Source organism: Hemiscyllium ocellatum, chromosome 10 (assembly GCF_020745735.1).
Source record: "Hemiscyllium ocellatum isolate sHemOce1 chromosome 10, sHemOce1.pat.X.cur, whole genome shotgun sequence".
Taxonomy (NCBI): Eukaryota; Metazoa; Chordata; class Chondrichthyes; order Orectolobiformes; family Hemiscylliidae; genus Hemiscyllium; species Hemiscyllium ocellatum.
Genome location: NC_083410.1, coordinates 98,080,519 through 99,233,951, shown reverse-complemented (window position 1 = coordinate 99,233,951; position 1,153,433 = coordinate 98,080,519). Strand labels below are relative to the sequence as shown.

General features: G+C 40.5%; 5 protein-coding genes and 1 long non-coding RNA gene across 9 annotated transcripts; 2 read left to right on the top strand and 4 right to left on the bottom strand.

The window, feature by feature from the left end:
• Positions 1 to 184,082: 184,082 nt before the first annotated feature.
• LOC132819511 (uncharacterized) lies at positions 184,083 to 266,940 on the bottom strand. Its single transcript, XR_009645094.1, has 3 exons — positions 266,857 to 266,940; positions 264,314 to 264,380; positions 184,083 to 184,142 (listed from the first exon to the last, which is right to left on the bottom strand). It is a non-coding gene; the product is annotated as an uncharacterized LOC132819511 (long non-coding RNA).
• Positions 266,941 to 268,496: 1,556 nt separating this feature from the next.
• On the top strand, positions 268,497 to 832,532 carry ralgapa2 (Ral GTPase activating protein catalytic subunit alpha 2). Of its 4 annotated transcripts, none has more exons than XM_060831795.1 (41): positions 268,497 to 268,815; positions 320,008 to 320,118; positions 323,160 to 323,209; positions 377,583 to 377,640; positions 388,668 to 388,711; positions 390,787 to 390,964; positions 392,033 to 392,148; positions 405,178 to 405,316; positions 409,954 to 410,153; positions 411,314 to 411,544; positions 428,187 to 428,366; positions 430,385 to 430,519; positions 431,292 to 431,440; positions 432,171 to 432,282; positions 441,108 to 441,345; positions 441,823 to 441,990; positions 450,644 to 450,787; positions 451,268 to 451,368; positions 453,795 to 453,888; positions 455,161 to 455,292; positions 462,826 to 462,984; positions 472,173 to 472,366; positions 477,358 to 477,456; positions 478,294 to 478,449; positions 507,148 to 507,276; positions 508,780 to 508,908; positions 516,087 to 516,145; positions 518,938 to 519,046; positions 520,422 to 520,532; positions 520,674 to 520,742; positions 520,839 to 520,976; positions 530,087 to 530,270; positions 534,566 to 535,361; positions 573,270 to 573,341; positions 584,659 to 584,782; positions 589,532 to 589,687; positions 621,719 to 621,877; positions 655,492 to 655,619; positions 728,791 to 728,912; positions 781,852 to 781,891; positions 829,597 to 832,532. In XM_060831795.1, the coding sequence occupies exons 1-40, from the start codon at positions 268,710 to 268,712 to the stop codon at positions 781,863 to 781,865; spliced, it is 5,793 nt and encodes a 1,930-aa protein (XP_060687778.1). In that variant the 5' UTR covers positions 268,497 to 268,709; the 3' UTR covers positions 781,866 to 781,891; positions 829,597 to 832,532. The 4 variants fall into 4 exon arrangements, with proteins under 4 accessions (XP_060687778.1, XP_060687779.1, XP_060687781.1 ...); XM_060831796.1 differs by lacking the exon at positions 829,597 to 832,532 and adding an exon at positions 786,811 to 787,562; XM_060831798.1 differs by lacking the exon at positions 781,852 to 781,891.
• A 14,282-nt stretch (positions 832,533 to 846,814) lies between these two features.
• LOC132819510 (insulinoma-associated protein 1a-like) lies at positions 846,815 to 848,727 on the bottom strand. The gene has a single exon (XM_060831066.1). It carries the CDS (start codon positions 848,506 to 848,508, stop codon positions 847,207 to 847,209), a length of 1,302 nt encoding a protein of 433 aa, XP_060687049.1. The 5' UTR covers positions 848,509 to 848,727; the 3' UTR covers positions 846,815 to 847,206.
• A 7,914-nt stretch (positions 848,728 to 856,641) lies between these two features.
• On the bottom strand, positions 856,642 to 1,092,671 carry cfap61 (cilia and flagella associated protein 61). The gene is made up of 26 exons (XM_060831159.1): positions 1,092,529 to 1,092,671; positions 1,089,132 to 1,089,282; positions 1,087,710 to 1,087,786; positions 1,071,553 to 1,071,682; positions 1,071,374 to 1,071,453; positions 1,041,687 to 1,041,819; positions 1,038,772 to 1,038,913; positions 1,035,572 to 1,035,621; positions 1,028,712 to 1,028,801; positions 1,028,087 to 1,028,241; positions 1,012,057 to 1,012,096; positions 993,582 to 993,721; positions 988,439 to 988,565; positions 981,921 to 981,998; positions 977,371 to 977,577; positions 976,652 to 976,786; positions 962,816 to 962,943; positions 958,926 to 959,021; positions 956,393 to 956,561; positions 954,866 to 955,040; positions 938,600 to 938,892; positions 933,243 to 933,570; positions 922,356 to 922,447; positions 896,623 to 896,828; positions 860,369 to 860,459; positions 856,642 to 856,830 (listed from the first exon to the last, which is right to left on the bottom strand). Exons 1-26 carry the CDS (start codon positions 1,092,669 to 1,092,671, stop codon positions 856,642 to 856,644), a joined length of 3,645 nt encoding a protein of 1,214 aa, XP_060687142.1.
• A 2,011-nt stretch (positions 1,092,672 to 1,094,682) lies between these two features.
• On the top strand, positions 1,094,683 to 1,130,750 carry crnkl1 (crooked neck pre-mRNA splicing factor 1). The gene is made up of 14 exons (XM_060831065.1): positions 1,094,683 to 1,094,874; positions 1,100,378 to 1,100,530; positions 1,100,657 to 1,100,748; positions 1,100,857 to 1,101,015; positions 1,102,237 to 1,102,403; positions 1,106,744 to 1,106,922; positions 1,112,739 to 1,112,909; positions 1,115,279 to 1,115,470; positions 1,116,367 to 1,116,426; positions 1,117,465 to 1,117,545; positions 1,118,772 to 1,119,011; positions 1,126,171 to 1,126,272; positions 1,129,819 to 1,130,067; positions 1,130,456 to 1,130,750. The coding sequence occupies exons 1-14, from the start codon at positions 1,094,827 to 1,094,829 to the stop codon at positions 1,130,627 to 1,130,629; spliced, it is 2,067 nt and encodes a 688-aa protein (XP_060687048.1). The 5' UTR covers positions 1,094,683 to 1,094,826; the 3' UTR covers positions 1,130,630 to 1,130,750.
• An 8,642-nt stretch (positions 1,130,751 to 1,139,392) lies between these two features.
• On the bottom strand, positions 1,139,393 to 1,152,331 carry naa20 (N-alpha-acetyltransferase 20, NatB catalytic subunit). Its single transcript, XM_060831063.1, has 6 exons — positions 1,152,206 to 1,152,331; positions 1,146,218 to 1,146,242; positions 1,144,928 to 1,145,018; positions 1,141,042 to 1,141,177; positions 1,140,802 to 1,140,947; positions 1,139,393 to 1,140,394 (listed from the first exon to the last, which is right to left on the bottom strand). The coding sequence occupies exons 1-6, from the start codon at positions 1,152,256 to 1,152,258 to the stop codon at positions 1,140,309 to 1,140,311; spliced, it is 537 nt and encodes a 178-aa protein (XP_060687046.1). The 5' UTR covers positions 1,152,259 to 1,152,331; the 3' UTR covers positions 1,139,393 to 1,140,308.
• Positions 1,152,332 to 1,153,433: the final 1,102 nt, after the last annotated feature.

Genomic DNA, 1,153,433 nt, shown 5'->3' with positions numbered 1-1,153,433 from the left:
AAAGATCTTCAATAATATTTACTGAATATTATGTTGCACAAGATGTAATGTAAAGTCAGGACCAGTGTGATCTATCATTTCTTTTGAATTAGATTTCACCTACCTTTTCGATTCTCTTTTGACACTGCTTTGTTTTACTTTGAACTAATTGAGTTAAGTATATGAGGAACTACAGGTAATGCATATAGGAAGTGTACAGTATGCATGAGAGTTTTGATTATTATGTAATTGTATTCACATGGATGGTTGGATCCAATGGATATCCTGTTTAAAGGCAATATTTGTTCTATTATCAAATCCTTCCTCTCACATTTCATATCAATTTACTGACAGGAACAATTGTATAAGTGGATGAATTTGTCTGTTGCAATGGTATCTGAACCAGACAGAACTATTGTTCTCATGAACTATGTTGTCTCCTGTTGTGTTCACTGTACATTTTCAATTTATTTGCATCCAGAGGATCATCAAAGATGTTTAATAAGTGATATATAGTCAAATTCATCTTAACTATTAAACAAAGGTATTCTATCTCAAAAAAGACAGATACTTCTCTCCTTGATATATTTTTTTCTACTCAGTCCCTCCATTCCTCATATACTTACATTAGCAGTTTCTTGCTTAAAATAGCTTTTCACATTGTCAAGCAAAGATTTACAGCACTATACAATGCTGTAGTCTAAGTGTACAGTGTAATCTTTCCGTTTTAAATGACTGAAGGGAATTGTTTTGCTGTGGACCAGTGACATTTTCATCTGCTTATTTTGCAGCTCAGAAGTCTTAATTTTCAGGGTGAAAAGTACAATTTCAACATTTACCTAGAATCTTGACTCATAGTTTGATCGTCTTATTTATGAAAAGAGCAAAATATAATTTATGGGTTTCATATCTGAAATTCTAGATGTAAAGAAGTTAATTCATTCTCATTTAAGAGTTAGAGTTTATGGATTTGTTTTACATTTAAATTCATCTTCTTGTCTGAACATTAGCAGAACTGAAGAAGGAGGATGCCTTTCCATCTATTCATTCTTCACATTAAACCACTTAATGATTGAAAGTATTTCTCACTGTGCCTCCTCTATGCTAATACAGCCTGAAAATTATGCAGTATATTTATGTTTCCCTTCAGCAAGAACAGTCTGATGACACATTGACCATTTGCATTTCATACTGATGAGGGCCTGTTAATTCTGCAGAATGTAATTAGTTATTATGTAATATTCATGCTCTCGCAACTGTGATTAATGTCCAGTATTGAAGAGAGATGGTTCTTACTGAATTAGAGAATGATTAGCGGATGGCAAACCTACTTAATCCTAAATATGCTAATTACGACTGCATGCACTCTGACTGGGTTTTAAAAAGCACTAGTAGCCTCACAACGCTAGCTGAATTCTCAATCTATCAGAGTGCAAATTACCTGCAATGGGCAATTCTCTGAAAAGGTAAGTCTAATTAGTTGGTATAACATATTTGAAAATAGAAATATTGAACAGTCTAATGGGAGTTTGATTTATTGTAATAATGTGTGGATCAAGTAAGAAACACTTAACTACAGAGCAAGAGCATGCTCTCTGGATATGATATCCACTCCTATTAAGGCTGTTTGCTTATATTCTCATCCCACATCATTTCTGTATATTGATGGGCCTGATCACTTCATTAGAATACTTTTCCAATTGTCAATGGCTGTCAAAGACAGTTCAGCCAAAGTGTAGATGAGCCAACTCAGATCCATTCACTCCATTACAAGTATGGATGAGACTTCTGTTGTATATCATCTTCAGAGGAGATTAATATATGAACCCACAGCCAGTAGCCTTCATTAAAGTGACTTTATAGATACATTTCCACAGGGCCACAGAGAGAGCAATGTAACAAAATGCTCAGATTTTACAACATAATACATTCATTGCCCACTTGAAAAAATAATTTATACATTAAAATGTAGAACAGTACATGTACATAATTTCACATTGTCACTACACCAATATCAACTATACCTTGGATTTAACACATTGAGTTGCATGCTGGGTTTTCACAGGACTCAAAACACAACCAAAATGTATACAAGACCAAAATTACCAGAGCAATCTATATGTCAAGAAAAAGTTTTTCCTTAAAACCAATAAATATTTATTATAACAACTTTGTTTGACAAGAAGTAATGAGAAGAATACTTTTTGTCTGTTCCTTTGTACTTTTAGTTAACCTATCTGATTTCTTGCTTTTCTATCAAAGTTTAGATTGACTCTACTCTTTCAACATCTCTCACTGTGCAACACCTGATATTGTTGAGATTGTGCCTTTAATTGGTTTGTCTTAATCAAAGATCTAGAATTTGCTGTGCTCCACTGATGGATTCTGTTACTCTGGCAAATATCCAGTTTCTTTCCTTGACTTCTACTTTATTTCTAAGCTTCACTTTAGACTGTAGGAGGAATTTGGTTATAAGAGGTCTCTCTTGCTCTCCCTCGGTCAGATTTTCCATTTAAGTAAAACGGTCTACATGACATCAAGGTAAAACAGAGAATTGTGACTGCTGAAGCTCTGAAACAAAATATAGAAATTGCTGGAGAAACGCAGGTCTGGCAGCATCTGTGGACAGAAAGAGAGTTAATGTTTCATAGTAGAAGACTCTTCTTCAGGACACTTTAGAGATGTCCACAAAACATCCTTGAAGGGGTCAAACACCCCTTATTGACTCATGGGACAACCTGGTTCATGACTGACCAAACAGATAAAGTTCATTCAGGAGGGAACTGAGCACATCAACAAACCGTTGAGATCATGCAGTTGAAGGTCAAAGCAACACAGTGTACAAACCTCCAACACCTTGTCTGCCCAACCATTGAAGCACTACCTGCCATGCATTAACAGTCTGCAGATTATGCATGGGACATGCCCAACTATCTTTGAGTCCTTTTACTGGGAAGCAAGTCTTTCTCTTTTCAGAGGAACTGTCTAGGAAGATGTTGAGGTTGTGCTCAAATCCTAGGTTCACTGTTACAGCCCATTTGTGAGTAGTCCTAATGATTTTGACTCAACTACCAATAGGATATTCTAACTATCTCACACTCTTTTAATAAATAAATTATTCCAAATATCTTATTTTCTAAGGGAACAGAATCATAGAGATAGTAATGAGTTCTGAAGAAGGGTCATTGAACTTGAAATGTTTACTCTGCTTTCCTTCACCAGATGATGCCAGACCTGCTGGGCTTCTCCATCAAAATCTGTTTTTGTTTCCAAATCACATAAATCATTGTTTATTCTGCAGGCACAAAATATCTAATTGTGTCCTGCTTTGTAAGAGGAACAAGAATACTTACTTCGCTTGGGAGGAAGTCAGGATTATCTCACTGTGAATTAGTGGATTAAGGGTGACCCAATGAAAGTTGAGGTTTGGTTGATAACAGAGATTGATGGGCAATGACATTCCTGGAATGCAAGTAATGAGCTAATGCTATTTAATGTGGAGAGGACATTATCGCTCAGTGTGGAAGTTAGATCTGAAATTATATTTAATGGAGAGGAGTGGGATAACTTTTCTGTTGTCGGGTTGGAGAATGGAAGTTGCTAAATTGATAGAGAAATGACATTTGGCAATACATTGAACAACAAGTAGTACTCCATTGAGGTTGGAGTTACTGAAAAAGAGACCATTTGAAACTCACCTGTGTGCAGGGCTGTAACAAGTGGCCACATTCCCTGCCATGGTATTTGCTTTGGCAATGGGAGTTTTAGGGGGTGGGTGGGGTTGGTGGGGGTTCGGCGTGGGACCTGATGGTGACATGGAGACTATTCAAAGAGGGAGTAGGACACTATGAGGGAGTAAGAAATTTGAAATAAACTACAAATCTTATTCTTCACTCAGTATCATGGTTGTCGGAGTTTCAGACAACTTTCAAAATATAATACTGTTCCATAGCAGCACTTACAAGCCAAAGCCTTGCAAGTGTATACAAGCTCAAATCATTTTTGTTGTTGTTCTCTTGTGTCAAGGTAGAAAGGAAGCCTTGGCATTAGCGCCAAATTTTCCACTGCTAATCCAGAAGGAGAACCTGTCCACCACTTTCAACATTTACTCCCTCCACTACTGACTACACTGGCTGCAATCTGTACCAACTACAAGAAATGCTGTCGAAAATCACTTAGGCTTTTTTGACAAACTCAAGACCTCTGCCACCTGGAAGGACAGGGACAGCAAATGTTTGGGAACTGATGCATGTGAGAACCACTCTCCCTTTGTAAATGTCACTGGGACACTTTTAGCTTTGGTTGCATGCAAGAGAAAGTACTTTGTAGATAAAAGCCAAGAGAAAGGCTGTCAAGAGACAGTGTTGGAAAGTAAAAGAGGAGGCAGTAATAAGATAAAGGTACATTTTCATTGGTGTGTGCAGAAGCAGGAATAATGTGAACACTTCTGAACATGGATGTACTTGCATCATCATGGTTCAGACACCATTTTGTGGTTCCAGCCTCCATGTTGTGTCCAGTTGATGAGCCAGTGGCCTACACAGACAAAGGTGAGAGTTCAGGCAGTCAATGGTCAGACAAAATGGTAGCTTTATTTTGCATGATGTATTCAACATCAGGTAAGAGATGAGTTTAGAAGAATGTAAGTTTACAGATACAGATAATGGTGCAACTCAGTTGCAAGATCTGTAAGTTTAAATCAGTAGCTTTACTACCCTGTAAATGTTGACAGTCAGATCTTGCAACTTGTAAAAGGTCCACACCCCTGCATGTCCAAAACACCTGTCTACTTCAGAAACCACCTGAATGCTCAATCCTAAATCATTAATCGACATTCTAACAGAAATTGTTGGAAAAGCTCAGCAGGTCTGGTAGCATCTGTGGAGAGAAATCAGAGTTAACATTTCAGGTCGAGTGACCCCTCCTCAGATCTCTCTCCACAAATGCTGCCAGACCTATTGAGCTTTTCCAGCAATTTCTGTTAGAGTGTCAATTAATGATTTAGGATTGAGCATTGTACGCTATGAACATTTTAATCAGTTCCACATGCAATCGGAAGAAGAGGCTGTGATAAGAGTCAATTCAGAATCATCTTTCAGGGCAAGGGTTTCTAATCCAGGTTTACACCTTTAACCTCACACCTCTGCATGTCCCCCTAAACCAGCACGTACTCACTGTTTTAGGCAGTGCCCAGCTGGCTGACACTAGTTTGGGAAAAGATCGACAAGCTGTCTCAGTGCACTGGCATCCAGCAGATCATAGTCTGTAATAAATGAGGTCCATATCTAAAATCCAACAGAACCTCTACAACAGCAACTTGCATTTATGGTAGTAACATATTCCAAGGCATTTAACAGGGGCATTATCAAAACAAATTTTCAGCAATGTTATAGACTTTAGGACAAGTGACTAAAAGACTACTCAATTAAAAAGGTCTTTAAAAGCATTTCAAAGGAGGTAAAGGGCTTAGGAAGGTTTAAGGAGGGGCTTTCAAAATCTAGGATTGATGCACCTGATAACACGGGCCATTGACAAACAAAGAAAATTAGGAATGATTAGAGGCTAACGTTGGAGTACATTGGTTTAGCTGACCGATCTTCCCATCAAAAAACAAGTAAGGCAAAACCAACCCCTTTTCTACAAGAATAAGTACGTCAACAGGAGCAAAAATGTACACATTTCAAGGAAGTCGCAGACTAAAGCCTACAGCTTTTTATGTGCAAGTTGCTCACTATTACCTGACCTACTCATGTAGTTTTAAGCTTTATAAGAGATGCTGCAATAGGAGATTAAGTGCACTATTTCTGGCCTAATGCCATGTGCCATAACCCACCAGTCAAGTTAATCCCATGGGAAACATGAATATAATGCAAGTCAATGAGAGACATGGCAAATATTAATGATGTTCAGAAGGATCACTGTTCTGGTTATGAAGGCAATCATTTGTGCCTTGCTTTGTTTTCCAAACCAGGTACACTTATTAGTGTAATTAAACAAATATATTTGATTTGATTTGTAATTATGCCTCTGTCGAACATTTCTGAGAAGGCTTTGAAAATCAAGCCCTTTGCAATTAAATGAGATCAACTCAATGATTATCGCAAAAGCTCTAAAGCCTCTTTTCAGTCAACAGGCAGAATGAAAGCTTGTTTACTAGAATGATATTCGAGTTCTCATTCAGTACTTCTGAAAATAGCCCTACTTTGCTAAGCGTTGATAAAACTTTATTGCTCTTGTAAAGTACATTTGTACATTTTAGAGCTTCTGCGATTTGATGAGCTTTTGTACTCTCATATTTAAATCAAAAAGGTGACTTAAACTGAAGCTTGCAAAGGATAATGAATTCTAAGAAATACATGAAAATACATGTAAATGTGATAATAATTGTTCAGTTTATCCCTTTTAAATACAGCACCTTATATATAAGTCCTGTTAAAAATCTGCAATGCACCATAATTACAATCAATCCAAGTGCTTTTAATTACCTTAGTATGTATAACTAATTTAGAAAACAAAGTGATTAACTTTCTATGCAAAACAGTGGGGTAAATATCTGTGAGACTGGATGAATAAGCAGCACATTGTTTGAACAGATTGTGATAGATGTTAAGAATTAAATTTGATTCAATCACATTCTGTACAAAGCAACTATACATGTCTGAGATGTTAAGTGTAGGATGGTCTGAGAAAGGAATGGTGATTGTTGGACAGATGCCCAGATGTATGATAGAGGTGTTTGCGTTGTGAATGGAGAAAGGCCTCACTGTAATAGATACTCAGAAAGACAATGAAGGATGGATTCCGAGGTCAGCTCTAGCTCATGATGCATATGTACAGACAGTAATAAATAGATAATGTTGCTGATGTGTGAGAAAGAGTGAATTTGACCATAACATTGAAGGATTGGGGAATAAACAGAACAGCAACAAGGAAAGAAATGCAAATTAAATTAAGTTCAATGTCAAATCAAATACAAAAAGAGAAGCAAAGAATTGCTTTCTCAAAAAGGCCAAATGAAGATGGAAAGGAAAAGTTTATTTGTTCATTATTAAACAAAAATTGACACATTTAAAATCTACAACAATTAACATCTGAAGGAATGACACCTAACACTTTTAATAAATAATTTTCAGCATCAGAGAGGTTGACTAGTAGCAATAAACATTATCATGTTGTTAAAAGGAAACTTACAATTTTAACAACCAAATTTAATTTTCAGCCAAGTTTAGTTTATATCTATCACACAAATGCAGTACCTCCGCACCATTCAATACATTTTAATGGTGAGACAGAAGCAAAATGTTATTTTCATGAAGTTAATAGGGGCTCAAATCAGACAGCAATTTTGAAATTTGATATTTAATCACACATCTGCCCCTCACTTAACGTCATCGTACCATTCACACATCAGTAAGAAACAATATTATTAGCATCATCATTATTTGGACAGCAAATTCTGGACAAATGATTAGTCTAACATTTGACCTAAGTAAATCATGTACGCAAATCATGTAGAGAAACTACTAAAATAGATTAGTTAAATAGATGAGGGTGGCACGGTGGCTCAGTAGTTAGCACCACTGTCTCACAGCGCCAAAAATCCGGGTTTGATTTGAGCTTTGGATGACTGTCTGCGTGGAGTTTGCACATTCTCCTTGTGTCTGTGTGGGTTTCCTCTGGGTGCTCCAGTTTCCTGCCACAGTCCAAAAATGCACAGGTTAGGTGAATTGGCCATTCTAAATTGCCCATAGTGTTTAGGGATGTGTAGGCTAGGTCTATTTGTCAGGGGAAATGTAGACTAATAGCGTAGAGGAATGGATCTGGATGGGTTATTCTTTGGAGGATTGGTGTAGGCTTGTTGGGCCAAATGGCCTGTTTACACACAGTAGAAATTCTATGAAAATGATGTTATTTAAGAAAAATATAATATAATTTGCGGGTATTGTCTGATGGAGAAGAAATTAATATTTTAAAACCTCAGGTTTCATATTCATTAAATAGTTTTCAAGCAGAAACCTTTAAAAATATGAATTTATAATTTGAGGTTCTGCACAATAATGTTTTTGGTTTAATTCTTTATTACTTCATTGATCAGATAAGAAATCAGTATCTAACCCAAGATGCTGAGTTTGGAATTATCCATTTGCATCTTAAAAGGAGCTTCATGGGGTATAAGATTAATATTAAAGCAATAAAGCACTCCTGACATCTAAGTAGTTTTATTACTGTGACATTAAGATTTCTCTTAGCTCCATGACATATGAGCAGCAATCTTCAAAAAAGGTGCTGGTGAGCTGACACAGAATCTTTTCAAAATTGCTGACAATTCAAGGTTTAACAAGCATTAATTATAACACTTGTATATCTCCAAGAGTTCTCATGCAAACGGCATTTACAATTGTTAATCACTTCCCTGCACCACTTCCTCTCTTTCTCTCCACAAATTAAAAACACAAATGCAGTCTAGAAGTAGCAAGCACATGAAAGCTCAAACAATGTAAACAGGTAAACTATTTGACAATGGGACCACCACATAATCACAGATAAATCGTCTCTGCTCTGACCTGCCCTCTCTCTCTAGCCCAGAGAACCTCCTGTCATTACTCTGTTCGAGATCAGCTAGCTTGGCTCAAATTGGAGACTGGATGTACATAATTCGTCACTATTTGTGTGGTCTGCATCAGCTCTCTTTTCCTCATAAATAAAAAGAAACCCCCTTTCAATTTTCTGTTGTGAGAACTGATGGAAACTGAGCGCCATTTGCAAATATGAAAGCAATATTGCTACACTTGTATGTTCCTCCTTCACAGCCCTATGAAAATGTTGACTTTTTTCTGGAGGTCAACTGTTGGGTGCTCTCTCACTCCAGATTTCCCAAAAGGTCAAAGTCAATCATGAGTCAGTCACATTAACTGTACAAAGGGGTTTCGTAGAGTCCAATCAAACTGACCACATTGTGGTCAGCATTGTAGGTTTAACAGCAGTAAAGGAGAACCTCCTGTCTTTAGTAGCTTTCAGGTGTATGATTTGGGTGTGGCTTGACTGATACTGCAGTATTTACAGTGACAAGCACTATCAGTACTTTTGTTACGATCTTAATGATCAACACAACTGCCATCCACCTCACCCATTATTTCTGAGCAGTTAATTTTATTAATTATGAAAACTTTCACTCGGAATACTTACACAGCAAAGCATTGCTACTTTGAAAAAAGTGGAAGAAATTAAATAAATTCCCAGCACACTTGAAAACCTCTTGAAGACACCAAATTTCCCTACCCCTTTCATTGGCTCAGTTTTAATATCTATTTTCATTTAAAAACTGAAAGAACTGCAGGTGCTGTATATCAGAGAAAAAAATAGAAGTCCCTAGTCCAGTTCTGAGGAAGGGTTGCCGGCCTGGAATGTTAACTTTGATTTCTCTTCACAGGTGCTGCCAGATCTGCTGAGCTTTTCCAGCAACTTCTGTTTGTATAACAGCTTTCATTTGTCTGACATTCTACCATATTCATGATTTCTAGCAAGTTTTTTTGTTGCAATGAATTGCTGTCACATCTGTCAGATTGACAATATTCCTTACAATGTTATCAAATTTAAGTGTTCGGGATGCAATTAGAAGAAAATCCACCTCTGGCTAAAAATCTCTTCTTAAAAAGGGGAAGTCTTAATTATTGTATATAAATCACTTGAGCAAGCTGAACAAATTGCTAAGGTTGTAGAAGTGTGCCCTCAGCTGGACATTGTTGTGAATAGTTGCTGAATTTGTACAGCTACTGTAGTGCCAATTAACAACAGAAAATTGCTTTTTACAATATTGGCCTGAATCTGACATAATCAGCTACATTATTTGGATCTCTTATTGCTTTTATCCCAAATGGCATTAACTACTTGTTGAGGCATCATGTTGTAAACGGTGATTTGACTCTGTACTTCACCCACTGTTCAGGTGTGAATCCCAACAGGGTCAGAATCTTGTTAGTTTGCCATCTTCCACAGCCATAAATCTTCAGTTGGAGAGGGCGACTGGCTGCTGAAAATTGAAAACATTGGCTGTTCTTCTCTTGCTTAAGTCAGGAGTGCCCTGAACACCATGCAGGCTGAGGTTATCAAATCTAGCAAAGGCAGGAAACTGACTTGACTGGATTGAATTTAACCCTCCGTTAATTTCAAAGGAAAGTGAAATGAGACAAGGTGTAACTGGGAGTAGCTTTAATTGGGCTTACTGTCAGTTGAAGTCAGCTCAAGCAGCTCTAGATGTGTTGGGATGCTTTTGAAAGTCATGCACCTGGTCAAGTGGAGCACCATCTTGGCTGCACAAACTGGCAACCTGCTCTGTAGAAGTGGCCAATTGCTTTGGGAAACCTAAGTCCTAAATCAGGGCCATTCCCAGAACTCACTGGCATTTTACAATGGGTGGACCTTCTTCCTGGCAGTTACCTGGAGTTGGCCTGCTCAGTGATGGGCAAGGGGCTGTCAGAGCCTCTGCTCAATGTCCTAAGCCTAGAGATGTTTGAATATAAAGGCCACCTCCACACATGGCCAGAAGCAGTCCTGTGGAAGATATCCCTCTCCACAATAATAGCCATAACAGTTGGGGACATCCTTTATGTTTAAATCTTCAGCACGCCTTAGCATATTCATCTGTTTTGAGTTAGCCTCATGTTCCCCAACCTACCTCAGTAGTGCTCACCCCTCCGAGTTGTGTTGCTGAATGTCCAGGGCTAGGGACCCTTGGTTCAATCTCTCACCTCAGGAACCCACTCACAATCCTTTACTGAATAGTGAAGGTAGAATGACCTATCTCATAGATATGAAAAATGTGGTACTGAGAAAGCTCAGCAGACTAGGCAGCATCCGAGGAGCAGGAGAGACAGGTTTCATGGAATAAGCCCTCCATCTGGAACATTGGGTGGGGGGGAGGAGCTGAGAAATAAATATAAGGGTGAGGGTGGGGCTGGGGGCAAGGGAGCTGAGAAGGCGATAGGTGGTGGCAAGTGGGGGGGAATAGTGATAGGTCAGTGGGGAGAGTGGTGTGGACAGGTGGAAAGGGCGATGGATAGGTAGGACAGGTCAAGTGGGTGCTGCTGAGTTGGAGGGTTGAATCTGGGATGAAGTGGGGGAAGGGGAGATTTGGAAACTAGTGAAGTTGACATTGATGTCAATTTCGCCCACCTCATAGATATTCCAACTGTCAACTTGCTTCTGACACGTAGTCCTAACTCCTGAAAGATTTCAAAAAGGAGACATCAGGTAACGGTCATCGTGGTAGTTTCCTGGTAGTGGGTTAGATTACTATGATCATCTCAATCTTCAATCCGGCAGATTTGCTGTTCCTCTTTTGGTTAAAAACCATTTGCAGCAAATGCAGTGAGTCACAGCAAGCATCTGTATTTTGTGAACCTATAGGTAGGTAAGCGGAAACAAAAACTAAATGATCAGCATCACTGTGTGGGTAGTAATTTGGTGATATCAACCAGCTAGCCATTAGTGAATCCACCCAAATTCCATTTCATTGAATTGAATGGAATGCAAATTGGGGGCCCTCTATTAGTGTAATAGTGGTGTCTTTACCATTGGACCAGGAGGCTCAGGTTCAAGTCCCACTTGCTCCAGAGGTATGCAATAACATCTCTGAGCAAGTTGATTAGAAAAATAGGTTAACAAAAATCAGTAAATCCTTTCTGGGCCCTCCTGTGGTGCAGAGATAGAGTTCCACCCCTGAACCAGGAGGACTGGGTTCAAGTCCCACCTGCTCTGGAGGTGTTAAAAAGAAAGCACATTCAGGCCCTATAGTAGTGCAGTGGGAGTGTCCCTACCTCAAGACTAGGAGGCCTGGGTTCAAGCCCTTACCTGCTCCAGAGGTATTTTTACAACATCTCTGAACAGGTTAATTAGGGGAAAAAATGGATAGGTACTAAAATGTGCACATTATCCATGCTACCTGATTATCAACCATGCAATGAGAGCAAAATCTTGATGACAATTAGAAATCAATTGGTTGAAATGCGAGAGTTATATTTCACTCAGAATGCTCTCTGATACTGTGTTTCAATATTGCAGGTTAGTTTTTAATTATCTGAATATAGTAAATTAATAACTAAAACAACTAAACAACAGTTAAAATGGTATTATGGATGATTGCATTACTTACTTGGAAACTGCAATTCAAATTTAAAAATGGAGCCCATAATGAGCTGAAACGATTTGAATTCTATTAAGTCAGGAAATCATTTTCCCAGACAATATGTTATTGACTATTTTTAAATGATGCTGTATTGATATCTATAGCAGTTAAGTTTCTGCAACCGAAAAACAAATCTCTCTTCTGCCTCACAATGTTGCCTTCCTGAGAGCTGAATTATAACTCATTAAAATACAAGTTGTGCTTAGCCAAGGACAGGACTGCATATTTGTTTTGTAATGAACATCAATGAACAAGTAAATGAGGGAATCAGCAGCGCAATAGAAGATCCTAATTGCTTAGCAACAGTGTTCCATGGCCCAATTGGAGTTGAAGAATTGCTAAATCTATGATTCATTTTGAAGAAATAGACCTCTGTGTCATTAGATAACAACGATGGGATTTTATTTCTTTTTGAAAATGGCAAAACCTCACCATTGATTGATATTTTTTACAGATTATTTCATTTTATCGCCTCAGTTAATTGAATTCTGTCTATCATATCCACATGTTTAACTTAATACTGCAGGTTAGAATGTTAAGATGGTGTCAAACTCATGGTAAATCATAATATTCTTGGTCTTGGTATGCTGCTAAAAAAAATTTACAGAGTCTCCAGAGGCTTGTGCTCCAGGACTTGCCACTCCCCCAGCCAAGCTGTTCCCCTAGCAAAGCTACAACACTGACATCTCCTTGACAATGAGGAGATTTGCCCAGATATATCCTAAACACGAAAAGGGGGAGAAATCCAACCCGGACAGTTACTACCCCATCAGTCTACTCTAGATCGTCGGTAAAGTGATGGAAGGTGTCTTCAAAAGTGCTATCAAGCAGCATCTGCTCAGCAATAACCTACTTAGTGTTGGCCAGTTTGGGTTACACCAAGGCCACTCAGCTCCTGACCTCATTACAAACATAGGGTGAGATGTGGATGTACCTACTAGAGAAGGTACAAAAGTTGAAGTTCTAAATTGGAGAAAGGCCAATTTTGACGGTATTAGGCAAGAACTTTTGAGAGCTGATTGGGGGCAGATGTTCGCAGGTAAAGGGACGGCTGGAAAATGGGAAGTCTTTAGAAATGAGATACCGAAAATCCAGAGAAAGTATATTCCTGTCAGAGTGAAAGGAAAGGCTGGTAGGTACAGGGAATGCTGGATGAATAAAAAAAATTGAGGGTTTGGTTAAGAAAAATAAGGAAGCACATGTCAGGTATAGACAGGATAGATCAAGTGAATCCTTAGAAGAGTATAAAGGAAGTAGGAGTATATTTAAGAGGGAAATCAGGAGGGCAAAAAGGGGACATGAGATAGCATTGGGAAATAGAAGTAAGGAGAATGCAAAGGGTTTTTACAAATACATTAAGGACAAAAGGGTAACTAGGGAGAGAATAGGGCCCCTCAAAGATCAGCAAGGCGGCCTTTGTGTGGAGCCGCAGAAAATGGGGAGATACTAAATGAGTATTTTGCATCAGTATTGACTGTGGAAAAAGATATGGAAGATATAGACTGTAGGGAAATAGATGGTGACATCTTGCAAAATGTCCAGATTACAGAGGAGGAAGTGCTGGCTGGGTAATGGTAAATGGGTAAAGGTGGATAAATCCCCAGGACCTGATCAGGTGTACCCAAGAACTCTGTGGGAAGCTAGAGAAGTGAACCTCTTGCTGAGATATTTGTACCATCGATAGTCACAGGTGAGATGCCGGAAGACTGGAGGTTGGCAAACATGGTGCCACTGTTTAAAAAGGGTGCTAAGGACAAGCCAGGGAACTGTAGACCAGTGAGCCTGACCTCAATGGCGGGCAAGTTGTTGGAGGGAATCCTGAGGGACAGGATATACACATATTTGTACTCCGCCCTTGAGCCCCGCTCCTCCAACTGCCCTCTGCCCTTGAGCCCCACTCCTCCAACCCCCCTCCGCCCTTGAGCCCCGCCCCTCCAATCGCCACCAAGACAGAACCCCACTGGTTCTCACCTACCACCCCACCAACCTCCGTATACAACGTATCATCCGCCGTCATTTCCGCCACCTCCAAACGGACCCCACCACCAGGGATATATTTCCCTCCCCTCCCCTATCAGTGTTCCGCAAAGACCACTCCCTTCGTGACTCCCTCGTCAGGTCCACACCCAACCTCCACTCCCGGCACCTTCCCCTGCAACCGCAGGAAATGTAAAACTTGCGCCCACACCTCCTCCCTCACTTCCCTCCAAGGCCCCAAGGGATCATTCCATATCCGCCACAAGTTCACCTGTACCTCCACACACATCATCTATTGCATCCGCTGCACCCGATGTGGCCTCCTCTATATTGGGGAGACGGGCCGCTTACTTGCGGAACGCTTCAGAGAACACCTCTGGGACGCCCGGACCAACCAACTCAACCACCCCGTGGCTCAACACTTTAACTCTCCCTCCCACTCCACCGAGGACATGCAGGTTCTTGGACTCCTCCACCGGCAGAACGTAACAACACGACGGCTGGAGGAGGAGCGCCTCATCTTCCGCCTGGGAACCCTCCAACCACAAGGAATGAACTCAGATTTCTCCAGTTTCCTCATTTCCCCTCCCCCCACCTTGTCTCAGTCGGTTCCCTCAACTCAGCACAGCCCTCCTAACCTGCAATCTTCTTCCTGACCTCTCTGCCCCCACACCACTCCGGCCTATCACCCTCACCTTGACCTCCTTCCACCTATCACATCTCCATCGCCCCTCCCCCTAGTCCCTCCTCCCTACCTTTTATCTTAGCCTGCTTGGCACACTCTCCTCATTCCTGATGAAGGGCTTATGCCCGAAACGTCGAATTTCCTATTCCTTGGATGCTGCCTAACCTGCTGTGCTTTAACCAGCAACACATTTGCAGCTGTGATCTCCAGCATCTGCAGACCTCATTTTTTACACATATTTGGAAAGGCAAGGACTGATTAGGGATAGTCAACATGGCTTTGTGCGTGGGAAATCATGTCTCACAAACTTGATTGAGTTTTTTGAAGAAGTAACAAAGAGGACTGATGAGGGCAGAGCAGTAGATGTGATCTGTATGGACTTCAGTAAGATGTTCGACAAGGTTCCCCATAGGAGACTGATTAGCAAAGTTAGATCTCATGGAATACAGGGAAAATTAGCCATTTGGATACAGAACTGGATCAAGGGTAGAAGATAGAGTGTGGTGGTGGACGATTGTTTTTTAGACTGGAGGCTTGTTACCAGTGGTGTGCCACAAGGATCGGTGCTGGGTCCTTTACTTTTTGTCATTTACATAAATGATTTGGATGCAAGCATAAGAGGTACAGTTAGTAAGTTTGCGGATGATACCAAAATTGGAGGTATAGTGGACAGCGAAGAGATTTACCTCAGATTACAACAGGATCTGGACCAGATGGGCCAATGGGCTGAGAAGTGGCAGATGGAGTTTAATTCAGATAAATGCGAGGTGCTGCATTTTGGGAAAGCAATTCTTAGCAGGACTTCTACACTTAATGGTAAGGTCCTACGGAGTGTTGCTGAACAAAGAGACCTTGGAGTGCAGGTTCATAGCTCCTTGAAAGTGGAGTTGCAGGTAGATAGGATATTGAAGAAGGCATTTGATATGCTTTCTTTTATTGGTCAGAGTATTGAGTACAGGAGTTGGGAGGTCATGTTGTGGCTGTACAGGACATTGGTAAGGCCACTTTTGGAATATTGCATGTATTTCTGGTCTCCTTCCTATCGGAAAGATGTTGTGAAGCTTGAAAGTGTTCAGAAAAGATTTACAAGGATATTGCCAGCGTTGGAAGATTTGAACTATCAGGAGTGGCTGAACAGGGTGTGGCTGTTTTCCCTGGAGTGTCGGAAGCTGAGGGGTGACCTTATAAAGGTTTACAAAATTATGAGGGGCATGGATAGGGTAAATTGGCAAAGTCTTTTCCCTGGGGTCGGGGAGTCCAGAACTAGAGAGCATAGGTTTAGGTGAGAGGGGAAAGATATAAAAGAGACCTAAGGGGCAACTTTTTCACGCAGAGGGTGGTATGGGTATGGAATGAGCTACCAGAGGAAGAGGTGAAGGCTGGTACAATTGCAACATTTAAGAGGCATTTGGATGGGTATATGAATAGGAAGGGTTTGGAGGATATGGGCTGGGTGCTGGCTAGTGGGACTAGATTGGGTTGGGATATCTGGCCGGCATGGACGCGTTGGACTGAAGGGTTTGTTTCCATGCTGTACATCCCTATGACTCTATGAGGCACAGCCCTTGACATCAAAGCTATATTTGACCAAATGTGGGATCAAGGAGCCCTGACACAACTGGAATCAATGGGTATCGGGGGCAAACTCTGCATTGATTGGTCTTACTTGGCACATAGGAAGATGGTCGTGATTGTTGGTGGTCAATCATCTCAGCTCCAGGACACCTCTTCAGGAGTTCCTCAGGCTAGTATGGGGCGGCACGGTGGCACAGTGGTTAGCACTGCTGCCTCACAGCACCAGAGACCCGGGTTCAATTCCCGACTCAGGCGACAGACTGTGTGGAGTTTGCACGTTCTCCCCGTGTCTACGTGGGTTTCCTCCGAGTGCTCCGGTTTCCTCCCACAGTCCAAAGATGTGCGGGTCAGGTGAATTGGCCATGCTAAATTGCCCGTAGTGTTAGGTAAGGGGTAAATGTAGGGGTATGGGTGGGTTGCGCTTCGGCGGGTCGGTGTGGACTTGTTGGGCCGAAGGGCCTGTTTCCACACTGTAAGTAATCTAATCTAGTGTCTCAGGCCCAACCATCTTCAGCTGTTCCATCAATGAGCTTCCTTCCATCATAATGTTAGAAGTGGGGATGTTCACTGATGACTGCACAATGCTCAGCACCATTCGCAACTCTTCAGATTCTGAAGCTTACTGAAGTTACTGAACTTACTGAACACCAAACCCACGTGTGACCACTACAAGCGCTGAGACACAATTGGTGCCTGCCAGTGCTGGGCCACAGTGTCACGTGGTATCTGAGAGACATGGGGTCGAGTGGGTGTGGAGTTGGGTCACCTGTTCTCAATGTCGAACAATTTGTTTTACAAAAAAAACTTCACAAAAAAGCCTTTAGATTTCGGAACTTTTGGATTTTGGAATTTCCGATAACAGATTGTGCACCTGTATAGCAAGATCTGAACAGTATTCGGCTGAGAAGTGGCAAGTAATGTTCCCACCACACAAATGACAGGCAATGACTACCTCCGATAAGAAATAATCTAATCACCTCTTGACAGTCTATGGTGTTACCATCACTGAATACTCTACTATCAACATCTTTGGAGTTACCATTGACCAGAAATCAGTTGAACTCATAAACATAGTGGATATAAGAGCAGGTCAGAATGTAGGAATATTGCATTCAGTAACTTCACCTCCTGACTCCCCAAAGCTTGTCCACAATGTACAGAGTACAAGTCAGGAGAGTGATGGAATACTCCCCACTAGTCTAGATGCTGCTGCTCCAACAGCACTCAAGAAGCTTGACACCATCCAGGATAGAGCAACCCACTTGATTGGCACCACATCCACAAGCATTCACTCTCTCCACCACCAATGCTGAGTAACAGCAGTGTGTACTATCTACAAGATGCACTGTAGAAATTCACCAAAGATCCTGAGATAGCACCTTCCAGAAACACTGTCAGTTCCATCTAGAAGGACAAGGGCAGCAGATACATGGGGGGAGCACCACCATCTGAAAGTTCCATTCCAAGCAACTTACCATCCTGACTTGGAAATATATCACTATTTCTTCACTGTCTCTGGGTCAAAAGCTGGAATTCCTTCCCTAAGGGCTTTGTGGGTCAATGACATCAAGTGGGCTGCAGCCAATCAAGAAGGCAGCTCACTACCACCTTCTCAAGGGCAACTAGGGACAGACAAAAAAAAATGCTCGCCCAGTCAGTCATGTCCACGTCCCACAAGTGAGTAAAAAAATGTTGACTATGGCTTCATCTTGTATTGAGACTGCGAGAGTAAAATCATGTGAACTTGCAGTGCTATCTGAAATGATTTGCCACATTAATATATGATACAGCCAGACATAATATCTCACACTCCATTTCCCTCCAAATCTCTGATTCGATGCATTGGAATTTTCCCCCAAAGAATCGATCGTGTCAATTTCAGAGAGTTCTCTGGAGGGTTTCTCTCCATGTGCTCCAGCGAGTTGTCTCACACAAAATTCTGCTGTTCATATTAGTACGTGTGCGTCATGGTATGCTGTTTCAAGCACTCAACAGCGTTGGCACCATATTTGAAGCCTAGTTATGCACCAAGTCAATCACTGCCAGCCACAAATAGCCCTTCACACACACATAATGGAAAGAAAGTGAAAAAGAACAACTTCTGCAGGTACATAGGTGACATGGGTGACTCTTATTGGAAATATGGATATTGACAAAGCATTTACTGTAATCTGTTGCTTGACTTGGATATAATCTATTTTGCATAAAATCTCACTATCCTTAGTCTCAATAGTTATAGGGACAGAATCATGCAGCATGAAATCAGACTCTTTGGTTCAACCAGTCTCTACTGATCATGTTCCCAAAATAATTTAGTCCCATCTGCCTGTATTTTGCCCATATTCCTCCAAACCATTCTTATTCACTTACTTATCCAAATATTTATTACAAGTTATAACTGTACTTGTATCCACCATTTCCTCTGGCAGTTCATTCCACACATGAACCACTCTCTATGTAATAAAGTTGCCCTTCATGACATGTTTAAATCTATCTCCTCTCAGCTTAAAAATATGCTCCCTAATTTTTAACTCCCCCACCTTAGGGAAAAGACCCTTATCGCTTACCTTATTTATACTCCCCGTGATTTTATAAACCTCTACAAGGTCACCTCTCAACGCCCTACACTACAGTGAAAAAACTTCCAACCATCCAGCCTATTTTTATAATGCAAACCCTCCATTCTCGGCAAAATCCAAGCAAATTTTCTGAACCCTCTTCATTTTAAGACAGTCAGTTCTGATATGACATGATAGTTCCGTTCTTGTGAGATCTCGCACTATAAAAAAAATCGCATAATAGCCCCGCCATTTAAACAAATAGGGGCGGAATCGCATTATAGCCAACACAGGTAAGGGAAGTTCGTGTTCCACAAATAACAGTCTAGATCCTTCAATCGCGTTAAAGTCAATCCGTGTTGAAGAAGTGAGCAAAACCGATTATAATATCCTTCCCATATGCAATCTCAGCATGATGTCCAAACTCCTACACTCAAAGGTCTGAGCAATGATGGAAAGCATGCTAAATGCCTTCTTAACCACCCTGTGACGCAAAAACAGTAATTGAGTCATAGGGGTGCACAGTACGGTAACAGACAGTTCAGTCCAACTCTTCCATGCTGACCAGATATCCTAATCTAATCTAGTCCCATTTGCCAGCACTTGACCCATATCCCTCCAAACCCTTCCTATTCATAGACCCATCCAGATGTCTTTCAAATGCTGTAATTGTACCAGCTTCCACCACTTTCTCTGGCAGCTCATTCTATATATGCACCACCTTCTGTGTGAAAAAAATTGCCCCTTAGGTCCTTTTTATATCTTTCCCCTCTCACCATAAACCTATACCCTCCAGTTCTGGACTCCCCCACCTCAGAGAAAAGACCTTGTCTATTTATCCTATCCCTGCCCCTCATGATTTTATAAACCTCTATAAGGTCAATCCTCAGCCTCTGCCACTCCAGGGAAAACAGCCCCAGCCTATTCAGCCTCACCTTATAGCTCAAATCCTCCAACACTGGCAACATCCTTGTAAGTCTTTTCTGAACCCTTTCAAGTTTTATAGCATCCTTCCGATAGGAAGGAGACCAGATTTGCATGCAATATTCCAAAAGTGGCCTAATCAACGTCTTGTACAGCTGCAATATGACCTCCCAACTCCTATACTCAATATTTGACCAATGAAGGAAATCATACCAAATGCCTTCTTCACTATCCTATTTATACGTGATTCTATTTTCAAGGAACTATGAACCTGCTCTCCAAGGTCTCTGTGTTCAGCAACATTCTCTTTGACATTACCATTCAGTGTAGAAGTTCTGCTCTGATTTGCTTTTCCAAAATGCAGCATCTCGCATTTATCTAAATTAAACTGCATCTGCCACTCCTCAGCCCATTAGCCCATCTGATCAAGATCCCATTGTATTCTGAGGTAACCTTGTTCGCTGTCCACTACACCTCCAATTTTGGTGTCATCTGCAAACTTACTAATTATACCTCTTATGTTTACTTTCAAATCAATTATATAAATGGCATTGATCCTTGTGGCACACCACTGGTCACAGGTCTGTAGGCTGAAAATCAACCGTCCACCACCACCCTCTGTCTTTAACCTTCGAGCCAGTTATGTATCCAAAGGGCTAGTTCTCCCTGTATTCCATGAGATCAAATCTTATTAACCAATCACCAATGAGGAACCTTGTCAAACACCTTATTGAAGTCCATATAGATCACATCTACCACTCTGCCCTCATCAATCCTCTTTGATAGTTCTTCAAAAATCTGTCAAGTTTGTGAGACATGATTTCCCCCACACAAAGCCATGCTGACTGTCCCTAATCAGTCCTTGTCTTTCCAAATACATGTAAATCCTGTCCCTCATGATTCCCTCCAACAACTTGCCCACCACCGATGTAAGGCTCATCGGTCTACAGTTCCCTGGCTTGTCCTTACCACCTTTCTTAAATAGTGGCACCACATTAGCCAAACTCCAGTCTTCCCGCACCTCACCCGTGACTGTCCATGGTACACATATCTCAGCAAGTGGCCTAGCAATCACTTCCCTAACTTCCCACAGAGCTCTAGGGTACACCTGATAGGCACAAGAGAGTTATCCACTTTTATGCGTTTCAAGACATCCAGTACCTCCTCCTCGGTAATATGGACTTTTTTTTAAGATGTCACCATCTATTTCCCCACATTTCATATCTTCCATGTCCTTCTCCACAGTAAACATTGATGCAAATACTCATTTAGCATCTCCCCCATCTCCTGCGGCTCCACGCCTAATGTCAAAGAATTATGTACCTGAACTGCTAGGTCTTGTATAAGTCCTGCCCTTATGTGTTTACAAAAATGCAATATCTTGCACTTACCCAAATAAAAATCAATCTGCCACTCCTTAGCCCAATGACCCAATTTATCAAGATCTATTTGAAATCTTAGGTAACCTTTTTCACTGTCCACTATGCCACCAATTTTGGTGTAATCTGCAAACTTACAAACCATGCCTCCTTTATTCTCATTCACATCATTTATATACATGACAAACAAAGGTGAACCCAGTACTGTTTTCTGGGGAACACTGTTGGGTCACAGGCCTCCACCACCACTACCATGCAGAACCTGATCAAAGGCTTTGCCAAAGTCCTAGTAAACAACATCTACCACTCTGCCCTCAACAATCTTTTTGGTTCCTTCCTTAAAAAAACTCAGTCAAGTTTGTGAGACAATTTATTTCACACAAAACCATGCTGACTACCCTTAATCATTCTTTGCCTCTCCAAATGCATGTATAACTCCTATCTTTCAGAATCACCTCCAACAACTTAATAATACAGATGTCTGACTCATGGGTCTACAATTCCCAGGTTCTCTTTATAGCCTTTCTTAAGTAAAGGCACAACATTAGCTACCCTCCAGTCCTCTGGTACCTCACCCGTGGTTATAGATGATACAAATATTTCTGCAAGGGACTTCGCAATTTTCTTACTAACTTCTCACAATGTCTTCAAATACACTTGATTGGGTCCCAGTGATTTTTTTCACCATTATGTTTACTAAAGCCTCCAGCTCTTCCTCTTCTGTAATGTGTATTGTTTTCAAAACATCAATGACTGAGTTCTATACCCTCCATTTCTTTCTCCACAGTAAAAACCAACAGGAAATATTCATTTATTATCTCTCCCATCCCCTTGAGGTTCAACACCAAGATGATCTCATTGAAGGCGCCCTACTTTCTCTTTCTAGTTGCTCTTTTGCTTTGAGTGTTCTTGTAGAATCTCTTTGGATTGTCCTTAACCTTTTGTACTTGTCGAAGCATTTTCACTAATTCCTCAGAACTCATGTGTGTCACTAAAGCTTTATCCTCTATCTCTGTCTTGAATTGAAGACCAAGAACATAATCTGCAAACTTTTTACAAGGAGAAAGTGAGGACTGCAGATGCTGGAGATCAGAGCTGAAAATGTGTTGCTGGAAAATTGCAGCAGGTCAGGCAGCATCCAAGGAACAGGAAATTCGACGTTTCGGGCATAAGCCCTTCACCAGGAATCCTGATGAAGGGCTTATGCCCGAAACGTCGAATTTCCTGTTCCTTGGATGCTGCCTGACCTGCTAAACTTTTTACAAGCTCATGCATCATCTAATTCTTCTTTCTCTATCACTGCAGATTTGTGTTGAGTCTCTGGCAGTGAATGGGATGTGTAGCAAACCTATCTCCATTTTCCATCTTTCAGTAACTGAAAGCATACAGATCCCAATCCTGTAGAAAATATATCTGCAATAATGAAAATGAGTACCTCTGGATCATGGTGAGCTCATATATCAACTCATACCCACCTCTCTCTGATATTCTCAAAAGATCTCTTTTATGGGTTATATAATGGCTTATTGATAGCAGCTAGGTTGGCCAGCACACTTACAAATTGGTTTACTATACACAAGATATCTAAAGCTCAGTTCCATACCATGGAGCTGTAAATCTCTTCATTGTTCTTGACTTCTATGGATCAACTCTGAAGCCGGATGCATCTGTAAAACCCCCAAGCATTCAGATAGTCATGTGTGAGAATTAATATTTCTAGTTGAGTAAAGTCATGCTTCCACTAGGCATTGCAGCCCAGCTTGCACTCTGGTGTCATATTGATTGTGAGTGGATGCTTGCATCAAGACTTCATCCTCATGAAAAATGACTTCATCCAGTCCCTTGATGTTGTCCCTGGAAATTTGCTGGGACTGATGTGATGCATTACGGCAGTCAAACAAAAGGTTACAAAAGGAGGTTGTGAATAAATGAAGTTCTTTATCAATGGATAGTTATTAAAAAACCACTGTTTGCATCTAGCTTCTTGAAGGTTGGATTTTTTTTCGGATTTTGTGAAGTTCTCATCTACACATTAACCTGGGCTGCTGGATTACTAGCCAAATGATATTCCTACTGCACCGCCAAATCCCTTACAAGGAATAGTAAAGGAAAAAGTTGGGAGAACAATCCAAGCACTTAAGACACTAAGTCCCAAATAATTGGCACTCACTCATGAGGTGAGCAGTTCTATGTATGGCAGAGTCCACTTTCATTTTGAATTGAATTGAATTGAATTTTGCCTGGTAAGACAAACATTTTTTCTATAGAAAGGCCATATCAAAACACAGTAATGGAAATGTTTGAAGGTGTAACTCCTATTATCTTTCCCATACTACTAAGGTGATAAACAAACTAGATGAATTGAACCAAGTATGTTGCAAGCACCATGAATAAGTTTGCAAGATAACCCAAACAGAATTGCTCATTTAGCATCTGTGGAGAGAAAGCAGGGATAATGTTTGAGGTCCAGTGACCCATCCCTAGACTCTTCCTCTTCCCCAAGTTACTGGACCTAAAACTTTAATTCTGCTTTCTCTCCACAGATGCCACCAGACCAGCTGAGATTTCCCAGCAATTTCTGATTGTTTTTGTTTCTGATTTCCAGCATCCACAGTTCTTTGTTTCTTTAAAATTGTTCTTTTCTTGCTAACATTTGAGGAGGAGATATTGGGTATTATTGCCTATTATGTTAAAGAATGAGCAAGAATATCCCCAATTTCTTTGGAAGCATAGATATTTATCCAATTGTATCTGTTCTGGACACTTGGTACAGTAATCCAAAACTAATCTGCTGTTCTCTCTCCATTGATTCATTCTCCCCTTTCTGATAAGCTGCAATTGTCTCTGATTAAATCACTTTCTGTGTTGATTAACACACATAATATTCCTCCTCACTTTATAATGTTACTGGAGCCTGGAAACACAGAAAGTAGTCTTACCTTACTCACATCTTATCTAAATATTACATGATGTTAAAAACAAAATGCCAATAAATCTTCTCGTAGCTTTTTCTGCAAGAGTGTAAATAGCTCCAAGCAGATAAATGGATATGAATACATCACTTTAAAAAACTAATTCTCCTCTTGTTTTGATCTGTAAGAGAGAGATATTGTTAATACAGTGAAACGTCTCACACAATGCTTTGTCCTATGAAAGTTTTGCTGTATAACTGGAATTTAATAAATTAGAATGCAACTGCTTCAGTTGTCTAAACATGAAGCTAACTGTAAATTTATACACTGCACACACATTCACTATCCATTATATTTTATGCCCAACTTTTCAACAGGTGTTAATTGCAGACGATAGGAAAATCATATCGCCTTAGAAAATATTTTTCATTTGGGAGACATTGCGATTCTTAATCATGGATGCTTTGTGAGTCTTACCAGTCTGTGTGAGATCCCAGGGGCTGCCAATTAAGGCATTTCAAGGCAGCATCTTCCACTGGCAGCGTGAGGGGCATGGAAAGGGTGAAGATCCAAGGGGTGAGGGAATCCAAAACTAGAGGGCATGAGTTTAAGGTGAAAGGGGAAAGATTTAAAAGGTACTGAGGGTGCTGTGTCTATGGAATGAGTCACCAGAAGAAGTGGTGGAGGCTGGTACAATTACAGCATTTCAAAGGCATCTGGATGAGTACATGGATAGGAAGGGTTTAGAGTGATATGGGCTAAATGCTGGCAAATAAGACTAGATTAATTTAGGATACCTGGTCAGCATTACGAAGTTGGACTGAAGGGTCTGTTTCCATGCTGTGCAACTCTAAGACTCTATGAGAGCCGGTGACAATTGGAAACAAGGGCAGGGGCCTGGATCTCAGTGCCTGATGTTTGTGCCGTCCATCAGGTATTGAGTGCCTTTACCAAGGGGCCCACACCCATGCTGCTGACAAGCAGCCCTCACTCTTTTTGCTTCCGGGAAAGCTGAACAGTGACAGGCCCATATGCAGCTGCATTAATCCCAGTGTGGCAGGGTGAGGGCCTTAGGGATGGAGTCCTTGTCAGACTGTGTACATGGCCTCAATGGTTGTTGAATGGGAGTTAACCAAGAACCATCCAGCATGAACTTAATTCTGGTGAAGGCAGTAAAGAAGTGAAGATTGGTAGGTCACCACCCTGCCTAATTAAATGACCCACTTGGCTCTTACCTAGTCACTTCCAGGAGCACAAAATTCTATTCCCACTTTGGGATGGCAAATGGGCACAGAGCACATGGGAATGCCATCAATTGTGACCATTGCTAATGTAGGAGCAAAACAGTATGGGCACCGCAACATGGAAATGCCCTCTAAAAACGTTAAAAAGTTCAAAATTAAGTCTGACCACAGCTGCAAGGCTCTCGTTATGGAGAGAATGATGCAGACATGGCTCCAGGGGTCTGAAGGGGGGTGGTCTGGAGGGAGGTGGGTCAGGGGTGTGGAGGGGGAGTCGCAGGCAGGGAGGGGAATGGAGGTAGGGCCTGTGGGGAAGAAACGGAAGGTTCAATTACACCATGGTTCTCACTAGGAGGCCACCTCCTGTCATCTATTAGGCTTCAGCCTCAGTGTGAGGGCTAGAGTATTATCCCAGAGACATGTCCAACTAGTCCACAAGAGGCCACTGAGTTGATAACTTGATGTTGCTAGGCAGTCGCCATTGCTACCTTGGCCCTGCTTTTTGACAAAATCATCAGAGGTTGGAACAAATCAGTCAAGTTGATATTGGTGTGGCCAAGTTTGCCTCCAATCTGGCTTTCAAAATTTGCATGATGTGACCTAGAAGATTCCACCCTTTACTCTGGCTGTTAACAATCATCTGATGAAGAAAATAAGACAGTTGTCAGCATAAACATATTTTGAAATGAGGCTTTGTTTGAAAAAAATAGAGATCTTTGAAGCTAATTCAAAACCTAATATTAAATCTTTTGTGGGGTCAGCTACTTAGTGTGCTAGCGATCTCATGATGAGCCATATACTGTACCCAAGACTCCTCCTTGTATTCCAAAGTCTCAGCAATGTAATCGTAATTTGTCTTTTGTTCATGCAAACTGTATACAACACAGGCACATGGACTATTTGATTTACAGCACACACAAGCACAAAGGCTTTAATCAATTATAGATTATGATCACACTAACTGCACTATCGTTCCATTACATTTTTACAAAAGCTTTCATAAGTTTAAATCACAAATTATTTATTTCAACAACATGTTCTGATAATGCACAACTGAGTGATATATAAAATATATATCACTCAGTGATACATATATATAAAATATATATATATATATATACACAAAATATAGTAAAATTTGGCATTAGTCTTTTTCTTAAAACAGCCATTACTTTGTGTTTAATTTTTCTCTCACTCAGTAAGATAGCATAAAACTTTCATGTAGCAAAGTTATTGGAATGCTAAGGTGCCATGGACTCAATAGTAAGCCACAGAAATAATTTCTCATCTCACCTGTTCAAAGGGAGACTCCAGAGGCTAACTGTATTCCCACAATGTGGAAGATAAAAATCAAAGGGCATGTAACTTTACGGCGGCACGGTGGCACAGTGGTTAGCACTGCTGCCTCACAGCGCCAGGGACCTGGGTTCAATTCCCGCCTCAGGTGACTGACTGTGTGGAGTTTGCACGTTCTCCCCGTGTCTGCGTGGGTTTCCTCCGGGTGCTCCGGTTTCCTCCCACAGTCCAAAGATGTGCGGGTCAGGTGAATTGGCCATGCTAAATTGTCCGTAGTGTTAGGTAAGGGGTATATGTAGGGGTATGGGTGGGTTGCGCTTCGGCGGGTCGGTGTGGACTCGTTGGGCCGAAGGGCCTGTTTCCACACTGTAAGTTTAATCTAATCTAATCTAACTTCCTGTTTCTCTCTCCAGCTGATTCAGGATTGGTAATGACTCTCATATCAGTCCAGGGAATAATATAATACGAAAGAGGAGATCTGAAATTATCATTTAAACGCGGCATAAAATAAAATGTAAAATAAGCTCCGAACATCCATATAACATTCTGTAGTGTATATTGTGAATAAATGAACATAGATGGAAATTGGTAAGTGAGAGTGAAAAAGTCAGAATATGTATAAATTCGGGAATGCTGTTTTGTGCTCACATTGACTTTCCTTCCCCTGGAGCTGGAGTTCGGCTGCGTGGTTTGTGATGCCATCCGAACTCCTTAACTCGCACACAATTTTTAATTTGCTGTCTGGCTTCCATAAATCAATACTGGGCTTGAAAAGAAAACAGAAATATGCTGCTGTTCTATTGTTATTCTATAACAGCCTTGACTTGTCGTTTTTGGTAAGCCAGTAAGTGCCCAAAGCAAAACGAATCTTGCTTGCCCTGTGATGATATTCACATTTGCAATGTGACAATCAATAATCGTTTCTTCATTCAAGGCAGTTTAATTCTTTATAGGTAGGTCTTTCACCATTTGCTGCTGTACAGAATCAAGCAATGTAGCATATTTGCTGTTTGACCCAACTGTAGTCAAAGCTTAAATGACTTAGTGTCAGTCCATCAGTGAAGATGAGTGTAAGAAGCTGACAGATTGGTCCACCTTATCTCTTTTATCAACTCAGACTTAAAGCTGATTTGAAGGTCAATATCTTCTAATTCTCCTGTGCTAAGGAGGTGTCTAAATAGTGCTGTACCTTGAGATTTTCTGCTATGTCAGCTGTTGAATTCTCCTTTGTTGACCCACATAGACCAATTTTGAACCTATCAAAACTGTAATACACAAAACTGCCCTTTAACAAGACCCAGTCTCCTCAGAGTGTTCCAAGCATTTTCTTGATATTGTCGAAAAAGAAATTGGCATATACACATTAGAGTATTTGTGTGCTACCTTTTCATTTCTCAAACCAATTTTTTCAGACCACTGAACCAATTCAGTATGATTGCACACTTATGAATTGGTAAGAAAGTGAGAGCAGAGATTGAATATTTTCTAATGGTGTGAAATTGAATGTTTTTGCAGCATACCCAGATATCATAAAGTTGTACTTTTATTTTTCTCTGAGAGTAATATCATACAAATGGTTCCAGTTTCTATATGTTATCATAAGTGTTTGCTTTAGTATTGATGTATCACCTCAGATGACATCATATACAGTAATAAGAATGCCAGAAAAGTTGTAAAGTATTTAAATCATAAGGACTAATACATTATAATCTTAATATTGTAAAATCATCAATTTCCTTACTACCAAGTATCCAACAAAGCCTGAATTATACAAATATAACATGCACACGTTATATAGTTATCGAGTATGGTTTGCTGACTTAAATTCCTGACACCTGAGAGACATAGCAAAATTTGTGAACAATATAGGCATAATCTAGTCATTACATATTGTCAGGAAAGAGATTGAGTTCTGTCTTGTTTGTAAAGAGCAGGACAAACATAAGTTTGTTTGACATTCTATAAGATGACTATGATTTAAACTGTCTCCTTTAATTCAATATAAAGTTCAAAACAAAAACAAATGGTGCTACAATGCCATGCAGAATAAAAGGGTTTCTTTTGTGTTGACAAGCTGGTGGAAAGGTAATGAGGATGGAACTTATTTTTGATAAAAACAAAAAGATTGTGTAGAGTTAATGATCACAGAATCATGTCATTTATATAAATGATTTGGATGTGAACATGGGAGGTATGGTTAGTAAGTTTGCAGGTGACACCAAAATTGGAGGTACAGTGTACAGCAAAGAAGGTTACCTCAGTGTACAATAGGATCTTGAACAGATGGGCCAATGAGCCCAGGATTGGCAGATGGAGTTTGATTTAGATAAATGTGAGGTGCTGCATTTTGGAAAGGCAAATCAGGGCAGGACTTATATGCTTAATGTGTAAGGTCCTGGGAGACTTTTGTTGTACAAAGAAAGCTTGGAGCGCAGATTCGTAGTTCCTTACAAGTAGAGTTGTAAGTAGACAGGAGAGTGAAGAAGGCATTTGGTATGCTTGCATTGAGAATAGGAATTGGGAGGTCAGGTTGCAGCAACACAGAACATTGGTTAAGCCACGTTTGGATTCAATTCTGGTTTCCTTGCTAATGGAAGGGTGTTGTGAAACTTAAAAGGGTTCAGTAAAGATTTACAAGGAGGTTGTCAGGATTGGAGGGTTTGAGAAATCGGGAGAGGTCGAATAGACTGGGGCTATTTTCACTGGAGCGCTGGATGACCTTGTGAAGGTTTATAAAATCATGAGGGACATCGATAGGGTGAATAGACAAGGTCTTTTCCCTGGGTTGAGGGAGTTCAAAACTAGAGTACATAGCTTTAAGGTGAGAGGGGAAAGATTCAAAAGGGATCTAAGGGGCAACTTTTTCACACAGAGGTTGGTCATGTATTGAATGAGCTGCCAGAGGCAGTGGTGGAGGCTGGTATAATTACAACATTTAAAAAACATCTGGATGGGTAAATGAGTAGGAAATGTTTAGAGAGATATGGATCAAATGCTGGCAAATGGGACTACATTTACTTAGGATGTCTGGTCAGTATGGGACAAGTTAGACCAAAGGGTCTGTTTCCGTGCTGTATATCTCTATAACTCTATGACTAAAGGGTAACTTGCAACAAGAAGTCTGTGCACTTATGCTCAACGGGTTGAGTGAGCAAACTTTACTTAAAATGGTAATGGAAGGTTCACCCTTGTAAAACTGTGAAAATTTCAGCAGAGATTTAAACTCAGGATTATATATGTGTGGTGAGTATGGGTTTTCAGTTCTTCAAAGATGTTTCCAAGAAATACCCTTTTCTGTTGTGTTCTAGTTTCCTGCTAAATATTATGTTGTTCATGTTGACTTTAATCTGAATGTTACAGTAAAAGTCATAAAATATAAAATCTTGTTTTGTAATTCTTCATAGGTCAGTCACCAAGAAATTCATATCTCTTTTCATAAATCATCAACCTTTATGTTGGATTGTTACAACTAATATTCCTCACCCAAATCTAACACTGTACTGATTTAAGGTACCATTCCAAACAAACCCAGCATCCTCATCACTGGTACCTACATCTCCATCACCATCAATATACTTATTCACTTATTTCATCATTCACTAATTAACTTTAACACACATACATACACATTTAATAATATTCAAAATGTACCATTATCAAACCATTCCTTACACAGACAATTGCAATCAGACAGCCACCAATCATTGTTCCATTCCAGTCTGTTGAACACCAACATTCCCATAAGTGTTAAACTGCCATTTCAGAACTACCACCATCAGCATGGATGTCAGACTTCAAGATATAACACTGAGAGGGATTAGTACAGATAGAAGGAGCAATGTAATTTTACCAAAACCATCATGCCTGCAACAATCACGACACAGAAATTATTTTAAAGGTTTCAGAACACTAAAAAAGAAGACAGCCTTGCATTTATCTTACGCCTTTTATGATGATTGGATGTCTCAGATGTATTTTACTGCCAATAAATTATTTTTGAAGTATAGTCGCTGTTATAATGTGTAGAATTCACTCAAAAATTTTCAAGAACCTGCCCACTTTAGCAAAGCAGTATTAAAGTACTGCAAATGCATGCAGGTTTTATTCTGTTCAAATGTAATGGCACAGAATGTGAATGTAACCAATGGGTAGGAGATATGCACTGAAAACTTTTTTAACCCCTTCCCACCACTTGGAGTAACACCTACATATGAAACATTCGACTCAATGCTTCTTGATACTGAGAGGTCTTACAGGATTTAGAGCTGATGCAAGATGGGAAAATCAATGAGGTGTGCAATGTTTATCTTCCTTGGGTGTATACTTTCATGCACATTTATATATCAATTCTAAGAGGAAAGATACAAAGTACAAATATACAAACAAAGACTTGTTTTTTTCTTTGCATTCTTTAAAGAATGTTAAAATAAAAACCCCTGATCACTCTGTAAGCGAAGACAATGTGACATTGGTCCATTAAAAGCTCTTAGATTTTATATTTTCTGGTTCTGCTTCTTTAACTGATCATTAGAGAGGGCAGTAGTGATATTGAAATTGGCCTCTCACCAGTTGTTTTTGATTGCTTTCCAGATACGAAAGTGGAAAATGCAATGTCTGGATGTTGAATGAGGATAAGTTTGAATTTGTCTCTTGTTGGTCTCCTCCCTCAACTCTAAGAGTTCTGCCAACATTGACTGCCAAGGCTCCCAACAGGAAGAATAACCACTTGGGCGAGGTACAAGAGGGCAACCACAGAAGCACACTGGAACTGAAAGGAAATGCACATAAATGAGCAAGCTCAAGACAACATTCCAAATAGAACCATAGAGCCAACTTCAAATCAACAAAAAGTACACAGTTAGACCACACTGACAAGAAGAATCGTTACACTTCAAGCTGTCAACTGAACATAACTGCTCAAGGAAACCAATTGAATAGTTTGCATTTGTAAAAGTTAGGGGAGCAGCTGACAAACAAAACCGAAAAACAAAACTAGCAAATCATTATAAATTTAAATAATCACTGATGGAAAGTAGCTCCTTGAGACAGCAATGAGAAAAGTCGATTTTAAATGCCACCCATAATAAGATCTCATAACCTCAAGTTTAGCTGTTGTGGCTTTAATGAAGTGATGTATCAAAAAAATAATGCCACACCATGAACAAAACACAAGCAGTTTACAAAGAGCATCTGGAATTTAAGAGGTGCTGTTAACTTATAACAATCTCTAAAGTATTTAAATTGTCAACTGGTGGTAAATAACTTGATACTTGGTAGAAAAAAATACATTTTATTAAAGTTTTTCATTTTACATTCATAATTGACAGTAATACCAAAGTAAAGGCAAACAACATTTTTATACCATATGGGCAGGCCATTCTGATTGTTTGGAAACTGAACTTGGATTTGTAGAGACATCACCATGGAGAATACAACAGTTGTATTGTGATTGATGGTTAACGGCCAAGCTTTGTTTAAACTTAAACCAGGTAGGTTGACACTGATTAGTCACAAAACTGCCCTGAAGAATGAAGATGAGAAAGGTAGTTGTCTATTTTGTTAAGTTAAAACAGGTGCAATTACCTTTCTTTCATTCCTCAAGGCAATGCCTCATAGTACAAATATGGCTGGTTCAAAATTCTGAAAGTAGAAAATTCTTTATGCTTGACCAGTACAATTATAAGTAGGTTGTCCTGATATCTGTTCTTCCTGTCATATTACAAATGTTTTCTGAACAAATTATGATGAACAGCTTTTGTCAGGTCTCCTTATCAGTTTATATGTATTAAGCAAACAAATCCCTTTTGCTTTTCTTGCATATTCGCTTAAACCACTTTCTAACCTTTTATGGCCGCATTCTGTTGTCTATTTGAATTGCAACAGGCCATTCACACTCTCCAGATAAGGCAAGTTAAAGTTTAATAAAAAACAGATGCAGTGACTCTGTAATAGCAGATGTCTTATAAGCAATATAGTCTATGAAGAGCTGTTTTCACAACATATAGGAGCTCTTTGGGAGGTATGCTTAGGTGTTTGATGAAAATATCAAGTAAAACATGCCCCTGCCCTACAACAGTCCTTCATTCCCAGCAGGTTGCTAAAGTAAAGTCTGAAATCAGCTGACTGAGCACAGAACAGGGATCATAACAGGGTCCCTTCTTGATAAGTGAGAGTTTGCACTACATCCTGTTCTCAATGCAGCACTTAAAAATTTAATTGCTCATTAGCACTGACGCTGAAGGTGAACAAATAGGCTGTCACATGTAGTATACCTGTAGAAGCATTTTGAAAAAGATAATGAGTGCTCTGTGACATGTGCCACTTAAAACAACCCATAAATACTAGAAAAAGCAACAAGCAACATTTAGTGATTACAAGCAACATCTGTTCACACTTAGCTCCACATAAGGCAGCAGGGTCATTGCTATCTGTGTCAGCAGCGAAAAGTGCTTTGGGAACACAGGTGCCAGAGTGATAAGAGATTAGAAATCTCTAATAACCTACAGACAAATTGTGCATTTTATCCATGAGACATTACTCTAGCAAAGAGAACTCCAAAAGATTTCAGGTTGATTGGAGATGGTAAAGTGAGCCAGAAATGCACTCGATAGAGCAACTGGTTGGACTCAATTGTATAAATGAAGCAGCTGTAAGTGGACACTTCATACATGTGTAATCATTGCTCTGCCCATCAGTTCTTGAGATTAAATGCAAATGCCTAAACTACTTTTAAGTTGCAACCAGATATCAGAAGAGTGAGCTGCACAGAGTCACTTTGCCAAATTTAATTTTGTTTCATGCAATTAGTCTTCCTGTCAATTTGTTGCACTATGGGATCCAAGACTATGTGCATGTGCAGGCTGGTTGAAACATTTTGGTCAGTGCACCTGCATGAATAAATGAACTTAATCCTCACCACTCGGTGGTAAAATCAGAATCATCATTTGGTCACTTGCAGTGCAACTGAAAGTTAGTTTGTTGTGGCTCTGGCATGGTTCAATACGGGGTCCTTTGTGTTCATGGTATATAACAATAACTTTGCCTTGAATTTAGTGGGCAGACAAATGTTTGTGATACATGATGTGAAAACTAACCACAATATGTGATAATGAGAGTGAGGTATCTACATTAAGGAAGATATCAATAGATTGTTCAGATAAGAAGGAAAGTGGCAAATGAAATTCCATACTGAAAAGTAAGAGGTAATAGACTTGGAGATCAAAAATAAGGCAAAATAATACACAATAAATGCATAGAGGAAGAGAGGGACCTTATAGTGACTTTGTAAATTAATAATCATATTCACACAATAGAGAAATTTGACTCAGGAAACCTGGATGTAGAAGTGGGTTAGGTCAAGATGGGAAATGGTAAAGGTACAGACAGTCTAAAAATAACCTCATGGCAGAATGGCACATACAGGAAGAAATAATGTGAGCTTATGAAATGGAGGAGCCACCATCTGCAGTTAACTAAAACAAAGTTAAAGTTAGTATTAAATTAAAAGGAAAACAAATAATTGCAGAAAGATACATGTCTGAAGATTGGATAAAGTATATTCAAAATATAACGAATTAAATTCAGATTAACAGGAAGGGAAATATTAGAATGCAAGAGAAAGCTGGCTGGAAACATAAAAACAAATTGTAAGAATTTGTCAAGTTGTTTAAAGAAGAAAAGTGAACAACATAAGCATTCGAAAGTGACCTTGGGGTATTAATAATGGAAAGAAAGAGATGGCAGATGAATTGAACAGTTATTTTGCATCTTCACCCCAGAAGCAGAAAGTACAAATTGGCAAGATTTTCATTTATCATGGAAATGATGATGTCCCACATACTATTTGCTCTAAATCAAATGTGGGAGATGAGCTCAGCGCTGTGAAAAAGTGACACCATGGGAACCTAGACTTCCTAGAGCAGCATTTGGGCCGAAAGGTGCTTACTGATACTGCTATAACTTTAAAAAACCAAAACAAAGAAGACACTGTTATCAAAACACCAGGAGATTGTGTGATGAGGTACAGCATGCAGAGCACAAAAAGCCTAATTGCGGTATAGTGAACATTCTCATTGACAATATAATACTTGTGGTAAAAGTGAATGCTTCATGGCTTTTCATGCAAGACATTCGTTTTTACTTGGTGAAGTACACAGCAATTACTGAGAGCTGGTGCAGCAAAAATTATATCTTTGAATTTGTGGGGTACATTAACTTCAGCAGAAACAGTTCTTGGATGCATTGTCCAAATCATATTTACATAATAGATGAAAGTACAAACATTTCAGTACAGAAAAATGTTACTTTCGAACATTATGTTTTGACCAGGGACTTAAGTTATTTGCAAGACTGTCTTTGCAGGAGTTTTTAACCTTGACTGCATTGCGAGCATGTCTCCAGTATGACAGCAATCAAGCAATTTTACGTTAACAGTGACCTTGGCTCACAGAAGATGGTGATGTATACATTGGACAGACCTTATTGTTATGCTCAGAAAGAAAAGTAGAACAGCAAGAGTGATGCAATGTGAAATCAAACATTTGTCAGAACAGCACTGCATTGTTCACAGAGAATATCTGGGAAAAGATGATGCTTGGAAGCAATTTTGCAAGTTAGTGAAATGCTTCTAAAAACAATATGTACCATGATTAATAGGTGGACAGTAAGAAAGGACAATTTGAAGAGTATGGTGCATTCAATCTCTGAATGAAGTGAGGTGACTGTCAAGACCCTTTGCAGTGAGTGCACTCACGTGAAACTACGGTGTCCTGATCCACTGTTGAACAGAACAAGTGCATAAGTGTAACAATGCAGTAAACATGGATGGCTGTGGGAGTGGCCATGATGGGGGCGGAAGTGACATCATCAATCAGTGTGGGGGTGGTAGCTGCATCAGCCGCATGGCTAATGGCGTCTGAGTTGTTTCTGAGGCCAGGGGAATCTTCTGGAATGTTTGAGGAGCGCTGGTTATGGAGGTGGGTGGATAAAAGTTTGTTGTCTACTACCCCCATGCTGATTGATGATGTCACTTCTGCCCACATCATGGCCACTCCCACAGCCACTTCCACCCCTCACAATTCCTCATGCATCACACGTGACATCATGTCGCCCCTCACATCATCGCTGATGCCACATGCTCAATGACTTCCGCTACCCCTACTGCCGTGGTCACCACCACGTCCACCCCCACCAGCACCACTCACCTGAATTCTGCTGACACGCCCCCCATAGACCCCACTGTCACGATCCCCACCCCACAGAACCCTGAGGGGAACATTACCCATGCTCATGACTCTGCCCCCATTCCCCCCACCACCACACCCACTCCAGTTACTGGCTCCGACCCCACTCCCAGCTCCACACCCACACCAGATCCCAGCTCCCAGCCCTGCCGAGTTTTCACCATCCCTCCAGACCTCCCCCTCACTGAGGACGAACGATCAGTCCTCAGCGAAGGACTCACCTTCATCCCCCTCCGTCCATGCATCAATGAATTTAATACACACCGTGACGGCGAACAATTCTTCCGTCGCCTCCGCCTCCGAGCTTACTTTCACAATCAGGATTCCCACCCAACCTTCCGAGGACCCCTTCGCCCACCTCCAACACACTGCATCCGCCTGGACACCCCACACTGGCCTATTACCTGCCCTCGACCTCTTCATTTCCAACTGCCGCCGGGATATTAACCGCCTCAACCTGTCTACCCCCTTCCCCCACTCCAACCTCTCACCCTCACAATGCGCAGCCCTCCAATCCCTCTGTTCCAATCCCAACCTCACCATCAAGCCAGCGGATAAAGGGGGCGCAGTGGTAGTCTGGCGCACTGACCTCTACACCGCTGAAGCCAAACGCCAACTCGAGGACACCTCTTCCTACTGCCCATTCGACCATGACCCCACCCCCTATCACCAAACCATCATCTCCCAGACCATGCAGAACCTCATCACCTCAGGAGATCTCCCACAGCTTCCAACCTCATAGTCCGGGAACCCTGCACTGCCTGGTTCTACCTCCTTCTCAAGATCCACAAGCCTGACCACCCTGGCCGACCCATTGTCTCAGCATGCTCCTGCTCCACTGAACTCATCTCTACGTACCTCGACACTGTCCTATCCCCCCTAGTCCAGCAACTCCCCACATATGTTCAAGACACCACCCACGCCCTCCACCTCCTCCAAGACTTCCGTTTCCCCGGCCCCCAAAGCCTCATCTTCACCATGGATATCCAATCCCTCTACACCTCCATCCGCCATGACCAGGGCCTCCAAGCCCTCCGTTTTTTCCTCTCCAGATGTCCCCAACAGTACCCTTCCACCGACACTCTCATTCGTTTGGCCGAACTGGTCCTCACCCTTAACAATTTCTCCTTTGAATCCTCCCACTTCCTCCAGACCAAAGGGGTAGCCATGGGCACAAATATGGGCCCCAGCTTTGCCTATGCCTTTGTTGGCTACGTAGAACAGTTGATCATCCGTAATTACACCGGCACCACTCCCCACCTCTTCCTCCGCTACATTGATGACTGCATTGGTGCCAGCTCGTGCTCCCGCGAGGAGGTTGAGCAATTCATCAACTTCACCAACACATTCCACCCTGACCTTAAATTTACTTGGACCATCTCTGACACCTCCCTCCCCTTCCTGGACTTCTCCATCTCCATTAATGACGACCGACTTGACACTGACATTTTTGCAAACCCACCAACTCCCACAGCTACCTGGATTACACCTCTTCCCACCCTACCTCTTGCAAAAATGCCATCCCGTATTCCCAATTCCTCCGCCTCCGCCGTATCTGCTCCCAGGAGGACCAGTTCCACCATAGAGCACACCAGATGGCCTCCTTCTTTAAGACCACAATTTCCCTTCCCACGTGGTTAAAGATGCCCTCCAACGCATTTCGTCCACATCCCACACCTCCGCCCTTCAGGCCCCACCTCTCCAACCATAACAAGGACAGAACGCGCCTGGTGCTCACCTTCCACCCTACAAACCTTCGCATAAACCAAATCATCCGCCGACATTTCTGCCACCTCCAAAAAGATCCCACCACCAGGGATATATTTCCCTCCACACCCCTTTCCGCCTTCCGCAAAGACCATTCCGTCCGTGACTACCTGGTCAGGTCCACGCCCCACTACAACCCACCCTCCTATCTGCAGGAACTGTAAAACCTGTGCCCACACCTCCTCCCTCACCTCTATCCAAGGCCCTAAAGGAGCCTTCCACATCCATCAAAGTTTTACCTGCACATCCACTAATATCATTTATTGTATCCGTTACTCCTGATGTGGTCTCCTCTACATTGGGGAGACTGGGCGCCTCCTAGCAGAGCGCTTTAGGGAACATCTCCGGGACACCCGCACCAATCAACCACACTGCCCCGTGACCCAACACTTCAACTCCCCCTCCCGCTCTGCCGAGGACATGGAGGTCCTGGGCCTCGTTCACCGCCGCTCCCTCACCACCAGATGCCTGGAGGAAGAACACCTCATCTTCCGCCTCGGAACACTTCAACCCCAGGGCATCGATGTGGACTTCAACAGTTTCCTCATTTCCCCTTCCCCCACCTCACCCTAGTTCCAAACTTCCAGCTCAGCACTGTCCCCATGACTTGTCCGGACTTGTCCGACCTGCCTAGCTCCTTTTCCACCTATCCACTCCACCCTCTCCTTCCTGACCTATCACCTTCATCCCCTCTCCCACTCACCCATTGTATTCTATGCTACTTTCTCCCCACCCCCACCCTCCTCTAGCTTATCTCTCCACGCTTCAGGCCCACTGCCTTTATTCCTGATGAAGGGCTTTTGCCCGAAACGTCGATTTCGCTGCACTTTGGATGCTGTCTGAACTGCTGTGCTCTTCCAGCACCACTGATCCAGAATCTGGTTTCCAGCATTTGCAGTCATTGTTTTTACCAGGTTCTGGGGATTGGCTATGCTAAATTTCCCATAATTTTCAGGGATGTGTATGCTAAGTGTGTTAGCCATGGGAGATGTACGGGGATGGGTCTGGCTAGAATGCTCTTTAGAGGATCAGTGTGGGCCAGCTTAGCTGATTGGCCTGTTTCCACACTGCAGGGATTCTATGAACCATGGTTTGTCTAAGCACATCATTAATCCGTCTTCCTGACTGGGATACATCTTTGCTGTGAGTCAATAAGTATTTATTTAAACATATGTTATTGTGCGTCAAATATCTTTTCTGCTGAGCTTCTTTCCCAGTTTGCTCCAGACAACTCTGCCTTCATCCCTATGTAATTATTTATGACTAGCACAGTGGTTTCTAACTCAAGTTTCTCCTTCTCAAACTGAATGCTAAATTCTACCATGTTATGGTTGCTATTCCATCAGGGATCTTTTACTTTGAGATTTTTCATTAAACTCTCTCATTATATATTGCCAGATTGAAGTTGTTTGATCACTGCTTGGATTCAAAACATATTGCTCCAGGAAACTGTTCCAAATGCACTGTATGATTTTTTTTTCTTATGGTTACCTCTGCCAATTTGATTTTCTTAACCTACATGAAGTTTAAAGTCATCCATGATTAATGTACTGCCTTTTTTTGCACATGTTCTCTTTGTCTCCTAATTTATTTTGTGTCCTACAGAACAGTTACTGTTAGAAAATTTCCAGGCTGCTCACCGTGATGTCTTTTTTCCCTAGTTACCTTTTATCTCCACCCATATGGATTCTGCATCATCTGATGCAAGATTATTTTTATTGTATTCATTCCAAACTAACAAACCTACCCCATGACCCTTCCCTTTCCATCTAGCCTTTAAAAAAGTAACATTTCATTGAATACTTAGTTCCCAGTTTTGATTTCCATGCCTCTGTCATAGCTATAAGAACTTACCTATTAATCTCTACTTGTGTAGTTCATTTATTTTGTTCCTTTTTAAGTAAAGTTAATTTTGTCTTCTTTTCCCCCCTTTCACCCTGTTCTCTGCTTTTTTTTATGTTGCATTGACCCTTCCTCTTCCACTCTGTGCATCATTACCAAAATAGTTGCCCTGTATTCCCACTACATCCTTTTGCTTCCTAAATCTTTACCCTTTCTAATTAGTTAAAGCCTTCTCTACTGGAATAGTTATTGATTTTTCCAGTATTTTTGACCCAGAACCTTTCAAGTGAAGTACTTCTCATTGGAACACCCCCCTTCTGCCCCAATGCTGGTGCCAGTGCCCCATTAACCAAAACCCATTCCACCCACTACAATCTTTGAACTATGCATGTAAATCCTCAACTTTATATATCATACACCAGTTTTTCTGTGGCACAGGTAGTAATCCTATGATTTTTACATTGAAAGTTCTGCTTTTTATGTGTATCTCTTAACTATTCAACATCTTTGTTTTAGCAGAACCTCCTTTTTGGCGCTCTCAATGTCATCAGTACCAACTTGGATGTTGGCAACTGGATCTCTCCCCTCCTACTCCATGTTCCTCTCCTGCCCTGTCCTTAGGCAGGCACCAGCACTGAAAATGTGTTGCTGGTTAAAGCACAGCAGGTTAGGCAGCATCCAAGGAACAGGAAATTCGACGTTTTGGGCCAGAGCCCTTCATCAGGATCAGTGCCTGATGAAGGGCTCTGGCCCGAAACGTTGAATTTCCTGTTCCTTGGATACTGCCTAACCTGCTGTGCTTTAACCAGCAACACATTTTCAGCTCTGATCTCCAGCATCTGCAGACCTCACTTTTTACTCTTAGGCAGGCACCAGGCAGGCAACTCAACCTTTGGAACTTGCACTCATGGCTGCAGAGTACAGAATCCATCCCCATAAGTATCCTATCCTTTACCATAACTACATTCCTATTTCCTCTTGGTTCTAGAATGGTTCCCTGTACCACAGTCAGCTTGCTCTCCTTCTGGTAGACCTCACTGTCACTCTGTTTCTGAACTGTTTCTCCCTCATTGACGTTCCCATTAAATCCTGATGATTGCTTGTTTGTTCAAGTGCCTACAGCTGCTGACTGTCTTTGTGAATAGTTTTTAATGCAGGAAAGTTCTGAAAATGGTAAACTGACTCAGTCTTATGAAGATTTCTTCTCCTGAGCCCAATGGGTTTTTCCACTATTGTACATTTGTCATGTTGAGCAACAGTGACCACGGCTGATCCCCATGTGTATTTGTGGGTAGAAGAATGCTCCCACCTTTTCTGTTTTCTTAATTGGGTATAAGATTCTATTTGCCCTACAATGCCAGAGGAACAACCATTAGTGAGTGTTAACATGAAGATAATTTTCCATCACAAAGCATAGTTTATTGTATGAAAGTAGTCAGGTATAAGTCACATTAGCTAGTTAGGCATTGTTGCAAAGAATATTGGGGGACACAGATGCCACATCTTTCCCCTTTTCAAGGTCCAGAGCTATTTTCCCACTTTTCCCATCTAAATCTGTATGGCATCATCAGATTGAATGGAGCTTAGTGTCTCCAACACTAACCCTTTCCGAGTCATTACCTGACACAACAGACTGCAATTTGAGTTACCATCTTGAGCAAAGGAAAGGAAGATAGGAATGGGAATAAGGTGGGGTGGGAGGATTCCAATTTTCCCCAAGCATTATATTTTCAAACAATAATTTGACTATAACAGTGATAATGCTAAATCCATGTGAAAGAGCTGTGGGTTAGTCTAAAGTCACAACAGGCTACATGTAAATTAAAGCTATTTCAAAATTGCAATTCCAATTTACTGCTCCTATTTGGGATCTTCCTTTGCTGTGGATGCACATTGGGAGTTTTGATGCAGTTTCTATTTGAGTCAGAATATAATGTGCAATATTCTGGAAGTTCCAACATGTATACTCTGGGAGCAAGTGTTCCCTTTGGTAAGCAGAAAACCCTGAGATGACCTTATTCTAGACCCCTAGTTTGAGTATACACCTCTCCAAAGGAATAAACTTAGTCTATCAATTTAAAACTTTCCCAACCATCTTGAAAGTTTTCACAGTCGCTTTGAAGTTGGTTGTCGCTTGATGTGATTGTTGAATGCTGACAATTACATTCTGTAGCTAATTTCTGTAAACACCATACTTAATAGTATCTGTGTCATCCTATTGTTCCATCTCTCCATCCTCAGGCAAAATCAGTCTCCTCATTAGGAATTCTAGCTGCTTTGTTTCCAGTGCCCCCTTGGTTGTGAGACTGCCTTCCCATCCTCTAAAAGTAATCACTTGTCACCTCACTCAGTCATTTGGAAGGAGATTCATGTCAGTCACTTTAACACATTTAATGAATGCACTTAAACCAACCTCTTTCCATATCTAAGGGCAAGAGATATCAAGAAAGCTTATAAGAAACATCACAGTGTCTTTCACCTGCCATGCTGCTTATTCTTAGATGATGAGAATCAGCGGTTGTTAATTACAACATGGGTTCATTGCAAGAGGCAATTTAAAACAAAATGTACAATGTGTTACTGCATTCAAGTAAAATATGTTGTTATTAGAGCATTGAAAATGAGGGTACTTAGTGTTTCCTGATGCACAGTACTTCTTCATAATGTCAGAAAGTAGACAAATCATTGTTACTGTAATGATATGAATTGGTGACTTGCATTGTAGCAGATGCAACCAAATTCTATCCCAATCAGTGAAAAGAATTGGATTCCCTTAAATTACCATAAAAGGATTGATGTTGGATACACAAGTGACATAAATAGAAAAGGACTGAGGCAATCTCACCCACTAATGATGATTTGAATATCCTGTGAACCCTTTGGAACAGAAGAGACTTAGTAATACAATCAGACTGACTGATTCATAACAGTGAACTCTGACATTTAAATGTAGATTAGATGTAGTGCTTTCTAAATGGTCACAGGTTGGTATGCTCTTTTGTGGAGAGAAATAAAATCTGTGGCCAGCAGGTGAAAGATCAAGAAGCTAACTACACAACATCTCCATCCCACTAGCCCATTCTCAACGATGACTCATGTCATGACAAACTGAGAAGCAATGACATTGCATCCATGTGACTATTAACAGCAGAAAATATTATTTGCCAAAGTGGAAAAGCAAGTTAGCCAGTAGCTTCAGCAATTGCTCCAGCAGCTCCGTTAGCAAGTGTGTATTATCTTGTTTGGATTTCAGCTGCATAAATCCAGGTTTTATCCTGCCATGCTCAAACGTCAATTTTCCTGCACCTCGGATGCTGCCTGACCGGCTGTGCTTTCCCAGCAACACACACCTGACACAGCTGGGATCTACAAGTGGTCTCGTCGCCCTTATCTTAAAGCAAGGTACATGCTTGTGGTTTAGATCCAGTAACCCCTGTGTAGAATGGTATATGTACATCAGCCACTGGATAAGAGTATGATAAGTGTATAAGGAAATAGCTACCAAGATTCACCGCCTACACCTACACGTGATTATTGTTCACTTGAATAGGTATTCCAGGGTGCCTAGCACACTTTGAGCCATATCATGACAACTGTCTTTAATCAATGAAAGGCAAAAACAAGAAAGGAACAGGGAAACTGCTCAGGAAGTTATTACATTCCAACAAGTCATCCATCAGAAACAATTAAAGATGAATTATCTGAGTTATGAGTGATAGATTTATTAAAATCAGATTTAAGAACATATTGTGGCAAGTTTTCTTTTCCCTTAAAAAATACTTTTCTCCTATTTTTTAGGTTACCCTGCCGACATTATCCTTTGTTTGAGAGGGGCAGATAACTTGGTTAGAGCTCCTGCCAATTGCTGCTCTGAAACAGCAGAAGTGTGCGATTAGAATCTGACCATTCAGCTCCACCTCTTCATACATCGGTTGCAACATTTCCTCAATATACTTTTGGGGGGGAAGGACAAGTGCACAAATATTTTATTTACTTCCATGGACTCTCAGATTTTTTTGTTCTACCAAATACACACAGTGTTGTAAAGGGGCTGGGTTTTTCATGGCTGTGCAGTTTACAAACAGTGTTCATTAGGATGGAAACTGCAATCAATACTTCCCCCTGTGCCCGCTCTATGTAGTTAATTGCAATCATCATGTAACTTTATGACTCTCTGCCTGATTTCTATTTCAGGATGGGTTCCAATACTCTGAGGTTTGGGGTCTGGACCCACAACTCAGACATGCTTTGCACGCAATATTAATTCATGGACAAGTGAGACATTCTGCTCTCTCTCTCTCAGCACTGATTCCATATATTCTATTCACTTCCTACCAACCTTTCCCCTCCATCGTTAACACACTTACCCTCCTTTCCCAGGCATTTTCAGCTCTGACAAAGGGTTGTTGGACTCAAAACATTAACTCTGCTTTTCTCTCAACAGATTCTGCCACACCTAGTGATTTTCCCCAACACTTTTTGTTTTTGTTTCAGATTTCCACCATCCCCACTCCTTTGTAATGTGCTTCATAGCTTAGTATTAATGGAGTGATTGTTTCCCTCGTGCAGGATTTGGCATCCATGAGCTCTGGAGCGGATACAAAAATTGAGTCATCTCCAATGATTAAGCAAATCAAGATTATGGAGTTGAAATGTACTTTCTTCTATTATTTAAATTTAGCAAATCCAGCAGGTTTTCAAATGAGATGTGTTCAATTAAGTGCATCCCAAATTTCAGACAGCAGTGCACCATGAGGGAGACCCAATGCTTGTTCACTGGTTAGAGACTGCATACACTTAACTGGCCATGGTTAGGCTATCCATGTGCTTGTGGACCCCTATGGTAGACTCCTACCCACTGAGAGCATCCAGTCTATCAGAGGGTGGCTGCTATTCATTGCGAAAACACTAATGAATGAGATGGCAAAACATCCATCTGAGATCCAGGACCACAGTGGAACCATAGGCCAAAGGTTTATGGAAGAGAGGAGATTGTGAGATCCAGAGGTAAGGACAGTGGAATGACTTTCAGTCTTCAGCTTTGTAATCAAGAGCATCTACCAGGGAGAAGATTTTTGGAATCTATAAGATGATTAGGGGTTTAGATAGGGTAGATACTAAGAACCTTTTACCGCTAATGGAGTCAGGTGTTACTAGGGGACATAGCTTTAAATTAAGGGGTGGTAGGTATAGGACAGATGTTAGGGGTAGATTCTTCACACAGCGGGTTGTGAGTTCATGGAATGCCCTGCCCGTATCAGTGGTGAACTCTCCTTCTTTATGGTCATTTAAGCGGGCATTGGATAGGCATTTGGAAGTTATTGGGCTAGTATAGGTTAGGTAGGATTCGGTCGGCGCAACATCGAGGGCCGAAGGGCCTGTACTGCGCTGTATCCTTCTATGTTCTATGAGCTTGTATATTGTCACTGTGGTGAGATTCTGTCAGTGCACAGAACTAGTGATATGTTGTATAATGTGAGGTAGTGTCTTGTAAACTGTCTCCCATGGAACACCTTATAACATTGACATGGGATGTGAGATTAACAAATTGGAAAGCTTGGTCATTTTCTGCAACTTGCCTCTGACTTGGTTCATTCTGAACTACATTGAGGTGCTTGTCTGATCTTTAGTATTCCGCAAGATCCTACCATTTATCACATATTCCCTTAGTCTTGTTTGTTCTGCCTGTGTGCATCACTTCACTCTTGTCTGTATTGAGTTCCATTTACCACTGATCAGCCCATCTATATCCTTTAATAGTCTCAGGCTGTCCTCATCAGTATTTATCATCCTAACAATTTTTATATAACCTGATCAACTTTTTTACAATCAACACTGAATACTTTTTATATAGAACAAACAGCAAGGCTGTTTTATATATATATATATATATATATATTATATATATAGAACAAACTGGTCCAAGTTCTGGGAAATGGGATTGAAATAGTTAGATGCTTGTCTTTGACTGACATAGACTTGATGATGTTGTGACATTGAAGGAGTGCACAGACAGAGTGAATGCTGCTCTGAACTGAGAGGTCACAAGTACCTGTGATATGACTAGATAGCAGTGCCAGAGTGTACTGGAAAATTTAAAAGATGTAATATTTGGCAGTGAAAGAGATACCTGAGTTTTGATTGCTGTTTTGACAACACTTCGAATTTAACCAGTCAATTTAAATTATGCCCCCGAATACTAAAACCCAGTCAAGTTTGAATTTATTGTTATGCCAACATCGAACCAATGAGTTGATCTGATGTTGGGGATATAAAAATGCAGATATTTTGAAAATTGGATAGAGCAATTGCCATTGAGACAAAAAGCCTGCAGATCTAACATCTTGCTCTCCAAGAAATTAGGAAACACTGGCTATCAAAAGTATCTTTTCATATGAAACATACCCACAATAAAAAGAAAGAAGATGATCCAGGAAGATCCTCAGCTGGAAGAAGAAAGACATAGAAAATGACAATGGCTGTGTGGTTCTAAAATTAAGATGGTGTAATTTTACTAAGTGTTTTATTGGAACAGCATATTGTTATGGAGTTGGAGGCAGATAATAAGCAGTTAAGAGAAAGGGGGCTTAGAGTTGTGAATAGTTGTTCTTTAATGTTCACTTTTAGGTTTAAAAATAAATTGATGTTATTTTCTTTAAATAGTGGAATTTGGGAGTTCTCTGTCACTCATATTTTAACAGATGATGAGGTGAGGTGAGCTTTTCTGGGTGTTTGGGTTTAAATTACAGAGGAGTTCACCTCCGTGTTGTAACAATGGGCCGAAGGGACTTTTCTGTGCTGTAAGTCTCTATAACTCTACAATTTGACATTTTATTTGGTGATGTAATAGGGAGGGTGCATCAGAGTAATTGACATGGTTTATAGACTTGTAAAAGGTAAGTGCTTCAAAATAAGTTTGTTAGTTGAAGTCCATGAAATTAAAGGGAGAGGGCAGTATGTTTATAGTGTTGGCTGAGTGACATGCTTATTTTTCAGATTGGAAAAAGATAAACAGTGAAATTTTCCAGGATTTAGTATTATGACCACTATTTCTCCCAAAACAAATTGATAACCTAGACTTGGGTGAATGGGAAATAGTTTCAACACTTGTATAACACTCCAAAGTGTGAATTGTGATAGACCTCAAGAGAACATAAACTGGCTGGTGAGATGAGCAGATACCTAGCAGATGAAATTGAATGTAGAGATGTGTGAAATGTTTTGGGAAGAGGAATGAGAACAAGTGATATAAAATAAAGAGTGCATTCCTAAAATGGAGCTAGGAGCAAATGGGTCTTGGGGTATATATACTCACATTGCTAAAGATGACAGGGCAGATAGTTTAAAATGTTTGCAGGATCTGAGCTTCGTAAATAGAAGCATAGAATACAAAAGATCAGGGAAACATTGATGAACTTTTATAAGAAGCCTATGATGCACCTGTTCCTCAGTATATTCTCCATGCAATACCTTATCCCATCAGAATTCAACCAATCAATCAGTACACTTTTTCGCATGCAATATAAGTTGGTGTTCCCTTTACAATTTGGTATTCTTGCATTTGTCCTGATAAGTGCAAGAAAAATATCTTTAACAGCAAATCTCTTTTTCTCATCAATGATTTTTTTATAAAACTCTGTGTTAGCTTCAATTGGATATTGGATCCAGTGCTGGACACAATATTTTAGGACGAATGTGAAGGCTTTGATCAGGATTCAGAAAAGATTGACAAGAATTTAGATTTCTTACAATGTGGAAACAGGCCCTTCAGCCCAACAAGTCCACACTGACCCTCTGAAGAGCAACCCACCCAGACCCATTCCCCTACATTTACCTTTTCACCTAACACTACGGGCAGTTTAGCATGGCCAATTCACCTAACCTGCACATTTGTTTTTTTGGACTGTGGGAGGAAACCGAAGCACCCGGAGGAAACCCATGCAGACACTGGGAGAATGTGCAAACTCCACACAGACAGTTGTCTGAGGCGGGAATTGAACCCGGGTCTCTGGCGGTGTGAGGCAGCAGTCCTAACTGCTGTGCCACCATGCCAACCATGGTTCTGGAAGGGAGAGCTTTCAGTTATGTGGATGAGGAAATTGGATTGTAGAAGTTGGAGTTGTTTCCTTAGTGAAGAGAAATTGGAGAGGAGATTTGATAGATGTTTTCAAAATCAGGAGGGGTCCTGGACAATGTGGATTGAAATTGTTTCCAATGATTGAAGGGTCAAGAACCAGAGGTACAGATTTAAGATGATTGGTAAAAGAACAAAAGTCGACACAAAGGAAAATTTATCAGGAAGCCAGTGGTTGTAATCTGTATTGCAAGCTTGAGAGTGCGTTGGAGGCAGATTCAATGATGGCTTTTAAAGAGAATTGAATAGGAATCTGAAAAGTGAATAATTCCAGAACTATAGGGAAAGCGCAGTGAACAGGACGAATTTAATTGTTCTTTCATGGAAATGACACGGATTCAGAAGGCTGAATGGTTTCTGTTTGTGCTGTAACTATTCTGTGATTCCATAACTGTGAGGTTTCAGAAGCAGTAAATTAATGACCTGTTTTCAAATGACCCTGCTTTTGCTGTGGTTTGATGTTATCCTTTGTAATGCATTTAATTTTGTCGAGATTTGCTTAAGTAGTAATCATTATTTTCCATTGAGCTTTTGTTAATCTGTTCATGTTTTAACACCACAGCAGTGTTAATGGAGTATGATGAAGACTGAAGAATTCTCTAATCAACACCGATGAAAAAGTCAACAACAATGACGGTAAATAAAAGACGCATCAGACTCAAGGTCATCCAAATATTAAAATACCCCCTGAGTCCATGCTTCGCAGTATATTTTGGTGAATAAATGTCCACCTCAGGCCATGAAAATATTTCGGTAAACAATCCATATGTGACACATTTACGTGCTATGACTTTTTTTGTAGCTTGAATATATAGATCATAAAAGTCTAAGGAGAATTTTGCTTAATTATGTGTGTATGTGTTTAACTGAGCTACAGGTCATTTATTTCTTTGTCTGATTTAAAATTCACATGGCAGCCACACACTTTTAAACTTGTGAATTTTTACTCTCATTAAGACGAAACAAGCTTGGCTCTAAGAAAGTGAATATTTTTCCACTTTGGACATTCGTACCTAGATTAGAATTTCATCAGATTTTGGAGAAGTGTTATAACAGAAATTTTAGGACTGTTTTCTACGGACAAGAGAAAGCTGATGGGAGATTTGATAGAGGTATTCAAAATCAAGAAAGACACAGATAGAGTAGAGAGGGCAAAACTGTTTCCATTCATGAAGTGATGGAGAATGAGAGAGCATGGTTTTAATGTAGTTGACAGAAGCGGAAAAGGTAATATGAGAAGAAAAACATTTTCATACAGCGAATTCATGGGCTCAACATTCACCAGCGCAGAGCGTGATGCCAGCAAAATCAATTGTGGCATTCAAATAGGGATTAGACTGTCATTTGGAAAGGAACGATATGCAAGGTTAGGGGCAAATGTAGAAGTATGTCACTGAGTGAACCACTCATTTGGAGAACAGACAAGATGGGCCAAAGTGGCCTCTTTCTGCACTTTAACGATTTAGTGATCCTGTCTTCACCCTCGCTGTTGCCAGAAATTTGGTAGTAACCCTGTTTATGTACATGAAAGACCTTTCCATTGAATCTACATCAAATTTACATGGTGGGTTCAGGAAGAGTATGAGGAAATTCTCAGCAGCAGTGTTGGCATCAACAACAATAATCTGTATTGTGCTTCTAATACAATGAAATGTCCAGAAGCACAACAGGGAAGCTGGTCGATTGGTCTGTTGACTTTGGAAAGATTGAAGAAAGTTACCAAAGGTATAGAAGAAGGTTTGAGGGGAGATAAAGCAAGACAGAGAAGTTAGAAAGTCAATAAGAGCCCAATAGCACAAAGAATAGTAGCCAGAGTACATCATTTAGATGATTGGGCCTGCTCCTCTCCTGAACTCGATCATGGTTGATCCTGAGCCACCTTCCTGCTCAGTCCCCATTTCTCTTGATTCACTGCAAGACCAAAACTCTGTCTATTGCAGCCTTGAATGTATTCAATGATGGAGCATCCACATCCTTCTGGGGTACAGAATTCCATCGATTCATAACACTTTGAGTGAAATAATGTCTTCTCAAACCAGCCATAAATGAAAATGATCAGCTCTTTATCCTAAGACGTTTCCCCTGTGTTTTAGTGGAAACAATCTTTCTGCATCTGCCATTTCGAACCTTTCAGACCCCATTGCAATTAGATCACCTCTCGTTCGTCTAAACTCCAACTTACTCAGTGTCTCATCATTCATCAGCACCTTCTTCCCAGGGACTGATTTAGTGAACATTAACTGTCCTGCCTGCAATGCAAGTATACTGTAACTGTGGAGACCAAACTGCACAGCACACACTGCATTCTGGATGTGGTCTCTCACCAAAGCCATGCACAATTTTAGCAATACTTCTTTATTCCTGTACTCCAATCCCCTTGCAGTAAAGGCTATCAGATCATTTACCGTCCTAATCATTTGCTGTAGCTGATTGCCAGCTTTCTGCATTCCTTGTATGAGCTATTCTTTTACTGGCAACACTTACAAGTTTCACTTAATAAAAAAAATTATGCATTTCTAATCTTATGACAAAAGTGAATAACTTCACATTTCCCTATACTATACTCCACCTACTATCTTAATGCCAACTCATATAATCTGTTTTTATCTCTTTGCATCATCTCTGTGTACTTCTTACAGCTTATTTTCCACTTAGATTTGTGTCTTCAGCAATCTCAGATACATTACTTTCTGTCTCTTTAGCCAAGTCATGAATATAAATCAGGCCCCAGCATTGATTCCTGTGGCATTCCATTAGAAGCTGCCTGTCAATTTAAATGTCTCATTATCCCAACTCTCTGCTTCCTGTCCAGAAATCCAGAACACAGTGATGTAATAGATGAAGATTCCATCATCAATGATGGACTGCAAAGAGTAAGGAGAGGATACTGAAAAAGTTAGGTTTGGGAAGGAGAGCTCTGAGGACCTTTACAGTTAGCAGAGACAGGTGTCTTTCAGCAAGAGCTCAATTAATCCAGCGCAGTGCCATTTGTTTTTCACTTTTGGGATTCATTATAAAACATGGCCTATTCTTATCAAGTTTTAAATACAGCAGCCAGAAGATGCTAGAAAGCTACCCTGTCACGGCTTTGCAAATTTTGCAGAATCAATTAAAAACAGTCGGATCCCAATCATCAGCCAAAAAGCACTAAGCAATTAATAAACCAAGGAAGAGAGAAAAAAAATCAACAGCTTCAATCATTAATATTCTTGATCAACAGTTGGAGACAGAACATGAAACAATCCTGAGAGACTAGTTAATACATTACCTACCTGTCACTTTCTGTCGAATGGAAACATTTATATCGAGGAGGAGTGCAATAAACAAAGTCAACATGCAGTATTCGTATGGCCAAAATGGATTTTGCTCAAAATTTCCGATTTGTGGGAAACTGGAATTTTGATTGTGATCCTGGAAATCCATCAATAAAAATAGGATTTGGCTAATTCAATCATTGTAAACACCAAATATGCACCAAGTGCTCTCTTATATTGGATGAGAAGATTCTAGATTAACCCTGTTACTTCCCGACCAAACTTCCTCACTGACATGGGCCTATCACCCTCACCTTGACCTCCTTCCACCTATCACATCTCCATCGCCCCTCCCCCAAGTCCCTCCTCCCTACCTTTTATCTTAGCCTGCCTGGCACCCTCTCCTCATTCCTGATGAAGGGCTTATGCCCGAAACGTCGAATTTCCTATTCCTTGGATGATTAGATTAGATTACTTACAGATTAGATTACTTACAGTGTGGAAACAGGCCCTTCGGCCCAACAAGTCCACACCGACCCGCCGAAGCGCAACCCACCCATACCCCTACATTATCCCTTACCACTATGGGCAATTTAGAATGGCCAATTCACCTGACCTGCACATCTTTGGACTGTGGGAGGAAACCGGAGCACCCGGAGGAAACCCACGCAGACACGGGGAGAACGTGCAAACTCCACACAGTCAGTCGCCTGAGTCGGGAACTGAACCCGGGTCTCCAGGCGCTGTGAGGCAGCAGTGCTAACCACTGTGCCACCGTGCCGCCCACCGTGCTGCCTGACCTGCTGTGCTTTAACCAGCAACACATTTTCAACATTAGAACTAGTGTCCATGTATCATGCTATGGGGCTGTTGGCAAAAAGAGCACTTCTCAACTCCATGTCAATGACTGTATTCTAATCAACACAAATTTCTGATTTGGAGTCTGGCTTGACCACAACAGTTATAACATGAATTAGATATAACATGGCTAAATATTTCAGCATCTTTTTGGGTTAAAAGTCAGAAGGTTGCTTCTCCTGCTTCCGATAATTTCCAATCATTCCTGCTGTAAAAAAAGCTATATGTGTGTTGGACAAACAGAAAGGGTGATAGAATCTATGCAGACAATATCCAGCTGAGTTCCCAGCCCTATCACGTTTTTCAGTCAACCTTTGTATATTCACTTAATTGATGAAGAAGTGCACCTTGAGGAAGATGCATCAGTGTCAGTCCACCTCAGCATCTATAAAGACCAGCAAGAGTGAAAGGATAAACATTTTTTGTATGGTGTCAAATTCTGTGCACTTCCACTTTCTTTGCAGTGTTAGAAGCCTCACACTCCATGGCTAAGTGATGCACTGAGAGCTCAACATTTTTTTTGTATGCCGCACATTACGACAGGTCACACTGCAAGATCAGTAAGGTTTAGCCTGTGGGGGTAATTCTGCCAGCAGTTTGCAATGCCTAGTTTGTACTGTGACTCTGCTATACCTCACACAAGGTTTGAGCACTGCTTAAGTTTAAAAGTGCCCCATTTAGCTTACATTCTCTCAGCCAGATAGGACTGATGAGAGCCCACTGCCTTTATACATCAATTTTAATTGCTAAATGTGTTGATGTAAACAAGATAATGTTGGAATGATACACTGTAGCTGTTAGACATCAGCGTGGCTAAACAAATTAGGCCAATTGGAACCCCTTCGGGAAACAGTGTAGAGACCCCAATTTAGGAATCAGGGTGTGAAGGTTCTCTCAGGGGACCTTGTTTTGTGTTTGTGGATCAAGAAAGCATTTGCAGCTACAATGTGTATGAAACATTTTGGTTTATATACTCATGATAGGACAGAGGGAAGGTCAGAGAAATGCAAACAACAAAAACAAATAAACCTACTTTATCTATTGGATGAAATACTGATGTTTGCTTTCATGTTTGTATATGTCTGTTCCTACTGCCAAGCATAGAGCTAAAACAGACCACAAAGTAAATTCAACCGCCCGGAGGACAGTGTAGTTCTGCTTCCTTCTCGATTCGTTATAGTTTCTTTGCGTGTGTGTGTGTGTGTGTGTGAAACAAGAGGGGAAATTTTCTTGTCCCTGCGCCAGTGAATAACAAACGCAATCTGGACACATTGGGAAGGAGAAACAGGCATACCGGAAGGCTGCTTTGTAAAAAAACCCACATGATTAAACACCCACTTCAATCGCTACAAGAAAGTCAGGCAGGCTCTTTGCTGGACATGTGTTCCAACTGGTTGAGATTTCCTTTTCTTTCCTGTGCTCAGATGTTTCAATATTGGCTGGTGGATGAGCAGGAAAATCTTCTCCATGAAATGGTAGCTTTTCTCCCGAATAATTTCTTTATGTCTTTCTCAGAGTGAGGAAGTATTTCACAAGCTGTTTATTTTCTTGTTCAAGGGGGTGATTTCTTCGTATCTAAGTCTATAAAGTGAGCCTTGGAGGCTTTTTAAAACCATGAACTCATGCAAATCCTCACCTCAATATTACTTGAATGCATCTTCAACCAGAGGGCATTAGTTAGTGACCAACAGGAGAATGCCAGGGATATTAGGATAGGAAAGCATGCTGGAAGCTAGAATCAGGAAGTCTGAGACTAGCCCTGAATTAGGCCATCTGTCTCATCTAGCAGCTGACAACCTATCATGCCTGTGGAGTTGGGAGATGTCTAAATTTAACTCTATTTTCCTGTGGCAGCCATTTTTTAGGTTACATTCATACTACACAAACCTGGGTAAAGTAGGCATGGTAGCTGCTGTTCTCCTTGGGGTTACACTTTCTCAACAGTGTGGTGTACTTCCATACACAAGTAAACCACCCACCAACTGTTTTAACAAGGAGAAAAAAACCACCATGTTCCTTGGCCAATATCTGTATCTAGGGCTTGTTGCGATCTTCCAGTGAAGCTCAACACAAGCTGGAAGGACAGTGTCCCTTTCTCTCTTTGCGGACCCTGCAGCCTTCAGGTCTCAATAGCGAGTTCATTCATTACAAGACCTGTGCACCTTCTTCCACATCCTTCTCCCAATCCCCACACAGCTGGCCTTTTAGTCACATGGGCTGCTACTACAACCTGGGAGTAAGTGAGGACTGCAGATGCTGGAGAGTCAGAGTCAAGAAGTGTGGTGCTGGAAAAGCACAGCAGGTCAGGAAGCATCCAAGGAGCAAGAGAGTTGATGTTTTGGGTGTAAGCCCTTCATCAGGAATGTGGAGGGGCAGTGGCTCAGAGATAAATCGAGGGCTGGGTGTGGGATTGGGAGAAGGTGGGTGGGAAAGTCAAAGATGGATGCAGGTGGGGGTGGTAAGAGTGATTGGTTGCTGGGGAAGGTGGAGCAGATAGGTGGGAAGGAAGATTGACAGATAGGACAGGTTAACAGAGTGGTGCTGAGTTGGAGGGTTGGATCTGGGATGAGATAAGGGGAGGGGAGATTTGAAAACTAATGAGGTCACTGTTGAAGCTGTGTGGTTGAAAGGTCCCAAGACGGAAGATGAGACATTTTTCCTCCAGACATCGGGTGGCTTCGATTAGCCGGTGGAAGAGGCCCAGGATGTGCATGTCTTTCAGGAAGGGGGAGTTGAAGTGGTCAGCCAAGGACAGTGGGGTTGTTTGGTGCGTGTGTCTCAGAGACGTTCCCTGAAACATCCGTGAATTGGTGTCCTGTCTACCCAATGTAAAGGAGACCACATTGAGAGCAACAGACACAGTAGATGAGGTGTTTGGATGTGCATGAAAATCTTTGCCAGGTCTGGATGGATCCTTTGGGGCCTTTGATGGAGTTGAGGGGGGAGGTGCGGACACAGGTTTACACCTCTTGCAGCAACAAGCGAAGGTGCCGGGTGTAGAGGGTGTGGTGGCCGGGAGTATGTACCTAACGAAGGCAATTCTATCCCAGTCGTCACCTTCCACCTACTAATCTCTGGATACAGTACATTATCTGCCATCTACAATCAGACCCCACTACCAAAGGTATATTTCCCTCCCCACACCTATCTGCGTTCCACAGAGACCATTCCCTCCATGACTCCATCAATGGGTCCACGGCCAAACCACCTCCCCCCCCATCCCACCAAGTCACCCTCTACACCCAGCACCTTCCCTTACACCGCAAGAGGTGTAAAACTTGTGCTCTCACACCCCCTTCACCTCCATCCAAGGCTCCAAAGGGTCTTTTCACATCAGGCGGAGATTTTCCTGTGCATCCACTCACCTCATCTACTGTGTCCTTTGCTCTTGATGTGGCCTCCTCTGCATTGGAGAGACGGGACGTTGTGGAACTTGTGGAACGTTTCAGGGAATGTCTCTGGGGCACATGCACCAAAGAACCCCACTGCCCTGTGCCTGAACAGTTCAACTCCCCCTCCCACTCCCTGAGGGACATGCAAGTCCTGGGCCTCCTCCACCACCAAATCCTAGCCACCCGACAACTGGAGGAAGAACGCCTCATCTTCTACCTTGGGACTCATTCAACCACACGGCATCAACATTGACTTCACCAGTTTCCAAATTTCTCCTTCCTCCACCTCATCCCAGATCCAACCCTCCAACTCAGCACTGCTCTCCTGACCTGTCCTACCAGTCCATCTTCCTTCCCACCTATCTGCTCTGCCCTCCCCACTGACCTATCGCTATTACCCCCCCCCCCACCTGCATCCACCTATCATCTTCCCAGCTACCTTCCCCTAGCCCCACCCACACACCCCCTATTTATCTCTGAGCTTCCTTTGCCTTCCACATTCCTGATGAAGGACTTATGCCTGAGACATTGACTTTCCTGCTCCTCAAATGCTGCTTGACCTGCTCTGATTTCCCAGCACCACACTTTTCGTCTACAACTGCTACTGCAACCTACACATTGTTAGATACCAATGTTCCCAATTAGCAGCTATTGATTCTCCCAGACTGACCATGACCTAATGTTTTGTCTGTCCAACTGGCTATTCTCTCTCTGGGCTCCATCTCCACCTACTGTTTACTCCTGACACTCCAACTTCAGCATTTTTCCCAACCTTTTCCTAACCTCAATCAGTACTGAAGAAGGGTCACTGGACCTGAAATGTTAACTCGCTTACTCTCCACAGATGCTTCTAGACACACTGAGTTTCTTCAGAAAAGTATGTTTTTGTAATAATTGGTTTAGTTGGTTGCTGAGGGAACCCAAAACATTAACTAAACCAATTTCTGGTTAAGCAAAGTTTTAAGAATCCTTGAAGGGCAGGCTGAAGGTCAGCTGAAATCCATCCCCTGCCCCTATTTTATCCCCCAAAAAACTGCACATTCTTGACCTACATATTCCTCTTTGTTGTCCAGGCATGCTGAATAAATTTAGTGTTTCTATCATTATTGTTGTTGGGATCCATTAACATGGGATAAAAAATGAGGTCTGCAGATGCTGGAGATCACAGCTGAAAATGTGTTGCTGGTTAAAGCACAGCAGGTTAGGCAGCATCCAAGGAACAGGAAATTCGACGTTTCGGGCATAAGCCTGATGAAGGGCTTATGCCCGAAACGTCGAATTTCCTATTCCTTGGATGCTGCCTAACCTGCTGTGCTTTAACCAGCAACACATTTTCATCCATTAACATGGCACAAGACCAAAGGCCAGGCAAAATTATTCTGCCGCCAAATCATATTGTGCTCCGACTCCAGAAAGAAATGTGACAAAATAAAGGAAGAATTTGAAAACCCAAGGATCTGCAGAGCAAAAGAATCCAAATAAAACATTCAGGTGTGGTGTTACAATGGCAGTAGCCTTGATTTTCTGGTCGTTTTCTTTGAAGTCTAGACTAGAATGGGGGCCACAATAGGCAGTCTGCCTATCTGGAGGCAGCACTTTTGCTATTTCAATACTCCAACATTGATGATAAAAATTTGGAGAACATGTGACATTTTCTGAAACAAAATAAAGAGTATTCTACTTAATGCTGGTTGACTTTTCTGTCCTAAGCCTTTCTCCCCATTAATAGTGAAATTGTAAAAGTTGTAGTTCAGTGGGTTTCTTTTAAAAGGTAAAAGGTTCTCTTAATGTAATACTGTGTTCATCTCAAAGGAAATGAATGCAAAATTGTGCTCTGTTCTAAATCACCACATCTCAACAGTCTATCCAGTAAGTCAGCAGGTTAATTTTCTCTCAAAGACTTCTGACAATATACTAATGGGTTCTCAGGAAAGCCTACATGTTAGCTTCAAATTTTCACTGCTAGGGGATCATTGAAGAAGAGAGAAAGAAGTGGTAGAATGACAAGAGTGAGGAGGGAAGGTGACAGGATTTCATCAGATAACCAGGTTGTGTTTGAGGTTGGAGGGTCAGGTATCGAGAGGGAATTAGCACAGGCGAATGGGGGTTAGTGTAAGTTATGGGAATGAGAGTCAACCTCATAGTTTACCATGATATACAGAAGTTTTAATCCTCTGACTTTTCCTCACTAACTATTAGGTGTAAGAACCCTTTGAGGTTTCCGATGCTAACTTGGATGTGCAGATTTTTTTCAAAGGCTTCCGAATAAATGGAAATTGCCCACTGGAAGTTAAAATTGCTGGGGCAATTACTGCGTACTCAATGAGTTGGGACTTCCAAAAGGTCCTGCCAAATGTCTTTGAGGCTATATCTTTTTCTTCAACTGTCTGGAGACCTGGATCATTGTAATGGTGCTTTGTGGCTGTGATTTATCAACTTTAAACGTGGTTATAGAATCATATTCATAGAGACGTGCAGCTTGGAAACAGACCCTTTGGTCCAACTCATCCACATCGATCGGATATCCTAAATCAAGCTAGTCCCATTTGCCAGCATTTGGCCCATATCCCTTAAACCCTTTTCATTCATAATCAGAATGTCTTTTAAATGTTGTAAATTGTATCAGACTCCACCACTTTCACTGGTAGCTCATTCTACACATGCATCACCCTCTGCTGTGAAAAAAATTGCCCCTTAGGTCCCTTTTAAATCTTTCCCCTCTCACCTCAAACCTATGCCCTCTGACACTCCAGGGAAAACAGCCCCATCCTATTCAGCCTCTCCCTATAGCTCAAACCTTCCAAGCATGGCAACCTTCTTGTAAATCTTTTCTGAACCCTTTCAAAATTTAACAATATCTTTTCTGTAATAAAGAGACTGGAATCAAATGCAGTATTCCAAAGGCAACTAATAATTTAATCATACTATTATCAATTAAAATTTAATAAGGTTTTCAAGCAAAAAGGTATCACATCATAAAATGCAATATGCCCACTTGAAAGGAAAAATGTTCAAGATTCTTTGTGAAAAAATGTAACTTTAGAAAGCGAATTTTCTCTCCAGTCCACAAGATGAGATTCTAGACACCTTACAGAGGAATTTACTGGTGAGTAATACTTTAAGAAACTTCTAAAGAAAAATCCTCATTAATATTTGAATTAGAACTTTGCTTCAGTTTAATTTATGTGCAGGCTAGGTCATTGAGTATATTTAAGACTGAGATAAATAGATTCATGATTGTATAGGGGACCAAGGGTTACGGGGAGAAAGCTGGAGAACGGGGTTTAGAAATTTATCAGCCGTGATTGAGTGGGGGAGCAGACTCGATGGGCTGAATGGCCTAATTTCTGCTCCTATGTTTTATGTCTTGTGGTCTTGTTGAGTCTTACATAGAGACTATCCAATTATTTTCAGAGTTGGCAGAATTTTATTACATTTTAGCAGAATTTGTTGCTCATAAAGAAAGTATTAAGTACTTTGAATGGGAACATTTTCAGTTTATGCCAAATGGAGGTTAATACTGCACCAGAATGAAATGGAAGGATATTGCATCAATTATGTCGTTAAAAAAAAACCACTAAAGGTATTTTGTGTTTCCTCCAACATTCTTATTTTGATTTGTTTTTAAGTGACCAGTGTCTTTCAGGACCTTACAGCTTTCCAGTATGTTTTACAACTAAAAAGAGCTTTTGAAGTCTCTGTTACAGTATCAGAAACACCACAGCCCAATTTGTGTACAATATCCCACAGGCACCATCAAAAAATAATAACAACCTACATTTGTGTTGACTGAGGGATAAATATTGGCCAAACCACCAGACAGAACTCTCCTTCTCCTCTTCAAAACAGTGCCATGGGAATCTGTCTGAGCATAAACAAGGCCTTGGTTTAAAAATGCATCCAAAATGCATAATCTCCAACAGTGCTGCAGTGGGCTAGACCCACAATCTCTGACACCAAGGCAAGATACCAAAGAGCCAAGGCTGACATGACTAATACCCCCAGGTGCATTGCAGCCAGCAGAGAGTGGAAGGACGAAAGTCTGCTGGATGCCAATTCCAATAACTAATTACCAGAAGTTGCACATTGAGAATGTTGGATAGCTCTTTCTAATTTTCACCTCTACCTCGTGGTGAAATCTTCACAGAATTCCCCTCCCTATGAAAGATTGGGATTGTGGATTCACCTGAATGAGAGCCCTAACTATGATCTACTACCTGTACAAAACTACAAAGTGTGTACACAGCTCAGTCCATCACGCAAGCCACCCTTCCATGCACTGACTCCATCGACACCTCTTGCTGCCTCGGAAAAGCAGTTGGCATCATCAAACATCCCTTCCGCCTCAGTTATACTCTCTTCCAACCTCTTCCACCAAGTAGTAGATACAAACGCTTAAACACACATACCAACAGGTTCATGAACACCTTCGTCCCCACCATTATTAGACTTCTGATTGGACCTTTCAAATTTCAAATCTAATGTTGATCTTGCTTTTCATACACCTTCTTTGCAGCCGTAACTTTGTTTTTCTCGCTCTGTTCTATCACCCGATGATTTTTGTCTGGTATAATCTGTCTGTACTGCACGCAAAACAGATTTTTGCACTGTAGCTAGGTACGCATGACAATAATAAATCAAATCAAATCAAATGATCTCCCACACGACCACTCCACAGCGCAGGACCAAACTAAACAATGAATCCTATACAGGGTACAGCTTCCAACCACCCCACTCCTTTCTATATAATATATTAATTGTGTGAAATTTGCTCATTACGTATTATGTTGCATAATATTAGGGGGAAAAGCAGGGAGACAGGACACTACCTAAACTGGCACAGGAACTGAAGATAACTTTATTCTACACCATATCCTAAATATTCAGCCTCCTGAGCTAACTGATCCCCTTTCCAATTATATACAGTATCGTGTTTAAAGCCCAATATAATAGATTTGAACATTCCTCGCAATGAATCAGGAACATATACTTTTTCCCTGTACTTGAGTAAGCTTTTGGCATCGCTATTCACCATATTGATTTGCCTCAAGTGTTGCCAAAAGAGTAAATTCTTGCCCTTGAATGCACCTTATCCGTGAGCACACTTTGTTGGATTCTATGTAATCTGGCTAAGTTGGTTACTGTTCAGCATTCAGCATTTCTACAGCAGAGGTTCAGATTAAAATTAGTGTGTAATGACCACACTCTCTACAAAAAGATCCATTATGAGACGCACAGACTGTATTTTCTATTCATTTGAAAAGTAAATGGATGCGAGTGAAAGGTGAGAGTTCACTGGCAATTTAAGTATTTTACTCTAACAGGCTTTAGTACTTCTGCTTTAATTCAAGCGTACACAGAAGTGCGAATAATCAAACTGGATGATGCTCATCAAAAACCACAGTACCGTGATGCATTGTACCCGGTTTAAATGGTCATTGAAGCTTAATGACAAAAGACAATTTACATTACTCCTTTTCATTTGTATTCCACAGCTTCCTTCCCAGTACTCTCGCGCTGATCTCCCCTGCCTGTGGTATTATTTCAATGCAAATGTTGTTACACTGTGTTTGTTTTCCTCCTATATCCTGTCCTTTACTGCTGAATAAAAGAAAGACACCTAAATTATCTCTTATCCCTCTGAAGCTAATTGCTACAAATCATAGGTCCAAATGAAAACTACTGATTATAATTAATTAAACAGTTTTGTTTGAAAAAATATAATTCCAGCACCGAGAACCCTGGATTAATAATATTTTAATTGCCTGCAGGAAAACAGCATTTGGAAGGAGGAAGAGACTGCTGTTACACAATTTCAGAACTGATGCATTCAATAAGCCTCAGTCTTTAACCAAATTATGTGTACAAGTGAATTACAGAATTTGCAATTCAGTAAAATTCCTTTCAGTAGAATATAATCACCAGGGGATGAATGGTTTATTGAGATACATGGGAGTGCAAATCTAAGGCTACTAATATAAGTCCTCCAGGGTGTTCATTGCACTTAATATATGCACGAGCTAATTTATTATACTGTGACTAATTTCCATTTCTTGTGCTCACAGTTGCCTTGCTAATTATTGAGATGTTTTCCTAACTTTAGTAATTATGTTCTGTGTTTGATACGAGCAGTGGAGCAAATGAGAGAGGGAGCACAGCGCAGCACTCGGAGACAGATGCACCCAGGCGAGATGAAATGCTTGTCAGGCCTATCAAACCCAGCATCCCTAATCACAGTGCACAGTGGCTATGATCAACTGCACCAGGTTGCACTGCAAGCAGTTGGAGAAATATTTGACAAAACTGTGCATAATTAGATCGACTACCTTAATTAGGAAGACTTTCGTATTAAATAGAAACAATCATGTGCGCAGCAGCCTGTGAGGGTACATTCCTCAACCCAGGGACTCTGCATCAACAAAGTCCCGCACCACCACTCCCCTACTGTGTTGAGGCATTCTGTCACACTTTCACATGTCCAATCAGACCCCCAGAGAATCCAACAATAAGGAACCACACGACAAATCCCCAAAGTACTGATATACCTTGGTCAAAGTAACAAAATTGCTTTCTTCCTTTCATTCCAACACAATAAGGCTGGATAATAAAAAGGGTCTGCACAGAAAATGTCAGCATGATATTTCTGATCAAAAAATGTCACAAGACCTTACTTACATTGTTAGCCACATTCACATCTAAAAGCTCCTTTCCAAAGGATAGTCTTTTGTTCTTAATAACTGATGTTGTTATTTTCCAGAATTTTGATGCAATTTAACAAAGTCATACAGCATGGAAGCAGACTCTTCAGTCCAACCAGTCCATGCCAAATATAATCCCAAACTAAACTAGTCCCACCTGCCTGCTCCTGGCCAATAAATTCATGAATTTATTAGATTAGATTAGATTCCCTACAGTGTGGAAACAGGCCCTTCGGCTCAACAAGTCCACACCGACCCTCCGAAGAGCAACCCACTCCCCTACATTTACCCCTGACTAATGCACCTATCACTATGGGCAATTTAGCATGGCCAATTCACCTAAACTGCACATCTTTGGATTGTGGGAGGAAACCCAAGCAGACACGGTGAGAATGTGCAAACACCACACAGGCCCAAGGTTGGAATTGAACCCCGGACGCTGGTGCTGTGAGGCAGTAGTGCTAACCACTGAGCCACCATGTCGCTTCTCTAAGTGCCTTTTAAAGTTGTAACTGTGCCCACGTCCGTCACTTCCTCTCGAAGTTCATTCCACTCGCAAACAATCCTCTGTGTAAAACATTTGTCCCTCATGTATTTTTTAAATCTCGCATCTCACTTTAAAACTATGCCCTCTCATCTTGAAAAGTTAACTATATTCTAATTTATTAAAAGGTGTTCATATTTTATGAGGTGTTAACATGCGACATTTATAAACAAAATACATCTAATATACCAAATAAGTCTATTCTCATAATGAAAAAAATAGTTAACTTTAATGATCATGTAGGTCTTTTAAACACAAATGTAGCTTCTCCAGGCTGTAAGCCACTACTGAACAGTGTGGAGTTGAACCAGGTAGGTTCCCACAGCTGACTTTGATTCTCATTAAATCAGCCTGCCTTTTCAACCTCAACAACTATCCATTGGTTACTCAACAGATAGATACAGATGAGTATGATGCTGTTGTTGTTAATCAGCTCACTTGGATAATCTCACATAGGGCACTGGTTCCTCACTTTACAACCAGAACCACCTCTTCATTATCACTATACTTTCGGGAGATGAGGACAGAAACAGTAAACATGTATTGTCTAAAACTTCCTGGAATTTACTCTGCATGGAGGACATCTGTGTTTATCACCAATTGTGCCTGACCAGCACCAATACTGACAAACTAGTCAAGACTGAAGGGACATAGTCCTTCACTGGGTCAATGCAAGTGGTGAAGGAACCAACAAGAGGGAAAAACACAGTTGCCTCGTCCTCACCTGTTCAGATGCATCTGTCCATGAATGTATAAGTAACAGTGACCACCATACAGTGAAGTCCTTGTGAAGGCAAAGTCCCATCTTCACATTGAGGAGATTGTGTTGTGTGGCACTATCACTGTACTAAATAGGATAGACTGCAAATAGAGATAGCAGTTTAAGACTGGACATCCATGAGGTGCTTCGATCCAACACAATCCACGAACTCACTTCCTGACTTATCCCCTACTCTTCCATTTCCGTCAAGCTAAGTGACCAACCTGGTAGAGTGCTGGAAGGCACACCAGTGGTTACATCAGACATACCTAAAAATGAAGTGTCCAACCTGGTGGAGCTATGCACCCGAGTTACTTATTTGCCAAACAACACAAGCAAAAGGTGATAGACTGGGCTAAATGATTCTGCAGAGCTGAACATGTGTTGCTGGAAAAGCGCAGCAGGCCAGGCAGCATCCAAGGAGCAGGAGAATTGACAATTCGGGCATGAGCCCTTCTTCAGGAATGAGGAAAGTGTGTCCAGCAGGCTAAGATAAAAGGTAGGGAGGAGGGACTTGGGGGAGGGGCATTGGAAATGCGAGAGGTGGAAGGAGGTCAAGGTGAGGGTGATAGGCCGGAGTGGGGGTGGGGGCGGAGAGGTCAGGAAGAAGATTGCAGGTTAGGAAGCTGGTGTTGAATTCGAGGGTTGGGACTGAGACAAGGTGGGGGGAGGGGAAATGAGGAAACTGGAGAAATCTAAGTTCATCCCTTGTGGTTGGAGGATTCTTAGGTGGAAGATGAGGCGCTCTTCCTCCAGCCGTCGTGTTGCTATGGTCTGGCGATGGAGGAGTCCAGGGACCTGCATGTCCTTGGTGAAGTAGGAGGGGGAGTTGAAGTGTTGAGCCACGGGGTGGTTGTGTTGGTTGGTCTGGGTGTCCCACAGGTGTTCTCTGAAATGTTCCGCAAGTAGGCGGCCTGTCTCCCCAATATAGAGGAGGCCACATCGGGTGCAGCGGATGCAATAAATGATGTGTGTGGAGGTGCATCTGCAGTCCTCACTTTCTCCTAAATGATTCTGCAACCAATGGATCAGATCTAAACTCTGTAGCCCTGCCACATACAGTTGTGAATGGTGGTGAACAATTAAACAACTCACTGGAGGAGGATCATCAACTACCCCATCCTCAATGATTGGGGAGCCCAGCAATCAGTGCAAAAGATAAGGCTGAAGCATTTGAAACAATCTTCAGCCAAAAGTACCAAGTGAATGATTCATATTGGCCTTCTCTAGAAGTTAGGAGAAAGTGAGGACTGCTGTTGCTGGAGATCAGAGTTGAAAGTGTGATGCTGGAAAAGCACAGCAGATCAGGACAGCAGGGCAGCACTGTGGCTCAGTGGTTAGCACTGCTGCCTCACAGCACCAGGGACCCGGGTTCGATTCGAATATGGAGTTTGCACATTCTCCCCGTGTCTGCGTGGGTTTCCTTCAGGTGCTCTGGTTTCCTCCCACAGTCCTAAGATGTGCAGGTTTAGTGAATTGGCTGTTCTACATTGCCCATAGTGTTAGGTGCGTTAGTTAGGCGGGAATGGGTCTGGGTGGGTTGCTCTTTGGAGGGTCAGTGTGGACTGGTTGGGCTGAAGGGCCTGTTTCCACACTGTAGGGAATCTAATCATGCAGCATCGGAGGAACAGGAGAATCAATGTTTTAGGCATAAGCCCTTTCTCATCTTCTCCAGAGGTTCCCAGCATCATAGATGCTGGTCTTCACTTTATGTGATATCGGAATGCTATGGCTAGATACTGTGGGTCCAAACAACACTCTGGAAATAGTACTGAAGCTTGTGCTCCAGAACTTGCCACTCTCCTAGCCAAACTGTTTCAGTACAGTTACAACCCTGGCAACTACTCGACAATGTGGAAAGTGCCCAGGTATCCTTTTTAACAAAAAAGAACAAATCCAGACCAGACAATAACTGTCTCATCAATTGATTCGCTTGCATAAGCAAAATAATGGAAGGGTTCATCAGTAGTGCCATGAATCAGCAGTCGAAAAGTGTGGTGCTGCAAAAGCACAGCCATTCAGGCAACATCCGAGGAGCAGGACAGTCAACGTTTTGAGCATATGCTCTTCATAAATCAGCACTTGCTTAACAGTAACTTGCTCACTAATGCTCAGTTTAGATTCTAGGAGAAAGTGATGACTGCAGATGCTGGAGATCAGAGCTGAAAATGTGTTGCTGGAAAAGCGCAGCAGGTCAGGCAGCATCCAAGGAGCAGGAGAATCGACATTTCGGGCATGAGCATGAAGGGCTCATGCCCGAAATGTCGATTCTCCTGCTCCTTGGATGCTGCCTGACCTGCTGCGCTTTTCCAGCAACACATTTTCAGCTCAGTTTAGATTCTGCCAGGGTTACGCAGCTCCTGACTTTATTACAGCCTTGATTTAAACATGGACAAAGAGTTGAATTCCAGAAATTGGTGAGAATGATTACTCTTGCAATTGAGGCGACAATTGATTGAGTGTAGAATCAAGGAGCCCTGGCAAAACTGAAGTCAATGGGAATCACGGAAAATTCTCCACTGGTTGAGATCATATGTGACTTAAAGGAAGATGGTTGTGGTTGTTGGAGGTCAGTTGTCTTAGCTCCGGGACACCTCTGCAGGAATGCCTCAGGTAGTGTCAGAGGCCCAACCTTCTTCTGTTTCATCAATGACCCTCCCTCCATCATAAGGTCAGAAGTGGGGATGTACGCCAATGATTATATAATGTTCAACACCATTCACAACTTCTCAGATACTAAAACAGTCCAAGTTTGAACACAAAAAGAACTGGACAATATCCAGGTTTGACAAATGACAAGCAATATTCATGCCACACAAATGCCAGGCAATGGTTATCTCCAAGAAGAGAGAATCTAATCATCACCCCTTGACATTCAATGGCATTGCCATTGCTTAATCCCCCATATCAACATCCGGTAGTTACCATTCATCAGAAACTGAATTGAACAAGTCATATAGTGGCTACAAAAGAAGATTAGAGGCTAGGTATCCTGCATTATGTAACTTACCTCCGCACTCCCCAAAACCTGTCCAATGTCAACAAGGCACAAATCGGAATGCAACGGAATACTCTCCATTTGCCTGGGAAAAATGCAGTTCAAACAATGCTCAAGAACATTGGACAAATTAGCCCATCCAGGACAAAGTAGCCCACTTGATTGGAACTCCATCTCACACCTCCAATATCCAGTCTCCTCTTCACCAAATTGAAGTGTGTACCATTTACAAGATGCAGGAATTCATCAAAACTCCTTAGACAGCACCTCCAAACACACAAATACCACCATCTAGGAGGACAGGGGCAGCAAATACGTGGGAAAATGACCACTTAAAATGATGTGGAGACAGTCAGCTGAACCAAATCAGTTTTTGTACCTCTCTATTTGCAACACAGTAAAATTAAAGCTCTCAAAGATCATCAAAATTGACTCCAATAGTTCCTCACCAGAATTTTGACTAATCAATGCCAAGCACCAGTTAGTCTCTTAAATAAATAACTTAGCAATTTATTATCAGTATAGCAAGTTTAGCAGCATAAAATTAAACAACAATTAGTCTATGCTATAAACCCAAAGCCTTTGATTTCAGCTCTATTCACACAAAGGACAGACCAGCAAACATAATACATAATTAAAAGAAAATCCCAAAACTGATTGGATTACTTAAATGGTTTACGTGATGAATTGTACCACAGACAATGATGGTTCTTTGGTTGATTTTCTGAGGATTTCAATCAGGGTTACTTTTACAGTTCACACAGACAAAAGCACTAATGCTTATAGCTTAGTTTTCTATCCTCTACGCTTCTAACAGCTGCTCACAGGGAGTTAAGCTAGGAACTTTAACATTTTCATGATGTAGCATTAACAGCTAGTTTCACAGAAAATACAATCCAAAATTCAATTCAAACTCTTACCACTCCCTGACAGATTGACCATCTCCTCCAAGAGGTCCCAGTTACCATTCAACATGAGCCATCTGCTTGAGCACAAAGATTTCTCCAGACTTGCTGGAGCCAATTCCCAAGCAGCATCCTCATTACTAGCCAACCTCTGCCGTCTGTTTAAACATAATGCTATTCCCCAGAGATGAAACATCTATAGAATCTTGATCAGGAACCAATCTGCAATTAATTTCCAGGCCCGGCCTCACAAATAAACAAAAGCTTGTTTGATCTATTTTCCTTTTAACACAAACTGTTACCCACAGTCCAAAAGTCAATCTTAAGCTCAGAGTTCCCAGTTTACAGCTCCAAATCAAAACAGCTAAAAGAGTATAGTAAAGATAATGAAGTATCAGTGGCCTTTCTAACATGCCTCCACCCTCATAACATAAAAAAAACACACTTCATGACAAGGTTACTAATACTTAAATGAAGAACAAAACACAAAACTCACAGCCATTCATTGTTCTTCTTACCAGATTTTTAATTATGAGCTGCAAATGTGTTGCTGGTCAAAGCACAGCAGGTTAGGCAGCATCTCAGGAATAGAGAATTCGACGTTTCGAGCATAAGCCCTTCATCAGGAATAATGGGGAGGAAGAGAGCTTCTTCAAGGAAGGCATCCTTGTAAGAGGATTCGCAGTAGGTTAAAATCTTCGAGTAAAAAATGAGGTCTGCAGATGCTGGAGATCACAGCTGCAAATGTGTTGCTGGTCAAAGCACAGCAGGTTAGGCAGCATCTCAGGAATAGAGAATTCGACGTTTCGAGCATAAGCCCTTCAATTATGATTCAACTTGCTTGGTCACATTCTTAAATTCACAGCAGTTTATATTTAGGATAAAATATAAACAATTGCATTCTCTTTTCTTGGAAATATACCATTTTTACGTTAAATGGTTGAAAATCTAGGTTCTATCTGAACAGCTTTGAAGTCATAGTTTCTAAATTTTCAACAAAAAACACAACTTCAAAATTTTCATGTCGAACATGAACTTCAAAGTGTTGAAGAGCTGTTAACACTGCCAATACTTCCTGGTTCATGGTGGAATAGGTTCAATTTCTTCAATAAATAAGCCATGGGTCTTCTCCATTCCAGTCTGGGTGTCCTGGAAGAAATCTGCTCCAATAACCAAATTGCTAGCATCTACTGTTAATTTAAATAGCTTGTTGGAGTTAGATACAATTATTACAGGTTCAGTTGTTAAAATTGTTTTTAGCTTTTCAAAGGCTGTCTGACATTCTGGAGACCATTTCATCTTTGTTTGTTTCTGTAGCAAATTAGTTAAGGGTATGGCTTCAGTACTAAAATTAAATAAAAATTTTCAAAAAAATCTACACATTCCCAAGAACCTTATTTTCTTTCATTTTGTTTTAGATGTGGAGAAATCAATTACAGCTTTTAATTTTATTATTTGGTGACACCTGATCTTGTAGCACAAGAGGTCCCAAGTACATCACCTGGTCTTTTGCAGTTTTACTTTTTGTTAGATTTAACACCAACCCAGTTGACAATAATTGTGTAAACATGTTTTCTAACACTTCCAAATGCTCCTTCATATAATACTGTATACTATGATGTCATCCATGTATAACACACAATTAGGCACTTCAGTTGTGACTCTATTCATTAATGATTGAAATATGGTTGGGGTGTTCATAATCCCAAATGGCATAATCCAACAATTGATTTAATTAATCAAATAAAATTAATATATAATTGATACAATCCATTCAATGTAACAAAAATGGAAATTTCCTTACCATTAACCTTTATTGTCTGGGAAATATATTACCGTTCATTTAATGTTGCTTGATTGGTTGTCTGGTCTCTTCTGCCAATTACGTAGTATTTGTTCACACATGATAAAGAGATTTCAAATTATTTTCATATTCGTGGATGTGATGTGAGTCTTGCTGACTAGGCCTGGACCTCTCCATCTCCATTAATGACGACTGACTTGATACTGACATTTTTTACAAATCCATCGACTCCCACAGCTACCTGGATTACACCTCTTCCCACCCTACCTCTTGCAAAAATGCCATCCCGTATTCCCAATTCCTCCGCCTCCGCCGTATCTGCTCCCAGGAGGATCAGTTCCACCATAGAACACACTAGATGGCCTCCTTCTTTAGAGACCGCAATTTCCCTTCCCACGTGGTTAAAGATGCCCTCCAACGCATCTCATCTACATCCCGCACCTCCACCCTCAGACCACACCCCTCCAACTGTAACAAGGACAGAACGCCCTGGTGCTCACCTTCCACCCTACCAACCTTCGCATAAACCAAATCATCCGCCAACATTTCCGCCACCTCCAAAAAGACCCCACCACCAGGGATATATTTCCCTCCCCACCCCTTTCCGCCTTCCACAAAGACCGTTCCCTCCGTGATTACTTGGTCAGGTCCACGCCCCCCTACGACCCACCCTCTCATCCTGGCACTTTCCCCTGCCACTGCAGGAACTGTAAAACCTGTGCCCACACTTCCTTCCTCACCTCTATCCAAGGCCCTAAAGGAGCCTTCCACATCCATCAAAGTTTTACCTGCACATCCACTAATATCATTTATTGTATCCGTTGCTCCCGATGCAGTCTCCTCTACATTGGGGAGACTGGGCGCCTCCTAGCAGAGCACTTTAGGGAACCACACCGAGACACTCGCACCAATCAACCACACCGCCCCGTGGCCCAACATTTCAACTCCTCCTCCCACTCTGCCGAGGACATGGAAGTCCTGGGCCTCCTTCACCGCCACTCCCTCACCATCAGACGCCTGGAGGAAGAATGCCTCATCTTATGCCTCGGAACACTTCAACCCCAGGGCATCAATGTGGACTTTAACAGCTTCCTCATTTCCCCTTCCCCCAACTCATCCTAGTTTCAAACTTCCAGTTCAGCACTGTCCCCATGACTTGTCCAGACTTGTCCGACCTGCCTAGCTCCTTTTCCACCTATCCACTCCACCCTCTCCTCCCTGACCTATCACCTTCATCTCCTCCCCCACTCACCCATTGTACTCTATGCTGCTCTCTCCCCACCCCCACCTTCCTCTAGCTTATCTCTCCACGCTTCAGGCTCTCTGCCTTTATTCCTGATGAAGGGCTTTTGCCCGAAACGTCGATTTCGCTGCTCGTTGGATGCTGCCTGAACTGCTGTGCTCTTCCAGCACCACTGATCCAGAATCTGGTTTCCAGCATCTGCAGTCATTGTTTTTACCTGGTATTTATTGCCCATTCCTAAGTGGCCTGGAGGTGGTGATGGTGAGCTACTCTCCTAAATTGCTGCAGTCCTTTATTTGTGAGTTCACCCACCGTACTTTTAGAGTTTTGACCCAGTGGCAATGGAGAAACAACAGTATAATTCCAAGTAAAGATGGTATGTGGCTTGGAGGGAAAGTTGCATGTGATGGTGTTCCCAACTTACCTTTGTCCCACTAAATGTTGGGGATCATTTAGCTAAATTGGCTAGATGACTAGAGTGTGATGGAGAATATGGGCTCAGTTCCGCTACCGACCATGATAGTTCATGGAGGCCAACCTCCCCAAATTACCCTACACTTGTGGAGTGATTATCCTCAAGCTACAAATAACCAGTTGTTTCTCTAATGGAGAGAGATGCCAATGGTCACACGTGGAGCAAGAGATGGAAGGTTGGATTTAACTAGAGAGCTCCTATTTGGCCAGCACAGATGCAATGGCCTCTTTCTATACTTCGATGTTTTCTAAGTTTCTATGATTTAGTGAACCCACAAACTGAATAGGATTCAAGCAGCTCCTAAGAGGATGAGAGAATCAGGTTTCCTATTTATTGTGGATTGATTGGATTAGATTACTTACAGTGTGGAAACAGGCCCTTCGGCCCAACAAGTCCACACCGACCCGCCGAAGCGCAACCAACCCATTCCCCTACATTTACCCCTTTACCTAACACTACGGACAATTTAGCATGGCCAATCCACCTGACCTGCACATCTTTGGACTGTGGGAGGAAACCGGAGCACCCGGAGGAAACCCACGCAGACACGGAGAGAATATGCAAACTCCACACAGTCAGTCGCCTGAGTCGGGAATTGACTGGGTCAATTCGGGAATTGATATGGATTTGTTCCCAGTTTGACCCCTAACATACGGCTGCACTGTGGCAATGACGATGTCTGCATTGCTGTAGGAACTAGGGATATCATTTAATTGCAGTGTTTACTAAACAGCTATGTTCCAGTATTTGCCTGTTCTTTTATTGCATTGCAGCTGTCATTTTAATGAAGAACAAGTACTCTCCGAATATATTTAAACAGCCCAACAGATTTTGGCCTTTATGCCCTTTTTCCCACAGCACCAGGTACTCATTTTTCTTCTCAGTTGGTAATCCATGTGGTGGTGTTTTATGATGGATCCAAAAAAGCTTCTGTTTTGTTTGGAGATTGGTTCAAGCTGTTGATGCACTAGAGATATTGGCCTGAGTTGACTGTTTGTAAAGTTGGTTGTGAACTTTGGCAGCCGGAGTGTGCTAACAAAGCCTGAATTCATTGTTCACAATGGAAATTATGTTGAATGTGAAGAGAGAATGAGCAAATATGATATTTACATCCATAAGACTGAAAAGAGTCTGTGTAATCCATATAATGGACACTGTGGGCATTACTTGTTCTTGGTTTCATATCAGATTGTGTTTTGACACTCAAAGTGAATTTACAATGAGATAACATATCGAGAGATGCTTTCACTCCTTTTAGCTCTCTTTGTCAATTCAGAGCCTGGCTGACAAATTATCCTGCAGTTTTGCATTAACTGCCCTTCCAAAATTCAAAGTCATCTACAACTGTGCTTCCCACGTCCTAACACATTTCCAATCTTGTTTACCCATTATCCCTTTGCTTGCTGTCATACGCTGAGACATGGTCATATGATGTGTTGATTCTAAAATTAATATCTTTGTTTTTCAGGCACTTGTGATTTCCTCCAGTTCTATAATATTCCTAGACAATGCAGTCTTCTAATTCTGCCTTCTCAAATACCTCAATTGTCATCATTCCACATGTACTATGGTGCAAAATCTTGACATTTTGTTATGTCACCCTCTCTGTTGGGGAGGTGTAAACAAAATTATTTCATCCTTTCTCTAACCTATTTTTCGAAGTGACCTTTTTAGAGATGTCAGTTCACATCTCCAGAGAAGGTGAGACTTAAGCACAGAACTCCCATTCTAGGGGTTGGGAATCTATAACTGCGCCATAAGAGGACCCCTAAACAAAGTTAGTTCAATAGCAGCAAGTGGATTTGAATCACATTTGTTCAACAATGACTGTCTGTAGTTGAGCATAAATCTCAGTACAATATATAGCAGGAAGATATCCCATACTTGTTGGGCAACCATTACTGAACTAACTGCAAACATCTCCCCACATGGTAATGTCTGTCTCTTGGCTAGACGATAGAGGTTCAAGTTCTACTTGCACCAGAGGTATATACTAACGTTTAAAAGATATTTAGTTAAGTACATAAAGAGGAAAGAGTTTGAGAAATATGTGCCAAATGCAGGAGGTGGGACAGTCTAGTTTGGGATTATGGTCGGCATAGACTGGTTGGACCGAAGGGTCTGTTTCCCAGTTGTTTGACTATGACTGTATAATATCACAGCCTATAATGAGAAACTAATTAAATCAAGCTGTATTTGATGCATGGGCAGACTCTGTCTGTTTTAGAGTCAGGAGGGTAGGACTTTTTCAATAGTTGTACGTTGTATCACCAATGATCTTGCCAGAAGCAATATTAACAAACTCATGAAGCAAAACAGCAGCCAGGAGAAAGCAGCCCACTTGTTTGATACCCTTTCACCATGTTTGGCCCATGGCAGTAATAGGATCAGGAGTTAAGTGGCTCTGGCAGAATATAAACATGAAGCAGTGTGAGTTAGTTCGCTTATTTTAGCATATATTACAGAATTCTGTATAACATGAGAATAACTATCATGGATGAAAACATCTTTGGTGTTGCGCTTAAGGGAGTTGATTAGCACAGTTGGCTGGTTTATGATGCACACTGATGCTAATAGCATGGGTTCAATTCCTGCGGTGGCTGAAGTTACCATGAAGGTCTCATCTTCTCAATTCACCCCTTGCCTAAGGCATGGTGACTCCCTGGTTAAACTCACCACCAGTCATCTCTCTCTCTCTAATGAGAGAAAGGAGCTGTGAAACAGTTCTGATGAAAAGTCAGTGAACTCAAAATGTTAACTCTGCTTTTTCTCCAAAGATACTGCCAGACCTGCTCAGTTTCTCCAGTAAATTAGGTGTTAGTTGGAATTTTTTGCACATCGTTTGTGTTAAGAAATGAAAGGTTCAGGGCAATTTTTCCATCAGGTTACTTAGTTCCAGATTCAAACATGGTCATTATCGAATCATAAAGGCTTTGTTTGCACACCTTATCACTGGGATGTTCCACATGAATTATGGGCAAAATATGTTTACACCAACTTTGAGTAGTTACAATCATCCTGCCTTTAAGAATAAGGCTTTTGATTTTTCTGCAATTCCAATGATTTATAATTTCCAAGAAGTACTTCTTGTTGCCATGACCATCCAGTTTGAATACCCCAAATTCCGGGGTATGTCTGTCTTCATCCATCCCTTGCCTGATCTGCTGATGTTTCTGTTTAGATGAGTGTCACACTGTCACATTTTTATGCTAGCTCTGGGAACTGAGACAAGATGTTAGTTGCATGCATTAATTTTCCAAGAGTAGCTTTCTTCTTGACTTCCACCATTAAGACTTGTTTTTCCAGGAAAAGCTGTAAACTTATGCCAGATCAGTCAGTTTCAGCTGGGAGATCAAGCAAATTAACATTACGACATAGGGTTAGGGTGAGAAGGGGAAGAATGAAGAAGGACCTAAGGGGCAAGTTTTTTCACACAAAGGGTGGTGTGTGTATGGAATGAGCTGCCAGAGGATGTGGTGAAGGTCGGTACAATTACAACATTTAAAAGGCATCTGGATGAATAGGAAGGGTTTGAAGGCATATCAGCCAAGTGCTGGCTGATTAGACTAGATTGAGTTAGGATATCTGGTTGGCATGGATGAGTTGGATCGAAGGGTTTGTTTCCATGCTGTACACCTCTATGACTCTAAATATAATTTTCCTTAGAACCAGGAAAACGATAAGAGCTGTAAACATGCTGAATGTTTTCTCTATACTCTATCGGATTTTCTATTGTCCTCTGTATCTGTAACTAGTCATAAAACTGGTTTATGCTGCCCTTCTCCTTCTTCAGTCTAAACTGGGTAAATTGAAATTACTGTGTTATTTTTGCATTTCTTAGACAGCAACTTTCACAAATTCTAACCTCCTTCTCCTGAGATGAGGGTCTCTAGTAAAGGCCCAGCAATATATAAAATTATTTTCTGTTCTTTAATAGTAAACAAATAAATTCAGTCATTAAACCTCCCAGAATATAATTCCTCAGTAATAACAGCTAATATTACTTGAATCTGTTTTTTGACATTTGTTGATCTGAAGTTTGCTTTTCATGTTTTTGCTTTCACACATGGCTGTTCTTTCTGATGCCTGTTACACTCACTCAGAGCAAGTGCATCAATTCTTTACTGCAACCATTGCCAATCCATTTACTTTTTGTTCCAAGAAAGTTTGATCATTTAAACTCTCCTACCCTCTTCCCTATCTCCAACCTACCATTTCATTCATTCTCCTCCCCCTTTCAACCGCACGTAACCCATCACAATTCTTCCTTCTTGAATTCTGAATAAGTCATATTCAATTCTAATAATGGACTGTCTTTCTCACTCCTCAAATGCTGCTAGATTTCCAAGTATTCTAATTTCAAAAGAAGAGTCTGCTTGTTCCACTTGGAGATTGCAAGGAGATACTGAACAGTATTTGATTTGAGAGGACAATTAACAGATTCTATCAACATGATTCTAACATTGTTCAAGTTGTCAATGACTGTTTTATCTTCATTGACCTGCCAACATCTGAGTAGCTACACAGCCTTCATTACCAAGACTGCTTACACCAGCCACTGAATCACCATCATGCCCTTTATGACTCTCCTTCCCCCTGTACTGAAAAGGCAGGTTCTTTTTGGCCAGATTTCCATAAAGAATGCCTCATGTGAAGAGTTTGTAAACTTGGGAGCTTCATGCTAATTGAAGTGCCCATCAGCCATGATTAAATGGCGGAGTGGACTCGATGGACTGAATGGCCTTGCTTCCACTCCTATGTCTTCTGCTCTAAATGGGGACAGGGTGTAGTGTAGGGTGGTCTAGATTTGGGAGCAGGTCAGAGACCTCATGTTGGTTGGGGAGGGGGACAGTGGGGATTAGGAAGGTATTGGAAGGATGGGGTGAGGGATACACTAATCTAATCAGGTGGCACACAAGTACACAGATTGCAACAGGTAAGTGGAAGACCACTAGATCCTGGATTCAGCGGTCCTTGTCTGGAAAACCTGACCATCTAAGTTGAACTCAAAGTGATAACTGAAAAGGAATATTTGATCACCCATAACTGAACCCTACTCCAGTAGTCCAGCCTCTGTTAAAACTGGAGCTGAGTGGGTTGGACTGGGATTTGAATCTAATTTTGACTTATCATCTGACCCTAAATATTCCATGTCTTTGAGTTAAAATACTCATGTTTCATCCACTTTAGAAACTAGATAGTTTTCCCTAGACATGGAAAGTATTATTTACAAGGTATCCTGTACAGTTAATTTTGTAAAGCTCCAAAACACTGGGTGGCTTAGTGGCTAGCACTGCTACCTCACAGCGCCAGGGACCCAAGTTCAATTCCAGCCTCGGGTCACTGTCTGTGTGGAGTTTGTACATTTGCCCCATGCCTTTGTGGGCTTCCTCCAGGTGCTCTGGTTTCCTCCCACTATCTAAAGATGTGTGGGTGAGATGAATTGCCCATAGTGTTTGGGGATGTGTCGGTTAGGTGCAGTAATTAGGGGAATGGGTTTGGTGGGTTACTCTTAAGAGGGTCAATATGGGCTTATTGGGCCAAAGGACCTCTTTCCACGCTGCAGGGATTCTATGATTCACTTTGCCCAGTCAGTATCCTAATGTACTGACCCTTTTTTAAGTTTTGTTCTTCCAACTTGTCATTTGCACACAGGGGATTTAAATGGAACTAATTTGAAAACACAGCCAGCACAATGATCCATTGTTGTGGAGATGTATGTGCAGCATTCTGTGAACTGCAATGGCACTTTGGGTCTGACAGCCCTATAGTCATCAATCTTGGTGTAGAATCACTGGTACAAACTGTCTACTTTACTGCACATAATGCCTGAGAATCAACCTCTGTCAGCAGTGGTCAATGTTATTACCGTTTCTGAATTTCTCTTAATCCAACATGTTGCCTGCAATGAATTTGAACAGAAGTAACCCAAAATCAACTGAGTTGGCTGAATAAGTTGGACAGATTTAATACCTGCTTGAACATCAGTATTTTTGAGGAACCTCTTTGTTCTTGTCTGATTCTGGACCTAGGAAACAGGCACAGAGGCTCAGTGGTGTTACATTCATCAGGGAAAAAAACAAAGTGCAACAACATATCAGTCAACTCATCAGAATTTCATGACGTTTATGGGGCTATAAATAGGGAATTGAGAAGAAAGTTTATTTTTAATCCAAGGAAAATGTGGAACTTGCTACTGCAATGAGTAGTTGAGGTTGATAATATCAAGGCAATTATTGAGAAGGTAAGTTATTGCAAGTGTGGAAGGAGATCTGCCATAGAGGCATTGAGTCATACAGTGTGGAAACAGACCCTTTGGTCCAACCAGTCTATGCTGACCATTATCCCAAACTAAACTAGTCCCTGCGCTTGACCTATATCCCTCCAACCATTCCTTATTCATGTGCTTCTCTAAATATCTTTTACAGTGTTGTAACTGTACCTGCATCCACCACTTCCTTGAGAAGTGGATTTCACACACTGAGTAAAAAAAAGGCCCCTCATGTCTTTTTTAAATTCTTCTAAATCTCTTGAAAACATTTCTCCTCCCACCTGTCAGAGGTAGATTAAATAGAAAGGTAGGAAGGATAATTGACAGCAGAGATCAGTTGGGCCAAATGGCCTATTTCTGTGTTTTCTGTGAACCATAACGCAGGTCACACTCAGGCCCTCAAATTTGTTGAAGCAAAATTTCGTTCCTCTTTTCCTGAAGGTACTGATTATGGCTCCACAGGTTATAGTTGCCAAGTTACTTGCCCAGTCAAGTGGCTATCTTTTACATGGAAGCTAAAGCCAGTGGTTTAGGGCAAACTATTTGGCTTGGTGGACATCACACTCAGTCCAATCCTCTCTTCTGCCAATTTACATAGATACAGAATTGCAAGGCTGGATTTGCACTATCAATTTTCTCCATTTTCTCTCCTTATTTACATAATTTCCTGAAATACTTGGAGACACCGCAAGCATAAATCCCATGAGAAGGCTTGGTGACATCTCTGCATTTTATGGGGTGATCGGGCAGTAATACACATATGCTGTTTGTTATCCTGAGCCCACATTTCTGTCTATTAACCTTCAGCATTTCACTTGAACAAAAATGTCGAGAAATTCACATTCTTGCAAAGAGAAAACAGCAGAAAATAATTATTTGAAGCATTTAAGTACAATTGCAAAATACTTTTGAATTTGAATTTACAAGTGAGCAAATTGGAACACACTTAATGATATTTCCTAATCCAGCTGTTCAGGAATGTTATTGTATATTTCCAAAACAGGTGGGACTCGAACCTAAGCCTTCTGGTCTGGAGGTAGGGGCATTATCACTGCATTACTACAACTCCCAATGTTTTTAATGTATCACCTTTGGATTGAAAATATAGAGATGCTTTGGAAGGTCAGTAGTTGTGCGTCAGTTTTTACATGCAAAAGGATCTCCAAGGTATCAGCAGCTTGCAAAGCTTCTCACTTCAGTTCCCATCGACATCGCGGTAATGCAATTTCCACTCAGAAAAATAAGGAAGGTTTTAGCCTTCTTGCTCAGTATTCCCTTCCACCCAAATATTAAATGATGTTAGTACCAACTGCAGCAAACTCTGACCCTGGCTTCTGACAAGAAAAGTAAAATGGGTCGATAAGGGACAAAATATTAGTCAGAAAAATTGCATTTAAAAACATATATTGCATCTGTGACTGCAGAGCACGAGGGAACTTATTGTATATTTAAATTATTTTAAAAATAGCAAAATACTTATATTTGCACCACTTCAATTTATTGAAAAACAACATACCTTCTACCAGAAAAGATTTCCAAATATTAAAAATCCTAAAATAGATACACACAGGACTTTTGCAAATTAAGATTTTATGTCAAAGTAAAGCAAACTTTATAATATGATCAATTGTACTCAAGCTATAGATACACCTTTTTTCTTTTTGAATTCTTACATTACAATTAATAAATATCTCTTGCAGCAACTTTTGAAAAAATAATCTGTAACAAAAGTATGCCTTTTATCACCATTTGAAAACCATTTAGTTCAACGCATTTGGTGCTTCATTCCGTACCATCCAAGTCAATTTATTTCTGTTCTGTACTCTCTTGTACAGTCAAACAATAGTTTTTTCAGAAGCTGAAGAGCAGGCTGCATTCAATCCGTAGTATCAATCAAGAGGTGGCCTTGAATGCTTTCTCAAATAATATGTTGTCATTGGAAATGAGTTTCCTGTCGACAATGCTCCCTTTATCAGTGAGCAAGTCAGCACTTAGGAAAATTAATGTAAAATTAATAACAGGTAGGAGTTCTTCAATACATTGTATCAGACAATGAATCAGTGTATCATACACCGAGGCTGCAAAATATATATATATAAAAAAGTTAAGGGTCTAAGGGTCAACAACCAAGGTTTCATCCATAGTCTTCACTTCTGCTTGAATCTAAACGTACATTTCGCAACATTAACTGCAACATCTTGATAAAGCTGTTATCTGCAGTAATACTGTCACTGTGGGTCAACAAAGATAGTTTCCATTTTGTTATTGCTTACACTTATAGTGACTAATAAAAATGAAGCACTGCCCGAATTTCCACAAAGCTTATTAATTTATTTTTATTGCCACAAACATAAACTGGATGCAATAAGATGTATGCAAGTTTAGACCTGTTAAATCAGTAGCTGCTTTTGCTACAGAATGCCTATTACTAAATGTAACTCATATTCACATATTAATCAGACACCTTGAGCAACAACCCTCCCAAATCTCCCAGCCTCCTCAACCACGCCAACCCCACTACAAAAAAGCAATGCTGGGTAAATCCAAGGATTAACCGTACCGGCCCACCCTACCCAGCCTCATCAATATTCATATCAAAATACCACGAAGAATGCAAAGTCAAAATGTGTGGCAGCCCTATGTTAAAACAAAGGTCGCTAAATAAGTCTCCATGTTGCCTAACACTGCGCCTGAAATCAGGTAAGCAAAGATATAAGTGCTAACATCTCACAGCTCATAGATTATGTACCTCCCCGACCCCAGTAACCCCCATAGCACGCTGTGTTGTTAATATCCATTGCCATTTCCCCTGTCCCTTTCTTCCTGTTGTGACCAGAGTGGGTTGTTCATGTTTGGTGTCACTCTGTGGAAAATGCTTGTCTGTCAGACAAGAATGTCATTGTTCTTTGGGACACTTCCGCAGCAAAGACAGGGGAACAAAATGAACCATATTCATGTTGTTAGAAAGCAACCTTTGTGCATTCTGTTCCATTAAAAGCAGCAAGAAAGACATTAAACTGATGGGAAATACCACCAAATTCTGACCAGAATGTTAAAAGTACATTCTTCACCTATTTTTCTCTGATAAGGAAAGAATGATTAAATAGAAATTTTCAAACATTTCAGAAGTAAATGCAAAACTGTTTCTTTTACAGGAGATGAATGGCAAAAAAAATGTAATTCAACACTGAAATGGTTGAAATAAGATAGTGCTTTTCTGGTCCTACTACAGAATTCAGCTATTGGTTGAAAAGATTATTAAATAGTAAGTTGTTTTTCTTGCAGCTTTGATATTCCATTAACATGCTATTTTCCAATCAAATATTTCCTTGTACGGAGCTACCTCTAATTGCTTCCTCACTGTAAAAGAGAGACCCTTCATTAGCATGAGAGGTAATATTTCTGCACACTGTAGAGAATGGTGCACAGCATCCCTTGAGAAGGTTGGGAAAGAAAGGTTGGGTTTACAATTTAGTGGGGCAATTAGCAGACAATTAGGCTAACCTTTCTCACGCTTCCTGGGAACACCAGGGTATTAAAGGATACAGTCCAAGGAGGAAGCAAAAGGCCTAACACTAAATCAAATTACTAATACAACTGAATCCTGCTAAACCGTAACCAGTGCACCATGAAATTTGGTTCTAGGACCAGGATTATGCTTGGATTAAGCATTCTGTACACACTAGACAAAGAGATGCATATCTGTAGTTCTGTGTATTGCCAGCCAAAGTTGGTTGTGCTATTCAATCTAAATAAACTGAAGCAGAACAGTTAAATGTATGATTTAGCCAAACAGGGTCAGGCTTTAAAAATGTGCCAGTGCCGCAGAAAAACTCAACATTTAAGTCTGGCAGCCTTCCCGGATTCTCTGGGAGTCTCACAAAACTGAGAGGCGATCTCCCTGGCCCAGCTGTGAGCATCCCGAGAGAGAAAATAAAACTATAAACTCAGCAAAGCTCTTGAACTGATCACTGCTGCTGTCACTGGAACTGTCCAGTAGTCAGACACAGTGTTGGACCAGGTGCTGGTTTTCCTGTCCAGATCCAAATTGTGAAACAGCTATTCAAGTATTCTGGCCTCACAGCGCCAGGGACCCAGATTCGATTCCACCCTCAGGCAACTATCTGTGTGGAGTTTGCACATTCTCCACGTGCCTGCGTGGGTTTCCTCCCACAGTCCAAAGATGTGCAGGTTAGATGGATTAGCCATACTGAATTGCTAATAGTGTCCAGGGATATATGTCGGTTCGGTGGAGTACCATGAGGAATGCAGGGTTACAGTATGGGGGTGGGTCTGAGTGGGATGCTTTTCGGATGTTTGGTGTGGACTCCATGGGCCTAATGACATGCTTCCAAACTGTATAGATTCAATGATTTCATTGCATTTAATTAACAAAGAAGTCGAGGATTGAAAGCCTGCCCCAGCAAGGGTATGTGTGAAGCTATCATTGATTGTCACAAAAGCCTCCCAAGTTCATTAATGTCCTTTTGCAAAAGAAATTTGCTGGGCTTACCTGTGACTCCTGGCTTCATGTGACACTACTGAAGAAGACTCATACCAGACTCGGAATGTAACTTTATTTGTCTCTCCACAGCTGCTGCCAGACCTGCTGAGTTTCTCTGGCATACTCGAAGTTTATTCCCCTGAAATGGCCCCAGTAAGTCATTCCGTTCAAGGGCAACAAAACACATCCCATGAAATTTTAGATTCCAAAAGAAAGAAAGCAAATGGTCCCCATTTCACGCCCCTCAACTCGGAGAGGTGCACAAATCCCAAATAAAACAGAAAGATTTGAAATTGAAATAATAGTGTATATAATTCTATCTTAGATAAGAGTGGGTGTGTTACCATTAGATTGAAATCTGACCAGATAATTTTCTATTCAATTTGTAGAACTACAATCTGACCAAATACATGCAAACAAATGATTCTGGGGAAATAAAAGGAAAGACTTGCATTTATATAGCACCATTCACAACCATTCTATGTCCCAAAGCACTTTACATCCAGGAAAGTCCTTTGGACATACTGTCTCATGCTATTGAAAGAAAAATTATCAGATCATGTGCATGTAGGAAAGTCTCCCAACAGCAGGTGACAACGACTGATAATATTGCCTAGATTTTCTGATGGCCCGACAGTCATTTCTGCCGTGTGGATGTGACTTGTGTTGAGGGATCTTGTAACATTCCCATCATAGCAGACTCTGAAGACTCTGGAAAATTGAAGGTACCATTAGACAATTCCGCTATGCCTGGAATCCTCCGAAAGTGCTCACTTTAACCAGAAAATTTGAAGAGTTCCACTTCAGTTAAGTCAATAATTACTTCAGAAAAATTAGATTATTAAAAATTTGTTCTAGCTCCTGACAAATTTCTTAACTGAACCCTTCCTTCAATCTGAACCAAAACTTCCCCATCCTACCCTGGACCCATACCAACTTGAAGCCACCCCTCCCTCGAAAACCCTAACTCCAACCCCTGGACACCCTATCCACTTGTTTGCACCAACCCAACTTGGCATCAAACCCAAACTCAGCTGGCAATTTATCTATCTGGCACTTCACTCTTTTGACATCATAACTTATGTACTTTCAATGACACTGTCAAAGCGATTGGCTAGGATTTTATTTTATTAATGTTTATTATAACCTTCCTGCTCACTGCATCTATACTTGTATGGTATGTACCTATTTCAAAAGCCCAGAATCCTGTCCTTTTTTAAAGCATGTTCTCAACTGCTTATCACCTTCAGTAGTTTGTATACATATATTCCCAGCTGCATCTGCTCCTGCACCCACTTTCAGACTGTATCCTTTGTTTCATGTTGCCTCTCCCCATTTTTTCTAGCAAAATGAGTCATTTAAGATTTCTCCGCATTACATTTTGCCTGCCATTGAAGTTTAACATTTCCCTTCTTACAGATGGCAATGTTTTTATTGTATAACATTATATTAGATTCCCGCATGCAATTCTGGTCTCCTTCCTATCGGAAAGATGTTGTGAAACTTGAAAAGGTTCAGAAAAGATTTACAAGGATGTTGCCAGGGTTGGAGGATTTGAGCTATAGAGAGAGGCTGGACAGGCTGGGGCTGTTTTCCCTGGAGGATCGGAGGCTGAGGGGTGACTTTATAGAGGTTTACAAAATTATGAGGGGCATGGATAGGATATGGGGAGTCCAGAACTAGAGGGCATAGGTTTAGGGTGAGAGGGGAAAGATATAAAAGAGACCTAAGGGGCAACTTTTCACTCAGAGGGTAGTACGTGTATGGAATGAGCTGCCAGAGGATGTGGTGGAGGCTGATACAATTGCACCATTTAAGAGGCATTTGGATGGGTATACGAATAGGAAGGGTTTGGAGGGATATGGGCTGGGTGCTGGCAGGTGGGACTAGATTGAGTTAGGATATCTGGTTGGCATAGACCGAAGGGTCTGTTTCCATGCTGTACAACCCCACTGGTTCTCACCTACCACCCCACCAACCTCCGCATACAACGTATCATCCGCCGCCATTTCCGCCACCTCCAAACGGACCCCACCACCAAGGATATATTTCCCTCCCCTCCCCTATCAGCGTTCCGCAAGGACCACTCCCTTCGTGACTCCCTCGTCAGATCCACACCCCCCACCAACCCAACCTCCACCCCCGGCACCTTCCCCTGCAACCGCAGGAAATGTAAAACTTGCGCCCACACCTCCACACTCACTTCCCTCCAAGGCCCCAAGGGATCCTTCCATATCCGCCACAAGTTCACCTGTACCTCCACACACATCATCTATTGCATCCGCTGCACCCGATGTGGCCTCCTCTATATTGGGGAGACAGGCCGCTTACTTGCGGAACGCTTCAGAGAACACCTCCGGGCCGCCCGAACCAACCAACCCAATCACCCCGTGGCTCAACACTTTAACTCTCCCTCCCACTCCACCGAGGACATGCAGGTCCTTGGACTCCTCCACCGGCAGAACACAACAACACGACGGCTGGAGGAGGAGCGCCTCATCTTCCGCCTGGGAACCCTCCAACCACAAGGTATGAATTCAGATTTCTCCAGTTTCCTCATTTCCCCTCCCCCCACCTTGTCTCAGTCGGTTCCCTCAACTCAGCACCGCCCTCCTAACCTGCAATCCTCTTCCTGACCTCTCCGCCCCCACCCCACTCCGGCCTATCACCCTCACCTTGACCTCCTTCCACCTATCCCACCTCCATCGCCCCTCCCCCTAGTCCCTCCTCCCTACCCTTTATCTTAGCCTGCTTGGCTCTCTCTCTCTCTTATTCCTGATGAAGGGCTTATGCTCAAAACGTCGAATTCTCTATTCCTGAGATGCTGCCTGGCCTGCTGTGCTTTGACCAGCAACACATTTGCAGCTGTGATCTCCAGCATCTGCAGACCTCATTTTTTACTCTATGTGGAAACAGGCCACTTGGCCCAACCACTCTACACTGACCCTCCGAAGAGTAACCCATCCAGACCCATTCCCCTACATTTACCCAACTAATGGACCTAACACTATGGCCAATTCACCTGATGTGCACATCTTTGGACCGTGGGAGGAAACGAGAGCACCCGGAGGAAACCCACACAGACATGGGGAGAATGTGCAAACTCCACACAGACAGTGGCCCGAGGCTAGAATCGACCCAGGGTCCCTGGTGCTGTGAGGCAGCAGTGCTAACCAGTGAGCCACGATGCCGCCCCGCCAATACTTCCAAGTTTTATGAATTCTTGAAATTGTGCCTTGTACATCCTGTGGGATATCTTTCAAGTTAAATGTACTTAATGGCATTTCATCACTTGATCGAACCTAGATTATCAAAGCATCCAGGAATGGAGGATGCATCTCCTAAGTGCTGCTGGTTTGCGCCTGGCTGCTTTCTTTGCCTGCTTAAGTGTGGTCTTGCAGCTCTTCAAATGACAGCTGATGGCACAAAAGCATAAAGCATGACAATCAACAACAGGGAAACCATTACTAAATATTGCAAAGTAGATCAAGTATTACAAACCAAAACTACAATGATGAAACATCACATGATCAACCTTTGAAGAATAGCTTTGATAAGAATTACAGATTTAGTGAGTTGATTATATTTAACAGGTTGAGCATCAAACATTTTGAGGACTCGAGAATAAAATGTGAATTGTGAAATTAATAGAAAGTGCCTTAGAATATTGGAATTCCTTACTTAGAGTTATATGCAGTTAGTTTAAAAAATGCACAAATTGAAAAGAAAGTGAATTTTCTTGACATGTAATGGCTTCAAGATGTTTTAGTCAGTTGAAAGGATGTCCACAGCCAAGTACACAAACTTCAATTTGCTCCATTATCTGACTTCTTGTTCAAACCTGCACACATTGGAAATTCCTGCAAGAATTCATTTGTATCAATTTGAAAAAAGAGCTTTTATGATACTTGTACTCCTTTCTGCACCACTCAGAGGAAGTGTATGTATACAACAATTCTCTACTTACACAGCAGCTAGCTAAAGCATTTGTTGAAGGAGCCCTTCTACATCTCATGTAAAAACAACTGTTTAAAAGTGGGCTCTGCAATGATATTTCAGATCCTAAACAACCTCTGCTCACTCCATATATCCTGTTCTGATGAAAGGTCATCAACTTGAAACATGAACTCTTTCTCTTGCCAATGATATTGCCTGGTTTGTCCTCGTAATTTCTGCTTAAATTTCACACATCTGCTGTTGTCACTTTTTAAAAAAAATTATCCCTACGGATTCAGGCAAGTTGTTTCAGACTAACTGTGAATAAACATGCTCATAGCATTCAGCATGAGTCAACCTAATCTTTCAGGTACAATGATAATAATGCTTTCACTTCCATTAGGAAATATGAATGAATATAATCAGGATAAGTGTGAAATGATACAAAAAATGATAACGTGCCCTCAAGCTAATTGTATTTCAACTACTGTGCAAAATATGCAAACTGCAACTTGTCCAGCCATAACTACTGAAGTTGGAGTTCAACTAAAATAACAGGCGTCCACCCTGCCAGACAGTTTGCTGGTCTGTGCTAGCTGAAATAGCACCAAATTGTTTCAAATCATTGCTTTCACTCACTGAAGTATGACTACACCCTTGGAGCAACTACAGAGGTCCACATTGTGATATCTCATGCCCTGTAATTTCATTGTCATATTGGAAAGGGTTACCTTGTTAATGAGCAGCTTCACTCCTGCTATACACTGATTTATTTGCTAGCAAGCAGGCAACAATAGAATAAACTTTAATATTGAAAATTAGAATAAAAATGTTGTTAACCTAGTACACCACTGGATCATTTTCAAAATTATAAATATCACATAAAAAGAGCAAAAGAATGTTTATCTTCTTTTGTTTTCTCTGAGAGGGAGACAGAAGTACAAATGACACTGCTCACCAAACCTGTGGCTGACTTGGATACCAAGATAGAACCTGCAAAACAAGAAAAAAAATACACATCATTCAAAAAATGAATCTGGTCCATTGTCATTACGCGCTGAGAGATTGAATTCACCTCATCAAAGCAGAGTATGACAGGTGACTCAATAGGCTGGTGCCGAGTGAGGAGGCAAGAAGATTAGCAGGGCGCTGATATCATTATTTCCGCCTATCAGGGATTCAGCAGGGAGGCGATTGTAATTTCTGGGTTTATTAGTCCACACTCTGAGGGAGAAAAATGAATGATAAACCGCATCCTGACAGCTAGGCATTTGTGCAGCAAGTGCTGTCATAGTGACAGAATGGCAGGGTGGATACGTCCTCATACTACTGCAATGATATTTACATCTTCAGCCTTATATATGAACATTTGTAGAGGGTTTTGGTCAGACCCCATCTGGAGTACTGCATTCAGCTTTGGGGCACCAAACCTCAGAAATAAAATATGCTCGGATCTTGCTCATGCCTTACAGTTGTATATTCCCATGCACCCGTGTTTATCAATATATGTGGTGCAGGTTAAAAAATACATGATCATTTTATTAATGTATTTGTTTCAAAGAATGATAGCATGTTCAATATTATATTTCTGTTATTCTTGGTAACATCACAGTACTTAGTACATAGTGTGTTATTTAAAGGGAGGCAATGGCCCAGTAGTATTATCACTAACTTATTCGTCTAAAGAGCAAAGTAATGTCTGGAGCCCTGGGTTTGAGTCCCAACATGGCAGGTGGTGGAGTTTCGATTTAATTTTAAATAAATCTGAAATTAAGAATTTAATGATAACTGAAAATAACCCTTCTGGTTCACTAATGCCCTTTAGGGAAGACAATTACCTTCCTTACCTGGTCTGGCTGACAAATTCACAGCAATGTGGTTGGCAATAAATGCTGGACCAGCCAGAAACACCCACATCCTGTGAATGGATTAAAAGAAAGTCCCTCTTTTTAAGATAAATTTGTGAAAGTATTTCCTTTAGATATTCCTAGTTGTTAGTTTGGAAATCAAGTGTCCTACTTAGAACATCAGGTGTACTAAGTTTTCATGAGATACATTCCACAAGTAATTGGATTTACGATGTTCCTTGCTTGTATAAGATGATGACATTGACTTATTTTGCTCTTTCGCTTACAAGTTCGAAGTGATTTAGGTCATGACTTTTCTCCTCCCTGGAAGAAGGGGAAATAATGGGGTAAGTTGACCCTGGAGTGAAATTCCTTCACTTCCCACCACCTCAACAACGATGCTATAGATGAGAAGGTCCTCTGGGGGCTCTCTCAATTCACCAGCAATTAAGGCATTTAAGTGGTCTGTTGATGGGGTTCAACTCACCGTCAGCCTTCCCCACAGGTGAGAAAAATGGCCAGTTTATTATTGGGAAACCATGATCAGCTGGATTTGGGGAGATCATCCCACTGTAGCATCTGAGGGCAATCATGGGCATGTACATGGGACAAGAGCGAGGTCTCAGAAATGCACACCTTTGTCCTTCACTCTAGCTCTCTCCTCTCTCCATGACCCTTTACCCCATGGCAAAAAGATAAAAATGATGTACTTTCTTACTGTAGGATTCCCCATGGAGTTAGCCTCAATGAGTGGACTTGAGTCCACTCAATGAGTCCAGAAACGGTCTCTGATTAGTTGGCAGTTTCTGGAAATGCAGAATGCCAGTGTCCAGCAATGTGTTGGGTGAGATATTCGCACTCATTACTTATCAGCTTTTAATAAGTTGACTAACGAGTAACCATATGGGTTATCACAACAGTGATATTTAGCACTGAACAAGCTCACTTCAGAATAGATGGAAAATCATTTATTTACATTTATTCGTATACTATTCACAGTCTTGGAACATCCCAAATCTTTTAATGTAAGAAACACTGTACTCAGTTTGCACACAGCAACTTATTGGGGAGGGAATGGCCTAGTGGTATTATCACTAAACTCAGTTGGGGACCTGGGTTCAAATCCTGTCACAGGAGGTGGTGGGATTTGAATTTGACAATGAATTCAGAAACTGTTGTCGGGAAAAAAAATCTGGTTCACTAATGCCCTTTAGGGAAGGAAATCTGCCATCCTTACCTGGTCAACATGTAATGGGGATATCACAAAAACATATATGTCTGCCATTAATACCAGCAGTGGCAAAATTTGGTAACTAAAAGAACCAAGTTATTTTAAAACCATAATCTGACAAGAAGGCATAATTTTACTGAAAATAGTACATAAAATGTTGTCACCATATTCACTAATCTGGTTATAAATCTCTATGATATGCATTACCCCAGTTGTGGTCTTAACATTGTCATAAATGTGACAGCAAGGTATATTCAAATCTCATGCTATAGTGTATTGTGTGTTTTACAGTTGCAAACTTATTAATAGTTGTTCCAGTAAAAATTGGCAAACTGTATATTTTAGTTAAGAAACATTCTGTTTAATTAAAGCTCTGTTCTTAATTAAATGATTCTTTAAGTGTCTCCTAAGACTGCCAGTTTGCAAGTTTTTTTTATATGTAGCTAACTCCCGCACCACACAATAAATTTAAAAGTTCATGCAAATGAAAGATCTTGCAAATGAAATGTTTCGTTGTACAAAGTGAAGTCATTCCTGATGAAGGATTTATGCTCGAAACGTCGATTCTCCTGCTCCTCGAATTCTGCCTGACCGGCTGTGCTTTCCCATCACCACATCCTTCATCTCTGATCTCAAGCAGCTGCGGTCCTCATTTTCTTCAAAGTGAAGAACAGATAAGAAAACCAACAGCATGAGTTGCTGGGAGTTTGAAGGTTTAAGTTACAGTGGATCTGAGGTGACAGTTATGCATTAGTAACACTCTCAAATCTTACATTGATCTGCTTCTTTTGTAGGTAAGGCCATAAGATGTAAGAGCAATAGTAGGCCATTCAGCCCATCGAGTCTGCTTTCCCACTCAGCGTGATAATTGGTATTCTGCTAATCCTCAACTCCACTTGCCTTTTCTCCATAGTCCTCGATTCTTTTACTGATTAAAATCTGTATACTTCAATCTTGAAAATCCTAATGGCCCACCCTCAGCAGCCTTCTGCAGTAAAGAATTCTATAAATTTACTACCCTTTGAGAGAACAAATTCCTCCTCATCTCAAATGGGTAATCCCCAAGGTGAGATTCCCTCAAAGGGGAAACAACCTCTCCACATCGATTCCCGTCAAGCTCCTAGGAACCTTATATGTTTCAATAAGGTCTCCTCTTACTCTTCTAAATTCCAATTGGACTGAAGAAAGAAAGAAATTTACATAATATTTCTCATGAGCTTCAAGTACCACAAAACAGTTTTCAGCCAATCAGATCCCAACAGTGTGGAAGTAGGCCATTCAGCCCTTCCCAATACTCCAAAGAGCATCCCACCCAATCCTTGTAACCCTGCATTTTCCATGGCTCATCCACCTAGCTGGACACCACAGGCAATTTAGCATGGCCAATCCACCATCTTTGGACTGTAGGAGGAAACCCAGGTAGACAAAGAGAGTATGTGAAAGCTCCACACAGACTGTTACCTAAGGGTGGAATTGAACCCAGGTCCTTTACTGTGAGGCAGTACTGTTAACCACCAAGCCACCTTGCCACCCAAATTAATGCATTTGAAATAAAGTCACTGCTGTTATGTAGGAAAATTAAATTATCAATTTTAACAGAACACGATCTTACTAACTGCTATAAAGTAGTGCCCAGATAATTCCCATTTAGCGATGTTGACTGAAGGATTCTGGGGTCATATGCTCTTTCAAATGCACCTGAGAAGGTAGATAGAATCTCACTTTAAGGTCTCATCCAAAAATGGCACGTACAACAATGCAGTACTCCCTTGGTACTCCACTGGAGAGTTAGCCTGGATTACGTGCTGAAGTCTTTAGAGTACACCTTGAACCCATGACCTTCTGTCTCAGAGGAAAGTGTGGTACCACTGAAACCAGGCTGAAAGAAAATTATAATTTTGACAATAGAATTGAGTTATTTAGCAAGGGCATGCCAATCAGTGTCTCTCCCTCTGTGCTTGCCAGCATGAGTTCTTTCTGTTCATTAAACTGGATAGGAAGAAAATTGCAGGCTGGTGAGGGCAGGAGGAGAAATTCCTGTTAACATTTTCTGAAATGGCAGTCTATTTCAGAAAATTTCCAAAGACTACTTGCCTTGGTGAAAAAAGTGGAGAGGAGTACCATTGATAGAATCATAAGAATGAATTGTCCTGATCCTTACCACACCAGAAGCAAATTTTATACTTGCTATTGGATGACGGAAGGTGAGTTGGGAAAAAAACCCAACAAAATTGAAGAATCACCAATGAAGTTCAAGTGGTGCACAAAACACTGTACTACAATAAAGTCAATGATTAGATTTAACCACCATTTCTACAAATCACACAACATTTTCAGAATATGACAAGCTGTTTGAATGATGAAGTGAAAGAAAACTTTAGTGGCGAACAAATTGAATAAGCAGCGATGCAGACAAATGACCCGGCCCTCTCTCTTTCTCACTGGGTAAGTTAGGTTAAAATCAGGGTTAATTTAGTATCTGCTTGGCCAGCATACAAATCTTCCTAATAAAAAATTGTAATCTGATCACATTAATAGTAACAAAAATATCATATTTCTTTCTAGTTTACTGTTATGCCAAACAGCTTTAACTTTATTCAATGCTTAGCACCCAATTCAAACACTAACTTGATTTTAAAAGAAAACTAATCCTGTTTTTTTAAAAATAATCATTACAGCCCATTCAAATCCTTAGAACCTGTTCAATAGTATCATTTTATTTGCAGAAACTGAATGATGGAAATTATTTATTGAATGATTGGGAGTTCAAATAAACTTATTTGCACATTCTCCTCGGTGTACATGTAGGGGACAGTAGAGTGAAATATGCAGATCTCTTTGGCAGATAATTGAGACAAATGAAATTCCAGATGAGAATTTAGTTAATGGAATCTCAGATTGGGAAAAATGGAATTCTATCTTTTTGTGTTTTAATTAGTATGCTAGTTTCATTGTTCATGCACACCATAATTGGCCTTGATTGATATATAGTAAAATATACAAAAAGCTTTTTATGTAAACACTCATGGAAGAAGGGTGAAATGTTAAATTGTCTTTCCTCTCAGATTGAAGCAGGAATCCCATGGCCACCATTCAAAGAACAGCAGGGGAGCTCAGCCTTAGAGTTATGACTAATGTTTATATGTCAACAACTATAACTTGCATTTATATAGCACCTTCTTATAGTACTATGTTACAGGAGTATGAACCAACAAAATTTGACACTAAGTCACAGAAAGAGATATTAGAACTGGGCCCAACTATCTTCAGCACCCTCATCAATTATCTTTTCTCCAATCTAAAGTCAGAGGTGGGTATTTTCACTAAAGATTGCATTAAATTCAAAACCATTTGCAAATCAGAACAATGAAGCAACACCCAGACAACATTCAAACTTTGGCTGATATGTGGCAAATAACACTCACGTCACACAAGTGTCAGGCAATAACCATTTCCAAACATCGGCCCTTGACAAACAGTGACATGCCATTGCTGAATACTCCCCAATCAACATCCAAGGAGTTAACATTAACCAGTAACTGAACTGGACCAACCATATCAATGCTGTAGATACTAGAGACTGGGAATTCTGCAACAAGTAAGTCATCGTCTGACTCATTAAAGTGTTTCCTCTATCTGCAAGCACAAGTCAGGAATTTGATGGGGTGCTCTCCACTTGCCTGGATGAATATAATTGCAACAACACTCGAGAAGCTTGGCATAGTTTATATCAACGCACCCCAATTGACTGGTCCCCCATCTGCCACCTTCAATATTCACTCCTTCACCACCGATACACAGTGGCAGCAGTGTGCATACCATCTACAAGATGCACTGCATCCACTCACCACAGCTCCTTAGACAACACTTTTCAAACCTGCAATCTCTACCATCTACAACAGCAAGGGCAGCAAATATGTGGGAACACCACCACTTGCAAGATCCCCACTCCCCCAAGTGACACACTATCCAGACTTGGAACTATATCAGTGTTCCTTCACCATCTCTTTACTTTCACTAAGTCAACATCCTGTAAATCAGTCTGCTACAGCACTGTGGGTGTAATTACACTAAATGACTGCAGCAGTACAAGAAGGCAGCTCACCCTCAAGTTCCCAAGGGCAAGTAGGGATGGAAAATAAATGCTTCCTTGCCAGCGATGCCCATATTCTGTGAATGAATGATAAATAGAAACAGAAACTTATTCAGGTAGATTTTACAAGTGTTTTAATGGAGAGAGTTAGCAGAGTGAAAAGATTTAGGGAAGAAATTCCAGAAAGTTGCACTTTCACAGTTTAAGGCACTGCTATACAGGGTGGACCAGTTAAAATTGGTTAAGCCAGAATTGCAGGGATGCAGATATCTGCTTAAGAAGGAGTTGTCGAGGTGGAAGAGGGAGCAGAGATAGGGAAGATTGAATCCACAGATTGATTTGAAAATAAGAATGAAAGTTTCAAAATGGAGATGTTCCCATCTCCATCAGCACTCATAACAGATTATTTGGTCATTAGCATATTAAATGTAAATTGTGAAATAAAATTATTAACTTTAAGCATCATTCTCCCCTCCCTCTGTGTCCTGGTTTCTAAAACAATTTTTGTATCAACAGTGACTGCTGATGACATAATGAGGGTGGCTGAGCTTGAGAGTACAAAATAGCTGAAATAATTTACAGCACTAAAATGACACAATCACTAAAACACCCCAGGTTAATGATAGTACTGATGTTAATTTAGCTTCTTTCACATTGTTGAGTTCCATAATTTCTGCCAACTGGTTCTTTCATCGATGCTATGAACATCCATGGTTTAAACAACAATATTCTTTGCTTTTAATAATAAACAGAATCACAATATTAAAATGGTATGAAAATTAATTATTTGTAGTGTTTGATTTTTATGAAGGGGTTTGGTTGCAAGGTTGTCAAATTTATTGTCACTGATCAGGCAGGATTTGCATTAAAGCTGTAGTGTCCCACAGTGATCAAAAGAAATGTTTTCTTCTCTGTAATCTGTCAGAACCTGATCATGTAGGTAAGAATTTAAAAAAAAATTCTCTTTTCATTCCATTAAAAAACTATAGTTTATGATGGTTTTGTGCTGGAGGTGTATTCTGAGAACCATTTGCACAGATGTAACTGGCTTTCCATTGGCTCTTGTCAATCACAGGGGGAGCCCAGGGGACAAGAGCAGAGGTCGGCAGGGTGAATTTGCATCCTATGCCTTCCTGAAATTTATCCCATCATAATGATAGAGTGGCATTTTAAACAGGTACTTTTAAAAAAAAATCTTACATTGTAAATGGGCTGTAGGTCCCAGTTGTGTTGTTGATATTATTCTCACTCATTTAAAATAAGCATGCAACACAAGGCACAGGCAAGTATTCAGTGAATGAAGAGTTAACTTTAAGAGGCAAGAACTGGTTCATTCTCAACAAAGTACAGAAACCAAGGCACAGTTCTATCCATGAATTTATTTTCAAAAATCATACATAATTTCAATGTATAATACTTGCTATTGCTATTTCAATAATGGTCCTGACTATACATTCAAACTCTTTTTACTAAGTCTCATCTGGTTAATAACCTTGCAGCAGTTTATAGAATTATAGAAATCAAAGTCTTGACACATGCTAGATGGATTAATTTCATCTGTAATCAAATTATTACCCAGTAAGTTATCATTTTACATACACATGAGAAACAACTTATTAAACCTGTAATTTGCTCTGTAAATGAAAACAAAAAAAATCAATTAGTTTCAATCCAGTGAGTACATTTGAATTTATTAAAAAGGTCACAGACTGCGTATAAAACAAACACACAATGCTGGCCAGCAACAGCAGTAACAGTGCATTGGGTGTAATTGACATAATAAAAGTATTCTTTCTCTGTCCAGCTGTACAGACATATGGTCAAGAAATTCTTTGACGCAGAGAATACTATTACCTTCATGTCTGGTTCTATAAGAAATTTTGCTTCATTTCCTGTCCTAGGGAAGGGAGTGGAAACTGACATTGTCCATTGATCCTTTAAGGCAGCAAGATGCCCATTTCCTGCTTGGGATGCTATTTTTTGACTACAAGTGCTCCCATTCTAAATTGTCCAAATGTTAATTCTTTTGCTCGAATCAAGTGCTCTGCACTGATCCTGCAAATAGAACAGCAGGATCCCAAGAGTTGGGAGATAAATCGTCTATGTAAAGTTTGTTCAATCAACAAGTCCTACTTCCAGATAATGGAGTCTAAACAACAAATAAATATTGACCTATTAGTGCAACCTTTCAGATTTATGTGGTTTATTGTCTTGGTAGATGGCTGAAAATGTGCAAACATGCAAACAAACATAGACACTCACATTTGATAACATTGATTTGATCCAAAGAAACAAAGTACCAATTCCTGCCGAATTACAGTGGGAATGGCCATTGTTTGGAGCTGTTAATAGGATTAAGTTGGTTACTAGCTCTATAACTGGGAGCCCTAAACCATCCCTAAATTTTCACCTCTCATGGGGACTTGTCATTGTTACTTTTTACAGCTGACAGCAGCCTCAAGAAAGAAGCAAGGAAAAAGCTCAGGATTACAGCAGTGCTGGTTACAATGTACACAAAGACTGATGGATCAGCAAGGCCAACACAAATCTAACATTTTACTCAAATAGGATGATAGTGGAGAATTTCATTCCTGCCTAATGCTTGTAAAACTCATCTTTCCGTGACTGCTGATTCTAATGTAGAATCAAGTGGCAAAAAGGTGTACTAAAATGGTGTATTAAAATAATATGTATGGAAATACATTTTAGTATATAGAAATACACACATACATGTATAAAAGATATAGACTTGCTATGTGTCTTTTCTCAATAATTATAATTTATCCATGGATTTTAAAAGCCAAAATTGATTTTCCATTTAATGTGAAAATATCTACAGAAACACCTATTAGCATTTACATGACAAAATTCATTAGAAATTAGACTGTAATAGTGTAATGTTTTGCTCAGTCCTCCCACAGATCTGTCGCTGCCCTAGTTGGTCCAATTGCATTTTCATCACTTTAAATATTGTCACTCTAAGCTGCACTTGGATTAAAACCCATGAGCTGTGAGGTACAGGGTTTTGCCTACAGTCTGATAATTTCTCGAGCTATTGGCAACTTGGGAATTTCTTTTCCTTATCACTGGGGTTCAGCTAACTTCACAAGCACTAATCAGAGCTCAAATCATTCATTCAAGGATTGCATGATCATGTTTTTCTTTAGCACTGACAGCTGTCTGGTCCACATTAGCAATGCAGATGAGACTGTCTAATAGGTTAATGCAGAACACGCGTAAATTAGGTTTAATCCCCAGTGAAATAATCTAACAATTTCAAATTTCTTGATGTTGGGATAGAGACATCGCCAGTGACTCAATTAGATGTAATGCAGATCAAAGCAAATTTACCTTCTGCCTGAACCTTCCCCACAGTTTAGGCTCACGACTTCAGAGCAATGCCGGATTGTTTTTATCTTGCAGGCAGGTACATTTGGGGACACATACCCGCTTCAGAGGTAGAGTGGCAGAATGCCTTAGTAAATCTTCACTGTCACTGTTTAATAATTAGGAGACCGCATCTCAGATGCCTTGCCTTTTCATTCTGAAAGAAAGAGCAAAGGAGACATTGTATAACCCTCTTGCCAAATTAATTCTTTTCTTGACATCTTAATTCCAAACCCTTGTGTGTGGTCAAATCATCCCGCTAAGAGAAATGCAATCAAGCAATTATTCTAAATTATATTTATCCAAATCATACTGATTGGTGATTCATTTTATTTATTGGGTAAGCTCATTAATTTTGACGAGCCTATTACACCTCAAACATTATTTTATTTCCTCAGCATAGCTGCTTGAATCAGTCTACTAATGGGCCAGCGTGTCATGCACACAAAACAAGATCCTATGATCTGCACTATTGCCTATTTATCAATTACTCCTGATCAACTTTGATGCAAAACGTAACAAGACTAATTATCAAGGGTGACTGATAATATTCTTATTTTGTCAATTTTGGCATTAATAAGTAAGAGAAAAACTAATGAAGATGTGTCTGACAACAACCTGGTGGTAAAAATCAAATGACCATCTCATTATTGTGCATTTGCTCTTAAGGAAATGATATTAAGGCTTTCTTTCTTTTTGGTGTTCCATATTTGAAAACTCTCACTCCACTGATTATACATTCCATGAATGTCTATTAAAACAGCTGTTAAAGGCATTCACAATGTAATATTTAAACAGTGATTTGATAATAGTTTAAAAATAAAACCTAATACATTTACTTATTGAAAACATTAAACAATCATTTTTAAGGAGACAAAATCTTGCAGATGGAGGTTCAATCTGGTTGACAACAGCAACACATTTATATAAATAAAATGCTACCTGCCAGTCACTTTCACACTCCAGTTTAGATTTTCTGCCTCTACAGTATTGTTAATTACTTGCCAAAATATCTGCTTGAAAAATGTTAATGTGATTATTGCTTCAAAAAAAATCACAGGATGTTTAAATGAAAGCACTTGAATAAAGCAATTTAGGCAGTAATGAATTTGATCCTTGCTTTGAATCTGACTATATCTGCATCTTTGTAGCAGCAGTTAGTATTATTCCATTTAAAATAGTTGCAGTGCACCTTTTTGATTTAGAGAGTAATGTAAATATTTTTTCACATCTAAAAACATACTCAAGACAAATGAGAAGACTCAAGTTGTTTTTTGTCTGAGATGCTGAAGAGCTCTACAAACTTAAAAGCTCAACCTCAATTAAGCTCGCTTCATCTGAAAAATGAGCAACAGAAAGCTGAATACATTAGATAATGCGTTCTTGCAGAAGAGCATTCTCTTCACACGGACAAAAAAAATATACATTCTTGATAATCAGAATAGGTCCAGACTGAGAGTTCCTAAATGCTAATTTACTTCAAACTGTTTAGTAAAACCAGTGTTAGATATCTGTATTCAACAAAGGCTGAATTAATGGCGACCTTTCCATAACATCTCATATATCCGGAAAGTAACCGGAAAAAATATAGTAACTAATTTAAGGACAAAGGGTTGACCTCTAGCATTTCATTAAAGGAACTGGATGAAGAAAGGGAGATTGACAGTATTCATCCTCATTCAATTCAACCAGCCAATTTCCACATGCAAATCATAATCTGCAGATGTTGGAGCACGATATGTTTAAAATACCATCTCTCTCAATTTCAGACCATCAGAAATTTGAATTTAAACAACATCAGGCCATGCTTCGGTGTATTTAATAGTCATATTAGAACTGGGATGTTATTTTCTGTACAACACAATTTGTTTTCTTCAGTTTAACTGAACCTCAAGTGTTCAGGGTGCTGTAAAGACATTATCATCTATTTTAGTGCAAAACAACCAAGTTGGCCTGCAAGCTAACAGAAGCTACCACACTAACATATATCAGCCTCCACTTAATAGTACTTAAACATGGTGCAAAATTTCGAGTCTTTATGAGCAGGATGGATGTCATAGTCCATATTTCTGTGCTGAAACATCACAGACTACTCAGTTGCTGTCATTTTCACTTCAAAGAAGTAGGAACCCCTAGGTTCCTTGAGGTATATTCTGGTGATTTATGCCAAAGCCCATTTTGTTGCCCCAGATGTAAATGTTGCAATCCCCACTCAATTAAAATAAAACTGTACATACCAATGCAGCTATTTTGTGTGGTAGAGGACACGCTATGTACTCTATTTGCAGGACATGTAATTCATCAGAGCTTTCCTGCAGGACAACTCAAAACTCAATACAAAGCCTGCCGTATGTTTTATTTCTCGCGTCCAGTCAGATCTTCAAAACCGACAGTCATATTTCACAACTTGTCACGGAAGAGAAATCTCAGAATGTCAGGTTAATGTGTGAATTGTATTGCCATGCTGATGAATCGCGTTAATTATGTTCCATTTATTTCTATTTCACTTATGTTTACACATGCCGTTATTAATAGAAAAAAGCTATACTTATTAAAATCAACGTAAACACATCAATATTTTATCACGTTTCTGTATTTTTGACAGCTATTGTAGTGCGTTCAAATTTGTTTTAAAAACTCTGTTGCCTTCGAATTAATCAGAATTGTGCAACTGTAGGCTTTTTCTTTTCATAATGTTGTAGATTATTCAGAGCACAAGTTCTTCCAAAATAGATGCTTGGGTACAGGAATGCTCCTGAAAGGAGGAGGGGGTTAAACTGTCTTTGCGATTTCTGCAATTGTGTGTGGGTCTGACTCTCAGTCCTAGAACTAAGTTGAAGCCGCATAACCGCAAACCCACCATGCTGCCGTCCCATGCTCATTTGATGGGGCGACTTCAAATTTCACTCCAGCACCGATTCAAATAAGCTTCTTGTTCCAGCTTATTTTAGCAACTTGGAGCGCAAACAAAGCAGAGCCCCAGTTAGAACAAGCAAGGCTGGGTGCCTCATCAGTCATTCCAAGTACGCTGCAAATGTTAGAGACATACAAACTCTGCAGCTGTCTGCAGACAAAATAAATGACTTCCGGGGAAAAAGAGAAAAATTCAATGTATTCATGGGTGCGCTGAAAGAGGCTTTGTCCCCGTTGTTGCACAAAATGTTAAGGTACTGCTCCACAATGATTTTATTTTATATTGAATAATTCTGCGGTACCATCTATTGTCACCACCGACCATCCGCACTTTCGACAAGAATCCTCATACGTGCAAAGTCGAAAATCATCTGAAGTACAGGGAACAATTTTTTTTTCCCCAACCTTTTCCCTTATTGATATCCTTTCCTGCTTTTCCCAGCCCCACCGGCACAATAACCGTGAAGGTAGGGATGCCTCGTCTGTGGACTTTGTTAATCGTTCTGAATGCAGCTATTGACGATCTCAATTGCTTTTCACATTCCTGGCTTCCAATCCATGACTGCAAGGTGATCTACCCGCCAGACTGCACAGCAGAATCAATAAGCCGCGAGACAACAACAAAAAAAACACGTTTAAGAAAGCAAAATTGGCGTGAGATTTTAGGCTGAGATTCGGACTACCAAGTTCTCCTTGACAGCTAGTGCTCTACCAGAGAAGCTACTAAGGCACGTGAAAGTTTGTACCCTTATTGATGGAGTCGGAGAGGTGTACAGCATGGAATCAGACCCTTAGACTCAGCCATGCTGACCCGATATCCAAAATTAACCTACTCCCACTTGCCAGCACTTGGCCCATATCCCTCTAAACCCTTCCTATTCATCTCTCCATCCAGATGCCTTTTAAATATTGTAATTGTACCAGCCTCCAGCACTTCCTGAAGAAGGGTTATACCAAAAAAGTTGACTTCTCCACCTCCTGATGCTGCCTGGCTTGCGATGTACTTCCAGCCTCCTGCATGTGTACCTTGGATTCCAGCATCTTTTTGTCTCCACCATTCCTCTGGCAGCTTATTCCACACACACACACACACACACACCCCACCCTCTGTATGAAACAGTTGCCCCTCACGTCCCTTTTAAACCATTCCCCTTTCACCTTAAACCTATGCCCTCCAGTTTTGGACTCCCCTACCCTGGGGAACAGATCTTGACTATTCACCCTATCCATGCCTGTCAAGATTTTATAAACTTCTATAAGGTCAGCCCTCAGCTTGAGATTTTGTACCACTTTGACTGGGACATGACACCCACCCTGGGACAGGCTAAACAAAAACACGTGCAGGAATTCCTAGAGGCCTGGCATTCAAACCGGAACTCCATTAACAAACATATAGATTTGGAATCCATTTACCAACCCCTCAGCAACAGACCTGGAAATGATATCACCCACCACAGTCGGATAAATATCAAGTGGGACAGGACACCAATGCTTCATCAGAGGTTCACTTATGATGTTACCTAGCATGATGATGAAACATCTGCAAACAAATCCACCAGCTCAGCAAGCAAACTCACAACCCGTCACCCCTCAGCCTCCCAAGCTCCAGGGAAAACAGCCCCAGCCTGTTCAGACTCTCCCTATAGGTCAAACCCTCCAACCCTGGCAACATGTTTGTAAATCTTTTCTGAACCCTTTCAAGTTTCACAACATTCTTCCTGCAACAGGGAGAGCAGAACTGGATGCAATATTCCAAAAGTGGCCTAACCAATGTCCTGTACAGCCACAATATGACCTCCCAACTCCTATACTCAATGCACTGACCAATAAAGGCAAGCATAACAAATGCCACCTTCCCTACCCTGTCTACCTGAGACTCAACTTTCAACGAATTGAAACTGCACTGCAAGATCTCTTTGTTCAGCAACACACCCCAGTACCTTCCCGTTAAGTATATAATAATGTGGATTTCACCAGTTTCCATATTTCTCCTCCCCTGACCTAATCCCAATCCCAAGCCTCCAACACAGTACTGCCCTCTTGACCTTTCCAAAATCCTGTTCTGATTTACCTTTCCAAAATACAGCACCTCACATGTATCCAAATTAAACACCATCTTCTTGAAAGGAGAATCAGCATATCAATGATTTCCATTTTCAGGGCAGATTTATTTCTCTCCCAGGCAGAAGAGATTTACTTCCCCTCTCTACATGTTCCTTTCTTATTAGCCCCAATTTTGCGACTCTGTGGCATGGATCCAAGGAGGAAAGCTTTCCCTCTGCTCTCCTCTAACCCTTTCGAAGGAAAACAAATATGGTGGTCAGTTTACTCTGCTAATTCACATCCTCCCAGGGAAGAAATGCCTTACTCTCCATCCCTCATATTTTCCCCAGTGCTGCTGTTACCCCTTGCTAAGGCTTAATTAATTGCAAAATCTGACATAACCCTGAACAACTAGTAAATGGAAGTTGAGATGCATCTCCTTCGTTTCATGTTTTTTTATTTTCAGAATGCAATTCATAAAACAACATTGAATTTAACTTAAGTTCACCCAGCACTGATTGATGCAACCTTACAATTAGGAATCCACAGAATCAGAATGCATTCACTGTGCATTGCATAAGGATAGGTAAAAACAATGACTGCAGATGCTAGATTCTAGATTAGTGGTGCTGGAAGAGCACAGCAGTTCAGGCAGCATCTGAGGAGCAGTAAGATCGACATTTCGGGCAAAAGCCCTTCATCAGGAATAAAGGCAGAGAGCCTGAAGGGAGTGGGAGTGGGGAGAAAGTAGCAGAGAGTACAATAGTGAGTGGGGGAGGGGAGGAAGGTGATAGGTCAGAGAGAATGGTGAAGTGGATAGGTGGATGCAGTGTGTTGGAGGTGCAATTCTCTCAGAATTGCAAAGGACCCACTCTGTACTACATCCTCAGGAGAATTCATATTCTCAACAAACAGTATTTCAACTCCATCTCAAACATCAAAAACTGGAATTACAACAAACTTTTATCTACCCACTCCTCAAACATTCCAGAAGATTCCCTCGGTCTCTGGAACAGTTCGGACGCCATTAGCCATGCGGCTGGTGCAGCTGCCACCCCCACGCTGATTGATGATGTCACTTCCGCCCCATCATAGCCACTCCCACAGCTACTTCCGCCCCTCACAATTCCTCATGCATCACACATGACATCACTTCTGCCCCTCACAGCATCGCTGATGTCACACGCTCAGTGACTTCCGCCACCCCTACTGCCGTGTCTGCCGCCACTTCCGCACCCACTAATGCCACTCTCCTGCATTCTACTGACACGCCCCCCACAGATCCCACTGTCACCATTCCCGGCACCAAGAACCCTGAGGGGAACACCACACCTGCTCATGACTCCACCCCCATTCCCCCTATCATCACACCCACTCCAGTTACCAGCCCCACCCTCACTCCCAGTCCACACCCACACCAGATCCTAGCTCCCAGCCCTGCCGAGTTTTCACCATCCCTCCAGACCTCCCCCTCACTGAGGATGAACGATCAGTCCCCAGCAAAGGACTCACCTTCATCCCCCTCTGTCCACGCATCAATTAATTTAGTACACGCCGTGACATCAAACACTTCTTCCACCGCCTCCAAGCTTACTTTCACAATCAGGGCTCCGGCCCACCTTCTGAGGACCCCTTCGCCCACCTCTAACACACTGCATCCACCTGGACACCCCGCACTGGCCTATTACCTGCCCTCGACCTCTTCATTTCCAACTGCCGCCGGGACATTAACCGCCTCAACCTGTCTTCCCACTCCCCCACTCCAACCTCTCACCCTCACAACGCGCAGCCTCCAATCCCTCTGCTCCAATCCCAACATCACCATCAAGCCAGCAGATAAAGGGGGTGCAGTGATAGTCTGGCACACTGACCTCTACACCACTGAAGCCAAACACCAACTTGAGGACACCTCTTCCTACCGCCCCCTCGACCATGACCCCACCCTCCATCACCAAACCATCTTCTCCCGGACCATACAGAACCTCATCACCTCAGGAGATCTCCCACCCACAGCTTCCAACCTCATAGTCCGGGAACCCCGCACTGCCCGGTTCTACCTCCTTCCCAAGATCCACAAGCCTGACCACCCTGGCCGACCCATTGTCTCAGCATGCTCCTGCCCCACTGAACTCATTTCTACCTATCTCAACACTGTCCTATCCCCCCTAGTCCAGGAACTCCCCACATATGTTCGAGACACCATCCACGCCCTCCACCTCCTCCAAGACTTCCATTTCCCAGAGTCCCCAACGCCTCATCTTCCCCATGGATATCCAATCCCTCTACATCTCCATCCGCCATGACCAGGGCCTCCAAGCCCTCCGTTTTTTCCTCTCCAGACGTCTCCAACAGTACCCTTCCACCGACACTCTCATTCATTTGGCCGAATTGGTCCTCACCCTTAACAATTTCTCCTTCGAATCCTCCCACTTCCTCCAGACCAAAGGGGTAGCCATGGGCACACATATGGGCCCCAGCTATGCCTGTCTCTTTGTTGGCTACGTAGAACAGTTGATCTTCTGTAATTACACCGGCACCACTCCCCACCTCCTCCTCCGCTCCATTGATGACTGCATTGGCGCCACTTCGTGCTCTCGCGAGAAGGTTGATCAATTCGTCAACTTCACCAACACATTCCACCCTGACCTTAAATTTACCTGGACCATCTCTTACACCTCCCTCCCCTTCCTGGACCTCTCCATCTCCATTAATGATGACCAACTTGACACTGACATTTTTTACAAACCCACCGACAGCTACCTGGATTACACCTCTTCCCACCCTACCTCTTGCAAAAATGCCATCCCGCATTCCCAATTCTTCCTGCTCTGCCGTATCTGCTCCCAGGAGAACCAGTTCTACCACAGAACACACCAGATGGCCTCCTTCTTTAGAGACCACAATTTCCCTTCCCAAGTGATTAAGGATGCCCTCCAACGCATCTTGTCCACATCCCGCACCTCCGCCCTCCAACCCTACCCCTCCAACCGTAACAAGGACAGAAGGCCCCTGGTGCTCACCTTCCACCCTACCAACCTTTGCATAAACCAAATCATCCGCCGACTATTCCGCCACGAACGATCAGTCCCCAGCAAAGGACTCACCTTCATCCCCCTCCGTCCACGCATCAATTAATTTAGTACACACCGTGACATCAAACACTTCTTCCACCGCCTCCGCCTCCGAGCTTACTTTCACAATCAGGGCTCCGGGATATATAAAAGACCCCACCACCAGGGATATATTTCCCTCCCCACCCCTTTCCGCCTTCCGCAAAGTCCATTCCCTCCGTGACTACCCGGTCAGGTCCATGCCTCCTACAACCCACCCTCCCATCCTGGCACCTTCCCCTGCCACTGCAGGAATTCCAAAACCTGCGCCCACACCTCCACCCTCACCTCCATCCAAGGCCATAATGGAGCCCTCCACATCCATCAAAGTTTTACCTGCACATCCACCAATATCATTTATTGTATCCGTTGCTCCCGATGCGGTCTCCTTTACATTGGGGAGACTGGACCCCTCCTAGCAGACCGCTTCAGGGAACATCTCAAGGACACCCGCACCAATCAACCACACCGCCCAACATTTCAACTCCCCCTCCCACGCTGCCGAGGACATGGAAGTCCTGGGCCTCCTTCACCGCCATACCCTCACCACCAGACGCCTGGAGGAAGAACGCCTCATCTTCCGCCTCGGAACACTTCAACCCCAGGGCATCAAAGTGGACTTCAACAGTTTTCTCTTCCCCTTCCCCCACCTCACCCTAGTTCCAAACTTCCAGCTCAGCACTGTCCCCATGACTCGTCCTACCTGCCTATCTTCTTTTCCACCTATCCACTTCACCATCCTCCCTAACCTATCACTTTCATCCCCTCCCCCATTCACCTATTGTACTCTATGCTACATTCTCTCCACCCCCACCCTCCTCTAGCTTATCTCTCCACGCTTCAGGCTCTCTACCTTTATTCCTGATGAAGGGCTTTTGCCCGAAACGTCGATTTTACTGCTCCTCGGATGCTGCCTGAACTGCTATGCTCTTCCAGCACCACTAATCCAGAAATTGCATAAGGATAGTAAAGTTGCAGGATGTCACACAATGTTGCAAGAACATGCATGCAACATCTATTAGTTCCTCATCTCAGGCAATTTCAGGAGGGAGTTTTGAGTGAAGCTGAGGTGTTTCTTAAGGCTGAGAGATAACTACAAATAAATATAACCTAAGTGTTCTCTTACATGGTAACACTGAGGTAAGTTTGGGTGTAGGGTGCTGTGCTCTTTCCTGTGGATTGATGTATGTCATGTGTCTCTATGTAAATGCAGCACTTAACATCGTAAAATGCACTGAGGGGCTTCACATATAAGCAAATGAGAGCAGAAATAAAAGAAAAGTATCATTGAAAATGATTTTAAAAAGAGCTTACATGATCAATGCTCATCATGAAATTATCTCTTCAAGCACACTTTACCTTCCCTTTCCTTAAACATTTCAGTTTATGGAAATGGCCTACAGACTGTCACAAGCCTGCTGCCTGAACGAATAATAGAGCAACTGTTGTTTAATTTGGGGTTAGTAAAAGTTTAATCATTTCCTTTCTGTTCCTCACCACTATTTTATGATAAATCCTTAACAAAACCTATTCAAAGAGGTAAATTGTATTTTGTGAGCTCAGCTGCAGATGTGAAAGCTTTCATGCTGAGGCTCATGTATGAAGCTGACAGCATGGAGCACCTCACACTTCGTTTGCATGAGAAATCGAAAAGGCCTCAGAAAGATTTAGGACTTCTCATTCTAAAGCCAAAAATCTGAGAAATTCATGACCCATATCAGATTTGCGATTCTGATACTACCGGGCTGAACATTACCAAAAATCAGCAGAGTGTCACTTTCAGAGTTTCATGGAGGGAAACTAACCATGAGCTCCACTGAATTATTTCACACAATTCCCTGCTGCTCACCTTACTGTGTCTGTGCCTACAGTGCTGCAATCACTCTATTGTGTGCCCATGAGTGGCAGAAGTACTCACCGCTGCTAGGATCTCTGGGATTTGCAGCACCGCTGGGTTTCATATTTAAAATTTAGCCTTGCACCAGATCAAATGTTGCCATCCAGGAATAGCCCTTCACACGTAGGCAAAGAGAAACAGAAAATAAAAAGCTTCTGACGGCGTACAGGTGGCATGGATGCCACTGCATTGGAAATGGAACCTCACATTCTTAAACGTTTAGCTATTTCACACCAGCGTCAGCCTGATCAACTGTCATAGTAATTGCACCTACAAGAATTAAACTACAGACGCTACTCATCCTAAGTACCATACCATGCTAAATGTCTAGGCGGAGGTGGGACTGCAGATGCTGGAGATCAGAGTCAAGGTTAGAGCCGTGCTGGAAAAGCACAGCAGGTCATGCAGCATCTGAGGAGCAGGAAAAATTGAAGTTTCGGGCAAAAGCCCTTCATCATGTTAAAAGTCTATCTAGGGGATTATAACTCTTTCCCTGATACCCAGAGTAGAATAACATCTTCCCATTGTTTATTGTGGGACCATCACACATCAAAACCTTCACAGTTGGTAACATTAACTTTTACTGAGCAACGGGATAAGCAAAGAGAAAAATATGCTTCTGGGAATAAGCAGAAGTTGCTTGAATTTTGAACAAGAAATTATGTCAATGAATGATGACTTCACCTAACTCACATCTATTGGATGCGAGTGCTAATTAAGTCCTGTCTGGCTTCCCAAACACAGCACCACACTATCATGGTGAATGTGATGTTCTTCCTCCTCAACATCATTACCTTTCTCCTTAGAAGACTTCAACATCTATCACATCCCATCTTGTATGCTCCAGTCGTACAGAGCTGTGCCTGCATTGATTAAACAGCACACTCTGTCTGGAATGTACCACAAGGATCCCTAGACTGATCCAAGCATCAAAACCTCACCTTCAGCAGGTCTATTGTCTGTTGCACTGTGATCCTGGGTAAAGAATAGGCTGCATTTTATCTACACTTGAGATTGCATAATGGTGTCATTAGAAGTTGCTGTTGGTTCTGGACTTGCTGATGCATTTGTTTCTCCTCAATGTCTTTGCACTGTGGATGCACTGTGGCCATAACATTAATAACTCTTGCTGTGGCTGGATCTATCAACCTATCTAAGGAACATTGGAAATAGAATAAGCCCTTTGTAATGTGGGCAGTTACCATTCCCATCACACACAAATAATAATTTTACAGAGTCATCGATACAGTGGGACATGCAGGAGTTGATAAGGTGAGACAGGGCATGGAATGTCTGTACATTGCCGTTTGATATGGTGAATCCTTTTGCATTATATAGAGGTCAAGTCATGTTGTGTACACACAGTAGGAGACTATAAATGCAGTAGAATTACTCACACTTTAGACACTTTCCACCCCCAACACTTACATCATTCAAGAAATGCAGCATTGCACTTAGAGCATGTTGTCAAATACCTACAGATCAAGGTGAGGGGACATCAGTTCCATGCCCTGGTGCAGCATACGAGACGCTGGAATAACTTTCTGAACTGTCGCTGGCAAGTGGCATTTTAAAAGATCATCTATGACTACGTTTGCTTCACAGAGATAACTCTGATCAATTTGTAATGACGTGATCAAGATTGCTAGTGGTCAGCATTTATATTCCACACAGTTGGTCACTGAGAATGGTTCGTGTGCAGAATGATATGATTACAGATAACTTTAATCAGCACAGTGTAAATAACTGGTCAATGCAGTTACAGTTGCCCCTTGAAGGGCCTCACTTACCTCACAGTTACCACATGCATCCAGGGACAGAAAGAAACCATGCCGAGTGTGATGGCAGATTTTTTTCAATTCTGTTGTGCACTTGCAATTTGGATGTGGTTAGTCATGCTTCACAGAGTGAGTCACTGACTCAGCCTGTCAATCTAGGTGACCTCCAAACCTTCGTGTTCCTTGCACCCCCTGGCAATCCCCACATTCCCACTCAGCTCTGATTTTTGCCTTCATCTCCCCATGTTGTCCCTCACCTCAAGGCATACAGCTTAGTTACGCTAACCATCATGCTGCACTGTCCCCTGTTGAAGCCAGGGTGGTGGTGACCATTGATGATCCCTTTTCCTGAAGTAACCTGTGTCTTCCAATGCCTTATCATCTCCTACACTTACATATTGAATTGTCTCCTGTCTCAATGATTGTTTTGATGAACAGACCCCAAGACTGATCAATTTAGAACAGCCCCAACTGATGAGTGACCAGACCCCTCAATGGTATCTGTGCAGTTCCCCAGTTGTGATATTTACCTCCAATACTATCACTGCCCATCGAAATATTGTGTTGGAAGGACAGAACACAAGCACACAAGCAATTAGTTAGGCCTCAGAACTTGGTGGCCTAGTGATAAATGTAATCCATGGGCATGGGCTGAAGATGTAGGGACTTGGGTTTGAATTCCACCCTGGCAGCTGGTGGAATTTCAATTCAATTCGTAAGTCTAGAATGGAAAGAGTATCAATGGTCAAAGCCCATCTGGCTCACTAATGCTCTTCAGGGAAAGAAATGGGCCATCCTTGTCTGATGTGGCCTGCATGTGACTCCATAAACACAACACTCTGTCCTCTGAAATAGCATTGAAAGCTGTTCAGTTCAAGGGCAATCAGGGATGTGCAACAAATGCTGGCCTTGCCAGCGACACCCACATCCTATGAAAGAATTGTTTTAGAAATTTATCATTAAGATATTTTCTGACAGGATCCAATCCGAGGCCAATATTTCAATTTGGATTAAACCAAGCAGGTCATAATAAACCTTTCCTTCGTTATACTGCTGACACACCAAAACTCTACTGTGGAATGAAAGCTACATGTGGCATTGTTGTTACTGATTTCTTTCTGGCCTGAGACTTGTCTCCCTCAGTTTCCAATCCTTGCCTTGGTCATTTTCCAGCGTCAAGCTTTAGTCTCAGTCTTGTTGCCTCTGAGCAACAACCTCAATTTCAATCTACCACACAGCTACGGCATCAGTCTCAATCTACCTTCTAGTCTTCTGATCTTCCAAAGCCCCCGAGTCTCCAGGCTTCCTCCAGACCACAGTTTTCAGTCCCATAAAACCACTTGGTCTCTGATCTCTGTTACGACCTGAGGAGCAGGGAGGAAATTACTTCATTAACTCTGCCAATCTTCATTTGCCCATTACACGTTTGCTTCTTTTGGATTTTGAAATTTGAAGGTCATGCCTTGCCAAATTCCATATGTTTTCCATTATTTATGTCTTAACATTATGCACAGTTTAGATTAGATTACTTACAGTGTGGAAATAGGCCCTTCAACCCAACAAGTCCACACTGACCCACCAAAGCACAACCCACCCAGACCCATTCCCCTACATTTACCCCTTCACCTAACACTATCGGCAATTTAGCATGGCCAATTCGCCTAACCTGCACATTTTTGGATAGTGGGAGGAAACCAGAGCAGCCGGAGGAAATCCACACAGACACGGGGAGAATGTTTAAACTCCACACAGAGAGTCGTCCGAGGCGGGAATTGAACCCGGGTCTCTGGCACTGTGAAGCAGCAGTGCTAACCACAGTGCCACCGTGTCGCCGAGTTTACTCAGATAAGTTTCCTGAGATTAAACAAAAGGACAAGATGAGTTTATTCAAACTTTGTTTTTTCCCTAAGTTAAGAAAGGCTAGATAATAGAACACCATTTGCACAGTCACACACATCCATCTGAGCCGCCCACCCACCTATACACACACACTAGTTTGCAGGTACAGCATATAATCAAGAAGGTTAAAGGGATTCTATCCTTTAATAAAAGAGAATTTGAATATCAAAGTAAGATGTTATGCTTCAGTTATGGGGGCTATGGTGAAATCACACATCAAATACCACATACAGTTTGGATCTCCTTGTCGAAATGGAGAAAGGTGACCGGTGGTCAGTGTTGGGGCCACTGTTGTTTGTAATATACATAAATGATCTGAAAGAGGGCACTGTTGGTATGATCAGCAAGTTTGCAGATGACACGAAGATTGGTGGAGTAGCAGAAAGCATAAGGGACTGTCAGAGAATATAGGAGGATATAGATAGACTGGAGAGTTGGGTGGAAAAGTGGCAGATGGTTTTCAATCCAGACAAATGTGAGGTGATGCATTTAGGCAAAACTAATTCAAGAGCGAATTATACAATGAATGGAAGAGCCTTGGGAAAAGTTGATGGGCAGAGAGATCTGGGAGTGCAGGTCCATTGTACCCTGAAGGTTGCTGCACAGGTGGATAGAGTGGTCAAGAAGGCATATAGTATGCTTGCCTTCATTGGACGGGGTTTTGGGTATAAGAGCTGGCAAGTCATGTTAACATTGTACAAGATATTGGTTCGGCCACATTTAGAATATTGTGTACAGTCCTGGTCGCCACATTACCAAAAGGATGTGGACGCTTTGGAGAGGTGCAGAGAAGGTTTACGAGGATGTTGCCTGGTATGAAAGGTGCTACTATGAAGAAAAGTTGAGTAGGTTAGATTTATTTTCATTAGAAAAAAGGAGATTGAGGGGGAGACCTGATTGAGGTTTATGAAATCATGAAGGGTATAGAAAGGGTGGATAGAGACAAGCTTTTTCCCAGGGTGAAGGATTCAATAACGAGAGGTCACGCTTTCAAGGTGAGAGGTGGAAAGTTTAAGGGGGATACACGCGGCAAGTACTTCACACAGAGGGTGGTGGCCGTTTGGAACGCATTGCCAGCAGTGGTGGTAGAGTCAGGCACGGTAGATGCATTTAAGATGCGTCTGGACAAATGTATGAGTAGGTGGGGAGTAGAGGGATACAGATGCTTAGGAATTGGGCGACAGGTTTAGACAGTACATTTGGATCGGCTCAGCCTTGGAGGGCCGAAGGGTCTGTTCCTGTGCTGTAAATTTTCTTTGTTTAATTAAGGATGTAAGTCTACTGAAGGCCATTCAAAGTAGGGTTACTGGATTGATATCTGTTGTCCTAGGAGGAGAGGTTGGACAGACTGAACTTTTTTCCATTGATGTTTAGAACAATGAGGGTTACTTGATTGAAGTGTATAAGACCCTGAATAATCTTGACAAGACAGACATGGGAAGGATATTTCTTCTCGTGAACCAGTCCAGAACTGGGGGGTGGTGGTAACCTAGTTTAAAATTAGAGATTGCTCTTTCAGAAAAGAGATAAAGAGAATATTTTTTCTCTCAGAGAGTTCGATGATTTAGGAACTGTCTGCCTCAGAAGGCAGTGAAAGTCGGATCATTGAATATTTTTAAGATAGAGATGAATAGATTAAGTAGTGATTGTAATGGGATCAGCCAAATGGACCACATAGAGTATGAGTTCCTGATTGGGGCTGTTAATCTGATACAGTTAGGAAGCCCTGGCTGACAGATATGAACAGGAGTGTTCACACTGAGAGCTGGCTCTGAGCTATCTGGATCAGTGTCAAGGACTCTCCTTGTGTAAATAAAGGGATACTTGGTGACAGGATATCGGCCTCTATGGAGTAATTTAATTATCTTTACTTCAATGTACGCCGTGTGATAAGACAAGATCTGAAAGACAAAACCTCCAACAGTGCAGAACTCTGTACTGCAGTTTAACGCCAGTCTTGATTATGCACCGAAGCCCAATGTTTTGGACCCATAAACTAGTGACACACAGGTGACAGTACTACGAACAGCTGATGTAAAGAAGATTTTTTTTTCCTTTCAGCTTGCACCAAAGGAAAGTGGCAAGAGCTCACTATCAAATAAAATATTTTAAAATAAGTACTTCAGTTCTCCCTTAAAAGCTTGTGCTCTATCTGTGAATGCGGTAAGCTCTATAAACACAGGAGATGCTAAATTTGAACGTGTACTGTGATAAATTAGTTGATCTCTGCAAAAGTGACACTAGAAACATTCTAATTGGTATTATTGTCTCCAAATGATGAAAGGATAAATCAGACAGTATTCCCATCCTTCTGAAAAGATCCATAATGTGCAATTACACAGGGGAGAGATAAGGAAGACAGCTTTAAGAAATGAATACCTAATGCCCTTTGATGACCAGAGAAAAAAAGTTGAGTAAAAACATCGATTTTTTAAAAAAAACGATTGCACGAACTTCCACTTATCAATCCAGAGCATGTGGATCACTGTTAATTTATAGGTAAGATTGTAACGATTGTCATTTGATAAACATTAAGGAGATCAAATAGCCATGGTTAGTAGCAGCAATCAGTACTGGACAGTGCAAAAATACTATATCCACAGGACTGGAGACACAATTGCTAACACAAAATGTCACCTCAGTTCAGCTGGTGTCACTCTATCTCTTGAGTCAAAAATTATGGTTTTGTCAACCCCAAATCCAGAATTTGGGCACAGAAATGAGGCTTACACATCACTGCACTATTCCTAATTTTTCTTCCTTTAGCGGTGTTTCTTTTTGCTCATGCCTCTGTTAGCAACCACGAGATGTTCCATTTTTTTCTACTACTTTTTAAGGTAACTTACTGTTGATAAAGCTTTCACTGACCAAGTAAATGAATAAACAGATCCAACGCAACAACTAACTAGGAAGCTGCTCGATTTTGAATTCAGTCTGGGCTAAAATAGCTAATTTTGCCTGTTAGTTTTTGAGGAGGGGAATGGTGAAGGTAAGGGAGGAGAAAGAAAGGGGAAGAAAGGAGGGAAGGTAAGCATTCCAAGTGAGTGAGGATTTTCTAGATGATCTTTCAATGGGACCCGGTTCTACTCAACTCTGCAAATCACACTCCCAAGCCTGTTTTATGTTCCCTGATTGCAAATTTAGAGGCTTTTTCCACCTCATTCCAAATCCACCCTGTAAACCCCATTCCCTGCTTGACAGGCCTCACTGTTCTATTATGTGCAGACGTCACTCAACTCCTGCCCCTGACTACACCTTCAGAAATAAAAACAGAGAGTACTGAAGAAACTCACCAGGTCCAGCAGCATCTGTGAAGAAGGGAACAGAGTTCATGTTTTGAGTAGGATATGATTCTTTTGAACTCAGTTTCAGTAGGCTTCAACCTGTTTAATACCATCCGCTGCCCACCCCCCTAACCACCCCCCCCCCCCACCCCACACACACACACACACAACTCCCCCAAATAACTGAAAATGAGCAAGGGAGCTGATAATCAAGTCCAACCTGAAAGAAGTTCCCTCTTAGTAGCCCTTAAAGTCTCTAGGTTACATGTTGGGTCCTCGTCCTAAATAAACACCCATTGACCTCTCATGTTAAGGGGATAAACAGAATGGACAACCCCTATAATGAGATAACCTACTCACATTCTTTGGGCATACTCACACAAATAATGAGGACTGGGTTCAAATCACAGACATTAGGCTTTGCCCTTTGACTTTTACACAATGCGTTCAATAAGGGGAAATTTCAAGGGTGAGGGGAATAAAGTGACCACACAATTATTGATACACAGCTACATGGAACCGTGAAAAGCATGTTTTCTTTACTTATATACGTTGATATTTTTATGAATAAAAATGAAAGTAGCTGAAAAAATATGTGACTTCAGTAGCTTTTTTTAAATGGAAATGGCCTGCGTCTGCACTGTACAAAATCTGTAGCTAGAAGTTTGAATTGAGATTTTGCTTTATTTCCAAGAGATCCGAATGTAAATGCTACTGCCCCGATGTGTCACTCCCATGCTTCTGAGGTGATGAATGACACGAAGGGAATCTATAAATTTAAATGTACCTCCTTTACGCGTGTTAATGACATTTCATCAAAATGTGATTAACAATCCCCACTCCTCCAAACCCTTTCGCATTTGGCATGAAGAAACCATCCATTTTTCTTGGTTACAAATCATCCTCTGGGAATTTCATGATTGTGTGCTAGGAACACAAGTCACAGATGCCTTCGATGATTTTATTAAAAGAAACTGTACAACAATCAATGCTTCTTTCTAATCTCTCTGGTATCTCACTGGCCATTTGTATAATCTCGGCAGTATTCTAGAATGATCCGGTTTGTTTCCACTCCTGAGAGACAGGACACAATCCACCATAGACAGCAATCCTTTAAAAATGGCAGTGTTTGAGAAGCTTCAGTTTGTACGGAATTGGTTCCCAGGTTTTTTTTATTTCTTTCTCTAAATTATTTGAAGTAACCTGTTTAAAAGGAAAGTTCTTGCTGAATCTGTGAAACCAGTGCAAAATGGAGCAAATAGATGTGGAAGGTATCGCACTGTTCAAACGCCCATGATCATAAGAAACTAGAGTGGTGAACACAGTCCAGGCTATCATACAAGCCAACCTTTATTCCATTGACTTCATCCACACTTCTCACTGACTGTGGAACTCCACTAGTTGCTACCCTGACAAAGACTCCTTTGCTCTCTTCCTTCTGCCAGCCAGCCAATCCTCTAACCATGCTAGTACCTTGCTCCCAGCAGCATGGGCTTTCATCTCATTGAGCAGCCTCGTGTGCTGCAGCTTGTCAGAGGCCTTTTGGAAATCTGAATAGATAACGGCCACTCCTTTGTTGAACTAGCTTGTTACCTTCTCAAAGAATTCTAACAGATTTGTCAGGCATGACCTCTCCTTGACAAAGCCAAGTTGACTCAGCTCATTTTGCCATGCTTCGAAGTACTTCACAATCCCACCCTTAACAATGGACTTTAAAGTCTTACAAATGACCGAAGTCAGACTAACCAGCATCTAGTTTCCTGTTTTCTGCCTCCCTCTTACTTAAATATGGTGTTATCTTTGCCATTTTCCAATCCTCTGGGACCCTCACTGATTCAAGTGATTTCTGAAAGATGAGCCCCAATGCATGTACAATGTCCTCAGCTATCTCATTCAGAATTCTGGGTGATTTATCAACCATTCAGCTTCCCCAGCACCTTCTCCTTCGCAATGCCAATGCACTCATCCCCTGACTCTTTTGAAGTTCTGTAATGCTGCTGCTGTCTTCCACTGTGACAACTGATATAAATTGCCTATTCAGTTCCTCTGCCCTTTCTTTGTTCCCCATTACTAGATCTCCAGTTTCTCATATTTCATCTTTTCCCCACTTTATTCCTGTTTTAATTATCTTCTGCAGATTTTTGAAGGTTTCCCAATCCTTTGGCTTCTCACTAAAAGGTAGATATTGAAGAAGGTATTTGGTATACTTTCCTTTATTGGTCAGAGCATTGAGCATAAGAGTTGGGGGATCACGTTGCAGCTTTGTTTTGGCCACTTTTCGAATATTGTGTGCAATTCTGGTCTCTATTCTAGAGGAAGGATGTGGTGAAACTTGAAACGGTTCTGAAAAGAACCTGGGTTGGGGGTTTGAATTACAGGGAGAGGTTGAGTAGGCTGGGGCTATTTTCCCGGGAGTGTCAGAGGCTGAGGAGTGACCAAATAAAAGTTTATAAGATCATGAGGAGCATGGATAGGATAAATAAACAATATATTTTCCCTGGGATGGGGGAGTCCAGAACTAGAGGACATAGGTTTAGGATGAGAAGGGAAAGATTTAAAAGGGACCAAAGGGGGAACTTTTTCACACAGAGGGTGGTGCATGTATGGGATGAGCTGCCAGAGGACATGGTGGAAGCTGGTACAATTACAACATTTAAAAGGCATCTGGATGGGAATATGATTAGAAGGCTTCAGATGGCTTTGGGTCAAGTGCTGGCAAATGGGACTAAGTTAATTTAGGATAACTGGTCGGCTTGCACGAGTTGGAGCCATGTTTCTGTGCTGTATATCTCTATGACTCTGTGATTCGGAAAACCAGTCAACATCACAAAGAGCCGCCCCCAATCCCATTATAATCTCTTCCAATCTCTTCCATAAGGCAGAAGATACAAAAGCTTGAATACGCACCAACAGGTTCAAGAACAGTCTCTTCCAAGTTGTTGTTAGATTTTTGAATGTACCTCTGAAATTTCAAATCCTCTGTGGATCTTACTTTTTGTGCACCTTTATTGCAGCTTGGTAATTTTGTATTACTCTCTCTTTTCTGTCACTCTATGTTTTTTGCATGTTATGATCTGCATATACAAATCGTAAAACAAAACATTTCACTGTACTTTGGTACATGTCACAATAATAAATCAAATCAAATCTCACAGACTTCCCAATCTTGTCTGTTACCCCAGAAACCCCTGCTAGAAAATGAATTTGTGGTTGTCAGAAGTGAGCATGAGCAGATTCAATTGCAACATCTTCCATAGTTGGCAGAATAATGGTTACTCTCAACACTTGCAGCTTTGGAAAAGGGTAAGGGAAGTGGTCACACATGGAATTGTGCCCCAGCATTCACTATTTTCACAGGAATGGGGGCGTGGAAACTTTGGCAGGGAGTGGAATAAAGAAACAGATCAACGGGTGAGAAAAGGAAAAGATTAATATATTCACACCACCCAAGCTGATAGCAGTTTAGGATTTTTACATAGCTTTCTCTGAACACAAACTGCTACTCAGGGTGCCCAAAGGACTGAGATGATAGGAAAGAAATGCAAGTGATTCTTTGCCAATAAAACAGGAGTGAAAACACTTTATAAGTAATTAATTGATCATATTGTGTTTTAGGACTTTCTTTGGACATTAAAGTCACCATATAATTGCAAGTCCCTTTATCATTTTAATTTAAAGACCTACCAACTACAATTGGCACTGATTTCTTTGTTGGTCTGTCTCATCTCTTTTAAAAGGATCCTACCTCCATTTTCTTGTGATTCTCATCTGCCCCCTTGATGGTTGTGTTGACTTACATAGACAGGAACTCTCCTGAGACTCTGCAAAAAGGCACAAGGTGATGGGTGGCCAAATGCCACTTCAGTGGCTGCTGCCAACTCAAACATGTTTACAAGCAAGAATACAGACCAGAAAATAGGTTTCTGACATATATTTATGCTGGCTTGTTTGGTTGGAGCTTTGCAAGATTTGGTACTGTTGAGCAGGATACATTTGGTGTTCATTAATTATTCATTGTAACAACTTATAAAATACTTCCTCAAGAATAATGAACAGATTGGCTTGAAACCATGATGTGGTAGAATGAGGAAGGAGTGCACTTATTGGATCAAGTGCTTTCTTCACATTCAGTAATCTAGTTAATCTTAGTTACTCATATGGGGCAATTCGGCAGCTTCAAATAGTTCTGCTGTTCATCTGCTAAAATAGAGCTGTGTTTAGAGTGGTCTTTACCTTTTTTAGGTACTCTCTGTGAAGAAGTGGTTTTAAATAACACATCTTGAACTCATGTCAAGCCTAGTTGCTCAAGGTGCCTTCTGTAGAGTAGCACCTACTTGAAAATACTGGACAGGCACCACCAGCAAGAAGCAAAATTTTCCAGGTTAGAAATATTTTTAACAGTTTTGCACATAGCTCCAAGAGTGTGATGGACTTGACGTTTGTTGCAGGACAACATATGTATATTATATATATCACCATGCTGTTGGAAGTAGACTATATAATATCACCCAAGTTTCTGGCTGTGCTATCTTTCACATGATAACAGCTAATCAAACAAATGCTCACTTCCCATTTCACAAACTTCACAGATCGCCATGGTGATTTTTAGCCTGCAGTTGAACTGATGCTACCGCGATTAAAGCTTTTGTTAAATAACAGCTTTGATCTAAAACTATTGAAGAAAGAGTTGCAACACTACCAAGTAAATTCTTACAGTAAAGCCTTAAAATATTTGGTCTGAAATACTTTTTAGGGCCCCACATTTTCTGTCAGCTGTTGAGCACTGGCCAATCCAGTACAATTTCAGACAACTGTAAGTCAGTTTGCAGGTTTCTCAGTTAATTTGCTTTTCTCTGACTTTCTAGTTTGCCTGCTTGTTAATAGGTTTCCTTATCAAAGTGGCCAATTTGAGCAGGATGTGGGCTCGGCTTCCAGCCAGGTTGCAGTGGGAGAGGAGGGGTTTGGACAAGGCAGCACAGCCAGTTCCAACTGCTTCTTAAAACCCATGTCACGCTTGTGTGACAACTGCTCCTCTGTGCCTGTTTGAACTGTCCCTCCCAATTAGCGGTAATAAGTAAGTCTGTAAGGATGAGCAAACACAGTGTATACGTCCCTCCAACCCACCAAATTCCCAAGAGCACAACCCCGCTAATAGATGGAGGAAGCCAACTGCATCTTGCACTCTGCCAACAAGTGCAAGCAAAGAGGCAAATTAATGACAAGTCATTTGAAGAGTTTGGTGGAAATTATGCTACGCTGTCTATCCACTGCAGAATTGATTAGTTTGTGTGTGATCAAAGTGGCTGAATCAATAAGCTGAAGCAAAGTGCAGCCAAAGCATGCTCCAGACCAATTTATTCCCAGCAATGTTTTTTTTTCAAAAAATGGCATATAAATTACAAAGTACAAATTGCTGTCCTAGTGCTAGTCCTACTTACTACTACTATTAATGACAAGCTCAGGGAAACTTGTATGCTCATCCATCTCTCTGGTGAATTCAAACCCGCCAATGACTATTTTAGCTGTGGTGGAAACTTCCCGTAGCATGTCTGCCAATGGCTCTGCCATACTTGTTGGCCAGTTATTTGGAAGTGGGCTACTTCATTCAGTTATACCATTTTCATTCAAATGTATGCTCTGGCAAAAAATGAAGCATCACAAACAAGTTAAAAGTAAATTGATGATGAAACTGCAAGCTCACACATCAATACTAATTTAATGTTCCTACATTACAGCAGGGATTATACTTCAAAAAGTATTTCATCTGCTGTAAAGCACTTTGGGACATCCATATAAATGCAAGTTCTTATTCAAAGTAAAGACTAACAACAAAGTTCAAAAATGTTTTTAAAAATTCAACCAACACCCCATCTCCTACCAGGATTAATGTTCCTCTTCCTTCCCAGAGTTCCAGTCTTTCCCAAGACCAAAATCTAGGCAAGAGAGGAGGTGACAGCTTACTGGTATTATTGCTGGACTGTCAATGTAGAGATCCAGGTCATGTTCTGGGGACCCAGGTTCAAATCCTGCAAAGACAAATGATGGAATTTGAAGTCAATAAAATTCTGGAATTAAGAGTCTAATGATGACCATTAAAACTTTGTCAGTTGTAAGGGACAAAGTAATCTGATTCACTAATGTCCTTGTGGGAAGAAACCTGCCTTCTTTACCTGGTCTGGCCTACATAAGATCCAGGTCCACAGCAATGCGGGTCCCTCATCCTGTGAAAGAATTTTAAAATCAGAATAACAGCAACTAGTATCTTTTTTTGAATGAGGTTGTGTTGATGCTGAACACTCATGGAAAAAGCCTAAACTTGGATTTGATGGAATGCACCTTTGGATATTGAATGAAATAGATACAGAGGCAGTGGATGCATTGGCCGTAATCTTATATTCATTCTTAGATTCTGGAAAGGATTGGAAAACTGCCAAAGTAACACCTTTATTTGAAAATAAAGAGTCAAGAAACAGATAACAATAGGTCAATTATCTTAACATCTATTACTGGGAAAATGTTAGTTTAATATAAAGAATGAAATAATAGGACATTGAGGAATGCATAATATGATTAAGCAAAGTTATCATGGCTTTATGACGGGTTAATCATACCTGACAGACTTATTGGAATTTTCTGTGGAGGTAGCAAGCAGGAGAGATAAAAAGGGAAGCGGTGGATGTAATATATTTGAACTTCCAAAAGGCCCTCGTAATATATAGCATGGAAGGCTATTTAATAAGGTAAACCTCACAGGTGTTATGTCAGCATGGACAGAGAATTGGCTAACTAATAAAAGACAAGAGTATTGGGATAATAGACAATTGACAATAGACAATAGGTGCAGGAGTAGGCCATTCTGCCCTTCGAGCCAGCACCACCATTCATTATGATCATGGCTGATCATCCTCAATCAGTATCCTATTCCTGCCTTATCCCCATAACCCTTGATTCCATTATCCTTAAGAGCTCTATTCAACACTTTCTTGAAAGTATCCAGAGACTTGGCCTCCACAGCCTTCTGGGGCAGAGCATTCCATACACCCACCACTCACTGGGTGAAGAAGTTTCTCCTCAACTCTGTTCTAAGTGACCTACCCCTTATTTTAAACTGTGTCCTTTGGTTCAGGACTCACCCATCAATGGAAGCATGCTTCCTGCCTCCAGAGTATCCAATCCTTTAATAATCTTATATGTCTCAATCAGATCCCCTCTCAGCCTTCTAAACTCAAGCATATACAAGCCCAGTCGCTCCAATCTTTCAGCGTAAGATAGTCCTGCCATTCCGGGAATTGACCTTGTGAACCTACGCTGCACTCCCTCAATAGCCAGAATGTCTTTCCTCAAATTTGGAGACCAAAACTGCGCACAATATTCTAGGTACGGTCTCACCAGGGCCCTGTACAGCTGCAGAAGGACCTCTTTGCTTCTATACTCAATTCCTCTTGTTATGAAGGCCAGCATTTTTAGTATGACAACTAATGACTCATAAAATGCCAGGGAGATCAGTGCTGGGAACACAATTATTGACAAAACATATTATTGACTTAGATTAGGAAAATGAATGCACTCTCACCAAGTTTGCAGATAACAAAAATGCAGGTGGGAAGGAAAGTTGTGATGATGACACAGAAAGTCTAAAGAGTGATATAGATAGTTTAAGCAAGTGTAAAAATCTTGTCAGATGGAATATAATGTGCGCATCTGCACTTTGTCATGAAAAGTAGAGCTAGATAGCTACAGAAAAGATGGATTTGGGAGTCGTCCTACATAAATGAAATAAAGCTAGCATACAAGTTCAGCAGTTAATAGGGAGGGCCAATGCAATGTTGGCCTTTATTATAAGGGAAATGAAATATAATAGGGCGGCCTTGCTACATCTATGCAAGGCACTAGTCAGGCCTCAACTGGAATACTGTGAACATCTCTAGTCTTTTTATCTAAGAACGAATGTACTGGCTTTGGTGGTAGTCTAGAGAACACACATTGTGTTGATTCCCTGTAGTGGAGGGACTGTTTTATGAGGAGACATTGAGTAGGTTGGGTCTGTACTCATCGGAGTTTAGATAAACAAGAGGTGACCACATTGAAACATATGAGATTTTTAGGAGCTTTGACAGAGTAGATGCTGAAAAGTTGTTTCCCTTTTTGGGAGAGTCTAGGACCAGAAGGCATAATGTCAGAGTAAGCAAATGCCCACTTAAGACAGAGATGAGAATTTCTTGTCTTAGAGGGTAGTGAATCTGTGGAATTCTTTACTACAGAGGGCATTTAAAACTGGGTTGTTAAGTCCATTCAAGTTTGACAATTTTAATAAGCAAGAGATTTGCGCAGATGTTTCAGAACGGAATGCAATACTGTAGTAATGTACCTTCTGGCTTGCTGTCATCATGTGACCTCTACCATATAGCACTCTGGGTAGGCATGCTTATAGCCAGTTTAATAAAAACAGATATAACCTCGTCTCTCTGTACAGACTTTGATAAATATCTTTATGCATTAAGCACATAATATTTATCATTAGTTCTCATCAGAATACAAACCTGCAGTAAACTGCAATCAGCATTTATGGTTCAGCTTGTGTTTTAGTCCTTAATGACAATCTTAGCTTTAAAATCCTCATCCTTCTTTTCAACTTCCTCCAAAGCCTTTCCCTCCATATCTCCATCATTTCCCATAACTCCAAAATAACCGTACTCTTCTAATTCTGAACTTTTCAGGATCCCTGGCTTTAATTCTTCCCCCATTGGTGGTCGTGCTTTCAGCTGCCCAGACCCTAAGCCGTAGAGTTCCCTATCTGAAGCTCTCTTCCTCTCTATTTCATTTTTCAGTAAAGTTCTTAAGAGCTGGAGTGGGCTACTTAGCCCCACGGGGCTGCTTCACCATTCAATAAAATCATGGCAGATCTGACAGTGAACTTAACTTCGTATTCTAGCTTGCCTCCTTCCCCAAGTATCCCTTGCATTCTTTGTTGATTAAAAGTTGTTAAAATCTACTATGCTGACCAAGCTTTTTGGTCATCTCCCTTAATATTCCCTAAAGTGACTCAGTGTTTTATAATTCTCCTGTGAAACATCTTAAGATATGTTACTGTCGTAAAGTGCGATATAAATAAATAAGTTATTATTATTGAGAGATGGTATGAAGAGGTTATGTGTTTTGCAATGAGCTGAGAGGCAGTGGAGAGAAGGGAAAGATGATTTTGTGATTGCTGTCTGTCTTGTTCCCATCAAAACTGGCTTGCCCTGGTAAAGGTGCGGGAACCAGTCCACACACAGAGTCAGCACGTGCCTACGTACAGCACAATCGCTAACAGCTAAGTAGACTTCCTTTTATTTCCACAGAGAAAAATGGAATCGACATGGCAGAAAATGGAATCCAAATACCCAAAAACAGTTGAGATCATAATATGTCCTATTTATATGAATAAATAGTGAGTTCAAGACTAATCCAATCTTAGGCTTCACAACATGGTTGAAATAACTTAAGATTCACATGCATCATTTCTGACATAATCTGAAACCCTCAATTAGATTGCAGACTTCATAAGTCCCTGTCACATATCCAGTATCAGTATGTACAGTGGTGAACGTAGTCATAACCGTAGAGTCAAATCATGAAAGTACCCCAGATTTTGATTCAGTTGTATTAAGATCCCACTTGAACCCTATTAATCATAGCTCAACTCCACTTGATTGATAGACATCAATATTGATATAATTATGTCTTTTTCATTGCCTTTGTTTTTAAGGATATTTTTCTAATGCTCTCCATTTTGATGTCAGGTAGCCATTCAGATGCACAACCAGACAGGTGAATGTTTGCAGGTGGTTTCACCAAGGTAACCAGTGTATATGAACCTGTTCCAGTCTCAACCTGCTCACTCTCCAGCAGAGGTCACTGGACGGCTGGATCCATGGCTGATTGTCCCATCCCAAAGATCTTAATGCCAAATGTGATGTGCCAGTACTACCCATATGTGGATCAGCAAATTTAACATGGGCTTCAGGTCAAATCGAGTGCCTGTTTTTGTCTCCACAGCCTGGTAGTACATTCACCCAACTTAGCCACTTATTTTTCTTACTAAAGGCAAAAATGTTAACTTTGCAACCTCTATTTCTCTTCATTTGACAGGCAACAACTTTGTGAGATGTGAAGGGAAAGCATATTTTGTTGAAAAGCACTAAAGCTCCAATTCACATATATATCAACTGTTTTCAAACACAAAACTGCAGATCCAAACAAATTCCTGCATTCCTAGAAAATTCAGGCTTTTATTAAACTCAGATCAACCTCTTTGGGAAGAAATCATATATAAAAGTCAGCTCATGAACATTTCATGATGTTTAAATGAATGCTGCTTTCTTTGTCAAAAACATTCTAAGATTACCTTTTCTATATTGCTATTTTAAAAATTCAATATTGCTATTTAAAAAAAACAAAAATAGGATTTTTTAATTGACTTTGCCAGAACAATTTGTCCCACGTCTTATTTTTTAAATTTGATATATATACGTTAGGACATTTAAATTTAAAGTTATGTTTGAGATTGCTTGACCATAATGCAACCAAAGAGCACTTTGGACAAAAGATCTTTACAATCGTTATTACAGAAGTTCTTTCTATGATTGTACTTGACTGAATAGAAAAGTTCATGGAATGCAAAGGTCAAAATAAAAGAAGACCATCCAGCAGAATTTAATTAGATTTTCTCATCAAATTTACAGCTGTGAGAAGCTGTTGTGCTTCAGCCTACATTTGCATTTTACTTTATAGCCATCACTCTGCTACTCTTACTGAACTTTTTGTCAATGTGTAACACAGCTGAACAGCATAAATTTGTTTACTAAATGATGTTGCTGTGTTGGAGATTACAGTGCCTGTTGTACATTGCTGGGAGGATTAAAATGGAACACGTTTTGTTCTTTAAAAGGTGTTGCTTTAAGATTAGACACAGCAAAGAGAAAAAAAATCTAAAACATTCAGTTTATCTCCAGCCAGCTTTTCACACCCCAAGCACAACAATCACTGCCAATACCACCAACAGTCTTGCCAGTACTTCATTAGTATTCGAAGCAATGGCATTTGCCAGTCTGAGCGTTGCCTTGGTAACGCTGCCCACACAAGTGATGATAAATGGAGCTTTCAGCTTCTTATCCCTCACAAACATTATCAAAGAGGTTAAGATTTCTTCACCAGCTCAAACGCAGTGCATAAGCTGTAAAGGAGCTGGGTCCAGCCGATGAGTAAAACAAACGGTGCATGAGCTCGAAGGATTCAGTATAAACGTCATATTTTCATTTCAACAAAATACAGCAGCAGCCATTTGTCCTAATGCTCCGATATGTCATTCTAGTTAATGTAAACATACATTTGTTTATAACACTTTCGCTAATTGAGAATTGGTGTAAAAACACTTTTTTTTCACAAACGTGTTGCTTAAACATGCTATTCCATAGTTGCTACAAGGGCCCATTGAGAGGATTATTCTAATTCAAACAGATTAAGGCAGCAGTTATATTTCAGATACCAGCCTTGTGCTAGACTCTGTGGATTGTAGTATGCATCTGGCAGGCCAGGGTCATATAGTTAGCTGAGCATCCTTCCAGGTTGCAGTAAATCCATCTGTGCTTGTAAGCACATACAGTGCCTTACCTCAGTTGGCTACCTTTTAATGTTAGAATGTTAGACGTTGAGCATCAATTTCTCAACATTAAAAACTTCCCATACAAAGTTTTGTAATCTGCCAGCTTGCTCAATGAAATGACTGACAGTCCAAAATTCTCCCGATGTTGAGGTTCTGATTGTATTCACTATGCCAAGAGAATAAGCAAAGTTCAGGCATATCCCCTTGACAAAATCCTTTTTTCTTGAGTCAAACTGTTCTTACACACCAGTGCTAACTGGCAAGTGGCAGGACTATGCTGTGTGTTTTGTTTTGACAGCTGCATTGTCTTCACATTGGTGCAGCACCATGTTATCCACCTTGCTGCGTGTCTTTCAATAGAGAAAACATTCCTGTGAATGCTTCATGTTCCATCAACCCACTTTGAAACTTTAAATGCTAGCAAAGCATTAACCCTCTTTCTTCTTTATTGATATGTGTTTAAGAAGATCGTAGAATCCCTACAGTGTGGAAGCAGCCCATTTGGCCAATCAAATCCACACTGACCCGCCAAAGAGCATCCCACCCAGACCCAACCGCCTCCCTTATCCTCATAACCCTACATTTCCGTGGCTAATCCATCAAGACTGCACACCCCTGGATACTTTGGGCAATTTAGTGTGGCCAATCCACCTAACCTGCACATCTTTGGACTGTGGGAGGAAACCAAGGCATCTGGAGAAAACCCATGCAGGCACGGGGTGAATATACAAACTCCACACAGACAGAAGCCCGAGGCTGGAGAAAACCCAGGTCCCTGGCGCTGTGAGGCAGCAGTGCTAACCACTGAGACATAGTGCCGTCCCTTGGCAGGGGTTGGCAAGGATGAAAACTGAAAGGTTTGAGCCACCGTGTCAATCTCAGATTCAATATGTTTGAAAGGTTGAGTTTACATAGTTGTAGTGACAAACTCCCATGCAGTTGTTACACACTCAGCTATTAAACTGTTGCATCATTTTAAAACGTTACCTGGACATACATGTGAATAAACCAATCTAAATCAAAAACTCAGGAATATCTCACTATTGCTCACCCACCCCTACAAACCCCTTACCTGATGTTGAGCTCTGTAGGTGCCAGTTGCCCTCTGATAATTTGACCAAAACTATCAGCTGTAAACCTAGATCATTAGTGCTTCTAGATTTGACCAGGATCTTAAACTGTTTACAAAACTATCTACAAAATTCTTTGCAGGAATTTTGAACTCAACTGCCTGTGACAGTGTCTCCATTGTGACAGCAATCAAGCGATTTTATGTTAACGGTGACCTTGACTTACAGAAGATGGTGTTGTTTACATTGGTTAGAACGTACGTTATGCTCAGAAAGAAAAATAGGAAAGTAGTAGTGTTGCAATGTGGAATCAAATATTTGTCAGAATAGCACTGCATCGCTCAAGACAGGATCTGGGAATAGATTATGCTTGGAGACAGGTCTCAGTTATGCAAAATATTAAAACGCTTCTAAGAACAATGTATACTGTGTTCAGCAAGTTAACTGTGAGGAAAGGCAAATTTAAAGAATTTGCCAAATTCACAGAGTGTGATGTAGTGGCATTTCAACCTCTGGATTAAGTGAGGTGCCTGTCCAGACACTTTGCAGAGTGCACTAATGTGAACTGCAATGTCCTGATCGACTGTTGCACAAAGCAAATTAATAAGTGCAATGATCCAACAATAAATATTGCCTGAACTTATTCAGAAAGCCATGTTGCATTCACAACTCTGAATGATGTTCGAACTGATGAACTGATGGCTCTGTTTAAATTCTTGTAAATAAGCTGTTTGTTGAAAATTGATGCTATGAAGTTTTCAAAGGCCAAGGTTAATAAACTGAAGATTCAGTAACTATCTAAATACTTCTGTTGGAATTATGAAGTTAAGAATGTTCTGACTGCTTGAGGTAGTCACGTTGACATTGTACAATCCTTCACTTTATTCAACAGCTCTGTGACCACCTGGATATTAGATTTGCAGAAGAAGAGTTGTTGGAATGGTATGATTTTGATCAGGCTATAATCACTAAGACAACCAATTATGAATTTGGAAAAGACTGTGTGGTGCAATTGGTATCAAGATAGTCCACTCTTATACCAAACTATGAACAAAGTCTGGCCACAAAGATATGTGAACAATACTCTGAATTCAAAATTGTGTCTGTGAAAAAAGTCAAGACTGGCTCAATTCAGACATTCAATGATTTGGAGGTCTATGGCCCACGAGATGAGCAGTTTCAAGAAATTCTTCATTTGTGCAACATTTCAGGCATCAAGTGCTGACTGTGAGTGTGGATTTAGCCTCATGAACTCGATTAACTGTAAATCCAGAAATAGATTAGAAATAAATCACTTGGACAACTTGGTGTGAATGAAGTCGTACGTTTCAGTTTGACAAAATGTCAACCTAGATGCGGTATAGAATCATTGGAAAGAAAATAAAGACAAGTGCAAAAAGCTGCCAACAAAGGAGAGAAAAGAAATTCTACTGTCATCTTTTGGCCACGTATTATAGCTGGTGTACATAGTCCCATCATTAAATGGGTCCCAGAATTTAGAACTGAACAATTGAGTTCAAACTTCCCACCACGAAGCTTGAAGCTGCCTATTGCTAAATACTTGTCATACAGTTACTTTAAAATGTTTACATTTATACATTCTTTTTATTTCAGAATACCTGTAATTGTAAAAGAATGTAAATGTACATGTTTAATAGTTAGCAAACATATGATGAAAAAGTTGCAATATGACTTCTGCTAAATGGATATTCTGGCTCAAATGTACCACTCAGGCTATTCAGAAGTATGCACAGGCACCTCAAGAGGTGGAGTGAACATTGTCCACATCTTCATAAATTCTAACATTTAGTCAATTCAATTCTCTGCAGGTCATGGCTGATTGCAATTGCCAGAGGAAAGGCTATGACCACTGACGATATCCCTGGTGCAAGGCTGAAGACTGCACAACAGTGCTTACCTGTACATCAAATCAAACTCCTTTTCATCAGTAAAAACCGAAAAAACTACAGATGCTATAGGTCAGAAACGAAAACAGAAATTGCTGAAAAAGCTCAGCAGGTCTGGCAGCATCTGTGGAGAGAAATCAGAGTTAATGTTTCAGGTCGAGTTCTGAGGGAGGGTTTCCTCTCAGTCAGCACATCTCAGAGAAGAGATTTGGTACCGCCATCTTCAGTAGTTTTGTCAAGAAGTTTCTCTTCATCATCATCATAACAACCTGCATTTCTATAGTGCCTTTAACATCATAAAACATTCTATGACATTTCCATAAATGATTTGGATGCAAGCATAAGAGGTACAGTTAGTAAGTTTGCAGATGACACCAAAATTGGACAGCGAAGAGGGTTACCTCAGATTACAACAGGATCTTTGACCAGGTGGGCCAATGGGCTGAGAAGTGGCAGATGGAGTTTAATTCAGATAAATGCGAGGTGCTGCATTTTGGGAAGGCAAATCTTAGCAGGACTTCTACACTTAATGGTAAGGTCCTAGGGAGTGTTGCTGAACAAAGAGAGTGCAGGTTCATAGCTCCTTGAAAGCTCCTTGAAAGTAGATAGGATAGTGAAGAAGGCGTTTGGTATGCTTTCTTTTATTGGTCAGAGTATTGAGTACAGGAGTTGAGAGGTCATGATGCAGCTCCACAGGACATTGGTTAAGCCACTGTTGGAATATTGCATGCAATTCTAGTCTCCTTCCTATCAGAAAGATGTTGTGAAACTTGAAAGGGTTCAGAAAAGATTTACAAGGATGTTGCCAGTGTTGGAGGATTTGAGCTATAGGGAGAGGCTGAACAGGCTGGGGCTGTTCTCCCTGGAGTGTCGGAGGCTGAGTGGTGACCTTATAGAGATTTACAAAATTATGAGGGGCATGGATAGGGTAAATAGGCAGTCTTTTCCCTGGGGTCAGGGAGTCCAGAACTAGAGGGCATAGGTTTAAGGTGAGAGGGGAAAGATATTAAAGAGACCTAAGGGGCAACCTTTTCACATATAGGGTGGTACGGGTATGGAATGAGCTGCCATAGGAAGTGGTGGAGGCTGGTACAATTGCAACATTTAAGAGGCATTCGGATGGGTATAAGAATAGGAAGGGTTTGGAGGGAAATGGACCGGGTGCTGGCAGGTGGAACTAGATTGGGTTGGGATATCTGGTCGGCGTGGATGGGTTGGATCGAAAGGTCTGTTTCCATGCTGTACATCTCTATGACTCTAAGTTGCTTCAATCTGTCATGGAGCCACAGAAGGAAACATTAGGACATGTAACCTAAAACTTCTCCAAAGACATAGGTAGAAGGAACAGTTTAAAGAAGGGGAGAGATGGAATCTTTTGTAACAAAATCTTAAGTTTAAGAGTTCACATAAAACACAATAAAGCAAGGGAGGAACTCTGTCAAATACTGGCACCCAGTCTCAGAGAGTCATAACGCTTTGTGGAGGCAACAGTTTATTGGTGAGAAGAGTATCCATGTGACAGAATAAACACAAGGAACTGCAGATTCAATAATCTTGGCACCATGCCATGTAAAATAATAGAATTTATCATTGGAGGTAAACTTAGGGAGTAACTGTAGAACAATAACAGCCATCATCAAGTCAACATAGATTCAAGTAGGAGATAATCCTGTGTGATCAACATTTTGTTTGAGGATGGAACAAACCAGGTGGTCTTTAGAAAACCTTAGAATATGGTGAATATTTGGTTTATACAAGGCTTTAGTCAAAGTGAGGGGATTCAGAGTTTTTAAAAAAATCTGACTGAAGAGTAGGAAATGGGGGACCAGTGAGTCAGATACACTGAGTCCTGAGAATTATAGGCTCCACAAATCTGACCATCAAACTGGCTGCCCATCAATCAGAGTTTCAATCTGGGGGAGCAGGCTATCTTGGAAGTGGGAGGATGGGTCCCTAGTCTGAGAATGGAGGATATTAGCTGTGGAGGTGGGTTGGATAGATGTCTTGCTTCTGTACCCTGGTACTACATTGAACTAATAAAAACAACATAAATCAGCCCTCATCCCTCACAACAACCTTCCTCACAACTCCCAATCCTCATCCATGCCAACCCATTCATGTCAAGCTCTTCACCCATCTTCCATTTTAGTCCCTGTGTGAACCTATCACTTTGTATTCAAACCCCATGCCTCTCATACTTTCCAAGGTAACCTGTGGCCATAAAGCATTTTTAGTAGTGACTCATACAAACCGATTATCCCGACACACACAACCCTTTGCTCTTATACCTACGATTGCAACTCACTTTGTATCCAACATTGGCAGACCTCAGGATCAGTACAGAAATGAGAAAATAAAGTTTTATTCCAGAACATTCCAAGTGTCTATATACTGAGAAATTCACTTATTTATAAAAACTAATTTATTACATTTATATTCCTTTAACTACAAATGGCAAACATTACACTCCATTACCCCATACCCATCAACAATAAGCAATTCAATTGTGACCCCACTTCAAGGAGTCCATTAACCATTTGGAGCTGTTTAATAAATTGTGAAAGGGCAGGCACCCTGCTGTGATAAGAAATGACTGTGCAGTCAGTAAATCTTCAGCAATGTAGACTGGGAAATCCAGTCTATTATGTCAATAGAATGAAATAGCAAGAAATCTTTTTTTTTCTTAAGACCCAAACATATTTTCAATTTTCTAAAGGGTGAAGAATTTAAATGTCTTGGCAGCTAGACAACTCCTTTGACAGTCACTTCAGCCAGATGCCCTTGACACTTTTGGCATGTCCCCTCAATGCATTTGATCCGTCCATCTGACGGTTGTTATTAATTCTTTTGACAGTTAATTTTGGCAAATCTGGCAGTCAGTCCAATATAAGACCCTTCGATCCAACTTGTTCATGCCAACCGAATATCCTAAACAATCTAGTCCCATTTGCCAGTATTTGGCCATTATCCCTTTAACCCCTTCCTATTCATGTGCCCATCCAGATATTGCTTAAATGTTGTAATTGTACCAGCCTCCACCAATTCCTCCGGCAGCTCTTTGCACGCATGCACCACTCTCTGCATGAAAAGTTGCCCTTCAGGTCCCTTTTAAATCTTTCCCCTCTCATCTAACCCTGGGAAAGAAGACCTTGGCATTCACCCCATCCATCCCTCATGAGTTTATAAACCCCTATAAGATGACCCCTCAGACTCCAGGGTGAAGCAAGTGGAAAGTTCGTTATCCTGGTAAAGATCCAGGCCTAGGAAGTTTGGGTGCTGAAGTACTGAAGATTGTCAGAGACTGCACTGGAGCAGTTACTGTTTCCAATTTAAATAAATCACCAGGAAACGATACAACATGATCAAATGTACAAATGATACAAAACTAAGAAAAGCAATGAAAGACGTAGATCGAAAGTTATGGAACAACTCAGACAGAGAGTGATGAGTGCACAGAGTATTGACAAATTAAATTTAATGCAGACAAGAGTAAGCTACTGTGCAAAGGAAGAAAAGATAAATGTCACGAATATTCCATGAATATCTAAGGATTAAGCTGAAAGAGACGCAGCTTTCTTTGTGGACTCAACATTCAACATGCCCAAACAACGTGCAGCAGCAATTAGCAAAACTAATAGGATGTTGAACCAAATACTCAAACAACATAAGTCTGAGGATATGGTGTTAAAACTGAGCAATGCCCTCATTAAACTATATGTTGAATATTGTGTCCAGTTTTCATCTTCAAGTACTGAGACGGTTGATCTCCAGTTTTAGGGCTTCTGTTATGAGCAAGTGGAAAGACTTTGGGGTGATTTTTCCTGGATCAAAAGGTGATCAAAAGTCCTTGAGGTGAGCAAGGCAACTCATCTTTAACATAAGACACATCTTTGTAAAGATGTTGAAACACACACTAGGAATGGCTGGCCCAAGGGTTGTTAAGGCTCTAATTGACAATTAATGCTTGCCAGAGGTCATTAAAGAGTACACCATTGATCTAGCTGACACCACAATTAACAACATCTTCTACCATTGACCAGTTAGATAGGAGAAAGCAATTTGTTAGTGAGGATTTGCATTATGCTACTTGTAGCTATACCTACCTTTCATAGTTCACTTGCTATTGAAGGTTTGATGACCAGACAACACTTTGAGATTTGACAGGTGGCTTTCTGGCATACTGCCTCAAAATGTCCCCACTTCCCCAGAGAAACTCTGAGGACCTCAGTTAAAGAGAATATTATGCATTGTGTCTTATAGGATTAACCAGAATTATGGGATTGCTTGGGTATGGTCATCTTGCTGGGGGTTCCATTGGCATGGAGGTGGAGAAAGGGCAGACAGAGCAGCAGCAGTAGCTGTTCATGGATGTCCTCCAAGGGTGTGTTCAGACCATATCCAAAAGAGTACTTTACCTCTCCAAAAAGCTACGCTGCGCAGTTTTTATTTCAAGAACCTATGCCACCAGAATTACACAAGAATGCAGACGATTGTTAATTTCTACTTGTAGCTCCCCTCGTGAAACATGCATGAAATGTGACTTCTGCTCCTTTACCACCCCAAGAAGAGAGATTCTCTATTGAGACAAGAAAAATCCAGGCCTATGGCCTCACCAACAATTCCAGCCACTCTTTCAGGCTGAACGGACAAATAAAGAACCTTCATTTCCCTTTTTACCTTTCGCAGCTTCAAGACATGACAAACCACTTCACAAACAGCCAAGTACTTTATGTAGTCACCCTCATAATATAGGAAACAGACATGAACACCACATGTACCTGCAAGAAGGTATGTGACAATGACCAGGTCTTTTGTTATCGTGATACTGATTGAGACATAAATATTGGCCAGGCCCTGATGGATAATTGCAAGGCTTTGTTTCGAATAGGATTTTTTACATCCTCAATAAAGAACTGATAATGCTTTGGTTTAATATCTCATTAGAAGGTAGCACCTCCAAAAACATTGCATTCCCCCAGCATGCTTGTTGCTGAAAATCAATTTTTTCTTTCAACTTCTGATTTCAGCATTCTTCCAGTCAAACTCCAATCCTGCACTATTGAAATAGTTAATCTTTCCAAAACTCCACCACTCGTATCCTTTCGAGCTCCATCTTTCTTATCCATTGTCTCCATCCTCATATTGATCTACACTGCTTCCCAATGCCCCCATTTTAAAATTTTCAATCCCTGCATTTAATTTGTCAGCCCTTTCTGTCTTCATAGCCTCCTCCAGCCCCATGAGACCCACTCAGTACTATCCATTCCTGCTTATCCTGGACCTCTGCCCTACCACAAACGTGCAACTCTCTGGATCTCACTGCCTGGATTGTCCCAATGAATCTTTCCCACTTCTCCATTTCGCTTCCTCTAAAATTCTCCTTTAAACTGATCTGTTTGATTGAGTGTTCAATCAACCTTCCAAATCTTACATCTTTAGTTTGGCTCCATCATCCTTGTCTTTCTGCGAAACGCCTTGGAAAATTCCTCTGTATTAAAGCTACTGCACAAAATAAAATGGTTCACAAAACACTGCATGAATTACTTTGGGAGATGAATTGGGAAATAAAAAGACAAAACAACTTAAGATAATCTCCTATTGCAGACTACCATTAATCATTTTAATCATTATTTGCTGTTTAGGATTTTGTGGCATGATCGTGCAATATGCCGCAACCAACAAGCTTTATTTTTATGGTTCTTTTAAGAATATCTTACATTTCAATGCTTTTTCAAAATGTTTCAATTGCAGGTAATACTAATTAATTTTGCTGCTGTTATGATATTCCTGTGTCATTCCATGCTAAGACAATTGGCTGCAGTTCAGTGAAATCTTGAGTAATTGTGATACTCTGTCAGACGTTTATAATTTCCTGATACCAGTAGTGGAATAATATTTTGTTGTATCAAAACTGGATCTTCTGTGCAAAATAATAATAACAAAGATAGTAAAAGATTGAAATTACAAAGAGGAATGTTGGCAGAGTCCTTCCAAACAATAGGTTTGAACTTAGCTTTTTTTTAACTTACTAGCTACCATCTTCTATGTTGCAGACTATATCGTTGAAGAAGCAGACCCCTTTGATGAAACAAATCAGTTTTAACCTGTTATTAGTGCTGTCAGTCACAGTGCATACAATTTAGTCACAGTCCAGTTCTTCACAAACACTGTGAAGTGATTGTCAAATAACATCAGTTTTCAGCTGGGAATCTGAAATTCAACAACAGATAAAGCCTGGATCTTGTCCCATTATAATTCCAGTGCCTTTATTATGTGCCAACTCAAATGGGACAGGTTGTCAAGTATTAAACACAAGCAATGTAAGCCATGTAAGCATGGTAATAAGCATTCAATTCAGCAGTCATCTGTAATGAGTAAATAAATTAGAGGGGGGTCTTTAAAGTGCTCTCTTCAGCTGTCATCTTCCCCACCCCTGAGGAACATACAAAGTCTCCTTAAATCAGCCCTGCTCTCACATTACAATAATGGTCCCTAATCACAGTGTGGATATCTTTTCCTCTAGCTGTTAGTTAAACAGAGGGGAGATTCACAACACCCTGTGTGTTAAAATAGTTAAAGGAGATTCAATTAAAAGGTAGCCAACTATTCTAACTCCATAACAACAGCCTGATAATGCGACTGTATTGTCACTGCTTGCTGGAAAGGAAAACGGAGTCTACAGGTGCTCAGTTGCAGTCTGACCTTTCCAACTGCAGTTTTCTACACTATAAATTTTCTTTTACCCACTGCATGCTACTGCTTTCTTCCTGTATAATTTAACTCCATTTGCTGTTGACCTATTAGCTTTGCCTCTCAATTCTGTACAATTTAAAGACAAGAAAATAGGTAGGTATTTGTTCAAAACATAGAACATGGCTAAACAGCCTGAAGATTATCCAGTATTATTTGAAGGCAGCAACATGGTTTAGACAATTTGATCACAAGGCCTACCATAAGGTCCATAAGAGGCTTTTATAATTATGATATGTAAATAAATAGCTAAATAATAAATGATACATAACCATAAACAGGGGGCTGGTTAGCACAGTTGGCTGCTTTACAATGCAGTGACACCAACAGTGTGGGTTCATAATTATGATATATAAATAGCTAATTAATAAATGATATATAAGCATAAATAGAAGGTTGGTTAGCCCAGTTGACTGGATGGCTGCTTTACAATGCAGAATAACACCAACAGCATGAGTTCAATTTTAATGTTGGCTGAGATTACCATGAAGGGCTTGCCTTCTCAACCTCTCCCCTTGCCTTCCCATCACTTCTCTTGTTAGTCCTATGGTGACTTCACCTTTCCTTTTAAATAAATAAATGAAAAATATCTGAAAAAAAATCAGATTAAAGCTATTTTAAAGTGTGAAAGATAGCTAAAATTTGAATAACAAATTATTCTGTGTAACTTATTCCACAATTCAGGCAAGTGTTCAAGTAACAAGCATCTTTCTGCATCAAAGTCAAATTAACACCTGTTAAAATTTTTTAAAAAAATCAAAACCCCATCTTTTCACTTTGAGTGACATCTACACAATGCCTTCATTAATATCATTACCTCTTTAATACAAGATGCAATCTAAGCACAGCACTCCAGACAGTTCCTCATCCACGATCATTAAGTTTGCTGCAGTTATATTCATACAAAACAGGAAGGTGTCGTGTTTAATTTTTAACTAACGGATATCAGTGGGTGACAATAGAGATGCTGTAATTGACCTTGATTGGGGGATTGTTTTATGGTGATCCTTGGTGAAACATGGGTGTGTGTGAGTGCACATTGAGTAAGGACAGGAATTTATTTTTCATTCTTCCAAGGATTGAGGACATTGTTGGGAAGGTTGCACTTTGCACCCATGCCTAATCACCTTTGAACTGAATGGTTTGCTAGACCAATTCAGAGGGAACGTAAGAGTCAACCATATTAATGTAGATTTGAAATTGTATGTAGACCTGACCAGGTAAGGATGACAGATTTCTTTCTGTGATAACATTTGTGAACCTGGTGGGTTTTTCCAATAATCACCGATCATTCGATATCACATTGCTGAGACAAGCTTTCATTCTAGATTTTATTAACTGGATTCAAATTCCACCAGTTTCCATGGTGGGATTTGAACCTGTGCCCTCCTGTGTATCCACCTAGGTTTTTGATTACTAGTTCGTTAGTACAAGATCACAATCCTTTTTTGATTTGTGCTGTGGTCCCTTCCTAATCAAATAACCCACTGCAACTCTGTCTTGGACTACAAGTTAAGGAAAATCTCTCAGGCTTTGCTGGCAGACAGCACGTATGGAAAGACTGGCACAGTAAAAATATAAGGTTCTGTGAAAATTGAGGTGAAGGGACAAATTTGAAGAACAATAAAACAACGTGAACGAACTAAGACAACCATCCTTTCCTTCCAAGGGTGACTACTGTGCAGTTTAAGGCTTTACTAAATGGTTCCTAGCATGATGGTTTAGTAAAGGTTACCTTTATTTTGTAATTTATACCAGTCATGAATTGAACACAACTTTTTGTTGGCAAACTTGTCAAAATTCATCAATTAACTCTATCAAGTGTAAAGTATCAGCTTCCAAAACAGATGGCAGGAGTACAGCTTGAACTGCACATTATTCAAACCCATCTGCTACCAACGGGTGAGAATGAATTTTGATTGCTCCCTGACAGCTAACTAGATTGCAGGAATAGAAGACCATCTCTGCTGCAGTGTGTTGATGGTACAAATCGCCATCAACAAATATGGAAACAGGTCTGCAAGGGACAGGGAGAGAAATGCCTTTTTTTATTCATTTGGGCACCTTTAACAATTAGTCCCTGGATTAAATGAGAATACACCTAATTCATGGTAAAGTCATCCCTGGAGTTTATCTGTTCTTATCAGGAACCCTTGTATTTGAAGGTCATGAGCTCCTCTTTTGGCTGAAATTAAATCACAAGCTCCCATTGCAGTATTACTTAAAGAGTTGACTTGATAACAATTATTAGAATTACTCACACTTATTCAATACAGCAGTTCAAATGTGCATTTGTCCTGTTCTGTTGATCAAGCCTGTGTGCAGCTGAGGGGTGCAAGGCGGGGCAGTGGGATTCACCATGCTTTGAGTTCAAAAACCAGGGCTAACACTGAGGAATACTGAGGAAGTGCTACAATGGATGAGTTGCTGTTTTTTAGACGAGACCTTAAGCCAAAGCCCATCTGCCCTCACTGCTGGACTTCAAAGATCCCATAGCATTATTTTGAACTTGAGAAGGAAGCAAAAAGTCACTGGACAGAGTTGAACATCAAGATTTCTGACCTCTTGTCAACTTCTCTACCTTTCTCTCCTCATCTCCTGATTGGTGAAGACTCCCCTGATGCCAGGTGCTGCCTCATACCTCATTAGTACTCCGAATGAGTGTGGACAGTTTGGATATTATTCATGGAGGGACAAGGCATCAATTCTGAACCTAGACTTGTTCCTATCTAATTTAAGTAGCATTGCTGAGGAGCAGAAATCTTTTTGAGGCCAGGTTAGAAGATAGCTATTCAGAGTCATAAAGTTTAGGCTCACAACCATTCTGGGACCTGAGTGCACAACCCTTGATGAAGATTGACCTCTTGGGGCAGTGCAGAGGGAGTGCAACCTTGACACTATTGTTGTAAAAATGACATGGAAAATTGCAAACTATCCTGATCAACATCCCTCCCTTAACCAATAGTCTATAAAATCTATAAATAGTACTAAAAAGGATTAGAAATTAGAAATGGGACTATGTTGCATTGGCTTTAAGATAGTGGTTCAGTTCATTACTGTGGTCAGGACCTAAAGCAAGCATTAGGTCCTATATGTGTGAAAATGAAGGGGCTGACACCTGGATTAGGCTCCCTTTGGAAAACTGATTAAATATGGGAATATCCATGAAGTCAAAACTCAACAGGATTCTTCCACAACTCCCAGCAAAAGTATGTTTTCTTTCTAAGAACACTTTCAAAACAAGTATCACTCTTATTCCTCCTCCTATGATTCACCTCAAGATTACTACCAGCAAGGAAAGCAGAACATTATTCAGTTGCTGAAAACGGAACCACAACAAATACACTGATAATATCAACAAGGCACAATTTCAAGTCTGGCTGGGGCCACTGGATCGAGGCACACACTCTGTGTGCAGCATCCAAATCAGATCAGGAAATGGACATAAATCTAAACTCGCACTCCACCTTACAGCTGTTGGTGGGACAGCATTGTGTGTAAAATAGTCACCATGGTTTCTCACAAAAGCTGAAGAGACGCTTTTGCAGAGAGTCACTCGTTGGCTGTAAAATGTTTTGGAATGTTCTGAGGGCTTGTATAGTGTTATATAAAAGAAGACTTTCTTCATTATAGTGCCTGCACTACCTTACAGCTGAGATTGCTAATTCAATACAGGAGAAATTTAACTGGAAGCAATTGTGGATTGTATAGTTGCCCAAACTCAACCACTTGGACAACACTGCACCATAATTCTAACGCGCATTTATTAGCTACTGAGACTATATAACATTAGTTATTAGAAAGCTTAATTTTATCCTCAATCATTTTCTACAATAGTGGAACAAACATTGAAACTTGCCACAGAACACGAATGTATCCTAACCCTGCGATGATATTTTGATGACTTTTTCGCTTTGAAAATACTTTAATTTCCACAGGGAGGACAAGTTATATCCGGTTGTGGTGCCTATGATTTATTAGCCTCCATGAATGAGACAGACGAAAGAAGCGATAGTTCATAATAATAGGAGTACTACACTGGGTTTAAGACATGCATGGCTGGAAAAGGAAACAAAAATCATTTCCGTGGTTGCTACTGTTGACTGCTCCCTTGCTGAAGTACTTAGCATATGGACTGCAACATTAGTCAGTGTGGAATAATCTGCTAACAAGACTTGTGTGGGGCCCATTTGCACAGTTTGGCAATCTGGCATGCATAGGACAATAGCACACATACAGGCCATACAGCCACGCAGTTCACGTTAGTGTTTATGCTCTGCCAAAACCTTCTCCTAACTAAATCTCCCTTCATAACTATGTCATCCCTTATCTAGATTCCCCTTAAATTCTACTCTTCACTTTGACCAGAGGTTCCTCATTCTCACCACTCTTTGGTCAAGAAGGTCTTGGTGACTATTTTAATACACATTGCCTCCAGTATGCTCTTCTCCACAGAAGGAAACATTGTCTCTTTGTCCACACAATCAAAACTTTTCATAATTTTAAGGCCATCTATATCGTAAACAGTCTTTCTTCATTTTTCAAGAGAAAAGAGTTAAGCCTGTTAAGCTGTATCATATGTTCCTATACTTTTCAGGTGCCAACTTAGTAAATTTCTCTGCATTCTTTCCAATGCCTCTATGTTGCTTTTGTAATATAGTGACCAAAACCGCACAGAGCACCCTGGTTGCAGTCCCACCGGATTTAATACAGAAACTCCTCTACATTTCAATTCTGGTCACTCTGGGCAAACTAGTCCCAAGCATGCATCTACCAGCTAAGAGGCGAAAATTGCAGGAACTGCTGGCAAAGGGAGATTCAGACCCTCTTATCCTCTTGGGCAGCACGGTGGCACAGTGGTTAGCACTGCTGCCTCACAGCGCCTGAGACCCGGGTTCAATTCCCGACTCAGGCGACTGACTGTGTGGAGTTTGCACGTTCTCCCTGTGACTGCGTGGGTTTCCTCCGGGTGCTCCGGTTTCCTCCCACAGTCCAAAGATGTGCGGGTCAGGTGAATTGGCCATGCTAAATTGCCCATAGTGTTAGGTTAGGGGTATGGGTGGGTTGCGCTTCGGTGGGTCGGTGTGGACTTGTTGGGCCGAAGGGCCTGTTTCCACACTGTAAGTCTAATCTAATCTAATCTAATCCTGCTAGCTATGCAAATTAGGGGCAAAGATTCCACCACATACAAAACCCCACTGAATGTCTGCAGTAAATGTGGATATACTGAAACACAGGGGACGCTAATATCGTCGGCAACCACCCCCCCACCCCCCCGCCAGCACACTCCTGCCGCAAATATATAAGAGGCGAGAATTAACATTGCCCTTAATTTAGCACAGTTCTTTGTAAAACATTAATCCAGCCAAATTTTCAGGAATTGACTTACCTGCTGTATACTTGCAGTATCTTCAGTGTTTTAACTGTTATGTTTTGCTTCGATCATTCTGATGTAAAAATATATTCAGCAGTAAGCAGTTTAAATATTCCTTCTGAAGCACTATTAGAAATTTAGGGACTACTATGCCAGCTCATACTTCAGAAGGGATATGCCTTTCTTTTCTGAACCCTTTTGTCACCATATACATATTATTGGCATATTATATATACATCAAATGCATTATTAGGCTGCTTTGTGTTTCACAAGCGGCTAGAAGAGGTATAATTTTAAGGTGAAGATCAGCCAGTTTAGAGAGGATTTCAGAAAACCTTTTTGTGGGCGGCACGGTGGCACAGTGGTTAGCACTGCTGCCTCACAGCGCCAGAGACCTGGGTTCAATTCCCGACTCAGGCGACTGACTGTGTGGAGTTTGCACGTTCTCCCCGTGTCTGCGTGGGTTTCCTCCGGGTGCTCCGGTTTCCTCCCACAGTCCAAAGATGTGCAGATTAGTGAATTGGCCATGCTAAATTGCCCATAGTGATAGGTAAAGGTGTAAATGTAGGGGTATGGGTGGGTTGCGCTTCGGCGGGTCGGTGTGGATTTGTTGGGCCGAAGGGCCTGTTTCCACACTGTAAATAATCTAACACATGCACAGAGTGGTTTGAATCTGGAATGGACAGCCAGGGAGGGTAGTTAAGACTGGAGTCTCACAATTTTTAAAAAGAACTTGGATGAATCCTTGAAGTGCTGTAACATGCAAAACAATGGGCCAAGAGCTGGAAAATGGTACAAGTGCAGATTTAGTGCAGCTTTCGTAGGTGCAGAATCAATGGACAGAAGGGCCTCTTCTGCACTGTGTCATTCTATAATTCTGTTTCTGAAATAAGTTCACATTAATTCATATCATTGCCACCTGAATTGCTGACTCTGATAAAAATGATTATTTCCTATGGGTAAATATTTTTCTCTGTTGGACTTGGTTGAAAGATAAAACTGGGCATGTTATAAGATTTTCTATTTTGCTCTTCTGATTATAGTTTAGAGATACCTGCAATAGCTGGCTAATTTGCAAGTGCCATCCTAGGTGCTAATAAACACCGTGACCATTATTACCATGCAACAATTAAAATTCCTGTGAATTTTGAGGCAAGAGTATGGAAATTGAAGCTTGCATGTCAAGGGTTACTTGTTCTTCCTAAATGATGTGTTTCACATTTGAAGCTTATCTCTTTCCCTCTCCTGTTCCCCCCTCTTTATTTTCTCGGCCATTTAATCTCTTCTTTTCCCCTTCTCAATGGCTTCCTCTCAGTTGTTGTGGCTGTGTAAGCACAGCCCTTTCTCTCTTCTTTTAAACCCACCACAAACATTGAAAGGCCTAACTTGAGTCGGCCACCTGGAAGTAGCAATGCAGCTTTCTCCCAGGCCTGGCTCCCTGCCAGTTGCCAGCTGTGCCATTGTATGCAACCATCTTCCTTAATCTTATGCGCTGTGATTGTGTTAGCACTGTTTACAACAACCTCCTGCCCCTCCTGTGTCTCATTCCCAATTGTCCTCACCTCCTCTTGTTTAATTCTGTTTTGCAAGTTATTAAGCCCTGGAAGTCCATTAATCACAGTTCATGTCTTGTGTAGGCCCACACAGGGAAGTGTGGGGGGAGGGTGGAGGGGTGGGAGGGAAGGCACGCTCATTCTGTTGAATGAGCTTGGACGGTGGTCCATTCAGATCCCTAACGAGATCATTACTGCTAACTAAATACAAACCTGACCCCTTGACCCACTGGGAAATTATGTCAGCCCAGTGCAAGACATTAATATGCTTCCCCACCCCCAACTCTGATAAACAGAGAACTAAATGTGTGATCAAAAGAGGCTTAATCACTGCTGTGATTGTGGCCAGCCAAGCCTGACAGGCATTTCCCCGAAGCTCGCTATAGCTGCATCATTGCCACCACCACCAGCACATCCCCTGGCCCCCAAGCCCCACATGGAAGTGTTTTCTGCCAGTCTCTACCACAACCAGCAAGCAGCCCCACAGCCTTTCACTCTGTCTAGCACTGAGACCACCTGGTAGGCTGATTTCAATACAACACTGTCTGACTACTGTTACTTTGTCTCTAATACCACCAACAACCACACTGCCCATTCTCCCTTCCCTTCTCCCAAAAACCCTCCCAACCTTCGCTGTTAATATGAATTCCCCTTAATCCACTGAACCAGCTGAACATTCCAGTTTTTATACCACTCTGAAGAGGCCAGTTTTTACAAGGGATTACACACTTTTGCTCCTTTCCAACGAGGCACGAAATGACCTCCCCCCTCCCCGGAGAAGAAAATTTCCTTGCTGCTGCTGTCCCTATACCCCTTGCTAGCATTCAACTCAATTCACACAGGTTGATTTAAACCATACCTTGCGCACTGCCTGAAAGTTTTTTGAACTTGTAAGAAAGTTGTCATGACATAAACAGTATCTTTCACCCATTCACCAGGGTGAATGGCTGACACAGTCATGAAGATGCTACTGCTATTAATCCTAACGCAAGTCAGTTCACTCGCAATAGTTTATTTTTAAACAGCAACATGAAAAATAAAAGCTACAGAACTAAAGTAGCAACGCTCCTGTTTATTTTGTACATGCTGATGTTTCACCCCTTCATTAGCAAGCTGCAATGTGATACGATTGGATTAAAGGTCAAATTTAAGCCTTGATTAAAATTTGACGCAGACTGCTCTAACCTCTCTTTTTTACAGGTGAGTATAGTCTCCCCACCCCACTCCCCCACCCAACCACCATCCCACTTCATTTAGCAATTAAATGAAGCAGAAATGATGGGAGTCTTTGTTTGACTTGACTTTCCTCAGCCCAGCAGTGAATGTAAAGCTGTGAATATGAAGTGTTAATTTGATGTTCCCACTGAGGATGTCATTGTCAACAAAGGCTTCAAGACATAAGGAAGGAAAAAGTTAGCTCATGCAGAAAAGGGCCCTTATGGGTTTGATTGTCCCTGGGCATTGGCTGGCAGTGAGCAAAAGCCAATGCTACTTAATACATCCTCTGGCTATTAATGAAGCCTGCGTACCTCAGTGCATAGAAAGAATCACCTGAAATGCTCCATTATTTACCTTCACAGTAATGCACAAAACACGGCAGGAAGCTGCTCTCTTTTCCAATCTGATGATTAATTTGACAAGGGTAAGAAAGTCAAACCTTTTAGTCTCCAAAACTTAAACAAAAGCCTTCTTTCTTTCAAAAGGATTAAAATATGGCATTACCAAAGGAATGGGGTGTGAAATTGCTTTCCCCACATGAAACTTCCTAATTTTACCTCTGTTCATGGCACACAAAAAAATGTATTTGTCAGTCACACTGCACTTAAAGCCTTACATATTTCTTTTCAATATACCTAGGTCAACAAGACTCAAGAAAGCAGCAAACAAAATGAAAGGATGTGGATCTTTGACTTTATTCTACACATCTGCACAGTACACAAGCAACTAACATAACCAACTTAATTTAAGTATATTAAATTCACTGTCTCACATAATGATTCAACTATTGAGGACATAAATAATAAAACCTAAATGAATTACTTTGTTCTTGTGCTTTTACTTAATCATAATTTAAAAATAGCTATAATAAAAAGACAGAATGTGCTGGAGAAACCCAGCAGGTCTGACAGCATCTCTCCACAGATGCTGCCTGATTTGATGATTTTCTCCAGCATTTTCTGTTTTACTTCAAGTCTCTAGCAACTGCTGGAAAGCATTGTGATTTATTTTAAAAATTAGCAACAAATGCTTCAGATTTTAGGACAATTAAAATTTCGTGAAGTGTCTAGCAATAGTCCAGAGCACTGGACTAATGATCAATTCAAATCTCTCTGTGGCAGCTGAGATGTCTAAACTGTAACTAAATCTGAAATAAAAAATAGTCAGTACAACTGAGATGTAACTATCAGGTTATCATAAAACCTCATCTGAATCCAAAATACCATAACATATAGGACCAGAATTAGGCCATTTGGCCCATCAAGTTTGCTCCACTATTCAATCATGGCTGATAGGTTTCTCAACGCATTCTCCTGTCTTCTCCCCATAACCCTTGATCTCTTTACCAATCAAGAACTATCCAGGACTGGCCTCAACAGCCCTCTGTAGCAGCAAGTGCCACAGATTAAGCACTCTAGCTGAAGAAATTTCTCCTCATCTCAGTTCTAAAGGATCATCTCTTCACTCTGAGACTCTGTGGGTCCTAGTCTCACCTACTAATGGAAACATCTTTTCCATATCAACTCTATCCAGGCCTCTCAGTGTTCTGTAAGTTTCAGTCAGATCCCCCTCATCCTTCTAAACTTCGAGTACAAACCAGAGTCCTCAACTGCTCCTCATATAACAAGCTCTTCATCTCTGGAGTCATTCCTGTAAATCTCTGAACTCCTTTCAAGATCAGCACATCTTCCTTAGATATGGGTCCCAAAACTGCTCACAATATTCCAAATGCAGTCTGAGCACAGCCTTAGTAGTACATCTCCGCCCTTGTATTCTAGACCTCTCAAAATGAATGCTAACACTGCATTTGCCTTCCTAACTGCCAACTGAACCTGGCTATTTACTTTAACCAATCCTGAACTAAGACTCCCAAGTCCCTTTGTGCTTTAGATTTCTGGAACCTTTCCCCATTTCGAAAATAATCAATGTCTCTACACTTCCTGCCAAAGTGCATAACCTCACACTTTCCCACATTGTATTCCATCTGCCACTTCTTTATCCACTGTCCCAGTCTGTCCAAGTCCTTCTCTGGACTCCCCACTTCCTGAGCACTACCTGTCCCTCCATCTGCCTTTGTGTCATCTGCAATCTTAATAATAATGTCCACAGTTTCTTTGTCCAGGTCATTAATATATAACATGAATAACTGTGGTCCCAAAACTGACCCTTGTAGAACTCCACTAGCTACCATCCTGAAAAAGACCCTTTTATCCCCACTCTCTGCCTTCTGTCAGTCAGCCAATCCTCTATTCATGTCAGTATCCTGCCCCTAACCCTTACCTTATTTAAAAACCTCCCGTGTGGCACCTTGTCAAAGGCTTTCTGGAAATCCAAATAGATCACATCCACTGGCTCTCTTTTGTCTAACTTGTTTGTTACGTCCTCAAAGACTTCCAACAGATTTGTCATGCAAGACCTCCCTTTGATGAAGCTGTGCTGACCCATGCTTATTTTACCAGGCACTTCCAAATGCCTAGCAATCTCATCATTAATAATAGATTCTAAAATCTTACCAATGACCGAGGTCAGGCTAACCGATCTACAGTTTCCTGTCTTCTGCCTCTTAAAAGGGGTGTCACATTAGCCATTTTTCAGTCTTCTGTTACCCTCTCTGACCTCAGTGATTCTTGAAAGATCACCATCATTGCCTCTACACTCTCTTCAGCTATCTCCCTCAGAGTCCTGGTATGTAATCCATCTCATCTGATTTATCCAACTTCAGACCTTTCAGCTTCCCCTGTACCTCCTCCTTAGTGATGGTCAAGAAATATGCAACTTCCTCCTGACTACTTTGAAGTTCTCGTACACTGCTGGTGTCTCCAACAGTGAAGACAGATGCAAAGTACCAATTCAGCTGCTCGACCATTTCTTTGTTTCCCATTGTTCCTTCTCCAGCCTCATTTTCCAGTGGTCCCATGGCCACTCTCGCCTCTCCCTTACCTTTTTAGAATCTAAAAAAAAACCTTTGCATTCTTTTTTATATTACGAGCTTGTTTACTCTCATATTTCGTTTATTGCTTTTAATGTTGTCCTCTGTTGATATTCCCAATCCTTTGGCTTCCCAATAATCTTCACCACATTATATGCTTTTTATGCTGTCTCTGACCTCCCTCGTCAGCCATGGATGCCTCATCCTCCCCTGGGTATGTTTCTTCTTCCTTGGGGTGAATTCCTGCCGTACCTCCCAAAACTCCTGTCATTGCTGTTCCACCTTCTTCCCTGCTCGGCTCCCCTTCCAATCAACTCTGGTCAGCTCCTCCCTCACATCTCTGTAGTCACCTTGACTCAATTCTAATATCACTGCACCTGATGCAAGCTTCTCCCTCTGAGATTCAGAGTGAATTCTATCATTTTATGGTCATTGCCACCTTGGGGTTCCTTCACCAGCAGTTCCCTAATCAAGTTTGCCTCATTGTACCTCACCAAATCCAGAACTGCCTTTTCCCCAGTGGGATCTACCACAAGCTGCTCCAAAAAGCTATCTGGAGGACATTCCATGAATTCCTTTTCCTGAAACTCGCTTCCAACATGATTTTCCCAATCCGTCTGCATAATGAAGCCCCTGGTGGTGCAGCAGTTAGCGGTGTTACCTCCCAGTGCCAGTGACCTGGGTTTGATTCCACCCTCGGCAACTGTCTATGTTGAGTTTCCATGTTCTCTCCGTGTCTGTGTAGGTTTCCTCTGGATGTTCCATTTTCCTCACAGTCCAAAGGTGTGTGGGTTAGATGGATTGCTCATAGAGGAATAGAGAGACAGGAGGGCAGATCTGTGTGGGAAGGTTTTTAGTAGGTCCATGCAGACTCGATGGGCTGAATGGCCTGCTTCCACACTATGATTCTGTATTACCTCCCCGCCCCCCCAACCTAGGCTATTTTTCTACAGGCACTATCAAAGATGGCAGGGCTACCAAATGGCAACAGGGTAATTCATCGGTGAGTCAGGGTTGGGATCATAGTAGCAGGAAGTGAGCAGAGTCTGATTGTGTGCCCACTTGTCTCCAATCCTAACCTCGTTCCATTTTTTAAAAAACCCTTAATTGTGCTATTTTGTGCAAGACATTTGCCTTCATATCTTTTGTGAGATGTCAGCACTGTTGGCAACACAACCATTTGTTGTCCATCTCTAGCGTCCTTGAACTGAGAGGCTTGCTAGGCCATTTCAGAGGGCATTTAAGAGAAAACCACAGTGCTGTGGGTCAGGAAACAGGTACAGACAGTTTATTTCTTTCCTTAACTATCAACAATAGATGTCATGCTCACCATTACTGTTCATAGCTTTGTATTCCAGAAATATTAAATTATTTGAAATTCCACTGGTAAAGCAATAGTTGAGCTTCAACACATGAATCCAAAACAATAGCCGAGATTCTGAAATTTCATGACCTCCTCCTTTGTACTCAGGGATAGCAGTTGTTTTCCTTTTCCCTTTGTCCAGCCTTGTGTCAGTAATTCGCTAGGCTGACACAAGGGAACGGTAGTACACTGCACAGTGCCACTGATTGTGATCTTGCCAATCTGTTGGTTGAATGTTTCCTGGAGTTAGTTTGATTTTCCAGCTGACTCCAGTGTTGGCCCAGTTTTTCTCCCAGTATTTTCCTCCACTCGACTTCACTCCTTTGAAAATGATGTTGTGGGAGCGTCAACAGAGTAAGGTGGGAGCCTATGGATAGGAGAGGCAGCAGGGGCTAAATGCGATAGCACCTGAAAGCAGGCGAAGTACAATACAAGCATTACAATAACTTGATGTCATCTGCTCAAGCCCACGAACTCAATGTTCAGGCTATGGCTGGACTCACCTGCAGTGGGTCAGTGCCATTGCCAGCTGGAAGCAACTAAAGCAAGGCCTGGGCACTTTAAAGGAGGTGCATTGGGGGTTGATCAATCACTGGCAGTGATAATAAAACTAAGTGATATATCAAATAATATAGCATATTAAATATTAAACATTCAATACTAATATTAAGATATATTAATACATTAAATAATAATCTATACAGTCAGAACCTTCCTTCAATCTGAAGTTGGGCTCCTGAAGCTTATGGTAAAACCTTATCCTGTCTGTGTTCCTTGTCAGAGTGCAATAGGACGATGGCTCCCTGAATATCTGGGATGGCAAAAAACTCTTCTTCCCCCTCACCCCCTCTTCCAGGAGTTGTGCCTGCTCTGCAAGGGCTCTATTCATTCTCTGAGATTGTATTGCAAGAGAAACTGCTACCAGTGCAGCCTTGAGTGTTAAACAGTTAAGACAGAAGGCTTGAAATGACCAGGATGTTGATATTTTCAATGAGAAGCATCTAGAGGAAGCAGCAAGCACTTGTAGAATCAAAACAACAGACAGAAGAAATCAGCCAACAATCAGCCTTAAATAGTTACTGAACTCCGTCTGCTGCCAAATGGGTATTCAGCTAAGTGAATTTAAAGAGGGCATAGTTGATTGAATGGCAAGAAACAGAAAGTAGAGATAATGGGCACTCAATTGGCAGCATGCGGTCTCCCACAAGAATCTCTGTTAGGGCTCAGTTATTCACATTATTTATGAATGACTTGTGAAAAGGCATGAAAGTCATATATCCAAATTTACTGATGACACAAAGGTAGGTGTCATTGTGCAGTGTAAATGATAGCATAAAGTTAGAAAAGGATGTTGATTGACCAAGTGAATGGGCAAAACTGGCAGATGGTGTTCAATGTAAGCAAGTGTGAGGTTATCCATTTTGGACCGGAAAAGGATAAATCAGAGTACGTACTAAGTAGCATGACGTTAAATACAGTGGATATCCAGTGAGACTTGGGGATTCAGGTGCATAGATCTTTAAAGTGAAAAAGAAAGTTAATGAAATGCTGGGTTTTGTATGTAGAGAAGTTGAAGGCTGCAGAAGTTTTGTTGCCATTATACAAAGCCCTGGTTCAACCCCACTTGGAGTACTGTGAGGAACCCTGGACACTGCACCTTAGGAAGAATATGTTGGTCTTAAAAGGAGGACAATAGTTCACAAGAATGACAACTGAACTACAGGGGTTAAGTTATGAGGATATATTATATAAAACATGGTGGCTCAGTGGTTAGCACTGCTACCTCACAGCACCAGGGACCTGGGTTCAATGCCAGCATCAGCTGACTGTCTGAGTGGAGTTTGCATATTCTCCCTGTGTCTGTGTGACTTTCCTCCCACAATCCAACGATGTGCAGGTTAGGTGCATTGGCCATGCTAAATTGCCCATAGTGTTCAGGGATGTGCAGGTTAGGTGCATTAGTCAGGGGTAAATGTAGAGTAATAGGGGAATGGGTGGGATACTCTTTGGAGGGTTGGTGTGGACTTGCTGGGCCGAAGGGGCTGTTTCCACACTGTAGGGATTCTATGATATTGTTATGAGAAATTCGTTGATCTGATCAAAGTCTTCAAGATAATAACAGGAAAAGACAGGTTAAACAAGGGTAAACTATTTTCACTGGTTAGGGATTCTAGAAGCAGTGGGCATAGGGTCAGAATGTTCAGGAGAGATATTAGGAAGCACTTCCACACACAAAGGATGGTAGATGTTTGGAACTCTCTTCTATAAATGGCAGGGAATACTAGATCAGTTATTCATTATTCCATAGCACATCATATACACTAATATCCTCACCTTCATTCACCTTAATAGTGCACATGTACACTGCAGACCCCATCTTTGACCATTCAGGGCACATAAAGCCCAAAGCACAGGCACAGATGATCACAATTTCTCACACAACTATTCCACTATGAATGGGGGAAAGGAGATTTCAGCAGGAGACAGAAGCGGTGTGTCCTCTGACCTAATTTTTTTCTTGCTTTGTTCTCGTGGTTATCCAACTGTTCTCTGATTGACAACTGGTTTTACGCTTCTCCAGTAACACTGTTCCATCACAATGCTGATTCACTGTCCACTTCTGCTTTGGCTTCCTGCATCCATCTGTTCTATAGCTGTTGGCTGCATCAGGCCACTAGTTTCTAGCTTCACTTTCTGCTGACTCACAGCCAGTTATTTGGACTTTTGATGCTCTACTCTCTAATAGTTTCTGCCTGCCATGCTCTGGTTTCTGAACCGGTGCTCAGGTCCCTCTCTGAAGAAGTGATCATTATAGTCACTAGCTACAAAGTGCACCAGCCCTTGTCTTCAAACTGGACTGCCTTTCCAGTGTTATCTCCTGTTCAAAAAAAAACCTACCTTGGGATCCCTGTGGCTCTTCCATCAAAGTTACAGCAGACAAGTGAGAGACCCTGTGATCACTCTCAACTCCTGGTGATGGGGGTAGATGGAAGGGTGTGGGGTAGAGGTCAGGATGCATTATACACATTATTTTCGAAGAAAACTCACTACTTTTACAGAAGCCCAACCTGCTTCCATTGTGGGAACTCTATTGACCCCAATTCCAGCTTGGTGGAATAGCTAACATTGCCGAGCTGGTTGTTATTTGAAATTGAAATTGCAATTAAATGACATCAAAGGTTGCAATTCATTTAAAGTGGATAAATAGCACAATATAATGGGGAAAAGAGCGTTTCTTGTCATAAGATGCCCATTTTCCAGGTTTGGTACACACTGTACAGGATTTACAAAGTACAATAGAGACAGCTTGTGGCAGAGCAATAGCAATGCACTTTGACTCCTAAACGTTGCAGAGGGATTTTTGGATTTGGTAGCGAGTGGGATTATGGCCTTTGCAGAGTATTAAATAACAATTAATTCCTTAATAGCGTAAAGAATCAGGAGCAAAAAGTGAACAACCCCCTATGATGCAATAAAACCCATATTAAGCCAAACATGATTGCAAAGATATTTGGTTCCAAGCAAGTGTAATCATTAAAAAACATAGTGTGACAATAGTTACGACTTCTTAAAAACAAGCAAAATCTCACATCCATTTCAAATCACCCAAGTTTGAGATTAAATCAATGTGTCTGACAGAATATTTATTTTCTGCCAGAGTCAGACAAGTGTAATAAATATTTTAAAAAGCGGTACTTCCAAATCGAGGTACATGCTCACTTGAATAGATTCGATCAATCTATTTTGTAATTGTTACATAGTTCTTTTAAAGTCAACTCCTCTCATGATTAAAAATCACTCAACACCAGGTTACAGTCCAACAGGTTTATTTGGAAGTGATAGCTTTCGGAGGGCTGCTCCTTCGTTCGGGTGAACTTCAAACAAACATGGAATGTGGTAATCAATTGGCGCTACTCAAAAGAAATAACAATGTTCCCTGATAACTCAAACAAAACCAAACCAGTATGGAATAAATCTCCGGGGGTGATTTTTAAGGAAAGGCAGGACCAGAGTGGCCAAGGGTTGAGGAACCTGGCTAATTCTGCACGGTTTGGGGCTCAGGAAACTTTAGATTACTGCATTGATCTAACTGATTGTTGTCCATCTCTGGTCTGAAGTATAAGAGCATTTGGAGGTGAGACCAGGATTTTGGATTCCAGAGGGTTGCGAGCTGGGCCTCAGTCCCCAGCTCTAACGTTCGTATCCAGATATTCAGAGTTGAGAGAAATGATAGGCCTGGACAAGGGAAGTTTAAGGTTTACTTTGGGGCCTGGAGTAGCAGGGAGATAAGGAGATAAACAATAATTTAAAATGGCTCATTGAGGTTTTCCAAGACATGGTTCAATTTTTCAATAGGTTCAGTTTCATTAAGAAGGGAATAGCTTTACCCCACTCAAGTTTAAAGTTAGATCCTGATGATTCAATTGAGACCCCCTCTGTATTTTTGAATAAGCATCCTCTGGTTATAAATTGTTTTGGATTGAAATGCAATAATATACAAATGTCTGTTCTGGTCTACTATTGTCATGTGACCTGTACTACTGGACATACACCTATAGGCAGACATCTTTACCTTCACTTCAATAATGTCCTTGCATTGAACACACTGCTGTATTGTACTTTTGAAACAAAGGAGATGCCACTGACAACTTCAATTTTAAATGGGCAAGTTTTCTCAACAATCAAATAGTCTGGTAACATGCTTTTGTGTTCTTTTAGTAATCAATGGCAGCTTTAATTTCATATCATTTATTCAATTTCCTTGTTTGAAGCAAAACAATTCTTTCTTTGAATGGTAAAGATAATATGTAAATATCTGACATGAAAAGCCAGTGGACATTCCAGTTGTTAGTCCATGCCCAATAAAAGCAGCTGTAATCATTAAATACTCAAAGCTGTTTGCAACTTGATCTGTTTTAAAAACTACCTGCAGCATTGGAGCAAAAGCTTTCTAGACATGGAGAGATTTAGGAGAATAATTGCCATTAATTTCTTTAGCTGGGTGCGAGATGATGCCACCAATGGGCAGCACACATGTAGAGTCAAAGAGTCATAGAATCATACAGCATGGAAACAGACCCTTTGGTCCAAATAATCTGTACGGACATATTTTCCCAAACTACACTAGTCCCATTTGCTTGCATTTGGCCCATATCGTCCTAAACTTTTCCTATTCCACACCTGCCCAAATGTCTTTTAAATGTTAACTGTACCTGCTTCTACCATTTTCTCTGGCAGTTCATTCCATATACAAACCACCCTCTGTGTGAATAAGTTGCCTCTCAATCTTTCTAAATCTTTTCCTTCTCACCTTAAAATAATGCCCTTTAGTTTTGAAATCCTCTACCCTAAGGAAAAGACCTCTGATATTCACCTTACTCATGACCCTGATGATTTTATCAACCTCTATAACCCCTCAACCTCCTACACTTGAGAGAAAAATGTCCCACCCTATCCAGCCTCTCCTTCTAACCTAAAGCCTCCAGTCCCAGTAACGTCTTTGTAAATCTTGTTCTGCGCTGTTTCCAACTTAATAATATCTTTCCTGTAGCAGGGCAATCATTGGAAGATACAGAAGGAGGCAAAGGGCAGATGCTTTGGATATTCCCAAAGGTAAAAGTGCAGGGCAGAAGGGAAGTGTGTCTAGGGGAATATTTACAAATGAATAAGCCGGTGAAGGTAGAACCAGGCAAGGGGCAGCCCAGCTCAACAATAGAGAAGAGAAATTAGGTGAGGATTGTACGTCCATTGAGTCGATGGAAAGAGATTAAGCAAGACAGTACACCATTGGTGATATGGATAAGTGCTGTTTCAGTCCTTTGAACAGGGCTCAGGTGGAGTGGTTTAATTCTTGAAAATGGACACAGATTCCTGAGATGCAACATGTTTAAGGATCTGAGGGGAGAGAGAAATAAGGGACAGAGTCCATGGTGACAGAGGGCTCGAGTGTTTTTGTTGTGGAGGAGTGGGTTGCTGCTGACTTAGAAAGTCACTACATGTCTTTAAGACAGAGATAGATAGGTTCTTGATTAGTGATGTGATCAAAGGTTATGGGGAGAAGGCAGGAGATTGGGGTTGAGAAACATATTACTATGATTGAATGGCAGAGCAAAGTCAGCGGCTGAATGATCTAATTCTGCTCCTGTACCTTACGGTCTAAAGACATGAACAGTACCTGAAAAGTGAACATGATGGGATGAGAAGAAAGGTTGGGTGGTCAGCAGATTGGTGAAGATAGGGGCAAGGTAGCTCTGACTTGCATGATGAGAGAAGTTAAAGGTATGTGGTTTCTTAATATACGGTACTTTCTCATAAGGATGATCTTTGCCCAATGGCAAGGTTGGTCTACACATCCAACTATGAGACGAGCACGGCATTGATAACTGGACAGTAACAAGACCACCTCCCCCCCCCCCAATCACCATTGGACAACAGAGCAATGAGGATATTGACCACTTTACCAATGTAAGAAGAAACACCTCCAGGGAGGGCAATGTAACAATCAATATCAATACAAGAACCAAAGCAGCATCAGTTTTTCACATAAACTGGGCACCCAATGCCACAATCTACATGCTCATTGTAGGACCAATTGCTATCTATGCAGGCAAGGCATGGGACAGAACAGCAAAGGTATCCTGTAGTCTTTCATCTGCACTGACTACAAAAAGTCCTGGGAAGCTTTGGGAGAGGCAACATCACCACCAGTGCTATACAGGACTGCTCAGAGGTGTCTTCTTGACATTGTGGCAGACAACTGAGACTGGACAGGACATATATCTCACCTCCCAGTTGTACACCTACCAGAGTACCATTTGAATAAACACTGCCAAATGGGAGAAGAAACTAAGGCCGGCCAAAGGAGACCTGGCAAAGCACATTTAAAGAGGACTTTCAAGTGTTTGATATTCACTTGACAGAAGATATTGTGAAGGGCCGTGATGGATCCTTGCTACCCTTCATCCTGTGTGGGACTGGAGGAACTAAGTCTTTGTCTAAGACTATGTCTAAAAGCTCTATGGAATCATTTTGAAAACCCCAGTCCCAGTGGCATGTAGACTAATGATGAGCACACATCAAAGACTTGGGATAACTGGGAAACTATTCCCATCCCTAAAAGATTGTAGAGTAGGGAACCAGTATAGATATTTCATAATCAATCTTTTCAGAGATGTTATATCACATCTCTGGAGCAGGTGGAATTGAACCCAGGCCTCTGCGATCAGAGAAAGGACACTACTGTGACACCATGAGATGAGGCTACATGATTTCTTATTGGAATAGATGCATCTAATCTTTTCTTATTTAGTTGAATTAGATATGTTCCTGATCGAATCCCACAAAATGACCAGCTATATCAATGGTGGGTTTGATCAAATTTTACGTCTTTGAGGTTTGAGGAAATGGCGGGACCAATCTATTGGTGTAAGAAAGGGCAAAGTTGCCATTGTCTCACCAGACCATAGGGCTGCTCTCTCATTACAGAGAGACAACTGGTGGTGGTTTAACCACCTTAGACAAGGGAGAAGCTGAGAAAGAAAGACCTTCAGACAGTGCAAAACATTAACTCGTGCTGTTAGTGTACTCTGCATCGTAAACCAGATATCCACCCAACTGAGCTAATCAACCCCCACAGGAATATATAGATGAATAGATAGTTCATGCTCTTAGTAATTTATTATCAAGAATGAATGTGGCTTACAAGTGAGTAACAAATGGAAGAAGGGCTTAGACACTGTCTTCCAAAGATAATCTTTCTATCACAGTTTCAAGATTATGCTCCAGCAAAATCATTGCTGAAGCAGAAGTTGCAGAATTCAGTCAAAAATGTGTACTCCAAATTCAGGAATGAAATAGCTAAATTCTAAAGGTCTTTCACACCAGGGAAGGAAAGGCACAAACAATGTGAACATTGGATGATTCACTGAGGGAATTGACCTTGATTGTCTATGCTGCCATAATGACATGACAACATCTGAAAGATCTCTGAAAATTGTCAGACATACAGACACACTGCTGTGTAGGTTCTGTGCTCAGGACACCTCAAGTGGTCATGACCAGATTATTACCACTTGCAAAAGCCAGGGCAAAATGTTAAAGTCATGCCAGACTTTGATACAACCCCAGTAAACCACACATCAGATATACCCAGCTTTAAGAACTCAACTGATTTTTAGGGATAGCTCTCTTCCTAAGTCAGAAAATTGGCAGAGAAATGGGTTGAAACAGCTGAAACATTGCTCTTAAAAGTGCAGTGAAAGTATCAAAGTTGTGGATAGAAAAGGTTTATTGTACACCTATGATTTTCTCCCAACTCTGCACAGTGCTGTTTAAAAATATATGATGACAGTTGGCCTTTTTCCCACTGACAATGGTTGTTACTCAGCAGGAATGACTTGATTTTGAAGTAATTTATCAATTTACAATTCAATTTTGCATTTCCACATGTAGATTTTATATATCAAACAGTGAGGATAAACAGTGTTGTTAGCTGATTACCTCTTAGCTATCACAGTTATTACTGAATGTTATACCATTTTCAATGCCTGTGGCATAATAATGAAATCAAATGGCTTACTTAATAAATATTCTACATAAATTCTCCACAAAATTTTTCAGCCACCAGTAATGGCTTCTCCAAATGTATTAACACACTTAGGTGATTAAATGTGGGTGACTTAAAATGTCAAACTATTACTAGCTTGATGTTTGCTACAAGCTTTTAAGGCAAGGTCATCTTCCTCATGGGGAATAATTTGCCTAATCAGGTGCTTTGTCTCTGTACAATGTTTGATGGGTCATCTAAAGGGTGAGAACACTCTTAATCTGCTGAAAGAAAATTGTTACCTCCAAAAACAAACACTCATTCATATTGTTGGTTGTGACAAACATCTTCTGCATTGGAATTCTGTCATCATCATGCTCAATGGGTTAGCTCCAAAAATATTACAATGCCCAGTAAATGGATTTATTTGTTAGCTTCTATAAATTAAGATATCAATGTCCACCCAGCTTCCTCTCTACCCACCTGCAACCTCATTTTCTCCTCTGATCTAGGCTGATTTAGGCTACTCTAATTTGTCATGCATGGGTGAAAGAAGTCGTTTCTATGTCAATTTAGACAGAGGCAGTGAGTACTTGAAGACTGTTTGGATAAGTACGTGTATATGAAATGTTTGGAGGGATACGGGCCAGGAGCAGGGAAGTGGTGCTAAGTTAGTTTGGGATTGTGTTTGGCATGGGCTGGTTGGATCGAAGGGTCTGTTTCCTTGCTGTATGACTCTATGACTATGACTCTATGATCCCTTGAATAAAATTGAAATACTGCGAATGCTGGAAATCTGAAACAAACACGGAGAATTCTAGCGAAACTCAGCAGATCTAGCAGCATCTGTGGGGAGAGAAAGAAGAGTTAACATTTCGAGTCTTGTATGACTCTTCTTCATAAGTTATTCTATCTTTGGTTCCAATGAAAAGTCAAAACGTTAATTTTGTTTCTCTTTTCACAGATGCTGCCAGAATTGGTTTCTCCAGCGTTCTCTGTGTTAGATTCAAGCACCAAATGCCCAAATGACATGCAAATCTCAGGTGAATAAATTAGACAGAGGTCAGGCATGAGGTAGTCTCCTCTGAGCCTGTTAAGACCACAGGTGGCTAACCCAGCCTTGGATTGATCTTGGAATCCGCCTGGTTTGTATGGGTCAATTTGATTTTAAAAATTGCATTTATACAGCACCTTTCACAGCCATGATATGTGTGAAGGTGCTTCACTGTTAATTAATCAATGTAATGTAAAGGGCCAAGCAATGCCACATCCAAATGGATCAGTTCTGCCACATCCAGGCATGAATGGTATAAACTGGCTACTGCAAAGATAATGGACACTCAACATTTCAGCATGAAGTACTGGGTTCCAGAACTAGCCACTGGTGTAGCCAAGCTGTTCCAGTACTATTACAACACTGGCATCTACCTAACTGTGGAAAACTGCCCAGGTATCTCCTGTACAGAAGAAAACAGGACTTATCTAACCTGACCAATTAGCAACTTATCAGTCTTTTCTTCATCAACAGCATAGTGATGGATGGGATCATTGACAATATTATCAAGCCATTCAGAATCAAATCTAGCACAAAAGAAGATAGTCGTGTTGGTTGGAGGTGGATCACCTCAGCTCCATGACATCTCTGCGTAGATTCCTTAGGGGAGTGTCCTTGGCTTAACCAACTTCAACTGATTCATAAATGACCTTCCATGAGGTCAGAAATGGGAATGAAGATTGCACATGTTCAACACTATTCACAGCTCCTCAGATGGTAAAGCAGTTTATGCTCATATACAGTGAGACCTGGACATCATCCAGACTTGAGTTGATAAGTGGCGATTAATATTTGCACTATACAAGTGCCAAGCAATGATTATCTCCAACAAGGGAGAATCTAACCATTCTTTTGATAGTCAATATCATTACTGTCGCTGAATACCACACTATCAACATCCTGGGATTATTACTGACCATACACTGAAGTGGACCAGCCATATGGATACAATGGCTACAAGAGCTCGTCAGAAGCTAGGAAGTCATTTCCTGTCTCCCATTGTCCATCCAATATCTAAAAGGCACAAATCAGGAATGTGGTGGAATACTCCTTACTTGCCTGCATTGGGGCAGCTCCAACAACACACAAGAAGCTTGACACCATCCAAGACGAAGCAACTCACTTGATTGGTGCCCCAACTACTATCTTCAATAATCATTCCCTGCACCACCATTGTACAGAAGCAGAAATGTGTACTATCAACAAGATGCACTGCATTAACTCACTAAGGCTCCTTCAACAGCACTTTCCAAATCCATCACTTCTACCATCTTGAAGGACAGGGGCAGCAGATACATAGGCACAGCACCACTAGGGTAGGGGATTCCAAAGCTAGAGGGCACAGGTTTAAGGTGAGAGGGAAAAGAATTAAAAGGGACCTGAGGGGCAACTCTTTCATGCAGAGGATGGTGCATGTAAGGAACAAGCTGCCAGAGGAGGTGGGTACAATTACAACATTTTAAAGATTCGTTAACAGATGTGGGTGTCACTTGTTGGGCCTGCATTCATAGACCATCCCTGTTACCCAGAGGGCAGTTGACAGTCAACCACATTGCAGTCGGTCTGGAGTCACGTACGGGCCAGACTAGGTAAAGGTGGCAGTTTCTTTCCTTAAAGGACATTAGTGTACCAGATAGGTTTTTCCGACAATCAATAATGCATTCATAGTCATCACTAGACACGCAATTCCAGATTTTTATTGAATTCAAATTCCATCATCTGTCATGCGGGGATTCGGGCCTGGGTCCACAGAACAATTTAAAAGGCATCTAGATGGGTACATGAATAGAGGGATATGGGCCAAATTTGGCAAATGGGACTAGATCAGTTTTGGATATCTGGTTGGCATGGAGGAGTAGGGCCAAAGGGTCTGTTTCCATGCTGTATAGTTCTATGACTCTGTGACCTGTAAGTACTCAACAAAGTCAGACACCATCCTGACTTGGAACTAAATCACTGTTCCTTCAATGTCACTGGGTTAAAAGCTTGTAACTCCCTTCCTAACAGCATTGTGCATGTTCCTACATCCCCAGAACAATACCAGTTCAAGCAAACAGCTTAACACCATCTTCTCGAGGGCAATTAGGATGGATAATTAAATTTGGCCTAATCAGCGAGTTCACTTCCCATGAACAAATATTAGAAGAAAGTACATTTTTAATGTGGTTGCTGTTGTAATGCTGGAAACACAGCAGCTAATATCTATACAGCAAATTCCCACAGAAGGCATTATGATTAGGACCAGATAAATCCTTTTGTGATGTTGACTGTGGGAAACATTTTAACCAAGATATCAGGAAAACTCCCCCTGTTCTTCTCCAAAATAGTGGCATGGGATCTTTTATGTCCAATCAAGAAAGGAGATGGGGATTATCTGCCCCCCCGCCACTCCAACCTCTCACCCTCACAACGCGCAGCCTCCAATCCCTCTGCTCCAATCCCAACCTCACCATCAAGCCAGCAGATAAAGGGGGTGCAGTGGTAGTCTGGCGCACTGACCTCTACACCGCTGAAGCCAAACGCCAACTCGAGGACACCTCTTACTACAGCCCCCCTCGACCATGACTCCAAACCCATCACCAAACCGTCATCTCCCAGACCATACAGAACCTCATCACCTCAGGAGATCTCCCACCCACAGCTTCCAACCTCATAGTCCGGGAACTCCACACTGCCCAGTTCCACCTCCTCCAAGACTTCCATTTCCCCGGCCCCCAATGCCTCATCTTCACCATGGATATCCAATCCCTCTCCACCTCCAACCGCCATGACCAGGGCCTTCAAGCCCTCTGTTTTTTCCTCTCCTGATGTCCCCAACAGTACCCTTCCACCGACACTCTCATTCGTTTGGCCGAACTGGTCCTCACCCTTAACAATTTCTCCTTCGAATCCTCCCACTTCCTCCAGACCAAAGGGGAAGCCATGGGCACCTGTATGGGCCCCAGCTATGCCTGTGTCTTTGTTGGCTATGTAGAACAGTCGATGTTCCGTAATTACACCGGCACCACTCCTCACCTCTTCCTCCGCTACATTGATGACTGCATTGGTGCCACCTTGTGCTCCCACGAGGAGGTTGAGCAATTCATCAACTTCACCAACACATTCCACCCTGACCTTAAATTTACCTGGATCATCTCTGACACCTCCCTCCCCTTCCTGGACTTCTCCATCTCCATTAATGACGACCGACTTGACACTGACATTTTTGCAAACCCACCAACTCCCACAGCTACCTGGATTACACCTCTTCCCACCCTACCTCTTGCAAAAATGCCATCCCGTATTCCCAATTCCTCCGCCTCCGCCGTATCTGCTCCCTGGAGGACCAGTTCCACCACAGTACACACCGGATGGCCTCCTTCTTTAGAGACTGCAATTTCCCTTCCCACGTGATTAAAAATGCCCTCCAACGCATTTCGTCCACATCTCACACCTCTGCCCTCAGACCCCACCCCTCCAACTGTAACAAGGACAGAACGGTCCTGGTGCTCACCTTCCACCCTACAAACCTTTGCATAAACCAAATCGTCCGTCGACATTTCCGCCACCTCCAAAAAGACCCCACCACCAGGGATATATTTCCCTCTCCACCCCTTTCCACCTTCCGCAAAGACTGTTCTCTCCGTGACTGCCTGGTCAGGTTGATGCCCCCCTACAACGTACCCTCCCATCCTGGCACCTTTCCCTGCCACCGCAGGAACTGTAAAACCTGTGTCCACACCTCCTTCCTCACCTCTATCCAAGGCCCTAAAGGGGCCTTCCACGTCTATCAAAGTTTTACCTGCACATCCACTAATATCATTTATTGTATCTGTTGCTCCCGATGTGGTCTCCTCTACATTGGGGAGACTGGGCGAATCCTAGCAGAGTGCTTTAGGGAACATCTCCGGGACACCCACGCCAATCAACCACACCGCCCCGTGGCCCAACATTTCAACCCCCCCCCCCCCCCACTCTGCGGAGGACATGGTGGTACTGGGCCTCCTTCACCGCCGCTCCCTCACCACCAGATGCCTGGAGGAAGAACGCCTCATCTTCCGCCTCGGAACACTTCAACCCCAGGGCACCAATGTGGACTTCAACAGTTTCCTCATTGCCCTTTCCCCACCTCACCCTAGTTCCAAACTTCCAGCTCAGCACTGTCCCCATGACTTGTCCGGACTTGTTCTACCTGCCTATCTTATTTTCCGCCTATCCACTCCACCCTCCTCCCTGACCTATCACCTTCATCCCCTCCCCCACTCACCTATTTTACTCTGTGCTACTTTGTCCCCACCCCCACCCTCCTCTAGCTTATCTCTTCACCCTTAAGGTTCTCTGCCTTTATTCCCGATGAAGGGCATTTGCCTGTAATGTTGATTTCGCTGCTCCTTGGATGCTGCCTGTACTGCTGTGTTCTTCCAGCACCACTGATCCAGAATCTGGTTTCCAGCATCTGCAGTCATTGTTTTTACCTATTCTATTTAACGTCATATCTGAAAAAAAAGAGACTCCCTTCGTACGGCACTGGAGCCTTGTCCCTTGTGCTCAAGCCCTGGAGTGGGATTCGAACCCAGAATGTTGCAATACCAGGAGAAGAGTGCTAACAACTGCTGATACTTAATAGCTGCAAATGTGTTGCTGGTCAAAGCACAGCAGGTTAGGCAGCATCTCAGGAATAGAGAATTCGACGTTTCGAGCATAAGCCCTTCATCAGGAATAAGAGAGAGAGAGCCAAGCCGGCTGAGATAAAAGGTAGGGAGGAGGGACTAGGGGGAGGGGCGATGGAGGTGGGATAGGTGGAAGGAGGTCAAGGTGAGGGTGATAGGCCGGAGTGGGGTGGGGGCGGAGAGGTCAGGAAGAGGATTGCAAGTTAGGAGGGCGGTGCTGAGTTGAGGGAACCGACTGAGACAAGGTGGGGGGAGGGGAAATGAGGAAGCTGGAGAAATCTGAATTCATACCTTGTGGTTGGAGGGTTCCCAGGCGGAAGATGAGGCGCTCCTCCTCCAGCCGTCGTGTAGTTGTGTTCTGCCGGTGGAGGAGTCCAAGGACCTGCATGTCCTCGGTGGAGTGGGAGGGGGAGTTAAAGTGTTGAGCCACGGGGTGATTGGGTTGGTTGGTTCGGGCGGCCCAGAGGTGTTCTCTGAAGCGTTCCGCAAGTAAGCGGCCTGTCTCACCAATATAGAGGAGGCCACATCGGGTGCAGCGGATGCAATAGATGATGTGTGTGGAGGTACAGGTGAACTTGTGGCGGATATGGAAGGATCCCTTGGGGCCTTGGAGGGAAGTGAGTGTGGAGGTGTGGGCGCAAGTTTTACATTTCCTGCGGTTGCAGGGGAAGGTGCCGGGGGTGGAGGTTGGGTTGGTGGGGGGTGTGGATCTGACAAGGGAGTCACGAAGGGAGTGGTCCTTGCGGAACGCTGATAGGGGAGGGGAGGGAAATATATCCTTGGTGGTGGGGTCCGTTTGGAGGTGGCGGAAATGGCGGCGGATAATACGTTGTATGCGCAGGTTGGTGGGGTGGTAGGTGAGAACCAGTGGGGTTCTGTCTTGGTGGCGGTTGGAGGAGCGGGGCTCAAGGGCGGAGGAGCGGGAAGTGGAGGAGATGCGGTGGAGGGCATCGTCGATCACGTCTGGGGGGAATCTGCGGTCCTTGAAGAAGGAGGCCATCTGGGTTGTGCGGTGTTGGAATTGGTCCTCCTGGGAGCAGATGCGGCGGAGACGAAGGAATTGGGAATATGGGATGGCGTTTTTACAGGGGGCAGGGTGGGAGGAGGTGTAGTCCAGGTAGCTGTGGGAGTCAGTCGGTTTATAATAGATGTCTGTGTTGAGTCGGTCGCCCGAGATAGAAATGGAAAGGTCTAGGAAGGGGAGGGAGGAGTCTGAGACAGTCCAGGTGAATTTCAGGTCGGGATGGAAGGTGTTAGTAAAGTTGATGAACTGTTCAACCTCCTCGTGGGAGCACGAGGCAGCGCCGATACAGTCATCGATGTAGCGGAGGAAAAGGTGGGGGGTGGTGCCAGTGTAGTTGCGGAAGATGGACTGTTCCACATATCCTACGAAGAGGCAGGCATAGCTGGGGCCCATGCGGGTGCCCATGGCAACTCCTTTAGTTTGGAGGAAGTGGGAGGATTGAAAAGAGAAGTTATTCAGGGTGAGGACCAGTTCAGTCAGTCGAAGGAGGGTGTCAGTGGAAGGGTACTGGTTAGTGCGGCGGGAAAGGAAGAAGCGGAGGGCTTTGAGTTGCGGCGGGAAAGGAAGAAGCGGAGGGTGCGGCGGGAAAGGAAGAAGCGGAGGGTGCGGCGGGAAAGGAAGAAGCGGAGGGTGCGGCGGGAAAGGAAGAAGCGGAGGGTGCGGCGGGAAAGGAAGAAGCGGAGGGAGTTATTAACTGAACAGGTTTGTTGCTGAGTTTAGTTCCCCCACTTATTCCCCCTTGACCATGACCCCACCTCCAACCACCAAACCATCATCTCCCAGACCATCCATAACTTCATCACCACAGGGGATCTCCCATCTACTGCCTCCAACCTCATCATCCCACAAACCCGCACCGCCCGTTTCTACCTCCTGCCCAAAATCCACAAACCTGACTGCCCCGGCTGACCCATTGTCTCAGCCTGCTCCTGCCCCACCGAACTCATCTCTGCATACCTCGACACAGCCCTGTCCCCCTTAGTCCAAGAACTCCCCACCAACGTTCAGGACACCACCCACGCCCTCCACCTCCTCCATGATTTTTGCTTCCCCAGCCCCCAACGCCTTATCTTCACCATGGACATCCAGTCCCTATGCACCTCCATCCCCCATCACAAAGGCCTCAAAGCCTTCCGCTTCTTCCTTTCCCGCCAACCCAACCAGTACCCTTCTACTGACACCCTCCTTCGACTGACTGGACTGGTCCTCACTCTGAACAACTTCTCTTTCCAATCCTCCCGCTTCCTCCAAACCAAAGGAGTAGCCATGGGCACCCGCATGGGCCCCAGCTATGCCTGCCTCTTCATTGGATATGTGGAACAGTCCATCTTCTGCAGCTACACTGGCACCACCCCCCACCTCTTCATCCGCTACATCGATGACTGTATCGTCGCTACCTTGTGCTCCCACGAGGAGGTTGAACAGTTTATCCACTTTCCTAACACCTTCCACCCTGACCTCAAATTTACCTGGACCGTCTCAGACTCCTCCCTCCCCTTCCTAGACCCCTCCATTTCTATCTCGGACGACCGACTCAACACGGACATTCACTACAAACCGACCGACTCCCACAGCTACCTAGATTACACCTCCTCCCACCCTGCCCCCTGTAAAAACACCATCCCATATTCCCAATTCCTTCGTCTCCGCCGCATCTGCTCCCACGAGGACCAGTTCCAATACCAAACAACCCAGATGGTCTCCTTCTTCAAAGACCACAATTTCCCCTCAGATGTGGTTGACGATGCTCTCCACCGCATCTCCTCCACTTCCCGCTCCTCCGCCCTTGAACCCTACCCCTCCAAGCGCCACCAAGACAGAACCCCACTGGTCCTCACCTACCACCCCACCAACCTCCAGATACATCGTATCATATTTCGTCATTTCCGCCACCTCCAAACACACCCCACCACCAAGGATATATTTCCCTCCCCTTCCCTATCAGCGTTCCAGAAAGACCACTCCCTCCGCGACTCCCTCGTCAGGTCCACACCCCCCACCAACCCAACCTCCACTCCCAGCACCTTACCCTGCAACCGCAAGAAATGCAAAACTTGCACCCACACCTCCCCCCTCACTTCCCTCCAAGGCCCCAAGGGATCCTTCCATATCTGTCACAAATTCACCGGCACCTCTACACACATCATTTACTGCACCCAACGTGGCCTCCTCTACATTGGGGAGACAGGCAGCCTACTTGCAGAACGTTTCAGAGAACACCTCTGGAACATCCGGACCAACCAACCCAACTGCCCCATGGCTGAACACTTTAACTCCCCCTCCGCCAAGGTCATGCAGGTCCTTGGCCTCCTCCATCGCCAGACCATGGCAACACGACTCTTGGAGGAAGAGAGCCTCATTTTCCATCTAGGAACTCTCCAACCACAAGGGACGAATGCAGATTTCTCCAGCTTTCTCATTTCCCCTCCCCTCACCTTATCTCAGTCCCAACCCTCGGACTCAGCAGCGCCTTCTTGACCTGCAATCTTCTTCCCAACCTCTTCACCTCCACCCCCTCTCCGGCCTATCACCCTCACCTTAACCTCCTCCCACATATCGCATTCCCAACACCCCTCCCCCAAGTCCGTCCTCCCTACCTTTTATCTTAGCCTGCGTAGCACACCCTCCTCATTCCTGAAGAAGGGTTTATGCCCGAAACGTCGATTCTCCTGTTCCTTGGATGCTGCCTGACCTGATGCTCTTTTCCAGCAACACATTTTTCAGCCTAGTTCCCCCACTTGCCAATTTCCCTGCTCTTGTTCTGAAGATATCTTTGTGGGGTGCAGTTCCATGGGTACTAACTATGGCTCAAGTAGATTTTATTCACATGTGAATCTTGAAAGGTTATTGTGAGTAGATTGTCTGATCATGGGGTATTGCAGTGGTCCATGATTCTTTTGCCGTTTTGGTATCTCCATATTCAGATGGTCAATAGACAATGGCCATAAGTGCTCAGTGTTAATTAGCATTCTACTCCTTAACCTCTGGAGAACAGTTGTCATCATCCTCCATTGTCGTGGCTGAGATCATGATCAACAGGTCAGCCTGGAGAACAATCCTGCAAACCTCCTTAACTAGAAAAACACAGATACACCAGGAGAACTCCCAACTTTAGTTCTTTATTTTCAATTGTTCAGTGCACTAGGCAGTTTGGTCACTTCCATTGAAAGCTGAAAATTCTTAAACTCTACTGAGGCACGGGTACAACAATGACAGCCACTTTGGCCAAACAGATTGCAAGACACTCACCGACACACTTCCTCCTCTCCTGCAGAAGAAAGTGGTGTAGACTCCAATGCAGCAGGAATTAACCAGAAGAGGTCAAACCCAACAGCATATCTTAGCTCCCATGGAGAAGGTGGTGATTGAAGTTGTCTTTGCTGAGATCATGGTAAATCATTGAGCAGAAAATGATGGTATTGCCTTCCCTCATCACCTTTCTTACAGCTTGCTAACTTATCATCTAAAATCTTGCCTGATTTAGGAGCTGCAGATGATGTAAGCATGTGTGCTTATCCAAAGTCCCAGCATTCACTGTACACTGGGACATGAATTCCACACAGCTTGGAGCTCGAGTTGTCATTTACCAAGACTTTTGGCATTGCAATTTGGAACCTTATAACTCAGTCTAACTCAGAGGTGGAAATCTTAACACCAGCCTCAAGACAAACTCCAGCATCAAGCTGATATTGAATAGATTACTTGCTCACACCACAGATTCATAGAAAAGGAACCAGGAGCTCCCACAACTTATAAAGGATGCATTTTGATTTTCTCCCAACACTTGCAACTCTTCCAAAACAGATTTGTTGACGACTGACTGTAGAAAATGAACACTTTCTAACAGTCAGGACCATGTAGTGAGAAAGCGCTAAAGCTTGGGACCAGTGCTGTGAAGGGTCAATGGGTAAAGGGCACTGTGTAAGACCCTCACACTTGCATACACTGAGGGACTGGAAACCGTTTAAAACCCCTTAGGATATACACAACAGAGAATACTTGACATCAAATATAAATGCATTTTGTGAATATAATTGTAACAGCAAGAGTAACAAAACACTTTATGTACTTAATTGCAAGAATCTAATCTGAATTGCAATCTATGTGAAGTCAAAGCTGAGCTGTAATGTGTGGCATTTTCACAAATACGTTTGGAGAAAGAGATGACGGGGGAAAAAAAACCGAAAGCTGTAGGTTTGAGATCTTTTCCTACAGTGCTTCATAATTCTTAGAACTTAAAACTTAGTAAATCCTGCTGTCCTTAATCGTATTGAAACAAATGTTAAAAGGGGGAATGATGATTGCATACATTCAACACTATTCACAACTCCTCAAATGGTGAAGCAGTTTCTGCTCATATAAAGTTAAAAAACACACAAGACCAGGTTATAGTCCAACAGATTTAATTGGATGCACACTAGCTTTCGGAGCGATGCTCCTTCATCAGGTGATAGTCACCTGAAAGCTAGTGTGCTTCCAATTAAACCTGTTGGGCTATAACCTGGTGTTGTGAGATTTTTAACTTTGTACACCCCAGAACAACACTGGTATCTCCAAATTATTCTCATATACAGTGAGACCCAGACAACATCCAGGCTTGTGCTGATAAGTGGCGAGCAATATTTGCGCTATACATGTACAAATATATCAATCTTATAACCGAAATCTACAAGTGAACATACAAACACATGAATTAGAAGAGAGGCTTGGCCTTTTTGAGCCTGATTTGCTCGTGTCCTCAGCTGCACACTCCTGCCTACCCTCTGTCACCTTTGACTCATTTCTTTCCAGCTCTGTAGCTTGATCAAGTGTGTGTTTTTTTGGCTGCCCTGTGGCCTCCTCCTGATGTCCTCCTGTGGGAGGTCAGGGCCCCTTCCTGCTGCACCTTGGGTGGTGGTGTTGGAGGAGGTGCGAGTTCCGCACACCACTGAATGTCTCCAGTTTGGAGGTGGCAGAAGCGATAGCGCCAATTGCAGCAGGACAGCAGCACATTGGCAGGACCTCCAGGGCTGATATTGGATGCTGTTGATTGGAGGAGCAGAGAGATTGAAGACCACGGAAAGGAAAAGGTGAATCTTGGAAGCTGTTTCAGCTTCAGTAACATCAATTTAATATTAATTTATTAAATATTTTACAATTTATACAATTTATTCAGTAATTTGTTCTATTACCCAAGATGGCAACATTATACACTTTTCATTGTACCCTGGGTACAAGTGACGGTATTAAATAAATCTAAAATCTAATAAACCTAAGCTAAGTGCCTTTAAAATGTTCAATTACCCAGATTATATTAGTCTCTTGTAAAGAAACTTTTACAGTTTTCTCTTAAGGAAAAAAAATTTCCTCATCTCCATGGTAAGAGGGAGACATGTTTTAAAATTGTGCGACTTAGTTCTAAGCTCTCCCACAGGGAGTAACATCGTTTTAGTATCTACCTTGTCAAGTCCTTTCACAATCTTACTTTTTCAACAAGATCATCTCTCAGTCTTCTAAACTCCAAAGCACATCGTTCAAACTGGCCCAAACATACCTTGTAAGAAAACCCCTTCATCCCAGAAATCAAACGAGTGCACATCTCGGAGCTCTTTCTATTGCATTCTGTTTCTTTCTAAATTGAACAGACCAAAATTAAATGTAAATGTGGTCTCACTATACATCTGCAGCAAAATTTCATTTCTTTTTAATGTAATTCTCTTTGTAATAAGCAACAACATTCCATTTGCCTTCAGAATCATTGAATGTTCCTGCATGCTTGGGTTGGTTCACTAAGTTGGTTTCAACACTCTCTCAGCTTCAAATGACAATTAACCCCTCTCTCAGCAAACCCACACATCAATTGAAACCCGATCATCTTTCTAAACTCTACTCACCTCCATGTAGCCTGTTCTGAGCCAGAATTTTAGATTAAGTATTCCATATTTACAGATTTGTCTTTGATCTGATGGAGTGAATGGGGTGTACGCCCTCTCAGAGTTGACCGAAATCTTTTGACTAACTTACTTTTAACTCATAAAACAAAGGACTTCCCTAGACTGTGTAAGTGAAAGCTGTGATGACACCATGCCTCCTACTCAGCAAGACCAGCAACTGTTTCAGATCCTTCCTTTGCAGCCATTGGTCTCCTAAAACATTACCCCAGCCTTCTAATTGTGATACCCCTCCATGTGCTGCAGTTGCATTTATTGCATTTTCATAAGTTCAAATTCAATTTGCAAAACTAAAGTTTATAGAAAGTACATAAACCATGAATTATATATTTACAACCCTACCCCTCCCTTGCCATGCTACTCCATCTCAATAAACTCCTTCATTCACTGTAGAATTTATTCCCAAAGTTGAAACAAACATTAAATATATAATTAAGTAAGCAAGGTTCACCTGATATTCAGAGCCATTTGGTAGAAAACTTCTGTACAGTACAAGAATCACTATTTACTACAAGTAAGAAGACTCTACTGACAGGTGAATAGGTATAAACTGTTAGCAAAATATTAGTAATTAAAATGCAAATCCTCTTTTCAAATCCCTCTTACTAGCACACAGGCAGGGTAAATTAGATTGTGGACAGGGGGGAAACATTGGAAATCTAGTTGTCTTTGCTTCTATATTATGTTACTGAGATGAACTTTGTGACTGTTCTGCTGGCCACTGCCTGGCTTCAGTCATCTTTCTCCAGATGCTTTCACTGGTCAATAAGAGACACAAAATGGCCGGGTTTACACATAAAAAAAAGTCTCTGACATATCAGTTTGAAGGCACAGCTCACAACTGTTGCAGCAAGCTAAAACCGGTTTTCTGCAGGTAGATGAGTTTGACTGCAGAGAACAGAGAGACTGTCTCTGTCCCTCTCTCTCCCCCTCCTTCCTCACTAGACTGTTTTTGACGTTGAATAGTGAATCAATATTCTCATCAAATAGGTCGAACACCAAGAATTTGGAGGAATGCAATTCAGTTGTTATCAAACAACCTCGCAAGACGCATTCTCAATGTATATAGAATGTTGGATTAATTATAAACAAGCAGGATCCTGAATTTGTACGTGCTTCAAACAGCTCAGTTCAGTTAATACAGCAAAACTTTGTTTTTAACAGTGCTAGCCCTTTGATGAATTAATAATTATATACTGGAAATACTGGAAGCTTACTGTATTATTGTAATCTCCATGATGCCTACTTAGTCAGTTAATGGTGCGAGTAAGAAGGCTCTCTGCCAGAAAGTTTCATTTATGGCAAAATCGTGTTATTATTTTAGTTATTTATGCTGTAATGAAGTATAATAGTGATACTCTATGCATTATATTTCTATTTCTTAGTGTGTGTTCTTACATTGAATATATGGACCTCTTGATCACAAGCACACTCCTGTTCCCATGGGTGCCAGTAAATGAAAAGTTTGCTGTATGTGGCCTGTTGTGAGAACCTGATGCATGTCTAAGATTCATCGTATTCAAATTGTCAGCAGAGCTAATATCTTGGTTAAAAACTAAAAAAAGTCAGATGTGTTTGGCAGGTCAGAAAGCATGTGTAGATAGTGAAGCAGGTTAATGACTGTAGAGATTGGAACCATGGCCAGGTGGATCTCATTGACTATGAGATCCCATATTGGGGCTGTTAAACTGAGCCGATCAGGGAGCCCTGGCTGACTAATATAAACAGGAGATTCAAATAAAGATTTGTGCACCTTGTGTCTTTCACTGCGTCCCACACCTGCACACACACAACATGGGTGCTGGGGAAAAAATAAGCACTACCTCAGTTAGGCGGTAGTGTGGAGGTTAAATAAAAAAAAAACAAGAATGTCAGAGGTTTTGTTCACTCTGAGAGCTGGCTCTGAGGAAGCTGGACCAGTGTGTGTGAGAAGGACTCTCCTCTTGATTGCTTCAGGAGAAGGGGGAGCTGATTCTGGGACTAGCTGGCCCACAGCCAGTGAGAGAGAAGAAGGGAAAAGGATAAACAGGAGATTCATAAGGTATCATCAGTCTATGGACTGACTTTGAGCTAGCTGGACAGAGTCCGTGTACTGTGCACAAGTAGATCTAGGGGAGCCTGGTGACAGGACATTGGCCTGTGTGCAGTTATTTCAATGACTTTCCACCAAAACTGGAAAAAGTTAAAAGTTTTGAAGAAATATCATTGACCTGAAATATTAATTAAGTGGCTTGAATTTTACACTCTTTTTGGTGAGATGGCAGCAGGTAGGAGTGAGATAATGGTTGAGTTGGCAGGTGGTTGAGTTGCCTGACGGTTTTGCCAGTATGGGGGGTGGGGGGGTTGGTGCGTGTGGAGAGCTGGTAATCTTCCTACAACTTAACGGCAATTCAGGGGCCACCCCAGCCCTGTGGGTGAACTCTGCCAGGTTTCCAGCAGACCTATGGATATAGGGGACACCCATCATGGACACTCCATGGACCACAAGTGAATAGTGGCACTGCTGAGCACTGGACCGTTTAATTGGACCAGTGGCTCAAGGTGTCTGGGTCATTATCATTAATTGTGACTCCCAGCAACAACCACTTATTCGACCACTGCTTAGAACATGTCTCAGGTCCCACCATTGGTCAAAGTGGGCTCACCTCCTAGTTTTGAACCCAGCACATGAACTTCAGTAGAGGAACTTGAAAGAGTTGATAACATACTTTGTTCACAATGCAGAACAATACAGACCAACACTGACATGGAGACAGCAAGCAGTTGGAACATGTTTCTTAAGCAAAGATGTATCTATACAAAAGGAATCATAGAATCATATCATTGAATCCCAACTGTGCAGAAGCAGGCCACTCGGCCAATTAAGTCTGCACTGTTTCTCTAAAGTGCATCTCACCCAGACCTAACCCTGGCCCATTCCCTTCCCCACCCCAAAATATTATTCCCTACAACCCTGCATTTCCCTGAATGATCCACCGAGCCTATCCCTGGACACTATGAGTAATTTAGCATGGCCAATCCACTTAACCTGCACATCTTTGGATTGTGGGAGGAAACTGGAGCACCCGGAGGAAACCTACACAGACAGGGGGAGGATGTGCAAATTCTACACAAACAATCACCCAAGGCTGGAATTGAACCCTGATCCCTGGCGCTGCGAGGCAGCAATGTCAACCATGTCACTCTGTAACTGGGAATCAGAAGCAACACAAGAATGAGCCTTCTGTCAAGAACTGCAAATCAGTGCAAAGGGTATTTTTAAAAAAATGCATGAAGGGCATGCAGTCGTTTTGCAACCTCTGTTTTTCTTGGAGTAGGACCTTTGGAGCAGTAGTCAATAAACCGAGTGATATTGTATGTAGCATCTTGGTTAGAAATCTTGATCAGACACATTTAGCCCTACACCTGCTTTATCACCTTGCATTAAAGATTACATAAACCCAGTTTCAGTAATCTGTAAATCTCAAAAGTTACATGCAAGCATTCATTATCTGGCGTAAACATGAGATGAAGCTTTATCAACATGTGATGCCCGAATGAAATGATAGGACAGTTAATACATTTTCTATTTAAAAGAAGAGTAATTTGTCTTTCTAACTGCTCACTTCTTAGTGACAGTGAGTTCTTGTTAACTATCAAGCAGTCCCTCAGTCTCCCCTCCCAAGTCTCGTCATCCATCAACAGAAAGACATTGAACAATGGAGCACATAGAAGATAAGAGATAAGTAAATGTAATCAGTAGCACGCACTACATATTCATTCAGTCATTGTCAGAACCTCAACTGATCAGGGCTTCCAAAAAGAAACCAAGCTGCAGTGTTAGTCTCGTATCTGAAAATATTGATCCTTGAAATTTCAAGGGAACAGTCCACAATACAGGCTCTGTCAGAGTAAGCTCACTCACTGCTGAACTTTCAGGGGCAAATGTTAAAAATGCTGAAATAAAAGCAAAGAACTGCGCGCTGCAAATGTGAAACAAGAACCGAAACTGGAAGTGTAAAATTGTTTACGTCCAATGTGCCTCCAATAAGCACAGGGAAACAAAAATAAAGACTTTCCCTCCAATTTTCTCCTCCAACCTGGCTTCTCCCATGTTAAGTGTACGAAGAAATGTAAATTCATTCAACCTTTTCCAGAAAGCCCAACTCACATCGGTATGGTTTTGAGAATCTCATACAGTACAGACTGAATGCTGCAATGGCAAAGGTACCATTTTTCTGAAGAAATATTGAATCAAGTTCTTGTATGTTTAGGAGGATGTGGTGTTTGAACCACAGATCAGTTCTCCTGGTGCATTCTGTGACATTTTCAAAAGTTACAACAACGCGACAAAGACTTAGAAAGGGGTCAGTTAGCTCAGTGGGTTTGGATGGCTGGTTTGTTGTGCAGAGTGATGCCAAGAGCATTGGTTCAATCCCCATATAGCTAAGGTTACCACAAAGGCTCTATATTCTCAAACTTGCTCCTTACCTGAGGTGTGGTGACCCTCAGGTTAAACTCACCACCAGTTGTCTCTCTTTAATGTCTCTCTTTCTTAGCTGTGAAAGGCTTCAAGATGCATTGAGGATGTGAAAGAAGCTATGAGGCTGTCAGTTCTATCTAACATTGCTTTATTCTGAGCCAGGCTACACATCTGGAGGTCTGTTGATTCAGTTCAAAATCCCCCTTTCAAATTGCAGTAACTTCCTCACCCGAAAGGGCTCCAGGCCCCATGCCAACTGTTCACAATGCCACAGACCTTGAGGCCAAGTCTCAGAGATTTTCCGGATTGGATTTAATACGCAGCATAAAATCCTGTCTGGCAAATGTGGGGTGGGGACGCAGATGAACTTGAAATGGAGAGATGACTGATGAATGCTGAATTAAACATGAGAAAAAAAAATGAATAATTGGGACATCTAATGGGGACTGATCACTTGTTTCTTCCCTTGTATAAAGTCCAAACTCGTTATTCTTTGAGGAACAAGACATATAAAATAAATAATTCACTGTTATCTTGTGAGACCCCAACCCTCGGACACATCTGAACGGACCATCAGAAAGTATGCGACATTAGTAGAAAATGACAACGCTTATGATTTTATCCTTGCTTCTACTGAGGGTGGGGGATGGGGAAAGACGCCTCTTCACATAGTAACTATCCAACATGACCCCGCAGAGGTCACACACTCCAAAGGGCAAAGAAATAATGAGCGAGAATGTACACCTGCCACACTGATGCACTACTAACTGTTTGCAACAGAACAAAAAACACAAATTCTGGTTTCAAGACCAGTTGATGAAGTGGATTGAATGCAGGAGGCTTTAAAAAATATACAGCAGGTTTGCAAATATGCCATTTCGAGACTTCTGCATTTCTCCCACTGTTGAGATTGTAAATGATATCAGTGATTTCAATTTATTAAATCTGAACGGTGGCTATTAACATGAAGCACTTGAAATTTAAGCAATAATGTTTACAAAGTTGAAGAATCTGTAATGAAACTGGAGGTGACCTCAGACATTCAAAACTACTCACCTCCAAGAGGTGAGAGAGATTTAAGCTCAGGATTTCTATTCAAACCTTTTCCATACCCCTGCCTTCAATAACATTGACTTGGTATTGATTTTTGCAACCTCACTCCAAGGCCAGGAGAAAATGGTGAAGACTGTTGTTTTCAAATTGAAGTTCTCTATGGCCAGGTTGCAATAATACTCAGAATTTCAAAAGTCATCAGACATTATTCCTCACAGTGAAATCACATTATAGACTCAAAGCATCCCCCCCCCCCCAAAAGTTCCTTCTCAGACATAACAATTGACAAGAATTTTACAAATTGTGCACAATCAACAATAGAAATCACTCAGAATAGATTTTATTTCATTGCTGATGCTTTCCACATGTCTACAAAGACTCTTCCAGCACAGGGTGACAATACCATGTAAGAAACAAGCCTAATAAGTGTTTTATACCACTGAAAATTTTGAAAATATATTATTAAGCAAAAGAAAATGTTATAAAATATTAAATTTACTGACCAAAGTATTGAAAGAGAAATATCAAAGTTAAAACATCTAAATGACATCTATTTAATACAGAATTCTACACAAAAACATGTCCTTATTCTGTCCATTTCACAAGTGAAAAATAGGGGAACAAAAAGGAACAAGTTTGGTTGTAATATTTCAATCCAGATCTGTTGCTGCCAACCCTTTTGTGCATAACATTTGTCACAAGCAGACACCCAGACCAATCGCACACCAGTTGTGCACCAGGGAGAGCCTCATTGTTGAAATGTAGAGGACATACACCTTCCTCCTCAGTTACAGCGTTAGGAGACCAGTTGAGAGCATGGCCTCCTGCACTGTGCCCACCTCCTCCTCCTTCCCCTGTCTTCTTCACTGTTGCCCCCTTCATCCTCCAGCCCGAGAGGCCAATCCATTCCAGACCATTCATCTCTGTGAAACAGCAGCTTGGAAACAGACTAAGCAGCCTGAGTCAGCACAAAGCAGGTTCAGAAACCAGGATTCAGTTACTGATTGCAGAAAATGGCCAAGCGTAGGTCCATAGGCAACAAAAAGCACAAATTGCTGGAAAGGCTCAGCAGGTCTGGCAGCATCAGTGATGAGAAATGAGAGTTAACATTTCAGGTCAAGTGACCCTTCCTCAGAACTAGGCTTGATACAATAATTCCTCTATTCCTGAGATGCTGCCTAACCTGCTGTGCTTTGACCAGCAACACATTTGCAGCTGTGATCTCCAGCATCTGCAGGCCTCATTTTTTACTTGATACAATAATCCAACAGTTGAAAAATGTGGTGCTGGAAAAACACAGCAGGCCAGGCAGCATCCGAGGAGCAGGAGAATCGATGTTTCAGGCATAAGCCCTTTCCTGAAGAAGGGCTTATGCCCGAAATGTCAATTCTCCTGCTCCTCGGATGCTGCCTGGCCTGCTGTGTTTTTCCAGCACCACATTTTTCAACTCTGGTACTCCAGCATCTGGACTTTTTCCACAATAATCCAACAACTGACTTCATGGACGTGGTAAACATTTTAGCTTTTTAGGTAAACACAGTAGCTTTTTTGATGTGGGGATTGAGATGGAGGACTTTCTTTTGAGTGGCCTACATCGCTGGGAGGGTTGATTACGTGGTGAGTCAGTTGTTGGGGCAGCTCAATTTCACACAAGGGTCCAAACAACTAATGTTGATATTTAAATATCTGATCATTAGCCTCTTCCAACACATATCACAGAAACATTTTTACATTTCATAACTTCATGCAAATCTGCTACTTATGGGGAAAGGAAGAGCTTGCTGCTCTTGTAGAGAGTCAGTTTACACATGAAGGGCCGAATGGCCATTCCATAATTCTATCAATTCAATTTCTTCTATCTTCAGCACTGCTGAATTGACTCTCTGTTTGAATATCAACTGAGCAAACAATCGATTCATTCTCATTGCCCACATGCAGGTAAACAGCGTTTACTTCATTAGATGTTCAGAAAATGGGAGAGTGACACCTGGTGGCCATTGTTAGGGTCTGCTGGCACTTACACTGTGACATAACTATTTATTCCTAAGGAACGTGTCTGAACTTGATGCTAAACAGATTAAGACTTTAAATTGCTCTTAAACTCAAATTTCATTAGCAGATTTAAAGCCATGTACGGAAAGTTAAACACTTTAAAAATGTGGCTTAACAGAAATTATTTGTTAATGATTTATAAACAACTGTGTGCTGACATGTTATTCCCTGAGGAATACAATTCTCTGAGGTGTGCTGGCTGACCCTTAGGTCAAATCACCACGAGTCACCTCTCTCTAACAAAAGAATAGCCCATGGTCTGGGGAGACGATGGCAACTTTACCTTACCTATTCCTGACTACATTACATTTAAAGAGAAACTTGCTCCTGCTGAATATTTACATTTACTCCCTTCACATTCTAAGAACTTAACTGTAAGTGCATGTAATCAAAACTGAATGTCTGAGGAACAGTCATATTGGAAATGAATTGTTAACTCTTTCTCCCAGCACAGTGGCTCAGTGGTTAGCACTGCTGCCTCATAGCACCAGGGTCCCAAGTTTGATTCCAGCCTTGGGCAACTGACTGTGTGGAGTTTGCACATTCTCCCTGTGTCTGCATGCTCCGGTTTCCTCCCACAGTCCAAACATGTGCAGGTCAGATGAACTGGCCATGGTAAATTATCCATAGTGTTAGGTGCATTAGTCACAGGAAAATGGTGGGTTACTCTTCAGAGGGTTAGTGTGGACTAGTTGGGCCAAAGGGCCTGTTTCCATACTGTAGGGAATCTAATGCTAGCAGACCAGTTGAATTACTTCAGCACTTTCTACTTTTATTTCAGATCTCCAACTTCTGCAGTACTTTATTTCTTTCAGAAACCTACACACATTACATTGCAATAACAGGTGGCTTGAGGGTTGCAACATGAGATGGCTTGGAAGCACCAATTCAGAACTTCATCCTCTCAACAGTGACCGGGAGATTTGCAGGTGACTATTGTGCACAGGAGGTCTGAGCACTCACCTCTACCACTTCCTGCAAAAAAGCAGTTCTGTGCAGCTGGAAGATGCTCAGACTTCACTTCCTCCAGTACCCTCAGAAGCGTCTCACACCTGTCTGGGACGCAACAACTCCAAAGGCACAAGGATTGCTTTGTTGTAAACAGTCAGCTGCAGCAGGTAGTGAAAAGGGCTAATGGTATGTTGACCTTCACAGTGAGAGGATTTGAGTACAAGAGTAAGGATGCCTTGCTGCAAATGTACAGGGCCTTGGTGAGACCGCACCGGAGTATTGCATGCTGTTTTGGTCTCCTTATCTGTAGAAGGATGTTCTGGCTTTGGACTGATTCCTGGGGTGGTAGGACTGACATATGAAGCGACTTCAGATTGCTTGGCTCTACACAGTATTCACAGGAGTTTGGAAGAATGTGGGGAATGGTATTCTCATAGAAGCCTATAAAATTCTAACAGGTCCAGATAGGGTAAATGCAGGAAGGGCGTTCCCAATGACTGGGGAGTCCAAAACCAGTGATCAAAGCCCAATGACACGAGGTAAACCATTTGAGACTGAGATGAGGAGAAATTTCTTCACCCAGACAGAGGTGAGCCTGTGGGATCCTCTGCCACAGACTGCAGTTGAGGCCAAAACATTGACTGTTTTTCAGGCGAAGTTAGATATAGTTCTTAGGGCTAAAGGGATCAAAGTGTATGGGAAGGACGTGGGAACAGAGGACTGAGTTCAGGGTCTCTATTGGGTGGCAGGCAACACAATGAAATCTAGTCCCATATTTAAAAAGTACTCGTCAGGTTGTGAAGCATCTTGAGTTTGTAGAAGTGCTTACAGAAATTGGTGACATTACAACAGTGACTTAACTTTAATAAAGTTCCATTTGCTGGAGAGCTGTGGAAGGCGATTGTAAATGGCAGAAAGCACCTCTTCAAGATGCGATTTGCCGCACCCTGCATGAACACCAACCAATAGCAGGCCTCACTCAAGAAACCTGTTCGCCATATTTTTTCACATACAATGTTTCCATAGACCACCAGGGGTCTCTGAACCCCTGCCTCAGGACCACTGTGTTAGGCAATTCCCTACTGAGTAGACTTGGAGAAAGTAATAGATGTGAAAGCGTTAATCTGAGTTAAAATGAAGCTCTGCTCATTCTGATGTGCAATCATGGTGGTGGCTAGAGCACTGGGGCTTTCGGTAATTGCTATCAGGCAGCTACATTTGGAATAGGGTGGCTGACTTAATCTGGGATGGCCTCTTGATGGAGGCATGTGTGTTTTTCTCTACCTCTAATTAGTAAAAATCAATATGCCCAAGAGTTAATGTAACCTGCATGTAGGGTGACAACTCACTGAGGTCGAGCACTGGAAACCTCTATTCCTGGCATCATCGCAACTGAGAAAGTTTGAGTAAAGCACCAATTTGTCCATTGTTATCTAATAGCTTAATTCAGGTTAAAGTAATACGCACATCCAGCTTTTCTTTAACAAGAAAATATATTGTAATACAGCAGTTTGAACAATAGAACGAAGGAAATGTGAATTGTTTATAACTTAAACTCTATCCCTTCCTAAAGTTCACATAGGCATACAAATGCACGCGCAAAGAGAAAAAACACACACTTTACGGGTAGAGAAAGGAAAAAAAGGTTGGAGGTGCACAGTTCTGGCAGCTGTTTGGATCACAAATGTTGATGAGTTGTTTTCTCTCAGCTCCTTTTAAACCCTTAGCGAGGTCACGATGTTCATCTGCCATTCACTGGCTGAGGATTCACCCTTTCGTTGTCACTGAAGGTGATTTTTTTTTTCCCTGCCTTCTTGCCTTTCAATTAGGGATTTACAGAGAGCAGTTCATAGGGAAATTGTGAGTTAAAAAAGGAGATTTTCTGTTGCCTCTCTATGCAGGCGGGAGAGAGAGAGAGAGATTCAGATGCTTTCTCCTTTGCAGACTGGATGTTCCTCTTCTAATGACAACACATAAACTGTAGACACTTGCCCAGATTCCCTCCACAGCTTGAATAAGGCAACATTGTAGATTCAACTCATCTTGAGTTCCAGTTACTCATTCTGAAGACTGTAACATCTTCTTTCATAGTTTCCTTGGATTAAAGCAGTTTTCTCATTCATTAATCCACAGTCCAGAAAAAATGAAGGTGAACTTTGCAATAGTCACTGAGATGTAACAAATTACATCTTGTTACCCACAACAAGTGGCCGTTCTGCAGAGATTTACTTGTGATCCACCCTCCATCTGAGCATCCCTTGGAGCAACATGTGAAGGAGAATTAGTGGCAACACCTTACGCCAACCACAAGTCATCAGGAATCATGATAAATTATTATGAGAAGCAGCAGAAGCTGAAAGGAAAGTGATGATGGATAGCTTTTTCCATCCCCTACAGCTGATGGTGGGAGATCTGGAAACCATCTTAAGACAATGATCAGAAGAAGATTCATAGAAAGAGTGCAAGTTACAAGGCTAGCAATCACAATGAGAAACAACAGCAAATCGCCATTATAAGGTCAAAGGTAGGTACAGGAGAAAGGAGCTTTGTCTGACATCTTGTCCACACCAGTTTACCAATTGGGTGGTCCAACTCTTTCTCATTCTGCCTGGACATGAAGTATTTGCAGCCTGGGCAGGATAAGGCCATGAAGTGGGTGTTAACTGGCTGCCTACGGGCCTCAATTGGCAGTGAAGCAGAAAGGTCAAACTTGGGCCCTTTTCCGTGCAGAACTGAATTCCTGTGGTGGGAAGGTGCAGGGTTAATCCTCAACGTTAACCCACTGAATGATCTTCCTTTTCTTTTGTGCTGCTTCACAGGAGAGCAAGATTGGGCCCACTGTCTGACCGTCAGCCCACCCTCAGCTCATCTGCTTCCCAAGACCTTCATTCATTCCCTAAACCTGACTACTCCAATGCACCCTTGGTCAGTCTCCCCATTTTACCCTCCATAAATTGGAAGCCATCCAAAACTCTGTTGACAAGCCCTAACTCACACCCTTTCACCTATCACTTGATGATCTTGCCTGGCTCCCAAACAAGAAGAATCTTAATTTTACAATCTTTGTTTATATCCCCACCCAACCCTGCATCTACTGTGCGTACTCTATCTAACCTGCAGACTATGGGCAACTTAACAGCTAATCCAGCACTTCTTTGTTCTAGGGGGGAATCCGAAGCAAATCCATACAGGCACAGGGAGAACACACAAACCCCACACAGACAGTCACCCAAGGCTGGGATAGAACCCGAGTCACTGGCACTGTGAGGCAGCAGTGCTAACCACTGAGCCACCGTGCCATCCAGATTGTAAATTGATTGTATCAACCCAGGACCAAGCAGGAGAAATGCAAAATTAGCTGGAGTTTAATTCCAGGCAATTTACAGCACGCTGTAGACTCTGGCTAAGGACAGGATCACGCTCAGTTGTGTTCCTCATTTATGATGAAAGAACTGATGAGTGCTGGCTAAGTGAATACAAGGAATTGGGATTGGGGCTAATGCGAGACTGGCACAAGGGAGCCACATCCCAGCATGAATCAACGCCTTCATAAGAGGAAGGAAACAACTGGTAGGCAAGGGAGAATTCTAAAAAAAGACATTTTCTCATTGTTGGACAGGAAGGGCTTGGAATGGCAGCAATTATTTTATAATGTTATACAGAATAATTAAATATCCAGTTGTTGAGAGACTATAAAGGGCTTAATTGTACCATACTTAGAAAAAGTGAAGTATTCAGCACTGCATTCATCTGAAACTGTTGATGAATATTTCTGCCTGGCAAGTTCACTTCACAATTTAATTGAATGTGTTGACAGAAAATAAAAGGCACCGTAAAATGATTACCAGATGATAATTTCATGAACTGACTGAGCCCTGTCAGATCCATCAACTGACCCCAAGACATGAAACGATCTTGAACTCTTATATTGGAATAATGATGCGATTTACATTTGTATCGTGCTCTGTCGCGGGGAAATGTCTGAGATTGCAGAGGAATTGCAGATTGCAGTGCTGTTGCTATGCACCTGATGGAGAAGGGAAGAGAGCAGCGCAGGTGAATTTCATTGTTAACCTCGTGAAATACAGCTGAGGAATATAGGAGAAATAGGAAGATAAATGGAAAATGCCTCTTCCTTTCAACTACTGAAAAAGAAGAAATATAGCTTAAAAATGTTCTGTCCTTGGAGATGGAGGGTACAAAAACATAGAACCAGAGAGTTACAGCACAGAAACAAACCCTTCGGTCCAGTCATCCCAGCCGACCAGATATCTGAAATTAATCTAGCCCCATTTGCCAGCATTTGGTCCATACACCTCTAAACCCTTCTGTTATTTACTGCCAAGATGGCAGCAGAGTAGGAAGGTCCAACCACAGCCCCTCTGCTCTGCCTGTTCTTTTCCCCTCTTTCAGCAGTCAGCGGGAATCCCGAGTACAGGAGTGGGGAAAGGGGAAATCCCGAGTACAGGAGCAGGGTGAGGGGGAATATCGAGTACAGGAGCAGGGTGAGGGGGAATCCCAGGTACAGGAGCAGGTGAGGGGGAATATCGAGTACAGGAGCAGGGTGAGGGGGAATCCTGGGTACAGGAGCAGGATGAGAGGGTATCCCGGGTACAGAAGCAGGGAAAGGGGGAATCCCGGGTACGGGAGCGGGGAAAGGGGAAATCCTGGGTACAGGAGCAGGGTGAGGGGGAATCCCGAGTACAGGAGCAGGGTGAGGGGGAATCCCGGGTATAGGAGCGGGGTGAAGGGGAATCACGGGTACAGGAGTGGGGAGAGTGGGAATCCTGAGTACAGGAGCAGTGTGAGGGGGAATCCCGGATGCAGGAGCGGGGTGAGGGGGAATACCAGGTACAGGAGTGGGGAAAGGGGGAATCCCGGGTACGAGAGCAGGGAAAGAGGAAATCCCAGGTACAGGAGCAGGGTGAGGGGGAATCCCGGGTACAGGAGCAGGGTGAGGGGGAATCCCGAGTACAGGAGCAGGGTGAGGGGGAATCCCGGGTATAGGAGCGGGGTGAAGGGGAATCCCGGGTACAGGAGCAGGGTGAGGGGGAATCCCGGGTACAGGAGCAGGGTGAGGGGGAATCCCGGGTATAGGAGCGGGGTGAGGGGGAATCCCGGGTGCAGGAGCGGGGTGAGGGGGAATACTGGGTACAGGAGCAGTGTGAGGGGGAATACCGGGTATAGGAGCGGGGTGAAGGGGAATCCCGGGTACAGGAGCAGGGTGAGGGGGAATCCCGGGTACAGGAGCAGGGTGAGGGGGAATCCCGGGTATAGGAGCGGGGTGAGGGGGAATACCGGGTGCAGGAGCGGGGTGAGGGGGAATACTGGGTACAGGAGCAGTGTGAGGGGGAATCCCGGGTACATGAGCAGGGTGAGGGGGAATCCCGGGTGCAGGAGCGGGGTGAGGGGGAATACCGGGTACAGGAGCGGGGAAAGGGGGAATATTGAGTACAGGAGCAGGGTGAGGGGGAATCCCGGGTACAGAAGCAGGGAAAGGGGGAATCCCGGGTACGGGAGCGGGGAAAGGGGAAATCCTGGGTACAGGAGTGGAGTGAGGGGGAATCCCGAGTACAGGAGCAGGGTGAGGGGGAATCCCGGGTATAGGAGCAGGGCGAGGGGGAATCCCGGGCGCAGGAGGGGGGAAAGGGGGAATCCCGGGTACATGAGCTGGGTGAGGGGAATATTGAGTACAGGAGCGGGTGAGGGGGGAATCCCAGGTCCAGGAGCAGGGAGAGGGGGAATCCCGGGTTCAGGAGCAGGGTGAGAGGGTATCCCGAGTACAGGAGCAGGGTGAGGGGGAATCCTGAGTACAGGAACAGGGAGAGGGGGAATCCCGGGTACAGGAGCAGGGTGAGGGGGAATCCCGGGTACAGGAGTGGGGAGTGGGGGAATCCCGGGTACGAGAGCAGGGAAAGAGGAAATCCCAGGTACAGGAGTGAAGTGAGGGGGAATCCCGGGTACAGGAGCAGGGTGAGGGGGAATCCCGAGTACAGGAGCAGGGTGAGGGGGAATCCCGGGTATAGGAGCGGGGTGAAGGGGAATCCCGGGTACAGGAGCAGGGTGAGGGGGAATCCCGGGTATAGGAGCGGGGTGAGGGGGAATCCCGGGTGCAGGAGCGGGGTGAGGGGGAATACCGGGTGCAGGAGCGGGGTGAGGGGGAATACTGGGTACAGGAGCAGTGTGAGGGGGAATCCCGGGTACATGAGCAGGGTGAGGGGGAATCCCGGGTGCAGGAGCGGGGTGAGGGGGAATACCGGGTACAGGAGCGGGGAAAGGGGGAATATTGAGTACAGGAGCAGGGTGAGGGGGAATCCCGGGTATAGGAGCAGGGCGAGGGGGAATCCCGGGCGCAGGAGGGGGGAAAGGGGGAATCCCGGGTACATGAGCAGGGTGAGGGGAATCCCGGGTGCAGGAGCGGGGAGAGGGGGAATCCCGAGTACAGGAGCGGGGCAAGGGGGAATCCCGAGTTCAGGAGCAGGGTGAGGGGGAATCCCGGGTGCAGGAGTAGGGAGAGGGGGAATCCCGGGTACAGGCGTAGGTTGAGGGGGAATCCCGAATACAGGCGCAGGGAGGGGGGGAATCCCGAGTACAGGAGCGGGGAGAGGGGAAATCCCAAGTACAGGAACAGGGAGAGGGGAAATCCCGGGTACAGGAGTAGGGTGAGAGGGGAATCCCGGGTACAGGAGCAGGGTGAGGGGGGAATCCCGGGTACAGGAGCGGGGTGAGGGGGGGGGGAATCCCGGGTACAGGAGCGGGGTGAGGGGGGGAATCCCGGGTACAGGAGCGGGGTGAGGGGGGGAATCCCGGGTACAGGAGCAGGGTGAGGGGGAAATCCCGTGCACAGGAGCGGGGTGAGGGGGGGTTCCTGGACACAGGAGTGGGGAGAGGGTGGAATCCCAGGTACAGGAGTGGGGTGAGGGGGAATCCCAGAAACAGGAGCAGGATGAGGAGAGGCTCAAGTCCTGGTGCAACGTGAAGGAGGTGAGTCCCAGTCCAGCGGGGTGTATCTTACTGCAGTTGAGTCCCAGTGTGGAGCCGGTTGGAGGATGGAGGGGACCGGGAAAGTGATTGGACTCTGGCTTCGGTCTGGCGTTCAGCTGTTGCTATTTGAAACTCTTTACCGGACTGTCACGTAAATCCTTTAACTCTTAAGATAAGGTAGTTACATCTACCTTATCTTAAACCTATTTTTACTCATTGTAAGTAATGCTCCTACTTTTCCTTTTAATTCTCTCTACGGTTTCCTCCCACAGTCCAAAGATGTGCGGGTCAGGTGAATTGGCCATGCTAAATTGCCCGTAGTGTTAGGTAATGGGGTAAATGTAGGGGTATAGGTGGGTTTCGCTTCGGCAGGTCGGTGTGGACTTGTTGGGCCGAAGGGCCTGTTTCCACACTGTAAGTAATCTAAAAAATTTGTATCTGGATACTTGTACCTAAGATGGTGCTGTTAAAAGCATGATTTGGAGATGCCAGTGTTGGACTGGGGTGGACAAAGTTACAAATCAGACAATACCAGGTTATAGTCCAATAGGTTTAATTGGAAGCACTAGCTTTCAGAGCGCCGCTCCTTCATCAGCTGTTGGACTATAACCTGATGTTGTGTGATTTGTAACTCTGTTAAAAGCAGTTATTGTAAAAGTTTTTACAGTACTTCTGTACTGGAGTACAAGTGACAATAAAGGATATTCTAATCTATTCCATTCACATACCCATCCAGATGCCTTTTGAATATTGTAATTGTACCAGGCTCCACCACTTCCTCTGGCAGCTCATTCCATACACGCACCGTCATCTGCGTGAAAAAAGTTGCCCCTTAGGTCTCTTTTAAGGATAAATGGTAAAGGTCAATCTTGTATTAACACAGTGAGTGTTTAGAATCTGGAATATAAAAGTGTAAATAGAGTACTAGAAGTGGAAACAAATCATATGCGTCCAATTGACCTTCACTCAACCCACCCAATACCCTCACCTTTATTCCACCTAAGATTGCTCTGCTATTCAATGCATTTGTGCTGATATTTTCCCTCAAATTCACCATCCTGCCTGCTCCCCACATCCATTGATTCTTTGCGAAATGAAAACACTTCACCTTATGCACACTCAGCAATGAAGCACCACAACTTTCTGAGGGCAGATTTAATTGTGGCACTCAAATGGGAATTGGGTAATTATTTGGGAGGGAAAAGACAGGGGAGTGGGGCCACCAGAGAATGATGGTGGAGAATGATGTAAAAACATAGGAATTCTGTTCTTAGAAAGAACTTGCAATCTTAAAATATCTTAAAATCTTAAAAAATCAGTACCCTAAATAAAAGTTACTGAAGCTTCTTAACTAATGTTCTAGACTTGGGGTCAGGGTTTTAAAATACAGATAGGCTGCTGACACTGACAATTCAGTGATAAATGCCGACTGTGCATGTTCCCCTCTGACTTATTCTTCCAAACTGTGCATGCGCACAGGGAGAAAGTGAGGACTGCAGATGCTGGAGATCAGAGTCAAGAGTGTGGTGCTGGAAAAGCACAGCAGGTCAGGCAGCATCCAAGGAGCAGGAGAACCGATGTTACGGGCATAAGCCCTTCATCCAATTTTCAAAAGTTGAAAATATTTCTACTTTAATTATGTATTTTCTCTTCTCTGATACACTGCCTTTTTTGACATTTGTAATGTTTTTATCACCCTTTATTTCAATTTAATTCAGAGATTTCACTGCCACTGTATGTGCTACTGTGTCAGCAAACACTGTCTGTTATGTAAGGGGTTGCACATCTACAGTAGAGACACAAGAACAATTTTTGCTTCTCACAAAGGGTCCCGAGTCTTTGGAATTCTCTTCTTCAAAGTCAGGGGTGAATCGGGGCAGCAAGGTGGCTCAGTGGTTAGCACTGCTGCCTCCCAGTGCCAAGGACTGAGGTTCGACTCCAGCCTTGGGTGACTGTCTGTGTGAGTTGGCACATTCTCCCTGTGTCTGTGTGAGTTTCTTCCCACAGTCCAAAGATGTTCAGGTTAGGTAGAATTGCCCTGTAGTGTACAGGGATGTGCAGGCTAGGTGGGTTAGCCATGGGAAATGCAGGGTTACATGATAAATGCTTACTGTGCATGTGCCCCACTGATAGGGTAGGGTACAGGAGTGAGTCCGGGTGGAATGCTCTTTGGAGGGTCAGTGCAAACCCAATGGGTTGAATGGCCTTTTGCCACACTGTAGGGATTCTACAATTCTAAGAAGTTGATTAAATAATATCGTTATTGTAACTACTGTTCCAGACTAAAATCAGCTGCTTTTATTACCCGCAGGAAGTAATTTTAAGGCATCTTTAAGCCTTGATCCAAGACGAACATGCAGCTCTAAATGAGCTGCCATTTATTTTTCAGGATCCTTTCTTTGACAATGGAACTTTGAAGATGCAGGTCCTATGATATAGATGCCTTCCTCGCGTGCCCAGCGACAATTATCCCCAAAACTACCCTGTTAAAAATTGAGTTCTCCCACTTGCCAGGAAAGCCAACTCAGAAAAATAAATGATCAACACCATGTCACATCCAATACCTTTCAATGCTTTGGAATCCCATATTCCTCTTCCCATTCCTTTCCGCAGCTTCTGATGCCAGTTGGGTCAACCCCTCTTGTAGCATTTCCTTTAAATACAGTTCAGGAAGACCCCTTACATGTGAAAAGCCGAGGGAGGATTCTGGTAATCCATTCTTTCATGAGTCAGATTTACTAAAATAATACCTGCACTCCACGGGTTAAACTACAAGGAGAGATTACAGAAACTAAGATTGTGTTCCCAGGAATTTAGAAGATTAAAAGCTGATTTGATTGAAGTTTATTCAGATGAACTAATAGGTAGATAGAGAGAAACTAACTCCACTCATCAAAGCGAGCTTCTTGAGAAATAAAATTCTGAAACACTTTGACACACTAAAGGTGATTGAAACTTGGAATTCTTTTCCACAAAAAGCAATTAATGCTAGATTAGCATCTAATTTTAAGTTTGATATTGATAGATTTTTGTAATGCAAAGTCATTAAGGGGCGAGGGGTAAAGATGAGAATACAGAGATAGGTCACATCTCAGCTATGATGTTATTGAATGACAGAATGGGTTGAAGATACTTGATAGCCTCCTCTTTCCATTTCATCTCCAGAAGTATCGATTTCAGTTAAAAAAAAGACTGTCATTTAAATAAAGCAAACTTGTCCAATTAGAAGAGTGGAGAGATATTTTCGAAGCATTTTCCAAACACTAACTGTCCTTCAAAATTGTTAATGGGCTGGGAGGCAACTTCTTAAAGGGCATCAACTTTGTGGAAAACGATCTTTCACTCCTTAACAAACTCTGGATGCAGCAACATGAGATCCTTTGTGTTGTGCTTACCTGTCACTTCTGTGCAACATCACAGCGAGTGCCCTCAAGTAAATGATAGAATTTGATTTTGCTCCTTCTTTTCATGGGATGTGGGTATCACTGGCAACATTAGCATTTGTGACACATTTCTGGCTGCCCTCGATTGTCTCAACAGCCCAGCAAGAGCGATTCTTGTCCTGTCCTGCAAGGCTCAGTATTTCCTCTTTCTGGGGAAGGGAGTGGACCGAGACATGAGCAGCTGATTGTCAGGCACCTCGCACACTCCCCCCCACCCCGACCCTCACAGTGTCCCCCCTCCCCTTCCCCTGCTCCCCACCTCCACCCCATTCCCCCACCACCCGTATGGTATTTTACTGCCCTGCTATGAAACGAGAGAAAGGGAGGGATTGGGTAAGGTGAAAGCAGGTGGTACGCTGGTGGAGGTGTTAGTAAGGGAGTATGGTAGCAGCACAGACAGAAGGCTGACTTAGTGCTTTGTGAGGTTGGGGTGGCTGAGACCCCATCTCCTGCACTCAAACCTGTGGTGGCATTATTCCTTTCTGCCATTTTTCCCAACTGTCATACTCTCCAAAGCTTTGTCATCTTATCTTGTATGTTTACAAAGGCATATGTGTTGGGGTTAAGGGGGTTATAGTTTAAGTGGGTGTAAATTCTTATATTAATGACATTTGTTTGAAGGAGTTTATTCTTAATAAGCAAGTTTTTTGAGATTATTAGCAAAATGGTGGTACTATCTTAACAATACTGCAGAGAAACAAAATGACTAGTTTGCTCATAAAGTAGAATGTTTATATTTTCAGTACACGTAGTGGATAGTGAGGTCTGATTTCCCATTAACGTCATAACACTATTGTTAACTTTAAGATATTTGGGGTCATAATTTGCAACACCCCGTGTAAACTATTCCTTCATCCACTCTGTTCTGATGTTTCCTCATAACCAACACTCCAATGTCAGATCACCTAGCAGTGAATCTCCTCTATGCCCTTTCTGTGGTCTTCACATTCTTCCTGAAGAAATTGCCACATGACCTAGATACAATGGGCTAGAATGTCCTTGTGGGGGTTTTGGAAGCTCTCTCTCTCTCTCTCTCTCTCTCTCTCCTCAAACTCTGGCAGAGGACCCCAGAGAAATAATCAGTCATGCAAAACATTAGGGATTTTGTTGAAGTTATTCTGGGAAGATTGCAAACTCCTGGCATTGTTTGTTTTACTCTATTACGCACTTGTGAAGTGCCGTGCATCACTTTCTTAATATTAATGGTGCTGTTTAAATGCAAATTGTTATTGTTTAATATTAAATCAATATGCTATATGAAGCAAGGACAAAATGTATTATATTACAATAGGGGCTGGATTACATCAGTGTATCTAATTGACACCAACCATCCAACCTTACTTCACCTGATTACAATTAGCATTAATTCTTTGTGTATATCATTACAAGAGATTGGCTGGAGTAATTACAATTATGCTGAGAAATGTTTATCATAATACAAAGATTGTTCTTACAAATCTAACATACTGTCAGTTCAGTGACATCATTTCCTACACTGTCCTTTATGTTCTGAGCATCTCCTATATCTAATTTCCAATGTATAGTAGCATTTTTTGCTTTTCAATACCCATATTTGTACATATTTCCACTAAATGCCAAGGTTTCATTATATACCAGCTTTTGCCAACACCTTAATGCTTTGGCTCTATTATAGCTGGTAGAATATTTATAATGTGATCTCAACATATTACTTTTGTCATCCTCAGGAATCCACCAATGATTATATTTTAATATCATTCACTCTGATTTCTAGTAAAACAGCCGTACAAGTGTAATGGGTTGACAATTCAAAATGGACTTTTACCGATATTACCTGATCTATTGAGTGGTTGCAGCATCTCCAAAATTGGTTTCAGATTCTGAGCATTTGGAGTTTGTTGCCTTTTGTGCTTACAGTCAAAACTAATAGCATATTTCTATAGCACCTTTAATATCCTGTAATAATGTCATAAAACAAAGTTAACACTGAATCATTCTAGGAGATGTTAGATTTGATGATCAAAAGCTTTATCAAAGAGAAAGCTTTTATGAACTGTTTTAAAGAGACAAGTGAGGTAGAGAGACAGAGAGGTGTAAGGAGAGAATTCTTGGGGCCAAGACAACTGAAGGCGAGGCTGTTAATGATGGACCAATAAGAGTTAAAGTTGTGTATATGTGTTTTAGCAGTGCTGGAATAATGTATGTAATCTTTACCTCTATGATAATGCAAATTTTGAAATTAAGTACACATATGTTCAATGGAAGAATAGAATGTTACAATAGAGCACCTGTAGTTCTGACATTCAACTCTTTGGAATGTTCAGCTGAATCTGAGATTGGAAGAGGGCTGTCAAACATGTGACTGCCAATAAAGTTTGCCCTCATTTGCTGGTAAACACTGCCACCTGCTGGCAAAAGTGTTGCTTTTTAACACGGGGTAGTGTGCTCTGTACACACACATTTTGTAAATATATATGGAAAATTTAATTTCCAGACAGAATTCTAAAAGAAATCTACTCCAACGACTAATTCAAGAACTATATTGAAAGTTAAAACTAACTTTGATCTAGAAACTTACTACACTCATAAAAGAGGCATGTAAGGTATAGGCACTTGTCCTTTCAAATGGTTTCTGAATCATATTAATTTGTTACTGATAATTCATTCAAATGATTTGGGGTGTGGCCCATCCTATCCATGTTATTCATTGACTTCATACTCACTTGAAGGATCAGAAAATTGGCTTTCTCTATTGCCTCTTAAAATGGAGGTATACACCAATTATAAAATCAAGAAAACTTCCCAATTAGAAAAATTTGACTGAAGGTGTCCAGGTATGGCGTGCAGGCACTCAAATGAGGAAGATCTGTTCTAGGTGCTGGATAGAAGAAGGGAATTCACATTGGGCAATCCCTGGACTTGCCCAACATTGGGCCATGGAAAGGGCACATGGAACCTTGGAATCACTCTTCTAACACAAGTGGAAAAAAGGTCACTCAGCCCCCCAAGTATTATCTGTAATTTTGAAACAAGTTGAATGATTTTACCAGAGCTGTCAAGGTAAACAGTGCACTTTTGTGTTCAGGCAGCATCTCAGGAATAGAGAATTCGACGTTTAACACATTTGCAGCTCTGATCTCCAGCATCTGCAGACCTCATTTTTTACTCAAAGATTTTAACCTACTGCGAATCCTCTTACAAGGATGCCTTCCTTGAAGAAGCTCTCTTCCTCCCTCTACAAGGATTTCAGTGAGTCCCTCTCTCACTGCACCCCCCAGGTCCTCTCCGCCCCCACCCCACTCCGGCCTATCACCCTCACCTTGACCTCCTTCCACCTATCCCACCTCCATCGCCCCTCCCCCAAGTCCTTCCTCCCTACCTTTTATCTTAGCCTGCTTGGCTACTCTCTCTCATTCCTGATGAAGGGCTTATGCTCGAAACGTCGAATTCTCTATTCCTGAGATGCTGCCTGGCCTGCTGTGCTTTGACCAGCAACACATTTGCAGCTCTGATCTCCAGCATCTGCAGACCTCATTTTTTACTCGACACTTTTGTGTTCACTTCACTACACCTCAAATTTTACAAACTGCATCTAAACGGTTTGACCAGTGCAGTTACCACTTTTAAACAAAGCACAAGACTGCCACAAACGCAATTCCTTTTTTCTTGGAGGATAATATCACACACAATTTGAAGAGGAGGTCAACTCTAGTCAAGGACATATCTGCTCTCCTCAAGTTGAAGATGATGAGCTGAGTCAATGCCAAAACGAGAGGCAACAGAGACACACGCAGGTTCCTTCAACTCAGATTGTCTTCTTTCTTTCCTACTTTATCCTAACCAGCACATTCTGCATAGGAACACAGAGAATAGGTGCAGGAATTGGCCATTCGGCCATTCTGCCCCACCATTCAATTTGATCGTGGCTGATCATGCAATGTCAGTATCCCATTCCCACTTTCTCCCCATACCCCTTGACCCCTTTAGCCACAAGGGCCACATCCAGCTCTCTCCCGAATATATCTAACAAACTGGCCCCAACAGCTTTCTGTGGGAGAGAATTCCACAGGTTCACAACTCTCTGAGTGAAGAAATTCTTCCTTATCTCAGTCCTGAATAGCTTCCTCCTTATTCTTAGATAGTTACCCCCAAGTTCTGGGTTTGCCCAACATCGGGAACATTCTTCCTGCATCTAGCCTGTCCAGTTCCATCAGGATTTTACATGTTTCAATGAGATCACCCTCATTCTTCTCAATTCCAGTGAGCACAAGCCCAGTTGATCCAGTCTTATGTCATATGTCAGTCCTGCCATCCTGGGAATCAGGTTGATGGACCTTCGCTGGTCTCCCTCAATAATGACCTTCCTCAGACTAGGAGATCAAAACTATACATAATACTCAAGGTGTGCCCTCACTAAGGCCCTGCTAACTGCAGCAAGCCGCCCCCACTCTGATACTCAAATCCTCTCACTATGAAGGCCAACATGTCATTAACTTTCCTCACTGCCTGCTGCATCCACAGCTAACCTTTTCCACCATGACACCCTGGTACCTCACCTTTTCCCAAACTGCCACTATTCACATAATAATCTGCCTTCCTGTTTTGTGACCATGATAGATGACGTCTTATTTATCCACATAATATTGTATTTGCCAAGTATTTGCCCTCAACCAGTCTATCCAACTCACCCTGTGGCCTCTTACCATCCTCCTCACAGCACATACTGCCACCCAGCTTAATGTCATCTGCAAATTTGGAGAAATGGCAATTTTGTCATCCAAATTGTTAATGTATATTGTGAACAGCTGAGGTTCTAGCACAGAACCCTGTGGTACTCCACTCATCATTTCCTGCTACTCTGAAAAGGACCCATTTATTCCAACTCTGTTTCCTATCTGCCAACCAGTTCTCTAACCATGTCAATACATTACCTCAATACCATGAGCTTTAATTTTACTTAATAATCTCTTGTGTGGATCATTGTCAAACGCCTTTTGGAAGTCCAAATACACACATCTACTTATTCAACCTTGTCCACTCTGCTGGTCACATCCTCAAGAAAATTCAAGAAGATTTGTCAAGCATGATTTCAGGTGAATTCATGCTGAATTGGACCAATTCTGTCGCCACTTTCCAAATGCTCAGTTATTGCATCCTTAATAATTGATTCCAACATTCTCCCCATCACTGATGTCAGGCCTATATTTCCCCGTATTTTTCTTACCCTCCTTTTTTAAAATGTGGGGTTACATTAGCCAACCTCCAATCTATTGGAACTCCTCCAGAATCTCTAGAATGCTGGAAAATGATCATCAATGCATCTGCTATTTCTATGGCCACTTCCTTACATACTCTGGGATTCAGAGCATCAGGCCCTGGTGACTCATCAAGTTTTAATCCCAACAATTTCCCCAAAACCATTTCATGACTAATAAGGATTTCCTTCAGTTCCTCCTTTATGCTTGACCCTATGTCCCCTTACATTTCCAGAAGGTTTTTTGTGGTTCTCTTTAGTGAAGACCAATACAAAGTTATTTGTTCAACTGGTCTGCCAACACTTTGTTGTCCTTTATAAATTCACCTGATTCTAACTATAATGGACCTACATGTCTCTTCACCAATCTTTTTCTCTTCACATATCTGAGAAGCTTTTGCAGTCAGTTTTTATATTTTCTGCAAGCTTACTTTAATATTCTATTTTCCCCTTCCATATTAAACCCATTATCTTCCTCTGTTGAATTTTACATTTCTCCCAATCCTCAGGTTTGCTGCTTTTTCTGGCCAATTTATATGCCTCCTCTTTCGCTTTAACACTATCCCTGATTTCGCTTGTTAACCATGGTTGAGCCATTTTATTCCTATACCAGACAGGGATGTATGATTATTAAAGTTCATCCATGCGCTCCCTAAATGTTTGCCTTTGCCTATCCACTGTCAACCCCTTAAATATCCTTGGTCAGCTTATCCGAACCAATACATGCCTCATGTCATTAAAGTTAGCTTTCTTTAAGTTCAGGATCCTAGTCTCAGATTTAACTGTGTTACTCTCCATCTTAATGAAGAATTCCATCATAATATGGTTGTTCTTCCCCAAAAGATCTTGCACCATAAGGTTGCTAATTAATCCTCTCTCATTACACAATTCCCAGTCTAGGGTGGCTTGTTTTCTAGTTAGTTCCTTGACATTAGTTGAGGAAATCATCCCTCATACATCCAGGAAATCCACCGCCATTGCATTGCTGCCAATTTGGTTAGTCCAATCAATATGTAGATTGAAGTCATCCATTAGAACTACTGTTCCCTTACTGCATGCATCTCTAATTTCCTTTTTGATGCCATTCCCGATCTCACAACTATTATACAGTGGCCTGTACACACTAACATCTTTCACTAAGATAGCAACCTGCAGAAGCTTCCATCGATATTAAGAGCATTAGTTGGTTAATGACTGATGCAGTGTGTCTAGAATTGAACAAGAGGACTGCCCTAACAGTTGGCTATTTGGTTAATGACGCTATTTGGTTAATTACACTTGGTAAGACGTGGTATTATTCCACTCACGGGAAACGGAACAAAAATGACACAGTCAAAAATGTAAGATTATGCTTATATTTCTAACTCCATGAGTCTTTAGCTTACATCTTATGTGTGGGTCCTTATCAAACATCTTTTGGAAAATTAAATATATTATAACTACTGGTTCTCTGTGTCTGCCTTATTAGTTACATATTCAAAAACACAAATAAATTTGTCAAACAGAATTACCCTCTCTTGAAACCATGACAAATTTGTCTAATTGTTTAATTATTTTATCTATTATTATTTTTAAAGTGCGTTATTAAGAATTCCTAATTAGTAGGTTCCAGTATTTTCCTGACGATTGTCCTCAGATTAACTTGCCTTTTGTTCCCTTTTCCCTCATTTTTAAAAAAGTTAAATTACATTTATTGACTTCTAATTTCCACGGACTGTTTTAGAATCTGGGAAAGTTTGGAAAACTGCAACCAGTTCATCCATGCTCTTGAGAGCTGCCTTTTTAAGACCTTTACACATGGTTCATCAAGTTCTGGGAACCTGTCAGCTTATCGTCCTTTAAGTTTCTCTCTGTCACAGTACTCGATTTCTCTTGTTGGCAGTGGGCGCACTGACAGTCAGCTGTCATTTCAGTGAAGCTTCCCTGGAAGAGGGACAGATTGCTTTTAAGAGCTGGATCCTAGTTGGATCAGGTGCAAGCTCGACATGTTCTTTGTAGGCAACTCTGGACTGTCAGCTAAATGAGGAGGGAATGCAAAAGTTGGCCTCCTGTCTAATTTACTGACCACAGGTGCAGACAGGTTGCAGATTGGAACTCCTGCTCCAGCAAATGGATGCCAACCAATGTTGAGATAACAATCATACACCAAACTCACACAGGACCCAGTTACCATGCAGAAGGTACTCCATTCTTTTTGACCCATTAAACATCAATAGTTTCAGTGCAAATCCCCTCATCAGGTCTGATGGCAAATATTAGTGTATTGAGGGACTGATGTTATCTTACAGTGCTGACCACATAGTCTAAGTCAACTATTTTGTTGTTTTAACTCATACGTTTATCGTTAACACTCAAAACAGCTTCAGGCCCATTCCAGATCCTAATTTCATTCAATCCTCTGGCCTACATTTTCTGTTTCCACCCGCAACCCCATCTCTAAATTGGGGGATAGCTATGTGACTGAGGCATCTTCTGACCCCACCTTTGTTCTGGCCCACTGTAGAGGTCCCAGTCTAGCTGCCCTGGGTGGGTGGGAACGATCCCATGCTATTGTTAAGAAAAGCAAGCGAGTGATTCCCCACGCTAGTGTTCAGCCTCTGCTCTCAAATAAACCATAAGGTTCAGCTGTTATGTTGTGTCTCTATCTTACTTGCTATTCTGTTGTTTTAAATTTTAGGTTACATTTATGGCCAGTGACACCACTAAGTGGAGCCACACACATACACTCACACACACACAAACTCTCTCTCTCTCTCACACACACACACACTAACTCTCACACACACACACACTCACACACTAACTCACACACACACACACACACATACACACACAGACAGACACACACACACACACGTGTGAAACTGGAATGTAAAGAAACAGCTTGTTTGTTCTGTATTGACTGCGATGGCTAATTAATAATAACAAGGTCTTACACCCAGTATTAGAAACAAGTGCCACCCAAAATGTGGCCCGAGCTAAATTTCAGAATGGAAGGCAATATGTGCTTCATCCTGCATTAGTCTCTTTACAGAATGCATGGTAAAATATCGTGACAGTTCACATCCAAAATATTTGTCAAACTCTCTCCCCGTTCATTTCGGTCGTTGTAGCAGCAACATTGCAAATTCAGAGTTGGATAATGGCAGCTATTTTTATGTTGTGGTGCCTTTCTCCAGCATTGAGAACCCACTTCCCTCAGTTTTAAGGTAGGTTTGCTCAGCTGCCTCTATTCTGCTATAGGAAAGGTTTTGTGAAACTTGACAGGGTTCAGAAAAGGTTTACATGGATTTTGCCAGGGTTGGAGGATTTGAGCTATAGGGACAGGCTGACTAGGCTGGGGCTGTTTTCCCTGAAGCATTGGGGGCTAAGGGGTGACATTATAGAGGTTTATAACATCATGAATGGCACGTATAGGTAAATAGTCAAGGTCTTTTCCCCAGGATAGGAGAGTCCAAAACTAGGGGCATAAGTTTAAAGTGAGAGGGGAAAGATTCAAAAGGGACCTAAGGGGTAACATTTTCACACAGAGGGTGGTGCGTGTATGGAATGAGCTGCCAGATGAAGTGGTGGAGACTGGTACAATTACAACATTTAAAAGGCATCTGGATGGGTATATGAATAGTAAGGGTACAGAGGGATGTAGGCCAAATGTTGGCAATTGGGACTAAATCAGTTTAGAATATTTGGTCAGCATGGATGGGTTGGACTGAAGGGTCTGTTTCTGTGCTATACATCACTATGACTCTATTAATCTATCACTTCTATGCCCCTCTATAGTCTAGGACACTGCTGCTGTTTCCGGCTGAGCCTGTAATGAGATCTGTTGGTTATTTGGTTACAAATGGTTCTAGTTCCTCAACAGAATTTAATTCTGCATACAGCAATATTATCGGCCTAATGGTCTCCTACTCTTCTTTTGTTACTGTAACTCAGCATGTTTCTGGATTTTATGAGTCATCCAACCTTGTTACCATTTGCTGCCTGCAACCAAAGTGCACCCCTTCCCCACCCACCCACACCCCGATCCACTCCCAACCAGCCAATTGGTTTCAACAAACTCCAACATCTGTGTTCCCAGACAAATATCTCATCAGTTCACCCATCCCCACCAATACCTCATGGTTCAAATATCTGCTGAACTTCATGTATATGCCACACTTGACTCCAAACTTGGACAGCAGCTCATCAATGTTTCATGTCTGAACAACCCAACCTACATCAACAGAAGGTCTGCCCTTAACTCCACATTCCATCCTAATTTTTACTTTACAGTCATAACTGAACTGTTATCCCCTCTGCATCCCCAGCATTCTCCTTCTGATGCCTACAATTATGTTTCCCACCTTACCTACAACAGTCGTGACCCATGAGAAGGTTCCCCTGGGCTTTTAGTGGATGGATTCCCGGGATTAACCATAGTGTACCCTTTGACCGACTTGGATGGACAGTCCTGATCCATGGCTGGGCAGACCCCTGACTGATGTCTACACTGCTCCCCAACTGATTTACCACAAATGCCCGGATGGTTGCACTGAACCCACAGAGCTGACTGTGGCCCACTCTGAGGACTGCAGAGGTCCAGGTAGCCTGAACTTATACTGGAGTCTACCCACAACTTAATGTGCCAGGACTCCCTGGCTGAAATCGGTGTCCTTTGAATTGACTGAGGACAACTCTCTTCAGTGGTTTGGTTAAAGTGCGTTTTGTGTGTTGCTGCATACACAGCAGGCACTTGGTGCAGGTGTGTGACTGATGTAGTGCAATGCTGCACAGAAACATATCTGTCCCCTTGACTGTTCACTGCTGACAACCATGGAAGGTTGCCTGATCTCTTGCCTATTCTAAACAGCACACCAACACAGGGTCGAAAATGTCCCCTAACGATGCATTAAGGATGGCACGTGTCTGATGCCAATGTACAGAAATGGGATGGCCACTCTCCATGGAGAGTACTCTGAGGGATTAGTGACTCGTATCCAGTCTAAAGATCTGGAATTGCCTAGGTACCCACCCTGCTTTTTATGTCGGGAATTGTCACCATCTAGTTTGTATTCTGTAGGTGAAAACAGTGGGAAACTGCATGTAAATCAGGCAAGATTAACAAATCAATTAATTTTGCATTAATTTCCTAATTAGCTCGACTTTCTTGCCAATGCTACATCGTTCAGTGCCTGGGTGAAGCAACCAGTGTGAGACAAGTGACATAATCCTGCTGCAATCTGCAGTGAAAAGGAAATAGAGCCTAACAATCTCCTTTGGCTTCCTATTGAAGTTACCGTCAGACCTCATGCCTACCCAGACAGTCGTGTTCTTTGCCTCAGAGATGTATAGAGATGCCATAATGTATGCAGGAGGGTCGTTTAATGCTTTAAAATGTTTGCTCTCATGTTTGAAACTGCTTGTCTAAGTTCAGTTTCTCTTCCTCAGTCATTACATCACAGCTTAACCAACTGTACACATTATAGAGAAGAGTTAATAGATACACATAATTAAACATGTCACAGCCCTGGTGGAAATACATTGATAACAAAGCTCTACAAATCCATAATTCATCTGAAACAACCAATTTTATCTCTAGGGTGGCTAAAGTCCGTCTGTGATCACTATCCAAGATAAAAGAAACTCAGATCAGATTTCAACAATTAACAAGGAAACAAAAACGTATTTACTATAACAATCTTTTCCTCTAACATATGGCTAAAACAACGAATCAAATCCTAAAATGCAAATTAAGCCATATCCTCTTTGTTATTAGACTGCTGAATGGACATCTCTACCTTCAAGTAACGTTGATCTGGCTAATGTCGACCTTGATTTGTGCACACCCTGGGCAATTGCCACCTTGTGTGCTTTGCTCTGTCTAAACACCCTATGATCTGTACATCTTTATTGCTATGATCTGCCTGTACTGCTGGCAAAACAAAACTTTTTACTGTACTTCGGTAGGTGTGTGGAAGCTGTTTTTGCTGGTTTGCTTGTTTGCAGCCAGTTTAGTCAGTCATAATATTGCTCTCGCCTGGCTTGGCCCCTTGCCCTGGGTGGCCCCTAGCCTGCTGGAAAATTCTGTAACAACCACACAACTTCTGCTTTTCTCACAAAACTCCTGAATTGTTTAACTGCAGACACCTGTTAAGCAAAACCGCACCCAGCCAGATGTTAGCAACGGGTGAATGGAGTATCTGGAGTATATATTGACTCAAGGTCTGAAAACAATAGCTTGTTATTTACAGTCCTGAGAAACCCTCAGCTTGGCATCTATTGTAATATATAAATCTGTGGTGATCGGGAGCACTTTGGAGTAGCAGCAGACCATGATTGGGAAAGGTGTGTTCCCCATGATATCATGCAATGAAATTTGTCAATGCTCAAGGTCTGAGTCTGGAAAATTTCTTCGACAATGTGACTCCAATAAATCAAATCAAATTAAATCTTTAAATCCAAACACACACACTTTCATCTACACGTAGTACAGGACAGTTGAGATGAACAGTTTTTGCAGTAATATCATGAGTGGAAAATATAATCAAAAAAGGCACAAAATCTGTGGGTCAGAGTCCAAGTCATGAGGTGACTTCATGACAGATTTTTTTTGGGTTCTAGTGATATATGGCTATCAATGGCATGATCCTCAATTCAGTAACTGTCAGTTAGACTTGGTTCTAGTTTTGAGTCAAGACTTCTTTCTCTTTTGCAAAGTCTTTGAGTGTTATTTCTCTTCCGCTCACAGAAAGCGAATGAGAGATTAATCTTCCTTGCTGGAAGGCTTTTGGAAATCTGAATTCCAACCGCTCTTTCTCTTGATCTTCCCAGTTCTGTGACAAACTGCCACTTATAACCAATCCACAAGCTGTTGCTGGTGTTAGCAGGTCCTTCAAAAATATTCAAATTTGATGTCAGCTGAAGAAGACTACACAGTTCCATTTTACTTCAAGTTGCAAAGCTTAACAATTAATAATCTGAATTGTTTTTTTTCCAATTCATATTTCCAAATAAGATATATGTAGCCCTTACAAACACCAAACATTGAACACTGCTTGGAGAAAGTGAGGACTGGAGGAAGAACCCTTCATGGACACCTGGAGGAAGAACGCCTCATCTTAACCACCCAACGCCTGAACAAAGAATACCTCATCTTCCGCCTTGGGACCCTCCAACCACGTGGAATCAGTGTGGATTTCATCAGTTTCCCCATTTCCCCTCTCCCCACCTTATCCCAGTCCCAACCTTCCAACTTGGCACCGCCCTCTTGAACGGTCCTACATGTCCATCTTCCTTCCCAGCTATCAGCTTGACCCTCCTCTCCAACCTATCAGTTTCACCCCCACCTTCACCTAACTATTGCATTCTCAGCTCCCTTCCCCCCATCCCTACCAACCTCCCATTTATCTCTCCACCCCTTGGCCAACAAGCCTCATTCATGATGAAGGGTTTATGCCTGAAATGTTGATTCTCCTGCTCCTCGGATGCTGCCTGACTGACTCTAATTTTCCAGCACCACACTCTTCAATATTGAACACTGCTTATATGATGTGAGTGAAAATCGCAGAGCAACTAATATAATTATATGCATTTTAGAGCAGGGAATATCTTAGACTGTGTTACATCAATAGTATCTCCAGCTGGATTGACAAACAAGAATATTACTTCATAACAGTGCTTTAAACAAACTAGGCTAAGGTACATAAATAAAATTTATATCATAAAATACATACTTAGCACACCAATACGATAAGTCATTGAGCTCCTTGTTGTTGGTATGAGTTTTAATGACCAAATGGCTATTGGGTTTACCTACACATGCAGGAGTGGCATGGTGGCTCAGTGGTTGGTATTATTGCCTCACAGCAATGGGGATCCTGGTTCTGCAGCAGTTTCAGGGCAATCCCCAGTTTTAAAAGGAAAGACTGAAAGAAAATGGACTTTTGTGAAAAACTGGTCAACCTGGCATCTGTGCGGGCAGGATTTCCCAGCAGGCCTGTCAGAATAAGGACACACTGCCTTCTGGGGACAGAGATCCTCAGAGGTATGAGACAACTCGACCAACGAAATAGCACCCACCAGACATCATATCAAGGAACAGGCATAGAAATAGTAATAAGCCCCGAAACTGTGAACAAGGGAGCCTATCTAGTTAACGGGATAATGATTACTCTAATCTGAAAACAGTTTGGGAGGCTTCATTAAGTCATCAAAGTTTTAGTTAAGTAAATTTGGGATGCATTGACCCTTTTGTTTCCACAAATGATGGGATTAAACTAGCCCCAGCAATCACCGGAGATGTTTTGTGAAATGGATTGACCTGAGGGGTGGAGCTGGCCGGCCCTTTGGAATCGCAAAGATAAAGGCCAGCTATTGGGGCTCTTTTCCTTTTTTAGTCTCCTTGATATGAGCTTGCTGCTCCTCTGGACACCAACCTTTTTGGGGGTGAAGACATTGACCCTGTCTATGGCCTCGGACTTTGGAGGTCCACAACAACACCCAAAGCAGTGAGGGAGTCCCATTGGACAAGCAACAAGTCTCTCTGAGACCGTAAGAACCCTTTTCAGGCCTGGACACTCATACTCTGGAGTAGTTGGTTAGGCTTAGGGGGGAGGGTGGTTTTGTAAATCTTAAAGTACAAGTACCCTGTAAATTGTGTAAGGTTAAAGATTTATGTTGTGTCCACTCCAGTTTTCTTGTATTTTATATCATAGTATAGAGTAAGAGTTTCATCAAAGTATTGTACAGATTTGGCAAATTGAATTTTTTCCGTAATAAAGTTCACTGGTAACTCATATTTGAGTCCATCTGTGCTCTTTCTGGGTAAACCAGTTCTGGCTGAGTTCACAGCAGATCCCAGACTATAATTCCAGTGTCAAGGACCGAAGGGTGATGCGGGCAATTCAAACCATCCACTCAAAGGGGATTGCTGGCCAGGGTAAGCAGTTTGATCTCTCTTTTTCTCTCTCTTGGGAGTACTGCCCAAGTGGGTAGGTACCAGATAGAAACCGTTGTCCCACCAACAAGCAAGGGAATCGCCCAGACATTGGTGGCGGTTGAGATTACTGTGTGGAGATAAGTTCCGACTCGCTGGTCAGGCTATAAACAGTGAGTTCGGTTCAGCACCCTCTCTCCAGCAGAGTTGCCCTAATGTGGCATTCTGGGGCTTTGAAGTTTCAGAGCCTGCTATAAAGAGACCACCACAGTAATCGGCGAACCCCAGACACCAGCCTGAGTGCAGAGTAAAGAAAAGAGGCCTTTCCACAGTTGGATCCCACCCTTGGGTGACAGTGTGGAGTTTGCATGTTCTCCCCATGTATGTTTGGGTTTCCTCCCACAGTCCAAAGATGTGCAGGTTAGGTGGATAGGCCATGGGGAATTCAGGGTTACAGGGATAGGGTATGGGAGTGTGTCTTCAGAAGGTTGGTGTGGACTCAATGGGTTGAATGGCCTGCTCCACACTGTAGGGATTCTATTCTATGATTTTACATGACATGCAGAGCACATTAAATATCCTTAAACTAGTTAGGAGCATAAAAGGTACTATTTAAATTTGCTTTTCTACATAAATGGAATGAAGCAGAAATACTAAAATTCCTGTTTGTCAAACCTTCTCCCATAAATATTTGGTACACTAAGATACTCCTTTGCCTTTATCATTTTTTATTTTTGTGCAATCAATCTACTCTCTAAAGCCATAATTTATATGCCCCAAATATGACTATCTTATCAATCTAAAAACCTTTTGAAATACTCCAAAGCTATTTTAGACATAAATTGTAGGTGTGTCTTGGGTGTTACAGTGACATTTACAGCGTTCTGATAGCAACATTTTTGTGGACCTAGCGTCATACAAAGGCATTAAAATAGGTGGAAGTTTAATTGAAATTGTCCCATTTGAGGTCTGTGGATTTTGGGCTGAGCTCTCCTGACTAAAGATACAGCTTGCTAGAAATTAATTACTGAGCTGAAGTTATCATTGCTAAATTGTTATCCTATTCTGCAATATTATTTCCTCTTCCAGTTGCAAGCACGTTTGGATTTGTTTGTTGGGGCAATATATTCTATTGACTATCACATTCTCAAATCTATTCTTGCTTTTACATTAGACAGATGTTGCTTTAGTTTGATATTTTTCAGAGTTGCATGTTGTTACTTGTGCTAACTCCCAAGCATACGTACTAACTGTGCAATGATTGGGAAAACTACAATCTGAGAGATAGAAGGAGACAGAAATCAGTAAAGAGAAAAGAGCAGGCGTTAGCAAGGAGGGTTCTATTATATCTGCAGTAATGTCAGTGCAATCTGTTAATTACTGGCACCACCTACATCTTTGCCAAAGTATTGCCTATATGGTATGGCGTTCATGTTGTGGCTCCCACAGCTTCATGCTTTAGCTGTGACTAGTGTCCATTTGAAACACATATCAGTATTGCAATGCTGTAACTAACCCACAACTTACATCTAAATAGCTCAGAACCATTTTCAGCAGTCTGCTGGGTTGTTCTAATAGCTTTACGTGGGAGGTACAAAAGTTTAGCAACAGACTAATTACATAAAAATTAACAATCTTAAGATGGAAGAGAACTCAGCTGAGTAAAATACTTATCGGGGGGGGAGTGGTTGATAAACAGGCATTTAAACATGTCTATTTTATTGATTTTACTTAGAAAGGCATGTAGGTAAATAGTTCCTCATCTTATCTTCCAAAATGGTTCAAGTACAGGTTAAAGAGACCTAACTATTGACATACAGTTAATCGCAGCAGCCACTGAAACACTCATGATCTGATTAACAGCAACGATCTGAATGCCCAGTGGTGTTAGTTGGCTGGGCATAAGACCTGATTCTTTTTGTAATAGGAGTACATTATAATTCTGCAACATAGTCTGCTTTATTTAAAGTGTTAGAAATGAAGTCCACAATATAGAGTGAGGCAACACAGGTTACAACCCAATCCAGAAATTATAAAATCATAAGAAATAGAAGGAACTTTAGGCCATTCAGCCCATACAGCCACTATTCAGAAAGGTAATGGTTTATTTAATTGTGGCCCTAACTCCACCTTCCTGCCTCTCCCACTGTAATCTTTGACTTCCCGCTCACTCAAAAATCTATCTTGTACCTGAACATATTCAACAATCCAAACCCTCAGGTCAAACTAAGAGAAATTCTTTAAAATCTGAGCCTTCCCAGTAGAAAGGTCAACACTATGCCCCAGACTTACACGGGTCATGCCAACTCCAGAGCCATTTGTAAACCTGATTCTGGAACTTGTGTCCTTATTTTCACTGGCACAAGATAAAGATACAGAAAGCAAGAACAAACCTGCATATCTCTCCTGGTTGGTTCCATTACCTGGATAGACATTTTATAGCCCCTGCACCTCCCCCCTTCTCCAATTCCACCTCAAATACTCGGGAGTTGGTCCAGCCTGTCTACGACTCATGTTACACAAACCCTCTGATGAGTCATGAACCATAGTTCAGATTTGGGAATCAGTAACTTACCCATAGTGTCCACACTACCTTACTACAGAAACCTCCTGTTACTGATATTATAACAGCCCTGCTGGATTTACATGTTTATAGGAACAGTGGGGTTTTTTTGTCAATGAACATTTTTGAATGGGTATTTTGTTTCTTCTTTAATGTATCAATACTTGCCTTGTTGTTTGACTCACATCTTCTTCACATGTTTCATTGGTTGAAAGCGCATTTAGGTCATACTGGGACATGGAAGGGGGCAATGATGTATGGGGGCTGTGAAAAGACCATGCAGGGGTGCAGACATGACAAGGGAAATGAACAGATTTAGATTTTGATTACTTACAGTGTGGAAACAGGCCCTTTGGGCCAACAAGTCCACACCGACCCATCAAAGCGCAACCCTCCCAGACCTATTCTCCTACAGTTACCCCTTCACTTAACACTGCAGGCAATTTAGCATGGCTAATCCACCTAACCTGCACATTTTTGGACTGTGGGAGGAAACCGGAGCACCAGGAGGAAACCCACATAGGTATGGGGAGAATGTGCAAACTCCATATAGTCAGTCGCCTGAGGCGGGAATTGAACCCGGGTCTCTGGCGCTGTGAGGCAGCAGCGCTAACCACTGTGCCACCGTGCCGCCCAATAGGGTGAATTAATGTGAGGGATCCAGGCTGTAGGGCCTACCTGTTTTAGTACAGCTGAGCAATGTCCCAGAAAACAGTGATGAGCTTTCTAAGCAGCCCACCTTAACACTCTCCTCCTTCTGTAGCTACTAATGATCTGCTTCTGGGGATGGCAAATCTGATTTTTTTCTCCTGCTGTCACCTCCCCACAATGAATATTGCACATAACAGGGCTTTTGCCTTACTTGAACTATATGCCTTGGTAATGAAAATTCAACTGTACTGACTTTATGGGTGTGTACCACAGAACACAGGAATGTCACTGTGATCATCTGGAATGAGTCCAAAGTTCAACCTAAACACCAACCACTCAGTAAGGCCCACTCACTACAACATACAAATTTAATAAACCATCAGCACTCCAGCTCAAATGCAATATATGGCATTTTTAGAAAGATAAATAATTCTTTCCTGAGATAAATTGCTTTTTGTCGCCATCTGGTGCATTTTTCATGTACATAGAAAATGTGTAAAAATATATCAGGCATCCTAATAGTAACCTCATAGTTTTACTTGTAAATAAAGCATAAATCAATAAATAAGAAATATAAAACAAAAACAGTAACAATAACTTGTTAGTAAATGTCCCAAAGCACATCACAGGAGTGATTATCAAAGGCATATAAAGCGATATTAGGAAATATGACTGAGAGCTTGGTCAAACAGCAGCTTCCAAACAGCAGCTTAAAGGAGGGAAGAGAGGTTGTGAGACCATGAGGCTTTGCAAGGGAATTCCAGAGGTTAGGGCCTGCACAACTAAATTTCCTACTCCTGCTCCTATTTTCTTTCTATATGTTACTCTTTTAAACATTGAGAACTCAATTGATACAAAATTACCAAACATGCATAAAAAACTTCATTATTGGAATGTCTGATATATTTTTACACATTTTCTATCAATATGAAAATGCACCAGTTGGCAACAAGTAGCAGTTTATCTGAGGATGGAATCATTTATCTTTCTAAAAAATGCATTAGAAAATTCCTTTTTTGTTTGTTGTGAGCTTATGCAACAGATCAGTTGTCATTTTGAAAGCAATGTATTCTTTTTCCTCCATGTGGGATGAGGACATCACTGGCTCAGCCCATCCCTAATTGTTTAAAAGGCAGGTAAGTGTCAACTACATTACTGTGGGTCCAAAGTCACATGTAGATCAGGCCATGTGGGGAATATAGATTTCCTCTCTGAAAGAACATTAGTGATCAAGTGGGTTTTTAACAATAAAAGACCCTGGGTTCCCAACAGACCAGATTTTTATTGAACTCAGACTTCACTATTAGCCAGGGTGGGATTTGTGCCTGTGTCCCCAAAACATTAACCTAATGTTCAGGATTATTAGTCCAGTGACATTACCGCTACACCACCTACCTTTAAGTAAACCACAGGTTTTGGGAATGTAACTTAAACGAAGAGTGAGTGGAAAAAGATATGTGAACAAAATGAAGGATAAAAAGAGCTCTCAGGATGTTCCAAAGCACTTTACAATGAAAAGGACATTCAAAATAGTCCTATTGGATATTTTGCAATACCTAAGAGGTTGGTTTGACAGAGGATTGGTTTGGTACCTTACTTAAAATGCAACACTTTCAGTATTGCAGCATTCCTGTTGTGCTGCACTGGTGTGTCAGCCTGGACGTTTGTGTTCAACTGTCTAGAGGGGAACTTGAACCCATAATTTCCCTATCTCACAGAGGCCATATCCTACTCACTAAACCATGGCTGCAGCTTAACATTTGGAATACTACGTGCAGTTCTGATCACTCTACTATAGAAAGAATATCATTAAACTAGAAAGAGTACAGAACAGATTTACTAGGATGCTACCTGTACTGGAAGGTTTGAGCTATAAGGTGAGGTTAGATAAACTGGGAGTCTTTTCCCTGGAGTCTTGGAGACTAAGGGGTCAGCTGACAGAAGTCTATAAAATCATGAGAGACATAATGTTGAGGTGCTGGTGTTGGACTGGGGTGGACAAAGTTAAAAAAAATCACACAACAGTAGGTTATAGTCCAACAGGTTTATGCGCTCCGAAAACTAGTACTTAAAAATAAACCTGTTGGACAATAACCTGGTGTTGTGTGTTTTTTAACAATGAGAGACATTGGTAAGGTAGATAGCCAACAACTTTTGCCCAGGGTAGGGGAGTCTAAAACTAGAGGGCATAGGTGAGAGGGGAGAGACACAAAAGGATCTAGAAGGACAATTTTTTCACACAGAGGATGGTGAGTGTCTGGAATGGTCTGCCAGAGGTCGTGGTGGAAGTGAGTACAAATTTCACCATTTAAGAAATATTTAGACCAGTACATGGATGGGATAGATATTGAGGGATATGGACCAAATACAGGCAAATGGGACTGGTTTAATTGTGAAAGCTGAGCGGTATGGGCAAGTTGGGCCGAAGGGCCTTTTTCCACAGTGTAGACCTCTGACTCTGTAAAACAGAACAACCTAATTCACAGTGAATAGCTTTATATTTGATACTTAAATAATTCAACTGATCTTACATCACTGTGCTGCATATTTGTAAACAAACAAGTTTAATTTAAAGTAAGCTTTTACAAAGCAGTGCTATTTTGAATGCTGAATGACATTGCAGTAAGACGCAAAATTTTGCTTTGCTCTCTTAGTCTCAAATATACTATCTAATATCAGAGGATGAGTTCTCAGACATTAAGGCGCATTTCTCCAGATTTATGCCCAAGCAGAATCTAATTATTTAAACCTGCTTATGTTGATTAACTCTAAGGGCAGCAGCCACTTCTGCAAGGTTTCAGAATGTGATTATCAAGGAAATTGAATGCCCTTATGCTTCTGACATTGAGCAGCATACAAAGGTTGAAGAAGTAAGATCCAAAGATTGGATATAGTAGTTCTATATCCAGTCCAACTCCTGTGAAGTCTTGGAGTGCAGAACCGCTTGTGTTGTGTTTGTAATGAGGTCAGCCAGGTGGAACTTATAGAATATGAGTTCCCTGATTGGGGCTGTTAATCTGGTCCAACCAGGGAGCTCCGGCTGGCATATATAAACAGAAGCGTCAGAGGTTCTGTTCACTCTAAGAGCTGGCTCTGAGAAAGTTGCACCAGTGTCAAGTTACTTTGCATGAGTAAATAACAGGTGACTTGGTGATGGGATACCAGCCTCTGGAGTTATTTTAGTGGCAACAAAAGAAATAAATACTCTTCTGAAATAATTCACTTGTAACAATTGCCTTTGAGTTGGGGTAAATATTTCTGGCATCATGCCATTATTTGAGAAGCTTGACACTTTCAATCCTGCTGTGAGAAACTGTGCCCAATACGTGGAAAGAATGTGTTATTATTTCAGGGCAAATGACATTGGGGCAGATGAAAAGCAACAAATAATTCTCCCAACAGCCTGTGGATCTGCAGGTGTTTTGGTTATTAACATTCCTGAGGCACCAGATACTAAAACCTTTCAAGAGTCAATAGATTTGGTTAAGGAATATGACCTCAAGCCTCCTCTGATTTTGAGATGCTATCAGTTTTACCTGGCAATTCAAGAACCAGGGAAATCTGTGTCAGGATTTTTGATGAAGTTAAAATGACTGGCAGAGGCATATGACTTTGGTTTAATCCTTAATGAAATGCTGAGAGACCATGTGGTACGTGGAACTAATGATGTAACTGTGTGAAACAGCCAACCAGCTGAAGCCCAACTGGACTTCAAGCTGGCACTACAACTGGCTTTATCATTGGAAAGTGCAGCAAGTGGAACGTACGAATTACAGGGTAGGCTGATGAAAATGGACGCACTTGCAAAGCCGACTGAGCTTGGGGAACATCACTTGTGTGAAGGCAATTGCACAGCCTCACATAGGACATTCATAGATATCATAGTATCCCTACAGTGTGGAAAGAGGCCCTTCAGCCCTACCAGTCCACACTAACCTTCAAAGAGTATCCCAACCAAACCCTTTCCCAATTACTCTACATTTACCCATAAACATTATGGGCAATTCAGCATGGCCAATTCACCTAACCTGCACATCTTTGGATTGTGGGAGGAAACCAGAGCACCCGGAGGAAACCCATACGGTCACGGGGAGAATGTGCAAACTCCACACAGATAGTCAGCCGATGCTGAAATTGAATCTGGGTCCCTGGTGCTGTGAGCACACAGTGCTAACCACTGAGCCATCATGCTGACATGTCCTGAACAGAGGGACTCCAGGTTAGCCCACAGGAAAACCCCGAAACAAAGCCAAGCCTCGACCAAATGGCTAACATTTTGTTCAGGGTCCGGGCCAACAAGCCATTGCAGTTGCTGCCGGTATTCATACTCAAGATAGCAACGGGGTCTGACGAGGCCTGAATTGAGTAATAAAACTCACAGGCCATTATCTAGGAGAATGTACACACCGGAAAGCCCGCTTACATCTGGCTTGGAACAGTTAAAATGTTTAGCAACATCCAAATCAAAATAAACATCTGGTTAAATGGTCACCCAGTTCTGATGGAGGTTGATACTTGTGTCGCTGCATCAGTGATCACAGTCTTTCACAAAATTCACATTGGACTCCAACCTTTAGCTTTCTGTAAGCTCTCCACTAGAGAACCTAAGCAAGGGAAACCTTTACAAATTCAAGGTAAAACTTTAGTTCTTGTCTCGTACGAGCACCAGCTGGTTCAGTTCCCATTGACTGTGGTAAAAGGCTCAGGCCCAAGCCTGATGGAGCAAACTTAATTGAGAAAGATTCACCTTGTTTGACTCAACATTTTTTGATTAGACAATGGCTACCTGTATGAAGTCCTAATTAAATACCTGGAAGCTTTTCAGGAAGGTCAGGGGACTATCAAAGGAGCCAAAGCCACCTTGCATAGAGTTTTAGAGAGTGTTGATGAGGAAGCAAGGCCCGCCCAGTGCCACATGCTTTACATGCAAAAGTATAGGCAGAAATCAAGAGGTTGGAAAGCAAAGGAATCATCAAATCAGTACAGTTTTATACAAATGTGAACATAGGAGGTATGGTTGATAAGTTTGCAGATGACACTAAAATTGGAGGTGTAGTGGACAGCGAACAAGATTACTTCAGAGTACAACAGAATCTTACTAGCTGAGTCAATGGGCCGAGGAATGGCAGAGGGAGTTTAATTTAGATAAATGTGAGATCTGCGTTTTGGAAAACCAAATCAGGGCAAGACTTACACACTTACAGGACTTACAGCACCATCTTCCTAACCTGCAATCTTCTTCCTCTGCCCCTACCCTCACTCCGGCCTATCACCCTCATCTTGACCTCTTTCCACCTATCACATTTCCAAAGCCCCTCCCCCAAGTCCCTCCTCCCTACCTTTTATCTTAGCCTGCTGGACACACTTTCCTCATTCCTGAAGAAGGGCTCATGCCCGAAACGTCGATTCTCCTGCTCTTTGGATGCTGCCTGACAAGCTGTGCTTTTCTAGCAACACATTTTCAGCTCTGATCTCCAGCATCTGCAGTCCTCACTTTCTCCTTACACACTTAATGTCCTGGAGAGTGTTGCTGAACAAAGAGCCCTTGGAGTGCAGGTTCATCGTTCCTCAAAAATGGAGTCACAGGTAAATAAGGTGGCAAAGAAGTCGTTTGATCTGCTTTCCTTTCTTGGACAGTGCATTGAGTATAGGAGTTGGGGGGTCATGATGCAGCTGTACAGAACATTGTTAGACCACTTTTGGTGTATTTTGTGCAATTCTGGTCTCCATCTTTTAGGAAGGATGTTGTGAAACTTGAAAGGTTCAGAAATGATTTACAAGGCTGTTGCCAGGATTGGAGGGTTTGAGCTATAGGGAGAGGCTGAATAGGCTGAGTCTATTTTCCATGAACTTTCAGAGGCTGGGGGGTGACCTTATAGAGATTTATAAAATTGTGAGGGGCATGGATTGGGAAAAAAGGGCAAGGTTTTTTCTCAGGTGTGGTGGAATCTAAAACTAGAGGCATAGATTTAAGGTGAGAAGGGCAAGATTTAAAAGGAACCTTACAGGCAACTTTTTCATATAGGAGTAAGTGTATGGAATGAGCTGCCAGAGGAAGTGGCGGAGGCTGGTACAATTACAACATTTAAAAGGCACCTAGATGGATATATGAATAGGAAGGGTTCAGAGGGATTTGGGCCAATTGCTGGCAAATGGGACTAGATTTATCTATGATATCTGGTCGACATGGATGAGTTGGACCAATGAGTCTGTTTCCGTGCTGTACATCTCTATGACTCTGTGAGTTTACAGAATGGACACCACCAGTCGTACTGATTGTGAAACCCAAAGAGTCAGTTGGCCTTTGTGTGGATTTTAAACAAACAATAACCATTTCTCACAGCTAGATAAATAACCAAACACTTGCACAGAGGATTTAAATGGAAAGCTGGCGTGTGGCCTGTCCTTCATGAAACTGAATATGAGCAATATGTACCTGCAATTGCATTAGATAAGGACTCCCAGAAGTATGCTACAATTAATATTCAAAAGAGTTTAAATGAATATATGGGGTATTTTACCACTTTTCAGCAGATGAAGGAGAACATTTTACAAGGTCTACCTCACATCACCATTTATCTGGATGACGTGCTAATAACAGGGAACTCCAATAAAAGCACTTAGAGAACTCAGACATAGTCTTTAAATGTTTCTCCAAGGTGGACGTATACCTTCGAAGGGAAAACTGGTGCTCCTGGCACCCTAAGTGACCTACTTGGATTACACAGTTGACAAGACCAGATTACACCGGTTGGAAGATAAAGTGGTTTACAGGCAGCATGGTGGCTCTGTGGTTAGCACTGCTGCCTTACAGTTCAATTCCAGCCACGTGCGACTGTCTGTGTGGAGTTTGCACATTCTCCCTGTGTCTGCATGGGTTTCCTCTGGGTACTCTGATTTCCTCCCATAATTGCAAAGATGTGCAAGTTAGGTGAATTGGCCATGCTACATTGCCCATAGTGATCAGGGATGTGTAGGCAAGGTGCATCAGTCAGGGGTAAACAGAGGGTGGGGAAATGGGTCTGGGTGGGTTACTCTTCGGAGGTTCGGTGTGGACTTCTTGGGCCGAAGGACCTGTTTCCTACTGTACGGATTCTAATTAATAAAGTGAGGGCAATCAAAGGTGCCTCAGCTCCCACGTCTGTACTGGAGCTTAGATCTTTCCTTGGATTGGTGAATTATTACGGAAAGTTCATAGGTAACCTGGCCTCCATCCTACTATTGAAAAAGGGTCAGCCTTGGAAATGGTCTCATAGCCATTATGTAGGCTTTAAGAGTGTCCCTGTTCTCACAGAATCTCTACGGTGTGAAAGAAGGCCATTTAGCCCATCGAGTCCATACTGACCCTTCGAAGAGCATCCCACTCAGATTCAACCCTGTATCCTATCCTTGCATTTCCCATGGCTGATCCACCAAAACCTGCACATCCCTGGACACCAGAGGTAATTTAGCATAGCCAATCCACCTAGTCTGCACATCTGTGGACACCATGGGCAATTTAGCACGGCCAATCCACCTAGTCAGCTGGAGGAAACCTGCACAGACATGCAGAGATTGTGCAAACTCCACACAGACAGTTGCCTGAAGGTGGAATTGAATCTAGGTCCCTGGTGCTGTGAGGCAGCAATCCTAACCACTGAGCAACTGTGCTGCCCTGTAAAAAGCATCCCACCCTAACCTGCACATCTTTGGACTGTGGGAGGAAACTGGAACAGCCGGTGGATACACACCACTGGCATGGGGAGAACATGCAAACTCCATACAGTCACTTGATGCTGGTGCTGTGAAGCAACTATCATTGTCTCAGGTTTGGCACACTATGATCCCAAGTGAGCTCTGGCGCGGACATGCAATGCGTCTCCGTACGCTATCAGGGTAATGTTGGCTCACAGATGACCCAATGGAGAAGAATGCCCAATAATGTATGCTGATGCAGAGCTGAAATATACTCAGATGGAGAAGGAAGGTTTGGCGGTCATCTTTGGTGTGAATATCTTTATAGATAAAGTCATAATAACAGACCACAAACTAGGGCTACTTAAAGAGGTTAAGGCCATGCAAGCCATAGCTTCAGGTCAAATTCAGCAGTGGGATCACATTCTAAGTGCAGAAAATTAGTAGTTGGAACGTTGTCCTGGAGGTGAAGTGGCAAATGTGGTTACCTTGAACTGTCTCCTGCTGGTTGACACACCACCGATGGTGCCACCACTAGAAGACTCTATTCCCGATTGAAATTTTCTGGACACCCTCCTGTCATCCTGATGAAGGGCTCTGGCCCGAAACGTCGAATTTCCTGTTCCTTGGATGCTGCCTAACCTGCTGTGCTTTAACCAGCAACACATTTTCAGCTGTGATCTCCAGCATCTGCAGACCTCACTTTTTACTCCGGTCATCCATGGCAACATCAGACAGTGGACACAAAAAGATCTTGTCCTGGTAAAACTAAAACCACTGCTGGTGATGGGGGAAACAAAAGGCCATCACAACTAGAATTGAAATCTTATTGGACCCAGTGAGACCAGATCATCATAGAGAATGGCATTTTATTATGGAGAACAAGAGTGATTGCCCTGAGCAAAGGTCGCTGCTGGATACTGGCTGAATGCCACCAGGCCATCCAGGGGTATCCAAAATGAAGATGTTGGTGAGAAGTTATGTCTGGTGGTCAGGAGTAGATGCAGACATAGCCACATTGATAGGGCAGTACCCAAAGTGCCAAAAGGACAAAACCTACCACTAGCAGCTCCCACACATTAGTCCAAATCCTGGACTTGGTTGCATGTTGACTATGTTGGGCCTTTCATGAGCTCAACATTCTTAGTCATTGTGGACGCCCACCCAAAATGGTTGGACGTGCATAGAGTTAATTCATCAAACATGGGAACGGCAATAGAAAAACTGTGCGCATCCTTTGCAATACACAGACTCCCAGAAGTGTTGGTCACAGGCAATAGACCATCAGGGAACCAGCAGGGAATTCAAATATTTCCTAAAGTCAAATGGTATTTGGCATATATGAACAGCTCCTTACGATCCTTCATTCAATGGCCTGGCAGAAAGAGCAGTCTAAACTTTGAAATCAGACTTAAAGAAACCGCCTACAGCTTCACTCAAAACTCATCCCGGTTCCTGTTCAATTATTTGATCACTCCTCATGCAACTACAGGGAGTGTTCCAGTAGAGTTGCTAATAGGGAGAAGTCTCTGCATCAGGTTAAATCTGACCTTCCAGGACCCAAGGGTGAGGGAGAGAGTGAAACGACATCAGGAAACCAATACCAGTCACAAGACTCCTCTAAGTGAGAGAGTCAATTTACTTCTGGTGACAAAGTTTGATGCCAAAACCACGGCAATGACCTTACATGGGTAAGAGGCATGGTCAACCCAACGTCAGGTTCAGTGGTATACAAAGTTCAGGTAGGTGAGGCAGTCCTGAACTAGCATGTGGACCACAAGAAAGCTGCAAACTTGCAAACAGGGCAGGAGCAAAAGATACATGGTCCCTCAGAACAACCAGAAAGGCTGTCGGAACCTGTGAGCTGTCTTCCTCTGTCTCGTGTTGGAGAAACTTCAGAATCTGAGATGGAAAAGGCAGGGTGTTACAGACTCAATGTCTTTACTGCCTGAAGAAGAAGAGTATTTTCTTTTGGGATGCTCGGGGCACAAGAGGCAGGACACAGTCTTTATCCAAAGCTAAGTCGAAGGAAGTGGACCCAGTGTGAAAACACCGCAGAAGAGGTTACAAGAGGAAGAACAGGCCTACGTCCCCAGACATGGAGAGGGATGAATGCAGTGATTGCAACAAGGTCAGCAATAGAATATGAGTTCCCTGATTGGAGCTGTTAACCTAGTCCAGTCAGGGAGTGTCAAAGGTTCTGCTCATTCTGAGAGCTTGCTCTGACCAGTGTAAACTGGCTCTGACCTATGCACATGTAAATAAAGGATGACTTGGTGACAGGATACCAGCCTCTGTAGAGTTATTTCAGTTTGTTAGCTATTTATGATTTTTCAGGTAACATCCAGAAAGAACCATGCCAATGTTTCATAGTCAGAGGAAAGGCAATAGGAACACAAATTAAGACAGGTCACTCAAAAAGAGTTTGTCTCTCAATTATAAGCTATCTGAAACATGAGACTGACAGGAACTAATAAAACTACAACAACATTAATTATTCTGATTGGTTTTGCCTCTTTATGTACATTAACTGTTTGGAATTGTATACTTTGACTTCTGTGTGAAGTATGTTTTCTGATGTGGCAGCTGTCATTCAGCTGGAGTCAGGAGGATTTGTATTTTGGTCAAACGTCAGAAACTTAAATACAAAATCTAGGCTGATACTTCAGTGCAGTACTGGGGAGCTCTGCATTGTCAGACTGATGTTTTGTGAATATGACATTGAAACAAGATCCAATGTGAAAACTCAGGTGGGTGTCAGAGATCCCATGAAATATTTAACGCAGAGCAGAGAATATTCCTTCGTCTCCTGAACAAGATTTTGCCCTTTCCCCACTAAGGTAAAGAGAAATTGTCTGGTCATCATCTCATTGGAAGCTTGCTTTGGGAAAACTGGCTGCCACATTTGCTGCATTAAACAGTGACTGCACATCAAAAATACTTCAATAGCTCTAAAGATCTTTCGGACATCCTGAAGTCATCAAAGGAATTATGTAAATGCATTTTCTGTTCTTTGTTTTGGATCAGAAATGTGAAAACTGATGATGAAGAGATATTCAAAACTCTCTCAGTAGCTCAGTTTAAGGAGTCAGTGATCCAGCTGAAACTTCTCTGCTGGTAACACTCCACATTCATTCCATTGTGCTGGAGGAGAGTTTAAAATGCTATAAATTACCTGAGTATCCATTGGTTGGAAGTGAATTTCAGCCATGTTTCCCACTCTTGCAGTGTCCACCATATGAAACACATGTGACTCTGCTCAGGGAAGCATGATCTGGGTTGACCCTAATGCTCCCATTGTTGACTTCAAGGGAAGAAAGTCTTTTATCTGAAAAGTGCCATTCGTAACATCAGGATCCTCAAAATTCAGTGAATGGTGTACACCTATAGGGTAGTCACTGAAGTAAGATGGCACATAGGACTCAATTTGCTCACAGCAAGATCCCACGGAAAGCTTTCTATTAAGATCGGGCCATTTCTTCTCAATGATGTTGGAGAAGGGATAAATATCAGTTACGAATTTACCAGTTTTTCTTCAAAGAGGGCCACAGAGTATTTTAGACCCATCTGAGAGACCAGATTGAGTCTTAGTTTAAAGTCTACTCTGAAAGATGGCATCTCTGACAGTGTAACGTTCCCTCATGCAAGTGCCAGCCTGAAGTGTGTGCTCAGGTTTCCGGAGAGGAATTTAACTTCTCAGACGTCTGACTTAGAGAAGTAAGAGTCACCTACTGAGTGATGGCTGGCTCCAGAAATGACACATATAAAGAGAGAGAAAAGGGACTTTTGTCGCATGGATGAGCTGATGTCTTTCACTTCAAAAGCAAACTCCTGGACAGAAGGCAGCAGAATTACCCAGTAGCTACAACAACTGACTGCACTCAGACCTGGTTTTTCAATCAATACAGAACTAAAGTAACACCTGACAACCCATTGTCCTGAAGGGGATTGCGTGGAGAAGTATCATAGATAAACAGCATTGTGATGGTCTGTTACATATTGGAGAGACCAAACACAAAAAAATCAAATGTTCTAAGAACAAATTCCAGAAACAGACACAAATTAATTACATTTGATAGTCTGCACAAAGTACTTTTGAACTTTTAGGACAAAAGAGGAGAAAAAGAGTCAGAAAAAGATTTTCCTGTAATTCATTCATGTGATATGAGTTTTAAGGAGGTGCTACTGCAGTCTATCTGATAAAGGTGCACCTATAGTGCTCGAAAGAAGAGGGTTCCAGGTTTTTCATCCAGTGAATTAACAATTATGTCATTCCAATGCAAGCTGATGCATGACTCAAAGGGAAAATTGCAGATAATGGTGTTCCCATGTGTCTGCTGCTCTTGTCTTTCCAAATGGGAGAGGCCAAAATGTTTGAAAGGTGCTGTCCTTGGTGAGTTGCTGCAATACATATTGTGGATGGTGCACACTGCTGCTATGATCTACTTGGTGGAGGCACTGTCTAATGTGATGAATGTGGTGCCAATCAAATGGACTTTTTGGTTCTGGATGACGTTTAACTTCTTGATTGTTGTTCAGCTGCACCAATGCAAGCAGGTGAAGTGCATTCTATCACATTCCTGACTTGTAGGACTCGGGGAATTCACGAGATGTGTCACATGCAGTAGAATTCCTAGCATCTGATGTGTTCTTCTTCTAGACACAGTGTTGATGTGGTTTAAGTGTTTAGATTCCAGTTATTGGTAACTCCGAGAACAGTGGGAGATTCAACAACAGCTCATTGAACACTAAGGCCCACTACAATACAGTTGACTCTTAACTACCCTCTGTAATAGCCCAACAAGCCGCACAGTTTTATTAAAGCACTATAGAAAAAAAGTGAACTATGTAAGTACCCTTTTAGTGCAATTTTCTGCCTCCTCTTAATTGGACAGTATAGTGACTGACATCCTGAATTCAGGTCACTTTGTTTATGTTAATTATGGATATGATTAGTAACTATACATAATTTTACATGGCTTGATAAGCACTCTGATTTTAGCAAGTGTGATTTTACTTGTTACATTCATTACAGTAGGTTGCAAGGTTAGTTTCAGCTCTGAAATCATTGTGGGAGCAAGCCAAGTGGAAAATTATTCCCGAAGGGATATTAAAAAGGGGGCATATATCCCCAAAGGTATAATGTGGTGACCTGTAATTTCAGAAATAATTTCATCATTCAAAGCAGCTTGTCTCCTGAGAGTTTTTCCAGCAGAATTTCAGCTGCCTTTTATTGCCAGGAGCTAATGACAGTAAAATAGTCTTTCCTGTGGACTAACGCTGTTAGAAAATTAATTTCATTTGATTATAACATAATTGCACTCTTGCTTCTCACTGTCTAATTAGGCATGTTTTGTCAGCATGTAATTTCTTCGGGGTGGGGGATTTAAAACATTGTTTGAATGATGTTTGTTCATTGCAAAGATTGTTTCACAAATAAATGAAAAATTCTTGCAGGGCAAACAGAACTTGTGTAGAGTATTACTTAAACATAGCCTTGCTGTCTACTTGGTTTTCCTAATTTGTTCTAGCATTATTCTAATACTGCCTGCAGATTTTTAGCATATTTTAACTTGATAGATAATATGAATATCTTAAGAAAAGAAAATGTGATTCTTGACTTAAATCAGTGTAAGTAACTCCTGTTCATATTGTGGTTTATATTTTCTCAAAACCCTTTATTGTCAGTCGCTGATATGTGGCTGTTGTTGACACCTATTCCATGTCCTTATTCTAATATTCCTCCTTCTCGATTACCTGCCGAGGCATCGATTACAATGACAATAACTTCTTTTTTATGGAACCCTTTAGCACAGGGAAATGTCACAGCAATTGTTCACTGGAATTTAATCAGATAAAATTGGACAGCAAGCTAAAGGCTTTCTGAAGGGAGTGCAAATGATTGGAGTTAATTCAACATTAGATCAGAATTCTGGAAAGATGTCTTTGTTGTATTGGGGTCAAGACAAATCAGCAAACATAATGGTAGCTGTTTTTGAGAAGATTTGTAGCTCAGATTGAGGTTCTGGATGTAGGTTTGCTCGCTGAGCTGGAGGGTTCGTTTTCAGACATTTCGACATCATATTAGGTAACATCATCAGTGAGCCTCCAGATGAAGCCAATGGTGAAACATAATGATGGTTGAATGAGAGTGGGCAATTTAGGATCTAGGCTGCAGGGTTTTAGAATAAGCTCAAGTTTATGAAAGATAGACAGTGGGATGCCTGAAATATTTGAGTTTGTAGGTATCAGAAGCTTGTTTCCTCGTTAGCAATATTGAAGTTCATAGAATTAAAAGAGGTTGGCAGCATGGAAACAAAATTAGTGAAGAGGGAAAGCAGATGTCGAACTGAACAATTGTTTATCAAGATGAGGGATTTAACAAAGTTTAGCCTCAGGAGTCAGTATTGAGACCACAACACTTTCTGCTACACATTAATGAGGGGATCTTGGATATAAAGTGATCACAACTCCTTATGTTTTATGATAGCTATGAATAAGGATAAGTCAGTACCTTGTAGGAAGATACTAAATTGAGGGAGTGCAAAATATGTCAGTATTAGGCAGAAGCTGGAGAGAGTTAATTGGGAGCAGCTGCTATTGGGCAAGTCTACATTTGACATGTGGGAGTTGCTTAAAGGCATACTGATCAGAGTTCAGGACCAGCATGCTCAGTAAGGAGTAGGCTGAAAATGTGTTGCTGGTTAAAGCACAACAGGTTAGGCAGCATCCAAGGAATAGGAAATTCGACATTTCGGGCATAAGCCCTTCATCAGGGCTTATGCCCGAAACGTCGAATTTCCTATTCCTTGGATGCTGCCTAACCTGCTGTGCTTTAACCAGCAACACATTTTCAGCTGTGATCTCCAGCATCTGCAGATCTTATTTTTTACCCTTACAATAAGGAGTAGGGACAAGGATGGTAATGTATGGGATTCTTTGATGAAAAGGGAGATTGTGAATTTAGTCAAAAAGTAAAAGGAAGCATATGTATGGTTTAAAAAGCTAAAATCAGACAGGCCCATGAGCAATATAAAGAAAGTAGGAAAGAAGTCAACCAGAAAATTAGGAGAGCAAGGAGGGGCCATGAAAAGTCATTGCTAAGTAGGGTTAAAGAGAATCCCAAGGTGTTTTACACATACATTAAAAGCAAAAGGATAACCAGGGGAGAGGTTAGGGCCATTGATGGATAAGGGAAGAAACTTGTGCTTGGAGGCAGAGGATATGGATGAGATCCTAAATGAGGAGGTCATGGAGGATATCAAGATTAGTGTGGGGCATGCTAATATACTAAGGCATTTTGAGGTTAAGAAAGAAGCAGTGTTATGTCTCTTGAAGTGCATTAAGGTGGATAAGTCCCCAGGGCCACTGCAATCTATCCCAGGTTGTAGAGAGAGGCGTGAAAGGAGATAGCTGGGGCTTTGAGCAAGATCCTTGCTCACCACTGGAGGTCCCTGAGGACTGGCAAGAAAATAGTGTTGTTTCTCTGTTCAAGAAGAGAAAAAGTTAATCCAGGAAACTATAGACCAGTGACTTATGTACATTTGAAAAAGCATGGCCTAATTAGGGACAATCAGCATGGCTTGCTGTAGGACAAGTCATGTCTTACGAATGTGATTGATTTTTTTTGAGGAGGTGATGAGGGTGATTGATGATGGTAGAGCAGTAGATGTTGTTTCCATGGATTTTAGTACAGTGTTCAACAAGGTCCCTCATCGTAGGCTCATCAGGAAGATTAAGGTGACTTGGCCATTTGGATTCAGAATAGGCTTGCCCATACGAGACAGATGTTTGTGGTTGAAGGGTGTTTTTCTGGCTGGAGGTCTGTGTCAAGTGGTGATCCACAGAGATCTGCACTGAGACTTCTGCTGTTTGTGATGAGGGTTGGAGCTACAGGGATATACTGAATAGGCTGGGGCTGTTTTCCCTAGAGCGTCGGAGGCTGAGGAGTGACTTTGTAGATGTTTATAAAATCATGAGGGGCATGGATGGGGTAAATAGAAAAGGTCTCTTCCCTGGGGTGGGGGAGTCCAGAAACTAGAGGTCATAGGTTTAGGGTGAGAGGGAAAAATTTAAAAGGAACCTAAGGGGCAACCATTTCAGGCAGAGGGTGGTGCATGTATGGAATGAGCTGCCAGATGAAGTGGCACAATTATAACATTTAAAAGGCATCTGGATGGGTATATGAATAGGAAGGGTTTAGAGGGATATGATCCAAGTGCTGGCAAATGGGACTAGATTGGTGATAAAATAGGGTGAAATTGAAAAATAAAATCTGATTTTTAATATCGGGAAAATGTTCCTTATTTTGCCCTCAAGCCTTAAATGGTGAATTCAGAATCTTGCCTTTGAGCAGTGACTACCTTATTTCCATATATTTACAGTGCATCCAAGTCCTAGCTTGCCCTGTATATATCCCACTTACAATTCTATTTCCTTGCATCAGAAACCAGATGGCTCAAATTCCCGACAAGTAAAACAGAACAGTGAAAGGCTTTTGCCCAAAACATTGATTTTCTTGCTCCTCGGATGCTGCCTGACCCGCTGTGCTTTTCCAGTATTACACTGCTGACTCTAATCTTCAACATCTACAGTTCTCACTTTCGCATAGCAGCTAAATGCCTATCCTAGTCAACATGTGACTGCTTCTTCTGTACAATATCACTACATGGTCTAAGGCCTTGAATCACTACCCACCTAATTCTGCGGAGGCAAACCAAACAGCATTGTGTCTACTCTCAGAATAACTCAGGACTCACTTCAACCCTTCAATACTTTAATATGGAGTTGATGGACACAAAGGTCACTTTGCAAATGCGGCTTTGTAAGTTCCTTACACTCAGTGAATGTGCTTTTAATAATTTACAGCTTGAGAGCAAATCCTCAGAACTGGTGAATTTTTTTCAAAGTTGTTTAGCGACTTACACATCTGTCGTATTGCACAGGGACATGAGAAGAGAGATCACCGTTTGTTGAATGTAGGTTTGCTGGCTAAAGGTGAACTTGAATGGGACACAATGGTACAGTCGTAATGCCATTGGATTCATAATGCAGACACCTGGGCTCACATTCTGGGATGTAGCTTCCAATCCCATCATGGTAGCTTGTGGAATTTAAATTCAATCAATAAAGTCTAAAATATTTGGCGAGCTTTGGTTATTGTGATCGTGAGATTATCATTGATTTTTCATAAAAACACACTCCGTTTTCAAATTTTCTTCAGAGAAGGAAATCAGCCATTTTTTGCCCGGTCTGGTCTACATGTATATCAGAGGAAGTAGTGGAGGCTGGTTCAATTACAACATTTAAAAGACATCTGGATGGGTATATGAATAGGAAGGGTTTAGGGGGATATGTGCCAAATGCAGGCAAATGGGATTAGATTAATTTAGGATATCTGGTCAGCATGGATGTGTTGGACCAAAGGGTCTGTTTCCATGCTGCATATCTCTATTTCTATGACTCTCTATGCAAGCAAGCATGGCCCTGCAATTCATGCAACTGTGCAGGATACTTTTGCTTTGGCATGAACATATACATGCTATGGCTCTTAATTTGATTTCTTAGTGTGAGCCTCTGTCTGCTTCACATTGCTTTCTAAGCACACACTGACTTTAGCAGTGAGCTATAGGCTGCCAGTCCATGTGATTTACATTACTGTTTAGCGAAGAGGCAGACAACATGTGACAATGGGCATCATTGAACAGTCAATCCATGACTCAAACAGGGATGGACACGTCACAGTATGGCACTGTGCTACATCAATGTCAGAGCTGCAGTATGTACCAGTACCTTACAACAAACACATTGCAAATGCTTCATCACGAACAATCTGTGAAATACAAAGGGGAAGAGCCTTTTGTGAGATAAAAGGGCTTTACAGTCTGTTGAAGGCACTATCCATGAGTCAAGGAGCTCATCTAATTAGGCTACAAGGAATTTTCCATGAGCAGTCCGCATGTAGCCTAGGGGTTACAGCTAAGTCAACAGGGGTGCTGTGGGGCTATTAGCCCTGGCAGTGAGCCGGTTTTAACTCCAATTAGACAATGGGAGAGACTGGGTATGATGGAAGAGCAGTCAGTCATCATACAAAAGTAGGAGAGGTGCTTTGGTACCCTCAGTGAGAGTGTTGGACGTGTGGAGTACAGGAAAAGAATAGTTTGGGAGGATGAGGTGGTGAAGAGCCCTTGAGTGGACATGATGCATACAATAGTGAGAGTTGTAGTCCATCAGCCTTGGTGAGAGGTGCATGTAGTGGCAGAGTTAGAGCGACTGCTGCCCCTTTGAGTATGAGGTACCACATGGAAGATGGTGACAAATGCCTTTGCAGAGGATACGATATCAGTGCCATTTTTTGGGACTACTGGATATCTCTTTTCCCTTGTGGCACATCACTGACCCATGCTGCAATTTCTGTCCAGGTTGGCTGGGTTTGTTGGCATAGTCTTCATTGGCATTCAGCAGGGAAAAGAGACATCCTTCTCTTCACCCCCCTGTCCACTAGCACCCCCAGATCTGAGTCCTGGAGCTCGTTTGTCCGCTGGAATATTTCCAGGGTTGATCGCTGCAGTTTGAGTCAGAGTTCCTCACCTGCAGCATCTGAAATGGGGTTTAAAAACGGCACCAGAGGCATGGAAGCCAGAAACATCTCCTTCTCACTTACCACATGATTCACCGAGAAACACATCCAACTGCTCAGTTGCATAATTAATGAGGTGAAAAGGTGAAGATCCCTTGATAAAATTCATACATGCTATGGCACATGATCACTCACCACCACATCCAACTGTGAATCACTTTGGGAAAACTAAGACAACTGAAGTCAATTGTAAAAAGCAAAGTACAGCAATGAAGGGACAGTAAAATATGAAGGCACACAATCAGTGTTAAACTTCCTGTGAGAACAGTAACTGCAGATGAAAAATGACACAGTAATTAAAATGCTAATTGATAACATCTGAAGCTGAGAGATTACCAGACTGGCTGCCTGTATTTTGAAAACTTTTTTTATTACTGATAATCCATTAAAAACAACACATCTATATATCGTTGTGTTTCAGAAGAAAGTATAAGTATTTACACTGAAATAAAATCCAACAGTGGGTAATGAAATGAAAAAAAAATTGTCAAGGTTGAACTTTCACTGCATTAGTCCACAGATGGATTATTGCAGACCTTGGCATTCAGTGGTACTGCAAAAGTAGTCTTAATAACACAGTACTTCCTGCATTTTACAAGGACTTGTGAAAGGTCATTACTACTCCTCAGCGTTCAGTGGACTAAAGCACATACAGGCTCAATAATACTCTAGATAGTTTTAGGGTTCTTTCTCCTTTTCAGTTCTCTGCCCAAAAGCAAATCCAACCCACAGTACCACAACCACCAATTGGTGGGGCAGGCGGCAGGGTCTGACTGTACCTCAGCTAGAACAAGCACTGAACACTGTACTGTTGGCACCAATCTGATCCACACTGTCTGTCCACCGAACCAACCCTTCCAAGGAGTCCTAGTTGGAGCTGTGGAGGATGCTATTGGAAGTTTCAACATTTTTTTCCATTAAATGGATAGCCAAGAATTTCTCCTGCCCATTGTCACATGTTGGCATGTGTTAAAAGATTTACAGGTTGCAAGTCAACCTATTTGGCCATGTTATGAATGCAACTTCCTTCCTAAGTGATAAAATATGGACTATTGGTTTTTGAATTCCTTCATCTAATTTTAATGCCCAGCACCATTATGAATTGAAATGGTTTTTAAAAAGAGAGGTTGAACAGGCTGGGGCTATATTCCTTGGAGCATTGGAGGCTGAAGGGTGACCTTATAGAGGTTTATAAAATCATGAGGGGCATGGATAGGATAAATAGACAAAGTCTCTTCCCTGGGTTGGGGGAGTCCAGAACTAGAGAGCATAGGTTTAGGGTGAGAGGGGAAAGATAGAAAAGAAACCTAAGGGACAACCTTTTCACGCAGAGGGTGGTGCGTGTACAGAATGAGCTGCAGAGGAAGGGTTGGAGGCTAGTACAATTGCAACATTTAAAAGGCATCTGGATGGGCTTATGAATAGGAAGGGTTTGGAAGGATATAGGCCGGGTGCTGGCAGGTGGGACTAGATTGAGTTCGGATATCTGGTCGGCATGGACGAGTTGGACCGAAGGGTCTGTTTCCGTGCTGTACATCTCTATGACTCTAAAAGCTCTGACTTGAAATGACCACAGCAATCAGCTGATTACATAGGTTAGCCAAGCTTCCAAAAGCCATATGATATAAACAAAATCATTTGAACTTAAATTAACATGTTATCAAAAGACATTGAAACTGATGTATTCAATCAGGCTTGAAAGGACTCTCATCTCATATATTGATTTACACCTGTATGATAGGTTTTACATATTGAAGATGAAATACATTGCCTGCAACTATCAAGCTGGAAATCGACATTGAAATCCACAAACCAGCGAGTATTTCAGGGAACTACTTTTGATGGAGCAGAGAAGATGGGTTTGTGAGTGAAACAAGTGATCTCTTTGCCTCTATTCACAACTGCTGATGATACAAAACATTACTTAAACAAATGTAGTCTCAGAATAAATCCTGATGCCTCAAGGACACACTTAGGGCTTTAAACTGTATATTCCTTTAATCTTCCTTTTATGCTGGACATTATCCTGTTTGAGTTTGTAGCTGTGTAAGTGTGTGCTTCACATTTTTCTCAGGTTTAGCATTATTCTTTCTTTCACTAGAAAATGATTTTAAACATTTTCTGTGGCCAACTGAGTGAGTTGGAAAGAAAAGAACCAATTTTTCACCTTTCCCTCCATCCACAACATGGTCATAATAGTGCAGTATGAATTCCTGACTCAGAAGCAGAGATATTACCCAATACATCAGAAGACTTGAAGACTTCTAACTCTTCACATTAAGAAGTGCCTATTCCCAACACTATTCAATGTAATCACTCGCGGAATTACATGTGTGTAGATGTCAGGTGAGAAGAGGTATTGAGGTTGGCTACAATAGCACCCCCATTTGAAAATTTCTACCCGGACTGATTAACTAAGACATAGTCTTAGTTACCTTATTTAATTGAATAGGTTAACAATACCAAGGCTGATTTTGTAAGCCTGTGGTCATGACTTGAAAGCATGAACATTTCCTCCTTTGCATTATGCCCAAACACAAGCCAAGCACACATTTCATAGCCATACAAAGCGAACTACTCCATTATTAATAAAAAAATTGGCTTGCCAGCCCAACGATGTAGGTTCCTTGGTGGATCTGAGAGCTGTTCAAAGTATATGCTTTTCTGTAATTTTACATTATGCATAGCCTTGCAATTCAGAGGTCATTGAGAACCACGCCTATGCCTCACCATGTAAAAAGACAGCCTAAAACAGGATTTAAAAGGGTAGCAAATAGTATAGAAGGTTAATGATAATCCCATTGCAGGTGAATTCAGTAGAGAGAAAATCACGCCTCAAAGTTCTCTTCATTAATCATATTTAATCCATAATGTCTTGAAAATCATATTAATCCATCCATTATATATTAAGACACACACATACACAAACTGTTTACTATAACATATCACCTGTTCACTTTGTGCTGATACTTCTTTCCAATTATCATATTATGAAGAAAATGATTTGTTTACTTAAACCAGTTCAATGAATTTCACAAATATGTGAACTACAGAAGACAGTCAGAAGTTTAGATGTGTCCCTATTATGTAGCTTTGCATGTTATATCACTATACTTCCCACTGGGTCTCGGTGAATTTCTTGTTAACCCTTTCTGACTGAGCCATCATCTCTGCACCACTGGAGTAACAGGTCGTGTCTGGGTTTGGATGTGCAGTTTGGGACTTGGGAACAATGAATCTATTAGTCTGTTAGTGCACCTGGCCAAAGAAGTCCTTGAGCAAACTTCAAGTTCACATAGATATACCTGGTCCATGTTTAAACTCCTGATTTACCTCTGATGGTTTGTAGAATTCATGCACAAGTTAAGTAGCTCCAAATATGAATTGTTGAACTTCCTTGTACATGTTTTGACTTTCCTTCCTGCATACTGGATGAACAGTTTCACTGAGGAAAAGTGCTTAACTTGACTGTGATCATGGGACAGTTAGAAATCTTACCCTATGGTAAGTCAGTGGAGAAAATTTATTTAGTATTTTTAAGAAGTGCATCTGTTTCAGTGTGCATTGGGTAAATAATTCAGATAAAAAGTCCACACTCAGAATTTTCTTGACTTAAGCGCCATTCAAAACATTTCTTCAAATCATTGTGAATGTGACAATTGAACAAAAACCCTTCTAATGTGATAAATGTTAAGTTTCAAAGCAGTCTAAGAAACAAAAGCTTGCAGGGTGATTTAAAAGGACAAATGCAATGTAATAATAAGTTATCTGCACTTTCTGAGTTCTCGTGCCCCGCTCTCCTCCCATCACCACCTCTCCCCATTTCTCGGCCTCCTGTCTGTGTGCTCTCTCACCCCTTTCCATATTTGAGTTATCCTCTCCTCCCACTTGTTTAATCTCATAGCTCTTTCTTTGCATCTTTTTTTCTCTCTTCCTCCCCATGCCCTCTTACCTGACCTCTAATCTACCTCTATTGTCTGCTGATCTCTAACTTAATCCATTTTCTGTTTTAAACCACAGTCTGATAGCAAAACCTGTCCCACCATGAAATGAAAAATTAGAAATAGTTTGTGACCAATAATTGATTTATTTCAAATTCAAATAAATTGGTTAAAGCCTGTTTTAAAATAATACTCTGGGGAATAGCATATTGATGTCATAAAGGCAGCACATTTTAGGTGTGAAAGACTAGCAGGAAACCCAGACAGTGAATAAGGATAACTATTGTGTTAATAATAAATTACATAAGTAACTGACTCATCATTTTATCTTTTGCTATATTGTAGCTTCTAGCAGATAAGATTAGATTACTTACAATGTGGAAACAGGCCCTTCGGCCCAACAAGTCCACACCGACCCGACGAAGCGCAACCCACCCATACCCCTTACCTAACACTACGGGCAATTTAGCATGGCCAATTCACCTGACCTGCACATCTTTGGATTGTGGGAGGAAAGCGGAGCAAACCCACGCAGACACGGGGAGAACGTGCAAACTCCACACAGACAGTCGCCTGAGGCGGGAATTGAACTCAGGTCCCTGGTGCTGTGAGGCAGCAGTGCTAACCACTGTGCCACCGTGTCGATCTTTAAATGCACAAAAACCTTCCATAAACAGGAGCTGATACATATGCTGTGTATAAAGCGTGAACCGTGATGGAGATCCAAGATGGCGACGACTCAGCAAGTCTGAGTCTATAGTGCTCCTTCCAAGACCCAGGCAAAGTGGGCCACCCTCCTCCACCACACTCACCAAATCAATTAAGAATAGTTTTTACTTAATGTAATTGGTGGTTTAGTACTAAATTTATACAGTTCAGTCTCCTGTAAAAATGACTAGGGGAAAAGGAGCCCGCAGTTCTCAGCAGACAGGAGCCCCTCCCCCACCCTCCCCAACTGCAGCAGAGGCGTCCGCAGCCGCCCCAGGGGACTTACCTACGGTGGCGAGCCTCGCGGAAATAATCTCCAAACTCGATGCGAGGATCGATGCTTTCATAGAAGAGTCCTGAAGTCGGTGGAATTCATTCTCAGCCACGCTACAAAAGCATGGCCAAGACATTGAAGAACTTGAATGCCGAGTCGGAGGGGCGGAGCTAAAGGCCGCGACCTCCAAGGCCATTGCAGGATCGGGTCTGGACTCTCGAGCAGCAAGTCCGGACCTTAGAGAATCACATTGACGACCTCGAGAAGAAGAAGGCCAGCTTACAAGGTTCCTTGAACAGTGGCTTCCGCAGTTATTGAATCTGGAGGCTGGATCAGGCCAGGTAAGGGTAGAATGGGCCTACCGGGTTGCAATATGCGGGCCCGGCTTGAACCAGCGTCCCCGCCCAGTCCTGTTCCGGCTGCAGAGCTATAAGGACTTTTCCCCAGCTTCAGTCCGCAAGAGGAAGGCGTTTGATGAAGCAAAGAAGCATTTCAGGGATTTAAACATTTAATACTCCTTGCGCTACCCAGCTATACTATGCTTTAGCCATGAAGGGTCTGTGTATAACTTCGGATTACCAGAGAAGGCCAAGGAACTTTTGGACTCTCTTAGACAAATTATAAGAGTTAATTGAGGTTGTTTTGCCCTACCCCCACCCCGGTTTACTCTCCCTTTTTCTTCCTTTCATTATCTTACTGTTTAATATTATCTCCGGGGGGTGGTAAGAAGGTTCAAAGTTTGTGAGAAGATTTGTAGCTTGGGTGCTCATTGTTGTGGTTCTGTTCACCGAGCTGGGAATTTGTGTTGCAGACGTTTTGTCCCCTGTCTAGGTGACATCCTCAGTGCTTGCGAGCCTCCTGTGAAGCATTTCTGTGATGTTTCCTCCGGCATTTATAGTGGCTTGTCTCTGCCGCTTCCGGTTGTCAGTTCCAGCTGTCTGTTGCAGTAGTCGGTATATTGGGTCCAGGTCGATGTGCTTATTGATTGAATCTGTGGATGAGTGCCATGCCTCTAGGAATTCCCTGGCTGTTCTCTGTTTGGCTTGTCCTATAATAGCAGTGTTGTCCCAGTCGAACTCATGTTGCTTGTCATCTGCGTGTGTGGCTACTAAGGACAGCTGGTCGTGTCGTTTCGTGGCTAGTTGGTGTTCTTGGAATCGGACTGTTAGCTGTTTTCCTGTTTGTCCTATGTAGTGTTTTGTGCAGTCCTTGCATGGGATTTTGTACACTACATTGGTTTTGCTCATGTTTGCAACATAGGTTTGCTACATTGGTTTTGCTACATAGGACAAACAGGAAGACAGTTAACGATCCACGTCCATGAACACCAACTAGCCACGAAACAACATGACCATCCATCTTTAGTAGCCACACTCGCAGATGACAAGCAACATGAGTTCGACTGGGACAACACTACTATTATTGGACAAGCCAAACAGAGAACAGCTAGGGAATTCCTAGAGGCATGGCACTCATCCACAGATTCAATCAATAAGCACATCGACCTGGACCCAATATACCAACCACTGCAACGGACAGCTGGAACTGACAACCGGAAGCGGCAGAGACAAACCACTATAAATGCCGGAGGAAACATCACAGAAGTGTTTCACAGGAGGCTCCCAAGCACTGAGGAAGTCACCTAGACAGGAGACGACACATCTGCAACACAAATTCCCAGCTTGGCAAACAAAACCATAACAGTGGAAAGAAAGGTTTATTTATTCATCCTTTACTTAGCGATTTCCTTTTCCCCCCTATATATATATAGAGGCCAGGGGGTCTAGTTAATGTAGATGGGGGGGAAGGTGGCTACTTTATCTTATTTTATCTTTGTCCTTGGGAGCGGGGTTGTTTTCCCCTGTTATTTTGTATTAATATATTTAATTATTGTTTGCTGAGACTGTAACTTTATAGTCATATATGTCCACATATGGTATTAACATTACCAAATATATCCAGGTACCTGGGTCCAGGTTGGGAGAGGTTATGATGGGTTTTTGGAAAGGAAGTGATGCCCCCTGGGAATAAGGGGGAAGATCTTCATTTAAATACATTTTATATTTTTTTTATTTAGAAACAGTTTTTTTTATTATATTGATCTGAATGCACTAAAGAGCTTTTATTTTTGCGAATTTTATATGCTCTATGCTCGGGATGTTTTGGATAAATACTGGCTTTGTTGTGATCTGATGTTAACACATTCCGAGCATGTATATCACTGCTCAATTTATGCGTTATCTGTTGGATTTTTTTTCTCTCTTGAATAATGTAAGAATTTTAATGACACACTCTGGTTAGTTGTAAGTTAGATGAATAGTTAGTTGAGTTTAGTCTTTTTTTTCTCTTGGTATTTCTGTTTTCTTGTTTGATAGATTTTGGTTATCATTTATTTAAGATTTAACTGTATATCAATGTTTATACTTGGGTCTTTTTTTGTTTTCTTTTGTAAACTTGTTAAAACATGTTAAAATTTTCAAAAAAAATCTAAAAAAAACACGTGAACCACAAATGTGGATGTAGTCCATTGCCGTTTTGAAATGTGTAAAAATACTGTTAATTCACATTAAGGGTTGTTAGCCCAGGTGGCTAAATGGCTAGAGTATGATGCAGATTAAAGCTAACAGTGAGGTTCCAAACCCCTTGTCAGCTCTGGTAGATCATGAGGGTCTACTTCCTGACCCTCCGTTACTTTTATGGAGTGGTTACCCTGAAACTATATGTAAGCAGTTGTCACCATCTAATGGAAAGAGATGCCTATGGCCCTTTGTATTTCCTTACTAGTTCACATTAAATCAATGTAACACCTTTTCTTCCATGAATTAGTTATATCTTTAACCATAATCAAAATATTTTAAAAACAACCAAATGTACTGTTTTTGTCAGTAGTTCATCAAATTAATGCAAAGTTCATCAAATTAATTCTGCGTTGCTTTGATTAAGGCATTACCATAAGGATCAAATTTGGTGCTTTCTGTTTCAAGTTTCAGGAGCATTCTTCACAACAAATAATTTTCCTCTCCATCCATTGTCATAGAGTCATAGAGACAGCATGGAAACAAACCCTTCGGTCTAACCCGTCCATGCCGACCAGATATCCCAACCCACTCTAGTCCCACCTGCCAGCACCCGGCCCATATCCCTCCAAACCCTTCCTATTCATACACCCATCCAAATGCCTCTTAAATGTTGCAATTGTACCAGTCCACCACTTCCTCTGGCAGCTCATTCCATACCTGTACCACCCTCCGTGTGAAAATGTTGCCCGTAGGCCTCTTTTATATCTTTCCCCTCTCACCCTAAACCTATGCCCTCTAATTCTAGACTCCCCGACCCCAGGGAAAAGACTTTGACTATTTACCCTATCATAATTTTGTAAACCACTATAAGGTCACCCCCCCCCCAGCCTCCAACACTCCAGGGAAAACAGTCCCAGCTTGTTCAGCCTCTCCCTATAGCTCAAATCCTCCAACCCTGGCAACATCCTTGTAAGTCTTTTCTGAGCCCTTTCAAGCTTCACAACATCTTTCTGATAGGAAGGAGACCAGAATAGCACGCCATATTCCAACAGTGGCCTAACCAATGTCCTGTACAGCACAACATGACTTCCCAACTTCTGTACTCAATACTCTGACCAATAAGGGAAAGCATACAAAATGCCTTCTTCACTATCCTATCTACTTGCGACTCCACTTTCAAGGAGCTATGAGCCTGCACCCCAAGGTCTCAGCAACACTCCCTCGGACCTTACCATTAAGTGTATGAGTCCTGCTAAGATTTGCTTTTCCAAAATGCAGCACCTCGCATTTATATTACACATTTTTGGAGCAATATGATGACAGTTCATTCTCTAATAGAATCCCAAGATTTGGTGACAAAACAACACAATACCAAGCAGAGCTGGATGCATATTCTCACTCTGTATAAAAGTTTCTTTTTTCATCAACATTCCACTTTGGTAGGAAAGTAATAATTGAATTGCTTAGAATCTAAAAATATAACATAGTAATTATGAGCAGGAGTGAACCATTCAACCGTAACTTTTAGTACATGTTCAATTAGGTACATGTCTCTGTCTCTCATTTCTAAGAGTGAAGCTTTGATGAAATTTAACTCAGAACAAAAGAGAATCTGCCCGACGTTAGACTACAAGCATGTGAACAAGAACGAAAAATTGTCAGTCAGTAATGTTGATATACCCAATGCTGATTCTTTTCTCAAAAGACAAATTTCAATGAAATCCTTTATTCCTATGATTGATGCCATAAAAACCAACTTGAAGAAATTAACAATTGTATCCAAAAAAATTTGGATTTTGTTTTTGTTTTTAGTTAAATTAAATGCCTTGGAGAAACAGCTGAGGGAAGGTGGAAAGTTTCTGAAGGAATATTATCCTGATGATGAGGATATTAATCTCTTTGAATAAATAAAGCATTTCCAGGCTTATATCAAGGAAAGTTATTCATTTAAAGGACATTTATGCCACTAAGACCTGTACCAAGTCATAATCCAAGATTAGATTTGGCTGCTTTTCCCAAATACAGAAGCGATATTGTGACCTTTTTTTTGAATCTGATGGAAACTGTTCAGGAGAAAGGTCATTTTCAGAGTTGAAAAACATCAAGGGTGAACTTCAATCAACAATGCTGCAAGTAAAGCTGACTGCACTCAGCATAATGGCCATTAAAAGTGATAAACATTGCAGCTTATTATTATCATTAATGTCTTTGCTGTCATAAAATTACAAAAGAAATTATTTTACAATTTAAATAGGGTGATTCGCTGCTTGCATTTAGTAATTGTGGAATTTGTGCTTGTGCTGCTGCAAATTGAAAAGTTTTCATACATGCAAATTAAGAAAGCATGAAGTATTTTCATTTGGAAGTATTTCAGAATAGAAGTAGACATATTGCAAGTTTTAGATTATTCATCTTTTGTTGTGTCTTCGCCTATTTATATGTACAAATATAAATCTTTGATATTTATATTTTCAATGCCTTTTCTGTGAGAATAATATACTTTTTGATACAGGTGAGTGTTAAAACAATGTTTGGAGTCCTTGGCTGGGAAAATCAAGAACTGGGAGACACACTTTAAAAATAATGGATTTCACATTAAGACAGAGATGAAGAATTTTTTTTCTCAGTGTATTGTTAAACTGTCCAAATCCCCTCCCTTGAGAGCAGTGAAAGCAGGGTCATTGAATATATTTAAGGCTGAAGGAGATAGATTCTTGATGAACAAAGAAGTTGAACGCCATAAGGGATCGGCAGAAAAAGCAGAGACCACATTCAGATCAACTTGACCTTATCAAACAGTGGACCAGGCTCAAGGGGCTGAATGATAAGCTGCTATGTTTATCACTTTCAGTGTCCATTATGCTGAGTGCAGTCAGCTTTACTTGCAGCATTGTTGACTTGAAGTTCACTCTTGATGTTTATCAACTGTGAAAATGACTTTGCTCATGAAGTTTCCATCAGAGTGAAAAAAAGTCATAATATTGCTTTAGCATTGGGGACGCCTATTGAATCTTATCTTGAATTATGATTTGATACAAGGTGTAGTGGTATAAATGTCCTTTAAATGAATAACTTTCCTTGATATAAGCTTGGAAATGCTTTATTTTTCCAAAGAGGTTAACATCATCATTGTCAGGATAATGTTCATTAAGAAGTTTTCCACCTTCACACAATAGTTTTTCCAAGGCCTCTAAATCAACTAAAAACAAAACAAAACACATTTTTGCATATGATTGCTTTCTCTTCAAATTAATTTTAATGACATCCAGGATTTCACTTAAAATTTGTTATTTGAAAAAGATTTCATCAGGATTGGGTGCATCACCATTATTGACAGACACTTTTGTATTCTTTTCCTCTTGTTCACATGCCTGTCATCTACATCATGCAGACTCTCTTTTACTCTGTTAAATTTCAACAAAGCTTTCTTGGGTTCCTTTTAAGAAGTGAGTGACAGAGACATGTAAATATTTGAATATGTACTAAGGGTTGTCTATGCTTCCTCTCAGGCCTTGATACTTTTGTGGAACTGGTCTGACAAATGGTTCCAAAATTCTAACAGGAACATAAACTCTAATTTATCAATTTTCTCCTGCAGAATGCCATCTTGTATCACCTTTTTTAACTGTCATCAGTATGAAGATGAATAAGAGCATCAATAAATAAACTGTAACTAGTTATGAAGCAATTCTATATCTGAAGAATTACATTTTTAAAGATAACAAACTTTCTGGTTTATTTGGCCCATCTCTGAAATTGAGCTTACTTGGCAATATTGTTTCTGGTGTCATGTCCTTTGAATGTGATCATTTGTTTTGCTTGTTTTAAAGGTTTTTAATATTGCAGGATAGCAATGCTGTTTCTGTGTATTGCTGCACAGGAGGGATTTCCCACATTTCTGTGATTAAAATGAAGGATTCCAACTTTTTCCTGCTTCTTCTGTAGCCTTAAAGAATGATTCCCATCTCCTTAACGTTTTTCTCCAATTGATCCCTTTTGCTACTGGTTTATGTATTGTTCCCTCTCTGATCATTATGTCAATAAATGACTCCCACTATTCTCAGATAAGCTGAGAGGTGACCTTACAGAGGTTTACAAAGTCACGAAGGACATGGATGGGCAAAATAAACAAGGTCTGTTCCCTGGGATGGGGAGTCAAAACTACAGGGCATAGGTTAAAGGCCAGAGGGGAAAGTTTTAAAAAGGACCTGAATGCAACTTTTTCATGGAGAGGATGGTGTGTGTACGGAATGAGCTGCTAGAGCAAGTTGTGGAGGCGGGTACAATTACAACATTTGAATGGCATCTGGGTGGGTACATGAATAGGAAGGATTGAGGGATATGGGTCAAATGCTGGTGTATGGGACTAGATTAATTTAGGATATCTGGTTAACATGGAAAAGTTGGACCAAAGGGACTGTTTCTGTCTGGTATAGCTCTATGACTCCATAAATCCGATGTTTTACCTGTTTCTCCTAAATGATTCCCACCATCTCTGGCTTGAAAATTTACTTTCAGTCTTGACCTCAGTTATGTTAGTGGATTTCCCGCCTTTTCTGCAGCTTCAGTACTCTGGTTACTTTGTTTTTCCATTAAATTTTGTTTGCTAAATACCCCATTGTTTTAATTCTCACATTGCAGTGGTCCCGAGTCTGTGACCTTCTTGAAAGCTGTTTCTGTGGTCCTTGATTTTCATTACTGTAGATGTGCCTTGTGGTGCCCACATGCTATGGAAGCAACACTCAATCTGAGCTGTAAGTATTTTGTTTACTTCTAGCTTTCCCACCCTGTAAACTATGCTGTTTTTACAAATCTTCCCTTTACCCCCAGGGATTTGAATGTTACTCATGAAGTCTCTGATATCTGTTTGCTCTCTGGCTGTACCTCGCTTAGAATCTATTCCAACAGATTATTGTCGCCTGATGCAATCTGTAACTGTCTTAGTGTGATAAATATTCTACACCATGGAGTCCCTTGATTACTCTTGCTGCCGCCTTTCTCTTGCCAGGTCTGAAATGCTTTTTCCCATCAACTATATATTCTGTCTTGTTGAATCTTGCCACAAGGTTCTCTTCAGTAGGGTTCTTGAATGTTCAGTTCTTCTTGTTCCTGACTATCTGCTTGAGCAGCAGTCTGGAAGCTTATAATCCAAGTATAGGTCTAAACATTATTATTTGGTATGGACAATTACGTTTTTTTATTCACTCATGGGAAGTGGGGATTGCTGGTTGGGCCAGCATTTATTGCCTGTCCCTAGATGCCCTTGAGAAGGTGGTGGTGAGCTGCCTTCTTGAACCATTGCAGCCTATGTACTGTAGGCTCACCCACAATGCCCTGAGGGAGGGAATTCCAGGACTTTAACTTAGTGACAGTGAAGGAACAGTGATATACTTCCAAGTCACAATGGTGAGTGACTTGGATGGTAATGTGCAGGTGATAGGAATCTCCATGTACTTACTGCCCTTGTCCTTCTAGATAGAAGTTGTTGTGGGTTTGTAAGAGAATATCTAATAATCTTTGGTGAATATCTGAAGTGCATCTTGTAAACAGTGCACACTGCTGCTGAGCATCAGTGGTAGAGGGAATGGCTGCTTATGGATGTGGTGCCAATCATTTAGAGGGCATTGTCATTGATGGTGTCAAGTTTCAGAAGTGCTGGACCTGACCCATTCACACAGCTGTGGAGTATTCCAGCATGCTCCTGACTTGTGCTTTGTAGGTGTTGGACAGGCTCTGGGGAGTCAGGAGGTGAGTTATTCACCGCAGTATTCCTAACCGCTGACCTGCTCTTGTAGCCATTTATATGCTGAGTCAACTTGTGCCCAACTTTGTACAGTAGATTACTAAAGTTTATTCTCTTTTGTGAATAAACTTATGTAAAATGCAGGAAAATAAGGTGATAAAAATCAAATTTTTATGGAGAACAAGTCCTTCCTCACATACAAATACCTGCATGGCCTGTCTCCTCCCTATACCTATGCAAATGTCTTCAGTCCATTGCTTGCTCCATCTGCTCTATCTACATGGCTCATTTTCACTGTTAAATCATTTGTGGCTCAATCTCAGCCAATTTACCCTGTATTCTGAAATTACCTCTCTAAAGGTTTCCATCTTGCTGCATCTGAATGACCTTAACCTCCCAGTTGCTTGCTATTTCAATAAAGCGTCTTGCTCCCATGATGATGTTTCCCTCTTAGGCCTGCTGCATTATTCCAATGAATCACGGTACAATCTCCAGGAACAATGCCTCATTTTCCGTTTAGGAATGCTAGGGCTTGAGGTCTCAACATTGAATTCAGTAACTTTAGAAAGTGCCATTATTCTGTCTGTCCTCTATTTTCTGATGTTCTATCCAACCTCACAACCATGTTGGGTTTGTGTCTTGTTTACTTAGCACTTGGTAGGTAGGACCAATTCTCTCCCTTTCACACTTTAATTTCCAACCTCTATGTAATTTTTTTTCTCCATTAATAACAGCCCCTTTGTATTTTCTACACTAATAACAGCCCCTTTCACACCTTGATTTCCACCCTCTATACATTTTTTTCTCCACTATTAACAGCCCCTTTGTATTTTGCATGGGGCCGCTATACCATCTGCTGTCTTTCTCCTCCTCTGCCTCTGTCCAATGTATAAAAATAACATTTCAGTTCTTTAGAAAAATCTGACTGATTTTGAATGTTAACTCTGTTTTTCTCTCTCCACAGAAGCTGCCAGACCTGCTGGGTTTCTCCAGCATTCACTGTGTTTGCTCATTAAGACTTATCCCTTTGGCAGCATTAAAAGCCAGCATTGTGTATTTCCTTCCTATTTCTGCTTGGGTGTGACCCACAACTGTTAAAATGCTACCTAAGTGTAAGCTGTTGTTGTTGACACTGGGCATGTCTATTATGTTCTTGTGGTACTAAAGCTGTACCTTTCAATCTTCTACTTTTGGTTTCTTTCAGTGGTTGTTCAAAAGAAGTTTTCAATGTGTTCAACATTTTCACAAATCTGAGTTTGGTCAAGCAGACGTTTAAAATCGAAGCAAAGCTAACATTTTAACTTACTGGAACAGATCTCCTTCCTATTTGGTGCGGCTCCACTGATTACAGCTACTGCTGGAATTTAAATTTGGCAGTAACACTGCATCAATGTCAAATGTCACGTTTCCCAGGACAATCACCATAACAATGTTTGAAACTCCTCATGTTGGTGGCCCTTAGCATTATTGAAAGCTTTTAAACTTCCACTGAAATCAATAGGAAAACATTAGGCAGGATGTAAGACAGGCAGCAAATTTGACACATCCTGTTTTGCATCCCCTAGAACAGACTTAAGGCAGGTTGTGATACTCCCTTTGGACAGACATCCTGCCAAAATTGTTATCTGGAATTTCCTTCAGTGTTTCTCCCAAGCACCCACCAAACTTGGTAGAAACTCTGTAGAGAAAATGCAAATGGCAATCTGCAACATTTCTGCAGCATTTTTGCTGATATTCCACTGAGTGCAAACATGTTTATAGTAAAGTCACTATAACCCACTGGACAGTAGGGCTGCTGTCTTGTTCGAGAGATGACTGGTGGTAACTTAACCTGAGGTTCACTTAACTACAGGCAAGGGGTTTAGGCTGAGAAGTTGGAAATCAATAATAGGTTCAGCTAATACAGGAGTTGAAACTACACTTCCAGTGTCATTTTACATCTGCAAATCAGTTATTCAGGCATCTGAGCTAACTGACCCCCAAGGACCCCCTTCCACTGAGTAGATGGCTCCTGGAGAACACCTGTGAAAATTCTACTCTTAATTATCCCTGTTAACCTCTGAATAATAGCCATATGAGTGAGCAAGAGGAAGTACTTTGTCTTATAGGGACAAGCAATCCAGCAAGAGTTAGTGGTGTCAACATGGAAACAAAACTGAGGAGAAAGTGAGGACTGCAGATGTTGAAGTGCCAGAGTCGAAACGTATGGCGCTGGAAAATCATAGTAGGTCAGGCAACATCCGAGAAGCAGGAGAGTCAACATTTCATAAGCCCTTCATCAGAAATGTGGAGGGGGAAGGGAGCTGAGAGATTAACAGGAGGTGGGGGTAGAGCTGGGGTAAGGCAGCCGGGAAGGTGATAGGTGGATGCAGATGGGAAGTAATTGTGATAGATCGGTGGGGAGGGTGGAACGGTCAGATGGGAAGGAAGATGGACAAATAGGACAGGTCAAGAGGGCAGTGCCGAATTGAAGGGTTGGACCTGGGATGAGGTGGGAGAGGGGAGATTTGGAAGCTAGTGAAGTTGACGTTGATGCTATGTGTTTGAAGGGTCCCAAAGCAGAAGATGAGATGTTCTCCCTCCAGTTGGTAGGTGGGTTTGATTTGGCGGTGGAGGAGGCCCAGGACTTGCATGTCCTTGGGGGAGTGGGAGAGGCGGTTGAAGTGGTCGGCCACAAGAAGTTCAGGTCATTTGGTACATGTATTCCAGAGACGTTCCCTGAAATGCTCCGCAAGTTGGCGTCCTGTCTCCCCTATGTACAGGAGATCACATCAAGAGCAACGGACACAGTAGATGAAGTGGGTGGATATGCAGGAAAACTGAGCAGAACTCTAAGATTTCAGTGGATAAATCTTCAGGACCTGATCAGGTGTATCCCAGAATGTTGTAGGAAGTTAGGGAAGAGATTGCTGAGATATTTGTATCATCAATAGCCACAGGTGAGGTGCCAGAACACTGGAGGTTGGCTAATGTAGTGCCATTATTTAAGAAAGGTATTGGGGAAAAGCCAGGGAACTATCGACCGGTGAGCCTTATGTCCGTGGTGAGCAAATTGTTGGAGGGGATTCTGAAGGACAAGATTTCCATGCATTTCGAAAGACAAGTACTGATGAGGGATGGTCAACATGGCTTTGTGGGGGGGAAATCGTGTCTCATTAACTTGATTAAATGTTTTTGAAAAAGTGGCAAAGATGATTGATGAGGGCAGAGTAGTTGACGATGTCTATATGGACTTGAGCAAGTTGTTCAACAAGCTTATGCATGCTAGACTGTATAGCAATGGTAGAACACATGGAATCCAGGGGGATCTGCCAGCTGGAAACAAAGTTGGTTTGAAGGAAGGAGACAGAGTATGAAGCTGAAGGGTTGGTTTTTGGACTGAAGGTTTGTGACTGCAGTGTGCTGCAAGGATTGGTGCTGAGTCCAGTACATTTTGTCATTTTTATAAATTATTTGGATGTGAATACAGGAGATATGGTTAGTAATCTTGCAAATGACACCAATAGTAGCGGTGTAGTGAAGAAGGCTTTCTCAGAGTACAATTGAAACTTGATCAGATGGGTTAATGGGCCAAGGAGGAGCAGATGGAGCTTAATTTTGATAAATTGGAAATGTTGCATTTTGGTAGGGGCCAACTTAAAAGTAGGGGCTGAGGGAGTGGTGCCGAACAAAGGAACCTAGATGCGCAAGTGCACAGTTCCTGAAAAGTGGAATCGCAGGTAGATAGGCTGGTGAAGAAGGCGCTTAGCATGCTTGCCTTTATTGATCATTGCATTGAGTATAGGAGTTGGGATGTCGCGTTGCAGCTGTTAGACCCAATGAGCCACACAGGAACAGTGTGCATGCCCAGGTAGGGAGTGTACACTGGATTAGGAACATGATAAGATTACAAAGTCCAACCGCTACATTGGAAGGTGGATCTGATCTCTGATTCCAGTGGGGATAGTGGCCAGACATTGATCCTGGGTGATGGGGTCTTTGAAAGGGGATATCCCACCTAAGAAAAAACGTTAAGCTCGGAGGACCAGTGCAAAACCTTCCTGATGTGCCTGGCCCACACACCTTGTTGTAAAGACTATTAGCTTCTAGAACATAGAACATAGAACATTACAGTACAGAGCAGTACAGGCCCTTCAACACTCGATATTGCGCCGACCTGTTGAATCCAATCTGAAGCCTATCTATCGTACACTATTCCCATTTTCATCTGTATGTTTATCCAATGGCCATTTGAATGCTCTTAAAGTTGACGAGTCTACTACTGTTGCAGGCAGTGCGTTTCACATTCTTACTACTCTCTGAGAAAATACCTCTGACATCTGTCATACATCGACCACCCCTCAACTTAATGCTATGTCCCCTCGCCATTACCATCCGAGGAAAACGGCTCTCACTGTTCATCCTATCTAACCCTCTGGTTACTTTATATGTCTCAATTAAGTTAGTTCTCAACCTCCTTCTCTCTAACAAAAATGGCCTTGAGTCCCTCAGCCTTTCCTCATAAGACCTTCCCTCCATACCAGGCAATATCCTAGTGTATCTCCTCCAAAACCTTTCCAAAGCTTCCTGTAATGCAGTGACCAGAACTGTATGCAATTATCCAAGTGCGGCCGCATCAGAGTTTGTACAGCAGCAGCATGATCTCATGGCTCCGAAACTCAGTCCCTCTATGAATAAAAGCTAACACACTGTATGCCTTCTTAACAACCCTATCAACCTGGGTGGCAACTTTCCGGAATCTATGTACATGGACACTGAGATCTTTCTGCTCATCTACACTACCAAGAACCTTCCCATTAGCCCAGTACTCTTTATTCCTGTTGTTCCTTCCAAAGTGGATCACTTCACACTTTTCTGCATTAAACTCCATTTGCCACTTCTCAGCTCAGCTCTGCCATTATCTATGTCCTCCTGTAACCTGCAACACCTTTCAGCATTATCCAGAACTCTACCGAACTTAGTGCCATTCACAAATTTACTAACCCTTTTCATCCTCCCCAATATCGAACGGAACCTCCTTAGTGTAGATGGTTTGGATGAAGCTGTTTTTGTCAGGTGTGTTCAGGAGGATTTCCTTACTCAGTATGTAGACAGGCTGACGAGGGGAGAAGCCATTTTGGATTTGGTGCTCGGCAATGAGCCAGGACAGGTGTCGGATCTCACGGTGGGAGAACACTTTCGTGACAGTGACCACAACTGCCTCACATTGACCATAGCCTTGGAGAGGGAAAGGAGCAGTTACCAAGGGAAGTTATTTAACTAGAGAAAAGGAATTTATGATGCTATCAGACAGGAGTTGGGAAATACAGACTGCGAGCAATTGTTCCACAGAAAGGGCACAGCAGACATGTGGAGACTGTTTAAGGAGTAATTGTTGTGAGTGATGCACAAATTTGTTCCTCTGAGGCAAGTAAGAAGGGGTAAGATTAAGGAACCTTGGATGATGAGAACAGAAGAGCTTCTCGTCAACAGGAAGAAGGCAGCTTACGTAAGGTGGAAGGAAGCAAGGATCTAGCACAGCTTTAGAGGATTACAGGCTTGCTAGAAAGGAGCTCAGAAATGGACTGAGGAGAGCCAGAAGGGGGCACGATTAAAGCTTGGCAGGAAGGATTAGGGAGTAACCAAACAAAGCCATTTTACTCAAATGTGAGGAATAAGAGAGTGATCAAGGGGTCTATCAGGGATAGCATAGGGGGGCGGCACGGTGGCACAGTGGTTAGCACTGCTGCCTCACAGCGCCAGGGACCTGGGTTCAATTCCCGCCTCAGGCGACTGACTGTGTGGAGTTTGCATGTTCTCCCCGTGTCTGCGTGGGTTTCCTCCGGGTGCTCCGGTTTCCTCCCACAGTCCAAAGATGTGCGGGTCAGGTGAATTGGCCATGCTAAATTGCCCGTAGTGTTAGGTAAGGGGTATATGTAGGGGTATGGGTGGGTTGTCGCTTCGGCGGGTCGGTGTGGACTTGTTGGGCCGAAGGGCCTGTTTCCACACTGTAAGTAATCTAATCTAATCTAACTTGTGCATGGAGTCTTGGCAGATAGGGGAAGCCCTAAATGAGTTTTTTGCTTTGGTTTTCATTAAGGAAAAGGATCTTGTTGTGAATGAGAACTTTGAGGTGCTGGGATACAGGCTTGAACAGATCAAGATTGGTGAAATTAATGTGCTGGAGATTTTGGCAAACATTTAAGATTGATAAGTCCCCAGGGATGGACCAGGGATGGCTGCTCTGGGAAGTGAGAAAGGAGGTTGCTATTCTGCTGGTGAAGATCTTTGCTTCCTCGCTCTCCACGGGAGTCGTACTGGAGGATTGGAAGGAGGCGAATATTGTTCCCGTTTCAAAAAGGGAACAGGAAATCCTTGGCAATTATAGACCAGTCAGTCTTACATCTGTGGTCAGCAAGGTTTTAGAAAGAATTCTGTGGGATAGGATTTATGACTATTTGGAAAAGTATAGCATGATTAAAGGCAGTCAGCATGGCTTTGTGAGGGGCAGGTCATGCTTCACAAATCTTATTGAGTTCTTTGAGGAGGTGACAAGACAGGTCGACAAAGGTCGAGCAGTGGATAGGTGTATGTGGAATTAAGCAAGGCATTTGATAAGGTTCCTCATGGTACGCTCATTCATAAAGTCAGGAGATTTGGCTACTGGATTCAGAATTGGTTGGCTGACAGAAGGCAGAGAGTGGTTGTAGATGGAAAGTAATCTGCCTGGAGGTCAGTGTTGAGTGGCGTCCCACAGGGCTCTGTTCTCGGATGAGGAGGTTGAGGGGTGGGTTAGTAAATTTGCAGATGACACAAAGATTGGAGGTGTCATTGATAGTATCGAGGGCTATTGCAGGCTGCAGCGTGACATGGACAGGATGCAGAGCTGGGCTTAGAAATGGCAGATGGAATTCAACTTGGATAAATGCAAAGTGATGCATTTTGGAAGGTCGGATTCAAATGCTGAATATAGGGTTAAAGACAGGATTCTTGGCAGTGTGGAGGAACAGAGGGATCTTGGTGTTTAAGTACATAGATCCCTCAAAATTGCCGCTCGGTGAATTGGGTTGTTAAGAAAGCATATGGTGTTTTGGCTTTCATCAACAGGGGGATCGACTTTAAGAGCCGTAAGGTTTTGTTACAGCTCTACAAGTCCCTGGTGAGATCACAATTGGAATACAGTGTCCAATTCTGGTCGCCCTACTATAGGAAAGATACAGAGGCTTTGGAGAGGGTGCAAAGAAGGTTTACCAGGATTTTGTCTGGACTAGAGAACTTGCCTTATGAAGAGAAGTTGACTAAGCTTGGATGTTACTCTCTGAAGAGAAGGAGGAAGAGAGGTGGCCTGATCGAGGTATACAAGGTAATGAGAGGCATGGATAGAGTCAATAGCCAGAGACGTTTCCCCAGGGCAGGATTGACTGGCACGAGGGGTCATAGTTTTAAGATACTAGGAGAAAAGTATAGAGGAGATACCAGAGAAAGACATTTTACGCAAAGAGTTGTGAATGCATGGAATGTGTTGTCAGCGGTGGTGGCGGAAGCAGAGTCATTAAGGACATTTAAGCGACTTCTGAACATGCACATGGATAGCAGTGGATTGAGGGGTGCGTAGGTTAAGTTATTTTATTTTACATTAGGATTAATCCTCAGCACAATATCATGGGCCAAAGAGCCTGTTCTGTGCTGTACTTTTCTATGTTCTATATTCCGATTCATCTTTCTATGCCCTCATCCAGATCATTTATAAAAATGAAAAACAGCAGTGGCCCCAAAACAGGTTCTTGCGGTACACCACTTGCAACTGATCTCCAGGATGAATATTTCCCATCAACCACCACCCTCTGTCTTCTTTCAGCTAGCCAATTTCTGATCCAAACCACTAAGTCACCCTCAATTCCGTGTCCCCATATTTTTGCAATAGCGTACTATGGGGAACCTTATCGAACACCTTACTGAAATCCATATACACCACATCAACCACTTTACCCTCATCCACCTGTTTGGTCATCATTTCAAAGAACTCAATAAGGTTTGTAAGGCATGACCTATCCTTCACAAAACCGTTTTCACTACCCCTGATCAACTTATTCCTCTCTAGATGATCATAAATGCTATCTCTTACAATCATTTCAACACTTTGCCCATAACTGAAGTAAGGCTTACTGGTCTAAAGTTACCAGGGTTGTTTCTATTCCTCTTCTTGAATAAAGGGACAACATTCGCTATGCTGAAAATGTGTTGCTGGTTAAAGCACAGCAGGTTAGGCAGCATCCAAGGAACAGGAAATTCGATGTTTCGGGCCAGAGCCCTTCATCATTTTCAGCTCTGATCTCCAGCATCTGCAGACCTCACTTTTTACTCGAACATTTGCTATGCTCCAGTTTTCTGCCAATATTCCTGTAATGATGACATAAAGATCAAAGCCAAGGCTCTGCAATCTCCTCCCTGGCTTCCCAGAAAACCCTTGGATAAATCCCATCTGATCCAGGGACCTATCTATTTTCACACATTCCAGAATTGCTAACACCTCCTCCTTGTGAACCTTAATCCCATCTAGTCTCGTATTCTCCTTGGCAATATTGTCTTTTTCCAGTATGAATACTGACAAAAAATATTCATTCTCCTCAACTTCCCATACTATCTTTGATTGACCCTAATCTTTTCCTAGTCATTTTTTTATTCTTGATACACATATAGAAAGCTTTAGGGTTTTCCTTGATCCTATCTGCTAATGACTTCTCATGTCCCCTCCTGGCTCTTATTAGCTCCCTCTTTAAGACTTTCCTGGCTAACCTATAACTCTCAAGCACCCCAACTGAGCATTCATGCCTCATCCTAACAAAAGTCTTCTTCCTCTTGACAAGAGATTCAACATTTTTAGTAAACCACGGCTCCCTTGCTTGATCACTTCCTCCCTGCCTGACAGGGACATACTTATCAAGGAAATGCAGTAGCTGTTCTTTGAATAAATTCCACATTTCAATTGTGTCCATCCCCTGCAGTTTCCTTCCCCATTCTACGCATCCTAAATCTTGTCTAATTGCATCATAATTGCCTTTCCCCCAGCAATAACTCTTGCCCTGCGGTATATTCCTATCCCTTTCCAGCACTAAAGTAAATATAACTGAATTGTGGTAATTGTGGTCACTATCACCAAAGTGCTCACCTACCTCCAAATATAACACCTGGCCAAGTTCATAACCAAGTTCCAAATCCAATGTGGCCTCCCCCTTGTTGGCCTGTCTATATGTTGTGTCAGGAAACCATCCTGCACATGTTGGACAAAAACTGACCCATCTAAAGTACTCAAACTACACTATTTGCAGTCAATATTTGGAAAATTAAAGTTCCCTATAACAACTACCCTGTCACTCCCACACCTATCCAGAATTATATTTGCTATCCTTTCCTCAACATTCCTTGAACTGTTCGGAGACCTATAGAAAACTCCCAACAGGGTGACCTCTTCTTTCCTGTTTCTAACCCCAGCCCATACTAGCTCAGTAGATGGGGCCTCAAATGTCCTTTCTGCCACTGTAATACTGTCCTTGACCTAATATTGCCACACTTCTCCCTCTTTTACCATCTTCCCTGTTCTTATTGAAACATCTAAATCCTGGAACCTGCAACAACCATTCCTGTCCCTGCTCTATCCATGTCTCCAAAATGGCCACAACATTGAAGTCCGAGGTACAACACATGCTGCAAGTTCTACACCTTATTCTGGCTTTGAAGTAGACACACTTCAAACCACCTTCCTGCTTGCCGGTGAACTCTTGCAACCTTGAAACCTCATTTTTGACCTCACTGCTTTCATCCTCCTGGACACTGAAACTACAATTTACGTTCCCATTCCCCTGATGAATTAGTTTCAACCCTCCTGAACAGCATTAGCAAATATCTCCCCCCCGCCCCCCCGCCCCCCCCCCCCCAGGATACTGGTACTCCTCCGGTTCAGGTGTAGACCACCCTGTTTGTACAGGTGTCATCTACCCCAAAAAGAGCCCCAATTATCCAGGTATCTGAACCCTCTCTCCTGCACCATCCCTGTAGCCATGTGTTCGACTCCTCTCTCTCCATATTTCTCACCTCACTAGCACGTGGTACAGGCAACAGAGATAACAAGTCTGTTTGTTCTAGCGCTAAGCTTCCACCCTAGCTCCTTGAATTTCTGCCTTAAATTCCCATCTCTTTTCCTACCTATGTTGTTAGGATCTATGTGCACCACTTGGAGCTGGTCCCTTTCCCCCTCCACAATCCCAAAAACACGATCCGAGACATCACAAGCCCTGGTACCTGGGAGGCAACACACCAATTGAAGTCTCTCTCATTCCCACAGAACCTCGTATCTGTTCCCCTAACTATGGAGTCCCCAATGACTAATGCGCTGCTCTTCTTCCCACTTCTCTTCTGAGCAACAGGTTCAGACTCTGTGCCAGAGACGTGTATCCCATGGTTTACTCCTGGTAAGTCAATCCCTCAACAGTATTCAAAATGGTCTTCTTGTTATTGAGGAGAACAATGATAAGGGATCCCTGCACTGCCTGCCAGTTCCTTTTCAATCCCTGATTGTAACCAATCTTCCTTTTTCTTGTACCTGAGGTGTGACTACCTCCCTATAACTCCTCTTAATAACCTCCTCTGCCTCCTGAATGATCCGAAGTTCATCCAGCTCCAGCTCCAGTTCCTTAACGCGGTTTCGAAGGAGCTGGAGTTGGGTGCAGATGAAGTCAGCAGGGACACTAGTGGTGACCCTTAACTCCTGCATTCTCAATGAAGCTATTTTCAAGTCCTTCCAGCTGTTAAGTTTTCTGAGTCTTGGGAAATGGAGCTGGCCTTTGTTGACAGCATTATTTAAGACCATAAGACACAGGAGCAGACGTTAGGCCATTCAGCCGATCGAGTCTGCTCCACTATTCAATCAGGGCTGATAAGTTTCTCAACCCCATTCTTCTGCTTTCTCCCTGCTAACCCTTGATCCCCTTAATAATCAAGAACCTTTCTATCTCAGTCTTAACACACTCAATGACCTGGACTCCACAACCTTCTGTGATAATGAATTCCATAGATTCACCATTCTCTGGCTTAGGAAGTTTCTTCCCATCTCTGTTCTAAAAGATCTTCCCTTTATTTTTAGGCTGTTCCCTCATGTCCTAGTCTCTCCTACCAATGGGAACATTTTCCCAACATCCACTCAGTAATTTAACAAGGTCAAAAGTCACTGACACCAGGTCATAGTTTAACAGGTTCATTTGAAATCACAAGCTTTCAGAGCACTGCTCTTTCATCAGGTGAAGTGAAACAAACAGGCACGGAATTTATAGGCAGAAAGATCAAAAGGTCATATAAATGGTGTGCATGGAGTGTCGACAGGCTGAATAACAAGTCTCTGTTGGTGACCAGAAGTGTCAGATAGTGTGAATAAACTGTGAAACACCATCTGACAATTTTGACAACCTGCAGAGACTTGTTTATCAGACTATCAACAGTCCACACACACCATTTAAATGATCTTTTGATCTTATAAATAAATACATTCTGTGTCTGTGTGCTTCTCTTCACATTACTTGATGGAGGAGCAGTGTTCCGAAAGCTTGTGATTTCAAATAAACCTGTTGGACAATAACTTGGTGGTGTGTAACTTCTGACCTTGTCCAACCCAGACCAACACTGGCACCTCCATATCACAATTTAACAAAGTATATGTTTAACTGGGCATTCAGTACCTATCAGTATAAAATATAACGCTGAAGTAATTGATTTTGCTTTATTTAAGGAACATTTTTCTTTCAGAAACACTGGTTTTATCATAAGTGAATTTTTAAAGAAAATGTTTATCAACCAAGATGTAAGGTTAGTTCCCTTGCTGTTGCGAATTAGTAAGAGCAAACTCAATAACTTTTAGCATGTCTTAAGGTGCGTCCATTTTACCTTCACGTCCCTTATATTGTAAATGGTTTGGGAATTAAGACACCTCCTAGGTGTCATGTCAGAGCATTTGGAATCCATTGAAGATGCAGATGCCTCAACACTATTTACATTTCTAATGCACTTCCTTGCAAGCAATCAAACTGGGTTAGAGATGGTTTTGTTGTATCCATGTAGTCAGCAGTGATTCAGTGAGGAGGCAGTTGCTAGATGTCAGGAAGGCACTATGCAGAAACAGGTATCATTGTGACTTAATCATGACAAGCAGTCAGCATTTGCAAAGTGAAATTTCCCAGCCCCCTTCCATTCCAAGTATCAAAGAGCATCAGTCTTTGAGAAAACCATCAAGTTGTTGTCCTTATCAGATACATTTACTCAAAGTAATCATATAAACCCAAAATGGAGCAAAATTCATCAGAAGGAAGAAAGAAGAAGACCAGTTTGAATTGTGAGCCTCTGCTCAATCTCCAGTTGTAGTCATTTTGAAATGCAATGCTTGATTCATTCAGGCCTTGAACTGGAAGAGATTAAATTGCATAGCAGCACTAAGTCACAACTGAGTATGTTTTTAGTCAAGTATAATCGATTTTTAGCAAACCACATCTCATCAAAAACTAGCACGCTCAGGAAACATCATTGTTACATTTGTTTGGTTTCCGCAGCTTTCCTTCAGCATCTACTGTCTCTTCTTATATCAGAACCATCTGTACGAAAATTTATCGCCCTGAAGAAATGTGGCTTTGATATCAGTTGTTCCACACTGTGGTGAAGAGAACTAAAAACAGCTTTACAGTTCCAATTATGGGAGGGTCCAATGCTCTTTAAAACTTCTGGAAACTAACTTCTCTGTATCTTTTTAAATTTGTAAGATCTAGCTTATATGATAGACTTGGTTTACCATTACTATATCTGGTACATCAGAATTGTTTTCCAAGTGTCTACAACTTGCTTTTCCTATTCAATCCTGAAGCTTATCAGCAGTCACTAAATCTTTCCAAACATGAGGATTTCTATTTCTAGTTTTAATTTAAGACTGCTCACTAGCACATATTGCATTGTTTAATCTATTTAAACTGAAGCCTGTACTTCAACTTTTACGTTTGTCACACTATTGCTGTAATGTCACTTTCATGAACTATCTTGGTAATGTAATACTTGTACTACATTTTCTTCCAACCCTTTTACCTCATTCTGCTAGTCCTTAGACGTCACTCAGCCAACATTTAAACTTGTTATGCTCTTCGCCCTCATGTCCCACAATTGTCATGTCTCTCCATTTCCTCGACTCCTCTGAAATTTTTGTTATGTGGGTAGCACTGAGGGCAATTAGCCTTTGAGATGCTGGCTCTGCCGTGTTTCATATAATCCCTTACATTATCATTTAGAACTTGATCAATCACATTCTGTTCTGCTGGGTCTTCATCACAAGAAGTATGACCAATTGAGCTACAAGGTCTCTTGCTTATTTCTATTTACTGCTCAGAGTTCAATTAATCATGAGGAATTACAATTGACAGTTTGATTGTCATTGGTAAGTACTGGCTCATTATCCTGATCGATTACCTTTCGAGGACCATTTTCACCATTTACAATGGAAGAGCTGGCCATATTAAATTATCAGGACTCAAACACAAGTAAATGATATACCAAGAGGAATCTGACAATACCAGCAAATCAATAGAACAAAATGAGGAAAGGGAGGAAAATTTCCAGTTTGTGTCAATGCCACCACTAGTCAATTCAAATACATAAATAAAATGTTGAAGGAAAAGCCAACAAAAACAGAAATTGCTGGAAAATCTTCCCAGGTCTGATTATCTCTGTGGAGAGAAATCAACATTAACATTTTGGGTCCAGTGACCCTTCTTCTTGTTTCCAGCATCTGCAATTCTTTCGGTTTTTTTGTCTAGAAGAAAAACTCAAGTCTGTTTTCCTGTTTTATTTATTCGGCACACTTCCTTGCTGGTTCTCTCCTTTCCTGAAGGTGTTAAAGCAGTCTTGTAAAACTTTAAGCACTTGTCATAACAGAATGTCACAGCAATTTGTAATCCAGGCTATCTAATGATTGCTGATCACATGGACATAACTTAGGGGAGAGTTGCAAAAACAAGAATGTTTTGAGAGCTGCATAGTTAAAAATCTTGATGTAGACCAATATTACAACCACTTACATCATTCAACTTTATGGTATGTCCCTGTTTTAAGTTGTTCCACTTTATCATTGGTCAGCAATGGACCCTGTATTCATGTTCAGTATTTAAAAATCATTTAGCATCACATCTGTTCTAAAGGCACGTGACTTCAACCTGCGCCACTTTGGAATGGTCTTTGCCATTCTGTCGGAACTCGACATACTTGTGCAAATACGTTGTTCCTTAATAATGCATATTATCAGAAGACATTTCTTTACAGGCATGGAGCAGCTTAATTGATCTTCATAAATGATGTTTTTTATAACTGTGCTTCAACAGAAGATACATTTAATATATTAATGAGTTGTGAGATGATTTGTAGCTCATTTGTAGTATTAATGTTTTAATAATTCTGATTTGATTAAGCAAGTGAGGAATTTACTTATATTTTGTTTAATTGTGGTCAGTTGTAAAGCAATTTCTCCAGAATCGAAAGCCAGGTCAAATTAAAATCATAGGTTTAGAAATTTATGGTTGCTTTAATGTTTCAAGCTAATACAAACTGTGAACATATTTTGAGGTACAAGGCTTTTATACAAGGTCAAAACTATGTTTTAAAATGGCTCAGTTATTTAGCTTCAAGTATGTAACAGGCCTATGTGTATTCATTTTATATGTAGAATTAATGAATATTGGACCAGTGCATGTTCTTCAGTGAGCAGACAACTCTGCATTCTTACTTTAACTTTGAAGAACTTTATAAAGTGGAATAGGGGACATTAGACACTAACAAGACATTAGAAATGCAGCTTATATTTACAAAGATCAGCATTTATTTTCCCTTTCTGATGGGGTGATTACATTTCTTTCCCACTATCTCCTTATCTTATGTATGATTGTATTGTAATTTAGAGCCTTAGCCACCTTCTAGCTGACTTTGCATGTGAAGGTCTTGATTTCCTTCCTTCTCTGGCAGGAATCTAGAACATCATCTTTTACTCCATTTCCTGCTGCAACTACACAGCTCCTTCATTATCAAAGCAATACATAGCCAGTGGACATGTTTGACATTGTGGTGGCTTCCAGTCGAATTAAGTAAATGACTATTTATTCCTCCCTGGCATCGCATTATTCTGTTGCCAAATATATGCTCAGTCACCCTAGAAGCAGGCCATTAGAAGGTTGGCTCTGACCTCTGTGGACCATTGCTCTCTTTTTATCCATTTGACACTTATCCTAGCCCACAAAGGGGAGGTGATGGCTTACCTGCATAATTGCTAGACTTAATCCATAAGACCATAAGACATAGGAGTGGAAGTAAGGCCATTCGGCCCATCGAGTCCACTCTGCCATTCAATCATGGCTGATGGGCGTTCTCCCCGTAGCCCTTAATTCCTCGAGACAACAAGAATCTATCAATCTCGGCCTTGAAGACATTTAGCGTCCCGGCCTCCACTGCACTCCGTGGCAATGAATTCCACAGGCCCACCACTCTCTGGCTGAAGAAATGTCTCCGCGTTTCTATTCTGAATTGACCCCCTCTAATTCTAAGGCTGTGTCCACGGGTCCTAGTCTCCTCGCCTAACAGAAACAATTTCCTAGCGTCCACCTTTTCCAAGCCATGTATTATCTTGTATGTCTCTATTAAGTCTCCCCTCAATCTTCTAAACTCCAACGAATACAATCCCAGTATCCTCAGCCGTTCCTCATATGTTAGACCTGCCATTCCAGGGATCATCCGTGTGAATCTCCGCTGGACACATTCCAGTGCCAGTATGTCCTTCCTGAGGTGTGGGGACCAAAACTGGACACAGTACTCCAAATGGGGCCTAACCAGAGCTTTATAAAGTCTTAGTAGCACATCTCTGCTTTTATATTCCAAACTTCTTGAGATAAGAGACAACATTGCATTCGCTTTCTTAATCACGGACTCAACCTGCATGTTTACCTTTAGAGAATCCTCGGCTAGCACTCCCAGATCCCTTTGTGCTTTGGCTTTACTAATTTTCACCATTTAGAAAGTAGTCTATGCTTTTATTCTTTTTGCCAAAGTGCAAGACCTCGCACTTGCTCATGTTAAATTCCATCAGCCATTTCCTGGACCACTCTCCCAACCTATCTAGATCCTCTGTAGCCTCCCCACTTCCTCAGTACTACCTGCCTGTCCACCTAACTTTGTATCATCGGCAAACTTCACTAGAATGCCCCCAGTCCCCTCATCCAAATCATTAATATATAATGCGAATAGCTGTGGCCCCAACACCGAACCCTGCGGGACACCGCTCGTCACCGGCTGCCATTCTGAAAAAGAACCTTTTATCCCAACTCTCTGCCTTCTGTTAGACAGCCAATCCTCAATCCATCCCAGCAGCTCACCTCAAACACCATGGGCCCTCACCTTGCTCAGCAGCCTCCCGTGTGGCACCTTATCAAAGGCCTTTTGAAAGTCTAGATAGACCACATCCACTGGGTTTCCCTGGTCTAACCTACTTGTTACCTCTTCAAAAAATTCCAACAGGTTTGTCAGGCATGACCTCCCCTTACTAAATCCATGTTGACTTGTTCTAATCCAGAGACCCAGGTAATGTTCTGGGGACCTGGATTCAAATCCCACCACAGCAGATGGTGGATTCTAAATTCAATAAAAATCTACAATTAAGAGGGTAATAATGATTGATTGTGAGAAAAGCCCAGCTTTTTTCACAACGGAAACTGCCATCCTTACTTGTTCAGGCCTTTGTGTGACTCCAGACCCACAGCAATGTGGTTGACTCTTAATTGCCCTCTGGAAAATTAGGGATGAGCAATTAAATGTCAGCCTAACCAGCAATGCCCTCATCCTGTTTATGAATTTTTAAAATACCTCAGGATTCCCACTCTTATCTTCCTCCCGAGGGGTTTCTCTTTTGCCTTTGGTGATGGAGATTGTGGATCATACTGATAAGGTTTGGGATGCCGTGTCTGGGTATACCACAAGTGATCACCTGAATTAGACATCTGAACCTAATTTTCAGGAGGCCTGTGGGCTGTTCTACAATGACCCTGGCCGAAGTGTGGGCAGTGTTCTTGCTGAAAGTTGAGGATATTTTCGACAAATCATCAGCCAGTGTAGAGGAGGATACCGTGTGGTCCAGCAATACTCATTGTAGACCAATTATTTTGAAAGATCCCGGCACCTGAGAGTGATCCAGGCTATAAGAATCAACGCAGTGCTTTGGTTATCTACCACAACCATGCTACATATGGCTGTTGTGCTCACAAATAATTTGAACAATAATGAATTAGAATCCATTTTGTTCACCAAGGATGCCGGTGGACAAAGGGGTGCTATATTAATATGCACCTGCAGGGAACTCAATGTCCAAAAATCAGAATGCCCTCTCCTCTTAGGAAAAGTGACCAGATGCTGATGTGCCTTCATATCCAGGTGACAATTTGTTGCCTACAGACCCTGAAACAATACCTTCATGATGAGGACCTTGCTAAATGGTGGGCTGGTGACATACTCCTTTTGCAGATGCACAGCTTCAATAATCACATGCAAAAAATCTATATTTCAGGAGCAGTGCTCTCAGGAAATGGAAAAGAGCTACCGTCTAACACAGTTCATGACCTGCAACACAGTATCAATGAGGATGAGCACCTCGCCAATACCTTCTCCACACCTCCACTGCTTGCCTTTAAACAACCACCAAACCTCAAAAAGATCATTGCTCGTAGGAGGCTGCCCAGCTTTCAGGACAGCTCCATATAACCCTGTCATGGTAGGCGCTGCAAGACATGTCAGAGGGTGGATGTGGATACCACCATTACACGTGGGGACACCTCCCACCACGTACGTGGCAGGTAATCATGTAACTCAGCCAACGTTGTCTATCTTATACGTTGCAGGCAAGGATGCCCTGAGGCATGGTACATTGGGGAAACCAAGCAAAGGATACGGCAACGGATGAAAGGGCACCACACAACAATCAACAAACAGGAGTGTTCCCTCCCAGTTGGGGAACACTTCAGCAGTCCAGGACATTCGACCTCGGACCTTCGGGTGACCTTCCTTCAAGGCGGACTTCGGGACAGGCAGCAGTGAAAAGTGGCCAAGCAGAGGCTGATAGCTAACTTCCATACCCATAGGGAGGCCTCAACCGGGACCTTGAGTTCATGCCATACTACAGGTGACCACCATTGCACTATATATACACGCAGGCACTCCTGTACACACACACGGACACACATATACCCAGACACGCACACAGACACACACACACACCCTCACAGACACACACACTCCCAACCTCAGAATGCATCCTCTCGGAGACTTAGACCACTCTACACTCATACACACACATATACATATACACTCTCATACACACTCACAACCCCCCACCCCAGACGCACACACACACACTCCCTCACAGACTTAAGACATTCTACACTCACATACACACACATATACACTCTCTCACACTCCCAACCCAGACAGACAGACACACATACACGCACACACACAAAGATCCACATGTACACATATACATATATGTTTGTGGGGTGGATTTATACTTGCAGAGTTACATTGTACTTTGCTCAAAAACTGCATGAATTCATGTAAAACTCTGTTATCTCACTTTTTAGATTAGAATCAATCTTAACACCATGGTACAGACAGAGAACATGGGGGTTAAAACCTTCAACATATTGTCTATCTAACACCAATTGTTACAGTTAACCTGAGAATGCTATTTAAAAAAAACGTTTTGTGATTTACACATGAAAGAAGTGAAACTATCATGGTATTTGAACAAATGAAAGACTCAACAGACAATCAAGGTATTTTTAAATGTATAATTTCAGTTACATCACACTGTAAACTTTTGCTATAAATTCTGTGCCTTACAATTGTGTCCCCCACAATCACCTGATGAAGGAGCAGCGCTCCGAAAGCTAGTGCCTCCAATTCAACCTGTTGGACTATAACCTGGTGTTGTGTGATTTTTAACTTTAATTTTCACAGTTTTTGCTCAAGTTCAGTGTATTGCAATAAAGTTATTGTGTTTCTGAAGAAATTTTGTGTGAATTGCTGCTGTCCTTAGTAGAAGTCATGCTGCAGCTCTGCAGGATATTGGTTAGGAGAAAGTGAGGATTGCAGATGCTGGAGATCAGAGTCAAGAATGTGGTGCTGGAAAAGCGCAGCAGGTCAGGCAGCATCCAAGGAGCAGGAGAATCAATATTTTGGGCATAAGCTCTTCATCAAGAATGAGACATTAGTTAGGCCACTTTTGCAATACTCTGTGCCATTCTGGTCTCCCTTCGAAAGGAAGGATGTTGAAAGGGTTCAGAAAAGCTTTACAAGGATGTCAGTATTGGAAAGTTTGATCTATAGGGAGAGTCTGAATAGGCTGAGATTGTTTTCGCTGGAGCATCAGAGGCTGAAGGGTGATCTCATGGAGGTTTGTAAAATGATGAGGGACATGGATGGGGTAAATAGACAAGGTTTTTTTTTACTGAGGTGGGGGAGTCCAGAACTAGAGGGCATAGGTTTAGGGTGAGAGAGGTAAAATTTAAAAGGGACCTAAGGGGCAACTTTTTCACAAAAGGGTGATGCGTGTATGAAATAAGCCACCAGAGGAAGTGGTAGAGGCTGGTACAATTATAACATTTAATAGGCAACTGGATGAGTATATGAATAGGAAGGGTTCAGAGGGATATGGGCCAAGTACTGGCAAATGGGACTAGATTAATTTAGGATATCTGGTTGGCATGGAGGAGTTGGACCCGAAGGGTCTGTTTCTGTGTTGTATATCCCTATGACTCCATAGTTAGGCAAATTAGGTTTTGGAGATCTCATTTGAATTTTATACATGCATACAGTTTGTGACAACTTATGAACAGTTGGGAATAGTTATAAGCACACTTACTCCAGTTGAGTTGTGATATATCAACAAGGAAATATTTCACAGGCCACAAAAGAAGTCATTATTAAGCATGTTAATGAAGCTGAGACAAGGAACATTTTGTGTGGATCAGCACTATAATATTAACACGTTCAAATAATAGTGCGGTCATTCAGTGCTCCATAATAGGGAACTGTTGTGAGGAGGGAAAAAAATACAAAGGTATTATTTTGAAAACAAATGACCATTGGAAACAAATGTTTTATGACCTGGTGAAAGAAACTCTTTTAAATTCTACCTGTGATAATGTTATCAGATCTTGGCCTATTGGCAAGAAGTACATTGCCAACAGCTCAACTATATTGGCAATTCATTATAAAAATGTGCTTTAGCTTTAGTATCTATATCAAACATCGTGATGATAGGAGATATATTTGATAATACAGAGTAGAAGATTGAAAATGTTTGAGTGAGAAACTGGATTTGGCTGGTTTTCACAATGTGTGCTCAGTTCAGGTGAAGCAAGAAGCATGGAAACTTGACACTGCCTGCTCATTTCAATGATGCAAATTGCACTCCGATACATAGCACACTGCTGAGTGGGTCCACACTCAAAAGAAGACCCGGCACTGTGCATGGCACACATGTTCCAACCAGTCCGCAAAGCTGTCTTAAATTGAAATAACAATCACAAAATAGAAGCTTCTCCTGACTGTCTGTGAAGGAATTGGCTACAAGGAGAAGCCCTCCTAATGGACTAGCAGGAAACAAAGAGGTTCCCCCACCTTTTCTGATGCAGTACTATAGTCATTGTTATAAAACAAAATCATCATAGTCTCAGAGAACCATAGGTCTGCTCTCTCATTAGTGAGAGATGACAGGTGGTGGCTTAACCTGGGAGTCACCACATCTTGGGCGATGGACAATGTTGAGAAGGAGAGACCTTCTTGGTAACTTCAGCTGGTATTGGGATGGAGGCACTGTTGCAGAAAATGGTCAGGAGGAGAAGCAATGTGTGTGATGGGGTGGTGGTTCTTAAGGCAAAACCTGAGAAGGTAATGAGCAGGTGACCATGAAGATTGATTTCTGTAGACCAGCCTCAATAATATTGTAGTAGTGTCAGAAGAAGTTTAATGACCTCACAATGACAGACAAGTTCAGTGAATGCATCCTCAAAGAACATCTCCACAGCCATGAAACCAACAATCTTTATTCATTATGCTCAATGCATCACAACCTCATTACTCACCAGATAGAAATCAGACTGGCCTAACATTAAGTTCTTCGTCTCACTCACACAATTGCCATCTTCACATTCAACTTTTGCAGCTTCTACATTTTTCCAGATATTTAGGCACAGCAGACTTATCATCCAACCATATTGCAGCATAAACTCTTTCTTCTTTCTTGCAAGCCAAGATGGCCACCAACAGGAGAAACAGAGTCAAACCAGAGATGATGGGCATGCATACACCCTCCCTTCTGAGGGAGACAGTGTTCTGCATTAAATGGGCAATTGTGACCAAGTCTAATGCATCTGGGGTTGCTATAAACATTTGGGTTGATTATGTGTTATTTCCTTATGCACTTTCTCAAATCTCATTTCCTTCTCAGGCTGCTACTTGCTACGAATTACAAGCTTCAGATGGTATGACCTTGGATCTCTTACATTCCACCCAAATCCACTTACCTCACCCGAGCTCTTCTCATTTAGGAATTGATCCCTTGAATTGTGAATGTCACACTATTATTTTAAAAATACATGAGAGACAGGCCAGAAAGTTTTGGATTTCTTAGTTTATTGTCTACTATGGGGAATTAATTAATATCTTTAGGAGAAAGAATTATCTCAGGAATGAAGGGCTTCTCATATCGGGGGGGGGGGTTGAAGATGCTGGGTCTTATTGAAATTTGCAGAAAACTGACTGGCATGGACAGAGTGGACTTGGAAAACACACTTCCACTAGTAGGAGAGACTAGGACCCAGGGGCACAGCCTCAGAGTGAATGGACAACTTTTCAGAACTAAGATGAGGAGGAATTTCTTCAGCCAGAGGGTGGAGAATATACAGTCACAGAGAGAGAAGTCAAATTGGACACAGGCCCCTTAGAAAATGGACCTGGGTGGGGGGAGGTGGAACTGTTTTAGGGAACATGAAAATAACAGATGAGGTTAGCAGACATTTTGCACCAGACTTTATGGTAGAAAATTCTCAAACATTCCATTAATACAAAAGAATATGGGAAAGAATCAAATACCATCACCATGACTAAAGAAGTACAATTGGTTCTGATATAATGCAATAATTTGGTTCTCGTGCAATCTTGCATTATAATAAAATTGCACAATGGACACATCATTTAAACTAATGGAACTGGAATCGTGTTATATCCAATACAGGTAAGGAAAGTTTGTGTTCTGCAAATAAAGGTATAAATTCTTCAATTGTGTTAAAACCAATTCACATTGAAGAAACATGCCTTACAGCAGAACCATCTGTAATTCTAGACAAACTAATGGGGCTGAAGGCAGATAAGTCCTCTGGCCCTGATGGCTCGCATCCTAGGATCCTAAAAGAGGGAGCTACAGAGATAATGGAAGAATTAGTTATTATTTTCCAAAAACCATTGGATTCTGGGGAGGTACCACAGGATTGGAAAACTGTTACTGTGACATCCCTATTCAAAATGGGAAGGAGGCAAAAAGTGGGTAACTATGGGCTAATTAACCTAATGTCTATTGTTGGAAAAGTATTCAAATCAATTCCTAAGGAAGTAAGAACAGAACATGTGGAAAGTCAAAATCTAATCAAGCAGAGTCAGCATGGCTTTCTGAATGGGAAATCATGTCTGACTAATTTATTAACGTTTTTCAGGGAAGTCTCAATCGGCATAAGTAGAGGGGAACCAGTAGATATATTGTATTTGGACTTTCAGAAGGCATTCAACAAAGTACCTCACAAAAGGTTTAATATAAAAAGATGTCACTTTGGAGATAATATATTAGCATGAACAGAGAATTGGCTCATGGACAGGAAACATCGAGTGGGAATAAGATGTTCTTTTTCAGACTGGTGACCTGCGACCAGTGGTTTCCATAGGAATCAGAGCCAGGATTGCCACTGTTTACAATATATATTAATGACTTGGAGGAAGGAGATGAGTGTACTGTAGTCAAATTTGCAAATGTCTTAAAAAGAGGTGGAAAGGCAGGTTGTGAGAGGGATATAGTCAGTTGACAGAAAGATATTTACATGTTAAGTAAATCGGAAAAAAGTTGACAAACGGTGTACAATGTGGGAAAATTCGAAGCTGTTCATTTTGGAAAGACGAACAAAGAGACATAATATTATTTAAATGGAGAGAAATTGCAGCAACTGCAACACAAAAGGACTTGGGGGAGACTTGTGCATGAAACACAGAAAGCTAGCACACAGGTGCAGCAGATAATCAGGCTAATAGAATATTGATCCTTATTTCAAAGGGGTTGCACTATTAAAGTAGGGAAGTCTTACTGCAACTGTACAAGGTGCTAGTGAGATCATATCTGGAGTACTGTGAGCAATTTTGGTTCCCTTGTTTAAGGAAAGATATCATATCACTGCAGCCAGTTCTGAGAAGGTTCACTGAGATGACTCTGGTAGGAAGGGATTGCCTTATGTGTAAACGTTAAACATGTTAGAAGTCTATTGACTGGAGTTTAGAAGAATGAGAGGTGATCTCATTGAAACATACAGGATTCTTAAGGGGTTTGATAAGGTAAATGCTGAGAGGATGCTACTCTTCATTGGAGAGTCTAGAATCAGAGGCCATTTTTTTTAGAATACAGGGATGTCAATTCAAGACTGAGATGAGGACAGATTTCTTTTCTCACAAGTTGAGAGTCTTTGGAACTCCTTGTCACAGAGACCCTTAAGGGCAGTGTAAATTAAGGCTGAGATAAATATCTTCTTGCTCAATGGTGGAATCAATGGTTATGGAGAAAGGGTAGGAAAGCGTATTTGAGAACATCGGATCAGCCATGATTCTATTGAATGACAGAGAAGAGTTGAGGGGCCTAACAGTCTAATCTTGTTCCTATTTCTTCTAGTCTTACATCAGCATGATTGATGCAGACGCTATGGCTGAATGGCTTAATTCTGCTCCTATATCATATGGTTTTATGGAACAAGAACACTTCGTTAAATACGGACTGATGAGAGCGCGAGATAGCGGGAGCTAGTTAATTAACATGTCGACATTTTTGGAAATGTACTTAAACTGGTTTCTAAGGGAATAAATAAATAAAAGTTATTTATATAGACTTTGTGAATGCATATGACAGGGATTTGCATCACAAACAAAAAGAAAGTGCATGAAATTGGAGGGAACCTATTTACGTGGGACAGAGTGAGCACTTGATGCCAGATGATTGCTACTTTTGGAACACAGCCAGAAGGCCCTAGTACCAGCTGTCATTGTCACTGCTGTGGCAAAGGCTGATTATCCTCTGTTGCTTTGAGGCATAAGCTTCTGCTATGCATGAGCCAGTGTGCAGGAATGTCTGGTTTCTGAGAACAACATGGACTTACAAATTTAAATGAGTTTGGGTCATTACTAATTGCATCTTAGGTGAACTCCAAATAGTTGAGGCCAGGTGAAAGAAGGAACAGGAATATTATTTTGCTTTCGTTGCTTGTAGTCAAATCAATTTTGGAGCCTGAAGCTGGTGCTCTGTTTTAAACTAATTCCAGTTACCTGACTGTACTCATTCCCTTATTTTCAGAAATGCTACAGTGGTTCGAGAAGGCAGCTTCTCATCACCTTCAAAGGAAACTAGGGATAGACTTTGAATTATACTGAACAGAATATTTAGAAACAGGAATAAAAAAAATGGATCATAAAATCACTGAACTGTGGTGCAGAAATTGTCCCTGAATGGGCTTTCTAATGAACTACATGACTTAATGTCATTCATCACCATTTCTTCTTAACTCTGCAGGTTATTTCTAGCTAAATGATCAGCTAGTGCCCTCCTGATTACTTTGATTAGAATTTGTCCACCACTATTCCAGGCAGTGCATTTAAAACTCAAACCATTCGCTGTGCAAAAATGTTTTCTCTCACATTACATTTACTTGTTTTGTAAATCACTTTAAATCTATGCCCTCTCATTCTTGACAGTTTTACGTGACGGGACAGTTTCTCTCTGTCTACATTGTCTGGGCGTAAGGATTTTGAAATCTTATATCAAATCTCCTCTTTACCTTCTCCACTCCCAGGAGAAATGCCCTGACTTCTCCAATTTATCTTCATAACTGAGATTTGTGATACCTAATATCTCTTAAACATCTTCTGCGCTTACCATCCTGATTTAGAAGCAGATCACCACTTTGTTGTTAATACTGAATCAAAATCCTAGAATTCCCTCCCTAATAGCTTAGTGGGTCAACCCACAGCAGGTGGAATGCAGCAGTTCAAGAAGGCAGCTCACTACCACATTCTCAAGGGTAACTAGGAATAGCCAGCCAGTGATGCCCACATCTCACTAATGAAATTAAAAATCTTTATCCCATGTGTTCACATCCTTCCTAAAGTGCAGGCCCAAAACAAAACAATACCCCAGCTGAATTCTAATTGATGTCTTGTATAACAACAATTATATTTTAAAGGCTATATTTAAAACAAAAAGCCTGAACTCAAGATAGCTCTGAGCTGTTTCCAATGGAAAGGGTAATCATGAGCAGTACTAGGAAGTACTATAGACTGAAAGGAGTAAAGGCCTGGGAACAGCTTAGAAGTCATGTTTTAGGGGAAGTTCATCTACCCCTAACCTAACCTTGCTTAATCCATAGTAGGGGAGAGAAAATCATTTCCAGACTTTTTTTCTTTTATTTTGGTTGCTCTGTATTATTTTACTTTGCAATCTTACATATTACATAAAACACAAAAATTACATAAGAGTTTACTCCAACTCTTATAGATGTTGATCATTGGTAACTGTCATGGACATGTTCATGTGTTCTTTGTTTACTCTCTTTTGGGCACCAGCATTTCTAGGGCATGTGTGAATTTTCTTACCCTTGGAGCGATTGCATCAATTTTGAATAACCCAGTAGTAAGCTTTGTGTATTTAAAATGAAGATTACTTTTTCTCACATATTTCCCCTAGGTGTTAACAAAAAACGTGATGTCTCAGTGATATAACTCACCTATAGTATACACACAAACATTTAGGTACAAATCAATGTAAGACAGTACTTATAAAAACTAATTATAACACAGGCAATACTTTCATGCAGGCCTGACATTTCTTTGGTTGAGTAGTTACTTGGTTTAAAGATGATCTTGGTAAAAAATGGAAAAAATTTAGGTAAACATTTCCCAGCAGATGCATTAGTTCTTGTAGTTGATCTGCTCATAGGTAGATTTTTCAGGTTAGCTTGAAGATTATTATGGTCCCAGCTGTTACTTATGAATGAGTTAGATTCCAGCATGAAATCTGGCAGGATAGGTCATTTTTAAAAAATCTAGTTAACTGAAACAAGGTCATGAGGATTTTGAGTTTTTTGCCAACAAAAGACAGCGCATGGCGTTGGAGGGTTGCTTTTCAGACTGGAGGCCTGTGACCAGCGGTGTGCCACAAGGATCAGTGCTGGGTAAACTGCTTTTTGTCATTTATATAAATGATTTGGATGTGAACATAAGAGGTATGGTTAGTAAATTTGCGGTGACACCAAAATTGGTTGCGAAGTGGACAATGAAGTACGTTACCTCAGAATACAACAGAACCTTGACCAGATGGGCCGAGGAATGGCAAATGGAATTTAATTTAGATAAATATGAGGTGCTGCATTTTGGAAAGGCAAATCAGAGTAGAACTTATACATTTAATGATAAGGTTTCACAGAGTGTTGTTGAACAAAGAGACCTTAGAGAACAGGTTCATTGTTCCTTGAAAGTGGAGCCGCAGGTAGACAGGATAGTGAAGAAGGTGTTTGGTACACTTGCCTTTATTGGTGAGGGATGTTGCCAGGGTTGGAGGGTTTCAGCAAGAGGGAGAGGCTGAATAGGCTGGGGCTATTTTCCCTGGAGTGTTGGAAGCTGAGGGGTAACCTTATGGAAGTTTATAAAATCATGGAGGGGCATAGATAGGGTGAATAGTTCAGGTCTTTTCCCTGGATAGGGGAGGCCAAAACTAAAGGGCATAGGTTTAAGGTGAGAGGGGAAAGATTTAAAAGGGACCTAAGGGGCAACTTTTTCACGCAAAGGGTGGTGCACGTATGAGTTGTCAGAGGGAGTGGTGGAGGCTGGTACAATTACACCATTTAAAAGACATCTGGATGGGTATAGGAATAGGAAGGATTTAGAGGGAAATGAGCAAAATGCTGGCAAATGGGACTAGATTTATTTAGGATATCTGGTTGGCAAGGCCAAGTTGAATTGAAGGGTCTGTTTCCATGCTGGATTAAATCAAAGACGATCAAGCTATTTAGATGTATAACACTGTTTTGAAAAGTCGTAAAATATCCAAAGTTTCACCCTTTTCCCATCACCATCAATTTGCAGCAATTCAAATTCAGAGAAATTACACTACAATAATTTAAAAATTTGTTTTAATCAATTTTCTCCAGTTTGTCCTGTGGACTCTTCTCACACGGATACTTAAAACTGACAACCTAGATTTTCTAGTTTTGAACAGCCTGTGGATTTCTAACCACATACTCCTGGTCTGGATATGGCATAACTATAATGTTTCTGCTGAGTTGTTATTCTCTTAATTGCTCTAAGAAAGCTGCTTTCTAGGAGACTAAACTTGCTTCAGATCAAAGTCTCCTTCAAAATGCCCAAAAAACTTTCAATCACTGTTGTTTTTCTAATCTAAAAATTAATCCCTGAACCAAAAATGAGCCTTCAAAGATTGCCCTACTTCTCAAACTCCTACAGTAATACAACTTTCCATTAACACTCCAGGAGGTTCTCAGCTCTCTGACACATACTGGATTTGGTGGCTTACAAAAAACAAATCTTTCAGATCAGTAATTAAAATCCATATGCCACTATTTTAAAATCAATTAAAAAATCATATTAACATGTACATAGTTTTCATCACAAGATTGTAAAAAAGCATGTCTTTCATTCTCTTTCAATGTACTGGCTGAAGAGTTGATTGCTGTCTTGTGTGCTAGACTCCTCTTGATCTAATGGAATTCTCCCTGCTCTGCTCAAAAGCAGTCTGAATTTCTGCTACAAATTTTAGTTTGGGGAAAAAAAAACCTTACCCACATACCCTTGTGGCAAATGTTGAGTCATAGTCCAAATAAAGAATTGTGATAACATAATCAGCTGTCCACATCTTCTCCAACCCTGTGATTTTAAGTGGCAGCCTACTTTTGTTTTTGACAAAAAAATTGCAAGTTTTATGATGATGGTGCTGAGGAATTGTGATTATCCCCTGTGTGAAACCACAGTGTGGCACAATCAAATCAAAAATCAACTTTGCACTGTCAACTGACAAGAGAATTCAATCCACAATTTCATCTGACAATCCTATCTTGTGAATCTGGAACTATTTTTTCTTGTCAGTTTTTAAAAATACATTATCTTGTACCACACTGAAACCGGATGTTCCATGACACTGACATCATCAGTGTGCACCTGGAACCAGAAGTTGTCAATGACTGACCCCCATATGCACAAGCACTGTGCCACTGAGCCCAAGAAACCCTCACCAAACTCACTTGGTACCCAGTCCCATTTGGTACCTACCTGGCTGCATGCACACCTGATTATTCTGAGACACTGATGCCTCACTCACCGTCTTGTTTCATCACTCCTAGGACAATGAATAGAAAGGCAGTGAGAGCAAAGAAATGAGGGGTCTGTCAGTTGCAGATTCGAGGTGCACATTGATGGTGTCAGTGAGGGGTCAGGACCTGGGCAATCAAATGTCACCGCTTTGCTCCATCACTCCTAGGACATTAAATAGAGTAGCAGTGAAAGCAAAGAAGTGAGGGATCAGTCAGTTCCAGATTCCAGGTGCACATTGATGATGTCAGTGAGGGGTCAGGACTTGGGCAGTCAAATTTCGGGAGTCAGGCAGTGTGCAAATCACAACCTCAGGTTTGATTTATCTTAAAATATTTGAAAACACTAATTTTATTGCTTGTATTCTGCTGTGCAAGCACATTGTTGCAGGATTGCTGGCAGTGACGTCATAGCTACCGTGACTGTATAGGCTGTGAGTGCACCCCAGCGGTTGCAGAGGCAACATAAGCAGAATGAAGCCTTTAAGGTACAATATTAATCATTTATAAACATGGGAGACTGATTAGCAAGGTTAGATCTCATGGAATACAGGGAGAACTAGTCATTTGGATACAGAACTGGGTCAAAGATAGAAGACAGAGGGTGGTGGTGGAGGGTTGTTTTTCAGATGGGAGACCTGTGACCAGTGGAGTGCCACAAGGAGCAGTGCTGGGTCCACTACTTTTTGTCATTTACATAAACGATTTGGATGCCAGCATAAGAGGTATAGTTAGTAAGTTTGTAGATGACACCAAAATTGGAGGTGTAGTGGACAGCGAAGAGGGTTACCTCAGATTACAACAGGATCTGGATCAGATGGGCCAATGGACTGAGAAGTGGCAGATGGAGTTTAATTCAGATAAATGTGAGGTGCTGCATTTTGGTAAAGCAAATCTTTTCAGGACTTATACACTAAATGGTAAAGTCCTAGGGAGTGTTGCTGACAGAGAGACCTTGGAGTGCAGGTTCATAGCTGCTTGAAAGTGGAGTCACAGGTAGATAGGATAGTGTAGAAGGCGTTTGGTATGCTTTCCGTTATTGGTCAGAATATTGAGTACAGGTGTTAGGAGGTCATGTTGAGGCTGTACAGGACATTGGTTAGACCACTGTTGGAATATTGCGTGCAATTCTGGTGTCCTTCCTATCAGAAAGATATTGTGAAACTTGAAAGGGTTTAGAAAAGATTTACAAGGATGTTGCCAGGGTTGGAGGATTTGAGCTACAGGGAAAGGCTGAACAGGTTGGGGCTGTTTTCCCTGGAGCGCGGAGGCTGAGGGGTGACCTTATAGAGGTTTACAAAATTATGAGAGGCATGGATAGGATAAATAGACAAATTTTCCCTGGGGTCGGGGAGTCCAGAACTAGAGGGCATAGGTTTAGGGTGAGAGGGGAAAGATATAAAAGAGACCTAAGGGGCAACATTTTCACACAGAGGGTGGTACGCGTATGGAATGAGCTGCCAGAGGAAGTAGTGGAGGCTGGTACAATTGCAACATTAAGAGGCATTTGGATAGGTATATGAATAGGAAGGGTTTGGAGGGATATGGGACAGGTGCTGGCAGGTGGGACTAGATTGGGTTGGGATATCAGGTCGGCATGGATGAGTTGGGCTGAAGGGTCTGTTTCCATGTTGTACATCTCTATGACTCTAATCATGCATGCACTGATGTGTCAACACTCTGATAAATACGGCATTGCACCTGGATAGTCACGACAAGGTTACATTTTTCCAGTCAAACCACATCAAAGGGCGGAGAATAACTGAACAAACATAAGGGCCCAGGGAAATGGGAAGGACAAAGAAAGTCAAGAGAAGATGATGGGACAAGTAGAGGAGAAAAGGAGAAGACAGAGAGTGAATAGGAAGGTGGGGGGAGGAGTACTGAGGAGCTGCAAGGCAGAACAGCAGACACAAAAGGCTTGAGGCATTGTTGAATCAGTCTTCGGAAGGAGAAATCGGAATTTGGTCGGAATTATAGTCAGGTTGGCTCTTGAAAAAGACAATGAAGTAGGATAAGGAGAACCACAGATGGACTGTTGCAATATGTGGGTGATGGGTGGAACCAAGACATTTGCAAACAGTGGGTGGGTTGAAACAGGAAATTCACTCATCAGAAAAATAGATTACATAGGTAGCAGAAACACAGAAAATAATAGCAGGTGTAAGTCACTCAGCCCTTCCAGCCTGTTCACCATCCAATATGTTCATGACTGATCATCCACCTGAGTTCCTGTTTTCTCCCCATACCATTTGATCCCTTTAGCCCTAAGAATTATAATCAATTCCTTGAAAACATCCAATATTTTGGTCTCAACTGCTTTCTGTGGAAGAGAATTCCACAGGCTAACAGGTTAATTAGGGCTCTTGTGTTGCAGTGGTAGGGCTCAGTTCAAGTTTTCCACCCGGATGTGTATCACCACATGTGTGAGTAATTGGACGAAAAATGTTTCCAGCCAAATACCATTCATTATTGTTGGGTATGGAGATGTTGCAAAATACTCACCATGTGCTGGATAGTGGGTGGGGTCAGGGGGGTGTGGGAATGCAAAGCTCGGCCTCCATGCTGTCTTGGTTCACCTCTGCACAGGCACAATCCTGAGGAGGACACCCTGGATGAGTGATTTAGAGGAGCTGGAGTTAGATTGGGGTGGACAAAGTTAAAATCACACAACACCTGGTTATAGTCCAACATTTTTATTTGGAAGCACCAGCTTTCAAAGCACTGCTTCTTCATCAGGTGGTTGTAGAGCAGGAGCATAAAACACAGAATTTATAACAAATGTTACAGTGTCATATAGGTGAAATATATTAAACACACTTAGATTATGTCTTTCATCTATTAGAATGGTTTTGCTAGCTTCTGTTTGTTAATATGTAAATTCCAGAGTTCCTTTTAAGTTACATTTTCAAGGTAACTTCAGTTCTTCTTACAAAATGTGTCATTTCAGCTCAAACAAGGCATTCAAGGTGTGAGGTTAAGATCTGTCTGTATCCCAATCTGGAGTCAGACTGATTCTATTTCTAATGTGGGATTTACAGAATCTTACATGGATTGACTGTAGGTTATGCATTTTTTGAGCAAAATAAAATGTAATTCTGCAAGTACATATTCACCCCATAAAATAATATGTATGTGTGTGGAGAGACAGAGTGAGTGTGTGTGAGTGCATGTGAGAGTGTGTATACACTAGGTCAAGTATGTGTGTGAATGTGATGGGGTATAAGCCTGGGAGAGGATGCCTGCATGGGGGGGGTGTATGTCTGTGCCTGTGAGAGAGGGTCTGTGTTAGTGTGTATGTGGGAGTATATAGTGCCGTGGGGTCACCTGCAGTGTGACATGAACCCAACGAGCTGAGGCCTCAACCGGCACCTTGGGTTCATGTCACACTACATGTGACCCCACTACACTATACACTCCCTCACACACACACACACACACATTCTCACGTGCACTCACACGCAGTAACATCCCACACTCACTCTGTCTCTCCTGCATGCATACACATACACATTTATGGGCTAATCTGTATTTGCAGAATTATATTTTAGTTTACTCAAAAAACACATAACCTACAGTCAATCCATGTAAGATTCTGTAAATCACATTTCAGAAATAGAACCAGTCTGACTCAAGATTAGGACACAGACAGACTTTAACCTCACACCTTTAATGCATTGTCTGAGCTGAAATGACACATTTCTTTAGAAAACATAGTCATCTTGAGACTGTAACTTAAAAGGAGTTCTGGGTTTTACATATATATCAATAAACCAAAACTAACAAAGCCAATCTAAAACATGAAAGACCTAATCTAAGTTTACTTAATATATTTCAGCCAGATAATACTGTAAATGTTTGCAAAAATTATGGTCCTGCTCCACAGCCACATGATGAAGAAGCAGCGCTTCGAAAACTTGTGCTTCTAAATAAACCTGGTGTGTAATTTTTAACCGTGGATGAGGATGCCTTGAAGCCCTACCTCCAAGCAGAGCGCTGTGAAGGACTTCGATGTGGGCGGAGCCAGGCAACTTCACGAAGCCCCGCCTCCACGCAGTGCGTGAGACGTCAGAGGAGGCGTTCCTCACGCGGGGGGGTGGGTGGCGCGCGAGGCGGACCCAATGACCGTTGCGCGTATGGCGGCGAGTTCCGTGTTTACACCAGAAGGACGGGAGGTGAGCCGAACGCCGTGTTAGTGAGGCGAGCAAGCCGGAGGAAGGAAAGGGCAACAAAAATAATAGAAGGATCTGAAAGACCGGCGGAGATGCATCGGGGAGCTTGAGGCCGGCTGTTGAAAAAGGGGAGAGCGCGGTTGGAGTGCGAACAAGACGGAGGTTTCGGGCCGCTCGCGGAACGGAATGTTTTCCAGAAAAGCTCATGGAGACGTCAAGAAATCTACACAGAAAGTTCTGGACCCAAAGAAGGATGTGCTGACCCGCCTCAAGCACCTGAGGACTCTGCTAGGTTGGTGACCAGGCGGGCAAACGCGGGAAGGGGATGGGAACGTGCGCCGACACAACTTGGCTGGGGGTGTGAGGGGGAGAGTGAGGAATGGGCCGTGTGGTCAGCCTCTCCTCACCGCTCCGCTCCGCCTCAGCTCACCTCGCGCCTCCGCCAGTGAAGGGCATCTCTACAACTGGTCCAATCGAGCGGGAAGCGCGCAGGCGCCGTCGAGGTTGTGTCGGCAGGAAATCCATGGGGGCTCAATAAACGTGACGGTCGGTGCGAATCCCAATAAATAATAACCCACACCCCCACCCCGCCAACAAAAAAGTAAAGTTAGTTTCTCACATTCACTCATCTCCTGCCCCCCCACCCCACAATACACGCGCCTCATCTCTGATCCACGCACCTTTCCCTTGACACCCCGACGCCGTGACCCCATTGCGCCCCCTCTGCCCTGGCGCCGTCTCCCCCTTGTGCCCCCTACCACCCTGGCACTGAGCCCCTTGCATTGCTCCCCACCCCACCTTGGTGCTAGGGCCTCCTTGTGCTGCTCCCCACCCCACCTTGGCGCTGTGTCCCCCTTGCGCTTCCCCCTCCCTCATCCTGGTGCCGTGTGCCCCTTGTGCCACCCTTATACCTGGCGTGTGACCCCTTGCAACTCCCTGGCGTGTGACCCCTTGCACCCCCTGGCGCTGTGTTCCCCTTGCAACCATTCCCCCCCACACTGATGCCACTTTCCCTCTCTCCCTGCCATCCCCCCATTGCACCACATATCTGTTGCCCCTTTAACCCTGCACACCACATGTCTTTTGCCTCCCCGCCCCCTCGTCACATTGCTCTCTCTCTTGGGCTTTCCACCTGCCAGGTCCCCTGTGTCTCTCAAACTCTCCACATCTGCATCTTGCTTCTCCATCCCCCCCCTTCTGTCCATCCCTGTTTCATTTCCACTCAAAACTCTGCATTCCCCAGTCTCCCCTCTTCTGTCACTCTCACCATCCCCCAAGCAACTCCATCTTCCTGGCCCCTCCAATTCACCAGGCCCCACATAACTTGGATTAGTGATGCTGGAAGAGCACAGCAGTTCAGGCAGCATCCGAGGAGCAGTAAAATTGACGTTTCGGGCAAAAGCCCTTCATCAGGAATTTCTCATCTTCCTGTGTCGCTTTCCTTTCTGTTTCTGTCAGTGCACTGCTTTCTCATATACTTCCCCCAGAGAGTAGGTAACCTGGACTCATTGTATATGCAGTCAGATTTCATGAGCTGTCACATTTTCAGAAGGCAAAGATAATCTCTTTTCTATTTGCTTTTTGTCATGGCTTCTTTCTACAAGCCAGTTATTTCTATTTTGGCGCAAAATAAAATAGCTTTTGATATTAACTTTGCTGGACAGTTGTGAAGTTGAGAATTTTAAGCAATATTTAAATGAACATCATTGTTCAGTTTGAGATTGGTTATGCATTGTTATTGAGAAACAATGCACTGTATTGTACTAAAACTTGGAACAGGGTGTTAGACTTTTCAATTTTAAATATCTAGTTAATCAAGATTCTAAATCTATGTACACCTCCTGTTCAGAAAGTTTAGAAACAACTGGAAAATATAAATAGTTATATTATGCTTTAATTATAATTGTATGGCATTTTGGATATTTCTGGACTTCTAAGTATTGAATTGTTGTAACAATGTTTGCATATGTGTGATTTTGCAGAAAGCAGTATAGAAACCTTTTTCATAAGTTTAGACAGCTTTCTTTCTCATGGGTTGAAAAAGTGTAAATGTCTTTGAACACTTGGAATTTTTGTTCCTTTTACAGAGTTTCTTTGCAGCTGTACCTCAATTGAGGTTTATGTAATATTAAATAAAGCAGATTCTGCATTAGGTGTGACCTTGATAGACATCCTTAATTTTTAGGTGTATATTAATTACTGAGTGCAATTAATTGAGAATCAGTATGAATTGCTTTGCTTTCTGCTATATGGCAAATCCTAATTTTCTGCATCTTTGTTTGAAGAATGATTTAGAGGTGCCGATGATAGACTGGGGTGTACCAAGTTAAAAAATACAGGACACCAGGTTATAATCCAACAGGTTTATTTGGAAGCACTAGGTTTTGGAGCACTGCTCCTTCACCAGGTGATTGTGGAGCACCTGATGAAGGAGCAGTGCTCCGAAACCTCATGCCTCCAAATAAACCTGTTGGATTATAACCTGCTGTCGTGTGATTTTTAACTTTGTTTGAAGAATTATGGACTCAGAATTTGCAGAGGAGTTTTTTTTAATGCTTGTTTGGTTGGCTGGAAACAGTGTCTGCAAAGCTTGTTGTGGTCAGCTTGTGATGGTGGCACTGCAGAGGGATTTGAAGCTAAATTAACTCGAAAGCATTCAGTAAGCCTTAAATGTCATGGTAAAGTTCATTGTGCAGGCTATGTTATCATGGAGATGAGTGGAGCACCGGGTTCTCTAGTTGCAGTTTATCTGTTGCCGTTTGCAGAATCCAGGCAGTGAGGACAAGAGAGGTCCCTGGAAGCAATCGATGGTGTGAATTAAAGAAGCGTAAAAACAGTATTCACTTGGTTTGGTTGAGAAAGATGGGAACTTGGAGAACCCTGATGTATGCTGTATGATACAAGACTTATTGAACTCTTTACTAACTGATTATCTGAACTTAACTCTTTTGGGATGAATTTTGTGCTTAGTAAAGGAAACAATGCTGCGGTGGTGAATGAAACATTCCATTTTGTCTACTTTTTTCGCAACAAGCAGTCTGGGTCAGGTTGCCACGGTTCAAGGCAAATTGGTATTCTCTGTATTCTGACCAAACAATTTGATTCTTTCTAATTCAAGGGCAAACATGTTTCTGCTTTATTTTTCAGCAGATCTCTTGGCTTTTGAGTGAAATTGATATTTGTGCTGAATTGGGAGCAGTTTTATGCTGCATGCCAAATGCATTGGCAACTGTATTGTTTTGTCCCAAATGCAGTTTTGCATGGGATTTGTACAGCTGCTTAAGGAGTTCATCAATTAAGATTATATATGACCTCTACGTCCTAGGCTAGAAAGTCATGTATTGTAGCTTGCAAATTCATCTAAATTCTTCCCTTCCCATCATTCAAAATATACACACTTGTAGATTTGATATGGAAAAATGGCATGTTTAACTTTAGATTTTTGGAGAGCAGTTGTTTGCAGAGCAAATAAAAATGTTCTTTGATTTTTCAATTGAATTCCACCTCCTTAGATTACAAGAGGATCACCCATGGCATCACCTATAGAAAATCAGAATTAAATGAACTTTTAAGTTCAAGTGATTCTATGGGTTTTTATTGGGAATTTGGAGCTTTTGGAATTTGAGATCTTGTTGACCAGTAGAAGAGCTTGAGTGATGGAGGGCATAATAATAGAGAATATATTAAGAGGCCATCTAATTTTTAAAATTGTTATCATCCTAATTGATCAGTTGTCTTCCCCTTTTCGTGGTGGTATTTTGTTTGGACTAAATGTGACTGCTTAGTTGTTGACTTTTATTCACTTCAGCTGTTTTATTACTTGCAGGTTGCAACTGTCATTTGCTAATTCAAGGATTGGATCATGACATTTTAGTTGCACTTCCTCTATCACAGGGCTTGAATCCATCTCTAGACGCCTAAGTATTCAAGGCTATTGACACTTTTTCAGGAAATGACTAGGTAACTTAATTGTCTTCTGGGTACACTCTGACAGTCATATGTAATGCCGTCTATTGTCTTGATAGGTGAAGATTTTAATATCTGATCTGAGTATGACACAATAATATTGCCCAAATAGGAGTGTACCATGTCCAAGGAAATTTATATACGTGATAGCTTCAGTCTTTCTACTCCATTGAGCCATTTTAATATTTCAAACAGTTAAGTGGTCAGTCTTCCAAACTGAAAGGTGCATAATTCAAATTTATGCAGTCTTTCTTGTAACTTAACTCTTTAAACCTTTGTACAAATCTGTACATGTATCTCCTCAACAAATGTTATATATTTTCAGGTGAGGTTCCAAACCTTCATAGACTCATACAGCCCAGAATCAGACCATTTGGTCCATAAAATATTCTAAATAGGATGTCACTGAGGCTTTATATAACTGCCCTTAAACAGTTTAATAAATATTTGCTTGCTTTTTTGGCCTGTTAATTAGTTTTTACTGATTTGTATATGTGGTTAACCAATTGTCATTCACCAGTGTTTCACAATTCATTAAAATATGATTTGTCTTTATAAACTCCAAACTGGATCACTAAATGCTGAAGCGATACAAGTGATCAGTAGGAGAGGGAATCTATACTAAATGGTACAATTTTAAAGAGGGTTCACAAATGAGTTGATCTGTTTGAGGGGGTTAGTTCATCAACTTGACTTGGCTGACCCAATGCATAATGTGGCTTTGAGAAACAGGTCGGCAGCTGAGAATTTTGTGGCCTGTAACTTGCCTCCAACTCTCCATAACTTCTCAATGATTTGCATAGCACTTCTGCAGAGTTTGCTGGAGCACTGTTCACTTGATTACTTAAATTCAATTGCCGCAACACTCAAAATACTTGACACATGCAAACCACCTTATGTTCCAAACCTATGACCTTGTACTTGTGTTTAAGGAGAATGTGAGACAACCTTATTTAAACATACAAAAATCTTAGGAAACTTGGCAAGGTAGATGCAGAAATGTTATTGTCTGGGAGTGTCTGTGATCAAAGAAAATAACCTCAGTTCAATTAAACATGAGAAGAAATTTCTTCTAAGGGTAGTGAATTTATGGAATTCTTTAGCATGGAGAACTGGAGAGCGTCATTAAGTGTATTCAAGGCTGAAATAGATTTTTCATCAGTAGGATTATGGGAAAAGACAGAAAAGGGGAATTGTGGCTTATCAGATTAGCCACAATGTTATTGAATGGCAGAACGGACTTGAAGGCCAAAAATGGCCTGCTTTTTCCCCTGCCATTTTTGATATTTCTTAAAAAAGACATCAGACCCATAGGAATACCATAACCACTTGCAAGTTCCCCTCCGAGGGACATCTTTACCATTTCTCTACTGTTGCTTAATCGTGTTCTTGCAACTCAAGTCGAACTGTCGGTGTACCTGGATTCCATGGGCAGTATTGGTACATGAGGGGAAGCTTACTACTTGTCAAGGGCAATTGGGGTGGATAATAAGTGCTGATGTAGCCAATGGTATCCTGTGAGTAATACAAAAGAGTTTCTGAAATTGTCATTAAAAAGCCAATGGTAACTAACTTTACAAAGAAAGGTGGGGTTCATGAAGAAAGTCACACATTTTATAAATTTCTGGTTAGATGTTTTGCTGTACTGTTTTGCCAGTTCTGAACATTGCTGTGTAGGATATCAAGGGCATAGGAGAAAATCTAATGGAGGCTTGCCAAAATAGTAGTAGCATAAGGGAATTCAGTTCTGTGTTGAAAATAGAGAAGCTGGAATTGTTCTACTTAACCTCCACTTCATGCTTTTGGCTTTATTAGAAGCGTTGAAACTTTTATGTGGTTTTGATGGCATAGATGAGGAAATACTGATTTCACTGTAAGAATCTAAAGGGAAAATAATTGAGAAACTAAAAAAAGAAAAAGGACACTACCTAACGTGTGCATTGTCCAAACCTGAGGAAGCTGGATAAGCAGCGGTGCCTCCTCTTTCTGTTTTTTGTTCTCTTTCTTTCTCACTCTCTTATGCTGTCTCTTGCTTTTTACCTCACTCTTTCTAGGCACTTCAGTTTTGATGGAGACCATTTAGCTACTGGAACTCAGTTATTAACTGAAAGAACCATACCACAAGATTTAAAATTTTATACAAAAACCTTCTTGTATTGATTTTAAAAAAGAAAATGCTACCCTTGAACGCAAAATTCTCCAAAGCACAATCCTTATCCTACTTTTAATTCTGCACAAGTTACTCCATGTTATGCAGAATCTTGTGGGTTTCTTCACTTCTGAAACTAAACAAAGATGTGCTGGGTTCTCAATAATAAATTTAATTTTACTTGGTGTTCCTGCTGCTCTCCAAGGTATGAGATTGTTTGGAGTCCTTCCAATAGCATTTGGTTAGGCATTCCTTCAACTCTTCTTAAGCATCTTGTGATTTTGTACACAGACTTAATGCTTTCTTGTTAATTAGATTAGATTACTTACAGTGTGGAAACAGGCCCTTCGGCCCAACAAGTCCACACCGACTCGCCGAAGCGCAATTCACCCATACCCCTACATATACCCCTTACCTAACACTACGGGCAATTTAGCATGGCCAATTCACCTGACCCGCACATCTTTGGACTGTGGGAGGAAACCGGAGCACCCGGAGGAAACCCACGCAGACACGGGGAGAACGTGCAAACTCCACACAGTCAGTCGCCTGAGGCGGGAATTGAACCCAGGTCCCTGGCGCTGTGAGGCAGCAGTGCTAACCACTGTGCCACCGTGCCGCCCAAAACCAGAAAGCCCCTGCTTTTTACCTGATAGTAGTCTTGCTACTGATCTAAGCTCTTGGATAATTCTCTCTGTGCTTCTCAAAACCACTTCTGTCACCAACTAAATTGCCTCTGTGAAAATTGCATAACTAAAACCAAAACAAATATGTATCTCCATTCAGTAGATCCCTGTGTCAAAATGATAAATTCTACATGTCCAAGGTAGAGGCATCTCCACATTAACGCTACTATAAGATATACTCCTAAAACATATGAGTAATGAAATTAAATATTTTTGCAGAAATATGTACGCAATATATAATATTTATTTCACAAGCAAGATACAGATATAGCTGCACTTGAATTTATACAAAATCTTTGATAAGATATGATGATGCTGCTCCTTTGACAAGGTTATATTGTCCTTATTTTTTCTACCCCATATAACCTTTTACCCCTTGCTTCACCAGAATCTATCTATCCATGCTGAAACTATATTCAAACGCTTAGTTTCCACCATTTTTTCAGAAAGATGGTTTCAAAGAGCCTTGATCCTGAGAGAAAATATTTCGCTGAATGTCTTTTTTTTTGGTGATCCTCAATTTTCATGATCCGTGATCCTGAGTTCTAGATCCTCACTTAGAGGAAGCATCCACTCTTACCCTTTATAGCCCTGTCAGGATGCGATCTTTCAATCAAGTCATCACTTACTTTTCTAAATGTCAGCAATTACAAACCTAACCAGTCTTTCCTCATATGATAATCCAGTCCTTTCAGTATTGGTTTGATAAAGTTTCTCAATTGCCTTCAATGGATTTATATCCTTCCTTAAATGACCAGTACTATGCACAAACTGCAGATGTTCCCCTAATGTGCACTAGGAGCCCTGTAAACTTTCAGTGTTAAGTTATAATGTTCCTATTTTATTTTTCCTGCCAAAATGGACAATGTTACATTTTCTCATGCTTAATTTATCCTAAATTTGCCACTTAACTAATTTATCAATATATTTTTGTAGCCTTTTTGTGTCTGCTTTACAATTTATGTTCCTACCTGTCTTTGTGTTGTCAGCCAATTTGACAACTGTATCTTCCACCGCTTCATTTAAGTCATGTATATAAATTGTAAACAGTTGAGGATCCAGCATTGATCCCTGTGGCACACCACTCGTTAAATCTTGTGAAGAGAAAAAGACCCATTGATATTGGCTTCCTGTTAGCCAGCTAGTCTTTTGTTCATGCTAATACGTTGCCTCCGATACAATGATCTTTATTTTCCACATTAAGCTTTGAAACCTTGTAGAACCTTCTCAGTTGTTTTCTCGAAATCCAAGTACAATGCATCCACCAGTTCTCTTCTATCCAAAATACGTATTACTTCCTAAAATAACTTCGTAAATTGGTTAAATGTTAAACATTAAGCTAAAACCAAGACCAGAGACATTTAAAACAAAAACAAATTGTTGGAGACATTCTGTGGATCTGTCAGCATCTAGTTCAGTTCTGTTTCTGGTCAATGGTAAACTCCAGGATATTGACATTAGGGTATTCACTGGTGATACAATTGAATGTCAAGAATGTTGGAGGCAGGATGATGGCGGTTAGGTTTTCTGTTGTTGGAGATGGTCATTGTCTGGCACTGGTGTGCTGTGAATGCTACTTGCCATTTGTCAGCCCAATCCCTGGATATTGTTCAGATCTTGCTACATTTGAACATAGACTGCTTCAATATCTGCGAAGTCATGAATTATAAAGAACATAGAAAATAGGAGCAGGAATAGGGTATTCACACCATCGAATCTACTCCACCATTCGATATGATCACAGGAACTTAGTTCCTGTTCCTGCTTTCTTCCATACCCTTTGATCCCTTTAACCCTAAGAATGACCTCTGTCTTCTTTACATTGTTCAGTTAGGAGTAATGTGATGGAGGGAATGTAACTAATGAAGAAAATGCTTGGGTCAAGGACACTACCATGAGGGATTCCTGCGGAAATGTCCTGGCACTGAAATAAAGGAGTTGCATTTATCTTCTAATGGGATCATCTCTGAACCATGTGAGTTTTGGAAAATTACAACCAATGCATCAACTATCTCGTAACCACTTTCTGGACCCTCTGATGAAGTCCTTCAAGTCTTGAAGCTGTGGGCTGATAAATTGTATTTTAGTCAATGCCAGTTCTCTGGTTATTGTAATTCTCCCAAGTTTTTCCCTTTTGTTTCCTGATTTACTTCAGGGATTTTACTTGTATCCTCTATAGTGAAGATTTATTAAAGTACCAGTCCAATTTGTTTGCCATCTCCTTGTTTTCCATGATTACTTCTTTAGATTCACTCTTTAGAGGACCAACACTTAGTCATTTTTAAAATGTGAAATACCTTACTATGCCTTTATATTTATTGCTTTATCCTTACAAGGTACAATGTCTCCCATTTTCGATGTTTTCTGATCAACTTGTTCAGTTTTGTTATTGTACACTTCTAGAGGTGGTGGGACTTGAACTCAGGCCTCCTAGTTCAAAGGTAGGGAGAATTACTGCACTGCACCACAGAAGTCCGTGATGCAATTTTTAAATAAAATCAAAGTCGCTTTCAGAAATTAGCATGAAATTGATTAAAAAGAAAAGTTACCGCACTGAGAGGATGTGTCTGTTATTTTGTCTTCTTTGAGTGCATTTCATTGAATTTAGTTCTGCTTGCTTAAGCTTGTACCTATCCTAGGATGATATGTTCACGTAGCCTAGATGTGAACTTTTCAGATTAAAGTAATTTTTCAATCTATGAACTTATGAAATAACAGGATTTTAATATTGAGTATAAAATGTAAAGTAGATTGCTGGAACTTGATATTTAGTCAACTTCGATCCTTTATAGTAAGCAGTTAATAAATGTCCACAGTTTCAAACACATGAACAAAAGGCTTGAAGAGAGATTACTTTGATTTGTAATTTTAAATGTGGTGTAACCCTTGCATTCCTCAAACTCTAATATGTTCAATTTCTCAACCTGCAGCGTGTCAAGGATTTCTTTTTGTATGCTACCTGAGAAAAAGTAACACAAAATTTTCTGCAACAGTGTGTTAATGTCCTTACGTTGAAGCTAGAAGACCTGGGTTCAAGTCTTATCTGGTCCAGAGATGTTTTAAAATCCCTGGACAGTTCTTTAAAAATGACTACTCACAGTGTTTTGAGTTGTCAGTTGATTTGTGGAGGGAGTTAATGTTTTGAGCTTTAGAATTGAGTTGGTGTTGAGAATGTGTATACTGTATAAGCAGGCAGGGAAAGAGATAAGTTCTGCATTTTGTGAAACAAGAGGTTCACCTGAGCATGACTAAGATCAGCTAAGAACTTAGATTTAACAATGGGGTGCTGGAGACAAAGGTAATGGGTTAACAAGGTGGCAAAGCAGCCGTTGTGAAGAGCCACTTAACGATATTGAAAGCATTCAGTATGCAAGGTCAGCTAATAAGGGGAAAAGTATACATTGTATGAATCCAATTAACAAGGTTCAGAACATTCATTGTATAACTGTAAAAGGCTTGGTCTCTGCTATTGATACTTGTTGGTTGTAATGGTCACCCAATTAATATGTATGTTGTCTTATCTGGATGCTCTTCCCTGTAAAATGGCTATATAGTTCATTGAAAAACTGCTGTTCCAGAGAAGGCCGTGAACTCATGTCCCTGTGGTTATGAGTGATCATTCTCTCTCACTGCAGGACCTGGAATAAAGATGAAGAAGGTAAAACTATATTGTGTCTCTGAGTGTATTGCTTCTACTGAGGTTGGGGGAGAACAGGACGACATGTACATCTCTATGACAGTGTGTTTTGCAAAATGCTTTAAAATGCAAGTTGCACTGCTGATCTTCCGTAGAAATGGATACAGAACTGGCTCGAATGTGAAGAGACAGTGGTGGTGGAGGGTTGCTTTTCACACAGGAGATCAGTGGTAAGCCCCAAGGATCAGTGGTGAGTCCACTGCTTTTTGCCATTTATATAAATGATTTGATTGTGACCATAGCAGGTACAGTTAGTAAGTTTGCAGATGACACCAAAATTTAAAAGGCATCGGATGGGTATATGAATAAGAAGGGTTTATAGGGATATGGGCCAAATGCTGGCAAATAGGACTAGATTTATTTATGATATCTGGTCATCATGAATGAGTTGGCCTGAAGGGTCTGTTTCCGTGCTGTATATCTGTGACTCTTAGAGGATGTTCATTATGAGATTATTGTTTATTTTGATACCATAAATGCTAAACAGAGTAATTACACAACCTGGAAACTTTAGAAGTGCTTTCAGTTTAATTATTTTCAGCAAATGTTTTGACCTATGGTGCACCCCAGGGGTAGATGGGAGTTGAACCACGACATTCTGACCCAATGATGAGGTAAAGTTGCAGTAGTATAAGAGGACTATTGGGCTGCTCACCAATTAGAGAGACATGACTGGCATTGTTTTAACCTGAGAGTCATCACACCGTAGGCAAGGGGCAGGGTTGAGAAGATGGGACTTTCATGTTGATCTCAGCCAGTGTGGGACTTGAACCATGTTGTTATCATCACTGTTATCCGAAACTAGCCATCCAGTCAACTGAGCTAAATGACTCCGACTAGAGATAGGGACATTAATGCTGAACCACAAGACTTCAGTTTGTTCAAGAATAATTGTTTGGGTGAAATTGGTTAAGATGTTGGGTATCTGGAGTACACATGTGAAATGGATATGTGTCTGGATAACAAGGTAGGTACTAGATAAGAATCAGACATGTATACTGCTGCAATCTGTAAATAAATTATCAAGAATAGGGTTTCTACTTGGTTTCATACTTCAACAGTTAACTGAAATGAGAATGTTTGAAGGATGTTCATTCATCTGTACCCTAAGGGCGATAGTTCATCAGCATTAAAACTGAAATAGTTTTTGATACGATTCTCGAAGTGGAACTTTAAGATGTTTGGATGTTTGGAGCTAATTGTAGTTTTGTTTGCAAATTTGTGACTATTTGCAAGTCAGTTAGCTTGCTGGTGTACCAGTCATTTGAAGCTTAGATACCTATGGTATGTGACTTAGTTTATTTATTACAAAACAAGAAACTATGGAGGTATTGTACTGGTTTACAATGGAACTTGCATTTGGAAATGAAATGCCTGAATTTTTCATAATTTGCCCTTTGGCCCCATCCTCTTCCTCATCCAAATTCTGTTCCTTTCTAGAATCTGCAAATTGAGGTTGAATTCCCAGGCACATGATAACACTCTTTATGCTTTTAGACTGTGTGAATAGTGCCTGATATTCAGGCCTGAGGAGCCATAATCTTTCCCAGTTAAACATTAGTAATTGCCACAGCTTCCAACTTCCCAATGCCAATGATACCATTTCATCGTTGCTATTGTCCATGGTTGAGCCAGACTGTTGGCAACATTGATCTTCTGTTCACAGTGGATTTACATCTCTGTGTACACAAAAGAAGCAGAAGGAAAGATAGCAAACACATCTTCAGGTTTAAGCTGGAGTTCTTATTGTCAAAAGGACAAAGGAACAGATCTTCAAAATTATTAACCAATTAGCTTAATGTGAGCAGTGTGAAAGATATTGAATATTTGAATAAAGGTGGAACTGAAAAATATCTAGATTTTGAAAAATAGTATACAGCATGGATTTCAAAAGGGAAGGATACGCTTGGACAACTTTCAATCTTGAACAATCCTTTGAAGGAGTAACAGTAGATAAAGAACACCTTGGGAGTATTTTTACACTTGTTTTCAAAAGACCTCTGCATTCTACAGTATTTTGGACTCAACATGTACAGTCAGGGCAATTAGAATGATTGGATAGCTAACTAGCCCTAAAACCATGAATGAGGTCTTGTGGGTCAGTGGTAACCTCTAAGCTAATGATCCAGGTTCAAGTATCACTTGCACCAGAAGCATGTCATAGTATGTCTCAACAGATTGACTAAAATAACTGAAACCAACAATAGTGAGTGTTAAAGGTACTTGCTCAGGCTTGGGGGAAAGTTGAAGATGGTGTTCCAGAGGAATCCATGCTGGTACTGGTGTTATTCATCATTTATAGAAATGATTTGGACTTGGTGAAATGAAGCACAATATTTAAATAATGGGGGTATCGTTTAAAAATAAAAGAAAACAGAAACAAACTTTGGATGTGTTCTGCAGACCTCCAACTTTTGAACTCTGTTAAATTTGTGCAGTTTTCGGTCTTTTTTCACATTTGTGGCTGTGTATTCTGTTTTCTGTTACCTAATTTTGGAAATCTACTTGTGTCCTATTACTATTCTGTTTTGTTTTAAGAACAGCCTTAATATCCTTATGATTTAACAAGCATATATTCATGATCTAAAGGCATCCTCGTTCCACTTTGATTTGTTTTCCTCATTATGCTTCTGTCAGGAAATTTGATATGACTTATATTGTTAAAATTGTCATGTAGTAGCACCATTTACCAATTGCAGTGGAGAAATTCACCAAGGCTCCTTGGAGTGCGTCTTCTAAGCCCACCACTATCCTTTACAATGACAAATGCAGTAATACATGGGATCACCAGCAAATTCCTCTCCATCCGACTTAGAAATATGTTACTGTTCCTTCTTTGTCTCTGGGTCTAAAGTTTAGAACTTGTCTCCTTATGACATTGTGGATGCATCTATATCAAATGGAATGCAGGGATCTGAGAGGCAGCTCACTGCCACCTCCAGGGCAATTTGGGATGCCCAACCAGCCCTGCTAAGGTTCCCTGAATGAATTTTTTTAAAAGTTAGGATTTTACATTGCAATTTATTGGAAATCCCATTTCGAAGTGCTAACCTATTTTACACTAATGAGATGATTGTTAAGTGATACTGTTGGCTCCAGTTAAAATAGAAGTATGTGTGAGAGAATGAGTGCGTTGAGCAGACTGCCTTTTTCCTAACCTAACAGATGCCTCTTATAGCATTAACATTTACTTTGGATTGGTTTTAATTATTATGGTACGAAACCCAATGCCAGGAGTTTTTCAATGTGATCATTGCCATTCACTTGAAACTGCAAGTCATGCAAGTTCACTTACAGATATTATATTGCATACTTCACATTTTTATGAAGCCAAATCAATTTGTGATAATAGAGAATGCACCTTAGGCTTATCTTGTTAAATGCGGTGTATGTAAATTAGTACCAAATACACACACTGGTTAAAATACAGAACAACTTGAAACAAAACTAGGAAGAAGTGTTATCTGTGACAACTTAGTGTATGAGGTTCCTGTATATTTAGCAAGATAAGGGTGAGGTTGACAGGGAAGTACTTTCAAATATAAGCTGCTGTTTAAAATACAAACACAAAGATTTTACTGTAGTGTTCCCTTATCCTTTTAAGGAGAGGAAATGCTTGAACAGTTTCCATTAGATTAATGATGGATGAAATACAGCTAATGGACTTGCTGAAAAATGTTACTTTCTTTTAAACCACTGGGACAGGAAAATGTGAAGTGATAAGATAAGAACTGTTTGCCAAATTTTGCTAAAGTGGCAGTTTTTCAAGTCTGCAGTCATCAATAAATGGATTTTGTCATGTTAAAATGTTCAACATCTGTTCTGTTTGAGTTCTTACCATAATATGGTTGATATGCCTGTAAAGAGAGTTAGCGTGCTTTCTGCTTCTATGTGCTAGTTTGGTTCTCATTTTCAAATGACACTGCTGTTTAGCAGCAACAAGAAAAAAAGCCTTTCTGACTAGTATACCACCTTTCTGGCAAGTCCTCAGCTGCACCTCCTTGTGACACATGGGAACTAGATCCCTCACAACCCCCTTGCTTTAGAGGAAGCTGAGGAGTTTTGGGCACTTAGATATGTGTGTAGGCTCACCAACATGTGGACAAGCTCGAATACTCAAATCAAACTCTCAGCAAATAACTTGTGTGCCTTGTGAATACTAAAAGGAATAATCACTGACAAAAATGTGGAGTGGAGTACCAAGGCAGACTTATGCCCAAATATATCATCTTTACAACAATTTCTGCAATCAGCTGATGTCCAACACAGTGCCTTATATTCCTTTGGACTTTACAAAGGTCAAGAGGGTGACTTAGGCATTTGAGGGCCTTCACAAATTATCCCCAGACTTGTGTCCCAGAGAAGAGACTCCAGTTTTACTGCAGACCATTACACAACACAAAACAGCAATTATGAATACATGTCCAACTTGATTTGCCTCGCAAATGGGTTCTATGAGCTGTCTCAGATTAGTAGGACGTTGTCTTACAGCCACCAACTCTCCAATCATGCAGACCCCAAAGTCCATTTGGTTCAGGGGATACTTTGAGATCAAGAGTCTTTGCTCAAAAAGTGAATGGATTCTATTATACCAGACAACATAAAATGATGTCTACTCTTTTTGGCAAGGGAATGTTGGGATCAAGTGCCTGAAATTGACAAATGAATTGCAATTCAGTTCCATGTGCAAGACCGCTGTGACTGGCATAGAACTTGATAGGCTGAACATTGACACAGCGAAATACTTACAGTAAAAGACTAGGTTAATAATACCTCATCTGGCAGTTGAATTTTTCAGCTGAAATGTGCATGCAAGTTGTAGGTTTCTTTGTAAGGGACACACCAATCTTGACACACTAATATTCAATAACCTGTCTACCTGAGACTCTACTTGAGGAACTGTGAACCTGCACTCCAAAGTCTTTGTTCAGCAACGTGCCCAGAACCTTACCATTAAAGTGTTTAAGTCCTGCCCTGATTTGTCTTACCAAAATGCAGCACCTCCCATTTATCAGAACTCCACCTGCCTGTCGACCCACTGACTCACCTGATCAAGATCCTGTTATATTCTGAGGTAGCTTTCTTTGCTGTCCAATACACCACCTATTTTGGTGTCATCTGCAAACTTACTAGCCATACCTCTTATGACTTCAAAGGTGAATAGACAAGGTCTTTGCCCAGGGGTCAGGTGCCCAAAACCAGAGGGCATAGATTTAAGGTGAGAGGGGAAAGATTTAAAAGGGACCTAAGGGGCACCTTTCTCATGCAGAGAGTGATTGTGTGTGTGTGTGTGTGTGTGTGTGTGTGTGTGTGTGTGTGTGTGTGTGTGTGTGTGGAATGAGTTGCCAGTGGAAGTGGTGGAAGCTGGTACAATTACATTTAAAAGGCATCTGGGTGGGTATATGAGTCAGAAGGGTACAGTGGGATATAGGCCAAGTGCTAACAAAATTTAGACTAGATTTATTTAGGGTATCTGGTCATCATTGATGAGTTGGACCAAAGGGCCTGTGTTTGTGCTGTATATTTTTGATTGTATGATGTAATGAGGTAATATTTTTGCAGTGAATGTTTAACAGGTTTCTTTGGTATTGCAATACTGTGTTGCATTTGCCTAGACAGCAATGGCCCTATTCCAGCATGCATTTCCTTCAATAACTCGGCTGGTCATTTTTCTTTTGTTAAGTCACTACCCGGCAATGGCCAACTCCAATAAGAGAGAATCTAACCACTGTCCATTGGTATTCAATAGTGTTACCATCACTGAATCCCCTACTTTGAACATCCTTGGGGTTACCATTGACCGGAAACTCAACTGGATTTGCAATTTAAATACAATGGTTACAAGAGCAGCTTGGAGGTTAGAAATATTGTGGCAAGTAACTCACTTCCTGACTGCCCAAAGCCAGTGCATGATCTACTCTGTAGAAGTCAGGAGTGTGATGGAATATTCCCCACTTTACTGGATGAGTGCAAGTCCAAAAACACATAAGAAGCTTGACAACATCCAGGATAAGACAAACCTGCATGATTAGCATCACATCCACAAGTATTCACTTCCTCCACCTCTTACGCTCCACAGCAGTGTCTACTGTCTATAAAATGCACTTAGGATCTTTGGTGAAAATCTGTAACTATAATCTTTCAAACTCACAGCAACTTCTATTTGAAAGATAAGTGCAGCAGATGCAAGGAGACATCCATCACCTGCAAATTCCCACCCAAGCTACTTACCATCGTGACTTGGGTATATACTGCCATTCCTTCATTGTGATTGGGTCCAATTTCTGGAATTCCCGCATTGTGGGTCAATCTACACAATGTGGACTGCAGCATTCAAGAAGGCAGCTCAGTGTCTCACCACCTCAAAGGCAACTAAGGATGGACAATGAAACCAAAAGAAAAAATGCTGGAAAATCTCAGCAGGTCTGGCAACATCTGTAAGGAGAGAAAAGAGCTGACGTTTCGTGTCTAACTGACCTTTTGTCAAAAGTTTTTGACAAAGGGTCAGTTAGACTCGAAACGTCAGCTCTTTTCTCTCCTTGCAGATGCTGCTAGGCCTGCTGAGATTTTCCAGCATTTTCTCTTTTGGTTTCAGATTCCAGCATCCGCAGTAATTTGCTTTTATATAAGGATTGACAATAAATGCTGGCCAGACAGCAATAACCACATCCCATGAGTAGATTAAAATGTTTAAAAATCAAACAGTAGCTTTTCCATTAGCAAAAGGATCGTCTCAATAAATTTCTGGACAGAGATCTCTGAACTGCGTTCCCAGCCTTACCCCTCCATTCATACCATGCATTTTTTTTGTGTGTAGAGGCACCGTTTCAGAAGTGCATTGGAATTTTAACTAGTACTTCTACACCAACGGTTCATAATTGTCAATCTGTAGTTAGAATATACTTAGTTGTAATAGTCATTCTTGTTAAGTACAAAAATATAGTCTGTGCTTTCTTTCCTTCTGGATCTAAACGACGAGGGAATTCTGTATATGTTTTATAATATTGATCTTTTATGATTAATCTGGGAGTTGTAGGACTTGTTTTCCAGCAAACTAGCCAGTGAAGCTTAACGGCAGATGGCTTCAGTTTTCCCAATATATAAATTGGACAGATACGCACAATCTCAGCTACGAACAATATATTAATTTTAATTTATCAACACTTTTTCCTTTTAAAATTAAGTAGAGTAACTTTGTGCATGCCATCAGAATTGCTGAAGTTCATGGGGTATAATAAAAACGGGGAACATCAAAACATGAGGGAAAAGAAAGGTAATAGGTTAAATTGGGCCCAATGTGATTTTCTCCAAAGGAGAAATTGGATAGCTTCTACAGTGTATCATTTGATGTCAAGTGGCATTGTAGCTAACTGCATGACTTAAACATTGAAGTGGGCTTTGATTGACTTGATAAAATTCATGTGCTTTTTTTTTAGAAATTGCACAGTTGAAAAGGACTGTATTTTAAAAATACTGTCAAATCAAAACAGAATGTCATGTTACTAATAGGGTCACAGTTAGAATAGTTGTAATGAGAAATACTTGGAGATCAGATTTTTTTTATATGGGTTAAACTGTGACTTCTAGTTAGGTAATCTAACTAATTAAAACGTATACAAGGAAAGATAGACTGCAGAATGGTTTTTTGGTCACAACATCTTTCTAACTTAATGGTTGCTCGCAACATGTCAGTGCAGAAATCTTGTTTCGTGAGTGTGCTTAAATTTATGTCTTGAAAAAGGCAAGCCTTTTCTAAATAGTACAGATGCTGGCTTGAAATTGTAACAGGAATTGACAAAAGGAAAATTATAATTTTAACAATATTACCAGATTTTGCAAAGCATTCACTATTCAAAAATTTTGCAGAATTAATGATAAAAGGAAGATTGAGTAAAGGCATCAGTTTGACCTAATGAAGGCCATGCTTACACTTCGAATTTAAGTTTCTATTATGAATTCTTTTTATTTAGTTAATTGTACGTTAGAGATCTAATAAAGGTAAGCTAAATCAGAAGAACTGAAATATCAAATTTGCTTGAATTTCTTTCTTGTCCTTCTTTCTTGGGGACTATGTGACATATTTGCCCTTCAGAGATGAAGATTGTGACACAAGCAAGAATTCATCTTATTGCTCATCTTGTCTGAGATCTCTCCAGTGTTGGATGGTAGGCAAGAGAGCAGGTCTTACCAACCAATTGTCCACAATCAGGTTAAAAGAAGGAAGTGTAACTCCTTTTGCCTGGAGTAAATTGTCTGTGTCTCAGGATCACAAGGAGGTGATAGTGCAGTGATGAGTAATCCAGAACCCCTAGTTTTCTGAAATCTAGTAGTGTCCCTCCCTCTGGGCTGGAGCGACCTGGTTCAAGTCCCACCTGCTTCAGAGGTGTATCGTTGCATGCCTGTCCAGGTTGATTAATAATATCTACCCTAAATTGGAAAGGACCACTGCTCTGTCTGCTCTCATGTATTGAAAGACGAATTCCTCTTTAGTCCCAAACAATATTTTGTAACTTGCCAAAGACACTCTTTAGGGAAAGACTTCAATAAGGGTACTTACTGGGTCCATTGTTGGTAACCCTTTACAGGATTGTTCTCTTATCATGTGTTTGATCAGCGCCATATGGCTGTAACGTGATTGGTGAATTGGGGAATGATTTTTTTTACAATGCAAACTCCCAATGGCTACTATGTGATTCCATCCCGTTACCTTAAGTCCATTCTAGATGTTAGCCTCAACATGTGAACACAGAAAAGTACAGCACAGAAAAGACCCTTCAACCCACGATGTTGTGCTGAGGATTATTCCTAATCTAAAATAAAATAACCTAACCTAAGCACCGCTCAATTCATTGCTGTCCATGTGTATGTCCAGCAGTCGCTTAAATGTCCCTAATGACTCTGCTTTCACCTCCACTGTTGGCAATGCACTCCATGCATTCACAGCTGCCTGTGTAAAGAACCTACCTCTGATGTCTCCTCTATACTTTCCTCCTAATATCTTAAAACGATGAGTTTTCGTGCCAGTCAATCCTACCCTGGGGAAATGTCTCTGGCAATTGACTCTACCTATGCCTCTTATTACCTTGTATACCTTGATCATGTCACCTCTCTTCAGAGAGAAAAGTCCTAGCTCAGTCAACCTCTCTTCATAAGACAAGCCCTGAAGTCCAGGCAGCATCCTGATAAACCTTCTCTGCACTCTCCCTAAAGCTTCTGTATCTTTCATATTATAGGGCGACCAGAACTGGACACAGTATTCCAAATGTGGTCTCACCAAGGTCTTGTAGAGCTGTAGCAAAACCTCGTGACTCTTAAACCTGATGCTTTTTTTTAGTAAATATATTTATTAGCAATTTTTAAAAACTTTACAAACATATCAATATATTGAAAAAACAATCAATCACAAATATCAATATAATAAAAAGAAAAAAACACAAATTAAAATACAACTACTAACCTACTCTATAATACAAAGCAAACCCTAACACTGTGCAAAGCAACACCAAAAAAAAACAAAAAAACTGACAAAACACAGAACAGCTATGCTCGCCGCAAGGCTCCCAAACAAAGGAATGGGAACATTGTATACATACCCGTATTAACTCGGGAGGCCCCGTCCAGGGCCCAGGGCTTGACGAATTGAACCATCCTGGTTAAACAACCACCTAGTTAAGTTAGCTGAGAAATAACTCCAGTAGGGCTGCCATGTCTTATAAAAATTGTGTGGTGCATCATGCTTGTAAAACAGTCCAAGGAAATGTGCTCCATAATTAATTTCTGCCATCCCAGCAAGCCTGGCGGGTTCTCAGACACCCAATTCATCAGAATATTCTTCCATGCAAGAATATTTAAAAAGTTTATTCCTGTGCCCGTCTAAAGATGGTAAATTCGGTAGACCTAAGAGGAGAGATATCGGGTCTACTTTGACTTCAGTCTTCAAGACCTTCCCTATCTCTCCCGCCACGCACTCTAATAAACACAGAGCCTATGGCATGTCCAAAAGCAATGGGTAAGTGTACCTACACTTATTTTACATTTGGGGCACACTGAAGATTCCCCTGTTTTTAAACTTTACCAGATGGTCTGGTGCCAGATGAATCCTGTGCAGAACTTTTAACTGCATGGAGCATGTCCTGTTACAGATTGAGATCTTTCGAATATTCTCCCATGTTTCAGAAGTGATCTCCACTCCCAACTCTTGCTCCAAGACCTCACATAAATAGTTAATATCCTGCCAGGCCTTGCCACCCAGCAGGCGATAGAGAGCACTAACTGAAAGGGTGCTTGTGGAGCGTAGCAACAACCTCTCTCTATCGGGCTTATAGGGCTTAGTGAGAAGCGTAGTCGTCTTCTGGATGAAATCCCTAACCTGAAAAAAACGGAAAAGGTCTCTGCTGGGCAACCCGTATTTGCGGCTGAATTGCTCAAAAGACATCATAACCTCCGCCTCAAACAATTCTCCCAAACTAGAAACTCTTCTCGCTGCCCATAGTTTGAACCCTGAGTTAATCATCCCTGGTCGCAACCCTGGCATGCCAACTATAGGTGTAAGTGGCGAAGTCTTGGATAAACAACCCTCACTCTGAACCATCACCCTCCATGCCTTGACTGTACTAATGATAATGGGGTTCCGGCAGTGGTCCATAGCTGGCCTCATCTTATCCATGAACAATAGGTTAATAAGAAGGCAATTTGCTTGGGAGGCCTCAATATCCAGCCATATTGAGTTTGGATTGTTACCTACCCAATCACAGACAAAGGACAGCAGGGAACTCAATTGATACCTCCTGATGTCTGGGAAATGAACTCCTCCCTCTCCATGAGGCAACTGCAATTTAGTAAGTTTGATGATGGGCCGCCCACGATGCCAGACAAAGGAACCAAACCACCTTTCAGCTTCTGCAGTGTTGACCTGGGAAACATTATAGGGAGCATAGGCATGGGATAAAGCAAACGAGGAAGAACATTCATCTTAATGAGAGATATTTGGCCCAGCCATGAAATTGGAAGAACCTCCCATCTCTGGAGATCTCGCCTAATATTGTCGAGCAAGTGAGCAAAGTTGGTCCGAAATAACAGATCAAACCTGGGGGTAATAAAAATGCCTAGGTACCGAAACTCTGCCCGCCTCCACTTTAAAGGGAACTTAGAGCCACCTTCAACTTCTAGCACATCCTTAAGGTTCCCCAAAGGCACAGCTTCCGATTTTGCAAAGTTGATCTTATATCCTGAAATGCCCCAAATGAATTGATACATTGTATCAAATGGGGTACGGAGGTGATCGAGTTCAATAAAAACAGAAGGACATCATCTGCGTACAGTGTAATCTTGTGTGCCCTCGAAACCACTCCAGAAGTGGGAATGTGGACATTGTGATGAAAGAGCCGCTGGCAGAGGTCAATCACCAACGTAAACAACAACGGTGAGAGGGGACAGCCTTGCCGACTACCCCTACCAATCATAAAATTCACAGACTTCACCCCGTTGGTGATGACCGCTGCCAGAGGGTGGTGATATAAAACCTCCACCCACCGAGCAAAGACTCCACCCAACCTGAACTGTTCCAAGACATAAAAAGATTTGTTAGAGAGATGGGCCTGCATGAGGCACAATCCTCAGGAACCTTCCCTTTCTTAAGAATTAAGGAAATATTAGCTTCCCTCAAAGATAGTGGTAGGCGTTCATGCATATAGGAGTGATTGTACAACTCCAACATTGGCCCTGACAGAATCCCTATAAACACCTTATAAAACTCACCAGGAAGAACATCGGGGCCAGGCGCTTTCCCACTCTGAAGTTGTCTAGCTGCCTCCTGTATTTCCTGAACTGTCAAGGGGGCATTAAGGAGAGAGGCCTATTCTAAGGTTACCCCTGGGCGGTCCAGGTTCTTAAAAAAAGGTCTCAATTTTAGCACTCCTGTCTTCGCAACCTTCAGACTGATACAGTTCGGAGTAAAAGCTCCAAAAAGCCTCATTAATCTTTTTTAGTAATGTATGTAAGGACCCTGGTGCTGTCTCTGATTGCAGTAATGGATTGGGGAGCACGCATTTTCCTAGTCAGGTACGCTAAATACTTCCCTGGCCTATCCCCATATTCGAACAGCCTCTGTCTAGCAAAAGCAAATTCTTTCTTTGCGTTTTGTGTCAGTATTGAATTCAAGGCAGCCCGAAGGCCGCGCAAAATGTGTTACCTCTGCGGCTTTCAACCGCGTCTCAAATAGACGCTGATGTTCCTCCTTGTGTCATTTCAAGCTAGCCGAAAAGGAAATAGCTAATCCCCTAGCAAAGGCCTTAGCAGTCTCCCATAACACGGACAGACGACTAGCTGTGCCTGAGTTGTTAGTCAAGAATTCCTGAAACTCGTTCAAAAAGTATTCCACAAATTTGGAATCCTTAAGGAGAAAAAGGTCCAAATGCCAGTGCCGCAAACCTAGCCCTTCACTCTTGGCCTTAACATCCAAGTATACTGCCGCGTGATCAGAGATAGCTATATTCCCAATTTTACAACTCCTAATCGAATCCAGAAGGGCCGAGGGAGCCAGAAAGAGGTCATGTGACATTTATGTGGGCTTGAAAAAGAAGGTGAAGTCCCTATTGGTAGGGTGAAGACCTCTCCAAATATCCACCAACCCCCAACTCCTCGCGTAAGTCAACCATCTGCTTGGCCTGTGAAGCAATAGTTGGGGGCCCTGAAGGCATCCTGTCCGCTGTCTGATCCAAAAGACAATTAAAATCCCCCCCATAATAATGTGCCGTGTTCCAAAAGCACTCAACTTACAGAAAGCACGAAACAAAAATTTGAGGGATTGCGTCAGAGGACAGTAGACGTTTAAAATACCATATTCCTCCCCATGTATCAGGGCTTTAAGTATCACAAACCATCCCTGCTCATCTTTCACCTGCTCTAATAATGTGAACGGAAGGTTTTTCTGGATAAATACCACCACTCCCCTACTCTGAGTAGTAAAGGATGAAAAGAATACCCAGTCGTAATCCCCCTGTTGTAATTTCAGGTGTTCCCCATCATCAAGATGGGTTTCCTGCAACAAAGCGATATCAACCCTTTCCCTGTTAAGGCGAGAAAGCACTTTTTTTTCCTTTTAATAGGTGAATTACTTCTCTTAATGTTCCAGGTGGACCATTTAATAATACACTTAGTCATATCCCCTTTCAGACACCCTTGAACCCCTCGGAGGGAGAACCCTGTTTACAAAGCGCCGAGCATAAGCAAGTAAAGACTCAGAATTGAAAAGCTATATATACAAAAACTACTCTACCATAACTAGAAACAACTATTACTACCAAAAAACTACAAAGAAAATCAACTATAGAACCTTGAATGGAAGACTCTTTCCCTGCCCATAGGAGGCACTCGCCCTTCCCATCCCATCCTTCACAGCTCCTTCAAACATGGACTGTGCCCCAGCCTTAGGCCAGGAAAAAACAAGATGATCCTTAAATCAACAGAAAAAAAAGACAAAGTCAGGATGAGCCTTCCACCCATCCCTGGCTTCATGACAATCCAACTTGTGACTAAAAGAGAAGCAGAACAAACAAAAAAAAGGGAGAGAGGCAACAAAGAACACCCACAAAATTTCCCATCAGATAATCCGGTTATTTAAAAAAAAGGAACAACTTATTCCAAAGTTTTTCCCCCCCTTTCCAAAAAGGAAATTATTCCGGAGAAAGGAAGGGAAAACATGGGGAAAAATGGAAAAGAGAACAACGTTAACCATATTCTTCAGGCCAATCCGTCTATTTTAAAGTGTCCACAAAGTTTTTAGCCTTATCCGCCGAGTTAAATGTATAAACTGAGTCCTTGTGGCTGAAACGAAGTACTGCAGGGTATCTCATGGAGTACTGGATGCCCATGTTCCTCAGCCTCTTTTCAACTTCATCGAAGGACTTCCTCTTTTGGATTACCTCTGCTGAAAAATCCTGGAAAAACATGATTTTTGACCCCTTGTACAGCAGCGACTGCGGATCTTTTCCCAGGGATCTGGAACCTTCTATGACTTTTTGCTTGTCCTTATTTGAGTGGAAGTGCACTAGGACCAGGCAGGCATCTGCACCGGCCCTTACCTGTGCATTGTACCCGATATGCCCTTTCAATCTATAACCTGCTGGACTTGATGTAAAGGCCCAAAAACTTCGGCAGCCAGTTTTCAAAGAAGCTGACTGGCTACTCACCTTTCTGTCCTTCAGGGAACCTGACAATTCGGAGATTTATCCTCCAGGTTGTCAATATGGTTTCACAAGGCCCGCACCCCTCATTCCAGCACCTGGATCTGACTGGATGAGGACTCCATCGCAGCTTCCGAGGCCTTAGTTCGATCCTCCACCCCCTCCCAGAGGCCCTGGATCTCCTGCTCATGCTTCTGCAGCATGAATGCAATAGGTTGGACCTGGGCACGGATCTTCCCACGGATTTCCTTAATCGCAGCCGCATCTTTCAAGGTAAGTTTCTCCGTTGCCGCAGCCAATTCCTGCGAGTCTATCAGGTCCCTGGGGGGTTCAGGAAAGGCTGCTATTGCTGCAGTCTCTGGTGTTGTAGGTGCTGCAGGGGAGTGTCCTCCCTACTGCTATTTGCCTGCTCTTTTTCCCTTTGGCATCCTTCCCACTCCCAAATATTAACAAATATGTGTTCTGTAAGGTTTTAAACTAATATTTCCACCAAATAAGTTGGCCAGGGATGGCAAAAAACACCAGTATGCTTTGGCTGTTAGGCATAGCTGTCCACAGCAGTTCTACAGAATTGCCTCCATCTTGCCGAGTCCTGATCCCCCGTTAATGCAAGCCAAAACACCATATGCTTCCTTAACAACCCTATCTATTTATGGGATCTATGCACTTGAACACCAAGATCCCTCTGTTCCTCCACATTGCCAAGAATCCTGTCTTTAATCCGATATTCAGCACTCAAGTTTGACCTTCCAGAATGCATCACTTCACACTTATCCAGATTGAACTCCATCTGCCATTTCTCAGCCCAGCTCTGTATCCTGTGAAAGAAAAGGTAATTCAAAATTGAAAGGCTTCCGTTTCGAGAGAGACACAATGCAAGGACTGATTAACAGCTCCCAGTAGCCCAAATATTTGAGAAAATCTAGTGTCCTTTGAGACTTGGCCTGTTTCTATTTAAGAATACATTCTTAACAATAAGCCTCCAAACATGCTTTATTCACATGCTTGTTTCACGATTTTCAGTCATTTGAAAAATCCAAAGTTTAAAGATTTGAATGGCAAATGACCGAACACATTTGGTGCACATTTAGAATGCTACAGCAAGCTGTGAGCATTAGCCACAAGTGTCACTGTGTTTGTTGTAAATTTGCTAATTAATCGAAAAGTAGCACAGCCAACTGCACGCAATATGCGAAGGCCTTCTTTACTGAAGGAGAGATGTGTGGCAGACAAAACTGAGCAACAACTGGGCAGAGTTTGAGTTAACACAATCCTTATACCAGACTCGAAATATTAACGCTGTCTCTCCTTAGGTTTCTTCAGCACCATCTGAATTTATTAGGATCATTCTGTTATCAGTTATAATATGGCTTGTAAAAGACCTCTAGGTATTTGTGGTTTGGTTGTAACCAGCATTTGCTGATATTTTCGGTGGCTCGTCCCAACCATGTTTTTTTTCCTCATGGGCCCCATTATTTCTGTTGAGCAATTTTCTATAACATTAGGTCGCACAAGAACGCAACTACACGTTATAGCAGAACAGACTGGTATTTAAACTGTTTGGACTTGGGAATCAGATACAACAATTTCAAAACTGGGTAATGCAAAAGAAGACTGCAACAAAATATACAAATGCATTCATAAACTTGTAGAACATTTGTGTAACTGCATTTTCTTTTGAGAAAGGGATACATTTTGATGATAGAATTAGGAGGGTCGTATAATGCTGGGGAAATAAGTACCTAAAAGAAATAATGGAGGAAGGTACTCAAATAACATTAGTGATGCAGGTTAATAAGATTATGTAAATGGAAAAACAAAGCAAGGGATTTTATCTCTGGGAGGGATAGATTTGAAAGCTGAAGCTATGTTAGTCTTGTATCAAAACTTGGTTAGGCTACACTCGAGAGTACAGTGGACTTTGTACGAAGGCACAGGTGAAGGTGTTAAATAAAACTTGAACAGATGATGATAAAACTGAGATCATAATGAATCAGGAAAGATTGAAAAAAGCTGCCCCCCCCCCGAGAAGCAGTGACTAAGGTGTACCATGGCAGATTATGAAAGGATTTGAGAGTGCATATTTAGAGAAGCTTTGTTTGTTGACAGACAGAACTAGAGACCATAAATATGAGATTAATACAAATGAATCGATTTCAAAAAATCCTCCTTTATCCAGAAGACAACTTGCTGTCATGGGGAGTGGTTGAGGTGATTGGTGCTGCTGGTATATATAAGAGCACATTAGGAAGTAAATGAGAAAGAAATGAATAAAAGGAAATGCTGATAAAGGACAAGAGGAGACTAACGTGGAGCATAAACATTAGCATACATCTGTATTGTGACATGGCCTGTTTCTCTGTAAATACTCCAGATCCTTTGTATTTGACTTGGTTAAACTAATTCCTACGTATTTTTTAAGATGTTATGAAGGTGTAGGAGAGAGGAAGCTGGCAAGGACGAACTTGAAAACAGTGTCCTGAACAATTTAAAAATGTAACATTTGGTTGAAATAAACCGCTGGCCTTGCGTTGCCATGGAACAAAAACAAATTCAAATGCAGCCAATCAGTTTAAATTACGCCCTAGATACAAAAATCCTATCTAATTTGAATTTTACTGTTTGGGATAACATCAAACCAATGAAATTATTTGATATTTTGGGATATAAAGCTGGTCATTTTGAACAGTCAATGAGAGAACAGCAAAGAGCACCGTCAAGTACAGACTGCTAGCTGAATGGCTCTTTGAAAAGTACCTGTCCATAAGAAAAGTTGGTTAGCAGAAGACTGAGGAAAAGGACAACCCAGAAACATACAGAGGAATTTCCACAGAAGAAAATCTATTTAGGAAAATCTGCAAATTTGGCTGGTTTTAAAACATGATTACTTTTCTGTAAATCTTAATTGGGGTTTTTATTTAATAGGACCAGTATTGTAAAATAGGAGGTAAAAGATAGCTTTAGATTAGATTACTTACAGTGTGGAAACAGGCCCTTCGGCCCAACAAGTCCACACCGACCCGCCCGTACCCCTACATTTACCCCATACCTAACACTATGGGCAATTTAGCATGGCCAATTCACCTGACCCGCACATCTTTGGACTGTGGGAGGAAACCGGAGCACCCGGAGGAAACCCACGCAGACACGGGGTGAACGTGCAAACTCCACACAGTCAGTCGCCTGAGTCGGGAATTGAACCCAGGTCTCAGGTGCTGTGAGGCAGCAGTGTTAACCACTGTGCCACCCACGCCCTTTAAGGGAAAGCAATTGTAAATAGTTGTTGTTTTAACGTTCTCTGTAGGACTTAAAGAATAAAATTGTTAATTTTTACCTTGAATAGTAAAATATAGGATAGATCTTTGCCTTTCGAAATTTTACAGGTTATGACATGAGATGAGCTTTTCTGTGTGGTCGGTTTAAATTAGCAGAGGGGTTTATCCTGTGTCATAACATTTAAAATTTATTAATTAATTGTAGTCCTATACTAGTAGTCTCCAGAATAACTGTCAACAGAAGGTTAGGTTAGGGTATGTATTATTTGCAATTAGAATGCTACAATAACCGGTGTGTTACCTGCCTAGGTAGGGATTGTAAAAGACTGGATTTTTCTATTGCCTCAGTATGAGTGAGTGCAAGTTTGAAAATTATAACCACTGATTTAGCTACAGAAAGTTGTAACAGCATGAAACCCTTCTTTCAAAACAGGTTCCAAACCACTGACTGACCATGAGCTGACACCAGGTCTATCCTTGCTAGACAAGTGCAGTCTAATTTTCTAACCACAAATCAAACCCTGACCTCTTTAAGCAGAGCTAGATCTCTTGCTTTTTGGCAGGCAGACCTTGAAATCTGGCCACCATTTGCAAGCTGCTACTTAAAATTCAAGCTGAGGTTTTATATTTTTCTCTGCAATTTTTATTTGTAAATGTAACCTCTGTGGCAGTTTGCATGTTAATATTGGCTCTAGATCTAAACCCTTGTTCTTCAATAGTTACTAAGAGTAATTTCTGCCTCCGGTTAATGTATTTTCATTCTTCAGTCTCAATTGCAGCCCCCAATTTATCATTTCTAAAAAAATTATGGTGCGCAGTGACATTTGGCTTTTCTTTTCCACTACCAGACTCAACTTCTCTAAGTTAGTGTGGCTTTGCTACTTACCAGTGTAAAATTATAGATGAGTCAGCACACTTCTCCCCATAAAAGTGTTTCCTGACATTTGTACCTTGACCCTTGGTTATAGCTGCCTTCTAATATTTTGCGGCTGAATAGACAATAGGTACAGGAGTAGGCCATTCTGTCGTAGAGTCATAGAGATGTACAGCATGGAAACAGACCCTTCGGTCCAACCCGTCCATGCCGACCAAATATCCCAACTCAATCTAGTCCCACCTGCCAGCACCTGGCCCATATCCCTCCAAACCCTTCCTCTTCATATACCCATCCAAATGCCTCTTAAATGTTTCAATTGTACCAGCCTCCACCACATCCTCTGGCAGCTTATTCCATCCACGTGCCACCCTCTATGTGAAAAAGTTGCCCCTTAGGTCCCTTTTATATCTTTCCCCTCTCACCCTAAACGTATGCCCTCTAGTTCAACCCCAGGGAAAAGACTTCGCATATTTATCCTATCCATGCCCCTCATAATTTTGTAAACCTGTATAAAGTCACCTCTCAGCCTCCGACGCTCCAGGGAAAACAACCCCAGACTGTTTAGCCTCTCCCTGCAGCTCAGATCGTCCAACCCTGGCAATATCCTTGTAAATCTTTTCTGAACCCTTTCAAGTTTCACAACATCTTTCTGATAGGAAGGAGACCAGAATTGCATGCAATATTCCAACAGTGGCCTAACCAATGTCCTGTACAGCCACAACATGACCTCCCAACTCCTGTACCCAATACTCTGACCAATAAAAGAAAGCATACCAAACGCCGCCTTCACTATCCTATCTACCTGCGACTCCACTTTCAAGGAGCTATGAACTTGCACTACAAGATCTCTCTGTTCAGCAACACTCCCTAGGACCTTACCATTAAGTGTATGAGTCCTGCTAAGATTTGCTTTCCCAAAATGCAGCACCTCGCATTTATCTGAATTAAACTCCGTCTGCCACTTCTCAGCCCATTGGCCCATCTGGTCAAGGTCCTGTTGTAATCTGAAGTAACCCTGTTCACTGTCCACTACACCTCCAATTTTGATGTCATCTGCAAACTTACTAACTGTACCTCTAATGCTCGCATCCAAATCATTTATGTAAATGACAAAATGTAGAGGACCCAGCACCGATCCTTGTGGCACTCCACTGGTCACAGGCCTCCAGTCTGAAAAACAACCCTCCACCATCACCCTCTGTCTTCCATCTTTGAGCCAGTTCTGTATCCAAATGGCTAGTTGTCCCTGTATTCCATGAGATCTAACCTTGCTAATCAGTCTCCCATGGGGAACCTTGTCGAACACCTTACTGAGGTCCATATCAATCACATCTACTGCTCTGCTCTCATCAATCTTCTTTGTTACTTCATCAAAAAACTCAATCAAGTTTGTGAGACATGATTTCGCACGCACAAAGCCATGTTGACTATCTCGAATCAGTCCTTGCCTTTCCAAATACATGTACATCCTGTTCCTCAGGATTCCCTCTAATAACTTGCCCACCATTGAGGTCATGCTCACCGGTCTATAGTTCCCTGGCTTGTCTTTACCACCTTTCTTAAACAGTGACACCACTATAGCAAACCTCCAGTCTTTCAACAACTCACCTCATCTGTGACTATCGATGATACAAATATCTCAGCAAGAGGCCCAGCAATCACTTCTCTAGCTTCCCACAGAGTTCTTGGGTACACCTGATCAGGTCCTGAGGATTTATCCACCTTTAACCGTTTCAAGACATCCAGCACTTCCTCCTCTGTAATCTGGACATTTTGCAAGATGTCACCATCTATTTCCCTACAGTCTATATCTTCCATATCCTTTTCCACAGTAAATACTGATGCAAAATATTTATTTAGTTTCTCCCCCATTTTTTGTGGCTCCACACGAAGGCTGCCTTGCTGATCTTGGAGGGACCCTATTCTCTCCCTAGTTATCTTTTGTCCTTGATATATTTGTAAAAACCCTTTTGGATTCTCCTTAATTCTATTTGTCAAAGCTATCTCATGTCCCCGTTTTGCCCTCCTGATTTCCCTCTTAAGTATACTCTTACTTTCTTTATACTCTTCTAAGGATTCACTCAATCTATCCTGTTTGTACCTTACATATGCTTCCTTTTGTTTCTTAACCAAACCCTCAATTTCTTGGCATTCCCTATACCTACCAGCCTTCCCTTTCACCCTGACAGGAATATACTTTCTCTGGATTCTTGCTATCTCATTTCTGAAGGCTTCCCATTTTCCAGCCGTCCCTTTACCTGCGAACACCAGCCTCCAATCAGCTATTGAAAGTTCTTGCCTAATCCCGTCAAAATTGGCCTTTCTCCAATTTAGAACTTCAACTTTTAGATCTGGTCTGTCCTTTTCCATCACTATTTTAAAACAAATAGAATTATGGTCGCTGGCCCCAAAGCGCTCCCCCACTGACACCTCAGTCACCTGCCCAGCCTTATTTGCACCTTCTCTCGTAGGTACATCCACATACTGAATCAGAAAATTGTCTTGTACACACTTAAGAAATTCCTCTCCATCTAAACCTTTAACACTATGGCAGTCCCAGTCGATGTTTGGAAAGTTAAAATCCCCTACCATAACCACTATATTATTCTTACAGATAGCTGGGATCTCCTTACAAGTTTGTTTCTCAATTTCCCTCTGACTATTGGGGGATCTGTAATACAATCCCAATAAGGTGATCATCCCATTGTTATTTCTCAGTTCCACCCAAATAACTTCCCTGAATGTATTTCCGGGAATATCCTCCCTTAGCACAGCTGTAATGCTATCCCTTATCAAAAATGCCACTCTCCCTCTTCTTTTGCCTCCCTTTCTATCCTTCCTGTAGCATTTGTATCCTGGAACATTCAGCTGCCAATCCTGCCCATCCCTGAGCCATGTTTCCGTAATTGCTATGATATCCCAGTCCCATGTTCCTAACCATGCCCTGAGTTCATCTGCCTTCCCTGTTCGGCCCCTTGCATTGAAATTAATGCAGTTTAATTTACTAGTCCTACCTTGTCCCTGCCTGCCTTGATTATTTGACTCACATCTGTTCTCAGCTGCACCCATTCTCTGATCGATCTCTTTCCTCACTATCTCCCTGGGTCCCAGCTCCCCCCCACCTTCCCCCCCCCCCCCCCCCCCCCCCCCCCCCCCCCACCTTACTAGTTTAAATCATCCTGAGCAGTTCTAGCAAATTTCCCTTCCAGTATATTAGACCCCTTCCAATTTAGGTGCAATCCGTCCTCCTTGTACAGATCACTTCTTCTCCAAAAGAGATTCCAATGATCCAAAAATGTGAATCCTTCTCCCATACACCAGCTCCTCAGCCATGCATTCATCTGTTCTATCCTCCTATTCCTTCCCTCACTAGCTTGTCGCACTGGGAGTAATCCACATATTATTACCTTTGAGGTCCTCCCTTTTTAAATTTCTACCTAACTCTCTGTAATCTCCCTTCAGAGTCTCAACCTTTTCCCTTCCAATATCGTTGGTTCCAATGTATACAATGACCTCCTGCTGGCCCCTCTCCCACTTGAGAACATTCTGCACCCCCTCTGAGACATCCTTGACCCTGGCACCAGGGAAACAACACACCATTCTGCTTTTTCTCTGCTGGCTACAGAAACATTTGTCTATACCTCTGACTACAGAATCCCTAACACAATTGATCTCTTGGAAGCCGACATACCCCTTGTTGCATTAGAGCCAGTCTCAATACCAGAAACTTGGCTGTTTGTGCTACGTTCCCCTGAGAATCCATCACCCCCTACATTTTCCAAAACAGCATACCTGTTTGAAATGGATATATCCACAAAAGACTCCTGCTCGAGTTGCCTACCTCTCTTACCCTTCTTAGAATTTACCCATCTATGTAACTGTATTTGAGATCTTCTCTCTCTCTCTCTTCTCTCCCCCCCCCCGCTTTCTATAACTGCCATCCATTAAATACTGTTGCTGTTGAAAATTCCTCATCGCTTCTATTTGTCTCTCCAACTGATCCACTCAATCTGATCAGATTCGCATCCAACAGCATTTATGGCAGATATAATCCGTAGTAACCCTTAAACTCTCTTTCAACTCCGACATCTGACAGAAGTACATATCACTGCAAAGGCCACTTTTCCTCCTCCACAATCTACAGACCCAGAAAATAACACCATCTTATTCCTCTACAAACACTGCCACAGGTTAAATTAATAGCTATGGCTTACATTTTAAATTTAATCAAGAGACTTTTCTCCAAAAACATAAAATCAAGAAAGAATCCACTTTCTTGCAGCCTTTCTCTTGGACAGACGTAAAAAAGCAATTAACTTATCTGATTCTGTGCTGTGAACTTCGCCCAACAGTTCCTCCAAGATTAGTTGTGTATTTCACTGTTTGTTAATTTTCCTAGATGCACTCCGATGTTCAGCGATACACGAATTCAAACAGCAAAGGCAGTAACTGTGCAGGTTCTCTCTCTCTCTCTCCTGCACTGTCCTCATCATGTGCTTCCTTTGTCTGCTCTTCTCCCTTTTAAACTGCTGATGTTTTGACTTTTTTTCCCCAAAGTTCCAAAACAATGCGACAGCATATAAAACAGTAATTGCTGCTCCTGGGATTCGAGGAAATCGCCTCCAACACCTAAACTACTTCAAAGAAAGGAGCAGCTCTTAGAGCCAGAAATTTTTCCTGTCCTCCATCTTGGCTACATGTGGAGGTCAAGCACCACCATTCAATATGATCATGGCTGATCATCCTTAATCAGTATCCTGTTCCTGCCTTATCTCCATAACCCTTGATTCCACTATCCTTGAGAGCTCTATCCAGATCTTTCTTAAATAAATCCAGAGGCTGGGCCTCCACTGCCCTCTGGGGCAGAGCATTCCACACAGCCACCACTCTCTGGGTGAAGAAGTTTCTCCTCATCTCTGTCCTAAATGGTCTACCCCGTATTTTTAAGCTGGTCCTCTGGAACAAAATGATAGATACACAGATTTAGTGCTCACTTGATCTTGAAATGAACTGCACGTCTCATGTGCAATTCAAGGTCAGGTTTGCTTATTTTCACCCGTTAAGTGCTGCTTACCTCACAGGTGATTTTTTTTTTAAACACCAGTCCCTGAAGGCTTCTCATCTGTTTCTACTAACCATCTAAAGCAAACTAAAGGTCATTCACAGTGCCATCTTCATCATTTCCAAAGTTCATACTTTGGTATCTATGCTTAATTATCCTTGAATTGAATGGCCTTTATAGACTGTTTGAGTTTAGATAAGAGTCAACTGCATTACTATGGGTCTGGAATTGCACATCAGGCATATGAGATAAGAACAGCAAATTTTCTCTCAAGGATATTATTGAACCAGATGGATTTTTTGCAGTAATTGATGATATTTGTCATGGTCATCATTACTGAGACTAGCTTTATGTTCCAGATTTTATTAACTGATATAAGTTTCACCAGCTCTCATGCTGAGATTTGTACATATGCCCCCAAATGTTAATTTGGGCCTGTGGTTACAAATCCAGTGATACTGCAGACAATATTGTGGAACAACCTGTCCCTAAACCTGCATATTCCCTTTTGAATGTTGTATCTAATTCTAGTATTTTCCACCTAATTTCAAAAACTTAGCAAATCATTCTGCTTCCAACTTCTAACACGTCCCCTGGTTTCTTCGCCCACATACCCCCCCCACCCCAAAAGAAAGAACTATTTGAAAACTGTGCGAACTGTTTCACAGCTTACATTCAATCTTCTTAACTTGTCACTGTGCTCACTGACCTGCATTGGTTCTTGATCAGACAAAGTCTGTTTTAGAGCTATCTTTATTTTCAACCTCCTCTGGCTGTACCCTCTTTATCTATGTAACCTCTTCCAGGCCATAAACTCTGAGATTTGTAGATTCTTCCAATTCTAAATTTCTGGAAAATTTCAGTTATCACAAGATTGGGGTAATGTTGAAAGCCACTTGCACAAACCTGCGTAATTTTCTACCAGAATAAATTTGCATCTCAATCACATCCTTATATTGTTTAAACCCTTTCTCTGACCACGTTTTGGTCACCTGCCCTAATATGGCTTGGTGTCAACATTTGATGACAAAGCACACTTTGGGGCATTTTACTATGCCGTAAATGCTATGAAAGAGTTGTTACTGCGAATGCATCACTTAATCAGAAGGGCATCTGAGGTGGGAATGTAGCAAAATGGACATTCATTTGTCTGGCATGCACTAAAAAATAACTAATGTCGTAATGAAACTTTTGAGCAAATATTTTGGTCAGTTGTAAGATCAGTGTTTAGCCTTTGTCTCTGCTTGAAAGTAAAAACTTATTTTTAAATGAAAGTTATGTAGGTTTGTGAAATATACAGGTTAACAAGTTGTGGTTTATAATAAACTGAAATATTTTATTATCTAGGTATGAAGTTTATTGATATAAATTAGAATCAAAAAGATGTACGTTTGACTGTATATCTGTGCATTCAATGGAAGTGCATTTCAGAAAAGCATTTTTTTTTCATAATTTATGCACATAATGTCTGTTAGTTTTTTCATCCTCTTCCCCTCTGCTCAATAATGGACCAGTAAAGTTTGGATAATTGCACTTTAAACATTTAGGTAATAAAAATTGGAACTATCAATGGGACATGTTGCAGGAAAAGTTTTTGTGAGATGTTGCACAGCAGTCTACAGGTAATATATGGAGTATACTGTAGTTTGCCAGTATTTATGTTAATGGGAGAAAGATTTTTGGGGATTGAAGGTGAGAAACCTGCTACAGAATACCCAGTCTCTGATTTGTTGCCATAGCTATTTATTTGGTTTGCCCAATTGAGTTTTTGATCAAGAGTGACCCACAAAGAAAACTCTTCACACAGATGTTTGAAGCTCTTCCAAGAGTCATAGAGATGCATAGCATGGAAACAGACTGTTCGGTCCAACCCGTCCATGCCGATCAGACCTCCCAACCCAATCTAGTGCCATCTGCCAGCAACCGGCCTGTATTCCTCCAAACCCTTCCTATTCATATCCCCATCCAAATGCCTCTTAAATGATGCAATTGTACCAACCTCCACCACTTCCTCTGGCAGCTCATTCCATACATGTACCACCCTCTGCGTGAAACAGTTGCACCATAGGTCTCTTTTATATCTTTCCCCTCTCATTCTAAACCTATGCCCTCTAGTTCTGGACTCCCCAACCCTAGGGAGATGACTTTGCCTATTTACCCTATCCATGCCCCTCAATTTTGTAAACCTCTATAAGGTCACCCTTCAGTCTCCAACGCTCCAGGGAAGACAGCCCCAGTTTGTTCAGCCTCTGCCTTTAGCTCAAATCCTCCAACGCTGGCAACATCCTTATAAATCTTTTCTGAACCCTTTCAAGTTTCACAACATCTTTCTGATAGGAAGGAGACCAGAATTGCACGCAATATTCCAACAGTGGTCTAACCAATGTCCTGTACAGCCACAACATGACCTCCCAACTCCTGGTACTCAATACTCTGACCAATAAAGGAAAGCATACCAAATGCCTTCTTCACTATCCTATCTACCTGTGACTCCATTTTCAAGGAGCTATGAACCTGCACTCCAAGGTGTCTGTTCAGCAACACTCCCTAGGACCTTACCATTAAGTGTATGAGTCCTGCTAAGATTTGCTTTCCCAAAATGCAGCACTTCTCATTTATCTGAATTAAACTCCATCTGCACTTCTCAGCCCTTTGGTCCATCTGATCAAGATCCTGTTGTAATCTGAGGTAAACCTCTTCGCTGTCTACTACACCTCCAATTTTGGTGTCATCTGCAAACTTACTAATTGTACCTCTTATGCTTGCATCCAAATCATTTACGTAAATGACAAAAAGTAGAGGACCCAGCACTGATCCTTGTGGCACTCCACTGGTCACAGGCCTTCAGTCTGATAAACAACCCTCCACCACCACCCTGTCTTCTACCTTTTTGAGCCAGTTCTGTAACCAAATGTCTAGTTCTCCCTGTTTTCTGTGAGATCTAATCTTGCTGATCAGTCTCCCATGGGAATCTTGTTTACTGCTTTGTCCTCATCAATCCTCTTTGTTACTTCATCAAAAAACTCAGTCAAGTTTGTGAGACATGATTTCCCACGCACAAAGCCATGTTGACTATCCCTAATCAGTCCTTTCCTTTCCAAATACATGTCCATCCTGGCCCTCAGGATTCCCTCCAACAACTTGCCCACCACTGAGGTCAGGCTCACTGGTCTATAGTTCCCTGGCTTGTCCTTACCACCCTTCTTAAACAGTGGCACCATGTTAGCCAACCTGCAGTCTTCTGGCACCTCCTCTGTGACTATCGATGATACAATTATCTCAGCAAGAGGCCCAGCAATCACTTCTCTAGCTTCCCACAGAGTTCTTGGGTACACCTGATCAGATCCTGGGGATTTATTCACCTTTAAGCGTTTCAAGACATCCAGCACTTCCTCCTCTGTAATTTGAACATTTTGCAAGATTTCACCATCTATTTCCCTACAGTCTATATTTTCCATATCCATTTCCACAGTAAATACGGATGCAAAATACACATTTAGTATCTCCCCCATTTTCTGTGGCTCCACACAAAGGCTGCCTTGCTGATCTTTGAGGGGCCCTATTCTCTCCCTAGTTACCCTAGCTATCTCATGTCCCCTTTTTGCCCTCCTGATTGTCCTCTTCAATATACTCCTACTTTCTTTATACTCTTCTAAGGATTCACTCAATCTATCCTGTCTATACCTTACATATGCTTCTTTCTTTTTCTTAACCAAACCCTCAATTTCTTTCATCATCCAGCATTCCCTATACCTACCAGCCCTTCCTTTCGCCCTAACAGGAATATACTTTCTCATTATCTCATTTCTGAAGGCAACCCATTTTCCGGCCGTCCCTTTACCTGCGAACATCTGCTCCCAGTCAGCTTTCACAAGTTTTTGCATAATACCGTCAAAATTGGCCTTTCTCCAATTTAGAACTTCAACTTTTAGATCTGGTCTATCCTTTTCCATCATTATTTTAAATCCAATAGAATTATGGTCCCTGGGCCCAAAGTGCTCCCCCACTGACACCTCAGTCACCTGCCCTGTCTTATTTCCCAAGAGTAAGTCAAGTTTTACACCTTCTCTCGTAGGTACATCAACATACTGAATCAGAAAATTGTCTTGTACACACTTAAGAAATTCCTCTTTGTCTAAACCCTTAACACTATGGCAGTCCCAGTCTATGTTTGGAAAGTTAAAATCCCCTACCCTAGCAACCCTATTTGTTTTACAGATAGCTGAGATCTCCTTACAAGTTTGTTTCTCAGTTTCCTTCTAACTATTAGGGGGTGTATAATACAATCCCAATAAGGTGATCATCCCCTTCTTATTTCTCAGTTCCACCCAAATAACTTGCCTGGATGTATTTCTGGGAATATCCTCCCTCAGCAAGGCTGTAATGCTATCCCTTATCAAAAGTGCCACTCCCCCTCCTCTCTTGCCTCCCTTTCTATCCTCCTTGTAGCATTTGTATCCTGGAACATTAAGCTGTCAGTCCTGCCCATCTCTAAGCCATGTTTCCGTAATTGCTATGATATCCCAGTCCCATTTTCCTAACCATGCCCTGAGTTCATTTGCCTTCCCTGTTCGGCCCCTTGCATTGAAATAAATGCAGTTTAATTTATTGGTCCTACCTTGTCCCTGCCTGCCCTGACTGTTTGACTCACATCTGTTCTCAGCTGTACTCGTCTCCGATTGATCTCTTTCCTCACTATCTCCCTGGGTCCCACACCTCACACCCCACCTCATCTTACTAGTTTAAATCATCCTGAGCAGCTCTAGCAAATCTCCCTGCCAATATGTTTGTCCCCTTCCAATTTAGGTGCAATCCATCCTTCTCATTCAGGTCACTTCTTCCCCAAAAGAGATTCCAATGATCGAAAAATGTGAAACCTTCCCCCATACACCAGCTCCTTAGCCATGCATTCATCTGCTCTGTTCTCTTATTCCTGCCCTCACCATCTTGTAGCATTGGGAGTAATCCAGATATTACTACTCTCAAGGACCTTTTTAAATTTCTACCTAAATCTCTGCAATCTCCCTTCAGGATCTCAATATTTTCCTTTCCTGTGTCGTTGGTTCCAATGTGGACAATGACCTCTTGCTGGCCCCTCTCCCCCGTGAGAACATTCTGCACCCTCTCTGAGACATCCTTGATCCTGGCACCAGGGAAGCAACACACCATTCTGCTTTTTCGCTGCTGGCCACAGAAATGAATTGACTGTACCTCCAACTCGAGAATCCTCTAACACAATTGATCTCTTGGAACCCAACGTATCCCTCGTTGCATTAGAGCCAGTCTCTGTATCAGAAACATGGTTGTTCATGCTACGTTCCCCTGAGAATCCATCACCCCTTACATTTTCCAAAACAGCATACCTGTTGAAATGGGTATATCCACAAAAGACTCCTGCACCAGCTGCCTACCTCTGTTACCTTTTCCTGGAGTTAACCCATCCATGTGACTGTGTATCTGGAACTTTTCCCCCTTCCGATACCTGCCATCCATCACATACTGTTGCTGTTGCAAATTTCTCATTGCTTTTAACTGTCTCTCCAACCAATCCATTCGATCTGATAACATTCGCAGCCAGTAGCATTTATGGCAGATATAATCACAGTAACCCTTAAACACTCAAACTCCCACATCTGACAAGAAGTACATATCACTCTATTAAAGGCCATTTTTGCTCCTTCACAATCTACAGACCCAGAAAATAACATCATCATATTCCTCTACAAACACTGCCCCAGGTTAAATGAATATTTATCCTTGTAGGGGATATGAATAAATGAATATTTATGGCTTACATTTTAAGTTTAATCAAGAGACATATCTCCAAAAACCTATAATCAAGAAAGAACCTACTCTGTTCACTACTGCAGATTCTCTGTAGGCCGCACTTAAAACAGTGATTAACTTCTCTGATTCTGTGCTGTGAACTTCGCCCAACAGTTCCTCCAAGATCAGTTGTGAATTTCACTGTTTGATAATTTTCCCAGATGTCCAGCGATACACAAATTCAAACATCAAAGGTGGTAACTGTGCACTTTCTCTGTCTCTGTCTCTCTCTCTCTCTCTCTCTCTCTTCCTCTCCTGCAGTGACTTTACCATGTGCTTCCTTTGTCAGTTCTCCCTTTTAAAACTGCTGTTGTTTTGACTCTTTTTTTCCCCAAAGGTCTAAAACAATGCAACAGCATACGAAACAGTAATTGCTGCACCTTCAATTCGAGGAAATCATCTCCAGCACCTTAAATTCCTCACAAAAGGAGCAACTGTTACAGCTAGAAATTTTTCCCGTCCTTTATCTTTGCATTGAACGTCTGACTCTGAGGAACTCGTTACAAGTTGTTCAGAATGGTGAAAATTTGTCTATCAAGCTCAAACTTACTTTGAGTGACAGGTCTCAATAATGGCACACAATGGCAGAGAAGGAAAGAAAAGAAATCCAATCCTGTACTCCAGGTCAAACTACTTCTCAGGTTATCTTATCCTGTGTGGCCAAAGAAATGCTGATGGAGAATTGGCCTGATTATTCACATGAAGGTCCATGACTAAAACTTCTCATCCTTGGTAAATGTCATTCTGGATCAAGGGTAATGATAGATTTTCTTTCCTTGTGGGCAACATCAAATTAGATACCTACCAATTTGTTCAAAAAATGATGACTATTAATTGGGTCAGAATAATCAAGGCTATTAAATGCAGGTGTCTCTAATGGTTTATCAATGTAGCCTGGTACAACTTATTTCACTTTTATTGGCACTTAAAGCTAGTGGAATGACTTGGCACATAGTCTGTATCTAGTTACTTTTTGTGTGGGATGTTCAGACATTATAATAATAATTATTGGAATAATTCCAATGTGACCGTGAGATTCAGACATAAGCTTTGTAAAATCATTTTTGTCCACATTTCTCTCCCCGCACCTCCCCAAATGCTCTCAGATTCTAACAAGGCAGTTGATCTAATTGTGCCTTTTAAAAATATTTATTTGCCTTGCCTTGCCTACTCTCTGGGAAAGAGAATTCCACAGATTAACAGCCCTCTAAGAGAAGAAGAACTCTCCTCATTTTCCTTAAATGGGTGAATCCCTATTTTAAACTATGTGCCTTAATTATATTCCTTCCTGCAAAGGAAAACATCTTTTGTACAACCATTCAGTCAAGTCCCCTCAGGATCCTGTATGCTTTAATAAGATCACCTTTTCTTTCCCCAAACTTCAATGGATACAAGGTCAATCTGTCCAACATTTCTTATAAGCTCACCCTTTCTTCCCAGGAATTAGTTGTGAACCTTTTAACCACTTCTGATGTAATTGTATCCTCCCTCAAGTAAGGAAGCCAAAACTTCACATATTACTTTAAATGTGATCTTATCAATGTTCTACACATCAAAATCTCCCCACTTTTATATTCCATACCCTTGCAATAAGCACAAATATTCCATTTCCTTCCTAATTGCTTGTTGAACCTATACACTAATTTTGTGATTTGTGTATCAATTTATTCAGAGCCCCCAAGTAGTAGTGTTCTGCCATCTCACTCTATTCAAATGATGTATTTTTAATTCTTCCTGCTAAGTTGACTTATTCACGTGTTATTGCCATCTGTCAGATTTTTGCCTCTCACTTCACTTACTTGTATCCATTTGCAGACTCCTTATGTGTCCTTCTCGCCTATGCATCTTTGTGTGATCAGCAGATTTGGCAAATACATTCATTTCTACCATCTAAGAAATTTATTCGTTTTGATTGGAGATTTGAGGTCCAAGCATTGATTCCTAAGATATTCCATTTGTTACATTTTGCCAATTTGTAATGCCCGGCTTGTGCATTCTCTGCTTCCTTTAGTTAGCTTATTGTCTAACTGTGCAAATATGTTTCACCTTGCACTTTTTGTGTAGTAACCTTTTGATATAACACCTTGTTGAATGCCTTCTGGGAATCCAAGACAGCAGAACCACAGGTTCCCCTTTATCTGCGTTACTTCCTCAAATAAACTAATAAGTTAGTCAGACATGATTTCCCTTTCACAAAATGAAGGACATGTGAGGTGGCAAAGCTGAGTGTGTAAATGTAGGTGGCAAAGATTGTGAATGGTGAAATTAGAACAATAGAGTAGAGAACAGATGGGGTGAGTGGATGTGGTGAGTAGAGATTAGGTACATGTGAAGTCACCAGGATGAAGAATATTTCAATGAAAGGCTAAAGGAGGATCTCTTAGTACTAAATGTAATTATACGAATTGGAGAGTGCTATCTGGTAAGAGAAGCAGGAAAGGTAGAAGAAGATAAAATGCCAACAGAGTAGTATAAGAAGTTAAGGCAAAAAGTGGTGGTATCCAGAGTCATAGGGATGTACAGCATGGATCTATAGACATACGACAGGAAATCAGATGCTTTGGTCCAACTCGTCCATGCCAACCAGATTCCTAAATAAATCTAGTCCTATTTATCAGCATTTGGCCTATGTCCTTCTAAACCCTTCCTATTCTTATATCCATCCAAATGCCTTTGAAAAGGTCATAACTGTGCCAGCCTCCGTCACTACCTCTGGCAACTCATTCCATGCATGCACCACCCTCTGTATGAAAAAGTTGCCCCTTAGGTCCCTTTTACATTTTTCCTCTTTCACCTAAACCTATGTTCTCTAGTTCTGGACTCCCCACTCTGGGGAAAAGACCTTGTCTATTTACACTATCCATGCCCTTCATCATTTTATAAACATCTACAGCATCACCCCTCAGCTTCCTGGGAAAATAGCCCCTTTCAGGTTCCACAGCATCCTTCCTATAGCAGGGAGACCACACTTGCACGCACTATTCCAAAAGTGGTTTAATCCGCTCTAATCTTGTCTCCATGTGGATCATCTCCCCTGCTCTGCCCTCATCAATCCTCTTTGTTACTTCAAAAAAACATAATCAAGTTTGTGAGACACAATTTATAGTACACAAAACCATGCTGACTATCCTTCAGGGCTTGCTCCAACAACCTGCTCACCGCCGATATCGGGCTTACAGATCTATAGTTCCCTGGCTTTTTCTTACCATGTTTCTTAAACAGAGGCACCACGTCAGCCGATCTCTAGTCCTCTGGCACCTCATCTGTGGCTATCGATGATAGAAATATCTCGGCAAGGGGCTCAGCTATCACTTCACTAGCTTCCCACAGAGTTCAAGGGTACACCTGATCGGGCCCCAGGGATTTATCCACCTTTAATGCATTTTAAGATGTCCAGCACCAGCACCACCACCTGTGTCATGTGGACAATGTTGCTATTTATTTTATCATGTTCTGTAACTTCCATGTACTTCTCCACAGTAAACGCTGATGCAAAATATTCATTTAGTATCTCTGCCATCTCCTGCGGTTCTACACATAAGCAGCCTGGCTGATCTTTAAGGGGCTCTTTTCTTTCCCTAATCAACCTTTTGAACTAAGTGAAGGGTTGACGATTCCCCCACCTGTCTCTGCTCTCCTATCTTGAGAATTGTTCCTATCAAGCCACAAATTTTTTTAAAGTGCGTGAACGAAATACTTGTAAATGTGATGGCATTGTTCATGTGAAAGTGGAGATCATGTGTATAATGAAAACGGTCTACTGGAGAAATTCAGATTTTACAGCATTCGGAGAGGAGAACAGAATTAACATTTCAACTTCCAATGAGTCTTTTGTGAAACTGTTAAATTTGTTTTCAACCTTGCAGATGCTGCCAGGTCTCCTGAGTTTTTCCAGCACTTTGTTTCTCTTTCAGATCTCCAGCACTGCCACCTTTTACGTTTTTTTATCATGTATTGTAATACACAAGCATTAATAATGCCAGAACATATGTAGTTACACTATTCCTAACAAATCATTTTTCAAATATTGTAAAGACAGTATCTTTTTATTTGTCTGTATTTTTGATTCCTGAACTGAAATGGAGAAATGAAGAAAAGCCAACGATCATTGAAGGATTGCTACGCTTTATAAAAGCACATAACCTGACATTCATTCTAAGTCCTCTTTACTCAGTTACTTGTTCAAGTAATATTAGAATCCTGGTTAACAGATGAGCTGAAGCCAAGGAATGTGTATGAATGGAGCTTTGGTTTGCAGAAAGTAGCTGATTGGTTTGTGGACCAGTTATTGATGACAAATACATTCTCTCTGTCAACAACTGTGATTGGCTACAAGATAGCCGAATAGCTTGGGGCCGTGAATGTTTTCTCAGAACCAATCCGATATTTGCAGGAGAAGGAGCTGTTTTAGCTCTGCAGTAAAAAGTATTTCAAACCTCAAAATTGCCAATTTTTATTTCCCTCCATAGTTGCTGTAACTGTGGCTCTTAACTAGTAACTCGGAGATCTTGCATGGGTGAGCTAGCCATACTAACTTCTACAAGCAAACAAACATATCTGGAAAGAGCAGTATGTTTTGACAAGCCAAAAGGAACATTTCAGTAACCCTGGGTGACAGGGACCATTTAACCACCTGACAAGTTTTTCCTACTGCTTATAAAACCCTTTTTTTCCTTTGTGTCGAGGGGGAGTTGTTAAGGTGGTAGCGATTTTAACTGTAGCACTATATGTCAGCAGTTATAATTGTTTATCTGGAGCTGCAATCTATTTATTTGAAATAAATAGAAATTTTTGTTGAGTACTGGTATCTGGTCTGTACTTTCTCTAGTCCAGAGTCTTAAAAGACTGGTAATTGAAGAATTTTGCTCGATTTTATGAAATCTTTCAACTTCTGTGATGACTCCAGGGATAGTTGGGTTTGATTTCCAATGTGCTGCCTCCAGTGTAGGGGAACAATGTCTATTGCAATTGGTGTGATAGAGACATACAGTACGGAAACAGACCCTTTGGTCCAACTCGTCCATGACGACCAGATATCCCAACCCAATCTAGTCCCACCTGCCAGCATCTGGCCCATATCCCTCCAAACCTTTCTTATTCATATACCTGTCAAGATGACTATTAAATGTTGCAATTATTCTAGCCTCCACCACTTCCTCTGGCAGCGCATTCCACCCACGCACCATCTTCTGCATGAAAAAGCTGCCCCATCGATCTCTTTTATATCTTTCCCCTCTCACCCTAAAGCTACGCCTTCCATTTCTGGACTCCCTCATCCTAGGGAAAAGACCTTGTCTATTTACCCTGTCCATGCCCCTCATAATTTTATAAACCTTTATAAGGTCACCCCTCAGCCTCTGATGCTCCAAGGAAAACAGCCCTAGCCTATTCAACCTGTCCCTATATCTCAAATCCTCCAATCTTTGCAACATCCTTGTGAATCTTTTCTGAACCTTTCAAGTTTCACAACATCTTCTAATAGGAAGGAGACCAGAATTGCAAGCAATATTCGAAAAGTGGCTTAACCAATGTCCTGTACAGCAGTAATGTGACCTCCCAATTCCTATACACAATACTCTGACCAATAAAGGAAAGCATTCCAAATGCTTTCTTCACTATCCCATCTACCTGTGACTCTACTTTCAACTGTTTACTGTTAGGGGACTCTCCAGTCTGAGGCACAGACAAATGTTTCTGTGGCCAGCTGAACAAAGAGATTTGTACAAACAGGAAATTTTGGCAAGAAGAGCTGGAGTTTTTTTTTTACAGGTCTTTGCATATGCTAGTGTAAGATACCCAAAGCTGATAAAATCTAACAACTGCTTCATGTCATTTAACAATACTGTATTATTGCTGGCTGTTCAAAACATTTTGTCTCTTTAAATTTATAACTAAACTTGAAAAGTATACTCTCATGATGATATGGAGATGCGGAGTTGGACTGGGCTTGACTACTGTTTAGAGTCAGTCTCCTTCTTGGGGACACAGGCATCTCCAGCAAAGACAAACACCTCAGCACCACAGACTTCTTCAAGCCTAGTGATAACTTAAAGATGTTGCATTTCTCGAGCTTTCATCTTAAACATATTAAAACAGCCATCCCCTATGGACAAGCCTTATATAGCTGCTCGGATGAGAGGTACAACAGAAATCTATAGTAGAAAACTGTAATGACTTCCTCAGAAAACAGACATAAGATACAACTGATAGGGTACCCTTAGTTGTCCAGTACTTCCCTGAAGTGGAGAAATAATGCCATGTTCTTTACAACCTTCAACACATCAGTGATTCTGAATACCTTGCCACGATCTTCCTTCCGCCTCTACTTCTTGCTTCAAACAATCGCTGAATCTTAAACAAACCATTGCTCGCAGCAAACTATGCAGCCTTCAGGCCCACATCGACCACAATACCACACGACCCTGCCATGGGCAATCTCTGCAGAGCATGTCAAATCATTGACATGAATACTGCCGTCATACGTGGGAACACAACCCACCATATACATGACAGGTACTCTTATGACTCGGTCACGGTCATCTATCTTAGATGATGGAGATGCCCTGACGCATGGTACATTGGCGAGACCATGCAGATGCAATGACATTAATGAATGGACACCAAGCAACAGTCAACATTTGGTGGTCCCTTTCCAGTAGGGGAACACTTCAGTGGTCCAGGACATTCAGCCTCCGATCTTTGGGTGAGCCTCCTCCAATGCTGACTTCAAGATGTGCAGTAACACAAAATTACAGAGCAGAAGCTGATAGTGAAGATCTGTACTCATGTGGACAGTCTCAGCCATGAATTTGGGTTCATGTCATGCATACATAGACCCTCTTCCACACACCAGCACTCATGCATGCACAATCACATAAACACAAGCACGCACACTCTTAGTGTCTCAAATACGCTCTCTTGCATGCGTGCACACACATCCACACCCCCACACACACACGCACCCTCCCTCTCTCTCTGTGCACATACACACCCTGTCTATCTCATATGTGCGCACCCCCCCCTTTCTCACTTGCACGCTAACCCCCTCTTGCATGCTTACCATCTCTCTTACTCTCACACTCACATCCTCTCTCTCTCATGCGCACACACACACACACACCCACTCTCTCTTTCTCTCTCTTTCCCAAGCGCACACCCTCTGTCTCTCGCATGCATGCACCAATGCATCCTCCCTCTCGCTCGCTCACTCGCATGCATGCACTCTCGGTTTCTTTGTCGCATGCACACGGGGGCCCTCTCGCTGTCACTTGCTTGCACGCGCCCTTTTGCCCCGTGAGGTATGGAGGATTCTGGGTGGAATGCCCTTCGGACTATTGGTGTGGACTCAGTGGGCCGAATGCTTCCACACTGTAGGGAATCCATGATTCTAATTGATGGTCAGTTTCATTGCTGATCTCCTTGTAGGTTTTCAGTGATCCTGAAATTGAAATTGCATCATTAAATTTGAGGGTCTGAACTGTGCTCAAGGCAGCTATCTATAGAATTACAGAAATTGCCACAGCATTCTGCCTTTGCTTGCTCCCAAGAGAAAACAATTTATCTGCACATAGCTGTATCTTGTATACCTTGAAAATAATTCTCCATTAATTCATTTTCAATTGCTGTTGCAATGTTGTCATTACTGTTTTGATAAAACTTTGCATGCTGTAATAGTAAGAAAGCATGTCCTGGAGCTTTGTTTTCCTGTAACTTGATTATTCTCAGTGTCCACTTGTTATGGATTCAGGACTCCTGAAAAACCATCTTTCAAAATTTTGAAAGTCACTTTTTTTTTTCTTTTAACCTATCTATTGTAACGATCTCTTCATTTCTTCAGCCTGACTTCCAACCTATTCTTTCAAACTTTATTTGTCCTACCTTTTCTCTGGACTAAAGTGCTTCCTGGAGTGTGTTTCTGCTTTTGTAAATCTGGTTTTTGGATCTCAGATGATTGGTCTTGGTTTTTGTATCTAAGTTGGTTGTGTTTTTTAAATACAGGTTTTGTTTGTACCTACACAGATACTAAAGAATGGCAACTTGAATGCTTTTCACTGTAGTTCTCTAGTTCTGTACTTGAGTACATGTGACAATAAAACCTAATTCTATTTCTAATTCTAGCATAACTGCACGCAGTGTCCCAAGTATGATTCAGCAAATCTCCTGTGGAAATTGTGTTTTGGATATGAAACCTAGAATGCCATTTGCTTTTATGGCCATAGATATCTTAATTCTCATTTTAACGATCTATGCGTTTGCACCATGAAGTACCCCTCTTTCCTTAATCTAAACATTCTTCTGCTTGGGGTAAATATATTTCACCTGTTCATTACCTATATGTGCAACCTTACATACCACGCCAACTGCTACCTATGTCTACTGGTTAATCTGTCATGGCTCTTTTGCACGTTTTCTCACAGCGTGCCATACCTCCTATTTGGTGCAAGCCTGAAATTTTGATGCAGTTTCCTCCTCAGTCCATTTTCAAATTGGAAGAGGTTTTATCCTAATTTCTGGGGTACATATTGATTTGGGGCATATGTCAATTTCCACTCTTCTCGATTTAATTATGTTGCTCCACATCCAAGTACTGTAGATGTATATATCACAGCTTTTGCATTAAGCTTCTTATTGATCTGTTATACATTTGAAAATCCATATCAAAACATATGGCATTCCCTTTCTCATTCACTGAATGTTTTGATTATTTCAAGTTCGTCAAACATGCTGTCCCTGTTGGGAGTTGGCATTTTAAAATACCTGCTAATTTTACTTAATTATATGAACCTTATAAGTGTAGCTACAAATTTAAGATGAACCTTTCCATTATTCTTGACTTATTCTCATCCAGTTTCTTGAATAGAGTTTAATATTTTCCAACCTTCCATCCTTTTGATAATTCATATGCATATGTGAAATGATAGTGAACGAGAGAGCAGAGCATTTTTAGCTTTTACCATATGGTTTTGTGTGCAAACAGAGCTCCCCTGGCAGCCAATTGCTTTATTTTTTTTGCAAGAGCCAAAAAAAGGAAGTAGGCCAATTTAGGAAAAGAAACTTTGGGAAATTCCTTTCTTCTAGTTTTTGACAAATTCCAGGACACCATTGTGTCTGGGAGATACTCCTTATCCACCCTGTGTCTGTATACAATTATGTTGGCAGCTTTCACGAACTTGGCAAAAGTGAGGACTGCGGATCTGGAAACCACAGTTTAGATCAGAGTGGTGCTGGAAAAGCACAGCAGATCAGGCAGCATCCGAGGAGCAGGAAAATTGATGTTTTGAACAAAACCACTTCATCAGGAATGGAGGGAGGAAGCTTCCAGGTTGGAAAGATAAATGGGGAGAGGGGGATGCGGAGAAGGTAGCAAAGAGTACAATAGGTGAATAGGGTTGGGGATGGAGGTGATAGGTCAGAGGGGAGGGTGGAGCGGATAGGTGGGAAGGGAGATTGGCAGGTAGGACAGGTCACGAAGACAGCGCTGAGTGGGAAGGTTGGAACTGAGGTAAGGTGGGGTGAGGGGAAAATGAGGAAACTGGCGAAGTTGATATTGATGCCCTGGGGTGAAGTGTTCCGAGGCGGAAGATGAGGCATTCTTCCTCTAGGCGTCGGGTGGTGAGGGAGCGGCAGTGGAGGAGGCCCAGGACCTGCACGTCCTGGAAGGACATTTGGAGCACCCCACCACCAGAAATATATTTTCTTCCCCACACCTTTCCGCAAAGACCATTCCCTCTGTGACTACCTGGTCAGGTCCACACCACCCAACAAACCACCCTCCTGTCCTTGCACCCTCCCCTGCCACTGCAGGACTTGCAAAAACTGCACCCACACTTCCTCCCTCACCACCATCCAAGGCCCCAAAGGAACCTTCCTCATCCATCAAAGTTTCACCTGCACATCCACCAATGTCATTTATTGTATCCGTTGCTCCTGATGCGGTCTCCTCTATATTGGGGAGACTGGATGCCACCTAGCAGAGTGCTTCAGAGAACATCTCCAGAACACCCGCACCAATTAACCCCGCCATCCCGTGGCCGACCATTTCAACTCCCACTCCCACTCAGCTGAGGACATGCAGTCCTGAGCCGCCTCCACTGCCGCTCCCTCACCACCAGACGCCTGGAAGAAGAATGCCTCATCTTCCTCCTTGGAACACTTCAACCCCAGGGCATCAGTGTTGACTTCACCAGTTTCCTCATTTCCCCTCACCCCACCTTACCTCAGTTCCAACCTTCCAGCTCAGCACTGTCTTCATGACCTGTCCTACCTGCCAATCTCCCTTCCCACCTATCCGCTCCATCCTTCCCTCTGACTTATCACCTCCATCCCCACCCCCATTCATCTATTGTACTCTTTTTGCTACCTTCTCCCCAGCCTACCCTCCCACCATTTATCTCTCACACCCTGGAGGCTTCCTGCCTCTATTCCTGATGAAGGGCTTTTGCCTGAAACGTTGATTTTCCTGCTCCGTCGGATGCTGCCTGACCTGCTGTGCTTTTCCAGCTTTCATGAACTTGCCCAGCTCTCTCTTGAATAGTGTTGCTGTAGCTCATCTAGCATCTTCATCTGCTTAAATCACTTTTGCTGCTCTCTCCATTGACTTTTCTAAACTTGCAACTGAAATAGCTGAATCATTTAGGATTAAATCTTGGCACAACATCATGGACCAAAGGGCCTGTTCTGTGCTGTACTTTTCTATGTTTTATGTGACCCTTTCATTATTTTAAAAAAGAAATGAAATCTCTCTAAAATGTATATCTATGTGAATATAATGGCTATTGCAAAATTAGGTGCCAATCAGTGGTCCATATTAGAACCTTTTAAAGGTCCAAATCTGATCACTATGTTCTAAATGAGTCTTCACGAAAGCTTTATATGACGGTCCCACTTTTTAAAGTTTTGTATTTATTCATCCTTGCAGTGTACCCTTAACAGTTGTGGGCGGCACAGTGGCACAGTGGTTAGCACTGCTGCCTCACAGTGCTAGAGACCCGGGTTCAATTCCCGCCTCAGGCGACTGACTGTGTGGAGTTTGCATGTTCTCCCAGTGTCTGCGTGGGTTTCCTCCGGGTGCTCCGGTTTCCTCCCACAGTCCAAAGATGTGCAGGTCAGGTGAATTGGCCATGCTAAATTGCCCGTAGTAAGAGGTAATGTAGGGGTATGGGTGGGTTGCGCTTCGGCGGGTCGGTGTGGACTTGTTGGGCCGAAGGGCCTGTTTCCACACTGTAAGTAATCTAATCTAATCTAATCTAATCACTCTGAATGTTTTTTCATAAACCTTGCGGAACTGGTCTTGGATTCTCCAATGTTCATGCACTGTTTCTTATGTAGGAGACTTAAGCATACAGCCTGGCATTATGTGCATGTGCTTGACATTTCAGTTTATGTACAGGTCATTCTGCTATAATGCGTGTTCTGTCAACACGAATTGGTGATAACGTGCTTGATGAATAGGGGATGCATCTATCGCGCAAACTTTTAAAACGTGTATTGGCTATAATATAATTGCGTCACCATAGCTTGAACTGTTATTTTTATGTGTAATTTTTATATAGCGTGGGGTCACACAAGAACACGACCATTGTGTTATAGAAGAATTACTTGTACCTAGTAATAAACCTTCTATATTAAATTTTATTTGTCAGACGTAAGCCCATTGTTCCCCTGCCATCACACACTGATCTGCCTGTAACCTATTTTTCTCACATAAACTTTTAATAACATCTTCTTTTGCATCCATTGACAGTATGTATTGTATTATTACAGATACTTTGGAAAGATGTGAATTGAAGCAGTTCTTTGAAACCAACTACTCTCAGATTTATTTTATATTCTTTGAAAATCTATTCACACTGGAAAATAGTTTAAAACAAAAAGGTAAGAATGATTACTGAAAATTTAGTCTCCTGTTTTGTGTTTGCTTAAAATTACTTGCATTCTGGCATGCAGTTTTCCCATAGATGTTGAATCATTTATATTTAAAATATAAATAAACCTAGTGTTTATTGTGTAAATATGTGTAAACTATATTTATACACTCGTGACTTGCAGCAATTTGAATATTTCTGGTTCACGTTCTAAAGTTTTCTGTTTTGGCAGGCATGCCTTGTGATTTCAATGTTGTACACACTCTTTAAGGCCATGTATGGTCTGGCAATAAATACTAGATTGGAACTTGCTGGGAAAAGAACAGAATGTTAATGTTGCATGTTATTACTAATGTGCCAATTGGCCAGTAAGTTTGAGATATGTTGTGAATCTTGAAAATATGCTGGTTGATTTACATCATTCCATCTTTTGCTTTATACAGATGGCATCTTGTCCTTGGCTTCCTTGTTATTTTTTAAGGAACATATTGGATTTGCACAATAATTACCCGTTTAACTCACCACAAAATACTATGACAGGAATTAAGAGTATGGTTAGATTTTTCATGAGTGACAATTGTTAATAAAGTGCAAATCAACTTATTGACCCAGAAATGGAGTAACTTTAAATTGTGATTTTTGTACATGTAGCAATTTTTTTCTGGATTTGTGAGAAACAAATCATTTTATATTTTTAAATTTTCCTTTGCGCATCTATTCCCAGTCTCAAAATCTTATTGGTCAAAGAGCTAGACTGTTTGTTCCAATGTTCATTAAAATTCTAGATAGCATTTTGCCCTCATCATTGTTATGGATCAGACTATATTCCCTTAAAACATATCAAGGTGTAGTCTAGACTCTAACTTTTACCCAAACGTAAAGTACAACATTCCAAATGGATTGGTTTGGTCAAACTACTAGACTTTCAGCAAAACATACTTCATTCTTAGGCCACGGTTAAAATACAAACTTTAAACAAACTAGCAGAACTTTGACTTTATTGAAATGCTTAAAGCAATATATTATTTAACTGCTATTCGTTTACTGTTCCAATTTAGCAGCATCTAATAAACATGGAAAGGTACATTCAACAAAACAGACTTCCCTCACTTCTCTAGTTCAGGAGAAGAAACACCAATGGAATGAATCTACTAAAAGGGAGAGAACTCATAGTTTTTGTAGCAGCAGAGAGAGAGCTATATCTTGCAGATACAACTATAAAACCCCAACTTCAACAACTGAAAGCAAAGTTGAAACCTTGGGTCAGTGTGATCGCATGTTTGTTTTGACTGCTTTTTAAAAAACATTCCTAAACTATTCGTTCTGCTTTCCATGGAGCAGACACATCAGCAATAGGTTTACGACACCCCTCTTCAAGAGGACCAGAACACCACAAGTTCTTCTGAAAGACACAGATCTTCATAACATACTGTTATCAGCTTCCACGTTGAGCAATTAGAGTAAAAATTTTCTGTTAAAAGGTGCAGGAAAATTCTCACCTATAATGAACAATTTAAGATGTTTCATTTCAACAAAATCTTGACAAATGTTTCATGGCCAATATTTGTTTTATTATCGTTGCTCCATTAAAACTAATCTGCAGTGATGCACACATTATACCACGAAGCACCTAATTTTAGAAAGCTTGGATGTGGTAGCATCAATGAAGAGATGATGCTATTCCTTCTAATGCAAATTTTTTTTTCCCAGTGAAATGTTCAGAGGATAAAGGTGCAATATCCTGGAATTTTCTTTTGGGTTGCCTTGGATGTTTCTAAACCACATCTGTTACTGAGTGATTAAATTGCAACATACTTTATTGGTTTTACTTTTGCTGAGCTTTGTTTCGCTACCACATTAAATTGTGAATGGTGGTGCATAATCAAATAGTTAACCACATGGGTAGAAAGGACTGAGAGTGCTGGACAAAGTTCAGTCTATGGGCCTTGCCAACATTCCATGTTTAGCACTGATGATTTCTGCTCTCGAAGTAGCTGCATTTCTGGCCAAGTTGTTCCTGTACAGCAACAACACCAGCAAATTACACACCAGCCTGCAACACACGCACCAGCCAGTTTTCGAAACAGTTTCTACCCTACTGTTGTTAGAATACTGAATGGAATCTCAAATGGCTGTACATGTGGTTCTGTTTTTGTTGCTGTTTACCTATTATTTACTTATTCCTGCTACTTAACCCTGTGATCTGCCTGTATTGCTCGCAAGACAAAGTTTGTCACGTGTACCAAGGCACAGTGAAAATTCAATTCAATTCAATTCATCGATCTATCTGATAGGATTGCTCAGTATAGTTCACAATAGCAGGACTTCAAGTTGCCAAATATCACTTCGTCAATATATTACAGCTTCAGTCATTAGCAAAATGATCTATGATGTTGAAAGTAATGCTATCACATGACACTTAGTCACCAAAAGGCTGTTTACTGACATTGAGGGATTTCATTAGAGTCCTTCAGTTTTGAACTTCACCACCATTGTCCTTATTTGATGGTTAATTTGGCATCAAGATATCACTTGAGTTTTAGCAAAGCCCATCAACGAAAATGGAAGTGGGGGGAGGGGAATCTCTTCACTGACAGGGGTCATAATTAGTGCAAACCAAATGACTACTGGAAAATCTAGATTTTGCAGAGACTGGAGTCCCTGTGCTATTGTATACAAGGAATCTATTAATTCCAAGTTTTGAAAAACTAGTTAATCATTCACTCCATTACCGACTGATGTATGGCATAATTAGAGCTTTATCCTTTTGTGAACTTTCCATTAATCTCCATTATGTTTATTTTATTAAATCGCTTCATCTGATCTTACTATTTTGCATTTCTAATGAAAAATTATTAATACCTGGTCATTACAAAGTGTTTGTACAACATACATACTTGGCTTTCATTTTTAAGAGCTATCTGAACTATATCGTGGTCTTTTCTTGTCATATATGATATGTTGTTTTTCCAAAGTTCATATTACTCTTGTGCAAATTGTGTTTGAAAATACAGAAATTGCTCATTCATCTTTCTTTTGGTGTCGATTTAGGGAATAAGTCACAGAGGGAGGAGCTGGACTCCATTCTCTTTGTATTCGAGGTAAGTCATAATTGGCAATATACTACAGATTCAGGAATGTTCTTTGTTTGAAGTGTCTATTAATATCATTGATCTAGCTGTGTCTTATCTGGCTACAAATGTTCCCCTCTCTATTCTTGTCTAAGGATGGAAGTAGCAAGTGCATACATATGATCAATTGTAATGTGATGTAGGAATTGCATTGTAGGAAGGATACAGGGAATGACTATGAGATGGCTGTTTGGAGCTGCTTGTGGTGGAGCCCACTAGGAAACAGGCAGTTTTGGATGTAGTGGTGTGTAATGAAGCTGACTTGATACGGGAGCTTAAGGTGAAGGAAGCCTTAGGAGGCAGTGACTATAACATGATAGAATTGACTCTGCAGTTTGAGAGGAAAAAGCTGGAACCAGGTGTAACGTTGAATAAGGGTAACTACAGAGACATGAGGGAGGCTATGGGTGGAATTGACTGGGAGAGGACCCCAGCAGGAAAGACTGTGGAACAGCAATGGCATGAGTTTCTGAGAGCAATTTGAGAGATGCTGCAAAAATTTATCCCGAGGAAATGGAAGCAGAGTAAAGGCAGGATGAGGCAACCATGCCTGATAAGGGAAGTCAGGGATAGCACAGAGCAAAAGAGAAAGCATATGATATGGAGAAGGGGATTGTGAAGCCTTCAAAGACCAACAGAGGATAACTAAAACGAAATAAGGATAGAGAAGTGTAACGATGATGCTCCTTTAACAAGGTTAAGTTGTCCTTGGCTTTTCTTTGAGTGATTGTAAAAATCAAAGTCTCTGAAAAGTCTACATTGAAGGGTTTTAGGGCCAGTTTGATTATAGCTAACAGATACTGCCTCAGGCAAAAGGCTTAAGTTTTTAAGAAAAACATCTGTCCAATGAAAGGAGAGTGGCCAGTTCTACCAGCTCAGCTTTACTCTGGTTTGATTTGGTTTTGGCAGTCTGGCTATTCACTGAAAGAAGTCAGGCAAGTTTTGAAGCTGCGAGACCCAAAGAAGCAGGTTCATGCTGGTACTGTCTCTTTAACATCTCTCCTGTAAGATTCTATGTTTGATTTTTACCTTGTGTGCCCAGAGGTGTTTATGGGAATTGTGACAAGTATTTGGAATAGCATTATTAAGTTGGGACGATCTACTAGATTTTTAGATAGGTTAAGTTATTCTGTATTCTGTTCTCTTTTGTGTATGTTTCATTTGGTAGTCTTGTAAATAAAGTCTGTACTGTTGAAAACCAAGTGGTTTGTCCAGCAGCATCTCTCCTGGAATATCCACTTTCCACCTACTTAAAATAACTAGCAAACTTAGGGTCTGGGCTGCTTTCTTGAAATGTTTTGAGGGTGTCTGGCCTTGGCCCATGACAGACTGGGGGCTTGTCCAGGATTTCTCCTGTAATTCATATTTGGGATTAGGGTTGTTGGTCTCTAAGACTGTGAGTGGTAGGTGTCAGTGTCTTTTAGTCTGGGTGTTCAATTTGGTTGGTTTAAATGGTGCTTGGGATAGCATTGGTTCTTTCAGTCACCAAGTGTTTTCTAGGGGTGGAAGGAGTAATCTGGAGGGTTTTGCAAAAGGTGATTAAAGCCAAGCTGCCAAAATTAGCAGACAAGCTGGAGTTGGAACTGCCTCCTTCCATGAGAAATGGAGAGCTAATTACTGCAATATGTCAGCATTTAAATTTGTTGGAAATGCCATCAGAATCTTTACAGATGGCTAAAATTCAATTGCAAATGAAGCAATTTGCGTTCGGCAAAAGACAAGGAATGGGCAACAGGAATGAAACAGTTTGAATTGCGATTAAAAGCAGAGGAAAGAGAAAAAAGTGCTTTAACAGAAGAAAAAGAAATAGAGAGGGAAAGACAGAGAGAAGAAAGGAAAAAGAGAGGAAGTTTGAGTTTCAGGTATTGGCACTTAAATAGGAGTTCAAAAATTCACTTTCTGAAATAGGGAGAGCTCATGTGGAAGAGCAGAGATTAAAATGGCATGATTAGCAGCTGAAATGGCTGATGATTGAGTTGGTCCATAAGTCAAAGTTTGGCTTCCAAAATCAATTTCAATCCTTGGATAGAAATTGGAGAAAATTTGGGCGGCACGGTGGCACTGTGGTTAGCACTGCTGCCTCACAGCGCCAGAGACCTGGGTTCAATTCCTGCCTCAGGCAACTGTCTGCGTGGAGTTTTCACGTTCTCCCTGTGTCTGCGTGAGTTTCCTCCGGGTGCTCCGGTTTCCTCCCACAGTCCAGAAATGTGCATGTTAGGTGAATTGGCCATGCTAAATTGTCCGTAGTGTTAGGTGAAAGGGTAAATGTAGGGCAATGGGACTGGGTGGGTTGCTCTTCGGAGGGTCAATGTGGACTTGTTAGGCCGAAGGACCTGTTTCCACACTGTAAGTAATCTAATCTAATCTTAAAAAAAAAAGAAATCCTTGCGTGGAAAGGGAAAGGTAGATCTTGATGAAGATTATGAGGATTACTTAGCACAGGGTTAAAAGGAAACCCTTGAAGGGGAAAGAGAAATTAAAAAGCTCAGGTGTTTTCATTGCAATAAAGTAGGCCACATGAAATCACAGTGTCAATGGATTAGGAAAAGCACTTGAAGCCAGAAGTAGAGAAACAGGATAACCCAGTGAATTTTGTTGAAGTGGTAATGGAAAGTACAGTGGAGGCTAGAAAGCTATACCAGAATGTACAAGCTAGTTGGTGGTTGATTAAGGAGGAAATGCCGGATCATCATAAACCATACACCTGCGAAGGTAAAGTTTATTTGCATCGGCCAGGAGCAGCAGATGAAGAGGTTACAATATTAAGAGGTACAGGGTCCTCTCAATCTGTGATGCTGAAAGAAGAGGAAATATGTTCCCTCTGAAGGAATATTACCAGGAAAGGTGCTAGTAACGGGAATTCACGATGAGACAGGAAGTGCTATGTAGAGTGAGGTTAGAGTGTCCAGTGAAGAGTGAAAATGTCATGGTAGATGTACTGGACAAACTCTCTGCTCCAGGAATACAATTTGTCCTTGCTTATGATATAGCTGGTTCACAGATAGGAGTGCTGCCTACTGTGGTTGAAAAGCCAGTGGAAACTCAGGCAACTGAACTATTGCAGCACACGTCCTGGGATTTTTTGGGGCTATGTGGTCATGAGGTCACAAAATCGCCAGTTGAAACAGGAGAGATCAAAGAGTACAGATAAGAAATTTGAAGTGGAATTAGTAGAGAATATGTTTAATCAGATGGTGGAGACAAACCAGGAACAGATGGATGATAAAGCATACATCTTTAGCTCAGATAAATTAACTGACTTACAGCAGAAAGATGAACATTTGAAACGATTGTATCAAAAAGCATACACAGAAAAAGAATCCAAATGTATTCCTGAATGCTACTGTCTTAAAAGTGGTGGTTTAATGGTGAGATGGAAACCATCACACATTCAGGCAGATGAGAAATGGGCAGAAGTTCATCAAGCTGTATTGCCAATGCATTATAGAATGGAAGTGTTGCGAGTGGCGCATGAGGTATCACTAGGGCATCATTTAGGAGTGAGAAAAACTCAAGCTAAAATACAAAAACATTTTTTACTGGCCTAGACCACACAAGGATGTAGTTGAATTTTGACAGACATGTCATACATGTTAGGTAATTGGAAAAGCACAGTCAGTAATAAAACCTGCACCTTTAATACCTATTCTTGCATTTAAGGAACCTTTTGCAAGAGTCTTAATTGATTGCATAGGAACCTTCCCTAAAACCTAAAAGTTGGAATCAGTATTTTTTAACAATAATGAATGTGTCCACTAGATTACTAGAGGCCATTCCATTATGCAATATTACAGTATTGTAGAGGAATTACTCAAATGTGCACTCGATATGGATTACCCACAGAAATACAATCGGATCAAGGGTCAAACTTTACATCAAAATTATCCAGGAAGTTATGGATAGCTTAGGAATAAAACAATTCAAATCTACTGTGTACCATCCAGAATAGCAGTGAGCATGAGAAAAGTGGCATCAGACATTAAAGACCATGTTGAGGGTTTATAGCCAAGATCAACCAGATGATTGGGGTAACAAAATTCCATTGATGCTTTTTGTGATCAGAGATCAACCAAATTCAGTCCACCTGAATTAGTTTTTGAGCATGAAGTGAGAAGACTGCTCAAATTGATTAAGGAGAAGTGGGTAAGTAGTCAGAATACAGAGACCACGTATTGGGACTATGTGTCAATTTTTAGGGAACAATGTTCTTCAAATTAAATTGGACAAGAAGGAAGTTGTCAAAAATTGAGATAAATTTTTGAGTTACTTTCCAGAGGAAAATGGAAATGCCCTGAAAGAGTTATTACTATCGCATGGAAAGCTATGTGGAAGTAAGCTGGGAAGTACTAATCTAATTATGCAAGATGTAGATATAGAAGATGCTGTTCTGATTAAGCAACATCCTTATAGGCATAATGCTCTAAAGTTGGCACAAGTTCAAAAGGAGACTGAACGCCTGTTCCAAGACAACATAATCGAAGTGAGTTACCATGACTGGAGCTCACCAATAGTAATGGTGTCAAAACCAGATGATACCCGGTGGTTCTGTGTGGAGTATCGCAAAGTCAATGCAGTTACAAAGACTGATGCATATCTGATTCCATGTTTGGAAGACTGTTGATAAGGTGAGACAAGCAACTTATACTGGCAGGTACCTTTGTCAGAAAGAGGAAAGGCAATTTCAGCTTTTGTAACACCGAATGGACTGTATCAGTTTAAAGTCATGCCATTTGGTATGAAAAATGCAGCCACATTTTAGAGATTAACCAATATGGTCATTGCCAGATTACCTAACTGTGTTGTATATATCGATGACCTGGTGATTTTTAGTCACGCATTGAAGGAACATTTGCAACATTTAACAAACTTGTTTGATCGACTTTGAAAGGCAGGCTTGGTGATTAAACTGGCTAAAAGTGAATTTGCCAAAGCCCAAGTCACGTTCCTGGGCCATGTTGTTGGACATAGATAAATGACCCCAGGGAATGCAAAACCAAAGGTAATTAGGGAATTTCCTATACCAACAACAAAAAAGAGCATTGAGTGGACTTTATTGAAAATTCGTACCAAATTTTGGCAGTGTGGCTGCTCCATTCACTGAATTGCCAAAGAAAGGCAAGAAGTTTCAGTGGACATGTTGTTGGACATAGATAAATGACCCCAGGGAATGCAAAACCAAAGGTAATTAGGGAATTTCCTATACCAACAACAAAAAAGAGCATTGAGTGGACTTTATTGAAAATTCGTACCAAATTTTGGCAGTGTGGCTGCTCCATTCACTGAATTGCCAAAGAAAGGCAAGAAGTTTCAGTGGACAGCGGACTGTCAGAAGGCATTTGACAGCCTGAAAGCTGTGCTAGCACTGCCCTAGTATTAGCCATATCTAATTATGCAAAGTCGTTCAAGGTGGATATCGATGTGGGTGTTGGTGCTGTGCTCTTGCAAGAAGATGACGAGAAGGTAGAAAGACCTGCCGAGTATTTCTCCATGAAATTGAACATTCATCAGAAATACAACAGTTAAGAAGGAGACTTTGAACTTTGTGTTGGTGTTACAACATTTCAAATTTTATGTTGCCAGTAACATTTCTGAGATAATCATATACACTGGTTAAAACCCATAGAAGTTTGTGGAGAAATTTAAGGACAAAAATGCCAGACTGTTCAGATAGAGTTTGTTGTTACAGCATTCAGTTTGAAAGTTGTGTGTGGTAGGATGAGAAAATGTGATTGCTGGCGCATTATTGCAACTTGGTTGAAAAACTGAGGTATTTGGTAAGATTGAAACAGAATGTAGTCGTGCATGTTTCCATATTTATAGTGAATGTAATGTATCTGTGTGTTGTAGAGTACTAACAATTTAAGATTAGGGGTTTTTAAAAATGAAGCCATATTTGGATATTGATGGTTCTTCTTTTTAGGCGCATGGTGCGATAATGCTGCTCCTTTAACGAGGTTATGTTGTCCTTGGCTTTTTTCTCAGAAAGACAAAGCCTGTGAAAAGTCTAAGTTGAAGGGTTTTAGAGTCAGTTTGATTATGGCTAACAGATACTGCCTCAGGCAAAAGGCTTTTAAGTTTGACAAAAACACTTGTACAACGAAAGGGGAGTAGCCAGTTCTCCCAGCTCAGATTTCCTCTACTTCAATTGGTTTCGGCAGTCTGGCTATTCACTGAAAGAAGTCAGGCATTGTTGAAACTAATGGACCCAAAGAAGCAGGTTCATGCTGGTACACTCTCTCTGACATCTCTTCTTTAAGATTCTATCAGAAGATTAACTATGAGGGTAAGCTAGCCAGTAACATTAAAGAAACTCTTGCAATCTTCCTTTGATACATTGAGGGTTAGAGAGAGGAAAAACTGGACATTGGGCCACTGGAAAATGACACTGGATAAGTAGTAATGGGGAACAAGGAAATGGTGGAGGAACTGAACGAGTACTTGGCGTCAGTCTTCATAATCTGGATTAGTGGTGCTGGAAGAGCACGGCAGTTCAGGTAGCATCCAAGATGCAGCAAGTCTTCCAACACCACTAATCCAGAATCTGGTTTCCAGCACGAGCAACTTTCCAAAACTTCAGGAGAATAAGACCATAAGACATAGGAGTGGAAGTAAGGCCATTCGGCCCATCGAGTCCACTCCGCCATTCAATCATGGCTGATTGGCATTTCAACTCCACTTACCAGCGTTCTCCCCGTAGCCCTTAATTCCTCAAGACAACAAGAATCTATCAATCTCTGCCTTGAAGACATTTGGCGTCCCGGCCTCCACTGCACTCCGTGGCAATGAATTCCACAGGCCCACCACTCTCTGGCTGAAGAAATGTCTCCGCATTTCTGTTCTGAATTGACCCCCTCTAATTCTAAGGCTGTGTCCACGGGTCCTAGTCTCCTCGCCTAACGGAAACAATTTCCTAGCGTCCACCTTTTCCAAGCCATGTATTATTTTGTATGTCTCTAACCCCTTCCAACCTCAACGCCAAAGTCTTAGACAAAATTTTAAAATCAGAATTTAAGAGTGAGATAGGTCGATGAGAAGCACAATCCTTTGGGACCTTCCCTTTCTTGAGGATAAGAGTCCTCCTCAAGGATGGTGAATGACAGTCATGACGATATGAATAGTTATACATGTCTAGCATCAGCCCTGACAGTATATTTACAATTTCTTTATAAAACTCACTGGGAAGACCATCGGGCCGGGCGCCTTTCCACTTTGAAGTTGCCCCACCGCCTCCCGTATCTCTTGTGCTGTTAATGGAGCGCTAAGGAGAGATGCCTGCTCAGCAGACACCCAGGAAGGTCCAACTTCCATTTCCAAGGTCCATTTTATCCCGTCTATACTCAACATTCAGGCTGATACAGTTCGGAATAGAACATCCAAAACACTGCTTGATCTTTTTAGCATTACAAGTAAGAGTCCCATTCCCTTCCCTAATAGAGGCAATAGATTGGGAGGCATTCTTCTTCCGAACCAGTTAGGCCAGCTAAATATTTGGCGCATCACCATGCTCAAACAACGTTTCCTGTGCAAAGGAAGGTTCCTTCCTGGCTGTCTGCGTAAGCATGGAGTTCAAGGTGGATTGAAGGGATGTGATCCACTCCAGTTTAGTCATTGACTGTCCACTGTAATATGTCATCTCAGCTGCCTTCATTCGTGCCTTGAGCAGACACTGCTGCTCTCCCTTCCATCACTTCTGACTTACCAGTATGAGATAATTATCCCTCTAGCATAGGCTCCCAAAGAATGGACGAATTACCATCTGTACCCAAGTTGGTGGCCAAGAATGCTTCAAATTCCCGAGAAAAGTACTCAACGAATTTGGAGCCCTTCAGGATGAACGGGTCCATTCGCCAGTCCTGTGAGCTCATTGCATTACCCTTAATCTCGACAACTGAATATATTGCTGCGTGATCAGGGATGGCAATATTCCCAATTGAACAAGATACCACCGAATCTAGAAGAGCTGAGGGAGTTATGAAAAAATCACTCCTCACATGGCACTTACGAAGATTGGAAAAGAATGTAAAGTCCCTGTCCGGAGGGTGGAGAGGTCTCCAAAGTTCTTCCAACCCCAGCTTCACAGACCGATCACCCAGTTGTTTAGATTGTGGAGAAATCTTTGGGGGGCAATCTATCCAGCACAGGATCCATAAGGCAGTGAAAGACCAGCCCCCCCCCACCCAATGTAATAATATGCCGTGATGCTAAAGCCATCAGCTTAGATTGTGCAACGGTCACAAATTTAAGGGGTTGGGCCAAAGGACACTAGACATTCAAAATACCCTATTCCTTGCTATGTATTAGGCCTTAAGGATAACAAACCGACCATATTCATCTTTAATACAATCTATTAAATTAATAGAAATTTCTTCTGGATGAGTATGGTCACCCACCTGCTCTTAGTGTTAAAGGATGAGAAAAACATTTGATCAAACCTGTCTTGCAGTAACTTGAGGTGTTCCTTGTCATTAAGGTGAGTCTCCTGCAACAGGGCAACATCTACCCTCTCCTTTTTGAGGCTCGACAACGCCTTTTAATTGGCGAATGGATCCCTCTAATATTCCAGGTGCACCATTTCAGAACACTGCTAGTCATAATCCTTTACAACCACCTTTGACCCACCGAGAAGAAGAATTCGACTTACAATACACTTAGCAGATACAAAAGAAGACTCGTAGAGTCTATTTACGAAAAAACAAAAAACTAAATTAACTACAAAGCACAAAAGGCACTTAATGGGGGCCTCTATCCCCTGCCCATAGAGCCCCTTAGACCTCCCACACACATCTCCATTCCCCATCCAGCTCAAGCCGCATCCCAGACCCAAGCAAAAGAAGGAAACAGACAAAATAGTGAGCACTCCACTCACCCCCAACTACATATCAACACCAATCCTAATTGGAGAAGAAAAAATACCAACAGCAGCTTCTTTAAGAAAACAGTAACATTACAAGAAACATAGCAAGAGAGAAAAAAAATTATTTTCCAGGATATAAATCCATCCAAATTACTTAGTGTCCAAGAAATATTTCACTTGTTCCGTGGAGTCAAATGACTGCACTGTCTGACGAAACACTGCTGGGTATTTTATTCAGTATTCGATACCAAGGTCACTTAAGTTTTTCTTGACCTCATGAAACTATTTTCTTTTATGGATCACCACCACAGAAGAAAATCCTGGAAAAACATTGTTAGTGCCCTGACAGGGCAGGGCCTGTGGATCTTTCCCCATCCATCTCCAAGATTCCAGGACTCTGCTTGTCCCTGGAATTTTGAAACCATAACAGGACCGGGTGGGGTGCTGATCCAGACCAGATCTGCACACAGCAACCGGTGAGCTCTTGTCAGCTTTCACCAGTCCGCCTCAGCATCCCAGCCAAGAAACTGTGGCAGGCATTCTTCAAAAAAGCTTGTTAGTTGCCCACCTTCCAATCCCTCCTGCCGTCTAATGATCCGGATATTTTTCTTCCTACCTCAATTTTCCAAATCCCTGACCTGTTCAATCAATGCCCGGATCTGTTTCTTTGAGGGCCTGGAACCACTCCACCAAGGACTCCACCTCTGTTTCTGGCTCCAATGGAGCCGTTCCAACTCGTTCTCATGCTTTTGTAGCATGACCAAAATCAGCTCCAGCCGAGTACAATTGTCTTCCATCGACTTCTTGATCACCCTTCAGTTCCCACGAGTTCTTCGGCAATGTTCTGTTGCGCAGGTACCTCTTTCTCGGCTGCTAAGAGAGTTGCAGCTGCAGTCACAGTTGCAGGCCCACCTGATGCATTTGGTGAGTGTCCAGTGTGTTGGAGCTTGGCTTTATGCTTTCCTTTGGTCATTCTCGCTCACTCAAAAAGAATTTACAGTAGAATCTCATCTATCTGATCATCAACCATCCGAATCGCAGACCATCCGAACAAGATCTCAAAGTTCTACAAAAAAAACAGTACCGGCATTCAGTTATCAGTTAAATGGCATTATTGCATGCATTGCCGGATAATCGAGGGATGTTTGATAATAAGCAGTGCTTGGCTAACCAGCATTATGGCGTACATTGCTGGAGAATAGAGAAATGCTTGAACAACTTTACTGCTTTTTTTCAGCCACCCGAATGATCAATCATCCAAACCAAATGCTCTCCGCCCGTCTCATTCAGACACTCTGCTCCACCACAAATGGATTTAAATGGTTTCACAACAGTTTAACATCAATTTTCTCCAAAGAAAGGAAGTTGGGGGGTTGGGGGTAAAAATATCACTACTGTTGGACTGGGGTGCAGAGGTCAGCAAGGCAGGTCTGCTAAGTTCGATGCCATATTGGATCCCCTTAAGAATTCTTTGAGGTGATTACAAGATAGTTAGACAAAGGAGATCCAATGGACTTCAGGACCTTTGACAAGGTGCCACAATGGAGGCTGCTGAGTAAGAGAAGAGCCCATCATGTTCGAGGCAAGGTAAGAGCATGGAGAGAAGATTGGCTGACTGAAGGCAGAGAGTGGGGATAAAAGGATCCTTCTCAGGTTGGCAGCCAATGACTTGTGGAGTTCCGCAAGGGCCAGTATTGGGGTTACAACTTTTTGCTTCATACATTAATGATCTAGATGAAGGAACTGAGAGCATTCAGGATAATTTTACAAATGGTACAAATATGGAGGGACAGATAGAATTGAAGATGTAAGACACTGCAGAAGAATTTGGACAAGTTCGGACATACTCCTCAGGACCCCCAAAACCCTCCCCGTGCCTTGCTACATATTCACTATCCCCACTGACCTTGAACTATGAGGCTCAACTGCCTTTTTCTGAGGGAGTGGTAAATTGGGTCTATCAAACACATTGACGTGGACCCGATTTACCACTGCCTGAGAAAAAGAACAGGAAGTGACATCTCCACAGGAAATAACATCACCAACCCAAACATATAAATAGAAAGCAGGTATCATCAGCGATGCTTTGTCCGGAGGTTCGCTGAAGATGTTACCTAGTATGGTGATGAAACGTCTGAACATGAACCTTCCAGCTCAGTGAGCAAACCTACATCCAGAATAGGTGCAATGGAGATGGAGAGACTGGAATGGAATCCTTACAGGAACTAGTGTGTGAAAATGTATAATCAACTTTACGATGGGAGTTGGTGGATTCGTATTAAATATCAATAGCTAGCCTATCCCCAAAACTGGAAGATGAACTTTTGGGTATAACGATCACATCATGATGTCATTTTGCTAAATTTCATGAACTGCTTGCATCTGGTTTTCATTGATGGCTTCTCATTCAGTGTAAATATATAGTAAGTCGTGCCCTGCTTAGTTAAGAGACCAGCTTTTAGAACTGCTCACTGGACAATCATAGATTTGTTTAAATTTCCTTCAGGAACATTATAGAATTGCCAGAAAAGAAATTAATGTGACATATTTACAAAATTATACAAGATGAAAGTTAGAATTATAATTATAGATTAAATGAGTAGAATAACCATGATATCACTATTGCTACATTTCTTGTGCATTATTCACAGGGACCAGAGATTCATTGAGTGGGAGATTTGGGTATGAATATTGATTGCATTGAACGAATCTAGATTATGTAAAACCATTCCAAACAATGTTGATCAAATATGTTCTCTGATGCATGATTGTAAAGTGGAACACGTTCTTGCTTTTAGCAAAACCAAGAAAAAAAAAGAAAAGTGTAGCAGGTCAGCTAGCACTAGTGAAAGGAACAATTAATGTCTTGGTTTGGGATTACAGAAAATGGCAACTGCATCCTTCAGTTTGTTAGGTAGGAAGAGAGGTGAAAAAATGTCATATGAACATGGACTGCAAACTAATGGAATGATTGAATAATGAAACAGACATTTGAGTTGAGTCACTAAAAGTTGAACGAAAGATATTTTTGACTTAGAGCAGATTTGCTGAAGATGTCAGCTGGAAAGTGCAGGGCCTGTAGAGCAAAATGCTGGAAATACTCAGCAGGCTTTTCTGTTGGAGAGACTGAATATTTCTGTTGTTGATGCTGAATAAGAGTCTTTGTCAAATTTGTGGTGAAGCGTCCACACCTGAAGTTATTACTTATCTGTTTTCTGCAAAGTAGTTGATTGGTTTGTCATGTAATTCCTACTGTATTTTTATGCTTAGTAGCAATTTTAGTATTTTTACTCTCTGTTTACACACAATCCCTGTTTTGAGATACAATCATAAAATGTTTTTAACAACCTGCTCTACAAAGGAAAAGAACAGGCCACTGTTAATGGCAGAGTATGTTGCAATCGGTTCTTCCTATCTGTGCTGTTGAGGTTCCTCATTTTTACGCACCACAAATCCACCCCATCATCTTCCTCAGCTGCCGCCTCCAGGGAGGATGAGATTGCAAGAGCAGTTGCAAATGATTCACAAGATTTTGCCGGGAGTAGAAACTTTATCTGTGAGGAAGATTGACTAGATTGGGGTTGTTTTCTGTGGAAGTGGAGTTTGAAAGAAGATCTTAACTAAAGTGTGTGAATTTGAGAGGCCTAAATAACAAAGATAGGAAACATCTGTTTTCCTTTGGCAGCAATGTCAAAAACCAGGGAGTATAAATTTAAAGTGATTGATGCAGTATTAGTAGGGAGTCAAGGAGACATTTTCACCATGAGGGTGGGGGATTCTGGAACTAACTACTTGAAAGGACAGAAGAAGTAGAAACCCTGAGCACTTGAAGTGCTACACAGGGCTACAGACAGGATGGCCTGTTTCAGCTGTCACTGAGATGATTTGCTGAATAATCTCTTTTGTATAAAATTTTCAGTTTTCACCTTTAGTGCTGCATAATTTAGTGGTCAGATTTAAGATGTGTTTGAAATCATGCATAGTTTTGGTAGAGTAAATATGGAGACACCGGCATACTTGAAAGATCAGTAACCAATGAAAATTAAAATAATTAACAAAAGGATCAGAGGAGAAATGGAAGACTTTTGTTACGCAGCAGGTTTTTGGGATCTGGATTACAATACCTGAAAGGAGATGGAATTATGTATTAACAGTTTTCAAAACAAAATTGGATAAACACATAAAATTGAAACATTTGAAATGACATGGCGAGAGACAAAGGAAGTGAGACTAATTAGTTCTTTCAAAGAGCCAGTACAGTCGAGATGAACTGAATGGTCTCCTTTCATACTCCTCATTCCATAGTTTAAAGATTATTCTGAATTTAGAAGTTTAGTATTGCATATGAAAAGAGAAAGTTGATGTCCATGGACAGTGTGTCCCTGTTCTGGTGACAGCCAAGGCTGGTAGTTGTAGGGAATGCTGGATGGCCAGAAAAATTGAGCTTCTGCTATAGACAACATGGATCAAGTGAATCCCTAGACTAGTATAAAGGCAGCAGGAGTAAACTTAAGAGGGAAATCAGGAGGACCAGAAGGGGACATGAGATAGCTTTGGCAAATAGGGTTAAGGAGAATCCAAAGAGTTTCTACAAATACGTTAAGGACAAAAGAGAATAGGGCCCCTTAAAGATCAGCAACGCTGCCTATGTATGGAACCACAGGAGATTGGCGGAGATACTAAATGAGTATTTTGCAGTAATGTTTACCATGAAGAAGGAAATAGAAGCTAGAGAACTTGGGGAAATAAATAGAGCCATCTTGGAAAAATGTCCATATTACAGAGGATGTCTTAAAGTGCACAAAGATGGATAAATCCCCAGGACCTGATTAGGTGTACCCTATAATTTTGTGGGAAGGTAGGAAGTGATTACCCTGCCCCTTGCTGAGATACTTGTATCATCAATAACCACAGGTGTGGTTCTGGAAAACTGGAGGTTGGTAAACGTGGTGCCATTATTTTAGAAAGGTGGTATGAGAAAAACCGGGAACTTGAGACTGGTGAGCATGTCAGTGGTGAGTAAATTGTTGGAGGGGGTTGAGGGACAAGATTTATGTGTATTTGGAAAGGGAAGGATTGATTGGAGATGGTCAACATGGCTTTGTGTGTGGGAAATTGTGCCTCACTAAATTGATTAAGTTTTTTGAGGATGTGACAAAGAGGATTGATGAAGGCAGCATGGTAGATGTGGAGTATGTGGGCTTCAATAAGGCATTCAACAAGATTTTGCATGGTAGACTGATTAACAAGGTTAGATTACACAGAATATTGGGAGAAGTAGCCATTTGGATACAACATTGGCTCAAAGGCAGGAGATAGAGGGTGGCGGTGGAGGGTTGCTTAGCTGACTGGAGATCTGTGACTAATGGTGTGCCACAGGGATCAGTGCTGGGAACACTGCTTTTCGTCATTTATATAAATGATTTGGATGTGAACATAGGAGGTATGGTAGTACGTTTGCTGATGACACCAAAATTGGAAGTATATTGGACAGTGAAGAAGGTTACCTCGGAGTACAACAGGATCTTGATCTGATGGGCCAAGGAGTGGCAGATGGAGTTTAATCCAGATAAATGTGAGGTGGTCCATTTTAGAAAGGCAAATTAGAGCAAGACTTGTACATTTAATGGTTGGGTCCTGGGGAGTGTTGCCAATTAAAGAATTGTTGGAGTGAAAGCTCATAGTTCCTTCAAAATTGTGTTGCACATAGGCAGCGTAGTGAAGAAGACATTTGGTAAATGCCTTTATTGGACAGTGCATTGGGTATAGGAAATGGAAGGTGATATGAAAAGAGGTAAACCCTCCTGCTTAATTTAAAACCAGCAACACAGAAAAGATTTATCCCATGCAGTAATCGATTAACCAAGAACTATTTAAAGTAAACTTAACAACTTTATTACTGAAAATATAACAGAGAATAATTAACTAACAACTCTTCACAAGTCCTTACTCTACCCTATCTTTATCTTCCCTTCTATAATACCAGTCTGATAAAATTCCCAATTAAGATTTACAAAACAAAACCTCTTATCTAAAAACCAGGCAGTTTTTGGTTCTTCTATTTGGATCTTCCTGTGCCTTCTTTCCTTCTTGGCGATTTCTGCTCCACAGGTTACTGATCAATAAAGGTACTTTTAAGAGCGCGATTTTTCAGGCCGTCTTTTACATGCTGGTAACTGGGCAGTTCTCCTCCAACTGTTAAATTTTTCCCCGGTCTTATACCTCGAGCATTGGATTGTGTCATTGGCTTTAGATATTGTCAATATACTCAATTCAAACTTGATTGGAATTTGGTATTTTTTGGGACATAATTTAAACCGATTGCTGATTTGAATCTGTTTTGTTGCTTCCAGGCAACCAGCTACTTCAGTAGCTGGAGCAGATGTTACATTGAGTCTTATTGGAACACTTGGCGCTGTCACTGCTAGCTTGTCATCCTCTTAAAAGGTGTAGTTCACCTACATCTTCATAGCAGAGGTCATGTTGAGTGTATACAAGACATTGGTTAAGAGTGCGGTGCTGGAAATGCACAGTGGGTCAGGCAACATCCGAGGAGCAGGAAATTCGACGTTTCATCATTCCTGATGGGCTTATGCCTGAAACATCGATTCTCCTGTTCCTTGGATGCTGCATGACTGGCTGTGCTTTACCAGCACCACACTCTTTACTCTGATCTCCAGCATCTGCAGTCCTCACTTTCTCCCAGGACATTGGTTAGGCCACTTTTGAAATACTGAATTCAGTTCTGGTCTCTTTACTACAGGAAAGATGTTGTGACATTTGAAAAGTTTCAGAAAAGATTTACAGGGATGTTGGCAGGGTTGGAAATCTTGAGCTACAGAAAGAAGCTAAATAGGCTAAGGCTGTTTTTCCTGTGTATCAGAAGCTGAGGGGTGACCCTACAGTGGTTTATAAAATCATGAGGAGCATGGAAAGGGTGAATAATCAAGGCCATTTCCTCAGAATAGGGAAGTCCAAAACTAGAAGTTTAAGATGAGACAGAAAAAATTTAAAAGAGGCCAAAGGGGCAACATTTTCACACAGAGAGTGGTGTATGTATGGAATGAACTGCCAGAGGAAGTGGTGGAGGCTGGTACAATTAGAACATGCAAAAGGCGTCTGGATGGGTACATGAATAAGATGGGTTTAGAGGGAGATGGGCCAAATATTGGCAAATGGGACAAAATTGATTTAGGATATCTGGTCAGCATGGAAACATTGGACCAAAGTGTCTGTTTCCATGCTGTACATATCTATGATTCTTCTATGTCTGAAATAAAATGCTTGAAGCATGGAACAGGTAAGTTTAAGAAAAAAGACAAGTTGTAGCTTTTTGGACAGTAAAGTGAAGTAATGTATCTTGCATTTTCTTTGAACAGAGGCTGGAAGTTCTTTTACACAACAACATTTTCAGTTCTTTTCTTTTGCAATGTTATATTCAGCCTTGAGTATTCTGTGTCAAAGGGATAGTTCTGTGCAATATTGAAGACACCACATAACCAAATATGAATCTAAAATATATCAAACTTCAAGACGTGAAGGGATTGACTGAGTTTAATTTGACAAAAGAAAATTAAAATGTGATGCAGGCCATTTCTTTAAAATAAGCTGAATAACATTGATAGAAGAAAGCTATCAATAAGTTGTGCTTGACAAACGTGTCAGAGTTCTTTGAGGATATAACCAGCAAGATCTGGCGGATTTGGTATATCTAGACTTTCAAAAGGCATTTGACAAGGTGCCTCATGAAAGACTGGTCCAAATGTAATGCAATAATGAGTTTACAGGTGGATAATGATAGGTGAGGAGAATGGGCCAGAATCTGGCATATGGAGTTTAATGTAGATATGTGTGAGGTTGTCCAATTTGGCTAGAAAAATACGAGGGCAAATTATTATTTAAATGGGAAGCAGATTCAAAGTGTGGCGCTATAGAGGGTTCTAGGTTTCATTGTGCATGAATCACAGAAGGTGGGTATGCAGATGCAGCATATAATTATAGAGTCATAGAGATGTACAGCATGGAAACAGACCCTTCGGTCAACCTGTTCACGCCGACCAGATATCCCAAACCAATCTAGCCCCACTTGCCAGCACCCGGCCCATATCCGTCCAAATCCTTCCTATTCATATACCCATCCAAATGCCTCTTAAATGTTGCAATTGTACCATCCTCCACCACATCCTTTGGCAGCTCATTCCATACCTGTACATCCTCTTTGTGAAAAAGTTGCCTGTTAGTTCTCTTTTATATCTTTCCCCTCTCACCCTAAACCTCTAGTTCTGGACTCCCCGATCCCAGGGAAAACACTTGTCTATTCATCCTATTCATGCGCCTCATAATTTTGTAAACCTGTATAAGGTCACCCCTCAACCTCTGATGCTCCAGGGAAAACAGCCCCAGCCTGTTCAGCCTCTCCCTATAGCTCCAATCCTCCAACCCTGGCAACATCTTGTAAATCTCCTTTGAACCCTTTCAAGTTTCACAAGATCTTTCCAATAGGAAAGAGACCAGAATTGCACGCAATATTCCATCAGTGGCCTAACCAATGTACTATATTGCCGCAGCACGTTTCCCAACTCTTGTACTCAGTACTCTGACCAATAACGGAAAGCATACCAAACGTCGCCTTGACTATCCTATCTACCTGCGACTCCACTTCCAAGGTCTCTTTGTTCAGCAACACTCCCGAGGACCTTACCATTAAATGTATGAGTCCTGCTAAGATTTGCTTTCCCAAAATGCAGCACCTCACATTTATCTGCATTAATCTCCATCTGCCACTTCTCAGCCCATTGGCCTATCTCGTCCAGATCCTTTTGTAATCTGAGGTAAACCTCTTCGCTGTCCACTACACCTCCAAATTTGGTGTCATCTGCAAACTTGCGGCACTCCACTGATCACAGGCCTCCAGTCTGAAAAACAACCCTCCACCACCACCCTCTGTCTTCTACCTTTGAGCCAGTTCTGTATCCAAATGGCTAGTTCCCCCTTTATTTCATGAGCTCTAACCTTGCTAATCAGTCTCTCATGGGCAACCTTGTCGAACATCTTACTGAAGTCCATATAGGTCACATCTACTGCTCTGCCCTCATCAGTCCTCTTTGTTACTTCTTCAAAAAACTCAATCAAGTTTGTGAGATATGATTTCCCACGCACAAAGCCATGTTGACTATTCCAAATCAGTCCTTACCTTTCCAAATACGTGTACATCCTGTCCCTCAGGATTCCCTCCAACAACTTGCCCACCACTGAGGTCAGGCTCACCGGTCTATAGTTCCCTGGCTTGTCCTTACCACCCTTCTTAAACAGTGGCACCACGTTTGCCAACCTCCAGTCTTCTGACACCTCCCCTGTGACTATCGATGAAACAAATATCCCAGCAAGAGGCCCAGCAATCACTTCTCTAGCTTCCCACAGAGTTCTCATGTACACCTAATCAGGTCCTGGGGATTTATCTACCTTTAACCTTTTCAAGACATCCAGCACTTCCTCCTCTGTAATCTGAACATTTTGCAAGATGTCACCATCTATTTCCCGACAGTCTATATCTTCCATATCCTTTTCCACAGTAAATACTGATGCAAAATATTCATTTAGTTTCTCCCGCATTTTCTGTGGACAAAGGCCGCCTTGCTGATCTTTGAGGGGCCCTATTCTCTCCCTAGTTACCCTTTGTTCTTAATATCTTTGTAAAAACCCTTTGGATTCTCCTTAATTCTATTTGCCAATGCTATCTCATGTCCCATTTTTGCCCTCCTGATTTCCCTCTTAAGTATACTCCTACTTACTTTATACTCTTCTAAGGATTCACTCGATCTATCCTGTCTATACCTGACATGCTTCCTTTTTCTTAACCAAACCCTCAATTTCTTTAGCCACCCAGCATTCCCTTTCACCCTGACAGGAATATACTTTCTCTGGATTCTTGTTATCCCATTTCTGAAGGCTTCCCATTTTCCAGCCTTCCCTTTACCTGCGAACATCTGCCTCCAATCATCCTTTCTAAAGTTCTTGCCTAATACCGTCAAAATTGGCCTTTCTCTAATTTAGAACTTTAACTTTTAGATCTGGTCTATTCTTTTCCATCATTATTTTAAAACGAATAGAATTAGAAAGGCGAATTAAATCCTGGCATGTAATGCAAAAGGACTGGATTATAAAAGTAAAGAGGTGTTGTTAGTGAGACCACACCTGGAGTATTGTGCCATTTTGGTCTCCTTACTTGAGGAAGGATGTGTTGGCACTCGAGGCAGTTCAGAGGAGGTTCACCAGGTTGATTCCAGGGTTGTTACACTGAGTGGTTGAATAACTTGGGCTTGTACTCACTGGAGTTCAGAAAAATTAGGGGATATCTGATTAAGGTACAGGTAGTTCTGTGATAACACGTGTTTTGGTAGCGCATTTTAACTATAATGTCGCTGAAGAATTAGGGACTGGCATTTTGGAGAAAGCTTGCCTCCATTGGCAATAGCGCAATTCCAGTGGGGATTAGTTTGTGTGCTTCACTCTGCGCATGCGCCATTTTGTGCACCGAAATCTCTGCACATGCGCAGGGTTCTAGCTCTTCTGTGCACGCACTGATGTCTGCGTATGCGCGACATTGGTGCCAGTCTTCGTGCTGTTCTGCACATGCAACAATGTTACCGCTGGTCTTTATGCCATCCTGCACATGCACAATATCAGCATCAGTTTTTGTGCCATTCTTCAAATGCAGCAATGTCAGCTGCTGACAGAGCAGTTTTCTGTGAGAGGTACAGTAGAGAGCAGCTTTCTTACCTTTTTACAAATGTACTTTTTTATATTCACTTTTACTTCATTAATAAATATGATTTCGACCTTCATTTAGGCTGTGCAATACTTTGCATTAGATTTTTGAGTGATTGTTAGTGATTTTTTTTGCTGGTCTGACCCTAACCCCACTTTTCCCATCGACCCCATTATTTCTATTAAGTGATTTTCTATTAAGCAAGGTTTCGCTGGAATGCAACAACGGCATGATAGGACAACTCCTTGTATATAACATCCTAAAGGGGATTGATAAGGTGGACATTGAACAGGTGTTCTCTCCTTTTGGGATAGTCTTGAACAAAAGGGCATAGATATAGTGAGAACACTTAGGTTCAGAACTATGAAGTGGAGAAAACAATTCTTTCAGTGTTTGTGAATCTGTGGAACTCAACGCTACAGAATCCAGTGGAGGTAGAATCAGTCAACAGTGTCAAGAAATATGCATGTTTCTGGTGACAAATGGAATAAAAAGCTATGAGTAGGAGGCAATAATTTGGAGTTGAGACCAGGAAAAGATCAGCCATGATCATATTAAATGGCAGAGCAGGCTCAAAAGGTTGAATTGCCTACTCCAGCTCCTAATTCCTGTGTTCTTTGGATAAGTAATGCTTGTGTCAGGTTATGAAAGTGGGTTAAATTTATAAAGGTGACCGGTAATAAATAAGGTTGACTGAAGAATTTTATATAATAGAGGTAATTTCTGCACAAGTGATGAAGCATTATCTGAAAGTATTCCCTAAAGTCAAAAGGGGGCACAAACAGAATCAAAGTTGCTAATTGATCATCTTCAAAGACAATTATCAACAGGTATAACATGAATAATTCTCAGAAAATATGCATGCGTCAAACTCAGCTGAAACCTGTAAAATCTGTCATTGGATTGGCAAAAATGAAAAATAAATGAAGGTGAACAAACACGTGATCAGGATGGCATGTTCCTTTTTAACTATGTCATAGTCATAGAGGTGTACAGCACGGAAACAGACCCTTCTGTCCATATCGTCCATGCTGACCAGATACCCAACCTCATCTAGTCCCATTTGCCAGCACTTGGCATATATCTCTCTCAATCCTTCCTATTCAGATATCCATCCAGATGCCTCTTAAGTGTACCAGCCTCCACCACTTCTTCTGGCAGCTCATTCCATACATGCACCACCTTCTGCATGAAAAAGTTGCCCCTTAGGTCCATTTTGTATCTTTCCTCACTCACCCTGAACCTATGCCCTCTAGTTCCAGACTCCCCCACCCAGGGAAAAGACCTATCCATGTCCCCTCGTGATTTTATAAACCTCTATAATATCACCCCTCGGCCTTCGACCCTCCAGGGAAATCAAAATTCACACGGCATGAAATTTGAATCCATAAATTTCATCATGAACAAATCTTCATGGATTCTGGTACAAAACTACATCTACAGTTTGGGTAATACAGTTTAATTTCTTTATTGTCTGTTAAATTTAATTGGGTGAGATTCAAATGTTATGACAGCAACAAAATGAAATTTGCACCTAGTTTAGCTTTATACATTTTGATAAATAGCTACAAGTATATTTCTAATTTAAAATTCAACTTGCAGTAGAAAAGTCATTGGAAAGCCATAGCCACAGCTACATCATTTTAATTTCCTTCCTAACTTGAGGGTGTTGCAGAGGGCTAACAGTTTAAACTTGTCTAACCTACAGATTTCCAAAATCTTCTCATACTATTGACAGATAATGGACTACATAATACTGCCTGTAATTTCTCCTCACATTCTAAGAAGTTGTTGATTAGAACTATTGGAAAGCAAACTAAATGCCAGGCTTTTCCCTCTAAGAGTGTGAGAGAAATGTGGGGATTGTTTCCAGGTCTTGAACCAGCCTTTTGGGGTAATTGCCACTCCTTACAATTTTAGATTAGATTAGATTACTTACTGTGTGGAAACAGGCCCTTTGGCCCAACAAGTCCACACCGACCAGCCGAAGCGCAACCCACCCATACACCTACATTTACCCCTTACCTAACACTACAGGCAATTTAGCATGGCCAATTCACCTGACCCGCACATCTTTGGACTGTGGGAGGAAACCGGAGCACCCGGAGGAAACCCACGCAGACACGGGGAGAACGTGCAAACTCCACACAGTCAGTCGCCTGAGTCGGGAATTGAACCCAGGTCTCAGGTGCTGTGAGGCAGCAGTGCTAACCACTGTGCCACTGTGCCACCGTGCCACCCACACCCTTTAAGGGAAAGCAATTGTAAATAGTTGTTGTTTTAACGTTCTCTGTAGGATTTAAAGAATAAAATTGTTAATTTTTACCTTAAATAGTAAAATATAGGATAGCTCTTTGCCTTTCGAAATTTTACAGGTTATGGCATGAGATGAGCTTTTCTGTGTGGTCGGTTTAAATTAGCAGAGGGGTTTATCCTATGTCATAACATTAAAATTTATTAATTAATTGTAGTCCTATACTAGTAGTCTCCAGAATAACTGTCAACAGAAGGTTAGGTTAGGGTATGTATTATTTGCAATTAGAATGATACAATAACCGGTGTGTTATCTGCCTAGGTAGGGATTGTAAAAGACTGGATTTTTCTATTGCCTCAGTATGAGTGAGTGCAAGTTTGAAAATTATAACCACTGATTTAGCTACAGAAAGTTGTAACAGCATGAAACCCTTCTTTCAAAACAGGTTCCAAACCACTGACTGACCATGAGCTGACACCAGGTCTATCCTTGCTAGACAAGTGCAGTCTAATTTTCTAACCACACAGTCTGTCGCCTGAGTCGGGAACTGAACTCGGTTCTCAGGCGCTGTGAGGCAGCAGTGCTAACCACTGTGCCACCGTGCACAGAAGTGACATCTTAACTGGCTTTTCAGCAGCCATGGAATCATAAAGTTAGATGGCCAAAGTTTGCAGTAATAGGTTAGTGAAAGGACACATTGAAATGGAGGTAAACTCTCTCTCCTTCTTGAAATCTTAACTTACCAAACAGACCTTGTAGCCAGATAACAACCGGTGTCAGGTGGGAGCCCTGTTGTAGTGCCTGTGGCAGCTCCTGCATTTAACTGGGCAGGAGGTCAGATAGGGTTGATGCATACCACTCCTTGACATGCTGCAGGAAGGCTGCCTGCAAGTATCAAAACATGTCTTCACCTCCTCTGGGAACCTGAATGCAGAAAGTAAAGTTCCAGTCAGCCTCCAAAGACTCATAATAAGCTGTATCAGGTGCATCACCATGCTGCTTCCCAATGGCTGCCAGTACCCAAAATGGTGTAGCAAATGGAGAACCAGCAGTCTGGTCAACAGGATTCTTTTTAGTTTCCACCTGTTGTTGTGGTCTTGACAACAGGTTAAAATCCCACTCTCATTTAGCTAGACAGGTGGTTTGTGAGGCAAAGTGACAACAAAACTGTAGGTTCAATTCTGATGTTGGCTGAGATCACCATGAAAGCCCAGCCATTGCAACATTGCCCCTCATCTGAGGCATTAAACTTACCACTAGTAAGGTAATGCAATTCCCTCGGATCAGGTGGCTCATAGTTGATCTAAAACTCCAGCTCTAACAATCAATAAAGCTTCTCAAAAACACTGCTCACTGTGCCTATCACTGATTTCAGGAACAGGTAAGGATTCCAAACAGAGTGGGTCTTCATGGAGGCAAAGTATTACACATTACATCAAACAAGGGTCAATTAATATAGCTTCTCAGTATACAATGAGGGTTTTCTTTGTACAAAATGTACTCGACCTGAACTTTCCTTACAGCTTAGCAGTATCAAATTGGCCAATGAGATTGGGTTGCTGTAATGTTCTTCCATGTTGTTTCTGTTTTGACATCAGGTTTCAATATTTAAAAGCTCAAGTACAAGCTTTGCCATAGTATTTTCGTTACCATGCTGCAAGCAGATTTTTGCTAGGTATAGATAATTTCCCTCTTGGTCCAATTTACATGGCATAATTATATCACTGTTCACTGTTGCTAGACTAAGATCTTAAACTCGCCATTTTGTGTGTGCAGTGACTGCCATAGTTCACGCAGGTGGTTGATCACTGTCTTCCTAAGTACTTAAGGATTGGTAATAAGTGTTAGAATTTCCAATGTTATTCACGCCCCATGAATGAGTTTTTTTTATTATCAATGTTGGATTACCAGATGCCTGAGCAATGAATTCTGTACTGTGCTGAGATTGTCGTCTTCTGGTTCTCAGTTGGTCCTCTGAACGATGCTGAACTAATAGTTTGAAACATCAGAGCTAAAGCTGTTTAAGATGTAATACATTTGGTTCTGATATAATGCGATGGTTCTGTTCGCATGCGATCTTGTGTTATAAGAAAATTATTCAAGAACCGTGCCATTTAAACTAGTGGGACTGGAATGGCATTATATTGAATACAGGTAAGGAAAGTTCACGTTCTACAAATAATGATCTAAATTCTTCAATCACGTTAGAGCCGATTTGTGTTGAAGAAACACGTGTTATAGCAGAACCAATTGAATTATCTCTATGTTAATCATTTAGTCAGCTTCGCATCATCATTCTAATTTTCCCTCAAGATATTTCACAATGGAATGAAATGTAAACACACTAAATACTGGAAATATGCAGCAGGTCAGCAAGCATTTTTAAAGAAGAGAAGAAACAGCAAGATAACTTTCAGGAATGTATCTTCGATCTGAGCTTATGTATACATTATTTTTTAAACCTCAGACTTCTCACATTTTCAGATTTTCCTGTTTATTTTTTGTTAACTTTGTGAAACCTGAAAACTGATTTCCATCCAAATAAAATTAAGATTTTAGTTTTATTCCTAGCTGTTAATACATTGTTTCTCTGTCCATATGGTGGAGATGTTATTGTTTTCTGGTGTTCTAAATATATTATGCAAAAAGTTCGAGGAAGTAGGTGAAAGTGAGGACTGCAGATGCTGGGGAGTCCAGAGTCGAAAAGTGTGGCACTGGAAAAGCACAACAGGTCAGGCAGCATCAGAGGAGCAAGAGGGTCAATGGTTCGGGCAGAAGCCCTTCATCAGGAATGCTCCTCAGATGCTGCCTGACCTGCTGTACTTTTCTAGCACCACATTTTTCAAGTTCCAGGAAGTGCCCAAGTAGGAACTTTGTTTATTTGCTTTATGCTTCGGTCTCATTTCTGGTAAGCATGATGAGATTTTGATCATTAAAAATCTTTGTAAAGGAATATGTAAGAATTGATAAGATAACGTTTAATCTGTATGTACCTTAGCAGGGAAAGATGAGAGAAGTTTTATAGGATCAAGGACAAAAATATTTCATGTTGCTGTTGGTTCTGGCGAGGGACCATTCTAGTTCAACATGCTATTCCACACTGTAACGATGCAATTGAGCTTCAGAGATGTTAGCTGGAAATAAAAATGTCTGTCTTCATATGGCGCCTAAACACGATTAGATCCTTTAATGATCCATCTTGCTGCACTACTCCATTTTCCCTAAGTTATCATTTCTTTCCTGCATATGGAATAGAACAAAATCCCTACAGCCTGGGAACAGGCCATCCAGCCCATCGAGTCCACGCTGACCCTCCGAAGAGCATCCCACCCAAACCTTATAACCCTGTGTTTCTCATGGCTAATCCACCCAGCCTGCACATTCCTGGACATTATGGGCAATTTAGCATGGCCACTTCACCTAACGTGCACATCTTTGGACTGTGGCAGGAAACCAGAGCTTAGAGGAAACCCACGCAGACATGGGGAGAATGTCAAAATTCCACATAGACAGTCACCCAAGGCTGAACTTGAACACAGTTCCCAGATGCTGTGAGGTAACAATGCTAACCACTGAGCCACCATGCCCCTTCAGAGCTGGTCCAGTTCTGTAAAATGGTCACTGAACAGGAAGCATTAACTCTGATTTCTCTCCACAGATGCTGCCAAACCTGCTGAGTTTTTCAAGCAATTTGTTTTAGCTTCTGACTTTCGCCATCTGCAATTCTTTCAGCTTTTTGTGTAATGAAATTGTTGTGCCTGGATTTTAGATTTTTGTTTTACTTAACATGTTTACCTGGAACAGATATTGTTTTTGAACAATATGTTCAATGTCCAGGTAAAATTGTACTGCATGGCTTTGCTGGTATTTAACACCAGTGTTATAGTAAATATTAAAAAAAAAAGGTTTGTGTGTTGTTTAGTTGTCTTACTGAGGTGAATATAAAATCTCCATTAAATTAGAGTTTGGCCCACTCAAGGATATTGTCATGAAGTGAAAAATTGTTTCCCTTCCCTTAATAAGTTTGAAGCTAGATTGTTTGGAGAAAGTCAAAACTGAGATTGATGGATTTTTGTTGGGAAAGGATAAGAAAGCATACGGAACCAAGCTTGGTTGGTGCATTTGAGGGAGAGATCAAGCACAATCTAATTGAATGATAGAATGAACAGCCTACTTCTGTTTTGTATAACACCAGTGTTTGATTATGTGTTCTAGGCAAGATCGTGCACAGGAAAAATAAATAGGCAAAGATAATGGAATATTAGAAATTTTTATTACAAATTTAAGTCCTTTTCTGTCTGGTTTGTGCTACTTCAAAACCTAAACTGTATCTTACTCAGAGCTGAATATCTACGTCTTATGACTTAAATGCTCCAAAACCACCTTTTTTTTGTATGATAACTTTGCACATTTTTCCCATGTTTGGCATACTGTGGGAGATGTGGCTAGTTATTTGATATCTTCAACTACATTAATGCTTCTTCAGTGGTTAGCAAGTACTGGGTTGGATCTTTAACACAACTTCTTGCACTGTGGCACAAATGCTACATATTGGGCACAAGACTACGTGGAAAGGCCTTGGGTTCACAGAACATATCCATAAGAAATCTACACATTGTGCTTCTGCATTGCTCAAGCCTGCCTACTGCAGCAACAATCATTTTGGCAACACTGAACCAACATGTCAGAAAATTGTTGACAGTGGCAGGGAGAACATACTGACTTAAAAAACTTCTGCAATGACTGGCAAACTTACAACTGCTGAGTTTTATATAAATCAAATGGATTGTCATACCTCTCTAGATAGTTACACAAGACAGCTATAAAGTCCAGAAGCCATGGACTTTCTACAGATACTTAGTCCCTCTCCTGAGGTTTCTCAGATGTATGGCCAGTAATATTTTGCACTGTAGTTTGTTTTGCTTCCTGTAATTTCAAGACATAGCTGAGGGAGCTGGATGCATTAAGATCCATATCTTTTGCAAATATTCTAGCAATTGGAGAGTTGTGCACCACAACTACCTATGTCCCTAGCCAAACTATTCCACTGTGTTCTCAAAACTGACATTGACTAGCAATGTGGAAAATTGTCCTTTACAAACAAAACATCACCAATTCAATTTGGCCAGTTACAACCCTATTAACTTACTCTTAATCATCAGTAAGATGATGGAAGAGCCATCAATCGTGCTAGCAAGCTGTTATTGTGTAACTGCCTTCTCATTGTACCATTTTAGTTCAGACGGGCCACTGAGCTCTAGACCTCATTCTGGCTTTGATGTAAATATGACAAAAGAACTGAATTCCAGAGATGACGTGATAATGACTGACCTTGATATCAAGAAACTTGAGCAAAGCTGGAGTCAGTGGTACTGGGGGATAAGTGCTCTCTGGATTTCCATACCTAGCACAGAGAAGGGTGGATGTGGTTGTTAGAGGTCAGTTATCTCAGCTCCAGGACATGACTGCAGGAGATCCTCAGGATATGATCCTAGACTCAACCACCTTCAGCTGCGAAATTGGGGATGTTTGCAATTTGCATAATGTTTAGCACTGAGCTCAATTCTTCAGATGCTAAAGCAGTCCAAGTCCAAATAAACCAAGATCTGGACAATGTTGAAGAATGGGTTGAAAAGTGACAAGTAACGTCGGTGCCACAAAAGTGCTAGACAATGGCCAATTCCAATGAAAGAATCGAACCATTACCCCATGACATTCAGTAGCATTATCATGGCTGAATTCCCCCATATTAAAATCCTTGGCTTGCCACTGACTGGACACTCATTAGACTATCCACATCATTAACGTGGCTACCCAAGTATGTCCGAGGATAAGAATCTGTAATAATGTAATTTTCCTCCTTCGTAAAGACTGTTCACTATCTACAAGGTACAAGTCAGGAATGTGGTGGGGTGCTGCTATAACTCGCAAGAAGCTTGTCACCATCCAGCGCAAAGTAGCTTACTAATTGGAATCCTATCCGCAAGCATTCACTCCCTCTACCACCAATTCACAAAAGCAGCAATATGTACAGTCTACAAGAGGCATTGCAAAAGTTCACAAAGGCTGTTAAGAACCCATGACCATTACAATCTGGAAGGACAATGGTAGCATATACATGAGAACACTATCACCTGCAAGACCTTTTCCAAGGCACCCACCTTGACGTGGAAATGTATTGCCACTGTGTCAAAATCCTGGGACTCCCTCTTTAACTATGTGTAGTTCTTGGATCTGTTGCAGCATGCTAACACAGTGGTTCGCACCAGAGACCTGGGTTCAATTTCAGTCTTCAGCAGCTGTCTGTTTGGAGTTTGCATGTTCTCCCCATATTTGCATGTGTTTATACAGATGTTCTGGTTTCCTCCCACAGTCCAAAGATGTGCAAGTTAGGTGATTAATGGTTAATGGGGAGTTTTGGGGATTGAGGAGGGCACTGTATCTGGGATGCACTTTGGAGGATTGATGCAGACTTAATGGGTCAAAAGGTCTCTATCTGCATTGTAGGGATTCCATGGTTCTCTACCTATACCAAATGAATTACAGCGTTCAAGAAGGCAGCACATTGTCACCTACGCAAGGACAGTTAAGGATTGGCCATAAATGCTGCTCAGCCAACATCCCATGAATGAATTTTAAAACAATACAAACAAAATTATATACTTTGGAAATTTGAAATTTGGGGAGAGAGGGGGGGGAAGCTGAAAATGGAAATATTCCAAAAAATGAGTTAACATTTCAATTCAATGACTACTTTTAATCATCAATTTGGAATGTTGGTTCTGTTTCTCTCTCCACGGATGCGACCGGATCTGCTTAGTATTTGCTTAGTTTTGGTTTTATTCCTGTTTAGTACCATAAGATATAAGAGTGGAAGTAAGGCCATTCGGCCCATCGAGTCCACTCCACCATTCAATCATGGCTGATGGGCATTTCAACTCCACTTACCCGCATTCTCCCCGTAGTCCGTAATTCCTTGTGACATCAAGAATTTATCAATCTCTGCCTTGAAGACATTTAGCATCCTGGCCTCCACTGCGCTCTGCGGCAATGAATTCCACAGGCCCATCACTCTCTGGCTGAAGAAATGTCTCCACATTTCTGATCTGAATTTACCCCCTCTAATTCTAAGGCTGTGTCCATGGGTCCTAGTCTCCTCGCCTAACGGAAACAATTTCCTAGTGTTCACCCTTTCCAAGCCATGTATTATCTTGTTAGTTTCTATTAGATCTCCCCTGAATCTTCTGAACTCCAATGAATACAATCCCAGGACCCTCAGCCGTTCCTCGTATGTTAGATGTACCATTCCAGGGATCATACCCTGGTCTGTCACTGAGAAGTGGAGGTGTGGCAAACCCATCACTACTTTCACTTATGTGCCCTGATCAAAGCAATTTTCAGAGTTGGAGCAGTTTGGGCTGATGATGGATAAATCATCAACAGTTAATGAACAAATGTTTAACTTACTTGCAAGTTAAGTGAAACCCTTTCATAGTACACTAATTATTCTTTGGGCTGTTATCCTTCAGGCATTCTCCTGCATAATATGCAAAATCCATAATAAGAATCCCTCATTGTACTGCCTGAAAATCTACTTGAAACTAAACATTCATTGAATTTTTATCAACCAGTGTTGAAGAGATGGTATGTTACTTCATTGTGCACCTTCCCTGGGTAGTTTCTTCTTAATGATTGCTCTTGCCTACCTCTTCCCACGTTCACTACCTCATTATAATTCTTCTCTATTTTAATCATCCTGTTAAGGCATGTTGTGTTCACTTCCCAAAGAGTCAACCAGTTTGATTTCAGTCCAAACTGAAGATTTTCCAACAGTCTACAGCTTTCAGTAATTTGATTTGGTTGACAGGAAATCCAGTGTACTTTGAGAAATTGTGGACATGGACTCCTAGGGTTCAAGAAGGCAGCTGTAAACCACCATCTCAAGGACAATTAAAGATGGGCAATAAATGCTGCCCAGCCATCCAGGTTCACATCCTATGAATGAATTTTTGATTATCTTCACATTCTATCCTGTGTTTTCAGACCCTTGCCAATTTTTTTCTGAAGCTCTGGCTTTTTTATGTAATATGGCTATGTTATGTTTGGAATTAAAGGAATGTGTTTCTAATTCCAGACTATAGTTTTAATGCTAACCATTGTCCCTCATTTTAAAAGTAAATTTTGTTTTAATAAATGGATGATTTTGAGTTCATAGAAGAATCTTTGTGAAAGCCCCTCTTATTCTGGGTAGTCTTTCAAAAATGACTCAACAAGTCCTTTTGGTAATTGAATCAATAAACTCATGCTAATAGTGTGATTGGAGGAGTGGTATTGATTACCAGTGCCATCTTTCTGTTACATTTGTAACACTCAATGACTTGGATTAAAGGGCCAAGTATATGGCAACAAAATTTACTGCTTACACATGGATAGCTACAAAGGCAAATTATAAGTACAACTTAAAAAGTCAAAAGTGTACAGGTTGAGTGGGCAGGAAGATCAGAAACAGCATATTTTTTAAATGGAGAGAAACTTGGTGGTGATGACACATGACACACAAGAGGTTAATATGCAGGTGCACCAAGTGATGTAGTTAAATAGAATTCTGTTTATTGCAAAAGGAGTGAAAATAAAAGTAGGCATATTTTGTTACAGTTATACAAGTCATTGTTGAGATCACATTTCAAGCATTGTGTACTGTTTGGTCTCCTTTTTTTAAGAGAGGATACAAATGCGCTGGAAGCAGTTCGAAGAAACTCCTCCTGGGTTGATCTTAGGAGGAAAGGTTTGACAGGTTGTGTCAATTGGAGATTGAAGAATGAGTGGTTGTTTTATTGCAACATGTAAAATCTTGCTATGACCCCAACAGATGATATTGGGCAAATCACATCCTAAAGTGAGACCTGGATTGATAGACCATAAGTTTTATTTTTTTTCCATTTGTTTACCATGGAGGTCAGTCACTGAACATATTCACAAGAGGCTGCCAGTATACTTTTAACAGAAACAAAGAAGTTAATTATGCAAAAGAAATGCACAAATGGCATTAGACTGCACATAGACTATTTCAAGCAAATTAATTACAAAGATCAGAAAGGATGGTTCAACCTTTTACCACAGCAACAACAATACAGGTACTCATACTTGAGAACTCCAGGAAGCATTTAAATTGTGCAAAAACAGGTGCCAGTTCAGAACATTGCTCAAAAAAATCAAAGAATGACAATAAAATAATTTTTAAAAATGAGAAACAGCCAGAGTAGACAAACATAAAAAAAAATTATGGTTTGTTTTTAAAGTTAGTAAAGTGAGCATTGGTCTGATTGAGAACAAGTCAGGTGAATTAGTGAGTAAGGAGATGATGGATCAATTGAACTTGTATTTTGCATTCATCCTCATTATAGAGGATAAAAATAATATCGCAGAAGGCTGTGAAAGGGAGTGAGGCATGATTACCAGAACAGAGGTACTGAGTAAATTACTGGACCTGAGGGCTAACATGTGCCTAGTCTCTTTAAAGAGACGGCTGATGAGATAGACAATCTATTGGTTTCAATTTTTTTGAAACTTCCTTGGTTCAGCATGGGGGAGGGTTATCAATACACTAGAAAGTAGCAAATATAACTCTTGCATTCAAAAAAAGGAGGGAAACAGAAAATAAACTACACGCCAGTCAGTTTAACATTTGTGATTTGGAAAATGTCAAACTATTATTAATGAGATTGTGCCAGAGCATTTGGGTATGGGCAAGGTTATCACGCAAAGCTAACATGGTTTAATGAAAGCATTTGATAAGTTTCCACTTCAAAGGTTATTATGGAAAATAAAGGTTTGCCGTGCAGAGGATAGCATATTGACATGGACAGAAGAATAACTGGCTAACAGGAAGTAGGGCGTATATTTAGATGGATCTTTACAGGTTGTGCTATGGGGATTGATACTGAGACTTCAACTGTTTACTACTGGTATTAATCACTTGGATGAAAGCACTGAAGTTCCGGTTGTTAAATTTGTAGATGACACAGACAGGTAGGAAATTAAGTTGTAAAGAGACGTAAGGAGGCTATATAAGGATGTAGAAATATGATTGAATCATAGAATCCTTAGTGTGTCAGCAGGCTATTCAGCCCATTGAATCCACACTGGCCTTCTGAAGAGCATCCTACCCAGACTTGCCCTGTCAAAATAACCCTACATTTCCCATGGCTAATCCACATAGCCCATGCATCCTTGTACACTGTGGGCAACTCGGCATGGCCAATCCACCTAACCTGCACATCTTTGGATTGTGGGAGGAAACAGGAGCATTTGGAGAAAACTCATGCAGACATGGGGTGAATGTGCAAACTCCACACAGACATTTGCCTGAGGATGGAATTGAACCCGAGTCCCTGGTGCTATGAGGCAGCAGTAATGATCACTGGTTCACCATGCTGCCCTGTGATTGTTTACAGATGTGGTAAATTGAGTAAATATGGGAAAATGTGAAATTTTCCATTTTGATAGGAAGGGTTTTTAAAAAACCTAAATAATGAGAAAATGCAGAGGGATTAGATTAGATTACTTACAGTGTGGAAACAGGCCCTTCGGCCCAACAAGTCCACACCGACCCGCCGAAGCGCAACCCACCCATACATTTACACCCTACCTAACACTACGGGCAATTTAGCATGGCCAATTCACCTGACCCGCACATCTTTGGACTGTGGGAGGAAACCGGAGCACCCGGAGGAAACCCACGCAGACACGGGGAGAACGTGCAAACTCCACACAGTCAGTCGCCTGAGTCGGGAATTGAACCCAGGTCTCAGGTGCTGTGAGGCAGCAGTGCTAACCACTGTGCCACCGTGCCGCCCACGATCTGGGTGAATGAATCACAAGTTTGGAATGCAGTAACACAAGCAATTGGGAGGAATGATGAAATATTATTGATGATTATGAGGGCAATTGATTACAAAAGTAGGGAGGTTATGCTTCAATTATACGTAGAACATAGGTATGTAAGGAATAAAAGGATGACCAGGGTATGTTTCGGGCCAGTCAAAGACAGAAGTGGAAAGTTCTGTGTGGACCCTGTAGAGATGGGAGAGGTACTAAACAAATGTTTTTGGCCTGTTTTCACTCAGGAAAAGGAGAATTATTGTGGTGGAGAAGAATGAGATACAGGATGTTAGGCTAGAAAGCATTGTGGTTAGTAAGGAGGCGGTGTTATCTATTCTAGGAGGAGTGAAAGTAGACAAGACCCCTGGCCGGATGGGATTTATCAGCGGATTCTCTGGGAAGCTAGGGAGGAGATGTTGGAGCCTTTGATCTTGATCTTTGAGTCGTCATTGTCTACAGGTTTAGTACCAGAGGATTGGAGGATTGCAGATGTTATGTCCTTGTTCAAGAAGGGCAGTAGAAATGACCCAGGTAATTATAGATCAGTGAGCCTTATATCTGTTGTAGGAAAAGTTTTAGAAAGGATTATAAGAGAGGATTTATAATCATCTAGCAACCAACAATTTGATTGCAGATAGCCAAAGTGGTTTCATCAAGGGCAGGCCATGTCTCAAAAACCTCATTGAGTTTTTTGAGAACATGACCAAGCATGTGGATGAAGGTAGAGTAGTTGATGTGTGTACATGGACTTCCCCTAAAGCCTTTGATAAGGTTCCACATGGTAGGCTGTTTGAGAAGATGCATAGGCATGGGATTGAGGGTGATTTAGCAGTTTGGATTAGAAACTGGCTTTCTGGAAGAAGGCAGTGAGTGATGGTTGATGGAAGATATTCAGCCTGGAGTCTGGTTACTAGGATGTGCCAGAAGGATCTGTTTTGGGACCACTGTTGTTTGTCATTTTTATAAACGACTTGGACGCAGGCATAGGTGGATGGGTTAGTAAGTTTGCAGATGACACTAAAGTCGGTGGAGTGGTGGACAGTGTGGAAGAATGTTGCAGGTTGTTGCAGGGCGATTTGGATAAATTGCAGAATTGGGCTGAGAGGTGGCAAATGGAGTTCAATGCAGCTAAATGTGAGGTGATTCACTTTGGGAAGAATAACAGGAAGGCAGAAAACTGGGTCATTGGAAAGATCTTAGTATTGTGGATGTGCAGAGGGACCTTGGAGTCCGTGTACATAGATCCCTGAAAGTTGCCACCCAGGTTAATATTGCTGTTAAGAATGCATATGGTGTGTTAGGTTTTATTGGTACAGGGATTGAGTTCTGGAGCCGTAATGTCCTGCTGCAACTAAACAAAATGCGAGTGTGGCTGCACTTTGAATATTCTGTACAGTTCTGGTCGTCCCATTACAGGAAGGATGTGGAAACATTGGAAAAAGTGCAGAGGAGACTTAACAGGATGTTGCCTGGTCTGGAGGGGGAATGTCTTATGAGGAAAGGCTAAGAGACTTGGGTCTGTTCTCATTGGAAAGAAGACGACTGAGGGGATTTAATAGAGACATGTGAGATGCTCAGAGGATTAGATAGGGTAGACAGTGAAGGTTTTTTTCCCTAGCATGATGACATCAGCTTGTACGAAGGGCATAGTTGTAAATTGAGGGGTGATAGATTTAAGACAGGTGTCAGAGGCAGGTTCTTTACTCAGAGTGGTAAGGGCGTGAAATGCCCTGCCTGCCAATGTCGTTATCTCAGCCACATTAGGGGCATTTAAACAATCCTTGGATAAACACGTGGATGATGATGGGTGAGTGTTAGGGGGATGGGCTTAGATTAATTCACATGTCAGTGCAACATCAAGGGCCGAAGGGCCCGTTCTGCACCGAATTGTTCTATGTTCTAAAAGAGCAAGAGGTGATTTGATTGAAACCTATGAGATCCTGACAGATCTTGGCATGTTGAATGTTAAGAGGATATTTCCTGATAAGAGGAATAACTAAGGTCGTGTTTACAAATGATGGGGTCGCTAATTTGGGATTGAAATGAGGTGAGACTTTTTTCTCTCTTTATGGTTTACAGTCTTTGGAACACTTTAAGAAAAGCCAGTGGAAGCTGAAACCCTGAATATGTTTAGGCAGAGGTAGGCAGGTTCTTATTAAGCAAGGAGGTGAAAGGTTTTCAGGAGCAGGTGCAAATGTTGATTTGAGGTTACAATTAGGCCGGCTTTGATCTTATTGCATGGAGGAGCAGGCATGAGTTTCCAACTGGCTGACTCCTGATCTATGCTCATACCTCCGTACATGCTCTATATTCAGCTGGCATGGCTGCAATCTGTTTACTCTTCAGCAAGTTTCCGTGCATTAACTCAATGTTATTTTCTGCAATTAATTTCTCTGTTGTGGTTCTGTTCGCCGAGCTGGAAGTTTTTGCTGCAAACGTTTCGTTCCCTGGCTAGGGAACATCATCAGTGCTATTGGAGCCTCCTGTGAAGCGCTGCTTTGATGTTTCTTCCGGTATTTATAGTGGTTTGTTCTTGCCGCTTCCGGGTGTCAGTTTCAGCTGTAGTAGTTTGTATGTGGGGTCCAGGTTGATGTGTCTGTTGATGGATCTTCTTGCCGTTTCCGGGTGTCAGTTTCAGCTGTAGTGGTTTGTATATGGGGTCCAGGTCTATGTGTCTGTTAATGGAGTTTGTGGATGAATGCCATGCCTCTAGGAATTCCCTGGCTGTTCTCTGTCTGGCTTGTCCTATGATGGTAGTGTTTTCCCAGTCAAATTCATGTTCCTGGTTGTCTGAGTGTATGGCTACTAGGGATAGCTGGTCGTGTCGTTTTGTGGCTAGCTGATGTTCGTGGATGCGGATTGTTAGCTGTCTTCCTGTTTGTCCTATATAGTGTTTTGTGCAGTCCTTGCATGGTATTTTGTAAACTGCGTTAGTTTGGCTCGTGCTGGCTATTGGGTCCTTTGTTCTAGTGAGTTGTTGTCTGAGTGTGGAAGTTGGCTTGTGTGCTGTTATGAGTCCTAAGGGTCGCAGTAGTCTGGCTGTCAGTTCTGAGACGCTCCTGACGTATGGTAGTGCGGCTAGTCCTTTTGGTTATGGCATGTCCTTGTTCCGTGGTCTATCTCTTAGACATCTGGTGATAAAGTTGCGTGGGTATCCGTTTTTGGCGAATACCTTGTATAGGTGTTCCTCTTCCTCTTTTCGCAGTTCTGGTGTACTGCAGTGTGTTGTGGCTCTTTTGAATAGTGTCCTGATGCAGCTTTGTTTGTGTGTGTTGGGGTGGTTACTTTCATAGTTTAGGACTTGGTCTGTGTGTGTTGGTTTCCTGTGTACCCTTGTGGTGAATTCTCTGTTGGGTGTTCTCTCTACTAACACGTCTAGGAATGGGAGTTGGCTATCCTTTTCCTCTTCTCTCGTGAATCGTATTCCTGTGAGTGTGGCGTTGATGATTCGGTGTGTTTTTTTCTATGTCTGTGTTTTTGATGATTACAAAGGTGTCATCGACGTATCTGATCCAGAGTTTGGGTTGGATTTGTGGTAGGGCTGTATGTTCTAACCTTTGCATAACTGCCTCTGCTATGAGTCCCAAGATTGGTGATCCCATGGGTGTTCCGTTGATTTGTTCGTATATCTGATTGTTGCATGTAAAGTGTGTGGTGAGGCACAGGTCTAGTAGTTTAAGTATGCCGTCCTTGTTGATAGGTTCGGCCTCCTGTGTTCTGTTATGTATGTCCAGTAGGTTGGCTATTGTTTCTCTGGCTAGGGTTTTGTCAATTGATGTGAACAGTGCCGTCACGTCGAATGATACCATGGTTTCTTCTTTGTCTATGTGTGTATTCCTGATGATGTCCAAGAATTCCTGTGTTGATTGTATGGAGTGTTTGGATCCGCTGACTAGGTGTTTCAGTTTTTGTTGTAGTTCTTTGGCTAGTTTGTATGCTGGTGTCCCTGGTAGTGATACTATGGGTCTGAGTGGGATGTCTGGTTTGTGTACTTTGGGTAGTCCGTAGAATCTGGGGGTGTTGTTGCTTTCAGGTTTCATTCTTTGATGAATGAAATGAAATGAATGAAAGAATGAAACCTGAAAGCAACAACACCCCCAGATTCTACGGACTACCCAAAGTACACAAACCAGACATCCCACTCAGACCCATAGTATCACTACCAGGGACACCAGCATACAAACTAGCTAAAGAACTACAACAAAAACTGAAACACCTAGTCAGCGGATCCAAACACTCCATACAATCAACACAGGAATTCTTGGACATCATCAGGAATACACACATAGACAAAGAAGAAACCATGGTATCATTCGACGTGACGGCACTGTTCACATCAATTGACAAAACCCTAGCCAGAGAAACAATAGCCAACCTACTGGACATACATAACAGAACACAGGAGGCCGAACCTATCAACAAGGACGGCATACTTAAACTACTAGACCTGTGCCTCACCACACACTTTACATTCAACAATCAGATATATGAACAAATCAACGGAACACCCATGGGATCACCAATCTCGGGACTCATAGCAGAGGCAGTTATGCAAAGGTTAGAACATACAGCCCTACCACAAATCCAACCCAAACTCTGGATCAGATACGTCGATGACACCTTTGTAATCATCAAAAACACAGACATAGAAAAAAACACACCGAATCATCAACGCCACACTCACAGGAATACGATTCACGAGAGAAGAGGAAAAGGATAGCCAACTCCCATTCCTAGACGTGTTAGTAGAGAGAACACCCAACGGAGAATTCACCACAAGGGTACACAGGAAACCAACACACACAGACCAAGTCCTAAACTATGAAAGTAACCACCCCAACACACACAAACGAAGCTGCATCAGGACACTATTCAAAAGAGCCACAACACACTGCAGTACACCAGAACTGCGAAAAGAGGAAGAGGAACACCTATACAAGGTATTCGCCAAAAACGGATACCCACGCAACTTTATCACCAGATGCCTAAGAGATAGACCACGGAACGAGGACATGCCACAACCAAAAGGACTAGCCGCACTACCATACGTCAGGAGCGTCTCAGAACTGACAGCCAGACTACTGCGACCCTTAGGACTCATAACAGCACACAAGCCAACTTCCACACTCAGACAACAACTCACTAGAACAAAGGACCCAATAGCCAGCACGAGCCAAACTAACGCAGTTTACAAAATACCATGCAAGGACTGCACAAAACACTATATAGGACAAACAGGAAGACAGCTAACAATCCGCATCCACGAACATCAGCTAGCCACAAAACGACACGACCAGCTATCCCTAGTAGCCATACACTCAGACAACCAGGAACATGAATTTGACTGGGAAAACACTACCATCATAGGACAAGCCAGACAGAGAACAGCCAGGGAATTCCTAGAGGCATGACATTCATCCACAAACTCCATTAACAGACACATAGACCTGGACCCCATATACAAACCACTACGGCTGAAACTGACACCCGGAAACGGCAAGAAGATCCATCAACAGACACATCAATCTGGACCCCACATACAAACTACTACAGCTGAAACTGACACCCGGAAGCGGCAAGAACAAACCACTATAAATACCGGAAGAAACATCAAAGCAGCGCTTCACAGGAGGCTCCAATAGCACTGATGATGTTCCCTAGCCAGAGAACGAAACGTTTGCAGCAAAAACTTCCAGCTCGGTGAACAGAACCACAACAACGGACACCCGAGCTACAAATCTTCAACCAGACTTTAATTAATTTCTCTGCCCGAGACCTCCTTCAAGCTGCGAGCTCAGCTCGCTACTCCTGCTGAGCATGTGTTCCTTAAACTCATTTCTTCAACAGATTTGTATGATGTCTCCTTTGACATCTCCACAACCTCTACTTCTGGGATTTTCTTCGAAGCAACTGCGAATCCAAATCAATTTTTCATCCACTTTAGAACCGAAGTTTCCAAGCAAGTTATAATGAGACTTTGCAATCCTGAGTGAACTTGACAGGGTAGATGCTATATTAATGGCTCCCGTAATGGGGGAGATGAGAACTCGAGAGCACCGTTTAAAAATAGGGTTCTTTTTCTTCTCTCCATCGTAAGTAAAGATGTTCTTTTAAGTGTTGAGTCTTTGGACACTCTTACCTCGAGTGTGGTAGAGGCAGCTTCATAGATTATTTTTAAGACAAAGGGAGGTAGATTCTTGACTGCAAAGAACAATTTGAGGGTTATCTTAAGTGGCAAAGCAGGATTGAGTGTTGGCATAGTCAACTGGTTATATACTATCATCTTTTGTCAGTAGCTTGGAGTCACAATTTCAAGATTATTCGCAAGAGAGCTAGGAGTGGGATGAGAAGAAACTTTAGTCAGGGTTGTTTGGATTTGGAATGTGCTTCCATGGACAGTGGTGGAGGCAGATTCCAATGGAGGTTTCAAAAGAGAGTTGGATATATATTTGAAAGTGATTGATTAAATTAGAGGGCTACAGAGAGAAGGCTGGAGACTGGGACTGGCAAGGAGCTGGTACAGACATTGAGTTGAATGGCTTCCTTCTGCACTGTAAAATCTGATGATTCCATCATTTTAAAATTCTATATATGACTTTATAAGGCCTCTTTTGTAGACAGTATGTATTTTAAAACTTTCTAAATCCTCCATTAGTCTACCTAACATAGTTCCAAATTGTTAATTAAACAAAAGTGAAGTTCCTTGAACAAGTTTAAACTGTAATCATTTAATGTGATAAAACCAGGACATTGGAAAGTCACATTTAACTGGTATTTTATCATGTTACTGTTCAAGATTGGCAGATGAAAGCTTTGTTATTTGTTTTTCCTATGAGATTGCTGACCTCTTTCAACAACTTGACTTTCAAGCATGTTATTTAGTATTGACTGCTTATTTTATCATTAAGCGATATTAAGGTTTCTTTGGTAATGGAGCATGGGTTTTGAAAGATCATTTCAATTTACTAGCTCTTTAATCTGAAGAAATATATAGTCCTCTGTTGTGACCAGTTTCATTTGCTGTCATTCACTCTCTTTGCCAAATTTCCTTAACCATCTAACTCACAACATGGTCCATTGCTTTTGTTACCTCGTTTGTTCCCTTGTCAATAATGTCAATTCTTTCCCTTTATCTTGCCTATTTCAGTGTTCTATCTCCTTAATAGATTCACTTACACAACATTCATAAAGGATGTTTGTCCCCTTTTATTCTCACCTATTTAGCCTTCTCATCTCAGCTCTGTGTCTCTGCCTTTCGTGCCTGTGCTGTCTCTCCATCTTTTTTTCTGTGTTTAATATCCACTTTAAGTTGTTTCTGTGCCCTCATCCATTTGCCTAAGTTGTAGAATTATTAAGTATTACTGAAATCAATTAAAATGAGGATTCCCAATTGGACTCTGTCCATAAGTAAATCAGAGCAGTTATATATGTTGTTATTTCTGTATATTTTTCTGATAGTCTGACCCTCCTCAATCCACCACCTTCATTGGATGTGGGGTTGCTGGCAAAGCCAAAATTTCTTGCCCATCCCTGAATTTCCCCTATGATAGTGAACTGCAGCCCATGTGGCGTTTAGGCATATGCATGGTGCTGTTAGGGAAGAATTTCCAGGATTTTGATGCAGTGACAGTGAAAGAACAGCGATGTAGTTCTTGCTCTGGTTAATGTAAGACTTCAAGTGGAACTTGCAACTGGTGTTTCAATGTATCCACTGTACTTTCTTCTTGGTGATTTGGAAGTGTGGGTTTGTAGGTTACTGTTGGAAGAGCACTAGAGTATTGTGGCAGTGCATTCTGTATGGCTGCCATTCTGAATTGGTGAATGGAGTGGATGGTTATCTTTTGTCAGATGGTGTTGAGCTTCACGTGTTACTGAAGCCACAGCCACCCGCGCAGTATGCTATCACGCTGTTCACTTGTGCCTTGTAAATGGAAAACAGACATTTGGGAAGTGGCACTTGAGTTACTTGCCTTAGAATTCTCAATCATATTTGTGTAACCACAGTACTTAAATGGCTAGTTCAGTTTCTGGTTGATGGTAAACCCCAGGATGTTGATGGTGGGGACTCAATGGTATTCCCATTTATCATCAACAAATGGTAGTGAGACTTACTGGCTGTGTTCATTGTTTGGCAATTGTGTACCAGAAATGTCACTTGGCTTTTATTAGCTCAAGTCTGAATGCTGTCCAGGTCTTAATGAATGTGGACACGGACTGTTTCAGTATCTGAAGAGTTGTGAATGGTGCTCACACTGCAAGTTTATAAGTGAACAGCTGGCTTTGATGGATCAAAGGTCATTGATGAAAAGCTGGAAAGGGTTGTGAATGGTCTCTTCTTGAATAAGGCTATCATGAGGTCAGGAGCCAAGTGATCCTGGTGGTTTTGATGGTGTATGCTGTTGAAAAAGGCGAATGGTGAGTGGGCTTTGGTACTAATTTGAGTAATTGGAAGGGCAATGGAGAGATGAATAGTTGGATCATCCCAGAGGAAAGCCAGCTTGGGTTTGAAATAGTAGAGTAGAATTGTTTACGGAGTGAACAATACAGAAGGTCTGATGTGGACATGCTAGTGTTGGACTGGGATGGACAAGGTCAGAAGTCACACGACATCAGGTTATAATCCAACGTTATTTGAAATCACCAGCTTTCGGAGCACTGCCCCTTTGTCAGGTGAAGTATAGAAGGTGACTACTGCCAATTGAATCTACACTAGTTGTAGACCAGCAATCCAGTTACTCCCATGTTGCTAGTCTTTCTTCATATCTTTATTAGATATTTTTATTAGAAATTTAACATTTTTGCAAGTTTATAAAAATAAACAAAACTCTCAAATACAAACATTGATGTACAATTAAATCAAATATACAATAGTCAGAATTTAACAAAGGAAAGAGAAAAAAAAACCAAAATAAAATAAAAAAAACCAAAACTCAACATTCTACTAATCTAACCTATAACTAACCAGAATGTATACTTAAGTCTCTTACATGCTCGGAATGTATTAACATCAAATGTAATAAAACCCATATTCGTGCGGGATTCCTCTCCCAAGGGGCCCCGGAGCAGCCAGATTTGTAGTCCTCACTAAATAAAGGCCCTTGTTAGGATGGCCGAAATATCTGCATTTATGTAATTCAAAAAGGGCTGCCATATTTTATAAAATAATTCAGTCTTTCGGTGCACCATATTTGTAAGGAAGTCAAGGGGAATATATTCCATAATTAATCTGTGCCAATTTGAAAGTCCAGGGGGGCCCTCAGCCACCCAGTTCATCAAAATATTTTTCCTTGCACAGAAAGAGAGAATAGAAAATAGTCTCTTCCTGTGTGTATCCAGGGAGGAAAAGTTCGAAAAGCCCAAAAGGAGAGATACAGGGTCCACTCTAATTTCCGTTCCTAAAATATCTGTCAGGGTACTTGCTACTTTAGTCCAATATCTACGGATCTTATGACAAGTCCATAGGCAATGTACCAGAGTGCCCACCTCTATTTTGCATTTGGGGCACATTGGAGATGCTCCTGCCTTAAATTTTGCCAATCGAGCCGGTGCTATATGGGCCTTATGAAGTATCTTCAGCTGGATAGCCTGGGTTCTGTTACAGATAGTAATTCTTCTAGCATTTTCCCAAATATCATTCCACGTTTCTATAGAGATTTCTAGTCCCAAATCCTGATCCCATGTTTTAAGCAGATTGTCCATATCTCCCGACACTTCATGTAGTAAATGGTAAATAGTACTAACGGAGGATACCCCTACTGGTCGTAGGACATTACATTCTCTATCTGATGTATAAAGACGTAGTCTTCTTCTGTATATTATCTCGAATTTGGAAGTATCGAAAGAGGTCTCCATTGGGTAACCCGAATTTCTGACGCAGCTGTTCAAAGGACATCAGGACCCCATCTTTAAATAGGTCCCCTAAACATGAGATACCCCTGGATCTCCAGAGTTTAAAAGTGGCATCTTTAAACCCCGGTTGGAATCCCCATGCCCCTACTATCGGTGCATGGGGGGATGTTTTATGTAAATTACCCTCATTTTGCCGCATTATATTCCAGGCCTTAATTGTGTTTAGTATTATGGGATTTTTACAGTGATCTGTAATGATTTTCCTCTTGTCTGAAAATAAGAGGTTAGTAAGTGGGTATTTTACTTGGGAGGCCTCGATGTCCAGCCAGATTGGGTCTTGTCTGATCCACAATCAATCAGCTATGTAACTTAATAGGGAACTTAACTGATATTTTTTAAAGTCTGGGAAATCCAGTCCTCCCCTTGCCTGTGGAAGCTGTAGCTTCTTCAGCTTAATAAGGGGCCGTCTATGATTCCAAATAAAGGAACCCAGCCAGCCATATAATTTACGTAGGGCTATCCTTGGCAGCATCACCGGGAGCATTCTAATAGGATATAAGAGACGGGGCAGAACATTCATTTTAATTAGTGCTATTCTACCCAACCAGGAAATTGGAAGGTCTCCCCATCGCTGGAGGTCCTGCCTTATCCTTTCCAGTAATTGCACAAAATTAGCCCTATACAACTGACCAAATACTGGAGTAATAAAAATACCTAAATATAAGAAGCCCTCCAGGGACCAACGAAAGGGAAAGAGGGATCCGTCCACTAAGTGGGGTGTCATAACCAGGCCACCCATTGGCATAGCCTCCGATTTTGAAAAATTAATTTTATAGCCTGAGAATGCACTAAATGTATTAATAACTTGAATTAGACGAGGTACTGACATCAGAGGATTATTGAGGAATAAAAGAACATCATCTGCATAAAGGGTAATTTTGTGTTTACCTGTACCAATCCTCGGGGCCGTTATATTAGGATCAGTCCGTATAGCTTCTGCTAGTGGTTCAATTATTAGCGTAAATAACAATGGCGAGAGAGGACATCCTTGACGGCAGCCCCTACCCACACTGAAGCTATCCGATCTTAATCCATTGGTAATAACAACTGCTTTGGGATCACTATACAATGTTGAGACCCATTTGGTAAACACCTGTCCAACGCCAAACCTTTCCAATGTGTAAAACAAATATGACCATTCAACCCTATTGAATGCCTTTTCCGCGTCTAATGAAATTACTACTCCTGGTATCTTTCCCTGATGGCAGGCTTGGATCATATTCAAGACCCTTCTAATATTATTGGATGATCTACGGCCTTTAATAAATCCCGTCTGATCCTCCTTTATAATATATGGCAGTATCCTTTCTAGTCTCAGTGCTAACATTTTAGAGAGGATTTTAAAATCTACATTTAGCAAGGATATTGGTCTATAAGATGTACAGTCTTCTGGATCTTTTCCTTTTTTGAGGATAAGAGAGATATTTGCCTCTTTCAGCGAAGGCGGGAGACAGACCTGACTATATGCAAAGTTATACATGTCCATAAGTGGATCAGCCAATATTTCTGTAAATTCTTTATAGAATTCCGCTTGAAAACCATCTGGACCCGGTGCCTTTCTGCTCTGGAGTTGCCTAATTGCAACAAGTATTTCTTGGACTGTTAGAGGATCATTTAAGGCCGATACCTGTTCCGGAGTCGAGCCCGGAAAGGTCAAATTTTTAAAAAATGACTGCATCCTCCTAGTCCTATCTTCACAATCCTGCGATTTATATAACTCAGAATAAAATTCTCTAAAGATCGCATTAATCTTTTTATGATCATGAGTCAAGGTACCTGTACTTTCCTTGATAGTCATAATAGTCTGAGGGGCCTTCTTTTTCTTTGCAAGAAATGCTATGTATCTACCTGGTTTGTCGCCATATTCATATAACCTTTGTTTTGCAAATAATATTTCCCTCTTAACCGTTTGAGTAAGCGTAGTGTTTAGAGCTGTCCTAAGAGCCGTAATCCTTTGCAATTTTATAATAGAAGGTCTATCAGCGTATGCTGTTTCAGCTGCTTTTAAGCGAGCTTCGAGCAGACGCTGTTGCTCTCCCTTCAGTTTCTTCTGGGTTGCTGAGTAGGAGATGATCAAACCTCGTGCATAAGCTTTGATGGTCTCCCACATCATTGATGGGTTGCTAGCCGTACCTGAATTAATTTCTAAAAAAGTTTTAAATTCTTGGGAGAAGTACTTTACAAATTTACTATCTTTTATCAGGAAGGGGTCCATACGCCAATGCCAAGCGGATGTCCCATTGTTCCTTGCCTTAGTTTCCAAATATACAGCGGCGTGGTCGGAAATCGCTATAGTACCTATTTTACAGGATAATATAGAATTTTAAAAAATCGATGGGGCACAAAACATATCAATTCTTGTATGACATTTATGTGGATTAGAGTAGAAAGAAAAATCTCTACCCTGTGGATGAAGACATCTCCATACATCTACCAATCCTAATTCTTTATTCAGATCCGCCAATTGTCTAGATCTGGGAGATACTCCGGCAGCACTCTTGGGAATCCTATCTATTTCCGGATCCATAATACAATTAAAGTCTCCCCCTATAATTGTATGACGGGCACCAAAGGCCATCAATTTTGAAAAAGCTTCCGTGATAAATTTAGAGGGGTGTGCCGGGGGGGCAGTACAAATTTAGAATCCCATATTCCTCTTCATTTACGAGGGCTTTAATCAAAATATATCATCCAAATTCATCTTTTATCTGATTTAGAATTTTGAAAGGGAAATTCTTCCGAACAAGAATAACAACTCCCCTACTTTTTAAGCTAAAAGAAGAGAAAAAGGCCTGATCAAATCCGTCCTGCCGTAATTTTAAATGTTCTTTATCCGACAGGTGTGTCTCTTGTAGGAGAGCTATATCAACTCTTTCTTTCTTAAGATTTGATAATATTTTCTTCCTTTTGACTGGCGAATTACTCCCCTTGACATTCCAGGTGCACCACTTAACCGACTGATCAACCATAATCATCTGGGCAGATCCGAGACCCCTTGGGAGGGGAAACCCTATCTGGAACATCCCGAGCATGGAGCATATAAAATTTACAAAAATAAAGGCTCTCTATTACACTCACAACAATATAATAAAAAACTATTTCTAAATAAAAAAAATATAAAAAGTACCTAAATGGAGATTTTCCCCCTTGTTCCCAGGGAGCGTTACTTCCTCTCCAAAAGTCCATCTTATCCTCTCTCAACCAATGCCCCACCCTTGACCCAGGTGCTCCTCAATAAAATGAGGAGAATTCAAATATAATACAAAGCTAGAGTTTACAGTGAGCACCCTACCCCTGCCCACACCAACACCTGGATATATTTGAGAATGTTAATACTGTATATAAATATATAACTATAAAATTACAATCTCAACAAGTAATAATTAGATATAATAATACAAAATAATAGGGGAAAAACAACCCCGCTCCTAAAGACAGAGGTAAAATAAAATAATGTAACCACCTCCCCCCACCAACATTAACCAATCGCCCCAACATATATATATATATATATACATACATCCATACCCACATACATACATAAAGTAATAAAAGAAAACAAACCAAGCGGGTGGGGGGGAGAAAATCAAATCCCTCTCCCCGCCCCCCATGATAATATTAAACACTGAGGTTAAAAAAAAGGAGAGAAGAAAAAAAGGGGGGGAATATAGACCAAAGTGGGGGGAAAGGCAAACCAACATCCACAATCTCTTACAGTTTATTTAAGAGAGTCCAAGAATTCCTTAACCTTCTCTGGTGAACTGAAGTTATATATGGATCCTTCGTGGTTAAAACGTAGCGTCGCTGGATAGCGTAAGGAGTACTGAGTATTTAAGTCCCTTAAACGCTTCTTCACCTCATCGAATGCCTTCCTCTTTCGGACCAGAGCTGGGGAAAAATCCTGAAATAGCATGATCTTGGATCCTTTATAGATCATGGCTTGGGGGTCTTTTCCGAGATTTCTTGAGGCTTCTAGGAGCATCTGCCTCTCCCTATAGCTCTGCAGCTGGAACAACACCGGGCGTGGGCGCTGGTTCGAGCCGGGCCCACGTATTGCGACCCGGTAGGCCCATTCCACCCATACCTGGCCTGATCCAGCATGCAGATTTTAAAGCTGTGGCAGCCACTGCTCCAGGAATGCTGTAAGCTGGCCTTCCTCTCCCCATTCGGGACTGCCCAGCAACCGAATATTTTTTCGACGACCTCGATTATCGAGGTCGTCAATATGATTTTCTAAGGTCCGGACTCGCTGCTCGAGAGTCCGGACCTGATCGGCGGCCGATTGAGCTGCAGTCTCCGAGGTCGCGGCCTTTAACTCCGCCCCTCCGACTCAGCGCTCCAGTTCCTGGATGTCTCGGTCGTGCTTCTGCAGCTCGGCCGAGAGTGATTCCCAGCGATGTTGGGACTCCTTGATGAAGGCATCGATCTTCGTGTCCAGCTTGGTAATCATCTCTACAAGGCTTGTTACCGTCGGTAAGTCCCCCGGGGCGGCTGTGGACGCCTCTGCTGCAGCTGAAGAGGGAGAGGATCCTGCTTGTTGAGAGCTGCCGGCTCCCTTCCCTTTGGTCATTTTTCACTAAATATTAGACTATTTAAATATAATACTAAGCAACTATTTAAATTTAACAGCTATTATGAATGATTTGGTGAGTGTGGTGGGGGTGGGTGACCCACTTTACCCAAGTCTTGGGAAGAGCACTATAGACTCAGACTTGCTGGGTCGCCGCCATCTTGGATCCCCCTCTTCATATCTTTATAACCTGTTCTCCTTCATGAAATTATCCCATTCTGTTTCGAAAGGCATAGATGAATCTGCATCCACCACCTGTTAGGCTGTGCATACCAAATACAGATGTGTGTGTGTGCATAGGATATTTTTATTTCCCTTGTTTACCTGATTACTTTTAAACCTTAATCCTTTCTTTTTAACTTTTGACCTTTCAGAAACTATTTATCTGTTTACTGTGGCCTTTGAGCAGAGAAGGCGACCTTTCATCCTTGGAACCAGTGTAGAAAATTCTTCTGTCACTTTCAAGCCTTCATATTCTTTTTAGATGTTGTGCTTCGAATTGGGCGCAAAACTTTTGCTGGGTTTGAACCTTTGAACTTGTGCTTAATATAAATTTGACATAATTTCCCAGTTTTTGTAGTCTGTGGTCCTATTTATAAAGCCCAATATTCAATAAGCTGTTTTTTGTTTTCTTAACCTGTCCCACCACTTCAAAGATTCGTGCACAAGCATCTTTAGGATTCTCTCTCTTAGATTGCAACCCACCCCTTTAAAATTGCACAAGTTATTATGTATTGATTCTTCTGACAAAAATTACCTCCATTTTTTGCAATATGGCGACCCATTTCACCAGCTGATGATTTGAAATCACTGTGTTAAGTATTTCTGAAAAAGACATATTGTTGAAGCTTGTCATTTTTCACTGATCAGGACAATTTTCAAGAAGAACCAAAGTTAATGGAAAACAAAGTTTATAATTTGGAAACAATCATGACGTTTAAATTGTGCTTTTTTTAAAAAAATTGTGGACTGAAAGGAGAGAACTTATTGAAACCAGTAACTTATGAGGATTGCTGTATGTTTTGGAAAAATGAATCAATTGGTAGTTATGGCAAGTATTGTTTATGTTGCTGTTTGATTATGCAGAGTATTTGAAGTGAGGTTGCAGACAAACTGGAGCTGAGGGTGTGTACAAATGATGCTGTGATAGGAATCAGTTGTGAATTAGTCCATGGACTAGTGACCAGTTATCAATGACAAAGGCGTTTTGCTCGCCACCTTTATGATTGTTCTAAAGTGATAATAGAATCCTGTTACTTGGAGATTAAAATAAAAGTTTCACCAGTGCAGTTTATTTCTGCACAATAAATTTAAATAATTATCAATTCTTGTGTTTTGAAATTACTAATGTGTGAATTTCCATATGGACAAGTTTGGGAATGAAAGTTTAATTCCAGTGATTCTTGTTTAACTCAGTTAAATTCTAGTTTGTGAAGTTGATGCCAGCAGTAGAATTCTGTGTCTGGAAGCCCTAGCTGTGTAGTTTTGAGCTGGTCCCTGAAAATGTTACAAACACAGTAGCTCAGGTGACTTAGTAAAAAGAATAAAGACTGTAATGTTTCATTACTCTGTATTTTTGGTTGTGGAGTGAAATGAGGTGAGAACTAGATTTAAAGCCAAGATTTATTGAAGGATTGCTGCGCTTTTTCTAAAGCAAATTATAGATTCATTGAGCTGTACACATGGAAACAGATCCTTTGGTTCAACTTATCCATGTTGACCGGATATTCTAAATAAATCTAGTCCCATTTGTCAGCATTTGGCCCATAACCCTCTTAAACCCTTCCTATTCAGATATCCACCCAACCTCCTCCTCTTCCTCTGGCAGCTTATTCCATATGTGCACCACTCTCTGTGTGAAAAAGTTGCTCCTTAGATCCATTTTAAATCTTTCTCCTCTCACCTTCAACCTATGCCCTGGAGAAAAGACTTTGTTTATTTACCAAATCCATGCCCCTCGTGGTTTTATAAACCTTGATGCTCCAGGGAAAATAGCCCCAGCATGTTCAGTGTCTCCCCATCGCTCAAACCCTCTAACCCTGGCAACATTCTTAATAAACTTTTTCTCAACCCTTTCAAGTTTCACAACATCCTTCCCATAGCAGGGAGATGAAAATTGAATGCAGAAATGGCCTAACCAATGTCCTGTACAGCCACAACTTCTATCTCCAAACCCAATGCATTGTACAATAAAGGCAAGCATGCCAAACGCTGACTTCACTATTCTATCTACCTGGGACTTCACTTCCAGGGAACTATGAACCTGCACTCTGTAAGTGTTGTTTACATAGCTAAAGGTTCAAGCAGTGGAGCAACCCCAGTTAGAGATGAGGTGGAGCCAGGAGACTCTGTAAGAATGAAGATTTGGTTGGCAGCAGGCATCCGATTTCTCACAATCAGTTTCTGGAGGCTGTGGCTTTTAATTATGTCATACATCTTTGTAAGTGAGAACTAGTCACCCTGTGCTTCCTCCAAAAAATGAATGGACCTGAAAAAGGAAAATCAAGAAGCAGTATTCTGATCAGCAAAAGGATCATCTCACTAAATCCTTTGGCTAGGGGTCACTGAACTGCCTTACCAGTCTTTCTCTCCATACATAACGTCCATTTGTTGTAATGTATGTATGTGTAAAAAGGATTTTGAGTGGATTAGCACGGTGGCACAGTGGTTAGCACTGTTGCCTCACAGCGCCAGAAACCCGGGTTCAATCCCCGCCTTGGGCGACTGACTGTGTGGAGTTTGCACGTTCTCCCCATGTCTGTGTGGGTTTCCTCCGGGTGCTCCGGTTTCCTCCCACGGTCCAAAGATGTGCGGGTTAGGTGAATTGGCCATGCTCAATTGCCCGTAGTAAGAGGTAATGTAGGGGTATGGGTGGGTTGCGCTTCAGCGGGTCGGTGTGGACTTGTTGGGCCAAAGGGTCTGTTTCTACACTGTAAGTAATTTAATCTAATCTAATAATTAGTTCTCTCCAGTAGTTACCTCTGAAATCTGTTTTACTTGGAATAAATAGTAATTCTCATTAAGTAAATGAACCTCATCCATGCTTTCTGTTGACCTGGGTGTAAAAGTTGGGGAGTTCTACATTTTTTATTAATATTGAACATTTTTAAGTACTGGGGATAGAAGGGCTTGGTTTCCAGTGTGCTAGCCCATAAAGCTGTAACAGAAGGTTTTATAATTTTGGATTTTCTCTGCAGTTTATTTTTGTAGCCCAACTTGTATTTGACAAGAATGCTATCTTTTTCTCTTTTGCTCCATCCCTCCCTCTCTTCCCCCACACCCCCTCTCTTGTTCTCAGTCCTTTTCCTCTTCTTCTGTTTCTCTCACCTCGGGATGTCCACGGTATGTGTATCTATCTCTGCTTCCCCTCTCTCGCTCCCTCCTTCTCTCCTCCCCATCTCCCGTTCTCCCCTTGCACCCCCTTTACCGCACCTCCCTCATTGTTTTCTGCACCCCTCCCCCCTCCTAATGTACAGTTGATTTTGTAATGTTTCTGCTGCTGATTTTAATATTGTGGTGTTGTCTGTAGGCCTCTAACATGAAGTTGTGGACATTATTTTAAAACTTTGTGCTCATTTGAATAGCGGAATTCAGATAGAAATGTTATATCTCAAAACCAAGGTCATTGTATAAGAGGGCATTTAAAGCTGTTCAACACCGGGTTTGTGCAAATGTTTCAACTATTAACACCCCTAATTCAGAAGCGTATTGGTGTAGTTTTGAAGTTGTTTTGTATTAAGTGTTGATTTTTTTAGTTTAATGATATACTAAATATTTCTGGGCGAGATTTGTTTCATTGCAAGAGGAATTTTTATCCACTTGATGTTTATGAATGCACTACTTACGACTAAAAGCTCAGTTGCAACTTCAAAAAAATGCCCTCTACGCTGTTCTTTCACAGCTTTTCACCTTGCAAGTTATGTTCTAGCTTGTTTCTGTAACTAAGTTAGATCTTTTATAGAGATTCAGGCTTGGCCAAACTCTCCATTTTTCAGTTGAAGAATTAGCAAAGCGACAAATAGCTCCCATTAGGTGTTAGTGGCTTGCTAGAAAAATGTCAAGTCGGTTTTTGGGAATGAGAGCTGAAATTTTTAGCCAGCTGGTGGTGGGTTAACAGCAAGAATGGAAGCGTGGATGTGTTTTTTTTCAGGTTGGGCACCTGTGCCCATTGGAGCTCTCCCCTCTTACGTATTTAACCCTGCAGATTGGACTAACCTGTAAGTCCAGCTCCAACATTGCTCATTATTGGGATTGCTTCAGTTTTAGCAATGAACACTTCTGCCAGTTGTGCTGCTGGGATGACACCTGCTGACCATTTGATTGGCTAGGGACTCCTCTCCAGTAGAAGCAGAATTCTGCCTCAAGCCAATTAAAATCCAGACAGCTTTTAATTGGTTGCTGGATGAACCTACCTAGTTTAGCTGGGATCACCATTACTGAGGGATTACCTAGGTAAATTTGATTTCTTTCTTCCTGCTTCAACTGTCTGGAAATGAACTTGAATCAATAACCAACTGAGTTGGAGCTCAGAGTCACAGTTGTTACAGAAAGCCATTGGCCCATCATGTCTGCACTGGCTCTTAAGCATTTTAACTTAATGCACATGTCCTGCCCATTTGCCCTGTAACCCTGCACATTGGATGATATTCTAAAATTAGCAACAATGCCCTCTTGAATGCCTTAATTGAACCTGTCTCCACTATTTTTATTTAGGAAGTGTATTCCAGGCTCACTGTGAAAAAGTTCATTCTGCCCTCTTACTTTGTTCTATTTACAAAAGGGAATTTTCTGCCTGTTTACTTCATCCAGGCTCAAGATCTTGAAAACTTTTATTAAATCTCCTCTTAGCCTTCTTGCCGAGAAAAATAATCCCAATTCTGTATTGTATCTGAAGGGTCTCGTTGCTGGAACTATTCACGGAAACCTCTTCTGCACTTTCTCCAGTACATTCACATCCTATTATGTGGAATCCAGACCTGCACATATTACTTCAGTAATGGTCTAACCAATAAACTATTTAAGTTTGTCATTCAGCTCCCTGCTCTTGCACTCTGTACTTAATCCTTTCTTAACAGCGATCACTATCTGCCCTGCTGCCATTTAAAGACCTGTGTACATATACACCAGAATTTCTCTGCTCGTGCACACCCTTTAGAATCATACCCTTAATTTTATACTATCTCTTCATGTTTTTTATATCAAAGTGCATCTCTCACTTTTCTACATTAAACTTTATCTGCCACTTGTCTGCCCACTCCACCCATGTAGATGTCCTTTTTGAAATTTTACACGATAGCCAGTTCTGCTTAAGATTCTCACTTTTTTTTGTCATCTGTTAACTTTAAAATTGTCAAACATTGCAGGGCATGGGCAATAAGTTAAAATGCTCAGAGAGCCAGTGCAGGCATGATAGGTCAATGGCTCCTCCTGCACCCTAACAACTGTGTCTCCATGTGTCTTCTATCAGTGGTAAGAGTCCTGTCTCTAAGTCAGTTGCTTATTGATTTAAGTCCCAATCCAGACTGTGTAAGCAGGAAGAAAGAAATTAAATTTATTTATGGGCTCCCTTGGCATAACTGTTTTTGGTGATCCCAGCTAAGCCTATGTCTCTGCACATCAACAGCACAGTCATTTATACTATCAGGAAAAATGAAGTTTCCAATACTGAACTCTGGGAACTCCATAACAAACTTTTCGGCCCAAACAATGCCCAATAACTTATGTCTGTTTCCTGTCAGTCAACCAGTTTAGTATCCACAATGCTACTGTCCCTTGTATTTCGTGACTTAAACTTTTCTCTCAAGTCTGTTGTGTGGCACTGTATTGCGTGCCTTTTGGAATTTTATGCACGTCCACAGCCTTGGCCTCATCAACCCTCTGTTACTTCATCAAAAAGTCTCCAGGACATTAAGTGGATATGAGTTTGTCTTATCAAATCCATGCTGAATTCTAATGAATCAACCCACATACTTTCTGTGACTTTATTTCTATCCTCAATAATTGTTTCCAGAAATGATCCCTACCACCTAAGTTAAGCTGACAGGCTAACCATTGACATTTATGCCAGGGATCCCATGGATAAATTTAATGTCTTTCTTCCTGCTTAGATTGTCCAGATTAAAACTTAAATCAATAAGCAACTGACTCAGAGACAAGGACCATTAGCACTGAATGAAGACACTTAGAGCTACAGTTGTTATGGTGCCGAAGGAGACCGTTGCCCCTTAATGCCTGCACTGGCTCTCTGAACATTTTAACTCATTGCCTAAGTCCTGCAATTGCCGACCAATCTCTGTGACCTCTTTTGAACAAGGACATAATGTTTGCAATTCTTCGTCTCTCAAGCACCAGCCAAGACACAAAGTTTCCTTTTAATATTGCTCTTTAACTGACATAATGAAAAAAAAAGTTTGGTTCACTGTCAGACAATGGGATTTCTATAACTTACAAGGGCAACCTGTCAGTAATGACATATTTCTGAAAAGAGTGCAGCAATTACTAGTTGAAACTAAAAGTCAAAATCTTGACGTGTATTTAAGTGGGATTGTACATACAATTTTGAAAAGAACCAAGTTTCAAAATCAAAGTGTGATACTTGATGAATGATAACTAAGAATGTTTGGTTTGTTCTGGAGTGTTCGTATCAAATATGCACCAGACAGAATAGTACTTCCGAATGTGTCAAGTGAGACTTCTGAAATTTTCAAACCTGTAATGTGTCACTTTAATTATCACTATTTTCACTATTTTTGTGCAGAAGTTCAGTCTTAATAGAGAAACATTGTTGATACTAGGTAAGAGATGCAAGGGGATTGTGAGAAGGAACTTTTTAACAGTGTGTGGTAAAGATTTGGAACTCGTGCCAACTTGAGTGGTGTAAGCAAGCATTTCAAAAGAAAATTGGATGGATATTTGAAGGCAATAAACCTGCAGGTCTGTGTGAACAGAACAGGAGAAGAAGATTAACTGTGCGGCTCCACAGGGCAAATGTAGACAACTGGTCCAAACAGCCTCCTGCAGACAACTTCGTGACTGTATCTGAAGCTTTGAATTTCATGTTATACTGAAACATGATTTTAATTTGTACTTAAAATTTATCTTGAACAGAAAATACTTCAACTTCTTCCTGAGAAAATCAACAACAGATGGCAATTTCACAGCATAGGTAAGAAAAAGTGGTATATTTCTTTCATATTTGCAAATCGTGGAGCAATTTGTAAACTCTGCATGATAATGATAAGGTGTGATCTTTACTCAAATTCATTTTTCTCCCTGTAATTTATAGTGTTTTATCTTTTAAGGTTGTAAGTTACATTTTCTTAAATGAAAATGGCATTGACTATTTGCAACATAAATGTCTATAGTTGATTTTTGTTAATGTAGAATACTAACATTCATTTGGGCAAGTTTGCATAAAGCATTGGTGCAGTTCATTTATTTTAGTCCCTCAATGTTGGTTCTAACCTTTTAGCTTTTCATAATCCTATTATTTTTGGTTTCCTTCTTGGTTACATCCTTCCTTTACTTTCATAATCTCTATAATGCAGACCCAAGTTGTTTTGTTTCCTATTTCCTTTTTGTAATTCATATCACATACCTTTATGACATTAAAAACATTACAATCTCTTGTAAAATGCAATTTTAGGATTTTGAAGAGGAATTTAAAATATTAACTTATTTTCATGTGGCAAATTTGAATGTGTGACCACCTTGATGCTTATTTTCACTTGGATTTGATATTGTCTTTATTGGCTTGAGTCTTTTTCTGTTTTTCCAGCTTTTTCACTAATTGTTGAGTTACTCCAGTGAATGGATTAACAATAGATGTGACAAAATAAATTCTATTTGGAATTAAGGGATAGGGCAAAGGGCCAGAGGTTATATTTTACATCAGGAAGACAGCTGTAGAGTGAACCTTTACAGCAACTTTACAGAGGAGTTAATAGAAATTTTAAATGTATTTGAAATTTAAGATGTAGCATGTCGCATGGTGTTTCAGAGAAGTTTAATTGGACAAAAATTGGCTTTCTCTTACTTGCCAGATCGCTCCCACTAACCGCCACCTACTCCCTTGTTTGCTTCAGCCTTCTTAGTCCTTTCTAGGGGTTCTGCTGAAGGAAGGTGTTTGAGAGAGGGAGTTTCAAGCAGAGGAGGGGCTGTGGAAGACCAGTGGGCAGAAGCAAGTGTAAAGACTTGTGGATTTTTGGGCCATTTAGGTTCAAGACCACTAAAAGGTATTTAAGTGTAAAAATTGCAGTTCAGGAATGTAATCCACCTATAGGTAGTAGACTGGAAGTAAGTAGTGACAGCAAACAAGTGGAATTTTGGGCCATTTGGATTTGAGACAACCAGTTGATCTCCAATGTAAAAAAAATTGCAGTGAGCAGTGTAACCTCTCTATTATATGGTATCTTATGGGAAATGTTTAAAATATTAGCACTTTTATTTAGCTTGTATTTTTTTATGAGCACAAGCAATAAACAAGGGATAGCAAGGTAATTGAGAGTGACTGTAAATAACTAAGAAATGTTTAATGAAGATTATCACTGATAGTTATTTTAATTAAATTGTTACAGTCAAAATCAGTTAAAAAGCGCAATTGCAATTTGAGGAAAAATAGAGAAAGTAAATTCAATGTGTGTTCAAACTGGATTAGATCATACTTGGCATATTATGTACAACTAAAGATTGTGGCTCTATATAAAAAAAAAATCCAATATCCTAACTGACAGTTACTATTTTTTAGTGCACACACTTGACTAAAGGCTTAGTCAAGCAGGTGGCTATTGATACTAATAGTGATGGAAAAGGGTAGACCAGATCTAACTGTTGAAGTTCTAAATTGGACAAAGCTAATTTTGACTCCCTTAGCGAGAAATTTCAAATGCTGATTGGGGCAGTTGTTCGCAGGTGAAGGCACGGTTGGAAAATGAGATTACAAAAGTCCAGGAATAACAGTATATTCCTGTTAGGGGAAAGAAAAAGCTGGTGGGAATAGAGAATGCTGGATAACTAGAGAAATTTGAAGTTTTGGTTAAGAAAAAGAAGGAAGCATATGTCAGGTATAGACAGGAGAGATTGAGAGAATCCTTGGAAGAATATAAGTGCAGTAGGTACATAAGAGGGAAATCAGGAGGACAAAAAGGGGACATGAGGTAGCTTTGGCAAATGCAGTTGAGGAGAATCCAGAGATTTTATAAATATTTAAAGGACAACAGGGTAACTAGGGAGAGAATAGGGCCCCTCAAAAATCATCAATGCATCCTATGTGTTGAGCTACAGGAGATACTAAACAAGTATTTTGCATCAGTGTTTACTGTGGAAAAGGGAGTGGAAGAAAAGAATGTGGAGAAGTAGATGGTGATATCTTGAAAAATGTCCATATGACAGAGATGGTGGTGCTGGATGTCTTGAAACACGTAAAAGTGGATAAATCCCCAGGGCCTGATCAAGTGTACCCCAGAACTGTTTGGGAAGCTAGGGAAATGATGCTCTGTCTCTTACTGAGATACTTGTATCATCGATACTCTCAGGTGAGGTGCCGGAAGACTGGAGTTTGGCTAACATAGTGCCACTATTTAAGAAAGGAGGTAAGGAAAGGCCAGGGAACTGTAGACCAGTGAGCCTGACATTGGTGGTGGGCAAGTTGTTGGAGGGAATCCTGAGTGACAGGATGTACACGTATTTGGAAAGGCAAGGACTGATTAGGGATAGTCACCATGGCTTTGTGTGTGGGAAATCATGTCTCATGAACTTGATTGCGTTTTTTGAAGAAATAACAAAGAGGACTGATGAGTGCAGAGCAGTAGATGTGATCTATATGGACTTCAGTAAGGCGTTTGACAAGGTTCCCCATGGGAAACTGATTAACAAGGTTAGATTTCATGGAATACAGGGAGAACTAGCCATTTGAATACAGAACTGTCTCGACGATAGAAGACAGAGGGTGGTGGAGGAGGGTTGTTTTCCAGACTGGAGGCCTGTGATCAGTGGAGTGCCACAAGGATCGGTGCTGGATCCACTGGTTTTTGTCATTTGTATAAATGATTTGGATGTTAACTAGGATGTATAGTTGGTAAGTTTGCAGATGACACCAAAATTGGAGGTGTAGTGGAAGTGAAGAAAGTTACCTCAGATTACAACAGAATCTTGATCCAATGGGCCGAGAAGTGGCAGATGGAATATAACTTAGATAAATGTGAGGTGCTACATTTTGGAAAGGCAAATGAGGGCAGAACTTATACACTTAATGGTAAGCTTCTCAGGAGTATCTCTGAACAAAGAAACCTTGGAGTGCTGGTTCATAGTTCCAAGAAAGTTGTCGCAGGTAGATTGAATAGTGAAGAAGGCATTTGGTATGCATTCCTTTATTGATCAGAGCACTGAGTATATGATTGGAAGGTCATGTTGCGTTTGTATAGGACATTTGGAATATTGCATGCAAATTTGGTCACCGTCCCATCGGAAGGCTGTTGTGAAACTTGAAAGGGTTCAGAAAAGCTTCACAAGGATGTTGCCAGGATTGGAGGATTTGAGCTACAGGCAGAGGCTGAACAGGCTGGGGCTACTTTTCCTGGAGCATCAGAGGGGTGACCTTTGAGGTTTACAAAATTATGAGGGGCATGAATAGGGTAAATAGACAAAGTCTTTTCCTAAGAGTGGGGGAGTCCAGTACTAGAGGACATAGGTTTAGGGTGAGAGGGGAAAGTTATAAAAGGGACCTAAGGGGCAACTTTTTCATGCAGAGGGCGGTGCATGCATGGAATGAGCTGCAAGAGGAATTGGTGGAGGCTGGTACAGTTGCCGCATTTAAAAAGCTTCTGGATGGATATACGATTGGGAAGGGTTTGGAGGGATATGGGCCACGTACTGGCAAACGGGACTTGATTAGGTTAGGATATCTGGTCGGCATGAATGAGTTGGACTGAAGGGTCTGTTTCCGTGCGGTACATCTCTATGACTCTGACTCTAGAGAAGATTGTGAAAGGGTGAGAGGAGGGTACTTTCAGGAACAAACTTTGGAGATTTGGTAAGATATAGCTGAGGACTGAGCTGCCTATGGTGGAATGCAAAGAATAGAGGTATACGAGAGGTCAGAAGTGCAAGAAAGAAACTACTTGAAATTTTTCTTTGTATTGTGATAATTTGAATTAAATAATATCATGTGTTGGTGTCACAATATGATGAAGCAATTTATGTACGCTTACAATATGAGATTAACTGAAGACCTGAAAGTATAGGGGATTAGGATTTAAAATCTCTCTCCAAGGAACTGTTACGTTTCAGCACCAGAAAAGAAGACTACTATTGTAAAATAACTGAAATTGGCAGAACAGAATTCTTTAGGGCAATCGGAGGAGAAACCTGATGTAAAACCTTGTTGTTAAAATATTTTTGCAGACCTGTAAATGCGCAAAAATGTTTCCTTCTAATGTGTGATGGTATGGTTTGGGGAAAAGGTTGGTGAATTGGTTCCGCAATGTTTGAGGTTGAGCTCAAGCACTCAGGTTCCACTAGGGACACGCACACAATTTAGGCTGACTTTCCTCTGTAGACCTGAAGAAGTGTTAAGTTGTTGCAAGTGCTACTTTGGCTAAGGCATTAAACTGTTCACTTGAATATTCAAGATCTTGTGGCACTAGTTAGAGGAAAATGGATGTTCTTGGCTAAGTTTTCCTTATAATGAAAATCAGAAAAACATGGACTTTTAATTCTTTAATTAAGTACTTGTGATTCATTATTACAGACAGATTGGCTCTTGTTCTTGTTGACTTAACAAACATGACTGCATTTTATAAGTCAGTAGATGTGAAGTCTCGATGTTTTCTGATCACCTGTTTTTTAAAAAGTCTATTTTTCTAATCAATCTGTTCAGAGATGTTATTGTACACCTCTGGAGCAGGTAGGAATTGAACCTGAGCTTCCTGGTCATGGGTAGGGACACTATTGTGCCACAAGAGGGCCCTGCCATCCTGTTTTTAGATGCTGTTACAACCTCTGGAGCAGGAGGAACTCAACTGGTACTCCTATCTCAGAGATAGGCACAGATACCAATCAGCCACGAGTCTTTGTGCAGCCCTTATGCTTGAGGTCAAGACAGATGTCGACATAGAACTACGTAACTGTTGATTGAAATCAGGGCAATATAATGTGGATACTGGAAATCTGAAACCAACAAAAAATGCTGAAGAAACTTGGCAGTTCTCCAGCATCTGTGGAGAGTGGAACAAAGTTGATCGAAAATTGACTAAAAACTGAAAGCTGGGTAGCCACTGAAAGAATTTCTTCAGACTAGCACAAATGAGAAATATGTACTCCAGGGACCTTTTGAGTTCAGTTTTTCTGTGCATAAATGATTTGAACATGAATATTGGAGGTAGGGTGGAAAAAATGCGGATGATGATAGATGGGACAATATATCTAACATGAGAGAACTTAAGATATAGAAAGGTACAAATAAGCTTAGAGTTGGAAGATAAATGGCAAACAAAATTTGATATGGTGAATTGTGAGACTGTCATTTTGATAGAATTTTTTTTAAAAAAAGTTCCTTTGGGTACTTAGCAAAGGCATGTGAGAATACTGATGCATTAAATGCCAAAAGTATCAATACCTGCTGATAAGGCCTTAAAAGGTTATGGAGTTCAATTCCAGTTGAACAAAATACACCACAGGCAGGTAATGTTTAATTCAAGTAGACCTTTGGCAACTGCACCCTGGGTTTATGCCAACTGGATTAAGTCACCTGTTCATGCGCTCTAGATACTGTATAACTTAGTAACATTGAGATACTTGATCACGTGACTCTAAATACAAACTACTTGTTTCTTGTTATAGATAAATGAACTAAGGATTACTTGTTTCAAGCGCTTTATTCCTTTAGTATTTAAACAAGGTTTCAGCCAAGCTTAGCACTAGGTGTTTAGTATTTTTCTGCCTTGTTACTTCTGTTGCTCGTTAAACCAAAAAGTTGATCTTAGAGTGGCTGGTCAGTCATGCTGATCATTTTCTGTCAATTCTATCAGGAGAATAGAATACATTGTCAAAATGCCACTGGTTTTTAATATAAACAAGTTATCAACCATTCAGAACATCAACAGTTTCTGACAACTATTTACATCACTTAAGTGGATATAAGAACATTCAAATGAAGACAGTCAGTGATGTTTGATCTATGCTCGATTCAGCCTGGAGCATTTAGCATGTCAACACTCAGCACATCTGCTAGGCAATACCTCAGCTGGTGTCAATGCAAATGAGTGAAATGGTCTCATGGTTGAGCTTTTCCTTGGTTTTATTGTGCTTATTCATCAAATAGGCACTGGATACTTAATTTGGCCAACAGTAAATAAGTTCAATGATTAATGTATTTTTGTTATACTGATTGAAAAATTGACATTGTCTGGGATGCATAGAAGTTCCTGCTGTTCTTTGAAGGTGCTGCGTTCACCTGATTCGGCAGATAATATTTCCGTTTGATGTCTCGTTGCAAATTATTGCACCTTCGACAAGATAGCAATACGTCAGTGGATCAAGTGCCAGTATACACCATGTGCTCAGATTCTGGAATAACTTCTTGAATTTACAATTTTCTGACTTTGCTAGATTTATCATAATTGAAACAGGTACAATGGCTCAGTGGTTAGCATGGCTGCCTCAGCTCCAGGGATCTGGGTTCGATTCGACCTGTGGGCTGTGCGGAGTTTGCATGTTTTCCCTGTGCCTGTGTGGGTTTCCTCTGGGTGTTGTAATGTCCAAAGGTGTGCAGGCTAGCTGGATTGGTCATCCTAAATTCACCATAGTGTCCAGGGATGTGCTAGGTAGGCCAGTGGGGATAAGGAAGGGGGTTTGTCTGGGTGGGATGTTCTTTGAAAGGTGAGTGTAGACCAAGCATCTGCAGTCCTCACTTTCTCCTCGATGGGTTGAATGGCCTACTTCCATACTACAGGATTTCCATGAGTGTTTAATAGTTGCCCGTTTTCATCCTGGCTCCTCTACCTTCTAATAATTTTTTTTTAATATTTGGTGTCAAATTTTGATTAGTTAATAAATTCGGAAGGACAGTGTGGACTTGTTGGGTTGAAGGGCCTGGTTCCATACTGTAGGGAATCAAATCTAATCTTAAAATAAAATCTTTTGAAGGATATTTTTACGTTTTTAATTATGTCTGGGGAGCAGTTTGCCATTAACGATTTTCTATTCCTACTTTTAAAAAATTCATTAATAGGATGTTGGTGGTGTTAGCTGTGCTCAAACTAGTACACACTGAGGAAGGGTGTATTGGCTTTGGAGAGAGTACACTTCGGTTACCAGAGTGATACCTGAATTTAGATTAAGTTATGAGGTGAGCTTATGCAAAGTAAGCCTGTATTCTCTAGAATCTAGAAAGTTAAGGGATGATCTAATTTAAATCTTCAAGATATTAACAGGAAACTGCGGGGTGGATGATAATTTTGTTTTGCTGATTGAGAGTTTCTGGAATTAAGGGGCATAGTCTAAAAATTAGGGCCAAACCATTCAGGAGAGATACACATGTAGGGTGGTCGAGGCTTAGACCTCTCTTCCACGAATGACAGTTGATGTTTGATCAGTTGTTAGTTTTAAAGCTGAGACAAATCATTATGAAATGAAGGTCCCCAGGGATGTGATCCAAAGGCAGGTATGTGAACTGAGGCCGTAGATCAACCATGATCTCATCGAATAGTGGAACAGGCTGGAGGCATTGAATGGCCTACTACTGTTCCTGTGTTTCTATTTGTTGCTCGTTTCTAATGACACTTGAGAGAAGGTGGTGGTGAGTGCCTTTTTAAACATCTGCAATCTACAGGTACACCCATAGTGCTGCTGAGGAGAGAGTTCCAGGGTTTTGATCTCGCAGCTGTGAAGGAACAGCAATTTAGTTCATGAGCACCATTAGTAAGAAGGACTTTGCAGGTTTGGTTGGGTTTATTCTTATCATTTCCTGTGTTTGGTTGTTGCCAGGGGACTATTTTTATTTTGTCATGAGATGTGGACATCATAACTAGGACATATTTATTGCCCATCTTCAGTCAACCACATTGCTGAGGGTCTGAAGTCGCATTTATGCCAGACTGTTAAAAACAGTAGATTTCCTTCTCAAAGGACATTAGTGAACCAGATGGGATTTTCTTGACAAATGGCTTCATAGTCATCATTAGACTCTTAGTTCCGGATTATTATTGAATTCAAATTCCACCATTTTCCACGATGGGATTCAAACCCAGATCCACAAAACACTACCTGGGTCGCTGACTTAATAGTCTATAAATATTACCATTAGACCATCATCTACCTAGAGTCATAGTAATACAGCACTTAAACAGACTCTTTGGTCCAACCAGCTCATGCCGAACATAATCCCAAACTAAACTAATCCGACCTGCCTGCCATACCCTCCAAATCTTTCCTAATCATGTAATTATCAAATATCTTTTAAACATTGTAATTGTACTCAGAATTGAAATCACTTCCTCAAGAAGTTGATTTCACATGTGAACGTCCTAATGTGTAAAACAAAAAATCGCCCCTCATATCTTGTCTTAATTTTCTCTCCTGTCGCCTTAATGTGCTTCCTAGTCTTGAAATCCCCCATCCTCGGGAAAAGACAACTGCCATTAACTCTACCTATACCTCTCATTATTTTATAAATTTACATCAGGTCACCTCTCAACTTCCTATGCTCCAGTGGAAAAATGTCCCATCCTATCTAGCTTTTCTGTATACCTCAAACCTTCCATTCTCATCAACATATTGGTAAATCTCTTCTGAACTCTTTTGAGTGTTAACTATCATTCCTATAACAGGGAGACCAGAACTGAGCACAGTCTTCCAGAAGAGGCCTCACCAACATCCTGTACAACCTTAACATGACTTCCCAAGTCAAAGCATTGAGCAAGCATGCCAAATGCCTTTTTAACCACCCCTGTCTATATGTGACACAAACTTCAAAGAATTATATATCTGAACTCCTAGGTCCCTCTGTTCTACATCACTACTCAAGACCCTGCTATTACTTGTATTATATTGGTTAGTTTCAACTGGATGATTTGATAGGTTATTTCAGATGGTACCTAAGATTCAACCACATTGCTGCAATTGCATGTATGCCAGAACAGAGACACCGATTTTCCTTACTTAACTGGATGGGATTTTATGCCAATCAACAGTGGTTTCATGTCACCCCATTAGACCAGATTTGTATTCCAAATTTTATTAATTGAAATCAAATTTCACCATCTTCCACAGATTATTAGTGTACTGACAATGTCACTACATCACTGCCTCCTCTACTTCATGGCGTCATTACTTCTGACTGCTGAACTGTTCCATAGGTTGCATTTGCTGTTATCATTGCGTGAACCTTGACTGAGTTTTGACAAGCTTTCTGATTGTGAGTGGCACCACAGTGGAACTTGACCTGACCACTTGGCTGAGATTTTGAATAGCAATTTGTTGTATCAAAGCTGAAATTGCTTCTACTCCCTAACCCGCTGATACTTTGGAAAACTGGATTGAACAGAAGTTGAACGGAGGTCAGCGAATTCAGCTATACAGAGATTGAACCTGCAATGCTGTTGGATCTTTTATGGGTCACTTATCTGGATAAACTTGGTCCATATGCTGTGGAAGGTTTGAAAGAGTTTGTTTTAACCATTTTAACTGAGCAGACTTTACTGGTACAGGTATAGCTAAATTAACTTTTCTGACATATCCTCGTGTGCTTTTACTAAGTTGTATTGCAATTAACTGGCTCTCTGCAGTTCATTTTTTAAAGGCAAGGACTGATTAGGGATAGTTAATATGGCTTTATGTGTGGGCAATCATGTCTCACGAACTTGACTGAGTTTTTTTGAAGAAGTAACGAAGAGGATTGATAAGGGCAGAGTGGTGGGCATGATCTGTATGGACTTCAGTCAGGCGTATGACAAGGTTCCCTATAGGAGACTGGTTAGCAAGGCTAGATCTCACGGAATACAGGAAGAACTAGCCATGTGGATGCAGAATTGGCTTGAAGGTAGGAAACAGTGGTGGAGGGTTCCTTTTTAGACTGAAGGCCTGTAACCAGAGGTGTGCCACAAGGATCAATGCTGGATCCACTGCTTTTTGTCATTTATATAAATGTTTTGGATGTGAACATAGGAAGTTAAGTTCGTAGGTTTGCAATGACACAAATTGGAGGTGCAGTGGACAGTGAAGAAAGTTACCTCCGAGTACAACAGGATCTCAGTTAGGTGGGCCTGTGGACTGAGGAGTGGCAGGTGGAGTTTAATTTAGCTAAATAATAGGTGCTGCATTGTGGAAAAGCAAATCAGAGCAGCTCTTATACATTTAATGGTATGGTCCTAGGGAGGATTGCTGAACAAAGAGACCATGGAGTGCAGGTTCATGGGTCCTTGAAAGTGGAGTTGCAGGTAGATGGGATAGTGAAGAAGGTGTTTCTGATGCTTTCCTTTATTGGATAGAGCACTGAGTGTAGGAGTTAGGAGGTCATGTTGCGACTGTACAGGACATTGGTTAAGCCACTTTTGGAATATTGTGTGCAAATCTGCTCTCCCTCCTATCGGAAGGATGTTGTGAAACTTGAAAGGGTTCAGAAAAGATTTGCAAGGCTGTTGCCAATGTTTGAGGATTTGAGCTACAGGGAGAGGCTGAATCAGCTGGGGCAGTTTTCCCTGGAGCATCAAAGGCTGAGGGGTGACCTTATAGGGTTTATAAAGGAGTTTGGATTGAATAAACAGACAATTGTCTTCCCTGGAGTGGGGAAGTCTAGAATGAGAGGGCATCAGTTCAGGGTGAGAGGGGAAAAATGTAAACGGGACCTAAGGGGCAAGTTCTTCACGCAGAGGGTGGTGCATGTATGGAATGAGCTGCCAGAGGAAGTGATCAAGGCTACTACAATTACGACATTTAAAAGGCATCTGGATGAGTATATGAATAGGAAGGGTTTAGAGGAATATGGGCCAGGTGCTGGCAAATGGGACTAGATTGGGTTGGGATATCTGGTCGGCATGGACAAGTTGGACCAAAGGGTCTATTTCTGTGCTGTATGCCCCTGAGACTCTTTAGAATCAATTTTGTGCCTCACTGACCTATGTCTGATGTTGTTTGTATTATTTATATACATATGTTTAAATCTGCAATCTTTAATTTACAACCACATTAATACTTTAGGCTCAATTTTGAAGAAACTTCTGCACACTGGAAACTCTGTTAAGGTAAGAGCTTTAATATATTTTGCTTGTTGTGCTTGTGTTTTTCTATAATTAATGAGAATGTGGAAACATAGCTTACCAATTCCCTGGCCAGTTTCACAGCCAACATCTTGGAGCTATATATGAGCTATTAAAGATGCTTACCATAGTTTATATTTCTACTTCATGAAGATACTCTGGATGTTTGCTGGATGTGTTCCGGTATTGTAGCAACTGAAATATTTGTCTCAGCTATGAAAGAGACATCATTAGAAGTGAGTGCACACTAGACTGCTTAATTTGTTTTATTTTATGCCAAGCCTCTTAAGTGACATGTTTTAAACAAATGTTTATAATAAATTAATGTATTGTTGGTAACCTGTTAAGCAATTGGTGTTTGTGAATAACTGCAAAATGTTTACAAATAGCACTCAAATTAACCATTCATTACATGTAATTGGAGTGAAAGATTGTTGTCCAAATTTGAGTGTTGATCTTTTGGTGACTTGGTTGATAGACCAAGGTGAGTAGCACAATTCTATGTGTAATTTAGGTTTGAAATAGTTTTCAACATTTTTTTGAAAATAAATTTTCTTTGTTTTAGTTAGGGTTCTACATAATTGCTAAACATGTTATGAAAAACAAAAGCCAAACAGAACAACATTTGGCAGATATGTTGATTTTTGATAACTTTGAATTAGTTACATTTTAATAGTCAAAAACTTAGAATTAGCATTGCATAGGTGGAGAGTATAAAGAATGACCTTTTGCAATTATTGTATGAGAACTTGCTCAGCAATGCTACTAACGCAGTTTGTGAAAATTGCTTGCCTCCTTGTAAAGTTCATAAGAAAGTGTTCACATTGGTCTACCAGTAGAGTTTGACAGCTGTTTTCTGCAATGACTGCTTGGTCATTACAAAAAATTGTGTTTGGGCTGACTACCTTCTGTGCTGTATCCTGTTCGATCTGAGGCATTTTTCTGTAGCAAGGCTGGAGTTATTGAGAACCAAGGGAAAAACTCAAAATTGGTTGGAGTCATACCTGGCACAAAGGAAGATGACTGTAATTGTTAGAGCTCACTTATCTTAGTTCCAGGGCATGACAAGAGTTTCGCAGGGTAGTGACCTAGACATGATCACGTTCAACTGTTCCGTCAGTGACCTTCCCTCTCCCCTTAACATACAATGGCCTTATCATTAATGCTATAAATATCTTGGTGTTTACCACTAATTAGAAACTGAACTGGGGACCAGTATGCAAATGCTGTTGTTAAAGTAGCAGGTTACAGCTGGGAATTTTATGGTGACTAATGCACCTGCTGACACCCAAAAGCCCATCCACAAACTGAAAGGCAAAAGACAGTAATCCCCACCTCCAACATCACTCGAGGCTGAGTCACTCAATAGTTCTGAGTCAGTATGGTATGTGACTCGGCAGGTGACTTGCAGGTAATATGTTCTCATGTATTCTAGTACCCTGGTCTTTTTAGGTGATAAACGTCAATGGTTTGGAAGATGCTTTGGAAAAAGGTTTGATGAGTCACTGCGGTGCAATTTGTAGATGGTGCACACTATATATTTGTGGTGGATGGGGTGCCCTTCAAGAGGGCTTTGTCCTCGATGGTATGTTTTTGTTTAATGTTTTTCAGAATTGCCCTCGTCAGTTTCAAAGTTCCTAAAATGTCCCAAAAAATAGCCCACTTAATGTAGGTTTTGTGTTTTATACATATGGTATTGGCAAATGATTGTTGCCATTTTCTCACGGTGGTTGTCTGGAATAAAAAAGCAGCTGGTGTGACTGATAGGAACTGTACACATTAATGTAATTGGTACTTGAGAGCAATTAGCCAGTGCAATATGGAAAAGGAAGTAGCATTTTTGTTAAAGTTAACTGCTCTACTAAATCATTAATGCAAATGCTAGTCTGGGTAGATACATACTGTGTAAATGATATTGGTCGCTAACTGAATGCATATCCAATATTATAGCTGAAATTTGTTTAACTACTAGTATACATCGTGCTCTAACTTGTACTTGATTATAATCACTAGAATCATTGATGAAATTTCACCAAAATTGTGTACATTTTTTTCCTTAGATAAGATGTGAAGGAATTCGACTCTATCTACTTTGGCTTCAAGCACTGCAAGAGAATTCTTCTGATGAGCAACTAACCTTATTTGCTTGTCTAGTTCCTGGTTTTCCAGCTGTTTCATCTCAAATTGGACCATGTACTTTAGATACGCTCATAAATCCCTCCTATAATGTATCTGATGGTTAGTAATCAAGCCTATTACAAATGAGATGGAATGAGTATTTATAGTGGCATTTATCATTACATCAAGGTAACGAGTAAGTCCAAGTTTAATCTTCCCCTTGGAACTTGTGCTGTCCAATGTAGACCATGTCAAATAAAAATATTTGGAGACTAATGTCTCGAAAATCCATTTTTGTCAGAGCATATTTTTCCCAAAATTAGTGTAACCAGTGTAAAAGAAAATTAGGTTGCCTGAGTTTTTGTGCTAGTTTTCATTTTAGAAAAAAATGAGCAAAGCTGACTGACCCACGTCATGTGTCCAAACTAACCAGGCACCATTGGGTTTCTAAATTTAATTTGTTTATGGAGCTTTGAGGAGAATCAAAAAACTAAACTGATTATTTTAAGTGCAAGCCCACTAGTAGGAATGTTTTAAAAGCTTTAGAGTATACTTTTATACTTACTAAGGAATGAGGAGCTCATTCTATCTGTTCTCTGAAGGTCACTTTTTTGTAAGGTGGGGCATCCACACTGATTTAAAAATAGTAATTTTTTTGTTGAATTGTTGATTAGCTGTGTTTGTCAAATTGCACAGAGTTATTACTGGAATATATTTTGACACATATTTTGCACTGGCTCATGACATATTTTTGTGTTTGGCAATATTTGGAATGCACAGAACAGATACTAAAAGTAATGATGCAGGTTAATAAAGCCACTTTTAAACACCAAAACCAGACCAAGCAGTCATGTTTGTTTCCAGAAGGTTAGAATTGAAAAGCAGAGAAATTGTGCTAAGTTTGTGTTGAGCATTGATTAGATCAAGCTTTTAAAGTACTGTGCACAGTTATAATTGAAATATTATAAAAGAGAATGTAGATGCTTCTGAAATAGATGAAATGCCAGGTTATGCCCATCAGGATCAGATGAATACCTTTGGGTTACTTTGCTCATTGTGTTTCTAATTCATGTATAATATGGAAAAAAGTGGGAGTCAGTTTTATTTTTTAAACTGTAGAGTTTTAATTTTATTAATTTAATTAACAAACTCAAAGTGTGATTAATGTTTGATTCATTTTCTGTTCAGTAAAAATTGCTGCAGAAGATATTACTCCTCTGCTACCATCAGTATTGGGAGAAAAGATATCAGATGACCAGACTTTGTACTTCCTTCAAATACTTCTAAAGTACATGGTAATTCAGGTAAATTAACAATCTTCATAATGTGTAAAAGGTCTAATTGAGAGTACATGATATATCATATGGGATATAAATTAATTGAAAACCTAGGAGTTGTTGAATGCTAATGGAGAACTTATAATTCATTATAAAGTTTCTGTGATTATTGGATTTGCAACCATGACTCAGTTAATGGCATTCTCTCTTGAGTCAAAAAGTTGACCTTATATCCCTGAGAGGTGAACAAAACGCCAGGCGAAAACTCAAGTACACTGCTGAACGTGCTGTGTTTTGGATGAGACATTACACCAACAACTCATTTTGTCAGGTGAATGTGAAAGATGCCATGACGCTATTTCAAAGAAGAGCAGGGGAATTGACCTCAAAGCTTTGTCTCAGTCAGCGTCACTTAACAGCTTATATTGTCATTGTTATATTGCTGTTTGTGGGATCTAGCTGTGTGCAAATTCACTACCATGTTTCCTACCTTTGTAGCAGTGGCCACGGGCCATATTTTAAGTTGAGAATAGGTTCTTTGCAACTGTGTGGATGTTGAGAACAGGCATATCTGCACTTTGACTTGCCTGGATTTGATTTTCCAGACTATGGCACTTTAATTTATGTGAGACAGGTCTTCCAGTGCTCTCCATGATGAATCTTAGCTCATGGAGCAGCTTGCCAGTCAGAGGTCAACAGTTTGCATCAAACCAGGATTGGTGGCCACTTCATATGGAGAGACTGTTATGAGGAGAGGTTGAGTAGATTGAAACTGTACTTGTTGGACTATAGACAAAGGTGGGTTGACTTTTTTGAAGCACAAAAGACTCTTCAGGGGCTTGACAGGCAGATGGGAGAAGGTTGTTTTCCTTTGTGGGAAAGTCTAGGACCAGAGGGCATAATGTCAGAATAAGGGATTACGCGTTCCAGACAAATGAGTTTCTTCTCTCAGATGGTTGTGCATCTGTGGAATTCTTTACCACCGATGGCTGTTGAGACTGAGTTCTTAAATGCACTCAAGGTTATGGTAGACAATTTTTTTTAAACAGTAAGGGAATCAAAGAAGTGGAGAAAAGGGAGGAAATTAGACTTGAGGATTATCAGATCAGCCATAATCTTATTGAATGGTGGAACAGATTCATGGACTGAATGGCTCCTATGCTCTTCTGTCTTCTGGTCTTACTGTATCTGCCTCTGTGCCTCCTATCATTGCCCTGAAATTGAGATAAATCCAGGAGCCTACATCAGTGGGATGTTGGGTTCACAGCTCCTGGGGTGGAGGTGTATGCATGTTGGGCGGGATGGTGGAAGCATTGATGCAGGAGGCAAAATTGATGCAGGGGGTCTGTGATTAGCACCAGAGACACAAAATCCTCCTCCAACACCACCCTTTCACTGGCAGCTTGCAGTGTTAAACCTGATGGGCATTGTGCATCCTAATAGGCCTTTATTGGATGACAGTAATCCATTAAATTTTCTCCTTTATTTAAAAAGTACTGGATGGGTTATGAAGTGCTTTTGAGCGTCTTGAGATTGTAGAAGTGCTACATAAATATAAAACATTTCTGTTTTAAAAATTCTTTTGTTCTTTTTCATGATATCCAGATGTCCCTGGCAAGATTAGATTAGATTAGATCCCCCCCAGTGTGGAAATGGGCCCTTCAGCCCAACAAGTCCACACTGACCCTCTGAAGAATAACCCACCCAAACCCATTTCCCTCTGACTAATGCACCAATCATTATGGACAATTTAGCATGGCCAACCCACGGCAAGTCAAGGCATTAATCTACTCCAGCCTCCCCATTACTCTTGACCCACTCCAATTTGCCTGTCGGACCAACAGATCACGTCAGATGCCGTATCACTCACCCTGCACTCGTCCCTAGAACATCTTGACACCAAGGACAGCTACATAAGAATCCTACTCATTGACTGCAGTTCAGCCTTCAACACTATCATCCCCTCGAGCCTGATTACTAAACTTAGTGATCTCAGACTAAGCCCACTCTCTGCAACTGGGTCCTCTGTTTCCTGACCCACAGGCCACAGTCAATGAAGATTGGGGACAATATTTCATCCTCACTAAGGCCCAACGCTGGAGCCCCCCAGGGGCACGTACTCAGCCTCCTACTGTACTCACTGTATACCCATGACTGCGTCGCCAAATATAGACTAATGCCATTTACAAATTTGCCGATGACCCTACCATAGTTGGTTGAATCTCAGATGGTAACGAAACACACTACAGACGGGAGGTAGAAGACCTAGAAAAATGGTGCACTGGGAACAATCTAGCTCTCAGTGCTGGCAAAACTAAGGAATTCATTATTGACTTTCAGTGGGACCGTTTAGGATGGGAGACAGTTACAGAGAGTGGTGAACTCGGCCCGGACAATCACAAAGGCCAACCTCCCATCTGTAGAATCCATCTATCAGCCTGCTGTCAAGGAAAGGCCGCCAACATTCTCAAAGATCCATCCCACCCTGATCATGGCAAAGGGTCAGTTAGACTCAAAACGTCAGCTCTTTTCTCTCCTAACAGATGTTGCCAGACCTGCTGAGATTTTCCAGCATTTTCTCTTTTGGTTTCAGATTCCAGCATCCGCAGTAATTTGCTTTCACCCAGGCAATGCTTTTCTACAACCTCTATCATTGGGGAGAAGGTGCAGAAGCCTGAACACGTGCACCAGCCGGTTTCATAACAGTTTCTACCCTACTGTTGTTAGAATACTGAATTGACTCTCAAACTCTTAACATTTGCCTGTACCTGTGTTTTTGGTTTTGCTGCTGTTTACCTATTATTTACTTATCTATGCTATTTAACTCTGTGATCTGCCTGTATTGCTCATAAGGCAAAACTTTTCACTGTGCCTCGGTACACGTGACAATAAATTCAGTTCAATTCACCTAACCTGCACATTTTTAGACTGTGGGAGGAAACCAGAGATCCCGGAGAAAACCCCCGGGAGTGTGTGCAAACTCCACACAGACAGTTGCCCGAGGCTGGAACCGAACCTGGGTCCTTGGCACTGTGAGGCAGCAGTGCTAACCACTGAGGCACTGTGCCGTCCAACGTACCAATTAAGAATCAACAGTTTGGGTAATGTATAAACCAGACATGGAGACCAGTTCTTAACCTAATTCACACAAGTTCTTTAGGGAATTTCAAAGGCAGTTGGTCACTGTTACTAAGTCAAGCTTCATGTTCTTGATTTTATACTTGATGTTAAATACCATGTGCTGCAATGGTGAGATTGAACCTATGTTCCTGTAACATGAGCCTGGGCTTCCTGCAAAAAACTGATAATAGAATGTTTGACTCTTTCCCTTCGCTCATCTCAATGTCCATGCACAAGCACTTTCCAGCAAAAGTTACTGATTAGCAATTATAAGCTGTAACTCAGTTTTTTTTATGTTTGCTTTATTATCCTGAGGATAAAAAACACATTTTATTAAGTGTACTGCAGGTCCTCAGGTGTTCAAAAAGTGTTCTGCAATCATTTTTGATTTGTAATGATTGTCATTAATAGGCAAATACAGCACCACTTTGCAGAGAGCAAGGTTCTATAAATAGCAAATGAGCCATATGACTAGTTACCCTGCTTTGTTTTGAAGTGGTTGCAGAACATAATATTGTCTGACACATTTGATCGATATTGATGTATTATGTAATGTAAATGTGGATGTCTTTTTGTTGTGCCTCACCTTTTCTGTCCTTTACAAAATATGTTCAGTTAGTAAATCCGTGAAATAGAGCATCCATTATTCATTTATCAATATCTTGATATATACTACCTTTCATTTCTAACTGAATGATACGAATGTGGGAACTGCCCAGGGGCTGTGAACAAGATAAGGCGAAGCTTTCAGATCTCCAGCTCAGTAGCTGTGTGTGTTCACCACAGTAAAAGCCTGAAGAAAATCAGTTTAATTTCCCTCCTGCAGTTGTTGTCAGCTTTAAATTGTAGTTAACATTTCCGGGACTTTTCTGTAAACATGAACTGGTCCACTGTCCCACCTCTAAACCAGTAAAAACATCCAGAGAAGAAAGAATAAGAAGCAGCATTCTGATCAGCACAAGAACCATCACAACAGATTGTGTCAACGGAGACGAATGAACAATTTTCCTTCCATCCACAGCACCCACGTTTTGTGTGTGTGTGTATCTATCTGTCTGTCTGTGTATCATTCGTAACGTTTGTGTGGCTAGAGTCTATTTACTTACAATAAAGAGTAATTCTTGTTGGTAACAAAAACCTGGTCCATGCTTTCTGTTGACCTGTGTCTAAAATACAAGGGTAATTGAGGAATTTTGCATAGCTTTTAAATTCTTTAACTTTTGTGATGTTTCTTAGAAGAGCTGGACTTGATTTCCAGTAGTAAAAGTGAATGTGTTCCATTCTTCTTGCATTTAAGTATCCGAGACAAAAGAACCATTGTGGAATCATCACTCAAGTGCAAATTCAACAGTTGATAAATATGGATTCTTCTCTCTTTAAGAAGTGCTACAGGGAATCCATATTGGCAGTGATCTAGGAGGATTGTGTTGCAGAGCTCCGCACCGCACCACAAGCAGGATGAACTTTTAACCTGTCCATTCTGGACCATCGCGATATCCTGGAACTCTAGAAAGGTCATGGAATCCCAGAGAGTTCTGAAACGTTAACTTACCTGTGTTTCTTGCTGTCCAGAGATGCTGAAGAATGGAGGAGTGGTGTCTGGGGCCAGGCCCGTAGCCCAGCCTGCAGGATCGTCTGACTTGATTACCTAGCAGGCCCTGGTGAATGAACTTGCGAAATCTCACGAGATGCTGGGTAAGCAGATAGAGGAGAAGCTGGCCCCGATCTCTCTCATGCTGCAGAAGCATGAACAGCAGCTGGGAGACCTGGAACAGAGGACAGATGAGGTTGAGCACAAGAGTCACAATGGTGGAAGCTGATGCTGGTTCTTCCTAGGATAGGATCCAAACCCTGGAGACTCAGGTCCATAGTTTGCGCACCCCAGTGGATGATCTGAGGACAGGGGCAGGAGATAAAATATTCAGATCATCGGTCTACCTGAGGGTATGGAAAGTGAGCGGCCTGCGGAATTTATTGAGGAATGGCTGCCGAAATTCCTTAACTTGGAGGCTGATATGAGAGGCTTGAAGATCAAGAGGACACACCAGGTCACGGCACGGAGATCAGGTTTGGGTAAATATCATTGTCTTTTCCTGGTGTGGTTTCATCACTATAGAGATGAGGAGTGAATCGTGGAAGCTTCCATAATCTAGGGGAAAGATCCAAAGGCCCTAATTTATGAGGACTCTAAGATCATGTATTTCCAGGATTTCTCCGTGGCGGTGATCCAGTAAAGAAAATCTTATGACGGTGTGGAGAGAAGACCGAGAGAGCTTAGGATTCAGTACTCTGAGGTATATGGTGGTGCTACGAATAACCTTAGATGGATCCGTACATCTCTTGACACGTCGGAGAAGGCAAGACACTTTGTGGACAAATTAACCTAATCTGAACAATTTATTGCGTACAAATAGTAGCGTTGTTTGGCTATGTCTTTATTTTTTTTTAAAAATGCAGAGGAAGTCCAGTTGGAGCTTTCCGTTCCTATTTTTTTTCCTACTGGTAATAATTTGGCTTAAATTATATTTGGGGGCAGTTGATAGGTGTACTTTCAATTTCTAGGTTAAGTTATACCAGAGGATGGGTGGGGTATTTACTTTTTCTCTCTTTAAAAAATGTTTTTTCTTTATTCATATTGCTATTCTATGATGTATTTACTTTCTTTTCTGCTTGTGTTTGTGGTGCAGCTCTAGCTAGGAAGAAGGAAAATGGTTGGGATAGCTAGATGCCTACTTATGGGCAATTTGGGATAGGTATGTGCCCTTTTGAGCACGGGGTGATTTCCCCTTTTCAGAGCTGTTGGCTCTTTATATGTTGGTTTGTTTTTTGGTTTTTGTTGTTTTTAATCCTCGATAGTTTTGTACGTTTGTTACATGTAGTGGTTTTAGTTTATATAGTTTTTATGTTTGATAGATCGTGTGACACTAAGGCTCAGCGATTTGTGGTTCGAATTCCTCCTCTGGAATTTAAATGTTGCTGCAGAAGGTTATGGCTAATGACTTGGTTATATGGTGTATCTGGAACATCAAGGGAAGTCACTCATCAGTTAAGAGGAAGAAGGTACTTTTGAGAAAGGAACAGATGAATATTGCTTTGTTACAGTAGTCACACTTGGATGATAGGGAGCATTTGAAACTACAGCAGAATGGCTTTGATTGGGTTTACTTTTCATTATTGAATACCAGAAGTAGTGCGGTGGCTATATTGGTTAGGATGAATCTCCCATTTGAGTTACTAGAATATGTTAAAGACACATGGGAGGTTTGTAATTCTTAAAGTCTTGATAAATGGGGAAGAATATGGTGTTTTAAATGTTTATTGCCCTCAAATTTTTGCCCTCAAAAATGTATTTTCTAAACTGATCAGTCTCGAGTCTTGGCATATCATTATAGGGGGGAGATTTCAATTGTCTCAGTAGACAGGTTGCCCAGAGACCCCTCTATACCCTCTGTCCAAACTAAACAATTAGTGGATCTGTGTGTGGAATGAGGGTTGGTGGATGTCTGGAGGCATCTCCACCCTACAGGCAGGGATTTCACTTGCTTTTCCAGTCTGCTCAGATGTCACACCAGGATTGATTGATTTTTTTTCTGACCCCTGTGGCAACCCTAGACCTGGTGGTATCTTGTGCGATTGGTAATATTACCATCTCTGATCATGCTGCAGTGTACCTGTTTGTCAAGATTAAGGATGTTACAGTGGGTTCGAGGCACTAGCGAATGGATCCCTTTATTCTCGAGGATAAGAAGTTTGTGGAGTATTTCTCTAGGGAAATTTGCGTATTCCTAGACATTAACTCAGGCTCGGTTAATAGGCCATCCGTCCTTTGGAAAACTGTCAAAGCCTATGCCAGAGGATGAGTTATTTTCTATTCTGCTAGTAAGAAGCGGCAGAAGGGTGAGCAGCAACATCTTCTCGAAGCATGGTTGAAGGAGTAGGCTTACTTTGATAAGCCCTCGTTAGTCAAGCTACAAAGGATTATGGCACTGTGGTCTACACTGAATTCTGCGCAGACGGCAAAGATGGAGCTTACCTTTGCAATGCAAAGATTATGTGAGTATGGTAACAGACCAGGCAAATATTTTGCATTTCTCACCAGGAAAAGGAGTGCCCCACAAGCTATTACGGTGATTAGGGAATGGTCTGGAAACCTAACATGTGACTCCAAAAAGATTAATGTGGCATTCCAGAGATTTTACTTAGTTACGCCAATCTGAGGGCTGAGGAGGGCGGGCCAAAATGGGATTTGTTTTAAAAGGATCTGGAGCTCCCGGGCATGACCCCCGAACAAGAGCCCTTTCTCGATGCCCTCTTATCAGAGCAAGAGGTCCAGGATGCTGTGAGGCAGCTTCAGAGTGGAAAGGCGCCCGGTCCTGACAGACTCCCAGCAAATTCTATAAGGAATTTATGTGTACTGTCAGGCCCGATGCTCAATATGTTTAATGACTCATACAACCATAATTATCTCCCGCCCTCTCTGAGAGAGACCAATATTTCACTTATTCTTAAAAATGTGAACGTCTCGGAGGACTGTGATTTGTATAGACCCATTTCACTCTTAAATGTGGACTTTAAAATCCTCTCTAAGACTTTCGCGTTAAGGCTGGAGACTGTGTTACCTACTATTGTTAAAGAGGATCACACGGGCTTCATAACGGGCCATAGATCCTCCAATAATGTTAAGAGGTTGCTTAATGTAATTCAAGCATGTCAGTAGCAGTCAATACAGGGATTGGTGATTTCACAAGATGCAGAGAAGGCATTTGACAGAGTTAATGGCCGTAACTTGTCTATACTCTAGAGCGGTTTTGTTTGGGTGAAGTCTTTAGAAGATGGGTAAAGGTTCTCTACAGTGGCGCTCTCACTGCGGTCATCACCAATGGGGTGCGATCAAGCAATTTTAACTTTTTTAGGATCAGCCAGCAGGGCTGTTCCCTTTCACCATTGCTTTTTATGCTGGTAATAGAACCATTGGTGGAGGCCATTCGTGGGGATCCTAATATATCAGCTCCAGAAGTAGGGTCAAAATTATATAAGATTTTGTTGTACGTGGACGATGTCTTAATTTGTTTTTGTCAAATTTCAGTGCTTTGCCTGATGCAATGCATTTGCGCATTTGGCGCTTTTTCGGGGTACAAGATTAATTTAGCAAAATCAGAGGCTATGCCTATGGGTGGCCTTATGAAGGTGCTACGTTTTGAAGGCAAATATCGATTCCCATTTAAGTGGTCACGGGGGTTTTGTGTATTTGGGCACATTTATTACTCCAGTTCTGGATCGGCTGTTCAAAACCAATTTTGTTCAGTCATTTGACAAAATCAAATAAGACCTTCAAAGATGGAAGGTGCTTCCGGTTGGTGGTTGGGTCAGATAGCGCTTATTAAGATAAATATTCTGCCCTGTTCGCTTATACCCTATACGGATGCTCCCGCTGATTTTCAATATGCAAATACAGGGGAACCTCGATTATCGAACTTGATGGGCAGGCACTATTTCTTTTGGATAATCAATTATTCGGTTAACTGATCAAATGCCTTTCCCCTGGGCCTCAGAGCTTTTAAGTCAGCTCCCCGTTCAGGAGACTAGCAGTAGCATATATTGCGCGAGCCCTGCTCCCGTGCATCACGTCCCCGTCCTCAACACCGCCCCCGCCCCCAACAACCCCACGCCCCCAACCCTGTTCAACACCGCTTCCAGCCCCCAACACCCCCTGCCCCCAACACACCCCGCTCCCAACCTCGTTCAACACCGCCCCAACATCCCTTGCTCCCAACCCCATCCAACACTGCCCCCTGCCCCAATACCGACACTGCACCCCCGCTCGCGTGCAGCACCACCCCCTGCCCCAACCCTGTCAACACCGCCCCAACATCCCTCGCCCCCAACCCCATCCAACACTGCCCCCTGCCCCCATCCCTGTCCAACACCATCCCCTTCCCCCAACACCCCCAAGCCCCGTCCAACACCGTCCCCCGCCCACAACACCCCCACCCCCAGCCTTCTCAAACAATGTCCCCGCCCCCAACACAACCCTGCACCCCCACTCCCGTCCAACATTGATCCCGCCTACCGCCCCCAACCCAACCCTGTACAACACTGTCCTCTCCCCCAATACCGTGCAATACACCCCCTCCCCCCCCCCCCCCCCCTCAACCCCAGAGACACTCGCCCCCTTGTCTGGGGCAGCTGGACTGGGCACCAACAATAAGACTGTTGCAGTTGCCTTTGTGGGATAAGGCTCCAAATAGCCCGCGCACAACTTCTTACTGCAACTTTTTGGCAGGTTCCTCCTCTGCCCTGTGCAAGACTATTTGGTGAAATTATCTGGGGAAGGGGTAGGGTTGTTTAGAGTACACCACTCTGTAAAACTCCAGGGAAAGTGTGGGGAGAGAGAGAGAGAGAGCGGGCAGACAGTAATTTGGAGATGTTGCTTGTTTAATCACTGTAAACAAAAGACTCGATCACTGTAAACAAAAGACGGGATCACTGTTGAAAACACGTCTTTGATGTAATGTTTCTATCGGGACTTTGAGATCTTGATAATCCGATTTTCGGAGAATTGGTATTCGGATAATCGAGTTTCCTCTGTATTCAGGAGACTGAACGGCTGGTTCAGCTCCTTTATTTGGCATCGTAAGCAGCCTCTCATTAAATTAGCTAAACTGCAACTGCCTCACAGACTAGGGGGAGTGGGTCTTCCAGGCATTAAAAGCTACCAACTAGCTTGTTTTTTATCTTGCGTGAGTGACTGGGCTTGTGGGAACCCTCTTTCAATTTAGATAGCGAAGCCTTCCAAGCAAGGTGTCCCCTTATTAGTTTGCTGTTTTTGGGAAAAATGAGGACAGTTAGGGAATATTGCCATCACCCAGTAGTTAGCAATACTGTTCAAGCATGGAGGGCAGTTTGGCAGAGGGAAGGCAATATTGGCAAAACTCTTCTTTTACACCTTTAGTGGGTATGCTGGGTTTTCAAAAGGGGACAATAGATTCAGGAGTCAAATGTTGGGCAATTAGGGATGTGTCTTGCATGGGCGATTTATTTGAGGGAGACACGGTGGCACAGTGGTTAGCACTGCTGTCTCACAGCCCGACTCAGGCGACTGACTGTGTGGAGTTTGCACGTTCTCCCCGTGTCTGCGTGGGTTTCCTCTGGGTGCTCCGGTTTCCTCCCACAGTCCAAAGATGTGCGGGTCAGGTGAATTGACTATGTTCAATTGCCCGTAGTGTTAGGTAAGGGGTAAATGTAGGGTATGGGTGGGTTGCGCTTCGGCGGGTTGGTGTGGACTTGTTGGGCCGAAGGGCCTGTTTCCACACTGTAAGTAATCTAATCTAATCTAAAGACACAATGATGTCCCTCGGTCAGTTAGCATGGAAATACGAGTTATCTAATGGGGACCGCTTCCATTTTTTTTTACAAGTTATTCAAAATACGACTACAGTTTTGACTGATTCCTACAAATCTGACATAGAGGAGGGTGGTCAGTGCTAAGTATACTTCCTGTAGGCTCTTTATATCATCAATTGGGGGTGACCCCTCAGATGAGTTTGATCAACACTGCAGGGTGTGGGAGAGAGAGCTAGATGTTAAAGTCTCCCCAGAGGCATGGAAAGGTATTTGGGAAAACGCAAGAAAGATATGCATTTTTAATAGGACTCGCGCTTTACAATTGAAGATTCTCCACAGGGTCCACTTGCCTCCGGACCGTTTGTCAAAACTTAAACCATTGGTATCTTCAACTTGTCCCAAGTGCAAGGTCTGTACGGTCACTCTTACCCATTGTCTCTGGTCTTATGGTAGGCTTCAAACATTCTGGAATGCTGTGGCGGGTGCAATGGGGAGGATTTTGAATGTAAGGATGGAGAAGGACCCGATTTCTCCTCTTCTGGGCCTCCCCAGTGTGTTCCCTGCAGGGGCACATAAGAAAAACCTTTTCAATATCCTCACTTTTTGCACAGGAAAGAATATCTTGCTTGGTGGGGTATCCAATACCCCCCCACCCCCCGGCCTTTTAGGCTGGCAGAAGATTGTAATGGAGCATATTCCCTTGGATTTGTTTCACAAGTATAGTACGCCCAAAACTGAGAATTTTTTACAGACTTGGCAGCCCTTCTTGGAATACATGGAGACGGATTTATTTACCACACTAACCAGGGCGTTTATACAGCTGTAATGATTGCGTTTTACGAGTCCAATATCCAGGCAGGAACAACTGTGAACATATGAGTGTCTTGTTTGGCGGAGTTGAGTTATTACTATTTATTAATTTGCTGATTAATATTTATTTATTTTAATAGTTTTTAAATTCTATATTTTTTCCATAAATATATTTGTACATGAGGGTAGGTTGGGTTCTTTTTACTTGTTTTTTGTACTATTTTGAATTGTATTGTTTTGTATTTGTAATAGTAAAAAATCTGTGCGACAATTTATGATTGAGGAAATATTTGTTTATTAAATAAATTTATAAACTAGAGTGCGACGTTGAATGAAAAATAGTGTATTCTGCAAAAATCAAGGAGATTATATGGTCCATAGGAAACAAGCAAAGATAATATGACATGCTCCAATCGCAATTGTAGATTTGGAAGATTAGGGTGGCACAGTGGTTAGCACTGCTGCCTCACAGCGCCAGAGATCCGGGTTCAATTCCCGCCTCAGGCGACTATGTGGAGTTTGCACATTCTCCCCCTCTCTGCGTGGGTTTCCTCCGGGTGCTCCGGTTTCCTCCCACAGTCCAAAAATGTGTGCAGGTTAGGTGAATTGGCCATCCTAAATTGCCTGTTGTGTTAGGTGAAGGGGTAAATATAGGGGAATGGGTCTGGGTGGGTTGCGCTTTGATGGACCGATGTGGACTTGTTGGGCCAAAGGGCCTGTTTCCACCCTGCAAGTAATGTAAGTAATTAGAATGGCTAGAAGCTAAGCTATTACTTAGATATGCTGTGCCTCAATCATACAGTATTTGTTCTGGGCAAGTGCTTGTGCATTCATGTCTGCTCTACTCTACTGGACCGTTTTCACATCCCAGAATCTCAGACAGATGTGGTGCATCGTCATTAATGGTATAGTTGTTTAGCCTCAGTGTGCTTTGTTGACCACTTGTGGTACGCGGGACTTTTGAAAAGTTGAAAGCAATTGTATTGTTTAAATGCTTCCTTTTGAAAGGAGGCTTGAAGGAGTAGCTAGTAGTTCTATCCTGAATAAGAGTGAATGTTCGTACCCGTGGTGAATTTTCAAGGTTCATTTATATAACATTCTCTAGATGATGACCCAGTAGTGCATGTTATTTGCAAGCACGTGAGTTAATTTTCTCCCAAATCACTGGAGTGATGGACAGTGATTCCTGGAAGGCACGTGCCAGCTGTGAATTTTGAGGTCACCCGCTGTTGATTTTCAAACCCAGTATCTCCACAGTTTTGCATTTTATTTCATGTTCATTTTAGATTGTGACACATATTGCTGAAAACAATAAAAATTGTAACAGAAGAAGAAGTGTTGCATAATGATATCAGTATATTTGAAAATCTTATTTTGACATTTTACATGCATGGTAAAGTTGTTGCAAAGCAGATTGGTACACGTTTGTTATTCAAGGTATGTGAGCTTTGCTGGCAGGACCAGCATTTATTTCCCATTATTAGTCGCACTTCAGAAGGTAGTGGTAAACTGAATTAGATGCACTGAATGGAAGTTAAGTTTCTTCTCAGAAGATGAATATGACATGATGATCATGGAATCTTTTTGATGTTTGTGACAGTTTGACATCTTACATGGTTAGCAACTTACTGTGTTAAGGATCTAAAAAGGGAGAAAAGACAAATTAGAAGAATGAATAAGTCTCTTGTGTTTAAATATACATTTCACAGACATTACTTGGAATATTTCATTTTTATTAATTATCTAGTTTTATTGAATTAATGTTTTGCTTTAAATTTTAAGGCTGCAAGTTTAGAATGGAAGAATAAAGAAAAACAAGAAAGTGGCTTCAAGTTTCTTTTTGCCTTATTTAAGAAGTACTACCTTTCCCATTTATTTCCATCCTTCACAAAATTTACCAACCTTTACAATCCTGTACTTGGTGAGTAAAACATTCTGCTAAAAACTTAACCATTTAATTATGCATAAAGAAATACTGGATTTAATCTAATACTAACCTGATCAAGCAGAACATGCCACCAACTTTTGTCTCAGTGTTTGACTAAACATGAGTAGTAGTAGACTTTATTTATCTACTGATTTGAGTCCAAATACCTTTTGACACCGAATCTTGTACTCAGTATTGCAAATGCTGTAATAGCTTCTGTTGCTTAGGGCAAACATCATTGTGTAGCCTGAAATAATTGGAGCTTAAAAATGTGTTGCTGGAAAAGCGCAGCAGGTCAGGCCGGAGAGGGGGTGGGGGCAGAGAGGTCGGGGCGAAGATTGCAGCTCAAGAATACGGTGCTGAGTCTAAGGGTTGGGATGAGAAAAAGTGGGAGAAGGGGAAATGAGAAAGCTGGAGAAATCTGCATTCATCCTGTGTGGTTGGAGGGTTCCTAGGTGGAAGATGAGGTGCTCTTCCTCCAGGCGTTGTGTTGCCATGGTCTGGCGATGGAGGAGGCGAAGAACCTGCATGTTGTTGGCGGAGTGGGAGGGGGAGTTAAAGTGTTCAGCCACGGGGCGTTTGGGTTGGTTGGTGTGGGTGTCCCAGAGGTGTTCTCTGAAATGTTGCGCAAGTAGGCGGCCTGACTCCCCAATGTATAGGAGGCCACATCGGGTGCAGTGGATGCAGGAAATGATGTGTGTGGAGGTGCAGGTGAATTTCTGACGAATATGGAAGGATCCCTTGGGGCCTTGGAGGGAAGAGAGGGGGGAGGTGTGGGCGCAAGTTTTGCATTTCTTGCGGTTGCAGGGTAAGGTGCCGGGAGTGGAGGTTGGGTTGGTGGTGGGGGGGGTGTGTGGATTTGACGAGGGAGTCGCGGAGGGAGTGGTCTTTCCGGAACGCTGATAGGGGTGAGGAGGGAAACATATCCTTGGTGGTGAGGTCTGTTTGGAGGTGGCGGAAATGATGAAGGATGATGCGATGTATCTGGAAGTTGGTTGGGTGGTAGGTGAGGACCAGTGGGGTTCTGTCCTGGTGGCAATTGGAGGGATGAAGTTCAAGGGCAGAGGAGCGGGAAGTGGAGGACATGTGGTGGAGAGCATCGTCAACCACGTCTGAGGGGAAATTGCGGTCTTTGAAGAAGGAGGCCATCTGGGTTGTTCGGTATTGGAATTGGCAAAGGTGAAGGAATTGGCAATATGGGACGGTGTTTTTATAGGGGGCAGGGTGGGAGGAGGTGTAATCTAGGTAGCTGTGGGAGTCAGTCGGTTTATAGTAAACGTCTGTGTTGAGTCGGTCGTCCGAGAGAAATGGAGAGGTCTAGGAAGGGGAGGGAGGAGTCTGAGATGGTCCAGGTCTATAAACTGACTGACTCCCACAGCTACCTAGATTACACCTCCTCCCACCCTGCCCCCCGTAAAAACGCTATCCCATATTCCCAATTCCTTCGCCTTCGCCGCATCTGCTCCCAGGAGGACCAATTACAACACCGAACAACCCAGATGGCCTGCTTCTTCAAAGACCGCAATTTCCCCTCAGACGTGGTTGACGATGCTCTGCATCGCATCTCCTCCACTTCCCGCTCCTCCGCCCCTCCAATTGCCACCAGGACAGAACCCCACTGGTCCTCACCCACTAACCTCCAGATACATCGTATCATCCTTCGTCATTTCCGCCACCTCCAAACAGACCCTACCACCAAGGATATATTTCCCTCCCCACCCGTATCAGCGTTCCGGAAAGACCACTCCCTCCGCGACTCCCTCATCAGATCCACACCCCTCACCAACCCAACCTCCACTCTCGGCCCCTTTCCAACCGCAAGAAATGCAAAACTTGCATCCACCCTCTCCCCTCACTTCCCTCCAAGGCCTCAAGGGATCCTTCCATATCCATCAGAACTTCACCTGCACCTCCACACACGTCATTTACTGCATCTGCTGCACCCGATGTGGCCTCCTATACATTGGGGAGATAGGCCGCCTACTTTCGGAACGTTCAGAGAACACTTCTGGGACACCCGCACCAACCAACCCAACCGCCCTGTGGCTGAACACTTTAACTCCGCATCCCACTCCGCCAAGGACATGCAGGTCCTTGGCCTCCTCCAATGCCAGACCATGGCAACACGACGCCTGGAGGAAGAGCGCCTCATCTTCCGCCTAGGAACCCTCCAACCACACAGGATGAATGCAGATTTCTCCAGCTTTCTCATTTCCCCTTCTCCCACTTTTTATCAGTCCCAACCCTCAGAATCAGCACCGCCTTCTTGACCTGCAATCTTCTTCCCGACCTCTCCGCCTCCACCCCCTCTCCGGCTTATCACCCTCACCTTAACCTCCTTCCACCTATTGTATTCCCCATGCCCCTCCCCTAAATCCCTCCTCCCTACCTTTTATCTTAGCCTGCTTGGCACACCCTCCTCATTCCAAAGTAGGGCTTATGCCCGAAATATCGATTCTCCTGTGCCTTTGATGCTGCCTGACCTGCTGCGCTTTTCCAGTCACACATTTTTAAGCTCTGATCTCCAGCATCTGCAGTCCTCACTTTCTCCTAGGTGAGATAATTGGAGTGCCTGCAGAGAGCACTGTCACTGAGTGAGCACATTCTCCAATTAAATGTTTGATAGATTAATTCCATCATTTTTGGTGCCCACTGCAAACTCAGTTTCTACCACATCATCCATTCCTTTTGCTAGCAACGTCTTGATATAAAACAGCTGGTTATCAAAAGTGGTGTCATATGTGAGGCTGAGTTGTGCTTCACACTGCATCTGCTTATTTCCACTGTGCAACTTCACTTGATTTGCATCCTAACTATCCTTTCAAATGGGTAAAAACAATGACTGCAGATGCTCGAAACCAGATTCTGGAGTAGTGATGCTGGAAAAGCACAGCAGTTCAGATAGCATCTGAGGAGCAGGAAAATCGATGTTTCGGACTCTATCCTTTATAAACGTAATATTATCTCTGCAGCTCCTGTGCTAATTCATTCCTATCCTGTTCACCCATCACCACTTTGCTCTCTGACTAGCATTGACTACTGATTAATCAACAGGTCATTTTCAAAATGCTATTCTTTTTTGTTTTTAAAAACTTCCATGGCCTCACTATGTCCTATCATTAAAATTTCCTTAAATTCTTCAACCCTCTGAGATACCTGCACTCCTCTCTTTCTGGGCAAAAGTGAGGACTGCAGATGCTGGAAACCAGCTTTTGCCCGAAATGTTGATTTTTCTGCTCCTCGGATGCTGCCCGCCCTGCTGTGCTTTTCCAGCACCACTCTGATCTAAACTCTGGTTTCCCGATCTGCAGTCCTCACTTTTGCCAAGTTCATGAAAGCTGCCAACATAGTTGTATACAGACATAGGATGAAAGTTGTTTCGTTTTCCCAATGTGAGCTTTTCATCCATGATGTCAGGGAATAGTGTGTCCTCGAATTCCATGTAGATTACACTAATGTATCAGCACGAAAGTGATAAAAATTTTATTGCTGCAAAAAAGTTTAGCCAGTTAGGTGTATCCATGAAAATTCCAAGGAAGATTTATCAGAAGTGAGCATGCACGTGTTAAGCTTACTCCACTCTGTTCTATTGCCACTAACAATGTCAAGTAACTTTTAAAAACAAAATCACATCAGGATCCATTATAGCAAATAGCAAAATGGTGAACTTACATAGATGTAATATTATAAGGTTTTTATTCTAGTTTGATCATGATTGATTGAAAGAATTATATGGTGACTGATCTTGGCTCTTCATATTTGCTGCAGGTTAAATCTTTGTTATAAATAGTGTCAGTAATTGTTCACTGGTTGTAAAACTGAAAAACTTTGTGGAACTGTTATGGACGAGACAAAACCCCTTCAAAATGTACTACAGAGATAGTCTAGATCCTAATTTTTTCTTAGTTTACAGCTAATTGTAAGGCGTTGTGCTTCAGATGCAATTCAATTGGTCAAATTACCAGGTTTGAAATAAAACACACTTCAAACCTGTACTAGAATTAATATAGAGACAAAATAAAAATAAAAGAATTAGCTCTTAATTGTAACTATTGAAATGCTTGACAAAGTTTTTATGTAAACTGTTACTAATCAACTGCCCCAATATAGTCACATCTCACAAACACACTCTCAGCAAAGACAATTTCAGTAAAATAGATTGTCTGACATGCAATTCTAGCAGCAGGAAGAGAACTCCAGTTTTTAGCTGTAATAGAGAGGAATAAGAGCTTCCTCACCCAGCTTCAAGACCCCAGCAACTGCCAATGAAGACTAAAGCTAAAACAAAGAAGTCCTGGTTCTGTGGGAGCTTGACTCCACCCAAACAGGCTGCTTTTATTCTAACTTTAAAAAACCCACGGCCTTTCAAGCAGTTTACTTTATTGGCTTTGGAGCAGGCTGCTTGACACCTGTCTCAACCTTTCTCAATTTAAAAAAAGGGACAAAAACACCTCCTTAAAGCCATAGTATCATCACAAAACAAACATGTTTCAAATAGTGAGTTGTCTCAACAATTTGTAGAACAATATGTTATATTAAAACTTAGAAATACCTTGTTTTGATTTTATTGTTTTAAACTTGATAAAAATGGAAGGTTCAGAAGTATGATGCTTTTTATGTATCTTAACCAGAAATTCCTCAGATGAGACCAAAGCCACTATATATCAATGTAACACGAAATAATGAAAGCATTTACAGTACAAGGGACCAGTACTTGGCAGCTCGGGTGGCATTTATTAAGTGGCTTGTGACCTTCTTTCTGGAAAAGAAGTACACTGCCACAAATCAAAACACTAAGAATGGTGGAGAGATGCTACCTAAAATTATCCAGGTACGTTTGGATGGTTTGATAACTTAAGAAATATAGCAATGTTTAAATACTTTAATTCTAGTTGTAACCATGAAACTGCTAATGCCTGGTTACCTTGAGCACTGCACATATTGAACAAAGTGCAGTGATGTTGCTTCCACTATCCTGTAAAGACTCAGTTGGCAGACATTTAAAATTGCTCAGCCAATATCACGACCCAATCCTACAGTTTTCTGTTTTAATCTGATCTTTGGATAAGGTAATATAACTGTCTGACTGAACTTGATAGGTTTCTTCCTTAATTATCAAAGAACCAGTAATATGTTTAATTTTACTTTGCTTGTTTAACCAGAAATGAAAGAATTTCTAACCCATGTTCTCCCTTGACTCGTGACCTCCGCATGACCAAATTTGAGACTTTTCAGCTACTTGAAGTGAGCAACTAAGTGAATGAACGTTTTGGCATACAAATTTTGCTTCAAAACTTGATTTTGAAATAGTGTTTAAAATTTGACGTAAATGCAATATTTTCTTGTTTCGTAAATATATCTTTTTTTAAAAACAATGAGTTATTTTGGGAAGCGATTCTTGAATTCGGATCTGCTAGATTTACAATCATCGGTGCAGGAAATTAATCTGCCAAATTTTTAAGATGGCAAAAGTTCACTATTATCAGTTAGAGCACAGCTACAGAAAGAAATGCATTTTCTTTTTGTAGGAGCACCCATCTATACAAATTATATTTGTTCCCTGCCAAGCATCTCTGACAGCAAATAGTTTTGCGCTGGATTGAGAAGTTTGGCTTTGTTGGTTCATTAAATGAAGAACAATACATATAGGTGGCATTTTGTAAAATGCAATTGACGTTGGCTGTTTCACCCATGATTAACTGTATTTAGCAGGAGATCATGTTCATAATCTAATGTGAAATTTCATTTATGCTTGAAATTTCCTTGGAGAATGAGCTTAATTATCTGTCTACTGCCTGAGACAGAATTCAAAAATGCTGGACTACATCTCTCTATTACATTCAAAAATACTTGATATAAATTTAAATTGCATTGACATTGACAGTGCCTGGGTGTGATATCAATAATTAGCAGGACAAAAGTTTTCATGTGAGGCAAATAGATGCATTTCTTAAATTTCTGTATTTTAAACATTTCTTCTTGGCTGAGCAGTCAGTGACTGCAAACCCATCAACTCAGGAGAAAGCCACTGAATCGGAAGCAAGTGGGGCCTCTGAGCAGGATCGATCTCACTCCAATAGCAGCACTCTATCTGAAAGAAGACTCAGCACCTCCAGCCTCTGCAGCATTGAAGAAGAATATCAGCCAGTCTATGAGATGGTTCAGAGAGTTCTCTTTTCCTCTCAAGCTAATGTGAATTTTATCAATGAAGTGTTTCACCAGGTTAGTGCATGATTAAAAAAAAAATTCTGATCTATTGTACGCAATGCCTTCAACGCAAAATACAATCTACTGAACAAAAATTATAAACTTTCACTATGATTAAAACTCTTCTCAAAGTTGTTTGTAAAGCATCAGATGTTGTGAAGGGTGATGTAGCCATGATAACCAGAGTGCCTTAACTTTCTCAACTATGGCGTTTTTGATATATTTCAGCAGAGACATTTGATTTGATACCTTTTCTGTTACATTTTTCAATAAAGGCTAGCCATAGAGTCATTCAGCATGGATACTGACCCTTCAGTCCAATCAGTCCATGCCAATCATAATTGGCAGTGGAAGTGCAGGTTCGGATTAGAACAAGTCAGCATGGATTTAGTAAGGGGAGGTCATGCCTGACAAACCTTTTGGAATTCTTTGTTACTTCTGTTTGAAGAGGTAACAAGTAGGTTAGACCAGGGAAATCCAGTGGATGTTATCTATCTAGATTTCGAAAAGGCCTTTGATAAGGTCCCTCACAGGAGACTGCTGAGTAAGGTGAGATCCCATGGTGTTTGAAGTGAGGTACTGGCATGGAGTGGGGATTGGCTGTCTGACTGAAGGCAGAGAGTTAGGATAAAAGGTTCTTTTTCAGAATGTAGGCTGGTGACAAGTAGTGTCCCACAGGGTTCAATGTTGGAGCCGCAGCTGTTCACTTTATATATTAATGATCTGGATGAAGGGACTGGGGGCTTTCTGGCAAAGTTCGCCAGTGATACAAAGTTAGGTGGATAGGCAGGTAATACTGAGGAGGTGGGGAGGCTACAGAAAGATTTAGACAGTTTAGGAGAGTCGTCCAGGAAATGGGTGATGAAATTCAACGTGAGCAAGTGCGAGGTCTTGCACTTTGGAGCGAAGAATACAGGCATGGGCTATTTTCTAAACAGTGAAAAAATTAATAAAGCCAAAGTACAAAGGGATCTGGGAGTGCTAGTCCAGGATTCTCTAAAGATTGACTTACAGGTTGAGTCTGTGATTAAGAAAGCAAATGTAATGTTGTCATTTATCTCAAGAGGATTGGAATATAAAAACAGCGACGTGCTTCTGAGACTTTATAAAGCTCTAGTTAGGCCCCATTTAGAATACTGTGTCAAATTTTCGGTCCCACACCTCAGGAAGAACATACTGGCACTGGAGCGTGTCCAGTGGAGATTCACGCAGATGATCCCTGGAATGGTAGGCTTAACATATGGTGAATGGCTAAGGATCCTGGGATTGTATTCATTAGAGTTTAGAAGATTGAGAGAACATCTAATAGAAACTTACAAGATAATATATGGCTTAGAAAGGGTGGAGCTGGGAATTTGTTTCCGTAAGATGGAGAGACTTGGACACGTGGGCACATCCTTAGAATTAGAGCGGGTCAATTTAGAATGGAAATAAGGAGACATTTCTTCAGCCAAAGAGTGATGGGCCTGTGGAATTCATTACCACGGAGCGCATTGGAGGCTGGGACATCAAATGTCTTCAAGGCAGAGACTGATAATTCCTTGTGAGATCAAGAATTTAAGGGCTATGGGAGAGTGCGGGTAAGTGGAATTGAAATGCCCATCAGCCATGATGAAATGGTGGAGTGTACTCGATGGGTCAAATGGCCTAACTTCCACTCCTATGTCTTATGGTTTTATAATCCCAAACTACACTAGTCCCACCAGCCTGCACTTGACCCATATCCCTCCTAACATTTCTTATTTGTGTACTTATCCAAATGTATTTTAAACATTGTAACTGTGCCTGCATCCACTACTTACGCCAGCTGCTCATTCCACACTCTGACCACACTGTTTTTTATTAAAAAAAGTTGCATCTCATGGCATTTTAAAATCTTTCTCCTCTCACCTTACAAAATATGCCCCTATCTTGAAATTTCCCAACCTGGAGAAAAAGACACCTGCCATTCACCTTATCTGTACTCATGATTTTATAAACCTCCAGAAGGTCACCCCTCAACCTCCTATACTTCATTGGAGAAAAAAAGTCCCAGTCTGTCCTTATCACTCAAACCCTCCATTTCTGGCCACATATGGGTAAATCTTTTCTGAACCCTCTCCAGCTTAATAATATCCTTCCTATAACAGGACGACCAGGACTGGATAAAGTACTCCAAGAGCGGACTCACCAACATGCGGTACAACCTCAGCATGACTTTCCAACTCCTTTACTCAAAGGGCTGAGCAATGAAGGCAAATGTGCTAAGCGTCGTCTTAACCACCGTGTCTTTTTGTGACTCAAACTTCAAAGAATTACGAGTCACAATAATTTTTTTGATTTACTGAACCCCTAGGTGTCTCTGTCCACAACACCATCCAGGGCCCTACCATTATTTTTAAAAGTCCTGCCCTTGTTCTCACATTTATCCGAATTAAATTCCATCTGCCACTCCTCAGCCCAGTGATCAAGATCGCTTTGTAATCTTAGATAACCTCAGCTGACTGTCCACCTTACCACCAATTTTGGTGTCATCTGCAAACTTACTAACAATGCCTTCTATATTCTCATGTAAATCATTTATATAAATAACAGAGGTGGATAAAGCACTGGGGTTAAAATAGATTGTGACAACTGATTGTACTTAATTCTTGACTAACCGAAATTAGTTAACTTGATGCATTGATTATATAGAAAATATTTTTAACGTCATAATATACTGCCGTGCACCTTTACTTTCTTTTCTTGAAGAGCTATACAGTTTTTTTTTTGACATTGAAATGAACTCTTTTATACAGCCATGAAAGCTAACAACAAAATGAACCTGTAAGGGATTGATATCCAATTTTTGCCAGTTCCTTTATATATAATGTCATATCATTGATAATTTAACTCCATAAAATGAATAAACCACTTTCACTTAAAAGTTGTTTCATATAAAAAAAAATGCTTATTAAGTATTCATTTAATGTATCCTTATGTGTGAATAATGAAAACTTAGGTTGTGAATCATACTTTACATTTTTTTTTCTAAGGGTGTGACAAAGTTCTTCCCAGCCGATGATGGACTTAATGAAGTGTAATTATTTTTGCAATGTAGGAAGCACATAGCACCCAATTTAGAGTAAGGGTTGATAAGCTGCAAAAATGCCATTTTGTAATTATGGAGACCCAGTATTCCGGGGATCACGTATTCGAGGGGCCTACACAACTGGAAACATCAATTCAAATGTCTAAAGATATCTTAGAATTTTGAGGTTGGAGGAGGTTACAGAAGTAGGCATGGTGAGGGCATGGAGAAAATGGATTGGAATTTTCAAATCAAGAGGATAGTTGGCTGGGAGCCAATGGAGCAAGCACTGGAATGGTAGAGGGATGGGACTTGCTGCAAGCTGAGATGTGGGCTATTGCGATTTGGATGACTTCAGTTTGCAAAAGATAGAATATGAGAGACCAGGTAGTAGTGTGTGGAATAGGATAATCTGAACGTAATGAAATCCCAAATGCAACTTTTCAGCAGTAGATGAGTTGAGGCAGGGAAGAAGTTGGAGTGTTAAGGACGTGAAAATAAATGGTCTAGTGATAACACTAGTGAGAGCTTGGAACCTTATGTCTGGATTAAATATGACACCAAGGTTGCTTGCAAACTGGTTCAATTTCAGACTGCTGCTTGGGAAAAGGTTGGAATCTGTTGCAAGGAAATGCAGTTTGAAGAAGAATGCTTTTAGCCTTTCAGAGATTTAAACAGGAGTATTACATTCAGATTTAAATGCTTTCAATTGTATTGAATTGTTTCATAAATACTGTGTGTTATAACAGATTATAGGCAGATCTGGAAGTTTATAAACTGAGCTCTATTGCTATTGTCGAGCAGTTTGAAAAAACAAATTGAATTGATTAGTAATAAAGATTTCATTAGGTACAGAACAACCTCGATTATCTGACTGAGATGGGTGGGAGGATTTTGTTCGGATAACTGATAACATTTTTACGGGACCTTGAGATCTTGTTCGGATAATCCGAAATTCGGATAATTAACGTTCGGATAACAGAGGTTGTTCTGTATTTGCCAAGATGTTTATTTGGAGTTTGTTATGGAAAGAAGAGCATGAATTGGATTTAAATTGTAAAGGAGAGCATGAAGGCTTGTGGAAATTATTCAGGTGTAACCAAAATAGTGTCAACCTCACGTGAACATAAGTCAAAATGACGATTAGTATGATAAGGTTGCATATGTATGGAAGCTTAATTGCTTGTGGATAAAAGCTTGGTTTGTATTTTGTGTTTGAGAGATTTAGATGCTGTGAAATAGAAAATGAGGCATTCTCTGTCAGTGTCTATATCAAACAATTTTGGATTATCAATCGGAGTAAATGCAAGTTGAAACATTATCTCAATTCTTAGAAAGTAACCCTTTACAAAAGCCTAATCTCTCCATTTCTGGCCACATTCTTGCAAGGTAATATTTATTTCTCATCCATCTTTGCCCAGTGGTCATATAAAGATGGGATGTTGCGTGGTACTGGAATCAAATTAGACCATAATATTTTTTGGAGGTTTTGTAGTGACATGTTCCCATTGCAAGTAGCTTGATAAACCGGTGGATTTTTAGAACAGTTGTATATGTTTCATGGTCATTTTTCTTTGTACTGGTATTCGTTCACAAATTGATTTTTTTTTTGTGTTCAATATGTTTTATGATTTGAAAACGTGACCTTGCTAGTCCAGTATCTTAACCACTAGCCATACTTGCTGTAAGCAAATTATTTTACAAATATATCTTGCTCAAAGTGCATTGTAAATAAAATATGCATTATGTTTTGAAGATTCAGTTCCGAATACTGATTGAATTCAATCAGCGTAATAAATTATGCAGACTTCTGCATAAACTTGATAAATAATGAAAGAGTTTTTTCATGTGTCTTTAATTCAATGCAGTTAGAGCTGAAATAAGTTCATTTATTTATTTCAATGTTATTTTTATCAAATTGTTTGCTTTAATCTGTGAATATAGAATGTTATTCTTTATGACCATAGAACTACTAGTTTGTGAATAACGTTATGCTTACAGGCCAAAATTGAACAGAGTAAATAAAATTATTCAAGATTCATTTGCTTTATCATAGGATACTGATTTTATTTTGATTTGACATTCTTTTCTAAGAGAAGAATAACTTGGCACAGAGAGGATGTTCAATTTGTAATTCGTAAGGTAAAAATAATATTTGAGAAGCTTCAAAAATCTCATTTGCTTGGTAGCAACTACTCTGTTTATATGGATCGTTGTTGTGTTATGGTTTTCAGTAAATGCTTTTGCAGGTTGAAGCCCATGAGAAATTAAAATACTCCAAGTTTGAGTTTCAAGACTGTCTTACACTTAGAGACTGACTTGTCCTTTGTTCAGTTAGTTTATTAATTTCCAGTCTGAGATAGTGCATTGCAGTTAAATAAATAATTATCTCTTTGGGTGAGATAATTGACATAATCACATTTGTGTAATCTTCTATAAATATTTAAGTTAGGTGATATAATAACTGAATTGGGAAAGATTAGAAGAATTGAACTGTTGTAAAATGGACATATCAGATTCCCTACAACAAAAACAGAAGTTGCTGGAAAAGCTCAGCAGGTCTGGCAGCATCTGTAAAGAATAATCAAAGTTAACATTTCGGGTCTGGTGACCCTTCCTCTGAACTGGAGGAAATTCAAAGGAAGGGTCACCGGACCTGAAACGTTAACTTTGATTTCTGTTCTCTGCCAGATCTGCTGAGCTTTTTTGGTTCACAGCATCCGCAGTTCTTTTGGTTTTTATTCAGATTCCCTGTACCCTGATATTTATGAAGTAACACTATTGGGTAGATGTATTCAAAAGAACACAGGATGCGGGTCTTTTCTCAGAGCAAACTCTATTGGCATGATAAGTAATATGTAATGTTTTGTCAAGTACTATGTTGACATGCCTGAAATGGAGTCGATAATTCTTGTGAAGCTCTGTATTCAGCATGGCTTTGAATTGTGCTGACTGCAGAAGCAAGACTGGGTTTTTCTGCAACACACTTAATAGGATGATAATATTTTATGCCACTCGAGGGCATTTCCATATTCCTACAACTTTGTAAAGCAACTTTGCTTGTTAGGACTGCATCAAACCTTTTAGCACTGGAAACATTATATTGACTTATTCAGTTCTGTCTGAACGTCATAATTGTGGAGTTGTTACCAATGCAAGGAAAGTAACCATATTGAGAGTGGTTTCTTCAATTTCAAAAAAGGATACCTTTTTAGGTATCCAGTAAGTCAGCATTCTCTTTAGCACAGCCTTAAAGCACATTCAATCATGGAATTTTCAAAGAACTGTCAGGCAGCGATATCAGTGATAAAAACCGTTGAGTGAAATGATGGAGAAGAGAAGCTTAATTGTGTTCAGCATACTTAATTAAGAACTTATTTTACTGTGATGACGTGCACCTGTTTGTAATGATCTGATGTTTGTATTTCCGGGGAAGTCATACATACGATAGAGGTCTTATGGTGCAGAAGGTAGTCTCTCTTTGCAAGAAGTTCTAGCTTTGAATCCGATTATGGGATTTGATGGCCATGGAAGGTGCATTCATTACATGATCAAACAGGTTACCCACTGCAAATCGTTCAATTGTGCCTATGGGAAATTCTCTTGGTCATGCAATGCTGATGGAAAGTGCAACCTTTCAAGCCTTTGTTGACAGACTAGTGATTTGTTCCAGGAAAATCTATATTGAAATAAAGAGAACCAAATGATTGATTTGCTTCATGCTCCAGTAGGTGTGAGAATCAATTTCTAAGTTATGTACTTAGTGCTACTTCCTAGGTAAGGTGCAAGTAGCTAAAATAATATGCATCAAGAATTTTGAAATGTTAAGGACCAATGCTGAAACATTGCAGTGAGTATAGTGGTTTTTTTCAGACTTAGACCAAGATTGAGAGTGCTGCAAGTTAGGTAAATTCTTCCAAATCCATTTTTACTGACCAGATAGGGAGCTGGTCTGATGAAATATTATAACACTATCCCTTTCATTAGATTTCCTGAGACATGACATGAATCATTCACCTAGAACATCTCTTGGCAGAATTATTAAAATAGATCACTTGTGATGAACAAAATAAGAATTTTCCAGAGTTAAACTCTCTGATTTGTTAATCAGTCATTAGTAAGTTTGCAAGTGATACCAAAATTAGTGGTGTCATAGATGGTGAAGAAGGTTATATCAGAGTACAATGGGATCTTGGTCAGATGTCCCAAGGGGTAACAAATGGAATTTAATTTAGGTAAATATGAGGTGTTGCATTTTGGTAAGGCAAATTAGAGCAGGACTTAACTTTAATGGTAGGGTGCTGGGGAATGTTGCTGAACAAAGAGACCTTGGGGTTCACAGCTCCTTGAAGGTAGAGTCAAAGGTAGGCAGGGTAGTGAAAACGGCCTTTGATACACTTGCCTTTATTGGCCAGTGCATTGAGTAGACGAGTTGGAATGTCACGTTGTGGATGTACAAGACATTGGTTTGACCATTATTGGAATACTGCAACCCCCTCTGTCAGAAGAATGTTGTTAAACTTGAAAGGGTGCAGAAAAGATTTCCATGGATGTGGTCGTGGTTGGAAGATTACAGGGAGAGGATGAATAGGCTGGGGCTATTTTCCTTGGAGTGTTGGAGGTTAAGAAGTGACCTTATAGAGGTCATGATTTGGAGATGTTTTTTCGGAATCTTTCCTGCTTGCCTGCATTCCTGTAGAAACTTGATGTCTGTGTCGATATGTGCAATCTTCTTGGAGATCCTCTCCACTATCACTGTATTCTCACAGATGAAAGGCTTAACAGACAATCAATTTTTCAATGTATAACTTCAGTTACATCACAATGTAAATTTTTGCTATAAATTCTGTGTTACGATCGAGCCCTCCACAATCACCTGATGAAGGAGCATCGCTCTGAAAGCTAGTGTGCTTCCAATTAAACCTGTTGGACTATAACCTGGTGCTGTGTGATTTTTTAACCTTCTAGAGGGGCATGGATAGGGTGAATTTCTCCAAGGTAGGGGAGTCCAAATCCAGAGGGTGTAGGTTTAAGGTGAGAGGGGAAAGATTCAAAAGGGACCTAAGGAGCAACGTTTTCATGCAGAGGGTGGTGCATTTATGCCAGCAGAAGTGGTGGTGGCTGTTACAGTTAGAACATTTAAAATGTATCTGGATGGGCACATGATTAGGAAAGGTTTAGAGGGATATGAGCCAAATGCTGCCAAATGGGACCAGGTTAATTTAGTCTATCTGATTGGCATGGACAAGTTGGACTGAAAGGTCTGTTTCCGTGCTGCATAACTCTATGACTGTAAGTACCAGCCACAAAGTTTTTTTGTAATTACGAAACCCGTCCTATTTTTTCCAGAGTATTTAGATATTGCATACTTTGTGAGGTGCAGGTTTATATTTTAATAATCTACTCAAGCTACTAGAATTTTACAATTACGCTAGGTCACTGTACCCGTGCGTTTAGATTAGATTAGATTCCCTACAGTGTGGAAACGGGCCCTTCAGCCCAACAAGTCCACACAGACCCTCTGAAGATCAACCCACCCAGCCACGTTCCACTACATTCACCCCTGACTAATACACCTAACACTGCAGGCAATTTAGCATGGCCAGTTCACCTAACCTGCACAACTTTGGACTCTGGGAGGAAACCCATGCAGACACGGGGGAGAACATGCAAACTGCACGCAGACAGTTGCCCGAGACGGGAATTGAACCCGAGTCTCTGGCGCTGTGAGGCAGCAGTGCTAACCACTGACCCACCGTGCCACCCATAAATAAGTAAAAAAAACCATGAAACTCTATTATAGGGCATCTACTTTTTGATCATTCTGTTCAAGGTATTTTGTCCAGGTGAACATGAAATGTAAAAGTAAAGCACTGCAGATGCAGGAAATCTGATATGAAACAAAAGTGCTGGAGACATTTTGGTTTGGCAGAATAAGTAGAAGGAGAAACCAGGTTCATGTTTTAAGTCGAAAATGACCAGTTCAGAAGTGAAGTTAGAAATGTGACAAGGTAATTGCAGCTGTAAAGAGGAAGAGGAGGGAAGAAACAAAAGGGCAAGTCTCCTGAGAGGACGGAAGGGACTAAATTACAAAGATATGATGGAAAAAAAATGTGGTAATAGTTGCAGTACAGGGTTACAGATCTGTTCAGTGTGTTCATGGCAGGCTAATGCACAGCTTATTTGAAAGCAAAATTATGAATAAAACGTTTAAAAGCAGCGCTTAGCTAAAAAAACACAAAATAGGGTATAGGAAATGACTTCAGTGCCTAATTGAAAGGTGACTTGGATGTTCGTGAGCTTGCATTGAACTTGGAATACTGCAGCAAGTCAAGGACAGAAATGTCAGTGAGGAAGCAAGGCAATTAACTTGAAACGTGGAGTTATGCTTCTAAACTGAGTGGAGGTGTTCTGTAAATATTCCTTTAATCTGTAACAAAGCAATTGCAGAGAAGCAGTTAATGTTTTAAGACCAGTGACCCTAGAATGGTAATCTCTGTTTTCACTCCACAGATGGTGCCAGACCTGCTGATTTTCTCCAGCAATTTCTGTTTTTCTTTGTTGCAGATCTCCAGCATCTGCAATTCTTTGTTTTATCATTAATTTAATCCATGTTTGGTCTCCCCATTGTAGATGAGACTGCATAGTGAGAAACAAGTGCGGTGTACTGACTTGAAATAAGTACAAGTAAGCTGCTGATTCACTAAAGGGTACATTTGGGGCCTTGGACAGTTGGGAGAAGTGAAAAAGCAGCTGTTACGTCTTCTATGATTACATGGGACGACGATGAGGTGTTGACCAAGATTGTAGGACAGTGTCTCGTGCTGAGGACGGTCTCTTCAGAATGCTGATTATGGTTGGTTTGGTTGTGGCATCTCCCTGGAGGATATAGAAACGGCACGGGTTGATATTTGGCTGGTGGGATGAAAAGGAATGACAAGTGGAACTCTATTCCAGTTCTGGGAGTGGGGAAAGGGGTGAAAGTGAAAATGTGGGAAATGGCTGAAATATGAAAATTTGCTACAATCATTAATATTCAGGAAGAAATGAAAACATTCTAGAGATTTCCAGGATTCAACATGAAGTTGTGCAACTTGTAGAATCATGAGGACTTGTTTTAAATGAAGGTACGACACCCTCTAGTGGACTAATCATGCTAGTACTGTGCTTGGATACAGTATTTAGAAAATGCTTAAACGTATTATTTCATTTGGCCCATTTTGTCAGCATCGACTCTCCAAATGAGCTTTGTAACTTAGTGCCATTCTCCTGCCTTTCTTTTTCCATGTTCTTGCATCTTATTTATTTGTATAATAATTTTCTAATACCCTATTAAATGCCTCAATTGAAAAATATAACTTGATTAGATTAGATTAGATTACTTAGTGTGGAAACAGGCCCTTCGGCCCAACAAGTCCACACCGACCCGCCGAAGCGCAACCCACCCACTCCCTTACATTTACCCCTTTCCCTAACACTACGGGCAATTTAGCATGGTCAATTCACCTAACCTGCACATCTTTGGACTGTGGGAGGAAACCGGAGCACCCGGAGGAAACCCACGCAGACACGGGGAGAATGTGCAAACTCCACACAGTCAGTCGCCTGAGTCGGGAATTGAACCCAGGTCTCTGGCGCTGTGAGGCAGCAGTGCTAACCACTGTGCCACCATGCCACCCAACACTGTGCCACCATGCCACCCCCACTGTGCCACCATGCCACCCTGAACTATCAGGGTGAACAATCTCGATGAACTTGCAAAAACAGTATCTCCTCATGCAACTATATCCCTTTGACCTTCTTGAATTCAGCAAATGTGAGTTTTCTCTAGTGACTTTTACATGAAACCCTACTCTTGATATGAACATACAAACTAGGAGTACGAGTAATCCATTTGGTCCTTTGAACCTACTTTGCCATTCATTAAGATCATGGCTTATCTGTCTGTGTTTTGAATGCTGCATTTCCATCTATCCCTGATAGCCACTGCCTGACAGGAATCCACCTCTGTCTTAAAAATACCTCATGGTCTGCCTCTACCACCTTTTGAGGCAGAGCGTTCCAAATGTGTTCAACTAGCTGAGAAAAAAAATTTCCTCATCCCTGATCTGAAACAGGGACCCCAAATTTTAAAACAATATTCCTATTTCCAGATAAATCCACAAAATGAGGATCTTTGGCCTTTTCATGCTCAATATATCAAACTTATTCAGGATCTTAAACACACATCTAGTCACCCCTCACTGTTGAAATTGCCTTGCCTATACACCCTAAGTCAACCTAGGTGTTAGTGATATCAATTTAGTCAACCTCCTCCATTGCATTTATATCCTTACTTAAATATCCCTCGTATAATAAAGAATAACGTGCCATTAGGCCTCCTCGATAACATGCTGTATCTGCACATTAACTTGCTGTGACTCATGAACTAGAACGAGAACACCTCCACTTCTCTGCATCACTGAATTGTGTTACAGCATGGGATAAACCTTCCTGCTTAATTTAAAACCAGCAACATAGAAAAGATTTATCCTGCGCAGTAATTATAAAAATTCGAGTGGCCAAGAATTATTTAAAGTAAAAATTAACAACTTTATTTCTTAAAATATAACAGAGAATAATTAACTAACAACTATTTACAATTCCTTTCTGTAACCTATCTTTACCTCCCCTTCCATAATACCAGTCCGATAAACCCCCAATTAAGAATTACAGAAAAATTCAAATTTTAAAACCAACCAGTGGTCAAATCGTCTCTTTATCTTCGTCGGTAGATTGGCTCTCCAGGTCCGTGTTGACGTTTTTCTCTCTGCAAACTCTGGACAGGTATCTCTCAGAGAGTTCTGACTAGCAGTCTACAGCTCTAGGTCTGGTGGCAGTTCTCCTCCTAATTGTTCAATTTTCCTTGGTCTTATACCCCAAAACATCAGATTGTCATTGGCTTTTAAGATTGTCAATATAGTCAATTCAAACTTGATTGGAATTTGTTTTTTTTTGGGGTATAATTTAAACTGATTGGCCTAATTTGAATCTGTTTTGTCATTTTCAGGCAATCAGCTACCCCAGTAACTGGAGCACATTACAGTGTGTCTTATTAAAAACACTTGGTGCTGTCACTGCTAGTTTTTACTTTCTTAAAGGTATATTACAACCACATCTTCATAGCAATTGAGTTGTTCACCATTTAACTAATACTTTTTTTTATTCTTTCTGGTAAAATGAAAAGCTTCACATTTTTCACACGTATACTCCATCCACCTATATTTGCTGACTCAACCCACCTATACTTGCCCGCAACTTCCTTATGTCGTCTTCACAGTGTACCTTCTTGCTTGTTTTAATGTCATCTAGAAATTTTGCTGCCATGCCTTGACTTCACTCACCTAAGTCATTGATGTAAATTGGAAAAAAAAATGAGACCCCAGTACAGAGCCCTCAGGACTTATTACATTCTGCCAAACCAAAACTCATTTTTGCATATTCTGATTTCTGTCAGTTAGCCAGTCTTCTACCCATGGTAACCTGTTGCATTCCCTAAACACAATGAACTTTTACTTTCCAAAATAACATTTGTGGCTTCTAGATGCCTTGTAGAAATGCCTTCAAATGCCTTCTAGAAATCCAAGTATAATATGTTCACAGGCTGTTCTTTATCCTGCATGTTACTCCTTCAAGAACTCGAATAATTTGATTAAGCATGACTTCCCTTTGATAAAATCATGCAGAATCTTCCTAATTACATTGAGTTTTTTTGAAGTGTGATTGATTCCATCACATCTCCCATGGGAGACATCAAGCTAACAGACCTTTTGTTCATTGTTTTCTGCCTCCCTCACTACTTCAATCAATTAAAATATTTGCTCATTTGCAATACATTGGAACCTTTCTTGGATATAGGAGTTTTTGGATAATTAACTTCACTAACAATCTCTTTTGTTCCCTAGAATGAAGTTCGTCTGGACCTGGAGACTTGTCAGTTTACAGCTCCATCAATTTGCTTTGGACTACTTCCTTCCTGATAATAGTTTCACTGAGTTCCCCTCTCTCTTCTAATTTATAGATATTACTGGAATTTTTTTGTACCTTCGGTAGTGAAGACAGCAACAAAATTAGTTTCTCTCACCATTTCCTTCTTTACTAATACATCACTGTTCTCACTTTCTAGAGGACCAGTGCTTGCTTTACTTCTCTTTTACTTAATTACCTGCAGAAACTCTTAGTATCTGTTTTGACATTCCTAGTTTGCTTTGCCCTATAATCTAATTTCTTCCTCCTGATTAACCTTTTGGTCATTCTATCATTCTTCACATTCTGACCAGTCATCTGAACTGCCACTCATCTTTGTGCAGTTATATGCTTTTCCCCTAAGTTTAATTCTCTACCAAACTTCCTAAACTAGTCATAGAAGGTGGATCCTCTGTTTAGAATTTTTCTTCAGAGCAGGAATATGTTTATTCTGAGTACTCTGAAATATTCCGTGAAATGTCTGTCACTGTGTCGCTATTGATCTATCCCCTGAACAAGTGTGCCAGTTCACTACTTCTGACTCTGCTTTCAAGCTTATGTAGTTGGTCAATGGAATCTACTTAGATTCTGCTTATTCCTGAGCGGGGTTTTAAGTTTGGCTCCAGTCGGTTTGAATTAGAGCTTTCCAGGTCCTGGCTCAGAAGTAAATTCATCCCCCCTTTAAAGTGCGAATGTTTACTGGCTTTTTAGGAAGCGCTGTTCCTTTCTCAAAGTCCTCGACAGTCAGTGACCAGACAGTTAAAATTAATGACAGCATTTAAACCAGATATTTTCCTGAACTTTGAAAGCTTACTGTTCAATCTGTCAAATTTTTTGGCAATTAACATACTGGTGTATTAGCGAGTTTTAACATCATCAGTGAGCCTTCGGTGAAGCACTGGTGTTAGTGACCCACTTTCTATTTATGTGTTTAGGTTTCCTTATGTTGATGGTGCAATTTCCCAGGGTAATGTCATTTCCTGTTTTTTTTAGAATGACATTACCACAGGAACTGACATCACCACAGGAAATGACACCACGCACCCAAGGAAATGTAAACACACAAATAGAAAAGGGGTCACAAACATCAGTGCTTCACCATAGGCTCACTGATGTTACCTAGTATGGTGTCAAACTGTCTGAAAATGAACTTTCGAACTCAGCGAGCAAACTTACATCTATATTTGTATGTATTTAGGTTTTTATTATTTTGATATACAAAGCTCTAAGTATTTTTAAATTCAGTTTTTATTCCCTGTTTCAATTAATGTGTCCGATATATACTAGAAGTTACACCTAATGAAGAGTTTAGGATTAGTAATTGAAGGGAGATTTGAAGATCAATTGTTAGACATTTTACATTTAAATTTTAAGTCCCTTTATTGATGGACAGTAACATCTAGATTTTACCTAAGCATAGTTTTTAGTATTTGGAATCTTTACAGAGGTTCCATTCTATCATGTATATTGTTGAAGAACGCATCTTGATTTAACTAGCATTTACTGGATCGTTAGAACTAGTTGTAGTTTTTGGGAAAGAAGCAATAGCAAAACCGTAAAAGAACAGTGTGGATTAGATTAGATTCCCTATAGTATGAGAAGAGACCCTTCAGCCCAATAAATCCACACCGAACCTCTGGAGAGTAACCCACCTGGGCCCATTCCCCTAACTCATATTTACCCCTGACTAATGCACCTAACACTATGGGCAATTTATCATGGCCAATTCACCTGACCTGCACATCTTTGGATTTGGTAGGAAACCGGAGCACAAGGAGAATATACAAACTCCACACAGGCAGTTGCCTGAAGCAGCTATCGAACCTGAGACCCTAGTGCTGTGAGGCAGCAGTGCTAATCACTGCGTCACTATGCTGCCCATAAAATTAAATTGATTTATGGTAGTGTGCAATTATCAGTGTAACGTTTCCATGTTTCTGTGTCCTAACTGGTTGATTTTAAAAATAATACATTTTGGTAATGATTGGTTTCAAATAACTCCCTTTTACATTGTTCATTACCACTCACACTATATGAAAGTAATGACCTGGAACTTGCTGGCTATGAGAATGAACCTGATTAATGATTTCAAAAGGCAATTAGTTAGGTAGTTGAGAGAACCTGCAGGATTACAGAGGTCAAGATAGCTGCTCTTATGGCATGGTGGTAGTGTCCCTACCTCTGAACTAGGAGGCCTGGGTTCAAGTTCTACTCGTTCCAGTGGGCCGTCATAACATATCTGAGCAGTTTGATTAGCAAGTATGTTGGGCCTCAACTAATCACTGTATTCATTAATTGCTTAGATGACCTGATAGAAAGCCACATATCCAAGTGTAGCAGTGATGCAAAGATCAATGATGTTGACAGTAGTGCATATGGAATTCTAAAGTTATATAGAGAGCAAGGCAATGGAACTGGCAATATTGTGGAGAGAACTGGCATAAATATGATGGGCTGAATGGTCACCTATGCTGTAGGCTTTATGACTCTGACTCTATGACATATGAATTTCTCTACTGCCATATCCTCAACAGCAGTGCAAGTTAGACTGGAGTTGAATTGTGCTTTGATTAGTTTGCAGATCTATTAATCTGGCACTAAAAATGCAATGTATTAATAATACAGAAATGTATGATATATTGGAGGCCAGTTCACATTTACTGACTAGGTTATAGCATTTCAGATGTGTATCCCTTAACGGAGGCAGGAGACAAAGCACAGCTTCCCTCTCAGTTGCAGAATGTTGGACATAGCACATACCTATAAGGGTCATTGTATCAAATTCAGGACTTTATCATTATGCTGTCTTTTGTGACCTGATTCTGTTTGTTAAGATTTTACTCTTGCTTATATCAGGCTATACAATATGGAGCGTAACATTTTTAAGTGTTTCACTGAAGGTTTGCCTGGATTGAGGTTTGTTTCAATTTTCCAATTTATATTACAAGCATAGGTAGACTTTGTTCCATCAGGCATTTCAATATTCTAGTGCTCAGAGAGAAGGATTGTCGAACTGAAGCCTCTTTAATCAGGTAGGCCTATTCATTTTGAGTTGCCTTCAGTAGGTGTCCTTCCAAACTGAGATGTCTGAAAACCAGTTCAGAATGTGCTCAAGTGTCTGATTACTATAACAATCTCAATACCATAAATTGGTAATGGCTTAGGCAGGCAGATTTGTTTCTATAAAACAGTCAGTATTAAAAAAAAAGCTGTATGTGTAATTCTTTGCCAAATTTCACTTTCGCTACTTCCATCAGAATTGAGGCAAATCTGATGAGTTGAATAGTTACCAATAACGACTGTCATAGCAAATTGCTACTATATTAAAAAGTACTGCTAAAATGAGTGACCCATCATCACCACATGTCACTTAGCTTGCATTACTCCTCCTATTTCTTCTTACATTTTGAATTAGTTTGAAGAACTAGATGTTTAGAACAATTGTTTGACAAAATGTTATTTTAATTTGTCAATTAATAAATGATTGGAGGGATTTTAGTAAGCCAGTCAATTGGAGGTGCTTCCTATCATTTATTTGATGATTTATTTTGTTTGATGTGACTATTAAGAGAACTTGTGCATCTAATTGGTGTATCTTTTTAGGGTTTTCTTCTACCATCTTGCGAAGCATCAGCAATAAGAAAAGTGGTAAAGGTTTATCGCAAATGGATCTTGCACGAAAACAAACCTCCATTTATGGCTGAACCAGAAAAGTCAGAAACAGATGATGATGTTGTTGACCATACAGAGCATCTTTCTGTATTGCTGACTGATAGTAAAGAGGTAAATAAGAATTTTCAAATGTATCTTGGAGCAATTGACCATTTTGCTATTTTTCATACCATTTATGATTTTTTGGTTGATGTAAAGCAAAAATGCAAAGCTGTTGATTTCTTGGCCCATCTATATTAGTTAAGCCTCTTTTCTCTAGGATTTGCATTTTAATCCAAACATGAGGTGATGGAGTGAAAGCTAATGCAGAACAGCCAGGAGATTTACTGTTGAGTCAGAACGATTGATTCAATAAATGCATCATGGATGTGCTACTTGAGAGTAGACTGAAGGCATTCTTGTGTCAGGAACATATTCTGCAGTTTGTTTGTACTTCATAGTACCTGATGCTAAAGTGGCTTTTTGTAGCGAAAAAGTGCTTCTATGTCTTTGAAATACTCTAATACCTTCCTCCCCTCAAAAAAGAAATCAAGGAAACAGTCCCAAACTTGGCAGTTCAAAGTGGAGATTTTTATAAGAATGAGATGGAACAATACCAAATGTAAAGAATCTGTTGTATTTGCAGAGAATCCATGCATGCATTACTGAACGAATCCTGCACTATTTGAAATGATGCCCTTTGAGGCCCTGTCTAAGCTTTTAGAAAGGTGCAAATGATTCTATGGCTACCACTTAGAAGAAGAGCAAAGAGGTTATCCTGATGGTCTGGCCAATAAATATCCCAGTCAACATCACAAAAACATTATTTGCTCATTTGTGCATTTCTGTTTGTGGAAACTTGTTTCAAATCTGCTGCTGCATTTCATACATTAAAACAGTGACTGCACTTCAAAACTAATTATTCGATTGCAAATGTTTTGAAATAAAGTGCCTGTCACAGGCACTATATACAAATTCATGTTGATTCTCCCTCTTATTCTTTATATTCCTGAGAACTATGGTGAATTGTGCATTCAGAATACCATTTGATTCAATAGTATAGAAATTTATTTCACTTGATTATGTTTGTATGCCATCATTTAACATATCTGGATAATATTTTCTAAGATAACACAATTTCATTTGTAAGGCCATCTTGTATGTACTCCAATTTAATGGTACCTATGTTCTTGTTAAGAAATAATGAAACTTGCAGTGCAGCTGTCATGTGAAATCACCTATGGTTTTAAAACAGGTATATGGCTATTAATGTAGAAGTCACCCAGGTGGCAAAACTGGATTCATAAAACTGACATCAATTTTTCAAATTTGTTAGTCTGAATATATATTCATCATGATAAATTGTTCAGGGCACTAATGGAAGGAGGTAAGTTTTTCATTCATTTGTGGATGTATATCCCAGATGTGACTTACTGCTGTGAGAACGCAGATTCAAGTCTGATGGCAGCTCGTGGAATTTACACTAAATTTATACAAATTTGAAATTTAAAAATCTAGTCTCAGTAAGTGGCCATGATACCATCATTGCTGTAAACACCCACAGTAATGTGGTTAACTCTCAAGTACGTTCTGAAATGGTCGAACAAATCTTTTTGATAGGAATATGAATGGACAATAATGATGCCCAGATCCTGCGGCTTGAGAGGATAAAGTTTATATTCTTCAGCTAACCTTTATGTTAATATATCTTGAGGGATTCTGTCTGTGAACATTATTTTTGAGTTTTGCCCTCTTTCTGTATTTTTTTTGTCAGGTGTGCCCTATATGTCTAGTGCTTGCATCTTGTAAGAGCTATAAACTGTAGATACTCAGTAAATGCATTTGAACAAGAATGGCCTAAGACCTTATTATTCAACACTGAAATCTGACCATGATATGGTGTTCTAGGCAAATTTCCAGACTTCATGCATTATGGGAACTGTATAGATTTATTCAATAGTAATTTATCTAAATAAATTTGCTGTTCATTGAATGGTACAGTGATAAGTGGTGATTTATAGAATGATTGACATTTTGACTGTTTGAGTGTTGGTAGATTAATTACAAAATTGAAAATGAAGTTTGCTATCTTCAGAGGTTTGCACGTCTTAACATAAATATAGCATAAAATCTCTTTTTCTGATTTTAAGACCACTCAGCAGTCAAGGCATCGGCGTACGTCTAGCTGGGGAAGAACATACTCTTTTACAAATGCCATCAATCGGGGCTGTGTATTTGAGGAGGAAAATGCAAATATTCAGGCTGGTATTCAATCAACGTTGCAGGTGAGTGTCAGTCAAGCTCTTGTATGAGCAGATTCTTTTCAGGGTGACACTTAATAGTTTTGTTCCCCTTTCATTATATGTGGTCTGCCTCTCGATCTCTGCTAATGTTTTATTTTCGCACCTGATTGCTGACAGCAATAATATGAAAAGGATTCTTTTTCAATAATGTCACCTACCAAAAATGAAATGTATGGCTTTTGTTTATTTTCAACGATATATCCACAATTGTAATATTGCTGTGATTTATTTCATTATAAATATCAATAAGCTCTTATCAAGGAGCTTTACAATGCTTAGTGAGTTGCTTTCATATGATGTGCAGAATGCTGTTGCCGAAAGCCGCAATCACTTGGGCAACTCTTGTACTGCAGGAAATATGCTCATTCTTGCACTATGGCTTTGTTGAAACTGTTCATCACTTTAATCTTCCAGTCCTGATAAGATCTTATCAACCTTAAGGAGTTACTTAAAAAGAATAATACTGTTTGGCTTCCTGAATATTTCAATTATTTTATATTTTTATTTCACATTTATAGTACTTTTGTGTTGTGAAGTATTCAAGGAGCAAGATATATAAAAGTTGTATAAAGTTATTAAAGATTTTCTGAGGCAGTGCAATTGATATTTTTCTTTAATGCACTTTGAAGTGAATCAATGCATAGTGCATTAACAACTTTTCAGAACAATTGTTTACAAAAATCAATTGTTCCTATCGAGAGGAGTCATACTTGAGGTACATTTTGATGGGAATATTTACATTTATTTTTAAAAGGTATTTTTGACCAATTCTGCAAATGTGTTCTTGTTGGAACCTTGCAATGATGTTTCAAAGATCCTCGAAGAACAGATTGATGTCTGCAAGGCAGTATTAAGTATCTACAGGCACATGATCATGGAATTAAACATGAGCAAGAAAACATGGTGAGTTTGGCTGTCAGGCACTGTGTCTATATTTTTCAGATGTATATGTTTTTTTTTGAAAGAGTAAATCTGTGGACATTTGCTTCAGATGTATAATAGGACATTTTGGTGTAATTTTACTTTGCTAGTGTTGATTTCTATTTCAGGCCAAAATAAATATTTTAACCTTAAACTGATTCTATTTGATGTGAAATTTGGAGATTTTCTTTAGCTTAGGAATGATTCTTTTTTTTCTGACTCCCCGGATCCAGCATTAGTTTAATGGTGTAGTTAACTGGTCGTCCAAATCGTGTTTAAGTACAATTGCCCTGCCACGTTTAAGATGTAACAAATATCAATCTAATGTAAATTTTCTGGCATAACTTATGCATTACAATGTTGGGATATTTCCAAGAATAGAAGTCCTGTGTTCTACTGCTAAGGTTTCCAAACTGTTTCATCTCATTCCCTGAAATTTATTGCTGTTCTAGCAGCTAGTTTTGTAAACTGATTACTTAGCACAGGACTTTAATGAGACCAATTTATGACTATTAACACCTAATGGGAAACCTTGCCCACTGATTTGGAAATTCATTTCCTCACACATTCATTAATGTTCAGAAAACTATGCATCTTCAAATAGATTATATGCTCCCAGAAGGAGAAGAAATTGGGAAAATTTCAAAGTTGTTGATTTGGATGTATTCTTAGTATATTTTTGAATGACTGGATTTTTTTGACTTTCACATAGGGAACAACTTTTGCGTGTATTACTTAAGATCACAGAAACAGTTATGCCAAAGCAACAGGATTTGCACAACCGGGATATTTTTGCAGAACACATGGCAGGACTGCTTTTCCGGGTAAAATGTGTAAAATTGCAATAGCTTCTTGTGAATTATGCAGTGTGTCTGTGTCAGTACAATATATCTGTATAAGTTAACAATTTGTATTTTAAAAAGGCAGATTAGTCATCATTGGATATCTTTATATGAGCCCAGGAGAGAAAAGCTGACAGACTAATTCTGCAGTAAGAGTTTCAATTGCTGATTATGCCATGCCAATTCATGCATGTTGTATTGTTAGATATCCATGTTGGCTCTCATGGATTTATTTGTGGCCCTTGTTGTTTGAAAATGTGTAGCTTACCTTCTCTGTGGTGTTTAAAAAGATCAATATTTTAGGTTGTATCCTGTCTTGTTTTAGTGCTTTAATGATGTTATAGGATTGGTGTGAATTGAAAAATCTCCCACAAAGTATGTCTGGTACCAACTTAGATTAGCTCTTTCCTAATCAATCAATGCCTCTAATTATAAATTGCCGCTCTTGAGTTTTCTGCATGAGCAGGTATTGGATTTAAAAAGATAATGGAAGTTGATTTCTTTCAAAGCAAATGACATGATTGCAGGAATAAATGGTTGATAATATCTTCAATTTTTAAAATTCATTTGTAGGTGTTTCTGGCTGGCCAGTATTTGTTGCCTGTCCCTAGTTGCCTTGAGAAGGTGGTGGTAAACTACCCCCTTCAACCACTGCAGTCCACCTGCTGTGGGTAATCAGCAATGCCATTAGGAAGGGAATTGCAGAATTTTAATCCAGCAATAGTGAAGGAACTGACATATTTCTAAGTCAGGATGGTGAATGGCTTGGAAGGGAATTTGAAGGTGGTAGTATTCCCATATATCTGCTGCCTTTGTCCTTCAAGATGGAAGTGATAGTTTGGGAAAGTGCTGTCTGAGGATCTTTTGAATTTCTTCAGTGCATCATGTAGATAATACACACTGCTGTTACTGAGCATCAGTGGTGGATGGAGTGGGTGTTTGTGGATGCAGTGCCAACCAATGGACTGCTCTGTCCTGGATAGTTTCAAGCTTCTTGAATGTTGCTGCAGCTGCACCCATTCAGTGTTCCAATCACACTCCTTGCTTGTGCCTTGTAGATGATGGACTGCTTTAAGCAGTCATGAAGTGAATTGCTCACCACAGTATTCCAAGCCTCTGACCTGCTCTTGTAGGCACTAGTGAATCCAGTGGAATTTCTGGTCCATGTTGATAGAGGGGAATTCAGTGATGGCAACGCAATTGAATGTCAAGATGCAATAGTTAGATTGTCTCTTATTTGTGTGACATGAAAGTGTAGCTTGTCAGCCCTTGCCTGGATGTTGTTCAGATCTTGTTGAATAAGAGCATTTGCTTTAGTATCAGAGGTGGTAAAAACAATGACTGCAGATGCTGGAAACCAAAGTCTAGATTAGAGTGGTGCTGAAAAAGCACAGCAGTTCAGGCAGTATCCGAGGAGCAGTAAAATCAACGTTTCGGGCAAAAGCCCTTCATCAGGAATATCGTATTCCTGATGAAGGGCTTTTGCCCAAAACGTCGATTTTACTGCTCGGATGCTGCCTGAACTGCTGTGCTTTTCTAGCACCACTGTAATCTAGACTCTGATTTCCAGGATCTGCAGTCATTGTTTTTACCTAGTTGATTTTAACCCCACTGCGAATCCTCTTGCAAAGATGCCTGCCTTGAAGAAGTTTTCCTCCTTCACTCGACAAGAATCTCAGGGAGTCCCTCTCCACTGCAACTCCCAGGTCATTTCCTCTGCCTTGAAGCTCTTTAACCATGTCCTCAAACACACTCACTACTACAGCCACATTTGCTTCCTCAGTGTCTACCTCCGTAACCAACTCATCCCACACGGACTCCGGACCACCTATAAACCAGCAGAGTTCGGATCCGAACAGGACAAACGGTACAGACTACAGATTCAAAACCACCAGCAATAATTTTCCTTCAGGACCCATCAGTATCAGAGGAGTCAAGAATAGTGCTGAACATTGAGCCATCGTCGGCGAACATCCCCACTTCTGACTTTTCTTGGAGGGAAGGTCACTGATGAAAATGGTTGGACCTAGAACACTATGCTGCAGAACCTTTGTAGAGATGCCCTGGAGTTGAGATGACTGACCTCTAACAATCGTGACCATCTTCCTATGTGCCAACTGTGACTCCAACCAGTAAAAACATTTCTCCCGATCCACATTAATTCCAGTTTTGCTAGGGCTTCTTGACGCTCGGTTGAATGCAGCCTTGATTTCAAGGGCTGTCACTGTCACCACACCTCACTTTACCTCTGGACGTCAGCTGTTTAGTCCATGTTTGAACCAAGGTTGTAATGAAGCTGAGTGGCCCAGGTGGAACCCAATCTGGGTGACACTGAACAGTTATTGCTGAGCAGGTGTTGCATGATAGCACTGTTGACCCCTTCAATTGCTGTACTGATTGAGAGTAGATTGGTGGGGAGGCAATTGGGTGGATTGGATTTGTCCTGCTTTTTGTGTAAAGGACATATATGGGCAAAATTCCACATTATTGGATAGATGCCAGTGTTGTACCCGTACTGGAAGAACTTGGCTAGGGGAGCTGCAAGTTCTGGAGCACAAGTCAAGATATTGTCAGAGCCCATAGGCTTTCGCGTTACCCACTGTCTTCAGCCTTATATTGATATCACAAGAAGTGAGTCAAATTGGCTCAAAACTGATATATGTAATGCTGGGACCACTGGAGAAGGCTATGATGGATCATTCACTTAATACTTCTGGCTGAAGATTGTTGCAAATGAGTCAGCTTTATATTTTGTATTGATGTGCTGGGCTCTTCCATCATTGAGAATTGGGATATATGTGGAGCCACGTCCTCCAGTGAGTCGTTTAACTGTCCACCACCATTCATGGCTGAATGTAGCAGGAATGCATTTATTTTTCTTGTTGATTCTATTAAATTTACATTTTATTAAGGATTCAAATTAGAAATTCCCTAAAATTGCTTGAAATTGAAATTACAGTTTTGTTCCCCTAATTTCCAAAATATTTGAACTCATGCTTACTACACATTTTATCTTGCAATTTATTTAATAACATGAGTAAGCAAACTGTTGTGATGGGTACCATGGTGGTTGGGTGCACTTCAATTTTGACTTGTCTCCCATCTTGGTTGTTTCCTTTTGTATAAACCCAGTTTTGTTCCAAGCTCATGGAGGAAAGCCATCAAAGGACCTGGCACAAAATTGGCTTTACTATAAATGCCGGAGGAAACATCACAGAAGCGCTTCACAGGAGGCTCCCAATCACTGAGGATGTACCTAGATAGGGGACGAAATGTCTGCAACACAAATTCCCAGCTCGGTGAACAGAACCACAACAACTGGCTTTACTATCAATCATCAAATATGGTTGACCTGGACGAAATCCCATTTCTCTAAAGCCCAGCAATTTTAGATCATCTTAGAGAATGAAGATAATTTCAAGATAGCCATCGTTGATGGCCAATAACAAAGAACATTCTTGAAGCAACTTTTAATGTCAAAAAACACACCGGGCAACTCAGAGGCAGATATTATTCCAGTTTAGGTGGAAGTTGCAAATGGGTAACCTGCAAAATCATCTTTGCGACAAACTCCAAAGAATTGTCCAGGAAATTGCTGGCCCCCCCTAACCTCTCACTTCTCTTGTGTACTTAGCATTTTAAACCAACTGTAAAGGTGATTCTGGATCTTTAAACTTCAGAACATGGTAGCTGACTGTTATGAAAGGAGGGCGTGATTTGCCTTCCTGTGACAACTCTGCATGAGAGGGAACCGTCAGAACGGAATTCTGACTCTGCACTTCTGAGGTCTTGATCAAAATCACCTGTCAGAGATGTGAGGCCACTTCTTGCAGATTGTCACTTGGAAAATCAAGCCCATAATTTAAAAACATTAATGCTTTATCAGCATTTTGGGATGGTGCAATTCCTTAAATGTCTCTCCACTGTCCCATATCCTTAACTCTAATAAGTATGAACAGTTTATGGTCTAGTTTGGTACTGAGCTAGAGACCATTCAATCAGAGCATCTGTTGCTGCTTCCAAGTCCTACTTTGACAAAGTCAAACCTTTCTCACACTCCTCCTGAATTAGCCTTGAACATCCATTTGTTTGAAGTTTATCTTCATGTATCACCTTCACTTGTTGATCTTTTCTTGTTTGAAAGATATGGGATCACTTCCTTAATCTCATTCCCACCAAATTTCCCACTATTCAATTTTTGTTCTTGACCTAATACTAGCTGATATTTTGTCCAAGGAGGGATAGGTTAAATGATTTCTTTTGGAGGGAATCTCTATTTCAGAGTTTATTTTTTTTTTGAGATTATCCTCAAAACAAGCTGATCTGTAAGTGAAATTGACATAGAAATAGAAATGGTAAACCCACAAGTAAAATTGAACTTAACATTTTTAAGAAAATTAAAACCAAACTGACGTTGTGTAATGGAAACTGAAACCTTGGTGCAAGTTATAAGACAACACTGCAGTGTCTATGCAGTGGCAGTTAAGTATTCATCTGTAATCTTCAGAATTGATTGCTGCTAATTAATAATTCCCCAGAGCTGTCTGCAAGAAAATAAGGTCTAAGAAGCTTTTACCAGAACAAGAATTCTTGTTGCTTGGAGGTCAATGCCATCTGACTGTGGCATAAAACTACACAAAAAGTTGAAACAGGATAAAGGTATGCACAAAAGCCAAGATGCATTGAGTTACAGCCTCTGGTTTAAACTGCAAACTTGCCTATAAACCATATCCTATCCAAGATAATTGATTCCAAGTTTCTGTTTCCTACAACTGAAACTAGTAGATATTTTTAAAAGCTGGGGATATGGTGGTATCGTGGTAATGTCACTGCACTAGTAATTCAGAGGCCTGGGGTCATGTCCTGAGCACGTGACTTAAATCCTACCGCAACAGTTGGTGGGGTTTAAATTGAGAGAAGAAAATCTGGAATATAAAGCTAATCTTGGTAATGATGACCGTGAAGCTACCATCAATGGTTGTAAAACAAAATCGAAATCTCTTTCTCAACTGTATTTTGGGGATGGAAATCTGTCCTCCTGACCTAGTCTGGCTGGCATATGCCTCCAGACCGACAGAAAAGGGTTTGACTGTTAACTACCCCTTGAAAATGGCTAGCAATTCATTCAGTTCAGGGGGAAATTCATTAAAAATTTTTTAAAATTGGTGGATTTTGAATAAACAGGTCAGATTATTTTTAAAGTAATTATTTTAATGTAGTGGTTGCTTGTCAGATTTTGTAATATACAAATAATTTCATCATAACTGAGTATTACCTTATTTTATGTGTTAAGTACACTTTGTTATAAGTACACATTCATTATAAGTAGACTCCACTGCATTGTTTTGTGTAGTATAAGGATTCAGTAATGCAACAATGTACATATAGTATCTATGGTAGTACAAAAGCAAGGCTTTTGTTGATCTGTTGTTCCTTTTGCTAGATGTTGCACTTGATAAAACCACTCTGACAAATTTAATAGAAACCTTCAAATTGAATAAAAGGGTTGATTATTAAATGACCTTGAATTTTGCATTAAAATTGATAAACAAGTTGATTTTCGTCATTGTTAACATTGACATAATATGCTACAGTTTTGTTCCTACCAAGTATTAGCAAGTTTTGAGAAGATTTGTAACTCAGATTGGGTTCTGGATTTAAATTTGCTCATTGAGCTAGAAAGGTTTGTTTTCAGACGTTTTGTCACCATACTAGGTAACATTATCAGTGAGCCTCTGGTGAAGCACTGGTGGCATGGCCTGCTTTTGATTTGTGTTTAGGTTTTCTTGGGTTGGTGCTGTCATTTCCTGTTCTTTTTCTCAGTGGGTGGTAAATGGAATCCAAGTATATGTGTTTGATGATGGAGTTCCAGTTGGAATACCTTGTAAGAACTGTAACAAACGCTACATTGGACAAACAGGCAGAAATCTAGCCACCAGGATACATGAACATCAACTAGCCTCAAAAAGACATGACCCACTCTCACTAGTATCTTTACATACAGTTGAGGAAGGGCACCACTTTGACTGGGACAACACATCTATCATAGAGCAAGCCAAAGAGAGAGACGTGCGAGAATTCCTAGAAGCATGGCATTCCAACCGGAACACTTATCAACAAATACACCAACTTGGATCCCATTTACCACCCCCTGAGAAAAAGAACAGGAAATAACATCATCACAGGAAATGCTGTCACCAACTCAAGGAAACCTAACACATAAATAAAAAGCAGGCCATACCATCAATGCTTCACCAGAGGCTCAATGATGATGTTACCGAGTATGGTGATAAAATGTCTGAAAACAAACCTTCTAGCTCAACGAGCAAACTTACATCCACTACCAAATATGTTGTGATAAAAGTTTATAATATCATTTAGAAGTTTGGATTTTATAGTTGAGATAAGTAGGTTTTTTGGTTTTAATTCTGTGAAGGTAACTTGTTTCTTTTAAGAGATCAGAAAGTCATTTTGAATATTTTCAACCATAATTTCTAAAAAAAAGAGCATCGCTTATATAATAAATGACTAGGTATGTTACCTGGGGAGTTAATTGATGAATTCTTTACCAAGTTGACATTTTGAAGCATACAGAAAGATATCGGAGTGTTGGGGTGTGAGGGGTTTGTGACAGTCTGAGCTTTCATAGCTGGGTGGAAGAAAGTTCTTAGCTGTTTTAACTGTTACACAGGGCTTTTCTTCAAGTTCTGTTAGAACAGTAAGTGAGGTAGCCAGTGACTTTGTTTCTCATGGAGACGATCATATCTGGTGAATGTATAGACAGTACCTGAAGGGGAATATTTGCAACCTTGTCAGTTAAGACAGAAATTAAACAATTAAAATAGAATTGTTACTTCACTGGGATGAAGTGTTTGTAAAATAAATTGCTGCAGAAGGAATTCAGGTTTTCTTTTTGCTGTTTTTGTTAATTTTTTTCTGAACTCTTTTTTAACATAGCTCTGTTTTATCATTTTTTAAAACTTGCTTTTTTTGTTAAACAAACTTTGCCCATATTTTGCACAAAGATACCAATGACTGATCGCCACCAGTAACGAAACGATAAAAATAAAACTTTTAATCCATCATGCCAGGTTTCATTTTTAGACCTGACTAGTCCAATATTACCATCAGCTGGGATCATAACATTGTAGTTAACATGCCTTTGAAGGTATTTGATCTTCAAGAACAAAACTAACTTCTGGCAAAAGCCATTTTTGTTAGCATTTGATAACGACTACTGCTTTTCTGCCATTTCTCTCTTCATTCTGGGCATTTTCTGCTTCTTTTCAACACACAAGGCAGTGAGTCAAAAGTGTGGATCTTCTCTCCAGTATGTGGTTTCACAGTTCTCCTGCTGTGTATAAGCAGTGATGTAATGACAGTCTGTCTGAATTTGACCATAGAGCAGCAAACATCAAGTGATGGGGAGAGCAAAATGCACAGGGCGTAAGATTTTCTCTAAAGATTTCTCGTGTTCTAAACTGCAAATTTTAATCTTTTGCTGTTTGCCGTTTTTGCCATTTTGTTAAGTTCATTTTATTATTGTAGTTTTTAAAATTGTTTTTGTTTAAATTGATTCGAAGCATTCCAGGGTTGCCTAGAAATCTCAACAGTGATCATGAATGCTAACATTTGTTGGAATTTTCTTCATAGCTTTGCATGCGTTTGTACTATATTCCATATTTGCAATTCCACAAAATCTTTGCACTATCTTGCTAATTTTTAAAAAAATCTTCTGCTTTAGGTTAGTCAACTGACTTATCTTTATCCAAAGGCAAGTTATGCTTTAAAACAAAACAAATAAATAAAAATAAGTAACAGGGTCACAGAGCGAGAGAGATGCAACTGGGATGGGTGAAATTCAATTCAATTGCCATCACTTTGAATTTCACAGTTCAGTTTTTTTTGCAAAGTAAATGTAAGGTGAATTGGATGTTGGGGTTGAGGAAGTGGGAATTGTGTGGAATAATGAGATTATTGGTGAAATGAAGTAAGTAGGTTATTCAGCTTGTCTTTATTGGGTTCAACTGGAACAATATTTTCTAATATTGTTTGTTTTTTTGGAAAGCTTACAGAAAAAAGCTAGGTGGGGATAATGGAGCAGTGGTCCATTTATGTTAGCCTTCTTAAAAAGGAATCATGAGCTTTGCTGAGACAAACATATTAAAGTAATAATGATCCAAGCAGTCGTGAATGTCAAGGAAGAAAATACTGTGCTGAGTTAGAGGTGTCACACATCTTCATTGCATAAAACAGTGTCATTAGGAACCAATTTATATGATTAGTTTATACTACTGATGTAAGCATACCCAAGAATTTACGACAAACGCAAGTATAATGATAACACCTGAAAGTGTTGACCCAGTTTAAATTTGAAGTGATTTCATTGCTTGTAACATGGGAATGAGAACATGAAATTTAGAACTTAATTGTCTCAATTTTTGTTCAATCAAAGTGTAAATATTTGACATGACATTTAACACTGTCATACACAAGTTGCATGAGAAAATCTGTCAAAACAAGCATCACACTTCAAAACATTATTTAAAGAAGTAAATTAAGAGTGAATAGCTATAGTTTGTTATTTGTGCTGCTAAGACGTCAAGGTTTTTATCATAGAAGTTGCAATTTGTGCTGCAACAGTCTATCGTGATTGGGTTATTATGCTTTATTTTACCAATGTGCAATCACGGTTAAAATAAAGGCTTTCGATATTGTATATTTTTTGCTTTATTTGTGTGGATTTGTACTCAAACTTAAAAGATTTAATTACTACAACATAAATTTTTATTTTTTTCTTTCTGCAGACTCTCATTGTCGCCTGGATTCGGGCTAATTTAAGTGTGTACATCTCACGGGAACTATGGGATGAGCTCCTGTCTGTGCTTTCTTCACTCACTACCTGGAATGAACTGATTACTGAATGGGCAAAAATTATGAATTCTCTCACTGTGGTGCTGGCAAGATGTGTGTACAGCCTGGATATGAATGATTTACCGCTGGACAAGCTCAGTGAGCAAAAGGAAAAGAAACAAAGAGGAAGAGGTAATAAAATTTCGACAACTAAAATTGTTTGGAGGGCTGTGATTTTAAGAATTAGAGGAAGTATGGCCCAGATGTCAACATCAGTCTGCTCAGGTATACTAATCCTGTTATCAGTGTGTTGTCAGAATGGAAGTTTATTCTGATGTTTCTGAATAATGATGGAGGGGACAAAGTGTCTGACAGCATATCATAGAAGATTGACATTTGCTGTATTTGCTTCTGCACATCCAGCCAATCCAAAACATTGTAGAAAATGGAGGTGAAAAAGTGTACTTGTATGTCGAATGCAATTGATTATAAATTATCTTATTAATTTTAAGAATATCCAAAATTCACACTTCAATGTATTATCAGCTGTTTGTGAACTCTGTAATCTAAGTTCTTGTGTAGGAATGCTGTATGTATTATTTAACAATAAGATGTTGACAAATTAATATGTGGAACTAAACACCTATTTATGCTTCATTAACTTTTAAGGTGTACATCAAGATCTTAGTAAAGTAAATGCAGTAGGTAGGTCCTTTTCTCTGAGTTGGAGGAGTCAAGCTGATGGCACACAAGAGCATATGCGATTTAGAAGTGCAACTACCTCTGGTGCCCCTGGAGTTGAAAAGGCCAGAAATATTGTTCGTCAGAAAGCAACAGGTAAGCTCACTGAAGGCCGAATTTGTTCATGAACTACATAATTTTTTGATTGAAGCCAAGTTTGATGTATTGTTCAGCCTGTTTTATAGGGTATTTTACATTTTTTGAGAATTATCAAGTATCTGGGTGTTAAATGTTTGGTTTGTTTTCAGAATTTTTTCAAGTCCTTTAACTGGCCCTTTCCTTACCACTTTCCTGCTCTCTGTGATAGCTTCGACTGCTTCTATCATGGTGCAATTTGCTCTTTCTCCATTAAACCACCACTTCATCCCTTTATTGCTTTCTAACCTAGTTCATTATTCCTGAACTCCCCAGAATTGACCAACCCTTAATCATATTGTCAACCTGTCAGTAGGATGCTTTGCTTCCAGTACCCTCAAAATCATTCTCATCATCTTTTTCTTGCAAGAGCTTTTACTTAACATCCCTGACTTCATAAATTACCTTTAGATCAGTTGTCTTCCCTCTTGGTCCAATGTTATTTTAATGCATTATTACTATACAGATACATGAAAAGCTTCCCATCACTTTCGTCCATCTTCTCAAAGATTGTAAAACTTTGTGACAGTAATGTTGCTCACTGTCCTGAATTTGTATTTCTTAATTTTCCTGCTACCTTTCTCTCTTCTACTACATCATTTTGATTAGTCTATATTAATGAAACAGAATTTTTTCTGGCTTCATTCCAATTACACCCAACACGGCATATCCTGTGATTTTCTCAGGCAGATTTTCTCATGCAACTTGTGTATGACAGTGTTAAATATCACACAACACCAGGTTGTAGTCCAACACGTTTAATTGAAAGCACACTAGCTTTTGGAGTGCCACTCCTTCATCAGGTGATTGTGGAGGACACAATTGTAAGGCACAGAATTTATAGCAAAAACTTAGTGTGATGTAACTGAAATTATACATTGAAAAATACCTTGATGGTCTTTTGAGTCTTCGAATACCATGATAGTTTCACTTCTTTCATGTGTAAATCACAAAACCTTTTTTTAAAAGTTGCATTCTCAGGTTAGCTGTAAGAATGGGTGTTAGCTAGACAATATCTTGAAGGTGTCTAGCTAGACATATTGTCCAGCTAACACCCGTTTTTCCAGATAACCTGAGAATGCAACCTTGAAAAAAGGTTTTGTGATTAACACATGAAAGTAGTGAAATTGTCATGGTATTCGAACAGATGAAAGACTCAACAGGCAATCAAGGTGTTTTTCAATGTATAATTTTAGTTACATCACACTATAAATTTTTGCTATAAATTCTGTGCCTTAGAATTGTGTTTTCCACAATCATCTGATAAAGGAGCGACGCATGCTTCCAATTAAACCTGTTGGACTATAACCTGGTGTTGTGTGACTTTTAACTTTGTACACCCCAGTCCAACACCGGCTTCCCCAATCATGTGTATGACAGGGCTGCATCATAGTTCTGTTCATTCTAAATGTGACCTCATGCATACACACCATGTTACAGAACTTATTTATACTTAATACTTTTCTGTAAATTGCTTTCAGATCTTTACATTGCATTCTTCAGTCAATGTTAATAATAATTCCTTTTAATTATGTTTGCATCTTGTATTACTGCATGAGTTCATTTTCTTGTAGTTAGTGGTGACTCGTTTACAATTTTGATCAGAAATGTAGATGAATATATGATCAAAACTGCATTTTTAAATTGCAGAACTGTATATGGTAAGCCCTTCTACAGCAAGATGTTCTTGCTTTATGTTCACTTTGTAGCTTACTATTGAAAGTGTTTAACATAAACTATAATTAGAGTTTTATTTTTAGTTATACTGGATGGGAATTAATTTGCAGAATGAATTCCAATTATATAGATAAATAACCTGATCCAAATAGAGCATAAATTGATATTTTTGAAGCACTTTAAATAAAATATATACATTCAAGGGAGAACATTGAAGTTTAGTTTGTGTTGGTACATCTACTTAAGTGTTGTTTGGCTTATACTCTATTTCTGTCGAGAAGCCCAGCTTTTAGTGTCCATTTGGATGTTATTGCTAAATTGCAGACCTGAAAGGAATCTTAGTGAAAAGACTATGTGGAAGCACCCAGTGTACCTGGACTTGGATAGCGTGGGTTTTGAAATGATGTTAGTTGCAGGAGAGGGACCGACCATAAGGTTCTTTTCAATCTACTGTGTTGTGTCATTATTTCTTACACAGAATTATCCATAGAAGTCCTCCTTTTGTTTGCTGTTCAATGTACAGAGAAATGTGTACTCTATTAGCCATAGAGATCTTTTTATTATTAATTGTAGAACTTGAAACAGTAGACTTTTTAAAATTTCCTTTTAAAGAGTGAAGTCTAAACATAAAAGGCAAGCAGATGGTACATATTCACTTTCTCAGGTGCAATCCTGGCTTACACAGGACTACAAAGCTATTGGCAAACAAATCCATTCCCATTGATAGTTAACAAATTGGTGTAATTAACATGTTTGTTTTTCATAAACCCTTCAATTTTCACACGAGATAATTTTTGCATTTCTTTAGCTTTTTCTCCAATTAAGACCAAATTTGTAAAACCATTTGAGTTCTTTTCTTTTAATAAATAATGGCCGACTACAAACTTCTTTTTAACAAGGTTCTTCGTGTTGATATTTTTATTACTGTCATTTGATGTAATTAGTTGTCAAAAGGCACGCAGTTTTGCCAGATGGACATCTTTAATAATGACTGCCTTTTCAAATGCACTGCATATGTGTCTTAAGAGAGATAAAGTGGACTTTTGCTATATCCACTGTCCTTTATGATGAATAGTTTGTCTAATTGGTTTTCCCAGGAGGTGAGAATCAGTAATATGTTTGCTGTGTGAGAGATTTCTGGCACAGTTCAAATGGCAACTATAATTTTTCTTTATCCACATCATTGAGAAAATGGCGAAGAAAGTGCAAAAAGTACAATTTCTGGTTAAAAGATCTAACATTTCATTACAAAAGCTATATGAGTCATTTGTTACATTCCTCTGAATTTAGCTAGTTATGGATAATTAACTAAAAATGATCGTGCCAAGTTTTGAGATTTTTTATCTCTTCACTCCTTCAGTACAGTATTATGCTTTTGTTAGGAGTATGGCCCACTTTTAAAATTTTACCACAAAGTATAGTTGTTATATCTTATAAAGTGCAAATAACTTTGCTAGCTAGATATTTTGAGGTGTAATCAGTGTGTAGATTGTGTTTAGGTTATTGTGGCAATCAGTGTAACAAATTTATTTGAATAGATGGCATCAATATTATACATCATAGTGGAGTGTTGAGTTTTTCATTTCCCCTTAAATGATTTTTTTTCCATTTGCATATTATTATAGCCACTGATTTAAAATATTTCAGGATTATTTATTAACTTTCCACAATTTGCTTAACCAAGGCAAACAATGTGGTTGATTCTTAAATGACCTCTGAAATGGCCACTTTGGTTACATATCCTCATTTGCCCTTAAACAATGCTGGCCTTAACATTGATGCCTGAATCCCATGAAAGACTAAAGAGAGAAAGAAATCTAACATTTCAATTTAATATAGTGTATAAATATTCTGATCATTTCTGATCTCCTGATAGTGACAACTTTTATATAGTTATGTTGGTAATAAACAGTGAAATGTCAACATAATGGTTAGTTTAGGCAAAAAATGAAGAATGTGTGATGAAAAATGAATTGGATGTGTGATGTTGAGCTGATTCCCTTGGTTGTATTATGACCAGTTCCCAGGTGAGATTCCCCAAATTATTATGGTTCCAGATAGGATACCAAAAATTGTCAATGTCCAGCTAAAGTGAGAAAAAACACTTCCTTTATTCACCTGGAATCCTCCACTACCTTGGTTGATTGTAACAATATTAATTAAAAATGATCCTCTTACCTTGGCCCCTTTCTCACAGGCCAGACGAATCTGTTTAAAAGCAGCCAATTTATCAAAGTTCTCATAAGTTAACACATTTTCTCTTTGGTTAATAAATGTGATGAAATAATAACACACGGTCTCGGCAAGAGATAAGTTTGTGTTTTCCCTTTCAAGAATATCTAGGGATTAAGTGTTTGAATTCTATCGATGAGCTTTTGCGGGCTGAGGTAGTTAAATGCTCAAGTGTGTGCTAGTGAGTTGAGGTGATAATTTGTTCGCAGAAGAGAATTTTTTTTAAATTAAAAGTTGAAAGGTATGCAGATAACTCTGTTATATGTGAGAGCAGAACTTTGAGAATTGAGCACTTGCTTTCAATATTTTTGGATTTCTGAGTTCCAAGAAATTCTTGTGTCCTATTTCCTTCTGAACTGACTTCTTGCAGAGAGTCTGATCTTCCTATATTACAGGGGTGATTTGCTGATGGGTTTTTCTTGACTGAGACTCGCAGCACTCTTGCACCTAAACCCAGGCAAGCGGGCACAAGCACCTCAATGCACAAGTATGCTTGCATTCATCTCAGTGTTCTAGCATGCATATAGGCCTTGGCCTGTTACCGTGCTCATTAGCACCTACTAGGATGCACAGGCCAGGGTTCAAACTCTTGTTTAATCTTAGTCCTTGTGAATGCTTGAAAGGGGAAAATGCAAAAATGTCTGTTGACCAAACTGTTGTCTTTTCTTCCATTGTGTTTATAGTCTGAGATACTCAAAGGAACAAGGTTTGTGTTTCTCTCTATGGAACCTCCCTGTAGGTTAATTAAGTGACCAAACATTTGGTAGATGGTACATAATGTGGGAAAATCTGAGCTAATGCACTTCCTCAGAAACAGTAGAGGAACTGAATATTACTTAAATGGAGAAAGACTAGGTAGCCGCACCACAGATAGACTAAGGGGAACCTTGTGCATAAATCCCGAAAGCTAATTCAGCAAGTAATAAAGAAGATGTTGCCCTTTTTTTCCCCAAAGGAAATGGAGTAAAATAAGGCACACTTAGAATGCAATTTTGGTCCCTTTATCAAAGAAAAAATAAGCTGGCATTGAAGGTAGTCCAGCAAATGCTCACGACGTGGATTCTAGGTGTCAAAATATTTCATGAGGCGACATTGAGCTTCTTCTTATTAGAGTTTACAAGAATGTGAATTACTGTTTTGAAATATACAAGATCCTTTTGAAGTCTTGACAGCGTATACACTAAGATGTGGTTTCCTGTTGTCGGAGAAGCTATGACCAGATGTCATAATCTCAAAGTAAGGTTTACCCATTTAAGACAGAGATAAAAGAACTACAGGTTAAAAATCTGTGGAATTATTTACCAATAGAGGGCTGTTTGGGGTAGGTTGTAAACTGTAATCCAGGATTACATAGAGAGATGTTTAATCAGTGAAGGAATCGAGGATTATGGGGAAAGTCAGGTGTTAAGGATTATCAGATTAGCCATGATTTCACTGAATTGTTGAGTCAGTGTCTCGTGGAGTCTTACAACATGGAAACAGACCCTTTGGAACGTAATCCCAAACTAAACGAGCCCCACCTGTCTGCTCCTGTTTCATACCCCTCCAGACCTTTCCTATTCATGTGCTTATCCAAATGCCTATTAAATATTGTAATTGTACCCACGTCCACCACTTTCTCAGGAAGTTCATTCTACATGTGAACCATTCTCTGTGTAAATAATTTGTTCCTCGGGCCTTTTTAAAATCTCTCTCCTCTCGTCTTAAAAATGTGCCCTCTAGTCTTGAAATTCCCCACCTTAAGGAAGAAACAACTTCTAACTCTATCTATACCCCTCATTATTTTATGAACTTCAATAAGGCCATAAGCTTCTCAACCTCCTACACTCCAGTGACAAAACTCCTAGGCTACCCAGCCTTTCTGATCTGGGGTTATGATCCATGGCCATGACTGTTAGAAATTTATGGTTTCATTTACAACATTAGGTTAGTTTTCTTTGGACAGCCAGCAGTAAACTTCAGTTTGATGGCTGACCTATGTGATAACACAATGTCTTAAGCAATGAACCTTGATTTTAACACCACTTTACATGGGCTTCCTACAACGTATCTCCTCCATCACTAAGCATGTAATTCTGTCTCTGTTGCATCATTTATCTCTGCCATTTCCTTAGCTTATATGCTGCTGAAAACTGTAGACTGACTTTTGTTACCTCTGGACTTGATTATTTGAAGGCATTCCTGGACACTTTCCTGATTTTTTTACCTTTTCTAAACTTGAAGCCATTCAAATCTCTGGTGGGTACATCTTAAAATGCATCAAGTTCAGCTTACCTATCTCCTGCTGACAGTACCTTCAGCTGCCATGGTATTAAGTACTGGAATTCCCTCGCTAAACATATGCTTTTCCATCTCTCCTCCTTTGTTTGCTGCTTAAAACCTTTATTTAGCCATTTGCACTAATTTTTTCTTGTGACTTGTATCAGATTTTTATTTGATAACAGTTATAAAACAAGTTGAGATGTTCATTTAATGTCATTATATAAACTGTTTGATCCTGTCTACTTACATGCCTCAAAGTGTGTTAAAACTGTACAAACCTACAAGTGCATTCTTTGATGAGTACCGTCCTGGGACTGAACCAGACAAGGAGATTTTCTGCATTATAAGAAATACTGTATTTGATCTTGTACCACCTGCACCTGTTATAGATTTTCAATTCATAAGCTTTTTTAAAATGACAGATATACACTCAGTAGGGAGATGAAGCTGTACAGTAAAAGGACAGAGTGATATCTATAGCTTTTATAAGAATATATTTATAACATATGCATATATTTATCAATTGTAATTTTCTTTGCTTGCTTTATTTCTTTGGAAGCTAAGCGAAGCCAATCTATCAGCAACTGTGTACATCTTTATGAGGCTTTGCCAAGCACTAAAAGTGTGCCTCTGCTGCTTCACACTGTGACCTCTCTCTTACCTGGTATCACTCATGCCTCCTCTTCTCAGAAACTGTCAGGTATTGTACTCAAAGCTGTATTTCTTCATACTATCCCTTAAGTTCTTCACTCTATTCTTAGTTTCTTTCCACCTAGCATTTATAGTATTGCGTACTGATGAATGTTCACTGAAATGTATGTAATGTACATTTAGCCAATACCCAATTTATAATTTTTGAATGTCGCTATACTGCTCTTGGGTCAATGTTAATAATTAATATCCTCAGTGACATTTTAATCTTTATAATAAACAGATGAAAGTATATTGGGATGCAAATGCACAGGACAAACATACGTTTCTTATACTTCCTGAGGGAAAAACCGTTATCAATAAATCTGTTTTTGTGTTGTCAAGGCTAAAATTTGCTCTTCTATTGTTTTTGACTCAATCCTTTTAGTTATACACTTTTTCAGAGTCTTGAAAACTAATAGGAGAGATGAATTTAGCAGTAGCAATGAAATTGGTTCCTGTTTGATACTTAAATTGTATTAATTGAGGCCCAAGCACCATCCACAGATGAGAATGAATTTAGCTCAAAGAATTAAGAAATCTTGCTTCTTCTGTGAATTGTTGTTGCACATCAGTAATTGTTATGGCCCATTTATTTTTGTCAAATGGTGATTGGAAATCTTTTGCTGTCAATTGATTTAGAAGCTTTTCGATGTTAATAGCTGTTAAGCTCACAGCTGTATTTTTGTAATTTTATTCAATCTTATTAATATTCAATTTTTATTTTTAAAAAATCTTAAATATTTATTTTTTAATCAGAGGTTGTGTTGCATTTGTCATTGCTTAAAGTCTAAACGTAGCTAATCTTATTAGAAAACTGTTGGTTACAAATACCAGATGGTTCAAGAATGCCCAGTCCACATGTCTCTTTAGTATATTTTTAATAATTACTATAGGGTAAAACTTTTGCACATAAAATGCACTATTTTAAAAGGAATGTGGTCCATGCATCAGGTACGTGTTATATGCAAAAACTTTTACAAAAATAGTTCAGTAGTTTGCATTTAGTGGACATTGCCTTAGGAAATGGACTGAATCTTCAAATGTGCATTATACAAAAATGAAAAGAAACCTGAAATCATTGTTCCCACAGGGCAATGTTAACATGTTTTATAAACCTAATTGCAGTGTGATGATATAGTTTCTTTCATAAAGTTACCCACTAATATGAAGCTTATTTTAGACTGGTGTTTTGGATTGCAATTTTTCTGTATGTGTTTAGTTTGATTTCATTAATCTGGTAAGACAGCACTCCATTTAAAAAAAACAATACAGCTTCGAGTTCCTGCTGTTTTTAAACAAAACATTATCATGTTGGTTGAGTATTGTTACAATGGGGTTAAAATTGTGCATGGTGCTTAATTTTTCAAAGCAAGGATGTTTGGCTTGAAGTTTTGTTTTGGATTGGAAATAGAATTAGGATTCACTTTCACTTCTTTAGAAAACCTGCAATCACAGGATAGAATCCAATTTGTATATTTTGTTGCATTGCATTACAAATTCCTTGTCATGCAAGAAATTGAGACATTATATTTGGTGCATTGGTATGTACCAATTGGCTTAAACAAGGTTAGTCAGTGAATTTGAATAGACATGCCCTCAAAAATGTCTGAAATTTAAAAAGGAAATGAGAAGTTGTTTTGCTTTGTAGGAGCTAAGATTTTATATCAATTCAAAATGTTTTTGTGAAGAGCATTTTTGAGAAAAAAAAAGCACTGCTTTCACTTATCCACATTTTATTATGTGCGTATAGAAGATGAAGAGTTCCAACAATCTGAAACTACACCAGACGCAGAAGAATTGATGTCTAGTTCAACATTAAATCAAGAACAAAAGCTCACCCATAGCAGCAGTACCTCTGACATTGCTGAACAACTGCATTCAGACCTGATGCAAGGTATTGTGAAGAAATACAAAAACATTCTGTACCAGCATTTAAGATTTTCTTTTGTGTGGGAAAGTAATTTTTCATTGTTGGATTTTTTGAATGTCACTTATAATTAACATGATGCTAAAAGTGAAAATGATGTGATTGCATTAATGGATCACAACAGCATAAAATATTGAAAGTGCGTGCATTGGAAGAATAAAATTCCTAGCTAAAGACTGTAAAACATTAGTCATTCCTATGTTGGATTTACCAAGAGGCTGGGGTAATGTGCTGAGGGGTGACCTTATTGAGGTTTATAAAATCATGAAGGCCTGGATAGGGTGAGTAGCCAAAGTCGTCTTGCTAGGGTGGGTTTGGCCAAAACTAAAGAACATAGGTTCAAGGTGAGAAGGGAAAAATTTATAAAGGAACTGAGGGATATGTTTTTTACACAGAGGCACAAGTAACAATTGTCTAAACATCACATGCATTGTGTGTTTATTACAGGACAAAAGAGGGAACATTCAGCTAGCTTCAGTAATTCTGATTCAAAGAGTGCCACTGTTGAAAACAGAAAATGTGAAGGAAAAGAAACCGAAGCTCCAGTTGTAAGATGATGCACAAAAACAGTGAACGTTTGAAACACTTGTCTCTTTATTCAATATTTAAGATTGATCTGCCCTTAACTTTATTTTGGTGTGTTGGCAAAGCTTTTTGTTAAACAAATCCGGGCAAATGTTAGAAATCCAAACTTGAAATAGTCACAACAATTGAGAAAGTGGTGTGAATTTGGCAAGTGTGTCATTGGCTGCAGCATTGCCGTGGAGAAAGTAAAGGGGAACTTGCACGCTTTGTCTATTGTGAACAGCTCAAGTGTGTTGTTTGAAGTGACATGAATTTATACATTGCTTTGTTTGCAGAGAATAGGCTATGTGTTCAAGCCATGTGCCTTTTGTGAATTACCAAGGAGCCTGGGGTTGGGGGAGGGGGGTGGGTATGGGGGCGCGCGCTGGTTGCCTGTTGCTTTTTTCTCTATGGCAACATCTTAGCCAACTTGAGTCAATAATGACATTAGTAGGGTGATATCAGAATGGTGTTTCAACAAAGTCCTTTCTGAGTCTGCAAACAAGTTTAGTGGGTGCCATCGAGGCACTACTTGAGGGTTGAGTACAAGGTGCCCTGCTGCTGTGGAGGCACTTTCATGTGAATGAGGATGCAGGAAATGTGCAGTTAGTTGCAGAATCATAAGATGACTGAGTTATTGGGTTCCTCAAATTCCAGAAGCAGCTGCGGTTTGATGTTTGGCCCAGGCATGTAATTTTCTAGTCAGGTACAGACCGAAGCAGAAACATCAGTATAACCATTGCCCAATCACATGTTCAGCAAGGATTTGAGATCTCTCGGTCACAGCACTGCGAAGCAAAGAGCAGTAAGCTGACCAGTTACGTTAAATATTAGAAAAGAACAACAGGCTAGAGATTCAAAATGGGATCTTGCTGTACAGCCAAAGTAGTCCAGAGGAGGACAATCTTCTTGATAGTACAAGTCCAGAACTGGAAACCAAGTTTCGGAGAAGATCATTTTCTAGATATTTTTCAGAACTTGTCCATAATTTCCAAAGCAATGAAGAGGAGCAAATTATCTCAGGAAGCAGAGTCCATAAGAGCATCAAATCCTCCATTTCTGAGGAAAGAGTCACCCTCAGAGGATTCCATCTGCTTCATCAGCTCAGAAAATGACCCCTCAGTGAGTGGTTTAAGCTTGATTAAAGACAACAGCTCATTCCAGTGAGTACATCACTGGCATGTCTGCAGTTTTTTAAGGAAGATAATCTGATAGCTGCCAGGGACCAAGCACCTCCTCAGCTCTATGTAAGAGAGGACCCATGAACTTGGCCATTAATAATATCATCATTAGTGAGTGGCACAGTGGTTAGCACTGCTGCCTCACAGCGCCTGAGACCCGGGTTCAATTCCCGACTCGGGCGACTGACTGTGGAGTTTGCACGTTCTCCCCGTGTCTGCGTGGGTTTCCTCCGGGTGCTCCGGTTTCCTCCCACAGTCCAAAGATGTGCGGGTCAGGTGAATTGGCCATGCTAAATTGTCCGTAGTGTTAGGTAAAGGGGTAAATGTAGGAGTATGGGTGGGTAGTGCTTCAGCGGGTCGGTGTGGACTTGTTGGGCCCTTTACTTAGTGTTTCCACGCAGTAAGTAATCTAATCTAAAATCTAATAATGTGCAAATGAACATTGATCCAGCTTCCCTAAGTGTCTCTGAAAAACCTGCCTGCTGCTTCTCTGGTTGGAGGAACCCACTGATGTCATCTGTCTAATCATTGTGTATGTATCTGTCTCCACGGATAGGTTGGTAGCTGCTATGGAGAGATAGATCCAATATACTTGATCTGTCTACCACTGCTTCAGCCATTGGTGCTCTGCGCCATGGCATGGTGATAGGAATAAATGATCTTGACCTCACTCCACATGTCCGTTCCTCACGAGGAGACAGGATGGTGCCCAGTTCGAGAAGCAGCCCATACAGACTCCAGAATTCCTGTTGGCACTCCAAAAGTGCCCGCCCTCCATTTCCACTCTGCAACTCTCAATCCTGCTGAAGCTGAGGTGGATAAGCTTCCATTTGCCCAGAACACTGCTACCATGTCTGAACTCTCTATCAATTACTGACTCTGAGCTTGTCTGCCCACATCTCCAAGACAAATAAGCTCACTATAGGACAGGCTTATAATAATAAATGCATCAACCAATATTTCATTGTTATGATCAGGCAAGACAATTTATCTTTTCCGAAATAATTTGTATAAAAGTGTTGCAACCTTCTTGAAGAAGTACCATTAATATTTTAAACTTTAATTTTTTTGTGTTGATACTTAAACACATACCTTTGTGCAGAAATTTAATTTTGTGAATTTTGTTAATCATAACAGGCAATGTGCAAGAAGCAAAATTAGTTGGTGGAAATGCCCTTCTCACGGTAATCTAGATCAACTTAAATATTTCACTTGCATTTTTGTTGCAGATTTTGATACGTAGGAGCAGTAGCCCTGGTGACCTAGAAAGTAAGGCAGAAACACATAAGTCATATCAAGGAAGAAGCAGCTTGAGAAATAAAAGTGAGTCCTGAGCTCTTTGATATTTTAATTTGGAATTATTCTATTATGGTTTGATTGAGGTAGATTTTCAGCTTCAATCCTAGTATCCTCCCTGCAGGGGACAATCAATTCCATTAAAATATGCTGTGTGCACTATTAATGTTTTCCACATACAGACCTATCCAAGAACTTCAAATTACATTCTTCTGCTATATCTGGGGTGAAGGTCCTTGTGGATCAACTGACCTTTGAAGTTCAACTGCTGCTTTTTCACTATGTGGCTTTGAGTTTTAAATGGAGGAATTCCTATTCTATCAACCTTTAAGAGAATTTGTTTGGCCAGCAGCTTAAAAACAAAATCTTGGATAGTTTGAGGAAAAGAAAGGCATCATTGTTCTTGAGATATGTTTTTCAATTAGTGGCAAAATCTCATCACTAGAATTGTAATCTTTTGTTGCCTATTGTTGGAAAGGCAGGCAAGTGGACCATAATACAAAGTTGTTTTAATCTATTTTTTTCTAACTTTGGTAGTCTTATAAGCTGATTCATCTCTCGGACTTTCAGATCTGTGCCCTGCAAAATATATATGGGGCTTCTGTATGGTTTTTGCTATTTGTTGCTCTCGAGCAATTCACAATGCCGAATTATCTATTTGTCTTCCCTCACTTTTACTTGCTGTTTTTATAGCCGGCATTATGGACCACTTTGAGAGTTAGCGCACTCCTATTTCTCCTTAAAGTGCAAAATAAAAACCTGATTAACTTGTAAGAGAATCGTGTAACTTTGTCAACTCGTAGTATTACTGAATGCTTTTGCTGTAAAAGCAAATAGATTCTGCAATAATTACCTGTCATATAGGAAGGAGGAATTTGAGAAAGATTACTCAAATACGCACATAAAATGGTCCCTAGTACCTAATGTATTACTGGTTGACAGTAGATGGCAAATGCTGAGGTGTTGGGCATTCATGTAACCACTGGATGGCAATGGATTTTTTTTCTGTTGCATTGCTATGTGCTTGGAGTGACCTGGTTGTCTTGTGATTTTTTTTTTCTATTTTGCGATAGTTAATATTTTATTAACAGAACAGTATGGACATTACTAAGATTAATTAAATTCTCGTAAATCCAATTTCAGGTTGAAGTGTTTTGATAAGAAAATAATCTTACATTTTCATTTCAACTTCAAATTATAGCTAAAATGATTTTGATTTTAAAAGGTTAATCGGATTTTATTTGACTAGGTAGGTCATCAACTTTATACATGGTGAAACTCTTTCTTCTGCTGACACAGGTGAGAGTATCAGCAGTGAAACATCCAATGATTTCAATGGTTTCAACGAAACAGAGCTCTTGTTAACTCAGTGGAAGATATTTGATGAAGATTCAGAAGTTGGTGCAGTAACTACTGATGCTATTGATGAAGGTATAGTATATACCTAGCATAAATTAACTTCTTCTAAAGCTGCCACTCTTACAGGTAAGGGATGTAATTGTCCAGGCTTAATGATTTAGCTTTCATTTGATTATAAATAATTCAAGTACAATTTTGTCAACTATGCTTTTCCCTCTTGTTCTCTTGCCATCTGCTGCAGACCCAGTCTAATGGCTATCTCCTTTAGGGTCCAGCCAGTTTAATCAGTTGTGTTTGCTCAGCCGCTTAGTGGTGGACGTTGAAATCCCCCATCTAAAGTACATTTTGTGCCCTTGCCATTCTCTGTACTTCCTTCAAGTGTTGCTCAACATGGAGTACTGAATCATCAGCCAAGGGAAGGTTTACGTGCTCGTGTTTAACCTGAAGCTATGAGACTTTGTGCCATTGGAGTCACTGTTAAGGACGTTGAGCATAATTCCCTCCTGACTGTATACCACTGTGCCGTTACCTCTGCTTAGTCTGTCCTGTTTGTGGGATAGTCCTGCTGACGGTGGTATCTGTGACATTGTCTGTATGATTCTGAGAGTATGACTATGTCAAGCTGTTGCTTGACTAGTCTGTAAGACATCTCTCCCAATTTTGGCACTCGCCTCCAGATGTTGATCAGAGGACTTCACAGGATCAACAGGGCTGTTTCTGCTGTTGCCTATTCTGGTGCCTAGGTTGATGATAGGTGCTCCAACCAGTTTCATTTCTTCCTTGTAGCAATTGATACAACTGACCGGCTTGCTAGGCCATTTTAGAGGGCAGTTAAGAATCAACTATATTGCTGGGGGCCCGGAGTCACACGCAGGCTAGACAAGGTGAGGGTGACAAATTTCCTTCCCTGAAGGACATTAATGAACCAGTTGGGTTTTTCTGACAATTAATAATGGTCAGTAGATTCTTAATTACAGATTTTTTAATTCTTGAATTTAAATTTGATGGGATTCCGACTCAAGTGCCCAGAACATTAGCTGAATTTCTGGATTCATATTCTAATGATAATGCCATGAGAGCAGCATGATCACTATGCTCCTGTTCCCAAGGTTGCATTTACTAACATCAGTGCACTTTCTGATTGAAGAACTTAACTTATGCAAACTATAGTTTTCTGAGAGTTCTGTGTGAATTTATCCATCAGTTAAGGTATAAGAGGATGACCTTAGACTTGGTTCCAGATTTAGCTAAGTTTCTTGATTTCAGTTGAAATAGTGCCAAGTGTGACACAGTTGGCTTCAGTGTTCCTTTACTAAGCAGAATAATCTTGTGGGATTTTTGGTTCTTATCACTGTTCATCATTTCCAAGTGTATCTTTGTGCACATATGTACTTGCTTGCTTATGAGGACTTTACCATTTTCTTGCCTATCTTTGTTACAGAGAACAGCCTAAATCTGAGACCCAGTTCCTTTCAATGCCTCTCTTTGACATTTTTATTTTCCCATTTTAATTCTCTTGTCTTATGTTGATCTGTTTATTCCATGTTTGAATATTTCCATTTTTAATGTCTCAGTCCCCTTTTTCTTTCTCTTCTGATTTTCTTCTCTCTCTTTTCATTCCATACCCTTTCTCTGGTCTCTTGATTATTTCACATTTTTCTGCTTCCACATTAGCTAACTCATGATTTTTTTTTGTCTGAGGCAGTTGTAGGGTGATACAGTGAGTTTTTTAAAAAAACTTATTAGGTTATAATGAATATTTTTTTGGAAATTTGAAATGTTTAGATACTTTTGTTCCTGGCCATATAAAATCAAATTACCTGTCACTTATCCACAGTGGATAAAACAAATTATTCGGGAATCAGCTGTTTGAGCTTCGGATTCAAAGTCCTTTGCTGATTCTAATTAGACTTCTAGATATCTTGAGCAAATTTTCAAAATATTCTGTTAAATATTTATATAAGCATACTGTCAAAGGAATTAGGTCAAAATCGTACTATTGTTAAATACATTTTAACTTTTTCTGTTTGAAGTGAGCATTGTTCTTTAATGGCTTCCATGGCATAAATTAGTCAAAGGCTTTTGAAATGAAATTTTCAATGAAAAAAAAACATTTGGAGCCTTTACTACTCGAGAGAACTGTTTTAAATACTTATTTTGTAAAAATAGAACAATCATAACTCATCAAACTATTCTGCTTGTAGTGAATATTGTGATCACTAGCCCAATCCCATTCTTATTTTGGACCAGATGACGTGGGATGCCTTGAAAGCATTGGAAAGCCTTAAGCAGCTATGGATCACAGCATGCAATGAAAAGCAAATTTTTAAAAAGCTTCATTGTTTACTCATTAATGCACAAAGTCTTCCAAACCCTAGTTTGCATGCACTTTCTGTAAATTTGATTTCACTACTTAGTTTCTTTTGGGCAAGCTCTCAGTTACCATTGGATTACCAATAATTATATTCACATTCATTACAATGATAACTCACCCAATTTATTTTGAGATAGGCGTACAAAACACTGTCATTTTTTCCACATGTTTCGTAGGAGTTTCCTCTTGCCAACACTGTGCAGGATCACAGAGTTGAAGTGAAGGAAAGTGTTTGTCAAGTGACATATAAATTAAACCGTGTTTGCATTCTAATAATTTTGTATGATATTTCTATCTTTTTAATACTCCCTGTCTTAATAAGAAGGGACTTCTTGGAGCAATATAACTATCCCTTCTTATTGAACACTTAGAAAGTTAATTTGTGCTGCTATTCAGCTACACATGTCTAAATTTTCTTTATTATTATACGTGGCATGTGTATTTCTAATAAGGCCGGCATTTGTTGCCTGTCTGTCCTTGCCTGTGAGCTGATTGGCTATTAAGGCCATTTCAGAAGGAATTTCGGAGTCAATCACACTGATGAGCATCTAGAGTTACTTGTAGGCCAAATTAGGTACGGGCAGCAGATTTCCTTACTTCAAAGTACATCAGTGAATCAGATGGGTTGTAATGACAATCAATAGTGGTTACATGGTTGCCATTATACGAGTTTTTAATTCCAGATTTTACTGAATTCAAGTTTCACCATCTCCAATTGTGAGATTCAAACGTATTTCCCAGAACATTAGACTGAGGCTCTGAATTACTAGTCCACTGGCAATATCACAACCTCACTGTCTATAACAATGATTAAGTTGAACAATAATACCAAAACTAGAATTCTTAAAACTAGTCAAAAACTGATAAAGAAGGGTGTGGGTTCTGGTAACACAGAATATGTACCTGCAAGGGAAGTCGCAGTAAAATTGTGGGTTTGATGTGAATTGCAACAGAGATGAAGTAGCCAAAGGATTTGAGTGGATTTTGTTTTTGCCCCAGTTGCTGTTACTAGGAAAAGCCGCAGTAAAAGAAGACTGTTGTCCTTGTTAAGTGAAGTCAAGGACCATGTCCTTAGTTGTCCTTGTTAAGTGAAGTTGAGCACCAATTTCCTTAATTGGATTGAGGTGACCTTGTAGGGCAATCCTGTCAGCTCCAAAGGTGTACCTGTTAAATTTCCAACCAAGGTTTTCAAGTGCCTTGGAAGTTTTAAAGATGCTTGCCACTTCTTGTGCCATCTTCCCATTGCTTGGATTCTTCACCTTTTCATTGACTGGTATCCTCTTGTGGCCTCCTATACAATCCAATGGAAAAATTGGATCAAATGTGGCTCCTGTTATGACTGATCTTGTTGCTGTGAATTAGAAATGTACTCAATGTGAAGTAAAATATCAACAGTATGTCATATGGAGCCACAATTCATCTTTCAGACTGGAATGGTGGAACTGTTCTCCAATCCTTCAGCACATCTATAAGTTAAATGGAACCTTGAAATATAATTTTTATATATTCTCCTTCATCTTTCTGTGTGTGTTGGGATATATTAACATTTAACATTGTGAAAAGAAAAAAAAAATAAGATAAAGTATTTGTACGAAAAAATGTGATATCCCCAAGATCCCAGAGTTTTCAATGAAACCAGTCAGGAAATTGCCTTAACTATGACCTTTCAAAGCTCTTTATTCAGAACTTTCTCATGTTAGATTGGAATTTTATTGATATAGCTCCATTATTTAATAAATTGACATCTGTCAGGGGAAAACATACTGAACTATATGTAGATGTTAGTCTTTATTTATATTGTTGATTGCAATTAAATTTTAAATAGCTGTCACCCTTATTTACACCATCAAATATTCTCTGTATGACCTTTTCCTGTCAATAGTTCATTCAGAAATTAACTACCAAAGCATAAAAGCGATGGAGCGTGAACAGCATTTGTTGCTGTATAAAAATAAGTGGAAAATAGATGTCAGAAGTTAGTAATAATGGTATAGATTGGGGACTGAAATGTTAAAAACCTGTGTTTAAAAATTGGGCAATGATTAATTTTCTTATCCTAGTTCTCCTATTTGTTGTAATCATCATGTCTAGTCTCACTGATGACACAAAAAGCTGGAGACTGAAAGTGGTTATCTCCTCATTGTTTTCTCAATGGTGAAATTATTTATCCTAAACAAAATCCAAAGTTTTTAAGAGAATAATGATTTAAAATTGAATGTGCTCTGTTGGGTCACGAAAAAAGCTTATATGGTGGCAATTAAACTTTGAAAGATACATTTATAATATGAAAGATTATTTGTTAGATTGAGGATTTATGTATATTACATTTTGCATTGAAGTTTTTAAATTAATTGTGGAATTGAAATGATGCTTTTTAGAGCAGTGTAATTTTTTTTTATTCTCTTGTGAGACATTGACAGTGCTGGCTGGCCAACATTTATTGCCCATCCCTCAATGTCCTGAGAAGTGGTGAGCTGCTATTGAACCAGTGCAGTCCATGGACTGTAAGTCTCCCCACAATGCTGTTCAGACAGGGAATTTGAGGATTTCGATTCATCAGCAATGACAGAATGGCAATATATCTTCAAGACAGGGTGCTGAGTATCTTGCAGGGGAACTTGCAGGTGGTGGTGTTCCCATGTATCTGCTGCCCTTGTGCTTCGCAATAGACTTGGTCATGGATTTGGGGAGACGCTGTCTCAGGATTTTTGGCAAATTTCTACAGTGCATCTTGTAGATGGTGCATTCCGTTGCTACTGGATAAATTGCACTTTGCTCCTCCTCCAAGTGAATATAGATAGTAAATAATTGAGGCCCGAGGACTGGTCCACATGATGCTCCACTAGCTATATCTTTCCAACTTGAAATAGAACTATTAATCCCACTCTATCTTCTGTGTGTTAACCAATCTTCATGCATGCTAATATATTACTCGCAATATATGAGCTCCTATCTTGTGCAGTGATGATTAGAAATCTACATATACTCGATCTAACAGTTGATCTTTCTCAACTCTCCATGAAAGAACTTTAGCACACTTTTTCTTCACTAATAATGGACACTGGTATTTTCTCAACAGCAGGTGTTAGATTAACTGGCCTGTAGTTTCCTGATATTTGTCTGCCTCCTTCCTAAACAGAGGCATCCGATTAGCAACTTTGCTGGAACCCTCTTAAAATCCATGGGAGTTCTGGAATATTTCAAACAATGCCTCCACCATTCCTGCATCGACTTTCTTGAAAACCCTTGAAAGCAGACGATCAGGTTTAGTGACCTATATGCCTTTAGTCATATTAGTTTGACAAATATTTGTCCCTTGTGAGAGTGACTGTTAGAAGACCTCTCCTCCCTTCAGCGCCTTGCTCATCTGTTACATGAGGGAAATTTACAGTGCTCCACCATGAAGACTGATACAAAGTATTGTTTTAAGTTATCTGTCACTTTCCTACTATTAGTTTCCTAGTTTCATTCTTCAAGAACCCCACATGCAGTTTAGTTATTCTTTTTACAACCTGGAGAGGTTTTTGCCAATTTACTTTCTTAATCAATTTTTATTAGTTTTTTTAGTTATCTGCTGGTTTTTAAAACAAAAAGTAAAATTTCCCAGTCTTCTAGCCTGCCATTAGTTTTATGTCACTTTGTATGACTTTTTTTTCATTGAATACTCCTTGAACACCTTTGTTAACCAGATGTGATTTATCCTTCTCATTGAATTGTTCTTTTTGACTTGGAATAGATTTTTTTACTGAATGTTATGAAATATTTGCTTAAAGAATGCCAATGCACATTTACTGATTGACAGTATAAAATATTATCTTTATTAAATAAGATCTGCATATTTTGGGAATTTTCTGGTGCTTACGATTTATGATCCTGAATAACATCAAAATGTGTTATTATATTGGTCTTGAATTTTCCAGAACTTTTTAATGTTTTGGGGATTGAATTCTGGAATTCCTTTCATTTGTTGAAGTCCCTTATGGTTCCTCTTGAGATGTGTTAGTAACACAAACAGCATGAAGCCAACAGAGTGTCTTTGCAATTCACAAACATTATGCTCACGATTGCTGATTTTTCAGAAGTAAAATTACACACATTACAAATTTTGCAATCCAGATTGTTCAGATTGCATTTGAAAATTATGAAGAGAGAAGTAACATATAAAACTATGATTACAGTCATTTCACAGGTGTAACATTGAACTCAATTCTCGTCACCACGATATGAAAGCAAACCCACAAAGATGGAACAGTAAGCAACAATGAGGCTGGTTCCCAAATCTGGAAAACAAGTTTAAAGCAAGACTATGTATGCAACTCTTCATAGTTTTCAAATGCAATCTGAACAATCTGGATTGCCAAATTTATAATACGTGTAATTTTACTTCTGAGAAATCAGCAATTATGAGCATCATTTAATGCAAATTGTAAACTATTTACTGCAAAGACAACTAGGTTGACTTTGTGTTGTTTGTGTCACTAACATATCTCAACAGGAATCACAAGTGACATTAAATCATGCCTAATTATTCAGAATTGTTCAGTGTAGCATTGAGGCCTGACTAGATTAGATTACATTACAGTGTGGAAACAGGCCCTTCGGCCCAACAAGTCCACACCAACCCGCCGAAGCGCAACCCACCCATACATTTACCCCTTACCTAACACCATGGGCAATTTAGCATGGCCAGTTCACCTGACCTGCACACCTTTGGACTGTGGGAGGAAACCGGAGCACCTGGAGGAAACCCATGCAGACACGGGGCGAATGTGCAAACTCCACACAGTCAGTCGCCTGAGGCGGGAATTGAACCCGGGTCTCTGGCGCTGTGAGGCAGCAGTGCTAACCACTGTGCCACCGTGCCACCCACTATGTTGAATTTTCTTGAGATTTTAAAAATGTAGTTCATAAGTTCTTGAAATTTATAGGAATTGCAATTGATGATTATTTTGTTGGAGAATGTCAAAGAACTTTGAAAGTTTTGATTGATCTAAAAGGGAAAGAAGTTCAAGCTTCATTCTGAGTTATTAGAAGGTTTCTGTTGAGAGCCCACAAATTTTATTTGCCCTGGAAAAGGAAGCTGTCGACCAGTCACACAGAATATTGCAGGAACTTCCATCCCCAGTAAAAGTACTACTTACTTGGACATATGAAGTATTTTGTACATGTGTCAACTTACTCCAGACATTTAAATAAACACAAGATTCACATTTTACCATTTCCTCTTACAGGTTCTGATACTGCCTTTCCAACCCTGATAACAGCCAGTGCACAATCTCATCCCTCCACCCTTTCATCAACTTCCTCCATGCAACCTGAAACCAAGGACTCCAACCCGCTTCTGGATGAGAAACTACATCAGTCTGTCTTACAAATTCCTGAGGATCTGGGTACTACTTTAGTTTGATTTATATGTTTAATTGTCTCTGTGTTGGGTAATTTAGTTGGTACGGTGAGTTTTCTACTTTTTGTGAATATATGATGCAAGCATTTTGTATGAATTATCTTTTTCTGTTTTTGCTCACTGTGTAATTTACATTTGAAAATCTCATCAGATATGAATAACCTTTATTATTGCATGATGAATATCATTGTAAGCGAACAAAAAGACAGTTGGCCGTTGAGGTTATTTTTAAAGTATTAATCCTTTGTGGCCCCAGGAACATCTTTATCTGTGTTTGAATATGTCCTCAATTTGTGATTCATAACATCAGCAACTGGAACAGTCTTGGTATGGGTATGCTAAAATTTTAGCAAATTTGATTTGAAATTATTTGAAGTGGTGGCTAACCACTTCTCACTGAAAAGTTGAATTCACTGCAGTATTTTTTTTTAGCAAACCAGAATTAAGTCTCCAAAAACCAATTTCAGTAATTAATTTGGTTTGCTATTAAATTAATCTTCCTTGTGGAAGAAATTAATTATGGAGTAGAATAAGCAACCTCATCAGATTAGAGTTGGGGAAGGGGGGTGGTTTGCCGATGGGGGAACAACTGAAAGGTGCCTCACTGGAGGGCTGTGATTAATAAGGAGTTTGCTAAATTTGTATCTGTGCTAAATTGAATCTTGTTAATTTATTGATTACAACTTCCAGTTAGATTGAGAAAATAAGCAGACATATAAAAATAGTTAAAAATTTAAAAAAAATTCAAAACTAATTAAATAAAATAAGAATGGAGGGTCAGATGATGTGTTGTTTCTGCAAGATGTAGGAGCTGGTGGACCCCGTTGTGGTTCCCAGGGATTATGTTTGTCGTAAATATTGGTTGATGGAAGAACTCAAGCTCAGAGTCAATGAGCTGCAGTCTGAACCTCAAACATAGCGACACATGAGGGAGGGAGAGAGTTCCCTGGATACTGTGTTTCAGGAGACAGTCACACCCTTAGACTAACTAACTCAAATTCGGCCAGTGCTGAGGGACAGGAGGGTGGGGCTGTGAGTGAGGCAGGTAGAGGGATCCAGGAGGTAGAGTTGCAGGAGCCTCCACCCTTGTCCTTGTCCAACAGGTTCAAGAGTTTTGTTTCCTGTGCAGATGGAAATGGGGAATGTAAGGAGGATGACTAACTGACAGCAGCACCATGGTACAGGGAGCCTTTCAAGTCGGGGGGGGGATGGGGAGAGAAAAGAAATGTTGTTGTTATTGGTGATCGTATAGTTAGAGACATAGACACTGTTCTCTGTAACCAGGGTTGAGAGTCCTGAAGGTTGTGTTTGGGATATCTCATGTAGGCTACAGAGGGACTTGGAGTAGGAGGGTAAAGGTCTAGTGGTCATGGTCCATGTGGGTATCAATGGCATAGATCAAACTAGGGCAGAGGTTCTGCTAAGGGAGTGTGAACAGCCAGGAGCTAAATTTAAAGGCAGAACTAAATGGTGGTAATCTCTGGATTACTACCTGAGCCATGAGCTAATTGGCACAGGGTCAGTACGATTAAGCAGGTATTTGCGTGGCTCAAAGCTTGGTGTGGGATGAAATACGTTTTAATTCATGGGACATTGACGCTAATACTGGGGAAGAAGGGACCTGCTCCGATGGGATGGTCTTCATCTGAATCGTACTGGGACCAGAGACCTGGCGAATTGCATAAGTAGGGCTATGGACAGGAGTTTAAGCGAAATGGGAGGGGGGGTGGTGGGGAGCTGGTACAGTTATCGGATAAATTAGAAAACCTGAATTAAAGGAGCAGGTAAAAGTGCAGAACTCAGGAGAGGTTATTAAAATCTCCAGCACAGATACAAGTAGGACGGGGTGTTTGGAAAGGGATATCAACAAAGCTTCAAGTACACTGGACAATCGAATGACAATGAGAAGAGGGACGGTTAATACAGGACTGCAGGCATTATATCTGAATGCATGCAGTATAAGGAATAAGGTAAATGAGCTTGTGGCGCAGATTGAAATTGGCAGGTATGATGTGGGCATCACTGAGATGTGGCTGCAAGGGGATCAGGAATAGGAGTTGAATATTCAATGATATACATCACATCGAAAAGATAGGCAGGTGGGCAGAGGGGGTAAGATTGCTTTACTGGTAAGAAATGAAATTAAATCAATAGTAAGAAACTATGTAGGGTCAGATGGTGAAGATTCTATTTGGGTAGAATTGAGGAACCACAAAAGTAAAAGACCGTAGTTGGAGTTATGTACAGGCCTCCAAATAGTAAGTCAGGTGTTGGTGCGCAAGATACACCAGGAGACAGAAAAGATGTGTAGGAAAGGCAAAGCTATAGTGATCATGGAGGATTTCAACATTCAGGTGGACTAGAAAAATCAGGTTGGTAGTGGATTGCAAGAAAAGGAATTTGTGGAATGTCTATGAGATGGCTTTTTGGAGTTGCTTGTGATGGAGTCCATTATGGAACAGGTAATACTGGATTTAGTGTTGTGCAGTGAAGCTTAGTGTGAAGGAGCCATGAGGAGGCAGATATTGTAACATGATTGAATTTACTCTGCAATTTGGGAGAGAGAAGATAGAATCAGAGGTAATGGTGGTGCAGCTAAATAAAGGCAACTACAGAGCCATGAGGGAGGAGTTTGGTAGAATTGACTGGGAGAGGAATCTAGCAGGAAAGACAGTTGAATGGGAATCTAATAGGATATTGAAGGGTATAAATAAGTTGGATAAGATGCTTTTTTATTAGTATAGGGGTCAGTAAGCACAGGGCGTAGATTTAAGGCAAGAGAGGTAGAAGACTGGGAGAAGAACAGGAGAGGATTTTTTTCATTCAGTACTGGGAGTCTGGAATTCACTGCCTGAAAAAGTGGTTAAGTAATAAACATTCATATTATTTAAGCTGTATTTAAGTATTTGCTTGTATTACCATAGCCACCAGGGCTGCACTTTTTGAAAGGTCGGTGGAGGAAAGTACTCTTGCAAAATTTAAGAAGCCTCTAGTTGAGCACTTAAAATGCCAGGGCATAGTAGGATCAAATGCAGTGTAGTTTGGTGTTATTGGTCAGCATGGATACGGTGGTCTGAAAAGCTGTTTTTGTGCTGTATGATTCTGACTCTCAATGACATAATGGGCTGACCAGCTGCGTGCTGTGTCTGATTCTGCTGCTTCTACACATCTGGCACAAGATTTTGAAAACAAGTTTTTTGAGTTACGTCATAGCAGATGGTTACAAGGTGAGCAAATAATATGCTTCAAGGATGCCCCTTAAAACCTCCCTGAAAAATGTAATACATCTATCAACTTGTGGCTCTTGCTCACAGTCACTGAAACTGGAGGAGAAGCATCCTTGAAGGTGCCAAGCATCTTGTACAAACAGAGAAAAGTGTGTAAAACCCCAGCATCTGCACACCTGGCTCTGAAAGTACCATTCCCCTCACCTGTGGCAAGGTATGCAGATACAGCATTGGACTGCTTTGTCAGTCATGACCCACACCTCCAACATCCTTGATGCTGAGGAACTGCAGGCCATTTACATGCCCAGGAATAGGAGAGTGCAAATGATCACCTGATTTTGAAATTCAGTTTAGAATGAAACTCCTTCTGAAAGATTTGACATTCAGAGAAGATGTGGAGGAATCTTGCCCCAGTTATGATTAGGCCATCTCTTTACTCTGGACAAAAGTCTTTTGACAGATGAGCAAGGGACTTGGCAAACCTCTGTTTTTATCAGAGATCCTGAATAGGCACTTATCTAGTTTATGAATTAGTGGTGCTGGAAGAGCACATCAGTTCAGGCAGCATCCAAAGTGCAGCGAAATCGATGTTTCGGGCAAAATCCCTTCATCAGGAATAAAGGCAGTGAGCCTGAAGCGTGGAGAGATAAGCTGGGTGGGGGTGGGGAGAAAGTAGCATAGAGTACAATGGGTGAGTTGGGGGGGGGTGGGATGAGGGTGATAGGTCAGGGAGGAGAGGGTGTAGTGGATAGGTGGAAAAGGAGCTAGGCAGGTCGGACAAGTCCGGACAAGTCATGGGGACAGTGCTGAGCTGGAAGTTTGGAACTAGGGTGAGGTGGGGGAAAGGGAAATGAGGAAACTGTTGAAGTCCACATCGATGCCCTGAGGTTGAAGTGATCCGAGGTGGAAGATGAGGCATTCCTCCTCCAGGCGTCTGGTGGTGAGGGAGCGGCGGTGAAGGAGGCCCAGGACCTCCATGTCCTCGGCAGAGTGGGAGAGGGAGTTGAAATGTTGGGCCACAGGGCGGTGTGGTTGATTGGTGTGGGTGTCCCGGAGATATTCCCTAAAGCGCTGTGCTAGGAGGTGCCCAGTCTCCCCAATGTAGAGGAGACCGCATCGGGAGCAACGGATACAATAAATAATTTTAGTGGATGTGCAGGTAAAACTTTGATGGATGTGGAAGGTTCCTTTAGGGCCTTGGATGGAGGTGAGGGAAAAGGTGTGGGCACAGGTTTTACAGTTCCTGCGGTGGCAGGGGAAAGTGCCAGAATGGGAGGGTGGGTTGTAGGGTAGCCATGGAGGGAATGATCTTTACAGAAGGTGGAAAGGGGTGGGGAGAGAAATATATCCCTGGTGGTGGGGTTTTTTTTTTTGGAGGTGGCGGAAATGTCGACAGCCGATTCGGTTTGTGCGAAGGTTTGTAGGGTGGAAGGTGAGCACCAGGGGCGTTCTGTCCTTGTTACGGTTGGAGGGGTGAGGTCTGAGGGCGGACGTGCGGAATGTGTACAAGATGCGTTGAGAGCATCTTTAACCACGTGGGAAGGGAAATTGCGGTCTCTAAAGAAAGAGGCCATCTGATGTGTTCTGTGGTGGAACTGGTCCTCCTGGAAGCAGATATGGCAGAGGTGGAGGAATTGGGAATACGAGATGGCATTTTTGCAAGAGGTAGGGTGGGAAGAGGTGTAATCCATGTAGCTGTGGGAGTCGGTGGGTTTGTAAAAAATCTGTGTCAAGTCGGTCGTCATTAATGGAGATGGAGAGGTCCAGGAAGGGGAGGGAGGTGTCAGAGATGGTCCAGGTAAATTTAAGGTCAGGGTGGAATGTGTTGGTGAAGTTGATGAATTGCTCAACTTCCTCACGGGAGCACGAGGTGGTGCCAATGCAGTCATCAATGTAGCGGAGGAAGAGGTGGGGTGTGGAGCCAGTGTAATTACGAAAGATCAACTGTTCTACGTAGCCAACAAAGAGACAGGCATAGCTGGGGCCCATACGTATGCCCATGGCTACCCCTTTGGTCTGGAGGAAGTGGGAGAATTCAAAGGAGAAATTGTTAATAGATCCCGTATTCCCTTACAGGTTACCTTACCTGAAAATAGTTCTAGGCTATGATGCTGGATGCAAGTAATACTTTCTTGCTTTACTTCCCTGGATTAATTTGGGAATACATTGGTGCAATCTGCAGTACTGTCTGCTAGTTGAGCTGCATTTACTTTGGAGGGGAGGAGTGTTTAAGAGTATACTTGAAGTAAATCAGATCAAATGTAATTGAACAGTGTTCTATTAAAAAGTAGTTTTATTTACCATTGAAATTTGAATATTTATGCATTTAAAAAGTGCATTAATACGTAGAAGTTCAAATTGGGATTTGGTGTGGAAACTGATTTATGTTTTTTTGATGTACAGGCAGTCAGAGTTTGTGAACAAGTTTCCTTTCTCAGTCTGTTTGCAAGTGATTTGTACGCACATTGGAGCACAATACACAGTAATATAACAGAATTGTTCATAAGTACAAGGGAAAGTTGAATCTTTTAAAACTAATATTAATACACCTTGTAAGGGATTGTGTTCGGAAGCAAAAGCATTTGTAAGTCAAACCCTCATAAATTGAGAACCGCCTGTGTACCTGAAAATATGTCTCCTGGAATGGTGGTGCTGATGCAGCAGAAATCATCCAGTAGGGGATGCTAGAACCAAATCTAAATGCTTATTTGAGACTCATTTTCTGAACCTGCTAACACCTGGTGTTTTGAAAATCAATTTTAACTTTCAAGTTTGTAATAATTTCAAAATATTCCTCTGTCGCTTTTTGGCACAATCAATATTTATTTTTTCAAAGGCTAGTTAGCATTTGACAAAAGTCTTTTTTTCTACGCAGTGAGTGATTTTCATTTTCATCAGGGTGATGATCTGGCAGACAAAGGACAAGCATTGCTAGAATCCAGCCAAATTTTATTCCACTGAAATCAGTGAAGTGAAAACTGAGGGTTCTGAATATGGCAGCTGATCAGTTCCACCAAATTACTGCCTAGCCCCACCAGATAATTTTTTAGGTTTTTATCCTCCACAATACATACGTTATACAACGTATTTTAAAATCAAAAACAGATCATCACTGAAAACTTGTTCATGATGTTATTTTCTGGCTTGACATGGGAAAATTGTTGTTGTGCATCCTGTCTGTAAATCTAGTTTTAAGTTTCTGTGCTGCGTAAGTTTCACCTAAAAAGTAATTTGGCCTCTTAGATGGTTAAAAAAAAACAGTAATATTGATATTTTAGATTTCATATATCGACCGCGACCTCAAGGTTCAGCAATTTGCACAACTTTTCAATGGAAGTTAGAAAGGCATTGATTTAGTCAATGACACAGTTGCTTTTATTGAGATGAATGCCCATAATGTATTGTTCACATGTATAAGTAGAGATGTCATAGAGACATTTTATGAATTTTTGCTATAATTAAAAATTATATACATTAGCCTTGACATGGTTGGCCAGTGACTGCTCATGGTGGTTATTGATTGTAATGCTAAGCTTATTATAGGCAAGGATTCTAAATGTCTCAGATACTTTTTGGAAATCATGAATTAATTGGTAGTTGCTACAATGTGTGTGGAATTTTACTCCTTCAACCTGAGACACAAAATAAAACAGCGAAAAATTAACAAAGATAAAAAGTAATTCAGGCTACAGGTAGTTAGGTGGCCAAATCCACATTTTTCATTTGTTAAAACAATTGTATAAAGTTAAGCTAATCAATCCATAATAAAATGAAAGTTGTATAAAAGCAAAGGTAGTTACTGTATTCAGATTATTTTTCTGTCTGTATACTCCTGGATCAACAGTCAAGGCTATATGGGTTAAGCTTTGGCGGTAGTGTTTGAAGCCCAAATTGTAAATGATCTCACTATATAGGACCCAAAAGTGAAAATGTTGGAAAATCTCAGCAAGTCTGGCAGTATCTGTAAGGAGAGAAAAGAGCTGTCGTTTCGACTCTAACTGATCCTTTGTCAAAGCTTTTCTCTTTTGGTTTCAGATTCCAGCATTCGCAGTAATTTGCTTTTAACACTTGTATTCGAAGTGTTTCTGGCTTGATTATCAGAACTTGTCAACAGCCACATTTGTGGCATCAGGGTTGGTTATGCTGCACAAACAGGAGATGAAAGACTGGGAGAGCTTTAATGATAGGGGACTTGATTGTATGGGGAACTGATGGGCGATCTGTGACAGCAAGCAAGACTCTGGAATGGTATGTTGCTTTGCTCGTATCAGAGTCAAAGATTTCTGAGTGACTGTTGGGCATTCTGAAGAAGGAGGATGAATAGCTAGCAATCTTTCGACATGTTGGTGCCAACAACATTGGGTTTAAAAAATAGAGATACCGTCCGATAACAAGAATTTAGAGTTAGGTAGATTAAAGAGTAAGACCACTAGAGTTTTTATCTCCGGATTACTACTTGTGCCATGTACTGTTGAGTATGGGAATAGAAAGATAGGTCATTGATGAGCTCAAGGAATAGTGTAAGAGAATGGGCATTAGATTTTTGGATGATTGGGGCAGCTTGTGGACTAAATGGAACCTATAAAAGATAAATGGATGCACCTGAATTGGAATGGGGCCAATATCATTGCTGGGAGGTTTGCTGGTTTTGTTGGGGAAATTTTAAACTAATTTGGCAGGGGGGTGGGACTCAGTGTAGCTGTAAAGCTCTGAGTAAAGAGTAATCAATGGAATGCTAGGACAGTCCAATAGGAAGAAAAGACATTGGTACATAAGCCATGTGGGAAGGTTGAAAGTGAAGTTTTTTTTTAGTGCAAGGAGCTTGACTGATAAGGAGGATGATCTTTCAAGTGTTGGTAAGCAATGTAAGATTGCTGCAATCACTGTGAGACATGGTTAATTGAAGTGCAGGACAGGTAATTCAATTTGCCATGGTATGGACTTTGCAGGCATGATGGGGGGAAAATATAACAGAGATGGGGGAATTGCATTATTGATAAAAGTAAGCAGTACTGCAGTAATAAGAGAAGATGTCCAAGAAAGATCTTCAAATGAGGCCATCTGAGATTTGAGCTCAAAAATTTAAAAAAGGATGTTTTTTGAATATCTGTGTGTCTCGTAAGAGATGGAATCCCCAGGCCTAAAGTAGTCAATTTCGCATTGATTTCAATCAAACAGGATTCCAGCCTGAATATTCTTTCACTGAGAATTTAAATTGAATAGTTGAGACTCGAGGTATAGGATGACTCCAAATTGAAACGAGTAGAAAATGGTTCTTGTGCTTTTAAAGAAATGCTAGTAGAATTAAGACAATTTAGGAGCTTGGGAGGCTTGCTGCACAAATTTAGATATCAGGTACATTATGTCTTTTTTTTAAAAAAACATTTTGTTATGCAACTTACCATTAATGTTTTAACTTCTTTTGGTGTTTACAGGTTGGGTAACTCCAAAGGTAATGTCAGTATTATCAAAGGTCTGTAAATTGTACAGTTGTGTTTCAGTCCATCCTTTATCCAAAACAAACAGCAAAGCCATGGTATTTCACAAACAATTTTGTTCGTATATTTATTATTAGGAGGGGAGAAATCAAAATTATGTACATAACATAATGTGATTTCACATTTATGCCCCCTTCAGTGTCTCATAAGTAAGATCTTTTCTCTGTTTTATATTTCTGGAGGTTTGGACTGAGAACATGTCAGAGAGGGTGGGGTATTTGACTCTGAGACCCAATGTTTAACAGCAAATTGACATAGAACAAATAGGTTGCTTCTACTTGTTGATCCATAATTCCTCTGCATCATGTTCTTTGAAAAAAGCCAGCATTCTTAAAACGCTACTAGTAATTTAATCAGTGTGATTATTGCGCAGGAACTGCTGAATACGTCATGGCCAAACATTTGAAAAAGTCTAATCTATGGTCTGACCTATTTATTTTAATTTACAGATAGTAGCGAATGCCTTACAGATGAGTGTAGTATCATTGCTGGAGGAACCCTTACTGGCTGGCATGCTGATGCAGCTGCTGTGTTATGGAGAAGAATTTTGGGAATTCTGGGAGATGTCAACTGCATACGCTGTCCTAAAATCCATGCCCTTGTTTTTGAATATCTATATGAACTCTGGCACAAACTAGCTAAGGTATGCTGGCTGTAAAATAACATGTTTTCTAAGTTTCTCTGATGATATAAAATAAACATATGCATGTTATGTTATTTGTAGGTCTCTCCAGAACTGGTACACAGAGGTGGGGTGGGGTGATGGTCTGGTTTACAGGGTATAATAAAAATGATCTCTTTGCCATAAATCAAACACAGTCTCAATATTCACAAATCTGTTTCACAAGCCAATGTTTGAATACAGGCTTTAATCAGACACTTGGCCATCAAACATGTTGAAACACTGAACATTGAAAATTGTTTCATAACTGCTGTCTCATTAGTTTGTTATATGTATTAATTGCGTTAAGATTGTTTGGAGTAAATTTTGCTTTTAAAGAGCATGTTGGATAGACCCTTGAGCATTTGAGGTTTTCAGATTTTTTGTGATAAGTTGCCAAACGTATGAGCTTAAAATGTTGCAATGAACAAAATGGTATTTGCAACCTTAGTGCACAGGAAGAACAATCCGATTGATTGAATCAATCAGATTGTTGGATTGAAAGGAGAAAGGCAAAGGATGGACTACGGACGTAAATCAGAGCAGGTCAATTTGATGCTGAATCAAGTGCAGAAAGATAGATAAAACGGAAGATTAGATTACAAGGATGAATTTTTTAAAATTCACCAAAAATCTGGTGTATTCATAGAGGGTAAGCTATAGTAAATTATCTCTTATAATTCTTTGGTCCTTGTCACACTGGGTGTGCACCATGCCCCTCTGCTGCTGCTCTCTCACTATCTTGCAGTCACTACAGTACAAATACTCACTACTGCCAGGACCATGCGGGATTTTCAAAACAGGTGCCACCACGGGGCATTAAATCGAAACTCAACTGGATTTGCCACATAAACACAGTGGCTATAAGAGCGGTTCAGAGGCAGGGGTGTGATTCAGAACTCTGCACTTACCTGGATAGGTGCAGCTGCAACAACGTTCAATCTTGACAACATCCAGGGCAAAGCAGCCTACTTGATTGGAACCACATCCACAAACTTCCACTCCCTCAACCACCAGTGCTCAATGGCAGTGTGTGCTGTCTTCAAGCTGCACTGCAGATGTTCACCAAAGACCCTTGGACAGCATCTTCCAAACTTACAACCACTTCCATTTCGAAGGACAAGGGCAGCAGATATATGGAAACACTACCACCTTCCAAGTTCATCCAAGCCACTTACCAACTTGACTTGGAAATATATTGTTGAGAGTGTAGTGCTGAAAAAGCACAGCAGGACAGGCAGCATCCAAGAAACGGGAGAATTGACGTTTTGGGCATAACTGAGCTGAAAATGTGTTGCTGGAAAAGCGCAGCAGGTCAGGCAGCATCCAAGGAACAGGAAATTCGACATTTTGGGCATAAGCCCTTCATCCTGAATGTGCTTTCCCAGCACCACACTCTCAATTCTGATTTCCAGCATCTGGCGTCCTCACATTCTCCTTGGAAATATATTGCTATTCCTTCACTATCGCTGGATAAAAATCGTGGAATTCCCTCCATAACAGCATTGTGGGTCAACCTACATCATGTAAACTGCAGCAGTTCAAGAAGGTAGCTCACCCCCACCTTCTCAAGGGCAACTAGGGTTGGACAATAAATGCTGACCAGCCAGCAATGCCCGTGTCCCAGAAGCGAATAAAAAAAAATCTAAAGCCCAACTGCATGCTAGGTTAATTGCTTTCTGACATGCATAGAACAGTTTGCCTAATGGGAGGGAAATGGAAAGGAAAAGATTGAAGGCGTATGGATGACGCTTCACTGGAAGTAAATCTCTCCTTTGTAAATGTATTGCTACCTTATATCATCATATGTCTGATCAGTTGTCATTGTAAGTGCAGTTGCAAGAATGCAGATGCACAGGCCACCAAAAAAACAAAAACTGTGGATACTGGAAATCTGAACTAAAAACAGAAATTGCTGGGAAAACGGAGCAGGTCTGACACCAAGGATTCTGAAGAAGGGTCACTGGACCCTAAGCGTTTATTCTGTCTTCCCTCCACAGATGCTCCAAGATGCACAGGCTACCTGTCCTTTGCACCATATTATGTTAGAGCCCTGTCCAAGTGAGTGATACTCTTTCCCTAATGCCTAGTCTAGCATCACATCTTGTCATTATTCAACATGAAGCATCACATTGGACAGCCTTCAAATAGATGAAAACGATAAGCTGTTTTGAATGACATGAAGGAGAAGGAAAAATACAAAAAAAAACTGCATTTGCCTCTGAGACTAAGTAGGGTGCTACTTGCCTTTTGAGCAACAACAAAATTTATAGTCAGTGAATAATAACTTCACCCAACTCAGATTTATTGGGAGTGAGTGTAAATCATGTCAGCCTGGCTTATTGCACCTGATACTGCGTTGTCCTGAGCTACTGAAAGTGATGTTTGTCCTGTTCAATGTCCTTGCCTCCTTCCTTGGAAGACTGCTACCATTCTCCCAGCTGTTCAGAATCCGTAACAATGCCCCCTTTGCCTGCGCCAGTTGTACGTAGCACAGCTTGCAAGGATTCTGTGGCTCATTCTGTATAGATTGTTGTGCAAGGTTCCTCCATACCAATTCACATATTGGAACCTCATCTTCAGGAGGCTGATCACCTTATTCCACAGTAACTTTGACGGGTTACATTATACATTCATGTGACCTTGGTCACCGTTGGATTGTGAAAAGGTATTCTTGGTCTTCCAGTAGCCCTCTTTGTAAGGCATCTGACCCTTAAAATGAAACAGGAACTTGAGCGTCTCCAGGATAAAGGCATCATAGCAGCTTTGAGGGTAGCTAGTGGAGATCTCTATTGTGTGTACCTGATAATCACAAGTTGACTTATACTTTGGTGGAATTGATCCTTTTCAATCAAAGAAGTTCGCTGCACTATGATACGGCAATCTCAATGTTATATGTCGATAGTGGAGATAGTTAGGACTGCAGGTGTTGGAAAGTCAATGTCGATAAAGTCTGGAAAACGCACAACAGGTCAAGCAGCATCAGAGGAGCAGGGGAGTCGACATTTCGGGTCAGAACCTTTCATCAGGTCTGATGAAAGATTCTGACCTAAAACAAGGACTCCCCACTCGGTTGATACTGCTTGACCTGCTGTGCTTTTTCCAGATCCATACTTTATCGATCCTGTGTCTATAGTGCCTTGCAATGGGGAATGCCAGCTATATTGGCAAAGCTTATTGTCTTAGTTATAGTACTGACCTTGTCACAAGGAAACAAGAAGCGGTGTAATCTGTCAAAAACTGTATCATTCGCAGCCTCAATATGTTTGGGGTTCAAGATTAAGAGATCCCACTTAGTTCCCTGATGGATTCCTGGAAGCAGCCAGTTGCATAAAAATGTAATGGAGCTGTCATCTTGATAGCTGCTGAGTTAGAATGGCCAGCCATCTCATCAAGCCCTACCACCTGCTCCAGCAGATAACACAGTTCTGTGATGGTATCTCAGGCGTTCATCTGCAGCAGCAATGTGCCACAATCATCTGGAAGAAATGGCATTGAGGGGCATGGGCTCTGGACCTCTGCTTGCTGAGAGGATCTTTAGATGTGGCCTCCTCAAGTGAAACAAATTTTGCAAATCCCTTCTCAGTTTCCATCAAAAACTTGAAATCCTTGACACCTAACTGTTGATCTCTGTTAACAGAATTCGGTCCTTTCTACCCATTCAATCAAGGCCCCTTATCATTTTATATGTAAAAAGCATGTCAGATTCGGGTGAGCATGGTAATATTGAGGTATCTTAAAATTTGTTCTCTGAGCTGTGCTTCTTCACCATTGACTTTGTGCAACAGTAGCATTCTATTTCTCAACTGAAATATGAAATTGTTGCATTTATGCAGTAGGTAAGAATTAAATTCTTAATAAAAACTTAAGTTAGTCAAACTATTTCAAGTCTACAAACTCTTAGTTCTCTTAGATATAGCCAGCCAGTGAAATTTAATCTTTAGATTAGAGTGGGGTCTGAAGCTCATGATCCAAAAAAGGTGACATAGGTAAAAAGAATATTTGCATTTAAAATATTTTAGACGTTTACTTAGTGATATAACCTAGGTACAGTCTAAGACCTAGAAGATTAGATTTGACTAGATAGCCCCTTTTCAGCCAGGACAGATATGATGTGTTAAAATATCTCCTGCACCATAACTGATACATGTTATATATCAATGGAAGGTTATGTTTTGTCTGATAAGGGCCTCGACATTTCAGTCACATGTGAAACCCTATTTCTCATCCAGATTGGAGAAATATGTACACATTTACTTATCGTTTGAAGGAGTTTTCCTTGCAAGCAGCTGGGTCATGAATCATCTTTAACATAATCTAGGCATTCACACAACCAAGTGGATTAACATTGAACCATAGTCCATTTTCATGATCATTTCTGTCGTGTTCCAAAATTTGATGACTCTGAAGCCACTTTGACAAGCTACTGGAAGAAATAAGTTTGTAAAATGAAGGAGTTGACAATGTCAGGTGGGTATTGTCAACCAGTTGATAGGTTGTGGGCACAGGTGAGTTGAAACCGTTTCCTGTGATGGTGGCGTTTCAGGTCTGGCCACACACACCCATCCTTTCAAAATCTCAACTGGTCTGTGTGAAAATGATGCTTCACTCCTGTGCCATGTTGTTTTTATATTGTGTAGCAACTGAAATATTCCACCATTAGAACTAGTGCTCGAATTTCTCTTTAATTTACTGTTTTGCAGCCAAATATCCAAAAAGGCACAGTTAGAGTAAGTCACGAAGGAATATAGCTTCAATTATCAAGTTTTTCTCGGAATCTTCATAGGACGCATAATTGAAGATTATTTGAATGGTAGTGCAAACTTGATGGGCTGAATAGCCTATTTCTCCCACATCTTATGGTTTCTGTTAACAGAAGTAGCTAACTTAACAGCTAAGTTATTATATTATGTTGTGAGCCACTTGCTCTTTTTGACAGGCGTAAGATTGTTATTTGTGTTTATCTTTTCTAGATTAGAGACAATCTGGGTGTCAGTCTGGATAATCAAAATTCGCCACAATCTCCTATTCTCATTCCACCTCTTCGTATGTTTGTGTCCTGGTTATTTAAGGTAACCTAATATAATTTCTCTAATTTTAAAAGTTACACGTTGCAACTTAGAAACAAAAAAATTGTAAGAAGCAGACTTAGCACTTGTGAGGAGAAGAATCAAATCATGGTTTCAGTTGTAATCTGCCATCAGAATTGTGAACTAAAAGCTGAGTGGATATTGCGGCTATGTTGTTGGGAGAAGAGCAAATATCAATACATAGTAATTAGTAGTAATTTGAATACAGTGAAAGTATAATCATATTTTGATTTATTCAGAAATTAGGTGAATGAAGAGCTATTCCATTGTTATGTTTTCTTATTCCATTAAATTAGAAGAAAATATCTTTATCTGACTATGATCTGTTATCAAATTGGAAAATTCCTTTCATTTTACTTTTAATTCCAATATTCCATTTGGCTATAAGATACTGTCTTAAATTTGTTTTGTACAAAAGTCAGTAAATTCCAATTAAATATACAAATGAAAGTATATGTGGCATATGTTGGAAACCATGAAATTTAAAATAAAGTCAACAGAAACATTTTGGGATAGTGTTGGGGGACGAGCTGAGAATAGTTCACAGGTCGGTGCAACATCGAGGGCTGAAGGGCCTGTTCTGCGCTGTATTATTCTATGTTCTATGAAAATACTGCAAATAATCAGCAGGTAGACAGCATCTGTAGAAAGAAACAGAATTAATGCTACAGATTGATGTTTTATCAGTTTTGATACAGTTTACATAAAATGGGCATAAATGTAACATAGATAAAGACTTTTTTTTAAATGTAATTAGAGATAGAGTCTAAGTTTTCAGAAACTGTGACACTTTAATTGTATTGTTGAAACATTTTTAAGGCAACGACTCTCCCCAATGAATACAAGGAGGGAAAACTGCAAGCATACAAGCTAATCTGTGACATTATGACCAAGCGCCAAGATGTCTTGCCAAACTCTGATTTCTTAGTGCACTTTTATCATGTGATACACAGAGGCATTGTGAGTGAAGATCAGGTAATAAAATCACTTGTTTCGTAGAAAGCTTTGTTCAAGTTTCAATTTAAAGTCAAACTGAAGTGTATTGTAATAAACTAAAGTAAATTATTGGTAACTGTATTCCAAAATAAGTGTAAAGAATAATTCTTGGGAAAACTGTTGATTTAGTAAAATAATTTATCAAATGTTAAATGTTTTTTGCGTTGCATGCCAAATTTGTCATTGTGATAATGTGCTCATTTATTTGATAAACTCTTTTACTTTTGACCTATTTAAGTCTTTTTTTTAAACCTTGAATGCCAAAATGTAAACATCAAGCATAAGGAAGATTGATACAAACTTCGAAGGCAGAAAGAAGATATCAAGTATAATTCTATAGTATACTTTCAGAATTTGGAGTAACATGGTTTGCCAAAAGAACTGCAGACTGGTAATTAGAGACCCATGTAATGTTCTGGTGACCAAGGATTGAATCCTATCAAGGCAGAGGTGTAACTTGGGACCCTGTACAAATTAGGGTAGAGGCAGTAAGATTTTGAATGAATCAAATTTCTAGAGGAGTTAAGGTGGAACATCAGCTGGGGAGAACTTTAAAATAGCTGCAAATGTGTTGCTGGTCAAAGCACAGCAGGCCAGGCAGCATCTCAGGAATAGAGAATTCGACGTTTCGAGCATAAGCCCTTCATCAGGAATAAGAGAGAGAGAGAGAGCCAAGCAGGCTAAGATAAAGGGTAGGGAGGAGGGACTAGGGGGAGGGGCGATGGAGGTGGGATAGGTGGAAGGAGGTCAAGGTGAGGGTGATAGGCCGGAGTGGGGTGGGGGCGGAGAGGTCAGGAAGAGGATTGCAGGTTAGGAGGGCGGTGCTGAGTTGAGGGAACCGACTGAGACAAAGTGGGGGGAGGGAAAATGAGGAAACTGGAGAAATCTGAATTCATACCTTGTGGTTGGAGGGTTCCCAGGCGGAAGATGAGGCGCTCCTCCTCCAGCCGTCGTGTTGTTGTGCTCTGCCGGTGGAGGAGTCCAAGGACCTGCATGTCCTCGGTGGAGTGGGAGGGAGAGTTAAAGTGTTGAGCCACGGGGTGATTGGGTTGGTTGGTTCGGGCGGCCCGGAGGTGTTCTCTGAAGCGTTCCGCAAGTAAGCGGCCTGTTTCACCAATATAGAGGAGGCCACATCGGGTGCAGCGGATGCAATAGATGATGTGTGTGGAGGTACAGGTGAACTTGTGGCGGATATGGAAGGATCCCTTGGGGCCTTGGAGGGAAGTGAGTGTGGAGGTGTGGGCGCAAGTTTTACATTTCCTGCGGTTGCAGGGGAAGGTGCCGGGGGTGGAGGTTGGGTTGGTGGGGGGTGTGGATCTGACGAGGGAGTCACGAAGGGAGTGGTCCTTGCGGAACGCTGATAGGGGAGGGGAGGGAAATATATCCTTGGTGGTGGGGTCCGTTTGGAGGTGGCGGAAATGGCGGCAGATGATACGTTGTATGCGGAGGTTGGTGGGGTGGTAGGTGAGAACCAGTGGGGTTCTGTCTTGGTGGCGGTTGGAGGAGCGGGGCTCAAGGGCGGAGGAGCGGGAAGTGGAGGAGATGCGGTGGAGGGCATCGTCGATCACGTCTGGGGGGAATCTGCGGTCCTTGAAGAAGGAGGCCATCTGGGCTGTGCGGTGTTGGAATTGGTCCTCCTGGGAGCAGATGCGGCGGAGACGAAGGAATTGGGAATATGGGATGGCGTTTTTACAGGGGGCAGGGTGGGAGGAGGTGTAGTCCAGGTAGCTGTGGGAGTCAGTCGGTTTATAATAGATGTCTGTGTTGAGTCGGTCGCCCGAGATAGAAATGGAAAGGTCTAGGAAGGGGAGGGAGGAGTCTGAGATGGTCCAGGTGAATTTCAGGTCGGGATGGAAGGTGTTAGTAAAGTTGATGAACTGTTCAACCTCCTCGTGGGAGCACGAGGCAGCGCCGATACAGTCATCGGCGGAGGAAAAGGTGGGGGGTGGTGCCAGTGTAGTTGCGGAAGATGGACTGTTCCACATATCCTACGAAGAGGCGGGCATAGCTGGGGCCCATGCGGGTGCCCATGGCAACTCCTTTAGTTTGGAGGAAGTGGGAGGATTGAAAAGAGAAGTTATTAAGGGTGAGGACCAGTTCAGTCAGTCGAAGGAGGGTGTCAGTGGAAGGGTACTGGTTGGTGCGGCGGGAAAGGAAGAAGCGGAGGGCTTTGAGTCCTTCGTGATGGGGGATGGAGGTGTACAGGGACTGGATGTCCATAGTGAAAATAAGGCGTTGGGGACCGGGGAAGCGAAAATCCTGGAGGAGGTGGAGGGCGTGGGTGGTGTCCCGAACGTAGGTGGGGAGTTCTTGGACTAAAGGGGACAGGACCGTGTCGAGGTATTGGGAGATGAGTTCGGTGGGGCAGGGGCAGGCTGAGACAATGGGTCGGCCGGGGCAGGCAGGTTTGTGGATTTTGGGCAGGAGGTAGAAACGGGCGGTGCGGGGTTGTGGGACTATGAGGTTGGAGGCGGTGGATGGGAGATCCCCTGAGGTGATGAGGTCCTGGATGGTCTGGGAGATGATGGTTTGGTGGTGGGAGGTGGGATCGTGGTCAAGGGGGCGATAAGAGGAGGCGTCCGCGAGCTGGCGTTTGGCTTCAGCGGTTTACAGGTCAGTGCGCCAAACTACCACCGCGCCTCCCTTGTCTGCGGGTTTGATGGTGAGGTTGGGATTGGAGCGGAGGGAGTGGAGGGCTGCACGTTCTGAGGGTGAGAGGTTGGAGTGGGTAAGAGGGGTGGACAGGTTGAGTCGGTTAATGTCACGGCGGCAGTTGGCTATAAAGAGGTCGAGGGCGGGTAAGAGGCCAGCACGGGGTGTCCAGGTGGATGGGGTGTGTTGGAGGCGGGAGAAGGGGTCGTCAGAGGGTGGGCGAGAGTCTTGGTTGTGAAAGTAGGCACGGAGGCGAAGGCGGCGGAAGAATTGCTCAATATCTCGGCGCGTGTTGAACTCATTAATCCGAGGGCGTAGGGGAATGAAGGTGAGGCCCCTGCTGAGGACTGATCTTTCATCCGCAGAGAGGGGGAGATCTGGAGGGATGGTGAAAATCCGGCAAGGCTGGGAGCTAGGACCTGGTGCAGGACTGGAGCTGGGGCTGGGGGCGGGGTTAGGGGCGGGGACAGAGATCGAAGTAGGGGCGGAGTTAGACGTGGTGACGTTGCTCGATGTGGGGGCGGGGTCATGCGTCGTGACGGCAATAAGCGTGGGGGCGGGGTTACGTGAAGTGACGAAAGACGGTGTGGGGACCATCCAGTCCCACCACCAAACCATCATCTCCCAGACCATCCAGGATCCCACCTCCCACCACCAAACCATCATCTCCCAGACCATCCAGTGATCCCACCTCCCACCACCAAACCATCATCTCCCAGACCATCCAGGATCCCACCTCCCACCACCAAACCATCATCTCCCAGACCATCCAGGATCCGACCTCCCACCACCAAACCATCATCTCCCAGACCATCCAGGACCTCATCACCTCAGGGGATCTCCCATCCACCGCCTCCAACCTCATAGTCCCACAACCCCGCACCGCCCGTTTCTACCTCCTGCCCAAAATCCACAAACCTGCCTGCCCCGGCCGACCCATTGTCTCAGCCTACTCCTGCCCCACCGAACTCATCTCCCAATACCTCGACACGGTCCTGTCCCCTTTAGTCCAAGAACTCCCCACCTACGTTCGGGACACCACCCACGCCCTCCACCTCCTCCAGGATTTTCGCTTCCCCGGTCCCCAACGCCTTATTTTCACTATGGACATCCAGTCCCTGTACACCTCCATCCCCCATCACGAAGGACTCAAAGCCCTCCGCTTCTTCCTTTCCCGCCGCACCAACCAGTACCCTTCCACTGACACCCTCCTTCGACTGACTGAACTGGTCGTCACCCTTAATAACTTCTCTTTTCAATCCTCCCACTTCCTCCAAACTAAAGGAGTTGCCATGGGCACCCGCATGGGCCCCAGCTATGCCCGCCTCTTCGTAGGATATGTGGAACAGTCCATCTTCCGCAACTACACTGGCACCACCCCCCACCTTTTCCTCCGCTACATCGATGACTGTATCGGCGCTGCCTCGTGCTCCCACGAGGAGGTTGAACAGTTCATCAACTTTACTAACACCTTCCATCCCGACCTGAAATTCACCTGGACCATCTCAGACTCCTCCCTCCCCTTCCTAGACCTTTCCATTTCTATCTCGGGCGACCGACTCAACACAGACATCTATTATAAACCGACTGACTCCCACAGCTACCTGGACTACACCTCCTCCCACCCTGCCCCCTGTAAAAACGCCATCCCATATTCCCAATTCCTTCGTCTCCGCCGCATCTGCTCCCAGGAGGACCAATTCCAACACCGCACAGCCCAGATGGCCTCCTTCTTCAAGGACCGCAGATTCCCCCCAGACGTGATCGACGATGCCCTCCACCGCATCTCCTCCACTTCCCGCTCCTCCGCCCTTGAGCCCCGCTCCTCCAACCGCCACCAAGACAGAACCCCACTGGTTCTCACCTACCACCCCACCAACCTCCGCATACAACGTATCATCCGCCGCCATTTCCGCCACCTCCAAACGGACCCCACCACCAAGGATATATTTCCCTCCCCTCCCCTATCAGCGTTCCGCAAGGACCACTCCCTTCGTGACTCCCTCGTCAGATCCACACCCCCCACCAACCCAACCTCCACCCCCGGCACCTTCCCCTGCAACCGCAGGAAATGTAAAACTTGCGCCCACACCTCCACACTCACTTCCCTCCAAGGCCCCAAGGGATCCTTCCATATCCGCCACAAGTTCACCTGTACCTCTACACACATCATCTATTGCATCCGCTGCACCCGATGTGGCCTCCTCTATATTGGTGAAACAGGCCGCTTACTTGCGGAACGCTTCAGAGAACACCTCCGGGCCGCCCGAACCAACCAACCCAATCACCCCGTGGCTCAACACTTTAACTCTCCCTCCCACTCCACCGAGGACATGCAGGTCCTTGGACTCCTCCACCGGCAGAGCACAACAACACGACGGCTGGAGGAGGAGCGCCTCATCTTCCGCCTGGGAACCCTCCAACCACAAGGTATGAATTCAGATTTCTCCAGTTTCCTCATTTTCCCTCCCCCCACTTTGTCTCAGTCGGTTCCCTCAACTCAGCACCGCCCTCCTAACCTGCAATCCTCTTCCTGACCTCTCCGCCCCCACCCCACTCCGGCCTATCACCCTCACCTTGACCTCCTTCCACCTATCCCACCTCCATCACCCCTCCCCCTAGTCCCTCCTCCCTACCCTTTATCTTAGCCTGCTTGGCTCTCTCTCTCTCTCTTATTCCTGATGAAGGGCTTATGCTCGAAACGTCGAATTCTCTATTCCTGAGATGCTGCCTGGCCTGCTGTGCTTTGACCAGCAACACATTTGCAGCTGTGATCTCCAGCATCTGCAGACCTCATTTTTTACTCGAAGAACTTTAAAATAGTCTAGTCTGATATTTTTAAAAGTGCATGGGTGATCAGATGAGAAAGGAAGAGCTAGAGATTGGCCATGATAGAGAGAGAGAGACCAGTTGACAGTCTTTGTTTTGGCAATAGGTAGAGCATGAGGTGCAAGGTTAGATTGAGCTTAATTGGGACACTAGATAGTTTTTAAAGAAAAAAATATGGTTCAGTTTTAGATAGTGGCCAAAGGGAAAGGTGAAAATCACTGGCTAGCAAATGGAGTTTGTGGCAAGGGCTGAAGACAGTTCAAATTGAAATAAAGGACCTATCTGCTCACCAAATATTGGATACCTGATAAGAAACATGAAACATTGAAAAGGTAGGAGGGGGTCAAAAGAAGTGATGATATGGTAAAGCTGAGGAGAGTCATTTTAATGTTTTCCTGTGTTAGATGGTGTGTAGAGATTTGTGCAGAAATTGTTTCAACTGTTTCTTTAATGTAATTTTGGGCTTCACGTTTCAACAATGTTGGCTAACAACCTCCAATTTGAAAGCTTCTTTGAACCCCCTCTGGGTTTAGGTGCTATTAAGCTACTGTTACTAGAGATGCACAAAATAAATTTATCTGGACGAGACAGGTGTCGACAATAGTGGGCTCAGTTTGAATGGTAATAGTGAATGAGTGTATTAAATTTCATCCGATTTAGTGATATTGATTATTCATGCTTTCCTTTGCAATAAATTTATGATCATCTGTACTACAATTGGCAAAGGTGGAAAATTTGCTTCATTTGGTATTCATATGGCAGGAATGTGATCATTTTGCATAGCATCTCTTATTATGTTTCTTCTGCATTTTTAATATATGGAGATTAAGGTTAATATTTCCATTTCTATGCAGTAAGAAGCTCACTAACATACGTGTCCAGTTCCCATTTCCAAACTGAGATGAGAATGAAAATCTAGAGAAGGAATATTGGAATATTTCCACTGAGAATCAGATACATATTAACATTTTAACTTATGTATGGGTAGAAGATTCTAGACAATACCTTTGTGTATCTCCTGTACCTGTGACACATCAGATTATTGTGGGTTCACCTTATAGTTTTCCTTTCTTTTAATAACCAGGTTTTCCAGGTTACCAATGTGACATAATTATTGCTTCATTTATTTGACTCTTTGTCACATATTGTTCAAGTGCTATGCGCTACTGGTGAAGGGCTTATGCCCGGAACATCAGCTGTCCTGCTCCTCAGATGGTGCCTGACCTGCTGTGCTTTTCCAGTATACACTTTTTGACTTTGCTACAGAAACAGCACCAACCCCACAGTGCCACATGCTAGTTACAGTAGAAATGAAAGAATACGCAGGATGAATGACTGGCTTGACAGATGCTGCAGGAGAGAGGGGTTCAGATTTTTGGGACATTGGGACTGGTTCTGGGTGAAATGGGACTATTATAAATCAGCTGGTCTACATCTGGATAGGACTAGAACCAATGTCCTCCGGAGTGCTTTTGCTAACACTGTTGGGGAGCGTTTAAACTAATCTAGCAAGGGAATGGGAACTAAATGAGGAGGTTAGTGGACAGTAAGGAGGTAGTAACCGAAGCCTGTAAGGAACTAGATAATGAAGTCAGCGTACCTAAGGGGAAGAGTAGGCGGGGAGCAGATGATGACCGCAAAGAGACAGATGGTCTGAGGCGCATTTGTTTCAATGCATGAAGTGTAGTGGGTAAGGAAGATGAACTTAGGGATTGGATTTGTTCCTGGGAGTATGCTGTTATTGCTACGACTGAGACTTGGTTGAGGGAAAGTAAGATTGCCAACGAAATGCCCATGATATAGATACTTCAGATGGGGTAGAGAAGGAAGTAAAAGCAGTGGAGGAGTTGCAGTGCTCACCAGAGAGAATATCACAGCTGTCCTGAAGGAGGATGATGTGGAGGACTCGAGCAGTGAGGCAATATGGGCAGAGGTCAGAAATAGGAAGGGTGCAGTAACAATGTTGGAGCTATATTACAGACCTCCCAACAGTGAGCGTGAGATAGTAGGTACAAATATGTCCAGAGGAACCTTGATTATCTGGTGTTTGATTAACCGAATTTCAGATTATCCAAACAAGATCGCATGGTCCCGATGTTTTGCTTGGCTAACTGTTATTTTGAAGGTGTGTTTGTACTTTAGTTTTTAACTCTCTTAAAGGTAGCAGACTACCTGACAGCACTAAATGTTCTGAATAAGATATAGTGTAACATATGGTCCAGCTACTGGGGTAGCCAGGGTAGCTGGTTGCCTGGAGACAAAAACAGATTTGAATTAGGCCAGTCAGTTTAAATTATACCCCGAAAAACACCAAATTCCAGTCAAGTTTGAATTTAGTATATTGACAATCTTAAAAACCAATGACACAATCTGATGCTTTGGGGTCATAAGACCGGGGAAAATTGAACAGTTGGGAGGAGAACTGCAACACCACCAGCGTGTAGCAATTGCCCAAAAAAATAGCTCTCTTAAAGCTACCTTTATCAATCCGTGACCTGTGGAGCATAATACCTAGGAAGAGGAAAAGAAGACACAAGGAAATCCAAATAGAAGATTTGACAGCTGGCTGGTTTTGAAAACTTGAATTTTTGGGAAAACTTAATCGGGAAAGTTTTATCGGACTAGTATATAGAAGGGGAAGCTAAAGGATAGTTTAGAGGAAAGAGTTGTAAATAGTTGTTAGTTAATTATTCTCTGTTATACTTTTAAGAAATAAATTTGTTAATTTTTACTTTAAATAGTTCTTGGCCTCTCGAATTTTCACAGATTACTGTACAGGATAAATCTTTTCTGTGTTGTTGGTTTAAATTAAGTAACAATGTTATCTGGCATTCAATTAACTAAATGAAAAACTCTGCACCTGTGTCCTTCAGAAAGTCACGGTTCCTCTGTAGGCAGATTTTTGAAAGATGTTGGATCAACAGGGTGATGGTGATGGGAGATTTTAATTTTCACAACATTGACTGGGATTCACATTATGTTAGAGGTTTAGATGGAGCAGAATTTGTAAGAAGCATCCACAAGAGTTTTATGGAGCAACATGTAATTTGTCCAACTTGGGAAGGGGGCATACTGGATATGGTGTTGGGGAATGAGCCCGGCCAGGTAGTTGAAGTTTCATTGAGGGTTACTTTGGGAATAATGATCATAATTCCATAAGTTTTAGAATATTCATGGACAAAGACTAGAGTCGTCCTGAAGGAAGAGTGCTAAATTGGGGGAAGGCCAACTATAGCAGAATTTAGCAGGAGCTGGGGAATGTGGATTGGGAGCAGCTATTTGAGGGTAAAATCCACATTCAGATATGTGGGAGGCTTTTAAAGAGAGGTTAATTAGAGTACAGCATAGACATGTCCCTGTGAAATGAGGGATAGAAGTGGCAAGATTAGTGAACCATGGATGACAGGTGAAGGTTCATTTTCAGACTTTTTGTCGCCATACTAGATAACATCATCAGTGAGCCTCTGGATGAAACCCTGGGGATATGGCCCACTTCCTATTTATGTATTTAGGTTTTCTTGGGTTGGTGATGTCATTTTCTGTGGAGATGCCATTTCCTGTTCTTTTTCTCAGAGGGGTGCTAAATAGGATACAAATGGCCCCCTCAGGCCCAGGTCTTGGTACCTGGAACGCCAACTTTCAGACTGGCCAAGGAGCTACACCAAACACTAAAACTCTTAGCAGAAGACTCATGCCACTCCACCCAAGAATTCCTGAAGACCATCAAAGACACCAAGATAGAAGAGGATGAAATAATGGTCTCCTTTGACATAACACCCCTGTTCACATCCATCAACATCAATCTGGCTAAGGAAACACTGACTACACTATTAGAAGAATCAAAAAAACACATATACCACACACCACCTAGGACAATATCATCAAGCTGGCGGACCTATGCCGTACCACCCACTTCACCTTCAACAACAAAACCTACAGACAATCAACGGAACACCTATGGGTTCTCTGATATCAGGGTTCTTAGCAGAGGCAGTAATGCAGATACTTGAACGAACAGCTCTGCAAACTATCCAACCCAAACTTTGGGTCCGCTACATGGATGACACCTTCGTCATCACTAACCGAAACAAATTAGAGGAAACCTTCAAGACCATCAGTAATGCCCTTACTGACCTAAAGTTCACGAAAGAGGAGGAAATGAACAACAAACTGCCATTCAGAGATATCGCAGTAGAGTGAACAGCCAATGGAGAACTTCAAACCAGCGTCTACAGGAAAACAACACATACGGACCAAATACTGAATTACAGAAACAATCATTTCAATATCCACAAATGAAACTGCATTAGAAAATTATTTCAACAAGCCACCACACAGCAACGCAGAGGAAAATCACCTTTACAGTGTATTCAAAAAGAACGGATACCCAATGAACACAGTCCACCAATTTCTCAGCAACAAACCCAAATAAGCAGACAAAACATGTCCAGAAATCCTAGCCGCTCTCCCCTACATCAAAGACATCTCGGAAATGAGTGTCAGACTACTCAGACCTCTTGGCATCATGGTAGCCCGCAAACCCACCAACACACTAAAACAACAGCTAATGAACTTGAAAGACCCTATACAGACAACAAACAAAACTAATGTCATTTACAAAATATCTTGCAAGAACTGTAACAAACACTACATTGGACAAACAGGCAGAAAACTAGTCACCAGGATACATGAACATTAACTAGCCACAAAAAGACATAATCCACTCACTAATATCTTTACATACAGATGAGGAAGGACACCACTTCATCTGGGACAACACATCCATCGTAGGACAAGCTGAACCGAGACACCCGCGAGAATTCCGAGAAGCATGGCATTCCAACTGGAACTTCTTCAACAAACACATTGACTTGGATTCCATTTACCACCCCCTGAGAAAAAAACAGGAAATGACATCACCAACCCAGGAAACCCAAACACATAAATAGAAAGTGGGCATACCACCCGATCCAGAGGCTCACTGATGTTGTTACCTAGTATGGAGATGAAACGTTTGAAAACAAACCTTCCAGCTCAGCAAGCCAATTTACATATAGAACCTCAACCTGAGCTACAAATCTTATCAAAATTCTATGACAGGTGAAATTGTGAGACTAACTAAGAAGAAAAAGAAAGCATGCATAAGGTCTAGGCGACTGAAAACAGATGGAGCTTTGGAAGAATATTGGGAAAGTAGAACCAATCTGAAACAAGGACTTAAGAGGCCTAAATGGGATCGTGAAATATCTTAAGCAAACAGGATTAAGGAAAATCCCAAAGTCTTTTATTCATATTAAGGTGCAAGAGGATAACTAGAGAAAGGGTTGGTCCACTGTAGGATAAAGGAGGGAAGTTATGCATGGTGTCAGAGAAAATGGATGACATTCTTAATGGATCCTTTACATCGGTATTCACAGAGGAGAGGAGCATGACGGTTGTTGAGATTAGCAATAGATGTTTGATGACTCTAGGTCAAGTCGGCATAAGGAGGGAGCAAATGTTGGGTATTCTAAAAGGCTTTAAGCTGGACACATCTCCAGATCCAGATGGGATCCATCCCAGGCTACTGTGGGATGCAAGAGAGGAAATAGCTGGGCCTTAACAGATGTCTTTACAGCATCCTTGAACATGGGTGAAGTCCCAGACTACTGGTGAATTGCTAATGTTGTCCCCTTGTTTCAGAAGGGTAGCAAGGGTAATTCCGGGAATAATAGACCAGTGAGCCTGATGTCAGTGGTAGTGAAACTGCTGCGGAAGATACTAAGGCATAGGATCTGTTTACATTTGGAAGAAAATGGGCTTATCAGTGATAGGCAGCATGGTTTTCGTGCAGGGAAGGTCATGTCTTACCAACTTAATACAATTCTTGAAGTAAGAAAGTTGATTGATGAGGGAAGGGTTGTAGATGTCATATATGTGGACTTAAGTAATGCATTTGATAAGGTTCCCCATGGTCGTCTGATGGAGAAAGTGAATTTGCATGGGGTCCAGGGTGAACTAGCTAGGTCGATAGAGAACTGGCTGGGCAGCAGGAGATAGACATTAGTATTGAAAGGGAGTTTCTCAAAATGGAGAACTCTGACCAGTGCTGTTCCACAGGGATCCGTGTTGGGACCACTGTTGTTTGTGATATGCATAAATGATTTGGAGGAAGGTATAAGTGCTCTGATTAGCAAGATTTCAGATGACACGAAGATTGGTGGAGTAGCAGGTAGTGAGTGGATTGCCGGAGAATGCAGCAGAATATATGTAGATTGGCGAGTTGGGTGGAGAAATGGCAGATGGAGTTCAATCCGGGCAAATGCAAGATGATGCCTTTTGCAAAATCCAATTCTGGAGTGAACTATATGGTAAATGGAAAAGCCTGAGGAAAACTCATGTACATCGAGATCCAGGTGTTCTGGTCCATTGTACCCTGAAGGTGGCAACACAGGTCGAGAGAGTGGTCAAGAAGGCATGCTTTCCTTCATTGAATGGGGTATTGAGTACAAGAGTTGGCAGGTCATGTTACAGTTGTATAGGATTTTGGTTCGGCGACATTTGAAATACTGCATATGTTTCTGGTCGGCACATTACCAGAAGGATGTGGATGCTTTGGAAAGGATGCAGAGCAGATTCACCAGGATGTTGACTGATATGGAGGCCACTAGTTATGAAGAGAGGTTGAGTGGATTAGGATTATTTTCATTTGGAAAGACAGAGGTTGGGGGCGGGGGGAACCTAATTGAAGTCTACAAAATCATGAGTGGTATAAACAGGGTGGATAGCAAGAAGGGTTTTCCTAGAGTGGGGGACTCGATTATTAGGGGTCTCAAGTTCAAAGTAAGAGGGGAGACGTTTAAGGGAAATATGGGTGGAAAGCTCTTTATGCAGAGGTACATGGAGCACATTGCCAGTGATGGTGGTAGCGGCGGGCACATTAGCGTCATTTAAATGTATCTAGATAGATAGATACATGAATGGGCAGGGGGCAGAGGGAAACAGATCCTTGGAAATTAGTTGTCAGGTTTAGATAGAGTATCTGGATCAGTGCAGGCTTGGACGGCTGAAGGGCCTCTTCTTTTACTGTAATTGTCTTTGTTCTTTTGTTTTAACTCATGTCTAAGTCAAGAAGACTTCACAGCTTTCTTGTAGCTCAAGGCACATAGCTTGCCAATGACATTTGGATTCTCCTTCTCTGACAAGTCAGATGAGATGGATGGCAAGCTCCTCTTTTAGCAGTTCAGTCTTTATAAGCTGTAACAAAAACAGGAATTGCTGGAGAAAGATCTGGCAGCATCTGTGGAGAGAAAGAAAAATCACCATTTTGGATCCGTGACTCCTCTTCAGAACAGCTTTATAAACTGTGTTCTGTCTGCAGTTATGAGTGTCATTTTTTTAAGGAGAAGTCGGAATCATTTGGAAAAGAAGCTTTATTTCAAGAGAATGTTCCAGATTCACCTGGCTTGTCATTGGAATTGAATACTAGCTAATTTTGTCGGTAGTATTCTAGAGATTGAAGTGCTGAATATGTCAAAGTAAATGTTGAATATCATACATGCACAAGCCTATTTTACTGTCCGGGATGCTGTCCTATCAATTTGTCTTAAGTTTCCAAGCTTGTGGAAGAGGCTGATGGTGTCTTTTATTTGAAGTCAACACGGAGTTGAAGAGCGTGTATTTTTAAACTACTTGTTCATAAGCCATTACGCATATGCCCTAACGCAGGCAGTTTTGGGAAACTCCCAAGATCAATCTAGTAGCAATTTGTATCCAATTAAGTGGTGGTTTACTCCAGTGTAGATTGACCAACGTGATATCTTCTTTTTTGAATCAAGATTGTTGCATCCATCATTCACAGCTGTTTTTGAGAATTGTATTTCATGACTTCATAGAATGTAGTACCAAGTTGTTTGATATAGGGAGGGGTTGTTTACTTCCCAAGCCTCCATCATTCAAAATAAAACCATTGTTTTCAGGCAGTCAGGATGTGTAAATAAAGTTTGGAAGTTGTTGCATGTTAGGTATTGGAAATGTTTCACCAGACAAGGAACCTCAGTGTTTCAGTCCCATTACTGCGGTCTGCAAGGAAGCTTGGGGCAGAAATTTCCCATTTTCACTAAGTGTTTTGGTGCAATGAGATGTATGGCATCTGGTCTGCCATGACTCATAGCAGTTTTTCTCTCTCACTCTTCTGATTTTCACCTCATTAATTATTTAACCCAGCTCTTTGGCACCCTTCTCATGGAATTGCAGGGCAGAAGCACTTGCTATTGCTCAGACTGTGTGGCATTCATACTACAGGCATCATATTTAAAACCTAGCTGTCCACAACCTTGGGTTGCAAGCCAGAAACTGCCTATTAAACTATGACACCCAACTATTTACACTGAGGAGATGGGTCAGACCGGAAAGCTTGTATCCCACTTCCCAGTCGGGGGCTGAGAAGTGCGGGTGGATATCTGGGTCCAATCTGGTGACATGGCCTCCTACAGTGGTCAACAAGAAAAGAACTGGCCTGCTTCCCAACAATCTATCCACCAGCCACATCTGACTTGCATGTTGGGAACTTGTACAGTCACGTTTTTTGGGGAAAGTTGGAGAATTTGTAATGGTGTATACATAAGGTGAATTAGATTCATGATGACATGCTGATATATGGAAATATGACAGTCACCATTCGATAACAAGAGTCTGAAGTCACTATTTAAAGGCTAAGGAAAAAATCAAAATTATTCCTCCACATTGCAATTCTGATGTTTTTGTTTGCTGTTGCTGCATTTTGACATCTTTCTTGAAGTTGCCCATACCATATCAGTGAGGGGGGAATTCTCCCTCAGTTTCTAACTGATTTGACCTGAACTTATTTCTTATCAATGGTGACTAAAGTTTGAAGGAAGAAAAAGCTAAATAGAGTCCTAGAGATGTACAGCATGGAAACAGACCGGTTCAACTTGTCCATGCTGACCAGTTATCCCAGATAAATCTAATCCTATCTGCCAGTATTTGGCCCCTTTCCCTCTAAACCCATCCTATTCACATACCCATCCGGATGCTTTTTGAATGTTATAATCGTATCAGTCTCCTCCAATTCCTCTGACAGGTCATTCCATGCATGCACCACCCTTTATCTGAAAAGGTTGCCCCTTAGATCCGTTTTAAATCTTTCCCCTCTCACCTTAAAACTAGTTTTAGGCTACCCCACCCAGGGAAAGTACCTTGTCTATTTCCCATGTCCATGCCCCTCATGGTTTTACAAACATCTTTCAGGTCCTCAGCCTCCGAAGCTCCAGAGAAAATAGTCCCAGCCTATTCAGTTTCTCCCAATAGCTCAAACCCCCTAACACTGGCAACATCCTTGTTTAACTTTACCTTGTGATTGCCCTCCAAAAGGGAAGAAGTCTAGTAATTCATACTGTTGTATTTGTGATCAGTGTAGAAATCCCACCTGTGCCCAATGTAAGCTTGCTTGAAGAAAGTTTATTATAGAGATAAGTGAATACAGATTCATCACCTAATATAATATTCAGATTCCCATTATATAATTGTCGCTTATTGTCATGGAGCCAGCTGTTTTGGTGATGGTGTTATTTGTATGACTGCATTATTTGAAATTCCTTTTTTGTTGATCTTCTGTCCTGAGAAAGTGTTATGCACTGAAAAATCCTGGTGGTCCTTCAGTAGTGAGATACGGCTGTCCTTCCACCAACAACATCACTTCAAGCATTATAGACATTGTCTTTGCAGTATAGATAAGTTAGCTGCAGGGCAATGAAAATAGAAAATACTGAAGAAAGTCTGCAGGTCTGACGGCATCTGGAGAGAGAAACACTTGAAAATGTTTTGAGACCACTGACTCTTCCTTGGAGTTTCTCTCCCCACAAATGCTGTCAGACCTGCTAGATTTCTCCAGCACTTATAATACTTTGCTTCTATTCCAGCTGAAGGGAGTCTGGGTAGGAGGTAGTGAACATCTGAATTATGTACTGGACATTTAAGCAGATCCCATTCGTGTGGCCATTTAAAACTGCTTTTATAGGTTGAGATATTTGTTTGACCGCCTAGACAGGAGAAAAAGCTGTGAATTAATATTTTGTGGAACAAATCTATATCTTTAATAGGTAAGTAATTTGTTCCATGTAAATTATAACCAGATAGTCATTGAGATAGCTTGAGTTTCAATTATTTTGTGTTTGATATTTTGCATTCACCTATTTCTCACAGTGCGACGTTAGTTAATTTCCTCTCACAGTCACTGGAAGGGTGAGTAATGCTGTATACAGATTACAGGATATTGGTGTAACGTAAACTCTTATTGTTGAATGTGGAACATCATGCGGTCAAAATGTTCTGTGATTAAAGATAATATCACTTATTAGACTAACACCTTACATTTGTCCCACACATTGTAATACCTGTGAAGTTTAAAATAAACGCATGAGTTGATAAAAATAATATCAAAAACTCAACTCTTAACTCTCAAACACTTCCTATCTCATCATGGATTATGACCCCAATACTGAAATCAGGGTATTTTTTTTCCTTGGACTGTCACTGTCCTCATCTCCTCTGGAGGTCTGCCTTTAATGGTTTACAACCTCATCATCCACCAACCACACTTCTTACCAAAATTCACAAGCAAGATTGCCCTGACAGACTCCTTGTTTCAACCTATTCTTGCTCCATTGAGTTTATTTCTTCCTAACTCCTCTATTTTTCCCTTTTGTTCATAATCTCCCTATTTATATTCAGGATCTTCTGATGCTTTATGTTGGTTCTACATTTTCTAGTTTTCTAACCATAGCCACCAGCTCTTCACCATGAATTTGTATTCCTTTGGTCTGTACACCCTCACATCAGAATGATCTGAAGGCTCTGTGCTCCTTTCTTGAAAGGCCTGCACAATCTGCATCCACCATCACCTTCTTTGCCAAACTGAATTCCTTCTCACTTTGAATACCTTCTCCTTTAACTCTCAGAAAATTAGATGAGTTAAGTCAAAGGTGACATTATGGGTCCCTGTTTGGATCTCATCTTTGAAGCATCTGTTCTGATGATGCCACCTTCCACTAGGCTGTATCTGACATGACCTCTTGTTTCCTCAACTGAGAATTCTCAACCGTGTTTGGTGATAAAGCCTGTGTCCAACCCAGCTCTCTCATTTTAGCCCTCACCCCACCCATTCCTTCCCAGAACAACAATAGGGATTCCCTTGTACTCACAGTGCCAGGGACCCATGTTCAATTCCAGCCTCGGGTGACTGTGTGGAGTTTGCACATTCTTCCCATGTCTGTGTGGGTTTCCTCCACGTACTCTGGTTTCCTCCCACAGTCTGAAGATGTGCAGGTCAGGTGAATTGGCCATGCTAAATTGCCCATAGGGTTAGGTGCTTTAGTCAGAGGGAAATGGGTCTGGGTGAGTTACTCTTTGGAGGGTCAGTGTGGACTTGTTGGACAGAAGGGTCTGTAGGGAATCTAATCTAAAAGTTATATTTGCAAGAAGTCTTATAGTTGCTTTCATGATTTATTTTGCTTCAGTAGAATGTCCTTTATTGAATAAAGTATCCTTCATTGTCACATGTACTCAAGCACAGGAGTACAGTGAAAAGCTTTACAATGTCTTCTCTTATAGCGCCATCCTACATACAAATCTTACCTAGGTGCAAACCTTAGATATGAAAAGAAGAATAAAAAAGTGGTCGCATTACTTTGCAGTGATTCACAGAATAAGTTAGAAATAAGACTTAATTAAAAGGGTAGTCTTTACAGGCAGATAAACAATTGACAAATAAACATTTCAGTAGCTTAGCTCAGGGACTTCTCCATGTGGTCTGACAGCCTGCGCCAGTCTATGGTCCAACAACCATCCCTGCTCCAGCCAAGCCTGTAGTCCTCTTTGCACTGGCTGTCAGCTGTTGCAAGCTGAACATGTGTTGCTGGAAAAGCACTGCAGGTCGGCAGCATCCAAGGAGCAGGAGAATCGACGTTTCGGGCAAGAGCTGTTCTTCAGGAATGAGGAAAGTGTGCTAAGCAGGCTAAGATAAAAGGTAGGGAGGAGGGACTTGGGGGAGGGGCGTTGGAAACGCGATAGGTAGAAGGGGTTAAGGTGAGCGTGATAGGCCGGGGTGGAGGCGGAGAGGTCAGGAAAAAGATTGCAGGTTAGGAAGGCAGTGCTGAGTTCGAGGGTTGGGACTGAGACAAGGTTGGGGGAGGGAAAATGAGGAAACTGGAGAAATCTGAGTTCATCCCTTGTGGTTGGAGGGTTCCTAGGCAGAAGATGAGGTGCTCTTCCTCCAGCCGTCGTGTTGCTATGGTTTGGTGATGGAAGAGTCCAAGGACCTGCATGTCCTTGGTGGAGTGGGAGGGCGGGTTGAAGTGTTGAGCCACGGTGTGGTTGGTTTGGTCCAGGTGCCCCACAGGTGTTCTCTGAAACGTTCCGCAAGTAGGCGGCCTGTCTCCCCAATATAGAGGAGGCCACATCAGGTGCAGCGGATGCAGTAAATGATGTGTGTGGGGGTGCAGGTGAATTTGTGGCGGATATGGAAGGGTTGAGCACTGACAATTGAAGCTTTAATTGATGTGCACCCATTCTTGATGTCACCACGAGGAACCATGATTTAAAAAATGGGTCATAACCATGTGCAGCTACAGGAGGTGTGCTCATTATCTTGGGGTTTGTGCTGTTGACTTTTTCTTGAGGTTATCAGACCTAATGGCCTTGGAGGGAAGTAAGAGGGGAGGTGTGGGCGCAAGTTTTGCATTTCTTGCGGTTGCAGGGGAAGGTGCTGGGAGTGGAAGTTGGGTTGGTGGGGGGTGTGGACCTGACGAGGGAGTCATGGAGGGAGTGGTCTTTTCGGAACGCTGATAGGGGAGGGAAATATATCCCTGGTGGTGGGGTCCGTTTGGAGGTGGCGGAAATGACAACGGATGTACGATGTATATGGAGGTTGGTGGGGTGGTAGGTGAGGACCAGTGGGGTTCTGTCCTGGTGGTGATTGGAGGGGCGGGTTCAATGGCGGAGGAACGGGAAGTGGAGGAGATGCGGTGGAGAGCATCGTCGATCATGTCTGGGGGGAAATTGCGGTCTTTGAAGAAAGAAGCCATCTGGGTTGTTCGGTATTGGAACTGGTCCTCCTGGGAGCAGATGCGGCAGAGAATAAGGAATCGGCAAGTTTTCTCTGAGAATGTTTCCCTGTGCCGTTCTCTGCTCTGGGATTTGCCTCCAGTGCTTGCCAGCTCAACAAATTCCCCTCCTGGTAAGCCAAAGTCATTAGTTGGAAAAAAAAATGCAAGGAGGAGGAAAATAAAAGGAAAAAAAAGGAAAAGAAAGGGCAGAGCAGAAGAGCTCCGACTGGATTGTTTTACTCTGCTGCCATCTTGCATAAATGTCCCATTGATTCCATTTTCGCATGATATATGAAAAACTGATAGGTCAATGAAAAGACAACATTATCAGATGCAAATCAGCTATTTTGGAGATGTTGGGTTGACCAAGGTTTGAGTCAGCAGGACTGTGCATTGTGTATAGTTGATTTCAGTTTGATTGAATAGCAAGAGGTCAGGGCAGAGATGGTGCTGAAATACAGAAAATTGGGCAGAAACTGAGCAAGGTAGTCTTTCCCTTCCTGATGATTATTTTGAAGAAGTTGTGCTTTGTCCACAGTTTGATGTTAATATGGAAAATGTGGAGTTGAGCACTGACAATTGAAGCTTTAATTGATGTGCACCTATTGATGATGTCACCACGAGGAACCATGATTTAAAAAATGGGTCACAACCATGTGCAGCTACAGGAGGTGCACTCATTAACTTGGGGTTTGTGCTGTTGACTTTTTCTTGAGGTAATCAGACTTAATGATGTAGAACTTTCATGTTTGTATAGACCATTCTCATTTGTCCTTTCCATGGATATACCATTCTTATATAAATACCAAAATTAGTTAATTTGTGTTCTTTGGAAGGGGCAATTGAGGCTTCTAGGTGTGTTTTGTTATTCTTCAATGTTGTGCTCATTGTGTGGTACGTTTTTTGAAATTATACCTTTAACGTATTTCGCTTCATATCCACGAAATACATATCTCAAAGTATATCAGCACAGTACCTTACATTGTTCAATGGCAACACTCTTATCTTTGAGTCCTATTCTACAAACTTGAGCACCAGTTCTAAGCTGTCACACAGTTCAGTCGGAAGGGAATGTTGCAAATCTCCATCAAATCTCTCACGTGGATGGAGAGATTCCATGGCACTGTTTGAAGAAGAGCATGGCAATGTTCTCCAGTAGCCTGGCCAACATTTATTCTTCTAGCAGAACTTCAAAATAACCTAATAAACCAGTTATAATTGCCTTAATATTTGTGAGACTGTGCTGTGTGCAAGTTGACTGTTGCACTTGCAACGTTACAACGGTGACTAGATTTCTGAGGTTGCATTAAAGGGGCAATGTAGGTGTTTTTTTTCCTGAACTGCTAAGGATAACACTGTTTGAAACACTCATATGATGCTATCTTCATAGAAAAGTAATACATGCCTAAGTTATTGAGGATTGTCCTTGATTTGGTTTATTATTCTTACATGTACTGCGCTCCAGTGAAAAATGTTGTCTAACGTACTTTACAGGCAGATCACACTACATAAGTACTATAAGGTAACAGAATAGAGTGCAGAATATAATGTTACAACTGCTGCGCATTTGCAGATTTTTAAAATGTATTTTTGCTGCTCATGGCTATAAGTTTTCTTTCCTTAAAGTAAGGGTTCTGAAATGAACCACAACCAATTGCAAATGCATCTTCTCAATAATGCTTTACTAATTTCTACCCCCAGATGGTGCCAATAACCATGTCAACACTGCCTTTTATTTCTAGTGCAGTATACAAAATTGTTTTCTTTTATTTTTAGTGTATGACATAGTAAACACATAAGCTTTACTAGAATAATTTTGTGGTAGGAATATACATTAGCTGTGTTCTAATAACGACACGTTGAATTTTACTTGTTAAATGTTGAAGTATTTTAATTTGAAAACCTCTAGACTGCATGTATTTAGACATATGTTAATCAGTAGTTAAGGGTATTTGTTGAAATATTGAAGTAAGATCGTCCGTAAGCTGATAAAAACAAAATGTTGGAAATACTTAAGGCTGGCAGCGCTTGTGGAGATAGAAATAGCAACATTTGAAGCCTGATCTTTCATTGCTGTTTTTGTTGAAGTCAGTGAGCGTGCTTAATAATAATCGTAAGAGCATGAGAAATGGACATCCGGTCCACAGGAACTCATTGCTTCTACTATCCAGTTCTTTCACAATTGCATTCTTTCAGCTGTACTGACAGTCTTGCTTTTTAATATGCTGCTTACCAGATTGCACCAAATATTTATCACTTTTTGAGTTAAGTAGTATTTCGTAGTATCTGTTTTAAATTAATGTCCTCTGATCCTCTTTTCCTGCATTAATTTGAAGCAATATTCACTGCTATTCATCATACTTGCTGTAAATTCCCATATGCTGTGGAGAAGTCTTAAAGCTTATTTTGAGCACTGTTGCAATTGTTAGATTGTAATACCATTTCAGAGGGTGCCAGATGGCTGGGGTATCAACAGCCAGTAATTAATTGTAAATGAGTAACTGCCAATAATAAACTTAGGGGTGTGAATTAAAACAGCAGTGTTCTATAAGCATTGCTGGATTCTCTCAAATTGCACAGCAGCTATTCAGTAAGTTAGGTTGTTCGTTATGGGCTTTAAACTTGTCTGATTTCTCAAGTAGAGTGAAGCTCCATTCATGCTACAAAGATAATCCAGTATAATATTGTTCATGTTCTGCAGTGTAGTAATAAGTTGTTAATACATTATTTCATGTATTCATGGACAAAAATTTGATTAAAACAAAATGATGTCTGTTGATTTCTATAACCCATATTATTTGAAAGAATAACTTGTTACAATGTTATCGTCTTTAAGAAAAACAATGCTGCATATTTTGGTTAATCTCTTGATTTTTCTTTGTTTGCTGTTAATCTACGTGCATAGCTATAAACTTCATTATGTTTTGGGTTTAAAAAAAAATTGGGTTTTGAATACTGGTATGTGTTTTACAAGATTCATCAAGGACTGAGGAAGAGGCTGAGATTTGGAGGTCCAAGTTTGCGAGAGGTGCCAATCAGATTGCACAGGAAAGGATGTTAAAACGGATGTTGCAAAGCTCAACATCATTGATAGGTCCCAACAATGTGACAATGTTAAAGCAAAACAGTGTTAAACAGGACAGTGTTGAAGAAGAACTTAGAGTACAAGTAGGATAAAGTCCTTTCTAGATGGAGGAGGAAAGCAGCTTTTGGTTAACTCTCCCTGTCCTATTTCTGAAGCTGACAGTTTGTAGTTGGAATCAAATGCTTATGCAGTAACATCCCTCTTGCGTATAGGCAAATACATTCTGATTTAGGCACATAAACCTGTGTAGTAGTTAAGCATATTAATAGCTGAGGTGCTTTTATATGTCTCTCTCTCTCTCTTATAACCTACCAAAAGTGGTGTCACCTTTGTTTTCTAAAAGCTAGGCAAGCTGTCTTAGCACTTAATGCAGCTGCCGCCTTGCATGCTACAAAGCAAATTCAGTTTTGTACTGTTGACCTTTTTCTTACCCTGAGGCAGCAGTAGATAGCATCAGAATTATTCAATCCTGTGACACATGAAGGTTTACAATCCATCTGTTTGTAAGGATATGAGTCTTCAGTTGGTTATATATATTATCCATTGCCATTCGAATCCAAGCAGTTGAAAGTGATTTTGAAAAGAAAGCTATTTCTTCAGCTGCAGAAGAATCATGGGATGGAAGTACTCATTGTACCTGGCAGCTGCTGTCAGTGTTAGTATGAAACCAGGAGAATGAATCTTTTCCAACTTAAAATTAAAAAAAAGACAATTTTTTTCGTTACCTTTTTGATGGGCACTGTTTGCAAGGCCACAATCTTCTGTTTCAATGTGCTTTATTAAACTTAGGGAGACTCAGTTTCGAAGAGGAATTATAAAACAGCTGCAAGGCATAACAACACATAACAGGAAACTATAGCTTATTTGAAATGGCCACACTGCCTGAAAAGCAGGCTGGCCCAATATTGGGTGGAGTTCTCTTTCAGGCATCCCTAGGACGCAGATGTCAGTCCTTGAAATTGGCCTCTTACATCCATTTTACAGCAAACACAGAAGAATATAAAGTCAGTTTTTACACTTAAGTTTTTAAAGTTTAAATATACTATTTTCTTCAAGTCTATTTTATTATAAAATAATCTGGGTTGGGCAGCAACGTGAATTTAAGGTAGCAAAGTTTAATGCCAGAATGATCTATTTTCGCTTTTCTTTGTACATTAACACACTTTTAAATTTGACTTCATGGAGATATTAAGAATGTTAGCTGACACAGTTGCACATAACACAGCTGAAGCTTTAGAACCACCCATGGAAAAAATAATGTCCAAGAGGTTTACAGAGCTGGAGGTGATTGCAAAACTGACCGGGAAGAAGGCTGGGAATAATAAATTAAAGGCATTAAGAGATAGAAAATCATTGAAGTGTTACAAAGTTATTGTGATGGCAACAGCAGTAACTTTTACAATGCCATTAGCAGTTTTACATCTGAGCTTCTCAGAGTGCTGAAGCTGGCTTGGAGGCAATGGTACAATAGAGTCTGGAGGATAGCACTAGAGAAAATTTTCAGCCACTGGACTGAAATGAAAAGGGGGCAGGATGGAGGAACGTACAAATGATGTTTTGGATTGGAAGTATGTTATTAGTGATGGAGAGGATAAAGAGTTGGAAATTCAAGTCATGGTTGAACACCACACTAAGGTTGCACACCATCTGCTTTAACCTGAGACATTGGACAATGAGGGGAATGTCAGCAGCCAAAGATATTAACTCCTGTTTCACTAATATTTAACATGCATAACTAATTGCTGTTTCAAACTGGATGTCATGGATCAGTAGAGAACATTAAGAAACAGGGTTAAGAAGTAGAACTGGTTGTCATATCTGTGGATGATTTCACTGAAGAATAGCATGCAAGTGAGGGAAGGACTAAGGATTTTTGGGAACTGATAAGACAATAGTGCATGAATGGGTGGAAAAGCTGTTGCTAGAGTTAATCAAGCTATATAATGTGTCAGAGTGGAACCAAGTGAGGATATCCCCAGTAAACCAGATCATAGAGGAAAACTGTGGTATTTCGTAGCTATTTCAAAATCAGAGAGAGTAAGGAGAACAAATTCATTCCCCATGGTCAGTGCTTTTTACTTTGTGTTTTTGGTTAAGGTGGTTTCTGTACTTCAAGTGTGCAGAAACAAATTAGACGGAGTCAGAACTGGAATGCCAGATAATTGAGAAGTTGGGGTTGAGCTGATTCTGAGCAAGATCAAAGATTTTGAGGGGAAGTTATTTTCAGGAATTAATGAGGGTTTAGAAAATAGTTACTGTGCCAAATTGAAAAGGAATGTTCACCATGTCTGCTTTCATAAGTGCTCGGAAAATGCTGTTGAGGGAGTAGGATGGTAGTTTCATGGATGTAGTGACCATGCTGATGAATTACTTCAGCATTTTGAAGTTTGCTTGTTTTGCCTGATTGTGCAGAATAGGTGAAGTGCTATAATTGAATGCTGTATGACTCTTGAATGGTCAACAGTAGCATTTGAGCAACGAGATGACAGTTCAAATCAATCAATTAACTCACTTTTACTGGATACTGAAATACATATATCTGTAAATGTTTGACATTGCTTTACTCTTAGAACTCTAGTAATATTTCTTTGAATGTCCTGATAGTTTTAGCATTGAGCTTCATCAGTTAATTTGTACTTGATAAATAGAAGGTATTGGATAATACTTTGTAGGAAAAATGAATCATTACCAGAACAACTTTTTATATAGAATAGCTTTACTCAAAATGCCTTTTAATAAAAAACAACTCTACTATTTTAGATATGATTGCTAATTCAAATGGTTGATAATTTTGTAATACACAGCTAAAGAGTCCATTATATGTTTTGTTGTCAATACTATTGTGTAGACTGTCAGACAGCAATGGATAAGAGCTTTTTAATTTCTGCAGGTTGTAGACACAGTTGTACATGGAAAAGAGTGTTTAATAATATGTTGGTGATGAATGAGAGCTCCAACATATCCTCACCTTTGCTGAGAACATGTTTTGCCTTAATTACTTGCAACCCCCCCCCCCCCCCCAAACATGTTTTGCATTTCCCTTTTGCTCCTGAGGTGGGAGGAGCTTCAACTCCATTTATCGACACACCCACTGGTATGGCCCTCCCATTTTTCACACCATGTTAAAGCTTTGAACTGTCAGTTATTTTCCAGAAATATATACCCATGATGTCATGGTGTTAATTATACATACGGTGAGGTTTTTCTACTTCATTAGCTCTCTTTGACCTAAATGAAACAAACAGTGCACTCATAAAATGCTGCATTTCAAATAAGTGAGCAAAATCATTTTTCAAATGGAATGAAAGGATTGGCGGAGTAACCAAGTGCACTCACCAACTGCTTTTTGCTACCACCATATGTTTTCACTACTGCTTGCATTTCTGCAAGCACTGTGTACAAAGCATTCAATTAAAGTGATTCATTTACCAGGTAGGCAAGCAGCCTGCACAGTTCATATTTACTGAACTGTGCTTTAAAAAGGAAGAAAAACATGCCTGTATTTGAATTAGTTGATTTTTATGGTCCTGCTGATAAAGGGCAGATGTTCTCATCTTGCAGTTTTCCCAGATTGTGGCTCTCAGATAGGTCTGAAGTTAGGTTAGACTACCTAAGGTAACTGGAATATCTGTTGCTAAAACTGCACTATCTACCCCTTTTCATGAACGCTCTTCTTGCTTGATGTATTTGCATATTAAGTATTAGTTGCAATTTTCATTTTTAAAAAAAATTTCATCACAACACTAAGATGTCACAGTTCTGATGATGAAAAAGTAGCAATAGAAGGTTTTAGTGTTTCATTTTTCCCCCTGCGCTGAGCTTTGGTTAATTGATTTTCTGTAACTTGTTAACAGAATTTTGCACTAGCTCCTAGGCTAGCCCAAAGTTTTGGAATTTGGCAATTAGATTACCCCCAAATGGGTATTCTCTATTATTCTGTGTTAAAATTAGTAGGCATGCAATATTTATGAAGTCAGTGAAATTTGTTTCATTTCAAAGTGATAAATATCTGAAAGCATTAATACCTGTGACTCACTTATAATATTAAAGTGCTGCATTTTAAAAAAATAACTTCTTGTGTGAAAACATGGTAGAAAATAATTGTGTGTACAGTTCATTTTTTTGTTCTTAACTTGCATCGTGACTCAAATTGAATTAATATTAATCCAGGGTAAATATTTTGAAGTCGGTCAATCTTGTTAGATTCAGTGGTGTCTGGAAACTGATTTGTGAGATTATCAATGCTGATCTGACAATTATATCTGCATTGTATTATTCAGTAACAGCTGTGATCTAGCACCTTTTAATGTAACAAAATATTCTAGGAAGCTTCAAGGGTGTAATCAGACAAAAGTTGACAATAAGCTACAGAAGGGGGTGTTAGCTTAACCAAAGAGGTATATTTTTAAGTGGTCTCTTAAAAGAGGATAGTGCTCTGGAAAGGCAAAGAGGTTGAGGAAGAAATTCCAGAATCTAGGTTTTGATGACAGAAAGTCTGGCTGCCATTGTTGTGGGGAGAAGAATTTGGAGGCTGCATGAGTTGAACAAATATAGAAATCTGTTGAATATTGCAGAGATTGGCAGAATAAGTTCATGAGTGTTGGAACATAATGTTAAGGACTTAAAAATGAAAGGTTTGATAGATTGGAAATCACTGCAGAATGTTGAGAGTGATAATTGAACAAAACTCAGCATGAATCAGGATGCAGGCAGCAAATTTTTATACTGATGGAGAGTGGAAAATGCTTGTTGACTCAGCATTGCAGAAGTTAATGTCTGAAGGTATTAAAAGTGTAGACAAACAGTCCAAGGTAGAGGTTGGATGAGTAATGAGATGAATGTGGAAGCAAGTGGGCTTTGTGATAAAGAAAATATAGGTTTGAAAACTTAATCCCAGGTCAAATAAGATGAGACAATTCTGGTGTAGAGTGAAATATTTTTTTAAAAATTGTCCCTTTTTTTTCCAGTGCAACAGCTAATATCCCTTCTATTCATAGAGTCATATAGCATGGAAGCACACTCTTTGGCCCAATTAGTCCACACTGGCCGTGTTCCCAAACTAAACTAATCCCATCTCCCTACATTTGGCCCATATCCCTCCAAACCCTTCATATTCATGTACCTATCTAAATGTCTTTTAAATGTTGTAACTGTACCTGCATCCACCACGTCCTCTGCGTAATAAAAACAAATTGCCCTTGATGTTGTTTTTACATCTTTGTCCTCTCAACTAGATGGCATATTTTTAAGATTTGAACTGTCCCATCCTAGGGAAAATACCATTTCTCTTCACCTTATCTATACCCTACATGATTTTATAAACCTCTTAAGGACACCCCTCAACTTCCTATACTTCAAAGAATAAAGTCCCAGTCTATCAAGCCCATCGTTATAACTCAAGCCCTCCAGTTCCAGCAACATGCTGGTAAATCTTTTCTGAACCCTCTCCGGTTTAATAGTATTCTTCCTATAACAGGGTGACCAGAACTGCACACAGTACTCCAGATGAGTCCTGTACAACCTCAGTATGATATCTCAACTCCTATACTCCAAGGTCTGAGCAATGAAGGCAATTATGGTAAATGCCTTCTTCATCACCCTGTTTACCTGTGATGCAAATTTCAAAGAATTATGTACCTGAACCCCTAGGTTTCTGTTGTACAGCATGACCCAGGGGCCTACCATTAAGTGTATGAGTCTTGCCCTTCTTTGCTTTACTATGATGCAATATATAGCATTTAGCCAAATTAAACACCATCTGCCACCTTTCAGACTTGATAAGCTGAAGGGGATCCCTAAATCCCCTCTGTACTATGATTGGTATGATTCTATGATGGTGGGTAAAGACTGCCCTTTTTGAATATATAAAATTAATCCAGTGCAGCCAAAAGCACTTGTTTAAACAAGTTCTTATGGTAACTTGCTGTTGTCAAACGTGAGCAGGACAAGACCACACTTTCAAATTGTCTCACACTGAACTCTTAGTTTCTGCAAAATTAACTATAATGTATTCCAGGACATCAGTTTATTTTCATTCTTTGTATACTGTTTAAAGGTATATTATAAAAGTCTTATTTTTAAAACCAGTAATTTGTGTGCAGATATTGTGTGTCTAATCTCAATGGTGATCTGTGAGAATCTTGAACATTCTAAATTAATGTTTAAAATATTTTTTCTAAGACTAATGTGAATGTACTGTTCAGTGGGAAAATGACTTATGATCACCTTTTTACAGCTTGGGTTTCTGGTATCATTTTTAAAAAGCAGCATATGTCAACAGAGATGAATTCCCATCTGTTCTTCTGTTGCTTAATACCAGAAATCTAACAACAATAGTCCAGGACAATGCATGGCTGTGTTTGTAATTACAGGTGTGATGTAAAAAAATGACACATTAATCAGCCTCTTTATCATAAAGGTAGATCTTTTGTTCTGTCCTATAGTCAGCATTTGTTTTGTACTTGTTTTATTAGTAGGATCCATCTGCTGCCTGAGAGAATGTTTAATTTTGAAATCCAATAACTCAAATGATTCAACCTAGTTTAAAAATTAACCATCAAAAACATGTTCAAATGCCAACTGTCAAAAGGAATGTGTTAAAAAAATCCTGTTTATCTTTTTGGATATACCCCATAATGAAGAATAGAGGCTTTTAAAATTAAATTTGACTTTGTTAAATATACTGAAGTATATCAATTTTCAAGCAAATTTGTGAAGCTAATCCTTGTGTTTCAATGTTTTCTGTTAACATATCAGATCTTACAAGAGTCAAAAACCGGCAAAAGCCACATTTCTTTGTTAGTTGCAAACATTTACTTGCTGTTGAGCAGAAAAATATTTTCTATATAGTTACTTCAATCCAGCCAATTAAATTATGATGAAATATATTTCTGTGCTTCACAGTCCATTTTAAATGTTCAATTTCTGGATTATTCTAAGTATTTGTGATGATAATTGCTCATCAGTCTAGTTTTCTAAAACTTTATTTTCTTCTTCAACTAAAACTAGGATGTGCTGAACGTACTCACCAAACATTGTTCACCCCGCTTTTTTTTAATTGGTTTACCTGGTTTCACTATGATGGTTGGAGATTTCATCACTGTTGCAACCCAAGTCCTCAATTCAGACATGGTGGATGTGAGTATGACTGTTTTGTTATGGGGACTCCAGTGGTTAATAGCTTTGGATTTCTGCACTCAAACAGGTGTTTGTTCATTAGTGTAACATGAGCCAGATTGCTCAGTGCCGATACTGTGCCATCAAATGTGTGAACTGCACTAGCATAAAGGTGTTTCATCAGAAAGCTAGAATGAGACAGTGTATATTCAGTAGTACTGCTACATGTCTTTCACAAAATAATTTATATATTTCTAAATATGATTGTGCTAAAGCCTGAATATTTATTGTTTAGAAGTAGAGAGTAGTTGCAGCACAAATTAAGATGCTTCAAGGACTTAGGTCCAAGCCAGTTATCCTGAGCATCTTCGTATAGTGATGTCTCCTCACCTTTATCCCATAGCCCTGCAATTTTTTTCTTTTGATTTTCTAATGTTGGTTTGAAAATCTTCCTTCAACATCCTCTGCAGTAGTCTGTACTGGCTCCTAAACGTTTGGGAAAATGGTCTCTTTGACTTTTTAAACTTTCGTCTTTAAATTGGTGTCGTCAGATTCTTGATCCTTCCATCAATGGGAAAGGTTTATTCCTGTCTAACTCTGTCTAGACATGCCATGAATTTGCATGTCTCTTTATTTCCTCTTTATCTTTCCTAAAGAAACTGTTCCAGCTTTTCCAATCTATCCTAATGACTGCAGGCAAAGTTAGATGCTTTCAGTATCTCATTTAGTACCTTGGCCATAGTCCTTAACTCCATGTGTAAATTTCATTTTGGTCTGTAATAAACCCCACTCCTCTTTTAGCCACTTCTTCATGATTTACATTAGATTCAGTTCCCTACAGTCTGGAAACAGGCCCTTCAAGTTCACACCAACCCTCTGAAGAGTTGCAGCTAACACTATGGGCAATTTAGCATGGCTAATTCGTCTGACCTGCACATCTTTAGACTGTGGAAGGAAACTGGAGCGCCCGGAGGAAACCCGCGCAGACACAGGAGAACGTGTAAGCTCCACACAGACAGTTGCCCAAGTCTGGAATCGAACCTGGGTCCCTGGTACTGTGAGGCAGCAGTGCTAACTACTGTGCCATCGTGCCGCCCCAAATTTATATGTCAATAGAATATTCAGCCAGTTCTCAATTTGACAACCTGAGTTTTGTTAATTGTGTCCGAGGGACTTTGCCCTTTTCTTCTTCATGCATTTTGATTGTACCTAAATCATGCTTTCTTTTAAGGCAGTCCATTGTTCAATTAAAATTCAATTTGCCTGCCAATCTTAATTCCAGTTTACCTGGGTCAGATCTGTTCTTTCTCCATTAGAATTGGTGGTCTCCTGATTAATTCTTATTTACTCCGGATTGCCCTTTTCCATAATCATTGACTCGTAAATGATTGTTGATATTGATGCACTTCAGAACAAGATCGTGCTTGTGGCATGAGATGCAGTAAGGATATACCTGTGTTATCTGTGTATTGCTCGACCAAATTGTTCTGCTGTTCGTTTTAAAATATCTGATATATTCCCTAGGCGCCACGATATGAAGCACAGATTCTTCTTGGGTCTCTGGTCTGTTTTCCTAATTTGTACCAACAGATGTCGCTGTTACAGCCTGTGTCTGGTGCTGCTGACATCATCACAGGGAATGAAGATATCAAGGTAATGCAGGTTAACTGACTGGAACGGAGAAAAAGTTAATGTGCCAAAAATTTTGACTGCAGTCTTAATTAGTGTTAGAGACAAATTTGTTTATGTTGCTGTGACTAATGAGACATATACTCTTAAACTTCTATTTAAGTCAGATATGATCCTTGCAATTCTTAAAATTATGTCTTGGTAAATTTCTTTGCAGCTGTAGAAATCATTCACTTTGGAGAAGCAGATCCCCATTTTAACTGGCAGACTGCAAACTATTTATGTGTCAAATCTTACGGCTATATCTACTGGCTTTGGCCAGGTGGACCACTATCCTCCTGTAAATGCCACTTCTCCATTAAACATTTGGGTGTTGATTGCTTTTACCTGGTTCGATTTGTAACTATCTAGTTATAGCCAGATGATTTTCGTTATGGCTTATGTACCCATCTCTTTCTCTCATCTGCATGCTGCCCTTCTAAAAACATTTAAATCCAACATATTTGTTGATACCTAACTCTACTGCACCACATCCACTACCTCTAAGTTGTTCCACTTGTTAACTAGCATCCAGTAGTATTAGTCAGTTAAGTACTATAGGAAGACCAAAACTATATTTTTGGGTGCAAACTCCACTCCCTAGCTGATGATTCCATGATTTATTTCAGATGAAACTAGGTTATTCACAATCTTGCTGATAGATTGGACCCTGAGCTGAGCTTTTGCCCCATATCCATTTTACATATGGACAATTCAACAAATATTCTGTTGCCTAAACTAATGTACTACTGAAACTTTCATCCATTTTACTTTTAGACTTCAATATTCCATAATTTGCCTTACTACCCTGCTTTCTTCTTCCCTGCGTAGTTGAACTGACCTAAAACAATGTGCAGGTCAGGTGAATTGGTCATGCTAAATTGCCCATAGTGTTAGGTGAAGGGGTAAATGTAGGGGAATGGTCTGGGTGGGTTGCGCTTCGGTGTGGACTTGTTGGGCTGAAGGGCCTGTTTCCACACTGCAAGTAATCTAAAAAAAACCTAGCTGCCTGTATCTTAATTTGCACCAAGCCCTGTTCAATGATGCCTTCAATTTAAATTCTCAGGTGTGATTGAATCTTTGCATCGTTGTTCAGTGGCTTTGCATCTCGTTAGCCCTCAAATTCTCTCCAATCCTGCCCTTTTCCACAACTTTAAGTTTCATCAGTGCTCCCTTGGCAGCCAAGTCTTCGTTGCCAAGGATCTAAAATCTGAAATTCCCTCCCAAGATGGGGACACAAATCATTACAAAAATTATCTGGCTATAACTAGATAGCTACAAAGTTTTGCCTGTAAGCTCCATAAAACATCTCCCCTAATGAATCTTTTCTCCATCTGATCTAGGATTCCCTTCTGGGGTTTAGTGTTATTGTGATTGGCATTTGGAACATTGAATGCAGTTTTGGTCTCCTTCAAGGAAGGATATTCTGGTTATTGAGGGAGTGCAGTGAAGGTTTACTGGACTAATTCCTAGGATATCAGGACTGACAAATGAAGATTGGTATGATTGGTAAGGATTTGTTGGGGCGGGTTGCTGTCATAGAAACCTATAAAATTCTAACAGGGCTGAGCATGGTAGGTGCAGGGAAGATGTTCTCATTGACCAAAACCAGTGTTCACAATCAAAAGATGGGGAGTAGACCTTCTATGACAGATGAGAAGTTTCTTCATCCAGAGAGTGGTAAATGTATGGACTTCTCTGCCAAAAACATGGTTGAGGCAAAAACATTTAAATTTTTAAAGAAGGGGATAAATATATATTTTTAGTGCTAAGAGAATCAAAGGATTGAGGAGAAAGCAGGAACAGGGTACTGATTCCAATGATTAGCCCTGATCATGTTGAGTGTTAGAGCAGGGTTGAATGCCCTTCTCTTGCTTCAATGTTCTGTGTAATGATCCCATGAAGTGCCTCACTACATTAAAAACACTGAATAACCATGTATTTTGAAGTAGGAATTGAGCTATCTTAAGTAAACCAATATTGTGCAGCAGATCAGAAGATTGATGTTAGAATTTGAGGGACTACTACAGTATGGATGTTGCAAAGGTTTAAAAAGGCAAAGCATGTGCCATACCTACTAAATTTGTAAGATTGCAAGACCAGAAGAGCAGCTGTACAAAAAGCAAAATCTCCAGATGTGGAAAGGTTAAAGTTTATTTCCATAATATAATGACAAAACTGTGAACTTTACAGCAAATACTGTAAAGTTCAGTGACCTCCTTCTATTATTCCTCAAATACTCTTGTGCTGTACATGACACACCTTTGTACGTTGCAGTTTCTTTAATATGGTTGCACATGCATGCATGTTAGAAAGGTTGCTCCTTGCATATAATATGCTTTGGTATTGCAATTTGCTGATTTATTATGTGGTTAACAATGCAGCTTGGATGAAACATTGCCGGATTGATCCTACCTCTTCAAATGAAATTCTTTGTTCTGGGTGACAGGATGGAACTCTTTTGCATAGACAGCATGTTAAGAAGTTTAGAGATTGCCTAGACTTTCCCGCTGGTACATTCGCTCCCATAAGTGGTCTAACCACCTTGTGTTCAATAGTGTACCAGCTTTCCAAGTATTTAACTACACAGTAGGGAGTCTTGAACACAATGATAATGCAAGAGCAAAACCGAATATTACGTGTATTGCTGTGCCTGTGTTTGCACTTGTTCAGTCTCTCTGCAAGTGGGTATTGAAACACTTGATGTAAATTGTTAAGTTGTTTTATTTCACAGTAAGCCAACAAACATATAATGTAATAGTGAAAGCAAATTGCACTTAACTTCATCACAATTTTCTCCTTGAAAGTTAAATAAAAATAGTCATCCACATGCTCCATCTCTCTTGTGGGCTTACCTCTTTCAAATAACTTTCTTTTCGACTAATAGTTTAAAAAGATCAATTTTTCAGTTCCTATTTTCTGCCAGGGTGCATTGTCTAAAGACTTGACTTCAGATTTTCATTGTCCTTTGTGTTTCAATCCAATGGGAAGTCAGAGTTTCTAATTTCTTCTCTTTACCAAGAAGGATTGTTAGTAAAACCTACTACCTTCCCCCAGTCTTTAAGACATGCATTTTAAAGAAGACATCTGATTAGGGTGATCATCATAGTGAATGGTTTTTTGGGGATGATCACAGTAGGCAGAGTGCAGTGACTGTGCAAGTTAAGATCAGGTGGGAGAGCAAAGAGGTCACTGATGGAGAATTGACAGCAGAAAGTGGGGCTGTGGGGACAGAGTGGATAGTAAGGCTGGTGAAGTGGACTAATCACAGGAAAGCTTAGACTTGCAAGCAGCGTTCTAACCCCAGCCCAAAAACAGCACTCTAAAGCCACTGAACTCATAGATCCAACTCTTTTTTGTCTATTTTCATTTGTATTTTCTGATGCTCAGGAAATCAGACCTGCTATCGTTTTAGACAAAAAAAATCTGTTAAAGTTGTTGTACACTGCTTCATTTGAATGTTTCTGACCAGTTTCTCAAGAGGAGATTGATCATCTATCTTTCACTATTCTTCAGGTGGATATGTTCAAGTTTGATTTTGTTTCTGTTTCAAACTTGTAAGTTTTTTACTTTCCATCTGAACCACAAAGTGATCCCTCTGACTTCAGTTCATATTCAACACCTGAATTATGATGTACTTTTAATATTAGGAGAAATAACATTGAAAGTATGACCCATAAAATAAAGATACAACAGAGATCTACAGGAGAAGCAGAAAACAAATAACAAGTGAAGAGTGAAATGAATGCAGGCCGAAAAACATGTTTCAGTTCTGAAGGAATGAGACTCCACACTTGTAAAATTAAATTTTCTGAGCCAGAGTGGTAATTATGACTAATAATGGTGTTAAACCCTCTTATACCTGAATGCAGCAGTTCTAACATGTTCTGCTGTGCTTTGTGTGTAACTGGTGAGTGCCATCAGCCTCACCATTGTCAAAAGATAATTTATTGAGTTTATAAGTCTTGAAACAGTATTTATTTTCAAGATGAAACCAAATCGCTGGAGAAACTTAGCAGATCTAGCAGCATCGATGGAGATGTAAACATATATACCATTTTGGGCCCTTCTGAAAAAGGGTAGCCAACTCCGAAACATTAACTCTGTTTTCTTTCCACAGATGCTGCCAGACCTGAGTTTCTCGAGCAATTTCTGTTTTTGCTTCAGACTTCCACCATTCACAATTCTTTGCCTTTTTTAAAAAAGATATTGCCTCTCCCATTTTGGTTTCTCCTTACCCCTCATGAATCTTGAGATTTAACTTACTTTTTTGTATTTGTCTCAATTATTTTCCATAATATATTGAGAAAATTATAGTTATAGTTTAGTTTAGTAAGATTTTGGTTCCTCATTTACTCATGCTGTCCATGCAGAATAAATGAAATAGTTACACATTATCTCTGACTTCAACTAAATTTATACAATGCCTACCTTCTTTGCTGCAGCAGTCAACCTATTGAGCCTATGTTGGCTGTCTTCAATTTGTACCATTCCCCTGTTATTTGCTGATAGCCTTTGAGGTTCATTGTTTCAGATATCTAATTCACTTTGAAAGGTATTATGGACTCTTCCTCTGGAGTCAAATCCAAAATGTCTGGAAATCAAGTCTTGAGTTTAAAAATGTTGAGTTTGAGGGCAACTGGTTGGAGAACTTTTCCATTTAAAGTAAAAGGTAATCTCACGGGAGTAACATTCAGAAATCCTCTGTCTCGTAAATAAAATCCTATATCTCACATGGGCTAGCCAATCACCTTTCTTTAAAAGTTTAATTAAAGACCATGACAGATTAAATGCTTTCAGATCACCTGCAATTGAGACTGAATTTCGACTGAAATTCAGTTACATGCACATGATTCCTCTCTCAACATAATGTAAGAGGTTCAGAGACCTGGCAGTAAATTTTGAGCAAGAAGATATTTAATCCAATGGTATTCAGATAGTCCCTATTAAACAAACAAGTGTTATTTAATAAAAGAAGACAGTTTATCCTTGTTAGTTTTGCTTTCCTCCAACTTCTAGTGACTGCTCTTCTCGCTCCTAGTCTGCTTAAAATTTGGGTGCAGAACCTCTCCAAATTTATTCATTTTATCCCCTACTCTCATGAAAGGATATCCTCTTGTTATATTCAGATCTTATGTTCGGTTCTTGTTATCAGTTTGGCAATACTTGCATTAATTACCAATTGTGACCGTGATCCATGGTCTCTTCCCAAAATCGTTCCAACCCAACCAGCATATTCTGAGTACATTAAGAATCCATACCAGGAGTTTATACAAATAAAACATGAAGAAATATTCATAGCAAACAAATGTATCAAAAGCATGAAAGATACAAGAAGGATAAAAAGGCTCCAATTTCCAGCATTTTCCAAGTCTAAAATATGCTCAGGACTCAGTGTCAGATACTTGATGAAACTAAAAGATGTGGGAACTTCAATTTGACTCCCAGTTCATCACCATTCGTAGTTCCCATTTCAGGCTAGCTATCCATATTAGAAATCCCATTCTTCCACTTCTTCCAAGCAATACCTTTCCCTATCACTTCCCTCCTCTCACTGTGATCTGATCTCATCTAATGGTTTGTTTCTATTTTAGATACGTTTAGTGCCTTGTTTGTTGTTTTAGACTGGTAGTGAAGAAAGTTGATTCAATTTGGCAATCAGTACAAATTGAAGAGTATTAGTAATAAGGAAGGACCAGTGTAATTATCTGTCAGTCATAATGAGTTTTTTTTTCCCCCTGCTGTTGGTTATGATTGCTCTTAAAGTTTTCCATTTCTCCATTGGCAGGGTTGGAATGAGATTGTATTAAGATTTTTCCATTGCATTGCAATATGCCAAATTTATCTCCAAATTGGCAAAATGTATTTTTTAATTTCATTAATAGGTTTATTTTATATCTTAAATATTTTTGAATTTTAGTAAGGAATCTCGCATAGTAGATTTTATATGGTACACAGTACAGCAGTACTTTAGTTTTAATCAAACATTTCACCTTTGCAGGAAAAATAAGTGATGTCAGGAACTGATAATACCTGGTAACTATCAGAAATGAATATTTGTTTATTTCTGTCTTTTAAGAATTGTTAGCAGAATGTTTTTATCCAATCAAAGGCTGTGGTCGTTTTGGCAAGGCCAACATTTTTACCTTTGAAAAGTTGGTGGTGAGCAGTCTTCTAACTTGCTTTTGTCAAAATGATGAAGGTATCCCACAGTACCATAGAAGTTACTGGATTTTGTCACAGTGAAAAAATGACAACATATTTCAGATGTTGTGAGAGTTGGAAGGAAAGTTGGAGATTATGTTGTTCCATACAGCTGCTGCCCTGTATTTTTGGGTGGTAGAGGTTGCAAGTTCAGGAGGTTTTTTTTAGAAATCTCGTCAAGCTGCTCCAGTGTGGCATTATCCCAAGTTATGAGTTTTAAGAAAAAAATGGAGCTTTCTATAATGGTTCAATCCACTAATACTACTGTGTTTTTATTTTGTATAATGTTTTTATGAGTGTTTTATATTGATGTGCTCAGGTGATAAGGTGGACAATGTTTTATTACTGACATTTTAATTTGAAAAACTATTAAACTATGAATGTTAGTGTGTCCTCAGGATTTCCATTAACTTCACACTGCAACTGTTTATGAAAGAAATTACATTGAAATAACTTTGAAATGAAATTTTTACTTTAAAAAGTATGATTTTCATCATAGGATTTTAATCAAGTTAGTGGTCATTAATGCACTTTACATTTTAAGTGATTTGATCTGTCAAATAATTGCCTTCAGTTATGTGCTTTTAAGCAGGCATCTGTTCTTTGCACATTTGCCTGCTTAATGTCAATCGCTTCCTTCAAAGCACTTTCCGTAAAATGACTTTTTTTTAAAATCTCATTCACTGTGTATTTACCTTTTGGCAAGAATGCTAACCGCTGATGCCTGCAAATGGACCAGACTCTCAATATGCTATATTTGTTTCTAATTTTAAAAATATGTTTTTTATTTTACTCTCCCATTTTTTTGCTGATGTATTTTTTTAACAAAGGGCTATTGTGTTCTTCAAATATACTGACTAACCTTCACATGGAGTTTTAAGTACAATATTGCTGTATCTGCATGTCAAATAATCCAAGAGTGTTGTACTAAAATATTGTTGTAATCTGATCAATTTTAGGATTACTTGATAAATATTCTGATAAAAAATGCAAGGAATGAAACCTGTGAGACTGCACGGTAAGTATTTTTTTAAAAACTTAGATACCTTTAAAGAAAGTGGAAGTAAGAAATATCAAGGAGTATTTGTTTCACTGAAGCCTTTGTTGAGTTTAATATTAGTTCTTGGTGAAATGTATTTTCTTAGTGACATTTTGCAACTTCTGAGAGTAATACACACATTTTACAATAGCTAATAGACTTCTAATTTAGGTTTGTCATGAAAATTCTAACTTTTTTCCAATTGTCATCATGAAGTGTCCAAGGAAGCTTGTTGTGGATGACAGTAAATGAAGTTATTTAAATGGACAAGAAATGTGTTTGCATGGTTTTATCCAGGAAAAATTTCTGTGATGCCATAGGTATGGTTATGATATTGCTTTAACCCCATGCGGATATTTTTATAGAAGAAATCTTATTACGTTCATATAATACAAAACCATAGCACAGGAGGAGGCCATATGAACTGCTCGTGCCCACACTAATTCTCTGTAAAACTAATTCACCAACTGCACTTCACTGCATTCTTCCTGTGAACCTGCATATTCTTTCTTGTCAGATAATAATCCATTTCTGTTTTGAATGGCTGAATTGAACATGTTGCCAACAGTCTCGGGTGTTTTAGATCCTAAACACTGAAGGCAATAATATTGTTCCCCCTCGTGAGTTAGAAAATGACCATCAAATCTGCTCTCAGTATTCCCTTCTTCAAGGTATGCCGGGCCAACATCTCTGATCTGTTGATGTAACCTAAGGAACCTCATTCCCTAGAACCATTTGAATGAATCTTCTTGGCTTTCTAATGCCCTCAGATCCTCCCTAACTTGAGGCACATACAGATAATTCATTTCATTTCTACATATTTCCTTAATGAATACCTGCTAACGTTTTTAAGTATCAAAGTGAAAGCACTCCTCATGAAATTAAAAAGCAGCACTTACTTTGCTTTTGTCATACTAATTTATGAACAAAAATATAAATAAGATTAAAGTGCCTGTATATATGATGCAAAAATGAGTGTTGAGATCACATTGAATTGAATTTATTGTCACGTGTACCGAAGCACAGTGAAAAGCTTTTGTCTTGCAAGCAATACAGGTCGATCACAGAGCTCAGTAGTATAGATAAGTAAATAATAGGTAAATAACAGCAAAAACAAAAACACAGATACAGACGAATGTTAAGAGTTTGAGAGTCCAATCAGTATCCTAACAACAGTAGGATAGGAACTGTTACGAAACTGGCTGGTGCGAGTGTTCAGGTTTCTGTACCTTCTCGCAGATGGTAGAGGTTGTAGAAAAGCATTGCCAGGGAAGGATGGATCTTTGATAATGCTGGTTGCCTTTCGTTGAAGGGGGACGTGGTAGATGGATTCTGTAGGTGGGAAGTTTGCCTTTGTGATTGTCCAGGCCGAATTCACCACTATCTGCAACTGTCTCCGATCCGAATGGTACAGTTGCCATACCAGGTAGTGATACATCTAGACAGAATGCTCTCAATGGTGCATCTATAAAAGTTGGCAAGTGTATTCGCTGTCATGCCAAATTTTCTCAGCTGCCTAAGGAAGAAGAGACATTGCTGGGCCTTTGTAACCAGTGGATCCACATGAAGAGTCCAAGGGAGCTTGTTGTGGATGACCACTTCCAGGACCTTGACAAGCTCCACTCGTTCCACCTCTATGTTGTTAATATATAGGGGGGCATGAGGAACTCATTATGATTTCCTTGGTTTTGCCAGCATTGAGAGCTAGGTTGTTCTCAGTGCACCATTTTTCCAGGTCTTCCACCTCCCATCTGTAGTCTGTTTCGTCGCCATCTGATTTTTGACCGACTATGATGGTGTCATCAGCGAAAATGGCATTATTCTGATATTTGGCGACGCAGTCATGGGTATACAGTGAGTACAGTAGGGAACTGAGTACGCAGCCTCGGGGGGTGCGGGGGGCACTGCAGTGTTGAGTGTTAGTGAGGATGAAATATTGTCCCCAATCTTCATTGATTGTGGCCTGTGGGTCAGGAAATTGAGGATCCAGTTGCAGAGAGTGGGGTAAGAACATTGCATTTCCTAATGGTAAACAAAATATTAGCCAAACATGGACTCTCAATGAGGTTCATCCTCAAAAAATTGAGAACATTGCATTAGCACTACATTCATTTTCAGCAATGTTGAAAGATGGATTAGAAGCATAAATTTCTACTGTGTGGAAGCATGCCATTCAGCCCATCAAGTCCACACAAACCTCTGAAGAGCATCCCACTTCCCTATCTCATCCCTATATCCCTACCTTTCCCAAAATCCAACTAGCCTGCACATCTCTGGGTACTGTGTGTTTTAGCACAGTTAATCCACCTAACCTATACATCCTGGATTGTGGGAGGAAACCGGAGCACCCAGAGGAAATGCACACAGACACTGAGAATGTGCAAACTGCACACTTAGTTTCCTAAGGGTGGAATCGAACTCTGGTCCCTGGTGCTTTAAAGCAGAGTTAACCACTGAGTCAATGTGCCCGTGGATTATTATTGAATTGATGTGGAGTGTGTTTAATTGCCTCATTCCTCTGAGTTTGTAATTTCCACAGTGATAATGTGAAGAAGTATCTGAGTAAAACTTTCTTACTTTGCCATGTAAGAGCAAAAATTGTGGTTCAATGCATCTTCTAACTGTTGAGATTACGCATTCATTATTTTGGTCACGTGAGGTGAGTGGTTTAAGAAGACTTGAAGTATTGAAAAGGAAAAGTGAATGTTCAAAATGTTCAAAAGACAGCTTTCAATCAAATCTGATAAAATGTTTCTACTTTTTTGATTTAGCTGTATAGCAATGTGTAGTCTTGGAATCTGGATTAGTGAAGAGCTGGTGCAGTGCACAAACCATGCACAGCTCCAAGATGCACTGAATGTGTTAGGTGTGACACTGAAGGTAATAGCATTCTTTCTGGTGTAATATGCTTATTTAAAAGTTAACTTAAGAATAAACAAATCAAACCAAATCAAACTGTATCTCTCTGTTCTTTTGATTGTGTATGGTGTTTCAGTGGCGAGATTAAAATTCAGTTTACCATTGGAAAACAAAGATGTGGGAAAATTAACTTTTTAACTAATATTGAGAGTCAGCATTTGTGAGAACTATTCCAATATTTATGTTCTTGTGAAACAATGTCATTTATGTTTCATAGCATTGGAAGCATGTTTGATGATCAGTCATTTCAAATATGTTCAGAAATTGCTTCTCAAATGAAAAGATGAATATTTTAGAGATCCAACTGAATCTATCTTAGGCATTTCACTTGAACTCTATCTAAGGTATTGAGCAATAGGAATCCTCACTGAATGTGTGTGCAATTTTTAAATTCTCTTCCATTTTAAATAAAAGCCTAATTAAGCAACTGTCGGGCTTGATATATACTTTGTCAAGTTTTCAACAAAAACATAATGAATGATCAAATTATTACAGTTGAAAATTGGACTCAATTCCCACATTAGATAAATTACTGATATACAGATGAAGAATTATCTTTGATTTGAGGGTAGAATGTTGTGTGAAGCTGATCATATATTGGAAATTAATACTTGATGATAGACACAGAAGTGTAGATGTCTTGAGTATGACCCAAAAATCATGGCCATCACCTGGGCATCAGTAATAACAAATATTTAACAAAGATTATTGTCAAGCTATTTTCTTTGAGGTTATTCATCTGGCTGATGTGTTTTTTTAATCATCTTAACACAGGTTATATGAAATGATAGGTGTGATATACTTTCTAGTGTTCTTTGAGTTAACATTCACACAAAGTATTCTTTTTACATCTTCTTAAATATTTCATTGTATAATAAGCCTTGTACTTTTAGTTTTTAATTGACAGTCTTCTGAAGCAAAACTTACTTAACTTGAATATAATATTTTTCTACATGTCTCAAAACCACCTATCTACAAACTAACACCATCTGAAAACTAGATTTAATTGTAATGTGCTATACATTAATTTTCAATCAAGTAAAACTTTTTTAAAACAAAACTTAACAATGCTGTAATGATTCAGTTTGACATCAGACCAGTCATCCACTTAACTACTCATGTTCCCTCTGTTCCTGTGCTGTGAGCAACCCTTGACCGCACCTGACCCAACTTGCCTCAAACTGACCAAGGACTTGTATCACCCAGTCCAAAGTCTGGGCACAGCATCAGCCATGACGTGCTTGGTTTTGAGATAAGTTTACATTGTAGTGATCAGATATTTCTCGTATAAAATAATTTTGATATATTTCTTCACTGTCTTCTGGTTTGTCTCAAGTTTTCAAACAAACTGGTTGCTGAAGTGGCATGTGACATGCTAAAGCTATTGGTTATTCACATGGAACGTCTTGAGAAGTATGAATCACAGCTTCCCAAAAAAATTGCTGAGGTAAATTGCTTTCTTTCAAGATTGAGGGTTTGAGGGTATGACAACTATGCCATCTTTCTGTACTAATTAAAACAATAAATATGAACAAAATATGTATATATTGTGTGCCTTCTTATAAATGTAAATTACTTTTTAATGCAGATCCTTGTGGCTACTATTGCATTTCTGCTGCCGAGTGCAGAACACTCATCTGTTGATGCGGATAAACGGGTGAGCTTGAGGATTTGTTACTCCTATTTAATTGCATGGCACACCTTATGATTATAACTAATGCACAACACTGCATTATATTTTCTTCCTTTTTAGTTAATAGTATCTCTGTTGCTCTGCCTCTTGGATTGGTGCATGGCAATGTCAGTGGAGGCACTACTGGAACCTATTAGTGCAACTTTGATGGAAGACCAAATGGCACGCAAAGCACCTTTACTTGACTATGTCTACAGGGTATGTATATCTTTACTACCTGACTTGAAATAAGTTTAGAACTTCTGCTTGAAAGCATTTAGTTCACTGTCAAAAGTAAGAGATTATTGAAAAATGGCAGTCATATTAAATGATTTCATTAACATCATGTATAATAATAAATTAAAAATTACAATCATGACTTGATTACCTGTCTTATTTTCAAAGGTTTATTTAAGGTATAAATATTCTAATACTTTGCAACAAAATCAGAATTTGTTGGAAAACTTCAGCAGGTCTAGAAGCATTTCTGGAGAGAAAGTAGAGCTCATGTTTTGGTAACCTGTGTATTTCCAGCAATGTTTGATTTTGTTTCTGATTTCCAGTGTCCACAGTTCTTTGGTTTTTCTATTTGGCCTAATACTTAGCAAAATTGTTATGCATCACTCGGGTAGCAAACTGGAAATCAATCATTTTTATTCCCAGAGATGTCACAAAAATTAAGTGTTTCGAAAAGTTTGCAAAATTCTTCAACCAATGGAGCATAGAACAGGATTCTCTACTTAACAAGAATTACACTCCATTACAAATGAATAATATCTATCTACCCATAAGTGATAATGAACCATCAACATGTATCAAGATGGTGGCGGTGGAGTAGGCAGCATCCAGGCTCCTGTACCCGAGCTTGCCCTCTTTGTCCGCTTTTTCTTCTTCTTTGTCTTTTTTTTTCCCTTTTTATCTCTCTGTCTTATTACTTTTTATTCAAACTTACCTGATAAAGAGAGTTCTTCAGCAGGAGGTCAGCTTTGACAGGCTCTGGAACGGCATTGATGTCTTCAGAGGCAGCATGGCTACAGCATCAGCCGGCCTGTGAAGTCTAGAGCAGGGCTCATGCTTCCACATGGAGTGGGCCCCTGGCAGCAGCATGCCATGGGCTGGAGTAGTCCATTCTGGGCACTTTGGCAGTGGCATGGCATGGTTTGGGAAGCCCAAAGTGGCAACTCTGGTGGCATGGTGTGGGCTAGTGTAGCCATGTACAGCTGGAGAAGGAAAAGTTGGATTTTCTTAGTTATCTTGCTTTATTTTTTATTTTATCTTAAGTCAATGTGAATGGCACCATGCATGGTGATGGTGCACACTTTTCACTGTTTTGAGTAGAATACATGTGACAGTAAACGATTCAATTCAAAGCTTGTAACCCCCTTACAGTCTTTCTCTGTCAGTTTCTCTGCGCCTCTCTGTCTCTCTTCTCCTCCCTCTCCTCCAACTAACCCAACCTCCAGTTGTGGCCACATTAGTATCTTATATTATTTCATTCTCTTGTGTTCTGTATCTCTGCCGTTGAAGGAGAGCATTCCATAGGCCTTCTTTACAATCTTATCTGCCTGTACTGCTATCCTTAGGGACCTGTGCACTTGCATGTCAATGTATCCGTCATCTACTGGTCTCAATGTATTCCTGTTTATTGCGTAGTCCTATTTACTGTTTGACCTCCTTAAGTGCATTATCTCTCACTTATCAGAGTTGAATTTCATATGCCACTTTTGTGCCCAAGCCACCAACCTGTCCTCCAGGAAATTACTTACATTATTCAGGCACAGTAGAATTAGTTCTACATGGAGAACCTGGATGACAAAGGATTATGCAACTCTTCTAAGCCTTATCCCTTGTCTTTCTGCTGTTTTTCTGTGTATTTCTTCTCTTCAGTTGCTCATTGTGCAACTGCTGCAAAGGCTGCTATCTCATGATTACGCAGCTGCGTAGCACGCAGCAGGCCAACTTCAATCTTGACACCACTCTGCTGAGTACTGGAAGACTACTGCAGAGCAGTCCAGGCAATGGAACTAATCTCTTTAGTATTGCATAATCGATGATATACTCTTTGACTTTACATATAACAGCATGACTTCTATTACATACATAGGTTTTTTTTCTACTGGGTGCATGTTGTCTTGCAAAAATGCCATCCCGTATTCCCAATTCCTCCGCCTCCACCGTATCTGCCCCCAGGAGGACCAGTTCCACCACAGAACACACCAGATGGCGTCCTTCTTTAGAGACCGCAATTACCCTTCCCACGTGGTGAAAGATGCCCTCCAACGCATCTCGTCCACGTCCCGCACCTCCACCCTCAGACTCCACCCCTCCAACCGTAACAAGGACAGAACGTCCCGGTGCTCACCTTCCACCCTACAAACCTTCGCATAAACCAATTCATCCACCGACATTTCCGCCACCTCCAAAAAGACCCCACCACCAGGGATATATTTCCCTCCACACCCCTTTCCGCCTTCTGCAAAGACCGTTCCCTTCGTGACTACCTGGTCAGGTCCACGCCCCCCTACAACCCACCCTCCCATCCTGGCACCTTCCCCTGCCACCGCAGGAATTGCAAAACCTGTGCCTACACCACCTCCCTCACCTCCATCCAAGGCCCTAAAGGAACCTTCCACATCCATCAAAGTTTTACCTGCACATCCACCAATATCATTTATTGTATCCGTTGCTCCCGATTCAGTCCCCTCCACATTAGGGAGACTGGACGTCTCCGAGAACGCTTTAGGGAACATCTCCAAGACACCCGCACCAATCAACCACATCGCCCTGTGGCCCAACATTTCAACTCCCCCTCCCAATCTGCCGAGGACATGGAGATCCTGGGCCTCCTTCACCACTGCTCCCTCACCACCAGACGCCTGGAGGAAGAACACCTCATCTTCTGCCTCGGAACACTTCAACCCCAGGGCACCAATGTGGACTTCAACAGTTTCCTCATTTCCCCTTCCCCCACCTCACCCTATTTCCAAACTTCCAACTCAGCACTGTCCCCATGACTTGTCCTACCTGCTTATCTTCTTTTCCACCAATCCACTCCACCCTCCCTCCGCCCTTAACCTATCACCTTTATCCCCTCCCCCACTCACCTATTGTACTCTATGCTACTTTCTCCCCACCCCCACCCTCCTCTAGCTTACCTCTCCAGGCTCTCTGCCTTTATTCCTGATGAAGGGCTTTTGCCCGAAACATCGATTTTACTGTTCCTCGGATGCTATCTGAACTGCTGTACTCTTCCAGCACCACTAATCCAGAAGATAGACAATGCTGTCAAGTAGCCACCCTTCTGTTTGAGTTGATGGCTTAGTGAAAGCTGACACAGCAAAGTACTACTACCAGGATGTGTGTGATCATGCATCAGCTGGGCAGTGAGTAAGCCAAATCTTTTCCATTTCTGGTGGAGGGCAGAGTTAGAACATATTGTCTGTAAAGTAATTTGCATATAATCATTGGCACAGTGTACCATGGGGAAGCATGAAATTCCTGCTGACTCTAATGCTTCTTTTCCTTCTTGTCTATCTGGCAAGACAATTAAATGGTGATGGTTCTTTGTTGTTTCTGCAACAGTGGAGGCAAGAATGTGCAAATATATCCAGCTCCAAGTTGAATGGAGCGAAGCGTCTATAAGTTCTTGCACGCAGTTACTTTTATGACACTGGCAAAATAGCTTCTGTCTTGTTACGACTTTACAATTGTGATTGCAGCATGTGGAAATCTTGGTGAAATTACTATTGCCAAAGTACAGACAGCTCACATATTTGTTCCTACCCGAACTTGAGAATTACACCATGAATGCTTTGAGTGATGATGTCCGCCCGTGTGAGAATCTTTTTCCTTTTATCTCCTTTTTCATGCTCAGCCATTCAGTATTGACTTTTGCATGGTCTCTTCATTCAAGTTATGCTTTCGTATAAGGAGAGTTTCTGCTAGTGCGTCCATGTCTGGGCAGAATTGATTTGTGCAGAACCTTTGAATTCACCAAAATCTCCTTCAACACCTGTCGTACCACACTCTCGAGGCTTTTGCAACTGAAAATAACATTAGGAATCACCAGACACTTGTAATCTCAAAGTATGAATAAAGCAACTAACCTAAAGATATTGAATGTGTGTTGAGCTATCCAAGATGAAGAGAGTGTTAGCTGGAAAATTGAGCTTCAGAATGGCACAGCCAGTGCCAAATTAGCATTCCATACTGCTGTTGTGATGTCTGGTTTTTCTAGATAAATGTATATTCTGTGCGCTCATTAGATTCAGTATGCCATCTTGTGCCAGTTGCCTCTTGGTCACAAACACTTCATATGTTCAAGTGATGTGGGTGTTGCTGGACCTGTGTTTAAGTGGCTTGCCCATTTCCATTGAAGTGGGTCTCGAGTTGATGTAGGCAGGTTTCTTCCTTATTAATGAATCAGATATCCATTTGCAGCAATTGAAGGTGGTTACATGGTCAGCTTTAGATTAGTATTTAGCTCCAGATTTTAATTGACTTCAGATTTCTTAATCTGCTATGTTCAGATCCAGACCCATCTTCCCAGAACAATACTTTGGCACTGTGGATCACTAGCCCAGTGACATTACCATTGCACCACTGCCTCCCCTCTGCGTTGGGTTTCCTTTCCTTCAGTTTGTAACTTCTTTCTTCCCACCCATCTTTGAAAAGGCTGACAGATAATTGAACAATAGCTTGAACGCTAGTGAAGTTTTGCATCTTGTTCTTGCAACTTAACATTGAGATTATCTCAAAGGTCTAAAGAGCTAATATGTGCAGGGAGCACAATCAATTAATTTAAATTAATGAATCCTGGATAATGGATCAGCTCACTGATTTTGTGTACACAGTTTATGTGATGTCTTCTCACTAATACAGCAATAATGAACAGCCCTGCACTACAGATTTTCAACAGTTCTTGTGTAAAGGCTCTTAATGCCAACCAATAGTTGGTTTGAATTGAGCGTAGACAGCAACGACAATCATAATTAATATGGAATACTGTCAAACAAGTAGATTACAAGAATAGGAAAACCCAGGGAGCTCAGCTTTTCTGATGGGAAGATGGTTGTTGCTTCCACCTAGGCACAGGTCCCAATGCATTGGACTCCCAGGAATGACCTGTCTTTTGGAGCTTCAACTGGGCAATTATCAGGCTTCTGGAAGACACTGAAACAATTCCTAATTCTGGGTTAGAATCACAGGCTTTGAAGGGTTCTGGCTGACTTAGCTCAATATCTATACATCAACTGTTAGTAGAATTAAAATCTACAGTGTATCCTGGGAGAATGTTAAACTGACAACCCCCCACCAAACCCAATGTCTTTCCCTGGTACTCGGAATGTACAGCCAACTCATTTTGCTCCAATCAGGTTCCCTCAAACCCAACACTGTCACTGCTATGATTTAAACCCCTTCAACCCCAAACCTCAGGACCAACATCCCACCTCGTGCCCATTCTGTTTAAGATGATGTGGGCCATTGTATTTCAAGGGACATTTTTAATTGTTGTTGGTAGGCGTTGACACCAAAACTAAAGACTACTTTATAACTAAAAAGGTATTTTTTAACAATCTAAGCGGCATAATATCTTTATTAGCAATGCTGCTATACGCATATTACTATTACTCTTGTATACCGTGTTTCATGCAATCCAACAGTGATTATATTTCAAATGGACTTCTCTAGATGTAAAAAATTTTGACTCATGCGTTGCTCAGTAAAATTAAGTGCTATGTAAAAATACAAAACGTTAGTTTTGAACTCCTGTTTATAAATTGATGTCAATGAATTGCAGGTATATCTCATGATTGTGGCAGTGTGTCTGTGTTGCATATTACATCGAAGTGAGCCTTTGTTGTAAATTAAACAGATATCCATCTCTTTTGGTCAAGTTTTTAAGAAACTATCCCTTGTATTTTCTTCTGTGCAATATGTATTATAGCTTTTATTTAGGCCTGGCAACTCTCTTTAGCAAAGGAGACAAACAGCAGTCCAAACATATTTTTAAATTCATTTGAATAAGTGTGTTATAATCCACCTCCATGATAGGTGGTATTTGACCTGGATCTTCTGGCCCAGAGATAGTGACATTGCCAATGTGCCACAAGAGTCCCTTAACCAGAAGTTCATGCTTGCTTTTGAAATGTGAACCTCAAGTGTGTAATCACTGAACTAATTATTAGCGGCAAGTTGGTGGAAATTAAGTTTGAAGAATAACTTAATAAAAAGATTAGTGGTTATTGTATTTGTTTACTAAAGAGATGGCATGAAGTGATACTATAACCAATAAAAAAATCCATGGTAAAGGCAAATGTTGTTCAGTAAAGTAATTTTTAAATCTGATTCCTGTGACTAACCTCTTTGACACGCACACAAATACTTTTTCTGCATCTTCTTTCTCCTTGACTCCAGCTATTTTGCTCCTCATTTTTCTTACATTTTGTTTGGTTCTCCTACTTCTCTGATTCTCCTTCTCACATTGTAGCAGGGAGCGTCACATTATGGTGGTACAAATCAGAAATTCTAGATTTGCAGCACCTGTAGTTTCCTTTGTATTTTGATTGGAAAGTGATGAGTAGCCACAACTGAATTGTTGATTTGCAATATGTTGTAAGCAAGGCTCCCTACTGGCTTTTACAACTATCCCATGTCAGCTTGTCTATTCCTCCCAGATTGATCAATGAATGTCACATTCCCAAATGCATGTCAATTTTGTACATTTATTATTTTATTCTTCTTTGAACACACTCAGACCGAGAACTAAACTTGAAGTTTCAACCTTCGCAGACTTTAATAAATTACATTTGATCTCCCTTGGCCCCTTTTCATGTCATGATCTCTCATTCTGTCCTCCAGTTCATATCTATACTGTTTCACCTGCTCCTTTAGAACTGGGTATACATGATAAATCAGGTTAAAGTGAGGAGGACTCAACAATTAGGAATCTGAGGCTGGACAAAGAGACTATGAACACTGGGGATTTATAAATTGAGGGTTGGCTCAACAAGTAGGGTATTAGAGATGATTACAAAGTATAGATCTATGTTTCTGCACCCAATAAATTCAAGCCTAACCATAGAATAGAATCAGAATGATTATGACACCGAAAAAGCAGATTAGGCCCATGCTAGCTCTTCAGAATGGTAACTCAGCTAAGTCTGACACCCTTGCCATCCTGTCTGTCACTTTTTTTCCCCTGTCTTCAGTACTCTTCTGTGTGGCAAGATTGAATGTGACTCCAGAAAACTTTCCCAAAGTGCTATTGCAATCTTAACTGCATATTGCATAAAAGTAGTTTTGTCTTTCAACTTAAATTTATTCTTGTACTTGTGTTATTGCAAAAGTCACATTGGTAATTTTTGAAAAAATTAAGTTTTATTTTATGAAATGTTTTTTATTACCAAAAGCATATACTTAAAAATCAAGTAATGGGGATGTACACACTTTGTAAACCATCATGAAACTATCTGTTTTACATGCTAGAGATATAAGTCTTGAAATGGAAGGAATTCATAAGAGGCTGACAGTGGAGAATAGCAGTGTCTGTAATTACAGGAGACCCTTAAATTTAGCAGATGCTGGAACAGACTTGGTAGAAGTTTATTCAGTAGTGTGCAAACAAATCTGATAGTGGGAGGGTTGCCATATCGCTGATCGTAAGATCATAAGACATAGGAGCAGAAATTAGACCATTCAGCCCTTTGAGTCTGCTCCACTACTCGATCATGGCTGATAAGCTTCTCCTTCATTTTCTAAACTCCATCGAGTATAGACCCAGAGTCCTCAAATGTTGTTCGTATGTTAAGCTTTACATTCCTGGGACCATTCTTGTGTACCTTCTCTGAATACTCTCCAGGGCCAGTCCATCCTTCCTGAGATATGGGGCCCAAAACTCTGCACAGTACTCCAAATATGGTCTGACCAGAGACTTTGAGACTCAGAAGTACACCACTGCTTTTATATTCAAGTTCTCTCAAATTACAGACTCAATCTGCAAGTTTTCCTTGTGAGAATCCTAGACGAGAACTCCCAAGTCTCTTTGCATTTCAGACTTCTGAATTTTCTCCCCATTTAGAAAATAGTCCATGCCTCTAGTCTTCCTACCAAACTGCATACTTTCATACTTTCCCATGTTGTACTCCATCTGCCACTGCTTTGCCTGCTCTCCTAACCTGTCCAAATCCTTCTGCAACCTCCGCACCTCCTCAAATGCTACCTGTGTCTGTACCTATCTTTGTATGACTGCACACTTAGCCAGAATGCCCTCCGTTCCTTCATCTAGATCATTAATGTATAAAGTGAAAGGTTGTGGCCCCAACACTTAGCCTTGCAGAACACTGCTTGTCAACTGCTGCCATCATGAGAAGGACTCTTTTATCCCACACTCTGCTTTTTTCCCATCAGCCAAGCTTCTATCCATGCTAGCACCTTGCCTCTATGACACCATGGACCCTTGTCTTACTGATCATCACCAAGTGTGTCATTTATTTCATTTTCTACTGTATTTATCTTTTGGTTGTGCCTTTCTAAATTTAGTGCTAACCTGAAGAGGAAGAGTTTTGCATTCTCTTGGCATTTTGTTCCCTGCACCTTCAAGAGAAGTCTTATGTTCTATTTACTTAGTTGAACTTATACCCAAGACTCAGCAATGAAAGGGTTGTAGCATGAGAATCCCAATAAGTATAAATGTCTCTTAAAAAAAACTAATTGCTGGAATGTAATTATTTTTAATAACACTTTATTCAAGATACATTTTGTTTCAAAATCTTTCAATTTTTTTCTAACTTCGTTAAGATGGTTCTAATATTTAAATTCCACAGCAAAATCCAGCACAATATTAAAATATTTTGTAATCTAATTTAATCCAGAGCCTTAAAAGACTTGTATGCTTTGACTTTTCAAAATAATGGGTAGTAAATTGACACTATTCATGAGGGCAAAAGGCAGCTTGTATTTTTTTTTGTAGTATTCCACCAGCTGCCACAGTAAGAACCCAACTCGTTTTTATTTAATTAAAGATGAACTTTGCATTGTTCACATGCTTGTAAAAGCTATGGCAAAACCTCATAATTACTAGATGCAGACTTAGCTATGATTAGTCACTATGCATTAGCTTTGGTTTTAATTAGCTCCTGAAGGAACAGAACAACATGAGATTGACAGAAAAGAGAAACGGTGATTTTTTTTTTTCAGTGTGCTATTTGCAAAGTGAATTAATGTTGAGCCACAGTGTCATAGAGCTTGTGAAGTTTCTTGATGAAGCAAATCATGTGGTATCTATTTGTAGGATTTGTTCAACCCATCTGTTGTCTTATGTTTTTCAGGTATTGCATTCCTGTGTTTATGGTTCTCACCTCTTCACCCAACAAAGCCAATACCTGCTGACTCTTGCTGATGTCTCGTCAACAGAATATGATCCATTTTTGACATTGGGAAATGTCAAGAATTCTGAACCTGTTCATTCATATGTCCCTAAGGATTTTGGCAGCCTTCTTACTGTCACTGAAAGTAAGTATTTCACATTTACAATGTTTTTTTCCCCCTGAATTGCACTTGTTAGTGCAATTTCTGACGAGAAGCTCTTGAGTGTTAAAAGAGCCCTTTTACAAATCCTCTTCCTGTAGATACTAATATATGAAAGCATTCAGTAGTTTGGCACCAATGCAGTCACAGACCTTGTTTATTTTTAAGTCAGTAAGTGCTCATGACTATATGGCCTCGATTTTTCATTTAGCCTTCTTTCAATGCCAGCGTTAACCTTGTTAAATAAATGGGTTAATACCAGTCTTGCAGCAGTCATCAGAAAATTTCAGTTTGTATTTTTTATGATTGCCAAGCTCATAAGGCAGCTACATTATAAAGCCAATCTTGGTAATAAACTATTCATTGTTTTGTTAAATATATTTACAAATGAGTAAACTTAAACACGTGTCTTATAATCTTCAAATTTATGTATGGAGTTTGAGGGTATGTTTTGCATAGCATAAACGCATTATGTTGCACAGTCAATTTATACAATCAAAATAAGTATTTTATTATTGCCATCATAGTGTTGTTGAAAAAACAGTAGGGAGGATGTGAATACATACAAGTGCTGGGCATTTTTGTTTGGAATTTGGACCACACAAGTTTACATCAAAAACCCAACTCTGTATTGAGCTGAAGAGTGAGTTTTAAGAGTACTTTCCATTTGTATTTACTATGGAGAAGGAGGATGTAGGTATAGAACTCAGGGAGGAGGACTGTAATAAACCTGAACAAGTTACAATTGAGAGTGAGAAAGTATAAGTGACTTTTGCAGGTTTAGAATTGGATTCAACCCCAGTCCCAAATAAGATATATCCCAGGGTTGTGGGAGAACAGGGATGATATCACAAGGTCCCTGATGCTAATTTTCAAATCCTTTTTGACAACAGGAGAGGTACGAGAGAACAGTTAATGTGGTACCCTTCAGGACTGGTGGTAGGGATAAATCAGTAAATTGTAGGCTTATGAGTTGAACATTTGTGGTGGGGAAACTATTGCAACAAGTTCTTCGTTTTGAGAAACAAGGATTACTCCTCAATAGTCAGTCTGGTTTTGGCAGACAAAGACATTAGATTGAGTTATTTTGAGGTGGCTAAATGTGTAGATGAGGTTCGTGCAGTTGATGTAGTTGATGGGACTTTAGTAAGACTTTTGATAAAGCGTAGCATAGGAAATTTGTTAAAAAGCTAAGAGCCTATGGGATCCAAGGCATTTTGGCAAGTCCGATACAAAATTGATTTTGTGACAGGAGGGGAGAGGGTGATTGTTGAACCTTTTTAGTGTTCAGTGTCATCGTATACGTCACTGACCTAGACACAAATGTAGGAGGTTTTAGTAAGTTTGCGGGGGACATTAAAATTGGTGGTGTGGATAGTAATAAAGAGGAAAGCCTTAGCTAATAAGACAGTGTACAAGGCTGGTCAAATGGGCAGAACAGTGGCAATTTGAATTTAATATGGAAAAGTGTAAGGTGATGCATTTTGGGAGCACTAAGAAAACAATTGAATACATGTTGCATGATAACACCCAAGGAAATACAGATGATTAGAGGGCCATCTTTATTAGTTGAGACATTGAATACAAGAGCAGTAAGTCATAGAGTTATACAACACAGAAACAGACCCCTCGGTCCAATCAATCCATGCTGACCATTATTCCAAACTAGTCCCACTTGTCTGCTCCTGGCCCATATCCCTCCAAACATTTCTTATTCATGTACTTTTTCGAAATGTCTTTTAAACATTGTACCTGGTCCTGCATCCTCTACTTCCTCTAGAAGTTCACTCCACACACAAACACAGTGTAAAAAATCAAATTGACCATCATGTTTTTTTAAACCATTCTCCTCTCACTTTAAAAATATGCCACCTAGTCTTGAAACACCCACCTGAGGGAAAAGACACCTGCCATTCACCTTATCTGTTCCCCTCATGATTTTCCAAACCTCTAGAAGGTCGCCTCTCCAACTCCTATGTTCCAGTGAAAAACTGTCTCAGCCTCTCCTTATAACTTAAACCTTCCATTCTCAGTAACATCCTGGTAAATCTCTTTTGAACTCTCTCCAGTTTAACGATATCCTTTCTATAACAGGGAGACCAGAACTGAGGTTACGATGGAGTGTATAAGATGTTGGCTGAAAATATGTTGCTGGAAAAGCGCAGCAGGTCAGGCAGCATCCAAAGAGCAGGAGAATCGACGTTTCGGGCATGAGCCCTTCAGGAAGAAGGAGCCCTTCTTCAGCCCTTCTTCTATCATCCCTGAAGAAGGGCTCATGCCCGAAACATTGGTTCTCCTGCTCTTTGGATGCTGCCTGACCTGCGCTTTTCCAGCAACACATTTTCAGCTCTGAGCTCTAGCATCTGCAGTCTTCATTTTCTCCCTGTATAAGATGTTAGTTCGGCCACACCTGGAGTAGTGACTGCAATTGTCACCACAGTACAGAAAGGATGTAATCTCTCCAGAGAAGGTGCAGAAGAGATTCATCAAGGTGCTTGCCTGGCTGGAATGTTTCAGCTATGAAGAGAAACTACATTGGTTGGGGTTGTTTTCCTTAGAGCAAAGAAAGTAGAAAGAATTTCCTTGTGCTGAGGGTCATGCGTCTCTAGAACCTACTACCTGAAAGGTGTGGCAGAGGTGGGAACCTTTGCAACATTTAAGCAGTATTTTGATGAGCATTTATAATGCCACAGCATACAAGGCTACCGGTCAAGTTTAGATGGGTACTTGATGACACAATGAACTGAAGGGTCAGTTTCCATGCTGTAAAACTCTAACTGTACATGACCATAGATCCTGGGTACCAATTTGAGATTTTTTTCTAGACAGATCAAGTATGTCAATTAATTGTTAACCATTGACTTTTTCACAGATGCAATCTCCTAATGAGATTACAGAGCTAAATTCTTTTGTTTAAGCTGACTTTCGGCTGCTAGCAGCTACAGGACAGCAAGGATTATTGCATACAGCAAATAATGAGAAGAAACAGGTGTTGTGACTCATAACTGTTATACTTACAAAAAAAAGTAAATGTTTTGTCTTCCCTAACTGCAAATGACTAAATTAGATACAGTGGTTAGCACTGCTGCCTCACAGCGCCTGTAACCCGGGTTCGATTCCCGACTCAGGCGACTGACTGTGTGGAGTTTGCACGTTCTCCCCGTGTCTGCGTGGGTTTCCTCCGGGTGCTCCGGTTTCCTCCCACAGTCACAAAGATGTGCGGGTCAGGTGAATTGGCCAAGCTAAATTGCCCATAGTGTTAGGTAAGGGGTAAATGTATGGGTGGGTTGCGCTTCGGCGGGTCGGTGTGGACTTGTTGGGCCGAAGGGCCTGTTTCCACACTGTGTCTAATCTAATCTAAAAAAAAAAATCATATTTTTCATGCACAGCACCCTATTGGCTTTGGTATATTCAGTTTCTGTATGCCTGCTCTGAGAAATGAACTGAAAACAGGAAATTATCATATTGAATTGTATTACAAGATGGTGAGGAAACAGTCATTTATCATCCAAATGTACCATCTAATTACTACTTCTGTAGTTGGCTTTTCACCACTGAAAGGACATTCCCTACAGCTGGTTTCATGGTCCTGCAATACTAAATTTAAAATGTTGACATCTTCTTCCTGAACTCCTGTTAGATCAGAATTTTAGGTGTGGGGGTAGATTTGAGATCAAGAAAATGGTGGGGACCCACAGTAAGACAAAGGAGATCTGCAAATATGTGCACTTTCTTTCACTTTCCGAATCCTCTAGTCTTCTGAGTTTGGTTGTCATCTAATTGTTGCTTTATTATAATAGACAGATGGATTTATTTAGAGCTGCTGGTCTCTGAGGTGTGGACAATATCTGCATTCTCACCCAGAAGTCAGATCTACACTTGGTGTACTTGGACTAATCAATGAAGTGCAGAGGTCATGCCAGGATAGAAACTATGCATTTCATAATGTGTACCTGCAGTGATGAGGGAAAGGAGAGGGAAAGAATATAAGCTTAGCATCTTTTCTGAGACAAAAACAGAAGTTGCTGGAAAAGCTCAGCAGGCCTGGCAGCATCTGTGGGAGAAATCAGAGTAAACGTTTTGGGTTAGGTGACCCTACCTCCAAACAGTCTGATTTCTCTCCACAGATGTTGCCAGATCTGCTGAACTTTTCCAGCAACTTCTGTTTTTGATTCTGATTTTTAGTATCCACAATTCTTCCAGTTTTTATTTCATGTCTTTTCAAATGGCAATGAATGATAGATGCAGTTTACGTATTTCTTTATTAACATTTGTCACAGGTAAGAAGAAAAGAAATTTGGATTGGATCCCTCTTACAGCACGCATGGTAATGGCTCACCTAATAAATCATTTAGGTCATTATCCGCTCAGTGGAGGTCCTGCTGTACTTCATAGTCTCGTCACTGAGAACCAGGACAACCCCTATGTTGAATCATCAGACCTATCTGCTGAGGTTTTCAAAAGCCCAAATTTGCAACTTTTTGTACTCAATGACAGCACCCTAATTTCCTACCTTCAGATTCCTACCGAAACAGTTTTCTGTGAAAAAATCTCGAACAGTGAACCAAAGATTCCTGCCTCAGGTGTGAGGATAATTGTGCGTGACATCTCTGGAAAATATTCTTGGGATGCTCAGATTCTATATGGCCCCCTCAGCAATCAGATGACTGCTGTGAAAAACTGTAATACATTTTATTCAAATACTGCTTTTGTTGCTGATGGTCAGTCTGACCCGGTAATCGCAAACTGCATTTCTCATGAAATGGAGCACGATGATCTTGATCAGTTGCTTGAAAACTTAAGTAACAGTAGTCCAGAATGCCTACCACATCCACAGCTGGGACTAAGTGAGCCAGCACCATTACCAATTGGAATGAATCTTGATCAAGAAAGAAATATCATAGATGCCATAACCAGACAGAACAATCGTGAAGAGGAATACATCCGTAAGTGGAGCAGGGATCATTGCATGAGTGTGACCAATCAAAAAGAATCTGTTCATCATGAACCTCAGGCACAATTTTACTACTGCAGACTATTTCTTAATGACATGGGGATGAATTCTTGGGAAAGAAGGTAAGCCATAAATCTATTTAAAAGTAAAAAAGAATTAGTACATTGAGGACAATGAGAATCTTTGGAGGCACTCAGTGAAATATACTCGACAATTTTCCAATATCGGAGTCTATTTCTATCCTAGGAAACATCCTGGTGAATTTCCCCTGCACCTTCTCCAATGCAATTGTGTCCTCCTAGAGTGTGGTTCCCAGAACTGCACACAGTACTCCAGTTGTGGCCTAACCTAAGTCCTGTACAGCTTCTGTATAACAAGTCCCATATTCTTTCTTAACCATCCTCTTAACCTGCCCTGCTACCTTCATATATTTGTGGACCAGCATCTCCAGATCCCTCCATTGCCCTGAACTTCCGAGCATCCTGCCATTCATTGAGTACTTCCTTTTTATTGTTACTTCTTCCAAGGTACATCACCTCTCAGTTATCCAGGTTAAATTCTATCTGCCATTGATCCTCCCATCTGACCATTCTGTGTATATCCTTCTGTAATCTAAGACCTTCTTTCTTGCGGTCATCCACCTGGTCAATGTTTATGTCATCTTTTTATTAACACACCCACATTTTCTTCTGTATCATTTGGATATATCATAAACAGTAAAGGATCCAGCATTGACCCCTGTGTTACGCCACTGGACATCAGCCTCCAGTCGCACAAACATCTTTCTAGCACCATTCTTTGTCACCTACTAATAAACTAATTCTGGGTCCAATTTACCCTCAATCTATGTGCATTTTCCTTCTTTATCAATCTCTCCTGTGGGATTTTGTCAAAGACTTTATTGAAATCTATATAAACTATATCAACTGCCCTTATCTACATGTCTGATCACTTCTTCGAAAAATTTAACCACATTTGCTTGGCGTTATCTCCCTTGACCAAAGCCATACTAAATAATCAACCATTGCCTCTCCAAGTCAAGATTAATTCTCTCCTTGAGATTTTTTTTCCACAGTTTCCATGCCACTGTTGGGAGAGTTAAATCACACAACATCAGGTTATAGTCCAATAGGTTTATTTGGAAGTACTAGCTTTCAGAGCACTGCTCCTTCATCAGATAACAATTGGGGCAGAACTTTCTCGAGATAACTTAAGGTTTTATTAAAAAAAAGTGACATCTCAGCTCAGGCAATGTATTAAAAGTGAGGTTAGAGTGTATCCCAATCTTGAGTCAGAGTGGTTCCATTTCCAAAGTAGAAATTTATAAAATGTTTTGTGCATTGATTGCCTGCAGGTTGTGTGCTTTTTGAGCAAAAGTAGAAAGTATCTGCAAATGCAAATTCAAAAAAATGCAAAGTCTTACATGTGTGTGTGCACGCATGTGAGTGAGGGTGTATATGTGCTTGGTAGAGTATGTGCATGAGTGTAGTGGAGTATAAGCCTGTGAGAGGGTAAATGAGTGTGGAGGGTGCGTGTATGTGAAGAGGTCTACATGAGTGTGTGAGCATGTAAGTGTGTGTGTGAGAGAGAGAGAGTCTGTAGTTTAGTGTGGTCACTTATAGTGTGATGTGAATTCTTCAGTTGAGGGACCAGGGGATTCGCGTCACACTGCAAGTGACACTACAGACCCTGTCTAATATACACGGTCTCTCAGACAGACAGACAGACACACATGCACACGCACATCCTCTCACAGGCTTATATTCTGTCACACGCACACATGCCCTTGCATGCGTGCGAGCGCGCACACACATGCACAATCACATGCGCACATTCACAATCACATGCTGTCTCATTCTCTCGCTCTCACCCTCACATTCGCGCACACACAGACACATAAGTATGGGGTGAATTCGCATTTGCAGAATTGTATTTGCAGATACATTCTATTTTTGCTCAAAAAAGCATGCTACTTGCAGGCAGTCAATCCACATAACATTTTGTAAATTTCTACTTTTGGAAATAGATACAGTCTGACTCCAGATTGGGATGCAGACTCGAACCTCTCACCTTTTAATACATTGTCTGAGCTGAGGTGTCACTTTTTTTCCATGAAATTTAAATTATTTTGAGAATGTCACTTAATAGAGTTTCTGGGGTTTACATAGTAATGAACCAAAATCTGCAAACCAGTCGAAAAGATGAAAGACTTAACAGCAATCTAGATTTGTTCAATATATTGTTTTAGTTGCACAACACTGTGATCTTTTGTTATACATTCTGCGTTTTATGATTCTGCCCCACTAGTTATGCGATGAAGGAGCAGTGCTTTGAAAGCTAGTACAGGGACACAATTCTTTATCTGAAACTCGCAGGACCAACTGGTTTTTGGAATTTTGACTTGTTCAAATTTCGGAATAAGTGACAGTTCAACAGTGAAATTTTAAAATTCTTACCGAACAGCAGACTCATTGTGAGTACTATGGGCCCTGAGGCAGAATTGAAGCCTGCCAGTGATGGGCCATGCCCACCCACGTTGCATCTGAGTAGTATGCATTGAGTGGGTGTGGAGTTGGGTTAACTGTTTGCACGATGATAAACCTTGTTAATGAGATAAAAACTTCACAAGAAAACCTTTGGATTTTGGAACTTTTCAGATTTCGGATAAAGGGTTGTCAGTCTGTACTTCCAAATAAGCCTGTTAGACTATAACCTGATGTTATGTGATTTTTAACTTTGTCCACCTCAGTCCAACACTGGTACCTCCACATCTCTGTTGAGACTCATTGGTCTGTAATTCCCTGGTTTATTTCTATCACCTTTCTTGAAAAGTGGAACATTAGCTGTCCTCCAGTCCTTTTGCATCCTCTGTGGTCAGACAGGAATTTAAAAAATTGGGTCAGAGCCCCTGTAATTTCCTCATTCATTTCCCAGGGTGCAACTCATTTTGTCACGGAGATTTATCCATTTTTAAGCCTGTTATACCTCCAATAGCCTTCATTTCCTATGTCAAACTGCTGAAGAACCAAACAGACCACCTTCCTGAATTCATTATTTCGGTTTTCCTCCTCCAAAGTGAAGACAGATGTGTGAAGTATTTAACACCCTGCTAGTGTCCTCCAACACCAGGCACAGATTATTTCCTTGGTCCCTAATGGGCCTTACTCTTTCTGTGGCTATCCTCTTTAGCTTTATCATATATACTCATGTAAAAGTCGATCCCCTATTTTTGGCCAAAAAAATCTGAAATTTTCCATATACCTTGTAAACGTCGACCCTAATTCTTCACAGATAACAGAACAACATTTGAGTCCAGTGTGCTGGTTGTCCTTCTCCGCTTTGGGTCTTCCAGTCTGCTGGCTATTGCACTATCTTCTGGGTTTTCAGAATTACTGGGATTTGATTTTTTTTTCTTTTTGTTTAGAGATCAGTTGGCCTTCTGCTATTGATATGGTATGAATTTTGACTGGCATTAATTTCAGCCCTCAAAAATAGTATCCATTTAGTAGTAGATCCATATAGTAGTAGACCCCATAAATTTAAAAAGTAGTCAAAAGATTTTGACTATTACTCAAGTATTTACGGTAATATATTTATAGAATTTCTTGGAATTCTCCCTAATCTTACCTACAATCTTTCTTTGTATGTAATCCATCTTTGTTTTCCTAATTGCTTTCTTAAATCCTCCATACAGTTTCTTTACGCCAATAGTACCGACGTTGTCTTACCCTTTTGTACCCATTTTCCATAACAAACTTAAAAAGTACAGTCTTGTGGTCACTATTGCTAAAGTGCTTTCCCAATGCCACCTTGAACACCTCTCTATCATTATTCACCAGAATTAGGTCCAGCTCTGCAGCGTGTCTTGTTTGACCTTCTGCTGATACAAAAAGCACTCCTGAAAACATTTCAAGAAATCTGCCCCCTCTAAACCCTTTGAACTATGACCATTCCAGTTGGTGTTGGTGAATTTGAATTTGCTAATAGAATTCCCCCATACTGTTTTCATAAATGTCAGTGAATTGTCTGCATTCACTCCTCTCCACACACACACACCCACCCCCCCCCCCCCCCCCCCCCCCCCCCCAATGACTGTTTAGGGGTCTGTAATACAGGTCCAGCCGTATGAATATCCACTTTTATTCCTAAGGTCTACCCATAAATCTGCATTTGAAGACCCTTCCAAAATATTGTCCCTCCTTAACGCAGTAACTAACTCCTAATTAATAATGCAAAATCACCTCCTATCTTACACACTCCCCTGTACTGCCCGAAGATCCTGTACCCCGGAATGTTGAGCTGCCAGTCCTGCTTCTCCCTCAACCATGTCTCTGTATGGCAGCAGCAGCAGCATAATTCCACATGTCAATTCGTCCCCTTAACCCGCCTGTCATGCCTATAATACTTCTAGCATTAGAGATCGTTCCAGCCTCACCTTATTGTTCTGAAACTCAACATTGCTGAACTGCCTCTGCCTTGATTCCTTGAAAAGTATGCTGTGTCCCTATTGTACTAATACTTTGTTCTTTCTCTCTGCTGACTGTTTTAAACTCTTCTCAACAGCACTAGCAAATTACCCACAAGGATGTTGGTCCCATTCTACCTCAAGTGCAGACCATCCATTTGTACAGGTCCCATCTCCCCCTGAAATGGTCCAAGTGATATAGGAATCTAAAACTCTCCCTCCTGCATCCATTCTTGAGCCCTGCATTCATCTGTCTGACTTTTCTCCTCACTAGCACATTCCATTCGGAGTAATCCACAGATTACAGCATTTGAGGTCCTGCTGTTTAATCTACTGCCTAGCTCCTTAAATTCTTGATGCAAGGCCTCATTCCTCATTCTATCAATGCAATTGATACCAATGTGTACCACGACTTCTGTCTTATCAAGCTCCCCTTCAGGATGCCCTGCAGCTGCTCAATGACATCCTTAATCTGGGTCCAGGGAGGCAGTACAGCATCCTGGAATCATGTCTGTGGCCACAAAAACACCCCTTTGTTCCTCTAACTAATGAATCCCCTACCATTCCTGCATTCTTCTTCCTCTGCTCCTGTACAGTCAGCACTGGTATCAATAAGAATGAATACAGAGAAGCTATTTCATCCAAAACTAGGGGCTGTAATCTTAAAACAAGTGAGGAAGGCACTCAGGGTATGTACCTCCAAACTGCTGAGTCAACTCAGTATTAAAGTTGATTGCAACATTTACATGCTTTTTGCTAAAATTTGGTGTATGTTTTGTTGAAATATGTTAATTGGTATTCAAAATATATTGTTTACAGTCAAACGTATAAACATAATCGCCAACACTAACAGGAAAACAATTGAATGGACTTAATGCTGTTTCATTATTATAATTACGCATCTGTTCGATGAAACACTACCATGCCTGGATGGTACTCTGTAACTATGAAATTGGAAAAATAAATCACCAAGGGAGCATCAGGCCAATATACGTACAAAAGCCTCATTTAAAAGCGCTACTTTTTGACAGATATGCAAATTTACAACAGAGGCAACCCATGACTTTCTTTTACAAAGTACTCCATTATCTCCCAACATTAACAGTTCCTTTCAAAAACATTCCAAAATCCAGGTCCTTGTCTTTGCTAAAAACTGATCAGTTCTTCCTTGGGTTGTACTCCATCTGTGTACTAGATTTGGTTGAAATTCTTCCATTAACTTTTGAGATATACTCGCACGATAACAAACATGGCCAATTAGAAGTTGGCCGTTGAGGGTGGAATCAGGAAGGAAAGAAAAGTTGGTGAGAATCTTAAATTCTCTCCCCCAAAAGTACGAAGGGGCTTGGGCCGATTAGTATTTTCACGATTAAAATTGATGTATGTTTAGCAGGCGATGGTGTTGAGATGTATAGATCAAAGGCCTGAATGTAGCGTTGAAGCACAGATCAACTTGGGTCTAACTGAATAATTCAAAAAAATCATGAAGGGCTGAATAACCTACACCTGTTGCAGTGTGCTTGTACTTTTACATTGAAGAGTGTTTACATTACAGATTCCTAAATTTGCATTCATAACAAGCAAAATTGTCAGGAAGTATATGCAAGTGAATGATTTTAAATATGTTGCTGTTAGTTTCTATGACCAGACACAATTAATTTCGGGATTATTGATTATCTGTTACTTATTTCCATATGTGGCTTTCCCAGTGTCTTTCTACTTCTATTTTTTTGTCTATCTCTTAATTCCTTAGTTCTTACTGTTTCTGATTAATTTGATTTCTTTCTTTGTGATTGTTGGTGGTTTGGCATGTTCGTTTGGAGCATTATAGTAGATTAATGGAAATTGTGAGCCTTCCAAGACTTGCTGTTCCAGAACGTCTGTCTCATTATATAATCTGACTTCCATTCTGTCTCCTTTCCCTCCATTTTTTTCAAAGACCCTTTTCTCCTCCTTATTTCAATAACCATTCCCTTTTGAGCCTTCTGCGTAACCATCACTATCTCCTCCTTTTTATTGTAGCCATTCCCACGTAAACTTATTCAGCAGGGGGATGCGAACTGAAATTGTAGTTCAAGTACAGAGGAGGTTGAGACTAGGGAGGTCCAAAATAAGGTTTCAGAGTCGCAAGAGCGCACCAGCAAGCAAGAAGTTGGTTTGAAGTGTGTCTATTTCAACGCCAGGAGCATCTGGAATAAGGTGGGTGAACTTGCAGCATAGGTTGGTACCTGGGATTTCGATGTTGTGGCCATTTTAGAGACATGGGTAGAGCAGGGACATAGAATAGTTGTTATAGGTTCTGGGATTTCGATGTTTCAGAAAGAACAGAGACGATGATAAGAGGTGGATGTGTGACATTGTTAGTTAAGGACAGTATTACGGCTGCAGAAAGGATGTTTGAGGACTTGTCAACTGAGGTAGCATGGGCTGAGATTAGAAACATGAGAGAAGAGGTCACCCTGTTGGGAGTTTTCTATAGGCCTCCAAATAGTTTTAGAAGAAAGCATAGCAAAGATGATTCGCAGTAGAACGGAGAGTAACAGGGTAGTTGTTAGGGGAGACTGCAGCGTCCCCAATATTGATTGGGAATGTTATAGTTCAAATACGTTAGATGTGTCAGTTTTTGTCCATTGTGTGCAGGAGGGTTTTCTGACAGTATGCAGACAGACCAACAAGGGGTGAGGCCACATTGGATTTGGTACTGGGTAATGAACCTAGCCAGATGTTAGATTTGGAAGTAGGTGAGCACTTTGGTGATAGTGACCACAATTCAATTATGTTTACTTTAGTGATGGAAAGGGAGAGGTATACAACAGAGGGCAAGAGCTACAGCCAGGGGAAAGGCAATTACAATGCGATTAGACAGGATTTAGGATGCATACGATATAAGGAAACTCAGGGGATGGGCACGATAGAATTGTGGAGCTTATTCAAAGAACAGCTACAGTGTGTCCTTGATGAGTATGTACCAGTTAGACAGGGAGGAAGTTGTTGAGAGCAGGAGCTGTGGTTTACTAAGGAAGTTGAATCTCTTGTCAAGAGGAAGAAGAAGGCCTATGTTAGGATGAGATGTGAAGGTTCAGGGAGATTGAGAGTTACAAGATAGCCAGGATAGACCTGAAAAGAGACCTAAGGCGAGTGAGGAGGTGACATGAGAAGTTGTTGGCAGATAGGATTCGGGAAAACCCTAAAGCTTTCAGTAGGTATATAAGAGATAAAAGAATGACTAGAATAAGATTAGAGCCAATCAAGAACAGTTGTGGGAAGTTGTGCGTGGAGTCAGAGGAGATAGGGGAAGCACTAAATGAATATTTTCTGTCAGTACTCACACTGCAAAAAGACAATGTTGTCAAGGAGAATACGGAGAAACAAGATTAGATTGAAGTTCACAAGGAGGAGGTGTTAGCAATTCTGGAATGTGTTAAAATGGATAGGTCCCCTGGGCCAGATGGCATTTATCTGAGGATTCTCTGAGAAGCCAGGGAGGAGATTGCAGAGCTTTGGCTTTGATTTTTATGTTGTCATTGTCTACAAGAATAGTGGCACAAAACTGGAAGACAGCAAATGTTGTCCCCTTGTTCAAGAAGGGGAGTAGAAACAACCCTGGTAATTATAGATCAGTGAGCCTTACTTCGGATGTGGGTAGTGTTGAAAAGATTATAAGAGTCAGGATTTATGATTTATAATCATCTGGAGAGGAATAAGTTGATCAGGGGTAGTCGAAATGCTTTTGTGAAGGATAGGTCATGCATCATAAACCTTATTGAGTTCTTTGAGATGGTGACCAAACAGGGTGATGAGGGTAAACCAGTTGATGTGGTGTATATGGATTTCAGTAAGGTGTTTTGATAAGGTTCCCCATGGTAGGCTATTGCACAAAATATGGAGGCATGGGATTGAGGGCAGTTTAATGGTTTGGATCAAAAATTGACTAGCTGAAAGAAGACGGAGTGTGGTGGTTGATGGGAAATGTTCATCCTGGTGTTCAGTTACTCGTGGTGTACTGCAATAATCTGCTTTAGGTCCATTGCTGTTTGTCATTTTTATAACCAACCTGGATGAGGGCAGAGAAGGATGGGGTAGTAAATTTGCAGACAACACTAAGGTCAGTACACTTGTGGTTAGTATTGAAGGATGTTGTAGGTTCTGGAGAGACATAGATAAGCTGCAGAGCTGGGCTGAGAGGTGACAAATGGAGTTTAATGCAGGAAAGTGATAGGTGATTCACTTTGGAAGGAGTAACAGTAATGCCAAGTTGGCCAAATGGTAAGATTCTTGGTAGTGTAAATGAGCAGAGGGATCTCAGTGTCTGTGTACATAGATCCCTCAAAGTTGCCACCAACGTTAAGAAGGCATATGGTGTGTTAGCCTTTATTAGTAAAGGGATCGAGTTTCAGAACCATGAGGTCATGCTGCAGCTGCACAAAACTCTGGTGCGGCCGCACCTGGAGTATTGCATGCAGTTCTGGTCACTGCATAATAGGAAGTATGTGGAGGCTTTGGAATGGGTTCAGAGGAGATTTACTAGGATGTTGTCTCATGGAGGGAAGGTCTTACGAGGAAAGCTTGAGGGACTTGAGGCTGTTTTTGTTAGAGAGAAGAACAATGAGAGGTAACTTAATTGAGACATGTAAGATTAACAGAAGGTTAGATAGGGTGGATGGTGAGAGCCTTTTCCCCGGATGGTGATGGCTAGCATGAGGGGGCATGGCTTCAAATTGAGAGGTGATAGATATAGGACAGATGTCAGAGGTAGTTTCTTTACTCAGTAGTAGGGGCATGGAACGCACTGCCTGCGACAGTAGTAGAGTTGCTGACTTGATGGGCATTTAAATGGTCATTGGGCAGGCATATGGACGAGAATTGAATAATGTAGGTTAGACAGGCTTCAGATTGATTTCACAGGACAGCACAACATTGAGGGTTGAAGGGCTTCTACTGTGCTGTTATGTTCTAAGCCCTTTAGGTACTTTGCCTTCTTTGTTCTTCTCATTTGCATACTCTGTTCCTATTCTTTCCCTGAGAGACTATGTTTTCAGAATTACATTTCTGAAATCAAATTACAATAGGGAAAGAAAAATGTGGCCTCTTATAGAATCCTTTTGCCTCCTATGTCAGTGATTAATATCTGCCCCTGATGATTTGTATTTTTATTCCTTGATGTTTCTTCCCAGACTATTATGTTCAATCTCTGTCTCACCTTGCCTAATTTTAAAACCTTTGTTTGCGACTTCTTTTCCTTACTCAATTTCACAGCAAGATTGAATTTAATATTGTCACTCTTAGCTAGATGGCCCTTACCAATTCCAGAAAACCATCCTACATTTGTTGCCTTCGCGCTATTTTGCACCTTTGAGTCTATGTGAAAATTGAAGTCTCCAAATTTTACCACTGTTATTGTAATAAGCTTTTTTGACATCCGTACATTTCACTACTCTATCATCATAACAATCTCTAGATTTCTCACCTAGCAGGTGGTGCATGGTCCATTCCATTCCGGAATGCAGATCTTTTACTTAACAACTACTGCAATCTTCAACTTGCCATGAGTCATATCTTGGTTGATGTATCAAATATTTTTAGCATCAGTACATGGTTTTTCATACTGGATTAAAGCTTGGAGAAATTGCACTTTCAATATAATGTATCAAGACATTAATTTTATTCAATATGATTTTGCAGCATTTGTGTTGGGGAGAGATATTAATGCTTGAATTGTACTGTAGTTTGAAGATGACATTGCACATTTGTAACACTTTGATGTAATGAGCCCATTCAAAATCAAAAAATACTGACCTGCCAGAAGTATTACGAAATGGGATGTGCATCAGTTTATGTCAGGAAAGATACATCAAGGCATCCTAAAAAAAAAAGCCCGCCTGAAATTATTCATCAACTTTTGAGGACCAAGATAGTTGTGTAGCATGTAACTAGGACTCCTATTGGGATAAAGCACTACAAACTGTGATGTCGGATACACGGAACAGTAACAAATGTCTCTTACTCTTCACACCTGTAACTCTTCTCATTCTCTGCCAACTTGATAATTTCAGGCTAAATTTGTTTTCACTTTGTATCGTAGAATTTTGCAACACAGAAAGAAGTCAGCCTGCTCATTGTGTCTGTTTCTCTGAATAAGCTTTTCACTTAGTTGTTTCCCATTACATTTCTGAAATCCTTTTAATTTTTTTCCTTTTAAATATTCATCCAAACAGCTTAATCAAACTGTAGCTTATATACAATTATTAGTTTAGTGTTAACATGGCCTCTTTACTTTTGCAATCTGTCTAAATATCCGCTAATAAGACCTGGAATCTCATAGTTTTTGGTTGCCATGGTTAAACACATCACAGAGCACATTAAATAATGAATGCAGTCATGTCTGATTCCACAGATGTTTCAGCAGCCATCCAGACACTAGTGACACTGTGGGTCATCAAATCTCACTAAAACTTCATATGGAATTCCGATTCTTCAGTTTATCAGACCTAGTTCTGAACTTCTTCAAAAGTTGCTCTGTCATGGACTGTCCTAACAACTGATAATATTCAGATTGTTTGCCCTCCTTTCCTGGACCAAGTGTGGGTGCAATTCTAGCTTTATCATTGATAGTTTTGCAAAGATAGTATTACCCCAGGCTTTCCCTGAGCTTCAATCACTCATTTTTACAAGCAAATATTATTTCCTTTTCCCTCCACTGTCCATTGCACTGAACTGTTAGCTAAGAACAGACTTCAGTCCCACAGCTAAGCGTAAAACGTTTCCCTAGAATGAGACCTTACTGCTTGGACCGTGCTCCAGCAACACTATTCAGTTTCAGGATGGACCTTCTCTCTACTCCTAGGTACCTCACTATCTCAGCAAAGAAACATACATTTGCTTCCATTATGTCCAACTAACTTCCAACAGAACAATTTGCTAATCCTCAAACTATTCAGGGTAATCTATTGAAAACATCACAACAAGCCCCACCCTTAATCCTAAGCATGGTGTGACAATTGTGATATTATGTTACCTAAACATTGCAGTTCTCTAGCTAACCTCCTCTCCACTTATATTGGTTGGGACCAGGTGGACCTCGACGATGAGTTTTTTGATTGGCTGAGGTTAACAATCTCAATCAGGAAAGTCTTGTCTGACCAATAAAAACCAGGAGGTAGAATCTGCTCAGTTGAGGACTGCCTCCAAGCTGGCTAGCCACAGCCAATGTACTGTACACAAGTAAATAAAGGGTGACTAGCTGATGGGAACTGGGCTGTATGCAGTTATTTCAGAAAATCACAATAAATGCCTGAAGAACATTTGCTTGCTACAATCATCTTGGAGTTGGGGGTAATAATTTCTGGCATCATACCTCTATTTTGGAAGCTTGACTCATTTGACCCTGCTGTTGAAGACTGGGCTCTGTATGTGGAAAGAATCTTTTTTTTTCTAGGCAAGGGACATTGGAGCAGATGAAAAGCAAGGAGTAATTTTTCTGACTGTGTGTGTGTGCACACCGTCTTTCAGTTATAATAGGCGTCTTTCAGTTATAATAGGCTTAACTTTCCCAGAAGCCCTTCCAAGAGTTGAGAGCTGGTTAAGAAATATTACAACCCCCAACCTCTTCTAATCCTGAGACGTTCTCGGCTTTATTTGGCTGTTGGAAAACATGGGTAATCTGTATCACAAGTTTTGATGAGATTAAGATGATTGGCCGAGGCATGTGATTTTGGACTAACTCTGAATGAGATGCTGAGAGAACGTTTGATATGTGGGGTTAGTGACATAACCATACAAAGTGCGAATAGCTGAAGACCAACTGGACTTCAAACAGGCACTGCAGCTGGCTTTGAGATTAGAAAATGCTGCAAGTAGAGCATGGGAACTACAGGGCATCCCAATAGAAGTGGACAACCTCACCTGTCAAACTGAGCTTGGGGAACACCATTTGAGTGTAGGCAATTGCAGAGCCTCATGTAGGACATGTCCAGAGCAGAGGGACCTTAGGCCAACCAACAATAGAAGCCCACAACAAAGCCAAGCCTCGGCCAAGTTGCAAAACAGTTCTTCGGGATCTGGGCTGGTAAGCCACGTAGTTGCTGCCATTATGAAGACTCTAGATAACAAAAGAATCCGACAAGGCCTGATTTGAGTAAGAAAACTCATAGGCCAGTACCCAGGAAAGTAGATACCCTTGAAGGTCCACTACATTTGGGTTGGAACAATGAAATTGCTTTGTCACACCTAAATCGGAACCAATTCAACTTAACGTGTGGCTAAATGGTCACCAGTTCCCACGCAGGCTGGTACCAGCACAGCTGTATCTGTGGTTGCAGAATCTATCTTTACCAAGATTTGCTCAGGACTCTGACCTTTTAAGTTGCACAAAACCTCAGCCACACTGAGAATGTACACTGGGGAACTATTACAAATTAAAGGTGAAATTTCAGCTCTGATCTCCTACGCAAAGCAGTTGATGCAGTTTCCATTGATGGTAGTAAAAGGCTTTGGACCAAGTCTATTGGGGTGGAATTGGTTGAGAAAGATTCACGTAGATTGACTCAACATTTTTCAGTTGGAAAATGGCTGACTCAGTGAAGTCCTGGTGAAATAACAGATGTTTTTCAAGAAGGGCTTGTGACTATCGAAGGGGCCAAACCAACTTTATTTGTTGATCAGGACACAAGATGTTGTAAGGCCTGCCCAGTGCCATTTTGCTTGTGGCTGGAGAACGAAGGAATCATTGAACCAGTGCAGTTTGCAGAATGGGAAGCACCAGTCGTACCAATTATGAAGCCTGATGGCTCAGTTTCCCTTTGTGGGGATTTTAAGGTAACAGTAAACTGCTTCTTGCAACTGGATAAATACCCGATCCCTCCCATTGAAGACTTATGCACAAAGTTGGCGGGAGGGGGTTGGGCTTTCCTTTACAAAGCTGGACATGAGCCGCACATACCTGCAATTGCAACTGCATGAGCTGTCCCAGACGTATGCTACAATTAACACCTATAAAGGTTTATATCCATATACAAGGCTGCTATATTTACTATGCAGGAGTAAAACATACCTGGTCCCTCAGAACAACCGGAGAACCTGTCAGAAGCCGCAAGTGCTCCCCTTCTCGCTCCTGTTGAGAACACCCCAGAGTCCAAACTGGATTCAGCTTAAATAGCTTTGTTGCTGGAAGAGCAGAAGGAAACTCTCCCAAGAGAATGCAAGAGAACTGGCTGTGGTCCGGTGCATGCCACGCATGTCTGAGTCTGAATCAGAGGAACCTGACTGGGGCGAAAGAGAAGCTATAAGCGAACGACCAGGCCAACAGTCCTGGACTTAGAGGGTGAAGGATGTAGTGATTGGAACCAGGTGAACTTCGACTATGAGGTTCTTGATTAGGATAACCTGGGTCAATCAGGAAAGCCTTTGCTGATCAACATGACCAGGAGATAGAATCTCCTCAGTTGAGGACTGACTCTGAGCTGGCTGGCCACAGCCAGTGATACTAATATGGTTTTGCTTTTGGTTTTATTTGTTTGTGGGGAACTGGCTCATGAGTCGGCTGGCCACATCCAGTGGACAGGGGTGCCTGGATCTTGAGCTGGTTGACTACAATCAGTGGTATTGCAGTTTTTGAGAACTGATTTCTGAGTTGGCCTGCCACAATCGGTGTTTTACGTTTTTTTTGGTAACTGATTCCTGAACTGACTGGTCACAGCCAGTTTGTTACTGAGAATTGATTTCTGAGCTGGCTGGGTACGTAGTCAGTGTACACTGTTTCATTTTAGTTCTCATTAGGGAACTGTTGTTTTTTAACTTCACTGGCTGGTTGCAGCCTGTATTACGTTTTTTGTTTTTTGGGCAAGGACTATGATGATTTTGTGGCAGGGATTGGTACTTGCACTACGGTTTTTAGTATTTGCACTTGCTTTTTGCAAGTGTTTTCATCTTTTGTTTGGACTGAGCCTATGAGAGTCAATTGTGTCTCCTTGTGTGTGCCTGGGCCTCTCTGGGTACAAAAAACCTCTGCAGATATTGAACATCTGTGTGTTTGCAGGTGGTGTGCATTCATTGCCTTTGGACGTGAACTTTGCCTTCGGGTGTGGGCTCAGCTTTTTTTGATGATCAGGTTTATCATTAGGACTGTATTGTGTCTCCTTGAGTCTGGCATGCCTTACTCTCGGTTGGAAGGTTCGTAGGTTGTCCTGAAAACTGTTACCCCAAGAGTCGGAGTGCGGATCGGTTGTCCCGTGAACCAGATGGTGAGTAGGCTGTCCCAAGAGCTGGAAGATGGGGAGGCCAACCCAATGCCAGTCGCCTCGAGAGCCACAGGATGGGTAGGCCATTCTGAGCGCCAATGTCCTGGGAGGTATAGGGTTGAGCTATCCGAGAGTTGGCTAGGTGGTGTGTTAGGGTGGTCCACAGGCCGAATAGTACGTTCCGGCAGGCATGACCCGGACAGTGCATAGGGGCAAACCAAGAACCAGAGGGCGGGGTAGGCTGTAATTTGCACTGTCATCCTGGCAATGTAGTGGGATGGGCCATCCTAGAGGTGGCCAGAAGCTGGGAAGGGGTGGTCTGGAAAGCCAGAAAGTGGGTAGGCTGTCCTGGTTGTCATTGTCCTGGGGTGTTAACAGGGTGGGCTGTCCTAGAGGTGGCTGGAAGGTGTGTCAGAGTGGACCAAGAGCCGGAAGGTGCTTTGGGGAAGACCGAGAACCGGAAAGAGCATAATGGCAGGCTACCAATATGTGGCCAGAAGTTGGGAGAGGCGCACCGTTTGCTTGTTTACCAGGGGTGTTTGTGTTGTATGCACTGTTCTCTTATTCGATTGATCAGACTATTTTGTATGTGTTTGTGTCTACTGTTTTCTCTTTGGTAAGTCAGGGTGGGATTTGGAGTCCCCATTTCACTATGAATTGGTTGTATGGTAAGGTTTGGAGTTTGGCCTTGCTGCCCCTTTCCCCTTTAAGTTGCTGTTTACTGTAAACTACTGTTAATAAACTATATTTTATGCTTTAAATGAGAAAATGCAACAAAAGTAGTCCCTACTAATTGATTCAACATCTACTCAGCATAGCCACTCAGCAAATCTGTCATCAGGCTTGGTCACAAAGTTAGTCAAAATTGACCACCGTCTGAAGGACTTCATTTCTTCTGGGATGTAACCTGATCTCCAGCTGACAACACTGCACAAGTAACCTGAGTTCCATTGATATGTTCTTCAAGTCTGCCACATACCAACAGAACTTTGTCATCTTGGTTAAGATGGTGTAGCTCCACCAATGTTATCTTCAAGTGACAGCAATAGCTGCAGCAACTGTGCATTGGTTCATTCAGAAATTTGGAATTTAAGTCTCTATCTTTTTCAGTTTACCTGCACTCTTCTGATAGACTCATCATCTTCTGAACTCTGCTGTCTGCTTTCAACCAGAAGTTTTGGTTTCCAATTTTCACCTTCAGACTTGGTTTGCTTAGCAACTAAATGGGTCAGATTAAATTTCAGATTCCAGTTTCAATTAGGGAGTGTCTCAAAAATGTAAGCTGTTCACTCTGATTCCAACAAATTTGATAGATTGAGTCCAAAATTCTACATTAACTATTGATTTTTGTTTTCTTCTCTATAACTTTGCCATATTCTCTTTTATATCACATTCCTTCATTTTATCAACAAGCTTGTGCATAGAGTTATGATAGAACAACATAAATCATTCCTTTAACCCATGGGAATGCCACAATCTGCATGTTCCCCTGCAAGCCACTTAGCCCCCTGAGTTGGAAATATATTGCTATTTCTTCACTGTTGCTGGGTCAGAATCCTGGATTTCCGTCCCCGACAGCATTGTGGGTCTACATACAGCAAATGGGCTGCAGCAGTTCAAGAAGGCAACTCATCGTCTCAAGGGAGAATGCTAGCCCAGCCAATGTTCCCCTTGTCCCATGTGTAAAATTTCTAAAATGTGATGCCCTCTGCTTGTCATCTTAAACTTCTATTCCTTGATTCTTTTCAAGGGGGACATGCATCACGGGCATGGCCCGTGTTTTTCGCATGTCTGATGGCACTTGAATTGAGTGGCTTGCTGGACCAATTGAGAAAACAGTTGAAGTTGACCATGTTTCTGTGGCCCTGGAATTACATGTAGGCCAGATTAGGTGAAGATAGCTTGCATCCCGAAAGGTTTTGCAATGGGTGTTGGAGAAGTTCACTGTCCCTTTCTGGTCCCACCACACCACTGGCTATAAAATGAACTGAATCCCAAGCAATCTCATAAAGCTGCACTACTGCAGATGCTGGGAACTAGAGTCTAGATTAGAGTGGTGCTGGAAAAGCACAGCAGTTCAGGCAGCATCAGAGGAGCATGAAAATCGACATTTCGGGCAAAAGCCCTTCATCAGGAATAGAGGCATAGTGCCTGCAGAGTGGAGAGACAAATGAGGGGAGTGGGGTGGGGAGAAAGTAGCAAAGAGTACAATGGGTGAATGGGGGTGGGGATGAAGGTGATAGGTCAGAGAGGAGGATGGAGTGGATAGGTGGAAAAGAAGATAGACAGGTTGGACATCCTGAAGACAGTGCTGAGCTGGAAGATTGGAGCTGGGGTGAGTTGGGGGAAGGGGAAATGAGGAAACTGGTGAAATTCACATTGATACCATGGGGTTGAAGTGTTCTGAGGTGGAAGATGAGACGTTCTTCCTCCAGGCGCTGGGTGGTGAGGGAACGGCGGTGGAGGAGACCCAGGACCTGCATGTCCTTGGCAGAGTGGGAGGGGGAGTTAAAATGTTGGGCCACAGGGTGGTGGGGTTGATTGGTATGGATGTCCCAGAGATGTTCCCTGAAGCGCTCTGCTAGGAGGTGTTCAGTCTCCCCAATGTAGAGGAGACCGCATCGGGAGCAACGGATGCAATAAAAGATATTGATGGATGTGCAGATAAAACTTTGATGGATGTGAAAGGCTACGTTGGCACCTTGGATGGAGGTGAGGGAGGTGGTGTGGGCGCAGGTTTGCAATTCCTGTGGTGGCAGGGGAGGGTGCCAGGAAGGGAGGGTGGGTTGTTTGGGGGGTGTGAACCTAACCAGGTAGTCACGGAGGGAACGGTCTTTGCGGAAAACGGAAATGGGTGGGTAGGGAAATATATCACTGGTGGTGGGGTCCGTTTGGAGGTGGCAGAAATGCAGTCGGATTATGTGGTTTATATGAAGGTTGATAGGGTGGAAAGTGAGCACCAGGGGGGTTCTGTCCTTGTTACGGTTGGAGGGGTGGGGTTTGAGGGCGGAGGGGGCGGGATGCGTTGGAGGGCATCTTTAACATGTGGGAAGGGAAATTGCGGTCTCTAAAGAAGGAGGCTATCTGGTGTGTTCTGTGGTGGAACTGGTCCTTCTAGGAGCAGATATGGCGGAGGAGGAGGAATTGAGAATACGGAGTGGCATTTTTGCAGGAGCTGCAGTGGGAAGAGGTGTAATCCAGGTAGCTGTGGGAGTCGGAGGTTTGTAAAAAAAATGTCACTGTCAAGTCGGTCGTCATTAATGGAGATGGAGAAGTCCAGGAAGGGGAGGGAGGTGTCAGCGATGGTCCAGGTGAATTTAAGGTTGGCTGGAATGTTTTGGTGAAGTTGATGAATTGCTCAACCTCCTCATGGAAGCATAAAGTGGCATCAATGCAGTCATCATTGTAGCGGAGGAAGAGGTGGGGAGTGGTCCTGGTGTAACCACAGAAGGTGGACTGTTCTATGTAGCCAACAGGGAGACAGGCATAGCTGGGGCCCATACGGGTGCCCATGGCTACCCCTTTGGTCTGGAGGAAGTGGGAGGATTTGAAGGAGAAATTGTTATGGGTGAAGACCAGTTCCGCCAAACGAATAAGAACGTAGGTGGAAGGGTACTGTTGGGGATGTCCGGAGAGGAAGAAACTGAGGGCTTGGAAGCTCTGGTCATGGCGAATGGAGGTGTTGAGGGATTGGATAGCCATGGTGAAGATGAGGCATTGGGGGCCAGAGAAACGGAAGTCTTGGAGGAGGTGGAGGGCATGGGTGGTGTCTCAAATGTGTGTGGGGAGTTCCTGGACTGGGGGGGATAGGACAGTGTCAAGATAGGTGGAAATGAGTTCGGTGGGGCAGGAGCATGCTGAGGCAATGGGTCGGCCAGGGTGCTCAGCTTGTGGAAATTGGGAAGGAGGTAGAATCGGGTGGTGCGGGGTTCCCAGACTGAGGTTGGAAGCTGTGGATGGGAGATCTCCTGAGGTGATGAGGTTCTGTATGGTCTGGGAGATGACGGTTTGGTGATGGGGGGTGGGGTCAGGGTCAAGGGGTGGTAGGAGGAGGTGTCTTCGAGTTGGTGTCTGGCTTCAGCGGTGTAGAGGTCAGTGTGCCAAAGTACCACTGCACTCCCTTTATCTGCTGGCTTGATGGTGAGATTGGGATTGGAGCAGAGGGAGTGGAGGGCTGTGCATTATGAGGGTGAGAGGTTGGAGTGGGGGAGGTGGGTAGACAGGTTGAGGCGGTTCATGTCTCGGCAGCAGTTGGAAATGAGATCGAGGGCATGTAATAGACCAGCACTGGGTGTCCAGGTGGATGGAGTGTGTTGGAGGCGGGCAAAGGGGTCCTCGGAAGGTAGGTGGGAGTCCTGATTGTAAAAGTAAACTCGGAGGCGGAGGCGGCGGAAGAGGTGTTCGACGTCACGGCATGTATTAAATTAATTGTGAGGACAGAGGGGGATAAAAGTGAGCTCTTTGCTGAGGACTGATCGTTCATCCTCAATGAGGGGGAATGGTGAAAACTCGGAAGGGCTGGGAGCTAGGACCTGGTGGAGGTGTGGAGCTGGGAGTGGGGGTGGAGCCTGTAACTGGATTGGGCGTGGTGTGAGTCAACTGAGTTTTTACAGTCATTGGTAAAGAGTTGGATGGTCACCATTAGAGACTAGCTTTTCATTCCACGTGTATTAACTCAGTTTAAATCCCATCGTTTGCACTGACAAGATTTGAACTCATATCCCCAGAGCATTAGCTTGGGCCTCTGGATCACTAATCCAGTGACTGTAGATTGCTGCTGACTTGCAGCTGAAATTGTAACATATAACATTCTAAGTAGTCAATGCTATGCAATCTTCTCAAGGATGCACGAGAATTGCTCTTGATCAGAATTTACTGTGTTACCTCTATTATGCTGCTATAATTTGAGTTTTTTGACCTAGCTAATTGGTTTTTTGAAAATGGCTGCTCTTATCTGATTTTTTTTGTAAAAAGATTCGCCTCCATATATAACTGAGCATGTCTTAAGTTTAATCATTAAGCCCGACTCACTGGAGAGAATGTTGAATCATGAAATCCAGGATAATGTATGTTTTCACTTTTGTCTAGGTTTGACTATGTAGAGCCACACAGACACTGAAAGACACCAGATATTACAAAACTGTACCTTTTGCCTCTGCTTTTCCATTATGTTTATTTTATTCGAAGTATGGCGTGTTGGTAGTACCTCTACCCCTGCACCAGGAGACCTGGGTGCAAGATGCACATGCTCCGGAGCTGTGTCATAACATCACTGAAGAGGTTGATAGTGGTTAATTTTTTTTTTAAAAAAAGAGGCAAATAGATTTTAGTGACCTCCTATTGAAATTGTTTCAAAAATGTAACAATTTTTATTGACCTTGCAATTTTGTAATGGATGAATGTACTCGGACAAGAGCAATTTTGTTCTAAACATATCCGTTCCATATAATGGGAAGAAAACTACTCGACTGTTTTGATGGAAGCTTTTTTGTGAAGATGAATAAACTATGTCTGCTGTTTTATTTTACTTTAATCTTTATTCAAGAAGTAAATCTTTAATTCTGATATATGTATTTGCGACCTGAGAAAAAGAACAAAATCCTAACTCCTAAAATTAGGTGTACCTACTTACATTTCGAAGTTCTGTATCTGAAAAGTTTAATAACACCTCAGCAGGATCCTTGTGCCTATTGTCTGGCTATGAACCACAGGGACCATTACAGCATGTCTGTTTACTGAGAGCTTACTACATGGAGCAGTTGCTAAGCTGAGGTGCACGGCACTTCTCTTGTCATTATGGTACACTGAGATCATTTCAGTAGATAACATGCAAACATTGCTGATGCTCCTTGGTTGTGACAATTATACCAAGTAATGTTTCTAAATCGTTCATACAGAACGAAGGCTGTGTAATTATTAAATTCTTGACATAGAATCAAAGCTATTTCTGAGAAGGTGGGTTATGCAATAACCATAACTAAATTTTTCAATCATGTTCTTAATGTATGCCAAAACTGTGTCGGAACATTAAAAGTATAATATAAATAGTATTTGTTTTTTTGTTTCATTTTCAGCATACTGCCAAAGCATTTGTGTCAGAGTTTGCCATTATCCTCTCATGTCTAATCCTAGGACAAATTCCATTCCATCTTGTTCTTTCCCTGTTGGACTACCCAGTTCCAGTGAGGCTTCTCACTGCGGTAAACAAATTACACATTTAAGCACATACATTCCTCAGAGTCATCCGTAAACATGTTCTGTAGCTTGTGTATATTTTGATTGTCTATGCAGATATCCCATGCAATTGCAAATTAGATACAGTTTTTAAAAGTAATATTTCAAATTATATGAGAGTAATTATTAGAAATGAGTTGCATTGTCACGTCATTTAATACCTTTACTAAGAGTTTGTGTTTAAGATAGACTCATCAAGAAGCAAAATCTTGAACTGGCTTCGGCTTCTTTAGTACTCTGCTTATTGCATATCAATTTTGTATATGCAACAACATATGTTCAACCAGTAATGAACTACAATGAGGCAAGCATAGCCTTTCGTACATGAAAAAATCCAGCTAAATGAACACACAGTCTATCATGAAACTTGATATTAATGAGAGGCTTTCCTCCATTTGTTAGTGTCTGATACATGTATTACATTTGATGACAATGTCCTCTGTTTGGAGATCCCTGGCCACGAAATAGTCCCATGAGTTCTTGCTCAATACTTGGTTTGCCTCAATGTCCTTGGTAAATCCTCTGAAAAGTATAATTCCATAATATGCAGGAAATTACCAGTCAGCCATAAAAAAATTAAGCCCTTGATGATGGAGAAGTGCTTCCTATAATGGAAGGAATTCTTCATAATAGGGTCTGTGACTGAGCTCTATAGTATCTTTGTATTTAATACTGTCACACAATGATGCACGTGTAGTTTCTGACCTGACTTATTGTACTTCAAGTACAGTGAAAAGCTTTGTTTTGTGAGCAGTGCAGACAGATGATAACAAGCAAGGACATAAATATCATAGGGTGCTTAGAGCAAGGCATACAAGGTTACATCTGCACAGGAGGTGTGCAAAGCAAGATCAACATGATTTGAAGTTAGAGAGGTCCATTCAATAGACTAATAATAGCAAGGAAGAACCTGTTCTTGAACTTCTTGGTGTGTGTGTGTGTGTGTTCAACCTTCTATGTCTTCTGCCTAATGGAAGAGATTAGAAGAGAGCATCATCAGAGTGGGATGGGTCTTTGATAGAAGCCTTTCTGTGGCAATAAGAAGTGTAAATGGACTCCCTGGACGGAAGGTTGGCTTTCATGATGGTCTGGGCTGTGCACACACCTTTCTGTAGTTTCTTATAGTTCTGGGCAGAGCAGTTGACGTACCAGTTGATTTCTGTGCATCTGTAAAAGTTGGTGAGGGTCCTTATGAGCATGCCAGATTTGCTAAGCTGTCTGAGGAAGAGAGGCATAGTTGTGCCATCTTGACTGTCACATCAAGGTGGGAGTTTGAGGACAGATTGTTGGTTATCATCACTCCTAGTAACTAAATGCTCTCAAACCACATCATCTCAGCTCTATTGATGTTGCTTTTGTTCATCCTTGATGAAGTGAATATTGTTTGATGAGGTTGGCTAAGAAATGCTTTTTGTCAGTCCCAAATCATGTTCATCACGAATGAATATATCAGCTGTGAGTTGAGAAAGAGCATCTGATGTCTGATGCTTATTTTCAATATGCTGAGTCTCTTATTGGAGCATAAGAATGGATGTGGCCATTCAGCCCCTGGCATTCAATGAGATCATGGCTAATCTGTGGCCTAACTTCATATACCCACCTTTGGCTCAGATCCTTTAATCGCTTTATATTAGAGTTCCAAACCTCTACCGTTTGTATATAAAAATGCTCCCAAACACCCCTTCTGAACTGCCTGTAGCTAATTTCTAGACTATGACCCCTAGTTCTAGAATACCCAACCAGTGGAAATAGTTTACATTTATTTACTGTCTTTTCCTGTTATTGCATTAAAGACTGAAATCCTAGAGAAAACAGATCTATTTTGTATAACCTCTACACAAATGTAATTCCTGATGTCCAGGTATAATTCTAGCAATCTCAAACATCTAAGAAAACCATTACTTAGGAGGAGGGCATTTTTGCTAAATTTATTTCATTCAGAAAGGAGACCATAGGTTTATGATCAGCCTCATTGGAAGGCAGTTTCACGAGGAAGCTCCGAGGAACAGCAGAATCTGTGGGCGTTTGTCCAAAGATGCCAGAGGATGGCATGGCAGGGCAGTTTAATTGAGTGCTTAACAAGGCATACAGGACACTTGGCTTTATCAGTTGTGGCGTAGATTACAAGAATAGAGTAGTTTTGTTGGAGCAGTACAAAACTTTGGTTAGATCACAGCTGGAGTACTCTGTATAGTTTTGATCACTACACTGTAGGAAGAATGTAATTACACTGGAGGGAGTGCCGAAGAGATACATGAGGATATTACCTGGGTTGTAGCGTTTTACCTATAAAGAGAAGCTGGATAGGCACGGATTGTATGCTTTACAACAGAAAAGGCTGGGGGATCCCGTGATTGAGCTGCATAAGACTGAGGGGCATGTACAGGGAAGCAAATGTTTTCTAAGTTGAACAATCAGCAATGACGAACAGTTGCTTTGGAGAGGATTTGAGGAAGAAAAGGGTGATGTAATGTAATGCCTGGGAGGGCATTAGAGGCAGGAAATCTTACAACCTTTAAAACATGAGAAATGATTATGCTATATAATATATACACTTCTCAATACCAAATATATGAACTCATACAGTCATAGAGATGTACAGCATGGAAACAGACCATTCGATCCAACCCGTCCATGCCGACCAGATATCCCAACCCAATCTAGTCCCACCTGCCAGCACCCAGCCCATATCCCTCCAAACCCTTCCTATTTATATACCCATCCAAATGCCTTTTAAATGTTGCAATTGTACCAGCCTCCATCACTTCCTCTGGCAACTCATTCCATACACATACCACCCTCTGTGTGAAAAGGTTGCCCCTTAGGTCTCTTTTATATCTTTCCCCTCTCACCCTAAACCTATGCCCTCTAGTTCTGGACTCTTTCTCCTCCCCCCACCCTAGGGAAAAGACTTTGTCTTTTTTACCCCATCCATGCCACTCATGATTTTGTAAACCTCAATAAAGCCACCCCTCAACGTTCAAGGGGAAGACAGCCCCAGCCTGTTCAGCCACTTTCTATAACTCAAATCCTCCTACTCTGGCAACATCCTTGTAAATCTTTTCTGTACCCTTGCAAGTTTCACAACATCTTTCCAATAGGAAGGAGAGCAGAATTGCACACAATATTCCAACAGTGGCCTAACCAATGTTCTGTACAGCCACAACATGTCCTCCCAACTCCTGTACTCAATACTCTGACCAATAAAAGAAAGCATACCAAACACTGCCTTCACTATTCTAATCTACCTGCTGCTCTACTTTCAAGGAGCTATGAAGCTGCACTCCAAGGTCTCTTTGTTCAGCAACACTCCCTAAGACCTTACCATTAATTATATAAGTCCTACTAAGATTTGCTTTACCAAAATGCAGCACCTTGCATTTATCTGAATTAAACTCCAGCCCATTGGCCCATCCGGTCAAGATCATGTAATCTGAGGTAACCCTCTTCACTGTCCACTACACCTCCAATTTTGGTGTCATCTGCAAACTTACTAACTGTACCTCTAATTCTCACATCCAAATCATTTATGTGAATGACAGAACATAGTGGACCCAGCACCGATCCTTGTGGCACTCCACTGGTCACAGGCCTCCAGTCTGAAAAACAATCCTCCACCACCACCACCCTCTGTGTTCTACCTTGGAGCCAGTTCTATATCCAAATGGCGAGTTCTCCCTATATTCCGTGAGATCTAACCTTGCTAACGAGTCTCCCATGGGGAACCCTGTCAAAATCCTTACTGAAGTCCACATAGATCACATCTACTGCTCTGCCCTCATCAATCCTCTTTGTTACTTCTTCAAAAAACTCAATCAAGTTTGTGAGACATGATTTCCCATGTACAATGCCATGTTGACTATCTCTAATCAGTCCTTGCCTTTCCGGATACATGTACATCCTGTTCCCTAGGATTCCCTCCAACAACTTGCCCACCACCGACGTCAGGCTCACAGGTCTATCGTTCCCTGGCTTGTCCTTACCACCCTTCTTAAGTGGTGAGAAGGATTCTGGGTAATCTAAGATGGAGGACAGGAAAAATTTCTGGCTGTAACACTGCTACTTTCTTGAGGTATTTTAAGTGCTGGAGGTGATTTCCTAGAATTGCTGCTCCTGAAAATACTGTTTCATATGCTGTTGCATTGTTTTGAGGAACTCCTTAAGAGTTCTTGATGGTGACAGAGCTGTGATAAGATCTTAGCTCGTTCTGATGGAGGGCCACCAGACTCGAACACTTTCTGCCAAATCTGCTGAGTTTTGCTGGCAGTTTATGTTTTCATTTTTAATTTCTCATCCTTGCCAACTATCACTCCGCCATCAGGAGATGAGTGGTCTGACTGATGAGTTGGGAGGCTGGGGTTTTTGGGGGTTGGGGGGAGAGGCAGGGCACATCCCACCTCATTAATTGTGGACTCTGACTGCTCTTTTCAAAATGGTTGAAGATTTCCATACTCTAATCTGTGAACTGATTGGGAAGATATTATGATGAATGGCCATTTGCTGGCACTGATTGTCTGATTGCATTGCAGTGGAATACTTTCCTTGGGGTTAACATTGCCAGGGGAGAAGGACAGAGAGAGACATGGTGGGTCTTTGGCCTGTGCAGGGTGTGAAGAGCGACCTCTACCTGGATGCTGTATCCTGTCTGGGTTTCTGCTGTGTTCCTGTTGATGCTATTTGGTATTCTGTCTTTGCATTCTTCCTGTTTGCATTAAGCTGAGTCACCTTTATAATTGGATGAGAGAGGAGGTTTTCACTATGCTTTTTACATTGAGGTGTTGAAATGAACAAGAAGGGGGGTGTTTGAAATGCTGCTTAAGTGGTTGGGAGGATTTTAGTTTCAAAAAAAAAATTCCCTCGTGTCATACCTGAATTGTAGATGCACTGCTGATTTGGATATTGTCAGAACAGTGATGTTAATCTGGAGCTATGCTCTATGTTTTCTTAAATCTAGAAATCCAATTCAATGCTGATGCATACCTGCAATCAGGCAATTCCTAATCTACTGTATGCATTGTAAAAAAAAATTGTCAAATGTAGGTAATTTTTAAAAAATTGATTCATTGAATGGAAGTATTTTAGCTTGGAAGAATACTAGTTGATTCTATAGTATTCATCATTGCAAATGTATTGCTATTGCTTTAACTTGCATTTTTACAGAATAAGTCGAAATGTTTGCAGCTTGGTTTGTAATCTTTCAGACCAGAATCTGTTCTATCACTAAGTCCTATCTCCTTTCAGCATTGTAATTTTAATGACTCCTGTCTCAGCTCAGCTGTACAAATCTTTCGCCCATTTGTTCTCACTGGGCTTTATGATTTCACTTGGTTTGCTTTCCATTTTTGCCCTGATAGCACCTTAATTGATTCTGGCCTCTATGCCTGTGTCCTACTTTGCACCAAATCTCACTTGATCCATCACTGCACTCCTTGATTTATATTGACTCTTGGCAGCAATGCTTTAATTTTTTAAAAAATCATTTTTATTCTCAGTCTCTTCTTGTCCTTGTTGCTCCTTTTCTCCAGAATCTGCTACAACTCTGAAACCATTGCACCTCTGTCATCCCAACCTTCAGCCTTTTTGCTTTTGATTGTACCACCTTTGACAGCAGCATCTTCAATTGCTACAGCATATGCTCAGGAATTACCACTCTACCTCCCTCTCCTTTCAAAACAAACCATAAAACATCCCGTTTGAACAAGCTGTTGCTCAACTTATTTCCTTATATGACTTGATGCTTTCTTAATAATACACATCTCAGCTGCCTTGGGCTGTTTTATTATATTCAAGGTATTAGATATGTACAAGGTATTTGCTATGTTGTTGGAGGAGGCTTTAATTTGTGTTGGACAGGTTTAGATCCTTCTAATTGTATTCACATCTACAGTCTGGGTGTTGAAAACATTAATACTCCAGTAGTTTGTGAATGTGTTCCCAAATTATTAATGCCCATTGGATGCTATCCAGAATATGTTTCTTGGAGATAGGGATTGTCTAATGCTGTCGTTTTGAGAGAATAGTATTGTTAGATTGTTCTATAAACTACAATTATGGAAATATTCATGATTAAAACCATATGACACTTTTTAAAACCTGTTTCTGTATGTGACTTTAGGGTAAAAGCTCAAACCCTATTGAGAAACGTTTTAAGTGATCTGGAGCAAAGGTACTCGATTTGTATTAAAATAATCAATTGATTGATGACTAGAAAAATACAGGATCTTTCAAGTATTACAAGGTAATCAATTCTTGTTTCTGACAGTCAGATGACAAATGCACATTACTTGCTAGTTATTAGACTGAGTCTCAGGTGAAAATTGTGTATGACAATGGTGTTGTTTGAACATAGTACGTCACAGTGTAGTACAGGCCCTTTGGCCATTGATGTTGCCCAGAGCTGTGAAATCAATCTGATGCCCATCTAATCGATACCATTCCATTATTATCCATATGTATGTCCAATGCCCATTTAAATGCCTTTAACATCAGTAAGTCTACTAATGTCGCAGGCAGGCTATTCCATGCCGCTACTACTCTCTGAGTAAAGAAACTACCCCTAATATCTGTCCTAAATCTATCACCCCTCAATTTAAAGCTGTGTCCCTTTGTGTTAGCCTTCACTATCCAAGGGAAAAGGCTCTCCTGTCCACCCTATCTAACCCTCTGATTATCTTATATGTCTCGATTAAGTCACCTCTCAACCTCCTTCTCTCCAACGAAAACAGCCTCAGTTCCCTCCGCCTTTCCTTGCAAGACCTTCCCTCCATAGCAGGCAACATCCTAGTAAATCTCCTCTGAACCCTTTCGTAAGCGACCACATCCTTTCTGTAATGCAGTGACAAGAACTGCATGCAATAATTCAGGTGTGGACTTACCAGTGTCTTGTACAGCTGAAGCATGATTGCATGACTCTGAAACTCAATCCCCCCTACCAATAAAAGCCAATGTACCAAATGCCTTCTTAACAACCCTATCAATCTGGGTGGCAATATTCAGGGATTTGTACACCTAGACATTGAGATCTCTGTATTCATCTATGCTGCCAAGGATTTTTCCATTAGCCCAGTACTCTGCATTTCTGTTACTACTTCCGAAGTGAATTACCTCACACTTTTCCACATTAAACTCCATTTACCACTTCTCAGCCCAGCTTTGCATCATACCTATGTTCCCCTAACCCACAACGTCCTTCGGCAATATCCACAACTCTGCCTATCTTAGTGTCATCTGAAAATTTACTTACCCATCCTTCTACATCCACCTCCAGATCATTTATAAAAATGACCAGCAGCAGTGACCCCAAAACAGATCCTTGCAGGACACCGGTGGTAACTGAGCTCCAGGATGAACATTTCTCATCAACCACCGCCCTCTGTCTTCTTTCAGCTAGCCAATTTCTGATCCAAACCGCTAAATCACCTTCAATCCCGAAACTCGGGATTGAATGCAATAGCCTACCATGTGGAACCTTATCAAGTGCCTTATTGAAGTCCATGTACACTGCATCAACCACTTTACCTTCATCCACATGTTTTGTCACCTTCTCGATGAACTCAATAAGGTTAGTTTCGCACATCCGACCTTTCATAAAACCGTGTTGACTATCCCTAATCAAATTATTCCTCTCCGGATGATTATAAATCCTATCTCTTATAACCTTTCCAACACCTTACCCACAACCAAAGTAAGGTTCACTGGCCTATAATTACCAGGGTTGTCTTGACTCCCCCTCTTCAACAAGGGAACAACATTCAGTCTTCTAGCACTACTCCTGTCAACAATGATGAGATAAAGATGGAAACCAAAGGCTTGGTGAGCTCTTCCCTGAGAATCCAAGGAAAAGTCCCATCCGGCCCAAGGGTCTTACTTAATTTCAGATCTTTCAAAATTGCTAAAATCTCCTCTTTGTCAACCTTAATCCCATCTAATCTTGTAGCCTGTATCTCCATATTCTCACTAACATTGCCCTTTTCCAATGTGAATACTGACAAAAAGTATTCATTAAGCACTTCCCCTATGTCCTCAGATTCCACACACAACTTTGCACTAGTATCTTTGATTGGCCCTAATCTTACTCCAGTCATTCTTTTATTTCTGATATACCTATATAAGCTTTAGAGTTTTCCTTGATCCTATGCACCAACAACTTCTCATGTACCCTCCTGGCTCTTCTTTGCCCTCTCTTTAGATCTTTTCTAGCTAACTTATAACTCTCAAGCCCCCTAACTGAGCCTTCACGCCTCATCCTCACATAAGCCTTTCTCTTCCTCTTGACAAGAGCTTCAACTTCTTTAGTAAACCATGGTTCCCTCTCTTGACAACTACCTCCCTGCATAATAGGTATATACTTATCAATAGCTGTTCCTTGAATATGCTCCACATTTCAAAACTGCAGGGGATGCACAGTTTCCTTCCCCATCACATCATAATTGCCTTTCCCCCAGTTATATCTCTTTCCTTGTGGTATATACCTATCCCTGCCCATTGGTATTATAAACATCATCAAATTATGGTCACTATCACCAAAGTGCTCACCTACCTCCAAATCTAACACCTGGCCGGGTTCATTCCCCAGTACCAAATCTAATTATGGCATCGCCCCTTGTTGGCCTGTCGATATAATGTGTCAGAAAACTCTCCTGCACACACTGAACAAAAACTGACCCATCTAAACTACTTGAACTTTAGTATTCCCAGTCAATATTAGGGAAGTTAAATGTCCCCCATAATAACTACCCTGCTACTCTCGCTGTTATCGAAAATCACCTTTGCTATTCTTTCCTCTACATACCTGGAGCAATCCGCAACAGGGCGACCTCTTTTCCTGTTTCGAACCTCAGCCCAAACTATCTCAGTGGATGAATCCTTAAATGTTATCTCTGCTGCTGTAATTCTACCCTTGATTAACAGTGCCACACTTCCTGCCTCTTTTACCATCTTCTCTGTTCTTGCTGAAACACCTATATTCTGGAATCTGCAATAACCATTCATTTCTCTCCTTTAGCCATGTCTCTGATATGGCCACAACGTGGAAATCCCAGGTTACTAACCCATGCTGCAAGTTCACTCACCTTATTCCAGATGCTCCTGGCATTGAAATACACACATTGCAAACCAATATCTTGATTGCCAGTGCCCCCTCTCAACCATGTAAACCTACCCCAGACCTCACTACCCTCAACCTCCTGTACATTTGAACTACAATTCAGGTTCCCATGCCTCTGCTGCATTAGTTTAAACCCGCTTACCCCCCCCCCCCCCCCCCCGAAGAGCATCAGCAAATTCCCCTTCTAAGATATTGGTACCCCTCTGGTTCATGTGAAGACCATCATGTTTGTAGGGGTCTCACCTTCCCCAGAGAGAGCTCCAGTTATCCTTTAATGTTGTAATCTACAGTTAATTTTTCAGTTAGAAAGTACCTTCTCTGGTCAGTGCGTTAAATAATCAACATGCCCATTGAATGTTCTGCATTAAATACAACTTCTGCCAATTGATGTTTCTTGAGCGATTTTCTAGTCTCTATCCACTGCTATTTGGATTGATTCTCGAGTTAGATCCTATTTGAAGAATTTCATTGACAAATTTATCTGAGAGACCAACAAATAAGTTTTGAGGATAATGTCTGTTAAGGTTTTGATCACCTTATGTTAGACTCATTTTGTTGACTTGTTGGTATTTTCTAATCAACCTGTTCAGAGATATTATAACACATCTCTGAAGCAGGTAGACTTGAACTGAGGACCCCTGGCTCACAGGGGCACTACCACTTCACCATTCGAGCCTAAGATTGTAATTAAATCTTTGTTGTTGTAATTCTGAAACTGTCCACTGGCCTGAATGTTGCTTTCAATTAAAAATTTGTTTCTCCTTTATTCTAATGTCATCTCACAGATGAATGAGAATATTCCTATTGTAGGATGGCAAAGATCAGTGGCTGGAAACTTTCTCAAGGTAGCTTAGACCAGCAATATTCAGTGACTTAATTTTGATTATCAAAGGTGGCTGCTTGCTATCATTTGCACCATTTTTGTTTTGCATCTAAGGTATTCTTTTAAATGTTTGCAATAATCCAATCTACTGGTACAGTTTGTACAGAAATGTATCATGGTGTTAACTGCGCATTGTGTACCTTTTTGTTTATTCTCCTCTACAAAATGGCATGTTTTTAAGCACGCCTCATCATTTTCCTTTCAAATTTCTCTCATAATTCCTGTCCAAAGTGAATTGTGGATTAATATCCGTCCTCAGGTCTTAAGTTTAAATGTAATAGTGCCATAGCTGCTGGGGTAAATACAAGCTAAAATCCTTTCATGGAATCTATTCATACCTGTAATTCAATACTTGACCATCTGTTGGTTTGTGTATGGGTTCAATTTTCCACTTCCTTTGGTTGATGCAAAGTGGCCAGCGCTACATCCCTGTAAGGTGCCTATGCAGGAGAGAGTGTGACTGATAATAAATAATGGTCGACTTGTCAATTATTTCTCCAATTAACTCGTACCATAATAGTTGAAGGGTAGATCTTCTTTTATAGCCTGCGGAAACTTATTTAGCTTGCTTTGAGCTAAAGTCCTCCCAAGTGTTTGTGCTTCTATATTTTTTTCTTTTCTAAGTGTTTGTCGCTGTGTTTCTAATATTACTGCATCGAGAGAGTTCATTGGAATTGATCATTTTTTTCTTTAATATTTGAGATTGCTCTTAGAGCAACAACAAATATGGTATTATTGATGATGGAACAAGAAAATAACTTGTCCCTGGTAGAAGCTATTGTGTACTCGCATATTAGTTTCTGGTGGTAGAATTTAGTTGGGATTTAGTTATGTCTCTTTAAATGTACACAAATTGTAATGATGTTGATGATGAGGTGGTTCTTGGTTATAATGTATAACAGTGTAGGTAAATACTTCTAGAATAAATGAAAAACGCTTCTAAAAGTAGTGCAAAACTGTAAATGCTGGGAATCTGAAATACCTGGGGCTCAGGCACATATGAGAGATTCCAGATTAATGTTTTTGAGTTAATCTTATTTTAAAGTTATTTGAATGTTAATTTGGTGTCTCTCCCTGATGTGTCTGACCTTCTGAGTATTTCCAGCATTTTCTGGTTTCAGTTTGGGGTAAAGGTAAGAGTCTGATTCTATCTTTCACACTCGCTCAGTCTGAATTCAAATGACAAGCCAATTCAGAATTTTTAAATTGAAGATTAGAAATCGATCAATTTAAACCACTTAATTTGAGAACTAGGTAATAGGAAGGTAATACTTGATAATATATTTATGTTTGCAGTCAAAGTAGGATGGTCAGCCATGATCAAACAGGTTTGAAAGGCTGAATGACCTGCTCCTGCTCCAATTTTCTCTTTCTATTTCATGAATATATTACTTGCAGCAAATTATACCAAGATTCAAGAAGAGTGAAATATTTTGGATTACTGTGAAACTGTTCCAGATATTTTTACAATTGGTATAATCTAAGAGTGAGAAATGTTTGCAAATTTTGTATATTATTTGGTTAACTTAGTAGTTAACTAACATATAGGTCAACTTCAGACATCAAGGTAAAGATGTTTTAATTGGCTCCCATGCTCCTAACTTGGTAGAACCATCTGCTAGGGTTCCCGCTTCTGATACTTTCTATGACCAGGGTAGAAGTGTTTGGAAAAAATAAGCATTAACCGGTTGGCCTTGGATGTGATGTCCACCGTGTAAAAAGCCTGCCATCATTCATGCTTTTAATAAATGAAGTTGGCAAAGCCTTAACAATAAACAGGAAAATATAAAGTTTTCTGAACTACATTAATGTACAACTACCTCCGTATGCTACCTTACCCTAAAGGAACACCTCCAGTTATGAATGCCTTCATAATTCTTGATGCTTTCAAAATCATAGAGAAGGAAAGTCTGCCTTCCTTAGCTGGTTTGGCCTATGTATGACTCCAGATTGTCAGCAATTTGGTTGAATATTAAATGGCCTATCAAGCTACTCAATGGTATACAGCGGGCCAAAAAGGAAACTACTGGGGGATGGACCAGAAATAGTGACCTAGCCAGCAACACCCAGATGCCATGAAAACATAAAAGAGCAGTTAGTAAAATATAGACATAGAAGCAGAAACTCTGGTCTCAGTTTTCACTACTAATAGTCCTTTCAGAAATGATGTAAGCACAAATAAGAAAAACAAAACAATAGCAGCCATTTTATCTCATCAGTTTGTATTGACTGTATGAAAATTTTAATATGTGTCCAATATTGTTGAAACCATTGGTGGAAAACTGACTGTATTGTCATCAAAGTTGAAACTTAAAAAAAAAAATTGGAGTCTGAGCAATTGAATGGACAAGGAATACATTTTGTCCATTGTTTCTGTTCTGGCTTTCTGAAGGAGCAATTCATCTGATGCCACTGTCCACTTTCTCCCCATTTCCCTCACCACCTTCCCTTTCAGATAATAGTCCAGTTATTCTATATTGAATGCATCCATTGACCCTGTCCCCACCACACTTGCCAGGTCCTCGTCAGTTGCTGCATGGAAAAAATTCCATCATACCCTCTTTGCATTATTTCTAATAATCTTAAATATGTTCCTATTAGTTTTCAATCCTTTCAGCACTAGGAACAGATTCTTAACTCCTCTATCTAGGCTTCATGATTTTGAATGCCTCAAGCAAGTCACCTTTCAACCTTCCTTTTTCAAAGAGAACATGCTAACTTGTCCTCCTGTCAATCTCCTTAGCTAGTTTCAGAGAAGATGAACTTAATTCTCTTGAATATTTTCTGCACCCTCTTTAATTCCTTCACACAATACTCTAGTTAATTCTGAACTAGCAATTTATGTGAGTTTAACGTAATTTTCTTGTTTTCGTACTTTATCTTTCCTTGAAAAAGCCTGAGACGTGTTATCAACTGCTCTCAATCTGCCATGATTAATTCACATCTGCATCCAGCTCCCCCTTCTCTTGCACCCCATTTAAAATTGTAGCCTCTATTTTATATTATCTTTCCACATTATTCCTGTTGAAATAAATTTCTTCATACTTTTCTGCATTAAATTTCATCTGTCACTTATTCACCAATGTCATCAACTTGCTTATTGTTATACCTCACTGGAATGGTGCACTGAAAATCAGGCCTGGCCATTCTTGGAGTTGTCAAAAAAAGTTAAAAATTTCGTAAAACTATGCAAAATTCCCTAATTTACCTGTCTTTTAGACCCAGGTTGACAGAAAGTCTGACTTGGATTTCTGTACTTAAGGATTACTATTTATTGCGGTTGAATAGCTACCGATAAATAAATAAAAACTGTGCCTTATGAAATACTCCCTGATGCTGATAGATACAAAGATTGAGATATTACTATATCAGGGATTTGGATGAGAATGTACAAGACATGATTAGTAAGTTTGCAGATGACGCTAAAGTAAGAGGTATTGTGGACATTGAGGAAGATGTCAGAAATTGCAGCAGGACCTTGATCAGCTGGAGAAGTGGGTCAATAAATAGCAAATGGAGTTTAATATAAAAAAGTGTGACATCTTGCATTTTGAAAGGAGTTTAATGGTGAATGGTAGGGCCTTAAGGAGTGCAATGGAACAGAGAGACCTTGGAGTTGAGATGCATGGTTCTCTGAAAGTAGAGTCACAGGTAGACAGGGCGGTGAAGAAGGCTTTTGGCACTCTGGCCTTCATCAGTCAGGGCATTGAGTATAGAAGTTGGGAGTTTATGTTACAGTTGTACAGGATGTTGGTGAGCCCACACTTTGATATGAATGGTGTAGAAGGATATGAGCCAAGTGCAGGGAAATGGGGTTAGTGTACATGGACATTTTTGTCAGCATGGACCAGTTTGGGCCAAAGGACCTTTTCTGTGTGTCGGACTCCATGACTCTAGAGGGAAAGTCTGGGAAGGCAGCTCAATGGTTTCTGTCCACGGGGTTCACTGGGATCCTTTTGGGCTTGTCACAATTTGCTGTTCATCGCGCTCTCTTATCTCTTGCTCTCTCCCCAAGTGTTTCTCACTTTCTCCAGGAGGCACAAAGCACTGTTTCATCAATTGCTCAAAGTCCAAATGAAATATGACATGTTTGAAAAATTGAGGTTTCTGACATTGATTAAAAGCACCAGCTGACGTGAACTTGTAAAGTAAAATAATCCAGTTTTAGGTGTTATTTTATGGCAGAGAAAACTATCTTTCCCATAGATTTGGATAGCCTTCTGTCTACCTCACTCACAGCCTCAAACTGTTCAGTTACCTAGGAGCCAATCATGTTGGTGTTGGCAGACAGAAGACCTTTGTCATCAACAACTGAGCACTAGTTCACAGACCAATGAACTGCTACTTGTCCACCAACTTTCCCTTCATATACATCCAGCTTGTCTGCAGTAACTTACCCACTGCTTAAAAAAAAGCTGTCTGTTTTACACCTCATCAATTTTAAATCTTTCAAATGTGTAAATCATCTCTCTGTATGACATCACAGTATTATCTTCATGAGTGTAATAACATTCTTTAGCTTCTGTCAAGCCAGCTACGTTCATGCATAAATCCTTTTTTTTTGGTCTTTGATCTATCCCATTCGTTTTGCTGCTCTAATAGTCTTTTAGATTATCTTTTATGTTGACTGGCAATGTTTCTCACATTCTTGCTTTTATTTGCTTTTCTAATTTTCCTCTGAACGTTTTGATATTTAAATTTGTTTTATTATTATAACTTTTTGCATTTAACCTAGTATTTAATGATATTATTAACCTGCTGTTGTTGCATGTACGTTTTTCTTAATCTCAACTTTTTTTTGTCACCCAGCGAGCTCTGAATTTGTTTTTCTTATCTTCTCCCTTGGAGAAATATAACAGTGACTGTGGCCAAAATGTTTCTTAAAAAATAGCTTGTGTTACGCAGTGATATGTTTGCCAGTGAATCTTTGATTATAATTAACTTCGGTCAGATCCATTCTAATCCCATTGAAGTCATGATTTGGAGATGCCGGTGTTGGACTGGTGTGTACAAAGTTAAAAATCACACAACACCAGGTTATAGCCCAACAGATTTAATTGGAAGCACACTAGCTTTCGGAGCAACACTCCTTCATCATCACAATCACCTGATGAAGGAGCGTCGCTCCAAAAGCTAGTGTGCTTCCAATTAAACCTGTTGGACTATAGCCTGGTGTTGTGTGATTTTTAACTTTGTAATCCCATTGAAGGTGGCTTTCTACGAATTAATTATTTTTACTTTGCAACATTCCTTGTCCTTTTTCCTGACCAACCTAAATTGCCCTACTCTCTCTCTCTTTGCCTAATTTCCACAGATCAAGACGAGCGATAGCTCATTTCACATTGCACTTTAAACACACTTTTGTAGGAAGTTTAAACACATTCCTGAATTCTTTATCCCATATGTATGTAGATAATGAAGTTCCTGTTGCAGCGATCTATAATTCTTGCACCTGCCTGCAGTTTTTTTTGTAAATTTGTTCCTCTTTGTTGGCTTTACCAGTTGGCAGTCTGTAAACTGCATTGAACAATGTAATTGCACCTTTTCTCCTCCTTCACACCCCCCTCCAAAAAACAATCCACTGAGCCAAATACATTTTGGAACCTTTGGAACACACTCTTCAGCATTACAGTTGTCTCCTTCATCAATATTACCACCCTTCTTCCGTTCCTATTTTTCCTGAATACAGATGTAGAATAGCAGACATAGGAGATATTAAAATAAAAATGAGTGTTTGAAACATGAAGATCCAATTGTTTGGAGATGACTGGTTCCTTTTCATTAGTCATTCAACTAGAAAATGGGAATTTCTTAGCTTTCACAGAATTCAGAATGCAATGAATTCTGTTAATAATTACACATACACTTGTTGGGAGAGTTAATCACACTTGAATGGTTCAAGACCTCTGGATTCACTGAATTGAAAGTTTCAAGGTTAGCCACATCTTTGTAGAATTCTGAAGTATCTATTCTCAAATCCTTTCTATACATTTCTTTGGCTTTAGCTATTTAATCTCATTGCAAAATTTTCTCACCAGTTATCTGCACACTGAGAGTACGGAGTCTTCACCTTGATTGAACTTTCAATTAAGTCAGGCAACTAGAGTCAACCTGTCACTCTAACTGCTGAATTAGATAACTGTAGATGAGTTATCACTTGCTTTTTCTTGAGTCTTCTTGAAAAAAAAATCTCAAAAGAGAGCTGAGGTGTCTGGAAAACTTGAACAAATGTTGAATGCTTATCAGCTAAGCTTCGTCAGAGAATATATAATTTTGTTATTTTTGTGTTGTAACAGAAGTTCAGTTAAATCCAAATTAACTTAACTTCTGTTTCTTTACATCCTGAGGAATTTTTAAGCATTAGCTGAGGGTCAATGCTCTCATTGGAAAATTCAAGAAATTTAAAGATGCAGGTGTGAGATATTTTATCAAATGTTAATGAAATCTCTGCCTTAAAAGTTGAACTTGCATCTGCCCAGCTGGTTTGAAATTAAATAATGACAGTAAGGAAATAAGTCAAATTTGGAAGAGCGAACTTGTTTGTCTTGCACTATCTGTATGAGAACTAGACTGTAGTGTTTCCGACTTGATTACAAGCCATTTATCAAACTTTTTTTTTATTAACCATCCTCCTTCCCGTGGATATTATTCCACTTCTCTTCAAAACTGGTCTCATACTTACCTGTTCAAAAAAACCCACTTTTTATGCCTTTGTCCTTGCAAACTACTGAACTACCAATTCATTACGAAAACACCTTTCCCCTCCACTCCTAAAATGTGTTCTTGCCTTTTCATTACTAAAAGCACATATTTCTAACTCAAACACCATCTCTCTCACTCCATTTTCTGCCAGAATTCTCAAATTCTCATATGCACCTTGGTTTGGAGATGCCAGTTTTGGACTGGGGTGTGCAAAGTTAAAAATCACACAACACCAGGTTATAGTCCAACAGGTTTAATTGGAAGCACACTAGCTTTTGGAGCGCCGAACAAGGTACCTCTGAATGTAAATCCCTAAATGATGCATTCGTACTTGTGAAAATAAAGCTGTTACTTGTTGCGTGTTTCATTTAGGTTCTAAGGTATTCCTCCTTCTTTTGTTCTAAGGAATAGTTTTCATCTTCTGAAGAAAAACTCAAAACTATTAAGGGAACTTAAAAATTTGGATTCGAGGCAGTGGTGAGTATTTTTGATTATACTCAATATGAACTGCAAAATATTGACAATTGGACAAATTATAGTGAATGTGATATTCGGCCACAATGCTTACTACTGCAATAAATGGATAATGCTGATTACTAATTCAGAAATCTTCTACTTGGATTTGAATTCACCTTGATAACAATCTTCCTATCATAATAATCATGTTCAATCTGTAAAGTATTTCAAGCCTATTGTTTTGAAATGTTTTAGAACATAGAACATGGAAAAGTACAGCACACAACAGGCCCTTCGATCCATGATGATGTGCTGAGGATTAATTATAATCTGAAATAAAATAATCTAACCTACGCACCCCTCAATTCACTGCTGTCCATGTGCATGCCCAGCAGTCGCTTAAATGTCCATAATGACTCTGCTTCCACCATCACCGCTGGCAACTCTCTGCATAAAGAACCTACCTCTGACATCTCCTCTATACCTTCCTTTTAATACCTTAAAACTATGACGCCTCGTGGCAGGGGAAAAGTCTCTGGCTATCAACTCTATCCGTGCCCCTCATTACCTTGTACACCTTGATCAGGTCACCTCTCTCCTTCCTCTCCAGAGAGGAAAGTCCGAGGTTAGTCAACCTCTCTTCAGAAGACAAGCCCTCCAGTCCAGGCAGCATTCTGGTAAACCTTCTTTGCACCCTCTTCAAAGCCTCTGTATCTTTTCTATAGTAGGGCAACCAGAACTGGACATCATACTTCCGGTTTTGTAGAGCTGTAGCAAAACCTCGCGGCTTTAAACTTGATCTCCCTGTTAATGAGTGCCAAAACACCATATGCTTTCGTAACAGTCCTATCCACTTGGGTGACAACTTTGAGGGATCTATGCATTTGAACACCAAGAATCCTATCTTTAATCCTATATTCAGCAATCAAGTTTGTCCTTCCAAAATGCATCTCTTGACATTTATCCAGGTTGAACTCCATCTGCCATTTCTCAGCTCAGCTCTGCATCCTGTCTATGCCATCCTGCAGCCTGCAACAGCCCTTGATACAATCAATGGAACCTCTAACCTTTGTGTCATCTGTAAATTTACTAACCCACTCCTCAACCTCCTCCTCCAAGTCATTTATTAAAAACTACGAAGAGCAGAGGTCCAAGAACAGAGGCCTGCGGGACAGCACTCACCACTGATCTCCAGGCAGAATACTTTCCATCTACAGTCACTTTCTGCCTTCGGTCAGCTAACCAATTCTGAATCCAATTAGCCAAATCTCCCTGTATCCTATACCTCCTGACTTTATGAGCCTATCATGGGGAACTTTATCAAATGCCTTGCTGAAGCCCATATACACCGCATCCACTGCCTGACTTTCATCAACCTGTCTCGTCACCTCCTCAAAGGACACAATAAGATTTGTGAGGCATATCCTGCCTCTCGCAAAGCCATGCTGACTGCTTTTAATCATGCTACGCTTTTCCAAATAGTCACAAATCCCGTCCCTCAGAATTCTTTCCAAAACTTTGCTGACCACAAGTGTTTGGTCTGTATTTGCCAGGGATTTCCCTATTCCCCTTCTTGAAAAGAGGAATACCATTCGCCTCCCTCCAATCCTCTGATACGTGCAGAGTGAGGAAGCAAAGATCTTCCCCAACAGCTTAGCAACCTCCTTGCTCGTTTCCCAGAGCAACCTAGGATAAATCTGGGGACTTATCAATCTTAATGTTTGCCAAAATTTCCAGCACATCAGTCTCCTCAATCTCGATCTGTTCAAGCCTGTTTTCTGGCTCCTAAAAGTTCTCATTCACAACAAGGACCCTTTCCGTAGTGAAAACCAAAGCAAAAAACTCATTTAGGGCTTCCCCTATCTGCTCAGACTCCACACATATTGTTTTTGTGCTTTATTGCATACAGCTACCTAATATCTTTGTGTTTTGGAATGTTTACTTCATGGAATTTTGTAATGTCGTATTTATTGTCAATGTAGGAATTTAACTAGATATCTCTATTACATTCACAATTGAATTATATTTGTATTGCTGTCACACAATTCCGCAAATAATGATGAATTGCTGAAAGTAAAATACTGCCATTTTATTTTTATGCCCTGTTATGGCTGGGAGCCCATTCTCATGAGGGTGCAGCCATTTTGTACTGCTAAAGCAGGTAGGGTTTGTGGTTGCATTCAAATTTGTTTTCACATTAACACTGTGATACTGTTATCCATTTTAAATATCAGTCTGAAGGTAAACAACCTATTTGGCCGAACTGCAGTCTTTGAATATCTTTGAATGTCTGATAAAAGAAATAGTGAATTAATGTGATATATAATGCATAGATGTTGGTCTCTACATAATTCACAGTATTACACTGCAGTAGCCCCTGAAACTGTGGCAGAAATGCATCAAACAGTGAAACAGTGACGCTTAGGAAGGATTGAGACAGTCAATTCATTTCACCATCAGTGTCAGAAGCTCATCTACACTTTGACACTTGATTACAACTTTACCTCATTCCTTATTGAAGACTTCACTTGGAAGCAGAAAATCAAGAAAACCCTCTTTATTGATTCAGAGAGAAAGAAAATGACTGCACGTTTCCAGAATTCAAAACTCAACCAAAGGTGAACATTGTGCCTGATGTTTGGGCAGATGATGAATTTCTGCTCCACTGCATCTCACAACTGTCTAGTTTTAAAGTATTAAGACGACTTTTTTTTTAAGCGTGTGATAGATTTATTTGCTTGTGGCATGGTTTCTAGGCAGTGTTGCCTAGCACTTAAACCTGACTGATGTCAAAAAGCCATCAGATGAAAAATAAAAGGATCCATATCAACATCTATATGGCCATTTCTGAGGATAACCTGTTGTTAAAAGCTGGTTTTCGTCATTAAGGAATGAAGAGATTCTCATGGAAGAACACAAAGGACCTACATTGGCTGCAGCATACGAGTCCATAGTTTGGCTATAGCACTATAGTTCAGACACCATTGTGATCTGCAAATCTGCTGATGCAAAGACTCCATACTGCAATTTTCTCCTCCCAGACAGTTTGGTCCTCACCTAATGAGATCAGACCAGGTAACTGTCTTCACACAAATGATCAGAGTCATGCGTTATGTAAAAAAGTTGTTTGACAAATTAAATGTTTTCTCCATAAGTGTACTTTTCAAGATCACCAGCCTGTGTTGAAAGCTGCTATCACAACTGATAATGTGGCCGTTGCAGACTTTGTTTAGAGGAAGAGGATGAAGAAGCTACTGATATCTTATTGTAATCATTGCTTCATTGAAACCAGTGATGTGTCCACTTGTCCAACTAAACAGAGCACTAGTTAGTGACTCTAACTAACATGTTTATGAATCTCAGTTCCATCCTTTCTCTTGCCCTTGAAGAATTGAGACAAACCCAGGTGCTTTACATTTCCTCGACCTGAACAGCAATCTAGTTGGGGATTTCATGGAGATGGCTTGACCAGGTGATGCAATGACATTTGCTGTTGATCCATCCTTTCTTCCTTCAAAGTATAATGAGCCACACACATTTTTGAATAATGCTACTGACAAGGGTCTTCTCATAAATCTCTGCTGTGATCTGTAATGTCCGGTCTCATCTATGAGCATTTTGTACAGATACAACCTGTCTTCACTCCCAGCAATCATGGTTTTGGCCTTGATGGGATGAGTTTGTTCCCTGAGCTTTGGCTCTGCAAGGAATAACTTAATATTGTTTAAATGCTTTTTGTGCAGAATTTTTACACAAGACAAAGAAGGTGATGGTCAATCCATCGGAGTTTAATTTAAATTCAACCGGAATCATAGCTTCAGTACAGAAGCAGTCATTTGGCAGATTAAACCTCAGCAAGTGGGATTCTCCATATCTGTTGCATAATCTGGTGCCAACCTTCTGTTTGTTTCTCATGAATTTTTAATACTAAATTTTTTAAAGCTACGATCAGACATCCCTTTTAAAAGAGTGTATGATTATCAGGTAAAGACTCTGATTCATAGTCTGTCTGACGCAATGAATATCTTGTTGATTGCAATATCTTGAACAGTTCATTTACCACAACAGTGCCTTCCATCCTGACCTCAAATTCCCCTGGTCCATCTCTGACACCTCCCTTCCCTCCCCTTCCTGAACTTCTCCGGTGACCAATTCAACACTGATATCTACTTCAAACCCACTGATTCCCACAGCTACTTTGACTACACCTGCTCCCACCCCCTTTAAAAATGTGATCTCCTAATCGCAATTCCTCCACCTCCACTGTTTGTGCTCTCAGGATGAGCGATTCCACTCTAGAACATCCCAGGTGTCCTCCTACTTCAAGAACCACAATTTTCCCTCCCCTGTGATTAACAGTACCCCCAATCATGTCTCCTCCATTTCCTGGCCCATTGCCCTTGTACCATCACTCCTGCCACCACCACCCCCCCAACCCCTATTTATTTTTCAGCCCCCTTCCCCTCCCCAGTCTAAAAGAAGGGTTATGCTTGAAACATCGACTGTCGTCTTTCTCAGGTACTGCCTGACCTGCTGTGCCTTTTCCAGCGCCACACTTTAGATTAGATTCCCTACGGTATGGAAACAGGCCCTACAGCTCAACAAGTCCACACCGACCCTCCAAAGAGTATCCCACCCAGACCCATTTCCCTTTGCCGAATGCACCCAACACAATGGGCAATTTATCATGACGAATCCACCTAAGCTGCGCATCTTTGGACTGTGGGAGGAAACCGGAGCTCCTGGAAGAAACCACACAGGCAGTCGCCCGAGGCTGCAATCGAACCAGGGTCCCTGGCGCTGTGAGGTAGCAGTGCTAACCACTGAGCCGCTTTACCAACTCTGACTCTCCAGCATCTGCTGTTCTCAGTTTCTCCATAATATGTACTGTCCAACCCACCCACAATCATATAGCCTCCTGAGAGAGAGACAAAACTAGATTACAAACCCAAATTTGATTTGTTGTCACATGTACCGAAGTAAATGAAAAGCTTTGTTTACAAGCATTACAGACATATCATAGTAAGCAAGGATGTACAGATCAAAACAACTTAGACAGAGGCGTACTGGTTACATTGCACAGAGGCAAGATCAATGTTAGCAAGATCAGCATTATTTGATGCTAGAGTATCCATTCGTCAGTCTAATAATGGTCGGGAAGAAGCTGTTCCTGGACCTGCTAGTGAGTATGTTGAGGCTTCTGTATGTCCTGCCTGATGGAAGAGGTTATAGGAGATCATTACCAGAATGTGATGGGCCTTTGATGATGTTAGGAGCCTTTCCATAGTAACAAGTCATGTAAATAGAGTAGATGGATGGTCTGGGCGGTGCACACCACCTTCTGTAGTTTCTCATGGTCCTGAGCAAAGCAGTTGCCATACTAGGCCATTATATACCCAGACAGTATGCATCTGTCGAAGTTCATGAGGGTCCTTATGGTCATGTCAAATTTCCTAAGGCACTTGAAAAAGAGGCATTGTTGTGCTTTCTTGACTATCACATCTACGTGGAAAATCCTGAGCAGGTTGTTGGTTATCGTCATTCCAAGGTCAGGGAACTTGATGCTATGCACCCCATCAATCTCAGTTCCATTGATGTAGATGGGGATGTAGTCTCCTTTTCTTTATGTAGTCAATGATCAGTTCTTTTGTTCTGCCAATGTTGAGATGCACCATATTACCAAGTCCTCTCTCTCTCTTCTTTATTTTGACTCACCATTGTTAGATATCCGTCCTACTACAGTGGTGTCGTCAGCAAACTTTAGATGGCATTTATTCAGAATTTGGCAACAGAGTCATGGCTGTACAGGGGGTACAGTGGAGGACTGAGGATGCATTCTTGGGGCACTAGTGTAGAGTGTTATTGTGGAGGAAATGCAGTTACCTATCTTCACTGATTGCGGTCTGTGGGTCAGAAAGTTGAGGATCTGGTTGCAGAGGGCAGAGCCGAGACCAACTTGAAATTAATTTGAAAGTTGGTTCCTCTGCAACCCCATTGGTGATCAGGACATCAGTCATAGAGATGTACAGCACAGAAACAGACCCTTCGATCAACTTATCCATGCCGACTAGATATCCCAACCCAATCTAGTCCCACTTGCTAGCACCCAGCCATTATCCCTCCAAACCCTTCCTATTCTCTCTCAGGCATTGTCAACCATATGGGAAGGGAAATTGTGATCTTGGAAGAAGGAGGCCATCTGAGACTTTGAGGTGGAATTGGTCATCCTGGGAACAGATGTGGCAGAGGTGGAGGAATTGGGAATAAGCGATGGCATTTTTACAGGAGGTAGGGTGAGAGGACGTGTAGTCTCGGTAGCTGTGGGAATCGATGGGCTTGCAGTAGATGTCTATGGTTAGTAGGTCACCAGAGATGGTGATGGAGAGGTCCAGGAAGGGGAGGGAGGTGTCCGAGATGCTTCTAATTGCCTACTACATCAACACATCACCTTGTTTCCTGGCTAATATCTCTGTCTTAGGCTTATTGCCGTGCTTCCTTGAAGCTTGGTGCAATCTGGAATAACAACACTTCATTTTCTGCTTAGGAACCCTGTAGTCTTCTGGACTCAATATCAAGTTCAACAATTTTAGGGCTTATGCACCTTCTCCCAAGTCCTTATTCCAATGTCCACACACCAGGTCTGGTCACCACATGGGTTATTACTGCGCACACAGCCCATTGTCAACTAATGCAGGTAGTTCTTTTATAACATGATGGTTGCGTTCTTGTGGAACCTCATTACTGAAAAATCACGCTTTAGAGGCAGCATTTAAAGTAATCACATTACGCCTACACATCTTCACGTTTTAGCAAGTGTTCTCAATTTGTCAACCATGCTATAACAAATTCACATTAACAAAAAGCAGAATGACCGACATTTGTCCCCATTGACAGCTACTCATTCTCCCAGATTGACCTTTATCCATTTCTTTATCTGTCCAACTGTTTTTCTGTCTCTGGGCTGTATCTCCACCTATTGTTAACTTCTCCCCCTCCCACCCCATCTTCTGCATAAATACCAACTTATCCTCCCTACCATCAGTTCTGAAGATGGGTCATTGGGCCTGAACCGTTATTTCTGCTATCTCTCCACAGATGCTGCCAGACCTGTTGAGTTTTTCCAGCAATTTCTGTTTTTGCCTCTACTGTTCCTGTTCTGATTCATTTAAGATCTATGCCCTTTAACTCTTTGTATGTATAATTTACTACTACGTTTTTCTAGGTAGAAGGTCCCTAGTTTACGAGCACACATTACTAATGTGATCCTGTATAGAGATATAATTTTAAAGATCTGGCATACAACATTTCCTGTACTTGCAAATGCCTATTTTGCGTTATCCTGCATTATGTTTCAACTTGCACACAAATAGACTTAGGAATAGAACCCATTTGCAACCTGGGCCTGCAATAAGTTACAATTTGTTCTTTCTGCTAGTCTGTGGCCTCTTGCAATTTTTAATATTTTGATGCAATTTGCTGTTTGCTTGAAATTTGTGTCATCCAGAAATCCATTATTGTTCTTTTCCTTTGTAAGTCCAGGTGAATTATGCAAGTAGTAAATAGGAGTACTGTAAAGCGAATAACTGGGAAGCACTACTCTCAAAAACTTTTCCATCTGCAAAATATTTCTTTGTTTTCTGTGTTCTAAACACCCCTTCAGGTTTGGCATGCTTCTGTTAACTTTATATCCTATTTCCTTTTTCATGGTGGTATCTCATCAAACCAAATTATGATTTCTCTTTGTGCAAAATCAGGTCAAGCAGAGCATCATTCCTTACTGGATGAGAAACACAGTAACTGCAAACCCACTTAAAAAAAAGTCATTATTTTCTCACCATGCGCTTTTTATCTTCCATGGTCTACTTTTAAACTTCAGAAATCCTCTCAAATCACATGTTTATTGTTAGCATGTGACTTTAAGTTTTTTTTTACAAATTTCATCTAGCCTTGAGCTGAGGGTGAAAAGGGAATTCTGTAACCCAGTGCATCGTTTGTACAATATGTAATACATTTCCTTTCTTCTTCATTGCTTCATGTTTAATAGACAAATGGCGTCTAGGCACTAACCTGGCTAATTTTGTTAAAGATGTTGTTCACAATGATATACCAGCTGCATAGCATGTGCCAGATGCCCCAGTTGGCTGAATTTGGAAACTATCACCATTGATAAAAACGTGTATGGCATATTGTTTGAAGTATGCACTCTATAGCTGTGTACACTTCAGAAAGTACTAAATAATTAAATTTAAAATATCTGTAGCAATGAAACAAATAAACAAGTTCTAGGAGAGCCCAGAACTAGATGGCATAAGTTTAGGGTGAGAGGGGAAAGATTTAAAAGGGACCTAAGGGACAGCTTTTTCACGCAAAGGGTAATGTGTGTATGGCATGAGGAAGTGCTAGAGACTGGTACCATTACAACATTTAAAAGGCATCTGAATGGGTATATGAATAGGAAGGTTTAGAGGGATGTGGGCCAAGTGCTGGCAAATGGGACTAGATTCATTTAGGATATCTGGTTGATATGGGCGAGTTGGACTGAAGGGTCTTTTTCTATGGTGCTATAATTGCTTCAAAAAAGCATGAGTAGAATCTGTGTTTAGAAAATGCCCATAGTTACATTTTGGACACAAATAGATCACTTAAATATACAAGTACTTTTTACTGATAACACCAAGAAAAATGGTACTGCCTCTTCCACTCGGGGTTTTAATTGTTACGTTTAGTCTTAAAATGTTTGCACTGAGGAGAAGGGTTTGAGATTAAATGTGCTTTCTGCTCCTGATTCTCATGAACCACAGCTGTAAGAGTTGGAAATCGTTCAGTGTTAATGGGCTTCCTTGTAACGATCCCAGTGGTTTTGAAAGGTTTACTGCCATTCAGTGGAGTCTGAAAGGGTCCTCTTGTGGCACAGAGACAGAGTCCTAGGAAGCCTGGTTTTAAGTCCTGCCTGCTCTAGAGATGTGGAATAACATCGCTGAATAGGTTAATTAGAAAAATAGATGGAAGTTTCAGTGAGGGATGAAAGTAACTAGCTTTGGAGAGGAGAAGAGAACAAATAAAATGCACCTTTTTTTTTAAATTGAAGGTATGGAGGTTCCAGTCACTCTGTAGTTATTCTTTGAGATCCTATGCTCCTCTGTGATCTAGGTACATGTAACCAAATGTTGCAGGGCTGCTGGGTGGGGGAGTTATAGTCATGTTGACAATGACAAAAAGATGTTTACCTCATGCAAATCAGCATGGAAGTTCCAGAGCTGTGGTTTGTCACTCTGCTCTGAGATCAGTGCGAACAACCTTCCTGCATCTTCTGGTTCATACCCGTAATGTCCAATATCCAATGTTAGTACTTCCCTAGGACACGTTTGTCCTGAACTACTTCACTTAGCTGGAAGCTTTCTTTATCATGGCATATCCTGATGAAGGGCTCTGGCCCGAAACGTCGAATTTCCTGTTCCTTGGATGCTGCCTGATCTGCTGTACTTTAACCAGCAACACATTTTCAGCTCTTTATCATGGCATACACTGGGCATAGTCGGCGTATACTCATTTTGAGCTTGAGGTTCTCCTGCGTAAAGTTCCACTTCTGCGTAGGTGAAAGCAAAAGTGATACAGTTCATGCGGCTACAGACCTCTTGGCAACCCCGCGTCCCACTGTTCTTGAGTTCACCAATGTCCCCCATCGCCTCATTAGGGCAAAAGCCCCCTTATAGTTGGCCACGATCAACAATTATTGACAATATCATCTCTGTTGCCCACATTACCATTTGAAAAACCTTTTAAAAAGTCACACTGGATTAAATCAGGTCACTTTATAATGGAGGAATGCTTCTCGTTAACTTTTATTAAACAACCTGAACATATTACCTTTATCTGTGCCCTGCATGTGTTTAGATCTTCAGCCTAGTCTATGGAAAAATAATTAGTGATTTCACTTTATTGCTGTTTGCCTTGTGTTGGAGGGCTCTATGATTGGTTGCTTGAAGAGCCTGACGTAATCGCTCTTGCTCACACTATGAATGTCCATTGAAGAAAGCTGCAATCTGTTGCAGTACCACTACATGGGACTTGAGGTGAAACTCACACCAAAGAGAGCACTTGATCTCTTAGTAGTACCTAGTGATGAGCATTGTTGCATCGCTACTAATTGCAAAATTAAGCTTACTTTCAGGATTGATTTATTTAGAATTTTTTGGTTGGGTTGCCTTGAATATTTCAGCAAGTCAAACACCAGTTCAATTCAGAAAGCAAGTAGTCTACCAATTGATCAAAAGTAGCCGCCAGAAATTTAGTCGAGTTATGAAAATATTCTCAACTAATCATGAATTTGTACCTGTCACAAAAATACCTAGTTATTTCAAAATAATCTTATCAACTATTATTAATTTCGGAAACAAAAATGGATGTTCGTGGAAAAGCTCTGCAAGTCTGGTGGCATCTGTGCAGAGAAATCAGAATTAATATTTTGGTTCCGGTGACCCTTCCTCAGAACCATTCTGAGGAAGGGTCACCACATCCAAAACATTAATTCCGATTTCTCTTCACAGACGCTGTGCACCTGCTGCGCTTTTCCAGCAACTTGCTTTTATTTCTGATATTCAGAATCCACAGTTATTTCAGTTTTTGTGTTACTAACTTGTTTAAATTAAAGCACAATTTTTCTGGATCATAACATGCAGTGAGGGATTTTAGTTAAATATGCAAATACTCGATTGTGCTAAATATTCTGGAACAGTAGAAACATTCTAGAGAATTTGTGTAACCATCTTGCATTTTCAACGTAATTAAATAATTATATTTTTCTGTTGAGTTTTAAAAGTAGCGTGCTAATAAGCATTGAATCTTTCCGTTTCTAAATTCTAATGACCACTCTTTTGGAATTGTGTCGCTATTTTTCGGAGTGATCAAGTCAGCTGAATGCTGCAGATCTGTCAAAGATGTATTGCTATACAAACCTAATACTTGACCAGTACTTTTAAATGGAATAAAATCAGAAATTTCTAGAGAAACTCAGCATCACCTGTGGAGAGAAAGCAGAGTCAATGTTTCAAGTCTAGTGACTGTTCTTCTTATAGTTCTGAATGAGGATCACTGGAGTCCATGTTAACTCTGTTTTCTCTCCACAGATGCTGCCAAAACCCCTGGAGTTTCTCCAGCAATTTATTTTACTTTCTGATTTTCAGCATCTAGAGTTTTGTTTTATTTAACTATAATTAAATGTTTTATTTCCAATTAGATACAATAATAGTATGTTTATGAATGGCTTTTTTTGTCTTCCCGTTCTGTAATATTTAGAACCATAATACTAATATGTGGATCTGCATTTCTTATTTTCAAGTCGGGAAACTCATAAGATTGCTGTGTTTTACATTATGGAAGGACAGGAAGACAAGTATTCAATTCTAACCAACACTGGAGGAAGTCAAGCATATGAAAACTTTGTCTCTGGACTTGGCTGGGAGGTATGAAATGTTTCTTCCCTCTGCATACATTCTATGAGATTATTTTAAAAAGTTATTATTACACATTAACTTTCTTATGTTTAAAATACTTTTTAATGTCAAACTGTGTGAATAAATTGCATTGATAAAACAATGGTTTGTATTGTTAAATAGGTTAACTATTCAAAATGACATTTAGCAAAGGTTTTCAGCAATTCTTTTGATTCATTGAAATTTATTAAAACAGATACTTTAGTTTATATCGTTATTACTTCACTTTCTGAAAAATGTGTTTCTTAGACTCATCAGAACTAAAGCTGAAAAAAATCTGTAGTTGACACCTGTTTATCCAAAATGTTGCAAGAATGATACTTGTACACTGTCTCAATTCTCCCTTGTACTCAAAAGCTGCAGGCTACATGCAGTCAGAATGTATGCAAGAATTGTGATGAGCTCCTATTAGAGTTATGATTGTGAAATGGAAGTTCAGCAGCAGGATCAACTCAGATAAAGTACAAGTGGGAGGAGTTACTGACAGTGTTATCAAGCAGCATTTGCTTCCCATCAACTTGTCATTGTCCTGCTTGGGGTATGCCAGGTTCACTTAGATTTAGATCTAGTTACAGCCTTTTTTGAAGCATGAACCAAAGAGCTGAATTCCAGAGGTGAGAGTAATAATTGATAATGAGGCAGAATTTGATTGGATGCAATGTTGAGGGACCTTGGTGAAACGTAGTCAGTGGAAATTGGAAATTAAGCTTTCCATTGACTTGAAACATGCTTGGTACAAAGGAAGAAAGTTTTAGATTGTTGGAAGCTAATAATCTCAGCCCCAGACAATTACTGCAGGAATTCCTCAAAGCAGTGTCCAAATGCAATTATCTTCACCTCTTTTAGCTCTTGTCTTCTCTCTGTGATAACATCAGAATTGGTTGTTGGAATATTGTGGAGGTGACAGGAGTCTGGGCAACCAGTGGAGAGTTCTACATTCCTTGTTATGAATGTATGCATGTCTTGTACTAACCAGGCCAAAATGAAGGGTTCTGGGGTCAGAAGTCTCACCTACTGAGAGCTGCTGGCCAACCAGAGATGAGCAGCTGTTGTGTACTCAGCAGCATCTTTGGGGAAGAAGGGGCTGTTGCCAGTACCACATCAGACTGAGGCCTCTCGTTGAGGACAGACCAGGCACGTACTTCATGTATTGTTTGGGGGGGGCCTTTTTGTGTTGGAAATGGGGAATCAATAGCATAGCAGTGTGGTGGCTTTCACTCAGGTGTTCCTCCAATCCCGAGGATGATCCCCATCATTAGTACTAAGTATCTTTAATCAAGGATGTTCCTCCTACCCAGGAGCCTAAAGCAAATGCCATGGTTTGGTTGAAATACTTAATATCTACCACTGGATTGACATCAACAGGATGATGCCCTATATGGGTCTCAGTCCATGAATAGTGGGAAGGCTGCATGTTCACCAGCTTAAGCATTCACTCTTTCCTCCACCCACAGTGTCTGTATTTGCACCGTCTACAATACGCACTGCAGCAACTTAGCAAGGCTTATTCACCAATCCCTTTCAAGCCTACAATCTCTGCGATGTAGCAGATTAAGGGCAGAATGTGAGGAGAAATACCACCACTCAAGTTCCCTGCAGTGGAGCACCGCTCTAATTTAGAAATAAATCACTGTTCCTTCGTTGTGGTTGGGCCAATTCTTTGGAAGTCACTCTGCAAAAGTATTGTGTGTGATAGTTAAAGAAGGTGTTAGACCTCACTGGGGTAGTACACTCTATTTTAGGCCCTGCTTTTTTCTGGGGTCATCTCCAAAGTTGTTAATTTTACCAAAGTATGCAAAGCCCCCAATTTACCGATCTGATAGACTCTGGTTAACAGAAAACACTAAGGTTGTATGCTTAACAAGAACCGCTCCTTACAATTAAATAGACTCTAACCATGGATAAACAACAATGAACTGTCAACAAAGAACTGTACTAATTTAAACTCCTATCTCTTCTAAAATGCCATTGTGTGCACACGGACATAGACTGGCAAAAATATTGATGTTATGGATGGAAGGGCAAAAAGTACTGGGGAAACAGTTTAATGGTATCAGCCTTCCAGATTCTAAGTAATTTAATTCTGAGCTTTTCTTTCCCATTCTTTCAATTTTCATAGGAGGCACAGAACAGCTGGTTCATAAATTATAAAGTCTCCAACTTATGAGATAAATCAACAGTACAGAACAGTACTGATGGGAAGAGTCATCTGTTTTGTTTTAGTGTCAGATATTTTACTGGTGTGTGAGACACACACCACCTTTTCTTGGAGTCGAAGGAATTCTGACTGTATGGTTCATACCCATAAGCTGTTGAGCTCTCCAGGAAACAATCAGATAGTTGTCATCAAGTTGAAGATGATCATCATCCACAAGTGGTCACAATTCTTCAAACCAGTCAGCAGTCTGTTACCAGCTGAATTTTGCTTTGTGCTGTGACATTCAGTTTCACCTTATCCCACTGGTTGCAAAGCAACAGTAAACATAACACAACGAATTTCAGAAACTTACTTTTTAAACATAGGACAATTTGTATCTCAGTCCTTTGTTACCAAACAGCCCTTTGCCCAAGTCAGTCCATTTCAACAAATAAGTACATTTACAAAGATGCATTCATTATAATTTACAAAGATGCTTCTGAAGAACAATTTGAGATGGACATTAAATGTTGGCCTAGTTAGCATTGTTTATGTCCTATGAATGAATTTCATGTTTTATACTAATTACTGAACTGATCATTTTGGAAGCTGGTAGTAACTGAGACATATTGGTACAGATATCTCTTTGTAACATTTGTAATTGCATTATAATTCATTACAACCTATTTTGATTAAATTGTTTTGGAAATGGAAGATGTCCAGTGAAAAGGTCTATTAGATTATTCAAAATTAAGAGAATGTAGACACTTAAAGACTATTTTGGAAGATAAAATGCTAGAATGTTAAACAGTTTCGCAAATGAGCATTCATCCAACGACCAAATTGATTGAACTTTCTTCAGTGGCTGCCAAGAACAGGTCACATTTCAGTTTTGAAGGGAGTCTCTTCCCTTATTAACAGATCAGGCTCTTAAATTAGTTCAGTTTTATTTTCAAGTTTTGCTCTGCCAGACTGAGTCCTTGAAGAAACCCCTTCAGGCTCACCAAAAAAAAGTCCTCGAAAAGAAAATTTGTTTTATGTTCCTTGTGCCTCCACTGAGCCAGTGAGGGTCATCGTCAGACGACTCATGCTTCTCGTGTCTTTTTGTTAACCTCCTTTCTCATTTAAATTAGTGCTTCAATTTCTTGTACCATGTCATTTCTGACCTTGGACATGACATCAAGTTATCATCCATCTGTTGGATTATAACCTGGCATGGTGTGATTTTTGACCTTGTCCAATCCAGTCCAACACTGTCACCTCCACATGATGGCTGATTTATCGTGTTAAGATCTGAGCAAGAGCTTAGCTGGATCCTGGAACCTGTTTGTTTGTGTTACACGAATGCTATATGCTTCCAGAATCTCAGTTGCTTGGGTGCAACAAATTCTGGAAGCAATGTCTGATTTTCTGTCTGGAAAATTGGAAATGCCTTTTTTTATGAAATCATTTAAAACTTTGTTATATATTTTTAAGTAACCACCTGTACTAATCTGGATGTGTGCAGTCTTTTGTGTGCTCTCTATTCAAATGTTTAGATGGAGGTCTCAGCTATTTGTAAGTTAGCTTGCTGCACAGATTGGAAGTGAAGCCTAATGTTGTTAAGCAGAAGCCCCCTAACATCACCACCATTACCCTACGCACCCCTCAAAAATCTCGGAGATAGCCTAGATTCTAACTTTTATTTTATTGAAAGGCAAGTATAAGGCACTGTGTTCCAGATATGATTTCATTAGTCAGATTGCTAGGCTTTAAGCAAAACACACTTTATTCTTACACTGCAGCTAAAATACAAACAAAGAATTGACATAACTTTAGCTGTATTGAAATACTTAACAAAATAATATATTATTTAACTACTAATTATCAACTCTTCCAATATAGCAGTATCCCATAAACATGCCCTTGGCAAAGGCAAATTCAGCAAAACAGCTTCTCGTGCTCAATTCAGTCCAGGAGAAAGAAAACCAAAATAAGCAATCTAGCAGCAAAAAAAGCACTCAATCTTTTAGCTGCAGCAGAGAGAGTTTTATCTAACATCCTCGACAGCCAACTCCCAAAACTTCAACTGAAAGCAAAACTAAAATGGTGAGTCTGTGTGAGCCTGACTCCATCCACTCATGCTTCTTTTGTCAAATTTAAAACAAAAACAGGGAACTCAAAGCTTGTTTATACACTGCTTCTGAAGCAGACATTCTGGATCCATGGTGATAACATCACTCTGCAAACGAACAGCACAGAACAAGCCCTCTGTAAGGCACAATACCGTCGCTCTTGTCAAATGGAAATATGTTTATCATTGAACATACAAATTTCACTTCTACTAACTAAAATATTGTTTTCTCATTTAGGTGGTTGGGAAACCTCTAGTTAATGGGTTGAAAATAAAACATTTCCATTGAAACTCAAGGACTTCTCTCTTGAAGCTATTAGAAATGCTGAATAGTAGTGCTGTCAGTAAACATTTGGAATGATAGTGACAAATCACCAGTTTTATTTTTAAACCTTGCCTTTTTGTGAGCAAAGTATGAAACAGAATTGTTGACTTCATTTCTGAAATGATTTCATTTGTCATTCCCTAGATTGACCTTGCTACACATTGTGGTTTTATGGGTGGCTTGCAACGTAATGGCAGTACAGGACAAACTGCACCTTACTATGCTACCTCCACTGTGGAAGTCATTTTCCACGTTTCTACACGAATGCCATCAGATTCTGATGACTCATTGACTAAAAAGGTAAATAGCTTTAACCAGAATAAGCTATTCTTGACTGTTATCACTTTCCTTCCTGAGAAAGAAGGGCTGTTGATACTCTGATAAGTATGTTTGTTTATTTTTAATATAAATGTATAGAAGTTCAGAAGGAATGGGTGTGAATGGGTCTTTATGTTAAAGATACACTGATATCTGCATTGGTAGATGGAAGTCGGCAATCACATATAGTGAGTCAGTCAACCATTGGTCTGAAGCAGTGGCAGACAACTGGAAGGCTGCATTAGTGAATAAACCCATTATTAAGGAAATTAATTGTTTTGTTTTCTACTTCACTTTGGATGCATTTAACTAGAGTTATTAGTGCTGGAGAATGTCAGTTTTGCTCGACTTGTTCTTGACAGTATTGAATTGCTGCAATTTGGAGATGAGCCATAAACATAAGTTGGACAGATTATTTTGTAAAGCTCGGACAACATTCTTCTTTTAGTTGTTAGTATGATGTGATTTGGAGAATCTGTGAAATGACTTTTTTATAATGTGTCATCAAAAGAATAACAAATTTGATCTTTAGTTTTACATAGGAACATAATTAAATGCAGGTAGTTCATCCCCTTGACCCTGCTCTGCCATTCATGATAATTATGGCTGATCTCATCTCAGCCTTAACACCACTCCCCATAACCTTTTGGCTAGTTAATGATACTACCCATCTCTTCCATAAGTTTGCTCAATGTCCTGGCATCCACAACATACTGGGATAATGAATTACACAAATTAACGACCTTTTGAGAAATAATTTCTCCTCATCTCTGTTTGAAATCTGCTATCAATTATCCAAAAGCTATGACCTCTCATTCTAGACTGTCGCACAACAGAAACATGGTCTCAATCTAATTTGTCAGTTGTACACCTGAATTAGATCTCTTCTCATTCTTCTGAGCTCCTAAAGGATAAAAACATAAACTGTGCAATCTCTCTTGTGAAACAAGCTCCTCATCTTGAGTCAATCTGGTGAATCTCCTCTGAACTGCCTCTCCTGCAACTACATCTCACCTCCAGAAAGTAACCGAAACTATACACAGTACTCCAGGTGCAGTAGTTTTAATGCCTTTTACAGTTGCATCAATACTTCCCTACTTTTTATACCCTGTTCCTTGAGCAAATTCCATTTGCTTTCCTTATTACCTACTGTACTTGATTACAGGTTTTTTGTGATTCATGCACAAGAATACTCAGATCCCTCTGCACCTACACACTCTGAAGTGTCTCTCCATTTAGATAATAATTTGCCTTTCTATTCTTCCAATCAAAATATATAACCTTATACTTTATCCAGTTAAACTCCATCTACTATTTTGGCCCATTCACCTAACCTATCCATATGTACTTGTATATTTTTTATTTCTTTATTGGAATTTAATACCTTATCTGTTTTAGTGTCATCTGCAAATTTGGTTGTAGTACCTTTGATCCCTGCATCCAGGTCATTAACGTAGAATATAAATAGTTGTGACCTGAGGACCAAACCCTGTGGCACCCCTCAAATTGCATCTTGCTAATCAGAAGTAGGCCTATTTGTCCTGACTCTGTTTTCTCTTGGTTAGTCATCATCGATCCAAACTAATAACTGACCCCCTAACCCCATCTGGTCTTACCTTGTGTGTTAGTCTGTTGTGTGGGACTTTATCAAGTTCTTCTGGAAATCCCGATGCTTCGAAAGAATCCCATTATCCACTTTGCTTGAGAACTCTAACAAATTACTCGAGAGCAATTTACTTATGAAACCATGCTGACTCTCAAGTAATTGTGGATATCCTATCAGTATTTAAACTAACAACACATCTTTTGAGATGCATATCATGATATCTTGATTGATGACCAAGTTCAATTGTTAACCTAGAGGGAAACTTAATGATGCCTCTTTACACCCACTTAACCTTATTGTTCAAGATGACAGAGGTCACCAGTTTGAGTGTTTCAAACTTATGACAGTTAACATTGTAATTTTTATTACTTCATTTTTATTCAACATGCTCATTTACAACAGGAATTATTTTTTAATACAGCAAAGAATTTTTATTTTAAAATAATTATATCAACATATCAGTCATTCTTTCACTTTACAGTGTGAATGTAAACAAGGCTTTTATATGATGACAGTCGTACTTAGTTGCAATTCGACCACTTTTTAGAACATATGCACTGCCTGGTTGAAGCAAGTTGCTTTAAATAATAATTTATGTGATGGATGTGTTCTTACCTTAAAAGAACAGAGAACATTTAACGTGTAAACAGTCCTAAGATGTTTCACAAGTGGACTATATGTAAAGCAAATGTTCAATCAAGAATGGAGAGACAAGGAAGAGTGACTGAAAGCTGCATTGCGAATGGGAAAATCTTCAGGATGCACTTAATAGACTGGAGGTGGTGAAGGAATTCCACAGTGGGGATCATAGGTCATTGAAGATTTTGCTGCAACAAAGAGGAAAATGCACAAAATGCAAAAATCATGGAAGCAAAGTGGGGGCAAAACTATTGCAGATTTAAAGGCCATGCCAGCAGGAAAGAAGCTACAACAGATGCCATGTGGCTAGACCCAAAGGAAATCACACAAAAGATTAGTTAAACATATTTAGATGGACATCATTTTCAAAGATCAGAGAAGCAGCATTCTGCCAGATATCTATGATATCTCTCACAAAACAGTTGCAGGTGATGAAATGATCATAAGGAATTCCACAAGATATTTGGAGAAATAGAAGATTGAAGCTAGCAGCGATACTAGTTTTCAGGAACAGACATAATGATGTGAAACATTTGGAGTCTCTTTCTTATGGGGTATAGTTATTGATGTTTTGACAATAATATCTGCTGCTTCATGTACTGTTGCATTAATGTTGGGAAATTTATGCTGATGCATTTTGGTCGGATGAGAAAATTAGAATACATTTTAAACGTGTAAATTTTAATTGTTGTTCAGAGAGATTTGTGTGTCCTCACTCAAGAAATACAAGGTTAGTATGTGAATGTAGTAAGCAATTAAGAAGTCAAATGGCCATTTTTGCATTAGGGTTGGAGTATGAGCTACAGGTCTAAGTGCTTTGGTGAAACTGCGCCAAGAGTACTGTGGCTGAAGAATGTAGATCTGGGGGCTATATTCTCAGAATAAATGGGTCAATCATTTAAGACCGAGAATAAATGCACTTATCTACTCAATGGGTTATGATTCATTGAAATTTATCCAAGAAGGTGGTTAGCTTTTTGAATTCTTTAGAGTGATATATGGATTGGATTTCAAATGGAATTGAGATCTGGGATTGACTACAATATTGAATTGCAGGGTGAACTTAAAGCACTGGCTAGCCTACTTCTGTCCATCTTATGTTTCTATGCCCTCAGCAACTGGAATTGCTATTTAAAATAAATAGTTGTTGACTTTATTTCATTGATATTCTGCTGTTTCATGAACCCTTGATTCTGTTATTGTAGCTCCATGAAGAAATGAATTGTGTAACTCCAAAAAGAGGAAAAAACAAAATACGTAGACATTTTAAATAGATATTTTTGGCTCCAGTCATCATTTTTCAGCTTCTCCCATTTTATTTGGGGTCTCCACAATGTTGGTTACACCCCAATCACCACCTCATCCTGTCAGTGACACATTCCTCATGAAATCCACAGTGCTTAAGTGTGTCTGATCTTAGACGTTACGCTTTTTCCTGGCAGTCCCAACTCCATTGTTTGCCTCACCACCATCTTCCCTCTCTTTCCTAAAACCATTTCAATTTCTTCTCAGCTATTTTTCTTCAATGATGTCACAACCTTCACTGACTCCCTGATGAACCAGTTCTGAATTTGTCATAGATCTCGGTATTCGCATTTTATCAGCTGTTGAAGCATTGGTAATAATCTTGCAGAAATCGCTGAAGTCAAGGAGGGTCCTGGAAGGCTGGAAAATGACTAATGTGACAATCATGTTTTAAGAACGGAGGGAGACAGAATATGGGAAATTATAGGCTGGTTAGTCTGACTTCAGTAACTGGTAAGATTATAGACTCCATTATTAAGGATGAAATTGCAGAGTACTTGGAACTGTATGATAAAATAGCTTCACCATGGAGATTCATACCTGACAAAACTATTCAAATTCTTTGAGGAGGTGACAAGCAATGTAGACAAAGGAGAGCCAGTAGACATGACCTATTTAGATTTCCAGAAAGTCTTTGGCAAGTGCCGCACAGGAGGCTGCTATACTGTTAGCATTCATTTCAACAGAGCTACGATATAAGATATGAAAATGTGTTGCTGGTTAAAGCGCAGCAGGTCAGGCAGCATCCAAGGAACAGGAAATTCGACGTTTCGGGCAAAAGCCCTTCATCAGGAATGAGGAAAATGTGTCCAGCAGGCTAAGATAAAAGGTAGGGAGGAGGGACTTGGGGGAGGGGCGATGGAGATGTGATAGGTGGAAGGAGGTCAAGGTGAGGGTGATAGGCCGGAGTAGGGTGGGGACGGAGAGGTCAGGAAGAAAATTGCAGGTTAGGAGGGCGGTGCTGAGTTCGAAGGAATCGACTGAGACAAGGTGGGGGGAGGGGAAATGAGGAAACTGGAGAAATCTGAGTTCATCCCTTGTGGTTGGAGGGTTCCCAGGCGGAAGATGAGGCACTCTTCCTCCAACCGTCGTGTTGTTATGTTCTGGCGATGGAGGAGTCCAAGGACCTGCATGTCCTTGGTAGAGTGGGAGGGAAAGTTGAAGTGTTGAGCCACGGGGTGGTTGGGTTGATTGGTCCGGGCGTCCCAGAGGTGTTCCCTGAAGCGTTCCGCAAGTAGGCGGCCCGTCTCCCCAATATAGAGGAGGCCACATCGGGTGCAGCTGATGCAATAGATGATGTGTGTGGAGGTGCAGGTGAATTTGTGGCGGATATGGAAGGATCCCTTGGGGCCTTGGAGAGAGGTAAGGGAGGAGGTGTGGGCGCAAGTTTTGCATTTCCTGCAGTTGCAGGGGAAGGTGCCGGGAGTGGAGGTTGGGTTGGTGGAGGGTGTGGACCTGACGAGGGAGTCACGAAGGGAGTGGTCTTTGCGAAACGCTGATAGGGGAGGGGAGGGAAATATATCCCTGGTGGTGTGGTCCGTTTGGCGGAAATGACGGCGGATGATACGCTGTATACGGAGGTTGGTGGGGTGGTAGGTGAGAACCAGTGGGGTTCTGTCCTGGTGGCGGTTGGGGGGGTGCGGGGCTCAAGGGCGGAGGAGCGGGAAGTGGAGGAGGTGCGGTGGAGGGCATCGTCGATCACGTCTGGGGGGAATCTGCGGTCTTTGAAGAAGGAGGCCATCTGGGTTGTTCGGTATTGGAACTGGTCCTCCTGGGACGGAGACGAAGGAATTGGGAATATGGGATGGCGTTTTTACAGGGGGGCAGGGTGGGAGGAGGTGTAGTCCAGGTAGCTGTGGGAGTCATTCGGTTTATAGTAGATGTCTGTGTTGATTCGGTCGCCCGAGATAGAAATGGAAAGGTCTAGGAAGGGGAGGGAGGAGTCTGAGACAGTCCAGGTGAATTTGAGGTCGAGATGGAAGGTGTTGGTAAAGTTCCTCAAGGGAGCACGAGGCAGCGACGATACAGTCATTGATGTAGCGGAGGAAAAGGTGGGGGGTGGTGCCAGTGTAGTTGCGGAAGATGGACTGTTCCACATATCCCACGAAGAGACAGTCATAGCTGGGTCCCTCCTCCCTACCTTTTATCTTAGCCTGCTGGACACATTTTCCTCATTCCTGATGAAGGGCTGTTGCCCGAAACGTCGAATTTCCTGTTCCTTGGATGCTGCCTGACCTGCTGTGCTTTAACCAGCAACACATTTTCAGCTCTGATCTCCAGCATCTGCAGACCTCACTTTTTACTACAATATAAGATACACTGCTTAGGCTGTATAAAGCTCTGGTCAGACTGCATTTGAAATATTGTGAACAGTTTTGATCTCCAAATCTAAGGAAGGATGTTTTGGCCTTGCAGTAGGTCCAAAAGAGATTTATAAGAATAAAACCAGGGAATGCAAAACTTGTCATCTGAGGAACAAATGAGGACTCTGGTTCTGTATTCTATAAGAGTTTAGAAGGATAACTCAGGGTGTCTCATTGGAACTTAGAGAATTCTGAGAGGCTTGGATTGAGTGGACATGGAGAAAATGTTTCCACTAGTAGGTAAAACAAGGGCATGTGGGCACAGCCTCAGAGTGAAGGGACAATCCTTTAGAACTGAGATAAGAAAGAATTTCTTCAGACAGTGAGTGGTGAATCTACAGTAGTCATTGCCACAGAGGTCGATGGAGACCAAGTCATTGAGTGTCTCTAAGAAGAGATAGATAGGTTCTGGATTTGTAAGGGCAGCAAGAGTTATCAGAAGAATAGGCTTGGAAAACAAATCAGCCATGATCAAACGGCAGAATAGACTCAATGGGCCAAATGGCCTACTATGCTCCTAATATCTTATCGTCTTAGTACCTAGTTATTGATCCTCTCTTCTTTTTGGGCTTCAGTATGGAGCATTTAACTTGCATATTTCTAAAATGCTCAAACCGATAATGTATTAATATAGTGTTGAGTATTGGAAGGAATTCAGTAATTTGTGTTAAATAATAAAATCAGTAGCATCTTAAAGCAAAAATGTTCTTTCTGTAACATCAAAAACCAACATGTTCTCTATAAAGTGTAATCAGGCACATGAATCTATAAAGACTTCATATCTTTTATTCCTGGAGAGCGGCACGGTGGCACAGTGGTTAGCACTGCTGCCTCACAGCGCCTGAAGACCCGGGTTCAATTCCCGACTCAGGCGACTGACTGTGTGGAGTTTGCACGTTCTCCCCGTGTCTGCGTGGGTTTCCTCCGGGTGCTCCGGTTTCCTCCCACAGTCCAAAGATGTGCGGGTCAGGTGAATTGGCCATGCTAAATTGCCCGTAGTGTTAGGTAAGGGGTAATGTAGGGGTATGGGTGGGTTTCGCTTCGGCGGGTCGGTGTGGACTTGTTGGGCCGAAGGGCCTGTTTCCACACTGTAAGTCTAATCTAAAAAAGCTCACAGCACAGTAACAGATAAGTGCATAGATTTTAAGTGTAACCTCACTGTAAGTGTATAGTAATGAGTAGAGTGGGTTATTTTTTGATTATATATTTTATTGAGCTCTTTCTCTTGATTAAACTTTTAAAATATAAACCATAAGTGTTGAGTTAGCCTGGAGCACTGTTTTTAGAGCAAAAATGGTGCTATTTTCTGGGTCTGTAGATTGTGAACGAGCAAAGATGGCCTTTAGTAGAGTGATATGCTCTTCCTGTCAGATATGGGAGGTTTGGGAGAGTTTCCATGTTACTGATGATTATGTCTGCAGGAATTGTCTTTGGTTGAAAATCCTGTTATGTCACATAGATCAGTTGGAATGGCAGTTAGAGGCAGTAAGGAATTTACAAGTGCTGGGGGTATGATGAATGTCAGTTATAGGAAGTGAGAAAAGCTGCACATACAGTCGAGGTAGATGGGTTAACTCCAGCAAAGGTAGGAAGGATAGGCCGGTAGTGCAGTAAACATCTGTGCCTCTGTCCATTTCAAACAAGTACGTTGTTTTGGAAAACGTAGGAAGGTGATTGACTCTCAGGGGAATGTGGCATGAACAACCAAGTTTCTGGTATCAACACTGGCTTTAATGTAATGAGGAGTACATTGGGTTCCAAGCGATCAGTTGTGATAGGGGACTCTCTAGTCAGAGGCACAGACAGATGTTTCTATGACCAACAGCAAAAAATCAGAATTGTGTGTTGCCTCCCTGTTGTGAGGCTCAAGGATATCTCAGATAGAGTGTAGAATATTCTTAAAGGGGAGAGGGATCAGCAGGAGGTTGTTGTACGCATTGGAACTAACAACATAGAAAGGGAAAAGAATGAGATTCTGAAGGGAGAATACAGAAAGTTAGGCAGGAATTTAAAAAGGAGGTCCACAAGGGTAGTAATATGTGGATTACTCCTGGTGATACGAGCTAGTGAAGGTGGGAATAGGAGGATAGAGCAGATAAATGCGTGGCTGAGTGACTGGTGCAAGGGAGAAGGGTTCACATGTTTGGATAATTGGAATCTCTTCTGGAGTAGAAGTGACCTGTACACGAGGATGATTGCACCTGAACTGGAAGGGGGCTAATATACTGACTGGGAGATTTGTTAGAGCTGCTTGGGAGGATTTTAACTATTAAGGTGGGGAAGTGGGACCCAGGGAGATGGTGAGGAAAGAGATCAATCTGAGACTGGTAGATTTGGGAAAAGGAGCAAGTCAAACAGTCAGGGCAGGCAAGAACAAAGCAGAGAACAAGGTAGGACTAATAAATTAAACTGCATTTACTTAAATGTAAGAGGTCTACCAGGGAAGGCAGATGCACTCAGGGCATGGTTAGGAGCATGGGACTGGGATATCATAGCAAATACTGAAATGTAGCTCAGGGATGGACAGGACTGGCGGCTTAATATTCCAGGATACAAATGCTATAGGAAGGATAGAAAGAGTGGCAAGAGAGGAGAAGGAGGAATGGTGTTTTTGGCCATACTTAGGGAGGATATTCCTGAGAATACATCCAGGGAAGTTATTTGGGTGAACTGAGAAATAAGAAAGGGTTGATCACCTTATTGGGATTGTATTATAGACTCCATAATAGTCAGCAGGAGATTGAGAAACAGATTTGTAAGGAGATTTCAGTTATCTATAGGAATAATAGAGTGGTTATGGTGGGAGATTTTAACTTTCAAAATATAGACTGGGACTGCCATAGTGTTAAGGGTTTAGATGGAGAAGAATTTAAGTTTGTACAAGAAAATTTTCTAATTCAGTATGTGGATGTGCCTACTAGAGGAGGTGCAAAACTTGACCTACTCTTGGGACCTAAAGTGTGTCAGTGGGGGAGCACTTCGGGGCCAGTGACCATAATTCTATTAGTTTTAAAATAGTGATGGAAAAGAATGGTTCAAATCTAAAAGTTAAATTCTAAATTAGAGGAAGGCCAATTTTGATGGTTTTAGGCAAGAATTTTCAAAAGCTGATTGGGGGCAGATGTTTGCAGATAAAGGGTCGGCTGGCAAATGGGAAGCCTTCAAAAATGAGATAATGAGAGTCCAGAGGCAGTATATTCCTCGTAGGGTGAATAGCAAAGCTGGTAGTTGTCAGGAATGCTGGATGACTTGAGAAATTCAGGTTTTGGACAAGAAATTGAGGGAAGCATATGTCAGTATTGACAGCAGAGATTGAGTGAATCCTTTGAGTATAAAGGCAGTAGGAATTTACTGAAAAGGGAAATCGGGAGGGCAAAAAGGGGACATGAGATAGCTTTGACGAGTAGGATTGAGGAGGATCCGAAGAGTTTTATAAATACATTAAGGACAAAAGGGTAAAGAGGGAGAGAATAGAGCCCCTCAAGATGAGCAAGATAGCCCGTGTGTGGAGTCACATCGGGGAGATATAAACGAGTAGTTTGCATCGGTGTTTGCTGTGGAGAGGGACATAGAAAAAATAGAATGTGGGGAAATAGATAGTGACATCTTGAAAAATGTCTATGTTACAGAGGAGGAGGTGCTGGATGTCTTGAAACAATCAAGACCTGATCAGGTGTACCTTAGAAATTGTGGGAAGACAGGGAAATGATTGCTGGTCCTCTTGCTGAGATATTTGTATCGTCGATTGTCACAGGTGAGATGCCAGAAGATTGGAGGTTGGTGCCACCATTGAAGAAAGGTAGTAAGGAGAAGCCAGGGAACTATAGACCAGTGAGCCTGACATCGGTGGTGGGCAAATTGTTGGAGGTATTTGAGGGACAGGATTTACAGGTATTTGGAAAGGCATAGACTGATTAGGGATAGTCAACATGCTTTGTGTGCAGGAAATCATGTCTCATGAACTTGTTTGAGTTTTTTGAAGAAGTAACAAAGAGGAATGATGAGAGCACAGCGGGGACGTGATCGATATTGACTTCAGTAAGGCATTCGACAAGGTTCCTCATGAGAGACTGGTTAGCAAGGTTTACTGTTATGGAATACAGGGAGAACTAGCCATTTGGATACAGACCTGGCTTGAAGGTAGAAGACAAGAGGGTGGTGGTGGAGGGTTGCTTTTCAGACTGTAGGCCACAAGGATCGGGTGCTGGGTCCACAACTTTTCATCATTTGTATAAATGATTTGGATGTGAACATAGGAGATATAGTTAGTAAGTTTGCAGATGACACCAAAATTGGAATTGTAGTAGATAGCAAAGAAGGTTATCTCTGAGTATAACAAGATCTTGATCAGATAGGCCAATGGCCAGAGGAATGAGAGATGGAGTTTAATTTAAATAAATATGAGGTGATGCATTTTGGCAAAGCAAATCTTAGCAGGACTTATACACTTAATGGTAAGGTCCTCAGGAGTGTTACTAAACAAAAAGACCTTGAAGTGCAGGTGAAATGAATTGAATTGAATTTGTTGTCATGTGTACCGAGGCACGGTGAAAAGGTTCATTGTTCCTTGAAAGTGGAGTCGCAGGTAGATAGGATAGTGGTATGCTTTCCTTTTGGTCAGAGCATTGACTATAGGAGTTGGGAGGTCATGTTGCAGCGGTACAGGACATTGGTTCGGCCACTTTTGGAATATTGCGTGCAGATCTGTTCCTCTGATCGGAAGGATGTTATGAAACTTGAAAGGTTCAGAAAAGATTTACAAAGCTGCTGCCAGGGTTGGAGGATTTGAGCTCTAGGGAGAGATTGTATAGGCTGGGGCTCTTTCCCTGGGCAACGGAAGCTGAGGGATGACCTTATAGAGGATTATAAAATCAAAAGGGGCATGGATAGGATATATAGACAAGGTCTTTTCTCTTGGGGGTTGTGGGTATCCAGAACTAAGGGGACAGAGGTTTATGGTGAAAAGGGAAAGATATAAATGGCACTGAAGAGTTAACTTTTTCACACAGAGGCTGATGCAAGTGTGGAATGAGCTGCCAAAGGATGTGGTGGAGGCTGATACATTTACAGCATTTAGAAGGCATCTGGATGGGTATATGAATAGAAAGGGTTTGGAGGGATATTGGCCAAGTGCTGGTAATGGGACTAGATTAGGTTAGGATATCTGGTCAGCATGGACGAGTTGGACCGAAGGTGTGTTTCCGTGCTGCACCCCTCTATCACTCCTATACTGGCATCCATTTGTGAATGAAATTGTTGATTCTTAAATGTGACATTAAGGCAGAACACACCTGTACTTTGTTTATTGAAGAATTGAGCAAAAGACAATATCTGAGCATTGAGAATAGAGAGAAATTTTGTTGGAATATTTGCAACACAAATTTCAGGCTGTCATCTTCAATTGTGTTATTTCCAATAAATATCATCGTATCTCATCAACGGGAGTGTCAAGCAACATGCCTTAACAAATTATTGGATCAACCAGAAGTCTAACTTGGGACTTGCTCAGACTGAAAGCTTTAAAATGTATAACAAGCTTTAGTAAAGTCTCAGAAGAAGAGTCATGGAAACCTTGTGGCTCTCTGTCCCTTCTGGGATTATTATTTGGGATTTTATTGTGGTTAATTATAACCAGGCCAGGACAGGAAGACATATTGTGTACATATTTAAGAATAAATCATCAGATTAGAGTAGACATTACATCCTCATAAAAGGACAACACTGAAGATTCTAGTTGAATGCATATAGTATTTAAAACAAACAAATAAGTGGTGGTACAAAAGAAATAAATATAGACAATCTGATGGCCATTACGGAGATGTGCTGCTTAGATAGATCCAAGTGTCAAAGGGTGCAGACCATGTGGAATAACAGGAACTAGAAAAAGGTGGAGGTTAATTAATTATGGTAATGGCCCAACAGAAGGGGATGACCTAAGCTAAAAAAAAAAGCAGGATGTAAAAGTGATGTGGGTCGAGATGAAGGCAATAAAGGCAAGAAGTCACTTGTGGAAGTAGTGAACAGCAACCCTAACTATAACCACGTGGTAGAATATGATAAAACAAAGAAATGATGACAGCTTATCAGAAAGGTATGGCAAAAATCAAACAGGATGTTCATCAATATCAAGACTAGAAAAATCAGTTGGATAAAGGTATCCTATATGGGAAGTTCATATATGTTTTTAGGATAGCTTCTTAAAACAACACATTTTGGAGTGACCAGATGTCAGGTTGCCCGAGACTTGTTATTCTGTAATGTTTCAGGATAATAGTGAATGCCCCCCAAGGTAACAGTGACTATAATATGATTGAATTTTGCATTCAATTTAATGGAAAGAAGAGTGGGTTCAATACCCAGATTGTAAGCTTTTAAGTAAGGACAATTGTAAGGGCAAGAAATCAGAGCTGGCTAAAGTAAATGGCAAATTAGGCTAAGAAATAAATCAATAGAGGTGGATTGCAGATAGTTTGAGGGAAATTTCAGACCACAGTAAATATATATATATATATATATATATATATATTCCAAAGAAAGAGAAATTCCAAGGGGAAGATCCACCCTGGTTAACGAAAAAAGTTACAAACATAACAAAAGAGCAAAACCGAAGACTCTGCGTAGAATGCATGAAGCAATTAAATTGGTAACTGATGATGCAAAAGAAATGAACATACACCATTTTTAGCCGTTAGAGACCTTGCTGTAGAATGACATGAATTGGACCCATATGTCAAAAGGTATATGATGTTTCAGACTTTGATAATGCGAAATTGAGTGGCAAAATTGAAGATTGAATAAAATATTTTCAAAAATTAAAGAATGATTAAAAAGGTATAAGGAGGGAAAAAAAACAAAATCCAGTGAAGCTAGTGAGAAAAACAAAATAGAGTGTCTAAAAATATTCAAAAGGTAAGAGAGTTAACAAAATGAGTGGTATGAGAAGTGAGTCTGGGAATTAATAATGGAAAACAATGAGAAACATAAATTCAACAGGTATCTTGTGTAGGGAGACAAGGAAAACCTAAAGACGACAGCATATTGGGTGACTTTAATCTTCTCACTGATTGGGAACATCAGATTGGCAGAGGTAGCCACAAGCAAGAATTCATGGAATGGATTCAGGACAGTTTTTGGAACAATACGTATTTTAGATTGGTAATGTGTAATGATGCAGGTTTAATAAATGATCTCAGGGTAAAAAAAAGTCCCTGAAGAAACATTGAGCATAACATGGTAGAATTTAGCATTCAGTTTGAGGAAGAAACTCCGGTCAGAAACAATTATGGTCAACTTAAATAAGGATAATAACAACAAGGTGTAGGGGCAAAATTGATTGTAACAGATGCAGAATGGAGTTCAGAAAAGACAAAGATAGGCATTTAAGTAAATAGTTGGTATGGATAGAAAATTGGCTGACTGGCAGAAAGCAGCGTACACGTATAAAGGTGTATTTTTCAAGATGGCTGCTGGCGACTAACGGATTTCTGCAAGGATTAGTGTTGGAGCACAACTATTTACATTAAATGTTAATGATCTGGATCAAGGACCTGAGGGCATCTATGCTAATATTGCAAATACAGCCTGGGAAAGGTAGTATTGAGGAGTTGAGGAGGCTGCTGAAGGACTTGAACAGGCTATGAGAAAGGGCAAAGAAATGACAGATGGAATACAATGTGGGAAAGTGCGAGGTTATGCACTTTGGTAGGAGGCATAGAGACATAGACTATTTCCCAACTGGGGAAAGGCTTCAGAAATCTGACACACAAAGGGATTTAGGAGACCTAGTTCAGGATTCTCTTAAGACGAACATGCAGGTTCAATTGGCAGTTCACATGGCAAATGTAATGTTAGCATTCATTTTGCGAAAGCTGGAATGCAAGAGCAGGAATGTATTGTTGAGGCTGTTTAAGGCTCTGGTCAGACCATATTTAGAATATCACGAGCAGTTTTGGGTCCTGTATTCAAGGAAAGATGTGCTACTCTTGGCCAGGGTCCAGAGGACATTTACAAGAATGATCCCAGGGATAAAGGATGGTAATATGAGGAGTGGTCAAAGACTCTGGTTTGGTACGCAACGCAGTTAGAAGGCTGAGGAGGGGATCTCATTGAAAATTGCAGAATACTGAGAGGCCTGAATAGAGGGGAAGATGATGTTCCATCTGGCTGGAGAGACCTAGGACCTGACCCTTTAGAACTGAGATCAGAGGAATTTCTTCAGCCAGAAGGTGGTGAATCTATGGAACTCAGTACGATTGAACGCTGTGCATGCCAACTCATTGAGTGTATTTAAGACAAAGGTAAATTCTTGATTATTAAGGTAATCAAAGGTTTTTTTTTAGATTAGATTAGACTTACAGTGTGGAAACAGGCCCTTCGGCCCAACAAGTCCACACCGACCCGCCGAAGCGCAACCCACCCATACCCCTACATTTACCCCTTACCTAACACTATGGGCAATTTAGCATGGCCAATTCACCTGACCCGCACATCTTTGTGACTGTGGGAGGAAACCGGAGCACCCGGAGGAAACCCACGCAGACACGGGGAGAACGTGCAAACTCCACACAGTCATGAGTCGGGAATTGAACCCGGGTTACAGGCGCTGTGAGGCAGCAGTGCTAACCATGCCACCGTGCCGCCCACAGGTTATTGGGAGAAAGCAAGAGAATGGTAGATTTTGGAAAAATGCAGATGTAGCAGGGTTGTTGTTGTAGTTGACTTCAACTTTTCTGATATTGACTGGAACCTCCTTCATGCAAATGGTTTGAATGGAACCGTTTTTGTCAGGTGTATTCAGGAGGGTTTCCTTACTCAGTATGTAGACAGGCTGACGAGGAGAGAGGTCATTTTGGATTTGGTGCTCGGCATTGAGCCAGGACAGGTGTCAGATCTCGCAGTGGAAGAACACTTTGGTGACAGTGACCACAACTGCCTCACATTTGCCATAGCACTAGAAAGGGAAAGGAGCAGTTACCAAGGGAAGATATTTAAATGGGGAAAAGTAAATTACGACACTATCAGACAGGAGTTGGGAAGTACAGATTGGGAGCAGTTGTTCCACAGAAAGGGCACAACAGACACGTGGAGACTGTTTAAGGAGCGGTTGTTGCAAGTGATGCACAACTTTGTTCCTCGAAGACAGGCAAGAAGGGGTAAGATTAAGGAGCCTTGGATGATGAGAACAGAGGAGCTTCTCATCAAAAGGAAGAAGGCAGCTTACATAAAGTGGAGGAAGCAAGGATCTAGCACAGCTTTAGAGGATCACAGGCTTACGAGAAAGGAGCTCAGGAATGGACTGAGGGGAGCCAGGAGGAGACATGTAAAAGGCTTGGCAGGAAGGACTAGGGAGAACCCTCACCTGTTCTCATACGTGAGGAATATGAGAATGATCAGGGAGAAGGGAAGGCCGATCATGGGTAGCGTAGGGAGCTTGTGTATGGGGTCTGAGCAGATAGGGAAAGCCCTAATTGAGTTTTTTACTTCAGTTTTCACAACGGAAAGGGACTTTGTTGTGAATGAGAGCTTTTTGAGGAGCTGGGATACAGTCTTGACCAGATCAAGATTGATGAAATTGATGTACTGGAGATTTTGGCAAACATTAAGATTGGTAAGTCACCAGGGCCAGACCAGATTTATCCGAGGTTGCTCCGGGAAGTGAGAAAAGAGGTTGCCAAGCCTCTGGCGAAGATCTTTACCTCCTCACTCTCCATGGGAGTCGTACCAGAGGATTGGAGGGGGCGAATGGGTTCCTATTTTCAAGAATGGGAATAGGGAAATCCCTGGCAATTACACACCAGTCAGTCTTACGTCTGTGGTCAGCAAGATTTTGAAAAGAATTCTGCGGGATAGGATTTATGACTATTTGGGAAAGCATAGCATAATTAAAGGCAGTCAGCATGACTTTGTGAGGGGCAGTCATGTCGCACAAATCTTATTGAGTTCTTATTGACAACGGTCAAGCAGTGGATGTGGTGTATATGGGCTTCAGCAAGGCAATTGTTAAGGTTCCCCATGGTAGGCTCATTCATAATGTCAAGAGGTATGGGATACAGGGAGATTTAGCTATAGGGATTCAGAATTAGTTGGCTGACCAAAGGCAGAGAAAGGTTGTAGTGGAAAGTATTCTGCCTGAAGGTCAGTCTTGAGTGGTGTCCCGCAGGAAACTGTTCTTGGGCCTGTCCTCTTTGTAGTTTTTATAAATGACTTGGATGAGGAGGTTGAGGGGTGGGCTAGTAAATTTGCCGATGACACAAATGTTGAAGATGCCGTTGATAGTGTGGAAAGCTATTGAAGGCTGCAGCACGACATAGGATGCAGAGCTTGGCTGAGAAATGGCAGATGGAGTTCAACCTAGATAAATGTGAAGTGATGCATTTTGGTAGGTCGAACTTAAATGCTGAATATAGGATTAAAGACAGGATTCTTGGCAGTGTGGAGGAACAGGGGGATCTTGGTGTTCAAGTGCACAGAACCCTCAAAGTTGTCACCCAAATTGATTGGGTTGTTAAGAAAGCATATGGTGTTTTGGCTTTTGTTAACAGGGGGCTCAGGTTTAAGAGCCGTGAGGTTTTGCTGCAACTCTGCAAGACCCTGGTGAGACCACACTTGGAATATTGTGTCCAGTTCTGGTTGCCCTATTATAGGAGGCTTTGGAGAGGGTGCAAAGAAGGTTTACCAGGATGTTGCCTGGACTGGAGGGTTGTCTTACAAAGAGAGGTTGACTAAGCTCGGACTTTCCTCTCTGGAGAGGAGGAAGAGAGGTGACCTGATCGAGGTATACAAGGTAATGAGCGGCATGGATAGAGTCAACAGCCAAAGACTTTTCCCCAGTTCAGGATTGATCGTCGTGAGGTGTCATAGTTTTAAGGTGTTAAGAAGAAGGTATAGAGGAGACGTCAGAGGTAAGTTCTTTTTGCAGAGAGTTGTGAATACGTGGAATGCATTGCCAGCAGTGGTGGTGGAAGCAGAGTCATTAGGGACATTTGAACGACTGCTGGACATGCACATGGACAGCAGTGAATTGAGGGGTGCGTAGGTTAGGTTGTTTTAATTTAGATTAGGAATAATACTCGGCACAACATCTTATGGTTGTGGCTCCACAAGAGTTCAACAAAATCTCAGAAATAACTGTAAATCAGCAAATGGAAGGGAAGGTGGAACTTAAGAAAATCTCAATGACCAAGTAAGTTGTACTCAAAATATACTTTTATTTAGTTGTACTCAAAATATACTAGTTGTTAGCGCTGCAGGTTACAAATCCACAAGATGTGATGGCCTTCATTCACAAGGATGTAAAATAAGGGAAACTGCAGATGCAGGAAATCTGAAATAAAATCAAATTCCTGGAGAAACTCACAGGTCTGGTAGCATCTGTTGAGAGAGAAACAGTTTGCATTTAATTTGATTTATTATTGTCACGTATCAAAGTAGAGTGAAAAGTTTTGCTTTGCATGCAGTACAGACAAATCATATCTCACATCGGGCAAGGGAACAGAGCAAAGAATATAATTTTATGGCTGCAGACAAGGTGTTCAAACAGCAAGATCAACATTAAATTTAAATTTTGGGAGGCCCATTCAGAAGTCTAATAACAGGAGGAAAAAACTGTTCTTAAATCTGTTTGTGCAATTTAGAAACGAGAATGGAAGAGAGTATAACTGGAGTGGGAGGGAGTTTTGATTATGTTGGTTGCTTTCCCAAGACAGTGGGAAGAATCGATGGAGTCAATGGATGGAAGGCTGGTTTGTGTGATGGACTGGACTATGTTCAATTTTGAGTCCAGTGATCTATCTTCAAAACAGTTCTGAAAAAGGATCATTGTTCTCGATGTAAATTCTGTTTTCCCCCTCCACAAGTGATACTCGATCAGTCAAATAGTGTGGTACTGGGAAAGCACAGCCGCTCAGGCTGCATTTGAGGAGCAGAGAGTTGACATTTCAAGCATAAGCTCTCCTTCATTCACTGGAACACCGCCGATGACCACAGCCACCAGTGAAGACATAGCGAACATCACGGGGAACGTTACTTCTGTCCCCGCTCTCCTGCTCCTCAGATACTGCCCGATAGGCTGTGCTTTTCCAGCACCACACTTTTTGGCTCTGATCTCCTAACATCTGCAGTCCTCACTTTCCCATAGATAATGCTAGATGCTGAGATAGTTGATGTGTTGTTCTAAATTTACAAACTCTCTACATTTGGCAAAACGGGAAAGTGTAATTCTCATTCAAAAAGAGAGAAAAATGGAAAACAGGGAACAACAGGCTAATTAGCTTAACAACTGTCATATGAAACATATTAAAGTTTGAGGTAATCACGCTGAGTTAACACGTTTTGTTGAAAAGTATATTTTGCTTAACCAATTTATTAATCTTTTTGAGGAAGCAAAATTGGTAAATATTTCTAGTTTTTAAAATAGCATGATCTTTTGTTCCTAATTGTTTCTAGTGTTTTGTTTCTCTTTTCCTTAAAAATACTTTGTTAGATACAAGCACAGTACGAATGTAAACAACATAACAGGGTAAAGATTCGGAATGTTAGTGAGTGGATGGCCATTTGGGTGAGGTGTTGCTGTTGTAGCATGTGGAAGTTGTCAGATGCCAAGGTGCTCCCAAGTGAACGTAACCGTAGCAAGTATTTGCAACTCAAGCAACTTTGGGGCTGAGTTGAAGAGCTGGAGTTAGATATTGTGCCATATCAAAATGGGGGTAGTTAACTGGACGTGATGCTATAAGAGGTTCTCTGACCCCTCAGGTTAGGTAATTCAAACTTGGTTTATGTTAAGGGACAGGAGGATGTGACTACAGTTAAAGCAGTTATAAGGACCCACGTTGAGCATGTTTTTTTTCTTTCGATTATTCACTATTCTTAACTTCCTTTGTCAACATCGTTGACAAATTTTACTTCCTCACTGGGATATATTTTTAGAATAAATTTTGAAGTATAGTATATATTTAATTGTATACTGTCGTCTCCTCTGCTAACCTCCATTCACTGTCTGTTCCAGTCAATTCTACCCATATTCCTTTGTTATTATCCTTATCTAAGTTTAACAGAATTGTTTACAGCCAGAGTTTTTTTAGATTAGATTAGATTAGACTTACAGTGTGGAAACAGGCCCTTCGGCCCAACAAGTCCACACCGACCCGCCGAAGCGCAACCCACCTATACCCCTACATTTCCCCCTTACCTAACACTACGGGCAATTTAGCATGGCCAATTCACCTGACCCGCACATCTTTGGACTGTGGGAGGAAACCGGAGCACCCGGAGGAAACCCACGCAGACTCGGGGAGAACGTGCAAACTCCACACAGTCAGTCGCCTGAGTCGGGAATTGAACCCGGGTCTCAGGCGCTGTGAGGCGGCAGTGCTAACCACTGTGCCACCGTGCCGCCGTTCCTTCCCCTCAACTGAATGTGAAGTTGTGCCATGTTGTGTTCACTGCTTCTTCGGGAATATTTTACTCTGAGATCATTTATTAAACCTGGGTCATTACATATCACCAGATCCCTATTTGGATCCAAAACACTGTCCTGAATACATTCAATGAATTCTTCCTCATGGCCACCTCCGCTAATTTGGTGTTCCCAGTCAATGCACAGATTAAAGTTACCAAGATTAATATACTGTTAATTTTACATGTCGTCATCATCTCCTGATTTATTCTTTGTCATACCCTCTATGTACTGTTGGGGGGTCTATAGACCACTCCCAACAGTGCATTTTTTCTAAATGCTGCACATATTTTAAATAAAAAGCTGTTAATTTGCCATTTACAAATTTTTTGCTACCTTTGTTGCTGTTTTTCTGTTGGTATACCCTGTCCCTAACATTCCCATTCTTGATATCATTACCTAAATAGCTGCCCTGCAAAGATGCCATGTCCTTTTATTTTTTTAGAACATAGAACAATACAGCGCAGAACAGACCCTTCGCCCCTCAATGTTGCACCGACCTGTGAACTAATCTAAGCCTATCCCCTTACACTTGTCCATCATCATCCATGTGCTTATCCAAGGATTGTTTAAATCTCCTAATGTGGATGAGTTAATGACATTGGCAGGCAGGACATTCCATGCCCTTAGCACTGAGTAAAGAACCTGCCTCTATCATCTGTCTTAAATCTATCACCCCATAATTTGTAGATATGCCTCCTGGTACAAGCTGATGTCATTAGTCTAGGAAAAAGACTTTCACTGTCTACCCTATCTAATCTTCTGATCATCTTGTATGTCGCTATCAAATCCCCTCTTGGACGCCTTCTTTCCAAGGAGAACAGATCCAAGTCTCTCAGCCTTTCCTCATAAGACCTTCTCTCCAGACCAGGCAACATCCTGGTAAATTGCCTCTGCACCTTTTCCAATGCTTCCAGAACTGTACATAATGTTCGAAGTGTGGCCACACTTTTGTTTTGTTTAGTTGCAGCATGACATTATGGCTCTGGAACTCGATCCCTCTACTGATAAAACCTAACACACTGTATGCCTTCTTAACAGCAATATTAACAGCAACTTTCAGGGATCTATGTACATAGAATCTGCACATCCACACTACCAAGAATCTTTCCATTGACCCAGTTTTCTGCCTCCTTGTTATTCTTCCCAAAGTGAATACCTCATATTTAGCTGCATTGAACTCCATTTGCCACCCCTCAGCCCAATTCTGCGGTATATCCAAATCCCCTGCAACTTGCAACATTTTTCCACACTGTCCACGACTTTAGTGTCATCTGCAAACTTCGTAACCCATCCACCTATGCCTGCATCCAAGTCATTTATAAAAATGACAAACAGCAGTGATCTTTGTGGCACACCCTAGTAACCAGACTCTAGGTTGAATATTTTCCATCAACCACCACTTGCTGCCTTATTACAGAAAGCCAGTTTCTAATCCAGACTGCTAAATCACCCTCAATTCCATGCCTTTGCATTTTCTCCAACAGCCTACCATGTGGAACCTTATCAAAGGCTTTACTGAAGTCCATGTATACACGTCAACTGCCCTACCCTCATCCACATACTTGGTCACCTTCTCGAAAAAAGGTTTGTGAGACATGACCTGCCTTTGACGAAACCATGTTGACTATCTACAATCAAATTGTTGCTTGCTAGATGATTTTGAATCTTATCTCTTATAATCCTTTCCAAAACTTTTCTTACAATGGGCGTAAGGCTCACTGATCTATAATTACCTGGGTCATCTTTAGATTAGATTAGATTAGATTACTTAGTGTGGAAACAAGCCCTTCGGCCCAACAAGTCCACACCGACCCGCCAAAGCGCAACCCACCCATACCCCTACATTTACCCCTTACCTAACACTACGGGCAATTTAGCATGGCTAATTCACCTGTCCCGTACATCTTTGGACTGTGGGAGGAAACCGGAGCACCTGGAGGAAACCCACGCAGACTCGGGGAGAATGTGCAAACTCCACACAGTCAGTCGCCTGACTGTCCTTCTTGAACAAGGGCACAACATTTACAATCCTCCAGTCCTCTGGCACTAAACCTGTAGACAATGATGACTCAAAGATCAGGGCTAAAGGCTCCAACACCATCTCCCTAGCTTCCCAAAGAATCCTTGGATGAAGTCCATCTGGCCCAGTGGACTTGTCTACTTTCACTCCTTCCAGAATTGATAACACCTCTTTCTTACTTACCTCGATCCTTTCTTGTCTAATACCTCATATCTCGTTCTTCTCCTCGACAATATTCTTCTCTTCCTGAGTAAAAACCATGGAGAGATATTAGTTTAGCACCACTCCGATCTCCACAGGGTCCACACAGAACTTCCCACTTTTGTCTTTGACTGGCCCTATTCCTACCCTTGTCATCCTTTTATTCCTCACATACCTATAGAAGGCTTTAGGGTTCTCCTTTATTCTACATGCTAAAGATTGCTCATGTCCTCTCTTTGCTCTTCTTAACTCTCTCTCCTTAAACACTTCTTAGCTAATCTGTAACTCTCCATCGCCTCATCTGAACCATCTCGTCTCATTGTCGCATAAGCCTCTTCCTTCCACTTAACAAGAGATGCAATTTTTGTAATAAGCCACAGTTCCCTTATCTTATCACTTCCTGCCTGCCTGACAGGGATATACCTATCAGGCAGGCAGGAAGTGATGAGATAAGGGAACCGTGGCTTATTACAAAATTGCATCTCTTGTTAAGGGACAAGATATACCTATTTATGCGTGACAGGGATATACCTATCAAGGACATGCAATATCTGTTCCTTAAACCAACTCCACATTTCAATTGTCCCCATCCTCTTCAATTTGCAACCCCATTCTATGCATTTTTAAGCCTCTTCATCAACTCTTCAGAAACAGCCCCATTCTCTAATTAGTTTACAGCTGTCTTTATATCCTTAGTTACTAGATTAGCAAGGACATCATCCCAGCACAGTTCAAGTGAAGCCCTTCAAACTGGAACAAGTACATTTTACCCCAGTACTGGTGCCAGTGCCCCATGAACTGAAACTCATCCCTGTCGCATTAATCTCTGGGCCATGCATTTAACTCTTTGATTTTATTTACCCTATACCATAGGCAGTGGTTGTGGTCCACGAGTACCAACAACATGTAGAAAGGGAAATGTTAATCCTGCAGAGAGAATTTAGGAGGCTAAGTAGAAAACAGGACTTCACATTTAGTCATCTATGGAATACTGTTGGTACCATGGGTGGGTGGCTATAGAAGTAAGAAGATAGACTCAGTTACAGAATTCAGGTTTCGTGAAGAAGGGCTTATGCCCGAAACGTCGATTCTCCTCCTTGGATGCTGCCTGATTTGCTGCGCTTTTCCAGCAACACATTTTTCAGCTCTGATCTCCAGCATCTGCAGTCCTCACTTTCTCTCAGTTCCAGAATTGTTCAAGCAAAGGAGGAGATGATTTGTTTCATCATGTCTGCAGTTTACCTGGTGTCACACTCCCATCTTCTACCCCTAGTTCTTTTTCAGATTACAATTAGGATGAATGTCTAGCTGAAGAGCTATGGCAAAAGGAAAGAAGGGAGGGCTTTTGATTTCTGGGACACTGAAATCAGTATTGTAATGACATGATGGTGAACCCTTCTGTTAATTAAACCAAACACCCAGAAAAGCTCACGACACTTCATAATCTGTTAAAATATGAGTGACAAGAACACCCAGATTCCACTATTTAAAAAAAAATCAATGTATTATTTAACTCTAAAAGTGAACATCAAACAACAACTATTCACAAGTCTTAAGCCCCCCCCCCCCATGCTTATTATCTGCCTACAACTCTATAACAATATACTTTTCCAATAGAACACTTACTAAAGTTCCATCAGCTTAGTTTCAAAACCATACAGTGGCTGTCGTCGTCGGTATCTTTCTCCTTCTGGCCAAAGATCTCCCTGGGTCATCTTCATTTTCCCTGAGGAACTCCTCTGGTGATGTCTTGGAGCTGAGATCATTGACCTCCACCAACCACAACCATCTTCTCTTATCTTAGGTTTGACTCCAATTTTCTTAGAACTCCTTGATGCCATACTTGGTTAGTTGCCACCTTGATGCTAAGGGCAGTCAGTTTACTGCACTTCTGGAGTTCAGTTCTTTTTACCATGTTTGGATCAAAGTTGTAATGAGATCAGGAGCTAAGTGGCACTGGTAACCCAAACTGAGTGTCAGTGAGCAGATTATTCCATTGCAAATGTTGCTTCATTGTGCTGTCAATGACTCATTCCATCACTTTGCTGATTGAGAGTAAACTGGTAGGCTGGCAAATGGTCAGGTTGGATTTGTCCTGCTTTCTGTGCACATATTTATGGACATTCCTTCACATTGTTATGTAAATGCCAGTGTTGTAACTGTTCCAGCCCGATCATCTTCAGTTGCTTCATCAATGGCATTCCCTTCGTTAACTGCATTAACATGTCAGCAGTTGGAGTGTTTTGTGTGAACCTGTAAATTTTGTGCAGAGGTAAACCATTGGCCTTTCAAACCTGCTACACTACTCAATAAGATCATGGCTTATCTAGTTTTTCACTAAATCAACATTTCCTTCCCTCAATAGCCTTTGATTTCCTTGCCCAATGCAAGAGTACCTTTACCTATGAATCACGTCCACCTCTCTGCCTTCTTCAATTCCCTTAGTCACTTCTTTAAAAAATTCAGTCAAGTTAGTGAGACATGATTTCCCATACACAAAGCCATGTTGACTTTCCCTAATCAGTCCTTGCCTTTCCAAATTCATGTTAACCCTGTCCCTCAGAATCCCCTCCAACAACTTGCATTCAACTGATGTCAGAATCATAAAATCCCTTCACTGTGGGAACAAGCCATTTGGCCTAACAAGCCCACACCAACCCTCCAAAGAATAACCCACCCCAGACCCATTCCCCTACCCTATTATTCTACACTTCCCCTGACTAATGCACCCAATCTACACATCCATGAACATTATGGGCAGTTTAGCACGATCAATTCACCTGACCTGCACATCTTTGAATTGTCGGAGGAAACTGAAGCACCTGGAGGAAACCCACACAGACAGGGGGAGAATGTGCAAACTCCACACAGACAGTCGCCTGAGGTGGGAATAGAATCCGGGTCCCTGGTGCAGTGAGCCACCGTGCTGCCCACCATGTCGGGCTCACGAGTCAATGGTTCCCTGACTTCTCCCGATTACCTTTCTTAAATAATGACACGATGTTAGCCAACCTTGTCTGTTGGTACCTCACCCCGACTATCAATGACACAGATATCTCAGCAAGGGGCCCAACGCTTTCCTAGTTGCTTCATAAGCTCCCCTTTATCCATAGCGCAAGTTCATTGTTTTTGGAGCTAAAGAGATCAAAAACTATGGAGATAAAGCCAGAAAAGAATAGAGTTGCACGATCAAGTTGAATAGAGGAGACTCCAAGATATATGATTGGTCTACTCCTATTATTAATGTTTCTAAAGAATTGCAATAAATTGGTGAAAAGCAATTTCCCTTTCAAAAAAACCATGCTAATTGTTCCCTGTTACCATGTTTATCCAAGTGCCCAACTATATCCTCTTCAATGAATATTTTTAACTCTTTCCCCAAATCAGATGTCATGCTGAAAGCAACAAATGCTGGAGATCACAGCAGGTTATAAGTAACCATGGAAAGAGAGCAAGCTAACGTTTTGAGTGTAGATGACTCTTCGTCAGATCTGAAGTGAAGTATGGAGGGGGCAGCATTTATGCTATAGTTTGGGTGGGCCAATAGTGGAGATAATGAGTGTAGGATGCTGGTGCTGAAAGGATGTTGATAGGTTAAGCAATTGGAATGGGTGAATGCCAGAACAATGGTGTGTCTCTTGCCAGACTTGAAAGGACAGGTAGTGGGATGAGAGGAGACAGGACATGAAACAAACTAAAAGAAAGGGAAGAAATGGTTCACAGTTTAAAGGTGTTGAACTCAAGTCCAGAAGGCTGTGGAGTACCTAGTCTGAAGATGAGATGTTGTTCCTCCAGTTTGCGCTGTGATTCACTGGAACACTGCAGCATCCTAAGGACAGACATATAGGCAGGTGAGCAGGACACTGTATTAAAATAACTGGCTATGGGAAGGTTGGGGGGGGTCATGCTTGCGTACAGACTGGACATATTCCGCAAAGCAGTCACCCAGTCTGTGTCTGGTTTCTCCAGTGGAGAATAGGCCAGATTAGGTGCAGCGAGTACAATACACAGGATTGGAGGATGTGCAGGTGAAATGCTGCTTCACCTGGAAAAACTGTGTCGGCCCTGGATGATGAGCAGGGAGGAGGAGAAGGGGCAGGTGTTGCACCTTTTACAGTTACATGAGGAGGTGCCAATGGAAAAATGGTTGGTGTTGGTGGTTGTGGAATGAGAGTGTCCCAGAGGGAATGATCCCTGCAAAATGCAGACCAGGGCAGTGAGGGAAGGATGTGATTGGTGGTGACATTCTACTGGAGTTGTTTCAAATGGCGGAGAATGATCTGCTGAATGCAGAGATTAGTGGGATGAAAAGTGAGGACAAGGGAAACCTGATCTCTCTGTTGTGAGTGATGGGAAGGGGCAAGGGCGGAAGCATGAGTGATAGGTCGGATATGGTTGAGCACCCTGTCAACCACAGTGCGTGAGAAACCATAGTCGTGGAAGAAGCAAGCCATATCAGCAGCATTGTTTTGGAAGTTTGGTATCATCTGAACAGATGCAACGTAGGCGAAGGAACTGGGAGAATGGACTGGAGTTCTTACAGAATGTGGGGTGTGACGAACCGTAGTGAAGGTAGCCATGGGAATCCTTGGCTTTATAGTGGATGGCAGTGGACAGTTTATTTCCCGAAAAGGAGACCGAGAGGTCAAGGAAAGGAAGTGTCAGAAATAAGGGGTGGAAATTGGAAGTCAAATGTATGAAGTTTTCAAGGTTGTGGCAAGAGCATGAAGTGGCTCTGAAGCAGATGTCAATGTACCAAAACAGAAGTTGTGGGAGCAGACCAGCATAAGACTGGAACAAGGATTGTTCTACATACCCCATAAAGAGGCAGACATAACTGGTACTTGTGCAGGGGCCTGTAGCCACAGGTTTGGCTTGGCAAAAGTGAGATGAATTAAAAAGAAATCGTTCAGTGAGAGAACAAGTTCAGCCAGGAGGAGAGTGGTGGTGGATGAGGATTGTTCAGACGTCTGGTCAACCAAGGTGCCAGGAGTTCTTATTCCATCCTGGTGGGGAATTGAAGTATAGGGGGATTGGATATTCATGGTGACAGAAGGTAGTTAGGGCCAGGAAACTGGAAATTGGCAATATGGTAGAGGGCATCAGAGGAGTCGTGGATGTAGGGTCTGGACAAGTGGAGAGAGGATGGAGTTGAGGCAGGAAGAAGTGAGCTCAGTGGGGCAGGAAATCTGCCTATACAGACCGGTCCCAGGTTGCAAATTGGTTCTATCTTGAATCTATTCTCAAGTCAACGCAATGCAGGACAATATAAAATTAGAAAGAAGAAATACTCATTTGTTAGATGTTTAACACCATTATATGGGGTAGTATTTCTAAGTGCAAGCATTCATAAGTCAGATATTTGTAAATTGTGGACTCTCTTGACTCTTCTATTTTCTGTCTTCCTCCTCTGAATAGAGGGGTTATATTTGCTACATTCCCATCTAATAGAACCTTGGCCAAACCCAACAAATTTTGGAAAATGGACTCCAATGCACTTATTACTTCACTAGTATTCTCTTTTAGTAGCCTTGCATAAAGCTCATCAGGACCATGAGACTTAGCAACCTGCAACTCCATCAACTTGCTAAGTGCTACTTTCTTGTGATTATAATTTCATCAAATTCCTCTCTTCCTTTACCCCCAATTTGCAAGTATTACTGGATTTTTTTTGTATCCTCTGTCGTGTAGATAGAAGCAGAATGTTTACTTATTGCATTTGCCAATTCTTGGGAATGCTGTGCACAAGTGTGTGATTGAGGCAAATTCAATTGAAACTTTGAAAAAAGAATTGGAGCATTATTTGATTGGGAGTAGAAGATTTCAAGGAACAGGGAAAGGGCAGGGGCATTGCACTTGATGAATTGCTCCTTCAGAGATCCAGCACAGACAATGGGCTCAATGGCCTCCACCTGTGCTTTATAATCTGATGACAATACAATGGAAAAGTCTGTTTTTAGTAAGAAATGATAATTGTACAGAAGTTGCTTCACTTTCTCACATCCTAAACAAATTCTCATTAGCAGAAATTTTAATATTTAAGTCTCTTATGAGCATCCCGCTAACGCTTGCTACGTATCCTATTATTGAAAAGTGCTCAGACCCACTTGCTGCTCTCTCACAAGAGAGGCACATATTGGTTTTGTTTCTTGTTTAATTGAGATAGTGATTGTTCAAGTTTAGGGACAATTTTATTCCTCTAACCTTCGTAGTTATAGGAGTTCCTAATATCTTCATGGTTTTCTTGTAAAGAAGTGTAAAGACTTTTCAATAGCACAATTCAAAAGAAATTTTAGAAATTTGATGGAAATCATATTGTTATTTGTGGTTTAACTAAGTGGGTTTGAAATTTAGAAGTGTTGATGTGTTGAGAAAAGATCTCCCAGGTAAATGAATAGTGACCACATTAGTAAAATTTCACCTCAGAAATGTGATGTCATAATTTAAGTGACAAAATGTGATTAGATTTTCAAAAAGGCCAGTAATAATGAAGTAAAAGTAGTTTTATGTAGCAAGGTTTGGTTAAATTCATTTTTGCGTATACATTGCTTGAATGAATGTAATTGCAACCAAAATTTCTTATGAGTAGTCAGTCATAATTGCCTAATTGACTGAAGAAGGATGTTGTTTCACGTCTTTCATGGAACTGCAACATCTGGTATCATTATGGCAAACTTTTGATCAGAACATATACTAAAGTGAAAATCAATTTGTGCATCAGCATGCTACAGTCCTCTGACTCTATCTCTCCAAATCGTAGCAAATGGTTTAAAAAAAAATGAGCTACAAAGACTGCTGAGATGATTTAGCTTATCAAAAAATGTTTAGTCGTGGTAAGCTCTCATTTTTCTTGTGTGTCTCCAACCTCATGCTGAACTCTGTACTCTTACGGTGGAAATTTGTTAGCTTTGTTAGATTGGATTTTTAGCAGCAACAGGGGTTGCAAGCTGTGACAGAGCTGTGCTATTGGATTTGTACAATTCATTTGGCTCCACGAACTGTAATTGCACTTATGTCTTACAAGGCTGTTTTAGCCTGAGGCAGGACTGGAGCAGGAAAACAAATTGGCAGGGTTACAGTAAGAGTGGAGTTGAATGAAAGGCGCACATTATCAGTCTACAGGCAATGCTATTCTTCCAGGAAGTTTCTTAGTTAATTTATAAATAAACCTCAGTTTTTGAGGAAGAGCATACTATAGCACAAACAAAGGGGGTGGTCAAGCTTCAGAGTCTGTGAGTAAAAGGGCCACCATGCCTATTTGACAGCAGGAATTTTTCAATCAAATTGACGAATCCATTCTTGAGCCAGCTGGCTCCATAATGCAATTAACATGAGGGAGGTCAGGCTGTTGGGCGCAGTGCCTTGACCAGTGTCATCAGTGGTGTGCTCGCCACCCGGCTCACAGCCTGCAAAACAGCTACAGCCACAATTCAGATGAGTAAGTGGGTTGTATGGCATACATCTAATTAAACAAGGACTTGATTTTTTTTTTAGGACAACAGAATCAAGTGTTTCTTGGTCTTGGCTGATAGTATCATACATTATTATTCACATAGAAAATCAGAATTTTTTTTGAGACTGGTCAGCACAGGGTGAATGAATGATGAGGTTAAAAGGTAATTGAAGCCCTATGTCTATCTGCTTTATTAAGAGAAAGAAATTGGGTGACTGACAAGCTGATCTCAATAAAGCAGCAATTCCGATGCTGCATGAGTATAAAAATCAGACTAGAAGGAGGAAAAAAAATTAGCAAAGTTCTTATGCTCAACAATTATTTGTACTTATTTGCTAGAAATGTCTGAAGTGTGACCAGGCTAATATGGTGATATAATAGTTATAATCACCCTCTACTTGAACAGCACATGGATAACCATGCATTGTGGAAAGCCAGTAGATGCTCTGAATCTGCTTCTTGTGGATTTATACCCTAGCATCTATCACTGTAATCTGTCATAGCGCAATTAAATAATGGAAGGGAAAGAAACAAAATGGTTGAATAATACATTGAGTATCATGATTAAGTCGGCATCCACACTTCATGGTGTTATCGAGCATAGAATCAGACCCTTCAATCCAAGTTGTCCATGCTGACCAGATATTCTAAACTGGTCCAGTCTCATTTGCCAGCATTTGGCCCATATTCCTCTAAACACTTCCTATTTATGTACCCATTCAGATGCGTTTTAAGTGTTGAAATTGTACCACCACCACCTCTGGCAGCTCGTTCAAGACATGCACCATCCACTGCGGGAAAAGTTGCCCCTCAGGTCCTGTTTAAATCTTTCCTCTGTCACCTTAAACCTATGCCCTCTTGTTTTAGACTTCCCTACCCTGGGAAAAAGATCTTAGCTATTCACCCTGTTCATGCCCCTCATGATTTTATAAACCTCTGTAAGATCACCCCTCAGCCTCTGATGCTCCAGGGGAAAAAAAGCACCAGTCTATTCAGCCACTCCCTGTAGCTCCAACCTTCCAATTTCAGCAAAATCCTAGGCAATCTTTTTTGAATTTGTGTAATATAGTTATTATTATGTTGCTACTGGAAATAAGCTTGCAGCTAGCACCAGAATTTGACTGTTTACCTAAAAGGTCAATGTGGGCCTTTTTGAGAGTTTGCATACAAGATAAAATGTTCCTGTCAGACAAAAAGGAATCCAGGCATCGCTGGGTTGTTGTGTGAAATTGCTAATTAAATAAAGTCCAAATATTTTTGAGTTTATGCGAAAAATAATCTTGGGATTGTTGACCATATCACTTACAGTAAATCTAATTTTCTTTTCCAACTGACAGCCAAATGACACTTTCAGGCTGCAATCACAAATGGGGTTCATTCAGAAATTAATCTAGCGGCAGCAAAATGCAAATGAAAGTACATGAATAAATTTCATTGTAATGTTTAGAATCTATTACAAAGCAGTAAACAGAATTAATGTTATGTTTTTGCTGTGGACTTGTGTGTGATGCAAATTTTTTTTCATCAGGCCAAACTGAGCTTTCCAACAATCTCCACCCTTGTGGCAAGACTAATAGCTGTTGAATTTTGTACAGGCTCCACTCTATTACTACTTTCACCAATGAGCTGACTCAATACCAGCATCAGATACCTCAGCTGAAATCACTGTTGCCACCTCTTAGGTTCAGCAGTTTGAACCAATTAGCTCCACTGCTCACGGTCCAATAATCAGGTTTACAAACAAGTCGATTTCTCTGAATAGAAATGTCTGTAGCTACTTGCTCATCTACTGTCTCTTAACTAAATAATAGCCAGATAAAACAGTTTGGTTTCCTTGCAAACCATTTGTCACTGCGTTTTCTTTTGACTTGGAGGTGACAGTGTTGGAACTGGGGTATACAAAATTAAAAATCACACAACACCAGGTTATAGTCCAATAGGTTTATTTGGAAGCACGAGCTTTTGGAGCGCCACTCATTCTTAAAGTGGTTGTGGAGAATAAGATCATGCTCACAGAATTTATTGCAAAAGGACTGCAGTGTCATGGAGATGTGATACCGTAAACAACCTTAGATGAAAACAACATATCCCATTATAAAAGATGAAAGTTTTCATCTAAGATTGTTTACTGTATCACATCTGCACGACATTGCACTACTTTGGCTATAAATTCTGTGAGCATGATCATCTTCATCAGGGTGGTTGTGGAGAATGAGTAGAGCCTCGAAAGCTAGTGCTTCCAAATAAACCTGCTGGACTATAACCTAGTGTTGTGTGATTTTTAGCATTTTCTTTTGTAAGGCATAAAGCATGAGAGCTTGCATTTTCAATAGCTTATCCATAACCATGCATATTTTTCCATATAATAAAGCTTCAGTGAAAAATAGTAATTCAAACATGATCTATTTTGAACTACAAACCAATCCAGATAATATGTGTATTCCATCTTGTCTTGGTGCTCCTAGCCATAGCATAACCAAATTAAAGCCATTACAATTGTCATCAAACACAAACTCCTAAAAAGGGATATTAAAAACATGTTTTTTTTATTTTCACTGGGATTAAATTCTAAACAGTTCTGAAATAGTACATTTAAGCTCAACTTAACTTTTGTCATTTCTAATTGATCTTTCTTCCAATATTTAATACATCGTCCAGGCTGAATATTATCAAAATACTATTTGAGCTATTGTATCCTCTGAATATAACCATCTCCAAGTTATATTAGGTAATTAAGAACATAAATATTCATGTGCAAAAGCATTCTAAGAAATATTATCGAATTTGTCCTAATTAAAAAATGTATCAAACTAAATGTTTGAGGCAAACTAATTGGAAAAAGTTTTCACTTTTTAATGCTATGGAAATTATAACCATTGAGGCAAATTAATTAAATTTGTGGATGTTGACCTCATAATAAAGCACTGATCATTACACCACAATTAATCAAGAACCAATTTATCATTGCAGCTCCGTCACCTGGGAAATGATGAAGTTCACATCATCTGGTCTGAGCACACTAGGGACTACCGCAGGGGCATCATTCCTACAGATTTCGGTGATGTCTTAATCATCATCTATCCTATGAAAAACTGCATGTTCTACATTCAGATTTTTAAAAAGCCAGAAGTAAGTATAAGTTCATTGTACAGTATACTCCAACCGTCAATAAATCACAACGTGGTTCTTTTAGCCTCCATTAAATCAGTCAGTGTTGTTCTGGCAGGAGGCTTTCTGATTAATTCATAAGTAAATGTTTGATTGTGCTTTGCAGCTCAAAACAAGGGTTGGCATGGAATCAACAGCTACTGTTCTTGAAAGGTGATAATATTTCATGCAGAAAGAAACCATTCAGCCCATTGCACTGTACCAGCTCTGACCCAGCTTATTCACTTGATCCCTTTTCTCCTTTTTTTCTTGTACCATATTAAATGTTTCTTGTTGAAGTGACTGACTGCTTAACTTTCACAATTATAAAGAATTCTACTTAGAATAATTTTACAGAAGCTATGTCCCAACAGACCTGAAATTTTTGTAAACATTCCTAGCGCTTTTCTTTGTTCTTCTGGCAGTTGTGACAATGCTGCACCTTTAACAAGGTTATGCTGTCCTTGGCTTTTCTTCTCACAAAGGTCGTGAAAGACACTTCTCTCCAAAAAGTCTGCGTTTGAATGGTTTTAGGGCCAATTTAATTATGGCTAACAGATACAAGCTTTTAAGTTTTAAAAAAAAACTTGTACAGTGAAAGGGAAATGGCCAGTTCTCCCAGCTCAACTTTTCTGTGGTTTGGTTTTTAGCAGTAGTGTTTGGAAGCTGCTGGATCCAACGAAGCAGGTCTGTGCTGATCCTCCCTCTCTCTGACCTGTAAGACCCTATATTTGATTTTACCTTTTGTACCAAAGGGTGTTTATGGGGGTTGTTGCAAGTATTTGGAACAGCATCATTAAGTTGGTATAATTTGTTGGGTTTTCAGATAGGTATAAGTTATTCAGTATTCTTTCTCTTTTGTTTGTATTTTATTCAGTAATCTTGTAAATAAATCCTGTTTTCTTTACAACTACTTGGTTTGACCAACTGCATCCCTCCTGGAGTATCCGCAATACACCCGCTTAAAACAACTAGCAAAGTTAGCATCTGGGCCACTTTTTTGAAATGGTTTGAGGGGGTCTGACCTGGTCCACAACAGTAAAAACGAATTTATGCCTTCTATTTACTGAAAGACTACCCAATGGAAAAACTTTGACAAAGTAATTCACATCTGCTGTCAATTATTGTTCCGATTAGAGTAGTTTTGTTTCCTCCCAACTCCATACATAACTAGAGTCTCTCATGTCTTGTATTGTATTAACTGTCCATCTAGCAGGGAGTCACTACCATAATGATTTAATGTTATCATTTCAGAAATGATGTGTCTTCATTTATCTTACAAAAACTTCATTTCCCAGGAGTGTACTTCATGATTTGGAAATTGTGACTGTTAGTCTGTCTGTTAAAGTTGCACATGGATAAGGATCTAAAGTAGGCCATGCAGCCCTTTGAGCTTGCTCAGCCATTCGATAAGATCAGAACTGATCTAATTTTAATCTCAAATTCACTTTCCTGTGTACTCAGTTTATCTTTTGTTGTCTTGATGATCAAGAATCTATTTGCTTCTGTCTTAAAAATGTTTAAAGGTCCTGTATCTACTGTCCTTTTGAGGAATGGAATTCTAAAGACTCTCAACTCTTAGAGAAAAAGCAATCCTCATCTTTAAATGGGCAATCCCTTATTTGTAATCTATGACCTTAGTTCTAGTTTTGCCCATAAGAGGAAGTATCCTTTCCACATTCACCTGGGTCAAACTCCCTCAAGATCCTATGTTGCAATTAAGTAATCTCTTGAGTTTTCTGTCTTCCAAAGGATGCAGGCCTTGCCTGTTTAGCATTTTCTTCTAAGGTAATATATTCATTCCAGGTGTTAGTCTAGTAAACCTTCTCTGAACTGCTTCCAATGCATTAACAGGCTCCCATAAAAACAGTGACTAGAACTGCACTGAGTACTCCAGATATGGTCTCACCAATGCTCTGTGTGATTGAAACAAACTCCCTACTCTTGCATTCTATTACCGTCTCAATAAAACATAACATTATATTACCCTTCCTAATTAATTACTGTACCTACAGACCAACCTTTTGGAATTAATGTACTGGAATATCCAGATGTGTCTGCATCCCAGTATTATTGTTGTGGTTCTGTTCGCCGAGCTGAAAATTTGTTTTGCAGACGTTTCGTCCTCTGTCTAGGTGACATTCTCAGTGCTTGGGAGCCTCCTGTGAAGCGCTTCTGTGACGTTTCCTCCGGCATTTAAATGCCAGAGGAAACATCACAGAAGCGCTTCACAGGAGGCTCCCAAGCACTGAGAATGTCACCTAGACAGGGGACAAAACGTCTGCAACACAAATTCCCAGCTCGGCGAACAGAACCACAATAACGAGCACCCGAGCTACAAATCTTCTCACAAACTTTGATCGCACTATTATCTCTGAGATTCTTTTTCTTTTTTAATTCTTTCTGCCAAAATGAACAATTTCACATTTCCCCATATTACACTCCATTCACCTCATCTTTGCTCACTCACTTAAACTAGCAATAACCCTTTGTAAGCTCCTTATGATGTCCTTTGCAACTCTCTTTCTTACCCTCTTTGTGTCATCAGCAAATTTAGTTTCTGCAACTTTGACCCCTTCATCCAAATCATTCATATAAATTATGAAGGGTTGAGACTCCAGCACCAACCCCTTTGACACACCACTTGTAACAACTGCCAGTCTGAAAAGAACCATTTATTTATACCGTCTCCTATTAGCTGATCGAACTTCAATTCATGCTAATATGTCACCTCCAACAACGTAAACTTTCAATTTTGATGTGATACCTTGTCAAATACTTTCTGGAAATCTAAATACAATATATCCACTGTTTCACCTTTATCCACAGCACAAGTTACTTCAGAAATCCAATAAATTAGTTAAACATGATTTCCCCTTGACAAAACCATGTTGGCTCTGCCTGGTTACCTTGAACTTGCCCAGGTGCCCTGTTACAATATCTTTAATGATGGTTTTAACATTTTCCCAATGACAGATGTTAAGTTAATGACCTGTAGTTTCTTGCTTTCTGCCTCCCTCCATTGTTGAATAAAGGAGTCACATTAGTTATTTTCAAAGAGATTCATACAGATGTACAGCATGGAAACAGGCCCTTTAGTTCAACTTGTCCAGGATGATCTGGCATCCTAAATTAATCTAATCCCATTTTCCAGCATTTGACACATAACTCTCTAATCCTTCCTGTTCATATACCCATCCAGATGCCTTTTAAATGCTGTAATTGTACAAGCCTCCAGTGCTTCCTCTGGCAGCACATTAAGACTTTAGCTGTTCCCCTGCTGTGAGCAGTTCTGAGGATTCTCCAAGTTTAGTTGTGAAATTCACTGTTTCTTTATTTTTCTTAGACCAAACTCTGATATCCAGAGATACTTGTAACTAAACAGCTTAAGCAGTCAGCTATGCAAGTTCACTGCCTGGTCAGTCAGCTGTGCAGGTTCCCTGCTCCTTTTTTTATCTCTCATGTGGTATCTGCTCTTAATTTTCTCTTCCTCCCATTTTAAACGTTTTTTTGATATCTTCTCTTTCCAAAGTTACAAAACAATGCAGCACTTTATGAAACAGTAATTACTACTCCAAGCATTGGAGAAATCAGCTCCAGTACTGTACAAACCTCCAAAAAGGAGCATCTCTTACAGCAACAATTTCATCCATCCTCCATCCTGAATCTAATGAGTTTTGGAAAATGAAAACTAAGGCATCAACTATCATGCCAAATAATTCTCTGGCCATCAGAACCCAGGGATTTGTCAGCTCATAGGTCTGACAATTTCCTGTTTCTCTGGTAATTGTAATTTTCTTCAGTATCTCCCTTTCAATTCCTGATTTACAGTTATTTCTTGGATGTTACTTGTATGCTGTCCATTGGCATCTCTTTATCCTCCATTACTGATTTTTATAGGACCAAGACTTGTTACTGTTTTCTTATTTAAAAATGTGAAGACATTTTTTCTATCCATCTGTTTTTATGTTTTGACTAGCTTTCTCTCCTATTTGAATGTTTCCTCCTTATTAATATTATGGTAATTCTTTGCTTGTTTTAGTATTCAGTCCAATCTTCTGACTTGGCACATATCTTTGCAAAATTATATATCTGTTCTTTGAGTTCAATCCTAAATTTGACTTAGAACATAGAACATAGAAAAATACAGCACAGAACAGGCCCTTTGGCCCACGGTGTTGTGCAGAGGTTTAATCCTAATGTGAAATATAGTAACTCGACCTTTCTTCATAAGGTAAGTCATCCAGTCCAGGCAGCATCCTGTAAACCTTCTTTGCACCCTCTCCAAAGCCTCTGTATCTTTCCTATAATAGGGCAATAAGAACTGGACACAGTATTCCAAGTGTGGTCTCACCAGGGACTTGTAGAGCTGTAGCGAAATCCCGTGGCTCTTAACCTTGATCCCCCTGTTAATGAATGCCAAAACACCATATGATTTCTTAACAACCTATCCACTTGGGTGGTAACTTTGAGGGATCTATGTACTTGCACATCCAGATCCCTCTGTTCCTCCACATTGACAAGAATCCTGTCTTTAATCCTATATTCAGCATTCGCGTTCGACCTTCCAAAATGCATCACTTCGCATTTATCCAGGTTGAACTCCATCTGCCATTTCTCAGCCCAGCTCTGTATCCTGTCTATGTCGCACTGTAGCGTGCAGAAGCCCTCTATATTATCGACGACACCTCCAACTTTAGTGTCATCTGCAAATTTACTAACCCACCCCTAACCTCCTCATCCAAGGCATTTTTAAGAACTACAAAGAGCAGAGACCTGAGAACAGAGCCCTGCAGGACACCACTCAAGATTGACCTCCAGGCAGAATGCTTTCCATCTACAACCATTCTCTGCCTTCTGTCAGCCAACCAATTCTGAATCCAGATAGCTAAATCTCCCTATTTACTAACACCTTCCATCCCGACCTCAAATTCACCTGGACTGTCTCAGACTCCTCCCTCCCCTTCCTAAACCTTTCCATTTCTATCTCAGGCGACCAACTCAACACAGACATCTACTATAAACCGACTGACTCCCACAGCTATCTGGACTACACCTCCTCCCACCCTGCCCCCTGTAAAAACTCCATCCCATATTCCCAATTCCTTCGTCTCCGCCGCATCTGCTCCCAGGAGGACCAGTTCCAACACCGCACAGCCCAGATGGCCTCTTTCTTCAAGGACCGCAGATTCCCCCCAGACGTGATCGACGATGCCCTCCACCGCATCTCCTCCACTTCCCGCTCCTCTGCCCTTGAGCCCCGCTCCTCCAACCGCCACCAAGACAGAACCCCACTGGTTCTCACCTACCACCCCACCAACCTCCGTATACAACGTATCATCCGCCGTCATTTCCGCCACCTCCAAACGGACCACACCACCAGGGATATATTTCCCTCCCCTCCCCTATCAGCATTCCACAAAGACCACTCCCTTCGTGACTCCCTCGTCAGGTCCACACCCCCCACCAACCCAACCTCGACTCCCGGCACCTTCCCCTGCAACCGCAGGAAATGTAAAACTTGCGCCCACACCTCCTCTCTCACTTCCCTCCAAGGCCCCAAGGGATCCTTCCATATCCGCTACAAGTTCACCTGTACCTCCACACACATCATCTATTGCATCCGCTGCACCCGATGTGGCCGCCTCTACATTGGAGAGACGGGCCGCCTACTTGCGGAACGCTTCAGAGAACACCTCAGGGATGCCCGGACCAACCAACCCAACCACCCCGTGGCTCAACACTTTAACTCTCCCTCCCACTCCACCGAGGACACGCAGGTCCTTGGACTCCTCCACCGGCAAAACATAACAACACGATTGGAGGAAGAATGCCTCATCTTCTGCCTGGGAACCCTCCAACCACAAGGGATGAACTCAGATTTCTCCAGTTTCCTCATTTCCCCTCCCCCCACTTTGTCTCAGTCGGTTCCCTCAACTCAGCACCGCCCTCCTAACCTGCAATCTTCTTCCTAACCTCTCCACCCCCACCCCACTCCGGCCTATCACCCTCACCTTGACCTCCTTCCACCTATCACATCTCCATCGCCCCTCCCCCAAGTCCCTCCTCCCTACCTTTTATCTTAGCCTGCCTGGCACCCTCTCCTCATTCCTGATGCAGGGCTTATGCCCGAAACGTCGAATTTCCTATTCCTTGGATGCTGCCTGACCTGCTGTGCTTTAACCAGCAACACATGTTCAACTGAAATCTCCCTATATCCCATACTTCCTGACTTTATGAATGAGTCTACCTTGGGGAACCTTATCAAATGCCTTGCTGAAGTCCATATATACCACATCCACCTTTGTCGACCTGTATCGTCATCTCCTCAAAGAACTCAATAAGATTTGTGAAGCATGACCTGCCCCTCGCAAAGCTATGCTGATTGCCTTTAATCACACTATGCTTTGTCAAATAGTTATAAATCCTATCCCTCAGAATTCTTTCCAAAACTTTGCTGACCACAGACGTAACACTGACTGGTCTGTAATTGTCAGGGATTTCCCTATTCCCCTTCTTGAAAAGAGGAACAACATTCACTTCCTTCCAATCCTCCGGTACAACACCCATGGCTTCGCAACCTCCTTTCTCATTTCCCAGAGCAGCCTAGGATAAATCTGGTCTTGTCCTGGGGACTTATCAATCTTAATAATTTCCAAAGTTTCCAGCACATATTTCGTTCAGCCTGGATAGCAAGTCCGGCCCTTTGAATTTTTCGTATTTGTTGGAATGTATGTATCCTGCACTTTGTGTAATATTCTCAATCACACAAAGCCTTGAAATCATCTAGTCTTCAGTAACGTGTCTGTGAAACTACAGGTAAATGTAAGTTGGTGTTACATCTATCCTGGGCCAGAAAACCAGAATTATAGTCAGATAAATTAATATTTTATGTACATTTAGGAATTAAATAGAAATAGCTGTACAGAATATTCAGCACTATGTCAGAATGTACAAATATAAAATGCAAAACCTCTCAGGCTAGTGCCTCTTCCCTGTTCGGCAGTGCCACCAGGGAGGCAGGCTACTGTTTGTGCTACGTCACCCTGAGACTCAGGATTGAAGACAACACCAGGTACAGATGAGTGAAACAGGTTTGGGATGAGGGGAGCATCAGTATAGTGAATGCAGGGGGCTAGCTCTCAGTGACCCCACTCCATCAACACTTTTGGTTTGATGGTGGGCAACCTTTGATCAGGCACCACCTGCCTTTGAACAAGGAATCTCACCTGAACACACCTACGGTTGCTGTTGTGCAACTCATGTGGCAAACCATGCTTGCAGCTGAGTTAATACTCTTCAGTAGGCATTAATTAGACACTGGTAAGCCTTCCCACAGGGACTTAATTGGAGTAGTGTCCACCATGCTCCCCTTAATGTGCCATAAGGAGGGCACAAAATTTTGCCCCAAGTATTTAACTTTGTTGAATGGGAGTAAAAGTTCTTTAATTTTCAAGTATTTTACATCATACTGGATATTTTCCATTTCTTATTGCTGAAGATTTCGCCAATCAGAAAGCAGGGATTTAAGATGATAGACAAAAGAACTTGAGACAATATGATATTGTTTTGTGACATATGGTTAGGATTGCAATGTACTGTTATGAATGCAGATTCAAAGTATTCTTCAAAAGGAAGTTAGAAAAGACTTGAAAGGAAAAGAAGTTCAATGATATGAATAAAGAATAGGGGATTGGAACGAATTGGATTACTTTGTAAAAGATCTACAAAACTCCAAGTCAGTTCACCACCACCTGTATGATACTACTCTGTGATTCTATGCTTCCTCAAGCAAAATTTGGTATTGAGCCTCTTAAGGAAATATTAGGTCCAATAGCTAAAAGCTTAGACAACGAGGTAGGTTTAAGGACTGTCTAAAAGAAATGGGTAGGCAGACAGGAATTGAATAAGTTCATTAGCTTAAGACTTGTGCATTTGAAAGGAAACCTGCTAATGGTGAATTGTGTAAAATCGGAAATGGAGAAGAAGCCAGAATTGGATAAGTGCAGAAATCACAAAGGTTATAGAGCTGGAGGAAGTTAGAATAGCAAGGATAGGTTTGTCGAGGGGTTTGAAAATTGGGGTGACATTTTTTAAAATTCAACTCTTTCTCTTTTACTTCAAGCACAGCACTCTTTCTATTCCTTCAATATCGATTACTTGTATACCTTTCTGGGCTATGAACTATTCTACATATTAAAATGCTTCCCTTGTTCAAGCGTAAGCTTTCTCCTTTCTTCCTTAATTAATGAAATTGGGCCCTTCGCAAAAAAAGCTTGTGCTTGAGCTAACAGTTCTCTTCAATTACTTACCCCTTAATGTACTGTTTCTCTGTCAAGTCCTTGAATGTATCAGTATCCTTGCGCTTCTTGCCTTTGTCTCCCAGATTCCCAGTATGAATCCTATCAGAAACAAGGGCAGAAAGTGCGAGAGAAACTCAGCCGGTCTGGCTACACCTGTGGGCAGAGTTAACATTTGAAGTACAGGATGTAATCTTCAAATCCTGCTTTCTACCCTGCTCACAATTCACGTCAGTGTTGGGGGTGTTCATTTTGATGTAGAACAGTGTAGATAAAAGCAGCAGTTCTATAACTGTATGACAAAAATAAATTCAACTTGTAAAGCATCTGGACTTTCAAAATTGCTTGAATGAACCAACCTATTCATTAGAATAAAATGAATACAATGGAAAATATGCTCATTACAGCCCAGTTGAGTCCACTACTTTAGATGTTGTCTTTTATATCACCCAATGTCTCTCTACAGCAGTGAGAATTTTTTTTTACTTTAATTGTAAATTTATAGCTACACAGCTAAGCATGCAAATTATGTAATGGTCTAATTCTCAGATGTTATGTCGGTTTGTGGAGGTTGTACATTATTCATGTCTCTTCTTAACATCTCTGCAGAGTTGAACAAAGATGACCACTATAACCATTGCCTCTTATCCGTGATTGTTATCAATAAGACTGCCTTTCTCTAGTTTTATTCAACCTGTACTCATCCAGCAACCGTATCTTTGCAATGCAAAACCCTTTGCTTCACATCATGCTATTCTTAAAATATATGTTGACATTTTGTGGAATGTATCACAGGATCATCCTTGAATTGTGAGCTGAAGAAACACTATTCTCCTCCTCTGTTACTGCACTCAATACTTTTCTGCTGTCAAACTGTTTATCTTGACAGTTAGTTGTGCATGAGATATGATTTGACTTCACTGCATCCAAGAAACCGAAGTCATCAGTTTTGGCCTTCATCAAAATGTCAATACTGTAACCTTTTCAGTTGCTCATCCAGGCTGAAGTAAGATACAATCAACAGTACCCTATTTGAACAAGATTTGATCTTCACATTGCACTTTCAGTTCATCACCAAGATGAATGCTAGCCTTAATCCTAGCTATACCTCTTCACCCTTAATACTATCTTTGTCAACTGTAGGCCAACTTTTGTCAGTTTCTTTTTCTTCTGGCTTTCATCTTCAGTAATCCCAAAGCAATTAAAATTTCTCAGTGTGTGCCCTCTTCTGTCTTCAACGCAGTCCTTGCTTATCATTTTCAATGCATAGAATTTAAAATGCTAAATCTAGAACTCTGATCTATAAATTGCATCCCATAATTTATCAAACTACCTCTGCAATAATATATTCCAAAAACAGCCTTTAACTCTTGTTGATGGCGGAGTATTTTGATGATGTTCCTCCATTCTAAGCTACTAACTTAATTCCCTCCAGCTCTATGTTTAAATGAAGTTTTCTCAAAATCCTTGCTCTGGTAAAGACTTCTGTTGTTTCTAATTCTGGATATTTTTGATCCTACATGAGTATTTTTTAACATTAAGTCCATATTAATCTCCTTTAGAGAAGGAGTATCTGTCCCCCTCACCTGCTTTGTGAGATTCCAGATCACAGCAATATGGTTGACTCTTAAAATACCGATGAAGGGCTTTTGCCCGAAACGTCGAATTTCCTGTTCCTTGGATGCTGCCTGACCTGCTGCGCTTTAACCAGCAACACATTTTCAGCTCTGATCTCCAGCATCTGCAGACCTCACTTTTTACTCTTAAAATACCCCGCAAGCTTTCAGTTTTGTCAAATGATAGCTTTGTCTAATAAAAGGAATGAAACTGGACAAAGCACCAGAAATGACGATGGCACACATGGCTCTGTCGACCTTCCAAAGTTCTTCTCTCCAACATCCAGCACCACAGGCCTAAATTGAAAAAGCTGTCCCACAGATGTCCAGCACCCCCAACATTCTCTGTAAGGTCTGATTCTGTGAAAAGGACTATGCAGACACCCTCATCATCATCTCTGAGTATATCCTGCCCAATCTGAAGGGCAGATTCACTGGAGTTGTGGCACACATATACAGCTGAGAGGGATTGCCTCATTACCCTACAGCTTACCCTGTAGAAACAGGACATTGTAGTTGTCACCACCACTGCCCTAATCCTAGAAGCAGCAGATGAGACAATCTACGCCAGCCTCAACTAACTCTTGTCTTGCATCCCCAAACGGGACAAGTAGATTCCCTTTGGTGACTTCAGTGTCAGAATTGTGAGGGACGCAAACCTTTGGTATGGTGTGGTAGGCAACAAAGACACAGGGAAACCAAACTCCAGTGGAGTCCTTTTCCTGACTAGTGCCTAGAACATGACCTCTTCATAATAAACACCTTGTTCCATCAGAGGAACAAGCACAAGATCTCATGACAAACCCCGCCCCAAGCACTGGCACCAAATAGACTACATCACAGTATTAGTGAGGGGCCACAAAGATAGCTGCATCACCTGTGCCTTAACTGGAGCTGACAACTGCTGGACCAACCATCAACTAGTCTGCTCTACTATCTCCATCAACTTGGTCCCAAACTAGCAGAGGCAGAAACTGCTCTATCAGGAGACTCATTGTTGCTGGACTCAAAAGAACCTGAGTAGAAAGACCTACTCAGGTGATACCTCTTAACCAATGTGCTAGAACCACAGAGTGCCCTACCTACGTGGCCCTTAGTCATGCAGATGCTTGGCCTTTCAACCAGCAAACACCAAGACTCAATTGAGAACGATCAGGCGATCCAGGATCTCCTACATTGCAAATACAAGGTGTTCCTTAACTGGCAACTTCACCAAACTCGAGCAAAAGGTAACAAGTCTATAGGCAACTGAAGGCTAAGGTGCAACAAAGACTTAAAGGGTAGAAAAATTGCAGTAAACTCGATAACTTGCTGACAACCACAATATGCACGGTTTCTTCAACTCGAAGAAAGCCATCTATGATTCGAGTAGCCAGGGAATTGAGAATCAAAAATGGAAAGTCGCTCCACCGAGACCAAGAGGCACTCAGTCCCCATTGGAGAGAAAACCGAGGATTTCTTCAACCTCGACACAATCTTTAACACAAGTGCTCTTTTCTGGAAAAAGAGAGCACGTGGGGGGATCTCAGACACCCTAATTATGACCTCTTTAATTGTCATTCTGTGGAAATTACATGGGGATTTCCTTACTGTCCACCTTCGGAAAAGTTATCGTGAGAATCCTCCTCAACTGCTGACTCCCAGTAGCTGAAGAGCTCCTTACTGCATCACGTGAAGACAGGCTATTTTCTGCCCAACAGATCCAAAACATGTGCAGAGAGCAGCACCAACCTGTATACTGGCCTTTGATTTCACAAAAGGCCTTTGACTCTGTAACTGTGAGGATTTTGGAATGTCTGACTCAAATTCAACTGCCCACAGAAATTGATCACCAATCTCCTTGATGATATGCAAGCCGTGATCCTCACGAATGTGTCCACCATAGAGGCAATATAAGTGCAAACTGAGGTCATGTCATTGTACCAGCATACTTCTCCATATTCCTTCCAGCAGTACTCTACTACATCTGCATGAAGCTAGCAGCTGGAGTGGAGCTCACTACAGCTCAAGGGAAACTGTTCAGCCTTCACCTCCAGACCAAAACCAAAGCCACTTCAACTTCTGTCATCAAACTGCGGTCTGCAGATGACACCTATATGTATGCACACGGAGGCTAAGTTAAGAGCCATCATTGACACATTCACTGAGGTGTATGAGGTAATGGGCTTGATACTAGATATCCATAAGACATAGGAGCGGAGATTCAGACCATAAAGTCAATTCGCCATTCGGTTGTGGCTGATAGGTTTTTCAACACCATTTTCCCACTTTTTCCCTATAACCTTTGATCTCCTTGGAAATCAAGAACTTATCTATCTCTGTTTCAAATATACTAAATGACCTGGCTACCACAGCCTTCTGTGGTAATGAATTCCACAGATTCATCACTCTCTAGCGAAAGAAGTTTCTACTTATCTCCATTCTAAAAGGTCTTCCCTTTACTCTGAGCCTGTGCCCTTGGACCCTTGTCTCTCCTGCCAATAGCAATATCTTCCCAATGTCAACTCTATCCGGGTCGTTCAGTATTCTGAAAGTTTCAATCAGATTCCCCCCTCCTCTTCTAAACTCTGAGTATAGTCCCAGAGTCCTCCATTTCTCATATGTTAAGCCTTTCATTCCTGGGATCATTCTCATGAACCTCCTCTGAACCTACTCCAAGGCCAATACGTCTTTCCTGGGGAATGGGGCCCGAAATTGCTCATAATACTCTAAATGTAGTCTGACTTGATCCTTCTCGAGCCTCAGAAGTACATCCCTGCTTTCATATTTGAGTCCTCTCGAGATGAATGGCAACATTGTATTTGCCTTCCTAACTACTGACTCAAACAGCAAGTTTACCTTAAGAGAAACCTGGACTAGGACTCGAGTCCTTTTGCACTTCAGATTTCTGAATTTTCTCCCCAATTAGAAAATAGTCCATGCCTGTATTCTTCCTACCAAAGTGCATGACCTCATACTTTCCCGCATTGTATTCCATTTACTCCTACTAAACTCACTCTCCTAACCTGTCTAAATCTTTCTGCAGCTTCCCCGCCTCCTCGATACTACCTGCCCCTCCACTTATCTTTGTATTATCTGCAGACTTATCTGCAGCCCTCAATTCCTTTATCCAGATCATTCATGTATAAAGTGAAAAGTTGTGGTCCCAACACTGACCCTGGAACACCACTAGTCACCGGTTTCCATCCTGAGAAGGACCCTTTTTATCACCACTCTCTACCTTCTGCCAGACAGCCAATCTTCTATCCATTCTAATACCTGGCCTGGTACACCATGGGCCCTTATCTTACTCAGCAGCATCCTGTACAGCACCTTAATCAAACCCTTCAGGAAATCCAGATAGAAAACATCCATTGGCTCTCTTTATCTCCTGGTCATTATCTCCTCAAAGAATTCTAACAGATTTTTCAGACGTGACCTCCCCTTGATAAGACCATGCTGACTTTGCCCTATTTTACCATGCCCTTCCAAATATTCAAAAATCTCATCCTTCACAATGGACTCCAAAATGTTACCAATAGCTGAGCTCAGGCTAATTGGCCTACAATTTCCTGTCTTTTGCCTTGCTGCCTTCTTATACCGGGGGTGTTACAATAGTGATTTTCCAGTCCTCTGAGACCTTCCCTGACTCGTGATATCTGAAAGATCATTACTAAAGCTTCCATTATCTCCGTCAGAACTCTAGGATAGAGCCCATCTGGTCTAGGCGATTTATCCACTTTCAGACTTTTCGGTTTTTCTAGCACCTTGTCCTTGTTGATGCCCCCATCAATTTCTTGAAGTTTTGGGATATTACTCAAGTCTTCCACCGTGAAGACTGACACCGAATTTATTCAGTTCATCAGCCATTTCTTTGTTCCCCATTACTACTACTCCAGCATCATTTTCCAGCAGCCCACTGTCCATGTTTGTCTCTCTTTTGTCTTTTATATATCTGAAGAAACTCTTGCAATCTTTCCTAATATTACTGGCTAACTTACCCTCATACTTAATCTTCTCCCTCCTTATTTCTTTCTTTGTTCTCCTCTGTTGGTCTTTGTAGGCTTTCCAATCCTCTGGCTTCACACTGTCCTTCAGTAGAAGGCAAAGAAATCCAGTGTGCCCTTTGACAGCATGAATCATCTTCCAGTGGGAGCCTCCTCTTGGTGCAAGCAGACAGTGCCGATTAAGTCTAATATTAACTTCAACGCACCACGACAGCCTTTGGTCACCTCAAATACAGCACCAAGTTCATGGTTTACAAGGCCATGATCCCCACCTTTCTGTACACATCTGAAACATGGACCATGTACAGCAGACCTCTCAAGTCCCTGGAGAGTTATCACCAGTGCACCCTTCACAAAATCCCAGGCAAATATCCTTAATATGGAGGCAATGTCATGCACGACTAGCAGTGATGAGTGGGCTCACATTGTCTACGTACCTGACATAAGGCTCCCTAAGTAAATGATAAAGACTAGGAAGGCAGAGGAAGTGCAACCACTGACACCTTGAAAGCCTCCCTCAACACATGCAACAGAATGTAGTCGGGGGGATTTCAATATCCTTCACCAAGACTGGTGCATGTATAGGCAGTTTTTCATAATGTCATGTTTCCAAGCAAATCCTGAGTTGTAGATTCACCTGGGAGAATCTCATTTTTTAAGTTATACCTGTATTCATGCTGGCATGCCCATCCCACTCTTCTTTGAAGGTGATCCCTGCTTGCCAAACAACATAAACATCATGTCCTGCTCAGAGCTAAGTGACCTCATCATCAAGTTGTGAATGGACAACTACATTAGACGATTTGACAGTGGATATTTAAATAACTCATTGGAGGAGGAGGCTGCACAAATATTCCTTTCCTGAATGATAGCAGAGCTCAGCACATCAGTGCAGAAGACAAGATTGAAGCATTTGCATTTTCAGCCAGAAGTACAAATGGAAGATCCAACCCTGTCCCCCTAAGAGGTCCCCATCAGTATAGATGCCAGGCCTCAGCCACTTCAGTTAATGCCATGTGATATAAAGAAATTGCTGAAGGTGCTGGATGTTGCAAAGGCCCTGACAATATTCCTACAGACCTTGCTGTACTCCAGACCTTGCTGCAACCCTAACTAAGCTCTTCCAATACAGCCAGAACAAAGGCATCTACTTGACAAGTGCCCACATATCCTGTACACGCACAGCATGATAAATTCAACCAAACCAATTTCTACCCGACCAAGCCAATTTCTGCCCACTTAGCTCCTAACCTCGTTACAGCCTTGGTCCAAACATGGACAGTGAGGGTCACTGCCCTTGATATTGAGACAGCATTTGAGCATGAAATCAAAGTGCCCTAACAAAGCTGAAGTAACTGTGTCACTAATTGGAATCAAACCTAACACAAATAAAAGTAGTGCCGTTGTTCAAGCCAATCATGTCTGTCTCAGTTACTCAGTTTAGATATTTTAATCAACATGTTCAGATGTGTTATGATTCACTATGGAACAAGTGGGATTTAAACTCAAATCTGTGGCTCAGAGGCAGGAAAAGAACTACTGCTATTACAAGAGCCCCAGTTCCTCCATTTAGTGTCCTGGGCTTGTAAACCTTCAGCTGCTTCATCAATGGCCTTCTATCGATCATAAGACCAGAATTGGGGGTATTCACTGATGATTGCTGTATTCAGCAACTGTTCAGATACTGAAGCAGTTCCTGTTCAACTGGAGGAGGATCCACGAAACATTCACGCTTGGCAAGTAATAGTCATGCCACACAAGTACTGGGCAGTGAACACCTCCAACAAGAGATGATTCAATCATCACTCCTTGACATTCAATGGCATCACCACTGCTGAAAACCCCACTAGTTTGATTCAGGGGTTACCATTGACAAGAAATTGAACTGGCCCAGCCATAAAAATACAATGGATTCAACACCTGGTCTGAGGCTCAAAATTCAATGGTGAGTCATTCCCCTCCTCGCTACTTAAAACCTGTCCTTGATCTTCAAGGACAAGTCAGGAGTGTGATGGGATATTCTCCACCTACCTGGATCGGTTTAACTCTAACAACATTGAAGAAGCTTGACACCAATGAGGACAAAGCATTCCATCTTACGCCTGCAGCAGTCAGTCTTTCCAGTCCCAATGTACAATGGCAACAGTGTGCACCACTTGCAGGGTGCACTGCAGCAACTCACCAAGGCTACTTACAGCACCTTGTATACCTGCAATGTCACACACCTGAAAGGACAATGGCAGCACATGAATGGAACATCACCACCTGTAAGTGCCCTTCAGGCCCCACACAGTTCTGATTGTATTGCTGTACCTTCAGTATCGCTGGGTCAAAATCCTTGAAGTCCCTTCCTATTGGCATTGGGGATGTACCAACACTTGGACTGCTGTGGTTGAAGAGAGTAGTTCACCTCTATTTTTGCAAGGGCATTTAGGAGTATACAATTAATGCAGGCCTGGGCTGCGCTGTTTATTTTCTATGAATTAATTATTTAAAAATTTTAAGAGTAAATGTAAGGTTCTTTCAGACAATCGGGAAGCAATATTAAAAATCATTTGGAATTTCATGAAGATTCACACAGCTCTGTAGATATCCATCTGTCTCTGAAGAGTTCACTGAAGTCTTAAATTGTATAAGAACTCTTGAACAACAGGATTTTTCACAACACAACTTCCTGTTATAGCCAAATGACCACTAGTAATTTAATGCTGCAACCCAACGATGTCTGAATTTTTATACAACTGACATGAGAAGCTTGGCATCTTGTAACTAGATGATTCCACATGGTATCTTCTTTTTTCTAGAGCTGACTATTTGTTGTTATAGATTCTGTCACTGTCAAAGGCACTAAAAAGTACTTGTGGAAATATTCCACCCCTACCCTTGGGTAATATTCGAAAAATAACAATAGAACAGCGATGTTAAACCTTCAATTTATTTTGTTTGCTTTGTGTTTGAACAGTCATCTTATATTTTATATATTTATTTGTTCATTAACTGTGTAGACTTGCTTTTGCATTCCATGGATCTTTTAAAGTACTTCCAAAACCTCAGACGAAAGCAAAATAATTTTGTGTCTTTTATTCTGTGGAAAAGATGTATTGCAACTCTGATGCTTAAGAATAAGTGAAGCCCCAGTGCCATTTCTCTACATTAAAAATAAATTGCTATTTCCCAGCCTTTTTCAGAGCAATTTACTACTATTTTTGGTCTGTCTTGTTCCCATTTTAACACAAGGAACAATTCTTGATCTGTGACCCAAGTTACCAGAGCAAACAATTGAACAGTTGTGGCAGCATCGCAGCCAAATGTTTTTATTTGTTTCACTAAGCTCAGCAATAAGGCCAGTTGTAAGGTCCTTTCAGTTGTCCCACCAGTGTTCAACTAATTGAACATACAAGAATAAGCACAACCAGGACACTCCTTACTTGTATACTTACTGCTTTCACCAGCTCAACAATTGGAAGAGGTGTTTAGAACTGTCAGATGATCAATTTGATCTGTTGGCCACATTTGTACCACTATGTTGTTACTAATTCTAAATAATGTAATAACTTCCTCATTACTAAAACAATTTGCTTAGCTGGACAAGCAGGACATCTCAATGTAACTGTACATGGTGCATTGATTTTTAAAGTCACAATGCCACCTACCAGTACACTAACAGGAATTTAAGAATGTTCTTGTGGAATCCCATGTTGTTTGTCTCACTGACTGAGCAAGCTAACTGCTAATATGCAAAATTGTATTATACGAAGAAATAATACTGAGTCATTCCTGAAAGCTCTTATTTCAGTTCTGAAAGAATATATGTCCTTGTCCTCAATGTGCAAGGCCTATTCTTATATGAATGCAATATTCACAGAATATTAAGAGCAATTACAGATGCTGGATGGCGTCAGTTATGTTATCAAGTCATACCCAATGGATATCACCATGTGTCTGCTTGAGTGTAGTTGCAATAGCAGACAGTAGACATTCAATAATATTTTGATATTAGATTGAGTTTAATGAATCCTTGAAAAAGAGATTGAGGTTAAATTCATTCTTGGATATGTTGAAGACTCTGAATCTAGACATAATTATATTGGGTAAATTGAAGATAATGCCTTAACCTAGAGTGACCTAAAGTGCTAAGTTTTGTTCCTTTTCTTGGAAATCATATAAAATATTCTTGAGTATGAGTATAGATATTGACTAATCAGAGTTTGTTCTTGGTATTATCAAGCAAGGTCCCAGAGGACTGGAAAATGGCTAGTGAAACACCCCTGTTTAAGAAGGGAAGAAGGCAGAAGACAGGAAACTATAGGCCGGTTAGCCTGATCTCTGTTGTTCATAAGATTTTAGAGTCCATTGTTATGGATGAGATTGCAGAGTACTTGGGAACTACATGGCAATGTCAGGCTTCATCAAGGGGAGGTCATGCCTGATAAATCTGTTAGAATTCTTTGAGGAGGTAACAATCAAGCTAGACAAAGGAAAGTCAGTAGACATGATCTATTTGGATTTCCTTTGACAAGGTGCCACACAGGAAGCTTTTAAATAAGATGAGGACTCACCGAGTTAGGGATGCGACTGTGGCATGGATTAGAGGATTGGCTGACTGGTAGAGAGTAGGGATAAACAGGATTTTTTTCAGGATGGCAGCCAGTGACTTGTGGTCTGCAAGGGTCCATGTTGGGACTGCATATATTCACCTTATATGTTAACAGTCAGATCAAAGGAGCTGAGGGCATTGTTGCTAAGTTTACAGGTGATACAAAGATAGATGGAGGGACAATGTGTGTTGAGGAAATGATGCTGCAGAGTGACTTGGATAGACTAGGAGTGAGAGCACAGAAGTGGCAGATGGAATACCATGTGGGAAAGTGAAAGATTATGCATTGTAGGAGGAAAAATAGAAAGTGTAGACTATTTTCTAAATAGGAAGGGCTTCAGAAATCTGAAGCACAAAAGGGATGTTGGAATCCTAGTTCAGGATTCTCTTGAGGTCGACATGCAAGTTCAGTTGGCAGTTATGAAGATAAATGCAATGTTAGCATTCATTTTAAGAGGTCTAGAATGCAAGACCTGAAATGTACTACTGAGACTGTCCAAGGTTCTCATCAGACTGCATTTGGGATATTGTGAACAGTTTCAGGCCTTGTATTTAAGGAAGCATTTGCTGGCCTTAGAAGGGTTATCTAGAGGAGTTTTTTATGAATGATCCCAGGGATGAAGAGCTTGTCATATGAGTGGTTGAGGACTCTAGGTTTGAATTTGATGGCATTTAGAAAGATGATGGGCTTTGTCATTGAAACTTACAGAATACTGAGAAGCCTCGATAGAGTACGCATACAGAAGATCTTTCAACTAGTAGGAGAGATTCGGACCCAGTGGTACAGCCTCATGGTGAACAGATGATCCTTTAGAACTGAGATGAGAAGGAACTTCTTCAGCCCTGTGGAGATCATTGCCATAGAAGGCTGTGGGCCCAGTGTATTTAAGACGCAAATGGCTTCCTAAGTAGTAAGGGGATCAAAGGTTATGGGGAGAAGACAGAAGAATGGGGTTTGGAGCACAACAGCCATGTTAGAATATTGGAGCAGACCAACTGGCCTAAATCGCTCCTATATGTTATGGCCTTATTAAGCAAACGTGATGTTAGTTTGCAGGGCATAACAAAGTTATGAGATTTTTTTTAAGGAAGCATGGTGGATCAGTGGTTAGCACGGTTGCCTCACAGCATCAGGAACCGGCTTCAATTCCAGCCTTGGGTGACTCTGAGTGGAGTTTGCACATCCTCCCCATGTCTACGTAGGTTTCCTCTCTCAGTCCAAAGATATGTACATTCGGTAGATTGACTATGTTAAATCGTCTGCAGGAAGGCTCCTGCCCAAAACATCAATTCTTCTGCTCCTCTGATGCTGCCTGAGCTGCTGTGCTTTTCCAGCACCCACACTCAGCTCTGATCTCCAGCATCTGCAGTCCTCACTTTCTCTTTGTGACCAGAGATGTGTAGACTAGATGGGTTGGTCGTGGTACAATGCGGGGTTACAGGGATAGGATATAGGTATAGGATGTTCTTCAGAGGTGAATGCAGACTCGATAGACCAACTTGTCTCTTTCTGCACTGAGATTCTTGGAATATTTTACCTTATTAATCAAAGTGACAAGAATTGCTACTGCAGGGAAGAGGACATTAGGGCAAGTTTGGTTAAAGGGATGTAAGGAGTGTATTACAGGAGAAGGAAAGAATAGAGTTGGTAAGGGATGATATAATCATGCTTATGACCTAGGCAGCCAAAGGCATATTTGCCAACGGTGAGCTGAAGATGCTGGGGATGGACAAGAGACCGTGGTTGGGAGAACCTAGCATTCTTGGTGGGTTGACGGGCTGCAGAAGGTTACAGAGATGAGGAGAACAACTAATTTTGATCCAGTTTTCAGGGATTGGAACAAGTGCAAGTTGGAATACAGTGGTATGGCTTGTTGCAAGTAATGAATTTTGAATGTGTTTAAGCTTTTAGATGGTGGGAGATCTTTCAGGCAAACATTAAAATAATCAAGAGGTAGCAAAAGCATAGGTGAGAATGCCAGGAGAAAATGGATAGCTGCATGGTCAGAGAGGTGTTTTGTTACGAAGGTGAAAGCAGATCGTTTTTGTAATAGAATGGGTATAATTGTACTTGTCAAAAGTTGAGGGTCAGTAATTGAATATTCCCAAAGCTTTTGATGATAAAGATTTAAATGAATTTAGATAACTAATGATTGTGAGGGAAAACTTTGAATTGTATTGAGGACAGTCTGTTCCATCAAGATCTTGACTTATTTTTTCACAGAGGTGGTGCTACAAATACAAGAATTTGTCTTTTATCTTAATTTATTAAAGAAAAACATGACCCACAGTTGAACACTAAATGTGGATAAGATATTTGATGAAGTGGCATGCAAATATTTATTGGCTGCTTGTAAGAGTTGAATTTGAATTTTGAAAATGACACCTTGCTGCAGTGATTCTAGCAGCAATGTCATACTGTTCAATAGGGGATCTGCAGCAAAACTGTCTTATGGGGCACTCTACGTCCAGAGATGGACACGTTGGAATAACGGATAATAAATTAACAGGTGTGGGATTATTTAACTGAACAAAATTCATTCACTATATAATTTTATCCTTTAGCATAATGGGGACCCATAACTCTTGAGTTATACACGATTTGTTCGATAATGTAAAAGGAATTATAATGTGAGACCAGTTTTGAGAATGGCTGTGCAGGAAAAATGTGGAGTATCACATGGATTCCAGTAAAAGTCATGCTAAGTATTTTGCTTCCAGACATTGAAGCCCTTTAATTCATTGTAAGCTCTGTGGGAAATGCAGCTTTCATTTTTGTTTTAATTGCATTCATTAAATAATTGGAAATATCTCTACCTTGAATAGATTTTCATCCTAATAAAGTATCTGTATAAGGTGCAACTTCATTTTTTTTCTCCTCATTATCTATATTAGATTTCAAAAGTGGGAAAAGTCATTTCTCTAGTCATACCACCATAACAATTGATTGTGGTCTTGAAAATTATTTTCAATGTTGTACTTACAAATCATGTTTTCTGTGCTTTCCCAATGTGTATCCATTTCTGGCTCTAAAGTCTGCATCAATTCGTGTGACAGATGGCCACAGCTAAGGCCTCTGCTGCATTTTACTGTATTTTGTGCTGTGCATGTTCTGCCAAATTCTTTGGGAGATCCAAGAAATTGATGTTCCAGCAGCTTGAGCAATCCAGAAAGCCTGAAGCAACAATAAATTGTATGGTCAAGGCCAAATAGCATGCAGGGTTGGCTTTCAACTGTTGTTCTCAACACATCCACTAGAAAACTGGGACCATCAGGAAAAATCAGATTTACTCAAGGTTTCTTCCTCCGGATTGAAGTTAACAATAGCAGAAGCATTTGTTTTCCTCAAAATTGTGCAAAGCAGGAATCCAGTTTCTGAGAATTGATTAATTCTTAATGTCAATCAAGTTTTCTGCACAAGAAATACAATTCTAGGCCTGTCATTGGGTCCAGAGATTTCATAATTAAACTATGTTTGCGTATTTAGCCCTTTGCTCTAGGCATCAGAAGTAGACATCATATGCCAGTTCCAATTTCTTCTTATTGAATCTCCTTTAGTATGAGCCACATCATTAAAATTCTTTGTTTGAGAAAAATTGGTATTGAGTAACTCGAGACTATTTAGTATGCAAGACTAAAGTACTATATTTGACCTTAGTAGCACAATGACATTTCAAAGCTTTCCCCTTCTGTCAGTTGGTGCTGTATAAGAGCAAAACAGCTTCCTGCTGGAAAAGTATTTAAACAAATGCTGAAAACTATTTAGAAAGGTTTATGATCTTCAAAGATCTGATTTTACCAAAAACACAGATAGAAGGAAAGTCGCAATTGTCCTACCAGATCGTAGGGCTGGTCTCATTAGACAGATATGACCTGGGGCGATTTAACCTGAGGATCCCAAGCTTCAGGCAGAGGGAGAGGTTGAGAATGGGAGTCCTTCATAGTAACCTCAGCTGGTGTGGGAACTGTGAGCCCCCACTGTCAGGATCACTCTGCTTCTCAAACTGGCTGTTCACCTACCTGAGCTAACCAACTCCCTAAAGACCTAATTATGGAAATAAGATAAAACTCGAAAAGTAGCGCTAAGAAATTTGAGAGCTCACCATTTTAGTGCTGTACTACTTTTTGGATCCATCTAATATACTTTCCGAGGAGCAATATACCAGCTATTTTCCGAACTACCGACATACAACAGAATTCTTACTTGCACAAAGTAGACCTAGATCAGAATTTTATATGAAGAATGAGGAAAACCATTTCTAAATTACGCAACTAACAGTCTATCTTCAACAATGTTCCTTTAAATTAGCTTAAATCAATAAGCAAGCTTCAAGTGTCTAATATGGCCAGATTCAAGATCTTGTCATATTTTGCACTAACCAGAAGAGGTTTTCTTTCTTCCCTGAGTTACCCAAAGTAAGATGTTAACTCAGATGTGGAAGATGCTGTAAGATACTGGAGACAAAATGTGCCCTTTGTATTCCACAAAGAAATTGAAAAAAGAACTTCACTGTTATAATTTTTCACAAATATTTCTGTGGTCCACGTGTTGAGATTTAACCTAGACTGACAGCAAGTTGAAAAGAAGGAACTGGTTAGGAATGATGCATATTGTAGTTCTTGTGGACTCTGCCATTTAAATTACATTTCTTAATCAAATTACTACTTTTATCAGGTTACAGAATCCATGGAGACAAGCATACTTGTGGACATGGTTTCAAATATGCTGCTTATTTGTTAACTCATGTTAGTTGACACATGAGACATGTGGACAAATGTTAAATTGAAATATCTTTTATAAATTGAGGTTATTAGCATAGGAGAGTTTTCTAATTGAATAGCTTTCACTTTGTTTGAAGTATGTGCTATTTTTGTTCTCTTGAGGTGCGCTGTTTGAATTTTTTTGTCTTCATTAATTAAGTGATACAATTATCATGAACCGCAACATAACCTTTCCTCGAATAATGCCTTACTTGGGAAAAATAGAAAGACTTTCAATGCATAAGTTTCCACACATCACAGATGTCTGGAAGCTACTGAAAATAATGATAGCAAGACCTGCCTGCAGAATGGGACACAGCATTTTATAGGTTCAATTATCTAAAAATAATAGGGACATAGCACAGGTACCCCAGGACATAGGTCCATTCAGCTTGTATCTCATTGAATAAAACTAATTCTCATGATTTTGGTGTCAAATGTTATGCTTTCACAGTCTTGTTTTGCAAATATTTCCAGATATAGAGGTAAAATAATATCAAATCTTTAAAAATAAATTTCCATGTAATTTATCATCAATGGATATGTCCCTTTCAGTTATTTAATTCAGGTTATATTTTATTACCCATGTTACAATATTATCCATTCTTAAATTCATCAATGATTTCATTCCTGTTTCAAAATTCCACTTTTTCAGAGTCATTTTCTAAATTATTGAAGTAATAAATCCAAAAAAAACTGCCATTGACTGGAAACAATATTGCTGTCTAAAATTGGCAGGGAGAACTGCCATTAGTTGATGCAAAAGATCTGGGCTCAAATCTATTCTCAGCAAAAACAGCATGCAATTTTGTGTTTAATGGAAGGAAAATAGGTGCGTGTGTAGGAGTTAGCTTTGTTCTATTCAAAAAGTGACCTTAGGTTTTGTCATCTGAACTAAAGTACGTTGTCCAATTCCACTAGTTCTGTTGATGCCATGCAGTAATCATAGTAATGTATTCTTCAAGAAGTTTGAGAATAAACTGAAACCTTAAAACCTACTTACTATGAATGTTATGCACTTATGTCTAAAGACGACTGTAAAAATGCAAAATAGAGTCTTGCAAGAAAAGTTTGTTTCATTTGAGGCATGTATTTTAATTTGAACTAAATTTGCTTGTTTCCATCAAGATATTCAGGTCACAATCTGCCAGAATTTTATTGACAAGAGCTGCTTGGAAAGACAGCTGTCAGATGCAGATGTTGGACAAAACTGAATTCTTGTTGAAATGTGTTGCCAACTCTAATTAGATAAATTCCCTGGGTAAAAGATTTTTTTAAATTCCTTTTGTCTGCTTATTTAATGACTGTCGCAGTCATCCAGTAGTAATTGCAAGACAGAAGAATAACTAGGTGGAATTCATTTGTTTCCTCTACATCGAGCTGGAAAATTTTGTTGCTTTCAAATACTGATGTTTGTGGATAGCCTCTCCTTGCATTACGTTCATTTTATTGCGCTGGATGGTTAATTATGCCAAATAAAACAACTGTTGCACCATTTGCTGCTTCTTTGAAAAGTATTTCTGTCACTTTGCTTCTCTTTGTCCTAACTCTGTTCCCATCAGTTACGCACATAGCAAAATCAGCTCTTGCACCCTTGTGTTACAAAATGCATATGAAATATTTTTCCAATGCCACCTTGACACTTTGTCAACTATCTTAGTTTTGTTTTCATCTTGTACTCCAGGAAATTTTCAGTTAAAACAGCACAGTTCACTCATTTTGGAATACAGCTATGATTGAAGGAAATCAGGGAAGATTTGCAATATTATGGAATGAACACACAACAATTTGATTCAAAATCACTGAGACTGAGAATGCATTTATATTGCAGCTATTGTTCTGAAACTCCAGTATCAAACAATATCTCATTCATATTGCCTTGCTCAGATTAAGAAATAGGAGTGGAAGTAGGGCCATTCGGCCCATCGAGTCCACTCCGCCATTCAATCATGGCTGATTGGCATTTCAACTCCACTTACCAGCATTCTCCCCGTAGCCCTTAATTCCTTGTGACATCAAGAATTTATCAATCTCTGCCTTGAAGGCATTTAGCGTCCCGGCCTCCACTGCACTCTGCAGCAATGAATTCCACAGGCCCACCACTCTATGGCTGAAGAAATGTCTCCGCGTTTCTATTCTGAATTGACCCCCTCTAATTCTAAGGCTGTGTCCACGGGTCCTAGTCTCCTCGCCTAACGGAAACAATTTCCTAGTGTCCACCCTTTCCAAGCCATGTATTATCTTGTAAGTTTCTATTAAATCTCCCCTTAATCTTCTCAGCTCCAATGAATACAATCCCAGGATCCTCAGCCGTTCCTCATATGTTAGACCAACCATTCCAGGGATCATCGATGTGAATCTCCGCTGGACAAGCTCCAGTGCCAGTATGTCCTTCCTGAGGTGTGGGGACCAAAACTGAACACACTACTCCAAATGGGGCATAACCAGAGCTTTACAAAGTCTCAGTAGCACCACGGTGCTTTTATATTCCAACCCTCTTGAGATAATTGACAACATTGCACTCGCTTTCTTAATCACGGACTCAACCTGCATGTTTACCTTTACAGAATCCTCGACTAGCACTCCCAGAACCCTTTGTACTTTGGCTTTATGAATTTTCTCACCGTTTAGAAAGTAGTCAATGCTTTTATTTTTTTTCCAAAGTGCAAGACCTCACATTTGCTCGCGTTGAATTCCATCAGCCATTTCCTGGACCACTCTCCCAAACTTTCTAGATCCTTCTGCAGTCTCCACACTTCCTACTACCTGCCTGTCCACCTAACTTTGTATCATCGGCAAACTTCGCTAGAATGCCCCCAGTCCCTTCATCCAGAACATTAATATATAATGCGAACAGTTGCGGCCTCAACACTGAACCCTGCGGGACACTGCTTTTCACCAGCTGCCATTCCGAAAAAGAACCTTTTATCCCAACTCTCTGCCTTCTGTCAGACAGCCAATCCTCAATCCATACCAGTCGCTCACCTCGAACACCATGGGCCCTCACCTTGCTCAGCAGCCTCCCATGTGGCACCTTATCAAGGGCCTTTTGAAAGTCTAGATAGACCACATCCACCGGGTTTCCCTGGTCTAACGTACTTGTCACCTCTTCAAAGAATTCCAACAGGTTTGTCAGACACTACCTCCCCTTACTAAATCCATGTTGACTTGTTCTAATCAGACTCTGCTCTTCCAAGAATTTAGAAACCTCATCCTTAATAATGGATTCTAGAATTTTACCAACAACCGAGGTTAGGCTAATTGGCCTATAATTTTCCATCTTTTGTCTTGATCCTTTCTTAAACAAGGGGGTTACAACAGCGATCTTCCAATCATCCGGGACTTTCCCTGGCTCCAGTGACATTTGAAAGATCTCAACCAATGCCTCCGCTATTTCCTCAGCCGCCTCTCTCTGAATTCTAGGGTGTATCCCATCGAGGCCAGAAGATTTATCAATTTTAAGACCTTTTAACTTTTTTAGCACTTTTTCTTTTGTAATGGCAACCACACTCAACTCAACCCCCGATTCCCTTTAATTGTTGGGATATTACTCATGTCTTCCACTGTGAAGACTGACGCAAAGTACTTGTTAAGTTCTCCAGCTATTTCCTTATCACCCATCACTCGGCTTCCAGCATTAGTTTGAAGTGGCCCAATGTCTATTTTTGCCTGTCATTTGTTTCTTATGTATTAAAAGAAACTTTTACTATCATTTCTAATATTACTGGCTAGCCTACCTTCATATTTGATCCTCGCCTTCCTTATTTCTCTCTTTGTTATCCTCTGTTTGTTTTTGTAGCCTTCCCAATCTTCTGATTTCCCACTGCTCTTGACCACTTTATAGGATCTCTCTTTTTCTTTGATACATTTCCTGACTTCCTTTGTCAGCCATGGCTGTCTAATCCCTCCCCGGATAATCTTTCTTTTCTTGGGGATGAACCTCTGTACAGTGTCCTCAATTATACCCACAAACTCCTGCCATTTTTGCTCTACTGTCTTCCCCGCTAGGGTCTGCTTCCAGTCTATTTTTGTCAGTTCCTCTCTCATGCCCTCATAATTACCTTTATTTAACTGTAACACCATTACATCCAATTTTGCCTTCTCTCTTTCAAACTGCAGACTAAACTCTACCATATTATGATCGCTGTTTCCTAAGGGTTCCCTTACTTTAAGATCTTTTATAAAGTCTGGTTCATTACAAAGCACTAGGTCCAGAATATCCTGCTCCCTTGTGGGCTCCATGACATGCTGTTCCAAAAAGCCATCCTGTAAGCATTCCATGAATTCCCTTTCTTTGGATCCACTGGCAACATTATTTACCCAGTCCACCTGCATACTGAAGTCTCCCATGATCACCGTGACTTCTTCCACCCAGGCAAAAGTTTACAGACATGCAGAGTTCCTTTCCCAGTAATAAAACTTTTAAACCTATCGAAAGCACAAACATGAGTACTCGTGAAGCTAGTTTAACATTGCAGCGAAGTTATGCTCCTCGCAGTGTGACGCAACCTCCTTTAAAGGATTTCTCAGGTTTTTTTCGGACTAAGAAAGTTGCATACAGCTTTTAAAAACCTCAACTAAGTACGTTCTTCAAGTTCTGATCAGGTATTCAAGGAGCAATCTCCAGCTATACATTCATTCTAGAGCAGAGGCTGCCAGAGTACCACAATACAGTCAAAAAAGATTAAATGTTTTCATTAGTGGATGATAATTTAAGATGAAAAGTAAAAGCTTTTTCAATTGCACTGGTGAAAGAAAATTAGCGTGAGCTGGTAAAGGAAATACATGAAAAAAATATGAATAGCAAAGATCACACTGGAGTTTTTTACGGGTACATTTAGAGAAAGAGGATGGCTAAGAGGTAAGTGGGCCCCTTAGAGACAAAAGCCTATGACACTATTGTTAAAAGTAAGGAGAGTAGGATAAAGTGGCAGAGAAATGTAAAAGTACACTTTAAGGAGAGGCTTAAACTTTAAAACAAAAGGTATTAGAGAAATAAAAAGGACTATCCAATAACTCAACATTTTTAGCATTATAAATCTCAAGGCATTTCACAGAACCAGTATAAAACAAAATGTGACACCAAGCCACAGAAATTAACATCTCAGATGGCCAAAAGCTAAATTGGAGGGATAACTTTTAAGGAGTGTCTTAAAGGAAGGAAGTAGACAGGCAGAAAAGTTTGGAGATGAAATCTGAGTGGGCAATTTAAATTGGCAATGCTGAAGATACCAAAAAGAAATGAACTTCGATATCCCAATGTTGGAACTGGAGGAGATTACAGACATGTGGATAGGCAAGACCATGAGGAATTTAAAAACAAAAATAAGCATGTTAAAATCAAGGCTTACTTGCCTCTGAGACAGTTTAGGTTAGTGAACATGAGTCCAATGCAGTCTGAGTTAGAGCACAGGCAAAAATGTTTTGATTTCCTTCAAATTTGCAAAGGGAGACCAAGCAAGCATACATTGGAGTAGCCAAGACTGCAGAGAATAAAATGAACAAAATTCTCTTCATTGTCTAATGGATGCCATCCTAGGATATTAAAAGAAGTAGAAAGGAAATTTGAATGCTCCAGTCATGCCTTTGAAAACTCCAATTCAAGAATTACCCTCTTTTGATTGGGAAAATGCATATAATTAGGCTACAAGTGAGGTAAAAGAAATAGAAGAAGTTATATGACTGTTCATCTTGCATCAGTTACAGGCAAGTTATTAGAATTTAAGGTGGGAAGTTTGAATACTTGGGTTAATGTGAATGAGACATAAAGAGCCAGATTGGATTTAAAATATATAAGCCGTGTCAAACAGACCTAGCTGAATTTTTTTGAAAAGGTATCAAATGATGAATAAAGGAGTGTCTATGAGCATTATCTAGAAAATATTCAGCTAGGTCCCACATAAGAGATAAAACAAAATTGAGACCAGGAGGGAGATAGAAAATGGATTAGGAGATTTCAAATCGAGGATAAGGATAATTGGTATGTACTCCCAACTGATAGGATGTGCTTATTGGTGTTCCCTGAGGATCAGTACTGGGATCTCAGTTTTTCAAGTATTTATAAATGACTTGGATAAAGGAACAGGGAGCTGTATATCCAGATTTGCTGATGACACAAATTTAGTAGGTGCCAAAAGAGCATAGTTGGAATTTGAAAGGTGCAAAAGGGCACAGTTGATTACATTAATAGAGAAAACAGTGGCAAATTACTTCGGAATTTTGGCATGTCTTTCGTATTATACTAAAGGAAGGTAGACCCGATTATTTACCAAATGGCGTGAAGCTAGGACAGAGATTTAGAATTACAAGGGCAGAAATCATTACTGGGTAGGTGCAAAAATAATTTTAAAAAACTACTGTAACATTGGCCTTTATATCAAAGTGGCTGAATACAAAAGGGTAGAAGTTGTGTTTGTGCTAAAGGAAGCTCTTGTTATGCAGAGCACTGCACTCCATTTTGTGCACTGCATGTAAGGAAGGATAGATGAGCCTTGAATGTAGCATTCATTGACCAGAATGATACTTGGCAGAAGGGATTAAATTATGAGGACAGATTGCAGTGACTGGGATTGCATTCACTTAAGTATAGAAAGTTAAAGGACTAGTTAACTGAGATGTTTAAGATGATTAAAGGAATTGATACGATTGATCGAAATTATTTTAGAGCCATAGAATCATACAGCTTCAGTCCAACCCATCCATGCCAACCAGATATCCCAACCCAATCTAGTCCCACCTGCCAGCACCCGGCCCATATCCCTCCAAACCATTCCTATTCATATACCTATCCAAATGCCTCTTAAATGTTGCAATTGTACCAGCCTCCACCACATCCTCTGGCAGCTCATTCCATACATGTACCACCCTCTGTGTGAAAAAGTTGCCCCTTAGGTCTCTTTTATATCTTTCCCCTCTCACCCTAAACCTATGCCGTCTAGTTCTGGACTCCCGTCCCCCAGGGAAAAGACTTTGCGTATTTAACCTATCCATTCCCCTCGTAATTTTGTAAACCTTTATAAAGTCACCCCTCAGCCTCCAATGTTCCAGGGAAAACAGCCCCCGCCTGTTCAGCCTCTCCCTGTAGCTCAGATCCTCCAACCCTGGCAACATCCTTGTGAATCTTTTCTGAACCCTTTCAAGTTTCACAACATCTTTCCGATAGGAAGGAGACCAGAATTGCACGCAATATTCTAACAGTGGCCTAACCAATGTCCTGTACAGCCACAACATGACCTCCCAACTCCAATACTCTAACCAATAAAGGAAAGCATACCAAACGCCTTCTTCACTATCCTATCTACCTGCGACTCCACTTTCAAGGAGCTATGAACTGGCACTCCAAGGTCTCTCTGTTCAGCAACACTCCCTAGGACCTTACCATTAAGTGTATAAGTCCTGCTAAGATTTGCTTTCCCAAAATGCAGCACCTCACATTTATCTGAATTAAACTCCATCTGCCACTCCTCAGCCCATTGGCCCATCTGGTCAAGATACTGTTGTAATCTGAGATAACCCTCTTCGCTGTCTACTCCACCTCCAATTTTGGTGTCATCTGCAAACTTACTAACTGTACCTCTAATGCTTGCATCCAAATCATTTATGTAAATGACAAAAAGTAGAGGGCCCAGCACCGATCCTTGTGGCACTCCACTGGTCACAGGCCTCCAGTCTGAAAAACAACCCTCCACCACCACCCTCTGTCTTCTACCTTTGAGCCAGTTCTGTATCCAAATGGCTAGTTGTCCCTGTATTCCATGAGATCTAACCTTGCTAATCATCTCCCATGGGGAACCTTATCGAACGCCATACTGAAGTCCACATAGAACACATCTACTGCTCAGCCCTCATCAATCTTCTTTGTTACTTCAAAACTCAATCAAGTTTGTGAGGCATGATTTCCCATGCACAAAAACATGTTGACTATCTGAAATCAGTCCTTGCCTTTCCAAATACATGTACATCCTGTCCCTCTGGATTCCCTCCAACAACTTGCCCACCACCAAGGTCAGGCTCACCAGTCTGTAGTTCCCTGGCTTGTCCTTACCACCTTTCTTAAACATTGGCACCACGTTTGCCAACCTCCAGTCTTCTGGCACTTCACCTGTGACTATCGATGATACAAATATCTCAGCAAGAGGCCCAGCAATCACTTCTCTAGCTTTCCACCGAGTTCTCGGGTACAATTGATCAGGTCCTGGGGATTTATCCACCTTTAACCGTGACAAGACAGCCAGCACTTCCTCCTCTGTAATCTGGACATTTTGCAAGATGTCACCATCTATTTCCCTACAGTCTATATCTTCCATATCCTTTTCCACAGTAAATACTGATGCAAAATATTCATTTGGTATCTCCCCCATTTTCTGTGGCTCCACACAAAGGCTGCCTTGCTAATCTTTGATGGGCCCTATTCTCTCCCTAGTTACCCTTTTGTCCTTAATATATTTGTAAAAACCCTTTGGATTCTCCTTAATTCTATTTGCCAAAGCTATCTCATGTCCCCATTTTGCCCTCCTGATTACCCTCTTCAGTATACTCCTACTTTCTTTATACTCTTCTAAGGATTCACTCAATCTATCCTGTCTGTACCTGACATATGCTTCCTTCTTTTTCTTAACCAAACCCTCAACTTCTTTAGTCATCCAGCATTCCCTATACCTACCAGCCTTCCCTTTCACCCTGACAGAAATATACTTTCTCTGGATTCTTGCTATCTCATTTCTGAAGGCTTTCCATTTTCTAGCCGTCCCTTTACCTGCGAACATCTGCCTCCAATCAGTTATTGAAAGTTCTTGCCTCAGACCGTCAAAATTGGCCTTTCTCTAATTTAGAACTTCAACTTTTAGATCTGGTCTATCCTTTTCCATCACTATTCTAAAACAAATAGAATTATGGTCGCTGGCCCCAAAGTGCTCTCCCACTGACACCTCAGTCACCTGCCCAGCCTTATTTGCACCTTCTCTAGTAGGTACATCCACATACCGAATCAGAAAATTGACTTGTACACACTTAACAAATTCCTCTCCATCTAAACCTTTAACTCTATGGCAGTCCCAGTCTATGTTTGGAAAGTTACTATTTTAAATCCTCCCAAGCAGTTCTAGCAAATTTCCATGCCAGTATATTAGTCCCCTTCCAATTTAGGTGCAATCTGTCCTCCTTGTACAGGTCACTTCCACGCCAAAAGATATTCCAATGATCCAAAAATGTGAATCCTTTTCCCATACACCAGCTCCTCAGCCATGCATTCATCTGCTCTATCCTCCTTTTCCTGCCCTCACTAGCTCGTAGCACTGGGAGTAATCCAGATATTACTACCCTTGAGGACCTCCTTTTTAAGTTTCCACCTAACTCTCTGTAATCTCCCTTCAGAGTCTCAACCTTTTCCCTTCCAATGTCTTTGGTTCCAATGTGGACAACGACCTCCTACCTGTTTCGAGTATTTGGTCCCTTGTAATAATGCCTCATGAGTTGGTGTGAACCTTTGCTAATGGTCATACTGTCTACTCTTTCTGCCATAAAAGTTTCAGACATGTCACAGGCAGGCACTCAGGCAGCCAGAAGGCCTCTGACTGAATCTTAGATGCCTGCACCTCATCTTCAAACCTGGAAGTGAGCAATTCAAATGTGCATAATCTTTGGGCGTACATCAATTACTTTTCATTCATTAATTCCATGCTTTGGATGGTGGCTACAAGGGAATTACTGATTGGACAGCAATGACTGTGCTTGGGTTTCAGGCGTCACAATGGTGCATTGTCATTTTGAGTTTGAACCTATTGAGAGTGGAAGACAACTCAACTGCTGGAAGAGGGTCAAGGTGGGAGGTAAAGTAAATGGCAGATGGATGTGTGTATGTATGTATGTTTGGCTGAAGATATCAGTGCTGCCTCCTAATTTTCAAACAATTTTGGTAATGTTTTTTGACATAAACCTGACTGTTCTTACCACCCTTGCACTGCTGGGAGCCTGATTTAAATATGTTAACAACAATACAAATTCGGCTTTTATGAATTGCGCTGGGGTTTAGCCATATCACATTTGTTTGATGGTTTAAAACCCTTGCTGTCATGTATATGATGGATTTCATTTTCAACGGTCATTATTAATGTACTAGCATGACGCATAGGTAGATTATATATAGAATGAATGAACTTAATGAGACAATTGGTCCTTTCCTGGCTTGTACTTGCTTTTGTGCATTCTCACAGGACACAAATCTGATGGATGTTAGAAATTGTTCATGTTGCAGTTAGCAATTAACTTTTAATTCTCTTGATGTGAGTATTGAACTACATATTGTGACATAACTCTAAAGGTGCTTAATGTTTTTCAGGTCCCATTTTTTGGTCCTCTTTTTGATGGAGCCATTGTGAATGAAAAACTTCTGCCAAGTCTTGTTCGTGCCACAGGCATCAATGCCAGTCGAGCTGTGAAGTCACTTCTACCCCTCTATCAGAGCTTGTATCCTTTTCTTCCAATGCAGTACAGTCTTGATGAAAATTTTGGTTTATTTCCCTAAACTTATTTTGTTCACTTTTCTGGTAAGTAATAGCATGCTCTTTTTGGAGTGAAGCCATTGATGTGGTGCTTACTCATTCTTTATTGCACATTGAGTGGCCAAATTGGACTTAAACCATTTCATTATTTGGACATCACAATTTTCATTGATTTTAACATCATCTTATTGAATATTTAAATTTCAAATGTCGAGACACCATTACTGAAATCTGTTGTGTTGTTCAGTCTTTTGTGGATAGTTCTTTTCTCTGTTGACAACGAGAAAAGATTTTCTCCATGTTGTACTTTGTTGTTGTCTGTCTGAAGTGTTTTGATTTGGTAGGCAATGCCTGGATACATCATTTTTTCATTGCTCGTGAGGTGTGAATATCGCTGGCTGGACAAGTATTTATTACCCATATATTGTCAGCTTCCAAATGTTACAAGAAGATTTTAAAATGTGTTATAATCACTCCAGCCAAGAAGCTTGTGATCTGGAAGGTCCAGTTATACAGAATTTTGTGAGCAGTCTCTCAATAACATCAGCGTCATTTTAGGACAGAACTTCGGGAGCAGAAACATGGAGGATACACTATTGTGATAAGTAAAACAATTTTTGTTTCTGCTTTTTAAGGTTTTGATCACTTTGTTTTATGCTTCAAGTAATATTTCTGCAGTGTGCTTGTTTGCAAACTTGTGGTTCGGCATTAGTATTGTGATCCCAGTGGATGGAATGACGAGACAATTCAGATCCAAGAGAAACCTGGCTTGATACATGCTTTTCAAAAAATTGGTTAATGTAGTAGTCAGTCACTGAAACATAGTCACACAATACAGGGGTGTTTCTTTAACATCAGAACAGAAGTTTCTGAATAGAAAACAAAAAAGCTATCCAGATAAAGAGCATAGTTTAGAAAATCTTCAAACAGCCAGCAAAATTAAGCTTCAACCTCTTTAACAACTTCACCTGTTTATTGCAATTGAAATCCAGAGAAATTATCCCCCTATATAAAATCTTTAAGTTCTACTTAACAAGTTCACCCCAGTTTCTGTTCTGGGAACTGTGGAGTATTTTTATATTTGTAGAATTTGAGGTGTTACAGCATAAAAAGAGGCCATTCAACCCATCATTTCAGCACTGGCTATAAACCAAGCATTGTGATTTATGCCTTTCTCCTTCCCTTGCACAATCTTTCTATTCAAATAATTGTTTTATCTCCTCTTGAATGCCTCAATTGAACTTTCCTCCACCACATATCCAAACAGTGCATTCCAGACACCCAAACCACTCGAATTGTATTTCCTACCTGATACCTGTCAAAAGCATACTTTGTCTTTTTTTATTTTAATTTTGATTTCTTATATCATCTAAGGAGCTCTGGATTTGCATTCCTTTTTCCTTTTGAAGGAATATACCCTGACTGTTCCCAAAGCTATGAAGGTAGCCTTTTATTCAGCCACAGTTTTTCTCTCCAACATTTTGTTCCAGTTTATCTAGCCTCGCATTTTTTTGAGCTCCATTGAAGTAAGCTCTCCTCATGTTAATTATTCCCACTCTCTGTTGTCTATTGTCCTCTTCTATCATCATCTTGCAATGTAATGATCACTGTCTCCTAAATGTTTCCCCACTGACACTTGGAAGCAAGGTGGGCCAAGCAGATCAAGTACCAGGTCCAACAATTCATCCTTTCATGTTGGGCCAGTCATATACTGCTCCAGGAAATTTTCCTGGACATAATTTAGGAACTCTTAACAATTTCAAAATACTCACCAAACTGAAAGCTTAAACCTTCTCAGCTTTAATAACGTGCAATTTCTAACCAAGCACTCCTGGTATGGAAGTTGCGCTAACTAAAACTTGCCACTGATGTAGCTATGTCTTCCCTGATCTATTCTAAAACACCTCCTTTCTAGGTGAGAATCTAGGCTATTTCCTGCCCCCAATCAAGCTTCCTCCAAACTGCTCTAAAAGCTTTTAGTCTCTGGACTTTCTGGGCTAAAATCAGTCCTTGATTATTCTGAACTGAGGATTAGCTAAACGCCTGTCATAAATCCGTCATAAACCACCAGGGTTCAAAATTTTACATCAGTGTTCTAGGAACTCCCAATCACCTGTTCTCTGACACATAATGAGTGAGGTCACTGTTCTTAAGAAAAGTCAGACCTATTTTCTTTTATTTTAGAAAACTTCATAGAAGTAACCAACACCTGTATTCAGTATTTTTAGATCCATATTTTAGGAATGATATATGTATATATACATAATCTCTCAAATTAATCATCACAGATGTCATTCAATATTGTTGAAAATTTCCAAAAGATTTTGTTACCTCCAGTTCAGAATGTTTGGGACAATGTATCTGATCAACCAATATGGCATCAGGACTAATTTGCCACAGGGTTCTACAAGAAGAGACTGTCAGGACAGGATGGGAAGGACTAAGAATAGAATGGGATAGGTACATAGATTGTATGAAGAAATGGAATGGAGATGGTGTTGGCATATGAATGGACAGTGCAAAAGTAATGAAAGATGGATTGGTATGGAAAGGTTAGAATGGCAATAGGTATTTAAGGAAATGCAGCAATAATTGAGGTACTAATTTCACTGCAGATGTTTTGTTGGATTGAAGATGAGGGGAGCCTGATAATAAAGGTATCCTGATTAGAGGGAATGTTGGGGTTAAGATAGAGATCATATGGTATGGGTTCAGTATGAGGAGAGAGAGAGAATGGTATAGGTAGGGTAGTGGAAGCAGCATTAAAGATATTGAGTTAGACAGTATGGGTGAAAAGGTTTAACATGGAAGATATACAATGGAGATGAGAGGGCTGGGGATTGGCATGGGACAAAGGGATGGAATGGGAATGATGCAAGAGGGATGAAAGGAACAGGATGATTATGGCATAGGAAAGTCAGATTGATATCAGATGATTATTTGAAGAAATAGTTACATTTGAGTTGCCAGTTTCACTGCAAATGTTCTACAAGTTGCTGCTAATATAATTTTTAAACGTCTTCTGGTGTTGCAGGGCTTGCATTTGATTGCAAGCAATGTTTCCTAAATTGACTAATGTTTATAATGGTGTTCATGTGGAATGATTGAAACTGAAACTATTGTTGAAATTGTCTATTGAGGATAGTTTATAATGTATATTAATCAAGCAGAATGCTGGTGGAACTCAGAAACCTTTATTTTACAGCTGAAGAAGAGCCATACCAGATTTGAAACATTAATTCTGTTGTTCTCTGTACAAATGAATTAGAATTGGGCTTTCTTGCCACATGTGCTCACAGGCATAGTAAAAAGTGTACAAAATGGCCATTCCTAGCACTATGTTAGGTACAAATGTAACTCGTCATAAAATATTAGGTACAACGTAGAAAAATGAAGAAATGATAAAAGTTCAAAATTACAGTTCTTAATAAAAAGTAGAAAAATAAAGAAAAGCAAGTTAGAAGTTCAGCATGACATCATGGCCCATTTAGCCATGGGCCTGCAGTCCTCCACCTGCAGTCACTTCACACTGGCTTTCCCCACAAAAGTTCATTCTCTTCCCTCGTGCTGGGCTCAATGTCTTCCGTACTGCTGTGTCACCACCACTAGACTCCCAACCCTTGCTGCCGACTTCCATCCAGACTCACCAGCCACCTTGCCATCAACCACTCAACGATGCCACAATGCTACCTAGTGCTACTGGTCCACCTGGCTAAACAGATGCCTTATGGCTGAGCACCAAATTCCCATTCCATACTTCAACCACTGCCATGCTGCAGACCCTGATCTCTCTGCAGAAGGTAAATCAAATAAAAATGTTAAAAAACTGAAAAAGGGGAAAAACAGAAGGACTGAATGGACAAGCCCAGGCTCTGGATACTGCCTACTTCACTGCTGCCATGTTGAAATAAAATGCTGTCAGATCTGCTGAGTTTCTTCAACATTCTTTGTGAGAGTTTAAGATTTCCAGCATCTGCATATTTTGTTTTTATATTATTGTGGTGTATATTCCTGGGTTTGACTGAAATTCAGTTCCGTAGTAATGAATAAGATTTATCAAATTGACGTTGTTAACAGAAAGAATAAATACAATTTTAGTTGTAAAATGTTTGAACCATTTCATACACCAGAGATATTCTTGAACATCTGCTTTTTTTTTACTGTGATGCAATGCATTATATGAAGAAGCAACATGCTTCACAGAGCTTGCATATCAAAAACTCCTAAGGAAGAACTTGAGCACAGAGAATTAAATAATCTCTGTACAGTAAACTCGTAGGACATTTTTTGACATGTTGCATTACCTGTCGATGCAGTGAAGTTGAATTTTGAAAATCTGTATGGCAAATCTTGCCCTTTTCATAATATGTCTGTGAACAAAACACTGCCTCATTCTGACAGCTTTTATTGCTCGACTGTAAACTCCGATTACATCTGCACTTGACAGTCAGATTAAGGAGAATTTAATCAGCAGAGAAGATTAATTTGCATCTCAATTGGAGAGAGGTAGGAGGAAAAAGATTGCACTCTGCAGCCAGCAGGTTGCAAAAGAAATCTGATAAGGCACAATGCCTACTAGCAGTGAATACTCCAGCTGAGTGGAGGACAATATCAGAGGATATGTTGCCACAGCAACCTAAAGGTTCGTTGCTCTTTGTTTAGCCTTGGGTGTGCATTGCAGTCATTTGGTCAAAAAGACAGTGTCTAGCATTGTTAAAATTATGGAGAATTAGATCTGTTTTTGTTTTTAATCAAGCATAATTCCAAAAGGTTGTGTTTGTCAAGCACATTGTGGATGTTTCAGATTTAAGTTTACAGTAGCCAAAACAATTTGATAAATCTATATTAAATATTATTTTCTTGTAAAAGTAATTCCGGTGTTGTGCGTGTTTAGTAGCTCACAGTGTAGATAAGTCTGTATAAATTATTTCCTACATGTTCAATTTCATTCTTTTAACTCCTGTGTAATCATAATGGAAGTAATATGAAGTTCTATGGGTGCTTTAGAAAGGATTTTGTTTGTTCAGTTGCAATGAGCGTATTAAGGAAATACATCCCAACTAATCCATTATAATAATAAACACCACAATGCTTTTGGGTCAAGTAGAAGACACGTCTTTCTGCCTGAAGCTTGTTGCAGTAAAGTTTAAATACCCTTTTATATTGAATTACACAAAAGATAAAGCTTCATATTGGATGTATTTGAATGCACATATTCCAGTGTTCTTTTTAACTTCAGTTGTGAAGAACTGAGGTGATTTTTCTCCTTTTGCAGTTCTTTAAATTTGGAAAGTTTTAGTTAGCCAGCTTGTGTATGTGTTCATGTGAGCCTTTCAAAGATGGGCATTTTTAATTAGGTGTTCACTGATATTTATACTGAAAGTGGATCATGTAGCTACTTATGCAAGATGGTGTTTTCCACCGTAAATTGCAGGTACAGTCCAAATCCCACTGAGGTGCAGTCAACCATTTTAGACTGAACCATTTGTATTTGTGATAATCTAAAAACACATAAAACCTTAGAAAAATCTTACATAGTTTGTTTATAATGTTAGCAGTTAAAATACTAGTAGATATATTCTCCTACAGATGAGTTGCATTTACAAGAAAAATTAAAACTCTCTTCCTGGAGACAACAGCAATTATAATGTTTGTATTTTTAAAATGGTACTTTTTGCATTGGGGAGAATATTTCAGTTTATTGGTAACTCAAAACACTTGTTCGAGTAGTGACTTTACTCTTACTTGGAGTTATATTCTGTTGAATTCAGTATTTTGTGAATTAAAATGAATGGAATTATATTGAATCTACTTGATGTGGAGGACTTGTTTAGAAAAGGAAATATGTTGCTTACAGTAAATTTGACATAAATAGGTCATTAAAGCTGTAAAGTATTTCAGAAGTTTAAAGCATTCAGTGAAGTTTCCTGCAAAACATTCTGTCCTCGCCAATATTTAAATGAATGTATAATTCTTGTCTGAAATGCGACAGCTAGCATTGTTCTTCCACTCATTTTATTTTGTGGTATAACATGATTTGGTAATTAACAAAGGCCTTATTAAAAGATAAACAAGTGTTGAGTCATTTCAAATGTTGGTAGTTGATAAACTGATGAATTAAAAAGCTTAACAGTAACAATATGTTTACTTACTTTGGCATAGCATATTTTGCATATAAATTATTAAAATTAAAACATCTGCTATCATTCTATACTTGTATTTCACTTCTTAAAATTTTGTGCGTTCCTTCTCCTAACCCACAATATAAAGATCAAAATTAGAATGAAGCTGGTGTAAGGGTGATAGCATTTGGAAATTCCTGCTACAGGTCCCATAGCAGACACAAGTGCAACCACATGCTGTCACAGTCTGCTGCACGGCATTTATTGTACCCTGCCATCCAAGAGCAAGGTCCATCGGGGAATGCACCTCCTTTTGTTCCTGAACCAAAGGCTTGAGGTTTGATCCCCAGTGGCAAACTCAAGCATCTGAGCTATTATCATAGAAAAGCAGGTGTGACATTTGGCATTAGCCATCAGAAAGCACTGCATTCTGCAGTCAGTTCTGCAGAAAAACTAGAATACAAATACAGTTTCCATATGTATAATCATTTCCTATTAACTAAATCATCTACTTGCCATAAATTTGCATATACTATTTGCTGTGTGCATTTAATGTTAAATGTCCTACATTGGAAACATATTTTTGTTACCAGCAACTTGCAGTATTGCATTACACCACAGGAAAGAAAATCGCAGTGCGTGTACAGGAATGGTTACAAAGACACATATTTATATGAACTATGACAGGGAAATATACAAGAAGAAAGAACTCATTAAATCTGTTATGTTGGTGTGAAAAGTACTGAATGAGGTGCCGCAGTACTGTGATGGACCAAATGTTGTCTAGGCATGGAAAAAGACAGATTGATTCACACATTTTAGTGAGGTAAGCTGTTGGGCTAAATGTCAGAACCCTTTCCACATATAAGGTGAGGAGGCATCAGATTAATCACCATTAATTGGTCGCTGTTATCCCACTGCAAGCCAGTAAGCAAAACTAAAGCACTGATGAAGGGTGGACAATAGATTATCTGCCCCCTCTGTAGCAGGACGTCTCTAAAAGCAAAGTAATGGACTAGATTTTCTGTTTGTATTCACTGATCTAGCTGAACTTGGAATTATATTTTTACAATTTTAATGAAATTGTCTCTGTTATAATCATACTATTTTTAAAAACATTTTTTGTGTGGTAATATATTTGTTTATTTTGATATTTACTGAAAGTTATGGAATGTGAATCATTAAGAAAATGTTCTCCAAGTATTTTCTCTTCCTGTTAAAGAATGATCTTGTACATTTTCTGTGCAAATTGCATATATAAGAACACAGAAAATAGGAACATAAACAAGCCAGTCAGCTCTTCAATCTCTTTGATGATGTTGAAATCTTCTACTTCACATCATTTTCCTGTACTAACCTCAATTTTTTAAAACAAATAAAACAATTTTGCTCTCATCTGCATCCCGGTGAATAACAATAATAAGTGAATGTATTTCCTATTAATTGTCATGTTTGGTAAAAGAGTTAAAGAGATATCCAAAGAAAGAACCAATCTGAGAAATGAGATTGTCAAGTAATGGATATGATTAAGATTGAACAATATTTAGGGATAGTAAGTTTCTGGTTTTGGCCTATTGATTTTTGACTATTTTAGTAAGTATGCAATGAAGAGTGGAATTTGAAAAATGAGGCCAAAGCAAGCAAAGTGGTGTCTTTCTACTCATTTTTTATCATCTGTAGTCACTATTTTTCCTCATTACATAATGGAAATAGCCATTCAGTGAATGCAACAAACGATGTGATCTATATTTAAACTCATACTACGTGTTACTGTTGTAAACACAAAAAATGACTTAATTTGTGTGTTTGATGTTTGAAATGCTAGTGAAGAAAATCTACCCTCTGGTCAAATCTGATCACTTCCATGAATTCAGAGAAATCTATGGACCTATAGTTAAATCGTAAGCAGCATATTTATCTTACAGTAATTAAACAATTCACAGAGTGAACTGGGCAAACCACCTACCGTGAAACATTTTCTCCTACTTAGCCTTATGTGGTAAGGTTTAAATACAGAGGCTGGTATGTTGAAGCAGAATCCCTGGCATGCTGATTTTAACTTTCTTACTATCGTCAAACCCATATATTCTTGAAAGTTAAAATTCAAATTATTGTGTCCAGAACACAGTACTAATGACCATGTCAGTGTGTCATTGAATACACAATAATGTGCACCTTTTATTGTGGATGTGTTGTTTTCGCAGGTTCTTCTGATTAACCTTGCTTAATTAGTCTGTCAAGCCAATTGAAATGTGAACATTTTTAAATTTCTTTAAATGTTGGATTGGATAAGTATGTTAAAATCTGATTGATGCTTATCCAGTAGCCAAGTTTTTCTTGGAAGATTTCAATGCAATTGTGATGTTAGAGTGGATTTGCACCTTTATTACTCCAGATTTACTCAGAGATGTTACCCACACTCTCAAATTCCAGCCCATGATTATGTGTAAATATATGCAATTGTTTATGGTGTTTATATTAATGATATGAAGAGGGACTTAATAAAAACAGGTAGCTATCGAATGTTCTTAATTTCATCAAGCCCTGAAAGTTCACACTGATTTCCACTTGTGTACTGGTTGCTACATTTGGATATATGATAATTATTTTGTAAGGAAATTTTGGCATAAATTGCTCTTGGCAGGATCAGAATGGAATCCCACATAAATTTCATTAAGTCAGATCAAAGAAATTTCATTTCTTAAGGCATCCCAATTCTGCGATGAGCTGTTTCCCTGCTAATTTGAATTATTTTCAAATTTACAAGTCTGAAGGAGAGTTTTAAGAAGTACTAAGTTCTGTACAGATAATGCTCTTTGTTCCTGTATAAATGCAGAAATGCTATTGTATTAGTGAGAAGATTATATTAGCTGAAACAATTACACTCTAGGCACATTTACACAAAAAGGTGTGAATCAGATTAAATAGATGCATGTAACCTTATGCAGTTTAGGTGGCATTGCAACCCACTGGTGAAAGCAGAATAATCAGTTTTGACTAATCGTGTTGTCCTTGGTCACTTCTGTTGCTTGCCCAGTGAGAAGTCAAAGATTTAACTTGCTATATCAGGCATTATAAAGCAATAATTGCATGATGGCTTGTGGATTTTTTTAGCCTGGAGTTGGGGCAAGTCACACTTATCAGAGTACACCCCACTGAGCACTCCAGCAGTTAGCATTTCTTGGATAAAAGTGTGCTGACCTTCATTTTTGTAGTGCTGGTTTCCTGTCAGAGAGGATCAATAGTTTAGCAACCTGCTTGTGCTGCTTACCTCTGTTCTCATACTGAGTCCTATCTCCAGGCTGGAATCAATATCTTTAATCTGTTCTTCACTATAATAAGTCGCGCAAGGCAGAGTTTCTAGCTGGAATTCTATGGGTTGATGGATGCAGTTACTTCAGCTTTTGTAGATTTTTATCCCATAACATCTTTTTACTTAGGGAATTAATTATAATATAAATATGTCTTCAGTCCATGTTTAAATTTATATTACAAGCATTTGCTAGTGATCTCTGGTTGCCCTTTAAACATGATACATTTCCATTTAACACTTGCAAATAAATGACAACAAGGGTGATTCCACCAAAGCCTTAATATTAATCCTGATCTGTAATGATGATTCATACCATATTGGCACTTTTAGCAAAGTGAGAACTGGAATCCATTGAGCTGCACAGTACATTATCATGCAGCTCATCAAAAAATTCATGTTGATTTTTATTGTCATGAAATATGCTTGTACTTGAACTGGCCGAAATGTGTTTATTTCAACAGGAAAATGTTTGAAACTTACAGAATAGACAACTGTTCATCATACAGTTTGTGAAATTACAATGCAGAGCTGAAATCTGGGCTTGAGCTCCTTTATGTTTTCTATTTCAATTTCTATAATGTTTTGTATCAGCCCAAATTTGACCTTTTTTTTAATGTTCTGTCAACTGTCACTTCGGTTCTTCAATCCATTTGTCAGTAATTCTCTTGTAGTTTCATGTTGGATTTCCTCCTGGGTATGGTAAGAGAACTGGGCATCTTCCAAGCTAATCACACAGCAATCTGAATAGCCTTGCTTTAGGTAATTTAGTTCTAACTTGATCCATCAGAAATATTGGCCTTCATGAATTGCCTAGATGAGACTTGAAATGCTAGATCTGACAGAAGCTTTTCATGTGATGCCTTTCGCTAACAAACAAAAAAAAATTCCATCTGTTGGTAAAATATTGCACAATAGCTGTAGACCCAATCATCTGCAGTGGTTTCATCAATTACCTTCCTTCCATCGTAAGTTCAGAATGAGGAATATTTGCTATTGAGTTCGCAATGTTCAGTGGCATTCACAATTCCTCAGACACTGAAGCACTATATTCCAATATGCAGCAAGACCTGGACAACATAAAGATTTGAACTGTTAATTGAAGTCTCAAGTAGTATTTTCATTATACACGTGCCCTTAAATGACCCTTTCCAAATAGGGAAGATTTAACCATCTCAGCCCTGTTACCAATATCCATTGATAAGAAACTGAACTGGATTAATTATCTAAATGCTGTGGCGACAAGAACAGGTTAGAAGCTGGTAAATGTGAGGCAGCTAACTCAACATTGCTTACCAAAGTATTTCCACCATCTACAAGGTACAAGTCAGGAGTAGGGTGCAGTGCTCTTCATTTGCCTGGATGTGTGCAACCCCAACAACACTCAAGAAACTTGACATCATCCAAGACTAAGCAAGTTGCTTGATCAGTGGCTCATTCACCAACTTAAACATTCATTTATTTCACTGCTAATGCACATTGCTATGGTTTGCAGCATCTACAATGTGCTCTGTAGTACATCTCATTAAGGCTCCTTTGACAACACCATCCAACTCTCAAATGCATGAAAGGATGACAGTGGTAAATTTAGGGAATGCCACAAGTTTCCCTCCAAGGTATGCACCACCCTGACTTGGGAACTATGTTGCCACTCTTTCACTATCGCAGGATCAACATCCTGGAGTTCCCTTCTCAGATGCACTATATATGTTCCCACAGCAAATGGACTGGTGTGGTTCAAGAAGCCTGCTCATTAGCACTATCTCAAGGACAGTTAAAGATGGACAAAACTGTTGGCCTTGCTAGTGATGGCTATGGCCCATGAAAGAATAAAATATTAAAAAGCATGAAAGCAAAAACATAAACAAAAACGTGCTGGAGAAACTCAGCAAGCTTGGCCGCATCGGAGGTGAAGGAACCAGAGTTAGTGTCATTGATCACTAGAAACCTGTGGATTTCTATCTTGAACATGCTCAATGCTTGAGCTTCCACAGCTCTCTGGGACAAAGTTTACTCTTGATTTCATTGCTTTTGACTGGCATAAGTACTAAAACATCTAATACTATTGCTTTCCAATCAGTTAGCTGGCACGCTGAGGCTCTGAAGCAGTTTGGAAACAAAAAATGAAATATTGCTTTATATAACCAAATAACTATTAAATAAAATACAATTATTTTAGGAATCTCCTTTCAAAATGGTGAAACATAAATGAATTCAATAATGCAACCTGAAAAATAAAGCTAACCACTTTTTAAGAATATGATTTGGATAAATAAATAAATGAAAAAGGTGGATAATGAGAGGAATCACAGGAGTTCAAGAGAATGAAAGTAAACAAGTATTGAAAATTCCTGAGAGATAAAGCAGAGAAATGAACTGAACTGATTCTGATGATAAAAGCTAAATGTTTAACCATAAGTAACTTAAATTAATTGTCATCTGGAAATATGAAATGATTTACTGGAAAAATTGATCCAAAAATGAATGAATAAGCAGGAATGCAACAATGTAAAAGATAATTTTTGTTTCTCATCACTAAAAGTTCAATCTTTTGGAGATTGACAGTATATGAAAACATGAAGTCTGATCATTGACATTTTTCAAAAAGGTAAAGATTAAAATAACTGCTAATATTTCAAACTTTAGGCATTCCTCATTTTTACCTTTGAATTCAAATATTTTTGACTTCTGGTTTAGCTGCCAGTGAACTTCTGCCTGCTTTCTTAGCATCTTGTCTGACTGTTAAAGCTGTTCATACATCTTTTCATCTGTCTCCGTGTGTTGTCTGAAAGCAGACCTTTTTTTCATTTTCTGCCTGCTTTGTTAAGCATTGCCTTTCAGGTCATTCTTAACCAATTATAGATTCTCCAGGTTGCATCTTCTGAGCAGCATTAGACACTTGTATTTGACTAACTCAGGAAAGGCCAGAAGAATCCCAGACATTAAGTTTTTTTTTGATAAAATATTGCAACTACTGTCCAATTAGTGTAGTTTAAGCTTTTTTTTTCAAATTGCCTTAGTGCAATGCGACAGATCCTTCTATTCCTTTCGAGAAGATGTGTTTTGACTTAAGTAATGTTACTTCATTAGTATGCTACTTATTCTCTCTACTCCTCCCACCTCCCCCCCCACCCCCACCAAAAACAGATACACACACAAACATATTCTCTCTCTATGGGCAACCCCAACTAGAACCAAAATTTTGATCAATTATCAGAAAGCCAATGATCATACAACAGAATATTTCCATATATTTTGACCAGCATTTAAATGATCATAATAATTATGTTCTATTGATATATTAAAGTTTGATCTTGCATATACACTATATTTTTGTTTTGAGATCTATCTTCATTAACAGAAATCATCTGTGTTTAACAATAAAGTCTCACCTAGCATTATATATTTCAAATGTACATATAATCCGTACAATGCAGAAGGAGGCCATTCAGCTCATCAAGTCCACACTGACCCTCCGAAGAGCGTCACACCAAGACCCAGCCTCCTACCACATCCCATAATCCCACATTTACTGTGGCTAATCCACCTAGCCAACACAGCCCTGAACACTCTGGGCATTTTTTTTAGTATGACCAATCCACTGAACCTGCGCATTTTTGAACTGTGGGAGAAGCAAAGAACCAGGTGGAAACCCACACAGACACAGGAAGAACATGCAAACTCCACACAAGCTTCACCCAAAGCTGGAATCAAACCTGAGTCCCTGGTGCTGTGAGGCAGTATTGCTAACAACTGAGCCATCGTGCCCGCCCAAGTATTTGTCTTACGTTTGCTTAATTTACTCTTTCTTCCTGTTATTTGTTTCGAATCCCCTAATAGTAAAATACATGGTTAAAATTTATGACAATTTGAACTCTTGGACTTTGCATCTCTTACACTGTGACAAACAGATTTTCAGTGATGCACCGTAAAAATAAAGCATTTAAATATATTTTATTGTACAAGTACTCTGTGGTCAGTTCTTCCAAGTGATACCATTAATTGCAAATTAACTTTCTGTTGCCTGTAATAGTGGTTGTTGACATGCTTTTGAGTAATTCCCTAATTACAACAAATATTACATATTTAATTCTTATATACATAGAATTTAAACTACAGATCATGGTACAAAAATGGCCCATTTGGCCTCAGATCCCAGTTTTGAACTGCTGGATCCATTCTAAATCTATAAACAAATGAATTCGTAGTAAGAGTAGCAGTGGGTCATTAGACATTTTGAATCTGCGCTGAAGTTCATTAGGATGTGACCTGATTGTGAGCTCAACTTTGCATCGCTGCCATACTCTTGATGACCTTTGATTTCCTTGTTAGACAAAAATCTATCTACTTCTGCCTTAAAATTCTATGTACATTAGAAGTATATAATGCTAGGTGAGACTTTATTGAATGACTCTGCTTTCCCACTCCCTGAGGAAGGTGTACAACCCTCTGAATGGGAGAATTTCTCCTCCTCTCTATCTTGTGTGGAAAACCCCTTGCTTTTAGACTGTATCGCCCTAGCTATAGTATCTCCCACAAGGGAAAATATCTTTTCAGCACCCACCCTGTCAAGTCCACTCAGAATCCTGTATGTCTTAACAAAGTCATTTATTATGCTTCTGATCTCCATTTGATAAATATCAAGCTGCTCCTACCTTTCCTCAAAAGATAAACCTCTCCCCAACCAAGAAATCACTTCATGAACCTTCTCTAAAATGTTCCTATTTCATGCATGTCCTTTCTTTTTTAAAAAAAAAGGCCAAAATACTGCACAATACTCCAGAGGTAGTCTCACTAATGCCTTGTACAACTGTAGCAAAATATCCTTCTATTTAACTTTCACGCACCTTCCTAATCACTTCCTACAACTGCATGCTAATTTTTTGAGATCTGTGTACTAAGACACCTAGGTCTCTCTGTACGTAAGGGAATCTGTAATCCAAATTAAAAGGTGATTTTTCTGTTGTTCTCGTCAAATGAGCAACTTCACATTTTCATGTGTCATTCTCCATCTGCCAAAATTTGTCCATTTAAATTATCCATATGGTTTTGTAAACTCTATACTCAAGTTACTCTCCTATCTATATTTGTGAGATCTCTGCTACTAAATGCAGTAGTGATGCGACATAACAGGATGGAGGGTATCCTCCATCTAAAGGTTAGATTGTGTAAAAGCAAAGCTTGAGAGATGATCTGTCCTGTCAGCATAAAGAGATGCAATATTCAAATTATCCTATATTGCTGATACAGCTCCAAGTGGTACAGAGTTTGAGTAGTACAGGGATATGACAGAAAAATGAACCTTTGAGGGATAGAGTAACCTTGGTTTTGTACCATTTTGGTTTTGATGATTAACTATAAAAATACATAGCATGATACTGTGAGGTATTAACCTTTTAACTTGAGCAAATGATCTTTAATTGATTCTGGACATTTTTTTTAGAATTTGAATATTTAGCTTCCTTTTGTGCTGTAATCATTCTATGATTTGAGAAAGGCAAAACTACAAACATATGAAGTTGTGGCTATTTTAAACCTGCAGAGAGCATTCAATGCAAATATAATTCTGACTTTTTTGTAAAACAGATAGACATTTAATCAATGAACTAAATTAATTTACACAAAAGTTCAAAACCTGATCTATATTTCCTGATATTTATGTACTAAAAATAAAGTATTTCTTGAATACAATTCGACACTGAAGAACATTAACATATTCATTTATGAACGTTGCATGGAAACAATAATTTTAACTGAACCACTGTATTCCTTTCAAACACCAAATTTCAATGCTGTTTTCCAATAATGGGAACTTTATATTTATTTAAATTTACCATTTGCATCTCAAGCATTTTTTATTTCTGGTAACCGCATTCAAGAAATATTTTAAGTTAAGTATTTAAATTTAAATAAATACAATTTCCAAATTGGAAAACAGCATTGAAATTTGGTGTTCGAAGGGAATACAGTGGTTTAGTTAAAATAATTGGTTCCATGCAATGATCATATATGAATATGTTGACTTTCTTCAGTGTCTAATTGTATTCAAGAAATACTTTATTTTAGGAACTATCCATTCCTTGACGTGATGGTACAGAGAACACCAAATGGCGAATTCACCACAAAGGTATGCAGGAAAGCCACACACACAGACCAAGTCCTAAACTACGAAAACAACCACCCCCACCCCAACACACGCAAAGGAAGTTGCATCAAGACACTGTTCAAAAGGGCCACAACACACCGCAGTACACCAAACTGCAAAAAGAGGAAGAAGAACACCTATACAATGTATTCGCCAAAAACGGATACCTGGGCAATTTCATCAACAGATGCCTAAGGGAAAGACAACACAATGAGGATATGCCACAACACAAAGGACTAGCCACACTACCACACATCTAAAACATTTCTGAACTGACAGCCGGACTACTGCGACCACTAGGACTCATAACAGCACACAAACCAACAGCCATTCTCAGACAACAACTCACCAGGACGAAGGACCCGATACCCAGCATGAGCAAAACCAATGTAGTGTACAAAATCCCGTGCAAGGACTGCACAAAACACTACATAGGACAAACAGGAAGACAGCTAACGGTCCGCATCCATGAACATTAACTAGCCACGAAACGACATGACCAGCTATCCTTAGTAGCCACACATTCAGATGACAAGCAACATGAGTTCGACTGGGACAATACTACTATTATAAGACAAGCCAAACAGAACAGCCAGGGAATTCCTAGAGGCATGGCACTCAACCACAGATTCAATCAATAAGCACATTGACCTGGACCCAATATACCAGCCACTGCAGCAGACAGCTGGAACTGACAACCGGAAGCGGCAGATACAAATCACCATAAATCTGGAGGAAAGATCACCGAAGCGCTTCACAGGAAGCTCCCAAGCACTGAGAATGTCACCTAGACAGGGGATGAAATGTCTGCAACACAAATTCCCAGCTCGGTGAACAGAACCACAACAACACCCTGCTGATTTAAAATAGTCACAACTTTATATGTTTGTAGTTTTTGCCTTTCTCAAATCATTACAGCACAAAAGGAAGCTAAATATTCAAATTCTAAAACAAATGTCCAGAATCAATTAAAGACCATTTGCTCAAATTAACAGGTTAATGCCTCACAGTAGTATGCTCTGTATTTTTATAGTTAATCTTCAAAACCAAAATGGTACAAGACCAAAAAGGTTACTCTATCCCTCAAAGGTTCATTTTCTGTCACATCTCTGTACTACTTACAGCTCCAAGTGGTATAAGAGTTTATCAGCAAGACAGAATTGTCAGTACCGGGACCATTGTTTCATTTCTTGTACAGAAATAATTAATAATTGGTTAAAAAAAAGCACAGCTGTATAAAACTAGGGGAGGAAATGATGGGAGCAAGTGAACCAAATATAGACATTTGGATAGATTCAAGCAGTTGGGTCTTTGGAGTGTGTGCATGTGTGTTTATATTGATAAATAGAAAATGGCGACCAGTGAAGGACAGTAACCTGTGATATGAAGTGAATGGTATTAGCATACCAGACATCACATGTGACATCAAGATATTAGGTAGTGTAGTACACCAGCAGGAAAGGTGCCAAGCAAAATATTAAGATGTCATGATATAGGGGCTATCAGTTAAATTCCCAGGTTAATTTTGGAATGGGTTAGGTGGTGATTTATACAAACTGTCTCTGAATCTCAAGAGGAAAAGAAATAAAATTATCCATTGTTTTCTTATCAGCACTTAGCAAGAGATGCACAAGCATTATCATTGTGGTTTATATTTCATACTGATGTAATAGTTGCAATGCTCACAAATTTCTAGGCCTGCTTATTGGCTTTGCAATTTGGATTCTTTTTAAAAGAGATCAAGATCATCATTTGACACTACTTGGTGAACTACATTTCCTGCATAAACAACGTGTACTAGCACGAGTACCTTGTCCGTTTCTTTAAGAAAGTTCATTAATCAGAAGTTGACTGAAGTAACTGAGCAAATAGTTTACTTAAATAAATCCCACAATAATTCCTGCAGTATAACTTCCAGTATTATTTGCACTGATTTTTAGTGGTAGGGAAGTGTCTGAAGCTAAAACAAAAAGGTGTTGTATATGCTGCAATTCTAGAATGGTCTCTCTTTATAAATGTAGGGCGAGGAGGATGCTTCTAGTTTCACTGAGGTCAGCAGATGCATGTACTAGGAGGAAACTGCCCATCCAAGGGATACTGTTTGTTACTGGACAGAATCCCTGAAAAACTGGTGTGGAGATCCCAATTTAAAAAGGCCATATTTGCTGTCATCGCAACTGCAGGGGGCACACACACCACACGTGCAGTTGCAATGCCTGTTGTCACTGCTAGTGCACTGCAGGTGGTTACCTACATGAAAGAATAAAACCATTCAAAATATTGAGCAACAAATAAGCACAAATAAGTATGTTTTTCTTTCAAACATATCACTGACAGCTTAATACCATTGTCAAGGATTGCACTTTTCACAGAATATCGAACCCTACCATGACAATTAAAAACCTTGGTATTCGATTTGCTCTGCACTCCTGTTGCTGCCTAATTCGCCATCCCACTCTTAATGCCTTACTGTCTCTCTCCCTTCAATGCCCTGCAAAGTGATGAGGCAGTGCATGAGCAAAACAGCAAGAAGGTGTGGTGAGTTAGCATTCAACAGGCATACAACGATGATGTCACTATGTGGTTCCCCTCCTGGTGTTGGATGCAAGTCTCCTGTACCAGCCACACAACAATCATGTTAGTGGTGCTATGAATGTACCTTGGGTGGAATTGGGTGTCACATTCTGTTCCAGGCACACACTGATAAGATAATCATGCCAATTTCCTGTTCATTGTGGTAGCAGGCAATACAGTGATCTTAAGAATGTGTTCTACACTCTTCTGGATTTCTCTTGGTCCAGAACTCTCTTGATGGGCTGGGTGCCTGGTGGTAAACAGTTTATTTTACTTGTATGCCAGCCACAGTACTATAGGTGTTCGTGAGGCTGAAGAACTCGGACTTCTGATGCATCGAGTATCCATTCCCAACTCCACCCTATTTGATGACCTAAAATTGCTTCTGTCCTTTGTCTTAACACCATTGTCCTTATTTTAAGGATAATGCTACCAATGTATTTTCTATGGCAGTTGAGTCCGATAAGAAAGGTATCTAAACAAAAGATAAATGGATTTACATTTGTAATTTGTACGTGAGAATAAATATAATCTCATAAAGTTACAGAACACTGAAGGTGACTTGTCTAATGAATTAAGTCCACCCCAAATGTAGCTGGGACTTCTTAGATTTGAATAATATATCAGGGTAAGTTTAGAAGGAGTTGCCAGCCCCTCTCAACTGAACAAATCAGTTATTCATGGTTGAAGGCTAATTCTGGCTCCTCACTCAGTGTAGCTCTTCATGAACATAATGCAAGGGCTACCAATTGGTTGCTTTGAAGTTTAAATATGGGAACCCATAGTCAAACCAAAACCAGACAAAATTGTATCTGATCATCTCATGTTCACCATGACTTTGTGTACCTCTGCCAATTAATAAGTAAATTATTTAGTTATGTTTTCTGAACATTGATCACATTTCCTCTTCACTTTGCTTTATGGTTTCTATAGTTGGACAAGTGGGGGTGGCACGGTGGCTCCGTGGTAAGCACTGCAGCCTCACAGCACCAGGGTCCCAGGTTCAATTCCAGCGTCGGGTGACTGTGTGGAGTTTGCACATTCTCCCTGTGTCTGCGTGGGTTTCCTCCGGGTACTCCGGTTTCCTCCCACATTCCAGAGATGTGCAGGTCAGGTGAATTGGCCATGCTAAATTGCCCGTAGTGTTAGGGGCATTAGTCAGAGGGAAATGGGTCTGGGTGGGTTACTCTTCGGAGTGTCGGTCTGTATTTGTTGGGCCGAAGGGCCTGTTTCCACATTTTAGGGAATCTAAAAAAAAGCCTGCAGGTTTGTCATTTACTAGCATGATAATATATAACAACCTAAATGTTAGATAACTGCATTTAAACTATCTTTCATAAGAATATTGGAGACAGGAGCAGAAGATCACCATATGGCCTGTGAAAATAAACTTTGCCATTCAGCATAAAAATACTGGACCTGTCTCACCTCTTTCTTTTCTCACGTGAGAGCCATCTTGTTGCATATTGTCAACTTCAGTTTTCAAGTACACAGTGTTTTTTTAGTAAATATTAATCCCAACTGGAGTCTTTCAAGGATCTGATATTTCTCAGCAGCAAGTTTTAATAACCTGGAGATGGCCCATAAAATAAGTGGTCATGATAAGCTAGGGCTTGGGCAAACCTGCCTGCCATTGCCCAATTGAGACTCTGAAAAGAGCATTTGATGACCATTTAATGGCCAATCCCCATCCAGCCTACATGTTAAGGCACACTGGGGAGTTTAGGAATAGGGGAAGGAGGTCAAAGCTTGGAAGGACCCAGCTCGAGATGGGAAGAGGATGTATCTCCTTCAGTGTCTACTTTTCAAGATTAGTGATGCTCCCTTCCTAAAATTCTGCCCTCTGCAAGTGCTCATTCCTGATGAAGGGTTTTTGCCCAAAAGGTTGATTATCCTGCTCCTCTGATGCTGCCTGACCTGCTGTGGTTTTCCAGTACCACTCTAATCTTGACTCTAATCTCGACTCTAATCTCCAGCATCTACAGTACCTACTTTCACCTCTGCAAGTGCTGTCTTTTCATACTTCTGCTGTTCAGTATACTCAGAATCTATGTATGCTACTCTCTTCAACATCAAAGAACGTTAAAATATTGGATGAACTCTGTTAACCTATTCTATTTTATTGACACTATTTAATCAAATTTTTCATTAAAGCACAAATTTTTAAGAGATATGCTGATAGAATTAGATAAAGTAAACTGGCGGAGCACATACGCTAAATGATCTGTTTCATGCGGCAAATTCTATAGTCAAAATTATCAATCAGTTACAAATGAAAGGCACTTATGCCTGATCTTGAAGACCCATGGTCCATAATGTCCATGTCATAAACGTTCCCTTTCTTGTTTGTAATTTGTTTCATGTATCAGATGTAAAGGATCTTTGGCACCCAGCAGCAGTAATGTCATCAAGCAGATGGAACATCTAAGCAAATTGAAGAGTTTTCAAGAGTAGCAAACAGAGACACACTGCTTCTTGTTGATTTGTTTTTCAGTTATCATGCAGGCGTGTGGCAATCTTCAGCCAGAAGAACCAAGTGGATGATCTATCTCTGGCTCCTCCAGTGGTCTCCAGCATCACAGATATCAGTCTTCAGCCAATTCAATTTAATTCACATGATATCAAGAAACAACTGGAGGTATTGGATAGTGCAAAGGCTATGGGCTCTGACAGCATATTGTCAATAGTACTGCAGACTTATGCTTCAGAATTTACTGCTCCCATAGCCAAGCTCTTCCAGTACAATTACAATATTACAGTGACCCAACTATGTGGAAAATTGCCCAGGTATGTCCTATACATAAAAACAGGACAAATCCAACCCAGCCAATTACACCCCCATCAATATAATCTCAAGTATCAGTAAAGTGATGGAAGGTATAATTAATGGTGCTGTAAAGTGGCAGCTAGTTTGCGTTCTGACCTTATTACAGCCTTGATTGCAACGTGGACAAAAGAGCTGAATTCCAGAGATGAGGTGAGAGTGTCACCCCTTGACATCAAAGCTGCATACGACCAAGTGTGATATCGAGGCCCCTTTCAACTGAGTATGGCATCAAGGAGCCCTAACAAAACTAGAGTCAATGGGTATTGGGGCAAGCTCTCTGCTGGTTGGCATCATACACAGCACTTAAGATGATGATTGTGGTTACTTAGAGATCATTCTAAATTTATTTGGCTTCATGAAAACCCAGTAATCTTTCATCTAACAAGCTTTTGTACTAGAGCCAATTACATAAAAGTTGAAGTTCACATTTTGTCACACAGTTCTAAATATTTCAGTCAGCTTGGAAGTTCAACAATGAAGGAATTCTTGCCAGCAGTTTGTGTTTTTATCTTTAAAGCACATGAACAAATGCCAATATTTGGTGTACTTTCACAGCTATCGTGACGACAACTGTTTAATAGTTTTGTCATCGTTACAACTGAAAATTCAGCTAGTAGTCTGTAATTTTATGAAAGCACCAGAGTCTCCATAAACAATGGTTAATGAATTATTTTGCCATTGGTAAGATTCATAATTTTGCAGGAGAATGCAAAAATTCAGAGTTAAAAATGTTAGGTAATTTCAACAAATCGTCAAATATATTACTGTAGAGTTGATCAGCCTGTACTTTTAAGACTGAAATCTTTCAATCAACCAATATAATCTATGTGAAATATGAAAGATATGCATGTGCCTAAATCAAATATGTACTTCTGTGTTTTCCAATCTGCTGTGATCTGTCAGAAGATCACAACAAATGCATAACAATCTCTCCCAATTCTTTCAAGACTGAAAAATAAAAGAGATCAGGTTAAAGGGACTTGTCAGCCTTTTGCACTCTTAGTTTTTCAAATATTTTTCTCCCGTAATTTTGTTAACTTCCCTTTCTTTGCCATTTGATGTTCTTCTACTCGTCGAGTACTTATTGTGTCTAGTACTGTGAAGGGACAGACAAAATTATATTCAAATTCTCTAACATTTCTTTGTTCCCCATAATTAATTATCTAGTGTTATTCATCAATGGTCTGATGCTCACTTTAGTTACTCTTTTCCTTTTTATCTACTTTAGAAGCTTTTGGTTGTTTTTGTTACTTTCTCATGCACTCTAATTCTTAACACTAATTTTTAGACATCTAAAAAATTCCCAATTCTTTGGCCTATTATTAATTTCAATACTTCTGTGAAGCTTTTTGTTTGATTTGATACCATTCTTAAAGTTCCTAGTTATCCACAGACTGCACCTTTTTTGTAGTCTTCTGTTTTTAGTTAAATATATCTTTGAGAGTTGTGCAATATTTTCATAACTGTTTGCAACTATTTCTCAGCTATTGTACCTTTTAAGCTATTTACCCAGTCTACTTTAGCCATCTCTAACTTTATACCCTTGTATTTGAGTTTATTCAAGATTTAGACACTATCTTTCAAACCACATTTCACATCATCAAACTGAATGTGCAATTCTAGCATGTTCTGATCACTCTTCTGTAGAGTACACTCTACCGTTAGATCTTTGATTAATCCTGTCTACTAAAACCATGTCTGATATAACATGCTCCCTGATTAGTTCCAGAGCATACTGATCCAAGTAACTGCCCCAATTACATGCTTTGAATTCATCTGCCTGGCTATATTTGCCAATTTGGTTCAGCCAATCTATTTGAAGATTAAAATTACCTTTTCTTACAGGATCTTTCCTAATCACGCCCATTATTTCTTGATTTTTACTCACTTTCACAATAATAGAGAGACTGTTTCTTCTTTATTATTACTTACTTCCATCCAAACTCATTCTACATCTTCATCTTTCAAGCAAAGCTTATTTCTTACTGCGTATTAATCTCATCATTTTATCAATAGAGTTCCCCTATCATTTTTTCCTTGCTTCCTGACCTCCCAAAATACTGTAGTCTTGAATGTTCAAGAGCCAGCCTTGATCCCTTGTAACCATGGCTTTATAACGGTTTTCATGTTGTTATGTTTGATTTTCATTTGTGCAATTTCATCCACCTTGTTTCAAGTGCTGCAAATATATATAGGTAAAGAGTATTTTATTCTGCCTTTTGTCCTTTTTTTTGTATTCTGATCTTATTTGCTCATGCAAGCATATTTGCTCAGTTCCTTCTTAGAATTCTATGATTGCCATTATCTGTATTGCTAATGGCATGGTTGTGTTTCAGCTTGCAAACTTACTTTGTGAGTCACCACAGTCCCCTCTGCCCGGCACACCCAAACCTTACAGTAACAAAATGCCTGTGTACTTTCCCATCATTGCAATGTCCAAACCTTGGAGTGGAGCTTAGTGAACTGAATTTGCTCAAACTACAGACACTTACTACAGATGTCATTACTGTGGGTCACAAGGGTGCTCGCCAACTCATATGTACTATACTATGAGCAACATCTGTCCTGCCATTTTTATTTTGCTTGATTTAAATAATTATGTCTATGGTTTAGAAGTACAGGAAGTACCCACTAACCAGAGAATTTGCCAGATTAGAGGAGGTCAGTGCAAGAGTTTTTAAATCATTCCTCTTTCTACTCCTGTCCTTCCTTGACCATCCTAAAAGTGCTGATTCGTTGGAAGCATTCTCCTTGTGAAAACTGTAGGATTCTTTGCTTGCTATACTTCAAGCTGCCTTTATCATAGTTAAGTGGCAGCAACCCTGCTTGCATTTTAAGATGTCTTTACAGTAGTTAAATGCCTGGAAATCTCCCTTGGTGCATCTTCAGAAAAACATGAAACACAAATATTCTTCGGAAAACTGAGAGTACTGCATTTAGCAGATCTCAGAGATTGCCGCACCAGAGAGTGCTGGATGAGTGAGGAACAATTTGTATCACTTAATACTATTTGGAGATGAATAAGTTAAACTATAAATATAATGCTGTATTTATAATCTGCCCTGTACCTGATAAACCTCAGTCCCAGTAAATTAATGCTTCTAATCCTGCTTTGTACTTAGTCTCTTACTCATACTTGCTTGATTCCTCCCTGTTATAGTCACTCAACTGGAATTTTTAATTTCTCAGTTTAGACAGATAAGGTGAAAAGTAGTCACCAACTTATTACTAACCTATTTCTGTCTGACATGTCCCAAACATTATTTTTTCAAACCCCTACCTGCTAACTCTTTTATTCTCTTTCTGTTCTGGCTGTCTCTGCGGCTGATCTTATAAGCTGTGTGCAAGTTTCTCACAGTTCTGTTCTGTTTGCATGTGTGTGTATATGGAACATTTAATACAGTCAGTTCATCTATAACATGATGCTTATGCAACTCCACATTATAGAAAGATTGTGCTTTAGAAACAGTGCTTAAAGTGTTGATGTTGTAATTGTGTTACAGCCAACATACGTTTTAAAAGTTTGTGCTGTAAAAAGTGTCCCCAATTCATCAGTCATGTCGCAGCGAATTTGCATTGACGAAACGCAAATTATAACAAAGACATTTGTGCCCCTGTAAATATGGATGCTCATTAAGAACCAGCACCATAGATGTTGCAATTCTAGACAACCTGCACGTGATTTGTGATCTTAGTTATATTGCTATATTCATACTCCATTTTCAAAACAAAATATGGCTGTTATTTAATGGTCAGTCTTATTAGAAATTCTTTAGGTTAGATGGGTGCCTTTTTTTTGATAGGCACTAAATCCTGTTTGAATTAAGTGCATAAATTTTAATTGAATCCACTATCACCCAAACTAGATTCTGTAGGGCACCAACAATTGTAGGTCTTTCGCAATGCACACATAGGGGTCTTATTTGGAAACCGGATTATGTTATTTAAATAGATGATCTGATGTTAGAATTTTAAAGGCCTGATGTTTTGCTGAAATGCATTTTACCCTCTTGGATTCATAATGCTCTGGAGTATCTTGCTTTTGTTGAACCTAATGTAACCTTGAAGTTGGGAAAGTTGATTTTGTATAGTGTCCATTTCACATTCAGTGCTTATATTGGTCCAAACAGTCGTCATAATTTTATATGTATTTCCATGATGTTCCCTACTAGCTGACCAGCTGTTCCTGCAGATTGTTACAATATCTAATGCACACAGATCCCCAAGATCTTGCTCCTCACCTCAAAGAGGAGACAGCATTTCCATTGGGATTACCAATATGTCTGGTTCATAGTGATAGCACAGAATAAAGTAATGGAGTCTCCATATGGCATATGGTGTCTAGCTTCATACAAAATGCAAAAGTATTCTTCAATCACTGACATGAAATTTGACTCATTTGATTACTAATAAGAACTGCTTGCGGCCCTTAAAGTTTGTGTCCTGTTTATGCAGTCTTGCAATATAATGTCCCAATGGACCTTTGACAGTGTGCAGTTGTTTATATACTGGGTGAAGGCTCACAATTCAAATATTTCAAACCAGAGATCCTTTCTGTATTAAGGTTATTTTTCTGAATTTATAATTACTTTCTGGCAACCTAATAAAAGTGATCTTTTTAAATAAATATTTTATTATCCTGTTACATTTCTATTTAAATAAACAATATCTATGATTTATAGGTTCAAGTTTGTCTTCAGTACAAAGTCAATTGTTTTGTAACCTCTAAGTGATTTGAGGCATTGCTTTGCTTTCTGCAATTTGCAAATATTTACTCTCGAATTTCGAATTTTTTGTTTTCATTTTAATTCTGATTGCTTGAGCTCAAATTAACTGCTATAAGATTGCTGATGTGGTTTAAACTCTTGATTAGTCTTTTCTTATTAAAAAATTAATAAGAATTGAAAGCCATGATATTTAACTACAATATACTGCAGAATTAATTACTAGGATTTCTTTTACAGTGTAGATTTGTGTGCATAAGCATCTTTATTATGCTTTGCTATGCCTGTTGGTCTCTTATCCGATTTCCTGACCTGTTGCAGGATGACTCAACTCGTCTTGCAGGGTTCTTTTAATTGTGATTGATATGCAATTAGCTGTTTTATTGAACCTCATTAAGAACTGCAAGCCTCTGCTCCTGCTACGAGTAATTAGAGTCCAGCTAGCCAGTTCCATCTGTTTCAGAAGAACGGTTTAATTAATGAACTTTTACACATCTATTGCATTGCCTCTCGCAGGCTGTTTTTCAGAGTACGACAGAGGTTTTCCTCACCAGCTTTGCTCTATATAATGATTTGTTCTTTTTTGGGTGGTCATGCATCTGTTTTAATTACCAAAATCCCACGTTCTATCAGTTCCTAGATGTTTTTAATGTGGAACCTACTGAAAAGAATGTGTTTAAAACCATTGTGTGCTGAGATACAGCAGCAGTTAATTATTTATCATTTTCGCTTTGATACAGTTTTAAACAGTTCAAAGGCCTTGATAATGTCTTTGGTCTATATCACGTTCCCTGCCTGCTGCAATAGAAAGGCTCTCCTCTGAAAAGGTATTAGCATTCATTGTGAAAAATAAATTTCAGTTGAATCTGTGCATAGGTTTTCAGAAAGATTAAAGTGTACATCATGCATTTTTTTTATATTCTTACATAATAATGGGCTTTGATGTGTTAATACTCACATTTTCATTTTTTATAGACAAACAGTTGTTTTGAGTTGTTGAAGAGCGCAAGCTCTATATGGGTGCATTTTTATTGGACTTTGTAGTCGCATCTTGCAAAAGTGGGGTACAGTGACATTCTGGTTGACCTCCATTTGAAACAAAAATGAATGGACAACCAGATACAAAGAAAAATTATTTATAACTAAAAACAAGCATTGCACTAAAAACATCTGTAATGACATTGTGTAGGCCATAAAAAAAAACTATCATGTGTGATAGAATTTAGAATTCTATAGCCTTCGGTAACACTATTTCAGCATGTGTTGAAAAATACCAGCAACAAATACGATGTTATATTCACACAAACTTTTCAACCTGATAATCCAAAGCAGCTCTGGAGTTTAAGATATTGATCATACTTTTTCATCAAAATTGAAAATTAGTCTGCAATTTTCTTCATTTTTTTAGTGAGATATGATGGGATGTTTTATGATCTGTAAAGATTCATTTAATATTATAAACATTCGGATTTAGAGACAGTTCTAATTTCATTGAAAGTTTATTCCACAGACGTTAAATGACATTTTGTACTCGATTTTATTAGAATCTGAACACATTTCAAGTACAATTGCATGGAGACATTGGAATTTACACTTTAAGACCAGCAAACCATTTTAAGGATTTTGTTTAATTAGAAATGATGAATGGCTTTCAAAGCAGCAGGGGAAAAAAATTGTCTTTATCTACCCCAGACTGGCAAGTCAGTGTTGAGAGGCACAACTACTTGCATGGAGTTGTTTGCACTCAGCTGCCACAGAAGGCTCAGGATTGAGAGTACCAGGTGTTCTGCTCAGGCCGCCTAATTGTTGCCTTGTAATAGACAGGCTGACTGCACAGTATGGCTTGGGGCTAAGATTAGAAGGCTGTTGCAAATATGCAAGTTGCCTCTCTTTCATTTGGACTTACTTTGTTCATAAAGACACTGCTCAGTTCAGGTGAATCTTGTAATACTTGTGCATCTTTCATAAAGTATACATGTTTCTGATTTCATCATAAGGCAACAAAATCCTGGCATTTTACCCAAAATATGTTTGGTGAGTAGTTTTTGTGAAATAGATTGTAGATCCCATCTGCTAATTATTGCACCCCTCTGACAGTTAGATAGCTGTTACTTGTATACAATGAAGGAAGTGGGTCTTTTTCATTGAATAATCTGAAAACTCTAATTGGATGATAATACACTCGAGTTTTTGCTTCTTGCCTGTGTTAGGCACTATATCCAAATATTATAATGATAAAACAAAGTTCTGACTTTGAAAAGGTTCTTCTAATTAATTTGAAAATTAACATTGTACAGATTTTAATCTCTGAATATTTAGCATGGAGTCATTTTGCCGTCTCTTAATTTTAGTTAAAATTCCATTCTATTTCCAAATTGTTGTCTCAAGTCAGCTACTTTTAATGAAACCACGGTACTTTTTAAAATTAGAGCTCAAAATTCATTTTCAACTAAGTTTTTTTAAATAAAAATTGCAACCTATGTTTTTACCTCCAAGTTTTGATATTAAACTCTTATGGATGCCATACTCATGATTAAAATAAAATCTATGCTGCCTACTTATTCTTCTACTTTTGGCCAGATGGAATTAATGACAATTCTTTTCTCCAAAGTTGAAAATACATTTAGAGAATCTCAATATTTTTTCACTGAAAATTCTCCCTACTTTATGATGAGTAAATACCTCATTTTTTTCATTATGTGGAAATGAGATAGCCATCCTGTTCTCAGGGGGGAAAAAAGACAACATTTTGTATTAAATGGATGGTTATCAGTCTCTGTTCTTAAGGTTTTGCATATTAATATGATCTTGTTATCCCATGGAAGAAATCACTGAGGACGGTGATAATTGTGTCTTGAACTGTTGTGATTTTCTGCTATTCATGAAAAATATTGTCATCTCAAAAAATCCCACTGTCCTCCACTGCAGAAAAAAGTTAGTATTATTTTTCTATTTTAGAAATACTTCTAAATTCTAAAATTCAGAGTTATGCAGACAAAATTATTTTGAAGTTCTTCGAAATGTAATTACCAGTTTCAATGTAGGCATTAGAGCTACAACCTACAGTAGTCAAGCTAGAATTAAAATTTGGTTTATTGTCACATGTACTCAACTACAAAAGCACATAAGTACAGAGAAGTGTTTACAATGTTGCTGCACACTGTGCCATCTTGGGTAAAAACTACCTAAGTGCAGATCTTAGATACAAAATAGAGAAATAAAGATTTAAAAAATTACATTCCCATACATTATAATGTAGAAAAATAAGAAATACAGTTTTAAAACAAAACCTTTTGACCTTTCTGTAAAGGGCCTGCAGAAGATCAATGCAGGGGGCTTCCACACTTGGTCTGACTGGACTCTTAAGACACTGACCACCCTCACTAGTCCCCAGTCCAACAACCAATCCCACCTTGCACTGAGCATGCTGGCCATCCCACTCTGATCAGGCCTCTAGCTCATTGGCTGTCTTCTGCTAACTAGGAATTACATGACTTTTAAATATGTTTTGCTCTTGACTTAGTGTATTCTAAGTCAAAAGAAAAGTGTGTTACTTTAAAAATTGAAAGACCTCGAAACACTGATACAGCAAAACATATATATACACTATAAAGGTTAAGAGGATGTTGTTGTTACATAGAACATAGAAAAATACAGCGCAGTACGGGCCCTTCGGCCCTCGATGTTGCGCCGATCCAAGCCCACCTAACCTACAGTAGCCCACTTTCCTCCATATGCCTATCGAATGCCCGTTTAAATGCCCATAAAGAGGGAGAGTCCACCACTGTTACTGGCAGGGCATTCCATGAACTCACGACTCGCTGAGTAAAGAATCTACCCCTAACATCAGTCCTAAACCTACCACCCCTTAATTTAAAGCTATGCCCCCTCGTAATAGCTGACTCCATATGTGGAAAAAGGTTCTCATGGCCAACCCTATCTAAACCCCTAATCATCTTGTACACCTCTATCAAGTCACCCCTAAACCTTCTTTTCTCCAATGAAAACAGCCCCAAGTGCCTCAGCCTTTCCTCATACGATCTTCCTACCATACCAGGCAACATCCTGGTAAGCCTCCTCTCCACCCGTTCCAGTGCCTCCACATCCTATAGGATGGCGACCAAAACTGCATACAATACTCCAGATGCGGCCGCACCAGAGTCTTATACAACTGCAACATTACCTCAGGACTCCGGAACTCAATTCCTCTACCAATAAAAGCCAGTACGCCATATGCCTTCTTCACAGCACTATTTACCTGGGTGGCATCTTTCAGAGATCTGTGTACATAGACACCAAGATCCCTCTGCTCATCCACACTATCAAGTATCCAACCACTAGCCCAGTACTCCATCTTCTTGTTACTCTTACCAAAGTGAATCACTTCACACTTAGCTACATTGAACTCCATTTGCCACCTTTCTGCCCAGCTCTGCAGCTTATCTATATTCCGCTGTAACCTGCCACATCCTTCCTCACTGTCAACAACTCCACTGACTTTCGTCTCATCCGCAAACTTGCTCACCCAACCTTCTAGCCCCTCCTCCAGGTCATTTATAAAAATGACAAACAGCAATGGTCCCAAAACAGATCCTTGCGGAACACCGCTGGTAACTGCACTCCAAGATGAACCTTTACCATCAACTACTACCCTCTGTCTTCTTCCAGCCAGCCAATTCCTAATCCAAACCTCCAACTCACCCTCAATGCCATACCTCCGTATTTTTTGCAGTGCCCTACCATGGGGAACCTTATCAAACGCCATACTAAAATCCATATACACCACATCTACCGCTTTACCCTCGTCCATCTCCTTAGTCACCTTCTCAAAGAATTCAGTAAGGTTTGTGAGGCACGACCTGCCCTTCAGAAAACCATGCTGACTATCCTTGATCACATTATTCCTATTCAGAAATCCTATCCCTTACAATTCTCTCCAAGACTTTGCCCACAATAAAGGTAAGACTCACCGGCCTATAGTTACTAGGGTTATCCCTACTCCCCTTCTTGAACAAGGGAACCACATTTGCTATCTTCCAGTCTTCTGGCACTATTCCTGAAGACAACGAGGGCATAAAAATCAAGGCCAATGGCTCTGCAATCTCCTCCCTTGCTTCCCAGAGAATCCTAGGATAAATGCCATCAGGCCCAGGGGACTTATCTATTTTCACCCTTTCCAGAATTTCCAACATCTCTTCCCTACATATCGCAAAGCCATCCATTCCAATTAATTGTGACTCAATATTCACATCGGCAACAATGTCCTGTTCCTGAGTGAATACTGACGAAAAGTATTCATTCAGTGTCTCCCCAATTTCTTCAGCCTCCACACGCAACTTCCCACTACTATCCTTGACTGGACCTATTCCTACCCTAGTCATCCTTTTATTCCTGACATACCTATAGAAAGCCTTTGGGTTTTCCCTAATCCTATCAACCAAGGACTTTTCATGTCCCCTCCTTGCTGCTCTTAGCTCTCTCTTTAGATCCTTCCTGGCTACCTTATAACTCTCAATTGCCCCAATTGAACCTTCACGCCTCATCTTTACATAGGCCACTCCTTCCCTTTAACAAGGGATTCCAATTCCTTATTAAACCACGGCTCCCTCACACGACCCTTTCCTCCCTGCCTGACAGGTACATACTTATCAAGGACACTCAATAGTTGCTCCTTGAATAAGCTCCACATATCAATTGCACCCTCCCCTTGAAGCCTACTTTTCCAAGCCACGCATCCTAAGTCATGCCTCACCGCATCATAATTTCCCTGCTCCCAGCTATAACTCTTGCCCTGTAGTGCACACTTATCCCTCTCCATCACTAAAGTAAAAGTCACTGAATTGTGGTCACTGTCCCCAAAGTGCTCACCTACCTCCAATTCTAACACCTGGCCTGGTTCGTTACCCAGAACCAAATCCAATATGGCCTCACCTCTTGTTGGCCTGTCTACATATGTATAGCTTCCCCAGTCAATATCTGGAAAGTTTAAGTTGCTAAAGGTTGACTGATTTTTAATTCAGGTAAAAACAAGTTGAAATGGAAGTGAGATGGAAGCTTTCAAAATTATGGAGCAGATTGTAAGAGTCAACATGGAAAACTGAAATAATGTGTCATAAATATAAAATATCCACTAAGATGAAAAAAAACATTTAGGAGAAGATCCTCAACAGGATGAGAATACGAAATTCACTGCTGCTGGAGTGGTTGATACATGTAGCATTGACACATTTAAGGGAAAACCTGATGTAAACACAAGAAAGGAGTAATAGAAATAAATAGATAGGATGAAGCTTGTATAAACTGGATACATCAGCATGCATCTTTGATACAAATATCCTGTTTCTATGCTGTGCAGTTGTGCAACTCAATAGACTTGTGAAACTTTATTACCCATGGAATAAAAGAAACAATAGCAACATCGATGCAAAATTGGCTGGGTAGTAGGTAATAGGGTGTAGTGGTCAATGGGCATTTTTCGGCTGGAGAAAGGTTTTTAGTAGAGTTCCTCAAGGGTAGGTATTGAGAGCCTTTCTATTTCTGATATATGTGATTGATATAGATATTGCTGTGTGTGGGGGATAATTTCAAAGTTTTAAGATGATACAAAATTTGGAAGCATTGTAAAATGTGGGGAGTTCAGTGCAGAACTCCAAAAGGACGCAGAACCTAGTGAAGTGGTCAGATGAGTAGCAAGTGAAGTTCAATGCAGAGAAGTGAGAACTGATACATTTTGACAAGTAGATTGTGGACAGACAACACACAATAAGGGATATAACACCTATGGACATGCAAGAGTGCAGGGACTTGGATGTGCATGGGCATAGATCACTGAGGGTGTCAGGACAGGTGGAGATTGGCTAATAAAGCATATAGTATCCTGAGCTTTATTATGTCAACTATAGAATATAAGAGCAGACCGTTTATACTGAACTTGTACTGAACACGTTGTAGACTCAACTGGTGTATTGAGTGTAGTTCTGGGTGCCACACTGTATAAAGAATGTGAACACATTGGAGAGTGAAGAAGTAGTTTATAAAAATGGTTTCAGGGATGAGAGACTTCAATTACAAGGATAATTTGGGGAGTCTGGATGCATTCATCTCGGAAAGGAAAAGGCTATGAGAATATATAGATGTTTTCAAAATTGCAATAGGTCAAGGTAGAGTAAATAGGGAGATACGGTTACCGCTTGTAAAAAGATAAAGAAATTTAAATTGATTTGTAAATGTAGCAAATGTGATGAGAGAGAACTTCTTGATAGGAGTAGTTTGAGATGGAATCGATTTTGTGGAAGTTTGCTATTCAATTGAGCTATTCAACAGGGCATTGAATGATTATTTGAATTGTGCAAGAGTATGGAAGAAAAACAGAAGAAAGATATTAAGTCTTAATCCTCATTGGATAGCTGGTACAGGTATGCAGAGCTAAATGCCCACCTCTTCCAGAGTAACGTTTACTATTCTTTCTCCTTTGCGAAATACAATTCAAGTTGCAAAGAGCATTAGAAATATACGAAAAAGTGTGCTTGAAGTCTGTTATCAAGCCATATTTTCGCAGATCTTGTACAACCAGAAAGTGAAAAGATTGAAAATTTCACACAATGCTTCTCTCAAATTTACTCCCTGTTATTGTTCATTGCTGGAGTATTGTTCCAAGTTACTAAATGCATTAATATGGTCTGATAATGTAAGCACATTGTTCCACAATGGGCTACAAAGACTAAGTTGGTCCAAAGTTTATTCACCATATGTAGGTGAAATGTTACAAATATTTATTTCAGAAAAAGACTTAAATTTTTCTGTGAAGACTGAAACTGTTAGATGTTGAACTGCTTTTGGCTGCTGAGCAAACACTCGATTTCCAGGAAAGCCATTATTTTCGACATTTTAAATAATAAAGGGAAACATTTTGTTCAGTGCTTTGACATTCACCACTTGACCCACTGAAGTACAATCAACAGTATCACCGTAAAACCCACTTGGATTGGGAGCTGTCTATTGAGACACAAGTTTAGAAAAACTCTCACCATGCTAGGTTTAAGGAAAACAATTTGAAAATATGACCTTTTATTCTTAAGGGATTTCCTATGTGTGAATTGAATCAAATTCTGAATAAACTTCTGTCAGAATGTTATGAATTTGTACTTTATCTTCTAAGACAGTAACCTTGTAATCTACATATATACATAAAAAAGGATTAGTGAATACATTTTTAAGTTAACACAGCAAAATAATGTAAGCAGAAATGTTAAGTTCTCACTCTAACATTGTAATAGTCCTCAATACCACTATTTCTCTCTCCACATTTGCTACCAGATATGTGTATTTCCAGCATCTTCTCTCCTTACTTTAGATCTATAGTTCCCTCTTATTTTGATGTGAATATTGATTGACCTATTTTACATTCCAGTCTACCACTTCATGCTTGAGTTTTTGAGTTTAATTTGTCTTATGCTGCATTGTATGCATATATATGCACACGCAGGAGATGAGTATATCAATAAAATTTGGGATTTTTATAAATTTTTAACAGTAATTCATCGAATATAAGACCAGAAATTATTACCTATTATTAATTTTCCTCAAGCTACTTCTTTGTCTGGTTGCAATCTGAGGTGAAGGTTCTTTGATAGTGCTGTTAGCCCGGGAATTCCATTGACAAGAAAGCCCAAACTGAGCAACAGTTATGCTGAGTAAGTGCTGTTTGATGGCAATATTGACACCTTCCATTACTTGACTGTTGATTGAGGATAAGCTAACAGGTGTTAATTGACAAATGAGATTAGATTTGTCTTGCTTTTTGTTGGTTAGGTATACCTGTACAATTTTCCATTCTGGCAAATTGGTGCCAATGTGACAACTGCACTGGAATAGCTTGACTGGAGCCACAGTTGATTCTGAAGTACATGCCTTCAGTGTGAGAGGGGAAATTTTCAAGGTTCAAAGCTTTGCTGTCTTCAGTTCATTCTGTTGTTTCTTGACATTATGCAAAGTGAAAGAGACTGCTTGAAGACCAGCATCAGATCTCTGCATTTCTGTACCTTTTACTCTTTGAGGAAATTTCTTAAAACTTATCTTTCAGATCATGTTTTGTCCTTCAATCTCCCTGTGCATCTTAGTCTTAGATTTTTTTTTGATAATGCTCCTCATAAATTTGTTGCATTAGATCTAATGTAGCTCAAAGATATTTTGTTTAATTTTGTGCTTTAAATTTTAGTTAGTTGTAGATATAAATCCCCTGCACCATATGAACCTCGATAACTTTCATCTCTTTGTCAATGTTGAAATTAAATTTGCCTGCCAGAGCTTTTTGTCCAGTTAAATTGCAGAAGTGAAAATCTCTGGAGCTTAATTCTTTAGAAGGGATAAAGCGAGGGAGTCATGTTAAATGAAAAGGAATAATTTGACTGGGATGGTAAAACAAAATTCCCAGTAATGATTTGACTAGTTTGCAACATGTATAATTGGAGCTCCATCCTTTTATAAATGAATCATACCATGAGTTTTGAACCTTATGTTTAACACTTTGACATATAGGTATTAGTGTAGCGGTTTTAGATTTGAATTTCCATTATCAATGTTGAAATGCATTAAATTTTCTTGAAAGCTACATTTTTTTGGGAAGGAAATATTTTTTGTGTTCCTTATTTTCAAAATAGCATGATGATCAATAAAGTTAACTACCGTAAACACAGTTGTAATTGGAAGAAAGTAAATAATCTGTCTCGTTTAAAAGTTCACTGACCAAGATCAGCATTCTTCATTGTGTCTAGATGTGGCGTGCATGTAGTAATGTTCTCAAGATTGGTAGCTTTCTTTTTGTATAATTATATAAAAAAATTGTCAACATTATAAATTGTTTGATGAAGAATTTTATCTATAAATTTTAAAGAATAAAATTGGCTATTTACTGTTCAAAAGATTGTGCCTTAGATTTCAGCAATCAAGAGTGAATCTGTGTCTTTGTTTCACTATTCTTACATTTCCCTTATGGCAGCTTTTACATCGTTAGCAGTCCCAAGTTCCTCGTCTCCACAGCAACAACTACCTCCAGCTGCTATTACCTAAGTTGATTTCTAGTGGCAGCGCTCTGTTATGAGGCATTTATCAAAGTAGCTGTTCATGGTGCTGATTTTAGATCTGCTGTGTTATCAACTCTCTGCAGATGCTGCATAATTGCAATGCTAATTACAGAAAAAAACTTTATGTAGTTATGCTCTTTTCCAATATACCTTACTTAGAAAACTAAAATCTATTGTAAGATCTTTCTTTCAAGTTCAGACGTGAGTACTTTGTCATTGAGATTTTTGTTTGATAATACTACTTATAAAATCTTCATAATCTATTCAAGCTAACAGCATTTTCGCAGCATCATTGTGTCCACCCTGGATATGCAGTGTAAAAATAATCATTTAAATCAGACAATAGTTCACTGTTGATAAGATTGGAAAAAGGTTGACTTTTATTTAAAATGAATGAGATTTAGCATCCACAAATTTCTTGTTTGGACATTGAAATTCAATTACAACTTCCTTAAAACAGCAACAAATAGAATTTGTGCTCTGCGCTGGAATGTTGCTACAATAACAGAGCCATTCTCTTGTAAAACAACTTGGACCTATTTTTAAATTAATAATATAGAACAGATGGCTGCCAGTAATTCAGTTGAGCTGTTCTGATCACATTAATAAACAGAAGAGCAAAGCTCAACTAAGTTGTGACTGTCAGAATAAGCGTTACCTTTTAATATTGTAACATCTATAGTTTCTATTAGATGCATGTAATTTGTTTTCTTATTTTTACTAGTACATAACTGAGGTGGTGTCACATTGGCTGGAACACAATAGAGGAAATATCCCTGCACTTCCTACATTACAAAATATTAATATTTTGTAATATTATACAGAAACTTTATGCCATATTTAAAACCAGTAACATTTTTATTTTGAGTTGTTAAATTTTAAAAGTTTCATCTTCTTTTACTTACATTTTTAATGGTTTGAATTTATGAAGTCTCTTTTCATGGATGTTTTATAAGAAAGAAAAACAAGTGCTGTGATAAATTTCACAAACTTATTAGTTTAAAAGATTTTGCATCCTGAATTTGAAGGTAGTAGTAAATGGAAGTGGAGGTATAGTTTTGTCACTCAGTTTATGAGTATCATGAAATTGTAGTGAGATTTCTTTCTTTTAAAATACAACTAAAGCCATTATTGTGGACTTCAGGATCTTTCTTTGCGATACATCAGGTTTTTATCATGAAAGAACAGAAGCTTCTGAAATTGCTAGAGAAACTTAGCAAGTGTGGCAAAACTAAAGAAAGGTCACTGGACTTCATAGTAACTCTTCACTTCACAGATGCTGCCAGATCTGCTCAGTTTCTGAACAATTTCTGTTTCATTTGTTTCAGATCTAGCAATTCTTCATTTTATTTTAAGTTTTGATTTATGCTTTTTGAAGATAATGTGGGTGACAAAATTACATTGCTCAATTAGTAAGAACATGATAGAAGGGAGGAGAAAACTGTGGAATACTATCCAAATACTTAGATATATTTTTGAGAACTGAATCACTTGTAACATATTGTCTGAATGTTTGAAAAATGTGATCATTACATCAATGTAGATTAGTATATTCCTACTTTGCGAGATTGGCCAGATATTGCTGTGACCGTATCCTTTCCCTAACTTTGAGGGTATCATCTGATCATGATTCCTAACTTAAGCCTATTTCACTGCTGCTTATGAACAACATCAGCATTAATGGGGAATAATGTGATCTTTACATCAGATGATATGTATTGCAGATGTTTTTATGTCGAAGCTGCAGTAGTTTTGAATTTAAAAAGTCAAATTAGTAAATCTTTTTACAAGTTTGGCTGAGTAACAGTCTCAAATTGCTTTGAAAGCAACATCTAATCGTACAGAAATATGTTTGGTCATGAGCAAGACAATTGTCTTATTTTCAAAACGCTCATTTCACGTTTTAGCAGATCAGTAAAAACATTTTGGTATAGAGCATTAACAAAATATTTATGTAGAATTTAAAGGTGTCCTTAACATCTTGTGAAACTGGCAAGTCTAATCAGTTTGGTGCTTTCTGAAACAGTAACTTTTTATTAACACATGCAATGTGAACATACCTGCCTGTAGGAACGCTACAGACAGATCTTAAGATGGACTAGACACATTTTTCTGGATTTGTGGTTGCATAAGGTAATAGAGAGGGATTGATCCATTAACGCTTAACTGCAGGCATTGTAGTGCCACTGACTGATAATGTTAGGATGTTGTTATAAGTAAGGACAAATGCCCTGTCCAAAACAAATTGGATTAGCCTTCCTATGTTTAGAGCATACATGGTCTATTTTGTTGTTTCACTCAACTAATTTGATATCTTTGATTTTGTAATATTACTATGGTATTAATTGAATTTGACACAGACGGCCGACTCATCATTTTCTGTCACAGTGGTATAAAGAAGCTTTTACTCCTCATTAAGTAAATTCCCTTACTCTGGCATATGAGCAAGGTAATTGAAGTTTTTTGCTGACAAAACTGAGAAGAATCCTTTTCAAACTGGTGAATAGAAAATATGTTATATACAATAAGATGACAGAAATCTGATATTTGCTTCAATATAAGGTGATTACATTCATATTACTTGTAAAGAAAACACAATAGTTAGGTCATCTACAGATTATTAGACTCTAGGTTTTGTTATCTGAGGGAGTCTGTACTAGATTATGTGTCACAAAAAATCCCAGAGGTTCAATTAAGCTACAGTCACCCTGTTGCCAAAGGCTTGGGAGAGAAAGCTCATTAAATATTGGGACTAGGTATATCTCGTCAGCAATTTAACTGAGATTAAAAACTGTAATAATGCGCGTGGGGAGTTTTGTTGCACAGTTACATGTGGTCTTTTTCCTAGTTTCTTTCCCCTGATGCATGCCTTGTTCACAGAACATGCCAGATAATTAGACAAATGACCATTGGCACCTCTGCATACACTGATAAAATGGGACACTTACATTGTTCCACTGATCTCAGCGGAAAGCCGACCTAGGGATTTGTCTCTTGTAATAGCTGGAATGAAGCAAGTGCTTTCAACCCTGATCTTTCCAGTGGAATGAGCTTTACACGAAGGCTGTGCGTGACAACAAGTCCTTTTCTCACATGCTTGACAATTGCCAATCAGCACCTGCTCTCCTTGTGAGGATAGCTTGCAGGTGTAGTACCTGAGGTTTAAGGCAGCGTACACTTCACCAGTCATGAATCGAAATGACTTTTTTAATGAATTATTTTTGAAGCAGATCATAAGATCAGTGTTTAAAGTCTGTGGAAACCTACCAAAGTTTATCTGTAGTTTCTAAGAAATCTGATCATGTAATTTTTAAAAAAACCATGCTAATGTATTATTAATCTGGATTCTAAACTTTATGTTAGTAATTCTTTCAAGCAATCTAAGCAAAATTTAATATCAGTCTATTAATTGAAAATATTAGGTTACTGTTATTTACTACTTTTTATTTCTTAAAACTACTCCTACTACTTAACAGCCAATTCAGGGGCTATCTACTGGAAAACTTTTTCTGTAGAAGGATTTTTTTAAAAAACCAATGCAGGTTATTTTGGGCAAGGGAATTCCCAACATCTGCCCACAATACTTTCTGGAACCTTATTTCCATCTATTTTTTCAGCCTAACAGGTGCAGCAATTCAGTGTGACAGCACTGTCAGAAAAAAAATTCCACTCTTGTGAGATTTTTTTTCACCTTAAAAGTTGTGTTATTTTCTCAAAGCTTTATGGCAGATATTTTGTCAAGTGTGGCTCAGCTGTGTAGTCAAGTCTTATATTGCCAAGTTTTGACAACTGTATAAGCTCAATGCCATTAACTTCAGTCATTGATACAAATCTTGAGACAAAAATATATAATTCCAAACTTCCTGATTTGCTCTACTTTTTTTCAATACTTCTGTAATAAATTGATTGCAAAAGTATTGCATATCCACATTTTGGTGATCATGTATAAAGTATTGTGAATTGACTCATTCCTGATTCCTGTTCCCCAATGCAGTATGTATGAGATTAGGTATCAGCCATTGTTAAGTGGTAATGTTCTCACACCTGAATCAGAAGATTGGGTGTTCGGATTCCAGTATGCCAGTCATAGCTTGAAATTTTGATGCAGTACTGAAGGAGTGTAGCAAACTGGGAGATGCAATCTGTCTTTGATTGGTTTTATCGTAATCACATGTACCTAAGTACAATGAACAGTTTTATTTTGAAAATAGTACAGGTAGATCATAGCAAACAAGGATATACAGATCATAGGGTGCTTAGAGCAATGGGTACAAGATTACGGCTGCACAGGAGGTACACGAAGCAAGATCAACATTATTTTAAGTCAGGGCGGTCCATTCAGCATTCTAATAACGGCAGGGAAGAAGCTGTTTTTGAACCTGTTCATGTGTGTGTTTAGGTTTCTGTATCTTGTGCCTGACAGAAGAGGTTAGAAGAGAATTCACATGGAATATTTAATCAAAGTCCGACCTGCCCTCCCACTTGGTGCAAATAAAAGGTCCAGTAGTATTCAGAAAGTGTGTCCGTTTTTTCAGGAATCTTAGTCAACACCACTGATCCTTCAACTGAGAGCATTAATAATGTATCATCTCATTTAGCTTATTGCCATTTGTAAAACCCTAGGTGAGCATAACTTGGTCATTGTATTTCCTACATTGCAGTAGTTCCATTCACACATACTGAATTGCCTTCGAAGCACATTTGGACAGTCTCAGATTGTGAAAGCTGCTACATATGTGCAAGTCCTTTGCTTAGAGGAAAACCATTGCAAGAGATGTACTGGCTTAATTAAGAAAGGCAGAATTTATATAATGGAATTGGAGTGCTATTCAACTGGATATTGAAAGAGAAACTGTGGAGTAGATGGACTGGTCAGTACATCAGAGATAAGAAATAAATTCTGAAGAATTATAATTCTTCCTTGTATACACTGAATTCTGCAGAAGTGGGTTTGAACTCTGAATAGACACACAAAGTGAATAAGAAAAATATCTTCATAGAATGAAACATGCATTAGGAGGCCAATGGTAGTACCTTCCAATTAATAATCTTGTGTAAAAAAGAATTCTCATATTGCCTCTTATTCTTCTGCCATCGCCTACATTCTATATCCTTTGATTCTTGATGTTTCCGGCTTTTCTTTTTTTACGCTATCATAACACATCATCATTTTAATTGCCTCGATCAAATCTGCTTTTCTGCTTGAAATGGAATGATCTCTTTAAGCCAGCACCTTGAAGAAATCTTTGGAAATCATTGAAGCAATCACAAAGCAGGAACAGCAGTCAGGAGAAACCAAAAGAATGTTAACATTTCCATCAATCATATTTGTTTAATCTGATTACAAAAATTGATATTGATATGGTCATAATCACATTTTAATAATCAAAGGTATTGCAGTTCTGCAAGAGCAAACTATTTGCAATATTTCCAGACTAGAAGTTTTCATGCCAATCTGACAATTTGATAGATAATTTCAAAATTCACACAAGAAATCATGATAAATCTTGACCAGGAAACATATTCATTAATGAAGTAAAGGTGTTCTGAGTGCTGAGGTGTTCAAATAAATACATCCTCACTAACATCCAGTTCCTCCACCGTACTCATTTTTTTAAAAAAGGACTTTTGCTGAGTATCTAACATTTTACTCAAGGACTGTGAACTTTTCCCCAGTTCTCATTCCAGATAAGAAGAGCTTCAACTCTAGTGCTGATTCTCTATTTTCAGATGTCAGTAGTCTGAGACAGTATTGGTGACTTAGCTTGAGAAAAGATAGAATATCTTTACAGAAGGTAAAACAACCTTACAGAAGGTAAAACAACCAATTTCTGAATGCTGAAGTGAACTAAATATTTGCATGTTAAAGTAATTGAAAGGAGCCAGTGAATAGTTTTTTTTAACCTTTTTCTAATAAGACAGCAAAGGAATTTGGTATGTGATGAGCAGGATGGAAAGATCTCATCAAATCTCTATGTAAAACCTACAGAAAAGAATTTAACTGAAGTATTTGGGTTGCTTTAGTATCCTCATTTATCTGCTCGATAAAACAAAATCGTAGACGCTAGTGTGCACAGATCTACCATCATTTATTGCCAGGTATTTATGTGATCTGATTTAACTTATCAGAGACATTAGAATAGGAGTAGGCCATTCAGCCCTTCAAGCCTGCTCCACTATTCAGCAAGATCGTGGTTCTTTTGTGGCCTAATTACGTATGCCTGTTTTTCTAACATCCTTCCTGAAAGCCTTAGCAATAATTCTGAGATTATACCCCTCGTTCTAGAATTTTCAATCAGTGGAAATAATTTATCATTATCTAATATCTTTCCCTGTTACTATCCTTAAGAACTGTATTAGGTCATCCCGTAATCTTCTTAATTCTAGAGAAAAAAGACTTAATTTGTATAATCTCTTCTCGTAACTTAACCTCTATAGTCCAGATGTCATCCTTATAAAACTACATTGAATTCTGTCCAGGGCAAAACATCCTTTCTAAATGTGGTACCTCGATCTACTCTCAGTATTCCAGGCGAAGTCTAAGTAGGATTTTGTATGACTGCAGTATAAAATCTATATCACTGTACTCCAGCCCTTAGATATGAAGGCCAGCATTCCATTCACCATCTTGACTATTTTCTGCACTTGTTCATGCAGTTTAACAAGCTATACAACTGAACACCCACATCTCATTGGACATCCAATATATTTTTTCACACCTTCTTAAAAAAAATCCCTGATCTATCCTTTGTTTGTCCAAAATAGATAATCTCAAACTTGCTGATATTAAAATCCATCTGCCACAGCTTTGCGCATTCACTTAGAGTCATGAAGATGTACAGTACAAAAACTGATCTGTTGGTCCAACCATGTCCACCAGTAATCCTAAATTAATCTTGTCCTATTTGTCAGCACCATATGCCCCTAAACCCTTCCTATTCATATACCCATCCAGATGCCTTTTAAACGTCATTGTACCAGCCTCCACCACTTCCTTTGGCACCCTCTGAATGAAAAGGTTTCCATTAGGTCCCTTTTAAATCTTTTCCATCTCATCCCAGACCTATGCCCTCTAGGGACTGCCCCACTTGATCTATCCTGTTGTACTTTTAAGCTGTCCTCAACACTGGCTGCCTAATTTTGTGTTTTCAGCAAATTTGGATAATTTGCTGTTTCTGCCATTATCCAAATCATTAATGAATATTGTGAATAATTCGGGCCCAGATCCCTGTGAAACAGCACTAGTCATGTCCTAACAATCAGCAATGTGCTGCTACCTTCTTTAACTCGCATGGATGGAAACCATCAGGTCCTGGGGACTGGTCACTCTTCACTTACATTAATTTATCCAATATTGACGATTTACTTAAGCTAATTTTATTTAGACCTGGTCATTTAAGTTTTTTTGGGACATCTGGCAAACTATCCTCCTTTTCTGCTGTGAATACTGAAGTAAGATGATCGTCCAGCATGTCGGCCATTTTTCCATGATCTTGGGAACGGTCCCACTCTCAGCCTTTCGTGGGCCAATAATCCTCTTAAATGGATGCGTCTCCTTCATATAACCATAAAAGATCCTTTTATCGTCTTTATGGACAATGTATTTTGCTTTCATAATCCTTTGTAGCGGCTTTGTGGCCTTTCGATCATTGCATTTTCTTGGTGTCAAAAATATCAGATTTATATTTTATCACTTGTAGAAATGTTGAGCTTTATGACTAGGCTGTGTTCGAGAGCTTCAGATGTCAGTTTCTCCATTGAAGTGCAAGTCTTGTACTTCACACATTTGTTTTAAATATCATTATTTAGGATATGATTTTCCAAAGACCAATTCAGAGTTCCCTGTAAATTAATGTTTGTAATTTTTAAATATCTTTTATCCCTGGAGCTAAACCACAGAATTAAGGTCTGCACTAAATTGCTGGCTGTCTGTCCTAGCTGTTCTCTTGGTCCCAATGTTAACTGATATTGTTAACAATCCCCCCTCTATAATATTTTGTGCAATCTCAAGTTCAGTAATTTTAGAGCCTAAGTACTTTCTCCCATGTGCTTATCCGAACTTCCGTGCACCAGCCTTGTCATCATTTGAGCTGCTATCACAACAATCACATTGTCAGCTACAAATTGTTCCAATTAGCAGCTATTGATTTCCCCTAAGGATTCTCTTTTGCTCTCATTCGCTCCCCCTCTTCCTACCCCCCCTGCCCCCATTCACCCTCCTAGTCAGATCATTATCCGCTCTTTTGTCTGTCCAATTATTCTTCTCTCTCTTTAGGCTCTATCTCCTCCTATGTTTGCTCTGTACCTCCTCCCCCAACCTACCTTCTCTATCAAAAAACAGCATTTTCCTGGCTACCATCAATTCTCAGGAAAGGTCACCAGACCTGAAACATTAACTCTGATTTCTCTTCACAGATGCTGCCAGAAATGCTGAGCTTTTCCAGCAGTTTCTGTTTGTGTTTCTGATTTACAGCATCCACAATTCTTTCGGCTCTTGTTATGACATTGTTGTGGATATTGTGGGAAACCATTTGTGTAAAAGCTGCTCCTTCACATGCCGCTGTCTCACTTTGTCTTTGTATCTGCTTTCACTATAGGGATTCTACCAGAAACTTGACTCAGTCATATGCTTAATTGAAATTGATGCACTTAAATCACTGTTTCAAATGGCTTTGACCTGTTCTTTTGAAAAAAACACTTCCATAGAAATGACTGGAATCCATGTTGAATTTAAAATCCAAATCACACAATTGCACGCACCTTTCACCATATTATCCTGACTCACTTCCAATCTTCCACATTGCAAAGTTTAGCGATTTCATACTGCAACTGCTGATTTGTGCCAAGTTCCATTCAGCCATCAGTCCTGTGCTTGCTGACTTAATTGACTCCAACTCAGCAGCACTCTGTAAACTGATTGGCTGGTAGGAAATCTGCACTAAGTTTGAAAAAGAGCATAGAGAAGTATTAAGAAATTAATTAACTGATAAGTTTATATAAATTAATAAAGTAACTAAATAGAGATGGATGGGTAGGTGATGCGCTGTAGCTGTATGCTGTGGGAGCTGGCAGATCTCATTGTGAGCTGCAGTGGCTACATCTGCAGCAAGTGTTCATTGATGATCTGGCATCTGAGCTTTCAACACCGCGGCACATCGAGGAGGGGGAGATATACTTGGACGCTTTGTTTCAGGAGGCACTTACACCTGGTAGACTCATATTCAATCTGTGATCAGGGACAGCAGAATGTGACTGCAAGTGAGGCAGATAGGGTGATCCTAAGTTCAGGAACAGAGGAGCCTCAGCTATTGACCTTGTCCAATAAGTATGAAGAACTTGCTCCCTCTGTGGATGAGGAAAAGGCTGCAGGGAGGATGAGCCAGCTGACTGCAACACCGTGATGCAGGAGGCCATTCAAGACGGGGGAGCAAAAGATCAAGTGGTAGTTGTAAGGATTCTATTATTACTTTGTGAGCAGGATTGTGAGTCCTGCATGTTACGTTGTCTGTCCGGTGCCAGGGTGCAGGACATCTGTGACTGGATTGGAAGGGGGAGGATCCAGTTGTTGTGGTCCATGTTGGGACAAACTGCATAGGCAAGGCTACGAATGAAGACCTGTTTGGGGATTATCGCGCACCATGAACAAAATGAAGGAACAGGTCCTCAAAGGTTATAATCTCTGGATTACTACCTGCGCCACATGCAAATTGGTTTAGGGATAAAAAAATGAGTGAAGGCAAAGGGAGTGGTGTGGGAAAGAAGGGTTCTGTTTCATGGGACCTTGGCATCAGTTTTGTAACAAGAGGAATGTGTACTGATCTGGAGTCAGTGTTCTAGCGAAAAGGATAAATAGGGTGGTCACTTGCACTTTAACCAAGTGAATCGGGGGAAGGGAAGGAAAAAACAACAGGAAGTATGGTGGAAAATAAAAAGGAATGCAGCAGGTTAACATATGTGCAGGAGGGTTTAACTTGGCAGACTATAAAAGAAGTAAAAAGGAAGGAGATATTATTATTGGAGATGTTGGAATTCATAAAGAGGGTACAAAAACTAGCACTAGGGCACTTTACCTGAATGCTTATAGCATTCGTAATAAGGTAGATGGGTTTATGGCACAAATCATCGCAAATGAATATGATTTAGTTGCCATTGCATAGACAAGGTTGTGGGATGGTCACAACTTGGGAGTTAAATATCCAGGGGTATCATACCATTTGGAAGGACAGACAAGGAGGTAAGGGTGGTGGTGAGAGAGGATATAGATTCTTTGAAGAATGAAGTTGAATCCATTTGGCTGGAAATTAGAAATTCTAAGAAGGAAGAAGCACTGATAGGTATAGCCTATAGGCCACCAAATAATATCACATTGGGGTAGGCAATAAACAAAGAAATAACTAGTCCTGTAAAAATGATCCAGCAATTATCATGGGGAATTTAATCTACATGTCAATTGGTCGAACCAGGTCGGTCAGGGCCTCCTTGAGGAGGAGTTCATTGAATGTATCCCCATAGTTTTCTTGAATAGTTTTCTGCAATTGACGAGGAAGCAAGCTATCCTAGATCTGGTCCTGTGTAATAATACATGAATAATTAATGATGTCATAGTTGGGAATCCTCTTGGAGCAATCACAATATGGTTGAATTTAGAATACGGATGGAAAGTGTGAAGCTGAAATCCAGTACCTGGGTCCTGTGCTTAAACAAGAGATCCTACAATAGGATGAGGGAGGAGTTGGCTAAAGTAGACTGGAAGCAAAGACTTTATGGTAGGGCAATTGATGAACAGTGGAGGACTTCCAAAGCAATTTTTCAAAGTGCTCAGCAAAAGTATATACCAATGAATAGGAAGGACTGTAGGAAAAGGAGTAATCTGCCATGAATATCTAAGAAAATAATGGAGGCTATCAAATTGAAAGAGAAGGCATACAAAGTGGCTAAGATTAGCAGGAAACTAGAAGATTGGGAAAGCTTTAAAGCTCAACAGAAAGAGCCATAAAGGAAAATAAGATAAATTATGAGAAAACCTAGCTCAGAATATAAAGACAGATAGCAAAAGTTTCTATCAATATATAAAATGAAGGGTGGCTAAAGTAAACATTGGTTGTTCAGAGGATGAGAAGGGAGATTTAGTGATGGGATATGAGAAAATAGCCGAGGTATCGAATTGGTATTTTGTGTAGATCTTCACAGTGGAGGACACAAATAACATGCCAGTAATTGACGAAGAGGTGACGTTAGGTGAGGACCTGGAAACAATCATTATCAGGAAACAGATTGTGTTAGGAAAGCTGATGGAGCTAAGGGTAGACAGAACTCCTGGTCCTGGTGGAATGCATCTCAGGATGCTAAAAGACATGATAGGAGAAATAGCAAATGCACTTGTGGTAGTTTTCCAAAATTCACTGGACTCTGGGGCAGTTCGTGCAGATCGGAAAACAGCAAATGTGATGCTACTGTTTAAAAATGAAGGTAGACAAAAGATGGGGAATTATAGACCAGTTAGCTTAATGTCTGTAGTAGAGAAAATGCTTGAGTCTGTTATCAAGAAAGAAATAGCAAGGCATCTAGATAGAAATTGTCCCATTGGACAGACACAGCATGGGTTCATGAAGGGCAGGTCATGTTTAACTAAACTTTTGGAATTCTATGATTTCATTACGAACACTGTGACAACGGGGACACAGTAGGTGCGGTATGTCTAGATTTCCAAAAGGCATTCGACAAGGTGCTGCACAAAGGCTGCTGCATAAGACAAAGATGCAAGGCACTATGAGCATGGATAGATGATTGGTTAACCAACAGGAGGCAAAGTGTGGGAATCTGGTTGGCAATCGGTGACTAGTGGTGTGCCTCAGAGATCAGTGTTGGGACTGCAATTATTCACAATTTACATAGATTATTTGGAGTTGGGGACCACGTGTAGTGTTTCAAAGCGTGCAGAGGACTTTGAAATTTTGCGAAGGTGTAGCAGATGGAGTGCATTGTTAATAAATGTGAAGTCATTCATTTTGATAGCAATAGCAGTAAAAAGGACTATTACTTGAATCATAAGAAATTGCAGCATCCTACTGTACAGAGGGACCTGGGTGGTTTTGTGCATAAATCACGGAAGATTGGCGTGAAGGTGCAACAGTAATTAAGAAAGCAAATACAATTTTGTCCTTCATTGCTAAATTGATTGAGTTTAAAAGCAAGGAGGTGATGTTGCAGCTGTATAGGATGCTGATGAGGTCTCTTGTGAAAGGATGTACTGGCACAAGAAATGGTGCAGAGGAGGTTCACTAGGTTGATCCTGGAGTTGAGGGGGTTGGTTTATGCAGAGACACTGAGTAGGTTGGGATTATATTCATTGGAATTTAGAAGGGGGGTGATTTTATAGAAATGTATAAAATTATGAAAGGAATAGATAAGATAGAAGTAGAGAGGATGTTTCCACTGGCCGGCATAGCCTCAAAATTAGGGGGAGCAGATTTTGGACTGAATTGAGAAGGAATTTCTTCATCCAGAGGGTTGTGAATCTCTGGAATTCCCTGCCCAGTGAGGTATTTGAGGCTTCCTCAGTACATGTTTTTAAAGCTTTGATAGATAAATTTTTGAACAGAGAAGGAATTAAGGGATACGGTGAGAGGGCAGTTAAGTAGAGCTGAGGCCAAGAAAAGATCAGCCATGATCTTATTGAATGTCAGAGCAGGCTCAAAGGGCCAGATAGCCTACCATGCTCTATTTCTTATGTCCTTCTCCTATTTTGTTTACTTCCTCCAGCCCTAAAATCTTTATTGTCTGTTGACTTCTAATCTCATTATGTTTTTGATTGCATTCTTTCATCTATTGCCAGCCATGCCTCTGCTGTCTAAGTCCAAAGCTTTGGAATTCCTTACTTAAACCTCTCCACATATTGGCATCACTAAGTCCTCTTTACTATTTAACCAACTTTTGGTCACCTGTTTTAATATCTTCTGATGTTTCTGAGTTAAAAGGTCCTGTAAATTTTACAGTTGCACAGAAGCCTAGTCCCAGAGCACATTGGCCCTTTAGATTTATTATTGTACATTTGTAACATAATTCACCTACCAAATTGCACAACTTGCTGAGTATCAAAATAACATTGTTTGGTTTATTTGCCCAAAACCATTTGCTATCAGCTTTTTCAGGTGAAAAAATACTTTAGCATCCAATGTGGATTTCAAGGATTTAAAATACACAAATGCTTTATTATTTATTGTCCCCCTTGAAAATTTTCTTCCTGTCCCAAGTTATTTAGATAATTACAAATGTTCAAATTGTATTGCCTTACTTTCAAACATGAATTTGTAGTTCTTGCTGAAACTGTCAGTGAACTAGCATTTCTCAAGTTTTCTCCCCATCACACCTCCACTTACCAGCATCTGCACATTGTGTTGCCCAGGCTTGCTGCTGTTTGACTGAGCCTCCAATTGCTAAATCAAATGCTGAAGTGTGCTGTAGATAGTCCACTGAAACAGAAAAAAAAAATTCTCTTTCACAGCACAAAATGTCCTCATGCCAAAGGATATGCTCCACATTGAATTCTTATTGAACTATTAAACTCCTATGAACTGAAAGCAGCTGTGTAGATGTATTTGAATCCTGCAGTTACATGTTTTGGGGGTTAATTTTGATGATTTGGTTTCAGAATTTGTAAATTTTTAATTAATTTTAAATTACTTTTTCAGTTACTCATATTAACCCTCCTGAAGGTGGATTTTAGCAGCATCAACAATACACAGGGGCAAGTAAGGTGAATGGGCAGCTTTGTGGTGTTGGTTTATATCTAACAAGTTTGAAAAAAGCAATTGAGGGGTTTGATTGTGATTTTTTTTTAAACATGCTGTTCATCCCTCATGAATACTTTTTCATTAGCCTAGATATTCGCTCACAGCAGTTCGACATTATTTGAGCTGAAGGTTATTTTAGCTTGATATCTGATATTTCGAGACTTATTTTCAGATATTATTGATGACAAAATGTTAGATCAATTTCAAAACAAATCAAGTGATTGTTTTATAAAGGTGGTACTTTTTTTTAAGAAAAGCATATCAATTAGGTAGTCAAGTTTTGGATACAAATCCTGAGAAATTGAATATTTTTCGGTACCAACTCTCTCAAGTCAAGCATTCCCAATTGAGGAAATTTACATTGGGATGTTGAATAAAGGTTCTGCATTTTTACATCATTATCTTATGTGTGACTGCTATTGTACCAAGATCATATTTCCTATTTACAATATTTACAGTATTGGCTTGGAGCAGGGTTGTTTTGTGGAATGGGCTCAATTCCACTTCGGAACTGAATTAGCATTATTTAATATCAGCAGGCAAAAAGTAAAATTATCATATCAGTCTGCCTGAATTTAGGCCTGGGACTCATCTGTGAACAGCCAGTGCTAATCCACTACACCATTGGTCTAGTAGTTTAGAAGATTGTTTTTGCTTTACTGAAGGTATATACAGCCTTATGTTATTTCTGAAATTTGCTAAGTTGTCATTAGAAAATGGAATCTGTAGTGGAATTTGGTTGCATCAAGAGTAAGTTCAAATATTTGTTGAAACCTGAATCTTTTGGAAAGTAAATAAACAGGTTATTCTGACTTCATTTATGTCTCTGTGATTAAATTATCACTATTTCTTTAAAGAGATCATAATACATCTTAAGCCATTTGATTTTGCCTCATTTATAAACAGAACAACAACTTTCTTCTTGTGAATAGTTTTCCTGACTCCCATGTCTTTTTGTAATCCCATTTGATTAGTCTAGTTGTCACTGAAGCATATACCTCAGTATCCATATCAAGCTTGTGGTTTTGGAATAAAGAACCAGTAGCAATTTTAAGCATCAAAAGATCATGAGTTCAGAGTGTGCACAATAAATCATACTACATCATACATGTACTTTTTGGAGCGCTTTGTGAAGGAATTGAACATCCACAAGTAATCTTTCATTTTTAGCTGAACTATTATTTAGTCTCTGTTTCTTTGGAGCTTTTTTTACTTGATGCAACAGAATATTTTTCGCTAATACTCAGCTACTTAGCCTCCCAAATTCCTAATTTGAATGCTTTCCCTCAAAATATTAAGATCCTCAAAGCATATTAATCTCTTTCAAGAGTGTTCAATTACTTTTTTCATTAAATTGGTACATAATTCTCTAACAGTGCCTTAACCTATTCTCCATTCTACAAATGTTAGAATCTCTTGTTCATATAATTTATGCTGGAAACATTGGCTGACAGTATTTCGGAAACACACTTTCTTCGTGTCTCTCTCTCTCTCTCTCTCTCTCTCACTCACTCAATCACTCACTCTCACACACACACTCTTGCTCTCGTGCTCGTGCTCTCTCTCTCTCTCTCATATTGTGACTTGGAGCATATGTATCCTTTTGATGTCTAAAGGCACAATCCACAAGATGCACAAAACTCTGGTTTTGCCTTTTGCCTTGGACAAGTGCTGAGGTTAAGGGATGGTCTGAAAGGAGTGACTGCAATGCTTCTATCATGCCACTTTATGTCCTTAGCAACCAGAACATAGATAATTGCTCCGATATTTTTGAAATTATAATAACAGTGAAGCCACCAGCATTTATCAATGCTGTTTTGTAAAACAGACATAAATTTCTAGCAATAAAGTAAAATGTAGATATTGCTGTTAATGATTCTAACTCCTCCAAAGTGTGCATTGTAGAGGACTTCGTTTCGTGAAATTACTCTAGTTTTTGAAGCACAATTTCACTGATTAATGAGGTGTAACTGGATTGTTCACAACACACATTCATAATGTCTTTCAAAGTGAATTTGTGAAATGTCAAAATTCTTCATTCTTTTTAAAATTCCACATTAATTTTAAATGATTTCGTTTCTATCTAAAATGCCAATTGTAAACCTGTCTTTATTTCTATATTTGTAAAATCATAAAAAATGTAAGGTTAACTTGTTTGTTGTTTTCCTGGTTTGCTGTCTGTGAGAATTCTTCAGTGTTATTGACTGCTTGGTCTGGTTGATGGTAACATTGTTTCTGCACAGCAGGGATCCCTGCCTATCTGATGCCAGAGTGAAATTAATTTTAGCCAAAATGAATTTCACACCACAGAGCTTGCCAGATCTTTATGGGCAGCTGTAATCCATGTCAGTGCTGAACATCATCACTTGGCTGCCAATTATGATTATGACAGCCCAATCATCTGAAATTTGCAGCTTATTTTGTTCCTGTATGTAAATCAGATAATAAAAAATAGACATAATCTTTCAAACATGTGAATGTTGTTAGTTCTTATCAGCCATGTTTTTTAACCATGCCCTCATCCACTTTATTGTGATGAATGAGTAACAATCTTAAAAGTCACATTCCAACTCCACTAAAACTATTGAGGGCTAATCCCATGTATCCTGATGACCAGTACTTTGGACAGCAAAGTAACTTTAGTTCATGGTAATTAACTGTTCACTTTCGATGCTGGCAAGTTTTGTCAGAGAAAAATGTTGCATCCGCTCCTTGAACGCCTAACATACTGTAAAAAGGCTAAAGATGCCAACTCATCAAAAAGTATTACTTTTGTACAATTGTACAATCATGTTAATTATTAATAATACAAAGTGTGAGATGAAAATTTAAGTTATGAGCACACACGAAGATCCTGAAAATGGAAAAGACCAGTTAAGTGAGCATGGATATGGCTGATAGAATATCATATGGAGATGTGTGAAATCTATTTTGTGGGAAAAAATAAAAAACTGGATTCATTTTCCAAATAAAGAATCTAGAACTAGGGCTTATAATCTCAGGATAAGGGATGACCATTTATGGAAAGTTTCTTCACATAGAGGTATGACTTTCAAATTCTCTACCCCAAATGGCTACAGTTAATTAGTTAGTGACTATTTTTACGGTTGACTTTGATAGATTTTGGGGCATTTCACAAATGGAGCAAAATGTGGATTGGATGAGAAAGTGAAATTGGTGTAAGAGTTCAGTTATGATTTTATTGAATGGCAGAACAAGCTCAAAGGGCTATGTGGCTACTCCAGCTCCCATTTCATATGTTCATGAGCACTGAAATTGAGAACCAGTAGTTACTACTTGTTATTTATTGAGGAAGCCAAGGGATGGAAATTTGTGGCTGACGGAATGCATAAAAATGACACCTCTGGAAAAGTAAATTTAGTTTTGCATTGTGGTGCCTCCAAGTACATAATCAGAAAATCTCATGAGCATGCTTCAGTAAGTTTCTTGAATGCCTTTTTAACAGTTGGCCATGATATTGCAAGTGGAATTTCATGATGCTATCACCCACTGGGGTAGTATGCTGTAAATCAAGCCCCACTATTCCTGGAGTGGTACCAGACTTTAAAGATTTTTGAGGGGCACACAATTCCCCAATTTACCTGACTTTCAGACTGAGATTGACAGAAGCATAGTTCAGGTTTCTATACTAAATAAGAATTTTTAATTATTGTAAGTAATTATATTATACCTTCAAGTAAACAGATGTAAACTGTTGGCATCTGACACAATTAACTACAACTCTAATCCCATTATAAATTCTCCCTTAGAAAAGGAAAACAGAGGTAGAGGAAAACTGGAAAGTCAGTTTCATAGTTTTTGTTTCCCGATTCCAATGTTGAAATGATCCTCCTTCAGCTAACCAAGCCCTTTGTGTTCTGTGATCTTCCACTGGTTCGTAAATAGTACGTTTCCCAAAAAATGTCTCTGATCTATAAATTCAAAAGTCTTGATAACTGCTACAGGAAAGGTAACTGGTTTACTTCAAAAGTAAACTGAGCTTCTTTTACTGCAGTGAACAGGCAACTTCTGCTGGCAGAACAACAGAATGCTTCTCTGTGTCTATTCCTTTTTGAGTTTGTATTTTTGTCACTTGTTTCCAGTTCCAACCTACTCAGTTAGCTGAGAACCAATAAGCTTCACTTGTAAACAACTCCTCAGCTCCTGATCATCTGCAACTTTGCAGGAAATGATAGCCACAAAACAGAGTTCATGATAAATATAAAATTCCTTGCCGTGAAATTTATCATCCATCCTGTTTCCTTAGAGTTCATAATTTTTAAAGTCTTACAAATAATAAATCTGAATTCTTACAAGAGCTTTTGATGCAATTACCCTTCTGACATCAACCACACTTTGAAGAGTTTGCAGAAGTTCACATTCACATGGAAAGTCCTAAAGTTGTGATCTGTTATTGCACTAAAGGCACTAACGCAGAGCCAGCAAGCATTGAAATCTGTTGAGAATTTTTATTTTTCCTCTCCTGCGTTCTGTTGAAAATCCCATAAAACATTGCACCTTGTTCAATCAGGTGCAACTGATTTTTTTTAGATTAGATTAGATTCCCTACAGTGTGGAAACAGGCCCTTCAGCCCAACCACTCCACACCGATCCTCCAAAGAGTAACCCACCCAGACCCATTTCCCTCTGACAACACACCTAACACTATGGGCAATTTAGCATGGCCAATTCACCTGACCTTCACATCTTTGGACTGTGGGAGGAAACTGGAGCACCCGGAGGAAACCCAAGCAGACCCAGGGAGAACATGCAAACTCCACACAGGCAGTCACCCGAGGCTGGAATCAAACCTGGGATCCTGGTGCTGTGAGGCAGCAGTGCTAACCACTGAGCCACCGTGCCGCCAATTAATTTGATTAATAACTATTTCTAAACATAGGATTGGATCCTAAACACACACTTTTGTTGTGGAATGGTGGTAAATATAACCAATAACATGAATGACTAGATTTTTAACAAGTATGTTACTTAAAGCTTTTTTTCCATATTTCAGCATGATCTTTATGCCTTGCGTATGCACCATTTCTTGCTTTACAGAATTTTTTAAGAAGTAATTTTATTTTAGCCCTATTTATTTCCTGATGTCTGTAAAAATTCTTTAATGTTTGCAATTAGTTGCAAGGTAGAAGTGAATACCTTTGCTTTGCCATCTATTAAGTCCAGGCCAAAGCTTCCTGCAGCTTTTTTTTGTGATTTATGTATATGATATTTCATACATTACTATTTGTCACTTGATCAATGCTTTATTCATTTTTTTTCTAAAGTCATGCTCCATTCTTTCACTGGAACACAACATAAAGGAATGCATTTATTATAAAACAAACTGTGTGTGTCCCAAATCATCATTTCCCAAAATCTTAAAGTCACGGATCTCCTTGTCTTGATGTCTTGCTTGCCAGGCTTTTAAAATTCAAGTTTATCGTCACTTAAAACACTATTCCTGATCTAACTGACATTTTCTCCTGCTACATATAACCTTTATAAAAAGGCCAAACTTTTGTACTAAAACATTTTTAAAATGTACTTTTCTTGAGGTGATTCCCTGTGGAAGGCTAGGCATGTTCAGAGCCATTGAATGACATTGAAGAATATTCTCATAACTAATGTTGCTTTGTAAATGCATGTTTCCCAGTAAACAGTGAATTTAAATGTCAGGAAAATATATAAGTAGTACTTTTTCTTTTCAAAAAATAAATTATCTTAAGGAAATGTACTTTTTTTTATAATTTCGTGTAATATATCTAGATGATTTTTGAATCTTGTACGAGGAATGTGATGTGGAATTAAGTGAGAAAAGAATAAAGCGTTCATATAGATAGTCAGTCCGAACTGGTCCTCACCCTTAACAATTTCTCCTTTGAATCCTCCCACCGTGCAGACCAAAGGGGTAGCCATGGGCACACATATGGGCCCCAGTGATGCCTGTCGCTTTGTTGGCTACGTAGAACAGTTGATCTTCCGTAATTACACCGGCACCACTCCCCACCTCTTCCTCCGCTACATTGATGACTGCATTGGTGTCACCTCGTGCTCCCGCGAGGAGGTTGAGCAACACGTTCCACCCTGACCTTAAATTTACCTGGACCATCTTTGACACCTCCCTCCCCTTCCTGGACCCCTCCATCTCCATTAATGACGACTGACTTGACACTGACATTTTTACAAACCCACCGACTCCCACAGCTACCTGGATTACACCTCTTCCCATCCTACCTCTTGCAAAAATGCCATCCAGTGTTCCCAATTCCTCTGCCTCCGCCGTATCTGCTCCCAGGAGGACCAGTTCCACCATAGAACACACCAGATGGCCTCCTCCTTTAGAGACCGCAATTTCCCTTCCCACGTGGTTAAAAATGCCCTCCAACGCATCTCGTCCACATCTCGCACCTCCGCCCTCAGACCCCACCCCTCCAACCATAACAAGGACAGAACGCCCCTGGTGCTCACCTTCCACCCTATCAACCTTCGCATAAACCAAATCATCCACCGACATTTCTGCCACCTCCAAAAAGACCCCACCACCAGGGATATATTTCCCTCCCCACCCCTTTGCGCCTTCCGCAAAGACTGTTCCTCCGTGACTACCTGGTCGGTCCACTCCACCCCCCCTACAACACACCCTCCCATCCTGGCACCTTGCCCTGCCACCGCAGGAACTGCAAAACCTGTGCCCTCACCTCCTCCCTCACCTCCATCCATGGTCCTAAAGGAGCCTTCCATATCCATCAAAGTTTTACCTGCACATTCACTAATATCATTTATTGTATCCGTTGCTCCCGATGCGGTCTCCTCTACATTGGGGAGCGCTTTTGAATCTTTAGGGAACGCCCTTGTGGGCGGCACGGTGGCACAGTGGTTAGCATTGCTGCCTCACAGCGCCTGAGACCCGGGTTCAGTTCCCGACTCAGGCGACTGACTGTGTGGAGTTTGCATGTTCTCCCCGTGTCTGCGTGGGTTTCCTTCGGGTGCTCCGGTTTCCTCCCACAGTCCAAAGATGTGCGGTTCAGGTGAATTGGCCATGCTAAATTGCCCGTAGTGTTAGGTAAGGGGTAAATGTATGGGTGGATTGCGCTTCGGCGGGTCGGTGTGGACTTGTTGGGCCGAAGGGCCTGTTTCCACACTGTCAGTCTAATCTAATCTAATCTCCGGGACACCCGCACCAATCAACCACACCGCCCTATGGCCCAACATTTCAACTCCCCCTCCCACTCTGCCGAGGACATGGAGGTCCTGGGCCTCCTTCACCACCATTCCCTCATCACCAGATGCCTGGAGGAAGAATGCCTCATCTTCCGCCTCGGAACACTTCAACCCCAGGGCACCAATGTGGACTTCAACAGTTTCCTCTTTACCCCTTCCCCCCACCTCACCCTAGTTCCAAACTTCCAGCTCAGCACTGTCCCCATGACTTGTCCTATCTGCCTATCTTCTTTTCCACCTATCCACTCTACCCTCCCTCCGCCCCTGACCTATCACCTTCATCCCCTCCCCCACTCACCTATTGTACTCTATGCTAGTTTCTCCCCACCCCCGCCCTCCCCTAGCTTATCTCTCCACAATTCAGGCTCTCTGCCTTTATTCCTGATGAAGGGCTTTTGCCTGAAATGTTGATTTTACTGCTCCTTGGATGCTGCCTGAACTGCTGTGCTCTTCCAGCACCACTAATCCAGAATATTATTGAATACCTGTTGAACAGAGGTTTAGAAAGGGAATTGGATTATCTTACTATACATGAACACAATGCCATATGCTCTTGAACATACTCTCCCACTGCAATGGCTGTTAACACTTCATTAGGGCTTGTGAGCTGATGAAATTAATTAGATGTTTACAGCATTCTAATGACTTGGAGGGCGACATTCCTTGCAGGATATGGGCATCTGTGGTATGCCTATTAATGCTTTCACAGGGGCATGATTTATTCTATACATCAACTCTTTGTTTTTGGTTAGCAGCCACCTCATTGAGGGCATACGATGCATTGTTGCAGGAAATAATGGCATTGTAATGTAAAATAAACAGGCAGTAAAATTGGCAGTAGGTAATTGAAAATTATGTCGTATAGGATTGGACGAGTTTGTATAAGCAAAAAACTCCTTCCTTGTTAGTTGCGCATTCTCCACTATTTTCATATCTGAATAGTTTGGATAAAATAAGTTTAATTTGAGCAAAAGGTAAAATTTTTATTATAATATACTGATTGCATTTTAGTCAGCTGAACAGAGAATTATGGCATGGCTGATATTCCATGTACGAAGTGTGTGCAGTGTATAAAATGATGCAACATAGAATAAACTGATTGTGTCTCTCACATAATTAACTAATATCTCTCATTAGTATTAGAATCAAATATGTCGTGTAATTTTACATCACTCCTAATGTGTGTAAAAAATATTTCGTTCTATCTCCCTACCTTTCAACAGCGAAGTGTGGATTCTTGCATTAATTGTTGGTCAGTTCCATTTTACAAAGTGGAATTTTTTTAAGAAAGAGTACTACACCATCAGTTAACATTTTATCAATAGTTAGTGACCTCAATTATCCGGCATCTGATTATCCGAATTTCGGATTATTCGGACAAATCGCAAGGGCCCGATGCTTGGCTAAACTGTGTTATTTAGCATTTGATTATTCAGATGTTTGATTATCTGATACGAATACACCCTGCCCGAGGCTTTCGGATAATCAAGGTCCCTCTTGCACTATGCGCCTTTTACCCATGTCGATGAATCTGTGCAGAATAGCATTCTGTGCCTACCAAACATTTAATTTGTTTGTCACAAAATTATAAGGTTATTTTTGGTAAGAATTTTTATTTTGGCTTGCATAGTTTTGCATTATGTTAATTTTAATCAAATCATTTCTCCTGTTGTTTGTTTTTCAGTAGCTGATTTAGGTAATAGTAATTGTATAGTGTGTTATTTGTAAAGTAGTCCAGTTTAAGTTGCAGCTTTTGATGTAACCCAGGCAAAGGCAGTTGGTCGCTAAAGTTGTGCCAACCATTTATCAAAAATGAATATTATGGCCAAGTATACATAATGACTTAACATTCTCAATTCATGTTCACAAGCCAAATGTTTGAAAAATATGAATGTTTAATACCTGAATACTTACTTCAAGATACTGTTAGGCTTATTGTGACATTGGTGGGATTACAAATTTTAAAACCACGTAGCTTGTGTCTTTGTGTATTAGTTTTTTTTAGCTCTACATGATCTTGTTCAAAAGGTGCAGTTGAGTAACATTATACATGTCTTGCATGATAAAAGGAGCTAAGACTCTGGAGAAAGCGCATTCCAATGGCCAGTTGATAAGAATTACTGCTGGGCATTGCCTGAAGAATATGGAGGATTGCAATATTGTATTGTATCATGTATTCAGCTATATATCGTATTATATGAGTGAGAAATGAGTTTTTTTGCACATTTTCACCGCATAATTAAATGTACTAAAACATGCAATTCACAGATCTGGCTCAGTGGAATTTCTTTAAATATAATTAGGAAAAGTAGGAGGAGAGAAATCATACTTTGGTGAGAAACTTGATCTGGTGTCAAAGTACACAGAATAGTTGTGAATAAATTCATTGCTCATTATTATAGCCCACAGAGGTATTACTGTCACCTCAGTATAAACTGTTTCTTGTGGCAATAATGTGTATATTAAAACACAGTTTTCTAGACAGTGTTTCATCTGAGGATTATATATATCAACGAAATCCAGATTTGTTCCATTATTATTGAGATTCGAGTATATCTGGGAACCATGTTGATGGTCATAAGAAGTAGTTGCCATGTTACTTCCTGAGTAGTTAGTGGTATAAAACACCTCTGCATTCTTAAATCCTTTGACAAGCACAAAAGATAACAGGAAAACTGCATCATGCATTTTTTTTGTCATGTTCTACATCAAATCAAGTTAATTTTGTGTAGTCTAATTAAATATCTATGTTTAATAATTCCATAAGGCTTTCCTTGAATGATACTTAAGTCGTTGCAACATTGCAGCACATCCATTGGCCAATGAGACACCAAACTGAATGGTTGTATACAGATATTATTACTATTTATGAAGTTTGCACCACAACTACAGTATACTGAAGTTGCCAGTTTTTAATCACTGTGTATAATTGGGTGAAGAAATTCAGTATTTTTTGACTAAGTGTGAAGTATATTCATAGGTCAAAGTAAGCAAGCTATAACAACATGACAAACTAAATTATCATAAGGAGGAATGGGTAAAAACCGAGCAATTGTCATTGACACATTAATTTCAGTATCCACACAGTGGCTGGGATTTTATTGGGCCAGTGTGGTCTCACCAGTTTGATCAAGGAACCAGCAGGGAGTATCCATTAGTTCTGTAGGGAAGTCTGACCAAGCAGTCAGTTGTTCGCAATCAGTCCTTTCCTGGGTCTGAGGTCTTTGGTAGCAAAGGTCCTGTCACAGAAGAGCAGCTTACCAGTGCCACCCTGTCAGCAAAAGTGGTGGCTGCTGGCAGCACGGTGTCCAGAATTGCAAATGAATCCCAAGCCACTGGCAAGTGAATATGAGATGGGGGTCACAGAAGAGTGGGTTGAGGGACATGTCTAAGGTGAGGGCAGGAGTTTGGTTTTCAGTAACAACTCCACTGTTAACGCTAGACCCCACAACCGGGCACATGGTGCCCACTCCAATCCCTCACTCCCAAGAGGCTGTTGCAGGCCATCAGGTTTTGTCTAGCAGGCTTACCAAGGGCACTGGAAATGTGCACGACCTGAGTCGCTCCTAAATTGTCAGGGACTTGGGGACAATGGATGTCAGCTGGTCCATTAATGAGACACATTTGACAACCTGTCACTGGGCAGCAGTCTTGCTTCAGTACCTTCAGGGCTCCAATGCAATTGGGGGAGTCTGTCTGTCTCCTGACTCAGGAGAAACTGAGACAGGAGACAGGACCTGTACTACAAGTAAGTCATCTAGTTGTCATGTTGCTTGCTGCAATGGACTGCTAAAATCCAGCCTGGCATAACCAAGCAATTTTTTAATTCATAAAATGCTCTTTAAAAATGGACTTTTAGAATACGAATCAATAGAAGTACCAATAGTGGTGTTACAATGCTTGCTTACACTTTAAAAAGTGCTGCTAATTTTTGTTGCTATCCAAATTTTTCAGAAGGTTAGGGAGAGGAGTAGATAGTAGTAAGTTAGCGCAAGCAAAATAAGTGCCTGTGATATAAATGGGATAAACATCGAATTAATTGAAAAAATTCTTCTTTTAAAGGACACATGCCTTATAATAGTACTACTATAAAAGATTTGAGTTGTTAACAGAATTTTATCCATCTAATATACAATTCTATTTAATTATTAATGTTAAAAATATTTCAACATTGTTAAGCTTCATCCACTTAGCCTTAACTTGAATAAATAATTTGCATTTTTACTGATATTTTGCCACTGTGTGTAGTTCACGTCTGTCTATCAGCAAAATGTGTAGATTGGCCATCTCGTGTTTCAGAGGAACAGAAAGGACTGCAGTTCAAGTCTAGAGTGGTAAAGGCACAAGATCAAATTTTATGGCCAACAAATTAGATTTTTGAAATTACATTTAAAGCTTGTTATGGTTGAGGCAAAAATCCTTATGTTGGAAAATCCCCGAAAAAATTATCTTTGAATTCAGTTTTTAAGAGGTACTTTCATCTTTGTTTATTTCCAACTAATCAGTTTTGGTACTTTGGTTGATATTGGAAATATTGACCTCTTCCCTTACCAAACAAATCCTGACTTCTTTCTTATCCCATACAAAATCCTAACAGACCAAAAGGGAAAAAGACAATGAGGGACATTCTAACCATTTGTACACAAACTGCTGACTTCTCAAAGTTCGCCAGAAATCCCCGAGAATTCAGGCTTAGAAATGAGATCACACATGATACATGTCAACCTCAGATATTTGATGACAATGGGATAGTTAATTTCATTTTGAGGGCAAAAAAGTTGAGGTAGTAATTAAAAGAAGCATTTTTATACCTTATTTATGAAGAATAAATTATGGTTAAATAAGTGGTTAACTAAAGAAAGAAATAATTTAGGTACCAAGACCTTTTGTCATTCTGGCTGAAGCCAACTGATTCCATGCAGACTAGAGATCAAAGCTGTAATTGTTCGCATCTTCAAGGCTTAGTATAAATCTTGTTGTAGTATAACATGGAAGCCTTGCTGAGTCCCAAATAAAATTTAAATCAATATTATCATTCATTTGCACATATCACAAGCAGCAGGTGGCAAACGGTCTCAGACTTTTTAAAATACTTATCCACATGTGAAGCAGTAATAATAAGAACAGTCCTTTCTGAACAAGGTCTGCAGACTTAAGGCAATTTAATAAGAACTAATAAGCAAGATACAAATAGAAAGGATTGAATTTCTTCAGTTTCAGGAATTGGAATGACCACATCATGCCATTGGGCTATTTATGCACCTATGCTGATTCATCGGGAACATTGTACACGAGCGTTTTAACTATTTTTGGTGGTATTGTTATAATTCATTTGTTCTAGCTGATAGCAGTGCTGAGAATGGGAGTGACTATCCAGCTTGCAGTTGTGATTAGTTTGCATCCAATTAGTAAATAGGTTGCAGGGCAAGTGAAGCCAGTTTTCAGTAGTGAATTAGTATAAAGGTGGCAGTTATAAACAACCTTTTTTTAAATCTAGCTGAATAACTAATATTGTGATACAGTAGCATTAAGCCTTTATCACAGCCATGAAAATCATGCATTCATTTCAGGATAATACCTAGCATGACAATTATGCAATGATGTACAGTGCTGGTGAAGTGATTTTGAAACTGTTTTCAGAGATTTTATTATTTAAGTTATGTCTGTCCCAATCTTCTTTTTTCAGTAACCTTTTGTTGACCTAATTCACTTCTGTTTAGCCATTATTTACGTTTGTGGGCTCTTATTATTTATGCTGAAATAATTGCAAAATGTAGACCTGTACAAAGATTCGATTAAAATAAATTTTATACTGTATTCTGTATTTTGGCAACAACTTAGAAATGAAAATGCACTTTAGGTGTGGCCTGATGCAACTTCAAATGATACGAATGTGCACGCATAACTGAAGGAGTTCACATTAGTTTCAAATTTAGTACATATTAAATTGCTAAAGTATACGTTCTGATAAATCGTAAGCAAACAAAAAATAATTTCTCTCTGTCACATATCTCCTCTTCCAGTCTCTATTGTGATGCAATAAGCCATGGCTCTTTACAATGTTCTCTGTTGCCTCCTCCAATATTCTCCTCCTCCTCCTTCTCCTCTTCCTGATTCAATCTTGCTGTCTTTCCTCGATTCTTTCCCTTCCCCTCATTTAGATCTGGTTGTCCCAGCTGCTAATCTACTTGACTTGAGCATTTTGACTCCCCTTGTGCAATGCAATGGTACATCAACTAGTAAATTGAAAATGGTAATGGTTATAGTATTCTAATGGTGTTGCACCTGTAGGTTAAACTGTTACAGTAACATTATGTGACTCATTAAGTCAAATGGCACCCTACCTTGTGTGACCATCAATCAAGTAATCCTAATGATTCCTAATTATGTTCACTGGCTGTCTCTGCAGCAAAGCATGCCTTGGACATATTGATATAAATGAGTGAAAATAAGTTCACTTTCTTTCCCATGAAAGATCAACAAAAATGTAAAAACAGAGTAAACCAGGCATCCAAACTCTCTCGCAGCCTGCAAAGCAAGATTGCCGTGTATGCAAGAAAAATTTCTGATTCAGTATGTGGATGTACCTTCTAGAGAAGATGCAAAACCTGACCTACTCTTGGGAAATAAGGCCAAGTAAGTGACCGAGGTGTCAGCGGGGGAGCACTTTGGGGCGAGCAACCATAATTCTAGTTTTAAAATAGTGATGAAAAAGGATAGACCAGATCTAAAAGTTTAAGTTCTAAATTGGACGAAGGCTAATTTTAATGCTATTAGGCAAAAACCTTCACAAGCTGATTGGGGGACAGATGTTTGCAAGTAAAGGAATAGGTAGAAAATGGGAAGCCTTCATAAATGAGATAACCATAGCCCAGAGACAGTATATTCCTGTTTGGGTGAAAGGAAAGGTTGGTAGGGAATGCTGGATGACTAAAGAAATTGAGGGTTTGGTTAAGAAAAAGAAAGAAGCATATGTTAGGTATAGACAAGATAGATCAAATCAATCCTTAGAGTATAAAGGCAGTAGGAGTATACTTAAGAGGGAAATCAGGAGGACAAAAAGGGGACATGAGATAGCTTTGGCAAATAAAGTTAAGGAGAATCCAAAGGGTTTTTACAAATACATTAAGGACAAAAGGGTAACTAGGGAGAGAAAAGGGCCCCTCAAAGATCAGCAAGGCAGCCTTTGTGTGGAATCGCAGGAGATGAGGGAGATACTAATCAAGTATTTTGCATCAGTGTTTACTGTGGAAAAAGACATGGAAGAAATAGAATGTAGGGAAATAGATGTGACATCTTGAAAAATGTCCATGTTATAGAGGAGGAAGTGTTGGATGGCTTGAAACACAAAAGTGGATAATCCACAGGACCTGATCTGGTGTACTGTAGGACTCTGGGAAGCTCGGGAAGTGATTGCTGGGCCCCTTACTGAGATATTTATATTATTGATAGTCACAGGTGAGGTGCCCGAAGACTGGAGGTTGGCTAAAGTGGTGCCACTATTTAAGGGTGGTAAGGACAAGCCAGGGAACTATAGACCAGTGAGCCTGAAGACGATGGTGGACAAGTCGTTGGAGGGAATCCTGAGGGACAGGATGTACATGTATTTGGAAAGGCAAGGACTGATTAGGGATAGTCAACATGGCTTTGTGCGTGGGAAATCATGTCTCACAAACTTGATTGAGTTTTTAGAAGAAGTAACAAAGAGGATTAGTGAGGGCAAAGTTGTGGTTGTGATCTATATGGACTTCAGTAAGGTGTTCGATAAGGTTTCCCATGGGAGACTGATTAGCAAGGTTAGATCTCACAAAATACAGGGAGAACTAACCATTTGGATACGGAACTGGCTCAAAGGTAGAAGACAGAGGGTGGTGGTGGAGGGTTGTTTTTCAGACTGGAGGCCTGTGACCAGTGGAGGGCCCAAGGATCGTTGCTGGGTCCACAATTTTTTTCAATTACATTAATGATTTGAATGTGAGAATAAGGAGTATAGTTAGTAAGTTTGCAGGCAGTGAAGAAGTGCTGCCTGACCTGCTGTGCTTTAACCAGCAACACATTTTCAGCTCTGATCTCCAGCATCTGCAGACCTCACTTTTTACTACTACTTAGTGAAGAAGGTTACCTCAGATTACAACGGGATTTTGATCAGATGGGCCAATGGGCTGAGAAGTGACAGATGAAGTTTAATTTAGATAAATACAAGGTGCTGCATTTTGAGAAAGCAATTCTTGGCAGGACTTATGCACTTAATGGTCAGGTCCTAGGGAGTGTTGCTGAACAAAGAGTTCTTGGAGTGCAGGTTCATAGCTCCTTGAAAGTGGAATTGTAGGTAGATAGGATAGTGAAGAAGGTGTTTGGTATGCTTTCTTTTATTGGTCAGAGCATTTAGTATAGGAGTTGGGAGGTCATGTTGCGGCTGTACAGGACATTGGTTAGGCCACTGTTGGAATATTGTGTGCAATTCTGGTCTCCTTCCTATCGAAGGGATGGTGTGAAACTCGAAAAGGTTCAGAAAAGATTTACAAGGATGTTGCCAGGGTTGGAACTATAGGGAGCTTTGGGAGTGGTTGAATAGGCTAGAATTGTTTTTCCTGGAGCATCGGAGGCTAAGGGATGACCTTATGAAGGCTTATAAAATCATGTGGCACATGGATCGGACGAACAGATAAAGTCTCTTCCCTGGGGTTGGGGAGTCCAGAATGAGAGAGCATAGGTTTAGGGTGAGAGGGGAAAGAGACCTCAGGGGCAACTATTTCACGCAAAGGGTGATATGTGTATGGAATGAGCTGACAGAAGTGGAGGCTAGTACGACTGCAACATTTAAAAGGCATCTGGATGGGTATATGAATAGGAAGAGTTTGGAGGTATATAGGCCAGGTGCTGGCAGGTGTGACTGGATTGGGTTGGGATATGTGATCAGCATGGACGATTTGGACGAAAGCGTCCTTTTCTGTGCTGTACATCTGTATGACTCTGTGACTCTATTTGAAATGTATGTAATGTTTTGAATTTTGCAATCAACTATACAATCCGAATAGAAAGCACAAAAGGGAATAAAAGCATCTAAAACTATTGTACGTTTGTGGAAATGTTTTGAAAAAGGTAAAAGACATGCATTTAAGAAATACCTTTAATATCGTCAGATCATCTTGAGTGGACACCTTTGAAATATAGTCCATGTTGTAGAAAATACAGCAATGTGACAAGTTGATCAAAAGTCCCATTACCAGACCAGTTGTTCATATACTCCATACACAAGCTCTAACTCTCTCTCTCTCGTTTTATATTTTATTTATTACTGTTTTATATATATCCATCCCACCCCCACTTCCATCACATAAACATTGAGGTGACGTCACTCCACAGAGCTTTCCACTGCATTACTCTGTCATCAAACAGTGTGCATGTAATCCTCACAATAAACACAAACCATTTGGGCAAAAATCCAATGAGATCCACATCACCCAACTTTGGGCATGTCACTATTAAGTCAAATTAGGATGATGATTGTCATTATGTTTGGCCTAAGAGAAAGTAAGGACTGCAGATGCTGGAGATCAGAGTTGAGACTGTGGTGTTGGAAAAGCACAACAGGTCAGGCAGCATCTGAGCAGCAGGAGAATCGATGTTTCGGGCATAAGACTTTCATTATTCCTGACCCATTGTGATTTACAGCATTTTTTGTTTTCAGTAGAGACTCTAGCAGCTGCAATAATTTGGTCCTAGATCTCACCTGAAAATGTCTTCCCAATTGGATGTCACTTAGCAGTTGAGCTTAGCTCTCATGTTATCCTCATTCTTTTGCGTCCTTTCTGTCCTTTTCAAGTCCACCTTCCCTACCATTTTACCCATGAAACATTACTGTTTATTATATCATTTTTTCATGTTCTTAAAATAACAGCCTAAACAGATGAGAGCATGCTAATCTGCATGCATGCCACAACAATTTCAGTCATGGGATCAGAAAATATAAAGAGCTGTAATAACAGCTGCTAATCTTTAAAAAGTTAGTCATGAGCACAGATCCTTTTACTTGACACCATGGATTCTTTTTAAAGCGTACATGCTTAGTGTGGAACTAAGGGCTTAAATTTTCTGTTGCTGAATCCATCACATCATCTGCCATAAGGCTGTGCTCTTGTTTCCAGGTTTTTGGAGTCAAGATCATTACATTTTCTTGCCCAACTTTCTGGCTTCCACTGGAGTTTCTACCAAGTGGTGGTGCTGACTAATATTTCTGATACCCAACCAAATCTTGCTTTAACAAGGTTTTATAAAGTTCTGTTGCCCATGCAATTAATTTCACAATGATGAGCAAGTCTTTCTCAACCTTTGAAATGCAAATTACCTGTCAACTATCCAAAATGCAACCTCCCAAAACAATATTGGATTTCAGGGGTTTCTGGGCATCTTTATTCCCTGCATCATATTGTACAAATGCCAAGAGATATGTTGAATGATATATTTTTCATATTTATGTACTGTTATGGTATATTTACATAGGCTAGCCGATTTTGTGTCTCCATTGGGAAATCCCGAAAGTAGGAAGGGAGAGCAGAGATCTCGTACTGTGGCTTTCAAGTAACTTCCTATCTAAGTCAATTCAAGTTAGGCCTGGGAGCCAACTCTAATTGAGCAGAAACCAAATATTGTCAAGTTTCTGTTTTTCCTTAGCGGTCTGAATCTCTGATAATTTTAGGTTTTGAGTCTGCAGTCTTTAGCCGAGCTATAACTGTGACAAGTGTAGACCACTCCTCAAACTTAACAAGCTACAACTTACAATAAATACCACTTGTTACATTTCTTTTATTTTTGACAGAAAGGCTAGCCTTTCACAGAACCTCCTGTTCTGCCTCCATTGCTGTATTAATAACATTACATCTGCCTTAAAAACAAACAAGAAAAAAACATTGAGTTAGGGCAATGTGAGTAACTATCTGTGGTGTTCAAGATAACCAGGTAAAGTGTGTGCTGTAAATTTTACTGAAGAAGTTTTCTTTCTTTTCCTTAGTAAACCCTTCACCCTCTGAAATGTACAGACATTAATGCAATGAGGGAAAGCATGAGAGCAAAATATTTTTCCATAATCTAGCTACAAGGAAAATACTTCATAGTTCAAAAATAATCATAAGAAATTGACCGTGCTTTCTCCAAGAATAAGCCTCTACAAGCTTCCTTCTGAATAGTTTTAGGAGAGGGAAGGGCCTTATCCGCTTTGGGGATGCAGGTTTGTTTTACATTTTTTTAGTGAAAAGATGAATGAAAAATTGCCGCAGATTCAGTATTGGTTCGTCAATTGTCATCCAAGTAAATTGAAACAGTCTGTGTAGAATGGCATTGGTGCCCACTGTAGTTAGATGGGCAATTCAGCATTCAAAAGTTATGCTGACCTACAAGTTGATTCATTTGTCCAAGCCTGGTAAAAGTAGCTAATGCACAAAATGAGAATTGCATTTAAGAGGTTCTGTTCTACTTTTTGTTCTCTGTTTGGAATTCTTTGATCTTGGAAATTGACATTTATCTTGTCACACTGTGACCACCTATTCAAATATACATATTGGCAACACAGGTTAATTTGTTCCCAACGGAAGCACATCTCTAAAATATATGCCGATCGTTAATTGGAACCCAGGGCTTAACTGGTCACACAGGATTTCTTTGGAGATCATAATTAATCAGATGCATAAACTCTGGTTGTTCCCAATTAAATCCTGTGAATATAAAATACACATGGATGTTTCTAGTCACGCCAAATTTGTTTGAATTACATTCTGCAACTCTGTTGAAAATTGAAAAAAAAATGTGCCAATCAGCCATATATTGCAACAGGATTTCTTCATTGTTATCATCTCAGTATTTCTACTGTTTGTTTATAGGTTAAAACCTCTTGGTGAATTTCAAATCACTGAGTCTTCTACTCTTTTGGAATGCTATGGTTATTTAATGTTTTGAGAAGTATATTATCTTTCTCTTAGTTGGACATTTTGGGATTTTTTTTAAACTGTTACCTTCTCTCCCTCCAATTCTCTGCTGAAAGCTTCAATTTCTGCTAAGCAGGTTTGCAGGTGCTAGTTAACCTCATCCTGAAAAGGTTTTACGTTACTTCTGTTGAGCTGTTTTCTTTCTTGGTGATTTAACTGTGAGCCTCATAAACAGACTTTGCTCCTTACAATCCAGAATTTGTATTTTACCAAAGCAAAAGTGTAGTCCCTAAGGATTAACTTATTTACGGTAATTGGTTGCCAAATTGAATGGATCTTTGCAGTATGTTGCCAAACATTCTTTGCAGTGACACATTAAACACAGACCAGAGTTGTAAAGAAACTACTGTGTTTACTTGTAATCATCTAATATTCATCTGAGCATTCATAAATGAAAAATGTCTACCATAGGTTTTTTTTCATATGAGCTCTTTAGAAGTAGGATTGTTTGTTTATTCATTAAAGGAAGAATTGGTCTTTGATCAGAAAAACTTGATATTTTCTAGCTTTAATCATTTTCAGTGTCACTGTATTGTATTACATTGCAATATAACATCTCAAGCAGAGTTAAATGCAGGAATCCTTTGTTGGGTTATAGCAGTCTCAAGTCCTGAATAATTCTTTTCTCCTTCCAGCCCAATTATAGCAAGCCTATTGTCACCTCAACAGTGACAATTTAGTACAAATGTGGGACTGAACCTGGATCCTTCTGGTCCATAATGAAAAATAATAATTTATTAGTCATATGCATTATTCAGAATTATCTGAAACAGAATAAATAATGTTACTGTGTTGGATTTAATTTAGTTACCTTGCAGGATAATTTCTTTTGGAGAGGCAAACATCAACAATTTCCATTGTTACAAAGGTTTAGCTGTCATTTGACACATGACTAAGCTAATCCATCTTTAATGGAAGACTCCATTTCAGGAAACATTGTTTCAGATAAATTTATTGCACTGTTTTATCTAGTTAGTTACATTGCAGACAATTTTTCTACGTAGTTGTATCCTATCTACGGAAATCGTGTCTGTTTTAGCTTCAGTCAATATTTAGTCAAGTAATCTCAATCACAGTCATGTAGAATTTATGATAATAGAGGACCATATGGCTTTATTTACCTTTTGGGCTTTGTTGATTTGTTTTATTGTGTTGCACCAATTTTTAAAGAGTTCAATTTTTAATGAGACTGGAGTGAAACTGTTCCAAGTGCCTTCCTTAATTTTACTGTTTTGTTTTGTCTTGCAGAGGTAACGTTTATAATGCGTTTCTCATTAAGTGGCCGTTTTTGCAAGGCTGCATGTTTACAGTCTTTTCTAATGTACTTACTTTCAAAGTGACTCATTCTTGGTGACATCAGTTGCTGTGGCAATGAACATGTGATGTGCATTTTTCGTTCCATGTTGGCCTGTGAACTGCAACATAAGGATTTAATTGAATTGTAAAGGAATTTTCCATCTGATATTTGGTCATTAATTTTGTAAAATTCACTTGGGTATCTTAAAGAGATAGTTAATTTATATCAAATCTTTAACATTCTTCATATGTAGAATTTCTGTTTCTAGAGCATCTTAAATGATGGTCATTTTACATAAATGTGAGCATTAACTGGTTTGTTACTCCTTTTTATGCTTATAGTAATCTGTCTATCTCTTTTCAGAAAGATAATTGCCTTTAATGCTAACGACCAATACTGGAGAATTTGTAAACTGAACCCCTATCTATAGAACATTAAAAAACTACCCTTTTTTTGCAATTTTATGTAAAATTTAAAGATATCACAAGGTTTAATAATATTAAGCAAGAACATTAATTTGAAATGATTTTGATCATCTTCTGTCAGCTTCACTTAACATGAACATATATTTATTACAAATCAAAATGCTCAACTTAGGTGATAATTTGCCATAACTTTGAATTGAAGTGTTAAAAAAGTTAATAAGCAGGAACCTTTGCACATTACAAATAGTGTAGTGACTACTTAGGGTTAAAACATACAGTCAGTAAAATCCTAATACATGCAGTGAGCTGTCATTATTCCTGCTGCCTCCTTCCAAACTTGATGCATGTTGTCACGGTCTGTATTACTGGCTGCCTGCTTGCCTTCATAAGTGAACTGGCTATTGTACTGGATCATTTGGGTCTACGTTAATTTGGAGGCCCTAGTCTTACTGTCTTTGCATACATTATTTAGTGAATGTCTCTGTTTTGTTAGCAGTTGTGTGCTGCGTTGTATGCTTACGTGTTAGTTATGCAGGCCCTTTCATTAAACAGCAGGGTGTTATTAGCTATCGCCTGAAAGGGCTTTATATTGTTTTTGCCCTGTTTAAACTGAGCCCAGAAGCTGACTACAGACTATTGGCCAAGCAATGAATTGGCGACTGATGACAGGCCCATAGAGGGCCTGAGGCTCAGGTGGCTCCCGGCCTCAACTTTAGCTCAGCTCTTTCAACAATTTGTCACGCCCAAGCCTGCTCCTGCTGCGCCAGCACGTGCCAGCTTAGTGTCAAAGCGCCTGTTCGCCAGACGGACACACCAGCCCAACAGCCTGCTGTTGACGAGGCCAGTGGCTTGCTGTGGCAATATGGAATAGGGAGGCCTAGCAACAGCCTGTATGTATTTCAGGAAAAGACGACTTCTAATGACTTGTGAATGGCATCAGTTGGTCCCTGAAGAATTGACAGAGAATGTGTGCCTTTGCTCTTAGCAAATTAAGCGGGCTATTCATTAACTAGGGTCATCAGAATTTAAGTCAGCATAGAGAAAGGCCAGCAGTAAATAAACTCTGGTTCGTATTTCAATTCTAGCATTAAATAGTGGGCACACAAAAGAATTTAAATTTAGAGAATGATATAAATCGTACTATATGCTGACCAACCTTGAACAGCAATTTAAATAATTTGGAGAGATAACTTCCTTTTTGTTTGTTCATATTTAAATATTTTTCATAACTTTCCATTTTATGTCTGTAAAATTCTGGAAAGCGCATATCCTAAATTTTATAAGTATCCTCCTTTCTCACCACTAACCCAACCTTCTTCTCACCATCTCCAAGCCAAACCAAGTGTACATGCAGAGATGTTGTTTTTGTATATTATTTCACACTAAAGCTGCAGTAAATAGTTTTAAAATATCAGTTAACCCAATTTCTCCATATGTAGACTTTTTTTAATATGTTCTTTTATGTGTTCCTATTTTGACTTGAGTGCTTCCAAATTGCTACATCAGCTTGACTTTCCGAGGGAGAATTAAAGACAACATCCAGCTTTACAAGGGACCAGGATTCTGTGTGTGATTTATAACTGTAATTTTTACTGCTTCAGTAGAGGAGGAAACTTTACACAAAGAAGAAAATAAAAGCTCTCCACAATGTATCATGAAAAGCAACTACAAGCAGGGGTCCTATTAGGGCAGCTGGCAGGTTGTTGAACCCTGTCACACTTATAAGTTATTGGTGACTGTTTTTTGATTACTGTGCCAGTTCTATGTTTTATCCCGGTCATAGGAAAGCAATTTAGTGGTGTTTTATTGCAGATAATGTAATCAGATTTTTGACAGAGTATATTTCTTGTACGGTGTTTTATTTTGCTGCTGGAGCTCCTGTTCTTAAATAATAATTTGTGGCAGGCCTGGCATGTGCTGATTATTAACTGTGACACGGCTGAAATTGAATACTGTGGTGCAGTACAGTGACATCTTCCAAAGTGTTTATGTTGAAGCATTCTTAAATGGTTTTGATTGATCCAAAGTTTTACAACAAGTTGCAGGAAGAGCTATGTTCAAAATGTAATGGCTGGTCCATTCAGAAGATTTCTACGCCTGGGACTGCTCTGATTGCACGTTGACCACATGTAATAGGAGAAAAATAATAGCGAAGCTTTGACTTATGTTTTCTATTTCCCTGGGTTTTTTTTAAAACTGTTAAATTCTGTTGAAGTATGCTACAGCAAGTAGATTGCAATCTAAAAATGTTAAATTTTATTGGAGCCATCTGTCATATTATGCTGGAATCTGTTCCTTCAACAGGATTGAATTATTTATTTCCATTTAAATATATGAAAACACATTCTCATGGAGAAACTGCCAATAACTATAACTGCTAATGACTGTATACATTATATACACAGAGTTCACCAGCAGTTTTCATTTAGAATGCAAGTTGTTAGAATTCTTGATTTCATAGGACATTTGGAATTTACGGAAAATTCTGAAACTATCAAATTTTGTGGAATAAACATAGCGCACTTTTTGACAGTTAGAAATACAGGTGGTGATTAGGCCTTTTCAAGTATTGCAAGGGACCTTTAATATGTTTATCAAACTATGTCTGTGGCAATTTCTTTAACCAGTCATACAGTTATGAAGAAAGAGCTCAGTACGTTGAAGCAATAGTTCAGCAACACAAAGAGATCCTGACATTTGAAGATTTTGCAGCTCAAGTCTTCTCTCCATCCCCAAGCTACTCGCTTAGTAACATGGGTAAGTCGATATTATTCTTTTATGGAGCACTTCAGTGACAGATGTACACCCATTTTCTGCAGATAAATGCTTACAAATTCAAGACCATCTTTCTTCCTTATAATAAACTAATGAATATCAAAAGGAATAAAGGTGCTCATTTAAATTTTTTGTATCAAAGCTGTTCCTTTATCCAGTTTCAAGCCTTTTCTCTCAGTTAGCTAGTTAACCTTCCAATCCAGCTAGGTTAATGAACTTGCTCAGAATAATGTCTTCACACTGAGTGAAGGATGCAGATTGCTTACTGTGCATTGAATATGCTATGCAGGATCTTACCCAAATTAGTGCTCAATTGAGGGAAAAGGATCCTGCAGCACAGAAGTTGTTGATGTTCCATGTTGATGCTGCAGCTGTTTGTAAGGTTGAGTTGTAATGCCTCAGAATCTGAAAAAATTGCATAAGTCCATTCTAAAGAATTAAGATCACTGAAAGTAGTCACAAATGGTTATTAGGCTGCATTGACTGTCTGTTTTAATGCTGAAATTTTCAGGCGAAATTGTAAATATATCCTCTGAGAAATCTGCATCATAAAGTTGAATTCTATTCCCGATTATGGTATATTAGGTTGCAAACAATCCAGTGCATTCTTTTCACAAAATATCATAGTGAAGCTTCAGCTGAATGTGGTAAGAGGTTTGCCAGTGAAAAAAAAATAATATAACAAATATGTCAAAGGTTTTGTTAAGTGATGTTCAGTTTGTTTATAGTGTATTGTCGAATCAGTTAGATCAGTGAAAGTGTTTGCCAATTGGTTTACATGTTACCATTCATTAAGATGATTTTATAAAGCTTACTATACTTGTCACATGACAAATTTTTAAGTCATCTATGTTGTAAACTTGGATATGCTAAGCACAATTTCAAAATTTACAGTTGGCACATAATTGAAATTATTGTGAACTGTGAAGATAGTGATAGAATTCAAGAAGACGTGAACAGGCTGGTGGGGAAAGATGACAGGTAATAGTGATATAGTTCGGTCAGAGATAAGAAGAAAGACTATACAAAATGAAGGAAAGAATTTTGAAAAAGATACAGAAGCAATTTGTTGAAGCTGGTAGGACAAATTGAAAAAGTGATTTTAAAAAAGCATGTGGGTTCTTGGCTTTATAAATAGAAGAAAAGACAAGACAGCTGTTATGAGTATTTATAAAACACTGGTTCAACCTCAACTCATCATGTCCAGTCTGGGTATGACATTTTAGAATGAATGGGAAGGTACAGTAAAATAATCAAGAGAATGGATTTAGTGGACTTGAGTTATGAAGGTAGATTAGATAATCTGGGATTGCTCTCTTTAGAGAACATTGTCAGGAGGTTTGCAAGATGTCGTCTAGCAAAATCATGGATGTTGTGGACAAATTAAGTTGGGAAAACCGAAAGAGAAAAATATCCTCCATCATGGGTTATTTTATTGTCTTAATTGCGTTCTTAATTTTGGTAGAAGTAGGAGTATTCTCAGGACATGAATGGACAATCTGACCCAGCAAGATCAATCCTTTCAGTTGATTTTACCAAACTAACACTATGTCCCTCAATCCCTTCCTTGCCCAGAAACACGGAACTAAACTGTTGAAGCATAGAAGGAGGCCATTTGACCCGTGATGTCTGTGTTAGCTCCTTGTGAGTGCAGTTCAGCTATCCAAATTGTCTGCTTTTCCTGCACTCCTGCAGATATTTTCTATTTGGAGAATTATCCAATTTAATTTTGTAAACCACAACTGAATTGCTACCACGCGGTTCTCCCAATTTACTAAGTCCAGGACCAAGATGATATTAAACACTCCTAACAAACCAGTCCCATCTTCTCGAAAGAGAGCATTCCCAGATTCTCCAATCTACCTACATAACACAAGGCCACCAAGTCCAATGTTTTTCTCCTAATTTTTTCCAATGTTTTCTCTTAATGCCTTCCCATCCTTCCTAAAATGTCATACCCAGATTGAACATGATGAGTTGAGGCTGAATTAGTGTTAAACATTCATGATAGCTGCTTTGCTTTTGTACTCTATCCTTCTATTTATAAAGCCAAGAAACCATATGCCTTAATTATCACTTTTTCAATCTGTCCTACTAGCTTCAAGAAATAGCTACTGAATCTTGTTCAAAAGTCTTTCCTTTATTTTGTGTCTGTCTTGTTACTTCTGACCAAAATATATCACTATATTTTGTATTAATTTTAACCTGTTACCTTTTCCACTAGCCTGTCCATGTCTTCTTGTTCACAATAATTTCATGTTATGAACCATCTTAAATTTTGGAACTATGCCCAGCATATTGAATTCCATTTTATTATTTGATCAAGAAAAGCAGTGGTACTTATTACCAATTCCTTGGAAACCTCCTCATATAACTCCTTCAGTCCAAAAAACAATAGTTCATTATTACTCTGTATTTCATGTCACGTAGCCAACTTCATATTCATGGTTACACGTTTGCTTTTCTTCTATAACTACTAAAATCTTCTAAAAAGCCTCTTACATGGCATGTTATAAAATGTGTTTTGCAAGCCCATGTATAACACATCAATCACATTGCCATCAACAACTGCATCTCTAATATCTGAGGGGTTACTGAAAAATCCATGGGATCTGTCTTGTGTGCATTTGCTAATTTGATGTGCTTTGTGAAGTGTTCAACCACAGTGAATGTATCACACATACATAACTCGAGGTCATTCTAATTGAGTGTTGGAACAGAAATTGTCTACACATATTTTCAATTATATTCTTGTTCTAACCATGTGTAGTAAACTCCATTGTGATTTGTTAAAATCTTCAAATTTTAAAACTTCATCTCTTAGTGAATACCAGAATCTCTCACTTGGTCTACCTAACTTTCTGGTCCCTAGCAGAATGTAACATGTGCTATGGAGCAGACCAAACCTCCTCATATATCTCAAGGAGGTAACCCAGACCCTAACTTTCATTTTATTTAAAGGCAAGTGTAAGGCACTGTGGCCAGATTTTTGACTGGTCCACTACTAGCTTTAAACAAAACACATTTTATTGTTACAACACCGCTAAAATACAAACAGAAAACTTTGGCATAACTTTAGCTCCATTGAAATACTTAAATAATATATTATTTAATGACTAATCATTAACTGTTCAATGTAACAGCATCCCATAAGTACACCCTTCGAAAAGGCAAATGTAGTAAACCAGATTTTCCTGAAGGGCTATCTCCTCTCCACACCAGGAGACAGGAACAATCGAACAACAAAGGGAGAACTCAAGCTTTTTGCTGCCGCTGTATCTATCAGTTTCAACAGCAAACTGCAATTGAAAGCATAGCTAAAGCCCTGGGTTGTGTGTGCCTGACTCCACCCAGTCATGTTTCTTTTGTCTTACTGAAAAAGAACTGAAGGAATTCACAGCCGTTTACCAATTGCTTCTGAAGTATACATGGCAGCACCATGGTGACAACATCCCTCTTCAAGAGAAACAGGCCAGAACATCAGTTAAAGGCAGAATATTGTCACACACAAATTTGATATTTGGTCTGGCATTACAGCCTCAGTCATGCCCTCTCCACCTATGTGTCACTCTTCTTTTTGGTCTCTAATAGACCCCATTTAACCTTTTCCTCTTTACTTCTCTTCTTGTGCAGAATGCAGTACAAGGCAGACAAAGGATATGCTTAATACCTGTTTCAGTAGCGAGTTTTTCCTGGATTAGGTCACTAGTCTCATGAGAGGCTGTAACATGAAGGGCATTACTTCATATTGGGTACCTGGCCAGGAAACGCTCCTGTTCTTCCTGCCAGCCATTGGCATTTTGGAAACATTTACAACTTGATAATCAACCTGCTAAGTTTTTATGAACCTGACATATAAGGCCATCAAGTCCTAGATCAGGAGAAAAACCTATTGCTTCTGGTTAAGAGGCAAGAATGCTATCTCCTGCATCACAGGATCTACCTCCTCTTTTACCATCCTGTTTAGTTATATCCCAATGGAAGTCATTTAAATTCTCTTTGATAGCTATAGTCTCTTCATATTGTCTCAGCTTCTTTAGCTTTTTTTTCTCTTCCCACCTGAGCTTTATATATTAAGCTCAATTCTCACTGTATTATAAACCTTACATATGTCAAATAAATACACTATCTACTTTGTTTTTATCTCCATCGGTTTCCTCCTTCAGACAGTCTTGGCAGTGGCTATCCTACCTTTCATCCTCATGGAAATGTACCTAATGTGCCAGGAGCAAAACCTAAACATAATAAAGCAGGGAAAGTGATATTAGGGGAACACTTTGGGTCTAGTGATCATAATTCTGTTACCTTTGAGATAGTTATGGAAAAGGATAAGCTTTCCATAAAAAGTAAAGTTTTTCATTAGAGTAAGGCAAATTTTAATGGTATGAGGCACGAATTTTCAAAAGTTTATTGGAGTAGATTGTTTGCAGGTAAAGAGACATATGATAAGTGTGAGGCTTTCAAAAGTGTGATCATGAGTTCAGAATCATTATGTTCCTGTTAAAGTGAAAGGTAAGGCTGGATGAATAAGGATGTTGAGGCTCTTGTCAAGAATAAAAAAGAATCATATATTTGACATAGACAACTGGAGTCAAATAAATCTCTGAAACAGTATAAACACTGTAGAAGCATTCTTAAGAGGGAGGTCAAAAAGGCAGCGAGGGAATATGAAATAGCCATGACATGAAAAGCTAAGGATAATCCAAAGAGATTCTACAAATACATTAACAGCAAGCGAACAGCTTGCGAGAGAGAGTGAGAGTTGGGCCCCTTAAAGATCAAAGAGGTCATCTTTGTGTTGAACTTCGGGAAATGGGAGAGGTATTAAATTAATATTTAGGGTTGCCTTTTACTGTGGAGAAAGATGTAGAGGCTAGAGAAATCAGGGAAATAAATATTGATGTTTTGAAAACAGTTCACATTGGAGAAGAGCAAGTGATGAATGTGTAGAAAATATAGAAGTGGAAAAATCTCCAGGACCTGATCTCATTAAACCCAGGAAGTTGTGGGACGTTAGGGAGGGAATTGTGAGGTCCCTAGCAGAAATATTTGTCATCTTTGATAAGGATGAGGTGCTAGATGACTTGAGAGTGGCTACTGGTTGAGCTTTTGTTTGAGAAGGATGTAAGGAGAAGTTTGCGAACTAAACGCCTGTGAGTCTGACTTCAGTGGTGGGTAAACTGTTGAAGGTAATTCTGAAAGAGGGGATTTTATGCATTTGGAGAGACAAGGAATGATTGGGGAGAGCCAGCATAGTTTGTGCAAGGGAAATCATGTCTCACAAACTTGGGTGAGTTCTTCGAGGAAGTAACCAAGAAAATTGAGAGCAGAGCTGTGGGCTTTGTTTCCTTGGACTATAATAAAGCCTTTCACAAAGTTCCACATGGTAGAGTAATTAGCAAGGTTAGAGCTCATGGAATTCAAGGTGAGCTTGCCAATTGGATATAAAATTGGCTTAACGACAGGAGATAGAGCGCAATGGGGAATTGTTTTTTGGATTGGAAGCCTGTGACCAGCAGTGTTCCGCAGGGATTGGTGCTGGGTCCATTTTAGTTTGTCATTTATATAAATGACTTAATTGAGAATATAAAAGACATAGTTAGTAAGGTTGCAGATGATATCAAAATTGATGGTATATTGGACAGTGAAGAAGGATACTTAAGACTACAAAGAGATCTTGATGAGTCGGGTCAGCAAGATGAAGAGTGGCAGATGGAGTTTAATTTGGATGATAGTGAGATATTGCATTTTGGTAAAACAAACAAAGCAGAACTTATTCAATTAAAAGTAGGGCCTTTGCTAGTGCTATAGAATAGAAAGACCTAGAGCTTCATGTCTGTAATTCTTGGAAATTTGTGTCACATGTAAACAAGGAGATCTTTAGTATGTTTGCCTTCATTACTCAGACCTTTGAATGTAGGAGTTAGGACATTGTGTTGATGTTGTACAGGATGATGGTGAGGCCTGTTCTGGAGTACTCTGTCCAGTTCTCCTGGTTATATGGAGACTATTAAGATAGACAGGGTTCAGAAAAGATTCATCTGGGTGTTGCTGGGAATGAAGGACTTCATTTAGATGGAAAAACTGGATAGGCTGGAATGTTTTCCACTGGAACATAGAAGCTTGAGGATGACCTTACGGAGGTTTATAAAATCACGAGGCTGGGGATTTCAAGACTAGGGGACATATTTTTAAAGTGAGAGGAGAAAGATTTTAAAAAGACAATAAAGGCCACTTTTTGCACAGAGTGTGGTTTGTATGTGGTATGAGCTTCCAGAGGAAATGGTGGATGTGGGTACAGTTAGAATGTTTCAAAAAACATTTGGATAAGTAATGTTTGGAGGAATATGGGCCAAGCGCAGGCAGATGCGTCTAGTTTAATTCGGGAACATCGTTGGCATGCACTGAATGGACCAAACTGTCTGTTTCCATGCTATATGGAAACAGCTGTATCTTCAGCTGCAGCTGTAGCTGAAGATACTTTTCCTACCGTTTTAATCATTTTGGCTAATCTAGTTTTTTCTCTTATTTAATCTTTTAAAAATTTTATGCTGTATTTTCTATTTTGTCCTTCTGATCTACCACCTATCTTTGCACAATTATATGCCTTTTTAATTTTAATATTATATTTGGTATTTTGGATGGCAGGTCTATCCCTTAAAATTTTTCTTATTTGTTGGACAATATCTATTCTGCACTTTCAGGAATATCTGGAATGTTTGCCACTGCACCTTGCCCTTGTTTAAGTTCAAAGTAGTAATCTTGGACTTGGACTTCTTTCCCTTAAGTGTATGTAAGGTTCATTCATGCGATGGTTGATGCTACCCTGTGGTGCTTTGACTATGAGGTCAGTAATTAATCTTATGTTGTTGGTCAAAACCAGGTCTAGTATGGCCTGCTCTCTGTTTGGTGCCAGAACAAACAGTCTTGAAAACATTCAGTGAATTCCTAATCTAGACTACTTTCTCCCATTTGATTTTTCCAGTCTATATTTAAGTTATTATCTCTCAGGATAATTGCTGTAGCCTTTGGACAAGCAATTATTTCTTCCTTGATAACATGACCTACCACATAGTTCCTGTTAGGGGGCCTGTACGTAACTCCCATGGGTGACCTCTTACCTTTATCATGGATCAGTGGTGCTGGAAGAGCACAGCAGTTCAGGCAGCATCCAACGAGCAGCGAAATCGATGTTTCGGGCAAAAGCCCTTCATCAGGAAACGTCGATTTCGCTGCTTGTTGGATGCTGACTGAACTGCTGTGCTCTTTCAGCACCACTGATCCAGAATCTGGTTTCCAGCATCTGCAGTCATTGTTTTTAACCTCTTACCTTTATCATGCCTTGTCTCTATTCGGACTGCTTCTATATTTTTGGTTTCCTGAATTTTGTTCATCCTTCTATGTTGAGTTAATGACTTCTTTAATTAACAGAGTCACGCCACTTTTCCTAGCCTCATAGAAATATAGAAAATAGGAATAGGACATTCAGCTGTTCAAAATCCATGGGAATAGACAATATTCTCCGCTGGTTGAAATCATACTTAACACAAAGGAAGAAGGTTCAAGTGCTTGTAGTTTGGTGAGTTATGGGCTGGAGAAGACCCTGGAGAGACTCAGAGTCATAGAGATGTACAGCATGGAAACAGACCCTTTGGTCCAACTCGCCCATGCCAACCAGATATCCCAACCCAATCTAGTCCCACCTACCAGTACCAGGTCCATATCCCTCCAAACCCTTCCTATTCATATACCCATCCAAATGCCTCTTAAATGTTGCAATTGTACCAGCCTCCACCATTTCCTCTGTCAGCTCATTCCATACATGCACCACCTTCTGTGTGAAAAAGTTGCCCCTTAGGTGTCTCTTATATCTTTCCCCTCCCACCCTTAACCTATGCCCTCTAGTTCTGGACTACCCGACCCCAGGAAAAAGACTTTGACCATTTACCCTATCCATGCCCCTCATAATTTTGTAAACCTCTATAAGGTCACCCCTCAGCTTCCAACGCTCCAGGGAAAACAGCTCCAGCCTGTTCAGCCTTTCTTATAGTTCAAATCCTCCAACCCTGGCAACATCCTTGTAAATTTTTTCTGAACCCTTTCAAGTTTCACAACATCTTTCCGATAGGAAGGAGACCAGAATTGCACGTAATATTCCAACAGTGGCCTAACCAATGTCCTATACAGCCGCAACATGACCTGCCAACTCCTGTACTCAGTACTCTGACCAATAAAGGAAAGCATACCAAACGCCGCCTTCACTATCCTGTCTACCTGTGACTCCACTTTCAAGGAGCTATGAACCTGCACTTCAAGGTCTCTTTGTTCAGCAACACTACCTAGGACCCTACCATTAAGTGTATACGTCCTGCTAGGATTTGCTTTCCCAAGATGCAGGACCTCACATTTATCTGAATTAAACTCCATCTGCCCATTGGCCCATCTGGGCAAGGTCCTGTTGTAATCTGAAGTAACCCTCTTTGCTGTCCACTACACCTCCGATTTTGGTGTCATCTGCAAATTTACTAACTGTACCTCTTATTCTCACATCCAAATCATTTATGTAAAAGACAGAAAGTAGAGGACCAGCACCAATCCTTGTGGCACTCCACTGGTCACAGGCCTCCAGTCTGAAAAACAATCTTCCACTACACCCTCTGTCTTCTACCTTTGAGCCAGTTCTGTATCCAAATGGCTAGTTCTCCCTGTATTCTTGAGATCTAACCATGCTAATCTGTCTCCCATGGAGAGCCTTGTCGAATGCCTTAATGAAGTCCATATGGATCACGTCCACTGCTCTACCCTCATCAATCCTCTTTGTTACTTCAAAAAACTCAATCAAGTTTGTAAGATATGGTTTCCCATGCACAAAGCCATAGTGACTATCCCTAATCAGTTCTTGTCTTTCCAAATACACGTACATCCTGTCCCTCAGGATTCCCTCCAACAACTTGCCCACCACTGACGTCAGGCTCACTGGTCTATGGTTCCCTGACTCAGTTCTTACCACCCTTCTTAAACAGTGGCACCACGTTAGTCAACTTCCAGTCTTCCGGCACCTCACCTGTGACTATCGATGATACAAATATCTCAGTAAGAGGCCCAGCAATCTCTTCCCTAGCTTCCCACAGAGTTCTCGGGTACACCTGATGAGGTCCTGGGGATTTATCCACCTTTATGCGTTTCAAGACATCCAGCACTTCCTCCTCTGTGTAATTTGGACAACTTGTAAGGTGTCACCATCTATTTCCCTACAGTCTATATCTTCCATATCCTTTCCACAGTAAATACTGATGCAAAATACTCGATTAGTATCTCCCCCATTTTTTGTGGTTCCACACAAAGGCCGCCTTGCTGATCTTTGAGGGGCCCTATTTTCTCCCTAGTTACCCTTTTGTCCTTAACGTATTTGTAAAAACCCTTTAGATTCTCCATAATTCTATTTGCCAAAGCTATCTCATGTCCCCTTTTATCCCTCCTGATTTTCCTGAAGTATACTTCTACTGCCTTTATACTCTTCTAAGGATTCACTCAATCTATCCTGTCTATACCTTTATATATGCTTCCTTCTTTTTCTTAACCAAACTCTCAATTTCTTTAGTCATCCAGCATTCCCTATACCTACCAGCCTTCCCTTTCACCCTGACAGGAATATACTTTCTCTGGATTCTTGTTATCTCATTTCCGAAGGCTTCCCATTTTCCAGCCTGCGAACATCTGCCCCCAGTCAGCTTTCAAAGGTTCTTGCCTAATACCGTCAAAATTGACCTTTCTCTAATTTAGAACTTCAACTTTTAGATCTGGAATATCCTTTTCCCTCACTATTTTAAATCTAATAAAATTAAGGTCGTTGGTCCCAAAGTGCTCCCCCACTGACAACTCAGTCACCTGCCCTGCCTTATTTCCCAAGAGTAGGTCAAGTTTTGCACCTTCTGTCATAGGTACATCCACATACTGAATCAGAAAATGTTCTTGTACACACTTAACAAATTCCTCTCCATCTAAACCCTTAACACTATGGCAGTCCCAGTCTACGTTTGGAAAGTTAAAATCCCCTACCATAACCATTCTATTATTCTTATAGATAGCTGAGATCTCTTTACAAATTTGTTTCTCAATTTCCTGCTGACTATTAGGAGGTCTATAATACAAGCCCAATCAGGTGATTATCCCTTTCTTATTTCTCAGTTTCACCCAAATAACTTACCTGGATGTATTTCCAGAAATATCCTCCTTCAGCACAGCTGTAATTCCAACCCTTATCAAAAACGCCACTCCCTGTCTTCTCTTGCCTCCCTTTCTATCCTTCCTGTAACATTTGTATCCTGGAACGTTAAGCTGCCAGTCCTGCCCATCCCTGAGCCATGTTTCCGTAATTTCTATGATATCCCAGTCCCATGTTCCTAACCATGTCCTGAGTTCATCTGTCTTTCCTGTTAGGTCCCTTGCATTGAAATAAATGCAGTTTAATTCATTAGTCCTACCTTGTCCCTGCCTGCCCTGACTGGTTGTCTCGCTTCTATTCTCAACTGTATCAGTCTCCGATTGGCTTCTTTCCTCAGTATCTCCTTGGGTCCCACCCATCCCACCCCATCCCCCCCCACCCACCCCACCTTACTATTTTAAATCCTCCCAAGCAGTTCTAGCAAATTTCCTTGCCAGTGTATTAGTCCCCTTCCAATTTAGGTGCAATCCGTCCTTGTACAGGTAGCTTCTACCCCAAAAGAGATTCCAATGATCCAAAAATGTGAGTCCTTCTCCCATACACCAGTCCTCAACCATGCATTCATCTGCTCTATCCTCCTATTCCTGCCCTCACTACCTCATAGCACTGGGAGTAATCCAGATATTACTACTTTCAAGGACCTCCTTTTTAAATTCCTACCTAACTCTCTGTAATCTCCCTTCAAAATTTCAACCTTTTCCCTTTCTATGTCTTTGGTTCCAATGTAGATAATGATCTCTTGCTGGCTCCTCCTCCCCCGTGAGAACATTCTGCACCCTCTCTGAGACATCCTTGATCCTGGCACCAGGGAAGCAACACACCATTCTGATTTTTCACTGCTGAAACGTCAGTCTGTACCTCGGACTACAGAATTCCTGAACACAATTGATCTCTTGGAACCCGACGTTTCCCTCGTTGCATTAGAGACAGTCTCAAAACCAGAAACTTGGCTGTTCATGCTACGTTCCCCTGAGAATCCATCACCCCCTATATTTTCCAAAACAGCATACATGTTTGAATTGGGTATAGCCACAAAAGACTCCTGCACTAGCTGCCTACCTATCTTACATTTCCTGGAGTTAACCCATCTATGTGACTGTATCTGGGACTTTTCCCCCTTCCTAAGACTGCCATCCATCACATACTGTTGCTGTTGCAAATTCCTCATTGCCTCTAACTGTCTCTCCAACTGATCCATTCAATCTGATAAGGTTCGCAACCAACAGCCTTTATGGCAGATATAATCCGCTGTAACACTTAAACTTTCTTTAAACTCCCACAACTGATAAGAAGCGCATATCACTCTACTAAAGGCCATTTTTGCTTCTTCACAATCTACAGACCCAGAAAGTGATACCGTCTTATTCCTCTACAAACACTGCCCCAGGTTAAATTAATAGTTATGGCTTATCTTTTAAGTTTAATCAAGAGACATATCTCCAAAACACATAATCAAGAAAGAACTCCTCTACTCACTACTGCAGACTTTATGTAGGCCACACTTAAAACAAACAATACACTTATCTGGTTATGTGCTGTGAACTTTGCCCAACAGTTTCTCTAAGATCCGTTGTGAATTTCACTATTTGTTAATTTTCCCAGGTGTACTCCGATGACCAGCGATACATGAAATCAAACAACAAAGGCAGTGACAGTTTTCCTTTCTCTCTCTCTCTCTCTCTCTCCCCTGCACTGACTTCACCATATGCTACCTTTGTCTGTCCTTCTCCCTTTTAAAACTGCTATTGTTTTGACATTTTTTTCCAAAGTTCCAAAACAATGCAACAGCATATGAAACAGTAATTGCTGTTCTTGGACTTTGAGGAAATCACTCCAGTACCTAAAATACTTCAAAAAAAAGGAGCAGCTGTTACAGCCAGAAATCTTTCCCGTCCTCCATCTTGGATTACCCAGATAACTTGTGTTGAAGAAAAAGAATTTTAAGCTAGAGGCAGTGTTTGATCAGGAGAATGTAGTGGCATAGTTTTAATAATACTGCTCTAGTGACCCAGAAGTGCCGCCATGGCAACTGGTAAAATTTTAATATAATACAATCCTAGCCTCATGGCAACCATGTAACCACTGCCTTTTGTTGTAAAAACTGATCTTTTCACTAATGTCCTTTTGAGAAGAAATCTATCATCTTTCCTCCTAGTGTGCTACACATTCCTAATCCATAACAGTATGGTTGACTCTTGATGCCGCATGACACATGAACAAGTTCAAGAAAGAAGTTCATGTATACAATATATGAACAAGGAACATGTAGAAGGTTGACGAGGGTCTTAAGCAGTGCGAGTGTTCTTGCTTCTGGTCCAGAATTTCTGGGTTCTAATTCTACCTGCCTGGAGGTCAAAACATGTCCATGCAAGTTAATTAAAAACATTTTTATACATTGGGCTGATGGGTGTGATTTGGTATAAATTGGACATTAGCAGCAGAATTTTGGATATCTTCCAATTCTTGTGAAGAATAAAATGTTGATCAGCCTATGTTGCATTGGGATAAAGTCTGAAGGTTACAAAGACAAGTTGAAGGTTTCATCAGCTGAGCTCAGGAAGGCACCAAAAGTGATGATTTTAAGGAGGTGATAATAAGTGTCTTTATTGATGGTATAGATATGTGGTTGAAAGTTCAGTTCAACTGAAATGTGATGCCCAACTTGCCACGAGCCTCAGTTGTATCATTGGACACAAATTTGAAAAATAGAATCTTAAATAAAAGGGAAATAGTTTAGCATGGAACTCCCATTGTAGAGTTGCCAATGACAAAGTTATGATATTTTATTTTGTCTCTTCTGTATATATTTCCATATCTCCCATTTTAGTTCCTGAAGTTTCACAACCATGTATTTGAAGTTTTGCATTTTTAGGTTATAATATTGTGTGACATTGGGATTTCCAACTATGTTCATTGTTGGGCTATGTTTAGCCCTTTGAGGTATTTTTGTTTATGTATTTTGGGCGATGTGCGTAAGTTAATCTTGGTTTGCAATCGTGTGATAAATAAGCAAGTTTAAGAAGGATACCCATCTTCCAAGAACCAGCAGAAAATAACACCACTAGATTTCATTTTAGTCTTTATTAAAACTGTGAGCAATAGTTGAACAAACAAGCTTGAATATAATGTCATTTTTACTGTGAATGTTAGACAGCAAGATGATTAAAATAAGCAAAAAATGGCTTCCCCTCAGTATTAAGCTATATGTTATATAATTAAGTAACTTTTTTCAATATATATTCCTGCAAAATGAGCTGACCAACTTACTTTCTGAGTATATCATAAATATCCCCCAAGATAATTGATAGATCTTTGAGTACTTCAATAAATTAACAAAAACAGCTGGCAGTCATACACGCAATAAAGAAATCAGTTAATTAGTTTGATTTTTTTCCTTCAAAATCTTGAACTTTAACCTGATTGTAAGGCTCTTAGTGATGAGATCTAGTTTCATTCTTCTTGTGTTCCTTTACTGTTTTCTTACAGGATATTTCTTCAACACACACTTCTCGAAATGCATGATTTCCAGGACTAACTCAGACTGAAGGTTGACGTGTAATTATTAGTAAACAGAAGCTTAAAGCAGCATTGCAGATGCTAATACATAACAGCAGCAACAAATGATAGGGGCATCATGTTTTCATCTTGTACTTGTCAAACAAGAAACATCCGCATCCTTGTCCTTTTCTGTGACATTTAATACTTCAGCCCTAAGGCCTAAATTAAGTCCAGTGTATTATGTAATTATCTGCTCTTGTTCAGCATCACATATTTGTTAATAAATGCCCTACATTAAAGCCATAAAATCAAGAATATAAATTAAATTGTGTGTCCCATTTAGAAATTCATCTTGAAGTGAAATGTTGACTAATAAGATCAGCCATGCGTCATTGTACTCCACTGTTCTCTAATGTCAGTGTGCATTTGTAGCTTTGTGAGCAGATAAGAGTTGCATGCTTGTATTGGTCGTCAATAGCAGCAGGCTTTTGCAGATAAGCTTCCTGACACTGGCAGAAGCAAAGGGAGCCAACATTATTGCACATAATCATTTCCTTATTGTCTGGAGAAGTAAACGCAAATAACTGGCCAACCTTCATGCAACCTTCATAAACTAAACTAAATCACACCATAAGTTACAGAAAGAAAACATGAAAAAAATTGCATATCATTGTTTGTGACATAATAATTAAATGACTTTATTGATACCAACATTTCCATACTAAACAAAAGGTGGTAAAGGTTAAATCTGGTAATGCTCGTATAAGAGCAATTGTCCAGCTAGTCTTAACCGAACACACTGTCTGTTTTCACTGGCCATGTTTCACCAGTTTTTTCTCTAAATTACAAAATAATGTAACTCCAACAATGAGCAATTCATCTGTTTTGACTGGGAGGAGGGTATTTTGCTGCCTATTTACTTTTGATCAATTTATTTACTCTTAACCTAAGATTTTATGAAGGAAATTTTCATTTAAGATCCCTTTTAGAAATAAAGGTATCAAAAACTCTTGTGAAGTAATCACAAATTTAATCAGAATCAGGCCTTGAAGACATGAATTTTGACTGAGTTTTTTTTTAATTGCTGAGCCGATGCAGTTACTATGGTAGCATCTTAGGCGGTTGTGAATGGTTACCAATATCACACTTGATCCTCACAACCGGATGACATAATGTCTTTAATTCCAGGACTGAACTATTGATGCACAATAAAATGTGTTGATAATCTGTTGCTGGTATGCTTTCAATCTGCTGTAACAGAAGGGTGATTTGGTTTATAAATCATTGTCAAGCTTATTCACACAATTGGCAGAATGACATGTTGCTTTGGTTTCAGGAAGCTTTGGCAGTTGTGAGAATATGGAAAGCCTCGTGTCTTTTAGAACACGTAAGAATGAGTCTTATCATAACAAACTTGTCTTTTTCTAAAAATCAGATAATTGCAAAAATAATCTAATAATAACACCAATATCTCAGTATTGTTTCATCTATTTCTTTCTTTATGTAAGTTTTAATTTAAACTGGAAATATGTGATATTTCTGGTAATTGGCTTTAAGAAGCTGTTCAAATTGAATCTTAATTTAATTATCCTTCGTCCATGAAGTTGCTGGATTGTCATAAAATTCCATTTATTTCACAACTGCCCCGCCAATACACATTGTACTTGTGCTTGTAACCTACAGTTGGCTCCTAGTCAAGCAGGATATTCATTTTAAAATTCTTATTCTTGTTAGCAAATTGTTTTACTGCCTTGTCCTTCGTCAAATTGCACTTGTCTAATTCTGGCATCTTGATCATCCCCAGTTTTAATCACTCCCCAGTTGGTGACCATGCTTTCACTTGGCACTAATCTTTGAATTTTCGCTCCCTGCATGTCAGCATCTCTCTACTTCACTTTCCTCCTCTAAGAAACTCCTTAAAATCTTCTTTTTGACCAAGCCTTTCATCATCTGATCTAACATTTCCTTGTGTGGTTTGGTATTATATTTTCCTTTTAAATGCTGCTATGTTAAAGCCGTGGCTAATGTTCAATAATACAAGATTAAGTGGCATTATGGCCGATTTGCAATGAAGAGTGATACCAACATGATAATTAAGATTACCGTGAAGGATTCTTCTCAGCCCCTCTCTTCACCTGAGGTGTAGTGGCCCTCAGGTCAATGGGAGAGCAGTTCTGGTCTAGTAAGACAATCGCAACTTCACTTTTTGTCTTTTGCTGTCAGATTGCATAAAGTTTCCTGTCCCAACTATGCCAAATTAAATCTTCTGATCTCCCTCAAACATTCTTTCACTCATCGAGTTACAGAGTCATACAGGAGAAACAGACCTTCAATCCAATCAGTCCTTGCCGAATGTAATTCCAAACTAAACTAATCTCACCTGGCCCATATCCTTCCAAACCTTTCCTATTCATGTGTTCAACTTATCTAAATGTCTTTTAAACATTGTAATTGTACCCACATCCCCCACTTTCTCAGGAAGTTGATTCCACACACAAACCACTCTGTGTAAAAAAACTCACATATCATGGTTTTTTAAAAGTTTTCTCCTCTCACCTTAAAAATGTGCTCCCTAGAATTGAAATTCCCCCATCCTAGGGAAAAGACAACAACCATTAACTCTATCTGTACCCTTCATTATTTTATAAACTTCTATAAGGTCGCGCCTCCACCTTCTACGCTGCAGTGAAAAATGTCCCAGCCTGTCCAGCCTTTCTTTATGACTTAAACTTTCCATACCCGGCAACATCCTGGTTAATCACTTCTGAACCATCTCCAGTTAAATAATATCTTTCCTATAACTGGAACATCCAAGCAATCACTTCCACAGCAAGGCCCCACTCAGTAATGCCCAGTTCCTTAAATCTCAAAAGTCCTATCCATCTCAGTTCATAGAACAGAGAACAGTATTGGACAGTACTAGGCCTTTCAGCCCACCACATCTGTGCCGACCATGAAGTCATTCTAAGCTAATCCTATCTTCCTGCACGTGGTCCGTATCCCTCAATTCCCTGCAGGTACTTTGTGTCTGTCTAAATGCCTCTTCAATGTTGCTATCATATCTGCTTCTATACCATCTCACAGGGTAACGCATTCCAGACAACTACCACCCTCTATGACTCTGTGCAAGGCAAGTTATTTTACACAGGGTCATAGAGGTCTACAACATGGAAATAGGTCCTTTGGCTGAACTTGCCCATGCTGTCCAGTTTTCACAGTTGAACAAGTCCTATTTGCCTGCATTTGACCCTTGCCCCTCCATATCTATCCCATCCATGTATCTATCTAATTGTTTCTTAAATGAGAAAATTGTACTCGCTTCCACCACTACCTCTAGCAACCCACTCCAGACAAATGATGGGACCTTGGAATGAGCGTCATGTATTTTCATGTAACGGAGCCTTGACAATGATCCAAGGACTGTCCTGCCATTCACCACACTGCATAAATTGCCTTCTTTATTCCATGCCCAATTAGCTCAACTGAGTCATCTCCTTTAAACTTTCCCCCCTCTCCTTAAACCTATGCCTTCTCGTATTTGACATTTCCCCTGAAAAGTTCCTTGCTTTTAAACAAAAAACAAACTTATAAGAATGTACAGATATACAAAATAGGAATTAAAGTAGACCATTCAACCCCTCAAGCCTGCCCTGCTATTGAATAGATTCTATTCTCTAGACTCTTGTACAGTTCCTTTGGATTGAAAGTAGCTCACAGTTTTAAAAAGGTGATTGAGAGAAAACAGGGAACTAAAGACTAGTTAGCCTAACATCGGTAGTGGGAAAAGCTCTACAGTCCATTACAGAAGATTTAATAACAGGGGCAGTTAGGGCCGGCATGGTGACTCAGTGGTTAGCACTGTTGCCTCACAGCACCAAGAACCCGGGTTCATTTCCAGCCTCGGGTGACTGTGTGGAGTTTGCACATTCTCCCCATGTCTGCCAGGGTTTCCGCTGAGTGCTTCGGTTTCTTCCCCCAATCCAAACATGTGCAGGTTAGGTGAATTGGCCATGCTAAATTATCTCTGTGTTCAGGGATGTGTTGATTAGGTGCATGAGTCGAAGGAATGAATCTGAATGGACCACTCTTTGGAGGGTTAATGTGGACTTGTTGGGCTGAAGGGCCTGTTTCTACACTGTAGGGATTCTATTCTATATTCACTTCAAAAATGGTGACAGGATCAATCAAAGTCAGCATAGATTTAAGAAAGGGAAAACATGCTCAACAAATCTACTGGAAATCTTTGCAGATGTAACTTGTAGATATGACAACTGTGGATCCACTGGTTGGAGTTTATTTGGACTTTCAGAAGGCTTTCAGTAAAGTCCCACATAAGAGATTAGAATGTAAAATTAAACGCAAGCAAAGTGTGGGAATAAACAAGTCTTTTTCCAAATTGCAGCTAGTGATTAGTAGGGTGTCACATGTATCAGTGCTAGGACCCCAGCTATTCACAATATATTAATGATTTTTAGAGGGAATTAAATATAATACCTTCAAGCTTACGGATAACATAAAACAGGGTGAGCTTCAGCTGGAAGGTGTTTGCAAAAATGGTTCCGTGTAATATGAACAAGCTGAGTGGGCAGTTGAAGTACAGTTTAGGTAAATGTGCATTTATTCACTTGGGTAAAATAAGAAGGCAGAATATCTGAACTGCAATCAATTTGCAAAGGATAAGGTGCAATGAAACCAAAGTATCCTTGTACACCAGTCACTGAAAGCAAACATGCAGATGCAGCAGGCAGTGAAGAAGGCAAATGGATTCAAGTGCAGGATAAAAGGTAACTTGCTGCAATTGTACAAGACCTTCACACCTGAAATATTGTCTGCAGTTCATGTCACCTTTTTGAGGCAGGAATCCTGGAATGACTTTAATGTATGACATCAAATCAGTTAGGAGAAGATTCATTGGAGTTAAGAAGAATCTCAAAGAAATCTGTAAAGTGCTATCAGGACTAGATGGGCGAAATGCAGGAAGGATATTCCCGATGACCACAGAGACCAGAAGTAGTGGTCAGCAATGTAAGAACATAGAGTTATCTATTTAAGAACTGAGATGAGAAATTTCATCACTCGAACAATGGTAAGCCTGTTGAATTTTGGAGGCCAGAATATGGAATGTTTCCAACAAGGAGTTAGTTAAAAATGACATGACATCAGGTTATAGTCCAACAGGTTTATATGAAAGTATAAGCTTTCAACGCGCTGCTCCTTCGTCCTCCCCAGTCCAACTTTGTCCTAGGTATAGTTTTTTTTTTTTAGATTACTTACAGTGTGGAAACAGGCCCTTCGGCCCAACAAGTCCACACCGACCCGCCGAAGCGCAACCCACCCATACCCCGACATTATCCCTTACCCCTCACCACTATGGGCAATTTAGAATGGCCAATTCACCTGACCCGCACATCTTTGGTCTGTGGGAGGAAACCGGAGCACCCGGAGGAAACCCACGCAGACACGGGGAGAACGTGCAAACTCCACACAGTCAGTCGCCTGAGTCGGGAATTGAACCCGGGTCTCCAGGCGCTGTGAGGCAGCAGTGCTAACCACTGTGCCACCGTGCCGCCCACCAGTTCTTGGGGCTCAGGGAATTAAAGTGTATGGGGAGCAAGCAGGAACATGATAATTGATTGGATGGTCAACTATGATCATACTTAATGGCAGAACAGGCTCAAAAGGCCAAATGGCCTACTTCTGCTCCTGTTTGCTACGTTTTTGTGTTCCTATATTTCATTTGGACTGTGGGTAATTTGTTAACGTTTTGCCATTTCTAACCAGCCCTAATAATCCTTGATTTTCTTGCCTAAACATCTGTTTTAAAAACCCTGCTTCCACTGATTTCTGAAGGAGAGAGTTTCATAGTCACATTACCCTCGGATTTCTCCTCATCTCTGTCTGAAAGGGCAACCCCTAATCTTTAAACAATGCCCCGTCGTTCTGGACTGACCACAAAGGGAATCATCCTTTCCATGTCTACTTTATCAAGATCATTCAGAATCTTGTGCACTTCTATCAAGTCACGTCCATTCTTCTAAAGTCCAGTGGAAATGAGCCCAACCTGTCCAACTCATAAGTCAACCCATTCAACCCCACCAATCCAATAAATTTCTTCTAAAATGCCTGTAAAGCATTTACATCTTTCCTTTAATGTGAAGACCAAAACTGTACGTAATGTTTGAGATGTGGTCTCACCAATGCTCTGTATAACTGAAGCTGAACATGGTGACTTTTATGCTGAATTTCTGTCATTATAAAGGATAACATTCCATTAGCCGCCTTGATTATGTGCTGTACCTGCAAAAGAAGATTTATGATTCATACACCAGAAAACCGAAATTCCTCTGCCCCTTGGAATTCTGAAGTCGTTCTCCGTTTAAGTAATACTCTGCCTTTTGGTTTTCCTGACCAAGTAAACAACTCGTATTTATAGACCTTGTGCTCCTCCTGCCAGTTGTTTTGCCGATTCAGTCAACCTACCTGTCCAAAGTCATCTCCTTCACCTACTTTTCTGTCTATCTTGGTGTTGTTTGCAAATATAGTTTCCATGTCTTAGCTTTCCTCATCTAAATTATTAATATAAATGGTAGAAAGGTGATGCCCCAACACAGATTCCTGTGGGACTCCACATCACACCAATCAGACAAAAAAAGCATTTATGCATGCTTCCTGTTTTCTGCCAGCCTACCAATCTTTTGTATTTGCTAATGTTACCCTCATAAGCTTTTATTTTCTTATTGAATGTCTTCTGGAAATCCAAGTCGAAAGGCTGTCCTTTCACCATAGCTTAAGTACTCCTTCAACAATAAATTGGTTAAAAATTATTTCCCTTTGACAAAACCATGCTTCTCAATTATCTTGAATGTTGGTAGACATCAAGCTAAGTGGCCTGGTAATTTCGTATTTTCTGCATCCTTCCTTCTTGAATAGAGGGGTTATATTTTCTGCTGATGGAATCTTTCCTGAATCTAGGGAATTTTGGGAAAGTAGAACCAATGTGTCTGTCACCTTACTAGCAACCTCTTTTAAGACACCAGGATGTAGTCCATCTTGACCCGGAGAATTGTCAGCCCGCAGTTGTATCGGTTTACTTCATATCACTTCCCTCATTATTGTACAGTTAATACTGGAATGCTGTCTGTATCCTCTGTATTGAAAACAAAACCAAAGGTTTGTTCATTTCATCTACTGTTTTTATATTGCCGACTGTTTGTTCCCTATTCTCAATCTCTAGAGGATGAACAGTCAATTTACTTTTTTTTCTTTTTAAATACCTTAGAAACTTGTGCTATCCATTTTCACATTGCGAGCTAGTTTCCTGTCATCCACTAATTCCTTCCTCCTAATTAACAATTTTGGTTATTTTCTTCTGTTCTTTATATTCTGACCAATCATTAGACCTGCCACTCATTTTTTGCATTTCCCTATATTTCATGCTTTTCCAGATTCTTCAGTTAACCAAGGATTTGGGTTCCTCCCTTTGGAAATTTTTCTTTATATTAAAGATATACTAATTTGGAGTATTCTGGAATATCCCCTTAAATGTAGGGGAGGTTATGGTCTAATACTATTATCAAGAAATCAAGAATAGACTATGAATCAAGAAATTCAGCTGATGTTCTGGGGATCTGGATTCAAACCACAACAAATGGTTGATTTGCATTCAATAAAAAATATCTGGAATTAAGCATCTACTGGTGACCATGAAACCATTGTCGATTGCTATAAAACCCATCTGGCTCACTAATGTCCTTAAAGAAAGGAAGTCTGCTGCCCTCACCTGGTCTGGCCTACGTGTGATTCCAGATCCACAGTAATGTGGTTGGCTCTCATCTGCCCTCTGAAATCAAGAGGGCAAGTCACTCAGTTGTACCAATCACTACAAAGTACAGGCAATAAATGCTGGCCAGTCCCATAAATGAATAAAAATAAACTGAAGATATTTTTGCCACTGAGTCTCTAGTGATGTGTTCCCAAGCTGAGTATGCCAGTTTATTTGAGCTAGTTCAGTTTTCATACCCACATGGTTGCCCTAATTTAAGTTTAAAACACTGATCTTAGACTCAAAACTTCAGCAGCTCAAAATGTAAAATTCAATGATATTGTGACTGCTGCTGTTTAAAGGTACCTACACTCTGAGATCATTAATTAATCCTGTCACATTACACAATACCAAGACTAATAAAACATGCTGCTCTTAGCAACTATCTCAAAATTATTTTATGAACTCCTCATCCAGACTACTCTTGCTAATGTGATTTTTCCAGTTTATATGGAGATTAAGGTCACTTATGATTATTGCCATACCTTTATCACAAGCAACTATATTTACAAGAAAATAATTAAAAGAAGTAGTAGTATACAAATACTTTGTCCCGCTTTATGATTACTATTGGAGGGACCTATAGACAACTCCCACTAGTGATTTCTAATCCTCTATTATTCCCCATCTCCACACAAGTCTATTTTACCTCTTAATATCTGGACAAATAGGCATGTACATCTCAATATTCAGGACCCAATCCTTGTAATCTTGAAGCCATGTCTCCATAATGACTATCCAATTGAAATCACTTACTTCAGTGTGCCCACTCAATTTGTTTACTTTATGAATGGGATAGACATTCAGGTACAGAGCCTTTGGGTTTATTTTTGTTATCTTTGTAGGATATAGTCTTGATTGTTGGTTATATTTCTACCTTTTTTCTCCCCCTTATTGCCATTCTGAGATCCTCATTTCCAATATTACTGTTTCCCTTTCTTACCTTGTCTGTATTCATTGATATGACATCTTTGTACATTTCATCCCATACCCCCCCCCACTATTTGGTTTAAAAGTCTCTGCATTTCATTAGATATACAATTCATAAGAATACTCTCCCCAGCATGGTTCAGGTGTAGACCATCTCAATGGTACATCTCCACATTCCCCAGTATTGATGCCACTGGCCTACAGTCCAGAATCCCCTTCTCCTATACCATTCTTTGAACTGCTACTTCATCTCTGTAGTTTAATATACCCCATGCTAATTTGTGCACTGCTCAGATAATAACATAGTGATAATAAACTTTGAGATTTTACTTTTCAATTCAGTGCTTAGCTTCTCCTCAGTTCTATGCAGAACCTTCTTACTGGTTCTCCTTATGTCATTGGCACCCATGTAGACCAGGATCACTGGGCCCTTCCCCTCCCACTCCCAGTTCATTTTCAACAGATGTTCCAAACCCTGGCGTCAGATATGCAACACAGCTGCCTGGAGTCTTGCTCTTTCCTGCAGAGAATGGTGTCAGTCCCCCTCACAAGACTATTACTGACTGCTGTTACATTCCTTGTTCCTTCCCTCACTTGAATGGATTGCTATACCACAGTACAATCAACATAGTCAGTTTGCTCATGTACCGTACAGCCACCACTCTCATCTCTCCTGACCACTGGGTCCCCTGACCTGACCCACTGACATTCCTGTTCCTGACAATGGACAAAACCAGAAGACCTTATTCTAAATGGTCTGAATGCCTCCTAGTGTAATAAAAATCCAGGTAATATGCCCCCTCCACGATGTATCACACTGTCTGTAATTCATCTTCATTTCCTATCTCTGAGCCAAAGCTGCTTCATCTTCAAAAACTTACTGCAGGCATGTTTGCCCTTGATTGAAATGGTATCCGGGAGCTCCCACATGCTGCAGCCTTGAGACATCACAAACTGCCATCCTTCATGAGTTTTAATTATTAAATTACATTATTTGTGTTGCCTTTTACAACTTAATTCTCTTTACCACCAATTTGTATAGTATGTTAAAATTTAAGATTCAAACAGACCTTAATCATTTACCAGTGAATCACTGAACCAGCCAGCTGCTTTCACTATCGTCAAGCAAGAATCAATTTCAACTAGTTCCAATGAATTTAGCTCTGCCTCACCTGACCTGCATCTCTCTTCTCCAGGTATTCTGCCTAGTTGTTAACACAAGAGCTGATACTGCTGCTACTTCTTGAATGCATGTCGCATTCAGAACAAAATAAATGAATAAACCACACAAATGCAGGTTAATGGATATGATCTTTTAACCATTACAGAGATAGTGTTACAAGGAGATCAAAGCTGGAAACTAAATGTTCAGGAATGCATGACATTTCAAAAGGACAGGCAGAAAAGAAAGGATGATGGGGTAGCATTGTTGGTATAGGATGGAATAAGTATGAAAGCAAGAAATTACCTTAGATCAGTTGATGTAGAATTCATATGGGTGGGCTAAGAAATTTTTAAAAAGTAAGGAGATGCTGTTTGGAATAGACTGTAGGCCCCTAACAGTAGCTATGCAGTGGGACAGAGAACAAATTAGGAGATAATGAGACCATGTACCATGTACATTCGAAGTCCTGTAAAATATTGTAAAGTGCTCATATTTGCAAAAACTCTTGTATCAGTTTGATCCCTGAGAAAATTAACTGACACACAGGATACAGTTACAAAATATTGGAATAATGGATTTAGTTTTAACCTCTTATCCCAATCCCACCTGACAGGTTTAGACTTATGATCAAAATCTCACAGTGCAAGTTCAGGACTTGTGTAAGACCTACTTAAAATTCAAAACTGTAATGTGACAATATCATCAGTACTGCAGTTTAATTCAACATACATGGAGGTGTTCTGTGCTATTTATGACCTGTCATGTTAGAAGGATCTTAACTGGCCAGAGGAGCCTCATGTATCTTTGTAAGTAAACCAGGAGGTTCTCACCTTTTGAATATTTGGACCTTAGACCCCAAAACTTGGTGATCTTCTGGGAATCCTCCAGTCTTTGCATTTCTCTGCCATTCACCCGTACTTCCACAATTTTATTTCAACAGAAAATCTGAGATTGAGGGAACACCCTCCATTCATTGAAAGCTATGTGTCATTACCATGGGTTCTTCGACTGCGGCTTCTTGGCACTAAATTCTGACGCTTGTTCAATGGCCAGGTAGCCAAGCTGCCTGGGTGACAGGCATAACTCTTAAAAATTATTCATTAAAATGAAGCCATGTCATTAAGATCAATCGAGTCTTATAAATTCTTGAACTTAATTAGTTCAGTGTCTCCTACCAAGCTTTCTTTTGTTCTTCCTGTGTCAGAACTCAACTCCCAAACCCCCTGTCTTCCCCCCCCCCCCCCCAAAAAAAGAATGAAAGCAATTTCATCAGAGGCAGACATCGTATTGAAGACATTTTATTAGAAATCCAAAAGAAACTTGAATGAAAAGGGCAAAGCGGAACTTCAAATCTATCAGCACATTCTAAATCTCAAAACCCTGTGATCATTCAATAGTTTAGCTCTAATGAACCTGATCTTTAACAATTTTACTTTGTAACAATTTCATTTTGTGATATTCAGGTTTCAATTCGGTAAACAAACATTGTAAATGGTCTGCCATTTCTGTCCTTATTGTTTAAACACTGACCATCACTATAACAAAAATATCATCAAGAAACTACAGTTATTCTGTTGAATCTTCCTTGCTCGATTCACGAATTCTTAATGCATCTTCATTAATTGAAATTAGATTGAATGCATCCCTGATGGCTCATTGCGTTAATGAGCAATGAGACATGACACTAGACCATGCAGATGGATGCTTTATATTATAAATTCAGTTCTTAATTTCTGTCATCCTTACCTGCTTTGAACTAAGGCAGCTGAAACACTTCAGCTGCTTTCAGTGTGTTAAAGCTTGGTAGGTGAAAAACTAGCTAGGGTTCATGCTCCTCATTATTTTATACTGATTTCCTTGATATACTGTTTTGGGTGGTCACAGAGGAAGATAACCGGGTCTCGGTCCTGAAACATTTATTGTCAAGGTTCAATATCAGAACAGTTAAGGCTGGGCACTGAAGGACTTGTAGGCACTTGTAAGATTATACTCCAAACAAACATGAGTTATTTCAGAAGAGATGGGAAAAGGAAATCAAAAGGAAAATTATCCAATTGGTTTTGTCTTAACTGACAGGTTCTCAATATTTAGTAATATCATAAAGCAGATTATTTGGGGAAGAACAATGGATAGAGATTGGATCATATTCCAAAAAAAACACAAAAATCAGCATTTGCTGTAAATCAGAAACAAAAACAGAAATTGCTGAAAAAGCTCGGCAGGTCTGGCAGCATCTGTGGAGAGAAATCAGTTAATGTTTCAGATCAAGTGACCCTTCCTCAGAAGGGTCTCTTCAGAACTCTGATGAAGGGGCACTCAACCCACAACATTAACTCTGATTTCTTTGCACAGATGCTACCAGACCTGCTGATCTTGCCTGCAATTTCTGTTTTCGGATCACTTTCCACCTATTTTAGAGGTGTAAAAAGGATGCTTTGAAACAAAAGGACATTTGAATATAGGACCATTTCCTGGCATCTCTTGGAGCTGCCCAAAGCAGGTATTAAGGTGCTGTGTCGCTTACATGTGCATTTTTCTGGCTTCCAGCAAAAGGCGCATTCCTTCACAATATAAGGAACATGTGACCCTACCAACCCTCACCACATCAACTCCAGCAATCATTTTTTATGCTCAGATTGCACATTATTACTGTCCTTAAGATGGGAAGGCTTCCTGTGAAGATGTGATAGATACTGCCACTCACCAAATTATCCAAAACTCTATACTGACTATGCCTGGGTATATTTTATTTTAAAATTACTTCAAATTGAGTTGGGCTCTAAAACAAACCTTGTTTCTGTATTTTATTTAAATGATGTTGTCTTCAAGATTTGCTTTTAAATGGTCTGTCTAATTTTATATTTAACTGCGATACAACTTAACAACTGCTGCGTACTTGGGAATGCTAATGGAATTGCTGAAATTTTGTATCAAGTGTAATTATTTTCTCCCCCACCCCCAAGCACAACATATTTCCACTGCTTTACTCTGAGAAGGACAGTTTGAAACTTAACAAAATTCATTTGAGGGGGTAGGGGTTCTGTGTTTCACTTTCATGAGCAAGGTACCAAGCAACCAGGCAGCAACATGAGAATCTCAAGGTGTGAAGCATACACTACAACACAAAGCAGCACATCTAGGACCACTTTGTAGTTTTGTGTTTTTAACACAGGGATTATAGTTAAATACATTTCAAATATACTGCAAAAACCTCACAACACTGACATCAGCAATAACACTTCAGGGTCAATAAAAGAGCACTGAAACTTTGGGTAACACGAGACCAAACTGGAGAGATTTTCAGTGGCATCTTCCGAGGTGCTTGATCATGAAAGTTCTGGCAGTCAAGTAATTAATTAATCCTTCCATACAAAAATACAACTTTCTGATCAGGACATTGCCAGCCAGAAAATATATTTGGGAATTATGATATTTTATCTTGGTCTGGAGTAGTTGTCAGTTGTTGCCTCTTTTATGGTGTCTATCTTGTTTGTGTAATCGCAACATTTATCCTGCACAAGTGCCATTCCAGAGTCATCAGAGGTAAGGGGCTTTTAGTTACACAGGACCTCAGAGCAGTGGAATGTTAATGGCCACCAGCAGTTTGGCAAATGGTGAGTTGCTGGTGTAAGTCAGACTTGAAAGATGGGAAGAGCAGGGAATTCCCTCAAAGGAGTCGGCTCCTGTCAATTTCTTGTATGTTGTGGAAATTATGGAAAACGCAGTGGCCTAAGACCTGATTACTCCTCACATTCTGTGTTGAAGCATGTTTCATGATCTGAAAACATGGAAAATCAGAGGAGGCCTATTCAAATAATGAAAATAATATAAATTAAGGAAGTTAGAATTAAAGAATGATTACAGCACAGAGTGATGCCAATCAGCCCATCAAGACTGTACCAGCTCACTGTAAAAGGAAGCTAGCCAATTCCACACTTTCACCCTTTACCCTGTATCTTCCAATGTTTTTTTCCCCTTTCAAGCATTTATCTAATTCTCTTTTAAAAACAAAACTTCCTGATTGAACCTACCTCCACCTGATTTCAACAGCAACAACTCATCTATATAGCACCTTTAACATAGTTAAATGCATAAGCAGTACATTGTACAAAGTTAAAAATTACACAACACCAGGCTATAGTCCAACAGGTTTAATTGAAAGCACACTAGCTTTTGGAACAACGCTCCTTCATCAGGTGATAGTGGAGGGCTCAATTGTAATACAGAATTTATAGCAAAAATTTGCAGTGTGATGTAACTGAAATTATACATTAAAAAATTGATTGTCTGTTAAGCCTTTCATCTGTTAGAATACAGTGATAGTTTCACTTCTTTCATGTGTAAATTACAAATCATTTTTTTTAAAGTTGCATTCTCGGGTTAGCTGTTAACAATGGTGATAGCTAGACAATATGTTGAAGGTGTTAGCCCCCTGTGTTCTCTGTCTATGACCTGATGTTTAGATTGATTCTAACCTAAAAAGTGAGATAACAGAGTTTTACATAAATTCATACAGTTTTGAGCAAAGTGCAATGTAACTCTGCAAGTACAAATTCACCCCACAAAATATGTGTGCATGTGGCTCTTTGTGTGTGTGTGCGTCTGCCTGGGGTAGGGGTTGTGAGTGTGAGAAAGTGTGTGTAGTGAGTGCAGAGTGTCTTAAGTCTGTGAGGGGGTGCATGTGTGAATGTGGGAGTGTGTGTGTCTATAAGGGTGTATGTGGGTGTCTGTGTGTACCTGTGTCCGTGTGTATGTGTGTGTGTGTGCAGTGCAATGGTGATCACCTGTAATGTGACATGAACCCAAGGTCCCGGTTGAGGCCCTCCCTATGGGTACCGAACTTAGCTATCAACCTCTGCTCGGCCACTTTCCTCTGCTGCCTGTCCCGAAGTCCACCTTGGAGGATGGTCACCCGAAGGTCGTGGACCTCTGAAGTGTTCCCCAACTGGAAGGGAACCCTCCTGTCTGTTGATTGTTGTGCGGTGCCTATTCATACGTTGTCGTAGCCTTTGCTCGGTTTTCCCAATGTACCATGCTTCCGGTCATCCTTGCCTGCAACAAATAAGATAGACAACGTTGGCTGAGTCACATGAGTACCTGCCATGCCAACGTTGTCTATCTTATACATTGCAGGCAAGGATGCCCGGAGGCATGGTACATTGGGGAAACCTAGCAAAGGCTATGATAACGTATGAATGGGCACCGCATAACAATCAACAGACAGGAGGGTACCCTCCCAGTTGGGGAACACTTCAGTGGTCCAGGACATTCAGCCTCGGACCTTCGGGTGTCCACCCTCCAAGGTGGACTTCGGGACAGGAAGCAGAGGAAAGTGACCAAGCAGAGGTTGACAGCTAAGTTCGGTACCCATAGGGAGGGCTTCAACAGGTACCTTGGGTTCATGTCATATTGCAGGTGATCACCATTGCACTACACACACACACAGATATTCACACACACACACACACACACTCTCACATACACACGGACACAACTGCAGACCAGTCAGATTAACCTTTGCAAAGGGAACGCCTTTAAAAATGATAACGTGGGACTTTGTTAAATTAGATTAATTAAGTAAAGGTAGCACAAATATCTTAAAGTCCACTCGTGTCTAACTAAGTGGAGATTTTAGATAAAGTGACAGACAGCATTCAACAGGATAATGCAGCTGATATGGTGTATAGGGAATTTTTAAAAAAACGATTTGATGAAGATTTTACTTATTCATTCAAGTGATATGGTGCCACTGGCTTGGCCAATATTTATTGACATCGTTAGTTGCCCCTGAGAAGGTGATGGGGAGTTGCCTTCTTGAACCACTGCAGGTAATCTTGTGCAGGTAGCCCCCTTCATGCTGTTAAGAAGGGAGTTCTAAGATTTTAACCTCTCCTCAGCAAATTGGAAGCCCATGGAAAAACGGCAGAATGCTTACGAAATTGGCTCAAGTACACCAACAAAAGAGTAGTGGTGAATTTGTTTTCCAGACTCATGGAAAACTTGGTGGAGAATTTGTTGGAGTTCCTCAGGGCCCAGTTGGGACCAAGGCTTTACAATGACATATATTAATTTATTTGGCTTGTGTGTACAAGACACAATTCAAATCTGCATATGACTCAAAACTTTGAAGTGTGAGGTAGTAAAGATGTTGAAAATAAGGCTTCAAGAGGACACAGACACAGTGAACCAACTACAAATGACTTATAATGGAGAGAAGCACTAAGTGGTACATTTGGAACAGAAAAATATGTGTACAAATTGTTAAAGGTGACAGGTCCAATTCTGGAAACTACACTTTAGGAAAAAAGTGAATGCCTTAGACAGGGTGTAGAAAGGATTTACGACAATGTTTCCAGGGAAGAGGATCATCAGTTACATGAATGTATTGGAGAAGCTGGGGTTGTTCTCCTCATGGCAGGGAAGGTCAAATGGAGTTTTGAAGGAGGCAGTCAAAATCATGAGACAGAATAAATAGAAAGAACTTTTGGCAGAAAGGTCTAAAACTAGAACACCCTAATGTGAGATGATTGGCAAAAGAACTGAAGAACACTTAAGACATAAATCATTTCTACACAGGAAATTATCATGACCTACAATGTACTGTCGTGATTTGGAGATGCCGGTGTTGGACTGGGGTGTACAAAGTTAAAAATCACACAACACCAGGTTATAGTCCAACAGGTTTAATTGGAAGCACACTAGCTTTTGGAGCAACGCTCCTTCATCAGGTGATAGTGGAGGGCTTGATCGTAAACAGAATTTACATCTTTTTATTTTGGAGAAAGTGAGGACTGCAGATGCTGGAGATCAGAGTCAAGAGTGTAGTGCTGGAAAAGCACAGCAGGTCGGGCAGCAACCAAGGAGCAAGAGAATTGCCGTTTCAGGCAGCAGAAATCCTAATGAAGGGCTTATGACCGAAACGTCGATTTGCCTGCTCCTTAGATGCTGCCTGACCTGCTCTGCTTTTCCAGCACTACATTCTCGACTTTTTTTTTAACCAAGGCATAACATTTACAATTCTCTCATGTTCTGGCACCATTTCCAAATCTGATGAGGATTGGAAAATTATGATCAATACCTTCATAATTTCCAACTGACTTAAGCAACCAAAGAATCATGCACATGCACCTGTGTCTTATCTACTTTAATACAGTTCATTGCATTCTCTTTATCGATTTTTAGTCCATCCTGTATCTAACCAACCTTCTCTTTTACCATGACTCAGACAGTATCTTCTTTCTTGGTACTTAACTAGTTTCTCAGGAATGCCCTTTGCACAATAATTCTATTTTTTTTGGTTTCTAATTAGTTTCAAACCTCTTCTCACTGCTCTTCTGTTATTTACATTTGTAAAAGACTCTTAGATTTTGATTTATGTTCATTGCTGGTTTATTTTCATGTTCTCTTATTGACCCACTTTCTTCATTTTACACTTGCCATCTGAACCTTCTACCTATTATCAACCTGACATTCATCATACACTGCCTTTTTCTGCTTCATTTCAGTCTACATATTCTTCAAAATCCAGGGAGCTTTTATTATGGTTGCTTTGTCTTTCGTCCTCTTGGGAATGTACCCTGATTATACTCAAACAATCTCTTGTTCAAAAACCCCTTGATATATTGCAGATTGCTTGCTAATCCTTGATTCCAATATACCTAGGCCAGGTCCATTCTCAATTTCCTCTAAATTGGTCCCTGTTCAATTATTTTCAGTTCAGATTGCTCCTTGTCTCTTTCTACAGCTATCTAAACTATTTTAATAGTATCAGTCTACATTAAGGTAATTGGAGTATCCATTATCACTAGTTTTTTTTATGTCTGCTTGCAAATTTGTTTTTCCATATCTTTCCCTTCTCAGAATACATCCAGCTGTGTAATGTCATTTATATTTCTTAACTCTAACTAAATAGATTCTGTCATTGATCATTCTAGGACATCCTTTCTCTCTTGCATGGTAATATTAGCCTTAATCATATTGTCAGCCAACCTTCATTCTCTTTTTTTTCCCCTGAACCTCTTGTATCCAGGAACATGCATACTCTTGCCTGTTTTTATTGAGCCAGATCTCTTATGGCCAGAAAATCTCTCTCACAGAGACAGGCACAGACGAAAAAAGAAATAGGTGTGATGAGATGGAAAGGCTGGGAAGGTGGTTTAATCGTCCCCGTTCACAGGGTTTGTTGACGTGATCCTTTTGGCTTGACAAAATATGCTATTTCTTGATTCTCGTTCTCTAGATACTTTCACTTACTTTAAGAAGGTATGGAAGATTGGCTAATGCCCCAAGTCTCTGGCTTGCTGGTTAAGAGCCACAGCTTACAGCAACTGTTGAGGGAAAAATTAACGGGTTTTCTCCAGGCTCAAAGTGCAGAGAAGAAAGACAGCGAATGCTCTTGCAGAGATTTGATGACTTCTGCCCAAACATTCAGGGCCCCAATCTGCTGTGTGATTGACTCTCAACTGCCTTCTCAAATGGCAAAGCAAGTTACTCTGTTGTAATAATCAGTACAAAATCTCAACGAAGAAATGGACCTCTTGGTGTTAACCCATGTATCAGAAACAACAACCGCATACACAGCCCTGTTGACCCTGAAAGGTCCTGCTTACTAACCTTTGGGGATGAGTGCCAAATTTGGGAAAGCTGTCTCACAGACTAACCATAGTTACACTCAGAATCATGCTTTACAGACAATATCCCAGACATCACCATCCCTGGTTATGTGGTGTTCCACTTTCAGAACAGCCCCAGGAGAGGTTGCAGCGCAGTAGTATATAGTCGAGGGAATTGTTCTGGAAGTCTTCAACACTGATTCCATGAAGTCTAATGGCATCAGATCAAATATTGGCAAGGAAGCTTTCTGCTGATAGAATCACTGAGGGTGGCAAGGGTGCAGAATGTACACCTGTTTGAGAATTTCACTGTTCATCACAAAGAATGGCTCAACTGCAGCACTATTGATCAAGCTGGTGGTATCCTGAAGGGCATAGCTACTAAACTGGGATTGTGGCAAGTGGTGAGGCAACCAATGAGAGGGAAAACATACTTGATCTGGTCCTTATCAATCCGCTGGTTGCAGTGATGGTGGCCACCATACAGTACTCATCAAAATGAAGTGCAGCCTTCCCATTGCAAATACTCTCTATTGTGTTTTGTGGCACTGTTGCTTTGCTAAATGGGACACTCTTTGAACAGATCTATCAACTCAAGACAGCCCTTCCATGAGGCACTATGGGCAATCAGCAGCAGAATCATACTCCAATACAATCTGCAAACACATGGCCTAGCATATTCCTCTGGTCTGCCTATATCCTCAACTGTGGTTCAATGAAGAGTGCCAGAAGGCGCGCAAGGAGCAGCACCAGGCATACCTAAAATGACATTACAGTCTGCTGAAGCTACAAAATAGGACAACTTGCATGGCAAATAGCATAAGCAGCAACTGATAGAGCTAAGTGATCCCACATCCAACAAATCAGATGTAAGCCCTGCAGTTCTGCTACACCCAGTCATGAATGGTGAATAATTGAACAACTCATTGAAGGAAGCAGCTCCACAAATATCCCCACCTCAATGATGGAAGAGCCCAGCACATTGTTGGAAAAGATGAGGCTGACATATAACGATCTTCAACCTGAAGTGCCAAGTGAATCCCCAGTATCAGAGATGCCAGTCTTCAGCCAATTTGATTCATTCCACATGATATCAAGAAATGGTTGGATGCACTGGATACTGCAACATCAACGGACCCTGACAGCATTCTGGCAATAGTACTGAAGACCTGTGCTCTAGAACTTGCCACGCCCCTAGCAAAGGTGTTCCAATACAGCTACAACATTGACATCAATCTAACAATGCAGAAGATTGTCTGGGTATGTCCTGTACATAAAAACAGGATAAATTTAACCCAGCCAATTGCTGTCCAGTAATCGATCTACTCTCAATTATCAGTAGTGTGAAGGAAGGTGTCATGAGTAATGCGATGAAGGAACAGGCCTGTGGTAGAAATGTTGACATCAGAACATGGTGATGTGTTGAAGTGGCAAGCAGCTGGAAACTTGCTGTCATTTTTGCAGATGGAATATAAATGTTCCACAAAGTGATCAGCCCAATATGATGGCGATACTATTTCACTGAATGGCTTGCTAACAATTCACACTTCACTGCATCTCAGTTACTAACTTGTCACTCGGTAATCACTTTATCATTTAACAAAAATATATAACTCAACTCAAAATCCTTTCTGTAAAGGAAATAAATGGTGATAAATCCTAGAACAGGATTTATGTTAAGATGTGAAAGATGAAAGAAGACCAGACAGTCTCATGGATGAGTAGATTTCAACTTTGTTTTTCCCATTACTTTACCAAGTAGCTGTCCACATACCATTCCTGGGCTTTATCATTGTGATGGTAAAGACCAGTATACCTGTAAAACACTTACTGAGTGAGGATGATCCGACACTGTGACCTTCTGATTCTCAATAGATTTCTAAATCCCTTGCAGATATGATTCTGCTGGGTATGACATAACACACATTGATACTGAGAGATGTTAGCTGACAGTACAGCTCATTAGATTTAGATTTTAAATGTCACCATACTCAAGTAGAAAAGTAGAGGAGTACAGTAAGAAGTGTATAATGTTTGTGAGAAGATTTGTAACTCAGGTGCTCGTTGTTGTGGTTCTGTTCACCGAGCTGGGAATTTGTGTTGCAGACGTTTTGTCCCCTGTCTAGGTGACATCCTCAGTGCTTGGGAGCCTCCTGTGAAGGGCTTCTGTGTTGTTTCTCTGGCATTTATAGTGGTTTGTCTCTGCCGCTTCCGGTTGTCCGTTTCAGCTGTCTGCTGCAGTGGCCGGTGTATTGGGTCCAGGTCGATGTGTTTGTTGATAGAATCTGTGGATGAGTGTCATGCCTCTAGGAATTCCCTGGCTGTTCTCTGTTTGGCTTGTCCAATAATAGTAGTATTGTCTCAGTCGAACTCATGTTGCTTGTCATCTGTGTGTGTGGCTACTAAGGATAGCTGGTCGTTTCATGGCTAGTTGGTGTTCATGGATGCGGATCGTTAGCTGTCATCCAGTTTGTCCTATGTAGTGTTTTGTGCAGTCCTTGCATGGGATTTTGTACACTACGTTGGTTTTGCTCATGCTGGGTATCAGGTCCTTTGTCCTGGTGAGTAGTTGTTTGAGAATGGCTGTTGGTTTGTGTGCTGTTATGATTCCTAGTGGTCGCAGTAGTCTGGCTGTCAGTTCAGAAATGTTCTTGATGTATGGTAACATGGCTAGTCCTTTGTGTTGTGGCATGTCCTCATTCCGTTGTCTTTCCCTTTGGCATCTGTTGATGACATTGCGGGGGTATCCGTTTTTGGCGAATACATTGTAGAGGTGTTCTTCTTCCTCTTTTTGCAGTTCAGTTGCTGCAGTGTGTTGTGGCCCTTTTGAACAGTGTCTTGATGCAAGTTCTTTTGAGTGTGTTGGGGTGGTTGCTTTCATAGTTCAGGACTTGGTCTGTGTGTATGGCTTTCCTGTATACCTTTGTGGTGAATTCTCCATTTGATATTCTCTGTACCATCACATCTAGGTATGGGAGTTGGTTGTCCTTTTCGTCCTCTGTAGTGAATCGGATTCCTGTGAGTGTGGCATTGATGATCCGGTGTGTGTTCTCTATTTCTGTGTTTTTCATGATTACAAAGGTGTCATCCACATATCTGACCCAGAGTTTGGGTTGCATTTGCGGTAAGACTGTTTGTTCTAATCTTTGCATTACAGCTTCTGCTATGAGTCCAGAGATGGGTGAGCCCACGGGTGTGCCGTTGATTTGTTCATATATTTGGTTGTTGAATGAGAAGTGTGTTGTGAGGCACAGGTCCAATAGTTTGAGTATGCAGTCTTTGTTGATAGGTTCCCCCGTCTTGTTGTCTGCTCTGTATGTCCAGCAGAGTACATCCAGAAAGCACAACAACTACTTGCAGATACCAACACCTACCAAAAGAGGGAGTTTGACCCCACCCACAGTTCACCAATAGGATAAACAACACACTGAGGAACCTGAAAAAAAAACGAACGGACAGATAACCAGGTTTGACCTACAGAGAATGAAACCTGAAAGCAACAATAGCCCCAGATTCAATGGACTACCTAAAGTGCACAAACCAGACATCCCACTCAAACCCATCGTATCGCTACCAGGGACGCCATCACACAAACTGGCTAAAGAACTACAACAGAAACTGAAACACCTGATCAGTGGATCCAGACACTCTATACAGTCAACACAGGAATTCTTGGACATCATCAGAAATATACACATAGACAAGGAAGAAACTATGGTCTCATTCCATGTAAGGGCACTGTTCACCTCTATCGACAAAACCCTAGCCAGAGAAACAATAGCCAACCTGCTGGACGTACAGAACAGACAACAAGACGGGGAACCTATCAACAAAGACTGCGTACTCAAACTACTGGACCTATTGAGTTTCAACCCCTCAATGTGCTATGCAGATAAGCCTTTCACCATTGAACATTGTGGTTACTTCCCCTTGTTTGGTACACCACTCAGAATGTATTTCTGAACATCAAATGTACAGGTTTGCAACACTCAGTCCTGGCCATTTGTTTGCACGAAAAGAGGAGCCCTATACTGTGTTGATCTAATGAACAAAGATAAAATGAACAAAGAAATGCTTGAGCCTACAACTCTAGTAACTGATTCCCTCATTAACAATCGTTGAGTTGAAAAGTGTGGTGTTGAAAAACCATAGGCGGTCAGGCAGCATCCAAGGAGCAGGAGAGTTTCGTTTGGAATATGAACTCTTCTTCATGATTCCTGATGAAGAGCTCACGCTCAAAACGTCGACTGTCTTGCTACTCAGATGCTACCTGACCAGCTGTACTTTTCCAGCATCACATTTTTCAACTCTGATCGCCAGCATCTGCTGTCCTCACTTTCTCCTCCCTCATTAACAATGCAAAGCCAAGTTGTTTTCCCTTTGCAAATTCCATAGTTAGATTTTACCACGATCCATGCCAAATAAAGTCATATCGAAAATTCATTTAGAATTGTTATTTATTTTGAAAGTACTGAATTTATGCGATTTGTACTTGGACCAAAAGCTGAGTTGCCTAACATAACTTATTATAAAACAGATTTTGTATGTTTACTTTTAATAGTCGCCATTTGCTGAGATGAGAAATGGTGAGTCGAACACCACCCTGAGCAAAGGTTGATAGTGACACATGGCTTCAATCAGTTGGTGGATTTATTTGCAGCTCTTGCTTCATCGAGTGATAGAGATGTACAGCAGGGAAACAGACACTTGGGTCCAACTGGTCCATGCCAACTAAATATCCTAACCTAATATAGTCCCATTTGCCAGCACTTGGTCCATATCCCTTGAAAACTTCCTATTCATATACCCATCCTGATGCCTTTTAAATATTGTAATTGTACCAGCCTCCGCCAGGTCCTCTGGCAGCTCATTCCATACAAGCACCACCCTCTGTGAGAAAAGGTTGCCCGTTAGGTCTCTTTTATATCTTTCCTCTCTCACCCTAAACCTATGCCGTCTAGTTCTGGACTCCCCCACCCAGGGAAAACACCTTGTCTATTTATCCTATCCATGCACCTCATGATTTTACAAACCTCTATAAGGTCACCCCTCAGCTTCTAACGCTGGACAGAAAACATCCATAGCCTTTTCAGCCTCCCCCGATAGCCCAAACCTGGCAATATCCTTATAAACCTTTTCTGAACCCTTTCAAGTTTCACGACATCCTTTAGGAAGGAGACCAGAATTGCAATATTCCAAAAGTGGCCTAATCAATGTCCTGTACAGCTGTGACATGACCTCCCAACTCCTGTACTCAGTGCTCTGACCAATAAAAGAAAGCATACCAAATGCCTTCTCAACTATCCTATCTACTTGCAACTGTATTTTCAAGGAAATATGAACCTGCACTCCAAGGTTTCTTTGTTCAGCAACACTCCCTAGGACCTTACCATTAAGTGTATAAGTCGTGCTCTGATTTACTTTTCCAAAATGCAAAACTCCATCTGCCACTCAGCCCATAGGACCATCTGATCAAGATCCCGTTGTACTCTGATGTAACCTTCTTCGCTATCCACTACACCTCCGATTTTGGTATCATCCGCAAATTTAATAACTATGCCTCCTATGCTCACACCCAAAGCATTTATATAAATGGTGAAAAGAAGTGGACCCAGCACCGTTCTTTGTAACCACTGGTCACCAGCCTCCAGTCTGAAAATCAATCCTCCACCACCACCACCACCCTCTCTCTTTTACCTTCCAGTCAGTTCTGTATCCAAATGGCTAGTTCTCCCTGTATTCCATGAGAGCTAAACTTGCTAACAAGTCTCCCATGAGGAACCTTGTCGAACGCCTTCCTGAAGACCATCTGGATATGTCTACAACTGTGCCCTCATCAATCCTCTTTGTTACTTCTTCAGAAAACTCAATCAAGTTTATGAGGCATGATTTCCCACGCACAAAGCCGTGTTGACTATCCTTCATCAGTCCTTTCCTTTCTAAATACATGTAAGTCCTGTTCCTCAGGATTCCCTCCAACAATTTGCCCACCACCGATGTCAGGCTCATTGGCCTGTAGTTTGCAGGCTTTTCCTTGCCACCTTTCTTAAACAGTGGCACCACATTAGCCAACCTCCAGTCTTCTGGCACCTCACCTGTGACTATCGATGATTTGGAATTATGCAAAGCACATTTGAAACCAGTTCAAATTGTATAAAATGGTAATTGTGCATCTGTAATATCTATAAGATATAGGAGTAGAATTAAACCATTTGGCAAATCATGTTTGCCCTTCCATTCAATCATGGCTTATATGTCTCTCAATTCCATTCTCCTGCCTTCTCCCTGTAACTCTTTGATCTCCTTACTATTCAAGTTTGCAGCAATGAATACTACAGATTCACCACCCTCTAGCTGAAGAAAGTATTCCTCAAAGGGTCATCCCTTCACTCTGAGACAGTGCCTTCAGGTTCTAGTCTCTCTGAGTAGAAACATCTTCTCCATGTCCATTCTTATCCTTCTAAATTACATTGAATATAGAGTCATAAACAACTACTTTAATCTTGGGATTTTTCTTGTGAACCTTCACTGGACCCCCCCTCCAAGCCAGCACCGCCTTCCTTAGATACTGGGCTAAAACTGCTTTCAATATTCCAAAGGAAGTCTAACCAGAGCCTTCAACAGCCTCAGCTGTAGATGTTTTGTAACCCTTTCAAAATGAATTCTATCATTGCATTTGCCTTCCTAACTCACATGTTATATTTCTCAGCAAAAACATTTTCCTATTCTTTTGGTTGCCATGCGTAAATTAAGACTGATCAAAACATAGATTCAATGATATTGAAAGCAACGCTTTGCATCATTTGACATTGAGCACAAAATACTGCCCTGATTCTTTCACGTCCATGGTTTTGTTGAGAATAGTGTGATAAATTGATTGTTGCCTGTACAATTTAAGTGCAAATGTCACTGGCAGTAATGTTTTCATCACGAATCAGTACTAGCATTGCTATGTTCATATGGTACACTTGGAGGATGAAGACTGTTGGAGTGCTTCAGGGGAGGCTAACGCACTAAAACAAGAGTAGCACTCTGAGGCTTGCCATCAACATTTCGGCTCTACACAGTCAATTGGTGGTAAAGAACTTAACTTTGCTGAAAAAAAGATATTTTGGTGAACCTTTCATTTTGCTCTTAAAAGTACAGTTCACAAGAATGCCAAATTAAGAGAAAATCAGCATTTATACAATATGGGAGGGAACTGCTGAATGGTAGGCAAGTGCACGGTGCAGCACGGTGGCTCAGTAGTTAGCAGGGTTCGGTTCCACCCTTGGGTAGCTGCGAATGTAGAGTTTGTACATTCTCCCGGTCTACATGGGTTTGCTACGGTTTCCTCCCACAGTCCAGCGATGTGCAGGTTAGGTGAATTGGCCGTGCTAAATAGTGTTCAGGGATGTGTAGGCTAGGTACATTAGTTAGGGGAAATGTAGAGTAATAGGGTAGGGGAATGAGTCTGGGTGGGATACTCTTCAAAGGGTCGATGTGGACTTGTTGGGCCAAATGACCTGTTTCCACACTGTAGGGATTCTGTGCACTCTAGGTAGAGGCAAAGCAGTAGATAGCGTACCATTTGATGACTGACAGTAATTTCCAGATCTGTTTAAATTTTAAATCAGGTTAACATTAATTCGTCAGCTGTTGCCCTGCGAAATTAACCAACAAATGGCTTTCACCTATTTTGATGGTTGAAACGGGCACAGTGCGTAACCATGTTCTATCTGCCTGCAAAGAACAAGGCTCTGTGTACTAATATATGTAGTTTCAACACACATGAATACACCATACTGAGACACCAACTGACTATCCTAAATTGGTTGTCAGTGTAGTTCTTTGCATCCTCTGGATTATAGAGAAAATGTTGTCCAGTTGTGAATCACATTTAATGTTAGATACTGGTGTGCAAATTTTGCAAGTACAAGTTGGTTGCATTTGGTCAATACTTCGTTCGTTGTGAACAGCCAAACAGATGTTTTGATATGATGTACCACTCTTTGTGACATGACATCACATTGGTACTGACATTCATATACCAGATTACTACTTTGTGTGATAGGCCAATGTTTTATTGGTTTGACAGCAATATCATGTTCTTGGTAAACACAATTCATTGTTGCTGCAGAGTAGCAGTTTAAAACAGCTAACTTCACCTGTTGCTCAAACCGTTGAGATGCCTTTCCCTTCCAAGGTAATCAGTGATATTCTAGGCACTTTACAGCTACATATAATAATCAAGACATTCCTAATATTTGCAGACAGAACATGTGCATTTGTTTCAACTCAACATAATAAGTGACAGATGCTGCATTGTAGGTTAATGAATCAGGCTGAAGTATGTGAAGCCAGAGGTTAAGTCGTAATATAGATTGCTTAGGTAGCTTCAAGACAAAGAGTAGATAGTGGTAGTAAAGAATAGTTGTTCAGAGTGGCAGAAGGTGAGAACTAGAGTTCCGCAAAGATCAGTGCTGGGGTCTCTGCTATTCTCAATTTACGTTAACAATTTGGACTTTCAAATCAGGACATAATTTCTAAAGTTGAAGATAACATGAAATTGAGGATATAATCAATACGAAGGAAGGACTGCAGCAAATTACAGGAAGACGTTAATAAACCAGTAGAATGGGTGGATATTTGGTATTTAAAGTGTAAATGTGAGGTAGTATACTTTGCTATGAGAAATGGCGAAGTCACTTATTGCATGGAAGTTGCAAATCCATGTGAGGTGAAGAAATAAAGGAATCTTAGATACAAAAACATCATCTGTGAAGATTGCGCAAGATACCAAGGTTTGTTTTTGAAACACAAGCAAACAAGGATGAGGCTTGATTTTTCGAGTTGAATGAAAAGTAGGGAAATTATGCTAAACCTTCACCAGACATTGTTTAATCACAAAGTATATGTGCAGTTCTGGATAACGTATTTTGAAAGATATAGTCATTTATAAGGATAATGCCAGGAATATGTGGGTATAAATATCAAGTAATAAGTGATATTTGGGTCTTTTTTTTTCTTGAGGAAAGAACTCTGAGGGGATGACCTAATAAACAGGAATATTTAAAATGTTCAAAGATTTTGATTGAATGAATGTAGGTTTGCTCATTGAGCTGGATGGTTAGTTTTCAGACATTTCATCACCATACTAGGTAACATCATCATCAGTCAGCCTCCGGCTTTATCCGGATATTACCTAGTATGGTGGCGAAATGTCTGAAAATGAACCTCCCAGCTCAGCGAGCAAACCTATATCCAGAACCTGAACTTTTTGATTGAATGAATGGAGAGAATGTTTTGTCTTGTGGGGAAGAGCATATTCAGAGAGTATTAGTATAAGCAGATCACCAAGAAACCCAGTAGTTACAAGAAGTACCGATTTAGATGAGAAAACATATGATGCGGCTCAGTTGAAGCATAAGTGCTGATATGAATGGATTGAAATAAATGGCTTCTTTTTGTGCAACAAATCCTATGTAATACATTTATGGCTTTCTGTAAATATGAAATGAATATTCATGTATATTCGCAGTGTAAGAAATAAGGTACTGTCTTTGGGGCTTCACAATAAAAAGTTGGAGCAGGTAAGAATTCAGCTGAACAGTATGGAATACTTGGATATGATTTATAAGAGTTACGTCAGAGTGAGGATAATTCTACCTTGAATGTCCCAAGGATTGATAGTAGAGCCAGTACTATTTCAACTTTCAATCAATAATTAGAATTGGACAAATGTGTTCATAAAATCTAGGAGGCACTGTTGATTCTGAGAGTGATGCTTATGAAATGATCGATTTAAAGTCAACAGAACAGTGTCATGTAAAATCCAATTGGAATAAGATTGAAGATCTTTACATCAGAAGCAAAAGTAGACATGCTCTCAGAATGGTATAGAAACGGCTAGGGATAAGTCTATAAAAAATAGATAGCCACAGAAGTGTTGAGATTCACAATGTCCAATCAATACCAAATAATGATCAATAAAGCAGGTAGAATGATGAACTATGCAGTGAGAGCAGTCCAGTGCAAGTGGAGGAAATCTTATATACACTAGAATGCTGTCATCAGGCCATAACTAATAACCTGCCTTAGTCACAGATGCAAGGGAGATATTAAGGTATGGCAACCAATTCAAGGTAAGAACTATAAAGCCAACAAGGAAAAATCCTATCAATAGTCAGGGAGAACAGTTGCAAACCGTAAAATTATTTCAAGAACAACTGTTGAGGTTGTAGCTGGAATGTTAATAGAATGGATAAACTGACAATCCATTACTTTCCTCATACATGATCACAATTCCAATATTAGTTTTTAATTGCAGATTTGTTTATTGGCTCTTTTTAAACTTCCCAACTGCAATAGCAAGATTTGAGCTTATGCCACCTGATCATTAGATCAGGCCTCTGAACTATTAATAACATAACCATTATATCACCATTCCTTATTTGTGGAATGAATACATTGCTATTTAATTGACTGACTGGTGTAATGTTGAGTTTTACAGAGCAGCACAGTTCTGAAGAACGAACATAAAGTACAGGAGCAGAATTAGACCATTTGGCCCATTGAGTTTGCCCTGCCATTCAGTCATGGCCGATATGTTTTTCAACCTCATTCTCCTGCCTTCTCAGATTAGATTAAATTTATTCTTGTCACATGCAACATTGAAAAGTGTTATTTTGCATGCTCTACAAGCAAATCATACTGTATAGAGTGCATCAGGTAGCAGAACAGAGTTCAGAATATGGTGTTACAGTTGCAGAGAGAGAGAAGCTAAGATTAACATTTGAGAGGTCCATTCAAAAGTTGGATAACAGTGGGGAAGAAGCTGTTCTTGAATCTGTTCGTACATGTATTCAAACTTTTATATCTTCTGCCAAATGGAAGAAGGTGAAAGAGAGTATAACCATGGTGGGAGGGATCTTTGATTATGTTGGTTGCATTCCTGAGGCAATGGGAAGTATAGATGGAGTCAATGGATGGAAGGCTAATCTCCCCATAACCCTTGATCCCCTTACCAATTAAGAACCTGCCTATCTCTATCATAAGTGTATTCAGTCACTTGGCTTTCACAGCCTTCTGCAGCAGTGATTTCCACAGATATGAGAAAGGTGATCAATCTGATCAGTTAACTCTGTTCCTCCCTCCCCAGAAACTGCAAAACCTGGTAAGTAATTCCAATATTATCTATTTTAATTTGAGATTTCTAACATCCACCAAGTGTCACACATCTGTTTTGGAGAAAGAAAGTCAGTCAAGTTTCCAGCTAAGTTTCCAAGTTTTTGATTCTTGTCCTTAACTTAGTGAATGGATGGTGGCTAATAGACAAGGAAAGAATGCATCTCTCACATGATTAATGAGTCAGTTACCAGAGGGCTGCCAGTATCTGTAAAGTAAGATAAACAATAATCAGAATTTGCATAAGTTTGTAAAATTTGCAGAAATTTATCCTGACATGATCTTCTCTGATTCTAGAACTTACTGTCTGATTACAGTTCTAATCCATTCCTATATTAGCACAAAATTAGAAATTATTTGCAGCACAAAGGTGTTATATTTAGCGCATTCTGGTACCTATGCTCAATGTAAGTGTGACACTTAAACAACAAAGTACTGCTTGTTGTCCACAGTTCTTTTTTAAAAAAAGTAAGAAAATATATTTTTATGATAGCACCTGCTCAGTAACTGCAGACCTTGGTCACATAAACCTTTAGATACAAGTATCTGTTAAAAGCTTAATTGTTATGCGAGGCGATTCAAATTCTACGCTGGAGATATTTTTAAGAACCATTAGAGTAAATTATTAGTAATCCTCTCTAATACATTCATACTTTTTATCAAGTAACATGTAATTACATCTAATTACATAATTATATATTCGCTGTAATTTATATAATTCACTATATTATCCCCAAAGCTTTGCGGATGTATGCTCAAATTTTCATGAAGCAAAATCATTTGATTTGTTGCAAAATGCACTTTTAAATGGGCATGATTTGCATGTGCAAAGTCAGTCTACAAATCACTAATCAATGATGTCATCCTGAGTGATGTGATTTCTAAAGACAAAATTAATGGGGTTAAAATGTAATGAAACAATTTGTATGTGATTAAGAGCTCAATCAATTTGTACAATGTTATCCAACTTATCATAATGTATATTATGCAACATGTCACCAGGTCAAAATCCTCCCTATCAGCATTGTGGAAATGCCTGTGCCAAATGGACTGCCAAGGTTCAAGAAAGTAGGTCACCACGAGTAGCTACAGGTGGGCAATAAAGGCTGACTGGGCCAGTGATGTCCACATTCCATGAACAAATATGTTTTTCAAAATTATTGACTAGATGGCAATTAAGTGTCTGACTTATCACATTGTCCCTTCATTTGTGATTTTGGTTCAAATTCAAGGCAACTGAGCTGCTAAAAAATCTCTCAAGTTTAATGAAAACACTTCGGTGCTCACAAATTAATTAATGGTGGACATAATAAATTGTACTAAACTGCCAGTGGTAATCAAATAGAAATGAAGTTCAAGCAAGTCAATAACACGTTATACATTTGGGTTTGAGGAAGCTCCGGCAAAGCTTTATACTAGGAATATCCTGTTATAAGTAGATTTACAGTATTTAAAATAAAAATGTGTTTCATTCCTCAATGTTCATTTCAGTCATTTTGAGAAACAACAAAATAAATTACTATAAAGGTGCACAAAGGTGGATACATTCCCAGGACCTGATCAAATGTACCCTAGAATGTTGTGAGAGTTTAGGGAAATGATTCCAAGGCCCCTTGCTGAGATATTTGTATCATCGATTGTCACGGGTAAGATGCCAGAAGACTGGCAGTTGGCTAATGTAGTGCCACTATTTAAGAAAGGTGTAAGGAAAAGCCAGGGAGTTATAGACCGGTGAGCACAACATCAGTCTTGGCAAGTTGTTGGAGGGTACACTGAAGGACAGGATTTGCATGTATTTGGAAAGGCAAGGACTGATTAGGAATAGTTAACGTGGCTTTGCGTGTGGGAAATCGTGTCTCACTGAATTAACTTTTTTGAAGAAGTAACAAAGAGGATTGATAAGGGCAGAGTGGTGTATGTGATCTATTTGGACTTCAGTAAGGCATTCGACAAGGTTCCTCATGGAAGACTGGTTAGCAAGCTTAGTCTACATGGAATACAGGGAGAACTAGCCAAATTTGTACAGAACTGGCTCAAAGGTAGAAGATAGAGGGTGGCGATGGATGGTTATTTTTCACACTGGAGGCCTGTGATCAGTGGTGTGCCGCAAGGATCACTGGGTTCACTGCTTTTTGTCATTTAAGTAAATGATTTGGATGTGAACACAGATATAGTTAATGAGTTTGCAGATGACACCAAAATTGGTGGAGAGGGAGAAAGCCAAGAAGGTTACCTCAGAGTGCAATGAGACCTTGACCAGATGGATAGGTGGGCCAAGGAGTGGTGGATGGGGTTTAATTTAGATAAATGTGAGGTGTTGCATTTTGGAAAGGCAAATCAGGACAGGACTTACTGCATAAGGTCCTGGGGAGTGTTGCATAACAAAGAGACCTTGAAGTGCACATTCATAGTTCCTTGGAAGTAGAGTTGCAGGTGGACAGGATAGTGTAGAAGGTGTTTGGTACACTTGCTACATTGGTTAGTGCATTTGGTATCGGAGTTAAGAGGTCATGTTCCAGCTGTACAGGACACTGGTTTGGCCACTTTTGGAATGCAGTTCTGTTCTTCCTGCTGTCGGAAGGATGTTGTGAAACTTGAAAGGGTTCAGAAAAGATTGACAAGGAAGTTGCTAGGGTTTTGTGGGTTTGAGCTCTAAAGCGAGGCTGAATAGGCTCGGCTTATTTTCCCTAGAGTGTTAAGGTCGAGGGGTGACCTTTTAGAAGTTTATAAAATCATGAGGAGCATAGGGTGAATAACCAAGGCCTTTTCCCCAGGGCTGTGGAATCCAAAACTAAAAGTTATAGATTTAAGATGAGAGGGGAAAGATTTAAAAGAGATCTAAGGAGCAACTTTTTCACACAGAGGGGGTATGTGTATGGAACGATTGCCAGAGGAAGTGGTGGTGGCTGATATAATTGCAACTTTTAAAAGGTATCTGGATGGGCGTATGAATAGGAAGGGTTAATAGTTAATGTCACTGTGGAAACAGTTTTTACTTCAAATTGGCACTTCACTGGAACAAAACCTGTTTTAAAAAAGATTTCAAAATAGGTTTGGGATACTTGTGGTTCATCCCTTAAATCTGGTACAGTAGAGGAAATTAACAGTCTCTGGTGTTGAATTCCTATTCAAGAGGTCATACAGAACACGTTGGGGATTTTCAAATGAAAGTAAATTAGGTTAAGTGGGACAAATAAATGTCAACTTGTAGTCACATTTCTTTATAGAAAGCAACTGGCCTCCAGTGTGCAATATGTTGAGAGGGGTTTATGGGTTTATTTTGATCCTGAAACATTTTGTTATATCTGGTATTGCTAAGGTAATGAAAATAATTGAAGCTTTGTTTTGTACAGATCATTATTTCTTTGAAATTGCAATTTAAAATATGTATTATGCAAAAACAAAACAGCCTTCAGTAGAGGACCTGAAAAGTCTTACATCCCAACATTATCATTTTATGCATAACCTATGATGTTGCCTGTCTTGTGGAGAAGCTGATTTAATCTCTGTCATATTGCTCTGCATCTGTTCAATGTAAGGTGACTCTGCTGCAGCATGCCCTGACCCACTTAACTTAGTCAATTTGAAAGACTGTTAATCCTAGGATCATTTTGCAATGCTATCTATTATTGAATAGTTAGTTGTTTTTAAGTAACCTTTAGAATCCTTCACCACAGTTACAAATCATAGTGCAACATTAAAAAGGTACAATCCAGATATCCGGATAATGGTTGGAACAGAATTGACCAATTCAAAATTACCAACTCGCCTGTCAGTGATTTTGTTTTCCAAGTCCAGCCTGTCCCAAATACATCCATCAGAGGAAACCTGGGAGAAAGCCACTCCTGTCAGGGGTAGCTTTGCAGGTCAAGACACACTCCTTTCTCACAGCCGGAGTGTAAAATCCCAAAGACACTTCGATAGTGACAGAGGAAGGATAAAAGTCTAAGTCAGGGAGGGGTTAGCTTGCTTGGTGGGGAGATAAAGGATGTGTCAGGTGGTCGCTTAGTGTTGAGGGTTCAGGTTGGTTGGGGATGTCTGCTGTTTGCAGCAGGGCAAGGAGTTTATAGTTATCAGTTGCAGGAAGGTCAAATGTGTGGTTAATTGAGGGTTTAATTTTGTGGTGACATAGGAATTACTAGATTTTAATTATTTTTTCCTGGATAATTATTGAGCTTAAATGAAGTAGAATCTTCCAAGTTCTCCAAACTTAATGGACTCTTTTGGAGAATTCCAGATGAGGGAGATTGCCCATCAAAAAAATTCAGTTTCCCAGCTAATTCCCAAAGAGTCAGTTGCATTACAAATTCCACATGGTCCTGATATGCAACTCCATTGACTCTCTAACCGTTGGGATATCTGAACCATGTATCAGCCAGTGATCCATTGTGGGAGATTTAAAGAGATGGTGCATTTTGCTTTCAATAATCATTGCAGTTGGTAATTCCCATCTATTCCTCCTCCACCTGTGTGCAGATTCTAATGAAGCATTAGAACAATCTTGCATTGACATAGCACCTGTCACTTCAATTGATTTCTCAAAACATTTAATTGGCAATGAATTACTTCTTAAAAGTATAATCCATGTCATTGCATAGGCAAATGTAGCAACAAATTTTCACACAGCAAGTAATAAAATGAAAGGCTCATTAATCCGTTTGAATGGTGTTGACAAAAGATGTGTTCAGAAGAACTTCCATTGGATCATTTGTCAATATGAACAGACAGATGCTGCCTTAGTTTAGAGTTTAACTGAAAACCGTGCGTCACAGCCTCATACCTGCACAGAGGTGCCAACTTAGAATATACAGTCAAGTCCTGCTGTGGAGTTTGAATTCAAAGAGTCAATAATGCTTCTTCTAAGCAATTCTGCATTAGTTTTCTCCCATTACCAGTCTACTGCTACAGTATGACTGTGATGGATAGAATGTGGAAATAAGGTGTCCTCACTTAACGAGGTGAGTTTCGTCTGAGCAAGTAGCTTAAACCAAACAGTAACATTTAGATTTATTAAAATAAAAGTTTTATACTTGTTTAAAATATACGTTTTGGTGCTAGAATTTCTATTCTCGTCAGTTTCATGGCTCAATGCTTAGAAACATATTACTGGGCACTTCAGACACTGCTGCTTCCAACAATCTGATAAAGTATTTGAGCTTTCAATTATTTAGTTTTGTTGGGTTATTTTGGATTTTTCTGGGGAAAATTTAAAAGTACTGTTTCTCTATTTTCCTACAACATGGTGTCTCAGTCATTGGCACCATTGCCCCACAGCACCAGGGATTCCACCCTTGGACGATTTGTAGAGTTTGCACATTCTCCCTATGTCTACATGGGTTTCCTCTGGGTGCTCCGGTTTCATCCCACAGTCCAGAGATGTGCAGGCAAGGTGGATTGGCCATAATAAATTGTTACACAATATCCAGGGTCGCCTAGGTTAGGTGGATTGGCCATGATAAATACGGATTTCGAAAATAGGTTGAGGTGCTGTGTCTTGATGCGATGCTCTTCCGAGGGTTGGTGAGACTTGCTGAGCTGAATGGCCTTTTTCCAAATTGTAGTGATTCTATGAATAACAGGTTGTATTCTCAGGTCTTATCACTGTGCAGTAATGCACCTATTCAGTAATTTTATTCCAAACCTCCCTGTAGGATGTGGATGGGATGGAATCAGCTGTACATTTTAGATCCTGCTGGAAATTGTTTGCATTAACTTCAGTTTCTACAAGATGGGTTAGGATAAAATGACCGCTATTGGAGTATGTCCACTCTAGATAACAAAATCTTATGCAAGTAACAACAGCCATTGCTCTGTTTAAAGTTTTAACATTTCATTAGCATTTCAACCACCTGACATGAAAATATAACTTTGTTTTCTGCAAACCAAAACATGCCAGTTCAGTTATAATCTATCTGGCATTGCTACTTGTGTGTGGGTGGAGGGAGAAACTAGCAGCAGATGTTTTCTGTTTGTCAACTTTCTGTTTGTAAACTGATTAAAACGATGCAATAATTACATAGAACTGCTTTAAAATATTCCACATTCTGAAACACTTTGCATAGCTTTGTTAAAATTGCTGTGAACACCTGGCTTAAGCATTCCTCCTCAAGGGAGTGAGCGCTTTGACTTCATTCAATTCTCACAGGTAGAGTTTTGGCTCTTCATTGAACGGCTCTGAACTCATCATGGAAAAGTCTATGGCCTAGACTGTAGCTGGAGAATTATGATGCAGTGTCTCCCCTGTGGCTCCCAGCTAAGGAAAAATCTTTTTTTTTAATTTTGCTGCACTGATCCTACCAATTTCCAACCCAGCCATTTCCATTTTTTGGGTAACTTGTGTAGAAATCTCCTTGGTTACTTAATTTGCTCTGACATATTTAGCTTGATGAATGAAGGACGTTTTTAAACTTAGCAACATGAATTTCATTAGGTACAACCTTCATATATTTTTGTAAATTGAAGATAAGCTTTTCTGCCTTTTGTTTTTGATATTTAATATAGATATAAAAGTCATTTAAATATATTGCCATTTTTCCATTTCTGAAAATGGTGATTCATCTTATTCAAGTTATTTTTCATCCTATAAAAATCAGGACATTTTATAGTTCACCAGCCTAACAAAACAGCTAACAACAGCTGAGCTCAAATGTGTCTTCACCTGGCATCCAAGAGAACCATTCCAGCAGTCGCCAGGACTAGAAACCATTTTAGCCTGCTTGGCATTAGTGACTGACATACACTTCAATGCAGAGCACTGCTCAAATCAAGAACCTGTCTGGACTCTGTAGCTCAATATCACACCAACTGGTGCATTTATGCACTACAGAATTAGAGAAGTTACAGTTAATTTTATGATAAGTCATTTTGTGTTCTTTTTTTTTCAATAAACTTAAAAGTGAGTTTTAACGTAGCTTTCTTGAAAAAAATAAAAACTAGAAAATGAAATTGGTACTCAAGCATGGTGTTCTGAGGAAATGCAGTTTATAATGCAAGTTTGATAATCATAAAAGCTGTAATATTTGGTCAATTTTGAATGTATAGCTGGAAGAGGGATAATGGCACCTGTACAGGTCAAACATTGTTGCTAAGAATACACATTATATGATGATTTAGATCATTAGGGCGTGGATTATGGTAGAGTTATGTTGTCATTTGCGAACAGGATGCTGAATTTATATGGAACAATTCAGACTGCTGTGTAGGTTCCTACAAACTTGAATATATGAGGTCTGAAGAACTCACGTCAGTCTGAATCAGTAGCCAACTTGGAAAACCAGTATAATGGGATTAGTGCATTACACTGTATTGATATTTTCATTATACTGAACAATTACTGATTTTTTTATTAATGGTGATAGAATTGGTTATACCTGCTCATTGTTATGTCAACACTTGAGTTTAGGCAGGCAACCCAAGTCAATGGACATATTCTCACTAACTTGCAGCCTAACCCCAATTTCCCAAGCATCACATAGTACATTAGTGATTTTGTTGACTTGCTAATGTACGAATTACTGAGGTGATTTAAAGTGTGTATCCTCTGTACTAAAATGCATCAAGGCAAAGAAGTTGTATTTCTATATCGTACATTTCCACAACCTTAGGATACTGTAAGTAATCTACTCTAAAAATAAATCCCATAGTGTTGCACCCCAACTGGAATACTTTTAATGTGTTGCCACTATCGTAATGTAGAAACTGTGTCAAACAATTTGTGCACCACAACATCACTCAAACAGATAAAATTAAATAACTAGATATTATGTTTTTATTGATAGTTGAGGAGTAAGATTTGACTATGACAGAGTGCTATTCTTGCTTCTTCATATAGTACTGGAAAGCATATTGAATCTCAATTTAATATCTCACCTGAAAAACCAATGGTTTCACTTCCAGCATTAATTTCTTATTAAATCAAAAGCATGTTAGTATTTGAGCACTGTACTGTAAAAGAGGTAAATTCTTTTGCTAATAGTTTCAGATAAAAGCAAACATGTTTGTTTAAAGCTGGCCTTATATTTAGCTAGTGCTATTTAGTTCTAGCATATGCTTTTCTTTAAACAATGTCTGATGAAGGTTTGAGGGATCATTATTAAAAGCTTAAAAGAAAAACCTGCATAAAGTTTTGTAACTATTATAATTGTTGCAAATAAACAAGTTAATTGAGTAGCTAACAAGAAAGTTGCATTTTGCTAGTTATTTGTGATGTGTTATACATTGCTGAAGGGTTAATCCTACATCATTGAGCATCATGGTTCGTTACTTTTCAATGCATCTTAACCACAATAGCAGCTTGTTGTTCAAGTTTTGTTTTTACAATTATTTGTGCTTCATCAATAATGTATGTATGAAAGCTGTAGCTGGTAGAAAACAAAGCCAATCCATTTTCAGATGTTCTGGTGCTACCGATGTGTTTTACCAAAAACAGATGATTCAAAATTATAATTTTTTGTAGCATAGAGCATAAAGAGCAAAGAAAAACAGTCCTCTGTTGATTAAAATGCCTAATTACTGTTGTTGTTATGAAGTTTTAACAGCGCACAGTAGAAATCATTATACTCTGGCATTACAAAAGCCTTCTTCACAATTGCTCAGATTGGAGAGTGCTGAAATTACACAGCAGTGTTCCACTGCTATTCCCAAGAGGGAAGATGGCTTGCAACTGACAAGTATTATTAATTATCACTTTCTTTTCATAACACAGTACCCTGTTTAATTGTTTATCTGGAAGTCGCATGTGTTATTTTCATATGCTTTCAAATGTGACAGTTTTTTTTAAACTAGCATCGGAACTATCTCTCCAGCAAGTTAGAAATATGGTACAGCATTCAAATTTTAAAACAGTTTTCCTTTTGAAAGTTCAGACAATGCTGTTAGACATGTAACTGTACATATGTTGATGTGAGTTGCCCAACTTTTGGAGCAGCTGCAAATTATATAAAGCTGTTTTTATACTTTTATAAGCTGTGGTTTACAATAGCAAATATTTTTGTGCTTTTTGATTGTTAATCTTTTTCAGAAAATACTTAACAGAAAACTAATGTTATGCAGACAATGAGTAAATTCTATCCTTTTATGTCATATAAAGTTAATACTATCAGTTTATATGTGCATCTAATAATTTTAATTCACATGCTTTGTTCTGAATTAATCTTCTGAAAAAAAGAATGACAGCTCTCATGACTGAGAGTATGTGGCAGGAATTTTAAAATCCAAATTATTTTGTTACGTCTAATTATAAAAACTTCTATAAATGTGTTACAACTTTAATTATGAGCTTATGTGAAGATATACATTAGAAGTTGAATTCTTGATGAAAATTGTGGTCAAATATTAACAACTCTTCAATTGTAAACAGCAGTATTTAAATCAGATGGTTTTATTTTGTTCCCAAACCACCAAGTCTAAATCCTCCAAACATTTTCTGTAGTGTTTATGATCAGAATTATTATGTTAGTATTCAATTCATTTTGTATTTTGTCTCTTTCTTTCTCTTTCTTCAGATTTAAATATTTAAAGGTCTGATTACAGTTATTATTAAAGGTAAGACTGTTGTTACATTGGTCTCAAAGATTTCATCTTGCCAGTTTGTTCACTGCACTTTATTAGTAAAGCTGATAGAAAAAGTAGCTTTGCTATTCCTTATCACAGCTCCTAATTAGAAGTGATGTGCTTTAAAACAAGTGGTGCTGGGATTTAACACCTGACTAGGTAGCTGCACTAACAATACTGCTGTACTAATGGTACTTCCCTGTTTCTGCATGTCTGAGCTTTAACTGAAAGCTAATACTTTTGCCTGTGTGCCTGAGGCTGAATCTGACACTAACACCTGCCATATTGGAGAATGTCTTTGTCACTCATGCTTTTGTTTGAATTGCTTCAGGGAGCCAATGAGAGCTAAGTCCATTTATGTTTTGTTCTTTAAGCACCACGCAATTGGATTTTGAAACAGGATAGATAAGAAGTGGCACGTGCTGAGCCGGTCTTTTGAGCCAGCTTGGCTTAATAAGTAGTTTCAGGAGGGCAGATTGCTGAGCCTGGCTTTCTGAATGGAACAGCTGGGGGAGGAAGGAAACACAAAAGACAAGTAGACAGAGTGGCATAAACCTGCAGAATTGTGGGTGGGGCTTTGGACACAGGGAGCAGGCCGACCACACGCCAGGTGTGACCTTTTCTAGCTCATTGGTTCTGCTTGTTTGTCTGGGCAATTTAAAACTCACTGATAGAAATGAGGAATGTGACAGGCTGCTTGCTGCAGCCAGAAGTAGGAGGAGTCTGGCTGAAGCTGATGGACTACTTTGATTAACCCTCTAAGGACTGTATTAGCATATTAGCACCTTATCTAGGAGCATGACAGGTGTAGGAGTTTTGAACGATGGTAATGTGTTTCATGCTACGTTGACGTTTTTTGCAATATTCATCATGCTTAATTTAGTAGCTGGAACCATATAGCAGATGTCACTGGGTGAAAAATACTCCAAGCAACAAAGACAATAAGTTTATAGGAAATTTAAAGCAGTATTTGGAATAAGAATTCGCGATAACTGTGTTCACATCATTATAGAGCTTGGGCTTTGTGATCTGTGCAATAAAATCCACTTATTCAGACTGGGCAAGAAGAGAGCTGCAGCTGTTAAGTACTGTTTGTCGCCAGCAGCATTTTTTGACTCTATTCATATAAGGATCTTTTTATAAATGTTAAGTTTTCTCAGATATATCTGTTGGTACCGTGCCATTTTGTACCATTGATATTGAGCATTCATATTCACTGTTCCAATTGTTCTTGTGGAAAATCATTTGAATTACAGAGATCCTAATTGGTTTGGAAAGATAATGGAACAGATTATACTTTGCCATTGCTAGGCTCTTTCACCTGAGCAGGGATGCAGGATAAGAGGAAAATCCTTTTACAAATAGCAGTTCCTCAGCTGATGTTTTGTAAGACAAGCATGACAAAAGGAGATACTTCACACAGCTTCATTACATTTCAAGCTTTAAGTTAATTTTAAAAGTCTAATAAGCCACTATGTGCTGTGTCACATAACCACAGCACATAGGCGTAATCTGCCACACAGCAGAATTTTCAATTTCAGACCTGGCTTTATGTGGAGAAGGCAAACAGAGATTCTACTGAGGGAAGAGAAGGGCTCTTATTTGTCTTATAACACTCCTGTGAAGCTCCTTGGGATGCTTTAGTTTGTTACAGGCACTATATAATTACTTGTCGATTTGTCTTGGACATCTGTTTCATAGAACCAGCAGATTTTGGCAGCCAGGTTTCAGCTGAATGCCACCGGTCAGTTCACTCTGTTGTGATGACAGAGGAAGCTCAAAGTATATGTGGATGTATTGACTTTCTAATTACAAAATGCTTTTTTTTGAAAGAAATGACAGCCAAAAGGTGACTACAGATTTAACTTCAGTGACTCTCTGGAGATAGAGAAACCCTGGAAAGTCGCACCTGATTCAGAATTCAAGGGAGTTTCAAATGAGAAATGATAATGTTGTGGTAATCTCACTGGATTAGTAATATAAAATCCCAGACTCCTATTCTGGTGAAAGAGGTTTATATCTCACTATAGCAGATGATGAAATTTGAATCCAGTAAAAATCTGGACTAAAAACCTAGCCTAACGTAGCCATGTAATAATCATTATTGATAGTTGTAAAAACCCATGTGGTTCTTTAATTTCCTTCTTTTAAGGAAGAAATCTGTCATCCTTCCTGGTTTGGCCTAGATACATAGCAAAGTGGTGACTCTTAACAGCCCTTTATTACATTCTGGGCTTGGCAGTGGTGTCCATATTTCATGAACGAATGCAAATTTGAAAGGAAGAAATGCACTGCGAACTGAACTGTAATCTCCTGAGAGTTATCCCAGACTGTGAATATGATAGAAGAAAAAACAACAGTCGAGGCATATTTCTCTTTCAAGAATACACAAAACTGGGGAATGGAAATCAGTTGATCCCCAGTGGGCCTGTGGCTAATGGAAGCTGTGTGAGTAGGCTGAGCAGTTGATGTGCACCCATGGACTGAGTACTTATGTGTACTAGACCGCATATCAGCGTTGGAGAAAGAAACTTCAAGTTGGGCATCCTTGAAAGAGGCTTTGCAGTAAGATTGTGATCAACCAGGACCACGTTTTTGATCCTGAATATTAGTGTTAGTGTGCTGTGACGGTGAAGGTCAAAGCCAAAAGACGCTTACTTAGTCACCCCGGCTTTGCAAGTAAATGTTTCACTTTGTCTGAATGCTAGAAGCCAGCATGCCAGTCAAAAGGAAACGGGGCACAAGAGGAATTGCCATGTGAATGATGCCAGCCAGCCACTGTCAAAAGAATTTGAATTGTCCTGCAAAGCCACCAATTAATCAGCTGCTTAATTATCAATGTTCCAATTTCTACACTGCATGACCAATTCAGAGACTGACCCATATGGCTTTTAACTTTTATCTTTTTTGGATTCATTCTTCATTTCTAATTTGTGCATGTGCATAGTATTATTATTTACATATATAGTAACTAATAAGCTCACTCTTTTGTTAACTCAAGGCCTGGTTAAATTGGCTCCTTTTAAAACATTAATTTGGTCTGGGGGAAAAAGGGCATCCACATGTGAAGTGATCCTTTTAAAAATAACCTTGTGGCCCACCTTGTGGTTGAATGTAAGAAAGAGGAGTCAATTCATTATTCCTCGCTTAAAATCCCAACAATTTTTGGGTATCCTGACTCAAACTGTAATAACCTCACTCATGGTCTGGTCGTAACAAATAATATGGATGGAATGGGACAGCTGAGCAGCTAGTAGCTGATCAAGAGGCCACTTGCATTCAGGAAAGAGTATTGGCAACAAACTAAATAACAAGGAGATTGTTCCAAGAGTCTTGCAACTGGAAGAGGAGGAGTAAATCAGGACAGTGAAGAACCAGGCACTCGTGACGTTCTTCCTTCACTTTTGATGGTTTTTACTAACTTTATGACAGCTTTGTCTAGCGTCATAGCCACATGAGCACTTCATTTAGAACTCGGAGAAAATACTGTCAAAGACCTTTTTTCTGCCAAACTGGATGTTTTAAAATTCCGATTAGATCTTGACTGCAGTGCAGTTGTGCATCCCCAGTAATCAACCTAAAGGCTGACTTAGAATTAGGTCTGAGAGCTCAACCTTTCAGTTGTGAAAGGAATATCTTCCAGAAAGGAATCAGAATGACAGGAGAAAGAAATGGTGTCAGAGTTGGGCAAATTAATTGGGGCAGCACGGTGGCTCTGTGGTTAACACTGATGCCTCCCAGCGCCAGGGACCCATATTCAATTCCAGCCTCGGGCGACTGTCTTTGTGGAGTTTGCACAAAACCCCATGTCTGCGTGGGTTTCCTCTGGGTGCTTCAGTTTCCTCCCACAGTCCAAAGCTGTGCAGGATTTAGATCAGAGTGGTGCTGGAAAAGCACAGTAGGTCAGGCAGCATCCGAGGAGCAGGAAAATCGACATTTCGGGCAAAAGCCCTTCATCAGGAAACTTTCGGGCTTTTGCCCAAAACGTCGATTTTCCTGCTCCTTGGATGCTGCTTGACCTGCTGTGCTTTTCCAGCACCACTCTGATTTAAGCACTGGTTTCCAGCATTTGCAGTCCTCACTTTTGCCAAAGATATGCAGATCAGGTGAGTTGGCCATACTAAATTGCTCATTGTGTGAGGTGCATTAGTCAGACGGAAATGGGTCTGGGTGGGTTACTCTTTGGAGGTTCGGTGTGGACTTGTTCGGCCGAAGGGCCTGTTTCCACACTGTAGAGAATCTAATCTAATCTAATCTAAAAAATGTATCCAGAAAAATTACTGACTGAATCTTACTTATTTCATTTCTTTCATGTATAAAACAATTGCTATTAACTACTGTATATACTCAAGTAAATGTTGATCTCGTAAAAGTCTACCCTCTATTTTTGGCCAAAAAATCTGGAATTTTCCATATATCCCGTGTCAGGATCAACCCTAGTTCTTCACAGATAACAGTTCAACATTTGAGTGTTAAGATATTGTCCTGTACATAAATATTATGATGAGGAATGTTTTTGTGTGTGTTATTCTGTGATTTGATGTACAACCCACACCAATTTGGCACGAAAGTGTCAGATGACAAGCAACCTTGTGGAATACAGTCATATACCTAGTTGAGGTTTTGAAATTTATTATCATTATGAAAATGCCCTCCAGTAAACAAAGTATACAGCAGCTAAACTGAAAGTTACTGATGCTGCAGAGAAGTCAAATAACTGTGTAGCAACAAGAGAGTTTTGTGTTTTGGAGAAACGTCTGTGAGGGTGGAGAAAGATATCAAACCAAGGTGTGCCATTTGAGGTAGACCTAATAAGTTGCCACAATTAGAGGAAAAAGTTGCTGAGGGGGTACTTGAAAATTGTCAAAATGGAAAATATGTTAGTCATGAAGCTATCTGAATTCATGCAGGAAACGAATCAAAGAAGGATGGAATTTCGGATTTTAAGGCAAGTGCTGAATGGTGCACAATGTTCATGAGAAGGCAGATCTTAGTACTTCAGCAGAGAACTAAGATTGCACAAAAGCTGCCTGCTGAACTATAAGATGAGATATTACAGTTTCACCAGTTTGTAATCAGAAATTGGCAGAAGGGAGGCTACAAGTCATCATGCATTGGGAACATGGATGAAATACCTATTACTCTCGACATGTGGGAGAATCGAATTGTGAACCAAAAAGGAGAAAAAAAGCAGTATTAGTGAGAACCACTGGCTATGAGAAAGGTAGGTGTACTTTGTTCTTGTATGGCTAATAGCACTGAGTTAAAACCGATGGCTGTTTTTAAGAGAAAAACTTCGCCAAAGGAGAAACTTCCAAAAGGAATTGTTGTCCAGATGCATCAACAAGGCTGGGTGGATGAAGATGAATGTAGAAAATTGATAAAGGAAGTTTGGAAGTTATGACCTGGTGGACTACACAATGAAAAGAGTTTGCTTGCCTGGGACCAGTTTAAATCACATTTAGTGAAGAATTTTATTGATGACATCTGGTCACATAACACTGATGTAGCTGTAAATCCTCGCAGACCCTCAAGTGTCTAGGTATCAATCAACCAGTTAAGGACACGATGAGAATGAAGTGGAATAACTGGATGTGTGATGGAGAAAAAATATACATGAAATGAGGCAGTATGTAGGCTCCACCACTGCCACTGATCTGTGAATGGATTCTTGATTCATGGAAGAAAATAAAAGCTTACATTATTTTCAAATCCTTCAAGAAATGTGGAATTTCAAATGCATTGGGCGGTACAGAGGACAATTATCATGGCGATGACATAGATGAAGAAGAAGTGGATGATGTGCTACCACTAACTATGGGCAGCGAAGATGAAGAGCATACATGCAACGATATCATTCATCCTGATGATTATGAAGCTTTATTCAATGCTGAAGATATTGAACAATGTGATTTTTCAGGATTTAATGAACTTTTGTGTTTGACAGGTTTAATTTAAGATGTAACATGTTATTGTGATTTAAAGCCAAGTAATATTTCTACTTCACTTTTTGCATCTATAAATAAAAGCTTACTAACTCATTTTTGTGTCTACTGTCTTTGTTCAATAATTACCATAATTTGTTGTGTTTTATTCATTTAGAGATCAATTGGGCTTCTGCTGATGATACGGTATTTTGGACTACAGCATGAATTTCAGCTGCTCAAAAGTAGTATCCATGTAATTGTTGACACCATAAATCTAACCTTAAGTGGTCTAAAAAGCTCAACTTTTACATGGATATATATGGTATTTGTGGGCAATGTATTCTGTTTTCTTAAAAATGATGCAAATCATTTGAGTAATCATCAAGACTTTTTGTGGGTTTAATTTGTTCACTAAATCGTAACAGAATTCTTTGTTGCTGGTGGGTTTTTTTAATTCAATCCTCGAATGTTAGCTTTGCTGATTGGACCAGTGTTTACTGCCCATCCCATCATGCTTTCATCTTGTGCCACTTCAGTTTATTTGGTGAATGTACATTCATGATGGTGTAAGCAAGGGAACTCCTGGAAGTTGACCCAATAATATGGGCAACACTGTAGCTCTGTGGTTAGTACTGATGCCTCACAGCACTGGGGATCCAGATTCGATTCTACCCTTGGGCGATTGTATGGAGTTTGCACATTCTCCCCGTGTCTGTATGAGCTTTTGCTGGGCACTCCGGTTTCCTCCCACAGTCCAAAAATGTGCAAGTTAGATGGATTGGACATGCTAAATTGTCCATGGTGTCCAGATGTGTAAGTTAGATGCGTTAGCCATGGGCAGTGCAGGGATAGAGTACAGGGATAGCTCTGAGTGAGCTGCTCTTCAGAGGGTCAGTGTGGACCTGTTGGGCTGAATGAGCTGTTTTCACACTGGGGTTTCTATAAAAAAAAACTGAAGGAGCAGTAACATTTTTTCAAATCAGGGTGGTGATTGGTAGGTGCAGCCCTTGTCCTTCTAGATGGTTGTGGGTTTGGAAGATGCTGTCAAAGGAACCTTGGTGAATTTCTGCACTTTATCTGCTACTCTATGTCAGTGGTAGAGGGAGTGAATGCCTATGGTTATGGTGCCAATCAAGCATGCTGTTTGATCATGAATGATGTCAAGTTTCTTGGAGTATTATTGAAACTGCACTCATCCAGGCAATTGGACAGTATGAGAAACCTCGATTATCCAGCATTCAATTTTCCGAATATCGGATTATCCGGCAAGATCGCAAAGTCCCGATGCTTGGATAAACTATGTTATCCAGAATTCAATTATCCAGACTTCGATTAACCAAATGAAATACTCCCCGCCTGTGTCCTTTGGATAATCGAGGTTCCTCTGTATTCCATTGCACTCCTGACTTGTACCTTGAGGTAATAGACATGTTTTGAGGACTCAGTAGATGAGTTCCTTGCAGAAGGATTCTTAATTTCTGACCTATTTGTGTCCACAATACTTACATGAATAGTTCAGTTTATAGTCATTGGTTACCCCTGGGATGTTGACAATGGGGTTTCAGCAATGGTAACACCATTGAATGTCAGGGAGCAAAGACTAGATTCTGTCTTGTTGGAAATGGTCATTGCCTGGTACGTGTACTGTTGACGTTACCTCTGTATGGGGACTGGTTACAAGTGAATGGACTAAATGGAATGCAGCTATTCTTGCCTGATTGATCTTCTGCCTACTATGTCCTTGGGGTATTGACAAAAAAGATAGCATCAGTATAATTTTTGCAACTCCAATTGACCCATTAACAGCATAGCGGGAAGGAATGATACCCAGACTGGAGCAAGCCATGAACGCCCCACTTATTGAAAAGTCAGTTCTATAATAATAAGAAATATTTTACTAAGTTTTAGCAAAAAAGCAGATTGAATGATACAACTTAATTAATAGCTAGATTAAGCCAGAATGTAATTTTGATATTAAGCTAGGATAATGTCAACTATTCATCTATGAACAAAGACTGCTGAACTATTAAATGCATTCTGAGTTGTGCAGCTGATTACATTTATTAAACTTTTGTTCATTACCAATTCTGCCAAGGTAATGAGATCCCAATATCAGTTGTGGTATCAGAAAGAAACAGCTGAATAGATATCAAACAAATAAAGATAACATGAAAAAATAATATAATGTTGGCAACATTCCTTCATTTCCTAGTGACCAGTTGCAGAACAACCCTTAAAACCTAAGTGAATATCATGGACCTGAGAAGTAATTGAGGTTTATATTTTAGTAATCAGGCAAAGGGCAAGTATTTCAGCCCTGACCAGGAATGGATGCGGACATGTGAAAAATAGCATTGTCAACTATGTTCTCTTTTCCCCATGTCTAGCTTGTCTCCAGGCCATTTTCTCAGAAGTGGGATGAGGGTCCAGTCAGCAGCTAATTTAACCAACTGCAAAGACCAACTGGGATTTCTAGCAGGTTAGCGGGAGCCATAATGGCAGCCTGGTTGAGGAGATTGTTGGGAGCGGCCAAGAGTGTGCTCCATGCAGGTTTAAAAGCTGTCTCCGCCTGGGCAGTAGCAGTCACAGCCTGACTTTGTCGAGGGGTTCCCTGCTCCTCTCCATTCCTTCACAATGGTGGTCTGGCTGAAAAAGCTATTTTTTGAATTCCAACTTTTAGAAAGTTCAAAAGAGGCATCCTCCATTTGAATTACTTTTTCATTGCAGCCTGCTATGATTTCCAGGCTGCGATATGATTCATTTTCCCATTTTGAGAGCTTGCTATTCCATCTTTTGGCCGTTATATGGCTGATCATTATTAGGTACCAAGGTGAAAAAGAGTCCTTTGATCAATATGTGATTTTTTTTGAAAATTTAGACAACTAAAAAGCAATCTAATTAAGATAAATCTATTACCAAGAAATCAGTTGATGGACAGGAGTGCTGAGGTTGTAAATCAGCAGGGAGAGCATATTCCTGACAGGATTGAGCAGGTCTTCTACGATTTTGATACTCCTCCAGCCCCACAGAGCAGAGCAATCACAGACGAAGGGTAGGATGTAATTACTGCAGAGGACATTGTGCAAAAAGAAGTGCAATGTTTTTAATACAGGAATCTGAATCATTTTGCGTACATGTGTATGGCTAGAAGGAAGCACAAGTTAGTACAGATACAAACCCAGAAAATGCTGCTGAAACTCAGCAGATCTGGCAGCATCTGTGGACAGAGAAACAGAGTTAACGTTTCAAGTTTAATGTGACTGTTCTTCAGATTTCTGTTTCTGTGTCCACAGATGCTGCCAGACCTGCTATGTTTCTTCAGAAGTTTTCTGTTCGTTTCAAATTTCTAGCATCCACAATATTTTAAGTTTAAATAAGTACATTCTGATTAATCAATCACTCCATACCATACAACAGGTTGGTTCCATAAGGCCACAAGGTGATAAATGGTTTGTGACTTTTGGAATGAGGACTGCAGAAGGAGAACATCATGTCAGCATGTAGTAAAAGATAGATACTAGTGCGTCAGGGAACACCTTGACCTTCACAAATTTGTGTAAAGTGTCTCAGCATGGCAATCCAAAAGTGAAGGCCTTGAAAGTATGGCAGCACACTCGTATCAAGAGAATACTATCAAGCCCACTATTGTGACCTGAACAAAGATCTGGAATTCCAGATTTTAGATAGCAAGAAAAAAAAACACTTGTATCAGCCACAGCAAGCTTAAAGGTTGAACTGGTAATGCTCAATGTGCCAGCAAACATTGCGGTATGTTGCAGTACACTAAACCATTGGCTACGGAATGGGGAAGTTGTTGAGGGCATTCTGAGGGACAGAACTTTACCTGCATTTTGAAAGGCAAAGACTCATTATGAATAGTCAGCTCGCTTCATGCTTGGAAAGTTATGTTTCACGAACTTGCTTGAGTATTTTGAAGAGCTGACAAAGAAGATTGATGAAGGCAGAGTGGTAGACATTGTCTATGACTTCAATAAAGCATTTAACAAGGGTTTGTAAGGTCAGATTACGTAGGATCTTATTTTTAGAAAATTGGTTTGAAAGTAGAAGATAGAGGGTGGTGATAAGAGTTGCTTTTTGACTGGAAGCCTCTGACCAGCAGTGTGCTACAACAATCGGTGCTGGGTCCACTGTGATTTCTCATTGATATAAATGATTTGGATGTGCATATAAGAGGTATGGTTAGTAAATTTAACTTAGTAAGATGACACAAAATAGATGATGTAGCAGACTGTGAAGAAGATTATCTCAGGGTACAACAAGACCTTGATCAGGTGGGCCGAGGAGTGATGTATGGTTATATATTAGTTTAGATTAATGTGAGGTACTGCATTTTGGCGAGAGTGAGGACTGTGGATGCTGGTGATCAAAAATGAGAGTGTGGTGCTGGAAAAGCACAGCAGGTCTGGCAGCATCCGAGAAGCAGTAGGATCAACATTTCGGGCATAAACCCTTCATCAGGAATGCATTTTTCTAAAACTAATGAGGGCAGAACTTATACAGTAATGTAAGAGCCTGAACAAAGACCTGGGGTGCAGGTGCATAGTTACTCGAAAGTGGAGTTGCAGGTCGATATGGTGATGAAGAAGGCATTTGGCAGGCTTGCCTTCATTGGTCACACCATTGACTATAGAAGTTAGGATGTTATGTTGCAACTGCACAAGATATTGGCATGGCCACTTTTCGCATACTGTGAACAATTTTGGTCGCCCTATATATGAAGGATATTGTTAAACTTCCGAGGGTGTAGAAAAGATTTGCAAGGATGTTGCTGGGACTGGAGTGTTACTGGGAGATCTTAGAGAGATTTATTAAATCTTGCGGGGCATGGATAGGATGCCAAGGTCTTTTTCCCGGAGTGGTGGAGTCCAAAACTAGAGGGTATAAGTTTAAAGTGAAAGGGGAAAGATTTTAAAAAGACCTGAGCAGTAACTTTTTCACGCAGAGTGGTGTGTGCATAGAATGGGCTGCTCGAGGATGCAGATACAATTACAATATTTTAAAAGGCATCTGGATGGGTACATGAATAAGGAGGGTTTAGCGGGATATGCGGCAAATGCTGACAAATGGGACCAGGTCAGACTGGAAACAAGAACAGAAACTGCTGGACAAGCTCAACAGGTCTGGCAGGATCTGCGGAGAGGAATTAGAGTTAATGTTTCGAGTCGGGTGACCCTTCTAGTTTTGAGGAAGGGTCCTGGACCTGAAACATTAACTCTGATTTCTCTCCACAGATGCTGCCAGACGTGCTGAGCTTACCCATCAGTTTCTGCTTCTGATTTGCCTGCAATTCTTTTGGTTTTTATCTAGGTCAGATTGGGATGTCAGGTCGGTGCAGACAAGTTAGACCAAAGGGTCTTTCTCTGTGCGGTATGGCTCTGGCTACAAGTCTGTGTTTAACGAGTTGAGATAGACAAAAGACAATCATCTTGAAGCAGACAGTGTAAAATCAGTTCAGTATTCACCAAGGAAAGTTCCAGCTGCCCCAAAAAGCCAGGCTCAAAGACAAAACAGAAGATCCAGAAAAGAAGGGAAATAATCAGGAAAGTAATAACTACTACAGTGTGGATTAGTAGCATGATAGCAGTGAAACAACCTGGTAAGCTGAGAGTATGCATCAAACCAAAACTCTGAAGCAGTCTTATTACTCTCAAGCCAACCTTCAAAGGAATTTTCCACAACTTGCACTGGAAAAATCTTCACTACATTGATGCAAAAAATAATTATTGCCAATTGGAGTTGGAGAAAGCAGCAACTTTCTAACTACATTCTGGACAGACTTTGAGAGTTGCAGATGGTTATGCTTTTCATTTGACATATTCATAGCTCCAGAGGAATAACAACACAGACACCATGAGCTAATTCGTGATCTTCACAGAGTGGAAGCTTCAGTGGTTGGAAGCAGAAACACATGACAGAAGCCATTGCTGACCATTGTTGCAATCTGTCATAATTTCTATGCAAAGCTTGCCGGATCAACCTGAAGCTGAACAATGTAAGTTGCAACTAGAAATGCCTGAAGTCAAGAACATAAGCACTGTACTGACTGCAGAAGTTCCTTGCCTGGATCCCAAAATGTTGAGAGCTTTAGCAGTGATGCAGCTCTAACATGCAAAAGCTGTGCAATGATTTGCCATATTCATTAACTGGGGCAGAATGGTGGCTCAGTGGTTAGCACTGCTGCCTCAGAGCAAGGGACCTGAATTTCAATTCCACTCTTGGGCTCGGGTGTCTGCATAGAGTTGCACATTGTCCCCATGTCTGCATGGCTCCCATAGACAAGCAATTTGCAGGCTATGTGGATTGGTTTTGCTAAATAGCCCCATAGTGTCCAAAGATGTATGAACTATATGGATTCGTCCTGGGAAATGCAGGGTGGGAGGGTTGGGTCTAGGTGGGATGCTCTTCAGAGGATCGGTGTGGGCTCAATAGGCTGAACAGTTTTCTTCCACACTGCAGGGATTCTATGATTCTTAACTATCTAACAAATCGGACAAGGATTTTGTCGTTTGAAAGCCAGGGTACAAACTTCCAACACACTCAATGAGTGGAATTGAACAATCAGTTATACCTTTGCAACCACATGAATATATACTTAACTGGTGAAGCTGATCAGGAAGATGCGAATTGATTACCTGCACAGTCTGCAAATCAACCATCAGACTCAGATCACAGTAACCCAACAACAGAATTGGGGTAACCATAGGTACCATAGCAAGAACAAAAAGGATATGGGAACAATCCCCCCCCCCCCACCTCCCACCCACCAGTAATGAAACATCAACCAGGAGAACGGCCTGGTGCAAAGGGTGAATGTTTGGGTTGAAATATAATTGGGTACAAACGTCCTCCTTGATCTCTCATAGTCATGTGACCTCTATCATGTCACAAACATACTGGAAGCAATGACTTCATAGGCACTTCAGTAAAGATACTGTTCGGATAAGTCTGCTGAGTAGTGAGCACGGAACACTGACATTGACATTCACAAAGCCTGAAGGGCTTTCCCAAAATCCTGTCCCTTTCCCATTTGTTTTATTTTTTCTTTTTGCAAGCTGTACAAATTGCATTGATCATTCGTTACACCTTTTCAACATCGTTGGTCCAAAGGGCAAAATATAGTGATTGATTAAAATGAGGCGTGATCTGTTAAATAGCCAAACACCTGTTAAGAGTTATTATGACTGAGTGAGTGATTTGGTTACCATGTTAATATAAAGAGAAGATCAGGAATCTTTGGTGAAATCGAATTGTATTGCAATCTAGCAATCTGCATTCTAGTTTGTGAAGATTTATTTGAAAAATAACATTTATAACATAACTCATAAAAGTGAACAGTTGAAAATAAAATACAGATGTTTACTCTCTTACTTTTAGAAAAAATAATGATAAATGTTTTCTGAAAACATTCAATTCTCGTGTTAATAGCCTGAGACTAATTTGAAGTACTTGCTTGCAGATTCAAATTTTAACTTGTACTTTATCATCAGAAAAGCTCCTTGCCAAACTTTCCAATGATGCATAGATCTTTAAAATGCTACAAAAAAGGGCAGAAAATAATCATGAATACTAAAGCAATGCTGACCTTTATAATTTGCAGAGGACTGGAGTATAATGATACAATAGTTATGCTGCAGCAATACAAAACCCGGATTAGACTCCACTTGGGAGTGCTGTGAGCAGATCTGGTCATCACATCTTGGAAAGAATGTATTGCCTTGAAGGGAGAATAATATAGTTTTACAAGAATAATACCTGGACTTCTAGGGTTAAGTTACAAGGGCAGAATATGCAAATTAATCCTGCTTTCTCTACTATTTAGAAGGTTATGGGGTTATCTGATCAAAGTCTTCATGATGTTAACAAGGAAAGACAGCATTGGTAAGGATAGACTGTTTCCACTGGTTTGAAGCTTCTAAAATTGGGGGCATAGTCTAAAAGCTAGGGCCAGACAGTTCAGGAGAGATGTTAGGAAAGATTTCTGCACATAAAAGGTGATAGAGGTTTGGAACAGTGTTCCACAAACATTAGTTGATGCTAGATCATAGAGTCTCTAAATGTGAGAGCAGGCCATTTGACCCATCAAGCCCACACTGACTCTCTGAAGAGGATCCTACCCATACCAACCCGCTACCCCATTTCTGTATCCTAGCTTTACCCATGGCTAATCATCCAACCTGCACATCTCTGGACAATTTAGCGTGCCAGTCCATCTAACCTGCACATCTGTGGATCCATTGTTAATTTTTAAACTGAGTTGAATTTTTGTTAAGCAACAGTTAAGTTAAGGGTGATAGGCCAAGGGCAGGTAAATGGAGTTCGGCCACAGATCAGCTGTGATCTCATTGAATGTTAGAATACACTCAAGGGGCTGAAAGGTCTATTCCTATTTTTGGTGTGTGTGTGTATTTTCTCACACTATTTTAATTATGATGACAATTTCTTATTCCAAAATTTCACTGCATTCATGTTCTTACCTGAATACTGATGGGCCCATTAGACAGTTGTGGCCCTCATCAGAACTACTCCTTTTCCAAATCTAACCTGTCCTACTGTCTTTTTCTTGGTTCTGCCAAATTCCAAAGACTTTCCCTCTCCAATTTGCCCTTCTTCCAATCAGTGCTGCTGAACCCTTCTCTACCCCAGTGCTTCCATATGCCAGGATTTGTGCTTCTTGCTAGCAATCTGTGGTATCCCGTGCAATTCTTCCAGATTTAAAAGCTCCTGTCTGGCACTGCAGCACAGCAAGTACTAACAGCAGAGAAGAATGAAATTACTGAATGATGTGGTATTATAAATTGTTTACATGACAGAATCAGCTGTTCAGCCCAAATTATCAATGATACTGCTTTTGCTCAATTAAGCCACCTTTGGCCTCTTTCTCCTAACCCAGTTACAAGTCTTTATGTTCCTTTCATCTTCATGATTTATCCAGCTTCTGCTTAAGTCCACCTGTGGTAATCACCTCAGCTACACCTAGTGAGTTCTATGTTCTAACCATTTTCCCTGAATAAAACAGTTTCTTCTGAGTTCTCTATTATATTTGTCAGTGATTATTTCATATTGGCTTACATTCAAAAAGAAACAAACATCTTCCTTATTTCTAAAGACAGCAATCAGGCTATGTTCGCTTTCCTCTTATCTAAACTAAAAGGCACTGATCTATTTAATATTTCCTTTTAACTCATTATAATACATTACTTTTCACTTTCGCCACTGGTGTCTCGATCCTTTTTGTGATATGGAGAGCAGAGCTGTTCATAGTCCCCCACATGCAGTTCTGTCCAACATAACTGCCACCTGTTAATTCTATCCCACCAAAAAGAATCAGTTTGCATTTTTGAGGTCTTTTTAAACTCCATTGTTGATTTTAATGACTTATCTATCTCTGCTCCTTGATTCCTACATTTCTGTTTCCCACAGGACAATTATGTTTCAAGATATATGTGACCTCCTTATTCTTCCTACCAAAATGTTTTATCTGTTACAATTATTTAATGTTAATTTGCCAATTAAATCCATATTCTGTATGTTTTCATTATAAATGTGAACTTAGGAATTTTGATGGAATAGTTATTAAAAGTATATACTGATGAATTTTTTTTACATTATTTAACTAGTTAATTTTAGAAAATCTATTAAAATCAATTATATATGAGCTACATATTATTAATAATCTTGATCATCCTCTAATTTCTGCCAGTATTCTGAATATATTACATATGGTGGATTGATACTATCATTAGTCAATTCTGGAAGAAATAATGCATTATACTCTAAGATTTTTTTCTATGCTGCACTTTGCAACTCATTCTGATGTATTAAATACTGATGCAAGTATAATAAATTAAAAATGAATCAACAATTATGACCTAAATTTTGTGATAATACGTAAATTATTGTTGAGGAGTCCTAACAACTAGCCTTAATTTCAAGTGCTCCATCCTGAAATGTTAAACATTGGTTCAGGTTCAAAGCTATTAATCCAGTGTTTATCATGATCATGCATCTGCCCAAAGCTGGTCCTTTTGCATAGTGTGCTTTGGTAAAATGTTTTCCTTCAATGTGAACCTCTTTTTGATTTACTTGATTTAGTGTAAACTCAACACTCATCTGCAAAGATAAGTGTCCATTACTGCCCATCCTTTTTGACTTAAGTTTTCATCCTTCTTCCAGACCATTTTTCTAAACAATGGTGCTTTATGGTGAATTGATCATTGAGTTTGAGAGAGTCCAGCATATTGATGTGCTGAGGCTTTTGGACAATTGAAACATGACACCCACAGAGTCATCCTGACTCTCCTCTTCATCCTATTCAAAACTAAAGAAAATTAGCACTTAGAAGATATTTAATGAATGTGAAAACCTAGATAAATGTGTTTTTTTTTTAAATTTGGGCAAACTACAAAGAGGAAATAAGAACCGGGGAGAATATATTTAATGCAGAGAAGTTTGAACAAAATTGGGAAAGGCTGTATAAAATAAATGATACCATTTTATCTTCCCTCAATCTCTATCTTTCCCAACACTTAACTCCCCTGTCCAACCAACACTTGGTTGCCCTATTTGACATGGCATCCACTGTTTGGCTGCTTTCATTTCAAATCGACAATAAATAAAGTGTCCATGTACTAACAGTATTAAGATAGTCAAGGCACTTGTCAATGGACAACAAATATTTCGCTTGAAAATAGGACAGTGTCACTGGTCATGAGGGTAGCATGCTGGAAATCAAGCCCTGCGATTCCAGGTTTCATCGCAAAAGTTAAAAGGTTGTAAACTCCCCACTTTACCTGGATTTCAGACCAGCATATGCCAGGTTTCTGAACTTAACAAGAATTACTATTTGTTACAAGCCATTAGACTCTAATTGCAGGTAAAGAGTTGTAGACTTTGGCATATAACACAATGTACTGTTTCCCATGTAGATGGGAAAATAAAATATGGACAAAGGGAAAATGGCACAAGTCAGTATCTTTGTTTAATAGATCTATTGGGTTGGCTGTTGCTGATCAGAAGGTTTCTTCTCCGTTTTTCTTTTCCAGGTGCTTCCACTAGTTTGTAAGAGGCAGAGGGTGGCTAATTCACTTGTAAAAGGTCTCTGACTTATCAATTTAGTCATAGTTTGCAGTAACTGCTGAAAGAAAGATAAACTGGTTTTCTTTAAGTTCTGAAGTGGGTCACTGGTCCCAAAACTTTAAGTTGGATTTCTCTTCACAGATGCTGCCAGATATGCTGAGCTTTTCCAGCAACTTCTGTTTTTTGTTTCTGATATACAGCATCCACAGTTCTTTCAGTTAAAGTGGCTTACTGCAGAGAACAGGAACAGCTCACGAGCTGGTTGAGATCTGGTTACTTCGCTGTTTCTTGTTCCTATCCCCAAGCTGCTTAGATATAAGAGAACCCATCCCATTGTTGTTAACAGGCAAACAGCTTTGTCATCAAAAACTGGCCGCTAATCCATAGACCAATCAACTTCTTGTTGCCACCCAAAACTCCATGTGAGTTTAGAACCCATTTTCCAGTTTGACTACAGTTCAGTTACTGCTTGATCAAAAAAATGTATAAGCTATCCTTTCATGAATTACTTTTTTAAAAATCATTCAGCAATCTTTGCAAAACATTGGTTTTAAAAGCAGTTCTTTTGCATTTCAAGTTTAAAAGCACAAAAATAAAAAAGGCACGGTCATTACAATACAGAAATTGTAAAGCCATCATACAAAGGGTAAAAGTAACCTGTACCAGAAGACGGATTGCACCTGAATTGGAAGGAGACGAATATTATGGCAGGGAGGTTTGCTAGAGCTGCTCAGGAGGATTTAAACTAGATTGGGGGGGTGGGGATTCCCAGGGAAATAGTGAGGAAAAAGATCAATCTGAGACTGGTACAGTTTGGAAAAGGAGGGAGTCAAACAGTCAGGGCAAGCAGGAACAAAACAGAGAACAAGGTAGGATTGATAAATTAAACTGCATTTATTTCAATGCAAAAGGCCTAACAGGGAGGGCAGAGGTTAAGAACATTGGACTCGGATATCAAAGCAATTATAGAGATGTGGCTCAGGGATGGACAGGACTGACAGCTTAATGTTCCAGGATACAAATGCTAGAGGAAGGATAGAAAGGGGGACAAGAGAGGGGAGGGAGCATTATGGCCGTACTTAAGGAGGGTATTCCTGGGGATATTTGAGTGGAACTGAGAAATAAAAAAGGGATGAGCACATTCTTGAGATTGTATTATAGACTTCCCCCAATAGTCAGCAGGAAATGGAGAAATAAATTTGTTAATTATCTGTAAGAATAATAGGGTGGTTCTGGGAGGGGATTTTAACTTTCCAGACATAGACTGGGACTGCCATAGTGTTAAGAGTTTAGATGTACATGTGTATAAGAAAATTTTCTGATTCAGTATGGGGATGTACCTACCAGGGAACGTGCAAAACTTGACCTCCTCTTGGGAGTTAAGGTAGGGCTGGTGACTGAGGTGTCAATGGGGGAGCACTTTGGGACCAGCAACCATCATTCTGTTAGTCTTTAAATAATGATGGAAAAGGATAGACCAGATCTAAATGTTAAAGTTTTAAATTGGAGGAAGGCCAATTTTGACAGTATTAGGCAGGCCCTTTCAAAAGTTGAATGGGGGCAGATGTTCACAGTTAAAGGGATGGCTGGAAAATGGGAAGCCTTCAAAATGAGATAATGAGAGTCCAAATGCAGTACATTCCTGTTAGGGTGAAAGGAAAAGCTGGTAGATATAGATAATGTTGGATGACTAGAGAAATTGAAGTTTTGGTTAAGATAAAGAAAGAAGGATATGTCATATATAGGCAGGAGAGATCGAGTGAATCCTTATAAGAGTATAAAGGCAGTAGAAGTATACTTAAGAGGGACACCAGGAGGGCAAAAACGGGACATGAAATAGGGTTAAGGAGAATCAAAAGAGATTTTATAAATACACTAAGGACAAAAGGATAACTAGAGAGAGAATATTAGCAAGGCAGCCTCTGTGTAGACCCACAGAAGATGGTGAGACACTAAGCAAGTATTTTGCATCAGTGTTTACTGTGGAGAAGGAACTTGGAAGATATGGAATATGGGGAAATGGATGGTGACATCTTGAAAATGTCCATATTACAGAAGAGGAGGTGCTAAATGTCTTAAAATGCATAAAAGTGGATAAATCCCCAGGACCTGATCAGGTGTACCCTAGAACTCTGTGGGAAGCTGGGGAAGTGATTACAAATACCTTACTTAGATATTGTATCATCGATAGTCACAGGTGAGGTGCTGGAAGATTGAGGATGACTCACGTGGTGCCACTATTTAAGAAAGGTAGTAAGGAAAAGCCAGGGAACTATAGACCACTGAGCCTGATGTCGATGGTGGGCAAGTTGTTGGAGGGAATCCTGAGGGATAGGATGTACATGTATTTGGAAAGGCAAGGACTGATTAGGTATAGTCAGCATGGCTTTGTGCATGGGAAATCATGTCTCGTGAACTTGATTGAGTTTTCTGAAGAAGTAACAAAGGATTGATGAGGGCAGAGCAATGGATGTGATCTATATGGACGTCAGTAAGGCGTTCGACAAGGTTCCTTATGGTAGACTCGTTGGCAAGGTTAGATCTCATGGAATACAGGGAAAACTAGCCATTTGGATACGAAACTGACTGGAAGGTAGAAGACAGGGTGGTGATGGGGTGTTTCTTTTCAGACTGGAGACCTTTGACCAGCAGTGTGCTACAAGGATTGGTGCTGGGTCCTCTGCCATTTGTCATACATAAATTTGGATGTGAATATAGGAAGTATGGTTAGTAAGTTTGCAGATGACACCATCATTGGAGATGTATTGGACAGCAGAGGTTACCTCAGAATACAACGGGACCTTGCATAGATGGGCCAATGGGCTAAGGAGTGGCAGATGAAGTTTAATTTAGATAAATGTGAGGTACTACATTTTGGAAAGGCAAATCAGAGCAGGACGTATCCACTTAATGGTAAGGTCCTCGGAAGTGTTGCTGAATAGAGAGACCTTGGAGTGCAGGTTCATAGTTCCTTGAACGTAGAGTCGCAGGTAGATAGGATCGTGAAGAAGGTATTTGATATGCTTTTCTTTATTGATCAGAGCATTGAGTATAGGAGTTGGGAGGTCATGTTGCGGCTGTACAGGACATTGGTTAGGCCACTTTTGGAATATTGTGTGCAATTCTGCTCTCCTTATTGGAATGGTCTCCTTATTGGAAGGATGTTGTGAAACTTGAAAGAGTTCAGAAAAGGTTTACAAGGATATTGCCAGGTTTGGAAAGTTTAAGCTTTCGGGGGAGGCTAAAAAGACTGGAATGTCAGAGACTGAGGGGTGACCTTATAGATGTTTATAAAATCATGAGGGACATGGAACAGGTAAATAGAAAAGGTCTCTTCCCTGTGTGGGTCAGTCCAGAGCTGGAGGGCATAGGTTTAGGGTGAGAGGGGAAAAGTTTAAAAGGGACCTAAGGGACGACTTTTTCATGTGGAGGGTGGTGCATGTATGGAATGAGCTACCAGAGGAAGTGGTGGAGGCCGGTTTAATTACAACATATGGATGGGTGTATGAATAGGAAGGGTTTAGAGGGATAAGGGATTCTGGATCAGTGGTGCTGGAAGAGCACAGCAGTTCAGGCAGCATCCAATGAGCAGTGAAATCGACGTTTTGGGCAAAAGCCCTTCATCCGGAATAAAGGCAGACATTGAGTATGGGTTAAGGGCTGTATTCTTTAGAGGGATAAGGGCTGGCAAAGTACTGGTAAATGGGACCAGATTAGGTTAGAATATCTGATCAGCATTGACAAGTTGGACCGAAGGGTCTGTTTCCGTGCTGTACATCTCTATGACTCTAACTATGGAAAAAGACTTGAAAGTTATATGGATTTCTAAAGGGCAAGCCTTTATTTTTTTTAACCATCACTAGGTAGGCCAGCACTTATTATCCATCCTTAATCATCCTGGAAAGACGCTGATTGCCTTCTTGAACCATTGTCGTAATTTCAGTGTAGGGATACCCTGTGTGCTGTCAGGAAGTGAATTTCTGGACTTTGACCCAATGACAATGAAGGATGTAAAAACAGAAATTGCTGGAAAAGCTCTGCAGGTGTGGCAACATCTGTGAAGAGAGATCAGAGTTAATGTTTTTGGTCCGATGACCCTTCCTGAAAAGTGTGCTCCCAGATGGTTGGACTGAGGACACTACCCTGAGAAAGTGCTGTGTAGTGATGGCTTTGGATTAAGGTGGTTGAGCTCCAACACAACCACACCCATCTTCCTTTGTGCTCGATATGACTCCAACCAGCGTAGAGTTTTCCTCTGATTTCCATTGTTTACGCTTTTGCTAGGGCTTCTCAATGCCATATTCAGTCAAATGCTGCTACTCTCACCTTATTTCTGGACATCAGTTTTTTTTTATCCCATGTTTTCATGAAGGCTGTAATATGATCAGGAACTAAGTGGTCCTGGTGGAACCCAAGCTAAGCATCAATGTGCTACTGCTGTAGCCAACCCATTCTTTCACTTTGTTTGGTGATCTAGAGTAGTCTGATAAAGTGTTCATTGATCAGGATAGATTTGCCATTCTTTTTGTGGACAGGGCATACCTGGGCAATTTCCTACAATGTCAGTTCAATGCTAGTGTTGTTACTGTATTGAATAGCTTGACAAAGGAGGTGGGGGGTTTTTTGAGGCCCAAGTCATCCGTTCTGTTAAATGCTGTCAGGGCCTGTAATTTTTGCAGTATCCTGTGCCATCAGCCATTCAATGATACTGAAGAAGTAGCACGTAATAAATAAATCAGGTTACAAGAAAGTGGAATTGAGGAAAGTTTGACCATATAGATAGATTGTCAGAGGCCAAGCACCAAAGACATTTCTGAAATTGAAAAGATGACTGTTGTTCCACAATGGTTTATGTTTGAATTGCTGTACTTAGCCAAATTGCAAAAAAAGAGCAGTTTGCAGGTTTGGTATCCTAAGACTGAAAGTCATTTTGGATACAGACCTCAGAAAAGCACCCCCCACCCCCCCAAAAGAAGGGCTGAACTTACTGCATCTACAGTTCAAGTCAGGCCCTTTGAGAAAACAGCTATTTTGGCTCCATTCGGTTTAAGGACATTTTTCTCCCAAAAGGACTCAAATGGACATGATGCATCTTTTCTCCAAAAAACCCAGTTTGTCCCAAGGTTTTTGGTTAAAGGATCCCTGAATTGTAATGGAAGTGGAAATAGATGGGTTTAGTGATGATCAGGATATGAACGATATTCCCTCTAAGCTGTGCAGCATACCGACGCATTGACTTCTGGGTTCAGAAGTTGATGTATCTTATGGAGCTTGGAGGTCCACACACAGAGAAAAACAGAGTATTGGATGGAGTCAGAAACTTGGCAGAAGATAAATACAACACCTAGATTATGAACAGTTTGTTTCAATTTCACAATTACCCGGGAGAGGCATAAAATCAGTAGTTAGACAACCACGTTAAAGGCCAGGAGCAAGCACAAGTTCTTCACATTTCCCAAAATTTGTTCAAAAGAAATTTCTTCTAATCCAGTAGTAGATATCAGACAAATAGTCTGATAATTCACTCACATTAGAGGAACTGGGTGATACAGTGAAATTATATATTGTACCTGTATATGTGTAGCAAATATGTTACAGATGAGGTCACAAAGGTGCAAATGAGAAGCACTTAGGCCTTGAAATGTAGAAACTGCAAGAGAAGCCATTACAGCTTAGATAAAAGTTAAACAAATTGAGCACAGTCCCACATAGCTTGAGGAGAACCACTGGAAGAGATGGTCAACCTTGTCAAAACAGACTGTTTCACTACAGTCATGGTCATATAAAATGTCACTTGTGACGAAGGTAAGTATTTTAATGGTGTGACAGGGACAGAAACCTATTTGGAGAGATATGGATATAAAGTTCTGAGAAAAATGTGTATTTGGAAGTATTGGTACATTCAATGAAGGGAAGTCAGTCAGGCGGAAGTTTTGAAGGAATTTGATTAAGACAGCAGCATGTGGGTCTCTGAGAGAAAATTAACCTGGAGAGTGCATCAGAAAAGAAACTGAAAAATTTGGGGTTAAGGCAGAGGGGTCCTTTAGAAGAGCCTTGGCTTGGTGGGATAGAGAAAAGATGGTCTTGAGTTTAGTGACAAAGATGTTTATGAGCCTTTACACTTACTGTTCGAGTTGCAAGGGAGAGGTGTTAAAGATCATTTGCAGTAAATAAAATGACACATTAGATATCATCCAATGGGAGTTATAGTGGATCTTTGACTCTTCAGACCTGGGTAGATCACAACAAGGCCAATTTATTCAAGCTTCTACCACATGTACTGTGTCTATATGTTTAGCTCAGAGACTCTGATTTCGTACTCAAAACAACATATTTATACCAATCATTTGCTTGTCATTTCCTGATTGCAGTTTTTAAACTTCCACCAGATCCTCTGTTTCCTTTACAAGGCTACTCTGCTTTTGCCAACTGTTTTCACCACCTGTCCTCCACATCTTACATTCCTCTACATAGCTGACAGCGCTGTGCAATGCTCATGACCTGTGGTCTTGGGGTCACATACAATGACCATCTTGCCCAACAAAAATAACAGCCGCTTCTTCAGTTAACTGCTAAATGTTCCCTTTCTAGGTTTCTGGGTTAAGTTGCTCACGCTGCACTGTTTCCTTCTCTGGATGTATTTCATTCTGAGCTTACTCTCTATTGCATGTCCAAGCTTATTTTTTACTGTCTATTATGTTTCACAGTTTTCCGCTCCTTTCCTTGTATTTTCTCTTTTTACGCTCCCCTATCCTCCTTGCCCTTTTTCAATAAGGCCCTTAACCATATACTTAATTATATTCAAGACTTATACAGTTAATGTCAGAGATGCCAAATTCTGATTTTTAATGTGAGAATTTTAACCTGTTTTGAGATTGCACTCTGTCTGTACTTGCACCATTTGCTTAGAGTTACTGAAAAAATAGACTTGCATTTTTACTAGGTACAATAAATGGGTATTCCGGGATTCACTTGGTGTTTTATAGATCACTTTTGATGTGTACCTATTCATTTTGTATCCATTGTGAATGCACCCAATCTTGGTCTTAAATATATTTAACGTAACAAGTCACAAATAATAACATAGCCATAATTTGGCCACAATTTGACGTTTGCACAAACTTGGGATGTTGCAAATGTTCCTCTAAGTGTACTTATTAATTACTAGCTCTGGACTTGTTCAGAAAAAGCATGTAATCATATCTCAAGAACTGAAACTAAAGCATGTTTGCACCATGTGCCAGCTGAAAGTATATTCTCTGATGAGATCTTGTGAAACATTACCCTAAATGTAAAGCAAAAAATATATAAAGGTAATCCAGAAAATGTAGCAATCTCGATCAATTTTTTTAAAAATACAGTAAGTTAATTGACGCCCTTTTGGTGGTGATTCTGACTTGAAATTATCTTTTTCTTACCAATAGTTATCAACTTGCTGTGCACTTGCAGTATTTTCTGTGAGATGGAATAAAATATTAAAATTCTACAGTTATTTCATGGCATGTCAGTTTCTGTTCAATTTATTAATCATAAATAGAAAGTTTTTACCTATTAAATCTTTTAGCAGTCTACTTTATAAATAACAATCCAGATGTTTCGTATAAGTATATACCCAGGCTTCATTTAACTTAATCTCAGAATAATAAAAATATGTTTATCTAAACCTCACAGCCTAATGTCGTATAACAAAGAGGCTGAGTAATTAGAGTTTGTACAAGGCAGATTGCAGGTGGAATTATAATATTTTATGAAAGGAAGCATTTATCAGTTTGTGGTTATCATTTGTCTATTGTGCAGCTGTTACCCTAACAGTCACTCATTTTTTTGGTTCACAGTGTTTCAAGGTTGATTGCATGGCATGAGTAGCCAGAAGGGAAGTTTGACTGTTGGAATGTGCAAATATAAAAGGCTGATGGAATGTTGTGGGCGGTTAGAACTAACTAGGTGTGGCTGTGCTACATATACTTGCCTGTATGTGCCACATGCTTCTAAGTGCAATCAGTCTCTTTGTTGTGAAGGATCTTGCATGGAAGTTGCTTGTGCTTGCCTGGTGGGGGTGAATCGGTGTTCTTCAGACCATCTGCCATCCTATTCAGTACAGGACCTAACAGGCCAAAAACAGCAGAGTGAAGTTGGTCAGTGCTTTTGCACTGAGTAGCAAGTAGATGCTCAGCGTAATGGATTAAAAGAGAACCTTAAATCTTAAAAGCCTAATCTTTAGGACATGGATGAGTGCAATCAAGAGTTTCAGTCTTCACTGTGGGTTGTACTTCAGTCAGCATGCACAGCAAATAGCATCAATAAAGTTTTGTTTTCTTGATTCCTCTGTACTGATTAAGGTGCACTGCATCCCAGCTGTTTAATTTTTTTTATGAATTATATCATAGGGTGTGATAATTGTTCCTTATTAATTTAACCTCTGATTCAAGCAACCCTTTTGAAATCTGTGACAAATTTGAACAACATGACACAAATCTATGGATTACAGTTAAGATGTTTTCGGCTGGATGGCACAAGCAGCAAGATAAAATCGACCCTTTTGTCACTGCAACACCTGCTAATCTTCCAGTTTAGGGTTTGCGTACAACAATAGATGTGAAAGTGCATGTTCCATGTTTTTTCATTTACAAACAGTGCTTTGCTAAAATTACTTTTCCATAAAATAGTACTATTACTGAATATATTTGCATGGAAGCATAAATATATTCATTCTGTACGGTATTCTCCAAGAGATGGTTTCAAAAAGTTATCAATTATTATATAGGACTTCTGACACCAAACAATAAAGGTTGAGGAATGCTGACCACAAATAGATCAAAGAGATAGTGTTTGACGAGGGGTTTGAAGGAATCAACAGAGAGAAATCACCACACAAAGATACAGGCCTATTGGCCTGTGGATAAAGCAGGCTGAAGACTGTGCGGTTGAAACAGGACTAAAGAGAAATATGCTTACAGGCATGTATGGTATGGAGCTGAATGATATTTCAGAAGTGCAGAGGGGTATGGCAAAGATAAGAATTAGGAATTTGATTCAAAATGAGTATGAAGTCATTGAAAGTGAATAGATGAATTTAGGATTGGGACAAAAGTATCTTGGGAGAGATTGTTTGATTGTAATTGTACCTAAGTACAGTGAAAACCTTTGTTTACGAGCAGTATAGGCAGAATATAATAAACAAGGATATGCAGATCAAAGGGTGACAAAAAAGTTTGGGCAAAGGCATACACATTACATTGCGCAGGGCGTGCTCTAAGAAGATTGTGGGCGGCACGGTAGCACAGTGGTTACCACTGTTGCTTCACAGCGCCAGAGACCCGGGTTCAATTCCCGACTCAGGCGACTAACTGTGTGGAGTTTGCACATTCTCCCCGTGTCTGCGTCGGTTTCCTCCGGGTACTCCGGTTTCCTCCCACAGTCCAAAGATGTGCAGGTCAGGTGAATTGGCCATGCTAAATTGTCCTAGTGTTAGATAAGGGGTAAATGTAGGGGTATGGGTCGGTTGCGCTTCAGCGGGTCGGTGTGGACTTGTTGGGCTGAAGGGCCTGTTTCCACACTGTAAGTAATCTAATCTAATCTAAAGATTATTTGTAGCAAGATCAGCATTATTTGCCGTTAGAGGGTCCATTTATCAGTCTAATAACTGCCATGAAGGAACTGTTCCTGAATCTGCTGGTGCATGTGTTGAAGCTTCTGTATCTTCTGCAAGTAATGAAGACAATTAGAAGATTTAGGGATAGGACTTGGCTTAACAGTTAATTTTGACCGTTGAGATGGAGAACTCTGTGAGAACTTCACATTAAGTGTTTGAGGTTAAAATGATTAAATCAAAATGAAAGGTTTTGGAGGAATTGATTAGTGTTAGGAATAGAAACCTGGGATTATCATTGCCTGCCTCCTGCTGCAGCTCTTCCAAGAATAGTTTATAAATCTTCATGAAGAAAGGTAAGCAGCACATTTTCCAGACAATCAACCCATGCAGTCAGTTATAGATTAAATGCACTTCAATGTCAGTCATCCACTATAAGATAGAGAGGCCAGACTTGTTTTGAGGAAAATATTGGGAATGGAAGATGTTGAGAGGCCTAGAAAAAAAGGCCGGTGAAGTAATTCCCCTTCTGATTGCAATAGATTTGCTAAGATGTGTAGAATACCAAAGGAAGGGAATTTGAGAGCTTTGAAAATATATCAGAAAGAATATTAGTAAAGGCATTCATTCTTTTCAAGACCAAAGGCTGATTTGAAATGTGAAGAAGGATAAATAGCAGAAGTATTTTGAAAGGAATGGGGAGGTGAGGGACAGAGAAGGGTTGAGATTAGAGTTATTTCCCAGAGCAAGAAAACTATCTTGTTTGCAGCAAAGTAGTCTGAAATACTGTGCTAGAAAGCCCATACTAGAATAGGCCATTTGGCCCTTTTGAGCCTGCTGTGCTCTCCAATTAAATCATGTTGATCTGATTGAGACCCAACTTCATTTCTGACCTACCCTGTTAACTTTTGACTCCCTTGTGCTTCAAAAATTTACCTACCACTGTCTAAAAAAATGTCCATCATACTCTGAGAAAAATGATTTAGTTCATCTCTATCTTAAATTTTATTTTTAAATTGTATCGCTGGCTTCAGTCCCTACCACAAGAAGCATCTACGTGATCAAGTTCTCTTAGAAACAATTAGATCGATTCTCATTTTTCCAAACTTCAGTGGATGTAGGCCCAACTGTCCTATATTTCCTAATATAGTATGCTGCTACCCAATCCTAAAGTCATTGCTTAACTGCTTCCAATGTATTTTTAATTTTTCTTATGCAAGAGACCAAAACTTGCACAATACTCCAGATGTGGTCTCACCAATGTCCTGTACAAGTTTAGCAACGTATTCCTACTTTTATAAATCTTTCCCCTTGCAATAAACGACAAAGTCGTGGACTGAATTGTGGAGAGGTAGCATAAGAGAAAGTCAGAGCAGTGTAGCAATGAGTGAATTAAGTCTTCAGATAGAGAACAGGGATTAGAGGCAATATGCAAAAAAAGGGAGGAGGTTAATTGTGGCTGTTCCAGGAAAATAGCCAAAATGCACATGTAATAGACACAAAGTAGTACTTGGGTTACATAGTTATGTACAATTATGATGGAGAAGGCTGAGTAAAGCCCGAGGCCTGATGGTTATTTTAAGTGGGGAGGCTACAGAAGGATCTAGACAGGTTGGGAGAGTGGTCCAGGAAATGGCTGATGGAATTTAACGTGAGCAAGTGCGAGGTCTTGCACTTTGGCAAAAAGAATAAAAGCATAGACTACTTTCTAAATGGTGAGAAAATTAGTAAAGCCAAAGCACAAAGGGATCTGGGAGTGCTAGCCGAGGATTCTCTAAAGGTAAACATGCAGGTTGAGTCCGTGATTAAGAAAGCGAATGCAATGTTGTCTCTTACCTCAAGAGGGTTGGAATATAAAAGCAGAGATGTGCTACTGAGACTTTATAAAGCTCTGGTTAGGCCCCATTTGGAGTAATGTGTCCAGTTTTGGTCCCCACACCTCAGGAAGGACATACTGGCACTGGAACGTGTCCAGCGGAGATCCACACGGATGATCCCTGGAATGGCAGGTCTAACATATGCGGAACGTCTGAGGATACTGGTATTGTATTCATTGGAGTTTAGAAGATTGAGGGGAGACTTAATAGAGACATACAAGATAATACATGGCTTGGAAAAGGTGGACGCTAGGAAATTGTTTCCGTTAGGCGAGGAGACTAGGACCCGTGGACACAGCCTTAGAATTAGAGGGGGTCAATTCAGAACAGAAATGCGGAGACATTTCTTCAGCCAGAGGGTGGTGGGCCTGTGGAATTCATTGCCACGGAGTGCAGTGGAGGCTGGGACGCTAAATGTCTTCAAGGCCGAGATTGATAGATTCTTGTTGTCTCGAGGAATTAAGGGCTACGGGGAGAACACTGGTAAGTGGAGTTGAAATGCCCATCAGCCGTGATTGAATGGCGGAGTGGACTCGATGGGCCGAATGGCCTTACTTCCACTCCTATGTCTTATGGTCTTGGTGATCGAAAAAGTATGGTGAAGAAAAGGTAGAAGTGGTGATAGTTGAATAGAGCTCAAACATTGAAGATATTGAGAAATCAGGACGTTAGTTTTTCATTATTCTTTCATCACTGGCAAGGCCAACGTTTATTGCCTTTCCCTAACTGTTCTTGAGAGATTATTTAGAAGCTTCAGCTGAATCCATGCGGTGTGGGTATGCCCATTCTACTATTAGTCTGCCAACAGTGCCGTTGAGAAGGGAGTTTCAGGATTTTGACTCAGCAATAGTGAAAAACCAACAATGTAGTTCCAAGTGAGGATGGTACATGGTTTAAAGGAATCTTGCTGCCAGTGGTGGTCCTGTGCACCTGATGTCCTTTTCATCCTAACTGGCAGGAGTTGTCAAAAGAGCCTTGTTGAATTGCTGGCGTGTACCTTGTGTCCGGTGAACAGTGCTGCTACTGTTGAAGTGACATTTAAGTGCGTTCCTTTGTCCTGAATGGTGTCGAACCTCTTGAGTGTTGTTGCAGCTGAACTGATTGAGCTACATGGAGGGTATTCATTCAACAGTGTCAGGCAAGAGATGACCAGATGCAATTGTCACTTAATCAACTACAGATGCATCACTCTGGCAGCACGGTGGCTCAGTGGTTAGCACTGCTGCTTCACAGCACCAGGGACCCACCTCAGGCAACTGTCTGTGTGGAGTTTGCACATTCACCTCGTGTCTGCGTGGGTTTCCTCTGGGTGCTCCGGTTTCCTCCCACAGTCCAAAAATGTGCAGGTTAGGTGAATTGGCCCTGCTAAATTGCCCATAGTGTTAGGTCCATTAGTCGGGGGGGATGGGCCTGGGTGGGTTGCCCTTCGGAGGGTCAGTGTGAACCTGTTGGGCCGAAGGGCCTGTTTCCACACTGTAGGGCATGTAATCTAATCTAATCTAATCTGTATGATGGTCATACGCCTACATGTGTTCGCTCCAAATGATTCAGCCAACCACCTGTGTGTTCTGAAATGTAAGTATTTCATTAACAGAAATTGATGTAAAATTGTTGTACCTAAGGAGCACAAGTAGCGTGCAACAAAGTTTTATGTTAGGCAGTTACAACAGCAATTAAGGCAGGTGTTCGAGATATGGTGATGTTAGAGATATATGTCTGGACTAGTAATCCAGAATCCTTGATTATTAATTTAAAGGAAGTTCAATTCAAACTTCAGTTTGAGAATTTGAGATCACTTTTCTTAAAATATCAAGAAATGAAAAGCAACATCAATAATAATGAAGATGTTGAATTATTATCAAACCCTGACAAGAAGCCAAAAATACCTTTCCAGGAGGAAACCTGCTGGCCTGGCCTATATGTGACACCAACCCCCCACTTGCATGGAAGACTTTTAACTGTCCTTTGCGGTGTCTATACAATGAACGTGTACCAAAAGTTGGATTACAAATGTCTCAGAATGTTTCCATTTAGTAGTTCTGCAACCATCAAAATGACAAAGCTACCTGCAACTCCAACAATGATTATGTAGGTCGATGCAGTCTTTCCCAGTTTGAGACCTGACGTTTCGTCTCAGTTTGGAAGTAGTAGGGCTACTCAGGGTTCATTATTTGTGTTGTGACGATCCTCACTGATGGTAATACAAGACAAGTCATATCTCAAAGTGAAACCTTGTTTTGAGGTGTGATGAGTTTTTGCTGTATGACTGCCATGTTGATATTTACATAAATGATCTGGCTGTGAATGTACAAGGCATAATTAGTAAGTTTGCAGTTGATATAAAATTAGGAGGTATCATTGATAGTGAGGAAGGTTATCAAAAATTACAGAGGGATCTTGATGAGATAGGGAAGTGGACTGAGGGATTGGCAAATGCAATTCAATATCGATAAATGTGAGGTATTGCACTTTGGAAAGTCGTACCAAGGTAGGACTTATACAGTAAATGGTAAGGTCCTGAGGAGTGTTATGGAACAGGGGGACCTAGGAGTACAAGTACATGGTTCTTTGAAAGCATGTCACAGGTAGACAGGGTGGTGAAAAACGCATTTAGCGTGCTGGCTTTCATTGTTTGAGGCATTGATAAGGAGTTGGGACATTATGTTACAATTGTCTAAGGCGTTGGTGAAGCTGCACTTGGAGTATTGTGTACAGTTTTGGTCACCCTGTTATAGGAAAGACATAGTTAAAGTGGAAAGAGTGCAAAGATATTTACAAGAATGTTGCCAGGGCTGGTAGACCTGAGTTGTAGAGGTTGGCCAGGATATTTCTTGGAATGTAGGAGAATGAGGGGTGACCTTATTGAGCTGTATAAAATCATAAGGGGCATAGATAGGAGATTACATACAGACTTTTTCCCAGGGGTGGGGAATTGAAAACTGGAGGGCATATGTTTAAGGCGAGGGGCAAGATTTAAGAAGTGTCTGAGAGGCAACTTCTCCACACAGAGAGTGGTGCCTATATGGTATGGGCTGCTAGAGAAAATGGTTGAGGCAGGAAACATAGCAACATGTAAAAACAAACTGGAGAGGTACATGGATGGGAAGAGTTTAGAGGGACATGGACCGCATGTGGGCAGTTGGAGCTAGCTGAGTAGGCACCGTGGTCAGCATGAACTAGGTTGGGCCAGAAGGCCTGTTTCCATGCTGTATGACTCTAAACTGGTTGGTCATATTCACATGAGGCTGCAAATGTTTTAACAATAAATCACAAATTTATGGTGCAAAAAGAGAAAACAAACAAAGCTATCTATGTTAGTAAATCAATTTAAAAAGGTCATAAGAAATAGGAGCAAAATTAGGCCACTCGGTCCATTGAGTCTTTTCAATCGTGGCTAATATATTTCTCAACCTCATTTTCCTGCCTTCTCCCATAATCCTTGATCCCTTTACTAATCAATAATTATCTATCTCTGTCTTAAATACACTCAATGACTTGGTCTCCACAGTCTTCGGCGACAATGAGTTCCACCAATCAACCATGCTTTGGCTGAAGAAATTCCTCCTCACCTCAGTTCTAAAGGGCAGTCCCATCACTCTGATGCTGTGCACTCAAATGCTAGTCTCTCACACTAGTGGAAACATCTTCTCTACGTCCACTCTATCCAGGCCTTTCAGAATTGTGTAAGTTCCAATGAGACCACACCAACCTTCCCTCCCCATCCTTCTAAACTCCATCCAATATAGACCCAGAGCCCTCTTTCACTTCTCATATGATAAGTCCTTCATTCCTGGGCTCATTCTTGAAAACCTTCTCTGGACCCTCTCCAATGCCAGGATATCCTTCCTTAGATACAGGACCCAAAACTACTCTCAATATTCCAAATACAGTCTGACGAGAGCCTTACACAGCCTCAGTAATGCATCTCTGTTCTTGTATTCTAGCCCTCTTGCAATGAATATAAAGATTGCATTTGCCTTCCTAACTGCCAACTGAACCTGCATGCTAACCTTCAGAGAATCCTGAATAAGCTCTCTCAAGTCCCTTTGTGCTTTAGATTTCAAAGCCTTTTCCCTGTTTAAAAATATAGGCTACACATCTATTCGTCCTATCAAAATGCATATCCTGACACTTCCCCACATTCTATTCCATCTGCTACTTTGCCCATTTTCCTAGCCTGGCCAACACCTTCTGCAGCTTCCCAATTCCTGTCTCTCGTTCAGATTATTAGTGTTTAATATGCATAATTGAGGCCCCGACAGACCCCTGCGGAACTCCACTAGTCACTGGCTGTCATCCTGGAAAACACTCCTTTATCCCCAATGTCTGCCTTCTGCCAGTCAGCCAATTCATGCCCCTAATACCATAGGCTCTTTTTTTTAGCAATCTCCTGTGTGTGCCTCCATGTCAAAGACCTTCTGAAAATCCAAATAGATCATGTCCACTCCTTTGTCTAATTTGCTCATAACTTCCTCAAAAAATTCGAACAGATTTGGCAGGCATGACCTCCCCTTGACAACATTGAGTTGACTCTGCCCTATTTTACCGTCCACTTTCAAGTACTCAGCAATCCCATCCCTAATAATGGACTCTAAAATGTTAGCAATGACTGAGATCAGGCTAGCTAACCTGTAGTTTCCTGACTTCTCCCTCCCTCCCTTCTTAAACAAGGGTGTTACATCAGCCATTTTTCAGTCCTCTGAGACCCTCCCTGACTCCAGTGATTCTTGAAAGATCATCACCAATGTCTCTACAATCTCCTTCGCTATCTTCTTCAGAACTCTGGAGTGTAGTCCATCTAGTCCAGCTGATCTGTCCATCTTCAGACCTTTCAGCTTTCCCAGCACCTTCTGATGGCCACTACACTCAATTCTGCCCCCGACTTTCTTGAAGTTCTGATATGCTGCTGATGTTTTCCACTGTGAAAACTATCTATTCAGTTCCTCTGCCATTTCTTTGTTCCCCATTATTACTTCTCCAGCCTCATTTTCCAATGGTCCAGCTTCCACTCTTGCCTGTCTCTTATTTATTAGATACATCAAATAAAAAAACTCTTGTAATTTTCTTTTATATATCTTGCTAGCTTAAATTTATATTTTATCTTCTCCCACTTTTTTTTTAGTTATCGTCTGCTGGTTTTTAAAGACTTCTAAATCCTTTGGTTTCTCACTAACCTTCACCACATTGGATGCTTTTTATTTTGTTTTTGTGCTGTACCTGACTTCCTTTATCAGCCACGATTATCTCATCCTCCTCTTCATATGTTTCTTCTTCTTTGGGATGAATTCCTGCCATGCCTCCCAAATTACCCCCAGAAACTCCTGTCATTGCTGCTCCACCTTCTTCCCTGCTCGGCTCCCCTTCCAATCAACTCTGGCCAGCTCCTCCCTCATGTCTTCGTAGTTACCTTTACTCAATTGTGATACTCTTATATCTGATTCTAGCTTCCACCATCTCAAACTGCAGGATGAATTCTATCATGTTATGGTAATCTGCCTCATTATATATCACCAAATCCGGAATTTCCTGTTCCCCAGTGGGCTCTACCACAAGCTGCTCCAAAAGAAATCTCGTAGACATTCCATGAATTCTGTGCCTCAAGTTCCACAATCCACCAGATTTTCCCAATACAATTGTATTTTGAAGTCTCTTGTAATTATTGTAATAAAGCCTTGCTTGCATGTTTTTTCTATCTCCTGACTACAACTAAGAGACCTATACATCCCTCCCATCAGGGTTCTTCCTCCTTTGCTGTTCCTCAACTCGACCCACACGGATTCTACCCTGTCCAACTATATCAATCCTTGCTATCTATTTAATTTCACTTCTTACGAACAAGGCAACCTGCCCCCTTTTGCCCATTTTCCCGACTTTTCAGTGGAATGTGTATACTTTTATATTTAATTCCCAGCGCTGATCCCCTTGCAGCCACATCTCTCTGGTACCCACCACATTGCACCTGCCGATTTCCATCTGTGCTACAAGCTCATTTACCTTGTTTCATACCTTGCATGGATATAAGTACAACACCCTCAGACCTGCGGTGACTGCCCCCTTCTCTTGATTGTCCTCCTATCTGCCCTGCCTAAAGTTAGATTCCTGATCCTTTCTATACTCTCTGTACTATTACTTGTTCTGATTACTTTAAAAACCCCTGCCCTTTCCACTTGAAATTTTTCCATGAGTTTCCACCCAACCGAGCCCACTCCTCACTATTTAATTTAAAGCCCTGACCACAGCCCTAAATATTCAATTTGACAGGACTCTGGTCCCGGCATGATTCAGGTGGAGTCCAACCTATCAAACAATTCCTCCTTCGCCAGTACTGGCAGCAGTGTCCCATGAATTCAAATCCATTTCTCCCAGACCGATCTTTGAGCAATACATTTATCTCTTTAGTCTTGAGATCACAGTTGGTATACTATGTATAGTTTGGTCACCTTCCTTAAGACCAGACATACTTGCTTTGGAAGCAATTCAACAAAGAATAACTAGTCTGATTCCTGCGATGAGGGATTTGTCTCATGAGGAAAGTTTAACAGTTTAACCCTTGGGTCTATGCACCTTCCCATTTAGAAGATTGAGAGGTAATCTTATTGAAACATTTAAAATTCTGAATGCTTGTTGGAGGAAATAAGAGCTTAGGATCCTCAAATTTGGGAATATTGTGAGTGATACTTTGGCTGTGTTTTAATATATTGGATGTAATCTCCCAGTCCTAGAAGCAGAAAGCTAAAATAATTAAGTGGGATGGTGGTGTCCCAGCACCTGACTTGGAGGCAGCAAGTTTAACCTTGCCACCCTGTCACCAATTGACACCTTTGTTGATTTTGTGAACCTGCTCCACAGCAACAATTCAAGAAAGGTCTCCAAATGGGACTTCATTGTCAGTGTCATGACTGTCATAAACTGGATGTTATTTGCTTGACTTATTGAGTGTCTACAATATGTAATTGTGGCTTGTTCCTGGTTTGCATCTTGACCAACTCTTCTACCTTGTGCATTTCATTCTGGTTGAGGTCTGTCTCCTGGCATCAGAATTGTGAACATTCTGAATCCAGAGCATTAATAGCATGTACAAAATATTGCAAATTGATACAGTCTGTTGTTAGTCACATGGCATTTTGATACTAAAACTGTCTCAGAGCCTATGACACAATATCTAACAAATAATGTGGAAAGTCAATGAAGAATCCAGGTATTTAAATTCTGAGTGGTTTTGCATTCAAGTTTGCTGCCAAGTTCTTCAAACCGTCAACAGAACTTCATTCTTGGTCTTGCATTTGTCAGTGGTTCAGTCACGGACATCGGCAACTCAGGTCTACCACAGATAGACCACAAGGGAAGCATTAAATGAACAAAAACAATGCAGAATTTGGGGATCAACATCAGTCCTAGAGGCAAAAGAGAACTGAACTCTAGTGCAGGAATATCAATTCCTGACCATGACACATGATGTCGAAGATACATCTGGTAAGCCAGAGCACATGGTCAGGAGATGGAAAGCAGTGGATGTGTAGACTTGTTTAGTGGAAGTAACATTAAAATGCTAAATATTATTCAAGCATGCACATAATTAGAAGCAGAGAAGCTTTGAGAGTGACAGCGAAGCAGTTTGAGATAAAACAGCATGAGAGAGAGACTGAGATTCAGGTCCATAACAACGGTCCTAAGGCAAGGGACCTCTCGCAAACAGCAAGTTCTGACTTTTGAGTAAGTACAATAAATTGTAAATTAATAAAGAACAAGTGCATTCCCAAATACTTGCATCTGAAATAAGTTTCTGGGTTGAAGTTAACTTAAAACCTCCAAACTTTCAATTTGGAGGCTCTACCAAAGCGATATTAAAGTTTCAAAAATCCCAATAATTAATGTCTGGTGACATCATATGATTGCCACTGTCGGATGACAACAGTTTTCCTGGCTGCTGATATGTACACGTTCGCATTTTTACTTGCACCACTGTGCTATAGATGGGTGTCTTCTCGCAACAATATGGATTGGAAAAACTGCATATGTGCAGTACAAAGCATCTACAGTATAAGCATGCATAGAAGAAACTTCTGACTGACTTCAGGAATTATATGTTCTCTCATTGCTGAATGTGAGAGTTTACTGTGCACAAATTGGCTGCCACATTTCCTATATTATAATAATGACATTTCTCAAGTATTTAAATAACACCAAAGCTTTTTGAGATGTGCATTAGTCGTGAAAAGCAAACATAAATGCAGATTTTTTTTTATGGTAGGTCGAGCAGTGGACTGAATCTGAACCAAGTAAGTTTAAGACTGCCATCTGGCCAGTCGCAAAAGTCTGAGTCTGGGGCTGGCTGTCTATGTAAAAGCTGGGGCCTGGCTGGCTGGAAGTTGAAGTGCAGTGCCAGTTTGGATGAGTTATCGGTTTGTAAAAGGGAGCTTGGTCTACGCTAGTTGAGTTCTGGGACCTAACCAGTTTGAAATTGGTCCAGTGCCAAACCTCCAATTCTCTCCAACCGAGTTCGATGAACGTGATTTGGAACATGAGAATCGTTCTGTAATCTCTACACTACTAAGGGGACTTGTTGTTTGAACCTCCCTGAGAATGTCAGATCCCAGGAGTCAGTTTACTCCTTTCACTCAAGACTACTGTCCATAACTGCTTGCCACTCATCTTAAACCCACCTCTTAAGGTAGGTATTAACATTGTTTGTCAAGAATTTCTACATCATTAGCTTCAAGATTATTTTGCTACATTTGGTTTATATTTTGTATCTCAGCTTGGCAGAGATAACTCTAGTTTCTACATATGTAATTTTTATTCACATGATTTAAAATGTCTGCTCCATATTGACAGCTGCAGCTTCGAGCAACTTGTACAGTTTACTTGTCTTGTTGAGCCTGGATCACACATCACACCTTCCCAAATTTTCAACCGAAGGTTCCAAAATATGCACAAGAGCAGGAATAGGTCATTCACCCTTTCTAAATACTGGCTAATCATGTACCTTAATACCATATCCCAAACAAAGAATTTACTTCTTTGAGTCCACACCCAGATCTAACTAATCAAATTCAATGACCAGGAGAATTGAATACAACATTTACTCAAAACACAATGTAAGCGAGTAACATAGTGAATTTGATCAATATTCTCCTATTGCTACTTGCAGGCAACACAGACAGGCCTGTGAAGTGCAGAAACAGCCTTTTCTTTATTACAACATGCAATTATTAATTGTACATTTGTTTATTTTTTTTAGCCTGCTTTAAATGAGAGGAGAATAAGGATGCTACCTTCCAAGGCTGACTGGAATTCAGTTGAGTTTTAAAAAGAAGTGTTTTACGTAACAAAAAGCTAAAGGTTTATACGTCTGTATATGGTCTTATAAAGGAGCTAGATCATTAGTCTAACTGGATGATTTTTGAGCTGTATTTTTCCAGTGGTATTTTTCCCTGGTGAATATCATCTGGCACATTATTTCTGCGCTGAGTGTTCTCTGGTAGTTATCACTAATTGAAGGCTACACTGCGATATCTTGTTGAAACAAAATTTTAGTTTAGAAATTATTACTTTCATTTTTTTTAAGAACAAACCACAAAATAGTAATTTAGGCACAATTATAGATACGCATGAGTAATAGGCAATCCCTGTAGTGTCCAAGCCTGAAGGTGGATATGGAAATTATATTTTTCTGTTTACCTCCTATGTATCAGTTCTTGGCACAAAGCAAATTTATGTCCACATTTATTTAATCACCATTCGCATTGAGAGTCATCCTCTACCATGTCATTTTCAGCTTTCAAGCTTTCTTCCACAGTTGAAATGGTGACAGTCACCCTGTCACATACTGGAGTGCCTTTTAAAGGTACTGTCAAGTCCAGCCAGACAGTTTTAGTTGTTTTCTAAAGAATTCCCATCCTAATCTGAGGAACTGATCACAGCTGGCATTCTAGGAGCAAAACCAAGTAACTTACCTTTAAGGAAAATCCTATCCAAGGATTATTCGGATACTCTTTCAGCTCAGGGAACATTATATCCAAGCTTGAGACTAACCTATATAGTTTCATACTGCACTCAACACTATCTTTATATAATTGGTAATGATGGGCCAGGTGCACACAGGTGGGACTAGTTTAGTTTGAGATTATGGTTGGCATGAACTCGTTGGACCAAAGGGTCTGTTTCCATGCTGTATGACTCTATGACTGACTGACAAACGATTTTGTGTTTGGAGTTATCATAATCCAACAATTCCATAGCAGCTTCTCAAACAGTAACTCTGAAACCACAGTTACCGTAAAAAGAGAAACATTGAATTAAAGGCTCTTTTTTTTCCTATGTCATCCAATACTTAGTTCGTCTAACAACAGTTTGATTTGTCTTGTATGATATGTTCTGGTAAATGCAATATCCCAAGCTATTTCAGAGGAGTACAATCAAATGAAATTCAGAACAAAGCCACAATAAAGATATTATTACAGATAAACAAAAGCTCAATCAGAAGATGGTTTTAAACAATTTCTTAAAGAGGAAGAGAGAGAAGATGGGTTGGGGAAGGGTGTTCAAGACTTTAAAGGCCCTTGCAACTTAAGGCATGATGACCGGCAATGGCACAATTAAATTTGAAGTGTCCAAGAAACCAGAAATGGAGAAGCATAAAAATTGGATGTCAGACTATGGAGTTTATTCTAAAACAAGTGAATAATTCAGTGGTTAATTGGGTTCCCTTATTCCACATTTGTTCTGAGACCATTAACCTTCAACAATTACAACCATATTGCTTTGTACTAGTAACAGTTCCAGCCAGCCAAGAGATTTCTCTGAATCTAATTAACTCCAGTTTTGCCAGTGTCCTTGATGTCACACTCAGTCAAAAACTGCTTTGATATAGTAGACAGTCACTCAGATTCTCCCTTTCAGTTCAGGTCTTCTGCCCATGTTTGAAACAAGGTTGAGGTCAGGAGCTGTGACCCTGTTGGAATCCAAATAAACATCAGTGACCTGGTTATTGTTGAGTATGTGCTGCTTAATAGCATTATCGACAACACGTTCTATCACTTTGCTAATGATTGAGGTAGACTGATTGGATGATCACACAATTTGGTGTTGTGTGATTTTTAACTTTGGATGATAATTAGCTGAGTTGGATCTGTCTTTCTTCTTGGAGTTGGGAAAAACCTTGAGGAATTTTCTACATTACAAAGTAGATGCTTATGTTGTAATTACTGGAACAGCTTGCCGAGGAGCACAGCTAATTCTATAACACGTGTCTTCATTACCATTACCAGAATGTTGTCAGGGCTCCATAGACTTTTCCGTGTCCTGTGCCTGCAATCGTTTATTTTTATGAAGGCTGTGATGCTGAGGACTTCAGGAGAAGGCCAAGATGAATCATCCACTTGGCACTTTAATTAAACATGCTTGCAAATGCTTTGGCCTTGCCTTTTATGCTGGGCAACCCCATCACTGAGGATGGGGATGTTTGTGGAACCTTCTACTTCAGTGAGTTAATTGTCCACTGCCACTCAGGATTAAATGTCGCAGTACTGCAGAGCTTAGGTCTGATCTGTTGATTGTGAGAATCACCTAATTTTGCCCTTCGCATGCTGCTTTCACCACTTGGCAGGCAAATAATCCTGTAATGCAGCTTCACCAGGTTGCCACCTCATTTTTAGGTATATTTAGTGCTGTTCCTGGAGTGTGCCCCTTGAACCACGCTTGATTACTGACTTGTTAGAGTGAGGAGTGTGCCACACCATAAAGTTACAGGTAGTAATAGATGGACCAGTTTTGAGTTACTAGATTTGATCAAAATCTAGCTCATTTGATACTGTGTTTTGCAGACAACACAATAGTGGGTACTTTAATGTGAAGGAAGGAGAACTATTTGGTCACCCTACCATTACCAATCTGTTAAGAGAAGTAAATCAATCAGATTGATTAGTTAGAAAGTAATTTACCTGGACAGTGAAGAGGAATAGTCAGAGCAATTTTAAAATTATCAATGTTGTATTGTGCTGTGAAACTGTATCCAAAGACCTAAGAATAAAATGTGATAGCAATAAGAAATTGCAAGCTCTTAGTGTAAATAAACGAATGAAGAAATGTCTCGATCATTTGTGTAAGTACTTGATATTTTTCCCCTCTCCATTTCTGTAGATTATAAACTGATGAACACTTTAGATTTCTGAAGTTCTTTCAATTGACTTTCTAAAGACTGGTTATGTGATAACTCTGCAAACGTTCAGGAAGCAAAGATTTCTGAAAGAGGTATTCCTTCCCTATAGATTTATTTTCTTATGTACACTGCCTGCCCACCATATCCTTCTCAGAAGTTACTCATAACTCTGCTGAGTTCTACAGAATCCACTTACTAAGCTGCAAAAGACAGTGGACTTCAACATAATTTTCTTTTAATCTTGGCAGTAACCCAAAAAAAACTTTTTACCCCAATTTAAAATATAGATAATGCATTCAAAATACTGAATAAAACCAGAGTCTCCAGAAGCTTAGGGTAAGCTGTTGCATCATAACAGACATTTGCACTTGCTTGGAAAAAGGTTTTCCTGCCAAATAGACCAAGTGGACACCAATTACCCAATGTCTGTCAAAGTCACTGTTGATCTCAACTCCTTTGCCATTAGCCCTGGCCAGTGATCTGCAGACAGTACCTGCCATACCTCAAAATGTGTCAGTAATTGCACTACACAAGTGATTGATACCATGTTTGCCAGGATGGTGATTTTTTTTTCAGTTTGATAGCGCATCCCTAGAGCGAGTGACCTCATTGGAGGAATCTTTGTCATCCTGTATCATCTCCTAATGAAAGGCATGAATTAGAATGGTCAAGATGTTCAGTCAACATTGTGCGCATTAAAAAATTTTATTGGCTGTGGACATCAATGTAATGTGAGTAAGTGTTGTATGCCTTGTAGCTGGGTAATAATCAGTTTTGTTTTCATATACAAGGTCAAAAGGAAAAGTTAGTTGCAAGACTTGTTTTTTTTAGGTATTGCAAAGATTATTGCAATAATGCGTGTTTTTATTTAAAGTCTAGCTATGGTTTTCTCCAGCACCCATCTTCTGCAGCAGTCATTATGAGAAGTTTGTTGCTTCTCCTGGGTGTGTGTTCTCTTCCTGTAACGAGAAAAAGAAGATAGCTATTGTGGAAAATTGGATGGACATTTGATGAGGCTTGCTATGGGGATAAGTATGACCTCCAAATCATGACATTGCATAACGTTGTGTGTGTGTATCTATGGTTGGATCCAAGATGCAAATGTGAGAAAGTGCACAGAGAGACAGAAATGGATGCAGCTGCAAGGTAAGTTAGTTTGAGGAGTGCTGTGCTGGACTAAACCTGGGATTGAGAAATAAAGCGGGAGTTTTGCTTGATTGTGCCATGACTCTTGCCTTGGCTGACCTGGTTAGGTCATTAAAGTCTTCTGGCATCATTTCCTGAAGTGTGGAACTACCTTCCTGTTATTAATCTGGTCTGCAATCTCCAACCAAACTTTCTCGGATGCAAGCAGGGTCTTCCCATCAACAGGGAAGAAAATCTCTTAACATTTACAGACCCCTACATCAGGTCAAGGGAAATATTTGTGAAAGGCCACTTTGTCGGAATCATTTCTGTGTTCAAAAACCTAACCAGTCTTTCAAATGTCATCATTATGCTTGCTTCTTTGGAATGTTGAGAAATGCAGAAATCAGATGACAAAGCGAATGACAAATGTATTGCTGAAACTTGGGGAATAATTTTATCAACTTGCAGTGACATTGCTGAGACCAGGGAGCTGCCAGTCAATCCGAGGTGGGACTTCCTGTCCTACCAGATCAGGGCAGAAGACCTGCCTGCAATCAATGAGCATTCCTCAGAATGTGGCCCCTCTGGGATTGGGCAAGTTTTAGGGGAGGGTGGTACCCTGTCTTAGGGTCTCCCACATGTGACCACACACCCCTCCCCCCCCCCCTTGCTGAGAAGAGTTCAAAAAGTTACAATTTCCTCCAATGATGCTGGAAAGCTTGTACTGCTTATTTTAAAACTACCAAAACACCAATACAACAGTTTGCTCTGTTGACTTAGGTATGAAATCATACCTAAGCAAATATTCAAGCTGTTTAGCTCTGATGCCACACCTTTAAAGATATCACATCATAAAAAAGGCTGCCACCCCATCCTTTGGTTAAGAAGAAAGGACACCTGTAAGAGGGGAAGGAAATGAGAAAGCAGGTGTGAAAAAATGAACAGCAATAGTACATGCATGACTTCAAAAACAGATATAAAAACAAAATCGAAGGAAGCCTTCATGTGAAAGCAATCGGTGAAGCAGTGGAGTCGAGCACATCCATTCCGATTACTTTTCTTTTTACTTACCTCATGTCTTGAGCTTGGACAGCATCAGCAGCAGCAAGGAACTCCAACACAAACTCAAGTGGGACCAGCATGGAACTCATGACTGCAGCAAGTGAGCCCCTACTTATTTTTCTGGAGTGAGCATGGAACCTGGCATCTGAATCAGCAGCCACAACATCAACAGAGGCAGTGTCTGCAAGGTGAGCCCAGCGCTGGCAGCAATGAAGCAGGTGGAAGGGCATTGCAGCAACATTGAGTTGGACCCATCAGTGAGAGATGCAATTCGGACATTGGTGAGTCCGGCACAGGAGGCAGTGAGGTGGCAGTAGCAAAGGATGGCACCTGAAGAGTGGAGACTTCAAAGTTGGTTGGGTCTGTTGTAGATGGCAAAGTGGTGGAGGAGAGATGGCAGTGCAAATATCATTGATGATGAACTGGCACAGGACCAAAGGACTCTCTTCAAGTTGTATCTTACTATTTTTTCTTATTCTTAAAACTATTCAAAATGGTGCCAGATCATGATGGTAGTGAAAAGATGTATCTGTTTTCCTCACTGTAAAATGCAAGCAACAATAAAATTGCTTATCATTCAAGGTAAACTATCTAAAATTATGAATTATGAAAATAGTGTTTTCTTCTATACAGTAAGAATTGAACTAATATATATATGGTAACAATAGACAGATATCTGCAACTGAGCAGTGGGATAGGATCTGATGCACCAGGGGCAATGACCCGGGTGCAGTTCCAGTCTCTGCTATCTGACTGTGGAGTTTGCATATTCTCCCCATGTCTGCGAGGGTTTGTCCTGGATACTTCAGTTTCCTCACGCAGTCCAAAGATGTGCAGGTTTGATCATGTTAAATTTCACATGGTGTCCAGGGAATGCAGGTTATGTGCATTAACCCTAGGAAATGCAGGGTTATAGGGATAGTGGAGGGGAAATGGGTCTGGGTGGGATGCTCTTCATAGGGTCGGTTTGGACTCGATGGGCGAAATGACCTGCTTCCACCCTGTAGGGATTCTATGAATATACATCACTCGATAGTTACAAACTTTATAAAAAATTGATCTTTCCACCTTTCATCAGGCAGCTAAGGAGAAAGATGTATTACTGTGTAGTAATATGTACTGTGTAATAAGACAGCTGTGAATATCCTGCAGAACGGGAAGATGTCATGCTTTATTCCTAGTTTGTGCTGAGTTGGATCTTTTTACATTTAGTTGACTGATTAAGTGCTATTTGCTTTTTACGAAATGGTGGGGGATTGGGGGAAAACTCCAGTATTCTCCTACCAGATTGCTATCCAGTAAGATCCTTTGCAAATTGTATGTATGTAGCTACTGCATGAAGGCAGTTGGGGTACCTCAGTACTCTGCTAGTAAAATTGTTTAGCCCATTGACCCGATGCTCTTGAAAATTGATTTTAATTCAATCAAACTGAGTACTAACACAGAACAATTAAATATAGCATCGATATTTTCAAAAACAAAGGTGACATGAGGAATAGATAGAGATGACCCTAATATTAACTTGTTTTCTGAAGACTCATCTTTACAAATTAATTATTTGGAGGCCGTGCACCGACTACTGATGGATTATTTACAGAGAGAAACATTTGAACTTAAGTGAAAGTACCTGACAGGTATTTTAAAATGTTAAATATCAAAATTGGGCTATCTTAATGTGTTTATCCAGTTCTGAGATGATAGTACAATGCTAACTGAATTTCATATTTCACTTTGCTTTCAACACTTCTGAGTTCCAACTTATTGTGGAAAATTTTAGTTGAAAGAGATTAAATTAATAAATTCAATATCAAAATAAATTAAGGAACCAGTTGAAAAGACACAACTGCATAAAGCAGATCTACTGCAGAACAAATGTCTTTAGAAAGGAAACTAGCAAAACATTTGAGTCTTAACAGTTATCAGTATGCTGGTTCGTTTTAATTCACTGTTTTCTTGTAGCTACTATTACTTCTCCATCCTATTACACAATCTGAGAAGATCATCATTTTGTCAACATGTGCTCTATCACTGAGTTCTATAACATTTTTCTCGAGTTTGGATTCATTAGAATATGTGTTTAATTTATAACTTCTTAATATTCACCTCTGTTTGGATGTCTGCTCCCTGATATAAACTATATATTTTTTGTTTAGGTGCTTTCAATTGCAATGTCCCCAAACTGAATTCAAAAACAGGAGGGAATCTCTAGATTCCAGGTAGGTAATGGACTAAAATAGTCCATTGGCCATCTGGAATCCACCTTCCTAATGTAAATAAATGGAAACAATGCACAATTAACAAATCATGTTTAAAATAAATAACCTCATAGCATTTGGAATTTTTCAAAAATGTTATACTTGATTCTGAAACTCGTTGCACACCTTTACTAGAGCATCTTAGCAAAATGAAGATTAAGTCTCTTCAAATAGTTCTTGGAATCCTAAAACTAAATTTTCCCTTTTAGTATCTTTTTTCTGGATGTCAATTTCATTTTTGGGTTGAAAATCTGATGACTATGGCACAAGATTTCTGATCCAGTCTTCCGAGTTTCACCCTATTAAGATGGATGAAACTCTAGGATCTCCATCCAATTAGGGATGGCAATAGGGTTAAGAAGGTAAGGAGGATGGAGCGGATGCAATTTCTTAGGCAGCTGGCAGTGTTCACTGTGGCTGCACTGACTGTGCTGTTGAAGTGAATGATTCTAAGTGAGAGAAGAACATGTAACTAGCAGCCATCTCATCCAAGCACTGCTATTTCAATGTATTTAGGTTTGCAGTTTTGAAATTTGAATGGCATTTTATTTTTGTGCCTCTCCAATCTTCCACTGTTCACTAGCCACTTGTGAGTGACATTTGGACAGACTGAGGAGTGGATAGGAAGGGATATCCATGCACCACTGGGAAAGTTATTTTACTGGACAAAATGGTGGTTATTTGAGTCAATAACTAGCTCACATAGCTCTCTGATGAGTACTGACCACTCTTACAAGTCACTGCTGGGAAAAGCAGGAGAAGCTGGGGACACATGGGTATTCCTATTCAACACGTGCTTTTTCTCATTTTCTTTACCCTTCACTACCTCTAAATCCACCTCTAATAACCAAGGAAAATGCCTAATTGGATTTGATTTAATTTATATAACTTTAACGATCCAAAAATTACAAAATCCTTTCAGATCACTGTTTGTAAACACTAATTGCCACAAACAGCTCTCTGAAAACTGATTAAAATGTCACACTATCACAACACAAAAACATAAAATATGTTTGAAATAAACAAATGATATATACATATGGATATATATATATATATATATATATATGTAAATTATATATTTCACGGATAGGTATATGTGTGTGTGTATGTATATTTCATAGAGGTAGCTGTTATAGCATTGCTCTTGTTGGTTGTTCTGCAAGAGCCCAGGAATCACGTTTCTTGATTTGCTTCTATTAATACCAAAACAATCCAGACAGAAACAGCTAAGCCAACACATTTTAAATATATCTGCATTAATTCCAAGGCTGCAATTTGTTTATGTTTCTGTCCTCTTTGCTGCCAGGTCAGGATTTGTTTCACCCATATCATGCCCAACCACAAAACTGGCCTCACTCACTGGTCACGATTCAGGAAGGGTCTTCAAATTGTGCTTATTTTTTCAGGAACATAGACAGTATTTCACCTGTTTTCAAAGTTTAATATCAAGAGTATTTAATTTACTAAGCCAGAGGTGTCTCAATGCCAGATTATACTCCAACAGGTTTATTTAAAATCGCAAGGTTTAGAAGCACTGCTCCTTTGTCAGGTGAAGTGGAGGGGCATGCACAAGCACAGAATATACAGGTGGAGAGATAATGGCATGATAATTCCAGTGTCAACAGATAAGTACAAATGGTGTGAGTGGCGTGTCAACAGGCTGAATAACAAGTCTGCAGGTGATCAAAAGTGTCAGATGGTGTGGCATCATCGATTTAATTCACTAAGAATTGATTATGCACGAATGAAACTAACCATTTTTATTCATTTTCAGTTATTTTAAATGAGGCTGAACAGGCTGGGGCTGTTTTCCCTGGAGCATCGGAGGCTGAGGGGTGACCTTATAGATGTTTACAAAATTATGAGGGGCATGGATAGGATAAATAGACAAAGTCTTTTCCCTGGGCTTGGGGAGTCCAGAACTAGAGGGCATAGGTTTAGGGTGAGAGGGGAAAGATATAAAAGAGACCTAAGGAGCAACTATTTCACGCATAGGGTGGTACATGTATGGAATGAGCTTCCAGAGGAAGTGGTGGAGGCTGGTACAATTGCAACATTTAAGAGACATTTGGATGGGTACATGAATAGGATGAATTTGGAGGGATATGGGCCGGGCACTGGCAGGTGGGACTACATTGGGTTGGGATATCAGGTCAGCATGGATAGGTTGGACCGAAGGGTCTGTTTCCATGCTGTACATCTCTATGACTCTGTGGAAAACTGGAAGCTCTTTTTAAAATTGTTTCTTTATGGTCATCAGCCCATTTTAAGATGTCTGGCTAAAACTGCATCAGGTTATACTTAACTAAATCAAAGACACAACTCTGTTAAATACATCTCAGAATAATTTTTTTCAGGTAAAGGGATAAAACACAATTGTTATTGGTACACTGGTCAATTGTGGCAGTTCATGAAAGATTTTGCATTTGTAACTGAATTTCATCTGAAGTTTTGAAGCCTAGCCTAACCAATTCAATTTCTACATATCTTAGTGACAATTTATTGTATCCAAAACAGTAGTTCTTCTATCTCAATGTTTTTAAAATTTATAATTATTTGAAATAACAAATTAATCACCCTTTTTGTGTAATTTTTCAGGTTGTCCTAATGGGAATCTAAGCACTGAAACACCCATTGCTGTGGGAACTGACCCTGCAAATCAGGCTTCCCCACCACTGCCACATGCCACAAAAAACAAGGTCTCTGGGAAACTTCGTCGGTCTGCCAGTTCTTTAAGCAAATCTTCAAGCTAAAAAAAACTTTATACAGACAAGTTGTGAGCTGAGGCTTGCTTTCCAGCCTCTTCAATTTGCATCCAATATTCTGTTCTTAAAATGACATCTACTTTGAATGGGATTTGAACCGTCCTTCTTTCTTTGAAATCAAGTTAAATTTCAAAAGCAAGGTACAGAGAGAGAATGGTGTAAACCTGAATGGCACTAGAAGGTTCCAATACTGGGGTTGACCCATTTACAGTATAAATGTCAGCATTGTAGAGGAGGTAGGAGATGTTGTTGTGGTGTGAGGGCATCATGACAATACTTCCAGATATCTTGAAATGGGTGCATGATGTCATACCCATGCCATAACAACAGTAACTATAGCATATGATATCACTTGCACCATGAAGTCATTGCTAGCTGCTTAGAGAGGCCTTTGAATTATGACCATACTCGGGACTGTCAAGCACAGGTATTATGTTCAGTGACAGATTGAAAATGGACTCAGCTTACAGCTCTGTGATTATGACATTAAAGATATCATGATGCTAGCCAGACACTCTTAAACCTTGAGTTACAACCACAGCCTTCTTAATATTTTCAGTTAATATTATGCCATGATGGGAAAATGAGGCCCCTTCTTTCTCAGTAAAAGTAATGAGTGTCAACCAGGAATCTTGAAAATTTGAAAAATTAGAAGTGAAATTGTCTAAACACACTCAACTAAGATTACTTGTATGAACATTGTTTTCTGTATAAGGATATTTCCTGTGACCTCTATTTTGGTCTACCTGATTTGCCAGCCTTCCTATCAGCAACAGGCTCTCTTCTCATACTCCTGCTCCTTCATTCCATATAATGTGACTGTTTTGATGCTCAAGTGTAAGATAGTTAAAGTTTAAAAGTTACCTAGATTTGTAAGTTAATAAAACGTTACTGCTGTGGTCTTGTAGATTAAGTAAAGCACCGGAACCAGTGAAGCAATCACTGAGCCATTCACCCACATGTCAATTGTCTCTCTGCATTTGACTATTCGCATTATGTTTGAGTGATTATGTGCCAGGAAAGCAAAGAGAAAACACTTTTTAAGTTATCTTTTATTTCCTGTTCCTTCTAAGACAAATTTATGACTACAATCAAAGAAAGAATAACGTTCAGATTTCCACATAAGGCATACTTGCCCTTTTTAATATTTACGTTGATCTTAACTTATTTTGCTCTTACAAGTTACAAGCACAAATACAACAGGAGGATAATATAAAACAAGCATTTGAGCTAATTTGAAGATGAAAACATATGATGCATAACTTATTCATGCCTAAATGGTGCATTACCATGCAAAAAATATTTATTGGCAGCTCTGACAAGTTTTCAACCTGCAACTGTTAACTGAGTTGTCTCTTGCACAAGCCATATCTAATTATAAACTGTATTCATTATTAAAATGGTGATACATGAGAGTTAAAATTCTTGATGTTCCAATCTTACACTGTAGATTAGTATTTATCTTGTTTATGTTACATGCATCCCCAGTTATTTAGTTGTCAGTTCAGAAAGGAATATGGCCATGATGGAATAATACTTCTAAAGGTGCTGCATTATGGAATCCATCATTCAGTCTTGGCCTATTCTAAAAATTCTAAATCAACTTCTAAAAATTCTAAATCAACAGTCATAAGGTTGTTTTATATTTTTGCCACCCAACTGCACTTTTAGCCACAGCTTCAAAGTACTGAATGAACCAGTTGCTGTTAGTTATCATCATTTTGATACATTTTGCCCTGAGAGAACCTAGAGGCAAAACGACTGCACACATAGATAATTCATTTGGACTTTTCTACTGAAGATTATTTGTCACTTTTTGTGACTTGAAGATTGTGACAAATGGAGCAGTAATTTCATTACCATTTTATCTGTGTTTTTTTTTGTAGCTCATTTCATTTTTTTATCATCCTCCTGGAAACCTTTCTGTCTTCCTGTATGCTTCAATCAGCATTGACATATGGGCTATCTGGACTATTTATTGCTGAAATTATGTCTTGTTGAGTACTCTAAACAGAAGAAATGTAAGAATTTGATCTTCCAAGTTCTATTGAAGTCTACTAATGGGATTTTTTTTTACAGGGAGAAGTTTAATGTTCTGAAGTGATGTTACTTATGTGTTTATCTTTGAATTATATGACAGTACTGTTTCTGTTGCACTTGTTCTTTGTGTACCAGTCACGTGAATGTGCTCTTTGGTTGTCAGATGTATAACGCTTTATTTTTATTATATATGTAAATATGGAGTAATATTTGATAAGCAAAATATAAAAAGTAGCCTTTGTAAGTTATGATTCACCTCTTCCATCTTGCTGCTGGTTTTAGTCAATTATTGTGCTTCTTGAAAGATACAGCCTCAGGTGATTTGCACTGAGCATATGGAACATAAATGCAGTCTTGTAGTGTTAACATAATTTTTGTTCGAAATGGCATTCTTCCTTACCATGTTACTGCTAAATATTGTACCTTCCTATAAAAAATCGTTTCTAAATAATTGTCAGCTTAACTTTGATTTATCTATCTTTTTAAAGAATCTTTCTCAATAAGAACAACTTTTAAAGAATGTTTTCTTGAGAGGTGTGTGACTTTCTAGTAATCAATATTGTAAAGCAGAATTAAAGAAGTGCACTCACACAACCTTTATATATTTCCTAATTCACACTGTCCAACCTGAACTTGAAAATGCCATGTGCTTCCTACTTCTGTTGATGACTGAGATCCTCAGTAACTAAAGGATTAATAAGTGTCTAGATAAATACCATCTAAATTGAATGCGTGGACTCTTCTTATCTGAATTATACCTCAATTACGTAATTTATGCCCAGATATGTTGATCAGTTTACATCATGATATTGTTAACCACAGTTCATGGAATTGTGAGGATTTTAGTTTATGCATGTCACTAGTTCATCAGGCAAAATGTGTTTGCAAAACATTTCCAACTTTCTACTTTTCAGTTCACTTTGGATTAATAGAATTGATCCCACTGAAGATTATGTTTTCCATTAAGTGAGCAAACCTGCCCTCTTCTGAAAACATGTCAATCACTGTAAACTGGATATAAACATTTAATTCTTTTGGTTAAAGTTTCAGTCTTAGCTGACTGTAATACAATACAGCAGTATACGAATTCTAGTTAGTTTAATTCAGAGGTTTAGTGTGGTGACATTCAAAAGCAATAAAAAGTAGAAGACTCTTGTGCCTTTATTACAGTTATATAACTCCAAAATACTTAAGTGTTCGTCAGATACTTTCAAACCCTTATTAATGTATATATTGTCTAAAGTTTTCTCATCACACTGGGCATTTTTTAAACATACATCAGTTGCCAAAGAACTCTTAAATTGCTGAAATATGTCCTTAGTCACTCCTGTAAATGCTGAGTGCAGACATTCTGCAGTGAAATGTAATGCTGATTACTTAACTATGTAGCCTTTTTACCAAGAAAGGTTGAAAAGCAATTTGAATATTTAACTTGAAATATTTTCCATATGAATTTAAAATAATATTTTGTGGAAACAGATTAAGTATCTCAGAGTTCCTCTTGTTAAGCAAGTGACTCTGATTTTGTAGAGACACTGGTCTTGTGGCATTTTATTTTTGAATTTCCATCAAATAAGCTCTGAGGTTTAACTTTGGGGCTTGAGGAAGAGATGGGTGAAGAATTGCCTCTGAAGCATGATTAATTAACGATGAACAACCAAGCCTGTCCTCAACTAAAATGGATATTGCTCTGTATCATAAAGTCTGGATAACAGCTTTTCATCAAAGAAACATATCCAAGGAAGTGTTGAAAAGTCTTACTATTTTGTGTTTATCTAAAATATGTTCCGACTAAATTTAAAATAATAATCAGTTTTAGTAGACTTAATCTTCAAATACCTCTTGAATTTGTTTTTCAATTTGAATAAGAACATCTGACAATTTTCAGTTTTGCATTTTTTTTGGTGACCTATTGGCAAACGATAAGTAGCGCTGCATTACATAATACTGTATTTTATTATCTAATTATTAAACAGAAGAGCTGGAGTGTTAGGTAACATTTAGATTCTCCAGGTTAACCCATACCATCTATCAATATCAAGCATTGTAGTTGATAGAAATATTTGCATGTTTCGAAAAGTTGTCTCTTCACGCCAATACATTTCTGGCCCACATCCAACTTATGTCTGAACAAAATTTTGTTTATTCATCGTGGATTCCCATCTGACTGCTTTTGCATTGTTTCTTCTCTGTCTCCCTCCTTAAGTAGGTCTCATTGTTGCTCTCACACTACCGAAGCAAGTAATGCTATTGCAAAATTCCAGTTAGCAGCCTTGAACTACCAGTGAATTTTGTAAAACTGATAAATAATTGGTTGTAAAATTCAATGTTTAAAAATGTGAATGTTGTAATTGGTTCCATTCTTTCTTTGGAGTCTATCAGTGATGGGATTAATTATTAACTACACATCTAAAAGATCTTAGTGAGGCTTCTTAGTACATTCTTGTTATACTTTATTTTGACTGCCTCAAATAGAGGGACTTTTTAAAAATCTTTTTGATGCACCATTTTGTTGTAGCACCATTTCGTTATTACACTGCTCTTACTGCTCATTATGCTAATTTACTTGTTGTTCAAATAATTGTGTTTTCTCAAAGGATAACAAAATCTAAAAATTCAGTACCAACAGCATCTTCCAGGTGATCATGTTCCAACATGGCAAACGCCATTGGGAATGGTATCTAAAATATCGAGCATTAGTATAATGAAGTATAATTGGATCACCAGATCTCACAAGGTGATGGGTAAACAGACTACCTTGTCAATGCATTTGTATAGTCATCTGTCAGAAACTTCCTCAGAAGGACATCACCACAGTTCTGGAATCTCGTGACTCATATCATTCTAGGAACAATTGTTAACCAATAAATTACTAAATACCACTGATCAGAAAACTCCTTTTATCATGGACAATGTTCCTTTCAGTCTTTTCACTCTCAAAGATGATCACATTTGTACACTTTTCTGAGACTTTGCGATTGTTAATTGGCTTATTAAAAAGAGAAATCAATATTATTTTTGTTCTCCCACCAACCAGAAAAGACTAGTGCATTAACATACATTTTAAGTATTGTTGCTAAGGACTGAACATGTTTACTATTAAGTCTGAAATTTAGAGATGCATGTGATGTTTTTCTTGACCTAAACCTATCCTGAATAAAGACAGGTAGATAATAGTAAACAGATTAAAACTAATAAAATTATTGCAAATTATTATTTCAAAATGTAGAAATGCTGCTGTACTTCTAACCGTAAAGCAAAATCAAGCTAATTGGCTGAAGTCACCCTGCTGAACTAATCTTAAAAACCACTTAAAGCAAGCTAATGCAACTTGAGATATAATGATTAGCTTTTTAGAATTTTAAGAAATTCCTTTTGAATTGCAATCCATGGAGAATATTAAAGTATGTATTAGTCTCTTAATACTCAAAATCTCAATTGTAAATGTAAAAGATGGTCTAGAAAATATTAGTTTAGAATCCAGCTATTTAAGTCTGAAGATGCCTGCTGTGGGAAATTTTCTCAATGTATTTCCTGCTGCCTCGATAGAAGTATTGGAAAGTGAGAATCGCAGTTGAGCCAAGCGTTACAATTTGTGTTGTGTACAGTGGTAGCATCTCTTGTCTTGCTCTGTCTCACTAAATCAGCACAAAGTGAATGAAGAAAAAAAACATCAAATAACTGGAAGGAGAAATTATCTGGAGACTCGCACACAAAACACTTAGATGTTTGTTTGAAACGTTTACAAAGATTTAATCATTCAAGTCTTTGCCATCAAATATGAATAAAATTAGCCAGTCTTAGTCTTTGATATCACATGAATAAGTTATTTTAGAAGCTGTGTTTTTGTTGCGCATTCTGTAAAATATGGTTTATGAAAGGAGAAAGCTTGAGGATGCTTATCTGTATTAATATTATCAAAAATACTTTAAGATGAAAGTTCAGGATGCCTTTGTGAATTGTTATGAAGAGAGACATCATTAAAAATTGAGTTTAAACCAATTGCTGTTTTCTTTGAATGCTTATTTTATTATTGCTAATGCAATTACGTTAAAGTTCCACTGTATTTACAGAAGGGAAATGCAAAGTGAATTCCAAAATATTGAATTAGTTACTAATTTTTGTGATTTTTTTTGTGTTTATTAAATGTGTTGATCTGCTGCAAGCAAATTTTAGTGTTGCTTTTCATTACTTGATGTCAGTTTTCAAGATAATATTGCATAACATGACTGATTTTAAACAGTGGCGATCTCATGAAATTTAAACAGGTTCTTTGTATTATGCTGCATATTTTAAAGCAGGATGATGTTTTATTAAAAATATATAATAGAATATAAGCAAGGTCAAAGGAAAGAAAAGGTTCATTTGTATCCTGCAGTGCTATTTGTTTTATTTTAAATTGCATTCTGAGCTTTTTTTCAATGTTACTTAATATTTTATGTACCGAGATGAGGTTACCCTACTTCCTGATTGCAGCTATCTCCTTTCAACATCATGCTGCAAAAATAAATTCTGTCTTTTTGCAGGAAGCATGCTTATATCATCTATTATAGTTTACTTCCCCAAGTCCAAAAAGTGCAAACTTGAACTGATACGTTGGACAAATGCTTTGGTCATTCACTGCACCATGTAAAATATCATTGGGTTCTGCTTGCATTTGTTCACAATTTCAGTGGCATCATGGAATGTCATCTCTTCTCTACTGAAAACATCTTAAAACTTTTCACTCCTGGCTCCTCCACCCTCACCTGCACAAGTGCAAGGAGCTCATGGACAACTTTGTAGCCAAGACTGAGACCATCTGATCAACTGCCTCTGCAACATCCCTCCTTTCTCCTTGTCACTGACAAAAGTTTATCTCAAGTTGATTGATTTGTTGTCACATGTACTGAAGTGAAAATCTTTGTTTATGGGGTTTAGGGTGTAGGTTTGCTCGCTGAGCTGTAGGTTTGATATCCAGACGTTTCATTACCTGGCTAGGTAACATCATCAGTGGCGACCTCCAAGTGAGGTGAAGCTGTTGTCTCCTGCTTTCTATTTATATCTTTCTCTGGATGGGGTTCCTGGGGTTTGTGGTGATGTCATTTCCTGTTCATTTTCTGAGGGGTTGATAGATGACATCTAGATCTGTGTGTTTGTTTATGGCATTGTGGTTGGTGTGCCAGGCCTCTAGGAATTCTCTGGCATGTCTTTGCTTAGCCTGTCCCAGCATAGATGTGTTGTCCCAGTCGAAATGGTGTTTTTTTTTCATCCGTGTGTAGGGCTACGAGGGAGTCGTGTCTTTTTGTGGCTAGCTGGTGTTCGTGAATCCTGGTGGCTAACTTTCTTCCTGTTTGTCCTACATAGAGTTTGTGGCAGTCCTTGCATGGAACTTTGTAGATGGCGTTGGTTTTGTCCATGGGTTGTACTGGGTCTTTTAGGTTTGTTAGTTTTTGTTTGAGTGTTGGCTGGTAGCACACAAACCCACCAAACCCATCCTTCCTGTAGTGAAGTAACCAGAACTGCACACAGTACTCCCACTGTGGCCTACCAATGCTCTGTACACCTCCAACATGACCTCCTTGCTATTAGATTCAATGCCCAGACTAACGAAAGCAAGTGTCACATATTCCTTCTTACTTATCCTATTCACTTGGTCTGCCGATTACCCCAAGATCCTTCAGTTCCTCTAAACTACCCAGTGTCCTACCATTCATTAAATGCTGTCTTGTTGTTTCTTCCAAAGTGTATCACCTCACACTTGTTAGAGGTAAGTATCATCTGCCACTGCTCTGCACATCTGACCAACCCATCTATATCTTCCTGTAATGTACAACCATCATCTTCACTATGAACCACCTACCAATCTTGGTGTAATCTTCAAACATGTCCCCCACATTTTCATCTATATCATTTATGTATATAACAAACAATTAAGTCACAGTACTGATCTTGTACACTGCTAGACTTCACTTTTTACACTGCTAGAACAGCCTTCTATAACGACCCTTCGTGTACTATTACTAAGCCAGTTTCTGATCCATCTTTCCATGTTTCCCTGAATTCCAGAACCATTAATTTTCTCATTCAGAATTTTCTCCCATAGTTTCCCTACCACTGACATGAGACTCACCCGTCTGTAATTTCCTGATTTATCTCTATCACCTTGTTTGAAAAGTGGAACCACATTCGCTGTCCTCCAGTCCTCTGGTATTTCCCCAGGGACTAGAGAGGAGTGATTTGTCAGTTCAGTGGACAATAAATAATAATTTGTTTTAGGAATATTATGGAAAGAAATATTCATATTCTGAGCTGCATTTTTTAGAAAATCTTTATTTTCACTAAAGCAGTGTAAGTATGAACTATGTATTTGTTCACGGGAGGTAGCTGTCGCTCACGCAATATTTCTTGCCTATCCCTAAATGCTCAGTGAAGGTGATGTACAGTCCATTTGTTACACTGTGCCATGGAGGCATTTTATAGAAATTGCTTGTGTATGGGGCCTGATGATCCCAAGTGGAGGGTAGTTCCTGATTGTTCCATGTCTGCTCAGCAAAGAGAGATACATTGGTGGTGAGCTCCTTCCTGAACCACTGATAGCCCGTGTGATCTAAATACACCTCCAGTGTTGTAAGTTAGGACCCTCTGAGATTTCAAGCCAGCAACAATGAGGGAGCATTGGCTAAATGAAGATGGTGTGAGACTTGGAATTGTGCAAAGTGCAACCTGAAGAAATCTACATTTACCTTTTAGTCAGGGAAGAGGTTCACTTGAAATGCGTTGGTAAATGAAAAGGTACATCAATTATTTTAAAAGGATGAAACTTCTGATGTAAGCCACGCCGCCTCCCCCGTCGCAATTTGTGGGTGTTATTGAAATATAGCCAGGAAATTACTGACTTTATCAATTCTGAGAGAAGTTATCAGTTTAATGAAATGAGCGATGGTCAGCTTGCAAAAAGATACATACATAATGTTTTCCATTAAATGTAGTGCAACACTAAAAATGTATTTAATTTTATACTTAATTTAAAATGTAATCAAAGCTACCGTGCCTGCTATCATTTCAATTAATGGTGTGGCTAATTTGCGAGACTCGTTGTAAGAGAAACTCTTAAGTGCCAAGCCATTCTGTCGGTCTTCAATGTGGAGCATTCGGCGCAGGCTTGTATTGTTGTAAATAACGGCGCTGAGCATCTGAAAGCAAGTCAAAATCTGCCGTGTATCCATGGCTTAAAAAAAAATACACTCAATATACAGTGCCATTTAGTTTAATGCTGCGGCAATTGGGCGGTAACACAAAAATTAGGAAGTATTCACAGTCCCTCCTGTGGGCTGGTCACCTGCAACTTCCCAGTGTGCATCCTGACTAGGTCCTGGACCAGGTTGGTACTAACGAGATGAGAAGCTCATGTAGACACAAGGACGGCACAACTCCTTTTCAGGCCAGTGCTGCCGAGAGAGTGCCGAGCTGTGACTGAGCCCATTAGGCACTGATCAGTCCCAGGCTATTGGACAGGAAGAATTCTGCCAACCGTTTTCGGGTCCCAATCATTCCTTTCACATGAACATCACATTTACCCCTGATTTGTTATTAATGTTGTAGTTTACTGATGCGGTTTCCTTAGAAACTGCAAAAGAAGAACTTTACCAGGAAAAATATATTAAGTTTAAATTCCAGACATCTTTTATATATTCAAAAACCGCAAGAGTAAGTTATAAATAATAGCTTTCTAATTTTTATCGCATCTTGCTGTCTCTTGGCTCTTCTATTTTATGGCAATAATGTTATTTCCGATAAATATTTAACTTCTCTTTGTTAAGCTGCCCCGGCACCGACGTCCTCATTTTTCCGAAGTTAGAAATGGGACTGATGGAAATTGCAAAACGAATTAGGAAGCGCAGTTACTGCGTTTAAAAACCATTAAAAACAGCCCCGTCTGCGGTTTGCGATTCAACATTACCCTGAGCGAGTGGCTTTTACTTAAAAACAAAACCCTCAAACGGTTAAAAGGCAGAATGGTAACACACAGCACAACCCATTGGTTAACGGAAATTGATAGAAAGTGAACGGAAACTTATTAAAACTGAAAGAATATTGTCCGGGGTCAAGCTGCAGCCCCCATCGCTCTCCACAGCCCTCCGTGAGTCCGGCAGATGCTCCTTCTCCCTGGATACCCGAGTGTTAACACAGCAACTGAAGGGGAGAGCTGGCAGGATCTCTGACCAACCCCCTCCTCCCCTAGCCTTCGCCCAGCTCTGAGTCTGTAACTTTAATGAGCACAGAAATACCTGTTGCAGTGAGAATATTGTAAATTCACGAACCCGCTTCTGGAAACGTTAAGATAACAAAGTACAGAAAAGTGGGCGCTTCAGCAGATCTATTCCATCCCTCGCTGGGTCTTAAACCAATCCACTTGATGCTGCAGCTGGCTCCTTTCCCGAGGGCCTGTCTGCTATTTTTTTTAAACCATACACTTGCTCCCGATATTTTTTTTAAAAACTTGCGTTTGTTCCTTGTGTCCATTCACTGGAAGGCAAGCGGGATTCACAGTGTTCCCAGAAGGCGTCCAACTCCTAGCGTGTTACACAGCCTTATTGGCGACACTTTTGGATTTGCTGCTGTCAAACTGAGTGAGAGCATCGTGGCCGGGGATTCTCATTCCCCTTCATTACAGGGTCACTTTGAGCACAGACCTACACTAACCTGAAAGCCGTTTGTACTAATTCTAAACTTGGCTTCCAGGTGTCCATTGCTCTAATGCACCCGGAAACTGTTCCAATGGCCGCTCCGTGAAACAAAGAAATTCTGGGTGTTTGTTTTGTAAATGTATTGGTTTAACGTGTACCCTGTGTTATGCTGCCCGGAGAAAGGCGCTCTGGTTCCCTTTACTGTCTGTGTTAATGGCTTATTTATCACTATCCCAGTAGCCTCGTTTCTAATTCCTTCAATGCACCCTGAACCACAAGGCAGTTTCTATTTTTAAAAAAAGACTTCCCAAAAAGAGGGTAACAATCTAAGACCAGGTAAATAAGTGAGAAATGTAGTTTAAAATAAAACCCGAAAGAACAGTTGCTGCCGTAAATTAGAAACAGAAACGTTTCTGAAAAAGTCCAGCCGAAGTTTTGAGTTCTGAGGAAAGGATCACTCAACCAGAAACGTTAACTCTGCTTTCTCTCCCCAGACCTGCTGAGTTTTTCCAGCAATTTCTGTTTTCCAGCATTTCTTTGGGGTTTTTTTCTGTAGTGATTTGGTTTGTTCTGTCACGAATTTGGTGGTTTTGCTCCTAAATCTGTTGATTCCCAAGGATCAGCCTTGTATCTGTACCTGATTTTTCCCCAGGACTTGGGTCTATTAATATATAGTTAGAGCTGAGGACGGTAAAACTTTCCTGGTAAATGTCGAATAAAAGCGAAATACTGGGGATGCTGGAAATCTGAAATAAAACCCAGACAAGCTGAGCAGGTCTAGCAGTATCTATGGAGAGAGAAAGAGAATTAACCTTTCGAGTCTGAGATGACTTCTTCAGAACTGAAAGGTGTTGCTAATTATATATAAATATATATGACAGAAACAGAAAAGGGCAATGCAGAAAAACAAGGGGATTGTTAATGACGGTGAGAGGGTTAAAGAGTAAAATAGATGCAAACTGAAGCGTGAAAGTGTTCTCCCTACCGAGGGCGAAGTCAACAAAACTCGAAACATTAACTCTACTTTCTGCAAGGAGGCTGCCAGACCTGCTGAGTTTCTTCAGCAAGCTCTGTGCTAGTGTAAACAAGGCACCACATGCAGCTGTTTATAACGTACAATCGAGATAATGCAGCAAGCTGCTCAAACATTCCAACCTGGGACACTCTGCCAGAGTCATTCCCCGAGAAGTGACCTTTGTTTGGTAAAACACTTCCCCACACCCCCCCCCCCCCCCCCGAGGTGTTTAAAGCCCCCAAACTAACCGCCCTGGCTCTCCAACCTGCTGTTTCCACCCACAGTTCAAAAATGAACAGGTTAGCAGAATTGGCCATGTTAAATTGCCCGTAGTGTGAGGTGAAGGGGTAAATGTAGGGGAATGGGTCTGGGTGGGTTGCGCTTCGGTGGGTCGGTGCGGACTTGTTGGGCCGAAGGGCCTGTTTCCACACTGTAAATAATCTAATCGAACTGGGAGAATAGTTGACTCCAAAAGACGCAGAATCTTTGGGAATGAGGACCAGATTGTTAAAAGTTGTCCAACACGCGGTCCATTGGGAATACACTTGGGAATATCGGGAATTACCTCACCTTTTCTGTTTTAAAGTGTATTCCCAGCGGACCGCGTGTCGGACAATTTTTAACAAGCTGATCAGGACATGACACTGCGATCTCATGGGGCGGGGGAGAACCGCGGAGCAACTCCCGTGACTCTGCGCCGGAACCAGGGTGAAACACCAGCCCACCGCCACCCCCCCCCCCCCTCTCCCCCGCCCCCCCCCCCCCCCATACTTGATGGAAAGAGAGAGGCAGTATATTATCAACTAGAAAATAATTATCAATGAAATAGAATGGGAATTACAGACTCTATGAATTGTATAATTCTCATTCTATTTCACGGAGAATTACTTTGCAAATCGAATGGGAACTGGAATGAAATTTGGGGAATCAGGTTGAAGTGCAGTCACTTTGACCCGTGAATTGAATATCGCGTTCAAAAATAATGACAATAAAATGTACGAAGGACGTGGTTAAATGGGTGACTGAAAGAATACCGAACGCAACAGGCGTGATGTAATTAAATATGATCACCGCTCCCAAATGTCCCAATCGCTGGTCATCTTTAAAGGTAATCGTTAAAGACAAATGGGACTTTGATTTATTTGACTGACATCGAGAAAGAGACACCATATCCCACGAGCTAAACTTCCATGCCAGCAGTGATCGATTTAAAAATGAATAGCTCTTTGGTGATTTCAATCTTGTGTTTGAAAATGAGTTCTAACTTGATTTCTGCTCATAAAAGTCAAGTAAAAGGGATTGCCTGTGTTTCGCTATATACTGGACAGCGCTACGGTGATTATGTTAAAATCGTTCTTTTTGTTGCAAAATAAACTCAAAATGATGGGATTATTAAATCAAATCGGGGAAACTAATAACCAACCAACTCAATTAGCCCCATAAGCAATGAAACATGGTCGAACGGGGAGAGACGCTGTGTGTGTGAATGATCAGCTTCCATTTGACTTTCACCTTGAGTCAATATTTTGATAGTCCTATACATTACTGCAACTATCTCCTTCCCGCTCCTGTTTCATGTGACACTGAAAGATGCTCACGTCTTTATACTACTTTGATTCTGCATTAGAGTGGTGCTGGAAAAGCACAGCAGTTCAGGCAGCATCCCAGGAAATCGACGTCGAGTTCCCTGCACCTCAGATGCTGCCTGAACTCCTGTGCTTTTCTAGTACCACTCTAATCCAGAATCTGGTTTCCAGAATCGGCAGTTATTGTTTTTACCTTTATACTACTTTGACCCGAAGCTGTGCAGGACACTCACATTGTCCCTGAACTGATGCCTGTTCTGCCCAGCGTCATTTCTCATCTGTTTTGTGAAATCTTAAATGCAGCGAGTGTGCTAAATGATTGAAATCTGTCTTTTACTGCGCCCGAGGAAATGTCCACCTGTTGAATGATAATGCATATTTGCAGCAGGATCTGCAGATTAGGATTTTGCTCGGTTCATAAATTGTTTTCAGTTAAAATGCAGTTTATTGTCGACATTAGGAGCCAGGATGCAAATCAAAGAGAAATGACTCGAGTGGTCATTTTGCAAATTACTCGCATTGATCTTCCTGGCAATTATGGACAAGATGGGGGTGGGCGGACATTAACATTTTTAAAAACCATTTTCTTTAGACTGCCATTTACATGTATTGAAAATTAAGGGTAACTTCTGTGTGTATGTGTGTGTGTAAAAATTCATCATTTCTTGGTCTGTATCCCCAGTGAAGGGGAATGAGAATTTTTCCCACATGGAAAACTGCAACAGCGCAGTGATAGACTCCCTTTCCCATTGGGAAGATGTTCTATCATCATTAAAGGCATGAACACGATGGGGTTGTGGGGAGGAAGGGGAGGGGGGGTGGGATGTCGTTGCAAACCTATGGGGAAAATCCGCTTTCTTTCTAGCGTCACCATTTAACTCGAAACAATAAACTTCACCCATGGATTTTCCTTGTGATGCCACTGGCCTGAAAGGAATCCTTCTTTAATATTCCTCATTCTTACCATATTTTTAAAAATCCATTGACCTTCAGCCTTTGTTTTCGCAAATCTTCCAAACGGCAGCAAGTTTAAGGTCTGCAATTGTTAAATTGTCATTCAGGAAACTAACTGTATCACCGCAGGTGACCGTGTGTCACAGCCAGGTTAGTAAACCTAAAGTCAAAACTAACAGTTTGACTCAAATTGTTTTTTAAGCAAGTTACTGATACTACTTTCCGAGCGACTATTATTTAATCCAAACACCCTTTGCAAAGTAACTTGAGACCTGTGGGTTCATTTCCAAAAGAAAATCAAATTAGATTTGTCTTGTAACAGTTGTATTCCTATGCGCTAAATTCTATGTACATGGCCTCCGGCCATTTAACCGTCAATAGATGTACCAAAATAAGTTCACGGCGTCTTCAGAATATTCCAGAATCCCCGGGTCACTAAAATCCTTTGGAAGGATCATCAAAACAGTTTAGAAGCCAGCGTCAGAAATGCAAGATGTTCATCGTCCTCCCTGACCAACCACCCTGTGCCCATCAGTCATCCGTGAAAATGCGCTGCTAAGCAGCCAAGGGGACATCCCCGACCCAGTTAATTCGCTCAGTGGCAAAACCAAAGCAATTGGGTTAGGAATCCTACAAGGCAGGCACAAAGCGTCACAAGCAAACCCAAGATGCCAAAGGTGCTATATTTGCGTAGCTTTTATTGTAAATATTTTTTGGGCGCTGACGATTTTGTTATGGGATGTTAGTTCAAAGGAATTATTTGGTCTCACAGAACTTTACAGTCAACTGATCCGTGCAGCGGCTCCATGTACCTTCAATAATGGTCACAGCGTTGAACAAAGGCCGGATGATGTTCACGTACTCAATCACCTCTCTCTGCAGATGAACTCAGCATTTCTGAAGAAGGGTCATTGGGGTCGATATGTTAATTCTGTTTTCTCTCTCCACAGATGCTGCAAGACCTGCTGGGTTTGTCCAGCACTTCCCTTTTTTTTGTTTCAGTATTTAAAATCTTTTTCTTTAAAATAAATTTTGACATAATGTTTAAGAACTTGCAGATTTCATACTTTTTGTTTTAGGAAGATCATTCATTTTACAATATCTTCTTCCGGGGTTGCTTCTCTAATCCTATTATTTCCTGGTCCCAGTGAGAAAACGCTTTCAGGCGTCGACGTTTATCTTCCCCGGAGATGCTCTGGACGCGGCCTACATGCTCCACATTGTAAACAAGCCACTGCAATCAGAAAGCGGTTGAAATTGGGACGGCGCGGTCGCATGAATAAATCATCAATAAATCAATGACGTGTTTAGGGACTGTTTAAACAATTGTCAGCGACATTAAACTACTTTTTTTTGTTGAACTTTACGAATAAAGATCGTAAATGACACTTTAGTGTGAGCCCAGCTGTATCCGAAACTGAATCAGTCAAGGTGAGGACACATTTATACCGGATTTGTACCAACTCTTGCTAAGAAACGTAATTTTCCCGTTTCTAAATGTGCGTCCTTAAACCACCACATCAATGTTCCTCACAAGGGCATCAACTCACTCCCCCTCGATTCTGATCATTTTAAAAATGTCCTCAGTCTGTTTTACTGATTTACTCATTCTAAAAACCTTACCCTCAAATGTTTAATTGTATTTGTAAACGGAATTAATCTGGTGAAGAAAAATTCTTCAGAATACTGGTGAACCTGACAAGGGGAAGATGTCAAGCGATTTTCATGCCGGCAAGAGCGTTTCAAGAATTATCGCACACTCAGTAGGGTCTGACAGCATCTGTGGAGACAGAATCGGAGTTTAAGTTTCGAACCCAACCTGTCTCTTTCGTTTCTGGAGAGGAACAGCTTCTGTTTCCTCTCGCCGCCAGTTCTGCCAGACCATTTTGAAAGTAAAGCCGATGATGCTCCTTGGGTAAGTCCGTGACTTCAGGAGATGAAAGTATTTCTGCAGAGAGTCGGTTCACTTTAACCTGTTCTGCCGGAGTCAGAATGATGCTGTTAAACCTTAACTCTCTCTGTGTTGCTAACACTATAGTTGTCTCTCAGACCGGATTCCAGACCCCGTGTGGGGCAGGTTACTACGATAAATATTTAACATTCACATTTTACATTGTAAACTGTTTTACAACTTTTTATTTACAGAAAGTGGTAGTATTACACACCAAGAGGAGTCTATATATCTCTCTCAAAATAATACGTACTTCTGTGGAAATAAATGGAATGGCGCCATATAATCAGAGGTAGGAACCAAATATATTCCGGGAAAGGAATGCGCAGATATCCAGTAGTTAGAGAACACCTGTATCCCCCCCCAGTATAACTGAACCTGTTTGTAACCGGGAATAAACGATGAACACGAAGGACACAGATAATTTAGACGTATTTTAATATATGTAAATATCCAGTAACAAACACAGTCGGGAACATACATTCGGAACCACGATATAAAAGCTAACAGTTAAGAAAATAAGTTGTGTAGAAAAAGGGATTGCATTTAATTTAAGAGCAGTCGACAGCTTCACACGAGTGGGTGATGGGAGGGGAGCAGAAACGATGGTGTTTAAAGTCATCCAAAAAAAAATTTCATGTGTGTTTACAAAATCAAGATCGGTTTGAAATATGGGAAAAATGGAACGTCATAAGCTACTGAAACCAAACAGACACAACATCAAAATAGATAACGAAATAATGCAATATTATCACAATAACTTCTTTTAATAAATAAATAAAACGAATAAATTATAAAAATGTATTCATTTAGCAATCAATACATATATCCAGACAGTAAAATTATATGCAACAAACCCATTGAAGGTAAAACGTGGAAAGCTTCGAAAAATTAAGGCATTTACATCATTGTTGTGAAACATTCGGATCAGTAATCCAAGGCATTTGTGGCTAATCTAAAGGAATGTTCTAATTACTGCTTTGTTCAAGACAACTGAAAATCTCCAAGTGTCCAGTGTATCACAAAGCTACATTAAAGCTGTTATTGTTTTGAGTGAAAGGTGCAGTTTGTGAGATGAAGGTACAGTACACGGAAAGGCGTTAGCGTTTAAAAAAACAACAGCGAAGTTGATTTGATTTTTATTCTCTCTCTCTCTCTCGGGATGTGGCTAAGTAGCAACTAGGAAAGGCACGGTTTGTCACCCCCCGTCTCTCTCTCTCTTCCTTTTCTAACAGGCAGGGCGCACTGGCATTTGGAGAAGGATAACTTGCCTGTTTTCTGATGGGTGGCATTTATTGATGTGTCTGGTGAGTCCAGGGGAGCTGTAGAAAGTGGCCGGGCAGTACTTGCAAGGGAACACTTCGGAGGTGTGCAGGCGGAGGTGGCGTTCCTGGCTCGCCTTGCTGGGGAAGGTCTCGCCGCACAGTTGGCAGGGATGGTACTCGGAGCCCGCCTTGGGGAGCTGGCCGGGCGCCGGGAGCTTCTTGTCGGCCGCTTCGCCCGCCCCCCCGCCGGGGAACGGGGGGTAGGGGTCCCCGGGGTGGGAGAGCAGGTGCTTCCGCAGGTAAGCCTGCCGCCGGAACCGCTTGCTGCACCGGTGGCACTCGTAGAGACCGTCCTCGGAACCGGACTCGGAGGGAGCGGAGCCGGGGCTCGGGGTGTCCCGGTCACCGGGCTCCTTGGCGGCTGCGTCCCCGGGGCTGGCTTTGCCGGGTTCCCCCTTGGGGCTGGAGGTGGCGGGGGTCTGGGCCCGGGGCTTATGCCAGCGGCGGTGCGATGCCAGGTTGGCCGGGCAGCTGAAGACCTTGTCGCACTCCGGGCAGCGGTACTCCACCCGCACGATGCGGGAGCACTTGTGTTGCGCCAGGGAGAAGGGGTCCATGTATTCCTCCTTGCAGAGCTGGCAGATAAACTCCCCGAGGGGTTTCCCTCCTCCTCCTCCTGCTGCTGCTGCACCCCCTCCTCCTCCTCCTGCACCCGACCTCGGCTTCACCTCTACCGGTCCCTCCTTAATCTTCAAGCCCAGAACCGGGGAGGTGGTCACTTCATCCTCAAAGGTGAGTTTCCTGATGGCTTTGGCTTTCTTGGGGGCGGCGGCTTTGACGCTCTGCCTGTGCTGCGGGGCGGCGCTACTCCCCCCACTGCAGTTGTTGTTGTGGTGGTGGTGGTGGTGGGGAAGGCGCTGAGCCGCCCCGCCGTCCGCCGGCGCCAGCAGCAGCAGCGCCCGGTCCAGGGCGCCGGCGAACGGCGGGGCGGCCGGGAAAGACTCGGCTGCCGCCGGCGACCCCAGGCTCAAGAAGCGGGGTCCGTGCTCCCGGCTCACCGGCGGCTGCGGGAGGGGCGGCGGCGGCGGCGGCTGCTCCAGCTCCCGCTCCCGGGGCACGGCCGGGAGCCCGCTCGGCAAACCCCGGGGGCAACCGGAGACCGGGGCCGGGAAGGTCTCCAGCCTCGGGGCTGCATCTTCGGAGCGGATCCGGTAAGAGACCGGGGTCGATTTCCTGCTTCTCTTCACCAGGAATCCTCTGGGCATCTTTGGGAGGGTGTGGGTGGGTGGACCCAGGAATAAGAAAAATAATAAATACAATCGAAGGCACTTGTTTTCCTTAAAAAATAAATTAATTAATAAATAAACGAAGCGGGTGAGTGCCAGGGTCGGGTATAAACAGCCTCTCCTGGTGTCTATCTGGAGGCTGAGTGAGTGAATGGCATCTCGCCAGCCTCCTGCCCCCACCGCCGCCGCCTCTCCCTCTCCCTCTCTCTCTCTGTCTCCCCCTGCCCCTCGCTCCCCCGCTCTCTTTAAGGGCCGCTCCCAGTCTCCTCACCCCCACCCCCCCTCCTTCCACCACCGCTGGCCGAGTGGCCTCCCTCGGCCAATCACAAGCGCGGAAAGCTGGAGCCCAGCCAATGGAAAGCCTGGTCTGTCTGTCTCTCCCCCTCTCCCTCCCCCTTGGCCCTTCCCCATACCCAGTTTTTCCACTATCAGTAAGCAGATTTGATGTGCAGGGACGGAGGTGTGCTGTGTTGTGTTGGGAGGGAGAGAGAGATGCAGAGAGGAGATGTAGACACAGATTCAGACAGAGAGAGAGAGACACACACACACACAGACTCAATCAGAGAGAGAGACACACACAGACTCAGAGAGAGAGACACACATAGACTCAATCAGACAGAGAGAGACAGAGACTCAAATAGAGACACACAGACTCAGACAGAGAGAGACACAGACTCAATCACAGAGAGAGAGACACACAGACTCAGACAGAGAGGGACACACACAGAGAGACTCAAATAGAGAGAGACACACAGACTCAGACACAGAGAGAGAGAGAGACACATACACACAGACGCAAACAGGGAGAGAGACACAGAGAGCCACATTGACTGAGAGAGATGCACAGACTCAAAGACACAGGTTCAGAGACACAGACTCAGATTCAAACACACACAGCCTCAGAGAGATACAAAGACTCAAAAAGTCTCAGACACACACACACACACACGTAGACAGACTGAGAGAGACGCAAGACACAGATTGAGTGACACAAAGACTCAGACTGACATAGACTCGCAAAGAGACTGGGCACACAGACTCAGAGACACAACAGACGGAAACGTGACTCACGGACGGCGAAACATACAGACATCAATCCACACAGACATACAGTCACAGGGCCCAAAGACACACAAGATGAGTGGAAATTATTCTCTCCAAGCCCAACGCATCAAATTCGAAGGGCCGAAGGCGGCCGATGTGAATCCGGAACCCTTCATGATGCAGTCGACCCAACGTATTTGCTCCTCAAACAAATCATTGAACAAGGCCAGTGTTCCACTCTGAAACATTTCTCCAGTCCCCGTTTAAAGGGTAATTTTATTTTTGCATAGATCCACTCTAGATGTGTCTTTTATTTAGGAACGATGATTCCCAATATCTGATTCCGCACACGCGGTTCCATTCTAAAGAGACTTTTCTGTACCTCTCGCTTGTCAATAGATTTGGAGTTGAGGCAAAGGGGCAGGGAAAGGACATCCGAAAACTCGCAGGTTAAAGGGGAACCTGTGTTTGTGGGGGTGGGGGAGGAGAAGATAAAGCGGAGATTTCTGAGTCTTCAGGAAAGTGGCAATTGAAGAGTTTGCATCGTCCTTATGCCTGCTTTTATCTGTTAGGAACATTTAAACTTCCATTGTTCTGACCAGAAGCTCGATTTAAATTATAGTCGTCATAATTCCGGGTGAATGATAAGATTTTCTCACTCTCCCTCCCTTTCTCTCCCCCGCCCCAACCCAAGGAGTATTGCTGTTTGAGAGTGTTCCCAACGGAGCCGATCATCTCTCCTCACTCCCCTACACAGGCACACGCTGCTCTCACACATACACACACTCACAAACATTATCCCCAAAACAGCAGTTAATCCTCACACACTTTTGAACATTACCCCATAATCACACACACTCAACCCTGCCTCCCACAAACATTTCCCCATACCCGCACACAAACACTATCCTCTCTCACTCACATACCCACATTGACCTCACACTCAGACATTACCCCCACCAACACTACCCTCACACAACACCAGCCTCACACACAGACACTACCCCCACCAACATTACCCTCACACATTAACACCAGCCTCACACACAGACATTACCCCCACCAACACTACCCTCACACAACACCAGCCTCACACACAGACACTACCCCCACCAACATTACCCTCACACATTAACACCAGCCTCACACACAGACACTACCCCCACCAACATTACCCTCACACATTAACACCAGCTTCACACACAGACACTACCCCCACCAACATTACCCTCACACATTAACACCAGCTTCACACACAGACATTACCCCCACCAACACTACCCTCACACATTAACACCAGCCTCACACAGACACATACATCACCCCACATACATTCTCATCTCTCACACATACATATCCTGCCCTCGGTCAGGTGAATATTCTCTCTGTGACGGGCCGTGGTGGATAGGGACTGAGCAGCTGTGAGCCTGTCTATGGGTATGGGTTGCTCGGTTTGGATGTGTGTGTGTGTTCCTCTCTCCCTGGGGGCGGCTGCCACACGCCCAGCTCCTCCCCTCTCGGCCCCGACACGCGTCCGCTCTTTGTGAGTGTCCGCTGGCAACCGGAGAAATGCCAACTGAAGCCGTCCATCAGCAGCAGCGGGGAGACTCTGCTGCGGGAACCCAGGGAGGGAGACAGCAGCGGGGAGACTCTGCTGCGGGAACCCAGGGAGGGAGACAGCAGCGGGGAGACTCTGCTGCGGGAACCCAGGGAGGGAGACAGCAGCGGGGAGACTCTGCTGCGGGAACCCAGGGAGGGAGACAGCAGCAGCACACTCACAAAAAAAGAAAGCTTCTTATCCATAGCCTTCTCCCGCCCGGGGCTTTTGTGAATGGAATTAACCCCCAGGCCATTTCAACACGAGCCCAAAACAACAGGGGAGGTGGGGGGGGGGGGGGGGGGGGGAGAAAAGGCAGGAGTCCCGATTACAGGGAGTCGCCTTTATGTCCACCCGCCGCTCAACTCACTCTCGGCATCACTCATAAACATAATTCACCAAGTTTCCTCTCGTTGTCTATCTTTGTGAGAAGGTTAATGTTTAACCTTTCTGGAAGACTGCCACCATCAGCTGTGAGTGTGCCCCCCAGCCCCCCCCCCCCATCTCTCGCTGTTAGATTTCCTCAGATTAGTTGTGGTTGCGACAGGATTTTATTCTGAAAAATCGCAGGAATACTCTCCCCCCCCCACCCCCCCCCCCCGACTCGTGCCACACCTGAAGGAAAAGTTGAAACAGAAACACAGAGCTGATTTCTGTTTTTGTTTCTGATTTTTACAACATCCGCTGTTCTTTAAATGCTGACGTTTCTGTCAGGGGTGGGGGGCTCGGTTCCCCCTCCTGATTCCGCGACGGCTTTGAGTTTTCCATCAGAATTCTGAAGAGGCGTCCCCTCTACACGTTAAAAATAAATCCCCAAATCAATGTGGAAATGGTGAGCGCTTATTTTGCTCCTGGACTTAAATGCTCACCCACTCAGCGAGCGGCTGCTGTAAAGAGGAAATAAAATACAGAGGGAGGGAGGAATGGTGCATAAAAGATGTGGAGATGTGTCGTTTTTTTTGTTGTGGTGGTGCTGAATAATTGAATGGTGTAAGGAGTGTGTCTCCTGGTTGTTTTGGCTGGGTCCGTCGCTGTTGACACGATTTACTTTCATCTCCCTTTTGACCAGGAGATTGAAAAGCACGCGAACGACTGGCTATTGTGGAGAGGATATTAGCATAAAGCTGCTGGACAAATTAAGATAATTGCACAGCAAATCCGAATCTTGCAGGGATTTATGCTGGGGCGGGCGGGGACAAGGGGTGGGGGTGGGTGGGGGAACAGAAATAAAACACTGGTTAGCTTAGACCAAAGCGTGCATTGTCCACTTGACGTTCATTAAACAGAGAACCGCTGTCATTGTTTTGATTAAATTCTTGACAGTATCCAGGGCTGCGCTTCCCCTCCCAAGTCCAATAAAGATGCGCCGCTGAGGGGAGGGGTCTTCCTGCTGATAGTAAATGGGGGTCTGTTCGGTTGTGGGAGCCTTCTGGTGCCTCAGGTGTGTGTGTGTGTGTGAATATTGGTACTGGGTGTGGACTTGACTTTTTTTGTGTGGATGGAAACAGGGTCCAGTGTTTTGTTGGTTTACTTTTTATGCAACTGTACAGAACTGCTTTCGTGACAATGTATATAAACAGAGATTTGTTTTATGAATAAAGCATATTTTTGAAATAAAAATCCAGGGATGGACTTTGATTTTTAGAGTCCAAGTCCAATGTTTTGTTTATTTATTTGATATGCAACAGTACAGAACCGAACTGCTTTTGTGACAATGTACATATGCAAATAGATTTTTATGAATAAAGTATATATTTAAAATTAAAAAAGACAAATGAGATATTTGCAACCTGTGTCATTCATTTCAGATATTGACACTTTTTAAAAATCTCAATTTTAAGGGGCTGCGTCTTTAAATGGAAAGTGTACCTAAACTTTTTTTTGTTGATTCTTATGCCTGTAACTCTGTGGGGCTTTGGAATTGGAAACCATTGCGTTTCCAAACAGTACCATTTTACCTTGAATTTATTCCCTCTCAGACCCTGGCTCAATTTAACCGCAGGAAAACATCCGACTTTAAAAAAACAATGGGAAGAGCTGCTGGAAATGTTCACTGTCTTATTCATTTGTGGTGAAAATGTGTTGCTGGTTAAAGCGCAGCAAGTTAGGCAGCATCCAAGGAACAGGAAATTCGACGTTTCGGGCCAGAGCCCTTCATCAGGATTTGTGGGCTAAGCTGGCTCGGCCATCACTTACTGTCCATCTCTAATTGCCCAGAGGGCAGTTCAGAGCCAACCCCACATCGCTGTGGGTCTGGAGCCACATGAAGGCCAGACCAGGTAAGGATGGCAATTTCCTTCCCTAAAGTACATTAGTGAACCATTTGGGATTTACCCAACAATTGGAAATCATTAGGAAGCTTACTTCCAGACTTTTATTGAATTCAAATTTCACCCTCTGCCCAAGATATGATCTGGGTCTCTGAATGAATAGTCTAGCGATAATACCACTAGGACATTGCCTCCCTGATAGATCAGAAACAAAAACAGAAAATGCTGGAGGAGCTCAGCAGAGTTAACGTTTCGGGGTCCAGTGACCCTCAGAACTAATGGTGGCATTTTTGTCCTAGTTTTTTAAATTCGCACTGGGCAAGTTTTGGGGCAAAAATAATATCAACTAGACAGACGAAAATGGGTACTGCAGATGCTGGAGATTAGGGTCAAGATTAGAGTGGTGCTGGAAAAGCACAGCAGGTCAGGCAGCATCCGAGGAGCAGGAAAGGGCTTTTGCCCGAAAGGTCGATCCTCCTGCTCCTTGGATGCTGCCTGACTTGCTGTGCTTTTCCAGCACCACTCTAATCTTGCGAAATTAAAAAAAATCAGCCGACTTTAAAATCGGATTGAATTGGACCTGTTAGGTGCAGACCATGTTCGCGCTGGGCAATCTGCCTTTCGGTTGGAACCGGATTTAAAAGTGGAAAATCTTCCACTTTGGGGTTTTAGCAAATGAGAATATTAAATCTTCTGCACTGGTATGTTTTCTTTGTAACTTCCAGTGATCACCTTTGCTTTGAAATTAGCGTCCACCTCTCAGTACAACCTACACACGGACAATGTTTCTTCCTGGTACAAACACTTGGGGAATCCAATATGGTTAAAATAACAAGGTGGGGGACACACTTGGAGAATTAAGCGAGATAAATGCAGCCGAATCGGGCGGGTTTTCATTCAATGCAGCGGTCCATGAGTTATTACCTCTCAGGTTTTCAGAGAAAGCTCTGAGTTAAGACTTTATTTTCCTGCCCCATACCTTGGATGTTGGTCGACTACTTGTTGAGGTGATTTCGCTCGGCGCGTTTTGAACAAATTCTGAACCTAAAATCTACACCGTCTTCGTGAAACCGTTTGGTGCCGCGTTCCCGAGAGGAGGTGGGGATTTTATCTGTTTTTATTTGCTGTCCGTTTCTCGGGGGCTTTTGGTTTTCTCGAGGGGCGTTACTGGTCAGCGAGACGGTGCTTGGATTGTGAGGCGGCTCCACTGCACACACACACACACGCTCATTAACATACAGCTGCAGGTTGCTATGTGGCTTAAGGCTCCTTTTAGTAAAGTACACACCCGGACTTGCCTTATCATCACCAGCCGTGTGCACACACAGCCCAGCGACAAACTCAGAGAGAGAGAGAGAGAGAAAACCCAACCCACAGGCTGGAAGGCCACACACCGATTCCAACAGTAAGATCTACATCTGTCAGAAACCTTTCACACTCGTCACAAGAACAAACCCCCCAGCCGCCTGTCTGCTGAGAAATATTATTAATACATGTACAAAATGTAACGGTACTAGTTGATTACAAATGCACCCCCCCAACCCATTTGAAAGCGAAACTTTTATTCCTTCGGGAATATTCTCTCTACCTTGATCTAAATAATGCCCAGTTTTATTTTTTAATTCCAGAATGAACGGTAAAGCCCACCTTCGGTGACATGTTCCCGAAAGGACAATGTCATTTCATTGTTGTAAAACGGCAGAAACATTTGTTTTTTTTTAAAAAAAGAGAACATTCACATTTGGAGAATCTGAAACTCCACGGGACTCTTTCCGATCTGTTAATAAATCTCCAACGAGTCGCCTTCAGTCAGCGCTCACAGGAGTTATAGCTAAAGGTTTAAGCCGACGGGAAATACCCAAATGGGGTTCGGCCAGAGAGACTCAGGTCAATCGATGCTCTTTACAGGTCGCGAGCTGAAGACCCTCTCCAGTGAACCATCGCTTGGAATTACTGAGGTGGGGCGTACATCCAATCTCAGTATCCCTTGCCCCACTTAAACAGTCAGCAAGTGTTAAAGGCAAAACAATATGGGGACCGGAAAATAATCACCATCACTGGATTTAAAAAAAAAATTAAATTGCTTTTAAATGTGAAGCAAGAACAGTCAGTCACAGCTCTGAAGTGATTTCTGGTGTAATTTTTAAATATTCATTCACAGGATGTGTGTGACCTCCTTACCCAGCCCGTCCCTAATTGCCCAGGGAGCAGTTAAGAGTCACCCACATTGCTATGGGTCTGGAGTCACATGTAGGCCAGACCAGGGAAGGTCAGCAGATTTCCTTCCCTGAGCCAAAAGGGGTTTCCCCACAATCGCCGATTGTTTCAGGGTCATTAGACTCTTAATTCCAGATGTTTACTGAGTTCAAATTCTACCATCTGCCAGGGCGGAGGATGAACCCTCTCCCAGAACATTTACCTTGGTCTCTGAATTAATAAACAGAATTTAAAAACAGAAAGGGCTGGAGAAAGTCGGTCGATCTGGCAGCCCCCGTGCAGAGTAAACAGAGATAACGTTTCGAGTTAATGAACATGAACCGTTTCTCTCTCCACAAAGGCTGCCAGACCTGCTGAATTTCTCCAAACCTTTCTGTTTTTGTTTCACATTTCCAGCACCTGCAGTTTTTTTTCGTCTCTATTAATAGTCCGGCGAAAATACCACAAGCTCATCGCCAAGAGTAACACGTGAAAGAATAATCTTTTCAGCATTAACTTTGCATATGGTCCACACCCTCTTGTTCAGGGTGAAATTTCCCTGGAAAGAGATCTCCCCCCATGTTCTTCCTGTTGCCTGTGAGAGTGTGTGGATCAGGTGCTGTTTCCCAACCAGCTTCACGCTGAATGCAGGGGCAAAACGGTGCACAAGACTGACAAACACCTTGCATTCGAGGAAATGAACACCGCTTTATTTGTTGTACACGAAAAGCTACACTCGAGTAAAACATTTTAAAGGAAACGAAATCTTGTGGAGAGAGAGAGAGGGGGCTTCCACCTCCCATCCATTAGCCTTGTAATCGTGCGCCATCTTCTGGCTAAGTGCATCAACAGCGTGCCTCCAATAAACTGATTTGGAGATGTCGGTGTTGGACTGGGATATACAAAGTTAATGTCCAATAAACTGATCATTGGCAAAGTTTTCTGGACTGAGCAAACATTAAGGGAAATTAATTTCAATACAAACCCCTCCCTCACTGTTGATATCTAAACAATACCAGGCCTTGCAAACATTGGGAGGTGGTAACGATTGTAGCTCAGGTAGTTTAGGAGGCTTTTTTCTACCAACTTCTGGTAACCGTCTTTCGCAAATTGCTGCTCCAAAAATTCCTTGGTATTTCCTGGTACCAGCAGCTCTCCATCCGCTATCCGACGAATCAGCTCGTCGATCGGCTCCTCGACATTCATCTTGCGGTGAAAGGGGAAAAAAAAACACAATCTTATGACGACCAAGTTCGAGAACCAGCCACAGCTCACTGATCTCACTGTGATTTATCAAGCAGAAAGGAATCATAATGGACCTAACAAACATTATTTCACAGGCCTCAGCTTCAGACTTAACTGGACCATAAACTGAACGGAAATTCACGCTTTCCTCAAGAAAGTGCAAAGGGCAGGTCAAAACACGGTCAAATAAAGGAATCATCTTAACTCATAATTAACACGACGCATTCCAAAACCTTCACAGATAATTAGCCACACGCTCACAGATAGGTCCCCATTAGCAGCAAACGTTGAATAAATATTAGCTAAAACACCATTTACATGCACTCCCATAGGCAGGTGACAGTCTCACAACAGAGAGAAAATAAACATTTAAATTATGCTTTTGGTGCGCTCAGTGTGTTCCAAAACACACTGTTCATAACCTTTTTGAAAAAAAACATTTAGTGTGGTAACTGTTTTGAAAGGAAATATGGATTGGAAGTACTGATGGGAGGTACCAACACCAGCGAGATCAGATTAATCTGTTTCCTGTTTAGATAGGGAACGCGCTGACTGGGGACAGTCAGCACCTTGCTTATTATGAATATTCAAGGAGTTGTGCTGTTTGATATAATCTCCTGTTCGTTGACCCGTACGGCCTACGTATCGAGCAACATTGACATTTATTTATCGAATGATCCGTTAGTGTGATTGGAAGAATGTTTTGACTTGATGACAACATCCTGTTAGTGGCACAACTATCTCAGGTGACTGACTGTGTGGAGTTTGCACGTTCTCCCCGTGTCTGCGTGGGTTTCCTCCGGGTGCTCCGGTTTCCTCCCACAGTCCAAAGATGTGCAGGTTAGGTGAATTGGCCATGCTAAATTGCCCGTAGTGTTTGGTAAAGGGGTAAATGTAGGGGAATGGGTGGGTTGCGCTTCTGCGGGTAGGTGTGGACTTGTTGGGCCGAAGGGCCTGTTTCCACACTGTAAGTAATCTAATCTAATCTAATCTATCTGAGTTTCAGTACTGGTGTGACTGTGACTGGGCAACACTTGCTAAATCCTAAGTACACAAAGATTATGCTGACAACCAAATTAGAGTTGTCAGTTGGGTTTCCAGTATGTGGAGGAGCCGCTGTTGGATTGGAGTGGACAAAGTTAAAAATCACCCACAACACCAGGTTATAGTCCAACAGGTTTATTTGAAAGCTAGCCAGTTGGCGTATAACCTGATGTGTGATTTTTAATGGTTACCAGGATTTGATATGGGAAACTACATGAACTAATACATGGGGCTCTCTTCTTCACAGGTACATACATAACTGCCTGTTTTCACACAACAAAATAAGTGACAGTCATTCTCTGTTTAATTTCTTAGGGTAATGCCTTGATCAATCAGAGTCAACCTGCCTGGTTTACAGTTTACGTGAAATTTGTAGAGATCCATAGGACATCATTATGTATTTACACAAGTGAAATCATGCTTGAAAAATCTTGAATTCTTCCAGGATGTAACTATTAGAGTTGATCAGGCAACCAATGGATGTGGTCCATTCGGACTTTCTGAAGGCTTTTTCCAAAGTCCCACAAAAGAGATTAATGTGTAAGATTAAAGTGCATGAGTTTGGGTAGTGCTTTCAGATGGATAGAAAATTAGTTGGCAGACAGGAAATAAACAGTAGGAATACATGGGTTGTTTTCTGAATGGCAGGTGGTGGTTAGCCAGCCCAGGACACCATCTATTCATATGTTCATGATTTAGACGAGGGAACTAAATGTAATATCTCAAATTTTTCACACAAAGCTGGGTGAAAGGGTGAGCTGTGAGGAGGATACAGAGATGTTGTAGTGTAATTCGGACAGGTTGAGTGAGTGGACAAATGCATGGCTGATGCAGTATAATGTGGATAGATGTGAGGTTATCCACTTTGGTAGCAAAAATAGGAAGATAGATTATGATGTGAATGGCTGCGAATTGAGCAAGGGCAGTGTTCAACAGACCTGGGTGTCCTCATGCAGCGATCACTGAAAGTAAGTGTGCAGGTGCAACAGGCAGTAAATAAGGCAAACTATATATTGACCTTCATAGCAAAAGGATTTGAGTACAGTAACAAGGATATCTTGTTGCAATTATACAGGGTTTGGTGAGGCCACACCTGAAATATTGTGGATGTTCTTGCTATATAGGGAGTGCAGAAAAGGTTTACCAATTGATTCCTAGAATGGCAGAAGATAAATTGTGTTGATTACGATTGTGTTCACTGGAGTTTAGAAGAATGACAAGAAATCTCATAGAAACCATAAAATTCTAACAGGATTAGACAGATTAGATGCATGAATATGTTCCTGATGGTGAGGGAATCTAGAAGCAGGGGTCTTAGTTTAAGGATAAGGGCTAAACCTTTTTACGACTGAGATGAGGAGTAATTTGTTCACCCAGAGAGAGGTGAGCCTGTGGAATTCACTACCACAGAATGTGGTTGAGGCCAAAGCATCATGTTTTCAAGAAGGAGGGAGATATAATTCTTGAGACTAAAGAGATCAAGGGATATAGGGGGAAGGCAGGGTTAGGGTATTGAGCTTGATGGTCTGCCATGACCAGAGTGAAAACTGGCTCAAGGGCCATGGAGAATACACAGGTTACATACTTTTATTCTCCATGGCAACATCCTGACTAATCAAAGTCAACTTGGAAACCATTCTGCACTCTCTCTCATACACTTCAAATTTTGTTTTCCCTTCACATTGTTTTTTCTTGGAAGATAAAAGTTTTGACAAAGTGCCTCTTTTTGCAACAATATTCAAGTTCTTTACTGTCTCATGGCTACATTTAACAAAATTTGCTTTCTTTAGTTGCAAAATGGCTACCACCATGAAATTATGTAATGACTCGGCTGGTGAACACTGGGTTTATAACTACAGCAACATTTGGCATTGGATAGCCAAAGGTGCAAAAATATCCTGACAGTATAGCATGTAATATGCACAATTTTTACTCCCGGAGTGTGTGTGTGTGTGTGTGTGTGTGTGTGTGTGTGTGTATGTGTGTGTGTACCAGGCAACTTTGGAAGTCAGATCTGGCTTCCTTGGAACAGCTGAGTATGCTGCCAGTTCCCGAACTGGGCTAGGTAGAGAGCCTGCCTCAGGTTTCCAGCACTGTCAGTAAAACTCAAATTAAAACAATAAAATGTAAATCCCCCTCCCCGCCACCCTGCCGTCACGTTATTAGACCAGGTGGCCAACAACCTGTTCACACAGGAATAAACAATCAGCAGTCAGGAAACTATAAAGTAAATTGTGCTGATTATTCTTCACTTCTGCTTTTAATTTACTAAATTCAGTCTCCAGCCACTTCAGTCTCCGTAGATTCTATTTGACCTGCTGGGTATTTCCAGCAATTTCCGTTTTTAGTTTGGATTTCAGCAGTATTCCACAGTCCTTTTCTTTTGTATTGTGAAAATATGTTTTCACTTTCAAAACAGTAACCATAAAAGATAATGAGATACCTTGTGGGATTCCAGTAATTGCCGCACTTCTTGTTTGAAGTCCATGAAGCGATCATGATAGATACTCATGCACCAAGGCTCACTTAGATAGCTGAAAAGAGAAAATGTTTCATTACTGACTGCAATACTGTCTAGATACCACTGCATTTTATCCTCAACCATTGATAATAGGTTCTGTCACCATCACATTTTCTTCAAAAATCTCTGAGAACAATCTGGTCAATGAATTCTTTGAGGGCATGTTCTGCATTAATAATTACTTTTAAATAAGACCTTCTCAGGGAGTTAACATTTTTCTTGGAAAGCTCTATTTTATCAAGTTGAAAATTCAGGGACTTGCACCTCATAAATGTGTCCAATGCAGAGAACGCATCACTCTCTGTGTTCAGTTCGCACATCAGTGATTTTGATAGCTATTAACCTCAGTATGTTTTCATGAAGATAAATCTAACAGACAAATTAACATAATGTTGGCATTTATATTTTGATTTGATTTATTATTGTCATATGTACTGCGATACAGTGAAAAGTGTTGTTTTGCATGCTAACCAGACAAATAATACCTTATATAAGTATATAATGGTAATAGAACAGAATGCAAAATTTAGTGTTATAGCTGCAGAGAAAGATCAACTCTAATAAATGAGAGGTCTGTTCTTAAGTCTGACAACAACAGGGAAGAAGCTATTCTTAAGTGTGCTTGTATGTGTTTTCAAACATTTGTATCTTCTGCCTGATGGAAGAGAGTATAGCTGGGTGGGATTGGTCTTTGATGGTGTCGGCTGCTTTCCCGAGGCAGTGGGAAGTTAGACGGAGTCAATAGGAAGAAGGAGAAAGTGAGGACTGCAGATGCTGGAGATCAGAGCTGAAAAATGTGTTGCTTGAAAAGCACAGCAGGTCAGGCAGCATCCAAGGAGCAGGAGAATCAACATTTCGGGCATAATCCCTTCTTCAGGAATGAAGCTTATTCCTGAAGAAGGGCTTATGCCTGAAACATTGATTCTCCTGCTCCTTGGATGCCGCCTGACCTGCTGCGCTTTTCCAGCAACACATTTTTCAGCTCAATAGAAAGAAGGCTGGTTTTCATGATGGATTGGGCAGTGTTCACAACTCTACAGTTTCTTGTGGTCTCCGGCAGAGCAGTTACCATACCAAGCTGTGATGCATCCAGTTAGGATGATTTCTGTGGTGCATTTATAAAAATTGGTAAGAGTTCCAGTTATTGTTCGGTAATAATCTTCAGGCTACTTTTGGAGTTAGATATTGGAGTCACTATTAACCAAAAGAGACGTATCATTTCACAAGCTGAAAGGTAAAACAGTTTCATTTCACTAAGAGTGCAAACTACTTTAGATTAATTGTTATGAACTAGGCCAGACCACTCAAAACATTCTTAAGCAGGCAGCCCAGACCATAACTTTGAAATTTGTTTCAGTAAGTGTACAGTGAAAATTACTCGAATTAATTTAGCGAGGTTGACTACCGGGTTTAAAACAGACAAAAAATTTACTCACAAAATTACAAAGAAACACAAAGAACAGAATGAAGAACCCCAACAAAACTCAGTCGATCCAAACTAGACATAAGTATGCTGTTCCAAATATACACCACAGTCCCAATAAGCAAACCCCCTCTAAAACACAGTACAGAAAGAGTCAGATGCTTACAGATTGAAGTTAGAAGGGCAGAAGAGAGAGCTTCCACTCAGTTCACTGTTGAACTCCCAACCAGTTCTGGACTAAACTAAACTGCTCAGCTAGAGAGCTGACCAGTCCCCTTTCATTATAGAGGTCACTTCTAAAACATGACCACATTAGCCTGAAGTCTCATCTGTTTACATAGATATAAAAGGCCTCTCAATATCCTTTTCATTTCTATATCAAACCAGACTGTTTGGAGCCCGGCTTGGTTTATTATCACTCTGAAAAAAATCAAGGACCGTGTATCCTTGAGAAAAGGAACAGATTTTAGAAAAAAAAAGACTAGTTTTGTGACAATTCCCCCCTTAAAAAAACGAACCATCAATATCAAAAGATGGCTTGATTTTTAACCCTTCGAAAACCTGGTTAGTAGTCTAGATACACATATCCACTATACTAACTATAAACGTGCAAACATGCAGAACCATATGCAAATTCAGGCTGCATTACACCCGCTACCAAATGCCTCCATATCTCATTTGAGTCTCGATAACGCATGTTTTTGCGACCTGTCACATGCACAATTGTCTAACTGAATGGCTGCAACAACAAACTCCATCTAAACAGTCCGGCATTTTTGTTCTTAAAATTTTTCACAAATGCCAATGGGTTATGATCAGTGTATATGATTGTCTCAGATGCATTGCTGATAATATAAACCCCGAAATATTGCAATGCCAACACCAAACTTAAAGTCTCTTTCTCCACTGTTGAATATTTCTGTTGATGAACATTCAACTTCCTGGAAAATTGCCTGATGGGTCTTTCTATCCTTTCGTCATCGTCCTGTAGGAGCACCGCACCAACACCCACATCACTGGCATCGTTAGCCAACTTGAAAGGTTTTGTGTAATCTGGTGGGGCTAATACTGGGGCAGTGGTTAACACAGTTTTTAGACTGTCACATGCCTTTTGAAGGTCCGCTGTCCACTGAAACTTCTTGCCCTTTTCTTAACAGTGGATGGAGCAGCCACACTGCTAAGGTTCAGCACAAACTTGCTGTAAAATCCACTCAATCCCACAAACTCAATCCTAAAGTTGACGCTCTTTTCATCAACGGTGTGGGAAATTCCCCAATTACTTTCATTTTTGTATCCCATGGGTCCACTGGTTCAACAACATGGCTCAGTAAAGTGACTCTGGCTTTGGCAAATTCACTTTTAGCAAGGTTTACCACCAAGCCTGCCTTCCGAAGTTGATCGAACTAGTCCAATAAATACTATCAATGTTCTTTCCATGAGTGACTAAAAATCACCAGGTCATCAATGTAAACAACACATTTGGGTAATCCAGCAATGACCTTATTAGTCAGTCTCTGAAATGTGGCTGGTGCGTTTTTCATACCAAATGACATGACTTTGAACTGATATAGTCCATTTGGTGTTACGAAAGCTGAAAATGCCTTTGCTCTCTCTGACAGAGGTACTTGCCAGTAGCCTCTGAGCAAGTCCAACTTAGAAATGTAATTTGCTTGTCCCACTTTTTTGACACAGTCCTCCAACTGCGGAGTTAGATATGCATCAGTCTTTGTAACTGGGTTGACTTTGCGACAGTCCACACATAATTGTTGGAAACCATCTGGCTTTGGCACCATGACTATGGGTGAGCTCCAGTCATTGTAACTCACTTGGATTATGCCATCTTGGAGCATGCGCTCTATGTCCTTCTGAACCTGTGCCAACTTTAGAGGATTATGCCTATAAGGATGTTGTTTAATCGGAATAGCATCTCCTATATCTACATCATGCACAATTAGGTTAGTATTTCCCAGTTTATTTCCACATATCTCCCCATGTTATAGCAATAACTCTTTCAGGTCATTTGATTTTCTTGTGGGAGATAACTCAATAATTTATCCCAATTTTTGCCAACTTCCTCATTGTCCAATTTGATTTGAGGAATGTCCAATTCAGAATCCTCTGAACTTTGTTCTTCCTTGTGTGCTGTAATCATTAACACCTTCTCCTCTTGCTTTTCTTCCCTGTCAAAATACCTTTCGAGTATATTCACATGACACACTCTGTGAGATTTCTTCCTGTCTGGAGTCCTTATCAAGTAGTTCACCTCATTCAATTTCCTCTCACTTTGATAAAGTTCACTAAACCTGGCTTTTAAAGGCCCACCTGTCACTGGAAGTTACACCAATACCTTATCCTCATTGTGAATTTGTGATTTCTTATCCGCGTCCTATTTCATTGTGTGCTGTGGTACTTTAACAGACTGTTTAGCCAACTCTCCAGCTCTTTAAAATTTGACACATAGTCCAAATAGGTGATCTCTGAATTCTGACTATTTAATTTCACTTTAATCAAACAAACAGAACTCCCTTATCCCAATCATCTGGATAATCCTGACAATAAGCCCTCAACATGGTCTTTAATGCTTGATGCCATCTCTCTAGCACTCCCTACAATTCTGGGTGGTACAGAGTAGATTTGAATTTCTTTTATTCCCTAAGTATCCATAACCTCCTTGAATAGTTTAGATGTGAAGTTTAATCCTTGATCTGACTGGATCTCTATTGGTAGTCTGTATCTAATAAAAAAATTAAGTAATTCTTCTACAACCCTTTTTGCTGTGATGTTGCATAATGGGATTGCCTCTGGAAATCTAGTCGACACATCCATTATTGTTGATAAATACTTATTTCTACTTTTTGTTTGAGGCAGGGGACTGACGGAATCAATCAAGACTCTTGTGGAAGATTCCTCAAATGCTGGAATAGATACTAAAGATGCAGCTTTTATTACTGTCTGTGGTTTTCTGATTAGCTAACATGTATGATATGTCTAGCAAACTTCAACTGCATCTTTGTGTCATCCAGGCCAGCAAAAATGCCTTTATATTTTAGCTTGTGTTTTCCTCACACCTAAATGACTTCCAAGTGGTAGTTCATGTGCCCCTTGTAGCACCTCCTTTCTATAGCCTACTGGCAAAACAATTTGATGAATCTCTGCCTATCTCTCATCTGCTTGACTGTGTGATGGTCTCCATTTCCTCCTTAAAGATATCATTTGTTAAGTAATAACACACAGGGTTGCATTCACTCTCCTCTGTAAATGCCCTTTGATATAACTTTTTTTAAGTTCTCATCTTTCTGCTATAATTTCTGTCAACTTAGCAGAGCTAAAGATACTTGCATGTTTAACTATTTGCTCCTTCTCTGTGCCACTTCTCTGATCAAAAAAAGTCTCAGATAACGCTGTGTCTGCTTCCTTATTTGTGCCTTTTGATCCCTCCTGCATCAGCTTGTGCCTCTGTGATCTTGTGATCACACAATCAGGGAAAATTCCTGGATAAACATTCTCCTTGTCTTCAGTTGCCTGCATCTCCACTGGCTTTTCAACTAGAGTAGGCAGCACACCTACCAGTGAGTCAGCTATATCATTTGTAAGGACAAATTATATTCCTGGAGCTGAGAGTTTGTCCAGTATCCTACCACAAATGCTCCACTCTTCTCTGGACTCTCTAGCCTCACTTTACATAATGGAGCACTTTTGTCTCACTATGAATTCCTGTTATCAGTACCTTTTCTGGCAATAGTCCCTCAGAAGTACATATCTCCTCATCCTTGAGCATTACAGACTGAGAGGATCCTATGTCCCTTAATATTGTAATCTCTTTTCCTAGTGCTCCTGGCCTATGTGAATAAACTTTACCATTGCATACGTATTTTATCAGTAGATCTGGCACTTCCTCCTCAATCAACCTCTGATCATCTTATACACTCTGAGGCAGTTGTCTAACTTCCCTTGTGCTTTTTGTTACTAGTCCAACAAAACCTTCCAAGCTTGTCTGGTTTTCCTACATCAGGCTTTCTCCTAGCCCACCAACACTGATTTCGTGTGACCCACTTTATTACAATGAAAACTCTGGAACTTTTTAACTTCTTTGTCCCCCTCAACTGTTTCTTTCTTACTATGTGGTAAGTTTCTTTATAGTCTTCACTGAGATCTACCTTTCCCTTTCCACGTGAAGATTTCTCTTTGTCCCAATTTCTACCCCTCATGGACTGAAATTGACTCTGGAAGCCAAACCATGTTTTACGGACCAGCTCGTAATCATCAGCCACTTCAGCTACTAACCTTACTGTTTTACCTCTCTGCTCTTCCACATGAGTTTGCATTACTCAGGCAGTGAATCTTTGAATTCCTCCAAAATAACTACCTCTCTAAGGGCATCATAGTTTTGCTCGATTTTTAAAGCTCTTATCTATCTTATCGAAATTACTCTGCTTGATCCTTTCAAACTCAGTATAGGTTTGACCAGGTCCGTCCTTAGATTCTTGAAATGTTGTCAATTGGCTTCTGGTACAAGCTCATATGCATTTAAAGTTGAGTTTTTCATCTCCTCAAACTCCCCAGATACCTCCTCTATAGAATACCTCAACAGCCCTCCCTGCAAGTTTCATTTGAATCAGCAAAACCCACATTGCCACTTGCCACTGCATTTGTTTAGCCTCCTTTTCAAATTAAATGAAAAGGCTTCCACGTCCATCTCATCATTTTAGGCAATGCTTGAACATAATTAAACAGTTTCTCACTAGGTTTCTGACTACCAGGGACTTGCTCATTCTCACTTTCTTCCTTGCTAAGCCACCCTCAGCCTTTATCTCCAGCCTTTTAAGCAAACTTTCCTTTTTAATTGTCAGTTTTTGAAGTTCAAAAGCTTTCTTTTTCTTTCTCTGCTCTCTCTTTCTCCCTTGCTTCTGCTTTTAACCGTAACTGAAACTGTTTCATTCCTGCTGCCCTTTCCTATCTCTCGCCTCTAACTGAAGCTGCTTCATTTGCAATTGAATTCTTGCCATCTCTATAGATTCTGATGGTTTCTCCAGCCAAGTTTAAATGCTGAGCTACTGCTGTAATTATCTCTCCTTTCCTCACAGAAGCAGGCAGTTCCAATTCCAGCTTCTCTGCTCATTCCCGCAACTTGGTCTTATTCACTTTTTGCAAAACTTCCAAAGTCACCGCATCCACATCCAGAAAACCTTTGGTGACTGAAAGAACCATTACTATCCCAAGCTTTGTCCTACCCAACCAAATCAACACTCAAAATAAAGACACTAGCACCTACCACTTGCTGTTTAAAATCCTGCAAAGAGCCTAAAATCTGTTATGGATTAGGCCAGATCACTCGAAACATTCTTAAACAGGCAGCCCAGAGTATAACTTTGAAATTTGTTTTGGTAAGTGTACAGTGAAAATTACCTGGATTAAGTTAGCGAGGTTGACTCCCAGGTTTAAAACAGACAAAAAAATGTATTCACAAAATTACACAATAAAACATGAAAAACAGAATAAAGAACCCCAACAGAACCCAGTCTATCCAAACTAGACTTAAGTATGCTATTCTGAATATACACAATAGTCCCAATAACCATAACCCCTCTAAAACACAGTACAAAAAAAGCTCAGATGCTTACAGGTTGTCGTTAGAGGGGCAGAAGAGAGAGTTTCCACACAGTTCACTGTTGAACTCCCAACCAGTTCTGGACTAAACTAAACTGCTCAGCTACAGAGCTGACCAGTCCCCTTTCATTCTACAGGTCACTTCTAAAATATGACCATTTTGGCCTGAAGTCTCATCTGTTTACCTATAAACCAAATGCATCACAATATCCTTTTCATCTCTGGACCAAACCAGACTGATTGGAGCCCAGCCTGGTTTACTACCCCTCTGAAAAAATCAAGGACAGAGTATCCTTGAGCCAAAGAACAGCTTTTAGAAAATAAAAGGACTAGCTTTGTGACATAATCAAGAAATAAGGTGAAATATCAACATAGTCTCCTGGAAAATATTTTGAACACCACTGGACATTGGAGATAAATTTCCAAAATTTCCCTCAAGTAGTCTAAACATTTTTCAAATTGGTTTTTTAAATCTTTGCCAGGAGATTAAATAATTTGGTGAATAGGAACACTTGTGGTCATGATGTGCAGTTGTACCATGACTACCTGAGACAGGCTTGATGGATCAGCTGGTCATTTTTAATGAGGTTTTCGCATGCTTTTATAACAGTAAAATGGAGTAATAGCAAGTAACTGTGTCTACATTTGAAAGTTGCAACTGAAAAATAATTAGGGAGAAATATTTAACTTAGTGAAATCAAACATCAATTATTAGAATTATAGGAACTATGTGGAAATTAATATAAGTAATGCTTTATTTTGTTAAGACTTGCATTTCTCAGTATTTCTTAATAATTTCAAAAGTTGTAGGCAAGCTTAGATTCTTTCTCAATCATTATTAAATGAAGTGAAACTTGTAGTAAACTGTAATCATACTTATTCTTTGATGATAGTTACATGTTAAAAATCAAAAATAATCATTTATCTGAAATAATAATCAAATGTTAGGTTTCCTTTGGTTACCTGAGTGAATGCATTTATTGACCAACTCATTCAATAATAAATATTAATCAGTTATAAATTAGACAAGTACCATGCCAAAATAAACTTACTTCAGTGATTTCCAATCAAAAAAAGTGGTATTAGCACAAAAAAAAGTTTACTTCCAATCCAAAAGTTTAATTAAAAATGTACACTCGTGATGGAAATACAAGATTATTCTTCCAAGCTTAAATTTCAGTCCCATTTATGTCTTTTTCAATGTATTAACCTCTCTATTTTTCTATTCTCCTTTAAAACACTCACAACAAATCTACATTTTTGATCAAATCTTTAGTCTCAAATGATCATAGATGGAACTTTCAATAGGCTGAGGAATTATCCCAAATAGAGGTGAGCATGCTAACAATTTTGCATCACTGTACAGTGTGCTCGGTTCTCATGCGGTCATAGTCATTTTGGTGAAGACTTCGGGTATTATGTAGTGGCAACTCTCTTTAAAGTGTTGGGTCAACAATTGACAGTTATAACAAATCAGTTGAGAGTCTGCTGAAAGGCAGAAGTTGAATTTGGGGTAACATGCAAGGACACAATCTTTTTATAAAGAGGAGATGACATTGCAGGAGGGAGCTAACTAGAATAGGTGGGTGTATTTAACAGTGAAAAAGTGTAGTGCTGGAAAAGCACAGCCAGTCAAGCAGCATTCGAAGAGCTGAAGAGTTGATGTTTTGAGTATAATCTCTTTATCAGGAATGTTGGCGGGGTGAGGGGGGGGGGGTGGGGTTCAATGGGGCTGAGAGATAAATAGGAGGGGTGTGGGGCTGGGGGAAGGTAGTTAGGAATGCGATAAGTAGATGAAGGTGGGGGGGAAGGTAGCTAGGAATGCGATAGGTAGATGAAGGTGGGGGGGGGAGGGAAGGTGATGGTGATAGGTCAGAGCAGACGGTGGAGCAGATAGAAGGGAAGGAACATGGACAGGTAGGACAGTCCAAGAGGGTGGTGCTGAGTTGGAGAACTGGATCTGGGATAACATGGGAGGAGGGTAGCTGAGCCAACTGGTGAAACTGACATTGATTCCATGTGGTTGAAGGATCCCAAGCTGGAAGATGAGATAAGTAAAGATAAGAACATCCCATCTTCTGCCTTGGGACCGTCCAATCACATGGCATCAATGTCGATTTCACCAGTTTTCTCATCTCCCCTCCCCCCACCTTATACCAGATTAGATTAGATTAGATTACTTACAGTGTGGAAACAGGCCCTTCGGCCCAACAAGTCCACACCGACCCGCCGAAGCGCAACCCACCCATACCCCTACTCCTACCCCTAACACTATGGGCAATTTAGCATGGCCAATTCACCTGACCCGCACATCTTTGGACTGTGGGAGGAAACCGGAGCACCCGGAGGAAACCCACGCAGACACGGGGAGAATGTGCAAACTCCACACAGTCAGTTGCCTGAGGTGGGAATTGAACCCAGGTCTCTGGCGCTGTGAGGCAGCAGTGCTAACCACTGTGCCACCGTGCTGCCCTATCCAACGCTCCAACTCGGCACTACCCTCTTGAACTGTCCAACCTGTCCATGTTCCTTCCCACCCATCCACTCCACCCTCTGCTCTGACCTATCATCATCACCCCCCCCCACCTTCATCCACCTGTCATATTCCCAGACTCCTTCCACCCAGCCCCATCCCCTCCCATTCCTGATGAAGAGATTATGCTTGAAATGTCGACTCGCCTACTCCTCGGATGCTGCCTGACTGGCTGTGCTTTTCCAGTGCCACACATTTTGACTTTGATCTCCAGCATCTGCAGTCCTCACTTTCTTCAGTATTTAACAGTGATCTATTAAAAGTGTAAGGAGTCAGACATCTTCATCAAGTGGAAAACCATGATAGAGTGTGCAGAGGCTGTGGCTGGTATGGTCTGTTGAATCTTGTGATATTTGGGGGAGTGAACGTCCAGGGGTTGGTGGAGCACAGGTGGGGGCCCGGCTAGCCATTATAGCACTTCTGGTAAAAAGGAAAGCATCCCTGGACAGTAGGCAGAGCTACTCTGAGTTAGAGATGAATAGCAATGAGCAGCAGGTGCTCCAAAGCAAATACAGTTCACTGGTCATAAGGTACACAGAGCTACAAGGAAGGCATAAATGTGATACTTTTCAATATGGGATGTACTGTCAATATGGGGTATACTGGGGTATTCTGAACATGACAGAGCATCGGGTCTATTAAAGCAGCAGAATTCTGCGTCCATGTAGAAGAACACATTGTTTTTCACCTCTTGTTGGGGCACACCTTGCGAGTAGCTGATCAAGGGGCAATGGTGTTGATAGTTCCTTTCAAGGGAATGGTAATGGACCTGACTAACACCTTGCAACCTCACAGCTTTGGATTGAATTGAATTCACCATTCACCAGAGTTGAGATCTGTGGGATTTGCTTCTATGTCTGGACTTCACTCCTAACACAGCACCGCATGGCATGGACCTCGAAGGAAGGGATATAAACAAATGGCATACACTTGCTTGGAGAAATAGGTGGAGGAAATATTGGTGAAGCACATTCTTGGGCAGGCTTCCTCAGATTCAACTGAAACCTCAAAACATTGACCAGGATGGAAGGGAGGCAAAAAAGACACAAATTGATGCATGTTTTCTCCTGAGGATGCCTAATCCTAGGATGAGTTTGGCACAGAACCTACCGTTTCCAGAAGGAAATTCACACAATATACAAGTTTCCATTGTTTCCCACGTTACCTGGAAGTCAAGACTCCACTTGACATACTCTTTCAACAAATTTAGTCTAGCTTGTTCCTCTTGTGCCTTCATGCTATCAAATGACACAAATTTGGATCTAATCATCAAGTGTCTGCTTTGATAGGGTGAAGTGCATGCAGTTGAGAGACCCAAGGCATTCATTGATATGGTGCCAATGGAGGCTCTGCCACAGGATGCTCCAACTACATTGAAATAAGGGTACCTTGGTCACAGGACCTCTCTGTAAAGCTGTGGCTTTCTGGCTGATCGGATTCCTGAACATCTTTGCTGACTGCTTCAGCCCTTACATGGATGCCAAAAGTATCTGGCACCAGGGGAGCATCCGGATTTTCTCCATATATCCTTACAATAGCATTGTCACTGGCCAGGCAAAAGTTGCAAACGTGGCATTGATTCATGGGCTTGTAGGCCTTCATGGAGCACATTTTATGGATGGACTCCCCCGTTCTCTAATCACGATTCTTTCCTCTCTTTAGGAACACCAATATTTGAGCACATGTGTCCTGCCAGTGCTACATGGTGACTTGCCTTGTGTCAGACTCCTGAGGCTCTGAATTTCCATCCAGCTGAGCATGGCTGTCTGATCTTCATCTTTAGAGAAGGACCTGCTTACCGATTACGTTGCCTCTGTCACATCTTCAGTGAAGTGCTGATTACCCTGTGCTGTCTGTTATAAACTCTCTGTGAGGCCCACTGACATGAGAGCCTATATGCTGGTGGAGGACATGCTTGACTTATGTGCTGGTGCTGGCTTCTTCCTCTGTTGAAGACGACAATAACTTCACATTGTCATGAGCTGACTCCCCATCCACAAATGATCATGTGGTAAATATAAAAAGCGGGTTAATGAAAATTTGCGTTCGCCAGCAACCGTTTCCAGCCATTACAGGTTATGTATTGGCATGGAGGAAATTGAAGAACCTGGAGCACAATCACCATCATCTGAACATTGGAAGATCACTTCACCAGCCATGAACTGGCAACGCCCAGTTCACCACATCTAATTTTCTGATGTGCTCTCACATTGGCAGCTTTAACCATAGATATTGGAATAACTTGATAGGACACTCCACCGCCTAAATTAGCACTTTTCTGTACTTGTGAGCTCACTTTCCCTGCAAGATCAAGAGTGAGAGTGTCAAGACCATGAAGCCTTCTTCCACATTTAATTGTGGTAGGCAATTTTCCAATTGCTCAGTAGTGCTCAGTGCATGAATATTTTCCATGTTATAGGACACTATGTGCCCTCAGGCTGCTCAGCCTCTGGATGTGTTGGTGACTACAGAATTGGATGCCTTTTGTTTGGGTATTCCAGCCCATAGAAGGTCACCAAAGCACTTGCAACACTGTACCCACATGTGCTGACAATGCTGCAGCTATCCACTTTAAGAGGCAAGTCTGGCCTTGCCTATTTGCCTAGCTCACTGATCATTGTATGCTGCTCTCTGGAAATTCAACACTCTACAAATAGAATGCAGTCATCACCTCCAAAAGTACCACTGGCTGCCATTGCATGAGAGCCTTCCCATTGATTTATCTTTCTTCCAATCCAAGGTAAATGCCATTTAACATTTAAAATAGGCCTGTCACACTCAAACCCAGTTTCCTCTCCATGCCCACTGCCCCAAATTGGATGGTAAATGCACCATTTGGCTAACTATTGGCCATCTTTTTGAAACTGGCATTGATTGTCAGGTGATGGTGTGCTTTAGGGATGGAACAGGAAAATCACCTCGATGTCAAGATCACAAGCCAAAAATCGAAATCCAGCTCATCATCTCCTTGCTTGGCTCTAGCGCCTCGCAGCGCTAGAGACCTGGGTTCAATTCCCACCTCAGGCGACTGTGTGGAGTTTGCACATTCTCCCCGTGTCTGCGTGAGTTTGCTCTGGTTTCCTCCCACAGTCCAAAGATGAGCAGGTTAGGTGAATTGACCATGCTAAATTGCCCGTAGTGTTAGGTGAAGGGGTAAATGTATGGGTGGATTGTGCTTCAGTGTGGACTTGCTGGGCCGAAGGGCCTGGTTCCACATTGTAAGTAATCTAAAAAAGTGACTATTTTTGTTTATTTCACTCCTACAATGTCTTGGAATGCTGATATGAATCGTGCTATGTAAGTACAAACTTGTTGATATACTTTCTGTCATTATTTCACACAGCCGTTATCCTTGCGAATGCGATGAAATCCAGAAAAGATTAACGGCAATATCAATACTAGCATGACAGGATGTCAGTCAGAAATTGTCTAGTACAGCTGACAGAAAAAGAAGCAACATAATCTCTGAGGAACAGAACCCCATGACACTCAAATGTGGCTCTGACCTTACAAAAATCTGACATTTAATTAAAGGTTAGTTGTTCTGTGTATCCTCAGGGCTGTGCTAATATCACTGCAGTGAAGACACACATTTGCCGTGTCAAGATTAATACAATTAAGCAGAATGGTCCATGTTCCTACAATGAAATAGTATAATAATAGTTCTCTAACACTAAAATACAGCAGTGCAAATTAGTGGTGGCAAGGAGCAAAAATCCGAGTCCATTCTTGTACACACCTCTCCCATACCTTTGACAGGAGTTAGAAATCAAGCCTGCAGTACATACTGGTAAACCATCCATAGACTATCCAAGCACCTGCATTTTGAGCTGGGGTGCATGAATACCAGCCCTAGATTTTCTTTTTCTTAACTCCAGGTTATGAAACCAATAGTGATTTTATTAAGAGTCAGCTCAAATCAGTTATTTCAGTACAGGCAAGAGGCTGAACCAAATTCAACCTCAAATTGTTTTAACAAAGATCTCCCTATTATTAAGTCCCTTGAGTGGGTCTGAATTCTATTATGCCATCTAGTGCTCACCTATAGTAATTGCTCACCATGGCTGGGACCTGCCAGGAGTTCTGTCAGTGTCATATTTAAAACCCAACTGTGCGCGTCGCGCAATTGCTGCCAGCCACAAATAATCCATTATGTTTCACATTGCATGTAATGGTGGGGGGTGGTGGGGTGTGGGGGGGGGAAGGAAAGCTTCAGAGGGAATATAGATGGCAGAGGTAACACATCATTGCAAATTGAAGCTCACAATAGTAAATGTATTGGCACTTTACATCATCACCTGTGTGAAAACCTGCCATAGTAACTGGAATTATAAACATAAAGCTACACAAGTTGTCCATCCTGAGTATCATACTATGAACCCTGTCAACGTTAGTATTATTCTTTCCCTAATGACCAATGTGGCATTGACACCTTATCATTGTTTAATAATAACCGTGTCCTACACCCTGACTGAATTAGAACAACAGGTCCAATCTGTGCAGCTCCTCACTGATTTACTCTTGTTCACTGTTTTCTGTGGGAATGATGGTAGCCCCCTGCTATAATGACATGGAACCCAGGACCTGGACTGTCCAAAGCACCCAAATGACCGCATCTAAGGTCCTGGACTGATGACAGACCTCCTTGACTTGACTGAGGACTACTCCTCTTCTACTTTGGGACATGGTCTTTGATCAAAGCACACTCAGTGTGTTTGCTGCAAATGCTGCAGGTGTGACAATGACATAGCACAGTGCCGTAAAACAACTTAACCATCGCTTGCCTCATCACTGCTGGCTACTATGGAAGTTGCCTGGCTTTGTGCCCATTGTAAAAGCCAAGACAATCCATATGTGATGACATGCCGCCTGAATGTGATGGTAATGCACAAAAAAAGGCAAGGTTAGGCAATTGAGGAATGCTGTGAGCATTCCAAATAGGCATAGAGTACTAAGTCAGCAAGCTAAGAACCCTGAGATGCACTCTGCTCCAATCCATGAGATGCAGCCTGACCCTTTTTGCAAAGTGGCCTAACCCTATATGCAATACAATTGTGGGAAACTGTATTCTAAGTGAGTTGAAGTTGTGCTATGATAATATGGTGAGACTGCTGCATGTCTGATGCCAACCTGTGTCAATGGATGATGCAGGTGGTTACTGCACATGGATTGTGTCATGAGGCAATGGGAATGGCTGGTCAAGGCAGAGGCCTGGAGGAATAAGTGGCGAGCCTGCTCTGACCTTCATATTAGGAACTGTCACCAGCTAGTTTCCCAGTTCCACATGAGAGAGCGCAAACTACACATAAATGAAGTGAGAATAGGTCATATTGAGATGTTAACACATGCAAATGGCCTTCTTGCCATTTAATAGCAAAATTCTCATCTTGTTATTCAAACCTTGGGTGGAAAATTTGACTTTTTTTGGTTTGTTCAAGAATCCCATTTTCCCAGCTGACTCACTATTGCCTAGATTGTTCAGGGACTGGGAAAATTCAGCCCACTACACTATTCTGAAAGCTTCAGCTGATCCCAGCTTTCTTCTTTACAGGTATGAACATCACAGCTTTAGAAGGCACAGGGCCTCCCACACAAGCCTAGAAGCAAAATAATCTGCATTAATCAGAGATTCTAGTCTATTGAATTGAAAGAGGAGTTTTCCTACTTAAAGACTTGAACTGCTGTCAGATAACGCAGTCTATATATGGAATCAAGGGTAATGCTTTGTCCAATGATGAATTTCAAATATTTCTCTAATATTGTCAAAGTTTACTTATTGAAGGATTATTCAATTATTTTGGATTACAACTGCGGTAAAATTCCAAATAGATTATTATTTAGGTCATTTTTATTTGTGCATTTGCACTCATTTTTGGTAGAATAATGTCCATGTATTAGTTTTAAAATGTTATTTTTGGATTGGAAAGTTAGTTTTCTCAAGTAAAAGTCCAAGAGAAAAAAATATGCTTCGTTTACATTAATAAAATTGATTCCTTTCCCAAAAGAGCAAAATCAATGCCCATACTTTTATGGGTCCATGACACTGTCAAAGTTGGAAATACTCACAAAGAAGAGAACTGTAGTGTGAGAAATTGAGTTAAATAATGCCTGTTCTGTTGTCACCATTAATGCTCTTGGAGGTCTAAAATGATAGATGTGATGTGCATGGACATTGTTGGGGCAAATTGTGTCAGCTGTCATTTGAGTACAAGCGCAGAGAAAACATTTTATGAACTGGCAGATCATAGAAGTGATCAGTGAGCCATACTGATTTCCCACCTGTAATGTCAGTTTGGAGCTCCACACTCCAGTCCATTCTATCTTTAACTCTCACAACTAAATGGTCTCAGCAGCAACAAAACCATCCCACCTGGAGGACTGCTATGTTGCAGTGGTAGTGTCCGTACCTCTGAGCCAGGAGGCCTATGTTCAGGTCCCACTTGCTCTATAAATATGTCACAGTATATCTGAGCAGTTTGGTTAGAAAATATCTAACATGAGGCCTGGCTTAGTTGAGCTTTTGTGGTGCAGTGGTAGTATTCCTACTTCCCCTGTTCAACAACTATTTTCTTCAGACGTGCATCAGGTTAATGAGAAAATATCTAACATTGTACCAATGATATTTAAAGGGACACAGGTTAGTAGCCAGTTGTTTCTTTTTTCTGACTGTCACAGTGCTACAAGTGTTCGATGTTTCCTTTAGTTGTTTCAGGTTGCAGAAGTTTATCAGAAGTAGTGTGAAAGGTACTAAAGGAATTCTTGCTGACGTCAAGGCTTTTTGCACCAAGTAGTTTATCTCTATGACTCTAGTTGCTCCCAGAAATGGGTGTACTACTAGGCGGTATCTTTGGAATATTTGGAGAATGAACAAAGATCATACAGTGCAGGGGAGGCTGCTGGAACTGGGGTGGGGGCTGCGAATTGAAAGGAGAGTCACATCTTCCTACAATGCTCATGGAGCTATAATGTAAGTAAGGATGTCCTTACTGTCTCAGAGTTGGAATATATGGACTATTAATCTTTATTTCCATCAATTTATTTAATTCTGGGACTTCCATATAAAAAAAACCTTTAAACGAGCAAGGATACTGTTTTAAAATGTCAAAGTTTCTAAAAACCTCTTATGTGGATTAACAGGAAAACTGTATGGACAGTTTCCCTATGAATGTAATATTTGTCATTCTTTGGACAAAACCCTAAGGAAATAAGCAGCAAGCATCTCATCTGCAGAAACTACCAGAGACAAAAGGGAATAATCAGAACTGACAGTGCATAAGATTACTGACGACTCCTGAACAATTTCAGGGGCATCGTATCATGACAACAAGAGAATGAAACTCCTTTTTTAATATGGCCCCAGTTGTGTGCCAATCACATGACCAAAGGATCCTCCTTATGAAAAGCTATGATTAACTTTGTCTGTTTATTACAGAGTGTAGTAACATGAAGAAGGCCTGGAGGAGGGAAGAGTAACATCAGCTCTCCCTCAATAGTTCTTTTCAAAGTTGGACTCTGTCCTTTTCACAAGTTGGAATAATCATGAGTTAGAGAGTTTAAGAATAAAACTATATTACCCATTCTATAATAGTATACAGTTTAAAAGAGACTGCATCCAGAAGACAACAACCTAACATTGTCCATAACACCACTAGAGCTCCAAAGGAATCTTGGGAATGTATAATTCTTTTACTTACAGACTTTAGCTTTGTTCCAACCTAAACTCTCCCTCCCTATAACTTGGTATTCTGCTTGTATATCTTATCTTTTTAATAAGCTTTATACTTTACTTCAGTGAGTAATTAATAAAACTAACTCCTTACTTTGATTAACTCAAGAGATCTATCTAACTTATTTATACAAAAAAAACTATATTATAGGTCAACTAAATACTGAATTGAAACAACACATACCTAAAAAAAATTCAAATACTTTTATGATTAATCTCAGGAGTGAAAAAAATCGAGTATTTTCACTCCTCCGGACTGTTCAGTTTAATTGACAGGTGAAGCTGCAGAATTATCCACCACATAAGGCTGTGGGACTAAATCATTTAGTACATTGAGGAGAAAGACGCATTAAAGGTGACTAGTGGTTTTGAGAGAGAGCACAACTATGTCATTGAGATAAAGGATCAGCTGCCATCATACCTAATAATGAAGTAGGCTAAATGGGCCAAATGACCTACCCTTCTTCCTGCTTTCTTTGTTTCTATGCTTGTAACATCACGAAAATCTGACACCTGCTGCAGTCACAAATATGACCACATTAACAAGACAAGAACTAAATCTCCCGTGCCTGTGAAAGTGACTGTGGTGATGAAACTTTACGAGTTTGACTCCATTGAAATGTGGAGGTACTGGAATTGACTGGGTTGGAAAAGGTCAAAAATCATAAGACATAGGGTTATAATCCAATGGGTTTATTTGAAAACATTGGTTTTCGAAGCACAGCTCCTTCATCAGGTGCTAGTGACAGAGGAAGATCTTAGATCCCGAATTTATAAGGAAAAGATCAAAGAGACATACAACTAATTTGAAGGAATTGAACACACCTAAGATGGCTCTTAAATCTTTGATCAGTAAAAATGGAGGTACAGGCTTTGATTGATTAATATGCAAATACCAGAATTTCTTTCAAGTCACTGCCCCGAGATAACATAAGTGTCATTTACATATAGGAGGTGACACTTCTGGTCAGACAATGTATTTTAGGTGTGAGATCTTGTTTGGAGTCTGTCTGTGTCTTAACCTGGAGTCAGACTGGTTTCATTTCCAAAATAGGAGTCTATAAAATGCCACATTGATTGACTGTCTACAAATTGTGTGCTTTTTGAATGAAATAGAATGTATCTGTATATGCAAATTCACCCCACAGATTTCACAAAATCTCACCTTCAGACTTACCATGGGCTAGTCTTTGGAATCAGTCTCATTCTTGGACACACGCACCTCCATCAAGGACAGACAACTCAATACCTCATTCTATCACAACTTACAGATACCCTTACAATGCTGCATTTCTTGAGCTTCCACCCTAAACATATTAGAAAAGCCAACCCCTATGGACAAGCCCTACATATACATAGGATCTGTTCAGATGAGGAAGGATGCGTTAGAAACTTGAAGGTGTTAAAGAGGCCTTCATAAGAACGGGTACGATGTTCAATTCAACGACCACCACTTCTGATGTGCCATAGCAAAAAACTGTAATGACCTCCTTAGAAGACAGATGCAGGATGAAACCAATAGAGTACCCTTCATGAGCACTTCCCGGGAGCAGAGAAACTATGTTATGTTCTTCTCAGCCTGCAACACATTATCAATGATGATGAATACCTCACCAAGATCCTTCCTACACATCCACTACTTGTCTTTAAATAACCGCCAAACCTTAAATAGACCGTTGTTCGCAGCAAATATCCAGCCTTCAGGACAACATCGACCAAAACACCACACAACCATGTCAGGACAGTCTCTGCAAAATATGTCAGAGCATTGACATGGATTCTACCATTACACATGGGGACATGACCCACCACATGCATGGCAGTTACTCATATGACTTGGCCAATGTTGTATATCGCATACGTTGCAGGCAAGGATGCCCTGAGGCATGGTTTATTGGTGAAACGATGCAGATGCCAAGACAATGGATAAATGGACACCACGGACAATCACCAGACAGGACTTCAGGTTACACAACAATGCAGAATTGCTGAGCAGAGGCTGATGCCACGTTTGGTACCCATGAAGATGACCTCAACAGGGACTTTGGGTTCATGTTGCCCTACAGTGACTCAACAGCACTGTACACTCTCACACACATATTCTCTCATACATACCTTCTCTCATATATACAAACCTTCTCTCATACATACACACTCACATGCACACTCTCTCAGATGCATATACCTGTAGTCCCTCACACTTGCACACATTCTCTCTTAAAAACACACACACACACACACACACCCCAGACACACACTCTCTCTCAGATGCACAAACTCCCTCACACTCGCACGCACTCTTTCAAATTTTATAAACTCCTACTTTGGAAATAACACCAGTCTGACTCCAGATTAGGACACAGACAAACTCCAAACAAGACGTCACACATAAAATACATTCTTTGACCGGAGATGTAACCTCCTTTATACTGATAACACCTTAACTTATCTCAGGGCAGTGACTTGACAGAAATTCTGGGATTTGCATATTAATCAATCAAAATCTCCACCTCCATTCCAAATGATTAAAGATGTAACAGCCATCTTAGGTATGTTCAATTGGTTTGCATGAATTGTATGAGCCTTTGATCTTTTCCTTGTAAATTCTGTGTCTAGGGTCTTCCTCTCTTGTTAGCACCTGATGAAGGAGCAGCACTCTAAAAGCTAGTGTTTTCAAATATACCCATTGATCTATAAGTTGGTGTTGTGTGATTTTTATACCTTGTCCACCAAGTAGGAATTGGAGATACTTGCAGAATTGTATAACCTCTTCCCATGATACATACAGGTAGCATTGGTCAAACTGCAAGTTTCCCAAAGTGCAAGGTGCCTTTGATTCCACACACAAATTTTCGCAAGGGTCATGCATCAAATCTGCCGCATACTGGAACTGAGTGTTTTCTCTCCCTCAATATCTGGCTATTGTGTGACCCTAGGCAGTAAATCATGCAAACCAATGCCAAGTATCCTGACAGCAATCTTGATGCCTCCATTCCACTGTGCCAGCTGGATTTGTGTCAAGCTACTGGGCAACAAGGGCTAACCAGTAATGACATGGTTGAAGACATGCATAAGCCATGCCACAAAACAAAGTGAGATACAGCAGACATTTGGCCTGATGTCTTGGTTGCATTTAGTGATGCTGCAGATCAGGAGTGGGGAAATTCAGCCCAATGTCTTGTTGACTCCTTTTGCATGAGTTCAAACAAACAAGGCCCTATTGTCTTTTGATGACTTTCATCTAAAAGCTATTGACTTACCTATAGCCACTCTTGACTCTGGAGTCTGCTCTCAAGTCTGAATACAATCATCAGAATTTTCACTTTTGTTCTGATGTTCGGTTTCTATGTTTTGTGGATTTTGTTTCTCTTCTTGCTTTAATCCTATTAAAGACTAATTCTTATCGTGATCATTTGGCAGGAAAGTAGTGGAGGCAGGTGGCTAATTTTGTGGCAGAATGTTCACAGTTGCATTCCTGACATGCAGCCACCTTAATTCTCATTATCTGAGATGCCAGCCAAAGGCAGGATAGGTCTTTTTTATCAGTTCACTCATGCGATGTAGCATTGCTGACTGATCTAGCATTTATTGCCCATCCCTCGTTTCCCTCGAGAAGGTGGAGGTGAGCTGCAGTCCATGTGCTGAGGATAGACACATAATGCAGTTAGGAAGGGAGTTCAATGACAGACGCCCAGTAACAGTGAAGGAAAAGCAATACATTTCCAAGTCAGGAGAGTGGTTTGGAAGGGAACTTGCAGGTATTGGGGTTCCCATATATCTGCTGCCCTTGTTCTTCTGGATGGAATTGTCATGGGTTTAGAAGATACACTCTCAAGATCTTTGGTGAACTTCTGCAGTGCATTCTTGTAGATAGTATACACTGCTGCTGCTGAGAATTGCTGATGGAGTGACTGAATGATTAGATTAGATTAGATTACTTACAGTGTGGAAACCGGCCCTTGGGCCCAACAAGTCCACACCGACCTGCTGAAGCGCAACCCACCCATTCCCCTACATTTACCCCTTTACCCAACACTACGGGCAATTTAGCTTGGCCAATTCACCTGACATGCACATCTTTGGACTGTGGGAGGAAACCGGAGCACCCGGAGGAAACCCACGTAGACACGGGGAGAATGTGCAAACTCCACACAGTCAGTCACCTGAGTCGGGAACTGAACCCGGGTCTCTGGCGCTGTGAGGCAGCAGTGCTAGCCACTGTGCCACCCAGGAATGCTTGTGATGTGGTACCAATCAAGCAGATGGATTTGGCCTGGATGGTGTCAGGCTTCCTGAATGTTGTTGGAGCTGCACCCATCCAAGGAAGAGGAGAGTGCTGACTGTTTAGGTCCTCATATGAGTTCCCTGCAGCAGTACCTTGTTCTCCAGTGAGTTGGCAAATGGGCTATCCTTTCATTTCGGCTGGTTGTACACACTAATGCCTTGAAATTTATCGTATGCTGACCCCAACTGTATTTGAACCTCAAAGGTAAATGCAATATCATTGTCTGTGCTGCTGGTTGCAAGTGTCACATCAAATGATGGGGCTTCTTCATCACAGGCTGGACTATTCTTCACCTTTCTCCTTGGAGGAGTCCTGCAGCTAAAAAAGCAGTGTTTATGATGATTGAAAGAAAGAACTGAAGGGAAAGGTTGATGGAAAGAAAGTGGGTTGCATAGGAACGAGAAGATCCATGGTCATACCATCTACAGTATTCTCATCATGCCAGACAGAGTAGGATGAGAGTGTTCTGGGAGTTGAGAAATGATATAAGACAGGAGGATGCTATCATCCCCAATTTTTCATGAATTTGGACGGAATGAACTCAATCACAACTGGTAGTCCTCCAGAGAAGAGTTTCCTCTCTCATTCAGGAGATGCTGCCATGGTTATTAGATCTCTTGTGGCATTGCATCCATGTCCTTTGGAGTTGTCGTTCCTGGCTATCCACTTCCACAACCTTCTGAGAGTGATCTTTGCATTATCTCTTCCCACCAAATGACAAAGGCATCTCTCCTGATGCCCAGCTAAATCCCTAGTGCCTTTAGCATCACATCTCACTACAGAGTCATCAGTCTGCCCTGATATCCAGTTTCCAAGAAGTTCTATTGAATCAATATTTATCCAACTTCCCATTAAGAGATAGCCTGCTTCTGAGAAATAGTTCACTTCATGGATATTTGATCAGCAAGAAAATGTTGCTGGGACCTCTTGCTAAGTACAAAGTTCTCCAGCAGCATTGGGAAGCAGAGAACAACACCGTCAATACACTAATTAGCTCAACATTCAAATGAGAACAAATTTCCCATTTCCCAAACTCATCAAATGAGCAAAACATTCCACAAATATTGTGATGTCATGCCCAAAAATTGGGGCAAATACATTGCTAGCGTATTATTTTTCTCTATTTGCTGAAATAGCTTAAAGGTATGTTGCATTAATTCCTTGAAAAGTAGAAAGTCACCTTTGATTTGTAAACAGCACAGTATAGACAGTTATAGAATTGAAGGAAGCCACCAGATCCATACCAGTTGAAGAACTGACCACAGTAATCACATTTTTCATCTCTTGGCCCATAACCGTGGAGATGATGACAATGTAGTGAATATCTAAATACTGCTTAGATGTTCCATTTTTCTGATTCAATCACCCTTTCACACAGTGAGTTCCAGACTTCCATCACCCTCTGGGTGAAAAGGAGTTATCTTCAACTACCCTCTTAGCCTTCTAACTCATATTAAATCTATGCCCTCTGGTTATTGATGTCTTACCTAATCATATTTTAACACCTTAAGTTATTTATACTTTTAAACATGAGCTCTTGTGAAATCACAGTGTATATCAGTTTTTTAATTGACATCATGACACACCAAAGTGATTATTTGAATTAAGTGAAAACCCAAGTTGAGGATCTATCATCCAATATGGAGAGAAAACTGAATACTAATAGGTCAACAGCGTGAAGAGAAGAGCTTGCCTTTCAGAAAAACAGAGCCAATAAGATTGCATGTAAGGAGTACGATGAGTGGGGAGAAAGTGTAAGTGCGGGTAAAGGAACCACAGTTAAAAAGAGCCTTTACAGAATATAACATTTTTTATTGATGTCCTTAGGTAGACTAAACATGTGACCCAACTGAAAGGATAGCCTTTATCTGTTCTAATATCATATTCTACATTCTCAAATTAAGTAAAATTCAAACAGAATGACAGAGAATGTGCCAAGTTAACAACATCCTCTCCAAAATTCATCAAGAATTTTGGTTTATTAGAGATTACAGATAAATTCTATCGGGAGCTCGAGAACAACCTTTTGCTGTCCTTTTCAAAGTGGTTGCTAGGAGATATCCTTTCAATAATTTGATAAACCATTTCCAGTTCTGAACTTATAAACTACATTTCAACTAACAAACAGAGAATATTACATGTCTTTTGCTGCACTGCAAAAGTCCTCATAACTTAGTTAGCATTTACAGATTTTCCACAAAATTGCATTCTTCTTTTTGAATTACAATCTGGTTCAGTAAACTGCAGATCTGCAAAAATAATAGAATAGCAACCTAGAACTCAAGAAGTTAAAAAAATATTATTTTAACCCCTTACAGTTTATCAGAACAGCAGGATACTAGATTCTACCATACAGTATAAATAAGAAAAGGGAGCTTGGGATTGCATATTGTCATACTTTAACTTGTAAAGTAATGGCTTTCTGAAAGAAGAAAGTACATTAAATGTCAATTAAGTCCTATCACGTTAATTTGTTGACTTAGCAGAAAACTAATTACCTCCTAAATTTGAAGTAGTACAATGCAGTATTCTACATAGACTGCATAACACAATTAAAGGAGATACCGAACAATTTAAACTTAAGTAAAAAGCAATGTGAAAAATTAATTACTATTGTAAGGATGATAAATAACGTCCAATTACACATTATAATGTCCTGACCAATATGTATGTAGCTATGTAAACAAATAACATGTTCTAATATTACTACCCCTGTTTTTTTCCCACTCTCATTCCTGAATGTTGGGCCATGGACATCCTTTAGATTGGTACATGCTTACAAGTAAAGTACTGTTGTGGTTTGTCATTGTCTCCTGTAGGATGCTTGTCCAGGAAATTCTCCTGCTGTGACCACCACCATTGAGTACATTGGAAGGACTTAAAATTTTTACAGGATGGCAGACAACCTGCTTGCCCACATATGAATGCACCTTCAAAGGCCAACAAATCCTAGCACAGAACCCAGAGAAAGGGATGTTACCACAGTATGAGAAGACCTCCTCCATGTTACTATCTACATAACTGTAATATAAAGAAAACGTACAAGTGCTATGCATTTCCTTGAAGTAGTACACTCACCGTTACATTTCTCTTTCACAGTTTGTTGACAGGATTTGTCTAGCTGCACTACCTCCAGCTTACAGTAAGCAGCAAACTGAACGATACACTAACAGTCAATAACACAGCAGTAACTGTTTTATGATGGAGATTGGGAATTAGTTTTGAAATGGGATTAAATTATTTGAAACAAATATGATTTTAAAGACTGTTAGAATGCATTTTTAAAACACTGTTTTCTATGATCTTGGTATTTTTAAATTCAACAGTACTGTTAATATTGAGCATACAATTATTCTAACAACATTAAGATCAATTCAAATTAGAACTCATAGGGTTATCAAATCAAACATGAAACCAAATTATAGTTTATCTAATTCAGGATAGTGCCCAAATCTGCTGCTACTGGGATGTCACACATGATACATGTATGAGAAAGAGAGAGAAAGCAATTATAATTATTAGAAAAATAACTTACAATTAATAAAATTGAATGTAAAATTGATATGAATTAAAATCCAGATGTGTTGTGATCCATAAAAAATACAAATTTTCTGCTCACAAAATAAATCGAACAGAAGTGCACTCTGATCAACAAATGCTACCTGTGACCATAGCAACATGCTTGTAGGACAGCTTTAAAGCATTCCAGAACTTCCACAGTTCAACCGAAAAAGCACATGCAAAACAAACTTATGTTCTTTGTTTCTCTCATCAATTTCTCTCTCTTTCATTTAAAGGTAGCTGATACCATAAGTTTGACAGCATTAGCAGACTGTTCACCCAAGGAAGCTTCAAAGTCAAACATGATCGTACTCACATGCACCAGGAATACACAGGCACTTACGAAGGTTGGATGGCTGCTGCTAACAAATGAGAACTTGGCTATTTTTTCCCTCCAAAACTGAAGGACACTGTAGCAAAATGCGATAACATTATTGCCACTTAAAATAATTTTACAGCTTAGACTAAGGTTTGAATTGTGTTTGTATTTATTCCCATGGCTCAGACAATTATTGATGCATCTGTTGAATCATTTGTGAAGCTTTACACAACAAAGTTAAAAAGTTTTACTGAAAGTAAAAATTTCTAACCTATCAACAACACCAATCCTTAATGGCGAACAACCACAGCCTTTCATCATGATTTGTTCCTTAAAGATTAAACAGATAACATTGTAAATAATATGATTAAATTAAAAATCACACAACAGCAGTTTATAGTCCAACAGGTTTACTTGAAAGTACAAGCTTGTTGGATGACAATCTGGTGTTGTGTGATTTTTAACTTTGTCCACCCCAGTCCAACACTGGCACCTCCACACCAAAGCAATATGATGACAACTAATGTACTCATTTATTAGAATACTTTCATATTACTCCATATGTTGCAAACAACAAAATTGTTTCTATTCTTAGACCAGACTCCTACCTAGTATAAACTGGATTGGTGTGTATGTGGGTTATCCCCCAAGATATACTCCTAACCTTGAGGATAACAATTAAAATGTTGTCACAAACCTCAATTAACAGGCTTAAAATTAGTCTTGATAGAATGAAAACTGTGTTCTATTCCAAATGTCAGGCAATAAAAATGCAGTATATCTGTACAACATCAAACAATTTTTAACAGGTAGCTGTAACTTTTCTTTAACTGTACCATATAATGAACAACATGGGCTATGATCTACATGAGGAATTAATATACCAGTATTTCTGGTATTCCTTTTTCAACTACTGAATACAAATATTCAGTTGTTTTCTTGCAAGGAAAGTCAACTGTGCAGTTCTGACCCACTTTATCAACAGAGCTTGATTTTGAATTATTTGACAGGTCCAAATCTTAATAGCCAAACAAATACTTTCCTCATGCCATTAAGTTTGTTGCAGATACACTGCTTTGCCAATTATACTTTCTGAATTATTTGAGTCTGTTTGTACCTGTTGCCAGTGCCAAATGTCCAAGATAGTTCAGCATCCACTGCAGTCTTGGTTCCCTAGACATCTATTGGCATCAGCTTATTATCAATTTTGGCAGTTATTGCAAAGAATCCACACACAGTTTGTTTCCAATCCAAGCTAACATACAGTTAGAGAGTCATACACCACGTAACAGACCCTTCAGTCCAATGTGTCCATACCGATTAAATATCCCAAACTAAACTAGTCCCACTCACCAGTGTTTGGCCCATATCCCTCTAAACATTTCATATTCATGTACCTGTCAATTTTTTAAAAAGTTGTACCTTTACCTCCATTTGCCATGTCCTCTGGTGTTTTCTTTTCACCTTATCTATGCCCCTCATGATTTTATAAACCTCTGTAAGGTCACCCCTCAACCTCCTACACTCTAATGAAAAAACTCCCAGCCTATCCAACCTGTCTTTATAACTCAAACCCTCCAGTCCCAGCAACATTCTGGTTATCCTTTTCTGAACCCTCACGAATTTAATAATATCCTTCCTTTATCAGTGTGACCAAAACTGGACACAGAAAAGCCATCTAAACCGCATTTGCCTGAACAAGTATTACAAAAGATTAATTTGATTTTCTTCCTACATTCTAGCTGAACGTACCTTAGTGTGTGAAAATTAACTGCCATGTTTGGCTATGTATCACTTGAAATATATGTTATTTGGTATGAAGTCCTTGGGACATGAAAGACAAAATATAAGTTTAAATTTTTCTTTTGGGTCTTTGTTCATTCCTTCTTATGATATAACCAAGTCAATATTGCATTGGCAAATAAACTCCCCAGCAACTAACACTAAATTGATCACAGAAAGTAATAAGAATTAATGGATCGCGTTTACATTGTGAGGTATGTGGTCTTCAGTGTTATTAAATAGGACCAGATATATGTGTTTGGTGGAATGTTATTTTTGATTAGTAAATGTTATTTCAATATCACATGGTTTCCTGCTATCTGTCATGACTACAAATATGACAAAATTAAGCCTTTTTCTCAGTGCCTGTTTTTAAAACTAAAATAATAGAGGCTACTTTTTCATATTCTGCAATGTCGACAGGCATATATACCACAGAGGAGTTTTGTCTACCACTTGGCATGACAATATGAATTGCGCAGCATAATGATATTAAGCTGTTACAGTACCAGTGGCATTGTGTATTCATTTGGCAAGGTCCACCTTATTGTTTATGTTTTACAACACTGTACAAAGGTGTGCCTCATGAAATGCTGCATGTTTCTGTGCCATGAACTGCCAACCAGGGATAGTCTTATCCAATGGACTTTAATGTGTTTCAGTCTAATTATCACTACACAGCTATGTTTTGCACGCTGGCAACTCATATTCAATTTCTGAACATATCCCAGAGGGACAGATATGTACCTGGTATGCAAAGTTCTGCACTGGGTGAAAATCTCACACTGGTGAAATATATCATATTCCTATTTTCTCCAAGAATACACATTCTTTTTCATGCATGTCAAATTAATAGGCATGGCTTCTGTAACTGATACTACATCTCCATTGTTCTCATAGGAGTATCTCCCTAATCTGACATTCTCTGGCCCAGCAAACACCATGGTCTGGCACCTGCAGTATGGTTCCAGTTCCAGTTTTGGTTTATGTAAAGTCATTGTTTAGGCATTGAGTTTACGGTGTACATATGCCCATTCTGCACTCACATTTATTTTAGTGAAGCACTTTTTTTTTAATGTCTGGAATAACTCAGATTGTGCTTTTGTTGTACACTTCAGTAAAAATATTTAGTTTGTTTCTCACAGCTGGGTGGGAGGCATTAAAAATTAAATGCTTCAACCTCACACAGGAACAAATGCTTCTGATACCATTTAGAAGTTCCCACTTCCCATGGTCCAACAAATTTGCCAGTGTGGCAAAAACCCAGAATGACATAGGCTGTGGCAGAAAATCTGGGACAATTCCATGAGAAGTCAAAGACTGCATGATGTCGGAGAGTCTGCTCCACCATTCAATGATATCATGGCTGATCTCATAATAATTGACTCCATTTTTCTGTCTTTTCCCCATAATCCTTGATTCCCTTACTGGTTAAAAAATTCTTTCTCTCTCAGTATTGAATATAGTTACTGATCCAGGTTTGACAGCTCTCTGTATAAAAGAAATCCACAGATTCACTACCCTTTGACAGAACAAATTCCACTCCTTTTCTATCTTTAATGAACAACCCTTTACTTTGAAATTATGGCCTTTGGTCCTAGCCTCTCCCACAAGGAAACAACCTTTCCATATTACCTTGTCAAATCCCCTAAGAATGTTGTATGTTTCAATAAGGTTGTCTCTTATTCTTCTAAATTCCAACAAGTACAGGCCCAACAAACTCAACCCCTCCTCATAAACTAATCCCTCAACATCTGATATCAGTTTTGTGAACCTTCTCTGGACTGTCTCCAATACCAGTTTATCTTTTCTTAGATCAGGGGCCCAAAACTGTTCAAACTATTCCAGCTGTGGTCCATCTGGTGCCCTGTATACTTTTAGCAAACCTCCATACTTTTATACTTCATTCCCTTTGCCTTCCCTATTACTCACTTAAATTGGATGCTGGCTTTTTGTTATTTATGGATGAGGACTCCCACATCCTCTGTTCTATAGCTTTCTGCAGTGTTTCTCCATTTAAATAATATTCAGCTCTTGTATTCTTCCTGCCAAAATGTATAACATCACATTTTTCCAAATTATATTCCACCTGCCAAGTTTTTGCCCATTCACTTAACCTGTTTATGCCCCTCTGCAGACTTTTGATGTTACCTCACCAATTGTCTTCCCACTTATATTTGTGTCATCTGCAAACTTGGGCTAAATTAACTTTCTTCATCCAAGTCATAATTGTGTACTGTAAATAACTGTAGTTCCAGCACTGATCCTTATGGCACACCATTAGTTACAGGTTACCATCTCAAAAATGCCTCTTTTTTCCCATCACTGCCTCCTAAGGATCAGCTAATCCTCTATCCCATGCTGATAATCTATCTCCAACATCATGAGTTCTTATTCTATTGAGTCGTCCAATGTGCAGTATCTTATCAACCACCTTCTGAAAATATATCCATACTTTCACTCTAACAGTCCTGTTCATTACCTTAGCGAAGAATTTTAGTAAATATGTCAGGCATGAGCACCCTTCAAAAAGCCAAACTGACTCTGCTTAATCATGTTATGTATTTGTAAATGTTCTGGTATTACATCTTTTACAACAGACTCTTAATATTTTCCCAATAATAGATATTAAGCTAACTGGCTTAACATTACAATTTCCTTTGCCATTTTACATAAAGGTGTTACATTGTCAATTTTACAATACTGAGATACAATTCCAGAATCTAGGGATTCCTGGAAAATTACTACCAGTGCATCCACAATCTCTATAGCTACTTCCTTTAATATCCTAGGATGCATTCCATCAGGTCCAGGGAATGCATCAGTTTTTAGCCTCATTAGTGTCTCTAGCATTTCTTTCTCTAATGACAGTAACTGTATTTATTTCCTCTCTTTCATTTGTTTCTTGAATATTTAGTAATTTTGGAATGCTATTAGTTTCTTCTACCATGAAGATTGATGCAAAGTACTTATTCAACTCCTCTGTCATTTCCTCGCTCCCCATTATTATTTCCCCAGCCTCATTTTCAAAGGTGCCTATGTTTATTTTGGATTCTTTCTTCCTTTATGTATGTTTAAATAAGGTCTTGCTGCCAATCCTGATGTTATTTGCAATTTTACTCTCAAGGTTTATTCTCTCCCTTTTTATTACTTTTTCGTTGTTGTCTGTTGGCCTTTAAAACTTTCCCAATTCTCTGACTTATCACTAACCTTTGTATTTTTCTTAAATTTGATGTTATCATCATGATGTCTTGACATCAGGAGCAATTAGCTGCATTTCCCAACAGGCTTCCTGTTGTTGAAACAAAATTCTTGCAAGTCAGGAATGAGATGCCTATTAACATGGATTAGTGCTTGTTATCAGCCTCGTTAACTGCATATCGCACTTCATGAATATGCAACCTCCTATCCTATCACCTGCATGAGAAAACTAGATGTCAGAAAGTGAGAATAGGTATCTGACGTCTCCAGCTTGCAACTTGCTCCTCTGACCCTCCAACTTGGACATTTGGTAACAACATTTCAGGGTGCACTCCATCCTGCACTCATTCCACCGACCCCCACCTTTCAGGTCACAATCCATGTTAAAACTGTAAATTGGGGTACACTGGCAAGGAGCATTGAAATGCTTCTGCAAGGTCACTTTGCATGCAGGGACAGGCACCCTGCTCATGGATTGGATCTCAGGACAATTCGTTTGCTCTCTTAGCACTCATTCACCTTTAACACGCCTGGGTGCTCACAGCATCCCTGACTTGCCTTGCTTTTATGTGTTTTGCCACCTCTGCTCTCAATCTTCAGCCAGAGCTACCAATACCTTGCCATTTAGTTCAGACACAAAGTCAGGAAGCTTATCATGGTTAACAGCAGTCCTCAGTCAAGATATGATTTGGAGATGCTGGTGTTGGACTGTGGTGTACAAAGTTAAAAATCACACAACACCAGGTTATAGTCCAACAGGTTTAATTGAAAGCACACTAGTTTTCGGAGCGACGCTCCTTCATCAGGTATAGTGGAGGGCTCAAGCCTAACAGAGAATTTATAGCAAAAATTTACAGTGTGATGTAACTGAAATTATACATTGAAAAATTGATTATCTGTTAAGCCTTTTATCTGTTAGAATACAGTGATAGTTTCACTTCTTTCATGTGTAAATCACAAAACCTTTTTTAAAAAAGTTGCATTCTCGGGTTAGCTGTTAACAATGGTGATAGCTAGACAATATGTTGAAGGTTCGGGATTAGTGGTGCTGGAAAAGCACAGCAGTTCAGGCAGTATCCGAGGAGCAGTAAAATCGACGTTTCGGGCAAAAGCCCTTCATCCTGATGTTCTTCCAGCAGCAGTAATCCAGAATCTGGTTTCCAACATCTGTAGTCATTATTTTGACCTAATATGTTGAAGGTGTTAGCCCCCGTGTTCTCTGTCTATGCCATGATGTTTAGATTGATTCTAAGCTAAAAAGTGAGATAACGGAGTTTTACATAAATTCATGCAGTTTTTGAGCTCAGAGTTCTACATGAATGTGTGATTTTTAACTCAGTCAAGATAGACAGTCTTCAAGTCATAGGGCCCCAGTACAATGTCAAGGGCAGCCTCCAGCATTATTCCAGGGGCTTCAACACAGCCTGTCAGCGGTCAGGATCAAGATCCTCTTTCATAGGTGGTGAAGAGCCGAATGTTGGGCACGCCATCACTTGTTTTAGTTTTTTCTGCCCTATTTGGCTGATTTCAGGAAAATCAATTTACTTCAAAAAATGTACAGTCAATGAGTGTCAATACACACCAAACTTACTTTTGATGTCACTTAGCAAAAATGCTAATCCTTCTTTTGGACTGATATTTGACCTCCTCATGACAAGGTACATATCCTGTTTTCAATAAAGATCAGTGATACTCTATACCAAATGTGAGCAGGCCGTCAATCCATTACATTGTATAATTGATTTCAATAATCTTATGCTTGCTTTCATTTACTATTCATGGGTGATTTTCTAAATAAAATCAAATAATCTTAGTACGTATGGTTCCAGAATGAGAATAAAGAAATTCCATGATTAGAACGTGTGATCTGTCTGGACTCAGTGTCTATAGTAATGCAACAATCATAATAAAGCAAACAATTTGATGTTAAGCTAAAAATCTAAGAAGTATTAAGGCAAATAAGATATCTACATCTGTAGGTATCAGTATAAATATAACTTTTATGTCATTTTCTCAACCTGTGTTTAATTAAACATGTTTTCAAAGTGTTCTCATTGTGTAGATTTTGGGGAAAACCAATTTATTCTGAAATCTCAGAATAGAAGAGGACACCATGCTAGAAACCTTCATTAGAACCACTAAGGACTTAAATATACCAAATGCGCAATGCACTCAGAAAACATACAAGTTTCCTATCCTTGTGTATAAGTGTATTCAGCTTTGTTTTCCTCACTGAAATTCTTAGAATAATGGAAATCTTATATACAATCCTTAATCTTAGTTTCCTTCAGTTCCTATCAGATGTCCATTAACACAAGAGAGCACATGAAGCTTATGCTAAATGACATTCTGCTTAGCTCTGTGCATAAACACCATAACAGTCCACCAGGTCAATCAATATGCTGAACTCTGAATTAAAATCCATAACAGGACAAAAATGCTGGATATATATAGCAACTCCATTACCTTTGAATAGAGAAGAGATAAATGAATATTTCATATACAGATTCTTAATCGTGGTGGTCAATACTTAAAAGATTAATAATTATTTCCTCTTTGGATTCCAACTGAGTCGGTATGTATTTCCAGCATTTTTGATCTTTATTTTGAGGTATTTTCCAGTATTTCTAGCATTTGTCTTTATTGGTTCAAGACAACAATAACACACTAATACTAACAGCATCTTCACCAAAGGGGTTTCATCAATAAGTAATAATGGATTGTTGGTGCTGAGGAAAATAGACCAGCATGACATTCCATTTACTTGAATTGCATCGTCTTTGATGCACTTCACTACCTTCAATTTCTCAGTATAATTTATTTTTTAAATGTATCCTAGAATGACTCAAGACATATCTATATACTGATGTCTATGTTGGATCTGCACAAAGTATTTAATAAACAAAATACAGCAAGTCCACAAATATTTTATGATATGGCCAATCATTCCTTATGTGTTTTATTTGAAATATTAACAACATTCTCATTTGAACAAATGCTTTTCATGGCTCAAATACTTCTTCATGCACACATTGTGCAGCGGCAAAGTGCAAGGGCATGTGGATAGAGCTGCATTTAATGTGAAATTAAATGGATCTAAGTGAGGTTTGCAGCTGTGTTGAAATATATCTGTTGCTTCTGAGGTAAAAGCAACACAGTTATGAATCACACAAATTTTTTCAAAAGACTTAGTCCTTAAAAATAAAAGTGCCACATTTGTATGAATGACAATTCTTCAAAATATATGATAAAATTATTAAGCAAACTTATAAAATCTAACCTGATTTACAACTGGGTAACAGGAAATTACACAGCCGCAGATCATCTTAAGATGTGAAGTGTTTCATACCACATTTGTGTTTGTGACTGCACAAATGTACTGTGGAATTGCTATTATCAACCAATGGAGTTCAAGAGGTTCCAGATACCACTATTAATTTACAAGTAGAGCTTCTATAGTTCAGGTTGGGGAGGAATAATATGTCTGCTTGTTCCTAGCACTTACATTGTTCAAAGTGGCTCCTTTAGCTGGATGGCATAACCCAACTCTTTATGTCATTCACATAAAGAAAACAGCCCCTTGTTTATCCAATGGACAACAACAGAAGGAGTGAAGTAGGGAAATAATTCCACCAAAGTTTTCCCAATGTCTTGCAATAACATATTAGCTTCAGCATCCAATTTAAAACTGATTTAAGATTATAATCTGGTATTTCTAACTACATTTCACATGTCACAATGTATAATGGAATTGTCATAGAGTCATATAGGATGGAAACAGACCATTGGGTCCAACCAGTCTATGCTGACTATAACCCAAACTAAACTAGTCCACCTGCTTGTGTTTGGCCTATATCCCTCGAAACAATTCTCATTCATGAACTTATGCAGATGTCTTTTAAATGTCCACCACTTCTTCTGGAAGCTCATTCTACACATGAACCACTCACTGTGTAAAAAAGTTGCCCTCGTGTTTTTTTACATCTTCCTCCTTTCACCTTAAAAATATGTCCCCCAGACTTGAAATTCTCCACCCGAGGGAAAAGACACCTGCCATTCATTTTATCTATACCACTCATGATCTTATAAACCTCTAGAAGGGCACCTCTCAACCTTATAACTCAAACCCTCATTTTCTGTTAACATCCTGGTAAATCTTCTATCAACTCTCTGCAGTTTAATAATATCTCTTCTATAACAGGGCGACCAGAACTGAACATGGTACTTGAGAAGAGACCTCACAAATGCCCTGTACAATCTCAACATGAGTCCCAACTCCTACACTCAAAGGTCTGAGTAACGAAGGCAAGTGTGCTAAACATCTTCTTAACCTCACTGTCTACAAACTTTAAGAATTAGTTACTTGAACCCTTAGGTCTTTCTGTTCTACAGCACTGCTCAAAGCCCTACCTTTAATTATGTAAGTCCAGCCCTTGTTTGTATTAACAAAATGCAATACCTCACATTTATCCAGATTAAACTCCATCTGCCACTCCTCACCCTCAGTTCATCAACAGCCCTTTCTAGTCTTAGATAACCTTATTCACTGTCCACTATACCACCAATTTTGCTGTCATCCACAAACTTTCTTTTTAATTCAATCAGCCTTCCTCATATTGGCTGGTGATACAACCGAAATCTATCAGAATATTATTAAATTCAAGCTTGTCAAAAAGTTAATCTATTCTTTCATGTTATTATTGAATTATTTTAAATGCCCACCTGATCTAACAACACAATTTTAGTTACTACTAAATTACTAATTAAACACACTTCCATATTTCCTGCAACTGTCAATGCTGACAACCAACTGACAGAAAACAATGCAGACACTCCTCACTGATGAAAACAGGGCCTTTTACTATTTGGCTGTGTGTATTTTTTATGAAGCTATGAACCAAGCTCTATTCTCTTCAATCTCTGTATGCAGTCAAAAATATTTCAAATCTACTACTTCCATAAAGATGTTCTCATTGAGTTGTTTAGACAATTTGCATATTGCAGGACATCAGGATACAGATGTAAAATGCTGAGTCTTATCTTAATGGTTGAGCCATCATCAACTAAGTTAGGGTTAAATTGGTTCCAAAGAGTGGGTATAAATACCAACTACACTCGAATTGTGATGACATATACATTGTGGTCTTGAGGGCTTTTATGCACGATGCTAGTGTACTACCTGGATTCAAGTCTCACCTGCTCCCGAGGTTGTCATAACATCCCTGAGGAAGTTGATTAAGAATATCTATACTGTGATCTTGAGAAGGTATTTTATATATAAACAACTATATACAGTAGTAAAGGAATAAGCAAAGATCGCTCCAGTATGTCTGAGTTTTGGGCTGGCATCCCATGAAATTCTACCCTGCTTAAAAGAAGAATGTCATGGTAAAGGAAAAATTTTTTTAAAGTAGGGTATATGAATAGGAAGGGTTTAGAAGGATTTGGGCCAAATGCTGGCAAATGGGTCTAGGTCAAATTGGGATGGCTGGTTGACACAGATGAGTTGGACCGAAGGCTCTGTTTCTATGCTGTCTGACTCTATGACTCACTAAGCATCAATTTGATTTGGTGGCATAGAGAATAGCACACTATCTCTGATTTTTGATGACTGGATATGACCTATTTTTATTCTTTTTCCCAGACAACATCCATCACAATTGTACATGATCTAATTTGAAAAATCAGCCTTAAATACCATAAGAAAGAATATGTATACGATACCTATTTTTACCTTACCTGTACAAATCTGAGATCAGGCCTTCGTCAAAGCGAGAACACAAATTATTAAGGAGACGCTCATGCTGTCCATAAAGGCAGATATAGTTGGAGACTGGAAAAGATTTTAGTGAGAAACAAGTGATGGATTCTACCATGCTGTATTGGTTCAAATGAATTTCAAAGTAGTTCCCTGCATTGACACTTCCTGTGATCAGTTCACGTCCCTAGAAAAAGGACAGAAAATAATCAATGTAACCCATTCTTACTAACTGAGTTATATATTACAAATTGATTTTCTGGATGACAGGAAAGTTTTGTGACGTTCACAATTTCCTTGCCCAGTAGGGCAATACTAGCTTGATCCAATATGAACCAATGTATAGGTGAATATTTGTCAAGATAAAAAATGTGAACAAACTCCCACTGTAGAGGGTATTTTAAAAAAGGCTCTCACATTTCAAATACCATACATAAATGTATTTCAGACAGATTTTCACAGGTAAATGTGTCTAATTGTCTCTTAGCTGACTATATCCCATTTCTGCCTCCATTATACTGGATCTAGATATTTATTATACATCTCTAAAGCAGGTGGGATGTGAACTCAGACCTCCTTAACCTTTGAACAACAAGAGCCCCCGCAGGTTGGATCTAAGCTATACCATCCAATTAATGGAGGCCATATAATAACCACGATGAGCTGAACATGAAGAGTTTCATCACTGAAAGTGACACTTGCTAATAGCCATTGCCAGGTGGACAAGCAGGAGACAGGAAGAATGCAGCAAGCCAAGCAGCCTTAGGAGGTAGAGAAGTCAACATTTCCGGTGTAAGCCTTCTTCAGTACTGGGGGTAGGCATAGAGGAAGCTGCAGATAAAGGAGGTGATGGGGGGCAAGGTAGTGAAGTAGAGTTATGTGAAGACAAGCAAAGGGTACGACCTGGTTAGTCAATGGGAGAAATGAAACCGGTGGATGGCTGGGAGGAATGGAAAGGAGGGGGAAGGGCTGGGTAGGGAGTTGGGGGAAGAGAAGGGAGGTTATTTGAAATTGAAGAATTCCACGTTGAGTCCTCCAAGTTGTACGCTGCCCAGGTGAAAGATGAGGTGTTGGTCCTCCAATTTGCAGTTTGGTTCATTGTGTCAATGGAAGAGGTCAAGGATGGTCATGTCAGAAAGGGAATGGGAAGGGGAATTAAAATGGGCAGTGACTGGGAGTCCTGTCAGCCCCTGTAGGCACAGCTGAGATGCTCGACAAACCGTTCCCTAAGTTTATGTTTGGTCTCCCCAATGTACGGAAGACCACATCAGGAGCCTCAGATGTAGTATGTTATGGACTAGGCCAGACCACTCAAAATATTCTTAAGTAGGCAGCCCAGCCCTTTGCAATTTGTTTCGCTAAGTGTACAGTGAAAATCACTTGGAGTAAGTTAGCTAGGTTGACTACAATGTTTTAAAACAGACAAAAAAAATTCATAAAATTCTACAATGAAACACAAAGAACAGAATAAAGAACTCCTATAGAACTCAGTCTATCCAAACTAGACTTAATTATGTTGTTCCGAATATACACAACAGTCCCAATAAGCAAACCCCTTAAACACAGTAAAAATGAAACAAACACTTAGAGGTTGAAGTTAGAAGGGCAGAAGGAGAGCGAGTTCAGCAGTCTGTTTCCACACAGCCTACAGCTGAACTCCAAGTGAATTGTTCAGCCAGGGACCTGGCTTGACTTATATAGGTTATTTCTAAAAATATAAAAACTTTGGCCTAAAGACTCATCTGTTTACATATAAACAAAAAGGCCTCTCAATACCCTTCTATCTCTGTACCAAACCCAGCTATTTCAGAGCCAGAGAGTTTTAATGACCCCCCGGATAAACAACCAAGGACACATATCCTTAAGAAAAGGAACAGCTTTTAGAAAAAAAGCTTTGTTACACTTCCCCCTTAAAAAAAATGAACCATCAATATCAAAAGTTGGCTGCTTTTTTAAAACCCTTCAAAAACAAACTGATTATTAGTATAAAACACACAAATCCACTATACTAACTACACACGCAAACATTCACAACCACATACATATTCAGGCCATGGCACCTCGCCACCGAATGCCTCCATATCTCATTCAAGTCTCAACAACACATCAGCAAAGATGTTTTCGTGACCTGCCACATGCACAATTGTCAAATTGAATGGCTGCAACAACAAGCTCCATCTAAACAGTCTGGCCTTTTTGCTCTTTAATATTTCCACAAATGTTAATGGGTTATGATCAGTGTATACAATTGTCTCAGATGCATTGCTGGTAATATAAACACTGAAATGTTGTAATGCCAACACCAAGCTCAAAGTCTCTTTCTCCACCATTGGATATTTCTGTTGGTGAATGTTCAACTTCCTGGAAAAATACCACTTGGGTCTTTCTATTCCCTCATCATCCTCCCGCAGGAGCATCACACCAACATCCACATCACTGGCATCGATAGCCACGTTGAAAGGCTTTGTGTAGTCATGTGTGGCAAATACTGGGCTAGTGGTGAACACAGCTTTTGGACTGTCAAATGCTTTTTGACAGTCTGCTGTCCACTGAAATTTCTTGCCCTGTTTTAACAATTTGGTGAGTGGAGCAGCCACACTGCTAGAATTCGGGACAAACTTCCGATAAAATCCACTCAATCCCAGGAACTGTAGTACTGCTCTTTTTGTCAACGGTGTCGGAAATTCCCCAATTACTTTCATTTTTGCATACCGTGGGGTCATCTGTGTCCAATTACATGTTCAGTAACACGACTTGGGCTTTGGCAAATTCAATTTTACCATCAAGCCTGCCTTCCAAAGTTGATTGAACAAGTCCGATAAATGTTGTAAATCTTCCTTTCATGAGTGATTAAAAATCACCAGGTCATCAATGTAAACAACAGATTTGGGTAATCCAGCAATGACCTTATTAGTTAGTGTCTGAAATGTGGCTGGAGCGTTTTTCACACCAAATGGCATGACTTTGAACTGACGTAGTTCATTTGGTGTTACGAAAGCCGAAATTGCCTTTGCTCTCTCTGACAGAGGTACCTGCCAGTAGCTTCTGAGCAAGTCCAACTTAGAAATGTAAGTTTGCTTGACCCACCTTTTCGACACAGTCCTCCAACTGCAGAGTTGGATATGCAACAATCTTTATAACGGTGTTGACTTTGTGATAGTCCACACTCAACCGCTGGGTACCATCTGGCTTTGGCACCATGACTATGGATGAGCTCCAGTCACTAAAACTCACTTCAATTATGCCATCTTGGAGAATGCGTTCTATTTCCTTCTGAACCCGTGTGAACTTGAAAGGGCTATGCCTATAAGGATATTGCTTAATCGGAACAGCATCTTCTATAACTACATCATGCACAATCAGGATAGTACCCCCCCGGTTTATTTTCGCATATCTCCCTATGTGAAAGTAATAACTCTTTCAGGTTAATTTGATTTTCTTGTGGAAGTTAACTCAATATTTATCCCAATTTTTGTCAACTTCCTCATTGTCCAATTAGATTTGAGGTATGTCCAATTCAGAATCCTCTGAACTTGGTTCTTCCATCTGTGCTGTAATCATTAACACCTTCTCCTCTTGCTTTCCTTCCCTATCAAAATACCTTTCGAGCATATTCACATGATACACTCTGTGAGATTTCCTCCTGTCTGGAGTCCTTATCAAGTAGTTCACCTCATTTAATTTCTTTTCGATTTGATATGGTCCTCTAAACCTGGCTTTTAAAATTTCACCCATTACTGGAAGTAACACCAATACCTTATCCCCAATTGCAAAATTGCGAATTTGTGATTTCTTGTCTGGTTCTTCTTTCATTGTATGCTGTGATACTTTTAAATGCTGCCTAGCCAACTCTTCAGCTTGGTTTAATCATTCTCAAGAATTTGTCACATAGTCCAAATGGGTGGTCTCTGAATTCTGACTTATTAATTTATCCTTAATCAATTTTAATGGTACACTTACTTCATGCCCAAATATTAATTCAAATGGGCTGAATTAGGCTGATTCATTTGATGTATCTCTGATCGCAAAAAGTACAAACAGAATTCCCTTATCCCAATCATCTGGATAATCCTGACCACAAGCCCTCAACATGGTCTTTAATGTTTGATGCCATCTTTCTAGTGATCCCTGCAATTCTGGCTGGTATGCAGTAGATTTGAATTGCTTTATTTCCAAGTTATCTATAACCTCCTTGAGTAGCTTGGATGTGAAGTCTGACCCTTGATCTAACTGACTCTCTCTCGGTAGTCTGTATCTAATAAAAAATTGAGTAATTCTTCTACAACCCTTGTAGCTGTGATGTTGTGTAATGGGAGTACCTCTGGAAATCTAGATGATACATCCATTATTGTTAATAAACACTTATTCCTACTTTTTGTTTGAGGTAGTCAATCAATCAAGACTCTTCTGAAAGGTTACTCAAATGCTGGAATAAGTATTAAAGGTGAAGGTTTTATTACTGCCTGTGATTTTCTGATTAATTGACATGTATGACATATCTGGCAAAATTCAACGACATCCTTATGTAGTCCAGGCCAGTAAAAATGTCTTTGTATTTTAGCTTGTGTTTTCCTCACCTTCTAAATGATCTCCAAGTGATAGCTCATGCAACACCTCCATTCTATACCCTATTGGCAAAACAATTTGATGAACTTCTGCTCATTTCTCATCTGCTTGAATGTGCATTTCCTCATTAAGATATTATTTGTTAAGTAATAAAACATAGGGATGCATTCACTCTCCATCGCTATATATGCCTTTTGAATCAACTGTTTTAAGTTCTTATTTTTCTGCTATAACTCAATCAGCTTAGCAGAGCTAAAGATACATGTATTTACTCCTGATTTGTACCACTTTTCTGATCAAGAAAAGTCCCTGATAAAACTACATCATCTTCCTTATCTGTGCGTTTTGATCTGTGCCTCTGTGATCTTGTGACCACACAATCAGGGAAGATCCCTGAATAAATGCTCTGCATTTCTTCAATTGCTTGAGTCTCCAATGGCTTTTCAACTAGAGTAGGCAGAACACCTACCGGTGAATCAGCTATATCATTTACAAGGACAAATGGTATTCCTGGAGCTGAGAGTTTGTCCAGTATTCCTACCACAAATTCTCCACTCACCTCTGGAAATTCTAGCCTCAATTTATATAACTGAGTGAGCCTGACGTCGGGGGTGGGCAAGTTGTTGGAGGGAATCCTGAGGGACAGGATGTACATGTATTTGGAAAGGCAAGGACTGATTAGGGATAGTCAACATGGCTTTGTGTGTGTGGGAAACCATGTCTCACAAACTTGATTGAGTTTTTTGAGGAAGTAACAAACAGGATTGATGAGGGCAGAGTGGTAGATGTGATCTATATGGACTTCAGTAAGGCGTTCGACAAGGTTCCCCGACTGATTAGCAAGGTTAGATCTCACGGATTACAGGGAGAACTGGCCATTTGGATACATAACTGGCTCAAAGGTAGAAGACAGAGGGTGGTGATGGAGGGTTGTTTTTCAGACTGGAGGCCTGTGATCAATGGAGTGCCACAAGGATCAGTGCTGGGTCCTCCACATTTTGTCATTTATGTAAATGATTTGGATGCGAGCATAAGAGGTACAGTTAGTAAGTTTGTAGATGACACCAAAATTATAGGTGTAGTGGACAGCGAAGAGGGTTACCTCAGATTACAACAGGATCTGGACCTGATGGCCCAATGGGCTAAGAAGTGGTAGATGGAGTTTAATTCAGTTAAATGTGAGGTGCTGCATTTTGGGAAAGCAAACCTTAGCAGGACTTATACACTTAATGGTAAGGTCCTCGGGAGTGTTGCTGAATAAAGAGACCTCGGAGTGCAGGTTCATAGCTCCTTGAAAGTGGAGTTGCAGGTAGATAGGATATTGAAGAAGGCGTTTGGTATGCTTTCCTTTATTGGTCAGTATATTGAGTACAGGAGTTGGGAGGTCATGTTGCGGCTGTACAGGACATTGGTTCGGCCACTTTTGGAATATTGCGTGCAATTCTAATCTCCTTCCTATCGGAAAGATGTTGTAAAACTTAAGAGGGTTCAGAAAAGATTTACAAGGATGTTGCCAGGGTTTGGGATTTGAGCTATAGGTGGAGGCTGAACAGGCTGGGGCTGTTTTCCCTGGAGCGTCGGAGGCTGAGGGGTGACCTTATAGAGATTTACAAAATTATGAGGGGCAGGGATAAGTTAATTGGCAAAGTCTTTTCCCTGGGGTCAGGGAGTCCAGAACTAGAGGGCAAGGTTAAGGGTGAGAGGAGAAAGATATAAAAGAGACTTACGGGGCAACTTTTCACACAGAGAGTGGTACAGCTATGGAGTGAGCTGCCAGAGGAAGTGGTGGAGGCTGATACAATTGCAACATTTAAGAGGTATTTGGATGGGTATATGAATAGGAAGGGTTCGGAGGGATATGGGTTGGGTGCTGGCAGGAGGGACTAGATTGGGTTGGGATATCTGGTTGGCATGGACAGGTTGGACCGAAGGGTCTGATTCCGTGCTGTACATTTCTATGACACTATGAGTGCTTTTTGTCTCACCATGGATTCCTGGTACCAGTATCTTTTCTGGCAATAGTGCCTCAGGAGTACATATCTCCTCATCCTTCAGCATTACAGACTGGGAAGATCCTGTATCCCTTAATATTGTAACCTCTTTACCTGCTCCTCCTGGCCTATGTGAATAAACTTTACCTTGTATATTTTTTAAGCAGATCTGGCACTTCCTCCTTAACCTAACTCTGATCATCTGAAGCAGTTGTCTAACATCCCTTGTGCTTTTAGTTACTCATCCAATAGAACTTCCAGTCTTGTCTGGAGATGTAGTGGACAGTGAAGAGGGTTACCTAAGATTACAACAGGATCTGGACCAGATGGCCAAATGGGTTTCTCCTAGCCCACCAACACTGTGATTTCATTTGGCTCACTTCATTACACTGAAAGCACCGGAGCTTTGTAACTGTTTTGTCCCCCTCAAGAGCTTCTTTTTTACCCTGTGGTAAGTTATCCTTATGATCTTCACTGAGATCTACCTTTCCCTTTCCATGTAAGGATTTCTCTTTGTCCCAATTTCTACCCCTCATGGACTGAAATTGATTCTGGAAGCCAAACTATGTCTTATGGACCAGCTCATAATTATCAGCCACATCAGCTGCTAACCTAGCCATTTTAACTCTCTGCTTTTCCACATGCGTTTGTACTCCTTCCTCGCTAAGGTTACATTCAGCCGTTATCTCCAGCTTTTTAAGCTGACTTTCCTTTTTAGGTGTCAATTTCTGAAGTTCAAACGCTGTCTTTTTTCTTTCTCTTTTGCTAAAGCTATTCGTTCTTTTTCCCTCTCTTCTGCTTTTAATTGTAACTCAAACTGTTTCATTCCTGCTGCCCTTTCCTTATCTCTCGCCTCTAACTAAAGCTGCTTCATTTGCAATTGAATTCTTACCATCTCTACAGATTCTGATGGTTTCTCCAGCAAGTTTGAAAGCTGAGCTACTGCTTTAATTATCTCTCCTTTCCTCACAGAAGCAGCTCCAATTCCAGCTTGTCTGCTAATTCCTGCAGCTTGGTCTTATTCACCTTTTGCAAAATGTCCAAAGTCACCTCATCCACTTCTAGGAAGCTTTTGGTGAGTGAAAGAGCCATTACTATCCCAAGCTTTGTCTACTCAACCAAACCAACACTCAAAATAAAGACACTAACACCAACTCGCTGTTTAAAATCCCACAATAAACCCCCAATCTGTTATGGATTAATACTTTCTTAAGCAGGCAGCCCAGACCATAACTTTGCAAATTGTTTTGCTAAGTGTACAGTGAAAAGTACCTGAAGTAAGTTAGCTAGGTTGACTGCCAGGTTTTAAAACAGACAAAAATATATTCACAAAATTACAAAATGAAACACTAAAAACAGAATAAAGAACCCCTATAGAACTCAGTCTATGCAAACTAGACTTAATTATGTTGTCCCAATAAGCAAACCCCTTAAAACACAGTTAAAATGAAGCAAAGGCTGATAGGAAAGTTAGAAGAAGAGAGAGTTCAGCAGCCTCTTTCCACACTGTCTACAGATGAACTCCCACTAGTTCTGGACTGAATTGCTCAGCCAGAGAGCTGGCCACACCCCCTTGACCTATATAGGTGACTTCTAAAAACATAAAAGCTTTGGCCTAAAGACTCATTTGTTTATGTATAAACAAAAAGGCCTCTCAACACCCTTCTAGCTCTGTACCAAAATCAACCGTGAAGGAGTCCGGAGTGTTTTATGACTCCTCTGAAAAAAAATCAATGGTACAGTATCCTTGAGAAAAGGAACCGCTTTTAGAAAAACGGACCAGCTTTGTGACAAATAAGCTAGGTTGGAAGAGAGGCAGGTGAACCTCTGTCTTTCCTGAAAGGACTGTTTGGGGCTCTGGATGGAGGTGAGGCGGGGTGGTGTGCCGACAGATTTTGCATATTTTCTGGTTGCATGGGAAGATACCTCGGGGTTTGGGCAGGGTTAGTGGGGAGAGTGGCGCAAACCAAGGGCTGTCAATGGGAATACTCCTTGGGGAAGGCAGAGAGGGGTGGGGAGGGGAATATGTTCATGGTGGTGGGGTCCAGATGGGGTTGGTGGAAGTGTTTAAGTATGATGCTTTAGATGCGGAGACTGGTCAGGTGGCAGGTGAGGACAATGGGGACGCTGTCTTTATTGAGTTGGGGGGGGATTTCGAGAAGTGGAACAGGGATGCAGGTGGTGCGGTGGAGGGCTGTTTGGATAACATAAGGAGGAAAAGTGTGTTGTTTGAAATAGGTGGGCATTAAGGATGCTTAGGAGTGGAATGTCTCCCAGCAGATGCGGTGGTGATGGAGGAATTGGGAGAACAGGACAGAGTTATTGCAGGATACTGGGTGGGAGAAGGTGTCATCCAGGTAATTGTGAGAGTCTGTGAGTAATATACCACCAGTCTCTGCAACCAATGCATCATCCTTCTGCCAACTCCAACTATACCCCACAACCAAGTACATCCTCCCTACACCACCCCTCTCTGCCTTCCACAAGGACTGTTCCCTTCAACAGCCTTTGGTTTGCGCCGCTCTCTCCACCAACCACGCCCACACCCCCAGGTACCTACTCCTGCAACCGGAAAAAATACAAAACCTGCCGGTACACCACCTCCCTCACCTCCATCCAGGACCCCAAACAGTCCTTCCAAGTGAGACAGAGGGTCACCTGCCTCTCTTCCAACTTACGCTTACTGCATCAGATGCTCCCGATGTGGTGTTCTCTATATCAGGATGACCAAACTTAAACTTAGGGAATGGTTCGCCGAGCACGTCAGCCGGGCCTGCAGGGACCGACCAGACCTCCCAGTCACCACCCATTTTACTTCCCCTTCCTACTCCTTTTCTGACATGACCATCCTTGGCCTCCTCCATTACCACAACGAATCAAACCACAAATTGAAGGAACAACACCTCATCTTCCGTCTGGACAGCCTACAGCCTGGAAGACTCAGCATTGAGTTCTCCAATTTCAAATAACTTCCCATCCCCTGACTCTCATCCCAGCCCCTCCCCCTCCCTTTCACTTCTCCCAACCACCGATTCATTCATTCTTCCCATTGACCAACCAGATCATACCCTTTGCCTGTCTTCACCTATCCCCACTTCACCACCCTGCCCCCGCTACCCCTTTATCTGCAGCTCCCCTTACACCCACCTCTAGGCCTGAAGAAAGGTTACACACAAAATGTCAACTTCTCCACCTCCTGATGCTGCTTGGCTTGCTGTGTTCTTCCAGCATCTATAGTTTTTTTGTCAATAACCACCGCCAGAGCTGAATGGAAAGCAGTAGCTACTTTAAAATCAAAATCCAAGAAAATCTAGTTTGGTTGAATATTTACTCATTTTGAAGTGCAGGTGATCATTGATAGGAAGTGTTAATATTTGGAATTGGTAATGACCTCTCAAACCAGCTCTGAAGACAGATTTCAGTAGAACAAGTTTTGACATAAGATTGGTGAGATAACCACAGAATCTGAATCATAATAGCTATGAAAAGACTATATTCAGCTTATGAAACAAGAGTACATAAATTAGTTGAAACTAGTTGAATTGAGGTTGGCATTTCGCAACAGAATTGTAAACTTATAGCGTATGATAATGGCCAATGTGGAAGCCACAAAAACTGCATTTGTTCAGTTCCAGTCCAAAGTATGCTAACTCCTCATATATTAAAAATGAGATGGAAAATAAGATCAATATGAAAAATGAATCATTGCATTGCAGATGCTCATAAGCTAGCATTTGTGTTGCTTTGATTCTCTGTCCATATGATACAGAGTGTCTCGCTATGTAGTTCTAGTGGATATTAGAAAGAAGAATTTATGTTTAGAACAGATTTAAGAAATTGTAGTCAAAATGTGCTCTAAATTGTGTTGGTTTTTAAAAGTGTTCAATAAATGCACAAATGTTCACATGCAGATAATGTGTAAATATATTAATAAAGACAACCTTTATTTAGCATTCAAATTATTTAATTGGTGAGTATAAATTAATCTCTTAGTAATTCAAACATCATTTGATACAAAATGCTTTTAAAATATGCTTGTTAGTGTCACGGCATCTGAGGAATGAAGCGCAATTTGAAGAATCTTCCTTAACTCGTAGATTTGCAATTTTAACCTGAGAGTGTGGCTACTTTTGTGGGTGAAACATGATTCACCAAACTGTACCTACAAGTACTGAAAGCAACAAATGCTGGCAATCACAGCGGGTCTGACAGCATCCCTGGAGAGAGAGCAAGCTAACATTTCAAGTCTAGATGACTCTGAACAGACCTGCTGTGATCTCCAGCATTTGTTGTTTTCAGTACAGATTCCAACATCTGCAGTAATTTGCTCCTGAATCTATAAGTAGCTTGACTGATCATGTCAGATTCTGACCCAGGGGATATTTGTTGGAGATTACACAGATTTATAAATCCTGATCTTTTGCACTGGCTTAGCCAATTCCACATGGATTATGCTAAAGTTACCTGCATAAACAGGGAACATCTCTAGGACACATGCACTAAACAACTTCACTGCTTCAACTCCACCTCCCAGTCCTGGAGTACATGCAAGTCCTGGGCCTCCTCCACCGCCAAATCAAAGCCACCCGACAAGTGAATGAAAAATGCCTCATCTTCTGCCTTGGGGCCTTTCAACCACACGACATCAACATCGACTTCACTAGTTTCCAAATCTCTCCTACTCATCCCAAATCCATCTCTCCAAGGCACTGCCTCTTGACCTGTCCTACCTGTCTATCTTTCTTCCCACCTAACTGCTCCACCCTCCCCACCGACCATCACTATTACCCCCACCCTCTTCCACCTTTCACCTTCCGAGCTACCTTGCCCATTACCCTACTCCTACTGCCCTATTTATCTCTGTCTCCTTCCCCCTCCACATCCTTAATGAAGGGCTTATGCCCGAAACACTGACTCTCCTCAGATGCTTTCTGACCTGCTGTGCTTTTCCAGCACCACACTTTTCAACAGGAATAATAAATGACACCCTCTATTCACAAATTATGTTGGATTAACTGCAACAACAATATTCAAAGCCTGAGGATCACTTCTGCAAACAACAACAGAGAGATTCAGTCACCTGTGGCTTCACCGTGTGGTTATATCACTACCAAGAGTAATTAACTGACTAAGGATATCACACAGTCTGTGATTGGAGACTGAATGTAGGCTGCAGATATTTAGATCTCAACTATATGTGGATGAGCAATTAGTTGAAAGTTCTAAACACATATTGCCGGAGCAACAAGATATAAACACTACAAAGTGCTGTCTCACAATGTATGTAGTTTCAGACTGAACACTGTAATAGCTACTGTAAATGTTATGCTAAGAAATAGGATAACTGCATTGAAATTGGCTCTGCAAAACTTGAGGATATTTGCTAGAACACTTATTAATGTGTGGCTACAGCAGCAAGAAGCTGAAATTTATTTTGTTATAATTGCAGCTATATTAGACAGTAGTTAAGTTTAAAACTTAGCTCTGAGGATTAGACTATAAGACTATAAGACACAGGAACAAATCTGCTCTGCTATTCAATGAGATCATGTCTGATCTAAGTTAAAAATCACACAACACCAGGTTAGAGTCCAACAGATTTAATTGGAAGCACACTACTTATCGGAGCGACGCTCCTTCATCAGGTGATTGTCTGATGAAGGAGCGTCGCTCCAAAAGCTAGTGTGCTTCCAATTAAACCTGTTGGACTCTAACCTGGTGTTGTGTGATTTTTAACTTTGTACACCCCAGTCCAACATCGGCATCTCCAAATCATGTCTGATCTAGTAATCCTCAACTTCACTTTTCTGCCTTAACCCCATAATCCTTGATCTCCTTACTGATTAAAAATCTCTGTCTCAGCTATGAATACAGTTAAACACTCAACGCCACCAGCCCTCTGGGGTAAAGTATTCCACTGACTTACTATTGTCTGTGAGAAAAAAATTCTTCCTCATCTCTGTCTTAAGTGGGTGACTCCTTAACCTGACATGATGCTACCTGCTCCTGTACTTTCCCACAATAGGGAAACAACCTCTCCACATCCCTCCCCTCAAGCCCCCTAAGAATCTTGATTTTGATCTGTTTGGAGTCCAATTACAAGTAGCATACTGCAGGGATTGATGTTAAGTCCAATACTTTTTATCATTCTTAATAATAATCCTGAATATTTGCTTTGGGAACAAAATTTGTAAATTTTCAGATTTGTGTGAATGTCAGGACTGCAAGCATTCCTTAGTGCAGATATTGATGTATTAGGCACCTATTTCAATACAAATTAGTGGTTCAGAACTCCTCTGCCCTTTTCCCCTGTATAAATTAGGCAATTGTCTCCATTTCACCTCAAATTGGTCAGCATTAAACAGTCTTTCATTACTAAAGGGCTTGACTTTGAAAACAGGAGGTTATGTTGCAGTTATACAAGGTGCTGGTGAAGCTAAACCTGGAGTACTGTGTGTAGGTTTGGTCTCCTTACTTGAGAAAGGATGTACTGACACTAAAGGGGATGCAGAGGAGGTTCACTGGGTTGATTCTAGAGTTGAGGGGGTTGGCTATTGAGGCGCGACTGAGTAGACTGGGATTATATTCATTGGAATTCAGAAGAATGAGGGGGGATCTTACAGAAACATATAAAATTATTAAGGGGATAGATAAGGTAGAAGTGGACAGTTTCCACTGGCAAGTGAAACTAAGACAAGAAGGCATAACCTCAAGATTACATGGAGAAGATTTAGGATTTAATTAAGAAGGAACTTCTTCACCCAGAAAGTTGTTGGTCTATGGAATTCCTTGTCCAGTGAAGTAGTTGACATTACTTCAGTAAACTGTTTTAAAGCTATATTAGATTTTTTGAACAATAAAGGAATTAAAGGATACAGTGAGAGGGCAGGTAAGTGGAGCTGAGTCTGCGAAAAGATCAGCCATGATCTTATTGAATAGTGGAGCAGGCTTGAAGGGCCAGATGGCCTACTCCTGCTCTTAGTTCTTATGATTTTTCCAATCTTGTAACCTGTACCATTTGTTCAGTATGTAAACTTGATACTGAAACAGGGTGCATCAAGGCCATTATCCAAGATAATAGCTACCCTGACCGGATCATTTCTTATTGCATATTACAAAAACACATGAAAGACCCTAAGGGGTCATTCTTTGTCCTGAAAAGTATCAAGAGTATTTCTGTTACCCTGGAAGGGTGAAGTATATCAAAGGTTTAAGCAACAGCTGAAGTTAGCTGTCACTTGGTGCTCCTATGTAGGAGGAACATGAGTGGTATTCATCCTTAACAAGTGCTGTTGTCAAGCCAAAAGGTGTTTGCCTATCACACAAATGAGTATTATGATATTTGAATTTCAGTGTCAGAGTGATGTCAGGTATGTAGGACATATGTCCCAAAGATTGGTTGATCATTTCAAATAACTTATTCCTTCACTGTTTTTTTGCAACACCAAAGGCACCAACCACATCCAACTTTGCATTTGTCAATGCAATGCCCTGACCAGTCGGAGTCAATATGCCTGCTTTAAAACTTTAACTGTGACAGAACATGGAACAGTATGGCACAGGAACAGGCCCACTGGCCCACCATGTTTTTTGGTGATTAATCCTAAACTAATCCTATCTGCCTGCACATGGTCCATACCTCTGTATTCCCTATCTGTTTGTGTGTCTAAGTGCCTCTTAACCAGTTCTATTGTATCTGCTTCTACAACCTTCCAAGGCAGCATGATTCAGTCACCTACTGGCCCCTCTGTAAAAGATTTGCCTTGTACATCTACTGTAGGCTCTCCCTCTTACACCTTAAACTTATGCTGCCTAGGTTTTGACATGTCCATCGGAGGAAAAAGACTCCAATGACTCAAACTAAGCATGCATCTCATAATTTTAGATTAGATTAGATTCCCTACAGTATGGAAATAGGCCTCTTGGCCCAACAAGTCACACCGACCCTCTGAAGAGTAATCCACCCAGACTCATTCCCCTATCCTATATTCACCCCTGACTAAATATACATTATCTTGTTGCCCCTCAATGTCTGATGTTCTAGTGAAAACAATCCAAGCTTGTCTCACCTATCCTTATAGCTAATAGATTCCAATCAGGGTACCTCTGATGTCCCCTCTACAAAGCTTTCACATTCTTCCTATAGTGTGGTGACCTGAAATGCACACATTACTCCAAATGTGACCTACCCACAGCCTTATACAGCTCCAAAATGACTTGCCAATTTTATACTCTATACCCTGACCGATGAAGGTAAGCATGTGGTATGCCTTCTTTACCACCTTATTCACTTGTGTTGTCACTTTCTGGGAGCTATGGATTTGCACTCCAAGATCCCTCAGTATAGCAATGCTCCTAAGAGTCCTGCCATTTACTGTACACTTTCTGCTTGCATTTGACCTCCAAAATGCATCACCTCACACTTATTTAGTTCCATTTATTTTGGTTCCGTTGCTGCTGCATCCAGATACTGGTTCCAGTTGTTTGTTGTAGTGGCCGTATATTGGATCCAGGTCAATGTGCATATTGACAGGGTCTGTGGATGAGTGCTATGTGTCTAGGAATTCTCTGGCCGTCCTCTGTTTAGCTTGTCCTATGACTGTTGAGATGTCCTAGTCGAATTTTCAGTCCCTGTCATCTGTGTGTATGGCTATTAGGGAGAGCTGGTCGTGGCATTTAGTGACTAGTTGGTGTTCATGGATGCAGATTGTTAGTTGTCTGCTTGTTTGCCCTATATGGTGTTCCATGCAATCTTTACAAAGAATCTTGTAAATTACATTAGTCTTGCACATGATGGGTATCAGGTCTTTTGTCCTGGTGAGGTGTTGTCTGAGTGTGGTTATCAGTTTATGGGCTGTCATGAATCCCAGTGGTCAGAGAAGTCTGACTGTCAGTTCTGAGACATTTTTTATATAAGGCAGCGTGGCTAATGAGTTAGGTTGTGGCATGTCCTCGTCACGTTGTTTGTCTGTTAGGCATCTGTGGATGAAGTTGCAGGATATCCCCGCGAGTGTACAGGAAAGCCACACACACCAACCAGGTTCTGAATTACAACAGCAACCATCCAAACATACACACAAGAGAAGCTGCATTAGCACCCTGTTCAAAAAGACACATTGCAGTACTCCCGACCTACAAAGGGAAGAAGAACGACACTTCTACAGAGTCTCCAAAGCAGTGAAGATGTCACCTAGACATGGGATGAAACGTCTGCAAATTAACTTCCCAGCTTGGTGAACATAACCATAACCACAACAACTGGCACCCTAGCTACAAATCTTTACACAAACCTTGAATTTGTATAAAATGCCTTGGGATTCTCCTTAATCCTACTTGCCGAGGACATTTCATCACATCTTTTAGCCCTCCTAAATCTTTGTTTAAATTCTTCCCTGCTTCCTTCATATTCCTCAAGACCTTTTCTGATTTCAGTTTCCTAACTTTACATATGTTTTCTTTATCCTTTTGAATAACTTTCAATATCTCTTGTCTTCCAGAGTTCCCAAGTATTACCATCCTTAACTGAAAATGTGTTGCTGGAAAAGCGCAGCAGGTCAGGCAGCATCCAAGGAACAGGAAGTTTGACGTTTCGGGCATAAGCCCTTCATCAGGCTTATGCCCAAAACGTCGAATTTCCTGTTCCTTGGATGTTGCCTGACCTGCTGCGCTTTTCCAGCGACACATTTTCAGCTCTGATCTCTAGCATCTGCAGATCTCACTTTCTCCTTGCCATCCTTAACTATCAACCTCACAGGAGCATGCTGATTATGAACTTTGATTAACTGGGTTTTAAAAGATTCCCAAATGTCAGATATGCATTTACCCTCAAATAGCTACTCCCAATCTAACTTCTCCAGTTCTTGCCTAATACTATTGTAATTAGCTTTCCCCTAATTTAGCACTTGTCATTAAATTATGCATTCTCTACCAATTAGAACTCTCCTCTCATGCAGTACAAATGTTAATTTTCTCCTTTAATTAGTATTCATATGAACTGTTCTGATGACAGCAAGATGAAAAGTTTTGACAGAACGTGTTTTTATTAGCAATACTCAACTCAAGCAAAACAGGTGGTTGGAGAAATCTGATGTGGTTTACAGGACAGTTAGACAAAAGGATACATGAAGGATTGTGGGGGGAGTTTGGGCAAATTTTGACTATGAGGCAAAGCCTGGAACTCCCATAGGAGCGAGAACTAGATTTGTTTTGACTAAATCACAATTCCACAACAAGGAAGAAAAATGGATAGTAACATGTTTACAGTGGGTGGATGGTAGTTGGGTTAATTTCAATTAATGTGTTCTATTGGTAAAGCTGACACACACACACATTTCCCTTTGGGCCTCTGTGACTAAAGTCTCCTCATTAAAGTCTTATAACAGTTGAAGCATACCTAAAATCTGCTGGTATCAGGATGCTTCTCACAGATGAATAATGCTTTGCCAATATCACAGCATCACAGGGAGTTAGGCGAACAAAGAGGCAATTTGGTCCAACGTGTCTGTATTGGCTCTCAAAACATTTTAACTTAATGGGAATTTCCTGCCTTTTTCCTATAACCCTATACATTATATGTGTATACAAACAACATCAAAAGCCCTTTTGAAAACCTCAATTGAATCTGCAGTGGACAAATGGGAGTCTGGAAGAACACAGCAAGCCAGGCAGCATCAGGAGGTGGAGAAGTCAACTTCTTGGGTATAACTCTTCTTCAGGACTGGAGGTGGGGGTAGGGGGAGCTAAAGATGGGGGTGATGGGTAGTGGTGATGGGGTGGGGAGAATAGCAGTATGGTGAGGTAATGATAAGTGGACACAGGTGGTAGATATGACTTGGTTGGTTGATGAGAGGGAGGAATCTGGTTGGTAGCTGGAAGGAAAGATTAGATTAGTAGATGTAATGGAAGGGAGAAAGTGGGGCTGGAAAGAGAATCGGGGCATGAGTGGAAAGGTTATTTGAAATTGGAAACTTGATGTCGAGTCCTCCAGGCTGTGGAATGCCCATGCTGAAGATGAGGTGTTGTTCCTCCAATTTGTAGTCTGATTCACTGAAGCAATGGAGGAGGCCGAGGGTAGACATTTCGGAGGAATTGAAATGGACGGTGACCAGGAGGTCGGGCTGGCCCTATCAGGCCTGGCAAAGATGCTCAGTGAAATGGTCACCTAGTCTACATTTGGTCTCACCGATGTACAGAAGACTACATTGGGAGCACCAGATGCAGTAGACTAGGTGAGCCTGGATGGACTGTTTGGAGGCTCTGGATGGAGCTAAGGGAGGTGGCATATTGGCAGGTGTTGCATCTTTTTCGGTTGCAGGGAAAGGTACAGGGAGGGGTTGGAGGGGTTGGTGGGAAGTGTGGCTTGAACCAAGGAGTGGCAATGGGAACGGTCCTTGCGGAAGATGGGGGGGGGGGTGGGGAGGGGAAGATGTTCTGGGTGGTAGGGTCAAATTGGAATTGGCGGATGATATGTTGGATGCGAAGGCTGGTGATGTGGAAAGTGAGGACAAAGGGAACCTTATACTTATGTTTCAAAAGGGGGGTTTTAGAGCAGTGGAGTGAGGAATGGAGGAGGTGCAGTGGAGGGCTGTCTGAGGACAAAGCAGGTAAAAAAATGTTGTTTGAAATAGAAGAACAGCTACGATGCCTGGGAGTGGAATGTCTCCTTGTAAGCAGATCTGACAGAAACATTGGGAAAATAGAATTAAGTTTTTGCAGGATTTAGGGTGGGAGGAAATGTGGCCCAGGTTGCTATGGGAGTCTGTGAGTTTATAGCAAATGCTGGTCCGTAAATTGTTGTCGGAGATAACAGAGAGGTCAAGAAAGGGAGGGTGGTGTCTGAAATAGACCAAGTGAATTTGGGGGCAGGGTGCAAGTTGTTAGTAAAGTCAATGAACTGCTCCAGTTCAGCCTGGGTGCAGGATGTAGTACTGATGCAGTAATGAATGTAATGGCGGAAGAATTGGGGAACAGTACTGGTGTATGTATTGAAGAGTTACTGTTCAATGTAACCGACAAAGAGGCATCTCTCAATTGAATCTGCCACCACCACATTTCCAGGCAGTGCAGTCCAGATCCTAAATATGTGAAAAAAGCTCCTGTCTCATCTCACATTTGCTTCTTTTGCAAAATGCTTTAAAACTGTGCCTCTGGTTCCTGATCAGTTTAGTAATAGGTTTTCTCCATCCACACTATCCAGAATCCTCATGATTTTGAAACCTTCCATCAGATTTTATTTTAGTCTTCTCTGTATTTATGAAGCCTAACCTACTGCATGCTTTATTTTTAAACAGCTCTTCACCTGTCCTGCCACCTTTCATGACTAAATTAGTACCCTGTATTTTACACTGTCTCTTCACGTTCTGTGTACAAAAGTGCATCATCTCGCACTTTGATTGTGGAAGAGATTGCTACACTTTCTAAAAGCCAGTTACTGACACTCATTGTAAATGCAAAGTTAAAAATCACACAACACCAGGTTATAGTCCAACAGGTTTAATTGGAAGCACACTAGCTTTTGGAGCGACGCTCCTTCATCAGGTGATTGTGCAGGGTTCGTTCGTAACACAGAATTTATAGCAAAAATTTGCAGTGTGAAGTAACTGAAATTATACATTGAAAAATTGATTGTCTGGTAAGCTTTTCATCTGTTAGAATATAGTGATAGTTTCACTTCTTTCATGTGTAAATCACAAAACCTTTTTTTAAAAGTTGCATTCTCAGGTTAGCTGTTAACAATGGTGATAGCTAGACAATATGTTGAAATGTAAATGCAGTTTACACTTCTGGCAACAATAAGTATGAGGTACTCATGGACATCATTGTCACTAAGATTAAGATCAACAACTTGGTTGCGTTTGCCAGTTCTTTGCCTTCCTTGACTCACTAAAGTTCTGTAAGCCTGGAACTATTCTCAGAATGTTTTATCCACTCTTTCTAATGCATTCACATCCTTCCTGAGCTGTTCTGCCCAGAATTGAGTGTTACTCTAGCTGAGGCTGAACCAGTGTATTATAATGACTTGCCATAACTTCTTTGCCTTTGAACTTCATGGACTGGATTTAATGCTCAATGTCAATGGATTTGAAGGTGGGGGAGGCATGTTCAATCCAGTGGTTACCCTGTCACTGCTTTACCCTCTCCACACAATTTTACAGCAATGACAGTCATGAGAGTAGTCTGTTAAAAGGTCTTAACCCCTGCTGCCAGTATTAACTAGTCGTGAGAGTGGCCTCTGAATGGCAGGTGAGACAGGCCTCTGAATGGCCAGTAGCTCTCTAAGGTAGTGCTAATTGTCTCTAAGGGATGGAAATTCTACATCCATTCTTTTCATTTGTGGGACATGGGCGGCGCTAGCTGGTCAGCATTCATTGCCTGTCCTTGTTGCATTTGAGAAGGAGATGGTGAGCTGCCTTCTTGAACTGCTGCAGTCCACCAGCCTTGGGAGGGAATTCCAGGATGTTGACCCAGCAACTGTGAAGAAACAGCAATACATTTCCAAGTCAGGATGGTGAGTGGCTTGGAGGAAACTTTGAAGGTGGTGGTAATCTCATGTATCTGCTGCTCTTGTCCTTCTAGATGGGTTTGGAAGGAGCTGTCTGAGGATATTTGGTGAATTTCTGTAGTGTATCTTGTTGATAGTACACACTGCTACAACTGACCATCAGGGGTGAGAGAGTATATGCTTGTGGATGTCGTGCCAATTAAATGGGCTGCTTTGTCCTGGATGGTGTCAAGCTTGTTGAGTGCTGTAGGAGCTGCACCCATCCAGGCAAGTGGGAGTATTCCATCACACTCCCTACATGTACCTTATAGTTGATGGACAGATGGACAGACTTTGGGGAGTCAGGAGGTGAGTTATTCGCCACAGTATTGGTAGCCTCTGACCTGCTCTAGTAGCCACTGTGTTTATGTGATGAGTCCAGTTGAGTTATTGGTCAATGGCAACCTCCAGGATGTTAACAGTGGGGGAGGCAGTGATGGTAACGCCATTGAACATCGAGGGGTGGTGGTTAGATTGTCACATATTAGTGATGGTCATAGCCTGGCACTTTTATGGCAGCAAAAGTTACTTGACACTTATCAGCCAAGCCTGGATATTGTCCAGATCTTTGCTTTTAACCATGGACTGCTTCAGTATCTGAGAATCGTGAATTGTGCTGACCATTAGGCAATCATTGGTAAACATTCCGACTTCTGACATTATGGTGAAGGGAAAGTCATTAATAACGCAGCAAAAGTTGGTTGGGCCGAGAACAATACAATGAGGAAATCCTGCAGAGAAGACCTGGACCTGAGATGACTGACCTCCAACAACCACAACTATCTTTCTATGTGCCAGATATGAGTCCAAACAGGGAGAGTTTGCCCCCAGATACCAATTGATTCCAGTTTTGCCAGGGTTCCTTGATATCTCACTTGCAGCCTTGATATCAAGGGCTGTCACTCTCACCTCACTCTCACTCTGGAATTGATACCTTTTGTCTATGTTTGAAACAAGGCTGTAATGATGTCAGGAGCTGTTTGATGGCACTGTTGACAATATTTTCCATCACTTTACTGATGTTTGAGAGTTGACTGATGGGGCGTCAATTAGCTGGGTTGGATTTGTCCTGCTTTTTATGTACAGGATCTTCATGGGCAAATGTTAACATTGTCTGGTAGATGCCAGTGTTGTAACTGTACTGGAAGAGCTTGGCTTGGGGAGCAGCAGGTTCTGGAGCACAAGTCTTTTGTACTATTGCCGGAATGTTGTCAGGGTCATAGCCTTTACAGTATCCATTGTCTCCAATTGTTTCTTGTTATCACGTGAAGGGTCTGTTTCTGTGCTGTACTCTCTATGACACTATGATTCTAAAATGGCTGGAGACTAGTTTCTGTCAAGCTGGGGCCTACCGGAGGAGGCTGAGATGCATCATCCACTTGATATTTCTGGCTGAAGATTTCTGCGAATGCTTCAGCCTTATATTTTGCACTGATGTGCTGGGCTCTTCCATCATTGAAGGTGAGGGTACTTGTAAAGCCTCCTCCTTCATGAGTTGTTTAATTTTCCACCACCATTCAGGACTGGATATGGCAGGACTGCAATGCTTAGATCTGATCTATTGGTTGTAGAATCGCTCAACTTTGTCTATCAATTGCTGTATATGTTGCCTAACAAGTTAAAAAGTCCTGTCTGATAGCTTCAAAAGGTTGACACTTCATTTTCAGGTATGCCTGATGCTTCTCCTTGCATGTCCTCCTGCTCTATCCATTGAACCAGAGTTGATCCCCTGGCTTGATGATAATGATTGAGTGCAGGATATGCTGGGCCATGAGGTAGCACATGGAATACAATTCTGCTGCTATTGATGGCCCACAGCACCTAATGGATGCCCAGTCTTCGGTCGCTAGATCTGTTCAAAGTCTGGGAGAAAGTGAGGACTGCAGGTGTGGCACTGCAAAAAACACAGCAGGTGAGGCAGCATCCGAGGGGGATGAAAGTCAACGTTTCGGGCATAAACCCTTCATCAGGTATTCCCGATGTGAAGGTGGGACTTTACTCCACAAGGACTGTGTGGTGGTCACTCTGATGGTCAATAGCACATTCAGGGCCAATTGGCTATGAAGTGTTTGCAGGATGACTTATGCCCTCATTAGTGGGATCCCCTTGACTGTTCAGCCAGAGAGGTAGGTAACCTGACATTTTAAGTAATTTAGTCCGAGGTTTTTACTTCAAAAGCCCATAATCCTATAAAGTTTTTTATTGCCTTTCTCAACTAGCCTTGCCACTTTCAACAATTTGTGCACATAAGATTCCACGGTCTTTCATTCCCTTGAGAATTGTATCCTTGTTTTTGTATTATCATGAGCAATAAACCTTTACAAAAACCTCTTTTAAATATTACATTTTTAATCCCATGTGCATTTCCTGATTAATTTTTGTGTTCTCTTTAGAAGTTTTAATTGAAAATTAACATTTCAGTGCACATTCTTCCTGTGTTTCTATCTGTGAAAATATTTCAATGTGACTGGCTGCTTACTCTGGTCAGTAACATTACTATTTTTTGAGGATGCCTTTGACTAGGTGCAACCTTCAAGCTGATGTCAGAAAATCCATGACACAGAATTTGCTAAACCTTTTGAGCAGCTTTCTTTGACATCAGTGGTGATTGCTGCAATTTAACTGCTATGAAATGCTTGTATTATTGTTCCTACCGGCAATGCCAATACTTGCCCAGACTTGTGTTTTCTTAATTTTTAAAAATACATATAGTATCAACAGTCTGCCAATCCTCTGCTATTATTCCTATTTATAATGACTTTTTTTAATAAACACAATAATACCTCTACTATGTCCTCTCTGGTTTCTTTAAACTTACACAGATGCAACTTACACAGACCCTTGTGTTTTACAATCCCTAAGCTTGCTTATCTTATCTCCTACCTTTCCAACTTGAACTCCTTTTTTTAACTCAATCCAATAGCATGACCATCTTCATAGACTCCCTCGTAAATTTTTAGGCAACATAATTATTTAATATTTCTGCCACCTTCCTATTTTTGTGTCTACGATTAGCCAATCACTATTCAGGATTTTCTTTTATTTAGTTTTATATCTGTAGAACACTTGGCTGTTTTATATTGCTTCATTATTAAATTTGGCAGTTCCTCTTTGACACCTTAATTGTTTTATCAACTTATTTCCTAATGTCTTCACATTTCCTTTGGTCATCCTTTCCATGTTGTCTACCTACATGGTGTGTGCCTTTTAATTTGCTTTCAGTTTTGCACTGAAATGTTTATTCATTAGTAGTGTCTCATTACTGGCTACTTTTCTTACTTAATACAGAGTGATTGTTTTGTTAGAAAAAGTAATTTAGGATTAATAGTGGGCAAACCAACATTAATACTAAATCTGGTGTTTTTGATTGGTATAGTGTTTGCATTTGAAAAGCCACGTAACCGTAAAAATAATTAGCAACTAATAACTTAATTTGATGAATTATATGTTAATAGTGCCTTAATTTTGTTGAAGTGTGTCTTTTAACATGTATACTTATTATGTTTTGTTTTTAATCGGCTCTTCGACAGCAAAGAGGAATATTTGTGTGGAAGTGAACCAGAATACTGCATTTTATTAAAACATTTAAATTATAATAGAAAAATAAATTAATTGTGCCTTGCATTATTTTTGCTGTGTGTTAGACCTTATAATCTTGCACAGATATTTTATGACAATAACTGCATTAAATATATGTCACTGGAAAAAAACCTTTGAGGAAAAGTATAGATAAAGATAACTGCCATAGGAATCAATGCAATGATCACTTCTACCTACAAAATGAAATGCATTTACAATCTCTTGGTATGTATTTATTCATTTATCAAACATTTACAAAGTGAAACAGGCTATTACAAAATGGCAGATGGTCATCTTTATGTGAATGGAAATACAATGTGAACAGCATTTGAGAGTGCTAAAGGTGATAAAGCCCATGTCTGCTAGAGATCACTTCCCCAAGATGAAGTCAATTAGCATCATTTAAAATGTTAGATATTGATACGATAGCAAACAATGCTTACAATAGTGTTAGAATGGTGTTAGAAATTATTTGATTCTGCATCAAAGGTGTCCTCTTAATAAATCTCCCAATATAATGGCAATCCACCCATTAGATTCAACAAAATGTGATTAGAATTTCTGGATGACATTTCATGCTGTTTTTGGCTAAGCCGACTTCCTTACTGGATAATTTTAACCACAAATGTGCCATAAAATATGTTGGCTAGTTAGTGCCAAAAACAGAAGATGTGACCTTAGTAGGAGTTCTCTAACCTACGGAATATTATGACTATGTAAAACAAAAGCCTTTGCTTTGATTCTAGGAACGTGAAACAAATGTCAGCTTTACTTTTTGAACCTTTAGAAAATTATACATTATTGCAGATTTCCCATAGCTCTGCCTAACGTTCAAGGCCTTCACAAACACACAAAAATAAATATTAGAGTTATCCAATGTTGATTATAACTGCCTATATTCCACCACGGCGATAGTTTCATGTCAGTATTTTAAAATTATTTCAGAAACAAATAAATGTAACATCTCTGACTATTAAAAATACATAAAAATAAAATGTCAAAATTTCAAACTTCCTTCTTAATCTATCAATCATATTTTAATGGATTTTCTGTGGCATTGTTCAGAATGAGTCAGAAGATATGTTTACCATTTTACTGCATAATATTGTCTAAGAGATTGTAAAAGAAAATTATGTAGGGAGAGTAATCAAAACTGCAGTAGATGGATTTAAATTTAAGTACATATGAGATTGATGGTTAGAGATGTGGTACTTAACAATGTCAATAGTGCAGATTGAGACTTCATATTTGCTGAGATTTCTTGGACCTTGCATGTTTTCTTTGCTCCTTTGTGGTCCAATCACATAGAGATGTGTGGAAGACAATGATTAATCTGGACAATGAGGATGCCACATTAAAAGAGCAAAAGAAAGATGCAAATCTATCCATTTTGGACCAAAAACAGACAGATCTATGTACCAGTTTTACTTAAATAGTGAACAATGACATGAAAGTGGTGATTCAAAAGAGATGTATGGTCCATAATCACCAGGTAGAGGTTAAGCACAAAAAAAGGATAGTAGAATGTCGGCCATTAGAACTAGGAAGCTAGAGCGAAAAGGTAGGAGTGTTTTATTACAGCTGTGCAGAGTCCTTAAGAGGATACATGGCCTTGGAATATATGAAAGAAATGCATCATAGATGTACCAAAATGTTATCATGATTCCAGTAGTTAGACTATGAGGATTATATAATTGTCATTAATCCAGGTTACATAAACTGGCTTTATCTTTGCTGGAATAACAAAGGCTAAAGGATATTTTAACTGAGGATTATATAAATTTGAAAGAAATTAATAGGATAGCAAGATATTTTTACTGGAAGGGAGCTCTAGGACAAGGGTACATAACCTTAAAATCAGAGCTAGCTCATTCAGGGGTTAAGTTAGGAAATACTCCTTCATGAAAGGATAGTAGAAGTCTGAAATTCTTTTTCACAAAGAGAAGCACATGCCAATTCAATTAATCATTTTAAATTCAAGATCACCTGTCAATAAATTAATACAAATTGGTTTTCCATTGTGGTACTTAATACTTACATATTCAGGCCGTGACTTCTGTGAATCCACACAGGATATGATCCCTGGCTTAGAAACATGTAGGTAATGGTATCTTCCAGGTATAATGCCTCCTGTGTTGAAATAAGGAAAAGAAAAAGACACACATTTTCACATTTTAGGTAAAAAAAAAATTAATGCGATAATAAATATAATTACAACTAATAAATTTGTCATAAGTATCATTAGTAATTCAAACAAATGTGCAATGGTCATGATTGGATGTGGTTATAAGTTCCTGTTCTAAGTAACATTAATGTGACAGCCAGGCACGATGCTTGGTAGGGGGCATATATTAGCTGAACAGATCCAGGCAACTCCCCAAAGAATGAGGAGAAATTGGAGAGAAAGCTGTCCCAAGATAACATTCAAGCACTTCCCAGCTGCTGTCTCAGCCCAAAACTGCAGAGGCCTGGAGCAAGTCATCCACCTGTCCTCTTGGCTGCAGTTGGCATGTGACCCACAGAAATTACAAATTAAAAGGAGAAACTCACCTTTGAAAAATAAAATAGTCAAAGAACAAATGTTACGAAAAAGGCAATTTTAAAAAGAAATCTGGTTTTTGCAACTGAAAACGGGGATTTTTTTAATAGAGGGATTTAGTTTTACAATTCCGTTGCTTCTTCCCTGCTGAGTGCTACCAGCAGGATCACAGCTGTCATGGTGCTTCTGTGAATATGCTCCATACTGGAACTGGAGGTAGGCACAGGGCTTGAAAAAATGTACTTTTATTTAATCTGTGTTGAAGAAATAGTTGGATTTTTTTACTGAATTACAATGTAAAAAAACTACATCAAGTGCTCCATTCAAAGCAATAGTTGCATATTTTGATGTATGTAAATAAACACATAAGTGGAGATAATGTATTTTGAGAGCAGCTTCTTTTGGAAAAATTAATTTTATCTGCAGAATACTAAATGTGAAGGAGTAAGTGAAAAGCCAAAAGGGTTAAAAGTTAAGCTTTCAGTAGTTCATACATTACTTATCTGAAACTTCAGAAAGATGCTCATAGAAATAAACAATTATTGTTTTACAATAATTTTAAATATTGGTCAGAAAACTTCATGACATCTAGCAACACAACATTCCAATTTTCTTATGCAATGATAGTCGTTTGAGTTAGCAAAATACTTTCACTTTATACCATGTTGGATATTTAATGCAAGCTTCTTAAGTTGTCAAAATGAAATGTACAGGTACAACTGCTAAAATTGAAAAAGTAGTTTGGAGTTTGAATACTTGAAAAATCAAGTAGATTTATTTTAACATACATAATTTTTAAAAACCTGTATGTTTTAGTTATTAGAGTCATAGAGATGTACAGCATGGAAACAGACCCTTCGGTTCGACCCATCCATGCCGACCAGATATCCCAACCCAATTTAGGCCCACCTGCCAGCACCCGGCCCATATCCCTCCAAACCCTACCTATTCATATACTCATCCAAATGCCACTTAAATGTTGCAATTTTACCAGCCTCCATGACTTCCTCTGGCAGCTCATTCCATACACGTTCCACCCTCTGTGTGAAAAGTTGCCCCGTTGGTCTCTTTTATATCTTTCCCCTCTCATCCTTAACCTATGCCCTCTAGTTCTGGACTCCCTGACCCCAGGGAAAAGACTTTGCCTATTTACCCTATCTATGCCCCTCTATAAGGTCACCCCTCAGCCTCCGACGCTCCAGGGAAAACAGCCCCAGCCTGTTCAGCCTCTCCTTATAGCTCAAATCCCAAACCCTGGCAACATCCTTGTAAATCTTTTCTGAACCCTTTCACGTTTCACAACATCTTTCTGATAGGAAGGAGACCAGAATTGCACGCAATATTCCAACAGTGGCCTAACCAATGTCCTGTACAGCCGCAACATGACCTCCCAACTCCTGCACTCAATACTCTGACCAATAAAAGAAAGCATACCAAACACCTTCTTCACTATCCTGCGACTCCACTTTCAAGGAGCTATGAACCTGCACTCCAAGGTCTCTTTGTTCTGCAACACTCCCGAGGACCTTACCATTAAGTGTATAAGTCCTGCTAAGATTTGCTTTCCCAAAATGCAGCACCTCGCATTCATCTGAATTTAAACTCCATCTGCCACTTCTCAGTCTGTTGGCCCATCTGGTCAAGATTCCATTGTAATCTGAGGTAATCTTCTTTGCTGTCCAATACACCTCCAATTTTGGTGTCATCTGCAAAGTTACTAACTGTACCTCTTATGCTCGCATCCAAATCATTTATGTAAATGACAAAAGGTAGAGGACCCAACACCGATCTTTGTGGCACTCCACTGGTCACAGGCCTCCAGTCTGAAAAACAACCCTCCACCACCAACCACCCTCTGTCTTCTACCTTTGAGCCAGTTCTGTATCCAAATGGCTAGTTCTCCCTTTATTCTGTGAGGTCTAACCTGGCTAATCAGTCTCCCATGGGGAACCTTGTCGAATGCCTTATTGAAGTCCATATGGGTCACACCTACTGCTCTGCCCTCATCAATCCTATTTGTTACTTCCTCAAAAAACTCAAACAAGTTTGTGAGACATGATTTCCTTCGCACAAAGCCATGTTGACTATCCCTAATCAGTCCTTGCCTTTCCAAATACATATACATCCTGTCCCTCAGGATTCCCTCCAACAACTTGCCCACCACCAACATCAGGCTCACTGGTCTCTAGTTCCATGGCTTGTCTTTACCACCCTTCTTAAACAGTGGCATCACATTTGCCAACCTCCAGTCTTCCGGCTCCTCATCTGTGACATCGATGATACAAATATCTCAGCAAGAGGCCCAGAAATCACTTCTCTAGCTTCCCACAGAGTTCTCAGGTACACCTGATCAGATCCTGGGGATTTTTCCATCTTTACCCATTTCAAGACATTCAGCACTTCCTCCTCTGTAATATGGACATTTTGCAAGATGTCACCATCTATTTCTCTACAATCTATATCTTCCATATCCTTTTCCACAGTAAATACTGATGCAAAATACTCGTTTAGTATCTCCCCCATTTTCTGCGGCTCCACACAAAGGCCGCCTTTCTGATCTCTGAGGGGCCCTATTCTCTCCCTAGTTACCCTTTTATCCTTAATGTATTTGTAAAACTCTTTGGATTCTCCTTAATTCTATTTGCCAAAGCTATCTCATGTCCCTTTTTTTGCCCTCCTGATTTCCCTCTTAAGTATACTCCTAGTTCCTTTGTACTCTTCTAAAGATTCACTTGATCTATTCTGTCTATATCTTACATATGCTTCCTTCTTTTTCTTAACCAAACCGTCAATTTCTTTAGTCATCCAGCATTCCCTATACCTATCAGCCTTTCCTTTCACCCAAACAGGAATATACTTTCCCGTTATCTCATTTCTGAAGGCTTCCCATTTTCTAGCCATCTCTTTACGTGTAAACATCTGCCCCCAGTCAGCTTTTGAAAGTTCTTGCCTAATACTGTCAAAATTGGCCTTTCGCCAATTTAGAACTTCAACTTTTAGATCTGATCTATCTTTTTCCATCATTATTTTAAATCTAATAGAATTATGGTCACTGGCCCCAAAGGGCTCCGCCACTGACACCTGTCCTGCCTTATTTCCCAAGAGTAGGTCAAGTTTTGCAAATTCTCTAGTAGGTACATCCACATACTGAATCAGAAAATTGTCTTGTACACACTTAACAAATTCCTCTCCATCTAAACCCTTAACATTATGGCAGTCCCAGTCTATGCATATTAGCTTTTTAAAACGGATCTATTAAGATCCTGCAGGAACGATTTTGTGACAAAGCCTTGATGAATATCTGACTCAAATTAGTATGACAGAGGTATAAAATAACCATTCCTTAACCAAGTTTACAACACTACACCAAAGTAAAACTACAGGCTGACTTTTATAGAAATCAGTTATGCGTTAATTTTGTCAAGTTTCATGGAGAGTTTTTTCCGCTGTGAGGCCTCACCTGATTTCTCACTCTAATTTCCAAAATTTGCCTCAATACCTATACACCTTGTCCTTATGGTGAACTATTCATCATATCTTCCTTTCGCCACAGGCAGAAGCACTCATCACCGCTGGGAATTTCCCAGATTCCCAGCTTCACACCATATTTGAAATGTAGTAGTGCACCAGGCCAATTATTACCAGTCTAGAGCTGCCCTACTCAATTTGTGTGAATTGTCCCAAACATGCTGAAAGAGGTAAATTAGCACCACACTTGGCTGACAAGGACCTGGAGATCCAGGTGGATGGGTTGGTACAGAGGAGGTCTGATTTCCCCCAACATCCCCACCCCACCCCCCCTCCCCACCCCAGGATTGGCAGTGACGACTGTGCCACCAGACTATTCTGAGGTTGCTGCAAGGATAAATGCTGTTGCCACACTCCAGAAGAAAGCCCAACAATGCCGGAACAAAGTCAATTACATTCTCTGCTCCTTAGGGTCAGTGCTGCCTCTTTCTGCTACTGCAAACATCTCTCACCAAGGCTCATGGTCTATTACTCACAATTGTATATAACACCTTCTCAATTTGCTGTAAGCCACACAATACCCTACATTCTACTGAACCCACATGGCCTCTACAATGCCTAATCACCTTTTCCCTTGCCTGCACAACACCAACAACTGTTTGCATCTCTCTCAATCTCTCCCTTTATCTCATTCCAGGAGAAAATAGTCTATAATAGGGCAAAAAGAGATCAAAAACAGATGATGACCTGACCAACATTTGGCTCCTCTTCCTCAACAAAAAGAGAATCCTTGCTTAGCAGCACAGGTCTTTGACCACTTGTGTGGTAATGTCAAAACCTCTATCGTTTCAGCAGCCAACTCCCGCACCCTCCACCAACTCACATACTGACTACTGATATTGGTCGCTTCTTCTACTACTAAAGAAATTAAGACCTTGTTATATCATTGGTTATGGGATCAGTGGTAAATTTCTATGGAGGCAAATGGAGTGAATTGGCCTAAATTATGTTGCCAGCCCATGATTTACTCTCTATACAATTGAACTCTGTGTATTCATCTTTTAACTGACTGGCCTAAAAAGGCCCGATGCAATTTTAATGTTTCAGTGTTCACGTATAAAACATGAACTAAGGCACCATAATGTTTCAGATAATAGCCCTGAAATCAATGCACCTCATTAATTACATTACACTTGTTATAACATCAAAACATTTCACTTTTCTTTTTAACCAGAGCTGAAGTGCACCAATTTGAATTCTGAACCAGTAGATTTAGCAAATGCTATGCCAGTTTTAGTCTAATACCCTATTTAACGATGCTGAGTATGTAAAAGATAAGCCTGAGTGACTGGAATGGGATATTAATGAGGTGTTATATTGGGTGAGATGACCAGATGTAGCATGTTCACGAAAGAATTACAGGCGCAAGTTATGCATTTCCAGCTAATACCTTGAAGTGTTAACTATTGCCGTGATTAAAGATTAATTTGAAGCAAAGATTTTAATTACTACAGTGCAAGTCATGGTTATATTTTCAAACTGATGTAAGGATTTAACTGGCAGTGCTCTTTTCCTCTACCTATAGCAACTAGTACAATAATCGATTTTGCAATATCCCCTCTCATTAGTGCAATTACTAAGGAAAAACATAAGAAGAGTAGCATTCAGGATCAAAATATAGTGATCTGGCACTGAAAAAAATTCTGTCACTAATTTTTTCCCATATTCTGCTATAGGTGTTTGTCAATTGGTTGAGTTAAATCAGGAAGTTGTCTTATCTTCATAACCTTTGTAATTCTTGGAATTTCTCTCAGCTGATAAGGTACCAAATTCTAGTTCAAAATATTCTTAAGTAAATTATTTTATGATTAATGTTATCCCATGGAGAATAATAAATTGAAATAATTGAACTTACCAAACAATACCAATGGGAAAAACTGATGGACAAAATTTCACTTTTTATAATTTTTACTTTAACAGTTCAAACAAAGTAAATTTAAATAATCAAGAATTAATGAAAAAAAAACCTGTATTTAATAGAAACCATAAATTATGCATTAGCCAAAACAAGGAAAAATAAACTCATGGAATTACTAGCAGTCTCCTTAGCACATATGGCATCATATTCAGGCACAAAGTCCTTTAAAACTCTGTATCACAGATAAAGTTCCAGCTCCTACCTCCTTGGAGTCCCTAACCACCTGATTCTCCTCTAGCACTTGCAGCTCTCAATTACCCTGAGATCTTCAGGAACGGTCTTCAGAAAAATGGTCTACCGCAGCTAAACAACCAGTTCAAATAATGGAACCACTGGTAATAACTATACATTTCTTACCCATCCTGCTAAATCCAACCTTCAGGATTCCTTCTTTTCTGTTCTCTTGCATATTATCTTTCACTCTCTTCTTAATCTGCTAAACAGCTCTGCTGGTGAAAAGATTTTTAAGGGTTCTGTGTTTTCTTTTGGTTTCAACTCGTTTCTGTTTCCCTAATAACCTGATATCACAGTCTGATTTACCAAAAATTTGTTGTCATAGCTAGGAACCTAAGGTTACACCTCCTTCCTAGAAACCTCAAAGTTTTAGTTTCTCTTTCAGTCTCAAAAAAATATAGGCTTTGGAACAAAAAAGTGAGTGCAGCAATCAGAAAATCCTTCTGTACAAACGATAGCTTACATAAGTTTCCCCAATTGACGTCTCAAACTGTGGATCATAAAACTATAGCTTTTAATAGATTTGAAAATTCACTATCAATGCAACACAGATTAAGTGCCAAGGCTTCTGCTGGCATTAAACAAGATAGATTACTTATTGCTTAGAATTTGGAGAAATTGCAACTAACTTTTATCATTTGAATTTTAAATATATTTTTCCTTCTGGTTAATTCTCTCTCCATGGTTTACTTCCTAACCTTCAGAAGATATGAGTGACCAGGTCTGGAATTCTGAATTAGTTCTTTTGTGAGTATTGAAGAAATACCATGAGATAGAAAACCTCCATTTAATATTTCTTTTCTTGGTGGAATAGAAGAACCTCCACTTTGATCCTTGTACAATGTAACCACTGCTAAGTTGTGACTCTTGTGTTGGGTGCAAATCTTTCGTAGTATACCATGCTTTTAAACAAAAATAATTTTTAGTAAGAGGGTGACAATATTGTGCAACAGATATTCAGACAAGGTAGGACTAATAAATTAAACTGTATTTATTTCAATGCAAGGGGCCTAAACAGGGAAGGCAGATGAACTCAGGGCATGGTTAGGAACATGGAACTGGGATATCATAGCAATTACAGAAACATGGCTCAGAGATGGGCAGGACTGGCAGCTTAATGTTCCAGGATACAAATGCTACAGGAAGGATAGAAAGGGAGGCAAGAGAGGAGGGGAGTGGCATTTATGATAAGGGATAGCATTACAGCTGTGCTGAGGGGGAATATTCCCTGGGATACATCCAGGGATGTTATTTGAGTGGAACTGAGAAATAAGAAAGAGATGTTCACCTTATTGGGATTGTGTTATAGACCCCCTAATAGTCAGAGGGAAATTGGGAAAGAAATTTGTAAGGAGATCTCAGCTATCTGTAAGAATAATAGAGTAGTTATGGTCGGGGATTTTAACTTTCCAAACATCGACTGGGACTGCCGTAGCGTTAAAGGTATAGACGGAGAGAAATTCTTAAGTGCATACAAGACAATTTTCTGATTCAGTATGTGGATGTACCTACTAGAGAAGGTGCAAAACTTGACTTACTCTTGGGAAATAAGGCAGAGTCGGTGACTGAGGTGTCAGTGGGGGAGCACTTTGGGGCTAGTGACCATAATTCTATTCGTTTTAAAATCGTGATGGAAAAGGATAGACCAGATCTAAAAGTTGAAGTTCTAAATTGGAGAAAGGCCAATTTTGACGGTATTAGGCAAGAACTTTCGAAAGCTGATTGGAGGCAGATGTTTGCAGGTAAAGGGACAGCTGGAAAATGGGAGGCCTTCAGAAATGACAAAACAAGAATCCAGAGAAAGTATCTGGGTGAAAGGGAAGGCTGGTAGGTATAGGGAATGCTCGATGACTAAAGAAATTGAGGGTTTGGTTAAGAAAAGAAGGAAGCATATGTCAGGTATAGACAGGATAGATCGAATGAATTCTTAGAAGAGTATAAAGGGAGTAGGTGTATACTTAAGAGGGAAATCAGGAGGGCAGAAAGGGGACATGAGATAGTGTTGTCAAATAGAATTAAGGAGAATCCAAAGGGCTTTTATAAATATATTAAGGACAAAAGGGTAACTAGGGAGAGAATAGGGTCCCTCAAAGATCAGCAAGGTGACCTTTGTGTGGAGCCACAGAAAATGGGAGAGATACTAAATGAATATTTTACATCAGTATTTACCGTGGAAAAGGATATGGAAGATATAGACTGTAGGGAAATAGATGGTGACATCTTGCAGATTACAGAGGAGGAAGTGCTGGATGTCTTGAAATGGTTAAAGGTGGATAAATCCCCAGGACCTGATCAGGTGAATCCGATACCTCTGTGGGAAGCTAGAGAAGTGATTGTTGGGCCTCTTGCTAAGATATTTGTATCATCGATAGTCACAGGTGAGGTGCCGGAAGACTGGAGGATGGCAAACGTGGTGCCACTGTTTAAGAAAGGTGGTAAAGACAAGCCAGGGAACTACAGACTGGTGAGCCTGACCTCAGTGGTGGGCAAGTTGTTGGAGGGAATCCTGAGGGACAGGATGTACATGTATTTGGAAAGGCAAGGACTGATTAGGGATAGTGAACATGGCTTTGTGTGTGGAAAATCATGTCTCACAAACTATATTGAGTTTTTTGAAGAAGTAACAAAGAAGATTGACAAGGGCAGAGCAGTAGATGTGATCTACATGGACTTCAGTAAGGTGTTCGACAAGGGAGACTGATTAGCAAGGTTAGATCTCATGGAATAAAGGGAGAACTAGCCATTTGGATACAGAACTGGCTCAAAGGTAGAAGACAGAGGGTGGTGATGGAGGGTTGTTTTTCAGATCGGAGGCATGTGACCGTGGAGTGCCACAAGGATTGGTGCTGGGTCCTCTACTTTTACATAAATGATTTGGATGCGAGAATAAGAGATACAGTTAATAGGTTTGCAGATGACACCGAAAATGGAGGTGTAGTTGACAGCGAAGACGGTAACCTCAGATTACAACAGGTTCTGGACCAGATGGTCCAATGGGCTGAGAAGTGGCAGATGGAGTTTAATTCAGATAAATATGAGGTGCTGTATTTTTGGAAAGCAAATCTTAGCAGGACTTATACACTTAATGGTAAAGTCTTAGGGAGTGTTGCTGAACAAAGAGACCTTGGAGTGCAGGTTCGTAGCTCCTTGAAAGTGGAGTCGCAGGTAGATAGGATAGTGAAGAAGACATTTGGTATGCTTTTCTTTATTGGTCAGAGTATTGAGTACAGGAGTTGGGAGGTCATGTTGCAGCTGTACAGGACATTGGTTAGGCCACTGTTGGAATATTGCATGCAATTCTGGTCTCCTTCCTATCAGAAAGATGTTGTGAAACATGAAAGGGTTCAGATAAGATTTACAAGGATGTTGCCAGGGTTGGATGATTTGAGCTATAGGGAAAGGCTGAACAGGCTGGAGCTGTTTTCCCTGGAGCATTGGAGGCTGAGAGGTGACCTTATAGAGGTTTACAAAATTATGAGGGGCATGGATAGGATAAATAGACAAAGTCTTTTCCCTGGGATCGTGGAGTCCAGAACTAGAGGGCGCAGGTTTAGGGTGAGAGGGGAAAGATATAAAAGAGACCTAAAGGGAAACTTTTTCACACAGAGGGTGGTACGTGTATGGAATGAGCTGCCAGAGGAAGTGGTGGAGGCTGGTACAATTGCAACTTTTAAGAGGCATTTGGATGGGTATATGAATAGGAAGGGTTTGGAGCGATATGGGCCGGGTGCTGGCAGGTGAGACTAGATTGGGTTGGGATATCTGGTTGTCGTGGACAGGATGGACCGAAGGGTCTATTTCCAGTTAGAGGGACGAGCACAGTACATCAGAGCATCGACCTCTATCAGTTCAATGGGTGTGTGTGTGTGTCGGTTGGTTAGCGGCAGGGGTGGTGTTGGTGGGATCCAAGTCTGTTGGGGAGCTGCGCACACATCGGGAAATCTGGTCAGTTATCAGTGTCAGATGCCCATCTGAGTCAGTCAGGAGATGCTCGACAGTCAGTTCTGCGGTCAGTTCAGTGAAAGGAAAGTGGGGGTTAGCAGGGTGACTGCTATGGTAGGGAAGTTGGGGAAGTCAGTTGTGAGGATTGGGCATACAGAGAGGACAATAATTGTGAAGACTGAAAACTCTATAGGGACAGGAGACAGTGGTGCATTGCAGGACATGGGCTACTGCAAGTGGTGGGGTCGTCAACTGTCACAATCATTCGGACTTCAATGGCGAACAATACAGCATAATGGTTGCATTGCTAATGCACATTGGGCATTAGGGAGCAAATAGCACTTCCTTAGAAAGGGTTCTAAGATGGGATGAGGCAAATAACACCAAGGAGATTTGTATCTCGTCACCAAGCCACCCTTTATTTACACACGCACAGCATTTGGACTTTGACTAGCTAGCTCTGTGGAAGATAGGATGAGAAGGCTGCTTTAGAGGTGTGTTCCTGTCTAATGAGGCAAGCTTTGGAGAATAACATGAGAAATCTTGCTCGGGCTCACAGAGAAGAACCCTAAGAAATTTGTCAAAGTTCACACTAGCCACACTCTGGTAAAATACATACCTAGATAATTGTTCTAGCATCAAATATGAATGCTGGTGGATGTTTTGCAAAGGTTGCTTTTATATTTACTACCTGAAGCAAATGACAGACATTGATACTGAGGTCAAGGACCGAAGCAAAGTTCATATGTATTCCATCCACATACCTTTGGCTTTAGGTCCAGAATAAGTCGGGAGAAGTTTATCTAACTCTGCTGGTGGCTTAGTTATTTTCTCCAGAGTCGGGTCAAATAGGTGCAGCATGAGTGCAGCCAGCTGAAATCCAACCTCTTTTGAATTAAAATTTTCATGAGACCATTGGTCGGCATAGTAACGACGGGAATATTTAGTTAATGATCCAGCAGCTCTGATTGTTATATCATTGGTATGGAAGGTGGAGTCAATTACCAATTTTCCATCAAAGACGAGGCATGCCTTATTGATGGCGCTGAATGCATCAACATCTACCTTCTTCTTGTCAAAGTTAAAGAAAGCCTGAAAAAGTTGAGAAAAAAAAAATGAGAATCAAAGATATACCTCCTTACTTGCAGTCACCCTGACCTCGTTTGAGAAGAATGGCTCAGAGACTGACAGGATATACATACTACATCTATGATGGAATGGTGGGGATGGCCAGAATCCTGGTGGCAATGTTAGATAATATGTTGCTACTTGGCAATTAACAGACACTTGCCAAACTGATGTTAGCAATAACTGAAATATCATGATATGCACCAAGTTGAGTTAATAACCATTCTCTGTTTCCTTCATATTTGAGAAATCCTTCAAGGGTGAAGGAGGGGCTAATGAGAGAGGATACCAGGAAATCTGAGAGAGAGAGAAAAAGTACTGGGCAGACAAAGGAATGGGTAAAGGTCAGTGACCTGGGAGAGTGAATAGCTGTGGATGGAGACCGTTAGTAGCTGACAATAGGTTGTTTGTGGTAGTCGCCCATGTGATGACAAGGGGGTGTATGGGGTTGGGATAAGGACATGGTAGAAGGTGCTCAAGCCCTAAAATTATTGACCTCTATACTGAGTCTGTTTCCATGTTGTATGATTCTAAGCATTCTGAGTCTAGAAGGCTGCAGGATTCCCAAGCGAGAAATGAGATGTTGTTCTTCCAGGTTACCCGCTTGACCTTTGCTGGAGCACTACAGCAAGCCTGAGACAGAAATGTTGGCTAGGGAACACACTGATGTATTGAAATGGCGGGGAACTGGAAGCTCAGGGTCATTTTTGTGAACAGAATGTAAGTGTTCTGCAAAGTGGTTGCACAATCTGTGTTTCACCTCTCCAGTGTGCCGGAGAACATATTATGAGCAGCGAATACAGTAGACTAGATTGAGTGAAATGCAGATAAATCATTGCTTCACCTGGGGTCTTGGATAATGAGGCAGGAGGAAAGAAACAAGCAGGTGTTATTCCTTCTGTGATTGTATGGGAAGGCGCTGTGGGGATGTGGGGAAATGTTAGAAGTGGAGGAGGAGTGGGTCAAGGTGTCCCAGAAGGAATGGTCCCTGCAGAAGGCTGACAGGGAATTGGAATATATGTTGGTGGTGGTATTCCACTGGAGGTGGCAGAAATGGTGGCTAATGATCCACTGGATGTATATATATTGGTGGGATGGTAGGTGAGGACAAGGGATACCCTATTGCTGTTGTGGGAGGGAAGAGAGGAGGTAAGGGTTGAAGTGCAGCTGAGGGCTCTGTCAACCATGATGGTGGAGAATCCTCAGTTGAGGAAGAAGGTGGACATTTTGGAGGCAGCTATCTTCAGAACAGATGCAACAGAGACGGAGGAACTGTAAGAATGGAATAGAGTATTTACAGGAAGCAGGGTCTGAGGATTTATAGTCAAGGTAACTGGAAGTCGGTGAGTTGTAATGGATCCATTGCATCTGTCAGAGACCATCATGAATGCTAATATCCACTTCCAGTACATTGGATGATCTGGTAAGGAAGTGCATGCTGTTTAATATCAACATTCTGTTCAACTTAACTGCCATTTTACACAGAATGGAATGAAGCTCTTGACTGGCAGGAAACTGCAGGTGGGTCAAGAGACAGAAAATGAAAAAAGGGCAATCTAATTGCCACTTCTTGGAACTTTCAAGTCATTACTGTCCACTCGTTTCTCATCCCTTCAGCATTTGCCGTGCCTATATTGAAAACCATGGTTGCTTCTGTCTCTCCTCCTCAAATCTAATATTGTGTACAATTATAATATAATCATTATTTGTAAAATGTTCCATTCTGGTTAGATTGTTAACTAATTCTGGTTCATTACTTATCACTATATTAAGCCTGGCCTGCTTTCTTGTCGGCTCTAAAATATATTGCTTTAGAAAAGTCCCAAATGTATTTTGAAAATTCATTGTCATTGCTAAGTTACTATCTTGCAGTTATTGTAAAAATTAAGACATTCTGTTAGTAACCACTTATTATATGCTTTCCTGGTCTCCACGTTTATATATCATTCTTCTACATCACTAACATCAAGAGATCTGAAGACAACATCTAATGAAGCCTTACATTCTTTTTTGTCTCTTAAATCTATCAATTAAAAGTCTGCTGTCTTATCAATCTTATCACTATTTTTAGAATTGCAATGGTGCATTTTATGAATATTGCTATTTATTCTCCTTTACCAGCTTCCTTGTCCTTTCAAAAGATTTTACAGGTTGGAATATTTGACTTGGAAGCACACTCAGATTGTACCTAGGTTTCTGAAAAAAAGTCACATTATACCTCTTTAGATAAATTTGTGCAGTCTTCTAACTCACTTGCCTTATATCATATGTCTGATTTTGAAGGTGTTTGATAGGTAGATACTTAACATACCTATATCCATTTGTATGTCCTTTTCATAACTTATGTTCCTATCTATCTTTGTATTATAAATAAGTTAAATAACATAATGGGATACAAAATGAAACAGAGCAAGATAGCGGGTGAATACCTAACACTCCCTGATGTGCTTAATGCTTTCTATGCTCGGTTCGAACAGAATGCCAGCAGTGCGGTGTCACCTTCCCTGACAGCTCCTGATGGACCCGTTGCTTTCAGCACCACTGCAGACCAGAGAGTGATCTTCCTGGGTGTCAACCCAAGGAAAGTGATGGACCCAGAAGAAATCCCTGGCCGTGCATTTAGATCTTGTGTAGGCCAGCTGGCGGAGGTATTCACTGACATCTTCAACCTCTCTCTTCTACGAGCCAAAGTCCCCACCTGCTTTAAAAAGACCACCATCATCCCAGAATCTAAGAAAGCACTCGCAACATGTCTTAATGACTACCACCCAGTGGCTCTGATCTCCATAATCATGAAGAACTTTGAAAGGCTGGTCATGGCCCACATCAACTCTAGTCTCCCAGCCTGACTCGATCCCCTTCAATTTGTCTACCAATGTAACAGGTCCACATTTCCCTAGTCCTGCACTTATTTCTGGAATATCTGGACAACAAGGATGCCTACGTCAGACTCCTGCTCATCGACTACAGCTCTGCCTTCAATACATTATTCCCTCCAGACTGATCTCAAAACTCTGAGACGTAGTCGTGGCTTCAACCTCTATAACTGGATCCTCAGATTCCTGATCCATAGACCGCAATCACTGAAGATAGACAACTGTACCTCCTCCACAATAACACTCAACACTACAGCCTCCCCAAGGATGCGTTCTCAGCCACCTGCCATGCTCCCTCTATATCCATGACTGTGTAGCCAAAGTCTACATGAACGCCACCTGCAAGTTTGCTGATGATATCAAACAATGATGAGTCAAAGTACAGAAAGGAGATAGAAGTCTTGGTTATGTGCTGCAGTGAGAACAACCTCTCTCTCAATGTCAGCAAAAGTAAAGAATTGATCATTGACTTCAGAAAGAAAGGAGGAGAACACACACACCCCTCCCCTGCAATCCCCCAACCCCCTCCATCAACAGAGTGGAGGTTGAGAAGGTTGAAAGGATCAAGGTCCTAGGAGTCATGATAACCAATGACCTGTTCTGGGCTTCCAATGTAGATGCGATGGTCGAAAAGGCACAACAATGTCTTTTCTTCCTCAGGCAGTTCAGGACACTTGACATGTCCATAAGGATCCTCATCAATACTTACAGATACATCATAGAAAGCATATTGTCCAATAACAGCCTTGTATGGCAATAGCTCTGCTCAGGAACGTAAGAAACTACAGATGGTTGTGTGTACAACTTAGACCATCATGGAAGCTAACCTCCCATCCATGGACTCCATTTACATCTTTCATTGCAGTGGAAAGACTGCCAACATCATCAAATACCCATCCCAGTCCTGTAATGCTCTCCAACAATCTCTTCTGTCAGGCAGAAGAAACAGAAGCTTGAACACATGTTCAAGCAGGTTCAGGAACAGCTGCTGTTATTAGACTGATGAATGGACTCTCTAACTTCAAATAATATTGATCTTGTTCATGGTGATCTTGCCTCGTGCATGTCCTGTGTGCCTCATTCTGTCCAAAGGGTTTTCACCATATAATCTGTATGTCCTTGCCTACTATGATCTGCGTGTGATGCTCACAAACAAGGCTTTATCTTGTACTTAGGCACATGTGACAATAAATTAATCAATCAAGTTTAACAATCATATTTTCAATCCCTTCATCCAAGTCATTCATTTAAATTATAAAAGTTGAGGTCCAGTATTGATCTCTGTGGCACATCATTTGCTACATCTTGCCGATCAGAAAACAGCAAATCTATTCTTACTTTCTGATTCCAATTAGCTAAGTTTCTCTCCAGACCTATATGCTATCCCCTACACCATAAGCTTTCATTTTCCATAATGACCTTTTATGTGCCTTGCAGTACTTCTACCAGTTTACATTTGCCCTTGGCAAATGTTTCTTCTTTAAAGGACTCCAAAAATTGGTCAAACATACCTTCCCTTTCACAAAGCCATGTTTACTCTGCTTAATTATTTTAACCTTTTCAAAGTGTCCTGATATAATGGTCTTTAATCTAGCTCCTAATGTTTTTCTGATGACAGATGTTAAGCTAACTGGCCTACAGTTTTCTGCTTTCTGTCTTTGCCCTTTTTTTTAAATAATGGAGTTGAATTTGTTATTTTTTCAAACTAATGGAAACTTCCCTAAATTTAGTGAATTTTGGAAGATGAAAACAACACATCAATTCTCTCACTAGTCACTTCTTTTAAGACTTTCGATGAAGTCCATCAGGTCCCAAGTACTTGTCAGCCTGCAGCTCCAATCATTTACTCGGTACCCCTTTCCTGATGATTGCAATTTTCTGGAATTCATCCTACCTTTCCATTTTCTAATTTACTGTATTTCTTTTGGGATGTATTCCTTATTTTCTATTATTAATTCAACAGAGTCACTTTCGATTCAAACAATTGTCACTTTGTTAACTTTTAAAAAATATCTCTGAAAACTCTTACTTGTCCTTGTTTATATTTCAGATTGAGTGAAAAAAATGCTCAGTGTTTTGACAATTGGAATTGTTCACTTAAAAAAGATTTAACTTACCACACATTTTAGACTCAATGGTTGAGAATCCGTGGTGAAAGTTGCAAGGGTTATACGTTCATGGACCTTCCCATTGTTATACTGAGCGAGCAGACAGTTAGAATACACAGAAGCATTAGCTTCCCTGAGTGCTTCTTCTACCTTACTTTCTATCTCAGGATTGTTAAAACAACGTCTGCCTGAATCCGAAGGTGGCTTCACCAGATGTACGAAAGAGCCATCAATTCCAAAAGTCAGGATGGTATTCACTGTGATGTAAGCGTCCAGTGTGCTCCCATACACAATGATATTTCCTGGAGAAAAAGCAATCAATCTAATGAATGCATTAAAGTACTTTAGGAAGTCAAGATTAAGCTATAATGTAATTACCTTCCTATTTAGAGGTGCTATGAAATACATGCAATGCAATCAAACAAATTGGACTGAGAAACACAATACAGGAGTGTTGCATGGTGTGTGTACCCTGAATACAAGAAGTTAAGAGTAACAGGAAAAAAAGCAAGGATAGGAATAAAGAAGTGGAGGGGGAAAATCTGAGAGAGAAGCAGAAAAAAGATAAAATTGGAATACAGAAATACAGGATAAGTCATTCAAAAACAAGGCAGACAAATTAGGAAATACAGTGAAATAGGGCATTTGACAGTATTCCATATTGCAGTGGCTATGGAGTCACAGATAGGACAGACCAGAAAAGGACATCAGATTTCCTTCCCTAAAGGGGCTATATTAAACTAGATATTTTTGTAGAAATCAACAATGGTCATCATTGCTGAGACTAGTTTTTGATTCCAGATTTTACTAATTGAATGACATTCCACTAGCTGCCACAATGGGAGTGAATTCATCTCACCAAAGCATTAACCTGGGCCTATAGCTCAGTGACATTACTAATATACAATGATCTGCTTCAGAATCTGAAAAACATAGCTAAGCTATCCCACAATTGATGGATCATATCTAATCCCTGCACTCCTTCTGATAAGTGACAAGTAGAATTTGCACCTGTGGACTTCAGTAAGGTGTTTGACAAGGTTCCTTATAGAAGACTGGTCAACAAGGTTAGATCACATGCAATATGGGGAGAGTAGCCATTTGGATATAGAACTGGCTCAAAGGTAGAAGACAGAGGGAGGTGGTGGAGGATTGCTTTTCAGATGGAAGGCCTGACCAGCGGTGTGCCACAAGGACTGGTGCTGGTTCTGTTACTTTTCATTATTTATACAAATGATTTGGATGTGAACAAGGAGAATGGTTAGTAAGTTTGCAGATGACACCAAAATTAGAGGTGGAGTGGACAACGAACAAGGTTACCTCAGAGTACAATGGGATTATGATCAAACAGGCTAATGGGCTGAAGAGTGGCAGATGGAGTTTAATTTAGATAAATGTGAGGCATTACATTTTGGTACACCAAATCAGGACAGGACCCTATATATTTAATGGTCAGGTCCAGGGGAGTGTTGCTGAATGAAAAAGGTTCTTAGTTTCCTTGGAAGTGGAATTGCAAGTAGATAGGATAGTGAAGAAGGCATTTGGCATTCTCATCTTTATTGGTCAGTACACTGAGTACTGGAGTTGTGAAGTCGTGTTACAGGACATTGGTTAGGCCACTATTGGAATACTGCGTACAATTCTTGTCTTCCTGCTATAGGAAGGATGTTGTGAAAGTTGACAGGGTTCAGAAAAGATTTACAAGGATATTGCCAGGGTGGGCGAGTTTGAGCTTTGGAAGACGCTGAATAGGCTGAGGCTATTTTCCCTGAGCGTCGGAGGCTGAGGAATGACCTTATAAACATGCATAAAATCATGAGGGACATGGATAGGGTAAATAGACAAGGTCTTTTCCTTGGTGTTGGCGAGTCCAGAACTAGAGGGAATAAGTTTAAGGTGAGAGGGGAAAGATTTAAAAGGGACATAAGGGGCAACATTTTATACAGAGGGTGATGTGCGTATGCAATGGTCTGTCAGAGGAAGTGGTGGAAGCTGGAATAATTACAACATTTAAATGATCTGCCAGAGGAAGTGGTGGAAGCTGGAATAATTACAACATTTATCAGGATGGGCATATGAATAGGAAGGGTTTAGAGAGATATGAGCCAAATGCTGGAAAATGGGATTAGATTTATTTAGGATATCTGGTTGGCATGGACAAGTTGGACCGAAGGGCCTGTTACCACGATGTACATCTCTATGACTTTAGGACTAGCCAAATAAATGTAAAAGCAGGTCAGAGGCTGGCAATTCTGCAGTGACTAACTCACCTCCTAACTCTCGAAATGCCTTCCCAACATCTACAAAGTACAAATCGGAGCTGTAATAGAATACTGTTCATTTGCCTGGGTCAGTGCAGCCCCAACCACGCTGAAGATGCTAGCTACCCAGTTTGAATAGCACTCGATTCACCACCTTGAGCATTCACTCCTACGAATATTGATGCACAGTGGCAGCAGTGTGTCTGACTTACATTATGCACTGCAGCAACTTAACCTGGCACCCAGAAGCACAAAGGCAGCATGGGGTCTCAATTCATGCAAGCACTCTTCCATACTTTTTTGCTGTTCACTCAATATTGCTGGGTCAACACCCTGGAATATTTTCCTGTGTGTATTTTTACATGAAATGGACTGCACCAGGTCAAAGAAAGTAACTCACTAACACTTTCTCAGAGGCAATAAGTGTTTGGGCAAAATGATATTGGGGGAGCCTCTGGGTCCAGGGACCCTTCTTCAGAACTGCTTCAGAGGACTAGCAAGAGAGAATGAGCATTTGCACAAAGTCAAAGAGAAGAGTGAAGGAAACAAGGACTTGAAAGGGAAGACAGGAAAGAGACACAAATCATTTAAGAAGTTAAGAGATTTTTGGCAGAACAGTATGACAATATTTAACTGAGCGGCAATAAAGGCAGTGAGTGACAAACACACAGCTAATGAACAATCAGCAAACGTTAATCATCCAGAGAAGTTAGTGGTGAATCAATTTATATTTATATTTTGGAGATGTCCTTCATTCTCCCCTTGATCGGTAATTAGTAAATGTCATGGTATAGCTACTTCTTATTGGTTTACTCAACACCTTGAAAGGAACTGCAATTTTTCATGAGAGTGGTGCTGGAAAAGCACAACAGGTCAGGCAGCATCCGAGGAGCAGGAAAATCAACATTTCAGGCAAAAGCTCTTCATCAGGAATGTTTCCTGATTTCTTGATGTTTCCTGATGAAGAGCTTTTGCATGAAATGTCGATTTTCCTGCTCCTTGGATGATACCGGACCTGCTGTGCTTTTCCTGCACCACTCTAATTTAGACTCTGATCTCCAGCATCTGCAGTCCTCACTTTTGCCTGCAATTTTTCATGTCAAGGGAAATGGCATTGTGCAGCAGTCAGCAAACATGTGTTCTAACAGTGCCCTAAGGCTTTCCAATGCAGCATTATAATTGTTGGAGCTAATTAAAATCAGGATAGGAGCTTTTCCCGTGGATAGTTGATGGAAAACTTGGTTGACAAGACTTAGTTACAGTGCCATAAAACATTCAATTAGGTCAAGCTAAAATTTCCCTCAACATCTCACAGCCTGCAAACAACCCTACCTTTGTCACAAAATGATCAGTTTTTCCCTTCATCACTTCTCATGGTTCTACATAAGTCATCAAGTAAGACATTACTGCACGTATTACCTTGCATTCACTCTCAAAAGCTGTTATACCCTTGTTACTATATCTTTCTCATTTGTTTCTATCATCATGTACATTATCATAAGCCTTGTAAATGCTGAAAATCCTTGCCTAGGAAACATATCAATCCAGTTTCATTTTCTGTCCAGGCAAAGTTGGCAGGGAACAGCAGAGAAACAACCAGTGCAGGAAGACGTTCTGTCACTCTTCACATACTGACACCGAAGGGAAAAAGGTGCCATCAACATCATTGGTAAAGACAGCATTGAGGATGTCAAGGCTGGAGGCCATGCACAGCAGGGTATATATGGGCATCTTTCCTTCTTTTTCTCTTTCTAATTAACTCTCCCAATTACACACTCACACTGTCACACACTGAGTGTAACAACCTGATGGTGCATTGCTTCTGCCATTGATCTTAATGCTTACTTTTGCAAGTAGATCTTAACCCTCGCTCTTCTCTACACATTCTAGGTCACTCAATTGACTCAGTCGCTCTAGTCAGATACCCCTCCAGAAGATGCATCACCACTTGTTTTTATTCTGCACTAGTGCTGTACTAGTACAGAATTCAGCACCATCTCTTATTTAGTGATTAGTAGGGTGTGCACTAAGAAATTTATTGAGCTCAAATGAGAAAGGACCAGGTCTAGGTGGCAAGGGTGATCCAGGAAAGCTCACTGGAATGATAGCTCACATCCTAGCTCTGCTGAAGCGGGTATAGATGCAGAACTTTAAAGACCTGTCCTAGATTATTTCTGTGCACAAGCATTTGCTGACATTATTGGGCTTCCTACTATGGAGAACTAGAATATGATGCACAGTATGAAGGAATGCACAATCACAAAGCATTGACACTCTGCAGTCAACCATGTAGCATGTGAAAATTGCAGCTGCGTACCTCCTCAGGGCTCAACAACCTTATCTGCCTTACTTGGGTTGTGAAACCAAATGGATAAGGATTTCAATTGGACAATATGGCCTGGTGCCTTCTCTCCTATTGATCAGTAGAAGGGTATGGTAGTAATGGCAGTTCTGCTTTGTAATAGAATGTGATGCCAACTCTCATGACGACAACAACATACTTGATGGACTTTCTTGAAGCCCAATGCCAATTCTCAGTTTGATGTTAAAGAAATTGGGCTGGACTAGAATGCTCTGGTAGATGTTGAGCTGCACCAATCTGCAGTTGGGCTCTCATATCCCAGGTCCTAAATTTATTTGCAAAATCATGAAAGGCTTTATGAAATTTTAGTGTATGATGATATGGATAGAGGTGAAAGAGAACTGAAACCCTTGTTCCTGTTCCTTACTGGCCATTAATCAGCCCAAAGCTTTTGATCTGGGTCAGAATTTCAGGGCTGCATATTATATGCCTTGCTGATGGGGATTTCGATGATGAGGAGTGCCCAGCCTTTCTTCCCAGCCAGTTGTGAGCTCATATCTATAATAGGAAGGGTGGCAGAGTGCTGAAAGTGGCAGTCCGTCCAAAGTACATAAATAAATTGTCAAGAGTCATTTGAGCTAGCTTGTTAAAAGCTTCGTTAACCTCAATATTAGCCTTCCCATATGAGTTCATGTTTCCATCACTTTTCTTGATCCTGGATGTGGACCTGGCCACATATACTGTGCAATGCTGGTGCTGCTGGGACTGATAAATGGGTTTAAATAAAAAGGATTCACATGTTCATTCCAAAAATCTGACACTATATCACTCTATCACCACCCACACAAATGCATGCTCAAGGAAAACATAGTGAAGGAGGATGGTGCACATCAACAAGTTAGAAACGAAGGAATCATTTGTAAGTCACAAGATTGGCTCAAGTTGGTGCGGATCTAGTAAATGAGAGCTTCTTTCCCACACTTCTAATATAATTTGGTGAATTCAACAATCAAAATTGTATGTCAAAATGATTGCAGGTTTATCTTGAAGTAGTGGATTTTTCAACAGATCAGGAAGTTAGTTTCTTGTAGTCTTAAAACGAGGAGATAAATTTTCTGTACAAGTGGACTTGAAAAGGAACAGCGTTGGTGTTGCTGGTTCTAAATTTCTGTCCCAAATGTTGCTGCTACTGCAGTTTCTGAATGTATTGCTTGCTGATTGACTAGTCCCCCCGATACTTCGATAAGTAAGACTGGTGATCTGAAAATAGGTTTAATCAGGTGCCTGAGTGATCAATACTTCTATTATTCACCAAAGCTTGGTGTGGTTTGAAGTCATTGCTACACAATGGAAGATGGATAATGGCCTATGCATCTACTTATGATTTAACCAGTTTCTTTACAGTTCTCTATGTTAGGTTTTGAACTGACAGGCAGTGGATGGAATCTTCCAAATCTCAGAAGTATATGGATTATTGCGAGTCAGTTGAGAAAATATGGCAAATTCTGAAAAACGAGATTCTCGATGTCATGGAAAAATTCTGATTCTACAACTGCAGCTACAGGCCAATCTTCAAGTATTCACACGCCATTAGTACTGAAGTTCACCTCCTATTCTCCCATTTGTCAGATAGAAACTAAGTGGTGACAATTCCTAATATGAATGTCAGAGCAGGTTCCTGGAAACTCTCGTTCACTGCTTTCTCCTCTGGACTCCAATATACACCAGCTCCCAACATCACAGGTTGCACTCCTCAGAAAGCAACTGCCACCATTCCACAGATGTTGGCTTCAGACTTGTACCAGTTTCACTGCACCATCACGGCCTATCTCTGATCCACTTACAATGCAGTTCTCCACTTCAAGGTACCAGCAATTTTCATTGTAATGCTGCCTACTGGGACAATTTATGCCTGGAGAGATGCACCTATCTCATGATTTGGAACACTCATGATCAGATAACTCCAATCAGAGAACACATATTCTATGAGGCCCATCTGGCTGACCTCATTACAATCACTACATCACTCCTCCTCTGTGTCCTAGGACATAGGCTGGTTCTTTTCTCTTGTAAGGCTTTAGTGTCTGGTGTCTCAGGGAAAGTTAGGCTCCTAATAACCAAAAAAGTTGTGGGTTCACACACTGTCAGGAGAATTAATTCATTAGTTTTTATTTGCCCCAATGTCATTTGCCTGGAAAAAATAATGCATTCTTTCCACATACTGGGCTCAGTCTTTGATGGCAGGATTGAATGAGTCAAGCTTCCCAAATAATGGCATATTGCCAGAAATGCTTATCCAATTCAAAGACGACTATTGAGAATGAATGCCTTAGGGAGCATGCTTTACTCCCGTCACCACTGAAATAATTCCATAGAGGTCTGTATCTTGTCACTAAGTCACTCTCTTTTTACATGTGGAAAGTTGTTGACACTGATTCAGCTCCTTCAGAGCCAGCTCTCAGACAGTTAGGATATCTGACATTCCTGTTTTTATCTGTCAGTCAGGATTCTCTCATATTCTATGAGGTCCATCTGGCTGACCTTGTTACAAGCACAATACAGCCACTCTTGGACTTTGTGGAGGTGGGGGTGGGTAAAGTATCAGTAATCATATAGCATTTACAATTTCCTCCTGTACTTACATGGCATGATTTGTGATGCAAACATGAGAATAAGTTCCACCATATCAAAAGGTTCGTGGACAGATATTCCATGGCCCTCCTTGTTCGAGTCTGCATTGAACACTATGCCAAACTGTCATTTGTGTGTTGTGTGAATGCTAACTGCTCACATTACTCAAGGCTCGTTCTGTTTCTTTTATTCCCCACAGGTTCTTTGGAACCATGATTAATGGATGCAACCACAGCAGAGTTAGAAGGCTTGCAATGCTCTGAGTCTATGTAGGAATTGTAAAAGTCACCTGAACTTCTGCAGCCATCTTAGCACTCCTTAAATATTCATTTTCAAAAGAAAGGCAATTCCAGAAAATCATAAACTGGATATGGTGCATGTTTAAGGTTATGAGTATTGTGTGCCTTTGCTACGTAAGACAATAGAGTATTCCTGTGATAGCTGCATTTCCACAATATTAATTGCAATGTTGCAATATTGACTAAATATCAACATTAGCCTTTGCTATTGGTTTGCCATTAGAGTGGTAGTGATATACTTTGGATATAATTATACAAAGGGCAGGGAATGTTTAGCTGAAACATTCTATATGAAATTATTGTCAACAATCACTGGCTGCAGCCACAATTTTTGTTCATCTCCCTCCTATCTTCTCATTATTCTGCCTCTCCTTAGTGTTTTCTCCCTCATCCTACTGAAGGAACTACTCCGATAGTGGTTGCATGGTTTGTCCCATTGCAAAACAAACTTATGCAATATAATCCATAGCCCTCCAAGAATTCTGAGCTCCTCCAATCAAGGGCAACCCCAATGTCCTCTCCCCAATAATTTTAGACAATGCCTTAAGCTGTTTCAGTCTCAAGTGTTAGAATTCATTTCCTAAATCTCACTGCCTCCAACCTTCTTCCTTTAAGATGCTCCGTAAAACCTACCATTTTGCCAAACATTTAGTCACCTATCTGAATATCTCTGTCATTGGATTGGTGGTTTGTGTGTAACTATACTTCTGTGAAATGTCTTGGAACATTTTACTAATATAAAGGTACTTTATAAATGTGTAAGTTGATGCTAATATAACCACAATCATATGGTAGACTCTTTATGGTATTTATGTAACCTGGTGCTGTGCGATTTCTGACATTATGGTACAGAGCAGAGATCCACAAATGAGTATGAGTTCCCTTCATGAGTTAAGAGCCAAGCATGCAGAAAAATACTTTGTTTCAAGGCTGACAGCCTCTCACCTGCTGTGCAGGGCAAAAAAAAAGGGGGGATGGTTAATTGGTGTACTATGAAAACATCTTGGTATTTTGCAGGAAAGCAGGTACAGACTTACATGATGTATTGTGAGTCATTATGCAAAAGTTGCATATTAATAAAGCAGAGCCCTTATGATTCATTAAAACAGTGGCAATATTTGAAGAAGCCTTTAGGTAATAAGTGTGCAATCACTGACATCTTGAACTGGGAAGAATCTTTCAATGTGCATAAACACTTGGATTCTATCCTACTACTTCTTAATATCCATAGAGAAAACTATGAATGTATTTGCTTGAGCAAACATAGGAATCAGCCAACTGATTAATGCAAGCATAAACTGCATACTGACTAATATTATTGATGCCCCCTGTAGCAGCTTGGAAGGGCTGAGAGACAATGGAGTTCAGACAGCAGTGACCGATGATGCAACAGGCTCTGCCAGATCTATTTCTATATCTAGGTCTGCCAGTTAGTTACTGATCTTCTTACACAATCTGACACAACTCTGCCACAATTCCTCAAGAAATTCAGAGCTTCATTTGAGAAATGAAGGTATTTTGTCATTGCTTATAAACTGTATGAAACACCACCTACTATTAATAATATGTCTTGTCGCAACTCTTATTTGTATCATACTCCTTACCTGGCATCTCCTCTTCCCGGGGATGTTAAAAAAGATTTCCATGAATAAATGATTGCAATGTCAGAGTTCCTTAACAAGTTGTAACAAAAAGAAGGAACCACAAGTACTTTCAAACCACCAAAGGACAGAAACTTGCATTTACGCAATGCTTTTCATGATCACTGGTTGGCAGGTGAAATAAACCCCATTAGCGACTACAAAAAAGTATCTCCCAAAACTCTACACAGTTTTATCTAACAGCAGCTGATGATTGGTTCACATAGGTCACTCAAACTATACTTCACTTTATTTGTAGAAACCACTGCAAAGGACAAATTAAAAAGCATTGATGGTTGTCAGATTAGAGAAGACAAAACTAGTATTGACATTAAATTATGTCAAAGTGTTCCTTATGTTCACACATTCAAAAACCTCCCACCTGTTTCAGACTGGAGCTCCAATTGCTGGATACCAAAGCAGTGATACGTTGGTGGGACTCAACAGCCATTTGACATTGACTACACTACCACATTGTGTACATGGAGTGATAGCTAAACCCAAATCTGCCCACAAAATCCCTTCTCCATAAGAGTTTTTTTTTCTGTGTGAGACTGGCCACCCAAAAATTTAGAACATCCAAGTTAGTTGTTGGAATATTTAGGGTTAGATTTTTATATGGCAATGCGATGAAATTTGGTGCTTCAATAAGTAATGTGAAGTATGGCCTTAGATTATAGGAGGATACCAATGTGCTGGTCAGTGGCAAATGGAATTCAGTCTGGATAATTATGAGATGCACTTGGGCAGGACCAGAAAAGCAAGGGAATATTCAAAGAACGGGGGGGATCCTGGGATGCTTTGAGAAAGTCACCTTCCAGATGAAGCAAGCGTCGGATGATGTGGAGTCTGTGTGGGTGGAATTGATGAACCACAAAGGCAAAAAAACCATAATGGGAGTTATGTACAGACCTCCGAACAGTGGTCAGGACCAGGGATGCAACAAGTACCGGGAAATAGAGAAGGCATGTCAGAAAGGGAAGGTCACAGTGATAATGGGAGACTTCAATATGCAGGTGGACTGGGTAAATAATGTTGCCAATGGATCCAAAGAAAGGGAATTCATAGAATGCTTACAGGATGGCTTTTTGGAACAGCTTGTCATGAAGCCCACAAGGGAGCAGGATATTCTGGACCTAGTGCTTTGTAATGAACCAGACTTTATAAAAGATCTTAAAGTAAGGGAACCCTTAGGAAGCAGCGATCATAATATGGTAGAGTTCAGTCTGCAGTTTGAAAGAGAGAAGGCAAAATTGGATGTAATGGTGTTACAGTTAAATAAAGGTAATTATGAGGGCATGAGAGAGGAACTGACAAAAATAGACTGGAAGCAGAGCCTAGCGGGGAAGACAGTAGAGCAAAAATGGCAGGAGTTTGTGGGTATAATTGAGGACACTGTACAGAGGATCATCCCCAAGAAAAGAAAGATTATCTGGGGAGGGATTAGACAGCCATGGCTGACAAAGGAAGTCAGGAAATGTATTAAAGAAAAAGAGAGATCCCATAAAGTGGCCAAGAGCAGTGGGAAATCAGAAGATTGGGAAGGCTACAAAAACAGAGGATAACAAAGAGAGTAATAAGGAAGAAGAGGATCAAATATGAAGGTAGGCTAGCCAGTAATATTAGAAATGATGGTAAAAGTTTCTTTCAATACATAAGAAACAAATGACAGGCAAAAGTAGACATTGGGCCACTTCAAACTGATGCTGGAAGCCTAGTGATGGGAGATAAGGAAATAGCAGGAGAACTTAACAAGTACTTTGCGTCAGTTTTCACAGTGGAAGACATGAGTAATATCCCAACAACTAAAGTGAGTCAGGGGGCTGAGTTGAGTATGGTTGCAGTTACAAAAGAGAAAGTGCCAGAAAAGCTAAAAGGTCTTAAAATTGATAAATCTCCTGGCCCTGATGGGATACATCCTAGAGTTCTGAGAGAGGTGGTTGAGGAAATAGCAGAGGCATTGGTTGAGATCTTTCAAGAGTCACTGGAGTCAGGGAAAGTCCTGGATGACTGGAAGATTGCTGTTGTAACCCCCTTGTTCAAGAAAGGATCAAGACAAAAGATGGAAAATTATAGGCCAATTAGCCTAACCTCGGTTGTTGGTAAAATTCTAGAATCCATCATTAAGGATGAAGTTTCTAAATTTTTGGAAGAGCAGAGTCTGATTAGAACAAGTCAACATGGATTTAGTAAGGGGAGGTCGTGTCTGACAAACCTGTTGGAATTCTTTGAAGAGGTGACAAGTAGGTTACACCAGGGAAACCCAGTGGATGTGGTCTATCTAGACTTCCAAAAGGCCTTTGATAAGGTGCCACACGGGAGGCTGTTGAGCAAGGTGAGGGCCCATGGTGTTCGAGGAGTACTGTGTCCAGTTTTTGTCCGCACACCTCAGGAAGGACATACTGGTACTGGAACGTGTCCAGCAGAGAATCACATGGATGAATAGTTGGTCTAACATACGAGGAACGTCTGAGGATCCTGGGATTGTATTCATTGGAGTTTAGAAGATTAAGGGGAGACTTAATAGAGACGTACAAGATAATACATGGCTTGGAAAGGATGGACGCTAGGAAATTGTTTCCATTAGGCGAGGAGACTAGGACCCGTGGACACAGCCTTAAAATTAGAGGGTGTCAATTCAGAACAGAAATGCGGAGACATTTCTTCAGCCAGAGAGTGGTGGGCCTGTGGAATTCATTGCCGCAGAGTGCAGTGGAGGCCGGGACGATAAATGTCTTCAAGGCAGAGATTGATAGATTCTTGATGTCTCGAGGTATTAAGGGCTACAGGGAGAATGCGGATAAGTGGAGTTGAAATGCCCATCAGCCATGATTGAATGGTGGAGTGGACTCGATGGGCCGAATGGCCTTACTTCCACTCCTATGTCTTATGGTCTTTACCTGTACTTCAATCTGTCTTTATAACTGAAGCCTGTCATCCCTGAGGGTAATGCTTGTAGATCTCTTCCAATCTCTCTCCATCCTGTAGTGTGGTGCACAGATCTGTACACAATACTTCAGTACATTACTAATAAGTATTCCTATATTCCAATTCAGTATACTACAATCCACTCAACTGCGCTCAAGTTGAGCTCTCCCCCTCACTCTTATGTCAGACATGACCATAAAAAAAAGCATCTGTTTGTGAAAGGTTAAGGCAAACACAAGGAAAGAGAAAAAAATATAAAGCTAACAAAAATAATTAAACAGTGTGAAAGCAGCAGCAGGAAGAAAATAATGATTTCTGTCTGTCAGTAATGTTTTAGTAAGGAACTACTAAGATGTTCTTGTTATTGCAAAATTATGTATCACACAATTCACTAAAACAATGTAACATAAGCATTTACTCATTACTCATATTTGTTATAGTCAATATGGCTAATAATATAAGACAGTACAAGGATTAGGAAGCCAAATGTTAAATTACTGTTGTTAATCAACTGGATTATTGAACAGAAATATATTAACCAGTAGACATTCATCAGCAATTGCTCAGTCTTAAGTGACAGTCAATGAGCCATTATTGCTTAATAACATAACTTGATGCACCAACATCCTAAAATAAAAGATCCTATAAACATTAACAGGTTTGTTGAAAATGCATTCCTAACTAAAACTGTTGTTGCATTACATTAATCCTAAAGGAACCTGGGAGATTGTACGTAAGTAGTTAGTATGACAACCAATTACAAGAATGAAATTACACTTATTACCATACTTAAATTTATGTTACCATTGAAAATAATTCTTCCTTATAAAGCATAATCATTTATTTTTCAAATGAATATAACTACAATATCTCCTTGATAAATAAATTAACAGTTAATCACCTAATTAAATGGGTATTCATGCGTATTCTTCAGTATCGTCGCTCTAAACAACACAGCAATTTACAGATAATTAAAATATATGATAAATTTGAAAAACGTGGGAACACATCTAAAATTCCAAATAATTTCTGTAGTGTTGGGAAACAAAGCTAGCTGAAATAAAGATATCACAAAACTTAATTGAACATAATTACATCATACTGACTACATGAAAATAAAGCATATCTTAAAATTCTTGCATCTGTCAGGTACCTTGAGACTGTGGGAGTTGATTATGTACATTAAACAAATGATAGCATTCTTACACCGGCTATTTTCTATTTTTATTATATTGTAATCATTTTCCATTTACAAATCACAATTCCCTTTAGTTTTAAGATAACGTTTGATAAGGTAGGTGGAGAGAAGGTGCTTTACTTGTGGAGAGTCCAAAGCTAGGGGCCATCAATATGTGAATAAATACGATAAAGAATTCAGGAAAAGCACCTTTAGCCAGAGAATGATTAGAATTTGGAAACAGTGCAACCTGGATTGTTGGGTTGTAGGGTTTTGGAGTGAGAGGGGTTGAGCATTTACATGGAGTGAAGTCGCATGGGCATTGTTGTTGTGCTGAGCATTGTTGAGGGATAGCGGGGAGTGGAGTCGAATATTGATAAAAGTGAGAGATTCAATCTTGCTCCACTCACTCCAATGCCCCATTTCTCAACTATACTGACTCTTTCAACACTAGCCAGACAAGACGACTGGATTCCAGAAAGTGAGTCGAGAGAGGGTGGCTATAAGAAAGGGTGAATGCTGTTTAAACCCCCCTACCCCTCAACAATTTTATGCACCACAACAATATCCATGCTGTCTTCACTTCATGGCAAAAGTGAGGACTGCAGATGCTGGAGATCAGAGTCAAGATTAGAAGGGCGGCTCAGTGGCTCAGTGGTTAGCAATGCTGCCTCATAGCACAAGGGTCCCAGGTTTAATTCCAGCCTTAGGCGACTGTCTGTGTGGAGTTTGCACATTCTCCCCGCATCTGTGTGGGTTTTCTCTGGGTGCCCCGGTTTCCTCCTACAGTCCAAAGATGTGCAGGTCAGGAGAATTGGCCGTGCTAAATTGCCCATAGTGTTAGGTGCATTAGTCAGAGGGAAATGGGTCTGGGTGGGTTACTCTTTGGAGGGGCAGTGTGGACTGGTTGGGCTGAAGGGCCTGTTTCCACACTGTAGAGAATCTAATAAAAGAGTGGGGCTGGGAAGGCACAGCAGGTCAGCCTGCATCCAAGGAGCAGAAAATCGAGGGGTTTTGCCTGAAAAATCGATTTTCCTGCTCCTCAGATGCTGCCTGACCTGCTGTGCTTTTCCAGCACTACTCTAATCTTCACTGTCTTCACTCCAAGTAAATGCTCAGTCCCTCCCACTGAAAAGCCCGACACCCCATTACTCCAGATTGCACTATTTCAAATTCTAATCATTCTCTGGCTAAAGATGCTATGACGGGAGGTCAAGAAATGACCTGGAATGGGGAGAATGAATATTGTGAGGGGTTAAGGGAGGATGAGCATTGTTGGAGGTGATGGGAAAGTGAAGAGAGGTGTGCACTGTTGAGGGTGAATGGGGACTAACCATTGATGAGATGGAGCTCAGCATTGTCAGTGGGTGAGAGGAGGATGAGTATGATGCAGTGGTGGGGGGGGGTGCATGTGAAGATTAGGATGAACATGAGGGAGTGAGGGAGGTTTAGTGAGGGGATGTACAGTATTGAGATTGAGAGGTCTGTTTAAAACAGTGTAAGTCAATGAACTGAAGACAGATCTTAAGGAAAATATCTTCATTTCATGATGATAAGTGGGGGCACATCTGCACTGCATTAAAGTTCACCAGTAATGTTCGCCCCTGCAACCCTGTTGAAGTCAGTATCAGAAGGTGAAAAAACTGTTCGTTAAGATGATAAGTGGATAGTTGAAATCACAGGTAAGATTGCATGCAGTATCTCTGACACTGAACAGAAGACCTAGGGCTACAGAATTGAGAAAAAGTCTTAACAAGCACAAAAGAAAAATCTCATTGTGACACACAAGTAGCCAGAGAAGGAAGGAGAAAATATTCCCAACCTAGGGAAACGTAGAGGAAGAGAAAATAGAATACTGAATAAAGGCAGAAAATATTATAAAACAGAGAAAGAATAGACAGAGAAAGATAGAACCAGAGGGAAAATACTGAAATCATTTGTTGCTGTTTGTCTAGAGTGATGTTAGTAAAATGTCCTGCAATACAAAGTGATGTAATTTATACCATATGTTCCCTCTTAATTAATAGAAGTGATTTTTGGAGTTGGTTTAAGAGAGAAATATTGGGCTCCAAACTGGCTGCTTTTAGTTATCACTGTGATGAAAACATCCTTAAAATCTGCCAAATGATTTCAGCAATGTTGTAGCCTGAGGAACTCAGAGAGAAAAGAGTTAGACAGTGCTGTTGTAGAGGAAAAGGAGATGGAGAATGAAACACAAAGAGAAAAAGTCTTTTGGAACTGATGAAAAGCACTATGTAGTGAAAGAGAGGACAGAGAAGGGAAGATACCAGACTGGTATCAATATGGCAGGTGGATAGTTGGATAGGTTTCAGCTTTCGTGCAGCATTTTCGACATTTTCCCATCAACTGCTATTTTAGTCAATGACATATCAAATCCAGGATGGCCTAAAGCATACTTATTATCTTGAAGTTGCGACCCAAAGATATCACTAGCACTGCAACATGATTTTCTTAATTGAAATTAGGAAGGATTTAAAGTGTATAGAAGAAGCTGAGGTAGGTGTTCTTTTTTCTTTTTTGTTAGAATTTCATGTACGCCATGAGTATGAGTCTTATAGAGTCATAAAGTCCTACAGTATGGAGACAGGTCCTTTGGCCCAAACTGGTCCATGCCTACCAAAATGTCCACCTACGCTAACACCATTTCCCTGCACTTGGCCTATATCCTTCTTAAATTTTCCTATCTATGTATTTGACCAGGCCCCTCAAAGAATCTTTGACCAGAACCAGTTCTGGTCTTCCCTTTCCCTACCTTCAGTGGTGTCTCTTTGGACACCCACCAATTAACACAAATATTGTGCCAGTCAGCATAGGCATCTTATTTACACTTCATAACCAGTATAAGTTCTGGCCACAGTCTAATTTCCTGCCCTAATCAATGTTTTCACATCATTTCCACTGACCTTGGGTAGTAAATAGTGTAAATTTTGACACATTTACCATGTTCACTATTAGAATTGTCACAGAAGATCAATTCATATTAATCATTATAATTGTGGTAATATTAAAGCTCTACCTTTAATATTTGCTTCATGCTTTTTAAGCCAATGCAGTGCATTTTCACAGTCATCATGACTATTAAGAACAAAAAGGTTGGAGGGTATTTTTCCTGTAAATTGCTGGTCAGGGTCAACAGTCACATCCTTATTTGTCAGCATGTCTTTTATATCCACTCCTGTGGGACAAGGAACCTGTATAATAGGAAATCTGTTTCAGTCAACCATAATAATCTTATATATCATCAAGTTATTTTTATTTGCTATTTTTCATGAAAGAAATAAAATTTCTGCAGAATGACCACCATAAACTGAAAAGGCCATGCTTTTATTTCTAGAATGTGAACAGACATCTCAAAAGATGGTTACTCTATACCCCAGTATTGTCGCTGACCACTAAAGAATTTGAATACGAGAATAAAAATTATAAGATGATGTTAATGGGTTTTGAGTCAATTCTGGTCAGCAAGAATAGGGGTAATGGGTAATCACTAGCTTGTATTTATAAGGTGCATTTTGTGTACAGCCATGTCCCATAGGACTTCTCAAAGGTAATCAGAAATAAAAATATGCAATTGTCACTGGTTGTATTGTCAATGTTGAGAGTGGTGTCACATCTCAATCATTCTCTGCTGAAATCACTGTAATCTTATAATGACAATGTTGTAAATACAAGTTTCATTAGCATGGTAATCTTGGACTACTTGCAGTATTCACCCAGAAACACTGTAAAACTTAAAGTATATCGTTTGTGCTGGAACATTACAACAAGAGTGGTGCATGTATGGAATGAGCTACAAGAGGAGGAAGTGGTGGTAGCTGGGACAATTACAACTTTTAAAAGGCATCTGGATGGGTATATGAATAGGAAGGGTTTAGAGGGAATATGGGCTAAGTGCTGGCAAATGGGACCAGATTAATTTAGGATATCTAGTCGGCATTGATGGGTTGGACTGAAGGGTCTATTTCCATTTTGTATATCTCTATGACGCTATGACTTAATGTAGAAATAATAGGATCTAGATCACCTCTAAGAGTGGTATTTGACACTTATCAAGACCTAAACATATCTCTGTTCCATCTTAAACAAATGCTGAGTCCAATTATGTTATACTGAATATATTGAAGAGAATTTTAATTCGCCAGAATTTGTGGCTTGGATTGAGTGGGAAGTTAAAATATTGTATATCTAAATCTAGACATTAACTCGTATCCAAGTTAACCAATTCTATCTTTAATGGCGGTTAACAGGGGATAGGGAAACAACCCTCTCACAGGAGGGAATGAAAAATGCTAATCAGGTTTTGTGTTATGTTCAGAATGGCTGAGACAAGTTCTGTAATCAGCCAATGGACACTCACTGTTAGCCTTGTATGCAAATACAGTGGTCATTTGAAACTATAACCAATCCAAGAGTCAATGTCGTGACAAAAGAATAGACAAAAGGAATTTAGCAAAAATAGAAAAGAAACACAATTGGTTCTGTGTGACAATTTCAAATATTCGTACACACTATGCATTTTGCTTAAATAGATACTTATACATACCTGATACTGTAGTCCAGTACATAGGATTAGATGCTCATATGGCACCTTTGTTTCTCCTGTTATAAGTACATATTTTGCAGCTCTGTTTATACCAATCATCTTGCCAGTCACCACATTAACCCAAGTCTGCAATGATATCTGTGCGTGATCGTCAGGATTATAGTTGTAACTGCAGGGGGAAAGGTACAGTGTTAAATAACAGTTCTATTCTTTACAGAATTAATTAAGTGTGTTGTGGATCTGTAATATCTTTGTTAATATAATGGGCTAAGTGGAGATTGCAGTCAGAGGTCATAAGTAAGGTGCAGGTGGTGGGAAAAACAAGTAATGTTCTTCTGCCAAAATGACAAACAATATCTGCAGTTTGCTCGAAGCAACTCAAAATGAAAATCTAAAAAACAGATCAAACTAAAGGATGATTCAATACTTTGATAAAACAAGCTGCACTGCTCATTAAGATTATATGTACAGCTAGAGTTGTACATTGATAGTATTGTCGTTCAAGCTATTTTCTGTCTAACTTCTGCTTCAAGGCAAAATAAACCTTCAGTATAATGCACCTTAGATGTATAGAACCTCTAGCACCAGAAAAATGCCAAAGGACATGCCAAAGTGCTTCACAGTCTACATAACAGTCTTGAAACGTGGGCAAAAATGGCAGTTAATTTATAATAATTATTTGCCAACAGCAAGACGCTATTTGAGAGATAAATATTGAGTAAATCACCAGCATAGCACTGCCATACAAGTATGAATAGTGTCATGGATCTTTTGTATCCACCCGGGCATGCAGACATGGTCTCATTTTAACATCTCATCTGAAAATCAGTACGTTTGACAAGACAACATGTCCTCGGTTAGATTTTGTACTGAATATGGCTCATAATTTTCTGACTCAGGGATGGTAATGACATTATTGAGTTAAGGATGTTACTTATAAACATCTGTTATGATAGATACTGGGTTGGTTCAAACCACCTTCTCAAATTTGACTGTAAACAATTGTTTAACAAATACATTAATTATACTAGCTTCAGATGTTGTTCCCTCTAAAGTTGTTGATTGATTTATTGTTTAAAATTGTTGCACTTGTAATAAATGACATCAAAAAATTAGTATGAAATTTTACAACAATGTGGCTGCTCTCATTTGCTTGATATGTTTGTTGAGACATTTTACTGGTTAGTTGGAAATTCATGCCACTAACATGTATAGACAACAGGTGACCCTGTCACATGAAATTGATGGGCAGCAGCTAGATAAGTGGTTCCACTGGAGTTCCCTTCAAGAATTGCTGGCTAAATCAGAGGGCTAGCAGCTCAGCATCCTCAGTATTGCCTCTATGAACTGTAATCACTGCTGCAGCAAGCAGGGGCCCTGCTGCTTTGGAAGATTGGCGAAAAAAATATACATTTTAAAAACTCATGCCCCGAGAACTGAACGGGAAACTCTTCCAGGGATTTTGTGGGAGTTGCAGATGCTATCTTCTGTATCGGTTGCCCTCTTTTTAATAATAAAAACCGTTCCTCACTTGGGCACCTACTGGGAGACTTTATTTAGCTGAGATACTTTCCACATGGCAAGAGGAATTGAAATGCTGGCAGCCTAGAAAAAAAATACTCTTAATAGGACCTTTACATATTTAAGGAGAAATTGGGGACTGTAGATGCTGGAGATCAGAGCTGAAAATAATGTGTTGCTGGAAAAGCACAGCAGGTCAGGCAGCATCCAAGGAGCAGGAGAATCGACGTTTCGGGCATGAGCCCTTCTTCAGGAATGAAGAAAGTTTGCCAAGAAGGCAAAGATAAAAGGTAGGGAGGAGGGACTTGGGGGAGGGGCATTGGAAATGTGATAGGTTGCAGTGAGAGAGGGACTCACTGAAATCCTTGTAGAGGGACTCACTCCTAGAAGATTTTAACCTATTGCGAATCCTCTTACAAGGATGCCTTCCTTGAAGAAGCTCTCTTCCTCCCACTTGCAGATGGTGGTGGTTCCATCTGTCTGCTGCCTTTGTCCTACTAGGTGGTGCTGTTGAAGGTGCTTTCATTGGAAACTGCAGTACATCTTATAGGTGTTATACATTGTTGACACTGTTCATTGGCAGTAAATGGACTGCTTCAGTATTCCAAAATTATATGTGAAGCAATTCTTCATACTTTCATAATAAAAACATGAAACATCTCCTTCCAAAATCTACTTCAGGCCCTCCCTCCGTTGTTTGGGTGCTATTATACATTTTCTGTTTTACATTACTAATAAATTATGAGCTGAAAATGTGTTGCTGGAAAAGCGCAGCAGGTCAGACAGCATCCAAGGAGCAGGAGAATTGACATTTCGGGCATGAGCCCTTCTTTGGGCATGAGCCCTTCGACGTTTCATGCCCGAAACGCCGATTCTCCTGCTCCTTGGATGCTGCCTGACCTGCTGCGCTTTTCCAGCAACACATTTTCAGCTCTAATCTCCAGCATCTGCAGTCCTCACTTTCTCCTAATAAATTATGAGCTAAACATATCACATCAGATGATGCACACACCTTGCAACTTTGAATTTTCTACGCACAGAAGTTGAGTAACTTCCAGGAAGTCCAGATGTTGAAATCAAGGTCAGGTTATGAAACCGTAAGTGTGGACTGCAAAGAAAAAAAAAATCAACAAATGCAATAATAGAAAGTCAGTAATAAATGTGAATCTGAATAGGGATGGAAGAACGAGAGATAGGTGACACATTAGGTAGGGGTCTTGGTGTATCTTACTGAACTCACCTCATTGACTACCTACTCCCCTCTGGCATGTGTACACCTTATTTTAGACGCATCTTCCAGAAGAACTTGCCACTCACCAGATAACTGAATTTCGTCACAAGGAGACAAGTCAGTGCCAGAATGCACCTGGCTGGAGGAGGAACCACACAGACAGGCCTCTCAGAACTCTCTTCTTAGGACACTTCTGAGGTGTCTGACCTTTCAACTCCACCTGGAAGTTGAAGCCAAGGAGAGTCCACACTCCTCTTGCCAGAGGCAAGTGGACCATAGCAATTCAAGATCATCCAGACACAATGACTCCATGGTCATCCATCCAAAACTCCAGGCCAAGGGTCTCGAGTGGCAAGCAGATTCCTTCCACCCCAGCTGTAGGATCTGGGACTACATTGAGACAGCGGTGCCCAGAGTGGGTACTCCTGGTGGTGGTGTGCCCAGAACCTGGATTCTTGGCAGTGTCAGCTAGGCAGCAGTTGCAGCAGAGCCAGAGTCTCCTGGGCAATTGGCATAATTGTTTCTGTTCCTGAAGAGGTACTCCTTGAGGACCAGAATGTCTTGCAGAGACTTCACAGAAGCCGTGAATGCATGCTTGAGACCCAAATTTGAACAGAAGATGAAGTCTTATTGTAGTAAGATGAAGTAATTTCTTTTTATCCTTATTGTACCTCAAAATGGTGCTGGACTGTGGTGACAAAACATATATCTTCAAGATATATGTGACAATAAATAACATAGTAAGAAGAATTAGAGTCATACAGTTATACAGATGTACAGCACAGAAATAGATCCTTTGGACCAACAGATAGCTTAACATAATCTAATCCCATTTGCCGGCACTTAGCCCATATCCCGCTAAACTCTTCCTATGCATATACCCAACCAGATGCCTTTCAAATGCTGTAATTGTACCTGCCTCCACCATTTCCTCTGACAGCTCATTCCATACACGCATTACCCTTTGTGTGAAAAAGTTGGTCCCTTTTATATCTTTCCCCTCTTACCTTAAACCTATGCTATCTGGTTCTGGACTCCCCCACCCCAGGGAAAAGACCTTGTATATTTATCTCATCATGCTCCTCATGATTTTATAAACCTCTATAAGGTCATCCCTCAGTCTCCGATTCTCCAGGGAAAACAGCCCCCGCCTATTCAGTCACTACCTATAGCTCAAATCCTGCAATCCTTATAAATCTCATCTGAACCCTTTCAAGTTTCACAACATCCTTGCAATAGAAAGGAGACAAGAAATGCATGCAATGTTCTAAAAGTGGCTTAACCAATGATCTGTACAGCTGCAACATGACCTTCCAACTCTGATACTCAATAGTCTGACCAATAAAGGAAAGAATAACAAACATCTTCTTCTCTATCCTATCTTACCTGTGACTATACTTTCAAGGAAGTATGAATCTGCACCCAAGGTCTCTTTGCTCAGCAACACTCTCTAGCACCTTACTATCAAGTGTATAAGTCCTGTTGTGATTTGCTTCTCCAAAATGCAGCACCTCACATTTATCTGAATTAAACTCCATCTGACATTCCTCAGCCCATTGGCCCATCTGATTAAGAACCCATTGTACTATAAGGTAACCTTTTCAGCTGTCCACTACACCTCCAATTTTGGTGTCTTCTGCAAACTTACTAACTATACCTTCTATATTCACTTTCAAATCATTTATATAAATTATGAAAAGTAGTGGACTCAGGACCAATATTTGTGGTTACAGGCCTCCAGTCTGAAAAGCTATCCTCCACCACTACCCTCTGTCTTCTGTGCTAGTTCTCCCTGTATTCCATGAGATGTAAACTTGCTAACCAGTCTCTCATGAGGAACTTTGTCAAATGCCTTACTGAAGCTCATATAGATCACGTCCACCACTCTGCCCTCAGCAATCCTCTTTGTTACTTCTTCAAAAAACTCAATCAAGTTCGTGAGACATGATTTCCCATGCACAAAACCATGCTGATTATACCTAATCAGTCCTTGCCTTTCCAAATACACGTAAATCCATCCCTTAGGATTCCCTCCAACAACTTGCACACCATTAATGGTCAAGCTCACAGCCTATAGTTCTCTGGCTTTTCTTTACCACCTTTCTTAAATAGTAGCACCACGTTAACCCATCTCCAGTCTTTCGGTACCTCACCTGTGACTATCAATGAAAAGAAGAAAACCTTTCGAGGGTACTCTAATGATTTGGGTGACATTGCACTGCTTATGAAGTATCACATTTGTATAAATTTGATTAGTTTGTTCCTCATCTAATTGCTTGATCCTCTGCGTAGCCACAAGTGTTACCTGTGCTAGCATGATGCCTAACGAATATTGATACAGAATGCATCATGAACCGAATTCTGTTTTGAGTGCTTGTTGCAGCACATGAAAGCAAGATGAACAAGGCGTGTATAAGGCTATTGGTTATACTGAAACCATTGCCCCTTGTCCTAAAACACATCCCTATTACTTTCTTGGTCACTGTCCAAATGTGCTGGCATGAAAGAGGTGGTCAGCAATACCTGGGACAGGAAGGTGAACAGGGAGCCCTTACTTTAAGATTACCAGGGATTGGGGGCCAGCAATGCAGAGTCTGTTTGAAATGTTTTGTCCTTTACAGGGCTTCAGATTGGTGGCTATTGATGCCTCCTTTCTCTTAAGTTGACACCTAACCCACCCACTCTGAGTGTGGTCACAGCCATTTTGTTCCTTGCTGCGCACTTTTGAATTCCAGCTCAGTGTGCACTTGAAAGTGGACAAAATCTCCTCCTCCTATTCCCATCCATGTTGTACCATAATCCCTCCTTATAAATACAGTTTCCTTCTTCACAATTGTCATCCCCCATCCACTCCAGCCTTCAACTCCAATCACAGTGAATATGTTCTCGAGTCACCTTCCTGTAGCCCAGTCTATGCCTCCTATCCCCCTTTTCCTTTAGTTTCTGTGGTTGTACCCAATAAACTGATTCAGCCCAGCCACCTCAGCGCACCAATCAGACTCATGACTGATGACTGTACATCTCTATGACCAGATCAGCTGCACGTATAGGACAGTCTACTATGGCACTACCCAATTGATTGTGAACCACGTTCTGGGCTGCAAGGGCATGAACCTCCTGATCAAGAACACCTTTACTGGATGCCTGGCTATGGTCAATCCTCGAGCGGCTGCCTTTGTATTGGAGGCTGCCTTTGACTTACAGTGCCAAGATCCCCTGACCTACAGATCCCTCCATGAACTTTGGTGAAGACTACTCCCTTAAGATTTTGAGACATAGTTGCATATTTGAGGTCCTCACAGTATGTTTGTTGCGTAAGCTGCTGCCATGTAGTGGAGGTGTGAGATTGATGTAGCACACTGCCATTGAGTAAGGTTTTTCATTTTTATTATGGATCATTATCTAATGACTGCTGGTGGAAAGTGCAGATGTACAAAAAGAAGCAGACAGCATGTGCTGTCACTTATTCTGAAATTCAAAAATTTCTTAATTCTGAAAACCAGGTGGTCCTGAGCATTTTGGATAAAGGATTGTGCACTTGTACTAATGTTTAACAAAATCTTCAAGATATATTCTTACAGTTTAAGGCACATTAGGCACATTAGCATATTTTCATCACCGTTACTCTATGCACAACTATCACAAACTATACAAATGCAGAATTATATTACCAGAAGACCAATGTTTCAAGGAAGGAGATCCCGACCTCCGAAGCACCAACCACTACAATTTGTGAATTAATGGTCAACTTTGGCTCCATGGTCAGCTTTCGGTTGATATGGTTTAAAGCATACTTCGGCTGAAACAATATAAATAGAAGTCACTAACAGCATATAATTTTATCTTTAGTTCATCTTCTGAAACTTCTGTTTCTTGCTGAGATAAATTTCATTGGACACCTGGTCCAACTGTTTATTCAAAATGTTTGAACATGTGAGAGTAGATATGATCAGACTTATTTAATATTAACAGTCTGAATCAAGCATGATCTTATCATGATATGACCTTCTGCACTCATATATGCTTTCCAGTACATTCCACAGTAACCGTAGTTAAAATTTAGCTTCCTATAACCCAAATCACAAAACGCTAACCGGACCAAACTTTTGTACTTTACTGACATCAGCATTCGCAGAGACTAGAAGTGCAGTCTGGAAGCTTCTGATCAGTAAACCTTGGTGCTATCCATCTGGTATAATGTAGCAAAATGGTATTATCTTTAATAAAGTAATTAAAATAATACAATAAAGGAATAAAGTAATGGGCGTCTTGTGGTTTTGCAAGTTCAAGCCCAACTGTATCCTATTTTATATCAGCAAGAGCATTATAACAGACATAAACAATCTATCATTCTATTCATTCAGTTGGAACAATAATCCAGCCTTTCCATTTTCTGGCTACAAAATCAAATAATGAAACAATTTGAGATCAATTACAAGTCATTTGTGATAGGTGATGAAATTTGGAGGTGTTTGTAAATTTGCAAATATGTAGATTGAAAGATGTTTAAAAATTTTCAGTTCAAAGTAACAAAATCTGACTGTCTCACTTCCTTGTTTATAATACTTCTGACAACTTGAAGTTTAACAATGTGCACTTGATAGAAAACAATAATTTTGCTGTTCATTCTTTAAGTCAAAATCATAAATCCATTCATAGGTACAAATTATAATTTCACTGTAATAATGAGTCATGGCTGTTCAAGAGAGAAATAAAAGACTATGTTTCATGCAGCTTATATTTGTTTGAGGGTATAAATCAGTAAATAATTGCCGGTCATCCAACAGAATGCACAGCATTCTGTGAGATCATGTATCACCAATAATAAAATAAAACTAGCAATTATAAATGTTCATTGTAAACGAAAAAGGCAGAAGGGGAAAAGTAAACAAGACTTCAACCACCAATTTAAAATTTGTCCATTTTGATTAAATGGAAAGGGATTATAAGCAATACACCAATAAATTGAAAACTAAATTGGGAATCAAACCATAATTTCCAAAAGCAATTATCTAAAAAATTCATGTTCAGACGATCCACCAACCATTAAACAGTTTCTGAACCTGAACTCACTATTTCAGTTGTGCTAGACTAACTTCTCTTAATTAAAATGCAGAAAACTGTGAATCTTGAAGCACAATCCAACTATATCAGTTTAACTACAATATTTACATATTGTACATTAAATCTATAACCAAGACTCAGCACACAACATAGCCAGGACGTGTAATTTTGCAATTATCTGGTTTACATTTATATTAAAATCAGATGTTACATAAACTAGCTTAACATTTCAGTCTTGACAAGTTTGGAAATAAGCATTTAAGATTATTGCAAATAAAAGGTATGTGATGTCAAATCTTTTCTGCTTGTACTCATCAGGGCCAATTATAAGAATACCAAATATTAAGTGAAATAACAACTTACATTGCTTGGGAAGAGGGTATTGGGAGATTGGTAAGTGAACTCCGAATGGAAGAAACACTGCCATGGAAAATGCAACACGGAACAGCTAACTGTTAAGCTATCCTGGCAAGTCAACTCTGATTATTCAAAGCATCAAAAAGTACCAAAGAATGGCTGTCCCTCAAGCTTTGGTTTAGTTGAAAAGTGCAATGTATGGGTATGCTCTTTATGTTTGTAAAGGACAGGGTGCTGTGTGTGAATATGTAAGTGAAGCAGATTGTTAACCTAGCTAATAATCTTAAATTTGTTATTTTCAGCAAAATCCAATATCTATTGTCACTATTGAGCGAATCACTTCAAATCATAGAATCGCTACAGCATGGAAGCAGACCATTCAGCCCATCAAGTGCACACTGACCCTATGAAGAGCATCGCTCTGAACCATTCCCCATGGCTAATCTACTGATCTTGCACATCTTTGGACTGTGGGAGGAAACCCACACAGACAAAGGGAGAACGTGAAAATTCCACACAATCCCCCCGAGGGTGGTTTCAAACCTGGGTCCCTGGCACTGTGAGGCAGCAGTGCTGACCACAGAGCCACCATACTGCCCTATTAAGGCATTTTAGTTCTCAACCCAATTGCAAATGAGAACAGTTTCTCCCTATCTACTCTGTTCAGCCTCCTCATGACGTTAAACAGCTCGACCAAAACTGTTCTTAATATCATCTTCTCAAAAGAGAACAGCACTAGCTTTGTTGATCTAACACAGTAACTGAATTCCTTCATTTCTGGAACTAGTTGTACAAATATTTTCTGCAACTTCTCCAATGTCTTCTAATGTTTCTGATGGACAGCGCCCAAACTTTGACTCAATATACCAGTTGAAGCCAAGTCAGTGTTTTATAATGGTTTACAGTGCTCTATGCCTCCACTTACCAAGCACAGGATTTCTTATTATTGTATTTGTTTTCTCAAACATCATTTTGTGCATATATACCTCCTGATCATTTTGCTTCTGCATCTTATTTAGACTGATACATTTTTAAGTGTTGCAAGGAATCATCAATGGCTCCCAAACAGCAATTACTCAGCAATAGTCTTTTTACTGATGCTCATCTTGGATTCTGCCAGGTCCTGACTTTATTGCAAGCTTGTTACAAATATGGACAGAAGAGGTGAATTCCAGAGCTGATGTGGAGAAACTGCCCTTGACACCAGTCGACATCTGACTGAGAATGGTATTAAGAAACCTGAGCCAAATTGGAGCCAAACAGAATCAGGGAAAACTCTTCATTGGTTGAAGCCATACATGGCTGAGAGGAAGGTCATAGTGAATATTGGAGGACAATCATGTCAGTCCCAGAAAATCTCTTCAGGAATTCCTCAAGATTGTGTACTAGGCCCAATAATCTTCAGCTGCTTTATCTATGACATTCACTCCATCATAAGTTCAGAAGTTTTACAGATGTTTTATGGATTACTGTATAATTTGTCTGCATCATGTATGACTTCTTGGACACTGAAACAATCATGTCGATATGCAGTAAGACCTAGACAAAAGCCAAGCTTGGGCTGATGGATGGCAAATAATATTTATACCATACAATGACCATCTCAAACAAGAAGGAATCTAACTAATATCTCTCAATATTAAGTGGCTTACTATCATCAAATAATCATCCCCATTATTAATATTCTGGGGGGTTACCATTGACTAGAAAATAAATTGTACCAGCCATATAAATACTGATTAAAAGAGTATATTTGAGGCTTGGAATTCTGTGGTGAGCAACTCATCTCTTGACTCACCAAAGCCTGTCCAGCATTTACATGGCACAAAGTCAGGACTGAGATGGAATACTCCTCATTTGCCTGAACAGATGCAGTTCCACAGACACTCAAAAAGCTTGACACCACCTCGCCAAAGAATCCCACTCGATCAGCTCTCCATCCGCTATATTCAACATTCACTCCTGTCATCACTGATGCACTATAGCAGCAGTACATAACATGCACTGAAGCAAATCACCAAGGTGATATCATCAGCAGTTCCTTTCAAATCAGCAACACCTACAAACCAAGAAGGACAAGGGCAGCAGATGCATGGGAGCACCATCACCAGTAAGTTGTCCTCCAAGCCACATTCCATCCTTCCTTGGAACTAAATTGCTATTCTTTGACTGACATTAGATCAAAATCTCGGAACTTCCACCTACATAAGATAGGCTGCAGAGGTTCAAGAAGCTGGCTCACCACCTACTGAAACAGAATTAATATTTTTTTTCTATTTGATGCTATTTTGATATATAAGAATAAATCAGAACACACTATGCTGCTGGCACTATAACAATTTTCACTTTATGCTTTATTTTCTAAGTCTTGCTTCCATCTTGGCACTCTCAGTTACTCTCAGGGAAATCAAGTTTTGTACATGCATAATGATGTTTACATACAGAAATCAATAATATCACACTAAATTTATCGAATTAAACTTTATGCCTATCATACAAAATTCCTTTGCACTTTTAATGCTGATGTGCTTCATAAATTTGCATTGTAATTTATATTATCCCTCATATTTATCAAAAGTATAGTCATTTGTAATTTTAACATGTTGCTTCTGAATAATAAAAAAAAATGACACTTCAGCATTTCTTTCCCCATGGACAATTTAAACAAAATACAATAGATTGAGGAATAGAATATGGCGATTTCAAGCACCCTGAAGAGCTCACCTGTCATGCTTCAGTAATCACTGTTCCATGCAAGGCATACAGTAATTGACCTCAGAGAGTTTAGGATTAGGTGGTTTAGCCTCACAGCACACCTTATTTCAAGGGCCCATTAGCACAACGTACTGAGCATGGCACTCAAAGAAGAAATCAGATTGGATTACTGATAAGATCTGAATGATCTTGTTTTGGTTTTACAAAATTCCCCTTTATTCCTTGCTTTGTGCATCATTCAATTTATTTAGACTTTCTATAGGTGTTTGTACACTTTTCAATTCATTCACACTCTCTCCTTTGGTTAATTCCTTCTGAGAACTATGCATTCTTTCAAAACTATATTTAAAAGGTAACTATCAGCCCTTCTTAAAACTGATTCTAATAATCAAAAAATTTAAAACCATATTATGAAGAGAATATATTCAATGAGAGTACATAATATGTTACTGCAATGACAAGGGTATCATGCCTGAGCCATTAGATGTGTCCATTTTTCAGGTGGTATGCAACTGACTAAAGGCCCCAAAATGAAGTCACTGACTCTGTGCTACCTGTCATACTGATGTCATTAACTATAATTAAAGGAATCTGTGATTGGGAGGTGAGGATAAGGGACATTAAGTGGGGACTCAGAGAAGAAATCAACGATCAGTGGTGGGAATAAAAGATATCACAACCAGAAAGGGTCTTGAAGGGCAATGAGAGGAAAGCCACAATTAACAAGAAGCTGCAATTTATAGAGAAAGGTAAGAGAGAGACTGGGATCAGAAGAGGTGAAAGAGAAACCACAACTGGTAGGGCTTAAGGGGGAAAAAGAGTTCAAAATTGGGGGGGTGAGAAACCATGACTGGGAGGTGAAGTGACAGAGAGTCCACCATTCATCAATGGTGGGGTGTACAAAGTTAAAAATCACACAACACCAGGTTATAGTCCAACAGGTTTATTTGGAAGCATAGCTTTTGGAGCACCGTTCCTTCATCAGGTGGTTGTAGGGTATAAGATTCTAAGACATAGAATGTATAGCAAAAGTTTATAGTGTGATGGAACTGAAATTATATATTGAAAAAGACCTGGATTATTTGGTAAGTCTCTCATCTTTTCGAATGACCATGTTGGTTTCAATTCTTTCATATATAAATCCCAGAATTTTTTTTTAAAGTTACATTCTCAAGTGAACTTTAACAATAGGTGACATGTTAGCCCAGATGATGCAACGAAAGTATGAGGTGACCCATGTGAGGGTAGGCAAAAGTGAGGACTGCAGATGCTGGAAACCAGAGTTTAGATCAGAGTGGTGCTGGAAAAGCACAGCAGGTCAGGCAGCATCTGAGGAGCAGGAAAATTGACATTTTGGGCAAAAGCCCTTCATCAGGAATAGAGGCAGGAAGCCTCCAGGGTGGAGAGATAAATGGGGGGGGGGGGAAGGGAAGCTGAGAAGAAGGTAGCAAAGACTGCAACAGGTGAATGGGAGTAGGGATGGAGGTGATAGGTCAGAGAGGAAGGTGGGGGAAGGTAGCAAAGAGTACAATAGGTGAATAGGGTTGGGGATGGAGGTGATAGGTCAGAGGAAAGGGTGGAGCGGATAGGTGGGAAGGGAGATTGGCAGGTAGGACAAGTCATGAGGACAGTGCTGAGCTGGAAGTTGGAACTGGGGTAAGGTGGCAGGAGTGGGAATGAGGAAACTGGTGAAGTCCACTTTGATGCCCTGGGTTGAAGTGTTCTGAGGCGGAAGATAAGGCGTTCTTCCTCCAGGCGTTGGGTGGTGAGGGAGCGGTGGTGGAGGAGGCCCAGGACCTGCATGTCCATGGCAGAGTGGGAGGGTGGGGTTGATTAGTGCGGGTGTCCCGGAGATGTTCCCTGAAGCGCTCTGTGAGGAGGCCTCCAGTTTCCCCAATGTAGAGGAGACTGCATCAGGAGCAACGGATACAATAAATGACATTGGTGGATGTGCAGATGAAACTTTGATGGATGTGGAAGGCTCCTTTGGGGCCTTGGATGGTGGTGAGGGAAGAGGTGTGCGGTGGCGGGGGAGGGGTGTCAGGATGGGAGGGTGGTTTGTTGGGGAGTGTGGACCTGACCAGGTAGTCACGGAGGGAACGGCTTTTGCGGAAAGGGGTGGGGAGGGAAATATATCCCTGGTGGTGGGGTCCGTTTGGTGGTGGCGGAAATGTCGGCGGATGATATGGTTAATGCGAAGGTTGGTAGGGTGGAAAGTGAGGACCGGGGGTTCTGTCCTTGTTATGGTTGGAGGGGTGGGGTTTGAGGGCAGAGGTGCAGGTGATGAGATGAGATGCGTTGGAGGGCATCTTCAACCATGTGAGAAGGAAAATTGTGATCTCTAAAAAAGGAGGCCATCTGGTGTGTTCTGTGGTTGAACTGGTCCTCCTGGGAGCAGATACGGCGGAGGCGGAGGAATTGGGAGTACGGGATAGCATTTTTGCAGGAGGTGGGGTGGGATGAGGTGTCATCCACGTAGATTAGATTAGATTATTTACGGTGTGGAAACAGGCCCTTCGGCCCAACAAGTCCCGCCGAAGCGCAACCCACCCAGACCCATTCCCCTACACCTAACACTACGGGCAATTTAGCATGGCCAATTTGCCTAACCTGCACATCTTTGGACTGCGGAAGGAAATCGGAGCACCTGGAGGAAACCCATGCAGACACGGGGAGAATGTGCAAACTCCACACAGTCAGTCACCTGAGGTGGGAATTGAACCCGGGTCTCTGGCGCTGTGAGGCAGCAGTGCTAACCACTGTGCCACTGTGCTGTCCACTGTAACTGTGGGAGTTGGTGAGTTTGTAATAAAATGTCAATGTCAAGTCGGTCATCATTAATGGAGATGGAGAGGTCCAGGAAGGGGCAAGAGATGTCAGAGATGGCCCAGGTGAATTTAAGGTCGGGGTGGAATGTGTTGGTGAAGTTGATGAACTGCTCAACCTCCTTGCACAAGCACGAGGTGGCGCTGATGCAGTCATCAATGTAGAGGAGGAAGAGGTGGGGAGTGGTGCCAGTGTAACTATGGAAGATGGACTATTCTCCGTAGCCGACAAAGAGACAGGCATAGCTGGGAGCCATACGGGTGCCCATGGCTACCCCTTTGGTCTGGAGGAAGTGGGACGATTTGAAGGAGAAATTGTTAAGGGTGAGGACCAGTTCAGCCAAATGAATTTCACCTGCACATCCACCAATGTCATTTATTGTATCCGTTGCTCCCGATGCAGTCTCCTCTACATTGGGGAGACTGGACACCTCCTCGCAGAGCGCTTCAAGGAACATCTCCAGGACACCCGCACTAATCAACCCCACCCTCCCACTCTGCCATGGACATGCAGGTCCTGGGTCTCCTCCACCACCGCTCCCTCACCACCCGATGCCTGGTGGAAGCACACCTCATCTTCCACCTTGGAACACTGCAACCCCAGGGCATCAAAGCAGACTTCACCAGTTTCCTCATTTCCGCTCCCCCCACCTTAGCCCAGTTCCAACCTTCCAGCTCAGCACTGTCCTCATGACCTGTCCTACCTACCAATCTCCCTTTCCACCTATCCGCTTCACCCTCTCCTCTGACCCATCACCTCCATCCCCACCCCTATTCACCTATTGTACTCTTTGCTACCTTCTCCTCAGCACCCCTCCCCCACTCTGTTTATCTCTCCACTCTGGAGGCTTCCTGCCTCTATTCCTGATGAAGGGCTTTTGCCCCAAATGTCGATTTTCCTGCTCCTCAGATGCTGCCAGACCTGCTGTGCTTTTCCAGCACCACTCTGATCTAAGCCCCATGCGAGGGTGTCTATGCCCCAATGGTCAGACTGATTCTACTTCTAAAAAAGGGATTTACAGGATCTTACATGGATTCATGCAGTTTTTGAGTAAAATAAATATAAATTCACCCCACAAACTTTTATGCGTGTGTGTGCGTGTGTGTGCATGTGGGTGTGTATATGGGTAGGGGTATGAGTGTCTTTGAGAGAGTGTGTGTGAGTGTAAAGGTGTATAAGTCTGTGAGATGGTGTGCATGTAGGTGTGAGTGTGGGTGTGTATGTGTGAGCATATGAGAGAGGGTCTGTGTGAGTGTATAGGTCTATAGAAGTGTGTGTGTGAGTGAGAGAGAGAGACAGAGAAAGAATAATGTAGTGGGGTCACCTGTAGTGTGACATGAACCGAAGGTCCCGGTTCAGGTCATCCCCCAAGGGTACCGAGCTTGGCTATCAGCCTCTGCTCAGCCACTTTGTGTTGTTGCCTGTCCCAAAGTCCACCTTGGAGGACGGTCACCCAAAAGTCAATGTCCCAGACTGCTGAAGTGTTCTCTGATTGGGAGGGAACACTCCTGTCTATTGATTGCTGTGCGGTGCAATTGGCAAGAAAGACTAAGAAAGCAAAGTCAAGATTGGTTAAGTGGTAGAGAGAGAAATGGGCACTGAAATAATGTCAGAATCTTATAGGGGTCAGAGTGATGTGGACTACATTGAGATTTGTGGCAAAATTGGACTGGAAGTCTGGGAGGTTGATCTTGACATCCAGAGCATCTTGCTTCATCCTTTATGCTTTTTATAAGCAGCATGATGACTTCCTCGCTAGTCAGCAGTGAGTTGACAATTGATAGCGTATAAATGCCTTATTAATATTCAGTTTTCTATCTTAGCAAATAAGCCAAACAAGCTCAATGTTGAGAAACAGCAACATGGAAATCAGAGTAGGTATCTGATGCTTGCTTCATTAGACCTTCATATCAGTCAGTGGGCAATGACATCTCAAGGCATACTCCATTGGCACCAGTCACATGCATACTACACCTATGGATTTTGGCATCTGACATATGTCAGTCTCCAAGAACCCTCATGATCAATCCTTGATCCACTTACTGGAAGCTACTGCACCTCAGGCTACAGCTATCATTGTAATGCTGCAGCAAGAACATTGTACTTAGGGTCAGGCGTCCAGCTCATGAACTGGATCAGACTGTACCTCTTTCCTGTGTGCTTGTTCTTTTGGCGGACACTCACTTTGAACCTTCTTTGATGCTCACAGCATTCCTGCTTGCACTGCCTTGCTTTGCCTTTTGCACTTTGTCTGTTCAGCCAAAGATACCAGGCTCACATTGGTTCAGTCTTGCCTTAATGTTTCGTGTAGACTCAAAGGAAGGAAGCTTGCCATGGTTGTCAGCGAATCTCAGTCATATCAATGATGATAGCCTTCACTCAGGGGGTCTGCTTTGGTAAGTCAAGGACAGCCTCTGTTATCAGTCCAAAAGTTTAGAAATGGTCAGTCAGTCACTGAGTATTGATGGAGTTCTTAAAGGAAAGACTGAGAAGATGGCAGGATCAGATTAGTATGGTCCAGCTTTCACCATTGCTTTGGGCACTGGAATAATGTCAGAATCTTAAAGGGGTCTGAGTGATGTGGACTACATTGAGATTTGTGGCAAAACTGGACTGGAGTCAGGATGCTTTCTGCAAAAAAAAGCCGGAGGAGCTGATGCTGACAGTCCACCACCTGTCCAGACTCTTTTTGACCAAGTGGGGACTGTTTTCTTCCTGGAATGAGAGAGAGGCAGGATTACGGGATACACAAGTGGATAGTACAGCTGTTACTTTCCATGCAGGTGGGAAAGTGTCCCAAATCGAGAAGATTACTGCTGAAGGCATTCAGGATCAGTACTGATGGGAGTTGGGATTGGTGACAGCAAGTAAAGGGAGACTTTGCAGGTATTGGTGCGAGTGGTCGAGCATGGTAAGGTGGGGCTGGAATTGGATGTAACAGACAGCTTGGAGTGGGAATGGTAACCAATAAAGCAATAAATTGACAATCTACCACAAAGAAATGACAAGAAAAACACTAAGATTTGTGGGTGGAAAATTCCTCCAAAAGTTCAACACTACTTACACTTAACCAATAGAAGTAATATTCCAACCTATATTACTAATGATTAAGAATAGCTACATGAACAGCAGGTTTTAGATTCAGAGAAACAGTAGCCTCCATCCTTTGTCCAGAAGCTGGTATGCAAGGTTAGGCCTACACTATTTCAAAATGGCACTAAGTTAGTTGTCTGCACTTCCATAGAGGTAAAGGTGTCTCGTAGTTTTTAGGTGGAGTGTTAGCAGCAGAATCCAATAAAGCTGCTAAACATTGGATTAATATCAAAGAAAAGCTTCCATGATATTGCATAATTAAGTCTGTAAGCTGTGTAGTCACACCTATCACATTCTGTGATTGGTACAGATTTTGGTGACTGGCCTGACATCACAGCCAGCAATCCTCTTCTAAGGCAAGTACAAGGCTCTATGCCCTTTGGCTCTGAAGTCAGGGAAGTTCTTCCATTATGGAAATGCATCCCACTCTCACATCTCCGTCCAGCTCAAACTATACTCTGTGGGTTTGGTAGCTGAATTAGCCTAAACAGCTAGAGTAAGGTGCACAAATAAAGGTACAATTCTTATATTCACTGCAGTAGTTCATGGTGGGCTAACTCCTTGCTTTGGCCCATGTTTGATGCATGGTGGTGACCCTCAGTCTATATAACCACTTGCCTCTCTCTAACAGACAATGATCTTATGGTTCCTTATGGACTATGGCTAATTACTTCACCTTAACTCATTTCAATCCATGGTCCATCCAGTTCATATTCTAACTAATATGATCTAATTGTAAGCTGGTGCACTGGAATGGAGAAGAATGCATTTCCAAGCTCCATATTGTGTTTATGCAGAATGTGGTCTTTTTAAATGAGGGGTTCCACTGAGATGCTCTAGCATTCAGGCACATTACATGCAAGTTCTTCCTACAAAAGCTGTTAGTGAATTAGATAAAGGCTAAAAATTCAGGAATGTCTGTCAAGTGATGCAACAGTAGTTGAAATAAAAGTTGTGATAGTGTTAAACCGGAGGAAGAGGTTTTAATGTTACACACTGAAAGAAAGGCAATGACACAATACTGTAAAGTCTGAAGTAAGTGTATCTTTTAACTGGTATAAAAGATTATGTGTGCAATGGCACTTTTAGCGTGAAAAATGTTACATTTATTTGATATAAACTAATAACAAAAATAGATAAAATTATATTATGACTAATTGTTTCAATTAGTTGTATAAGACACACAATCCTGATGATATATTTTTAAATATAATGGCTATAATAAACTACTGCATAATTACAAGATTTATTCATTCATTTACTCTTTCATATGTGCTCTGCCTGAAAACACATCTTTAGCATATTGTCTGCAGACATTTCATCCTGAGTTGTTTTCTTGGTAATTTCTGACAGTAATATTTTTGGCTATTGTCTTCTCTCAGGGACAGGGTAAAGATACAGATCCCAAGTCTACCTCAGCCTAAACATGAACCAAACCCACAGTGGTGTTGTTCTGAACTACACAGTAACCATCCAACTAACTAAGCTAATTGTCCCTCAGATTACAGGTTAAAAGGCCTTAAAATAATCATGCAATATTCAAAGGATGGGGTCTTTAAAAAAGCTTTGATTTCCTGAAAAACCTCTGTAAAAAAAGCACAATGTCCATTATTTTAAGCATCAATTTGTCAAAGCTCTAGTGAGTTGTAATGAGAGTTGTCAGTGTTCCAAGAGCCCTTTGCCTGCTATTACCATCCCCTTCTCAAGAGGTGTAACTAACTGTTGGTTCTTAGTAGTTAGGAAGTGGAGCATCTTCATTCTGACTTTTTGCATATTTTTAAATATAATTTGTCATATCATGTTCAGAAATATGTTTGTGTCTCACAGACCAAGTCTGACATGACTTGTTGAATTCAATAAACATCACATGCACACAATTACTATCACCTTTCTAAATTTTCAGCAAGAATTAAGTATCTACAACTCCCATTTTAAAAAGAGAAAAATAAGCTCAAGACGTTCAGTTAAACCTGTTGCTTTTTTTGGACTAGTCTGTTCTTGTCATGCTATTATATAAACTATGATTGTGTTCTACAATATGATCTAATCTTTAAATAAAAACAGGTTATCACTTAGACAGGAATTCAATAAAGTAACCCAGTTTATTGATCAAGTTAATTCTAAAGATCTTTCTAACGAATGGAGAATGACTTAGAATTATGACTATGAGCATGTGTAATCCTATCTAGGGTATAGATTTTTACAACTTGATGCCTGAAAAAATCAGAGAATCAAGCAATTGACATTGAAATGCAAACAAAAAATCATGGCACAGTTAAAGCAGCACTGCTGCATTTTTTCCCTGGAGTATGGATGAAAATGCAGTATGAATGAAAATGCCAAATTGCACTAAAATTTCCATGATATTTTAAGTTTAATAGGCTTTATTGATGACACTAGAAGTTAGTGGTAGCATACTTGCAGCTATTCAACAAGGAATGTATATAATTAATTACAAATTACAAGTGTACTTATAATAACCCTGTATTTAAAATTTACTCAGATTAAAATTTCCAGAGCCCTAATATCAATATTTATGACCATGGCTATATGTCAAGAAGTAAGCTTTAAACAAGGGCTAGGCAGCAGGAGAAGACAAAAAAAAAGCAAACAACTCATTAAATTCTATCTGAAGCTACAAAATTACAGATAATGGAAACTAACAACAAAATGTTCCACATCTTCTACAATAAATGTAGTGTCAGCAAGGCTCACAGTTGGTAGCACTCTCACTTGAGTCACTAGGTTCCTAGTTCAAGTTCAACTACAGGGCTTGAGCACAAAAGAATCAAGGCTGTCACTCCAGTGCAGTTTTGAGGGAGGACTACATTACTGGAGGTGTTTGATGTTGAAAGAGATGATAAATAAAATATCATCTGCCTGCTTTGGTGAATGCAATGTATGTCACAGCATTTTTTTCAAAGAAGAGTAATGGAATTAGCCCTAGTGCTCTGGTCAATTTCAATCCTTCAATCAGCATCATAAAATCAGATTATCTGATCTTTATATTCCTGCTGTTCATATGATTTTATTTTGCATGAATTGACTGCCACTTTTTTTGGCATTAGAGTAGTTCACTACAATTCAAATTTATATAATTAGCTGTAAAGCATTTTAGACCTCTGGTGGTCATGAAAAGGATTTTGAGGCATTTAGTTGCCATGAAAAGCACTATATAAAGATGGCCGTTTTTCTCTAATGGTCCTTGTCCCAACGGCCATTAATGCAATATTAGAAGTTAAATATAAAAATATTTCTGAATGATTTAAATAAGAACACAGAGATTGTATGCCAGATGGCCTTTCAGTAGCCTCCATAAAAAAGTTTATAGATTCTGGAATATCTCCTTCTTTTTGCTAAAACATTCAATAGAAGCAAAATCTTCATAAGCATACAACAACTTGAAACTGATTGGCCCATTGCATCTTCCTGTTACCATTCTTTTCACCCACCTTATTCTGGGTGATTCGCTTCGATGGAGCATTAATGCCAAGTTGTTCCAATGGATAGATAATCTGTCGTCTCCGGCGCACAGGAACTAGGCAATTAAGGGCTGATGTGAGGGAATGAGCAAATGGACTGGTTATCTGAAAGAGAATGAAATTATTGTTACTTTCAGGAAGTAATATTAAAATAGTAGATTCTTAATTAATCTGAAATAAATTGTGCGAAACTCAGGGAAGTTTAAGCCGAAAAGTTCAAACTATCAATGAAGCTTAGGAATGGGTTTCCTCTTACAGGTTAGTACCAATAAGCCTAAATATGAATCATAAGTAATCATATTGTTGTATCTATGGAAATTGTAAAAAAGCAAATGAAAAGTTTTATTATTCTAACAATGTATGAGAATTACCAAACAAAAGATTTGTCTGTTTAATAAACATCAGCCATATTTAGTTTAAAAATCATCAGAAACATCTTTCATTTAGGTACATTTAATTTTGTACTAAGTCAATATTTAAAACCATAATCAACTACAAAGATCCATGTACAAATTTGTGCATAATAAATCATGCAGTTCATAAATGCACATTCTTGACATTTTGCTGACAATTTCTGTACATATAGTTAACAATAAAATATATATTTTAACAAATTAAGGTGTACATATAATACATTTAAAACTGGAATACTGCAATATCTGATAAATGTAACAACAATTTTGTTTTACCTTATCAAGTAATAATCTTGGGTAAACAGGGTAGTACAGGCATGACTTAAAAGTAATCCGAAGTATTTCTTTGAGAAAATGTCTGGTATAGTGATGGAAAATTGGGTTCAAAGCAAAGTGATAGAGGTGCCCATGTTCTTCACGTTGGTGATGGTCGAAGTAGATAAAGTTTTCGATGTTATAATGCGAACGAATATATTCAATTTGCTAGGAGAATAAAATTCACACTGAACATAAGAAAGAATATCTAAACCAGTGCAGAAATAAGGAACATTTTTAAATTGAATGATAACAATTTAATGTTTGAGAGAAGATTTGAAATGCGTCTACTGAGAGATTGTCTGCATGAAATGCACCATTACTAGCACTGAGACAAAGAAAGGCCATAGAGCAAAGCCTCACAAAAATTAGCTTTATGATAGATGCACTGCACTTTCTCCATGAAAGTTAGCTCATTCTTCTAACACATATTGAAACCATATGTGATGTTAATTTCCTAATGCAAAATGGCACACAATAGAGTTACTTCAAAATGTTTTGAATTTACAACACAAAAATAGACCAATACGCGATACATGTCTGTGCACTACATGAGCTACTTTTCACCTTGCTTCATCTAATGTTCTCAGCCATTCCTTCCAGTCCATTCTCTTTCATGTGCTTATCTAGCTTCCTCTTAAATGCATCAATGTGATTTGCGCAATAACCATATTTGTACCATTCTCTGCATAATGAAGCTTATAGAGTCATAGAGTGATAGAGATATGCAGCACGGAAACAGACCCTTCGATCCAACTCGCCCATGCCGACCTGATATCCCAACTAAATCCAGTCCCACCTGCCAGCTCCTGGTCCATATCCTGAATTTCTTGTTGGTTTACTGGTGACAGTTATGTATTTATGGTCCCTGGTTTTAGTCTTTCCCATAACATGTTTTCCACATGTAGACTTTATCAAAACCTTTCTTGGTTTTAGAGGCCACTACTTGGTCACCTCTCAGCCATCAATTTTGAAGAAAGAAGAACCCAAGTGCAGTCAATCTATCTTAGTAATTTTGACATTATCCTTGGAAACCTTCTGTACATCTTGTTATTATCTCAGGCGATAACGCTGGACAAATTAAATTGTAGAGGAAAACTTGGCTTGATAGATTGCAAATTTAATTTTGCAGTTGGTTAATGTGGTGGTTAGACACTCAACATATTCATAACAGGTTGTCAATGTTCTTTAACAAAAGCATCCAAATACATAAACAAAAAAAAGAAATGAAGTTTTATATATTAAATACACAGGTCACTCTGCTGTAATGCGCATTTCATTAATGCGAATTTGCTGTAACACAATTGACAAATTGGGAACCCTGTTTCTAAAGAGCAAACTTTTAAAATGTGTGCTGGCTGAAATGTAACTACATCACCAACACTTTAAGCACTGTTTCTAAAGTGCGATTTTTCTATAATGCGGGGTTGCACAATAATGCAACCATCACATTACAGAAGTGCTACCTGTATGTGACAGAGTCATACAGCATCGAAAGAGACTCATCGGTCAAACTCATCCTGGCTGACCATGTTCCCAAAGTAAACTAGTCCCACCACCTGCATTTGGCCCATATCCCTCCAAACCATTTCTATTCATGTACTTGAGCAAATGTCTTTTCAATGCTGTAATTGTTCCCACATCCTCCACTTCCTCTGGCAGTTCATTCTACATACAAACCACTCTCTGTGTAAAAATGTCGTTTATAAATCTTTCTCCTCTCACCTTAAAAATATGCCCCCTAGCTTTGAACTCCCACACTTTCGGGAAACCTTTGTTATTCATCTTGTCTATGTCCGTCATGAGTCTATAAACCTCAGTAAGGTCACCCCTCAACCTCCTATGCTCCAGTGAAAAAAGCCTAATCAGCCTATTTTATAACTCAAGCCCTCCTAGCAACATCCTGATAATTTTTTTCTGAACCCTCTCCAGTTTAATAATATCTTTGCTCTAATAGGGCAACAAAGAACTGCGGTCTTAACACAAACAGCAAAATGAAAAAATAAAATTCAACCTTTTTCCCATGAATATCCTTCCAAGATACTGAAACCCAGTGAAATGTTGCTCCTAATCTAACTCTTTTCAGTTTTTATTCCTCCTGAGCTAGTTGTATACAGAGTTTTTCCAGTCCTGAACTTAAACATTTTTTCAGCTTTGACAGGTTGAAACTTCTGCACAAATGTTTATAGCTTAGACACTGCAAAACCTAACCTGGCCTTCTGTGAGTATGGAACTGTTCTTCTGAATTGAAACCTGATTCTAAACTAAACTCAAAATACTTGAGGGCCCTGTCCTATCTCTGCCTTAAAAATATTCAAGGACTTTGCTTCAATCATCTTTTCAGGCAGAGGGATCCAAAGGCTCACGATCTTCTAAGAGAAAAACACATTACTTTATTTAAATAGGCAATCCATGATTTTTAAATAGTGACCTCTAATTCCAGATTTTTCCTTAAGAAGAACTATTCTTTCCATGTCCATCCTGTCAAGACTCTTTAAGATTTTCTATGTTTCAACTAATTTGCTCTCACTCTTTTAAACTCCAGTGGATGCTAATTTAGCCGCTACAACCTGTCCTCATAAGACAAGCCCTCATTTCAGGTCAAATAACCCTTCTCTGAACTGCCCACAAAGTGTTTATATCCTTCCTCAAATATGGTGACCAATATTTTGCATGTACCCAGATCCCTTAGAACTCTGCAATCTTTTACCAGTTAATGTACTTTTCGTTCTTCAGGCCAAAATGAACAGTTTCACATTTCCATTGGCCACATATTTTCCCAATCAATAAACCTATCAATATCTTTACATAACCTTCTTATGTGCCCTTCACAATCTATTTTCCTATCTATCCTGTATTGTCAGCAAATTTTGCAATCATATCTTCTTCTTCTGATCCTTCATCTAAATCATTTATATAAATTGTAAACCGTTAACATCCAGCACTGATCTCCATAGTACACCACAGAAAAAAGACGTATTTATATTTACTTTCTGCTTCCTGTTAGCCAGCTAATCTTCTAACCATTCCAAAATGCTACCATGTACACTATAAGCCTGTATTTTTCTAATACCTAATTGACCTGCCATTGGAATTTGATAAGCTATTCGTAAAACTTTGCTATGATTCAAATTTTGCAGTTATAATTCATATTTATTGCATGTGTAATACATTGTCAATTATATCCCCATTCTGCACATTTACTAACATCTTCCTGATATGTACGATACAACAATATATTTGAGGTAGTATGTGACAATTTTAATAATGCTTATGCATAGGATTGATGTTAAACTGGTGGAATTCACCCTCAATTGTCGATCCCACTTGATTTTCCATTCCCCTAATGTCAACGGAATGGAAACTGGAAGGGCTGACTCTCCTGTTCCACAGATGCTGCCTGACCAGCACCACACGTTTCAACTCTGATCTCCAGCATCTGCAGTCCCCACTGTCTCCTAGATCCCAGATCATCTACCATAGCCTCGTAGCCATCCCAAAATGTTAAAATCAGCTAAAGTCAACTTTAAATTGTGTACTCAGGCTTTTGATGCAATGGCTAATATAAAATATTGCAAGTCATACATGCAAAATGCATGCCACATTAGTTTAAAAATTGACAACACCAACAACAGAAATTGCTGGTAAAGCTCAGATCTGGCAGCATCTGTGAAGAGCTCTGAGGAACGGTCACTCGACCCAAAAAGTTAACTCTGATTTCTCTTCACAGATGCTGCCAGACCTGTTGATGCTTTTTCAGCAATTTCTGCTTTTGTTTCTGATTTACAGTATCCGCAGTTCTTTCGGTTTTTATTTAGTTTAAACGTTGGCCTGTCATTTCCATAATCCAAAGTCTATTCATTGAAATGAATTTGGACATTGTCAATATATTTGCACCCATGTACTTCCATGATTATTAGTAGTGCAATAATGGTTGGGTTTCCTTCAATGTATGTCCTGATTATGCCGAAATGGTAACTTTCCATAAATATTATGATACCCACTGGATTTCGAAACATTTGTGTCAGCTCAATGTCCCATCATGTAATAGGGAAGTAAGGATAAGGAGTAGAATAATTCAAATTGCATCCAATTGAGAATGGCAGTGGGTTAAAAATTGCACATTGGACAGTTTAGTTTTTTTTTGATAATTACATGTGCTTTGATTCCTAAGTGACTAAACGGTGGATTTATTTCTGTAGTCACTTTGTTCAGAGATGTTATTACACACCTCTGGAGCAGACAGGACTTGAAGCCAGGTCTCCTGGCCCAGAGGTAGGAACAATACTCCGTGCTGTTTAAAAAAAGACATTGGATAATTGAAAGAGATATTTTCTAATCAACCTCTTCAGACATCCCAGGGGTAGATGGGACTTGAACCCAGGCCTCCTGGCTCAGAGGTAGGGACACTCCCACTGCACCATAAGAACCCCATTAGAAAGTTTTTTTAAAAAAATCAGGTAATAAGTGTTTCTAGCAAAATTTGTATAAAGTAATAAATTAATTGATACCTCTTCATTCCTGATGATAGCAATTCCCACAATTTCTTGTAAAACCTCAGCAACAATTGCCTGAATTGGAGTTCCATCCTAGTAAAAATAAAATGGAGAATGGCTAACATCTGTAAGTAAATCACTCTGTAAGTAAACTGAAAACATAGTAGAACTTTTGGATCACAAATTCAAACATTGGGGCCAGCACAATTCTTTGTGATAGATTGAATAAAAGTTGTTTCTTAAAAAACATAGGTTGTAGAATCATAGAAATTTATAGTTCAGGAGACCATTCAGCCCATTGTGTCTGTGCTGGTCTAAGGAAGGATCACTGGACCCGAAACATTAATTCTGATTTCTCTACACAGATGCTACAAGACCTGATATGCTTCTCCAGTAATCTGTATTGTGTCTTTACTGGCTGCTGAAAGAGCTACCCAGCTAGTCCCATCCTCCAGCCCTATCTCTAAGTTAATCACTTTCAATAATCAGCACTCATGAAATCTCGTATGGAATCCACCTTGAATACTCTTCCAGGCAGCACATTCCCAATACTAACAACTCTTTGAGTAAAGAAATTTCTCCTCACCTCACTTCTGGATCTCTTTCTGACAATCTTAATATTGTGACCCCTAGTTACTGACATACTAAGTAATATTCTTCTTTATCTTATCAACATTGTTCTTAATTTTGAACATCTCAATACGATAACCTCTTAATTGTCTCTGCTCCAAGGAGGATAAGCCCACTTTATCTAATCTTTCCTTGTATCCGAAATTCCTCCTTCCTAGTTTCATTCTACTAAATTTCCTTTGAACTCTCTCTACACGGCTTTAAAATCCTTCCTTAAATAATGTGCTGAGATTGAACACAGTACTAAAAATGTAATCTTCGATTTGTACAGGTGTCGCATTATGTCCTTGCATTTCTAAAATCTACGCCTCTATTAATAAACCAAAGGGCTCTGTAGCATACTTAATAACCATTTCAATTTGTCAGACTATCTTCAGAAAATTATGCACTTGAACCATGAGGTCTCTCTGCTCCAGTATCAATTCAGATCTTCTTTGGTTTAATTGATGAAAATCGATTGGAAGCAGAGCCTAGAGGGGAATACAGTACAGCAACAATGGCAGGAGTTTCTGGGTGTAATTAAGGATACAGTACAGAGGTTCATCCCAAAGAAAAGAAGGATTATCTGGGGGTGGATTAGTCAGCCATGGCTGACAAAAGAAATCAGGAAATTTATCAAAGAAAAAGAGAGAGCCTATAAAGTGGCCAAGAGTACTGGAAAATCAGAAGATTGGGAAGACTACAAAAACACACAGAGGATAACAAAGAGAGAAATGAGGAAGGAGAGGATCAAATAATAATATCTGTAAACTCCCACTTCATCTCAAGTGTGTCACGGAAGTAGGCAGAAGAATGACTGTTGGTTTTCCAAGGAAGTCACCAACACTGAGGATGCAAAAGATTAGGTTACTTATAGTGTGGAAACAAGCCCTTCAGCCCAACAAGTCCACACCGACCCTCCGCAGAGCAACCCACCCAGACCCATTCCCCTACATTTACCCCTTCACCTAACACTACGGGCAATTTAGCATGGCCAATTCACCTAACCTGCACATTTTTGGACCGTGGGAGGAAACCGGAGCACCCGGAGGAAACCCACACAGACACAGACAGTTGCCTGAGGCGGGAATTGAACCTGGGTCTCTGGTGTTGTGAGGCAGCAGTGCTAACCACTGTGCTACCATTCCACCCATTAATGGAGATGATGCATCAACTCAGATATTGAAACTTTATTGATGTTATTGGCATATTATTTGAGTTCTATTTATAATTGGATGATGACTATTCATTGAGGCTTAACTGTGCTTATAAGTGTAGGAGCAGGATGAAAGAAGGGTTGTTGATTACAATGTGCTACTATATAAATATGAAACTTGTAAATGTAAAGATTAGCTGCACCACCTGGCTACATGAATTCTAATTTGAGAATAAGGGATGGTTGCCTAATGGCAAAGGTTAGAACTTTTTTCTTCTTTTCGACATAAAACAAAATCTTAGTAGCCATTGTTGAAAATGCCAGAAAGTAAATGGAAGTTGTCATGGTATAATTATTTTTCATGTGTTGAAATTTGAACAAACTGACTCATGAAAGAGGTTGGTATATGAACCAATGAAAAAAGTAAGATATGTAATTGGTGCCTTTGCTCGTTAAGCAAAGAAAAATGAGAAGAAAGGCATTTTCTGAGAAGAATTCCAATGTCTGGAATCTCAAACAGACTTCCTGGATTAAGAACTACATGAAAAATGACTATTAAACACCTTTGAGACTTGGCCAGAATTTAAGTCTTTTGGAAAATGGATGATGAGTTCATATGTCCAAAGTATGTCATGGACTTTGAATAAAATATGCACAACATTGACAATATTGACTTGATGGTAAGCGCTAGCGATTAAGGTTTCCAGATTATGCTAGAATTCCTTATATGGACAGACAGGTCCAAACTATCATTCACTTTGCTGAGAAAGATATTATTGAACCAGATATCTGTTGCCTTAAAAGAGTTCTTTGGGAACCATCAGTCCTTTCAACCTTCATGGAACAAATGTGGCATTTTGCTGTGCTCAAGTAATACAGTACTCAATGATTACCATGTTTCAGAACATTCCATATATTAGATATGCATCAATGTAATGGAAGGATCAAAAGCAAGCAGAATAGTGATGAAACTGTATGCAGCAAACACAGTTATGTCTGCAGAAAAAGAAATCGGAAAAATAGCAATGGGACTATGTTCCAGAAAAACCAAAGGAACGTTAATAAATGCTTCATATATAATAATGTAAGTATCATGTGGCTAATTGTGCAGATGGAGGAAACAGAGACATTGAAATGACTTATCTAGAAAATTGCTTGTAAGAAGAGAGCACTGCAGCTCAACGGTTAGCACTGTTACCTCACAATACTGGGGACCTGGGTTCAGTTCTAGCCTCAGATGACCGTTTGGGGCTTGCACATTCTCCCTATGTCTGTGTGTGTTTCCTCACATAGATGTGCAGATTAGGTGGATTAGCCATGGGAAACATGGGATAGAGGGGTGGGTCTAGGTGGAATGCTCTTCGGATGGTCAGTGTGGACTTGATGGGCTGAATGGCCTACTTCCATACTGTAGGGATTCTAAGCGGACATGTCTGCATCTACTTCAGCAGTATGTGATATAAATTTATAAAATGTTATTCTGATTTATTAATCATCAACACAAGTTTAAGGAACACAAAAATACTATTGATGACAACCCATTGAGGATACTCATGAAAGAGCTAATTCCGTGTAAAGTATCTTGTGGAAGCTAGCATATAAACATTGAAACTACATAAGTAGTTTCTAGTGAAATACCGATGCTGTTGAGTAAACCTTCACAAAGAAAGATGGAAATGAAACTTGGCATGGAATATAATGAGCAGAATTATTCAGGTGGCAGGCTTTACCACCCCACCACTGAAAAAGCAAGTGTGATTTTGTTGGGAAGCATTAGTCAGTTAGAGGTAAGAATTTGATCACTCATTCACAAAAAAAAAAGTCCTGCCCCAGAAAGATGCCAGCCAATTTGATGAAAGGAAGCCTGGGATGGGTATTGCAAAGCAACTCAGTAAAGTCATAGAAGGCTACAGCACAGAAAAAGGTCCTTCAGCCCATTTAGTCTGCACCAGTTAAAAACAACTAGCCAACTATTCTAATCCCATCATCCAGCACTTGGCCTGTAGCCTTATGTGCCTGGTGCACATAGAGTCATATAGCATGGAAACAGACCCTTCAGTCCAACTTGTCCATGCCAATCAGACATCTCAATCGAATCTGATCTCATTTGGCCCATAGCCCTCTAAACCTTCTTATTCAAACACCCATCCCTAAGCCTTTATCTAAATACTTCTTAAATATTTTGAGGCTATTTGCTTCTACCCGTCTTACAGGTAGTGAGTTCCAGATTACCATCAGCCTCTGAGTTAAAAAGATTTTCCTCACCTGCCCTCTAAATCTCCTACCCCTTATCTTAAATCAACTGGCCCCCTGGTCAATGAACTCTCCACAAAACTGAACAGTTTCCTTCCTGTCAGCCCCTCACAGTTGTATGTATTTCACTCATGTCCTCCCATCAATCTCCTCTGTTTACCCAATTTCTCTTCACAGCTAAAACTCTCTAGCCCAGGCAACATCCTGGTAAATCTCCTCTGTAAGCTCTCTAATGCAATCACTTCACTCCTATAACGTGGATTCCAGATCTACACACTCTATTCTAACCATTGCCGAAACAATTTTCTGCAGTTCCAGCATAATGTCTTTGCTCTTAAACTATTTGCCTCGACTAATAAAGGCAGTTATCCCTTGGTGACAGTGAAGCTCAGGAAGGTAAACTTTTGTTGGTAAATCCTGAAGAAGTTAGAAGGCAACAATGCTCTGGAAACAAATGGATTTTGGGTGCCCCTTTGTGCAATTATCACCCTCTCCTTCTCAAGGATCATGATCCTGGTGCCCCTTTGGTTGTTGCTGCCCAAGGCCTGGAGCTAAAGCCTGAGTGAATAAAATTCATAGTAAAAAGCTCACCCAGTGTTCACTTCTCCTATATTGTTGCTCTGAACACAGAAGTGCTAACTCTGGAACACACCCAAGTTATGTGTCCTTGCTGTGCTAGGCAAGTTTATTTGATTATTACTTCCACTGTTTGCTCAATTGAAGCTCTATACCAATCCACACTTTTTCAATATTGGCTACTGCAGCTTATATTGACATCCTGCATCACTGATTTGTTTTAGCTGACAATACTTTTAAACCACATTGTTCATGGTAGCCTATTCTTAAATTAGAGGACCTGGCAACATTACATCATCTGCCCAATTCACAAGGTTTAATTACTTCCTGTGACTTTCCAGCATGATCTCATTCCACTTACCTGGAGACCTTAGGTAATATCTAGTTATGGTGCAACTCCCAGTTACTATCACCACCATATTACAATTCTTTATATCTTTCAGTCTTTTCAATGGACGGGTACAATTCTGCTCTGTTAGTTCCAACTTAAAACTGATTATTGAAACTGTTCTTTGACACCAAGTTGCATCAGTTCATTGCTAGCCCAGAAGAGTGGGTAGGATAAGAAAGTAATGATGGCAGAAGGAAACGTGGAACTGAGGACCAGACTGTGCAATTCCATCTTGAAATGTTGCCATGTCCGCAGTACCCGACATGTTGTCTTATGTCCCAGGGGTCAAAATTGCCCTGCAATTCTTCCAGGGGTGCAAATGGCTGTTTTCAAGAGCTGCAAAAGCCAGGGATATTGGCCACAAGCATCACAGCAATCAGAGCTGAGGTTTGAACAACCTATTTCCACTTCTGTGGAAGTCACAGGCGGTTACACCAATTAGAAATGCTAAGAAGAGGATGAGTTATGAATTTAAATTGCCATAGCATTTCAATTGGTAAAATTCAGTTTTCAATCATGTAAGGAACACTTATTTGCACAACTTTCTGTCCTGTTATTTTAGTTGTTGGTTGGCAAGTCACCTTTATACATATGAAGGATGGCAAGACATAAATTGATTAAATTAGATTCCCTACAGTGTGGAAATAGGCCCTCCGGCCCAACCAATCCACACTGACCCTCCGAAGAGACAACAGACAATAGACAATAGGTGCAGGAGTAGGCCATTCAGCCCTTCGAGCCTGCACCGCCATTCAGTATGATCATCGCTGATCCACCCACCCAGACCCATTTCCCTCTGACTAATGCATCTAACACTACGGGCAATTTAGCATAGCCAATTCACCTAGCCTGCACATGTTTGGACTGTGGGAGGAAACCAGAGCACCCAGAGGAAACCCACGCAGACACAAGGAGAATATGCAAACTCCACACAGAAAGTCGCCTGAGGCTGGAACCAAACCTGGGATCCTGGTGTGATGAGGCAGCAGTGCTAACTACTGAGCCACCGTGCTGCCCATAAACACAAACACACCAAGCAGGCGCCCACTGGGAACTGAACCTCGGATCTCCTGTCTACTAAACTGGTGCTTTGATGTTTGAAAAGAAATATCTCATTGTTTGTAGGATTAGTTTGTTTTAGGCAATAGAGATGGGGGCACATAAAAGGGGAAATTACTTGTGAATTTGGGTGTTGGACTGGGGTAGTGTGTTTTGTTTGCCTGATGGGTGAACTGATGAACTGATGAAATCTAAATGAACCTTGCAATAACATGGGCATCTTGATCAGCAATGTAAACTACCCCTCGTGCATTGGTTGCATTATGTTCTGGCCCTCCCCAGAATCATCTGAAAAGCTCAATGTTTATCATGTTCATCCTTCAGTTCAGAACCTTGTAGAATGGAAAGGAGATACAATCTTCACCATTCTTCATTACAGTCACACTCAATTGCATAAACTCAAGATAAACATAACAAACTGTCCTGCTTAATATATTAAACAATTTACAGGGAACTCAACAACATAAGCCAAACTAATCAAATACTCACTGGGTCTCTGCGAGATTGATTGTAAATATGCAAGGTATTTAAAATACTGAACTCCAGATGAAGGTCTTTTACAAGTCTTTCAATTCCTGCAGTGTCATTTTGTGTTGCGAGTCGTACCACAAAGGATCTGGGGAACAAAAAATTTACAATTTCTAAGTATTTGTTGATTAAGATACAAGAAAAGACAATCATGTTACTTTACCCTACCAGTTACACATTAATTGGATCAATAAATATTTTTTAGCTGTCACCTCTTTCTCTTATGGCTTTAATGTTTAATTTTTGCCCTGCAATAGCTTGAGAAGACATTTGAGATATCATGTTGCGGCTATACAAGGCATTGGTGAGGTCACTTCTAGAATACTGCATACAATTCTGGTCACCCTGCTCTGGGACGGTTGTTGTTAAACTTGAGATGGTATAGATGCTGCCGAGTTTGCGTTCTAAGGAGATGCTGGATTGGTTGGGAGGCGAAAGTAAGGACTGCAGATGCTGGAGATCAGAGTCAAGATTAGTGTGGTGCTTGAAAAGCACAGCAGGTCAGGCAGCATTCAAGGAGCAGGAATATTGATGTTTTGGGCAGAAGCCCTTCATCAGGAATATCCTGATGTCGGCTATCCTGCTCCATGGATTGGTTGGGACTCTTTTCACCTGGAGCATCAGAGGCTGTGGTGTGACCTTATCGAGGTTTATAAAATCACAAGGTGCAGAGATAGGATGAATAGCCAAGGAATTTTTTTCAAAGGTAGAGGAGTTCAAAACTAGAGGGCATACATTTAAAGTGAGAGAGGAAAGATTTAAAAGGGACCTGAGGGGTAACGTTTTACACAGAGAGTGGTGTGTGTATAGAATGAGCTGTCAGAAGAAATGCTGGAGGCTGGTACAATTACAACATTTGAAAGGCAACGGATGGGTATATGAATAGAAAGAGTTTACAGGGATATGGGCCAAATGCTGGCAAATGGCACTAAATTAACTTAGAATAGCTGGTCGGCCTGGACAAGATGCTGTTTCTATGCTGTACATATCTATGTCTCTATGACTCCAAGTGTGAGACAACGACAATCTTCAATAGGTCTAGCTATATAAACACCATGGCTTTTAAAGTAGGTCAGAGGCTGGTAATTCTGCAGTAAGTGGAATGAGCTACCAGAGGAAGTGGTGGAGGCGAGTACCTGAATAGGAAGGGTTTAGAGGGATATGGGCCAATCACTGGCAAATGGAACTAGATCAGTACAGGATATCTGGTCGGCATGGACGAGTTGGTACTTTTCCAGAATTGACCAGTGCTGCTTCTTCTGATATTAGAGCCCAAGAAGTCACGAGTATAGAAGAATCATATTTAGATACAGAAATTGGGGTCAAATGAACCTCTTAAACAATAAAAAGAGTGTAGGGGCATTCTTAAGAGGGAGATCAGGAAGGCAAAGAGAGAAAAAGAGATAGCCTTGGGTATTAAGGTTAAGAATAACCCGAAGAATATAAGTAACTCAAGAGCAAGCATCAACTAGAGAGAGAGAGAGAGAGAGAGAGAGAAAGACCCCTTAAAGATCAAAGAGGCCATCTTTGTGTTGAACTTCAGGAGATGGGAGAGATATTAAGTGAATATTTCACGTCAGTTTTTACTATTGAGAAAAAAGTGGAGGCTAAAGAAATCAAGGATGTTTTGAAAACAGTTCACATTACAGAAGAGGAACTGCTGGAAGTCTTAGAAAATATAAAGACCTGATATATCCCAGGACGTTGTGGGAAGTTGGGGAGGAAATTCTGGGGCCCCTTGCAGAGATATTTTATCATCTATAACTCAGGTGAGGTGCCAAAAGCATAGAGAGTGGCTGATGCTGTGCTTTCGTTTAAAAAAGGATATAAGGAGAAGCCTGGGAACTATAGACCTGTAAGTCAGACTTTGGTAGTGGGTACATTGTTGGAAGTGATTCTAAAAGGTGGGATTTATATACATTTGGAGAACCAAGGAATGATAGGGGATAGTCAGCATAGTTTTGTGCAAGAGAAATCATGTCTTACCAACTTGATTGATTTTTGTTTTGAGGATGTAACCAAGAAGATTGATGAGGGCAGAACGGTAGACTTTATTTACTTGAACCTCAGTAAAGCCTTTGATAAGATTCTACATGGCAGAGTAATTAGTAGTTAGATCACATGGGATTTAGAGTGAGCTTGCCAACTGGATATAAAATTGATTTAATGGCAGGAGACAGAGACTGATGGTGGAGGGTTGTTTTTCGGGCTGGAAGCCTGTGACTAGGCGCTGAGTTTACTTTTGTTTATATGACTGTAAAGAAGGCATGATTAATCAGTTTGCAGATGACACCAAATTGGTGGTATAATGGACAATAAAGGAGGTTATTTCCGATCACAAGACATCTTGATCAATTGGGACAATGAGCTGAAGAGTGACAGGTGGAGTTTAATTTGGATAAATACAAGATGTTGCATTTTGATAAAACAAACAAGGGCAGGAATTATACAATTAAAAATAGGGCCTTAGATAGTATTGTAGAACAGAGAGACCGAGGGGTTCAGGTACATAATCCTTTGAAGTTTACAACACAAATAGATAGGGTGATTAAGAAGGCATTTAGTAAGCTTGCCATCATTGCTCAGACCTTTGAGTATAGGAATTAGGATGTCATGTTGAGATTATACAGGATGTTGGTGAGGCCTCTTCTGAGGTCCTGCGTCCATGTTCAGGTCACTCTGTTACAGGAGAGATATTATTAAGCTGGAGAGGTTTCAGAAGAGATTTATAAGGATGTTGCTGGGAATGGAGGGTTTGAGGTATAAGGAGAGGGTGGATAAACTGGGACTTGTTTCTCTGGAATATAGAGAACATTAGAACAAAAATATCATTTTGAAGAATGATGAAATTTTGGTTTGAGGGGGTGACCTTATTGGGATCTATAAAGGCATGAGTGGTATATATGTGAATGTCAGGTGTCTTTTCCATAAGGTGAGGGAATTTCAAGACTAGTGAGCATATTTTTAAGGTGAGAGAAGGATTTAAAAGAGACACGAGGAGACACCTTTTTACACAGAGAATGGTTTGTGTGTGCAATAAACTTCCAAAGGAAATAGTGGATGTGGGTACAGTTACAATGTTTAAAAGACATTTGGATAAGTACATGAATAAGAAATGTTTGGAGGGATATGGGTAGGCAGATAGTACTAGTTTAGTTTGGGATTATGGTTGGCATGGAAGGGTTGTAGTGAAAGTCTGTTTCTGTGCTGTATGACTCTATGACTCTAAGTCATGATGCTTTGTGAATGTCAGGATAATTACTTGGATGACCACCATCACTTTTAGGGTGTGGATCAGTGAAGTAGACAAAATGTGTCATGGAAGAAAAGGATGATTAACACATTGATGGCTGTGGAGAATCTGTAAAATGCCCACCCACACATTCACCCATTTCCATAGGTAAAGCCATAAAGGCGTAGAGATGCTCCAGAATTTAATACAGCAGCACAAAAACATGAAACATATGCTTGACTGCATTGAAAACACGGCAGGCTCATCTGAAGAAAACATGTTAAGCCGAAAAAAACCTAAGATTTCCTTGAGCTAACTCCCAATATTTTTCAGTGCCTTTTACTGTACAAGCCCATGTTATTGCAAGTCTGAACAAATTGAAAAACAGACATTTTTCACATAATCATTGCTTTCATTTGTTTATTTTTTGACAGAGAGGACATCCACAGGCAAAGCAAGCTATGTAGGAGCTTTGACTATCTTGAAGCTCCACACTTAACACAAATTTATTTGCAAGTTTCCTGCAATCAGACTTATCGCAAGTCTATGTAGCTTCAAGAAAAATTGTGGAAATTGAACAAATGATGTAATGGCACTGTAATATAAATCAATGCAGCATTTGGGAGAGGCAGGAAAGATTGAAAACAATTGAAAGGGGACAGCATGTTTGCTCTGTGGTTGGCACTCCTGTCTTCCAGCACTAGGGATCTGGGTTCAATTCCAGCCTTGAGTAACTGTTTGTGTGAAGAATGCACATTCTCCCCAGTTATGTGTGGCTTTCTGTCAGGTGCTTCAGTTTCCTCCCACAATTCAAAAATCTGCTGGCAAAGTGGATTGACCATGCTAGATTGTCTGATAGTGTTCAGGGATGTGCAGGCTGAGTGGGTTAGCCATGGTAAATATAGGGATAGGGTGGATTTGGGGATGCTTTTCAGAGGGTCAGTGCAGACTTGATGGTTGGAACATCCTCTATTTGCACTGTAATTCTGTGATTGATTGTAAAAAAAATTCCATATTGCTAAAAATATAATTTCTTTGATATATCAATTATCCACAGTTTTCCGATTATACATTAATTTATCAGAACATTTTTCTCTAATGTGTTAAGTGGTTTAAACTTTCCATTGAATAAAACATTTTCATGTCATTGTACTTACAATTTCCAGATCGAGAGATGAAAGCGTGAGGGGGTGGTGGCCACAGACTCTCAATATTCCACATATGCCACATGAATAAACCATAAGACCAGGTTTCAGGGACCCAGATACACTGGTTCCCTTAATTGCTTTACAGATATCATAAACTCAATTTGTAAAAGTTTGAAATTCAAGTTATTTTCTACCACACCACAACATTAATTCAATGCACCACAAGCTAATCTGCTAATTTTCAAATCAAAATTTCATCATTCTTCAAAATGATATTTTTGTTCTAATGTTATCACCTTCCATCTTGAAAACACCAGCCTCTAGTTAGGATGCAGTTCCTTGTGCACAGGCAGTTGGCTGACATGCCAGTCAAGAGGTGATCTTTCATTCCTCTGCTGAGATGGTGAGTACAGACAGGCTTTCTAATTGCAAAGGATACTACTGCAAGCCGAACCTAGCATCAGCTAACTTCTGAATCTGTGTATTTTCCAACAGGGGTCATTTGTAAGGGTCAAGACCTCCAACTTCTTTTTAATCTCCCTATTTCAAAATTTTGAGGCCAGTTTAGTCTGTGAACTGATGGCCTGTTTGAGATCAACATCCACTAATAATCACACATGTAACAACCTGTGGACTATGATTTAACAGCACAACAAGTGGTACATTTTCCTACTTATTCAGAAAATAAGAAAGCACAGTAAATCGGTTTTTGAAGGGTCCTTACTTTAACAAGCCTTTGCGATGAGTGACATATAGCTCATGATATAACGTAGTCTTGCTGTAGGGCACAACACGGACAAAGTCCTTTAGCAAAGGAAATTCTGGGATGAGATGAGGTACTGTGATAACACAGTAGTCTTTGTCCTGTAGTAATTAGTAAAACAAAATATAGGTGAAAAACTAATAATTCCTTAAAAATTCTACTTAAAGTTTATCAATAAATGATTCAGAGAACATCATAAACTATGGTTGTGATGTTGCACAGTTGAAGTACCCTATGAGTGTAGTAAAAACAATTAGTCGTACAATAGTTGTTTTTGCAAAGTATATATTAGTGGGAATTTAACTAATCAGCTTTAATGATGTGGATAAAATTATTGGCAAATGGCAGCTTAGAAGACTGTGAGTAGCTCATTGTATTGTTTATCTGAATGGTTTGAATATTATTTGTCACTCTTGCATTGGTATACACATTTAGTTCACATTAATAGTGAGTATTTGAGAACATTACAGTTATTTATTTAAATTATTCAGCAAGAAAACTTGAAAGACATTTCACTGCGACACATGCAGACACACTAATAAATCGTCATATTAAACCAAGATCATTTAAAAAATCTTGGAATTTACCCCATACCATCATTTTACCGCAGTTCAGACAATACAATCTAAGGACAACCATTATGGCTTTTCTATTAACACACTGAGCATGTCATTGTCGATCTTGCTTTCAGCAACCAGTTTTCAGACAGGGCATGAAATAATTCATTAAACATTATAAAATTCTTTGAGAAAATAGGATTGGGATTTCCAAGACTATTGGCAGACTCCAGTACAACTTCTTGGCTGCACTGTTGATTAAAAGCAGAATTAGGTATTATAACCTGAATTTTTATGGAGCTAGGATGTCTCAGGAGTCCCTTCAAAGCAGTTGGCAGGCCCCTATTCTGAGATTCCCAACTCCATTCTTGGGGCTTTCCAATTTCAGGAAGTTATTACTAAAGGTTATGGGTTTGGTTTGGGTTACAAGCCTCCACCAAGAATCCTGATCAGGGGTCAAAGTTTTTCTTTGATGGCACTTTGTGAGTCCTTCTCGTGCACCACTTTTTGATTGTCAGTGGCAATATTTTTGTCTTCAGGAGCTACCAATTCTTGTATTGGAAATATAATCATGTAGTAACATTGTCTTTTACATTTGTGTCAAAGTTTTTTACAGTTTTCTTCTTTAGATAGAAAAGTTGGCACAAATCATTGGCATTAACTCACTAATGAGTATGAATGTCTACCTAAGAAATTCTGTGTCTTTGGTCATGGGTTCTGTGGGTCCTTGTGTGGCTGTTGAACCTGATCTTGGAGCTGCAACTCTGACTACACATTTGGCAGGTTTTTCTAGGAGGTGGAATTGGTCCTTGGCCTTGAGATTATTGGCATTCTTTTGTCCAGTTCCTTTACGGTACTTCTTTTTGCTGAAAGTTGTTCTTGAAGAATTGCATCCGTACACAGAATCATAAAGGTGTACAGCACAGAAACAGACCCTTCAGTCCAACCCGTCCAAGCCAACCAGATATCCCAACCCAATCTAGTCCCATCTGCCAGCACCCAGCCCATATCCCTCCAAACCCTTCCTATTCATATACCCATCCAAATGCCTCTTAAATGTTGCAATTGTACCAGCCTCCACCAGATCCTCTGGCAGTTCATTCCATACACATACCACCCTCTGTGTGAAAAAGTTGCCCTGTAGGTCTCTTTTACATCTTTCACCTCTCATCCCAAACCTATGCCCTCTAGTTCTGCACTCCCTGACGCCAGGAAAAAGACTTTGTCTATTTATCCTATCTATGCCCCTCCTAATTTTATAAACCTTTATAAGGTCACCCCTCAGCCTCTGACGCTCCAGGGAAAACAGCCCCAGCATGTTCAGCATCTCCCTTTAGCTCAAATCCTCCAACCCTGGCAACATCCTTGTAAATCTTTTCTGAACCCTTTCAGGTTTCGCAACACCTTTCCGATAGGAAGGAGACCAGAACTGCATTCAATATTCCAACAGTGGCCTAACCAATGTCCTGTACAGTTGCAACATGACCTCCCAACTCCTGTACTCAAAACTCTGACCAATAAAAGAAAGCATACCAAACGCCTTCTTCACTATCCTATCTACCTGCGACTCCACTTTCAAGAAGCTATGAACCTGCACTCCAAGGTCTCTTTGTTCAGCAACACTCCCTTGGACCTTATCATTAAGTGTATAAGTCCTGCATTTCTCCAAGTTGGTTTCTTTTGAATGAAGTCCTCCCATGTGTTGACATCTATATTGCACTTCTTGAGAGAAGTCTTCAAGAAGTGTTTGAAATGCGTCATTTGTTCTCCTACCATTTGAGTACCTCTCCTGAGCTGAGCGAAGAAGATTTGCTTTGGCAGTTGGAACTCAGGCATCTAAGCACTTTGTCAGTTCAGTGGAGTTGGTTTCAAATGATCATGATCTCAATACTGGTGCTATTGGCTGCTTCAGAACACTGGTGTTAGTATGCTTGATCTCCCAGCTGATATGGAGAATCTGTCTCAAGCATCTTTGATAGTATTTTGTAAGGGTGTTGAGGTGGCATCTATATATAGTCCAAGTTTCAGAGATGTATCGAAGACTCAGAAGGATGACTGCCTTATACTCAAGGGCCTTGGTATCAGCATGGATGTCACAGTCGGTGAAAACTCTCATCCTTAGGCATCCAAAGGTGGTGCTCACAGATTGGTTGCGATGTTGAATCTCCATAACAATGTCAGCCTTAGATGAGAGGTAACTTCCCAGAAAAGGGAAATGTTCCACATTTGGGAGGATTTTCACATTGATCTTAATAGAAGAAACCTGACCTAAGACAAGTTGCTAAAAGGATTGAGCCTTCTTGAGGATAAGGCTGAGATCAATTCTTCGGCATGCTTCTGTAAAGGCATTAAGAGAAGTTTCAAGATTCTGTTCTGAAACAGCAGAGATGGCATTGTTGTCCACATGCTAAAATGCCACAAGAAATGTCAGTGTCTTTTTCTTCTTGGATTTGAACCAGTTAAGGGTGAAAGATTTTCTGTCCATTCTGCAGACAATGTCCATACGACTGGGAAGTTTCCTCTTGATAAAAAGAAAAGTGGTGGAGATGAAGATGGAGAGAACAATGGGCGTGATGACACATCTCTGGTTGACTCCTGTCTTGACCTCAAAGGATTCTGTCATTATCATCAGTGAAGACCATTGCTGACGTCTTGTTGTAGAGGAGATGGATGATGTTGATGAAATTTCACTGGACAGCTAGCCCTTGGAAGAGTCTACCATAGCACTTTCATACCTGGAGATCGACCCTGGTTTAGTGGAGACTGCAGGTGGGCATGCCAGGAACAGCACCAGGTATACCTAAAAATGAGGGCTCACTCTGGTGAGGACACCTAACAAAATGACTTGTGTACCAACAGCTAAGCATCAAGTGATGGACAGAGCTAAGTAATTCCACACCCAACGCATCAGATCTAAGCTCTGCAGTCCCGCTACATCCAGTTGTGAATGGTGGGGGACAATTAAACAACTCACCGGAGGAGAAGAGTCCACAAGTATCCCCAATGATGAAGAAGTCCAGCACATCGATACAAAAGGTGAGGCTGAAGCATTTACAGCAATCTTCAGCCAGAGGTGCTGAGTGGATGATCCATCTTTGCTTCCTCCAATGGTCCCCCATTATCAGATACCAGTCTTCAGCCAATTTGATTCATTCCACATGATATCAAGAAATAGTTGGAGTCACTGAATCTGCAAAGGCTACAGGACCTCTTAACAGTCCAGCAATAGTACTGAAGACATATGCTCCAGAGCTTGCTGCTCCCCAAACTAAGCTGTTCCAGTACAGTTACAACACTGCCATCTACCCAACAATAAGGAAAATTGCTCAAGTGTATCCTGGACACAAAATGCAGTTCAAATCCAACCTGGCCAAATACAGCCCCATCAGTCTACTCTCAATCATCAGTAGAGTGGTGAAAGGTGTGATCAACAGTGCTATCAAGCAATCACCTGCTCAGCAATAATCTGTTGAGTGATGCCCAGTTTGGGTTCCACCAGGACCACCCAGCTCCTCACCTCAATACAGCTTGGTTTGAACATGGACAAAAGACCTGAATTTGAGAGATTAGACAAGAATGACAGCCCTAGACATCGAGGCTACATTTGACCGAGTGTGGCACTAAGGAGCCTGAGCAATCAATGGGCATCAGGGGCAACTTCAATGGGTAGAGCACATAGGAAGATGGCTGTGGTTGTTGGAGGTCAGTCATTTCAGCTTCAGGATATCTCTGCAGGAATTCCTCAGGGTAGTGTCTGTGCCCAACCATCTTCAGTTGTTTCATCAATGACCTTGCTTCTATCATAAGGTCAGAAGAAGGGATGTTTGCCGATGATTGCATAAGGTTCAACACCATTCACAACTCCTCAGATATTGAAGCAATCCATGTTCAAATGCAACAAGATCTGGACAAATCCAGGCTTGGGCTGACCAGCGGCAAGTAACAGTCATTCCACAAAAATGCCAGATAATGGCCATCTCCAGTAAACAACAGCCTAACCACCACCCTTTCACATTTAATGGTGTTACCATCACCAAATCCTCGACTCCTATGAGTATCATTGACCAAAAACTCAACTGGACTCACCACATAAACACAGTGGCTACAAGAGCAGGTCAGACCCAATGAATACTGCGGTGAGTAACTCACTTCTTGATTCCTCAAAGCCTGTCCATCATCTGCAAGACATAAGTTGGAAGTGTGATGGAATACTCCCCACTTGCCTGGATGAGTGCAGCTCCAATAACACTTAAGAAACTTGCCATGATTCAGGACAAAGCAGCCAACTTGATTGGCACCACATCCACAAACATCCACTTTGATATTCAGTTGCAGCAGTGTGTACTATCTATGAGATGCACTGCAGAAATTCACCAAATACCTTATACAGCACCTTCTAAACCCACAACCACTTCCACCTAGAAGGACAAGGGCAGCAGATACATAAGCACATTACCATCTGCAATTTCCCGTCCAAGTCACTCATCTGAAAATATATCACCATTCCTTCATTGTCACTAGGGCAAAATCCTAAAATTCTCTCCCAAAGGGCATTGCAGACAGGATACACAACACATGGACTGCAGCAGTTCAAGAAGATAGTTTTCCACAGCTGGGCAGCTAGGGACGGACAATAAATGCTGGCCAGCCAGCAACATCTACATCCCACAAGGCAAAAAAGACTTCCCAACTGACTGAGTAAAAAGCTTCAGTCAGATCAATGAAGTCCATGTAGAATGGTTGGTCTTGTATCTGGGATTTCTCTTGAAATGGTCGAGTAGTGAAGATCATGTCCATTGGTTTGATTGGAAGTCATATTGGCTTTTATGAAGATTTCCTCAGAGTTTGGGAAAAGGCGTCTCATGAGGTTTCACAGGATAAGTTTCCTGGAAATGGAGAGTAGGGCATTACGTCAGTTGGCTGGATGGCTGATATGTGACGCCAACAGCATGGGTTCAAGTTCCTGCATTGGCTGAGGTTATCATGAAGGACTCGCTTTCTCAATCTCTGCCCTTGCCTGAAATGTGGTGACCCTCACAGTAAAGCACTACTGGTTGTCTCTCTCCAATGACAGCAATTTGATGGCTCAAATGCCAAAGACTGAATACATACAATGCTATTGAATCTTGTCACTTTCAATATTTTACTCTCTTTCTAAATTGGGATCATGTAATAATGTGAAGTAATGCAGTTGATTTTGAATGAGTCAAACTTATCAAATTATGAATCTAGAGAGGGGTATCCAATTGAAAACCTGACAACCAATCATGAATTAATTTAATTCTAAGCAGTATCTCATCTAAAATATAAAACAAACATTATTTCTTTAGCTTCATGGAACTACAAACATATTGGGTAGAATGACATCAAGCTACAAATGGCATGGGCAAAGATGAAAACTTTGGGAGCATTGCTTGAGAAGTTTAATGAGGCCTTTCTCAAAGTTGGGAGCTACAAGTCACATTTTCCAACACAGTCCTGGATGTCAAGATGAGATTCTCACTCAAAAGAGGTGAGAGGTCTATTAACAAACATATTTTTCATTATCTCACTCATTATTGTCTTATCTCACCTCATTACAATGCAGGTTGCTAATCTACTACTAGCAAGCAGATGCTGAGAATTTCCAGTATAGAAGTCAGAGTAGAACCTGGTGAAAGCACTTTGTAGCTTTGCTTCTCCTGTGTCTATCTTGGACATCCAGCGTCAACATCTCAGAAGATGCTCCATGGGCAAAGGATGCATTCACCCCATTTCCGTGGACTCTGGCATCTAAAACGTACCAACCTCTCTGCACCTTAATTACACATATTCAAACCACTTACACTTTTAGGCACACTAGTAGCTATCATTGCAAAGTGCTGCAAGGACACTCTGCACGCTTCAACAAGCACTACCTAGTTCACAGAAAGTTACAGGTTACATCTCAGACTATTTGCTTATTCCTTGAGTGCTCACTCATTTTCAACCCATCTTGACGGTCACAGCATCCGTGCCATGCCTTTACTTGCCTTTTCATGCTTTGCCCCCTAAGCCAAAGTGACCAGGCTCACAGTACTTTTGACATAAATAAAACAAAGAACAGTGGACACTGGAGAACTGAAATGAACAAAAATAGAAATTGTTGGAAAAATTCAGCAGGTCTGGAGGCATTTGTGAAGAGAAAACAGTATTAATGTTGTGAGTACAATGACCATTCTTCAGAACTTCAGTACCTTTGTCTTCCCTTGCTGATAGCACAGACATAAAACCAGGCAACTTAACACTGTTATCTGTAGTAATCAGTCAAGAGGTTAATCATATTGTATGCTGCACTATTCTCTGTTAATCTCACACCCGGACCATGTGTCAGCAGCTTACAGGTAAATACAATGCATGTGTTCCAACCAAATAGCCACCTCTCAATTCAAAGGGGAGTACTCCTCAGTCAAGTTAAGGGTGGCACCCTTTGGACAGGGACCCAGCACAGTAACTCAATGGCAGCCTCTGATATCAGAGGGTGGGCATAGTCAGCCAGTACCTCAGGGTTGTCAGGGTCAGGATCCTCTTCTTGTAGGGAGTGAGGAGCTAGAAGTCAGGCACCACATCACCTAGAGGCCATGCAGGATTAATAGTGTGAGGGAGAATTAGGTGCTTTAGAGCAAGTGGGAAATGATATTGCATACAGCACTGAGAGTGGTCGAGTATGATTTTTGATGAGGTTGGTGCAGCAGAAGTTATAGGGTGAATGTGAGGTAACCAAGAATAGATAGGCACAATGAGCCTGGTAACATTCTTTCTACACTAGTGAGCATTCCTCGAGACAACTGTACTGGTGGCAACATTAGACAAGCTGAAAATGTGTTGCTGGTTAAAGCACAGCAGGTTAGGCAGCATCTCAGGAATAGGGAATTCGACATTTCGAGCATAAGCCCTTCATCAGGATTCCTGATGAAGGGCTTATGCTCGAAACGTCGAATTCCCTATTCCTGAGATGCTGCCTAACCTGCTGTGCTTTAACCAGCAACACATTTTCAGCTGTGATCTCCAGCATCTGCAGACCTCATTTTTTACCCGCAACATTAGACAAGTCTGGTTGCATTGCCATTTCTGGGAGAAGAGAACAGACCTCCTCTGCATCACCCAATCCACCAGGATCTCAAAGTCATTGTCCACACAGCAGGGTGGCAATTAGCCTTTGTCATATATAAGGCAAACATCATGAACTGTGCAACTGATAGAACTTATCCAGTGCACAGAATCTTTTAAAGATGGTGCCATCACCAAGGATCGCAGCAGTGATGAGTATTAATGGCTATGACAAGTGGTAAAATCAGGCTAACATCAGACATTAGCAATGCCTACCTAATGGTAGGTAGTTGATGAAGCAAGTTTTGGATGATTGAAACACTTGCTTGGTCTTCTGGAGAGAAACCTTCTTGGAATAAAACTGACAGCCAAATTTTATCAGATTCAGGCCATTGTAATTAGCCCCTTCCCCACTAACACAACATATACGTTGTAATCAGTCCCTCACCACTAACAGCATACGCACATTGTAATCAGCCTCTACTCCCCCAGCACTCGACATGTATCATGGTCAACCTCTCCCACCCAAAACAACAGTTAATCAGCCCCTCTCCCCCAACACCATAAATACATTCTTGTCAGCCGCTCATTCCCTACATCACACACACATATTGTTATCATCACTTTTCTACCAATATCATACACAGATTCATCTCAAACCCACACCTAGTACTACAAATACATTATCAACAGTTTCTTCCCCAACCATACATAATATCCAGCCACTGTTTCAGAATAACCAAGCAACACCAATAATTAGAAATGTCTTTAGTGTGGCATCAGCAACATCTTTCTTTAATTGATTTATGTTATGGAGGATTTGTTCAGCCAGTTCCTTTCATGTTTCAATAATCTGTGCATTTGCAGCCTTTGGTAAGCTTTCAATTTGAGCCATCTGCACAGTATCAGTATATTGTGACTGCAACTGCAAAAGTGTAATAGCTGCCCATTTACCTCCTACCTCCTCAGTATGCAAGGACCCAAACACACCTTCCAGGTGAAGTAGCACTTTGCCTGCACTTCATACAATCTAGGCTACTGCATTTGCTGTTAGCAATGCAGTCTCCTCTACAATGGGGATACAATGCATAGACTGGGTAATTGCTACGCAGAACATTCATGTTCTGCCTGCAAAAAAGACCCTCAGCTTCCAGTTGCCCGCCACCTTATCACACCACCCTGTTCCCTGGCCAACATCTTTGTACTATCCTCACTTTCTCTAAGTCAATTACTCTGATCTCTAGCATCTGCAGTCCTCACTTTCTCCTTAGGCTTGCTGCATTGCACTTGTGAAGCTCAGTGCAAGCTGGAAGAACACCACCTCATTTTCCGCTTGGGGCCCCTGCAGTCCCCCAGACATAATATTGAGTTCAATAATTTTTGGGCCTGAACTCCAACATGTCCTAGCCCTCTACCACACACACCTGACCTTATTATCACATTATTTGCCATTACACACTACCTATTGTTAGCCACTAACAGTCTCCAGTAACAGCTATTAACTCTCCCAGCCAGATTGTTTTCAACGCCTTTGTCTGTCCAACTTTCTTCTCTCTCTCTTTGGGCTCTACACATCATTTATTCCTTTCCGCTTTCCCATACCCTATCTTCTGAATATAAACCAACATTTTCCTAGCTACCATCAATTCTGAGGAAGGGTCACTGAACCCAAAATGTTAACTTTGATTTCTCTTCACAGATGCTGCCAGATCTGCTGAGCTTTTCCAGCAACTTCTGTTTTTATTTCTGATTTACAATATCCATAATTCTTTCAGTTTTCATCTCTCTTAGGCTTCTTCTCTTAGTTTTGCTGCTTCTCAAATATCTGACTATATCTCTTCCAGAGCAGCAACAACAACCGAGAGGAAAACTAAGATAGGATGGGGTGCAACAGATTGCAGAGAACATCAGAGAATTGAATTTTATATTATTTTAGCTTATACCAATTTTTTTGGAAGAATTTCCACCCTAAAACCTTATGAGATTTCTCACTATATGTTATCAAACTTGCATAATTAACCGCCTACCCCATATTTATGGTACCCGTCAAGTCCAATTCTGGCCCCCATCTTACCACATGCTATTCCCAGAATTACTCCATTTAGCAGATATCCCAGAATTCATCAGTATCCCTTGCCCTCCCTCTCTTTTTAAAAGCCTGTTGTATACCCAGGCAAACACTGTCAGTTCAGAGCTATAGTGTACGGTTTCTGACATTTGCCCCAGACTCGGAAAACAAGGCGAAATCAGCACCCTGCGATGCAGACAGGTTGCTGGGTAAACGTAGTCTCAGATACTGGAGGAATGTCCAACATTTCAAAATGGCGGTGAAGGATGGCTCCTAAATTGGACTCCGACTGCCTTTCTTTCTTCTACTCTCGCTCTTTTCCTTCCATAGGTTTTTAGATTTTCTTTTCTCAACTTACCTTCTGGAGGGAGCTCCGTTGTGGAGGCAGTGGCGGTGACAGCAGCAGCTGGGGGCTTTGTCATTCAGCCACCAGGCTGGTGTGCCCAGAAAGAACTCTGGTGGTCAGCAGCAGCATTGTGACTTCTTCGAGGTCCAGAGTGTGGAAGTGGCTGGGGGCCTGAAGCATGACCACAGCAGGACTCTAGTGGCAGTGTGGAAACAGGCAGCCCGTTGTGCTCAGTGGCGAGAGCAGGAGCAGGCAGCACAGGGAGGACAGAATTGAGAGTGGGAACAGCCAGCCTGAGGCTGCAGCGGTAACAGGAATAGGCTGCAAGGCAGTAACAGCAGGCAGTCTGGGCAGCAGCGGGCACAAGGTCGAACCCAAAGTGAGGAAAATCGCGGCCTTGTGAGGAATGCAAGCCAGCATGGCCAAGTACATTTGGATTGTGGTGTTGAACTGTTAACTGTTTCTTTGCTCTTTTTTTTAAATAAGAACTGTAATGTTCAACTTTTTAAACTTTGTTTTCCTTTTGCTTCTGTTTTGTACCTAAGATTCTGTACCTAGGTACCTTTGTACCAAAGATGGTGCCATAAGTGGTGACTTGTAAATGTTTCACTGCACTCATGTGAGTACATGTGCCAATAAATCTAATTCAATTCAATTCAATTCAACACTGTTGGAAGAAGGTAATGATCTAATTCCCAGCACTATAGGAAAACCTTCTCCACTCCCCCAGCATAAATGTCAACAATTTCTCTCTGGTGCCTGATGCTCACTCTGTCTCTGCTACTGTACCAACCTCCCACTCCTGCTCTACCACTCTCACTAATGCCTGCAACATCTTCGCTCACTCATACAGTCACAGAATCATAGAGAATGGAGAGAGATGCTTTAGTTCAACCAGTCCGCGTCAACTATGTGCCCAAACTAAGCTACCTGTGCTTAGCCTATATCCCCCCAACCCTTTTCTATTCACGAACTTATCCAAATGTCTTTTAAATGTTGTAACTGTACCTGCACCCATCACTTTCTCTGGCAGTTTATTCCACACATGAACTACACTGTGTAAAAAAATTACCCTCATGTAAGTTTTACATCTTTCTCCTCTCATCTTAAAAATATGGCCCCCACTTTTGAACTCCCCCAGCTTAGGGAAAAGATCCTTGTCTTTGACCTTATCTGTGCCCCTCATGACTTTTTAAACCTCGGTAAGGTCAACCCTCAACGTCCTACTCTCCAGTGAAAAAAGTCCCAGCCTTTCTAGTCTATTTTTATATTACAAACCCTCCATTCCCAGTAACAACATTTAAGAGGCATTTGGATGTGTGTGTGAATAGGAAGGGTTTGGAGGGATATGGGCTTGGTGCTGGCGGGTGGGACTAGATTGGGTTGGGATATCTGGTCGTCATGGACTGAAGGGTCTGTTTCCATGCTGTACATCTCTATGACTCTACCTGCTCTAGTTTAATAATATCCTTCCTATAACAGGGCAACCAGAACTGTACACAGTGCTCCAGAAGAGGCCTCACTAATTTCCTGTACAAACTCAACATGACGATCCAACTCCATACTTAAAGGTCTAAGTAATGAAGGCAAGCGTGCTAAATGCCTTCTTAAACACTCTGTCTACATGTGATGAAATTTCAAAAAATTGTGTACCTGAACCCTTGGCTCTCTCTATTTTACAAAACTACCCAGGGCTCTACCATTAATTGTACACGTCCTATCCTTGTTTGTATTACCAAAATGCAATACTTCAATTTATCCAATTTAAACTCCATCTGCCACTCCTCAGCCCATTAACCCAATTGATCAAGATATCTTTGTACTTTTAGATAACTTTCTTTACCGTCCACTAAATTTTGGAGTCATCTGAAAAATTACTATCCATGCCTCCTATATTCTCATTCAAACCATTTATATAAATTACAAACAAAAGTGGACCTAGTACCGATCCCTGTGGAACACTGCTAGTCACAGGCCTCCATGTTGGAAAAACATCCTTCCACCACCACCCACCATAAAGCCAACTTTATATCCACTTGGCAAACTCACCCTGAATCCCATGTGTTCTAACTTTACTAATTAGTCAACAATGTGGAACCTTGTCTCTCACTCATGTCCATTCCAACTCCTAACATCACTAACCCTGCATGCACTCTACACACCATAATCAATCCCTGAGATGCCTCCCCACATGCATGGAAAGTAACAGCTTAATCTCCCCCAAACTCTGCCTCTTGTCAGTCCAGTAGGGCAGAAAGAGTCAAGACAGATGATGACCTGCAGACATTTGATTCCTCAACACTATTGTGGAGTGCATTCTGACTCTTGGTCTTGAGTGGCTGACTGATGGCAGCAAAGTGGCTCAGTGGTTAGCACTGATGCCTCACAGTGCCAGGGATCTGGGTTTGATTCCCGCCTCGGATGACTGTCTGCATGGAATTTGCACATTCTCCCTGTGTCTCCTTGGGTTTCGTCTGGGTGCTCTGGTTGCCTCCCACAATCCAAAGATGTGCAATTAGGTGAATTGGCCATGCTAAATTGTGCATAGTGTTCAGGGATGTGTAGGTTAGGTGCATTAGTCAGGGGTAAATATAGGGTGGTGGAATGGATCTGGGTGGGTTACTCTTTGGATGGTAAGTGTGGACTTGTTGGGCCAAATGACCTGTTGTGGGGATTGTGGGGATTTTATGATGGCTTCCAATCCTCTGGACTGTTGTTAGAGGCTGTACTTGACTTACAGTGTTGGGATTCCCTGATCGAAGCTGTAATGATTGGAATCAGGTTCACCTCATTGTCTATGTGGATATTGATTGAGGTTGTTAACCTGGGCCAATTAGGAAAGCCCTGGCTGACTAATATAACCAGAAGATCCCCTCTTCCGCGGTTACGTTAGGGCCCGGGTGTCCTTGGAGAAGGAGCACGCGGTGTCCACCAACACCCTGGAGTTGTTCAGGGAGAGGTGGGCGCCGCAGGGAGTGGAGTGCATCATTTCCCCCTCCAACTCTATTTTGATTTAGTCCCTGCCCTCCCCTTCACTGTTTTGATCACACAGCATTGCCCTTTGATGGGAAGGGCACTGCTCGTCACAGGCCACTCGGGTGTTTTCCTACTTTTCCTGGTGGTGGAAATTAAATAAAGATTTGTGCACTTATGTCTCTCACTGTGTCTCACAACTACACACACACACACACACACACCATGGGTGCTGGGAAAAAAATAAGCACTACCGCAGTTAGGCGGTAGTGTAGGGGTTAAAAAAAAAGAAAAAAAAAATATAAACAGGAGTGTGATCACACAGCATTGCCTTTTGATGTGAAGGGCACTGCTCGTCACAGGCCTCTTGGGTGTTTTGCCTGTTAAGAGTTGGACCAGTGGCAGTGTTGTGCCTGTAGGAGAAGAGAGAAGACCAAGGTGGAGGAAGGAGGTGAGAGCTAAAATATAACCAGAAGATCCCCTCTTCCGCGGTTACGTTAGGGCCTGGGTGTCCTTGGAGAAGGAGCACGCGGTGTCCTCCAACACCCTGGAGTTGTTCAGGGAGAGGTGGGCGCCGCAGGGAGTGGAGTGCATCATTTCCCCCTCCAACTCTATTTTGATTTAGTCCCTGCCCTCCCCTTCACTGTTTGTTCACACAGCATTGCCCTTTGACGTGAAGGGCACTGCTTGTCACAGGCCACTTGGGTGTTTTCCTACTTTTCCTGGTGGTGGAAATTGAATAAAGATTTGTACACCTTGTCTCTCACTGTGTCTCACACCAAAGAAAAAAAAAAATTTAACCAGAAGATCCCCTCTTCCGCGGTTACGTTAGGGCCTGGGTGTCCTTGGAGAAGGAGCACGCGGTGTCCTCCAACACCCTGGAGTTGTTCAGGGAGAGGTGGGCGCCGCAGGGAGTGGAGTGCATCATTTCCCCCTCCAACTCTATTTTGATTTAGTCCCTGCCCTCCCCTTCACTGTTTTGATCACACAGCATTGCCCTTTGATGTGAAGGGCACTGCTTGTCACAGGCCACTCGGGTGTTTTCCTACTTTTCATGGTGGTGGAAATTGAATAAAGATTTGTACACCTTGTCTCTCACTGTGTCTCACAGCTGCACACACACACCATGGGTGCTGGGGATAAAAAAAATATAACCAGAAGATGGACTCCCAGCCCAACTGCTTGTTCTGTGGCGCTGTGGAGTCTGTGGACCATGTGTATATTGGGTGTGGGTGTTTGCACTCCCTCTTTGATTTTCTGAAAAACCTTCTCCTCTACTTTTGGTTGCACTTCAGTCCCACGCTCCTGATCCTGCGGAGGAGGGAGGGCTGGTCTGAAGACCTCCTCGTGGGTCTGCTCCAGGTCCGGGCAGCGGGCTGCGGAGGGGGTCATGAGGGCCGACTGCCTGCCCCTCTTCCGCGGTTACGTTAAAGCCCGGGTGTCCTTGGAGAGGGAGCACGCGGTGTCCACCAACACCCTGGAGTTGTTCAGGGAGAGGTGGGCGCCTCAGGGAGTAGAGTGCATCATTTCCCCCTCCAACTCTATTTTGATTTAGTCCCTGCCCTCCCTTCACTGTTTTGATCACACAGCATTGCCCTTTGATGTGAAGGGCACTGCTTGTCACAGGCCACTCGGGTGTTTTCCTATTTTTCTGGTGGTGGAAATTAAATAAAGATTTGTACACTTTGTGTCTCTCACTGCGTCTCACACCTGCACACACACACCATGGGTGCTAGGGAAAAATAAGCACTACTGCAGTTAGGCGGTAGTGTGGGGGTTAATAAAAAAAATTTTAAAAATATATAAAAAAACAGGAGATCCTCCCCTTCACTGTTTAAAAAAAATAGGGTGAAGTTTCCCCCTAAAACAAATAACCAGAAGATTTTGATTTAATCCCTGCCCTCCCCTTCTCTGTCTGCTCACACAGCATTGTCCTTTGATGTGAAGGGCACTGCTTGTCACTGACCACTCGGGTGTTTCCTTTCTTCCTGGTGGTGGAAATTAAATAAAGATTCATGCACTTTATGTCTCTCACTGTGTCTCACACCTGCACACACACACACACACCATGGGTGCTGGGGAAAAATAAGCACTACCGCAGTTAGTTGGTAGTGTGGGGGTTAAGGAAAAAAAATTTTTTAAAAACCAGAAGATTTTGATTTAATCCCTGCCCTCCCCTTCTCTGTCTGCTCACACAGCATTGCCCTTTGATGTGAAGGGCACTGCTTGTCATTGGCCACACGGGTGTTTCTTTTCTTCCTGGTGGTGGAAATTTGAATAAAAATTTGTGCACCTTGTGTCTTTCACTGTGTCTCATACCTGCACACACACAACATGGGTGCTGGGGAAAAACATAAGCACTACCGCAGTTAGGCAGTAGTGTGGGGATGGAAAAAAATTTTTAAAAAAGCAAAAAAAGGAAAAATAACAGAAGATTTTGATTTAATCCCTGTTCACTCTGAGAGCTGGCTCTGAGGGAGCTGGGTCAGTGTCAGGGACTCTCCCCGCGTATATAAAGGGGGGGGCTTGGTGACTGGATACCAACCTCTTTGGGGTTATTTCATTATTCTACCTCCCTCCCCCATCCATGCCCCTCATCATCTTCTGCCCCTCTATCAGGATCCCCCCTCAATCTTCCCTCTTCCAAAGAAACACCCCGAGCTTATCCAGCTGCTCTCTCCATCACTGAAATGCTCAAAAAAAATAACCAGAAGATTTTGATTTAATCCCTGCCCTCCCCTTCTCTGTCTGCTCACACAGCATTGTCCTTTGATGTGAAGGGCACTGCTTGTCACTGACCACTCGGGTGTTTCTTTTCTTCCTGGTGGTGGAAACTGAATAAAGATTTGTGCATCTTGTGTCTCTCACTGCATCTCACACCTGCACATACACAACATTGGTGCTGGGGGAAAAATAAGTACTACCGCAAGAAAAAAACAAAAAAAAAAAACCAGATTTTCCTTTCTTCCTGGTGGTGGAATATAAATAAAGATCTACACACTTGTTGTTTTTCACTGTGTCCAACACCTGCAAACATACGACATGGGTGCTGGGGAAAAATAAGCACAACATCAGTAACAAAAAAATATATAACCATAAGATGAAGCTCTCCTTTGTTCAGGTGACTGACTCTGAGCTAAGGGATAGCCATAGTCAGGGCCAGAGCCTGGGCCTTGGTGATGGGATACCTGCCTCTGTGTATTTATTTCAGAAGCTTATCCCTTTTGACCTGACTGAGGCCTGCTGACAACCATGACAAGCTTCCTGTGCTGAATCGTACAGCAATATAGCAGCAATGTGAACTTAGTGTCCCTGGCTGAGTGGCAAAATGCAAAAAGGTAAGGTGATGGAAGGCAGGACAGGTGTCAGCATCCAGATAAGCTCAGTGAATAAGCACTACTAACTGTGAGTGAAGAGCCCAGAGATTCAGCCCTGTCCAGTCCATGAGCCAGACGTGTGTCTCTGAGCACAGTGTTCTTGCTGTAGCATTACAATGATAGTTGTCATTGCGCCCTGAGGTGCAGCATTGGTGTTGACGCATACTGTGAGTGACATGAATGTTCTTGTATGCTGGCACATATCAGATACCAATGTATGTGGACATGGAGTGTGTTGGCCAGGCTTCATACAGCATGCCCTCAGATATTACTGCTATGTTCAACATGTAGATCCTTGGAGTAAGTGGCAAGTTGAATTTGCCAGGTAGCCATTCTGATTTCCAAGTTGAGTTTTCTTGATGTCTATCTTGTTTAATGCATTTAGGTAGAAAGGAACTTGCATATTAATGAGATATATTGGACTGCTTACATTACATTTACCAAGTAATAATCTCCCTTAATTGGAAATTGCTGCCTAGTGAGAAATTTGCCATTCTGCCTGTCAAAGCTGAGATACTCCCAACATCGAGCCACACAGTACTGATTATCTGATTCTGCCATAAATCTCACCATTGCCCATGTCACTCAGACCCTGATAAGGTTTGGGTACTTTCTGATTCGAGGAGCAGGTTTCCCAGAATTCATCTGTCCCATGTATGCAGGGTTCAAGCCTTTTCTAATTGGTCAGCTCCATGATTGATTTTTCAGAGGTGATTTGGGGTTTACAGCAGCATCTGCACCTGTTGTCCTAGTTTATTTTAACTCTGTTCTTTGACATACCCTTAAAATATAATGAGGCTTGATCAAGAGCCCAGAAATCCATTATTTTGTAGAAACACCTGAACCAAGGGCAAAAATTGCTTGACTGTTCTGGCATTCTAATCTCTGCTGTCAAATGCTAATGTTAATTTATCAAGGTTCAGAGATTTCAGGAGTTTACACTCTTTATTAGTGATGCTGTAAACTCTATGGATGGATTGATGCTTTTATTGACCTGGAATAAAATGATGTTTTTATTTTAACGTGCTGAAAAGGAGTGAATAATTGACAATCTTGTAGGTATTTTACAGACTCTAATATCACTGTGGGCTTATTGGTTCTATACAGTGTACAGTGAATGGAAGTGCCATTGCTTGGCATTGGGAAAATGAGGGGCCAGAGGTGAGTGGAGGGTTATAACCTGATACAGAAGTATGAGGTGGCAGGAATGGGGCTTGAGGTCTGTTTGGGACATGAACAGGAATGTGGAACAGGAAGGCTTCAGGGCCTTAATGTTTCATTGTAACTGGAATAACTCTTATTATATCAAAACAAGCCTTTGGAACGGTCTGCCTTCCTGCCAACCCTGCTTCCCAAGTCAGCTGACCTGACTTAGTGCTGCACCCAATGACAGACTGGCAATGATGATCATATCTTTGCATGCACTTTCTACTGAGGAGGGTAAGGAAAGTCAGATATTTTCCCAATTTCTGTAACCTATTTCAAAGATTAAAATTGAAGCCATCATGGACAGAAAAAACATTTGAGACACACCTCAAATTATTCTATTACAGGGGTATGTATCCTTTATCCAAACATCCAAAAGCTGAATATCCTTTTGAAAGTGGACCTTCAGACATGCTGAGTTCAGGTCCTTTGGGAAGAAAAAAATTGCTTTTAAATCTACTCTAGTCCATTTTGTTTTTTTTTCCCAAAGGGCCCAAACAGATCTGAATGGATTTGATACTGTATTCAGCTTTAACTCAATTATTTATAGACTGTTTGATGTGATGTTAATTCATCTTTCAGGATAAAGATTAGTCTTCGTATTTTGTTTTTAAAATAGGCAGTGAGTGTGTTATGAGAGCAGGACAAAACCATGCAATTCTTGTAGCTTGGACAGGTCAGTACAAAATCTGCATACAAGATGTATTATGATGTAGCCTAAGTGTTTTGGAAAACCGCAAGCATATGCAATAAATGCTGGCCCAGCCAGCTACATTCACCTGCCATGAATGAATAAGAAAAAAACAATACCTATTCAGAAAATTATTTAGAATTCACTTACCGGATAAAGATTAAAAATGTAGGGCAAAAAATCCTGAGACCTGAACACAAAAAGACAATGTTTAAAGTTTGCTTTAGGAGTTGGTAACCAATATTTACTCAGTCAATCAGAACATTTAGTATGGGTCTTTATTTGACTACTTACATGTAACTAACTATAGTATAGTTAGCATTTTCAAGACAGCTGTTACTTCTGTTAAAGTACAGAATTTATACAAAACAGGGTCTTTGTGGAAAACAACCTAATGTTGTAATAATTTTAAATATAGCAAACCTTGCACTACTTTCCTTTACAGTTTGAAATATTTGTCAAACAATGAATTGCTAATATTTGTTGAGATTATGTAAACATTTTTGGTACTATAAAGTACCGAAATCAAGCAAGAATTTGAGATAACGTCAAAGCTTGCACATTTTTGGCTTCTGAATCTGAAAATGAATTACTATCCGTAATCCACGTTTAAAAGCTAACAGAACACATGTTGAGTTACATCAAATGTACAGCATAAAAACAGTTCATTCAGACCAATTGATCTATGCTAATACTTATTGTGTACATGAGTGCCCTCCTACTCTCCTCCTCCATACATATGAGAGTTTTTTTTTGTTTTTCCTCAGAGGGTGCTGTCTGGGCATTTGGAATTCTCTTACCCACTTCAGTATTGGAGACAAAGCTGTTGAATATTAATTCACCAGTAGATTTTTGACTTGGAAGTCATACGTTGTTTTGGAGGGGGCAGTGGATGTTGGTTATGAGGCCGTGGGAGACAGGAAATGAGAACACTATCAGATTAGCCATAATCAAATTGAATGGCAGAGCATGCTTGAGGCCAAATGACTTATTCTTAACATGTATACTTATCATATAAACTTGTAATATACTAGTTAATAGATGAACAAAATAATGTTGTGGTGATGAGGAAAAATTCAGTTGCATGTCACAGCACTTTTAGATATAAAAAAATTTGTAACCTACTTCATTTAACCCTATCACTAAATCCTTCATATTCCTATCTAGACTCTCTTAAATATCCTTAAGTACAATTTTAAAAAAATGATTACTTCATTGGATGAGCATTGTTAGCAAGGCTAACACTTGTTGCCCATACCTACTTGCATCTGACAAAAGTGAGCTACTTTTTTGAATGCAATCCACCTGGTATAGGGAAATCCAGTGCTGTCAGGGAGGGAGATCCAGGAGTTTGACAGTAACAGTGAAATAGTTTCAAGTCAGTGGTATGTGACATTTGAGGGGAACTTGTAGGCAGGTTATCCCCATGCATTTACTGCCCTTGCCCTTCTAAGTGATAGTTGTCATGAATTTTGAAGCTGCTGATTATTGACGGATTCTGCATTGATGTTTAGATTAGATTAGATTACTAACAGTGTGGAAACAGGCCCTTCGGCCCAACAAGTCCACACCGACCCGCCGAAGTGCAACCCACCCATACCCCTACATTTACCCCTTACCTAACACTACGGGCAATTTAGCATGGCCAATTCACCTGACCCGCACATCTTTGGACTGTGGGAGGAAACCGGAGCACCCGGAGGAAACCCACACAGACACGGGGAGAACGTGCAAACTCCACACAGTCAGTCGCCTGAGTCGGGAATTGAACCCGGGTCTCAGGCGCTGTGAGACAGCAGTGCTAACCACTATGCCACCGTGCCGCCCAAGATAATCGTTTGTTGATGATAACTTGTCTTTGAGAAAGTGAATGCTTAAAACAGTTGGTGAGTATCAATCAGGTGGGATGCTTTGTCCTGGATGGCAGTATTAAGCTACTTGAATGTTATAGGAGCTACAATCATCCAGGCAAATGGAGAACCTTCTATCATAGCCCTGATGGGTGTTGTGTGAGTTACTTATTGCAGAATTTCCAGTTTCTGATGTATTCTTAAAACTTGGAACATAGAACAGTACAGCACAATACAGGCCTATCGGCTCTCAATGTTGTGCCACTCAAAAATCAAACTAACTTACTTACCCTTCATTTTACGATCATACATGTGTCTACCCAAGAGTTGTTTAAATGTCTCCAATGTATCTGACTCTACCACCGCTGCTGGCAGTGCATTCCACACAACCACCAGTCTTTGTGCAAAGAACCTATCTTTGACATATCCCCTAAAGCTTCCTCCAATCACCTTAAAATTACACCCCCTCATGACAGCCATTTTCACCCTTGGAAGAAGTATCTGGTTATTTACCCTAAGCCTCTCATCATGAACACCTCTCATCCTTCTTAGCTCCAATGCAGAGACCTAGCTCCCTCAACCTTTCTTCAGAATACATTCCCTCCAGTCCAGGCAGCATCCTGGTAAATCTCCTCTGCATCCTCTCTAAGGCTTCTACATCCTTCCTATAATGAGGTGACCAGAGCACAATATTCCAAGTGTGGTTCAACCAGGGCTTTATAGAGCTGCAGCATAACCTTGCAGCTCTTTAACTCAATCCCCCTGCTAATGAAAGCCAACACACCATATACCTTAACAACACTATCAACATGGGTTGAAAAGTGTGGTGCTAGAAACGCACAGCAGGTCATGCAGCATCTGAGAAGCAGGAGAATCAACATTCTGGGCATAAGGACTTCTTCAATGTGGGTGGCAACTTTGATGGATCTTTGGGTATGGACCCCAAGATTCCTCTTTGCTCCACACTGCCAAGAATCCTGCCTTTAACCATGTAATCTGCATTCACTTCACACTTTTCCAGTTTGAACTCCATCCTCCATTTCTCAGCCCAGCTATGCATCCTGTCAATGTTCCTTTGCAACTTACAACAGTCCTCCACAATATCCACAATCCACCAACCTTTGTGTCATTGGTAAACCTACTAACTCACCCTTCCACTTCCTCATCCAGGTCATTTATAAAAATCAGAATAGATGTCCCAGAATAGATCCCTGAGAAACACCACTGGTCACCAATCTGCAGGCTGAATACTTTCCATCTACTACCACTCTTTCTGTTTTCTATGGGCCAGCCAATTCTGTATCCAAACAGGCACATTTCCCTGTATTCCATGCTTCCTTTTTTTCTGAATGAACCTACCACGTGGAACGTTATCAAATGCCTTGCTACACTCCATATACACCACATCCATTGTTCTACCTTCATCAATGTGTTTTGTCACATCCTCAAAGAATTCAATAAGGCTTGTGAGATATGACTTGCCCCTCACAAAGCCATGCTGACTATCTCTAATTAAACTATGCTTTTCCAAATAATCATAAATCTTGTCTCTCAGAATCCTCTCCAATAATTTGCCCACCATCACTGTAAGATTGACTGGCCTGTAATTCCCAGGGTTATCCTTATTCCCTTTTTGAACAAGGGAATACCATTTGCTACCCTCTAATCACCTGGTACTACTCCAGTGGACAGTGAGGATGCAAAGATCATTGCCAAAGGCACAGCAATCTCTTCCCTCATATCCCCGTAGTAAACTTGGGTATATCCCGTCTGGTCTGGGGGGACTTATCTATCCTTATGTTTTTCAAAATTTCCTCAAGGATGTAGCAGATCCTCCTTCTTAACATCAACTTGTTTGACCATATCAGCCTGTTTCACGCTGTCCTCATGAATGACAAGGTCACTCTCAGTAGAGAATACTAAAGCAAACTATTTATTAAGGATCTCCCCTACCTCCTCCGACTCCAGGTACAAGTTCCCTTCACAATCCCTGATCGTCTCTACTTTCACTCCGGCCATCCTCTTGTTCCTCCCATAAATGTAGAATGCCTTGGGTTTTTTTTTAATCCTAGGCGAAAATGAGGACTGCAGATGCTGGAAATTAGAGTCGAGAGTGTGGTGCTGGACAAGTACAGCAGGTCAGGCAGCATCCAAGAAGCAAGAAAATTGATGTTTCGGGCAAAAAACTTTCCTTCATCCAACCCACCAAGGCTTTGTCATGCCCCCCTTCTAGGTCTTCTAAGTCCATTCTTCACTTCCTTCCTGGCTACCTTGTAACCCCTATCCTATATTCACCCCTGACTAATGAACCTAACCTACACATCCCTGAACACTATGGGCAATTTAGCATGGCCAATTCACCTAACCTGCGCATCTTTGGATTGTGGGAGGAAACCGGAGTACCCGGAGGAAACCCACGCAGACACTGGTAGAACGTGCAAACTTCACAAAGGCAATCACTCGAGGCTGGAATTGAACTCGGATCCCTGGTGCTGTGAGGCAGCAATGCTAACCACTGAACCCATTCCTTCCTAGACTCAGCTGACAAAATTTGCTCCATCCAATCTATTTGCACTAAGGAAGTTCCAATCAACATTAGAGAAGTTGAAGTCACTATGACGACAACCCTGTTACTTCTGCACCTTTCCATAATCTGCCTCCCAACCTACTCCTCTGTCTCTGTTGCTTTCAGGGGTCTATAGAAATCTCCCAATAAAGTGACTGTTCTTTTCCTGTTTCTGACTTCCACCCATACTGACTCAGTTGACAATCCCTCCTCAATGACAACTTTTTCTGCAGTTGTTATACTATCCCTGATTAGCAATGCCACTTCCCCACCTCTTTTACCTCCCTCCCAATTGAAACATCTGAACCCCAGCACATCCAACAACCATTCCTGCCCTGTGATATCCAAGTCTCTGTATTGGCCACAACATCGTAGCAGCAAGTACTGATCCATGCTCTAAGTTCATGACTCCTGACACTTCTTGAATTAAAATAGACTCTCTTCAACCCATCACACTGCAACTTTGCCCTATCAACTGTCTTAACCTTCCTTACTGACTCTGCACGTTGAATCTGCCTGTTAACCAGCTACACTATCCTCTGATCTGTAGCTCTGGTTCCCATTCTCCTGGTAAACTAGTTTAAACCCTCTGGAAGAGCTCTAGCAAACCTCTTCCCCAGGATATTGGTACCCGTCCTCATTGTACATGTCCCACCTTCCCCAGAAGATAGCCCAATGATCCACATATCTGAAGCTCTCCCTCCTATACCAGCTCTGCAGCCACGCGTTCAGTTGCATTTACTCTCTGTTCTTAGCCTCACTAGTCCCTGGACCAGCAGCAATTCTGAAATTATGTTCTGCTTGTCCTGCCTTTTAGCTTCCAACCTAACTCCATATATTCACTTTTCAGGTCCTCATCCCCTTTCCTAGCTATGTCATCGGTATGAGACATGATTGCTGGGCCTCTTGCTGAGATATTTGAATCATCGATAGTCACAGGTGAGGTGCCAGAAGACTGGAAGTTGGCAAACGTTTAAGAAGGGCAGTAAAGACAAGCCAGGGAACTATAGCCTGACCTCGGTGGTGGGCAGGTTGTTGGAGGGAATCCTGAGGGACAGGATGTACATGTATTTGGAAAGGCAAGGACAGATTCGGGATAGTCAACATGGCTTTGTGCATGGGAAATCATGTCTCACAAACTTGATTGAGTTTTTTGAAGAAGTAACAAAGAAGTTTGATCTATATGGACTTCAGTAAGGCGTTCGACAAGGTTCCCCATGGGAGACTGATTAGCAAGGGGAGATCTCATGGAATAAAGGGAGAACTAACCATTTGGATACAGAACTGGCTCAAAGGTAGAAGGCAGAGGGTGGTGGTGGAGGGTTGTTTTTCAGACTGGAGGCCTGTGACCAGTGGAGTGCCACAAGGATCGGTGCTGGGCCCTCTACTTTTTGTCATTTACATAAATGATTTGGATGCGAGCACAAGAGGTACAGTTAGTAAGTTTGCAGATGACACCAAAATTGGAGGTGTAGTGGACAGCGAAGAGGGTTACCTCAGATTACAATAGGATCTTGACCAGATGGGCCAATGGGCTGAGTAGTGGCAGATGGAGTTTAATTCAGATAAATGCGATGTGCTGCATTTTGGGAAAGCAAATCTTAGCAGGACTTACACACTTATTGGTAAGGTCCTAGGGAGTGTTGCTGAACAAAATGACCTTGGAGTGCAGGTTCGTAGCTCCTTGAAAGCAGAGTCGCAGGTAGTGAAGAAGGTGTCTGGTATGCTTTCCTTTATTGGTCAGAGTATTGAGTACAGGAGTTGGGAGATCATGTTGCGGCTGTACAGGACATCAATTAAGCCACTGTTGCAATGTTGTGTGCAATTCTGGTCTCCTTCCCATTGGAAAGATGTTGTGAAACTTGAAAGGATTCAGAAAAGATTTACAAGGAAGTTGCCAGTGTTGGAGAATTTGAGCTATAGGGAGAGGCTGGGACTGTTTTCCCTGGTGTGTCAGAGGCTGAGGGGTGACCTTATAGAGGTTTACAAAATTATGAGGGGCATGGATAGGATAAATAGACAAAGTCTTTTCCCTGGGGTCGGGGAGTCCAGAACTAGAGGGCATAGGCTTAGGGTGAGAGGGGAAAGATATAAAAGAGACCTACGGGGCAACGTTTTCACGCAGAGAGTGGTATGTAGATGGAATGAGCTGCCAGAGGAAGTGGTGGAGGCTGGTACAATTGCAACATTTAAGAGGCATTTGGATGGGTATATAAATAGGAAGGGTTTGGAGGGATATGGGCCAGGTTCTGGCAGGTGGGACTAGATTGGTTGGGATATCAGGTTGGCATGGACGGGTTGGAGTGAAGGGTCTGTTTCCATGCTGTATATCTCTATGACTCTATGACTCTCTATCATCCCTCCAGACTCCTGAATGATCCGAATCTCATCCTGCTCCAGCTCCAGTTCCCTAACACGGTTTGTGAGGAGCTATAGTTGGGTGCACTTCTCACAGATGAAGTCAGCAGGGACACTAGTGGTGAGCCTTACATCCCATAATCTGCAAGAGGAGCATGCAATGTCCCTAGCTTATATACACCAACCCACCCCCCCCCCACTCTAAATTGCCAAAAGAGTGAAAAATAACTATTTTACTACCCCTCCACTCAGTCTTTTTGGCTAGAGGAGGAAGGGTGGGAGACACTACACGCGTATTGTGTTTGAGGTTTAACCACTGCCCAAATATTAGTTCATTTACCCAGCATTCCCCATGTCTGCTTCCACACCTGTTCAACCTTGGCTCAGCTAATTCACAAGCTAAGTATTTAATATTCAAACCTACCTTCTTGGCTGCCCCTGGCTTGTACTCTCTTGACTCACTGCTGAAATGGCATGTCACGCTATATATGGCTAGTCCAGTTAAGTTCCTGGTCAATGGTAACCAATGGATATTGACAGTGAGGGATTTAACAACATGATGCCAATGAATACAAAGGAGAGAAGGTTAGATTTTCTTTTGTTGATATTTATGTCTATGTCTTGATGCATATAGACATGGCTGATTTACTTCAACTGCATAGCATGTTCCATATACTGATCATTATTTGGATAATGAAGTTTATCTTGGATTCTATACAAGATTTATCAGCGACTATTTTATACTGATGACCTTCAGTTCTGGACCCACGCATGTATAAACATTTTCTCTATGCTACCTGGTGATAGATTCTGACTTTCCAGCATCTGCAGTCCTCACTATGAAGAGTGGAGCTGGAAAAAGAGCAGCAGGTCAAGTAGTATCAGAGGTTTTCAGCAACTCGGAGTTATTTCTCAGCCCCCTTTCCCCTCCCCAGTCCTGATGCAAGATCCTGACCTGAAACGTTGACTCCCCTGCTCCTGATGCTTTTGATCTCCCGTGCTTTTTTTTTCCATTGTACAGTTTATTGACTCTATGTTACCCTGATCAAACCCTTTCATTAGTTTAAAGATCTGTGACAGTTCACCTCTCTTCTGGAGAAAAGAGCCCCGGCCTGTTCAGCCTTTTCTGATGAGTAGATCCCTGCGATACTGATGTCTTCTTTTTGTATCTTCCCTAATGCATCGATATCCTTTCTATATCATCGAGATGTAAACTATTCTCTATTCTCCAAATGTGTTCTAACCAAAGTATAATTCAAAATTTACACAGCTTTTAATTGCATTCCTCCAGAAAAACAACTCTAGCATTTAATTTGTTTTAGGGCCTCACTAATCTGCATACTGCAATTACTTCTATTAATTTGAGTCTGCACTGGTATGTCCCTTTTCCATTCAACACCAACCAGGCATTTAACAACCAAGTCTGCATCTCCCCTCCATATCCTTTCTATCAATTTACACCAAATTTATTAATTATCATCATAATCTATATTGAAGAAAGAGTAGCAGCGAAAACATAACACCGCAAAAATTACATTTTAAAACATCACTAAGCTGAAATAGCCTTGTTTTGAAAAAAGTACTTTCTTAACTGATTTTGATTGTTCATGGCTCTATTAGGAGATCTTTAAGCATTAGAATATAGTGCTTAAATAAAAGTTGATAAATTTATTATTGAATTCTATTTAACAGAAAAGACAAACGTTTCTGGTCCACTGTTATGACTGTTAAGAGAAATTGCTTCAGATCTGTTTTGGTAAACTCATGGGAAAAGTGAATAAAACTGAACTGTACTCCAAAACACTGCAAAGGTTGCTTTAAATCCATTATGACCTCCACAGTATTCATGATGACAGCACTTCACAAATTTGGTCATCTGCTCCTTTAGCAACGAGAAGTAAACATCATTCATCCTGGTAGATCTGATTTGAGCCTACACAGAACCTTCATTTCATTGATGTCAAGTCATTAAATTTGCATGGATTGTCTTTGATAATGAAGGGCATGGAACTAGTATTTTTTTCCTTATAAATACATCAAGGAAGTAATCATTAAGTATATTGAATTTATCTTTAATTTCAGTCCCATAAGTACACTTCAAGGTTTTCACTTATTTGGAAACCTTCATTGACTGTTACATCAAAGGAGTAATTTGTTGCCATTATGATTAAGCCCACAGCAATGTTCTTTACTACACATTTCTATGCTTTCTGACCAAACTTTTAAAAAATTTAAGGATTCCTATGTCCCTTTTACTTATCCAGCTGATGCCTGCAATCTCTGTAAAATCAGCTTCTCTTTACATTTTGCATAGTCATGATTCCTTTTAAGTCATGCTTAAGTGTACTCTTGCTAATCTTGTATATGTTAATTAGGTCTCAGGTTTTTTTTAGCTCTCCACATACATGCAATGTGAGTCTCTGACAAGGTTGTAAAGGAGGGTTACAGTTTAATTCTCAATTTTAAAAATAATTATTAATTACTAAGAAAAACTCACTAGGTCTCGACACTTCATGGAAACATATGGGGCGATTGGATTGAGGTTTACAAGTCAAGTGTTCAGCAAGGATCAGTCCTGGAATCTCTTTTGTTTCTAATATATATAAATGATTTCAATGAAAATGTAGGGAAGCCAATTAGTAAATTATGCAGAACACATGAAAATTGGTGATAGTGAGGAAGGTTGTCAAAGGATACAGCAGGATAAGATCAATTGGAAAATTATGCGGAGAAATGGCAGATGGAGTTTCATCAGGTCGAGTATGTATTTTAGGAAGTCACATAAAAGAGGAAGGTACACAGTAAACAGCAGGACCCTTTGACAACAGAGGGATATTGACATGCAGGCCCAGAGATCACTAAAAGAGACAACACCATTGGATAAGTGGTAAAGAAGGCATATAACATGCCTGCTTTCATAGGTCAGGGCACTGAGTATAAAAGTTGGTAAGTCATTTTGCAGCTGTATCAAACTTTAGTCAAGCCTCATTTGGTGTATCGTATGCAATTCTGGTTGTCACATGAGAGGAAGAATGTGGAGGCTTAAAGGGTGCAGAGTTTTATCAGATGTTGCCTGGATTGGAGTGTATTACCAATAAGAAGAGGTTGGACAAACTTGGATTGTTTTTCACTAGTGCATCAGAGGCTGAAAGCCACCTGAGACATATATTAAATTGAGTGACGTGGCGAGGGTGATAGTCTTTTTTCAAGGATGGAAATGATTGAGGGCATAAGCTTAATGTGAGAGGAAAAGTTTAAAGGAGATCTTTTTCACTCAGTACCTGGAGTGCTCTGCCAGAGGTGATAAATACAGATACTACAGCAACATCACGAGGCATTTAGACACATGAACAAGCAGGGAGTAAAGGGATGTGGACTGTGTGCAGGCAAGTAGAATTAGTTTGAACAGTTAATGTTCCTGTGCTTTACTATTCTATATTCTATGATAAGAGACTCTACTGTGTGCAATTCTGGTCTTTCTCCTGTCAGAGGGATGTTGTGAAACTTGAACGGGTTCAGAAAATATTTAAAAGCATGTTGCCAGGGTTGGAGCATTTGAGCCATAAGGAGAGGCTGAATAGGCTGGGGATGTTCTATCTGATGCATCGGAGGCTGAAAGGTGACCTCATGGAGGTTTATAAAGTCTTGAAGGGCATGGATAGGGTAAATAGAAAAGGTCTTTCCCTTGGGTGGGTGAGTCCAGAACTAGTGGGCATAGGTTTAGGGTGAGAAGGGAAAGATATAAAAGGGAGGTAAGGGACAGCTTTTTCACGCAAAGGGTGGTATGTGTATGGAATGAGCTGCCAGAGGAAGTGGTGGAGGCTGGTACAGTTACACCAATTAAAAGGCACCTGAATAGGTATATGAATGGGAAGGGTACAGAGGGATTTGGGCAAAGTACTAGCAACTGGGACTAGATTCGTTTTGGATATTTGGTTGACATGGATGAGTTGGAATAAAGTCTGTTTCCATGCTGTACATCTCTGACTTTGACTGTTTTGTAGAATGTTAACCTTAACTAAGTAGTTTGTCACTCCTGGTCTTAACAATCTCAAGTTATGTAAAGACAGAGCTAAGTTACTTATTTTTCTGAACAAAGAATGAACTTCTGAAACAGATCATATGCCTTTGTATTATTTCAAATGAAATTTGTTCAGCTTTTGACAGGGGTGGAGACTCATCATAACAAGAGGTAAATGTGGCACTAAACTAATTGGATATCTTTGAGTACACAGCAGTGATCTCAGCAAGCAGGTAAGTAGCAAAATGTGTTCAAATATCCACACACAACAAACCAATAAGGTAAAAGTTCTCATTATCCTTGTAATGGAAAATTTCAGATAGTAAAGTGAATAAACGATTTGATAGCTTAATCATTTTAAAATATTTTTGAAATGTGGAATTTCTCATTAGTTGAGAAATCTGACATTGCTTAAAAGCATAAATAGCTTTTCAGGACCAGTGAGGATTTTTAGAAGTAAAATGAAGTTAGTACATTGTTTAAAACCTACTCATAACGTCACTTAATTATAAATAGTCTTTCAAGGGTTTTAAAGTGAAACTAATGTACAAGTGGATGTTCTTGTCAATACAATTGATTTCCATCATTTGTAATCTGGGTGCACCATGTGAAGTAGCATAGAATCAATGACAGCAAATATCGAATTTCAACTTTATTCTGCACATGTACGAGTTCCAAAAGAACAGCAGTAAGATGTATGATCACATCTGAGTTCTCTGAGACACTGTATAGTCATGGTCAGAGTAGAAGAGTCCATTAAATTTGTTTATCACAAAGGCTCAGGACAATAAGCACAAAAATATCCGAGAATGTCCAATCTCATGGAGAGCCATCAAGCTCTATCCACCTAATGGCTAATCAAAGACTGAGGATTTTACTGGAAAAGGTAAGGGTGCCGACTTCATGTTCGCTATCATCATTCTTGGGACCCCTTAGTTCCTCTAGTAGAGCAAGCATTTGTGCAACGGAGGAAATTAATGGAGGTGATCCCAATAAAAACTAGCCTTTGGAGTTCACCCACAGATTTCTGCATTGAGGATAATTCTCACAATGTCCAGTCACTTCCCTGTACAGCTGAAGAACCTCAGTGTTCTCTATCCTTTCTTTCCACTTGATTCTGTCCTCCCCATGTACTGGCCCTCCACTCAACTAAGCTGTCTCTTTCTCGACACTCAACTCCCTTAAAGTCTACACCACTTTGGTGGGTCCTGTTATGGAGAACACAGCAGCTCGCCATGATCAAATGAGGTGTTAATTGCAGGACACCAACTGTTCCAAGTGCCAGAATCACATCTTCAGAAGCAATATGAGCAGGTGGCTTCACTGAGGAATAAGTAGCCATATTTTCAAGGGATAATGCTTGTCCCACATATTCATCCACAGACTTTACAGAAGCTAGATTGAAGAGTTGCAATATCCTGCACTGTCAGTGGATTAAACAGCCATGACAGTTGACAGGATAATGAATACACACAAGAAGGAAATAATCTGTTGAAGAGTCATATTTAATTCAAAACATTAATACTTCTTCTCTCTCCACATATGCTGTCAGGCCTATTGAATATTTGCTCTACTTTCTAAACCTGTGAGGACTCATCTGTTGTGAACTGAATCTATTGCCCAGCCCTGGTGGGTAGGGTAACAGTGTCTCAAGAGTTGCAATGGTATCCAGCCATTGTGATGTTACCAAGATCTATTACAATCCTATCCTCAGACTATGGCTTCCTGTCTGTCATTCATCTTCTCTGCCCAAGTGACCTTACTGCAGAGGGGTTTGCCCTTATATTACCACTAATAATCTGAGTGTGCACTTAGTAGTCAACTGGTCATCCAATAGTCTTTGTAAATGTTGGTCAGTCTTTTGTTCCAATGCCACAAGGAATGTTACAAAGCTGTATATTGCTAGTGCTCTTACTGATTACTCATCTCAAGCTATCCTAAACCAAGGAATCTTCCTACCAAAACTGGCCAATTACACACTCAGCCATATCGACACGGAACAGAATATATAGCATAACCTTGAAATGGTGATACACATCACAGTGACCCACAAATCAGGAAATCAGCCACATTTCATTTAGCAGAAACCCAGGCACTACCAAGCATGAGGTAAAATAGCCATGACGAGAGTCATAGAGTAATAGAGATGTACAGCATGGAAACAGACCCTTCGGTCCAACCCATCCATGCCGACCAGATATCCCAACTCAATCTAGTCCCACCTGCCAGCACCCAGCCCATATCCCTCCAAACGCCTCTTAAATGTTGCAATTGTACCAGCCTCCACCATATCCTCTGGCAGCTCATTCCATACACGTACCACCCTCTGCGTGAAAAGGTTGCCCCTTAGGTCTCTTTTATATCTTTCCTTTCTCACCCTAAACCTATGCCCACTAGTTCTGGACTCCCCGACCCCAGGGAAAAGACTTTGTCTATTTATCCTATTCATGCCCCTCATGATTTTGTAAACCTCTATAAGGTCACCCCTCAGTCTCCAAAGCTCCAGGGAAAACAGCCCCAGCCTGTTCAGCCTCTCCCTATAGCTCAAATCCTCCAAATCTGGCAACATCCTCGTAAATCTTTTCTGAACCCTTTCAAGTTTCACAACATCTTTCCAATAGGAAGATCAGAATTGCATGCAATATTCCAACAGTGACCTTACCAATGTCCTGCACAGCCGCAAGATGACCTCCCAACTCCTGTACTCAATACTCTGACCAATAAAGGAAAGCATACCAAACGCCTTCTTCTCTATCCTATCTACCTGCGACTCCACTTTCATGGAGCTATGAACCTGCACTCCAAATTCTCTTTGTTCAGCAACACTCCCTAGGACCATAACATTAAGTGTGTAAGTCCTGCTAAGATTTGCTTTGCCAAAATGCAGAACCTCGCAATTATCTGAATTAAACTCCATCTGCCACTTCTCAGCCCATTGACCCATCCTATTGTAATCTGAGGTAACCCTCTTCGCTGTCCACTATACCTCCAATTTTGGTGTCATCTGCAAACTTACTAACTGTACCTCTTGTGCTTACATCCAAATCATTTACGTAAATGACAAAAAGTAGTGGACCCAGCACCGATCCTTGTGGCACTCCACTGGTCACAGGCCTCCAGTCTGAAAAACAACCCTCCATCACCACCCTCTGTCTTCTACCTTTGAGCCAGATCTGTATGTAAATGGCCAGTTCTCCCTGTATTCCATGAGATCGCCCCTTGCTAATCAGTCTCTCATGGGGAACCTTGTCAAATGCCTTACTGAAGTCCATATGGATCACATCTGCACTCTGCCCTCATCAATCCTCTTTCTACTTCCTCAAAAAAACTCAATCAAGTTTGTGAGACATGATCTCCCACACACAAAGCCATGTTGACTATCCGTAATCAGTCCTTGCTGTTTCAAATACACTCATTCCCAAATTAAATTCAGTTATTGCAACCCCAGTTGGATAGAAAAATAGAGTAAGTTTCAAACCACTTACCCCTCTCACTCACAGAAAGTTGGACACAGCCAATTACATCTACCCCAATGATTCTCTTCTATATTCATTCCACCCCCTGTGCCTTTTTACCTTCCATCTCTCTACTTTCTTCTTTTTCCTCTTTCCCATTTTTCACCCCTAATATTGCAGAGAATCCTAGACCAATGATATGGAACTCTTCGTTATTCTCCGATTTTCCCCCGCTGATGTTTCCCATCCACGTGCTTCTCCTTTTTTTCCTCCTTTCCCCTCTTTTTTTGCCCCACAACACATCCCAATCCACCACATCTGGATCTTCTCCTCCACTTTATCTAAGAATGGTTATCCCGTTATCTTACCATTGAACTGAATACTAGACTTAGCCAATGTTTCCTGTAATGACACAAGGGAAGGGATTGACTGTTGTAGAAAGGGATGGAAAAGTAGTTAGTAGTGATGCATGAGCAGAACAGTGGTGAAGTGTCCCAGAAATCAAGTAGAAAGGACAGGAAGGATTAGTAGTTTGGGATGAGGAAGAAGGAGAGAGCAATTGAGCAGACATGATACATGCAACAGCAAGAGTTGTAGTCATTGAGCCTTGAGAGGTAGAGTAATTGAGCCTATGAGCGTGAGGTGGCAGAGTGAAGACGGTAACATTGACCTTCTTCCTGCACCGCTGGGCAGCCATTTTCATCTGGACAAAGTACTGACCTATGCTGCAAATTTTATCCAGGGCTGGCTTGGTCTGTTGGCATTGTCTCCATGCAAACAGCTGAGAAAAGGATTATGTTGGGGATCATTCCTGGCTTGCAGCATCTCAAATGGTGTGCAGCTGGGCTTCAGATGTCACCAACAGCACGATCATAAGTTCCTGGCACAGCTACTGCTTCCATCTCTCCATTGCACAATTCCTGAGAGAGGTTCCCAAGAGCCCAGTCATATACTTAATGAAGTGAAGAGCGGAAAATTCTATGAGAAGTTGCAGCAAGCCAGGATGGACTGACCACCATGAATCACACTTGACCCGAAAATAGGAAAATATTGCCCTTGGTCTCTATTTGCAAAGCCAGATGAAATCAACTAATTTCATGTTAATCATGTTAAGTTACTTAATCTCTCTTAATCCACATATTTAAAAGTACTTAATGTAATTTATTCACTCTGGATGTGGTCTCAAATCTTTTTTCATTTCTAGTGTGCATTAACAAGTCGGACTGGCATGGAAGACAATACAGGGTGTGTTTGACACAGTTAGTCACAGGTTTAGCCTGTGTAATCAAGGGCTCCCTCTATACTTCTTTCTCTCTGGCAGTATATTGAACCCATCAGTACTGAGCTTCCAAATATTACTACACACCTCTTTGAATTGTGACTTCGTCTCTCAACATTACCCTGAGCTCTCGCCCTATGTCTTAGTCATACCAAACATTGCTGCACCCATCAAGAGCAGGGTGGTTGTGACCATCAATAGCTTAGTTATTAATAAAAAAGGAATATTTTGGGCTTCAGTGGTGTTTCTAATGTTGGCTGGACACATGAAATAATCAGCAGAAAATATTTCTCAATAAGTTTGGTATTATTTGCTGGCTAAGGTCCTTATCCATGTTATCGTTATTTCTGGACGATTTCTTCAATGTCATCTTTGTTACTACTGGGTTCCTGTCCTCCAAACTCTTCAACCTCATCCAAAAAAAAAGCTTATCAAGACATCATGGCACCATATATTGGCATCCATTCCAGCTTTACATCCCCTCTCTCATCCTGTGCTCCCAGGTTCTGGACACCTATCTCCTTGTCCTCTATTCCTTTTTGAAGCGGTCTGCAACCATGTCATTTTACCTTTTGGAACTCCTACGCCATATTTTACTGCTATAGTCAAACATAATCCTCACTAACTGACAAAAATAAATAATTAACTTGCCTTGTTTCATATTTTTCTTCAATGCAGAACAACTGAATGCAAAAAGCATTTGAAGACTGGCTGTCATTTGAACTGGAAGCAATTTCTTTGGTTGTTTGGTCTTCAACATCACCATCTGGCAATTTGGCATTTTCAGCACTGTCTGACACTTCTCCCTGCAGCAAGATGAGGCAAGGGTAAGAAATTACATTTAGTTACATTTGCCCTTGCACACTCAGTCACATACTAATTATATCAGCATACATAAACATTATTCTTTGTCAGTATAAGGCTTGTAACAATACACACTGGAAAATGTGAAGATATGCTGAAACTACAGGAATCTAAGATTGTTCTACTAAAATGTACAGTGAAGGTATGTTCACTATGAATAAGATATCTACAATAGTGTCATTTTAACTGATTCAGAAAGGAAAACTGTTATAGAATTGAAATAGGTCCAGAAAATTAGCAATAATTATTTCTTATTCAGAAATATCTTTTGATTGCACATTCGTGATTTTTGAATCAACCATAAACCTTATTGACAGAATCTTCCAGGCCCATCTAAAACAATTAATTGGGTGAGAGACAAAAATTCGGTTTCCCAACAGTATTAAGTTTTCAGAACCCCAGATCAGCTTACCAAATCTTCACGATCAAGAGACTCTTTTGCATTCATTAGAATATCATGAATAACACCCCAGCCCACTGGAATTACATTCATGGGTGCAATCTTGTTAGTCAAAAATTAGAATAGATGTTTGTAAACCTGTCCTTCATATGAGTGCATCTGGTGGGGTTGCCTTTTTCCTTCAAGTTGCAGTGAATACAACCTTATATTACTTGGCCCCATTGTGACCAACCTTTTTAGTTGTGCAAATGCTTCTGGTGTAAGAGGTGATGCCCCACTCTATCTGCTAAGATGAAGGAGGAAGAGAACAAGGCCAACAGAAGCAGGGGCACAAGGCTTCGGGTATGCAGCTGTGGAAAGATAAATAAACTTGGAGAGGGGAACCAGGGTCTTCAGCAACATCAGGCGGTCTACTGAGAGATGGTGTACAAAAAGGTGTTGCACCTATGTGACATTGAGTGAAAGGCACCGCCAGAGCCAACTTCGAGACTATGGAAACTGTTACCTGTATCTGCCACTTTTGTAGGCAGATCCACAGTCAAATAGCTTCGGAGGTCCTGGGGCTGTGAAAATCACAGCAGCATTTAGTTTCCTAGTCATGGTTCCTTTCAAACATCAGCCTCAGCCGAGGACATATGTGGGTTTGACCTACTGGCAAGCCAGAGATGCATTTGTGAGTTCAACCACACCCTTTGCAGGAAAGCAAATCTGTTTGTCCAGTTCATCAGGCACCCAGACAGCCAAGGCAGCTGAGCCATTGGATTTGCAGACATTGCTGAATTCCATCCTCTACAAGGGGCAAACTGCTGAACAGGTGATGCTCAGCGCTCTGTGGTATAATGCAGGCAAATTCCTGATGTGGATGGATTTCACTCCAATGTTCAGTTCATTTGTGACCACAGGCAAGAAGGCTACAGTTGCCTGGATAGCAAGCACACAAAAAATAAGTATTGTCTGGGCCATCATTGAATAGACAATTTATCTACTGAAGATATGCTTCCATTGCCTGGACTGCTCAGAGGTCTGAGAAGGATTGTTTGCTGTGCCCTGCAGACAGGAAGATAGAACAACCACCTATCTCCTAAGATGAGGGAGAAAAGGAGTCTAATGGAGACACTTAGGGAACCATGATGATGTTGAGGAAGCCAAGGTATTAGTAAGCTGAGGCAGACTGGTCCTGGAAAACCTGAATGTGGCTACATTTGACAACAAATGACTTTGCAGTAATATATATGGACTATTATAAATGTTCATAATATATTGTTATTTGAGAACTTGGGTCTGAAGTGTAACAATTGTATTTAAGATTTTCAGTTATGCAAAGATCTGTCACTTTTATGAACATGAAGCAATTTTAAACATTGAATTCAAAACAGATGAAATCATGATTTCAGATGAACACTAAGTGACTAGCAAGTCATAGGGAATATCATTGCTAATGCATTTTCTGACTTGAGTTTTACAACCACAAGAAATGGGAAGCATGTGAAAGTCAACGTGAAAAATAGGCTGTGTTTGCTGGCACTGGAATATGCATGCTATTCTCCTGAGATACGTGTATGCACATTATTAGTTCTGAGGGTCACTGGACCTGAAACATGAACTCTTTCTCTCCTCAGATGCTACCAGACCTGTTGAGCTTTTCCAACAATTTCTGTTTTTGTCTCTGATTTTACAGCAGCTGAGGTTCTTTTGGTATTTATCATGTTTTTCTTTTGTGTTTTTGTTTAAAGGACATCAACAGCCTCTTGGGAGTATGTTCAGTGATTAACATCCATGGTGCAGATACAACTTCCTTGGCCTGACCTGACGGAGGTGTCAGTCAATCATGGCACTGCTTGTGTGGACTCTCACATATCTAGGATGGATAGAGTTGATGAGCAGTGATGTTTCTGGAGCCGAGGAAATTCCTATTATAGGTCTACTGTATTAACAAAAATGATGTTCATCACTTTAGGGGAAATACTGACATTGTCTGATTTGATTGTTGAATGTATATTTCACCTTCTCCGTATCCAAAGAACTAAGTGCATTTTGTGTATTAGGAGATCAACCAATGGTGTGATCAGAAGGCCACAATCCTTGTGTAGGATGAGGTCCAACATACCTAAAGAATCATACAACTTACATTCTTACTTCTGTATCAACTTACATTCACAAATACATTTTGCATATTTCAACCAGTTGTTCTGTGCCTTTATACCATGCTACGTAGATACTAAATCTGATCCTTAAAAGTCAATCCAAACCTCTACTGTTGATTTTACATTTCCCTTCTTTGCATCTATCAGTGTTATCACAGATTTGAAACTAGTTAAAGGAACTTGAAAAAAAAACATTTCAGAACTGGTAACACAGCAACACCAAAAAACTGAATGAATTTTTTTGATCATCCAAAACTTAGGGTGGCACGGTGGCACAGTGGTTAGCACTGTTGCCTCACAGCGCCAGAGACCCGGGTTCAATTCCCGCCTCAGGCAACTGTCTGTGTGGAGTTTGCACATTCTCCCCGTGTCTCTGCGGGTTTCCTTCGGGTGCTCTGGTTTCCTCCCAGAGTCCAAAAATGTACAGGTCAGGTGAATTGGCCATGCTAAATTGCCCGTAGTGTTAGGTGAAGGGGTAAATATAGGGGAATGGGTCTGGATGGGTTGCTCTACGGAGGGTCAGTGTGGACTTGTTGGGCCAAAGGGCCTGTTTCTACACTGTAAGTAATCTAATCTAAAAAAACAAAAGCTTTCACAATTATAACACTAGTGGAGGTTCCAGTGTGAGACTGGGGTGGATAAAGTTAAAAATTGCACAACACCAGGTTATAGTTGAACAGGTTTATTTTGAAGTACAAACTTTCAGAGTGCTGCTCCTTCATCAGATAGGCCACTACGCCACATTCTTTGCAGCCTACAACATATTATCAATGTGGATGAGTACCTTGCCAAGACCTTCCCTACACTTACACTTCTTGCCTTTAAACAACCACCAAAACTTTAACAGACCATTATTCACAGCAAACTGCCCAGACTTGAGGACAACATCAACTACAACACCATGTCACACACCACCCACCATGTACACAGCAGGTACTCATGTGACTTGGGTACAATAGGTGAGCGGGGGAGGGGATGAGGGTGATAGGTCAGGGAGGAGGGTGGAGTGGATAGGTGGAAAAGAAGATAGGCAGATAGGACAAGTCATGGAGACAGTGCTGAGCTGGAAGTTTGGGATTAGGGTGAGGTGGAGAAAGGGGAAATGAGGAAACTGTTGAAGTCCACATTGATGCCCTGGAAGTGCGGGACGTGAGGCAGCTACCTGGATTACACCTCTTCCCACCCTACCTCTTGCAAAAATGCCATCCCGTATTCCCAATTCCTCCGCCTCCACTGTATCTGCTCCCAGGAAGGCCAGTTCCACCACAGAACACACCAGATGTCCTCCTTCTTTAGAGACTGCAATTTCCCTTCGCACGTGTTAAAGATGCCCTCCAATGCATCTCGTCCACATCATGCACCTCTGCCCTCAGACCCCACCCCTCCAACTGTAACAAGGACAGAACGCCCCTGGAGCTCACCTTCCACCTTACAAACCTTCGCATAAACCAAATCATCCGCCGACATTTCCGCCACCTCCAAAAAGACCCCACCATCAGTGATATATTTCACTCCCCACCCCTTTCCGCAAAGACTGTTCCCTCCGTGACTACCTGGTCAGGTCCACGCCCCCCCTAAACCCACCCTCCCCTCCTGGCACCTTCCCCTGCCTTTGCAGGAATTGCAAAACCTGTGCACACACCTCGTCCCTCGCCTCCATCCAAGACCCTAAAGGAACCTTCCACATCCATCAAAGTTTTACCTGCACATCCATCAATATCATTTATTGTATCCATTGCCCCCGATGCGGTCTCCTCTACCTTGGGGAGGCTGGGCGCCTCCTAGCAGAGCGCTTTAGGGAACATCTCTGGGACACCCGCACCAATCAACCCCACCGCTCTGTGGCCCTGTCGAGGACATGGAGTTCCTGGGCCTCCTTCACCGCCATCCCTCACCACCAGATGCCTGGAGGAAGAACGCCTCATCTTCCGCCTTGGAACTTTTCAACCCCAGGGCATCAACGTCGACTTCAACAGGTTCCTCATTTCCCTTCCCCCACCTCACCCTAGTTCCAAACTTCCAGCTCAGCACTGTCCCCATGACTTGTCCTACCTGCCTATCTTCTTTTCCACCTATCCACTCCACCCTCCTCCCTGACCTATCACCTTCATCGCCTCCCCCACTCACCTATTGTACTCTATGCTACTTTCTCCCCACCCCCCACCCTCCTCTAGCTTATCTCTCCACCCTTCAGTCTCTCTGCCTTTATTCCTGATGAAGGGCTATTGCCCGAAACGTTGATTTTACTGTTCCTCGGTTGCTGCTTGAACTGCTGTGCTCTTCCAGCACCACTAATCCACAGTCTGGTTTCCATCATCTGCAGTCAATGTCTTTACCCACTCATGTGACGTGGCCAACGTTGTCTATCTCATACGCTGCAGGCAAAGATACACAGAGGCATGGTACATTGGCGAGACCAGGCAGACACTATGACAATGGATGAATGGACACCACGCAACAATCTTCACACAGGAATGTTCTCTCCCAGTCAAGGAATACTTCAGCGGTCAGGGACATTTGGCCTTGGATCTTTGGGTGACTGTCCTGCAACTTCCAGATACACAACAACAGAGCGGCCAATTAGAGGCTGATAGCCAAGTTTGGTACCCATGACAATGGCCTCAACCGGGACCTTGGGTTCATTTCACACTACAGGTGACCCCACTACACTGTTACACACTCATACACAAGCACAAATACACACACACTCTTACATACTCACAAACTCACGCAGACCCTCTCTCATACACATGCTCTCTCTAAGACACACACTCACACCCATGTGCACACCCTCTCACAGGCATATATTCCATCACACTCATGCACACACTCTATCAAGCATTCACTCTCACTCACATGCACACACACATATAAACCTATGCATTGAATTTGTATTTGCAGATACATTTTATTTTGTTCAAAAAGCACACAATCTGTAGGCAGTCAACACTTTTTATATTCCATGTGACATTTTATAAATTCCTACTTTGGAAATAGAACCAGTCTGACTCGATACTGGAATACATGTAGACTCTAACCTCACACTTTTGCTGCATTATCTGAACTGAGATATCATTTTTTAAATATAAAATCTTAAGTTATCTTGTGAATGTGACTTGAGAGAAGTTCTGAGATATACATATTCAAGACTCAAAACCTGTAACCCATTCTAAAAGATGAAAGACTTAACAGCAATCTAGATTTGTTCAATACATCGCATCAGTGTATGACACTGATCTTTTGCTATAAATTCTAAGTCCTATGAGCCTACTCCATTAGCTACTTGATGAAGGAGCAGTGCTCTGAAAGGTTGTACGTCCAAATAAATCTGTTGGACCATAACCTGGTGTCATGTGATTTTTAACCCAGTGGAATTTGACAGCTATTTCCTCTAATAACAATTTGGTCGCAACAAAATAATTGTTTTTGGGGTCATCATTGTTCTGTGTTCCATTCTGTTAGATTAGATTAGATTACTTACAGTGTGGAAACAGGCCCTTCAGCCCAACAAGTCCACACCGACCTGCTGAAGCGCAACCCACCCAGACCCATTCCCCTACATTTACCCCTTCACCTAACACTACAGGTAATTTAGCATGGCCAATTCACCTAACCTGCACACTTTTGGATTGTGGGAGGAAACCGGAGCACTTGGAGGAAACCCAAGCAGACATGGGGAGAATGTGCAAATTCCACGCAGAGAGTCACCTGAGACAGGAATTGAACCCAGATCTCTGGTGCTGTGAGGCAGCAGTGCTAACCACTGTGCCACCCCTTTTTTATGAGATACCTCCTGAGGGATTTTTCTCCAGCAAAACTGGAGTCAAGGGAAAATTTGAAAGTGCTTAGAGTCGTACCTGACACAAAGGAAGATGACTCACTCATCTTAGTTCCGGATATGGCAGAAGTTAAAAATAGTGAAAAATGACTTACTATTTCAACACTGCATGACTCCATACTTAAAAGTAATGAAGGTCTAGTTACATGAATCCCAAACAGAGATTTAACAAGTAGATTGGACAGAAGTAAATAAAGTGAAAGTCTGTCACAATTTTTAACTTATTATTATCTTACATTTTAGTCTTCTTGGACCTAATAATCAACTTTTCAGATGCTGAAGCAATGAGATCTGCCACTTGCAGTTAAAATGTTTAAAAGATTTTTCTAGATCTTGCTCTATAACAGAAGTAGCAGAAACCACAGAGAAATACTGTAAACGTTTCTGCAAAGTTTATGTAAATTCTTGGTTAATATTGTGTCAAATAAATGGGAATATCTGGAAATTCTATCTTCTATTTCTCCTGGCAAAGAGTTTGGCTGAAGAATATTAATGTAGCAGTGTGAAATAAGTGTTAAGCTTTTCATTGGAGTTCTGAAAATGTTTGAGCTAATGTACACATCAGGTAAAGACGATATATAAAATTTGAGGTGCTGTTATAGAATTTTTAGGCAATACATAACACAGCAGTCCAAAATGTTGGCTTACTTAAGGCGAACCAATTCTAGCATAAAATTTGCACAGAAGAGCACATGGATAAAGTGTGCAAACTATTCAAAGAATAGACAAGTAAATTTCAGCCAAAATAATTTTAAGAAACTAGGAACTTAACTAAAACACAAAACCAGGAGTAGCTGCCGTTAGAAACATTATGCAAGTTTCTTTTCCCAGGCCAAGTTCAAAGTTGAAGAAATTTTGACTGCACTTCTTTTTGGTGACAAGTGACATACCTTTCCATCTGCTTTATTTTCAGAAACTGCAGGTGAACTGATTTCCTTTTCTGTTAATGGAAAAACAATAATTCCTCAATTAAGCTCCATGAATCAGAACAGTGACACATATGTTGGTTTGATTAGAACTAAACAGCATCCTTTAAATGCAATCATCATTTTAGCTTTTACCCCCTTTTGGCCTTAACTCCATGTACTTTATAAATGTGGAAGATAAGCGAGGCTGCCTGCAAGTAAAGTTTCCTCAGTTTTCTGCAATATTGACTGGAGGCTTAACTGGCCATCAGACATTTGATCTACTCCCTCTCTTTGTTAAGACACTCATTAAAAACTAGCTTTTTAATCACCCCTTCGTTTTTTTTCCCCCTAGTTTAGTTCTTGGGATCACTGTCACCTTTTGTCAGTTTACATGCCTGTGAAACCTCTTGGGACATTACACAACAGTTGCTGTAAAATTGCAAGCTGTAATTTTAGAACACAGAAGGACTAAGATTTAAAACATCTGCACACGGGACTGACAAGTACTAAAACAGTGCTTTGTCTGAAGTTATGACTTGGAGGTGCCGGTGTTGGACTGGGATGGACAAAGTTAAAAATCACACAACATCAGGTTATAGTCCAACAGGCTTATTTGGAAGCAGTAGCTTTCAGAGTACCACTCCTTCATCAGGTGTTGCCTGATGAAGGAGCAGCGTTCTGAAAGCTAGTGCTTCCAAATAAACCTGTTGGATCATAACCTGGTGTTGTGTGATATTTAAATTTGTCTGAAGTTGTAAGCATTAGTGTTTTGTCTCATCTGAAATCAGGAGGGATACTGCTGTTCTTTTCTGTGAGCTGAAATGGTTTTGAACTCTCTATTTCCTCAGGTCAACCTGACAAGGACAGTATAGTTACTGTTTAGCAAACAGTCCTACAGCATGAGAAGTCTGACGCATATTAATCAACATCTCCTCTTAAGAACACACACTATGGCCCAAGGATGGAATTCATCAGGATCCATGGACCTCTCAGCCTCCAGCTCCAACAGTTTGCTCAGTGCCACTTCCCCATGATTATCTGGAGTCAGCATTAAGTTCAACAATTTCAAATCCTCGAGAAGAGAGAGGTAGTGAAAAGGAGAAACAATTGCACAAGTTTGTTCAGGAGAGAAAATAGCTCCTTCTCATTTCATCTGTAATTAAATGCAGGGTGAGAAGGGTGAGAATGCTGGGAAACTTTCCCAACTTGCCAGCAATTAAAGTTCTTAACTAGTCAGTTAGTAGCCACTTAGGACCTCATCTCACCATCTTCCTGATCACCTGCCTCTCCTGTAGAAGAGAAAGGTAGTTAGTTTCCACCTGGGAAACAATAGTGAACTGCCTGCTGTGTTTATCTGATGATAATTGAAGACAAAGATGGCAGTCAAAAGAGTGACCTTCTTTAGCCCCCACCTTGCCCTTGCTTCTAACATGCCTGACTTCACCCCCCATGTGACTCTGACCCGATGACAAGAAGGGAAAATAAACTTATCTTTATGCTGTAAGATCCTCACCAGGGCCTCTCAATGCCATATTTAGAAACCAAAGGCTGCCAGCCTCTTAATGACTGCCAACTTCCGATGACCTAGCATGCAGTATTGAGGCACCCGATAGGGCTAGGAACTTTCTGATGTCCTGCCTATCCACTCTGCTTTTCACATACATTTGAATATACCTTTTACTTCTTATACTATTACCAGCTATTTTTTGCATTGCACTATCATTCTCTTTTATTCACTCTCGCTTTTTCTATCCTATCTTTCTCTTTTATTTTTCCTCCACCTCTTTTCCTGCCTTGCTTAAAACCACTATCATCCTGAATTAATTGAATTCTAACAAAGGATATTCTACCGATAGCCCCAAAAACTGAGATAAATTCAGAATCCAGCAAGAGTGAACTAAAAAGATAATAAAGAGAAAATAAACCACAAAGGCAAACTAACAAGGAATATAAAACCTGACAATAAGAGGTTCGTTAAATCTATGAAAAGGAAGATAGAGATCAAAGTGAATATTGGCCCCTCAGAACATGAATCTGGAGAGACGGTTTTGGGGAACAAGGAAATGGCAGAGGAGTTAAAATGATATTTTGCATCAACCTTTACAATGGAAAATTGTTCGAACATTCCATTAATACTAAAGAATACAGGGAGGAATTGAGTACCATCACAGTCACCAAAGAAGTTGACAACCTAATGGGGCTAAAGTCAGGTAAGTTCCCTGGTTCTAATGGCTTGTACTCTAGGATCCTAAGACAAGTAGCTACAAAGCAGGGAGGTCTTACTCCAATTGTACAAGGTGTTGGTGAGACCACATCTAGTGTACTGTGTGCAGTTTTGGTCTCCTTATTTATCATTTCATTGGAGGTGATTCAGAAAAGGGTCACTGGGATGAATAGAAGGATTGTTTTATGAGTAAAGGTTAAACAGACTGGGACTCTGTTCATTGGAATTTAGAAGAATGAAAGGTGATCTCATTGAAACATACAGCATTCTTAAGGGACTTGACAGGGCAAATGCTGAGATGACATTCCCGAAATATGAGAGTCTTGGACCAGACAGCATCATCTCAGAATAAAGGGTTGCCAATTTAAGACTGATGTGGAGGTGCTGGAGTTGGACCGGGGTGAACAAAGTCCGAATCACATGACACCAGGTTATACTCTAACAGGTTTATTTGAAATCACAAGCTTTTGAAGCAATACTCCTTTGCCAGGTGAAATCTTCACCAGATGAAAGAGCAGCGCTCCGAAAGCTTGTGATTTCAAATAAACTTGTTGGACTATAACCTAGTGTCATGTGACTTCTGAATTTAAGACTGAAATAAGGAGGAATTTCTTTTCTCAGAAGATAGAGTATCCTTAGAACTCCTTGCTACTGACAGCTGTGGGTGCAGAGTTATTGTGTATATTTGAAGCTGAGATAGATAGATTCTTGATCAACAGGGGAATCAAGAGTTCAGGGGATAAGGGCAGGAAAGTGGATATGTGGAAAGTCGGATCAGTCCTTATTGAATGGCACAGCAAGCTCATGGGGCCAAATGTAACTCTGAAGGAACTGCAATATATTTCCAAGTCAGGATGGTGAATAGTTATTTGTCAATTTATGCATTATAGGAAAGTTTATTGATATAGAAATGCAACAATATTCCACTCATTTACAAGTATAAAATGGGTACTTGTACCTGAACTCTTTGTTATTTTTGGAGACGATTCCTCTTGAGTTTTACAAAAACCATGAAATGGACGTAAATCAAAACATTCATTCAGGAGTTTGACATTCACTTCACTGCACACACTTATGAAACCCACTGCACAGTTATTTACCTGCATAATATATAAAATTAACATTGTATAAGCATAGGTTGTTTTAAGCTTCTGAACAAAGAAACTTTGGCCAGAAGCTTATTGTTGGTATCAGAACACCAATGTCAGGCCCATAGGGGCACTTGAGCATGCACTTGTTGACAGCAAGGGCAGTATTACATTCTTTAGCGAGATAGCTGCAATTTGGAGCATTGGCATGCCAGTTGGTAAGATGGGTGTGACAAATGCAAGTGGACGACTGGGAGAACAACTGCACATAATTATATAGCAGGTATATGGATAGGGAGGCAAATCTAGGTGGAAGGAAAACACATTTGCTGGAATGGTTTTGAAAACAGTCACAGCAGTGAACACAGTCTCCTATTTGTGGCATGGATCCTCTGATGCTGATAGACCCCAGTCTTAAAAGTTGAGGGCACCTCCACTGAGGCTTGGGGCCAAAATGGCAGACAAACTGCAAACTCACGCTTAATTCAGCCCTTAACAATAAAAATTGTATGTTCACTATCATGTGACCATCACAAATTTACTTCTTTATTGTGACCATTTGCCAATATATGAATTATTGGAAAAATTATTGAGGTAGAAATTCAACAATATTTTGTTCATTTACAGGTACAAAATGGGTACAACCAAAACCATTCTATTTTGCATGCAGGAACAAATTACTACAGATGCTGGAATCTGTACTGAAAATAACAAATGCTGGAGATCACAGCAGGTCAAGCAGCATCCACGAAGAGAAAGCAAGTTACCGTTTCGAGTCAAGATGACTCTCCATCAGAGCCATCCAGACTCGAAATGTTAGCTTGCTCTTTTTCCATGGAAGCTAACCCACTTTGATCTCCAGCATTTGTTGTGTTCTATTTTGCAAGCTATTGCTAAATTAATTTGGGCACTTCGTGGATCAGCCATGAGTGTAGGCTTCTTATTTCAATATTTATACGCCTGCTGTTTGGTACATAGCATATGATACAGAGGTAATATTTTTAATTTCTGGCTTAGTGCGCACTTACCCAACACAAGCCTTTTGCATTGACATGTAACACATACAAGGCAGCACTGGCCTAATGCAAAACATATGCAAAACAAGAAACAGAATTTGCTTTTCACTAAAAGTAAACTCTGACAGTTAACAGTAGCAATGGGAGTGAGATGGCAAGGAAAGGAAAAGGCTCAAATAAAGTACAGAATTTAAGTTTTAAATATATTGTGACAATGCTGTCACTTTAACAAGGTTATTTTGTCCTTGGGTTTTTTTTTGCCTTGTAAAGGCAGAGGTGATGAAATGTCTCAAAAAGTGTCTAGTTTAACAATGGCAGGGGAGTGGCCAGTTGTCACAGTTCAAGTTTTTAATAGTTTGGTTTAATTGTAGCAGAGAAACTGCTGGTAGCAGGAACAGAAGCTGCTGCTTCAGCAGATGATTCTTGATTGACTTCTCTTTTTGAAATGTCTTCTGCCTGTAGGAACCTGTGTTTGAATTTACCTTTTGCCAAGGGGTGTGTTTATGGAATTGGAACTGCTCCTTAATTAAGTTGCAGTATCGGGTCAGTTCAGGTTTCAAATATTTGTTATTCCAAATTCTGTTTTCCTTTGTTTGTGTTTCATCTGTACCTTTTAAATGAATTCTGTCTTACTTAAAGATAAGTGGTTTGACCAGCTGCATCACACCTTGAACATCCACTTCACATCTGCCCTTAAAATAAGAAAAAGTTAGTGTCTAGGCTACCTTGTTAAAACATTTTGAGGGGGTCTGGCCTGGTCCATTACAGATTGGGGGCTCATCCAGGGTATTTTGGCATCTTTGCCTTTACGACCTCTCTTAAAAAAACCCAAGGTCAAAATAGCCTTGCTAAAGCTACAGCATCATCACAATATCACAATGGAAGGGTCATGAATTTACATCTTCCCACTCCCACATTTCTAGATCAGATCCATGCAATTTGATTACAGGTGCCAGATTCATCCAAACCACTTATATATTGTCATCCTTCATGTGCCAGTTTAAATGGTGAATTTTGGTATCAAACAGGTATCACAGACATGCTTGAACTGGTTTTCACTGACATTCATAGACTCAGAATTTAAAGCAGGGGATATGGCACAGTAAACAAAAAGTGGGAAATCTGACTGATCTTTCACATTTAACAGAGGGACTCTGATATGTCACCTGTGGAATCATGAATTTTAAACTCCACATTTAGCTCACCCATTGGGGTGTTTTGGTTTGTTTGATTCAATAGCCCTTTTCCTGAAGCACTTAGAATAAGCCTTGTCTAAAAAGTCAAACTCAAAACCTCAAGGAAGTACATATTACTTAACATGCTTTACAATTTGGTATATCTCAAGCCAGAAATCTGTAAGGTTATTACATCTTTAGAGATCACAGCCAAGCTACATTTGGCAGTCTCAACTGATTTCCAACTTAGGGCCAAGCCAAATTTTTCAAATTGTCATATATTCTAGTATAAATTCCAGAAATTCCCATGCTATAGTCCTAGACTTTAAAACTCGTTCTCTATATGGTATGGGGCAATTAATATATAATGTCCTTTATTTGGTACAATACCTGTTTCTTTAGCTGTTTCAACATCCTTTACTAGCTTTCTTACTAGTATTTCTCTATACTATTTGCTATTTTTCTCTGCATGTCTTAACAGTGTTCTGCATTTGCTATATAGTGTATGTTGCCATGTAACATGTACATGGTGCTCGTTAAACAAATCTAAGAATAAGTTTATTAGCATGATAAAAAACAAAGCTAAACACAGACCTCAGAGACCGCAGCTCGGGTTGTTTCATCTTGAGCTTCTATTAGTTCTGCCAGGAAGTATTCACCATAAGTGTATCTCAATGTATCAGTCTGCTTGTTGAAGATAGGGGTGACATCATCATGATCCTCAATCCTGAGGAATCAAGAATTCAAGGATTTCAGTTCAGAAGTGTTTCAATTGCCATTATAAATGTTTTCTTGGAGTTTGCATCACAATGTTTAAATGTCAATGTACAGTTCTAAACTAAACCATAAATTAGGTATGTGTTGTGATTCTTTACAATTTTCAAAGTGCTAATTTTCTAATACTATACTGCTCCAAATTGGACAGGATAATAGAAGATCATGAGGGAAAATAGTCAAGGGGGGGCTACTTCCATGCCTATGAAGACCTATATTTTTATCTCCAGCTCAGTGAAACAATTGTTTACTGGTGCTACCCTTCCTGCCACTTGTAAATTACAATGCAGATGATATTCTTCGCAGATTCCATTACATTTAGAGGCTGACAAGAGAAAGGTAGCCGTAATCCTCGAGGCACTGCAGGAAACAGTAAAAGGTCCTTTAACAGTAATTTTATCTCCTGTTAGGTAGTATATCTGATCCATTTTTGAATGTGCCTCTAGGAAGACTAGGTATCTTCAATTTTTTGACTGTCCACTCTTTTAAAATTATCATGTCCTCTTGTCTGTAACATTGCCAGAACTTTCCTCAGGGGCTTTGCTGGGTCCTCATGTGATTCCCATCATGAACAAAAAATAAGGCCTGACTAAGGAAATTTCATGGGGTCAGGACAGGTGGAAGTTCTACTTGAATATTCTTGGGATAGTTAAAGAAATTACAGATCTAAATAGTGGCACATACATTATGAAATATAGCTTATTGAATATTGAAAAACCATTGTGAAAGTTCAGTGCCTTTTGTGGTTTCTTTATAAATTGCATCACAGCGTGGTTGAAGAGGTTTGCATCAGTGATTTTCTCATACAATAGCTCAGACATTCGAATCAAGGCTAGAAACCCTGGGTTTTTTTATCCTATTATCTTTTCTGGGTAGTTATTCAGCTTAAGTCAGTTAGAAGCCTCAGAATTTGGAGGGTTCCAGATGCAGGGGACTCATACATTGAAAAATTCCATTTCCCAGTCAATTCTCAATTGTGTCATGGATTCCACATGATATGCAATTACAGTCTACGCAACAGAAATGATTCTTTGGCCTTCACAATATCTGGACGAATTAATTGAAATCTCAGAATCTAAATAGGATGTTTTTGTTAAACATTACATTCAAACATGTGCTCATGAAGTTTCCATACAAAACTTGGATAAATAATCTGTACATTTTGACAGATACAAAAAAGGGGCATGCTATATAATGTTCGCTCTGGAAACAAGGCTGGTAAGATTGTATTGTATTCCATGCTATGACTACATTTTAGGGGTGTGTGTGTGTGTCTCCATCCTTCCTTCCTGCTTGGCTCCAGCTCCAACCACAGGCCTTTCTGTGGAGGAGTTCCCCTGATCTTAACAATGGAGACTTGTCACTGAAACATCTTTTTTTGAGAAGACTGGCTACAAACTGTTCTTCATACAGCGCAGACATCTGACCTTTTCATTATTCATTGAGGGAAATGGGCTTCTTATTGTCCACCCTGGATTCCCTTGAGAAGATGGTGGTGAGCTGCCTTCTTGAACTACTGGTGTGGGTAGATGTTGAGATGGAGTTCCAGGATACTTCAGAGGTGTTAAGCCCTTCCATTACCATCCTCCACACAAACCCCAACCGTGTGGAAGTTCAAACCAAGGAGGGTGAACCTACGTCCAGCTGAGATTCATTCTGGGCCCTATAGCTACAAATGTCCCAGGGCTGTCCACCCAAATCGTTAAGGCCAACAAGCTCCATTGTAGTGGGGCTCGGTCCACCCCACCTGCAGATGTTGAACTGCAACTATATAGTAGGAGAGCAAGGAAAAAGAAAGTGCACAAGTGGCACGGTCAACACTTAACTGCACAAAGATGTCATATTTGGAAATATACTGGCAGTTTAAATTATCATCTGTCTGAGCAACTGTCATTTTAGCTGCAGGTACAAGACAGAAGCTACAGAAACTACCATTGCTTAGTGCCACTTCCTGTTGTAACATTGTCTGAGGAAGTGCTATTCTTTCCTTAGTGCTCATCAACCCGTAAGATCTTGCGATTGTTTAATATGGGAGCATCAGTTGGTGTGAAGCCTTCAAACAATTGTTAACATAAAGTTTTCCTCAGCAACAAAAGAAAGAACAAAAATAAGCTGTATTTATTTTTGGGATTATAACACGGTTTTTGGTCCTTTGAGCAGCAACAAATTTACAAATACCCAACTCATATCAACTGTCAATTAAATTCTCTGGCTTGTTGCACTTGATGCTGCACTGCTATATCATGGCAAAGGTGTTGGTTCTCCTGCTCAATATCCTCATCCTCCTCAGAAGATTACTGCTGCCTGCTAGTTCTTTAGCACCATCATATCCTCTCTTTGTCTGTTGTGCAGAGCATGCAAGGTTATGCAGTACACTCTGATCAAATGTACTGCAAAGTCTACCCAGACCAATCCAAACATTTGAACTTCATCTTGATGATGCCTATAGATTGCCCCACAGTCTGGCTTGTGGAAGAATAAGTTGCATTGAATCTATGCTTAGAATAAGTGGTTGTATAATGGAGCCATCAGCCTTGATGGGATAGGATAGCCATATTCTGCTTCAGGTCAAACTCATGGATGACATAGTTCTGTGAGGGTGACCCAGGGCATCTTACTTGGTGGCAACATTGCACCTCACTCATCAAGAGGAAATGACATTGATGGTGAAAACCCTAGGTCTCCTATAGTTCCTCTGCATTCCAAGGAGAACTTCAAACACAATTTCTTCATATGGAGGCTGTTCAGCAACCATTGAAGGTTGCTGCTAGTCCTGGGCTTGCTGATGCATTTGTTCCTTTGCAAATCCTCTGTGCCATCGTTGTGGCCCAGCCACAAAGATGATGGCACTTGTAGATGTATCCATTGATAATGGTTCCAATCAGTAAATGTGGACAATGTCAGAGACAAAACAGTTCCTTACTGAGGAGAGCATTCTGCAGTCACAGCACATATAAATAACAGTTTACCTTAGTTCTAGATTCAATGCAACATGGAGGCGTCTGACAATGAGGGCCATGGGATGACTCTATATGGACCATTAACATAGTAGACCTTCTCAGATGTGTGCAATACAAGATATGTCACAGAGAAACAGTAAATCAGCCAAGAAAGCAGCACTAAAAGTCTGGGGGGAATATCAGATACCTCTGATTTAATGGGGATATTAGGCAATCAATTATGGGAATTGGAGACAACATTCTGTGATGCAGAGGGCACAATAATTGTGGAGGGGGCAACTCAATATGTAATCATGTTGACAATAAAGGATGTGGGAAGGGGAGGTTGTCAATGGCCGCCACCACCCAGATGTTTGGCATGTATAAGCTGTATGCCTAGGACTCAGAGGGTAAAATAAAGAGAAGAGCAGTTCAATGTGTGTAGGGATGTGGGAAGTTCAAATCTGATGGGATTGGAAGGGACAGCAAAAATAAAAGGAACATGTAAGCTTGGGGAGTCACCTAAACTGAAAGATTAATTCGGTCACTCACTCCAGGAAGATCGACCTGTGATGCCTTTCATAGTCGTTCAAATTACAAGTGTTTAATGGAAATGAAAATGGCTCCTACCTCACCCAGAGTGAGCAGAGTGGATGTTTCTCTCTGAGATAAGGGGCTTTACTTCTTGACAATGTGAGACTCTTCAAAGGCGACTGAACATTTACTCACATAGAGCAGATGAAGGACATCTATTAGCACAAAATGCTGTACGTGGCCTTCATGCTTTGACCTACTGTGTCAACTAAAAATCTTGGCCTCAAGCATTCTTGGCCACATCATTCAGCATTGCAAGTCAATCTTATTAATGGCTATAAGGCACAGAGAATGTTTTATGGTGTGGAAGGATCCACCTTGGTTGCGTAAGCAACAGTCACTTTCCAAGGTCCCATAGTCTGCACAAAGTTCAGGACCTGCTCACTGGGCCCATAAAATGTCCATATCATTATCCTATATGCAATGATGCCTTTCTTTGTTACTGAAGAGATTGGGGGTGAGGTTGGGCCAGGGTGAGGGGAGGGGAGTGGAAGAGGTCCTCGTTATTTCTGTCACACATGAAATCTGTAGGTGTATCAAAAGGCTTGAACCGCAGGCATCTAAATCAAGGCAACATGCACAACATCCATGGAGAGGAATTCCAAAGACCTCCATGTCAGGGCCACCATGTCTCAACAGTGTAGCTGAAATTATCACATTACTGAGCATCTGCTTTGTTTCTGATATTGCCCACAAGGCTCATTGTAACCATTGACAGTGGAGGACTGATTAGAGATAGTCAACACGGCTTTGTGCATGAGAGAGTTTGAGTTATAGGGAGAAGCTGAATAGGCTGGGGCTTTTATTCCCTGAAGCCTCAGAATCTGAGGGGGAACCTTACACAAGTTTATAAAATAATGAAGTGCATGGATCGAGTGAATAGCCAAGGTGTTTTTCCTGGGATAGGGGACACCAAAACTACAGGTCACAGGACAGGTACCTCTAACTTGACTGAGTTTTTTGAAGAGGTGACAAAGAAGATTGATGTAGGTAAAGCGGTAGACATTGTCTACAAGGATTTTAGTAAAGCGTTTGACAAGATTCTGCATACTAGACTGGCTAGTAAGTTTAGATCATGTGGGATCTGGGGAGCTAGCCAACTGGATACAAATTTGGCTTGAAAGTAGGAGACAAAGAATGGTGCTAGAGGGTTGCAATTCAGACTGGGGGCCTGTGATCAGTGGTGTGCCACAAGGATCGATGCTGGGTGCATTGTTTTTCATCATTTATATAAATGATTTGGATGTGATTATAGGAGGCATGGCTAGTAGACAGATGACACCAACAAGACGAAGTGAGGACTGCAGATGATGGAGATTAGAGTCAAGATTAGAGTGGTGCTAGAAAAGCACAGAAGGTCAGGCAGCATCCGGGGAGCAGGAAAATCGACGTTTCAGGCAGAAGCCATGAAGCGCCCCAGCCCGAAACGTCGATCTTCCTTTTCCTTGGATGCTGCCTGACCTGCTATGCACGTCCAGCACCATTCTAATCTTGACAGATGACACCAAAATAGTTGACATAGTGGACAGTGAAGAAGACTATTTCAGAGTAGAATGAGACCTTGATCAGATGGGACGATGGGCTGAAGAGTGGCATTTGTAGTCTAATTTCGATAAATGTGAGGTGTTGTATTTTGGTAAGGCAAACCAGGGGAGGACTTAATCAATTAATGGTAGAGCATGGGAGAGCGTTGGCGAACAAAGAGACCTAGGGGTGCAAGTGCATTATTCTTTGAAAGTGGAGTTGGACATAAACAGGATGGTGAAGAAGGCATTTGGCATGCATGCATTTGTTGGTCAGAACATCGAGTATAGAAGTTGGACAGTCATATTGCAGCTTTACAGAACACTGATGAGGCTACTTTTCGAATGCTGCCTACGATTCTGGTCACCCTTCCATGGGAAGATGTGTTAAACTCGAAAGAGAGTGCGGAAAAAATTTACAAGTATGGCGCCAGGACTGGAGGGTTTGAGCTATTGAGAGGTGTTGAATAGGCTAGGGCGTTTCTCCCCGGAGGGTCAGAAGCTGAGGGGTGACTTTACAGAAATTTATAAAATCATAAGGGGCATGGATAAGGTGAACAGTTAAGTTATTTTTCCTAGGGTGAGAGTTTAAAACTGAGGTTTAAGGTGAGATGGGAAAGATTTCAACAGGACCTGAGGGGTAACTTCTTCATGCAGCGGCTGGTGCGTGTCTTGAACAAGCTGCACAAGGAAGTGGTGGGGGCGGATACAATTAACAGCATTTAAAAGGCATCTGGATGGGAATTTGAATAGGAAAGGTTTGGAGAGATCTGGGCCAAATGCTGGCAAATAGGACTAGGTCGGATTGGGATATCTGGTTGGCACAGATGAGTTAGACCAAAGTGTCTGTTTCCATGTTGTATGACTCTATGAATCCAGGGCTCATAGTAGTTATGGCTATCCTTCTATCCATTGCACACAGGGCTACTACACAAATTGCATGCATCCACAAGGCAAGGCCCAGCATGAGCATCTAGCAGATATGGAGCCGATCCGTATCCTGGAGCTGCCAACCATAGGTTCCCTCATGATGTAGTGAAGATACAAGAGAGCCACAGCTGCTCACTCTCCATAGCTGAGAGAGGAACAGTGGATGCATCATGCCCAGAGGTAGAGGTCAGAATGCCATGACATGTGGCTCAGCATATTTGAAATGTAAAAACTTCTTCCACCAAGGCCAATGAGCAACATAAGATGGTCCCTTCACATCAGGTTTCATGCAGATCATGTCTGTGATTTCACAGCAGTAACATCCAGATGAGGATATGGGGGAAGCTGATGTATTTAAAGTTCTGAGCCATAGTGGCACACATGACCTCGATGGACACCAGATTGAGAAAATTCTGAGAAACACATTTGGAGAGGAGAAGACTCTACAGTGCTGAGGCTTCCCAATGCAGCTGCACTTTGACATCCATTAAAAAATGGTGAAGTACAATGCATCCCTGTCATGAATGAACTGTACTCTCTAATCACCACAACAAGCCTAGATGATGTCCCTGGTTCACGTTTCCACTGTGGTGATGAAGTGCAGGTATGAAGGGTCTCCTCCAGTTTGAAACTACTCTCTCGTATTATGTTGCTCCTCCAAGGACAAAAGAATGAGTGCACAACAAGGAAATGCTGGCTTCCATGGCCAAATACTCCTATTCATTATAAGTTGTATGCATCAGTGATGGCAGGTACTCAACAGAGCAATGGTTCCGATTCATTCCCAGTCAGGTGCTCCACTCTTCAGGTGGAGCAACTGCTGGAAGGTGAACACAGAAGCCTAGCCTGAAAGTTCAGCATGTGACTCACCTTTCCAGAGTGAATAAGGTCAATGAACTTCCTTCTACACTGGGTCATTTCTGTTAACATGCTATCTGTTCACAGGCCCAGCAATTCCATCCAAAGGTCTTGATTTGGGAGACTAACCTTTTCCGGACATCTTTTGGTTACAGGTCCTTCCTCCTCTCCTCACTGCCTCAAAGAGGATCTCCAAGTCCACATCTGTGAAATGAGGAGCTCTCTCACCTCAGTCTGAAGGCCTTTGACTCTCCTAAAACTTTTTTCATCAGCGGGAAGTGCAATAAAACAGTAACCACAGTAATTGATGCTATGATATATTTAAATCAGATTCAGACCCTTTCAGAAACAAAACAGAAATTGCTGGGAAAATTCAGTTGGTCTGGCAACATCTGTGGACAGAAATCAGAGTTAATATTTTAGGTCTCGTGACCATTCTTCAGAACTCCAGACTCTTTCAGTCCTGTCTCCATTCACAGCAGATGTCCAGAAACCAAGAAAAATTGAGGGTTGTTAATGCTTCCTTCAGCCAGGTTAGGGCAACCATTTCCTACCCCCAGAGGTAAATTTCTTTCAGCTTTCTAGCATCCACAATATTTTGATTAGCCACAGCACAATGATTTTTGTATCTGAGTCAGAAAGCTCTGGACTCAAGTCCCATACACAAGAGTCGAGAAAATAACCTAGGCTAATATCCAGTGCAGTATTGACAGAATGGGAGATGATGCCTTTCAGATCATAAGTTAAACCAAGCTTGTCTCCTCATTCTGATAGATATAAAAAGTCCTAAGAGATTATTTCAACCAACAGAGGACTCCTGCTAAGTGACTTAACCAAGTTTATCCCTCAAAACATTTCAGTGATAAACAGACTATGTGGCCATTATCACATAAATGTTTTTGAGACTTTGCTAATTGGTGGTTGCAGTTCCTATGCTATAGCATTGGCTGTAAAACACTTTGACTGGTCCTAAGATCATCACTTATTGTAAATACAAGTCTTTATTCCAGTAGGTGCTTTTTGGCTCCAACATTGAGGGGCACCTAACATGGATATTGGAGTCTTCCAGGACTACCATTTTGGTCCCAATAGGAGATTACTTTTGAATGAGTTCTGTATTGTGAAAGTTCCTTTGTGCACAATAGACAGACATGATCTTTAGTGACATTCCTCACATCCAGACAGATGCATCTACAGCGGGCAGCTGAATGAGAATGTAGTCAAGTATGTTTTTTCCCTCTTGTTGGTTTCCTCACCATCTACCTCAGACCCAGTATAGCACCTAAGTCCTTTAGGGCTTAACCAGCTTAGTCAGTAGTGGTGCTACCAAGCCACTCTTGGGACCAATCTTATAGGGAGTCTGAGCAACATGAGCTCCAGCAAGATGTGTGGTGAATAGGGTGACAAGTGCAGTGAGGCCTCTCTTGATATCGGAAGAAATTTGCAATACCTTTTATGCTTTTCATAAATGGCATGGTGAGATTTTTGCTCAGCAGTGGTGAGTTGCCAACTGATGGTCATCACTGATTCTTAAATGTTTTATTAACAGCACAACTCACCTCACTAACAGTCAGACTCCCATCTTACCAAGATCACTAAGCAAGAACGATATTGGGAAAACTCAATATGTAAACCATAGCTCATACCTGGCGGGTTCTGTTCATCACTTGCTCCAAACAACTTTCATGCCAGACAGTGGAAATACTATCTCAGGACATGGTGCATGCGCACCAGCTGTACACGCCGTTACTTCCACAAACATTGACATCAGGCATTTGCCAGTCCATGACAGCCATCTTGGCACCTCTCCAATACACTGGCAGGGCATTTAGGAAGCTCATTCCTGCATGAATTTGTTTAGCTAATTTACTGGAATGGTTAATTAATGCACTGGAATTCTTTGAAGACATTAGGAGCACAGTGGACAATGGGGAACTGGTAGATATGGTATAGTTGGAGGTCCAGAAGGCGCTACACAAAAGGTTGCTGCATATGATAAGATGCAGCTGCATGGCATTACATATTAGCACGGACAGAAAATGTATTAACTTAACAGAAAGCAAAGAGTGGGGATAAATGTAAGTTTTTCTGGTTGGCTAGTAGTATGCCTCATGGATTAGTGCTGGGACCACAATTGTTTACAATTTACAGAGATGATTGACAGTTGGGGACCAAGTGCAGTGTGTCAAAGTTTGAAAATGACACTAAAATGAGTGGTACAACAAAGTGTGCAAAAGATGCTGAAAGTCTGCAAAGGGGTGCAGATAGGTTAAGTGAATGGGCAAGGGTCTGACAGATGAATTACAATGTTGGTAAATATGGGGTCATGCATTCTGGTAGGAATAATAGCAAAATTGACTATTATTTAGACGACGACAGATTGCAGTATGCTGTTGTGCAGAGGGACCTGGGTGTTCTTGTGCATGAGTCACAAAACGTTGGTTTGCAGGTGCAGCAGGTAATTAAGAAGGCAAATGGATTATTGTCTTGCATTGCTAGGTGGATGGAGTTTAAAAATAGGGAGATGATACTACAGCTGTATAGGTTGCTGGCGAGGCCTCACCTGGAGTACAATTTCAGTCTCCTTACTTGAGAAAGGATATACTAGCACTACAGGGAGCACAGAAAAGGTTCACTAGGTTGATTCTGAATTGAGAGGGTTGGCTTATGAGGAGAGATTGAGTAGACTGGGACGAAACTTACTGGAATTTAAAAGAATGAGGTGGGGGAGGGGATCTTGTAGAAACATATAAAATTATGAAGTGAATAGATAAGATAGAAGCAGGGAACTAGAAATAGGGGGCATAGCCTCAAAATAAGGGGAAGCAGATCTAGGGCTGAGTTGAGGAGGAACTTCTTCACCCAGAGGGTTGTGAACTATGGAATTCCCTACCCAGTGGAGCTGTTGAGGCTACCTCATTGAATGGTTTTAGTTCAAAGATAGATGAATTTTTGAACAGTAGAAGAATTAAAGGATATGGTGAGCAGGTGGGTGAGTAGAGCTGAGCCTATGAAAAGATCAGACATAATTTTATTGAATGGTGCCGCAGGCTCCTGCTCTTATTTCTTATATTTTCATTACAGGGCACACCGGCTACTGCAGAGACACTTAAAGCACAGTTCAAACATCTGCCTGCTTCCCAATTCAAAATAATGGGCATGGTGAGTTTCTGTTAACAATCTGTCAATGTGTCAGACCAAATTAAACTATTACTTTTAATCACAAAGCAGAATTGCTGTTTTAAACATCTTAAATTTGAAACTGTTGAATGTATTAAGAAACGGACTAATTTACACCCACAAAATTAGAAAATGGTTCAATATAGTTTTTTTAAAGTCTGTTCAAATGATTTCATACATGATGGACTAGCTATGTTTTAAAAATGCTTATATTTGTTTTAAAACAATTTTCAGCTATGTTAAGAAAACTGTGCAAGGTTTATTTTTTAAAGTACACCTATTATTATTTTTAAAATGCTGTATGTTTGCAAGGTTCATAAATGATTTTACATGTGTGATTATGCAAATAGGTTTGAATGAAAACTCAGATAATAATTTCACTTTGAAAAACCAATGCAAGTTCAAACACAAATTCCCAGATTCCCAGATGTACCCAAAGAGAAAACTACACCAACATGTTTATTTCCTTCACTGACAAGCTCTTATTTTGATAGACCTGATTTGTTTCAGCCATGAGTGTACTCAACTGAGGCTCACTAATGGCTTATCATGTTGCTTGATAAATGCCAGCAAATCTTTTGTGTTGTCACCATAATGTTTGATTGCTAATCTAACGAAAATGAGCAGTCCATAATCTGGATTGATGACATGCTTTGAACATTTAAGTCTGTTTACTGCATCAGCGTCAATGCTGCCTGTCGTGCTGTTGTTTGTACTTTTGTAAGATATTGTAATCCAAGTCGTTACCTCAGACACTTTCACATATGTTTGATTTTTTACCCTTATTTATTACATGATTTGACTTCTCAATACTTGTGATACAGAATCATCAAATTGTTACAGTGCCAAAGAGGCCATTTGGCCCATTGTATCTGCACGAGTCCTATCACCCAGTGCCAATCTCCTGCCTTTTCCCCATATCCCATAATTTTTATTCAAACAATCATCAATGCCCTTTTGAATACCTCAATTGAACTTGCCACCATATTTTAAAAGTACACCAATTATTGCTTTTAAGACGCTGTATTGTTTGCAAAGTTCATAAATGATTTTACATGTGTGATTATGCAAATAGGTTTGAACGAAAACTCAGATAATAACTTCACTTTGAAAAATCAAACGCAAAATTTCAAACACAAGTTGTACACAGATTCCCAGATGTGCCCAAAGAGGTACCTCATTTCCACCATATTTCCAGGTAGTGCATTCCATCCCCAACTACCCGCTGTATGAAAAAGTTTTTTTCTCACATCATCTTTGCTTAATTTGCATATCACTTTAAATCTATGCCCTCTTGATCATTTTGTTTATGACTGGGAATAGCTTCTCCCTATCTACTCTATCCAGCCTGCTCATGATTTTGAAAATTTCTATCAATTTTACTTTGAGGTTTCCTTCCAAGGAGGACACTCACAACTTCTTTAATTCTCATTCTTAGAACATACTTCTGCACTCTCTCCAATACTGTACATTCATATTTTTCACATAAGGGAATTGGTTATCTCTGTTGGTCGGATGATCAGCTTGCAAGGCCTAAACACAGGTTCAAGTCCCACACCAGCTGAGATTACTATGAAGATCCATCTTCTCAACCTTGGTCACTACAGCTCAAGCGAGGAACCTCAGGTTAACCACCACCTGTCATTTCTCTAATGAGGGTGCAATCGTCTGGGACTATGACAATTTTGCTTCTTACTTTACTATAAGGTATTACCTAAAATTGTACACAATACAGCAGCTGAGGCCTGAGAAGTGATGTTCAACATCATCTCCAAGCACTTTTATTTTATGTATCTCTTAATAATGCTGAAAGCACTGTCTGCTTATGAACTGTTCTTTCCACATGTCCTAGCACCTCAATGATCAATGGGACCTTCTATATTGTGGCAATTTTGTGCATACACAGAATAGAGTTGACAAAGTTGTCAATCTAGCATTATGCTTTGGTATAGAACACAAATATGTTATGTAGCCTTTATCACATGAAATGCAATTAGTGCTCCTCTTGGACTTTGCAGTGCCATGGCCAAATTACTGACACTTGAGTGATTGAGCAGTCAAAGCTGGAATAACTTCCTCTTACATCTTGTAAAGTAGAAAGCAAATGCAAAAGTTATTTTTAATCAATTTTGTGTCTTCTCAAGTCTCTAGCAGATCAGTGTAAAGAGATTTATATGTAGACCTCTAGCCAGAGAATTATGGATGCTCCGTCATTTGAAATATATCTAAGGATGGGACAGATATAGTTTTTGCTTCTCAGGGAATCAAAGAGTTTGGGGAGTAGGCAGAGAAGTGAAATTAAAGCCTAAGGTCTGCTATGATTGCATTAAATGGCAGAGGAGGCTTATTGGGCCATATTGTCATACTCTAATTCCTTCTGTGTTCCTGAGTTCTTGTGCTCTCGCCCCCTATAGTGCTAATGCCCTTACTGACCAGTAATTCCCTTTGCTTGGTTATACACCCACCTTCAGGTGGTTTCTTAGCCGGCCATCATATGACTACCTTCATTTTTACTTAGCTTCAATATTTTAGACTCTCCAACTCTGAAAGTTAAGATTACTTACAGTGTGGAAACAGGCCTTTCAGCCCAACAAGTCCACACTGACCCGCCGAAGCGCAACCCACCCATACCCCTACATGTACCCCTTTTTACCGAACACTAGGGGCAATTTAGCATGGCCAATTCACCTGACCCGCACATCTTTGGACTGTGGGAGGAAACCGGAGCACCCGGAGAAAACTCACGCAGACACGGGGAGAATGTGCAAACTCCACACAGTCAGTCGCCTGAGTTGGGAATTGAACCCGGGTCTCTGACGCTGTGAGGCAGAAGAAAAGATTGGACCCTGATGAATGGAGGAGGCCAATTTCAAGCCTGACTAAACTACTTCAGAATTGCCAGTACATAACGGGAGTTCCATCCTCTGTTGAAAAGGTTATTACAATCTAGATATATATACTTTCAACGACATTTCAGTAAATATTGACTCCAAAATTCTTTGGGCTCCAATCCTTCCAATTGTGCTGGAGTCTTGCCTGTACAATTTCTTCCCATGTACACTGTAGTTTAGTGCACTTCGTTTGCATGAGGCTGCTAGGTTTAAGCGACACTTGTTATCCTTCTTTTGTGCTCATTTGAATTATGTGTCTTGCCAGCTCTCTCCCCAACCCACAACTTTTATTTGCACCCCCAGAATACGAAACATTTATCATGAGTATAGTTCAGTAAGACTCGATGTGGTTGAACAGTTTGGAAAAGAAAGTGAAAATTATTAATATTCCTCTTGGTCCTCAGAAAATGATGGAATTGGTCTCGGGTCTTTGGTGGCCGGTCACAAGGCATGAATCTACCAGTGGCGAGCACATGCATTTTTATGGACACTAATAGAATTAACTTCTCAGACTGCTGTTTACCCGATATAGGTCAGATCTTACAAGGCAAGCACTATAAACTCCAAAAATGGTCACACCCTCGGCACAGCTTGACCAGCACTTGTGTTGTGAGGGACTCTAAATTTTCAAAAAACAAAATCCGTCATTCAGTTACTGGCTGAACCAGTATTTATCGCACATTTCGAGCTGCCTCAAGGTGATGGTGAGCTACCTTCCCGAAATACAGCAGACCTTGGTATTTGGTAGACCCAAAATGCTGTCAAGGAGTGAATTCCCAAATTTTCATCCACCAACAATGAAGGAGTGGCAATATATACTCAAGTTCGAATGGTGAATGACTTGGAGGGGAATTTGCAGGTAGTGGTGTTCCTTGCATCTGCTGCTGTTGTCCCTCTAAATGGTAGTGACTGGGCTTTGAAAGTGTTGTCTAAGGAGCGCTGGTGTATATTTAAATGGTACACACTGCTGCTACTGTGTATTGGTTTTGGAAAGAGTGAATGTTTGTGTATGTGGTATCACTACATTTTCCTAGATGGTGTCAAGCTTAAGTATTGTTGGAGCTGCATTCACCCAGGCAAATGGGAGTATTTTATCACACTCCCAAACTGCTTTATAGATGCTGGACAGGCTTTGAGGAATGGGCACAGTATTTAAGTGGCTTGTCCAGTTCAGTGTCTAGTCAACAGTAACCCTCAAGATGTTGATAGTTGGGGATTCAGCAGTGATAATGCCACTGGATGTCAAAATCTTTGGTTGAAGTCATTGCTTGGCACTTGTTTGGCACAAATGTTACTTGCTATTTGTCAACTCAAACCTGGATATTGTTCAGGTCTGCTGCAATTTGACATTGACTGCTTCAGTATCTGACTTGGCGTGAATTGTGCTAAATATTGTGCAAATATAAGCGAACATGCCCACTTGAGACCTTATGATGGAAGTCAGGTTATTGATCAAGTTGCTGAAGATAGTTCGGTCTAGGGTACTTTCCCGAGAAACTCTACAGAGATGTCCTGGATATTACTGAATGGATTCCAGCAAACACCATGAACCCAACTAGCAGAGAGTTTTCCCAATTCCTACTGACTCCAGTTTTGTTAGAGGGCCTTGTTGGCACACTTGGTCAAATACAGCCTTTATGTCAAGACAGTCACTCTTACCTTACCGCTGGATTGCAGACTCTTTGTCCATATTTGAACCAAGAATATAATGCTAGGAACTGAGTGGCCCTGGCAGAATCCAAACTGAACTTCAATGAACAGGTCACCGTTAATAAGTGTTGCTTGATGGTACTGTTGATGACCCCTTCCTTTACATTATTTATGATCAAGAGGAAACTTATGAAACAATAATTGACTGGGATGGATTTGTTCTGCTTTTTGTGTAAATAGTTGGACAACTTTCCGCATTACCATGTAGATTAGGTTAGATTACTTACAGTGCGGAAACAGGCCCTTCGACTCAACAAGTCCACACTGACCTTCCGAAGAGCAACCCACCCAGACCCATTCCCCTGCACCTAACACTACAGGCAATTTAGCATGGCCAATTCACCTAACCTGCACATTTGTAGGCTGTGGGAGGAAACCGGAGCACCCGGAGGAAACGCACACAGACAGAGGGAGAATGCGCAAACTCCACACAGACAGTTGCCTGAGGCGGGAATTGAACCCAGGTCTCTGGCATTGTGAGGCAGAAGGGCTAACCACTGTGCTGTCCATAGATGCCGTTTTTGTAGCTGTACTGGAACAACTTGGCTAGGGACATAGCTAGATCTGGACCACAAGCCTAGAATACTATTGCTAGAATATTGCTCAGGTCTATAATTTTGCAGTATCCATTGCCTTCAGCTGTTTCTTGGTATTATGTGAATTGAATTGACATCTGTGATGCTCTGGACAGCTTGACGAGAGTAAGATGGATCATCCACTCAGCACAGTACAATTAGTAAGTTTGCAGATGACACCAAAATTGGAGGTGTAGTGGACAGCGAAGAGGATTACCTCAGATTACAACAGGATCTTGATCAGTTGGACCAATGAGCTGAGAGGTGGCAGATGGAGTTTCATTCAGATAAATGCGAGGTGCTGCATTTTGGGAAAGCAAATCTTAGCAGGATTTATACACTTAATGGTAAGGTCCTAGGGAGTGTTGCTGAACAAAGAGACCTTGGAGTGCAGGTTCATAGCTCCTTGAAAGTGGAGTCGCAGGTAGATAGGATAGTGAAGAAGGCGTTTGGTATGTTTTCCTTTATTGGTCAGAGTATTGAGTGCAGGAGTTGGGAGGTCATGTTGTGGCTGTACAGGACTCTAATTAGGCCACTGTTGGAATATTGCGTGCAATTCTGGTCTCCTTCCTATCGGAAAGATGTTGTGAAACTTGAAAGGGTTCAGAAAAGATTTACAAGGATGTTGCCAGAATTGGAGGATTTGAGCTGTAGGGAGAGGCTGAAAAGGCTGGGGATGTTTTCCCTGGAGCTTTGGAGGCTGAGAGGTGGCCTTATAGAGGTTTACAAAATTATGAGGGGCATGGATCGGGTAAATAGGCAAAGTCTTTTCCATGGGGTCGGGGAGTCCAGAACTAGAGGGCATAGGTTTAGGGAGGGAGGGAAACAATATGAAAGAGACCTATAGGGCAACTTTTTCACACAGAGAGTGGTATGTGTATGGAATGAGCTGCCAGAGGAAGTAGTGGAGGTTGGTACAATTGTAACATTTAAGTGGCATTTGGATGGGTATATGAATAGGAAGGGTTTGGAGGGATATGGGCTGGGTGCTGGCAGGTGGGGCTAGATTGGGTTAGGATATCTGGTTGACATGGACGGGTTGGAGTGAAGGGTCTGTTTCCATGCTGTACATCTCTGTGACTCTATGACACTTCTGCCTAAGATTGTTGCAAATGCATCGGTTTGTCCTTTCCAACTGATGTGCTAAGATCCACCATCAGTGAGGATGGGGTCATTTGTGGAGACTTTTCCTTTCATGCACTGCTCAATTGTCCACCACTATGACTGTGCAGCTTAGGTGCGACTGATAGACTGTGATCACTTAGCATTGTCTATCAGTTGCTGCTTATAATATTTGGAATGCAGTAGTCCTGAGCTATAGCTTCATCGTGTTTTTAGCTATACCTGGTGCTACTCCTGGCATGCCCTCCTCACACTTCATTGAACAGGGTTGCTCCCCTCGGTGGATGGTATCGATAGATAGAGAGAAATGCCAAGACATAGAGTTGCAGGTGAGGTTGAATGTAATTCTGCTGTTGCTGCTGCTGATTTTACACAAAACCTCGCAGATGCCCCCAGTTTGGAATTACTTCATTTGTGTGAAATTTATTTCATTTTTCATGGTGGTAGAGCCAGACAACACAATGAAAATTATCCCCAGCGTGAAGAGACGACTATGTTTCCACAAAGACTGTGCAATTGTCACTTGTACTGATACTGTCATGGACAAATGCATCTACAGCAGATAGATCAGTGATGATGCAGACAAGTATGTTTTTTCCTCTTGTTGATTTCCTCACCATCTGCTTCAGACTCAGTCTAGCAGTTATGTCCTTTAGGGCTCAACCAGCTCAGTCAATAGTGGTGCTACCAAGCCACTCTTGGGACCAAATCTCAAAGGGGGTCTCAGCAAAATGAGCTACAGCAAGATGCATGGCAGAATAGGGTGACAAGTGCAGTGAGGCCCCTCTCGACATCAGGAGAAACTCGCAACACCTTTTATGCTTTTCAGAAATACTGTGATGAGCGTCTTGCTAGGCAGTAGCAAATTGCCAACTGACAATCATCATTGATTCTTAAATGCTTTATCAACAGCACAACTCACCTCATTTATATTCATCATCCCATCTTACCATGCTTACTAAACAAGCACAACATTGGGAAAACTCAATAAGCAAACACAGTGCATACCTGGTTCATCACTTGCTCCAAACAACTTCCATGATGAACACATGGAAATACCATCTAAGGGCACGATGCATGGGACCCAGATGCACAAAGCAACAAAATCTTTGCAGGGTCAAAACAGCTATGTTTGAGTTAACTGTCATTTCTAGTACCTAGGTTGGTGCTGGGCACTCTGTCAGGTCTCATTCCTTTCTGAATTTTGAGTGATTTTTGATACAACGGCCTGTTAGGCCATTCAAAGGGCAGTTAAAATTCAATCCCATTATGGCAGAATCACATGTAAGCCAGACAAGTTAAGGACAACATTTTTAAACTTTTAATTTCCACTTTTTATGGAATTCAAATTCTACCATCTGTCATGATGGAAATTGAACTCTGATCACCAGATTGTTACCTAATCCAATTACAATATTTCTACGTTGTCACCTCCCCAGCTGTTCAGTAACTTGTGAATTCTAAAGAATGCTTGTATATATTAATATTTTATATACTGAAAGCCACAGTACATGTTTGTTTAAAAAATGCATAATGAATCTGAAGATAAATATCAATATGTACACAGTGTGCTAGTTTGCGAATTTGGCCCTGCATTGTCAAAAATGGATTTGGCTCATACAAAGTCAGGCTTACAGGATAAAAAAAAATCAAAAATAAATTGTCTTCAGCATTTTCCCCAAACCCATGTTCAACATCATGAATTGGACTTTAATTGAACTAATTGGTTAATGTGAATTCAAATCCTGCGTGAAACATTCTTTAGGGAAGTATTTAGCGCCCTCTGCAGATGACTATCAGAATAATCACAATAAGAACCCAAAGTAAGCACAGCACAGAATATTTTAAATAGAAATGTCAACAATATTCTTCTTACAAATTTACCAACATAAAAGTGTGCGTTCTATTCTTGGAACCACAAACTACAAATCACCATGTCTCCTCAAATTTTCCCTGTGTCCACATAATTTCCTGTGTCTACAGAACGGCAAAAGAAGAAGGATCCTAATATCCATGTAGAAACATTCTTCTTCACATCATTGTAGTCTAGTTAATCATCTGAAAATTCAGTTCATGTAAACTTGCTTAAAACTACTGCCCAATCTTCATTTTTTCTTGTGGCTATTTTATGAAACCTGAATGCATTGAAACATGTTTTCCACAATCACTACGCAATCAAATTGGTAATGGCTTCAGAAATATATATGTACGTCGACACTTTTATCATATAGTCTTAGTGAAAACTTTCATAAAATATACTTGCACTAAAGTGTAATGTATGTTTAAAATTTAAAAACATTAGTTTAAAAACATCTTCAGAATGTATGTGGCAGAAAAGAATGAAGATATCTTGTTTAAAAAAAAACTAACAGGGTCCTTTAGCAAATTGAAACAGACTTCAGTGACTAACCACAGAGTTCAGCATTTGCAAGTACCAAGCAAACAAATGGACATTGTCCACGATGGAACAATATTAACTCCATCACTTGGGGCAAACATAAGAAAATTCGAGGCGAAAGTGGGAACTGTAGATGCTGGAGATTAGAGTTGAGAGTATGGTGCTGGAAAAGCACAGCAGATCAGGCAGCATCCAAAGAGCAAGAGAATCAATGTTTTGGGCGAAAGCCATTCATCAGGAATGAGGCTAGAAAATTCTGTCATGACTGTGATTTTGCATTTATGCTGTTTAGAAAGGATGGGAGAGGCAAAGAAACACTGAAGATTGTGACATGAGTAGGTTATTCAGCTCTTTGAGCCTGCTCCATCATTCAATAGGTTCATAGTTGATTAGCCAACTCAGTACTCTGTTTCTATTTTCTCCCCATACCTTTAGCTCAAAGAACTATATCTAACTCCTTCTTGAAAACATTCAATAGTTTGACCTCAACCAATTTTCATAGCAGAGAAAGATATCAGGCAATGACAAAAAAAATTATAACAAGTAACAGCAAGCAGAATACTGTTGGGTGTGCAAATGATTTACCAGAAAAAATTGAAGGAAGAGATACTGGAAGGATGAGGTTTTATCTGTTCAGAAATATCACAGGAATGTCATTAGGCTTTGAATAAAGCAGAATGAAGGTCAAAAATGAGAAAACAGCTTCTTCAGCATGATAGAAATCTTCCCAGACTCAAGAAGGTAATCTGATCAATTTAAGAAAAGACACAATTATGCAGGTTAAATTATTCAGGTCACTCCATAAATAAAGATATTAGAATTATCTGTTTAAATTAAACCTACGAAGCCAGGGATTTGAGCTTGACAATATCACAGTCCAGCTCAGTGATATCTGATAGGCAGTGAAGAAGGTACGCTATCCCTCAAAATCTTGGCACATTGTAATACAAAAAGCTGGATCAGTTTCTTTTATTTTACAGAATCATAAGTTCTCATTTTAACTCACTCAAAATATACTGACTTACATAGAGCTTAAATAGGACTCAGCAACATGCTTAATCTACTTTTTCACATCAAAATTTCTTAGAAACATACAGTCTGTGGCAAAGCAAAAAAGAATTGTGATTTGACAATAACACAGACTGCAGACAGATGACTGCAGACAGATGAGACTGGATGAAATTAATGGAATGGAATTAGGATCAGTACGCTGATAATAAACCTTCTAAGAAGGTTAGTAATTTTAGTGATAAATGACACATATCTGATAGACCTGCATTTTGTGATTATTGCTCTAAGTTCAACAACTTGAAGTTATATAAGACAATAAAAGACAATAAAAGAACCAAAGACATTTTACAAGAACACAATAAACCAAAATTAAACACTGAACTGAATAAAAGAGTGTTAAGGCAGATGATTAAAGAGATTGTAAGACATGGCATAAATGAAGCACAAAAATGGAATGAGGTAGGGAAACAAATATGGACCTCATCAAATTGGAGTTCTCTGATGGGGGCTGTTAATCTGGTCCAATCAGGGAGACCTGGCTGACAGGTAAAGAGGAGTGTCTGGCTTACTGGGTTGTGTGTGTGTGTGTGTGTGTGTGTTGGGGGGGGGGAGAAATGGTCTGTATTCTATGCACTTTTTAAAATCTAATTAGACTGTATTTGTTTTGGGGTTTAGGGTTTGGGGCCTAGCTTTGCCCCTCCTCTCCCTTGTCAACTGCTGTTTATCTGTGTACAGCTGTTAATGTTAATTGTTTTGTAAACTGAATTGATAATAAAATTAAAAAAATGAAAAAAAAAGGAGTGTCAGACATTCTAACACTCTGGGAGCTGGCTCTAAAGGAGCTGAACCAGTGTCAAAGACATTCCATGTGTAAATAAAGAGTGACTTGGTGACAAGATAGCGGCCTCTGTGAAGTTATTTTGTGGCGACAAGCGTGGAATGCTGAGAGACCAGTTGGTATGTGGGATTAATGATGCAAAATCACCTGCTAGCTGAAGCCTAACAGCCTTCAAACAGGCACTACAAGTGGCTTTATCATTGAAAAATGCAGCAAGTGGACTATATGAGTTGCAGGCTATTTCGATCGAAGTGGACACCCTTGCCAGTCCGACTGAGCTTAGCCTATAAGATATAGGAGTAGAAATTAGGCCATTCAGCCCATTCAATCATGGCTGATAAATTTCACAACTCCATTCTCCCACTTTCTCTCCATAACCTTTGATCCGCTTGATACTCAAGAATCTAACTCAGTCTTCAATATAACCACTGCTTCCACAGCCTTCTGTGGAAATTAATTCCACACTCTACTCTCTGGCTGAAGATGTTTCTCCGAACTCCGTTCTAAAAGATCTTCTCTTTACTCTCACGTTGTGCCTTCGGGTCCTAGTCTCTCCTACCAATGGAAACATCTTCCCAATATCTACTCTGTTGAGGCCATTCAGTATTCTGTATGTTTCAGTTAGATCCCCCTTCATCCTTCTGAACACTATTGAGTATAAACCCAGAATCCTCAAACATTCCTCACATATTAACTTGTTAATTCCTGGAACCATTCTCATGAATCTCCTCCGAACAAGCTCCATGGCCAGTACATCCTTCCTGAGATATGGGGCCCAAAATTGTGCACAATACTCCAAACGTGGTCTGACCAGAGCTTTATACTACCTCAGAAGTACATCCCTGCTTTTATATTCAAGTCTTCTCTAAATAAATGCCATCATTGCATTTACCTTCCTAACTATTCACTCAATCTGCAATGTTACTTTGAGAAAATCCCGGACTAGAACTCCCAACTCTCTTTGTAATTCAGACTTTTGAATTTTCTCCCCATTTAGAAGGTAGTCCATGCCTCTATTCTTCCTACCAAGGTGCATGACCTCACACTTTCCCACATTGCATTCCATATGTCACTTCTTTGCCCACTCTCCTAAACAGTCCAAATCTTTCTGTAGCCTCCCTGCCTCCTCAATGCTACCTGTCCCTCTTCCTACCTTTGTTTTGTCTGCAAATTAGCCAGAATACTCTCAGTTCCTTAATCTAGATTGTTAATGTATAAATGAAAGATTGTTGTCCCAACACTGAGCCTTGCAGGACACCATTTGTCACTGGTTGCCATCCTGAGAAGAAACATTTTCTCCCCACTCTTTGCTTTCTGCAAGACAGCCAAGCTTCTAACCATGCTGACACCTTGCATCTGATGTCATGGGCCCTTATCTTACTCAGTAGTCTGTGCAGCACCTTGTCAAAGGCCTTCTTGAAGTCCAGACAGATGACATCCATTGGCTCTCCTTGGTCTATTCTGCTCATTACTTCTTCAAAGAATTCTAGCAGATTTGTCAGGTGTGACCTCCCCTTGATAAAACCATGCTGACTTTGCCCTGTTTGACCATGGGGAACACTACTTGAGTGAAGGCAATTCTATAGCCTCACTTAGGATGTATCCTGAACAGAACAACTCTAGGTCAGCCCACAGCAAATCCCCAAAACAATATACCGGCCACTACAGCGGACAGCTGGAACTGACAACCGGAAGCGGCAGAGACAAGCCACTATAAATGCCAGAGGAAAGATCACAGAAGCGCTTCACAGGAGGCTCCCAGGCACTGAGGATGTCACCTAGACAGGGGACAAAACGTCTGCAACACAAATTCCCAGCTCGGCGAACAGAACCACAACAACTAGCACCCAAGCTACAAATCTTCTCACAAACTTTGAACCCCAAAACAAAGCCAAGCCTCAACCAAATAATAAAAATTTTCTTCAGGGTCTGGGCTGCCAGTCCATTTCGTTGCTGCTGAGACAGCAAAGGAGTCCTACTAACTACTGACTCAACTTGCAAGTTTACCTTAAGAGAATCCTGGACTAGAATTCCTAAACTGAGTAAGAGAACTCATAAGCTGGTACGCAGGAGAATGCACACCATGGAAAGTCCATGTGCATACAGTTTGGAACAGTCAAATTGCTTCACATCCTCAAATCACAACCAATAAAAAGAACCATCAAGTTAAATGGTCACCTGGTTCAAATGGAGATCGATACCGGTGCAGCCCTTTCAGTGATCACAGAACCAGTGTTACGATGCTGTTCCTTTAACAAGGTTATGATGTCCTTGGCTTTTTTTTTCAGAGGTCATAAAAGCAGGGATTCTGAAAGGTCTGGCTTACATGGGTTTTAGGGCCAATTTGATTATAGCTAACAGATAATGCCTCAGGAAAAAGGTTTTCATGTTAAAAAAAATTACTTGAACAATGAAAGGGGTGTGGAATTGTTCTCCCAGTTCAGCCCTATTTTTGGTTGGGTTTGGTTTGGCTGATCACTGAAAGGAGTCAGTCAGTTGTGAAGCTGCTGGATCCAAAGAAGCAGGTCCATGCTGATCCTCCCTCTCTTTGACATGTCTCCTGTAAGACCCTGTGTTTGATTTCACCTTTTGTGCCAAGGGGTGTTTGTGGGGATTATTGCAAATATTTGGAACAGTATCATTAAGTTGGGATAGTCTATTGGTTTTCAGATAGGTTACTTATTCTATACTCTGTTCTCTTTTATTTATGTTTCATTCGGTAATCTTGGAAATAAATTCTGTTTTGTTTAAAACCAAGTGGTTGAGAAAGCTGCATCAATTCTGGAATACCCACTCTACACCTGCTTAAAACAACAAGCAAAGTCCAGGTTACTTTCTTGAAATGTTTTGTGGGGATCTGGCTTGGCCCATAACACCAGTCTTTAACAAATTCATTCTGGACACTAAGCCTTACGTTTGGACAAGACCTCAACTAAACTGACAACTTATACCTGGGGGAACCTTTATAGATTAAGTGCATAATTTGGCTCCAGTCTCATATGAGAAGCAGCTATTCAGTTACTACTGATTGTAATGAAAGGCTTGGGTCCAAGCTTGATGGGGCAAAATTGGTTGAGAGCATTTCACCTAGATTGGCTCAACATTTTTCCATTTAAAAATGGCTGCCCGAGTGAAGTCCTAATTAAATACCTGGAAATCTTTCATGAAAGTTAAGGGAAAGTTAAAGGTCAAAGCGACCTTGTATGTTGACCAGGAAGTAATTCCACGATCCTACAGGAGCCTTACAGTGCCAATTGCCTTATAGGCAAATGTCAAGGCAGAAATCAGAAGGCTGGAAGGTGAAGAAGTCTTAAAACAAGTCCAGTTTGCAGAATAGGCAGCACTGGTTGTACTGATTTTGAAGCCTGATGGATCGGTTCACCTTTGTAGAGATTTTAGTCAAATGGTAAACAGCTATTTGCAGCTGGATAAATACTCAATCCATCACATAGAGGGTTTATATGCAAAGCTGGGAGAGGGGCTATCCTTCATGAAACTGGACAACTGGCACTTGCAATTGTGGTTAGATGAGTATACTACGACTAATACCCATAAAAGTTTGTACCAATATATGAGACTGCCAACTGGGGTATCAACAGCCAGTCCAATTTTTCAGCTGATGATGGAAAACATTTTTCAATGTCTCCTCCAGATCACTATTCATCTAGATGGCAGAGTAATAACAGGAAAGATCAATAGGGGCACTTAGGAAACTCAAACATAATCCTCAGATATTTCTCCCAGGCGGGTATACACCCATGAAAGGGAAAATGTGTGTTCCAGGCACCCCAAGGGACCCATTTGGGCTACAGAGTCGACAAGACCGGGTTACACTTTTTGGAAGATAAAGTCAAAGGTGCCCTGACTCCTATGTCTGTGCAGGAGCTTAGGCCTTTCCTTGGGCTGGTGTATTATGACTGAGAGTTCTTACATAACCTGGCTTCCATCCTGGCACCTTTGCATAAACTCCTAACAAAGGGTCAGCCTTGGAAACGATTGCGTAGCCATGACATAGCTTTCAGGAAGGTGAAGAACATAGCTTTTAGGGTAGTGCTCCTAATGTATGCCCAAACAGAACTCTAAAACAAAATTGGCTTATCAAAAATCACTTTTCTATTAGAAAATATGTAATAAGATTAGAATATGTCACTATTCTCTAATCTTTCTATCAAAGATATATTGGCTGACTTGAACCGAATCGGGCCAAAAGTCTTTTTATAATGCATGGTGTGGCATGGTGGCTCAGTGGTTAGGACTACTGCCAGGGAGTCCTATGTGATTCCACTCCGGGCAACTATCCATTTAGAATTTGCATGTTCTCCCATGTTTTCTCCAGGTGCTCTGGTTTCTCCCCACAGTCCTAGGATGTGCAGACCATGCTAAATTATCCATAATGTCCAGGGGTGTGCAGGCAATAGACAATAGGTCATTCTGCCCTTTGAGCCTGCACCACCAGTCAATATGATCATGGCTGATTATCCTTAATCAGTATCCTGTTCCTGCCTTATCTCCACAACCTTTGATTCCACTTTCCTTGAGAGCTCTATCCAACTCTTTCTTAAATGAATCCAGAGACTGGGCCTCCACTGCCCTCTGGGGCAGAGCATTCCACACAGCCACCACTCTCTGGGTGAAGAAGTTTCTCCTCATCTCTGTCCTAAATGGTCTACACCGTATTTTTAAGCTGTGTCCTCTGGTTCGGCACTCACCCATCAGCGGAAACATGTTTCCTGCCTCCAGAGTGTCCAATCCTTTAATAATCTTATGTGTCTCAATCAGATCCCCTCTCAGTCTTCTAAACTCAAGGCTATACAAGCCCAGTCGCTCCAGTCTTTCAGCATAAGGTAGTCCCGCCATTCCAGGAATTGACCTCGTGAACCTCTGCTGCACTCCCTCAATAGCCAGAATGTCTTTCCTCAAATTTGGAGACCAGAACTGCACACAATACTCCAGGTGTGGTCTCACCAGGGCCCTGTACAGAACCTCTTTGCTTCTATACTCAATCCCTCTTGTTATGAAGGCCAGCATGCTATTAGCCTTCTTCACTAACTGCTGTATCTGCATGCTTACCTTCATTGACTGGTGTACAAGAACACCCAGATCTCTTTGTACTGCCCCTTTACCTAAATTGATTCCATTTAGGTAGTAATCTGCCTTCCTTCTTGCCACCAAAGTGGATAACCATACATTTATCCACACTAAACTGCATCTGCCATGCATTTGACATCTCACCTAACCTGTCAATGGTCATAGAGTCATAGAGATGTACAGCATGGAAACAGACCCTTCGGTCCAACCCGTCCATGCCGACCAGATATCTCAACCCAATCTAGTCCCACCTGCCAGCACCCGGCCCATATCCCTCCAAACCCTTCCTATTCATATACACCTCCAAATGCCTCTTAAATGTTGCAATTGTACCAGCCTCCACCACATCATCTGGCAGCTTATTCCATACACGTACCACCCTCTGCGTGAAAAAGTTGACCCTTAGGTCTCTTTTATATCTTTCCCCTCTCACCCTAAACCTATGCCCTCTAGTTTTGGACTCCCCAACCCCAGGGAAAAGACTTTGTCTATTTATCCTATCTATGCTCCTCATAATTTTGTAAACCTCTATAAGGTCACCCCTCGGCCTCCGACGTTCCAGGGAAAACAGCCCCAGCCTGTTCAGCCTCTCCCTGTAGCTCAGATCCTCCAACCCTGGCAACATCCTTGTAAATCTTTTCAGAACCCTTTCAAGTTTCACAACATCTTTCCAATAGGAAGGAGACCAGAATTGCACGCAATATTCCAACAGTGGCCTAACCAATGTCCTGTACAGCCACAACATGACTTCCCAACTCCTGTACTCAATACTCTGACCAATAAAGAAAAGCATACCAAACGCCTTCTTCACTATCCTATCTACCTGCGACTCCACTTTCAAGGAGCTATGAACCTGCACTCCAAGGTCTCTTTGTTCAGCAACACTCCCTAGGACCTTACCACCCTGTAATCTCCTAACATCCTCCTCACATTTCACCCTGCCACCCAGCTTAGTATCATTAGCAAATTCGCTAATGTTATTACTAATATCATCTTCTATATCATTAAAATATATTGTAAAAAGCTGCGGTCCCAGCACTGATCCCTGCGGTATGTCACTGGTCACTGCCTGCCATTCCAAAATGGAGCCGTTTATCACTACTCTTTGTTTCCTGTTAGCCAACCAACTTTCAATCCAAGTTAGTACTTTGCCCCCAATACCAGGTGCCCTAATTTTGCTCACGGACCTCCTATGTGGGACTTTATCAAAAGCTTTCTGAACGTCCAGGTACACTACATCTACTGGACCTCCCTCGTCCATCTTCAGAGTTACATCCTCAAAAGATTCCAGATGATTAGTCAAGCATGATTTCCCCTTCATTAATCCATGCTGACTCTGACCTATCCTGTTACTACTATCCAAATGTGTTGTAATTTCATCCTTTATAATAGACTCCAGCATCTTTCCCACCACTGAAGTCAGACTAACTTGTTTATAATTTCCTGCTTTCTCTCTCCCAACTTTCTTAAAAAGTGGTACAACATTAGCCACCCTCCAATCCGCAGGAACTGAGCCCGAATTTATCGAACTCTGGAAAATAATCACCAACGCATCCACGATTTCTCGAGCCACCTCCTTCAGTACCCTGGGATGTAGACGATCAGACCCCGGGACTTATCAACCTTCAGACCTAACAGTCTCTCCAACACCAATTCATGGGAAATATAAATTCCCTTAAGTTCAGGTCCTTCAGCCACTGTCACCTCAGGGAGATTGCTTGTGCCTTCCCCAGTGAACACAGATCTGAAGTACCAATTCAATTCTTCTGCCATTTCTTTGTTCCCTGTAATATATTCCCCTGTTTCTGTCTCCAAGGGCCTAATTTTAGTCTTAACCATTTTTTTGCCTTTCACATACCTAATAAAGCTTTTACTATCCTCCTTTATATTTGTGGCCAGTTTACCTTTGTACCTCATTTTTTCTCTGTGTATTTATTCTTAATAATCCTCTGTTGTTCTTTAAAAGCTTCCCAGTCCTCCGTTTTCCCACTTATCTTTGCTATGTTATACTTTTTCTCTTTTAACTTTATATGTTTCTTAACTTCCCTCATCAGCCACGGCTACCCATGCCTCCTCCTAGGATCTTTCTTCCTTTTTGGAATGAACTGATCCTGCATCTTCTGCATTATACACAGAAATATCTGCCATTGTTCTTCCATTGTCATCCCTGCTAAGGTATTGCACCATTGAACTTTGGCTAGCTCCTCCCTCATAGCTCCATAGTTCCCTTTATTCAACAGAAATATTGTCACTTACGATTGTACCCTCTCCCTCTCAAATGGCAGATTGAAGCTTATTGTATTATGGTCACTACTTCCCAATGGCTCCTTCACTTCGAGGTCCCTGATCAATTCTGGTTCGTTGCACAATACCACATCCAGAATTGCCTTCTCCCTGGTAGGCTCCAGCACCAGCTGTTCTAAGAATCCATCTCGGAGGCACTCCACAGAGTCTCTTTCTTGAGGTCCAATACCATCCTGATTCTCCCAGTCTATCTGCATGTTGAAATCCCCTGTAACAACTGTAGTAACATCTTTGCGACAGCTGGATTGTCCATGGGAAATGCAGGGTTACATGGATAGGTAGGGCATTGGGTCTGGGTGGGATACTCTTTGGAGGGCCAGTATGAACCTGATGTACCGAATAGCTTGCTTCAATACTGTAGATATTCTATGATTCTATGAACTCTTAATAACTTACGTTCTGCTTAACACTAGCTTACCACTACCCATCTCCAGTTCACTGCTCCCCACCTCAGGTTTGTTACTTTCTTTCCAAAAACCACATGCTCATCACTTTCAGTGACCCTTCCACTCACCACATCTTTGCCTCATCCTGTCAGCTCACTGCGTCCCTCCCGACTCCAACTCCCAATAGATCTTTATTGTCCAGCTTGTTACCGGCACCTCAACCTCAATCCTTCCATCATTCAACTATGGCCTGGATCCTTCATTGATTCTATACCTCTCCCTGAGTTTACTGTCTACAGCTACAGCACTGCCCATCATGGAAAGCTTCCAGCCTCTAATTGCCTAGCTCCTTTTTTTTTGTTGGAGGAGGAGAATGGTAGGTTTTCTGCCCTATGGTTTCTAAGTTCTGAAGAAGGCCATCCAATAGTCACTAAGATCCGGCAAGCTTACCCAGTTCAGGCAATGTGGGGATTCTGCCGGTTGTCCAACCAGGTAGAGAGACCCTCTTCATTTAACTCCACCCATAATCTAGGCTAACACTACTGTCCAGTACAAAGTGTGTACTACATTGCCAGACGTGTTGTTTTATGGAGGATTAATTACACTGAGGTCTAATTTTCTTGCTCAGCTGGAAATAAAATATCCCATGGAATTATTTGAAAGGCAGGGGATTTCACCCAAGATTAGAGTGGTGCTGGAAAAGCACAGCAGGTCAGGCAGCATCTGAGGAGCAGGAAAATCGACGTTTCGGGCAGAAGCCCTGATGATGAAACGTCGATTTTTCTGCTCCTCGGATGCTGCCTGACCTGCTGTGCTTTTCCAGCACCACTCTAATCTCTAGTGTCTGTAGTACCCACTTCCACCGAGTTCACCCAAGATTCTAGCCAGAATAACACCAGCATAACAGAATGATTAGTTATGTAGATTTTGCTGAGCAAAAATAGATTGCTTAGTGTCTATCCAATAGTATGCATCAGAAAAGATATACTGAAGGTTCCTCAGTTTGAAAATGTGAAACATATCATAAAATATGAGCTTGTTATTTCCCATATCTTGCTGTTAGTTCAGAATGTGAGTAAATTCAAATCTTAATATCTTTTAGCAAGTCATTGGGAGAAGGCAATTCCAGGAATGAAGGTATCCATCAGAAGATCCATTACCTGGCCTTTCGAATATGTAGTACTGGAACATAGTCCTTTCTATAACAGATGAAAGCCGAATAGTACACACCATCCACCTTCTTAAATTGCGGCATAGGTGCAAACAAGACAGACACAGCAGGATCTAGTATCAAATAAGACAGATAATTGTTAAATTTATACAAGTAAATAATTTTCACAACAGACAGTATCTGAAAACGAAGAATAAATTCTGTGACAATTTCTGAAAAAAATCTTTTACCTAAGGCAACTTTCTTTGGCACAGCAAGGATTATGTAGTGAAGTTCTCGGATGTCATTAAAGACAGTCCTACACAAGTATTGGAAATAAATTAATATTTTTAATTGCACATTCTGACATTGGTTAATGAAGCTCAAGAATAAGAATCAATACAAGTCATTAACACCATGTAACATGGTACATATTAGTGCTATCATTTCTACTGGCCTTATCTCAATCATCCACCAAAAACCTCAATACATAACCTGAAGAAATGATGACCGTTTGTAAAATTACAAATGGATCTTTTATTTAAGTGTGAAGAAGTGTTAATGAAACTAAAATTGGTATATCACAGACACATAGAAACACATAAGATACCAATTAATTCAAATGACAAAATGGAAATTAGTGTACTTTTTTGCTAACTATATCAAGAGTAAAGTACTGTTTTGCACAAAGTACATTCCCCACTTTCTATCAGTAATCCACATTTCAAGTCTTTTTCCCCTCTCTTCTGGAGACTCAACTATGTCTGGAATTGGTTACATTCATTTCAAGAAGATTGTAACTTCAGCCTAAATGGCAGCTGAACTCAAGGCACCAAACCTGTTGCAAAGTTTTCTAAAATGCAGTTTTCTGCAACTTAGACATTTCTACAGCAATTCTCAGCCTGGTGGAATTTTGCTAAAATAATCAAACTAGAGTAACTAGAATTGCAGTTTATTTCACATATTGTTATCTTCACCTGAACAACCTCTAAAGGAAAATTTGACCAGAAATGAAGGTCTCTATGATGTAAGGAATTCTAGGTGTTATTGAATATGGTGCAAAGACGGAACAAAATATGACAATAATTTAAACAATAGAGACTTCTCAAGATAAACATTTCTCTTTTAAACAATATGTGTGATGATACTGTGGCTTTAAGAGGAACACGGCACTTAACATTTGCCTTTAAAATAAGAAAATGTTAAGAGTCTAGGCCACCTTCTTAAAATATTTTAAGGGAGTCTGGTCTGGTCCATAACAAATTGGGAGCTCGTCCAAGCCCAAAATTTCTAATTAAAGTTGGGTTTAGGATTATTGGACACAGGGGCAGTGAGTGGTAAACATCAGTGTCTTTTGTCTTGGGTATTGAATTCGGTTGGCTTAAACAGGGTGTACCTTGTGTAATAATGGCCCTTTTAGTAACTAAGAGTTTTCTGGGGTGGAAGAAGTCACTGCGCGAGTTTTACAGAAAGTGAGCAAGGAAAAGTTTTTAGAATTGGCAGACCAGCTAGAGTTGAGGTTGCCTTTGTTGTGTGAATAGGGTAGGTAATTACAGCAATAGTTCAACATTTACAATTGCCAGAAATGCCATCAGAATCTTTGGAAATGGCTAAAATTCTATTGCAAACGAAGCAGCTTGAATTAGAGGCAAAAGAAAAGGAAAGATAGAAGATAAAGGAAGGGAAGAATAGCTCTAGCAGAAGTAAAGCAGAAAGAGAGAGAGTTTGACCTTCAAAAGTTCGTAATTAGAGAGCAAAGTATAATTAGAAGGGCAGAGATAAAGTTTGAAGGCAGGTTTAGTGATGAGGACAGTGATGGACACCAGTCACATTGTAGCCAAATGCCTGGTGGGGATCTGTTTAAATATGTCCAAATGTTATCTAAGTTCAATGAAAAGGATGTAGAAGTCTTTATCATTTCATTTGAGAAAGTGGCTAAACAAATGAAATGGCCGGTGACCATGTGCATATTATTGACCAAAACAAAGTTGGTAGGTAGAGCTAGTGAGGTATTTGCATCGCTATCAGAAGAGATTTCTGGAGGGTATGAGGAGGTAAAGAAAGCCATCCTCAGTGCATATGACTTAGTATCAGAAGTTGATAGACAATGTTTCAAGAATCTAACGTGTGACCCTGGTCAAACATACATTGAGTTTGAAAGGATCAAACAAAGTAATTTTGATAGGTTAGATAAGGGCATTGAAAATAAATCAAACATATGATGCTCTTGGAGAGATGATTATGTTGGAGGAGTTCAAAAATTCAGATCGTGAAGTGGTGAGAACTCATGTGGAAGAGCAGATAGGAGTTAAAACTGCAAGATTAGCAGTGGAAATGGTCAATGATTATAAGTTGGTTCACAAATCAAATTTTGGCTTCTGATATCAACTTTGATCTGTGAGGCATAGAAGTTGGGGAAAAGAGAATTTCTCAAGTGATGGGAAAAGGAGATCTCATTAAAGATAACATACCACAGGGTAAAAACAGAAACCCATGAGGGAGAAAGAGAAGTAAAAAAGCTCAGGTGTTTTCACTGCAATAATGTAGGACATACGAAGTTGCACTATTGGTGGTTTACAAAAAGCAATGAGAAGATAGATGTGGGAAAATAGGATAAGCTAGTGGGCTTTGTTGAAGTGGTAAAGGAAAGCACAGTGGAGCTACAAAGCTGCAATAGAATGTACAACCTGGTAAGGGATTGGTTGAGAAGGAAGTGTCAGATCTCCTTAGATAATTTACTTGTGCAGGCAGGTTTACTTGTATATGCCAGGAGGAGCAGGTAAAGAAATTAAAATTTTAAGAGATTTGGGACCATGTCAATCTTTGATGGTGAGAGATCAGGAGATATATAATTCAGGAGTATTGCCAGAAAAAGTGGTAATATGTGGAATTAATGGTGAGATGCGAAGTGCTCCATTATATAAAGTGAAGTTGGATAGTCTGGTGGAAAAGTGGTGGTAGGAGGACGAGAGAAACTCTCGACTCCAGAAATAACAATATGTCCTTGGCAACAATATAGCTGGATCACAAGTGGGAGTGATGCCTACTGTGGTTGAAAAGCCAGTGGAAAATCACTTAAGGTATTACAGGAAGTATATCCTAGGATGTTTCCCGACTGTGTGGTAACAAGGTTACAAAGAGGAGAAATCAAAGAATAAAGATAAGGAAATTTAGGTTCAGTTGTCAGAGACTTTGTTTGACTAGGTTAAGAAAAAAACAAGAACAGGTGGAAGGACAAAGTGGATATTTTTAATGCTGAGAAGTTAACTGAATTACAACAGGAAGATGAAAAGCTGAAGCAGATGTATCAAAAAGAAGAAGAATCTGAGGTACCCCAGACTGTTACTATCTTAAAAATGATGTTTTGATGAGGAAATTGAGACCATTACACATTCAGACGGATGATAAACGGGCAGAAGTTCATAAAGTTGTATTATCGGTGAGTTGGAGGTTGTAGAAAGAAGGTGTTGCGAAAAGCGAATGAATTACCAGGAGGAGATCATTTGGGAGTAAGGAAAACTCAAGCCAAAATACAAAAGCATTTTTATTGGTCTGGACGGCATAAGGATGTGGTTAAATTTTGACGGACATGCCATGTGTGACAGGTAATTGGAAAACCTCAGGCAATAATAAAACTAGCACCCATTCCTGCATTTGAGGAACCTTTTAGAAGGGTCTTCATTGACGGCGCAGAACTCCTACTTAAAACAAAAAGTGGGAATCTGTATTTGTTCACGAGATTTCAAGAGGCTATTCCATTTCGTAATATCACAACTAATAGGATTGTAGAAGAGTTACTCAATATTTTTAATGGATATGGAGTACCCACAGCGATACAATCAGATCAAGGGTCAAATTTTACATCAAAATTATTTAAGATAGTTATGGAAAGCTTAAGGATAAAACAACTCAAATCCACAGCAGAATCACATGGAGCATTAAAACAGTGGCATTTAAAGACCATGTTGAGGGCATATAGTCAAAACTATCCAGAGGTTTGGGATAAAGGAATTTTATTTACCCTATTTGCAATGAGGAATGCAACTAATGAATCTACTAAATTCAGGTCACTTCAATTAGTTTTTGGCATGAGGTAAGAGGACCACTGAAACTAATTAAGGAGAAATTGGTGAGTCAGAGTTTAGAGCCACATATTTGAACAATGTGTCAAATTTTAGGGAAAGATTAAATAGAGCAGGTAAGTTGGCTAGATAGCATTTAAAAGTAGCACAGTATGTGATGAAACAGGAAGTAGACTAGAAATCAAAAATTTGCAATTTTGCTAGTGAGGATAAAGTGTCAGTGTTACTTCCAGTGGTAGATGAACCATTAAAAGTAAGGTTTATTGGGCCTAATCAAATCAAATTTGAGTGAGGTGAATTATTTGATAAAAGTGCCAGATAGAAAGAAATCTCACAGAATGCATCGTGTGGATAAGCTGAAAAGATTTTGATAACGAAGGAAAACTACAGGAGAATATGTTACTGGTTAGAGAGTGAAGAAACAAATTCAGACGACGATTCTGAATTGGACATTCCTCAAATTAAATTGGACAATGAGGAAGTTTTCAAAAATAGGGATAAATTACTGAGTTAGCTTCCAGAGTAAAATTTAAATGACCTGAAAGGTCATTACAATCTCATGGGGAGATATATGGGAATAAGCTAGGAAGTACTAAACTAATCATGCACAGTGTAGATATAGGAAATGCTGTTCCAGTTAAACAACATCCTTATACTCTTAACCCTCTAAAATTGACACAGGTTCAAAAAGAGATTGAACACATGCTCAAAGACAACACAATAGAAGTGCATTGCTGTGACTGGAGCTCACCCATAGTAATAGTGCTAATTCCAGATGGTACCCAACAATTATGTGTGGACTGTTATAAAGTCAATACAGTTACAAAGTCTGATTCATATTCTATTGCATGTTTGGAAGACTGTATTGAGAAAGTAGGACAAGCAACCTGTATTTATAAGTTGGACTTGTTCAGATAATATGGCGGGTACCTTTATCCAAAAGAGCAAAGATAATTTTGGCTTCCTAGACACCGAATGGACTATACCAATTAAAGTCATGCCATTTGGCATGAAAAATGCACCAGACACACTTAGGGCAGCACGGTGGCTCAGTGTTAGCGTTAGGAGGGAAATAGTTCTGAGTGGACTACTCTTCGGAGAATCAGTGTAGATTGGTTGGGCCGAAGGGCCTGTTTCCACACTGTAGGTAATCTAAATCTAAATCATTTCAAAGCCTAACTAATAAAGTCATTTCTGGTTTATCCAATTGTGTGGTACACTTCAACAATGTGGTGATTCTTAGTCACACGTGGAAAGAACATTTGCAGCATCTCTCGGAATTGTTCCATAGACTTTGGGAAGCAGACTTGGTGATCAACCTGGCAAAGAGTGAGTTTGCAAAACCCCAAGTCACATTTCTGGGCCGTTTTACTGGATATTGGCAGATGGCCCCACAGGACGTGAAGACAAATATTACTGGGAAGTTTCCTTAACCATCAATGAAGAGGGTGCTATCTATGATTGACGTTTTTTTATTGGAGGTTAGTACTGAATTTTAGAAGTATGCTCCACTGACTGATTTACTGAAGAAGTGCAGAAAATTTCAGTGGACAGAGAATTATCAGAAGGCATTTGACAGGCTGAATGCTGTGTTAACCACTGTCCTAGTGTTAGTCACACCTAATTATGTAAAGTCATTCAAGATGGATATTCACACATGTGATGTGCGCGTTGGTGCTGTATTCTTGTAAAAAGATGATGAGAAGATAGAAAGGCCTATTGGGTATTTTTCCAGACAACTAAATAATGTAGTGGTTCTGTTCACCGAGCTGGAAGTTTTTGTTGCAAACGCTTCGTCCCCTGGCTAGGAGACATCATCAGTGCTGTGGAGCCTCCTGCGAAGCGCTTCTTTGATGTTTCTTCCGGCATTTATAGTGGTCTGTCCTTGCCGCTTCCGGGTGTCAGTTTCAGCTGTCCGCTGTAGTGATTGGTATATTGGGTCCAGGTCGATGTGTCTGTTGATGGAATTTGTGGATGAATGCCATGCCTCTAGGAATTCCCTGGCTGTTCTCTGTCTGGCTTGCCCTATGATAGTAGTGTTTTCCCAGTCGAATTCATGTTGGTTGTTGTCTGAGTTTGTGACTACTAGGGATAGCTGGTCGTGTCGTTTCGTGGCTAGTTGGTGTTCATGTATGCGGATTGTTAGCTGTCTTCCTGTTTGTCCTATATAGTGTTTTGTGCAGTCCTTGCATGGTATTTTATAAACTACATTAGTTTTGCTCATGTTGGGTATTGGCTCCTTTGTTCTAGTAAGTTGTTGTCTGAGCGTGGCTGTTGGTTTGTGTGCCGTTATGAGTCCTAGGGGTCGCAGTAGTCTGGCTGTCAGTTCTGAAACGCTCCTGATGTATTGTAGTGTGGCTAGTCCTCTTGGTTGTGGCATGTCCTCATTCCGTGGTCTATCTCTTAGGCATCTGTTGATAAAGTTGCGCGGGTATCCGTTTTTGGCGAATACCTTGTATAGGTGTTCCTCTTCCTCTTTTCGCAGTTCTGGTGTACTGCAGTGTGTTGTAGCTCTTTTGAATAGTGTCCTGATGCAGCTTCGTTTGTGTGTGTTCGGGTGGTTACTTTCATAGTTTAGGACTTGGTCTGTGTGTGTTGTTTTCCTGTGTACCCTTGTGGTGAATTCTCTGTTCCGTGTTCTCTGTACTATCACGTCTAGGAATGGGAGTTGGCTATCCTTTTCTACTTCTCTCGTGAATCGGATGCCTGTGAGTGTGGCGTTGATGATCCGGTGTGTTTTTTTTTCTATTTCCGTGTTTTTGATGATTACGAAAGTGTCATCGACATATCTGACCCAGAGTTTGGGTTGAATTTGTGGTAGGGCTGTTTGTTCTAACCTTTGCATAACTGCTTCTGCTATGAGTCCCGAGATTGGTGATCCCATGGGTGTTCCGTTGATTTGTTCGTATATCTGATTGTTGAATGTAAAGTGTGTAGTGAGGCATAAGTCCAGTAGTTTAAGTATGCCGTCTTAGTTGATAGGTTCCGCCTCCTGTTTTCTGTTATGTATGTCCAGTAGGTTGGCTATTGTTTCTCTGGCTAGAGTTTTGTCAATCGAAGTGAACAGTGCCGTCACGTCGAATGAGATCATGGTTTCTTCTTTGTCTATGTGTGTATTCCTGGTGGCGTCCAAGAATTCCTGTGTTGATTATATGGAGTGTTTGGATCCGCTGACCAGGTGTTTCAGTTTCTGTTGTAGTTCTTTGGCCAGTTTGTATGCTGGTGTCCCTAGTAGTGATACTATGGGTCTGAGTGGGATGTCTGGTTTGTGTACTTTGGGTAGTCCATAGAATCTGAGGGTGTTGTTGCTTTCCGGTTTCATTCTTCGTAGGTCCGCTTTGGTTATCTGTCCGTTTTTTTGTAGATTCCTTAGAGTGTTATTTATTCTATTGGTGAGTTGTGGTGTGGGGTCCGAATCCTTCATTTGGTACGTGTTGCTGTCTGCTAGTAGGTGTTGTGCTTTTTTGATGTAGTCTGATTTATCTAGGATGACAGTCATTCTGCCTTTATCTGCTGGTAGTATGATTATGTTCTTATCATTTCTTAGTGCTTCCAGTGCTTCCCTCTCCTTGGTGTTGAGGTTATGTGTTTGTCTTTTTCTTATCATCATAGGTACGACCGTTTGTCTCACTGTTTGTTGTGTCTCTTCAGTCAGTCCATTGTTCCTGAGTGTGCATTCCAGTGCTGCTAGGAAGTCTGCTGTCTTGGCGTCCCTGTGGTTGTAGTTGAGTCCCTTGGTCATTATAGTTCTTTCCGTGTCTGTGAGCTGTCTGTGGGAGTGGTTTTTAACCCTGGTGTGTGTTGTAGTGTCCTCTTTTTTGTGTGTTAGTTTGGCCAGTTTTTCTTTTAGTGCCGTTTTTTTGTGATGTGTTGTCCTGTTCTGTCCTATGGTGACAGCCTGTTCTATGGTCCGGGTCCATTCATGATTAGCGGTCTTTGAAATTAACGACTTTTGGAGCGCAATTTCTTGTTTGTATTTGTGCAGTCGGTTGTGAGCGTCTGTGATCATTACCTGGATCATCCTGAGTCCATTCTGCTTGGCTGTTTCCCTGGCTTGTGGATTATTGACTGGTGGTCTGTACCTGACACATTGTGGAAGGATTTGATTTTTTCGGCATTCGTGTAGAAACCGGAGTTGTTCATATGTTGCGCTTAGGCGGTTAGCGCAGGATTCCCATTTCCTGGCTTGTCTCAGCGTCTCTCACCCGTCAGTGTTCAAAGTTTGTGCGAAGATTTGTAGCTCGGGTGCTTGTTGTAGTGGTTCTGTTCGCCGAGATGGAAGTTTTTGTTGCAAACGTTTCGTCCCCTGGCTAGGAGACAAACCAGACATCCCACTCAGACCCATAGTATCACTACCAGGGACACCAGCATACAAACTGGCCAAAGAACTACAACAGAAACTGAAACACCTGGTCAGCGGATCCAAACACTCCATATAATCAACACAGGAATTCTTGGACGCCATCAAGAGTACACACATAGACAAAGAAGAAACCATGATCTCATTCGACGTGACGGCACTGTTCACTTCGATTGACAAAACCCTAGCCAGAGAAACAATAGCCAACCTACTGGACATACATAACAGAAAACAGGAGGCGGAACCTATCAACAAAGACGGCATACTTAAACTACTGGACTTATGCCTCACTACACACTTTACTTCAACAATCAGATATACGAACAAATCAACGGAACACCCATGGGATCACCAATCTCGGGACTCATAGCAGAGGCAGTTATGCAAAGGTTAGAACAAACAGCCCTACCACAAATTCAACCCAAACTCTGGGTCAGATATGTCGATGACACTTTCGTAATCATCAAAAACACGGAAATAGAAAAAAAAACACACCGGATCATCAACGCCACACTCACAGGCATCCGATTCATGAGAGAAGTAGAAAAGGATAGCCAACTCCCATTCCTAGACGTGATAGTACAGAGAACACGGAACGGAGAATTCACCACAAGGGTACACAGGAAAACAACACACACAGACCAAGTCCTAAACTATGAAAGTAACCACCCGAACACACACAAACGAAGCTGCATCAGGACACTATTCAAAAGAGCTACAACACACTGCAGTACACCAGAACTGCGAAAAGAGGAAGAGGAACACCTATACAAGGTATTCGCCAAAAACGGATACCCGCGCAACTTTATCAACAGATGCCTAAGAGATAGACCACGGAACGAGGACATGCCACAACCAAAAGGACTAGCCACACTACCATACATCAGGAGCGTTTCAGAACTGACAGCCAGACTACTGCGACCCCTAGGACTCATAACGGCACACAAACCAACAGCCACGCTCAGACAACAACTTACTAGAACAAAGGAGCCAATACCCAACATGAGCAAAACTAATGTAGTTTATAAAATACCATGCAAGGACTGCACAAAACACTATATAGGACAAACAGGAAGACAGCTAACAATCCGCATACATGAACACCAACTAGCCACGAAACGACACGACCAGCTATCCCTAGTAGCCACACACTCAGACAACAAGCAACATGAATTCGACTGGGAAAACACTACTATCATAGGGCAAGCCAGACAGAGAACAGCCAGGGAATTCCTAGAGGCATGGCATTCATCCACAAATTCCATCAACAGACACATCGACCTGGACCCAATATACCAATCACTACAGCGGACAGCTGAAACTGACACCCGGAAGCGGCAAGGACAGACCACTATAAATGCCGGAAGAAACATCAAAGAAGCGCTTCGCAGGAGGCTCCACAGCACTGATGATGTCTCCTAGCCTGGGGACGAAACGTTTGCAACAAAAACTTCCAGCTCGGTGAACAGAACCACTACAACAAGCACCCGAGCTACAAATCTTCGCACAAACTTTGAACACTTACAGGCGAGAGACGCTGAGACAAGCCAGGAAATGGGAATCCTGCGCTAACCGCCTAAGCGCAACATATGAACAACTCCGGTTTCTACACGAATGCCGAAAAAATCAAATCCTTCCACAATGTGTCAGGTACAGACCACCAGTCAATAATCCACAAGCCAGGGAAACAGCCAAGCAGAACAGACTCAGGATGATCCAGGTAATGATCACAGACGCTCACAACCGACTGCACAAATACAAACAAGAAATTGCGCGCCAAAAGTCGTTAATTTCAAAGACCGCTAATCATGAATGGACCCGGACCATAGAACAGGCTGCCACTATAGGACAGAACAGGACAACACATCGCAAAAAAACGGCACTAAAAGAAAAACTGGCCAAACTAACACACAAAAAAGAGGACACTACAACACACACCTGGGTTAAAAACCACTCCCACAGACAGCTCACAGACACGGAAAGAACTATAATGACCAAGGGACTCAACTACAACCACAGGGACGCCAAGACAGCAGACTTCCTAGCAGCACTGGAATGCACACTCAGGAACAATGGACTGACTGAAGAGACACAACAAACAGTGAGACAAACGGTCGTACCTATGATGATAAGAAAAAGACAAACACATAACCTCAACACCAAGGAGAGGGAAGCACTAAGAAATGATAAGAACATAATCATACTACCACCAGATAAAGGCAAAATGACTGTCATTCTAGATAAATCAGACTACATCAAAAAAGCACAACACCTACTAGCAGACACCAACATCTACCAAATGAAGGATTCGGACCCCACACCACAACTCACCAATAGAATAAATAACACTCTAAGGAATCTACAAAAAAACGGACAGATAACCAAAGCGGACCTACGAAGAATGAAACCGGAAAGCAACAACACCCCCAGATTCTATGGACTACCCAAAGTACACAAACCAGACATCCCACTCAGACCCATAGTATCACTACCAGGGACACCAGCATACAAACTGGCCAAAGAACTACAACAGAAACTGAAACACCTGGTCAGCGGATCCAAACACTCCATACAATCAACACAGGAATTCTTGGACACCATCAGGAATACACACATAGACAAAGAAGAAACCATGATCTCATTCGACGTGACGGCACTGTTCACTTCGATTGACAAAACCCTAGCCAGAGAAACAATAGCCAACCTACTGGACATACATAACAGAAAACAGGAGGCGGAACCTATCAACAAAGACGGCATACTTAAACTACTGGACTTATGCCTCACTACACACTTTACTTCAACAATCAGATATACGAACAAATCAACGGAACACCCATGGGATCACCAATCTCGGGACTCATAGCAGAGGCAGTTATGCAAAGGTTAGAACAAACAGCCCTACCACAAATTCAACCCAAACTCTGGGTCAGATATGTCGATGACACTTTCGTAATCATCAAAAACACGGAAATAGAAAAAAAAACACACCGGATCATCAACGCCACACTCACAGGCATCCGATTCATGAGAGAAGTAGAAAAGGATAGCCAACTCCCATTCCTAGACGTGATAGTACAGAGAACACGGAACGGAGAATTCACCACAAGGGTACACAGGAAAACAACACACACAGACCAAGTCCTAAACTATGAAAGTAACCACCCGAACACACACAAACGAAGCTGCATCAGGACACTATTCAAAAGAGCTACAACACACTGCAGTACACCAGAACTGCGAAAAGAGGAAGAGGAACACCTATACAAGGTATTCGCCAAAAACGGATACCCGCGCAACTTTATCAACAGATGCCTAAGAGATAGACCACGTAACGAGGACATGCCACAACCAAAAGGACTAGCCACACTACCATACATCAGGAGCGTTTCAGAACTGACAGCCAGACTACTGCGACCCCTAGGACTCATAACGGCACACAAACCAACAGCCACGCTCAGACAACAACTTACTAGAACAAAGGAGCCAATACCCAACATGAGCAAAACTAATGTAGTTTATAAAATACCATGCAAGGACTGCACAAAACACTATATAGGACAAACAGGAAGACAGCTAACAATCCGCATACATGAACACCAACTAGCCACGAAACGACACGACCAGCTATCCCTAGTAGCCACACACTCAGACAACAAGCAACATGAATTCGACTGGGAAAACACTACTATCATAGGGCAAGCCAGACAGAGAACAGCCAGGGAATTCCTAGAGGCATGGCATTCATCCACAAATTCCATCAACAGACACATCGACCTGGACCCAATATACCAATCACTACAGCGGACAGCTGAAACTGACACCCGGAAGCGGCAAGGACAGACCACTATAAATGCCGGAAGAAACATCAAAGAAGCGCTTCGCAGGAGGCTCCACAGCACTGATGATGTCTCCTAGCCTGGGGACGAAACGTTTGCAACAAAAACTTCCAGCTCGGTGAACAGAACCACTACAACAAGCACCCGAGCTACAAATCTTCGCACAAACTTTGAACACTTACAGGCGAGAGACGCTGAGACAAGCCAGGAAATGGGAATCCTGCGCTAACCGCCTAAGCGCAACATATGAACAACTCCGGTTTCTACACGAATGCCGAAAAAATCAAATCCTTCCACAATGTGTCAGGTACAGACCACCAGTCAATAATCCACAAGCCAGGGAAACAGCCAAGCAGAACAGACTCAGGATGATCCAGGTAATGATCACAGACGCTCACAACCGACTGCACAAATACAAACAAGAAATTGCGCTCCAAAAGTCGTTAATTTCAAAGACCGCTAATCATGAATGGACCCGGACCATAGAACAGGCTGCCACTATAGGACAGAACAGGACAACACATCGCAAAAAAACGGCACTAAAAGAAAAACTGGCCAAACTAACACACAAAAAAGAGGACACTACAACACACACCAGGGTTAAAAACCACTCCCACAGACAGCTCACAGACACGGAAAGAACTATAATGACCAAGGGACTCAACTACAACCACAGGGACGCCAAGACAGCAGACTTCCTAGCAGCACTGGAATGCACACTCAGGAACAATGGACTGACTGAAGAGACACAACAAACAGTGAGACAAACGGTCGTACCTATGATGATAAGAAAAAGACAAACACATAACCTCAACACCAAGGAGAGGGAAGCACTAAGAAATGATAAGAACATAATCATACTACCAGCAGATAAAGGCAGAATGACTGTCATCCTAGATAAATCAGACTACATCAAAAAAACACAACACCTACTGGCAGACAGCAACACGTACCAAATGAAGGATTCGGACCCCACACCACAACTCACCAATAGAATAAATAACACTCTAAGGAATCTACAAAAAAACGGACAGATAACCAAAGCGGACCTACGAAGAATGAAACCGGAAAGCAACAACACCCCCAGATTCTATGGACTACCCAAAGTACACAAACCAGACATCCCACTCAGACCCATAATATCACTACCAGGGACACCAGCATACAAACTGGCCAAAGAACTACAACAGAAACTGAAACACCTGGTCAGCGGATCCAAACACTCCATACAATCAACACAGGAATTCTTGGACACCATCAGGAATACACACATAGACAAAGAAGAAACCATGATCTCATTCGACGTGACGGCACTGTTCACTTCGATTGACAAAACTCTAGCCAGAGAAACAATAGCCAACCTACTGGACATACATAACAGAAAACAGGAGGCGGAACCTATCAACAAAGACGGCATACTTAAACTACTGGACTTATGCCTCACTACACACTTTACATTCAACAATCAGATATTCGAACAAATCAACGGAACACCCATGGGATCACCAATCTCGGGACTCATAGCAGAGGCAGTTATGCAAAGGTTAGAACAAACAGCCCTACCACAAATTCAACCCAAACTCTGGGTCAAATATGTCGATGACACTTTCGTAATCATCAAAAACACGGAAATAGAAAAAAAAACACACCGGATCATCAACGCCACACTCACAGGCATCCGATTCACGAGGGAAGTAGAAAAGGATAGCCAACTCCCATTCCTAGACGTGATAGTACAGAGAACACGGAACGGAGAATTCACCACAAGGGTACACAGGAAAACAACACACACAGACCAAGTCCTAAACTATGAAAGTAACCACCCGAACACACACAAACGAAGCTGCATCAGGACACTATTCAAAAGAGCTACAACACACTGCAGTACACCAGAACTGCGAAAAGAGGAAGAGGAACACCTATACAAGGTATTCGCCAAAAACGGATACCCGCGCAACTTTATCAACAGATGCCTAAGAGATAGACCACGGAACGAGGACATGCCACAACCAAAAGGACTAGCCACACTACCATACATCAGGAGCGTTTCAGAACTGACAGCCAGACTACTGCGACCCCTAGGACTCATAACGGCACACAAACCAACAGCCACGCTCAGACAACAACTTACTAGAACAAAGGAGCCAATACCCAACATGAGCAAAACTAATGTAGTTTATAAAATACCATGCAAGGACTGCACAAAACACTATATAGGACAAACAGGAAGACAGCTAACAATCCGCGTACATGAACACCAACTAGCCACGAAACGACACGACCAGCTATCCCTAGTAGCCACACACTCAGACAACAAGCAACATGAATTCGACTGGGAAAACACTACTATCATAGGGCAAGCCAGACAGAGAACAGCCAGGGAATTCCTAGAGGCATGGCATTCATCCACAAATTCCATCAACAGACACATCGACCTGGACCCAATATATCAATCACTACAGCGGACAGCTGAAACTGACACCCGGAAGCGACAAGGACAGACCACTATAAATGCTGGAAGAAACATCAAAGAAGCGCTTCGCAGGAGGCTCCACATCACTGATGATGTCTCCTAGCCAGGGGACGAAACGTTTGCAACAAAAACTTCCAGCTCGGCGAACAGAACCACTACAACAAGCACCCGAGCTACAAATCTTCGCACAAACTTTGAAAACTAAATAATATCAAGGAAAATATTCCATGATTGAGAAGGGGGCCTTCAGCATTACAGCATTTGGTGTTGGCATTACAAGGTTTCAACATTTGTATTACCAGTAACTGTGCCTGAGACAATTGTATATACTGATCATTACACCAGAAAACTCTTGGAGCCGTTTAAAGAAAAAATTCCAGTCTGGTTAAATGGACCTATTCTTGCAGTGGCAGGACACGAGGATAATTACTGATGCGTTGTCACAATTTTGATGGAGGAAGACGGAATCATTCAGTGGCAGGAATAAACAGACTGAAATAGCTTGTAGTAGTGAATATTTGCATGCACAGAGTCAATGTAATGTATATGTATTGTAGTGCACTAATAGCATAAGATTAAGGGTCTTTAAAAATGAAGCCACCTTTGTAGATTGAATGTTCATTTCTTTTAAGGGAATGTAGTGTTACAATGCTGTGGCTTTAAGAGGTGTATCTTGTCCTGGTTTCTTTGAAGAGAGAGATTGAACGAGAGGTGATGAACTGTTTTTGGTAATGTAAGCAGCTTATGAGGCCATAGGGTTTTTTAAAAAGTTCGAACAATAGAAGCAGCTTGGATGGGTTTGGCAGCTCTCACTGACCAGGATTTCTAGGTTTTTTTTAGCTTTTGGGTTCAGTGGAAGCTGCTGGAGTTTTGAGGAAGTAAAAGCTATCTTTTTCCCCTTCTCTTAGTTACAGCTAGAAGTCTGGGTTTCTCTTCCTACTGTAGATGTTGCATATGAAAAAAATCTGATTTCTGGATTTGCCTTTTTGCCCAAAGGATGTGTTTGTGGGATATTACTATATTGCAACAGGTAATTAGTAATACTACTGTATCTATTATTCTGTTAAATTTTCCAATAGCATAACGTTATTCTAAGTTGCTCTTTTTTGTTGCACCTTAACTATAATATTTGAATAAATGGTGTTTTGCTTAACCTCAAGTAGTTTGACCAGTCGCATTGCATCTGGAAAATGGCACCTTACAATCGCCTTTAAAATAGGAAAACGTTTGGGGCTAGGCTACCTCCTTAAAATAGTTTGTGGGTCTGGCCTGTTCAAACACTGTGCAATGTCATTTTATCCTTTCTAAGATATTTAACAGTAAGCAATGATATTTAACAATTCTTAGAAAGGATAAAATGACATTGCACAGATCATTTGTCCACTTGCCCTTTAAGTCTCAAAGTTATTTTTGTAATATTCTCCCTGAGTCCCTAGCATGACAACATGTGTCCGAGGTAGATTTGATCAACACCTTTGCAAGTAACTGATGATTCTACAGCTTTGCAAAGATTTTCTTGCATAGTGCCTGAGTGTATCCATAGTGGAGTGAATAATTTACCCACAGTTAAGAATTATTAACACACAACCTACCTGACAATCTCTCTAGCACAACCACCTGCGACTCTTGATTTTGTTACAAGCAAATGTAAAAAGAGGGTGTTCAAAGGCTGTCAAAATTTTAAAAAATATGCTGTATGTGAACATAACTCACTCAATGAAATATCCATAAAACAATTAAAGAAAGTCAGTGATATTTTATCACATTTATCCACAGTCTATAGATGTAATACTTAGAGATGCCAGAAACCAGAGAACGCACACTCTTGACACAATAAGGGTTTGCCAATCTACAAAAAGCATATTGCAGGTAACATTCGTATCATTGTAACTCACAATTCACAATGTCTAGTCACACATTAAAATGAAATTTACAGATTTCCCAATAAATGGTAATTGCTATATCATTGCAAAGTAGAAGGCATTGGACAAGGAAATGGGGAAATAGATTGAGAAGATGAAAGAGAGTAAAGATGAACAGAAAGGAGTGGCAAGATAAATAAAGGTGAAGGGAAAGCAGAAGAGAGTTATGCAGGGTATTTAATTTGAAAGAAAAGAAATGAGGGGCAGAGGTAGAATGGGAGAGAAAGCAGAAAGAAAGTGATGTTGGGGAAACTGCATTTTGGAGAAATAGGAGGAAGGCAGAAAGAAAGCAGAGGCAGGAAATATGGCAGGATGGGGTTGAGAGAGAAGGAAAAGAAGGAAGGATAAAGCAGGAGTAAGTAAGTCAAAAGCAAATCCAAGATAAAAAGGAAGGAATGGAGAAAGCATGTGAATTCAAGAATAGGGACAGAGAGACAAAAGAGGATTAGAAATTTCAGGAAATTAAAAAGGTTTTGAACTGTGCATAGATTTTCTTCTTAACAGATATCTTTAGATTTAAAATACTCTGCATTTTTATTATATTATAAAAAGACTAATCTTGGAAATGCTTGATGCAGGGCTGGGCAGTGTACAGAGGGGAGTAGATAAGGCTGATAAGGATAATATATGTAAAATGCAAACATAACTCAGCTGTAGAAAGAATGAAAATACTTAGGGAAAGAAGTAGTAGAGGAAAATAATTCAGTTGGGGCTTGGCTGAGAATTGTTTGGAGGAGATAGCCAGAGGTAAAAGTTTGGGAAACAGGTAAAAGAGTGGGGTTCCAAATTAAGTGAAATAACATTTAATTTTTATCAACAACTCTTAAATTCTTGGGACAACACTGTTGCTGCCACCAAATGTATTGGTACCAAATTTACTATTAGGAGAGTAGAAAATCACACTGCAGTAATGGCTAGATCTTTGTGAGCTAAATGTTTAATGTGAGCAATTTCCTTAACTGCTTGCTGCAAAGTCCACAACAGTGAATTCATCAACACAAAACATATTTACTGTGGTTGTGAAAATATTTTGTCATTGCAGTACATATTGTATCCCACGTTCAGAATTATTATTTTTGGATTTCAACTCACTGTACATTTTGAACTAGGACCATATGTATGTAGCCATGGTTCCCAGTTGTCTTTTTCAACAGCCTCAATATTTGGATAATCCAAGAAAGCAGCATGAGCTAAGACGTCTTTCTTCTCATTTTCCACTGTCAAAGCAAGATTTGCTTTTTCGCTGGAGGTTCAAGGAAATAAAATAGAACTCTTAAAGAAATTCTGATCTTGCATTCATTCAGTAACTAAAACACTTTAATGACCTCAGGTCATCTCAAAGCACTTTATAGCATATAAGCCACTTCTGAAGTGTAACCACTGCTTAATATATGAAAACCAGTTTGCACAAAACAAGGTCCCACACACAGCAATGATATGATGTCCAGGTAATTTATTTTGTTGGATCTTGTTTTGTACAAACGGGTGGTGACACCATCAAACACATTCCTTTCCCCTCTGCTGGAATGTATAAAGTAAAATCTTAAGAATCTTTAGCTAAATGCAGGCAACATTAATAACAAAACAGATAAGTTGATGGCACTTCAATTGTCAAGGGTGATTTTAATCTGTGTTGACTGGACAAATCAGATTGGCAAAAGTAACATGGAAGACAAATTTGTAGACTGCGTCAGGAATTGTTTCTTTGAGCAATATGTTGGAGGACCTATTTGAGAACAGGTTGTTTTACACCTATAGTGTATGATGAAATTAGATGAATGAGATCTTAGAGTTCTGGAGTCTCGGAAGTGGTGGTGGCAGTCACAATATGCTAGAATTTCAAATTCAGTGTGCAGATAAGCAACTCAGGTGTCCAACCAGTATCATCAACTTGAAAAAAAAATTATGGTGGTGTGAAAAAAAGAGTTGCTAAAGCAACTGGTAAATAGGCGTAAGGGAAGGTCAGTGGATGAGCAGTGGCAGACGTTTAAGCAGATATTTCACAATGCTGAACAAAACTTTATTCCAGTCAAAAAGAAGGACTTGAGAACCATGAACCAACAATGGTTAACAACAATAGTCAAGGAGAATATCCAATCATAAACTAATGTATACAAAACAACAAAGACTAATTATAGGCCAGAAGATTAGGAAGTTTTAGTAACCAACAGCATATGACTAAAAAGCTATTAAAAGAGGATGAAATTGATGATGGCAGTAAACTGACAAGAAAATGAATGGCTAGAGCTTTTTCTACAAAAAGAAAAAAGTAGCTAAAGGAGTTTGGGACCCCAGAGGGTGCAACTGGGGAATTAATAACAGGGAATAGGGTTTCAGCACTTAAAAGCAATAACAATTTGCGTCAGTCTTCATAAACACCCCCAAAATATAATAGATAACCAAAGTGCTAATGGGATAAAAAAATCTTGTCACAATCTCTATCATAAGTGAAAATGTTATTGACAAACTAATGAAACCAAAGGCAGACAAATCACCAAGACCTGATTCAAGGTTTTAAAATAAATGATTACAGAGATAATGGAGGCATTGGCCAAAATATTCTAAAACACACCTTGAGAGATGGGAACCATGAATATTATGTTCCTGTTCAAGGAGGAAGGGAGATAGAAAGGAGGAAAGTGCATGCTAGTTAGCCTAACATCTGTCATTGGGAAAGTGTCAGAGTCCATTATTAAGAGAAATGCTGGAGTCCATTATTAGCAGGACATTTAGAAAAGCTTAATGCAATCAAGCAAATTCAACATGGTTTTGTGAAAGGGAAATCATGCTTGGCAAAATTGCTAGAGTTCATTGAGAGCAAGCAAAGTTGATAAAAATGAACTGGTAGATGTAGTGTATTTAGATTTCCACAGAAGTGCCCTAGAAAATGTTGTTGCACAAGATAGGAGTTCACTGTACTGTGAGTAAATCATTAGTATGGATTGAGGATCGGTTTACACATAGAAGACAGGCATTTGGAATTAACAGGACATTTTCAGGTTGGAAGTATGTAACTATTGGAGTGCTATGTGGATAGGTCCTAGGGCTTCAATTCTTAACTATCTGTATTAATAACTTTTGGTGGGGGGGCTAATGTTGAATATATCCAGACTTACTAATGATACAGAAGTAGTTGGGAGGTCATGCTGTGATGAGGACATAAATATTTGCAAGGGGATAGCAATAAGTTGACTGAGTGGGCAAAACACTTGGCAGATTGAGTTTAATATAGGAATATAGATCATACACTTTGCCAGGAAGAACCAAAAGGTAGACTATTATTTAAATGGAGAAAAACTTCAAAAAAATTGCAGCAAAAAGTGATCTTGTAAACAAAATATAAAAAGTAAGCTCGCAGCAAGTAATTAAGAAGGCAAAGGGATTTTTGGCTTTCATTGCCAGGGAGTTGGAGCTTAAAAATAGGGAAGTCTTATTACAACTGTAGACGGTGTTGGTGAGGCCATACCCTGGAGTTCTGTCTTGGTCCTTATATTTCAGAAAGGATATACTAGTACTGGAGGCAGCTCAAAAAAGATTCATTGGCTGATTCCTGGGATGAAAGGATTGACTTAATAGAGATGGCTGAACAGGTCAGGGTTTACAAGCAGAAGGGATAATTTTATTGAAGTGCTCAAAATTCCGAGGATCTTGACAGGGTAGATATCGAAAAGATGCTTCCACTAATGGGAGAATCTCAAACTTGGGAACATTGTTCCATGGAAAGAGAATATTCATTTAAAACTGTGATGTGAAGGGATTTATTTTCTCAGAAGATAATGAATGGCTGGAATTCTCTACCAGAGAGTTGTAGAGGTTTGATCATTGAAATGTTGAAAGAGAGGATAGATAGATTTTAGAACTATTGGGAATTGGGAACTACAAGGAGACGATATGAAACAGAAGTTGAGGCCTGCACAGATTAGCCATAATCTACTGAATGGCAGGGCGAACGTGAGGAGCCAAATGTCTACTCCTACGTTTATTTCTTTTGTCCTTATATTTTCCTTGCAGATGCCCCCACTTGCTCCACTTCTTCCCTGGCTTTGCACTTGCTTATATATTATTAAATCTCTAGCTTCTTCCAGATCTGATGCTAGGTGATCAACAGTTTATAACCCTGCAAAATATTCTTGACTTGTTGGGTTTTCCCCCTAACAAGTTCTACTTATATTTTGTAACAGATTGCCTTTAAGTTGTAAAATGGCACAGAAAATGACAATATGATAAGACAAAGTAAACTCTGAAATGGATGCTTGCCGTTAATCTCATTGATTTAGTTTGTAATAATTCATGAATCGCCTTGGTACATTATGATAAAGATTAAAGGAAATTCAGATGCAATTTGAGCTGTAATTATTTCCACCATAGCATTTTATCCTTAGTTGTGCTATTGCACCTAATCATTATAAAACACATACTAGGTCTGTACACTTCAATAAAAACAGCTTTTCTAAGGTCTTATTAAAGGACATTCTTTACATATACATACAGTAGGTAGAAGATATTAATTCTTCCAAACATGGCTGTCGTACTAGGGGTGAACAGTTTCATAATCTGATGTGCATCTTGAGATTCTGATCGTCTGACATTTATTACTAGACTTCCTCCACCTGAAGCATATATTGTTGTCATTGTTGCTCTGGAAAAGAGTGTACAGATAAGGAACGGAAATTATAGCATGTCATGAGGTAATGAAGATATTTACTCAGGGTCATAACGGCTGCAATTAGACAGAACAATATTTTCAGTCACAGGTATCAATGGCAAAAATTGAAAGGATATGATAATCTTGTGCAAAAATTGTCAAACAAAATTTTAAGCTACAATAACCACTACAGATCTAAGGAGCTAAATAAATGACTAGGCATTACAATTTAAAATTAAAATGATATTACTATTTCATTAGAGGCGGAGATAACAGATAAGGTTATCAAAAACATCTTGCTAATTATCTCTCCTATCCTGTTTGATGTCCTGTGAATTATGTACTGACACTTCAAAATAGTCACAGAAATGAAGTTTAAAAGATATAAATATAAATTGTCAATGTTACTTAGATCATTTTTATTTATTCTCAAAATGTGGTTGACACCAACAACTTTTGTGAATTCTTCGTTATCTTGTGATCACTGAGGGCCTTCTCTTTGAGACATTTCGGCCCTTGAGATGCTGGTGATCCATAATGGTTTTAGGTATTTTCTAGAAGGCTGCTCTATGAATGAGGAAAAACAATGATAACATGGGTCTTCTTCACAACATAACTTCTTCTGAATTATGAGGAATCATATGTGACTTGTGAATCAACTCTGATGTTATGCCTTCTGCTAATTCCAAAACTTTATAGCCAGTCACACCACCACATCTCACAGATTTTGCCTCAAAGCTGAATTGTATCTAACCACAATTAGGAAAAAGGATTGGAGAAATAGAGCTAACGCATGGAGTAAATTACATATTGCATATAATAATTCTATAGGCTATAAATAATACATTTCTTCAAGTTTGTTGGTATACACCCTTAAAACATACTGAATAAAACTGAAGCAGCCTGCAGGTCAGGCACATCTGTAGAGAAAGAAGGACAATTATTAATTCCCAGAAAGAATAAACAGTAAAAGCTGCAAATAACACATAATGGTCAGATTTGTCTTGAGTATTTCACAATAATGTGGAGCTGCCAGTGTTGCACTGGGGTGGACAAAGTCAGAAATCACATGACACCAAGTTATAGTTCAACAGGTTTATTTGAAATCACAAGCTTTCAGAGTGTTGCTCCTTTGTCAAATGAAGTGTATTGTTAGGTGAAGTGGAAGGAAGTACACAGGCATAGAATTTATAGGTCGAGAGATACTGGCAAGATAGTTCCAGGCAATTAAGAGTGTCAAAAATACAAATAATATGAGTTGAATGTCGACAGGCCAAATAAAGTTTTTGCAATTGATCAAAAGTTTCAAACGGTGTGAATAAAGTGTCAACAGCTGAATAATAAGTGAAGGGATGACCTATGATCTGATTAGTTCATCTGACAAAGGAGCAGCACCCCAAAAGCTGGTGGTTTTGAATAAACCTGGTACTGTGTAAACTTTGGCTATTTCAAAATGAACACTCAATAAGAGTGGTACTCTCATTTCTAAGTATTACTGCTTTCTGTCAAAATAAAAACTGAAAGAACTGCGAATGCTCTAAATCCGAAACAAAAACAGATGTTGCTGGAAAGGTTCAGCTGGCAGCATCGGTGGAGAAAAATCAGAGTTAACTTCGGGTCCAGCGACCCTTCGTTCGGACTCTGAAGAAGGGTCACTGGTGTCGAAGCATTGCTTTCTCTTTACAGAGATGCTAACAGTCCAGCAATTTCTGTTTTTGTTCAGATCTCCAGCCTCCGCAATTCTTTGTTTTATTGTTGAATTTAGCCAAGTCTGAGCTCACCTTTATAAGCCTCTGCCCACGCAGGATAATAAAATTTTCCCCTCTCCCAGACAGAAAAATAAGTCGCCCAACTTCTTTCTGAAAAGTAAAGCAAACCTGCGCCACTGCCTCAGCCTTCGCGACCGAGAAGCCACAAGATGCCTTAGCAACGCGGCGCTCCGGTACCATGGCAACTGCCGTCGGTAGCACGTGGTGTGCTGTCGGGTCGGAGGTCACGGCGCGGGAGGGCCCGGATGTTCGCTGTCCGAGTGACAGCGAAGGCGACGGCGTTTGGTTTTATATTAGTGTTTGCGTTTTACTTTGAATTGGGGCAAAAGAACAATTGAAGAGCGTGGGGGAAGGAAAAAGCAACGGCCGGAAAATGGCTTCGACCGCGGCTGGAAAACAACGAATTCCTAAAGTGGCGAAGGTAAGCAGCGCCTTGCTAGATCTGTGTTGGGCCCAGTCAGGCTTTGTAGGAATTGGCAAACACTGACATTTATTCTTCACCGACATCAGCAACCTGATGGCCTTGCGGTTTAAGATCAGGGTGTTTCAAGGTTGGCACAGGGACTGTGCTGTTCCTTCCCTACTCCCAACACATTTGCTTGCTGTGAGTTGAAAACTGCTCCCCACTCCTCCCTGTTTCCTTCAGAGGAAGGATTTGCATTTTTATATCACCTTTCTTGGACATCATCAAGATAATTTTAAAGTATGTTAGCTGAAATTACTCTGAGTAAAACCTTGTTACCATTGGAACCCAAGCTGGACAACATGTGCAAGTTTAAATTGGTCAACTAACTTCGTACGTTTTGCAGAATGCCCCTACTGGCCCAGAAAAGTTCAGTGGCAAGCAGTTACTTCATCAATGGTCATAAAATCTGGGCCAAAGTTTTGAATTAAAATCCTTCACCCCATTTGAACTTTTGTTTTCCAGTCTTGTTGTTACTGCATGCGCTTGGTTTTGTTTTTTTTAAAAGATATTTTTATTAGAAATTTAATATTTTGGCAGATTTACAAAAATAAACAACTTTCAAGCACAAACATTAATATAAAAATAGATCTTAAATATATAATCATCAAAATTCAAAGGAATGATACTAAAGAAGAAAGAAAAGCAATGAAACTCAGTTAACTACTAATCTAATCCACAATTATCCAGAGTGTATAGTTGAGTCACTTACATCCTTCAAACAAGAGAAAATGTTCTCTAATACACTCATAACAGTATAATAAAAAGGAAACTATTTCCAAACAATAAGAACAAAAAAAAACATGTTTGAATGGAGATGGTTTTGTTTTTAAATGATTTCCATACCCTGATCTTGAAATAAATGTAGAAACCAATTCCCACTCGTAATGCTAGTGTCATATTTGATCCCAAATAGTTCCTCCAACTATACATCTGCACTAATGCAACCCATTTCCAACCCCATAATATGGCTCAATTCTGTTCTGTCAAGGTCTGGCTATTGCTGATTCCCTCAGCCATGCCTTTACCACTTCTAGGCTGTTCCAACACACTCCTGGTGGCTTCCTTATATTCTATCCTCCATGAACTTGAGGCCATTCAAGATTCTGCTGCCCATGTCCTTGCTCACACCCTGTTGCTCATTGATTTGCACTGATTTCTGGTTAAGCATAATTCTATTTTTAAAGTTTTCAATTTGTTTTCAAATCCTAAGCCTCACTCCTGAATGGCATAGTCTCTTCCTACCTCTTCTAAGATAAAGAAAGGTTGGATAAGCTAGGGTTGTTTTCTTTGGAGCAGAGAATGTTGAGGGCCTTTTAGAAGTGTAAAAATTATGAGAAGTATGGATAGAGTTCGTAGAAAGTAGCTGTTTCCTTAGTTGAAGGGTCACAGCAAGGGGGCATAATTTTAAAATGAAAGACAGGTGGTTTAGAGGGGATCTGAGAAAAAGCATTTTCACCTAGAGGGTCTTGGGTATCTGGAATGCACTGTCTGAGAGGATAGTTGAGGTGGGAAACCTCAGTGTTAATCAAGTACTTTTTAAAGACTTTGTGTCATAATATTCAAGGTTATGGGCTTAGTGTGGTAAAGTTGGATTAGTGTTGGTGGTGGTGTAATTTTGGCAGTACAGACTTGATGGGCTGAAGGCTCTCTATTGTATGATTCTCTGCCCCAGAATCCTCCTCTCATTTTCACCTGTTCAGAATCAGTGTTGCACGACTGGTGGGCCTGCCTTCAGTTTCCAAAGCCATAAGCTCTCACTAAACCTCGTCACCCCTCATTCTTCCTTTATGATGCTGCTTGACCAAATTTCTGGTCATCTGTTCTAACCTTAGTTGACTTGATGTCATAGTCTGCTTTAATCTGCTGTGAAATGCCTTGTGAGATTTTATTACATAAAGGTACGATAGAAATACAAATCATTTACCATTTGATGAAGGATTTTTCTGACATCTAAACTTTTGACTTCCAACAATCAACTTAGTGCCCAAAAGCATTGATTGTTTGCTGTCTGTGATCTGCTAAGTATCTTGTTTAACTGTGCTAGATCCTTATCACAGCATCTCCTTTTAACACCATAAAATAATATTTTTGCAGCTGAATGCACTACTATTACAATCTGTCACAGTGATCTGGAACACTTCAACCCCAGGGCATCAATGTGGACTTCAACAGTTTCCTCATTTCCCCTTCCCCCACCTCACCCTAGTTCCAAACTTCCAGCTCAGCACTGTCCCCATGACTTGTCTGGACTTTTCTAATCTGCCTAGCTCCTTTTCCACCTATCTACTCCACCCTCTCCTCCCTGACATATCACCTTCATCCCTTTCCCCACTCACCCATTGTACTCTATGCTACTTTCTTCCCACCCACACCCTCTTCTAGCTTATCTCTCCACGCTTCAGGCTCTCTGCCTTTATTCCTGATGAAGGGCTTTTGCCCGAAACGTCAATTTCGCTGTACTTTGGATGCTGCCTGAACTGCTGTGCTCTTCCAGCACCACTGATCCAGAATCTGGTTTCCAGCATCTGCAGTCATTGTTTTTACCTCCTTGAACATTAGCAGTGCTCGAAGTGTGGCCTGATTGTCCAGTCTTCACATAACCACTTGAGAACATGCATTAAAGTTGATTTAACATTGTAATCCAAGATTCTGATTGCTTTGTTCATTAATATCCTACAGTGGCCACTTGTGGTTTATATAGGGCCTTAACATGCTTGAGTGACTCTTGGTACATCAAAGAAGTGTTGGCAAACACAGTACACATGCATTGTTGCATGCAAACATGGATTGCTTCAGTATCTGTGGAGTCATTGATGCTGCTGAGCATTAGGCAACTGTCAGTGGACATACCTGCCTCCGATGTGTAGAATTGCCGAATTAACTCAAGGTGTTTGGGCCTAGGCTAGTTCCCTAAAGTACTTTTGCAACAATCAGCTGTAATTGAGAAGACTGACCTCCAACCGCTAAACCATTTTCTTTTGTGCTTGTTATGACTCCAATTAGTTGAGAGATTGCTTCCTGATGTCGAGAGTAGATTAGATTTTATTTGTCATTTCTACCATATACAACTGATGCAGTAAAAAAAAAGAGATAGTGTTCCTCCAGGACCTAGGTGCCTCATGCACAGCACAAACTACACAATCATACAAAGGGTGGCATAAAGTGTACAGAAGTGCAAAACACGCAAGTTACAGTTTAATGAAAGAATGCTAATTAATGGGCGTTGTTCTAGCAGCAATTTGATGTTGTGCAAAGAATTTCAGATGAAAAAGAGTCCAATCATACTGTGTTAAGGGGCCTATTGGCTTGGAGGAAGAAACTGCTGCACAGTCTGGCCGTGAGAGACCTAATGCTCCAGTATCTTCTGCCAGAAGGCAGGAGGGAGAAGAATTTGAGTGAGGAGTGTGTGGGGTCTTCCACAATGCTGTGTTGGCCTTTTGGATACAGCATGTGGTGTAAATGTTTGTAATGGAGGGGAGAGGGATCCTGGTGTCCTCCCTATCTGTTGTAGGGTCTAATGATCTGAGATGGTGCAATTCCCAAACCAAGCAATGATGTGGCATTCTTTGTATGCAATTTTCACAGTACTACTAATCAATATTGCTTCCCTTCTCCTGCAATACAAACAAGTTAATGACAGTTGTTACTACCTGTTCTCCCTGGTAAACTAACACTGAATGTAGAATGTAGTGAGGAGGTTGGGGGGGTGGGGGGGGGGGGGGTGTGGAGGCTGCGAGGTGGGCTTTCCACAGTTTATGCAGAAAGTAGACATGCTACTGGGCTTTCTGGCTATGGGCTGATGTTGAGGAACCACGTGAGATTCTTCGCCAGGTGGATGCCAAAACATTTGGTGCTCTTCATGATCTCTGCTGGGGAGCCATCAATGTCCAGTGGAGAGTGGTCACTCAGTGTCTGCCTGAAGTCATCAACCATCTGTTGTTTTGTCCAAGTTCAGAGACAGGTTGTTGGCTCTGCACCAGTCTGTTAGCCGCTGCACCTCTTCTCTGTATGCTGACTTGTCGTTCCTCCTGATGAGACCCAATACAGTCATGTCAACAACAAACTTGACAATGTGATTTGACCTGTGCATTGCCATACAGTCGTGTGTCAGCAGGGTGAACAGCAGTGGACTGAGCACACAGCCCTGGGGGTCCCTGTGCTCAGTGTGATGGTGTTGGAGATGCTGTTCCCAATCTGGACTGACTGTGGTTTTCCAGTCAGGAAGTCCAGGATCCAGTTACAAAGTGGAGTATTTAGGCCAGCAGTCTCAGCTTTCCAATCAGGTGCTGAGGAATGATAGACTTCAGTTCTGCATTCATTATCTACCTTCATTATCATTAAACGGTCCAAGTTAGAAAGCACCCACCAACGTATTAATCGCTGGCTCGGCAAACCAACAAATAACTCCATGTTGGATTTCTCCTGCTTTTTGTGTGCAGGACGTACCTGGGCAATTTTCCACATTTTGAGTGTTGTAGCTATATTGGAACAGCTTGATATAGGGTGCAGCTAGTTCTAGAGCACAGGTCTTCATAACTGTTGCTGAGATGTTGTCAGGGCCATAACCTTTGTAGTTTCCAGTGCCTTCAGCCATTTCTTGATATTACATTGATTGAATTGACTGAAGACTGGTATTAGGGATGAATCAGATGTCAGGAAGGCAGATGTTTAGAAGTTTGGTCCAAAGTATCTTTCAAAAGCAGGGAAGTGTAGTAGTGAGGTTTAAATGGGAATTCCTGCAAAATGGCACAAATCTGTTTCCTATGGTGATAGTGTTAGTTTACCAGGGAGAACAGGTAGTAACAACGTCATTAACTTGTTCGTATTGCAGGAGCAGGGAAGCAATATTGATTAGTAGTACTATGAAAATTGCATACAAAGAATGCAAGAGACATTGTCACCATATGTCTAATCAGAAAATTTGGTCTTGGGAGCAATGGAGTTTATTTTAATATTGTGTGTACACAATGAAGTCTTTCACTGTTCCTACTCCCTCTTCTCAAGAGCACAAAGGAAATATGTAGGAAAAGTACAACATAAAAACTGAAGTGTTGTATTTACAGGGGGGAAAAAAATCTGCTCAGTACCTGAGACCAGCGTATTTATATATTTAGAATTTCTTCTCTCACCTTCAACCCATCTGTACCATGTTGCACAACAGAATGTTATATTCTATACTTTCCAAATTATCGCTATATTTAGTTTTCAATGTATAGTTTGCTTGACATTCACTCAATTTTTGAATGTAGCCAGTACTTCAACAGTTCTGGCATGTGTTCAAAGATGTGCTTTATGTTGGAGACCCCAAAAGAGACCATAAAGCCCCATCATGGATTTCAACATAAAGTTTCTTAAACAAAGTTACCGCTAAAAGATTTTATTTAATCTTTACATGCACCACCAGGTTTAGCTATTGGTCAAAAGAACCATTATTGACTCAGTTGGTTTTCATTTATAGGTGAAAAATAAAGCACCTGCCGAATTGCAAATCACTGCTGAGCAGCTCCTGAGAGAAGCGAAAGAGAGGGAACTTGAACTCCTTCCACCACCTCCTACACAAAAGATTACCGATGAGGAGGAATTGAATGACTACAAGTTAAGGAAAAGGAAAGTAAGTGCTTTGTAACAGTTACAATTTTTCTACATTTACCAAAATGATGCAATAAATTAGGATTGTTGCCTTTGCTGTATATGTAAGTTGTATATGTTTTTATTTACTGCTGCCACTTTATAATAGACATTTGAAGACAACATACGGAAAAATCGAACTGTTATTAGCAACTGGATCAAATACGCACAATGGGAGGAGAGCTTAAAAGAAATACAACGGTAATTATTTCAAAAAAAAAGCAATTGATTCATATGGCCGCATCTTTTTGACAAGAAATAAACAAATGTTTCTTTTATTTTCACACATTTACACTATTATTGCTGAAGAGCACGTTCCATTTATGAGAGAGCATTAGATGTCGATCACAGAAATGTAACTCTGTGGTTGAAGTATGCAGAAATGGAAATGAAAAATCGGCAGATTAACCATGCCCGAAATATCTGGGATCGCGCAATTACCATCCTGCCCAGGGTCAACCAGTTTTGGTAAGTTGACTACTGGTAAACAATCTTTGTTTTTGTGTTTCACTTATGTATCGTATACTGTGGAGTTTTGTGTGGATTTAGCATCAATCAGATCTCCTGTTACCTTAAATGTTTCGTTGACCAAACTGCATGAAAATGTGTAGACTGATTAAAGCATTATTCTAATAATATTCTAATTCCAAATATTTCTGGTTTTGAATAATTGTTTTTCTAAGCAATTTCTTGGCAATCATTCTTAATACATCCTCAAAAATTCAACTTGAATGAATGTTGACAGCAAGAATAAGAATTTTCTATTTCATTGATTAAGTGCTTTCTATATCAGTTATTTGTTTTAAACTTTTAATATTTGCATTTGAATGCAAATTACATTTCCAATATATATTTAGGATCAATTGTTTTGGTTCTGATAATTTACTGTATAATAGCACATTTAAGCTGAAGAAGTATTTCTGTTGCTCTTAAGACTGTTGCTTCATTTGAACTAATTAATTATTGGCTGTTCATGTCACAGCCTTCTCAAAGGGAGAGCCCATTTTTTAGTAAAAGTACCTAAAAGGGCGGCACGGTGGCTAGTGGTTAACAATGCTGTCTCACAGCACCAGGGTCCCAGGTTCAATTCCAGCTTCGGGTGACTTTCTGTGTGGAGTTTGCACATTCTCCCCGTGTCTGCGTGGGTTTCCTCCAGGTGCTCTGGTTTCCTCCCACAGTCCAAAGATGTATGGGTCAGGTGAATTGGCCATGCTAAATTGCCTATAGTGTTAGGTGCATTAGTCAGATGGAAATGGGTCTGGCTGGGTTATTCTTCAGAGGGTCGGTGTGGACTTGTTGGGCTGAAGGGCCTGTTTCCATGCTGTAGGGAATCTAATCTAGTCTAATCATTTACCTGTTTATTTCATAGAATGAGATTGTGATCTCTTGGGTTTTCTGTAATTTGAGGAGTAAGAACCATTGCCCACCTAAGCCCTAAAATCAGCTACAACCATTCTGAACCCACACATGAACCTAGATTGTTGATGAGACCCTGTCAAGTTAGGGAAGTATCTGTTTTGCATTGAGACTCTGTTTGGAACTATGGGTTGTAAAACCAATGCTCTGTTGTGTTTTTGCAATGATGGATATAATTTAAAGCCCATTGCTATATTTCCTTAATGTTCCCAGTAGATCTATTGGCATGCTTATGCTGATGTGCACATGATATATTGTATTTACTTTTGCTAGGTATAAATATACGTACATGGAGGAGATGTTAGGAAATGTTGCAGGAGCGCGACAAGTGTTTGAGCGGTGGATGGAATGGCAGCCTGATGAACAAGCATGGCACTCCTATATCAACTTTGAACTCCGATACAAAGAAATTGAAAGAGCCAGGCTGGTTTATGAAAAGTATATCCTTGTGGAATGAGTACATAACATCAGACATTGGGAATATTACTTGCATCGATGTCTTCGTTACCACGAGCTAATCTTAAGTTTTAAGAACTTATTTATAAGCATCGCTGACGTTGCCCTAATGCAAAAGCAGTGTAGTTAAATTTGGATTAAGGTCTAATCATATCTGATTACAATTGTGATTACAATTAATTACAATTCAGATTATTTAAGTTTCTTTGTAGCACTCTTCTGAGCAAACAAGGAACTAAAAGAAAGTGAGACAAAAGCACCAATATGGAGAAGCAAACTTTTGTGAATTTCATAGATCTCAGTTATTCAGAAGTTGCACCAAAAATTACAATTTCAGTGCCCTATCTTCCCAACAGGCCCTTATATTGAAACTAAGAGAAAGTGAGGACTGCAGATGCTGGAGACCAAAGTTGAAAAATGTGATGCTGGAAAAACACAGCAGGCCAGGCAGCATCCGAGGAGCAGGAGAATCGATGTTTTGGGCATAAGCCCTTCTTCAGGAATGAGGCTGGTGTGCCAAGCGGGCTGAGATAAAATTCCCTCCCCCCTACCTTTTATCTCAGACCGCTTGGTACACCAGTCTCATTCCTGAAGAAGGGCTTATGCCTGAAACGTCGATTCTCCTGCTCCTCAGATGCTGCCTGGCCTGCTGTGTTTTTCCAGCATGACAGTTTTCAATTTATATTGAAACTCATTGTATAGTGCATTGGGTCAGGAATGAACTTTTCAAACTGCCACAAAACAAGCTCAAATGCAGCAGTATTCATTGTTGCTTTTTCAGTATTCAGTCTTTTTTTTTAGAAGCTTTGCATTTTCCTATTGCTCTTTCCTAAAATCAGTACATGCTGAGATATTTGTATCATCGATAGTCACAGGTGAGGCTCTGGAAGACTGGAGGTTGGCTGATGTGGTGGCACTGTTTAAGAAAGGTGGTAAGGACAAGCCAAGGAACTATAGACCAGTGAGCCTGACGTCGGTGGTGGGCAAGTTATTGGAGGGAATCCTGAGGGACAGGACGTATATGTATTTGGAAAGGCAAGGACTGATTATGGACAGTCAACATGGCTTTGTGTGTGGAAAATCATGTCTCACAAACTTGATTGAGTTTTTTGAAGAAGTAACAAAGAGGATTGAGGGCAGAGTGGTGGACGTGATTTATATGCACTTCAATAAGGCATTCGACAAGCTTCCCCATGGGAGATTGATTAGCAAGGTTAGATTAGATCTCATGGAATACAGGGAGAACTAGCCAATTGGATACAGAACTGGCTTGAAGATAGTAGACAGAGAATGGTGGTGAAAGGTCTTTTTCAGACTGGAGGCCTGTGACCAGTGGAATGCCACCAGGATCATTGCAGGGTTCACTACTTTTAATCATTTATACAAATGATTTGGATATGAGCATAAGAGGTACAGTTAGTAAGTTTGCAGATGACACCGAAATTGGAGGTGTAGTGGACAGCGAAGAAAGTTACCTCAGATTACAACAGGATCTTGATGGAGTTTATTTCAGATAAATGCGAGTTACTGCATTTTGGGAAAGCAAATCTTAGCAGGACTTACACTTAATAGTAAGATCCTCGGGAGTGTTGCTGAACAAAAAGACCTTGGAGTGCAGGTTCATAGATCCTTAAAAGTGGAGTCGCAGGTACATAGGAAAGTGAAGAAGGCATTTGATATGCTTTCCTTTATTGGGCACAGTATTGAGTGTAGAAGTTGGAAGGTCACATTGTGGCTGCACAGGACATGGGTCAGGAAGGATGTTGTGACATTTGAGTTCAGAAAAGATTTACAAGGCTGTTGCAAGGGTTAGAGGATTTGAGCTATAGAGAGAAGTTGAATAGGCTGGGGCTGTTTTCCCTGGAGTGTCGGAGGTTGAGGGGTGACCTTCTAGAGGTTTATAAAATCTTGATGGGCATGGATAGGATAAATAGACAAAGTCTCTTCCCTGGGGTGGGAGTGTCCAGGACTAGAGGGCATAGGTTTATGGTGAGAGGGGGAAAAAGATAAAAGAGAACTAAGGGGAAACTTTTTCACGCAGAGGATGGTACGTGCGTGGAATGAACTGCCAAAGCCTGGTACAACTGCAACACTTAAAAGGCATCTGGGTGGGTATATGAATAGGAAGGACTTGGAGGGATATGGGTAGGATGCTGGCAGGTGAGACTAGATTGCGTTGGGACATCTGGTCACCATGAATGAGTTGGACCGAAGGATCTGTTTTTGTGCTGTACGTCTCTATGACTCTGCTATGTGTGGAATGTGAAATTGAACATACTGATACTTCACAGCAGTGGCAGCTGGTCTGTGAGTGTCATTTAAGTGGGGGATTTGTGTTTAAAAAAAACCCAACTACCTAGAGATCCGTAACATTTTATGATCAACTGAACTTTTATCTGTTTAATTTTTCATTTCTAACTTCAGCTGAAAATGTCATGAATATATTGTTCTGTCTTGTGGTAAACAATGATTTCCACAAATTCACCATGTTGTCAATATAGGTGTCAGCTGAAAATGTGTTGCTGGTTAAAGCACAGCAGGTTAGGCAGCATCCAAGGAATAGGAAATTCGACGTTTCGGGCACAAGCCCTTCATCAGGAATGAGGAGAGTGTGCCAAGCAGGCTAAGATAAAAGGTGGCAATATAGGTGGCACCCAACATTAGTGTCAAAAGACATTGTCATGTTGAAGTTAGTGTTTCAAACTACTTTCGTGGGCTAATATTATTAGTAAGGTAAAAACAATGACTGAGATGCTGGAAACCAGATTCTGGATCAGTGGTGCTGGAAGAGCACAGCAGTTCAGGCAGCATCCAAAGTGCAGCGAAATCGACGTTTCGGGCAAAAGCCCTTCATCCTGATGAAGGGCTTTTGCCCGAAACATCGATTTCGCTGCACTTTGGATACTGCCTGAACTGCTGTGCTCTTCCAGCACCACTGATCCAGAATAATATTATTAGTAGATGTTTCACTTTTGAATGATGTTGACAGAAAATGTTGCAGTCTCTCCCACTTTTCTGGTATTAATCCCCAATAAATACTGCAGGAATCTTTATTTGTGTTTCCAAATGGGACAACATAACATCAACAGAGTAAGAACAGTCCTGAAGAGTTATTCAGCCAGTGTTTTGCAATGGAAATGATTTAAATTTGTTGGTATCTTCTCAAATGGTACCTTGTTCTCATTGCCTCTTGTTTCCCTTTCTTGTCTATTATAATGCAGAACCAAACTATGTTCATTAGTTAAATGTGGAACGTGGTGATGTCATCAATACATGTGCAGATACTTCCTGTGACCTGTCCTGTCACAGCAGTTGATGTCACTGGCCACATCAGCCCAAGCAAGGTAGCCATATTATATTAAGGGTAATCTTTTATTTCCTTGCAGAAAGCAGGCAGCATTATTTTTATGCCACTGTTACTCTGAAACCTTTCGATAAATTCCATAGTCCAGTACCTTTTCATAGAATCATGAATTCCTACGGTATATAAAAAGGCTATTCAGCCTCTTCGGTTCATACTAACACTCCAAAGAACATCCCACCCTATCCCTGTGACTAGGCATTTTCCCTGGCTAATTCACCTAGTCTGCACATTCCTTTCTATTTTTACACTTGTGGGACGTAGGCTCCCATAGTTACATTTTAATTTTTAAAATTTGTTAATGGGATGTAGACATCATTGGCTAGGCCAGCATTTTTTTTTACCCGTCGCTCATTGCTCAGAAGGTAGTTAAGAGTCACTCACATTGCTGTGGGTCTGGAGTAGCCTCTAGGCCTGACCAGGTAAGTATGACAGATTTCCTTTCTGAAAGGAAATAAGTGAATCAGATGGGTTACACCAACACGATTTGGCTAGCTTTTAATACAAGATTTTTGATTTACGAATTCAAATGTCACTATTCAAATGGGATTTGACTCCATGTTCCCGATCATTAGCCTGGGGTCTGGATTACTGTTCCAATGATATTATACTTTTCCATTGCCTTTGGTGTTCAGAGTTTCTTAAAAAATGCAGAAATGTCATAGAGTGTAAAATGTGAATTTTTACTTGTCACCCAAACATAAATACCTGCTCTCTGTGATACTGTCAAAATATTTCATGCTGTATTGGCTTTTCCACCGGAGGAATTGATGCAAATGCAGGCTAGTGATAATGGTCAACCTTTATCCACTGCCTTGAAAGCAGCGAAATATCATTATTGTTCAAGATGTATGAAAAGGTCTTCATTTTCACCTGGGTAGTAACCTAAAAATGATTTTGTTTTCTAGCCATATGTAGGCAGGGTTCTTTTATACAGTTTTATTCTCCTTAATTCTTCTGCACTTGTTTTTATTCATCCTGATGTGAAGAACTGGATTAAATATGCCCGGTTTGAAGAAAAACATGGTTACGTTGGACATGCACGGAAAGTATATGAAAGAGGAGTGGAGTTTTATGGAGAAGACCACATGGATGAACAGCTTTTTGTAGCATTTGCAAAGTTTGAAGAAAAGCAGAAAGAAGTAAGAAAACCACAGAATGTAATTTTACGTGCTTCTTTTTCAAGATTGAGTCAAAATGCTGAACCACATTTACTTCTGAATTCAATACATTATTGAAAACAATTTTTGATTAAAGTAAATATTAGTCAATAGTTCATTTTCAGTGACATTATTCTTGGACATTTTAAAATAAAATAAGAGTTTCAACATGCAGGTAGACTGGGAGAATCAGGATGGTATTGAACCTCAAGAAAGAGACTTTGTGGAGTACCTCTGAGATGGATTCTTAGAACAGCTGGTGCTGGAGCCTACCAGGGAGAAGGCAATTCTGGATCTGGTATTGTGCAACGAACCAGAATTGACCAGGGACCTTGAAGTGAAAGAGCCATTGGGACGTAGTGACCATAATACAATAAGCTTTAATCTGCAATTTGAGAGGGAGCGGGTACAAGCGGAAGTGACATTATTTCAGTTGAATAAAGGGAACTATGGAGCTATGAGGAAGGAGCTGGCCAAAGTTCAATGGTGCAATACCTTAGCAGAGATGACAATGGAGGAACAATGGCGGATATTTCTGTGTATAATGCAGAATCAGTTCATTCCAAAAGGAAAAAAGATCCTAGGAGGAGGCGTGGGTGGCCTTGGCTGCCTAGGGAAGTTAGGGAACATATAAAGTTAAAAGAGAAAAAGTGTACCATAGCAAAGATAAGTGGGAAAACGGAGGACTGGGAAGCTTTTAAAGAATAACAGAAGATTACTAAGAAGGAAATACACAGAGAAAAAATGAGGTACGAAGGTAAACTGGCCAAAAATATAAAGGAGGATAGTAAAAGCTTTTTTAGGTAAGTGAAAGGCAAAAAAATGGTTGACTAAAATTGGGCCCTTGAAGACAGAAACAGGGGAATATATTACAGGGAACAAAGAAATGGCAGAAGAATTGAATTGGTACTTGAGATCTGTGTTCACTGGGGAAGGCACAAGCAATCTCCCTGAGGTAACAGTGGCTGAAGGACCTGAACTTAAGGGAATTTATATTTGCCAGGAATTGGTGTTGGAGAGACTGTTAGGTCTGAAGGTTGATAAGTCCCCGGGGCCTGATGGTCTACATCCCAGGGTACTGAAGGAGGTGGCTCGAGAAATCGTGGATGTGTTGGTGATTATTTTCCAGAGTTCGATAGATTCGGGATGAGTTCCTGCGGACTGGAGGGTGGCTAATGTTGTACCACTTTTTAAGAAAGGTGGGAGAGAGAAAGCAGGAAATTATAAACCAGTTGGTCTGACCTCAGTGGTGGGGAAAGATGCTGGAGTCTATTATAAAGGATGAAATTACAACACATCTGGATAGTAGTAACAGGATAGGTCAGAGTCAGCATGGATGTATGAAGGGGAAATCATGCTTGACTAAACTTCTGGAATTTTTGAGGATGTAACTCTGAAGATGGATGAGGGAGGTCCAGTAGATGTAGTGTACCTGGACGTTCAGAAAGCTTTTGATAAAGTCCCACATAGGAGGTCCGTGAGCAAACTTAGGCACATGGTATTGGGGGCAAAGTACTAACTTGGATTGAAAGTTGGTTGCCTAACAGGAAACAAAGAGTAGTGATAAACGGCTCCATTTCGGAATGGCAGGCAGTGACCAGTGGGATACAGCAGGGAGCAGTGCTGGGACCATAGCTTTTTACAATATGTATTAATGATATAGAAGATGATATTAGTAATAACATTAGCAAATTTGCTGATGATACTAAGCTGGGTGGCAGGGTGAAATGTGAGGAGGATGTTAGGAGATTACAGGGTGACCTGGACAGGTTAGGTGAGTGGTCAGATGCATGGCACATGCAGTTTAATGTGGATAACCATACATTTATCCACTTTGGTGGCAAAAACAGGAAGGCAGATTACTACCTCAGTGAAATCAATTTAGGTAAAAGGGTAGTACCAAGTAATCTGGGTGTTCTTGTTCTCCAGACAAGAACACCCAGCAGGTAGTGAAGAAGGCTAATAGCATGCTGGCCTTCATAACCAGAGGGATTGAGTATAGAAGCAAAGAGGTTCTTCTGCAGCTGTACAGGGCCCTGGTGAGACCACACCTGGAGTACTGTGTGCAGTTCTGGTCTCCAAATTTGAGGAAAGACATTCTGGCTTTTAAGGGAGTGTAGTGTAAATTCACGAGGTCAATTCCTGGAATGGTGGGACTACCTTATGCTGAAAGACTGGAGCGACTGGGCTTGTATACCCTTGAGTTTAGAAGACTGAGAGGGGATCTGATTGAAACACATAAGATTATATAGGATTGGACACTCTGGAGGCAGGAAACATGTTTTCGCTGATGGGTGAGTGCTGAACCAGAGGACACAGCTTAAGAATACGGGGTAGACCATTTAGGACAGAGATGAGGAGAAACTTCACCCAGAGAGTGGTGGCTGTGTGGAATGCTGTGCCCCAGAGGGCAGTGGAGGCCCAGTCTCTGGATTCATTTAAGAAAGAGTTGGATAGAGCTCTCAAAGATAGTGGAATCAAGGGTTATGGAGATAAGGCAGAAACAGGATACTGATTAAGGATGATCAGCCATGATCATATTGAATGGTGGTGCAGACTCGAAGGGCAGAATGGCCTACTCCTGCACCTATTGTCTATATCTCTTTTTATTTATATTCAATTTTTTTGCTTTATCTCTCTCATTGTTTCTTTTGTTTTATTTCTGTTTGTGTCTGAATTTTTTTTAGATTAGATTTCCTTCAGTATGGAAACAGGCCCTTCGACCCAACATATCCACACTGACCTTCTGAAGAGCAACCCACCTAACCTACTCCCCTACATTTACCCCTGACTAATGTACCTAACACTATGGGCAATTTAGCATGGCCCATCCACCTAACCTGCACATCTTTGAATTGTGGGAGGAAACCGGAGCACCCAGAGGAAACCCACGCAGACACGGGGAGAATGTGCAAACTCCACACAGATAGTCACCCGAGGTGGGAATTGAACCTGGTTCCCTGGCACTGTGAGGCAGCAGTGCTAACCACTGAGCAACCGTGTATTGTTTCTCTTTCTTTAAGGCTTCTGGTTTGACTGTACTTCTCTGTGCTGTCACCTCTTTTCCCTACCTAACTCTAGTTTGTATTTCAAGTGCCCTTCAATCCCTCCTTTTTTGCTATACTTTATCTCATAGAGTCGTAGAGGCCTGCAGCACAGATAAAAACTTTTTGGCTCATCACTTCTGTGCCAGTCAAAAACAACCACCTAACTATTCTAATTCCTGCAGTTGGCCCATATCCTTGTAAGCCTTGGTATCGCAAGTATACACCTAAATGCTACTTAAATGTTGTGAAGGGTTCTGCCTGTACTAGTCTAGGAGCTCTGGATTCCTAACACAGTGAAAAAAATTTCTCTCATCCCCTCTAAACTTCGCTCCTTAAATGAATGACCCCTGACCGTCCACCTTATCTGCGTCCCTCATAATTTTAAACACAACACTGATGATTCCCCTCTGTTTCCTTCACTCCAAAGACAACAACCCAGTCTGTCCAATTTCTTTCAATAACTAAAACGTTCCAGCCCAGGCAACATCCTGGTAAATCTCCTCTGCACCCTGTCTAGGAGGGATCTGATTGCACTAGAGAGGGTGCAGAAGAAACTTAGAATGTTTTCTTCCTCATATGCCACAGTGGCTCAGTGTTTAACACTGTAGCCTCACAGCGCCAGATACCCGGGTTTGATTCCAGTCTCGGGCGATTGTCTGTGTGGAGTTTGCACATTCTCCCCGCATCTGTGTGCATTTCTTCTAGGTGCTCCAGTTTCCTTCCACAATCCAAAGATGTGCAGGTTAGGTGAATTGACCATGCTAAATTGCCCATAGTGTTTAGGGATGTGTAAGCTAGGTGCGTTAGTCAGGAGTAAATGTAAAATAATGGAGAATGGGTTTGGGTGGGATACTCTCAGAGGGTTGGTGTGGACTTGTTGGGCCAAAGGGCCTATTTCCACACTGTAGGGATTCTATGATTCTATGATTTTCTTGATCAGAATGTGCATGATTCTTCTACCCCCACCTGCGATTAGAGAAAGGGAATCATAAGTACATGTCACTTTCTATGGCATTTGCACAATAGAAAAGGAGCTAGTGCTTGGGCTAGAGATTGTAGTTGTCAAAAAACAGATTTTTAAGTATTATTAGCATTGTCATTTGTTCACTGCAGTGATGTTTAGCTAGACTGAAAAGTGTAATGTGATTTTCAAATTATTGTAGTGAAAGTGAATGCATTTGTTATATGGAGTTATTATGAAATGAAACTGCTCCCCCTCACCTTGAGTCAAGGATTATCAGATCAGCCATGATCTCTTTGAAGGGTGGAGCAGACTGAATAGGTTGAATAGTCTAATTTTGCTCTGATGTCTTATAGTCTTCTGCTGCTATGATGTTAAAATTTCCTGTGTTGGCATTTGCTTTAAAATGTTCTGTCCAAAGCTTGAATAGTGCTGATTCCTTGAAAAATGGAGAATGCTAAATTTTGATGGTTTAATGTAGAAACAAATTAAGAAAAAAAACCCAGCAAATTATTATTCTGGTGTCTGATGTTGAGAAGTTTAATTCCTTTTTCATTTAAATAATTGACTCTTTGATATGTGAGTATAGTTTTCTTCAATGAGTTTGTTAATCAAAATTTGCTGATACTCTTCCATCAGGAGAACATGATGCTTCTTTATTTACCTCAACACGTGTCATCCTTCAAACTTTTAAACAAATTTCCGTATAGCTTTATTTGTCAATGCTATTTTGGAAGGGGATTGCAAAACTGCTTACATGTATGCTACTTAAATGCATATTATTTCTTGTACATATTGTTCCAGATGATTTCTGACAGAAATTTGCAAATTTTCTTTAACACAAGATTTAGCCACTAAATTATTCAGTGTTAAGAACTAGATATTGTAAACTGCTGATAAAGTTTAAAGGGATTATATGATAAATTTATACATCAAAGCCATGTGTACTCATAACACCATGGTCCAACTTAATAGGTATTTTGCTGCATGCAAGAAGTGGCTAGTTTGATGAATGCTGTTATATTCCATTACACAAATACTTCCAGTGTCCTGTGAAATTTATAACTATGTTTGATTTATACATTTAAACTTTCCTAAATGTTGGGAGTCTGAAGCACTATGTTGTGTATAATCTGATTTATATAATTCCTTTGATTGATACGCAAGAAAGCATTGCAAATTTAAAAAGATGTGGCTGCTTTTTAGCTTTTAGCATTCAGCTATAGCCATAAAATATTAGAGTAGGAAAGACAGTTGTTCAACTGGCTTAATGCTAACCATACTGTCCCATTTATAATTGAACAATACCAATTGGAAATTTCAACACTTCATTCATAATGAGATAGATGATACAAACAGTAGTTGACATGAAGATGAAAATCAGCCAGTATTTCTGCTGTTATAATAGTTAGCTAATGAAATCTGCACATATTATGTAAAACAAGGACAGGATAAAGCTTAGTTTTGATTATTTTTATAATCAAATATAAAATCCTTAAGTGGGAAGAACTGAGATTTAAAATAGCCATTGTAAGAATCTATCTCATCCTTTTGCGGTGTCAATTTTCATTAAACATCAGCGTTTTCAAACAACTTTTACATTAAATAATGGTTTTATAAATTTATCCATGCAACTTAATTGTTTGAATTTTTTAATAATTTTATGCTCATGAAACCTTGAAAGATTTGTATGCTCGATACCAAAAAATGTTGTTCCTGTCTTTGCTGCTTTTGAATCAAATGCTTTATTAGCGTTTCCACCTAATATTGTGACTTTGTTGTATTTCTAGTTTGATCGAGTGAGAGTTATCTACAAATACGCACTTGATAGAATTGCCAAACAGAAGGCTCAAGAACTCTTCAAAAACTATACTGTATTTGAGAAAAAGTTTGGGGACAGAAGAGGCATTGAAGATGTTATTGTCAGCAAAAGACGCTTTCAGTATGAGGAGGAAGTCAGGGTAAGATTCATTTTATCTTTCTAGATCTGTCTTACAAAAAAAACTTACCTTTTCAAAACTGTAAACACATTAGGCAGCATATGTGAAGGAACCAAGCATCTCAGCTGTGTAATTTCTGTCGAAGCCCTGTATAATTCCTGCAGTGTTGCATTACTCTTATGTATACCATTTGCCTTTCTAATTTGTTCTTCTACCTGCACATTGCACAATCTAAACCAACCCCCAAGAAACAGAAGACAATCAACCACAGCCACCCACTTCTGCAACCACCACTGAGGGTAGTGGTGATGGTGATCCTCTGTTCCTGCATTAGCCATATTTTTTCCATGTGATGTATTAAATTCACTTTAATTTAATTAATAAATATGATTTATATCTTCATTCACACTGAACTATACCTTGTGTCAGGCTTTTGGGTGATTTTTGAACAATTGTAAGTAATTTTTTTGCTGGTCTAGCCCTAACCCCACTTTTTCCATAGGCCCCATTATTTACGTTAAGAGACTTTGTATTAAGCGAGGTTTCACTGGAATGCAACTAAGGTGTTATAGGAGAACTATCTGTTGTTCATTTCAGCAGTGCAGTTTGGCTGTAACATCACTAAAGAATTAAGGAATGGGAGTTTGGAGAACACTTACCTCCATTGGCAGGGATCGATTTGCACACTTCATTCTGCACATGCGCCAATGTGCGCCAAAATTTCTGTGCCGTTCTGTGCATGCGCGACATCACTGCCAGTCTTTGTGCTGTTCTGCACATGTACCAATTTCTGCGCTGTTGTGCGCATGTCTGTCGCTAACCTTCCTTTTTCCATAGGTCCTATTTTTTCTATTTAACGATTTTCTATTAAATAAGGTTTAGCTGGAACGCAATTATGGTGTTATAGGAGAACTACCTGTATTTTAAAATATGTTTCCTCTTTGGATTTCCTGCATTTATGTGTATAGTTAGAGTCATAGAGATGTACAGCATGGAAACGGACCCTTCGGTCCAACCCGTCCATGCCGACCAGACATCCCAACCCAATCTAGTCCCACCTGCCAGCACCCGGCCCATATACCTCCAAAACCCTTCCTGTTCATATACACATCCAAATGCCTCTTAAATGTTGCAATTGTACCAGCCTCCACCACATCCTCTGGCAGCTTATTTCAATACACATACTACCCTCTGCATAAAAAAGTTGCCCCATAGGTCTCTTTTATATCTTTCCCCTCTCACCCTAAACCTATGCCCTCTAGTTCTGGACTCCCCCGCCCCAGGGGAGTCTATTTATCCTATCCATGCCCCTCATAATTTTGTAAACCTCTATAAGGTCACCCCTCAGCCTCCGACACTCCAGCCCCAGCCTGTTCAGCCTCTCCCTGTAGCTCAGATCCTCCAACCCTGGCAATATTCTTGTAAATCTTTTCTGAACACTTTCACGTTTGACAACATCTTTCCGATAAGAAGGAGACCAGAATTGCATGCAATGTTCCAACAGTGGCCTAACCAATGTCCTGTACAGCCGCAACATGACCTCCCAACTCCTGTACCCAATACTTTGACCAATAAAGGAAAGCATACCAAATGTCGCTTTCACTATCCTATCTACCTGCAACTCCACTTTCAAGGAGCTATGAACCTGCAGTCCAAGGTCTCTTTGTTCAGCAACACTCCCTAGGCCCTTACCATTAAGTGTATAAATCCTGCTAAGATTTGCTATCCCAAAATGCAGGACCTCGCATTTATCTGAATTAAACTCCATTTGCCACTTGTCACCCCATTGGCCCATCTGATCCAGATCCTGTTGTAATCTGAGGTAACCCTCTTCGCTGTCCACTACACCTCCAATTTTGGTGTCATCTGCAAACCTACTAACTGTACCTCTTATGCTCGCATCCGAATCATTTATGTAAATGACAAAATTTGCAACACAACAGTAAGGGTTGATGAGTTTCACTGGAGAAGCTTGTGTTTTAGTACAAAGAATCTTAGCCTAATGAGAGATGATTCCCTGAATTTGCCATGCTAGCCAAATGATGCAGTGGAGAATTGTTTTTGCCCGACTCTGCTGTTGTCTTATTTTGAGATCTCATGAATGAACTTGTGATCATGCTCAGTAGCTCTGTCTACATAGTAACGATGGTTAAATGATCACATTGTGGAAGGGAACTCGGATGCTGTCCCAGTCATGAACATTTTCTATAAAATGTAATCTTTTTATTGGCATGGAAGCAGAAAATAATCACACCATTTGGTTGGTGGCATTCATTAGCATGCTGTTTGTGTGGTTGGTGTGTGAGAAAAATGTTCTTTAAAATAAGTTTAAAATAATCTACCATATCAATATATTGTAACTAATTGAAGATCCTGTACATTTCTGAAAGGCGAATCCACATAATTATGATGCCTGGTTTGACTACCTTCGACTAGTTGAAAGCGATGGAGATCTTGATACAGTACATGAAGTATATGAGCGTGCAATAGCCAATGTACCACCCATTCAGGAAAAGAGGCACTGGAGGAGATATATTTACTTGTGGGTCAACTATGCTTTGTTTGAAGAATTGGAGGCAAAGGTACTGATTTGACTTCAATATGTGGACAATAATAATGCGAGGTTACTTTGCAGCTACATTTTCCATGGTTGCACAGGTTCTGTAGATAAAAACAGACAGACAACCTGCTTATCCGATTATTCATCAGGGAAGTTTTTTTTATATAATTGAAACACAGATTTTTTTATTTACTATTCTTCAACAATTTCTTAAACAAAAATGTGATCTGCTTTGATAAGCTGCAGTGCCAAAATTTGTAATAATGTTGGGAATATGATGTCACTTTCTATATTGCAGTAACTGCAATACTGTTTCAGACCAAAGTTCCACTCTGGGGAAAAAAAGACTCTCCGATCTGGCTTCCAATATTTCACAGAATCTAATTGTCTTTACAATGAAGTTCATTGAATAATTGTTCACAATATTTTCTGGGGTACAGATGTCTTTGCCTTTTTATTGCTTTTGCTTGATTTGAAATTAAAAATCGTGGTAATATTTTCCAAGTCAGTAGAATATAAAAATTGGCTTACTCTATAATTGGCTGCTACTTTGCTATAAGCCTGTTTCATGCTCCTCACCTAGAACAATTTCGTGTCCCTTATCCCAGCAGGCTAAGTTAAAGAGATTTTTGAGATGAAGTTAACTTGTAATTTCTCACACATATTTAGGATAGCTTAAATTGAGTAGCATAGGAATCGGCCAGTTCGCCACTCGAGTTTGTTCTATCTTTGTGTCAGATCATGATTGATCTGCAACCTAACTCCATATATCTGCCTTTACCCATATTCCCTAATATCTTTGTTAATAAACATCTATGCATTTTAGTTTTTAAATCACAATTGATCTAGCATTTGAAGAAAAAAATTGTGATATTTATGAAAATATTTTCTATAACTTCACTTTCTCTTCCTGTATAGGATCCGGAGAAGACTAGACAAGTGTATCAAGCATGCTTGGAACTCATCCCTCATAAAAAGGTGTGGCTGTGCAGTCCTGAGCTAATGTAATTAAATGTCCTTGTCTAAATTGAACATACATGGTTTCTGACAGAAGTACATCAGTTCAGCTGATTTCTTTCTCGTATCCAGAAAACATGTAGAATAAGATAATTCATTGCATCGTTTATCTCTGGAACCGCTAGCTTGGAAAAATGTCATTATCCTTTCTCCCAAAAGTACTTAGTTATTAATTTTGGCTCTGCATAACTTGTCTGTGCAAGCAGGTCAGTTCCAGGCTGTCAGCATATAATCCAGACTGAGGCTTCTATGTAGTATTTAGGAGGTGCCATCTTTTGAATCAGAGCTTACACCGAGGCTTTGAAACTTTGAAGGTCGACACTAAACAAAAATCATAGCACCATTCAAAGAGATGGGGAGTTCACTCTGTGGCCTGGCCATCATTTATTCTTCAAACATCATACTAAAATAAAAATTATTTTTTCTTATCAGTTTCCTCCTTGCATAATTCATCATTGCATTTCCCTACAACAATGACTGCACTTCAAAAATAGCTGAGGTCTTAAAAGATGCTATATAAATGTAAACTTCTTTTCTTGCTGCTGGAATTTACTGCGAGTAATCTGTCAGAATTGCTCTGAAATAAATCATTTAAATTGTATTTTGGCATTGGGTTTAAATCAAAATTGCCTGTGCATTTTCTAATTTGCAACTTGTTAAACAGTACATTGTTGTTGAAATTCCACAAGTATTTGGTATCTTTGATCTTTCTTCTCTTAAGGCTCTCCCTTTTGAAGGAACTGTAAAGGCTCTTCTGTTTTACATGATTCTTTAGTAAAGTAAAATAATGGGGAAGATTACAGATGATTGAGATGTTCACAACTTTGAACTATTCTATAATGTTCTGTTTCATACAAATTAAGGTCTGAACGTCATGGCACAATGGGCTTCAGATCCAAAATGATTGTGTCTCTCTCACTCCAGTGTAATTTAGAATAATTTAAAATACTGTTTCATGAATTCACTTTCACCTCTGATCTTAACATCTTGTGCTTTTAGTTCACGTTTGCTAAATTGTGGCTGCTATATGCGCAATTTGAAGTTCGACAGAAGAACTTATCTCTTGCCAGGAGGGCTTTAGTAAGTGCCAGACAACTTTAATGATTTATTATTTTGCAGAAATGTACCTTTATTAGCTTTTGGATATGATAGTTAATTTAGACACTCTTAAATTTCATATATATTTTCATTGCAGCATTATGCTGTTTTTCTGAAACATCGGCTATCACAGTGCTGGTTTTGGCAGATGTGTGCAACAATTAACAGCAGAATCCAGTTGCCAAGGCAATTGATTGACTTTCTTTGCAAACGTATTATTTATTTTCACCTATTTAGTCCACAATTTGTCCTGAAGACATGCATTACGTTTTGAGATACCAGATGCCCTTTATATGAAATTAGTATCAATAGATTGTACACCAGAGGAGGTGACAAGGCTGCAACTGACTCTGTCCTCAGCTAATATCCACGCACACAACGTGCCTTTATAGCAGGTGTTAAGTGGATAGCCGGCAGAGGAGGGAAAACCAACTGATTTTCCCATTCCCAACATGGAGACCCTGGGGCTAACTGCAGCAGCATTATTATCACCCAGATTGAGATTAGTTTAACTTGGCACAGATGGTAATTGAATTTGAGATATTGCCATACAGGGCTTGGCCTCTTAATGGACTAAGCTGCTGAATCTTCGGGGAAGCAAAATGCAAGATTTTACCAATACCAGGCATAACGTTATTTCCCCTCGAGATTAGAATGTTAAAATTACAAATAAGTTCTTGAGATGGGAAAGTACATTTAAGTGTAAGTTCTTGACACCACCCACCAGATCCCAAACCTAAAAATAAAATAATTTAAATTCCGTATTGCTGAGAGAAAAGTGCTGACGTCAGAATGCACTTAGTTCAACTATTAGTTCCATTAGACAACATCTATGTTTAAAAATGAACAAATGCTGAAATACTTTGAAACCAGTAACAGTTTGGCATCTAAAAGAAACAGAGAACCAGAAACTTGGTTATTTTCTCATTCTAGTTGTTAGTTGATCTGTGTGTAGTATTTTTGTGTTTTGGATATCTAAACTTTATAGAATTGTTTATTTTACTATTTCCCATCAAATTATGATTTTTCTTAATTTTTAAAGGACATTATAAAGTTGTCTGTCCTACACCACCATGCCATATTATGCTGCCTGCTTTTATTTTTGCAGCGAACCTGTTAACTAAAGCAGATTCTTTATTCTGGATCAGGAAAAACTGTACATTATTGCTTAATAATTTGTTGGAATGTTTCTTTCTACACATCTTCAGGGTACTGGCATAGGAAAATGTCCAAAGAACAAGCTGTTCAAAGGATATATTGAACTAGAGCTCCAGCTTCGTGAGTTTGATCGGTGTAGGAAACTCTATGAAAAATACCTCGAGTTTTCACCAGAGAACTGCACTACTTGGATTAAATTTGCTGAGTTGGAGACCATTCTGGGTGATATTGAACGGGCTCGTGCAATCTATGAACTGGCAATTGGCCAACCTAGGCTAGATATGCCAGAGGTAAGAGATTTGGTCAGTTCTCCAATGTCATTAATAATTTTGACAATTGCACATGCATTAAGCAACACATTTTGTAACAAGGCCATTACTTGCAATATCAAGTAAGTATTTAAGACAAATTTAGGAATTAGATGATTTCTCAACACATGCAGTAAGTAGTGATTAGCTTTTCAATGTATGGTTATAGCTGTGTTATTCTTAACTAATTCTTCATGGAAGAAAAGGAGATTTTACATTATGTACTTTCTCTATAAGTGTTTATTACCTTGACAATGTAAAGCATGGTTTTCAATCACTCATTCAGTGCTTAGAAATTGGTTACTTTTAAGACTGAATGTGCTTAAAACCCTTCAGTTATTCTGCTTTATATCTATAAGAGGTGATGTCGCCTAAATAAGGCCATGTTCAAATGACCAATCCACTAAATCAAATAGGAAGTTATGGTTCTTTCAGTCATGTGTCTGTAAAGATTCTGTATTTGCAAACTAGCTAGTCATCATGCTTTCAAACACTTTATTGAATTTTCACTAATAATAGATAACTTGTCAAGGAGAGGGATTCTTTTCACTATTAAACTGCAAACATCACCTATCATCTTATATCCGTTATAACCAGATAATCAGTTTAGGTTAATTTTCAAACAAATAAACACTGAACTTTCCCACTTCAGTTAACTCCAAGTGTGTTGATAATATCTTATTTCCTGATTTGTCAAACGATAATAAACTCGAGCGTTCAGCCTGGTTTGATAGTGTGAGCTCTTAAACTGGACCCATCTACAACAGCAAATTTGATGTGTATAAGCATTTAACATTATATTTCTGCAACTCATCTTAGGAAGTTTGATGGAAAATATGGAATGTAAGTTCCTTGCAGGTTCTGTCTGTCTTGTATCAGGGCAACCTTTCTATAATTTGTTGCCCCCTTTATCGTTTTTTTTCTCTCTGTGGAATTTGGGGATTTTCAGAGGCAGATTTACCCACCATCCTTTTTATAGTTTGAGTACTGTAAGAATTATGCAGGAAAGACAGGAAATAAGATAGTGGGAAAGAATTTCAAATATTAGTGCTTAGGCAGTCCAGGGCATGAGGGGAGTGTTTAAAATTAAGATTGCTGTCAAGAAACCAAGAATTGGTGAGTCCTGGAAGAGAGGCTATTATATAGTCGAAAGAGACTTCAGAAGTAGGGAGAGAGAGAGAGATCATGGGTTGGTTTGTAAACAAAGATGTTAATTTCAAAACTGAAGCTGTGTTCAGCTGGAAGCCCAGTGTAAATTGGTTAACAGAGGAATATCAGTGGGCAGAACTTTGTGCAAGCTAAGACAGGGACAGCAAATTTTGAATAGCTTCAAGTCTGGGAAAAGTAGCATTTAGGATACTGACCAAGAATGGGTGGGTATAAGTGAGTCCAGCAGTAACAGAAAATTGGATGAAAGTTTCTGCAGCTGATAAGCTAAGTAAGGTTAAAGTCAGGTTATAAGTCAGGGCTGGAAATAGTCTTGATTATAGTATAGATGGAGTCATAGTGACATACAGCACAAAAACAGATCCTTCGGTCCACTTCCATGCCTACCAGATATCCCAAATTAATCGAGTCCCATTTGCTAGCAATTGGCCCGTATCCCTCTTAAACCCTTCCTTTTCATATACCCATCCAGATGCCTCTGTAATGTTTAAATTTTGCTAGTCTCACCACTTCCTCTGGCAGTTCATTCCGTGAAAAAATTGCTCCTTAGGTTCCTTTTAAATCTTTCTCCTCTCTCCTTAAATCTAGTTTTGGTATCTGCTACCCTGGGGAAAAGACTTCGACTACTTACCCACTCTGTGCCCCTCATGATCTTATAAATCTCTAAGGTCACCTCTCAGTGCTGATGCTTGATCAAAAACAGCCCCAGCCTATTCAGCCTCTCCCTCCCTCTAGCTCAAACCCTCCAACCTTAGCAGAATCCTTGTAAATCTTTTCTGAACCTTTTCAGGTTTAGCAACATCTTTCCCATTGTAGGGATACCACAATTGATTGCTGTGTTCCAAAGGTGGCCAACCAGTGTCAAGTACAGCTGCAACATGACTGCCCAACTTTAATGCTCAATGCACTGACCAATAAAGGCAATTATACCAAACACCTCCTTCACTACCCTGTCTACCTGCAACTCCACTTTCAAAGAACAAAGAACTGCACTCCAAACTCTCTTTGCTTGGCAACACTCATGGAGTTATAGGAACATACAGCATGGAAACAGACCCAATGGTCCAATTCGTACAAGCCGACCAGATATCGTAACCTAATCTAGTCCCATTTGCCAGCACTTCACCCGTATTCCTCTAAACTCCTTCCTATTTACATACCCATCCAGATGCGCCTTAAATGCTGTAATTGTACCAGCATTGACCCCTTCCTCAGCTCATTTCATACATGCATCACCCTCTGCGTGAAAAAGTTGCCCCTTAGGACCCTTTTATATTTTTCCCCTCTCACCCTAAACCTATGCCCTCTACTTATGGACTCCCCACCCAGGGAAAAGACCTTGTCTATTTATTCTACCCATTCCCCTCATGATTTTATAATCCTGTATAAGGTCACCCCTCAGCTTCCACGCTCCAGGGAAAACAGCCCCAGCCTATTCAGCCTCTCCCTGTAGCTCAAATCCTCCAACCCTGTCAACATCCTTGTAAATCTTTTCTGAACTCTTTCAAGTTTCACAATATCCTTCTGACAGGAAGGGGACCAGAATTGCACGCAGTATTCTAGATGTGGCCTCATCAGTGTTCTGTACAGCCGCAACATGACCTCCCAACTTCTATACTCAATGCTCCGACCAATAAAGGAAAGCATAACAAACGCCGCCTTCACTATCCTATCTACGTACGAATCTACTTTAAAGGAACTATGAACCTGCACTCCCCAGGACCTTACCATTAAACTTATAAGTCCTGCAGTGATTTGCTTTTCCAAAATGCAGCACCTCGCATTAATCTAAATTAAACTCCATCTGCCACTCTTCAGCCCATTGGCCCATCTGATCAAAATCCCATTGTACTTTGAGATAACTTCCTTTGCTGTCCACTACACCTCCAGTTTTGGTGTCATCTGGAAACGTACTAATTATAACTCCTGTGTTTGCATTCAAATCATTTATATAAATGATAAAAAGTAGTAGACTTTTAGGTTCTTTTCCCGAGGTTTCTCACATACGAGATGCAATTCGCACACGTCAGCTTCTAACAGTTAAAGTTTATTAAAGTCAAAAAAGCTAGGTGACCCCCTTTGACACTTTTCACAGGCGTGCGAAGTCGAGTCAAAAGAGGCCCCGATCAAAGGAAACTCATCCGCTTTATACAAGTCAGTTGGTAATGCTCACTGGTACCATCTTTCTTAAATAGTGGCACCATGTTAGCCAACCTCCAGTCTTCCAGCACCTCACCTGTGACTATCAACAATACAAATATCTCACCAAGGGGCCCAGCAATCACTTCCCTAGCTTCCTACAGAGTTCTAGGGTATACCTGATCAGGTCCTGGGGATTTATCCACTTTTATGCGTTTCATGACATCTAGCATCACCTCCTTTGTAATATGGATATTTTTCAAGATGTCACCATCTATTTCCACACATTCTATATCCACCATGTCCTTCTCCACAGTAAACACTGATGCAAAATATTCAATTAGTATCACTCCCATCTCCTCCAGCTCCACACACAGACTGCCTTGTTGATTGTTGAAGGGCCCTAGTCACTCCCCAGGACCATACCATTAATTATATAAGACCTGCCCTGATTTGCCCTACTGAAGTGTACCATCTCAAGATTATCTAGAGTAAACTCCCATCTGCCGTTCTTCAGCCCATCTGATCAAGATCCTGTTGTACTCTGAGGTAACATCCTTCGCTGTCCACTACACCTCCAGTTTTGGTGTCATCTGCAAACCTACCAACTCCGATATTCACATCCAAATTATTTATATAAATGACAAAAGCAGTGGACTCACCACCGATCCCTGCTGCACACCACTAGTCACAGGCCTCCAGGCCAAAAAGCCACCCTCAGCCACGACCACCCTCTGTCTTCTGCCTTCATACCAATTTTGTATCCAGATAGCTAGTTCTCCTTGTATTCCATGTGCTCTAATCTTGTAAACCAGTCAATCAGCAGAACCTTATTGGATGCTTTACTGAAGTCCATATAGACAACATCCATGGATCTGCCTTTATCAATCCTCTTCGTCACTTCTTCAAAAAACTCAATCATTAGTGAGACACGATTTCCCATGCACAGAGCCACATCTAGTATTGCTAATTAGTCCTTGCCTTTCCAAAAACATACCATATATACTAGTGTACAGGTCAAATTTTTAAGGCTATTTTTAAAGGTTCAATTTAGAGGTTCGACTAATACGTGGACACAAATTTTGAGGGCTGAAATTCATGCTGCAGTTTGTAATACTGTATTATTAGCAAAAGTCAATTTGATCACACAACTAATCCCAGGTAAAGAAGAAAAACACACTGAATTATGGTAAAGATAATGACTGGATAAAAGCAAGAGACCAGTATGAAAAATTAACGTCAAAATTCATTGAAATCCTGGAAAATCACACTGTTCAACATTGCCATGGCCTGGTATAATGGCACACTTAAAATGAAACATTTATGAAATTCTGAATTGTGTGACCGTTTTCAACTTCCCTGCCAAACTCTTCTGTTTCCCTCCCACTTACTCTCGTATGTTATGAATATCAACACCATTAACAAATTTGTCAAAGAATTAAAGATATACTGGTGTGCAGCTAATATATCTCACTTTTATTCTGATATAATGGCACAATTAAAATGATTAACTTTTTAACAATATTATTTTTTGGATGTATAGTGAACAAAGTGTGATAAGTACTGATAGACCTAGTACCAGTCTGAATGAATAAATGAATCAAAACATGCTGTAGTAAACCAAGTGAGTTGAGTAGAGTTTTGAATGAATTGATACACAATATAGTAAACAAAGAGTGATCAGTAGAGTCATAGGTATGAATGAATGGATGCAATTTTAAGTGGGTTAATCGGAACAGGCAGTTTTCTTTATAAGAGGTTTAGAATGATCTATCTTGTGTATACGACTTATACCTCGAGATATATCGAAAATACAAGATTCTTTAGCCAAAAATAATAAGGATCGACCTATATGTGAGTATATATGGTGAATTGTATCCCTCAGAATCCCCAGCAACAACTTGCCTATCACTGATGTCAGGCTCACTGATCTATCATTCCCTGGCTTTGCCTTGCCACCTTTCTGGGAAGCTCATTTCAGGACAAGATATAATGTGATCAATCTGACTTGGACTCCTAAGCACTTGGGAAAGGGAGAGTGATAAGAGGAACTGAGTTTGCAGTGTTTCAAAAAGTAATGGCTTCATTCTTTCCACTGTTTAATTGGATGGAATTTCTACTCATCAGGTCTTGGATGCTGTTCTTGCGCCATCTTGAAAACATCCATTAACCTGAAACAAAACCAAACACTGCTGGACAGCCTCTATGGAGAGAAAGCAAAGTTCATGTTTGAGGTCCAGTTACCCTGCTTTCTCTCAACAGGTGCTGCCAGACCTGCTTAGGTTTTCCAGCAATTTCTGATTTTGTTTCTGATTTGCAGCATCTGCAGTTCTTTGGTGTTCTATTAATCTGATTTATGTATTTTGTCCCAGAGTGGAGAAAACCCCAGTTTTTAAAGCTGTCATTATAACAATGAGATTTCGTTCATTATGTTATTTTGGTTTATCTTTGCGGTTGCCATGACCCTCTAAATTGTACAAATCTAAAGAGTCCTCCTTGTGATTTTATATCCAATTACCAAAGATCTCATTTACCTTTTGTATTTATGTCACTAAATATTTTCTTTTTGTGTAATATTGGCTTTCAATCCGTTCTCAGAGTATCATATTTAAGACTCCTTTGCATTAAATAACCAAGCAGCAGCTCACTCTAGTAATGTAGCTGTCTAATTAAAGTTGCGTGTTTTCTCTGGCTTTGCTTAGCTCTTGTAGTAACTGGAAATCCTAAGATAAATGTAAACTATTGTCCTGTGTATTTGAGCTTTTGTTCTCTAGCACTCACTCCATTTCATCTTTCAGATGATGTTTGTTCCCTCAACCCAGCCTCCTGTAAAACTCAATGAAATTAAGAGGAATATTAGATTTAGAGAAACTGCCATTTCGTCACTCCGTTGGTTTTGTGTATGATCCTGCCATAAAACTAATAGAAAATAAAATTTGAATTTATTTTTGTGTTGCAATTTCTAACTTAGTCCTTTTAAATATTGCATTTAGTTCATGGCATATTGTAACTGCTCAAATACCAAGTAATACTGCAAAAGCAAGGGTTTCAAAAATTGCAAATTTGTACTAGTTATGATATTAGAGGGCATTTTTAAAAATTCTATAGTATTTTGAGTTTATTTTTGCTTTTGTATTTCTTTATCAAAAATCTTAACAGTTAGCTGCTGTTTTAATGAAACGTGCTATGCCAAAATTTTGTAAAATGTCCTTTTTCAGCTCAGTCACATGTGATTAAAAGAAAAAAAGCTTTGTGACTGAGTTACTGAAGGAATATTTTTTCCCTCCTAAAAGACAAGATTGTGGTGTTTAAATATTTTCCTGAAAGGTAATGAATGAAGACAACAAATAATAGTTTATTTAGAGATTGATAAGGGAACTTTGCAACACCTCAAATATTTATAAAAGCTCCTGTGTTATCTCACATACGTTACTTCAGATTATTACTGTTGGAGGATTGTACATTTCACTGATCTGATATTAGTTACAAGGCTTCATCTTCTGGAAGCAGAAGTCTTGTCAATACTTTGAGAAAATGGTGCAAAGTAACTACACCTCATATTGTATCTTATTGTTTTGACTGTTAGTAACAACTTTCATAAACCAAAGTCAAGTACAATTCATAGTATAAAATGAAGATCTGTACTTCTTATTTCAAGACTGTATACCTTCAAGTTGGTCTTGGGTCAGTTCAATCTTTTTTTTGGACTGTAAGAATACAAGACACATTAACACCCTATAATTTTTAAAGTCCAGAATTCTTGAATGTTAACAACTTATAATGTTTTTCTTAAAATACCAAATTATGTAATTTTATTAACTGCATTAATTTTCAGGTTCTTTGGAAGTCTTATATAGACTTTGAAATTGAGCAAGAAGAATACGAAAGAACAAGAAACCTGTACAGGCGCCTACTTCAACGTACACAGCACGTTAAGGTATGCTACTTTATAGTTAAGACCATTATACTAATCTAGAATTGTGACACCCGTTATAAAATCATTGGCGTTGGAGCTAAAGTAGACCATACAGCTCCTAGAGAGTCTGCTCCATTGTTCGTAAACATTATGGTGATCTTAGACTTTGGTTCCAATTTTTCATTAATTCTCAAATCCACTGACACTGACCTTAGATTTCAAGAATCTCTTCTTGAGTATACTGAACGATTGAGCACCAAAGCCCTCTGTGGATGACAATCACCTTTTGAGGAAAGAAATTTCACCTCATCTCAGTCTAAAATGGCCACCCTTATCCTGAAACTATTCTCTCTGCTTCAAGTTTCAGTAGCCAAGAAAAATAGAATCTTAGGATTCAAAAGGATGAGCTCTAATTCTTGAAATTAGGTCCTTTGTACGCAACCTCTTCCGATTGGACAACCTCCTCATCCCAGGAATTGAACTGGTGAACATTCTTTGCATCTAGGTTCAGAATGATAACTTGCTTTAATAAATGAGAATTATATAGAGTCATAGAGATGTACAGCATAGAAACAGCCCCTTCGGTCCAACTCGTCCATGCCGACCAGATATCCCAACCCCAGCTAGTCCCACCTGCCAGCACCCGAACCATATCCCATGACTTTGCCATTAAGTGTATACGTCCTGCTAAGGCTTGCTTTTCAAAAATGCAGCACCTCACATTTATCTAAATTAAACTCTATCTGCCACTTCTCAGCCCATTGGCCCATCTGATCAAGATCTTGTTTTAATCGGAGGTAACCTTCTTCGCTGTCCACTGCACCTTCAATTTCGGTGTAATCTACAAACGTACTAACTATGCCTCTTTTATGCTCACATCCAAATCATTTATATAAATGATGAAAAGTAGAGGACCCAGCACCGATCCTTGTGGCACTCCACTGGTCACAGGCCTCCAGTCTGAAAAATAACCCTCCAACACCACCCTCTGTCTTCTACCTTTGAGCCAATTCTGTATCCAAATGACTAGATCTCCCTGTATTTCATGAGGTCTAACCTTGCTTACCAATCTTCCATGAGGAACCTTGTCGAACGCCTTACTGAAGTCCATATAGATCACATCTACCGCTCTGCCCATATCAATCCTCTTTGGTACTTCTTCAAAAAACTCAGTCAAGTTGTGAGACACGGTTTTGCATGCACAAAGCCATGTTGACTATCCCTAATCAGTTCTTGCCTTTCCAAATACATGTAAATCCTGTCCCTCAGGATTCCTTCCAACAACTTGCCCACTGCCGACGTCATACACACTGGTCTTTGGTTCCCTGGCTTATCCTTATCACCCTTCTTAAACAGTGGCACCACATTAGCCAACCTCCAGTCTTCCAGCACCTCCCCTGTGGCTATTGATGATACAAAAACTCAGCAAGGGGCCAAACAATCACTTCTCTAGCTTCCCACATGTTCGAGGGTACACCTGATCAATTCCTGGGTAGTTATCCACTTTTCTGCGTTTCAGGGCATCCTGGACTTCCTCCAATGTAGTATGGACATTTTTCAAGATATCATCATCTATTTCCCTACATTCTATACCTTCCATGTCCTTTTCAACAGTAAACACTGATGTAAAATACTCGTTTAGTATCTCTCCCAGCTCCTGCGGTTCCACATAAAGGCCGCCTTGCTGATCTTTGAGGGGCCCTATTCTCTCCTTTGTTACTCTATTTCCCAAAGCTATCTCATGTCCCCTTTTTGTCTTTCTGATTTCCTTCTTACGTATACTCCTACTGCCTTTATACTCTTCTAAGGATTCATATGATCTATCTTGACACATGCTTCCTTCTTTTTCTTAACCAAACTCTCAATTTCTTTCATCATTCAGCATTCCATTTACCCACCAGCCTTTTCTTTCACCCTAACAGGAATATGCTGTCTCTGGACTCTCGTTATCTCATTTCTGAAAGCTTCCCATTTTCTAGCCATCCTGCGAACATCTGCGCCCAATCAACTTTTGAAAGTTCTTGCCTAATACCGTCAAAATTAGCATTCCTCCAATTTAGAACTTCAACTTTTAGATCTGGTCTATCGTTTTTCCATCACGATTCTAAAACAAATAGAATTATGGTCACTGGCCCCAAAGTGCTCCCAAACTGACAATTAACCCTTAACTCTATAGCAGTTCCAGTCTATGTTTGGAAAGTTAAGATCCTCAACCATAACCACCCTATTATTCTTACAGATAACCAAGATCTCCTTACAAATCTGTTTCTCAATTTCCCTCTGACTATTAGGGGGTCTATAATACAATCCCAATAATGTGATCATCCCTTTCTTATATCTCAATTCCACCCATATAACTTCCCCGGATGTATTTCCGGGAATACCCTCCCTCAGTACAGCTGTAATGCTATCCCTTATCAAAAATGCTACTCCCCCTCCTCTCTTGCCTCCCTTTCTATCCTTCTTGTAGCCTGGAACATTAAGCTGTCAGTCCTGTCCATTCCTGAGCCACATTTCTGAAATTGCTATGATATCCCAGTCCCATGTTCCTAACCATGCCCTGAGTTCATCTGTCTTTCCTGCTAGGCCTCTTGCATTGAAATAAATGCAGTTTAACTTATCAGTCCTACCTTGTTCTCTGCTTTGTCCCTGCCTGCCCTGACTGTTTGACTCCCTTCTTTTCTCAACTGTACCAGTCTCAGATTGATCTCTTTCCTCACTATCTCCCTGGGTTCCACCCCCCCCACCTTAATAGTTTAAATCCTCCTGAGCAGCTCGAGCAAATCTCCCTTCCAATTCAGGTGCAATCCATCCTCGTACAGGTCTTCTACCCCAGAAGAGATTCCAATGATCCAAAAACTGTGAATCCTTCTTCCATACGCCAGCTCCTCAGCCATGCATTCACCTGCTCTATCCTCCTCTTCCTAACCTCACTAGCTCGCAGCACCGGGAGTAATCCAGATATCACTACTCTCGAGGATCTCCTTTTTAAATTCCTGCCTAACTCTATATTCTCCCTTCAGAATCTCATCTTTTTGCCTTCCAATGTCATTGGCTCCAGTGTGTACAATGACCTCCTGCCCCTTGAGAACATTCTGCACCCTCTCTGAGAGATCATTCTGGCCCCAGGAAGGCTGAATTACTTTGTTCAAAATGTTAGATAATTTAATATTAGATAATCTCCTAATCATATGAATTGATGGCTATTAAAATCAAAGAATCACATTGTATAAAAATGTTAGGGGCAAAGCAATGCTTGGAGTTTTCATCAATGTAAGATCAAAACCAGAAAATATTGTTGTTACCGACAAGTGAATGAGTTGTAATCTAATTTTACTATTAGGTAACTAGTATACAGTTCCATAAATTTTACACTATCTGAACCTGATTGATTAGAAACTACTTTATAATTTTCTGCTATGTTACTCCTGAAATAGGCACCTTTATCACATTCATTATTGTGCCACTATGGGACTGGAGGAAATGGAAGGAGATTTTTAATCCATGCTATTGTATTTTTGTGCTGTCAATCTTTTGAAATTACAATGAATGTTTCTGTTTGTGTAGGTATGGATCAGTTATGTTCAATTTGAGCTTTCTGTGGATGTGCCAGAACGCATATCCAGATGCCGACAAATTTATGAGGACGCTAACAGATCTCTACGGAACTGTGAGGAAAAAGAAGAACGACTCATATTCTTGGAGTCCTGGAGGGACTTTGAAACAGAATTTGGCACAGAGTCTTCACAAGAAAGAGTGCGAAAACTCATGCCAGGACGTGTCAAGAAGAGGAGAAAGCTGCAGGCAGAAGATGGGGTAAGGCAAAGCATCCGTAAAGTTGCTTGTATTGGTGACAAAGGGGGAAATCTCATTGTTACTAAACTAATGGCCAAATATATAATTAACTATAAACCTGCCTAAGTATTGTGGAGAACTGCAAAAGATCATGCAACAAATAGAGGTGATTCTTTTCTTTTAATAAAAGTAAATGTCCCTGAAATCTTGGCTATTTACCCATCTTATTTTGCAACCAATGATAAATTGTCTCTGGTTTTACAGAGGCTTAGTGCTCGGGAAACTTGCCCCTTTTCAAAGAAATGTAAAAATAAAGCGGATTGATTATTTTGGAATCCTGAACGTAATGATATTAAACTTGACAAGATTTCACTAAGTAACATTTTCCAATCATTTTCTTAATTTACAGACAGACGCTGGTTGGGAAGAGTATTACGATTACATCTTCCCAGAAGATGCTGCCAATCAGCCAAACCTCAAACTACTTGCAATGGCCAAGCTCTGGAAGAAACAGTTGCATGATGAGAAAGAACCAGAAGATAATCCTGACAAAGATACAGATGAAAAAGAGACTGAATCATGATGTATGGACAATCTTTACAGAAACCTTCCCCGCTCTATTGCTGTTCATTTTTTCCACTTTTTTTCCAAAATATTTTCTAAGTTTTTTTGTACAATATTTCAAAAGCTCAAACTGTCTTCAAAGTGCGTATTAAATGAATTTTTGTACACAAGGTTTATTTTTCTATATTGTGCTATGCTATAATTTCTCATTTACTATTTTTAGTTGTGATCAGAATAACTTCCCAGCGAGATACTTTCTACAGCCGACCCTAATTTGCCCATTGTTTATCTGTACTTAAATTTAAAACTTTGAGATCAAATTTGAAGTGTTTAAATTTAAGGTTTTAAACTCCCAGTATTCTGTTGATGCCTCTGAACTATGAGTGCAGGAACCCAAACACTGTGTTACCATGTCTGTTCGTATAGAAGGTCTAAATGGTCATCCCCATCTCATTCTTTATATTGGACTGCTCTGAATTCGACCACAGAAAAGTAGCTAAAATTAGGTGTTCTTCATTCTGTTCTCATTGCTAGTGTGTGGATGCTGTTTTCCTTACTGTGCAGTAAGTTCACTGGGAGCAGAGAAGATCCAGTCAAAGCTGTGTCAGGGTTCAAGGTCTAGGAAAATTTGTACAAATCTTTACAATTTTGAGAAACTGTGTGAAGGCATCAGTAAACTTGATTGTCGTCATCTCCCAGTATATTGATTTGCAAACTAATTATGTTTGAAAAACTGACCATTTCCATATTTGAAAAGCTGCAAAAAGATGGCTGTCCAAGGATCACCTGACTTCTGTTCTCCCTGCCTTCAGAGAGAACAAAAGAAACCAGAATTATATTGATTCAATTACCGTTCCTCAAATGCATTCAAAAAAGTCATTTAAAATTGCATGGGTCATTGAGATACAAAGATTCTCAAAGCATATATGGTGCAACACGGAATATATACTTGACCTATCCGCCTTAGTTGAAAAATGACTTTAAACTGATGATCACATGATGAGATAGCTTCTGTTTGCTTTTAAAATTAAGAAAGAAGCAGTTTGCAGACAGTTCTATCAGAAAGCCATTAAATGACCTGCAAGTCAACTAAGCCTAAAGATTTTTACCCCAACCTCTTCCAACCTCACATTCACCTGAGAGCCAACCTCCTGGAAAGTCAGCTACAGAAAGCCTCAGTTTACTGAGGATCCTGTACTTCACAAGCCCTTTACTTCAGCTAAAACATCAACTCAACAAAGAAACTACAGGCCTGTTATGAAAAGTACTGAGATAATTGTACGCTACTTTTTCCTCCATCTGCATCTTTTGTGCAAGTTTTCTGAGTTGTGACATGTTTTTAAAAACATTTTTAAACAAAGTTTGCTGGTGCAGTTGTTTAAATTGGAACAGTCACTCACTCAAGAGGGTAAGGAACACACCACCAATAGGTGAGCAAGAAGACATTGATAATGGTGAGGTTCCCAATTGACAATATTTTAGATCTTGAATAATTTGTAACTAGATTGACTGACTGTTTTCACAATGATAAATTCCGCTACCTTGAGCACCAAGTAATTGTATTTTGCAAGATGTACGTTACTTGGACAAATAGTTCCTTCCCTCTTACTCCCAGATAAACATTAGTTGTACTTAGAACATCAGAATAATAGATTCTAATCTATGTTTGGAGAAACAGCGTTTCACCATACCTACTGTCCCAAGTTGAACTTGGTCTCTCTGCAATGAAAGTTGCATTTGAAAGAAATCTAGGACCTGGCCTAGAGCTCCAGACATCCCTCCGTATCTTTTTACCTATGCTCACCTGATGGTTTGCATTGTTCTTAATAGGCTTTGCATGTAAATTAATCATTGGAAAACACAGGTGATTTAATGAGTGGGCGGCACAGTGGTTAGCACTGCTACCTCACAGCGCCAGAGACCTGGGTTCAATTCACTCAGGTGACTGACTGTGTGGAGTTTGCACATTCTCCCCGTGTCTGCGTGGGTTTCCTCCCACAGTCCAAAGATGCGCAGGTCAGGTGAATTGGCCAAGCTAAATTGCCCGTAATGTTAGGTAAAGGGGTAAATGTAGAGGAATGGGTGGATTGCGCTTCGGTGGGTCAGTGTAGACTTGTTGGGCAGAAGGGCCTGTTTCCACACTGTAAGTAATCTAATCTAATCTAAAATGGTGGCTAATAGACTCTTCCATCATTGAGGATGGTGATATTTGTAGAACCTCCTATAGTGAGTTGTTTAATTGCACACCACCATTCATGACTGGATGTGGCAGGACAAGGATGTTGCCAGGGTTGTGGGTTTTGAGCTACAAGGTAGTGCTGAATAAGCTGGATTTTTTCTTTACCCCAGAGCATCATATGCTGAAGGGTGACTTTATAGAAGTTATAAAACCATGAGGGGCATGGATAGGGTGAATAAGCCAAGGTCTTTCCCCCCCCCCCCCCAGTGTAGGGGAGTCCAGCATCTTTGACTGCAAAGTTCAAATCTGATCTGTTGGTTGTGGAATCACTTGTCTGTCACTTGCTGATTTATGCTGTGTAGCATGCAAGTAGTTCTGTTTGGTAACTTCACCAGGTTAACATCTCATTTTACAGAATGCCTGCTGCTGCTCTGGGCATGTCCACCTGGACTCTCCATTGAACCAGGGTTGATTCTGCTGGCTTGATAGTGGTGATTGAGTGGGAGATATGCTTGACCATGAGGTTGTATATTATGCTGGAGTACAACTCTGCCCACAGCACCTCACGAAGGTCCAATCTTGAGTTGCTACAGCTATCTGAAGCCTATCCTATTTATCACAGTAACAATGCCACACAACATGATGGAGGGTATTCTCAATGCAAAGGCAGAACTTTGTCTCCACAAGGGCTCTCACAGACAGATGCATCTGCAGCCGGCAGACTGGTAATGCTGAGATCAAGTATGTTTTTCTTTTTGTCCCAGTCTAGCAGCTATGTCCTTTTGGACTCGACCAGCTTAATCAGTAGTGCTACTGCCAAGTCATTTTTGGTAGTGGACAATGAAATCCTTGCCATGTCTGTCCTGCTGTTGGAACAGGACACAGCCCGAGATGGTGTCTCAGATGTATGACTATGTCAGGCTGTTGCTCGACTAGTCTGTGAGACAGCTGTTCCAATTTTGGCACTAGCTCCCAGCTGTTAGTAAGGAGGCCTTTGCAGGGTTGGCATGGGCAGTCAAAAATTGAAAACCTGCCATAGAAATCTTAAATAGAGATGTGGAAGAAATAGGTGTAGGAACACTAAACGGAATCAGTTTAATATGAATCACTTCACAAGTCTGTGTCCTTCATAATTCTGCATAACCAATCAAAAAGTTTCAAACAAACTCCTTTGTTGTTTTAATATTAACATGAAAGACCTATTTGGACTTTGTTATTCTGGTTCCCATGTGGGATAATGGGCAGCAACACTCTATAACCAACCTTCATAATGTCTTCACTCTAGCCCTAGTAGTGTCCCATTTTTAAAGGTGCACCTTTAAATTTATTTGGTCAGATAGTCATAGAGATGTACAGCATGGAAACATCCTTTGGTCCAACCTGTTCATGCCAACCAGATATCCCAACACAATCTAGTCCCAACTGCCAACACCTGGCCTGTATCCCTCCAAGCCCTTCCTCTTCATATACCCATCCAGATGCCTTTTAAATATTGCAATTGTACCAGCCTCCACCACTTCCTCTGGCAGCTCATTCCATACACACAACACCCTATGCTTGAAAACGTTGCCCCTTATGTCCCTTTTATATCTTTCCCCTCTCACCCCCTAGTCCTAGACTCTCACCCCAGGGAAGAGTCTTTATCAACCTCTATAAAGTCACCGCACAGCCTCTGATGCTCCAGAGAAAACAGCTCCAGCCTATTCAACCTCTCCCGAGAACTCAAATTCTCTAACCCTGGCAACATCCCTGTCAATCTTTTCTGAACCCTTTCAAGTTTCACAACATCTTTCCGATAAGAAGGAGACCAGAATTGCATGCAATATTCCAACAGTGGCCTAACCAACGTCCTGTACAACTGCAACTGCAACATGACCTCCCAACGCCTGTACTCAATACTCTGACCAATAAAGGAAAGCATACCAAACACCACCTTCACTATCCTATCTACCTACAACTCCACTTTCTGGGAGCTATGAGCTTGCACTCCAAGGTCTCTTTGTTCAGCAACACTCCCCAGGACCTTACCACTAAGTGTATAAGTCCTGCTAAGACTTGCTTTTCAAAAATGTAGCACCTCACATTTATCTAAATTAAACTCCATCTGCCACTTCTCAGCCCATAGAGCCCATCTGATCAAGATCCCGTTATAAATCTGAGGTAACCTTCTTCGCTGTCCACTATACCTCCAATTTTGGTGTCATCTGCAAACTTACTAACTACTTACATCCAAATCATTTCTAAAAATGATGAAAAGTAGGTGGACCCAGCACCGATCCTCGTGGTACTCCACTGGTCACAGGCCTCTAGTCTGAAAAACAACCTTTACCACCACCCTGTCTTCTATCTTTGAGCCAGTTCTGTATCCAAATGGCTAGTTCTCCCTGTATTCCATGAAATCTAACCTTGCTAATCAGTGTCCCACAGGGAACCTTGTTTAATGCCTTACTGAAGTCCATATGAATCACGTCGACCTCTCTGTCCTCAGTCCTCTTTGTTGCTTCTTCAAAAAAAACTCAATCTTCTCTGTAAGTCCCAATTATGTTTCATACAGTCATGTTAATTCAACTGCCATTCCAACATATTTTCCCAGTCTCCAATATCTGTCCATGACACCCTGCAGGTACCTTTAATCAGGCTTCTCTATTGATGAAGGTAACTCTGTGTGGGATGCGCTGAATTCTTATGTAGGCAGCACTGGTTAAAGATGCCCAACTTAAAAATGATGCCTTTGTTTGTTCCCATCCATATCCTGTGGTTGGTACATGGCAGATGTCAAGAATCGCAGCTTCATGGACATGCTGATGGTGCTAGACTAACTACATCATAGCACAGCACCTTAACTCATATTTTTATCTTTTTGCCCTCTTTCCTGCCAGAGTTTATTCATCTGTGAAAAATCGGCCAATGTGAACCGCCCCATTTAACTTCCCACACATTCTAAATTTAGCCAACTTCTTAAACATTTTGCCAATGCATTTTGCCCATGAACTATCATAGTGTCATAGAGATGTACAGCATGGAAACAGACCCTTCGGTCCAACCCGTCCATGCTGACCATATTTCCCAACCCAATCCAGTCCCATCTGCCAGCACCACACCCATATCCCTCCTAACTCTTTCTATTCATGTACCTATCCAAATGCCTTTTAAATGTTGCAATTGTACCAGCCTCCATCACTTCCTCCGGCAGTTCATTCCATACACGTAGCACCATCTGCGTGAAAAAGTTGCCCTTAGATCCCTTTTATACCTTGCCCCTCTCACTCTAAACCTATGCCCTCTAGTTCTGGATTCCCCGACCCCAGGGAAAAGACTTTGCCTATTTATCCTATCCATGCCCCTCATGATTTTGTAAACCTCTATAAGGTCACCCCTCAACCTCCGACACACCAGGGAAAACAACCCCAGCCTGTTCAGCCTCTCCCTATTGCTCAAATCCTCCAACCTTGGCAATATTCTTGTAAATCTTTTTTGAACCCTTTCAAGTTGTACAACATCTGCCCGATAGGAAGGAGATCAGAATTGCACACAATATTTCATCAGTGGCCTAACCAATGTCCTGTACAGCGCAACGTGACCTCCCAACTCCTGTACTCAATACTCTGACCAATAACAGAAAGCAGACCAAACACTTCACTATCCTATCTGTGGCTCCACTTTCAAGGAGCTATGAACTTGCACTCCAATATCTCTCTGTTCAGCAGCACTCTCTAGGACCTTACCATTAAGTGTATAAGTCCTGCTAAGATTTGCTTTCCCAAAATGCAGCACCTCACATCTATCTGAATTAAACTCCATCTGCCACTTCTCGGCCCTTTGGCCCATCTGATCAAGATCCTATTTTAATCTGAGGTAACCTTCTTCGCTGTCCACTACACCTCTGATTTTGGCGTCATCTGCAAACTTACTAACTGTACTTCTTATGCTTATATCCAAATCATTTACGTAAATGATAAAAAGTAGAGGACCCAGCACTGATCCTTGTGGCACTCCACTGGTCACAGGCCTCCAGTCTGAAAAACAACCCTCCACCACCACCCTCGGTCGTCTACCTTTGAGCCAGTTCTGTATCCAAATGGCTAGTTCTTCCTTTATTCAGTGAGATTTATTATTTGCTAACCAGTCTCCCATGGGGAATCTTGTCAAAAGCCTTACTGAAGTCCTTATAGATCACATTTACCACTCTGCCCTCATCAATCCTCTTTGTTACTTCTTCAATCAAGTTTGAGAGACATGATTTCCCATGCCCAAAGCCATGTTGACTATCCCTAATCAGTCCTTGCCTTTCCAAATACATGTACATCCTGTCCCTCAGGATTCCCTCCAGCAACTTGCCCACCACTGATGTGAAGCTCATTGGTCTATAGTTCCCTGGCTTGTCCTTACCAACCTTCTTAAACAGTGGCACCACGTTAGCGAACCTCCAGTCTTCCGGCACCTCACCTGTGACTATCGATGATACAAATATATTAGCAAGAGGCCCAGCAATCACTTCTCTAGCTTCCCAGAGTTCTAGGGTACACCTGATCAGGTCCTGGGGATTTATTCAACTTTATGCATTTCAAGACATCCAGCACTCCCTCCTATGTAGTATGGACATTTTGCAATGTGTCACCATCTATTTCACTACTTTCTATATCTTCCATATCATTTTCCACAGTAAATATTGATGCAAAATACTCGTTTAGTATCTCCCCCATTTTCTGCGGCTCCACACAAAAGCTGCCTTGCTGATATTTGAGGAGCCCTATTCTCTCCCTAGTTACCCTTTTGTCCTTAATGTATTTGTAAAAATACTTTGGATTCTCCTTAATTTTATTTATCAAAGCTATTTCATGTCCCCTTTTTGCCCTCCTGATTTCCCTCTAAAGTATACTCTTATTGCCTTTATACTTTAAGGATTCACTCGATCTATCCTGTCTATACCTGACATATGCTTCCTTCTTTTTCTTAACCAAACCCCCTCAATTTCTTTAGTCATCCAGCATTCCCTATACCTACCAGCCTTCCCTTTCACTCTGACAGGAATATAGTTTCTCTGGATTCTTGTTATCTCATTTCTGAAGGCTTCCCATTTTCCAGCCGTCTCTTTACCTGTGAACATCTGCCCCCAATCAGCTATCAAAAGTTTTGCCTAATACCGTCAAAATTGGCCTTTCTCCGATTTAGAATTTCAATTTTGCTCGTCTATCCTTTTCCATCATTAGAATTATGATCGCTGGCCCCAAAGTGCTCCCCCACTGACACCTCAGTCACCTGCCCAGCCTTATTTCCCAAGAGTAGGTCTAGTTTTGCACCTTGTCTAGTAGGTATATCCACATATTCAATCAGAAAATTTTCTTGTACACACTTAACACTATGGCAGTCCCAGTCTATGTTTGGAAAGTTAAAATTCCCTACCATAACCACCCTATTCTTCTTACTGGCATAAATATTTGAGAACCTCCCTCTATATAACTGCCCCAACATGAAAATCCCTGCTATTCCTCAGACACTCACCTTGGTTCCTGCACTCCCTTAAACAGCATTTGTTAGTCACCCCAATGGAGAACACTACCTATTAAGAGGCCACGTCCAGTATATGCAAGCTTGAGTTACAGGGACAGTCACCTATATGGTCTCCAGTGCATGAACTCACAATGAACAAGCTCAATCTATCAAGGATACTTCCTGACTGCATATATAATTACAGAAGATGACTATTACCACAAGTACAAGCTGAAATTATCAAAATAGTGCCCAAATAATAATAATGGACGACAACTACCACCTCAAAAGCTTCATGCCAATATCCTGATCAACATGAGAAAAATGAGTCAGTGGAGTTTTTTCTAAAAGTTGCATTTATAGTACCTTTAAAGGTGATATATTCTATCAAGGCATTTCCAGAAAGCTTTTTAAAATATAGTATGGAGGCATGAAAGGAGGTATTATGTCCAAAGGCTTGGTCAAAGAAAAACAAAGTGAACTGGGAGAAAATTCCACAGCAAACAACTTAGGTACCAATTGTGGAGCCATTAAAATCAATGACACTCAAAAGGCCAGAAATAGAAGAACTCTGATATTCTGAACGATCATTGAGCTGGAGGAGTTTACAGAGGTAAGGGGATGCAAGGTCATAGAGATGTTTGAAAACAAATAGGAAATCACTGAGAACCAATGTTAGTCAGCAAACATGGTGAAGGCAATGTGAACAGGATTGTGTGTATTAGGTCATGGGCAATAGAGGGTGGGTGACCTCATACTGACCAAGGGTGGAATAAAAGTGGCCATACAGGAGTGCATTAAATCAAGTCTGTAGATTACAAAGACATGAATGCCAAGAGATTAAAATAAACTTCTTACATAAGGTTTGAGGCAGCAAAGCTCATCGCATCAAAGTGTTCAATTTTTTTTCTCCATTGGCACATGTTCAAACAGTGCAGTTTTCAAATAAATAACATCAAAATAAAATCTAACATTTGGCCTTAACTACTTGCTGCATGTTTCACAACAGAGAACCTTGAGGAAAACAGTGATTCAGGATTTTATCATCATAAAACTGGAATTATTCTCAGGAAAAACTATTACCTTAAACCAAAGCATATCTGTACACATCAATTTTAAGGTAAACATTTATTTTGACAATTGATTACAGCACCATGTTTTACAATAAAACTGAACAATTATGAATCTTTTAAAGAAACCCTTATTTGGTTCAAACAAGCGATCTTGTGACACCCTCCCAACCTATTCCTCACACTGTTACATGTCAGAAGGTGTCTCTCATCTTCCCTTGCCCCACCCCTCTCATCCCAGTTGTAAGCTGGAATATAGCAAATGAAAATTCAATTGCTACCTTCTGTTAGACAGACTGCTGCGCTGTCTAGTTAATAGCAGAAAAAATAAAGTAAATCCATAAGTCCATAAAAGAACTTGAAGCTTTGAGAGTGTAAAGTGCCAACATTATCAGTACAAGTTCTTCAGAGAATACCTTTCCTGTTGACAAAAAACAATGTAATTACATTATACACAGTGTTTTCATGTAACACCGGTGTTTAAAACTAAGCTCCACTGTTAACATTCCCAACAGACAACTCGGGTACTTTTCCCGGAAGTACTGAGACTTTAAACGAGCTGCCAATAGTATTCAAACATATTCTGCATATCACAAAATTGACAATTTAAATGTTACACAAACATTCATGAAGTACACACAAGATTTCTTTGCATCCATTCTTAATGTATTTAAAGGGCTTTTTAAAGGAAAAAAATACACTAACTCAAATGTTTCCTGATAAAGCTGTGGCTCTTGGGCTATAAACCAAATGTGAGATACCGGTCTCAAATTTCTCTTTAAAATATAACAACGTTTAGTCAAAGTATTGAAACTGTCAGCACTATTTACAGTCAAATAGCAAATGCTCTTTAATAAAATATTCAGTATCTTGAAACATTTGTCAGCATTCTCTCGTTAAAACAATAAAAGTATATATAACTTTTGGTTTATACATTGCCCAACAACCACAGCTTAAAGTTATTCAATATCTTCAGGTCTAACTGGATGAGGAAGGGGTATTATTGATTTCTTCTCTGTATCTCTTGATAAGGCTTTTCTCATATCTGTTACAGAAAGGAAAAGCATAATTAGAGAAGTCTTACTAAAAACAGGCAACTTCATAAAAGTTGCTTAAAATGATTCCTTAAAAATGCAAACCATAAAAACACTCTCTCAAATGCAAGGTACTTTAAAACTGGATGCCACTTGCAGAAGAATCATAATCGCTGATCACTTCAACACTCAAGGGTTCTGCATATTTGTAATTCAGCGAGATAAATACCCACTATTAAAATGGAAAAGAACTTCACCAAAATGAAAAGCATTGGAGAGAAACTCTGATATATCCCGATTTTTCATACTCAATATTAAACCAATACAGAAAATAATCAACACAACTCTCACACTTAATCTTTCTCAAACTGTTACCAGTGTTCTATTTTAAGTATATTTCACAAACCCATAAGCATACCATAAGCGTCTTCATCTGGTTCTCCATTGCTAGCTGAGTAATACTCTATCACAGTCCGGTAAACACTATAGCCAAGTTGTTTGTACATGTTTACTGCCACTTGATTGGATACTCGTACAAATAGATCCACAAAAAATCCACCTTTTCTACAATAAAAAACAATTAAAGTTGTTCATCAGTTCCTGAAAATTTAAAATGCATATCTGATATCAAATTAATTGTTAAAATAGGCACATCAACCTTTCAGATATTTCCTCCAGCAGTTCCATTAGTTTAGCTGCTAGTCCCAAGCGTCTAAACTCTGGGGCTACAGATAAGGCTGTTACATGTCCATGCCATTCCTCTCTTGCCACTGATCCTTCAGCTTTCCCCATAACTGAAAAAAAAAGTAGATGGCTTTTTTAAAACTCTCATTACACACTATCAATGTAATTTACACTAGTTTCAGATCCCAACAAACCTCTCACTCACTGTATTTCATAAATTAGAGTCTCATTTCACATTACGAGATTTCTTTATCCAATTTTACATTTTGCAAACCTAAGTAAAGCTTCAATACCCTAAGTACTGCTAGTAGGAGCTTACTGTGGGCAACTACAGTGTTTTAGCTATTTTCCTTTCACACAATATGGACATATTTGAATCAGTTTCCAATTCCTTTTCAGAAATAATGATATCTTTCAAATATTTCACCAGCAGGCTTGGGACCAATGAGCCATGTTGAAAACTGTAACTACCACAGAATGGTGCAGGTGAATGTGAAAGCAAGTAGGAGAAGCAACATTAGGGTCCCGACAATATACTTTGGAAATACTTCCCTGCCAATTTAATTGCTTTGAATCAGCTAATTAATATAGTACGTCACCTACATTTGAAGACATTTGAGCCCAGACTATGATGTTATGCTACTTTCTTAATACTCAAATATATGTAGAAATATTCAGTGTTCTCTTTTGATCTAGTTAAACATTGAAAAATGCTTCTACTAAAAGTATGTTATGAAATGCAACCCAAAATTCTCTCATTCAAATTAAAAGTAATATAGGAACGAAACTGGTCAAGAGGAATGCATACATTTTGAAATTGACATTTCCAGGTGAGTTCAAGTGATGAAAATTATGTGCTTCTATTAACTAGACAGCACAGAAATGCTTTGCATTAAGTAGAGGTTGATAAGGTCGAAGAGATCCTTTTCCTAAAAGCTGCAAGCAAATCTTACATGACACTTTAAAGGAAAATACTTAGTTTCCATTTTTAATTTCCCATGCTAAATTCAAAGCATTTATATATACTAACAGATGTTTTCTATTAAATTAGAGGACATGCTATGTTATAAGGTTACGACAATTACTTCACCTAGTTTTTAAGATTAAGATGTGTGACTTTAAGGCTAAAAAGTCTAATTACTGCTAAGTATCTGCTGTGCGAAGTCAAGCACTTAACTGTTGTTCAGAATGCAGGTCACATCAGGATTGTTTGTCTTTCAAGTAGAAGACTGCTACAGTCAATTTAAAAGCTCCACATACTTTCACTCTTGAAACAAATGGGAGCTTTTCAAACATTCCAAATGACTACCTTTATTTGTACTTTGCCCTAAAATATGTACGCAGTCACTTGGACGGATGACATAAAAATGAATATAATTGGTAAATTACTGCTGACTCCAATAATGGCCATTTCAGATGATTCCACAAAGAAAGGAACATTATTCCATATAAAACATAGTTATTTATATAATGAAGGAGACAAAGACTAACTGCTATTAGGTTAGCACAAGAAGAATTTATACAAATATCACTTGGCAAACAGCAGATATTCTTATTAGAGTATTTTCTGTTCTGGGAGAACTTCTAATTTCTTTACTTTTTAAAAAAAAATTGTCAGGAAAATGTAGTGCGGTCGAAATGACTGCTAAATACATTAAATAGATCAAAATATATTTGGCATATCTAAACAATACAATGATCAATTGTAGGGAAGAAAGTATAAGTCACATTAACGTAACATTACAGCCACTATTGTTGGACAATTAACATTCAGGAATGCTGAAGTCTAGAACTGGAAGATATGTCATTGGGCTGAAGGTTAGACATGTAGCGAAATTATGGAGAGATTTAAAAACCAAGACGACTATTTTAGAATTGAGACAGTGCTTAACTGGGAACAGATGTTGGTCAGCAAGGTAACAGGTAAATCAGACTTGGTGTGAGTTAGGAGTTTTACACAGTAAGGTCGTATGTGACTCCAGGTTTATGCAGTATGGACGTTGGAAGCCAACTAGCACACTGGAATGAAGGGCTTTTACCGAAACCGCCAATTTTCCTGCTCCTTGGATGCTGTCTGACCTGCTGTGCTTTTCCAGCACTACTCTAATCCTGACTTTAATCTCCAGCATCTGCCTAGTATACTGGAATAGTCAAGTCTAGAAGTAATATAGCATGGTTGAGGCCTTAAGCAGCAGATGAGCTGAGACAAGAGTTTGTTGTTATAGAGCAGGAAATTGGCAGTCTTAACAGTATTACAGACATGTTGTTTGAAGCTCATCCTTTGGGCCAAATACAATAACAAGGTTGTATACAGTTTGAAATAAAAACAGAAATTCTGGGAATACTCAACAGGTCAGGATACACATGGAGCAGAAAACAGAGTTAGTAATGTAGGTGGATGGCTTTTTATCAGAACTGTAAATAGATTTGAACAGCCTTAGAAAGCTGTCAGGGAGAGGAATGGTGTCAATAGTTAGGGAATGAGGTTTGTTTTGGAGACCAAAGATAATGGCTTTGGTCTTTCCAATATTTACAAGTGTGAAACTTCTGGTTGTCCATACTGGGTACGGGACAAGTGTAACAATTTAAAGAAAGAAGTGGGGAAAGAAATGTTATAGCGTGGTACAGCTGGATGCCATCAGCATACATGTGGAATTGACACACCGTTTTCAGATTATACCACTGATGGGCAGCACACAGAGAACAAACAGGAGACAGATCCTTAGACAAAACTAGTGATATAGGCAGCGAGAAGCTATTGCAGATAATTGTCCAGATAGAAACGGATGGAAAAGGAAATGAAAGCAGGCAAGTGCAGTCCCACACAACTAGACAACTGCAGAGAGGAGTTAGGATGCTCATCAATCCAGATAAGTCAAGAAGGATGAGGAGATACCGTTCACCTTGATCGGTTCACATGTCATTTCTGAACTAGATAAGAACCACGCCAGTACCACGGCAAGGGTTCAAATTTAATCAGAGGTTCAAACATGGAGTTCTGGGAAAGATGGATATGGATTGGCAACAGCATATTCAAGGTCTTTAGACAGGAAAGCAAGTCTGGCGATGAGGGAGGCAATTCTGCAATGAGGGAGAGAGTGAAAGCTTTTTTATGGGGATGATGATAGTAAGAGGAAGACATTATTGAGGAAGAGTCATTAATAATCTCACCTGATATACGTTGGGCGAGGGAGGGGAGAATGATAATCTATCATTTGATGGGAATAGGGTTAAGAGCAGGAGATGAATCTTGTGGACAAATGAGCTCAGATAGAACATAAGGGAAAATAGAAGAGAGGTAAAAAAACATACAAGTTCAGGATTAAGGCTACAGGGAACATTAGCAGAAACTTGGCCCACAGGATTTGGAAAGAAAACAGTGAAGGCAGTGGAGAAAAGAAGCTGGAGGTTGCAATGGTACCTTTGCATTTGAGAGTGACTGCAGAATAGCCAGTTTTGGGCAAAGGAGAACAAGACCTGCGAATATTTTAAGTAGTCTACCCAGATCTGACAGTGATTAGTTAAACCAAGTCTGCCAAGTCTATTTAACTCTGGATCCCTTGGACTAAACAGACTGGAAATAAAGGCTTTACAGGTTAAAAACAACCAAGGTGAGAACGGGTAATATCTCCAATTGAAGTTAATTAGATAAGGCTGGTTTTGAGGAATAGCATCTGCAACATTATTATAGCACATTAATTATGTTCAAATAGAACATTAAGATTTACATTTTTGAATCAAGTCATAGTAAACATAAAATGTAACTATTTAATCTAATTGAAAGGCACATTTACTATCAGAAAACAAGTTTTATCTGGCATATGTATAACGTATTAGTAAACATGATACTGGATCCTTACTGTATCCCATTAACTCTCCTCCAGGCGCCTCTGCAACAATGAAATATTCCGGCCAATGAGCCAGATACTGTAGGTAGAAGGGTATTCCATACTGTGAATCACTTAAGAAAATTAACCACAAAAACTAATATAAAAGGTAAAATTATAGTAGTCAATATAGTTTATAATAAAACCAACCATATAACAAAATACATTCCATAAATATAAATTTGTTAAAGTTCGCAGCCTTTTTATACGTGATAGGAAGCTATTTCAATGCAATTTTTCAGTCCAAACTATTCTCTCTCCTTTCTGATTTCTAAAATAGCAAATGCTCCTGCTTCCCTACCTCAGATCAACACACCAGAGATGGCGACATAGCAGTAAGATCGTTGACCAATGAATCCAGAGACCCTTGCCAATGCAAGGGGGAAACCTTTTTGAAATGCTACTACAGCGGCAGGTGGAATTTCAATTCAATTGCTAAATCTGGAATTGAAAACTAGTGTCAGTCATGGTTACCATGTTGTCGTCAATCTGGTTCACGAATATCCTTTAAAGAGGGTAATGTGCCACCTTTACCAGTCTGACCTACATGAGTTTAGACCAGTAGGCTGACTGCTAGCTCTGCTATGAAATGGTCTAGCAAGCTAGTCAATTCAAAGATCAGGGAATGGCTTCCAAAACACATGCTGTTTGGTGCTTGTATTTTCAAGAGTTTGTATCCTGAAATGGTAAAAATCAATGCTGAATGTAGTGTAAGTTCAATGGTAACCTAGAACTTCTAACTTCAAGAAATCTGCCATTCCCTGTCCCCAAATTGTTAGATGTCATGGAACCAACTCTACACTGAATAAAGGATCACAATGCCATACAAGTACAATTACTCCACGACTAAAGCTCGAGTGAAATGCTTTTGTAAACTATCGCTATACAGTATGTGTGAATGCACAAAGTCAAATGAATTTTAAAAGTTCCACTGGACCACAAGGTGAAAGGAACTATACCAAATGGCAAAATGTAATTTTATAGCACAACTTTTGAAGGTTGCAAGCACTTATGACATCAACTAATGATGACTTAACAATTTCAACTAATCAGAAAGACAGGTATTCTGAGTCCACCAATCACTCATCAAGCAATTATTTATGTCAAGAAACCAGAAATAAACTAAACATGAACATAAAAAATTCTTAATAACGACCAAATAAAAGAAAGGATTAGCGTATTCTGTTCAATGGCACTGCATGTTATATTAAACCAAAATTCCCCACAGGAAACCAAACTGGTAACAGATGGGTTCAAGGATACGGTTTCCGTTAGTGGATCCAAATTTCTGCAAAACGAAGAAAAACAAATTATAAAAGGTTCAATCTCCTATTTTAAATATTCAGCAGTATTAGCTCTTAGTAAAGCTCAAAACACTTTCATCACACAGGTATCAGTATCAAGAAATAGATCTTGAAATAAACCAAATTATTCTGGTCACACTTTACAAAACCTGTTGGTCAATACAATTCAACATAATAAGATAAGGCCTGTGAACATCATGCAATGAATGAATTGTGTTCAGCAATACTACTGGGTCACATATTTTGACAGGCATTAGGTAGGGTTTACAAGTGGCCTTCAGCTGGAATTATAAGTCGAAACACTTTAGTTTCCTTCCTTCCTGATTGGGCACAGAGGAACAATGAACTGAGATGAAGGCTGGCATTCACCCCCTCGAAACTGTCCTGCCATTTGATAAAATTATGGCGGATCTGGTTGTGGTCTCAACTTCACGCCGTGTCTTTTCCATAACCCTCAACTCCGATCTATTAAAATCTCACTCACCCTTTCATTAAAGATAGAGAAAAGGATTCCACAGGTTAATGATACTCTGAATTACAAAGAAAACTCACTTCACTTATCCATATCTCTTTGTAGAATTTATCTATTACCCCATCTCATTGGCATCAGCAAATTTAACTATCACATATTTGATCCCCCCTTTGATACAGATTGTAAATGTTTGAAACCCCAAAATTGATCGATGTGGCACTCCGCCAGTTACAGTTTACATGTGAGCACTCTCATCAGTGCCTAGTTTCACACATTGGGGGCTCATCTTCAAAAACAGGCACTTCATGTTGTATTCCACACATATCCAAGGAAGGAGCATGCTTTGTGCCAACCAATATCTGTTGCTGACACTTCTGAACAGCTTTAGTGATTTCACCTTCCAAGAAAACCAAACACAAAGTTGAAGAAAGTCTAATTGTATACTATAACATGATTTTTCAACAGGAGCACAGTATTTTTGAATATTATGGGAAGCTATGTCAATGATATGCAACTAATTCAATTGTCTGGCTACTCTGCGCAGATACAGTAACACATTCTAGACATCAGCATGTACTGCAGCGAAAGAATTCTGTACTTATTCCTGTGTATTCAGAATAAAAGTATTCTTGGATACACAAATTTAAGGGTATAGCAATTAGTTGTGTAATTTCTGCAGGATAAGAGCAGATTCAGTTTTATGAAACAGAATAGTTCCCAAAACAAATTGCCCAAGTACCTCATGCATTTTGATCTTTACGCTCCCATTATTAATATGTTTTGAAAAGTTGTGATTAAAGGAGTTGGTTTGCAGTGACATTTAATAGACTGAGGAGGTATGGAGTTTTTATTTTAAATGGTCATTGAAAGGATATTTGGGACTTTTTTTTTTAAAAAAGGCTCGTACTGAAAATCATGACTTAAGTTTATTGTTTGGACATGTTCGCTGAAAAATTACATTCCTGAGCTTATAGTTGTAAGAAATTGTGGCTATTTGGTATTAGCTAGAGCTCAGCTAGTGTATAGTGTACTGAAATCAGTCAGGAAGTGTGTGGTGCTGGTAAAGCACAGCCGCTCAGGCAGCATCCCAGGAGCAGGAGAGTTGTCCTTTTGAGCATAAGCATCAGGAATGAGCACTTATGCTCGAAACGTTGACTGTACTGCTCATCGGATGCTGCCTGACCGGCTGTGCTTTTCCAGCACCACACATTTCAAGTCTGATCTCCAGCATCCACAGTCCTTACTTTCTGCTACTGAAATTAGTCACCCAACACATCCACCTGTTTTGAAAAATTTTCAGAGAATTCAATTAGAAAGTTAAACATGATACAGCTATTCTCCTTGGTTTCTGAAGAATTTTGTCTTAACATCGCCTGAATAAACTGCCTCTGAAATTATCCCAGTAACAACCATATGTGGATGTAAATTTACTTGATTTGGTAGATTTGTTCTCAGAGGTTATGCCACCATGCTGGGTAACATCATCAGCGAGCCTTCGATGAAGCGCTAGTGTTCTGCCCCGCTTGGTCGGTTGTGGTAGGTGATATCACTTCCGGTTCTTTTTCTGAGAGGTTGGTAAATGGGATCCATTGCAACGTATATGTTAATGGAGTTCCAGTTTGAATGCCAGGCCTCTAGGAATTCCCATGCGTGTCTTTGTTTTGCCTGTCCCAGAATGGATATATTGCCCAGTTGAACTGGTGTCCCTCTTTATCTGTGTGAATGGATACTAGTGATAGTTAGTCATGTCTTTTGGTGGCTAGTTGGTGCTCATGTATCCTAGGGGCTAGTTTCCTGCCCATTTGTCTAATGTAATGTTTGTTGCAGTCCTTGCAGAATATTTTGTATATGACGCTCGTTCTGGTGGTTGTTGGCATGGGGCCCTTTAAATTCATCAGGAGCTGTTTCAGTGTGGTGGTATGTGTTTAGTAACAACTGTCTCTGCTTTATGATCCATCTACATGTGCTGGGACACCAGCATCTGGGTTACTTCATGTTATATTTTTCCCCACAATTAACTATTATTTTGTTGAAGCTTTTCTGTGCATTTGTTGTCTGCAGAGAAAGCTTTTTTAAATTTTACTTTCATTGATGTATGGGTGTACATACATGCGTTTTAGGTTATTTAGAAGGGTAGAGATTCATACTGTCATATTCAAAGCTGTGTGTTAATAACATGCGTTTTTATTGAGTATGTATTGCTCTACAATAAATCAATAGATTCATTATCTATTAAAAGAAATCAATTTGGTGGATTTAAATTTGGGAATAGATAGATTAGCATATATACAATTGGCCATAGTGATACAAAAACAGAAGAAATTGCTGGAAAAGCAGCATCTGTGGAGAGAAATCAGTTAACATTTCAGGTCCAGTGACTCTTCCTCAGAACTTGGCCATTTGGTAACTCTTTTTCAAAATGTACATTGCACTCGAGCAGACTAGTGGAACTTCAGAACAATACTATATACATACCCACCTTGGTTGTAACAAAATATTACTGCACATTTCGAAACAAACTCATATGTTGCTGTATCTGTTCGTTAGTCCTATTATCAGAGAATCCCTACAGTGTAGAAATAGGCCATTTGGCCCAACAAGTCCACACCGACCCTCAAAAGAGTATCCCACCCAGATCTATTCCCCTGCCCTATTGCTCTACATTTCGCCCTGATTAATGCACCTAGTTTACATATCCCTGAAAACTATGGCAATTTAGCTTGGCAAGGGACAGCATGGTGGCTCAGGAAAGACCTCCATTGTGATCAGCACACTATGCCAGCTTGTTTTGTTTTACCCTTTAATTGCAGTAGCAATTTATCATGCAGTTCCACTCCATTGCCTGCCCTGATGTCCAGCTCTGTGGGATTAGCCTTGTGTGGTGCAACAAGCTCAACTCCAAAGACTTTTCATGCCCCCCCCCAAACAGTCAACTCAGAGTCACTAATAGTAGGCCCTTATACATTTTTTTGCACGTTGGTCCTTGTCACTGTCTCAGACTTTCACTCAAAGTGAACAATTCTGTGTACAATCTTAAAGTTTGGTTCAACCTTCACATCTGCTCAGTCACCAATATGCTTGTTTACACCACTCCAACATTACCAGCCTTCAAACCAACTTCACCAGCTTCTGTCAACTTACTTAAACTTATCTCACATCAACTATGCCAATTCACTTTGTTGATGTTGCTTCATCTATTATGCATGTTATTCCATTTTCCAATACAAGATCCTGCATCATGTAATGCATTAATACCCATATGAAAACAGACATATTTTTGGGAACCAGAGACCAAAAATTTAAAGCAATTCATAAAAGAATCCAGGGACAAAGCAAGGAAACGTATTTCATGCATAGCATGATAATAAGCTGGAAATCGATACCGACAAGATTGGTGGAAATAAATGCAACATTTTTCAAAAGGGAAATGGAAAATATTGGGAGATGCAATATTTAAAAAATCTGTGAAGAACAGGACAGGAGTGGAATTGGATAAATATAGCAGTGTGACAGTCCAATTGCCCCCCTGTCTCATTGATCCATTGCTAACAATTCAGCACATTAGCACACTCTCACTGAACAGTCTAGTGTTCCTGTACATCACAGTCTTCACAGAGCGCTATAGAAAGTAAGTATAATCAATTTTCAGATAGACAGATTTGTAATCAATAAGGGAATTAAGGATGCAAGGGAAATGCAGGAACACAGCATTGAGTATTGTCAGGTCAAGCATTATCTCATCATTAAAAACCACACAACACCAGGTTATAGTCCAACAGGTTTGTGAACTATAACCTGGTGTTGTGAGACTTTAACTTTGTCCACTGCAGTCCAATATCAGCATCTCCACATCATTATCTCATTGAATGGCAGAGTAGGCCATATAGCCTTATAATCACGTTAGTGGCCCTGTATACTTCACTGCGTCGGATATGTAAAACAGTCCATCTTCCGCAGCTACACTGGCACCACCCCGACCTTTTCCTCCGCTACATCGATGCTCCCACGAGGTTAACAGTTCATCCGCTTTACTAACATCTTCCATCCCGACCTCAAATTTACCTGAACTGTCTCAGACTCCTCCCTCCCCTTCCTAGAGCTCTCCATTTCTATCTCGGGCGACCAACTCAACACGGACATTTACTATAAACCGACCAACTCCCACAACTACCTAGATTACACCTCTTCCCACCCTGCCCCTGTAAAAACGCCATCCCATATTCCCAATTCCTTCGCCTCCGCCACATCTGCACCTAGGAGGACCAGTTCCAATACCGAACAACCCAGATGGCCTCCTTCTTCAAAGACCGCAATTTCCCCTCAGACGTGGTTGGCGACGCTCTCCACGCATCTCCTCGACCCTTGAACCCCACCCCTCCAATCACCGCCAGGACAGAACCCTTCACCTACCACCCCACCAACCTCCAGATATATCGTATCATCCTTCATCATTTCTGCCACCTCCAAACAGACCCCACCACCAGGGATATATTTCCCTCCCCTATCAGCATTCCGGAAAGACCACTCCCTCCGCGACCCCATCAGGTCCACACCCCCCACCAACCCAACCTCCACTCCCGGCACCTTCCTCTGCAACCGCAAGAAATGCAAAACTTGCGCCCACACCTCCCCCCCCCCACCCCACTTCCCTCCAAGGCCCCAAGGGATCCTTCCATATCCATCATAAATTCACCTGCACCTCCACACACATCATTCTGCTGCACCCATTGTGGCCTCTTATACATTGGGGAGGCAGGCCACCTACTTGCAGAACGTTTCAGAGAACACCTGGACCAACCAACCCAATCACCCCACTGACTCAACACTTCAACTCCTCCTCCCACTCCCACTCCACCAAGGACATGCAGGTCCTTGGCCTCTTCCATCGCCAGACCATAGCAACACGAGGCCTGGAGGAAGAGCACCTCATCTTCCGCCTAGGAACCCTCCAACCACAAGGGATGAACTCAGACTTCTCCAGTTTCATTTCCCCCCACCCCACTTATCTCAGTCCCAACCCTCGGACTCAGCACTGCCTTCTTGACCTGCAATCTTCTTCCTGATCTCTCCGATCCCCTCCCCCCTCAGACCCCCACTCCGGCCTATCACCTTCACCTTGACCTCCTTCCACCTATCGCATTCCCAACGCCCCTCCCCCCAAGTCCACCCTCCCTACCTTTTATCTTAGCCTGCTGGACACACTTTCCTCATTCCTGAAGAAGGGCTTATGCCTGAAACATCGATTCTCCCGTTCCTTGGATGCTGCCTGACCAGCAGCACATTTTTCAGCTCTGTATATTTCACCCCATACTTTAGAAACATAGAAAACAGCAGCAAGGAGTAGGCCATTCGGCTCTCGCAGCCTACGCTGTCATTCAATATGGTCATTGAACTCAGTCTCCTGTTCCCGCTTTCTCCCTGTACAATTTAATTCCATGAGCCCTAAGAAGAGTAACATTCTTGCAGTTTGCTCACATGTTGTTGAAGCGAAAGAGGTCATCACAACAAAACGCGCGTAACGTCGTCATTTCGGCAGCGCACGTCCCAGCCTCTCCACTGTCCTGGGGATACAAGCGGAACTGACGCAGCACGCCGGCGACGTAACATCCGGCCCCAGGATGGGTCACGAGGGCACCCGGCTAACGGTCACAGTCATGACCCCGGCCTCACCCCGCCCACTCTACAGCCGCGCGCCAGTACCGCCCCGTCTCCAGCCACGCTCCGCTCCATCGCTCCTAGTTCAGCCGCCCCGCCCCCACTCCCTGGCAACGCCCCCATCCCCCACACACCAGCTCCACCTCCAGCACCCACCACAACCCCGCCCACTTCCCGCCCCTCAGCTTCTCGACCTAATCGACAACCTCGCCCCGGGCCACCAGCACCGCCGCCATGCAAGCCCTTCTGCCGAACCCACCCAATCCCATACGTCGCCCCGCCCTGTCCTCCGCCCCGCCCTTAGCCCAGGCCCGCACTCGCGATAGCCCCGCCCTCACAAAACACTGTCGCGCGCCCCTCCAGCCCACCGGCCGGTCTCAGCCCCGCCTCCTGTCCCCGCCCACTCAGGCAAGGGCTGCTCCAGCCCCGCCTCCTGTCCCCGCCCACTTAGGCAAGGGCGACTCCAGCCCCGCCTCCTGTCCCCGCCCATTCCTTCCACAAGGCCGGCCCCGCCTCCTGCCCCGCCCACCCAAGTCTTCAGCCCCGCCCCCTGTTTTGTCCTGTAGCTCTCTATGACTCTATAACTAGACGTATGGCAATAAAATACTAACTAGCCAAACTTTCCCTGCTCCCACGAATGTATTAAAAAAATTTTAACATACAAAACGGCAAAACCCTGCAGCCATCACCCTTAACTCCCAAGTCTGGCCCCTCATGCCTCCATGACTTTGGCATAGAAAACACTAACCAGTTGAGCATTCATTAAGCATGAACCAAAGTTACCAACACGAGAGGGCACCATTTATCAGGGATTATGAATGTCTTTTTAAAATTGTCTTGTGTACACTTGTCACATAACAGCTGAAGAAATTTGATAAGAATTCCAAGTAATCCGCACTTCAGATCATTTGTATGCACTGCTAATCTCAACTGAGGTTGAGAAAAGAAAGCAAGTTCTATAACTTTACATTATCTTGTTTTCATCATCAGAAAGTTCAGAACTTGAGTATTGTTGAGAAAATAGACTAATTATTGAATCTTTTTACTT

What these genes read in the sequence shown, in the direction of transcription:
- ralgapa2 (XM_060831798.1), top strand. Translation starts at nt 268,710, where the DNA reads ATGTTTTCCAGAAAAGCTCATGGAGACGTCAAGAAATCTACACAGAAA. An exon ending in GTATTCAATCAACGTTGCAG is followed by an intron (nt 430,520 to 431,291) that starts GTGAGTGTCAGT and finishes TATTTTTAAAAG; the next exon opens with GTATTTTTGACCAATTCTGC. An exon ending in GCATTCAGACCTGATGCAAG is followed by an intron (nt 450,788 to 451,267) that starts GTATTGTGAAGA and finishes TGTTTATTACAG; the next exon opens with GACAAAAGAGGGAACATTCA.
- LOC132819510 (XM_060831066.1), bottom strand. Translation starts at nt 848,508, where the DNA reads ATGCCCAGAGGATTCCTGGTGAAGAGAAGCAGGAAATCGACCCCGGTC.
- cfap61 (XM_060831159.1), bottom strand. Translation starts at nt 1,092,671, where the DNA reads ATGACAACAATATATGCTTCAGGTGGAGGAAGTCTAGTAATAAATGTC. An exon ending in AAAATAAAGCAGATGGAAAG is followed by an intron (nt 1,028,802 to 1,035,571) that starts GTATGTCACTTG and finishes TTGACTAACAAG; the next exon opens with ATTGCACCCATGAATGTAAT. An exon ending in ATCAATCTCGCAGAGACCCA is followed by an intron (nt 981,999 to 988,438) that starts GTGAGTATTTGA and finishes TATTTTTACTAG; the next exon opens with GATGGAACTCCAATTCAGGC.
- crnkl1 (XM_060831065.1), top strand. Translation starts at nt 1,094,827, where the DNA reads ATGGCTTCGACCGCGGCTGGAAAACAACGAATTCCTAAAGTGGCGAAG. An exon ending in AACTCATCCCTCATAAAAAG is followed by an intron (nt 1,116,427 to 1,117,464) that starts GTGTGGCTGTGC and finishes TTGTGCTTTTAG; the next exon opens with TTCACGTTTGCTAAATTGTG. An exon ending in AGCTGCAGGCAGAAGATGGG is followed by an intron (nt 1,130,068 to 1,130,455) that starts GTAAGGCAAAGC and finishes CTTAATTTACAG; the next exon opens with ACAGACGCTGGTTGGGAAGA.
- naa20 (XM_060831063.1), bottom strand. Translation starts at nt 1,152,258, where the DNA reads ATGACGACGTTACGCGCGTTTTGTTGTGATGACCTCTTTCGCTTCAAC. An exon ending in AGGAGAGTTAATGGGATACA is followed by an intron (nt 1,141,178 to 1,144,927) that starts GTAAGGATCCAG and finishes TTTTTTTTTCAG; the next exon opens with TTATGGGGAAAGCTGAAGGA. An exon ending in ACCAGATGAAGACGCTTATG is followed by an intron (nt 1,140,395 to 1,140,801) that starts GTATGCTTATGG and finishes TTTCTGTAACAG; the next exon opens with ATATGAGAAAAGCCTTATCA.